This window comes from Typopeltis vanoorti, chromosome 9, assembly GCF_054136105.1.
Source record: "Typopeltis vanoorti isolate ZY-2024b chromosome 9, IOZ_Tvanoo_1.0, whole genome shotgun sequence".
Lineage (NCBI taxonomy): Eukaryota > Metazoa > Arthropoda > Arachnida > Uropygi > Thelyphonidae > Typopeltis > Typopeltis vanoorti.
In genome coordinates, this window is record NC_143557.1 from 60,218,149 (window position 1) to 61,371,581 (window position 1,153,433).

At 36.5% G+C, this 1,153,433-nt stretch overlaps 2 protein-coding genes and 1 pseudogene across 7 annotated transcripts in view; 2 read left to right on the forward strand and 1 right to left on the reverse strand.

Moving 5' to 3' along the window:
- Nucleotides 1-53,909: 53,909 nt before the first annotated feature.
- On the reverse strand, nucleotides 53,910-914,511 carry LOC150103081 (putative phosphorylase b kinase regulatory subunit beta). 3 transcript variants are annotated; one of them, XM_090398411.1, is made up of 29 exons: nucleotides 914,405-914,511; nucleotides 867,269-867,431; nucleotides 839,899-840,034; nucleotides 776,008-776,110; nucleotides 752,099-752,206; nucleotides 712,238-712,297; nucleotides 697,119-697,255; nucleotides 687,303-687,462; nucleotides 686,982-687,179; nucleotides 629,059-629,116; nucleotides 611,700-611,780; nucleotides 598,812-598,964; nucleotides 586,686-586,783; nucleotides 494,160-494,306; nucleotides 466,377-466,460; nucleotides 456,223-456,327; nucleotides 417,496-417,578; nucleotides 415,998-416,088; nucleotides 391,257-391,430; nucleotides 359,516-359,642; nucleotides 301,387-301,444; nucleotides 249,350-249,440; nucleotides 217,048-217,250; nucleotides 158,941-159,010; nucleotides 149,517-149,602; nucleotides 144,086-144,218; nucleotides 103,070-103,177; nucleotides 69,484-69,558; nucleotides 53,910-56,109 (listed from the first exon to the last, which is right to left on the reverse strand). In XM_090398411.1, the coding sequence occupies exons 1-29, from the start codon at nucleotides 914,447-914,449 to the stop codon at nucleotides 55,918-55,920; spliced, it is 3,327 nt and encodes a 1,108-aa protein (XP_090254537.1). In that variant the 5' UTR covers nucleotides 914,450-914,511; the 3' UTR covers nucleotides 53,910-55,917. The 3 variants fall into 3 exon arrangements, with proteins under 3 accessions (XP_090254537.1, XP_090254538.1, XP_090254539.1); XM_090398412.1 differs by lacking the exon at nucleotides 914,405-914,511 and adding an exon at nucleotides 914,075-914,186; XM_090398413.1 differs by lacking the exon at nucleotides 914,405-914,511 and adding an exon at nucleotides 913,654-913,831.
- Nucleotides 900,672-900,790, forward strand: LOC150103082 (5S ribosomal RNA; annotated as a pseudogene).
- Nucleotides 914,512-939,982: 25,471 nt separating the features above from the next.
- Prp4k (Pre-mRNA processing factor 4 kinase) overlaps nucleotides 939,983-1,153,433 on the forward strand; it is a 526,475-nt gene continuing 313,024 nt past the window's right edge. For all 4 annotated transcript variants that reach the window (XR_016548872.1, XR_016548870.1, XR_016548871.1 and 1 more), the window contains exons 1-12: nucleotides 939,983-940,329; nucleotides 963,859-964,536; nucleotides 1,006,403-1,006,834; nucleotides 1,029,628-1,029,753; nucleotides 1,048,300-1,048,393; nucleotides 1,050,304-1,050,414; nucleotides 1,077,175-1,077,289; nucleotides 1,085,648-1,085,718; nucleotides 1,097,142-1,097,229; nucleotides 1,116,374-1,116,521; nucleotides 1,140,828-1,140,965; nucleotides 1,147,216-1,147,369. Coding sequence is in view for 1 of the 4 variants with exons in the window: in XM_090398529.1 (XP_090254655.1) it covers nucleotides 940,235-940,329; nucleotides 963,859-964,536; nucleotides 1,006,403-1,006,834; nucleotides 1,029,628-1,029,753; nucleotides 1,048,300-1,048,393; nucleotides 1,050,304-1,050,414; nucleotides 1,077,175-1,077,289; nucleotides 1,085,648-1,085,718; nucleotides 1,097,142-1,097,229; nucleotides 1,116,374-1,116,521; nucleotides 1,140,828-1,140,965; nucleotides 1,147,216-1,147,369 (2,250 nt within the window). In the remaining 3 variants the exon portion in view is untranslated. The remainder of the gene's footprint in view (nucleotides 940,330-963,858; nucleotides 964,537-1,006,402; nucleotides 1,006,835-1,029,627; nucleotides 1,029,754-1,048,299; nucleotides 1,048,394-1,050,303; nucleotides 1,050,415-1,077,174; nucleotides 1,077,290-1,085,647; nucleotides 1,085,719-1,097,141; nucleotides 1,097,230-1,116,373; nucleotides 1,116,522-1,140,827; nucleotides 1,140,966-1,147,215; nucleotides 1,147,370-1,153,433) is intronic.

Below are 1,153,433 nucleotides of genomic sequence, written 5' to 3' on the forward strand. Positions count from 1 at the left end.
CAGCGACCGTCTCTCAGTCACCTGCTGCCAGTACAACGAAGGATTTCAATTCAGATGTTCTCTCATCGTTGAATCTCCCAGATGAACTAGATTGGAGCAAGGCCTGCATCCTAAAGTGTGATCCTTCTGGCGCCCACAGAACTGGATATCATCGAAAGTTTGAAAGGCAAGGTAAGAGGTTCCGATGTATGGCACCTTGGCTCCTTAAAGTTCAGTTATATTTTCATAATTTCATTTAAACATGTTTCCTTGAAAGAAAATTTTGCTAAATTAAAATCACTTAACGTTAATAACCATACATGTGAAATTATCCCTACTGTGAGATCTAGAAAATTAAAAAATAAAAATAAAAAAATCATCTAACGCCATTTTATTCCCGTATACGGGGAGTAGGCGAGGCCATTTAGCCCTATCTAACTTTTGGAGACTGAGTGGACAGTTCAATCTCCACTGGTACCAATCAGAGATAGATGGCCCAAGGCTATCACTAATTAAGCGGTACACAGTGAAGAGAGACGGCTCAAATGTGTCGTCATCTCGTGGTCCCTAACCCTAACACAATATATTTAATGTCTGAAATAATGTGGGTTCTACGGTCGATTTTCTTGAGTTTACGGGACGAAAAACCCGAGTTTCTGGGAGGAAAAACCCGCTTGCCGTGCCAGAGATCGACTAACTCGGGAACCGGTCGAAAAAAAGCTTAGAAAAATTTCCTCTAGTCGCCGACTAGATTTGAAACCAAGTCTTCCTTCATGCGGCCAAGCGCCGTGGTGTGTAAACGCCACATTCACTGAGCTACACAGCTCTAGCCCTTCTAGAAAATTAGATATTTTAATTCATTGGTACCCCCCCCAATATCTAATAGATTAGTTGGCATGCACTTTGAATCATTTGGTAAAATAGAATGTATTGAAAATGTATCCAATATAAAACATAAAGAATGGGCGCATGTATTATCTAACAAAAAAAGATTGACTATTAAATTGAATGACAATGCCAGACAAGAAAATATCCCATACATTATAAAAGTTTCTAAAATGCCAGGCTTAGTGATCATTCCAGGAAGACCTCCTGTGTGCTTCAGATGCAGGCAGGTAGGTCATCTAAGAGAATGCATAGCATCGAAATGTGAGCGATGCAAGAGAATCGGACACGACACGATAATAAACAATATCCAGGGCAGACATATTCCTCCATGTTGGCCGCGCGCCATTCAGGTAGTCAACCGAACACATGCGATTAGCTTGAAAAAGCAGAAGACTTCCAGGAAATATCTTCAAGTATTGAATATGAGGCAGAGAATTGGATCAATGAGAGCAGCACCCCAGGGCTTAACACCTACGGGCACGAGGAATGTAATGAAAATAACTCTCCGCTAAAGGCAAAGGAAGGGATTATCCAGGCGGGCGAGGAGACTAACAACCAAATGTCAGTTTCAGATTCAGAAAAAGTAACAAAACCTGAAACTACAGAGAAGAAAAAACCACTCCGAATAACACAAATGAAGAATTAAATAATAATTGCCCGGTTGAAGATAAAGAATCTCCAAACACTGAAATAATTCAAACCATCTCGGTAACACAAATTACAGATAAAAGTAAAACGGATTTGTAAACGAAGTAGAGAAATCAGAATGGAATACTAAACAGACCCCAGTAAAGAGAGCAAAAATGAAGTTTATGCCTAACATCACCAAAAGCCAGAAGTCAAAACCCAAAGAAAAAAAAATTAACTAAGAGTCCAGAAAGAAAAGGCTCTCCAGAAAACTTTCAACTTTCTAACTATAACTCACAATCTAAAAATCATTACACTAAATGTAAACGGGCTAAATAATAAAACATCGATTCAACTAACAGTTAATTTAATCTTTCAAAACAGACCAGATATACTTATGACACAAGACACTAGACTACACAACAACACTGACCCATCAAACAGCTTCAAATACAAGTTACAAACAATGTACCATATCGTTGCTGAAGAGACTCAGACCAATGGAATAGGTAGTTACTATAATACTAAAAAAATCGGATAATCTCCAAATATTATCCCATAATGTCATAATCAGGCATAGAGTTCTGGAGGTCTAGCTCCTTTGGCAGAAAAAAATACACAACATAATTAACATATATGGACCAGCCACACATAATCATAAGACCACCTTCTGGGAGGAAGTGCGACACTATATTCAATAAAAAAATAACCCAATAATAGCAGGAGATATGAACTTTACAGAACAACCACAAAAGGATCAAGAACACCCAAACTACTTCCGCAGAAAATTTCACAAGAGTTTTCACCCACTGTTGCCTATCAGATGCCTTCAGAATCTTGCATCCCCAAAAGAAGGAATTCACATATTTTGCACCCGGAAATGCCTTTAGAATAGATATAAAGGTCAAAACTGTACAACACACACCTGTCATGTTCAACACACACCTGTCATTGATGGCTGAACTACAATACCAAAAAACAAACAACTGATAAGTTTTCAAACAGAAATGTCCCCCTATGGAAATTTAATAAACGTCTTAAAGATGACGATGAATTCAACAATAACATAGAGAAAATAGTTGAAGAAATAGAATCCATAGAAAATGCTGTAACAGCCTGGGAGAAATTTAAACATATAACAAAACAAACAGCAATCAAAATTAGTAGAATAAAAAAGCAGCAACAAAGGAACAAACAGAACAGAGACACGAAGAAATTATCAAAATTGTATCGCCACCATGACAGAAATAATGAAAACATCAGAACAGAAATAGGAGAAATTAAAAACCCCATCACAGCGAAACAGTTTCAGGAAATAGAAGGAGCGTGGCTAAGTGCTGGTCCCAAAATAATTGAAAATGATGAAGGGAAGAACTCGACAGCATGGCTGTTTGAGAAACAATGGAACGCAAAACAGAGAATAAAAACCATAACATACGAAGGCCAAACGCTAAACAAAGACTCAGAAATAATTCGTGGTGTTCAAAAATACTTTTCTTCACTATTTCAAGAAAAACCAAGCAGTCGGGAAAAAAGAGAAAGATTCCTTTCACTCCTCCCCAAAATCACCCAGAAAGAGGCTGAGGAGATCGACGCACCAATCACCTTAGCAGAATGCCGTCTTATAGTGAAACAGCTCCCGGATAACAAATCACCAGGTGAAGACGGACTAACAGGCGAATTCAAAAAAGAATGCTTCCCAAAATTTGAACATATTTTTATCAAAATGATCAACACGATGATTACAACACAGACAACGAGAGCAAAATTCAACACAGGACACATTGTACTACTACCAAAGGTTTGGGATCAACAGAAGTTACAAGACATAAAAAAAACTGAAGAGGCATAACCCTACCGAATACTGATTACAAAATAATATGTAATGTAAAATACTTACAAACAGAATACAAAAGCACCTCCATAAACTTATCTCACCAGCACAATCATGTGCAGTGAAAGGAAGAAATATTCTTGACACAATAATGCACCTCCAATGCATTTGCGATTATTACAGCTTCACAGAAAATTCATGTATTGTAATGTGGCTAGATATTCAAAAGGCATTTGACACAGTTAGCCACCAATACCTGTTTGAATCACGAGACCGAATAGGAGTTGGAGTAAACTGGAAAGAAACGATTAAGCTTTTGTACAGAAACGCGGAAAGTAGGCTGATCATTAATAAAAATCTGTCAGCCTCTTTCCCAATAAAATGTTCTATCCAGCAAGGAGACCCACTATCCATGGCTCTTTTTGTTCTAGCCCTAGAACCACTCATTATAGCCATTAACACAAACAACAATATCAAAGGAACACATATACACGGAGAAAGTGACGCCAAAATTTTGGCATATGCTGATGACGTCACTTTAACACTAGGAACACAAAAATCCCTGGACACAGCACTCAAAATAATAAAAGACTTCAGCAAAGCCTCAGCATTGAATGTGAATCTGGAAAAACCCCTCTGCAAAATAATTGGAAAGTGGGAAAAACCAACCGAGGATTTCTTCAGGAATACATGTGAATAATTACATACCGGTTCTGGGCATCAACATTGGAAGCTCAGAATCACACGAAGAACAGTGGAAAGAACTCCATGACGGCATAAAGAAGAAAATTAATGCAATGTGCCCTAGACAGCTGTTCTTCAGAGGAAGGGTCCGGGTTTGCAACATCTACCTAACATCTCGCCTGTGGTACAAGATACACAACATCCTGTATCACGGAAGGTGGGCCGAACAAATATACAGGCGCTGCGCTACATACATCTGGGGCTCTCAGTATGAACCCATGCGCAGATCAACACTCTTCCATGAAGTTGAAGCTGGAGGTTTAGCATTGCTAAACATCCATCTGAAAACTCTCATCGGCAGGGCAATAACAGCAGCCCGAGCACACACAAAAACCTATCATGCCTATGAGGCAACATTCTTACAAAAAGTGTTTGCCGCATAGGTTTATGAGCTCACTTCCAGATATAAAAAAAACCAAGCCCGAGAATGTTCAAAGAAATAGCTGAAGAGTACACATATATAATGAAACACTCAGATACCAAAACCTTACTGACAATCAAACCAAGAAAACTATATAAAACATTAAGTCAAGTGACATTCCCGCCTCCCCGACACAGGGAAATAAGAAAATGAGAAATTAGGCTAAGTCCGGTGCTTAGCAAAGTTTTCCGACTTCCAATATCACCAAAATACAAAACATTCTTCTATAAAGTACATCATGTCCCCACAAAAATGTGGTGTGTAGCAAAAAAAATCCCATTACAAGGCCCACCGAAGTGTCATCTCTGTACCAACCCAGAAACAATATATCATATTATGATGTTCTGTAGCAAAACGTTCACAGTATGGAACACCATACAGAAACTCCTACATAAGACACAACCATTCTCTGAAAACACATTATTTTGGTTGGAAGACCAAAAAATGAAAAAAAAAACAGAACTAATAATCATAATAATAACAATGTATGCAATATGGTCCTACAGATGTGACAAAATACACGGAAGAGACACCAGACCAGACATACTAGCAAAAATTAACAATTATTTAAAGGAAATTATCATAAACACTACACAAACCCAAAGCATAACAACACAGCAATGGAGGAAACTCGGCCTAATTGAAGAAGGAGAAGAAGAAGGAAAGAATAAAACTTATACCGATAATGGAACCCCCGTTGTTAGTGGCAAACAATAGTGATAACCCACAATTTGAACAAAAAGCATAATCCCAGACAAAGGTGCTGCTAAAGTAGGCCCATTCGCCACAATGAGAGGAATAATGACAACAAGATATCAAATCTAATAAATAAAATAAAATAAATAAATAAATTAAAAAAATGAAATAAAAAAATAATAATAATATTAATAATAATATATACGGTATAAGAATGTTATATATATATATATATCTAATTGTGTAAGAGGAAAAAAAAAAGAAAATGTAAATAGCAAATTACACCTTAAGATAAGTCAATACTATTCTAGTAATAAATATGTAGATTAAGATATCTTACCAGAAATATGTGTATGTTCTTGTATATATAGACACAAGGATGGTAGAAATGTCAATTGTAAGAAATGCAGATAACATAAGTTCATAACATGATAATAATCCAAAATGTTAATAGGATATGTTATCCATTTATAGACCTGTAACGAATTCTGCAATTCAGAAAACCTTTGTATATAAGAAATTACAGATTTACCTCTTAAGTTAAGCAAACAATATATAATGTTAAAGCAATATGGAATTCATTTTTGTAAAATAAGAGTGCATAGGCACTCTTATTTATAAAAAAAAATCTGCATGAGATATAGAGATACTACCAAAATATATGCATATATAAATGTAAATAAAAACATAAGCAATGTATGTATTTTAAGAATAAGATGTGCATTTAAATTAAGTTAATAAAATAATCATCCAAAATATGTGAACAAAGATATAGAATGAAGATATATGTATAACGAATTGTACATATGGAAAATGTCAATGCTAATGTGGATGTATATGTATATATATTTATAAACGTGAATAGACTGATCTGATAATGGAACTTATAAATAGACTGAAATCACTATGTAACATATACGAACAAAAATAACAGCTCAAACAATTCAATAGGACAATAAGGAAAATAGAAATTGAGCATGTGACATGTTGTATCTTATTTAAACAGTGATTGTAAAACAGGTGTCATAAGTATATTGTAACCAGTAAATGAAAATGCCTAATATAATTAGCAGCCTATGTACAAATTGTAAATAGCTGTATATATATTAATTTTTAAATGTACACAGCTGCTGTTGTTGATACAAATAAACTCAGTGGATATGGAGTTTGCACTCAATAGCACTTAACCGCTCGAAGGAAGACTTGCTTTCGAATCTAGTCGGCGACTAGAGGAAATTTTTCTAAGCCTTTATTCGACCGGTTCCCGAGTTAGTCGATCTCTGGCACGGGCAACTGGGTTTTTTCTCCCGTAAACTCAGGAAAATCGACCGTAGAACCCAATTTATTTCAGTTATAAAATAGTTAGGGTTATGGAACACGAGATGGCGGCACTTGTTGAGCCGTCTCTCTTCACTGCTTGCGGCTTCATTAGTGATACCCTTGGGCCATCTATCTCTCATTGGGTACAGTGGAGATTGAACTACCCAATCAGTCTCCAAAAGTTAGATAGGACTAAAACGGCCTCGCCTACTCCCTATACGGGAATAAAAAGGCGTTAGCTGATTTTTTTTTGTGTGTAATTTTTACAGTGGCTTTCAAATTGGGCTCATCACGCTGGTTTTGCCATCTTCACGAGTTCGTTCCTTACTCTTCGTGTTTGTTGCTAGATGTCTGCCTTTCAAGAACCAGAAATTGATGTATGACAAGGATTGAAAAACAGGCAGAGGAGGCCCAACCAGCTTGATGAACATCAGTGTACTCACGGTCTTCATTCATAGAGAAGCTCTTGTCCGTGTGATAATCAGGTTGATCTGGGAAAAGCCGCATTCGCATACAGCAGTAGAAATGAGGATGCTGTTGATAGTGTTTATAAACTGCAGCAGGAATTTTCTTCTCCCAGGAATTCACGAAAACATCTAATAGCCTGTCATTCTGGAAATCTTAGCCACTTACACAAACTCTCCACTTCAGTCTCACTGAAAGTAACATTCCTTTCAGCGCCGTCTGGCCAGCATTCTGGATACAACACTTTTCTCTATTCTGGAATTTGCATCTCTTCTGCAGATAGAGGGCGATTTTCTATTCGTTGTTTCAAGCAGTCATAAAATTTTGTTAGATCAAGAGAACGATTCACATTTGTTAATCGACTGCTTACCCTCTTCTCCAAAGTCACTCCTTTAAAGTTCAGATTTTCAAATGCTTGTACAGCTTCATGATAAAAAAACCCGCAATTGACTTTCCTAATTAAAGCCAAATCTGCCTTGGTATACTGCTATGAGCTTTGTAGAGTGTAATATCCCTTGCTTGCAGTTCAACAGCAAGCTGTGACAAATCTTGGAGGTATGACACATCAATCTAAGATCCAAAACAAAATAAACACTCATTTTCTTCAAAAGGCCTTCATACATTACTCTTTCTGACTTGTCTCTATTTTTCATCTTGTTTTGCTGCTGTAAAATGAGCCAGAAGTGCTTCATAATCTTTCCACACCGCGGAAAAACTTCTAAAACTAGAAGCCACCCAACGTGTACTTAAAACTCTTCCAATTTTGAAGATTTCCTTGTCAAGATCTTCAGCTACTTTGCCTAGTTCTCTGACAATTTTGGGTGACTGGTGATAGAGACAGTATAGTTTGTTAAGAAATTAATTGAAGTAGTTGATTAGCAGGGAAGTATTTTTTTTACAATATCACGAACAGTGAGATCGCGTCTATGGTTGGCACAATGCCAAACCGAAATGTGAGGATAACGTTTCTTAATCAAAGCCACTACTCCTTTTTTCATACCCAATATCACAGCTGCTCCATCACGGGCAATGGCAACAAGATTTTTCTTCAAATAATCGTCATGAAACCCCAATTCATTAAGGGTATTCATCAAGCTATGGAAAATACCTTGTGCGGATGCACCTTCTTATTCTACAATGTCAATAAAAATATTTGTGTGTTGCTCCATATCATGTAGCATTGTGCATACATATATCGTGAATGATGATAACTGGCTAATAGTGGGTCTTTCGTCAATCAAAAAGGAAATTTCACAGTTTGACTCTATTATTTTTTTAAAAAGGATTTTTTTTCATTTCATTACCAATATGATTAGTTATATTCATACAAGCATTTGTAGAATGTAGAATTCGACCCATGTCACTGCCATTCAATACTTGAAGGTCAATTTCTAATTCAAAGTCATTGAAAGCCTGGGTTTTCTTTGCAACTTTATATGGTGTTCTGAAGATTCTACAAGTGACTTCTTTCTCATGTCCAAATGCTTTTGAATAAGCCTACCTGCAGTTTTCGTTATTTTTGCAGATTCTATAATTTTAGCTGCAGTAATGTGAGCTGAACTGTTCTTATGATCGTGAATTTTTTTATGCAATGAAGTCATTTGCTCTTTTTTATACCTACCATAATGAGAAATTTGAATATTTGCCCATGGCTTTGAAACATTCATAACTTGCTCATTCCTTTCTGCTCCCAAACTTGCGACTTCCTTACATATTTTGCAGCCAATGTTTTTATTCTCCACCAACAGCCATTCATTTTTGTTGCAGAAATCAGCTTATTGGTCTAGAGTCCAACAGTTGGGTAGATCTTGTACGTCTTAACACGTCATAGCAGCCACGTGTTTTATCCTTCCAGTTTTTCTATCACTGTTCATCTGGTCTGTTTTTGACCATCACTATCAATACACTTACTGTTCTCGAGATTTAACTTTCTAGTTGCGGGAGCTGAACAGAAAAATTGTGTTATTTTACTATTCATCACGTAAAACTGGGGAAACTTCCATGAAACAGGTCAACTTCACTCACCCACGTTGTAAAAGTGCGACTCTACTTGCATAAAGAACATCAGCTTGAATGCTTGTTCACATAGAAGTTCCGCTTCCGGTAACTACTATAACCTCTGGGCGACTATCGATTCTAATCGAAAACTTCGATCTTCGGAGTTCAGTGTCAACAACACAAAATGGCAGCACTAGATTGGATTATGACCCTTGATTTACGTTGTGAACGACAACCATAACTGAGAATTTAAAATGGAGGTAGTCCTAGTTTTGAAATACTTATAAAATACTTGTTTAGGGAACATTAAAGTCCTAAATGTTTACCGAATAAAAAAGCCCTGATCATTATTATTATTAGTAGTAGAGATGGTAACAGTAAGAGCCTGTGTAGTTCAGTGGAAGTGGTGTTTGCAATTCTCAGCACTAGACCACCTGAAGAAAGAACGTCTAGTTTTGTAATAGTAGTCCTGTGGAAATGGTACTTGCATTCGTAGCGCTACGTCAGTTCTAGTCATCGATTCGAAGCCATTCTTAGACCGGGTTTTAAGTTGGTAGATCGCTACTACGAGCAAGTATGGTTCTTACTTTCTTTCTACTGAAAATCTGATTCTAGTCGCCAACTAAAGGAACTTTTTCTAGGCTATTTTTCGACCTGTTCAAGATTTAGTCTCTAACACGGGCAGGTTTTTCGTCCTGTAAACTCAAGAAAATTGACCATAGAACCCACAGTATTTCAGATATTAGAAAAGATTGTGTTAGGATTAGGGACCGAGAGATGGCGGCCCTTTATAGCCGTCTCTTTACTGAGTGCCGCGTAAATCAGTTTTAAACTTGGACCAGCTTTTTCTGTGATTGGCTACCAGTGGAGTTTGAACTGCCCACTCCATCTCTGCTCTAAAAGTTAGATAGGATTAAAATGGCCTCGCATATAAGAAAATAAATGGATTAGATTATTATTTTTAAATCATAAAGCCTGCATAGCTCAGTCGATGTGGCGTTTGCACACCTCGACGCTTGACTGCACGAATGATACTACTTGCAGTCAAGAGCTGTGGTGCTTGACTGCACGATGGATACTACTTGGTTTCGAATCTAGTCGGCGACTAGAAGAAAACTGTGTAGCTTTTTTTTCGGCCGGTTCCTGAGTTAGTCGACCTCTGGCACGGGCAAGAGGGTTTTTCCTCCTGGAAACTCGGGTTTTCGTCCCGTAAACTCAAGAAAATCGACCATAGAACCCACATTATTTCAGACAATAAATACGAGTGTTAGTGTTAGAGACCACGAGATGGCGGCACTTGTTGAGCCGTCTCTCTTCACTGCTTGCTGCTTAATTATTGATAGTCTTGGGCCAGCTCTCTCTGATTGGGTACCAGTGGAGATTGAACTGCCCACTCAGTGTCCAAACGTTAGATAGGGCTAAACGGCCTCGCCTACTCCCTATATACGGGAATAAAAAGGCGTTAGCTGATTTTTTTTAATAGTAAAATTACCATTGTCATAATTCCAAACAACCAAAAGTAAAATATTGTGGATTACATTCTAGTGGGCAAATAGAAACGTCCAGAAATTTTTAGGCATGCTTTCAGCTGACTGAGTTAATCAATTTCTTAATAAAAAAAATAAAGTTTTCCCTTTAGGAAACTCTGACTTTAAAGCGTTCATCAAAGAAAAATCTACAATGAAATTAACTCTTTATCATATACTAGTGAAAATTAAGGGTTGAAACCACCAACCAAGTAATTGGTAAAAAATATTAGATGTAAAGGAGTCAAGCTTTCTCCTAGAATCAAAACAAACATATATTAATCACACAAATTTGACTGCTGATACAGATCGATAGAAATTCTACCCAGGAATCTAACAGATATCTCTCAGTTAAAGTCATTAAAAATGAATTGTTCAAAGCAATGCCCTTTTTGTACACATCATACGTGGTTAAACTACTAGTGTTTAGTTCTTATAAAGGGCTTGATAAATTATCTTTCAGATTGCATCAGTTGCAATAATAATAATTATTGTTGCACTAGGTGCAACTGAATTTATTTGTCATCAATCTTTCACTAGACACTACAATGTTAATAATCTGAACTCGTTGAAATTAAATAATCATAATGTGAAGTCTGTTATAATTAGGCTGACCATATATCCATGAGGCAGAAACGGGACATTGAGATGACAAAAATGGGGCCGAGGTTAAGTAATATTCTGCACTCATGAAAAAGTAAGACGATAAACAAAGTCTTATTACATAAACACATTATTTTTGCCAAGTTTTTTGCAACCACCAAAATTAAAAATTAGTGTTCGTGTTATTTGAACACAAAGCAACAATTCTGTTTTGTAAGCCAAATTTATCATTTACTTCATTCAACATACCACACTGTATGTCAGATGTTTCACCAAGTAAGGAAATAAAGTCTAGAATTTTTTCTGAACACCACAATTTGGGATAAAGTACCACACAACGATTGGAAAAAGTTTGATGTCTTTTTTGTTTCATGCATCTAAACTGACTGTACTGCTTTTTGTTTTATTCAAATCCTCCGTTACTTCGTCCAATATGTGTTGTGATAAAACCTTGGTATTTCATGCTTCTGATTTGGTACATGCTGAAGAAAATTTTGGTACATGAATTTTATTTATCAATGTCAACAAGCAGTCATTTGCGAGAAAAGTTTGTCTGTGACGAACAGTACAATGTGTAACAAGAGCTTCACTTGCTGCAATTTTATCGCTTTCACTATCACCATCACGTCTCACTATAAACGAGCTGATTTTTTAACTGAAGTCAGAGTCTTTTCAGCATCCTTATGTTTCTGGCTACGTAGATGTTGGTTGATGTCACTTCTGCCTCCATGAGCAACGGAAAAATGGACATTATTATGTTGGCATACCAATTTTGTTCCATCACTACACAGCTTGTCCAGTTTAATAAATTTGAATTCTTTCTGGAGATCGTCATTAAAACTGCAGTTTAGCCTCTTTGATCACCCTAACTCTAGGTGTGTGTGTGTGAGTGTGTGTATATTTTCTTAATTCAAGACTGTGTAGCTCAGTAGAAGTGGCGTTTGCACTCTACAGCGCTTGACTGCACGAAGAAAGGATTTGGTGGTTCAAATCTAGTCGCCGACTAGAGGAAATTTTTCTAGCCTTTTTTCGGCCGGTTCCTGGGTTAGTCGATCTCTGGCACGGGCTAGAGGGTTTTTTCTCCCGGAAACTCGGGTTTTTCGTCCCGTAAACTCAAGAAAATTGACCCTAGAACCCACACTATTTTCAGACATTAAAAATATTGTGTTAGGGTTAGAGACCACGAGATGGCGGCACTAGCTTGCCGCCTTCTTCACTGCGAACCGATGAATCAGTGATAGCCCTGGACCAGCTATCTCTCTGATTAGCTACCAGTAGAGATTGTACTGCCCACTCAGTCTCCAAAAAGTTAGATAGGGTAAAAGGCCCCTATACGGGAACAACATAGGCGTGAGCTGATTTTTTTTTTTTTTTTGACTGTGTAGCTCTGCACTTGTGGCGTTTGTACTCCACAGCGCTTGACCGCAAGACGGAAGACTTGCTTTCGGATCTACTTGGCGACTAGCGAAAATTTTTCTAAGCCTTTTTTCGACCGGTTTCCTAGTTAGTCGATCTCTGGCACGGGCGAGCGGTTTTTTTTTTTTTTAATCCTGGAACCTAGGGTATTTCATCCCGTAAACTCAAGAAAATCGACCATAGAACCGACACTATTTTCAGACATTAAAAAAAAAATTGTGTTAGGGTTAGGGATGGTGCACACTTGTAAAGGCTGGCTGAAGCTCACTGGCTAGGGCTACGTTGACTGCATATGGCCTGTGTTTAGGCAACAGAGTGAGAAGAAGTGAAATGGCTATGTGCGCACATGAAATCACAGTGCTGCTGCGAGGATCTGGAAGCTCCTACAACCGAGCAAGCCAAGGTAGCTTTGACTAGACGAGCAAGCATCGGCTTTCGATACACAACGCAAAGCTCAATTATTGCCGCGCAAGCTTGAGACATCTTCTTTCTACAAAAATAAAAGCCTACATGGAATGCTTATAAATCCATGCATTTATTAACAAATAAATATTACTTCTTTCTTAATTAACGAGCTTGCGCAGCAAGCATGGAGAATTCTCTCCTGCCTCTTAGTCTTGCAAATTTTCCTTCTATTTTTTTCTGACATTAAAAATAATTAGGTTTTGGGACCACTAAACAGCAGCACTTGCAAAACAAAATTGTTGTTTCCCGTGCAGATAACACGAACACAAATTTTCGTGGTTGCAAAAGACTTGTCAAAAATAATGTGTGGCATAAACTTGAAACTGAACTTTGTTGAAAGCTTATTTTTCACTTGGTTAGAGTATAATAAATTTAGTTTAATCCTTTATCCAAGTGTGAGCAAACAAAGTTTGTGCCTGAAAGTATCTTCAGGACTGGAGTAAGGTGGTACACCAGGGTAACTCGTTGCAAAGGTGGAGCAAGATACCATCACTCCTGTCTCAGTATCTCCTATAATCCAAAACACATCTCCTTGCGGATATGTCTAATGTTATGCATTAAGGGAAGGGCCACTACCCAGACTAGTTTCGACCTTTATTGAGGTCTCTTCAGTTGGAGCCAGGCCCAAGTTGAGATACCAGGCAGAAGCTTTAGCAGGTCATCTCTACCCATAGGAGTTGCCAAACGGGTGTTGTACCACCTTACCCCAGTCCTGAAGATACTTTCAGGCACAAGCTTTGTTTGCTCACACTTGGATAAAGGATTAAACTAAATTTATTATATTCTAACCAAGTGAAAAATAAACTTTCAACATCTTTCTCTAAATCCAGAGTAATTTATTAAAAAAGGATGGCACACCATTTGGCAACTCCTATGGGTAGAGATGACCTGCTAAAGCTTCTGCCTGGTATCTCAACTTGGGCCTGGCTCCCACTGAAGAGACCTCAATAAAGGTCGAAACTAGTCTGGGTAGTGGCCCTTCCCTTAATGCATAACATTAGACATATCTGCAAGGAGATGTGTTTTGGATTATAGGAGATACTGAGACAGGAGTGATGGTAGCTTGCTCCACCTTTGCAACGAGTTACCCTGGTGTTGTACCACCTTACCCTAGTCCTGAAGATACTTTCAGGCGCAAACTTCGTTTGCTCACACTTGGATAAAGGATTAAACTAAATTTATTATACTCTAACCAAGTGAAAAATAAACTTTCAATATCTTTCTCTAAATCCAGAGTAATTTATTAAAAAAGGGTGGCACACCATTTGGCAACTCCTATGGGTAGAGATGACCTGCTAAAGCTTCTGCCTGGTATTTCAACTTGGGCCTGGCTGCCACTGAAGAGACCTCAATAAAGGTCGAAACTAGTCTGGGTAGTGGCCCTTCCCTTAATGCATAACATTAGACATATCCGCAAGGAGATGTGTTTTGCATTATAGGAGATACTGAGACAGGAGTGATGGTAGCTTGCTCCACCTTTGAACGAGTTACCCTGGTGTTGTACCACCTTACCCCAGTCCTGAAGATACTTTCAGGTGCAAACTTTGTTTGCTCACACTTGGATAAAGGATTAAACTAAATTTATTATATCGAAACTGAACTGAAGAGGCAGATTATCGGTATTGGTTGTGGGACACACAGTATACACAATTTCTCCACGAGTACTGTCGACTGTTTACCACTTTGAATGTTTTGCAGTGAAAATATACAAATACAGTAGTTTATTATATACGTGTACAGATTTGAGGAACTCTAAAACGTTTGTGCCTCTGCAGCAAACAATTACGCTAAATTGTTATAGCATGGAAATACAAAATATTTGTTCTTGGTTCCATCAATTGACAGAATTTTAAGCAGGTTTGATGGGCTTCGTTCTTATTTTCTTTCTCAAGAAAAATACCGTGTTATTTTGGGAAAATTGTTTCAAGATCCCTGTTTGAAATTGTGGTTGTCATTTACAAGAGATCAAGTGTCTACGTTCTAAACATAGATTAGCTTAATTGAAAAAGATAATATTTCAGCTATAAAAGTAGCCATGAACATTGAAAATCTTGTAAACAATTTAGAGTCCAGAAAAAGTTAAGTATTTGTAACCACCGGTGTCAAAAAACAACTGAAAGTGGCAATTTATAATTTGATTCTCAGCTCAGGAATGTATGACAGTTCTATTGTACATGGATGGTGCAAAAACTGATGTCTAACTGCCGACCTATCAGTATCTCTGGTGTAGTAGTGAAGATTTTAGAGAAGTTGGTAAGAACTTACATACAGGCATTGGTAAACAAACAGCTATACTCTGCATGGAGCAGCGTGGATTTTCTGAAGGAAGATCATGTTTTAGAAATTTGCTCATATTTTATAACAATATTACAGCCGAGTTGGATAAATGGAATGAATATACTATGATAATTTTCGATTTTTCTAAGTCATTTGATAGAAGCCTTTTGCATAAACGACAGAATATGGGATTGGAATATGAACTCTTGATTGGATCAGGGGATGGTTAACAGACATATCAAAAAGTGATATACACTGGATGAGCATCTGCCAGATTTAAGGTAACCGGTGGTGTTCCTCAGGGTTTAGTCCTTGAGCCATTATTGTTCAATCTATACATTAATGACATCAGGATCTAACATCAGATGTGCATTTGTTTGCCGATGAGGCGAAGATAGGCAGGGCAATCAGTGATGCTACTGATGTTCAGCACTTACAAATGGGCTGGAAATTTGAGTAAACTGAAATGGTACTCAGTTTAAGTTATAGTGAATGCAAAGTTATGCACTTTGGTGATGAGATTTTCAGTGGCATATTATATAAGCAGGGTTATGCTACAAGAAACTGAACAGGTAAGGGATATTGCCATATTGGTGGACAGGAATTTAAAGTTCAAAGGCCACATAGCAATAGTTACAAATACAACTCAGAGGATAATTGCGATGTCGGAGCGAATTTTGATATGTAAGGATAAGGAAGTCATTTTCCCTCTTTATAAGACTTTGATATAACTACACCCAGGCCCTTCTGGTGGCGTGTGCAATATACACAGGCTCAGCAGAAGAAAAGGCACCTAAAAGATGTCAAAAAATATGAGATAAGAGTTTAAACGAACAACGAATGTACGTCGTCTGCCGTTCGGGTCCCTTCAGATTTTCCCGGAAACGAACAAATAAATTCTGAAATTGTATCCTGGACCCGATTATATCACAGTAATTTTTGATTAAAATTTACGAAAATATACCTAAAATATTTCTTCTTTATTTTTGATGTACATTAAATCAACTTATGATTAATTGAGTTCGGTATCCTAATTTTAATCATATCGGATGCATGTGGTCCGGCTATAAAAGTTGACTTACTACTGATAACTCATTCTTCTCGACATTCGAGCCTGTTATATTAGTGGGCTGTTGGGGCGGAGTCAGCGACACAAAATAATTTTACAAGAATTTGTAAAGAAATTTACAAATTCTTGTAAAATTCTATTTTCGTTGAATCTTCAAAATTAATTTATTTATTAATGCAAAATTAATGTAAAGAATATTTGAAATCTCTTAACTTTATATTACTATTTTATATTATTTTGAAAATTTATATAACTTGAAAAAATTTGTATAAGCAGGACTAATCCGTAGGTAACATTATACTGTAAACCGGTTTTCATTTGTTTTTCATTTCCTGTTCATTTTATTCGGGGTTAAGCTACAAGATTAATGTTCAGCGCCTTTCCAAAACTTTTTTGGAAATGCGCCAAACATTAATCGCGCACACAAGAAAAATACTATGCACTGATCCTGACTACACCTGCATTATTGTGCAAAGATTTGGTCTTCCAGGTTCGAAGAGGATAAAAAGCTATGGAAAGGGTGCAAAGAAGCATTGGAGCACTCAGGGAGGGGAACAAGGGGACCCAACCAAAAGAAAAATACACTAGAAAAATTTCCAAAAATATTTTTTCCTAATTAAAATTCTTTTTTTTTTTAAAATTTATGTTGTATCGTGTCTTCTATTTCTATGCTACTTATGAATTAGCGATCACATAAGATGACCCTATAGCTCTCGGGAATCCTGGCTGCTGTGAATGCAAGGCGAATGAAGAAGTGCTCGGGCGCTACTTCGTTTGACCGAGCCGAGTCAGAGGAGATCACGGGTATCATGTAATGGCGATCACTGCAGATGCTCAATCATAGCTCGTATGCAATGCGTAGCGTGTATTCTCAAATCGTCTACTCAACCCCCCCCCCCCCCCAAGATTAAATTTTGCTCGGCCCCTCCAAGATTAAATCCTGAGTGCACCACTGCAAAGAAGAGTTATAAAGATTATATCCAGATTATGGGATTTAGATTATGAGGCCAGATTGCGAGTATGTGGAATGCAGACTGGTTAACAAGAGAAGGAGGGGTGATATGATAGAGATCTATAAACTTTTGAATGGGTGTTATATTATATCACCTGATGATATTTTTCGTTATATGGAAGATGGGGAGGGAACTCAGGGAATCCATGGAAGCTAAATTTATTTGCAGTCAAGAAAGTGGTAAGAGCTAGGTTTTTCTCCTAGAGAGCAATGAGTGAGTGATTGCATCTAGTGTGAATGAATTCAGTGGCGGCTAGTACATAAGCACAGTGACACTGCAAGAAAAAAATGAAAAAATTAAATTTTGTGTTTATAAATAATAACAATGTGTAGCTCAGTGGATGTGGCGTTTGTCAACCACGGCGCTTGGCCGCACGAAGGAAGACTTGGTTTCGAGTCTAGTCGGCGACTAGAGGAAATTTTTCTAAGCCTTTTTTCTACCGGTTCCCGAGTTAGTCGATCTCTGGCACGGGCAAGCAGGTTTTTCCTCCCGGAAACTCGGGTTTTTCGTCCTGTAAACTCAAGAAAATCGACCGTAGAACTCACATTATTTCAGACATTAAATATATTGTGTTAGGGTTAGGGACCACGAGATGGCGGCACATTTGAGCCGTCTCTCTTCACTGAGTACCGTTTAATTAGTGATAGCCTTGGGCCATCTATCTCTGATTGATACCAGTGAAGATTGAACTGCCCACTCAGTCTCCAAAAGTTAGATAGGGCTAAATGGCCTCGCCTACTCCCCGTATACGGGAATAAAAAGGCGTTAGCTGATTTTTTTTTTTTGACATTATATAAATGCAATACAACATATTAAAGGTTACAGCTTATGTTTTGACATTGATTGAATAGTTAATAATTGGAATTGTTCGATTAACGCTTTAGATTGCGAAACAAATGCACTGCGATCTAACGCAGTGTCAGAATTATTACATTAGGCCAATTGCAGCTAGTCTCGCCGATATTCGTTTGTGCTTCTCATTGTACGTTACAAGTGATACCAACACTGTTCGTTTGGGCACTGTATCGTATGCTTGCGCGCGTTATTTCTGTGAGATACGAATATTATTATTGGTGCGTGTTCGTGGTGAGGGTGAACTATTTTTTTGTAAATCTTATTTTATTTTGTTAAAATAACATATATTTGTTTATTATAGATACAAGATTGAATTATGACGAGTGTCAGTTGAAAATATGAAAAGAATTATATTTTTTCAATTATCGTTACACAAAACAAATACACTGCGATCTAAGGCAGTGTGAGAATTATTGCGCCAATTGCAGCTAGACTCGCCGATATTCGTTTACGCTTGTCATTGCATGTTACAAGTGATTCAGATACCGCTCGTTTGGGCAGTGTATCGTATGCTTGCGCACGTTATTTCTGTGAGATACGAAACTTTTATTATTGGTTTGTTCGTGTGAGGGTGAAATATTTTTAATAAAGCAATTTTTTAATATGTAAATTTATTCATTAATAAATTGGTTACTGATTAGGAAAAATTTTTAAATTTTATTTTGTATATGCAGCACCCCCACTTAAAGTTTTCATCGTCCGCCACTGAGTGAAGTTAAGAGAAGGTATGATAGCTGGTTTGGGTGATTTATAGCCTCCCTCAATGAGTCCTTGACATCCAGAAGGTCTCAGGATGTCAGGATCTGTTAATAATAATAATAATGCTAATATTTATGTAATAAAACTTCTTTTATCGTCTTCCTTTATCATGAATACAGAAATTACGTAACTCCCATCCCGATTTTGCCATCCCAATGTCCCAATTTTGTCTGAAGGAAATATAGTCAGCCTAACTACGACATATTTTGTTAAAGTAACTGGTTTAGTCCAAGAGTCCATTGCTGGAATTGTGTTTCTTCCATTAACTTTGTTCTCAATTTATTTCTGACTCTATTGAAGTATTCGCATGCTACTTGTTGCCTGAATCTAGAATGAAGAAAATCATTGGCTTTCAATGTTCCCAGAATCCCTTTATTTGTTGAACTTGCTTTTATACATTTCTACTTGTCAAACTGAAATAGACAGAGCAATTAGATTTTTCTTGTTAACAAAAAATTTAATTTTAATTCCAGAAAATTCCCAATTCCATTTTAATATCCAGAAAATGCTAACTATGTTCGGCTGTGAGCCAATTTTGCTGTCTGAGTTTCAATAAAATTTCAAGTCATATACATACAGAATATGGTTAATTTCATTATTATTTTTAAAACTAATAGTCTAATACTCAACTTGTGTTTCGTACAAAATATTGGACATTAGCATAAAAAAAAAAAAAATTTGAGATTAATGATGACAAGGAATCATCTTGGAAAATTCCATATCTATTGTGAAAACTTCTGAATTTTTTATCATTAATTACTAATTTCAAAGTTCTTTTCCATATTTCCATCAAAACACTCATACGATTTTGCTAAATTCGAATATCTCAAATTAGAAGGAAAAGGCTCGATTCTAGCAGTAGAGACATAGGTTGGTGAAGAAGATTAAAGGAAGTTATGGTCAAAGCACTTGCTAATTAGTTAACGCTTTTTATTCTCGTAAGGACTAGGTGAGGCTGTCTTAGACCTATCTTAACTTTGGAGTCTGAAGGGAAGTCGAGCTCTGCTGTCAGCCAATCAGCGATAACAATCCAGACCAGTGGCGCACTCAGGATTTAATCTTGGGGGGGGGGGACCGAGTTGAGTAGGCAATTTGAGAATAGACACTATGCATTGCGTACCACCTATGACTGAGCATCGCAGTGATGGCCAATAAATGAGACCCATGAATTCCCCCCCCCCCCCCTCTGGGCCGGCTCAGGCAAAAGAAGTAGCGCTCAGTCCGGCCGAGCACTACCTCGTTCGCCTTGCGTTTCCAGCGGCCGTGATTCCCGAGAGCTATTGGGTATTCCCACCTTATGTGAACGCTAATATATAAGTAGTATAGAAATAGAAGACATGACATAACATAAATAAAAAAAGAGACTAATTTTATTGTTATAAAATTATTAAAAAAAAAAATAAATAAATCCCCTAATGCACCCTATTCCCAAAGAGAGTAGGCAGAGCTTTTTAGCTTTACTTTTTGAAGATCACAGGGTTGCTGTTCTGTAGTCATCACTAATAATGAGCTCCAAAAGTTAGATAAGGCTAAAAGACCTCTGCCTACTCTATTTGGGAAAAGCCAGTTTGTACGCTCTTACTCTACAAATTGAACAACACACAATAAAAGTAATAAGCACACACAATGAAAATAACTAGTTAGTATTAGGAAGGTGTTAAAAAAGAGTGCCATCCACACACTATGGGGAATCAAAAGGCAATAAGGGATTTATTTGAATTGTACAAAATAAATTCATCAATACCTTTATTTCCTAATAGGATGATGACCCTACTGCATTACTATTGTATGGAAGATAGCAAAAAATATTACCCAATGATCACTATAACCTGTCATAATGTATTCTATGGCTGATTGTTCTGGAACAGGATTAAAAATTCTTCAGGAAATACGAGTTTGCAATTTAAAATCCAAGTTTCAATAAAAAAAAAAAATCAGCTAACGCCTTTTTATTCCCGTATACAGGGAGTAGGCGAGGCCATTTAGCCCTATCTAACTTTTGGAGACTGAGTGGGCAGTTTAATCACCACTGGTACCAATCAGAGATAGATGGCCCAAGGCTATCACTAATTAAGTGGTACACAGTGAAGAGAGATGGCTCAAATGTGCCGCCATCTCGTGGTCCCTAACCCTAACACAATATATTTAATGTCTGAAATAATGTGGGTTCTACGGTCGATTTTCTTGAGTTTACAGGACGAAAAATCCGAGTTTCTGGGAGGAAAAACCCGCTTGCTCGTGCCAGAGATCGACTAACTCGGGAACCAGTCAAAAAAAGGCTTAGAAAAATTTCCTCTAGTCGCCGACTAGACTCGAAACCAAGTCTTCCTTCGTGCGGCCAAGCGTCGTGGTATGCAAAACGCCACATCCACTGAGCTACACAGGCTATCCTAGAGATACTTATCCATTTCAAAGATCGATGTCTGCTAGAATCGGTTGAAAATAAATAAATGTAAAGGCTATAAAAGATTCCTCTACTCAGAGAACAGATTAAAAAAAAAAATTCCTGGTACATGCAAGTTCTTAAAGCCTAAATATATCTTTTCTTCTGTATGTGTAACCTGTGTTTTTCTTCCGGCATATCAGTTTGCAAGAACCCGAGTTTCCTGTAGGAAAAATCCTGATACTTTCCTATGAGACCATTTAACTCACTTTCAACCGAAAAAACTCGAAGGTTCTTCATATTCTACACCGGAGTTTAATTCAAATCTTAGAAAAAAAATTTTCGTTGAAACCGACTAATTAAGTGTCTCATTCGAAGATTAAACACGTTATAATGGTCTTCGCCAGCCAAGCATTATCAGTGATAGGTACCAGTGGCGTCGCATGCCATTTTGGTTGGATGTGCTGTTGTGACTTACACCATATGCCACGATGGCAGTGCTTCCCAAAGTTATGGATGTAGAGGCCCCTTTGGAAAAATTAGAATATTTCCCAACCCCAATAAGAAAGGTTCTTATTACATTTGAATCATTCCTCTTTTAATGCGAAACGTTGCATATCAGGCAATATCTTACCTTTCAATGATAACAGCACAATTCAAAGAAATTGGCGCTCTTTATTTGTTTTTGAATGAATCTATTTCCAAAATCGGACTCTTTCCCTTCCAACGGGTGGTTCGTTAACATGGCAGTTTACGGGAGACCAGAGCGGATGCATTTTTATGTGAGAGGTACCCCGTGTTCATTCGCAACCGAATGTGACATCACCAGAAGGGGGATGAAACCGGAAGTTACACCAAGTTGATGTCGCCGTGACGTGCAGCTCTGCTGCTGTCTCAGCGACAATAGCTTTTAGCAGTTCCAGTATCTCGTATGGGAACTTGCAGTAGACCTTTGGTTAGATTAGGTTACGTTTGGTTAGGGTTAGGTTACGTTCCAGCAAGATGCTTTCCTCCTTCTAACCTAAGCTAACCTACCCAAACCTAACCAACAGTCTGCCACAAGTTCCCATACGAGATAGCGGAACCGCTAAAAGCTATCGTCACTGAGAGAGCGACAGCAGCAGAGCTGCACTTCACAGCGACATCAACTTTGCATAACTTCTGGTTTCATCCCCCTTCTGGTGATGTCATCACATCTGGTTGCGAATGAACACGGGGTACCTCTCACATAAAAATGCGTCTGCTCCGGTCTCCCATAAACTGCCATGTTAACGAACCACCTGTTGGATGGGAAAGAGTCCGATTTTGGAAATAGATTCATTCAAAAACAAATAAAGAGTACCAATTTCTATGAAATGCACTGTTATCATTGAAAGGTAAGAAATTGCCTGATATGCTACATTTCGTATTTAAAGAGGAATGATTCAAATGTAATAGAAGCCGACTCTTTCCCTTCCAATGGACAGTTCGTTAACATGGCAGTCTACGGGAGACCAGAGCGGATGCAATTTTATGTGAGAGGTACCCCGTGTTCGTTCGCAACTGGATGTGACGTCACCAGAAGGGAGATGAAACTGGAAGTTACACCAAGTTGACGTGATACCTTTTACCAGTTTATCTCGTACAGGAACTTGTGGCAGACCGTTGGTTAGATTAGGTTACGTTCCAGCAAGATGCTTTCCTCCTCCTAACCTAACCTAACCAACCCTAACAAACGGTCTGCCGCAAGTTCCCGTACGAGATACCGGAACCGCTAAAAGCTATTGTCGCTGAGACAGAGGCAGCAGCAGAGCTACACGTCACAGCGACGTCAACTTTGCGTAACTTCCGGTTTCATCCCCCTTCTGGTGATGTCACATTCAGTTGCAAACAAACACGAGGTACCTCTCACATAAAAATGTGTCCACTCCGGTCTCCCATAGACTGCCATGTTGACGAACAGCCCGTTGGAAGGGAAAGAGTCCGATTTTGGAAATGGATTCATTCAAAAACAAATAAAGAGAGCCAATTTCTATGAATTGCGCTGTTATCATCGAAAGGTAAGAAATTGCCTGATATGCTACGTTTCGCATTTAAAGAGGAATGATTCAAATGTAATAGAAGCCAAAAAAATCGTAATACAGACATGTTATTGTAATATACATTGTATTTATATTCAATACAAAACATACACAGCGAATATTGCTGTGTATGTTTTGGAATATTTAGTCTTAAAACATTTTAAATTTGTTTTCATTATTTCACAGTCCCCTCTAAACAAAACTAATGGACCCCGAGGGGGGGTTGTGGCCCAGTTTGGGAAGCGCTGGCTAACACCACCCGCGTTACAAAATTCACGTGAGTTTAATGGCATGATTGCATTTTTATCTATGCATGAAAGCTTTAAGAGTGTATAGCACATCAGCGCTCATCTTAATTGGTCTAATGCAATTAATTGTAGGATAACTTTGAATACTTTAATTTATCAATTAATTGTAACGAAATCTGCGAAGAGTGGGGGACAATGTGTTTGTTTTAAGATGCCATATATTAGAATACAATAATGAAGGAGAATGCTGTATTTGGTTGGTATATTTGAATTACTCAAAGGTAGAAAATTTGGAAGAGGAGGATGAGGCTTACCTCCTTCGACTAATACTGTTTCCCATTGGAAATATGGGCTAAAACTTATAAATTTATCGAAAATTATGTATTAAAAACTTGTTTATATTATTATCTTATAATTACATGACATCTCCAGGGATTCCAAAGCTTCATCGAGGGAGGGCACCTACTTTATAACTCTGTCTCCGCCACTCAATCCACTAATTACAACGAATCGCAAATACCACCACCACTAGTATTTTCGCACTATTCAAGACGTTTCAAAATGCAAAGAACTTCATTTTTTTCCCATTTACAATGGAAATAACACTTGGCAGTGAAGAAAATCAACATCATAGCTAATGTCAGAAGAATTCAAAGGATTTGTTGATATTAATGTGGATTCTTCGGTCGATTTTCTTGAGTTTATGGGATGAAAATCCCAAATTTCCAGGAGAAAAAACTCGCTTGCCCAAGCCAGAGATTGACTAACTCAGGAACTGGTCAAAGAAAGGCTTAGAAAAATTTCCTCATCGGCAACTAGACTTGAACTTGAGTCTATATTCAATCGACTTAGCGCAGAGGATGCAGGCTTTATTTCCACTGAGCTACACTGGCCTTTCAGGCAGTAGCATATCCTGTTTGGGCTGACAGCACTTGTTTGCCTGCCTCTTCATCGGTTGTTGTTTACAATTGATAGTCATGGGCCGGCTATCACTGATTAGGTACTGGTGGAGATTGAAATGTCCACCCAGTCTCCATATGCTAGATAGGGTTATAAAGGCCTTGCCTACTCCCTATAAGAAAATAAAAGGTGTTAGCTAATTTTTTTGATTTGTTGATAATAAAGAACATGAAAACATCTTGAAACTAAAAATATTAAATACATCGACTATGTACCATGTACCTCCCATTCGTTCAATCTAGTTGGAGAAAACGCAATGTTAACGGTACCTAAAGTCGCTGAATATGTCGATATTTTTCAACTGCAGTCTGTTTTTTTTCCTTTATATATACATCTGCTCTTAAATGGATTTATTTTAAACACGATTTCAATTTGGATTTTTTTCTATGAAAATTTGCAGTATAACGGGATGGTCTGTATATGATGAAGTTGTATGAGCTGTTAAGAATGGATACAACAGCATTTTAAAAACTTTCAGAAAGACGATGATGCAAACGAAATGGAAAAAAAAAATTTAAAAAGTTAAACGGTAAGATGCCATTTTATCAATCGTTTGCAAAGAAGTGTTGGAAAGTTTCAATAAAACTAGCAAGAAACCACAAGCAACCTCCTTTGATATGTATGAAGGATATATTCTGTTATCATCTTTACGTTTATTTGTTAACAGACTTGGAGAAATTTCGAAGAAAAGAACTGCAAGCTATGAAACAAAAGGATATCACCTAACCTGCAGAGAAAAAAAAGACACAGAAATAAAAATTTCAAATTTCAGCAGAGCTTTATATATTATAAATCAAGTTTTTAAACTCTCAAAGATACCAAAACATAAGCCTTTGTTCGCCAGGTTCCAAATTACTCAACCTGTCGACTATAGAATGCATACTATTTCAGACAGTACATAGTGTTAGGATTAGGGCCCACAAGATCTTGGCATTTTCAGCTGCACTGTGTATAATTGGTGATAGTCTTGGGACAGTTATAATTAGTGATAACCTTGATACAACCTTACTTGTACTACTGTATGCAAATATAGTCTCTAGGTTTCTGAGGCAATGCAGATAAAGTGGAGACTGTTAAAGATAATATGAGGACTGTGGGATGTAGATAATGAGGCGAAACTGAGAATTAGTAGACTGCAGATGTTAGACGACAGGAGTAATATGAGAGAAACCTACAAGCTTCTGAAAGGATCATACAGGATACCAGTAGATGAAATTTTTCATTTCATGGAGAGAGCGAGAGGGCATCCATTAAAGCTGAAAATGAATATCAAGGAGGTGTTAGCGTCATATTTCTCTGAGTGGTGCATGATTGAAATGGATTGCCTTTGGAAATGGTGAGTGCTGTTGGCATGGAATTAAAAAAAAAAAAAGTATGACAGCTGGTGTGATTGATATGTGGCCTCCTTCACAGAGTTCCTGACTCTCTGGAGATCTCTCTTAATAATTGGCAAAAAAATTCTTTTAGGATTTCTTTTGGATTGCTTAGCTAATTTCCTGTCATAATCTAATTTAGTCCTTTTTGCTAAATCATATCATGAAGAGAAAATCAGTTTTTTGTTTTATTCTGGCACTTTGTGGCTCATGTGCATGTTGATCACCATTTTCTTTATATTCCAACAATAAATTTTCCTTTTTTTTTTCATCTTGTGCTTTATGATACTACTCATCCATTTAATCCCCACTGGATTCGTTTTTCTGTTCATCCTGATCCTGGATATGTACTGCATATTGTTTCCTTCAAATGTTTAAGAATTCCTTTTTTTCTAATGACATTCCTTCTTTAGCTTCTTATGTCATGGTATGGCTCCAAGCTGCCACCTATGTTTACTTAAGTAATAGCCTGTAATTTGAGATCTTTCCCTTCTTAACTAAGAACTGCACATGTTTCCAAGGTCAAGACTGCATGGTCACTTTTCCTGGTCAGAGCCAGAGTGGCTTCTTTGGTTATGGATACATCTGATGCAATTACCAGATCCAGCACTTTCAAACCCTGGATTCATCATTAATATGCTGTTTCAGATAATTATTTATTAGTAACTCTATACATTTGATTTCCATCTTGTCATGTGTTCTTTCCATTCTCCTCCCATCTATGTCTCCTTAATTGAACTCACTGCTTAGTTGAAATAATTGCTCTGCCTGCATTCACTATGCTAATCTCCTGATGCATGAGATCTACATTTTTACACCTTTACCCAATAGTAGCAAACAATGTTTTTGCTGGCTGCTTCTAATCTTATGGCAGACAGCCTCAATTGAACCATCACTTTATCTTATGCCAGCATGGCTGACCGAGTGGTTAGCGTATCCGCTCTCCAGCCAAAAGGCCGTGTGTTCGAATCCTGCTGTGGGCATAGATGTTTGTGATTGTCTGTGGATATACTAATGGTAGTGGTGGTCGGTGGTAAATGGCGTTGGTGTAGTTGTAGTCAATTGGTGGAGACAGAGTTGTAGAGCAGGTGCCCTCCTTTTTGATGGTGCAGTTTTTCAGTTATCACCAGTCCTTTCATCCTATTTCTCTATTCTCCCTGAAAATAAAATGCCCTTTGCATTGTATCCTTCTCACTAAATCATTTGTCAACATCACAGATGCTAATAATTTTTGCCAAGTTGAGATGACCAATTCCAAAGACTTTATCTCTTTTATTTCTGATACTTCTAGCATTCCACACTTGACTGCACTAGCCCCAATATCTAGTTTCCAAGATTTTTTACTTTTGCCCTCTCACTGAAACATTTTTTCCATACATCTTACTCCAAAATCATCCAAATGTAATCCTTCAGCAATAGATAAATTCTTTTGTCCATCAAATTTACTTCACCACACATCTATGCACACCATTCCTTTTGCACTCTAACTCATTTGTAATAATGCATGGCCTTTCTTCTCAATTAATTCCTATTATGTTGTAACAGACTAACAATCTTTCACCTCTTCTTTTTTACTTCATCCATATCTGCTCTCATTTTTTTTCTTTCTTTTCAATCATTTCTACTCACAAAAATTTAACAGTTGTACTTCTCCTATCAGCATATTAACAGCTTCACTGATATTCTTGATCTTTGCACTGAGAAGATATATTTTTGGTAAATTGTCATCATTCTCCATACAGTAATCTCTAATTATTTTCAACTTCTTCCTGTTTCATATTATTTCCACTAACTTTTGTTTTCATTCTCTAGCTTTCTGCATCATCTGCAAATTTCTTCAAGTTGCTCATGTTTTTATTATTACATGGGCAACTCCATGGAGTCCGTAGACTTATCAAAGGAATCCCTAAACATTATTCCAAGCACTATCCAATATTTGTGCATCTATCATACTATGCTTTGAACGTATTCACCGTTATAGCACCCATAACAGACTCTGGAAACTCTCAATTCATTCACCACTCTCCAGGCAAAAAATCTAGTCCTTACAACTCTGTTAACCACACTCTTGCTCAATTTCCAAGGATGGTCCCTAGTTTCTCCCACCATCAGACCTGTTCTGAAAAATTTTCTCTGTAATAATCCTGTAAAAGCCTTTCACCAATTTGTCTGTCTCAATCAGCAAATCCTTTTTCTGCTTATTGTCTAATTGTCACTCGCCTCTGGATTCTCTGTATTTCCTCCTCATCCCCAAGAAACCCAGGTGATGAGATCTGTAGGCAGTAGTAAAGACAGATCTTATCAAGCTCACCAAGGTGTTCTTTAGTAACCAAGTAATCCAATTAGTTGTTTTAGCCACTTTTGTAATATAGTATTCAAACTTCAACCCTCTAACCACCAACACCCAAATTCCTTGACTCCATGAATTTCCTGGAGTACAGTTCCATCACTATGGTTATATAGCTGGTAACCTCTTCACACACCAAAACATAACTTATGATTTGACACATTAAACCAACATCTGTTCTCCTTTACCCATACTGCTAGTTTATTTTATGTGAATCACACTGAAAAATGTTAACATATCTTTACTGACTATTGATCTACCCAATTTTTCATCACTGGAGAACAACTGAATATTTCCCCACATATTATTTCCTATACTATTAAGGCACAAATTAAATAGTAGTAGCCCAAGTACAGAGTCCTACAGTACCAGTCACAGGCCATCTACTGAACTCAACCCCTGAATAAACTACTGTGTGATATCTCCATCAACTATCCATTTATTTACATCACTAACTTCATATCTATACTTATTTGCTGCAATTTATTTATCAGAATTCCATGCGGTATTGTTCACTTTACCTTCAACCACTTTTTTCACACTCTTATTCCTATTTTGCCAATTACTGCTCAAATTTTCAACATTCTCAATTTTATGCCTTTCACCATTAACATCTGGCATTTTATTTTCTTGCTTTTGACATATCTCACATTTCTGGCATCTGCTGACAAATTATTTCTGACACACTCCCTCTCTACTTTCACACCATAATCCATTTACTCTTGATAATGAGAGCATGAGTGAACAACATATTGCATGAAATGCTTCATGTTAAATTCCTTGACTCCATAAATTTGAACAAGGATATCCTGTCTGTTGTTCTTGTTTACCATGGGGTCATGTAAAACACTGTTTATGCAGTATACACACAGGACAAATACACTCAGTTGCAGAGTTGTAAAAAAGAATACTAACCATAATGATAAGTGATATATGATAAATGATTATTAAAAATTTATTGAACAAAAGTCACTTATCTGTATGTTAATGTGCTCTTTGCAATACAACTCCACACACACATTTTTTCCCCCTACTTTTCTTAACAATTCCATTTAGCTGTTTCATGTTTCCTTCATTAAGAAAGTGTCCTGGAAATTTTAATTTACATATGTTTTATAAATATCACAGTCATCAGCAGTGGTGAGCTATGGAAATTTTAATGAAGGGCTCACATCGTCAAGCAAAAAAAAAAAAAAAAAAAAAAAAAAAAACTCAATTAGCCCTGATAATACTTATATTGCAACTTTGTGGAGCTTCTGACAGATATGATAATTCCTGTAGGATATCAATTATTAATGCTAGATCTTTTAAAAATTCCAAATTGAGAAGTAGGTTTAAAAAGCCCTTATATTTATCGTTCGATGCAAAATGCTTGCATAAAGCTGGGTAATTTCTCACCATAGCAAGAGCCGTTCATAAACTGCAAGCTGCCCATCATGGTCCAAACATAGGGCCGATCTTTAAAATTTCGATACCAAGATCTTTTGCAATCGTATTTAATTCTCGTTGATTTTTTGGTGATTGATAATCAAAAGCATATAATTTATCCATAAATATTTCAAAATGATTTATTTCTTTAATGATTTTATCGAATCATCTAATGCTAAGTGTAAACAATGAGCGCAATGGCAAATCACAACGTTGGGAAATTTGATTGCAACACCTGATTTGTTTCCTAACATTACACTAGCTCCATCAGAACAAAATGCAATGAAATGATTTTTTATATAGCTTTCAGAAAATCCATATGAATTTAAAGTATTATACATGCTACTATAAATGATAGTAGCATGTATACATTCCACGGTGGTATTTTCTAGTTCTACAAGATTATTAAACAAGAAGAACAAAGGGGGTTACAAATTTGAGAAAAATTTAACAAAGGGCTCGTGCAAGCCCCTTATAGCTCACTACTGGTCATCAGTCAAATTGCTCATCCCTACAACATTCTGAATTTTATAAGTGCCTTTCATCATTAACATTTGTCATTTAATTTTCTTGCTTTCTACATGTCTCACATTTGCTCACAAATTATTTCTGATACATATCTCTCTACTCTTACTTTCATATGATAATCCATTTACCCTTTTAATGAATACATTGAGCACACAATACAATGCATGAATGCTTCATTTTCAATTCTTTGAACAAGGATATCTTGGTTGCCACTGTTCTTGTTTATATTGGATCCATGTAAAATACTGTTTATGCAGTATACATATGATAAACACATTAAACTGCAAAGTCATAATACTACCAATAATGATAAGTGATACCATGAAATACTTACTGAAACAAATCACTTACCTGTATGTCCATGTGCTTTCTGCAACACCACACACACACACACACACACACAGATGCATTTTCTTTCTGGTTTTTCTTGAACAATCATCTGAAACCATTAGGACAATAGATAAATAATTTCATTTAGTTGTTACTTCTTACTTCTTTCCTTCATTGAGAAAATACTCTGGATAATTTAATTTAACTAACTGTGTGTTTGAAGGTGTGTATATATACACTGCCTAGAAAGAAGTCAACAGACACCCCCATGGGCAAGGTTCATCATGCCATGTAATGAGTCATGTGTTATGTGTTTGGAGAAGGTATAAATTGGAGGAATATGATGCTTCCAAGTTGGTGCAACAGTTGCAAAAAGGGAACTGATGAAGTTTGAAAGAGGTGTTGTGAACACATAAGCCATGTTGTAGGCTTATCGGTTTGGCAAACTGTTCACAAATTGGGCTATCCCAGGTTAACAATCAGTGATACAGTACTGAGATGTATGCACAGGAATCAAATGCAAGTGCTACCTGCAGTACTACCTACCCTTCCTCAACAGTGCAAGACCTCATTACATCTCCTTAGGAAGAATGGTCCAAAATTCCCACTGATCGCTATCGTATGCTTGTTGAAAGTATGCCCCATAGGATTGCTACGGTCATCACAACAAAAGGAGATCCTACATCTTATTAAGATGAGTGCCACTGCTGTTTGTTCCTCATACTATGGAGCCCATGGATTTCTTTCCAAGCAGTGTATATTTCTTCATATAAGCTACATATAAATCAACAAGAATGTACCAGAAATTCTGGATTTGGATGGCAAACTGTATTTTATGTAGGTTGAAATTATGCATGTGTTAACAATATTCATATGCATGACCACCATTCCAACTGTTCTTGTTTTCCTGTTGTTTTTAGCAGGAGAAAACAGAGAGAATAGTTAAAAGGTACTAGAATAACCACCACAGAATGATAACAGGTGTAATTAATGAATTAATCATTCAAGGAAGAAAAAAAAGTCAGGGCTAAGATAGGAATTACAGAAATGTCACAATGAAATATTTAGTACTACAGCTAAGTCAAAGAAGAATAAAAGAGAGAGATTATTTAAAATAATAATCTCTCACCATTTCATGAAAAACCTCTTCAACATTAATCCTACAACAATTTGTTACCAACTTCTATGTCTCTATCACATCACCCCATCTTCATCCTATCCACTAGACTCTGTAAACTGCATCTTCTCAACCTTTTTCATATTAATATTCCAGAGATCAAAAACCATTTTAGTCAATTGCCTCTGGGACCCTCTCCAACATCTTCTCATCCTTTTGAAAATCAGGTGACCAAATCTGTACACAGTAGTCCATATGTGGTCTAATCAGAGCCTTATACAATGCAACCAGACTCTCATTACTTCTACAAGTCAGTGTCCTGTGCCCTACCCTTGACCTACCCTTCATAAAACCATGCTGTCCCCGATACAGTATCCCATTTTCTTCTATCCAATCTTGCATTTTCCTCTTGACTATTTTCTCCAAGACCTTGATAATGATTCCTGTTATGCTGATTGGCCGGTAATTTTCTACAGCAGCCTTGGAACCACCTTTATGCAGCGGAACTATTTTCCCCTCTTTCCACCCCCTTGGGACTGACCCAGACCCGAGGCTCAAATTAAACAAAATGGTCAAGGGCACTGACAATTCTTTAGCCGCTTCATGTACGACACGAGCTGGTATACCATCCAATCCCACAGATGTATTGACATTGAGGTTCTGTAATAGACTGGTTACCTCTACTTCATTCATCACAATTCCAGTATAAGCTGTTGGTTCTTCCATTCCTGCAAAGTCACCACCTGGATGATATACTCTTGCAAAGTGCTCGCTCAGTAATTCCACTATATCGACTGATTCAGTTACCTCCCTACCCTCAGCATTTTTTAAGATCATTCTACCATGAACATTTTTCCTTTTACTTGCAACATATTGAAAATACTGTTTGGGATTCTCTTTAGCCTGCATGGCCAATTTTCTTTCGTAATCCGCTTTTGCTTTTCTTACCACCCTTGTTACCATCCTGGCCTGAGCTTTATACTGTTCCTTCACCTGCTGGTCACCTTTCTCCTTAAATTCCCTCCACAATTGTTTCTGTTTTTTGCAGCTCAAGCTTAATAATGTTATTCATTCATTTAACCCCTACTTGATTTATTATTCGGACTCTTGGTATACAGTCAACCATTGCCTCCTGCAAACACTTCTTAACCACCTCCCATGCACTATCAACATCCAGCCCTTGCAGTTTTACATGCCATGGTACTGAGCCAAGCATACACCTAAGCTTGTCATACTTTCCAGCCTGGTAATTCCACATGTACCCTGTCTTAATGTAAATTCCACTCCTTTAGCCACCTCCCAAGTCATGACCTTATGGTCACGCTCACCAATTGGTGGCAACATGGTCATGATCGTTACAGCCACATTCTCAGTTGCAATTACTAGGTCAAGCACTCTCTGCCCCCTGGTATTTTCCACTACATGCTGCTGCAGATAGTTGTCCCTTAATAACCTCATAAAATCCAATTCCTTCCACCCATGTGCCCTCTCCTCATTCCAGTCAATGTTACATAATTGAAATCACCCATAATAATTACCCTCCTTCCACTCATTTCTTCTATTTGCCTATGCATACTATCCTCACCATCTATTCCATCACCTGGTGTATAGCAGCACCCAATTGTATATTTTGTTCTGCTAGATTCTATCTCACACCAAACAGCCTCAAATGTGCTCTTTTCTCTATCCTACAGTTCAACTTCTATACTCCTTGGCTGCAACTCATCAGCTATCATCAATAACATGCCTCCCCCCACCTTTTCATTCACCCTGTCACTCCTTAACATGCTATACCCATCGCATTCAATCCCACTAACTTTATCATCTTCTGTCAGCCATGTTTCACTAATACCAACACCCTGTGGCGTGGAAGTGCCAACCAAGGCCAAAATCTCTTCCCTCTTGTTTCTAATACTCCTGGCATTAGTGTACATGAATTGCAGAAGCCCATTTGTCCCATCCCTACTTTGAAGCCTTATACTAACTATCCCATTCTGATTTGTTGTCCTTCGTACTCGCTCGGGCATAATATACTCATTCATACACTCAACTGCCTCCCTAAAGTCTGCATCATCTGCTAACAACTGGATTTCTCCATTCCAATCTTCCCCAATATCATTACCATACAGGTTAAACAGCAATGGCCCTAAAATATACCCCTGGGGCACACCACTAGTGACTCTCCTCTTCTGGGATATTGCTCCCCCCATACATAACGTTTCGATACCTATTCAGACAGCCAATCTCCAATCCAATACACTAGTCTAATATCCAATCCCATCTACTCTATTTTGATTATCAAATTATCATGCAGTAATCTATCAAAAGCCTTTGCAAAGTCGAAGTATACTACTGTGTTTCCATCTTCCACTTCCAATGCAGCTGTCACCTTATTTTAATAAGTAGATTAATAAATACGATTTCCCTTTAGTAGATTTGTACTGTTCATCAAAGATACCATTGTTGCCAACCCAATTCTGGAATCCTGATTCTCACCAGACTCTCCAACACTTTATTCACAATGCCTGACATACAGACCAGTCTATAATTTGATGCTTGAACTTCTGCCACCTCCTTTATGAAACGGTACAATACTGCTTACCTTCAACTCCTTTGGAACTTCACCCAGTGTAAAACTAATATTAAACAAATATGTCAGGCAGAAATCAACTCCCTGGCACATTTCAAAATATGCAGTGACATGTCATCATCATGTCCCACAGTCTTATTAACATCAAGTTTGCTTAATTCCACATGTACCTCTCTATGATGTCACATTCATACAAAGGATGAAAAGACCTTTAAGAACAGCTCATTAAATATCTCAACTGTATCCTCCCCAGTATTTGTCCTTATACCATTTTCTCCAATCAATACCATAACCAATCAAACCATATTGCTAGCTACATATTGAAAGAACTCACTAGGATTTTTTTTGGCTTAATTAGCTAACTTCTGCTCACACTGAACTTTTGATACCCTTACCAACTGAGTCACCTCTCCTTGCCTTTTCTTTGTATTACTCATGGAGTTGATTATTAATACTCCTCTTATGTTGCCTCCATAATGCCTTTTTATTCGATAATGCATGCTTAATCTCTTAATTCATCCATTTCACACCCACCCTATTTAACCTTTTGAACTGTGGAATGCATTTAGACATTGCTTCTACTGGATAGTTCTTGAATATCACCCAAGCAGCACTGATCTCCTTTCCCACTCTGCCTTGTAGTTCCACATATACTATTTACTCACAGAAGTCCTCACATGGTTGGCAACAACCCACATAATTACTTCATGGTCACTCTCACCTACTGGAGGGTGATTTGACACCTCATTTATAATAACATGCTCTGATGAGATGCCAAGAACCCCCCCCCCTCAATCCTCACATGCCATCTGTTATGTACTGTTTGAGGTAGTTACCCCTCCAAAACTCAAAACGTAATGCCACAACAAGGTTATGTCATTACATTTTGTGATAAAAAATAATTTAATATTTAATGATGTGTTCTGTCAACTAACACAAATATAAGCATAATACAGGTAACAAAAATGAAAGTTTGAAAGCAACACTGACAAAAATTTTGCTGGCCTGGTTGGCTGCTCTCTTATCAATAGGCTGTTGGCATGATGTTGGTAAATGTCTTCAGATGGTGGTGGGTGGATTTCAGTGCCCTCAGTCTTCATCTCAATCATTCTTTTTACATGGCACTGAGGAATGGTTGAAAAGACCCAAAGGAAGATCATGGGAAAGTTTAAAAGACAAAATAAGATTTAGAAAAGAAAAGAAACTTTAACTGGAATAATAATAATAATAATAATTATTATTATTATTCAGACCTCCATGGAGTCAAAAGACTAATCTTGGGAGATACTTCCTAGAAAACAACTCATTAACTGTTTGTGCTCTCACCACTCTATCAGGCAATGCACTTTCTTTCTTTGCATGGAGGGTTCAACCACCCTCCATGCAAAGAAACCACTCCTCACCCTCTTGCTCACAGCCTCCTTTCTTAACTTCAAGGTATGGCCCCTTGTCCTCGCTCCTTCCCCCTGTTCCACTAAGCAAAAGAGCTCCCCAGTGTTAACCCTGTAACTACCTCTCAACAGTTTAAAAGTCTCAATCACCTCTCCTTCTTCTATCTACTAAACTCTGCAGTCCACATTCCCTCATAACTAACATTGTACAGTGCTGAAACCATCTTTTGTTATCTGCCTCTGTATTCTTTCCACAGTTAATTTATCCACTTCAAATCCTGGGGACCAAATTTGAGAATAGTCCAAGTGTTGTGTGATTAGGGCTTTATAATGGAATGACAACTCGTTTATCTCTGCAGGCCAGCATCCTTCTCAGTATTGCAGCAATCCTCTGGGTAACCTTCACCACCTTTGCTGTATGTTCCCTGAATTTCAGGTTTCTATCAATCATCACCCCAGATCTCTTGTCTCCTCTACTTCGTCCAGTACAGCTCCTCCAACAGAGTATGCAGCCTCCCATTGATGTATCCCAAACGTCAAAACTTTACATTTTGCTGCATTAAATTGATACCTCCATTCATTTGCTGATCTGTTCAGTTTATTGAAATCCTCTTGCAGGGCTGCCACAGCTGCACTATTACTAATAACCCTTCCAAGATTCACATCATCTGCAAACAACTGAGCCCCATGGGACTCCATTTGTAACCTTCTGTCTAGTTGATATTGCCCCACCATACATAACTCTCTGATACCTATCAGATAGCCAATCCTGAATCCAGTTAACTAGCCTGACATCTAAACCCAATGTTGTGCTGCAACTTAAAACTCAGCTTATCATTTGGCATCCTGTCAAATTCCTTTGCAAAATCCAAAAAAATAGCAGATTATAACTTTCCCTCAGCAACTGCTCTTGTCACGTTATTATAAAAGGCAATCATATTACTAAAGCAAGAGCGCCCTCATCTGCCCAATGCTCTATATGGTCCCTCACTAATTTCTTCAAAATCTTAACAACTACTGATGAAACACAAACTGGTCTATAATTTGACACTTCCAGTCTGCTACTGCCCTTATGCAATGGCACTGTCTTACCTTCCTTCCATTCCTTGGGTACCTTTCCCTTAGCAAGACTTTCATTGAAAAGTTAGGTCAACGGAGCTGTTAGTTCTTTAGCCCATTCTCTCAAAACCCATGGCGAAATTCCATACAATCCCACAGCATTATTGACATCAAGAGTACTCAGTATTTGAAACACACTCTCCTCTTGCACCTCTAAACCTTGAACCTACTCTATCCCTCTAGTATTAAAACCTACTTCTCCAGGATGAAATACTCCAATAATGTGTTCATTGAACAACACCATTATGTCCTCTGCATCAGTCACTCTATTCCCATTTTTATTCCACAATGTCATTCTTCCACAATCAAAGACTGGCCACATAGCTAAAAAATTCCCTAGGATTTTCTTTTGATCTTAGGATCAATCTCTTCTGATATTCCAGTTTTGCCTTCCTTACCATACTAGTCACTCTCCTGGCCTGTGTCTTATATTCTTCATGCATCTGCTCCTCACCTGTCTCCTTATATCTCTTCCATAGCCTCTTTTTCACATGCAGCTCCTGTATAATATTGTTTGTCATCCACTTTACACCAAATTGTGTCCTCTTCTTCACTTGTGGAATACAGCTTACTATTGCTGCTAACAAATATTCCTTCACAATTTCTCAAGCACTAAAGATATCTCGCCCTTCCAATTTCTCCCTCCATGGTGATTATAATAGTCTTAGATCATATCTAAGACTATTATAATCACCTGCCGGGGGCCATAGCAAAAGCGTTCACGTCGTGATTCCTGTTGGCTTGTTTAGAAGCAGCGAATTCTGCTGCCAGTGATCTACAGTAAAGTATAATATAGTATAATGAAGTACAGTCTTCTATAGGTTTCTACAGTTTTATAGTGCTACTAGCATCCTCTTTATCAGGGACAAAATGACTGAAACTCAACGGCCTTAAGGGAACCGGCCCTGACAATCATCTTACACAATATAGAAGGCCTCTCCTCTGTAAAAGAAGATCCTGTTGCAAAAATGTGTAAAGAACAAAAATGAGATATTTTATGTCTACAGGAGACACACAAAGGACCTCAACAAGCCAGACCTAAAATTGCTGGAATGAAGCTCATTAAAGAAATACCACATGAAAAATATGGAAGTGCTATTTTCATTCGGTAGATGGTTACAGGATGGCTAACCACATGCCAAAATAACATAGAAATCCTTGGAGTAGATCTGGATAACATCAGTGTTTTCTCAGTATACAAACCACCTGGAATAACCTTTGCTTTTGAAATTTCCCAGTATTTGACACAGAGGAAACCTGCTATTATTATAAGTGACTTTAATAGTCATAGCATACAGTGGGGTTATAGTGAAACAAATCAGGATGAGAGTTAGTCGAACAGTGGGCTGAACGTAATCAAACGAGTCTTATACACGATGCTAAACAGTCATCATCATTTAACAGTGGAAGATGGAAAAGAAGATATAATCCAGACCTTGAATTTGTTAGTAATAATAGAATAGCTAATCTGTGAACTAAACAGGTACTTGCACCAATCCCAAGTTCACAACATAGACCAATAATGCTACAAGTTTTCCCACCAGTCCCACTTAAGGAGATCCCACTTAGAAGATGCTTTAATTTTAAAAAAGCTAACTGGGAACAGTTCTCCAGAAAATTAGACATAAACTTGTCCAACATTTTACCCACACCAGAAAATTATGGAAAGTTCATTAAAGCTATTAGGCAGTCTGCTACCAGGCACATCCCAAGAGGTTGTAGAACATGTTATATTCCAGGTTTTACAGAACACAACATGGAAATATATGAAAGATATTGCGACCTATATAAAGATCCATTTTTATCAGAAACAATTGACACAGGAGAGGAACTTATAACAGCACTGTCTGAATAAAAAGAAGTCAACAATGGGCAGAGAAAATTAAAAGCTTAGATATGAAACACAGTGGCAGGAAAGCCTGGCTTTTACTCAAAAAATTATCTAGTGACCCCACAACAGCAACAACCAAAATTGATATAAATGCAAACCAAATTGCAACTCAGCTATCTCTGAATGGTAAACCAAGTACCAAAGTTAAAATACCTAAAAATTACATAAAAAAAGTTAGGGATTCAGAAAATAATCTCTTCGAAGAACCATTTACTAATGAGGATCTAAACAAATGTCCTAAAAGTCTTAGCATATGGAGACAAATGAAAGTAATACCTATCCTGAAACTGGGTAAGCCTACTGAGGATCCAAAGAGCTACAGGCTTATAGCTCTCCTATGCACAACACTGAAGCTGTATGAGAGGTTAATCTTGAACAGATTAACCCAAAAACAGAGAAAGTGCTGATAAAAGAACAGGCAGGATTTAGACCAGGAAGATCATGCACTGGACAAGTATTAAACTTAATAGTTTATTGAGAATGGCTTTGAAAGGGTATTTATAGATTTGACAGCAGTATATGACATACTAAATCTTAGAAAGCTTATAGTCAAAATTTACAGCACGACAAACAGCTATTGCAGGCGTAAACTTCTGTGGCAAATTGGTTCAAAAGACATATTTCGGTGATTACACCACATTTTTTTATTATTATTCAGTTCTATAAAACACTGAAATAATAGTTCCCGACAAGTTTCGTAAATCGTAGGATTTACATCTTCAGGGGTAAATAGTATAACTTAAAGTTTAAACAAGAGAATTAATAAATACAAATCATAACTGTTTGGCTATTCATAAAACTCAAATAACAGAATGCAGATATATAACGTTATTCACGTTGAACAATACTGGACGATGTCACGTGTGCTTGTTCTCGTTCATATACAGTCCGAGCTCAGATTGAGTAGATTTTTTATTAGAGCTGACCACACTTGATGGAGAATTAAACCTTGATTTTTATTGCATTGGGTTGGGTTTTTTAGCATATTAGCAGCTTCTTTAAATTTTCTTATATAACTGTTGTTTTCTATGTATGACATCGTCGTTTTTTGCCAGAGTACATCATGTCCAGTGGAAGTGGTATGGAAAGCAAGACCCGTTTTTTGTTCTCTTTTGTATTGTATGTCTTTTTGGTGTTCAGCCATGCGTATTTCTCCAGATCTTCCTGCCTGTCCTACGTAGCAAATTCCGCAAGAGCAATGGATTTTGTAGACTCCTGGTTTTTTAAGAGGATGATGAGGTGGTTTTGGTGGATGTAGGAATCTTGAGATTTTCTCCATAGGAAGGAAGGCTACTTTTATGTTGTGTTTGTTCATTAATTTGGCTAGCTTGTCTGTAACATTTTTGATATAAGGAAGCGAGATTGCGTTTTTGTAATCCTGTTTTATTGTGTTGTTAGCTGAAGGCATTTTAAGGATTCTCTTGATGGTTTTTGTTTCATATCCATTCTGTTGGAGGATTTGTGTTAAGTAATTTAGTTCTTCATTACATCTTTCTTGTGTGCTGGAGATATTGTATGCTCTGTCTCGAAGAGTTTTAATTAAGCTTATTTTTTGTGAAGGATAGTGGTGTGAGGTTGCATTTAGAAATCTTCCAGTGTTTGTAGGCTTCCTATATACTGAGAAGGAGAGTTTACTTTCCTCATTAACTTCTAATAGAATATCCAGAAAAGGAAGTTTTTTATTTTTTTCTTGTTCTAAAGTGAATTTTATGGTGTTGTGCAAATTGTTGAGATAATCTTTGAAATTGATAAGTTCATCTGTTGTTCCACTGAATATGATGAAAATATCGTCCACATAGCGTAGCCATATTTTTGGTTTTTTATGGTAATTCTTAAGAGCATTGTTTTCAAATTTTTCCATAAATAGGTTTGCTAATACCAGTGATAATGATGAACCCATGGCCAGCCCTTCTTTTTGTTCCCAGATTCTATCTTTATAGGTGAAAAAAGTATTGTTTATACAATGTTTAAAAAGATTCAAGATGTCTGGAGGGAAGAGGTCTTCTAGGAGATTAAAAATTTCTTGTCTCGGGACGTTTGTAAACAAGCTGATAATTTCAAGACTTGCTTTTATAGAACTGAATAATAATAAAAAAATGTGGTGTAATCACCGAAATATGTCTTTTGAAACAGCTATTGGTTAGTAGAAGTATTCAGATTGCTGCTATTCAGCAGGAGATTCTTTGTACTAAACAGGTACTTGCTTGATTTTCAAGGAAAAAAGAGCAGATGGTATATCCAGTAAAATAGTCTACCTCAGGGAAGTGTGCTCCTCCCCCTCTTCAATATATATATATATATATATATATATACTAATGACCAACCCATAAACCCACACTCAAGAACCTTCTTATATGCAGATGACCAGACAATAGCTTATCAAGCAAAATCCTTTGATAACATTGAGAAGCAGTTCACACAAGAACTAGAAACCCGTACAGTTTACTATAAGGAAACCAAATGAAACCAAATCCCAGTAAAACTCAAATGTGTCTTTTCCATCTCAATAATAGGGAGGCAAGGAGAGAGTTGAATACAGAATGGAATGGCATGAAATTGGTAATTATCGAAATCCAACTTACCTAGGTGTCACACCAGATAGGCCCTTAAATTATAAGCGACACAAAGAGAAGACAGCAGTTAAAATTCAAACATGTAATAATATCCTGCGCCGATTAACATCATCTCGGTGGGGGTGCAAGTCCACAAGTATACTGCACACCTCTGCACTGGCACTTTGCTTTTTGACAGCTGAGTATGCTAGTCCTGTTTAGGAAAGATCATCACATGTCAAAATTATTGACAAGGTTCTTAATGAAACATGTCGGCACATTACTGGCTGCCCTAAGCCTACAAAAATTGACCATCTATACTCACTGTCTGGAATTGCACCTTCTCATATCAGAAGAACAACACAGAGTAGATATGAGCAGAAACAACAACTAAATGATGAAAGGCATCCTTTGTATGGACATGTTGCAGTAAATAGGAGGCTAAACTCAAGGAAAAGTTTTATTCACTCAGTGGACCGTTGGCTGATTCCACAAGCCACAAGGTGAACAATGTGGCAAGAACCTCCAGAGGCTCTGAACTTAAATGAATCTCTTCCATCCGGCTTATGATGGAAGACATTGACAATGACAGCTGCTAATATGGTGAAACACAAACCATGGATCATCTTCTGCAATGCTGCCTAATAGACATTAATAATATATTTCCCCGAGAAGATTTAAAGCAGTGTAATGAAACAGCTTTAAAGTATATTAATCACTGGATGAGTGAAATTTGACATTTTATGTTTTTGTGTAATATTTTATGCAAGTGGCATTTTTGTCTCTTAAATGCATGCTTTTAATCCATATTCTTTTAATGTCTCTTTCTTTAAATGTATGCTTTTAATCACTTATATGTATGATCTTACATATTCTGTAGTTTGCACATGAAATAAATAAAATAAATAATCATCTGCCTTATAATTTCACATACATTCCCTTCTCCTTGATACCCCTGCATGTCTATTCATCTTCCAAGTCAAAACCACATGGTCACTCTCTCCAGCTGGGGAGAATAATGAATAATGAAATAAAAATATAGGAAAGCAGACAGGTATGGAGGGCATCAATCACTTGAACCTGACAGATTTTTTTGCTGGAGCAGTTATTGATGAATTACTGAACATTCAAAAGCTAATACCAGATCATAGTCCTTGATGCTAAATATCACATATCTTTTAATGTAACTAATAATAGTAATCCACAGTATTTATAGGCCCTTAAGGTGACTTTGTAAGAACTGGGCCCCATGACCTGCCCAAGTTGGCTTTTGTAACCATATCTTTGGAAAATGTGGGTAGTCTTATGCCTAAACATATATTTTTGTATATAAATTGCATGTGTTCTTTTAATTAGTTTGCCTTGTTGAGGACAAAAAAAACCTTCCACCTCCTTATGAGATCAGTTAACTCACCTTTGAAAAACCCTTAAACACACAGCACTACAGATGCTGTCTCTTAATGTAGAGATAAATATTTCACATATCATTTTAGGATTAATTTATACAGCAGTGAAATTAACAACAACATTATTTAAGGAAGTTACAACATATACTATATTTTAATTCATAGACACTACATAAGAGAGTGTTGGTGTGCACATATCAGTTTCTTCATTGTTCCCTGATGATGTTAATTTGACTTTGCTGAAATATTGGAAATATTAATTAAAAATAATTCTAATTAAAATATAGTCTACGTTGTAACTTCCTTAAGCAATCTTATTATGACTAACCAATGTATAAGCCTTACTGCTAATTTACAATAAAATTTAAATGGGAGGAATGCAATCTAAAATAAAATCGAATCTGCCAATGTCCTATAAGAACTTCATATAAAATTAAAGCTACAATTATTATGTCTCAAAGCAATAAAACTTTTGGGTAGTGATATTCTATTTATTACAAAATACATTTTGCTTTGTTGGATGAAACCAAACTAGATGTTAAAAAAAAATCATTATGATCAAAATAAAGGAATTATATAGATGGGATGCTGCATACTCTATGGGAGGAGTTATACTGGAGGTAGTGGGGGAGACAAGAGATCTGGGGTTGATGATTGATAGAAACCTGAAGTTTAGGAGACATATTGCAAAGGTGGTGAAGGTAACACAGAGGATTGCTGCAATTATGAGAAGGACACTGACCTGCAGAGATAAGAGGGTTATCATTCCGTTGTATAAGTCTCTGATCAGGCCACACTTGGATTATTGTTCTCAAATTTGGTCCCCGGGATTTGAAGGGGATAAATTAACTGTGGAAAGGATACAAAGACGGATGACAAAGATGGTTTCAGGACTGTACAGGGATAGTCATGAGGATCAGCTGAGGGAATGTGGACTGCAGAGTTTGGCGGATAGAAGAAGGAGAGGTGATATGATTGAGACTTTTAAACTGTTGAGAGGTGGTTACAGGGTTGACACTGGGGAGTTCTTTCACTTGGTTGAACAGTGGGAAAGAGTGATGACAAGAGGCCATCCCTGGTAGTTACGAAAGGAAACTGTGAGCAAGAGGGTGAGGAGTGGTTTCTTTGCATGGAGGGTGGGTGAGCTGTGGAATGCATTGCCTGATAGAGTGGTGAGGGCGAGAACGGTCAATGAGTTTAAGGAGTGGTATGATAGACTTTGTGTTTCTTAGGGGGGGGAAACCCTTTGTTGGATGAAACCAAACTAGATGTTAAAAAAAAATCATTATGATCAAAATAAAGGAATTATATAGATGGGATGCTGCATACTCTATGGGAGGAGTTATACTGGAGGTAGTGGGGGAGACAAGAGATCTGGGGTTGATGATTGATAGAAACCTGAAGTTTAGGAGACATATTGCAAAGGTGGTGAAGGTAACACAGAGGATTGCTGCAATTATGAGAAGGACACTGACCTGCAGAGATAAGAGGGTTATCATTCCGTTGTATAAGTCTCTGATCAGGCCACACTTGGATTATTGTTCTCAAATTTGGTCCCCGGGATTTGAAGGGGATAAATTAACTGTGGAAAGGATACAAAGACGGATGACAAAGATGGTTTCAGGACTGTACAGGGATAGTCATGAGGATCAGCTGAGGGAATGTGGACTGCAGAGTTTGGCGGATAGAAGAAGGAGAGGTGATATGATTGAGACTTTTAAACTGTTGAGAGGTGGTTACAGGGTTGACACTGGGGAGTTCTTTCACTTGGTTGAACAGTGGGAAAGAGTGATGACAAGAGGCCATCCCTGGTAGTTACGAAAGGAAACTGTGAGCAAGAGGGTGAGGAGTGGTTTCTTTGCATGGAGGGTGGGTGAGCTGTGGAATGCATTGCCTGATAGAGTGGTGAGGGCGAGAACGGTCAATGAGTTTAAGGAGTGGTATGATAGACTTTGTGTTTCTTAGGGGGGGGAAACCCTTTGTTGGATGAAACCAAACTAGATGTTAAAAAAAAATCATTATGATCAAAATAAAGGAATTATATAGATGGGATGCTGCATACTCTATGGGAGGAGTTATACTGGAGGTAGTGGGGGAGACAAGAGATCTGGGGTTGATGATTGATAGAAACCTGAAGTTTAGGAGACATATTGCAAAGGTGGTGAAGGTAACACAGAGGATTGCTGCAATTATGAGAAGGACACTGACCTGCAGAGATAAGAGGGTTATCATTCCGTTGTATAAGTCTCTGATCAGGCCACACTTGGATTATTGTTCTCAAATTTGGTCCCCGGGATTTGAAGGGGATAAATTAACTGTGGAAAGGATACAAAGACGGATGACAAAGATGGTTTTAGGACTGTACAGGGATAGTTATGAGGATCAGCTGAGGGAATGTGGACTGCAGAGTTTGGCGGATAGAAGAAGGAGAGGTGATATGATTGAGACTTTTAAACTGTTGAGAGGTGGTTACAGGGTTGACACTGGGGAGTTCTTTCACTTGGTTGAACAGCGGGAAAGAGTGATGACAAGAGGCCATCCCTGGTAGTTACGAAAGGAAACTGTGAGCAAGAGGGTGAGGAGTGGTTTCTTTGCATGGAGGGTGGTTGAGCTGTGGAATGCATTGCCTGATAGAGTGGTGAGGGCGAGAACGGTCAATGAGTTTAAGGAGTGGTATGATAGACTTTGTGTTTCTTAGGGGGGGGGGACCTCCCCTCGATGAGTCTTGACAGACTTTATGTTCTTAGGAAGGACCTCCCTCGATGAGTCTTTTGACTCCATGGAGGCCTGAATAATAATAATAATAATAATAATAATAATAACAATAGTTTTAGATAGTTAAATAGAGTGAGTTGATCACATATGTCCAGGTGCTACAGCATATAGCGTATTCTGACTAATATAGGGTTATCTAATGTGTTAATTAGATCTGGGATTATACATATGATTGTATGAGTTGAATTTGTTATGGCAGCATGATCGCAATACCCATATAGGATCATACCCAAATTACTTGTGATAAGCTAATATTATTTTGTAAATGTTTTCTTAGTATTGAATTGAATTATATTAGAAATTCAATTGTACCATACTAATGAATTTAATAAAGCTTTGTTCATTGATAAAACAGTTGTCTGAAATTGCTGCTCAATGCACCTTGAATATAGAGGTTGGGAATAGTTTACTATGATCTTGCATGTTGGTTGCAGGTAAAGGCTGTAGCCATTGGCTCAAAAAGTGTTTCTAAGGTACCTGAGTTCAGCAGCAAGTGCTGTCATTTGACCAAATATTCTGAATCTTTGTTGAGTGTTCTGAGAATGCATACTGTTGGGATAAATGATAGGTAATGGTGTGACCCCCCACATACTTTTAGGTGTGTGTGTGTGGGGGGAGGAGGTTTCTTATAAACAGAAAAGATAATAAACCAGTGTAACTAGTGTGTGTGTGTGTGTCATCTGGGAAAGGTAAACAGTTGCGAGTTGTTTTTCCTTCCTGTAGTGAAGAGTATTTTTGCTGTTGGTTATAAATACACTGAAAATGTATCTGATGTGGTCAGTCCAAATAGCAAATACATCATTCACATAGCATAGCCAAAAACTGTTGTTTTATGTGTGGCTATGTTGAGTACTTGGTTTTCTTGAAATTCTATACAGAAATTGGCTAGGGATGGGAAGAAAATGGGAAAGAACCCATTGCAGTCTAATCTAGTTTGTATATTTTTCCTTTCTATGAAAAAGAACTGAGCAAATGGTGAATTCGAATAAATCAAATATGTTAGAGGAGAAATGCAATATTTTTATTTTATTTTTAATGTTTATCCCACAGGAGAGGTATAGGAACTTACAGCACAGTGCAGCATGTGAAGTGAAGAAAGAAAAAAAATCTATCAACATTTTTCTTAAAGAGATAGAGGTTGAAGTTTCCATTGTCACAATGGCAACACATTATGAGAATGGCTGCTCCATATGATAAAAGTAGATGGAATTATGAGGAAGAGGAGAAGCAGACTCAATGTATTTAAGGTTGTATTTAAAAAGGATGTAGGGCTGCTGCTGTCATATTAACAGGCCCAACAGTAAGTGGAGGAATGATGTTGGCCAATTCACTGGTATAACGTTCAGAAAAGTACCTGTACAAAAGACATAGAGATAAAACACTGCTTCTGTGAGATAGAGGTTGAATCGAGCCTCTGAGGGAAGGTTTATCTATGAGATAAAATGCTCTTCTCAGGAAGGAATCGAGAATTTTTAAGTGCACCACCACAAATGTGAGAACAGTATTCTAAGGATGGGCAGATTTCGGATTTATATAGTTAGTAGCTGGGTTTTTGCAAAATATCTTCTTGGGTGGAAAAAGAATGATTAGTTTTTAAGAGGCTGAAGCAGCTATTGATGTAATATGTTTGTACTAGGAGAGGCTGGAGATAAATTCCAGTTCAAGGAGAGAGAGAGAGAGAGATTGATCCTGTCTGGTGATGTGTGTATTATTGAGAATTAAGAGAAGGTGGTGAGATCCCTTTCATGAGAGAAACAGGGATATGAGTATACTATAAATTAAAGACACCAAGAAATTAAATACTTGGTTTAATCCTTTATCCAAGTGTAAGAAAACAAAGTTTGCACGTGAAGTATTTTCAGGACTGGGGCAACTTGTGGTAAAGGTGGTTTGACTTCACATCACTTGCCTTAGTATCCCATAATGCAAAATACATCTCCTTGCAGGCATGTATAATTCTATACATTATGGCAAGGGTCACTACCCAGACCAGTTTCAACGTTTATTGAGGTCTCGTCAGTGGGAGCAAGACCCAGAGGTGATACCAAGGTTGAAGAAATGCAGAAGTCATATTTTTATATACAAGTTGCCAAAAGGTGTCACACCTTATTATTATAATACTCTGGATTAGAGATAGTTAGTTTTTGAAAGTTATTCCACTTGGTTATACTATAAATTAAAGATACCAAGAAAATTATATACTTGGTTTAATCCTTAATCCACGTGTAAGCAAACAAAGTTTGCACCTGAAGTATTTTCAGGACTGGGGCAATTTGTGGTATGACTTCACATCACTTGCCTTAGTATACCATAATGCAAAGCATATCTCCTTGCAGAACATGTATAATGCTATGTATTATGAGAAGGTTCACTATCCAGACCAGTTTCAACCTGATGAGACCTCAATAAAGGTTAAAATTGAAATAAGTTTTTCAATTAAGTGATAGGATTTACTTAAAATAATCATATGTATACAGTTGATATCAAACTTAAAAACTGTTGATTTTCTCGAAGAGTCTTTCATGAATAATCACAACATGTGTAAATTAGGGAGAGGAACAAGCATGTAGCAATATGGGAATGGAATTTCTAGAATTCTTGAGGGACAAATATCTTAGGCAACATGTAATAGAGGGAACAAGAGGTTCAAGAGTTTTGGATTTGGTCATAGCATCAGAAGAGTTGATAATAACTGAGATGACATCTCTCCCACCAGTTGGAGAGAGTGACCACGTGGTTTTGACTTGGAGGATGAATAGACATGCAGGAGTATTAAAGAGATGAGAACATATGTGGAATTATAAGGCAGGTGATTATAATAGTCTTAGACATACACTTGGGGAAGTTTCACAGAGGGAGGAATTGGAAAGCTGGGATATCATTAGTGCTTGGGAAATTGTGGAGGAATATTTGTTAGCAGCAATAATAAGCTGTATTCCACAAGTAAAGAAGAGGATACAATTTGATGTAAAGTGGATGACAAACAATATTAAACAGGAGCTGCATGTGAAAAAGAGGCTGTGGAAGAGATATAAGAAGGAGACAGGTGAGGAGCAGATGCATGAAGAATATAAGACACAGGTGGAGAGTGACTAGTATGGTAAGGAAGGCAAAACTGGAATATGAGAAGAGATTGGCCCTAATATCGAAAGAAAATCCTAGGGAATTTTTTTAGCTATGTGGCCAGTCTTTGATTGTGGAAGAATGACATTGTGGGATAAAAATGGGAATAGAGTGACTGATGCAGAGAACATAATGATGTTGTTCAATGAACACATTATTGGAGTATTTCAATAATGTGTTCATTGAACACATTATTGAAATACTCCAATTGGAGTATTCCTGGAGAAGTAGGTTTTAATACTAGAGGGATAGGGTAGGTTCGAGGTTTAGAGGTGCAAGAGGAGAATGTGTTTCAAATACTGAGTACTCTGGATGTGAATAAAGCTGTGGGATTGTATGGAATTTCGGCAGGGTTTTGAGAGAATGTGCTAAAGAAATGACAGCTCCATTGACCTAACTTTTTAATGAAAATCTTGCTAAGGGAAAGATACCCAAGGAATGAATGGAAGGACGGTAAGACAGTGCCATTGCATAATGGCAGTAGCAGACTGGAAGTGTCAAATTATAGACCAGTTTGTGTTACATCAGTAGTTGTTAAGATTTTGAAGAAATTAGTGAGGGACCATATACAGCAGTGGTGTTCAACCTTTTTTACTACGCGAGCTACTTTTCTATAAAAAGTTATTCAGCGATCTACTCTCTTATATATAAGTTATTTGGCAATCTACTCTCTTATATAGATCACATTCCCACCACAACCTTATATCTGATTACTCACAAATAAACAACTAAAAAAAAAATACACAACTAAAATCTTTATTTGTGTATTTAAAAACTTATTTATCACTTTTAATTATTTTAATACAACAAAAAAAACAAATATATTGGAATAAAATATTTATTTCTCTATTTTGGAAAACTAAAAGTTAGAAAAAAAAACAGATTGATTACAAACTCACATGTTACAGGAAATGCTGATTGATTACAAAAAAAAAGTTAATATGAAATTTGGCATTGTTTAGACCTCGCAATATTTTCATAGTCAAGTTGATATGAAGAAGTGGCCAATCGCAGACAATCATCCAAATGATCATTTGTAATTTGGTTTCTTAATTGATTTTTTATGACGGTCATATTTGAAAAAGCGGATTCTGACAAGTATGTCAATCCGAAACATGACAGAATTTTTCGCGCAATATCAGTTAATATTGGGATTTTTCATGTGCATGCTTCCAAATGACTTCATTGTTTACTGATTTTAAATGTAAACTATTCTGAATGTTTATTATCTCAAGTTCTACTTCAGCTTGGTTTATATCAAACAGCCCACTAATTCTATTTGAAATTTTTGTGATGTTCAAGTTTTCTTCAAATGGATTATTGATAAAAGATACAGTCATTTCAGTTTTATTAAGATCTTTAGATATTGAATTTATTTCTTCCTCAACTAATTCTCTTTCATGAATAAATTATTTTAAATCATAGCGAAGCATTTCTTAATTTTGTTCAAAAAATTTTAATAAATATGGGAGATGTCTAAATTCGCAGTCATTTATATTTTTCTTTAATAAACGCAAGTATCATTGGAAAGTTTTTATTGAACTTAACGTCAATTAAATTTTTATCTGTACCTTGTAACGCTAAATTTAAATTGCTTAATTTCGTACAGAAATCGACTAAAAATGATAAGTGTAACAACTATCTTTTATCACTGAATTGTGGATAAATATCTCCTTTTTCATCAAGAAAATTTTTTATATCGTTAATTAATACAAGAAATCTTTCTAAAAATTGCTGAGCCAGCGAACATTATTGTACAACAGAAGTTCCCTATTATCATCTGTCTGTAATTTAAATAACCGCCATTGCAGGGCTTTTCCTCGAATAGAATTTACAATTTTGAATGTAATATCCAAAACATCTTTTGTGTTTAATCTTTTACTACACAGTACTTGTTGGTGAATAATGAAGTGGTACATTAAAAAATCTGGATATTTGTCATTGTTTTTACATAATGAAATGAAGCCTGATTTATTACCTATCGTTGCAAGAGCACCATCAGTAATAATAGACACAAGTTTAAAAAGCAGAAGTTTGTATTGTTTCACAAATTCATCAAATGCCAAAAAAATGTCTTCTCCCCTAGTCCTTCCCAATAATGGTATAATTTTTAAAAGTTGTTCTTTACTTGAATAATCTTGAAATACCATGCGAATAAATACGTTAACTGAGCAATATCAGTGAAGTCGTTTGTTTCATCAAATTGTAATGAAAACGCAACACGCTGGTAAATGTCTGACATTAACCTGGCCTGGAAACTTTTCTCCGGTAAATGGAACTCTTCCTTTCGGCAATTTGAAACCTTGTCTGCGGACTAGAGTTCCCGGCTTCCAGAAAGCAGCTTCTCGGTTCAAGACGTCACTAGAGACGAGAAGCTGCTTTCTGGAAGCCGGGAACTCCTCTCTCAAGCAATGTGGATCACCGGCAGTCTCTCTGACGGTGACTCTGGACCGGGCGGCCTCCTCTCTGACAGCAATTCTGGAACTGGGACCCCTTCTGCTTGCTTCAGTCCCTTTTTATTAGGCCTCCTCTGAGACCTCGCATGAAGTTTGGCAACCCCCAAAGAATTGGTATGAGTCTTTCATCTTAAGTTTCAAGTTCGGCATGCCTTTTGTTCTCCTATGCTTTCTTTTGATTGTAAGTTGCCGGCCATCGGAAAGTTGTTTGGACTCTTTCTGACTGACTTCGTAGGTGCTTACACTTAGAGTCTGCAAGCCTTTCTCATACATACAAGTTTCAATAAAAATCTTTCTAATGCCACCATGTACAGCTTCAGTGACAAAAACATTGCCTTTGTTTTTAACACTCTAACATATTCTTATTAAAGCAGTATATACAGTTAGCTTCAAAAGAGTTATTTACAAAAACATCTAATACAAACTATACCGAGACAAACAAAGTTTATTTTTTTAGAATATTCACATGGGACTTAAACTAAGTAAAAAATCGATGTAATGTGCTTTGGAATATTTACTATTTAAGCTACAATCGAATTTTTACACTTTGCTTATAATCGTATTCACTCGGCTCGCTGTTTGACTTCCACTGATCCAAATTAATTCATTTACCGGGACTTATAAGAAAATTACTGATTTGACAATTTTAATGAAAAATAAATAAACAATAGTAATACACTTAAAGCGAATTATGTTTTCAGTTTTAATTAAATTTGTAAGTAAGGAGAAATACACAAGAGATCGACCAAAAATCGCTCCGCGATTGATGGGTTGAACACCCCTGATATACAGCACTGGGCAGATGAGGGTAATGTTATCTGTGAGAGTCAACATGGATTTCTTAAGGGGAGCTCTTGCTTTAGTAATATGATTGCCTTTTATAATAACGTGACAAGAGCAGTTGATGAGGGAGAGGCAAATACTGCCATTTTCTTGGATTTAGTGAAGGCATTTGACAGGATGCCACATGATAAGTTGATATTTAACTTGCAGCACATAGGTTTGGATGTCAGCAGATGATGTGAAGCTGGGAAGGGTTATTAGTAATAGTGCAGATGTGGTAGTCATGCAAGAGGATTTGAATAAGCTAGATAGATGGGCAAATGAATGGGGTATCAGTTTAATGTGCAGAAAAATGTAAGGTCTTGAGGTTTGGGAAACATAGATGGCACACTGCATACTTTTTTGGAGGAGTTATACTGGAGGAAGTGGGGAGAGACAAGACAAGTTGATGATTGATAGAAACCTGAAATTCAAGGGACATATTGCAAAGGTGGCGAAGGTAACACAGAGGATTGCTGCAATAATGAGAAGGATGCTGACCTGCAGAGATAAAAGAGAGATAATAATAATAATAATAATATCATTCCATTGTATAAGACCCTGATCAGACCACACTTAGACTATTGTTCTCAGATTTGGTCTGCAGGATTTGAAGGGGATAAATTAGCTGTGGGAAAGGGTACAGAGGCAGATAACAAAGACAGTTTCAGGACTGTACAATGTTAGTTACGAGGATCGGCTGAGGGAATATGGACTGCAGAGTTTGGTGGATAGAAGGAGAGGTGATATGATTGAGACTTTTAAACTGTTGAGAGGTGGTTACAGGGTTGACACTGGGGATTTCTTTCTCTTGGTTGAACACGGGAGGGAGTGATGAGAAGGGGGCCATCCCTGGAAGTTACGTAAGGAAACTATGAGCAAGAGGGTGAGGAGTGGTTTCTTTGCATAGAGGTGGTTGAACCATGGAATGCATTGCCTGACAGAGTGGTGAGAGCGAGAATGTCAATGAGTTTAAGAAGTGGTATGATAGACTTTGTGTTTCCTAGAGGGTCTTCCCATGATGAGTCTTGATAGACTTGTGTTTCCTAGGAAGGACCTCCTGTGACGAGTCTTTTGACTCCTTGGAGGCCTAAATAATAAAATAAAAATAATAATGTCATCTAAGTTAAGGGGATAAAAATCCCTTATTGTTTTTCAGCCAGTAAGCAAAACTAAGATCGAAAACTACGATCTGTAACGTTTCATGTCAACTTATATCAACCTCGCCAGAAACAAATAGCCGTTTGGCTTCTCATCTGAACAATAATGTCATCTATTAAAAGTTCTTGATGAAGTTATACTGCCTTTCAGAAGAATTTCCTAACATTGTGTCTGTCTTACTTATTAGAACCAGAAAGATAAATGCATTTTTCACAATGGAGAGAAAGTCTTTAATTGTTGTGCTGAAGTAGCATGAGCTGAAATTTTTTAAATTATAATTACACCCCATTAATACCATGAGTATAGTATATATTAGATAAGCTGGAAACCTGCTCTGAAAAAAAACAAACATCTAAAAAGATGTTTGGTTTTTTCCAAGCCATTTCAAGCTTTCAACCAGCAGGTGGTTTTCTCATATGACCTTGATAAACAGAAATAAAATAAATTTGATTCAAGCAATAGTGGGATTGTTGTCACCATGCATGATTTTAGTCAATGATGGATCAAGTAGCTAGCCCTGTGAGAAAGTCTGCTATAGACTGTCTAAGGAAGTTTCAGTATATAAGATATCAGTCTGACTTTAGATCATGATATTTGAGGTTAAGGATAGACACAATGAAAATAAAATATTGGAAGGACCAATTTCCGAAATTTTCTGAGATCAGGGTTCTGATATTCAGATAATTGGTATAATTACAAATAAAATACAACATAAAAATCAATTTTCAGACTTTTTTCAATGACGGATAGGATTATGATGCTTGGATATATCAAATAGTAAGGATTGGATATCACACAGCTTAATGCATATGTGATAAATTTTGTTTATCCTCTCTACTACTTTTCAAAAAAAAAAAAAAAAAGGAAAAGGAAAAGAAAAATCACGACAAGAAAAATAGTGCAAATTATTTAATCCAAGTCAAAATTAACATATACAGTATTCGATGTCAAAATCGTCTTCCTGTTTTAAAATTACTGAGAATGCATGGGAAGAAAAGCTGTTTAACCAGTAGTAGGAGCAGCACAGATATAGCAATATCCACAAATCAAAATTAATTACAGTAGCCTGAATTTTCAATGCCTGCAAGCACCTAGAAATTTTGTGGATTTCATTCTTTTAACCTGATTAACTAAGTTTATTTTATTATTATAACAATATTGCATCTTAGCCAGCAAAGTATTCATAGACACATAGATAAGATTGTGCATATGCAAACAAGTGAATATAATACATTCCTACTCTTTCTATAGGCTAAGTATCCACAGAGGGCAGAAATTAGGCTTATGCTACATTCAGCATACTGTATAATTTGCCTTTCTTCTGTGTGTTTGCATGTATATGCATAATAATCTTATTTCTGTCTGTGAAGATGTCTTGCTGAGTAAGGTTTTTCTTGTCATTAGTAATTAACTAAATTCAATAAATTATTATCTCAAGAATTCATTTCATCCTATTAAACAACATGATTAAACAACATTCTATTAAACAACTGCAATAGCTAAATAACATGATGGAAAAACATAATGCAGTACTAGATTAATGAAATGAAATTAATAACATACAATATATTTTGGTTGCTAGGATAGCTTGTGTTTTTATCTTACAATTTACCTGTTTTTCACAATCATAGAAGATCAGCCTTTTTTCAAATCAAAACCAACATGAATCATATAAAAAAAAGTAACATATATAAATTACAAAAATAGAATATAGTAATATGCACAGCATTAAAAGCAGAAATAAGCCCTACTCAGAAGCTGAAGGTTGGTAGGTAATTAGCAGAGCAGATGTCTATAACTAATAATACATATTTAAACAGTGGTGTATGGATATAAGTTTCAAATCTGAATGTTGACAAATTATGCATTGAGTTTAGTGAATATGACCATAATATGCAGTTAAAAATTGCAAAGGACTTTGTGGTTAAAAAAGATATTTTATAGCTTTAAGCTTTCTGTTTCAGATGGCTTCTTTAATTTTATTCTTTCAAAATACAGGAATTCCTCAATTATCTGAATGTCTTGGTAAATTAATTTGTTGGTGAGATAACTAAGGGTTATGTGGGATGTACTAGGAGCTGGTCTGACCAGGACTGTTTTTAGAGTACATGCTTCCCCCCAAGCAAGCACTATTTTGCTGCCCTTAAATTCAAGAAAATATGTAAAATTAAAAACAACAACAACTATGTTTTCATATTTGAGATACAGTTTTGCCACCCTCCAAACTTACTACTCCTAGGCAATGCCTTAGTAGCTTATGATGATTCTGGGTTTGAATGCTAACCCTTTTAAGGGTTGGCTAAATGGGGGTATTATTTGAAGATTGGATAATTGTGAGATCACTTTCAAAAGCTGTCACTTCGGTATTTATTAACAATAATAAAAATATCTTGTTTTTACCTTGTGACTTTTGCAATTAACTTTTCTGTCAATATATTAATTAATTCTATATATTAATTCATCTCATTATGTCATGCACTATGCACAAAATCAAGACAACATATGAACAAGCTTCTTGTAGTTATCATGTGGTCATGCAGTAAATCAGATGATTAAATTGATCATATACAGTATTATAAGTAAATCTCACAAATTATCTAAAACATTTCTATTATTACTACTGAAATAAACAACAGTGATGACATAAAAAAAAGTTCATGAAGTATGAACAGAACTTAAGCTGTTCTAGCTTAAAATCTATAGTCATTAGGAGTTTGCCATCTAGCCATGAAGTTAACTTTCCAAGTGATTCTTTTCACATAAATATAGGAATTAATACATTTTTTTTTTCTACAAGTCATCTCCAAATAAGTAAACTGTTTGAAAACTTTATGCTTACTGTATGGAGAACATCATAACAAATTAGTAATTATAACTGTACATTTTTACTTATTTATTTTTGTTATGAGATCTGACATAAATCATGTGTAATAATATTCTGTAATCCACTTCTTAAAAGATGATTCATAACAGCACGAGCAAGATAGCTGGCAGTAACAGAAGAATTAGCATTGTAGAAAGGATTCATGTCAGTGCTGTTTTCATGATATTTGTTATGATCTTGTTGAAACATCTCAAAAGCTTCATGCACCAGCTAAGGAAAAAAAAAATAAACAATATTAATTTTTTTTTTACATAACAGGCAAATAACTAAGTCTAAATAAGCAGTATGTAGAAATAACGATCAGAAAAGGTCTGATTTTGATTCCTGTTGTAACAAGAGAAATCTTTATATGGGCTTTTTTAAGTTGAAGATGAGTTAGCTGATTTCATAAGGAGGTAGCAGGATTTTTTTCTCCTGGAAACTAGAGTTTTTCATCCCGCATACGGACAAATTGGCCTTGAGAACACAAGCAATTTACAGACAAAAAAATACTAGTGGTGGAAGTGGGCAATAGATGATGGTAGTGGTGGTTCAGTATGGTTGGCAGATTAAGTGGTAGAGACAGATAGCTCTAGTAGGTGCCCTCCCTCGATGGGTCTTTGGACTCCTGGGCATAATAGTAATAAATTTTCTAGTTGGATTGCCAGCTTTCTATCTGGATGGATGCTATGTGTGGTGGTGGATGGTTCCATATCCTCTCACCATTCAACTAATGCCAGAGTTCTACAAACTTCTCTCCTTTCATGAATCCTCTTCCTGCTATATATCAATCACCTACTTCAGCTGACCTCCAATGCAATACACAGTTTTGCGGATGACAGCACATTGCACTCCTCCCTTTCATTTGATAAACTTTACTCTACACAACTCACCTCAACCTACAGAACATCAACCATCACCTGACTCAATTCTGATCTCCAAGCCATCCTCCAATGGGGGTTCAGATAACCTCATCAATTTCAATGTTAATAAAACCCAGTTCTGTCTTAACTCTCATAAAAAAAAGAAACATTTTCGCTCAGTATCATCTTTGACAACACCCAAATTTACAGACAATTTGAGATTTCTCTTCTTGGAATTACCTTGACATCAAGCCTCTTCTGGCATAAACACATCACAATCATTGCATCCTCAGCTTCTAAAAAACTAGGATTTCTCTTTCGCTCAACACGTTACTTCGCCCCTGAACAGCTGTTAACTTTATACAAATCACAAATCTGCCCAGCTATTGCTCTTACATATGGGGTGGGACCCCTAAAACCTCCCTCAAAATGCTTGACTAAATACAGATGAGAGCAATCAGACTTATGATTAATGATGGATCTCTTACCCCCCCCCCCCACTTTTGCACAGACGTTGAGTTTATGCACTATGTGTATTCTACAAATATTTCCATGGGAAATGTTCATCTGAAATGGCATCAATAATTCCCCCACCTAGTACTAAGCTCATTGGAACATGTGCAGCTACTACTCGACATCCCTTCACAGTGCACCTTGAAACCTACACAACAAGTTTTTTTTCCTCCTCCTTCATCCCTGCAAATGTTGTATTGTGAAACAGTCTTCTCCCTATAAATTAAAGTTGCAAAGAAATTATATTCTTGGTTTAATCATTTATCCAAGTGTAAGCAAACAAAATTTGTGCCTGAAGTATCTTCAGGAATGGGCAACTCGTATATAGAGACTAATGACTTTACATCACTTGCTTTAGTATCCCATAATGCAAAGTACATATCCTTTCAGAGATGTATAATGCATTGCATTATACATGTCTGTCATTACACTTGGATAAATAAAGGATTAAACCAAGAATATAATTTCTTGGCATCTTTAATTTATAGTATAACCAAGTGAAAAAACTTTCAACATCTATCTCTAATCCAGAGTAATTTAGTAATAAGGTGTGATGCCTTTTGGCTACTTGTATAAGGAAATATGACTTCTGCATTACTTCAACCTTTGTATCACTTGGTGAGATGTGGTGATTAATACCATTGGAGGGTAATGGATGGCAATGCTGTAGTTAGTGAAGTTCTAACTTAGGCTCGGCTATTGCTGTTACCTTCCTGCCATGATCAGAGCTTTAATAACTCAATAACACCTTATCTCTACACTGTCCTCTACAGATAACGGGGAAGATGAAAAGCATTCTTGTTTTGTCCCTTTAAGCCAGTCCTTATAAGGACTTTGTATCACTTTAGGGTTAGGCTTCCACTGATTAGACTTCAATAAAGGTCAAAATTAGCCTGGGTAGTGACCCTTTGCATAATGCATAGCATTATACATGTCAGGAAGGATATGTGCATTGCATTATGGGATACTAAGGACAAGTCATTAGCCTCTATATACAAGTTGCTCAGTTTTGAAGAACCTTGTTTGCTTACACTTGGATAAAGAATTAAACAAGAAATATAATTTCTTGGTATCTTTAATTTATAGTATAACCAAATGAAAAAACTTTCAACAGTCTTCCCCCTGTTGTGTTTCCCAAGGAATACAATATGCAGTCTTTTAAATCAAATGAAAAAAAAAGTTCCTCCTTTCTCAACCCACCACCCATATATGATAAAATAAACTTTCAACACCCATATATGGTACTAATGTACTATAAATATAATGTACTATAAATATAACATTAAAAAAATAAATAATTGGTGCTTAGTGGAAAAACTGCATAACAGCAACTGTTTTGTGCATTAAAAGTTTCTGTTGCAAGACTATTATTATTATTATTATTATTACCCCAAGACCTCATGGAGTTAAAGAGAGAATAAAAGGACCTCATCTGGGAGGTCCTTTTATCATACACACACATCTCATCATACCGTGTCTTAAACACACTCAAACTCCTTGCAGACGCCACACTCTCAGGCAAGGCATTCCAATCATTCACAACTCTGCACGAAAAAAACCTGCCTCTCACTCCCCTACTCACACCCTCTTTATACAGTTTCCAGGGATGACCATTCACAACTCTGCACGAAAAAAACCTGCCTCTCACTCCCCTACTCACACCCTCTTTATACAGTTTCCAGGGATGACCTCTGGTTCTCCCCTGATCTCCCACTATTCTCTGTAGAATTTCTCCACCATTGATCCTATAACAACCTCTTACCAACTTGTAGGTCTCTATCATATCTCCCCTCATCCTCCTATCCACCAGACTCTGCAAATTACATCTTCTTGATCTTTCCTCAAACTCGACGTTACAGAGGTCAGAAACTGTCGCCTTTGGACCCTTTCCAACATCTCTTCATCCTTCTGAAAGCCCGGTGACCAAATCTGGGCACAATAGTCCATGTGTGGCCTAATCAAAGCCTTATACAATGGAACAAGAATCTCCCTACTTCTACACATCAGTGTCCTCTGCATCATTCCCAGAAGCCTTTGTGTTGTCTTCACAATTTTGGAGATGTGTCCCCTAAAATAAAAAGTCAAATGGCTAGTGTCCCCTAAATTTTAGATCTTTATCCACTATCACCCCCCCAGATCTCTTATTTCCTCTACCTCCAACAATATATTCTCACCAAGCATAAATTCTGCATCCCATCTTTGTTTTCCAAATTTTAAAACCTTACATTTTGCAACATTGAACTCACATCCCCATTTCTGTGCCCAATCACTCAATTTATTCAAGTCTTCTTGTAAGGCCAAGATTATAAAAAACATTAAGAAGAATTAAAAAAATTGTAAAACTCACTACACCTTGTTCTATAACTGGTTCAGGGATGCAGATGATTACGACTGCTTTATAGGTCTGCAATCATTTAACAATTATATCTTTTTATTTTCTAACATGATTATTTTTATTATAAAAATAAATACAAAATTATAAAAAAAATTATTCTTGTTTGAAAACAATCATTTACTGCAATTTTTTTAAAATGTGATATTTGAATTAAATATAATTAAAACACATGGAATGGGATGCAAGAATTATGGTATGTCATTCAACAAGAGTAAATAAGGAAGAATGAATGTTATATAAGGGGTGGAAGGTAATCAGAAGTGTAAGACTGATGTTCACAAGGCAATAGGAATTAATGACACATTGCTGTACTGACACACTTGTTTAACCTTACTGGCCATGATGTGTTTACACATCACTCAACACGTGGATGCAAGGTGTCACTTCAAATTGATATAACATTCATATATAATTGAAATAACATGGATTATGAAGCATAAAATGGTTGATATATTTCATCCATATTAATGGATGGGTGATCAGCAAGTCATGCAATAGTGAGAATCCCAATAGAATGAAAGAGGTTAAACTGTCTCCTATCAAAAGGTGGGGAGGAAGCAACAAACACTGAGGCATCACTTATAGGCCAATCTGTATGTCTGGAGTTGTGGTTAAAGTACTTGAGAGGATGATAAGGACTAGAATCCAGAAATGGAATGATACTAAGAGCATTTTCTATGATTGGCATCATGGGTTTGTTGAAGGAAGGATATTTTAGCAATCTTCTTTTATTATTTTTCAGGAAATAACAATGTATACTAATAATTAATTATAATAACTTTAATACTTTTATATATTTCAGCATTGTTACATTTCCATCATCAGGGATTACAAAACAATGATATGTGCATGTAGGCACATATTGACACTGGGCAAATGAGGCTGAAGAAAGGCAATCAAAGTCAGGCCTAGAGTCCTAAATGGTGCTCCCTAGTTTGCTAAATTGGGTGGTCTTGGCCATCGGGTTGAAGATCTGAGGATAAGAGTGCTTTCTGAAATTGGGTAGTTTCTCAGAGCTGAGGCAAATTTGAGGAATAGTCTCTCATATTTGTATTTGCTGAGGTGCAATAGAGTGGCCTTATTTCACAGTATCCTGTAGTGGGGGTCCAAAGCATTTAGCAATCTACTTATGATGGAGTTCTAGATACACTGGACAAAGAGGTTGTTGGTACTGTTTGTAATTACAGTTAAAGCAACTACGGCTACAAGACCAGTATATTATATCTGTTAATTGTATGTATTCCACTTTCCTGTTTTGTTTGATGAAAACCTTTTCACCTCCATATAAGACTGGCTACTCTCAAGGGAATGATTACCTGACCCCCCCCCCCCCCCCCTTGAGAGTACATTATTATTATTATGTGACACCTCCAGGGAGTACAAAGACTCATCAAAGGAGAGTGTACCAACAGCATCGAATGATCCAACTACTAACCTTTTGCATGAGCCATGTAGCAGTGGCTCTACCAATCGATGAACCTTTGCAGACAAATAATTTGTCAGGAGCAGGGTACGTGTCAGGATATTCATGATCTCCCAATTGAGACTATATGCAGAGGAACTGTAACCTCTTTACTTCTTCATTTTAAGTTCCTCCTTTTCATTATAATAATCCATTATACATTGTGAAGTCCTCAGCATTTTAGCACTGTAACCCTAAACTTCAGTTCCCTGTTCACCATCAATACCAGATTCCACCACCACCAGATTTCTGTTCACCATTTCAAAATTTCTTCACAACCTTTATACTTTGCATTCTATCCTTGTGAACCAAATTTCAAACCCTCCCACTTCTTGACATTGAACTGGTAGCCAACTCACACAGTCTAATCTGTGTGTAAGGCCACTGCTCTACTCCTCATTGTTCTCTCCAACTTTGCATCATTTCTACTGCTCCACATCTCTACTACTACTCATCATCTCATCCTGCTCTACTCCTCATAGTTCTTTCCAACTTCACATCATCTGCATATTTCCTTTTAAACCTTTCCCAGTGCCAGTAACATTATAAGTTCAACAATAATGGCCAAAACAGATGTCTGAAGCAGACTGCTAGTGACTTTCCTTTTTTGGGATACCACTCTTTCATATGTAACTTGCTGATACTTATCTAATGGCTAGTCTCTAATCTATCTTTGTAATCTCCATTTGTCCCAGTTTAATTAGCAACTCATCATGTGACATCCTATCAAATGTTTTTACAAAATTTAAATATACTACTGCTTATGTATCTCCCTTCTCCTGAGCCTTGGTATCTTGATGCTCTCTGATTATTTCTAGTCCAAGCTGGTCTACTTTTATTACATTTTTTTATTTTTATATTAAAATTTATTAAAATTATATTGTAGAAAATCAGTTAAGTCACCTTGGTAACTTAACTGATTTTCTGACAAATCTAGCCTCCATTCAAACAAATGTTATTATACTGGTATTATTGAAATAGACACATGATCTATGAATAGAACTGAAACAACACAAAACATCATTTCAAAAGGAAGAAACAAAGAAAGACTTACTTAAAGACTATGAATAAAACATTAACTCAATTAATCATCCAGATGATTAGAGTAGAGAGCTCATAGTACCCATCTATAAAAAGGGAAATAAAACTGAATGTAAGAATTACAAAGGAATTTCCCTATATTCCTGGAAAGATTCATACAGATATGCCTGAGAAAATGTTAGGAAAAATTGTTGAAAGGAAAACGGAAGGAAAACAAGTATGGCATTCAGCCAAATTTGAGGTTGTCAGGATCACATTTTCAATTCAAGACAGGTAGAATATATATGAAATCATGAGAATATAATAAATTTGTATTTAAGTTTTGTAGCTCTGGAAAGGGAATATGTAAACATATCAAGAAAAAAGTTGTACAAATTGCGACAATTATGTGATGTATTTGGTATTTCATATTGAGCAGTACATAGCCTATATTTGAATTATGAGTCAGCAGTTAGAATTAAAGAAGGCACAGGAAGATGCTTTGATATTAAATCCAGTGTGCAATAAGGGTGCACATTATCTCCACTGTTATTCATCATCTATATGGATCACACTATGAATTATAGTGGCATTAGGTCTGATATAAAAATTGAAGATATTCAGCACTATTCCTAATTAATGATCTAGTAATTATCAGGATTCCTTAATTTTAACAACATCTGAAAAAAAAAAAAAGACTATGAAAATAGGTAGGAACAGGTGAAAAGATCAACTGCATTCTGAATGGAGAACCTATGGAACAAGTGAAACATTCCAGCTATTTAAGTACAATTTTAATGCAGATGACAAAATAAACATGAAATTATTATTATTATTATTATACAGGTACCTCCATGGAGTGTGAAGACTCAGTACAGGAGACCCAAATTATCCACACAATCTATCATATCTCTCCTTGAACCCATTAACAGACAAAGCACTCACTCACAACTAACTCTGGCAACCCATTACACTCATTCACAACTCTCCAAGAAAAAATCTAGTTCTCGCATCCGTATTAACCACACCTTTATTCAACTTCCAAGGATGAACCTTGTTTGGGCCCCCTCAAGCCAAGTACTGAGACATTTCCCTTGCATGAATCCTATAAAACCCTTTAAGCAACTTAAATGTTTCTATTATCCTCTCTTTTTCTCCTATCAACCAACTTCTGCAATCCACACACCTCAATCTATCTTCATAGGGAACATTCCACAGACCACTCACCATCTTGGACATTTGAGTCTGAAACTTCTACATCACTTCTTCATCAGCAAGACAGATACCCAGGAGAGCTGACCTGAGCACAGTAATCCAAATGTGGATGTATTCTTATTATTTATCACCTTCAGGGAGTCTAAAGACTCATTGAGGGAGGACATCTACTCAACAACTCTGTCTCCACCACTCACAATCCACCAACTGACTGCAACTACACCAACACCACTATTGCTGACCACCACCACTAGTATTTCCATGGACAATCACAAACATCCATGTCCACAGCAGGATTCGAACCTGCAGCCTTTTGGCTGGGGAGTGGATACGCTAACCACTTGGTCAGCCAGGCTGGCTGGCCGAGTGGTTAGCATATCAAGGCCTTATCAAGAGCAATAACAACTTTCTTATCTCTACTTGTTAATGTGTTCTTCAATAGCCAAGTAATCTTAAGGACTATGTTAGCAACCTTAACAATATGTCCTTTAAACTTTAACGCTCTGTTAACCACCCCGTAAATCTCTAGCTTCATCTATTTCGTGGAGTACAGTGCCATCAATGTGATACACAGTTTGTAATATATTTATCCTAAAATGCATAACTTGACATTTCTCGACATTAAACTGACACCCATTAAATTAGGCCCCTACTGACAGCCTATTTAAATTGTTCTGCAAACTCCCACTATCACTTTAATTAACTTTTACTCTACTTAATCAGCAAACAATTGAATATTTCCTTTCAGGTTATTTCCTATATCATTTATGTACAAATTAAACAGCAATGGTTCCAGCACTGAACCTTGCAGCACACTACTGTTTTTTTTTTTTTTTGCCTCAATTCTTCCCCTCTATATACCACTTTTTGATATCGGTCCAGCAGCCGCCCTCTTTTTCACTTAACCAGTGTCATATCCATCCCCATTTGTTCTAATTTGCATTAAAGAGTTCCATGTGGTATTCTGTCAAATGCCTTTGTGAAATCCAGCAAAATGTAGCCATTTCCTTTATCCAACTCTGCTGTTACTCTATTATAAAAAGTTAGTAAATTAGTAAGGCATGACTGACCTTCACAAAGCCATGTTGATCCTCATATAGTATTATATTTTTGCACACTCATCCTTGAAATGCTTTTTATGACTAATTTTTCAAGTACATTTACCACCACCCCATGAGATACTGATTGGGCTATAATTTACTACTGCAGTTCATAGAACCTCCCTTATGCAAGGGAATTATTTTATCCTCTATTTATCTTGCACATTCTCACAAAACCCAGCTGATATCCCATCTATTAAATTGTGATCTTGCAATATCCTAAGAACCTCCAATTCATCCACCTCTGTTCTCGCATTAATATTTGTCACATATGTTAAAGCAGTAACCGCAATAGGATGATATACCCTTGCAAAGTGGTCACTCAGTAACTCGACTATTTTGTCTGCTTCATCACCTCGTGACTATCATCAACTCATTAAGGTTATCCTTCCATAGTCATTCTTTCTCTTACTTGCTACTTAATGAAAGTACTCTTTGAGATTTCCTTTGGTCTGCTTGGCTAGATTCTTTTCACAATCTGATTTTGCCTTCTTTGCCATGCTGTTCACCTTTCTTGCCTGAGCCTTGCACTGTTCATAAGGTTGTTGGTCACCTTTCTCTTTATATACCCTCCAGGAAATTTTCTTCTTCTGCAGTCCATGCTTTATGATACTACTCATCAATCTAACTCCTAACTGTTTATAACTGTTTATCCCTCCTTACCTTAGGTATACAATTTAATACTGCTCCCTCTAGACGACCCTTAACTATAACCAACGCACTACTAACATCCTCACCCTGCAGTGTTTTATGCTATGTTACAGATTTAAGCTTCTTTCTGAGCATATCATAATCACCTGCCATGTAGTTCCACAAATACTCCTTCTTGAAAGAATATTCCTCATGTTTTACAATCTCCCAAGTCAAGACCGCATGGTCACTTTCATCAATTGGAGACAATGTTGTCACCTTGGTTATGGATAGCTCTTCTGATCCTATGACCGGGTGCAGTACTCTCCCATCCCCTACTCCCTTCCATGACATGCTGCCTTAAGTAATTATCTCTTGGCTGGTGTATAAATTCTATTTCCTTCCTGCCAAGTAATCTTCTTCCTTCCAGTCTATATCACTATGGTTGAAGTCCCTCATAGCAATCACTCGACCTGTACTCATTGTAATAATTTGGTAATTCATGTCTTCCAGATCATCTATGGAACTGCCTGGCCTATAGCAATATCCAACTGGATAATTTGTCTGACTAGCCTTATTCTCGCAACCTCTTGCCTGACTCCTATTCTTTTTGGCTATTCATCTGCTATCATCAGCAGTATTCCACCCCTATGATATCCTGTCTATCTTCCCTGGAAATGATAAGCCCTTCACATTCAATCCCTGTAACCACATCACCTGATGTTAGCCAAGTCTCACTAATGCCTATAACTTTTTTGGCAAGGTTGCAATAACCAATGCCAAAAACTCCTCCCTCTTGTTGCTGATACTATAGAGAAACTGCAGCATCCCTGTATTCCCACACTCACTTTTACCTTTGAATTGACTACCTGATTCAATATTTTTGCTTGAGAGACTAGATTCCTCACTTGGTCATTCTCATACTCACTTGTTTTTTTCTTGGTTGCCTTTACACAAACTCGCTTGCTTCCACCCTAAGTTTTCCTAAATTTACACTTCAGCATGCTTGGCGAACAAAGCTCTCTCCAGACACCTAACACCAAACCATTAAGATGCACTCCATCAGCATTGCAAATCCTTCTTTCTGTCAAATCAAACAGAGACCACAGATCCACAAATTCTACATCATTCCTTTTGCACAATCTACGTATAGACTCATTGGCTATCATTGACCTCCTCCTCAGTTCATCTCTATCATAACATGGTAGGAGACTTACAATCTTCATCTTCTTGATCTTCAGTTTTGCCTTTTCTAACAACTTCTTTACATCCTCACAGAATACTTCTCGTTTCTCAAATCAACTTACCTTAAGTTTTTAAGTGTTACCTTAAGTGCTTAAGTTTTCCTAAATTTACACTTCAGCATGCTTGGTGAACAACGCTCTCTTCAGACACCTAACACCAAACCATTAAGATGCACTCCATCAGCATTGCAAATCCTTTTTTCTGTCAAATCAAACAGAGACCACAATCTATGTATAGACTCATTGGCTATCAATGACCTCCTCCTCAGTTCATCTCTATCATAGCATGGTAGGAGACTTACAATCTTCATTTTCTTGATCTTCAGTTTTGCCTTTTCTAACAACTTCTTTACATCCTCACAGAATACTTCTCGCTTCTCAAATCATTTCCTTCAACTTACCATTTTGCATCCGGATGGCATGACTACTATCGTGAATTTTTGCATCTGGGAAACAGGATTTTTTCACACTTTTATTAAGTACTCCATTGATCATTGAGTCTATACATAATTTTCTCCTTCACTTGTTGTTCTTTTTTGTTCGGTTGATCTTTATTATTCTTTCAGATCACCCGGTTTTCTTTTTTCAGCCCTGCTTAACACTTCCTGCTCCCACAATTTTTTGATTTTGCACTTTGTCCTATGAAGGATAACATTTAAGCATGCTATTTCTTTATTAATATCTATTTTATTCTCTCTATTTCACGCTGCATGTTCAACATTAATAACATCATTTTCCATTTTACTGTCAGTATTTGTTGCATTCTCGTTAACCAACAGACACTCACTTTTGAAACACTCAATATAAACTCTCTCTCTCTCTCCAGTTTCAATTTCCTTCCAAATATTCTTTAATTTTCCCGATGAATATATTTCTCACACACACTGCATTGAATAAAAAACTGCAAATTCAAATCGCTGGTAATGTGGTCTTTGCCACTATTATTTGTCGCATTGGTGCCATGCCGACAATATCACAAGAAAAATGTTAGAAAGATACTAAACACTCTAAAAACATGAAAATTTACACTAATACACTATAATATACTCATTTCCTAAGGAAAAACAAAATAAAACGGATAAAACTCAATAATTTTACGAGCGCTAAATTACATGACCACTCACAATATAACTTTGAACCAAAAACAGGCTGCCTCGAGTAATTATCTCTTAGTAGGTGTATAAATTCCATTTCCTTCCTGCCATGTGATCTTTTTTCCTTCCAGTCTATATCTCCATAGTTGAAGTCCACCATAGTAATCACTTGACTGGTGCTCACTGTACTAATTAGGTGATGAATGTCTTCCAGATCATCTGTGGAACTCCCTGGGCTGTAGCAACAACCAACAAACTGTATATTTGGTCTTAAGATCTCACTGGCCTTAATCTCACACCAGACTGCTTCAAATGAACAGCCACCCTCCCATTTATCTCCTATTCTTTTTGGCTGCAATTCATCTGCTATCATCAGTAGAATGCCCCCCCACCCATCCTATGTTCTGTATCTTCCATGAAAATACTAAACCCTTCACATTTTATCCCTGTAACTACATCATCTGCTGTTAGTCAAGTCAAGTCTCACTAATGCTTATAACATATGGGGAGGTTGCACTAACCACTTACTAAAATCTCCTCCCTCTTGTTCCTGATACTTCTGGCATTAGTATATCGAAACTGCAGCATCTCTGAGAAACTAGATTCTGCACTTGTTCATTCTAACACTCACTCACCTCATGGGTGACTTCACCCTATAGACAACAGAATTTTCAAGGCGAGTATAGTAGGGAGTCAAGTGAATGAATTTATATGGAATAAAAGAGAAATTAGTTAAAACACTAAACTATATATATAAGACAGTGTTCAAATCAATTTAAACTTATGGATTTGGGATTGGATTAGAAATTAAATACTTGATCAAAGACTGGAGCCCACAGATATACAAATTCTAAGAAAAAGCAGTGGATTGAATAGATGGCTTCGATGGCAGAATCATACTAAAAATGAAGATATTATTAGGAATATGACATTACTAACACATTCATGAATGGGTGAGCAGAGCTAATCTAGAATGGTTCCTTAAACAAAATGGGAAAGATTAACAGAACAAGAGCTATTTTGTGTGTGTAGGGATGATAGGAAAAAGATCCAGAAGAAGACCAAGATCTTGGCAAATTAATACAGTAAGAAGAAGTGTTTTAGAAGACAAAAATGCATGATCTAATAATACTGGAGTCCTATCAGAAAACAGATTAATTTGTTGATGTGAAGTTGGCAGTGATATAAAGCTTTCATGTAATACTAACAAATATCCTGTACACCCCTGAAGGTACATATCAGGAAGCTAATGAAGATAATGACATCTCTGAACATATCTTTATATCACATGTTGTTAATGATGATTAGTCCATGTCCTGAACAGAAAGCCAGCAGGCTTTTACTATTATCATTATTAGCTTGACTTTTTTCTCCAAATTTTCTCAAAATATTTCTATATTTTGAGAATGGTGCTAGAGTCACAAGTGAATGCAACAGTAGATTTGAGCTATGCTAAAAAAAGTGTTTTTAATTAGTGTATGGTGTGTCTGTTTATCACAAATTATGCTGCATTTCTTTCAGTATGGATACAAGTGTCCTTCAATAGTTTTGTTGTTGGAATTTTTGTTGTTATATTGTGTTTTGCTACTTGTTTATTCTTACTGGTTCTGCTTCTGAAGGCACTCAAAAATGTGAAAGATCTGTGGATTGTTTGGGTAAATGAAAAGGAAAACATTAAGGTATGTGAAAAGTGTCTTGATAGATTACAGCGACTAGCAATGGGAGCAAGTATCGGGAGCATAGTAAAAGAACTTAGGCAAGAGTTAGTGAAAATGAAAAGTAAAATGAAACATCTGGAAGAGGATTTGAAACATCTAAAGTTGAATAAAGGTGTGATTATTAGGGTATGAGGACTAGATTTTTTGCTTGGAGAATTGTGAATGAGTGGAATGGGTTGCCGGAGTCACTTGTGAGTGTTTGTCTGTTAATGGGTTCAAGGAGAGGTATGATAAAATGTGTGGATAGTCTGAGTCTCTCTTTCGCAAGGAGTCTTCAAACTCCATGGAGATGTCCACACAATAATAATAATAATTGCAAAATAATATCAAATTTAGCTTTCAGTTTCTTACCCTGTCCATATCCACTGTTTCACTAAATGACAATTCTGGGTTCCTTTCTAGAACTAGGTATACAACCATTATTAACTAGAAAACATAAAAAAAAAGATATATAAGGCACATAATTTAAATATAAAGAATTTCAGACATTTCAGAATTTATATAAATATATGCCAGCAAAGGTTGGTCGATTGGTAAGACCTCTGCTACTAATGGCTCGCAAAACGTTAAGCTAGTTTGAGCGCAGTTAGTAGTTGGAAGGAGCCAATCATTCGATGCTGTTGGCACACTCTCCCTCGATGAGTCTTTGGACTCCCTGGAGGTGTCACATAATAATAATAATATAAATACAAAAATTTTAATCATTTTTCAAAGGTAAATTTGAAAACACTGAAAAAAAAAAAAAAAAAAAAACAGAAAGAAATTGGAAACATTTTCTTATAATGGAATGTTTTTATTTTGTTTAATAAATGAGGTTCTTTTTGACAGAGTTAATCAGCAGCACCTACTGAGTAACAATATCTATGTTGGTGTCCAAAACCAAAGGACGAACACTATTTCTGAAGATTACAACTACAAATTTAGATGAATCAGCTTGTGGCAATTTGTATAATTGACGATTCTGAGTAGAAAGTTGGTACATATTCAAATTTTCAAATCATGCATAAAGGGATCACATGGTAGCAATCAGATGAATAAAATGCAAAAGGCTGCGCTAAGTGAATTGTGTTTGAAGGAAGCTCCTTTTTGTGAAAGGATAAAGTTGCAAACTTGAATGTTGTAATGTCTCAAAGACATCTAGATGATTTCCCATGGGGAAGAATTATTAGACAGCTTGAAGAAGGCTGCAGAATTACTGATATCGCCAGAGAGTTTGGAATCTCACATAGCGTTCTATCTTGGCTCTGGACAGCATTTTAAATCAATGGAATGTCTTCCAGATGCTAGCTAATAGCTCACTCTACCATGGAGGATGAAGACAGATTTTTGTTATAATAGCAAAATGTAATCGAGGCACCACGGCAGGTCAGCTTGCAAGTCGGCTCCATTCAAGCACAAGTATGCAGATATCTCGAGAAACTGTGGCAAGATTTCTGCAACAAGTAGAACTGTATGTCTGAAGGCTCATTAGTCTGTGTCCCTTTATCCACAACTCATTTTCAGTGGTATCTATAAAAACTGGACATAATATCAATGGGCTAATGTAATCTTTAGTGAGTCATTTTAGTCTTTCCTCCAATTCCAGATGAAACTCTATATGATTCTGGCATGATAGCGGCACTGCTTACTATCACGAGAATGTTCTTGAAAGGGATAGATTATGGCAGTGCTGTGGAGAGGCGTTATGCTTAATGGACACACTGGGCTACAAGTGATAGAAAAAGGTACTAGGATTGGTGAACAATATTCCAACGAAGTTTTTCAAAGTCATGTTCGATTGTTCCATAGTGCTGTAGGTGAAGAATTCATTTTTTTGGAGGACAATGCCAAATCACATCACACATGAGCAGTGGGGATATTGCTGGAGAGGATTTTAATCAAATATAGTGGCCAGCATTCTTCCTAGATCTCAAGCCCCATAGAACATGTCTGGAGACAACATATTGTGCTTTGCTGCTCGTAATTCCTTTCCAGAAAACAAACACGGCCCTATCCTTGTTCTAAAGCAGGAGCGGCCAGTTTGCCACAATAATTCATGAGTCACTTGGTGCTAAGTGTCGTATGATGCGAGAGCTGCATTGCAGTTCAGGTAGATATATTCCATACTGAAATGTCTCCGCACATAGTTCTCTGTAAGCACTGTACAATAATTTCCTAACTACGAAAATAGGAAATTAGTAACTTTGTATTGTCAAATGTATTACAATTTAATTTGTATGAAATCTATAACACATTTTTTATGTAATATAATTTATTAGTATGCTGGCAATGAATTTATGTCCACATTTGGCTGTTGTCATGAAAATTTTTTTATATACAAGTGAAAATGTAGTTCATTCTTCACTTTTGGATACCAGTGTATTTATTGTTATGTTGTAATATATTGCTATCCTGTTATGATGTAGCACTTATAGCAGAACCTTCAACAGAAGTTAATATTAAACTTCTGGCATCGGTAGATCTACATTTCTTCATCATCATTATCATGAAATTTTTGACATGTATTCCTCAAGGGGTATACAGGATATGATAGTACTAGATGAAAAACTTACATCATTACTAACTTTCTATCTACAATTTCCTCCAAATCAATCTGTTACCTGTCAAGACTCTAACATCATCACATCTTATTATTATTATTAATTATTAATCGTGACACCTCCAAGGAGTCTGAAGACTCACTGCAGGAGGACACCCACTATACAACTGTCTCCACCAATACACCGAACCTCTACTACCAATCAACTCCATCAACGCCATCTACTGCTCACACCACCACAACTAGTATTTTTTGTCTATAAATTGTGTGTGTTCTGAAGGGCCGATTTGTCTGTATGCAGGATGAATAACCTGAGTTTCTGGGAGAAAAAAACCCTGCTACCTCCATATGAGATTGGCTAACTCACCTTCAATTGAAAAAGTACTTATATTTCTGTCCTCTAAGGCACTTTTTACTGTATCAATCCACCTATATCTTGGTATAGGTGGATTTGTCTGTATGCAGGATGAAAAACCTGAGTTTCTGGGAGGGGAAAAAACCCTGCTACCTCCATAAGAGATTGGCTAACTCACCTTCGATTGAAAAAGTCCTTATATTTCTGTCTTCTAAGGCACTTTTTACTGTATCAATCCACCTATATCTTGGTCTTCCTCGGGGGTCTTTTTCTGCCAACCTGACAAAGAACACTTGTTTTTCTAATCTTTCCTCTCCCATTCTGTTTAAGTGACCACACCACCTGAGATTAGCTCTGATAACACTTTCCTGGATACTAATAATGTCAAGTTTTTTCCTAATATCCTCATTTTTAATATGATATTGCCATTGATGCAATCTGTTCATGTCCATAATCTTTCTCAGGACTCTCGTATCTGCAGTCTCTAGTCTTTGGTCAAGTGTTTTATTTCTAACCCAGTTCTCAGATCCATAATTTAATATTGATTTGAACACTGTCTTGTATGTAGCCAATTTAGTGTTCGACTAATTTCTCTCTTATTCCATATAAATTTATTCAGTTGACTTTCTACCGTACCAGCTTTGTTGATTTTGTTATCTATTTCCACATTTAATTTACCATCTTCATAAAAAATCGTGCCTAAGTAGCTAAAATGTTTTATTGTTCTATAGGCTCTCTATTCACAATGTGGCTGATATTTTCAATGCTTCAGCCTATTTTCATTGTCTTGTTATTGCTGACCTTCATACAGAGAGAGAGGAAAGACAGTGTGCATGTTGCCTAGGTATGATAATGACGAGCTGAGCAGAAGAGTGGTAATATTGAATGACATCATAGCTAGAATGTGTGACAAGAGAGGACTGGAATATGTAGATGCTTGGAGTGCATTTGAGGACAGAGAGGAATTGTATGCGAGAGACCGCTTACATTTGAATGAGGAAGGACATAGGCATCAGGAAAGAATGCTGTTCTGAACGAGTCAGTGTGTCCCAGGGAGGATGGTAGCAGGGATGGCCTCTTGTGGGAATGGGTACTTGGGAGAAGGGGGACGACATCAGCTAACACTGAGCCCAGTGGAGTCTAGAGGGGATAATGCTGGGTATAGAAACAACGGCATTTATATGCTTTATACTAATGCCAGGAGTATCCAGAAAAAGTGAGAGGAATTGGTGGCGCAGATAGCATCAGCCTTGCCAAAAATTATTGGGTTCAATGAAACGTGGTTGACAGAAGAGGATATAATAACAGGAATAGAAGTTGCTGAGTACAGCATTTTTAGGTAGGATAGGAAGGGAAAGCGTGGTGGTGGAGTACTGCTTATGATAAGTGACGACCTATGTCCTCTAAGAGCGAAGGCTTTGGAAGGCAGTGACACTAATGATTTTGAAAACATATGGTGTGAGGTAGAGGTGGGCAAGACAGGATATTTACTGGGGTGTTGCTACAGACCCAGTAGCACAGAAGGTGGGGACTAGGAGATGTTTAATAGTTGAGTTTGGCAAGTGCAAGAAGAATGATTGTTATGGGAGATTTTAACTATAGTAGTATAAATTGTGGAGAGGAAGATGCATGTAGCAATAAGGAAATGGAATTTTTAGAATTCTTGAGGGACAAATGTCTTAGGCAACATGTAATAGAGGGAAAAAGAGGTTCAAGAGCTTTCGATTTGGTTATGGCATCAGAAGAGCTGATAATAGCTGAGATGACATCTCTCCCACCAGTTGGAGAGAGTGACCATATGGTTTCGACTTTGAAAATGAATAGACATGCAGGGGTATCAAAGAGACGGGAACGTATGTGGAATTATAAGGCAGGTGATTATAATAGTCTAAGATGTCAACTTGGGGAAGTGAAGTTTAATGGAGGGAGGAATTGGAAGGCCAGGATATCATTAGTGCATGAAAAATTGTGAAAGAATATTTGTTAGCAGCAATGGTAAGTTGTATACCACGAGTGAAGAAGAGGACACAATTTGGAGTAAAGTGGATGACGAACAATATTAAGCAGGAATTGCATGCAAAAAAGAGGATATGGAAGAGATATAAGGAGATAGGTGAAGAGAAGATGAATGAAGACACAAGAATATAAGACACAGGCCAGAAGAGTGACTAGTATGGTAAGGAAGGTGAAACTGGAATATGAGAAGAGATTGGCACTAAGATCCAAAGAAAATCCTAGGGAATTTTTTAGCCATGTGGCCAGTAGGAGGAGAAATGACTGTGGAAGAATGATATTGCGGGATAAAAATGGGAATAGAGTGACTAATGCAGAGGACATAGTGGAATTGTTCAATGAACACTTTATTGGATTATTTCATCCTGGAGGAGTCAGTTTTAATACTAGAGGGATAGGGCAGGTTCAAGGTTTAGAGGTACAGGAGGAGAGTGTGTTTCAAATACTGAATACTCCGGATGTCAGTAAAGCTGTGGGACTGGATGGTATTTCACCACGAGTTTTGAGAGAATGTGCTAGGGAACTGACAGTGCCTTTGACTGGGTTTTCAAAGAAAGTCTGGATGCGGGAAAGGTGCCCATGGAAGGAAGGTAAGATGGTGCCACTGCATAAGGATGGTAGCAGACTGGAAGTGTCTAATTATAGGCCAGTTCACGTATCATCAGTAGTTGTTAAGATCTTGGAGAAAGTAGTGAGGGACCATATACAGCATTGGGCAGATGAGGGTGGTGTTATCCGTGAGAGTCAACATGGATTTGTGAAGGGGCGCACTTGTTTTAGCAATATGCTAGCCTTTTATAGTAAAGTTACAAGAGCATTAGATGGGGAAAAGGCATATACTGCCATTTTCTTAGACTTAGCGAAAGCATTTGACAGGGTGCTATATGATAAGCTGATATTTAAGTTGCAGCACATGGGTCTGGATGTCAGATTGGTCAACTGGATTCAGGATTGGTTGTCCAATAGGTATCAGAGAGTTGTGTATGGTGGGACAGTTTCAAGGAGGCAGAGGGTTACAAGTGGGGTGCCACAGGGCTCAGTACTGGGACCTATATTGTTTAACCTTTATCTCAATGACATTGTCAGTGGATTGCAAGGGGGATATTCAGTTGTTTGCAGATGATGCGAAGCTGGGAAGGATTATTAGTAATAATGCAGATGTGGTAGCCCTGCAAGAGGATTTGAATAAGCTAGATAGATGGGCAAACGAATGGGGTATCAGTTTAATGCAGAAAAATGTAAGGTCTTGAGGTTTGGGAAACATAGATGTGATGCTGCATACTCTTTTGGAGGAGTTATACTGGAGGAAGTGGGGGGGGGGAACAAGAGATCTGGGGTTGATGATTGATAGAAACCTGAAATTTAGGGGACATATGGCAAAGGTGGTGAAGGTAACACAGAGGATTGCTGCAATAATGAGAAGGATACTGACCTGCAGAGATAAAAGGGTTATCATTCCATTGTATAAGTCTCTGATCAGACCACACTTATTGTTCTCAGATTTGGTCCCCAGGATTTGAAGGGGATAAATTAACTGTGGAAAGGGTACAAAGGCAGATAACAAAGATGGTTTTAGGACTGTATCATGTTAGTTATGAAGATCGGCTGAGGGAATGTGGATTGCAGAGTCTGGCGGATAGAAGAAGGAGAGATGATATGATTGAGACTTTTAAACTGTTGAGAGGTGGTTACAGGGTTGACACTGGGAAGTTCTTTCGCTTGGTTGAACAGTGGGAAGGAGTGATGACAAGATGCCATCCCTGGAAGTTACGAAAGGAAACTGTTTGCAAGAGAGTGAGGAGTGGTTTCTTTGCATGGAGGGTGGTTGAACCATGGAATGCATTGCCTGATGGAGCGGTGAGAGTGAGAATGGTCAATGAGTTTAAGGAGTGGTATGATAGACTTTTTTGTTTTTCAGGGGGGGGGGACTCCCCTCGATGAGTCTTGATAGACTTTGTGTTTCTTAGGAAGGACCTCCCATGATGAGTCTTTTGACTCCATAGAGGCCTGAATAATAATAATAATAATTATTCAGTTTAGTCAGGGAATCTTGCAGACTTCTAGTGGATTTATTTAGAAGTATAACATCATCCACATAAAGCAAAGAGCTGAGATTAACATCTCCAATTTTGATATCAGGTTTAATATCACTTTCCTTCATAATGTGATCCATATAGATAACGAATAATAGAGGGGATAATGTACATCCTTGTCTGACACCAGATTTAACATTAAATCATCTTCCTGTACTTCCTTCAATTCTAACTGCTGACTTACAACTCAAATAAAGACTAAGTATTGCTTGATAATATAATGTCTCATCGACATCATACAATTGTAGGGTTTTGAATAGCTTCTCTCTTGACACTTTGTCATATGCCTTTTCCAGATCTAGAAAACTTAAATACAGATCTTTGTTATATTCCCATGATTTCTCATTTTATTTTTTTTTATATGTATATTTATTTTTATTTATTTTTTATATATAAAAGATATACTAAAATGTTTTAACATGGTACTGTCATGACCTTAAAAAATTAACATTAAAAAAGAGGATCATCTGATTATACTGAATGACGATGATATAAACTTCATGATGTAACTGGTGAAAATTTTTATGCTTCGTTACAACAAAGTAAATTATATTTTACAAGAAAATAAATTCTAGATTAATCCTTTACCCAAGTGTAAGCAAAGTCTGTACATGAAATATATCTTCACAATAGACTACTTGTATACAGAAGCTACTGACTTAACATCAACTACTTCAGTATTCCATAATGCAATGACATTATGAGAAGGGCCACTATCTAGACCAGTTTCAAACTTTTTTAAGGTCTTGTCACCAGGAGCTATATCCAGGGAGATACCAAAGTTGAATCAATGCAAAAGTCAATTGCCATATACAAGTAGTAAAAAGGTGTATCAGCTTATTATTAAAATACTCTTGATCAGAGAAAAATGTAAAATGTTTTTTTTACTTGGTTACAAAGTGTGCTTATAATTGGGTAAAAGACGAAAGAATATAATTTACTTTATAATCCCCTTCTGTTCCCCCAATGGTGCAGAGACCAAATCCCTGGAAATCATCTGGAAAAAAATTTGATAGTGAAACTACAGCATTGGGTTTGAATATTAAACTAGTACATTGGATGTCTGATAGGTATCAAAAAGTTGTGTATCGGAAAGCTCAGGGGTATATTTTATGACCACTGCCATTGAAAAAATTTGAATGGAAATATTCAGTTGGCTGCAGATGATGCGAAGTTGGAACAAATTATAAGCAGTAAAGCAGATGTGGTGGCCTTACAAAAACTTGAATAGACCGAATGAATGGGCATGGAAGTGGGTGATACTAGATCAATGTTGTAAAATATAAGGTTTTAAAATTTGGGAAACAAAGATGGAATGTAGAATTTATGTTTGGTGGGAATATATTGTTGGAAGTGGAGGAAATAAGAGATTTTGAGGTGATGGTGGATAAGGATCTAAAATTTAGAGTACATATTGCCAAAATTGTGAGGACAACATAATGAATTCCAGGAATGATGTGGAGGACAATCACTTGTAGAAGTAAGGAGATTTCGGTTCCATTGTATAAGGCTCTGATTAGACCATATATAGACTACTGTGCACAGATTTGGTCACCCAGTTTTCAAAAAGATGAAGAGGTATTGGAGAGGGTCAGAGGTAACTGACCGAAATTGTTTCTGATTTCTGGAATGTTGAATATTTAGAAAGATTGAGATGATGCAATTTGCAGAATCTAGCAGATAGGATGAAGAGGGGTGATATGATAGAGATATACAAGTCGTAAGAAGTTTTTAAAGGATTAATGTCGAAGAGGTTTTTTATAAAATTATGGGAGATGGGTGGAGAACAAGGGGTTATCCCTGGAAGCTATATTAGGAGGGTGTGAGCACGGGAATGAGAAACAGGTTTTGTTTTTTTGCATGGAGAGTTGTGAATGATTGCAATGCATCACTGAGAGTATGTGTGGTGTCTGTAGAGAATCTGAATGTGTTTAAGACATGGTATGATGGGCTGTGTGTATGGGAACCTCCTAGATGAGTCTGAGACTCCATGGGGGGGGTCTTGGGATAATAATAATAATAATTAAATGTGAGTAAATTACTAAGGCAAAGACCTATTTTTTTACAAAGCAACAATGCCCATTATAGAGAATCATATCCCTATCTGTCTACTGTTGGATTTTGCTTTTAATTACCTTTTCCAATACGTTAACCACCACTCCACATTAATAATTGGTTTGTAATTTGCTACTTCTGTCTTAGAGCCACTTTTATGTAATGGAATCTTATCATCTTTGCACTCCCTTGGAACCCTGCCAGAGCCGAGACTTAGATTAAACAACTTTTGTCAGAGGAACTGAGAATTCACTTGCACATTCTAGTAGAACATGAGCTAACATACTATCCAGTCCCACTGCTTTATTCACTTGGACATTTTTCGATATACTGAGCTCTTCCTGTTCATCTACCTCAATTCTGACATGAGTGTCTGTCACATCAGCAACTGCAAAATCTTGATTCGGATGATTGACTTTGGCAAAGTGATTGCTCAGCAAATCACTTTCCTACCATCAGCATCGATTAGTATTCTTACTATAGTTATTTATCCTCTTACTTGCTACATTAAAAAAAAAAAACTCTTTTGGATTTACTTTGGCCTGCTTATCTAATTTTTTCTCATAATCTGATTTAGCCTTTCTTATCGTACTAATGGTAGGATGAATTCTTTTTCTAGTGTGAAGTTAATGTGAGGATGCAGGGTGTTGATTTTTGTAAAAATGACTGGAGTTCTGGCTCTATTGTGACTCCAAAACTTGTTTTAAACAGGCTTATTAAAATAAACAATATAACCTGACAAGATGCGTAAGTGATCACACTTATATCATTGAGGCAATATATGGCATTTCTGTTTCTTGTCCAACTACTTGGTGGCTTGTACTTGTTTTGTGGATGAATTCTGATTTGTGCTGTCTCCTTTTCTCAATGTCTTTTATGTGTTCAGACATGCATATCTCTCCAGACCATGGTGTCTTGCCTACATAGTATATGCCATATATTGATTATAATCGTTTTACAAGAAAGTTTAAAGAAGCCTCAGAAATGCTCCATATACAAACAATGTAATAAAAATCAAGATTTAATTCTACACCAACTTTGGTCTGCTTTCATCAAAAATCTAACAACCATGGACCTGGGATATAACATGTGTCATGCTACAGAACATGACAGCAACAACTAGCATTGTTCCAATGCATACATAGGAATCAATACAATGGTTTTTTTCTGGTCACTTTGTTTATATATATGTTACTGTGAAAGACCGAAATTAGAGAATGTCAATATTCTCTGGTGAATGTCGACACATACCAAATACGTCGGTGAAAGACCGAATATTTGGTTATATTATTATACATTGCAACTAATTCGAGAAGTGGAGGGAAAGGCTATACACGCTGTAATTGCAAAAAGAAGTGTTCCACAACTAAATGCAGTAAAAGCAAGGGACTCTTGTGCAATTTAAAGTGTCATAACAGTTTAAGTTGTTGTAATAAATAAGACTGTATAACGTTAATCACATAATTTAAAAAGTTGCATTTTTGTCTTAACATAATAAAAATATTTTTATTCAACATTTGCCATCAGTGCATGTTGAATGTCGACATTTGCCGGTGTAAGTGAGAAATAATGATATTTAGCAAATATTTTGTACATACACCAAGCGACTATGTGAATGCTGACATTCACCAGAGACCATCGACATTTGCCAGATATCAGTCTTTCACAGTAACATATATATATACTAGTTTTAAAGTTCTGATAACATCTGCTATGTATAATTTTTCTAATCTTTTATACCAGTTTTGTACCCCTCATAATGCAAGTCCAATGACTTAGAAAAACCTGTCAGGTTATATTGTCATCATCATCATCAAATTCCTGCCATGTACCCTCAAGGGGTGTACAGGATATGATAGTACTACATGAAAAAAATTACATCATTATTAAATTCCTATCTACAATTTTCTATCAAATCAGTCTGTTACTTATCAAGACTCCAACATTATCAGATCTTATATTTCTATCGTCTAAAGCATTTTGCACCGTATCAATCCACCCATATCTTGGTCTTCCTCTGGGTCGTTTTGCTGCCAACCTGGCAGAGAACACTTGTTTTGCTAATCTTTCCTCGCCCATTCTGTTTAAGTGACCATACCACCTAAGATTAGCTCTGCTAACGCATTCCTGGATGCTGACAATGTCAAGTTCTTTCCTAATATCCTCGTTTTTAATATGATATTGCCACTGATGCCATCTGTTCATGCCTATAATCTTTCTCAGGACTCTCATATCTGTGGTCTCTAGTCTTTGGTCAAGTGTTTTACTTCTGACCCAGTTCTCAGATCCATAAGTTAAAACTGGTTTGAACACTGTCTTGTACACAGCTAATTTAGTGTTCCAACTGATTTCTCTCTTATTCCATATGAATTTATTCAATTGACTTCCCACCATACCAGTTTTACTGATTCTGTTGTCTATTTCTATATTTAATTTATCATCTTCAGTAAAAATCGTGCCTAAATAGCTGAAATGTTTTACTTGTTCCACAGGTTCTCCATTCACAACCCAGTTGACATTTTCAATGATTCTGCCTATTTTCATTGTCTTTTTCTTTTTATTGCTGACCTTCATACCATATCGATTACAACAGCTATTCAATTTAGTCAGAGAATCTTGCAGACTTGTAGCGGATTTATTTAGAAGTATAACATCATCCGCATAAAGCAAAGAGCTGACATTAACATCTCCAATTTTGATATCATGTTTAATACCACTTTCCTTCATAATGTGATCCATATAGATAATGAATAACAGAGGGGATAATGTACATCCCTGTCTCACACCAGATTTAACATTAAACCATCTTCCTGTACTTCCTTCAATTCTAACTGCTGACTCACAACTCAAATAAAGACTAAGTATTGCTTGATATAATGCCCCATTGACACCATATAACTGCAGCGTATTGAATAGCTTCTCTCTTGGCACCTTGTCATATGCCTTTTCCAAATCTACAAAACTTAAATACAGATCTTTGTTAAAATCCCATGCTTTCTCGACTATTTGTCGTAAAGTGAAGATCTGATCCTGACAGCCTCTATTTGGCCTGAATCCAGCTTGTTCTTCACCAAGCTTTTCTTCCACAATTCTTCTCAACCGTTTCTCAAGTATACTTGCATAGATCTTGCCAGGAACACTCAGTAGGGAAATACCTCTGTAATTCTCACATGCAGTTTTATTTCCCTTTTTATATATGGGTACTATGAGAGCTCTACTCCAATCATCGGGAATTCGTCCCTCTGTCCAGGCTTTTTGAACTATGCAGTGCAGCCACTGTAAGACTCTTATACCACCATACTTCAGCATTTCTGGTCGAATATCATCTACTCCTGCTGCCTTTCCACATTTCAAGCCTTTGATGGCTTTTTCTACTTCTAGTATGGATATGTATTCCTGACTGCATGCCTGGTCAGTGTTTTTTACCACTGTGCTGTCATCACTGCTTGTTTCATTTAACAGTTTTTCAAAGTAATTACTCCATACTTCAAGGATATCTTTTTCTCCCATTTTCATGTCACCTTTATCATCTCTAATTCCTTTTACAGTACTCTTTCCTCCATTCTTAAGCTTCTTCAATAACCTCCAGAATATTTTGCCACCTTCTTGATATTTATTTTCTATATTCTTGACAAAGTCCTCCCATGACTTTTGTTTAGCTTGTTTTACACAGTGTTTAGCATTCTTCTTGTTTAGCAGTCTCTATATTCTCTAAGAGCACAAGCTGACTTATTTGACAGGAACTTTTGGTATGCTTTCTTCTTTTCCTTCACTGCCACTTTAACTTCCTGTGTCCACGAGGGAGTTCTGATTTTTTTATCCTTACAGATAACCTCACCACATGCCTCTCTGGCAGAATCAATCAATGTTTTCTTCAGAGTTTGCCACTGAATCTCCAAGGTTTGATTCCTGTTCTCAAACTCTTTCATTTTTTCTTCAATAATCTTTCTGTATTTTAGCCTACAGTTCACATCTGAGAGTTGCTCAACTTTTATTCGCTTTAAAACTTTCTTAAATGTTATTCTTTTCAATATGAAATTCAATTTTATCCTGCTCAAGACTAAATAGTGATCACTTCCAATTTCAAATCCTCTGCACACTCTGGAGTCCTGCACCAGGGAGAAAACATCACTATCAACAATAACATAGTCAATGAGACTTTTCTTATTCCTAGCCTCTTCTCTCCATGTGAATTTGTGCACATTTTTATGTTGGAACATGGTGTTAGTAATAACCAGTCCATGTCCTGAGCAGAAATCCAACAGATATTTGCCATTATTATTAGCTTTGCTCTTTTCTCCAAATTTTCCCAAAATATTTTTGTATGTCTCACAATCATTTTCTACTCTGCTATTTAGATCCCCAACAAGGACCAACTTTTCATTTTTCATTGTGTCAGTTGCTTTTTCTAAAGCCTCAAAAAATTCCTCCACTTCTACCTTAGTAGAACCTTCTGTGGGACCATAGGCACAAATAAGTCTCATTGTCCAGTTCCCCTTTCTCATATTTGCCCACATTACTCTACTTGAGACTGACTGCCATTCAAGAAGATTAGCCTCATATTTTGTGTTGAATACTATGGCTACTCCTTCTTTTCCTTGATTGTCATTGCCTGAATATAACATTTTGTATTTATTGCTCAGAAAGATCTCACCAGTTGTGGTCTTTTTTGTTTCAGTCATCCCTATTATGTCGATCTGGTACTTATCTAATTCCTCAGCTAGCTCCATTTCTTTGCCATTTAGGCTTCTTACATTGATAGTACCGATCTTTAACTCTGGTGATGTTGAGTTGGGGTTTATTTTCAGATTTGTTCCAGTAGCTGACTTTTCGCCGTTCGCCCTGGTTCCCTGGCGAAAACAACGGGGGCCTTGTTTAACCAGGCGACGCCCCAGCCTGCATGAAATTTTGTCATGTTGTACCATCATTCTATATTTTGGTTTAACCAATAAGAATACAATTTGGTCAGCTAAATCCCAAATTTCCAGCCCATCCTCGTCCGTTCAGTATCCAAGTAGATACCCAACAGGGTGCACCACGAGAAGGTGAGGATTGGACATTAGGTCAGAAGCCCTGGTCGGTTCTCCACATTCCTTTAAAGGCTATGTGGAGGTCTCCTCTCAGTTATACAGCTTTGACCCTTAAGCACCGTTAAGCAGGTTATATTGTTTATTTTAATAAACCTGTTTTAAGTTTAGGAACATGTAGTCTCAATACTAAAAATCAAATGATGAATTGCCAAACCACAAAAATATTCATGTTCAAAGATTGGTCTTGTTCACAATGAAAACAAAATCGTGGGGGGGGAGAAGGTATTCACCCTCCTCTATGAGTCCTTAGAAGTGCTCAGGATATGTCCTTACAGATTCTTCATTACCACTGGTAGCCTCATCTGTTATTTTATATTGGAAATTTGAGTTCATGCTTAAAATCAGCAAATCAGCCTTTGCTTGCCATCAAACAAATTCTTAGTTTAATCAGAGATAACACTGTGTGAGAAGAATGTTTCTTTAATTTAACTCATCAACCCACAATGGTAACAGTTCGATTTTTCCCATCACAATACTACGTGCTCCTTCTTGCAGTTTCCACTGTCTTTTTAATTTTATCAGCATTGTTCAGGGATGTTATTATGGTGAAGGAGCAATATGTAGCATTCTTCAAACAGCAGGAGCCTACCATCCATTCTTCTATTAACTTCCATATTTTCTTCTAATATTATAGATTTGCGTGGTCTTTTAGCAACATCTGCACTAGCAGTTGCGTCTTCACTTTTATGACCAGACATGGTTTCAGTTTTATATTTTATTCTAAAGAAAAAAATTATTAAAAAGGCACAATGTTGAAGTACAGAATAACCTTCAATAATGGAACACAGATATGATAAACGCAGTAGAATATTAAGTTCACAAACAAAGTTTTAAAATAAATTCAGAGTTGCGTAAAGAACCACTATCAAATGCTACAACAGTAATTTGAGACATAATACTCAGTTTGCCCAATAACATTGTGAAGTGACTTTTTTTTTTTTTTTTTGGTGGCAGCAACATGGAATAGTTAGAAGAAACACACGTATAAACCACAGTGAAAATTATTTAATTGTAAATATTTCATCCTAATTATCTTAGGACATCATCAGTACAGTATTTAAACAAAATTAGGAATAACATACAGTTAGGGCACATGATTACAATAGAATCTCATGAAAACATGCATAAAGTGTTAAAGTAGTACAAAAAAAAAAAAAAAAAAAAAAAACCATTAATTATTTAACACAATTTTGTATGATAATTTCCCATACTTTAAGAATAGTAAGAACGTCGTTGCGGTTTAGGTTTGGTCTGTGTAGTAGGGCTTCAGAACTTTCTTTGTATAAACATTCATGTTTAAATAAAGATCTATGTAAAAGTTTAGCCTTTTCCCAATGGATCCTATAGTTTGGATTTTCAATTCCGTGTTGAGAGAGGCCAGATTTCTGCGGTTTAAAAAGACGAATGTGGTCTTGATGTTCCGAGATGCGTTTCTGAACAGACCTACCTGTCTGTCCAAAGTAAGATAATTTGCATGAGCATGGAATCTCATAAACACCAGGTAACATCAAGGGTGAGAATTTGTCCTTAGGAGAAGGTAATAAGTTGTAAATTTGGTTGATAGGTTTGTAAGTAGTGGCAAAATTGTATTTCTTCATAATTTTAGAAACACGTTCTGAGATGCCTTTAACGTAAGGTATATAATGTATATACTGGAATACATGAACGTTTATACAAAGAAAGTTCTGAAGCCCTACTACACAGACCAAACCTAAACCGCAACGACGTTCTTACTATTCCTAAAGTATGGGAAATTATCATATAAAATTGTGTTAAATAATTAATGTTTTGCACGTTTTCATGAGATTCTATTGTAATCATGCGCCCTAACTGTATGTTATTCCTAATTTTGTTTAAATACTGTACTGATGATGTCCTAAGATACTTAGGATGAAATATTTACAATTAAATAATTTTCACTGTGGTTTATACGTGTGTTTCTTCTAATTATGAACGCACCATAGGTTTCGTTATTTAAAAAAAAAACATGGAATAGAATTTTCCATTTTTGAGGGAAACTAAGGAAATGTCTAGAAAATATGATTAATTCTTAAACTGGAAGCTGATTCAAATTTGCATAAATCAAACCATCATAAATCAAGGGACTACTATAGCTGAATGACTGAGTGATCATTTTGCAAAGGTGTATCATCCAGGTGGAGCTACTGCAAAATAGATAAGACAGGGTTTAATAGAGAATTAGAGGTAGATGAATTTGAGGTATATACACCTCAAATTCATCTAAGCTAAACACAGCTAAGGAGCATCCCAAGGATTGAAAAGAAGAGAAAATAGTTCCATTGCATTAAGGATGCTCCAAGACTGAGGTAGAAAATTATCAACAAGTTGGTATCTCAAGAGTGGTCATCAAGGTACTGGAATTGGTAAGGACAAAATTCAGGAAATGGTGGATAAGAATGGGATATTGTATGGGGAGGGGAGTGTTTAGAATAGCTACATGTTGATGCTGCTGGACTTTGCAAGGGCATCTGACAGGACATTGCATGGAACTCTGTTACATAAATTGGAGCAAATGGGTATCAACATATGGTCGGTAATGTATATAAGAGGTGGGGGGGGGGAGGCTGATGGATGGATCAAAGAACAGTTAAATAGGAACAAAGAGCTCTGTTTGGGCACTGCTAATTAAGTGGTACATTTATGATACAGGGAATGATCTGAGAGGGAGTATTCAGTTTGCTGATGATGATGCAAAACTGGAAGCAACAATCAGTAACGATGAAGGGATATTGCAGGATAATTTAAATAGACTATACTATGGGTAAATATTATACCTATAGGTGGCGCTAGTGTCCTTTGTGAATGTGGTGGTCGTGTTTAGTTAGTCTAGAAAACGTGTTTTTAAATTTAAATATAGTGTGGCTTTTGTCTCAAGTTGTGCATCGGTTAGATACAAGTGTCCTTCAGTGGTGTTATTGTTTGGAACTGTGTTGTATATATTGTGTTTTCACTGCCATTTGTTTCACTACTTTAACGTGTAAAGATGGCGTCCAAATAGAAAGTACATCAGCAGCGCGCAGGACTTCTACATGAAAGGCTGGCTCAGCGTTAGATTTTTTTGCAATGGATGCATTGTGGAAACTGCTACATGTATGCGCCGAAGAATGTGAAGGATCTGTGGTCGGTATGGCTAAATGAGAAGAACGAAAATTTCGACATATGTGAGAAGTGTTGGGATAGGCTGAAGCGTTTAGGAATGGAAGATAACATTGGGACCGTAGCGGAAGAACTTCGGCGGGAGTTCATGAAAATGAAAAATGACCTTCATCTTCTGCATGAGGAATTGGAAGTGCTCAGTAAGGCGATACTGGAAGTTAAAACTGAGTTTAATGTTAAACAGAGAAATTAGGAGTATAGAGATTACTTTAGCTGAAGTAACCAGAACAGGATTACGTATGGGTGAGTCTTTGGTGAATGATGTAGTAATAAATAGTATGGGAGTGATTGGGAGTCAACAAAATAAAACCACAAGTGGCCTAGAAGAAACGAGATGTTGTGAGAGTGGGGGGGGGATAAGTAATAGAGCGTTGAGTAATGAAACTGGGAGAGTCACGATGAATAGCGTAGAAAATGAGTCCATGAGTGACACTTGTGTGGACTTGAATGAAATTAAGAGTGGTAAGATATATGGTGATTCTATGATTAAGGGTATGGAGAGTGGTAAGCATGAGGAGTGCTTGGCTGGTGGGACAACAGAAAGAGTGTCTTTAGCAATAAAGAGAGGGCATGAAGCAGACAAGATGATAGTTATGGTGGGTACAAATGACCTGAGTGGTGGTATAAATTGGGTAGGAAAAGATTTAAGAACATTGTTAGATATTGTGAAGAGGAAAAGTGTCAATGGGAGGATAGTGTGTATGCTGCCTCGTTTTGACAATTACGAGTTAAGTAGACGAGCAATGATAATGAATGATATGATTGCAAGAATGTGCAAAAAAAAAAGAGGTCTGGAATGTGTTGATGTTTCGAGTGTGTTTGAAGGAAAAAGACAGTTGTATGCTAGAGATGGACTGCATCTGAACATGGAAGGACATAAGCGATTGAAGAAGTTACTGTTTTCTGAACAAATTGAAGTAATTGGGCAGGGAAACTAATATTGACAAGGTTGAGGGTAAGAGAGAGAAACTTTAGCACTGATTGTATATTTATTGATCCTTATACGCAGAATAAATTGCAGAATTGAGGGGATAAAAATCGGCATGGGACTACTGAAATTAGTGACTTATATATCAGTTCTAAAGCCGGTACAAGATCTAGAGGGAATCTGCATTTGTATACCAATGCAAGAAGCATTCGAAATAAGAGAGAAGAATTTTTGGCATTAGTCAGTGCAATCTCACCAAAAGTTGTAGGCATTAGTGAAACTTGGCTGTCAGCAGAAGATGTGGTCACTGGAATTGAATGTGATGGGTACAGTATTTTCAGGGAGGATAGAGAACATAGAACAGGGGGAGGAGTACTGTTGATGATAGCTGATGTGCTGCAGCCAAAGAAAGTAGTATATCAAGATGATAGACATGTGAATGAGAGTTCATTTGAGGCGGTCTGGTGTGAAATAGTGACCAATGCAACCAAATATACAGTTGGATGTTGCTATAGGCCAGGGAGGCCAGAGGGAGATATTGAATTCATGCATCAGCAAATTAGTGCAATGACTGCAGGGTTTAGTGATTATTATGGGGGATTTTAATTACAGTGATATCAATTGGAAGGAGGAAATATTACGTAGCAAAAAGAAAATGGAGTTCATACATCTTCTATGAGATAATTACTTGAAACAGCACATAACTGAAGAGACACGTGGTGTGAGAGTGTTGGACCTGGTTATTGGTTCAGAGGTTATATGCATAAGTAAGGTGTCCTTGTTACCTCCAATTGGTGATAGCACTCATGTGGTATTGACTTGGGAGGTTGCAAAATCTGTGGATTTTTCTGTTAAGAAGGGGTATGCAGGAACTACAGGTTAGGCAATTATAACAGGCTTCATAGTGAGCTTGCAGCCATCCCATGGCTGCACATATTGCAGGGGAAAGATGTTATCAGTGCATGGGATAAAATCAGCGGGTATCTGAGGAAAGCAATATCAGATTGTGTCCCCATGGTCAGGAAGTCAAACAAGGCAGGCGTTAGATGGATGAGCAGTAGTATCAGGCTTGATCTGCAAAAAAAGAATGTTATGGAGAATTTACAAGGAGAAAGGCGATCAGTACACACATGAGCGGTACAAGGCTCAAGCTAGGAAGGTTACCAGCATAGTAAGAAAAGCTAAATCAGATTATGAGATGACCTTAGCCAAAGAGATCAAGGGTAATCCCAAAGAGTTCTTCTGCTATGTGGCAAGTAAGAGGAAGAATGACTTCGGAAGGATAACTTTAGTGGGTGCTGATGGTATTGAGGTGACAAAATCAGATGTAATAGTCGAGTTACTGAGTGATCACTTTTCAAAAGTCCATCACCCAAGTGAGGATATCTCTGTACCTGTAGCAATAACTAATGTGAGAAATGAAGTTAAGAAATCGGAGGTATTTAATATATTGAAATTTAAATGCAAACACTGCTGTAGGCTTAGATGGAATATCAGCTCAGGTGTTGCGTGAATGTGCAAATGAATTGTCAACCCCTCTTACTTGGATAATTAATTTAAGTTTGAACTCTGGTATGGTCTGTAGGGAGTGGAAGTTAGGCAAAGTGGTTCCTATGTAAGGGTGGCTCTAAAACTGCGGTAGTTAATTACAGACCAATCACCATCTCAGGAGTAGTGGTAAATGTATTGGAAAAGTTGGTTAAAGACAGAATTCAAGAATGGGTGGATTAGGATATTATACTCTACAGAGGCCATCATGGTTTTGTTAGAGGTAGATCCTGCCTTAGCAATCTATTAACTTTTTCATAATAGAATGACATCTGAGTTTTACAAAGGAACTGGCTACAGTGGTACTTCTGGATTTTGCTAAGGCTTTTGACAGGATACCACATGGAACACTGTTATGCAAATTGGAGCAGATGGGAATGGATAATGGCTCAGGGAGAGATACCAGAAGGGGTGGTGTATGGAGGAGCCAAGTCCAGGATGAGGCAGGTGTTCAGCGGTGTGCCTCAGGGCTCTGTGCTTGGGCTATTGTTGTTTAATTTGTATATCAATGATACAGGAAATGGCTTACAGGGAGATATTCAGTTGTTTGCTGATGATGCAAAGTTGGGTAGCACAATAAAAAATCAAGCTGATGTTGAAAGTTTGCAGGATGATTTAAATAAGCTGGTAAAATGGGCAAAAGATAATGGATGTCAGTTCAATGTGGAAAAGTGAAAGTCATGCATTTTGGGATTAAAAGATTACCAGCTGTGTACTACACTGATGGAAAGGTACTCCAAGAGATTGATGAGGCTAGGGACTTAGGGGTATTGGTGGATAGGGAGATGAAGTTCAGAGGACACATTGCTAAGGTGTCCAAGATTGCACATAGGATTACTTGGTTGTTGAGGAACACACTGACATCCAGAGATAAGAGGTTATTATTCCCCTTTATAAAGCATTGATACTTCCACATTTGGATTACTGTGCTCAGGTGTGGTCGCCTGGATTTCTTGGAGATGAGGAGGCTGTGGAGAGGGATAGATTGAGAGCTTGTGGACTGCAGAGGTTGGTTGATAGGCAGAGAAGAGGGGATATGATAAAAACATTTAAATTACTGAAAGGTTTTTATAGGATTGATGCAGGGGAAATGCTTCAGCTGTGTGATAGTGATGGAAGAATAAGAGGTCATCCCTGGAAATTAAAGAAAAGTATGGTTAACAAGGGTGTCAGAACAAGGTTTTTTGCCTGGAGGGTGGTGAACGAATGGGATTCATTGCGTGACTTAGTTGTGAGCTCTTCGACTGTAAATGAATTCAAGAAGAGATATGACAGACATTGTTTTGCTAGTTTGGGTCTCCCGCGATGAGTCTACTGACTCCATGGAGATACCCGTAATAATAATAATAATAATGATAACAATAATAATGATATTGGTATCAGTATAATGTGAAAAGTGTAGAGTTATGCATTTTGGGATGAAAAAGCTTATCAGTTGTATACTACTTTGATGGAACTGGACTGAAGAAAATGGATGAGTCTAGGGATTTGGAGATGCCATAGACTGTGAGTTTAATTTCAGAAGGCGTATTGCAGATGTGGCCAAAACAGCTTATGAGGGGGTCATTGGAAATCCCCTTTTAAGGATAGATGGATTGGTTGATTTCTGTAATCCGCCAGAAAAGGGAATTCATGATAAGACTTATAAGTTATGTAAAAGATTGTATAAGACTGATACATGGGAAATTTTTTAGTACATAACTAAATGTGTGTGTGTATGTGTGTGTGTGTGTGTGGAAGGAGGCTGAAGAAGAAACTAGTGTCATCACTAGAAATTTAGCAAGAGTATGGTTAGCATAGCTACTGGAACAAATCTGAAAACAAACCCCAACTCAACATCACCAGAGTTAAAGATCGGTACTATCAACGTAAGAAGCCTGAATGGCAAAGAAATGGAGCTAGCTGAGGAATTAGATAAGTACCAGATCGACATAATAGGGATGACTGAAACAAAAAAGACCAAAACTGGTGAGATCTTTCTGAGCAATAAATACAAAATGTTATATTCAGGCAATGACAATCAAGGAAAAGAAGGAGTAGCCATAGTATTCAACACAAAATACGAGGCTAATCTTCTTGAATGGCAGTCAGTCTCAAGTAGAGTAATGTGGGCAAATATGAGAATGGGGAACTGGACAATGAGACTTATTTGTGCCTATGGTCCCACAGAAGGTTCTACTAAGGTAGAAGTGGATGAATTTTTTGACGCTTTAGAAAAAGCAACTAACACAATGAAAAAGGAAAAGTTGGTCCTTGTTGGGGATCTAAATAGCAGAGTAGGAAATGATTGTGAGACATACAAAAATATTTTGGGAAAATTTGGAGAAAAGCAAAGCTAATAATAATGGCAAATATCTGTTGGATTTCTGCTCAGGACATGGACTGGTTATTACTAACACCATGTTCCGACATAAAAATGTGCACAAATTCACATGGAGAGAAGAGGCTAGGAATAAGAAAAGTCTCATTGACTATGTTATTGTTGATAGTGATGTTTTCTCCCTGGTGAAGGACACCAGAGTGTACAGAGGATTTAAAATTGGAAATGATCACTATTTAGTCTTGAGCAGGAAAAAACTGAATTTCGTATTGAAAAGAATAACATGTAAGAAAGTTTTAAAGCGAATAAAAGTTGAGCAGCTCTCAGATGTGAACTGTAGACTAAAATACAGAAAGATTATTGAAAAGAAAATGAAAGAGTTTGAGAACAGGAATCAAACCTTGGAGATTCAGTGGCAAACTCTGAAGAAAACATTCATTGATTCTGCCAGAGAGGCATGGGGTGAGGTTGGGTACAAGGATAAAAAAATCAGAACTCCCTGGTGGACACAGGAAGTTAAAGAGGCAGTGAAGGAAAAGAAGAAAGCATATCAAAAGTTCCTGGCAAATAAGTCAGCTTTTACTCTTACAGAATACAGAGACAAATGTAAGAAAGCTAATCAGTGTGTAAAACTAGCTAAACAAAAGTCATGGGAGGACTTTGGCAAGAATGTAGAAAATAAATATCAAGAAGGTGGCAAAATATTCTGCAGGTTGTTGAAGAAGCTTAGGAATGGAGGAAAGAGTGCTGTAAAAGGAGTTAGAGATGATAAAGGTGACATGAAAACAGGAGAAAAAGATATCCTTGAAGTATGGAGTAATTACTTTGAAAAACTGCTAAATGAAACAAGCAGTGATGACAGCACAGTGATAAAAAAACACTGACCAGGCTTGCAGTCAGGAATACATAATCCATACTTGAAGTAGAAAAAGCCATCAAAGGCTTGAAATGTGGAAAGGCAGCAGGAGTAGATGATATTAGACCAGAAATGCTGAAGTATGGTGGTATAAAAGTCTTACAGCGGCTACACTGCATAGTTCAGAAAGCCTGGACAGAGGGACGAATTCCCGATGATTGGAGTAGAGCTCTCATAGTACCCATATATAAAAAGGGAAATAAAACTGCATGTGAGAATTACAGAGGTATTTCCCTACTAAGTGTTCCTGGCAAGATCTATGCAAGTATACTTGAGAAACGGTTGAGAAGAATTGTGGAAGAAAAGCTTGGTGAAGAACAAGCTGGATTCAGGCCAAATAGAGGCTGTCAGGATCAGATCTTCACTTTATGACAAATAGTCGAGAAAGCATAGGAATATAACAAAGATCTTTGGAAAAGGCATATGACAAGGTGCCAAGAGATAAGCTATTCAATACGCTGCAGTTATATGGTGTCAATGGTGCATTATATCAAGCAATACTTAGTCTTTATTTGAGTTGTAAGTCAGCAGTTAGAATTGAAGGAAGTACAGGAAGATGGTTTAATGTTAAATCTGGTGTGAGACAAGGATGTACATTTACCCCTCTGTTATTCATTATGGGGGATTTTGGGGGATTTTCAAAAAATATTTAGTGGATGCAATGTCTAAATGTATACCACGGGTGAGAAGGTTAAATAAGTTAGGTGTGAGATGGATGAATAAAGAGATTAAGCATGCAATACAGAGAAAAAGGGCATTGTGGAGGCAGCATAAGAGAAGTGGAAGTAACCAATTTCATGAGTTCTACAAAGACCAGGCAAGGAGAGTGACTTGGTTGGTGAGAGTAGCTAAAGAGAGGTATGAACAGCAGTTAGCTAATGAAGCTAAAAAGAATCCTAGGGAGTTCTTTCGATATGCAGCCAGCAAAAGAAAGAATGATTACGGAAGGATGACATTGATTGGAGGAAATGGTATAAAGACAGCTGTTGCAGAATGTGTGGTGGAGATACTTAATGAGCAGTTCATAAAGATCTTTCAATCTTGTGAATGTGACTTCATGGAGAGATTAAGAGCAGTTGATGATGGGGAGGAGAGACTGACTGTAAGTGAGCAAGAGGTGTTTGGGGAGTTGAGTAAACTAGATGTAAATAAGGCTGTGGGACTTGATAATATATCACCGCGTATTCTGAAGGAATGTGCCAGAGAGTTGACACCTGCCTTGACATATTTTTTTAATACGAGTCTTGCACTTGGTCAAGTCCCTAAAGAGTGGAAGGAGGGCAAGATTGTGCCACTTCATAAAGGAGGTGATCGAACTCAAGCATCAAACTATAGGCCTATCTGTGTGTCAGGTGTTGTGGTTAAGTTGTTGGAGAAGCTTGTGAGAACTAGGATCCAGAGTTGGGTTGACAACAATGGTATAATCTTTGATGGACAGCATGGATTTGCTAAAGGGAGGTCGTGTTTTAGTAATCTACTTACTTATTACAATAAAGTGACTGCTTCCTTGGACAGAGGAGAAGGATACACAGTAATATACTTGGATTTCGCAAAAGCTTTTGATAGAGTGCCTCATGATAAGTTGACAGTCAAACTAGAGCAGATGGGGTTGGATATTAGATTAGTGCATTGGATTGGAGACTGGCTATCTGATAGGTATCAACAAGTTGTGTATGGGGGTGCAATATCCAGGAAAAGGAAAGTCACTAGTGGAGTGCCTCAGGGATCTGTTTTAGGGCCATTACTATTTAACTTGTATATTAATGATATTGGCGAAGATTTGGATGGAGATATTCAGTTGTTTGCAGATGATGCAAAGTTGGGACGAACCATAAAGAGTAGTGAAGATGTTGTGGCCTTGCAAGAAGACTTGAATAAATTGAGTGATTGGGCAAGCAAATGGGGATGTGAGTTCAATGTTGCAAAATGTAAGGTTTTAAAATTTGGAAAACAAAGATGGGATGCAGAATTTATGCTTGGTGAAAATATATTGTTGGAAGTAGAGGAAATAAGAGATCTGGGAGTGATAGTGGATAAGGATCTAAAATTTAGGGGTCACATCGCCAAAATTGTGAAGACAACACAAAGACTTCTGGGAATGATGAGGAGGACACTGACATGTAGAAGTAGGGAGATTCTTGTTCCATTGTATAAGGCTTTGATTAGGCCACACATGGACTATTGTGCCCAGATTTGGTCACCTGGTTTTCAGAAGGATGAAGAGATGTTGGAAAGGGTCCAAAGGCGACTGACTAAGGTAGTTTCTGACCTCTGGAATGTCGAGTATGAGGAAAGATTGAAAAGATGTAATTTGCAGAGTCTAGTGGAGAGAAGGAAGAGGGGAGATATGATAGAGACCTACAAGTTGGTAAGGGGTTGCTATAGGATCAATGGTGGAGAAGTTCTACAGCGAATAGTGGGAGATCAGGGGAGAACCAGAGGTCATCCCTGGAAACTGTATAAAGAGGGTGTGAGTAGGGGAGTGAGAGGCAGGTTTTTTTCGTGCAGAGTTGTGAATGATTGGAATGCCTTGCCTGAGAGTGTGGTGTCTGCAGGGAGTTTGAATGTGTTTAAGACCCGGTATGATGAGATGTGTGTGAGATAAAAGGACCTCCTAGATGAGTCTTTGACTCCATGAGGTCTTGTTTAATAATAATAATATGGATCACATTATGAAGGAAAGTGGTATTAAACCTGATATCAAAATTGGAGATGTTAATGTCAGCTCTTTGCTTTATGCGGATGATGTTATACTTCTAAATAAATCCACTACAAGTTTGCAAGATTCTCTGACTAAATTGAATAGCTGTTGTAATAGATATGGTATGAAGGTCAGCAATAAAAAGACAAAGACAATGAAAATAGGCAGAATCATTGAAAATGTCAACTGTGTTGTGAATGGAGAACCTGTGGAACAAGTAAAACATTTCAGCTACTTAGGCACGATTTTTACTGAAGATGGTAAATTGAATATAGAAATAGACAACAGAATCAGCAAAACTGGTATGGTGGGAAGTCAATTGAATAAATTCATATGGAATAAGAAAGAAATTAGTCGGAACACTAAATTAGCTGTATACAAGACAGTGTTCAAACCAGTTTTAACTTATGAATCTGAGAACTGGGTCAGAAGTAAAACACTTGACAAAAGACTAGAGACCGCAGATATGAGAGTCCTGAGAAAGATTAGAGGCGTAAACAGATGGCATCAATGGCAATATCATATTAAAAATGAGGATATTAGGAAAGAACTTGACATTGTCAGCATCCAGGAATGCGTTAGCAAAGCTAATCTCAGGTGGTATGGTCACTTAAATAGAATAGGAGAGGAAAGATTAGCAAAACACGTGTTCTCTGCCAGGTTGGCAGGAAAAATGACACAGAGGAAGACCAAGATATAGGTGGATTGATACGGTACAAAGTGTCTTAGACGATAGAAATATAAGATCTGATAATGTTGGAGTCTTGACAAGTAACAGACTGATTTGGAGGAAAATTGTAGAGAGGAAGTTAGTAATGATGTAATTTTTGCATGTAGTACTGTCATATCCTGTACACCTCTTGAGGGTGCATGGCAGGAATTTGATGATGATGATGATGTTGTGATGGTTAGCAAGGATGTGAGGACTAAATTTTTTGCTTAGAGAATAATGATAATTCTCAAATCCAATATACAAGAAGGAATAGCTAAAAATATTGAATGCTGACAGGAGTAGCCTTGTTTAGAAGGCTTGTTATCTCATCTCGTTATCAGACCTGTGATGGTAGTCTAATCTTTAAATCTTTAAATTGTTGTTTATGTGTTAGTAGAGCTAATCTCAGGTGGCATGGTCACTTAAATAAAAAGGGAATGGAAAGATTAGCAAAACAAGCATTCTTAGCAAGGTTGGCAGGAAAAAACAGACACAGAGGAAGACCAAGACATAGATTATTATTATTATTATTATTTTGGGCAACTTCAAGGAGTCGACAGACTCATCGAGGGAGGTCCTAACATCATGTCAAGAACAACTATCCGACATTCACACAGTATCTATCATACCTCGTCTTGAACTCATTCACGGTCACAGCACCAACAACAGACTCTAGCAGATTATTCCACTCATTTACCACTCTCCAGGTAAAAAACCTAGCTCTAACACCCCTGCTAACCACATTCTTGCCCAGCTTCCATGTATGGCCCCTAGTCCTCTCGCCACCAGTTCTAATCTCAAAAATATCTTCTGGATTAATGTTATAGAAACCCTTCAGTAATTTGAATCTCTCGATCATATCACCTCTTTACCACCTATCAACCAATTTTTGCAACCCACAAATCTTCAATCTGTTCTCATAAGGTTCATTCCACAGACCTGCCACCATCTCGGTCACTCGTCTCTGGATCCTCTCCATCTCCTCCCCATCAAGAAGAAACCCTGGCGACCATATCTAGGCACAGTAGTCTAGATGGGGTCTTATCAGGGCTCGATATAGAGGAACAATAACTTGTTTGTCTCTGCTTGTTAAAGTATTTTTCAGCAACCAAGTGATTTGATGAGCTGTTTTAGCCACTTTTGGGATGTGCCCCCTAAACTTCAACTCCCTATCCACCAACACTCCCAAATCCCTGGCCTCATCAATCTCCTGGAGTACGGTTCCACCAATGTGATATACTGCTGCTAATCTTTTCACTCCAAAATGCATAACCTTACACTTTGCCACATTAAATTGACATCCATTTTCCCTAGCCCAGTCCTCCAAACTATCCTGCAAAATTTTGACATCCTATGCACTCACAATTGCTTTACCCAACTTTCCATCATCAGCAAACAAGTGAACACTTCCTCTCAGATCCTTTCCTATTTCGTTAATGAACAAATTGAAAAGTAGTGGTCCAAGAACAGAACCCTGCAGCACACCACTAGTCACAAGCTGTCTTTTGGACTCCACTTCTGAATAAACCACTCTCTGGTATCTCTCCATCAACCATCCTCCTATCCATCTCACCAACCCTATATCCATCCCCATCTGCTTCAGTTTACTGATTGGAGTAACATGTGGTATCCTGTCAAAGGCCTTGGCAAGGTCCAGCAGAATTACTGTAAACCCATTACCCTTATCCAGTTCAACCGTCACTGTGTTATAAAACGTGAGCAAATTATTGAGGCATGATCTACCCTTCACAAAACCATGTTGTCCCCCATACAGTATCCCATTTTCATATATCCAATCCTGTATTCTTCTCTGGACTAGTTTCTCCAAGACCTTGACAACGATTTCTGATATGCTAATCGGTCAGTAATTTACAACAGCAGTTGGAACCTCCTTTGTGCAGTGGAACTATGTTCCCTTCTTTCCACCCCTTCGGGACTAACCCAGACCTGAGACTCAGATTAAACAAACTGGTCAACGGTACTGACAATTCTTTAGCCGCTTCACGTATGATACGAGCTGGTATACCATCCAATCCCACAGATTTATTGACATTGAAGTTTTGCAATAGACTATTCACCTCCACCTCATTCACCACAATTCCTGTATAATCTATTGGTTCATTCATTTCTGCAATGTCACCACCTGGAAGATATATTCTTGCAAAGTGCTCGCTCAGTAATTCAACTATATCAACTGATTTGTTTAGCTCCCTACCATCGTCATTCTTTAAAATCATTCTGCCATAAACATTTTTTCTTTAACTTGCAACATATCGAAAAAATTGATTAGGATTTTCTTTAGCCTGCACATGGCCAATGTTCTTTCGTAATCCTTTTTTGCTCTTCTTACCACACTCATTACCCTTCTGGCATGCACTTTATACCATTCATGTGCCTACAAGTCATCTTTCTCCTCAAATTCCCTCCACATTTCTTTTTTTGCTGCTCAAGCTTAATGGTGTTATTCATCCATTTAACCCCTACTTGATTTATTATTGAAACTCTAGGTATACAGTCAGCCATTGCTTCATGCAAACACTTCTTAACTGCCTCCCATGCACTATCAACTTCTAGCCCTTGCAGTTGTGCATGCCATGGCACCGAATCAATCAATCTCCTAAGCTTGTTATACTTACCAGCACAATAATTCCACATGTACCGTCTTAATTGTAAATTCTACAGCTTTAGCCACCTCCCAAGTGAAGACTCTATGATCACTCTCACCAATTGGTGGCAAAGGGTTATATTCGTTAGCCAAATTCTCAGATGCAATTACTAGGTCAAGCACTCTCTGTCCCCCCTAGTATTTTCCATTACATGCTGTCATGGATAGTTATCCCTTAATAACTGAAAGAATCCAATTCCTTCCTCCTTCCAATCAATGTTACCATAGTTGAAATCTTCCATAATAATTGCCCTCCTTCCACTCATTTCTTCTATTTGCTTATGCATACTATCTCCACCATTTATTCCATCACCTGGTCTATAGCAGCACCCAAAGTATATTTTGTTCTGCTAGTTTCAATCTCACACCAAATAGCCTCAAATGTGCTCTTTTCTCTATCCTGCAGTTCCACTTCTATTCTTCTTGGCTGTAGCTCATCAGCTATCATCAATAACACCCCCCCCCATTTTATTCTCCCTGTTTCTTCTGAACACACCATACCCCTCGCATTCAATCCCACTAGCTGTGTCATCTTCTGTCAGCCATGTTTCACTAATGCCAATATCCTGTGGTCTGGAAGTGCCAACCAAGGCCAAAAATTCTTCCTTCTTGTTCCTAATACTTCTGGCATTCAGAACTGCAGAAGCCGATTTGTCCCATCACTATTTTGATGCCTTATACTAACTATCCCATTCTGATTCGTGGTCTTTCCTACTCACTTGGGCATATTACACACATTCACACACTCAACTGTCTCCCTAATATCTGCATATCTACTCCCCCCCCCCCCAATAACTCTAGTTTCCCTGATCCTCAGATGCAATTACTAGGTCAAGCACTCTCTGACCCCCCCCCCCCCCCTAGTATTTTTATAAAATGGATGGTTTACATTTTATAAAATGTAAACCATCCATTTTATAAAAATCCTTTTGCCCATCAAACTCATTCCACAAATTCAACACCACTCGTCAAACATAATTCACGCATAAAGTCATTAGCAATTATGGCCCTCCTTCTATACTCTTCACTGTTATACCACAGAAACAGACTCACCATCCTAACTCTCTCATTCTTCTCTTTTGCTACCTCAAGCAATTCCTTCACATCCTCACTCATAGCCTTTTTGTTTCCTTTCAAATCATTTGTACCTGCTACCACTATCAATTCTTTCACCTGCTGTTTTTGCATTCTAACTGACTCACTTACATTCTTAACGGTCGCACCGGGTTGGTACGATTTTGTTAAACTCTCAACTAACACACCTCTTACTAAGGAATCTCCATACAACACATGCTCTTTCATTTTGTTTACACTTACTATCATACCCTTATTTTTTCTATCATACTTTTGCCAATTATTAGTCGGTACGCTTGTTAAGGATTTTTGCTAACGCTCCAGTTGCCAATTTGCCCTATGTATCGCTCCACATAATAGAACGATCTCACTCACTGCGTCAGTGTCATCATTTTTATTCTTCGATCATTCATTCAATTGTTCTGTATGCTTACCTTCATTCTCACTTTCAACGCCACAAATAGATGGATTGATATAGTAAAAAGCACCTTAAAACATACAAATATAAGATCTAATAATATTGGAATCTTGACAGATGACACATTAATTTTCTAAAATTGTTGATCAGAAGTTAGTATTGGTGTAACTTTTTCATGTAGTATAGTACTTAGTACTATCATAATTATCCTGTACATCCCCTGAGAATACATATCAGGAATTTGATGGTGATGATGATAATGAGAAAATTCATAGCATTAATCTTCATAGAAGAGCAGCATGCAACCAGGGTTGAGGTTTAGTTAATAGTAATGAATACATGTCATTGAGTGGCATGAGTCACAACAAGTCACATTATATGTTCTTCTGGTCTGATGGACATGTCTTAATGTAGAGAATGTCTTTTACTCAAGCATGGTATTCTAACAGTGAAGTACAGAAGTATATACGATGATATGGCACTGCTTTTCATAGTATGGATTAAGTCTGCAGATTGTAGCACATAAAATTAAGACTGCTAAATCCTACAATGAGGTAGAATCAAACAGTGCTCATTTATCCTTACTATCTTCCTGGTATATACACTATCTACCAATAATTGTCTGGACACCCCTATTATTTGAAGTTATGAAACATTCCTTGGAACATAAAAACTGGTGCACAGATAGTAGGAAACAGTATTTCATCATAGCAGTTGAATACAGGTGGTATGGCAACATGACGTGAACTCAGTGACCTTGAGAGAGGTATCATCATGGTTTGTCACACTGGTGACATGTCCATATATGTCACTGCTACTCAACTGGAGCATCCAAAATCAAAGGTTGGCGATGAGATCAACAAATGGAGATGTTCTGGCATCACTAGTGCAGGAAAACACCCAAGGCAGCTGCTAAAAATGATTGGCAGGGACAGGAGGATGTTAAAATGGGTGGCACACAAAAAACTACAATTGGCCGAGACCATCTATGATGAGTTCCAGAGCACTAGTAACACCATGGTGAGCACTAATACTGTACGAAAAGAACTTGATTTACAAACTTTCCATGGAAGAGCAGCACACAAGCCGAACATCGTAACAACGAATAAGGCAGCTCATCTGGCCTAGTGCAAAGAGCGTTTTTCCACTGGACAATAGACCAGTGGAAAAATGGTGCTCTAAAGCAATGAATCAAGGTTTCCATTCTGATGGCAGGGTATGGATGTGGAGGCAGTCTGGTGAACGCTTGTTACCACAGTGCATTGTACCCACAGTAAAGTTTAGTGGTTGAGGAGTAATGGTGTGGGGTGCATTCAGCTGGTTTGGAGTGGGACCACTGTTGTTGTCTGTGGTTCCATGAAGGCAGCTTAGTACCTTGATATGGTTAATCAGGTGCTGCCTACACTGTGGAGTTTTTATGGAATGGATCCATATTACTATCAAGATAACAATGCCCTGTGCCACAAAGCTGCAGCTGTTAATGGAATGGTATGAAGAGATGGATGTTAAACGACTGCACTGGCATGCACAGAGTCCTGACCTCAACACCACTGAACACCTGTGGAACGAATCGGAGAAGTGATTGAGGTCCAGAGCAGCAGCACGTTCTCGATCTATTGCTGAACTAATTGCTGCTTTGATGGAGGAATGAAGACAAATTCCACCTAATGTCTGCAGTACAATGGTGGAAAGCCTCTCTCAAAGGGTGCAGGAAGTGATCAAGGCCAAAGAGGGGCATCCCGATAATAGAGTACATCTTCTGTATCAATTGTTAATTGCTAAAGTGTCTGGACAAGTATTGGTAGATAGTGTACAATGTCCTTGTATTTCTAGTCAAGTTTTCTTGCTTCCCTAATGCCAATAACTTTGGGACCAACTACGTCTGTAAAGGTCAAATACTGTCCCAACCCTCTTCCTATTTTCCCAATATTTCTGGAATTCATATAATTAATATAAACAGAGCAGTAAAATTCATCTTTGAAATAATTTATCCTTATACTCTTCAGCCCCAAGCTACACTTTATCCTGCTTCCCATGGGATTTCTCCCATCTGAGGCTATCGCACTCCTGAAATGGCGGATTTAACACATTTGCTCTTATATGAAACAGTCACCTCTCAAGATAAACTGCCATCTTTATTCAAATGCAATTTATCCCATCCCTTTATCACCTCAAATACATCTGCAGACAATCGATTTCATCATTGAACTATTCTTCAAACCAATGTTTCTTCATTCTTTTTCATTCCTTACATTCATTCTATTTTTCTTCTCTGTAAATCTTCACAAACACGTTTATAAAGAATATTGCAATCTTCTGGAATTTAAATTTAATATTAATAACATCTTTCTTCTTGATTTTCAATCTAATGAATAAGAGTGTTGGATATACTCAGTGGTGAACTATGGAAATTTTAACAAAGGGCTCGCACCGTTGAGCAAAAAAAAAAAAAAAAAAAGGCCTAACTTAGTCCTCATAATACTTATATTGTGACTTTGTAGAGCTTCTGACAGATATGATAATTCCTGTAGGATATCAATCATTCATAATAATCTTTTAAAAATTCCAAATTGAGAAGTCGGTTTAAAAAGCTCTTATATTTATCGTTTGATGCAAAATGCTTGCATAAAGCTGGGTAATTTCTCCACAAAGCAAGAGCCGTTCGTAAACTGTAAGCTGCCCATCGTGGTTCAAACATAGGGCCGATTTTTAAAATTTCGATACCAAGGTCTTTTGCAATTGTATTTAATTCTCGTTGATTTTTTGGTGATTGATGATAAAAAGCATATAATTTATCCATAAATATTTCAAAATGATTTATTTCTTTAATGTTTTTATCGAATCGTCTAATGCTAAGTGTAAACAATGAGCGCATTGCCAAATCACAACGTTGGGAAATTTGATTGCAACACCTGATTTGTTTCCTAACATTACACTAGCTCCATCAGAACAAAATGCAATGAAATGATTTTTATATAGTAATCAGAAAATCCATATGAATTTAAAGTAACAATTATAGTAGCATGTATACATTCCACGGTGGTATTTTCTAGTTCTACAAGATTATTAAACAAGAAGAACAGGGGGCTCGCAAATTTGAGAAAAATTTAACAAAAGGGGGGCCCCACGAGCCCCTTATAGCTCACCACTGAATATACTGGTTACTAGAGCACAGTTTTTATAACCTAGGACTAGGTTATAAAAATTGTTGGTGTTGGACAAGACAATAACACACAAGATAGTACATATAGTACAGACTCTTCTCATAGTTTACATAAAGAGAATAAAAAAATAAACTAATGTAAAGGGGATTATATTTGATAAATTACATACCTCAACCAAAATTTGACGATACTCTGGATGAGATACTCTACTTAAAAGTAATTCAATTTGTAAAGAAAAATTGAGTTCATAAACAGTCATATCTGATAGAGTTGGCTGCTAAAATAAAAGAAGAAAGAATTAAAATTTCATATCAGTAATTATAGTTACATAATAAATTATAATATTAACCAAACTCTCTTACGTATTCATATTTTGCTTATTACTACCAGATTAAAACCAATCGCATAGTGAGGTTACATGGAGTCTAGGTCATATTGAAATTATCTCCTGTCCCCTGTCAGCAGGATATGATCTTTCTGAATGTGGTAATGCAGTAGCACCCTTCAAGCCAATAATGAAACATCTTGTTGTACAAAAAATACGACCATAATAAAGGTTGAAATCGGTCTGGATAGTGACTGTTCCCATAATGCATAGCATTATACATGCCTCTAAGGATAGTGCTTTGCATTATAGGATGCTAAAGCAAGTGATGTAAAGTCATTAGCTTCTATGTACGAGTTGCCCAGTCCTGAAATTACTTGAGGCACAAACTTTGTTTGCTTACACTAGGATAAAGGATTAAACCAAGAATATAATTTCTTGGCATCTTTAATTTATAATATAACCAAGTGGAAAAACTTCAATGGTCCCACAGAAGGTTTTACCGAGGAAGAAATGGAGAAATTTTTTGAGGCATTGGAGAAGGTAGCTTGCTCAATGAAAAAGGAAAAGTTAGTCCTTATTGAAGATCTAAACCGCACAGTTGGAAATGATTAACAGATATATAGAAATGTTTGGGGAAAATTTGAAGAAAACTGCAAAGCTAATAATCCTGATAAATACTTGCTGGATTTCTGCTCAGGACATGGATTAGTTGTTACTAACACCATGTTCCAACATAACATTCTGCACATTTCACACATGGAGAGAAGATGCAAGAAATAGGAAAAGTCTCATTGACTATGTTATAGTTCGAAGTTTATTTTACACTTGGTTAGACTATAATAAATTTAGTTTAATCCTTTATCCAAGTGAGCAAACAAAGTATGTGCCTGAAAATATCTTTTCAGGACTGAGGTAAGGTGGTACATCCCTTGGCAACTCGTAGCAAAGGTGGACCAAGCCCACATCACTCATTGTCTCAGTATCTCCCATAATGCAAAGCACATCTCCTTGCAGACATGTATACTGCCATGCATTAAGGGAAGGCCACTACCCAGACCAGTTTCGACCATTATTGAGGTCTCGTCAGTGGGAGGCACACCCAGAGTCTGCCTCCCACTGTCAACAAGGAGATGTGTTTTGCATTATGGGAGATACTAAGACAAGGCGTGATGAGAGCTTGGTTCACCTTCGCTACGAGTTGCCAAAGGATGTACCACCTAACCTAAGTCCTGAAGATATATTCAGGCTCAAACTTTGTTTGCTTACTCTTGGATAAAGGAATAAACTAAATTAATTATGTTATAGTTCATAGCAATTTTTCCTTATTCAGGACACAACAGTATACAGAGGATCTGAAATAGGAAGTTATCACTATTTAGTTTTGAGCAGGATAAAATTGAATTTCACATTGAAAAGAAGAGTGTGTAAGAAAGTTTTAAAATGAATCAAGATTGAACAGCTTTCACAGGTGAACACTGTAGACTGAAATATACAAACATCATTGAAAAAAAAATGAAAGAGTTTTAAAACAAGAACCAAACCTTGGAGATTCAATGGTAAATCCCAAAGAAAACATTGATTGATTGATTCAGAGAGTCATATAGTATAGCTATCTGTAAGGATAGAAAAATCAGAACTCCACAGTGGACAGGAAGTTAAAGAGGCAGTGAAGGAAAAGAAGAAAGCATATTGAAAGTTCCTGGCAAGTGAGTCAGCCTCTGCTCTTAGAGAATACAGAGAAAAATGTATGAAAGTGAAGAACTGTGTAAAACTAGCTAAACAAGAGTCATGGGAAGACTTTGGTAAGAACATAGAAAATGAATATAAGATAGGTGGCAAAATATTCTGGAGGCTATTGAAAAAACTTAGAAATGGAAGAAAGAATACTGTAAAAGGAATCAGAGATGATAACGGCAACATGAAAACTGAAGATAAAGATATTCTAGATGTCTGCTAAATGAAACAAGCAGTGTCAGCATAATGGTAGAAACTCCCAACAGGAATACACATATCCATACTTGAAGTAGAAAACATAATCAAAAGCCTGAAATGTAGAAAGATAGCTGGAGTAGATGAAATCTGGCCAGACATGCTAAAATATGGAGGTATAAAAGTTTTACAGTGGCTGCATTGCATAATTCAGAAGACCTGGTCAGAGGGTCAAATTCCATGTGATTGGAGGAGGGTTCTCATAATAGCTATCTATAAAACGAGAAATAAAACTGAATGCGAGAATTACAGAGGTATTTCCATGCTGAGTAGTAGGGAAATACCTCTGTGTGTGTATATATATATATATATGCTTGTATAGATCTACCTTCCTGGTAGATCTATACAAGCATACAAGAGAAAAGATTAAGAAAAATTGTGGAAGGGAAGCTTGGTGAAGAACAAACTGGATTCAGGCACAAACAGAGGTTGTCAGGATCAGATTTTCATTTTAAGATAGGGTTCCCATAATGTTTTACTAAAATCTGTTACATTCTGAAATTTTTACTTAAAAAACCTGGGACATTTTGTAAAAAAACGGGACATGTTAAAAATTAAGAAAAAAAATAAAACTATTATATATGTTGCACTTTAAATTAAATATTGCTATAAACATTAAAATTAACATTAAATCCACTTTAAAAAAAACAACATTGGATTAATTTGAAGAGAAAGGATACTGTGACTTGGAAGAACATAAAAGAAAGCTACATATTCATGCAAACAGTGTCACCAAGTTTTACTGTGAATGAAGAGGACTTATTTGATGAGTTTGTATGTGTGAAAAAATATTGTGAAAGCACAATATTTTTTCACGCATACAAACAGGTCTTGAACAGGTCCATAATATTGGACCTGTTACCATTTTTGTTTACCACTGGCAGTGGTAAACAAAAACTAACTAGGCATTTAATACTCCCAGAATTTATACCCTGCTTTGTAAAATGATCAGACATTTCACACCATTTATCACTGACACTTTGATCTTCTGTTCACTCCACACTTTAAATTTGCTTTCATGATATTTTTTCACACATACAAACTCATCAAATAAGTCCTCTTCATTCACAGTAAAATTTGGTGACACTGTTTGCAGGAATATGTAGCTTTCTTGTAAGTTCTTCCAAGTCACAGGATCCTTTCTCTTTAAATTAATCCAATCCATAGATTGAAGAGGTGTGAGAAATCGTGTACACCACTCTTGAATATATTCAATACAGGTGCAGTAGAAATCTACTGCATAACTTTCAAATTTTTCAACTGTTATGTGTCCTTTTTCTAATTCTTGCAACTATTTTCTCACAGTAGTTGTAAGAAACTTTTCTGCCTTCCTATAATTTAACCTTTCCACCAGTTTGTTTGTTTCATTTTTCACTTCAATTGTTCTTATATCTTGTTTTTCAATACATTTAATGGTATTATAAAAGGTTTTTAACTGGCTGTCAAGGAAATGCAGGAGTGTAATTGAAAGTGGATTTTCAAAGAAATTTTTGAGACTGATAGGACATTTGTCAATAGAAAGAAAATATGACTTCAGTGAAAGGAATATGTCAATAACCCTCTGGATTACAGGCAAAAGAGAGCCATCTTGTCTTACTGCTACCCAAAACAGTTTCATACTCTGTGTTTGTGAATTCACAAAATGATTTAAGTTCCTCAACTCGTAAATGTGGAAATGTTGGTAAATCTTGTTAATTATTAACTGAAGATCGATAGGTAAGCAATCTGAAGCAGTCTGCACAGCATTATGTATCACATGTGCAGGGCAACCAATTCCAATTAAATTGTTCGTAGTGTTTTCTTGCATTTTGAAGTACAGATTATCCTTTCCCTTTCTCTTCTTTCCACCAAAGTTTGTATTTGTATTATCTACTAATATATCAATAACCTTTTTCAGGAGATCTAACTTCTGTAACACTTCCAACGCATAAGAAAATAAAAGCTCTGAAGTTTCAACACTTAAATTAACTAACTCCAACACATTCACCTAAACACCTTTTTCTCGATGATAGTATCTAATACCCAGAGGCACTAATTTCATGTCAAAGTGGTTTGATGAATCGATTAGTACTGATATAAAAGGAACTTCTTTTAGCTCTTCCTCAATCTGCTTTGTTGCTAATGGTGCAATAACATTGGTTATTATTGCCTTGCATTTTGTTTGCGAACACCTGAATTTATCGTTGAAAATTTTTTTCACGGTGGTTATGCAGTCCATGGAGTTAAAGCTGTGGTTAGGCACCACTGTGTGATAGTGAAGGTTTCTTCCTGCGCTGCCAGTGATAACACTTTTTACACATGGTGCAGTATAAGTAATTAAAAAATTACTTATAATGCAGTTGGAAGCCTTACTTCGAACAGCAGCTTTATGTTTTTTTGTTTTCACGTGGTTGACTACGTCTGACCGACCACCATGCGAAATGCAAATTTACAGTTACATAAGGTACATTCCACATTTTCATCTACACCTTTAATGAAAGGAAATTCTCTTCTAATATTATCATTAATACTGCACTTACGTTTCGGCATTATAGGGGTAGAAAACGATAAAAATTATAACATGCAAAGTACTGATCAAGTAAGATATCGTTATAGGTTGTTGATTGGTAGAGCCTCTGCTACTAATAGCTTAAGCAAGTTTGAGTGTGGTTAGTAGTTGGATGGGCCTAACAATGAAAAATTGAATTTATAATTTCAAAATTATTTTTATTTTTCAACATAATCTCTATTAAGACTAATACATTTATTCCAGCGATGCTCCAGCACCATTTTCATATCCCTGTAGTGGTTCTCAGTAAGATCTGCAAAATACCCCTCTACAGCTGCAATCACCTCGAAAAATGCTGACCAACGAGGAAGAGTTTTAGTATGGGGAAAGACATATTGGTCAGAGTGAGCCAAATCTGGAAAACAGGGTGGATGTTACAACAATTCCTAGTGCAGATCCCTTAATTTTTTCATTGCCAAAATATCTTTGTGGGCAGGTGCATTGTGCTGATGAAAGATGATTTTTTTCTTCTGCAAACTGGGTCTTTTCTCACAAATTTTTTCGTCTAGTCTGGCTAAAAATTGAAATAATATTCCCTGGGTATTGTTTCACCATTTTTCAAGATAATTAATAAACAAAATGCCTTTAGCATCCCAAAACACCGATACCATGACCTTTCCTGCTGATGGAACCGACTTTGTCTTCTTTGATGCTGAACAACCAGTTTCTGTCCACTGTTTTGACTGCTGTTTGGATTCTGGTGTGTAATAGTGAATCCAAGTGTCATCCATAGTAATAATTCAATGCACAAAATCAGTTTTATTCTTGTTAAAGCGCTCCAAGCACTGTTCAGAGATTTTCATGAGAGTGCGTTTTTGATCTGCTGTGAGCAAGCACGGCACCCATCTTGCGTAAAGCTTTATCATTTGCAATTCTTCATGCAAAAATATATCCTACACGTTCTTTTGAAATGCCTATAGTCTCAGCGGTCATGCAATACCACAGTGTTTCCCAAACTTTTCCTACGACAGAACACTTCACAAATCCTGAAATTTTCATGGATCACCTAGCTTATTTAATGTAATGTAATTATATTAGATAATTAATAATTAATTAATTAATAAGTAATTGTTAATTTAGCTGTTTTTTATTATTAATTAATAATTTATCATTAATTATTAATTAATTAAACATCAATTAAATATAAACATCATTAAATTAATTTGTGCTGATTTTCATTGACATATCCAATTCTGATCACCAAAAATTTATGATATTATTATAGGTACTTACAAGTGAATGCAGACTTTTTTTCCCTGTGTGCTGTAGTTTTCCCCCTCCTTTTGTACATCCTGGAGATCACTTTGTAGGCTGGTGGTGGATGGATGACTATCTGTTGCACCACAAACACCTTCAATAAGAGATTTCTTAATACCAAAATCAAACAAAGTCCATTGTCTCTTATTCATATTAAAATTTAAATCTGCAAGCCTATTACTTTTAAAAAATCACGGCACTACGGTTACGAAACAAGCACTTTCACCCTACAATACGAACTTGCAAATAAAGTAATCAGTATTACTAGATTTGAGAAACGGATACAAACTACTTTGATCTTCAATTTCAGTGGATAAATTTCCTTTATACTTCCTTGCTGATTGGTCACTAACATTTGCAACACAGATGTTATTTCATTCAGCTTTGAGAATGGAGAATATGACTCCCATTGTTGTAATTGGCTTGCAGGCAATTTTTATGATCGATCATGAACAGCGGTATTCTTTCCCGATTGTTGAAAGATTTTGATGTGTGAAAATGAATGATAATTCATGAATATTTCCATGTTTAAAAATATGCCACTTATTTACTGACATATGTTAAACAGATGTCATTTCCTTCAGTTTTGAGAACAGAAGATACACCGCCCATTGTTATAATCCTCTTGCAGGCAATTTTTATGACTGGTCATAAACAGTGGTATTCCCTTTCCCAAATGTTGAAAGGTTTTGATGTGTGAAAATTAACGATACACAGATGTTATTAGGCGTTCTGGGTCTGAGCTTTTCGACACATTGATGAATATTATTCTCCTCAGAATATTTCCATTATAAAATATTTCATCATCATCATCATGTGTATCAAGGATTTAGGCCTGTTCCAGCCTTAGAAGTCATCGTTGAATGATTTAAGAGGACGTCCTGGTTTTCTTTTTTCTAATGGCTTGTTTTGGTAATCTTTCCGTTTTCATTCTTTGAACGTGTTCCATCCATTTATGTTTATATTTTTTAATTTTCTTCTATTACTGGTTCTTGGTTTAATTCTATCATAATTTCTTCGTTTCTTTTGTGATCAAATAGGGTATACTTTTTCTTTTATTATTTTATTATTATTTTATTTTTACTCTGCTGTTATTAATATTTGTTTGTCTTTTGCAATTTTTATGTTTATATCTTTTTCCATTTTCATATGTGATCATACATCCTAGGTAGTTAAATGAATTCACCTGTTCTAAGATCTTATTATGTATTCCTATTTTAGTTCTTGCTGGATCTTGTCCTTTAAAGGCCATAGTTTTTGATTTTTCTGTTGATATTATCATACCATTATTTTTGGCTATCTAATTTAGATCTAAAATAAAGATCTAAAAATAAACTTAACAAATTCTGCAAGTTATCTTCAGAATCTGTAATTATTATTTGGTCGTCAGCAAAAAGGAGAGTGTTTAAGTTCACTGTAGGAAAAAGTTTAATTCCTTGATGTAAATTTTTATTCCATTTTATTATTATTTCATTTAAGTAGATGTTATTATTATTATTATTATTCGTGACACCTCCAAGGAGTCCAAAGACTCATCGAAGCCTCATTGCGGGAGGACACCTACAACTGTCTCAACCACTACACCGAACCTCTACTACGAATCATCTCCATCAACGCTATCTACCGCCCACCTCCACCACTACAACTAGTATTTTTTGTCTGTAAATTGCGTGTGTTCTGAAGGGCTGATTTGTCTGTATGCGGGATGAAAAACCCGAGTTTCCGGGAGAAAAAACCCTGCTACCTCCGTATGAGATTGGCTAACTCACCTTCGATTGAAATCGTCCAGATAAAGATTCCTCCTATCGCGACGAGAATCGAACTTAGGCCTATTCCAATCGAAGGGTGCAATGTACTATTGTTCTTCCAATTGCGAATTGGAAATTTCAAAAATATTAAAAAGAGTTGCTGAGAGGGGACATCCCTGTCGGACCCTTGATTTATCTCTCTCGTATATGATAGCTCATGATTTAATCTTATTTTTATTTGATTATTTTCATATACACTTGTGATAGCTTTTAGGATATTATTTGGTATTTGTCTTTCTTTTAATATGTTAAATAATATGTTTCTTTTAACTTTGTCAAATGCTTTTTCAAAGTCAATAAATGCAATATGTGTTTCTAAATTGTATTCTCTTCTTTTTTCTATTATTAATTTTAGGCAAAAGGTCTATACATGATCGTCCTTTTCTAAATAATCCATTCTGTACTTCTAAAATAAAGTTTTCGGAATATTACATTAGTTTGCTATTTAAGATTCTGCTATATATTTTGTAACAGGAACTTAGTATACTGATACCTCTATAGTTTTTTGGATCATCTCTATTACCTTTTTTTAAGATTGGAATCACAATTACTTTTTTCCATTTTGGGGGGATACCAGTTGAATAAATTTTATTTAAAAATAATAAGAGTCTTTCTTTGAATCATGTTCCTGCGTATTTATATAGTTCTGAACCTAGCTTATCTTCTCCAGGTGATTTTCTGTTTTATAAAATAAATATAAAATATTTATTCATTAAAAATGCTTAGAAAACTAAAATGAAAAATTCCAGGAGAACTTCTCGTGAAACACTTATTCACCTTCCATGGAACACAGTTTTGGAAACCCTGCAATACCATATCGTGCACTTGATCAATGATTTCTAGTGTTGTTACGCTTTTTGGACGTCCTTCATGTGGATCATCTTCAAGACTGGTGTGGCCACATTTAAAGTCGGCAGCCCATTTTTTAATTGTTGAAAACAAAGAAGAAGCGTGCCCATAAACTTTTATGAACTCTGAGTGAATTTCTTTTGGTATTAAATCGTGTTTTGCAAAGAATTTTATAACCACACAATACTCAATTTTATTCATTTCAAGGGATGCAGACAAAACTTTTGCTTCAGACAGCTGTATAAAACAAACTACTTGACAAAATGACTTGCAATTTCACATGGATGCTTATGACAGATGTACCAACTTAGAAAAAAAAATCTTGCCAATAGTGTTGCCAGCTATGATCAAGGCCAGAACATTTCAGACCACCCTTGTACAGTGGTATAAATTGGATTTTGCAAAAGCTTTTGCTAGGCCCCCACACACACAACAAACTATTAAATAAATTGAAACAGATAGGACTGGATAACAGACTTAAGCATTTTTCTTCGAATCAAGAGATGATTGCAGCTGTAGAGAGGTATTTTGTAGATCTTACTGAGGGGATAATGGCGCTAGAGCATCGCTGAAATAAATGTATTAGTTTTAAGGGAGATTATGTTGAAAAATAAAATAATTTTGAAATTATAAACTTGTTTTTTCATTGTTAGGCCAAGAACTTTTCGGACCACCCCCTCGCATATGCATCTCTCCTGTCCAAGGTATTTGTCACTTATTATAGTACATAAGTATGCTAGTAATAAGAGTTCTATTCCCTTGGATTAAACAAGCATGTTAATTCCCTGGAACATTCCCTTAAGATGTGTGGTGATATGTCATCATATCCTATCACCTCATTGACATCAAGGTTATTTATTTCCTCGAATACTTTCTTGCTCACTCACAATTAAGCCATCCTCTCCTTTGTCCCCTACACTTAAGTTTCTCATGATTACACCCTGTTCAGGATGAAACACCCTTGCAAATTGATACCTGAACAGTGTCTTCTGCATCATGATCGTTCTTCCTTCTACTTGCCACATATCTACAAACTCTCTAGGGTTTTCTTTGCCTGATTTACCAATTTCTGCTCATACTGCACTTCTGTTTTCCTGACTAACTGAGTGACTCTCCTGGGTTGTTCTTTATATAGTTCGCCCACTGATTTGAGGTCCCTCGAAACTACTGCGCATGTCAGAAAAAGGAGAATCCATTCCGATAATAGGGTAATTAGTCTGTCTTCTGGGAGGTAATAATAAACAAACTGAGTTTGTTTATTATTACAGGTCGGAAAATTTAGCTTTTCTTTTACGAACATTGCTGTTTTTAAAGTGTAACTATTTTGCTTGTATAACAGTTGGAAAAATGTACGTAGAGTGTTAATACGTGCAAATACTACGTTCTACATAAAACAATGTCACTTCGCTCCATGATAAGTTTCCTTTTATTCTGGGTCTTTTTAAAACAAAATCCGATTTCATGAAGTATTTTCCTTAAAGTTTCTCTTTTCCAAGGAAAATTAATTTTTTCTTTAAGCACAGGAATCAATTTCGGAACAGTTGGCACTCTTTTCTCGAATACGTAAAATTCGTGAATAGCTCTTCTTATAACGTCTACATCAAAATCATTCAAAGCTACGGTTTCGATGGTTTTACTCTGGCGCTTTTTTTTTTTTTTTAGGAGATTTAAATTTTGGCTTACCTTCACCTTTTGATTCCCTACGAATTCTTTTAACAGTCGACCCCGATACGCCCGCAATTGCACTTGCACGTTTTATGACTTGAGAAAGGGGAACAAGAAGACGGCCTTCTGACGATTCTTTTTCACAGAATGTCAGCACATTATTCAATATTCTTTTGCAAGAGCTACTGAAACGTGTAACAATAGAACTAGTGTACTGCACTGGATCCATCATACAAATTAATAATAAAAAAATAATGCAAAAAGAGAACAACAAAAATCAAGCTAGTACTAGTACAGCGACAGACAAGAAAGCATGTGATTTCGCATGTTGGCGACCAATTCGTACATCCTTCATTTCTTTCTCCCCTTCAGCATGAATCGACTATTCTTGGCACAAATCCAACAAGGGATCTAGAAATGGTGGGCGAACTATACCCTTGATGAAACTGATTATTACCATTATTCCATTATTACCAATATTACCATTATTTTGCCATACATTTATTTAGTGTACGATGATACAGCACCTGTGAGTCCCCTTTTAATGGGGATGTACGATACCATCTCAACACCCCCCCCCCATTTTATCTATTCATCAGCTATATGGCATATAGCTGATGAATCAGACCTATGACTGTGTCTTAAGTATTCCCGACTATAATTCTTGTGTGTGTTCAAGGAGCTAGTTTGCCTGTTCTGGTCGACGAACCCAAGTTTCCGGGTGAAAAAAAACTCCCTATCTCTGTATGAGACTGGCTAACTCACCTTTCGCCAAAAGAGACCAGATAAAGATTCTTCACATCACAGATGGAATCAAACTCAGGTCTTTCCGAACAAAGGGCTTTGTCTGTACTGACTAAGCTACAGAGGCTCTTTACCATACAAATTAGAATTGTTATATAAAACAAGCACTCAACTTGGTAGTTGCAACAAGGTGATGGTGAATTGTTATGGCAAATTGGTATGTTAGTGAATTGGCATCAATGGGACACAAGAACATAGTAACCTGCAATGTTTACTTAGAACAAAAGATTATAGTAGAGAAATTATACATAGAATTCAACTTGGTTGGATAACTTTTGGAAAACACTGTGAAGCACTCAAAGGAAACATCCCAATCTGCCTGAAAAAAAAAATATTCAACAGTTATATACTTGTGGTCAAAACATATGGAAGTGAAACATGGACCTTGACTAAAAATTGACTAAGAGGTTGAGGATTACTCAGAAAAGTTGAGGAAAATGAAAGATCATTACTCAGTATTACCATTCTAGATATAAAGTGCAATACTTAGATCAAAGCTCAGACTAGAGTGAGAGACATTATAACAGATATTAAAAGATCCAAATGGCAATGGGCAGGTCATACTTAAGAACTAACACTCAAAAATGGAGAAAGTTGACATCAGAACAGTATCCCAGAGATGGAAAGGGAGCTCCAGGAAAACCAATAAGATGGTGGGAGGATGAAATTAAAGAGATGGCTGGAACTCAGTGGCATAGAAAGATTCAAGATTGCACTGAATGGAGGATTTTGGGGAAGGCCTTAGTCCAGCAATGGACAGAAAAGGGCTAATGATGATGATAAAATGTTTATGTTGTTGTTGTTCTTCTGGTCTTCCTAATTATACTATGTGGCAATGCTATCTCTTCTTTGACAAGATATCCCTATGAATTGCATACACTGCATCTTGCCCTTGCTTTTTAAAATTTCAAATCTTTACACTTCTCAACATGGAATTGGTAGCATCCATATGTGTTCACATGCAGAAATTCTATCCACATCTTCCTGTACAGCCAAAATATCTGTTCTAATCTTCATAGTTAGTCCAAACTATGTATCATCTGCAAAAAACTGCATATCTCCATTTAAAACTCTCCCATTATCATTAACATATAAGCTAAACAATACTGTTTCCCATAGTATAATATAATATAAACACACTATAAACACACACACACACACACACACACACACACACACACACACACACACACACACACACACACACACACACACACACACACACACAAAAACTGCTAGTGAATTTCCTCTTCTGGTATACCTCTTCCATACACACAGTTTGCTGATACCCCAGCCCACCAATCTCATATCTAACTCCATATCTTCTTCTTCCTATCTTCTTCCTTGGTTACCTCCAACCTTATCTGCCTAGAACTTTACTTCTCCAGTTTGGACATTGCAATATAATGTTGCTATCTTGACTAATGGTATATATTTGTATTGTTCTTGATTTACCTCTTGGCCTTTTACCAAGAATTTTACTACTTACTGTCATTTTCAATATGAAAAACATGTCCTGCTCACTGCAACTTTGTGAAGTTGATTATACTAGATATACTGTAGGTTTTTATAAAGTTAAGATAGCTCATGGTTGTATTTAATGCCAATTTCGTCATTTGGCAACCTATCAAAGGCCTTTGGAAATCTAAATTTATTGAACAAGAAATGCCTGGTTGGCTGAGTGGTTAGTGTATCTGCTCTCAGCCAAAAGGATGTGGGTTCAAATTCTATCATGAGCATGGATGTTTGTGTCTTTGAAAATACTAGTGGTGGTGGGAAATAGATGCTGTTGGTGTAGTTGATGGATTGAGTGGTGAAGTTGGAGGAGATGTAGAGTAGATGCCCTCCCTTGATGAGTCTTTGGACTCCCTGGAGGTGTCACACAATAATAATAATAATAAAATATACCACTTGTTCAATATATTTGTTACCTTGTTGCAATATATAAGTATCCCCACCCAAAACAAAAACACTCTCATACTGACCCTCAGAGAATCCTGTTGAATTTTGCTCCCAGTACTCACCGATCTCCCTAACCATAGCTCCAGATACGAATGTAAATTAAAATGTAGATATGGAGACTGAAAAGTTCTAGCAAAACGAAATTTGTGGTATGTTTTAAGGAATGCACATATCTGTATTCAGTGCAAATTGCCAGCGCACATAATATGTAAATTAGATCTAGATGAGGAACCAAATGAATTTGACTCCAATAATTTTTTTTTTTTTTGCACTGTGAAATAAAACTATTTCAAAGAATGAGAACAGATCAAATAGGACTTAATTCTGTATGTTAGTCCAGTAAATAATAGTTTAATATCTGTCAGCATTTTCAAAGGATACGCTGGTAAGCAATAGAAAGTAACAAAAACTAGGAAACTAACCGACAATTCTAAAAATTATATAAAGTTTTTGCCGTGCGTGATAAAATACGACATGTGTACATTATTAAAACTTTTAAGGAATTGAACAACGTAGTTAAGGATATAAATTAAATTATACTTTAATAAATACTTTCCGATATTTTGGCAACATCACGTTGCCATCTTCTAAAGGAACTTACAAAAAAAAGGCACGTGCACGTAGGCACTACAACACAGTAACTGGGAATGAAGAGATGAAGCTATTGTTCTCCTAAAAGTCCTGATGGTGCCCTCTAGTGGGCTAAGTAGGTGTTCTTGGCCATTGGGCTGAAGGTCTGCTGATGTAAGCCTCCCAAATTTGGGGCAGTCGCATACAACCAAATTTGTTGAGGTTTGGAGAATTTCTTAGGGCTGAGGCTGATTCCATAAATAGAATCAAATTCACCCTGGAAAAAGAAAAAAAACAGCCTCCCTTTCCTAGACACACTAGTCACCCACCAGCCTAATGGAACCTTGGTTTTCTCAGTTTACAGAAAACCCACCCATACAGGCAGATACATTCACCAACAATCCCCCCCCCCCCCACACAACAATATGGAGTAGTGAAAACACTATACAACAGGGCTAAACTAATCTGCTCAAATGACTTGGCCCTAAACACTGAACTAAATCACATCCTCAACACTTTCTCAGCCAATGGCTATCTCCCCCAAAAAATCCAAAAAATATTAGAACCTACAAACCACAGATCCCCTCCACAACAAGGATTACTCTAAATCCATCACCATTCCCTACATCCGAGGCACCTCGGAAAAGATTACCAAAATCTTAAAAAGGCATGACCTGACCTCCTGTTACAAACCTTACAGAAAATTGGCATCCCTTATCCGCTCCACTAAAGACCAACCACTTCCCCTAGACCTACCTGGTGTATACCAGGTCCCTTGCAGTTGTAAACTGTCTTACTTTGGCCAAACAGGCAGGACAGCGAATATCAGAATTTCTGAACACAAGGACTACATCCGGTTTCACAAGTACAGCCATTCTGGTTTTGCAGACCATGCTTTGGATACACGCCACAGAATATGGTGGAAAAAAGCTACAGTAATACACCATAGCAAATAGAAATTCTAAAGGCTATTTATGGAATCAGCCTCAGTCCTAAGAAATTCTCCAAACCTCAACAAATTTGGTTGTATGCGACTGCCCCAAATTTGGGAGGCTTACATCAGCAGACCTTCAGCCCAATGGCCAAGAACACCTACTTAGCCCACTAGAGGGCACCATCAGGACTTTTAGGAGAACAATAGCTTCATCTCTTCATTCCCACTTACTGTGTTGTACTGCCTACGTGCACGTGCCTTTTTTTGTAAGTTCCTTTAGAAGATGGCAACGTGATGTTGCCAAAATATCGGAAAGTATATATTAAAGTATAATTTAATTTATATCCTTAACTACGTTGTTCAATTCCTTAAAAGTTTTATTAATGCATAACCAACGTATAAGCCTGTCTACGAGAATCGACACGTGATACAATATGCGTGTCGCAAGTACATCATTTTATTTGTTGAGATATTTATTGTAATTTTCATGAAAGTTCATTTCTTTTTGGTTAAATGATCTGATTAGAGTTTTCTATATATCTGGTAGGATTAGGCCTTGATTCTTATTTAAGTTACCTGTTGAACAGGCAACTGTAGCAGCTGCTTTGAAAATTCTGGAATGGTAGTTCTCTTCTATGTAGGTCATATGACTCATATCCCATTCAATATTATGGTTGGTAGAGGCAAAGTGGGAAGAAAGGCCTGATATATCTTGTCTGTTATTCCTTATATAGCCTAGGTGTTCTTTCTTTCTTTCTTGTTTCAAAACTTCTAGATGTCTATCCGATGTAAATGATACCGCATGAACAGGGTATGCTATAAACTCCAGAGTATTTGTAGAAAGGATGGCTATCTTTTGGTGATCTTATAAACTTTTGAATGGTCTCAATAGGTTTGAAGGTTACTCTGATATTATATGGTTTTAGAAGAGCTAATTTTTTGGATATGGTACTAACAAATGGAATTGTTATGGAGCTGATGTATTGAGTTTCAACTCGTTGTCTTTGCAGTATGTCATTAAAGCGAATCTTGTTGATGATTCTTGTAGGGCAGCCATTTAGGGATAGATCTCTGGATATTTACATTAATTCTTCTTGTAAGTCGCCAGGGTCTGTGGTACACAGTATAGCTCTTTTTTTGAGCATATGGATAATGCTGAGTTTGTGGAATATGTGGTGAGACGAGTCGAAATGGAGGTAGCGTCCAGTGTTAGTAGGTTTTCTATATACCGACAGGTTGATGCTATTGTCAGTTTGTTTCTTAATAAGGACGTCTAGGAATGGAATCAGATCATTTAATCAAAAAGAAATGAACTTTCTTGAAAATTACAATAAATATCTCAACAAATAAAACATTGCACTTGCGGCACGTGTATTGTATCACGTTTCGTATTGTTATCATGTGATAACTTTATATAATTTTTAGAACTGTCAGTTAGTTTCCTAATTTTTGTTCCTTTCTATTGCTTACCAGTGTATCCTTTGAAAATGCTGACAGATATTAGTCAGTGAAACGTTGGATATTAAACTATTATTTACTTGACTAGCATACAGAATTAAGTCTTTAATTTATTAATACTAGTGGTCAAGAAAAAGGTCATAATAAGATCAAAGAGCAGTTAAGTTTACTTAGAATAATCAAACAAACAGGCCTTCTGACCTGAAGCTTGTATCAAATGTGCAGCACCTATTACAGTTTCCAAAAAAACAGACCTTGTAGGCACCACAAATGGAATTATAAAATAATTATACAGAAGATCAGAGTTTGGTGTTGTGATCAAATAAATTTTTCCCCTGAAAAAGTGCCACTTGAAAAGATTTTTTCTTCAAACAGTATCCACAGCACAATCGACTGATACAAGTAAGGGTTTTTTGAAATATGTGGTAAGTCTATGAACTGTTTGTTTTCAAACAATCATTATAGCCCATCATGTACAGATAAACAAACAAATGAATGCTTCTTTTTCACTTTTTACATAAACACATTAAAGACCATTGGAGCTTGCCACCCAACTACTTAGTTATTCTATAAAATAGAATAGAAATACCTAAGTATTTCATAAATTATGCTGATAAAGTATGAAACAGTTATTGTTTCATGTTTTAATTAAAATAATGTGTTATTCTATGGAAAAACTAGTTATTCTATAGAATAACTGAATCATATACTTTAATGGTTAACAATTGCAGCAGAATATGTTATTGTTATTGAAAGTTTTTCCACTTGGTTATGCTATAAATTAAAGATACCAAGAAATGATATAATTGGTTTAATCCTTTATCCAAGTGTAAGCAAGCAAAGTTTGCACTTGAAGTATTTCCAGGACTGGGGCATTTCGTGGTAAAGTTGGTATAACTTCACATCACTTGTCTTAGTATCCCATAATGCAAAGTATATCTCCTTGCAGACATGTATAATGCTATGCATTATGGGACGGGTCACTACCCAGAACGGTATGACCTTTATTGAGGTCTCATCAGTGGGAGCAAGACCCAGAGGTGATACCAAGCTTGAAGTAATGCAAAAGTCATAATTTCATATATGAGTTGCCAAAATGTGTCACATCTGATTATTATAATATTCTGGATCAGAGATAGTTAGTTGTTGAAAATTTTCCACTTGGTTATACTATAAATTAAAGATACCAAGAAATTATATACTTGGTTTAATCCTTTATCCAAGTGTAAGCAAACAAAGTTTGCTCAATAAGGGTTGAAACTGGCCTGGGTAGTGACCCTTCTCATAATGCATAGCATCATACATGTCTGCAAGGAGATGTGCTTTGCATCATGGGATACAAAGGCAAGTGAAGTCATACAAATGAGTAACCCCAGTCCTGAAAATACTTCAGGCACAAACTTTCTTTCTTACACTTGTATAAGGGATTAAACCAAGTATATAATTTCATGGTATCTTTAATTTACAGTATAACCTTGTGGAAAAACTTTCAACAATTAACTACCTCTAATCCAGAGTATTATAATAATAAGGTGTGACACCTTTAGGCATATGAAATTATGACTTCCGCATTACATCAACCTTGGTATCACCTCTGGGTCTGGCTTCTCTGGGTCAGAGGTTATATGCATAAGTAAGGTGTCCTCGTTACCTCCAATTGGTGAAAGCGATCATGTAGTATTGACTTGGGAGATTGCAAAATCTGTGGATTTTTTTGTTAAGAAGGGGTATATACGGAACTACAGGTTAGGCAATTATAACAAGCTTCGGAGTGAGCTTGCAGCCATTCCATGGCAGAACATATTGCAGGGGAAAGATGTTAGCAGTGTATCGGACAAAATCAGCAGGTATCTGAGGAAAGCAATATCAGATTGTGTCCCCATGGTCAGGAGGTCAAACAAGGCAGGCGTTAGATGGATGAGCAGTAGTATCAAGCTTGATCTGCAAAAAAAAGAAAATGTTATGGAGAATTTATAAGGAGAAAGGCAATCAGTACACCCATGAGCAGTAAAAGGCTCAAGCTAAAAAGGTTACCAGCATAGCAAGAAAAGCTAAATCAGATTATGTGAAGATCTTAGCCAAAGAGATCAAGAGCAATCCCAAAGAGTTCTTCCGCTATGTAGCAAGTAAGAGGAAGAATGACTTCGGAAGGATAACTTTAGTGGGTGCTGATGGTATTGAGGTGACAAAATCAGATGTAATAGTCGAGTTACTGAGTGATCACTTTTCAAAAGTCTATCACCCAAGTGAGGATATCTCTATACCTGTAGCAATAACTAATGTGAGAATTGAAGCTAAAAAATCAGAGGTATTTAATATATTGCAAAATTTAAATGCAAACACTGCTGTAGGCTTAGATGGAATATCAGCTCGGGTGTTGCGTGAATGTGCAAATGAATTGTCAACGACTCTTACTTGGATATTCAATTTAAGCTTGAACTCTGGTATGGTCCCTAGGGAGTGGAAGTTAGGCAAAGTGGTTCCTATGTAAGGGTGGCTCTAAAACTGCAGTAGTTAATTACAGACCAATCACCATCTCAGGAGTAGTGGTAAAAGTATTGGAAAAGTTGGTTAAAGACAAAATTCAAGAATGGGTGGATCAGGATATGATACACTATAGAGGCCAACATGGTTTTGTTAAAGGTCGATCCTGCCTTAGCAATCTATTAACTTTTCATAATAGAATGACATCTGAGTTGGACAAAGGAACTGGCTACACAGTGGTACTTCTGGATTTTGCTAAGGCTTTTGACAGGATACCCCATGGAACACTGTTACGCAAATTGGAGCAGATGGGAATGGATACTAAATTGGTGATATGGATAGGAGAATGGCTCAGGGAGAGATACCATAAGGTGGTGTATGGAAGAACCGAGTCCAGAATGAGGCAGGTAATCAGTGGTGTGCCTCAGGGCTCTGTGCTTGGGCCATTGTTGTTTAATTTGTATATAAATGATATAGGAAATGGCTTAAAGGGAGATAATCAGTTGTTTGCTGATGATGCAAAGTTGGGTAGCGCAATAAAAAATCAAGCTGATGTTGAAAGTTTGCAGGATGATTTAAATAAGCTGGTATAATGGGCAAAAGATAATGGATATCAGTTCAAAGTGGAAAAGTGTAAAGGCATGCATTTTGGGATTAAAAGATTACTAGCTGTGTACTACATTGATGGAAAGGTACTCCAAGAGATTGATAAGGCTAGGGACTTAGGGGTGTTGGTAAATAGGGAAATGAAGTTCAGAGGACACATTGCTAAGGTGTCCAATGCACGTAGGATTACTTGGTTGTTGAGGAACACACTAACATCCAGAGATAAAGAGGTTATTATTCCCCTTTATAAAGCATTGATACTTCCACATTTGAATTACTGTGCTCAGGTTTTTTGGTCACCTGGATTCCTTGGAGATGAGGAGGCTGTGGAGAGGGTTCAGAGAAGAGTGACCAAGTTGGTTAGTGATGTAAAAAATGCTCCCTACATTGATAGATTGAGAGCTTGTGGATTGCAGAGATTGGTTGATAGGCGAAGATGAGGGGATATGATAGAAATATTTAAATTACTAAAAGGTTTTTATAAGATTGATGCAGGGGAAATGTTTCAGCTGTGTGATAGTGATGGAAGAACAAGAGGTCATCCCTGGAAATTAAAGAAGAGTGTGGTTAATAAAGGTGTCAGTACAAGGTTTTTTGCCTGGAGGGTGGTGAATGAGTGGAATACATTGCCTGACTTCGTTGTGAGCTCTTCGTCCGTAAATGAATTCAAGAAGAGATATGACAGATATTGTTTTGCTAGGTTGGGCTTCCTGCGATGAGTCTACTGACTTCATGGAGATACCCGTAATAATAATATAAATAATAACAACTATCTGCGACAGCATGTAATGGAAAATACTAGGGGTCAGAAAGTGCTTGACCTAGTAATTGCATCTGAGAATTTGGCTGTAACGAATATGACCACGTTGCCACCGATTGGTGAGAGCGATCATAGGGTCTTGACTTGGGAGGTGGCTAAAGGTGTGGAATTTACAATTAAGACAGGGTACATGTGGAATTATCGGGCTGGAAAGTATGACAAGCTTAGGAGTTTGATTGGTTCAGTGCCATGGCATGTAAAACTGCAAGGGCTAGAAGTTGACAGTGCATGGGAGGCGGTTAAGAAGTGTTTGCATGAAGCAATGGCTAACTGTATACCTAAAGTCCAAATAATAAATCAAGTAGGAGATAAATGGATGAATAACACCATTAAGCTTGAGCTGCAAAAAAATAAACAAGTATGGAGGGAATTTAAGGAGAAAGGTGACCGGCAGACACATGAACAGTATAAAGCCCAGGCCAGAAGGGTAACGAGTGTGGTAAGAAAAGCAAAAAAGGATTACGTAAGAACATTGGCCATGCAGGCTAAAGACAATCCTAAACAGTTTTTTTGATATGTTGCAAGTAGAAGAAAAAATGTATATGGCAGAATGATTTTAAAGAATGCCGATTGTAGGTAGGTAACTGAATCAGTTGATACAGTTGAATTACTGAGCGAGCACTTTGCAAGGGTATATCATCCAGGTGGTGACATTGCAGAAATGAATGAACCAAAAGTTTATACGGAAATTGTGGTGAATGAGGTGGAGGTGAGTAGTCTATTACAAAACCTCAATGTCAATACATCTGTGGGATTGGATGGTATACCAGCTCGTGTCATGCGTGAAGCGGCTAAAGAATTGTCAGTACCTTTGACCATTCTGTTTAATCTGCGTCTCAGGTCTGGGTTAGTCCTGAGGGGGGTGGAAAGAGGGGAAAATAGTTCTACTGCACAAAGGAGGTTCCAACTGCTGTTGTAAATTACTGACCGATTAGCATATCAGGAATTGTTGTCAAGGTCTTGGAGAAACTAGTCAAGAGAAGAATACAGGATTGGATATATAAAAATGGGATACTGTATGGGGGACAACATGGTTTTGTGAAGGGTAGATCATGCCTCAGTAATTTGCTCACGTTTTATAACACAGTGACAGCTGAACTGGACAAGGGTAATGGGTTTACAGTGATTCTGCTGGACTTTGCCAAGGCCTTTGACAGGATACCACATGTTACTCTAATAAGTAAACTGAAGTAGATGGGGATGGATATAGGGTTGGTGAGATGGATAGGAGGGTGGTTGATGGAGAGATACCAGAGAGTGGTTTATTCAGAAGTGGAGTCCAAAAGACAGCTTGTGACTAGTGGTGTGCCGCAGGGTTCTGTTCTTGGACCACTACTTTTCAATTTGTTCATTAACGAAATAGGAAAGGATCTGAGAGGAAGTGTTCACTTGTTTGCTGATGATGGAAAGTTGGGTAGAGCAATTGTGAGTGCATAGGATGTCAAAATTTTGCAGGATGATTTGGATAGTTTGGAGGACTGGGCTAGGGAAAATGGATGTCAATTTAATGTGGCAAAGTGTAAGGTTATGCACTTTGGGGTGAAAAGATTAGCAGCAGTATATCACATTGGTGGAACCGTACTCCAGGAGATTGATGAGGCCAGGGATTTGGGAGTGTTGGTGGATAGGGAGTTGAAGTTTAGGGGGCACATCCCAAAAGTGGCTAAAACAGCTCATCAAATCACTTGGTTGCTGAAAAATACTTTAACAAGCAGAGACAAACAAGTTATTGTTCCTCTATATCGAGCCCTGATAAGACCCCATCTGGACTACTGTGCCCAGATATGGGTGCCAGGGTTTCTTCTTGATGAGGAGAAGATGGAGAGGATCCAGAGACGAGTGACCAAGATGGTGGCAGGTCTGTGGAATGAACTTTATGAGAACAGATTGAAGATTTGTGGGTTGCAAAAATTGGTTGATAGGCGGAAAAGGGGTGATATGATTGAGACATTCAAATTATTGAAGGGTTTCTATAAGATTAATCCAGAAGATATTTTTAAGAATAGGGGTGGTGGGAGGACTAGGGGGCCATACATGGAAGCTGGGCAAAAATGTGGTTAAAGGGTGGAGAGCTAGGTTCTTTACTTGGAGGGTGGTAAATGAGTGGAATAAGCTTCCAGAGTCTGTTGTGGGTGCTATGACCGTGAATGAGTTTAAGGCGGGATATGATAGATACCGAATAGTTGTTCTTGACATGATGTTAGGGACTCCCTCGATGAGTCTGTCGACTCCTTGGAGTTGCCCTTAATAATAATAATAATAATAATAATAATATTAAGAGACTTGGAATGTTAGCATGGAATGAGGAATTAGTTGGAAAAAGAGATCAATGGTGAATGCATACTAATCCGGAAATATTTAACAGCGGTAATATCTGAAATGTATTTAAAAAAAAAAGAAAAGAAAGAAAGAAAGAAAGTGAGGTTCTTTGGAAAAAAGCAAAAGCTGAGTCTAATCAGCAATTAGTTAATTGGATCAAGAAAAATAGCACAGAACTCTGTGTAGGTAGGCATATGTTTGCGTTTTAAACTTTTGTAGCCAAAAGTAGAAAGAATGATTATGAGTTAATCAAATAAGTTAAGTTTAATCAAATAACTTGGGAGGTGGCTAAAGGTGTAGAATTTTCAATTAAGACAGGGTACATGTGGAATTATCGGGCGGGAAAGTATGACAAGCTTAGGAGTTTGATTGGTTCAGTGCCATGGCATGTACAACTGCAAGGACTAGAAGTTGATAGTGCATGGGAGGTAGTTCAGAAGTGCTTGCATGAAGCAATGGCTGACTGTATACCTAGAGTCCGAATAATAAATCAAGTAGGGGTTAAATGGATGAATAACACCATTAAGCTTGAGTTGCAAAAAAAGAAACAACTATGGAGGGAATTTAAGGAGAAGGGTGACCGGCAGGCACATGAACGGTATAAAGCGCAGGCCAGAAGGGTGACGAGTGTGGTAAGAAAAGCAAAAAAGGATTACGAAAGAACATTGGCCAAGCAGGCTAAAGAGAATCCTAAACAGTTTTTTAGATATGTAGCAAGTAAAAGGAAAAATGTACATGGCAGATTGATTTTAAAGAATGCCGATGGTAGGGAGGTAACTGAATCAGTTGAGATAGTTGAGTTACTGAGTGAGCACTTTGCAAAAGTATATCATCCAGGTGGTGACATTGCAGAAACGAATAAACCAGTAGATTATACGGGAATTGTGGTTAATGAAGTGGAGGTGAGTAGTCTATTGCATAACCTCAATGTCAATACATCTGTGGGATTGGATGGTATACCAGCTCGTGTTGTACGAGAAGCAGCTAAAGAATTGTCAGTACCCTTGACCATTTTGTTTAATTTGAGTCTCGGGTCTGGGTTAGTCCCGAGCGGGTGGAAAGAGGGGAAAATAGTTCCACTGCATAAAGGTGGTTCCAAGACTGCTGTTGTAAATTACCGACCGATTAGCATATCAGGAATCATTGTCAAGGTCTTAGAGAAAATAGTCAAAAGGAAAATACAAGATTGGATTGAAGAAAATGGGATACTGTATCGGGGACAGCATGGTTTTGTGAAGGGTAGGTCATGCCTCAGTAACTTGCTGACGTATTATAACACAGTGACGGCTGAACTGGATAAGGGTAATGGGTTTACGGTGATTCTACTGGACCTTGCCAAGGCCTTTGACAGGATTCCACATGGAATTCTAATCAGTAAATTGCAGCATATGGGAATGGACATAGGGTTGGTGAGATGGATAGGAGGGTGGTTGACGGAGAGATATCAGAGAGTGGTTTACTCGGGAGTAGAGTCCACAAGACGGCCTGTGACTAGTGGTGTGCCACAAGGATCTGTTCTTGGACCACTGCTGTTTAATTTGTTCATAAATGATATAGGAAATGATCTGAGAGGAACAGTTCATTTGTTTGCGGATGATGCGAAGTTGGGTAGGGCAATAGTGAATGCAGATGACGTCAAAATTTTGCAGGATGATTTGGATAGATTGGAGGTCTGGGCTAAGGAGAATGGATGTCAGTTTAATGTGGCAAAATGTAAGGTTATGCATTTTGGTGTGAAAAGATTGGCGGCAGTTTACTGCATTGGTGGAACCCTGCTCCAGGAAATTAATGAGGCACGAGATTTAGGAGTGTTGGTGGATAAGGAATTGAAATTTAGGGGACACATTGCAAAAGTGACCAAAACAGCTCATCAAATCACTTGGTTGCTGAAGAATACGTTGACAAGCAGAGACAAGCAGGTTATTGTTCCTCTCTATCGAGTCTTGATAAGACCCCATCTAGACTACTGTGCTCAGATTTGGTCACCTAGGTTTCTTCTTGATGGGGAGGATGTGGAGAGGATCCAGAGGCGAGTGACCAAGATGATAGCAGGTCTGTGGAATGAACCATATGAGAACAGGTTGAGGATTTGTGGGTTGCAAAAATTGGTTGATAGGCGGAGGAGGGGAGATATGATTGAGACATTCAAATTACTGAAGGGTTTCTATAAAATTAATTCAGAAGATATTTTTGAGAACAGGGCTGGTTGTGGGAGGACTAGGGGACATCCATGGAAACTGGGCAAAAGTGTGGTTAGTAAAGGTGTTAGAGCTGGGTTCTTTACTTTTAGAGTAGTGAATGAGTGGAATGCGCTCCCTGAGTCTGTAGTGGATGCTGTGACAGTGAATGAGTTTAAGGCGAGGTATGATAGATACTGTATGAATGTCAGATAGTTGTGATGAATGTGATTTGGGGCCTCCCTCGATGAGTCTAATGACTCCCTGGAGTTGCCCGTAATAATAGTAATAGTAATAGTAATTTGAATGGATTTGGTGTGCGAAGACTGGAAAAAGTATTGCTGAGTGAAGTGAGAGGGGATATCAGGGAAACTAGAACTATTAAGGAGGGGAGGAAGTGGATTTGCAGACATTAGTGAGGCAGTTGAGTGTAAGAATGTTTATAATGTGCCTGAGCCAGTAAGAAGGACAAGAAATCAGAATGGGATAGTTAGTATAATGCATCAAGATATGGGTGGGACAAATGGACCTCTGCATTTCATGTATACTAATGCCAGGAGTATTAGGAACAAGAAGGAAGAATTTTTGGCCTTGGTTGGCACTTCTGGTCACAGGTTATTGGCATTAGTGAAATATGGCTGACAGAAGATGATATAGTTAGTGGGATAGAATGTGTAGGGTATAGTGTGATCAGGAGGGACAGAGAGAATAAAATGGGGGGGAGGAGTGTTATTGATGATAGCTGATGAACTGCAACCAAGGAGAATAGAAGTTGTATTGCAGGATAGTGAAAAGACCTCATTTGAGGCTATTTGGTGTGCGATTGAGACTAACGGAAAAAAATGTACAGTTGGGTGCCGCTATAGACCAGATGATGGAATAGATGGTGGAGATAGTATGCACAGGAAATTGATGAAATGAGTGGAAGGAGGGTAATTATTATGGGGGATTTCAACTATGGTAACACTGATTGGAAGGAGGAGAGGACACATGTGAAGAAGGAACTGGATTTTATTCAATTACTAAGGGATAACTATCTGAGACAGCATGTAATGAAAAATACTAGGGCTTAGAGAGTGCTTGATCTAGTAATAGCATCTGAGAATTTGACTGTAATGAATATGACCATGTTCATTACAGTCCCTAGACCCTATGATCACTCTCACCAATAGGTGGGAGTGATCATAGGGTCTTGACCTTGAAGGTGGCTAAAGGTGTGAAAGTTTCGATTAAGACAGGGTACATGTGGAATTACCGTGTTGGAAAGTACGACAAGCTTAGGAGATTGCTTGGTTCAGTGCCATGGCATGTAAAACTGCAAGGGCTGGAAGTTGATAGGACATGGGAAGTGATCAAGGAGCATTTGCAGGAGGTTATGGATGACTGTATACCTAGAGTCCGAATAGTAAATCAAGTAGGGGTTAAATGGATGAATAACACCATTAAACTTGAGTTGCGAAAAAAGAAACAACTGTGGAAGGAATTTAAGGAGAAAGGTGACCTGAAGGCACATGAACGGTATAAAGCATAGGCCAGAAGGGTAAAGAGTGTGGTAAGAAAAGCAAAAATGGACTATGAAAGGAAATTAGCCATGCAAGCTAAAGAGAATCCCAAACAGTTCTTTCAATATACTGCTAATAAAAGAAAAACTGTACATGGCAGAATGATTTTAAGGAACGTCGACAGTAGGGAGGTCACTGAATCAGTCGATACAGTGGAATTACTGAGTGAGCACTTTACAAGAGTATATAATCCAGGTGGTGATGTTGAAGGAATGAAGGAACCATTAGTTTATATGGAAATTGTGGTGAATGAAGTGGAGGTGAATAGTCTACCACAGAACCTTAATGTGAATACATCTGTGGGATTGGATGGTATATCAGCATGGGTCTCGTGAAGCAGAGAATTGTCAGTGCCCTTGACCTTATTGTTTAATCTGAGTCTCGGGTCTGGTTTAGTCCTGAAGGGATAGAAAGAGGGGATAAAATAGTTCCACTGCATAAAGGAGGATCTAAGACTACTGTTGAAAATTATCGACCGATCAGCATATCAGGAGTCATTGTCAATGTCTTGGAGAAAGTAGTCAAGGAAAAAATACAGGAATGGATTGATGAAAATGAGATATTGTATGGGTGTATAGGGGGACAGCATGGCTTTGTGAAAGTAGATCATGCCTCAGTAACTTGTTCAAGTTTTATAACACAGTGACGGCTGAACTGGATAAGGGTAATGGGGTTTACAGTGATACTGCTGGATCTGGCTAAGGCCTTTGACAGGATACCACATGGAATTCTAATCGGTAAACTGCAACATATGGGAATGGATATAGGGTTAGTGAGATGGATAGGAGGGTGCTTGATGGAGAGTGATACCAGTGAGTAGTTTACTCAGGAGTAGAGTCCAAAAGATGGCCTGTGATGACTAGTGGTGTGCCACAGGGTTCTGTTCTTGGACTACTGCTGTTTAATTGTTCATTAACGATATAGGGAAGGATCTGAGAGGAACGGTTCATTTGTTTGCTGATGATGCTAAGTTGGGTAGGGCAATAGTAAATGCAGAAGATTCAAAATTTTGCAGGATGATTTGGATAGATTGGAGGTCTAGGCTAAGGAGAATGGATGTCAATTTAATGTGGCAAAATGTAAGGTTATGCATTTTGGGGTGAAAAGATTAGCAGCAGTATATCACATTGGTGGAACTGTACTCCAGGAGATTGATGAGGCCAGGGACTTGGGAGTGTTGGTGGATAGGGAGTTGAAGTTTAGGAGGCACATCGCAAAAGTGGCTAAATCAGCTCATCAAATCACTTGGATGCTGAAGAATACTTTGACGAGCAGAGATAAGCAGGTTACTGTTACTCTGTATTGAGCCTTGATAAGACACTATCTTGATTACTGTGTCCAGATCTGGTCACCTAGGTTTCTTCTTAATGGGGAGGAGGAGGTTGAGAGGAACCAGAGGTGAGTGACCAAGATGATAGCAGGTCTATGGAATGAACCTTATGAAAACAGGTTGAAGATTTGTGGGTTGCAGAAATTGGTTGATATGCAGAAAAGGGGAGATATGATTGAGACATTCAAATTGCTGAAGAGTTTCTATAGGATTAATTCAGAGGATATTTTTGAGAACAGGACTGGTGGTGGGAGGACTAGGGGACATCCATGGAAGCTGGGCAAGAGTGTGGTTAGTAAGGGTGTTAGAACTGGGTTTTTTTACTTTTAGAATGGTGAATGAGTGGAATAAGCTGCCTGAGTCTGTTGTGGGTACTATGACAGTGAATGAGTTCAAGGCAACGTATGATAGATACTGTGTGAATGTCAAATAGGTTTGATGTACATGCTGTTTAGGGCCTCCCTCGATGAGTCTAAGGACTTCTTGGAGTCGCCTGTAATAATAATAATAATTAATAAAAATTGGTAACCACTGGGGAAGATGTAGTAGAAGTATTAATGTCATGAAGGTGTTACATCCTCTAAAGTGTGATGCCATTGGGAGTTTTTAGTGTGAAGAGATGATTATGAGATAATCATATAAGTTAATAACAACTGGTAACCACTGGGAAAGATGTAGTAGAAGTATCTCATGAACAATTCATGAAGGTGTTACATCCTCTAAAGTGTGATACCATAGTAGAGAGCTTTTAGTGTGAAGGGAATGGTGGATGAGAGAATGGAAATAAGTGAGTAGAAGCTATACGAGAAATTAAGTACACTCACACTTACACACATTTTAAAGTGTTCAAGGAAGTTAACAGCAACCATGATTTATTGTTTAGCAGACGTCCTGCAATGAGAAAAATTTCAAAGTGGGAGAAGATTAAAATTGTTCAACTTCACAAAGATGAGTGATGACTTATTTCCTCTAAGGAATTAAATTACAAAGCATTCTATATATCTGGATGTGTGGTTAGGAAGATTGGTAAGTACTGTATGCCAAAATTCAACAGGATTCTCTAAGGGCTCATATGAGAGTGATTTTGCTAATGGGGGTGTTTAGCAGTCTGCTTATATATTACAACAGAATGGTAAATAAATTGAACAAGTAGTATATTTAGAAAATATACTTCTTGTTCAATAAATTTAGATTTTGCAAAAGTCTTTGATAGCATGCGAAATTACCAAATAAAAGATAAAGGAAAAGATAAAAAAAGATGTCAGCCTAAAAATGTTTGTAATTTGAATGCCATTAAAGTTCAGCATGTCAAGTAAATAAACAAACACATCTTTTCACACTATTTACATTAACACATTCTTCATTTGTATTCATTGTATATATAAAATAAATTTCTGAAAGTAAAAATTATATAAAGGCTGGTGATTATGACAATCTCAGAGGAAAGTTTGCAGTTATATCATGGAATAAAGAACTGGAAGGAGATCATAGGGATGCACAATACACAGCTTCAACCTGTCATCAAGTCAACCCCCACCTTCCCATGATGTTGCCTGTTTCTAAAAAAAAAAGGCCCACACACACAGCAACTATTTCTAGTGGAAAAAAGATCTCTTCCTATTTGGAGGAAATGCCAACTAGACCACTAAGTGGAAGATAACCTTCATTACCTGGTGAAACACCACCACCACCACTGTGCTTACTGAGGGGTGTGAAAGTAGTAAAGGCTATGTTTGGCCTCAAGATCAAAGTCTTACCTAGCGTATTTAGAGATCCAGATCCTCCTCCATTTTGAGGGGGGATATAATTTAAAATGGTGGCAACACGGGTCAGCCACCAGATAGTATATGGACCTGAAACAGTCAGGAGGCTTCCCAGCCAACTGGTGCATAATCTCACTGCCACATATTCTGCTAGGTATGTGGGGAGGTACTGTTGAGGCCACAGAACAGCAAGGAGACTGGTCATTCTCTCTTTCTGTATGGGTGTTATATTCACGAGTCTATCTCCTCCTACCATATCCCCACTCTTTCCTTTCATCTAACAATATACCATAAATGAAACACAAACAATGACGACAACACTGCAATCAAAATAAATCTCCCTTGACAGCTAATTCATTCAAGAAAAATCAAACCAAACACAAAATTCCAAACATACAATTCCTACCAAAAATCATTTCCACATCTGCTTCACAAACATTTGTGGCATAAATTTCAACATAAACAACATTCGTTACCATTTACAGACATCCAAACTGAACCTCCTTCTCTTCACATAAATCCAAACTTCAGCTATATCTACCACAGTTCACCTTCAATGCTCAAATTATACTCTTCATGTTTCATTGCGCCACAAGAGTAGCAAAATGAATCATGAAGCATACCTGTGCCTTTATACATTCTGACACTGCCTGCCCAAGAATGCCAAATTTAGAATCTCCTTTTGACCTCCTCTGGTTGAAGGTTTCCTTGCTCCACTTAGTAACATTCATCATACCAGGTTCATAACTATGAAAGTCACTCAGACCTCTTCCCCTTCCTCTCCAAGAAGCTCAATCATCTTCAATCCAGCTAACCAAACAGCAAAGTCATCTTTCTAAGTGACCTGAATGTCCACAACTCTAAATGACCACCTTTTCGTCCGCGCGGTTAGGTTAGGCTAGTGGCTTTGCGCTTCGCAACCATATGCCTGGGGAAGGAGTGTCCTAGGTTCAATTCCCGTCAATGACGTGAGGAACTCAAGGATCTTCCTCAGCCATAGCCAAGTTAGCCGGTCTTGGGTGTGGATAGCAGGGTTTTTTCCACCAGTTTATCTGGTGTTTTTCATCCCGCAAGCAGGCAAACCGGTCCGAGGACACACACACAGATTACAGTCAGGAATACTGACCCAGCCATAAGTCTGATTCGTCAGTCTATGCCGGTTCCGGAGCCCGGATAAACTTTGGGGGGACTAGATGGTACCATGAACTCCCGTATAAAGGGAGAACGCTGTATCATCACACGGAATTTATTTATTTACCACCTTTTCAATACTACCGATCTAACGCAAATTGTCCGCCAACCTATCCAAATTCCTTATAACTCTCTCCACTTTTCCAATACCCTTGATCTTTTTTTAACCAGACACACTATAGAGGTTACTTTTCCTCTGGCAACTCAGACCATAATCTTGTGAAAGTTTCCAGTCTCACTGATCCCACCCCAACCTCATGCCCTTTGACACCTATAAAGGTACCTAGTGGGATGATCTCTGGAACTACTACTCTTCTTTTCATTGGCATGACTAATGCTTCTGCTGTTCTGATCCAGACACCCGCACTGAGCGAGTCAAGGAAATCATCCACACCGGCATGAAGTTATTCATCCCTTATCTGTACTTCCAGTCCACTTTCCAAGCCTTGGTTCAACAGAAGGTATGTGAAAGTAGTCGAAGAAAAAAAAATCAGCTTACTACAAGTGGCTTGCATCAAAAACCTACAGCTTAATAGTCAGCCTATGTGGAAGCACACAATAAATGTAAAACAACTATCAGCAAATCCAACTTCATAAAGACCAATAGCAGAAAACTTGTCTCACCTCCAAATGGAAACTGTTCCTTCTGGTCCCTCACAAAAGCCATCTGTACTTTCACCTTTCTCTCCCATCTACATGGCACCACTGTTGCAGCACCCAAAGAATGACCTGCTTCCATTATTCTTTTCCTTCAACTTCTGCATAAATGATGAACACAAATCACCTCCTTCCATTCCAACAACCAAGCACCAAAAGACCACAGGAGGTTTTGTGCCCTAGAGCTAACATCTATCCTCTATTGTTGCTTCAATTTTTTATACTCAGCTGACACCTAATGCATCTTATGGAAGAAAACATATCCAACCATTCCAAAAAAGGGAGACAAAAAGCCTACTATCCAGCTACCATCACATTAATCCTCTCCAAAATAATGAAGAAAGTTATCAATAGTGTACTTCTTCACTACCTAAAAGCTCACCAGTTAATCAGCAACTACCAGTATGGATTCTACCAATTGACATCCATGGCTGTCCACTTATCTTACATCACTCACCACTGAGCACGTGCTATGGAAGAATTCAGAGAAATGTGCACTGTCATATTTGACATTTACAAGGCTTTTGATATTGTTTGGCATCAAGGCCTGCTTTGCAAACTGGTTTTCTTTGGACTACCTGCCACACTTTGTAGCTGGTAGCTTCAAAGTGTGGCAGGTAGTCTTTTTCTTCAGCTTTTTCTCTGATCATTCACTGTGTATCATGGTAAATGGCACCCTCTCTCTGAGCTTTGCTACCAATGCAGGAGTGCCTTAGGGCTCCATTCTATCAGCTACTTCTTACTCTTATTCATAAATGACCTACTTTCAATTACTACCAATTCTATCCACCACTTTTCCGATGATAGCACACTCCATTCATTCATTCCTTCAACAAATATGTAGTTCTTAGACATCCTGAGCATCGAGATTCTCTACAAGTGCCTTAAACACTTATCTCCATATCATCCTTCAGTGGATCACCAAAATGCAGTCATGCCTTTTCTATCTAAAAGGGATCTCAGCAGCTTCCCTTATTCTCAGTAATACACATATCACCAGACAGGATCAATCTCTCTCTCTCTCTCTCCTTGGACTGACATTTGCCTCCAGCCTTTCCTGGCACAAACACATCATATCAATAGCTTCCACAGCCTCTAAAAAACTAGGCATTCTTTTCCATTTAAGAAGATATTTTACATCCATCCAGTTACTAATCCTATATAAATCCCAAATCCACCTCATCCTTTGAATACTGTTCTCATATTTGTGGTGGTGCACCTAAAACCTTAAAACTTTTTGATGCTGTCCATAGGAGAGCAATTCAGCTCATAGGTGACCCTTCCCTTGCAGGCTCACTTCAACCTCTATCTCACAGATGCAATGTTTCAGCTCTATCTTTCTTAATACAGGTACTTCCATGCGGTCATTGCTCCAATGAATTGGCAAACATTATTCTTCTACTTACTGTTGGGCCTGTTAAAATAAGAGCAGCAGCTGCCCAACATCCATTTTCAGTACAACTGCACATTGAACCTGTATCTCTTCTTTTTCATTTATTCTATCTACTTCTGTCCTGCAGAACAGTCCTAATTATGATGTGCATCCTAACAACTTCAACCTCCAACTTTTTAAGTTCAACGTCAATAGATTTCTTCTTTCTCAATCCTCATCTGTACCTCTCATGTGAAGAATAAAGAAGACTGCTTTAAAACTTGTTTTTGCCTGGGAGTTAAAAGCTATTGTAAAAAAGAACGATATTCCTTTCGAAATTTTCCTTTTATTAGACAATGCGCCAGGCCATCCAACTCTATTGACTGACTTAGATGAAAATGTCAAGATTAATTTTTTTCCCTCCAAACACAACATCAATTCTGCAGCCGATGGATCAAGGCGTTATCTCCACTTTCAAAGCTTACTATTTAAGACGAACTTTTGCTCAAGCTATTAAAGCTACAGCAGAAGAAGATTCTTGGACTTTAAGTGAATTTTTGATGAAATTTAACATAAAAGATGCCACTCAAAATATTTATGAATCTTGGCAAGAGGTGACTCAAGGCAACATGAGAGTATGGCATAATATCTTGCCGAATTGTTCAAAGGATTGTTGCCTTTGCAACACAGAAAGAGGAAATCTCAACAGAAATTGTGCAGATGGGCAAAGATCTTGGTTTTACGAGTTTAGATTGTAACAATGTGAACAAATGATTGATTCTCATTCAAATGATCTGAATGATGAAACCCTTTTGGAGTTGGAACAACAATGAGCCTATGAAGCAGAATAAGACAAAGATGACCCCACTGATGTCATGGTTGAAGAATTTTCCTTTGCTGACCTTTCAACTTTTGTGAGAAAAATCGATGAAGCTTCTGACTTCCTCATAAATGCCGACCCGAATTTGGAAAGAAGCATCAAAGTGAAACAAAGTCTCAATAATGCAATCAAATGCTACAGAGATCTAGTACTTGAAGAGACAAAGAAGACAAGGATGGTTCAATGAACACTAAAAGACTACTTTAGTAAAAAGTAAATTACTGTATGCTAAAATTGAAGCAATATTTGTTTTGTTTTCTAGAACTTTTATATCAATTTAAAAGGATTTTATTTGTTATTTAATTAATAAAAATAACATTTTTTTTTTCATTTTTAAACATTTTTATTATCCTAATTTTTGTAATAAACAAATTAAATTGAAAATCTTTATAGACTTCGAACAACACGGTTTTGCATAGCACGGACGCTTCTTGGAACCAATTAACCGTGCTATACAAGGTATTCCTGTACTTTAGATAGAAATGTCATCAAACAGAAAGGATTACGGTTGTACAAACAGATTTGGGAAAAGGAGCCAACAACATCAAACAGCAATTGTGATTTTTGAAAGTTTTTTCCACTTGGTTATATTATAAATTAAAGATACCAAGAAATTATAAACCATTTCGATAGATAACGCATGTGTTATCTATACAAAAAATGTCTAAATTCGTTAAAAATGAACATGTGCGGTATACATTTGAAAGGCATGAGAGGTAAATCAAATGTAATAAAACTAAGGTAGAAGTATTACTTAATATTTATTGAACATTACACTATTCAAATTCAAAAAATTCTTCGTCAGACTCAATATTGAAAGAATCAATGGTGTTAAAAATTTCGTTTGGTATTTCTTCAGCTAATCAATGATGGTCAATTTGGAATACTTAGAATTGTTTTAACTTCTGCTGTCGTGTGTGCCCTACACAAATCCAACACTAACAAACATTTTGGGTTGAAAAATGCCATTTGTCTCTTTCGTCACACATTGTCCAACCAAAATTTCATAACCTCAGAATTTATCCAACTTTTATCATTAGTAGTAACAATAATATCTTTGGAATCACAACCTTTTGGAACAGTCTTTCGTTTGAAAATTGTTTCTCTTCAACAATTTTCAACTGTGTTACAAGAGAACGATGCAGCCCACACAAGTTATCTTTTGGGTCACACAAAAAGTCGTAGTAATGTCACAGTGCTCCCCATTAATGTGGAAATTGAAAAATTTTGAATTAAAAAAATCGACCACTGCTACTAGCAACGTACGTGCTTTTAAAGAATTCCACCGTCCTCTGTCTGTACTTCCTAACTCTACCGCTAGTTGGCATATGCGCGTTATCTATACAGCAAAAGGAGTGATGAAAATGTTGGGGGTGCGCATTATACATTAGGTGCACGTTATCTATCGAAAAATACGGTACTTGGTTTAATCCTTTATCCAAGTGTAAGCAAACAAGTTTGCACCTGAAGTATTTTCAGGACTGGGGAAACTCATGGTAAAGGTGGTATGACTTCACATCACTTACCTTCATATCACTCGCATCACTTGCCCAATATTACATTTATAATATAACCAAGTGGAATAACTTTCAAGAACTAACTATCTGTAATCCAGAGTATTATAATAATAAGGTTTGACACCTTTTGGCAACTTGTATATAAAAATATGACTTCTGCATTACTTCAATCTTGGTATCACCTCTGGGTCTGGCTCCCACTGATGAGACCTCAATAAAGGTCAAAACCAATTTGTGTAGTGACCCTTCCCAGGGCCGGCAGAAGTGGACATTCAGAGCATGCGGGCGCTGCCACTGGGGCACATACACGCCTGGATAGTTACAGGGGCGCGTAGATAGAAATTGCATGGGAGCGGCAAAGACCCCTAGCACCGTCACTGATCCTTCCCATAATGCATAGCATTATACATGTCTGCAAGGATATGTGCTTTGCATTATAGGATACTAAGGCAAGTTATGTGAAGTCATACCACCTTTACCCCAGTCCTGAAAATATTTCAGGTGCAAACTTGTTTGCTTACACTTGGATAAAGGATTAAACCAAGTATATAATTTCTTGGCATCATTAATTTATAACAATTGTGATTTTTCTACAAGCACAGGTTGGCTTACAAAATTTCTCAAAAGACATGTGCTTCATAATGTAAAAATAAAAGGAGAAGCTATATTTGCAGATGAACCAGCAGCTAGGGAATTTCTTTCAAAACTGTCTCCAAAATTATCGAAAATGGTGGCTACACTCGTGATCAAGTTTGGAACACAGACCAGACTAGCTGTTTTTGGAAAATAATGCCAAGTAGAACTTAATGGGAAATCACAAAAAAAATGTTGGTGGCTTTAAAGCTGCTAAGGATTGCGTGACTCTATTATTTTGCAGAAATGCTTCAGGAAATCGTACATTAAAACCATTACTCATTAATTGAGACTGCAGGCAATGAAAGGTGTGGATTTTAACACGTTACCAGTGGACTGTAAGGCAAACAAAAAAAGGTTGGTTTACAAAAGAAATTTTTAATGAATTGTTCCATCAACGTTTTGTTCCAAAAGTTAAACGCTATTTGTTTGAAAAAATTCCAGAATTGAAAGTTTTACTGATTATAGAGAGTGTGCCTGGCCATCCTGTTTTAGAACACCCAAATGTGGAATTTTGTTTTCTGCTACCTAATACAACCACTAGACCATGGTGTGATCATTACCTTCAAAACTTACTACATAAGAAGAACATTCCAATACATTTTGGATAAACTAGATAAGGATAATTTAATGGCAGTTATTGATGTCTGGAAGAAATTTTCTATTTTGGATTGCATCAAACTTGCTAAGTTGGCATTATCAGAATTGAAACCATCAACTTTAAATGCATGCTGGAAAGCTACTTGGCCAGAATGTGTGAAAAAGAAAAACCCTGTACCTTTGCATACAACTGAATATCCCAATATCATCAGATTAGCACAGGCAGTTGGCAGAGAAGGATTTGATAATTTTTCGTCCACATACAATGAAGAATTGATGGTTGACAAGGTTGTGAGGGATGATAAAATAATAGAAGCTGTCCTTGAGAATCTCGATGAAAAAGAAAAAATGATGATGATGAAGAGATTCATAAGAAGGACTTCAAATGGCAAATAAATTACAAAGTCATTTTCTTATACATGATCCAAATACTGAAGTCATGTATGGTGCGATATGAAGAATTATACAAAGATCTAGTCAAAACAGGATCTCAATGATTAATTACAGGGTTCCTGGTAAAAAAAAAATAAAACTTCAGAATTATTGGAAATTCGTGCTAATTTAGTTCCTTTTACTGAAGAAAACGTTTCGGCTAAAGAAAACGTTTCATAATCCTCTAATCCTCAGATGAAATCTGAGGATTAGAGGATTATGAAGATCTTTCATTCTTGTGAATGTGACATCATGGAGAGAATGAGAGCAGTTGATGATGGAGATGAGAGACTGATTGTAACTGAGCAAGAGGTGTACAGGGAATTTAGCAAACATGATGTTGATAAGGTTGTGGGACTTGATAATATATCACCACACATATTCTGACGGAATGTGCCAGGGAGTTGACATCTACCTTGACATAATAATTACTGCATGATAAGTTGATAGTCAAATTAGAGCAGATTGGGTTGGATATTAGATTAGTGCATTGGATCAGAGACTGGCTATCTGGATATCGCTCCCCCATAAACAACAAGTTGTGTATGGAGGAGTGATATCCAGGAAAAGGAAAGTCACTAGTTGTGTGTCTCAGGGGTCTGTTTTAGGGCCATGATTGTTTAACTTGTATATTAATGATATTGGCAAAGATTTGGATGGGGATATTCAGTTGTTTGTAGATAATGTAAAGTTGGAAAAAACCATGAAGAGTAAAGATATTGTGGCCTTACAAGAAGAGTTGAATAAATATGAAATTTAGGGGACACATTGCCAAAATTGTGAGGACAACACAAAGAATTCTGGAAATAATGCAGAGGACACTGACTTATAGAAGTAAAGAGATTCTTGTCCCATTGTATAAGGCTCTGATTAGGCCACTTATGGATTTCTGTTGCCCAGATTTGGTACATGGTTTTCAAAAGGATGAAGAGATGTTGGATAGGGTTCAGAGGCAGCTGACTAAGGTAGTTTCTGATCTGTGGAATGTCGAATATGAGGAAAGGTTGAGAAGATGCAATTTACAGTCTAGTGGATAGGAGGAAGAGGGATGATATGATAGAGACCTACAAGTTAGTAAGGGTTGTTATTGGATCAATGCTGGAGAGGTTTTACAGCAAATGGTGGGAGATAATCCCTGGAAGCTCTATAAAGAGGGTGTGAGCAGGGGAGTGAGAAGCAAGTTTTCTGCATGCAGAGTAGTGAATGAGTGTGTTTATGATGAGCTGTGTGTATGACAAAAGGAGCTCCTAGATGAGTTTTAGACTCCATTTGGTCTTGGGATAATCATCATCATCATCAAATTCCTGCCATGTACCCTCAAGGGGTGTATAGGATATGACAGTACTACATGAAAAAATTACATCATTACTAACTTCCTATCTACAATTTTCCTCCAAATCAGTCTGTTACTTGTCAAGACTCCAACATTATCAGATCTTATATTTCTATCGTCTAAGGCACTTTGCACCGTATCAATCCACCTATATCTTGGTCTTCCTCTGGGTCGTTTTCCTGGCAACCTGGCAGAGAACACTTGTTTTGCTAATCTTTCCTCACCCATTCTGTTTAAGTGACCATACCACCTAAGATTAGCTCTACTAACGCATTCCTGGATGCTGACAATGTCAAGTTCTTTCTTAATATCCTCGTTTTTAATATGATATTGCCACTGATGCCATCTGTTCATGCCTATAATCTTTCTCAGGACTCTCATATCTGTGGTCTCTAGTCTTTGGTCAAGTGTTTTACTTCTGACCCAGTTCTCAGATCCATAAGTTAAAACTGGTTTGAACACTGTCTTGTATACAGCTAATTTAGTGTTCTGACTAATTTCTCTCTTATTCCATATGAATTTATTCAATTGACTTCCCACCATACCAGCTTTGCTGATTCTGTTGTCTATTTCTATATTTAATTTACCATCTTCAGTAAAAATCGTGCCTAAGTAGCTGAAATGTTTTACTTGTTCCACAGGTTCTCCATTCACAACACAGTTGACATTTTCAATGATTCTGCCTATTTTCATTGTCTTTGTCTTATTATTGCTGACCTTCATACCATATCTATTACAACAGCAATTGAATTTAGTCAGAGAATCTTGCAGACTTGTAGCGGATTTATTTAGAAGTATAACATCATCCGCATAAAGCAAAGAACTGACATTAACATCTCCAATTTTGATATCAGGTTTAATACCACTTTCCTTCATAATGTGATCCATATAGATAATGAATAACAGAGGGGATAATGTACATCCTTGTCTCACACCAGATTTAACATTAAACCATCTTCCTGTATTTCCTTCAATTCTAACTGCTGAATTACAACTCAAATAAAGACTAAGTATTGCTTGATATAATGCCCCATTGACACCATATAACTGCAGCGTATTGAATAGCTTCTCTCTTGGCACCTTGTCATATGCCTTTTCCAAATCGAGAAAACTTAAATACAGATCTTTGTTATATTTCCATGCTTTCTCAACTATTTGTCGTAAAGTGAAGATCTGATCCTGACAGCCTGAATTTGGCCTGAATCCAGCTTGTTCTTCACCAAGCTTTTCTTCCACAATTCTTCTCAACCGTTTCTCAAGTATACTAGCATAGATCTTGCCAGGAACACTCAGTAGGGAAATACCTCTGTAATTCTCACATGCAGTTTTATTTCCCTTTTTATATATGGGTACTATGAGAGCTCTACTCCAATCATCGGGAATTCGTCCCTCTGTCCAGGCCTTTTGAACTATGCAGTGGAGCCACTGTAAGACTCTTATACCACCATACTTCAGCATTTCTGGTCGAATATCATCTACTCCTGCTGCCTTTCCACATTTCAAGCCTTTGATGGCTTTTTCTACTTCAAGTATGAATATGTATTCCTGACTGCATGCCTGGTCAGTGTTTTTTATCACTGTGCTGTCATCACTGCTTGTTTCATTTAGCAGTTTTTCAAAGTAATTACTCCATACTTCACGGATATCTTTTTCTACCGTTTTCATGTCAACTTTATCATCTCTAACTCCTTTACAGCACTCTTTCCTCCATTCCTAAGCTTCTTCAACAACCTCCAGAATATTTTGCCACCTTCTTGATATTTATTTTCTATATTCTTGCCAAAGTCCTCCATGACGTTTGTTTAGCTAGTTTTACACACTGTTTAGTTTTCTTACATTTGTCTCTGTATTCTGTAAGAGTAAAAGCTGACTTATTTGTCAGGAACTTTTGATATGCTTTCTTCTTTTCCTTCACTGCCTCTTTAACTTCCTGTGTCCACCAGGGAGTTCTGATTTTTTTATCCTTGCACACAACCTCACCACATGCCTCTCTGGCAGAATCAATCAATGTTTTCTTCAGAGTTTGCCACTGAATCTCCAAGGTTTGATTCCTGTTCTCAAACTCTTTCAATTTCTTTTCAATAATCTTTCTGTATTTTAGTCTACAGTTCACATCTGAGAGCTGCTCAACTTTTATTCGCTTTAAAACTTTCTTACATGTTATTCTTTTCAATATGAAATTCAATTTTATCCTGCTCAAGACTAAATAGTGATCACTTCCAATTTCAAATCCTCTGTACACTCTGGTGTCCTGCACCAGGGAGAAAACATCACTACAACAATAACATAGTCAATGAGACTTTTCTTATTCCTAGCCTCTTCTCTCCATGTGAATTTGTGCACATTTTTATGTTGGAACATGGTGTTAGTAATAACCAGTCCATGTCCTGAGCAGAAATCCAACAGGTATTTGCCATTATTATTAGCTTTGCTCTTTTCTCCAAATTTTCCCAAAATATTTTTGTATGTCTCACAATCATTTCCTACTGCTATTTAGATCCCCAACAAGGACCAACTTTTCCTTTTTCATTGTGTCAGTTGCTTTTTCTAAAATGTCAAAAAATTCCTCCACTTCTACCTTAGTAGAACCTTCTGTGGGACCATAGGCACAAATAAGTCTCATTGTCCAGTTCCCCATTCTCATATTTGCCCACATTACTCTACTTGAGACTGACTGCCATTCAAGAAGATTAGCCTCGTATTTTGTGTTGAATACTATGGCTACTCCTTCTTTTCCTTGATTGTCATTGCCCGAATATAACATTTTGTATTTATTGCTCAGAAAGATCTCATTTATTATTTATAATAATAATAATAAATAATAAATAATATGAAAAACAATTGGACTATAATGATTTTTTGGTATAATTATATCACATTCATGGACTCGATTACTGTTCCATTATTTTGATTATTTATTTTATTATTTGATTAGTTTGATTATTTTGCTTAGTTACCGCAGCTGCTAGTAAGCAGTTCTGTAAACAAGCAATTTTCTTTTTTTTCCAAATTTTTGAAGAAAAGGTTAGTTTTTTTGAAAGAAAAAAAAAACACTACAAATATGCAATCATAAATTTTTTAGACTACCACAAACATGGTGCACACACACAAAAAAATAAAATAAAACAGCAGTTGCTCATCAGCTCTGATGAATCAGGATCAATAAAATGAAAACTTACCAGTTGCTTAGATGCCAGATACTATTAGCTATCAGTAAGTATAATACAACCATTCAAAACTAACAGAAAATTTAAAGATTACCGAAACTTACTAAATGGACCAAATCATGAAAAGTTTAATTAACTCAAGGTACTTTAAAAGTAGCAACATGTATTACTTGAGGTAGATGATGTCCTGCAACAATAATGCCTCCAGAAGTACGTGTCATGACATCCCATACTCTGTCATAGAAATGCTTTGGTACACGGCACAATGCACCTTCAATTTGTCGGCGTTGATGAACTGACATCCTACATAATAAAATGCATGTTACATGTGTATGTGAGCTAGATATACACAGAGATTTTGAATTGATATAATTTTATAAAAATAATGATGTAAACAAACACAAGGGTAAAAAATTTCTTTCCCATCTCCCTATCTTTTCTTGAAAACTAAGAAATAATGAAATTATTTATTTAGGATTAATAAATACTTTCCATCTTGTCTCAGTCCTTGTCGCAGGCAATGCATTAGTTAAATTTTAGCAAACATTTTAACATGTTTGCAAAAATTATTCCACCATTGCTCCTGCCACTCTTGCAGGCAGGAACAATGGTGGAATGCTGGAGACATTTAGTTAATCATATCCTCAGTTAACTGAGGATATGATTAACTAAATGCACAGTTTACATAATGCAGTTCCAGAAGTCAGATGACATGCTACTCATTACATTAGTTAAATTTTAGCAAACATTTTAACATGTTTGCAAAAATTATTCCACCATTGCTCCTGCCACTCTTGCAGGCAGGAACAATGGTGGAATGCTGGAGACATTTAGTTAATCATATCCTCAGTTAACTGAGGATATGATTAACTAAATGCACAGTTTACATAATGCAGTTCCAGAAGTCAGATGACATGCTACTCTCCCCCCCCCCCCCCCCCCAGGATGATTAATGAAGGTTCAGTTATTGGCAGGTTAAATAATTGAGAGAGAGAGAGATAACTATATGTTATTACTATTATTATGTGACACCTCCAAGGAGTCATCATGGGAGGGCATACTACACCGCTACACACAACTCATTGTCTTGTCTATTTAATCGACCAACTACTATCAACTCATGATGCCATCAACAAGATTATTTTTGTCTCTGTAAATTGTGTGTGTTCTCTTGGCCAATTTATGAAAAAACTGAGTTTCTAGGAAGAAAAAACTACTATCTCCATATGGGATCAGCTAACTCATCTTAAACTGAAAAAGCCCTCATAAAGATTCATCTTTTTAGATGTCAGGTCTTTTTCATGGCTAAAATGAATGGTATTATTCATTTGAATAATGGTATTCAAATGAATGGTATTAAGTTAATTGAATTATGTACAAAAGTGTTTCAAAAGTAGAGAAACAAGGTAATAAAAGGCTCTGTGCAAGACTTTATTCTGATATAGATATATGTCAGAATAAAGTCATGCACAGAAGAAGAAGTGGATGCATATGTGCCTATCATGGCACAGAAGAACCTGATATGAGTGTCTAACTAGAAAAAAAAAGTACACACAGCAGCCATTGGTGCAAATTTTTTGTAGTCCTTCCGTGGTCGAGAGAGAGTTGGAAATCACTGGATGCTAAATCAGAAGTTTGGGGTGGGGGTCGAGAATTTCTCAGTTCATCATAACCAGATGCATGAACAGTTAGTAGCATGTATTACAAAAGCATTACATTAAACTCAACAACACATTTCCTTCAAAAGGCAGGGAATTTCTGTAAGTGTAGTACTCTTAATATTCAGTAATCGCATTACAGACTTCTTTGAATCGCTATGTTTCCATATTAATTTTTAAATTTTTGGAGCTTAATGATACTCAGGAGAGATAAATACCTATTTACCTATTATACCTGTGTATAATCTCATTGATTAAATTACACTCAATGTTTTGTCATTGATGTCTATCTGAGTTAATACAGTATTAGGAGTTAAAATGAAAATCCTAAACATGACCATGACAAAGTTTTAATATTATCAGTAAGTACAAGATGAATTAAGAAAAGGAGGTTCAACAGGGTTGTTGGTATTTGAGGGCTATATGACTAAGTATAGGCCTCTTCTTCTTTTGCAGTCCAAATTGGGCCATGGTCTCCTGGAATTTTTGCCTCCACTGTCTGTCCAAAACTTTACTTCTCCAATTCTACTTGGGAGAATAAGAGCTATGCTAGATGTGTTACAAGGTAAAAGTGAAAAAAAAAAATAGATAAACTTTTGTTATAATTTATTAGTTTTTAATTTAAATTTAGTGGGAATCGAAGCTAGATAGAACCTATAGTCTGTGGGTAGTTTGCACTTGAAGAAATTGTATTTAAATGTAATATTTTAGCAGAGTATGTCATACTATCTAGGAAAAAATAAAGGAACATAATAGTGGCCTGATCTTAATGGATTTCCCCTCCCAATCACCAGAGATAGATCACAATGGGCATTTTTCAATGATGTACTGAAAAAAAAAAATTTATAATCTACTATTCCTACCAAATGTGACAAAGCTACAAGAATACAAAGCCCTTGTGAGGATTCACAATGCTTCAATACACTGTTAGGAGGATATCTCTGGTAAAGTACCCACTTACTTATATGGACAGCTTTATATTATTATTATTGCATGACACCTCCAAGGAGTCTAAGGACTCATTAAGAGAGGGGAAGGGCACCTACTCTACAACTTTCTGTCTCCACCACTCCACAAATCCACCAACTACACAACAAACCATAACTACCATCATCATCTACATCAACATCCATGCCCATGGCGGAATTCGAACCAGCAGTCTTTTGGCTGGAGAGAGTGGATACGCTAAACACTCAGCCAACCAAACCGATGAAAGTTGTCTACCACCATCAATATTACTTTATTTTTGAGTCATCATCATTTTTTTGACATTTGCTACTATTATCTGCTGCTATATGCTATTATACACAGTATAATAGCACATAATAGTGTTTAGCAGATATTAGTACAGTAGTGCCCCGTAGTACGTATTTAATTCATTCCAGAAACCCGTTTGAACTATGTATCGTTCGAAGTCTGAATCAAGATTTTACATAAGAAATAATGGAAAGCGAAATAATCCGTTCCCATATCCAAAAAATTTCAATAATTTTTTTTTATTTTATCTATTTTAGGTTTTTAATGTTAATAACTTAGAAAAAATTAAACAAAATAATCTTATATTTATTTTATTAATTTTAATTATTACAACATAAAAATAACAGTGAAGAATATTATTTTAATATAAAAATCACAAAGACGAAAATAATGCTCTCGTTGTTAAGCGCCTTCTTTCTGCTTCTTAGCTGGAGTTGAAAATGCCGATTCACGTTCTCTTTTTTCTGCAGAGAAGAATCTATTTAATGTTGTTTGGCATTGACAATTTTCTTTGATATTTTTAAAATAACCCATCACGTCATCGAATACGTTGATATTCCTGGTCACTACTGTCTTATTAGGGTGACATTTTTCACAATAGCTTGTGTTCTAACCCAAACAGAGAACAATTCTTGAAGGTCAGCATTGGAAATACACCATTTGGCATCCTTCTCTTCCATAAAAATTTCTTTTTCCACTTCTTTTTGTTGTTGAAGTTCTTCCATGCTGAGTTCGGTTTTATGATCATCTATTAACTCCTCTACATCCTCATCACTCACCTCTAATCCCATAGCTTTACCAAAAGACACAATTTCATTTACAACAGACTCTTCTTCACAGCTTACTACTTCACTGACTGAAATACAATCTGGCCAGAGTTTTTTCCAAGCAGAAATCATTGTTTTAATAGAAACTTCTTTCCATGCCTTATCGACGATCCTTAAGCAATGAAGAATGTTGTAATGCTCTTTCCAAAATTCTTTAAGAGTCAGTTCTGTAGCATTGGTTATTTCAAAGCACTTTTGAAACATAGCCTTAATATACAGTTTTATGAAGTTTGAAATCACTTGCTGGTCCATCAGTTGTATGATAGAAGTGGTATTGGGTGGCAAAAACTTTATCTTGATGAAACTGAATTCACCATCATAATCTTCCAACTAAATCCTCCTCTAAATTTGGGGGATGAGCAGGAGCATTGTCCATCACTAGAAGAGCTTTTAATGGTAGATTTTTTTCAGTAAGATAAGCTTTTACAGTGGGAGCAAATTTTTGATAAATCCACTCAGTGAAAAACTCTCTGGTAACCCACGTTTTCGTGTTGGTCCTCCACATAACACCGAATTTGCTCTTCATGACATTGTTCTTTTTAAAAACGTGTGGATTTTCAGAATGGTAAAAGAGCAAAGGCTTTATCTTACAGTCTCTACTAGCATTACCACAAAGCAGCAAAGTAATTCTATCTTTCATAGGTTTATATCTCAGTGCTGTCTTTTCTTCTTTTGTGATATAGGTCCTTTAGGGCATTTTTTTCCAAAAAAGACCTGTTTCATTGCAATTAAAAACTTGTTGAGATACAAATCCCTCACTATCCACATACTCCTTAAAGGTTTTTACAAATTTATTTACAAATCCGCTTCTTCTACATCGGTAACCACAGCCTCTCCGTGCATGACAACACAGTGGATCCCAGTTCATTTTTTGAATTTATCGACCCAGCCTCTACTTCCTTTAAACTACTCATTTTCAGTACTGGTTTCAGGTGTGCGTTTCTCAAGTTCACTATGCAGATGTTTGGCTTTCTCACAAATAATTCTCTCAGTAATAACGTCACCACGTAATCGCTTCTCGTTTATCCACACTAAAAGGAGTTTTTCCATCTCTTCAATAACATATGATCGCCTGAAGGTCAATGCTGTCACACCTTTAGCCACATTTGCTACTTTTATTGCTTACTTATTCTTAAGAATGCTACTTATCATTGACTTTGACATTTTAAACATCGTCTCCAGATCCGTCAAACATGTACTGCTTTCGTGTTTCATGATCATTTCTTTTTTTATCTCAATTGTCGATATTACAACTTTTCTTTTAGGTTTTGTTCTTTCTACATTCTTGGATTACATGGGCAATAAAAAAAATGCCAAAAACAGTTACAAATTCTCTACACAAACGTATCGTGCAATGATTAGGCTGTGTAAAGTAAGGGCCAATGTACAGAGGACTGAGACAGACACACACTGCGCAGGCACAGGGAAGTGAGTGAGGGAAATTAATGGGGGGGGGAAGCATGCCCAATGGTATGAAGAAACTGTCTAATGCTATATGACTCTGAGTTCCTGGACTATAGTTCAAACTGTGAATCAAATTTCTTGTGTTCTCAAGCATTTGAACTCTGGAACGTTTGAAGTTAGAGGCATTTGAAGTACAGTACGAGGCACCACTGTATAAAAATTAAAACTTTTATACTCTATTTGAAAAATTATTCTTCACAGAAAACCATCTGAACAAAATATTGTGTATGACACTGATAATTAAATTATTTCAGTCTTGAAACAAAAATTCAAAAGATATGTAAAGTAGACAAGTTTTATTTTAATGATGTCAGCTCAAAATATGCACTGCCATTTTAAATGGCTGCAATCTATTTCTTAACTACTTTATAATACATAAAATAAATCTTTTTTACCTTCCATGGAGAGGTCCATAATCAGATAGAGTTAAAACACGGTGGAGAACTTTACGAAGTTCACTTGGAGAAAGACTTTCTAATGACTGAAAATTTCAGTTTAAATTTTATCATGGCTATTTCAGTAATTTAAAATATTTAGTAATTAAAATTTCATTTTAAATACTGAATATTTTAATTTGATATTTAATTTAATGACAATATTTAAAATTTTTAGTAATTTGAAATTTTTTTAACAATTTTAAAATTAAAGCAATTTTATTAAAAAAAAACACATTAATTTATACATGTGCAGTATTTATTCTTTTATTTTCTTTTTTAAAATAATAAAATTCATTAAGATTTTAACAAAATAAATCCTCTCGATATTTGTTTTAAATGAAAAATGAAATGGTCTAAGAATAGTACATAAAAGTCTCAATTTTTGTGAAGCTATTAATGTATCATGGTATATGTGTGTGTGTGTGTGTGTGTGTGTATATATATATATATATATAAAATATATATATTTTTTATATATATATATATATAAGACCTATTTTTATATATATATATATGTGTGTGTCAGTTACATTGTTGTACCCATAGTCAAAAAGTTGCTGCACTAAAATTTATAGTTTCAAATTAATTGATACTCTTATTGCCAGAATCATTAGTATACAAATTCCAGATATGCCAATTTTATCTGAAGATAATACTAAAGAGCACTGTTTGCTAAATTGAAGCATTATGTTCAAATAATCAAAGAATTAGAGCACAGAAAATATCAATCAATGACAAAAAACAGTTTTTCTTTTTTCTTTTTCTCCTCTTCCTCCTCCTCTGCTGCCAGCTATATATTTCATATCAGTCACCAGATATTGATAAAATATGGGATAATCTTATATTTCTTATTTTTCTCTGAAGACTTCAGATCAATCAGATGCCTCCTTCTCAAACATCAAAACAGCTTGTCATTCAACCAATTTTGGCTAAATTTGGCATAAAGTTAGTTATGTATACTTGATTTTCATAACCTCCACCACCCTGCTTACTAGAGTCTTGAAGTATCTTGAAAAACTATGATGCTTGGTCTAGGAGTTGGATTTCTTCATTATCTTACCCTTGTCTAACGAACTATAGGTTTATAACTATTCGTAAGCAGGATTAACATGAAAAAAAAAAGACAACTTACTTATGTTTCTGAAGGTTCCCCAAATTTCAGTTAAATCTGACAAAAATGTATTTACTTAAAGTATTCTGATCCTTGACAATAATACATGAGAACAGATTAAGGTTTAGCAGCAATAACTAAAACTGTTCAAGCTATTAAACAAAATGACACAAAAATTGAAACAATTACAATCCTTGATTTTCAAGAAAAAGAAAGACTTGGATACATTGAAAACTATAGCAATCAAAACTAACAGTACTATCATAAATAATAACTGCTCCAATATAATTTCTATGATTTGATAGTAGCTTAGCCATATTAAACTCAATCGCAAACTCACAACCTAATCAATCAGAAGATTTCGTACCTGCCAAAGCCATCTATATAAGAAAGCACTATTATCTTTTTTCCTTTCACACTTGAAGACAACTATGATTTGAAACAGCTCCACTCCATAAAGAATAATTTACATCCGTTTACACTGGTATTATGGCTATTTAACTACTATTGGTTAGTTATCCAACTGAATATTTCTTGTAAATAATAATCAAGAAATTTGGGAAAAATCTTGTAAAAGAAAGTGGATAAATGTGGTGACTCATCCTTCATATGATGACTATGTAATCTGCACAACGTTTAGCTGCTTTTTTTTTATCAGTTTCTCATAGTGAATTAATATCAAACTTGAACTAGTATTTTGTTTACTGTGACTTCATTTTGTTAGTACTATACAGTATTTCATATGAATTTTATTCAACAAGACATATAATTGTACATATTTCATTGTTAATTACTACTACCATATTAGAGAATTTCAACAGATTATTAGTATAAATTAATATCATTCTGTGTTGTGCTTATCGTAACATTACTTGTAAAATTTTGGGGCATCAGTGCTTCATTAAATTCATAATATTGTAATACTTTATAAGCTTAGTTAGTCATGCTTTTCTACTGCAATAACTTTTTATTAATATAAAGCAGTTTATGGACATGTAAACAGAATGAATGTAAATAATATCAGAAGCTACCAAAGCAATCATATCTCCATAAAAACTTATGAACATTAGAATCAAAAATGCAGACTTCACAGATCATCAGCTTTACAATATGATGACACTACCAGGAAGGAAATAGGTCTTGATCAGCTAAATGCCCACATAACAAAGAACCTCTATTTTCCAGTCCTTTACCTCCAAATACCTCCATAAATCTAAACCTTACCAAACTCTGTACAAAAAAAGAATCAAAAGAAATGCTCAAAGAAAAAGGCCTAAATGCTATCAACCTTCTTTCATCCTCCAAACAGGTTATTTGTTATACCGATGGATCATCAGACATCAGTATAATTAATGGAAGTGCTGGTTTTCTCCTTCTACTCCCGAAAGGCAAAAAACTTTCAATAAAAGTTGGATCTGGGAAAACCAGCGAACTTTATGCAATATATAAAGCACTCGAAGCCTACTTAAAATTATCATCATCTGAACAATCTGAGGGAATTATAATTTACAGTGACTCAAGATCAGCTATGGAGGCAATCAAAAATGGCAATACTTGTGTCAAGCTCACAAAAGACACACATAAGCTCTTAAATCAACTAAAGTGTTTAGGGAAAAGTTGAATTTTACAATGGATTCCTGCTCATGTAGGCATTGATTACAATGAAGCAGCTGATAAATTAGCAAAAGAGGCCAGAGAACTCAACCAAGAAACTCACATGATAACTCTTGCTGATGCTAATGCACTAGCAAAAGCTAAACTAATTCCACTGAAATCAGCAATACAACATCAAATTCCCAAAATCAATGCTGGCAGAAAGACCTCCACCACGATAGCAAGACTATGAACAGGACATTACAGAGGAATGAAGATCACCCACTCATATCTTTACCTGTCCAGCAGTTACAGCAGCCTTACAAGAAATAGATCCTAATCCTGAACAAACAAAATCATTGACATAGCCAAAGCAGTTCAAGGAGCACATGGAAACATCTAAGACTCTTCAAAGGACAAGACAACAACGACAGAATGAATCAACAGAGATTACCTTACCTCGTCCTACAGGGATGGCGTAAAACTCGATGTAGCTTAAAATTACCAAAGCGCTTTACATTGATTTTTACAGAGGTCAAGTCTCATGAGAACTGTTAGAAAAATAACCTTATTTGTCTCTATTTATTTTATTAATGTAAATAACCCTATGGGAATTGATTGTATTTACCATTTTAACTAAAGTTTCTAGAATGTCAAAAACAAAGGCAATGCTTTGCCATCGGAACTTTATTATTATTATTATTATTATTTGACACCTCCAGGGAGTCCAAAGACTCATCGAGGGAGAGGCACCTATTCTACAACTCTCCGTCTCCACCACTCAACCTCATCCATAAACCACCTCATCTACACCAACGCCATCTGCTGTCCACCATCACCACTACTATTTCCAGAGACAATCACAAACATCCATGCCCACGGCGGGATTCGAACCCACAACCCTTTGGCTGGAGAGTGGATACGCTAACCACTTGGCCAACCAGGCTGTGATCTTATACATAGCTATTATATAATGTATAATAGCTATGAATAAGAGCACAAGAAAGTTGTTTACGATTAAGTGTGTGAGAAAGTTGTTTGTAAGCTCTGCGCATGAACACCTTCAAAGCTAGTATCAACGAGGTCCGCTAGTTTCAGAGAAATTTCCGCTGCCCAACAAGACAAAGAAAAAAAAGAGCACAGAAGAGAAAAAAGAACGGGCCAGCCTTAACAAAAGGATCAAGGAGAACTGCTGATTTCTTCAGGTTTACAACCCTGGTGCAAGGTCCCGAGAAGGCGAAAATAAAAGAGGACTGAGCTGAACATCGTGGGCAGTTTCCGGCAGAGAAAGGAGCAGTTTTCGGCAGAGAACTAGAGGCAGTCGAGAGGAGGCGAGGTCCAGTTGCTGACAGAGGTGAAGCGAGATCCAGTTGCCGAGAGAGAGCAGAGGTGAGGTCCAGTTACCGAAGCAGGAGAGGCGAAGCGCTGTTACCGAAGAGAGCCAGAGGCAGTCGGCAGAGAACCAGAAGCATACTGAGCCAGAGAAACGGATTTTATGGTGAACCCATGCCAGAGGGAAAAAAATTGGGAAGTCAACCGAAGCCAAAAGCTGCAGAAGGATCTTCAAGCCTGTATGCTGAAACTTCTTGCCTGAGCTTTTGATTACCAGGAAAATTGCAGTCAAAGAACCACTAATACCCCGACGAAACTCCCCCTGAAGCAAGGCCTAAGATGAAAGAAGAACCATTGAGATTTTGATGCGAGACCTTCACTGATCACTATCGCATTTTGAGCAGGATAAAATTAAATTTCATATTGAAAAGAAGAGTGTGTAAGAAAGTTTTAAAACGAATCCAAGTTGAGCAGTTTTCAGAAGTAAACTGTAGACTCAAATACACAAACATCATTGTAGAAAAAATTAAAGAGTTACAAAACAAGAACTAAACTTTGGAATTTCGATGAAAAATCCTGAAGAAAACATTGATTGCTTCAGTCAGAGAGGATGTGGTGTACTGAAGGAATTTGTGTTAGAAAAAGAGAGAGAGAAATCAAATGGCCATATTACTGAGTTTTATGCCAATTAAAAGATATTAGTGGCACAGTCTCAATTAAATAAATTTTCTAATATCCATAGGCATAAGACTCGTAGTGTGAAAGGTAGACAAACATAGTAAGCAATGGTATAAGCAAGAAATGTTACGAGAGAGAAAGCATGCACTGCTAATTAAGAATAAAGATAAAAATATTAGAATAACAGTATTTCAAAGGCACAGTAAATAAACAGGCTCTATAAAAGGCTTTATAAATAGTAAGAAATAGTAGCACACAGTTTACAATGGAAAAACCACCAAACAGACAAGAGGCAGACCAAGAATAAGCTGGATCTCTAATATTAAGGAAGCTGCTAAGATCAACAGCCTTCAAAGATCTTTCAAGAAAGACTTTATTAAGAGAAAAGTGGAAAAGATGGGTCATGAAGTACTCAACCCGTCTTGATGGAAGAGAATCAATCAATCATCATCAAAGCAGTTTAATGAATTAGTAAGGGCTTCTAAGTATGCAGTAAGTGGCAGTGCTACCAGCACTGAAGAAAAATGTGCCATAAAGTCCATAATATTGGAACAAAAACTACATGTGATAAAATGCTACAAAAGTGACTAGTCAACTGCCACGATTAGGAGTGTGTTGAATTCAAGTGAAAGCACCTTGCACACCATCAAGGACAATAAAAAAAATCAAGCAAAGCATTAAATCAGGCATATCATTATGTGCTGTTAATTCATCATAGAAGAGACAAAAGTTCCAATCAACTTCACACTGGTATCAGAAAAGGCCAAAAACCTCTAAGAAAATTTAAGAACAAAAGAAAAAAGAAGAAGCCAAAATTTGATGCATATTCTGGATGATTTAACATGTTCAGGGTTCGACAAAGTTTAAAACCTATTAAAGATTATATGCCTGGCTTTTCAGGTAGTAACACAGAAGGCAATTGCAAATGAAGTCTTCGCTGATCTACCACAGTGAAAATCCATGGATGCTCAAAGACAACAACAAAAGATTTTTTGTCAGTTTAACAAAAAAAAAAAAAAAAAAAAAAGAAAGCCAAAGAGACAAGTGGTATAATCAAACTTACTTTAGTAAAGAATTGCATGCAGAAATGAAGTTCTACCAAATGCAGGAAGGAATTCTTTCAAAATTATGCTTATCATGGATAATGCTCCAAGTCATTCACAGTCCATCAAATATTTGAGTGACAAGATCAAAATTGATTTTCTGACACCTAATACGATTCCATTCTGACAACACCACTGGACTAATGAGTAATTAAAACATTTCAGTCTTATTCTTAGAATTATTTAAAGGGCTGAAAATGTTAGTTAAATAGGCCATTTGGATGTTTTTTGAATCTTTTGTGCAAAAATTTTGAAAAACATTCATCATTTAAGAAGTCTTATCATTAGACTGCACATAACAACATCCCCCAGAAATGCATGCAAAGCATACAAAAAGTACTATGCCATCATTTCTACTGTAACTATAAAGTCTTTGACACTGACAACATCAACAACACAACTATTAAGGAGAGTGTCAGGATGACCTGAATAGCTGGATTAGACAGCAGTAGAAGTTGTTGGAATTGGAAAGGAATGCCAATGAAGAAGATGCACCAGCTTCCACCCACTAGGTCAGTCACTAACTTCAGTGAAAAGTCTGAAGAACCTGTAAAAAAAAAACCTGAAGGAGGCTTTCCAACTTCTTGAATCCTGACTTATGATCACTGAAGGTAAGGCACAGTATATTTGAACATATACCTCTCAAATATAGACAAGAGCTCTATGGTTGGGAGGAATATGATCAAATGTGCTGCTCTTTACCAAGAAATCATTAACTCAAACAACTCTGAACTCCTTCTTCAAGAAATCATCTACTTCTGTACACCCTGCTTTTCTCCAGCCGTTGATCATGAGATGCATTTAGATGATTTGTGATACACGTTCCATGTTGAATTAGAAGTTGATGAAGGGGAAGCACAATGATTCTGTCCCTATGGAGAATCCTCAATTGCCAGGAATCAAAAACTTAGTGTAAGTTTTGTTTGCATAAAGTTTTCTACCATAAAGTTTTGTGGTAGAAAAGTTTACAAGAAAGAAAGAAATATATTAATATGCTTTTTTGAATAGCTAAGTTATAGTCTTTGAGGAAGACAGAGTGAGGAAGGATGTTCCAAGGAACAGAAGTACACAGAATGAAAGAGGAGAAGTTGGTTCAATAAATTTGGAAATGGATGGTAAATTGATATTGACCAGCTACTCTTGTTCTTACAGTTTTGGGAAAAAGTTGAAGAATGTTAGTGGTCACAACAAAGCATTGACCATGAAAGTATCTGTAAGAGGTATAAGGAAGAAATAATGCCTGCGCACACATGAGTGAGTGAGTGAGTGTGTGTGCGTGAGAGAGAGAGAGGGTCATCAATTAATCTGATTGCCTTGTGATGTGAGACTTTCTTGAAAGTTTTGGTAGCATGAAGTTCATAACGTTATCCTCACACCACTGAAGGGTAGTCAGGAGATGAGAATTAAAGGCATTAGTTATGGAGGATCTTGAGGATTCTTGAGTGGGCACTACAAGGTTTGTCAAATGAGAGCTATAGAAAGGATCTGAAGTCAGTGAGTGTAGGTCATTTAGGTACAGCAGGAAGGCAGTGTGCAGAAATACAGATCCTTGGAATACTCTGGGAATGGTGGGGAAATCTGAGGAGAGGAAGCTGGTAACCCAGCTGCAAATAGTTGAAGGCAGACTACAGGATGGTGGTTTGCTCAGCAGACGTTTGTGCCAGACCCACTCAAATACCTAAGAAATATTAGGAGGAACTATAAATTTCTCCAAAGCTTTTCATGACTTGAGTCCAGAGGTGGACAGTGAATGCTAGAATATCAGCTGTGGATCAAGATAGTGATGAAATCCAGATTGCTTGGTGATTAGCTGGTAAGTCTCCAGGTGGTATAAAAGTTAGCTGTCGATGATCTTCTCTATAGTTTTTGAAAGAACTGGAGTGAGAGCAAATGGATGGTATTTTGTTGACAGCCTTTTGTCACCTTTCTTTAGAACAGGCTGGTTTCCATGCCATACAATTTGATATTCTCCCAGTTCAAACACCTATTCAATCTGAGTAGGTGTTTGGACTGGGAGATCTAAAGAAGTAGTCAGACCATGGAAAGGAGGAACAGAAATCATGGAAGTCATCCCATTTGGCACACGTAATGACAGAGAATATGAGACTGAGAATGGTTGGGTGTACATTTTTCTGAAGTAAAAGAAGCTTGGTACAGGTTGTGGTCAGAGTTACCAAGAAAAAAAACTGATATTCATGGGGTATATTTGGCAGGGAAGCTGGTTAGGAAAAGCTGAAGGTTGTCTTCTGCAAAAGACAATGTCAGAGTATAGATAATCTGTCTGCCTTATCATGCATCCCTGCCTGCTTGATCAATGGAAAAGGGAAGCCAATCTGATTGTAAAAATTCGAGGTCTATAGATTGGGTACTTGAAATAGTGCACAGCAGGTATCAGAATTTTGGAAGCAAAAGAGAAGCAAATGTAATATAGGTTGGATGGGAAATTCTAAGCCAAATCAAATCAAACAGATTTTGCATTCTCTATCATGGGATATACCAGCTGAGATGAATGTATAAGTAACGCAACCCTTGTAGCAGAATGTATTGTGCAATGCGTTAGGGAAGCTGAGGTGGGTAATTGTTGTTGGTGTTGCCAACTGAATTTCTGTTATGAATAATAAGTCTGGTTTTAGTGACTGTAGGTGGTAGTGCACATTGTTTATATTGCTTGTTCATAAATTGAATAGAAAAACTTTTTTTGGAAGGATTATTAATGTTTATTTTTTTATTTCTTTTGTTGCTTTTTTAGTTGGAAGTTTTTTTTATTTTTTATTTTTGGAATTGTTTCTTGTGGAAGAATTTTTACAACTGGCAATAAAACTGTATTTTGATAAGATGTCCTTCATTATAAGTAGGGAGGAAAGTGAAATACAAAGTTAGGGCATGCAACGGGAATTGAAAAACCACAGACACCACTCACCCACCCACCCAGAGTGACCCTAATTTGCCTCTGGGTGGGAAGATCTTGACATTTCTTTCTTCCCTGCATACAACTATAGTTAGACTACTAGATATGGTAGAGCTATGTCTGTGGAAATAGGCAACTCAAGACAGTGGGGTTGACTTGACAGTCAGAAACTATATGTTGTGCACTGACAACCCTTTAGTAACTCAAAGTATTCTGTAATTAATATTATTAATAAATATATATATATATATATATATATATATATATTATTAATAAAGTGTTCATAGTTGATACTTAATTGTATATGCAATATTATTAAACAGACCAAAAGGTGTTGTGTGCTGAATGTTATTTGTAGACTTTTTTGTCACAACAGAATTCATCTCCTGTACTTCATATGTCTAAAAAAGAGGAACTCATGTTCCACTTATGCAATTTTCATTTATGTAAGGGTCACACGAATGCATATAACACATAAAACAGAGAACTCACTGTGTGTGTATGTGTACTTATATTTATAAACTTATTTGCTTTCTTTAAAATAATTCAACTCTGAAAAAATTCTGATCATCGTATGTATTTGCTTAATCTGGTTATTAATAACAATTTACACATTAAATACTGCACAACATTTAAGTAAAAATAAAAAGTACTCACAGGTGGAATTTCATTAGTGGATTCATTTCTTAAGAATTTCATATGCAATATCATAGCCTGTATCACCCACCTGCAATAAATATGATTTACATACAAGTAAATACTTGTTTCTTGCCTATTAGTAGTTTTTTTTTTTAAATAATAATAAAAAACATCCACAGGAAATAATTTTTTTAAAACTTAGAATTAATAAAAACTAAACAGCAATCAAAATTAAGTTTTGTTAAAATATATTTTATTTTTAATATATCACTTTTGTTTAGAATTATATTTAGTGAAAAGTGCAAATATATTTCGGATTAAAAGTTGATGGTGAGTATATAGTTCAGATGCTAAATTATTCATTTTTCCTACATTAACTCACAGAACAGTCAGCTGCAAGCATAAGATGAAGCCAATGGGTGTCATATTTTTGGCAAATTTAGAGCAGATCCTGAAATTGTACTCTGATGATGCTGGTAGAAAACTAGTAAATCAGTGAGTTTAATAAATGTATTTTTTCCCTCTTGGTATTGTATATACTGTTAAGAATTATTATGAATTTGTTGATGTGTGAATGGCACATTACAAAGTGCCAAGAGAAAAGCTGTTCAAAACACTACAGTTATATGGTGTACAAGGAACACTATCGAACAATACATGGTCTATATATATATATGCAATGCAAGTCAGCAGTTAGAAATTGAAGGAAATACAGGAAAATGGTTCAATATAAAATTAGAGGTGAGACAAGGATGCTTCTTATCTCCACAGTATCTGTCTATATGGATCACACTATATTATGAAGGAAAGTGATATCAGTACAAATTTGCAGGATTCCCTAAGTAAATTGAATAACTGCTGTAACAAATATGGAATGAAATTCAGTAGCAAAAAGACAAAGACTATGAAAATAGGCAGAACATGGAAAATATCACTGACTGGATACCTATCAAACAAGTTAAACATATTGGTTATTTTGTGCAATTTTCAGTGCAGATGTCAAATTAAATATGGAAAATAAACAGGTTCATTAAGCTTGTATAGTAGGGAGTAAACTGAATAAATTTTTATTGAATAAATTTAATTGATGCTAAGGGGGAGTGCTATTGATGATAGAGAAAGAGTTATGTCCATAAAAAGTAGAGATGCAAGAGGGAAACAGTGCAGTGGTTTTGAGGTAGTATGGTGTGAGATAGAGGTGAATGGAATCAAATACTTGGTTGGATGTTGTTATAGACCAGGTAATGTGGATGGTGGTGATAATTAAATGTATAATCAAATTAGTCAAGCAAATAAGACAAGGGTGATCATTATAGGTGATTTTAATTATGGAAATATAGATTGGAATGATGAGATGGCAACTGGAAGTAAAGAAAATAAGTCTCTTGAGTTTTTGAGGGATAACTACCTCAGACAGTATGTAACAGAGGGCACGCAAGGATTGAGGGTCTTGGATTTGGTCATCTCATCAGAGGATGTAATTATAAATGAGGTGTCAAATCATCCAATTGGTGAGAGTGACCATGAGGTGATTACCTGGGTGGTTGCCAGCAGTGTGAGGACATCTGTGAGAAAAGGGTATATGTGGAACTACAAAGGGGGAGGGGTGATTATGAAGAGCTCAGGAGACAACTTGTGGGTGTAGCATGGAATGAGGAGTTAGCTGGAAAAGAGATCAATGCAGCTTGGGGGATTTTCAAAAACTATCTAGTAGATGCAATGTCTAAGTGTATTCCAAGGGTGAGAAGATTAAATAAGGGTAGGTGTGAGATGGATGAATAAAGAGATTAAGTATGCGATACAGAGAAAGAGGGCATTGTGGAGGCAGCATAAGAGCAGTGGAAATTACCAATTCCATGAGGTCTACAAAGACCAGGCAAGGAGGGTGACGTGGTTGGTGAGGGTAGAAGAGAGGTATGATCAGCAGTTAGCAAATGAGGCAAAAAAGAATCCTAAAGAGTTATTTCGATATGTAGCCAGCTAAATAAAGAATGATTATGGAAGGATGACATTGATAGGAGAAAATGGTATAAAGACAGCTGTTGCAGAATGTGTGGTGGAGATACTTAATGAGCAATTCATAAAGGTCTTTCAATCTTGTGAATGTGACTTCATGGAGAGATCGAGAGCAGTAGATGATGGGGAAGAGAGACTGACTATAAGTGAGCAAGAGGTGTATGAAGAGTTGAGTAAACTAGATAATAATAAGGCTGTGGGACTTGATAATATATCACCATGTATTCTGAAGGAATGTGCCAGGGAGTTGACATCTGTCTTGACATATTTTTTTAATACGAGTCTTGCACTCGGTCAAGTCCCTAAGGAGTGGAAGGAGGGCAAGATTGTGCCGCTTCATAAAGGAGGTGATCGAACTCAAGCATCAAACTATAGGCTTATCTGTGTGTCAGGTGTTGTGATTAAGTTGTTGGAGAAGCTTGTGATAACTAGGATCCAGAGTTGGGTTGACAACAATGGTATTATCTTTGATGGAAGAGGAGAATGATACACAGTAATATACCTAGATTTCGCAAAGGCTTTTGATAGAGTACCTCATGATAAATTGATAGTCAAACTAGAGCAGATGGGGTTGGATATTAGATTAGTGCATTGGATTGGAGACTGGCTATCTGATAGGTATCAACAAGTTGTGTATGGGGGAGTGATATCCAGGAAAAGGAAAGTCACTAGTGGAGTGCCTCAGGGGTCTGTGTTGGGGCAATTACTGTTTAACTTGATTATTAAGAATATAGGTGAAGATTTGGATGGAGATATTCAGTTGTTTGCAGATGATGTAAAGTTGGGACGAACCATGAAGGGTAGTGAAGATGTTGTGGCCTTACATGAAGACTTGAATAAATTGAGTGATTGGGCACGGAAATGGGGATCTGAGTTCAATGTCGCAAAATATAAGGTTTTAAAATTTGGAAAACAAAGATGGGATGCAGAATTTATGCTTGGTGAGGATATATTGTTGGAAGTGGAAGAAATAAGAGATCTGGGGGTGATAGTGGATAAGGATCTGAAATTCAGGGGACACATAGCCAAAATTGTGAAGACAAACACAAAGGCTTCTGGGAATGATTCGGAGGACACTGACATGTAGAAGTAGGGAGATTCCTGTTCTGTTGTATAAGGTTTTGATTAGGCCACACATGGACTATTGTGCCCAGATTTGGTCGCCTTTCCAACATCTCTTCATCCTTTCAGAAGGATGAAGAGATGTTGGAAAGGGTCCAAAGGCGATTGACTAAGGTAGTTTCTGACCTCTGGAATGTTGAGTATGAGAAGGTGTAATTTGCAGAGTCTGGTGGACAGGAGGAAGAGAGGAGATATGATAGAGACCTACAAATTGGCAAAGAGTTGCTATAGGATCAATGCTGGAGAAGTTCTACAGAAAATAGTGTGTGGGGGGGGAGAACCAGTGGTCATCCCTGGAAACTGTATAAAGAGGGTGTGAGTAGGGGAGTGAGAGGCAGGTTTTTTCCATGCAGAGTTGTAAATGATTGGAATGCCTTGCTTGAGAGTGTGGTGTGTGCAAGGAGTTGGAATGTGTTCAAGGCATGGTATGATGAGCTGTGTGTGTGATAAAGAACCTCCCAGATGAGTCTTTGACTCCATGAGGTCTTGGGGTAATAATAATAATAAGAGGGAAGCTAAAAAAAAAAAAACCCACTAAAGTTGCTGTATACAAGACAGTGCTCAAACCAGGTTTATCTTATGGATATGAGAGCTGAATTAGTAATTAAAATAGTTGATCAAACACCAGACATCACATATATCAGTGCTCTGAGAAAAACTGATGAGCAACCAGATGGTATCAATGGCAGAATCTTATTAAAAATTAAGATATTGAGAAGGAACTTGACATTCTTAGAATTTAAGAATGTGCACAGCTAGTCTCAGGTGGTAGTGGTATGGTCATCACTTAAGTAGAATGGAAAAAAGGAAAGGTTAGCATACAGATGTTTAATACCAGAAAGGCAAGAAAAAGACCCAGAGTAAGACCAAGATCTAGGTGGATTGATGTAGTTAGAAGTGTCTTAGAATGAAATGTAAGATATGATATTAAATCATGATAGGTAAAAGACTAATTTGGGGGAATATTGTCAATGTTTTTTTTTTATTTTAGACTTTCATGTGATACCATCCTTTTGAACATCCTGGAGTGTATAAAGTTCCTTGTGCCTGCAGTTTAGCCTACTTTGCACATACTGGTAGATTAATTAACATCTGCTTTGAAGAATTCAAATACTCTTTCAATAGGATCAGGTGGAGAAAAACATCTATATTACATAGAGGTCATTACAGGTCTAAGAGCCTATTCTTAGAATCAGCATCAGCTATGAAGCACTCTCCCAATCTCAACACATGTGTTGAGATTGGGAGAGTGCTTCATAGACAAAGTTGGGAGAGTGCTTAATTGACAAAGATCTGGGAGACTATCATTTTAAGATCTAACAACCAGATTTCTCTAAATTAACTTTGTAGTTATCCAACCAACAGAAGACACTAAGAAAGTCCATTAGGTGCCAGTTACAATTTAAATTGTTTCTACAGTTACTTAGTTTAGTGATGTGCACCTGTCACAGTTATCATTGCACTCTGATGATGCTGGGTAGAAAACCAGTGAAATAGTAGTGAGTTTAATAAACGTATTTTTTCCCTCTTGGTGTTGTTTATACTGTTAAGCATTATTATGAATAATGATGACACCTAAGCCTTTCTTTACATACATATCAACAAAACTTAAAATAGATCTGTGTTATATTCTTACGATGCCTCAACTATTTGTTTTAATAGTTAAAATAGTGATCCTGCAAATCCCTCTTTGGCCTGAACCCAGCTTGTTCTTTTCCAACTTTACCTTCAACAATACTTCTTGGCCTTAATCTAAAATATGCATGAATAAATATTACCTGGAACACTCAGTGGGAAATTCCTCTGTAATTCAAACGTTCAATTTAAGTTTCTTTTTTTAATAGATGGACAGGATTAGACCTGTATTCCAATCATTTGGATTTGAATTTTCTGACAAGGATTTCTGATTATGCAGTGTAGCCACTGCATAATCAGAAAACTTATACCTCCATATTTGAGCATTTCTAGTTGAATATTATCCACTTGATGGTTTTTCTCTAAACAAGTATTGGTACATTCATCTAAGTGCATTCCTTCTGAATAGTGAAAATGAAACAAGAAGTAAAAGACCAGTAATCTACAACTGTTCTGTCACCAGGGCCGGCCATCTTGGGGGTGCAGTGGGTGCAATGCAACCAGGCCCCACAATCGAGTGGCACAGTCGGTACACATTTGCAGAAACGTATTTTTTATTTTATTTTTTTTCTTCTTCTAATTTTGCTAATAACTAAAGGGATTTCATCGACAGGATTTTAAGGCCCCTGGTAATAATATCTATGTGTTTCTCTATTATATTAGGGTTTTTGCTTAACCCTTTTGATGCGTTTATGCAGTGTATAAAAATGAACAAACAAGATTTCATTTTTACCCTAAAATGCCTGATTCATCATTAGTTTTTTTCTAATCTGTTATTATTATTATTATTATTAAACAAGACCTCATGGAGTCAAAGACTCATCTAGGAGGTCCTTTTATCTCACACACATCTCATCATACCGGGTCTTAAACACATTCAAACTCCCTGCAGACACCACACTCTCAGGCAAGGCATTCCAATCATTCACAACTCTGCACGAAAAAAACCTGCCTCTCACTCCCCTACTCACACCCTCTTTATACAGTTTCCAGGGATGACCTCTGGTTCTCCCCTGATCTCCCACTATTCGCTGTAGAACTTCTCCACCATTGATCCTATAGCAACCCCTTACCAACTTGTAGGTCTCTATCATATCTCCCCTCTTCCTTCTCTCCACTAGTCTCTGCAAATTACATCTTTTCAATCTTTCCTCATACTCGACATTCCAGAGGTCAGAAACTACCTTAGTCAGTCGCCTTTGGACCCTTTCCAACATCTCTTCATCCTTCTGAAAACCAGGTGACCAAATCTGGGCACAATAGTCCATGTGTGGCCTAATCAAAGCCTTATACAATGGAACAAGAATCTCCCTACTTCTACATGTCAGTGTCCTCCTCATCATTCCCAGAAGTCTTTGCGTTGTCTTCACAATTTTGGCGATGTGACCCCTAAATTTTAGATCCTTATCCACTATCACTCCCAGATCTCTTATTTCCTCTACTTCCAACAATATATTTTCACCAAGCATAAATTCTGCATCCCATCTTTGTTTTCCAAATTTTAAAACCTTACATTTTGCAACATTGAACTCACATCCCCATTTGCTTGCCCAATCACTCAATTTATTCAAGTCTTCTTGCAAGGCCACAACATCTTCACTACTCTTTATGGTTCGTCCCAACTTTGCATCATCTGCAAACAACTGAATATCTCCATCCAAATCTTCGCCAATATCATTAATATACAAGTTAAATAGTAATGGCCCTAAAACAGATCCCTGAGGCACTCCACTAGTGACTTTCCTTTTCCTGGATATTGCACCCCCATACACAACTTGTTGATACCTATCAGATAGCCAGTCTCCAATCCAATGCACTAATCTAATATCCAACCCCATCTGCTCTAGTTTGACTGTCAACTTATCATGAGGCACTCTATCAAAAGCTTTTGCGAAATCCAAGTATATTACTGTGTATCCTTCTCCTCTGTCCAAGGAAGCAGTCACTTTATTGTAATAAGTAAGTAGATTACTAAAACACGACCTCCCTTTAGCAAATCCATGCTGTCCATCAAAGATTATACCATTGTTGTCAACCCAACTCTGGATTCTAGTTCTCACAAGCTTCTCCAACAACTTAACCACAACACCTGACACACAGATAGGCCTATAGTTTGATGCCTGAGTTCGATCACCTCCTTTATGAAGTGGCACAATCTTGCCCTCCTTCCACTCTTTAGGGACTTGACCAAGTGCAAGACTCGTATTAAAAAAATATGTCAAGGCAGGTGTCAACTCTCTGGCACATTCCTTCAGAATACGCGGTGATATATTATCAAGTCCCACAGCCTTATTTACATCTAGTTTACTCAACTCCCCAAACACCTCTTGCTCACTTACAGTCAGTCTCTCCTCCCCATCATCAACTGCTCTTAATCTCTCCATGAAGTCACATTCACAAGATTGAAAGATCTTTATGAACTGCTCATTAAGTATCTCCACCACACATTCTGCAACAGCTGTCTTTATACCATTTCCTCCAATCAATGTCATCCTTCCATAATCATTCTTTCTTTTGCTGGCTACATATCGAAAGAACTCCCTAGGATTCTTTTTAGCTTCATTAGCTAACTGCTGTTCATACCTCTCTTTAGCTACTCTCACCAACCAAGTCACTCTCCTTGCCTGGTCTTTGTAGAACTCATGAAATTGGTTACTTCCACTTCTCTTATGCTGCCTCCACAATGCCCTTTTTCTCTGTATTGCATGCTTAATCTCTTTATTCATCCATCTCACACCTAACTTATTTAACCTTCTCACCCGTGGTATACATTTAGACATTGCATCCACTAAATATTTTTTGAAAATCCCCCAAGCTGCATTGATCTCTTTTCCAGCTAACTCCTCATTCCATGCTACACCTGCAAGCTGTCTCCTGAGCTCTTCATAATCACCCCCCTTGTAGTTCCACATATACCCTTTTTTCACAGGGGTCCTTGCACTGCTGGCAACCACCCAAGTAATCACCTCATGGTCACTTTCGCCAATTGGTGGATGATTTGATACCTCATTGATAATTACATCCTCCGATGAGATGACCAAATCCAAGACCCTTAATCCTCTTGTGCCCTCTGTTACATACTGTCTGAGGTAGTTATCCCTCAAAAACTCAAGAAACTCATTTTCTTTACTTCCAGTTGCTATCTCTTCATTCCAATCTATATTGCCATAATTAAAATCACCCATAATGATCATCCTTTTCTTATTTGCTTGGCTTATTTGACTATACATTTCACTATCACCACCATCCACATTACCAGGTCTATAACAACATCCCACCAAGTATTTGAATCTATTCACCTCTATCTCACACCATACTGCCTCAAAACCACTGGCCCCATTTCCCCCTTGCATCTCTACCTTGTATGGACATAACTCTTTCTCTATCATCAATAGCACTCCCCCTCCCTTTTTACCCCTTCTATCCTCACGAAACACATCATACCTTTCCATCTCTATTCCTGTCAGGATGTCATCCTCATCTAACCATGTCTCACTTATTCCGACAATCTCTGGGTGCACAGACGCAATTAGTGCAACCATTTCATCCGCCTTGTTTCTTATACTTCTAGCATTGGTATACAAACACAACAACTCATTTCTGGATCTACAGCTAGTTCCACTGACACCACTCACTTGATGTGATCTCTCCATGCTGGACTGGGGCCATTTCCCTTTCTGCTTCTTCATTTTAGAACCCTTTGCAATTCCATCTGTTTCCTTTTGATCCCTGATCATCCCATTACTTTCCTGCCTACACATTCTCTCACCTCCTCCTGAATCCAGAGTTGGGTTGACAACGTTATACATTAATATCATTTATATCATTATCAAAACCATTGAAAAAATATTTATTATATTCTTTATATATGGTTAGACTAGAGCAGGGGTGGACAACTCTTAACATGCCTGCCAAATGTGGCACGCCAATGACTTTTTTCCGGCACACAACCCAGGGCTCATCTTAAAAATAATTAAATAAAAAAATACATTTCAAACGTCTTTGCCGACACATATTTTAACTTAATATAATACAATTTTATTAAGTACAGCTATACCAAATAAAAATGCAATCATTAATTAAACTCTACCAACTGTTTCATAATAATAAGTAATAAGAAAATTAGAAACAAACATCCTATTTCCAAGCCATCTATATATCTCTGCGATATACTAATGTACAAGTTTTGTCCAGTTCAGTTGTATTATTCGTCAGGCATCCAGACGTGGCGTGACTCCTTTACCATCATTTGATATATCTTTTCATGTTTCGTAAAGAACGTATCCGTTTTCTAAAGTGTATTTGGATTTGGATTTTATTAAATCGTAAGTCATTAAAATATGGATTGGAAGTATTTATTGTCAAATAATATGTTTAACTTATTAGATATAAAAGCAAATTTCCTTTAGATTGATTTTCGGAAACTAAAGTTTCCAGTTTTTTTCGTAAAATCCCCGCATATATTGTAATTGCTATTTCCTGCCTAGAGAGCAGTTTCCTTGTGTGCATCCTACCCAAATAGCACCATCAGCTTTCCCATTATTTCACGCAAAAATTAGCAGTAATTTACAAGACTTGAGATACTTAATGAACAATCCTTCACGAATGACTAATGAACAGACAGCCAAGGTACTAGGCCATAAAGATATGTGCATATGATTGGTTCGATATTAACAAAAGATCGCACGAGTCAAAGATAAAAGTCAGCAGACAATTTTTGAATTGAAATGCTAATTCTCTTCAACCAAATTCAATATCTGAAAGTGCCATAACAATATTCACTATATATTTCCTAGCTTTAACACGTTTACAAATTTTAACACTTTCTGTTGATTTTTATTGTTGCTCTGCATTTGAGCTGGGGGGACAGATTCCCACACATCTAGTTTTTAGTGTTTGCCAGTGCAGCATATGGTTTTGCTTGCGGCTAAATAGCATAGTTTTTGGGGGAAGGGACATGCGATTCATTAGTTAGTGCCATTTTCATCCCAGATGTCTCAAATTGCACTATTTGTTGAGAAATATATTACACAGACTGCAAATGTTTGTACCTTATTCAGTGATACAATAAAACGCTGCTTTTACTTGCATCTGCAGACGTATTGGCTAGTATGGAGGGCGCGTGGTTTGCCATGGGAAGTGAGTCACTATTGCCATGAGGGAACGTGATTAAACTTTTATTTTCTGTACAAGGTTATGCAAAACTTTCAATTTCTTTTTTTTGCAAAGTAAAATCAGGGGTGCAAGTTATATGCGAGGACTAGTTATATTCCAGTAAATACGGTAAGTTATTTTTAAAGCTATGTGAAATGTATTATTAATATTCAGGATTATGAAGTGTTGTCTGCACATGATTAGATCTCAACTACATTAATTTCAACTCAGTTAATAGTGATAGATAAGGGTGAAACTGATGTATTGAAGTAAACAAATGAAAAAAATAAACACATTCCTTGAGTGTTTCTAAAATTTTTTAATATTGTAAAAAGTATGTACATATTCAACTTTTTGTTAATTCATGGGATAAAAATACTTAATATTAATTTACTTATTCGACAGGCAAAGCCTAACCCATAATGTCCATGCTAAGAAAGTATCCCTCTGGGTGTCAAAAAAGGAAATCAGCAGAAAAGAAAAAAAGAAGAATAGTAAAATCTCAAAAAGTCACAAGTAGATTTGTTGTTTTCATGGCAACAAAATAAATCTGACAACGAAATTGCTATGAGTTCAGCAGTTGCGATTCAAACTTCAACTGAAGAAGAAAACTCCAAACAAGCTACACAACTTTTCAACGAAAATGTAGAAACTGTGGGATTCATAGAAAAAGATGCGTCTGATTATACAAACATTTTGGATACAGCAAATAACGATGAAAACAATAATAACGATGGTGATCAAGTGAATATAAATGATCCAGGTTTGTGGCCAAATATTATAACTGAGAAATTTAGATTATTTTGTGTTAAAACTGGACCTAAACAACATCATCAAGACGCATTCGTTAAGAATGTTGAAGGTAGATCATTTTCTACATCATACTATTTAAAAAAAATGCCAAATGGTGAAAAACTCAGCTTTGCAGCTGGTTAGTTTACTCAAAAACTCAAGACTCGGCATTTTGCTTTCGTTGTGTATTATTTTCCAAAAGAAGAGGAAAAGATCAATTAACACGATTTATATATGGTTTTAATAAATGGAGAAAACTGTTATCTGTAATTCGAGATCATGAGCTTTCTGTTGGTCACTTTAATTCTTTTATTGCTTGAATTATTAAAAAGGCTTAATTTATGTTTGACTGTTGACAGAACAATTCAAATTAATATAAATAAATAAACGGAACGTCTAAAATTACTAATCCAAAGAATTGTAGATGTAATTCTATTTTTAGCAAGTAATAATCTGTTATTTCGAGGATCCCATGAAACAATAGGAATGCTGAATAATGGAAATTTTTTAAGTTTAATAGAATTATTAAGTAAATATGATCCTGTGCTAATGGATCATGTAAACAGAATTAAAACTACGAAAAAAAAAAGAATTGTACATCATTTGCTGCATAGATTTCAAGAGTAAATTATTGCTGCATTAGGTAATGAAGTCCTTAATAAAATTAAAAACAGAATTAAAACTACGAAAAAAAAAGAATTGTACATCATTTGCTGCATAGATTTCAAGAGTAAATTATTGCTGCATTAGATAATGAAGTCCTTAATAAAATTAAAGACGATATAAAAGCAGCTATATATTACAGTATCCAAATGGATTGTACTCCTGATATTTCTCACAAGGAACAAACTTCAATAATTATTACATATGTAAATTTTGTAGAGAAAAAATTAATTATAAATGAGTCATTTATAGGATTTATTGAAGTAACTGATGTGACTGGTGAAGGACTAGCAAATTCACTTTTAAAAAGAATAGGTGAGCTTGATTTAGATATTATGAATTATAGAGGGCAAGCATACAATAACGGTAGCAATATGAAGGGAACATATAAAGGCATACAATCTAGAATAATTAGTTTAAATCCTCATGCAATTTATGTAGCTTGCTTATCACATTCTTTTAATTTGATAATTTGTGATGCTGCTTCCAGTAGTATATATTGTAAAAAAATTTTCGGAATATTGCAACGTTTATACTGCATATTTTCTGCATCTACAAAAAGGTGAGAAATTATACAAAAGCATTTAAATATTATGTTTAAACTATTATGTGATACTCGATGGGAAGCCAAAATAGACGCAGTCAAAGCAGTGTATACACAGTTTGAACAAACTTATAATGCCTTAGAAGAATTTATTGGTGCAATTAATGATAACACAGCAGTATCCGAAGCTAAAAGTCTACCAGATTCATGACAAGAAATGTCATTTATTTTAAGCTTATCAGTGTGGTTTACAATATTGTCAAAAATTAATAGTATCAACAAATTATTTCAAGCAAAAACATTTGTTCTTGACTCTGCTTTTAATTTAGTGAATAAAATTAAAAATGAAATCCAAAATTTAAAATCAAAATTTAACACATTTTTAGACGATACAAAAATGATAGCACGAAACTTGAATATTTCTGAAGACTTCCCTGAAAAAAGAATTCGAAAAAGAAAAAGATTATTTTCTGAACTAGCAGAATATGAAGTTTTACTAAACCCGGTAGAGGAATTTAGATGTCACTTTTTCAACGTTGTGATTGATACTGTTATTGTACAAATAGATGAGAGATTTAAAAATATACCCAATGTTATTTCTTATTTTAAATTAATCACTGATATAAAAACATTAGAAAAAATTAACTAGAAAACTGCTCAAGGAATTTTGTAAAATATTATAGTCAAGATGTAAATGAAGACTTAATCCAGGAAAATGATTTGTTACAAGAATTGATCTTGGACCAAAAAAATGTAAATAATGCGCAAGACATATTGCAATATATATTAAATAATAGTTATAATGAACTATTTCCAAATATGCTAACTGTATTGAAAATTTTCTTTACGTTACCAGTTACCATAGCAAGTGCAGAACGTACTTTTAGCAAATTAAAATTGATAAAGAATTATCTTCGGTCAAGTATGTGCGAAGAACTTAAATGCACTTGCTATATTAAGCATTGAAAAGGAAATTGCCAAAAATTATAATTTTTCGGAAATGATTAATGACATAGCAAAAAAAATTCGCACATTTAAATAAATACATATTAAGCAACATACGTGTTAGTAAAACTAAGTCCCTAAATAGTAAACCTATTTATTTTTTTATGTGCTTAAATTTATTTTTTTTATTACTTTAAACAATAATTAATTGTAAATAGTTTCTGTGCACTAGTTGGTGAGCCAGGTTACTTTTGTTTTGTGTTCAGTAAACCTTATGTTAACCTGTAATATTCCGAATGTTTTTTTTTTTTTTTCCTTGTGCCAAAATTATTTGCAGGTAAGAGGTTTTACAATACATTTATTTTGAATCCTTTAATTTTTTCCTTTGAAAATTATTTTAGGGCCCCAAAAGGTTTCTTGCACTCGGGCCCCTTTATAGAGAAGGCCGGCCCTGTCTGTCACTTCCTGTTTCATTCAGCTATTTGTTAAAGTAATTATTCCAGACAATCTAGAATATATATATTCAGTTTCTCTGTCAATTTTATCATCTCTGATGCCTTTTGCTTTACTCTTTTCTACAATTGTAGGCTTTTCAAAAGTCTCCAGAATAATTTGCTACCATCCTGACACATTTTTCTTTTCTTTTTTTATGTGTTTTCAACCAAAAAAAAAAAGATTATTAGTAACCCTATAGTACACCTGTACCAAGGTTGGGATGAGAACATGCTCTGTACCTCAGTTGATGTAGATGAAGCCCTTTGATCGGAAATACCTGGGTTCAATTCCTGTCGATGACACGAGGAACTACATTTTGATGCATTAAACCGATACCCCAATTTATTTGCCCACTTGTCCAGTTAATTCAAATCTTCTTGCAGGAATGCCACATCGTCACTATTACTAATAACCCTCCCTAGCTTCACATCATCTGCAAACAACTGCAATCCACTGACAATGTCATTGATATCAAGGTTGAACAATACAGGTCCCAGTACTGAGCCCTGTGGAACTCCACTTGTAACCTTCTGCCTGCTTGATATTGCCCCAACATACAGAACTCTCTCATACCTATTAGATAGCCAATCCTGAATCCAGTTGACTAACTTGGACATCTAAACCCATGTGGCACCCTATCAAATGCCTTTACAAAATAAAAAAAAATGGCAGTATATGTCTTTCCCTCATCAACTGCTCTTGTCATGTTATTATAAAAGGCAATCACATTACTCAAGCAAGAGGATCTTTGTTGACTCTCACAGATAACATTACTCTCATCTGCCCAACACTGTATATGGTCCCTCACTAATTTCTTCAAAATCTTAACAACCTGATGAAACACAAAATGGTCTATAATTTGACACTTCCAGTCTGCTACAGCCGTTATGCAATGGCACTGTCTCTTACCTTCCTTCCATTCCTTGGGTACCTTTCCAATAGCAAGACTTTCATTGAAAAGCCAGGTCATTGGAGCTATTAATTCTTTAGCACATTCTCTCAAAATCTGTGGCGAAGTTCCATCCAGTCCCACAGCTTTATTGACATCCAGAGTGTTGTGTCCCATTTTATGATTATTATTCTATCTAGTGAAATTCTGCTTATCTATATTCAACTTTTTTCTATGTACGAGATATCACCCCAAATACAAATATTTAAGCTATTTCTCCCCTTAGTGTCCCTAATATTTATATTACACTGCGCCTTTTGGGACATTTAGTTTGAGATATTAAATACAAAAACAAGGAGCAATTATTAAACATGTCTGAATGTGGAACAATATTGCAGTCGTGACACTTTATCTAATTACTCATTTAAATATTCTCCCCTGCTGCGTGATTAGGTTCGTGCATTTTCAAGTGGTGCATTGGGCAGCAATTTCAGACAACTGTTTTATCAATGAACAAAGGTTTATTAAATTCATTAGTATGGTACAATTGAATTTTTAATATAATTCAATTCAATACTAAGAAAACATTTACAAAATAATATTAGCTTATCAGAAGTAATTTGGCTATGATCCTATATGGGTATTGCGATCATCCCGCCATAACAAATTCAACTCATACAATCATATGTATAATCCCAGATCTAATTAACACATTAGATAACCCTATATTAGTCAGAATACTCTATATGCTGTAGCACCTGGACATATGTGATCAACTCACTCTATTTAACTATCTAAAACTATTATTATTATTATTATTATTCAGGCCTCCATGGAGACAAAAGACTGGTCGTGGGAGGTCCTTCCTAAGAACATAAAGTCTGTCAAGACTCATCGAGGGGAGGTCCTCCCCCCCCAAGAAACACAAAGTCTATCATACCGTTCTCGCCCTTACCACTCTATCAGGCAATGCATTCCACGGCTCAACCACCCTCCATGCAAAGAAACCACTCCTTACCCTCTTGCTCACAGTTTCCTAACTACCAGGGATGGCCTCTTGTCATCACTCCTTCCCGCTGTTCAACCAAGTGAAAAAACTCCCCAGTGCCAACCCTGTAACCACCTCTCAACAGTTTAAAAGTCTCAATCATATCACCTCTCCTTCTTCTATCCACCAAACTCTGCAGTCTACATTCCCTCAGCCAATCCTCATTACTATCCTTGTGCAGTCCTGAAACCATCTTTGTCATCCGTCTTTGTATCCTTTCCACAGTTAATTTATCCCCTTCAAATCCCAGGGACCAAATCTGAAAACAATAATCCAAGTGTGGCCTGATCAGAGACTTATATAACGGAATGATAACCCTCTTATCTCTGCAGGTCAGTATCCTTCTCATAATTGCAGCAATCCTCTGTGTTACCTTCACCACCTTTGCAATATGTCCCCTAAACTTCAGGTTTCTATCAATCATCAACCCCAGATCTCTTGTCTCCCCCACTTCCTCCAGTATAACTCCTCCCATAGAGTATGCAGCATTCCATCGATGTTTCCCAAACCTCAAGACCTTACATTTTGCTGCATTAAACTGACACCCACATTCATTTGCCCATCTATCTAGCTTATTCAAATCCTCTTGCAGGGCTACCACATCTGCACTATTACTAATAATCCTTCCCAGCTTCGCATCATCCGCAAACAACTGAATATCCCCTTGCAATCCACTGGCAATGTCATTAAACAATACAGATCCTAGTACTGAGCCCTGTGGGACCCCCACTTGTAACCTTCTGTCTCCTTGAAACTGCTCCCCTCCCATACACACCTCTTTGATACAGACAGCCAATCCTGAATCCAGTTGACCAATCTGACATCCAGACCCATGTGCTGCAACTTAAATATCAGCTTATCATGTGGCACCCTGTCAAATGCCTTTGCTAAGTCTAAGAAAATTGCAGTATATGCCTTTCCCTCATCTAATGTTCTTGTAACTTTATTATAAAAGGCTAGCATATTGCTAAAACAAGAGCGCCCTTTCACAAATCCATGTTGATTCTCACAGATAACATCACCCTCATCTGCCCAATGCTTTATACGGTCCCTCACTACTTTCTCCAAGATCTTAACAACTACTGATGACACACAGACTGGCCTATAATTAGACACTTCCAGTCTGTTACCACCCTTATGCAATGGCACTATCTTATCCATTCCCTGGGCACCTTTGCCAAAGCCAGACTTTCATTGAAAAGCCAGGTTAAAGGCACTGTCAGTTCCCTAGCACATTCTCTCAAAACTCGTGGTGAAATACTATCCAGTCCCAAAGCTTTATTGACATCCAGAGTACTCAGTATCTGAAACACACTCTCCTCCCGTACCTCTAAACCTCGAACCAGCCCTATCCCTCTAGCATTAAAACTGACTCCTGTTGGATGAAATACTCCAATAAAGTGTTCATTGAACAATTCCACTATGTCCTCTGCATCAGTCACTCTATTCCCATTTTTATCACACAATATCATTCTTCCACAGTCATTTCTCCTCCTACTGGCCACATAGCTAAAAAATTCCCTAGGATTTTCTTTGGATTTTAGGGCCAATCTCCTCTCATATTCCAGTTTCGCTTTCCTTATCATACTACTCACTCTTCTGGCCTGTGTCTTATATTCTTCATGCATCCTCTCTTCACCTGTCTCCTTATATCTCTTCCATAGCCTCTTTTTCACATGCAATTCCTGTTTAATATTGTTTGTCATCCACTTTACTCTGAATTGTGTCCTCTTCTTCACTCGTGGTATATAACTTACCATTGCTGCTAACAAATATTCTTTCACAATTTCCCACACAATAATAAATTAAATTATCCTTTCGCTGTGTTAACACATAACTTTGACATTCAAAACTTTCTTATAAGTTACAATACACATGCATAAATCTCAGGACACATAATTACTTATATAATATTAATATTAACAAGCATACTTTCATTATAATCAGTCATGTACCAAAGTCCTAGTATAAATTTCCTTAGTCTCTTGAACAGTTCAGTAATAGAATAATGATTACAAATACAGACGATTTTCAGTTAACACGAGATTTTTACAGTACCTTTTTCTCTTGAGTTATCTATATTGCCCTCTACCTTTTTCCGATTGAACTATCCTTGTATGATCTCTCCTATAATCAGTCACTCCTAAGTTCTTTTGGCATTCAACTGTGCTTATGCGATCTTTACTTTTCGTATTTGAATTAAGAACACACTTTAGAATCATCTATACCATGGCTGTGAAACTCACCACATGGACACCGACTTCTTTACAGATTTCCTTTTTTGGTAGTTGTCACTGGATGATGAAACATATAGATAATACCTTCTTTCCTTTAGCTAAATGGCATTCCTCGTTTCTTACCATAGGAAATACGGAATCGAAATCCTGCTCACTACTTGTTCCCTTGTTGTGTCGGACGGAGATATAACTCCAACCCCTCCATTCAGGAAAGCCACGTGAAAACCTATATGAAGGAGCTCATGAAGAAACTATCCGGGAAAAATCCTCATGGGGGGGGGGTTTCTAACCCTTTTATACCTTGACCCCTACCGGCACCTTCTTTAATTTCTTTTCTCCGCCCCTTACTGGATTTGACTTCACCGACCAATTAGGGTGGCGTTTTTCTGCCAAACAACCTGAGGTCGGCGAGCACGTGACTGACACGTGATGATGTCTCAATCCGGGAACTGACCCTGAGCGATAGTCTATTGTTTTCTTTTGCTAGCCTCTAAATTAATCCCCCTTCCAAAATTTTCTAAGAATTTACTTAGTATTTTAATCTCTAGCCTCTCACATACAATTTTTTATGACTAATTCTTTCTGTCTTACTTAGCTAATTTTTTTTTTCATATCACAACTGTAATATTATCCTTCTTTTATTATTTAGTTCTTCAAACACTTTTTTGTTATATATTTTACTTGGATGCAAGAATATTTTTCTTTCTTTAAGTAATTTATGTATTAGCTCTTATACAGGGGTTTTATTTTATTTTCTCTTCATGTTACACCATGATAACTGAAAATTCCACATAGTGAAGGTATCAGGGTGTAACATGAGTATTCAGTATTTGGAACACACTCTTCTCTTGCACCTCTAAACTTCGAACTGGTCTTATCCCTCTATATTAAAACTTACTTCTCCAGGATGAAACACTCTAATAAAGTGTTCACTGAACAACTCCACTATGTCCTCTGCATCAGTCACTCTATTTCCATTTTTATCCCACAGTGTCATTCTTCCACAGTCATTTCTCCTCCTACTGGCCACATAGCTAAAAAATTCCCTAGGATTTTCTTTGGATCTTAGTGCCAATCTCTTCTCATATTCCAGTTTTGCCTTCCTTACCATCCTAGTCACTCTCCTGGCTTGAGTCTTATATTCTTCATGCATCTGCTCTCCACCCCTCTCCTTATATCTCTTCCATAACCTCTTTTTCACCTGAAGTTCCTGTTCGATATTGTTTGTCATCCACTTTACACCAAATTGTGTCCTCTTTTGCACTCATGGAATACAGCTTACTATGGCTGCTAAACAAATATTCTTTCATAATTTCCCAAGCACTAATGATATCTTGCTCTTCCAACATCTCCCTCCATGGAATTGTCCCAAGTTGATATCTAAGACTATTATAATCACCTGCCTTATAATTCCACATACATTCCTTTCTCTTTGATACTCCTGCTTTTCTATCTTTCCATCTTCCAAGACAAAACCACATGGTCACTCTCTCTCTCTTTCTCCAACTGGGGGGGGGGGGGGGGAAGAGATGCCATCTCAGTTATAATCAAGTTTTTCTGATTTTATGACCAAATCCAAAAATCTTGAACCTCGTGTTTCTTCTATTACATGCTGGCTAAGACATTTGTCCCTGAGGAATTTTAGAAATTCCATTCCCTTATTACTACATGCATTTTCCTCTTCCCAATTTATACTACGATAGTTAAAATCTCCCATAGCAATCATTATTCTTGTACTTGCCAAGCTCAACTGCCTAAACATCTCCTGCTCCCCCACCCTCTGTGCTCCTTGGCTTTTAGCAACACCCTACTAAATATCCTGTCTTGCCCACCACTACCTCACAACATATGCTTTCAAAACCATTAGTGTCACTGCCCTCCAAAGCCTCTACTTTGTGAGGACAGAAGACATTGCTTATCATAAGTAGTACACGACCACCATGTTTGCCCTTCCTATCCTTTTGAAAAATGCTGTACCCTGCCATTTCTATTCCTGTTATTATATCATCTTCCATCAACCACATCTCAGAGATCCCAATAATCTTCAGACATGCTGATGCTATCAGTACCACCAATTCATCTCCTTTATTCCGGATACTCCTGGCATTAGTATAAAGCATAAAAATATCACTGTTTCTATACCTATTTGTATCCTCTCCTGACTCCACTGGACTCAGTGTTACCTGATGCCACTCCTGCTACCATCCACCCTGGTACTTCTAGTTTCCCTGCATTGACAAACTGACTCGTTCAGAGAACAGCAATCTCTCCAGATGCCTACATCCTTCCTCGTTCAAATGCAAATGGTCTCTTGCTTAGAGTACCTTTCTGTCCTCAAATGCCCTCCAAGCATCCAAGTACCAGGGTGGTCTGAAAAGTTCTCGGCCTTGACCATAGATGGCAACACTATCAGCAAGATTTTTTTTTTCTAAGTTGGTACACCTGACATAAGCATCCATGTGAAACTGAAAGTCATTCTATCACGTAGTTTGTTTTAAACAGCTGTCTGAAGCAAAAGTGTTGTCTGTATCCCTTGAAATGGATAAAATTGAGTATCGTGTGGTTATAAAATTCTTTGTAAAAGAAGGTTTTATGGCAAAAGAAATTCATTTGAAGTTCATAAAAGTTTATGGGCAATCTTCTCCATCGTTTTCAACAATTAAGAAATGGGCTGCTGAGTTTAAACGTCGATGTACCAGCTTTGAAGATGATCCATGTGAAGGATGTCCAAAAAGCGTAACAACACTAGAAATCATTGATCAAGTGCATGATATGGTATTGAATGACCGGCGAGTCAAAGTGCGTGAAATTGCTGAGACTATAGGCATTTCAAAAGAATGTGTAGAATATATTTTGCATAAAAAATTGCAAATGAAAAAGCTTTGCGCATGATGGGTGCTGCGCTTGCTCACAGCAGATCAAAAATGTACTTGCATGAAAATCTCTGAACAGTGCTTGGAGCATTTTAACAAGAATAAACCTGAGCTTGTGCATCAATTCATTACTATGGATGAGACTTGGATTCACCATTACACACCAGAATCCAAACAGCAGTCAAAACAGTGGACAGAAGCTATTTGTTCAAAGAAGACAAAGTCGGTTCCATCAGCAGGAAAGGCATCAGTGTTTTGGGGTGCTAAAGGCATTTTGTTTATTAATTATCTTGAAACGGGTAAAACAATAACTGGGGAATTATTCCAATCTTTTAACCAGACTAGATGAAAAAATTTGTGAGAAAAGACCTCACTTTTGCAGAAGTGAGGTCTTTTCTCACTTTTCCCGGCAATGGGAAAATTAAGGGATCTGCACTATGAATTGTTGGAATATCAACCCTATTCCTCAGATTTGGATCTCTCTGACTTCTATCTTTTCCCAAAACTAAACCTCTTCTTCGCTGGTCAGCATTTTTCTTCGAATCAAGAGGTGATTTCAGCTGTAGAGGAGTATTTGCAGATCTTACTGAGAACAACTACAGGGACGGGATAATGGCGGTGGAGCATCGCTGTAATAAATGTATTAGTCTTAATCTCCCTACCGGCTAGGACGTCTATAGACGTCCAACTAAATCTGGATAAGATTCAGCCCACCTGTTTAAAGAACCTGGATAAGAAGTGCAATTTGACTGTCAAGTCCATTAGAAGGTGTGATAAACCCTCACGCTGAAGAAAACGGTTAATCGGATTATCTCCCGTTCGTAGCTGCCTCTCAGTTGCCTATAACAAGAAACGGACTTTCTTGTTCCATGCTGGTGAACTGGATTTTAGTTATATATATGATAGACTAAAAATAGAGAAATTATTTATATTTTTGTTTTCTCTTTTTATTGTACAATACAATTTTAATTTCTGGACAAAATAAAGGTCTTGCATAATTTCTTCACTTAAATATTGCCTTACCTTGGAGAACCAATTTAATTTTTTTATTTTTTTGCGCTAATTTTTTTCTAATCGCTTACTAGAGAAAAGATTTTTCTTTGTTCTCGAAGAAATTAATTCACGATAATTATTTGAAATATTCTTTTAAAAAAGAAAAGAAAACTGGCTGCCGATGTTCCAGATTATAATAATTTTATTTTTGTACAAAACCATCGAAATCGAATAATACTTAACAGATTTCCTTTAGGACACGCTTGAACAACTTTGCTTTATAGAGAATAACATGAAATTCTTTAATCATATTACTAAATTTTTTCTTCATGTTTTATAGTAATCTGTACTTTCACTTTCTTGGTTTCCTTGTATAATTGGTCATTACAAAATGAAATTAACAGTTATGATTTAAATTTATATTTTCTGCATAATTCAGATATTTTATTCTCCAATTTTTAAAGTAAGCGATACATTTGCTTATTTTTATCATTCAAAATATGTATATCAAATGTATATCTATTGTAAAAATATGGAAATTTCATTTCCATATTTTTACAATAGAATTGAACTTTATTTCGCCTCTGATAGTTTAACCCCCACCCCCTGTTGCATTACTATCACACACCCGAAAACTGTTATGAAACATAGGTACAGTTTTTATTTAATTCGTTATTTTTCTCTAGTAATTGTTCCACATAACTTTAATTTTTCGATACTGAAACTATGTGGTGATTATTATAAATTAGCAAATTATAAATCAGACAATATACATATTTCCTGATTATTATAAATCAGGAAATTATGTGATATTCGGATATAGGCGAAATTAATATTTAAAATCACTGTCGTCCTTCAAATGCAATATCAGAATAAAGAAAGTGAAAAACCCGAAGTTTCGAAATACATTTCGAAAGTCCGCTCTCGAAATGTATTGGTCTACAGACTGGATTCTGAACACGCCAATGTTTCGTGATGTTATGACTGAAAAACAATTCAGTCTCATCATGAAGTATTTGCATTTTCAGAATAATGAGGAATACGATCAGGCAACACATCCTTGCCCAGTCCTCAACAAAATTGATGATTTTCTGATAAAATCCGTCAAAAATGTAGATCACTCTACATTCCTGAGAGAGACTTGAGTATCGATGAAAGCCTTATGCCATTCAAAGGTGGACTGAAATGTAAGCAGTATATTCCCAAAAAGAAAGTGAAGTATGGAGTAAAATTTTTTATGCTTTGCGAATCGGAAAGTGGATATCTTTGGGATTTCATACCTTATATGGGAAAGCAAACTGTAATCAAGCACAATAAATATTCGGATCTCCCCCTTGTCGATGCGTGCAGTAATGCAGTTACTAGACCCTTTACTGGGGAAAGGTTACTGCATTATAATGGATAATTACTATATATGTGTCCTGAACTCGCTGATTTGCTTTTACAGCATCTTACAGATAGTTATGGTACTGTAAATGCAAAAAGTCGAGATATGCCTCCAGATCTGGCTTCAGGAAAGCCATCGAAGGGAGAAATCCGAACTTATCAGCAAGGGAAAGTCTTTGCACTATGTTGGAAAGACAAAAAAGATGTTTTTCTGCTATCTTCCCTGCACAATCCATCAACGGAATCCGTGGAGAAGCATGGTTTGAAGAAAGAAAAACCCATTGCTGTGTGTGCATACGACACTATGGGTTGAGTCGACAGGTGCGATCAGCAGCTATCATTCTACTCTGTTATGAGGAAACAGCATAAAAAATATTACAAAAAAGTGTTTGGACATGTTATTTGAATTTTGAAGTGTTTGGATTTTGTTATTTGGAACAGTTTCCTCCTGTACAAGAAAAAATGTTTGTCTACCATAACATATCTAGAATACAGAATAGAAATTGCGAAAGCATTGCTGCATGCACATGCACCTTCTTCAGCAAACAGAAAAACAGGAAATCCTGCCAGACATCTGAGGTTGAATGCTGCTAACTCCAACCATTATCCCGAAAATCTACCACCAACGGCTAATAAAAAAAAACCTGCATGCAAATATTATGTATGTAATAAAAAAAATATCAGAAAGGAAACAAAAATCTGGTGCCCTGAGTGTAAAACTGCTTTGTGTGTTTACCCTTGCTTCAAGGTGTTCCACGCTGTTCAAGAATTTTAAATTCTGAACAGTATGAAATAAAAAATGTTTGTTTTCAAGGCCATCAAAACAGTCCTTTTCAGGACTACAAATATTGATAGAGGGATACCCGAATGCACTGTTTCTTTTTCATCTTGAAGGCTAATTTTTAAGTTCTTTTTATGACACAGAGAAACTGGAAAGAGTATTCCAGGTAAAGTATTTCATCAAAACAATAAAAAATAATGAAATAAAATCTACCCTATATATATATAAAATGATAAGCCTTTTTATGTCATGTTTATCGAAACGTTTTGAAACTCAGGGGCTACCCTGAGTGTCGAGTCTTCAAAATTTGAGTCATCAGAATTCAGGGGCAGAACCCCCTTTCGAGTTATCACAATTGAAGGAGAACTGGTCTACTATACCGGAACACGGAGAGGTTGGGCAAAGCCCCCCTAGTTAATAAATGAAATATATAAATAATAACGGGAACATTTTCACCTTGCCAACACTCAACATTGATGTGATATGGGTTCCAAATTTCTTGTTTCGGAGATATATATATAATTATATATATTACAAAGTTTTGTAATAAAAATTTCTGCTACAATGAAGTTTGGCAGAATCAACAATATTATTACTACCTTATTTCTGTTTCTCGTGTGGGAGAAAAACGGTAAAATGTCACTCTTATAATTATATGAGATGTTATAATGGCAAAAATAGTAAGAAAAAAGTCATTTGCACTTTCTCTTCAAAACACAAAGAAGGAACATTGTAAATTCAGCCAGTGGAAAAGAAAATACTACATATTTTTCTCCTGTTATCTGATTTTTTTTCTTGTAGTACAAAGAAGAAATCACTGCATATAACATGAAGTCTGCAGGAGGGAAAAAAATCTGGAAATTGGTTACATTATAAGGAATAGAGAAATCATGTCAGAAAAATTATTCACGTAAGATTCTAATCTCAGCAGACATAACATTTTATTCTAGATTAGATATCTAAAGTAACTGAACCTTTGCTACTATTTTACTAAAATGAATGGGTATGTTCTCCAAGTGATTTACGTTTGTAACAGCTGTCTTGCGAACGATTTATGAAATAAATTATCTGAAATATTTGCAGATTGATTAGGTCTATACCCCCTCCCCCAAAAAAAGAAGATTAGGAAACGCATATGCACCTTTTCTTTGAAAATAATTCAAATCCTCTTTTTCAAGATAATTGTATGATTTAATTTCTAATTTTTCATAATAAAAGTGAAACTGATCATTATAAATTAAGCAATTATTTTGGCATAAATAATGTATAAGCATGTAAACGAAATATCAGTATTTCAGTTAGGATATAAGTAATCAACAATCAAAAAGGAAACAAGACATTCTTGACATATTCTGCATTACAGCCTGAGGCACTTTAGTGTTCTCCCCTTTCTTCTCAATAGCACTGAGAGTAATAAGCCTTCAACTTTTCCTCCAGCTAAGAGGATATTACCAAATATTTAGAAGATGTAGATTATTTCAGAAATAGCTTTCAGCAGCAGCAGAAGAAGTAATATTTAGATTTTTTTTAAGAAAAACAAATACAAATAATACTACTGAACTTTCTTTTGTGTGGTATGCATATAAACAATTTTGCATGGTGAAAATATAGCATATTATTTCTAAAATTTCACGTAATTTCAGCGGACAGTAGAACAGCTGGTTTTAGATTGCAAATAAATAGAACAGAATTAGAAGCTTCAGGATACAATCTGGTTGCCGTATATCTTTTGTCAAAATGGTAAAATGAAGTAATTGATTTTGAATGCTGTCTAGAAAAGCTTTCAAACCTGTATAGAAATTTAGAGTAGTTATGCAATTCAGTTCCAGGAGAGAATAAGGAGGGGGGAAGCATTAGAAAATCTTCAAAATGAGCAAAAATGTTGAATCATTCCGTATATGATATTTTTCACATTATATTTTCAACATATCTACGAGGTTATGCATTAAATATTATCGTAACATGCATAATACAAATAAATAAATAAATGACGAAGGCGAAGAATCACTGCTAAAATATCATTGGATATAAATTTTTGATACCAAAAAGACACGATCAGAAACCGAGTAATGCAATTTAGCATATTAACATTTTTTTTTTTATTTTGTCTTTATGAATAACAAAAAATCGTTTCTAAATCTGAAATGTGATGATCCATATAATACTATTTCGCTAGAAACGAAAGAAAAAGGACATATTTATTTCAATAAATATTATTTAAAAATATAAATATTTGACATAATATTTTCAAAGCAAACATTTGAAAATGCTAAAATTCGAAAAAAAATTATTCAATTATTATACGTAAAGTGAAAGAACAATCAGTGCAACTCTTCTGGTGCACTGATTTGTAGAATAAAATACATCAAATTTACTATCACTAAATAGGTTCATTGCAAAAGCTGATCAGTGGTCATTTCAGGATTGATTTTTTTCGCATATGTGAAATTCGTTTCAATTTTTGGAAAGAGACACAATAAATCATTTTAGAGGCAAGAAAGGTCAAATAACTTAGGACAGTAAATGAAATTCTAAGCAACACAATAGACGTAAAGACAGGGGGAGGGTTCACAAAGGTCACTCAGCAACAGTTAATCCACTAATGGCTATAGAATAGCCGTAACGAGATTAACGGCGGAGGAAAGTAATGGCATGATAAAAGGTAGAATGCCGACGAAGTTTTGATCCATGAAAAAAGCTAGGGAGTGTTGAATATTTCATCCACACCGGCCGGTTGGGAGGTTAAGGAAGATTATATGTTGAAAAATAAAAATAATTTTAAAATTATAAATTCGTTTTTTCATTGTTAGGGCGAGAACTTTTCAGACCAACCTCGTATTCCAAGCCTCTTTTCTGAAACATTCTGGCTAAAATGCTATTCCTTATTAATGGTCTTCTACTTAGCTCGTTATTATCATACCTGGGCAACACACACACACACACACACACACACACACACACACACACACACACACACACACACACACTATCTTCCCTCTCTGAGTTTTTTTCTGTACAATCTCAAGCATGAATCTCAGATCTCTCGTCACCCAATTTACACTGCCTCTCAAGTCCTTTGTGCCCACCATCACAATCACCTTATCCACCCTTTCACCCCACTTATTACCATTGTCACAATTTCTATAATTCCTGCAGGCAAACACCCCTCTGGCATCCTATCTTTCACACCACGGATCATCGAGTCTCCATACATCACACCTCTTACCACTCTGTTCCTTGATTGCTCACCTGCAACCCTGACTCACTTACTCACTCTCTCTCTCTTCTAACATTTTCTCTCCGTATTCATCTACTAAACTGCCATCTTGGCATCTCTCTATCCCTTGTTCTAGTACTTCCTTGCATTCTTCTCATTCCCTCTCTCCTACTGTTTCCATTTACTCTTCTATTATTCCCATAACTCTTTCTCATTCTCTCTCTTCTACTGTTTCTATTCTCTCCTCTTCTATCATTCCCATAATAATCCACACACCCTTACTAACCACATTCTTACACAACTTCCACGGATGATCCCTAGTTCTCTGACTATTTGTCATATACTGAAAAATTTCCTTTGCATCGATTTTACATATCTTTAATTAGCCCTTTAATATCTTAAAGGTTACTATCTTATCCCTCTTTTCTACCTATCAACTAAACTTGTAACCCTTAAGCCTTCAACCTATCCTCATAGGGAGCATTCCACTAGTCACCAGCTTGGTCACTAGTCTCTGAATCTTCTCTACCACCTGCTGATTCCCAAGAAACCCAGGTGACCAAATATGTGCATAGTAGTCAAGAGGGAGCTGAATCATAACCTTATAAAGAGGGATAATAATTTTCCTATCTTTGCCTGTTAGTGTGTTTTTAAACATCCAAGTAATCCTTTGAGCCATTTTATCAACATTTACAATATGTCCTCTGAACTTCAATTCTCTGTCTGCCATTATCCCCAAGTTCCTAGCCTTATCAATTTCCTGCAATCCAGTACCATCAATATGATACACCATAAGCAACCACCTTTTCAACCACAAAGTGCATAACGTTTTGCAACATTAACTGACAATCATTATCCTTTCCCCCCCATGCCAATTTATTTAAATCATCTAGCAGGATATCTACATCACCTTTATCAACTATTGCACTCTCCAGTTTTCATCATCAGCAAACAACTGAATATCCCGTCTTAAATCTTTCCCTATATCGATATACAAATTAAAGAGTATTGACCCTAGTACAAAGTCCTGAGGAACTCCGCTAGTTACCCTCATTCTCCTAGATTCCACTCCACCATATACTACTCAGGTATCTGTCTGTCAGTCATGCTACTAGCTTCATATCCATTCTCACTTGTTCCACAGTATGTAATAGCTTTTCATGTGGTTTTCTTTCAAATGACTTTGCAAAGTCCAGTAGTATCATAGTGTAGCCATTTCCTTTATCCACGTCTGCTGTCACCTTATTTCATATTCCTATTCATCCATTCCTAAATTTTACATTTAACCAACTATCATGCTATATCCATTTCCTTTATCCAATTCTGATGTTACTTTATTATAAAATGTGAATAAATTAATAAGACAGAATATATCCTTTACAAAGACGTGCTGTCCACTTTAGAGTATCACTCCTGATGTACTCCTCTTGATATGACTTTCCATTCTGATATTTATTGTAATCTTATTGCTAATTCCTGTATATATTTCTTGAATAGACTATAACAGTTGGTTTGGTTTCTTTTTGAAATTATTAATTTTAAAGAAGACATATTTTAAAGAAGAACTTTAACAAAGACATATTAAAAGAACTAAAAACAAAATCAATAGAAGAAAAACTAAACAATTATAAACAAAAATGGACTGAACATGTAAACCGAATGGCCAACACCCGACATCCTAAACAAAGACTAAAGTATAAGCCAAGTGGAAAAAGAAGGCAGGGTAGACCTCAAAAAAGGATACTGGATGGATAATGAGACCGGAACAGACCAATATGGTCTATACCTGTAATTAGTGTTATGATCATGAATTTTAAAGAAAGAAAAAGTTTATGGTGAGATCTGCTTTTTTTGGGGGGGGGGGGTCCACTTTGTTCCTCTACAATACTATTTAGCTTCTATTTTAATATCCCTGCATTTAGTAGTTTCCCCTACAGTTAATTGCAGATATCTTTATTTCATTTTTTTTATAAATAAGAAATAACCAGTGTCTTTTTTCCAAGAGTTAGGAGCTATTCCAATAATCCAAACTTTACTAAAGAATTTCAGTAGTCATTCTATACATTTTTTGTACAGTTTCATATTTATATTGTCTTTACCTGGTATTTTCCTATCTTACATTTTATTTATCATATTTTTTAGTTCTGACAATGTAATATTTTGTGTTAGGTCATTTTCTGATTTTCATATTATACATATTTTTGCATAATACTGAGAAGGAAGTTGAAGAGTAGAGATAGAAGAGCGGTGATTACATTGTATAAAGCCCCGATCAGACCACATCTGGGTTACTGTGCTTAGATCTGGTCCTCATTGGGATGTGAAGGGGATAAATTAACTTTGGAGATGGAGTAGAGGCAAATAACAAAAATATCAGTACTGTACAATGTTAGTTCTAGACCAAGGGAATGTGGATTGCAGAGTTTGATGGATAGAAGACAAAGAGGTGACATGATTCAGGCATTTAAACTGTTGAAAAGTAGTAGGATTGAGATTGACAATGGGGAGAATTTTTTGAACAAGGGGCAGAAGTGACGACAAGAGATCACTGCTGGAAGTTATTATTATTATTATTATTATTCAGGCCTCCAAGGAGTCAAAAGACTTATTGAGGGAGGTCCTTTCTAGGAAACACAAGTCTATCAAGACTCATCGTGAGAGGTTCCTCCTAGGAAACACAAAGTCTATCATACCACTCCTTAAACTCATTGACCATATTCGCTCTCACCACTTTATCAGGCAATGCATTCCACTGTTCAACCACCCTCCATGCAAAGAAACCACTCCTACCATCTTACTCACAGCTTCCTTTCGTAACTTCCAGGGATGATTCCTTGTCATCTCTCCATCCCGTTGTTCCACCAAGCAAAAGAACTCCCCAGTGTCAGCCGTGTAATTACCTCGCAACAGTTTAATTGTTGAGAGGTAATTCACAGTATTTGCTATATGTTCACTGAATTTCAGGTTTCTATCAATCATCACCTGCAGATCTCTTGTATCCCCTACTTCATCAAGTACAGCTCCTCCAACAGAGTATGCAGCCTCCCATTGCTGTATCCCAAACTTCAAGACCTTACATTTTGCTGCATTAAACCGACAACCCCCATTCATTTGCCCATCTGACTAGCTCATTCAAATCCTCTTGCAGGACTACCACATCTGCACTATTACTAATAATCCTTCCCGGCCTCACATCATCTACAAACAACTGAATATCTCCCTGCAATCCACTGACAATGTCATTGATATACAGGTTAAACAATATCGGTTCCAGTACTGAGCCCTGTGGGACCCCACTTGTAACCCTCTGCCTACTTGAAACTGCGCCACCATACACAACTCTCAGATACCTATTGGACAGCCAATCCCAAATCCAGATGACCAACCTGACATCCAAACCCATGTGCTGGAACTTAAATATCAGTTTATCATGTGGCTCTCTGTCAAATGCCTTCACTAAATCCAAGAAAATGGCAATATATGCCTTTCCCTCATCTACTGCTCTCATAACTTTATTATAAAAGGCTAGCATATTACTAAAACAAGAGTGCACCCTCACAAATCTATGTTGACTCTCACAGATAACATTACCCTCATGTGCCCAATGTTTTATTTGGTCCCTAACTAATTTCTCTAAGGTCTTAACAACTATTGATGACACATTGCAAAGGGAAATGGTGAGGAAGAGTGTGAGAAGTGGCATTTTTGTAAGGAGTATGGTTGGACAGTAGAATGCATTGCCTGATAGGGGTGATTAGGGTTAATCACCCCAGGATTAATTCATCCTCTTCAATTCCCAGTGACTAGATCTGGACAGAACAGAACAGATGTGGCCTCATCAGGACTCACAGCAGGAGGCCCATCTTAGATGATACAAAGTCTTTCATACTATTTAAACTGTCTACGCTCTTATCAGGCAACGAATTCCATGGTCCACACACTCTCAATGCAAAAAAAAGCCACTTCTCACCCTCAACATCTCCTTTTGCAACTTCCAGTTCCTATTGTCCTTGTTCTTCTCCCTTGTTCTATTATATCAAAAATTTTTGACAGTGTCAATCCTGTAAATACCTCTCAACAGTTTAAATGTCTCAATCTCAACCTTTGTCTTCTGTTTGCTAAATTCTGTGGCTTGCATCATCATCATCATCAGGCTAGTCTCATAACTAACAATGTAGAGTCCTAATATCATTTTGGTTAACCACTTCTGTACCCTCTCCACGGTTAATTTATCCTCTTCAAATCCCAGTGACCAGATCCGGACACGACAGAACAGGATGTGGCCTCATTAGGGCTTTATACAATGGAATCACCTCTCTTTTATATCTACTGGTCAAAGACATTCTTAATATTGCAGCAATCTTCTGGGTTGCCTTTATCACCTTTTCAATATGTGCTCTCTAAACTTCAAATTTTTATCGAAAATCACCCCGGATCTCTTGTCTCATCCATTTATTGTAGTGGAACTCTGAAAAGAGAGTATGCAGCCTCCCAACTGCGAATCCCAAATTTCAAGACCTTACATTTAGTTGCATTAAACTGATAGACCCATTCATTGTTCATGAAAGCTTTTTATTCAAATCCACTTTAAGAGCCAAAATATTTACATTATTAATAATATCACTCTCAAGCTTCACATCATCTGCAAATGACTGAATATCTCCCTGCAACCCAATGACATTATCATTGATATAAAGGTTAAAAAGCAAAAGTCTCAGTATTAATCCCTGTAGCATCCTACTACTTGTGACCTTTCTCCTCGATACAGGTCCTCCATATACAACCTTCTGATATCTATCAGACAGAAAATTTCCAATCTACTTCGGTAATCTGATATCTAACCACTACAAGGTTTTGTAACTTAAATAAATCTTATCTTGTGGCACAATCTTATCAAATGCTTTTCCAAAAAAAAAAAAAAAAAAAAAGTGTATGCCTTTCCTTCATCAACTGCTCTTATCACTTTAATAAAAGCAAGCATATTACTGAAACAAGTGCCCTTTACTTTAACAAATCCATGCTAACTTTCACAGATAATATTATCCTCCTGTGCTAAATATTTTGTACGTGATTCAGTATTATTTTCTCAAAAATCTTAACAACCACAGAAGAAATACAAACTAGTCTATAGTTTGATGCCTGCATTCTATCACAAACATTGTGCAATATCTCTATCTTATCTTCTTTCCAGTCACTGGGCATTCATTGAATGGAATGGAGTGGTGAATGGAGTCAATTCCTTAGCACATTCTCTCAATATATACAATTCAATTCCAATCCATCCAAGGATTTATTGACCTTCAGAATATTTAGTACTGAAAACACTTTCTCCTCATGCACTTTTAAGCCTTCACTAGCCTTCCCATTCCTCTAGTAATAAACCTTTTTCCAGGGTTAAATGCTCCAATAAACTAATCATTAAACAGCTTCACTATATTTTGCACTGATCACTTTACTTCCTTTTCCACCTAATAGTGTCATTTGTCCACAATAATTTGCCCTCCTATTGGCCACATAATGAAAGAATTCCACAATTTTTCCTTGAACTATAGAGCCAATCTCTCCTTTTTCAATTTTGTCTTCCTTACTATAGGGCTAAGTCTTATATTCCTCGTGCAACTGCTCTCCACCTCTCTCTCTCTCTCTCTCTCTCTCTCTCTTTATATTTTTTCCACAACTGTTTTTTCATCTACAGTGAATGTTAGCTTCATTAGTTATCTACTTTACACCAAATTGTTTTATCATTTCATTTGAAGAATTCTATTTGCATTGCTGCTGATAAATATTCCAACATTCTTCCTCCTTGCTTACTCACTTACCATTTGCCTTTCCGTATTAATCTTTTAAGATTTCTATTAATCTTTCATTCTGGTAGTTGTATGATATTTTTCTTCATTTCGTGATATTTTCTTGGTTTTATGTACAATAATATCTGTTTCTATGATTTTCTATTTTTTCATTCCACTACAGATATGTATATAGTTCTCTGTTTCTTTTTTTTTTTACTTTTTCTTTGTTTCTGTTAATGCACATCTTTATTTTGGCTGGTTTAGTTCATCTTCTCTGCATACAATTCTTTGTTACATTCCATGTTATAATTTTCAGCATATGTTCTCCCCCCCCCATTTTTTAATGTCTAAAGTCATGGATTTTTCCTGATAATAAATGTGGCTTCTCTTTGACTGAGACTTGAAAGTATTTAAAATTTTCCCCCAGGATGGGTTACTAGCCTTGTCACTTGGTAAGTCTAGTGGTAGGGTTGTTATCTATAGCCACTGAAGGCATTTTCTCTGTTAGGGGGTATTAGGGTTATGCAACCAATGTTTGGTTAGCAGTTAGTTCTTTCTTGTGGTTTACTCTGTTCTAAGAGTACTTACCAGTGCCTTGTTAGTACTCTTAGAACACAAAAGACCACGAAAAAGTCATCATGATCACGAATTTCCTGATATGTACCCTCAAAGGGTGTTCAGGATACTATGACAGCACTAAATGATTAAGTTTACATCATTATTAATCTCCTATCAACAATCCAAATTAGTCTATTGTCAGCATTTCAATACTGTTGTATATATAAGTATATGTATATATAGGAGATGAAGTAAGTGTGGGGTACAGAGACAGATAACAAAATTATCAGGAGTGTACAACATTGATTATGAGGATAGATCAATGCATGCAGATTGCAGAGTTTGGTGGAGAGAAGGCGAAGATGGGGGGGGGGGGAATATGATTGAGCCATTTTAGCTGTTGAAGGGTTAATATCATATTAGAGCTGAGGAGATTTTTCATATGGTGGAGCAAGGGAGGGGAGCAGGGATAGTGGTGTTCCTGGAAGTTTTGTGTGGGGGGGGAGGTACATGGAGAGTGGTGCAAGCATGGAATGTGCTGCATTCTATGCTCGCACCACTCTCCATAATGAGTCTTGTGACTCCATGGAGGTTGGAAAAATAATAATAATAATAACATTTTGTTCTTCTAAGCACTTCTGACTGAATCAATCCACCTAGACTTTGGTCTTCTTCTGAGTCTCTTTCTAACCATCTTGACATCAAACACCTAATCTTTACTCACCCATTCCGTTTAATTGGCTATTCTATCTTAAATTAGCCATGATCATACATTCTTGATTGCTATCAATGTCAGATCTTTTCTAATATCTTCATTTTTAACTGATGCTGCTGCCATTGACACCATCTGTTCAGTCTCCTAATTTTAATCAGAGCTTTCATACCTGTAGTCTTTAGTCTCTGATCAAGTGCTTTATTTCTAATACAACCCTTAGATCCATAACTTAAAATGCGTTGAACACTGTCTAATTTCTGAATACTGCTAATTTAATGTTTTGGCTAATTACTCTCATAATCCATGTCAATTTATTCAACTAGCTCTCCACCATACCAGCTGTGCTTATTCTGTTGTCTATTTCCAAAGTTAATTTGCCATCTTCATTAAAAATTGTGCCTAAATAGCCAAAATAGTTTACTTGTTCTATGGTTCTCCACTGAGAATGCAGCTAAAATTTCTATGCTCCTGATTTTCATACTTTTTCTTTCTACTGATGATTTTCATGTAAATATATTATACCCGTTACGCAATTTAGTTAGAGAATCCTGGAGACTTGCACTGGATATGTTTAGGAGCACAACATCGCCTGCATAAAGCAAAGAGCTAAGTTTCATATCTACAATTTTGATATCAGGTTTAATGCTTGCCACTTTTTTCATAAGATGATCCACATATACGATGAATATGAGTGGAGATAACATGCATCCCTTGTCTTACAACTGATTTTAGATTAAACCATTTTCCTGCATTTCCTTCAAGTCTAACTGCTGACTGACAACTTACTTATTGACAATGCTTTGTATAATGTTCCATTTACCCTATATAACTTCAGTGTTTTGAAGAGCTTTTCTCCGGGCACCTTGTCACTGGTCATATGCCTTTTCCAGATCTACAATACTTAAATATAGATCCTTGTGATATTCTCAAGATTTTTCTCCTATTTGTCTTAAAGTGAAAATCTGTTCTTGAAATCCTCTATTTGGCTTGAACTCAGCTTGTTCTTCTTCAAGTTTCTCTTCCATCACAAGTTTTTTTTCAACCTCTTTACAAGTATGCTAATCTTATTTGGAACACTTAATAGAGAACTTTCCCTGTAATTCTCACACTCAGCTTCATATCCTTATATATATATATATATATATATATATATATATGGGAACTATTACAGTTCTACACGCATATGGAATTCAACCTTGTAGCCAGGCTTTCTGAATTATGCAGTATAACCACTGCAAAACTTTTATGTCTTCATATTTTAGCATTTCTGTCATATATCATCTACTCAAGCTGCCTTTCTATATTTCAGGTTTATGATGACTTTTTCTACCGCAAGTATTGATATGCACTAATTTCTATTCCTCTTGAAAATTTTCTACTACTATGTTTCCTTTAACAGCATTTCAAAACAACTATGTCAGACATTTAGAATATCCTTATCTTCAGTTTAGAAGTCATCTTTATTATCTTTCATTCCTTTTATGGTACTCTTTCCTCCATTTCTACGCTTTTTCAATAGCTTAAAAATGGAGTTTCTAAGCTATTGAAATGAATTGAAAAGAACTGATAGTTTCCATAACATTTTGCCACCTTCTATACATTTATTTTCTATATTCTTCCTGAAGACTTTCCATGACATTTGTTTACCTACCTTTACGCACTGCTTAACTCTCTTACATTTTTCTCTGTATTCTTTTAGGGCAGTATTATTATTATTACAGGCAACTCCAAGGAGTCCTTAAACTGATCAAGGCAGGGGTGCTAAACATCATGTCAAGAACTAGCCAAGATTTGCACAGTATCTATCATACTTTGCTTTGAACTCATTCACAGTCATGGCACCTACAACAGACTCTGTCAACCTATTCCACTCATTCACTACTCTCCAAGAAAAAACTTAGTTCTAACACTCTCACTAACTACATTCTAACTCAGCTTCCATGGATGGCCCACAGTTGTCCCATCAAATACCTGTTCCGAAAAATTTCCTCTGGAATTAATATCGTAAAAACCCCTCAGTAATTTGTATGTCTCAATTATATCATCCCTTTTCCACCTATCAACCAGTTTTCGTAACCTACAAATCTTCAACCTGCTCTTGTAAGGTACATTCCATAGACCTACTACCACCATCTCGGTCACTTGTCTCTGGATCCTCTCCACCTCTTCCTCATCACCAAGAATCCCTGGTACACAGTAATCAAGATGGGGTCTTATCAAGGCTTGAGATAAAGAGTAACAATAACCTGCTTGTCTCTGCTCATCAAAGTATTCTTCAGTAACCAGTGATCTGATGAGCTGCTTTAACCAATTTTGCTATGTGCCTCTTAAACTTTAACTCCCTATCCACTAACACTCCCAAATCTCTGGATTCATCAATTTCCTGTAGTACAGTCCCACCAATGTAGTATACCGCTGGTAATGTTATCACCCCAACCTTACACTTTGCCAGATTAAACTGACATCCATTCTCCTTTGGTCAGTCTGCCAATGTATCCAAATCATCCTGCAAAATTTCCACATCATCATATTAACTATTGCTCTATCCAACTTTGCATCATCAGCAAACAACTGAATAGTTCCTCCTCAGATCCCTTCCTATATCAATAATGAACAAATTAAACAGTAGCAGTCCGAAAACAGGACCCTGTGGCACACCATGAGTCAGAGGCCTTCTTTTGGACTTCCACTCCTGAACAAACTAGTTTCTGATATCTCTCCATCAACCACCCTCCTATCCATCTTACCAACCCTATATTCATCCCCATGTGCTGCAGCAGTTTTTACTGATCAGAATTTCATGTGGTATCCTGTCTAAAGTCTTTGCAAAGTCCAGCAGTGTTACTGTAAACTGTATTATAAAACATGAGTAAGTTACTGAGGCATGACCTACCCTTCACAAAACCAGTTTTTTTTCCCAATACAGTATCTCATTTCCACCTATCCTTTCCTGTATTTTGCTCTTGACCAACTTCTCCGATACTTTGACAACAACTCCTGATATGCTGATCAGTCGCTAATTTGCTACATCAGTCTTGGAGCCTCCTTTATGCAATGGAACTATTTTCCAATCTTTCCACCCCCTTGGGACTAATCCAGAGCTGAGACTTAGATTAAACAATATGGTCAAGATCACTGACAATTCCCTTGCCATCTCACTTAAACTTGAGCTGGTATACCATTCAATCCTACAGCTGCATTCACATTAAGGTTCTGTAATATGCTATACACCTCATTTCATTTACCTCAAGTCTCATTATAAGCCTTTGGCTCTTTCATTACTGCAATATCACCTGGATGATATATGCTTGCAAATTGTTCACTTAGTAATTCTATTATTTTGCTTGATTCAGTTACCTGCCTACAATGGCATTCCTTAAAACCATTCTGCCATATACATTCTTTCTTTTACTTTCAGCATATCGAAAGAACTGTTTAGGATTCTCTTTAGCCTGCATTGCTAACTTCCTTCTATAATCTGCTTTTCCCTTTCTTAACACACTAGTTACCCTTCTGACCTGTGCCTCGTACTGTTCATGTGCCTGCAGGTCACCTTTCTCCTTAAATTTCCTACACAATTGTTTCTTTTTTTGTAGCTTCAGTTTGATGATAATATTCATCAATTTAACTCCCACTTGATTTACTCTCCTGACTCTAGGTATGCAGTCTGCCATTACCTCCCTCAAATACTCCTTTACCACTTCCCATGCACTATCAATATCCAGCCCTTGCAGTTTTATATGGCATGGCACCGATCCAAGCAATCTCCTAAGCTTGTTATACTTACCAGCCCTATAATTCCACATGTACCTCTTCTTAACTGAAAATTCAACACATTTGGCCACCTTGCAGGTCAAGATCATATGATCACTCTCACCAATCGGTAACAACGTGGTCATATATTAGTTATAGACAAACTCTCAATGCAATTACTAGACCAAGCACTCTCAAACCCCTAGTATATGCCATTACATGCAGTCTCAGGTAATTATCCCTTAATAAAAGAATAAATTCCAATTCCTTCCTCCCATGTTTCCTCTCCTCTTTCCAACCTATTCCCATAGTTGAAATCCCCCATTATAATTACCTGTCCACCACTCACTGAGTCTATTTGCTGATGCATACTATTTCCATCCCCTGGTCTACGAGAGTGGTCTGAAAAGTTCTCAGCCTCGTTTTAATACCAAAAGAAATTCATTCGAAGTTCATAAAAATTTATGGGCACTCTTCTCCTTCGTTTTCAACAATTAAAAAAATGGGATGGTGAGTTTAAACATGGCCATACCAGCCTTTGAAGATGATCCATATGAAGGATGTCCAAAAAGTGTCCAATCATTGATCAAGTGCACGATATGATATTGGATGACTGGCAAGTCAAAGTACGTGAAATTGCTGAGACTGTAGGTATTTCAAAAGAACATGTAGGATATATTTTGCATTAAGAATTGCAAATGAAAAAGATTTGCACAAGATCGATGCTACGCTTGCTCACAGCAGATCAAAAACACACTCGCATGAAAATCTCTGAAAGTGCTTGGAGCGTTTTAATAAGAATAAATCTGATCTTGTGCGTCGATTTATTACTATGGATGAGACTTGGATTCACCATTACACACCAGAATCCAAACAGCAGTCAAAACAGTGGACAGAAGCTGGTTGTTCAGCGCCAAAGAAGACAAAGTCAGTTCCATCAGCAGGAAAGGTCATGGCATCGGTGTTTTGGGATGCTAAAGGCATTTTGTTTATTAATTATCTTGAAAAGGGCAAAACAATAACCGGGGAATGTTATTCCGATCTTTTAACCAGACTAGATGAAAAAATTTGTGAGAAAAAACCCTGTTTGCAGAAGAAAAAAAAATCATTCTTTCATCAGGACAATGCACCTTCCCACAAAGGTGTTTTGGCAATGGGAAAATTAAGGGATTTGCACTATGAATTGTTGGAACATCCACCCTATTTCCCAGATTTGGCTCCCTCTGACTTCTATCTCTTCTCAAAGCTAAATCTCTTCCTTGCTGGTCAGCAATTTTCTTCGGATCAAGAGGTGATTGCAAGTGTAGAGGGGTATTTTGAAACTTATTTTGAAACTATTTTGATCTTACTGAAAACCATTACAGGGACGGATAATGGCAGTGGAGCATCGCTGGAATAAATGTATTAGTATTAAGGGAGATTATGCTGAAAAATAAAAATAATTTTAAAATTATAAATTTGTTTTTTCATTGTTAGGCCAAGAACATTTCATACCACCCTCGTATAGCAGCTTCCAACTGTACATTTTGTTCTGCTGGCTTCAATCTCACACCAAGATAGTCTCAAATGTGCTATTTTCGCTGGCCTCCAGTTGAACTTCTACTCCGTCATTGGTTGCAGTTCATTAGGTATCATCAATAACACTCCTCCCCACATTCTTTTCTCAATAGACCCCATGAACACATGATACCCTTCACATTCTCTCCCACTAACTATATCATTTTCTGTTAGCCATATCTTTCTAATGCCAATGACCTTTGGCCAGGAAGCACCAACCAATGCCAAAAATTCCTCCTGCTTGTTCTGAATGATTCCCTGACATTAGTGTACATAAATTGCAAAAGACTCTTACTTCCACCACTATCCTGATGCTTTGTACTAACTATCCCATTCTGGATGTTTATAAGTGGTACTAACTTAGGCATATTATGCCTAAGTTAGTACCTCCCCCAAAGCAGTAGTTTCTCTCCATCAGTTTCACTAACTTTCATTTCCTTTCCATCTATTTCATTTACACCAACCACCTTTCCCCTTTTCAATCTGCTTCGCATTTGTTGCCTAGAGGTCTAATAATATACTGCACTTCCCACAAATCCATACCTTCCCTTGTCTCCTATCCATTTTCTCCACAAACACATTTCTTACACTCTGCCATGCATACAAATTACACTCATGACATCGAATCAATTTTGAAAAGTGTATTTTGTTAATTTCAATTGAGATTTTTTTCATGGTGTTTGTCTAGTTGCACCAGTTGAAACCCGCATGGTTGACCTTGTGAATACTGCCATTGTGTTCTGTTTAATAAATAATAAATTCAACAATTTTTTTTTTTATTGTAAAATTATGGCGACAGCTACTGTGTTTGAGTAAAACTTTAGTTTAATATAAACCAAATTCAACACTCGACGTTTCAACCTTCATATCAAGTCATCTTCTGGAGCATATATACACTATATACAGAGAAGCAAGCTGCAATACAATCTACATGCTTTGCTAAAGTTACTGACCAACTGTTACAACAATTATTGGCCTGACCTCGGGTGAAAAAAAAAAAACCTTTACTACATCAACGCTAGCGTAGTCCTATTATTATTATTATTATTATTATTATTATTATCTATTGGTTACAAAATTACATTGGGCTGGAGAGCAACATGTTTATACATATATTAAAACATGATTATATATATAAATTTCAACCAATTGGTATGGAATAGTTTCCAATACTTGATGAAGGTTGCTTGAAGTCCTAAAGTATGCTAGATACTAAGTGATAGCTGATGAGCTGCAGCCAAGGAGAATAGAAGTTGAATTGCAGGATAGAGAAAAGAACACATTTGAGGCCATTTGGTGTGAGATTGCGGCTAGCAGAACAAATTACAATTGGGTGCTGCTATAGACCAGGCAATGAAAAAGATGGTGGTGACAGTATGCACAAGCAAATAGAAGAAATGAGTGGAAGGAGGGTAATTATTATGGGAGATTTCAACTATGGTCGCATTGATTGGAGTGAGGAGAGGACACACGGGAGGAAGGAATTGGATTTTATGCGGTTATTAAAGGATAACCATCTGCGACAGCATGTAATGGAAAATACAAGGGGTCAGAGAGTGGTTGGTGAGAGTGATCATAGGGTCTTGACTTGGGAGGTGGCTAAAGGAGTGGAATTTACAATTAAGACAGGGTACATGTGGAATTATCGGGCTGGAAAGTATGACAAGCTTAGGAATTTGATTGGCTCAGTGACATGGCATGTACAACTGCATGGACTAGAAGTTTATAGTGCATGGGAGGCAGTTAGAAGTGTTTGCATGAAGCAATGGCTGACTGTATACCTAGAGTCAGAATAATAAATCAAGTAGGGGTTAAATGGATGAATAACACCATTAAACTTGAGCTGCAAAAAAAAGAAACAACTATGGAGGGAATTTAAGGAGAAAGGTGACCGGCAGGCACATGAACGGTATAAAGCACAGGCCAGAAGGGTAACGAGTGTGGTAAGAAAAACAAAAAAGGATTACGAAAGAACATTGGCCATGCAGGCTAAAGAGAATCCTAAACAGTTTTTTTGATATGTTGCAAGCAGAAGAAAAAATGTATATGGCAGAATGATTTTAAAGAATGCCGATGGTAGGGAGGTAACTGAATCAGTGGATATAGTTAAGTTACTGAATGAGCACTTTGCAAGAATATATCATCCAGGTGGTGACATTGCAGAAACGCATGAACCAGTAGATTATACGGGAATTATGGTGAATGAAGTGGAGGTGAGTAGTCTATTGCATAACCTCAATGTCAATACATCTGTGGGATTGGATGGTATACCAGCTCGTATCGTAAGAGAGGCGGCTAAAGAATTGTCAATACCCTTGACCATTTTGTTTAATTTGAATCTCGGGCCTGGGTTAGTCCCAAGGGGGTGGAAAGAGGGGAAAATAGTTCCACTGCATAAAGGTGGTTCCAAGGCTGCTGTTGTAAATTACCGACTGATTAGCATATCAGGAATCATTGTCAAGGTCTTAGAGAAATTAGTCAAGAAAAGAATACAGGATTGGATAGATTAAAATGGGATATTGTATGGGGGACAACATGGTTTTGTGAAGGGTAAATCATGCCTCAGTAAACTGCTCACGTTTTATAACACAGTGACGGCTGAACTGGATAAGGGTAATGGGTTTACAGTGATTCTACTGGACCTTGCCAAGGCCTTTGACAGGATACCACATGGAACCCTAATCAGTAAACTGGAGCAGATGGGGATGGATATAGGGTTGATGAGATGGATAGGAGGTGGTTGATGGAGAGATACCAGAGAGTGGTTTATTCAGGAGTTGAATCTAAAAGACGGCTTGTGACTAGTGGTGAGCTGCAGGGTTCTGTTCTTGGACCACTACTTTTCAATTTGTTCATTAACGAAATAGGAAAGGATCTGAGAGGAAGTGTTCACTTGTTTGCTGATGATGCAAAGTTGGGTAGAGCAATTGTGAGTGCACAGGATGTCAAAATTTTACAGGATGATTTGGATAGTTTGGAGGACTGGGCTAGGAAAAATGGATGTCAATTTAATGTGGCAAAGTGTAAGGGTATGCACTTTGAGGTAAAAAGAATAGCAGCAGCATATCACATTGGTGGAACCGTACTCCAGGAGATTGATGAGGCCAGGGATTTGGGAGTGTTGGTGGATAGGGAATTGAAGTTTAGGGGGCACATTGCAAAAGTGGCTAAATCAGTTCATCAAATCACTTGGCTTCTGAAAAATACTTTAACATGCAGAGACAAACAAGTTGTTGTTCCTCTGTATCGAGCCTTGATAAGACTCCATCTGGACTACTGTGCCCAGTTATGGGCACCAAGGTTTCTTCGTGATGGGGAGGAAGTAGAGAGGATACAGAGACGGGTGACCAAGATGATAGCAGGTCTGTGGAATGAACCTTGTGAGAATAGGTTGAAGATTTGTGGGTTGCAGAAATTGGTCAATAGGCAGAGAAGGGGTGATATGAGTGAGACGTTCAAATTACTGAAGGGTTTCTATAAGATTAATCCAGAAGATATTTTTGAAAATAGGACTGGTGGTGGGAGGACTAGGGGCCATGCATGGAAGCTGGGCAAGAATGTGGTTGACTAGGGTGTGAGAGCTAGGTTTTTTACTTGGAGAGTGGTGAATGAGTGGAATAAGCTGCCAGAGTCTGTTGTGGGTGCTACGACCGTGAATGAGTTCAAGGCAAGGTATGATAGATACTGTGTGAATGTCGAATAGTTGTTCTTGACATGATGTTAGGGCCTCCCTCGATGAGTCTGTTGACTCCTTGGAGTTGCCTGGAATAATAATAATAATTAAGTAGGCTGAATATGTGCCATCCAGATTCTTGGAATTTTCATGCCACCATAATTGTTGATATTAGGGTGCTTGATCAGAAGTTCACTGGCTTCTTTAAATTTTCTTTCATACCAGGTTTTTGTATGGTGTAAAGAAAGGGTACTTTTCCATTCAATTTGGTGTGGGGTGTTGAGAGCGTGATCTGAGAGGCCTGCTTCACCAAAATTGTTATATTTAAAGTGTCTTTTGTGTTCTTTTTTATGTATAGGGATTGTACGTTCAGTTTCACCAATATAAGGTATGTTACAGGTGTAGTAGATGCAATAAATTGAACAATTTAATAAATCACACAGACACACTTCATTCTCAAAAATAAATAGAACACAACACTAACATTGAAGAAATAATGATGATTATTACTCAAAATACACTGATCTTTTCTGAAGTTCCTTACCAACACTACACACGTTCCAGCCTTCTAGTGGCATATTTGCTAGTAACTTTCAGTGTGATTTCTTTTTGTCCAGTACTATTTATTTATCCCCGTGTGGCCACCATGATGTTCTTATTTTTCTATCTTTGCAGACAAATAATAGTGAAATATATTAATTTATTTTCTATTAAATATTTGATCTGATAATTTCATCAGAGGATGTAACAGTGAATAGAGTTTATCATTTTCCTCTAGTTTATCTGGAGAAAAGTGTGAAACTCGTGATAAACTCAAAAGTAAGAGTTTATCTCAAGATCATTTGAGAGTGATCACGAAGTGATAACCTGGGTTGTGGTTACTCATATGCAGACTTCTGTAAGAAAAAGATACACGTGGAAATAGAAGATTGGTGATTATATGACAAGCTTAGGAGATAACTAAGAGCTATAGCTTGGAATGGGAAGTTGAGCAGTAAGAAAATAAATACTGCTTGGGAACTGACGAAGAAATACATAACAGCACATCAATGAATGTTTTTTCCGAATATTAAAAGGCTGAATGAGGTAGGTGTAAAAAAGCGATGAATGAGTTAATTAAGCATGAAATCTGGAAGAAGAGGGTACTTTGAAGGCAGTACAAGATGAATAACGTTAATAATCATTTTCATCAAGAATATAAAGAACAATCTAGGAGTGTGACTCAGTAAGGAAAACAGAAGTGTTTTCCTTACTGAGTTTTTAGCATAAGCAGAAATTAGCAAATTAGGGAAAGAAAAATCTTAAGAGAATTTTTTAGATATGTGGCAAGCAGAAGGACGAATGATTATGGTAAGATGATGTTAATAGATGAAAATGGTAGAATGGCAACTGGAGCAGAAGACATTGAGGTATTCAGTTTTCAACATTTGTTGCAAAGAATTTATGGAGACCGAAACACACATGTTGAAGTAATTACTTTATTTATAATTATGAAAATAACACTTGACATTTGAACTTCTGTATCAAGGTCATTATCAAGAAAACATACATATGCACAGGACAAAGGCTACATGATGAAACACAAAAGTAAGATATATCTAAATGCTTTGTTAATCGTTTACCATTAACTCATTATCTCAAAGCTGAATGTAGAAACTATGAACATTTCGTAAGTTTAATTCATGACCAGAGAGACAGGAAGACATCCCTTGGCATTCATGAGCGTGCCTTAGCGTGGACTACTTCAAAGACATAGTTGCAGCCCAAGCATCTATATATTCACCTTTTATTAGTCTCATTTTGATATGGTTTCACTGGCCTGACAGCTATTTCAAACTGGTTCATAGTTTCTACATTTGGCTTTGAAATAATGCTGGATCTAATATCCACATTGCTTATGTAATTTTGCATCGCCAAAAGGAAGCCTTTTGGCTCTACAGTCCTCTTATGTTAAGGTTTTCTTGTTTGGGGTTCTGCTATCATATTCTAGATGCTATATAGGTTGTAGATGGGTCCTCCAGATTATCAGAATTACTAATCTATCATTCTTGTTGAGATATGAATGATGTTTCAGCATCTCAGAAGCTTCCTTGAATTTTCTTTCAAACCAGGTTTTGGTGCAGTGTAGACTTGGTTCCTATGACATGTTTGAAGTGCATGGTCTGACAGGCCTGTTTTACAGTAGTGGAGGAATTTAATGTGCATTTGTATTTGTCTTTTCTTATTGTGATGGTGTGCCCATTTCCCTTATGTAGGGTAGGTGGCAGGTGCACTGAATTTTGTAAACCCCTGGTTAGGTAAGGTAGGAAAGGGGATCTGTGAATGAGCTGAGCATACCTTTTAATTTTGCAGGAGGTTTGAGGGTTACCTTAATGTTGTATTTATGTAGTGTTCTATCTATTTTTTTTTCTGATATTCTCCTAATGCATAGTATGGCTATGGTATTCTTGCAATTTTTTCTGCTTTTAATGGTACAGGTGGTCCCTAGGTTATGGATGACCCAACTTACCGTGTTCTGTACTTACAAATGGGCTCCCATAAGAATAATTAATAATTAAATAATGAAATTAATAATTCGGGAACTAGTCTCTTTCACACATATAAACAAACCCGCAATTCGGCACATTATTAAAGCAGCTCTTCCTGTTATTTGGAAGTCAAATTTAAGGGCCTGGGTCACACTTGCCATGTTTGAAGATTGGTTCTTGTACTGTTTTATTCCTGCTGTGGAACATTATTTTCAGAAAAGAAAATTCCCTTTAAAATTCTTCTTGTGCTGGACAATGCTCCTGGACATCCAATATCTTTAGATGACCTTCACCCTAATGTAAAGGTCGTATTTTTACCGTCCAACACTACATCATTACTGCAGCCAATGGGCAAGGGCATCATTTCTGGATTTAAATTGCTTGCGGGAATGTTCTTGTGTACATTCCTACAAGCATTCAGGACTACGGAAGATAATGTGATGACCTTGAGAGAGTTCTGAAAGAATTATGACATCCATGATGCCATCAAAATATTGCTTATTCTTGGGAGCAATTGAAGCAATCAACAATTAAAGGGGTGTGGAACAAAGTGTGTCGTCAATTCTGTCCATGATGATTTTCGTGGCTTCACAGAAGATATCGCCGAAGCCAGAAAAGCTGTGGTAGATGGTGGCAATGCACTGCAACTGAACATGAATGAAAATGATGTCATTGACTTACTAGAGTCCCCCATTCACAAGAATTAACCCATGAAGACTTTATTGAGTTAGAGAAGCAGCTGATAGAAACACAAGAACACGAAGAATCAGAAGATCCAGAGCCAAGAAAGTTTACAACAAAAGAATTAGCCGAAGCCTTTCGTCTCATTGAAACAGGATTTGCTAAGCTCGAGAAGCAAGATCCTAACATTCAGCGGTTCACAAAGGTTTACCGTGCAGTTAATGAGAACATCAGCTGCTACAAGGCCATTTATGATGAAAAAAGAAAAAGGCTGTGCAAACAACACCAGATACTTTTTTTCAAGAAACCAACTTCAGTGGTAAGCTCCCATACTCCAGAAACAGAATCAAATCCTGATTCTACAGCACCAGGTCCATCATCATCTTCCGATTAAGGTTTGCCTACCTTCTTGCCTGAAAAATGTCCCTTCCAGTAACCAAGACACTGATGCAATCTTTAATATACTTTTTTTAAATTTCTCCTGTCTCCTATCTAAACTTTTTGTATGCGTTTGTTTCTATGTTCTGTTTATTTGAATGAAAAGAAAAAGCTCAATAGTTTCTGAACTTATTATTACAGTACAGGGGTATTATTATTATTATTATTATTACAATATTACATTGTTTTATTGCTACATATGAGCCATTATAGTAGTGTTATTATCACTGCCTGTATTATTGTGGAGGATCTTGTGAACTGTTATTTTGTTGTAGAAACATTCTAAAAATGTTTTATAAATGCACCAGCTCTTTGGAGCAAATTGTTAGAACTCTAACAATTTGCTCCAAAGAGCAAATTGTTAGAGTTTGAGGGTGCTGATATGAAACTGTTTGAGGGTGCTGATATGAAGTTTTGTGTAAGTACTGACCTGAGTGTGTAGGGTTGTGATAGACTGTGAAAGGCAGCCTGAGGGAAGATGTGTGACAAGTTTGTCTACAAAATTATTATTATTATTATTATTATTGAATTTTTTTTTTTGCCAGAAGTCAGGCTAGGGTAAATGATTAACAAAACATTTAGATTCATCTTACTTTTGTGTGGTGTCATGTAGTTTGTATCCTGTGCATATATATGTTTTCCTGATGATGACTTCGATACAGAGGTCAAAATGTTGAGTGTTATTTTCATAATTATAAGTAAAGTGATTACTCCAAAACATGTTTTTGTCTCCATAAATTCTTCATAATGAATTTATAGGGTGTTTCATCCTCAAAAGGGTGAAATCATGAAAAAACTCAAGTGTAGAGGACATAGGAGAGAATGGCTTAATTGTGAGTGGACAAGAGGTAGATGACGAAATAAATAAACTTGATGTCAATAAGGTAATATTGATGACATATCACCATGTGTCTTAAGGGAACTTTCCAGAGAATTGGCAGTAGCATTAGCATGCCTGCTAAATAAGAATTTTACAACAGCACAGGTTCCAAGAGAGTGGAAAGGTTTTCTCAGGGCTCACATTGGTGAGTATGGGCATGGCAAACCTGAGATATCCAAGCTAGATTTGATCTTACTTCGTACGATATCATATATCGTATGTATATATCATATCTGGAGATTGGTCTATTAAGACAACTAGGCTTGCCTTTTTTATTAGATAGTGGAAACTACAGTTTGAGAGGAAAGAGTCACCCCCTCACCCTCGAATTGCTCTAATAGCACTGGGGAGTAAGAAGTAAGTGAGAGAGAGAGAGAGAGAGAGAGAGAGAGTAGAGGGAAAGAAGAGTAATTCGAGGGCAAGGGGGTGACGCTTTCCTCTCAAACTGTAGTTTCCACTATCTAATAAAAAAGACAAGCTTAGTTGTCTTAAGGTGGCAGCCCCACAACTAGGATACCTATCATTATGCTAGTCACTTGACATAGGGAAACACATATTACTTTCAAGTCTCAACGAAATCCAAACTGGACAGAAAACATGGGAAACGACTGCAAACTGGAAAAGGTTAAGATACTTTGGAAAAAGAAAAACATGGTAAAATATGCTACATGGAACATTAGAAGCATAGCACATAAAGAAGAAGAATTAGATAAAATTTTAAATGACGAAAATATAGAAATTGCAGTTCTTACAGAAACAAAAAAGAAACTTAAAGGAAGAAAAGAAACAGCTAACTACAATTTCATATATAATGGAGTGGACAAACAAATACATGCAAAATCTGGTGTAATGATTTGGATCCATAAATCAATTAAAGCAAAAATAACTCATTATACATACTGGAATGAAAGAATATTAGAAGTGCGATTAAAATTAAATAAAGAAAATTTAACAGTTGTTGGAGTTCAGGTCCCCAAAGAAGGAAATGAAGAAGAAAATGGTTACTTTTACAAAGAGTTACAAGGAATATATGAAAAATTAAATAAAACATACCATATAATTATAGCCGGAGATCTTAATGCCAGAATAGAAATGAAAAAAATTAACAATAATATACAAACATTTGGAGAACCAACAGTAAACAAAAAAATGGAAAGCGACTCATTGATTATACAATATATAATAATTTAAAAATAATGAATACATTTTACAAACATAAAAATATACATAAATATATGTGGTGTGCAAGAGGACAAAAATCAATAATAGACTACTTTATAGCAAATGAAAAAGCAGCAAACCTCTTACTAGACATTAAAGTTAGAAGAGGGCTAGAAATTGACACAGATCATTATTTAGTACAGGCAAAACTAAGATTTCCACCAAACTGGCTACAAAAAATACAGAAAAATAAACAAACTAGAGAAACAAAATCTAATTACAAAGTAAGACTACTAAATGATTCAAGTATAAGAAATTTATACCAAGAGAGGATTAATAACTACTTAGAAAAAATACAAGAAAATGAAGACATTGAGAAAGAATGGAATAATATCTCATCAGCAGCATATGAAAGTCTAGGAACACATGAAAAATATCATAAAAATAAAAAATTACATATATGGGACAATTAAATAAAAACAATAATTGAAAATAAAAAGCTGGCTTTTAAAAGATGGTTAAGTAGCAAAAAACAAAAAAATGATATTGGATATAAAAAAAGACGAGCAATAGCCAAAAGAGAAACCAGAAAGAGACACAGAGAAAGCTTGGAAAAATTTGTGTCATATCTAGAAAATGACATATACAAAATAAGACCCAGTGTGTACAAAATACTAAAACACAGGAATGCAGATATAAAAGAAACTGAAAATATAACTTGTGAAATAGATGTAAAAGAATCCTTGGATTACTTTACAGATCTTTGGTATTTTGTAAGATCTTTACAGAACTTACAAAATACCTTAAATGATATGATAACAATGAAAGAATTAAATGACAACCTAAATAAAATAAAAAAATAGCAAATCAGCAGGAGAAGATGGGATAAACTCCGAACTGTATAAATTTGCTAGGAAAAAATTTCATCAAAGATTACTAAAATTTTTAAATAAAATATATACAAATGGACAAATACCAACAGAATGGAATACAAGCATAGTAATACCTATATTTAAAAAAGGGGGATAAAACAAAACCTGTTAACTACAGAGGTATTAGTTTATTGAATACATGCTACAAAAATATATAGCAGAATACTTAATGAAAAACTAAAAATATACAGTGAAAAAATATTATTAGAATATCAAAATGGATTTAGAAAAGGATGCTGTATAATGGATGCAGCTTTCTGTTTAAAACTACTTATGGAAAAAAGAAGAGATAATTTGGAAAGGAAACTCATCTTTTGTTTATAGATTATAAAAAAGCATTTGACTAAGTAAAAAGAGATATAATGTTTGATATATTACAAAGAATAAATATACCTAATATTTTACTACATGAAATATTGAATATATATATATAAAGATAATGAAATGAAAAGTTGTCTGAAAAACAATCTATAAACCAAGGAGTAAGACAGGGATGCCCTCTGTCTCCAACACTTTTCAATATTTACATTAATGAAATATTAATACAGTGGAACACCTTAAACAATCAAGGTATAAACAAAAATGGATTGAACATGTAAACCAAATGGCCAACACCCGACATCCTAAACAAATACTAAAATATAAGCCAACTGGAAAGAGAAGGCAGGGTAGACTTCAAAAAAGGATGTTGGATGGATGATGAGACCGGAACAGACCAATATGGTCTATACTATACTGTAATCAGTGTTATGATGATGATGATGGAAAGAAGGTAAAATTGTTCCATTGCATAAAGGTGGTGGTAGTGCAGTGGTTACAAATTATAGACCAATCTGTATACGGCTGTGGTGAAGATACTAGAGAGATAGCGAGAACTAGGATACAGAAATGGGTAGATAATAGCAGTGTTCTCTGTGGTTGTCAGCATGGGTTTGTTAAAGGGAGATCATGTTTTACTAACTTACATATATATTGAAGAAGGTGACAAATGTCTTGGATGAGGGAGATGAATATACAGTGGTATACTCAGATTTTGCAAAAGCTTTCGACAGACTGCCACACAACGAACTGTTAAATAAAGTGAAATGGATGGGACTGGATAACAGACTTCTAAGCTTGGATCGGTGAATGGCTGTGAGATAGGTATCAGAAAGTTGTATATGGAGGTGCAGTATCCCAAAAGAGGTAGGTCACCAGTGATGTGCCACAGGGAATCAGTTTTGGGACCACTGCTGTTCATTTTGTATATTAACGATATCAAGATGGGTTTAACTGGTGATATACAGTTGTTTGCAGATGTTGCAAACTGAGGAGGCAAATACAGAGTCAGGTAGATGTTATGACCTTACAGGAGGACCTGAACAGTTAATCATATAAGTCAGACACATAAGTCAATCAGAGATTGTTATCAGGTTAACATGAAAGAGATTTTTCATAGAATGGGGGGGGGGGGGGTAGAACAAGAGGTCATCCTTGGAAACTGCATAAGGAGAATATGAGAAGAGGAGAGAGGCGCAGGTTCTTTACATGGAGAGTGATTGGTGAGTGAAATGAATTGCCTGAGCATGTTGTGAATGAACATGCAATGTATCAGTTTAAGGCATGACTGGATGAGCTTTGGATGTGACAGTGGGTACCTCCCATGATGAGTCTCTGACTCATCATGGAGGTCAAAAAATAATATAAAGGTGGAATAAGCTCTGATCACTATTCTTAGTATTTACTCTTAATGCAAGGCACATCTCCTTGAGGAGATGTATGATGCTATGCATTAAAGGCAAGGGGCCACTACCCAGACCGGTTTCGACCTTTATTGAGGTCTCATCAGTGGGAGTCAGGCTTAGGAATACCAAGGTTTAAGTAATACAGAACTGATAAATATTTTACCAAAACAAGTTACCATAAGGTGCTTTGACCTTATTAAATAAAAATCTCAGGATGAGAGATGGATGCAGAAAGTTTTTTACCTTGGGTGTAATATACGTTAAAGATATCATCATCATCATCATCATCAAATTCCTGCCATGTACCCTCAAGGGGTGTACAGGATATGACAGTACTACATGAAAAAATTACATCATTACTAACTTCCTATCTACAATTTTCCTCCAAATAAGTCTGTTACTTGTCAAGACTCCAACATTATCAGATCTTATATTTCTATCGTCTAAGGCACTTTGTACCGTATCAATCCACCTATATCTTGGTCTTCCTCTGGGTCGTTTTCCTGCCAACCTGGCAGAGAACACTTGTTTTGCTAATCTTTCCTCTCCCATTCTATTTAAGTGACCATACCATCTGAGATTAGCTCTGCTAACGCATTCCCGGATGCTGACAATGTCAAGTTCTTTCCTAATATCCTCATTTTTAATATGATATTGCCATTGATGCCATCTGTTCACGCCTCTAATCTTTCTCAGGACTCTCATATCTGCAGTCTCTAGTCTTTGGTCAAGTGTTTTACTTCTGACAAAGCTCTCAGATCCATAAGTTAAAACTGGTTTGAACACAGTCTTGTATACAGCTAATTTAGTGTTCCGACTAATTTCTTTCTTATTCCATATGAATTTATTCAATTGACTTCCCACAATACCAGCTTTGCTGATTCTGTTGTCTATTTCTATATTTAGTTTACCATCTTCAGTAAAAATTGTGCCTAAGTAGCTGAAATGTTTTACTTGTTCCACAGGTTCTCCATTCACAACACAGTTGACATTTTCAATGATTCTGCCTATTTTCATTGTCTTTGTCTTTTTATTGCTGACCTTCATACCATATCTATTACAACAGCTATTCAATTTAGTCAGAGAATCTTGCAGACTTGTAGCGGATTTATTTAGAAGTATAACATCATCCGCATAAAGCAAAGAGCTGACATTAACATCTCCAATTTTGATATCAGGTTTAATACCACATTCCTTCATAATGTGATCCATATAGATAATGAATAACAGAGGGGATAATGTACATCCTTGTCTCACACCAGATTTAACATTAAACCATCTTCCTGTACTTCCTTCAATTCTAACTGCTGACTCACAACTCAAATAAAGACTAAGTATTGCTTGATATAATGCCCCATTGACACCATATAACTGCAGCGTATTGAATAGCTTCTCTCTTGGCACCTTGTCATATGCCTTTTCCAAATCGACAAAACTTAAATACAGATCTTTGTTATATTCCCATGCTTTCTCGACTATTTGTCGTAAAGTGAAGATCTGATCCTGACAGCCTCTATTTGGCCTGAATCCAGCTTGTTCTTCACCAAGCTTTTCTTCCACAATTCTTCTCAACCGTTTCTCAAGTATACTTGCATAGATCTTGCCAGGAACACTCAGTAGGGAAATACCTCTGTAATTCTCACATTCAGTTTTATTTCCCTTTTTATATATGGGCACTATGAGAGCTCTACTCCAATCATCGGGAATTCGTCCCTCTGTCCAGGCTTTCTGAACTATGCAGTGCAGCCACTGTAAGACTGTTATACCACCATACTTCAGCATTTCTGGTCGAATATCATCTACTCCTGCTGCCTTTCCACATTTCAAGCCTTTGATGGCTTTTTCTACTTCAAGTATGGATATGTATTCCTGACTGCATGCCTGGTCAGTGTTTTTTATCACTGTGCTGTCATCACTGTTTGTTTCATTTAGCAGTTTTTCAAAGTAATTACTCCATACTTCAAGGATATCTTTTTCTCCTGTTTTCATTTCACCTTTATCATCTCTAATTCCTTTTACAGCACTCTTTCCTCCATTCCTAAGCTTCTTCAACAACCTCCAGAATATTTTGCCACCTTCTTGATATTTATTTTCTATATTCTTGCCAAAGTCCTCCCATGACTTTTGTTTAGCTGGTTTTACACACTGTTTAGCTTTCTTACATTTGTCTCTGTATTCTGTAAGAGTAAAAGCTGACTTATTTGCCAGGAACTTTTGATATGCTTTCTTCTTTTCCTTCACTGCCTCTTTAACTTCCTGTGTCCACCAGGGAGTTCTGATATTTTTATCTTTGCACACAACCTCACCACATGCCTCTCTGGCAGAATCAATCAATGTTTCCTTCCGAGTTTGCCACCGAATCTCCAAGGTTTGATTCCTGTTCTCAAACTCTTTCATTTTCTTTTCAATAATATTTCTGTATTTTAGTCTAGTTTACATCTGAGAGCTGCTCAACTTTTATTCGCTTTAAAACTTTCTTACATGTTATTCTTTTCAATATGAAATTCAATTTTATCCTGCTCAAGACTAAATAGTGATCACTTCCAATTTCAAATCCCCTGTACACTCTGGTGTCCTGCACCAGGGAGAAAACATCACTATCAACAATAACATAGTCAATGAGACTTTTCTTATTCCTAGCCTCTTCTCTCCATGTGAATTTGTGCACATTTTTATGTTGGAACATGGTGTTAGTAATAACCAGTCCATGTCCTGAGCAGAAATCCAATAGATATTTGCCATTATTATTAGCTTTGCTCTTTTCTCCAAATTTTCCCAAAATATTTTTGTATGTCTCACAATCATTTCCTACTCTACTATTTAGATCCCCAACAAGGACCAACTTTTCCTTTTTCATTGTGTCAGTTGCTTTTTCTAAAGCCTCAAAAAATTCCTCCACTTCTACCTTAGTAGAACCTTCTGTGGGACCATAGGCACAAATAAGTCTCATTGTCCAGTTCCCCATTCTCATATTTGCCCACATTACTCTACTTGAGACTGACTGCCATTCAAGAAGATTAGCCTCGTATTTTGTGTTGAATACTATGGCTACTCCTTCTTTTCCTTGATTGTTAAAGATACCAAGCTATTTTAATTATAAAAAACCTGGTTTTAATCCATTTCCCAAGTAAGCAAACAGACGTGTAAGTCAAGTTTGCACCTGCAAGTAGTGCAAGTCTGGGTGACCCGCACGTAGTGCAAGTCTTAGGCAACTTGTGGTAAAGGTGGAATAAGCTCTGATCACTATTCTTAGTATTTACCCTTAATGCAAGGCACATCTCCTTGAGGAGATGTATGATGCTATGCATTTATTAGGAATAACATACAGTTAGGGTGCATGATTACAATGGAATCCCAATATGCATGCAGTAGCGTGTTATAGAATTAAATTAAAATATATCTGGAGAAAAAAAAAATTACATTAAAATAAGATAACATATATAATTTTATTTTTATTTTTTATATATGTTATACAAACAGATCTACCTGTCTGTCCACAATAAGACAATTTACAGGTGCATGGAACCTTGTACACACCAGGTAGCATCAGAGGTGAGAGTTTGTCTTTAGGAGAAGATAACAAGTTATGATCTGGTTGATTGGTTTGTAGGTAGTAGCAAGTTTGTATTTCTTCATAATTTTTGAAAGATGTTCGGAAATGCCTTTGACATAAGGTATGGGAATCCTATGGGCTTGTTCTTGTCTAGGTTGATGTGTGGGGAAGTGACTCATGATTTTTTGAGTTGTTTTAAGATAATATCCATTCAGTATGGCTGTATTTTTGATTATTTCCAATTCTTGGTTTAGAGATTCTTCAGAGGAGCAGAATCTGTGTGCTCTGGTTACTAATGATTTAATGATGCCAAATTTTTGAGATGGATGATGAGCAGAAGAATTGTGAATGTAGCGACCTGAAAAATGTCAGCCTGCGATAGACAGAAGTGGAGATGGAACCATCTTCTTTTCTTTGGATGTGTAAATCTAGAAAGGAGATACCCTGGAGATTCTTTTTCTAGTGTAAATTTGATGCAAGGATGAAGAAGGTTTATTTTATCCAGAAACAGTTGTGGTTCTTGTTCATAATAACCCCAGACAGCAAAGACGTCATCGACATATCATAGCCATATTTTTGGTTTGGGTTTAAACGTGAAAATTTTTTTTCAAGGTATTCTAGAAAGAGGTTTGCTAAGTTTGGTGATAAGGGAGACCCCGTTGTTGTTCCTTCCTCTTGCTTGTAAATTTTTTCTTTCCAAGTGAAGTAACCGGACGTAATAACAAATCTGAATAATTCAACAATAGTTGAATTATTCAAATTTGTTATTACATCTGGATTGGGATTCCAATGTAATCATGCGCCCTAACTGTATGTTATTCCTAGTATTGTTTGAATTAACTGTACCGATGATGTCCTAAGATACTTAGAATGAAATATTTACTCATTAAAAACTTATTACTGTGGTTATCACGTGTGTTTGTTTAGTCATAAAAACACTGCGCCATTATAATAACAGACTTGTAAACTAAAGTTAAGTTTGAATTGTCGTTATAGTCCATTCTGTAGGTCTAATGTTGTGCAAATGTAAATGCAAGCGCATGAGTTCACGCATACGCCAGTATCTAATGGCAGAACTATGCGAGTCAGGAAGACTATAACTGAGGTTACTGTTGATGTGAGAAGGGTCTAAGACAATTTCTTTTTTTGGATTCAACTATGCACCATTCTACTTCATCTTGACAAATATAAATTTGATGTTGCATTCCAATCTACTCTGTGTCAGCAGCCTTCATCCTTTGTGTTCACTGAAAATAAGACGTAACTTGAGAGTGCGCTTGCTCTGATTCTGTTGTATAAAATGTCTCTCTGATGTTCCTCTAGCCATAGGCGGATTGACTTCTCAGTGTGGCCAGAGTATGACCTCCCACAATCACATATTATTTTATATACACTGGGGAACAGAAGATGGTTATGAGTTGTTTTGGGTGGCATAGAACTGACCTTAGTTTTGGAAGAGTTGAAAAACCAGTTTTTATAATAAATTTTTTCAAAATTCTTCCTAGTTTCCAGGAGCGAGCTGATGTACGGTAAAGACATCAGAGACATTTCATTCAACAGAATTAAAACAAGTGCACTCTCGAGTCACATCTTATTTTCAGTGAACACAAACAATGAAGGCTGCCAACACGGAGTAGATTGGAATGCAACATCAAACGTTTATATCTGTCATGATGAAATAGAACACCGCATAGTTGAATCCAAAGAAATTGCCCTAGACCCTTCTCACATCAACAGCAACTTCAGTTATAGTCTTCCTGATTCACATAGTTCTGCCATTAGATACTGGTGTATGTGTGAACTCATATGCTTGCATTTGCACAACAACAGAACTACAGAAAGGACTATAACAACAATTCAAACTCAACTTTAGTTTAAATGTCTGTAATTATAATGGCACAGTGTTTTTACAGTTTTTTTTATTTGCTTTAAGTGTTATCACACCTGAAGAAGTCGTTTTGACGAAACATGTTGTGTGCTCCATTAAATTAACTTGTTATCTATTTTCTCGGTTTCAGTCAGTCAAAAAATGATGAACATAACTAATCACCAAGTAAATGTAACTAATGATCTCTCTCTCACACACACACACCTGATATAACCTATATAACTGATATAAAATAATTGATATGCTGGCCTGGTCAGATCACTTGCCTTAGTATGTATCCCATAATGCAAAACACACACTCTTTCGGATGTGTAAAATGCTATGCATAATGGGAAGGGCCACTATGCAGACTGGTTTCAACCTTTATCGAGGTCTCATCAGTGGGAGCCAGACCCAGGAGAGATATCAAGGTTGAAATAATGCAGAAGTCATATATATATCATATATAAGCAGCGAAAAAGTAGAATGCAGACGTGAATATATTTCACATGCAAATCATTATTTTGCTTCCATGGGTAAAGGAAGCAAAACCAAGTATATCATTTCTTGGCATCTTTAATGTATAGTAGAACCAAGGTAAAAAAAAAAAAAAATTCAACATCTTTCTCTCATGCATAGATTTTTATTAATAAGGTCTTGAACATTTTGGTCCCTTGTATATGAGATATATATGACATCTGCATTACTTTGGTGTCTCTCCCGGGTCTGGCTCTCACTGATGAGGCCTCAATAAAGGTTCAAATCGGCCTAGGTAGTGCCTTTCCCATTATGCATAGCATTTTACATGTCAGAAAGGGTTGGGGTGTGTTTTTTGCATTATGGGATACATACTAGGGCAAGTGATGTGAAGTCATTAACCTCTATATACAAGTAGCTGAGACGTGTTGTTTTGCTTCTTTGGGTAAAGGATTAAAGACCAAGTATATAATTTCTTGGCATCTCTAATATATATATATATATATATATATATATATTCTGTGTGTGTGTGTGTGTGTGTGTGTGTGTGTGTGTGTGTGTGTGTGTGTGTGTGTGTGTGTGTGTGTGTGTGTGTGTGTGTGTATACAGGGCTTGACAAACATACCTGCCCTTACTCTCCATTGGTGAGTAGATTTTGCTGTTTCGAGAGTAACCGCAGACAGGACAAAATAGAATATTTCATAAAAAATAATTTTTTAAATAAAATATTTTTAATTTTAATTCACAGATACAGCACTAAAGTGACAAACATGTCACTTCATGGAACTCCTATCGACTAACTGGGACATATTAATTTACCAATTGGGAGGATTTTGGGTGAGTGCATTTTTTGTTTGGAAGTTGAATTTTTCATACTTTGTCAAGTTCTGTGTGTATATATAATTATATTTTTAAACTAGAATCTGGCAAAACCTTGTAACAACTTGAATGACTTTATTATATCACTTCCCCTCTGTCTATCTACCACAAACAAATGCCATTATGAATTTTAATTAAAATTTTATAAGAAGCATATGTAAATTATTTACCCAACACGTATCTTAAGAATGCCATGAAACAGCTGAGGGGTAGTAGACACAAGGCGACCAATATACAGGATAATTTCTTGTTGCAGAACAGCTTGATAGATATCAATACTTTGACACTGACTGTATATGATATCTTTCACTTCATTTGGTGTTAAAGGGTGGTCAATCACTGTTTCTGCATGGCCAAATATTCCAACAGTAATCTAATAAATAAATAATGTATTTTATATGACAAATCTTCATATAAACCTACTAGCAACAACTGTATTTATTTTCTTTGTCTTAAAAATTATAAATGATTCAAAATAATTTATATATATTAAAAAATCATGCGAAAAGATAGAGCCTCCATAGCTCAGTCAGTAAAGATGAAACTCTTTGGTCAAACCTTTATCAGGTCTTTTTGACTAAAAGTGAATTAGCAGGTCTCATATGGAGGTGGAGGGTTTTTTCTCATGGAAACTTGAGTTTTTCATCCCTCAAAACAGGCAAAACTGGTCATAAATACTTACAGTAAGGCAAGGAAGGCAACAGGAAACCACCTTGTACCATAATCAATATTACCTGGTAAAGTAGCATATTGCTATCCCACCAACCATAGGGTTGAGGACATAACAAGAACAATGAAAAGATAAACAACGTACCTCCTAAAAACAAAGTGTGATTGTTAAGGATATCTGTATTTCAATTATGGATAACATTATAAAAATGGTTACAGAATCCAAGGCTACTAGACATTTAGAATCAGGTCGTTCTCTAATGATAATGGATGTGAAAGCATAAATTATTAATGGAGTTATGCATCTTATTATCAACTGAGAAGAAACTAACTTAAACCAAGATATCAGCAATGTTTATTACTAAACAGCCAAACCATACATAGGTACCTGAATATTCAATGTAGAAAGTGTTTCAAAAGAAATAAAATCAAATGATCTTGGACAATCAAAATTTAAGAACTCAGTGAAAAGTACAGAGATGCCAAAAGTTCATATATCTTCATTTATCATATTAGAAAATTGAACTGGAAAAAGTTTAACTTACATGGAATAAGTTTAAAAGTTAACATGAAAAAGCAGCCGATAGCAGCACTCTTGGTGGCTCTTAGTCAAGCATTTGATAATGTCTGACATCCCTTTCTGTTCTACATCTTCCAGCATATTGGTATGAGCAAAATACAGCTATCTATCATTAAATGCCAATACAACCACTTGCTTCCTAGTTAATGGGTTCCTATCAGACCCAGTCAAAATTCAAAAAGGAGGCAAGCTAGGTTACCTGCTTAGTCCATTGCTTTGTTGGTTCTTGAATCTTTCTTGCAGGAAGTTAACAAATTGCATGCTGTGTAAGACATAACAGTTCCTGAACTATGAAGGAGAAAAAAGTTTTAGCATATGCGGATAATGTAGTAGGCACTCTGAGAGATAATGATTGCATATACTTTTTTTTTTTTTTTTGGAGAAAATTCAGCAAAATCAAGTTTTCAGAAAGTGGGATCTTGGAGGCATTCCCTTTGGTGGATAGGAGGAAAAGAGTTGATATGATAGAGACATGTAAGTTAGTGGACGATTTTATCATTTTAATCCAGAGGGGATTATAAAAAGAGTAGAAGGTGAGAGGAGAAGAACCAGAAGCCATCCCTGGAAGTTGTGTAAGTATGTGGCAAAGAGGGGGGGGGGTGAAGAGTAGATTTTTTTACATGAATTGTCATTGAATGGAATGGATTACTAGAATATATTGTTAATGCAAGGAGTGTTAATGATTTTAATGTTTGATATGATAAATATGTTGTCAGTTGAATGAACCTCCCACAATGAGTCTGCTGACTCCATGGAGGGTGCAATAATAATAATAAATACAAAAATCCAACCTCTAAGAAAGAACTTCTCATTATACTTGGAATTCCCTTCTCCACCTATCCAAAATTACAAGTTCAAGAACTAACATACAAAAGAATTAAAACCTAAAAAAAAAACAGGAAAATTGGAGCACTTTCCTTTTATAAATCCACAGTACTTAAAAATACGATCTTCACTTCTCTGCTGTAGATGATAAATATTACAGAAATTACAGAAGCTGAAGAAAAACAATTATATAGTAAATGCAATTTTTTTTTTTTGGTCTAGTTGATACCAAGAAGTTAAAAAGAAATTTCTTCAACTATCAAAGAAGCATGGAGGCTTTGGGCTTCCAATGTTAAAATTCTTCTATTTAAGTAATACTACTTCAAAAATCCATAAATTACTGCAGACCAATCACATATATGCAGACCTTTCTCAATAGTATCTGGGTTTTCATCTCTTGCTATTTGGAATAAATAATTATAATGGTGTAAGAGCTAAGAATGTTGCCAAATAATACAATATTCTTTGTCTAACTCTAGGATGGCTACTGCATTCTGGCATTAACATTCTTTCCATTATACAACTGTACAAACTTCAACAGTTGGACACTAAGAATTATGCTCTCTTTAATAACTTAGTGAAGTTCAAAAAATATTCTAACAGAAGGATCTTGCTTGGAGAGTTGCATAAGGCTGTCATTCAGTAAATGTTATCAAATGGAGGTACTTTAACATTGGATATCCAATATGTGATATCTGTTACATGTTGGAAACAGTACAACAAGTACTGTACAGCTTTCCTTTTGCCCTGCATATTTGAAACAGATTATGTTATGTGTTGGGCATTTCATTATTTACAACAAAACAGGTTTTTTTTTTTTTTTGCAATATCCCCCCACCCCCACCCAACACACACATACACACCTATCAGGGAGGAAAAGAATATTGATGTTTGAAATAAATAAGTTAAATATCGTTCATGGAAAGTTAGGAAAAAACATGAATTTTAAAACTAGCAATATGACATACAAATGCTTTACAATATTGTATTATGGAAATTATATTGTTCAGTCTTATCATATTGTAATTATATTGTTCATTACTATTGCACCCTCCATGGAGTTGGCAGATTGATCATGGGAGGTACTCAACTGAACATATTTATCATACCGACTCTTAAAATTGTTAATACTTCTTGCATTAGCAAAACTTACTGGTAATGCGTTCCATTCACTGACAATTCTCCATGTAAAAAATCTACTCCTCACACCCCTCTTCACCACATTCTTACACAACTTCCAAGTTTTGATTTCTGGTTCTTCCCCTCTCACATTCTACTCTTTTTATAATCTCATCTGGATTAAAATGATCAAATCCTCTCACTAACTTAAATGTCTCTAACATATCACCACTTTTCCTCCTATCCACCAAACTCAACAATTCACATTTCTTCAACCTCTCTCCATTGCTAGCATTCTAAAGTCCTGATATTGTCTTTGTCCAATGTTTCCACATCACAATGAAAACCAAGAGACCAAATATGAGCATAATAGTCCAAGTGTGGTCTGACCAGTACTTTATACAGTGGCACAATCACTTTCTTATCCCTAGAGCAGTGTTTCTCAAACTTCAGATATCTGTGTACCCCTTCTTAAATTTTCATTATTAGCAAGTACACCCTAATTAATTAAACAATAAATTCATTAAGTAATTTAAAACAAATAAATAAATTAATTAAAATTAATAAATTAATTTAAAATATTAATTAAAATGAATAAATTAATTTAAAATATTAATTAAAATTAAATATCTATTTTATTTGAATTTATATGTTCATGTAAACAAAAAATATGATTTATTTTTAAATTTTGGTTCTCTAGAGATGTCAGATGACACACTCTTATCAATTTCATTTGATCCAGATCAATATCAACGTTTTCTTGTTGCTTAAAGCTACTTGTATTTGATATATTGCTCTCTTTTGGAGGTTTTATAAATCCAATCTTTAACCAATGATCCATACGTAAGAATTTGAAAGCTAAAAAAATACTGTATTTACTCGATTATAACTCCAACTTTTTTCCCAAAATTAAAGCTAAAAAATCGTGTTGCGACATACATCCGGGAATTTTCGGAAACTAAAGTTTTCAGAAAAAAAACGAAAATCATGCGACTTACCAAGAAGCTCCTACTTACTATTACTACTTTTGGCATCGAGAACAGTTTCTTTGTGTGCAACGTCAAAGTCATCTACCCAAATAGCGTCATCTTCTTTCCCATTATTTCAAGCAAAAATTACAGTAATTTACAAGACTTGAAATACGTAGAGCAGCGAAGAACTGCATATGATTGGTGCAGTATTAACAAAACATCGCAAGAGCTCAAGACAAATTAGCATTTCAACAGTTGAGTTGAAATGCTAATTCTCTTCAACCGAATTCCATAATATCTGAAACATATTCACTACATATTTCTTAGTTTTAACACGTTAACGATGGGGGTGTCAAGCAAAATCATATGTTCCACCAGCAACATATGGTTTTGCTTGGTCTATAATTCTGTTGGAGAGGGGATGTGATTCATTAGTTAGTGCCATTTTATCCTGGTTGTCTCTAATTGCACTGTTTGTTAAAAAATATGACTCCTTTAATTATGCATAGCCAAAAATTGCCATGTACCCCCAAACGACCTTTCGCATACCCCCCCCCCCCAGGGGTACACGTACCACACTTTGAGAAACACTGCCCTAGAGTATTTCTTATCATAACAGCACTATGATATGCAGCCTTTACAACACTTGCAATATGTCCTCTAAATTTTAGTCTACTGTCAATTATCACTCCCAAATCTTGAATCTTATCCACTTCCTGCAATACGGCATGATCAATATAGTATACAGCCTTATCGAAAGTTCATTTTTCACTAGGTTAGACTATAATAAATTTAGTTTAATCCTTTATCCCAGTGAGAGCAAACAAAGTTTGCACCTGAAAGTATCTTCAGGACTGAATATAGTGTTGTACTATCTTACCTGGGTAAGTAGAACAACACCAAGGCAACTCGTAGCAAAGGTGGAGCAAACTACCAACACTCTTATTCCAGTATCTCCCATAATGCAAAACACATCTCCTTGTGGATATGTATACTGTTATGCATTAAGAGATTGGCTAATACCCAGACTAGTTTCAACCTTTATTGAGGTATCTTTAGTGGGAGCCAGGCCCAGAGTTAGAGATACCAGGCAGAAGCAGTAGCAAGGTCATCTTTACCTATAGGAGTTGCCAAAAGGTTTGCCACCTTTTTTTTTATTAAATTACTCTGGATTTAGAGAAAGATGTTGAAAGTTTATTTTTCACTAGGTTAGACTATAATAAATTTAGTTTAATCCTTTATCCCAGCGAGAGCAAACAAAGTTTGTGCCTGAAAATATCTTCAGGACTGAATATAGTATTGTACTATCTTACCTGGGTAATTAGTACAACACCAAGGCAACTCATAGCAAAGGTGGAGCAAGCTACCAACACTCCTATGTTGGTCCTGAAGATATTTTCAGGTGCAAACTTTGTTTGCTCTCACTGGGATAAAGGATTAAACTAAATTTATTATAGTCTAACCTAGTGAAAAATAAACTTTCAACATCTTTCTCTAAATCCAGAGTAATTTAATAAAAAAAAAAAGGTGGCAAACCTTTTGGCAATTCCTATAGGTAAAGATGACCTTGCTACTAATTACCCAGGTAAGATAGTACAATACTATATTCAGTCCTGAAGATATTTTAATAATATCTTCAGGACTGAAGATATTATTAAATAACGGAAGAAGGTTTAATGATGAATGGAACAGCAAGTAATTCTTTATTGAAAATGAGATTAAGCCCCTTTGCCTTATTTGTCATAAAAGTGGTGCTTTAATGAAAAAATATAATATCAGATGTCATTACCAGAATGTCCCAATTTATCTCGTAATCTCGTACTTTAAATATTTCTGTATTTTTTAAAAGTGATATAATAAAAATTGATAACTTAAGTATTTTTTTCACTCATTATTTTCTCTTAAATAAACACTTGTGGCTCGATTATTAAAAATAAAAAAGTTGAATGCGGACCACAAGTGTTAAAAGGTTGCTGACCCCCTGATTTAACCAATATACTATCAATTTCCATCTTCTGGAAATTGATAGTATATTGTATAGTACACCAACTTATCATGTGGTGATCTATCAAATGCATTTGCAAAGTCCAAGAATATCACTGTATATGATTCTCCATTATCTAACACACCTATTACCCTATCATAAAATGCAAGTAAATTGCTAAACAGGACTAATCTTTTATAAATCCATGCTGATCATCATAAAGAATGCTATGTCCATCAACCCAATCCTGTATTCTATTCCTAACCAATCTCTGCAACAACTTAACTGCAACTGAAGTTATACAGACTGGTCTATAATTGGAAACTTCTGTCATAGAACCAAACCATGTTTGTGGAGTGGTACTATTTTGCCTTCATTCCACTCCTTATGAATCCTAGCCACTGCAAGAGTTTCATTAAAAAACCAGGTCAAGGGCATAGATAACTGTTGTACACATTCGTTAAGAATACGTGGCGATATCTCATCATTCCCAATAATAAGGTTAATGGTGGTTAATAAGGTTAACACCTTATTAACCATCTTATCGGCCATTATGGATCAAATATGCATCCTCATACGCTTCGTATGCATCATATATTTCAATGTAATATCAATGGTATTACAATTTTAATATGCACTTTGCACCCATGATAACCTTGATGTCTATAGATGTCTTGGCCGGTAGCGTGGTTAACATCTAGCCCAATTAACACCTGATACACCTAGGGTTGTTTCACTTCCAATTCCGCTAATACTTGCCTCCCTTCTATATATTGCAACTGCAATATATAGAAGGGAGACAAGTATTTACTGCAGTCACCACATTTACACCAATATGATACACACTGATGAAGTGAGTGTTTAATAATTTCACTATATCCTTTGCAACTATTATTCTGCTGCCATCACTATCCATCAGTGTCAACCTGCCATATTTATTCTTTCTCTTGCTTGCCATATAGCAGAAAAATTTCCTTGAGTTAACCTTGGCCTGACTAGCCAATCTCCTCTTATACTGCACCTTTCTTTTTTTATCATGCTTGTCACCTTTCTAGCCTGCACTTTATTCTCTTCATGGAACTGATAACCACTAACTGTCTTGTACCTCCATAGCATTCTTTTTCCCAACACAGCTTGCTTGATTTTACTGTTCATCCATTTCACTCTTACTCTATTTATTCGTTTAAACCTTGGTATTTAGTTACATATTGCTTGTGTCAGATACTGCCTTGTGAATTTCCATGCACTTCCAACATCTTTTTTTCGCTCAGCAGCTCATCTACCCAAAATACTGATGCTAAATGACTACAGAGATTCACATAATCACCCACTTTATACTTCCACATATATTGATTTTTGGCAGGAACCTTTCTTGTTTCACCCCTTCCCAAACAAGAACCTCATGATCACGCTCACCAACTGGCAGCAGTGTTAACACCTTATTAACAACTACATCTTGTGAAGTTATCACTAAATCCAAAACATTAAAGCCTCTAGTTGCTTCACTCACATGCTGCTTAAGATATTTATCTCTCATAAACTCAACAAACTCACTCACCCTGTTCTCATATGAGGGTGGTCTGAAAAGTTCTTGGCCTAACCATGAAAAAACGAATTTATAATTTCAAAATTATTTTTATTTTCAACATAATCTCCCTTAAGACTACATTTATTTCTCTGGAATACATTTATTTCAGAGATGCTCCATCGCCATTATCCCGTCCCTGTAGTCGTTCTCAGTAAGATCTGCAAAATACCCCTCTACAGCTGCAATCTCCTCTTGATTCGAAGAAAAATGCTGACCAGCAAGGAAGAGTTTTAGTTTTGGGAAGAGATAGAAGTCAGAGGGAGTCAAATCTGGGGAACAGGGTGGATGTTCCAACAATTCATAGTGCAAATCCCTTAATTTTCCCATTGCCAAAACACCTTTGTGGGAAGGTGCATTGTCCTGATGAAAGAATGATTTTTTTTTCTTCTGCAAACAGGGTTTTTTCTCACAAATTTTTTCATCTAGTCTGGTTAAAAGATCGGAATAACATTCCCCGGTTATTGTTTTGCCCTTTTCAAGATAATTAATAAACAAAATGCCTTTAGCATCCCAAAACACCGATGCCAGACCTTTCCTGCTGATGGAATCGACTTTGTCTTCTTTGTGCTGAACAACCAGCTTCTGTCTGCTGTTTTGACTGCTGTTTGGATTCTGGTGTGTAATGATGAATCCAAGTCTCATCCATAGTAATAAATGAACACACAAAATTAGTTTTATTCTTGTTAAAACACTCCAAGCACTGTTCAGAGATTTTCATGTGGGTGCGATTTTGATCTGCTATGATCAAGCACGGCATTCATCTTGAGCAAAGCTTTTTCATTTGCAATTCTTCATGCAAAATATATTCTACATGTTCTTTTGAAATGAATATAGTCTCAGCAATTTCACACACTTTGACTTGCTGGTCATCCAATACTGTATCGTGCACTTGATCAATGATTTCTGATTTTGTTACACTTTTTGGACATCCTTCACGTGGATCATCTTCAAGGTTGGTACGGCCATGTTTAAACTCAGCAGCCCATTTTTTAATTGTTGAAAATGAAGGAGAAGAGTGCCCATAAACTTTTATGAACTTCAAATGAATTTTTTTTTTTTGCATTAAACCTTCTTTTACAAAGAATTTTATAATCACACGATACTCAATTTTATCCATTTCAAGGGATACAGACAACACTTTTGCTTCAGACAGCTGTATAAAACAAATTACTTGATAGAATGACTTGCAATTTCACATGGATGCTTATGATAGATGTATCAACTTAGAAAAAAAAAAATCTTGCCGATAGTATTGCCATCTATGGTTGAGGCCAAGAACTTTTCAGATCACTCTCATACACTATCTCCTCCTTCCATCTTATATTCCTCTAATTAAAGTCTCCTATCTGGATCACCTTCTTTTTACATGCCAAACCAATTTGCCTAAACATTTTGCAATTAGCATTTTCTATATTCCCTAGCTTATAACAGCATCTTATCGGGTATACTAGCCTGCTAATTTCAGCTTCACACAACACAGATTCAAAATCTGTGAATGCAAGATCAGCTTCCATACTTTGTGGACACAATTCCTCTTTTCACATTCCTATCTTTCTGGAAAATTATCTTCCATTTCTATTCCCGACACCACATATTTCTCAGACAACCAAGTTTTTCTTATTCCGCTCATCTTTGGGCATACTGACTCAATTAATACAACAAACTCAGTTCTCTTCTTTCGAATAAGCCTTGCATTTCTGACAAATAACAATCCCTGTCTTTGAGGCCATTCTGCCAGCACCAGCATTCTCTATTCCAGATGCTATACAACACCTCCTTTGGTATGACCACTCCCATTTCCCTGATCCTGAATCTGATTTTCATTCCTTCCTCTCTCATCCTCAACTTTACGCATTCCATCACCTTGTGCTGCTGCAACCACATCTTCAATCTCATATTCATCTTCCTCCTGTCATAAAATCCATTTAGTTGTGCTATTCTGCTTCACAAGTAGAATGTGATAATTTACTGCATTAACTTTTTGATTCAGCGTCTTCTCAGAAAACAATAGTCTTTTTAAATGCCTAATACCAAACCCATTCAAATGCAATCCATCAACTTTAAACCATTCCAGTTTTACTTTAAATTCACTCCATAGATTTACAAACTGAACCCCCCCCTCTTTGCCTCACACAACTCAGACATCTTACTGTTTATTATCTCTCCTCTCCTTCTTAATTCACTATTGTCATATCTGGGCAACATGCTGATGACTTTTCCAACAACACTATTATTCATTAGTTGCCAAAACAACTTCCTCAAGTCTCTATCAACATTCTTCCCCCTCCCCCCCCCAACTAAGTCATTTGTGCCCACGACTACCACTAATTTTGATGTCCAGTCTTTCCTTTTCTGCAACTCATCAGTTATTTGTTTCACTGTTACACTAGAAAAGCAGGTTTTGTGCACTTTATTAGTCATCACAACTCTAATGATCAAGTCCCCATACAATGATATACGACTATCCTTTGATTCTTTATCCATAATACTAATTTCCTCCTTCTCATTCTGCATTAACATTAATTCAGTTAATCTAAAGAAGAGATTAACTGAATCTCTTCTTTAGATGTTTAAACAATTTTGGTTATGAGGATCGGCTGAGGGAAAGTGGACTGCAGAGTTTGGTGGATAGAAGAAGGAGAGGTGATATGATTGAGACTTTTAAACTGTTGAGAGGTGATTACAGGGTTGACACTGGGGAGTTCTTTCGCTTGGTTGAACAGCGGGAAGGTGTGATGACAAGAGGCCATCCCTGGAAGTTACAAACGGAAACTGTGAGCAAGAGGATGAGGAATGGATTCTTTGCATGGAGGGTGGCTGAACTGTGGAATGCATTGCCTGATGGAGTGGTGAGAGCGAGAAAGGTCAATGAGTTTAAGGAGTGGTATGATAGACTTTGTGTTTCTTAGAAGGGGGGGGGGACCTCACCTCGATGAATCTTGACAGACTTTATTCTTAGGAAGGACCTCCCACGATGAGTCTTTTGACTCCATGGAGGCCTGCATAATAATAATAATAATAATAATAATAAAAGTTTATTTAATATCGTCTTCCAAATGATTCATTTCATTTTTCATTTTCATTAACTTTAGTCTAAGCTCTTCTACTATGGTCCCAAAACATGCTCCCATTTCTAATCACTCTAATCTATCAAGACACTTTTCACATATGTTAATGCTTTTCTTCTTTTCATTTATGCAAACAGTCAGCAAATCTTTCACATTTTTGATGCATACATATAGCAGTTTTTTGCAACACATCTAAAGGCAGAACTTGATCTACATCATACTGAAGCTTTCCACGTGGCCAATGCGTGATTCTTTACAAATGCCATTTTCAGAAGCAGCAAGAATAAACAAGTAGCAAAACACAATATGAACAACAAAAATTCCAACAACAACAACAACACAATGAAGGACACTTGTATCCAGACTGAAAAAAATGCAGCACAATTTGTGTTAAACAAACACACTATACATTAATTAAAATCAATGTTTTTAGCAAAGCTGAAATCCACCGCTAAGTTCACTTGCAACATTTAGAAAGAAGCATCTAGAAGATACCAATTTTTGGCTGGGTGGTAGACCACTGTTCGCAAATAGTGTGCCATGAGATAGTCAGAAGTGTGCCACCAAATTTTGATAGTAAAAAATATTTTCATCCAAATCACAGTGCACTTTTGCCTATTTGTATAAATCATGATCTTTTGCCAGTCTAACATATATGGTTTATTTTGCTGCAAATGCTAATATAAACTGCCACCAATCAACCACCAATAATAAGATAATGTTTATGTCATCAAGTACCACGGGCTGTTTGGGTCAACACAATTAGTTATGATTGTGTAGTGTGAGAGCCTGATCTAGAATCGTATGATTAATATAAATAGTATGCATGCACAAAGATCAATGTTGACCTAGGGCCAAGTTAAGTAGTTACTAGTACAGCTGCATTGTTAAATTTATCTTGTCTTAAGCTTTTCACGAACTTTTAGCTGTGGACTTAAAACTGCGACCATTTTGTTAAATCTTGAATGAAGAGATTTCATCAAGAAATATTTCATTCAGGATTTAACAAGCTTTAACAAATCAACAAGGACATACTTGTATATAAGTAGGATTGTAAATTACTTGAAAACTTGAAAATAATCTATCTTGACATAAATAATGATATGTAAGGATTGTAAGTTACTTAAAAACCTTAAGAATAATGTATCTTGACATTCAGTGATTCTATATAAGAAAATATTATATATCTATCTTTGTATATTAACAATGAAAGAAATAATTTTGTGAAATATATGTTAGCATGTAAGAATGTGAGTTCAAAGTGCACAAGCCAGACACTAGGATTAATAGCATAGCCTATGGCGGTCACATATGCACAGAGCACGGTGCACGCTTGAGCTTCCCTGAAGACGCGATGAGAAAAGATCGGAACTGTGTGCAGAAAAATGGTACTGGGTGGAAAAATGTGGTGCAAGGAGAAGGCCGCTAAAAGTGTAATATAAAAGGGCCTGGCTCCACCAGCCAGCTCTCTCTCCTTTTGGTATTCCTGTTCATCCTGTTCGACATCGGCACCCATTGTTCGAGGGTACCAGCTCGAGATATTCCCAGAGATGACTAGATGAATACAGTCATCAGAATGATGTGTTAGACGGGGATAAGCGCCAAAGTAGCGAGCCATGTGTGGGCATTTCGTCAGTGTTCCGAGGAGATCTGCACCAGCTGACCATCATGCAAGACCACATGAGTTCCAAGCCAAGCCTGTGTGAAACAATCGTCGGGAGAAAGAATAAGTAAGCTGTAAAGGGAATTGAAGATTGAGTGAGACCTGAAGAAGTCTCAGAGATCCGGTAATGTACAAACCTTTAGTTTCTTTTGTTGTGGAATCAAGATTATTATATATTAGTGAAAAGGAACATTCATGTGTAGGACTCTTATTATATAAGAAACAGGACTTTAGTATTCTATCTAGTAGCACTGTTATAGCTCCAGGAACGTATTCTAATGTATTATAATGGTCAATTATGTCTGGTGTGTCGTAGTATAATAGTAAATGAAGTTAATAGAGTTATTGCTTGGAAGGAATTGTAGATCAGAGTATAGATAAGAGGTAGCAATTAATTTTGGTAGTATCAATTCATGAGAAAATTCAGTTATATGAATTACAGTTGTATTAAGTGCTGTAACTTAGGAAACTATTACCTTAGCTGAGTGTATATTTTGTGAATGTGTATTGTATGAGTTAAATAAATGTACCTTTGTATTTTCTACCTAACTAGTTGCCTGATAATGAATCCAATGCACCACTCGTTTAATTAGAACTTGATAGGAATTAAATTGTATAGCGGAGACCACGACTGCAAACTAGAATTAGCATAGGAGACTTAGTTATTTTGAGATTAAATATTTTAATAGAAAGATTGGCCGTGTGTCTGTCTGAGAGTTAACTCCTTGATTGAGAAGCTTTTCCAATCTAAGGGTTCTGGATGGTGCAGCAATAACAAATAAATTTTCCAAAACTTAACGAAGAGGTAACTCCAGATATTTGTAACAAAGGGATTGACTCTAGCCCAAGGCAATTCTCTTGTTAATCTAGTATGCACACTCGATCAATCTAAGTGGCGGCCATAGAATAGAAATTTATAGAGTCTCACATAATACGTTAAATGAAATAACAAACGTAAAATAACAATCGGCTGCGCCACTTGTTAATATTGTTATTTTTATATTATTTTATTTATCTTTATGTGTAAGAGACTCTTTAAATTCGTGTTCTGTGGTCGCCACTTAGATTGATCACGTGTGCATATTAGATTAACAAGGGGATTGCCACTGGCTATAGCCAATTCCTTTGTTACAAATATCTGGAGTTACCTCCTCATTAGGTTCTGGAAAATTTATTTGTTATTGCTGCACCATCCAGAACCCTTAGATTAGAAAAGCTTCTCAATCAAGGAGTTAATTCTCAGACATACGGCCAATCTTTCTATTAAAATATTTAATCTCAAAATAACTAAGTCTCCTATGCTAATTCTAGTTTGCAGTCATGGTCTCCACTATACAATTTAATTCCTATCAGGATCTAATTAAATGAGTGGTGCATTGGATTCATTATCAGGCAACTAGTTAGGTAGAAAATACAAAGGTACATTTATTTAACTCATACAATACACATTCACAAAATATACACTCAGCTAAGGTAATAGTTTCCTAAGTTACAGCACTTAATACAACAACTGTAATTCATATAACTGAATTTTCTCATGAATCGATACTACCAAAATTAATTGCTACCTCTTATCTATACTCTGATCTACAATTCCTTCCAAGTAATAACTCTATTAACTTCATTTACTATTATACTACGACACACCAGACATAATTGACCATTATAATACATTAGAATACGTTCCTGGAGCTATAACAGTGCTACTAGATTAGATACTTAAACGTGTGGACAGACTTATGTGTTCGTCGAACATGTTGTTTATTATTTTAACGGTATAATAGAACACAGACACTAAGTAAATAATTGATTTATTAACTTGATGCTGATATTTCGCTGGTATTATAACCAGCATCTTCAGAGCACAAAAACACTGTTTGTCACAATACGCGAGACTAAAACAACATGGTGTACATTAACAAAATTGTAGCAGCAACACAAAGACTAGAGTCCTGATTTTGAATAGTAAGCTTTGACATCACTTCACTATTCACAAATGTACCACTAATAGAAACCCTCAATCTACTGAAGTCACACTTCCCCCCTGATATATTTGAACTATTCAAATTCACAATACATGCAGGATATTTCACATGGAAAGGGAAAATATACAAACAAATTGATGGGACAGCCATGGGCTCCCCCCTTTCTCCCCCCTAGCCAACTTTTACATAGAACACCTGGAAAAACAAGCAATCAATACAGCCACTCTCAAACCAACACTTTGGCTACGCTATGTTGATGATGTGCTTGCCATTTGGCCACATGGCCCTGAGACATTGAAAACATTCTTAGCACATTTAAATAGCCAACACCCAAAAATCCACTTTACTATGGAACCGGAAGCCAACAACTGTCTGCCCTTCCTGGATACACTCATCACACGTCTCCCAGATGGTTCCTTATCATTTTCAGTTTTCAGAAAACCCACACATACAGGCAGATACTTACACAAACAATCACACCATCATCCTTCTCAACAATATGGCATATTAAAAACGCTAACCCATAGAGCGAGAGCAATCTGTTCAAATGATAAGGCTCTTACTGCTGAACTGACTCACTTACGCCACACCTTCTTGGCCAACGGCTACAACCCACAAAAAATAAACAAAATACTAAACACTCCTAAGAAACCCCTCCCACCATCCACCACAGAGAACTACAACAAAACAGTCACCATCCCTTACATTAAAGGCACATCCGAAAAGATCTCAAGAATTCTCATTAAACATAAACTACGCACTACATTCAGACCATGTAGCAAATTAGCCACCCTCATCCGCTCACCCAAGGACAGCATTCCTCCTTGATCACATCCAGGAGTCTACCAAGTACCCTGCTCATGCAATCAAGCCTACTACGGTCAAACAGGAAGAACTGTGAATATCCGCATCAGCGAACATAAACGATACGTCCGGAAATATCATTATGGGAAGTCGGGCCTAGCAGACCATGCTCTGGATACCCCTGCACACAGGATCAACTGGAAAAACACAAAAGTACTACACAGAAACCCATATAAATCAGAGAGATTGTTCTTAGAGGCGACAGAAGCCCTAAAACACACTCCAAATCTCAACAAATATGGCTGTATTAACTTGCCGAAGATCTGGGAGACAGTCATATTAAGGAAAAACTAGCACTTTTCTAGGACTCTAGCAATATATGATAGCGTTTTTTTTTTTTTTTTTTTTTTTTTTTTTTTTTTTTCAGATAGAGGGCGCCAAAATCAGGACTCTAGTCTTTGTGTTGCTGCTACAATTTTGTTAATGTACACCATGTTGTTTTAGTCTCGCGTATTGTGACAAACAGTGTTTTTGTGCTCTGAAGATGCTGGTTATAATACCAGCGAAATATCAGCATCAAGTTAATAAATCAATTATTTACTTAGTGTCTGTGTTCTATTATACCGTTAAAATAATAAACAACACCAAATAGATTAGATACTAAAGTCCTGTTTCTTATATAATAAGAGTCCTACACATGAATGTTCCTTTTTACTAATATATAATAATCCTTGATTCCACAACAAAAGAAATTAAAGGTTTGTACATTACCGGATCTCTGAGACTTCTTCAGGTCTCACTCAATCTTCAATTCCCTTTACAGCTTACTTATTCTTTGTCCCAATGGTTGTTTCACACAGGCTTGGCTTGGACTTCATCATTCGATCTATCCTCTCCGATGTGGATGAGAAACAGCTCAGCTTAAGTTGGACTACGTGATCTTGCATGACTGTCAGCCAAGGAGATCTGCTAATGCAGATCTCCTTGGAACACTGACGAAATGCCCACACATGGCTCGCTACTTTGGCATTTGTCCCCGTCTAACACATCATTCTGATGACTGTATTCATCTACTCATCTCCGGGTATATCTTGAGCTGGTATCCTCGAACAATGGGTGCCAATGTCAAACAGGAGAGCATGAACAGGAATACCAAAAGGAGAGAGAGAGAGCTGGCTGGGGGAGCCAAGTCCTTTTATATTACACCTTTAGCAGCCTTCTCCTTGAGTCACATTTTTCCACCAGTACCATTTTTCTGCACATGGTTCCAATCTTTTCTCATAGCATCTTCAGGGAAGCTGAAGCGCGCACTTGCTCTGTGTGCGCTTCAGCGATCATACATGATCGCCATAGGCTATGCTATTAATCCTAGTGTCTGGCTCGTGCACTTTGAACTCATATTCTTACATGCTAACATATATTTCACAAAATTATTTCTTCCATTGTTAACATACAAAGATAGGTAATATTTTCTTATATAGAATCATTCAATGTCAAGATACATTATTCTTAAGGTTTTTAAGTAACTTGCAATCCTTACATATTATCATTTATGTCAAGATAGATTATTTTCAAGTTTTCAAGTAATTTACAATCCTACTTATATACAAGCATGTCCTTGTTGATTTGTTAAAGCTTGTTAAATCCTGAATGAAATATTTCTTGATGAAATCTCTTCATTCAAAATTTAACACTCTCAAGGATAAGGTGGTTGGCCCTATGCCTCCCGGTGTGTCCTATGTCTGTAGATGCATGTGTTCGTGGGATCAGTTTGCCTGTTCTGGGGGAAGAAAAATCCAAGTTTCTAGGTGAAAAAAACCCCCTACCTCTGTATGAGACCAGCTACCTCAACTTTAGTCGAAAGAGATCAGATAAAGTTTCCTCACATCTTGGATGTTATCAAATCCAGGTCTTTCTGACCAAATTCATCTATACTGACTGAGCTATGGAGGCTCGCACTGTTAAGTTTATTTTATGTTAAGCTATTCTAATTTCAATATTTTGACTTGAATTTTTATTAATTTTATTACTGTTTGATTTTTTACAATGGATAAGTAAATGTTTTCATTCCCCGATACAAGCATAAAGGAACCCGATGCAAGAAGGCCAAGACGAAGCCTTTTAGCATAAGAGACTTAGTTCTTTTGAGATTAAGTATTTTAATAGAAAGATTGGCCATGTGTCTGTCTGAGAGTTAACTCCTTGATTGAGAAGCTTTTCTAATCTAATAAAGCGACAATTATTTGCAATTTAGATTCTCACAGTTAGGTGATCTTCACGTGTTGTATGTGGTGAGATACTGTCGAATGAGTCCATCGTACCAAGTTAAAAATTCAAATTTACTAATTTAAGGACACAAAACACACGTGTTGAATGATTATTTTAATTATTATTAATAAAATAACACTTGACATTTCAACCCCTGTATTGAGGTCATCATCATCAGAAAAATACATGTGTATATGAAGACAAGCTACATGCCCTTGCTCTCTAGATTTGCATCTTTTCCCACCTTTTCAAAGGTAAACTGAATCTATGGTGTTAATGGATCTTTTATTTAGCCTGACCTCTAGTGGTAAAAAAAACAAACACAATAAACCCTGCTAAAGTCCTCCTGTACTAAGCTTTTCTTCAGGAATTGTACAGTTCAGGTTGCTACACTAAGATTTTCTTCTGGACTTGTACCATTCAGGTTGCTATTGAATGTTAAAAAAAAAAAAAAATCACCAAGTCTTCTTACATTGGCATTTTTCTTTGGCTTGTTTTGGTTGCTATAATGGTTGTAAATGGGTCCTCCACATTCTTGGAATGGTTAGACCGTCATTTTGTTCAGATTAGGATTGTGTTTGAGCATTTCACATGCTTCTTTAAAGTTCCTCTCAAACCAGGTTTTGGTGCGGTGTAGGGACTTGGTACCTTTCCGGTCAATTCTGTGGCATGTCTTTGATTTGATGTCAATTGATTGGAAAGGTACCAAGTCCCTACACTGCACCAAAATCTGGTTCGAGAGGAAATTTAAAGAAGCATGTGAAATGCTCAAACACAATCCTAATCTGAACAAAAATGACAGTCTAGCCATTCCAAGAATGTGGAGGACCCATTTACAACCATTATAGCAACCAGAAGAAGCCAAAGAAAAATCTCAATACAAGAAGACTTGGTGAAGTTTTTTTTTTTTTAAGATTCAATAACAACCTGAATGGTACAAGTCCAAAAGAAAATCTTAGTATAGCAACCTGAACTGTACAAGTCCTGAAAAAAAGCTTAGTATGGGAGGACTTTAGCAGTGTTCATTGTTTTTATTTTTTTTTTTACGACTAGAGGTCAGGCTAAGTAAAAGATCAATTAACAGCATAGATTCAATTTACCTTTGTAGACAGCAAGGGCACGTAGCTATTCTTCATATACACATGTATTTTTCTGATGATGACCTCAATACAAGGGTCGAAACGTCAAGTGTTATTTTATTAATAATAAGTAAAATAATCATTTCAACATGCATGTCCCTAAATTTGTAAATATGAATGCTGATCACCGTGTAACCTTAAAAGAAAGAAAGACCAAGTTAAAAAGATTACTCTTTATCTTTATCTCAATACTAAACATTCATCACTCACAAACATAAGAAAAACTGTACATCTTTGTTTGACAGTGATGAATGTTCAGTTAAGCAAATGCAGTTTATAGCTGGCATAACAAAAGTTTCCGAGTAAGCACTGGAAACCAGCTATCTCGTTGCTGAGCTTCTTGTAAAGGCCAAGAAACTCCACACAATAGCCAAAAGTGCAATTATATTGTGCTGTTAAAAAAATAGTCACAGCCATGCTAAGTGAGGGTGCTGCTAAAGAAGTTGCAAAAGTTCCTTTGTCTGACAGTACGATCAAATGTCAAATTGAAGATATGTTAAGCAATATTTTGGCTGAAATTTAAATTTGTTACCTAGTGCAAGCTTTGCTCTCCAACTCAATGAGTCCACAGAGGGAAGACTCAACTTCTGGTATATGTCTATGACAAGTGCACTGTTGAAATTCTGTTTTGCAGAGAAATTCTTTACACAACAGGAGAAGAGGTTTTTAAAGTGACTGTGAAATTTTCCGAGGAAAATTTCATAATCACTTCAATTTCACTGGCCAAAGCGAAACAGCAAAATCTGTCAACTTTATTAAGTCCAGTATAATGAAGTCATGACTATTTGATACATCATGTGAAGAAATGGGAACTGATCATACAAATCAGTTGTTGCATACAGAAGTACATTGGCTGAGTTACAGCAAACTTTTGTTATTTGCGTACAAACTAAGAGAGAGCAGGTGAAGTTATTTTCGCCTTCGGAGGGCTGTGATTTTGAGTGTTTTATCAGCAATGATGTGTGGTGGGAAGAGATGCAAATCTGGCAGACATTTTCTGACATTTAAATGAATTAAATACAAAGAGTGCAGGATAGAAATGAATCTCCATTTTCCATTACAGATAAGCTTCATGGCTTCCAGTGCTTATCTGGAAGCCATGAAGATAAGCTTCCAGTGCTTATCTGGAAGCCTTGTGCAACCTAATCTTGCCATGAAGCCATGGCAAGATTAGGTTGCACAAGGAATGTTAGAGATGTTCCCACCTGCAGCAGCTGAACAATCAGATGAGGATTGATCATGGACATTAGCCAACATCTGAACATTCTTTATCAAAGGTTTGCTGACACTTACTTTCCTCACACTGATGTTGCACGACATGATTAGGTGAGGAATCTGTTCAGCCAGTCTGCTGCGCAGGTGTCACTGCATTTGGCCTATTGAAAGTTTTTCCACTTGGATATACTATAAATTAAAGATGTTCAAGAAATTATATTCTGGTTTAAATCTTTATCAAAGTGTAAGCAAAGTTTGCACGTGAAGTAACTTCACGACTGGGCTACTAGTATATAGAGGCTGATGACTTCATATTAGTTGCCTTAGTATCCTATAATGCAAAGCACATATCTTTAAGGATGTGTAAAATGCTTTGCATTATGAGAAGGGCCACTACCCAGACCCAGCAGTAATACCAAGGTTGAAGGAATGCAAAAGTCATATTTCCATATACAAGTAACCAAATTTAGTCACAAGATGTCCCACCTTATTACTAAAATATTCTGGATTAGAGATAGATGTCGAAAGTTTTTCCACTTGGTTATGCCCAGAAATTATATTCTTGGTTTAATCCTTTATCCAAGTGTAAGCAAACAAAGTTTTTGCATGAAGAAACTTCACAACTGGGCTACTTGTATATAGAGACTAATGACTTCACATCACTTACTTTAGTATTCCATAATGTAAAGCACATAGTCCAGTCATGAAGTTACTTCAAGTGCAAACCTTGTTTGCTTACACCTGGATAAAGGATTGAACCAAGAATATAATTTCTTGGCATCTTTAATTTATAGTATAACCAAGTGGAAAAACTGTCAACATCCATCTCTAACCCAGAGTATTTTAGTAATAGATACTTTCTACTTGTATATGGAAATATGATTTCTGCATTCCTTCAACCTTGGTATCACTTCTGGGTCTGGCTCCCACTGATGAGACCCCAAGTGGTTTATACGATCACTTGGGTGGTAAATGCCCCAAATCTAAATGTTTCAAGTGCATAGAGATTGGATATATCGCTAATCAGTGTCTCAAACCCTGTCAGAAAGGTGAAAGTTCTGAACACCGTGTTAAGAACCGTCCTTTTAGAACTTTTGCTGAAAGAGTGGGAACACCGGCTGAGCCAATTAGAACACCATATATACCAGAGGCATAATGAAGAATTCCCAGATCTTCCGATTAAGTCTAGTAAAGATGGTGCTTTTAAATAAACTACACTTGGTAAAATCACCAAAAGTGAGCAACCAAATCAGATAGAAATTAGACCCCAAATTATACATTTGCAGGAGCAACTTTCCCAGTCAAATATGGATGGAACAATATCAGTTGAAATTACCAATAATGAACCTTGTATAACAACTGAACAGATATAAGATGAAATGCAAAAATACGCAACTGTTCTACAAGGAGAAACTGGAGAAGAAACAGAAAAGCAACTAAGACAACTGAAAGAACTTAATATGGAGACAAGCTCATCAAAAAGGAAAGATAAATTACTAAAAAAAATTGAGGGTAAACAAAAAAATTAAAAGACATACTAAAAGAAGGAACTAAATCTAAAAGAAGAAGAAATAATAAAAATGTAAAGATGGAGAAGGTTGTGGATCATCAAATGAAGACTCCTCAGGCTCAGAAGAGTTTATGGACTATGAGGAACTATTTCATGTTAATAAAGAGAAAGCAAAAGATACAATGTTAAAGAAAAAATAATAATGTTTACTGATTCAAAGTTTTCCCAGTATGATTATCATCCACATGAACAGTTTTCCACTTTCCAAAAATTAAAACTTTTTGGAAAGTGGGATCTTGGAGGCATTCCTTTCAGACTAACCCCTAAGAGAGAGAACCTCTCATTATACTTGGAATTCCCTTCACCACTTACCCAATATTACCAGTTCAAGAACTTATATACAAGAACTTTGAAACATTAGAAGACTGGAAAATAGGGACACTCTCCGTTTCTTCTAAAGCCATAATACTCAAAACCATAATCTTCTCCTGCTCAGTTGTAATTAATAAATAGTACAGGCATCACAGAAGCTGAAGAAAAGCAATTATATAGAAAGCCTGTGCAATTTTTTTGGTCCAGATACCAAAAAGTTAAAAAGGAATTTCTTCAACTATCAAAGAAGCATGGAGGATTTGGGCTTCCAGTCTTAAAATTCTGCTATCTAAGCAATGTAGCTTCAAAAATCCATAAAATATTCTAGACAATCACACATATGCAGACCTTCTCCTGTACTACCTGGGTTTTGATCTTCCCCTGTTTGGAGTAAATGATTATAAAAGTCCGAAAGCTGAGATTGTTCCCAAATACTACAACACTCTGTGATTAACTCTAAGACTGTTACAACGCTCTGGCATTGACATTCTTTCCATTAAAAAAAAAAAGTAAAATTTAGTATAAAGAAATCTTTTAATCTCTTTTTTCACCGCAAACTTCCACAGTTGGATACCGACAACAACACTTTGTTTCATAATTTATTAAAGTTCCAAGGACACTCTAACAGGAGGGATCTTGTTTGGAGAATTGCATATGGCCACCTTCCAGTCAATACCATCAAATAGAGATACTTTAACATTGGAGATCCAATCTGTGACATCTGCACCGACTGGAAACAGTAGAACGAGCATTCTACAGCAGCCTTCTTGCCCTGCATATTTGGTACAGATTATGTAATGTGTTGGGCATTCCATTACTTACAAAAGAACAGGTTATTTTTTTGCAGTACCCACAACCTGTCAGCAATGGGAAGAGAATTTTGATTTTTATAATTAATAAATTAAAATACTATTTATGGAAGGTCAGAAAGAAAGAAACATAGATTTGAAAACTAGTAATATGACATCAAAATGCTTTATAATACTGTACTAATGGAAATTTTATTGTTCAGTCAGACGATTTCTGTATTTAGAAAGAAGCATTCTAGGAGATATCAAATTTCTGACTAGATGGTGTAGACCACCCACATTATGCAATATTCACCAAGGGGAGGTAAAATTCTGTCTATTCTTGCTATGAGAGTTTTTTTAAATAGTTCCATCTTAATTCAATATGGTCTTATACTCAATTCCAGGGATGACTGGAGAGCAATCCCAGGCAGAGATGGCCAACTCAAGGTGGTTAACTCACAAAGGCTAAAACCACCTGTGTATCAGTAACCTTTGCGCTTTAGTTTCAATTGGTTTTTTGGTTGATCATCTATATGAGATTGGTGAAAGAGAAAAACTGATAGCCTTTGACTATATATGATGATATAAAAGAGCTGAAGCCTTTTCTCTATTTCTCATACTATCTATTTATCTTTTATTTCTCTTACTACTATCAGGCTCTCTTGAACCCCTATATACTAATTACTCTAGGACTATGATGAGCAACCCTTTACTTTTTCACCTCAATAAAGGTCGAAACCAGTCTGAGCAGTGACCCTTCCCATAATGCATAGCATTATACTTGTTCATAAGGATATGCACTTTTGCATTATGGGATACCAAGCCAAGTGATGTGAAGTCATTAGCCTCTATATGCAAGTTGCCCAGTCATGAAGTTACTTCACATGCAAACTTTGTTTGCTTATGCTTGAATCAAGAATTAAACCAAGAATATAATTTCTTGGCATCTTTAATTTATTGAATTTGGCCTAACTGTCCCAAAACACTTGAGTGACCAAATATGTATAGCAAATTGTTACGGAAGTTCAATGATCTAGACTTGGACAGATTTTGGCTTATTGTTGGCAAGGAATATCTGGACATTTCTAAACATGCTGTTTCAATGCTATTGCCATTTGCTACCACTTGCTTTTGAAAGTCAGTGTTTTCTAGCCTCACTCTCATTAAGGTGAAATTCAGATATGAACTTCAGTTAGCAGAATACGAAGTAAGAATGTGTTTGTCCAATATTCCTCCATGAATAAAGATCCATGCATCAAAGGAATCCACATTTCACAATGAAAACAAGACACTTGAATAAGAAAATTTAAAATCTCTCAAATTTTTTTATTCTTACCATGTCTTACTATGACGATATATCTTGTAATAGAGTTCAAATATAATCAATATAGTGTAAACTGTGAAATACTATAAATTTACAATTAATTAATTGAGTGTATAGCATTAAAAATAGCAGTAAAAAATTGCATAACCAAGTGTGTTACAGTTTGAAAAAGTTTGAGAACCACTGGTGTAGACCACCCACACTATGCAATATTCTTTGGGGGAGATAAAATTCTGTCTATTTTGATTATGAGAGGTTTTTAAAATGGTTCCATCCTTTTGGCTCACTATGGTCTTAGGGTCAATTGCAGCGATGATGATTTTAGTTTTAATTAATCATTTAATTGTTCAGCTGCATGAGTCTAGTGAAAAAGAGAAAAGGATAGCCTTTAGCTACATGATGATATTAAAGAAGTGAGTTCTTTTTTTTTTCTCCCTCTCATAATATCAATCTGTCTTTTCTTTCTCCTGGTACTATCAATCTCTCTTGCATCTCTTCACTAACTATTCTAAGCCTATGAAGCCTAAACCATCTGGATAGTGGCCTTTCACATAATGCATAGCATTTTACAAGTCTGAAAGTGTGTTCGTGTGTGTGCTTTCCATTATGGGATAGTAACGTAACTGACATGAAGTTAGTCTCTATATATAAGTAGCCTAATTGTGAAGATATTTTAAAAAACTTTACTGGTCAAGGTCAACTTAATTTATAATCAAGAGAAAATACTTTTTTACAGCTAAATGTATCACTTCTGATAATTGTTTTGAATAATAATCAGTGATTCTTTTATATTTGGTGGGAGAAGGGAGACAATGTCAGGTAACACTGACCCCAGTGGAGTCTAGAAGGGATAATGCTGGGTATAGAAACAATGGCATTTATATGCTTTATACTAATGCCAGGAGTATCCGGAATAAGGGAGAGGAATTGGTGGCGCAGATAGCATCAGCCTGGCCAAAAATTATTGCGATCACTGAGACGTGGTTGACAGAAGGAGATATAAATATAACAACAGGAATAGAAGTCGCTGGGTATAGCATTTTTCGTCAGGATAGGAGGGGAAAGCGTGGTGGTGGGGTACTGCTTATGATAAGTGATGACCTATGTCCTCTAAGAGTGGAGAATTTGGAAGGAAGTGAGACAAATGATTTTGAGAGCGTATGGTGTGAGGTAGAGGTAGGCAAGACAGGATATTTAGTGGGGTGTTGCTACAGATCCAGGAGCACAGAGGATGGGGACCAGGAGATGTTTAGACAGCTAAGTTTGGCAAGTGCAAGAAGAATGATTGTTATGGGAGATTTTAACTTCAGTAGTATAAATTGGAGAGAGGAAGATGCATGTAGCAATAGGGGAATGGAATTTCTAGAATTCTTGAGGGACAAATGTCTTAGGCAACATATAACAGAGGGAACAAGAGGTTCAAAAGTTTTGGATTTGGTTATAGCATCAGAAGAGTTGATAATAACTGAGTTGACGTCTCTCCCACCAGTCGGAGAGAGTGACCATATGGTGTTGACTTGGAAAATGAATAGACATGCAGGAGTAACAAAGAGACGGGAACTTATGTGGAATTATAAGGCAGGTGATTATAATAGTCTTAGATGTCAACTTCGGGAAGTTTCATGGAGGGAGGAATTGGAAGGCTGGGATATCACTAGTGCGTGGGAAATTGTGAAAGAATATTTGTTATCAGCAATGGTAAGTTGTATACCACAAGTGAAGAAGAGGACGCAATTTGGAGTAAAGTGGATGACAAACAATATTAAACAGGAATTGCATGCGAAAAAGAGGCTAAGGAAGAGATATAAGGAGACAGGTGAAGAGATGCATGAGGATTATAAGACACAGGCCAGAAGAGTGACTAGTGTGGTAAGGAAAGCGAAACTGGAATATGAGAGGAGATTGGCCCTAAGATCCAAAGAAAATCCTAGGGAATTTTTTAGCTATGTGGCCAGTAGGAGGAGAAATGACTGTGGAAGAATGATATTGTGGGATAAAAATGGGAATAGAGTGACTGATGCAGAGGACATAGTGGAATTGTTCAATGAACACTTTATTGGAGTATTTCATCCTAGAGGAGTCAGTTTTAATGCTAGAGGGATAGGACTGGTTCGATGTCTGGAGGTACAGGAGGAGAGTGAGTTTCAGATACTGAGTACTCTGGATGTCAGTAAAGCTGTGGGACTGGATATTTCACCACGAGTTTTGAGAGAATGTGCTAGGGAATTGACAGTGCCATTAACGTGGCTTTTCAATGAAAGTCTGGCTTTGGCAAAGGTGCCCAGAGAATGGAAGGAAGGTAAGATAGTGCCATTGCATAAGGGTGGTAACAGACTGGAAGTGTCTAATTATAGGCCAGTCTGTGTGTCATAAGTAGTTGTTAAGATCTTGGAGAAAGTAGTGAGGGACCGTAAACAGCATTGGGCAGATGAGGGTAATGTTATCTGTGAGAATCAACATGGATTTGTGAAAGGACACCCTTGTTTTAGCAATATGCTAGTCTTTTATAATAAAGTTACAAGAACATTAGATGAGGGAAAGGCATATACTGCAATTTTCTTAGACTTGGCGAAGGCATTTGACAGGGTGCCACATGATAAGCTGATATTTAAGTTGCAGCACATGGGTCTGGATGTCAGATTGGTCAACTGGATTCAGGATTGGCTGTCTGATAGGTATCAGAGAGTTGTGTATGGTGGAGCAGTTTCCAGGAGGCAGAGGGTTACAAGTGGGGTCCCACAGTGCTCAGTACTAGGACCTATATTGTTTAACCTTTATATCAATGACATAGCCAGTGGATTGCGGGGGGATATTCAGTTGTTTGCGGATGATGCGAAGCTGGGAAGGATTATTAGTAATAGTGCAGATGTGGTAGCCCTGCAAGAGGATTTAAATAAGCTAGATAGATGGGCAAATGAATGGGGGTGTCAGTTTAATGCAGCAAAATGTAAGGTCTTGAAGTTTGGGAAACATCGATGGGATGCTGTATACTGTATGGGAGGAGTTATACTGGAGGAAGTAGGGGAGACAAGAGATCTGGGGTTGATGATTGAAAGAAACCTGAAGTTTAGGAGACATATTGCAAAGGTGGTGAAGGTAACACAGAGGATTGCTGCTATTATGAGAAGGACACTGACCTGCAGAGATAAGAGGGTTATCATTCCGTTGTATAAGTCTCTGATTAGACCACACTTGGACTATTGTTCTCAGATTTGGTCCCCAGGATTTGAAGGGGATAAATTAACTGTGGAAAGGATACAAAGACGGATGACAAAGATGGTTTCAGGACTGTACAAGGATAGTTATGAGGATCGGCTGAGAGAATGTGGACTGCAGCGTTTGGTGGATAGAAGAAGGAGAGGTGATATGATTGAGACTTTTAAACTGTTGAGAGGTGGTTACAGGGTTGACACTGGGGAGTTCTTTCGCTTGGTTGAACAGCGGGAAGGAGTGATGACAAGAGGCCATCCCTGGAAGTTACGAAAGGAAACTGTGAGCAAGAGGGTAAGGAGTGGTTTCTTTGTGTGGAGGGTGGTTGAGCCGTGGAATGCATTGCCTGATGGAGTGGTGGGAGCGAGAATGGTCAGTGAGTTTAAAGAGTGGTATGATGGACTTTGTGTTTCTCAGGGGGGGGGGGACCTCCCCTCGATGAGTCTTTTGACTCCTTGGAGGCCTGAATAATAATAATAATAAATAATAATAATAATAATAATAAAAAGTTTATAAAAATGATCTCTTATAATGAGCAGTGCAGTGAAGCTGTATTACACTGTTCTTCTTCTTATTATTATTATTATTAATATTTGACCTCCATGGAGTCAGAGACTCATAGTGGGAGGTACACACTATTGTACAAAATCGTCATTTAACTGTGCTTTAAAATGATTCAATGTGTCTACTTCCACACGCTCAGGAATGCATTCCACTCACCAACTACTCTCCATGCAAAGAACCTACTCCTCACTCCTCTGCTCACACCCTCCTTATACAGTTTCCAGTGATGGCCTCTTGTTCTACCCCCTCCCATTCTATGAAAAATCTCTTTCATGTTGACCTGATAAAAACCCCTGACTAGCTAATATGTCTAAATCATTCCCCCCCCCTCCTATTCACGAGGCTCTGCAACTTACATTCTCTCAATCTGTCCTCGTACTTCCAAAGACCACTGATCAACCTTGTGAATCTTCTCTGGACCCTTTCCAACATATCCTTGTCACTACAAAAACCCGGTGACCAAATCTGTGCACAATAATCCATATGAGGCTTGATCAAGGCCTTATACAATGCCATTATAACCTCTCTATTTCTGTATGTCAGTGTCCTCTGCATCATTGCCATTATTCGATGTGACATCTTCACAACTTGTGCAATGTGGTCCCTGATTTTCAGGTCCTTCATCACTCCTAGATCTCTCATCTCCTCTACTTCTGTTAAAGTTTCCCCACCAATTGTATACTTTGCATCTGATTGTTGCTTACAAATCTCAAAGCCTTACACTTTGCAACATTGAAGTGACAGTCTCACTTACTGCCCATTCATGCAATCCATTCAAATCCTCTTGTAAGGTCATAACATCTGCTTAACTCGGCATTGCTCTCCCCAGTTTTGTGTCATCTGCAAACAGCTGCATATCACTAGCTAAATCCATCCCAATATCATTAATATACAAAGTGAACAACAATGGCCCCAAAACTGACCCCTGCAGCACACCACTAGCGATTTTTCTCTTTTGGGACACCACACACCCCATATACAACTTTCTGATACCTATCTGACAGCCAGTCACTGATCCAGCTCAGAATAGTATGATTTATTTAAGAACTTGTCATGTGGCAGTCTATCAAAAGCCTTTGCAAAATCTAAGTAAAACACTGCATATGCATCTTCCCTGTCCAAGGTATTTGTCACCTTGTTATAGTACATAAGTAAATTAGTGAAACATGATCTCCCCCTTAACAAACCCATGCTGATAACCACAGAGAATACTAATGCTCCAAGAAAAGTTAGACTGTTTTAAATGTTCAATAGAAAAAACAGTTTGCAAATTTATTATATATATATATATATATATACTGTGTGTGTGTGTTTGTACATACATACATATATATATATATATATATATTATTATTATTATTATTATTATGTAACACCTACAGGGAGTGCAAAGGCTCATTGAGGGAGGTCACCTACTCTACAACTCTCTGTCTCCACCACTCATTTCACCAACCACAACTATCTTCATCATCTACACTAATGCCATCTACCGCCGACCACCACCATCACTAGTATTTTCACAGACAATCACAAACATCCATGACCACAGTAGGATTCAAACCTGCAGCCTTTTGGCTGGAGAGCGGATATGCTAACTGCTTGACCAACCAGGCCGGCCAACTGTGTGTGTTTGTCGTGTATTATATACTGTGTATTTGGTGGAGGGTAGAAATGGAGATGCTATTCAATCAGCTAAAACACAAAGTATATAATATGCTGTGTGGGTGTGTGTATATATATATATATATATATATATATACACACATATACACATATACTGTATCTTCAGAAAATTATTTCAAAAATTAAAGTGTGTTTATAGCAATACTTACTTTGGGTTAGAAACACTGAATTATAGATATAAAAATATATTTAATTAGTTTTAAAAGGAATATTTAAAATTTTGCAGTTAGTTAATTAAGGAAAAAAAATAGTTTTTCTTTAGAAAATTTATAGTGTTAAATTGTGAATGAATACAATTCACTAAGGAATGTTTCATTCATAATTTGACAAATTAAAACCCTTGAAAAGGATATGCTTGTATTTTAGTATAAGTTGTATATAGCCTGACAAATATTGGATACCGTAATTAGTGTAAAACTTGTGAATATTCCCATGTAAAATACCTACTAAATTGTATGTTAGAAAATGAATTTGTTATATACATATTTTCTGTTAGAATTGATATAAAAGAATTACTGTGTAAATTGCATAACTGAGATTATAAGGTCAAAGTATGCGGGCAAGATACTGGATTAGTAAGTTGCTTCAAGCGGTCACGTGCGCATAAGGCATGGGGCAACCTAAGTTTTCGGAGAAGATGCTACGAAAAGGCTAGACCCACGAGTGCAAAGGAATAACGTGTCGGGTGAAAATTTAGGGTTACAAGGAGTCCCGGTAGGGGTTGATATAAAAGGGCTGGAAACCTCCCACCCCCACAAGACTTTTTGTCTGGAGTCTCTGTTCCTCTCGGTGGCAGAAATCGGAGGTGTCAGGTTGTGATTAGAGGGATCGCGGATTCCAAGCCCTACAATAAATTTCGAAGCAATGGGCAACTCCCGGAAAAGATAGTGGCCAGGTAGCGTGCCTTATGTATGCAGAAAGAATATTCTAGGCATAGATGATCAGTATGCAGACTCCATGAGGACCAACCTAAGCTGACAGGAATTTTAGCCTTACCATAGAGGGAAGAAAATGTTTGGAAGGAAAGGAAATCCAAGAATCCAAAGGACAAGCATGAGGAAACTTTGAGTTCGGTATAGCAAACCTTTAATTGAGTAATGTGAGAGAGGAAGGTAACTGTAATTTAAGAATCTTAGACCTTCATAAAGTTTTGAGACTCTATCTAAAATTAAGACAGAAATGTGATATTTTAATTGTAGTCGGTGAGCAATATGTGCTATGTATTATAATTGTACTTGTGATGATTGCTAGCTATGTTTAAGAGATGTAGAAACGTCTAATCCAGACAGCTTGATTAACACCCAAAAGTCATTATTGATTTTATAATCTAAGAATGCTTTGAATCTTTGAACATAATGTTTTTGTAGTATCAATTACTGTGTGATGTATATTGATTAATTTAACTTTGTAATCTAGTAGTACAGAGATAATTGAGAGTTCTTTATTCTGTATGATGATCATTATATTAAATAAACCTTTTGCTCTTATTAATTTGGTTGCCTGTGTCTAAGAATCCGATGCACCGCTCATAAATTATTCGAATCTAAGCGGGAGGTAATTGTTAATTAAGACCACGACTGCAAACATGGTTGATTATAGAAGGTATTGATAATTGTTAACTTAGTATAGAAATAGATTAGATTAACCACGTGCATATCTGAAGGTTCACTTCTTGACTGAGAAGTTTTTCCAATCTAAGGGTTCTGGGTGGTGCAGCAGAATAAATAAATTTTCCCAGAATCTTAAGAGAAGTTAACTTCAGAAGCTTTGTTACTAAGGAGTTGGCTTAACCTTGAGACAATCTCTTTGTAGATCGAACTCGTGCACGTGATAATCTGAGGGGCTGAAGTATATAATAGTAAGACAAAGGACACATTATAGGCTGAGATAGGACAAATAATTCAAGAAATAGTCAAGTAAAGGAGATAAACCATATTAAGTAAATATTAACTACTATGACATTATAACAAGAGGTCAGTAAATGATTATTTTGGTTACTTCATGTGCAGTGGTACTGATCATACTATTCACTATGTATGTTCAATTTTTTTTTTTTTTTTTTTTTTTTTTTTAAATCTTGTGAGAGACACAAAACATAGTACTTTCAAGCCACTTTAGGCCTCCAAGAAGGAAAGTGGCGGTTTCGCATAGTGATGAAATTTATCTGCCACCTATACACTTTCACAAATATTCGTGCTCACAGTAGGATTTGAACCAACAGACCGTTTGGTGGAGGAATGGAGATGCCATTCAATCAGCTAAAACATGATGGCAAAAGTGAGAAATGATGTTTAGAGAAGTGCAGTTGGAAGAACAGTGGAGCATTGTGCCCTTTAATTGGAAAAGACCTGCATTCAATTCTTGTCATGATAAGAGGAATCTTTATATGGGCTTTTTCAACTGAAGGTGATTTCATACAGGGAGTAACAAGGGTTTTTTATCCTGGAAACTGAGGTTTTTTTTATCCTGCATACATGCAAACTGGCCATGAGAAAACACGAATTCACAGACATGAAATACTGTTGTTGATAGTGATGGACAGTACATGGTGTTGATGGTAATAGTAGTGTTGTGTGTTCTATTTGGAGAATTAAGTAATAGGGGAGATTGTGAGAAGGTGAACTAAGAGAAAGAACTATGATTGTAGACACGGTGTACTGGATGTGCAGGAGAGCATGGAGTTTGTGGATGTGGGGTGAGTTTAATGGATGGAAGGGCTTATATAAGGTAGATAGTTTGCATTTGATGAGGCTAAAGGCAATCCAAAAGAATTTTCTTGTTATGCTGCTAGCAAAAGAAAGAATGAATGTGGAAGAATAACTTTACTGACTGCAGATAGTACTCTAGTGTCAGAAGCTAATGAGATTGTTCAATTAATGAGTGCTCACTTTGCTATGATATATCAACCAGGTGTATGTAACATAGTGCACATTGCTAACTTGGATGAAGAGTTAGAGGAACATGAAAATGTGGTTTGGAGAAGAGAGTCCTCCTGCAATTAATTCTTGGACTCTTTGTAGGTGTCACATAATAATAATAATAATGAAACTAAAGTAAAAATAACAGGAAAAAAAGAAAAATAATAAAGAACAATTAATTTTAAATATTAACACAAAAGAAAAAGAAATATATTAATTTACCTGTTTACCACTAACAAGAATGGATGTTATATAAGGGCTGATGCTGTCAACTAACTTTCCTAATACACTGGAGCAGTAGCGAACAACAGACCTGTGATAAAAATCAGAATAATCAAGATTCTAATAACAAGGAAAATTATAAGATAGCTATTTTTGAACAATTTGTTATTTACTGTTTTGGGAGTAACCAGTAACTTCATTAAAGGAAAGAAAAATATATCTAATATTATACTACATGAAAATTTATTAAACAATGACATATATTTGACTTGCAATTCAGACCAATTATTATAATAATACTAATTACCATAAAATCTCACTGATATCAATAAAAATAACCTGAAAATTCAAATTGTACCACAAAGCATATGGCAACCAAACTGGGCAATAGCAGCAGCAAATGAAGCCAGGTGTTCACTATTAGCAGCAAAATATCAACCTGCTCTAAAGTAGATCAAACACATTTGTAAGCAGTCACCTGAAGACTGAAAAATTCATATGGTTTGATGAAGCCAGATTCCATTTGTACCATGTCAGTGAAAGGATTAAGGTAGTCCTGCAAAAGGATTTGAATAAGCTAGACAGATGGGCAAATGAATGGGGTTATCGCTTTAATACAGCAAAATGTAAGGTCTTGAGGTTTGGGAAACATCGATGGGATGCTGCGTACTCTATTGGAGGAGCTATACTGGAGGAAGTAGGGGGAGACAAGAGATCTGGGGTTGATGATTGATAGAAACCTGAAATTCAAGGGACATATTGCAAAGTTGGTGAAGGAAATACACAGGATTGCTGCAATAATGAGAAGGATGCTGATCTGCAGAGATAAAAGCCTTTCTTTTAAGCTTACACAGTGATCCGAATGCATTTTTGAAAATTATGGTTTTAATATAACTAAAATCTACATTCGACCTTTAGGTCAAGGTCATCTTCTGGAGCATACAACTATACACAGAAAACAAGCTACACTACACTCAAACTGGTTTGTTAAAGACACTGACCAATCACTAGAACAATTGTTGGCCTGACCTCTGTTGAAAAAAAAAAAAAAAAATTATACATCAATGCTAGAGTCCTATTATTAGTGTTATCTGTTGGTTGTAGAAATACATTGGGCACAACAACAAGTATCTACCTATATACATATATTAACATCATGTACATTCCAGCCAGTTGGTATGGAATGGTTTCTAATACTAGCTGAAGATTGGCTAGAGTCCTGACTTATGCTGGATCTTATATATTAGGTAGGCTGAATGTGTGCCATCCAGATCCTTGGAATTTTCATGCCATCTTTGTTGTTGATATTTGGGTGGTTTAATAGGATTTCGCAGGCTTCCTTAAATTTCCTTTCATACCAGGTTTTTGTGCGGTGTAAAGAGCAGGTGCTTTTCCAGTTGATTTGGTGTAAGGTGTTGAGTGCGTGGTCTGAGAGGCCTGCTTCACCATAATGGTTATATTTAATGTGTCTAATGTGTTCTTTCTTGCGTATAGGAATTGTCCATCCTGTTTCACCAATGTACGGTAAGTTACAGGTGCAGCGGATGCAATAGACTCCAGGATGTGCTAATGGGAGGAGAGGATCCTTAGAGGAGTTGAATATGGTTTTAAGTTTAGTGGGTGGTTTAAAGGTGGCATTGAGGTTATAATGTTGTAAGATTCTGTTGATTTTTTCTGATAACCCTTTAGTATGGGATGGCTATGGTTTTACTGTAATCTAGATTCGTTTTTCTTGTTGTTTTGTGGAGTATTTTATTAATAGTATTTTTCTTATAGCCATTATTTATGAATGTGCCGCTGATGATTTTTATTTCTTGTTTCAGGGCTTGCTGGTTAGAGCAAATTGTTGTAGCTCTGTTTTTAAGGGTGTTAATGACTTCATATTTTTGTGATGGGTGGTGGTATGAATTAGCATGTATGTATTGGCCAGTGTGTATCGGTTTTCGGTAGACCGTGAAGGATAGACTGCCTGAAAGAAGACGTGTGACTAGTGTGTCTATTGGTGATTTGATTTGGGATCGAAAACCAAAATTCGCTTCCGTTCCTAGACACACTAGTCACACGTCTTCTTTCAGGCAGTCTATCCTTCACGGTCTACCGAAAACCGATACACACTGGCCAATACATACATGCTAATTCATACCACCACCCATCACAAAAATATGAAGTCATTAACACCCTTAAAAACAGAGCTACAACAATTTGCTCTAACCAGCAAGCCCTGAAACAAGAAATAAAAATCATCAGCGACACATTCATAAATAATGGCTATAAGAAAAATACTATTAATAAAATACTCCACAAAACAACAAGAAAAACGAATCTAGATTACAGTAAAACCATAGCCATCCCATACTAAAGGGTTATCAGAAAAAATCAACAGAATCTTACAACATTATAACCTCAATGCCACCTTTAAACCACCCACTAAACTTAAAACCATATTCAACTCCTCTAAGGATCCTCTCCTCCCATTAGCACATCCTGGAGTCTATTGCATCCGCTGCACCTGTAACTTACCGTACATTGGTGAAACAGGATGGACAATTCCTATACGCAAGAAAGAACACATTAGCCACATTAAATATAACCATTATGGTGAAGCAGGCCTCTCAGACCACGCACTCAACACCTTACACCAAATCAACTGGAAAAGCACCTGCTCTTTACACCGCACAAAAACCTGGTATGAAAGGAAATTTAAGGAAGCCTGCGAAATCCTATTAAACCACCCAAATATCAACAACAAAGATGGCATGAAAATTCCAAGGATCTGGATGGCACACATTCAGCCTACCTAATATATAAGATCCAGCATAAGTCAGGACTCTAGCCAATCTTCAGCTAGTATTAGAAACCATTCCATACCAACTGGCTGGAATGTACATGATGTTAATATATGTATATAGGTAGATACTTGTTGTTGTGCCCAATGTATTTCTACAACCAACAGATAACACTAATAATAGGACTCTAGCATTGATGTATAATTTTTTTATTTTTTTTTTTCAAGAGAAGTCAGGCCAACAATTGTTGTAGCGATTGGTCAGTGTCTTTAACAAACCAGTTTGATTTTAGTGTAGCTTGTTTTCTGTGTATAGTTGTATGCTCCAGAAGAAGACCTTGGCATAAAGGTTGAATGTAGATTTTAGTTATATTAAACTAAAGTTTTAATTCAAACACGGTAGTTGTCTCCATAATTTTCAAAAATGCAGAGATAAAAGAGTTATCATTCCATTGTATAAGAACCTAATCAGGCCACACTTAGACTATTGTTTTCAGATTTGGTCCCCAGGATTTGAAGGGGATAAATTAACTGTGGAAAGGGTACAAAAGGCAGATAACAAAGACAGTTTCAGGACTGTACAATGTTAGTTATGAGGATCAGCTGAGGGAATGTGGACTGCAGAGTTTGGTGAATAGAAGAAGGAGAGGTGATATGACTGAGACTTTTAAACTGTTGAGAGGCGGTTACACGGTTGACACTGGGGAGTTCTTTCGCTTGGTTGAACAGTGGGAAGGAGTGATGACAAGGTGCCATCCCTGGAAGTTACGAAAGGAAACTGTGAGCAAGAGGATGAGGAGTGGTTTCTTTGCATGGAGGGTGGTTGAGGGTGGTCAATGAGTTTAAGGAGTGGTATGATAGACTGTGTGTTTACCAGGAGATAGCCTTTTGACTCCTATGAGGCCTAAATAATAATAATAATATGGAAAATTATTTCTAGAACAGCTGAATCCCAGATATTAGCTGATCAATACCTGATTGTAAAATCTTACTTTAACCCTACTGCACATCATTCATTAATGCTAACTGTTTAACTGGATATTTCCAGAAAAATAATGTTCATTCCAGAGATCACTCGGTGTATCTGAAAGTCCAGAAATGAGAGAGAGAGGGGGAGTTTCTGTCTTTTTCATTCACTTACTTAATTAGCAGTTGGATGCACACTGATCCATCATTGCAACTGAGAAATTTTATTATCTTCAAAAATAGTATGCTTCAGAGAGCCTATATCATTTTGTGGAATCAATGCTAAAAAGGACATGGCATTTCTGAAAGCTCAAGAAGGAATTATATGATATTAACCTGCTTTAAAGTGGATAGTGAGATTTATCATTATCATCAGATCTTCACAATCTCAGAATATGCCTCCTTCTTTATCCATTATATCTGACAATTCATAACAAACAATTTAAATAATATGCCATAATAAAACTCCATTTTAATAAATAAGAATAGCATTACAGAGAACATCCCATAAAAACTCCATTCTACAGTCTATTCTATCATTCTCTTAAAATATTTAAGTACCCTTCCAGAAATGGAAGGGTACTTAATCTGTAATCAAAGCTTGGATAGAGGATAGAGATGCAGATTCTCATGACACTATAACCAATTTATAGACGCCTAAAAACCTATTGGCACATTTACTAAAATTGTATATATATATATATATATATATATATATATATGTGTGTGTGTGTGTGTGTGTGTGTGTGTGTTATCCAGTCCCTCCCTTATTAATAACAAACTTATTAAGCATGCCATCCATTTTTAGTTCTGGGAATATGAAATCTACTTACTCATTCTGTTTTGTATCTGAGAATAAAATATAAAAAGCAAGCATATTTCCCTTTTAATTAAGAGCAAAGGGAGGGATGCTACATGTTATATGGAAGATCAAGAGCAAGGAATACATGTCATGCAATACAAAGTCCTGTATTGCATGACGTTATTTAGCTAAATTTAGCAAATTTAGCTAAATTCCAAATTTAAATTCCTGTAATAAAGAGATAAGATGTGAAGTAAAAAGAAATAAAATGAGTAAATAAGACCATAGGATAAAAAAAATGTTTTTTTTTTTTAATCAACCTCAAACATAAAAGGAAGGCAAAAATCCCTATAGCACATAGATAAGTACTTTATGGCGATTTTTTTTTGTTTTTAAATGTGAAAACAGTATGTGTAAATTTTTATTTTTATATATGTGAATTTTTTTGGAAGTTTTTTCTCACTTGGTTAGACTATAATAAATTTAGTTTAATCCTTTATTCAAGTGTAAGCAAACAAAGTTCGTGCCTGAAGTATCTTCAGGATTGAGGCAACTTGTGGTAAAGGTGGACCAAGCTCTCATCACTCCTTGTCTTAGTATCTCCCATAATGCAAAGTACATCGCCTTGCAGACATGTATAATGCTATGCATTAAGGGAAGGGCCACTATCTCCAGACCGGTTTTGATCTTTATTGAATGTTCAAGTACAGGTCAAACTTCAAAAACTCAGTGTTGTTCCCCTCAGTAACAGGCTCACCCCACCACTGAGCAGAGCCGCTCATATGTCATCTGAGGGGTAACAACAATAGCTGTGCCTCAGTTACTTTCATGGGCTACAGCATTGCCATTTATTACCACCCAGGACCTGGGTGACAGCAACAGCTGATACTCAGTTAAAACTTCATGGGCTAAAGCATTGCCATTCATCACCCAAGCTCCCAACCGGTTTCGACCTTTACTGAGGTCTGGTCAGTGGAAGCCAGACCCAGAGATGGTGATACTAAGGTGGAAGCAATGGAGAAGTCATATTTACCTATACGAGTTGCCAAAAGGTGTCTCACCCTATTATTAAATTACTCTGGATTTAGAGAAAGATGTTGGAAGTTTTTTTCCACTTGGTTAGACTATAATAAATTAATTTAATCTTTATCCAAGTGTAAGCAAGCAAAGTTTGTGCCTGAAGTATCTTCAGGACTGAGGTAACTCGTGGTAAAGGTGGACCAAGCTCTCATCACTCCTTGTCCATTGCTTACACCTTAGTATCACCATCTGTGGGTCTGGCTCCCACTGACGAGACCTCAATAAAGGTCGAAACCAGTATGGATAATGGCCCTTCCCTTAATGGATAGCATTATACATGTCTGCAAGGAGATGTGCATTGCATTATGGGAGATACTAAGACAAGGAGTGATGAGAGCTTGGTCAACCTTTACCACAAGTTGCCTCAGTCCTGAAGATACTTCAGGTGCAAACTTTGTTTGCTTACACTTGGATAAAGGATTAAACTAAATTTATTATAGTCTAACCAAGTTGAAGAAAACTTCCAACATCTTTCTCTAAATCCAGAGTAATTTAATAATTAGGTGAGACACATTTTGGCAATCGTATTCTCCATTGCTTCCACCTTAGTATCACCATCTCTGGGTCTGGCTTCCACTGATGAGACCTCAATAAAGGTCTAAACCGGTTGGAAGCTTGGGTGATGAATGGCAATGCTGTAGCCCATGAAGTTTTAACTGAGGCTCTGCTGTTACTGTCACCCAGGTCCTGGGTGGAAAGGTAATGAATGGCAATGCTGTAGCCCATGAAGTTAATTGAGGCATGGCTGTTTGTTGTTACCCCTCAGATGACATATGAGCAGCTCTGCTCGGTGGTGGGGTGAGCCTGCCATGGGGTAGAGCCAACACTGAGAGTTCTTCTCAGTGGCAGGGTGAGCCTGTTACTGAGGGGAACAACACTGAGTTTTTGGAGTTTGACCTGTACTTGAACATTCAATAAAGGTTGAAACTGGTCTGGGTAGTGGCCCTTCCCTTAATGCATAGCATTATACATGTCCACAAGGGGATGTGCTTTGCATTATGGGAGATACTAAAAAAAGGAGTGATGTGAGCGTGGTCCACCTTTACCACGAGTTGCCTCAGTTCTGAAGATACTTCAAGCGCAAACTTTGTTTTCTTACACTTGGATAAAGGATTAAACTAAATTTTTTATGTGGATTTTTTATTTTCTTAACATTGCCCTAAGAAGAAGAGATAAAAAGGAGGCCACAAGACAGGATGTTATGATGTGCTGCTATAATTAACCAATCTTCGGATTGATGCACCGAAGAAGAAGAAGAACATTACCCTGAAAACGGTGCTGCATGCTCTAATTTCACGTGCAAGACGAGAAGAGGCTTAAGCCCCTAACATTATCCAGTGCTATCCAACTCTAGATCTGAGGAACTCAGCAGTCAATCATTTTTGGTAGGGTTCTTAATGACACAGTGTGCCTGGGCACATAAATTTGGAGAGTATCTTGAAAGCTTAGCAAGTCCATATAACTTTGCTGACATCAAACACCTTTAAAGGATACAGTTGCAGAGGTAAATTTTGGAATGATGCAGTGTTCTTCTTGAAGTAGGGACATCAAGTCTAGGTTTTCAGCATATCAGGCAGATTTCTCATAACGAAAGGTAGAGAATAATCGCGCAACTACAACTTGTATGTGCTAACAGTGGCTAACTCACCCCCCCCCCTTTATAACAAAATCAGGTTTCTTCAATCCAATATGAATCCTATAGCAGGGTTCTACTCTTATATATATATATATATATATATATATATATATATAATTTATTTTTTTATGGAGAACTCATCTACAAGAGGTTTGTCAACCTATAGCACAGTACACTAGTTCTATAGATGGAGAAGAAGGAATCTGTTCACATTTGACTTGGAGAGCTGTGGACTGCATTCCTTGGGAAAAACATGGTGGGAGACTGTTTCAGAAGTTCAGCAGTGGAAGGGACATATGAAGAGGAGGAGGAATTTGTTCTGAGGGTTTGATTGAATTGTCAAAGTGTGTTGACTGGTTGCTCCATGCATCTGGATAGGTTTGGAGTGGGGAATTACTGATGCAGGTCTGATGAACTGCAGCCATAGAAGTTTTTATAGAAGATGCAAACAGTGGAAATCAAACATCTGCATAAAAGTGAATGGACTGTATTAGTAAAAGAGAGAGAGGTCATTAATCGATCTAACTGCCTTTTCTGTACAGAATCCAGTATTTTTAGGAGCTCTTAGGGACACCACTCTAGATATGATAGCAATATTCAATGGTCAAAAAAAAAAAAAGATTTGTGATTTGTAAAGAATTAGGAGATGTTTGGAATTTAAATAACACCTCAAGTGAAAGAGAAACCAAATTCTTGAATGCAAAGGAGACAATATTTGTAATATGTTTGTGCCAAGAGAGAGAGATCCAAGGTTAAAGTTGTTCCAAAAAGAAAATCAGTTTTTTTGCTCTAAACCTATCCAGATGCTCCATGCATCAGGATAGGTTTACAGTGGGGAATTACTAATGACAGGTCTGATGAACTGCAGCCATATAAGTTTTTACAGAAGATGCAAACAGTGGAAACTGAACATCTGCATAAAAGTGAATAGACTATATTAGTAAGAAAGAGAGGTCATTCATCGACCTAAATGCCTTTTCTGTACAGAATCCAGTATTTTTAGGAGCTCTTAGGGGGAAAATCCCAGATATGATAGCAATATTCAATGGGCAAAAAGATTTGTGATTTGTAAAGAATTAGGAGATGTTTGGAATTTAAATTGTTGTGTCGGAAAAAAATGATGAGTCACCTTTTTTCCCACCCAACATTAAGTTGTCTCAGAAGGAGTGCATAAGGACATGCTTATGCCTCCAGATGGGAAATGTACCGACTAATGTCCCAAGAACATGTAAATATCCAAGTGTGTAAGCTCTGAACAGTGTTAAAATAACCCATGAGTTTAATAGAGAATAGTTGTAAATGAATTAGAATATAAAATCATGTATAAATTGCCAAGTAAATATGTATAAGCTAGAGCATATTTTGAGCCATGTAAAAACAGTCCATGGCCACGGCATCCAATCGGCAGTCGCCGTATGCGTGACGACACCGCCGAGTGAGGGAGCTGTTTTGAGGTATAAAGGTTTCGGCAGGGATTCGAATCGCTCTCTTTTTTCCTCTTGTCTCCGGGTTTCGTCGGCACCTAGTTTCCTGTCGGAGAGCTGTGTAGAGCTTGCCGCCATGTGTAGCAAGAATTCCCCCTTGCTATGTATGCTGCGTGGGCCAAGGCTGCAACTACAATGTATTCAGATCCATAAGAAGAAAGAGCCACTGATGAAATCAACGTCAGTGTTCAAATCTGTGTATGAGTGTTTTCGGTTCGAATGGAAACAAAGGAATAGCAAGGCCGCCATCAGTGAAGATACTGTAAGCAGACCAGAATATCCAGTTCAAAGCAAGAACGGTAAGTGTAAGATTTTCTTATGTTAAATGTTGGATTAAAGTAACTGTGGAATAAGGAAGCAAAAGTTAAGGAAGCATACTACTTCCGTGTAGTGCTATAAGAACAGTCAGCGATTTGGACACTTTTGTCTGCGGTTGAGAAGAAAGCATATTAGGTGCCAGGTGAATAGGAGGCCGAGGTCTGAACTGTTTGTGTAATTTGTGTAATTTAATTAAATGTTAGATAAAAAACTTTGGGGGAGGATTAAGTAAGAATAAGAAGTATTACCCTAGAGAAGTTCATGTTAGAATTACTGAGTTGTCTTGCATATATATGCAATATTACATGTGTGATAATATTAGGTAACTTAGTTATAATATAAGAGTCTGAGAATAGATGTTACATATAGAAGTGAGAAATTTGTGTCAAGTAAGGGACTATAATATAGAAGTTTTGGATGTGGTTAATTAAGTACAGGGAACCCAGACTCTTTTAAGATTAAGGATTTGATTAATATGTATACTTGTCTTTGTGCCATAATAAATGTATTTCTTTATATACAATCAAATGAGTTTGTCATGCTTTCTGAGGATTGAGCTACCATTTGAAAATTTATGTGCCGTGCATTAAGAGGGAAACCAATAGTGATATAAGAATCGGGACCACGACTGCATGCCTCATGATCCCTACATTTTCTTTAAGTGCTCTTGGATATTGTATCAGAGTTTAGTTGCCGGCTGGCGCAGTCTTTAATCAATACAAATTTGTCGGCAATCGAATATCTGATATTAAGTGATACAAAAATTAATGTTAACTGTAAAGTTAAAGTAAAGACAGTTAGAGATATAACAATAAGGCAGTCACATAGTCACACTAGACGACACAAAAGTAGAACATAACAAAATAACACCTCAAGCGAAAGAGAAACCTAATTTTTGAATGCAAAGGAGACAATATTTGTAATATGTTTGTGCCAAGAGAGATCCGAGGTTAGAGTTGTTCCAAAAAGTAGATCTCATCTTGAATAGTGATTTGCGTGTTGCCAAAGGTAAGACTGGGAAAAAAAAAAGAAAAAAAAAGTTTTTTTTGTGGGCAATAATAAAGTTGAGCTGTGTTTTGCTAAACGTTTTGAAATTCAGAATTTATAGTAGTAGAGGTAAAGGTTCTGTAGGTTTCAGGGTTTGTAAATCCAATGAAAAGATGTGCAATGTACTGTAATCATAAAAATTATGCATTGTACTGGCTGTGAGCTGCAGTAGATTATTTTTATATAGAAGGAAGAGGGTAAAAGAACAGAGCCTTCTAGAATACCAGCATTAGTTATATGGATAGAAGATGAAGAGCCATCCGCCATTATTTGAAGTGGGTGTCTAGTCAGAAAGCTGGGAGTCCAATTTCAGAAGACAGGAAACGGTTTAGATGATTCATCGCTTGAAATTCAACAAATTTTTTAATGGTGTTTGTTCTGAGATGGTCCCCCCCCCCACCCCCCCCCCCCCCCACCCCCCCCCCCCCCCACCCCCCCCCCCCCCCACCCCCCCCCCCCCCCACCCCCCCCCCCCCCCACCCCCCCCCCCCCCCACCCCCCCCCCCCCCCACCCCCCCCCCCCCCCACCCCCCCCCCCCCCCACCCCCCCCCCCCCCCACCCCCCCCCCCCCCCACCCCCCCCCCCCCCCACCCCCCCCCCCCCCCACCCCCCCCCCCCCCCACCCCCCCCCCCCCCCACCCCCCCCCCCCCCCACCCCCCCCCCCCCCCACCCCCCCCCCCCCCCACCCCCCCCCCCCCCCACCCCCCCCCCCCCCCACCCCCCCCCCCCCCCACCCCCCCCCCCCCCCACCCCCCCCCCCCCCCACCCCCCCCCCCCCCCACCCCCCCCCCCCCCCACCCCCCCCCCCCCCCACCCCCCCCCCCCCCCACCCCCCCCCCCCCCCACCCCCCCCCCCCCCCACCCCCCCCCCCCCCCACCCCCCCCACTGTCATTGAACTCCGGGATAATTCACTAGTACACGCGCCGTGCCGATGTTAACCAGATTAGGCACTGGTTGGCGCATGTCCATGGTGAACGGGACTTCTCCGGAGTACCAGGTGGGGTCTTCCTGGGAGACGCTCTTTTTGATGTTGCTCACTTTTCCCCATTTTGAAAATGTCTGTATCAGCACGTCATTGCCGGCTTCTAAGTACTCCATGGGGAAGCGGCTGATGGTCAACTGGCGCACTTGGGACCCAACCATGGAAGGGGTCACCTGCTTCCCTTGTACTTGGAAGCCCTCTAACAGTCTATCTCTCGTTGAAACATTCTTCACAACTATCAGAAACCTTCCCCATCCATAGAAGGTGAAGGGAGAAGATGTTCTGGGCTCCTACTAGCTCCTTTAGGACTTCCGGGGGTCCTCCAGACCTGGTATCTCCACTCCTAGAGTCCTGGTCCTGGGGTGGACGAGGATCGTCTTGCTCATACTTGGTCTCTGCATCTAGAAAAAATAAAAGAAAAAGAATTAGAGTCCGTAGACTCTAAGTAAATCCCGTAGCACTTCAAAGAAGTGCTACCAGCAGGTTAAATGTTAGTATAAACAAACAAAAGGAACAAGTTAGTACAAAACAACAAGTTAGTATTAATACGAACAACACTATTAAGATAAATATAAAGGATATCCTGGATCTTCGGCGACTTTTGGCGAATAAGGTAGAATGGGAGTTCATGTCTCTCATCATTGGCCTTTGGAGAATAAAGCATGCTGAGGATCAGCAGACAGTAAAAGAGGAGTATGATATAAGATAGAGTAGGATAGTAGGAGGTAAAAAGAGGCCTCAGTCAACCTGTTTAGCCTTATTGGCTAATTGGTCTGTAACATATAATCTCAATTTACCTGTTCAGAAAAGGTTAAACATAGACTTTTGTCTATAGTTCTCATATTATTTTATCTAAAGTAATGATTTACTCCAGTATTAATGGAGGTTCTTTTTATGTTACTAGATATAATATCCTTATTTTTATTCCAGGTAAATATATATATATATATATATATATATATATATTTTTTTTTTTTTTTTTTTTATAAAACAGGATGTAAATAATAGGACTTGTTTAAATATTTATTTTAAATCTAAAATAACGGGACTTAAGGTCCGGTAAGTAGGAATGAATAGGAACTTACTGAGGAACTTGTATACCTGGTACCACTGGGACTTAGAATGGGGAAGAGACTGGCCCGGGAGATGCCGCTCACGAGGAGCGGCACCGCCTCGCAGTAAGCCTTCGCCGCCCGGGTTCTCAGCTCTCCCCCCCCTTGTTTGGAGTAAAGAAACCGTGCCAGCGAAAGCTTTGTGGCTAGGGGAAACAGAGTGGTTATTCTTTTTCCTGGGGTGGGGGGGGATGGTGGTTTTTTTTGGGTTCTAAAGAGATATACAGGGCTTGATGCGTCCCTGTATAAGAAAGCATATTATCGGTGGTTTGCAGTATTGATTCACAAATTTAAAGTCTCCTAGTAAGTGCCTTTCTTGTGCAAGAAATTTGTGTAAGTAGAAAAAGAAACCTTTTCTTATTCTTGCATACATTAAATTTGCGTCTCGTACCTGGGATTTTTTCCGTACTTTCCAGATGTGATATTTTAGTACATTGATTAGGAAGATAGTGAACTTTTGGGTTTTTTGGACTGGTGGCGGGAATTGTAGTCGTACTACCTCTTCTACTGTCAGCATGGGGATTCCCAATGCTGTGCTGAGTCTCCGCCAGATGCGTTGGGCTGGTGGGCAAAAATAAAAGAAGTGGTCCACCGTTTCCACGTCCCGGCAGACATCGCAGAATGGGTCGCACGGGTTAGGTACATACCGGGATTTCACCTGTTTCACCGGGAGCCGCCCGTAGGCTATTCTCCAGGCTAGATCCCGATGAAAAGGCTGTCCCCAGCTATTTTTGATGTTTCTGAAGAGAATTTCATTATTTGTACTAAGATTGGGTGTATCACGCCTGGAAAGTTGGAAGAAATCCCAGTATACTGCTTTGGGTTTGTGTGTGAGGATTGCTATTCCTCTGTCTCTGAGTGTTGTGATCGATTTCACTACTGTACGGTACCACTTGGGCACCCCCCTTGCGCGGGGTCCAGCATAGTCCGTGATCCCAAAGAGGGGGAGGAAAAGTCCTATAAAATATCTAATTAGTAGGCCAGAAATGTGGTTGGAGTTTAAGGCCTTCCGTACGCTTTTGAACGTGTTTGCTTGTAGCAAGCTTCTGTGATCGGGCAGAGCATAACCCCCTTCTTCCTGTTTGAGTTGTAGATATTCTTTCTTTACTTCGCGTTTTCTCCCATTCCAGAAGAAATCCAGGAGTTCTTTTGATAATTTATTTTCTTGTGCCAGTGTGATGCCTGTGATATTGACAGTGTGCATCAGCATTGGGGTGACGATTGTTTTTATTACTGTCGCTCTGCCATAAAAGGAGAAGAAGGTTGGTTTGAACAGCCTTATCCTTTCCCTGCTTGTCTCCTGCAATTTTTGGATTGGTAGTGCTAGGGTGTCTGAAAAGGGCACGCCTAGTATAGTTAGAGGCTGTGTCTGTAGCGTTAAACCGTAGGGAAGTCCAGTGTTATGGAAATTTCCGAAACTTTTGATTTTGGTTTTTTGTGCGTTAACGCGAAGACCACTGACTATGCTGAATTTTTGCAGCGTGTGCAGATAGATATAGATGGACTCAGAGTCTCTGAGTGTAGCCACTACATCGTCTGCATATGCCACTATTTTGCATTGTCTGGAGCCTTGGGGCAGTGGAATACCGTTAATTGCGGGGGTGTTATCAATTCTTTTGATTAGGGGTTCTAATACTAGGGAGAAGAGGAGGGGGCTTAGCGGGCAGCCTTGCCTAACCCCTCTCTTTATGCGGATTGGTTCTGTTAGAAACCCATTAATAGATAGTTGGGTCGTGGCTTCCGCATACATGTTTTTAATTGTACGCCGAAGTCTCGGGCCCACGCCTGTTTTTAGTAGGATGTTCTGCAAGTACCTGTGGTTGACGCTGTCAAACGCTTTCTCCAGGTCGGTGGAGAGAAGTGCCAGGGGGTATTTTTTCTCTTTGGCCAGTTTGATCAAGTCTCTTAACAAAAAGAGATTGAATTCCATAGATCTACCAGGGATCCCATAGACCTGTGAGCTTGTTATTATTTTTTCGATACCACCCTTAAGGCGCGTGCAGATAATTTTTGCAAAAATCTTGTAGTCTACGTTGGTTAGGGAGATTGGACGCCAGTTATTCGACAAAGTCCGATCTCGGTCTTTCTTGGGGATAAAGATGGTGTGGCTCTTAACGAATTCCTCGGGGATGTTTCCCGAAGTGAGGAATTCGTTAAAGATGTTTATTAACGCTGCCAATGCAAATTCTCAGATAGATCTATAGAATTCTATCCCCAGTCCGTCTGGCCCTGGGGTCTTCTTTGTTTTCATCATTCTGTACGTGGCCTTTAATTCGGCTGCAGTTATCGGCCTGTCCTGCAGGGCACTAAGATGATCGGGAAAACGTGTTGCGTCCCACTCACTGAAGTCATCCGTGCCCTGCCGGTCAGAGAAGATACCGATATACTGCTGATGAAAGTGACCGAGTATTTCGTGGGTTGAGCGTAAAATCTGGCCCTTCTCCTCGATCTGGTGAATCGTTTTCTCATCATTAGCCGCCACCCGTTGTTGGTTGTAGAATGCGGCGGAAGGTGTTTCCAAATGTCTGAGATAGAGTCTCGTTCGAAAGTCGAGGTCCTCGACTCTACTCTGCCGCTCTTGCTGCAGTTCTATTTCTACTTGTCTGATGAGATCTCCGCAGGGAACTCCGCTCCGTTCGTTTGTCCGGTACCAGCCGAGTTCCCTGTAGAGATCCCTCAGCCGTTTGCGTTTTTCGTAGGCCCTTTCGCGTCCACATTTTTGGAACAGTTCCCTAGCCTGCCTCTTGAAGGTCAGCCAGTTTTCCCAGTCCCAGTTGGTGTTTGTCCATCCGTCACAGAGGTTCTGTAGCTGGTCGCTGAAAAGACTGGGGAAGGTAGGAGGGAGCCTCCAAGGACCTCTGGCTGTTTCCATCACCTCTGGGAGCGTGATTTTTAGTATGACCATCTTGTGGTCGGTTGTCAAGTTATGCACTGCGGTGTGACGTATCCTCTGAACATATTGTTCCAGGTTTTGGGACATGTACACCCTGTCTAGTCTTGTCGATATCTGGCCGCGGCCCCACATAGTTTCTACTTTGGCGGGGTTATTCCGCCTCCAGATATCGACGAGGTCAAAATTTATACAGCATCGATTTAAAGCGGCAATGCCGCCAGTTCCGTTGTTTGCGTTCCCGCCTATTTTGTCTAGACGTGTGTCTTCCACACAGTTCCAGTCTCCTGCAACTATTAGGTGTTCTGCTCCCAGGAGATAGTTTTCAAGGGCAGAGAAGAAACCACTTCTGTGGTATGGATTGTTCGGGGCGTAAACTGCAGCAAGTCGGATGGTACGGCCACAGTACTTCCAGTCCACCGTTACTAGGCGTCCTGTGGCGTCTTTTTGGACGTTGAAGAACCCCCCCGCGATTGGGGGGCGAATTAGTATCCCCACCCCTCGCGAGTGAGCGTCCCCGAAGCACCAGTAGCTGGTGACCGGATAGCTTCTTGAGAAGTTCTCCACGTCCCAATGCTTATAGAAATGGGTTTCTTGTATCAGGAGGATATTAATTTTGTGTGTTAACATTAGCCTCCAGACAGCGCTTTGTGCAAAGGGGTTGCGTAGTCCGTTAGTGTTTAAAGTTGCGATTTTAACTTCCATGGTGGTGTTAGAATGAGGGGGGGGGGCGTTATCTGGTGTTTGTTTTATGAAACCCGGTTCTGGTTCCTCGTCGGAGCTGGTTGCACTTTGAGCATCTGAGACAATGACAAGCCTGTCTGTAGAGTCCCTGTCTTCGTCAGAGTCCATTTCGTGGACTTGGGGTTGTGCCAATTGATCCATTACTGGGGGTAGGCTCTCTAACATTGTAACGTCATTGTCGAGGGGCTTTGCGCCTATTGTTCGACGTTGACCTGTTGTCTCTGTGTACTCTGTTTCGTCCTCCGATGACATCATGCTGCTTTGTTTCGCTTTTTTTTTTTCCTGTGATTCCGTTTCTCTTGCGCGCTTTGTTGGGGCGCTGGATGTGACCTCTTCCTCTTTCCTGCGAGCTTCATGGTTTGCCACGTTGATGCTGGCGATGTTCTGTGTGTGGCGGCTTGCCTTGGGTATCTTTGGGGTTTTCGTTTCCGTTGCTGCTTCCTTTTCAGCCTGTTGGCCGAGCTCCGGAAAATCGCTCCTTGATACTTTCTCAGGGTTCCCGATGGGCGTAGCCCTAATCGGTGTTATGGTCCCTCCCATTATTTCTGAGTGTGTCTTGTTCGGACATGTGTCCACTTTGTGGGTCAGAGCCCCACACTTAATACAGGGTTCTGTACAGCTTTCTATTTTATGCTTTGACGATTTGCAATTTCTGCATTGTATTCGAGGGCAATCTGCCCCAAGGTGTTCCTCTGAGTTACATCTAAAGCACCTCTTTTTCACACCTGGGTAGTTCACCATTACCCTCGTTCCCCCCAAAAAAACAAAATTGGGGACTTCTTTTTTCATGTCAATCTGGATTTCAACATCTCCTGTTTTCCATCCTTTATAGTCGGCGTGCTCAAGTGCTTTAATCTCGTGTATTTCCCCCCATTGATTGAAGAATTTCTTGACTTCAGGTTCATTCTCTAGGTATTCTAATGGAAACCTGTTTATTTTTAACGTTTTGCGTAGACTTCCTACGAGGAATGGTCTGATTGTTTGTCCACAACAAATAAAACCCTCTAGTAATTTCTTTTTTGTTTGGTCGTTTTTGACCACTACTTGAAATCTATTGTTCCCGTATGGTACGAATCCGTATATATTTTCAGCCCCTACTGTCTGGATTAGAGCTCCCGCTAACGTCCGCTGATCTACAGGCTTCGTTAGTTCGATACCGAGCGTCTTAGTTCTAGGCAAAAAATGCGACATAGTTACAGGAATTCCTGACTACTAATTGCAGAGAGGGGATGTAAGGGAGGGCAAAGTCGAGGAACGCAGGGCGTTCCTCGCGGCAAACAAAGCGAGACCAGAAAATGTGGGCAAAACAACAGATAAGGAGAAAAAAAAAGAGGTCTTACCAAAGCTTGGGTTCTGCAGAGGAATCTGAGCATGGAGCTCTCTCTTCGGGCCGCAGGAACTGGATCCTCTTTTCGACTGGTAGGCACAGGCTCTTTCTCCTTTGAACTGGAGCTCTCTTTCACGTCTTGGGGTATAAGTCGTCTTGTCAGTGGGAGCCAGGCTAGAGTACTGAAGATTAAGGTGGTACAACATCAAGGCAACTCGTTGCAAAGGTGGAGCAAGCAACCAACAACTCCTGTCTCAGTATCTCCTGTAATGCAAAACACATCTCCTTGCGGATATGTCTAATGTTATGCATTAAGGGAAGGGCCACTACCCAGACTAGTTTCGACCTTTATTGAGGTCTCTTCAGTGGGAGCCAGGCCCAAGTTGAGATACCAGGCAGAAGCATTCGCAGGTCATCTCTACCTATAGGAGTTGCCAAATGGTGTGCCACCCTTTTTTAATAAATTACTCTGGATTTAGAGAAAGATGTTGAAAGTTTATTTTTCACTTGGTTAGAGCATAATAAATTTAGTTTAATCCTATATCCAAGTGTGAGCAAACAAAGTTTGCGCCTGAAAGTATCTTCAGGACTGGGGTAAGGTGAAACAACACCAGGGCAACTCGTTGCAAAGGTGTAGCAAGCTACCAACACTCCTGTCTCAGTATCTCCTTTAATGCAAAACACATCTCCTTGCGGATATGTCTAATGTTATGCATTAAGTGAAGGGCCACTATCCAGACTACTTTCGACCTTTATTGAGGTCTCTTCAGTGGGGAAATCTCAGCTTGGGCCTGGCTCCCACTGAAGAGACCTCAATTTATTAAAAAAGGGTGGCACACCATTTGGCAACTCCTGTAGGTAGAGATGAGATGCGAATGCTTCTGCCTGGTATCTCAACTTGAGCCTGGCTCCCACTTCGGGAAACATCCCCGAGGAATTCGCTAAGAGCTATACAATCGTTTTCCCCAAAAAAGACCGAGATCGGAACTTGTCAAATAACTGGCGTCCCATCTCCTTAACTAGCGTAGACTATAAACTTTTTGCAAAAATTATCTGTACACACATTAAGGGCAGAATAGAAAACATAATAACAAGTTCACAGGTCTATTGAATTCCAGGTAGATCTATGGAATTTAATCTCTTCCTGCTAAGCGACCTAATCAGACTAGCCAAGGAAAAAAAATACCCCCTGGCACTTCTCTCCACCGACCTGGAAAAATCGTTCGACAGCGTCAGCCACACTTACTTACAGGACACCCTAAAAAAAGTAGGCATAGGCCCCAGACTTCGGCGTACAATTAAACATATGTACGCGGAGGCCTCGACACAACTGTTATTAATGGGTTTCTGACAGAACCAATCCGTATAAAGAGAGGGGTTAGGCAAGGCTGCCCACTAAGCCCCCTTCTCTTTTCCCTAGCATTAGAACCCCTCATCAAATGAATAGAGAACAACCCTGCAATTAATGGTATTCCACTGCCCCAAGTCTCCAAACAGTGCAAAATAGTAGCATATGCAGATGATGTAGTCGCCACACTCAGAGACTCTGAGTCTATCTGCATCTATCTTGACATACTGCAAAACTTCAGCATAGTCAATGGTCTCCGAGTTAATGCACAAAAAACCAAAATCAAAAATTCTCTTTTCCCTAGCGTTAGAACCCCTCATCAAAAGAATAGAGAACAACCCTGCAATTAATGGTATTCCACTGCCTCAAGTCTCCAAACAGTGCAAAATAGTAGCATATGCAGATGATGTAGTGGCCACACTCAGAGACTCTGAGTCTATCTGCATCTATCTTGACATACTGCAAAACTTCAGCATAGTCAGTGGTCTCCGAGTTAATGCACAAAAAACCAAAATCAAAAATTTTGGAAATTTCCATAACACCGGACTTTCCTACGGTTTAGCACTGCATACGCAGCCGCTAACAATACTAGGAGTTCCCTTTTCTGAGTCGCTAGCTTTACCAGTTAAAAAATTACAGGAAATAAGTACGGAAAAGATAAGTTTATTCAAACCGACCTTTTTCTCCTTTTATGGCAGAGCCACGGTGATAAAAACAATCATTAGCACAATGCTGATGCACACAGTCATATCACAGGCATCAAACTGCTACAAGAAAACCAATTATCCAAAAAACTCATAGATTTCTTCTGGAACGAAAAAAAACATGAGGTTAAAAAACAATACCTGCAACTAAAACATGAAGAAGGGGGGTACGCTCTGCCTGATCTCAAAAGCTTGCTTTATGCAAATACATTCAAAACCGTACGGAAGGCATTAAACTAAAACCATATTTCAGGCCTCCTAATTAGATATTTTATAGGACTTTTCCTCCCCCCTCTTTGGAACCACGGACTATGCTGGACCCCGTGCAAGGGTTGTGCCCAAGTGGTACCGCACACTAGTAAAATCACTCGCAGTACTTAGAGACAAAGGAACAGAAATCCTCACACACAAACCCAAAGCAGTATACTGGGATTTCTTCCAACTCTCCAGGCGTGATACACCAAACCTCGGGACAAACAATGAAATTCTCTTTAAAAACATCAAGAATAGCTGGGGACAGCCTTTTCATCGGGATCTGACTTGGCGAATAGCTTATGGGCTGCTCCTGGTGAAACAGGTTAAATCTAGGTAAGTACCCAGTCCGTGCGATCCCTTTTGTGATGTCTGCCGGGGCGTGGAAACGGTGGAGCATTTCTTTTATTTTTGCCCACCAGCCCAACGTGTCTGGCAAAGACTGAGCACAGCACTGGGAATCCCGATGCTATCACTAGAAGAGGTCATACACCTGCAATTCCCGCCACCAGTCAACAAGACCCAAAAATTCGCCATTTTTTTAATTAACGTCTTAAAGTATTACATCTGGAAGGTACGGAAAAAATCCCAGGTAAGGGACGCAAATTTAATGTACGCAGGAATAAGGAAAGGTTTCTTTTTTTACCTTCCTAAATTTCTTGCGCAAGAGAGACATCTACTAGGCGACTTTAAATTTGTGAACAAATACTGCAAACCACCGAAAATATGCTTTCTTATACAGGGATGCATCAAGCCCTGTATATTTCTTTAGTATCTCCAAAACTCCACCTAACTCTCCCTAGGAAAAGTAACAACCACTCTGTTCTTCCTCGCCACAAGCTTTCGCTGGCACGGTTTCCTTTACTCTAAATAAGGGGGGTAGATCTGAGAACCCGGGCTGCGAAGGCTTACTGTGAGGCGGTGCTGCTCCTTGTGAGCGGCATCTCCCGGGCCAGTCTTCTACCCCATTCTAAGTCCCAGTGGTACCAGGTCTGTAAGTTCCTTATTTTGTTCCCTTTCAGTTCAGCTGACCGGACCTTAAGTCCTTTAATTTTTATGTAATTTAAAAAAAATATATAAAAAATAAAAAAATAAAAAATAAAAATAAAAATAAAATAAATGTTCTAACTGAAAATACTGTTTTCAAAACAGGTCAAAGGATCTCCTTCATAGATAACTGACGAAATTATTAAGGATAAATTTATAAGTGAACTTTAGTCAAAATTTTTATGGTTAAATTTTCTTTTTTTTTTTTGAATAGATAAATTGAGAATATGTGTCACAGACCATTTAGCCATATAAGGCTGAACAGGTTGACTGAGGCCTCTTTTAACTCTCACTATCCTACTCTATCTTTCATTATTCTCATCTCTTACTGTTTGCTGACCCTCAGCATGCTTTATTCTCCAAAGGCCTATGATGAGAGACATGAACTCCCATTCGACCTCAATAAAGTTCAAAACTAGTCTGGTTAGTTGCCCTTCCCTTAATGCATAACATTAGACATATCCGCAAGGAGATGTGTTTTGCATTAAAGGAGATACTGAGACAGGAGTGTTGGTAGCTTGCTACACCTTTGCAACGAGTTGCCCTGGTGTTGTTTCACCTTACCCCAGTCCTGAAGATACTTTCAGGCGCAAACTTTGTTTGCTCACACTTGGATATAGGATTAAACTAAATTTTTTATAGACAATGCAATAGTAAGAGTTATAGTGAATAAGTTAAAAAAATAATGTTGGATAACAGCAGTACGTAGCGTTTAGGTTATATTGCTTGGAAATTGTGCACCCCTAATTTATTATTTTATAAGTGATTTTACAAAACCTTCTATTCTCAATGAAAGTACAGTAATAGTACTCTCGAGGGACTAAAGAATATTCTACCACCTGTGATTTTATAAAACCTGAGTTTTCCAAAATCCTGAGTTTTTTTTTTTTTTTTTTTTTTTTTTTTTTTTAATTGTTGCTATTCTAATATTGGCCATAGCAAAGCAGAAATGGTGCAGCAAAGCTGAGCAACAACAGAGCCCTTCAAATCTCACTACTGCAGACAGACTACTTGAAGCTCTCATGCTAAAGCTGCAAGTCGGACATTATTGAAAAGAAAAAGAGCCTTCTGTGTGGTTTTTGTTGCTAGTGGACTCATTCCAACTGTACCAAGATTGACGAATCAGCACTCAATCTCCTGAGCAACCTCACTGGCCATTTTTCTGTTCTCTGAGCCTCCCCCCTCAGTTAAAATAAACAGTTCTGAAATGTCAGAAACTGCATGAGCAGCAGCACCTTATCACACTTGACAAAATACTATGATAAGGTGGATACAGCACCTTATCACAGTATCTTCCAGAAAAGCAATACAATTAAAAGAAAACTGGAAGTGATTGAAGAGCAGCATCTCAAAGATAACATACTACCAACAATGCCTACTACCAACAATGTCAGCAAGCATCACAACCTTATTGCCTTGTCAGTCCAGTATACAATTGGGGCTGAAAGTAAAAAGTATAATGCAATCATCTGAATTTCTGTTCTAAAACAGATGCAACCCTAAATGACAACATTTGCAGACGTACAGAACAGTGTAACTTCAATCCGAAGAAAACTGTAAGTGTCACTGCTTCAGGCCTATAATTACACATAGAGACAGGATGAACGTTCCATGCTTGACAAAGTTGTCTATGATACCCTGACAAACAGTCTGCATTCATATCAACCATGAACAAGTCAGAAAGTACTCCTCCCCTCCATTGCTCGTAAGAGCTCAACCAAATCTTATCTGTGGGAACCGAGGCTGACAATCGCGACAAGAACTGGAAGGAAAATATCAGAGTGGAATAAATTAAGGATGCCAAGAAATTATATTCTTGGTTTCATCCTTTATCCAAGTGTAAGCAAACAAAGTTTGTGCATGAAGTCGCTTCACAACTAGGCTACTTGTATATAGAAGCTAATGACTTCACATCAATTGCCTTAGTATCCCATAATGCAGTGCACATATGCTATACCAAGGCAATTGATGTGAAGTCAATTGCCTTGGTATAGCATATATACAAGTAGCCCAGTTGTGAAGTGACTTCATGCACAAACTTTGTTTGCTTACACTTGGATGAATGATGAACCCAAGAATATAATTTCTTGGCATCTTTAATTTATAGTATAACCAAGTGAAAAACCTTTCAACATGTCAAAGTGGAGATGAAGCATGAACAAACAACTACAAAATATGAATGCTAATGTGAAAAATTCCACTTATAATCAACTACAAAATATATAATCAACAAATACTAGTGTGAAAAATCAAATTCCACTTATAACCAGCATGGAAACCAGAATTCAAACACTGCATGGGAAACATGTTGGATCCATGCAGTTAACAGCAAACTTCACAGTATCTTCCAAATCCATTTTACAAATATATATGGTCTCTATTCCAACCTTATGATGTTCACTTCCACTTTCAGTTTGCAAAACCTTGCTTCCTTTTCCAGACAGATACTTGCATCTCAACCTCCTTAGGTGCTGTTCATCTCTGCTTCACCAGTTACAGACCCTTTGATTTCTTTCACCTCAGAAGTAGGGTTTGGGCATATGTTTTCTCTAGTATACACCATGCCAAACATTATACAACCTAGAATCTCTTGATTTTAACCTTCTTTGGCTGAAAATCACTCTACTTCGTTCTGTCAAATTCATCTGCTGTCTTTGCCTCGTTCTTAATACTAACAATCATTTCAAACTTTTTGATTTGTGCCAATGGTTTTGAGGCAGTATGGTGTGAGATAGAGGTGAATTGAATCAAATACTTGGTTGGATGTTGTTATAGACCAGGTAATGTGGATGGTGGCAATAATGAAATTAGTCAAGCAAATAAGAAAAGAGTGATCATTATGGGCAATTTTAATTATGGTAATATAGACCAGAATGATGAGATAGCAACTGGAAGTGAAGAAAATTAGTTTCTTGAGTTTTTGAGGGATAACTACCTCAGACAGTATCTAACAGAAGGCACACGAGGATTGAAAGTCTTGGATTTGGTCATCTCATCAGAGGATGTAATTATAAATGAGGTGTAAAATCATCTACCAATCGGTGAGAGTGAGCATGAGGTAATTACCTGGGTGATTGCAAGCAGTTTGAGGACCTCTGTGAGAAAAGGGTATATGTGGAATTACAAGGGGGGGGGGGGGGGTATGAAGAGCTGAGGAGACAACTTGTGGGTGTAGCATGGAATGAGGAGTTAGCTGGAAAAGAGATCAATGCAGCTTGGGGGATTTTCAAAAACTATCTAGTAGATGCAATGTCTAAGACAGGGATTCATCTTTTCCCCTCTTCTTTTTAATTATTTTCTGGAATATGTCATAGATGAAGCTCTTTATGAATATGACACTGGAATAATAGTTGGCGGACTAAGAATAAATAACTTACGTTTTGCTGACAATATCGATCTTCTGGCAGAAAGTGAAGAAGAATTACAAGAGATAACCAGACGTGTTTTCGGAACATTAAAAAAATATGGATTATACATAAACCTACAAAAAACAAAAACAATGATAATCTCAAAATCAGCAACAAGCAAATTGAGAATGTAAAGAAGTTCACTTATCTAGGAAGCACATTGAGTCATGATCGTCATTCAAAAACCGACGTTAAATACCGAATTGCTAAGGCAACCGTGGCCCTACAGAAGTTAAAACCATTGTGGGGAGATAACAGAATAGCAATCACAACCAGACTAAGACTAGTTGACACCTTGGTGAATTCTGTCCTCTTGTATGATTGTGAGGCCTGGACTTTATTGAAGGAAGATGAGAGGAGCCTCCTGTCTTTCGAAATGAAAACTTACAGAAGACTCTTGAGAATTCCCTATACCGCTCACGAAACCAATGAAAATGTCCGAAAACTGATTGATACAATAGATGGTAGAAAAAGGGAAAATATTCTGACAGTCATCAGAAGAAGACAGATGAAATGGTTTGGACATGTGGAGAGGGCTAATGGCATTCCAAAGCAAACACTAGAAGGAATCGTTCCGGGATCAAGGGTTAGAGGCTGACCTCAATTAAAATGGACCGATAACATCAAAAAACAGACACATTCCTCCCTTTCTCAATTGACATCAAGAACAAGAGACCGAGAAGACTGGAGGATGCTAGCAAACAGTATCACCTACCAGCCATGAATGATGCAATGGTTCGTTTAGGACTATGGGAGAAGAAGATATGCAATGTCTAAGTGTATTCCAAGGGTGAGAAGATTAAATAAGGTAGGTGTGAGATGGATGAATAAAGAGATTAAGCATGCAATACAGAGAAAAAGGGCATTGTGGAGGCAGCATAAGAAAAGTGGAAATAACCAATTTCATGAGGTTTACAAACACCAGGCAAGGAGGGTGACTTGGTTGATGAGGGTAGCTAAAGAGAGGTATGAACAGCAGTTAGCTAATGAAGCCAAAAAGAATCCTAAGGAGTTCTTTTGATATGTAGCCAGCAAAAGAAAGAATGATTATGGAAGGATGACATTGATAGGAGAAAATGGTATAAAGACAGCTGTTGCAGAATGTGTGGTGGAGATACTTAATGAGCAATTCATAAAGGTCTTTCAATCTTGTGAATGTGACTTCATGGAGAGATTGAGAGCAGTAGATGATGGGGAGGAGAGACTGACTGTAATTGAGCAAGAGGTGTATGGGGGAGTTGAGTAAACTAGATGTTAATAAGGCTATGGGACTTGATAATATATCGCCATGTATTCTGAAGGAATGTGCCAGGGAGTTGACATCTGTCTTGACATATTTTTTTAATACGAGTCTTGCACTAGGTCAAGTCCCTAAGGAGTGGAAGGAGGGCAAGATTGTGGCACTTCATAAAGGAGGTGATCGAACTCAAGCATCAAACTATAGGTTTGATGCTTGAGTTCTATCTGTGTGTCAGGTGTTGTGGTTAAGTTGTTGGAGAAGCTTGTGATAACTAGGATCCAGAGTTGGGTTGACAACAATGGATCCAGAGTTGGGTTGACAACAGCAAATCCATGCTGTCCATCTTTGATGGACAGCATGGATTTGCTAAAGGGAGGTCATGTTTTAGTAGTCTGCTTACTTATTACAATAAAGTGACTGCTTCCTTGGACAGAGGAGAAGGATACACAGTAATATACTTAGATATCGCAAACGCTTTTGATAGAGTACCTCATGATAAATTGATAGTCAAACTAGAGCAAATGGGGTTGGATATTAGATTAGTGCTTTGGATTGGAGACTGGCTATCTGATAGGTATCAACAAGTTGTGTATGGGTGGAGCGATATCCAGGAAAAGGAAAGTTTCTAGTGGAGTGCCTCAGGGGTCTGTTTTAGGGCCATTGCTGTTTAACTTGTATATTAATGATATTGGTGAAGATTTGGATGGGGATATTCATTTGTTTGCAGATGATGCAAAGTTGGGACGAACCATGAAGAGTAGAGAAGATGTTGTGGCCTTACAAGAAGACTTGAATGAATTGAGTGATTGAGCATGGAAATAGAGATGTGAGTTCAATGTTGCAAAATGTAAGGTTTTAAAATTTGGAAAACAAAGATGGGATACAGAATTTATGCTTGGTGAGGATATATTGTTGGAGGTGGAAGAAATAAGAGATCTGGGGGATGATAGTGGACACATAACCAAAATTGTGAAGACAACACAGAAGCTGCTGGGAATGATGCGGAGGACATTGACGTGTAGAAGTAGGGATATTCTTGTTCCCTTGTATAAGGCTTTGATTAGGCCACACATGGACTATTGTGCCCAGATTTGGTCACCTGGTTTTCAGAAGGATGAAGAGATGTTGGAAAGGGTCCAAAGGCAATTGACTAAGGTAGTTTCTGACCTTTGGAATGTCGAGTATGAGGAAAGATTGAGAAGATGTAATTTGCAGAGTCTGGTGGATAGGAGGAAGAGGGGAGATATGATAGAGACCTACAAGTTGGTAATGGGTTGCTATAGGATCAATGCTGGAGAAGTTCTACAGAAAATAGTGGGAGATCGGGGGAGAACCAGAGGTCATCCCTAGAAACTGTATAAAGAGGGTGTGAGTAGGGGAGTGAGAGGCAGGTTTTTTTTCGTGCAAAGTTGTGAATGATTGGAATGCCTTGCCTGAGAGTGTGGTGTCTGCAAGAAGTTTGAATGTGTTCAAGGCATGGTATGATGAGCTGTGTGTGTGTGTGTGTGTGTGTGTGAGAGTGATAAAAGAGCCTCCCACATGAGTCTTTGACTCCATGAGGTCTTGGGGTAATAATAATAATAATTTCCTTATCCTAAATGTTGATTTTCTTCAATCCAAGTTTTCTAACAGTGAAGTAATCTTTTTCGGAGATAATGTTCATAACACCAACTGGCACCACATAGATCAGGCAGCTATAGAGGCTTAGACATTTGCAGTCACCAACAATATTACACAAATTGTTCACGTACTAACAGTAAGTGTAGTTTATCCTCTAGGCAGCTCAGATCACAATGTAGTGCAGATTTTTTCACCAATGAAGCAACTTGTGATGGGAGATGAATTTTATTCCCAGTGTAAGTCCTCTACCCAACTTAATGGAGGTCTGCGTGAAGTAGCTTGAAAAGTTGCATATTTGGTCTCCATTGCAGAGTTTCTGGTCTATGTAAAAAATAAATAAAAACACAAGAAAATTATGAAATGAATAAAAAATAGAAAAAATCTTTATTCCGCTCATGGTACTAACATACTATAGGCTTCATAGCCTTTTGTGAGTGGGAATCACAAAAAAGAAAAAAAAGAAAAAAAACTTGCTCGTATCACATATCATATGGTGTTGGATTCTGATTACGTAGCGATTAGAGTAATTATTATTTGTTTCAGAATCCAACATGATCTTCCATCACAAAGGCTAGACTTGTAAATATTATTTAATGTAAACTTATTTTACAATTTAATATTCATATAACTACCTTAATTTTGCCTAATATTTAATTATTTAATCAAAGATATATGTATTAATAGTGATAAGACTGTATTAAATATTATTACGCTATTTTAATTATTACTATGTTAATATTATAAGAACTTGTATTTGATAATTTAACCATGCATTAATTGAAATGTAAATATTCTCTATTTATTCCTGTTTGTAGAAGTTTAACGTTATGCAATAGCTCAATTTTATTATATTTTGTTTGATTGTCATGGAGACGCATGTAAGTAAGCGAGCGCGATTTGGAACACCACGTGAAGAGAAGGTTTATTGAAAAAACAGTTTTAGTTAAAGAAATCACGAGAACAGTTTAGGCGGAAAGAACTCATATATAAAAGGGAAGAACGCTGAAAAGAGAGAGAGAGAGTAAGGAGTGGATTGGCATTAGGTTGGAATTGGAGCATTCGGCATTCGGGAATCACAGTGTGATAATTGCGAGTCGGCAAGTCACTCAAGCAGCTATTTTAAATCTACTAGTCGAGAAGCAGTTAGCTAATAAGTTGTAGAATAACAATTATAGCTATGAAAAACAGCTGAGACTATTAAATAGACTAGCGATACTTGAGTTGAGATTTAATTTCAGCGCCGACCTTTCAAGGACATATGGAACCTTGAAACAAAGTACGAAGTTTCTAGAAATAGTAGAGGCTGTAAAATTTAAGTTTACCGATAGCTGTGTTTGGAATTGTAGTGTCTAAAGAATTAATTAAATGCCAGAAGAGTGAACAACTGTGCATATAAAACCTCATGTTAAGGAATTATTGTGTGTTGCCTTATTTCATGACTGATCAGTAGTACTTTATGCAACAACGTTTGTTTATGTGTATTGTGACCGATGATTAATTCAGTTATTGCTTAGAAGAATTATTTTAATGAGTGCCGTTTAATGTTTAAGGTGTTTACAGTTATAAAAAGTGTTTACGTATAAGTTTATGAAGAAAGAAAATTACCGGTAAGATTATTCCAACCATTAATATTCCTTTGCAGATAAGTGTGTGAGTTTCATCCTAGAATTTCCTTATACTAACAGTAACTATTGCGGAAATTAGCTAAAGTGTATATTTATAAGTGTTTGTTTGTGAAGAGGTGTGTTACTGCAATTTTTATTGTATTTGGAACTTAAGGAACTGCAAGAAGATTGTACTAGAGATAACAGATTTACCATTGTCTGAGTTTGTGTGATTGTACTTATCAGAGAAGCTAAAGTGTTTGTGATATCTTAATTACTGATTTAAACTTAAGTGTAAAATTTGTGATTTTAAAATTAAATGTTTGGTTTTGTTAATCAAAAGTTGTATTTTGCCTGAATCTCTTTTACTGCACCATTCATAAAATATTCGAACCAAAGCGGGTGAATTAAGCAAGTCAAATATACTCAGCCTGTATATATATTAATAACATATTAAGGAGAAATAGTTGAGGGTTGATTTTTCTTCAATTCTTGAACTAATTCAGATATACAGTGGCGCAGTCTTTAAATATAAATTTTCTCTATATTTGAATTAGAAATCAACTAGCAACCTTCTGTTTTGTTTAAGAACATCATAGTGATTAACATGTCGGATCCAAAGTATAGATTGAGAAGAAGTAGGATCCAACAATGGCACTAGAAACACCCATGGAAATGATCCTTGCAACTTCTATGCCTCGTTTCCTTGCAGAAATTACCATCTGACCCAAACATACTGTGAACAATCACTGAAATAATTCTTATTGTCATGGAAACATTTATTCCTGACTCCACCCTAAATTTCTGTCCAATGTCTAAGACCTGGTTCTCCCATAGATATGCCAAGGCAGTTGATGAGAAGAGTCAAGCATACTGTAACTGGCTTGTATCCTAAACTCCATCTTTCTGCAGTGCCTGCACCCATGCTCAGAATACCTACAAGAAAACTATCAACACATTCAAAATCAGCTTTGAGAGAACAAAAAGTAGGAAACTTGCATCCTATCCAAATGGTAGCCATGCCTTCTGGTCTCTAACCAGAGATGTTGGCTGTAACATTTGTCCAATGCTACACCTACCACTACTACATCCAAATGGCACTATTACATCATCATCACTCACAAAAAAAGGCCTCCTGACTTCCTACTTCTCCTGATTTTTGCATGGTTGATCATGCCAAATGTCTCCTGCCCATTGCCTCATTTGCCCTTTTGTCAGAAAGATATCAGAAAAATCTTGTTGAAATTGGATGCCAAAAACGTTTCCTTCCCCTTGTGGCATTGCTCTGATATTTCTGTAAGTCTTTGCTGAAGAATTTACTTTCACTCTATGTCACTTTTTCACTCACTCTTGTTAAACTGGTATTTATCCTATAGTCTGGAAATTAGCCCGCATGCATCCTATTCATAAGAAGGGTGAAAAATCTTTACCTTCCAACCTATCATCCAATTTCCTTCACTTCACTTCTTTCTAAAGTAATGAAAAGAATCACTGACACCCAACTCCTACACAATCCCGAATGCGCTCAACTAACAAATGACTACTAGTATGAATTCCGTTTTATGCAAATCAACAGGGAATCTGCTTACCTATGTCACCCATCTCAGAACAAACACCATTAAAAAATTTGTTGAATTTCAAGCGATGAATCATCTAAACCGTTTCCTGTCTTCTGAAATTGGACTCCCAGCTTTCTGACTAGACACCCACTTCAAATAATGGCGGATGGCTCTTCATCTTCTATCCATATAACTAATGCTGGTATTCTAGAAGGCTCTGTTCTTTTACCCTCTTCCTTCTATATAAAAATAATCTACTGCAGCTCACAGCCAGTACAATGCATAATTTTTATGATTACAGTACATTGCACATCTTTTCATTGGATTTACAAACCCTGAAACCTACAGAACCTTTACCTCTACTACTATAAATTCTGAATTTCAAAACGTTTAGCAAAACACAGCTCAACTTTATTATTGCCCACAAAAAAAACTTTTTTTTTCTTTTTTTTTTCCCAGTCTTACCTTTGGCAACACGCAAATCACTATTCAAGATGAGATCTACTTTTTGGAACAACTCTAACCTCGGATCTCTCTTGGCACAAACATATTACAAATATTGTCTCCTTTGCATTCAAAAATTAGGTTTCTCTTTCGCTTGAGGTGTTATTTTGTTATGTTCTACTTTTGTGTCGTCTAGTGTGACTATGTGACTGCCTTATTGTTATATCTCTAACTGTCTTTACTTTAACTTTACAGTTAACATTAATTTTTGTATCACTTAATATCAGATATTCGATTGCCGACAAATTTGTATTGATTAAAGACTGCGCCAGCCGGCAACTAAACTCTGATACAATATCCAAGAGCACTTAAAGAAAATGTAGGGATCATGAGGCATGCAGTCGTGGTCCCGATTCTTATATCACTATTGGTTTCCCTCTTAATGCACGGCACATAAATTTTCAAATGGTAGCTCAATCCTCAGAAAGCATGACAAACTCATTTGATTGTATATAAAGAAATACATTTATTATGGCACAAAGACAAGTATACATATTAATCAAATCCTTAATCTTAAAAGAGTCTGGGTTCCCTGTACTTAATTAACCACATCCAAAACTTCTATATTATAGTCCCTTACTTGACACAAATTTCTCACTTCTTTTTCCCCCCCCCCCACCCCCCCCCCCCCCCACCCCCCCCCCCCCCCACCCCCCCCCCCCCCCACCCCCCCCCCCCCCCACCCCCCCCCCCCCCCACCCCCCCCCCCCCCCACCCCCCCCCCCCCCCACCCCCCCCCCCCCCCACCCCCCCCCCCCCCCACCCCCCCCCCCCCCCACCCCCCCCCCCCCCCACCCCCCCCCCCCCCCACCCCCCCCCCCCCCCACCCCCCCCCCCCCCCACCCCCCCCCCCCCCCACCCCCCCCCCCCCCCACCCCCCCCCCCCCCCACCCCCCCCCCCCCCCACCCCCCCCCCCCCCCACCCCCCCCCCCCCCCACCCCCCCCCCCCCCCACCCCCCCCCCCCCCCACCCCCCCCCCCCCCCACCCCCCCCCCCCCCCACCCCCCCCCCCCCCCACCCCCCCCCCCCCCCACCCCCCCCCCCCCCCACCCCCCCCCCCCCCCACCCCCCCCCCCCCCCACCCCCCCCCCCCCCCACCCCCCCACTGTTAAGGGAGACCATGCACCCTATTAAATTAACAAAAGTATTTTGGGCTATTCTTGTTAAAATTATTTCACGCTAAAATGTACAATTTGTTAATTTTATAATAAATATCGATTATTTAAACAATATCTCATCAATTACATCCTATCCATAAGTAAGAAATATTTATTCATGTATAAAGTACCCAATAATTATAGTTATTTGCAGAAATTTACAATTATCGACAGAAACTAAAATATCGCCTAATTGTTTCGAGCAGTGTATTTCAAGTTTACTCCAATTTCCTTCACTGTTTAAAAAAACGCTTTTTCTGCTATATATTATTGTTCTTAAATGAAGTAGAGTGCATCTAGCTACTTTGCAGTTCTGGAATCAAAACTGATCTTCAACTAAATGATCTGATGTTTTAATAATATTTGTCCAGTTTCTTCACATTCCCAAATACTGTTCTCAAAATCTGCTCATTAAATTATCATTGTATTTAAATGATGTTATTGGTTCCTCTAAATCGTTCATAAGCCTCTTTTGTCTCATCATCTTCCAATTAGTTCCTCGTATGTATAGGTGAATTATAGATAGATCCATTAGAGTTGCTGTTAAGGTTATCATCACTATGTTTACCCTCAGGAGATTTTTTTTTACTTTCTCTCCCAGATCTTTCCTTAATAGGAAAAACAGAACATTTTGTCATTTCCATTGTCCTCCACTAAAAAATATTTTGTAGCTTCCATTCGACTAATCGCCATTACCTTCCCAACTAGTTTCACAAATTCCTCAATTACCTACATCTTTCTTTGCCTGTTTTTTCTTTCACTGATTTTAATATTCCTACATTTTCTCACATTGCAAGACACATGACATATTTGTTTGATGTTAATCTGATCTCACCAGTTACATTCCACCTGGTTTCACTTAATCCTAGTATTTCTATTTTCTTTCTATCCATCTCCTTTCATTTGATGTGCTTTCCCAATTCGTATATTGTCTTGATGTTCCAACATGCAATTTTGTGTGAAGCTATCCCTCCCATGAGCCTTTCCTTTGTTGTATTCCCCAATAGAGTTTTTCTATGCTGCTTCATTACTCCCCTGATGAAGAATCATCAGGGGAGTAATGAAGCGGCATTACTCCGATTCTTTCCTTCAGTCCTTGAGGTTTTTATAGTTTATGTATGGATAGATGAGTGAATATTATTCCATTGCGAACTAACATTCAAGACACGTCTCCTGCTAACAAAATTCCATTGAAGAAAGTCACTTTCGAAAAAAAAGAGTCAAATATATGTGTTTTAGAAAATGATAGTAAAAAAGAATATATATATTTTATGTATGTGGAATTAATAAGATGGGATAGAAAAATAGTAGAAAAGAAATTAAACCTATACTTATGTATTTCCAAGAATTCCAAGAATGCTTTATTCTGAATGTTCACACAATCCGTCGTCTATCTGCAAAAGATACACTCTACAATGAGAGGATATACAGCGTAGTAAAAAGAGCGAATAAATACACACACACACACACACACACACACACACACAAACAACAAAAAACGAGGAGGATATATAAATATAGTCGGCACACCGGAAATCATACAAAACGAACAAAAGATCTATAAGTGCTCATTGAAAGCCAGTGCCAGAAGTTGAAATTCGAGGAGCTCTCACAAATTCATCTGAATTTCAGAATAACAACAGCATAATTTGCAACTCAACGTGAGATTGGCATTTCATTTTTGTCGTTGTTTTTAATTTTTCATATTTGCCAGTTAATGTAGCTTGAAAATCTTAGAAAAATACATCTCAGTTAATTAATAATTTGTTAAATATATGCGATTTTAATATATTTCATCATTTAAATTCACAATTTTATCGTAATAAATAATTCGATGCTTCTAATTCAGACGATACTTTGTTACTTAGAGAATTACAATCGATGAACAGAAATGAAATACAGTATTTGCAAAATTTACACAACTAATGAAACTATTAGACTGCAACAAATTAGAAAAATAGTATTCTAAAGTTTATTAAATAACTTTAATAAAACTTTAAAGAATTCTATTTATTCCAAGATATTAAAGAAGAAATTGATCATTATAACAAAAATAATTAAATTTATGCTCAGAAGAATAACACACCTCTTTCAAAATATAAGTTAAATAATATAAATAATACGTAATATGATGAATCGTAAGTTCTTAACCAAAGAAAACTGATAAGGATAAACTGAAAAGTGATCATATTAATTCAGTTTTTCATTTCCTTCTAATCTTCCTTCATTAGCCTAATAGAACAAAATACGTCCTGTATCGAAATTCATATTATATTGTAATAATAGTTTTCTTATATATTTTCTTATATATATTTTTTCTTATATTCTTATATATTATATTATATATTATATATATATATATACAGGGTGTTCGGGATAAATTTGACAGTTTCGTAAGGAAAAAGAAAATCTTCTTTGTATCTATTAAATTTAATGAATTGACAAAAAACATTACAGGCAGAGTTAATTACAATACTATCAACAAGATTTACTCAAAATAACCACCATTAGCATCGATCACAGCTTCAATTCTGCTTCGGAACCTCGAACAAGCTGATGCTACAGTCTCCCTGGGAAGGGCCGCAAAAACTGTTTTAATTTTATCCATTAACTGGGCTTTTGTATTACTGGAAGTGCGATTGGTGTCTTTTTCAACTGCGCCCCATACAAAATAATCCATGGGGTTAAGGTCTGGGGAGTTTGGAGGCCAAACATTTGGACTGGTGAAGTCGTAGAAATTTTCAGACAACCATTTTTGACTTTTCCCAGAGGTGTGGCAAGGGGCCGAATCCTGCTGCCATACATACGGCCTACCATTGGCTACCCTTGTTATCCAGGGCTTGACTACAGTTAGCAACTCCACGAACAAAGCCCGAATTCCAATGCCAGGGTTCTTCAACACCTGTTCCTGCAGATTTGCGAGGAATTCTGCTGTACGAACGCAATCAGATCGTCTGCTAGGGATCTTTCTTCTTGCTACATCCTCGTAGTCACCATTGGAAGTCTCTAGTTCATGCCTGATTGTTTTTACTGTATTCAGGGAGCATTGGGCAGCAGTCGTAATATCCTTATTTTGATGGCGGGCACGAATCATCATGATACAAGTTATTCTCTTCCATGATTCAGGTGGGTTCCAGCTATCCATCCTTTCTGACATCTTGTATATGAATGAAGAAGGGTCCAAACTTTTAAATGAAGAGAAGTGTGTGTTAATACATGTAACTTACGGAAAAATATAATTAATTATAAATATGTCAAATTTATCCCGAACACCCTGTATATCGAAATTCACTTAAATAAATATATAATAATAGTTTTCATATATATTTTCTTATATATATATATATATATAATATATATATATATCGAAATTCACTTAAATATGAAGAGCTAATAAGCTTCATTTCGGAAATGAAAACATTACTTAAATTAAGGGAATATTAACTCCCACATAGTTTTAAAACCGAATACGAAACTCAAAGATTGGAATCAGAGAGTTTCTTGCCGAATATAGCAAACTATAAAGTATCGGCGAAACAGTTTCTTATTCGGTTTTAAAACTATGTGGGATTTAATATCCCCTTAATTTAAGTAATGTTTTCATTGCCGAAATGAAGCTTATTAGCTCTTTATATTTAAGTAACTTAATGGTTGCACCTGTTTGGATAACTCGTTCGCAGAGTATATAAGTTCTTTTCGCTATACACTTTGTTAAATCAATCGACCGTGAGATGCGGTGATTGATTCATTCGATCTAATACCCTTGGAGGGTAATGGATGCCAATGCTGTAGCCAGTGAAGTTCTAACTGAGGCTCGGCTATTGCTGTTACCCTCCTGCCATGATCAGAGCTTTAAAATAGCTCAATAACACCCTATTCTTACACTGTCCTCTACAGATAACGGGGAATATGAAAAGCATTCTTGCTTCGCCCCTTTAAGCCAGTCCTTATATAAGGACTTTGGTATTATTAGGTCTAGCTACTCACTGAAGAAGCCTCTTCTCTACGGAATGTCACGTGATCCTAGATATCCTTTATATTTATATTTATCTTATTAGTGTTTTTCTTGTTTGCATTAATACTAACTTGTTGTTTTGTACTAACTTGTTCCTTTTGTTTGTTATACTAACATTTAACCTGCTGGTAGCACTTCTTTTGAAGTGCTACGGGATTTACTTAGAGTCTACGGACTCTAATTCTTTTCTTTTTATTTTTATTTTTCAGACGCAGAGACTGAGATGAGCAAGACAATCCAGGCCTGGAGGACCCCAGGATTCTCTCCAAAGTCCTAAAGGAGCTAGTAGGAGTCCAGAACTCTTCTCCTTCACCTTCTATGGAGGGGGAAGATTTCTGATAGTCGTCAAGAACGCATCTATGAGAGATAAACTGTTAGAGGGCTTCCTAGTCCAAGGGAAGCAGGTGACCCTTTCCATGGTTGGGTCCCAAGTTCGCCAGTTGACCATCAGCCGCTTCCCCATGGAGTACTTAGAAGCCGGCAATGACGTGCTACTACAGACATTTTCAAAATGGGGAAAAGTGAGCAACATCAAAAAGAGCGTCTCCCAGGAAGACCCCGCCTGGTACTCCGGAGAAGTCACCTTCACCATGGACATGCGCCAACCAGTGCCTAATCTGGTTAACATCGGCACGGCGCGTGTACTAGTGAATTATCCCGGAGTTCAAAGACAGTGTCTGCGATGTGGCTCGGTGGAACATCTGGGTAGTGACTGCCCCCGAGCCAGGTGTTTCAACTGTTCCGGCGTTGGGCACATTTCCGATCAGTGCACACACCCCTGCCGTAAGTGCGCAAGCACTGAACACACAGTGACATCATGCTCTCTGCGCACATTTGCAGAGAGGGCAGGGACGCCCATAGAACCGTTGAACCCGCAGCCTGTAATAGACGCGGGTGAGTTTCCAGCACCACCTACTATCACCACCACCGCCGCAGGGGAAAAAAATTTTCCCAGACCATCTTGGGGAAAATAAAGAAGCGTCCAGTTACTGCAACAACATCAGCAGAAGAGACTGTTTTCCCCCCAGTGATAACATCTACTGAGGAATCAGTCTCCCCCCCTCGGCCACTTCCGACATTCCTCCACCACCATCGGAAGCAGAACACCACACAGCCGAGGGAACAGATGACGCAATGGATAGCACCACAACAACTATCCCCCCCCCTCAACATCATCAGAGGAAGCGTCGTCTGTGGACGCTCCACAAGACACCCCTGCAGCAGCCAGCATCCCCCCTGCAGTAGAGTTGACCACCGAAGAGGGGAACCAACACCTTCTACCCCCACAAGACCTCCCTAAGAAGAGGAAAGAGGCGGCTTCCCCTAAAATAGAAAAGAAACACCAACGAAGTCGCCCCAAGGAAGGTTTGGACTCCACAACATCGGAGTCCGAGATGGAGGTAGAAACCTCCTCTTCCCGTCGGGAAAGCATCAACTCCAAGATCCAAAGACTTACCAGCTCCCAGTTTAATCTTTACAGCTATAAAATCAAAGACAACAAGATCACAAGCTTCAAGATCTCTAACACCCAGCACGAGTTCGAGGTCCTTTCGAACTCGCGCTCAAAACTGGAAGCCGGTCTGCAGGAAGCGGGATTCACTACCTCCCACCTACAGATCGACGACCTCAGCAAGTATGTGAAGAGGCTACGCATCAAAGATCTAGGCCGGGTTTAATAACCTAAAACATCGTAGTGTCGCCACCCCCCTTTTGTGTCGCCTCTCTTAACATCCGAGGGCTCCGTTCACCATCAAAACAACAGGAGGTGTGGAATCTGATGCTAGCCCATAACATCCGACTCTTGTTCCTGCAGGAGACCCACTTTTTCCACTTCCGGGACATGCAGGAACTGAGCCATAAGTACCCCGTTACATCATTCTGGAGCTTCGGCACAAGTCAACGTGCCGGGGTCGGGGTACTTATGCTATCCCCCCTCCTCGGAGCCTTCCATAACATCCAGAGGGATACAGAAGGGAGAGTCCTTGCCGTCGACTGAAAGTACCGGGGCTGTACCACCAGGTACATTAACATCTACACCCCGGCAAATGCAACATTAAGACCCGCATTCTTCCAGTCGTTACACAACTATCTGTACGGCGCCCATCATGTCATCCTGATGGGGGACTTTAACTGTGTGGCGGACCCGGCCTACGACAAAGTAGGGGGAAATCCAAATACAGGTACTGCTGGCTACCAAGACTTGGAAATTCACCTTAAGAATCTCCAGTTGACGGACATCTGGAGGGCTCATAACCACTACCGTCGGGATTACACTTGGACAGGCCAAGGCATCGGCACACGGCTCGACCGTCTCTACTTGTCACCATCCCTTGTCTCCAGAGCCGAAACACTAAGGCACGTTCCAGTTAACTATTCCATCTCGGACCACAAATTAGTCGTGCTCAGGTACCATCCCTTAGAAGCTGTAGATGTTGGTCCGGGCCCCTGGAAGTTACCATCAAACTTCCCGTCCCTGTTTTCGGCCAAGCTTAACCAACTGTGCTCCACCTGGAGCACCGCTGGCTGGGACTGGGACGCCTGGGCACGACTCAAGAACAACATCAAAGAAAACATGAAAAAATGGGGCCAGGAACGTGCCTTCCTCAGAAGAGCTCGGCTCCGGGATCTCTACAAGGAGAGGAGCTGGTTCGTGGCCAGCCAACGCCAAGGCTTTCCATGTCACAGCACCATCCGTGATATTAATCTCGACATCGAATTGGAGAAGCAAAAGCAGGTGGAAGAAAAGAACATGAAGATCCGTCTCCACCTCCGCTAGGAAGACAGGCAATCGGCCGTTTTTTATAACAGGCGTTACGTCAACTTCCGGCAGGAGCGAACCATCACCACCATCAGTGAAGGCGGGTGTGACCACACCACAACACCTGACATCATGAACGCCTTCTGGGGGTACTACAGTCAACTCTACTCAGACAACAGTACCCCCCAGGATTACTCCTGTTGGAACATTGACTCCTTCCCTGCGCACATCCAAGCAGGGTTGGATACACCATTTACAGCGGCCGAAATTACATCAGCCTTCAAACAGTGCCGCAACAAGAGAGTGCCTGGGCAAGACGGTTTAAGCACGGAACTCTACCGAGAGGCCTGGGACCACATCCTCCCCATTTCGTGGCAGTCTTCAACATCTTCCTTACCACCGGGAACCTGCCGCGAGAATTTCTGGAATGCCATACCGCCTTCATCCCGAAAACCAACAGGGACCCTTCGGTCATCAAAAACTGGCGCCCCATCAGTCTGTCGAACACGGACTACAAGATCCTCGCCCGTATTCTCAACAACAGACTGAAAATCGGGATGAGGTATATCATCAAAAGTACACAAGTGTATGGTATTCCTGGTCGATCGATGGAGTTCAATCTCATCCTCATCAGAGAAGTGCTTCGTCTGGTTAACCTCAAGAAGTATTCCATGGCAGTGTTGTCTATAGATCTGAACCGAGCGTTCGACAGCGTCCGGCATTGCTTTCTCTTCAACATTCTAGAGAAAGTCGGGGTCAGCAGTGGACTACTTAACATCATCAGAGGAGGCTACAACAACAGCACTACTCGCCTCTTCATCAACGGACACCTATCTGACCCCATTTCCATCCAGAAAGGGGTCAAACAAGGGTGTCCCCTCAGTCCGCTGCTCTTTGCTCTAGTCCTTGAACCGTTCCTGCGGGCTGTGAACAACTCTCAAGCGGTTAGAGGGATTCCACTTCCTCTCACCAAGGATGACTCCAAGGTGATCGCCTACGCGGATGACGTGGTGGGCACTCTTAGGGACAATGACTCCATATTAAACTTCTACAACATCCTAGAGAAGTTTAAAGTGTCGGGGCTAACATCAAACCCCGACAAAACAAAGATCAAGCTATATGGAGTCTGGGACCTGCACAACATCCCTGCAAGCCTCGTCCCTACTGCCGACCCCCTCACCATCCTGGGGGTCCCGTTTGAAGAACAGTCTGTGCTTAACATCGAACATCTCGACAACAACACCGTCGAGAAACTCAAGGACTGGAAAAATGGACAGTTGTCACTCTCCTCCAGGGCCACCGTCATCAAGACCATCATTTGCCCTGCGCTCCAGCACGTCCTGAACATCACAAACATCAGCGAGGATCAGGAAAGCCGGCTCTACAAGAAGCCCCTGAAGTTCTTCTGGGGAAATCTACGCCAGGAAGTTGGCCTCAAAATCCTTCAACTTCCGGAGAAGCGGGGGGGCTTTGGCCTCCCCTCCTTTAACATCAGGTACCTAAGTAATACCGCGTTCCATCTAAACAGGGTGCTGCAGACTACACATCCCTGTAGTTACCCTGTGCGGTATTTCTTGGGTCACAAGCTTCCCCTTTTTGGGATCCCAGTCCATCAGGGTCCCAAGGCGGACATTGTTCCATAGGACTACAACAGACTGTGCCAGCTGATACAACAACTCCGCTCGTCGGGTGTGAACATCGCCGCGATCCGGAACAGTACCACCTGGTACGAACACTTCTTCAACATCGTTCGTACCGACCTTCCGCATCTGGGGATTAGCCACAACGAGATCCTCTTCGGCCACCTCACCAAACATCGAGGCTAACCGTCGAGAAAGGACCTGGCATGGAAGATTGCGTACGGACACCTTTCAGTCAACAGCAACATCTGGCGGTTCAACACCACCCGGAACCCCATGTGCGACTTCTGCGGGAGCCTGGACACCGTGGAGCACGCCTTCTACCGGTGTCCTATATCCATCAACATCTGGAAGAGGCTAAGCGTCAAGCTCCGCATCCCCCTCCTGCTGCAGGAGCAAGTCATCTTCCTGCAGTTCGCTCCCCCAGCCAACAACAAGCATAAATTAGTGGTATTCATTATTAACGAGCTCAAATACCACATCTGGAAGGTAAGAAAGAAATTTTCTAATCCGACTAATCCTCCCAATCTGTTGGATCTCTCCAGGATCGTTCTTTATAAGTTCTACGGTTCCTTAAGGAGATTTTTACATCTTGAAAGAGAGGCTCTTGGGGACACCACATTTAAGATCAAGTGGTGTTCTCCTCCAATCCTGTGTAATGTCGGACACAACAACATCAAGTTCTGCCTGCTGCTGCTTTAAGATCTCCATCTGCAGCAGCAGCTCCACTCTGAGTCATTTCCTTGGTCTCTGCATCCCCCTGAGGTCTGTTCTGTTCCCTGGTCTCCCACGGAGGTAGTTCGGAGGAAAAACCCGGGCAGCGCAGGCCTACTCGAGGCGGGCTGCCCTGAAGGGGCAGGTCACCCGGGCACCGGCTGCCTCCGTGGTCCATTCCATCTTGTGAGCCAGGAAACCGGAGAGGGTGAAAAAAAATGTCATCTAATAGTGAGGAACTAGATAGATGTGAGATATGAGCTGAGGCCTACATTTCCTTTCTCCTACTCCCCACCTCCCCACCCACCCTTCCCATCCTATTCCCTCTCCTCTGCTTTTCCTCTCTCCCACCCCCCTCATCTCCCCACCTCAACCTCACTATCACTTCCCCTCCCTTCTTTTTCTTTCCTACTAGGGGCACTCTGACCCCGCCATTTTTCGTAGGCCAATGATGGGGTTTCCCCTCACTTTCACCCTCGCCAAGACGTGAAAGAGAGCTCCAGTTCCAGTTCGAAGAAGAAAGAACCTGTGCCTTCCAGTCCAAAAGGATCCAGTTCCTGCGGCCCGAAGAGAGAGCTCCATGCTCACTTTCTACAGAAGTACCTCGGCATTGGTAAGACCTTTTTTGTTATTATCGACTCTTTTACCCATTCCTTCTGCTATCTCTTCGCTTGTTGTGAGGGACACCGGCGTTCCCTGACTTCGCCCTCCTTTACCTCCCCCCTTCTACAGCCAGTAGTTAGGTCTTCCCCCAACAATGCCGTTATTCTTACCCAGAACTAGAACGCTTGGCATCAAAGTCAAGCGGCTCTCAGATAAGTGGACGTTAGTGAAAGCTCTGATTGATACAGTAGGGGGCAGAAAACATATACGGTTTCACACCGTACTCAAAAGAAAGATTCCAAATTGTAGTCAAAAATGACCAAAAAAGAAGCAAATTATTAGAGGGTTTCCCCTGTGCGGGACAAACGATCAAACCTTATTTAACAGGGAGTTTACGGAAAACGTTAAGAATAACTAGATTTCCCTTGGAATACCTGGAGAATGAAGAGAACGTCAAGAAATTTTTTAGCCAATGGGGCGATATTATTAGTATCAAAGCATTTGAACATGCTTATTATAAAGGCTGGAAAACAGGCGACGTTGAAATACAGATGGATATGAAAAAGGAAGTTCCCAACTTCATTTTAGTGGGCCAAACAAGGGTCATGGTTAACTACCCAGGTGTTAAAAGACTGTGTTTCCGATGTAACTCTGAGGGTCACCTAGGGACAGAATGCCCAAAACTACAGTGCAGAAATTGCAAATCAACAGAGAACAAAATAGTAAACTGCACAGAAGCTTGTCTTAAATGTGGGGACTTGACCCATAAAGTGGACACGTGCTCGCACAGAAGTACCTCGGCAGAGGTACTTCTGTGCGAGCACGAAGTACCTCTGCCGAGGTACTTCGTGCACTCTCAGAAGCAGCCGGAGGGACCATAATACCGATCAGGGCTATACCCCTCGGTAAACCTGAGGTATCATCAGGGAGCGATTTTCCAGAGCTCCGGCAACAGACCGAAAAAGAAACACTAGCAGAAAACACAACCTCCATGAAACCCGTAACGGGTAAGACACCCAGGGCAACCCGCCACATCAAGGAAATAACAGCCAACTTCGAAACCCGCAGCAAAGAGGAAGAAGTTGTAACAACCAGCGCCCCAATAAAGCACACAAGAGAGGCAAAAAAGGCTAAACAAAGCAGCCTACTCTCGTCAGAAGATGAAATGGACAACATCCAAACTACAAGCCAACGCGAAGGCACCCAGCCCCTTGAGGAGGCGGTAACAAAGACAGGAAACCTATCCCCAGTAGCGGACCAACCTGCAGAACCCCATTCACATATCTGCAACACGGACATTTATAGCGTCACAGAAATGGATTTTCAAAATGACCTTGTTATGGATATTCCAAACAGCTCCAAATCACAGGTGGAACATGTAGTGGAACAAACAGACAACACCCCCCCTTCCTCCAAATACCAACATGGATTTCAAAATTACCACTTTAAACACCAACGGTTTACGCAACCCCTTCGCACAAAGCACTGTCTGGAAGCTAATGTTAAGGTACAAAATTAATATCCTCCTGATTCAAGAAACCCATTATTATAAGCATTGGGACGTGGAGAACTTCTCGAGAAGCTACCCAGTCATCAGCTACTGGTGCTTTGGGGATGCACACTCGCGAGGGGTGGGGATACTAATTCGCCCCCCAATCGCAGGGGGAGTTCTTCAACGTCCAGAAGGATGCCATGGGACGTCTAATAACGGTGGACTGGAAGTACAGTGGCCATACCATCCGGCTTGTTGCAGTATACGCCCCGAACAACCCATACCACAGAAGCGGTTTCTTCTCTGCCCTTGAAAACTACCTATTGGGAGCAGAATACCTAATAGTAGCCGGGGACTGGAATTGTGTGGAAGACACACGTTTGGACAAAGTAGGCGGGAACGCAAACTCCGGAACCGGTGGAACCACCGCTCTAAAAAGATGCTGTGTAAATTTTGATTTTGTCGATGTCTGGAGGAGGAATAACCCATCGAAGGTAGAAACAACGTGGTGCCGTGGCCAGATATCGACGAGACTAGATAGGGTGTACGTGTCCCAAAACTTGGAACAGTATGTTCAAAGGACACGTCACACCACAGCACACAACATGTCAACAGACCACAAATTGGTCATTTTAAAAATTACACTCCCAGAGGTTATGGAAACAGCCAGAGGTCCTTGGAGGCTTCCTCCTACCTTTCCCAGTCTTTTTAGCGACCAGCTATAGAAACTCTGTGATGAATGGACAAACATCAACTGGGACTGGGAAAACTGGCTGCACTTTAAGTGGCAGGCTAAGGAACTGTTTCAAAAATGTGGATGCGAAAGGGTCTACCAACAACGTAAACGGCTGAGGGAATCTCTACAGGGAACTCGGCTGGTACCGGTCAAGCGAACGGAGCGGAGTTCCCTGCGGACATCTTATCAGACAGGTAGAAATAGAGCTGCAGCAAGAGCGGCAGAGTAGAGTCGATGACCTCGACTTTCGAACGATACTCTATCTCAGAAATATGGAAACACCCTCTGCCGCATTCTACAATCAACAATGGGTGGCAGCAAACGATGAAAGAACGATTTACCAGATCGAGGAGAAAGGCCAGATTCTAAATTCAACCCACGAAATACGCCGTCACTTTCACCAGCAGTATCTCGGCATCTTCGCTGACCAGCAGGGCACGGATGACTTCAGTGAGTGGGACGTCAAACGTTTTCCCGAGCATCTTAGCACCCTGCATGACAGGCCGATAACTGCAGCTGAAATAAAAGCCACGTGCAAAATGATGAAGCCAAAAAAGACCCCAGGGCCAAACGGACTGGGGATAGAATTCTATAGATCTATCTGGGACCTTGTACTGCCAGCACTAGTAAAGATCTTTAACGAATTCCTAACTTCGGGAAACATCCCCAAGGAATTCGCTAAGAGCTATACAATCTTTATCCCCAAAAAAGACCGAGATAGGACCTTGTCAAATAACTGGCGTCCCATCTCCTTAACTAACCTAGACTATAAACTTTTCACAAAAATTATCTGTACACGCATTAAGGGCGGAATAGAAAACATAATAACAAGTTCACAGGTCTATGGAATCCCAGGTAGATCTATGGAATTTAATCTCTTCCTGCTAAGAGACCTAATCAGACTGGCAAAGGAAAAAAAATACCCCCTCGCACTTCTCTCCACCGACCTGGAAAAAGCGTTCGAAAGCGTCAGCCACACGTACTTACAGGACACCCTAAAAAAAGTAGGCATAGGCTGGAGACTTCGGCGTACAATTAAACATATGTACGCGGAGGCCTCGACACAACTGTCTATTAATGTGTTTCTGACAGAACCAACCCGTATAAAGAGAGAGGTTAGGCAAGGCTGCCCACTAAACCCCCTTCTCTTTTCCCTAGTATTAGAACCACTCATCAAAAGAATAGAGAACACCCCTGCAATTAATGGTATTCCACTGCCCCAAGTCTCCAAACAGTGCAAAATAGTAGCATATGCAGATGATGCAGTGGCCACACTCAGAGACTCTGAGTCTATCTGCATCTATCTTGACATACTGCAAAACTTCAGCATAGTCAGTGGTCTCCGAGTTAATGCACAAAAAACCAAAATCAAAAATTTTGGAAATTTCCATAACACCGGACTTTCCTACGGTTTAGCACTGCATACGCAGCCGCTAACAATACTAGGAGTTCCCTTTTCTGAGTCGCTAGCTTTACCAGTTAAAAAATTACAGGAAATAAGTACGGAAAAGATAAGTTTATTCAAACCGACCTTTTTCTCCTTTTATGGCAGAGCCACAGTGATAAAAACAATCATTACCCCAATGCTGATGCACACAGTCAATATCACAGGCATCACACTGCTACAAGAAAACCAATTATCCAAAAAACTCATAGATTTCTTCTGGAACGAAAAAAAACATGAGGTTATAAAACAATACCTGCAACTAAAACATGAAGAAGAGGGGTACGCTCTGCCTGATTTCAAAAGCTTGCTTTATGCAAATACATTCAAAACCGTACGGAAGGCCTTAAACTCAAACCATATTTCAGGCTTCCTAATTAGATATTTTATAGGACTTTTCCTCCCCCTCTTTGGAACCACGGACTATGCTGGACCCCGTGCAAGGGTTGTGCCCAAGTGGTACCGCACACTAGTAAAATCACTCGCAGTACTTAGATACAAAGGAACAGAAATCCTCACACACAAACCCAAAGCAGTATACTGGGATTTCTTCCAACTCTCCAGACGTGATACACCAGACCTCGGGACAAACAATGAAATTCTCTTTTAAAACATCAAGAATAGCTGGGGACAGCCTTTTCATCGGGATCTGGCCTGGCGAATAGCTTATGGGCGGCTCCCGGTGAAACAGGTTAAATCTAGGTACGTACCCAGTCCGTGCGATCCCTTTTGTGATGTCTGCCGAGGCGTGGAAACGGTGGAGCATTTCTTTTATTTTTGCCCACCAGCCCAATGCCTCTGGCAAAGACTGAGCACAGCACTGGGAATCCCGATGCTATCACTAGAAGAGGTCATACACCTGCAATTCCCACCACCAGTCAACAAGACCCAAAAATTCGCCATTTTTTTAATTAACGTCTTAAAGTATCACATCTGGAAGGTATGGAAAAAATCCCAGGTACGGGACGCAAATTTAATGTACGCAGGAATAAGGAAAGGTTTCTTTTTTTACCATCCTAAATTTCTTGCGCAAGAGAGACATCTACTAGGCGACTTTAAATTTGTGAACAAATACTGCAAACCACCGAAAATATGCTTTCTTATACAGGGACGCATCAAGCCCTGTATATTTCTTTAGTATCTCCAAAACTCCACCTAACTCTCCCTAGGAAAAGTAACAACCACTCTGTTCTTCCTCGCCACAAAGCTTTCGCTGGCACGGTTTCCTTTACTCCAAATAAGGGGGGTAGATCTGAGAACCCGGGCTGCGAAGGCTTACTGTGAGGCGGTGCTGCTCCTTGTGAGCGGCATCTCCCGGGCCAGTCTTCTACCCCATTCTAAGTCCCAGTGGTACCAGGTCTGTAAGTTCCTTATTTTGTTCCCTTTCAGTTCAATTGACCGGACCTTAAGTCCTTTAATTTTTATGTAATTTAAAAAAAAAAAAAAAAAAAAGTTCTAACTGAAAATACTGTTTTCAAAACAGGTCAATGGATCTCCTTCATAGATAACTGACGAAATTATTAAGGATAAATTTATAAGTGAACGTTAGTCAAAATTGTTATGGTTAAATTTTCTTTTTTTTTTAACAGATAAATTGAGAATATGTGTCACAGACCAATTAGCCATATAAGGCTAAACAGGTTGACTGAGGCCTCTTTTACCTCTCACTATCCTACTCTATCTTTCATTATTCTCCTCTCTTACTGTTTGCTGACCCTCAGCATGCTTTATTCTCCAAAGGCCTATGATGAGAGACATGAATTCCCATTCGACCTCAATATCTCAACTTGGGCCTGGCTCCCACTGAAGAGACCTCAATAAAGGTCGAAACTAGTCTGGGTAGTGGCCCTTCCCTTAAAGCATAACATTAGACATATCCGCAAGGAGATGTGTTTTGCATTAAAGGAGATACTGAGACAGGAGTGTCGGTAGCTTGCTCCACCTTTGCAAGGAGTCGCCCTGGTGTTGTTTCACCTTACTCCAGTCCTGAAGATACCTTCAGGTGCAAACTTTGTTTGCTCACACTTGGATAAAGGATTAAACTAAATTTATTATACTCTAACCAAGTGAAAAATAAACTTTCAATATTGCATTGTCTTCTGACACATATTCGATATGTGTGATGATAACATTGCAACAGAGGTCAAATTTTCTATACTATAACAGCCTGCTCTGCAGTTATTGTTCTGCCTAGGTAACTAAGAGTTAGATAATCTAGGAAACGCTGATCTTAAGACCAAACAGGAAACTTTTTTAAGCCATCTGCCTTCAATAAGCAGAGTAGTAGTTCTACATTGAAACTTGAATTGAGTGGAGTAGGAAATAATGGGTCCCATTTCAGCCAAAATAATTTTAATTTTTTGGTGAGAGCAGGTGCCTAGATCAGCAGAGTGAAAACAATCATCACACTATGGAAAAGAAGTACTGAAATCATAAAAATCCCGACTTTCATGAAAAGCGGTATCATGGTGTTTGAAAATGATGATGTTTAACACAACAGTTTCTTACTGATGAAACAGAGAACTATGTTTAGTTCATCCACATTTCTGACTGAATAAAAGCAAATAATATATTACTGTGTCTTGCATTGAGAATAGAAGGTTTTGTAGAATCACTTATAAAGTTTTATATATATAGTGCCATTGTATTCTTTTTAAAACATTTTCCTTCCGCACCTTATCATATATACTGTCAAAAACTTAAAGAAAAGCCATTCAAAAATATTCCTACGTTTAAAAAAAATTTTATTTTTTTGTCAATGTGATCCAACAACTATTCTTAAACCTGAACCAACTGGCACAGGTATCCATAAAAGTTTGCTTAGTTTCTTTAAGGTATACTTCCATAGAATTTGCAAGTCTATATCCATCCATCCATCTATCTAACTAATCAACTCATTCTAAGGAGCTTCAAGTGGTCTATCAGCAGTAATGAGAATCGAAGGTCTCTGTTGTCGCTATCTTTACTTTGTGCTGTTGGCATGGCTATACATTATGCACTGGTGCTTGCTATGGCCAATATGTGAATAGCAGATTATTTTAATTTTTTTTTAAAGCTCATATTACTTACTTATGGTATAACATTCTTCAATCCCTTGGGAATTATTACTGTACTTTCATTGGGAATAGAAGGCTTGGAAAATCACTTTTAAAACAATAAATTAAGAGCGCACAATTTTCAATTATCACACATTTCAATCAAATACTAGGAAAGTGGGCAGCAATGAGCCTCTGTCTTTATAAGAGGGAAAGCAATAATTGTTAATAAAACAGCTACCAGTGTCCTTTGTCATACATTAAGGATTCTCGTGCCACCAGTGTAATTTATCAAATAAATACAGTGTACCATTTATTAGTTTATATGGAACCAAACAAACTGACTTTCCTACTCCAAGCTAAGTATTTCTCTTAAAAAAGGAAGACAAAACCTGATATCCATTGACCACAGTATAACAATGTTTCACACTCACTTTTTTCTCAATACCCAACAACAGAAAATGGTACACAAATGCACCACTGAATATATTTTAAGTTATGCTACTAGAGGTATATCTTTCTCCACAACCTTAAGAATGGCAACCCACATGCCAACGAGTCTGACAAATTTCTACAGAGATGCCCTTTGAAGATGGAAGAACTTAAATCTCCAGCACATAGTGAAGACAGCCTCCTTTCCTGAAATTATCATGGACCCCATAACTGAGAGAGAGATTTTCTTTCTTCCATGGAGCTGGCAAGGCATGAGGATCCAGGGTTATATTCTTTCTCTCTCTCTCTGAGCCTTACTTGGCAATTTCCAAAATCACTCACAAACTTGAAATTTGGGAATCAGTCCAAGCAGATAGATACTGTGAAATCTGTTTTTTAGGTGGCTCTACCTGATGGAATAATGGAAGAGAGGCTCAGATCTCTGAGACAGAAGATCCAATATATCTGTTTGATAAAAATCAGCAATGCATGGGAGAGACTTATACTCTCCAATGTAAAAAAAAAAAAATCTATAGCATTCTAACACAACAGTCCAGCCAAAGCACTTCATTGGGTAATCCCATATCATCCCAGCAAGTACTATTTCACTGGAACCTGCTATATAACACTAGAGCCACCAAACTCAATGCTGATATTCAGTGGAGAATGTCGCATAATTCTCCTCCCTCCTGCTTTATTACAGAAATTCAAACAAGATTTTTTTGATAACTGTCTCTTCTGCTACCGAGCAGGAATAGTCTGGCATATCTTCTTAGAATGCCCTATTAACAGTGAACTGAGTAATCCCATATCAGTGATATGGGATTACTCATTGATTCATTCATCTTGGGAAATGGCAGCCTTAACTTGCAGTTATCTTCATTCAGAAGAAAGAGGAATCATTCAATTCCTCTTCAATTAAAATTCTAATTATTCTATTAAAATGAAATTCTAAAGCAATTATGTGAAGTTATCAGCTTCTATATACAAGCAGCCTAGTTGTGAAGACACTTTAGGAGCAAACCTTGCTTGCTTACACCTGGATCACAGATAAAACAAGAATATAATTTCTTGGCAATTAAAATTTACTTCCTAACCCAGTGATAAAACTTTTTACATGGTACTTCTCTAGCTCTTCTTGCATTTCAACTTCTTTTCCATTTCAACTTCTTATGTTGAGGGTGATTATATTCTTCTACTGACACTCAGTTGTAGTTGAATTTTTACTGTTCACCCTGTTCTCTGATTAAAATCTAAATCTCATGAAATAAATTCAGTTGGATGCAGCTAAAATTCTGAATCAGGCTAAAGTTAATATTTCTATGTGATGGAAATGAGACTGAAATGAGACATGGTTCAGTATTCCTATATAAATTACTGCCATAATTCAGATCAAATATCAGCATACAAGATGCACTGATGTTTGACTTGAACCCCATGATATGAAACCCATATGAATCCCTCAATGAAAGAACATTGGCCATGCAGGCTAAAGAGAATCCTAAACAGCTTTTTTGATATGTTGCAAGTAAAAGAAAAATTGTATATCGTAGAATGATTTTAAAGAATGCCGATGGTAGGGAGGTAACCGAATCAGCTGATATAGTTGAATTACTGAGCAAGCACTTTGCAAGAATATATCTTCCAGGTGGTGACATTGCAGAAATGAATAAACCAATAGATTATACGGGAATTGTGGTGAATGAAGTGGAGGTGAGTAGTCTATTGCAAAACCTCAGTGTCAATACATCTGTGGGATTGGATGGTATACCAGCTCGTGTTGTACGAGAAGCAGCTAAAGAATTGTCAGTACCCTTGACCATTTTGTTTAATTTGAATCTCGGGTCTGGGTTAGTCCCGAGGGAGTGGAAAGAGGGGAAAATAGTTCCACTGCATAAAGGAGGTTCCAAGACTGCTGTTATAAATTACCGACCGATTAGCATATCAGGAATCGCTGTCAAAGTCTTGGAAAAATTAATCAAGAGAAGAATACAGGACTGGATAGATGAAAATGGGATACTGTATGGGGGACAACATGGTTTTGTGAAGGTAGATCATGCCTCAGTAACTTGCTCAGGTTTTATAACACAGTGACAGCTGAACTGGACAAGGGTAATGGGTTTACAGTGATTCTACTGGACCTTGCCAAGGCCTTTGACAGGATACCACATGTTACTCTAATCAGTAAACTGGAGCAGATGGGGATGGATATAGGGTTGGTGAGATGGATAGGAGGGTGGTTGATGGAGAGATACCAAAGAGTGGTTTTTTCAAGAGTGGAGTCCAAAAGATGGCTTATGACTAGTGGTGTGCCACAGGATTCTGTTCTTGGACCACTACTTTTCAATTTGTTCATTAACGATATAGGAAAGGATCTGAGAGGAAGTGTTCACTTGTTTACTGATGATGCAAAGTTGTGTAGAGCAATTGTGAGTGCACAGGATGTCAAAATTTTGCAGGATAATTTGGATAGTTTGGAGGACTGGGCTAGGGAAAATGGATGTCAATTTAATGTGGCAAAGTGTAAAGTTATGCATTTTGGAGTGAAAAGATTAGCAGCAGTATATCACATTGGTGGAACCATACTCCAGGAGATTGATGAGGTCAGGGATTTGGGAGTGTTGGTGGATAGGGAATTGAAGTTTAGGAGGCACATTGCAAAAGTGACTAGATCAGCTCATCAAATCACTTGGCTTCTGAAAAATACTTTAACATGCAGAGACAAACAAGTTGTTGTTTATCTGTATCGAGCCTTGATAAGACCCCATCTGGACTACTGTGCCCAGATTTGGTCACCTAGGTTTCTTCTTGATGGGGAGGAGGTGGAGAGGATCCAGAGATGAGTGACCAAGATGATAGCAGGTCTGTGGAATGAACCTTATGAGAATAGGTTGAAGATTTGTGGGTTGCAAAAATTGGTTGATAGGTGGAAAAGGGGGTGATATGATTGAGACATTCAAATTACTGAAGGGTTTCTATAGGATTAATCCAGAAGATATTTTTGAGAATAGGATTGGTATTGGGAGGACTAGGGGCCATACATGGAAGCTGGGCAAGAGTGTGGTTAGCAGGGGTGTTAGAACTAGGTTTTTTACTTGGAGAAAGGTGAATGAGTGGAATAAGCTGCCAGAGTCTGTTGTGGGTGCTATGACCATGAATGAGTTTAAGGCAAGGTATGATAGATACTTTGTGAATGTCGAATAGTTGCTCTTGACATGATGTTAGGGTCTCTCTCGATGAGTCTGTCGACTCCTTGGAGTTGCCCGAGATAATAATAATAATAATAATAATAATGTAGGTGTGAGGAACAATTATCAAGGCTTTTTCACACAGCTGGAGTTAGTTATTCTAATGCAAGGTGGAAATACATTCCCCTCAGAAATCTAGATTTTTTCACAATTCTGCAAAACTGACAAATCAACCAGAGAATATATGCATTGACAGAAATAAGTCTATTCAAAAGAATTGACTGTCCCATGAGGCATAAATTAGGTTTATAATAACCATAACATATTATGGCAGATGAGATAAGGCATAAGAGTTACTTACCAATGGCGAAGTGCACCTGCTTGTCTGGTTAATTTCTCTAGTCTTTCTTTTACAGTCCCTACAAAAAATAAAATATGTTATTAATATTATTATTGAGCAAAGTAATGGAGTCAGAGACTAAGGTGAGAGGCACACACTAACAATTATTCACACAATATCTGTCATACTTCTCCTTGAATTTATTCAATGACAATGCACTCCGGAGTGAATCTAGTAAACCTTTTTACCACTATCCATACAAAAACCAAAGTTGTAATATCCTTGCTGACCACATTCTTAGAGATTTTCCATGGTGTAATGGAGCATGGTGGTTGTTTTCCAATTGATTCTATGAAATATATCCAAAACATGGTTTCTATGACCTCACTAACCACAGTAATGACTGCAGGTGTATTTTTTATGTTCTTCTATGTAGCTGGTGGTAGATCTTGCCTGTTCATAGTAGGTCAACATACAGGAGCAGGGAACGCTATATATACACTAAGAATTAAGAGAGGAGGAAGTTGGTCCTTAGGGTAGCTTGTTTCAAGTGAGGCAAGCTGTACACAGGTTATATTTCTTTAAAATTCTGGCCTGGCTATTTTTCTAATGTAGGGAATGGTGATAGCATTACTAAAATCTTTCTGAAGAGAAAGACTTGGGTTATGGGGAAGAACTGATGGTTTTTGATCCTGTGGGAACTTTAGCCATGTGGTGTATATGACTGAGTTCTCATGCAAGAGAAGCTTCATTGGAATAAAGGTCATAGGTTTTATTGGTTAGCGTTTTAATGACACCATATTGTTGAGGGGAAGGTTAATGGGAAAGTTTGTGAATTTATCTCCCTGTGTGAGTGAGTTTCCTGTTTACTGAAAAGGACAAGTTACCAAGGTGTCTAAGAAGGCTATATTATTATTAGTTTCCTTTTTTTTTTTGTTGCAAACTGGATTGTAAGGTGAAGACTATTGAAATGACAGAGGAAAGAGTCTAATGTGTCTGGACCATGAGAACAATAGAGAACACATCATCAAATTATCTTAGCCAGATAGGTTTGAGAGCAGATGAGTCAAAAGCATGTGTTTCAAAATTTTCAATGAAAAAATTGAAAAGAGAAGGAAAGAAAATGGTGATACACATACACACACACTGCCTTTACTGTTACCAATGCAGCTAGCCATCACTCATTACAGATGGATTTCTTAGCGAATTGTTTTGATATTTCAGAAGCCTCTACTCAGACAGAAGTCTTAAAAATAAAAAATAAACATATCAAAAAATACAACTGTCTTTCAGGTGGTTCTAAATCCAAGACTCAAGTTCAACCACTGCACACTGTAGCTAACCTGACATCAAAAAGGCTTAACAAAGCTATCATCAGCATTCCTAAATCATGTTCACAATTTTACCAAAGCAAGTACTGGCACTAGACCTAGTATTCCGCATCAAATGCAAAATCTGTAAACTGGCTCTAGAATAGTAACAGAGTTAGACTTAACATCACTAGTGTTCATTCCAGATCTTTGCCTCCTAAAAGTAATCTATCATCCTGCCAACTCAGAGCTCTCAAGAAACTACACACAAAGATATAGTCATCATCATAGCTGATAAGGACAGTCCACTGTTATTCTTAATGCCAGTGAATACAATAGAAAAATGGATATCATTCTCAAAGACTACAGACCTTTAGATTATGATACCACTAAATTTCAGATCAAAAAATAAAAAGTCTATTCACACAAGTTTCTTGTTGGCCTACTGAAATCATAAGAAAACTCAAATCCTTCAGTTCTCATCACCACCTCCTCCACCAGATATATGGCTTACCCCCCCCCCCCCCCCCAGAAGACTTATAATAGCTGCTATCTATTTTCCCTGCTATAAATTATCCAAACAGTTGGTGAAATCTCTTACCCTCCTTACCGGCCATACTACATAATACATAAAATTTTAAATTTTATGTACCATTTTAAAATTTCTACTGAAAATCTAATTGTTAATAATACAGATATCTTAGTTTTGATATCACCATGCTGTTCATCAACATCCTCTTAAATGACACCTTATCACTTTAAAAAAAAAGTTTTTCCTCCTATCACATATCTCTTTTCCTTTGCAATCTATTCCAGGTATGGTATTTCTCTTGTAAGAACAAAATATATAAACAGATAGAAGATAATTCTATGAAACATTAGACTCTTTCCTCTGTCACCTCAACAGTCTTTATCCAATTTACATTGGAAATGAAACATAATAGTCTAGCCTTCCTAGACATCTTGGTACCTAAAGATACCAAAGTGTCTAAGGCCTACCTAACGGTAACCTGTCCTTTTCCATAAAGAGGAAACCTACTCACATAAGCACACACATTCATAAAATTTCCCATTACTCCCTCTCCACTCAACAATATAGTATTATGCACCCTATTAAGGTGTAACATGAATGGACTGAGGATTAATGCTGTAGGCACTCTCCTCCACAGATCCAACATAGCACTTTTTTTCATGCTGCTCCAGACTCCCAATTAAGCAGGTGGTGATTCATACCAGGGTAGAAAAATTCTATACCTATATACATATATTCCTATCACAAGCATCTATGCCAGAATGAGATTTGAAACCACAGCCTGCTGGATGGAGATGCATTCCACTCAGCCTACTAGTCTGTTCTATACATACTATACTGCAATAAGTATTGGCATACTTCTCTGTTTTAAAATGAAACATTATATATATATATATAAGAAAAGCATCTTTCAACACTGCTATGTTCAAACATTGTATTCAACACTGGAAGTGACCATCGTATGGTATGCAGTAAGATTCAAATAAACTGCCAAAAAGAAAGAAGAAAAATGTTTCAAAGATCAAAGCAAAATATAGATGTACACAAACTCAACATTAAAAAAGATATATTCCAACATGAACTAAACAATAGATTTAAAAATATTATTATAGATGACAATGCTTATTCATCAGAAAGTAATGACATTATTATCCAAAACCTTTTACAATGCTCACTTGAAATAGCTGGTACCACAGAAACAAGACAAACTTTCTGAAGAAACAAAACAGCTGATGAAGAAACAAAGAGAAACAAAACAATCAAATAACCTACACAATAAAATTGAATACACTGAACTGTGCAAAATGATCAGAAAACATATCACAGAAGAATTAAGAAAATTCAATTGTAAATTCATACAACAAACAATTGAAAACAACCTTAGTCACAAAAAAGCCAAACAGCAATTGATGAACAGCAATAAAAAGATGGTTACAGTCAAACTACAAGATGGGACCATAACCAGAGATAGATAGATATGTTATAGCAAAACAAATCGAAGAATTTTGCTCAGTTTTATATCAGGACGATGAATTAAATGAAAAAGAAGACAACTACAAAATAGCTTAAGTACCACAGATTCTACCAGAAGTTATGTGGAGCATCCAAAGCTTGCAAAATGGAAAATCTGCAGGTGAGGATGGAGTTATAGCTGAACTTCTAGAAGTAGATGGAGAAATAATCTACAAATTCTTAGCAAAACTATTTACTTTATACCTGAAAAAAAATTATGTACCAAGAACATGGAAGAAGGCCACCCTAATTCTGCTATATAAAAAAGGTGAGGTAGAAGACTTGGCGAACTACTGACCCATCGGTCTACTATCAGTAATTTACAAAGTGTTTACAAAAGTCTTAGCTCATTGCCTTTGTACAACTCTAGATCTAGCACAATGAAAAGAACAGGCAGGCTTTCGAAGTACTATGGCCCATATTCAAGTTGTACAACAGATTATTGAACAGTGTAATGAATATCAGTTACCATTATGTCCTGGTTTTATTGATTATGAGAAAGCCTTTAATTCACTAAAAATTGTGCAATACTTAAAACATTATTATTATTATTATTTGACACTTCCAGGGAGTCCAAAGACTCATCGAGGGAGAGCGTGCCAACAGCATCGAACAATTGGTCCCCTTCCAAATACTAACCACGCTCAAACTTACTTAACTGAGCTATTAGTAGCAGAGGCTCTACCAATCGACCAACCTTTGCTGGCCAAATATGAAACCAACAAGTGGAGGAGCCATATGTCAGGACCATCAAATCAGCATACACCAATGCCACAGCAGCAATTCATTTCAATGGAAACATCTCTACTGTGGAAATACAGAGAGGTATACGACAGGATGACACAACATCTCCGAAATTATTCACAGTATGTCTAGAAGAAATATTCAAACTTCTTGATTGAAAAAGGAAAGATCTTAAGATAAATGAAAGATATTTAAGCCATTTACGCTTTGCAGATGACATAGTTATCTTTACCTCAACTGCTCATGAATTACAGACTCGTATCCAAGAACTCCAAATTGCTAGCAAAACAGCTGGACTAAAGATAAACCTAAAGAAGACCCAAGTTATGTTCAATAGCTATGTCCAACCAGAAATAATGAAAATCCATAATGATGAAATTAAACAAGATCATTACATATACTTAGAACAACAGATATCAATGGAACAAAATATCATGGATGAAATTAAAAGATGCACAATGCTTGGGTGGAAAGCATTTGGAAACTGCATTCAATATTCAAAAGCCAACTACCATTATGCCTGAAAAGAAAAGTTTTTAACCAATATATTTTTCCTATATTGACATATGGCTGTGAAACATGGACACTAAATGCAAAGGAAATTCAAAAATTAAGAACAACACAATTTAGTATGAAACAAGTATGGTTGGTATCACAAGACCGGATCACAAAATGAATACATGGATAAGACATCAAACCAAAGTCTCTGACATCACAGGAAGAGTGAAACATCTGAAGTGGGAATGGACTGGGCATATTGCTCGAAGACGAGATCAACGATGGACAAAAGAAGTACTCGAATGGATTCCACGAGAGGAAAATCGACCATGACGCTGACCCAAATCACTGTGGATTGATGATATTATCAGATTTGCAGGAGTGACATGGGAAAGGAGAGCCATGGACAGACAGTTTTGGAGTAAACTTGGAAAGGCCTTCATTTGCCAGTGGATGGACAATGGCTGATGATGATAATGATATATATATATATATAGTTGACCCTTGAAGAATGCGGGTTCGAACTGCATGGATCTACTTATATGCATTTTTTTATGAATAAATATAATGGAAAAATTTTTGGAGATTTGCAACAATTTGAACAAATTTACAGAAGAACTTAGAAATATCAAAAAAAAAAATAAGAAAAAGTTAGGTGATGTCATGAATGCATAAAATATATGTAGATACTAGTCTATTTTATCATTTACTACCATAAAGTATATACAAATCTAGTTATAAAAAGTTAAAATTTATCAAAAACTTAACGCACACAAACACTTACAGACCATACATGGTCATTTGCAGCTGACAGAAATGTAAACAAACGTGAAGATGCAGTGTTAAATCATAACTGCATAAAATTAACCGTTGTTAAATAATTAAATTAATTAATTAACATTAAAAAATTATAACGATTCATTCATTCATTAGTGTATAGGCTAAGCTACCACAAAGCAACAGTATCAATTGCAATAGCCTACCATAAAGCAATCATATTGCTGTTGCTTCGTTATTAAGGTATGAATTGTTATACCTGTAAATAAATATGAATAATTTCTTTTTCACCTTATGTTTTCATTTGTGATGCCTAGTATTAGTAATATGTATAACATCTACAGTGTTTTCTATCATATAAGACAATATTGATTTAGATACTGACAGACATATGATTCATCTTGTAAACAGATGATGTAAACTTATGGTATCGATAAATACAGTTCAGTTCAGTAGAGTACTCGAAATTATTATTATTATTATTATTATTACCACGGGCTACTCCAGGAGTCCTTAGACTCATCGAGGGAGGCCCTAAACATCATGTTCACACAGCTGTTCAACATTCTCACAGTATCTATCATACCTTGCCTTGAACTCGCTCACTGTCATAGCACCCACAACAGACTCTGGCAGCTTATTCCACTCATTTACCACTCTAAAAGTAAAGAACCCAGCTCTAACACCCCTGCTAACCATGCTCTTGCCCAGCTTCCATGGGTGTCCCCTAGTTATCCCACCACCAGTCCTGATCTCAAAAATATCCTCTGAATTAATCCTATAGAATCCTTTTAGCAATTTGAATGTCTCAATCATATCTCCCCTTTTCTGCCTATCAACCAGTTTCTGCAACCCACAGATCTTCAACCTGTTCTCATATGGTTCATTCCATAGACCTGCTATCATCTTAGTCACTCGCCTCTGGATCCTCTCAACCTCCTCCCCATCAAGAAGGAACCGAGGTGACCAAATCTGGGCACAGTAGTCGAGATGAGGTCTTATCAGGGCTCGGTACAGAGGTACAATAATTTGTTTTTCTCTGCTCGTCAAGGTATTTTTCAACAACCAAGTGAGTTGATGAGCTGATTTAGCTACTTTCGCAATGTGCCCCCTAAACTTCATCTCCCTATCCACCAACACTCCCAAGTCCCTGGCCTCATCAATCTCTTGGAGTACAGTTCCACCAATGTGGTATACTGCTGCTAATCTTTTCACTCCAAAATGCATAACCTTACATTTTGCCACATTAAATTGACATCCATTCTCCTTAGTCCAGAACTCCAATCTATCTAAGTCATCTTGCAAGACTTTGACATCTTCTGCATTCACTATCGCCCTACCCAACTTTGCATCATCAGCGAACAAATGAACTGTCCCACTTAGACCCTTCCCTATATCGTTAATGAACAGATTAAACAGCAGTGGTCCAAGAACAGAACCCTGTGGCACACCACTAGTCACAGGCCGTTTTTTGGACTCTACTCCTGAATAAACTACTCTTTGATATCTCTCCATCAACCACCCAGCTATCCATCTCACCAACCCTATATCCATTCCCATATGTTGCAGTTTACAGATTAGAATTCCATGTGGTATCCTGTCAAACGCCTTTGCCAGGTCCAGCAGTATCACTGTAAACCCATTTCCCTTATCCAGTTCAGCCGTTACCTTGTTATAAAACTTAAGCAAGTTACTGAGGCATGATCTACCCTTCACAAAGCCATGCTGTCCTCTGTACAGTATCTCATTTTCATCAATCCATTCCTGTATTTTTCCCTTGACTACTTTCTCCAAGACCTTGACAACGACTCCTGATATGCTGATCGGTCGGTAATTTGCAACCATAGTCTTGGATCCTCCTTTATGCAGTGAAACTATTTTCCCCTCTTTCCACGCCTTCGGGACTAAGCCAGACCTGAGACTCAGATTAAACAACATGGTCAAGGGCACTGATAATTCATTAGCCGCTTCATGCAAGACCCGTGCCGGTATACCATCCAATCCCACAGATGTATTCACATTAAGGTTCTGTAATAGACTATTCACCTCCACTTCATTGATCACAATTCCCATATAAACTAATGGTTCCTTCATTTTTTCAACGTAAGCCATTTCTGCCACTGAAGGAAATGACCAGAAATGCATTTTCACTTCCTTATGATTTTGTTTAATAACATTTTATTTTCTCTAGCTTGCTTTATTGTAAGAATATAGTATATATATATACATACATATCATATAAAATATGTGTTAATTGACTGTTTATGTTATCACTAAAGTTTCTGGTCAACGGCAGCCTATTAGTAGTTAAGTTTTTTGGGGAGTCAAAAATTATGAGTGGAATTTCAAACAACGTGGGGGGGGGGTCAGCGCTCCTAATCCCCATATTGTTCAAGGATCACCTGTATATATACATTCATATTTATGAATTTAGGGACACCTGTATATATATATATATATATATATATACAGTCATCCCTCAACTTAAGTTCGAAGATAGACCGTAATCCCATAAGGGAATAAATAACATTTTTGGCTATACTTTCAAACAAGACGGAAGTGAAAAGTAAAAGCATAAAGTAAAAAGGTTTCTATTTAGCAACATTGCATGCATCATGAGCAGCGACAACAGCGAATTCAGTGGCAAGTTCAGTCAGCAATCAACACGTGTCTTCAACAGTTCCTCTGTTGATTTTGTGTTTGAGAAATAGGTTATTTGTGTGTTTATCGTTAAATGTTTTGTGATATTTTGTGTAACATGGTCCCCTAAATGCTCAATAAAAAAAACCTAGTGAAGAATCACAGAAAGAGAGACAAGCAATTGATCTTGAAATGAAGTCGCAAGTTATAAAGCAACATGAAGCTGGTAAGTGTATCAATGTGACTGCACATGACCTCGGATGGTTTCATTCTACAGTGATGGCCATTTTGAAAAATAAGGATAAAATTGCAGAGGCTGTGAAAGGATCTGTTTCCAACAATAGTGACGAAGCAAAGACAAGGTCCTATCAGTGATATGGAAAAGCTACTTGCATTATGGATAGAAGACCTGAATCAAAAGTGCATATCCCTTAGCACTATGACCAAAACTGCTAAGGCACTAAGTCTCTTCAACATGCATTTGGGATATGACACAAATGTTAGAATCCAAGAGCCTTCAAAAATATTAGGAAGCATACTCTTCGAGTTCATTATTGGAGCAATAAGAAGTCGTGGATGACTCCAAAAATTGTTTGAGGATGCCTTAATCAACTGTTTTGCGAGTGAAATGGAAAGCCATTGTGTGAAAGAAAATGTAGAATTTAAAATTTTATTAATTCTAGATAATGCTCCAGGTCATCCACCTTACAGCGGTGATCATCACCCCAAGATCAAGGTCATGTTTCTCCCTCCAAACACTACTTCACTGATCCAACCAATGGATCAGGAGTTCTTCCAGTGTTTAAGACTTATTATTTATGGAGAACTTTTTCACAAGCCATTTCTGCCACTGAAGGAAATGACCAGACTCTCATGCAATTCTGGAAAGCATTCAATATTTATCATGCTATTAAAATTACTGCTGTGGCTAGGGACGAAGCGACCTCTCAATCTATGAGTGGCATATATTAAAAAGGTTTGTGCACAATTTTGGAAGTTTTTAAAAAAAGGAAGACCTTTGTAAATTGAGTAAAGAAACAGTGGTCCTAGTAAACAATCTGAATCTTGAAGTGAATGATACCGACATAGTTCAACTCATAGAAAGTGCCAGTGAAGAGTTAAGCAACGAAGAATTAGTCGAACTGGAGGAACAACATGTTGCGAAGAGGAAGAACGAGAAAAGAGAAACAAAAAGTGGTAGTTAAACAATTTACAGCGAAGGGCCTTGCAGAAATGTTCTCTGAAGTTAGCAATGTCCTCAAAATGGCTGAAGACATGGATCCCAATGTTGAACGCTACTTATTAGTAAAAAGGAAAGAGTACATGATGCGTTTGTTTGCTATAAACAAATTTATGATGAAAAGAAGAAGAGGAATAAGCAAAGCACATCAGAGATTTTCATCAAAAAACAAAAGGTTATACCAGAATGGCTGCAGACTGTTCCTTCACATAGGGAAGGTAATGAAGATGCGATTATGGAGGAAGATTTGGGGGATTATTCTCATGTTTTATAGTGGCAGTAATGCATAGTATAGTTGTATAAGGCTTAAAAATTAAAATGACTGTATACTTATTGGTTTACTGAAAAGTCGCCCCACGCATTTCGCCAAATGTAGATAATGAGTAGGTTACAAAAATGTAAACAGTCAACTCTCGATAACTCGAATTTTTATTGACGTCCCAGCCCTTTTAGTGGAGATTCAATGTTGAACTCTCTCAATTACTCGAGCCAAACCTCCGATAACTCTAAATTTTCAAAATTACATTTGTGTACAAATTGTCATGTAGCTTTTAAACTAATTTCTCCCCTTTTGTATGTGTCTTCAGGGTTCTGTTTCCATTGTGAAAGTATTAACTGGAACTGTTAATCCTTTCACAATGGAAAGAATACATACTTGACCACGAGGGTGATAGTCACGTGGTTAGTGATGGACATGGGGGGGGGGGAGACAGTGGACAGAGTGCGTTTGCTCTTTTTGCTGCCTCATTATTGGCGGTGCATCGCGTGAACAAGCTAAGCACCGCAGGCAGTGCAATATCTACATATTATTTTTGCATCAGGATTGATTAATCCTGTGTGTACAATGGCAAAAAGTGTTCCGTCAATAAGAGGCAAAAGAAAATTGGTAGATGACATTTATGTGTTTTCAAAAAGAACTGTAGATGAACAACATTGGATCTGGGTTTGTGAAAAATGTTCCACCTGTAAAGGGCCTGTTTGGACAGAGGGTTCGAAAGTCCCAGTTGTGAAAGTTGTAACTAAACATAACCATGCAGCTCAAGTTGCAAGGTGGGAAGCATTGCAATTGATTGGTCAAATATGGCAACATGCAACAACCACGAACGAACGGCCACAGCAAATAGTTGCATCAGTATATTGCAGAGGCTCATGCCAATATCATGGTGTTAATTCCTAAAAAGGATTCACTTAAACGAACCATTCGTCATGTTGATGTAACAATGGTCTTTACTGACCAATCTCCAGGACCTAGTAATTCCACAAAATTATCAAGAAATTATTATCGATGGCAATGTACAACAGTTTTTGATGTATACCTCCCAAAAATTTGGGGCAGTCTCATTGGGAGACTTACATCAGGAGACCTTCAGCCCAATGGCCAAGAATATCTACATAGCCCACTAGGGGGCAACATCAGGACTTTTAGGAGAAACAATAGCTTCCTCGCTTCATCCTCATTTACTGTGTGTAGTGCCTGCATGCATGTGTCTTTAAGTTCCTTTGAAGATGGCAACGTTATGTTGCTGAAATATTGAAAATATATATTAAAGTTTAATTTAATTTATATTCTAGTGTACGTTGTGAATTTCTTAAGTTAATTAATGATCATGTATAATCAACGTATAAGTCTTTCTACGAGAATAATCACTTCCCAGTCGGCCGAGTGGTTAGCATATCTGCTTTCCAGCCTAGAGGTTGTTCAAATCCCACCTAGGGCATGGATGTTTGTGATTGTCTTTCACCTTCATACATTCACTCAGACCAATACGTAAACGCTCCCTAAGATGGAGTGTGTCATCATTGGAGAAGCATACCAAAAGAAAAGTAAGAAAAATAGAGACCCCTGCACTAAGCAGGACATAACGGTAAGAAATTAGTAGTAGTAATCATCCACAACTTCACGTTTCAAGAAAAAGATGATCAAAATTGAACCTCCTGGTTATTTTTGATGTAGTCTTCTTATTCACTAACATCCTACTACAAGAGACTTTCAATTTTTGTAATCTAATTTTCTAGATGACATTGTTAGATTATTTAAATTCATCAATGCATGTTATTATACAGGTGGAACCAGTTGTTAAAACAAACTGAAGGAACAGTGATGAGCAATCTTATCTCACCAGCTTTAGATGATTATTTTATTGACAGCTGGAAAATCAACTCTTCCACACTATTTTCTTCAACCTTATATATGGTTTGTTTTTTTGATTATGTCTTTGTGGTCTGGTTTTACTCAAAGTCAGAATTACTTCAGTTCCTGTAAAAAAAAAAGTCTTTGTACTTGTGTATCATGTTCACTATTGAACATGAGGCCAAAAACTATTTACCCTTTTTGGATACCTTAATAATTCTATTTGGTTGGTTGGGTTGTTGGTTTATGGTTTACTGGCACAAGAACAGCAAAGATCATACTGTACCATAGCAAAGTTTAGCAATACACAGGGTCAAAGGTTACAGCAATGCATAAACAGTCAAACTAATAAATAATATCCATATACAAAAACCAAGTAATGCAGTATATACACATAAATAAAATTACAGAACAAGGTAAGCAGTCCATAAATAGTCAAGGAGAAATTAGTAAACAATATGCATACACAAAAATTAAGTTTAACAGTGCAGTATCTACATGTAAATAAATTTACTGCAAAGGTAACAGCAATACACAAGGTCAAAAGTTACAGAAGTATATAAAGAGTGAAAGACAAACTAGTAAACAACATGCATGTAGAAAAACTAAGGCAAGCAATGGAGGATCTACAAATAAATAAAATTACAGCAAAGGTTACAGCAGTACATAAACAGTCAAAGAGAAATTAGTAAATACAGTAGACACTGCTTATTGTGATCACTTTGGGACAGTCGCTTTTTTGATAACAATAACTGGCTGATAACATTAAGCAAAGGATATAAAAAATTGCATCAGTTCTTTCAATTTATTGTTATGAACATTATTTAATTTAATTTATTGTTATAAACAACTTTTTAATAAGCAACAACATAAAATTTATTTCAAAAAACTTATCTAGTGTTGTCTGTCATGTGATTGAATATAGTGGTTAATAAATAAATTGCTCATATTCATAATGCCTTTCGAAGTTTGTTGCTCTATGTTGCACACTGTGACAGTATTCATAGAGTTTCTTGCATCTGGGTATTGGTTGGAGGAGCTTCTAAAATTTGTTATTCAATACTTGTATTAGGTTCACTTTTTTCTATTAGTTTAAAGTTCTCACCAGAAGTAGCTTCATATATTTCTGACACTGTTATTGTAGCCACCACTTCAACGTTGTTATCAATATTATTATTATTATACAAATACCTCCTGGAGTCAAGACTCATCAAGGGAGGCTATAGTAAGATGCATTCTAACAGAGATAATGTTTATCATACCTCATCTTAAATTGATTCAATGTTTCCACATTCACCATCTCATTTGGCAATAAATTCCACTCTCCAGCTACTCTCCATGCAAAAATGTCATGCCGTACTCTTTTACATACCACATCTTTATACAACTTCCAAGAATGACCTCTTGTCTCTATCTCCTTCTCTCCTTCAACCCTTTGATAAATATCCTCGGTATCTATTTGATAAGCATCCCTTAGCAATTAATGTCTCAATCATATTGCCCCTCTTCCGCCTATTGACTAGCGTCTGTAATCCACATTCTTGCAGTCTGTCTTCATAGTCAGTATTCCACAACCCTGATATCAATTTTGTTATTCGCCACTGAACTTTTTCCACAGCTTGCTTCTCACCTAGGAATGCAGGTGACCAAATCGATGCGCAGTAGTTCAGATGTGGTCTAATCAAAGCCTTGTACAGCAGAATGACCACATTCTTATCTCTATTTGTCAGTGATCTTCTTCTTAGTATGTTGGCATTTCTTTGTGCTGTTTTTATTATTTTTGCAATATGCCCCTTGATCTTCAATTCTTTATCAATCAATATCCCAAGATCACATGCTTCCTCCACCTCCTGTAATACAATATGATACGCAACTCTACTTTTTTGAGATCCAAAGTGCAAAACCTACATTTACTGGTGTTAAATTGACAATCCCCACTTGTCTGCCCACATATTCACTTTATTCAAATCACTTTGAAACACCAGCACATCTTCATCGTTCCTAATAACTTTTCCTAGCCTAGCATCATCCGCAAACAAGTGAATATCAGCTTGAAGACCACTTGCAATATCATTAACAAACAAACTGAACAGCAGTGGCCCTAAAACAGAACCCTGTGGGACTCCACTGGTAACTCTCCTCCTGAGAGAAGTGGCACACAACCTTTATACAACTCTATACACAACCATTTGATATCGATTAGAAAGCCAATCTGCTATCCAATCAACCAACTGATTTTCCAATTGCCTTAACTTATATACCAGTTTATTACATGGTAGCCTGTCAAATGCCTTGGTAAAATCCACAAGTATCACTGCATATGAATCAACCCCTATCCAGGATGGTAGTCACCTTATTATAAAATGCAAAGCAATTTGTAAAACAAGACCTCCCTTTAATATTCCTAACCAATTTCTCCAAGATCTTAACAACCACGCCAGAAATGCAAACTGGTCTGTAATTTGAAACATCCGTTTTGCTTTCACCTTTATGCAATGGAACAATCTTGCCCTCTTTCCACTCATTAGAGATTATAGGACACTAGACGCTCATAAACCCTCCAGCCAGGCCAGGACGTATATATATACGTCCAGCTAAATCTGGATACGATTCAGTATACCTGTTGAAAGAACATGGATATGAAGTGCAATTGGGCTGTTCTGGCCTTTAGAAGGTACGATAATCCTTCACACTGTAGAGAATACTTAACCAGATTATCTCCCGCAGCCGAGTCTCAGTTCTCTATAACAAGGAATGCAGTTCCTTGTTTTATGCTGGGCAACTGGACTCTTAGTTATATTAGAGAGACTAAAAATATGGAAATTATTTTTATTTTCTCTTTTTATCGTACAATTTTAAATTCCAGGAAAAAATCCTTATATACTTTCTTCACTTAAATATTGATTACCTTGGAGAACCAATGTTTAATGTTTATTTGCTAATCTTGTCTAATCGCTTATTCGATAAGGCATTTTCTTTGTTTTTGAAGAAATTAATCTAGATAATTATTTGAAATGTTATTAAAAAAACAAAAACAAAACTGGCTGCTGAAGTTCTAGATTATGTTATCTTTGTTCAAAATCATATTTCGAAGAATAATTCACAGATTTCCTGAAGGAAATGGTGAATTATTCTTCGACTTTGCTATATAGAGAATAATATACAATCAAAATATTGTAATCGCCTGTTCTTTGCACTTTCACCTTGTTGGTTTCACTGTATAATTGGTCTTTACAAAATGAAATAAACAGTTATTATTTAAATTGATATGTATATATTTTCTGCTAGTTTATATATTTGCTCCAATTTTAAAGTAAGCGATACTTTTGCGTAAATTCTCTGATACAAAATATGTATATCAAATATGAAATTTCATATTTTCACAATAGAATTGAACTTTATTTCGACTTTGATAGTTTTACACCCCCCCCCCTCCCGCCGCAACACTATCACACACCCGAAAAAAAACTGTTATAAAACATAGGTACAGTTTTTATTTAATTCTTGATTTTCCCATAGTAATTGTTCCACATAACGTTTAATTTTTCGACACAAAAATTAGATTTTGATTATTATAAATTAGCAAATTATAAATCAGAAAATGTACACATTATTTCCCGATTATTATAAATCAGGAGGTTATGTGACATTGCGTAATAGGGGAAATTAATATTTAAAAACACTGTCATTCTACAAATGCAATATCAGAATGTTTCGAATATCTGCTAATCAATCAGAAAGAAGGAAAAACAAAACGAGGAATTTCTGCCTATAAAATATTCAGTTACTGCAGGAGGCACTTTAGTGCACTGCCTGCTGGGCATGTTCTTCTGATCTGGTTTCCAGTGGGGAGGGTCAACAATCTCAATTAGCTTACAGCGTATTACTGGGCAGAAAGGAATATTAGAATACACACACATATATATGTGTGTGTGTTTTTCTCACACAGGAGAAAAGAAATAAGTCAATAATATTGTTTAATCTGTTGAATTTGATTGTAGCAGAAATTTTTATTATCATTTAAAGCGCCTCCGTAGTGCAATTGGAAGAACGACGGTACATTGCGCCCTTCGATTGGAATTGGCCTAAGTTCGTTCGATTCTCGTCGCGACGGGAGAAATCTTTATCTGGTCGATTTCAATCGATGGTGAGTTAGCCGATCTCATACGGAGGTAGCAGGGTTTTTTCTCCCGGAAACTCGGGTTTTTCATCCCGCATACATACAAATCGGCCCTTCAGAACACACGCAATTTACAGACAAAAATTACTAGTTGTGGTGGTGTTGGAGGTGGGTGGTAGATAGCGTTGATTCGTAGTAGAGGTAAGGTGTAGAGACAGTTGAAGATGTCCTCCCGCGATGAGCCTTCGGACTCCTTGGAGGTATCAGGAATAATAATAATAATAATAATAAATTTACAGTATTTATTATTTATTTTTTTATTATTTATTAATTTTTATTATCAATTATATATAATTATAGCAGATTTCCTATGGGCAAAAATGGTAAGAAAATAATCATTTGCACTTTCATTTCAAAACACAAAGAAAGAACATTGTAAATTCACCCAATGAAAAAGAAAATACTACATATTTTTCTTCTGTTATTATCTGGTTTTTCCTTGTAGTAGAAAGAAGAAATTACTGTACATATTTCTTTTGTCAATACATGAGTGCAAAAATCTATAAATTGATTACATTATAGCTGATAAAGAATTCATGCCAGAAAAAATATTTATGTAAGAGTTCTAACATCAGCAGATATAATGACATTTTCTTCTAGTTTAGATACGTGACATTATTGAAGTAGTTATACTTTTGCTATTATTTTATACTAAACTGAATGAGCATGTTCCTGAAGTGATTTACGTTTGCAACAATTGCCTGCAGATTGAATAGGTCTATAACCCTCCCCCCAACCCAAAGAATAAGACTTTAGCTTTTCCTCTAAGAGGATTATTGGAGAGCATTACTAAGACGTATTTCAGAAATTGCAACCAGTAGCAGTAGAAGTAGTAATAGAATTAAAAAAAAAAAAAATCAAAAATAACACAACTGAACTATCTTTTGTGTGGTATGCATAAACAGTTTTACATATTGAAAATATAGCATAATATTTCTAAATCTTAGAATAATTTCACCAGACCGTTGAACAGCTGATTTCATATGCAAAGAAATAGTACAGAATTAGATGTTTCGAATATTCAACAATATTATTGCTTTATTTCTTTGGTCAAAATGGTAAAATGAGCATAAATTTGGAATCATTCCATACAGGATATATACATTCTTCCTATTACATATCTACAGTGGTCAAACACTGGATATTACAGTAATGTGCATCCTACAAAAAAAAAAAAAAAAAAAATGTTGCAATTTTAAGCAAAAGTAGAAGGTGAAGAGTCTCCGATAAAATACCATTGGATATAAATTTTTGATACTAAAAAAGCACAATCAGAAATTGAGTAATGCAATTTATAATCATTTGTTGTTCATAAAAAAAAAAAAAATCTTTCCTAAAATTGAAATGTGATGATCCATATAAAGGTATTTTGCAAAGAAAGAAAGCAAAATGTCATATTTATTCCACTAAATGTTATTGAAAAATATAAATATTTGACGAAATATTTTAAATGCAAACAAATATTTGAAAATTCGTGAAAAAAATTTTTTCAGTAAAGTGAAGGAAATTTACTATTACTAAAATATATTGATTGCAAAGGCTGATCCGTGTTCATTTCACAATTGATTATTTATTTTGGAAGATGTGAAACTCATTTTTATTTTTGGAACGAGACACAATAAATAAATTACGCAGCAAAAAAAAAACAAAAAAAAAACCGATCAAATATCCTAGTACAGTAAAGGAAATTCCAAGTAACATAGTACACATGTAAAGAGAAGTGACACAAAAGTCGCTCCACCACACTTCATCTGCTAATGCTCAAAAATCGCCGTTAAGAGATTAACGGCGGCTGAGGGTAAATACTTGATAAAGGGTAGAATGCAGATGAAGTTTTGATCCATGAAAAATACTGTGGTGGTCAGGCTATTTCATCCACATTGGCTGGTAGGAGGGTTAAACACCAAGTTAACAGAAGTTAGCATACATACATGAACAGAAGATCATGGAGTTTATATTTTCTCTTCTTCTGAAATTCCTGCTTAATTTCCCTATTCATCCATTTAACACCTATTTCGTTAACCCTTTTTGATTTAGGCATGCAGTCTGTTATTGCCCTCATCAAATACTCCTTAACTATGACCCACACAACATTAATCTTTTCCTTCAAGTTCTTTTCCTTATAGAACTCCTTCAAGTTGTTTTCTGAGTTTTCTATAATCTTCTTCCCTATAGTTCCACATATGTCCTTTTACTATAGTTGCCTCTGCATGCTTTCGCACCTCCCAGGTCAGGACTACATGACAGCTGTTACCAACTAGTGGTAATGTTGAGATGTTATTAACAATTACGTTCCTCGATGTAATCGCTAAATCCAGTACATTTTGCCCATGGGTTCTTTCCATCATCAACTGTATGAGATAGTAATCCCTTAAGAATTCAAGAAAATCTTTTTCCTTTTTCCCATAAGTTATTTCTTCTTCCCAATTTATATTTCAAAAATTGAAATGCTCCATTAATATAATGCTTTTTTTTACTAGCTAAACTAATTTGCCTATACATTTTTTTCTCATCTTGTTCATTATTCCCATGTCTGTAACACACCACAACTAATTATCTCTCTCTCTAATCACACTTATTTCACACCAGACACTTTCAAAATCACTTTCATTTTTACTCCCTACTTCCACAGACCTACATGGGCACAACTCATTTGCTATCACCAGTAATACACCACCTCTTTTTTTATAATTTCTGTCTTCTCTAAAAATACTATATCCATCAACTTCAATGCAAGTCAAGATATCATTTCTGGTCAACCATTTCCGATATTCCTATTATCTGAGGCCGGACTGTAATAACCAATGCTATAAACTCTTCTGACTTATTCCTTATACTTCTTGCATTGGTATATACACAGATGAGGGTATTTTTAAACTTTACCCTTGACTTACCCTTGACTTACATTTCCCTGATCTGATACCCACATATGTTCATCATTAAGCAGTAACTTCTTTAAACGTTTTTACTCCCATACTCATTCAAATAGAGACCATCATATAATTCCTTTCTCTTCTTTCATATATCCACATATCCCACCCCACTTTTCCTACACATCCTAGCTATCATTTCATTCATCATCAATGCCCTTCTCATTTCCAGACTATCATATCTGGACAGCATACTGACTATCCTAGTGCTATTACTCTTAATTCTAACAATCTCCAACATCTCCCTCAAACCCCTTGCCATACGATTTGCACTGTTTCCCAAATCATCCGTCCCAACCATTAAAATCATCTCATCTACACTCTCACCTTTCTTTACAGCTTTAGTCACACATTCTATCGTACCTCCCAGGCCAACATTCTTTAAAGACATCTCCAGTTTTTATTCTATGAATCATCCAATCCCCTAGTATTATTTTCTTAACTTTTCCCTCCCCTGTCCATCTATATATCCAACCAATTTCAAATTCCTTTGACATACCATCTGGGGTTTTATCAAAAAGTTCATTTGAAAGATATTCAAATTCTTCGGAAGAAGTTTCAGAGTTTGTATTAAAAAATCCACCTTTTTGGAAGCAGTTTTCAATAATCTTCTCTGAGACTTGCTTCCATGACATTGCTACCAAATGCAATGCATCAATAAAGGAAATATTTTTCGCAATTGCCCTTTCATCAAATTGGTCTTTTATATAATCAAATTCAGCCATAATTTTCACATGAACTACCCTGCGATAATAAGTTTTAAAAGCTCATATGATGACTTGGTCACCTGGTTGAATTAACAATGTAGTGTTCAAAGGCAAGAAGATTACTTTGATGTTCTTTAATGATAAATTATTTGTGTGTGTGAAGTGCAGTTGTCTACTAACAAGACAATTTTTTGCTTTAATTTAAGATCCCACTTAACTAACCACTTGTTGAAAATGGCATTAGTCATCCAAGCATTTGCACTAGAACAGTAGTCGACAGGCAAATTTTTGACACCTTGAAAAACAACGAGGATTTTTACTTTTGCCAATCACTAGGATTGGCAAAAGTAAAAATCTCACCTTTCATATTATCACAACAAAGAACTATCACTTGCTCCTATGAAGATTTAAATCGTATAGTACAGTGCTTTCATTTTTAAACAAATAAGTAAGTCCAGGCATTGTACGAAAATAGAGTCCTGTTTCGTCTATATTGTAGATATCCTCAGTAGAATATTCAGCAATAATTTTTGGCCACTTGGTCTTAATCCACGCATCAGCTGATAAAAAATTAGCACTTTTTTCTTCACAATGAATATGATTGTACACAATATTCTCTCGCTTTTTCCACCAATATTCTTGCATTTTTTTGTTAAACAATCCATCAGTTGCAGTGAAATTTTCTTTGTCCACTGTTTTTGCAAGTTCTGCTTTTTGATGTATCAAAGGCCCATTAATTGAAGCATTCTTTTCATGAACATTACTAAATCAAATTTTTAATGCTGATTCAACTTGAGAATTCTTACAAGATCGGGCTCTCTTCCAATCCATGTTCACATTAGTAACAGCTGAAGTTTCAATGTTTGATCTATTTTTTAAGATCTTACAGAAGGTTGGTTTTGAAATTTTTAAATGTACAGCTGCACCACACTGACCATTTTGGGCAACTTATACCATTCCAAAATTCTTTGCTTTTCTTGCAAAGATAAATCTTTTTGTTTTTTACTTGCTTCTGCCATAATGCTAGGAGATGTTTCAATGAGCAGTTAAAGTCAAATTCACTTACTGAAAGAGAGCACGAAAATAAACTTGAAAAATCACAATTGGACTGTATTTGTACCCACCTGCATTTGCCTGGAAGATTTAAGATTAATTAAGATTAAGATTACCCATTTGCATTTGCTGGAAGATATGAGATTTAAGAAGATTAAGATTAAAAGAAAATTAACAAAAAGTCAGATTTTGATAAATGTTCTTTGTCAAATTTTCTCCTGATTAACCCTTATTTCTTAGAATTCTGAGATGCAAAAGGCTAAACATCCGAGGATTTTGATAACAATAACTGGAGCTTTGATTATAATAGACAGATTATTTTAAATTTATTTAAGTTAAGGGATATTACATCCCATATTGTTTCATAGCCGAATAAGAAACTCAACGAGTTTCATGCCGAATATAGTAAATATATAAAGTTCGGCGAGCCCAAGAGTAAGCAAATACCTGGATAGTGTTACAACTGACCCTTTAGGGAGTGCAACACTGAGGCAACTCATGGTAAGGGTGGAGCAAGCTCTGATCACTATTCTTGATATTTCCCCATAATGTGAAACCCAGCTCCTAGGAGCTGTATTTCTGTTCTACATTATGAGTGAGAGAGGGAAGGTCACTACCCAGACCGGTTTCAAACTTTATTGAGGTCTCATCAGTGAGTAGGTAGACCTAGAAATACCAAGTTTGTAGCAAACAGAACTTACATATACCCTACTATTAGAATTGCCAAGAAGGTGTCCAAATAAATTATTAATTATATGAAGAGCCAAAGGCTTCAATTCGGTGACATAAACTTATTTAAGTTAAGGAATATTACATCCCATATTGTTTCATAGCTGAATAAGAAACTCAAAGTTTCATGCCGAATATAGTAAATATATAAAGTTCGGCGAGTTCAAGCATAAGCAAATACCTGGTAGTGTTACAACTGACCCTTTAGGGAGTGCAACACTGAGGCAACTCATGGTAAGGGTGGATCAAGCTCCGATCACTGAAGCCTTTGGCTCTTCATATAATTAATAGTTCTAACACTCTTGCTAACTACACTCTAATTCAGCTTCCATGGATGGCCCATAGTTCTCCCACTAAACACCTGTTCTGAAAAATTTCCTCTGAATTAATCTCGTATAAACCCTTCAGTTTTACATGTCTCAATCATATCACCCCTTTTCTGCCTATCGACCAGTTTCTGTAACCCATGAATCTTTGGGATCCGGAAAAGTTGCCACCAGCATTTCGCCCCCTGTAGATAATGAATAAGCTACGAAAATGTAAATAATACACCTAATTTTTTAATAATTCTAATTTATTTTGTTTTAATAGAATAAATGCCCATTATTATTGTCTAAAACTAGAAGTTGTATGCAGTGCCTCTAAGGTAATCAATTACATTACGATTTTGAAAATCTTGGACTATTGTTTTGATTCTAGCAGAAATTGCAGCATACTTCTTGTTTCTTTGATTGCCTGAATTACTGGCAATTAGTTGTGTAATTTAGAAATTGTGCAGCCCTTGTTGTTTCTTTAAAGAATCGATGAATTGATAAATATTTGGGAATAAAGTAGCACAAGTTTCCTGAAATCCCCTGTGTCACCCCTCCATGCCGTTGTTGGTACGTTGCTGATCATTCAGTGCTCGTGTATAAACATTCCACAATTCGATGGCAAAAATGGGTAATTGACGGCCTCTCCGTTGTCTTCTTCCAATATATGTATCTTCAAAGTAGTTTGCAATCACCATAGCTTCAATGGGGAAGTCATCAGCTTCAACTAAATCTTCAAATGCTTGCATAGCGTTAGCAGGAGGAATAAATGCCAATGCCAGAATCATTCTAATCCAATGAGCAAATTCATGGTCTTGTTCGTATCGGGCTTTTAAACCTTCATTCTGTACCTTTAGCCAAACGCTTTGGGAAAGATGAAAAAAGCAACCGGTATTTACAATACTAGGAAATTCTTGTTGGAAGGCTTGCATGCCACTTTGTTCGAAATTTGTCATAAGCTGGGGTTGGAGACCCGGTTGTAGATTTTTAACTTCATGAAGCAACTTTACATATGTGGCACGAGTCTGTTTGGCAGAAGCACATAGACCACTGGAATAACTTCATCGAATTGAATCACATGAATTGTATAAAGCTGCTGGAAAATCATGGGTACTGTGCTAAAAGTTGCATCAGAAAACCACTCCTGGCTATCCACTAATAACTGAAGATTGTTACTAGTGGAAAAAATAAGTATGCAACCCGGGAGCAGTTCGTCCTGAGAATCATACATCAAAAACTATTGTACATTGCCATCGATAATAATTTCTTGATATTATTGTGGAATTACTAGGTCATGGAGATTGCTTGGTAAAGCAGGAGTACCATTATTGCATTGATTATGACGAATGGGTCACTTAAGTGAATAATTTTTAGGAATTAAGACTACGACATTGGCATGAGCCTCTGCAATTACTGATGCAACAATTTGTTGTGGCCATTCATTCGTGGTTGTTGCATGTTCCCGTATTTGACCAGTTAATTGCAATGCTTCTGACCTTGCAGCTTGAACTGCATGGTTATGTTTAGTTATGACTTTCACAACTGGGCCTTCCAAACCCTCTGTCCAAACAGGCCCTTTGCAGGTGGGACGTTTTTCCCAAACCCAGATTCCATGTTGTTCATATACAGTTCTCTTTGAAAACATGTAAATGTGGTTGTCATCATCAACCAATTTTCTTTTGCCTCTTATTGACGGAACACTTTTTGGCATTGTATACACAGGATTAATCAATCAAGATGCAAAAATAATATGTAGATATTGCACTGCCTGTGACACTCAGCTTGTTCACGCAATGCACCGCCGATAATGAGGTAGTGAAAACAGCAAACGCACGTTGTCCACTGTTACCCCCCCCCCCATGTCCGTAATTAACCATGTCACTATCGTCCTCATGGTCGAGTATGTATTCTTTCCATTGTGAAAGGATCACCAGTTCCAGTTAATACTTTCACAATGGAAAGAGAACCCTGAAGACATACAAAAGGGGAGAAATTAGTTTAAAAGCTATGTGACAACTTGTACATGAATGTAATTTTAAAAATTTGTTCGGAAAAGTTGGAGTTATCGGAAGTTCGGTTCGAGTAATCGAGAGAGTTTAACATTGCATCTCCACTAAAGGGGCTGGGACTTAATTAAAAATTTGAGTTATTGAGACGTGACTGTACTGTATTTATATTTTTGTAACCTACTCATTAGCAACAGGGGGTGAAATGTGCCAGGGACCAAATGTACCAGGGCGAAATGCTGGGAGCGACTTTTCCATAAACCGAATCTTCAACCTGTTCTTTCCATAGACCTACTACCATCTTGGTCACCTACCTCTGGATTCTCTCCACCTCCTACTCATCACCAAGAAACCCTAGATATGCACACAGTAGTCAAGATGGGTGTCTTATCAAGGCTCGATAAAGAGAAACAATAACCTGCTTGTCTCTGCTCATCAAAGTATTCTTCAGTAACCAAGTGATCTGATGAGCTGATTTAGCCACTTTTGATGTGTCCTACAACTTCATCTCGCTATTAACTAACACTCCCAAGTCTCTGGCTTTGTCAATTTCCTGGAGTACAGTTCTACCAATGTGGCATACAGCTGGTAATCTTTTCACTCCAAAATGCATAACCTTACACTTTGTTACAATAAACTGACATCCATTCACCTTTACCCAGTCTGCAAATCTATCCAAGTCATCCTGCAAAATTATGACATCAACGTTATTAACTATTGCTCTATTCAACTTCGCATCATCAGCAAGTAATTGATGTCACTGTATTTTAAAATGTTAGCAAGTTGCCAAGGCATGACCTACCCTGCACAAAACCATGCTGTCTCCAATACAGTATCCCACAACAGACTCTCTTTCAGAATCCCCTAAGGCAGAACTCCTAAGCTTGTCATACTTACCAGTCCCGTAATTCCACTTATACCCCATCTTAACTGAAAACATACATTTGGCCACCTCCGAGGTCAAGCCCATATGATCATTCTCACCAATTGGTGGCAATGTGATTACATTCGTTATAGACAAATTCTCAGGGGCAATTACCAGATCAAGCACTCTCAGAACCCTAATATATTCAATCGCATGCACTCTCAGGTAATTATCACTTAGTAAAAGAATGAATTCCAATTCCTTCCTCCCATATGTCCTCTTCTCCTTCAAATCAATGTTCCCATAATTGAAATCAACTATAATAATCTGTACTCCAATTTATTAAGTCTATTTGCCAATGCAGGCTATCCCCATCATCTTTTCCATCCTCTGGCCTATAGAAGCATCTAACTGTATATTTTGTTCTGCTGGCCTCAATCTCACACCGAGATAGCCTCAAATGAGGTATTTCTGCTGGCCTGCAGGTGAACTTCTACTCTCTTTGGTTTCAGTTCATTGGCTATCAGCAACAACACTTCCTTCCTGCCATTCATTTCTCTCTATCTTCCCAAACACTTGATCCTTCACATTTTATCTCACTAGCAATATCATCTTCTGTTAGCATTTCTCACTAATGCCAATTACCTTTGGCCAGGATGAATCAATCAATGCCAAAAATTCCTCCTCCTTGTTCCAAATGCTCCTGGTATTAGTGTGCATAAAGTGCAAAAGCCCCTTAGTCCCACTGCTATTCTGAACCTATATACTAATTATCCCATTCTGGTTTGTTACCAGTGGTACTAACTGAGAAATAAATGCGAGATAAGAGAAATGAGGTTAAGCCCTTGTTTCTCTTATCTCGCATTTCTTTCTTTCTGTTATCAGCTGACCCACTCACCAGACATTTCTGCATTTGCTCCAGTTCTATAGAATTTTGCTTATTAATATTTGCTCCATGCAACTGAACTATCTCCATCATTGCAGCCAACTCTGCATTCTTAACATCAATCATACTAATCTTTCATTAAACAATTTTACTCTCTCAATCATGTCGCATTTAATCTCGCTTTTAAATATATCAGGCATTACATCATACACATTTTCAATCATATTCTGAGTTCCATCCACTACTTCAATCTCATGATCTGAGACACACTTTATCCCTGAATCGAATGCTTTGTCAAATTCTTCTTGCTTATGATGCCAAACAGGTATCCCTTGATGGCCATGAGACACACAAAACATACTTTCATTGCTAAAAAATACCTTTTACAGTTGTTAAGTTCCAAATAAAACTAAAAGTGGTTAACTTATAATTTCTTCAGGGCTTAACATGCATCTTAAAACTTTGCACATACTGATATGTCAAGCAGGTAAAATTAAATGTAAAGGTGCCAGACAAATTAGTAATTTTAGAATTCTGTTATTTATCCCTTAATATTATAATGTATTCTGTTGTGATTAAATCCACTGCCTAAGCTTTGCTAAAAATAGCATGAGTGTTTGTGCACTACTGAGTGAAGGTCTAACGGATCAAAGATCGATTGCCAGAGGCAATGAACGTGCGCCAGAGTACGCGTTGTCTGTGAAGGGCAAGCACGCGACTAAATTCCCCCTCCCCCCACCACCACCAAAGAGATTACTAGGGGAGAATGTGGCGCTAGTGAAGGGAGTTGTACTTTGAAGTGAGCAAGGAAGGAAAAGGCTATGACGTAGTACGGAAGTGTGGGAGGGCGGTTAATTTAAAAAGGCAATGCAGCACCCGACCGGGGCTTTTTCGCTCGTTCATCAGATCCCCTGCCAGAGTCCCTTGCCGGTCAGTCATCTGCTCTTGTGGGAGTCATACTCTCTGTGCCCCGATGTTCGTCCCAGTTTCTTGGGCAAAGCGTCGAGCCACAAGTGAGGAAACAATGCCAAGCAGTCCTTGAGAATCTGCTGATAGAAAGTTTGTCCAGCAGAGCTGAGGTCCAGTATGCAGTATAGACAGCCAAGCTTTGCTTAAGCCTGGCGACCAGTGAACGGCAAGCACGTGTCTTCTGTTCTGTGTCCGAGATTCATCTAGCCCAAATCTGACGAGAAGGAAATAGCAGGTCGAACAGAACCAGGAACAAATCTGAAGGTGAAGCTGTATTGAGATGTGAATGATTTTCCAGCAGTTTCCAACTGGGTGGTAATGTAGAAACCTTTTCTTTGTTCAATGAAAGTGTGCAGAAAGAGTGATTGTAACTTTTAATACATGAGTCAGTCTTATCTGTCTAGAATATTGTGATTTCGCATAAGGACTCTAGAAACCTAGTTTAGAAAGACAGACTAAATTCCAAGACATGAATGTAGAAATTAGAGTATGTCCTGAATGTCTATGAAGTGCATAACCTTAGTAGAATTGTGTCATTAATCTCTGTATTACTTTTGTTTTGAGTGTTATGTGGATTTGATACCTGTGCTTATTAAGATAGAATTAGAGAAATTGAGTGCTTATAATTTATCTGAAATTGACATTGAGGATAGTGCATGACAGAGTTAACCTTATTAGTGTTGAGTCATTAGCCTTTGTTTCACCTTTGTTCGAGTGCCACGTGGAACTGATACCTAAGTTTGTTAAGATAGAATTAGAGAGATTGTGTGCTTATGATTTATCTGAAATTGATATTGAAGTAAATGTATGTCTGAGTTATCCATGACTTGTAATTTGTTTAGTGCATAATTAAATGTTTTTTTTTTATTTAATAATTGCCTTGCCTGAGATCATTTTCTACTGCACTCCCCGTCCCATAAAAAAATTGAACCACAGCGGGAGGCATTTTGGAAGGGAGGTCACGACTGTAGACTGAGATAGGGATAAATTTGAGACTTGAGTTATTTTATATAAGATTCAGAAATTAAGGATACGGTTCAGAGTTCAGTACTGGTTCTTTGATTCTTCACTGTCTGAAAATCTAGAACTTAGGGTGGCACAGCAAAATAGAAATTTTCCCTGAGTCAGAAGAAAGAACCAGCATTAACTCAGAAACAAAGGAATTGCCATTGTCTGGTGGGAATCTCTTTGATTTCAACCCACAAACCATATCCTTATAGTAAAATATGGCCCCAAGTTCAGAGTAAAGATTAGAGCATATAAAAGAAGTGAGATAAGGGAAGGAAGAGACATAATTTGACCATAAAATAGACATAACAATAGAAAAGGGGGGATGTAACACAGTCCTCTTGATCTCACAACAGTCTGTGCTTACCATCACACCGTAGCTGCCTTTTGCTTGGAAGTCATAAGCAGCTTTGTCTTAGGCTGTGACGTAAATCCCAATTTAAGAAGTCATCGTCTCAATGTTGTAGATCATGGCTGACCAACCTTTGGTAATCTGTGAGCTGCATTAAAAAAAAAAAAAGATTTATCTGAGGGCTGCATTACAATGCGTATCTAGTAATTTGGTGAGAAGCAGCGACACAACCTTGAAAGCTGAACAAATGAACAACACTAATTGTGCACTAATCGTGCACTCAAGTTCCTCGTGAGTGCCTGGAGCATACGCGTTGGAACAAAAAAGTGTAAGAACACTTCTTTGACACATCTAATATTTGAAAAACATGTATATAGTGATGTAAAAACACCAAATAAAATTACCAGCATCGAGATTATCGATTAGTGATAGAATTAAAATATCAATTACGCATTTGATTCAACTTGTTATTTTATTTTTTCGCTGGTGAAAATCGCACTGCAGGCCACATGCAGTCTGTGGGCAGTGCTTTGGACAGCCCTGTTGTAGATTTAGACACATTCACACCCAGTTCTTACACCTAATGTAAGGTAATTTCTACTGCAAAAATACCTTACACTTTGGAAGTGGTTTTTCTTCATGATATTCTTTGATTTCCTCTCATCTCTTGATGTAGTTTTTACCTTTTGACCGCTATTGCAGTGATTATTTTGAAAACTCTGGTAATAAGAATACTGTCTCAATACTCTACTAATGCTTGCTCGAGAACATTTCAATTCCTTAGCTCTAAACTGAGTTTGGCCTTCATTGTGCAGACACCGTACGAAACTTCTTAGCTTCTGATATGGCACTTGTTCAACCCATGTTTACAAAGGATTAACTGAAATCCACATGCAGACGATTACTCCCACATGAGTCAGTCTTACAGCTACTGAAAGAAATGTATTTCTATGCTCACCTCAAGACCAATTAGAAAAATTTGGAATATTCTAATATTTTGAACCACATTCAACAATTATTCTAATTTTGTAAATGTTTTCAAATAACAGTTTTCTTATAATTTATATTACATTTTTTGTGTTTACATGGTTATATAATATGCAAAGTATGTATATTTATATGATGCTAATAAATATTTAGTAATAATGTTGTTGCTGGTTTGGTTGGCGAAGCAGTTAGAGTATCTGCTCCCCAGCGAAAAGGCCGTGGGTTCGAATCCCACATTGGGCATGGATGTTTGTAATTGTGAAAATACTAGTGGTGATGGTGGTGGGCAGTAGATGGCGTTGGTGTGGTTGCGGTTAGTTGTAATTGGTGGATTGAGTGGTGGAGGCAGAGTTGTAGAGTAGGTGCCCACCCTCGATGAGTCTTTGGACTCCCTGGAGGTGTCATGTAATAATAATAATAATAAATATTATTATTATTATTATTATTATTATTTTCTATGCAATAAATTAGAATTGCAAATCATTCAACACATTCTCTTTGATTATTCTAATTTTTTTATTCAGGTGTATAAAGCAGCAAAATATGATCAACTGAGGAGAGTAGTATGTTCTGTTTCTTAGTATTAGTTGCAAGATATTACCATTTCTTTGGATTTATTTATGAATATATGTAAATGATACAATATTAAAACATGTCTCTAGAATTCTAGGCACGCATATCTCATCGCAAATGAATAGTTAGACTTCAACTAGGGGAAGGTCATGTTTGATGAACTTGTTCACATTTTGTAATAATGTTACCTCTAAAATAGACACTGGGAATGGATACATTATGATATTCTTGGATTTGTTGAGGCTTTTGACAGGATACAGCATGGAAGGCTGTTACATAAGTCAGGGGATATATGACTTAAGTATTATCTTGGGATAAAAGGATGGCTGTTGGTAGATATCAAAACGCAGCATATTCTAGGTATCGATCATTCCTGGTCCTTTGTTATTCAATCTTTGCATTGATGACATTGAGAAGGATTCCATAAAGGATTAAACAAAGAATATAATTTCTTGGACTCTTTAATTTATAGTATAACCAAGTGAAAAACTTTCAAAGTTCTTTCTCTAATCCAGAGTATTTTAATAATAAGAATCAAAACCTTTTGACTACTGGTATATGGAAATATGACTTCTGCATTACTACAACCTTGGCATCACTTCTGGTTACTGCTTCCATTGATGAGACCTCAATAAAGGTCTAAACAGGTTTGGGTAGTGGTCATTCCCATAATGTCTAGCATTATACACAGAGCCGGTGCTAGGGTCTTTGCCGCCCGCATGCAATGTCTATCTAAGTGCCCCATGTAACAATCTGGGCATGTGTGGTTCTTTTACGATAATAAAAATTTAAATTATTTGAAATTTCTTAAATAAATTTTGACAGAACGACCACACGTTGGTTCGCTAAATGTAACGAACTGAGGATGTTGACTACGCAGGATAATCATTAAAAATTCAAATATTCAAAAAAATTCTCAAAAGTTAAAGCAAATTTTGATAAAGCCACTTTACTTTAATCGATGAATATAATGATACAGGGATTATAGCCATCTCACCGAACTGAATTGCTAACAAAATTAAAATGAATTTTAATTAAAGTTAAAATTTATTTGAACTAAAGTTTAAAAAATTCTTGTATTTTACAAGTTACTAAATTCTTAGTAACTTGTAAAATTTTTTAATAATTTTTATAAGTGGAACTATCTTTTAGGCAAATAAAAGAAACTCAAGATAGATGAGAAAATAAGAAAAGAATTCAGAAATAATTAGAACATTTAGTATAAGTATTCAAAAAAGAACATCTTTACAGAATAACAGAAAATAAATTAAATTACATAAATATACTTGAAATTTTTTTAAATGAAAGTTTTAGGATTTTTGATTTCATATTCATAAAATTAGAAATAATGGTCTTAACGTCTAATTCCGCACATATATCATTTTCAATAGCTATTAATGCCAAACTAACAAGCTTTTTTGTGACATACTTGTTCTTAAGTGCGTTTTAAATTAAAACCTACTTTTAATCAATTTCAACTTGGAGAAGGAACGTTCACCGCTCGCTACACTAACAGGTAAGGTTAATAGTATTCTTAAAGCAATTGAAAAGTTAGGGAAAGATAAATCATTGGACACAGTAAAATTAAGAATATCGAAAGGGTTTTGAATATTTAAATTATCCTTCCGAAAAATATCCCGGAAAGCACATAGCTCGTCATATAGTTCTATTGCATTTACGTCTTTATTGTCGCCATCCTTCAAGAGAATCTCTAAATCGTCACAATTTTTTCGTAAATCTTCGTTATTAATTTGTAGTAATCTATACAAGAAATTAAAATTATGTTTTTAGTTGTTCAAAACGTTCTATTAACAAACACATTGCAACATCTAGAAGTGTATAAAGCACATTCACTCTAAATTTATCTTCTGGCGATTGTGGCGTTTCATCATGATGCTCATAGTCAAATTGTCGTGTCTTCTTTCATCGTCGGACTTCCGTACCAGTTTTAAATTCTTGTTCTCCATCCACCTCTTCATTCAGTTCTTTTGCCGTTTTAGAACTTCTTTAAAATTTGTATCTGATCGATACACTTGTAAGAATATTTTTAAGTTTTCAATAGATTCTAAAGCAAGTGTAATGTTCATATTTTTGTCTTGAAGCATTTTACTCACAGGGTTTATTCTGTTAAGTAAATCATGCCAAGTTATAAGAGAGCAAATAAATTTATAGTCCTTTATTATATAAGCACAAACATTATGTGCTTCAGCATGAAGCACATAATGTTTGTGCTTCATGCTGAGTTTCTTTATTAAAATTTTCATTATTTAAAATTTCAAAAAGTGCATCCAAAATTTCTCGTAACTGATATCGTAGAGGGTGGATTGCATTAATTTTATTTTCCCATCGCGTATCTGATGGGCGCTTCAATGTTAATTTTTTACAAACTTTAAAAGGATTGCCCAACGTTTATAAGAGAATGAAAAGAAATTGTATATTTCTTGAATAATTGCAAAGAAACTAATTGTATCTGCATTCACTTTGGCTGCATCGTTAATGATTAAATTTAGAGTACGAGCAGTACATGGCACATAAAAAGATCGAGGATTTTTGTTCAAAAGCAAATTTTGGAGCCCATATTTTTTCCCTTTCATATTTGCCCCATTGTCATATTGACCTCATACGTCTTCAATAGGAATGTTCCATTTTTCCAGTTGTTCCATTATTGTTGGGCATAAACCATGTCCTGTGGAATCTGATATATCTGCAAAACCTAAAAAGTTTTCTCTGATCATGACAATTCCATTGTCACAGGAAAGAAAGCGAATAATAATGGTCATTTGTTCAGGTGTGCAGTCTAAAATTATGGAATAATATTTAGATTTTCGCATTGATAATAAAATTGTATCCCTGATTGCATTACTTAAAGTTTCCAATATTTCATTTTGACTGTCTTTACTCAAATAGTGTACTTTATTGTTTCGTTAGGGTCCTTTCAACATGATTTTCCATAACGGGATCAAACTTTGCAAACAGTTTGACTAATTTTTAAAAATTGCCGTTATTCCTTTCATATCATTTATCAGATTATCTGCCAAAAGCTAAATTTTGGCTACCAAGGAATTTTCTAATTTCAATCAGGCGTTCTAAAACATTCATCCAATGTTTCTTTTCCATTCAGTCTCTCAATCAATAGTAGTTTTGTTTTTTAATTTTTATCAACTTCCTTCCATTTTAAGAAATTTTTCATGTGAGTTAAACTAGTCTCATGTATATGCAAAGTTGTACTTATATTTCTCCAATCGTTATAACCTTCTAAATGACTACTTGATTCAGTAGGTGCAAAAGGTTTGCAACAAAAGCAAAAAACAGAATTTAAAGTTTCGGAATAAATGAGCCATGTTCTTCGCACGAGGTCACTGTTTTCCATTTTTCTATAATAATACGTGTCGCCAAATTTACGACCATATGTATCTCTGGGATATATTATATTTTTCTTTTGAACAGGCCCCATTTCAATTAAAACAACTTGTAATTTTTCATCAATATATCCCCATTCATCTGGATCTTCTAATTTTACAGAGCCTAACAATGTGTTAGTTTCGTGGTCAACTACAACTAAGTCTTCTCCTAACTGTTTTTCACTTAAATCATGCATCTTATTATCTTGTTCAATAGTTGCAATAGTACTTCATGCAAACTGGATGATGTGCACGGTTCTTCAACTCTGATTTCTGATGTATCGAGTTGGTTACAATCTGCATCAGAATATTTTAATATTTTAACAAATTTATTAAGAGCCCCAGTTTATTTCTTAACATCTGCTTCTTTTGCAGCATGACGCTTACGATTTTGTGCACTGGATAACTTTTTTTGAAATTTTTTATTCCATTTCTATTTTATACCCACAAGAAATTATTACACAACACGACACAGAGACGAAATAATAGTCCGCACTGCACTACTGTCAGTAGCCTACTGAGATGCGTACCATAACACTGGTTAACTAGCAACAAATGTTTCGTACGAAAATTCGTTTCTGCACATAAAAACTGTTCACCATTTCACTTTAGATAGACTGCAGCGTACACAACATTCTGCAGGCAAGCATTTAGCCTGCTCTCGCTGCAAAATTGTAAACAGCCAGCTGATCAAAGAGGCAGCAATATACAATGGTTTAAAATTTTTATTTGGTGTATCCGACTTTATTTATTTTAATATTGATCATTCTAAGAATTTTTTGTTTTCATGATAAAAATTTTGTTTCTTAAAAATGAACTTATGAACAGTGCCCCGGCGGAGGTGCCTTCGTAGCGGCGCCCGCATGCCCGCTTCCGCTGGCCCTGATTATACAGAATATGTGCCTTGCATTACGGGATATTAAGGTAATTAAGGATATTAGCCTCTACACACAAGTAACCCAGTTGTGATATTACTACAGAAACAAATTTTTATTTGTTTACACTTGGATAAAGGATTAAACTAAGAATATAATTTCTTGGCAGCTTTAGTTTGTTGCTGCCAGTAGTTTCTCAGAATGTTGCTGACATGATACTTTCACAAGGATTATGTTTATTATTACTATTATATGGGCACCTCCATGGAGTCCGAAGACTCATCACAGGAGACCCAATCCATCATACCTTTCCTTGAACCCATCAACAGACAAAGCACTCACAAATGGCTGTCGCAACCAATTCCACTCATTCAGAATTCTCCAAGCCAAAAATCTAGTCCTTGCACCCCCTAGTGACCACACCTTTATTCAACTTCCAGGGATGACCCATTTTTCTGGTCTTTCTAGACAAGTGTTGAAACATTTCCCCTGCATCTATCCTATAAAATCCTTTAAGCAACTTAAATGTTTCTATCATATCCCCTCTTTTTCTCCTATCAACCATCTTTAGAAATCCACACACCTTCAATCTATCCTCTTAGGGAACATTCCACAGGCCACTCACCATCTTGGTTACTCCCCTCTGAATCCTCTCCACCACTTCCCCATCCACAAGAAACTCAACGTGATACATGCTTGCAAAGTGGTCTCTCAGTAACTCAACTATTTTATCCGCTTCTGTTTCCTCATGACCGTCATCACTCATTAAGTTTAATTTTCTATTGTCATTCTTTCTCTTACTTGCTACATAACTAAAGAAGTCTTTGGAATTTCCTTTGGCCTGCTCTGCTAAATTCTTCTCATAATCCTATTTTGCATTTCTTGCCATGCTGGTCACCTTTCTTGCCTGAGCCTTGTACTGTTCATGAGTTTGCTGGTCACTTTTCTGTTTATACCCTCCACAGCATTTTCTTCTTCTGCAGCTCATGCTTAATGATATTACTCATCCATCAACCCTCCTTACCCTAGATACACAATTTAATACCGCTTCCTCTGGATGACCCTTAACTATATCCCATGCACTATTAACATCATTACCTTGCAGTGTTTTATGCCATAGCCCAGATTTAAGCTTCTTCCAAAGCATGTCATAATCGCCTGCCTTGTAGTTCCACAAATACCCCTTCTTGATAGAATATTCCCCATGTTTTACAATCTCCCAAGTCAAGACTGCATGGTCACTTTCACCAATTGGAGGCAATGTTGTCACCTTGGTTGTGGATGGCTCTTCTAATCCAATGACCAGGTCCAATACTTTCCCATCCCTACATAGTCCCCTCCATCACATGCTGCTTTAAGTAATTATCTCCCAGCAGGTGTATAAATTCTATTTCCTTTCTACCATGTGATCTTTCTTCCTTCCAGTCTATATCTCCATAGTTGAAATCGCCCATAATAATCACTCAACCTGTACTCATTATACTAATTTGGCGATAATCTTCCAGATTATCTGTGGAACTCCATGGCCTATAGCAACAACCAACTGTATGTTTTGTCTTTCTGCTCTTAATCTCACACCAGATTGCTTCAAATGAACAGCCACCCTCCTGCTTGTCTCCTATTCTTTTTGGTTGCAATTTATCTGCTATCATCAGCAGTACCCCCCCCCCCCCCCCAATCCTATCTTCTCTGTCTTCCTTGAAATTGCTAAACCTTTCACATTCAATCCCTGTAACTACAGCATCTACTGTTAGCCAAGTCTCAATAATACCTATAACCTTTGGTGCAGCACTGCACTAACCAATGCCAAAAACTCCTCCATCTTGTTCCTGATACTTCTGGCATTAGTATATCAAAACAGCAACATCCTTTTTTTCCTCTCATCCACATTTACTTTCTGAATTGACTACCATATTCAATATTTTTGCTTGAAAGACTAGATTCCTCACTCCCACACTCACTTGCTTCACCCTAAGTGCTTATGTTTCCTTGAATTTGCATATCAGCATGCTTGGTAAACAAAGCTCTCTTCAGACACCTAACACCAAACCCAACCTCTTTAAGTCAAACAGAGACCACAGATGCACAAATTCTACATCATTCCTTTTGCACAATCTATATTTAGACTCAGTGGATATCAATGCTCTCCTCTATCATAGCGTGGTAGGAGACTTACAACCTTCACCTTCTCGCTATTCAGTTTTGCCTCTTCTAACTTTACATCTTCCCTCATGGAATACTTCTCACCTCTCAAATCATTGGTCTCAACTAAGACAATCATTTTCTTTGACTTACCTTCTTTCATCTGGATGGCATGGCTAATATAATTAATTTTTGCTCCCGGGAAACAAGATTTTATCATACTTTCGTTTAGTACTCCCCTGATTATTGAGTCTCCATATATAATTTTCTCGTTAAGTTGTTTTTCTTGTTTGGTCGGTCAGTTTTTATTATTCTTTCGGCCCATTTGTTTCTTTCTTTTTTCGGCCCTGCTTAACTATTGACAATTCTGCAATTTTTTCAATTTTGTGCTTTGTCCTATGAAGGATAACATTAAAGCACGCTATTTCTTTATTGATATCCATTTCATTCTCCTCTATTTTCACAGCTGCGAGTTCAGCATTATTAACATCAGCAGAATATCCCCAGCACGTTCATTCTTAACAGTTATGAGAGATCCTGTCAGTCCTTCTAAACCCTTTTGAATACAGAAGGGTTACATTTTTATTATTGGCTTTTCACCTGTTGAATGGATGATCAAAAATACTGGTACATTTATATTAATATCGTATATCTTTTGTTTCTTACTCCTGTTACCATATGCTGTGTCTACATTATCTGTACTTGTTAGGCCCTAAAATATTTGAGGATGAATAATTCATGCTCAAGGAGTTTTTGGTTTGGAGCCAGAGCTCGCCACCCACCACAGAGCCACACATGGATGCCCACTGGCAGGGAAGCAAGAACTATCCTTGATGCTATTCAAGCATAACAGTAAGCCTGGGATCCTGACCCTGGATCATGGACCGAGAGACTTACTGCAACAGCATTTACCTTTGTAGACAATCCCACCAGCTGAACGATCCTGGCTGGGCCATCTAGGACTGCCCATCTTGCCAAAGTAGTTCCAGACTACTAGGATCTCCCTTTCCAGTTGTCCATGGGTTGCATCACACGGCAAACATTGCGGCAGGGCAATGGATCTCCCAGTGATGATGGTCTGGAAAAAAGGATGGTAAAAAAGACTCAGGAGAATTAGAGAAAAGAATATGCCGGTCTCGTTGGCCAAGTGGATAGCGCTCTCCAGCCAAAAGGTTGCGGGTTCGAATCCCGCCATGGGCATGGATGTTTGTTATTTGTCTGTGGAAATATCAGTGGTGGTCGGCAGTAGATGGCGGTTGGTGTAGCTGCAGTCAGTTGGTGACTGAATGGTGGAAACAGAGTTGTTGAGCAGGTGCCCTCCCTTGATGAGTCCTTGGACTCCCTGGAGGTGTCAAATAGTAATAATAATATGGGAAGAAAAGTATAGAAAAAAAGGAAGAACGAAAAGGGCCAGTAGCATCACTGAGTTTCCCACCCTCCACCAGGAACAAGTGCCCCACAGGGAGGGGGGGGGTAATAATTCGAACTCCTAAAAGTCATTTAAATGTTCAGTTTATTGGAAACCGAACTTTACTAGCAGATACATTCACTCATCCTCATGCCATCATTCATCACAGAAGATAGGTATTATCAAAAGTCTTGCAACACAGAGATAATGAAATCTGCTCTTCTGATTTCCTTTTGTTAGATGAATTAAATGAAATTAAAAGAAATCTGATATCTAATGATTGCAATGCAACTACCATTTAGAAAATAATTGATTATTAATATCTCTCAACCTAACTACAATCTGATGTGAAAAGAATTTCAATACCCTATGTTAAAGGAATGTCTAAACAAATAGCATTTGAATTTGACCAAGTCTCCTTACACTCTCAAGTCTCCTTACACCGTAACCATTCAAATTGCATTTGAATGGTTACGGTGTAAGGAGACTTGAGAAAGTGTTGCTGAATGTAGTGGATGTGCAAATTCAGGGAAACTAGATTTATTAAGGGGGTGGGTAGATATACAGTCCTTAGGGAGGCAGTTGAATGTATGAATGAATATAATATGCCCGAGCGAATAAGGACAACAAATCAGAGTGGGATAGTTAATATAAGGCATCAAGGTAGGGTTGGGGCTAATGGAGGTCTTAAATTCATGTATACACTAATGCTAGGAGTATTAGGAACAAGAAGGAAGAGTTTTTGGCCATGGTTGGCACTTCCAGACCACATGTTATTGGTAATAGTGAATCATGGCTAACTGTAGATGATATAGCTAGTGGGATTGAATGTGATGGGTATAGAGTGACAGGGAGAATAAAATGAGGGGAGGAGTATTGTTGATGATAGCTGATAATCTGCAGCCAAGGAGAATAGAAGTTGAATTGCAGGATAGAGAAAAGAGCACATTTGAGGCCATTTGGTGTGAGATTGTGGCTAGCAGAACTAAATATACAATTGAGTGCTGCTATAGACCAGGTGATGGAAAAGATGGTGGTGACAGTATGCACAAGCAAATAGAAGAAATGAGTGGAAGGAGGGTAATTATTACGGGAGATTTCAACTATGGTCGCATTGAATGGAGTGAGGAGAGGACACACCACGGGAGGAAGGAATTGGATTTTATGCAGTTATTAAGGGATAACTATCTGCGACAGCATGTAATTGAAAATACTAGGGGCCAGAGAGTGCTTGACCTAGTAATTACATCTGAGGATTTGGCTGTAACAAATATGACCACATTGCCACCAATCGGTGAGAGTGATCATAGGGTCTTGACTTGGGAGGTGGCTAAAGGTGTAGAATTTTCAATTAAGACAGGGTACAAGTGGAATTATCGAGCTGGAAAGTATGACAAGCTTAGGAGTTTGATTGGTTCAGTGCCATGGCATGTACAACTGCAAAGACTAGAAGTCGATAGTGCATGGGAGGTAGTTAAGAAGTGTTTGCATGAAGCAATGGCTGACTGTATACCTAGAGTCCGAATAATAAATCAACTAGGGCTTATATGGATGAATAACACCATTAAGCTTGAGCTGCAAAAAAAGAAACAACTATTGAGGGAATTTAAGGAGAAAGGTGACCGGCAGGCACACGAACGGTATAAAGCGCAGGCCAGAAGGGTAACAAGCTTGGTAAGAAAAGCAAAAAAGGATTACGAAAGAACATTGGCCATGCAGGCTAAAGAGAATCCTAAACAGTTTTTTCGATATGTTGCAAGTAAAAGGAAAAATGTAAATGGCAGAATGATTTTAAGAATGCCGATGGTAGGGAGGTAACTGAATCAGTTGATATAGTTGAGTTACTGAGTGAGCACTTTGCAAGAATATATCATCCAGGTGGTGACATTGCAGAAACAAATGTACCAGTAGATTATACGGGAATTGTGGTGAATGAAGTGGAGGTGAGTAGTCTATTGCATAACCTCAATGTCAATACATCTGTGGGATTGGATGGTATACAAGCTCGTGTTGTACGAGAAGCAGCTAAAGAATTGTCAGTACCCTTGACCATTTTGTTCAATTTGAGTCTCGGGTCTGGGTTACTCCCGAGGGGGTGGAAAGAGGGGAAAATAGTTCCACTGCATAAAGGTGGTTTCAAGACTGCTGTTGTAAATTATCGACCGATTAGCATATCAGGAATCATTGTCAAGGTCTTAGAGAAATTAGTCAAGAAAAGAATACAGGTTTGGATAGATGAAAATGGGATATTGTATGGGGGACAACATGGTTTTGTGAAGGGTAGATCATGCCTCAGTAACTTGCTCACGTTTTATAACACAGTGACGGGTGAACTGGATAGAGGTAATGGGTTTACAGTAATACTACTGGACCTTGCCTAGGCTTTTGACAGGATACCACATAGAACCCTAATCAGTAAACTGGAGCAGATTGGGATAGATATAGGGTTGGCGTGATGGATAGGAGGGTGGATGAAGGAGAGATACCAGAGAGTGGTTTATTCAGGAGTGCAGTCTAAATACGGCTTGTGACTAGTGGAGTGCCACAGGGCTCTGTTCTTGGACTACTGCTTTTAAATTTGTTCATCAATGATATAGGAAAGGATTTGAGAGGAAGTGTTCACGTGTTTGCTGATGATGCAAAGTTGGGTAGAGCAATTATGAGTGCACAGGATGTCAAAATTTTACAGGATGATTTGGATAGTTTGGAGGACTGGGCTAGGAAAAATGGATGTCAATTTAATGTGGCAAAGTGTAAGGTTATGCACTTTGGGGTGAAAAGAATAGTAGCAGTATATCGCATTGGTGGAACCATACTCCAGGAGATTGATGAGGCCAGGGATTTGGGGGTGTTGGTGGAGAGGGAATTGAAGTTTAGGGGACACATTGCAAAAGTGACTAAAACAGCTCACCAAATCACTTAGCTTCTGAAAAATACTTTAACATGCAGAGACAAACAAGTTGTTGTTCCTCTGTATCGAGCCTTCATAAGACCCCATCTGAACTACTGTGCCCAGTTATGGGCACCAGAGTTTCTTCGTGATGGGGAGGAAGTGGAGAGGATCCAGAGACGAGTGACCAAGATGATAGCAGGTCTGTGGAATGAACCTTATGAGAATAGGTTGAAGATTTGTGGGTTGCAGAAATTGGTTGATAAGCGAAGGAGGGGTGATATGATTGAGACATTCAAATTACTGAAGGGTTTCTATAAGATTGATCCAGAAGATATTTTTGAAAATATGACTGGTGGTGGGAGGACTAGGGGCCATGAATGGAAGCTGGGCAAGAGCATGGTTGTCAAGGGTGTTAGAGCTAGGTTTTTTACTTGGAGAGTGGCGAATGAGTGGAATAAGCTTCCAGAGTCTGTTGTGGGTGCTACAACCGTGAATGAGTTCTAGGCAAGGTATGATAGATACTGTGTGAATGTCGAATAGTTGTTCTTGACATGATGTTAGGGCCTCCCTCGATGAGTCTGTCGACTCCTTGGAGTTGCCCGGAACAATAATAATAATAATAATAATAAATGGATGAATAACATCATTAAGCTTGAACTGCAAAAAAAGAAACAACTATGGAGGGAATTTAAGGAGAAAGGTGACCGGCAGGCACATGAACGGTATAAAGCACAGGCCAGAAGGGTAACGAGTGTGGTAAGAAAAGCAAAAAAGAGTACGAAAGAACATTGGCCATGCAGGCTAAAGAGAATCCTAAACAGTTTTTTCAATATGTTGCAAGTAAAAGGAAAAATTTATATGGCACAATGATTTTAAAGAATGCCGATGGTAGGGAGGTAACTGAATCAGTGGATATAGTTAAGTTACTGAGTGAGCACTTTGCAAGAATATATCATCCAGGTGGTGACATTGCAGAAATGAATGAACCAGTAGATTATACGGGAATTATGGTGAATGAAGTGGAGGTGAGTAGTCTATTGCATAACCTCAATGTCAATACATCTGTGGGATTGGATGGTATATCAGCTTGTGTCGTAAGAAAAGCGGCTAAAGAATTGTCAGTACCCTTGACCATTTTGTTTGATTTGAGTCTCGGGTCTGGATTAGTCCCGAGGGGGTGGAAAGAGGGGAAAATAGTTCCATTGCATAAAGGTGGTTTCAAGACTGCTGTTGTAAATTATCGACTGATTAGCATATCAGGAATCATTGTCAAGGACTTAGAGAAATTAGTCAAGAAAAGAATACAGGATTGGATAGATGAAAATGGGATATTGTATGGGGGACCACATCGTTTTGTGATCATGCCTCAGTAACTTGCTCAAGTTTTACAACACAGTGATGGCTGAACTGGATAAGGGTAATGGGTTTACAGCGATTCTACTGGATCTTGCCAAGGGCTTTGACAGGATACCACATGGAACCCTAATCAGAAAACTGGAGCAGATGGGGATAGATATAGGGTAGGTGAGATAGATAGGAGGGTGGTTGAAGGAGAGATACCAGATAGTGGTTTATGCAGGAGTGGAGTCTAAAAGACAGCTTGTGACTAGTGGTTTGCCACAGGGCTCCGTTCTTGGACCACTGCTTTTCAATTTGTTCATCAATGATATAGGAAAGGATTTGAGAGGAAGTGTTCACTTGTTTGCTGATGATGTAAAGTTGGGTAGAGCAATTGTGAGTGCACAGGATGTCAAAATTTTACAGGATGATTTGGATAGTTTGGAGGACTGGGCTAGGAAAAATGGATGTCAATTTAATGTGGCAAAGTGTAAGGTTATGCACTTTGGGGGTGAAAAGAATAGCAGCAGTATATCGCATTGGTGGAACCATACTCCAGGAGATTGATGAGGCCAGGGATTTGGGAGTATTGGTGGATATGGAATTGAAGTTTAGGGGGCACATTGCAAAAGTGACTAAATCAGCTCATCAAATCACTTGGCTTCTGAAAAATACTTTAACATGCAGAGACAAACAAGTTGTTGTTCTTCTGTATCGAGCCTTAATATGACCCCATCTGGACTACTGTGCCCAGATTTGGTCACCTAGGTTCCTTCTTGATGGGGAGGTGGTTGAGAGGATCCAGAGATGAGTGACAAAGATGATAGTAGGTCTGTGGAATGAACCTTATGAGAATAGGTTGAAGATTTGTGGGTTGCAGAAATTCGTTGATAAGCAAAGGAGGGGTGATATGATTGAGACATTCAAATTACTGAAGGGTTTCTACAAGATTGATCTAGAAGATATTTTTGAAAATATGACTGGCGGTGGGAGGACTAGGGGGCCATGCATGGAAGCTGGGCAAGAATGTGGTTGGCAAGGGTGCGAGAGCTAGGTTTTTTACTTGGAGAGTGGTGAATGAGTGGAATAAGCTGCCCGAGTCTGTTGTTGGTGCTACGACCATGAATGAGTTCAAGGCAAGGTATGATAGATACTGTGTCAATGTCGAATAGTTGTTCTTAACATGATGTTAGGGCCTCCCTCGATGAGTATGTCGACTCCTTGGAGTTGTCCGGAACAATAATAATAATAATAATAGCATGGATTCTTTGCAAATTCAACCCATGCACTTCTATCAAGCTAGCTCGTTCAAACATAACATGTACAAATCTTGCCATCTACAAAGGATACCACCTCTGACCTTATCAGGTGTCTATAAAACATTCTCAAGTCATTTTTGCTACTTTGGACAGACTAACCACCCTGCTTTGATTAGAATCCAAGAGCATCAAGACTATACTGCATTTTTGGAATTCAACTAGTTGGGCCTTGCTTCTCATGCTATTGACAGTAGACATCGAGTTCTCTTTAGGAAGACAAAGATTTTTCATTCCTGCAGATTCAAGTCTGATTCATCTGAAACATTAACTGTTCTGACTGAATGCCACTTTCCAAGTTTTGGGAATTTATTATTATTAAGTGTTAAGATATATATATATATATATATATATATATATATAGGTTATTTAATCTGCAGAAACTTTTATAATTGTTCATATGAACTGTAACAGTGCAATCCTGTCAACTCAGCTGCAAATGAGACACATGAGCTACTAAGCACATGCTGCATGACTCATTCTTATGATTCATGTTTTGAATGCAGTCACCAGTCTTTCTCTCTGATGATACCCATGTTATATTGGATGAAATATATATGAGTTTATGAATAAAATTCTATATGTTTTCTACATATGTAAGCTATATAAGTAACTATAAATATAAACACTTGTTTTTCTAACCTTTCCTCTCCTACTGTGTTTAAGTAACCACACCACCTAAGATTAGTTCTCTAACAACGTCAAATTTTGTCTTGTTATTTAATAGTCACGTGTGTGTGTGTGTGTGTGTGTATGTGTGTCACAATGGCAGGAAAAAGACAGAGGATGGCCAAGATTTAGGTGAATTGATTCAGTACCAGTGGCGGCTTGAACATAAGCACTGTGACACTGCAGCACTCCCCCCCCCCCCAAAAAACGAAAAAAATTAAATTTTGTCTGCTTATAAATAATAACAATGCTTACAACATTACATAAATGCAATACAACATGTTAAAGGTTCCAGCTTATGTTTTGACGTTGACTGAATAGTTAATAATTGGAATTGTTTGATTAAAGTTTTAGATTATGAAACAAACGCAGTGTCGGAATTATTACTTTTGGTCAGTTGCGGCTAGACTCGCCGATATTCTTTTTCACTTGTCGCTGCACATAACAAGTGAATCTGACATTGCTCATTGAGCAGTGTCGCCACAGATAAATTGTATGCTTGCACACGTTATTTCTGTGAGATATATATGAAACTTTTATTATTGGTGTGTGTTCGTGGTGAGGATGAAATATTTTTGGTAAATCTTATTTTATTCTGTTAAAATAACATACAATTATTGATTTATTATAAATATAAGGATGAATTATGACAAGTGTCACTGTTGAAAATATGAAAAGAATTATAGTTTCTCAATCATCATTACATGAAACAAATGCACTATGATCTAATGCAGTGTCAAAATGTTGAAACAGACACTGCTCATTGAGAAGGGTCATTACAGATATATTGTATGCTTGCGCACGTTATTTCTGTGTACGAAACTTTTATTATTGGTGTGTGTTCGTAGCGAGGATGAAATATTTTTAATAAAGCAATTTTTGTAATATGTAAATTTCTTCTTCTTCTTCAACTTTTTGGTTCTGTCCACTGCTGGACGAAGGTCACTCTCCCATGATTTTCTAGACCACTCGGTTTTCTGCCTCTTCCATCCATCTCACTTCTGCAATTTATTCCAGTTCATCCTTCCACTTTCTTCTCAGTCTTTCTCTTTGTCTTGCTCCATCCATTGGTCTCCACTCTGTTGTTTTTCTAGTCCACCTCCTGTCACTGCATCTGGCCAGCCCATCTCCACTTAGCCTGTTTAATATATTTTACAATATCCATGACACCTGTTTGAGATCTTATCCAGGTATTTGTCTTCCTATCTCTTAATGTTATTTTTAGCATACTTCTCTTTTTTGTTCTGTTCAAGTCCATGTTTCTCCTCTGTATGTTAGGACAGGAAGTATGCATTGGTCGAAAGCTTTCCTTTTTAGACTCATAGGGATGTCACTTCTGAATATGTCTCTCATTTTCCCATAAGCTATCCATCCAAGGTGAATTCTTCGTTCAATCTCTTTTCTTTGGCAATTCTCAAAGGATAACAATTGGCCCAAATATACATATGAAGTAACTTGTTCTATTTCATGGTTTTCAACTTTTGACAGTTCTATGGTTTATGTATTTATTCATCATTATTTTTGTTTTTTCTCTATCTATTTTTAATCCAATTACTTTGGAGACTTCATTTAGCTGATTTAGCCTTTCTTCCAGATCTTCAAGATTATCTCCTATTAGGACAATATCATCTGCAAATTTCAGATGATGCAGCCTTTCTCCATTTATGTTTATTCCTTTTGTTTCCCAATCAAGGCTTCTAGAGACTTCCTCTAGTGCAGCTGTAAATAATTTGGGAGATATGGTGTCGCCTTGCCGGATGCCTTTTTATATTGGGAACTTTTCACTGTTTTTATATAATTTAATTACAGAAGTTGCATTACTGTAAATATGTTTTAGTGTTTCAATATATGGTTTCTCAGTTCCCTGGGTTTCAAGTGCTTTTAGTGTTACAGATGTTTTAACTGAATGCTTTTTCATAGTCTATATAGGCCAAACATAAGGGTTTATTGTATTCAATTGCAATATGTAAATTTACTTATTAATAAATTGGTTACTGATTAGGAAAAAATGAATTATTTTTTCTTATTTTGTAAGTGCAGCACCCCTACTTAAAATTTTCACAGGCCACCACTGTTCAGTACTATATGTATTAGAAGAATGAAATATCTGAAAATATTGGAGTCTGACAGCCAAACAAACTATTAATGTGGAGGAAAACTTCATACACCCTCCTCTCTTCAGGGATACAAATCAAAATTTCATGATGATGATGAAACATATTTTAGACTAATCTCATCATACATTTTATCAATGCATAATTAAACTTGAAATTCTGTGGCTCATTAGATCTGTGTAACCTGATTGTCTGCACTGAAGATTGCCATGAGATATAGCCCAAATTCTGCAAGGCAATAAGTTTTTATATGTTTTGAATCTTGTATATATAAATTAAATATTTATAACTTGTGTTTGAATATGTTACTAAATGAAGATAAAGGCTTACATAGTTAATGTAAGGTTTTTTTATTATTATTACAGGTAACTCCAATGAATGCTTAGACTATCAAGGGAGGCCCAAAACATCATGTCAAGAATTATCCAACATTTGAACATTATCTATCATACTTTGCTTTGAACTCATTCACAGTCGTGGCACCCACAACAGACTCTGGCAACCTATTCCACTTATTCACTACTCTCCAAGAAAAAACCTAGTTCTAACACCCTTGCTAACTAGGCCGTCACTCAGTTTCCACTGATGGTCCCCTAGTTGTCCCACCAACACACCTGTTCTGTTATGATTAAAAAGAAAAAAAAAAATTAAAGCATATTTGTTTATGAAGCCAAGATAGGAAACATCTGTGTTTTCAAGCATTGAAAACTATTTTTAGATTATAGCTGAATATTTTTTTTATACTGATTTATGAAAATGAAAGAAGTTTTTCATAACACATTCAGCATTGGCAATACAGGTGAATTTATTTTTCATGATCAATTCAATGGAAGGCAAAGAAGGTCTAATATTAGCCCCTGCTTTGCTCTGTAAGGTTAAACACATCACTGCAAGCATGTTAACACTTGTGTTTCCAAACTTCTTCAAATTTGTCACTCTTCTTATTATAATGACTTCCATTTTTCAGTTGTTACATGTGATATGGAAATGATATGAGGTGGTGCATTCCGTAAAATCAAATAAGTTACATTATTTTAATGAATGAATGTTGTGCACAGTTTTCTTGACTACTAACTTTTCAGTTTGAGAGACAAATTTTCCATTTCTCATTAAAACATATGAAGCTTATTTTAGTTGCAAGGTATGGGATCAATGCAAAACATGAACATCTCATATAAGCAGTATTATATACTGAAAGTTCTGAGAGGCAGTGACAAAGTGCTCGCAATTGCTTCAGCCAATCCATTCCATTCATTCACTATTCTACAAGCCAAAAATCCAATTCTCAATGATTGAATACTACATTGTTACACAATTTTCAGAATGAATGATGACTCATTCTCTGGCACTCTTATATTAGAGAAAAATTTTTTCTACATCAATCTTATATTATAAAGCCTCTTTAATTTATCTTATATAAATTATATGTTTATTATGTTTATAAGATATGACAAAATGTGAAAGATAAAGAACAGATAAGATATATAAAAATAATAACAGATATAATATGATATCAGAGAGGACATATAACAAAATTTATGTTTCTATCATATCTCATCTTTTCCACTTACCAACTAATTTTTTAACTCATAAACCATTACTCTCTCCTCGCAAGGTACATTCTATATAAACTTGTCAACATCTTGGTCACTTGCCTCTGGATCCTCTTCACCACTTCCTCATTTTCAAGACACTCAAACAACCAAGTCTATGTACAGTAGTCTTGATGTGGTTACCAAAACCTTATAATACAATATAATAGCAGTGAAAAAAAAGACACTAGTTAGTGTGCTTTTTGCTGACAAAGTGATCCAAGTTATATTGCTCACTTTTGCAAAATAGTCATTGAACTTCACTGTCCAATAATTATCCTTCATCCAGGCAATTTAAATTATGGCACAGGATTTCTTCTTCTTATTGTGCTATCTTCTATTGAAGGTCAGCGACCATCTTGGCGAACAAACTGCACTCTTGTGCTAATCTGAGCAGTTGTGCACTGCTCTTTCCTGTCCACGTCTTGATGTTGTCAAACCATGATATTCTTTTTCTTCCTCTAGTTCCTTTGCCATCAATTCTTCCTATCAAAATAGTTTATAGAAGTTGGTATTTGCTGTTTTCATGATGTGGCCAAGATATGATGTTTTTCGTTTCTTGATTATTTGTACAAGATGTTTAGCTTTGCCAATGGATTTTAAGACATCTTCGTTGGTATTTTCTGTCCATGATATCTTTAGCATTCTTCTGTATAGTCACATCTCAAAGGCTTCGATTTTCTTGATGGTTGTCACCTTCAATGTCCATGTTTCAACTCCATAGAGCAGAATAGACCACAAGTAGCATTTCAGCATTCGGCATCTGACTTCCATGTTTAGGTCTTTATTGCAGAATAGTGTTCTCATTTTCATGAAGGACTGCCGTGCAACTTCAATCCTTGTCTTTATATATATTTCTGGATTCCACCGTTCATTAAGCCAGCAACCAAGATATTTATATTTTGACACTTGATCAATATTTTTCCCATTGAGTGTCAGTTTCATTCATGAGGCTGGATGTTTGCTGATTATCATGTATTTTGTTTTGTTGATGTTTATATTTATTCCCATTTTTTGGCTTTCTATGAATACTCTGTCAATGAGTTTTTGGAGATCCATAATATTATCTGCAATTAGCACGGTGTCATCTGCATATCGTAGGTTGTTAACAATCTTTCCATTTATTGTGATTCCCTCTGGACATTCTTCCAATGCTTTTTTAAAGATTACCTCTGCATATATGTTGAACAGGAGTGGTGAGAGCACACATCCTTGTCTCACTCCTCTTTTGATGTTAATATCACTGGTGGTAATGTTGTCTAATTGAACGGTAGCTGACTGATTCCAATACAGATTTGTTATTAGTCTTGTCTTGTTCGTCTAGCCTTATTTGTTGAAGGACTTCTATTAAGTTAGTGTGTCTGACTTCGTCGAATGCTTTTTCAAAATCTATGAAACACATAAAGACAGATTTCTGTTTTTCTAAGCATTTTTGTATCAACATTTGGGTACAGAAAAGGGCCACTCCAGTACCAAAACCATTCCGAAAGTCGAATTGTGTTTCACTTAGAGTTTCTTCACTTTTTCTATAAATGCGATTCTGAATTACTTTCAAAAATATTTTTAATGTTTGGCTCATTAGACTAATAAGTAGGAAGTCACTACAGGAATTCGCTTTGGGTTTCTTTGGGACAGTGATAAATGTAGATTTGAGCAAATCTGATGGAAATTCATCACTTTCATATATTTTATTAAATAGTTTTTCAAGAAGTTTGATGTTATCTGGTTCTATTAATTTTAAAATTTCTGTTTGCACACCATCTGGTCCACTGGCTTTTCCTGTTTTACTTGTTCGTATAGCATTCTCTATTTCGCATTTCATGATTGCTGGTCCTTGAATGTTATCTTTTATATTTATAGGCTTTTGTCTAGTATCATTGAAAAGTTCTGTTACATATTTTATCCAAATCTGTGCTTTATTCTCTTCTTCTAGAACTATTTTTCCATTTTCGTCTCTTAGAGACACTATTTGCTTTTTCCTCAGTTTTCCGGAAATTTCATTGATTTTCTTATACAGATTGAAATTATGATGTTTCTTCTGAAGCAGTTCAATTTCAGTACATACATTTTCCATCCAATTTTCCTTGGCTTCTTTTATTTTTTTCTTGATGATGTTATGTGTTTCTGTATACCTGGCTAGGTCTTTGTTTTTGTACATTCTTCTTGTATCAATAAAAGAAAGAATCTCATCTGTCATCCATTCCTGTTGTTTTATATTATTCACATAACCTACTTCTTCAATACTTGTTGTTACGATGGCATTCTTTAAGCTATTCCAAAGAGATTCCACACTTTTATTTTCTTCTATGTTAATCTGTTGTAATCGAGGTTAAGCTGTGTCTTGGCACTTTTATTTATGTTCGGGTCTTTCAGTTTTTCTACATCAATTTTCTTTTTCTTCTTTTGTGATTTTTTAGCTGATTTTAATCTAAGACGTACTTCTGCAACTATGGGATTGTGGTCTGATGAGATATCTGCTCCAGGATAAGTCTTTGCACTCATTATACTACTGTGGAATCTTTTATTTATCAGTATATAATCAATTTGATTTCTGACAATGTTATGTTGGTTATCTTGAGGCGATTTCCAAGTGTACAGTCTTCTGGGTGGAAGTTTAAACCAGGTATTTGCTATTGTTAGATCTTCTTCCTGACAGAACTGGACTAGGCGATCTCCTCTGTCGTTTCTGGTGCCTAAGCCATGTTCGCCAACAATTTCTCCATCACCCCCTCTTCCCACTTTTGCATTGAAGTCACCCATCACTATGTTTATATCATGTTTCTTTGTTAGGTTTTTAATCTCTTTTAGGTGTTCATAAAACTCTTCAACATCTTCTTCACTTTTGTCAGCTGTGGGTGCATAAGCTTGGATGATATTTATGTTAACAGGGTTTCCCTTAAGTTGTAACAGCATTATCCTTTCAGAAAATGGAATCCAATTTATTACTGATTTATTGATTTCTTCATCTACTATTACAGCTACACCATGTCGATGTTTGTTCTCATCATTCCCAGAGTAATACATTGTCGTATTATCTTGTTGACACTTTCCAGATCCTGGCCATCTTGTCTCGCAAATTCCCAAAATCTGGATGCCCAGCCTCTTCATTTCTCTTGTGGCATTTCTTAATTTGCCAGCTTCATACAGAGTTCTGACATTCCGAGTTGCAATTTTAAAAGTGGACACCATTTTGAGCCATCTGCAAATCTCTGACCACAAGCTTTTCCGTCATCATTTGGCTTCAACCTTGTGTCAGTACTGACAATGCTGCTTCCCAATGTCAGGGGCAGTGACCCCAGCAGGTGCTTATTTAATGGCGGCACTACTCACCATGTCACCGAGTTGTCATTGGGCTTTGTGAGGTTTTAAGTGAAACAGAGTTGCCCGTTTCACTTAAAAGCTCACACTGTTGGTCCACAGCTGCTTATTCGCCCAGGATTTCTACATCACCTTTATTAACTATTGTCCCCCCGCCCCAAGTTTTGCATCATTGGCAAACAACTGGATATCCCCCCCCCCCTCCCATCTCCAAATAATTTTCTATATCAGAGAATGATGAACTTTTTCTGAGAGAGGATAAATCATAACTACTATAGTCTTCACAAGCCAAGAAGTAAAGTTAAGGATATAATGTACTTGTACAGAAGACTGAAAAGAAAACTTGCAAATTTTTTGATACAGAATTAACAAAATACAGAATATAATTGTGTAGAAACAGTCTTTCTTTTGCGAAATTAGCAAAAAGTATGGAATTCTTTTTATTATACATAATTATCCCTTATTTGTTAAAGTTTGGTGTTCCCAATCATCATATTGAAAGATGTTGAAAGTTTTAAACTAAATTTATTACAATCATCATAATCAATTGAAAATGGTCATCAGATGAAGCTAATCTGTAATGAGATTTATGTATCTCATATAAAAATGTCTTTTAACATGGTGAATATTGGTACAAATATGTACCAATATTCACCAATGTAAATGCATAATGGGCATGCTCAAGAAATTTGTGCCATTCAAACACTGTCAAGTTTGCACTGGGTACTAGTGGCAGTGTGTGTAGAAATGAGGTGCAACATATGCAAGTAAATTAGCATGGCTGCTTCATTAACATTATGGACGCTGAAAGAACAATTTCATGATTCTGTCATGACATTCATTTAAAAATTATCCTTAGCGCTCAGGCCATGGGCTGGATCCAGGCTGTAGGTTGCTGACCATTTTTCACTGCTGATCCCTATATCAATACTGCACAAATTAAGTAGTAATAGCCAAAGTATAGAGCCTTGTGTTACACTACTGATCACTTGCTTTCTCTTTAAATTTTATCATTGACTTACATGATTTTACCATCTTATCCATATCACCTGTCCATGCAGTTAGCCTAGTGGCTGTGTGCTTTGCAACCATATGCCTAGGGAAGGAGTGTCCTAGGTTCGATACCAATCAGAGATGTGAGGAGCTGAAGGATCCTCCTCAGTCATAGCCAAGTTAGCAGGTCTTGGGCATGGACAGCAGGTTTTTTCCCCAGTTTATCCAGGCATTTTTCCTCCCGCAAAGCAGGCAAACTGGCCCTATGAACACACACACTTCGACAAACACGGGATACTACCGGGAATAAGGAGCAACCAACCTATTCCATGGGATTATCAGTTATGGAAGCTTACATGGTAAAATGTGTAGGCCTGGCCTGTGCGAAAGCGTAAAAAAGAGAGAGAGATCCATATCACTAGCTTCATGTCTCCTCACAAGTTCCAACTTATATCATCAGGTTCTATGTAGTATCCTGTCAAATACCTTCGGAAAGTCTATCAATATCATGGTGTAGTCATTTCCTTTATTTAACTTAACTGTCACTTTATTATGGAAAGTGAATAAATTAGTAGTAAGACAAGATCTCCCTTTTCAAAAAACTACCCCAATAATTACCATATTCCATTCAAGACATACTCCTTTTTCAATACTTTAACCATCACTCCCGAGATAATGATTAGTCTATAGTTCTACCTCTTTTTTGAAGAATGAAGCTATCTTTTACTTTTATAGTATCCTAAGCATGTCCAATAGGTGTGCCTCTATTCTCAGATCAGGTACTGTCATACTAGTTACAGCATTATCTCCACTTGGACAACTCATGCAAAGTAATCACATTAGAGAAATTCAATTATTTTTTCTGCCTTCTGTCATCTCACTGCTATTTATATTCATTCAAGTTATCCTTCCATATCACTATTCATATACTTGCCGCCTAATAGTGAAGAACTTCTTAAGATTTCCTTTGGCCTACTCAACTAATTTCCTCTCATTTTTGTTTTGCTTTTTCTTACTATACAGATAAGAAATCTTGTCTGTACTCTATAATGCTTCTGAGATCACTAATCAACTTTATATGTCATCCATATGTCCATTTCCCATGCACTGCAAACTTCCTTCCCTTGCACTTTATAATACTACAACACCGCTCCAAGCTACCTCTTAATTAGTCAGTCACTAGCTCCATAGTTGTAGACATAATCCTTAAGTGAAAACTTCACATGCTTAGCTATCTTTTATGTCACAACTGCAAATCATTTTCCCTGAATGAAACGAGAGTGGCTATCTGTTTATGGAGAACTCCTTGGATGTTACCACTAGATCTAGCATTCTCTCCCCCCCCCCCCCTCCTGTACAATCACACACTGTTTTTGGCAATCTGCATAATTCTTTTTTTTTTAATTTTTACTTCTTCCGCATGTTCCATCTTCCTTACACTCTATATGTGAAGTTCTCCAAATAAATAATTTGGAGAACTCACTTGACTAACTTGTCACGGCATGTCATTTATATCTCACTTTGCAACCCTTAGTCTACAACAGTATTTGATTTTATTTTTTCCTGTTGGCTTCTACCCAATACTAGATGGCCTGAAATCTCTCTCTCTCTTCCCCCTCCCCCACCTCCTTTAACCTGCCTTCATGCTGAACTTCTACATCTGTTGACTGCTGTTACTGTAAGTCCTTACTGTAAATGTACTACTCCATTACATTCTATTCCCATATCCTGCTTTGTCAGCCAGTCACACCAATTCCTCTAATTTTAGTCAAATAATTAATGATTAACTAATGACAAGGATTCCTTACACTTATTCCTAATGCTTTTGGCATTAGTATACATGAACTTTAATATTCTCTTGAGTTTCAAAGATATCCTTGTGTCTTTTAATATCTGTCTCATTTGCATCTGAAACCAGAGAAACCACATTTGGCATTCTTTATAATAAATTTAGTTTAATCCTTTATCCAAGTGTGAGCAAACAAAGTTTGTGCCTGAAAGTATCTTCAGGACTGGGGCAAGGTGGTACAACACCAGGGCAACTCGTTGCAAAGGTGGAGCAAGCTACCAACACTCCTGTCTCAGTATCTCCTATAATGCAAAACACATCTCCTTGCAGATATGTCTAATGTTATGCATTAAGGGAAGGGCCACTACCCAGACTAGTTTCGACCTTTATTGAGGTCTCTTCAGTGGGAGCCTGGCCCGAGCTGAGATACCAGGCAGAAGCATTCGCAGGTCATCTCTACCTATAGGAGTTGCCAAATGGTGTGCCACCCTTTTTTAATAAATTACTCTGGATTTAGAGAAAGATGTTGAAAGTTTATTTTTCACTTGGTTAGAGTATAATAAATTTAGTTTAATCCTTTATCCAAGTGTGAGCAAACAAAGTTTGTGCCTGAAAGTATCTTCAGGCGCAAAAAGTATGATGCAAAGTTAGAGGGAATTATACATAGCACTGCCAATGTTACTTTGCTTCAGGAAGATTTGAATAAACTTTTAGCTTGGACAAATGAGTGAGATTTTAGTTTTATTATTAATATGTGTGACATATTGCATTTTGGAGTGCAGATATATAAGGCTGTACTATATAGATGGAACTATACTGAAGGAAGTGGTCTTCATGTATTCGAGATCTGGGAGTGATGGTTAACCGTAGACTGAAGTTCACAGGGCATATTGCAAGTGTTGCAAAGACTGCACATTGTGTTGCTGCTATGATAAGAAGTATGCTAACATGTAGGGATAAGGAGGTGGTTGTGCCACTGCATAAAGAACTGGTATCAGAAAACACATCTGAACTACTGTGCTCTAATTTGGTTGGTGGTTTTCATTGTGATGTGGAAACATTGGAGGGGATCCCGAGATGAGTGTCTAAGACAATATTGGAGTTCTAGAATGTTGGTAATGGAGAGAGGTTAAAGGAATGTGGATTACAGAGTTTGGCGGATAGTAAGAACAAAGGTGATATGATAAATAAAATGTCTCTATCTCTATCAGAGGAGAAACTAAATAGTATGAGAGCCATAATGTAACTTGAAGTAATCTTTTTTAGTGTTTTTTCACTGAAAGTTAGTGGAGTTGTAATCTAAAAGGTTTGTAAATTTTTTTTTTTTTTAAATCAGCAGCGAATCTAAAAATCTAACCAAACCTCAATAAATATGGTTGTGTGGAACTTCCCAAGATATGGAAAATGGTAATTCTTAAATGCCAAACAGTAAAGGCTTCCTACCAGCCTTTGTGGTCATTATATCAAAATATTGTAGTGATGTTGCTGCTGTTTAATATGACAGCTACATAACTTCATAAATGTGTGATACTACAGTATCATTTTGCATAATGTGTATAGGCTATGCAAAATCTAACTATTAAAAGGTCTTCATTTTAAACAAATAGACTGAAAAAGCAACTAGCAATGTTTAGACATAATGAATGAACATAGATAAAAAGATTTAAGCTAAAATAATGCTTGCATCTTTATTCAAAGAAAAGATAATTTTTATATTAAAACATTTTTCAATTATTGTGCTTTACTCATTCTTCTATATAAGAAAGGTGATAAAACTGACATAAGAAATCATAGACTTATAACTCTTCTACCAGTTCTGCATAAGTTGTTTAACACAAAGAAACACAAAAATTATGGATAGCAGAATAAACAATATATTAAATAAATATTTATCAACCAAAAGAACAGACAGGTTTCAGAACAGCCTTCTCAACTTTAGATAATTTAAAAGCCTAAAATTCAAGTAATGAAAAAAACAAAAGAATATAATATATCAATTTCTTTTACTTTCATAGATCATGAAAAAACCTTTGATTCAATAGACCTGCGCAAAATGCTTGAAGTTTTAAAACATATAGGAATAGATGATATTAATATTAACATATTAATTCATATATATGAGGGAGTTTCATCAGTAATAAATTTAAATGAAAAAAAAAAAAAAAGAGAGAGAGAGATAGAAATTAAAATAGTCAGACAGGGAAACTCTATCTCACCATCACTGTTTGTTACAGTCCTTGAATATGCTATGAGAAAATTGAACGGGGAGAAAAGAGGACCGAATATTGATGGAGAATACTTAAGTAATCTATGATTCACTGATAATACCATTCTAATAGCAACATCATCAACAGAACCTAGAACACATGATTACTGAATTAAATGAAATAAGTCTGGATACAGGCCTACAAATATATATGGATAAATCATGTATAATGGAAATATTTCTGAATGAAAACAAATTGAAATAAATCAAAGAAGACTGAAATAGTGAATTCATACAAATATTTAGGACAAATCATTATAAACAACCATAAACTTGAAAATGAAATTTCAGCTAGAATAACAGCAGGATGGAAAGTTTTCAACCATTATAGAGAGAGATTTTTTTTAAAGCAATTTGCCATTTTTTTTGGATTTCGCAAAGGCATTTGAAAGGGTGCCACATGATAAGCTGATATTTAAGTTGCAGCACATGGGTTTAGATGTCAGGTTAGTCAACTGGATTCAGAACTGGCTATCTGATAGGTATTAGAGAGTTGTGTATGGTGGGGCAATATCAAGGAGGCAAAAAATTACAAGTGGGGGTTCTACATGGCTCAGTACTGGGATCTGTATTGTTCAACCTTTATTCAATGACATTGTCAATGGATTGCAGGGGATATTCAGTTGTTTGCAGATGATGTGAAGCTGGGAAGGGTAATTAGTAATAGTGCAGATATGGCAGTCCTGCAGGAGGATTTAAATAAACTAGACAGATGGGCAAATAAATGGGGGTATCAGTTTAATGCAGCAAAATGGAAAGTCTTGAAGTTTGGGATACATTGATGGGAGGTTGCATACTCGATTGGAGGTGCTATAATGGAGGAAATAGGCGAGACAAGAGATCTAGAATGAAATTCAGGGAACATGTTACAAAGACAGTGAAGGTAACCCAGCAGATTGCTGCAATACTGAGGACGCTGACCTGCAGAGATAAAAGAGTTATCGTTCCATTGTATAAGACCCAGATCAGACCACACTTAGACTACTGTTCTCAAATTTGGTCCCAAGGATTTGAAGGGGTATAAAGTAACTGTGGATAGGGTACAGAGGCAGATAACAAAGATGGTTTCAGCACTGTACAATGTTGGTTATGAGGATTGGCTGAGGGAATGTGGACTGCAAGTTTGGTAGATAGAAGAAGGAGAGGTGATATGATTGAGACTTTTAACTTGAGAGGCAGTTACAGGGCAGACGCTGGGGAGTTCTTTCGCTTGATGGAACAGTGGGAAGGAGCGATGACAAGGAGCCATCCCTGGAAGTTGCAAAAGGAAGATGTGAGCAAGAGGGTGAGGAATGGTTTCTTTGCATGGAGGGTGGTTGAACTGTGGAATGCATTGCCTGATAGAGTGGTGAGAACATGAACAGTCAGTGAGTTCAAGGAGTGGTATGATAGACTTTGTGTTTCCTAGGAAGGATAAGTCTTTTGATTTCATGGAAGCCTGAATAATAATAATAAATTTGCCAAACTCACTAAAAAGAAATATCTACAACTAGTGTGTACTCCCAATAATGACCTATGGTAGTGAAACCTGGGGTGTGACTAAAAAACACCAACAGAAACTGAAAACCACACAACGGAAAGAGACATTTTGGGAATAACCCAGTTAAATAAAAAGAATAATACTTGGACAAGGAAGCAAACACCAGACATTGCTTTAGTAATAAAAGGCAATAAAAGACACTGGGCATGACATGTGATGAGAATGTCTGACAACAGATGGACAAAGAGAACAACAGAACTGGTTATCAGAAACAAGACAGACCAGTGATAAGAAGGAACAAGGAGATAAGAAGATGTTATAGGCATTTATAGTGGAGATATGCACAAGACTGGCTAAAATGGAAGAAGCATGGAGAGGCATTTATCCAGCAATGACTGAAGAAAGTTGTTGATGATGATAATGAATCTGTGAAACTATATAATGAAAATAAACATATATTTATTAAAACTTAAATTTTTTTGAAAGAACTAAAAAAGTTACAACAAAAATATTTTTATAATAAAGGTCAAATTTTGTGAAAAGATTATTAATCTGTAGTCACTGTTAACAAATGCTGCAATTTGAATTGACTAAGTTGTGCATTAATAACATTTCTATAGTTACATCTCTAGATGTTTTTAAAGTATAAATGGTTTAATCTTGTTTCAAGAATACCAAATTTTATCCTCCTGAAATTTGATAGACAAAGAGTCTCAAAATATTGTGAGATTCTGTATTATATACATAAATTAGTATATGTGATTTCCTAAAAGAGACGGACCTTGTTTTTTGCACCGTTCTTTTTATAAATACATATTTAGAAAATCCAGTTATGAAACATACTTAAAAATGCCATAGTTATTTTTAAATAATAGTGATTTTAAGTATATTAAAATAATGTGGGACAGATAATGTTACCTGCAGTGGATGGCAGATAGGAAGAAAGTTATGAATCAAAATAACATGCAAGAAATTCTTTATGGATTAGGAGAAGGAAAAGAATAACAGGCCATTTCTCTAGGTAGTATAAGAATGATGTATATGTGTGTACATATGAGCAACAGAGTGAAGTTATGAAATGAGTGGAATATATTATCTAAATTATGGGATACTGAAGTAATTGATGTGAGGTCAACAGCCTCTATATTATTATTATTATTACCCCAAGACATCATGGAGTCAAAGAATCATTTGGGAGGTCCTTTTCACTCTCAGGCAAGGCATTCCAATCATTCACAACTCTGCACGAAAAAAAACTGTCTCTCACTCCCTTACTCACTTTTTAGTTCTTTCAAAGAAATTGAAGTTTTAATAAATATATACAAGTAGCTTAGTTGTAAGTTACTTCATGTGCAAACTTTGTTTACTTACTTATGCTTGGGTAAAGGATTAAAACAAAATTATCATTTCTTGTCTACAATAATTTACTTTATAATCATGTGGAGCACTTTGTACAATTACCTGAGAGTACACTGAGTACAAAAACAGTAGATCAGTTTAAGGCATAATTTGATAGCAAGAATTTTCAATGAGTCTTTTGATTCCATGGAAGTCTGGTGGTAGTAGTAGTAGTAGTAAAAATAATAATAATACTAATAACAATAATAATTCCTTACCAACATCTGTCCAAAAATGAGGGCTTTCTCTAATCCATAATATTCCTAATAGTTGGCTTTGTCCATGAAGTGTATCAGCATGTTGCAGAGCATCTAAAATATCTCTTGTTGAACGATTCTTGAATTCCTGAAATACATGCAAGCATGATCACTTATTAACAACAACAAAAAAAAATTCATAAAATGAAATTATTAACAAATGGCTTCAAATAACTTTATATAACAATAAGTTCCAATTCACTACAATTCATACTGTGGTTTCTGTATTTTTTTTCAAGCTTCAAGGGTAATAATGTAAATATATATCCACAAGCTTTTCTTTTATTATTTATTTTGATCTACTATTTTCACATACTATGATTTACTCCTTCACAATATTAACAAAAGTAGACAAAAATGTTACTCCCAAATAGATGCTGGTATAAAAACAAAAAATATCAAATCAGATAATTATGTCAAATGCACAGCATTATGAGAACCATCTACATGTGAATAAATATTGGTTATAACTGCCGCAGTGAAGGCATGCAAATAAATACAGATGTTTTTCATTGAACTTTATGAATTTTTATTTGACAGAGAAATATGATAGCATGATGCCTTTACTGCAAATGGAAAACAAGATAAAGAAATAAAAGTAAGAAACTGCCATAGCTAAAGATGCATTCTGGAAAAATAAAGATCTGCTCAGAAGTTCTGTGGGTATAGAAACAAAGAAGAGAATGATAAGAACATTAGTTTGGCCAGTTTTCACATATGGAAGTGAGACCTGGGTATTCAAGTACAGAGTAAGACAACAGATAGTGGCCATTGAAATGTGGTGCTGCAGAAAAGCTCTGAAAATCTCATGGACAGAATATGTGATAAATGCAGAGGTACTACAGAGAATGAAAACACAGACATTTTTATTGCAGGAAATGATCCAGAGAAAGATGAGACTGGCAAGACATTGAGGGGATTAGCAGGGCAGAGTACACTAACTGCTTTAGAAGGAGAGATTATGGGAAGAGGATCGAGAGTTAAAAAAAGGACATGGTTTGATAATATAAGATCATGGACAGGATAATGTGACTATGCTGAAACAAAAAGAAGAGCTGTCAACAGAGAGGACTGAAGGACATACTGGAAGGGCCTTTGCACTGAGGAAGCTACATGAAGAGGAAGATGCCAGGGAAAGAAAGTTACACAAGCCATATATGCCGGATCATTACTCAACAAGTTGCAGGTAGTAATATCCTAAAGCAATTGTAGTCTGCATGTAGAGTGTATGGCAGATCCTTTATATGCAATCTGTCTGAAACTTTTTCAATATTGGCTATAACGGCTATGAGATGAGTGACTGATGACTAATGATGATTCTTCCAGAATTGTAAAGATTGCATAACAATCTATATAATGATGGAAGTGATTCCCAAACTGGGCTCTGCTGAACCCAGTTTGGGAACCACTGCACTACTAAAGGGCTACCAAGTTGTTAGGACATAATTACTTATTAAGGACTACGAACCTAACTATTTAATCAATGGAACTGTTAGGTATTTCTTTTAGCCTAGGGATGCCCTTAAAAATTGAAGATACTAAGGGCACCATGAACCAAGAAAGTTTGGGAGCCTCTGGTCTAGATAATAAAATATACAAACAGAAGAAAGGCTTGACAATGGACTATTAAACACCTTGCTATAGTTTGTTAATTATGGGGGGAAATCTTTAATTTATGGGTCTTGGATGGAGTCAAACTAAAAAAATAAATATGATACACTTATAACATTTTCCTCATGTGACAAGGATCTAATAAAATTTTCAGGAATTTACCTCCTCTTTAAACAGTACATAAGCTATAATCCATTTCATACTTGATACAGAAAATAACAGAGATCTTCCATTTCTTGACATACTTATTATTATCCTAAGCAAACCTACGTACATATCAGAATTGGCTAAACTATGGTCACGAGCCAAATGTGGCTTTTTCCAATCTGAAGGTTTTCAAATCTGAAGATTCAGCAAAATTTACCTTCAAACAAAATGTTAGTCAATAATTATAAATTTAGTTTCCAAATATAAAACAAATTTATAAATAAATAAATAAAACTGCAGAAAATTTGATATTTGCATTATCTCATGTATATTTTAGATAACATATTTGGCAACATTATCATCAACATATCAGGATGACTGAAAAGTTACTAATGTATAACACTTTGTGTTACAATGCTATGTTGATCTACCACCGTTTTGTTTGACAGCACTGCATTTAATGTTTACAAATAATATCAAAGTACTCCTGCTAAATTGATAACAAATTGTTACTGAATTTTAAATGTAACTTTCTGATAATTTAGACTTTCCTTTTCAGATTTTATAAAACGTTAATTGTAGATAATCTAATAAAATCATGCAAGTAATGTAAATTATTTGACAAAAAAAAAATAATGATATGAAGAAAACTGTAGTTTTATGTCTGAATCAAAAAAAAGACCGAAAAAAAAAATAGTGATTAGCACTAGGTGAAGTGAGTTAACATCACTCATCATGTGGGTTGCAGAAATTTTATATTTAAACGTGTGCCGATATTGTTTAAATTGTAGATTAACTATTACTGTGAGATATCTGAGTGTTGAAAGCAGTGCTTGGATAAATTTCTTAGGCAATATTATCATAAATTCATTGTTTTTGTTAGCATACTGAGTAAACACCATGGATTTCTCAAAAATGGTACAGTACTGTGAATGTAGTATATATGCATGGGAAGATGTTTCAAATATTTATGTAGAGAGGGTGAATAAGAGAAAAGAATGAGTGTGGTTATGGAGGAAATGTATTATTCTGATAAACCAAGAGGCTTGCTTAAATGAGTTTAAATACAAGTAAGGAACATGGCATTGTAACTGACACAGCAGTTGATGATTGTAAGAATATTCAGAAAGTGTGTGAAAGTGATAGTGAGAAAAAAGTGTGATCAATGATAAAGCAGGAGATAATGATATTGAAAAATAGAGTAAATTAATAATAAAATAGGCAATAATAATATTGAAAAAGAGAGTGCAATTAATGATACAGTGGCAAGTGGGGTTGACAGTGAAGAAATGTGTGACTGGCGATAAAATAGTGAGAGTGAATGATAACGCAAAAAAGGATGCAAGATTTAAAAGCAGAGTTAGTAAAGATGAGTCAAGAGATGAGGGCAGATGCAGAGTGAAATGAAGAGAATTGGAGATATATATATGGAAGAGTGAAGAAGACAAAAAAAAAATGATGTCGTATGAAAATGGTAACAAAAGACTTGTGAGTAGCATTGCATTGTGATTCAATTATTAGAGGTGTGGCAAATGAGAAGATGCACAAGGTCTGTATTCCATGAGGTAAAATGAATAGTCACTGAGGCATTGGATATGATGAGTAAGCAAGTAAAGGAGTTAAACGTGTGGACAGACTTATGTGTTCGTCGAACATGTTGTTTATTATTTTAACGGTATAATAGAACACAGAAACTAAGTAAATAATTAATTTATTAACTTGATGCTGATATTTCGCTGGTATTATAACCAGCATCTTCAGAGCACAAAAACACTGTTTGTCACAATACAATACTTAGTCTCGCATATTGTGACAAACAGTGTTTTTGTGCTCTGAAGATGCTGGTTATAATACCAGCGAAATATCAGCATCAAGTTAATAAATTAATTATTTACTTAGTTTCTGTATTCTATTACACCGTTAAAATAATAAACAACAAGTAAAGGAGTTGGTAGTGGTAGTAGAGACAAATGACTTGACTGTGAACAATGAGAATGTAAGATTGGACATCAGGAGTTTGTTGAGAAGGATAAAAGATAATAGTGTGATAGTAAAGGTAGTCAGTGTATTGTCTAGGTATGAGAGTGATGAGATGAGATGAGATGGTGAGGAAGAATTAGCATCATCATGCATATCAAGGATTTAGGCCTATCGTGGCCTGTTCCGGCCTTAGAAGTCATCGTTGCATCATTTAAGAGGACGTCCTGGTTTTCTTTTTCCTAATGGCTTGTACTTTAAGGCTTGCTTTGGTAATTTTTCTATTTTCATTCTTTGATCGTGTTCCATCCATTTATGTTTATATTTTTAAATTTTTTCTATTACTGATTCTTGGTTTGATTCTTTCACAATTTCTTCATTTCTTTTGTGATCAAATAGAGTATACTTTGCAGTTTTTCTCATAAACTTCATTTCTGCTGTTATTAATCTTCGTTTGTCTTTTTGTTTTATTGTCCAGATTTTACTTCCATACAATAAGACTGGTAGGGTAATGTATTGTATACTTTTAGTCTGGTTTGTTTTTGAACTAGGTTTAGTTTAAATATAGAGTTAATTACACCTATTATTTTTAAATATTTTGCAATTTTTACATTTATATTTTTTTCATTTTCATATGTGATCATACATCCTAGGTAGTTAAATGAATTCACCTGGAGGAAGAATTATATATATATTAGCAGAAATGTGTGGAGAGAAAGGAGTGCAGTTTGCTAATGTGTGGAATGAGTTTGAAAGAAGAATTCGACTGTATAAGAGTGATGGACTGCATTTGAATGGTTTTGGTGCGAGTCATTTCGAGAGACTGATGCTGGAAGGGAGAGTAATGAGTGCAGAGAATGAATCTGAGCAAGTAAGAAACAATGTGAAAGAGCAGGAGAGTAAGGAAGGAAAGATTAAAGTGGTGCTTATAAATGAAGAAGTGGGTAGCATGAGTGTAGAGAATTAGAGAACAAGTGTGAAAGACAAACAGGGAGACTCAGGTTAGACAGGGGAACACAGTGTGAGAAAGGTTGATGCTCCAAGAGGATGTGAATCTGTGTCTAGACAAAAAATGAAAGAGATGACCTGGGATGTGGGGAAACAGTTGGATTTGAAGACAGTTCTGGGATGAGTAAGGAGAAAAAGAAATGGCTTAAGGAACGTATGGAGAAGTCACATCTAATAAGTGGTATCAGTGAACCATGTTATAGATCCAAGAATGATCTGTTTTGTTGTATACAAGTGCTAGAAGTATCAGAAACAAGGGAAATGGAATGGTTGCATTGATTGATTGAGTTCATTCACCCAAAATGTTGGAATAGGTCAGACATAGTTGGATGAGGATGGCATCCTGACAGGAATAGAGATGGAAGGGTATGATGTTTATCGTGAAGATAGAAAGGGTAAAAAAGGGAGGTGAAGCACTATTGATGACAGAAAAAGAGTTATGTCCATACAAAGTAGAGATGAAAGAGGGAAATAGTGCCAGTGATTTTGAGGCAGTATGGTGTGAGATAGAGGCGAATGCAATGAAATACTTAGTTGGATATTGTTATAGACCTGCTAATGTAGATGATAGTGACTAATGTATAATTAACCTAGTCAAGCAAAATAAGAAATGGGTGATCATTATGGGCAATTTTAATTATGGCAATATAGAATGGGATGATGAGATGGCAGCTGGAAGTAAAGAAAATGAGTTTCTTGAGTTTCTCAGGGGTAACTACCTCAGGCAGTATGTAGCAGAGGGCACACAAAGACCGAGGGCCTTGGATTTGATTATCTCATCTGAAGATGTTATTATAAATGAGGTATCAAATCACCCTCCAGTTTGTGAGAGTGACCACAATGCGATTACCTGGATGGTTGCCAACCATGTGAGGATTCTGTTAGAAAAGGGTATGCACAGTGTGTCTGTTAGGTAATGAGATTGATTTTACAGGACAGCCCTTTGAATAAAAGTAACAAACATGCTTATAATTTTGACTGCTAGAGTGTGTTACAATTACAAGTGTAACTTTCAAGTCAGTTGATGCAGCAGTTTTCGTGTGGCAACTGTTGGAGTGTGTGACTGGAGCATGTGAGAAGGTGCGTCATGGAGCAGAGACCAGTGATAAAATTTTACTGTAAATTAGGAAAAACTGCTACAGAAGTTTACCAAGACCTAAAAAAGTTTATACCAATGGATGTCTGAGCTGTGAACAAGATGTTCCACTGGTTTTTGACGTTTAAAGAGGGGAGGAAGACCCCTGGAGGATGAATCATGCTATGGATGACTAGTTTCATTATCTACCATGAATTTATTAGTGAGGGCACCATAGTGAATAGTTAGTATTATTTAGGAGTAATGCAATGTCTGTATGCCCACATGCAACATGTCAGGAAAGAACTGTACCAGAACAACAACCGGTTTCTGTTGCACAACAATTTGCACATGAACTGTGCATTGCCTATGAGGCAATTTTTGGCTTTGAAGTTAATCTGTGTGATCAAATATCCCTCCAATTTGCCCGATTTGGCTGCCACATATTACTTCCTCTTCCCAAAGATGAAGTGTGCCTTGAAAAGGAGGAGTGCTTCAGCAACACTGAGGACATCCAACGCAGTGTGACCCAGAGACTGAAGCAGGTTCCCATTCAGGACTTGCACCGTGCCTTCAAACACCTTTATGACAGATGTAATCATTGTGTGAAATTGGAGGGAGATGATATTAAATCTGTGTAATTGACAATTGCAAATATAGTTCTTTGTTTTGATGTAATAATTGTTGTCTCATTACTTAATGAGCACACTGTGTATGTGGAACTACAAAGCTGATGATTATGACAAGCTCAGGAGACAGTTCGCAGCAATAGCATAGAATGAGGAATTGGGTGGGAAGGAGATCAGTGCTCCTTGGGTGATATTCAAGAATTATCTACTTTCTTTTTTTATTTTTAGAGGAACCTGTGACATAGTATAATTATTAAAGAACACGTAAGTCCACAGTAATTGAATCTTATATTCCAATACCTAAGGTTTCTTGAACAGTCTGCAGAGTTCCAATTCCCTACATTCCAGGAATCTCAGAACCTATAGGTAGAATTTTAAAAAAGTACCAACTGATTCCCATGTATATTCCTGTCAACAAAATTTCTTCCTTATTAACTTCTACAAAAGATAAACTGTCATCTCTATCTTTGGCTGACGTTTATCAAATACCATGTGAATACGATGTTTCTTATTTTGGACAAACTGGCCATTCTGTGGAAAAAAGAATTAAAGAACATCAATATTATATTGATTACAACAAACCTCAGAAGTCTGGTCTAGCACAACACAGTATTACCACTACCCATAATATCCAGTGGGATAAAGCTATTCTTTTTCATAGATGCAGGTTCAAATACGAACGCCTCTTTAAAGAAAGTTGTGAAGCTATTTTACACCGACCGAATTTAAATCGAAATGATTATATCTCTCTCTCTCTCTCTCGAAGATCTGGGAGACTTTTATTTTATGTAATCATTAAAAAACCAATTATCTTAAATATTAATTATTTATTAATTTCTTTCATTTCCTAGCTCGCGATAACAATGCATTTTAATTGGTGATCCACCGAATGTTCGTTACTTGTATTCCATTCCTATCTGTTTGTAACACTGAAGATGTACTATTAGTTTAGTATGAAATATCTGTACCTTATTTATTAATTAAAAGTTATTACTGCGGCCTTATGTGTTCTTTAATAAAAAAGAACTATCTAGTAGAAGCAAGCAATGTCCAAATGTATTCCAAAGGTCAGAAAAATAAATAAGGTAGGTGTGGAATGAATGAATAAAGATATTAAGCATGCAATACAGAGAAAAAAGACATTATGGAGACTACATAAGAGGAATAGTAATAATCAAGTCCATGAGGTATACAAAGAACAGGCAAGGAGGGTGACTCGGTTGGCAAGGGTAGCAAACGTTTAGTATGAAGCAAAAAAAAAAAAAAAAAAATCCTAGGAAGTTCTTTCTGTATTTAGCTAGCAAAAAAAAAAAAAAAAAAAAATGATTATGGTAGGATGCTATTGATTAAAGAAAATGGGATAAGGAAAACTGATGCAGAGGATATAGTTGAGATATTTAATGAGCAGTTCATAAAGGTCTCTCATTCATCCTTATGAATGTGACATTATGGAGAGTTTGAGAGCAGTGAATGATGATGAGGAGAGACTGACTGTGAGTGTGGAAGAGGTATATAAGGAATTAAGCAAACTTGAAATTAATAAGGCCGTGGGACTTGATGATATATCACCACATATTTTGAAGGAAAGCGACAGGGAGTTGACATATGCCTTGACATATCTGTTTAATATGAGTCTTACATTGGGTCAAGTTCCAAAGGAGTGAAAGGAAGGCAAGATTGTACTGCTTCATAGAGGAGGTGACAGACATGCATCAAATTATAAGCCAATCTTAAGCAAATTATAAGCCCTGTGTATGTCAGGTGTTGTGGTTAAAGTGTTGGAGAGGCTGGTGAAAATCAGGATCCAGAATTGGGTTGGCAACAATTCTGGATCCTGAATTTTACAGACATAAGCAAATTATAAGCCCTGTGTATGTCAGGTGTTGTGGTTAAAGTGTTGGAGAGGCTGGTGAAAATCAGGATCCAGAATTGGGTTGGCAACAATAGCATTATATTCGAGGAACAGCACAGATTTTCTAAAGGGAGGTCATGTTTTAGTAATTTACTTACTTATTATAATACAATAAGGTGACAGCAGCATTTGGACGTGGGAGATGGATACACAGTAATATACTTAGACTTTGCAAAGGCTTTTGATAGATTACCGCATGACAAGTTAATAGTCAAACTAGAGCAATGGAGTTGAATATTAGGCTACTGCACTGGATTGTGGATTGGGTGTCTGATAGGTATCAACAAGTCGTGTATGGGGAAGCAATATCCCAGAAGAGGAAGGTCGCTGGTGGTTTGCTTCAGGGGTCTGTTTTAGAGCCATTGTTGCTTAATCTGAATGTAATGATATTAGGGATATACAGTTATTTACAAATGATGCAAAGTTGGGATGAACTATGAGCAGATGTTGTCAGCTTACAAGAGGACCTGAATAGATTGAATGAATTGGCACTGGAGTGGGGGAAACTAGTTCAATACTGCAAAATGTATGTTTTTAAAATTTGGAAAACAAAGATGGGATGTAGAATTTACTCTTGGTGGGGATATATTGTTGGTGGTAGAGGAAACAAGAGATCTTGGGGTAATGGTGGATAACGATCAAATATTTAGCTGACATACTGCCAAAACTGTGAGGACAACACAATGAATTCTGGCAATGATACAGAGAACACTGACTTGTAGAAGTAAGGAGATTCTGGTTCTATTGTACAAGGCGCTGATTAAGCCACATATTATTATTATTATTATTATTATTATTATTATTATTATTAACATCTCACTTCCATGGAGTCAGAGACTCATTATGGGAGGTACACACTATTGCATACAATGCTCATCCAACTGTCTTTAAACTGAATCAATGTGTCTATATTCACAACACACTCAGGCAATGCATTCCACTCACCAACCACTCCCCGTGCAAAGAACCTCTTCCTCACTCTTCTGCTCTAACCCTCCTTATACACTTTCCAGTGATGGCCTCATGTTCTACCTCCCTCTCCCTTTCTATGAAAAATCTCTTCAAATGTCAAACTGATAACAACCCCTGACTAGCTTATATATCTTATTCAGATCCCCACCCCTTTCCTCTTCCTCCTATTCGCAAACCTTTGCAACTTCCATTCTTTCAATCTGTTCTTATACTCCACATTCCAAAGACTACTGACCATCTTTGTGAATCTCCTCTGGACCCCTTTTCACCATACATCCTCATCACCATGAAAACCTGAGAACCAAATCTGTGCACAATAATCCATATGCGACCTGATCAAGGCCTTATAAAATGACATCATCACCTCTCCATTTCTGCATGTCAGGGCCCTATTCATCATTGCCATTATACAATGTGATGTCTTCAGAATTTATGCAATGTGGCCTCTGAACTTCAGGTCCTTGTTCATCATCACTCCTAGATCTCTCATCTCCTTTAAAGTTTTCCCACCAAGTGCATATTTTGCATCCCATCATTGCTTATGAAATCTCCAAACCTTACACTTTGCAATGGTGAAATGACAGTTCCACTTCCCTGCCCATTCATGCAATCTATTCAAGTTCTCTTGTAAGGCCATAACTGCTTGACTCTGCATTGTTCTCCCCAGTTTTGCATCATCTGCAAACAGCTGCATATCACTAGCTAAATCCATCCCAATATCATTAACATACAAATTGAACAACAATGGTCCCAAAACTGACTCCTGGTTACACCACTAGTGATCCTTCTCTTTCTTGATACTACATCCCCATACACCATTTTCTGACACCTATCTGACAGCCAATCACTAATCCAACTCAGAAATCTGTTATCCAATCCCATCTGTTTTAATTTATTTACCAGCTTATCATGTGGCAGACCATCAAAAGCAAAATCCAAGTACACCACTGTATATGCATCTTCCCTGTCAAAAGTATTTGTCTCCTTGTTATAGTACAAAAGTAAGTTAGTGTAACACGATCTCATTTTAACAAACCTCTGCTGATAACTACAGAGAATACTGCTGTTATCGATCCATTTCTATATCCTACTTTCACTAATCTCTCCAGTACCTTCACCACAACTCCAGATATATAGATTAACCTATAATTTGAAGCTACAGCCAGATTATAACCACCTTTATGCAGGGGGCTACTTGTACACAGATCTGGCACCTGGTTTTGAAAAGGATGAAGTTGGAGAGGGTCCAGAGGTGATTGACCAAAATAGTTTCTGATCTCTGAAATGTTTAATATGAAGAAAAGTTGAGACAATGCAATTTGCAGAGTTCGTGGATAGGAGGAAGATGGGTGATATGATAGAGATTTACAAGTTGGTAAGGGTTGTTATAGGATTAATGTTGAGGAGATTTTATATAAAATGGTGAGAGATTGGGGGAGAACAAGAGGTTATCCCTGGAAGTCGTATAAGGAGGATGTGAACAGAGGAGTGAGAAAAAGGATTTTTATATGGAGTGAATGATTAGAATACATTGCCTGAGATTGTGGTGTTAGCAGAGAACTTGAATTTTGTAAGTCACTATGGGTTCATGATAAGTAAATACAATCAATACTTGAAAAAAGATAATTTAATGAAGAAAACATTCATTTTTTACAATGTCAATGGGCAATGTTTTTCCTTGACCAGCTTGTCAATGTTGGCATCAATGTTGGAAGTCGCTATACGCAAAGTATTCTCGAGATGTTGGTCGTAATCTGAGTTCTTGTCTTGGACTTCACATGCTTCATACTGGAGAAAAACTGCTCACATAAGTATGTGCTTCCTAACAAAGCGCACATCTTCAAAGCATATCAGCAAAAATTAGGGAATGCATCCTCAGAAATGTAGTCTTTGTAAAATGTAAGCAAGGGCATATTGAATAATTTTTATCTCGAAGAAAGGTTGTTTTAGAGTTCAAGCAGCTCCATTTGTACTGAGCCTGGCATTTCATTCATTGACACTGAATGGCATTGAAAATAAATCTAAAGAAAACTGTTGGTTACGAAAATCACTAAATCTCTCTTCGAACTCACTTCCCAACACAGCTAATTCTGTAGCGTATTCATCAAGAGACGAACAGTTGGACTCAGCGAGAAGCCGAAAATTAGTTAAATCTTTTTATTATTATTATTATTATTATTATTTGACACCTCCAGGGAGTTCAAAGACTCATCGAGGGAGGGCACCTGCTGTACAACTCTGTCTCCACCACTCAATCCATTAACTACGCCAACGCCATCTACCGATGACCACCACCACTAGTATTTCCACAGACAATCACAAACATCCATGCCCACGGCGGGATTCGAACCCACAGCCTTTTGGTTGGAGAGCGGATACGCTAACCACTCGGCCAACCAGGCAGTTGTGAGTTGTGCCTCCCAAAGTTTGAGCTTGGTCACAAAAGCTTTGATGTGATCAAACAGAGTGTACACCAGTTGATTTTTGGATTGTAGCTGCATATTTATGTCATTCATATGCAATGAGATGCCAGTCACAAAGGCAAAGTCAGTCATCTGCTTCAAATGGTTAAATTCTGCAATCGCATTCCCCTGCCATATTTTGCTCCTTAAGTCAAAGACTCTTTCAAGAACCTTCCCTCTGCTCAACCAATGCACATCACTATAATAAACCACATCGCCGTGATCCACTTCACACTCTTGGGTCAAAAACTCTTGGAATTGATGATGATTCAATCCTCTTGTCCTAATAATGTTGACAACAGTCACAATAACTGTCATGACATTCTCAAATCCAATAGTTTTCATTCACAAATTTTCCTGGTGGATTAAACAGTGGTAATGGACGAAATCATTTCCTTCTAGTTCCCGTTCTTTCCTTAGCAGTGCAACAAACCCTTCGTTCTTTCCCACCATAGCAGGGGCACCATCAGTTACCACACCCTCGAGGTTGGTTAAGCTGAGGTCGAAATGCTGGAGCATTTTCTTGACGGCTTCAAGAATATCAGTGCCTTTCATCATTCGCTTCATAGGTACAAGCGCTAGCAGTTCTTCAGTCACATTGAATTGTTGATCAATGCCAAGGATAAAGATAGCCAGTTGTGTTGTATCCTTCACATTTGTGCTCTCATTTAAAGCAAGTAAATATGATGTAAATTCGGACAACCGTTTTTTTTTAAAGTTCCTCCAATGTCATTGGCAAGTTCTTCGACACGTCGTGCTACAGTCACCCCAGACAAATTCGGTTTTTTAAACACTTCCTTATTATTTGGGCACAGAATTTCCCCAGCAGCGATGAGACACTCTTTCACAAACTTGCCGTCCAAGAAGGCTTTTGATTTTTTAGCAATTTTTTTCAGCTATTGCATAACTTACTTTGATGCACACTTCGCTCTCTTCCCTCTGCCTTATAAACGTACCCTGCTGGCATTTTAAATCAACTTGGAGATGGTTCACTTTGTCCACACGAAGTCACCCTTGAAGGTGATTGAAACTGGATGCATGCTTTGTCTAATAGTGTCATTTTATATTGTATTATTTTGATACTGACACTGATTCACGACAAATTAAACACACTGGCTTATCGACGATCAGCACAAAAAAGTACAAATTGATCCACTTGTCATTAAAAACCTGACAAGAATTACTTGATTTACGCTTTTTACTCGTAGATGCCATAGTGATGTAAGGTGAACCCAAAAAATGATCCAAAATGGTTGTGTAACAGTTATTATCCACTAAATATGTCTCACACTAATGAAAATAGTTTGGCAATATAAAACCACAATAGGCTATGGCTGACACGACGAACCTGCGTGCACTTATACATGAATATCACACTGTTCACGACTAACTGACTGTGGATGAGATCCTCTTGTATTTGTATGAAAATAATGAAGTATCGAGAACCTTCAAGATGTATCTGGAAGGCACTAAACAGTGCACTTGAATCAATGACTGCTTCAGCCATCTACCTGTGATGTTAGTACTAGTACTTAAGTACCACTTGGTGATGGCTGAAGAAGCATGTCTATTTAATATTTATTTTTATAGGATTTTATGTAAAGTATCAAATGCACAGCATTACATGTGAATCTGGAAAGCATCTTACAATTCTAAATACAGCAATATATCACATTGTTCACGACCGACTGACTGGATGAGATCCTCTTGTATTTATATGAAAATAACAACGTATTGAGAATCTTTGAGATGTATCTGGAAGGTGCTAGACAGTGCACTCGAACGAACGACTACTTCAGCCTTCTACCTGTGACGTTAGTACTAGTATAGGAGAGAAAGATTGCCTTCTATTTGGGTTTATATAGGTCAAATTTATTTCAAACTAAGTTAGAAAATACCGACAAGTTTTGCCAACTTTAGCTGTTTGGCTTCGTCAGGGTAAAAAACAGATGTAACACAAGTTTATTTTTCACTTGGTTAGACTATAATAAATTTAGTTTAATCCTTTATCCAAGTGAGAGCAAACAAAGATTGCACCTGAAAATATCTTCGGGACTGAATATGGTGTTGTACTATCTTACCTGGGTAAGCAGTATTCTCACTTGGATAAAGGATTAAACTAAATTTATTATAGTCTAACCAAGTGAAAAATAAACTTGTGTTACATGTTTTTTACCCTGACGAAGCCAAAATCCCTTAATGCATAACATTATAAATATCTGCAAGGAGATGTGTTTTGCATTGTGGGAGATACTGGGATAGGAGTGCTGGTAGCTTGCTCCACCTTTGCTACAAATTGCCTGGTACTTACTTTACTTTCCGAGTCCGGAACACCAATCATATCCTCTCCATCCAAAAAATAGCGGCTTAGATGGGCTTGTCATTGACCATCGAAATGTCATCCATGGAGCACACATCGATTAGATCTGGGCAACATAAAATATGTTCATCAGTTTGGGCATCTCTGCAGTCACAGCTATCATCATCATCTGCATAACCCCATTTCATCAGGTTACTTCTGCATCTGGACACCCCCACTCTAAGATGATTCAGAGTCCTCCATGTGCTATAGGGTAGGTGGATATCCCTTGGTTAACTCTTACTTAATTATGGGGGCTTCATGAAGTTGAACCGATTCCCCTCCATAGAACAAGGTGTCGCTCCTCAGGTTTATGGATCAATGGTTTAGTTCTTTGCATAAAGCTATGCCTCAATTTGAGTCGAGAAGCCGTGATGCTATGGCAGTACATTGGATGTCTTTTGTCTGTCATCTGCTTTTTTTTTTCTCCATCTCACTGGCCACTTGTGCCTGGTGGTGCTATGCCTGCAAAGGGATACAGCTTGTTGACTGGGATTGGTCTTAGGCATCCGGTTATGATCCTAATGGTATCATTTAAAGCCACATCCATGTGTTTCGCATGGGCAGATGCCACCCACACTGGGGCAGCATACTCCCCTGCAGCAAAACACAATGCCAAAGCTGTTGAGCGAAGTACCTCTGTTTGAGCTCCCCACGTCGTGCCAGTCATTTTTCTTATGATGTTATTTCTTGCACAGATTTTTCCTTTTAGTTCTTGGCAATGTACCTTATATGACAAGGTATGATCCAGCTTAACTCCAAGATATTTGGGATTGCTGCAGTGTTCGAGGCGTTTTCCTCTCCAGACAATGTTTAACTGGCATTTTGCTTCCCTGTTGCACAGATGGAAAGTGTATACCTGAGTCTTGTTTGGGTTAGGCTTCAGGCAATTGGTCTCATAGTAATTGGAGAGTATTTCTAAGGCTTCTGTCAACCTCTTCTCAACTTCTTCAAAACTCCTTGCTTGACTGCATATAACTGTGTCGTCGGCATAGATAAACCTCCTCACTTGTGGGTGGGTTGGCTGATCGTTAGTATAAATATTGTAGAGCATCGGGGCCAATACGCTTCCTTGAGGTAAACCATTCTTTTGATTTCTCCATCTGCTCTTCTTTCCTTGCAAAGTTACGTAGAATCTTCGATTCTGAAGCATGGTTTTAACTACATTCATGAGGTGAAAATCTTTCATTATTTGGTACAGCTTGACCAACAGTTTCTTGTGATTAACAGTGTCATATGCTGCTGAAAGATTGATAAAAGCTGCTCCAGTCACAAGCTTCTTCTTGTAACCATCTTCAATGTGCTGTGTGAGATTCAGAATTTGGCCACAGCAGGACTTTCTGGGATGGAAACCGGCTTACTCAGGTATAAGTTTCTCATCAATGTTTGCTGCTATTCTTTCCAGAATCATTCGTTCAAAAACTTTATACAAGTGGCAGAGGAGAGAAACAGGGTGAAAATTCTTCGACTCTGTAGGTTTCTTTCCTAGTTTAAGTAAAGCTACCACTTGAGCTTTCTTCCATAATTTGGGCAACTGAAGAGATTCTGCACACCTATTCATCAATTTCACCAGTTGGATGGTTACCCGACCGAAACGCTTTATATGTTCTGTCCGAATGTCGTCCAGGCCAGCAGCTCTATTCTCTTTCAGGTGACATATAGCTTTTCTTAGTTCTTCTTCAGAGAACGGACAGGCTAATGAATTAGTCTCAGCTTCTTTAATGCGCGTAAGATTGGTTTTCAGTATCTACTTGTCTGTCCTGCCATTCAATAATAGCTGGTGAGCGATCTGGTTTGGCGTGACCTCTGTTACGTGGAGTTTTAGTTGGATTGTTGCTTAAATTCTTCACCAGTTTCCATGCTCGTCTGCGGTTCTGTTTCATATCCAAATCCTGCAGTAGCTTCATCCATCTCCTCTTTCTACCATCCGTGAGTTTGTCCATCAGTTTTTTGCCTGCTGTGTCTACAGCGAAAAGATCCTTGTCATATCTGATTTTATATTCTTTTAGTTGTTCTATCTGGTTTTCATTAAGCCCAGCGATATATTGAGTTCTGCACCCTCGTGGTATGTGCCACCGAGATACTATTTTGATGGTATTCACGAACTCTTCATAGTTACTTGGATCCGCTTCAAGAGTGTTTACTGTCTGATCAAGTTCCTTGGCAAATCCGTCCCATTTTGCTTTTTTAAAATTAAACCATCGCTTAAAAGGTACTATCTCTGGATTGATAACGGCTCTGACTTCACAAGTAACAGGTCTGTGCTGAGTTCTTGGTATCGGCTCTTCTACTATCTTTGTTGCTTGCACGGCTACTTGTTCACTGATAAAGATGTTATCTGGATTATATCCTCTTCTCCACCTTCCACTATTGAATGATGGTCTTAACTTGGGATCGTGGATAAGCTTCAGTCCTTCTCTCTCAGCCCAATTTTCCAGCTCAGCACCATTCCTGTCAGTCATTTTGTAGCCCCATGTTAAACTCTGACAATTAAATTCTCCGAGTATTATTTTAACCTTCTGGCGTTAAAGTTGGCAGGTTCTTTGAAGACGAAATCTTCATTAGGTGGTTTATATACCGATGTGATTGTGCAGGACTTGATCTCGATGGTTAATATCTCTATATTATTATGGGATGTCATATGTATAGATTTAATATCCAAGTCTGGTTTAGCAAATATAACACTACCGTATTGCTCGTGTGGTTTCTCAGCTACTAATTTCCTGCCATGAATTTTTGGTCTACTGCTGTTTACCCCTCGATGTGTCTCCTGGATAACTAAAACATCACATTTGCGTGTATCACACATGTCTGCTAATAAAACTTCCTTTTCGGATGACAGTCCTTCAATATTTATTGAAGTCATCTTAAAAGCTGGCCTTGAAGAAGGCTGATTTATAGGTACGCCTGATTGTGATTTCTGAGTGATCGCTTTTGTATATAACACAGTCTATGAGGAGGCTCCTTCAATGTACCCCCAGTTGCCTGGTGTTGTACTACTTACCCAGGTAAGATTAAACTAAATTTATTATAGATGTAAGTCAACTTAAAAGCTAAAACTGTTGCACTAAAACTATAAATGAAGGAAGAACCGAATACAATTGTATTTTTACTAAAAGCAGAAGAACGCGTACATCACACGCATCGAGCGTGTGTGATCTCGCTTGTTATGTAGGAATGTTCTGTAATTGGCAGCAAGATTTAATTCTGGCATGTTTAAAGATCTTATAAGGGTCTTCCAAATCTCAGGCAGAATTAATCCTTGGTTTCTATTTAGGTTTTGTTTTGAATGGATAACTGTTATGGGTTCTTTTATAATTTGGGAGCGGAAATCCTCCTCTAAGTAGGGCATGGAGCTTTTGTCCCATTCTATGGTATGGTTTGTCCTGGAGAAATGAAAAGCTAACCCCAATTTGTCTTCTCTATTATTGTTTTCGTCTCCTGCGTGTTCCTTTCTTCTGATTTTAAAACTTCTAGAGGTCTGACCAATATAGTTTAAGCCGCATGAACAGGGAATATTGTAGACTCAGGCATATTTGAAAAAAGGATGACTGTCTTTTGGAGATCTTAAGAACTGGCAGATGGTCTTTGAAGGTTTAAAAGCTACTCATATTCTATGTGGCTTGGGGAGTGTAGCAATCTTATTGGAAACTGTCCCAGTGGATCACGGGGTTAGCTTTTCATTTCTCCAGGACTAACCATACCACAGAATGGGACAAAAGCTCCAGGCCCTACTTAGAGGAGGATTTCCGCTCTTGAATTATAAAAGAAGCCATAACAGTTATCTGTTCAAAACAAAACCTAAATACAAACCAAGGTTTAATTAATTCTGCCTGAGATTTGAAAGACATTCATAAGATCTTTAAACATGCCAGAATTAAATCTTGCTTCCAATTACAGAACGTTCCTAAATAACAACGAGTGAGATCATACACGCTTCATGTGTGTAATGTACACATTCTTCTGCTTTTTGTAAAAATACAATTGTATTTGGTTCTTCCTTCATTTATAGTTTTAGTGTAACAGTTTTAGCGCTTAAGTTGTCTTACATCTATTTTTTACCCTGACGAAGTCAAACAGCTAAAGTTGGCAAAACTTGTTGGTATTTTCTAACTTAGTTTGAAATAAATTTGACCTATATATAGGTCAAATTTATTTCTCTTATAGTTCCAAGCGGTACTTAAGTACCTTGGCACTGGTAGATGGCTGAAGAAGCATGTCTATTTAATATTTCTTTTTATAGGATTTTATATAAAGTATCAAATGCACAGCATTCCTTGGGAATCTGGAAAGCATTTTACAATTCTAAATACCGCAGTATAGCTTAGTGTCCCGAGAGCTTCACTTAAATTATATTTTAATTAATCGTGTTTTAATGTGAAGTAGTTATTTTTTAAAAACGGCCGGCAGGCCACGCCAAAGAGCTCTGCAGGCCACCTGTGGCCTGCAGGCCCATGCGTTGAAGTCCCTGCATCAGGGGAAGCTAAAGCTGCTATCAACCAAATGCAAGTGATCGAACTAAAACACTCCCAAATTCTTGCCCTAAAGGATCCCATCTGGGGCCAGGCCTAAAAATAATATAATTTAATATTGAAGATTTCTCCAGTGTCAAGCAAGATCTCATTGCAAATATTTGCAGAGATAACGATTGCGATGTACTCAGCCTGCAAGAAACTCACAGAGGGGAAGATGCCGCAAGACCTTACATCCATGGCATGAAACTCATCAAAGAGATACCCCATGATAAATACGATACCAATTATACATTTGGTTTAATCTTTTGTACAAGTGTAAGCAAACAAAGTTTGCGCCTGAAGTATTTTCAGGACTGGGACAACTTGTGGAAAAGGTGGTATAACTTCTCATCACTTGCCTTAGTATCCCATAATGCAAAGCACATCTCCTTGTGGATATGTATAATGCTATATATTAAGGGAATGGTCACTACCCAGACCAGTTTTGACCTTTATTGAGGTCTCATCAGTAGGAGCCAGACCAAGAGGTGGTGATACTAAGGTGGAGAAGTAATATTTCCATATCACCAGTTGCCAAACGGTGTCACACCTTATTATTAAACTTCTCTGGATTAAAGATAAGTTGATGGAAGATTTTTCACTTGGCTATGCTACCAATTATATATTTGGTCTAATCCTTTATCCAAGTGTAAGTAAACAAAGTTTGCACCTGAAGTATTTTCAGGACTGGGGCAACTCATGGCAAAGGTGGTATAACTTCTCATCACTTGCCTTAGTATCCCATTATGCAAAACACATCTCCTTGTGGACAGGTATAATGCTATGTGTCAAGGGAAGGGTCGCTACCCAGACTGGTTTTGAGCTTTATTGAGGTCTCACCAGTGGGAGCCAGACCCAGAGGTGGTGATACTAAGGTGGAAGTAATGGAGAAGTCATATTTCCATATACCAGTTGTCAAAAGGTATCACACCTTATTATTATAATACTCTAGATTAGAGATAGTTACTTGTTGAAAGTTTTACCACTTGGTTATACTATAAATTAAAGATAACAAGAAATTATATACTGTTTAATCCTTTATCTAAAGGTAAGCAAACAAAGTTTGCCTGAAATATAATCAGGACTAGGACAACTCGTATATAGAAGCTAATTGCTTACCTTAGTATACCATCATGCAAACCACTTATCCTTATGGATATGTATAATACTTCAGGGAGATATTATACAGGGTGGCCATAAATTAACTTTCCCTCTTTGGAGGTATCTGTAGCTAAAACTAATACACAGAATGAGACCATATTTTATATTGAGACTTTCGAAGGCATGGGGATATGAATTCCGCGAAAAAAAGATTTAGTACCAAAAGTCGCTGATAGGGGAAATTTTTGCGCTGGCAGAGCCGAAAGCAGTCAAATATTTGCAGTATATGCAGGTTAAAAGGATTATGCAAATTTTACTGTGCAAACGTGACAGCAGCAGCAGCACCACCAATTCCACTTAAAAAGGGATTGGGAACGTTCAGGCAGCTATTCGAATGACTGACGAATTGTACTCAATATGCGTCCTACCTTGCCTCAGAGTGCTTTACTTATTAAGTTGTTTTACCTTAAACAGTGCATTGCTGTAGCGGCCCTTCAGGAATCATAACCTGCATACAGGTCCTATGTCAGCTGTAGCACTGAGAGCTATGATTAAGTAGTTTGAAGAAACTGGATCACTAGGAGTTAGACCTGGCAGAGGACAGAAAGCAGTGCAAGAAGAGACAGTAACAGACATTGCTACTGTGGTGTTCGACGACACAGGGACGGACTGGTACTGGTCCAAGTATTTGTGCCATAGCTCACAAACTTGATATGGCTTATCGTACAGTCTGGAAAATCTTATGGAAAATGCTTCATTTCTATCCGTATAAGTTCAGTCGTGTGCAAGCACTAACTACCACAGATTATGATAAGCACATGACCTTTGTGCTAACATTTCTTGCCCGAATGGAGGTCGACAATGACTGGCCTTGGAGAATATTGTGGGGTGATGAGGCTCATTTTTATCTGAATGGGTCGGTCAACACTCACAACTGCAGGATTTGGGCATCTGAAAATCCCGAAACGATCCAGCAAGTACCACTGCATTCTCCAAAAGTAACCATGTGGCTTCACAGCCAATTTCATAATAGGACCATACTTTTTTCAGTGTATTACACCTACAGGTCCTGTAACCTGCTCCACTAGAGAGATTTATCAATGAATGCTGGAAAATTTTGTCATTCCTGCATTGCAGCAAAGACAATGTTTGGCATTTCATTATGAGAGGGTTATCAGTCAGCTCTTTCCAAGGCATGGCCACCTCGATCATTCCACGTGATTTTTGGCTGTTGGAGGGGGGGGGGTATTTGAAATCCATTGTGTATGTTGGTGGCATTCCTAACTTGCATGTCTTGAAAGAGAACATAAAACAGGCTGTTATGAACATCAATCCGACTCCTTACGCTCAGTTGTAGAGCATGTCGCACACCGGATGCAATTTGTTGTACACAAGAAAGGTCAGCACATTGAAAATCCTGTATGTGGTCCAGGGGACCCTGATTCTGATGAATAAAACATTATTTCCTGTGAGTTCAATCACTACATTAATTTCTGTGTCTTGCAAATTGTTGTTTTAGTTTAATTATTATTATTCTTATTATCATTGTAACGCCCAACATATCCAGCTGGAATGAGTGATGGGCTGTCGCTTACACCGTTGAAATGTTATTATTCCATTTTATCTGCCTTTAACCACACTACCGGCCAAGACGTCTATAGAAGTCAAGGTTATCATGAATGCAAAGTGCATAATAAAATTTTAATACCATTAATATTACACTGAAATATATGATGGATACGAAGCGTATGAGGATGCGTATTTGATCCATAATGGCTGGTAAGGTGGTTAATGTAATTATCCGCTTGTTTTCGGCTCTGCCAGCGCCAAAATTTCACCTATTGGTGACTTTTGGTACTAAATCTTTTTTTTGCAGAAATCATCTCCCCATGCTGTCAAAAGTCTCGATATAAAATTTGGTCTCATTCTGTTTATTGGTTTTAGCTACAGATGCCTTCAAAGAGGGAAAGTTATTTTATGGTCACCATGTACATGCCCGATGCTAACCTTGCTATTCTGTTGAATACATGCCCAGTATGTTCCAGATCCTAACATGCTGAAAAGCTAAACCCAGCATTGAATGAAAGCTGCCGCTTAATTACAGGATGCCTGAAACCAACACCACTAAGAGACCTGTATACTGTTGTTGGTATTGCACCCCTTCAATTCGAAGATCTGTATTCTCAGCTGATGAAAGTAACAGAGAAATGAATAATGAACGCCACCCACCACAGTGCCGCTAAGATCGGAACATAGCTCCCCAGCAACTGTTGAACAACCTAAAATTTCAACGATGGCTTGCACTTTATCCGGAGAATAATACTGGTATTCCAATAGTCAAACATCTTCCATGTGGTGCCCACTTGGACTCGAATACTTGGAAAAGCCTCAACAGACTTCGAATGACAGGATACTACAAACAAAACTTCATCAAATGGGGCTACCTCACTGGACCAGATAATTGTGAATGTGGGACAACACAGTCAATGGAACACCTTGTTTCTTGTCCCCTTCTTCAATCACCTTGCACAAAAGAGGACCATATATCCTGCACAGAAAGAGCAATTAATTGCACGAGATACTGGAGGAACATCTGACCATATTTATTGTACATAACTTATGTATAGTTTCTTTCTTCATATTTTACTTATTATTCCTTGTAAAATTCACCTATCAAATTTAAGCTGTTCTCATTTGTAATGTAACCTAATTTGTTGTAATTAATGTTGTACCACTTACTTACTACTGTACCACTTGTGTTTGGATATGAAATAAATAAATAAATTTAGTGTTTTGACTAATTTCTCTCTTATTCCATATAAATTTATTCCGTTGACTTCCTACCATACCAGCTTTGTTAATTCTGTTGTCTATTTCCATATTTAATTTACTATCTTCATTAAAAATCATGCCTAAGTAGCTGAAATGTTTTACATGTTCTATACTTTCTCCATTCACAATGCAGTTAATATTTTCAATGCTTCTACCTATTTTCATTGTCTTTGTCTTTTCATTGCTGACCTTCATACCATATCTATTACAACAGTTATTTAATATAGTCAGGTAATCTTGCAGACTTCTAATGGATTTATTTAGAAGTATAACATCGTCAGCATAAAGCAAAGAGTTGGCATTAACATCTCCAATTTTGATACCAGGTTTAATACCACTTTCCTTCATAATGTGATTCATATAGATAATGAATAACAGAGGGGATAATGTACATCCTAGTCTGACACCAGGTTTAACACTAAACCATCTTCCTGTACTTCCTTCAATTCTAACTGCTGATTGACAACTCAAATAAAGACTAAGTATTGCTTGATATAATGACCTGTTAGCACCATACAATTGTAGTGTTTTGAATAGCTTCTATCTTAGCACCTTCTCATATGCCTTTTCCAGATCGACAAAACTTAAATACAGATCTTTGTTATATTCCCATGCTTTCTCGACTATTTGTCGTAAAGTGAAGATCTGATCCTGACAGCCTCTATTCGGCCCGAATCCAGCTTGTTCTTCATCAAGCTTAGCTTCTGTGCGTAGAGGCTTAAGTGCTGTGAGGACATCATGTTGGAGGCTTAATGGATTTTTTACAACACTCAAAAAGAATTAAAATAGAATTTAATACTTCCTATATTTCGTCCTAGTCACTAGGACATCTACGGGGATTACAAAAACAATTAATGTAACATGCACACACAAATCTTACAATACTAAGCCCAACCATGTGGGTGACACCAAAGTCCTATCTAGGTGGAGCGCCCTCTAAGGGCGGTAGTAGGTGGCCTGGAATGTAAGGTGGGACCTCTGGTGATGAGTGTTTCCCAAATCTTCGGAAGCTTAATGCAACCGTATTTATTAAGATTTGTTTGGTTTCTGGGATTTGCTGCTGCTTCTAAGAAAAGTCTCTCTTTCTTGAATTTGCTGTGGTGGAGCATGGTGGTTTTCTTCCATGATACTCTGTGGGTGGTGTCCAAAACATGGTCAGCCAAGCCTGAATGGCCATAGTTGTGTTTACAGATGTAAGACTTGTGTTCCTCCAGGCGGATGGATGCTGATCTGCCTGTCTGTCCAAAGTACACCAGCTTACAGGAACAGGGTACTTCGTAAACTCCAGGCAGCGAGAGAGGAGGGAGCTGATCTTTCATAGAACGGATAAGGGTAGCAAGTTTGCGGTAGGGCTTATATGCTGTTTGTAAGTTGTACTTTTTTAGTATCTTGGCTATTTTTTCAGATGTACCACGGATGTAGGGTATGGTGATGGCATGTTGTAAAAAATCCATTAAGCCTCCATCATGAAGCTTACCTTCCACAATCTTTCTCAACCATTTCTCAAGTATTCTTGCATAAATCTTACCCGGAACACTCAGTAGAAAAATACCTCTGTAATTCTCACATTCAATTTTATTTCCCTTTTTATATATGGGTAATATGAGAGCTCTACTCCAATCATCGGGAATTTGCCCCTATGTCCAGGCTTTCTGAACTATGCAGTGCAGCCACTGTAAGACTTTTATTCCACCATACTTGATCATTTATGGTTGAATATCATCTACTCCAGCTGCCTTTCCACATTTCAGGCTTTTGATGGCTTTTTCTACTTCAAGTATGGATATGCATTCTTGACTGCATGATTGGTCAGTGTTTTTTACCACTATGCTGTCACTGATTGCTTTATTTAGCAATTTTTCGAAGTAATTACTCCATACTTCAAGGACATCTTTTTCTCCAGTTTTCATGTTACCTTTATCATCTCTAATTCCTTTTACAGCACTCTTTCCACCATTTCTGAGCTTCTCCAACAACCTCCAGAATATCTTGCCACCTTCTTGATATTTATTTTCAGTTCTTACCGAAGTCTTCCCATGACTTTTGTTTAGCTAGTTTTAAGCAGTGTTTAGCTTTCTTACCTTTGTCTCTGTATTCTTTAAGAGTACAAGTGCCTCTTTAACTTCCTGTGTTGATTTTTCCTGATTTTTCTATCCTTGCAGACAACCTCACCATACGTCTTTCTGGCTGAATCAATTAATGTTTTCTTCATGGCTTGCCACTCAAATCTCCAAGGTTTGGTTGCTATTCTCAAACTCTTTCATTTTTTCTTGAATAATGTTTGTGTATTTTAGTCTATATTTCAAATCTCAGAGCTGCTTAACTTTTATTTGCTTTAAACTTTCTTATTCTTCTTTTCAATATGAAATTCAATTTTATTCTGTTCAAGACTAAATGGTGATCACTTCCAATTTCAAATCCTCTGTACACTCTGGTGTTCTGTGCCAGGGAGAAAACATCACTATCAACAATAACATAGTCAATGAGACTTTTCTTATTCCTTGCCTCTTCTCTCCACGTGAATTTGTGCACATTTTTATGTTGGAACATGGTGTTAGTAATAACCAGTTCATATCCTGAGCAGAAATCCAACAGGTATTTGCCATTATTCTTAGCTTTCCTCTTTTCTCCAAATTTCTCAAAATATTTTTTTTATCTCTGACAGTCATTTCCTACTCTGCTATTTAGATCCCCAACTAGGCCCAACTTTTCATTCTGTCAGTTACTTTCTTTAAAGCCTCAAAAAATTCCTCCACTTCTACCTTAGTAGAACCTTCTGTGGGTGCACAGGCACAAATAAGACTCATTGTCCAGTTCCCCATTCTAGTATATGCCCACATCACTATTTGATATAGCCTGCCATTCAAAAAGATTAGCCTTGAATACTATGGCCACTCCTTCTTCTCTTTGATTGTCATTGCCTGAATATAACATTTTGTATTTATTGCTCAGAAAGATCTCACCAGTTTTTTTTGTTTCAGTCACCCCTATTATGTCAATCTGGTACTTATCCAATTCCTCAGCTAGCTCCATTTCTTTGCCATTCAGCTTCTTATGTTGATAGTACTGATCTTGAACTATGACTGAGACATACAAAATACTGAAGGTTTTTTACAAGATTAATTCAGAGGAAATTTTTCAGAACAGGTCTAGTGGGAGAACTAGGTGCCATCAATGATGCAAAGATGGGTAGAGTAATAGTTAATACAAATGATGTGAAAATTTTGCAGGATGATTTGGATAAATTTGCAGACTGGCCAAAGGAGAATGGATGTCAATTTAATGTGGCAAAGTAAAAGTTTATGCATTTTGGGGTGAAAACATTACTAGCTGTATACCACTTTGGTGGGACTATACTACAAGAAACTGATGAAGCCAGAGTCTTGGGAGTGTTAGTGGATATTCCATCCTTTCAATGTTTCCAAAGTATTTCCACTTTCTTCACTCAATATCCTTAGGGAGCCTTGAACACCTCGACCACAACCACAGTTATACAAACCGTGTCTATAACTGGAAACTTCTGTCCTAGAACCATGCTTGTGGAGTGGTACTATTTTTCCTTCTTTTCACATTTTAAGAACCCTATCCACTGCAAGACTTTCATCAAATAACAGGTCAAGGGCATAGCCAACTGTGGTGCAGTTTTCTTAAGCAAGTATAAGGGAAACTGGAAGCGAAAGAATCAGAAGTGTGTCAGGTGTTAGTTGGGTTTAGATGTCATCCATTCTCACAGCTTTATTAACATCTAAACCCAACTAACACCTGATACACCTCTGATTTTTTGCTTCCAATTTTCCTTATACTTGCTGCCCTTCTATATATTGCACTACATCATTTACACCAGCATGATATATGCTGATAAAGTGCTCATTCAATAATTCCACTATATCCTTTGCAACTGTTATTCTGCTGCCATGCCTCACATATTCATTCTTTCTTTTGCATGCCATAAAGTAGAAAAATTCCCTTGAGATAACCTTGACCTGATCAGCCAATGTCCTCTATAATGCACCTTTTCTTTCTTTCTTTACCATGCTCATCACCTTTCTAGCCAGCACGTTATACTCTTCATGGATCTGATTACCACCAATTGTCTTATATTTCCTCCACAACATTTTCTTTTCCAGCACAGCTTTCTTGATTTCACTGATCATCTATTTCACTCCCACTCTATTTACTTGTTTAACCTTTGGCATGAAGTATACATTTGGTATACATTGCTTTTTTCAGATACTGCCTTATGAGTTTCCATGCATTTTCAACATCTTTTCTGCTCAGCTCATCTATCACGTACTAATGCTGACTGACTACAGATCTTCCTATAATCACACACTTTATTATTTCCATATATATACATTTTTGACAGCAAACTTTACTTGTTTCATCACTTCCCAAACAAGTACGTCATGATCACTCTCAGCAACTGGCAGCAGTGTCAATACCTCCTTAACAACTAATCTTGTGAAGTTATGACCAAATCCAAAACATTGAACATCGAATGACAGGTGGCGAATCGTGATACAACTGTGTGTGTGTGTAGAGCTCTGAAAGCTAAGTTCTTTAGTTTAAAAAAAAAATAATGTTATCAGTTTAAAATTGTGTTTGAATTAGACTGTATTGTGGAGTTGATTAGTTTAAGCTAAAAGTTTTGTTTTAAATATTGTTAATTCAGTCTTTTGCATGGAAAGTTATGAAGTGTAGGCTATAGTTGGTTGTAATGAGAGAGACAGCCTCGGTTACGTGGAGTGATACACAGGGCAAAGCAAAAGTTGGAGAAATATCTGGTGAATGGTTCAGTTGATAACAGAAAGAAAGAGGTGGGAGATAAGAGAAATAAGGGCTTGATCAAGAAAGATAATAAAGTTAAGGAGTGAATCTTTATGGCAATTCAGCCATAAAAAGTGTGATGGATGAGAGATTGACAAAATCGTGCTTTCGGAGTGTGAAAATTAATGATGTTAGTGAGGCTATTATAACACAAAAAGGGTAAGGTGAAAGAGATAATCGTATATGCATAAGGCCTTTCCCCCATGAAAGAATTACTGGAAGTAGCAAAAGAAAAGAGTGAAGAGTTAAGATGGTGAGTCTGTTGCCACAGTATGACAAGTAGAGCTGAGAATGAGGGCCATAATAATAAATGACTCAATGAGTAGGTTATGTAGGAGTGGTGTGGAGTTTGTGGATGCGTGGAATGAGTTTCATGGGAGAAAGGCCTTATGCAAGAAGGATGGTTTGCATCTGAATATATTTGGTGTTTGGAGACTGGAAAAAGTATTGTTGAATGAAGTGGATGTGCAGAATGAGGGAAACTAGAGCATTTAGGAAGGGGAGGAAGTGTAGGCTGTTGAGTAGATATGCAGACATCAGTGGGGCTGTTGAGTGTGAGAATGTGTATAATATACCTAAGTTAGTACCATGGGTAACAAACCAGAATGGGATAGTGTGTATAAAGCATCAGGATAGCAGCAGGCCTAAGGGGCTTTTGCACTTTATGTACACTAATGCCAGGAGCATGCATAACAAGCAGAAGGCGTTTTTGGTATTGGTTTGCTCATCCTGCAAAGGGTTATTGGCATTAATGAGACATGGCTAACAGAAGGTGATATAGTTAGTGCGATAGAATGTGAAGGATCTAGTGTGTTCAGGGAGAAAAGAGAGAAAGGAATGGTGGGAGGAGTGTTATTGATGACAGCTGATGAACTGCAGGACAGTGAAAATAGCAAATTTGAGGCGATCTGGTGTGAGCTAGAGGCTAGCAGAACAAAATATACAGTTGGGTGCTACTATAGACCAAGCGATGGAAAAGATGATGGAGATAGTATGCATTGGCAAATAGATTCAATGAGTGGAGGATAGGTAATTATTATGGTGGATTTCAACTATGGGAACACAGATTGGAAGAAGGAGAGGACACGTGGAAGGAAAGAATTGGAATTTATTCTTTTACTAAGAGATAATTACCTGAGAGAGAGCATGTGATGGAATATACTAGGGGTTTGAGAGTGCTTGATCTGGTAACTGCATCTGAGAATTTGTCCATAACGAATGTGATCATGTTGCCACCAACTGGTGAGAGTGATCATATGGTCTTGACCTGGGAGGTGGCTAAACATGTGGAATTTTCAGTTAAGATGGGATATATGTGGAATTACAGGACTGGTAAGTATGACAAGCTTAGGAGACTGCTTGGAGCAGTGCCATTGCATGTAAAATTGCAAGGGCTGGATGTTGACAGTGCATGAGAAGTGGCAAAGGAATGTTTCAGGAGGATAATGGCAGACTGCATACCTAGAGTCAGAGAGTAAATCAAGTGGGAGTTAAATGGATGAATATCATCATTAAGCTCGAGCTGAAAAAAAAAAAAAAAAAAAAAAAAAAAAAAAAAAAAAAAAAACGTGGTGGAGGAAATTTAAGGAGAAAGGTGACCTGCAGGTACATGAACAGTACAAGGCACAGGCAAGAAGGGTAACTATTGTGATAAGAAAGGCAAAAGCAGATTATGGAGGGAAGTTAGCAACGCAGGTTAAAGAGAATCCCAAACAGTTCTTTCGATATGCTGCAAGTAAAAGAAAGAATGTATCTGACGAAATGATTTAATAAACCGATGGTAGGAAAGTAACTGAATCAGTTGAAAAAGTATACACTATCTCCTCCTTTCATTCTATACTGCTGTAATTAAAGTCTCCCATCAGGATCATCTTCTTTTTACATGCCCACCCAACTAATTTGCCTAAACATTTCACAACCACCGGTGTGTGTGTGTGTATACACAATGTGTTTGATGCAGCATGACTTTTAAAAAGAAGAAAACCATGATATATGTGAATAATGCCATCAGTAGTGCTTCATAAGACTGAAATATTAGACTGATAATATTGAAGACCTGATAAATAACAGATAAATTATTGGATAAATTATGAAGACAATTGTTCATAGGAAGATGGAAATAGTGCAAAAATAATCACACGGTAGCATTATAATATCCTATATGTCTGTTAAATTCTGAATGAAAGGAATTATAATATAATAGTGTTTCATTCAGGATTTAACATAGTCTGCCATTCCCCTAGCCAAATTTGCTTAAAATAATTGTATGTTCTAATAGTTGTTAGTTATTTATCCTGTATTAATTCTTTGTAGAGTGTATATATATCCTATGTGAACTGTGTACGGAAACTCGGAACTTAATCCGTTTGTGTAAACCATTGCCAAAGACTTAGCCAGTATGATAGAAATTAAGTGCTGTATGAAATTAGGAAGTTATCTGCCAACACACATTTTGGTGCTAGTGTTTATGAAGTCATCCACGAGGCAGTTTTTTGGCATGAAGAAAGAGAGAGGAGATATAGGCTGTTGATATAGAAGGAAGGAGAGAGGAACGAAGGCCAACAGTATAACCGGGTTGAAAAGACAAGGGAGCTCTCTGTTTTTCTCTTACTCTTCCGTGGGCTCTTGTTTGTATCCTGATTCTTATTCCCTTGTCTTGTAATTGTGAACGACGAGAGGCATGACAGGGATTGCCAAGGAAACCTGAAGGATAGACATTTTAGAGCAAGGCAGGCATGTATTCCCGAGTCAACAAGATCGTTATGGTGATTCTGGATCCTATCAAACTAAAGTGACCTAAGAGAGCTATTGAGAAGCAAGGAAGTGTTTTCACAACACGTGATAATAGGCAAAGTACATCAACCGTCCTGGTAAGGAAATCTCTTCTATGTCTTTTGTGAGTGTAATTACAATAAAGAGGAAGTGTATTACCTTAATGAGTTCAAGTTTGAACGTGTGATATCTTGAAGCTTGTTCCAAGAGAACGAATATAAGTTAGAAACTGACTTACTAAGAATTACTGTAATAGATTGATAGGACTTTAGAATTCCTTGGTGTGTATTTAGCAATATGCGCTTTGTATAACCAGAATGGCTAAGCAGAGTCGACAATTGAAATATATTGAATAGATAATCTTTGTCTAAAAGTTGTACTTAGACTTATAACTCTAAGAAAGGCAGAAATCTATATGTTAAGAATTTAACCGTGCTGAGTATACTCTACTGTGAAGTTACTATTGTCTTAATAAGAACGTGTTTATTTCATGATCATTTCAGTTAAGTTTAGATCTTCTTAGATTAATGTAAATTCATGTGATAGTGTATTAAATGTTTTTATTTAGTTTGAATCTTGTGCTTGCCTGAGTTCATTTCACTGCACCGCTCATTTAACAGTTCGGATCTAAGCGGGAACTCTATTTAATGCGAAAGTAAGAAAAGATTAAAGAACCATGACTGCAATATAACTTAAAGGTAATTTGTCTAAGGAAGGTTCTGTCTTATTTAGATTACTGTAGCATTGTACTTGCTGATGATTGATTCCTTAACATTGTTCTTACAACCATGGACACAGAATGGCACAGTTAAATATAAATTTTCTTTGTGTTCTAAAAAGGAATCAATCGGCAGAAAGAACTAGGAAATTACCAGCCTCGTCGATAACCTCCCCTATTATCTTAACTCTTGTACAGTGTTACCAATATAGAGATTAGGCCTAGACTGTCTCGTAACTGAATACTGTATTCAGACGAAAATAGAACACACAATGAAGAAGAAAGACGTCAGAACACACCTCATAATTGTATATTATAAGAAATTTTAATTTTTTTATATTATTCCCCAACACACGAGGCAGTAAGGCCTAAAGCAAATAAATACATACCATGCATGGGCAGAGATCAGGAACACAATAATCTGTTGATATTCTTAAACTGCTGGAGATTTGAATAAATTAATGATGATGATGATATACTCATTTCTGAACAAAAAAAAATTATGGTTAACTATTTTTTTTATTAATGGAAATCTGAAAAATATTTTAACTTAGATAAGGGTGAAATTCCCCTTAAGAAATAATATGGAACAAAAGAAGTTATCCATTATCAAGTGGAAATAAAAACAGTCTCACAAATTCCAAATTTAATGCAAATCACATCAAGAAATTCAACAAAGATCAGGATACTGTACAAAGACAATAAGTTTTTAAAGCATATTTATAATAAAAACATATGTACACATTTTATGTTATATCGAATATTTCTGCTACAAGATAAACTTACATCAAAGTTATAAGTCGGTTCACTATATACAAGTGCTTTTGGTATATCCGTAAGGCTTTGGTAGCCAATGGAGGTGTGCTCTAACTGCTGAAAAGCCTCTACTTTTGGCAATGCTTCTGAAGGAAGGAGATGAAGAAAGTCCAAATGTTCAATGCACGATGATGATATCAGATTCTGTATAATGAGAATGAGATGGAGATAAATAATAACTCTCTAAATTTTGAAATATATTAAACAATTAAAATACATATCTGTACAACAAAATGGTAGCATATGTAAGTTAGCAGATTAAATATTTCACATTCTGTATTATAAAATGTTATATGAGGTGTGGCTATTAAATAACCAGACAAGGTGCACTGTGAATCATGTACTTGTAGCAGTAGGATGCTCTTGCGCCGTGAATGACCTTGAAGTTTCTAAAAGTAGTTGAGATAAGCGTTGTTCACTGTCGCTCATAGTTAGTCTGTAGGCAGTTATAAAAGGAACACGTGTGAAGTCGCTTTGCCGGAATAATGTCTAACGTTAAACTCGAGCAGTGCATTAATCTCAAATTCCTTGTGAAATTGAAGAAATCACCGACCAAGTGTTTGAAACTGTTGCAGGAGGTGTAAGGTGATAATGTAATGTCTCGTGCATGAATGTTTGAATGGCACAAATGCTTTGCTGATGGTCGAGAAAATGTTGAAGCTGACGAATGACCAGGTTGCCCTGTCATGGCAGCAAGAGAACAAAACGTTGCGAAAATTAATGAAATTGTCAGTAACAATCGCCGATTAAGCATTTGGATGATAGCAGACATGGTGCATGTTGATAAGGAGATTGTATAACAAATTTTGCACGAGCAATTGAATATGAACAAAGTCTGCACCAAAATGGTCCCAAAAACTTGTGTTAGGAGCAGAAAGATGTCCGGAAACAAATTTGCACCGACATCATGGAACGGCTGACAGCAGAGCTGGACTTGCAGGAGATGATCATCATATGTGATGAGAAGTGGATTTTCCAGTACAATCCAGAAACAAAGAGACAATGGATACACTGGAAAACTCTCACGTCGTCGAGATTGAAAAATGCAAGAATGAGCAAGTCAAAACTGAATGAAGTGCAGATAGTTTTTTTTTTGTATATCAATGGCATGGTAATGGTTGAATGGGTACTAGATCATCAAACAGTTAATCAACATTATTACCTTGAAGTTTTGGCCAAGCTGAGAGAATGAATGAGGAATAACAATGCTTGGATTCTCCATCAGGAAAACGCTCCAGCCCACAGTGCACTGTCTGTAAAGTAGTATCTGGCTGATAAGAAGATCCCAGTGTTGGATCATCCACCTTACTTGCCAGACTTAGCTCCATGTGACTTTTACCTTTTTCCAAAGTTGAAATCTGCATTGAAGGGCACCCATTTTCAGTCAGTGGATGAGGTAAAGGAGAAAACGGCTGCACCACTGAAGCAGATAACACCTGATGACTTGCAGCACTGCTTCCAACAATGGAAAATTCTTATGCAACGGTGTAGATAGAGGAGGGGGAGTATGTTGAAGGTGATAACAATTAAGTTGTACAATTGTAATAATAAACCACATTTTTGCAACCAGTCTCGTTATTTAATAGCTACACCTCGTATAATGGTGTTAGTTTGTTATTATCATCAGCCAGTCACCAGGACAAAGTACATCTTCCATGGCAAGGAATGTACCTCACAGATTAGTAAATTTCTATCCTACAGCCAACTAACTATTCTAAAAATCAAGACGTAAGAGGAAGAAATCATCATAAAATATTACTACCAGAATCACTTATTTACTTTAAATGTCTTCATTTGTAAAATTTTCAGCTTTCATAGCCATTGTCAATATAATTAGGGTAATAATAATAATGTTCCATTGCATAAGGCTCTGATTAGGCCCTGCATGTACTTCTGTGCACAGATTTGGTCAACTGGTTTTCAAAAGGATGAAGAGATGTTGGAAAGGGTCCAGGGGCAACTGACTAAGTAGTTTCTCTGATTTCTGGAATGCTGAATATGAGGAAAGGCTGAGAAGATGCAATTTACAGAGTCCAGTGGATAGGAAGAAGAGGGGTGATATGACAGAGACATGCAAGTTGGTAAGGGATTGTTAAAGGATCAATTGAAGAGGTTTTTCATAAAATGGTGGGAGATCACAGGAGAACAAGAGGAAGCTATATAAGGTGGGTGTGGGGTGTGAACAAGGGAGTGAGAAGCAGGTGTTTTGCATGCACAGTTGTGAATGATTGAAATGCCTTGCATTCCAGTGTGAATGTATGACAAATGGACCTCCTAGATGAGTGTGTGATTCCATGGGGTCTTAGGGTAATAATAATAATAATAATAATAATAATAAGAGAGACCTCCAGGGAGTCAGAGACTCATCGAGGGAGGCTACATACCACACACACACACACACCAGCTATCATACGTATTCTTGAATTCATTCACACTGCTTGCACTCAACAACATCCAATGGCAATCCATTCCAATCATGCACCATCCTCTGAGAGAAAAATCTAGCCCAGCCTTCATTCTCAGCTTCCAAGGATGCCCTCTCGTCCTTTCCCCACTCTCCATAAATTGAAAAATTCCATCAATCGAAATCCTACATGACTCTTTCAGAAGTTTGTAAGTTTCAATTATATCACCCCTCTTTCTCCTGTTTGCTAGTGTCTGCAGTCTACAAATTCCCAATCTGTCTTCATAATCAGTATTCCATAATCCTGATATCATTTTTAACATTCTCCTTTGTACTCTCCAATATACCAGAATTACATTGGAAATCAGGAGACCAGACCTGCACACAATAGTCCAAGTGAGGTCTTATCAAGGCCTTGTAAAGAGGCAAAATAACATTCTTATCTTTACATGTGATCGTTCGTTTCAGCATTGCAATTATCTTTTGAGTTGTATTTGCAATCTTTGCCACATGGCCCCTAAACTTCAACTTCCTATCTATTAACAGTCCAAGATCCCTAGCCTCATCAGTTTCTTCTAGCCTAATCCCACCAATATAATACGACATTGGATATCTAATCATGCTGAAGTGAATGACTTGACATTTACTGACATCGAACAAACACACCCATTTTCCCATTTCCACAACACAATTCCAGCCTATTCAAATCATTCTGCAAAGACTGCATATTAGCAGCATTCCTGATTACCCTACTTATCTTTGCATCATCAGCAAATACACTGTATGTCGCTTGTCAAATCCTTCCCAATATCACTAATGCACAGATTGAATAACAGTGTACCAAACACTGATCCTTGTGGTACACCACTTGTTATTTTTAAAATTTAAAATTTTATTTATTTTATTAATCTTTGTACTGGTTTTTTTTGTACTCAGTACCACCCTTACATCATGTCCAGGCTTGAGCTAAGCCTTTACAAGTGTTTTACCCTATGTCTGTTCTAGTTATCGTTGTAGTCATTCTCTGGTGGCAACGGCATGCCACCAGTGTGCCCTGTAGGGACCTCAGGAAAGAACTTTTATATCCTTCTGCGTAAGCCCAAGCTGTTTTAAGTCTTTATAACTATCTGCGCTCCATACGCCATGTAAAGAGATGGTGGCGCTGGTAAACCTCGGAGTTGCCCCATGCTCCTCTCGTATCTTACTAACTAGATCTTGGTTATTCTCATAATAGTTAACCTTATTATTATGGTTATAGGCTAGTGGACACCCTGTTCCTACCACCTGGTCATCAACTACCCAAATATCACCATCTCTTTTAATCACTAAGTCTGGCTTACGCAAACCTGCGGAGGTCCTATAATGTGGTTCCACTGCAGTCTCCCAACCTTTGTTCTTAAAGCAGTTGTTCAGAATGGAGACCACGTCATCATGCCTCAGCACGCAGACCCCATGGGTGCTGAAGCAACACTGGGATATATGAGACAATGTCTCACTGTAGTGGCAACCAGCCCTACAGTTTGAGTCGTCACTACCCCATCAAGCTGTGCAGGCCCGAGTAGACAGTGCATTGATCCTCATCCTGATAAGGTTAATATACTCGAACCTAGGAAGGAGTCTGGTGCCATCCCTTACCCAATCATGCTAAGGAGGCAACAGATATGACTCTTTTAAAGGAGCACCATCTCTTGCGTTCTGCAGGTACTGACTCAATTAAGGTACCATGATAATGTGACCAGCTTTTAACCCATCTAAAGTCTTCTTGTATTAATGGACTATAGAAAGCCTCTCTGCAAATAGTGGAAGAAGAAAGTTCTAATTTTGCGATTCGGGACATCCGCAGACGTGGGATCAGCCATCTAAGTGACGGAACCCCGAACCTGCAGTCCTTCACCCTCACGTGAAAATATGCAGTATGGGTGTCAGGTGGCAGTCGGAGCAATCATTTCATAGCTGAACGGATAGCCCTGTCCATTCAGGACAGTACCAAGATATATGTCCTAACAAGCACCAACTTGTGGTAAAAGCGAGGTAGGAGATAGTGGGAAAGGAGAAACAGTCTTTGCTGGGCCTTGAGAGAGGAGCTTTCCTCAAAGAAGTGATCCCAGCTTCTAGGATAGAAGGGACAGAAGACCTTCCCTCTGGGGTGAACATGATACCGAGGTATCTCCACTCTTCCAGGATGGTCAAAGAATGCATCGGATCCCCCCCCCCCATGAATGGAAAACTCTATAGTCTCGACCTTAAGTTTCTTGTCACGACCAGAGGGGGACAAGAGCTATAGAGCAGGACTTCTCTACATTAATAGAAAGGCCTTGAATAGAGAAAAAGTCAAATGCCCGGTCAAGGAGTTCCTGTAAGCCTACCTTAGTAGAGGCTATGAGAATAAGATCATCCGCAAAGGCCATAGCATTAAAGGAAGAAGCGCCTAGAGCACATATGGGCAAACCCCAGCCCGCGGGCTGGATCTGGCCCTCTACTTCTTTTGATCCAGCCCTAATCTATTTCAGCGAAGTTTGTCTGATTCATGGTTGGAGAAAATATGGTGTGTGTGTTCTACTAACTCACATTAAGCTGACATCATATGACTTGTGCAAAACACACAATGTTTTCTCCAACCAAGGTCTCTTTCTCACTTTCACTAGCGGCGTGTGTGAACGTGTTACAACATGTCAGTTTGGTACTTGCGTTGGAGTTGTGCTTTGTTCAGTGCATTGATGTTATGTTCTGTTCGGTGCCTGCATTGACGTTGTGTTCTGTTCAGTGCCTGCAGTGTAGAAGACAGTTTTGTTTGACAGTGCTGAATATCACTTATAAATATGGGACAATGTCAGTGGTTATTGCAAAAAAAAAGAAAAGTAAATGCAGAGAATCGTCAATTTCAAGACAACTGGATGGAAGATTATTATTTTATTCTGAATAAAAGTTTGCCCGTATGTTTGCTGAATCCGTATCCGTCAACAAAGAATACAACTTGAAGAGACACTTTACTTCGAGACATGCGGCTCACCCAAAAATTGATGGAAAGATGAAATACAGAAGTTGAAGAAGAACTTGGATACTCAGCAGCAAATGTTCAACAAGCAAAGAATGCAGCACCACAGCATTGTCAAAGCCAGCTTTGTGGTAAGCAAAAAAATTGTTAAGCATTCTAAGTCATTTGGTGAAGGAGAATTTATCAAAGAATGTCTGCTGGATGTTGCAAGTATAATATGTCCTGAAAAGAAAAAAGCCTTCGAGAATATTCGTTTGTCGAGACGTACTGTTGTCCGATGGATAGAAATTATGGCTGATGATATCAAAAAAAGTTTAAAAGAGAAGATTGCTAGATTGGAAGCATTTTCAATTGTTTTGGATGACAGCACCGACACAGCACAACTAGCAATATTTATTCCATGAGTTGATGCGGATTTCAACATCACAGAAGAATTACTGGCACTTAGGCCGTTAAAAGGAACAACTACTGGTGAAGAGATATTTGAAACAGTCAACACAGCAGTCTTCGAGAGATTTGGGCTTAACCTCCCAACCGGCCGGTGTGGATGAAATATTCAACACTCCCTAGCTTTTTTCATGGATCAAAACTTCGTCGGCATTCTACCTTTTATCATGCCATTACCTTCCTCCGCTGTTAATCTCGTTACGGCTATTCTATAGCATTAGTGGATTAACTGTTGCTGAGTGACCTTTGTGTCCCCTCCCCCTGTCTTTACGTCTATTGTGTTGCTTAGAATTTCATTTACTGTCCTAAGTTATTTGACCTTTCTTGCCTCTAAAATGATTTATTGTGTCTCTTCCCAAAAATTGAAACCAATTTCACATATGCGAAAAAAAAAAATCAATCCTGAAATGACCACTGATCAGCTTTTGCAATGAATCTATTTAGTGATAGTGAATTTGGTGTATTTTATTCTACAAATCAGTGCACCGGAAGAGATGCACTGATTGTTCTTTCACTTTACGTATAATAATTGAATAGTTTTTTTTCGAATTTTAAAATTTTCAAATGTTTGCTTTGAAAATATTATGTCAAATATTTATATTTTTAAATAATATTTATTGAAATAAATATGTCCTTTTTCTTTCGTTTCTAGCGAAATAACATTATATGGATCATCACATTTCAGATTTAGAAACGATTTTTTGTTATTCATAAAGACAAAATAAAAAAAAAATGTTAAAATGCTAAATTGCCTTACTCGGTTTCCGATTGTGTCTTTTTGGTATCAAAATTTATATCCAATGATATTTTAGCAGTGATTCTTCCCCTTCGTCATTTATTTATTTATTTGTATTATGCATATTACGATAATATCTAGTGCACAACCTCGTAGATATGTTGAAAATATAATGTGAAAAATATCATATACGGAATGATTCAAAATTTTTGCTCATTTTGAAGATTTTCTAATGCTTACCCCCTCCTTATTCTCTCCTGGAACTGAATTGCATAATTACTCTAAATTTCTATACAGGTTTGAAAGCTTTTCTAGACATCATTCAAAATCAATTACTTCATTTTACCATTTTGACAAAAGATATATGGCAATCAGATTGTATTCTGAAGCTTCTAATTCTGTTCTATTTATTTGCAATCTAAAACCGGCTGTTCTATTGTCCTGAAATTATGTGAAATTTTAGAAATAATATGCTATATTTTCACCATGCAAAATTGTTTATATGCATACCACACAAAAGAAAGTTGAGTAGTATTATTTGTGTTCGTTTTTCTTTTAAAAAAATCTAAATATGACTTCTTCTGCTGCTGGAAGCTATTTCTGAAATAATCTACGTCTTATAAATACTTGGTAATTCTACAAATCAGTACACCAGAAGAGTTGCACTGATTGTTCTTTCACTTTATGTATAATAATTGGATAATTTATTTTCGAATTTCAGAATTTTCAAATGTTTGCTTTGAAAATATTATGTCAAATATTTATATTTTTAAACAATATTTATTGAAATAAATATGTCCTTTTTCTTTCGTTTCTAGTGAAATAGCATTATATGGATCATCACATTTCAGTTTTAGAAACGATTTTTTGTTATTCATAAAGACAAAATAAAAAAAAATGTTAAAATGCTACATTGCATTACTCGGTTTCCGATTGTGTGTCTTTTTGTTATCAAAAATTTATATCCAATGATATTTTAGCAGTGATTCTTCGCCTTCGTCATTTATTTATTTATTTGTATTATGCATATTACGATAATATCTAGTGCACATCCTCGTAGATATGTTGAAAATATAATGTGAAAAATATCATATACGGAATGATTCAAAATCCTTTTTCATTTTGAAGATTTTCTAATGCTTCCCCCCCCCCCCCATCCTTATCCTCTCCTAGAACTCACAGGTTTGAAAGCTTTTCTAGACAGCATTCAAAATCAATTACTTCATTTTACCATTTTGACAAAAGATATACGGCAATCAGATTGTATTGTGAAACTTCTAATTCTGTTCTATTTATTTGCAATCTAAAACCAGCTGTTCTACTGCCCCGCTGAAATTATGTGAAATTTTAGAAATAATATGCTATATTTTCACCATGCAAAATTGTTTATATGCATACCACACAAAAGGAAGTTCAGTAGTATTATTTGTGTTTGTTTTTCTTTTAAAAAAATCTAAATATTACTTCTTCTGCTGCTGGAAGCTATTTCTGAAATAATCTACGTCTTCTAAATACTTGGTAATATCCTCTTAGCTGGAGGAAAAGTTGAAGGCTTATTACTCTCAGTGCTATTGAGAAGAAAGGGGAGAACACTAAAGTGCCCCAGGCTGTAGTGCAGAATATGTCAAGAATGTCTTGTTTCCTTTTTGATTGTTGATTACCTATATTCTAACAGAAATACTGATATTTCGTTTACATGCTTATACATTATTTATGCCAAAATAATTGCTTAATTTATAATGATCAGTTTCACTTTTATTATCAAAAATTAGAAATTAAATCATACAATTATCTTGAAAAAGAGGATTTGAATTATTTTCAAAGAAAAGGTGCATATGCATTTCATAATCTTCTTTTTTTTGGGGGGGGGGATATAGACCTAAGCAATCTGCGGATATTTCAGATAATTTATTTCATAAATCGTTCGCAAGACAGCTGTTACAAACGTAAATCACTTGGGGAACATACCCATTCATTTTAGTGTAAAATAGTAGCAAAGGTTCAGTTACTTTAGATATCTAATCTAGAAGAAAATGTTATGTCTGCTGAGATTAGAATCATACGTGAATAATTTTTCTGACATGATTTCTCTATTCGTTATAATATTATTATTATTATTCAGGCCTCCAAGGAGTCAAAAGACTCATAGAGGGAGGTCCTTCCTAAGACATAAAGTCTGTCAAGACTCATCGAGGGGAGGTCCCCCCCTGAGAAACACAAAGTTTATCATACCACTCTTTAAAGTCACTGACCGTTCTCGCTCCCACCACTCCATCAGGCAATGCATTCCACGGCTAACCACCCTCCACACAAAGAAACCACTCCTTACCCTCTTGCTCACAGTTTCCTTTCGTAACTTCCAGGGATGGCCTCTTGTCATCACTCCTTCCCGCTGATCAACCAAGCGAAAGAACTCCCCAGTGTCAACCCTGTAACCACCTCTCAACAGTTTAAATGTCTCAATCATATCACCTCTCCTTCTTCTATCTGCCAAACTCTGCAGTCCACATTCTCTCAGCCGATCCTCATAACTATCATTGTACAGTCCTGAAACCATCTTTGTCATCCGTCTTTGTATCCTTTCCACAGTTAATTTATCCCCATCAAATCCTGGGGACCAAATCTGAGAACAATAGTCCAAGTGTGGTCTGATCAGAGACTTATACAACGGAATGATAACCCTCTTATCTCTGCAGGTCAGTGTCCTTCTCATAATAGCAGCAATCCTCTGTGTTACCTTCACCACCTTTGCAATATGTCCCCTAAACTTCAGGTTTCTATCAATCATCAACCCCAGATCTCTTGTCTCCCCTACTTCCTCCAGTATAACTCCTCCCAGAGAGTATGCAGCATCCCATCGATGTTTCCCAAACCTCAAGACCTTACATTTTGCTGCATTAAACTGACACCCCCCATTCATTTGCCCATCTATCTAGCTTATTTAAATCCTCTTGCAGGGCTACCACATCTGCGCTATTACTAATAATCCTTCCCAGCTTCGCATCATCCGCAAACAACTGAATATCCCCCTGCAATCCACTGGCTATGTAACCAATTTCCAGATTTTTTTTCCCTCCTGCAGACTTCATGTTATATGCAGTGATTTCTTCTTTGAACTATAAGAAAAAAAAATCAGATAACAGGAGAAAAATATGTAGTATTTTCTTTTCCACTGGCTGAATTTACAATGTTCTTTCTTTGTGTTTTGAAGAGAACTGCAAATGACTTTTTTCTTACTATTTTTGCCATTATAACATCTCATATAATTATAAGAGTGACATTTTACCGTTTTTCTCCCACACGAGAAACAGAAATAAAGTGGTAATAATATTGTTGATTTTGCCAAACTTCATTGTAGCAGAAATTTTTATTACAAAACTTTGTAATATATATATATATATATATATATATATATATATCTCCGAAACAAGAAATTTGGAACCCATATCACATCAATGTTGAGTGTTGGCAAGGTGAAAATGTTCCCATTATTATTCATATATATTTCATTTATTAACTAGGGGGCTATGCCCAACCCCCCCATGTTCCGGTATGGTAGACCAGTTCTCCTTCAATTGTGATAACTCGAAAGGGGTTCAGCCCCTGAATTCTGATGACTCGAATTTTGAAGACTCGACACTCAGGGTAGCCCCTGAGTTTCAAAACGTTTCGATAAACATGACATAAAAAAGCTTATCATTTTATATATATATAGGGTAGATTTTATTTCATTATTTTTTATTGTTTTGATGAAATACTTTACCTGGAATACTCCTTCCAGTTTCTCTGTGTCATAAAAAGAACTTAAAAATTAGCCTTCAAGATGAAAAAGAAACAGTGCATTCGGGTATCCCTCTATCAATATTTGCAGACCTGAAAAGGAACTGTTTTGATGGCCTTGAAAACAAACATTTTTTATTTCATACTGTTCAGAATTTAAAATTCTTGAACAGCGTGGAACACCTTGAAGCAAGGGTAAACACACAAAGCAGTTTTACACTCAGGGCACCAGATTTTTGTTTCCTTTCTGATATATTTTTTTATTACATACATAATATTTGCGTGGAAGTTTTTTTTTTTATTAGCCGTTGGTGGTAGATTTTCGGGATAATGGTTGGAGTTAGCAGCATTCAGCCTCAGATGTCTGGTAGGATTTCCTGTTTTTCTGCTTGCTGAAGAAGGTGCATGTGCATGCAGCAATGCTTTCGCAATTTCTATTCTGTATTCTAGATATGTTATGGTAGACAAACATTTTTTCTTGTACAGGAGGAAACTGTTCCAAATAACAAAATCCAAACACTTCAAAATTCAAATAACATGTCCAAACACTTTTTTGTAATATTTTTTATGCTGTTTCCTCATTACAGAGTAGAATGATAGCTGCTGATCGCACCTGTCGACTCAACCCATAGTGTCGTTGTATGCACACACATCAATGGGTTTTTCTTTCTTCAAACCATGCTTCTCCACGGATTCCGCTGATGGATTGTGCAGGGAAGATAGCAGAAAAACATCTTTTTTGTCTTTCCAACGTAGTGCAAAGACTTTCCCTCGCTGATAAGTTCGGATTTCCCCCTTCGATAGCTTTCCTGAAGCCAGATCTGGAGGCATATCTCGCCTTTTTGCATTTACAGTACCATAACTACTGTAAGATGCTGTAAAAGCAAATCAGCGAGTTCAGGACACATATATAGTAATTATCCATTATAATGCAGTAACCTTTCCCCAGTAAAGGGTCTAGTAACTGCATTACTGCACGCATCGACAAGGGGAGATCCGAATATTTATCGTGCTCGATTACAGTTTGCTTTCCCGTATAAGGTTTGAAATCCCAAAGATATCCACTTTCCGATTCGCAAAGCATAAAAAATTTTACTCCATACTTCGCTTTCTTTTTGGGAATATACTGCTTACATTTCAGTCCACCTTTGAATGGCATAAGGCTTTCATCGATACTCAAGTCTCTCTCAGGAATGTAGAGTGATCTACATTTTTGACGGATTTTCATCAGAAAATCATAAATTTTGTTCAGGACTGGGCAAGGATGTGTTGCCTGATCGTATTCCTCATTATTCTGAAAATGCAAATACTTCATGATGAGACTGAATTGTTTTTCAGTCATAACATCATGAAACATTGGCGTGTTCAGAATCCAGTCTGTAGACCAATACATTTCGAGAGCGGGCTTTCGAAATGTATTTCAAAACTTCGGGTTTTTCACTTTCTTTATTCTGATATTGCATTTGAAGGATGACAGTGATTTTAAATATTAATTTCACCTATATCCGAAATCACATAATTTCCTGATTTTTAATAATCAGGAAATATGTATATTGTCTGATTTATAATAATCACCACATAGTTTCAGTATCGAAAAATTAAAGTTATGTGGAACAATTACTAGAGAAAAATAACGAATTAAATAAAAACTGTACCTATGTTTCATAACAGTCAGTTTTTGGGTGTGTGATAGTAATGCAACGGGGGGGGGGGGGGTTAAACTATCAGAGGCGAAATAAAGTTCAATTCTATTGTAAAAATATGGAAATGAAATTTCACATTTGATATACATATTTTGAATGATAAAAATAAGCAAATGTATCGCTTACTTTAAAAATTGGAGAATAAAATATCTGAATTATGCAGAAAATATAAATTTAAATCATAACTGTTAATTTCATTTTGTAATGACCAATTATACAAGGAAACCAAGAAAGTGAAAGTACAGATTACTATACAACATGAAGAAAAAATTTAGTAATATGATTAAAGAATTTCATGTTATTCTCTATAAAGCAAAGTTGCTCAAGCGTGCCCTAAAGGAAATCTGTTAAGTATTATTCAATTTCGATGGTTTTTTACAAAAATAAAATTAATATAACCTGGAACGTTGGCAGCCGGTTTTCTTTTCTTTTTTAAAAGAATATTCCAAATAATTATCGTGAATTAATTTCTTCGAGAACAAAGAAAAATCTTTTGTCTAGTAGCGATTAGAAAAAAATTAGCGCAAAAAAAAAAAAAAAATTAAATTGGTTAAGTGAAGAAATTATGCAAGACCTTTATTTTGTTCAGAAATTAAAACTGTATTGTACAATAAAAAGAGAAAACAAAAATATAAATAATTTCTCTATTTTTAGTCTATCATATATAACTAAAATCCAGTTGACCAGCATGGAACAAGAAAGTCCGTTTCTTGTTATAGGCAACTGAGAGGCAGCTACGAGCGGGAGATAATCCGATTAACCTTTCTCTTCAGCGTGAGGGTTTATCACACCTTCTAATGGACATGACAGTCAAATTGCACTTCTTATCCAGGTTCTTTAAACAGGTGGGCTGAATCTTATCCAGATTTAGTTGGACGTCTATAGACGTCCTAGCCGGTAGGAAGGTTAAATGGAGTTCACTATCTGGCATATGCACTGATGGAGTCCCTGCAATGGTTGGTTCACAGAAGGGATTTATTGGAATAGTTCATGAAAGAGCAATAAAACTACAGATCCATCCGGAAAATTTAACAAATTTTCACTGCATTATCCACCAAAAAAATCTGTGTGCAAAATCGATTAAATTCACAAATGTTATGGAAGTTGTGGTAGCCAGTATTAACTTTATTAAGTCATATGCACTTAATCATCGCCAATTTAAGGAGTATTTGGCAGACCTATTTTCGGATTATGAAGATGTGTGTTATTATTGTGAAGTGAGGTGGTTGAGTAAAGGTAAAATGTTAAAACGATTTTATGATCTGAGACAAGACACTGCAGATTTTATACACATAAAAGGAAACGCAATTAACCAAGTAAAATATGATATGTGGGTGGGTGATTTAGCATTCCTTGTAAATGTCACCGGATACCTAAACGAACTGAATCTTAAATTGCAAAAATAAGGACAATTGGTTCATGAACTGCATGGACATATCAAAGCTTTTTGTAATAAACTAAGATTGTTGGAAAGTCAAATAAGAGCTAAAAATTGTTATCATTTTCCTACTCTAGCAACTCATAAAAATATCCCTTATAATTGTTATAGAGATGAACTGAAGGCACTAAATGAGCAATTTGATACAAGGTTTGTCAACTCCAAAAACAAAGACTCCACATTCGCTATATTTGCTCGTCTGATGATGCTGATGTAAATAATGTACCAGAAAACTTACAGATGGAACTTATTGAGCTTCAGGCAGATTTAGTGCTAAAATCACAATTTAACAACATTGCTTTGATGGATTTTCATAAATTTTATTTGGTGGAAGAAAAATATATAAATTTACGTGCCTTTTCAAGAAAAATCATCTGTCTTTCGGGAGCACATATATGCGAACAGTTTTTTTCGAGGATAAAATACAATAAATCAAAAATTCGGACAAGAATAACGGACGAAAACCTTGAAAATTCTATGCGATTATCCTTAAGTAATATTAACGTCAATATTGATAGTCTCGTAGTTGAAGTACAAGGCCAATCTTTACATTAAATTGTTACATTGTTCATTATATTATAAAATTTATGTAGAGCTTTATACCAAAGCATTATATTATAAATAAATGAAATATGAAGTAACAACTTGTTTTAATTCATTTAATATTAATTTATTTTATTTAATAATTTGGGCCCTTGCCTCGGAGACAGAATGATAATTTGACCCCCGAACTAGGAAAGGTTGCCCATGGCTGGTCTAGAGAGTAGCCTATATGGCTAGGAAGAGAGTGAAGAAACTCATTTATGGGCAGTTAAAGAAAAGGGGAGATACAGGATTACCCTGGCAAACACTCCGCACTGCGGGAATAGAAGTCGCATGGGACCCTGTAGTGATAGTGATGAAGCTACCGAAGTATAGCTCTATAACACAGGAAAGAAAGGGTTCTGGACATCCAGCAATAGACAGCGCTCGAAGGAGAGCAGGAAGGGAGACACTATCAAAGGCCTTTTGGAGGACCAGCGATGCCATATATAGAGGCTTAAGGCGGTGTTGGGAATCAGAGGCAGAGAGAGAGAGAGAAGACAAGAAAGAAGACTATTCTTGGGACAGCCGTCCGAAGGGACAAACGCTCTCTGTCTATAATCATGCTGAATATGTTGCTGAAGTCATTTAACTAAGATTAAGACGACTAAGACAGAGTCTAGGTATCGCAGGGGAGATGGTAATAGGTCTAAAGTCTGATGCACAGCTTGAAGTTTCTTTCTTCGGAATGAAGATAGTTCTTGAAGCGTGTAGGTATGGTGTATTACTTTACTGGAAAGGAGAATGTCCAATAAGTCTTGAAGAATCTTAAGCAGCACCTTCCTAAGTCTCTAGATGCAGGAAAGCCATCAGGTCTGGAGGCAGAGAAATTGGATGGTAGAGCTGCTTGGATCTCCTGGATGGAGACAGGCTGATATATTTGAAGGGCAGGATGGACCTCAATATCGTAGGATGTTCATCATCAGGGAAGTGTGGAGGTGGAACAGAAAAGACTGTACTCCAGAATTTAACAAAATCATCGTGTAAGTCTGCTAGAGGTGGAGGGGAAGCATCGTCAAGGATGGTTTTGGCACATTGCCCTCTATTCTTTTTATAGAGGGCCTGCATAGCTGCATAGGCCCTCTTCCTCTGCTTCCTATTTGACAAAGTCATTGTAGAATGAGACATAAGCAGATGTTGATGGAGCATCAAGTGTTTGGAGAATTCAGCATGGAGGTAGTCATTTAACTGATCTGTGATATCCATTCCCAGAAGGTGAGTCTGGATGAGAGATTTAAGAATTTGATGGTTATATTCCAGAAGAGGAGGATATTCTAGAGATGATGTCAGTCTGAGAATCAAAGTCTCTTCTTCAACAGCAGGATGGTGGCTGGAAGATGGGGAGGCAGAGACATTACTACCGAGATATTACCTGTCCCTACCTGTGGGGGATGGGCTGCCATTTCTTGAACTATGGCTTTGTAACTGGCTTTCCATCTATGACACTTGATGGCATCCAGAGATCTTAATGGGAACACCTTAAATAAAGCCTCATTGATTTTCTTTATTTCTCGAGCCATCAACTCGATCTCACGAGAGGCGAGGATCTTTTCTTCTTCGGCAGTCCAACATGCTTTGATTGCAGTGCAGAATGCACGATTGCAAACCTGACATATGAAGTGTCTGAGATTTGGAACTCCATGACTGCCGGAACAAGCATGATGAGAACTTGAAGAAATGGGTTGATAACAGTCCTTTCTTTTAACTCCTGAGGACGCCACTGGGACGGGTGGCAGGATCACCTCCAAAGAAGAAACAGACATCTGGAATCGCACTTGACGAGTTTCCTGGCTCCAGCCTATAAGAGTCGGAGCCTTCATCTGATGAGTTATTGCAACCGAGGAAAGTTAACCCTACCAGGGTTAACTTCGGGTAGCAAGCCAGTCACCCGAAGGTGTCCAGGAATCGCCACTAGGAGGCCACCTACTGCCACACTTGCGAAGTGTCTCAGGGGATGTGCAAGCCAAGACAACAACACTCCAGATTCCCCAAAACCTTGCAGACTCAGATCCCCCATATACCACTTTTTGATATCTGTCAATCAGCCATCCTCTTATCCATGCTAATATCGTATAACCCAAACCCATTTTCTCCAATTTATGCAGCAGTCACCCATGCTGTATTCTGTCAAAAGCCTTAGCAAAATCCAAAAGTATCATGGTGTGTCCATTCCCCTTGTCTAGTTCAATGGTAACAATGTTATAGAATATGAGCAAGTTGCTAAAACATGACCTTCCCTTAGTAAACCCATGTTGTTCATTGCAAAGTAGAGATTCACTGTCAACCCATTTCTGAATGCAGGCCCTGATCAATTTTTCCAAAATCTTCACCACCACTCCTGACATACTAATTGGTCGATAGCTGGATACATCAGTCTTTGCACCACCCTTGTGCAATGGAATTATCATACATTCCTTCCATTTCTGCGGAATCTTCCCTGTTCTGAGACTCATATTAAACATCCTGGTCAAAGGAATGCCCAGTTCAGCTGAACACTCTTTTAGCATATGTGCTGATATTCCCATCAGTTCCTATTGCTGAATTCTTATTCATTTTGTGCAACAGCTCTAATACCTCGGCCTCACACACACCTGAGTTTCTTCATCTAGCGAAGAGGTAACAGTAAGCTCAATGAGGCATTCAACAGGTTGATAGCTTTTAATGAAATGGACACTCATTAACTGAACAACCTCTTCTGCATCTGTAACCCTCACGCTGTCTGGATTTAGAAGAGTTATTTTTTCATATTTATTTTCTTTTACTTGCAGGATATCGACAGAATTCTTGTAGGTTGTCTTTAGCAAGCAGAGTCAGTTTCTTTTTGCAATCAGACTTTGCTTTCCGTACAACAGTTGTGACTATTCAAGCCTGCTGCTTATAACATTCATAACGGACTTCATCCTTATGCAAACGGTATTCCTTCCACATCATCCTTTTCTTACGAATCTCTTGCTTAATAAGATTACACATCCATTTGACTCCTACTCTATTTATTCCTCGAACTCTCGGGACACATTATGATATCGCATCATTTAAGTATTGTTTAAATGCTTCCCATGCACTGTTGATGTTCTTTCCATCCAGCAACCGATCCCATTCCATTGAACTCAGTATACTCCTCAGTTGGTCATAATTTCCAGCTTCGTAGTACAGCATGTAACCTTTTCTGAATGGAACATTCAAAAACTTAGTCACTTCCCAAGTGAGTACCGCATGATCACTGTCTCCAATTGGAGGCAGAATAATTATGTCTCTAACTGAAACACCCTCTGACACTATAATCAAATCTAACACTCTTTGATCTCAAGATTCTTCTGTCACATGCTGCTTGAAGAAGTTGTCCCGCCACAGCTCACCAGGTCTGTAACAACACCCCCCACTATGTAATTTGTCTTGTTAGATTCCATCTCACACCAGATGACTTCAAACTCACTGCCACATGAAATATTGTTAGTAGTATTACTACATTCATAGGTCTCAACTCTAACTGGATTTAAGTCATCCAATATCATTAGCAGCATGCCCCTCCTCTCCTATCCACTCTATCCTTGCTAAAAATACTGTACTCATGACACTCGATACCAGTTCAAAGGTCTGATTCTGATAGAAGGATTTCACAAATTCCTACAATCTGAGGTCACAACATATTGACTAAGGCAACAAACTCTACCCCTTTGTTTCTGATACTCCTAGCATTCTTATACAAACATAATAATTTACTTGCATGTTCTTTTGTATACTCTTGTTTGCAGTCTGCCTGACACAGCTGGACAACTTGCAGATATCCCTATTCTCTAATGCCTTACATGTGTAAGGCATTAGAGAAATTTGCTACCATACCCCTTCTTTTTAATTCATTTTTATCTCATTTATTTCATTTTAAATTCATTAATAATAATAAGGGGTGCTTAAGGGTCAAAGCTGTATAACTGAGAGGAGACCTCCACATAGCCTTGAAAGGAATGTGGAGAACCAACCAGGGCTTCTGACCTAATGTCCAATCCTCATCTTCTCGTGTGCACTCCATTGGGTATCTACCTGGATACCGAACGAATGAGGATGGGCTGGCAATTTGGGATTTAACAGACCAAATTGTATTCTTATCAGCTTAAGCCAAATAAAAAATGATGGTAAAACATGACAAAATTTCATGCCGGATGGGGTGTCACCTGGTTAAACAAGGCCCCCATTGTTTTTGTCAGGGAACCAGGGTTAACAGTGAAAAGTCAGCTACTGGAACAAATCTGAAAACACACCCCAACTCAACATCACCAGAGTTAAATATCAGTACTATCAACATAAGAAGCCTGAATGGTAAAAAAATGGAGCTAGCTGAGAAATTAGCTAAGTACCAGATTGACATAATAGGGATGACTGAAACAAAAAAGACAAAAACTGGTGAGATGCAATAAATACAAAATGTTACATTCAGGCAATGACAATCAAGGAAAAGAAGGAGTAGCCATAGTATTCAACACTAAATACAAGGCTAATCTTCCTGAATGGTAGGTAGTCTCAAGTAGAGTGATGTGGGCAAATATCAGAATGGGGAACTGGACAATGAGACTTATTTGTGCCTATAGTCCCACAGAAGGTTCTACTAAGATATAAGTGGAGGAATTTTTTGAGGCTTTAGAGAAAGCAACTGACACAATGAAAAAGGAAAAGTTAGTCCTTGTTGGGGATCTAAACTAGCAGAGTAGGAAATTATTGTCAGACATACAAAAATATTTTGAGAAAATTTGGAGAAAAGAGTAAAGCTAATAATAATGGCAAATACCTGTTGGATTTCTGCTCAGGACATGGATTGGTTATTACTAACACCATGTTCCAATATAAAAATGTGCACAAATTCACATGGAGAGAAGAGGCAAGGAATAAGAAAAGTCTCATTGACTATGTTGTTGTTGATAGTGATGTTTTCTCCCTGGTGCAGGACACAAGAGTGTACAGAAGATTTGAAATTGGAAGTGATCACTATTTAGTCTTCAGCAGGATAAAATTGAATTTCATATTGAAAAGAATAACATGTAAGAAAGTTTTAAAGTGAATAAAAGTTGAGCAGCTCTCAGATGTGAACTGTAGACTAAAATACACAAAGATTATTGAAGAAAAAATGAAAGAGTTTGAGAAAAGGAACCAAACCTTGGAGATTCAGTGGCAAGCCTTGAAGAAAACCCTGATTAATTCAGCCAGAGAGGCATGCACTGAGTTTGTCTGCAAGGATAGAAAAATCAGAACTGCATGGTGGACACAGGAAGTTAAAGAGGCAGTGAAGAAAAAGAAGAAAGCATATCAAAAGTTCCTGGCAAATAAGTCAGTTTGTGCTCTTAGAGAATACAGAGACAAATGTTGCCAGCCTGATTGGCCGAGTGGTTAGCATATCCGCTCTCCAGCCAAAAGGCTGTGGGGCTCGAATCCTGCCGTGGGCATGGATGTTTGTGATTGTCTGTGGAAATACTAGTAGTGGTGGTGGGCGGTAGATGGCGTTGGTGTAGTTGCAGTGAGTTGAAGTTGGTGGTTGAGTGGTGGAGATGGAGAGTTGGGGAGTCGGTGCCATCCCTCGATGAGTCTTTTGGACTGCCTGAGGTGTCATAATAATAATAATAATAATAATAATATCAAAAGTTCCTGGCAAATAAGTCAGCTTATGCTCTTAGAGAATACAGAGAGAAATGTCAGAAAGCTAAACACTGTGTAAAACTAAGAAAAAAAGTCATGGAAGGACTTTGGCAAGAGCATAGAAAATAAATAACAAGAAGGTGGTAAGATATTCTGGAGGTTGTTAAAGAAGCTCAGAAATGGAGGAAAGCATGCTGTAAAAGGAATTACAGATGACAAAAGTGACATGAAAACAGAAGAAAAAGATATCTTGAAGTATGGAGTAATAACTTCGAAAAATTGCTAAATGAAACAAGCATTGATAGCACATTGATTTGGTAAAAAACACGTAACATGCATACAGTCAGGAATACATATCCATACTTGAAGTAGAAAAAGCCATCAAAGGCTTATAATGTGGAAAGGCAGCAGGAGTAGATGATATTCGACCAGAAATGCTGAAGTATGGTGGTATAAGAGTCATACAGTGGCTGCACTGCATAGTTCAGAAAGCCTGGACAGAGGGACGAATTCCTGATGATTGGAGTAGAGCTCTCATAGTACCCATATATAAAAAGGGAAATAAAACTGAATGTGAGAATTAAAAGAGGTATTTCCCTACAGAGTGTTCCTGGTAAGATTTATGTAAGTATACTTGAGAAACGGCTGAGAAGAATTGTGGAAGAAAAGCTTGGTGAAGAACAAGCTGGATTCAGCCCAAACACAGGCTGTCAGGATCACATGTTCACTTTACGACAATTAGTTGAGAAAGCATGGGAATATAACAAAGAACTGTATTTAAGTTTTGTCAATCTGGAAAAGGCATATGACAAGGTGCCAAGAGAGAAGCAATGCAATACGCTGCAGTTATATGGTGTCAATGGGGTATTATATCAAGCAATACTTAGTCTTTATTTGAGTTGTAAGTCAGCAGTTAGAATTGAAGGAAGTACAGGAAGATGGTTTAATGTTAAAGCTGGTGTGAGACAAGGATGTACATTATCCCCTCTGTTATTCATTATCTATATGGATCACATTATGAAGGAAAGTGGTATCAAACATGATATCAAAATTGGAGATGTTAATGTCAGCTCTTTGCTTTATGTGGACGATGTTATATTTCTAAGTAAATCTGCTACAAGTCTGCAAGATTCCCTGACTATATTGAATAACTGTTGTAATAGATATGGTATGAAGGTCAGCAATGAAAAGACAAAGACAATGAAAATAGGCAGAATCGTTGAAAATGTCAATTGCATTGTGAATGGAGAACCTGTGGAACAAGTAAAACATTTCAGCTACTTAGGCATGATTTTTAGTGAAGATGGTAAATTAAATATGGAAATAGACAACAGAATCAACAAAGCTGGTATGGTTGGAAGTAAATTGAATAAATTCATATGGAATAAGAGAGAAATTAATCCGAACACTAAATTAGCTGCATACAGTTCAAACCAGTTTTGACTTATGGATCTGCGAGCTGGGTCAGAGATAAAACACTTGACCAAAGACTAGAGACTGTAGATAAGACAGTCCTGAGGAAGATTAGAGGTGTGAACATATGGCATCAATGGCAATATCATATTAAAAACAAGGATATTAGGAAAGAACTTGACATTGTAAACATCCAGGAATGCATTAGCAGAGCTAATCTTAGGTGGTATGGTCACTTAAACAGAATAGGGGAGGAAAGATTAGCAAAACAAGTGTTCTCTGCCAGGTTGGCAGGAAAACAACCCAGAGGAAGACCAAGATATAGGTGGATTGATACTGTAAAAAGTGCCTTAGACGATAGAAATATATGATCTGATAATGTTGGTGTCTTGACAAGTTACAGACTGATTTGGAGGAAAATTGTAGATAGTAAGTTCATAATGACGTAAATTTTTCATGTGGTACTATCATATCCTGTACACCCCCTTGAGGGTACATGGCAGGAATTTGATGATAATAATAAGAATAGTGATGATTATAGGAAAACATAAAAAAAAGAGAACAACAATTCAACTGAAAGCTTGCAATATTATGTGCACTAGCAGCTGCAAGAGAATAGATTCATCTGCATGAATAGATATCCAAAATAAATTACAATAAAATAATTTAGTTAATAAATTATTTTTACATATAAACAAAAAAAAAATGACAAATTAAGGAACACATAAATGGTGAGCATTAGTCAGTATAACTTAACAAAATTGAGAAAATTATAGGCAATCATTTTTGTTCAGGTTTGGGTTGTAAATGTGTGTGCTTTGTACAATCTTTTCAGAAGAAAATAACTTTTTGTGTACCAGTCTAGTTTTGTTCCACTGAATCCTGTGTTTTGTAGATAATGAGTGGCTTGCTAAACTGGATTTGTTGGATTCTTTAAGTGCAATGTATTCTTGACGTTCTTCAAGATGAATTTGTGCCAAACGACCAGTCTGTTGATAATAACATAAGCTGCAAGAGCAGGGGATTCTGCAAAATTCTGGATAAGAAAGATTAGGATATTTGTCTTTAGGTGAGATAAGGAAGGTATTAAGTTTATGAACAAGATGGAAAGAGACTTGTAAGTTAGTCTGTGAAAGTAGTCATGCTATTTTTTTCTGAAAGTCCCTTAACATATGGAATACAAATTCTGGTAATTTCTTCTTGGGGTGGGTTAAGATGGCAACCATAATTATTGATTATTTTATCAATAGACTTTGCATTATAACCATTAGAGATAAAGGTAATTACAATAATAAACAGTTTTTTGTTTAGAAGAGAATCTGCAGAACATGTTTAATGCGCTCTGTCAATTAAAGATTTGATTACACCATATTTTTGACAATTAATGAGTTAGAATCAATGTATTTACCAGTACCATATATATAGAGTTGGAGAAAAGGGAGACACCACAGCTGTTCTCTCTATCTGTTGTTTGTACAGTTTGTTCTAGCAGCTAAAGTATTCTGAATTAATGATTTCGACAGATTAACTTCCAGGATAAGAAAGATGAAGATATTTGTCTTTGGCATCAATGGCAATATCATATTAAAAATGAGGATATTAGGAAAGAACTTGACATTGTCAGCATCCAGGAATGCATTAGCAGAGCTAATCTTAGGTGATAAGGTCACTTAAGCAGAATGGGGAAGGAAAGATTAGCAAAACAAGTGTTCTCTGCCAGGTTGGCAGGAAAACAACCCAGAGGAAGACCAAGATATTATTATTATTATTATTATTATTATTATTCAGGCCTCCATGGAGTCAAAAGACTCATCATGGGAGGTCCTTCCTAAGAACATAATGTCTGTCAAGACTCATCGAAGGAAGGTTCCCCCTAAGAAACACAAAGTCTATCATACCACTCCTTAAACTCATTGACCGTTCTCGCCCTCACCACTCTATCAGGCAATGCATTCCACGGCTCAACCACCCTCCATGCAAAGAAACCACTCCTCACCCTCTTGCTCATAGTTTCCTTACGTAACTTCCAGGGATGGCCTCTTGTCATCGCTCCTTCCCGCTGTTCAACCAAGTGAAAGAACTCTCCAGTGTCAATGCTGTAACCACCTCTCAACAGTTTAAATATAGGTGGATTGATACTGTACAAAGTGCCTTAGACGATAGAAATATAAGATCTGATAATGTTGGAGTCTTGACAAGTAACAGACTGATTTGCATACAGTTTACAAACTAACAACCTTCCTTATCTCATCTAAAGACAAACTTCATCCTCTTTCTTATCCTGGAAGTTACAGACTCCTCTGATCTTGTGGCTTATGTTACTAAGGACAGACTGATCATTCTGCACAAATTCATCTTGAAGAACATCAGGAATGTATTTCACTTAAAGAATCCCCAACAAATCCAGTTTAGCAAGCCATGCATTATCTACAAAACTCAGGATTCAGTGGAACAAAACCAAAGTGGTACACAAAAGTTATTTTCTATTAGAAAGACTACAAAGAAAGCTGTACAAAAATGATTAACTTAAATTTCTCAGTTTTGGGAAGTTATACTGATTAATACTCACCATTCATGTGTTCCTTAATTCGTAATTTTTTTGTTTATATTTAAAAATAATTTATTAACTAAATTATTTTATTGTAATTTATTTTGGATGTCTATAATGCAAATGGTGCTATTCTACTGCAGTTGATAGTGCACATAATATCATGCTCTTTCATGTGAATTGCTGTTCTCTTTTTTTGTGTTTTCCTATTGTATTGACAATGGCTATAAAACTTAGCTGAAAATTTTACAAATAAAGACATTTAAATTAAATGTAAGCGATTTCTGTAATAATATTTTATGATGAACCCAACCAACTAAGTTTACACAATTAGAAAATTTTCAGAGAATAATATACAAATAACAATGCGCAAATATCTTTTTATAGGTATATTTTTCAAACAAAAGTATTATTAATAATAACAAACCTCAGAGAAGTCAACAGATTTATCAAGGAAGATCTCGGTCAGTCAACAAAATATCTGTCATAATCAAACTTTAAATTCATTCACACTAACATTCAACATATTCCTTTCACCCAATACTCTCCATTTAGAAAATGGAGAGTATATTAAAAAAAAAAAAAATCCACTTCCCACTTGCCTTCTTCATCATACTTTCACACAACATCTAGGGATAGCCTCTCATTTTCATTCCTCATCTCTTCACCAAATCTGCTTTAAACCATAGCATCATCTCAAAACCAGTTTATTATAATTTTGTTTATTTGACTCTATTTCATTTTTTTAATTATTAAGCTTTTTAAAAATCCAAGCATTACTGTGATTCAAAATTGTGATACTATCAAAAACACTGAATAATTGTACTGGAGGAGACAAGGTTTCAGACATGATCAAGTACTCTGAAAATTCCATTTCAAATGGAATTTTCAGATTTCTGTTTGTGAGAAAATTTCTGGTCTATTTAATTTCAATTTTAAGAATTTATATTTAGTTCAGTAAACAATATTTTAATGTATAAGGCTTACAAACATTTCATAAAAATTAGCATCAAAAGAAAATACCAATTATAGTTAGCACATACCTGCAGTCTTCCTGTTCTTATTTTCAGGCCATCACAGTGTCCTTTTTTCAGCATTGCTAAGAGATCTAGCATTTCTTTAAAATGAACATCTCTATAATTAAAATATACTGATCACATATAATGATTTGGTTAATATTAAATACTATAAGGAAATTATTTTCAGCATGCACGCGCGCGCGCACACACACACACATGAAAGACAATTGCAAAAATCTTGACTAACTTTACTAGTTAGACTAAAATAAACTAGAACCATTCATATAAAGACATTTTTGACCTCCTTCCCCTCTTTTTTCTTTGTTGTTTTCTTCACAAATATGAAAAAACCAACCCTAACCAAATATTCAGTCACAATCTAAAGGCTTCATTTCACTGATTATAAATCATCAGGGAATATTATAGATCCATCCATATTTCTATCCATCTATTTATTTGTAACCTTAACTTTTCTGTAATTATTATAAGAGCATAAAACTCAATCTCTACAAAGGATGACAAATTGCTTCTTTGCTTCCTTCCCCAAGACAGATGGAAAGCTAAAATGTGGAAGATTGAGATACAGTATGCAAAAAGCCATCATCATCAACGTCTATGAATCCAATGCAGTTTTCACTACTTTCTGACATCCATTTCTGTCCAATTCCAGGCAATTCAACTTCCTCAAACTTTTTTCACAGAACTCGTTTACACGAGCTACTATCATCTGAGTCATCCTCTTCTGTTTGTGCCATCCATTCTACTGAACTTGAAGGTGTTGATCTTTCTGTCATCCTCTCCATGCAAAATACCTACTCCTCTCCCCACTGCTCACACCCTCTTTTATTTAGTTTCCAGGGATGACATCTTATTCTCCTCTATCTTCTCACATTCTATGAAAAACCTCATCCACATAAATCTGGTAAGAACCTCTTATCAACTCCTGTCTCAGTAATATCTCTTCCTCCTCCCATCCACAAGCCTGTGCAAACTACATCCCACAAACTTTCAAATATTACTTCTACACATTCATTCCTCATCATTGCCAAAACTTGCTGTGTTGTGCTGTCCTCACAATTTTAGTAATTTGTCCCCTAAATTTTAGGAGAAACACTGAAGAAGCATCACAGTCCTGTTCAAAAGGAGCAAAGAAAAAATTAAATGTAATTTAATTTTTTCTTCTTTGTTTCTTTTTCCCCTCGATGTAGATAACCTCAACATTTCCCAACCCTGAAAAATCTCACTTGTGTCTATACTGTAAAGATCCCTTACTAACTTCTATGTTTCTATCATATCTCTTCTCCTCAATCTATTCCTTAAACTCTGAAGATGATATTCCCTCCATCTGTCTTTATGTATGCAGCTCCACAGACTAGTTATCATCCTGGTTACTCACTGTTGAATATTTTCAACTGTCACCATATCTCCTTGGCACCTGGCAACTATCTGCACACAAATATTTCACAAAGTAATACAATATCTGGACAATGTAAAAATGAATTTAGTAAATGATCCAACTGACCTCATGTGTTCTTCACGAATGAGAATACAAACAGTAGGACGACCAGACATTCTCCAATATCTACCAACAAAATGGAGTTCATTCTGAAATTAGAAGGGGGAAAAAAAAAAGCAACAAAGTTAATAATGCACCACATAAATTTTTTAATCTACTTACTGTCATAATGCTTTTTAGAATTATGGATTCAATAAAAAATACATAATAATGAATATTAAATATATAGTTGTAAATAGAGAGCATAAATATTTTCAATATGGCAAGGGAGGAGGGTGGAAAGTTCTGATAAACACCTAGAACACAAGAAAGAACATAAGTTATTTTTATAACTCTGCTACTAGTATGTTCATTCTTGTGGTTATATTAGTTGCTTTAATATCATTTTTGTTCTAGGCATTTATCAGAACTTTCCAACCCCCCCCCCCCCTCCCATATATTAAGTGAGAGAGGACATGAAAGAATTGGTAGAAGGACAGCAAGCATACTACCAAAGGAAGAAAGGATGGAATTAAATGTTATAGACTAACATTTCTATAACATTTAATTCATTATGTGCACACTTCAGGAGAATCCAGGTCATCAAGGGGAGGGTCCATTACTTACATAACAGACTGGTTGGCCGAGTGGTTAGCATATCTGCTCTCCAGCCAAAAGTTTGTGAGTTTCAATCCTGTTGTGGGCATGGATGTTTGTGATTGTCTGTTAAAATACTGTTCGGCGATAGATGGCATTGGTGTAGATGATGAAGGTAGATGCAGTTGGTGGATTGGTGGAGATGGAGGGTTGTAGAGTAGTTGGCCTCCCTTGATGAGTCTTTGGACCCCCCCTGGAGGTTTAAGTAATAATAATAATAATAACTCCTAAACCCCCATAATATCCTTCTGTTTTCCATGGTGAATGAGTGGAATAAGTTATTGCTGCTAACTTTTTCCACCTGTTCACCACACTTCATGAGAAACTTAAACATCACATGCTTAATTAACCAAATTGTCACTAAGAATTCAAGGATGACCTATTGTTTTGACTTCAGATGCAACAAACTGAAAAAAAAAAAATCCCATATTTATACTATATAATTGCCTCACTAACTTGTATGTTTCTCCCAGATCATTATTATTAAGTGACACCTCCGAGAAGTTCAAAGCCTCATCGAGGGAGGGCACCTACTCTACAACTCTCTGTCTCTACCACTCAATCCACCAACTACAGCAAACCTCATCATCGACAACAACGCTATCTACTGTTCACCACCACCACTAGTATTTTCACAAACATCTATGTCCACGGTGGGATTTGAACCTGCAGCCATTTGGCTGGAGACTGGATACACTAACCACTCTGCCAACCAGGCTGCCATCTTCTGTATTCCATCTAGTTATCACACTTTGAAGTCCCCATTCCCTCAATCTATCCTATACAATATATCACAGGCTAGATATTATCTTAACAATCCCTTTCTTCCTTTCTTTTAGTGTTGCACTGTGATCAGCATTCATTTTAGAAATTATGGACTTGACAACCGTGTTATAAATAACTCTTTTTAATTTCCGGACGTTTCGATCTTCATATTAAGATAATCATCTGGAGCAGATACAAATATATAGGACAAGCTGAGTTACATTACATACAGTAAGATAGAGAAACAATGATTTGATCACAGGTTATTCTACTGGCATGACCTCTAAAGAAAAAAAAAAAAAATTAATTATTTGAAACTACATCAAGCTAATTCTATTGATGATAACATGAATAAACATTCTTTCTTATAGGTAGTTTTCTTTCAGTAACAATGATGTCCTATTTTTAGCATTACAATTGCTATTTTTGATTTAGGATCCTGGATTATCTATAGTCCTGTTTATAGTTACTCTTAGAGAGGAAGGTTCCGTGGGTCGAATACATGCCTTCCATATGTTTGGGATTTTTAGACCGTCATTATTGTTCAGATTGGGGTGGTTGATAATAATCTCATAGGCTTCCTTAAATTTGCGTTCATGCCAAGTTTTGGTGTGATGTAGACAACTAATGCTTTTCCAGTCAATTCTATGTAAGGTGTTCAGGGCATGGTCAGAAAGGCCAGCTTCACCATATTTAATGTGTCGTTTATGTTCTTTTTGTCTGATAGGAATTGTGCGTCCTGTTTCCGCTATCTATGGTATGTTACAGGTGCAATAAATACGGTATACTCCAGGGTGGACCAGCGAAGGGAGTAGGTCTTTGGATGAATTGAGTAAGCTTTTTAATTTTGCAGGAGGTTTAAAGGTGGCTTTGAGGTTGTATTTTTGTAGTATTCTTTTTATTTTATATGATGTCTCCCTTTAATGTAAGGAATGGTTATAGTTTTATTGTATAGTCTGGTTTGTCTTTGTTTTTTTATTGAGGTCTTGTAGAGAATTTTTTAATAGTGTTTTGGCTATAACCATTTTTTTGGAAAGTATAACTGATAACTTTAAATTCATCTTTAAGCACTAGTTCATTGGAGAAAATCTTCAAAGCTCTGTTTTTTAGAATATTAATGACACCTAGTTTTTGTGTTGGGTGGGGGTAGGAGTTTATGTGTATATATTGGCCAGTATCTATTAGTTTCTGGTAAACAGTGAAGGTAACACTTCCAGAAGGAAGACATGTGACAAGTGTATCTAGAACGGAAGTGTGTTCTGCTCATCAATCTCAATTGTGAACTGTATGTGCTTGTGTTATTTGTTTAGGTGGCTAAGGAATGTGTCTAGTGTCTGGCGGCCATGGGATCAGATCACGAAAACATCGTCAACGTATCTAAGCCAGATTTTGGGTTTTAAAGGAGAGGAATCTAAAGCATGATGCTCAAAATGTTCCATATAAAAGTTAGAAATGGGGGGAGGGTAATGGCGAGCCCATGGCTGTGCCTTCTTTTTGTAGGTAGAAAGCATTTTGCCATACAAAGTATGTCAAAAAAGAGTTATTAATAACATGGTTGTAAAGTCCATAATTTCTAAAATTAATCCCTTTCTTCCTTTGTGTTCCACGAAGCCATACCTAAGTGTTCTCTTCAACACTGTAGTATACGTTGTGATGACTTTATCACTTTGGTAATATCACTTCAGAATTTTTCCTCTTCATCTGCAATGACTTTCTATTCACTAACCACATCTACCTTTCACAACTGGTTTCATTAGTGTAACATTCGGTTATCTGCAATTTCTTCCGTCCGAACTGATGTTTGTTTTAAAACCTGCACTTGGTAACACTGAACTAAAGTTTATTATCACTTGCCCACTGCACCTATTTGTTCAGGTCATCCTGCAGAGATTTTCTAATAGAAACATTTCTTATCACTTTTTTCAACATTGCATAATCAGCAAACAATTGGATATTGTTCTCCAGATATCTCTGGTATCATTTATATATTTACAAGAAGTTGAACAGAAGAGGCTCAGAGATTGAACCCTCTGGTGTGCTACCAGCTCTTCATTCTCTTGGACTTAACTGCTCCATTAATTTTTTGATACCTGTTGTATCAATGTTCTATCCATGCTATAAAGTATCTTGCATATCAATCCATTTTGCTCTAGACAAGTAGATAAGAAGAAATAAGGAATGTATATAATCAAATTTAGTTTAATCCTTTATCCCAGTGAGAGCAAACAAAGTTTGCACCTGAAAATATCTTCAGGACTGAATATATTGTTGTACTATCTTACCTGGGTATCCACAAGGAGATGTGTTTTGCATTATGGGAGATACTGGGATAAGAGTGTTGGTAGACTGCTCCACCTTTGCTACGAGTTGCCCTGATGTTGCACTACTTACCCAGGTAAGATAGTACAACACTATATTCAGTTATGAAGATATTTTCAAGCACAAACTTTGTTTGCTCTCACTGGGATAAAGGATTAAACTAAATTTGATTAGTCTAACCTAGTGAAAAATAAACTTTCAAAATCTTTCTCTAAATCCAGAGTAATTTAATAAAAAAAAGGTGATAAACCTTTTGGCAACTTCTATAGGTAAAGAAGACCTTGCTACTGCTTCTGCCTGGTATCTCCAACTCTGGGCCTGGCTCCCACTGAAGAGACCTCAATAAAGGTCGAAACTAGTCTGGGTAGTGGCCAATCCCTTAATGCATAACAGTATACATATCCACAAGGAGATGTGTTTTGCATTATGGGAGATACTGGGATAGGAGTGTTGGTATCTTGCTACGAGTTGCCCTAGTGTTGCACTACTTACCCAGGTAAGATAGTACAACACTATTTTCAGTCCTGAAGATATTTTCAGGCGTAAACTTTGTTTGCTCTCACTGGGATAAAGGATTAAACTAAATTTGATTATAGTCTAATCTAGTGAAAAATAAACTTTCAAGGAATTTATATATATCCAAAGCATTTTTTAAACAGCTGAAGGCAGCAGTCCTTAGGAGAACACATACATATTCTGTATACACTGTCCTCTGGAACAAAGGACGCTGTAAGGAAGGAAAGAGGACAAGAAGTTGGTTGTAAGATTAAAGCAGTACCATGAATAGATGCTGATCAGCAGTTACATGTTTTTAGAGTTAGAGAATAAAAAAATGGAATATCTATGAGACACTGATGGTATGTATGTGTGTGTGTGAGCACACGCACATACATGCATATCCCCTTCCTTCCAATAGTAATCCTACCAGGAAGTAGGATTACTTTTGGAAGGATCATTTCCTGAATACCCTATTAATATAATGCATTTACTGCACGTATTTATATAATGTGATTAACTTTTATATTACATATATTTTTGCATCTCTAAACATTATTTACACATATACTATATAATTCTGATTTTGTGAGTAGTTTATGTTACATTATGATCGAAAATTGTTCCTACTGACAAAATTCAATGATTCTGAGTAATGCTTTTGGATAAGCAATTTTTTTTTTTTTTTGACAGTAGCCATTCATCCTAAAGTAATATCATTTTGTATTAGAAGCATCTGATTGGAACCCAGTAATTGACAGTCCACGAATAGGTTATCAGCAGCCTGATGAACATGTGGGCAACAAATGCGGCATGGTGACCAAATGTTCAATCTCTAGTGCATTATTTTTCCTTGTTACATTAATAGTATGGTTAAACCTGGAGAGATAGTGTCTACTATCAGCATAAGTCTGCTTCTGATGGTATAAATTCCTTTGTTGCTGATCTGTTTTTAGTTGTTTTCCATTCTTCTCATCGATTTAGGCTTATTGATTCTGCAAGTGTTTTGCAGCTGATTTTGAATCCATTTTTTTTTATAACTTATTTCAAGCTGTTTGTTTATAGCTGCTCCTTTAGCAAACAATCTGCTCTCTCATTTCATGTAGTCCTGTATACACCTTAACCCAAAAGAACTTAATTTTCTATCCCTCTAGAATGAGTGCTGATGCTTGGAGATATGACAGCTTGTGCTTGATTGTTTGAACAGAGAGGATATAGTTTTGAAACAACATTCTTCTTCTTGAATGGAATGGCTGTAATATACTATAAAAGAGCAACTGAAATTTCTTTCTTCAGTACTTTCAGAACTTTTTTTCACTGCCATAATATGTTTTATTGGCTGGGTGAATTGATTTAATGCAGGAAAGTGGAAGTTCACATTTAATACAGTGTGAGCAGAATTAGAGGGCCATGATGTCTTCTGATCATATCCAAATTCACCATTTCCTCATTTGGTTCCTAACTAGCTTTTCAATACATTAATCATCACTCCAGGGATTGGTCTATAACTAGTTGCATTTATCCTAGCAATATCATTGTGTATTGAAAATACTCCACTTCCTTTCTTTCACTTGTGTGGAATCCTATCAATACTGAGATTTGAATTGGTTATCGATATTATAAATTAATTTCACATTTCTCTTAGTACCTGTGATGATATCCATTAAATGGGGGATATCACCACAGGTACTAAGGGATTATACCCAGAAGTTATGTACTAGCAAGGGTATAAAAACTAGATATTTTGCTTGAAAAGTGATAAATGGATGGAAAGGAACTACCAGAAACAGATGCGAGTGTTTTATTAGTGAATGACTTTAAGGAGAGATACTGTAGGTATTAGTGTGAGCCTTCAGATTACATGGGAATGCCTAAAATAATAACAGTAATAATCCCAGTGCCATAAATGGCTGAGTTCATCATTAGCACCACCAATATATTAATCTCTATCCTATTTACATTTAGTGCCAGTAGTGAATCCAGAGCTCCAATGTTTCTGCCCAGAATATATTCCCTAAGAAAAGTAAATGCACAATAATATTCTGCTTTTTGCATCTGCTACTTTCATTTGTTGGCTGCTGCACATGTTTTGACAGATTTATAAGAGGCAGGGGAATTATTCATCCTCGTTCTGATGAACAGTGGCCATAGAAGATTCAGGCTGCAGAGACTGAATACCTGTATGAAATTAAGTGGGAGTGTATTAGTGAGAAAGGGGTCGTAAATCATCTAATTGTTCTTTTCTGTATAGAATCCAGTATTTTATTTTCATGGAGCTCTTAGGGACACCACCCCAGATACGAGAGCAGTATTCAATGATCAGGTAGATTTGCGATTTGTATAGGATTAAAAGAGGTTAAAGGCATTCCTAGAAGATGAATCTTATCTTGAAGAGAGATTTGAGTCTTGTCAAGAGTAAGATCTTTTTTTGTGGGAAATAATGCAGAGCTGTGTTTTGCTGGCATTGAAGTTAATAATGTTATCCAAACTTCATCAATGAATACTTTGAAGATCAGAATTTGAGGGAGTAGAGGTTAGATTTCTGGAGGCTGTGGTGATTTGTGCTTTGCAGTGTTGGTCAAACAAAAAAGGAGGAGTGTAATGTTCTGTCATCAGCAAAACTGTGTACTGGATTGGCAGTCACCTGGAGTAGATCATTTATGTATAGAAGGAAAAGAGTGGGCAAGAGAACAGAGCCTTTTGGGACCCCAGCATTAGTTGTATAGATAACTGTGTGGAAAGGCTTACGTGTTCATCGCACATGTTGAATTGGATTTTAATGGTATTGATGTGAACACAGATTGATAAGAAAATAATTATTTATTAACTTAAAAGCTAATATTTAGCTGATATTATATCCAGCATCTTCAGAGCACACAAACAAAGTTTGTTATAGTAGCGAGACAACCACAATCCGGTGTAACAATGGGACTAGTATAAGTAATTGTAGTATGCAACACAAGGACTAAAGTCCTAATTAGGCACCATCTAAGTTAAAAAAAAAAAAAAAAATTTTAAATAATAAATAAAAAAAAAACAGTAGTCCAAAATTTTCAAAAATAGTAATCCAAATAGTCATTGAAAGTTTTGAAAAATAGTAGTCCAAAGTTTTGAAAAAAAAACTGGTAAAACTTTCAAATACTACTATTTGGACTACTATTTTTGAAAAAAAAAAAAAAAAACAGTATTCTTTGGACTGCTGTTTTTTTTTTTTTTTTTAACTTAGATGGCACCTAATTAGGACTTTAGTCCTTGTGTTGCATGCAACAATTACTTATACTAGTCCCACAGTTACACCAGATTGCGGTTGTCTCGCTACTATAAAAAACTTGGTTTGTGTGCCCTGAAGATGCTGGATATAATACCAGCAAAAATTAGCTTCTAAGTTAATAAATAGTTATTTTCTTATCAATCTGTGTTACCATTAAAATCCAATTCAACAGTTGTATAGATAGAAGATAAGGAGCCATCCATCATCACTTGAAGTGAGCATTCAACCAGAAAGCTGGCTAACCAATTGCAGAAGTCGGGAGGTAGACAAAATGATGGGCATTTTCTTAATGGGCCTTTGTGACAAACTTGGACCAAAGTTTTGGGGATATCAAGAACAAACCCATCAAGTTTTGCCAAACCTTTCCAAGCTGTTTGTCCAGAGATGGGTGATGTAGACTAGTCGATCCCCTGTTGATCTACAATGATGTAATCCATATCGTCAGTCATTTATTAGATGAGAGTCTTCAAGGTAGTGTAGGAGTTGGCCATTGATGGTTCTTTCCATTACTTTAGAAAGAATTGAGGTGAGAGAAATTGGATAGTGGTTTGAAGAAAAGGATTTGCCACCCTTCTTAGGAATAGATTATGTATGGACTAGTTTCTAAACTGCAGGATAGATACTGGTGGAATAAGAAAGTGTAAATAGGCGGCATTAAGTGAGAGTCGGTTCTGGGACAGACCTTTAGAATAACTGGAGGGATGTCATCAAATTTTTTGCCAGGGGATTTTTTGGTATCCAGTTTCAGAAAAAATTTTTCAGATCACTTTCTGCGAAAAAAAAAAAAAAGATCAAATGTGGTATAGAGTGTTGGGTGTTTAGATTGACTGGGGAACATTTACCATGATCAGCTATCAGTTAGAAGAGAAGTAAGAAGCCAGGAGGTTGGCTTTTTCTATGGGAGATGATGCAATGGTACCATCTGGGTGTAACAGTGGAGGAAGTAGTGTTCGGCAGAAGTACAGCCAATAGCTATAGCTAGAGCCCAGGAGGCATGGTTGCCATTTGGGCAGGAATTTTTTGATGAGGTGATATTTTTCTTGCAGCTATTCCAGACTATGGTGCAGGCTGTACAGGAAGATGGAGTTTTGGATGCAAGCCAGTCATAGTATGTCTGACTCTTCTTTTGTACAGTCTTGGCACACCTGTGAGAGAACTAAGGCTTAGATAGGAGACGAGAATTTAGGGTGGAGCAATGAATAAATGTTTCCATGACAATGAGTATTATTTTGGCAATTCTTTCTGCACATAGTTTTAGTTCAGGTGACTGGAAACAGTAGTCTGACCAAGGAAATGAAGAGTAGAAGTTGTGAAGATCATTCCACTTGGCTTTCTGGTAATGCCATACATGCATGGATGCGAATGTTCGTGCATATGTTGTATGTTGCTCCATGGGGAAAGAGATCTGCACTATATTGTGGTCTGAGCTGCCTAAAGGGCATCTAAGTATACTGAGAAGTAAACATCTCAGTGTACTAAGATGGGTCACTAGTGAGGAAGAAGTCCAAAGTGTTTGGGGAGTGGTTAGGACTGTCTAGTATTCTGGTGGGCATGTGGACAATTTGTGTGAGGTCATTTGTGATGCAAAAGTCTTGGCTTCTCTACCTGCTTGATCTCTGCAGTTGGAAGTGGGCAGCCAGCTATTGTTGTGGACTATGAGGTCCCCAAGGAAGATGACTTTCCTGTTTGGAGAGTTGTATTGAAGAAAATCAACATTTAAGGAAAGGTGATTGAAGAGTTATGAGAATAATATAAAACAACAGGAATGGATGACAGATGAGATTCTTTCTCTTATTGATACAAGAAGAATGTACAAAAACAAAGACCTAGCCAGGTATACAAAAACACATAACATCATCAAGAAAAAAATAAAAGAAGCCAAGGAAAATAGGATGAAAAATTTTTGTAGTGAAATTGAACTGCTTCAGAAGAAAGATGATAATTTCAATCTGTATAAGAAAATCAACGAAATTTCTGGAAAACTGAGGAAAAAGCAAATAGTGTCTCTAAGAGACGAAAATGGAAAAATAGTTCTAGAAGAAGAGAATAAAGCACAGATTTGAATAAAATATGTAACAGAACTTTTCAATGATACTAGACAGAAGCCTATAAATATAAAAGATAACATTCAAGGACCAGCAATCATGAAATGCGAAATAGAGAATGCTATACGAACAAGTAAAACAGGAAAAGCCAGTGGACCAGATGGTGTGCAAACAGAATTTTTAAAATGATATTAATCGAACCAGATAACATCGAACTTCTTGAAAAACTATTTAATAAAATATATGAAAGTGATGAATTTCCATCAGATTGGCTCAAATCTACATTTATCACTGTCCCAAAGAAACCAAAGCGAATTCCTGTAGTGACTTCCGACTTATTAATCTAATGAGCCAAAAATTAAAAATATTTTTGAAAGTAATTCAGAAAATCACATTTATAGAAAAAGTGAAGAAACTCTAAGTGAAACACAATTCGGCTTTCGGAATGGTTTTGGTACTAGAGAGGCCCTTTTCTAGACCCAAATATTGATACAAAAATGCTTAGAAAAACAGAAATCTGTCTTTATGTGTTTCATAGATTTTGAAAAAGCATTCGACAGAGTCAGACACACTAACTTAATAGAAGTCCTTCAACAAATAAGGCTAGACGAACAATACATAAGACTAATAACAAATCTGTATTGGAATCAGTCAGCTACCGTTCAATTAGACAACATTACCACCAGTGATATTAACATTAAAAGAGGAGTGAGACAAGGATGTGTGCTCTCACCACTCCTGTTCAACATATATGCAGAGGTAATCTTTAAAAAAGCATTGGAAGAATGTCCAGAGGGAATCACAATAAATGGAAAGATTGTTAACAACCTACGATACAGATGACACCGTGCTATTTGCAGATAATATTATGGATCTCCAAAAACTCATTGACAGAGTATACATAGAAAGCCAAAAAATGGGAATAAATATAAACATCAACAAGACAAAATACATGATCATCAGCAAACATCCAGCCTCATCAATGAAACTGACACTCAATGGGAAAAATATTGATCAAGTGTCAAGATATAAATATCTTGGTTGCTGGCTTAATGAACTGTGGGATCCAGAAGATATAAAGACAAGGATTGAAGTTGCACGGCAGTCCTTCATGAAAATGAGAACACTATTCTGCAATAAAGACCTAAACATGGAAGTCAGATGCCGAATGCTGAAATGCTACGTGTGGTCTATTCTGCTCTATGGAGTTGAAACATGGACATTGAAGGCGACAACCATCAAGAAAATCGAAGCCTTTGAGATGTGGCTATACAGAAGAATGCTAAAGATATCATGGACAGAAAAAATTACCAATGAAGATGTCTTAAAATCCACTGGCAAAGCTAAACATCTTGTACAAATAATCAAGAAACAAAAATCATCATATCTTGGCCACATCATGAGAAACAGCAAATACCAACTTCTACAAACTATTTTGATAGGAAGAATTGATGGCAAAGGAACTAGAGGAAGAAAAAGAATATCATGGTTTGACAACATCAAGACGTGGACAGGAAAGAGCAGTGCACAACTGCTCAGATTAGCACAAGAGTGCAGTCTGTTCGCCAAGATGGTCGCTGACCTTCGATAGAAGATAGTACAATAAGAAGAAGAAGAAGAAGATTGAAGAGTTCAAGGTGGTTGTTGGCATTAGAAGTGTGGCAGAGACAGCATATGAATTTGGTAGAATGGGGCAGGATGATTTTTAGCCAAAGGAGGTCACAACTGGGAGTTTCCAGATTGGATACTCTCTGGCGTGGTATATCAGAGTGAAGATATACACATTCCCACCTCTGAGGCAAAAGGAGTTAAAGACTGTAGCTGGGAAAGCAGAAATGGGTAGTGTTTGAGGAGGTTGAGATTTGAGTTTCTGGCAAGAAGAGTAGGTAGGGTTTTGCAGACTGAAGGTGAAAGTGAACATCATTAAGGTTAGAACTTGGACCATATATTTGTGAGGCCATGCATAATTAATCACATTATCTTATTTTCTGACTATCTTCTTTGTAATAGCAGTTATTCTCCTGGACCTGTCCATCATACTTTACTCAATATTCTCTCTACAGTATTCTCTTTTTATTTATGATTTTACTCATTGACAAAATTTCATGCAATTTATCTTCTTACTCTGGGGATGTAGTCTAATCAAGTTTCTTTCAGATATTCGCTGACTGCTTCCCATCTATTGACACCTTTACAGAAAATTTTTCATGCCACGACACCATTTCAAAATTATCTGCCTTGTGGTTTCACATGTTCTCCATTTTAAACCAAAATGCTTATATGTCTAGTTACCTTACACATCAGAACTTGATGACTGCTTTCACCAAATGTATCCTCAAAAGCTATCAATATCTCACGACTCTTTCACCAAAAGTCCTTTCAATCATGTGCTTCCTGAGGTGTTATTCTTCTGCAAATGTAAAAATGATCTTTTCCTCCTTATAGTCCATGTCCAGTTGGATTCATCAATATTAATTGCCTGTCCCTTAGTCTTATTAACCTACCTTAATGGGTAGGTTAATAAAACCAAGCTTATTAGGTATGTTATCCTAGCACCCTCTAGTTCAGTTGCACATATGCTATCTTTAGTATTGTTCTTCCTTACTTCCTCATTCTTTCCATCTTTCCCAATTACTCTATACCTATTACATTCTATTTCTATGAAGGTGTTTTCCTCCAATAATCAGATCTCAATTGCAATAATTTTAGCAATCTACATCTACCAATATTACAAACTCCTACCCTTTCTTGATGCTTTTGATATTAGTAACATGAACAACAATCAATCACCAGTCTAGTCTGATATGAACTTGTTGTAACCACTGTAGTATGCCCAGCTTAAATAAACACTGATATGTTGATTGGTTTACCCCCCCACCCCACCACCACCACAACCACCACCATGTTTTCCTCTTTTTGGAGTCATTACATCCACATTTACTTTAATTATTATAATCATAATTCTGATATTTCTCCTAGTCACTCACCTTTATGTATGTGCAAAAGCATTTGTGCCTTAATTCTAACATATCTAACTGCCCTGACTCTTTACACTCATTCTCTCCATAACAATTTCTCCAAGCATCTGATACCAAATCCATTTAAATGCAACTATCCTGTGAGTACAAAACTTTCAATCCATCAAAATCCTACCATATGTTTGAATACTATACATTATTCCTCAAACACAGCCTGTTTGAGGAATAATGTATAGTAATCATACATTATTGATTGAAATCATAGTATATCTTCTCATCTCACTCCTAACATAATGTAAGAAATAAGATAGACTCTTTTGCTCCTCTTTTCCACTCTTCTAACAACTCTTTTATGTCCTGTGATCTGTATCAAGCAACACAATCACATCTTCCACTGATTAATCCTATGAGAATACAGTCTCAGTCACAGCATACAATAAAACATGCTTTAGCCACTTATTGATTTAGCATAGTCCTGATCATGGAATCACCATTCACCTCTAAATCAATTTCCTCTTTTTTAGGTTCATCCCCTTTTTTCTCTCATGTTCTAATCTCTCCAACTCTGCTTTATACTGTCAAGAACCTATCAAAGCTTTGAACTTTCCTATATTACTTCTGACATATTGCAATCTTCTTTTTCCTCTGTTACTTAAATATGACATTTGTCATGATTCTTGCCACTTTCATTTTTTTTTTCATTCACTCACCTTCATATCCTAATATTTAATCACATTATCTACTAACAAGGTTTACTGTCATTCAAGCTCTCATTCACATTCAATACTTCATATTTCTCTATGTCTGTGCAAAAACTAATGCCACATTCTATTCTTCCACAAACAATCCATATTCACTAGAATAAACATTTAAAAATACCACACTGTACACCATAGTTTAGGGTAAAACAAGGCATAATCTGCCATTACCAAATGTGCATAAGCTAAAGAAAAGATCTACAGAAAAAAAAAAAAAAACTTAAAAAAACCCCCCAGTAAACTACCAAATAAATTATGCCATATTCAGACTTAAATGAAATTAATTTTATATCCAAATTATTGTTAATTTTTTTCTAGCACTGATAATACATTCTTAATACTATAATGATTTTTCTCATGAATAAGAAACTGCTGCTAGTAGAAAGGAAAGTGATTATTATTATTACTTGAAATTATTACATCATCAATGAAACACACCTCTATGAAGTCAGGGAGTCATCGAGGGATGCCACATATTACCTGCCCAAGCTATCATACCCTGTTCTTGAATTCATTCACACTGCCTGCATTCACCACCTCCAATGGCAATCTATTGCAATCATGCACCACTCTATAGGAGAGAAATCTAGTTCTCATGTCTTTCTTGATGGCATTCATTCAACTTCCAAGAATACCTTCTCATTCTTTCCTCCCTTCGTGAAATGAAAAATTCCATCTAATATCCTGTATGACCCTTTCAAAAGTTTATAAGACTCAAGCATATCTTCTCTTTTGAACAGTCTTCATTCCACAAATTCTCAATCTGTCTTCATAATTATTATTATTATTATTATTATTATTAGACACCTCCAGGAAGTCCAGAGACTCATCGAGGGAGCGAACCTGCTCTACAACTCCTCCTCCTCTGCCACTCAATCCACCAACTGATCGCAACTACACCAATGCCATCTACTGATGCCCACCACCACCACTAGTATTTCCAAGGACAATCACAAACATCCATGCCCACAGCAGGATTCGAACCCGCAGCTTTTTGGCTGGAGAGTGGATATACTAACCACTTGGCTAGCCAGGCTGGCTAATCTCCTTGCACAATATCTTGTTATCATTTTTAACACCCTCCTTTGCACTCTCTCCATTTTATTAGAATCACCATGGAGACCAGACCTGTGTACAATAGCCTAAGTGAATTCTTATCAAGTCTTTGTAAAGAAGCAAAATGGCTTCCTTATCTTTAAACGTGAAGGTTAATTTTAGCATTGTAATTTTCCACTGAGTTGTATATGCAATCTTTGCTATATGGCACTTGAACTTCATTTTAGTATTTAATAAAACTACAAGTAGCTTGATCAGTTTCTTGTAGCATAATTCCATCCAATATAATACAACAATGGATATCTCATCACATCAAAGTGCATGACTTTAAGAGGGTGGTCTGAAAAGTTCTCGGCCTTGACAGTAGATGGTAACACTATCGGCAAGATTTTTTTTTTTCCTAAGTTGGTACATCTGTAATAAGCATCCATGTGAAATTGCAAGTCATTCTATCAAGTAGTTTTTTTTATACAGCTGTCTGAAGCAAAAGTGTCCCTTTGTAAACATGCGTCGTTAGCGCCACTGTAATATTTTTTTACCTTTTATATTTCTTGTAATCTTACTTGTGTTACTTATCTTCTCTTAATTATATTCTCATGTTTTCTTAAGGTTATCCCTTATGAGACCTCTTGTCTTGTTCCCTCAATTAGCCCTTAATGCTCTTATGTAAGGTGATGCTGTTAGTGAATTGACCTAAGTACTAGACAATTCTCGAGTACAGATAGCAATCTCTAATGCTGAAAAGAACTTAGGAAAATTTATTTGATTTGTGACTGCGCCACCTAAGTTCCTAATTATAAGCATCAGAGAATGGTCCAAGGCTTAATTTACAATCGTGGCTATTCCTTAGTTCCCCTTGTTTACAGGTTCAAATATTTTTTTAAGACAGTGCATTGAGTAAAGATCAGGCAAGAGTCTCCTTTTAACAAACAAAACATGTTTAATGCAACTTGAAACAAATTTTACACTAATGCATACACTTTATACAGTATCACTCTTAATCTTAATGTAATCTTAACTCGTAACTTTAAACAAAGAAAAATCAATCATTTACATAGAGAGAAAAACTTCATGTCCTACAATATCTCTTTTACTATATCATCACCCCAAAGTTATCTCATATCTACACTTCAGTCCTAATTTTTGCTATCTGCTACAACACTAAAATTCTAGGAATATTACAATCAGAAGATCATAATTCTCCTTTTGCACCTTACTGATAATACTGGAAAATGTACTCACAAGTCCTTTGCGACATGTACTTTCCTTCAAATCCTTGTGCTCTTAGTCTGCTGTCCAACATGTTTTTCTGTGCAAACCTTCTTTGCACGTTGCTCAATAGTCGTCTCCACGTGGTTCACTTGAAGAAAGAGCGATTCCTGTTTGCTGACGGTACTGGATTGAGTCAAAGGCGCTCTCCGTCCATTATACTGAGTGAACTACTACACTGCAATTCATCGCGGAAGTCCTGCTGCTCCTCCATAATGATGGGTGCGTTCAGACGAACTCTAGCTGGTCTGCGAACTGTCCCAAGAAGAATGCGAGAGAGAGAGAGAGCCTACCTTCCAAAGCCCCCTATATATTCTTCTTTATAGGGCCCTGTTTCAGGGTCAGAGACCCCCAAATTTCCCACGTGCACGATGACGTGTCGTCGTGACCTTCGTTACAGGGTGGCAAGAGTTCCTTCTTCAGGATCAGAGACCCCCGAATATCCTGTGAACATTCTGACGTCAGCGGCCGTGACCTTCAAACTATTGTTCACCTTCACATACATAATCCTCTGTAATTTCTTTCGCATGGGGCATAAACACATCAAAAATAGTCATCTCTACAATTTTACTTTGAGAATTAAATAAAGTGCACAATCTTAACAACTATTTTACCTTACAATTTACAAGCATTTTTGCATTGTTGCATTTTCAGATACCCATATGGGTTTACAAAATTTTCAGCAATGAGTAGTCTAGAGTTATTTACAATATAAATGACCTTTTTAAAAACCGATGCTAAATTAAAGGAACTTCTGCTGCATCAAATTTCACACCTTGAAATTAATAAAATCGAGTATCGTGCAGTTATAAAATTCTTTGTAAAAGAAGATTTAATGCCAAAATAAATTCATTCGAAGTTCATAAAAGTTTATGGGCACTCTTCTCCTTCGTTTTCAACAATTAAGAAATGGCCTGCCAAGTTTAAACGTGGCCATACCAGCCTTGAAGATGATCCATGTGAAGGACGTCCAAAAAGTGTAACAACACCAGAAATCATTGATCAAGTGCACAATATGGTATTGAATTAGAAAAAACACGTTTGCACAAGAATAATGTTTAATTTGCAAAATATTTCGGTCTGAATATTACAGACCATCTTCAGTGGCCACATAGGAATAGTTTTAAAAAACAAAGTGGAATACAAACAATAGATCATTCATACATAGAACGAGCCGCATGATATCATATCGCTAAGTATTAGAAGAGTAAACATTTTTAAAGTCATAATTAAAGATATTAATTTAGAAATTCATATAATAATCTTAAATAACATTAGACTAATATAGGAAATTTACAAAAAAAAAAAAATTAATGTGTTATCCTGATTAAACTTTCCCAAATTTTTCATATAGATATACAGTCATTACGATTCAAGTTAGGACGCTGAATTGCTTGAATTGATGACTGATGCTTCCTGAAAATGGTCTGTAATATTCAGACCGAAATATTTGGCAAATTAAACATTATTCTTGTGCAAACGTGTATATATTTCTAATCATTGTGTCACAAGTATTGTTAAAAAATCAAATGTTATTGGATGACTGGCGAGTCAAAATGGGTGAAATTGCTGAGACTATAGGCATTTCAAAAGAATGTGTAGGATATATTTTGCATGAAGAATTGCGTATGAAAAAACTCTGCATAAGATGGGTGTTGCACTTGCTCACAGCATGATCAAAAATGCACCTGCATGAAAATATCTGAACAGTGGTTGGAGTGTTTTAACAAGAATAAAACTGATTTTATGCATCGATTTATTACTATGAATGACACTTGGGTTCACCATTGCACACCAGAATCCAAACAGCAGTCAAAACAGTGGACAGAAGTCGGTTGTTCAGCGCCAAAGAAGACAAAGTCGGTTCCATCAGCAGGAAAGGTCACGGCATCGGTGTTTTGGAATGCATTTTGTTCATTAATTATCTTGAAAAGGGCAAAACAATAACCGGGGAATATTATTCCGATCTTTTAACCAAACTAGACGAAAAAATTTGTGAGAAAAGACCCTGTTTGCAGAAGAAAAAAAAATCATCCTTTCATCAGGACAATGCACCTGCCCACAAAGGTGTTTTGGCAATGGGAAAATTAAGGGATCTGCACTATGAATTGTTGGAACTTCCACCCTATTCTCCAGATTTGGCTCCCTCTGACTTCTATCTGTTCCCAAAACTAAAACTCTTCCTCGCTGGTCAGCGTTTTTCTTCAAATCAAGAGGTGATTGCAGCTGTAGAGGGGTATTTTGCAGATCTTACTGAGAACCACTACAGGGATATGATAATGGTGCTGGAGCATCACTGGAATAAATGTATTAGTGTTAATGGAGATTATGTTGAAAAATAAAAATAATTTTGAAATTATAAATTCGTTTTTTCATTGTTAGGCCGAGAACTTTACAGACCACTCTCGTACATTTATTAACATTGAACTGACAGCATTTTCACATGCCCACAATTCCTGCTTATTCAAGTCATTTTGTAGGTACTATGTATTAGCTGAATTCTTCATTAACTCACCCATCTTTGTATCAGCAGCAAACAGATGTATGTTTCTTGTCAAATCCTTCCCAATGTCATTTATGTATAGATTGAATAATAACAGACCAAGGACTGATCTTTGTGGGACACCACAGGCTATCTTTAATCTTTCGGACTCACATCTCGCATATAGTGCTTTTTGATATCTGTCAGTTAGCCATCCTCTTATCTATGCTAATATTTTATAATCCAGTACCATATTATCCAATTTATGCAAGTCTTCCATGCTGTTTTCTGTCAAAAGATTAACAGAGTCCAAAAGTATCCTGGTGTATGCTTCCTCTTCTTTAACTAAATAGTAACATTATAATACACTTTGAGCAAGTTATTTAAATATGACCTTCCTTTCCCTGTTGCAATTTAATGGAATAACTAGAATACTGCAGCTAAATGTAAAGTTTTGAAGTTTGGGATCCATCGAAAGGAGACTGCATATTCTGTTGGATGAAATGTACTGAAGGAAGTGGGGGAGGCAAAAGATCTTGAGGGATAATGACTGATACAAACCTAAAATTCGGGGAGTAAGTGTAAAGGTGGGGAAAGTATCCCAGAGGATTGTTGTAATACTAAGAAGGATGCCAACCTGCAGAGATAAAAGAGTTGTCATTCCATTGTATATGTATAAAGCCCTGATCAGATCACATTTGGACTACTGTTCTCAAATTTGGTCCCGAGGATATGAAGGAGATAAATTACTATGGAAAGGGTAGAGAGGAGAATAACAATGATAGTATCAGTACCATACAATGTTAATTATGAGGAGAGGCTGAAGGAATATGGACTGCAGAGTTTGGTAGATAGAAGAAGGAGAGGTGACATGATTGAGACTTTTAAACAGTTGAGAGGTAGTTACAGGGATGACAATGGGGAGTTCTTTCGTTTGGTGGAACAGGAAGAAAGAACAAGGGTGAAGAGCCATCCCTGGAAGTTATGAAAGAAAGTTGTGAGCAAGTGAGTGAGGAATGGTTTCTTTGCATGGAGGATGGTTGAACTGTGGAATGCACTGCCTGATAGAGTTGTGAGAGCACGACTGGAATGTGAGAACTGGTGAGAGCAAAATGCATTCAAGGAGTGGTATGATAGACTTTGTATTTTCTTGTATTGTGGGAATGGCCTCCCACGATGAGTCTTGTGACTCCATGGAGGCCTGAATCATAATAAATATAATTATAATAAACTTACAGTTCAAAGAGAAATAATTTAACAACAGGTTTAATTGATTTTCAATATTTCTTCTCAGTTACAGAGACATTATCAAGAATACAATGCTAAAATTGTAATAACACACACAAGAAATAATCAGTGGAAGAAATAAAATAAATAAGTAAAGACTAAAGTCCCATGAGTGGCACCCTCTATGGACACTGTTGGCTAGCCTTATAATGTTGGGCAGGAGGTTGTTCTGAAATCGATTAAACCTGTTGTTTAATTATTTCTTTTTGTGCTGCAACATTACCAGCACCTAAGCTAAATACTCTATGACCTTCCCTTAGTAAACCCATACTGTTCATTGCAAATTATTCATTCTCTGTCAATTCTGTATGCATGCCCTAACCAACTTTTCCAAATTTTTTATCACCACTGTATATTGATAAGTTGATAGTTAAATACATCAGTCTTTGCATCACCCTTGTGCAATGGAATTACCATACATTCATTCTTTCTACACTGTGGAATCTTTCCTGTTCTGAAACTCAAATTATATAGCCTGATCATAGGAATAGCCAGTTTGGTTGAATACACTTTTAGCATCTATGCTTATATCCCATCAGTCTCTATACTCTTCACTGGCCTGCTCCTTATAAGGAGCAGGTCAGTGAAGAGATAGTAGTAAGCTCAATGTTGCATACACCAGGTTGATAGCTTTTAGCAAAATGGACACTCATTAGCAGAACAGTCTCTTCTGCATGTCACCCACATACCATCTGCATTCAGCAGAGTTATTCTTTCATATTCATTCTTTTTTATTTTTACCTTGTAGCATAATGATAGAATTCTTTAAAGTTGTCTTTAGCTTGCAGAGTCAGTGTCTTTTCATACATACAAACATAGTCTATTCACAAAATGATACAATGTGAAAAGGTAAAAGAGATTTATATTAAAAATTAAATATTGCAAATTATGGTCTTCCAAGTCTCTCTATCTTGTGCTAACTGGTAGATGTCAGATGGAGTTTTGCAGTTCAGTCTACTGATGGTTTCACATATGTATTGCCAAAATTGTTTGCATGGTCTTCCTCTACTGCGTTTGCCATCTTCTGGTTTATACAGGATGAGGGATTCCAAAAAGGGCGAGACTTCAGGATGTCTGAGTTGATGCCCAAGCTATCTGAGTTGTAGTTTTTTGACTATACTGACAAGTGGTTCTTGCTTAGCCAGATTTAGCACAGCAGAGTTAGTGACGCGATCCATCCAGGTGTATTCAAGGATCAGTCTGAGACATGTAGTTCCAAAGGAGTTAATTAGATCTGTAGTTTTTTTGGTGCTTATTGTCCAGGATTATTTATTCTTGGAGCTCTAGGACACATTCCAATATTGCGTCATTGAAGAATTTTTAAATGTTCCCATGTACTGTCGATATCTTTCCGATGCAAACAAAATACCATGGCACAGAACCCAGCAAGCTTCTCAGTTTGTCATAATTTTCTGCTTTATAGTTCAGCATGTAACCTTTTCTGAATGGAACATTTATAAGCATCTAGCCACTTCCCAAGTCATTACTGCATAACCTAACTAACTGGAGGCAAAAAAGTTACATCTTTAACTGAAACCACTCTTTGACCTTGAGATCCTTCTATCACATGCTGCTTACTGAATTCATTGAGCTGCCTTGCAACAGCTCAATGAATTCGGTTTCATTTTTCATGTAAGATTTGATTGTTTACCCAATCAAAGTTTGGGTAATTAAAGTCCCCCATTATGATTATTCATTTTGCACGAATCATCTTTATTTGGTAATGCATTTCTTCATCACTAGAAACCAATCACTCTAGGTCTGTAAGAACAATCCCATCATGTATTTGATTTTGTTCGACTCCACCTCACACTAGATGGCTTCAAATTCATTGCCACATGTAAAACTGTTACTAGTATTGCAGTCATACTCAACTCTAACTGGATTCAAATCATCCAATATCATCACTAGAAACCAATCACTCTAGGTCTGTAAGAACAATCCCATCATGTATTTGATTTTGTTCGACTCCACCTCACACTAGATGGCTTCAAACTCATTGTCACATGTAAAACTGTTACTAGTATTGCAGTCATACTCAACTCTAACTGGATTCAAATCATCCAATATCATCAGCTGCACATCTCTACTCTCCTATCCTTTTTAAAAATACTGTACCCTCTACACTAGATACCAATTAGTATAACTATTTCTGATAGCCAGGTCAAAATGACTATGAGGGGTATGGTATTTTCATGAAAAACAGAATCTATTTAACAGACAAGTGATATTGTTAAATAACTAAAAGTTATATCACAAGGTGGAACTACAGGAAGACAGTGAAAATCATTAGGAATCTCCTTGACATGAAGCTTGGCAACCAGAGCAAAACAGTTACAGGTTCATCACCAATTTTCCAGCAATATAAAGTCCAGCATCTCTTTTAGACCAGACAAAATTATGAGCGCACACTTGAAATTCCAGGGACCACCCATAACTTCAATGGGCCACCACATATGTACTTAAATAATTTAGTGCATGCTTGCTTAATTAATGTGAGTGTGACTGTGATGAAGGATAGCATCAAAGGTTTAAGAAGCATCATGGAATATATATTCATAAAGTTTGTAATGAAAAATGACATTCTGACCTGCAAACCATGAAGAAGCTATTGTGGACAAATTTGGTAAACTTAAAGCTGGTGAGTGTTTCAGTTCCAAGCAAGTGTATAATGCTGACGAAACTGCATTATAGTGGTAATGCACATTGTAAAGGACATTAACAGCAGAGGATGAAGAAGAGAGTCCCCCAGGATTCAGATAACCTAATGATGGAGTACTGTCCTAGGGAGCTCAAGCACAGGAGGCATGCAGAGATGTAAACTACTATTGACAGGAAACCCTAGATACCCTCGAGTGTTTAGTTTTGAAAGGCATTAAAATTTACACTTATACACCAGGAAAATAAGATTTTGTGATTTTGAGATTTTGTTAGACTCATTCATAAAACCAGAAGCAGGACACTGCACATTTGTAGGTCCACTGGAAGATTACAAAATTCTTCTCATCTGTGTCACAAATGAGAAGAATTTTGCAGGAGTTCAGCTCTCACTCCAGAGCTGAACTCCTGTGAAATAAAAACATTAACATATATTAATGTTTTTATTTCACAGGAGTGTCACAAATGAGAAGAATTTTGCAGGAGTTCAGCTCTCACTCCACAGCTGAACTCCTGTGAAATAAAAACATTAATATATATTTACCACTAAACTGTGCATTCCTTACCAACCCCATGATCAAGGAATATTACGCTGTGTGAAGGCTAAGTATAGCTCATTTTTCATGAAATATTTGCTAGATGTAAATACTGGCAAGTCTGTATAGACATTTATTTAAGAAGTTAACACGAAAGATGCACTTTGGTTTCTTGCCAGTGACCGGGAGAACACACAAGCATCAACACTAAAATGCTGGCATAAGTTTTGTGTCCTGTCTTGATGTTTGATAATTCTCCTGATGAAAATATTGGGAATGACTTTACAGTATTTAACATATCTCAGAAAAGTAAAATAAGTTGTTCTTTATGCGAAAAATGGGACCTGCCTGCAAAGATATAGCGGGCAGATTCAATGAAGAAAATATGGCCAAGCAGATGAACAACACTGATGAAGAAACGGCTGATGTTCATTGCTATACTGACCCTGAAATCATAGATAGTGTTCTGAATCCAGATGTATTTCATTTAGTTTTATACTAATGCATTTCATTTAATCACTTAACTCACACTTTATTAACATTCAATATTTAAGTTTCTGGGTAGATTATACAAGAGGAATGGTACGCAGTTTATAGATATGTGGAGTGAATTTGATGAATGTAAAGACCTGCATATGCCTGATGGACTGCACTTGAATAGTTTTGGAGTTATGTGATTGAAGAAACTGCTGTTCAGTGAGAGTTTGGAGATATGGTGGGGGGGGGGGCAACCTTAGTGGATGCACTGTGAAAAAAAAATGGCTTGAGCTGTGTTATTAATTATCTCAAACCATTTTAAGATAGCTCCTATAATAATTCTTGTAGATAAACTTATACATTGGTTATACATTAATATTAGTATTCTAGTATACATTGTCATTTCCTGAAAAATTAAAAGCAAAGCTCCTATACAATGAATTTATTAAGGCTTATAATGGGGTGAATAATTTATGGCCACACTGTATTAATTTACTTTCTAACCAAGTATTTAAAAAAAAAAAAAAAAAAAAAAAAAATTACTAAAACTACTAATGTTACATCACTGATTTTTCCAGCACCCGGGATTTCAAATCCTTGCTAGATTAGACATTTTTCTGGACCAACCAAGATCATGTAATAATAATTCATCAGTCCAATGATTATACCTCTACTATCTTTTTCAAGTACCATGTACCAATTATTATTTATTCAGTTACTAAGTGGAGTCAAAAGATTCATTCATTCAAAGATTCACAATCTTCTTCTTCTTCTACGCGTTATTCCCGCTTCCTATGCAGGGTCCGCGTGTTACTTTAGATGCGACTTCTTGTTAGTACTACTCCCAACCAACCCGTCGCCTGGTCTGCCGCTGGGGGGGGGGTATATTTTTGACTGTAGAGGCGTATGTTCAGGGGGCCGGTTTGCCTGTTTGCGGGATGAAAAACGCCAGATAAACTGGCGGAAAAAACCCTACTGACCGCGCCCAAGACCGGCTAACTTGGCTATGCCTGAGGAAGATCCTCAAATTCCTCACGTCTACAACGGGAATCGAACCTGGGACACTCCTTCCCCAGACATATGGTTGCGAAGCGCAAAGCCACTAGACTAACCGCGCGGCCTATTCACTCATTCACAATACCTATCATAAATCTCCTTAAACTTATTCACTATTAGGGGTGCTCACAATCATCTCTGGCAATCCATTCTACTTATTCACCACTTGCCAAGTAAAGAACCTACTCTGCACACCCTTACTAACCACACTCTTAGACAACTTCCAAGTGTAACCTCTTGTTTTCCCCTTACTCCTCATATATTTTATGTTCTTCATTAATTTTATGTTCTTCAACATAAAAGTAATCCTCTAAACAACTCTTGCAACTATGAATTTCCAGTCTCTATCCACCATCACCCCCAGATCTTTAATTTCATTAATTTCTTGTAAACTAGTACCATCACCATGATAAGAATCATGTAATCTTTTCATCCTGAAGTGCAGTAGCTTACATTTTACAACATTAAACTGACAACCATTGTTCTTTTCCTGCAGTGCCAATTTATTTAAATCATCCTGTAGGATGACTATATCACGTTTATCAATTTTGCACTATCCAGTTTTGAATGTTCAGTGAACAACTGAATACCCACCCTCAAATCTTCCACTATATCACTAATGTACAAATTAAAGAGTAGTGGTCCTAGTAGAGAACCCTGGAGCACAGAATAGCACTAGACATCCTCATTCACCTTGATTCCACTCTGGCATACACTACTCTCTGATGTCTGTCTATCAACTGTCCCCTATCCATGCCACCACCCTTATATCCATTCCCATTTGCTCCAACATGTAATAATTTCTTATGTGATTCTCTCAAATGCCTTTTCAAAGTCCAGCAGTATCATAGTGTAGCTATTCCTTGATTCAATCTGTTTTCACTTTATTATAAAATGTGAATAAATTACTGAGGCAGTACCTCCCTTTTATGAATCCATGCTATCCCCCTAGAAAGTATCATATTCCTGTCTACCCCTCCAGAAATACTAATTGGTGTGTAAGTTGCTACTTCTGTCTTGGAGCCACCTTTATGTAATGGAACTTTCTTACCCTCTTTCCGCTCCCTTGGAACCTTGACAGAACTGAGATTTAGATTAAACAACTTTGTAATGGGCACTGCCAGTTCTTGCACATTCTTGTATGTCAGGACAGGAACTGACATACCATCCAGGATTCTGTTATATTCACTTTGTAATTTTCAATATACTGACGATCTCCAGTTCATATACCTCAATTCTCACATCAGTAACTGCAAAGTCACTACTTGGAAGATGTACCTTTCCAAAGTGATCACTTATTAGCTGAACTATTTCTTCTGCTTCTGTCTTTTTCCTACCATTAGCACTGAGTAAAATTATCTTTCCATAATCATTCTTTATCTTACTTGCTACATAGCAAAAAACTCCTTTGGATTTACTTTGACCCAATTAGTTAATTTTCTCTCAAAATCCGATTTATCCTTCTTTACTATACTAGTTACCTTTTTGCTTGTTCTTTATACTACTCATGAGCAATGTTGATCATCCTTTTGTTTATATTCCTTGCAGAATGCTTTCTCTCTCTCTCTTTTTTTTCTCCTTCTTCCGCTCCTGCTTTATATTGCTACTCATCCACTTAATCCCTACTCGGTTTATCCTCCTGACACTGAGTATGCACTCTGCCTCACTCAAACAATCCTTGACTGCTTCCACTGCACCAATGATATTCATCATGTAGGCTTCTTATGCCATGGCACATTAAGTTTGTCATAATCGCCAGCTAGAAATCCTTTCTTGACTGAAAATTCCACCAGTTGAGCAACCTTACAGGAGAAGACTGTATGGTCACTTTCCCTGATTGATGGTAGAATAGCTACTATAATTATAGATAGATCAATTTTCTGATGCTATTACAAGATCCAACACTCTCAAATCCTGATCCCCTTCACCACTTGCTGTTTCAGGTAATTATCCCTTAGCAACGTTATAAATTCCATTTCCATTTTGCCATGTGCCCTTTCCAGGATGTGGACCTATTCCCATGTTGTAGGGTAGATGCCAGGTGAATAGAATAGATTGAAGAAGTGCTATAGGACAGGTGTTAGTTCTGGGGCACAATGTTTTAACACAATAGGTGGGACCAGACGGGACCATCAGAACCAGACGCCTTGTTTGTGTTCAGGTTATTAAGGATTCTTCAGATTTCGTTTTTGTCAAAAAACTATAGGAGACATGAAGTTAGTCATTCTTGCTGGAGTGGAGGGAACTTTTCCCAAGTCAACAATGCAGGAATTGGAAGAGAAGACTGATGACAGTAAGTTGGCCCTTGTCTTTAGGTGAGGTACCTACAATACCATCAGGATGTCAGCATGGTGGAAACTTGGGTGGGAGAAAGTTGTGCCCAATAGCCTTGGAAAGGGACCAGAAGGAGTGACTGCTATTTGGGAAGGAGATGAGTTTGCAGCATTTGGTCCTTTTAAAGTTTCACTTGGACTTAGTGATGATTCTTTTACAACTGTTGCGAGCCGCAGTATAGGCAGCTAGAGTTTTGGTCTTGAGCCATTCGTGGTAAGCAGAGGTTTTTTCTTTTACAGCACTGGCATACTTTTTTGAGAACCAGGGCTTGGATGGTGGCTGAGAATTTGGAATGGAATAAGGGATGAAAGTCTTCATTGCTGTGAGAATGATTTCTATTATTTGGTCTGAGCAGGTGTTTGGATCATAAGAACTGAAGCAGTATTCAGACCATGGGATGAAGAAATAGAAGTCATGGAAGTTCTCCCAATAGGTACCCTTGTAGTGCCAAAGGACATTACAATGAAAACTGGTAGGTGAAGGTCCTTCTGTGGCAAAAGAGACTTGTATGAGGTTTTGGTCTGAGTTACCGAGAGAACTAATAACCACAGTATACCTGGAAGGGTATACTGTGGTTATTAGTGTTGTTAGGAAGAGGTCAAGTGGGCTGGCAAATTGGAGGGGATTGTTATGTATTCTGGTAGGAAGATTGATGATCTGAGATAGGTCACTGCTGATTACAAACACCTTAGCATACCTGCCGGTTTGATCAGTGAAATGGAAAAGGGAAGCGAACATGTGTTGTGGACACTGAAGTCCCCAAGAAAGATGACCTCGTTATTAGGGTACTTCGACTGCAGAAAGTCGAACTCCAGGGAGAAATAGTTGAAGATGTCAGAATGGTTGATGGAGTATGGAGAGCAATAGAGGGTGCATATAAAAAGGATAGAGTGATTTGGTAGAAAAATTTTGAGCCAAAGGAAATCAAACATTGGGGCTTCAAAGGTTTGCCGTCTCTGGCATGGTATATCAGTTCTGATGAATGCATAAGTGCGGTCCTTGTGGCAGAAAGAAAGAGCTGTGTAATGTGAGATTGCCAGTTGGGGTTCTGATGGAATAGCAGTTCTGGTTTAGATGACTGCAGGTGGTGGTGCATGTCATTTATATTGCTGCTAAGCCACAGATGTTGGTGAAGTGGATGTGGAAACTTTTTTTTTTGGTAAGAATTAGTGTTGGTGGGTTGTTTGGTTGGATTTCTCTTGTTTTTTATGATTTTTTGGTTTGATTTTTGATGTATTTATTTTTGGATTTTTTCTTTATGTTTTTATTGGGATTTTTTTAATCTATTTTTTGTGGGAGAATATTTGAGATCTGCAGTAAAATCGCATTTCTTTGGGTTGTGGTTCATTGTGTTGGGTGAGGAAGACATAAAGAGGAAGCAGGACATGCAGTGAGAGGTGACAGACTTGCAAACATACTGCACACACAGAGGGAACTCGATCTCCTGTCTATATGTGGTCTCAACAGTTCCCCCAGAAGCCACAGTATTTGGTCTCCCTCCAGTCATGAACTGGCAAAATATGTGGTTGCAGGATTTGATGCTAGCTGATAGGGAAGTCTCTAGATTCGTTACTAACTGGTTTGGTTTCATGTAATAACCAATGAGTGATGTGCAGACCCATTTTACTGCTGTATCCTCGAATAGAAGAGGGGTTCTGCCCGGTCGCCTGCTTTCTCTTGGATTCATCTCCACTATAAACTGATCACTGATGTTCTACCACTCTCTTATCCAAGTCACTAGCTTCATGTCCATCTCCATTTGTTCCAATAATAATGTTGTTATTATTATTTCAAATACACTATTCAAAAAAGTGTGTTGTTTGAATTCAGGTAGGTATGATTTTCTAAATTTCATTTTCATAGTTTTTCAAAAGCAACACAAAGCAACTCTCTGTTCCGCGATTACTCCCACTAGCTATATCAATTTCCTGTAGCACAATCTGATCCATATAACACACAGTTTGCAATCTCTTTACCTTACACTTTGCTGCATTAAACTTGCAAACTGGCAGCCTGGCTGAGTGGTTAGTGTATCCACTCCCCAGCGGACTCCCTGGAGGTGACAAATAATAATAAATAATAATAATAATAATAAACGTTTCATATTTAGGGAGAACACACGATACTCTGACAATGCTACCTAGGTTAATGCGCCTAATGTGTTCCTTAAAACAGGCGGATTAATTGAAAATGCACTAATCGAATATAATAACCTATGGGAAAAAGTATCATTCGTTCCTCAAATTTCTTTTCTAACCATTAATTTTTTTAAAAAAAGAATTAGGATATATCTCGGGGGTCTAGTTAAAGGAAAACTATGAAGATGAAAGACACAATAAAACATATTTAGAACATAAATTTATTATTCTACTTAGCAAAAAATTGAGCTAACATAGTTTGGTGAGCATTTTCTCTTTCTTTTTTTCATACAACTGACAGTATGTCCCTATCGCCTCTTCTACTATTTCTGCAAATTTTAATGCTTCTCTCTTCATCAGGGTCAACCTCTAAACATTGCTGCTTAAACCCTTCGATTGTGCAAAAATATTTTCAGACTGTTTCTGTGAAATCTCTTTGAACTTGTCAGTGATTAAATTTTCTTCATATTCTTCAGGAATCTTCCCACTGTTTACATTTAGCAGGTCGGAATCACGCAATTTCTCAGAATGAGATTTAATTAACTTAGATTCATATGAAAATCCTCTAAAATCATTTGCTTCCAAATGGCTTGCATATTACTAGCAGTAATTTCATCCGTATTTGCAACTTTATAACCAGGCTGAGATTTCTCTGATATGGCTAGAAAAGTCTCGGAAGGCATTTGCTTCCAAAAAAGGCCGGTTTTTTGGAAGCGAATCTTCTTCCTCTTCTTCTTCACTCTTTTACCTTCCTGTGTCAAGGGTTTTCTATTCATTTAACCACAACCGTACACAAGGATAAGGTGGTTAGTCCTATGCCTCCCAGTGTATCCTATGTCTGTAGAAGCAATGAGTTCTCAAGGCCGGTTTTTGCCTGCTTGCTGGATGAAAAATCCCAGTTAAACTTGGGAAAAAAAACATGCAGTCTATGCCCAAGACCAGCTAACTTGGCTATGTCTGAGAAAGATCCTAAGCTCCTTAAGTCAATGACGAGAATCAAACTCAGGACAATCCTTTCCCAGGCATATGGTTGCGAAGCGTATAGCCACTGGGTTAACCGCGTGGACCCAAAGGCCAGTTTCATCGACATTAAATATTTGTTGGTCACAATAGCCCCCCCCCCCCTTCTTCCACAATTTTCTTCAAAATCTCTGGATAATTTGCACCCACCTCCTTATCTGCACTTGCAGCTTTGCCTGTGATTAGAATATTATTAGGCTATATCTCTTTTTGAAATGCTCAAACCACCCAGCACTAGCATGGAATTCTTCTTCTTTTCCATCACTGATAGCTCTTGCAAAGAGACTTAATGCTTTTGATTTAATAAGGTCGGTGCTTAGCGGGATCTATATTTGGTTACAATCTTCGATCCATATAGAAATAAGTCTCTAATTCGATCATTATAATACTTTGATTTCGAGTGCATGCATGATGAATTTGAAGCAGTCTAGCTTTCTCTTTGTATTCAGCAGCTTTGCTTAAAATTGCTCTTATAGTTGATTAGTCCATTTTTGTGTCCTTGTCCTATCTTTGCTCTGGACTCGCCTTGTTCATTTTTCTTTATTATTTCAAGTTTTTCTTCCAATGAGATTACTTTTCAAATTATTTTTGCACTTCCACTTTTTTTCTCACTAATTCTTTTACTCATGATGAAAGATTGGGAAAATACCTTAAAATAAAAAATAAAGTAAGGAAAACAATTGCAAAGAAGGCACGAGATGTGATCATCAAAATGCTATGTAATTAGCAGATGACATGAATTTTGGCAGTAAATTTGGAACATAGTATACATGGAAATAGTACAGTATGCAATTAAAAAATAACTTTGTAAAATGTTTTAAATCGGTAACTAAATTATTTCATCCTGGTGAGTGATTTTAAAATTCTTGTCAGATGTCATCTCCTTCCAGAAGGTTGACTACCATGAGCTTCCACCATGTACAGTTTGTGCTTCTCTTTTACATTCTTCATAGGACAAAAAGGTCCAGTCCTTAATATTTCCCATCCAATCTGTTCTTTGTCTTCCTCTTCTTCTTTTTCCTTGTATCATTCCTTTTGGAAGTGTTTTTTGTAGAGATTCATGCCATAGTATGTAACCAAGGTAGGTGATTTTCCTTTCCTTAATGGTTTTCAACAGAGTCCTATCTTGATGGAAGTTTTTTCACTTGGCTATGCTACCAATTATATATTTGGTTTAATCCTTTATCCGCAAACAAAGTTTGTGCCTGAAGTATTTTCAGGACTGGGGCAACTCGTGGTAAAGGTGAGATATGTCTGATCACTTGCCTTAGTATCCCATAATGTAAAGCACATCTCCTTGCGGTCATGTATACTGCTATGCATAAGGGAAGGGTCACTACCCAGATTGGTTTCGACCTTTATTGAGGTCTCGTCAGTGGGAGCGAGACCCAGAGGTGGTGATACTAAGATGGAGTAATGCAGAAGTCATATCACAATATACCAGTTGCCAAAAGGTATCAACACCTTATTACTAAAATTCTCTGGATTAGAGATAGTTGACGGAAGTTTTTTCAGTTGACTATGCTACCAATTATATATTTGGTTTAATCCTCTTTATCCAAGTGTAAGCAAACAAAGTTTGCACCTGAAGTATTTTCAGGACTTGGGGCAACTCGTGGTAAAGGTGGGATAAGTTCTGATCACTTGCCTTAGTATCCAATAAGGAAATTGATCAGAATTTATCACACCTTTACCACGAGTTGTCCCAGTCCTGAAATTACTTCAGGCTCAAACTTTGTTTGCTTACACTTGGATAAAGGATTAAACCAAATATATAATGAATAAACAAATAAGATATAATTGAGAGTCCTATCTTCTCCAATCATCTCTAATATTTCTAAATTAGTGTTTTTGGCGGTCCATGGGACTCTAAGAATTCTTCTGAGGATCCACATCTCAAAGGCTTTTATCAATAGTTTATTTTCCCAATATTTTGATATTGTCAAGGTTTCTGCTCCATATAGCAGTGTTGACCATACGTAGCATTTGGACAGCCTAATTCTTGTTTTTGTGTGAATTTCCCTAGAGGTCAGAATTCTTTTCATGCTAATGAAGGTTGATCTAGCAATTTGTATTCTTCTTAATATTTCCTTATCACACTTTCCATTCTCTGTAAATAGTTGACCCAAATATATATAACTTTCTATTTGATCTAAAGTATTTCCTCTGATATTTATATTGGATATTTTCCCTTTTTCTCTTGTTACAGCATGGTTTTTAGTTCTTTTGAAGTTGAAATTATGTCCATTACATTTTACACTTGGTTTCACCATCTCTTCTAGTAGGTTTTGAAGATCTTCTTTATTTTCAGCTAGCAATACTGTATCATCTGCATATCTTAAGTTGTTTATATTCCTGCCTCATATGCTGACTCTAAATTCTTCTAATTGCTGGAAGATATTTTCAGTATAGAGGTTAAACAATATAGGAGAAAGAACACAGCCTTGTCTGACACTCTTCTTTACTATGAATTCCTGAGAGGTCTCTCCTGATATTTTTATTAAGGCAGTTTGCTCCCAATATAGACTTATCAGTAATCTGGTATCCTTTATTTTTCACTTGGTTAGACTATAATAAATTTAGTTTAATCCTTTATCCAAGTGTGAGAACAAAGTTTGCACCTGAAAATATCTTCAGGAGTAGTACAACACCGGGCAACTCATAGCAAAGGCGGACCAAGCTACACTTTCAACATCTTTCTCTAAATCCAGAGTAATTTAATATTTTCGGCAACTCCTATAGGTAAAGATGACCTCGCCATTGCTTCTGCCTGGTATCTCCACTTCTGGGCCTGGCTCCCACTGAAGAGACCTCAATAAAGATCGAAACTAGTCTGGGTAGTGTCCCTTCCCTTAATGCATAACATTATACATATCCGCAAGGAGATGTGTTTTGCATTATGGGAGATACTGAGATAGGAATGATGTTAGCTTGGTCCACACTGGGGTCCATCTTACCCAGTCCTGAAGATATTTTCAGGCACAAACTCTGTTTGCTCACACTTGGATAAAGGATTAAACTAAATTTATTATAGTCTAACCAAGTGAAAAATAAACTTTCAACATCTTTCTATAATAGTTCTAATGTTGAAGAGTCCTTCTCTGGATCCTTTATTTTCTGGAAAACCAGTTTGTGTTTCATTAATTTCCAATTTGATTTTACGTTTCTTTCTTCCTAGGATGATATATAACATAACTTTTGCTATCTGACTGATCAGACTGATTGTTCTGTACTCTTCACATTTGATTGTCTTCAGTTTTTTAGGTATTGGTAGGAATGTCGAGTGCTTAAAATCTTTTGGCAGGTGTCCAGTTTCGTATATTTTGTTACATGTGTCAGTCAGTGGTCTTATAGCCTTATCATCTAAAGCCTTTAGATATTCTGCCATAATTTCATCCATTCCTGGGGCTTTTCCTGGTTTCAGTTTCCTAATGGCTTTTGCTACTTCCCAGGTAAGAAATAATAGGTCACTCCAATTCTTCTTGCATCAGCTTATCTATTCTATCATGATTGTAGAGTTCCTTTGAATACTCTACCCAACTGTCCTTAATTTTGTCTTTCTCCATTAGGATGTTTCCAGTGGTATCTTCAATGCAATGAGAGCCTACCCTTTTGCAAGATTTGCTAGTTAGCTCCCTAACTTTTTCATGAAATTCTCTGGTTTTGTGCTTTTTTGTCCAAAAGTTCAATTTCCTTGCATTTGTTGTTGAGCCATAGTTCTTTTGCAATCCTACATTCTTTCCTGATCTCTTTGTTTAAGTTCTTGTATTCAGGACGATTTTTGTGTTTCTTTTTTTCTCCATCATTTTCAGTATCTTGTTATTCATCCAGGGTTTACTCATCTTCTTCTCAAATGTTTGTTTTACTGCCTTTTTTATGCCTTCTTTAAATTTCTGCCATCTATCCTCAATCTCATCTTTATGGTAAGGATACTTGGTGGAATCAGGAATATTAACAGCAGTGAATTGTGTCAGTTCCTTTAAAAATTTATCTTGTATTTCTTGATTTTTAAGGGAGCCAAGATTATATTTTTCTATGTTTATCAGTTTCATTGTTTTCTTTAATTTTATTGCTGCTTTAATGACCACAGGGTTGTGGTCTGATCCAATATCAGCCCCTTGGTATGTTTTGGGCTTGTAGTTATTAAGATGTTATTCCGGAATCTTTTTTTAATCATTATATAGTCAATCTCTGCTAACTTTGCTAATAGTCAATCTCTGTGTTTGACAGGATACCACATGGAATTCTAATCCGTAAACTACAACATATGGGAATGGATATAGGGTTGGTGAGATGGATAGCTGGGTGGTTGATGGAGAGATATCAAAGAGTAGTTTATTCAGGAGTAGAGTCCAAAAAACGGCCTGTGACTAGTGGTGTGCGACAGGGTTCTGTTCTTGGACCACTGCTGTTTAATCTGTTCATTAACGATATAGGGAAGGGTCTAAGTGGGACAGTTCATTTGTTCGCTGATGATGCAAAATTGGGTAGGGCGATAGTGAATGCAGAAGATGTCAAAGTCTTGCAAGATGACTTAGATAGATTGGAGTTCTGGACTAAGGAGAATGGATGTCAATTTAATGTGACAAAATGTAAGGTTATGCATTTCGGAGTGAAAAGATTAGCAGCAGTATACCACATTGGTGGAACTGTACTCCAAGAGATTGATGAGGCCAGGGACTTGGGAGTGTTGGTGGATAGGGAGATGAAGTTTAGGGGGCACATTGCGAAAGTAGCTAAATCAGCTCATCAACTCACTTGGTTGTTGAAAAATACCTTGACAAGCAGAGAAAAACAAGTTATTGTACCTCTGTACAGCCCTGATAAGACCTCATCTCGACTACTGTGCCCAGATTTGGTCACCTCGGTTCCTTCTTGATGGGGAGGAGGTTGAGAGGATCCAGAGGCGAGTGACTAAGATGATAGCAGGTCTATGGAATGAACCATATGAGAACAGGTTGAAGATTTGTGGGTTGCAGAAACTAGTTGATAGGCGGAAAAGGGGAGACATGATTGAGACATTCAAATTGCTAAAAGGATTCTATAGGATTAATTCAGATGATATTTTTGAGATCAGGACTGGTGGTGGGAGAACTAGGGGACACCCATGGAAGCTGGGCAAGAGCGTGGTTAGCAGGGGTGTTAGAGCTTGGTTCTTTACTTTTAGAGTGGTAAATGAGTGGAATAAGCTGCCAGAGTCTGTTGTGGGTGCTATGACAGTGAGCGAGTTCAAGGCAAGGTATGATAGATACTGTGAGAATGTTGAACAGCTGCGTGAACATGATGTTTAGGGCCTCCCTCGATGAGTCTAAGGACTCCTGGAGTAGCCCGTGGTAATAATAATAATAATAATAATAATAATAATCTGTTCCTACAGCTGTCTCCAGGACTTAAAGTCTTCTAGAAGGGTGGCTAAATAAAGTATTTGTTATTACTAGATTGTTTTCTTCAAAAAACTGTATTAATCTTTCTCCTCTTGGATTTCCATGTCCCAGGCCCTGGTTTCCCATGCAGGAAGAGATCTTTTCTGAGTCTACTTTAGCATTTAGATCTCCCATAAACAATAGTTATGTCATCTGATTTAGGACTGTTAAGCGCATTTTGAATGCCTTCATAGAAACATTCTACATCTTCAGCTGGGTAATCAGAAGTAGGTGCATGTATTTGGACAATAAAAATATTAAAAGGGTGAGCTGTAATTTTTAATGCAATTATCCTGTCTTATGGGCGAAAATCCAAGTAAGGATTGGGCAATCTTATTTTTTAGTACAAATGCTACTCCATTCCTATGTCTCCACATGAGTATATAATTGAATGGCGCTTTCTGTTTATTTTTCCACTATTAGTCCATTTGATTTCACTGATACCAGCAATGTCAATTTTCATTGCTTCAAGTTCTTGTATAAGGTTATCTAACTTCCCAGCTTCATATAAGGTCCTTACATTCCAAGTTGCAGGTCTTAAGAGAAGATTTTTGGTTTTCAGACGTGAAGATTGTTTAAAATAGTTAGCCAAAAAAAAATTTATAGATAGAAATTTTTAAAATCTGTAACATTTATTTTTAAGATGTATACTGGTGCACTAATTGAATTTGGGTATAGAAAAAAATGACTCACTAATAGGAGGCACATTAATCAAGGAATTGCTGTAGTCTGTTATTATAACAAAGAAATACAGCAGTTTTGGGACCTCAGGAAAAAAAAAAAATTCCAGCCCTTCCCACAGCTACGAACAATTCTGGAATTGTATTGTTATTCTAATGTCTTAAATATTATGTACTACAAAAGGAAATTTATTATTTTTGCTATCAGAATATCAAAGTATCAAGAATACTTTCCATACCATCTTAGCACAAGGTGCTCAATTGTTATTCTGTAAATAATTTAAACTAAGCTTGCATTAACAGACTGTCTAAGTTTCACTATCATCAGCAGATACCATCATTAAAATACTACTGATCTTAATAACGTAAATTAAAAAAAAAAAAACTTTTAATGCTTACCACACTCAAGAATTCCTCTAAGTTTTCATGCATAATCATTCTCTAGGCACAATAACTGAAAATTACCTTATGAAAATTACCCTGAAAATTCATTCACTTATAGGCATTATAGCAATAGCATTCCTTATCAATTTACTTAAGAAATATACTAACATAATTAACTTAACACATCAATTAAATCTCAGAAAGCGGTCATTTTTCCGCCCATTTTTTTATTCTTTATTTTCTTTATACACAAAAGAACATTAACAAATCTTGGAAAAAAACACAAAAAATGTCTCTTTTTGCAAAAAAAGGTTAACTAAACTGCATCTACTTCGCTAAACCGAGATAACTCAGGCAACAAAAAAATCTTGAAAATAATAATGTTTTAGTCAAAATTTACCATCTTTTTATAATACTTCTTGCCTCTCTTTCTGGTACAACATATGAAGACAGGTGTTGATCAATGCGATCAACCATGGCAGTGTTGATCGTGTTGTTGAAATTCTTCCTTTGCATGTCTCTATATCTATCAGTGATGTAGTGTGAATGGTAGAGATAAGGGAGATATCCTTCTTGTCCTTCCATTTCATTACACACACTTTCCCTCTCTGAAAACCAATTACTTCTCCAGTTTTTTTTCAATTTTTTATTCTTCAATTCGCTGGGTACTTCTTTTTGTGATATGCGTAATGTTCCATAAACATCAGTCTTATTTATTATCAATAGATCTGCTAATCCAGGTGAATTATAGAAATTGTCCATAGTCAAACAATAACCTTTATTCAATAAAGGCTTCATCACTACCTTGCGAAGACATTAGAAGATTGCCAGTATAGATTATAAAATTATAGACATATCCACTTTGTGATTCACGCTGAATCTGGCTCTTTTGAGAGGAATGTATTGCACACATCGCAGACGACCTTTATAAAGCAATAAACTTTCGTCAGTAGTCACCAATTTCTCTGGTGTAATCGAATTGCCAAATTTTCTATTCAAATCTTCATAAATTGGCCAGATTTTGTTGAATTTTGGGCGAGGGTGATTTGCTGGATCAAATTCATCATTATTTGAAAAACGTAGAAATTGTTTTATGGCCTCGAAGCATTTGCCGCTCATACAATCCAGAAAAAATGGTGTATATAATAATGGATTTTTTGTCCAATAATGATGGTATTCTGGTTTTCTTACTATACTTTTCAAAAGTACAACAGCGAAAAATACTCTGATTTCATTTGGATTTGTGTCATACCAAGAAGTCTTTTCTTTATCAAGGGTACAACTCCTCGCATATCTATTTGTTTCATCCACAACACTTTGAATCAGTTGATCATCAAAAAAAAAAAGCTCGAAGAAATTTAGGCAGTTATAATCATGGACAAAAAATGCAAACGCAAACGAAATAGCTGATACATGCGGTTGGGAACTTTTCTCGGCTGAAAGGAAATAGGCACAAAATTGTCTAGCGTGTATATTCGGTTGTATTTATATGTGAAACGAAAATTCACGGTCACATGTATTAATTCGGGTGCACGGAAAAAGTTCAGTTTCTTGGACCCGAGTTAACTCGGTTGAGTGCGTTAAAGGGTTAAAAACTGATTAGCATGTAAACTGAACTAGTACACACAATGTGCTGATATGTATCACGAAGGCACTACATATTAGGAAATGATGATGGTTGATGTCAAGTTTGTTCCTTTTCAGGAAGTTTTTATTTATCTTTTTCTTTAGCAATGAATGTTCTGATATAAACTTCAGATCAGGATGATCAAATCTCTCCATTTCTTTCTATCCTCTCAAATTCTTCTTTCATGAACACTGTGCAAGTTCTGGTTTCTCTTCTCTAGATCTTCTCATATCTGGTCTCTCCACCTTTTCTGTGGTCTTCCTTTTAGTCTCTTCCCCTCAGATTTCATTCATTTCATTTTTTCTAAGTTCATTCTCATTAGATGTCCAAACCACTTCAAGCAAGAATTCATAAGAATTTCTTCAACACTCTTTAGTCTTAAATTATTTCTGAGGTTCACATTTCTTATTCTGTCTTTACTTGTTTTCATCAACACTGTCCTTAAAATTTTCATTTTGACTGTTTGTGTTCTATTCATGTCTCATTTTTGCTAGTTTCTCTCAAAATGGGCAAAAATAACTGACAAAAATAACTCAAAAATCAAAATGGGCAAAAATAACTGGCATTCATCAAAAGCTTGCATTTAAGTGGGACCTCATTGTTCCAAATTAGACTATTTACGCTGGTAAAAAAGTTTGAATTAGTGAAATCTTCTTTGTTATCTCATGCTTTAGAATATTCCCAATGTTATTCCATATGGTCAGCTCTTGCAATAAGAAACTTGTGAGGAAATGGCTTGTTACAGTGGATGATTTGCTATAGTATTTTCCCATAGAAGAGCAAAGTGCATATAGGTAGGTTTTTTTTTTTTTCACTTTGTTAGAGTGAGAGGGTGAGTTTGTTATAATGGTGTTTGCTACAGTGAGAGTGAACTGTGCATAATTAGTTTCAAGTTTACAATAACAGACGGGATAACAGCCATGCTGAGTTGAAAGTGAAAGGAACACAAAATTCTATTAACAAATACCCTTAGGTCATTAATTAGAAGAGCCATATCATAGGATAGATAAAAACCACTAACTTCAAAAATCAAAAATACCTTTATGTCATTAATTAGAAGAGCCATATCATGGGAGAGATAAAAATCGCTGACTTCAAAAATCAGAGGATAGCATATTACTGTCTGGCCAAAAATTCTATATAGCTGTAAAAAAAAAAAACATACAGTATAATATTCAACTGAAATTCTATAATACTGCAAGAAAAAATTATAACTTTAATAGTGAAATTTTTATTGAGAATCACAAAACAAATGACTAGTTTTGCCATATCAGATCATAATTCATAAGCATATTTATTATATACTGTGTATAGTAAGTAATAATAATTTAAATACCACATATATAAATCCTGGAATAATTTAAAAATTCTAAGAACCCGATTTATCATTCTTCATGATATTTTATAATGAAAATTATTTTCTAAATGAATTAAGATATCACTGATTACTTTCCTAGATGATCTGACACTAAATATTTTTAATGTTTAAAAACACCTCAAAGCACAACTGAAAGAATGACGTTACAATACACACTTCGATTGAAAAAGACTGAGTTGAATTATCATCATGACGTAGAGTGGAGCCTCACCTTGGCTAGCTGTGGTTTTGACTTGTAAGACATGCAGCAGTATCAAAGAGAAGGGAATGTATGTTGAATTATAAGGCATGTGATTATAATAGTCTTAGATATCAACTTGGGGAAGTTCCAAGAATTGGAAGGGCAAGTCATCATTAGTGCTTGGGAAATTGTGAAGAAATATTTGTTAGTAGCAATAGTAAGCTGTATTCTACAAGTGAAGAAGGAGAAACAATTGTCGGTCGAAGCGTGGCGGAATCAAAAACAGCATTGGCAGCCGCCACGCTTTGACCGACAATCTGGCTCAGATACGTTGACGACGTGTTCGGGTCTGGCCGCACGGTCGACAAACGCTAAACACATTCCTCAGCCACCTAAACAAACAACACGAACGCATACAATTTACCATCGAAATCGAAAACCAAAATTCGCTCCCGTTCCTAGACACACTAGTTACACGTCTTCCTTCAGGCAATCTATCCTTCACGGTCTACCGAAAACCGACACACACGGGCCAATACATACATGCGAATTCATATCACCACCCAGCACAAAAATATGGAGTCATAAACACCCTTAAAAACAGAGCCACAACTATTTGCTCTAACCAGCAAGCCCTGAAACAAGAACTAAAAATCATTAGTGACACATTCATAAACAATGGCTATAACAAAAATACTGTCAATAAAATACTCTATAAAACCACAACAAAAACGAATCTAGATTACAGTAAAACCATAGCCATCCCATACATTAAAGGGTTATCAGAAAAAATCAACAGAATCCTACAACATTATAACCTCAATGCCACCTTTAAACCACCCACTAAACTTAAAACCACATTCAGCTCCTCTAAGGACCCTCTCCTCCCATTAGCACATCCTGGAGTCTATTGCATCCGCTGCACCTGTAACTTACCATACATTGGTGAAACAGGATGGACAATCCCTATACGCAAAAAAGAACACATTAGACACATTAAATATAACCATTATGGTGAAGCAGGCCTCTCAGACCACACACTCAACACCTTACACCAAATCAACTGGAAAAGTACCTGCTCCTTACACCGCACAAAAACATGGTACGAAAGAAAATTTAAAGAATCCTGCGAAATCCTGATAAACCACCCAAATATCAACAATAAAGATGGTATGAAAATTCCAAGGATCTGGATGGCACACATTCAGCCAACCTAATTTGAAAGATTCAACATAAGTCAGGACTGTAGCCAATCTGCTATTATTAGAAACCATTCCACTCCAACTGGCTGGAATGATGTTAACATATGTATATAGTAGACAACACAAATAATAGGCCTCTAGCGTTGATGTATAATTTTTTTTTTTTTTCACCAGAGGTCAGGCCAACAATTGTGGTAGCGGTTAGTCAGTGTCTTTAACGAACCAGTATGATTGTAGTATAGCTTGTTTCCTGTGTATATTTGTACGCTCCAGAAGATGACCTTGACATAAAGGTCGAAACGTCGAATTGTAAAATTTTAGTAATAGTAAACTAAAGTTTTTATTCAAACACGGTAGTTGTCTCCATAATTTCCAAAAATGCATTCGGATCACCGTGCAAGCCTAAAAGAAAGGGTACAAGAGGAGTGTTTTCCAAATACTGAGTATTCTGGATGTCAATAAAGCTGTGGGACTGGATGGAATTCAGCTACGGATTTTGAGAGAACGTGCTAAAGAACTAACAGCTTCGTTGACCTGGCTTTTCAATGAAAGTCTTGCTACGAGAAACATACCCAAGGAATGGAAGGAAGGTAAGATACTGCATAAGGGTGGTAGCAGACTGGAAATGTCAAATTATAGACCAGTTTATGTTTCACCAGTAGTTGTTAAGATCTTGGAGAAATTAGTGAGGTACCATATACAGCATTGGCAGATGAGGGGTAATGTTATCTGTGAGAGTCAACATGGATTTGTTAAGGGGTGCTCTTGCTTTAGTAATATGATTGCCTTTTATAATAATGTGACAAGAGCAGTTGATGAGGAAAAGGCATGTTCTGCCATTTTTGTGGATTTTGCAAAGGCATTTGACAGGGAGCCACATGATAAGCTGATATTTAAGTTACAAAATGGATTTATATGTCAGGTTAGTCAACTGGATTAAAGATTGGGTATCTGATAGGTATCAGAGAGAGATTTGTGTATGGTGGTGTTGTGTCCCTCCTTTCTTAAATTCTATTAATATATATACTATACGTTGGGTCATTCCTAAGGAGTTACGTGGTACCTCTAAAACACAAAGGAACTGCCTCAGGGTCGAGCCAAAACCAGTGTGGCAAAGTCTTTGAAATCTCACTTTTCTTAAAGCATTAGGAATATTTATATTTTTTTTTGCTGTGCCACCTAAGCTATTAGATTAAGTTAAACATGTCTTAATCAAGAAGTGGCCTCAAAGGCGTACTATAATGACTACTGATTTGCAATCATGACCTATAACATAATCTATTTTCTCCTGCTTAGATTCGTATCATTTTGCAAATGGTGCATCGGATTCTAATACTCAGACACTCGGATTAAAGATAGCAAGGTTTATTTGGCACATTAATACAATTTACAATACAAAGAAACTCAATCCAAAACTTCAATGTTAATCAGAGAAAATTATAGGTATCCTTATTAAGTATGGACATCAAGAAGCAACATCAATATGTTATTTCACAAACTGACAAAACTTGATTGCAATATTCACATTAATCTTCATATCATATCACATTACTCAGACTAACCTTCTGAATACTTTCAAAAACATACACATTAGTTTAACCGTATAGGAGTTACCTCACTATGCGTTCTAATATTAAGGTGCTACAGTCCTGTCTTAATTATATGAAAGTCCTCAATCCTCAATTTGCCCTTAATCTCATTTATAACATCTAAATTTTCTTATACACATTATATAGACAAAGAATTTTCAACATTACCGTACACACTGGTTCTTCATACTTGTTCCTTCAACTTCTGACTGCCGTTCTCTGATCGATCTCCCTTCCGATTCATTTAGTCGGTGCTATGGCATGGATTTCTTCGGTCAAAGGTAAGTCCACATGATCAGAGCATAACTAGCCCACTCCAGATATAACGATGGCGTAAGGCGATTCTGCTTCCGTGAGGCCTGTTTCCTAGATGCTGAGCCCTTTCCATGCATTGCCCATCAGTCAAATGGAGATGTGATCTTTCATCGTACGATTAGGAGCATGTGATCCTTCTAGCTTGTAAGCAGCATATCCTATTACTGCCCCTCGGGAGTCCTAACAGAACGCTTTGCTGATCCTTCCGAGCACTCCTGGACAGAGACACTCCTCTGTGCAACCGTCTACCCACCAGAATACACGAGACCACCAGCCAAGAGAGAAGAGCAAAAAATGCACTGTGTGTGTTACAGGGGGATCCTAACCCTTTTATATCATCTCCCCTATTGGCAATCACCGTAACTCACGTAGCTCACCCAACATGTATAATTTCTCCCACTTGGGTCTCGTTTCATATCGTTTGTTTTTTCTGACCACTCGCTTCTGCACGTGCCGTGGGTGCGTGACTGCCTGAGGGCAACCTTTCTTTCTATCGGCATGCCCGTGCACTTTGAACTTTTGTTCACAGCAGCTTAATGCAAGTCATACTACAAGACAATGTATTATCAATTCTAACAAAATATTATTAATTTATAACGTATCACTGGCATTATACAATCAAGTAAGTATTCCTTCCTTGAAATATTCACAATCTTTTTTTTTTCTTTATAATAATGTAATCTATATTTTACCAGTTGCATACAGCACATACCTAGAAGCAAGCATGTTCCACACAAGGTTTTTCCTCTTAAACGATGATAAAATTAGAATTCTTAGGAATCTCAATTTATCAAAGTTTAACAAAGGTCCCCCCCCCTTTCCTTTAAAATTTTTTCTTAAAAAATTTTCTTGAGTGCTCCTCATTTCTATACAGGGGGTGGTCTCCATTAAAAATTTCCTGTTCCTTTCCCTCCCAGTGTACAGTGAACTGATTTTTATTAAAGAAACACCGTGTGTGTCTGAGGTTTGCTCTACTATTATGTACTTTATTGTGAATATAATTTATTTCTCTTGACAAGTTCACTCTGCTGTTAAGTCTGGGCCTTAGGTGGTATCTAGCTTGCTTTGATTCATCCATCCCATTTCCACAACTGTGATCCTCTCCTCTCATCTTTAGTGATGTTCGTTCATCCAGGCTACCCTTTTAAGTCTCCATGCTTATTGTATCTATTGAAATGGTCATTTGAGATGGGATTTTCCTTGCCCTCTTGACAACTATCCTTATTTCCTTTTCTAATTGTAGATTTCATGTTAAACCCTTCTTCTTTGTGAAGGATGTTCCTCTTCCTTCCATTAAAGCTGTATAAAACCAGGTCAAATACAAACCTATTTGACCTGGTTTTATACAGCTTTAACCTGTTTGGTGAGGTATCAAGATCTTTCTTTGTTTTGCTCTTTCCTTTATCTTACAGATTACTGGGGATAATTTTTCCTGGATGTCATAGGGCCCAGCGGCACTCCTTCCAAACTTATTCCCCTTTTTGTTTATAGAGCCTTGTTCTAGTAAGACAAGGTTACCTGGGTTCAGATCCTTGTACTTCCTTAGTTTGTTTGCATAATTCCTTGCCCGCTGGGAGCAGGTCTCGCTAAACCTGACTACTATCTCATATGCTATCTTATTGTCGATGATCAGGCCATTCAGGTAGTCATCAATGTCTGGGAAACCAGAATTTACATGGGAGTCCCTGAAGTCACTGGGAAAGGCAGGTTTAAACCCATAAAGGATGACAGCAGGGGCCTCCTTAATGGCAGTGTGTGTAAGGTGGTTCTGCATGCAAATAGGGTGTGCGCAAGGAAGGCATCCCAATTTGAAATATTGTTATTTGCTAACTTGGATAGGGTAAGCTTCAATGTCCTGTTCATCCTTTCACACATCCCATTTCCTTGGGGATGGTAAGGTGTGGTGAACAGCTTTTTTATCCTTAACAACTTGCACAGCTGCAGCATGACCTCAGCTGTGAAGTTCGAGCCTTGATCAGAAAGGAGCATCTGTGGTGTTGCATACCTGGAAATGATAAGTTTAAAAAATTTATTAGTCACAGTTTGTGCAGTCTGGTCTTTAATCGCTACAGCCTCTGGATATCGGGAGAACATGTCTATAATCACCAGTATGTACCTATTCCCTTTCTTGGTGATAGGAAGTGGACCCACAATATCCATTGCTACTGCCTGAAATGGGCATGAGGGGATTGGGAACGACTGGAGAGGGGCCTTTCCTGAGACACTGGACTTCTGTTGGCACAAGTGACAAGAAGACACATATGATTCAACATCACTCTTCATCCCCTTCAAAATGTATCTGTCCCACACCCTGTTCCATGTTCTATGCACCCCTTGATTATCTGCTAAATCGGAATCATGAAGAGTGTAGAGCATCCAGGGAATCATAACTTCTGGAACTACAGTTTAATCCCTCCAGCTCCCCGTAACGCTCTGCTTGGATAACAAGAGACCGTCCTGGTCAATGTATAAGGTGTGATGGAAAGATTGGTTGTCAAGTGACCTCTCTCGCTCTCTCTCTCTCCTCTTAAAACTCTTTCATACACCTTTCTCGATACTGGATCTCTCTTTTGTTCTTCTACTATGCGGATTTTTCCCAGACTTGATGTTCAAGGGATGTGACTCCCTTCTTGCCCAACTCATATGCCTTAAACATGGGGAAAAATTTTTCTTTTTCTGGACTAGCACTATCTTCATGTGTAGTATCTAACGATCTTGACAGATAGTGTACAACTACATTTGTCGAGCTTATAATATACTTCACCTCCAAGTTGAATTCCTGTATTTCTAATGCCCATCTGATGATCCTTTAATTCTTGTCTTTCATTGAAGATATGAATGACAGAGGCTTGTGATCAGAATGCAGGATAACCTGTTGTCCCAGTAGCATATATTTAAACTTTCTCAGAGCATAAACGATGGCAAGCGCTTCCTTCTCGATCACTGAGTAGTTTACCTCAGAAGAGGAAAGCTTTCTGCTGATGAATGCCATGGGCCTAAATCCCTCCTCCATCTCTTCCTGCTCCACAACTGAGGCAATTGTGTCATTAGAAGCGTCTGCCGAGAGATAAAATGTTTGACCTAACCTAGGATAGGTTAGCACCGGTGATTGGGTTAAAGCCAAGTTTAGGAGCTGCTAAAACCACAGGAAGAAGAAGTTTCCTTTAATACTTTCAAGATCTCCTGCTCACACATTTCTAGTCTCTCTCTCTTCTACCATTATGACCACAGAGTATGAAGACAGATTTTTGGTTATAACAGCAAAATGTAATCAAGGCACCATGGCAGGTCAGCTTGCAAGTTGGCTCCATTCAAGCACAGGTATGTGGATATCTCAACAAACTGTGGAAAGACATCTGTAACAAGTACGCTTATATGTCTGTAGTCTGCATTCCTTTATGTACAGCTTATCATAGAGCATGTTTTCAGTGATGTTATATCCATAAAAACTGGACAAGACAAGACAATGTGCTGGAAAAAGGGACTATGACTGGTGAATGATATTGCAACAAATTTCTTCAATGTCATGTTCAATTGTTCCGTGGTACTGTAAGCAAAGAATTCATTGTTATGACACCACACCACATCATATACGAGGAGTGGAGGTACTTCTGGAGACTGAGGATATTAATCAAATCAAGCGGCTAGCACACTCCCCAGATCTCAACCCCATAGAACATGTTTGGGAGGCAACAGAAAAATGCACTCCTGCTCAAAATTCCCCTCCAAAATTAAAACAAGGCCCTATCCTTGCTCTGAAGGAGGAGTGGGCCAGTTTTCCTCAAGAACTCCAGAATCACTTGATGCTAAGCATGGTACAACTTTGTGCAAGCTTGCAGTTCAGGGTGGAAATATTCCATAATGAAATGTCTCTTCATAGTTTTCTGTAAGCACTGTACATTAATTCCTTAACTATGTCCTTAGGAAATTGGTAACTTTTGCCAAAAACATATTCCAATTTAATTTGTACAAAATTTATAACACATTTTTTGTGTAATATAATTCATTAATATGAATTGTATTACACAAAAATTTATTAATAAATTTATGCAATAAATTTATTAATAAATTTATGTCCACATTTGGCTGTAGTCATGAAAATTTTTTCATATATCGGTAAAAATGTAGTTCGCTTAGCTTTTGGACACCAGTGTAGTATTGAAGATTACCATTAATGAATGCAAATGCTTTACAGTTTCTGATGTGGTTCATATCTAATGGAACATTATTTTCACTATAGGCAATATCTGGTATATCCATGATTGAATGCTTAAAACCACAGTAAATAAAACAGCTTCGAATGGCCATGGCCTTGTTGATTATTCTTTGCTAACTATTGGCCAAAAAGTGTATTTTTTTTTTTTTTTTAATGTTGTGCCCATATACAGGAGGTTGGTTGATCAACTTATAGTACATTAGTACCGTATATGGATAGCTGGTTGGGAAAGGAAGAAATTGTTTATATTTGATTTAAATGACTGTAAATGGTATTCCTTGAGAAACACAGTAGGTGGGGGGGGGGGGGAACTGTTCCACAGTGCAGCAGTTGCAGGGATGGAGGAGGAGGAAAAGAAACTTGTTCTGTTTGTTTCTAGGTGTACTGTAAAGGGATGTTGAGCAGCAGCAGCTGCACATGTTCCAACGAGCTTAGTACTGAGTGGAGGAATTATTGATGTTATTTCAGATGAGCATTTCCCATAGAAATATTTGTAAGAATTAGAACACATGGAAATATTTGTATTCTAATTGCTCTCCTCTGTATTGAGTCAAGTCTCCTCTCTATTGAGTCAAGCATTTTAAGAGAGCTTTTAGGGGCCCTACCCCATATGTGGGAGCAGTATTCAATAGCTGGGCAGATTTGTGATTTGTATAATGTTAACAGCTGTTCAGGAATGAAGTAACGTCTTGAGCAAAAGAGAAATCTTAGTTTTTTAGAAGCTCAGGATGCAATGGTTGTGATGTGTTTATGTCAGGAGAGGTTTGATCTGAGGGTAATTCCAAGGAGAGAGAGAGAGAGATCTCAAACTGTCTGGAAATTTGGGTAATGTCAAAAAGGATACTGGGAAAAGATGGTTCTTTTTTATGGGAAATAGGACAAAACTGGGTTTTATTAGCATTGAAATTGATGAGGTTATCCAAACCCCATTGTAGGATGGCTTAGAGATCGGAATTGAGGGTGGTGGTGGTAGTTGATGTTCTGTAGGTTGAGGTGAGTTGTGTAGGGTAAGGTTAATCAAATGAAAGTTAGGAATGTAGTGTGCTGTTGTCTGCAAAGCTGTGTATTGGGTTGGAGGTCAACTGAAGTAGGTCATTGATATATATAGCAGGAAGAGGGTTGGCGAGAGGACAGAACCTTGTGGAACCCCAGCACTGATTGAATGGTGAGAGGATAGGGAGCCATACACCATCACACACACAGTGTGCATCCAGACAGAAAGCTGGCAATCCAAATACAGAAGTCCTGGGTCAGACCAAATGATGGTAGTTTGCTTAGTAAGCCTTTGTGGCAGACCCTGTCAGAGGCTTTGGAGATATCAAGTGCAACCACTTGAGATTTGCCAAACTTCTCCATGGCATTTGTCCAGAGATGGGTGATATATGTGAGCAGATCTCCTGTTGATCGGCAGTGATGGAATCCATATTGGTGGTCGTTTATTAGGTGGGTGTCTTCAAAGGTAGTGTAGGAGTTGGGAATTGATGATTTTTTCCATCACTTTTGACAGGACTGAGGTAAGCGAGATGGGGGCGGTAGTTGGACAGCAGTGACTTGTCACCCTTCTTGAGAATGGAATGAATATAGACCAATTTCCAGTTTGTGGGATAGATTCCAGTGGAGTAAGAGAGTATATAGGTGTCATAGAAAAGGAGTCAGTTCTGGTGCGCAAACTTTCAAGACAATTGGAGGAATACTATCATGATCAGGAGGCTTTTTAGTATCTAATTTGGTCAGTATTTTTCTGATCTCATCCTGGCAAAAGGATATAGGGGGCATTGTATGTTGGGTGTCTGGAATGGTTGGGGGGACATTTACCATCATCAGTTATGCATGCATTGGAAGCAAAGTGTGAAGCCATAAAATTGGCTTTTTCTGTGGGTGATGCAATAGAGCCATCTGAGTAGAGTAGTCTGATAAGGGAGGGAATACTGTTGGGCAGAAGTTATGGCCAATTGCATTGGTGAGAGACCAAAAGGCTTGGCTACCGTTTGAACTGGCTACTAGTTTCCTGCTTTTTGAACCATGTTTTGGAAGCACTGATTGTTTTTTTGCATGTATTTCAGGCTTCGGTATAAGTACTAAAGGAGGATGAGGCTCTTGATTTCAGCCTGTTATGGTATGTTATATCTCATTTTGTTTTGTTCTTCCAGATTTGTCCCAATAAAATGGCTGCATCAATTAACCAGTGGACCAATTCGTTAGAATCTACTATATATTGAAACAGTGTTGAAATTTTATTGTACTGAACATTACAAAATGCTGATTATCTCCTAATGTAATTTAGGAGATAATATGCAGCAATAAAGTATTACCTTACTTGTCCCTAATGCTCCTATTGGTCGTAGCGGCCTTCCTTTCAAACAAAGCTTCTTGCTGACTCCAAGGAATTCATAAATCTGAAGAAATTATTAATAAAAACAAAAATTTAATAATAAAATAAAAATGTAATATAAAAAAGATATAAAATGTTAATAAAAATTATTTCAGTGATGTAGAACTTTCTGGTACTTACAAGGAATTAAAATAATTTTTTAAAAATTAAAGTCGCCAAGAAATTATATGCTTGTTTAATCCTTTATCCAAGTGAAAGGATTTTCTTCAAAAGACAGCCCCATGGGCAAGGTACATCATGCTACACAACATGTGTTTTTTGAAGAAAATATCGAAGAAAAATGATGCCCCCAAATCAGTGCAACTGAGTCCAAGTGAAATGGCTGTGAGAAGTGAACTGAGAGAGTTTGAAAGAGACATTGTGATATGATGCCATGTTGCAGGCCTATCTGTTCAGCAAAATGTTGACAAACAGCAATAACTCAAGTCAACAATCAGTGTGACCATATTGAAATGAAAGCACAGAGATTCAACTGCAAGTGCTATCTGCGGTGGACAAACTAGCACACTCAGAAAATATGACTGTATGGTGCTAAGAAGGATATGTAAAAATACCATTTATTGGCAGATACACTGAATACAGAGTTTAATGCATCGACTGGAATATGAATCTGCACAAAATATTCAGAACCAAAGCTCACAACGTGGGTTTCCATGGTAGGACTGCAATATTCAAGCCCACCCCATTACCCAAACCAACATGCAGTGTCATCTTCAGTGGTGCAAAGAGCATGTACAGTGTGATGTGAAAGTTTGGAAAGCTGTGTTATGACGTATTGATGACGAATCATGCTACACCCTCTACCAAGCAGATGGACAGGTATAGGTGTGGTAGATGCCAGTGAATGACTCTTATCAGAGTGCGTAACCCCAACTATGAAATTTAGAGGTGGTGATGTAATGATATGGTCCTGAATTTTTAGTTTGGCCTCAAACCTCAGTTTATGGTCCCATGACTGAACTCCATGAGGTATCTGAACATTTTGGACAATGCAATGTTTCCTATATTGTGGTATTTCAACCAGCGGCGGCTCATGGCTTGAAATTGTGGGGGTGCTGCAACTTTCGAAATATACATACACACTGTAAGTACAGTGCATATGTGTTTGGATAAAATATCAAAATTATGGTAAAAATTTAAAAAAAAATTAAACATGAAAAAATATTGTTTATTATCAATAAAATTATACAGCTTGGTATAATTCAAAATTACTTAAAAATAAAATATATTCTTCTTGTTTTGTTTAATGAAAAAATATTGTTTATTATCGATAAAATTATACAGTTTACTATAAGTCAAAATTACTTAAAAATAAAATCCATTCCTTTAATTGCAATTAAAGGAATGGATTTACAATTAAAATAGTTAAAGAGACGGAGTAAACACGATAAGCACTACGAACACTCTACTACTGGCGCAAACTGCATATAAACAACAGTGGAACTGTGCGACAGACAGTGCCGCATTACGGTAATAGCTTGCATCTCACTATTACGTACATATGCTTACGCACGTAGCAATATGTGGTAAACACAGTGCTGCTAGCGTCATTTGTCCTCCTAAGTGCTACAAGATAGATTTTTATCATTTTTTTATACAAAATAAGAGAATTGTATGGGAATGTTGATGATAAAATTAAATATTACAAGCAAATATAAATAAATTAATAGATATATTTATATATTGAGAATACTTGGGGGTGTGCTACAGTTCTGCAGTGCCTATGCACGAGCCTCCCCTGATTTCTACAGAACTGACCATTGTCTCTTTCACCAAGACAATGCACTGTGTCATAAGGCTGCTGATGTAACTACTTGGTTTGTGCACATGAATGTCACCACGCTTGTCACCCTATTGAACATCTGTGGGATGAACTGGAGCATCAGATTGGGGCAAGGGATATATATATCCCATAACAGTCCAGGTTGTCATTACATGCCTACAGGAAGAATGGTCCAAAATTCCCATTGATCGCTACTATATGCTTGTGGAAAGAACATGAATACCCTGTAGGATGGCTGCAATCACCACAGCAAAAAGAGGTCCTACATGATTGTCTGTTCCTCACACTATTGTGCCTGTTGACTCTTTCCAAGCAGTGTATATAAACAAACAACCAATTGTGATTTTCTGCACAATATAAATGCATTAACAACAGAAACTGACAATTTTAAACAGAAAACTGAAGTTTAGATTAACTTAATTAAATAAAAATACTGGCAAACATCTGTATGCATATACTAATGGTTTACAAAAGACCCATGTTTTGTTAATAGCTATGTGCAACAAAAAATAACAAAAATCAATTATGGTGAAATTGCAGAAGTGAATTACTACATTAATAATAATAATAATAATAATAATAATAACAATATTATTATTATTATTATAAATAAATAAATAAATTTCATGTGATGATCCTGTGTTCCCCCTTTTTACGGGAGTTCACGGTACCATCTAGTCACCCCAAATTTTATCCGGGCTCCGGAACCGGCATAGGCTGACGAATCAGACCTATGGCTGGGTCAGTATTCCTGACTGTAATCCGTGTGTCCTCAGACCAGTTTGCCTGCCTGCAGGATGAAAAACACCAGATAAACTGGCAGAAAAAAAACTGCTGTCCACGCCCAAGACCAGCTAACTTGGCTATGGCTGAGGAAGATCCTTAAGCTCCTCACATCATTGACAGGAATCGAACCTAGGACACTCCTTCCCTAGGCATATGGTTGCGAAGTGCAAAGCCACTAGGCTAACCGCACGGGCAATATTATTATCATCATCATCATCATCATCATTATTAGAAGAAGAAGAATGAAGAACAAAGGATGTCGCCATCTTTACAGTCACACTACAGTTGCTCAAGGAAAGAAAGGTGAGTCATGAAGTGCATCAAAGGCCTGAAGGATTTATTGTCCGACAGAAATCATATAACCTGTAGGAAATGCTGTAGGAATCTTCACTTTACATGTTCCGACCTTTCAGAAACAATCTGGTAATGTAAATCCAGTGCAGCACACGAGGAATGGAAGTGTCTATTCTGCAGGGAGAACAAAGAAACACTGCCACACACAGTGCAGTCGATTATACCTGAGACAGAATCAGATGATGAACTGAACAGACAAAAAATACAGGAGAGTCCTATAATTCGAACTTTTTAAATCTACTAATAGAAAATGGTTTAGAGATTTTAAAAGCCAGTTTAGTAGATCTTGTCCAAGAACTCTTTGATAAACAGAATGAACAAATAACAAAAAAAAAAAAACTACTGGATATGAGGATTTTGTCAAACATAATAATTAAGCAGTGGAAGAAGTCTTGCAAATGGCAAAAGACATCAAAATTAGTGTTAAAGTACTAACTGACAGGCAACATAATTTGATGAAAGAAACATCCAAACTCCATCAAGAACTTAATTCCCTAAAACTACAATACAAACTTTTAAATCAGCAACAATATAAAGAAGATCTTGTCATAAACAGTCTTCCTGAAACTGCACCTACAAAAAACCTCAGAGACATAGTTTTAAAATTAGGCCATGCAACTGTCATCCCCCTACAGCATAACAACATTCAGACCGTAAATCAGATTCCAAGAAAGAGCAAAAAACAAGGCTTGCCACAACCAGCACCAATTATAGTTCGTCTTATAAGCAAGTCTACAAGAGACAATCTCATAAAAGCCAGCAGACTGAAAAAACCATTGTGAAGGACTTGAACTCATTGCAAGACAATACACCAATCTCCCTGTCTGAATATTTAATATCATTCAATCAGAATCTGTTGTATCAAGCAAGAAAAGCAAAATCAGAAAAAAATTACCAATTTTTGTGGATCAGAGATGCTACGATATTCTTGAGGAAGTCACAAACTTCAAAGCCAATACAAATCAAAAGCTCAGAAGACAGAAAGACTGCTACAGTGAAAAAAAAAAAAAAGACTCCTAATCACATCAAAAAGAAGACCACAACAAAAAATGAATGTGAACCATCAGACAGATGTAATAACACCAGAATATATCGGCAATTTCACTTTGATCAGACTTCTCAAACATCAGCCTACTTCCAACACAGCAATCAAACCAATAGGTCTGATTGCTGTATTAGCAGCAGTATACCACAATGGTGGAACTGTACTCAAGGAGATTGACGAAGCCACAGATTTGGGAGTGTTGGTAGATAGGGAGTTCAAGTTTAGGGGGCACATAGCAAAAGTGGCTAAATCAGCTCATCAGATCACTTGGTTGCTGAAGAATACTTTGATGAGCAGAGAGAAGCAAGTTATTTTTCCTCTGTATCAAGCCTTGATAAGACTCCATCTTGACTACTATATCCAGATCTGGGTGCCAGGGTTTCTTTTTGATGGGGAGGAGGTAGAGAGGTTCCAGAGGTGAGTGACCAAGATGATAGCTGGTCTATGGAATAAACCTTACGAGAACAGGTTGAAGATCTGTGGGTTACTAAAATTGGTTGATAGGCAGAAAAGGGGGTGATATGATTGAGACATTCAAATTACTGAAGGGTTTTTACAAGATTAATTCAGAGGAAATTTTTCAGAACAGGTCTGGTGGTGGGAGAACTAAGGGGCCATCCATGGAAACTGAGCAAGAGTGTTAGAACTAAGTTTTTTACTTGGAGAGTGGTGAATGAGTGGAATAAGCTGCTAGAGTTTGTTGTGGGTGCCATGACAGTAAATGAGTTCAAAGCAAAGTATGATAGATACTGTGCAAATGCTGAATAGTTGTTCTTGACATGATGTTTAGGGCCTCCCTCGATGAGTCTAAGGACTCCTTGGAGTTGCCCTTAATAATAATAATAACTAACCAGTGTCATCCTCAGATAAGTTTACTAAAAAGCTTCAAGGATGAAAGCTGAGACATTATCTCTCAACTCAGACCAACACAAAGAAAAAAAAATCCATTTATTACATTAAAGCATTGTAGTTACAGCGCTTAAATACATTAAAAAGCAAAAATCGTAAAATATACATAATTTATTGTTATACTATGTTTACTGTTAATAAATGTAATCTTATTCAACCACAACTATAAATTATCATCTACAGTAACTATTATTAACACATTATGCAAAAAAAGGAAAATTTGTATGAAATTCATCGTTAAAAAAACAAAAACAGAACAATATGTTTTGTAAACGCATAATGCATAATTATAATTTTAATAATAAAAGATTGAATTTTTTTAAAAAAATACTATTATTATTATACATATGTAATTTATCTAAGAAATAATAAAAAATTTAAAAAAATGTATTATATGTAATGCATATGCTTAATGTAATGTAAATGTATATATATACTGCATGTATTTGTATATAAAAAAGAAATTATCAAAAAAAAAATGTTAGCAGTACATGTAAATACTTGTATGCAAATTAGTGTGCAAGTATATATTGTAAATATTATGTGTGAATAATAATAAAGTTTGATTGATTGAAAAAAAAAAATCATTATCAACACAGGGACGTAGCCAGGGGGGGGCAGAGGGGGCGGCACTTTGCATTTAAGAAATCTTGCTATACTGTCTACAGAACAGCAAGTGAGTAATAAATAGACTTCGCTAATGTCATCGACGATTTTGCTAATGGAAAAGCAAGAAAAATAACATTTTAGAATGTTGGAATTAAAGTTTTACTTCAAAAATACACATAGTGTTTTAATTTATTTCCCTAGATGTCGTTTCGACTTCATGTAGTATTTTTGGTGTGTATAGAGCTTTTGCCACCCAGGCAAAAGCTCTAGCTACAGCACTGTATCAACAGACCTCTAAGTAGTCAAGAGACTCAATGTGGGAGGTTCCACTCTCATCACAGCTCATCATACCTCGACTTAAATGCATTCACTGTCCCTGCACTCACCACATTCCCAGGCAATGCATTCCAATCACTAACCAGTCTCCATGCAAAAAATCTACTCCTCACCATGGGGTTCACACCCATGGTGATCATTTCTTCTCTCTCCCTACTATCCACTAGGCTCTGCAATTTGCATTCTCTCAATCTGTCCTCATATTCCACATTCCAGAGACCAGAAACCAATTTAATAAATTGTCTCTAAATCTTCTCCAACATCTCATCATCCTTTTGAAAACCTGGTGACCAAATCTGTGCATAGTATTCCATATGTGGCCTGATCAAAGCCTTGCGCAGTGGAATTGAAACATCCTTACTTCTACACGTCAGTGTTCTCCACATCATTCTCATAATCCATGGTGTTGTTCTAACAATTTTAGCCAACTGTCCACAAAATTTCAAATTTTTATCCAACATCACTCCCAGATCTTCAATCTTCTTTAAAATATCCCCACAAATCCTATACTCTGCATTCCATCTTTTAAAACATTACACTTTGCAACATTAAACAGACATTCTCCCACATACTCATCCATTCAGACAGTTTATTTAGGTCCTCTTGCAAAACTACAGCATCTAATCTACTCATACACCTTTCATCTCCTCCACTTCCTCTAAAATATCCCAAATTTTAAAACCTTACACTTTGCAACATTAAACAGATATCCACAACACTCGCCCAATCAGACAATTTGCTCATAACTCTCCCCAACTTTGCATCATCTGCAAACAACTGTATATCACCATTTAAGTCTTTTCCAATGTCATTTACATACAAATTAAGCAACAATGGTCCCAAAACAGATCCTAGGAACATGCCACTTGTGACTTTCCTCTTCTGGGATGATATCACTCCCCCATACATAAGCTGATACTTAACAGATAATCACGATTTACTATCTATTAATAGATAGTACATGATTTACTATCTGTTAACATATAGTTAACTGATACTTAACTCCTGAACTTACCATAACCACCTCCTATAATTTCACACCCTTTCTCACCTGATATGGCTGGCCACCACACAAGTGATCACTTTATGGTCACTTTCACCAACTGGAGGAAGATGTGATACTTCATTTACAACATCTTCTGATGAGATAATCAAATCCAAGACCATCTAACCACGTGTGGCCTCTGCCATGTACTGCTTAAGGTAGTTATCCCATAAAAACTCAAGAAATTTATTCTCTTTTGTTCCTGATGATCACTCTTTTCTTATTAGCCAGACCAATTTGTTTAAACATTTCCTTCTTACTGTCTTCCACATTACCATGTCTGTAAACATCTAACTAAACATTTTATCTTATCTGCCTCCACTTCACACCACGCACACACTGCTTCAAAACCACTGTCAGTATTTGCTTCCTGCATCTCCACACAAGATGGCCACAAATCCTCTACCATCGTCAATAACATTCTTCCTCCCTTTTTGCTTTGTTTGTCTTCACGAAAGACTACATATCCCTCCATCTCTATTCCTGTCAGAATGTCATCCTCGTTCAACCATGTCTCACTTATAACAAAATGAACTCTAACAATGCTACAGTTTCATTCCCCTTGTTTTGAATACTTCCAGCATTTGTAAACATACACAATAGATCATTTCTGTTTCTATAAGTCCCACTAACCCCACTTCTCAGATATTCTGTCTATCATCACTGATATTACAACCCTCCCCTCCCCAGACCTAAATGTCACCTCCTACATCCTTGACTATCTTAATCCTTTCTTGCACACTCACACATCCTCCTGAAATCATCATCATTTACACTTTTCATGTAGTGCCCCTCTGTCCACCCTCACCTCCCCCTGTTTCCCTGTCCACTCTGTGTTCCATCTCTCTCATTCTCTTCACTCATGCTGCTCATCTCTCCATTCACAAACTTGCTTATTACACTCTCCTGCTCTTCCACAACACCTCTTGCTTCCTCAGGTCTTACATTCACTTCAGTCATTTTGAAGTGAATGTAAGAACATTCATTTCAAAGAAACAGTTTGCAAGAGAGTTCTTGCAAACTGTTTTTGCAAGAACTCTCTTGCAGAAATAGTTTCTCCAAATGACTCACACCAAATCCATTCAAATATAGCCCATCTCTTTTATACAGCTTTATCAGCCCCTCATACCACATTCACAAAACGAACTCCTTTCTCATCACACAACTCTGCTAGCATACTATTCATAATCTTTGTTCACCTTCTCAACTCAACATTATCATACCTAGGCAATATGCTGACTACCTTACCTATCTCCGGAAAATGGATATCAATGAATTAAAATACTACAAAAGAAAGCAAAAGATGAACCACACTTGGCTAGAGGGTATTTGAGAAATTGCAGGTGAAATTAAAAAGCCAATTACCACTATACCTACAACAGAAAGTTTTTTAACCATGTTTTTAACTGTAAAAGAAACTTAAAAAACTATGAACAACACAGTTTCGCATAGAAAGATTGGTATCTCAACGGTGGGTCATAAAAGAAAAGACTCTGAGATAAGATATCAAACCAAAGTATCTGACATTATAGAAAAAGTAAAACAACTTAAGTGACAAATGACTAAGCATATTTCTTGAAAACAAGACAGACAATGGAGAAAAGAAATAATGGCACAGAATTCCACTGGATTTAAAAAAATAAATAAATAAAATTACAACAATGCCAACCAAAACCACAATAGATTGATGAAATCATCAGATTTGCTGGTGCAACATGGAGAAGAAAGTACTGACAGACAGTCTTGTAACATATCTTCAAAAGCCCTTCATTCAGCAGTGTACTGATAATGGCTGATGATAATGAATCACAATTTAACTGGAAACATCAGTTTGCCATTACATCTAAGATTAATTAATATAACTTGAAATTATGTAACAGGCATTATAAATAAAATTTTCAAACCTAATTATGTACAAAAAACACACACAAACAAGAATCTACAATAAAGTAGCTAAACATACCTTACTTTATGGCAGTGAGTATGGACAATAAAAAAAGCAGATGAAAGAAGTGAATCATCCGAAATGAAATTTCTGCACAGAACTGAAGGAGTCACAATAATGGATAAAATGAACAATAGTGAAATCAGAAATAAACTTGGAATTACAAACTCCCTAAATGAAACAGTTATTTGCTATAGAGAAAAATGGAAAGAACATGTACTGAGAATGAATAGAAGCAGAATGCCTAAACAAATTCTAAATTACCACCCAAAAGGTACCCAATGCAGAGGAAGATCTTTAAAAAGATGGAATTGGGTCTGGAACAGGCCACTTGGCCTGTTCTGGACTCAATTCCATCAGAATCTAAGAGATTCCAATGGAATTGGGTCCAGGCTCATTCTCTTAGATTCCACCAGAATCTAAGAGAAAGAACCTGGAAAGGAAGAAGGAGAACTTCAAATTATGTAATGAACAACTGAACTATGGTTAACTGACACTGAACATTACTTATAGCAATCTCAATAATTGTATCAAACTACTGAAAGTCTTAATCAAGTTCCATAGATAAAGACAAATTCTGCAAAAGCATTTTTTGACAGAATACCACATGGAAAACTATTACAAAAGTTATAGCAAATGGGAATGGACATGAAGCTAGTAGCATGGGTAGGAGGAGGTGGCTGACAGACAGACATACACCAGAGAGTAGTATATGGTGGAGCAGAATCTAAGAGAATGAGGGTGACTAGCAGAGTACCTCAGGATTCTGTACTAGGGCCACTACTCTTTAATTGTATATTAATGATATAGGGATATATTTAAGGGGGATATTCAGTTGCTTGCTGATGATGATGATGCAATGGGGAGAGCAATAGTTGATAAAAGTGATGTAGATATCCTGCAGGATGGTTTAAATAAACTGGTAGTGTGGGCAAAGAATAATGATTGTGAATTTAATGTTGCAAAATGTAAGGTTTTGCACTTCAGGTTGAAAAGGTTGCATACAGTGTATCATATTGATGGTACTGAATTTCAGGAAATTGATGAGGCTAGGGGCTTGAAGATAATCGTGGGCAGAGAGTTGAGGTTCAGAGGGCATATTGCAACAGTTGATAAAAATAGCTCAAAGGATTACTTGGATGTTGAAAAACATGCAAACAATTAAAAATAGGGAAGTTATTATCCCTCTTTATAAGGCTGTGATTCAGCTGCATCTTGACTACTGTGCACAGATTTGGTCACCTGGGTTTCTTAGGGATCATCAGATGGTAGAGAGGATTCAGAAATAAGTGACCAAGCTGGTGACTAGTCTGTGGAATGCTCTCTATGAGGATAGGTTGGTGTGTGTGGGTTACAAAGTCTAGTTGATAGGCAGAAAAAAGGGGACATGATACAAACTTTAGAAGATATTAAGGAAATTAAGGGGTTTTATAAGATTGCCACAAAGGAAATTTTTCAATATTTGATAAATAGAAAGAGAACTAGGGATCATCTGTGGAAGTTTTGTAAGAGAGTGTTGTTAGTAGAGGTGTGCAGATTAGATATTTTGCATGGAGACAGAGATGCATGATTGGAATGGATTGCCAGAATTAGTAGTGAGTTCCCTAACAGTGAATGAATTTAGGGAGCAGTATGATAGGTTTTGTGTTTTAGTTTGGGTCTCCTAATATGAATCTCTGGACTCCATGGAGATACTGTATAATAATAATAATAATGCTATGATAAAAGATATTCACTATAGCAAATACTCTACTATAACAAACTAGCTCTGTAGTACCCTACAAGTCTGCTATAGTGATAGTCAACTGCATATCCATGAGCAAATCATATATATTTGTATATGTTTCTTTATGCTCAAACAATGATTTTAATATTCTCATATTATTATAAATTAAAAATCTTGGAATGTTTGTACCTGTCTGTAATAGATATCTGTCTATAACAGATATACATTACAGACAGATATCTTCACCAAATTTACCTACGTTTGACTTGAGCATTCTAGCATTTAAATCATCTGCAAGTAATAAATAACCTGCTTTTTTAGTTTTATCTATTTTTTTCTGTAGTTATTATAAGAGATGTTATTTTTATATTATTGTTATTAGAGTTTTCTATATTATATACTTTCTAATATTTCTTTCAACTGCAACAATAGTGGAATACAGATTCTCACTACACTGAACTCATAGGGATCACTAGAATAATAATAATGGGCAGTTAGCTATAATGAATTTCCTTTTAATTAGCATTGAATTACTTGATGAACTCTTTGGTCATTATTTTCATAGTCTGTTACAGAGATTAAGGTAGTTTTCAAGGTGTGTAGGCTACAGCATTACACTCTTGTGTAATGTACTTTTCTTTATATAGTAATGCCCAGCCTTATGACAGCTTGCTTTATGATGATCAGCTCATATGACACTTTTCAATTATGACCAATGCCATTTATATGATGCTGCATTGACTCACATGATAGTTTTTGGAACATGATGCTGCTGTGAATCAACCAATGTGCAGTATTCATGAACTCAGTTTATTTACAACATTACTGCCTGCTACATTTTTCAGCGGTCTGGTGTCTTCTGAATTATAAACTGTTTGTAACTATTATTTTATTTTATAGTTGTTAATAATGGCAGATATAATTCAAAATAAGGGTCCCATTAAAGTGAAAAGAAGAAGACAGATAAATCCACTAAATTAGATACTAATATTAAAATTATTAAACGTAATGACGATGTATCTAACATAGAGAAACCACAAATAGGCTTACCTTGCACTACTGTTGTTAAAAAGAAAGTTCTAAGTGAAGTGAAAAGCGATGCACTAATTAATACTACATTTATTCATAAACGTGACATTGCCAAAATGGAAAAACTTTTAATTTCGTAGACTGATGATCAAACTAGTTGGAGTATTGCCTTAAGCCAAGATATTTGGAATAACTTTTTAATTTGGGAAAATTATCCTATATTTTTCATTTGAATATCTGGTGTAAATAAATACTTTATTTATGTCATTTAAGCACATATATAAATGCTTAGAAGTTTTATTAAACTTTATAAGCAGTCATAGTTAGGTTCATCCATTTCTTCAAGTAAGGAGAGAAAAAAAAAAGGCAGTGATCCACTATACAATAAGATTTGATTTATGATGGTCATCTGAAACCTAACATGTGGAAGACCAGAGTATGCCTTCAGTTCATTTATCAAAATACTTGCCTTTGCACTTTTGTCTCTTTTTAAACTCCACTACAGATATGTATATGATTATATATTTCTTTAGTACTTTTTTTGCTTTTTTTTTTAACTGATCCCATACATGAGAGATCAAAAGACCAATAAGCACATTAGTGTTATGTATGGGGTGCAGGCGAGGACTCAGACAGAAGTTTATTGACATTATTTTTTGAATATTTGCAGGTCATAATGTTTGGAAATATGTTTTAAAGAATGCCATTCCAGAGGATCGAGGTAGATGGAATAAAACAGGAAGAGCAGCTTCAGTGTGTTTCCAGTAGCAAAAAACAGACACTGGACTAGCTGAAAAATTGCATCTATGAGATAGAGACTGATATGTATCTGTAAGATAGGGATCATCTAATTGATCTCCTCAGGCCAGGGTCTAAAAGTCTTAGAGAAGTTTTAGGTGCACAACCCCAAACATGTGAGCAGCATTCTAAGGATGGGCAGATTTGGAATTTGTATGGAATTAAGAGTTGGGCTTAAAATAGCATCATGAAAGAAAAAGAATTCCTAGTTTTTCGAATGCTGAGGAAGCTACTGATGTAGTGTTTATGCCAGGAGAGATCAGATCGTTCTGCTAGTTTCAAGCAGAGCGATCTGATCTTGTCTGGTGATTTGTGTATTACTGAGAGTATTTGTAGGTGAACTGAGATCCCCTTTTGTGAGAGAAAAGGCAAGACTGCTTTCTGGCGACACTGAAAGTGACCCGATTGTCCTCGTCCTTTTGAAAGATAGTATGCAAATCAATATTTAAAGCACTGGCTGTAGATAATCTTGATGGTTGGGATGTCTGTGCACCGCATGGTTTGTCAAATGAGTAGGATGAATGGGGAGTAATATCATCTGCAAAGCTGTGGATAGGATTAGTGGTAATTGAGAATGGGTCATTTATGTATAGCATAAAGAGAGTAGGTGATAGAACAGAGTGCTGAGGTACTCCTGTTGATGGTGAAGCTTGATGAGAGGAAGTCACTGACCATGCAATGCAGTGAATGACCAGAAAGGAAGTTGGCAATCCAATTACAGAGGGTGACAGGTAGACCAAAGGATGGCAGTTTGTTTAGCAGGCCTTAATACCAGACATGGTCATAAGCTGTAAAAATGTCAAGTGCAACAGCATAAGTTTCTCTGAACTTCCCACAGCACATGTCCAGTGGTGGGTTTGTCAAATGAGTAGGATGAATGGAGAGTAATATCATATGCAAAGCTGTGGATAGGATTAGTGGTAATTGAGAGTAGGTCATTTATGTATAGGATAAAGAGAGTAGGTGATAGAACAGAGTGCTGAGGTACTCCTGTTGATGGTGAAGCTTGATGAGAGGAAGCCACTGACCATACAATGCAGTGAATGACCAGAAAGGAAGTTGGCAATCCAATTACAGAGGATGACAGTTTGTTTAGCAGGCCTTAATGTCAGACATGGTCATAAGCTGTAAAAATATCAATTGCAACAGCATAAGTTTCTCTGAACTTCCCACAGCACATGTCCAGTAGTGGGTAATGTGAGCTATGAGGTCAGCTCTGGATCTTGAGGCAGAATTCATGTTGGTGGCTGTTGATTAAATGGTGGACCTCTAGGTAATGGAAAAGTTGGCCATTTATGACTTTCTCATTCATTCTGGAGAAGACTGAGGTGATGGAGATTGGTTAGCAGTTTGACAATAGACTTCTATCTCTCCTTTTTCAGAATAAGATGGATATGTGATTGCTTCCAAACACTGGGATAAGTACCAGCTATGTATAATAGATTGCAGAGACAATACAGGAAAGGTGTTAGTTCTGGAGCAGATTGTTTGAGAATAACTGGAAAGAGATGCCATCAGGGTCAGAAGACTTTTTAGTGTCCATTATTTAGTAATTTTCTGATATCTTATTTTTCAAGAAAAAAAAAAAAGAGGTTTTCTTTTATATCTGTGGTGCCATCAGGATGAAAGGAAAGTGACAGTGCACACAAGCAAAACTTGCAGCCTTATCAAGGGACCAAAGGTACAGCTACTATTTGGAAGCTGAAACTCAGGAATTGATGTATGTAAATGTACAATCAATTTGCATTACATCACTGCTTAAGACAAAGATTTCCACCTCTCATAAGCTTGATCAGTGGTGATGGAAAAGGGGAAGCCAGTAGGAACCGAATGATAAGGTCAATGAGAAAGATGAGCTCACTAATTGGATGGCTGGATTGCAGATGGTTGAGCTTCATGAAAAGGAATGTGAAGAAGTCTGAGTGGTTATCAGAGTTCTGAATACCACTAAATAAGACAAGGAATCATGAACAAGAGGAGGTTGAAATCAGGGATTCTAAATTAGCCACTCTCTCGCATCCACGCATCCAGGGTTTGAGCTCACAAACCCTTGTAGCAATAGGAATTGTGAGGTATGTAATCTGGACAATGGTAGTGGACATAAATGCTATTTAGGTTTCTATCAAGCATAAGAGATCTGGTTTGGATGGATATTAATGATGTCGAAAGTCATTTATGTTGGTGTTAATGCCACAGATATTAGCAAAGTGGATGCGGAAGTTAGATTTTATCGAGGAGATTCTAGCAGGGTCTGTATGTCGTGATTGGTTGCATTGTGAATTTTTTTTTTTTTTTTTTATTGGGATTAGTTTATTACACATATCTTTAAACAGTACTGACTTAGTTTAGTTATTCATTTAGTTTATTTTTTTTTGCATGATACTTCTTATATTCCACGGTGCAATTTTCTTTACATGTTGCTTTTTGCCAGCCATGGTTATCCTGGTAACTGATGTGTCTAGCCTTCATGTTGGAGGTTTAATGGAATATTTTCAGCACTGGGAAAAGACTAAAATTCATTTTAATGCTTCCAATATTTCGTCTCAGTCATTAAGACATCTTCATGGATTACAAATAATTTTTGTAACAACACCGTAAAATGCAATACAATACTAAGCGAAACATGTGGGTGACTCTAAAGTCCTATCTAGGTGGTGCACCCTCTATGGCATTTGTAGGTGGCATAGGATGTAACATGGAATCTCTGATAATTAATGTTTCCCAAATTTTTAGAAGTTTTATGCAACTATATTTATTTAAATTTGGTTGATTTCTGAGTGCCACCCCAGATTCTAAAATCAATCTTTCTTTTTTGAATTTACTATGGTGGAGCATAGTGGTTTTTTCCTAGGAGATCCTGTGGGTTGTATCCAAAACATGGTCTGCAAGGTCAGATTGACCATAATCATGATTGCAGATGTATGACTTGTGTTCTTCTAACCGGATGGTTGCTGATCTGCTTGTCTGTCCGAAGTAAGCCAGCTTGGAGGAACAGGGTACTGTAAAAATAATTATAATTTATAATTCTGAATATTTTTACAATTGTTTATGTTAGTATATTATTAGTTTAGATTTCGTAACACATATATCGACACTTGTGATGTACCGTTTTGGATATTATTGTCAAAATGAAATGCAAACCATTTGAAATTGATGTACTTACTAGAATAGGATAATTTGTAATAATTTGAGTTTTTTTTTATTGTAATTTAAAAAAATTAATAAAAAAAAAAGTGAAGTGTTGAGATATTTGTTGTGGTTTATGAAGACATCCTATTTACGCTAACGGAGACAATGTGTCAGCCATTATATGTAACTTCTTGCTTGCCATTACATGGAGTGCGCATGCTCACTGAGAAGTTTGATGGGTGATTGACAGCTGACAGAGAAAGAGAGCATTTGGTATCGGGGTAACGAGGAAAACAGGAGAGAGTTAATGGAAGTTTAAGAATGCAGACTGGAGAAATTTTACTCTTAGGAAGTTTTAAAGTTTTATGTGATAGTTGGGAGAATATTAATAGAAGATTCCAAAAAGGAATCGTAGAACTGTGAGTCTTTAAACTGGAGGAGCTGAGACCATCAACAAGTGTTTAGTTTATAAAAGATGATATTGGAGTCAATGTTCTAATTTGGTTTGAGGAAATGCTGAATGGAGAATTTCATCTTTCGTCTTAAGGACGGAATCTATTTGTTATTTCTACTGGAAAAGGCAATGGAATTAGCTCAACTTAGATATGTTGTTTATAAAATAGTAGAAGAAGAAACTCCCCTCCCCCCTCTGGTACAGCAAATTGTACGTCAAATAGAACTGCCAGAGGTAAGAAATATTTATACTTCAGTGGGACAGGAGGAATAATATTGTGTGCTATATAAGGGAGAAAAAAAGGATCCTATGAGAAAGAAGAAGAAAATTTTATATTTTCGGAAAAGGCCTAACAAAAACACTAACTATGCACATTTTGTTATTGTGAAAACAAGGTGTCTAGTCTGGTAGATGTGATTAAGTATATGTTAAACAATCCAATAATAGAATGAGTAGAATGGGTGATGTTAATATTTTTGGATAAGAAAGTCTCTAAAGTGTAGATTTATAGAAGGCCTTGAGATCTAGTATTTTGTAGTTATATAATTTTATTTAAAGTGTATATATTGTTTTTGTTTTATTAAATGTGTATATTTTTTGTATTGGTCTTGAGTCAGTGATTTTCGGGATTCTAAAAGAAACAGTTAAAAGTCATTACATCAATTGGAATTGAACCTTGTTTAAATACTAAACACTCAGAGTAAAAATCTCTTTATAGAGATGAATAAAAAATAAAAAGCAATCTCTATTACAGTACTCTATATATTCGGCACTGAGAGAGGAGGGGGCTGATCTTTGGTGGAATGGATAATGGTATTCTCACAATCTGTCCTCATATCCCCATTCCATAAACTTGGAACAGACTAGTGATCTTTCTCTAGATCCTAATATATCCTCATCCCCTTGAGAACCAGGAGACCAGATGTGTGACAGCAGTCCATATGCAGCCTGATCAAAGCCTCATACAAAGCATAGCATCTTTGCTTCTGCAGGTCGAGGTCCTCCTCAAGATTGCCCTAATCTGCTGTTGTTCTCACCATTTTAGCAATGTGAGCCTAAACTTCAAGTCTCTGTCTATCATCACTCCCAGATCTCTCATATCCTTCAAAATTTCTCCATTAATTGTATACTCTGCATCCCAACATTGCCTACCAAATTTCAAGACCTTACACTCTGCAACATTAAATTGGTAACTCCACACATTTGCCCACTCACCCTATTCCTTTTGAAAGGCCAAAACATTGCTCTACTCCTAATAGTTCTTCCTAACTTTGCAGCACTGCCAACAACTGCATATCTCCAGTTAAGCCTGTTGCAATATCATTAAAATACAAGTTATATAAGAATAGCCCCAAGACAGATCCCTGTGGTACTGAGCTAGTGGTCTTTCTCCTTTGTGACACCATTCTTGCCATACACAAACTGCTGATACCTGACAGCCAATTACCTATCCAACCCACTAGTCTCTTATCTAATCCCATCCATTTCAATTTAGTTATCAGCTGTTGTGTGGCAATCTATCAAATGCCCTTGAAAAATTCAAATATATCACTGTATATGCATCTCCCTTGTCCAGTGAATTCATCATGCTGTTGTAGCACATAAGCAGATTGCTAAATTGTGACCTAACAAACCATGATAACCATTAGAGAGAATACTGTGATTATCAACCTATTTCTGAATACCAGTCCTCACCAACATCTCTAATACCTTAATTTCAGGCACACAGAGTGGCCTATAATTTGTAGCCTATCCAGTGGAACATTTTTTTTTCAACTTTCTACTCCTTTGGGACTTGCCCTGTTACAAGACTCATATTAAACAGGTGTGTATCAAGGTTGCCATTGATTCTCTGGAGCATTCCTTCTAGACACAGTGTGTCTCCTCTCTTTACACATTTCTGCTAACAGATCATTCCTGATCTTTGCTCTCCACCTCAATTCATCATTGTAATACCTGGGCAATACACCAGGTACTCTTTCTATCTCTGGATATCCACCTTCATATTCCCTATGCCCAACCAAAATTAATATCTGCTAAAAGTTGAAAGTTATTTTCCACTTGGTTAGAGTATAATAAATTTAGTTTAATCCTTTATCCAAGTGTGAGCAAACAAAGACATATCCGCAAGGAGATGTGTTTTGCATTATAGGAGATACTAAGATAGGATTGTTGGTAGCTTGCTCCACCTTTGCAACGAGTTGCCCTGGTGTTGTATCACCTTAACCCAGTCCTGAAGATACTTTCAGGCGCAAACTTTGTTTGCTCACACTTGGATAAAGGATTAAACTAAATTTATTATACTCTAACCAAGTGGAAAATAAACTTTCAACATCTTTCTCTAAATCCAGAGTAATTTATTAAAAAAAGGGTGGCACACCAATTGGCAATTCCTATAGGTGGAGATGACCTGCTAATGCTTCTGCCTGATATCTCGACTTGGGCCTGGCTCCCACTGAAGAGACCTCAATAAAGGTCGAAACCGGTCTGGGTAGTGGCCCTTCCCTTAATGCATAACATTAGACATATCCGCAAGGAGATGTGTTTTGCATTATAGGAGATACTAAGATAGGAGTGTTGGTAGCTTGCTCCACCTTTGCAACGAGTTGCCCTGGTGTTGTATCACCTTAACCCAGTCCTGAAGATACTTTCAGGCGCAAACTTTGTTTGCTCACACTTGGATAAAGGATTAAACTAAATTTATTATAATATCTGCTACTACTACCACCACCAACTCCCTCACACATTTACTTTTCATATCTAAAGTTTCAATCACCCTGTTCATACTTTCTCCTGGAAAACAGGCTTTGTACTCCCTCACCAATCCCATCTTTTATAATAGAATTTCCATAAGTGCTACTCTTGAATCATTTGCCACTTCTTATTCCTTCCCCACTATCTTTCATTTTACTCTTTCATACTCTTCTATTAGTATCCAGCACACATCATTTTGCATACCTCATTTTAAAACATTTCTTTCTTCAATTCTTGAAGCTTATTAGCTCTTTATATTTAAGTAACTTAATGGTTGCACCTGTTTGGAAACTCGTACAGCAGAGTATATAAGTTCTTTTCACTATACACTTTGGTATCAATTTGGTCTAGCTACTCACTGATGAAGCCTCAAAAAAGGCTGAAACCGGTCTGGGTAGTGACCTCCCACCATAATGTAATAACAGTATACATTTCCTAGGAAATGTGTTTTTACATTATGGAAAATACCTAAGAATAACGATCAGAACTTCACCACCTTTGCTACGAGTTGCCCGGTATTGTACTACGTACTAGGGTCACTTGCATTGGCTAACGCTAGTGTCGCCGATACTTTATAGTTTTCTATATCGGCATGAAACTCTCTGATTCCAATCTTTGAGTTTCTTATTCGGTTTTAAAATGTGGGATTTAATATCCCCTTAATTTAAATCATGGTCCCTTTCATATCAGCAATCACTTCCACTTATGTTTCATCAATAATGTCACTTTTGCTTCCACAATCATTAGACAGTCATTTCCATCTTCAGAATCATAATCTCCATATTCATAATTCTCTCACTCTTCCTTCTGGCTGATACTGTTTTCAGTCTTCTACCCATTACTAAGTTTTGTATTTCATCTAATATTTTTTGCTGCTTGTTCTCAACTTTCATTTAAATCACCACAGTCCATTAAAATACCACACCTTCTACATATAATAAACTACATCTCCTACATTTGCCCATACATACAAACCACTCCAGACAACAAACTACCTTAAAGAAATCTACACTATTCACCACAATCAATTTTTGCACAGTACATTAGGTTGCTCTAGTTCTAACTGCAATTTTGCCTTCATTAACTGTATTACAGAAATTTTTCTAGAAAACTTACTAAAACCTTGATAATTACTGAACATTCGGTTTCAGTATCACTAATAAATAAATTTTTGGAAAAATACTACAACTTTTTGAAAATATTATTCAAATAAAACTTCTCTTTGCTCTAGTGTTTCTACTACCTGTCTCATAGTAGTGGTGACACATGGCACCACCATATCAAACTTATAATCATGGCAAGTTGTTTCGATAAATTATATCCTTATTTCCAAAATTGGGAAAATTCACTCTAATCCACAACATTATAATATAATGACATGCTACTTTATTATTTGCATATGTGACAATGACTTTTGACCCCGGAGCAGCTCTCAGTATCTCTGTGGGTCTAATTCCCACTAATGAAAACTCAATAAAGGCTGTAATTTGTGTAGTGACTCTCAAATTAATATATACCTGAGAGGAGAGTGTGCTGTGTATTATGGATTCTAGAATAAGGAACAACTTGATGTGCAGTCAACTACTAACTACTCAATGTACAAGTGGCCCAGTCATGGGCTATTTATTTGCTTATGCTTGGGCAAAATAAGGATACAAAAACAAGAATAACATTCCTTATATTAAAGGGATGTATTTTCCCCCGTTCCAACTAGACAGTATCAATTTTTATGTGTTTTTATGTGCTTTCCCAGAATGTTCATATTAGAATTCACTATACTATGTATATGCCTGGTTCTAATGAATGAAGTGCATATTAGATACATCTATTCTAGTGAACCCAAATGTGTTTTAGAGAATGATAAACAAACAAACAATAATATTTTCATAAGGTAAATTGCAGTTATAAAGAATTTTGTAACTAGGATCAAAACAGGTGGATTCTATGTATCTTAGGACAGTAGAAATTAGAGAACAAGATTAGTTCACTCTTTTGGTCATCATAAGAGCTATGCAAAGACTACATTTAGTAATTTGGAGGTTTACACTTAATAATGGAATGCAACAAGAACATCTCTTATCTCTGTTGCTTTTGACTGTGGTGATGAATAATGTCCCAGATATAATTAAAGACCAGACAGGAGAAATAAGAGCTGTGTTTGCAGATAATGTGTGATTTGGGCACATTCAGAAGAACAACTATGGAATACAATGCGTAACATAGGACTATGGGTTATGTATTAAAATTAAGAGAAGGGATGGCTTTAAATCATAAAGAAAATGTACAGGTTAATGGTGTCAGACTTAAATGGGTAAGAGTAATGAAAACTGTAAATATTTGAGAAGTATACTTTCTAGTGATTGATCAGGAGATATTCAAGAGAATTGCACTGGGCCAAAGCTTTTTTTTTTTTTTTTTAAATCAGTGTAAACAATTTACTTTGGGCAGTGAGGCACACTGAAGTGTAGATTTTTAATGTTAAAAATATCATTACAGACATTATTCAGAAATTTTCATCATGAAAAGTATTTTGTTATGGAAGCATCACGTTACTCTATGTGCACACAACATATAGCAAAAGGGAACTTATGGTAGAAATGTTTTTAATGCTTACCATGACACAAAAATATATTCTGAAAATTTTTAAATATACAGCAGGACACATTATGTATACCTGGTATAGATTTTTTTTTTATTGATTGACATTTGGAGATATAATGGGAATGAATTTAGATAGAACACTAATAAGAATGTGATTTCATGAAAAATGAAGGGGCGGAGAAGGCTAGGATGAACACCACAAAAAGGAGGAGAGACCAAATAAAAGAAGCTTTAGAAAAAAATAATCTTGGGCTAGAGCAGTGTTCATGACCAAGAATATGGGATGACAGAAAGAAATGGAAAGCTTTGATCTGTTTAACCTGATATTTCTGTTGGAGAAGATGTTCTTGTTGATGATGTTGAAAAATATAAAATACAGCTAAACAAACATACAAATTTATAAGTGCTTTACAGTTATTTCCTCGCATATTCATCTTGTATCTCTCTCTCTCTTTGAAGTATAAAAACTGTATTCATTCATCACTAACATCCATTCTCCTTATTCCTGCTGTATTATCGTATTGCCCTGAGTTCCACCTGCTCATCACTCACTGCACTAAGAAAGGAGTGCAGATGGAATTGAATCATCCAAAGCATCTTGATCCCCATCTTGGGATCTTATAAGTTGATCAGCAGCAACTTTACTGTTGCCCAAAATCCTTCAATATCAATTTCTGATATTGAAGGATTTTGGATAATTGAATAATTTCCAGGCTACCAGTTGTATTTTAATGGGATTATTTTCAAAAGTTTCATATTTTAATACTAATCCAACTTGCAGTCCAATTAGAGAAGTATTAAATGTAGCTTCCTTAAGTCTGGTTTTTGTTGTCAACTAGTAGTTGATACATAGGTCCATTTTTGTTATGGTGCTTAAAGTTTTTCACAAGATTTAGTTTATGCACAATGGTGACACTAAGAAGGATATGTTTTGTGCTTTTTCTCTCTCACTTTTCCTGTTATTTACAGGAAAAGTGAGACCCACCCTTTGGGGGTGGGGTGTCATATTTTCTTAACATAATGCAATGTCACTGTTCTGATGATCCATAAGTACTGTAAAATCTCAATGTAGCTTAAAAATACCAAAGCGCTTTACATCGATTTTTTACAGAGGTCAAGTCTCATGTGAATTGTTACAAAAATAATCTTGTTTGTATGTATGTATTTTTATTTAATGTAGTTAACCCTGTGGGAAGTGAATGTATTTACTGTTTTAACATCAAAAAAAGGCAATGCTTTCCCATCGGGGAACTTTGTATATAGTTATGTGTAAGAAAAGTTGTTTATTAGTTTTATATATAAGAGTTGCTTACAAGCTCTGCGCTAACACCATTAAAGTTAGTATCCAAGAGTGCTGCTAGGTTTAGAGAAGTTTCCGCAGCCCAAAAGGACAAGAGAAGTATCAAAGAGGTCTGCTAGATTTAGACAAGTTCCGCGCCTGGCAAAATACGATAAAAAAAATGCACAGAGGAGAACAAAGAGCAAGTCAACTTAAAGGAAGATGAAAGAGTCATGCCGAATTCTTCAGAGTTTATTACCCTTAGTGCAAGGTCCCGAGATCAGAGAATAAAAGGGGACTGAGCTGAGCATAAGGGGCTTCCAGGTCACCAGAGAAAGAGAGAGGGAACAGATTCGGAAGTCCATAAGAGAGTCAGTTGGTGGCAATTAAGGTCATTGGAGGCAGCAATTAGACTATTGGAAACAGCAGATAGAAAAGCCAGTCGTCCAGGCCTTATGGCGAGCCTAAGCATAGGAAATAAGGTGATGTAAATTACCCGAAGAAACTTCGCTCGGAAGATTTTCTTTTTTTTTTTGCCATGGGAGAAGGTCGCAGTCCACAGCCCATTATTTTCGCAATGAGATACTGCTGAATGCCAGACATTCCTGAAGGAAACTCGAGATCTGAGATGAAAGAAATGCCATACGACTGTAGTAAAAGACTTTTAACTGAATGTGTGATGCAGAGTCTTTTGTAAGCTCAAACTTTTTGTATATTCCCTCTCATAGTACGTTGTAGACTTTTAAGAGATTGTTCAATAGTAATAAGAAGTGTCTTTAAGAGAATCAATTGGCATGTTGGAAGTTGATATACGTGGGCTGTTCAATAAGTAATAAGACTAATTTTATTGTTGCGAAACCACTCATCACAATATTAATTTCTGTGGAATAAAGAAATGTTGCTGTCTGTATTAACAAAAGAGGTTGATAGATGGCGTATACGGGCTGATGTGCCAGAGTGTCATGTGACTAAACGCAGGCTTGTTTCGGTGTGCTATGAGCCGCGACCAGTCTTCAAAATGGAAGCGTCCTTGGAACAGCGTTATGCAATTAAATTTTGTGTGCGTTTGCAAAAATCGGCATCGGACACTTTTAACATGATACGCGAAGCTTTCCATGATGAAGCAATGTCGAGGGCAAGTGTTTTTCGCTGGCATAAAATTTTTAAGGAAGGAAGGCAAAATGTGGAAGATCTTGAACATGAGGGAAGACCTTCAACGTCCATCACAGAGACAATGATCAACACAGCAATGATTATCATCAAGCACGTCAAAAGGAAGCGTCCATTGCTGAAGAATGGCTTCTTATTGCACCACGATAATGCAAGGCCACATATTGCTGGTTGTGTAGTGGACGTTTTGCAGAAGAACAACACAGATATCCTACCACACCCTCCATACAGTCCTGATCTCGCACGGTGCGATTTCTGGCTGTTTCCTCAGCTCAAGAAACCACTAAGAGGCCGCCATTTCGAAAGCAACAAAGCATGTGTAAAAGCTGCAGAGGCGGTTTTAAAAGAACTCTCAAAAAACGGACTTTCATATGTGTTTAAGAAGTGGACGCAATGTTGGGACAAATGCATCGCGTCTCATGGTAGTTACTTCGAAAAAGATATGTAAATGATGACGATTAAAGGTAATCTGTTTTCTGTATAAATATAGTCTTATTACTTATTGAACAGCCTACGTAAAATTTATAAAATTAACTTAACAGAGAGTTAGCTAACCTCTTTGCGAGTATACTAGAAGTTTAATAAGTTGGAATTGTAAGCAGAGAATACATAAGTTTTTGAGTTAAAGAGATTATTTAATGTTGAAGTAAAAGGGTTCTAATTTCATGCTAAAGATTTTATAAATGGATAGAGAAAGCAATCTATTGTTTAATTCATGTATTATATGTAAATAAACGTGTTTTAATTATCTGTTAAAAGAGTGCTGCCTGATCCTTTATTTTACAACTGCACTGTTCCTAAATAAATCTAACTTGTGAGCGGGAAACAACTAAGGCATTAAAAGCACAGTTTTATTACTTAAGAACCATGACTGTTTATATAAACTTTGTTGATGGAATTTATGCTAGTAAGAGAGAGAGAGATCTACCGGAAGTTTTATTGAGTTTTATGCCAAACATATGATATACTGATGGTGCAGCCTGACAAATAAATTTTTCAGTGTTCATAGGCATACAACTAATAAATACGAAAGGTGGATAAACAATAGTAAGATAGAGGAAGTAGAGTAAGAAAGAAAATTATATATAAAAATAATAATAACAGTAGCAATAAATAACGTTTACAGTACAACAAAGTGGCAAATGCAAATAGTTTCACTCAATGAACTTTATCATATTTGCACAAGTCTCTTTTTTCATACTCTTACTGACTCTATGAGTGTACAGAAGGCTTTCTGTTAAGGTTATGCAACTAAACTCTTTCAAGTTTGTTTTCAAAATAGTCCACAACTAAGCATTTACATTATGGGATTGCGAATATCATTTATTTTTCTAAAAGGACAAGCTATGTCACAGAAGTAACATGTCTCAAAGCATGACGTATGAATTTTGTTTTCAAAAATTTCATTCCTAGAGTTAATAATTTTCCCTGCTGAGGGTGAGACTCAAATTTAGACTGGTATATGGATTAATTCAAATTTCTGACAGGATTGTTTACTTCATTCTGTTCAACCAGATGATATTTGTTCACAACTTAATGAATTCTTTTATCTGAAAATTGTGATTTCATATTCACACCCAAAGCAGCAAGTTCATCATTTATCAGTACCATAATACCTTGCAGTGATGCAGAGGTGGAGCTCGGAGATCAAAAGAGGAAAGGTATTATGATAGATTCGAAGTTTGAGTATAAATATCAAATGTCTGTTTTTCTTAGAAAACCAAGAGATAGTCTAAAAAAGTAATTATCTGTTACATGATCTTTTGGTTCTCTCCAAATAATTAAAACTGGGCTGTTCTCTGAATCCAACAGATCAAATTAACTTCACTATACATGCAATAAAAATGACAAGCCCAATTTTTATCTTGTGCCTCTATTTCACATCCAGTATAATGACTGTGTAGTATACACACCTCAAAAAAAAGTGATTATATACTGCTTTTAAATGAATCCCACATGTAGGATTCATTTTAACAAAAGAATAACTTTTGTTAAAATTTCAAACTAATGCTACAAAAGGAGAAATTAAATGAAGATAATTTAAAACTTTAGCATTACTGCTGACTAATGAGGTCGAGCCTGTGTAGTTTAGTGGAAGTCAGGTGTGCACCTACGGAGCTAGGCCGCCTGAAGAATGGTGACCAAAGTTCAATTTTAGTTGACTAGAGGAACTTTTTTTTTGTCTTGCAGTTGGTATTATTCCTAAGAAGAGGAAAGATAGCAAAATAGTACTACTCCACAAGCATGATACTAGGACAGAAGTTTCCAATTATAGAACAGTCTGTATAACTGCATTTGTGGTCGAGGTGTCAGAGAGATTGGTTAGGAATAGAATACAGGATTGGATTGATGGACATAACATTCCTTATGATGGCCAGTATGGATTTGTAAAGGGTAGGTATTGTTTTAGCAATTTACTTGCATTTTATGATAGAGTAATAAGTGTGATAGACAAGGAGAATCATAGACAGTGATATTCTTGGATTTTGCAAAAGCATTTGATAAATTATGGGAATAGACAGCATATTGGTTAGATGGATCGGAGATTGCTGTCTGAATGATACTAGCAGATTGTGTGTGAAAGAACAGTGTCTCAAAAAAAGGGGTAACCAGTGTTGTTCCCCAGGGTTCTTCTTGGGCTCCTACTGTTTAACTTGTTTGCAAACGATATATCATGTGGACTGACTGGGGATTCAGTTTTTTGCTGATGATGCAGGAAAAGTTGGGAAGAATTACAAGTAGCTCACATTTTGGAGCGCAGAAATATAAGGATGCATACTATATTGACGGTGCCATACTGCAGAAAGTGAATGATATTTAAGATTTGGGAGTGATGGTTGACAGTAGACTGAAGTTTAGAGAGCATATTGCTAGTGTTGCAAAGGCTGCACATCATAGTACTACTATGATAAGAAGTACTCTAACATGTGAGGGATAAGGAAGTGGTTGTGCCACTGTATAAGGCACTGTTCAGACCACACTTGGACTATTGTGCTCAAATCTGGTCACCTGGTTTTCAGCGTGATGTAGAAACATTAGAGAGGGTCCAGAGATGAGTGACTAAGACAATATCGGGACTTTGGAATGCTGGCTATAGAGAGAAGGTGAAGATATGTGGATTGCAGAGTTTAGTGGGTAGGAGGAAATGAAGTGATATGACAGAGACATTTAAGTTAGTGAGAGGATTTTATTGGATTAATCCAGATGAGATTATAAAAAGAGTAGAAGGCGAGAGGGGAAACCCAAGGTCATCCCTGGAAGTCATGTAAGAGTGTGGTGAAGAGGGTTGTGAGGAGCAGATTTTTTACATGGAGAATTGTCAGTGAATGGAATGCATTATTATCAGAATGTGTTTTTAATGCAAGGAGTGTTAAGGATTTTAAGAATTGGTATGATAAATATGTTGTTCAGTTGAACGAACCTTCCACGATGAGTCTGCTGACTCCATGGAGGATGCAATAATAATAATTATAATAAAACATGACAGAATATTCCCAAAATGTAAGAATACATTTTGGGAATATTCTATCATGATTGGGAATATTCTGTCAAGAGCATATATATCTGTAAAAATCCTTACACAATGTATTTTTTTAGACTGATTGCAGGTTGAGTGCCTCAAAATACAGGTGCATATGCATTGGTATGCTAATTTAAGCATCTTGTAATATATAATACATCAAAATCTATAGTTTTGGAAATGTTTATTTTTCTGCAATACAAAAAGAACATTTTTCCTCAGACAGTAAGAAAATCACACAGCATCTTATCATTTACTAACAGTATAGTATTCATCCTATACCACAAACTAGTCATGTCTGTAATGGATCAAACAAATGTTGAGCTAGCAAATGTCAATTAGTTCATCATTCATTTGATCAATTTCAGAGATGACTGGTTTATAGAATGACTCAAATACTATGTTGGTAATGAATGGCTAAATATGCTTACTTTAACCAGCTGGCTGGGAGGCCAAATCTGAACAGGTTCTACTTCATGAGGCGTCTGAGTCTGTATACCATAAGTAGCCATCATAGCTTGAAGTCGCATGCTTTCAGCAATTAATACTACCTGGACCACAAGATCACTGGCAGTACCCTAGAAAAAAAAAATAATAACAATAATAATAATTATGTATAATTATTATACATAATAATTATTATAATATTAATAATAATAATTATATATAAATGGGCTAATAATCTGTTTCTGATACCATTATTTTATTATTATTTCCCAAGACCTCATGGAGTCAAAGACTCATCTGGGAGATGAGTCTTTTTTTAATTTATATTAAATTAAAAATAATGTGTCCACATCAGTAATTAGCTGTTTAAGGAGTATTAGCCAACAGGATGAGAAATGATTGCAGAAGAACACTGTTAGATGAAAATAGAGTGACCAATGCATATGATGTAGTGGACTTGTTTATTGAACACGTCATTGGGATATTTCATCCTGGAAAAGTAGGCTTTATTACTAGAGGGATGGGAAGGATTCAAAGCTTAGAAGTGCATGAAGAGAATGTGTTTCAAATGCTAAGAACTCTGGATGTCAATAAGGCAATGGATGAGAGATGATGGAATTTTGCCATGTGTTTTAAGAGAATGTGCTAAAGAATTGATAGCTCCATTGAACCAGTTTCCAACAGAAGTATGGCTATGGGAAAGTTATACCCAAGGAATGGATGAGTAAGACAGGGCCATTGCATAAGGATGGTGGTAGAATGGAGGTGTCAAACTATAGACCATTATGTATTTCTTCTGAAGTTGTTAAGATTATAGAGAAATTTGCGAGAGATAAAATGTACAGCATTGGGCAGATAACGGGGGAATATTATCTGTGAAGGTCAACATGATTTGGATTTGTTAAGGAGTGCTTTTGTTTTAGTGATCTGCTTACCTTTTATAAGTAACAAGAACTGTTGACAAGGAAAAGGCATAAGAACTGCTTCTTTTTTTTTTACCTTTAAAAAGGCATTTGAGAGGGTGCCACAAGATAAGGTGATATTCAAGTTGCCACATATGAGTTTAGATATTAGGTTAGTGAACTGATTGGAAATTGTTTGTGTGATAGACATAAGAAAAATGAATATGAGAGAGAGCAGTGTCAAAGTAGTAAAAGGTCACAAGTATGTTATCACAGGGCTCAGTAGTGGGGTATCTACCGTTTAACTTTTATGTCAATAAGCAGACTGCAAGGGGAAATTCAGTTGTTTGCTGATGATATGAAGCTGGAAAGGGTTATTAGCAATAGTGTTGAAATGTGGTGGTCCTTCAGAAGGATTTGAATAAGCTGGACAGATTGGAAATGAATCGGGATGTCAGTTTAATACAACTAAATGTAAGTTCTTGAAATTTAAGATCTACCAACGGAAGGCTGATTCTGTTGGTGGAATTTTCAATTTCAATTCTTTTTCAGTATTGAGAGGATTGCTGTAATATAAAAAGACATTGACCAGCAGAGATAGAAGAGTGCTTGCAACATTGTATAAATCCCTGATCACATCACATCTGGATAACTGTGATCAGATCTGATCACTGGTATTTGAAGGACATAAATTAACCTTGGATAGGGTGAAGAGGCAGATAACAAAAATGATATCATGACAATAATAACATTTTTATTATCTGACTTTGGCAACAGAAGACAGTGATATGACTGAAATGTTTAAATTGTTCAGAAGCAGTTATTGGAATGACACTGGGGAAATATTTTGCCTGGTAGAACAAGAGGATGGAGCAAGGAAAAGAGGCCCTCTCTGGAAGATGTGAATGGAAGTGGTGAGGCTTTTTTTGCATGTAAGATGGATGGACCATGGCATGCAGGACTGATAGGGTGGTTACAGCAGCATGAATGGTGAATGAATTTAAGGAGTGGTATGACAGATTTTTGTGTTGTCTGACAAGAATTGATACAGATTCTAAGCAATAATAAATATAATAATAATTACGTGCAGTTTAAACTGTTTACATTTTATAAAAAAGGCATTTTTGATTTTTTTTTTATTCTTTACCATGAATTTATTGTTTACTATTTACTTCTTGACCTTATTGGGGTCTGACATTAGCAAGTTGTTCTGTAATATATCTGGATAGGTTTATTGTGTATGTGGATCAACTCAATATGCTGATGTTGATACTGTTATACTTTGGATGAAAAATCTTCTGTAGTATTATACATTCTTTTTTTTATAAATTTTAAGATGATGCCATTCATATTTTGTCTGGTCATAATTCACTGACTCAATCAAACTTATCATAATGTATGAGGTACAAACCACTGCTGTCTGCAGTTATTATTATTACTATTATAACCCTCTGGTTGGTGACAGTTATCATGCTGTCGTGATGTGGGAATTAGCTAAGTGGATGGATACCATTTATTATTATTATTACTACGGGCAACTCCAAAGAGTCCTTAGACTCATTGAGGGAGGCCCTGAACATCATGTCCATCACAACTATTCGACATTCACACAGTATCAATCATACTTTGCCTTGAACTCATTCACAGTCATAGCACCCACAACAGACTCTGGCAGCTTATTCCACGCATTTATCACTCTAAAAGTAAAAAACCTAACTCTAATACCCTTACTAACCACACTCTTGCCCAGCTTCCATGGATGGCCCTAGTCCTCCCACCCACCAGTCCTGTTCTCAAAAATATCCTCTGAATTAATCTTATAGAAACCATTCTGTAATTTGAATGTCTCAATCATATCCCCCCCCCCCCTTTTCTGTCTATCAACCAATTTCTGCAACCCACAAATCTTCAACCTGTTCTCATAAGATTCATTCTGTAGACCAGTTATCATTTTGGTCCCTCACCTCTGGATCCTCTCCACCTCCTTCCCATCTAGAAGAAACTCAGACGACCAGATCTGGTCACAGTAGTCGAGATGGGGTCTTATCAAGGCTCGATACAGAGGAACAATAACTTGCTTGTCTCTGCTCGTCAATGTATTCTTCAGCAACCAAGTGATTCGATGAGCTGATTTAGCCACTTTTGCAATGTGCCCCCCCCCCCCCAAACTTCAACTCCCTATCCACCAACACTCCCAAATCCCTGGCCTCATCAATCTCCTGGAGTACAGTTCCACCAATGTGGTATACTGCTGCTAATCTTTTCACCCTAAAATGCATAACCTTACATTTTGCCACATTAAATTGACATCCATTCTTCTTAGCCCAGTTCTCCAATCTATCCAAATCATCCTGCAAAATTTTGATATCATCTGCATTCACTATTGCCCTACCCAACTTTGCATCATCAGCAAACAAATGAACCGTTCCTCTCAGATCCTTTCCTATATCGTTAACGAACAAATTAAATAGTAGTGGTCCAAGAACAGAACCTTGCTGCACACCACTAGTCACAGGCCGTCTTTTGGACTCTACTCCTGAGTAAACTACTCTCTGATATCTCTCCATCAACCACCTCCATCCATCTCACCAACCCTATATCCATCCCCATATGTTGCAGTTTACGGATTAGAATTCCATGTGGTATCGTGTCAAAGGCCTTAGCCAGGTCTAGTTCAGCCGTCACCGCGTTATAAAACTTGAGCAAGTTACTGAGGCATGATCTACCCTTCACAAAACCATGCTGTCCCCCATACAGTATCTCATTTTCATCAATCCATTCCTGTAATTTTCTCTTGACTACTTTCTCCAAGACCTTGACAACGACTCCTGATATGCTGATCAGTCGGTAATTTGCAACAGCAGTCTTGGATCCTCCTTTATGCAGTGGAACTATTTTCCCCTCTTTCCAACGCTTCGGGGCTAAACTAGACCCGAGACTCAGATTGAACAATATGGTCAAGGGCACTGACAATTCTTTAGCAGCTTCACATAAGACCCGTGCTGGTATACCACCCAATCCCACAGATGTATTCACATTAAGGTTTTGTAATAGACTATTCACCTCCACTTCATTCACCACAATTCCCATATAAACTGATGGTTCCTTCATTCCTTCAATGTCACCACCTGGATGATATACTCTTGCAAAGTGTTCACTCAGTAATTCCACTATATCAACTGATTCAGTGACCACCCTACCATCGGCATTTCTTAAAATCATTCTGCCATATACAGTTTTTCTCTTACTTGCAGCATATTGAAAAAATTGTTTGGGATTCTCTTTAGCTTGCATGGTTAATTTCCTTTCATAATCCCCTTTTGCTTTTCTTACCACACTCGTTACCCTTCTGGCCTGTGCTTTATACCATTTGTGTGCTTGCAGGTCACCTTTCTCCTTAAATTCCCTCCACAGTTGTTTCTTTTTTTGCAGCTCAAGCTTAATGGTGTTATTCATCCATTTAACCCCTACTTGATTTACTATTCAGACTCTAGGTATAGAGTCAGCCATTACCTCCTGTAAACGCTCCTTGACCACTTCCCAAGCACTTTCGACATCCAGACCTGGCAGTTTTACATGCCATGGCACTGAACCAAGCAATCTCCTAAGCTTGTCATACTTACCAGCACGTTAATTCCACATGTACCCTGTCTTAATCAAAAATTTCAGACATTTAGCCACCTCCCAAGTCAGGACCTTATGATCACTTTCACCAATTGTGAAAGGTGAAAGTGATCATGGTGGCAACATGGTCATATTCATTACAGTCAAATTCTCAGATGCTATTACTAGGTCAAGCACTCTCGAAAGGTTAGATGCTGAACTTCAAAATAGGAAATTGAGACCAACTAAGGAGAATACTAGGTTCAATCCTAGGGTATTGGCTGCTAGATGAGAAGGATATCAGACAGTATTTAAATAAATACGTCAATGATGCAATACTGGAATGTGTTCCTGGAGTTTGAAGAATAAACATGGTGGGAGTAAAATGGATGTGCAATCTCATTAAGCAAGAGATTCTTAAGAATGAGGATAATGTGGAAGGAATATCATATGCATTAAGGATGATGTCAGCCAAGAAAATTATAAGGCCAGAAGGGTTACAACTATTGTACAAAAAACTAAGTGTGACTGCAAAAAGAATATTGACTTTGCAAGCTGAAACAACAAAAAAGGAATTCTATCATGCAAATGATAGAATTCTATGATGCAAATAAAAGAAAGAATGAATTTGAAAGAATAACTCTCATCAATGGGGATGGTGCATGGATGACAGATGCAGAAGAGATCATTTTGTGTCTATTTGGCTAAGAGCTATCAACTTGTGTATCCAACCTTGAGCTCATCACTACCTCTACCTAGGTAGAAGAAAGTCAGGTGTATGAGGAGGAGGTACTAGAGCTATTACACAATGTGAATATGGCAATAGATACAGATGGAATATCAGCATGGATGCTAAAAGAGTGTTTGAATGAACTAGCCTTTGACTTGGCCAAAACGTATGATAATCCCATTGCACAAGAATGATGCAAAGACTAATATATCTAACTATTGATCTATCAGTATCTCTGGAGTAGGAGTAGTAGTGAAGATTTTGGAAAAGTTGGTAAGACATAGCATACAGAAATAGGTTGACAGAGAATCTATACTTTGCAATGAACAGCATGGGTTTACTAAGGGAAAGTCATGTTTGAGTAACTTGCTCACATTATATAATAATGTCACAGTTGAGTTAGACAAGAAAAATGCATACACCATGATACTTTTAGACTTAAAAAAAGCTTTCAACAGGATTTAGCATAAGTTGAAGGATATGGGAGTGGATTATAAATTATAGTTTGGATAAGGGATAGCCGAGTGACCAATATCAAAAAGTGGTGGGGGGTCTACAAGATTTAAGTTCACCAGTGGTAAACCCTGAAGATCAGTCTCATTGGTCCACTGTTATCCAATCATTACATTAACAGTATTGGGAAGGATTTCACAGATAACATACAGCTATTTGCTGATGATGCAAAGATAGCCAGAGTAATAAGGAATGCAACTGACATGTGTACTTGCAGAATGATTTAAATAAGCGTAGGCATGTGATAACAACTGTCAATTCACTGTTAGTAAATGTAAAGTTATACATTTGTTGTAATGAGATATTCAGTGACATATTATATTGGCTGGATTATAATAGAAGAAACTTACCAGGCCAGGGATTTTGCAGGGGTCATATAGCAAAAATTACGAATGTAACTCAGAGGATAATTGCATTGCTGAAACGAATTCTGACATGTAAGAATAAGGACATCATTTTGTCTCTTCACAAGGCTTTGATATGATCTCATGTGAACTATTGGGCATAGATCTGGTCTTCTGGTTTCTGATGTGACTCAGATACAGTGGAGAGGATGCAAAGGAAAGTGTTGATGCAAAGGAAAGATGATATTAGAATTATGGAATGTAGATCACGAGGAGAGACTGAAAATTTGTGGACAAACAAATAGGAGAAAGAGGAGTGATATGAGAGACCATCTACAAACTTTTGAAAGGATCAAACAGGATAACAGTAGAAAGAAATTTTCATTTTATGGAGGGTGGGGAAAGGACAAGAGAGCATTCATGGAAGTTGAGAATGAGTGCAACCAAGAAAGGGGAATGAGAGCTAGATTTTTCTCCCATGTGGTGCATTTAATGGAATGGCTTGCCTTTGGAGGTGGTGAGTGCAGATAGTGTGAATGAATTCAAGAGAAGGTATGACATGACATACTATATTTTTTTAATGATAACTTCACACATGTGAAGATGATTCAAAGATGACAAGAACAGTGTATTTGATAAATACCAGGTGGTAAGAAAGATGACAATTTCTGGGATGGTTTGAAGGTGGGTACTCTTCGCATATATAATTTGTACACCACCTTCAAACCAGCACAGAAGTTGTCATCTTTCTTAACATCTATCAAAGATACATTATCAACTTTATCCTTGCCTGGTGATTACCCAATACTCTATTCTTGTCATCTTTGCTACTTTGAAAAGACTGGCCATTCTGCTACTATTAGAATTGAAGAACATCAAGTTTATATAAGGTGTTTGGATTCTGAAAGTTCGGTCCTTGCTTCTCATGCCATCGACACTAGACACAGAGTTCACTGGAACCGTACCAAGATGCTACACTACAGTAGGTTCAAATTTGATCATCTATTTTTGGAATTATGTGAAGCCCTATGCTACCATCCTAATCTTAATCAGATGGACTGTATACCTATTTCTACGTTTTGGGAAATGATTGCCATTAACTGTTTATGATTGTTTATATTTTTATTTATTTATTTATTTTTAATTAATTAAATATACACTTATTCCCACGTCCAAGCTCTAATAGTGTTTCCTCCTACAAGACAGCTGTGGCCAAAATGTGATATTACATGAATGCTGTATGACTTGTTCTTGGATTTAGAATTTAAATATTGTTACTAGTTTTTCTGTCTTCTCCCTGAAAGAAGTTCATAACACACTGAGCAAAATATGTAGGAATAATAAATTATATTTAGTTTTCTCTTAAATGCGTGAAGCCATTATTCAAGAAATATAGTATGTCAAACATGCACGTATCAATTAGCATGTTCAAGCCAGGCAGTGTCTGTGTGAAAATCACAGATGGGAACTAACTTTGGTGTATGTATGCTGCTTCCCCATTAAGTGGTCGCATTTTCACAAAACTCAATTTTAACTTCCAGTATCTCCTTACTGAGCACTTCCAATTCCTCATGCAGAAGATGAAGGTCATTTTCATGAACTCCTGCCGAAGTTCTTCTGCTACGGTCCCAGTGTCAGCTTCCATTCCTAAACACTCCAGCCTATCCTGACACTTCTCACATACGTCGACATTTTCGTTCTTCTCATTTAGTCAGACCGACCACAGATCCTTCGCATTCTTCGGCGCATACATGTAGCAGTTTCCGCAACGCATCCATTGCGAAAAAACTAACGCTGAGCCAGCCTTTTGTGTAGAAGTCCTGGGCGTCGCTGACATACGTTTCTTGTTGGATGCCATCTTTACACGTTGAAGTAGTGAAACAAACGGCAGCGAAAACACAATATATACAACACAGTTCCAAACAATAACACTACTGAAGGACACTTGTATCTAACCGATGCACAACTGCAGCACAATTTGAGACAAAAAGCCACACTATATTTAAATTTAAAAACACGTTTTCTAGCCTAACTAGACATGACTGCCACATTCACCAAGGAATAGCGCCACTTTTAATTGACAGGAAGTTAACAAAAATTGTAAATACAACTCATGTACACGTAAATACAATGCTTAAACGAACCTTGACGTGTAAGGTTCGTTTAAGCATTAAAATAAGGAAGTAATTTTGCCTCTTTACAAGGCCTTGATAAGACCTCACTTGGACTATTACGTGCAAGTCTAGTCTGTGGTGATTCAGTTTCTGCATTCAGCTTTGAAATATTGCTGGATCCAATATCCAGTTGATTTTTATAAAGAATATGTATATATATATATATATAACTTGAAATCAGTTTGAATTACATTTGAGATATTCAACATCACTCAGATATTTCATAAATGCTAATTTAAAAATAAAATTCTACCAAAAAAGTTGCAACTAACATGTCATATAAGCTTAGTCTAACATGTCATATAGGACTATAGAGATTACTTTAGCTGAAGTAACTAGAACAGGATTATGTATGGGTGAGTCTTTGGCGAATGATGCAGTAATAAATAGTATGGGAGTGATTGGGAGTCAACAAAATAAAACCACAAGAGGTCTAGAAGAAACGAGATGTCGTGAGAGTGGGGTGGGGGAAGTAAGTAAAAGAGCGTTGAGTAATGAAACTGGGAGATTCATGCTGAATAGCGTAGAAAATGAGTCCATGAGTGACACTTGTGTGGACTTGAATGAAGTTAAGAGTGGTAAGATATATGGTGATTCTATGACTAAGTGTATGGAAAGTGGTATGCATGAGGAGTGCTTGGCTGGTGGGACAATAGAAAGAGGGGCTTTAGCAATAAAGAGAGGGCATGAAGCAGACAAGATGATAGTTATGGTGGGTACAAATGACCTGTGGTGGTGGTATAAATCAGGTACCAAAAGATTTAAGAACATTGTTAGATATTGTGAAGAGGAAAAGTGTCAATGGGAGGATAGCGCATGTGTGTGCTGCCTCTTTTTGACAATTACGAGTTAAGTGGATGAGCGATAATAATGAATGATATGATTGCAAGAATGTGCAAAAAAAGAGGTCTGGAATTTGTTGATGTTTGGAGTGTGTTTGAAGGAAAAAGACAGTTGTATGCTAGAGATGGACTGCATCTGAACATGGAAGGACATAAGTGATTGAAGAAGTTACTGTTTTCTGAACAAGTTGAAGTAATTGGGCAGGGAAACTAATATTGAAAAGATTGAGTGTAAGAGAGAGAAACTTTAGCACTGATTGTATATTTATTGATCCTTATTTGCAGAATAAATTGCAGAAGAGACGGGATAAAAATCGGCAAGGGACTACTGAAATTAGTGACTTATATATGAGTTCTAAAGCCGGTACAAGATCTAGAGGGAATCTGCAATTTTTGTATACCAATGCATTTGAAATAAGAGAGAGAGAAGAATTTTTGACATTAGTCAGTGCAATCTCACCAAAAGTTGTAGGCATTAGTGAAACTTGGCTGTCAGCAGAAGATGTGGTCACTGGAATTGAATGTGATGGGTACAGTATTTTCAGGGAGGATAGAGAAGATAGAACAGGGGGAGGAGTACTGTTGATGATAGCTGATGTGTTGCAGCCAAAGAAAGTAGTATATCAAGATGATAGACATGTGAATGAGAGTTCATTTGAGGCGGTCTGGTGTGAAATAGTGACCAATGCAACCAAATATACAGTTGGATGCTGCTACAGATGGAGATATTGAATTTATGCATCAGCAAATTAATGCAATGACTGCAGGTTCAGTGATTATTATGGGGGATTTTAATTATGGTGATATCAATTGGAAGGAGGGAATATCACGTAGCAAAAAGGAAATGGAGTTCATACATCTACGAGATAATTACTTGAAACAGCACATAACTGAAGGGACACATGGTGTGAGAGTGTTGGACCTGGTTATTGGTTCAGAGGATATATGCATAAGTAAGGTGTCCTCGTTACCTCCAATTAGTGAAAGCAATCATGTGGTATTGACTTGAGAGATTGCAAAATCTGTGGATTTTTCTGTTAAGAAGGGGTATATACAGAACTACAGGTCAGGCAATTATAACAAGCTTCGGAGTGAGCTTGCAGCCATCCCATGGCAGAACATATTGGGGGAAAGATGTTAGCAGTGCATGGGATAAAATCAGCAGGTATCTGAGGAAAGCAATATCAGATTGTGTCCCCATGGTCAGGAGGTCCAACAAGGCAGGCGTTAGATGGATGAGCAGTAGTATCAAGCTTGATCTGCAAAAAATGAAAATGTTATGGAGAATTTACAAGGAGAAAGGTGATCAGTACACCCATGAGCAGTACAAGGCTCAAGCTAGGAAGGTTACCAGCATAGTAAGAAAAGCTAAATCAGATTATGAGAAGACCTTAGCCAATGAGATCAAGTGTAATCCCAAAGAGTTCTTCTGCTATGTGGCAGTAAAAGGAAGAATGACTTCGGAAGGATAACTTTAGTGGGTGCTGATGGTATTGAGGTGACAAAATTAGATGTAATAGTCGAGTTACTGAGTGATCACTTTTCAAAAGTCTATCACCCAAGTGAGGATATCTCTGTACCTGTAGCAATAACTAATGTGAGAATTGAAGCTAAGAAATCAGAGGTATTTAATATATTGCAAAATTTAAATGCAAACACAGGTGTAGGCTTAGATGGAATATCAGCTTGGGTGTTGCGTGAATGTGCAAATGAATTGTCAACCCCTCTTACTTGGATATTTAATTTACGTTTGAACTCTGGTATGGTCCCTAGGGAGTGGAAGTTAGGCAAAGTGGTTCCTTTGCAAAAGGGTGGCTCTAAAACTGCGGTAGTTAATAACAGACCAATCACCATCTCAGGAGTAGTGGTAAAAGTATTGGAAAAGTTGGTTAAAGACAAAATTCAAGAATGGGTGGATTAGGATATGATACTCTATGGAGGCCAACATGGTTTTGTTAAAGGCAGATCCTGCCTTAGCAATCTATTAACTTTTCATAATAGAATGACATCTGAGTTGGACAAAGGAACTGGCTACACAGTGGTACTTCTGGATTTTGCTAAGGCTTTTGACAGGATACCCCATGGAGCACTGTTACTCAAATTGGAGCAGATGGGAATGGATACTAAATTGGTGATATGGATAGGAGAATGGCTCAGGGAGAGATACCAGAAGGTAGTGTATGGAGGAGCAGAGTCCAGGATGAGGCAGGTGACCAGTGGTGTGCCTCAGGGCTCTGTGCTTGGGCCATTGTTGTTTAATTTTTATAAAAATGATATAGGAAATGGCTTAAAGGGAGATATTCAGCTGTTTGCTGATGATGCAAAGTTGGGTAGCGCAATAAAAAATCAAGCTGATGTTGAAAGTTTGCAGGATGATTTAAATAAGCTGGTAGAATGGTCAAAAGGTAATGGATGTCAGTTCAATGTGGAAAAGTGTAAAGTTATGCATTTTGGGATTAAAATATTACCAGCTGTGTACTACATTGATGGAACAGTACTCCAAGAGATTGATGAGGCTAGGAACTTAGGGTGTTGGTAGATAGGGAGATGAAGTTCAGGGGACACATTGCTGAGGTGCCCATGATTGCACATAGGATTACTTGGTTGTTGAGGAACACACATTGACATCCAGAGATAAAGAGGTTATTATTCCCCTTTATAAAGCGTTGATACTTCCACATTTGGATTACTGTGCTCAGGTCTGGTCACCTAGATTCCTTGGAGATGAGGAGGCTGTGGAGAGGGTTCAGAGAAGAGTGACTAAGTTGGTGAGTGATGTAAAAAATGCTCCCTACATTGATAGATTGAGAGCTTGTGGATTGCAGAGGTTGGTTGATAGGTAGAGAAGAGGGGATATGATAGAAACATTTAAATTACTGAAAGGTTTTTATAGGATTGATGCAGGAGAAATGTTTCAGCTGTGTGATAGTGATGGAAGATGGAAGAACAAGAGATCATCCCTGGAAATTAAAGAAGAGTGTTACAAGTGTGTCAGAACAAGGTTTTTTGCCTGGAGGGTGGTGAATGAGTGGAATTCATTGCCTGACTTAGTTATGAGCTCTTCATCTGTAAATGAATTCAAGAAGAGATATGACAGATATTGTTTTGCTAGTTTGGGTCTCCCATGATGAGTCTACTGACTCCATGGAGATACCCATAATAATAATAATAAATAATAATAAAACTCCAAGATCCCTAGCCTCATCAGTTTCCTCAAGCATAATCCCACCAATATAATATAGCACTGGATATCTAATCACACCAAAGCATTTGTGCTATCATTCCATGAGTTCCTATTACAGAATTCTTATTTAGTTTGTGCAACAGTTCTAGTACTTCCTCCTCATCCACATGAGTTTCCTAATACAGTGAAGAGGTAGCAGTGAGGTCAATGTTGCATACCAGGTTGACATCTTTAACAAAATGGCTGCTGATTGGTTCAACAATTATTAGTTACATTTATGTATTAGTGACATCAGTCATCTGCATAACATCTACATTCAGTAGAGTTATTCTTTCAAATTCACCTTTCTTTTGACTTGCAGAGCCAGTTTCTTTTCATAATCAGACGTTTAACTTTCCATACAACACTTTTGTGACTCTTCTGGCCTGCTGCTTATAAATATCATAAGTGACATCATCCTTATACATATGATATTCTATCCATATCAACCTTATCTTACAAATCTCTTGCTTAATTAGATTATACATTCATTTCACTCTTACTCTTTTTATTTTTCAAACTTTAGGGACACATTCTGATATTGCATCATTTAAGTATTTTTTAAACACATTCCACACCCTGTTATTATCCTTCCAATCCAATAACTGATACCATGGCACAGAACCCATCATACCCCTCAGGTGGTCATAATTTCCTGATTTGTAGTTTAGCATGTAACTTTTTCTGAATGAACCATTCATAAACTTAGCCACTTCTCAAGTGAGTACCACATGATCACTGTCACCAACTCGAGGCAAAATAGTTATGTCTTTAACTGAAACCTCTATGACACTATAATCAGATCTAACACTCTTTGACCACGAGTTTCTTCTGTCATAAGCTACCTGAGGAAGTTGTCTTGCAACAGTTAAATAAATTCATTATCATTCTTGTCATACGATTTCACAGCTGCTCAATCAATGTTCAGATAATTAAAGTCCCTCATTATGATTACTCTTTTTTGCACCCATCGTATTTATTTGTTGATGCATTTCTTCCCACTGTGTATCTGATCTTGTTAGACTCCAGTTCACACCAGGTGGCTTCAAAACTCGCTACAACATGAAAAACTATTAATAGTATTGCGATCATAGGTCTCAACTCTAACAGATTCAAGACATTAGCAGCACCCCCCCCTCCTCCTCTCCTGTCTATCCTTCCTAAAAATACTGTACTACTTGTTTTCGATACCAATTAGTATATCTGCATCTGATAGTCAAGTGACACTAATGCTTACAACATAAGGTTCCAATATATTAACCAAGGCAACAAACTCTATTCCTTTGTTTCTGATACTCCTAGACATAATAAATTACCTGCATGCTCATTTACATGAGCATGCAGGTAATTTATTTGTTTTTCATTTGCTTGTGATCTGCATGACACAGTTCGACAACATGCAGATCTCTGTTCTCATCCAGTTCCTTACTTATGCAAACATTGATACACATGCTTGATAGGTGTAAACCGGATGAATACAGAATCGTTGTCTCTCATAATCATTTCCATAATAATAACCATTCCCATCATTAACACAGTTACCTAACACTGTCACTCTTATAAACAGATTCTCATGATTCCTCCCATCGGAATTCAGTTTACCTAACTCTCTTTGTTAGGTTTTATATTAATTAATAAGTTTTCAAGTTATTTATACTTTGCAAACAAATCTCTTTCTCTTTCCTTGTAAGTTTTTTTTTAAATTATGGCTAGGGTTACCATACGTCAGCATTTATGCAGCCATGACCACATTTTGATAATGAAAATATCTGTCTGAAAATATCAAATCTGGGGTAAAAAAGTTTTGGTGTAATGTGGAAACACTCTATGTAGGGCGTTTAGACTATTTGAACATGTGGATGCAACGGTTTAATGAATTTTCCTGTTTTAAGTGGCTAGGTCTTAAAGAACTCTCCTGGGAAAGTGTAGAACAATGTATACACTTCTTGATGGAGCGAGGTGTGCAAGTTGATGACAGCAAATGTTTTGACCAATTTTCCAACTTGAAGAGATTTGTTGCTTCATGTGATGGAAAAGAAGTGTCAAGTCATTGAATTCTACAAGAATTCAATGACTACACTGAATTCTGCAAGAGTGAAGAACAGTACAATGAAATAGTAAAGATGGCTCAGTTTCTGTTTGCAATTCCAGGTCACAATGCCAGTGTTGAAAGGCTCTTTTCATTAATACAAGTGGACCAAGGAAAGAAACAGAATCTGTGAAAGGACTTGCTATAGTTAAATTTAATTACAGACATTTTACATGTAAAAATATGATCGACTATTTGTGTTGAAACAAAGAACTGCTAAAGAAAATTACGTCTAGTGAAAAATATGCGTGGGTTGCAAAGTAATGTATGTAGTGTGATAAGTCTAATTCTTTTTCATATAGGCCTACTCTTGTTTCATACAACTTATGATGACGCTTAAATTCTCATATTTTTGTGTGTTCTAATAAGCATACTCATCACATCTCATTAATGAAAAGTTTACAAAGGTAAAGATTTCAAAAATATGTATTTATTTTTGTGTTAGATGTCTGTGTCCGGAACAAGTTGATCAGGCGATGGGGTGTCAGCATTTTGGCATTTTAGAATATGGTAATCCTAATTATGGCATTATAAATTTACTTATGTATAGAATTTATAGTATCACATGATATTCACTCCACCCATAACTTACAGGACACATATATCACTAATGTCAATCTACAGATCATATACAAGGGTGGTCTGAAAAGCTCTTGGTCCAACAATGAAAAAACAAATTTATAATTTTAAAATTATTTTCATTTTTCAACACAATCTCCCTTATGATAAATTTAGTTTAATCCTTCATCCAAGTGTGTGCAAACAAAGTTTGCGCCTGAAAGTATCTTCAGAACTGGGGCAACTCCTTGCAAAGGTGGAGCAAGCTACCAACACTCCTATCTCAGTATCTCCCATAATGCAAAACACATCTCCTTGCAGATATGTATAATGTTATGCATTAAGGGAAGGGCCACTACCCAGACTAGTTTTGACCTTTATTGAGGTCTATTCAGTGGGAGCCAGGCCCAAGTAGAGATACCAAGGCAGAAGCATTAGCAAGGTCATATCCTCCTATAGGAGATGCCAAAGTTTGCGCCTGAAAGTATCTTCATACCTTCCCTTAATGCACAATATTATACATATCCGCAAGGAGATGTGCTTTGCATTATGGGAGATACTGAGATAGGAGTGTTGGTAGCTTGCTCCACCTTTGCAAGGAGTTGCCCGTTGTTGTACTACTTTACCGCAGTCCTGAAGACACTTTCAGGCACAAACTGTTTGCACACACTTGGATAAAGGATTAAACTAAATTTATTATATTCTAACCAAGTGAAAAATAAACTTTCAATAATCTCCCTTTATCCACCATTATCATATCCCTGCAGTGGTTCTCAGTAAGATCTGCAAAATACCTCTCTACAGCTGCAATCACCTCTTGATTTGAAGAAAAATGCTGACCAAAGAGGAAGAGTTTTACTTTTGGGAAGAGATAGAAGTCAGAGGAAGCCAAATCTGGAGAATAGGGCAGATGTTCCAACAATTCATAGTACAGATCCCTTAATCTTCCCATTGTCAAAACACCTTTGTGGAAGGTGCATTGTCCTGATGAAAGATATTTTTTTTCTTCTTCAAACCAGATCTTTTCTCATGAATTTTTTTGCTAGTTTGGTTAAAAGATCGGAATAATATTCCCTGGTTATTGTTTTACCCTTTTCAAGATAATTATTAAAACAAAATGCCTTTAGCATCCCAAAACACCAAAGCCATGACCTTTCCTGCTGATGAAACCCACTTTGTCTTCTTTGGCACTGAACAACTGGCTTCTGTCCACTGTTTTGACTACTGTTTGGATTCTGGTGCGTAATGGTGAATCCAAGTCCCATCCATAGTAATAAATCGATACACAAAATCAGTTTTATTCTTGTTAAAATGCTCCAAGCACTGTTCAGAGATTTTCATGCAAGTGCATTTTTGAACTGCTGTAAGCAAGTGTGGTACCCATCTAGCACAAAGCTTTTTCATTTGCAATTCTTCATGCAAAATATATCCTACACGTTCTTTTGAGATGCCTAGTGTCTCAGCAATTTCACGCACTTTGACTCGCTGGTCATCCAATACCATATCGTGCACTTGATCAATAATTTCTGGTGTTGTTACACTTTTTGGATGTCCTTCATGTGGATCATCTTCGAGGCTGGTATGGCCACATTTAAACTCGGCAGCCCATTTCTTAATTGTTGAAAATGAAGGAGAAGAGTGCCCTTAACTTTTATGAACTTCGAATGAATTTCTTTTGGCATTAAACCTTTTCAAGGTTTAACTCCATTTCAAGGGATACAGATAACACTTATGCTTCAGACAGTTGTATAAAAGAAATTACTTGATGGAATGACTTCCAATTTCATATGGATTCTTATGACAGAATGTATCAACTTAGAAAAAAAAATTGCGCTGATAGCGTCGCCGTCTATGGTCGAGGCTGAGAACTTTTCATGGGATTGCCATATGCCTACATATTGATTTGGATCAAAGATAAAATCAGAAGTCATGAAATCGATTCCCTTATAAGTGCAGACATATCTTCTTCTCAATGTGACAAAGACTGTTCGATATAATAAAACAGGGATGTTCAACCCATAGATCGCAGAGTGATTTCTGGTCGATCTCTTGTATATTCCGCCTTACTTACAAATTTAATTAAAACTGCAAACATAATATTTTATTTATCATTATTTTGTAATATTTTTAATTCGCTTTAAGTGTATTGCTATTGTTTATTTATTTTTTATTAAAATTGTCAAATCAGTTATTTTCTATTAAGTCTGGGTGAATGAATTAATTTGGATCAGTGGATGTCAAACAGCGAGCCGAGTGAATACGATTATAAGCAAAGTGTAAAAACTCGATTGTAGCTTAAATATTAAATATTCCAAAGCACATTACATCGATTTTTTATTTAGGTTAAGTCCCATGTGAATATTGTAAAAAAATAAACGTTGTTTGTCTCGGTATAGTTTGTATTAGATGTTTTTGTAAATAACTCTTTTGAAGCTAACTGTATATACTGCTAAATATAACTGTTAGAGGGTTAAAAACAATGTTTTTGTCACCGAAGCTGTAAATGAAGGCATTAGAAAGATTGTTATTGAAACTTGTAAGTATGAGAAAGGCTTGCAGGCTCTAAGTGTAAACATCTCTGAAGTCAGTCAGAAAGAGTTCAAACAACTTACAATCAAAAGAAAGCAGAGGAGAATAAAAGGCGCGCCGAACTTGAAACTTAAGATGAAAGACTCATACTAATTCTTTGGAGGGTTGCCAAACTTCATGCGAGGTCTCAGAGGAGGCCTAATAAAAAGGGACTGAAGCAAGCAGAAGGGGTCCCGGTTCCAGAATTGCTGTCAGAGAGGAGGCTGCCCAGTCCAGAGTCACCTTCAGAGAGACTGAATGGATCCACGTTGCTTGAGAGAGGAGTTTCCCGCTTCCAGAAAGGAGCTTCAAGGTTTGAGATGTCGCCAGAGAGAAACTACTTCTAGGCTGCAGACAAGGTTTCAAATTGCCGAAAGGAAGAGTTCCAATTGCCGGAGAAAATTTCGCAGACCAGGTTAATGTCAGACATTCACCAGTGTGTTGCGTTTTCATTACAATTTGATGAATCAAATGACTTCACTGATATTGGTCAGTTAATGGTATTTCAAGATTATTCAAGTAAAGAAGAACTTTTGAAAATTATACCATTATTGGGAAGGACTAGGGAGAAGACATATTTTCGGCATTTGATAAATTTGTAAAACAACACAACTTCCGCTTTTTAAACTTATGTCTATTACTACTAATGGTGCTCCTGCAATGACAGGTAATAAATCAGGCTTCATTTCATTACGTAAAAACAATGACAAATATCCAGATTCACCAACAAGTACTGTGTAGTAAAGATTAAACACAAAAGATGTTTTAAATATTACATTTAAAATTGTAAATTGTGTTCAAGGAAAAACCCTGCAACGGCGGTTATTTAAATTACAGGCAGATGATGATAGGGAACTTCTGTTGTACAATAATGTTCGCTGGCTCAGCAGAAGTCAGTTTTTAGAAAGATTTATTGTATTAATTAACGATATAAAAAATTTTCTTGATGAAAAAGGAGATATTTATCCATAATTGAGTGATAAAAGATGGTTGTTACACTTATCATTTTTAGTCGATTTCTGCACGAAATTAAGCAATTTAAATTTAGAGTTACAAGGTAGAGATAAAAATTTAATTGACATGTTAAGTTCAATAAAAACTTTCCAACAATACTTACTTTTATTAAAGAAAAATATAAATGACCACGAATTTAGACATCTCCCATATTTATTAAAAGTTTTTGAACAAAATCAAGAAATGCTTCACTGTGATTTAAAAGAATTTATTCGTGAAATAGAATTAGTTGAGGAAGAAATAAATTCAAGATTTAAAGATTTTAATAAAACTGAAATGATTGTATCTTTTATCAATAATCCATTTCAAGAAAAATTGAACAACACAGAAATTTCAAATAAAATTAGTGGGCTGTTTGATATAAACCAAGCTGAAGTAGAACCTGAGATAATAAACATTCAGAATAGTTCACATTTAAAATCAATAAACAATAAAGTCATGTGGAAATATGCACATGAAAAATTCCCAATATTAACTGATATTGTACGAAAAATTCTGTAGTGTTTCGGATCGACATACTTGTCAAAATCCGCTTTTTCAAATATGACCGTCATGAAAAATCAATTAAGAAACCAAATTACAAATGATCATTTGGATGATTGTCTGTGATTGGCCACTTCTTCATATCAACTTGACTATGAAAATATTGCGAGGTCCAAACAATGCCAAATTTCACATTAACTTTTTTTTTTTTTTTTTTTTTTTTATCAACCAGCATTTCCTGTAACTTGTGAGTTTGTAATCAATCTGTTGTTTTTTCTAACTTTAGTTGTCCAAAATAGAGAAATAAATATTTTATTCCAATATACTTGTTTTTTTTTGTTGTATTAAAATAATTAAAAGTGATAAATAAGTTTTTAAATACACAAATAAAGTTTTTAGTTGTGTATTTTTTTTTAGTTGTTTATTTGTGCGTAAGAGAGTAGATCGGCGAATAACTTTTTATAGAAAAGTAGCTCGCGTAGTAAAAAAGGTTGAACACCACTGTAATAAAAACATATGATGCATGGTCCATGTGGACCTGTTAATCCAAACTCACTGTGCATGAAATCAGGAAAGTGCACAAAGAGATATCCAAGATCATTTATTGATGAAACAAGTGAGGATGGATATCCACGATATTGTCGACGTGCTCCTTCAGGTGGTGGCCAAATTGCTACCATACATAATAGAAAATCACCATATAGTACCTTATAATCTCTGGTTTTGCTAACTTTTAATGCACCCATAAGTGTTGAAATTTGTAGTTCCATGAAATCCATCAAATATGGATTAGACAAGGGCTTAGACAAAGCTACGTTTTATTTGCAAAATGAATGTGGTGAAGTAAATCTATACCAAACCAGACAATGCATTAGTACCTCTGAAGTCGCTTGGCAGATTTTATCTTTTGATATTCATGAGCACCATTCAACCATAGTTTATCTCACAGTTCATCTCTACTTCTCAGAAAGAATGCACTCAGCATAGTGAAGTCACAAAGGGGACACAACATTAACAGCCTTTTTTTTATATATTGAAGATAATTTTGCTCAAACATGACCTATAACAAGGTATACTATGCTATACCTGGCATTAAAACAAATTTCAACAAAGACAGGGTGCCAATGTGGATGGTTATCTGTGTGAAAAAGAACAATGCCCTAGGTCATTTTTATAGTGTGCATTACAAAAAATGCTGAATGCCTTCATTTATGAATGCTCTTGATGCATGTGAAAGGACCAAAATCATTCAGCTACATAAAAACAGAAAATGGTTTAGTACATCTGACATACCAGGATTCATGTAAGGATTTGAATTTGATAGAAGATGATTCTCACTGGTCTGATTTTCTTGGCTATACAATAATTTCAAACTCACTATCATCTTTGCACCTTTTGTTCACTGTACTGTTGATTCACTGCAACATAACTGACCCTCTATTGCTAAGGTCAACTTACAGAAATCATTTTTCAGAAGATACCTTACACTGAGAATGTTCTAATCATTCTCAGGCTCAGTTTAATGAAGCAATATATAACAGGGCATTAATGAGACTTGAATCAATTGTTAAGTAAATAAGTGATAAAAGTGTTAAAGATTTCAGTCTTCCAATACTGAATAATGCTTTGCTTCTAGATACAGATTTAATCCAGGAAACCTTATACAATTTCAATCAACTTCGGGATTTATTAAGTCTAACTTCACTAATTTACTAACTTCATATTATGCTGAAGTTTTCCACAATGTTTTAACAAGTGTGAAAATCAATCAGGGAAACTGTTTTTCTTGGATGCCCCAGGTGGTATTGGGAAAACATTTTTACTAAGTTTTATTAGCTAAGTTGAGAAGCCAAGGTAAAATCGCTCTGGCTCTGGCTCTGGCATCCTCAGGTATAGTAGCTACTCTATTGCAAGACGGTCAAACTGCTCATTCTATTTTCAAAGTATCACTTACAAATGTGACTAATGATACACCTATGACAAAATAATTTGTCAAAATTATTACAAAAGGTTTCTTTGATTGCATGGGATGAATGTACAACGTCCCATAAAACATCTGTTGAAGTGGTCGACAGAACACTGAGGGATATCAGATCAGATGATCAAAGAATTGGTGGAATAAATGTTTTATTTGCTGGTGATTTTTGGCAAACACTACCTATCATATCCAGCAGAAGAAGGGTGGATAAAGTGAATGCCTGCCTTAAGAGAAATTATCACTATGGCATGATATAGAGAAGTTTTCTCTCAAAACCAACATGCATGTTCACCTAAATGGAGACTCTAATGCACATTCCTTCTCAAAATTGTTATAATTGGAAATGGTGAAGTACTGCAAAGAGTCGGAAAAATTATATTAACACACTTAAATACATTTTCCGAACTGCAGACGAACAGTTGTGCAGTGTCTACCCATCTATTGAAAACATAACAGAAAAGTCACCTTCTTGGTTCAGGAAAAGAGCTATCCTTGCACCTTGAAATGATGGCATATCAATAATGAATGAGTTGGTTCTTAATAGGGTTAATGGATCTGTTAGTGTTTACAAATCAGTAGATATTCCTGTGGATGTATATAAGGCAGTTCGTTTTCCCATAGAATTTTTAAATTCGCTTTATCCAGCTGGATTGCCTGGACATGAAATTAAATTAAACATAGATGTCCCTATTATGTTGCCCTGAAAATCTGCATTTCCTAAATCTTCGCAATAGCTCTAGGCTTCAAGTAAAATCGTTGAAACCAAATATGATCGAAGCTGTGATATTTACAGGTCTTGTTATCGGAGAAAGTGTCTTTATTCCTAGGATACCCCTCATTTAACCATTCGTATTCAAACGGTTACAATTTCCAAAAAGAGTCTGCTTTTCAATGATGATTAATAAGCCCAAGGACAGACCCTTAGATATGCAGGATCAGATTTAAGAGGTGAATGCCTCGGATATGGGCAGTTATATGTAGCATGCTCTCGAGTTGGCAGTCCTGGGGAATTTAATTATTTTTGTCAAGGATGATGAAACTTCTAATGTTGTTTACAAATAAGTATTATAATGCTCGCAATTCTATACCATGATGAAAGCACAGCACCAAATACTTGAGTAAATATCCTAAAGTGAACCACTGGTAGAATAACTTCACTTCGGGGTAGAAGAAGAGCCCAACTAGTTATTGATAATTCATTTGCCAGTGATGAAAGTATTTCTACTCACACTTATTCTTTCCTTTACGTTTCCCATTCTCACATGGCTTATTAATGATAGTTCACATATTTACATCTTTGAGTTATTTTAATATACCAACCAAATATAGAATTATCCTTCATTGTTTTCTAATATATCTGTAGCACATCCATCAAAATGCAAGCAAGGAATTTCTGCAGGACACAGTATTTTCTCTCTGCCAGAGTGCTACAATTTCCCCAACTTGAATGTGTTAAACAAAATATGTATGACATGATGTGTGGTGTAAGTGATATGTGGCCTTCCTCAATGAGTCCTTCACTCCCTGAAGGTCTCTCATAATAATAATATTAATAATCTGGTCCTTCAAAAATGCAATCAGATACAACTTATACTCATCTGTGCTTCCATCTCTCTCTCTCTCTCTCTCTCCCATCCAGATGACACAATTATTACAGTACCCAAAGAAAAACTTTACCTCCTGGCATCACTCTTTTCCTAACTCCTGCATAGATGATGAAAGTAAATCACCTCCTTTTCTAGCAACCAAGCACTGCATACCTCCTCTGGTCTTTTGCCAAAAAGACCAATAAAAAAACAACCTGAACACTACACAGTCATCTGGTCCTGATGGCAGCTCTCCTGTTGTACTCAAACGTTGTGCTCCAGAGCTAATAACACCTGTTCCTCTACTGTCTCTTCTTCTCATTCTATACCACATATACAGTGGTGGGCGGTATAATCTCTTCTTATCCTATACCACCCACCACTGTACACATGCTGTGGAAAGGTTTAGGAGAAACATTTACTCTTGCCCTTAATAATTCCAGGGCTTCGACCACATATGCCACCAAGGCTTGCTTTGCAAACTGCCTTCCGTCGGTCTACCTGCCACCTTCTGTAATTGGATAGCTAGCTTTCTCTCTGGTCAATCATGGCGAACAGCATCCTCTATTCGAGCTTTACCATCAATACAGGAGTGCCTCTGAGCCTTCATTCTATCACCCACCCTCTTTCTCTTATATATAAATGACCTACTCTTAATCACTACAAATCCTATCAATAGCTTTGCCGAAGATACCACTCTCCATTTATTCTACTTCTTCAACAATCCATACAGTTCCCCAGATATCCCTTTCATCAAGATCATCTGTAACCAGTGACTTAAACAATGATCTCCATACTATCCTCCAGTGTGGCAAAGATAACCTGGTCACCTTCAATGCCACCAAAACACAGTCCTACCTTTTCTCTCACAAAAGGGATCTCAGCAAACCTTCCCTTATCCTCAGTAATAAGAGGTGTGGCTATTAAATAATGAGACTGGTTGCAAAAATGTGGTTTATTATTACAATTGTACAACTTAATTGTTATCACCTTCAACATACTCCCCCTCCTCTATCTACACCGTTGCATAAGAATTTTCCATTGTTGGAAGCAGTGCTGCAAGTCATCATGTGTTATCTGCTTCAGTAGCACTGCCATTTTCTCCTTTACCTCATCCATTGACTGAAAATGAGTGCCCTTCAATGTAGATTTCAACTTTGGAAAAAGGTAAAAGTTGCATGGAGCTAAGTCCGGTGAGTAAGGTAGATGGTCCAACACTGGGATATTCTTATCAGCCAGATATTGCTTTACAGACAGTGCACTGTGGGCTGAAGCGTTGTCCTGATGGAGAATCTAAGCATTGTTCTTCCACAGATCGGGTCTCTTCTTCCTCACTCATCCTCTCACCTTGGCCAGAATCTCAAGGCAATGACTTGCAGCACTGCTTCCAACAATGGAAAATTCATATGCAACAGTGTATAAATAGAGAAGGGGAGTATGTTAAAGGGAATAACAATTTAGTTGTACATGTTGGTTAACTGTCTGACCCTCTGGTACCCATTCAATCATTACAACAGCATTGATATAAAAAAAAAAAATGATCAGCACTGCCATCAGTTTTGACTTGCTCATTCTTACTTTTTTCATTCTCTGTGACGTGGGAGTTTTACAGTGCATCAATTGTCTCTTTGTTTCTGGATCAAATTGGAAAATCCACGCCTCATCACATGTGATGATCTTCTCCTGCAAGTCCGGCTCCACTGTCAGCTGGATAAGGTAAAGGAGAAAACGGCAGCGCTACTGAACCAGATAACACCTTATGACTTGCAGTACTGCTTCTAACAATGGAAAATTCGTATGCAACAGTGTATAAATAGAGGAGGGGAATAACAATTTAGTTGTACAATTGTAATAATAAATCACATTTTTGCAAGCAGTCTCGTTATTTAATAGCCACACCTCGTACATCACTAGACAGGATGTGCTATCTCTCCTTTGGCTGACATGTACCTCCAGCCTCTCCTGGCATAAATACATCACATCAATAGCTTTCTCAGTTTCTAAAAATACTAGCCATTATTTTCCACTCAAGAAGCTATTTAACACCAACCTGGCTACTAACTGTATAAAAATCTAAATCTGCTCATCCTTAGAAGACTGTTCACAGTTGCACCTAAAACCTCCTTAAAAATTCCTGATGCTGTCCACAGGAGACCAATTTTTCTCAGAGATGACCTTTCTCTCACAAGCTCACTTCAACCTCTATCTCACAGATACAATGTTTCAGTGTCTCTTCTAAAGGTACTTCCATAGTCACTGCTCCAAACTGGTAAAACATCATTATTCCACTCGCTGTTGGGCCTGTTAAAATAAGAGCATCAGCTACCCAACATCAATTTTCAGTGCCATTGCAAACACATCAAACCTGCTTCTTCTCATTTTCCTCATTCACCCCATCTACCTCTGTCCTCTGGAACAGCCTTCCTCATAATGTGTTTCCCAACAACTTCAAACTCCAGCTCTTTAAGAAAAATGTCAATAGATTTCTTCTTTCTCAATCCTTATCTGCATCTCACACACACAGCACTGATGTGCTATAGGTTCTTCCACCTTCATGTGTGGAATAAATATTAAAAATAATCATAATTAATAATTATTCTTATTATTATTATCATCATCTCAGATCTCCATGCTGTCAAATCATCATCATGGAAAGTCCCACTATCACATAGATAGCTGAAATGGTTCTTTAAACATACTCACTCACCACCACCTCAGGCAGAGTATTTCCACTCACCAACCACTTCTTCCATACAAAAAATGTATTTGTCACTCTCCTGCTCGCACCTCACCTTATACAGCTTACAGGGTAATGGCTTCTTCTTCTCTACCTGCCTCCTTCCTCACAGTATTCCATGAAAAATCTCTTCCACATTAATATAGTAACAACTGCTTACCAACTTATGTTTCAATCATATCCGTGTCTTTTCCTTCAATAAGGACTCTGCAAATTACATTTTCTCGATCTTTTTTCGTAAACAGCATACTAGAGACTGGAAACATCTTGGTCCATTGTTTCTAGAAAGTGAAAACCAAATAAATACAAATCAGTGCACAATAATCCATACATGGCTTTATCAAGACAACCATAAACTCCTTACTTCTTAATTCTACATGTTAATGTTCTCTGTATCATTACCATAATCTATGGGCAGTTATCATAATTTCAGCAATGTGCACCCCTACATTTTAAGCCCTTGACCACCAGAAATCCAAATTATTTGTCTCTGCCTGCCTGTAAGGTTATTTTTATTATACAAGCTCCTCCATGGATTCAAGGATTCACAGGAGGTCCTAAACCAGATCAACCAATGCCAAAATACCTATCATGTAATTCTTTAAGGTGTGCTTAAGGGTCAAATCTATATAACTGACAGGAGACCTCCACACAGCCTCCAAAGGAATATGAAGAACCGATCAGAGCTTCTGACCTAATGTCTGATCCTCATCTTCTCATGGTGCACCCTGTTAGGTATCTACCTGGATACTGAATGAATAAGGATGGGCTGACAATTTGGGATTTAGCCAAATCAAATTGTATTCTTATTGGCTTAAACCAAATAAAAAATGATGGTACAACATGACAGAATTTCAAGCCAGCTGGGGTGTTGCCTGGTTAAACAAGGCCCCCATTGTTTTAGCCAGGGAACCAGGGGAAACAGCAAAAAGTCAGCTACTGGAAAAAATTTTAAAACCCACCCCAACTCAACATCCCCAGAGTTCAAGATCGGTACTATCAACATAAGAAGCCTGAATGGCAAAGAAATGGAGCTAGCTGAGGAATTAGATAAGTACCAGATCGACATAATATGGGTGACTGAAACAAAAAAGGCAAAAAGTGGTGAAATCTTTCTGAGCAATAAATACAAAATGTTATATTCAGGCAATGACAATCATGGAAAAGGAGTAGCCATAGTATTCAACACTAAATACGAGGCAAATCTTCTTGAATGGCAGGCAGTCTCAAGTAGAGTGATGTGGGCAAACATGAGAATGGGGAACTGGACAATGAGCCTTATTCACAAGAAGGCAAGGTATAAGAAAAGTCTCATTGACTATATAAAGTTTGGCGATTCCAAGCATAAGCAAATATCTGGATAGTGCAGCAACTGACCCTTGAAGGTAGTGCAAGCTGAGATTCGGCATGAAACTCTTTGAGTTTCTTATTCGGCTAAGAAACAATATGGGATATAATATCGCTTAACTTAAATAAGTTCATGTCGCCGAATTGAAGCCTTTGGCTCTTCATTATAATTAATACTCATTGACTATGTTATGGTTGATAGTGATGTTTTCTCCCTGGTGCAGGAAACCAGAGTGTACAGAGGATTTGAAATTGAAAGTGATCACCATTAAGTTCTGAGCAGGATAAAATTGAATTTTGTATTGAAAAGAAGAACATGTAAGAAAGTTTTGAAGTGAATAAAAGTTGAGCAGCTCTCAGATGTGAACTGTAGACTAAAGTACACAAACATGATTAAAAAAAAATGAGAGTTTGAGAACAGCAACCAAACCGTGGAGATTCAGTGGGAAGCCCTGAAGAAAACACTGATTGATTCAGCTAGAGAGGCATGTGGTGAGGTTGTCTGTAAGGATAGAAAAATCAGAACTCCATGGTGGACATAGGAAGTTAAAGAGGTGGTGAAGGAAAAGAAGAAAGCATATCAAAAGTTCCTGGCAAATAAATCAGCTTGTGCTCTTAGAGAATACAGAGACAAATGAAAGAAACCTAAACACTGTGTAAAACTAGCTAAACAAAAGTCATGGGAGGACTTTGGCAGGAATATAGAAAATAAATATCAAGAAGGTGGCAAAATATTCTGGAGGTTGTTGGAGAAGCTCAGAAATGGTGGAAAGAGTGCTGTAAAAGGAATTAGAGATGATAAAGGTAACATGAAAACAGGAGAAAAAGATATCGTTAAAGTATGGAGAAATTATTTCAAAAAATTGTTAAATGAAACAAGCAGAGATGACAGCATAGTGATTAAAAAACACTGACCAGGCATGCAGTCAGGAATACATATCCATACTTGAAGTAGAAAAAACCCATCAAAAGCCTGAACTGTGGAAAGGCAGCAGACGTAGATGATATTCGACCAGAAATGCTGAAGTATGGAGGTATAAAAGTCTTACAGTGGCTGCACTGCATAGTTCAAAAATACTGGACAGTGGGAAAAATTCCAGATGATTGGAGTAGAGCTCTCATAGTACCCATATACAAAAAAAGGGAAATAAAACTGAATGTGAGAATTACAGAGGTATTTCTCTACTGAGTGTTCCTGGTAAGATATATGAAAGTACACTTGAGAAACGGTTGAGAATAATTGTGGAAGAGAAGCTTGGTGAAGAACAAGCTGGATTCAGGCTAAATAGATGCTGTCAGGATCAGATTTTTACTTTACGACAGATAGTTGAGAAATCATGGGAATATAACAAAGATCTGTATTTAAGTTTTGTAGATCTGGAAAAGGCATATGATAAGGTGCCAAGAGAGAAGCTGTTAAAAATGCTACAGTTATATGGTGTCAATAGGGCATTATATCAAACAATACTTAGTCTTTATTTGAGTTGTAAGGCAGCAGTTAGAATTGAAGGAAGTACAGAAGGTGGTTTAGTGTTAAATCTGGTGTCAGACAAAGATGTACATTATCCCCTCTGTTATTCGTTATCTATATGGATCACATTATGAAGGAAAGTGGTATTAAATCTGATATCAAAATTGGAGATGTTAATGTCAACTCTTTGCTTTAGGCAGATGATGCTATACACCTAAATAAATCTGTGACAAGTCTGCAAGATTCCTTGACCAAACTGAATAACTGTTGTAATAGATATAGTATGAAGGTTCAGTAATAACAAAACAAAGACGATGAAAATAGGCAGAAACATTGAAAATATCAACTGCATTGTGAATGGAGAACCTATAGAACAAGTAAAACATTTCAGCTACTTAGGCACAATTTTTTAGTGAAGATGGTAAATTAAATATGGAAATTGACAACAGAATCAACAAAGCTGGTAGGTAGGAAGTCAAGTGAATAAATTTATATGGAATAAGAGAGGAATTAGCCAAAACACTAAATCAGCTATATACAAGGCAGTAATTAAGCCAATTTTAACTTATGGATCTGAGACCTGAGTCAGAAGTAAAACACTTGACCAAAAACTAGAGACCGCACATATCAGAGTCCTGAGAAAGATTAGGGACATGAATAGATGGCATGAATGGCAATATCATATTAAAAGTGAGGATATTAGGAAAGAACTTGACATTGTCAGCATCCAGGAATGCGTTAGCAGAGCTAATCTCAGGTGGTATGGCTTAAACAGAAGGGGCAAGGAAAGATTAGCAAAACAAGTGTTCTCTGACAGGTTGGCAGGAAAACGACCCAGAGGAAGACCAAGATATAGATAGATTGAGACGGTATAGCGTGCCTTAGAAGATAGAAATATAAGATCTGATAATCTTGGAGTCTTGACAGATAACAGACTGATTTGGAGGAAAATTGTAGATAGGAAGTTAGTAATGATGTAGTTTTTCATGTAGTACTATCATATCCTGTACACCCCTTGAGGGTATAATTCATGGAAGATCAACATCCCCTAATAGCTCATTCCACACACACACACACACACACACACATCATGCGAACTTGGATCTCAACTGCTTCCTAACCACATGTCAGTTTATAGGGATGACTTTCTGTTCATTCTCAAATGTACAATTCCATAGGCAAATATCATCCTATTACACTCTGTTAGATCTTTTCAATTGTCTCTTCATCTTTCTGAAGTCAGCTAATCACATCTAGAGCTCAGATGTTGCATAGAGGACAAGAAATTTGCACATACCTTTTTCTGGGTGTTGTGGCTCTTCTTCTTTTGTGTTGTCCAAACTACCTTCTGTGTGTGTGTGGGGGGGGGGGGGGTTGCAAGTGGGAAAATTGAAATAACCAATGGAAAAAACAAGGGTTTTTTTTGAATACCATATACATACATACATATATATTATAAGGAATGGGCGGAGCGTTTTTTATATATTATATGAGGTGGGAAAGGGTAAAAGGGGTTGAAAACAGCAACAGATTTTTGGAGGGGGGGTTGACAAGGTGCAGTCCATTTAGACTATTCGTGGTCGTCGTCTGAACACATGGAGGAAGTGGATGCTATGTCAGGTCGGGTAGGTTCTTCTGCTTTTGAAGTGTTTGTGTTATCACCTATTGGTCGGGGTTGTGACCTCAATTTTATGTTGTGCAGCTTCCAAACCTCGGAGATTATGTAGGGCCTGTGTACGTTGATAGAGTTCACGTCACACTTTATGGCTATTGTTTCCGATATTCTAAGCATTGTTCATTGTCTTGTCTGTCTACTATGATGGCCTTGTCGATCTGTGGGGTATGTTTTTGTTCAAGGGCGTGGAAAGCTATTTCCGTTTTTCCTGTGCTTTGTATTCGATTTTTCTTTTTGATGTTGCATTTTTTAGAGTTTAAATGTTCTGGATTAGGGATGTTACATTCGCGGAAGGGTTCTTGTAGTCTTGCCCATAAAGACCTGATGGTGGAACCTGTGTAGGTGATATCACAGTCTTTTTTTGGCAGGGAAATTTATAGACTACGTTGTGGTGTTCAAATATTTCTTTTTGTGTCTGAGATTTAGTGGGTTTTAGGAGATTTGCCAATTTTTGGTTTGTGGTGGATACCAGTTTGTAGTCAGTATGTTTGAAGATGTATTTGTAGGATTTGTATGTGTTTTGGGTGTATGGTAGTTTGATAATTTTTTGTGTAGGGAAGTTTATTTTGGTACTTGGGTTGTTTAGGCGGTTTTTGGCAGTCTTGTTTGCGTAATTTATTAGTTGTGTAGGATAGTTGCGATTTTCAAAGATCTGTGTTAGTTTTTTTATTTCTGCATTTAGATTACTCTGATTGGTAGAAAATTTGTACGCATTTATGAATTGTGATAAGTTGACAGATTTTTTAACGGAATATGGATGGTATATAAGGAAATGGAGGTAGTTTCCGATATGTGAGGGTTTGTGGTATATTTTCTTGGCTATTTTGTTGTGTGTTCTGGTTAGTATCAAGTTTAAGAAATTGATGGATTTGTTCTGTTCAGTTTCTATGGTGAATTTTAGTCTGTTGCTGTAACTGTTTAGGGATGCTTTTAAGGTGGTGATGTGCGTAGGATATCCAATGCACAGAATATCATCCACGTATCTGCCATAAAATGTGATGCTGGTGGGGTGGGGGTGGAGTAGGAGTGATTCTATGTGTGCAAGGAATAATTCCGCTAGTTGTCCGCTGATGTTTTGGTCCATGGGAGTCCGAAGATTTGAATGTACATGTTGTTGTTGTTGAATTTGAAGAAGTTTGCCGAGATTATTAGTTTTATTAGGTTAATAATGTCATAGGGCATTAGTTTAGTACTAGAGTGTAGGGTGTGGTCTTCTGTGAGTAGTGTGTGAGTAAATTGACCCCACCCCGACCTCATTAACCAAATCAACAGTACCCTACATACCCTAAGAAATGAAGGCAAAATAGACAAAACCACAATGGAAAACACAACCCCCCCCCCCCCCCCCGCACCACATGTATGTTCGGACAAATAAAAACCCACAAAGAGGGGGTACCCGATAAGGCCAATAGTCTCCTACAAAAACACCACTACAGCTCCCTTATCGAAATTCATTGTGAAAATTCTCAAACCATTAATTACAGCATCTAACTTCATGATAAAAAACTCGGACGACCTTTTCATGAAAATAAAAAACCTAACCCTATCCCAAGATGACATCCTCACTTCATTGGATGCAGCCTCTTTATACACCAACATGGATGTCCCAAGAACTTTAGACATCGTACACACACTATTCACAGAAGACCACACCCTACACTCTCGTACTAAACTAACGCCCTATGACATTATTAACCTAATAAAACTAATAATCTCGGCAAACTTCTTCAAATTCAACAACAATATGTACATTCAAATCTTCGGGCTCCCCATGGGCCAAAACATCAGCGGACAACTAGCGGAATTCACCATAGAAACCGAACAGAACAAATCCATCAATTTTTTAAACTTGACACTAACCAGAACACACAACAAAATAGCCAAGAAAATATACCACAAACCCTCACATATCGGAAACTACCTCCATTTCCACTCACACCATCCATATTCTGTTAAAAAATCTGTCATTTATCACAATTCATAAATGCGTACAAATTTTGTACCAATCAGAGTAATCTAAATGCAGAAATAAAAAAACTAACACAGATCTTTGAAAATCGCAACTATCCTATACAACTAATAAATTACGCAAACAGGACTTCCAAAAACCGCCTAAACAACCCAAATACCAAAATAAACTTCCCTACACAAAAAAATTATCAAACTACCATACACATAAAACACATACAAAGCCTACAAATACATCTTCAAACATACTGACTACAAACTGGTATTCGCCACAAACCAAAAATTGGCAAATCTCCTAAAACCCACTAAATCTCAGACACAAAAAGAAATATTTGAACACCACAACGTAGTCTATAAATTTCCCTGCCAAAAAGACTGTGATATCACCTACACAGGTTCCACCATCAGGTCTTTATGGGCAAGACTACAAGAACACTTCCGCGATTGTAACATCCCTATTCCAGAACATTTAAACACTAAAAAACGCAACATCAAAAAGAAAAATCGAATACAAAGCACAGGAAAAACGGAAATAGCTTTCCACGCCCTTGAACAAAAACATACCCCACAGATCGACAAGGCCATCATAGTAGACAGACAAGACAATGAACAATGCTTAGAATATCGGAAACAATAGCCATAAAGTGTGATGCGAACTCTATCAACGTACACGGGCCCTACATAATCTCCGAGGTTTGGAAGCTACACAACATAAAATTGAGGTCACAACCCCGACCAATAGGCGATAACACAAACACTTCAAAAGTAGAAGTAACTACCCGACCTGACATAGCATCCACTTCATCCATGTGTTCAGACGACGACCACAAATAGTCGAAACGGACCACACCTTGTCAACCCCCCTCCAAAAATCAGTTGCTGTTTTCAACCCCTTTCACCCTTTCCCACCTCATATAATATATAAAAAACGCTCCACTCATTCCTTATAATATATATATGTACATATATGTTATTCAAAAAAACCCGTGTTTTTTCCATTGGTTATTTCAATTTTCCCACTTACAACCCCCCCCCCCCCCACACACACACAGAAGGTAGTTTGGACAACGCAAAAGAAGAAGAAGAGCCACAACACCCAGAAAAAGGTATGTACAAATTTCTTGTCCTCTATGCACCATATATTTATTGATAAATATACATCTACAATGCCCTAAGAATCCGTGAGAAAAAGAGCCAATGGCATTTAAACTGGGGCACTCCTAAACAGAAGCAGGCAAATAGCCATAAATATAATAGTTTGTTAAGAGGAGTAACATGGGATTTTTCGAAGAAATAATATCCATAAATCAATTATCACCATTTACAACTTAGTATTACTGACAAGTAATTGTCAACAATGGCTCAAGTAGAGAACTGTGTAATATTCCACTAGTCACCCTCTTTCTCTCAGACTCAGCAGCTCCATACATTACTCTAGAACAGTGGTTCTTCACCGGTGTTCCGCAAACTGGTTACATGTGTTCAGCCGGTGAAAGAAATCACATGACACAGTTCTGAATGTAACACATCGAGTTGTAAATTTTCTTTACAAGAAGAAGAGCAATTAGTTACCTTGTCAATGGACTACACTCTAAAAGTGAAATTCTCTGAAATAACTCTTGAGGAAATTTGGATTTTTGTCCAACCCAAATACCTACCTCTCTCTCTCGGCACTGAAAATTTTGTTACAGTTTTCAACATCATATTTATGTGAGCTCTGTTTCTCAATATTAACCAATATAAAACCTAAAAAGCATGAAAGACTTACTAATATAGACAGAGATGAGAGTAGGTATATCACATATTAGACCTGATATTGCTGAAATCTGCAAAAACCGACAAGCTCAAGTATCGCATTAAAATAAGTTCCATTTTTATAAAAGGCAAGTCCATGCATATTTTGATTGTTAGTTTTATAGCCCTAATGCTTTCAGTGTTCCCCAAATTTTTCTTATAATCAGAAGTGTTCTATGAGTTAGAAAAGGTTAAGAACTACTGCTCTAGATACATGCTAGTCAGCCATGTATCTAGAGTAATAGAAGAGTAATGTTGTGCTTTGAGTTTGTACAGCAATCGATGTGGGCTCCTGTCAATTTGGCAAAATCCAAAAGGATTCTGGTATATCAATTCCTCTTATCTAACTCTATAGTCACTCTATTACAAAATGTGTTAAAGCAGGACTCACCCTTTAACAATGCTATGCTGTCCTCTACAGAGGATTATAGTACTATCTACCTACCTTTTTTGATGCAATTCCTCACAAGCCTTTCCAGTTCCTTGATGACAATTCCAGAGATGGAGATATTGCTTCTATAATTGGTTTAGCTGTATCTTTGCATAATGGAATTATCATGCTTTCCTTTAACCGATTAGCAGCTTTCTATCTTATATGTTTATCTTATTTGTGCTAAAACAAGATAAACAACAACCAACTAGCACTGCTAATGATTTTAACACATTCCCTCAAAAACCTTGGATGTTCCATCCAATCTTAATGCCATGTTCAAATCAAGCTCCTTTAATATCTCAAACTCATCCAATTCTTTCTGTTCATCTAGTTCCAATCATGCTAACATCTAATCGTTCAGTCTGCCTGGAACATTATGCTTTACTAAAGTGATTAATTAGCAAATCTGCTATTTCACATCAGACTCTTTCCAACCTTTCACACTCACTAAGGTTATTATTCCATGTTCAATCTTCCATTTTCCTGCTACACAGCAAAAATATTCTTTCAATTTTCTCTTTGGTTTCTTGGCTAATCTATTTTTATAATCAGATTTTTCCTTCCTTACCATGGTCATCATTCTCCTACTCTGCTATTTATACTGCTCCCAAGCTTCATTAGCACTCTTCTCGTGATACTGGATCCATAATATTCCCTTCTTATGCAGTTCTTGTTTTTCAGGAACTAGAACCCGCTTCTATTCTTTCTATCCTGCCTGTTCTCCCTGAATATACACTGCGTCTATCACATTGTATTCCTGTAAGAATATCTCCTCTTCTACTAGTTGGTTTCACTAATGCTAATAATTTTTGGTCTAATTTCATTTACTAATTCTAAAAATTCATCACCTTTTTTTTTTTTACATGGTTCTAGTCTTATACAACAGAATCATAAACTCCTAGCTTCTACATGTTAATATCCTCTGTATAACTGCTATAATGTCCTAACAATTTTGGCAATGTGTCCCATAAATATGAGGTTCTTGACCATTATCACCCCAAGATATTTTACTTTCAAACATTGTAAGATATCCCCACCAACTGTATGCTCTAGATTCTATTGTTCTTTACAAATTTTAAAACCATACAATTTGCAACAATGAAATGGTAGTCTACTCAGATGTCAACAATCTATTCAGATCCTCCTGTAAAGCTAGAACCAGCTCTGCTCCTCACAGTTCTCTCCAAATCAAATTAGCATTACCTTCAAACAACTGCATATCTATATTTAAACCTCTCCCAATATCAAGAAGAAGGAAAAATGGCACTTCGTGAAAACTCTCTGTGTGCAATGAATAAAAGTTATTTCTAATATAACACAGATGAAATAATGAAAATAACTAATTAAACTAAATGTTAAATTCACTGGCCTGTGAATTTATTATTAATTATTATCATTATTATTACACAGAATCTCCCTGCAGTCACAGAACTCATTGTGAGAGGCCCATGTCAGACAACACAAATTCTCTCATACTATACCCCTTAACTTTATTCATCATTTTTGATCTCACCACCTTGTCAAGCAATCCATTCCATGATCCAGCCATCCTCCACGAAAAAAATCCACTTTTCACTCTCTTTCTCACCACTTCCAGGGATGGCCTCTTGTCCTTGTTCCAAAATGACACTTCCCAGTGTCAATCCTGTAACTACTTTTCAACAGTTCAAATGTTTTAATCATATCATTGCTTTGTCTTCTATTCACCAAACTCTGCAGTCTGCATGCCCACAATCTGTCTTCATAATTAACATTGTACATTCTGATATCATTTTTGTTATCTGCCTTTCACCCTCTCCAAAGTTAATTTATTCCCTTCAAATATTGGTCATCAGAACTTTATACAATGGAATCCTCACTTGTCCTTCTTAACATTGCAGAAATCCTCTTGGTTACTTTCACTATTTTCGATATAAGCCTTAAACTTCAAATGTCTATCGATCACCATCCCAATCAAAAGAAGAGAACATTCCTCTGCAATCCATGGACAATGTTACTGATAAAAAGAATTAACAGTAGAAGTTCTAGCACTGAGTCCTGTGGTACCCCAATTTGTGACTTTCTGCTTCCTTGACACTGCTCTCCATACACAACTCTCTGGTATCCATCAGACAGCCAGTTTCTAATCAAGTCCACCAACATAATATATAAACCCCCATATTTTACCTTCAATATCAGCTTATCATATGTCGCTCTCTCTCTCAAATGCCTTTGTAAAATCAAAAGGTAGTATATATGCCTTTTCTTCATCAACAGCTCTTGTTACTTTATTATGAAAGGCAAGCAAATTACTAAAACAAAAGCACCTGTTTCCAAATCTTGTTGAAAATTTTTCCACTTGGCTATACTATAAATTAAAGATGCCAAAAGAAATTATATTCTTGGTTTAATCCTTTATCCAAGTCTAAGCAAAAAAGGTTTGTGCATTAAGTATTTTCACGACAGGGTTACTTGTGTATAGAGGCTAATGACTTCATATCAATTGCCTTAGTGTCCCATAATGCAAAGCACACACACACATACCCTTTCCGATGTATATAATGTTGTGCATTACAAGAAAGGCCACTGCCCAGACTGGTTTCAACCTTTATTGAGGTGAAAAAGTAAAGAGCATTCATTATATGCCTAGAGTAGTTAGTACAGGGATGCAAGAGTGACTGATAATGCAAGGAGAAAGTAAAGACAGATAATATGAAAGACAGAGAAAAGAGCCTCAGCTCTTTTATTGATGAGAAAAAGGAAAACTGATATCAGTTTTCCTTTTTCACCAGTCTTATGCAGATGAACAACCAAAAGACCAATTGAAACTAAAGCGCAAATATGAGTGATACACAGGTGGTTAGCCTTATTTCAGTTAACCACATTAAGTTGGCCTTCACCGTCTGGGATTGCTCTCCAGTCATCCCTGCAATTGACTATAAGACCACATTAAACTAAGGATCCATTTAAAAAACCTCTCATAGTAAAAAGAGACAGAATTTTATCATACCCTGGTGAATATTGTATAATGTGGGCAGCCTACACCACCTAGCCAAAAATTTGATATCTCCTATTATAATGCTTATTTCCAAGTACAAAAATCGTCTCATTGAACATAAAATTTCCACAATACAATATTGTAAAATATTTGTATGTCATATTGCTGATTTTCAATCCATGTTTCTTCCTAACCTTCCATTAATGGTATTTTAGTTCCTTATTTACAAAAATCAAATTTCTCTTCCCATTGCTGACAGGTGGTGGTGGCTACTGCAAAAAAAAAAGAACCTGCTCCGTCGTAAGTAATGGAATTCCCAGCACATTACATAATCTGTTCCAAATACACAGGACATCAGCTGTAGAATGCATGTTCTACTGTTTCCAATCGATAACAGATGTAACAGATTGGATCTCCGATGTTAAAGTACCTCCACTTGATGGTATTGACTGGAAGGCAACCATATGCAATTCTCCCTCCTGTTTGGGTATCCTTGAAACTTCAGTAAGTTATGAAACAAACTGTACCAAATTTTACTTATATTAATGGAAAGATTGTCAATGCCAGAATGGTATAGTATTCAGGAACAAACATAGCTTTTGGACTTTTATAATCATTTACTCAAAACAGGGGAAGACAAAACCCAAGTAGTACCAGAGAAGGTCTGAACATGCGTGATTGACTGAAACATTTTATGGATTTTTGAAACTGTATTGCTTAAATAGCAGAATTTTAGGACTGGAAGCCCAAAACCTCCATGCTTCTTTGATAGTTGAAGAAATTCCTTTTTAACTTCTTAGTATCAGCTGGACCAAAAATATTGCACAGGATTATTATATAATTCCTTTTATTCAGCTTCTGTAATGTCTGTAATATTTATTATGTACAACTGAGCAGCGAAGATTATGGTTTTAAGTTACTATGGCTTTAGATTATGGTTTTGTGGAAAAGTGGCCTAATTTTCCAGTCTTCTAAGGTTTCAATATTTTTGTATATAAGTTCTTGAACTAGTAATATTGGGTAAGTGGACAATTCCAAGTATACTGAAGGGATCGCTCTCATTAGGGATTAGTAAAAAAGGAATGCCTCCACCATTCCACATTCCAAAAACTTTTAATTTTATGTTGTTTGCATTAGTAGTTAATCCACTGACCTTGCTGAATTTTTCCAAAATACCAAAAAAGATGTATATGGAATCATTATCCCTCAAAGTGCCTACTGCATCATCGTCATATACTAATATCTTTTTTTCTTTCATAGTTGAAGGAACTGTTATTCCTCGCACAGCACATGCATTGTCGATTTCCTGCAAGAAAGGTTCAGGAACCAATGCAAAGAGTAATGGACTAAGAGGGCAACATTGCTTGTTGTAATGGACTAAGAGGGCAACCATTAAATAGAAGGCAAACAGTTGAATTGGCATAGGATCCTTTAATAATAGGTAGCAGCATTTTACCAACACCAATTTGCTGGAGGATGTGGAACAGAAAGGGATGCCATACATTATCAAATGCTTGAGTAAGGTCTACTGAAAGAACTGCCATTTGCTGCTTTATCATATTAGTATTACATATTAGTAACAGATAGATCACATAGTAGTAATAATAGATAGATCACATAGTAGTAATAATAGATAGATCACATAGTAGTAACAGATAAATTCTACTGTTAGTCCTGCAACTCCATACACCTGTGTGCTTTTAATTATGTATCTCATTACTACTTTGATAATGTGAAAAATATCTTGTAGTCAGTATAAGATAAAGAAATAGGTCTCCGGCTGCTGATTAAGGTATGTTCTCTATTAGGTTTTCGAAGGAGAACAGTACAGCTTGCTACGAATTTACTTGGTATGTGTCCTGATAACAGAAAAGAATTAAACGGTATAACTAGAATGAGAAGAATAAAATCCCAGGCTTTGCAGTAAAATTCTATCCCTACACCATCAGATTCTGGGGATTTTCTTGTCTAACATTCTTTATAGGCTGTAGTAACTTCAGATGCCACAGCCTATAAAGGATCTGTGAAGCCCATTTTTGGATATGAATAGGAAAGCCAAAGAGTTATAATTTCCCACATTACTACAGATTTTTATAGTGTTTTTGAAAGGAGTCAAGAATGTCTTCAGTAGTGGACATGTTTTACCATCAACACAGATTTGAGTGATAGTCCTCTTCACAGAATTTAGTGAATTGCCTATTGAAGAATGTGGCTGAAGGGCTATCTGCTAGGTGCAGCTGTATTCTTATTGTAAAATTTCTTTCTTCTACTTGTTTCTGCCTTTCCACTTCTATCTCTATGCTAATGTTTCTAATGATGTTACTACATTCTATAACATTGCATTGGTTTGCTAAAAACCAGTATCTGTCTCTTTATACAAGTCTTTCTTTTGTTCTTTTGAGGAAAGCCTGTTCCTTTCCGCATTCAATTATATTCTGTTTTACTGATTTTTTGAATTTTAATCATATCCCAGTTCCAGGTAACATTATTCCAATTTGAACAGAGAGTCTGGAATATGGTTGAGAGATCAACAGACATTTGGTGGAAGTCTCCATGGTCCAGAACTGATCACTACTTGTTCCATGCAGTGGAATTTAAGTAGAACTGGAAAAGGATCTCACATGTTGATGTTAAGAAGTTTTATCTCAATTATCCTATTTACGAGGGTGGTCTGAAAAGTTCTCGGCCTAACAATGAAAAAACGAATTAATAATTTCAAAATTATTTTAATATTCAACATAATCTCCATTAAGATTAATATATTTATTCTAGCAATGCTCCACCATGATTATCCCATCCCTCTAGTGGTTCTCAGTAAGATCTGCAAAATACCCCTCTACAGCTGCAATCACGTCTTGGTTCAAAGAAAAACGCTGACCAGCGAAGAAGAGTTTTAATTTGAGGAAGAGATAGAAGTCAGAGGGAGCCAAATCTGGAGAATAGGGTGGATGTTCCAACAATTCATAGTGCAGATGCCTTAATTTCCCCATTGCCAAAACATCTTTGTGGGCAGGTGCATTATCCTGATGAAAGATGATTTTTTTTTTCTTCTGCAAACCGGGTCTTTTCTCATGAATTTTTTCGTCTAGTCTGGTTAAAAGATCAGAATAATGTTCCCCAGTTATTGTTTTACCCTTTTCAAGATAATTAATAAATAAAATGCCTTTAGCATCCTAAAACACTGATGCCATGATCTTTCCTGCTGATGGAACTCACTATGTCTTCTTTGATGCTGAACATCTGGCTTCTGTCCACTGTTTTGACAACTGTTTGGATTCCAGTGTGTGTAATGGTGAATCCACGTCTCATCCATAGTAATAAATCGACACACAAAATCAGTTCTATTCTTGTTAAAATGCTCCAAGTACTGTTAAGAGATTTTCATGCGAGCGAGTTTTTGATCTGTTGTGAGCATGCATGGCACCCATCTTGAGCAAAGCTTTTTCATTTGCAATTTTTCATGCAAAATATATCCTACATGTTCTTTTGTGATGCCTAAAGTCTCAGCAATTTCATGCACTTTGACTCGCCGGTCATCCAATACCATATTGCACTTGATCAATGATTTTTTTACACTTATTCTTCATGTGGATTATCTTCAAGGCTGGTACGGGCACGTTTAAACTCGGCAGTCCATTTCTTAATTGTCAAAAATGAAGCAGAAGAGTGCCCATAAACTTTTATGAACTTCAAATGAATTTCTTTTGCCATAAAACCTTCTGTTACAAAGAATTTTATAACCACACGATACTCAATTTTATCCATTTCAAGGGATACAGACAACACTTTTGCTTCATACAGCTGTATAAAACAAACTACTTGATACAATGACTTGCAATTTCACATGGATGCTTATGTCAGATTTACCAACTTAGAAAAAAAAATCTAAAAATCTTGCTGATAGTGTTACCATCTATGGTCAAGACCGAGAACTTTTCAGACCACCCTCATGTAAGGGAAGAAGATATATAAATTCGATCAAGACCGATACCTTGATTCATGTATTTGTAAGCCGACTAGGATTGCAAATCCTCCATATGTCTACTAGTTGAACATTGTCGAGACATATTTTAAACTACACATATTCCACTTTTCCACTCATGGAGTGTCTTCCTATTTTGTCTAATGTGAGGTTTTTAATACAATTCCAGTCTCTAGCTGCTATGATGTAGTGGGCACCGTATAAATACGGCTCCAATTCGTGGAAGAAGTTTTGTCTATATGTTCCACTAGATGGAAAATAAAGATTTATAAGCTTTATTACATATCCACAGCATTTCCAGTCTAATGTCAAGATTCTCCCTTCTATATTCCTTCAATTAAATCTTTGAAAGCTCCAATAATCAAGATGTGGTATCTATCTGTTCAAGTTTTTATATCATTATATCTGCAGAAATATGTCTCTTGAAGAAACAAAAATCTGATGTTATGGCATAGTATAAATTTCAATATAGCTTCTTGTTTAATTTGCTGTGGAATCCTCATACATTTAGTGAGGCAATGCAGAAAGGAGATGATATGATTAGTAAAAGTAAGTCTTTAACTTCTAAATTTTGGATGAACCTGATGAGATCTTCAATTGTGTAGCCCACTTCTTGTAAATTATTTTCCAGTTTTTTTGAGTTGCATTCCATTATTTCATTTTCATGCTTATTGTTCTTGATTTAGAAGCTAGTTATTTTCTTTTCATGTAGATGATAATTGTACTGACCAGGGGCGGCTCGTGCATAGGCACTGCAGAACTCCCAATTTTTCTCGATATATAAATTTATTTATTAATTTATTTATATTTGCTTGTAATATTTAATTTTATCATCAACAATCCTATACAATTCTCTTATTTTGAATAAAAAAATAATAAAAATCCATCTTGTAGCACTTAGGAGGGTGAAGGATGCTAGTAGCACTATGTTTACCACAGTGCCATATTGCTACGTGAGCAAGAATATGCACATCATAGTGAGATGTGAGCTATTAGCATAATGCAGCACTGTCTGTCACACAGTTCCACTGTTGTTTATATTCAGTTTGTGCCAGTAGTAGACTGTTTGTAGTGTTTATCGTGTTTACTCCATCTCTTTAAATATTTGGACATTACAATTAAATTATTAAAAACAACACGTAAGTCCACAGTAATAACTTTAATTAATAAATAGATATTTCGTACTAAAAATAATAGTACATCTTCAGTGTTATAAACAGATAGGAATAGAATACAAGTAACGAATATTCGGTGGATCACCTATTAAAATACAATGCTGTCACGAGCTAGGAAATGAAAGAAATTAATAAATAAGTAATATTTAAGATAATTAGTTTTTTTAATGATTACATAAAATAAAAGTCTCCCAGATCTTCAAAAGAGAGAGAGACAATCATTTCAATTTAAATTTGGTCGGTGTAAAAAAGCTTCACAACTTTCTTTAAAGAGGCGTTCATATTTGTATTTTAATAGATGATCCACCGAATATTCGTTACTTGTATTCTATTCCTATCTGTTTGTAACACTGAAGATGTACTATTATTTTTAGTGCGAAATATCTACCTTATTTATTAATTAAAGTTATTACTGTGGACTTACATGTTGTTTTTAATAATTATTAAAAACAACATGTTTTTAATTACTATGCCACAGGTCCCTCTAAAAATAAAATTACAATTAAAGACATAACATTTGCTATAGATTTTATTTTAGAACATTATTGAATATATATTTTTTATTTTTAATAACAGAATATATTTTATATGTAATTTTGAATTATACCAAACTGTATAATTTTATCGATAATAAATAATATTTTTTCATGTTAAATTTTTACCATACTTTTGATATTTTATCTAAACATATATACAGGGTGTTCGGGATAAATTTGACATATTTATAATTAATTATATTTTTCCGTAAGTTACATGTATTAACACACACTTCTCTTCATTTAAAAGTTTGGACCCTTCTTCATTCATATACAAGATGTCAGAAAGGATGGATAGCTGGAACCCACCTGAATCATGGAAGAGAATAACTTGTATCATGATGATTCGTGCCCGCCATCAAAATAAGGATATTATGACTGCTGCCCAATGCTCCCTGAATACAGTAAAAACAATCAGGCATGAACTAGAGACTTGCAATGGTGACTACGAAGATGTAGCAAGAAGAAAGATCCCTAGCAGACGATCTGATTGCGTTCGTACAGCAGAATTCCTCGCAAATCTGCAGGAACAGGTGTTGAAGAACCCTGGCATTGGAATTCGGGCTTTGTTCGTGGAGTTGCTAACTGTAGTCAAGCCCTGGATAACAAGGGTAGGCAATGGTAGGCCGTATGTATGGCAGCAGGATTCGGCCCCTTGCCACACCTCTGGGAAAAGTCAAAAATGGTTGTCTGAAAATTTCTACGACTTCACCAGTCCAAATGTTTGGCCTCCAAACTCCCCAGACCTTAACCCCATGGATTATTTTGTATGGGGCGCAGTTGAAAAAGACACCAATCGCACTTCCAGTAATACAAAAGCCCAGTTAATGGATAAAATTAAAACAGTTTTTGCAGCCCTTCCCAGGGAGACTGTAGCATCAGCTTGTTCGAGGTTCCGAAGCAGAATTGAAGCTGTGATCGATGCTAATGGTGGTTATTTTGAGTAAATCTTGTTGATAGTATTGTAATTAACTCTGCCTGTAATGTTTTTTTGTCAATTCATTAAATTTAATAGATACAAAGAAGATTTTCTTTTTCCTTACGAAACTGTCAAATTTATCCCGAACACCCTGTATACTGTACTTAGAGTGTGTATGTATATTTTAAAAGTTGCAGCACCCCACCCCCCCATTTCAAGCCATGAGCCACCACTGGTACTGACGAAACTTTGAATCAGTAAACTGATTACTTTTTCTTTAATTGTATCTCTTGCTTTCCCTTTATTAGCATGAGATAGTTCCTCATAATCCATAAACTCTTCTGAGCCTGAGGAGTCTTCATTTGGTGATCCACAACCTTCCCCATCTTTACGTTTTTTTATTATTTCTTCTTCTTTTATATTTATTTCCTTCTTTTAATAATTTTTTTCTTTATCCTCAATTTTTTTTTATTAATTCATCTTCGTTTTTTGATGATTTTGTCTGCATATTAAGTTATTTCGGTTGTCTTTCTTGCTTTTCTGTTTCTTCTATGGTTTTTCCTTGTATAAGTTTCATTTATTTGTATTTTGTCTTGTATCTGTTCACTTGTTATGCTAGGTTCATTACTGATAAATTTAACTAATACTGTTCCATCCATATATGACTACAAAAATGGCTACTGCAATTCTGAAATTTTGGTGCAATTGTGGATAATTCTGGCTGATTTGGTGGTGCACTTTTTGTGATTTTATCAAGTATAGTTTATTTGAAAGCACCATCTGTACTAGAGAGAATCAGAAGATCCAAGAACTCTTCTTTATGCCTCTCTGATATATATGCTGTTCTAATTGGTTCTATCCACTTTTTCAGCAAAAGTTTTGAAAGGACAGGTGGTAACCTGATGTTCAGAATTTTCGTATTTCTGAGAAGGTTTGAGACACTGATTAGCGAAATTAATTGAATTAATAGAAATTGAAGGGATACAGCATATTTTGGCAGGATAGGAAAGGTAAATGTGGCAGGTGGAGTGTTACTTGAGATAAGAGATTAATTGTGCACTATCAGAGTGAAGGATTTCAGTAGAAATAATACTAATGGCTTTGGGAGTATATGGTGTGAGATGGATGTTTATAGGATAAGATATTTAGTAGGATGTTGCTACAGACCAGGGAATATAGATGGTGATAAACAAGAAATGTTTAGGCAAATCAGTTTGGCAATCACAAAGCAGACGACCATTATGGGGAACTTCAACTATAGTGATATAAACTGGGCAGAGGAGACAGCATGCAGTAATAAGGGAACTGAATTTTTGGATTTCTTGAGGGACAACTGTCTTAGACAGCATGTGATGGAGGGAATACCCTTAATAACCACACTCTTACACTTCTATAGATCGAGAGTTCTGGATTTGGTCACAGCATCAGACAGCATGTGATGGAGGGAATACCCTTAATAACCATGCTCTTACACTTCTATAGATCGAGAGTTCTGGATTTGGTCACAACATCAGAGGATCTGAGTGTCACTGAGATGGCATACTTGTCCAAACTGGCGAGAGTGACCATGTAGTCCTGACTTGAAGGATGAATAGGCATGGAGAGGTATCAAAATAGGAGGAAGTTATATGGAATTATAAGTCGGGTGACTATTATAGACTTAGAAACCAGATTGCAGCAGAGCAATGAATGAAAGAATTTAAAGGAAGAAGGGTTGGTAGTGCATGGGAGATACTTAAAGAAAAACTGTTGACAGCAATGATAGATTGTATACCTTGAGTGAAGAAGATAAAGCAATTTAAAGTCAAATGTATAAAAAGAATACATTTGACTTCACACAAAAGGAATAAAAGGGGAACTGCAGAAGAAAAATAGATTATGAAAGACATATAAAGAGAGGTGGAGAGCAGTTGCATGAGGAATATAAGGCTTAAGCTAGGAAAGTGACTAGTATTGTAAGGAGAGAAAAATTAGAATATGAGAGGAGACTGGCATTGCAATCCAAGGAGAATTCCAAGGAGTTTATCTGCTATGTGGTGAGTAAGAAGAAAAATGATAGTTGACAGATTATCTTGTAGGATGGAGATGGAAATCAGGTAACCAAAGCAGATGACATAGTTTAATGATCATTTTATTAGGGTGTTCCATCCTAGTACTACAGGCTTTATTTCTAGAAGGATAATGAATGGTGAAGTGTTAGAAGTGAATGAAGAGGATGTATTCTGAATACTGAGTACACGAAATGTTAATAAGGTGGGGGGGGACCATATGGAGTTTTACTACATGTTTTAAGGGAATGTGCTATGGAACTGACTGTGCAATTAACTTGGCTGTTTATGAAAGTCTTGTAATGGAGCAGGTTCCTAGAGAGTGGAACGAGGGTAAGATTGTACAGCATTGCATAAGAGTGGTGGTAGAATGGAGGTATCTAACTATAGGCCTTTTTGTATTTCTTCTGCAGTTGTTAAGATTTTGGATAAATTGGTAAGAACTCATACAGTTGAGCAGATGAGAGTAATATTATTTATACAGGTCAGCATGGATTTGTTAAAAGGTGCTCTTGTTTTAATCTGGTTACCTTTTACGATAGCATAACAGGAACAGTGGATGAAGGTAAGGCATACACTGTCATTTTTTTGGATTTTTCCAAGACATCTGACAGAGTGATACAAGAAAAATTAATTTTTAAATTGTATCATATGGGTTTGGATATTAGTTTAGTGGATTGGATTGGTGATTGGCTTTCTGATAGATATCAGAGAGATGCATATGGGTGAGCAATATCAGGGTGTAAGAAGGTTACCAGTGGAGTTCTGCAGGGCACAGTCCTGGGACCACTGTTGTTCAATCTTTGTCTGTGATATTGTCACAGGACTACAGGGAGATGTTCAGTTGTTTGTAGATGATGTGAAGCTTGGGAGGGTTATTAGTAACAGTGCTGATGTTTTGGCTCTTCAAGAAGATTTGAGTAAGCTGGAAAGATGGGCAAAGGCACGGAGATGTAAGTTTAATGCAACTAAACATAAGATTTGGGATCCAAGAAGGGATGTTTCATACTCACTTAGTAGAGTTATACTGGAGGAAACAAGGGATCTTGGGATAATTGTGGATCAAGATTTAAAGTTCTGCGAACATACTGCAAAGGTTGTGAAGAAATCTCAAAGAACTGCAGCAATGTTGAGGAGAAAACTGACGACGAGAGATAAAAGTGTTAGTCCTATTGTATAAAGCTTTGATCAGACTACATCCAGATTTCTGTGCTCAGATCTGGTTTCTGGGAAATTGTTATTAAAAACTATATTTCTTAATTGTTTTTGATAGAGGGTCCTAACAGTGTAATAATTATTAACCTGGCAATTTTACAACTATGCACGAAGAGATAACATTATCCATGTGCTTCCATTGTTATTTTTGAATTTTTTCATCATTCATTTGTTAGCACTAACGATTGTTTATGAGACAAAGGGAAAATATTTCTAATTTTTACTTTTAATTAAACTTCCTTATAGTGGATGCATGTTCTAATTCTAATTAACCGCATTTAGTGTCTCACAATAGGTTTCAACAACAGTTTAATCTAGCGCTATATGTTGGCATATATATTATTGTAGATAAAATTTTGTTTTATAATTTTGCCATTACAATGCCGCAATTAAAACAAAAAAAAAGTATTTTTATATATATATATATATATATATATATATATATATATATATATATATATATATATATATATATATATATATATATATATATATATATATATATATATACACATATGTCAAATCATTCTGTCAATGAATGAAATAAAATCAACAACAACAACATAAAAATTTTTGGCCTAGTGGCCACCAATACTTTTATAGTTTACTATATTCGGCATGAAACTCTCTGATTCCAATCTTTGAGTTTCTTATTCAGTTTTAAAACAATGTTGGATTTAATATCCCCTTAATTCAAATAATGTTTATATCACCGAAATAAACATTGTATATTTAAAAAATAAATATAAAAGCCTATTGGCTCTTTATATTTAAGTAACTTAATGGTTGCACCTGTTTGACAACTCGTATAGCAGAGTATATAAGTTCTTTTTGCTATACCCTTTGGTATCTATTTGGTCTAGCTACTCACTGATGAAGCCTCAAAAAAGGCTGAAGCCGGTCTGGGTAGTGACTTCCCACCATAATGTAATAACAGCATACACTTCCTAGGAAATGTGTTTTTACATTATAAAAATACCAAGATTAGCGATCAGAACTTTCCCCACCTTTGCAACGAGTTGCCTGAGATTGTACTATGTACTAGGACTACTTGCATTAGCTCACGCTAGTGGCTGCTGATACTTTTATAGTTTACTATATTCGGCATGAAACTCTCTGATTCCAATCTTTGAGTTTCTTATTCGGTTTTAAAACAATGTGGGATTTAATATCCCCTTAATTTGAATAAAAATTTTTCCTTACGCAGTATTAAGTGCAGACTAGTCTAGCAATGAAAACTAGTGTATCCATTTAACCAATGACGTTAAGATTAACACCTCTTTATATATAATGCACTATTATAATGAGCAGAGTACATTTTTTAATTCTGATTTTTTCCCCACAAAAAACTAACACGTGTTCTGAACAAAGTTACACCATTCTAAGTAGTCTATCAAGTGGTGACGATAATTTTGAGTGTGTGTCAAAAGTTACACATTTTATTGAAGTGTAACTCATTTTGTGCTTATATACACAATAGATACATATTTTTGTTTGCTTCATTTTTCACAAAAAATGCTACATTAAAGCCAACACTGATTAACCAACTTATTCTGTTCAGTATGAAACTGTTAATATTGCTATGAAGCTTAAGCTTTTTGACAATAAAATGTGCTCAATGAAACCCAAAGGCATCTTCTTGTGTTCATCTTAAAAACCGTATGTGGGCAAATTCCACCTAGTCAGAGCAAAGTTATTGCAACATATAATCTTGACCCCATTTTTATTATTTTACTCCATCATGCAATTCCATGGGTCTGCTGAAGGGTGGGGGAAGGTTGGAATAGCTTGACAAATTTTTGTAATGGATACCAAATACCACACATGAAAAATATTCATCTGGATTTAGTCCTAGTGAATATTAACACCGGGACTAAATTTTATACATATAGACAAATTATTCTATGTACTTAGACATTTTACAAAATGCACATAACACTCACCTTTAGACAGAGCTAGAGCTAAGATAATTATTATTATACGGTATCTCCATGGAGTCTGGAGACTCATCATGGAGACCCTTACTCATGCTTATAAATACAAAACCTATCATACCTCTCCTTAAACTCATTCACTGTTAGGGCACTCACAACCAATTCTGGCAATCCATTCCAATCATTCACCACTATCCATGCAAAACGTCTAGTCCACACACACCCTTAGTTCTCTATTTGTCATATATTTAAAAATTTCCTTTATGTCAATTGTATACAACCCTTTTGATATCTTATAAGTTTCTATCATGTTCCCTATTTTCTGTCTATCAACTACACTTTATAACTCAAATACCAACCCATCTTCATGGAGAGACAGACCTACCAGCAACTTGGTCACTCATATCTGAATCCTCTCTACCACCTGATGATCACCAAGAAACCCAGGTGACTAAATCTGTGTGTGGTAATCAAGATGCAGCCAAATCATAACCTTATAAAGAGGGATAATAATTTTCCTATGTTAACTTCTTAGCGTGTTCTCAAAATACAAACAATTCCTTCAGCTATTTTACCAACTTCTGCAATATGATCTCTGTCAACCATTATCCTTAAGTCGCTAGTCTTGTCAATTTTCTGCAATTCATTACCATCAGTGTGATACACAGTATGCAACCTTACATTTGGCAACATTAAGTTACCAATCATTATCCTTTGCCCACAATGCCAATTTATTGAAGTCATCCTGCAGCAACTGTTACTCTCTCCAGTTTTGCATCATCAGCAAGCAACTGAATATCCTCCTTAAATCTTTCCCTATACCATTAATATACAAATTAAAGAGAAGTGGCCCTAGTATAAAACCCTGAGGTACTCTACTAGTTACCCTCATTCTCTCAGTTCTGCTCCACCATATACTACTCTCTGGTGTCTGTCTGTCAGCCACCTCCTCCTACCATGCTACTAGCTTCATATCCATTCCCATCTGCTACAACTTTTGTAACTGTTTTCCATGTGGTATTCTGTCAAATACCTTTGCAAAGTCCAGAAGTATTATGGTGTAGAATATCATACCATTATAGAATATCATATCCCTATCCACCCATTGTTGGATTGTACCTTTAACCACTTTTCTAATACTTTAACAACCACTCCTGATATGTTAATTGGTCTGTAGTTTGCTACTTCTCTATTTGAGCCACCTTTATAATGGGAAGAATCTTACACCCTCTTTCCACTCCTCTGGAACTTTGTTAGATCTGAGACCTAGATTGAACAACTTCACCAGAGGCAATGCCAGTTCTCTTTCACATTCATGTAGTACATGGGCTGAAATGCTATCCAGTCTCACTGCTGTATTCACATTGATATTTTTCAATATGTTGAATATCTCCTGATCATCTATCTTAATTTTGACATGAATCTTTGTCAGATCAGCAATCGCAAAATCTCCACCTGGATGATACACCTTTGTAAAACTCAGTCACTCAACTATTTCTAACATCAACTGATTAAAGTCATTCTACCACAGTCATGTTTCTTCTTACTTGCTGCATAGCAAAAAAACTCTTTTGGATTTACTTTGGCCTACTTAGCTAATTTTCTCTCTACTGATTTTGGCCTTTCTTATCATGCTAGTCACCATTCTAGCTTGCACTTTGCACTGCTCAGGAATATGCTGATCACCTTTTTCTTTATACTTCCTCCACAGTGTTTTCTTTTCTTTCTTTTTTTACAGCTCTTGCTTTATATCTCTACTCAACCACTCAACCAATTTGATTTGTCTTCCTGACCTTGGGTGCGCAGTCTGATACTCCTTCTCTCTCTCTCTCAATTTATGACTGCTTCCCATGCATTACTGGCATTCTTTTCTTGTAGCTTCTCATGCCATGACACTGATCCAAGATGCTTCCTAAGTCTGTCATAATTACCAGCTTTATAGTTCAACATAAATCCCTTCTTGACAGAGAATGCCATGTGTTCAGCAACTTCCCAGAACAAGACTATTACTATTACATGATGAGTCCAAGGACTCATTATGGGCGGGCACTCTAATTCGCTAAATACATCTCACCCTCTCCACTACTACGTAATTCTGCTGCTATGACACCACTACCATCATCACCAACAACAGTATTTTTTGTCTGTAAATTGTGTGCATTCTGAAGGCTGATTTGTCTGTACATGGAATGAAAAAATCCAAGCTTCTGGTAGAAAATATTACAACATTACAAAAATAAGATCCATTTTTTTTATTCTAAAAATTGAAATGGTGTGACAGATTTTTATATGACTTGTGGTATTAATTTTGCTTACTTGTTTGTAAATTGTGTGCATTCTGAAGGCCAATTTGTCTGTGCATGGAATGAAAAATCCAAGCTTCTGTGAGAAAAAACCCTGCTATCTCCACATGAGATTAGCTAACTCACGTTCAAATGAAAAAGACTGTAGTCACTCTCCCTGATTAGAGGCAGAATTTCTACCTTGGTTATTGATATATCTTCTGATGTTATTATCAGATCCAGCACTCTCATAGATAATAGCTTCTTTTAAATATCAACTTCTAGATATTTGTTTATTGTTATGTGCACAACAATTAACAAATGTCTATTGTTATGTGAAACAACGATGTGAAACAGGTAAGTGATTGCTATTTTTAATGTAATGGACAACTCATAAACATAAAAAGAAAAGAAAAGACATATTTACATTTATAAAGTAAATATGACTTATTTTCTTCTTGCTGGAAACATTTCCTTCTACTTTCAGAAAGAAAGCAGAACATGTTTCAATGGTGAAAAATTCTAACTATAAGATTGTAATGAAACAGAAGATCATTATGCAATATAACTTTATGATATTCTTACACACAGTGTTTCTTCTATCTTAATTTAGAAATGAAAATATTCAAATTAAATAAATTTCCATTTTAAAATCATAAAATTATTACAACATTACAAAAACAAGATCCATTTTTTTTATTCTAAAATTGAAATGGTGTGACAGATTATAATATAACTTATGATATTAATTTTGCTTACTTTTTTTTGTAATGTGAAACATTGAAATCATTTCACAAGAATGACAGTACTGAATGGTAGTACTGGAAATTACAGTCTCCTACAGATGTGAATGCCCACAGAAGCACCATGCAAATATTTTCATCACGTTATATATAATATGCATGCATTACTATAGATTTTAATCACACACATATAGCAAGGCATGCTCAAACCTGATAAAAATAAGTTAGTAATGAGGAAGTGGTCAATATTAATAAAGTGCATACTTACTGCTGCTTTTCCCTGGTTGAAAAAAAAAAAAAAAACAATAAAAAAAAAACAATAAATATATTCAGAATTAGTGTGACAGGAAAAAATTACTGTTCATAATTTAAAAAAAAAAACTTACATTTCTTGCTATGTAAGTTTTTTTATGAAAAAAATCTTACGTAGCAAGAAATCTTCTGTATAAGTAGCAAATTACTTTTTGATTTGAATGAAAAAAAAATTAGCTTCATATTTTACTTTAATAGAAAATGATTTTACTTTGAGGGAAGTTTTCGGTATTGAGACCACATTATAATATAAATAAACAGTTTAAAATAAGCAATTAACACATGACACACCAGGCGTACTGGTACATAAAAGTTTTACACAACAAAAGCCTATTAACAATTAATTACACATATTATATGTTTTTGATAACTTCACAACTGCTAAATATAATTGATAAACCAGAATACAAATGGTAAATTTGTTACTGCAGGAGTGTTAGAGCACTGCTAGTTGTTGCTATCACGTTCTGTGGTATCATGCATGTTATATCCTAGGTCCATGGCAGCTAAATGTTTGATGAAAGCAGACCATACTTGATGTAAAATTAAGCCTTGATTTTTATTGCAATGTGTAGGGATCGTAAGCATTTGTGAGGCTTCTTTAAATTTTCTTGTAAAACAGTTACGATCAATATATATGACATTTTGTTACTAACGTACTTGATGGCCAGTATGCTCTCTTCTTTCTTTGACGTCTTTTATGTGTTCAGATATACAGATTTCTCCCGACCTTCCTGTCTGGCCTACATAACAAATGGCACAAGAGCAATAAATCTCAAAGATGCCTGGTTTCTCCATGGAGTGATGTGAAGGTTTTGGTGGATATAGGAATCTTGATATTTTTTGTAAAAGTAAAAAAGCCACTTTAATGTTGTATACTCATAGAGCAACAGCACCACTTTAATGTTGTACTCATAGAGCAACGCTGCCACTTTGTCTGTGACATTCTTGATGTAAGGCAGCATCACTGTATTCTTCAAATCTTGTTTAAATAAGCTAGTTGCAGGAGATGTATTAAGAATTTTTCTGATCGTCATGGGTTAAAAACCATTAAGTGCGAGGTTCTGGGTCAGGTAGTGCAGTTCTTCATTCCTTTTAATCGATGTGCTTGATATATTGTATGCCCTGCCTTGTAATGTTTAAATAATGCCTATCTTTATACAGAAAAGATAACTGGCTGTGTTGCTCCATGAGTACAATGTTAAAGTGGCTTTTTCACATTTACAAAAAATATCAAGATTCCTACATCCACCAAAACCTCCACATCACCCCAATGAAAAACCAGGCATCTATGAGATTTATTGCTCTTGTGGCATTTGTTATGTAGGCCAGACATGAAGGTTGGGAGAGATCTGCATGTCTGAACACATAACAGACGTCAAAAAAAGAAGAGAGCATAAATCAGGACTGGCATTCCACACAACCACTACTGGCCATCAGGTTCTTCGGCAACAAACAAAAATGTCACATTGATTGTAACTGTTTTACAAGAAAATTTAAAGACTCTTCAAATGCTTAGGATCCCTACACAATGCAAAACAACCAAGGCTTAATTTTACATCAAGTATGGTCTGCTTTCTTCAAAAATTTAACTGCCACGGACCTAGGATATACAACATACATGATCCCACAGAATGTGATAGCAACAACTAGCAATGTTCCAACATGCATACAGTAATGAATTTACCATTTGTATTCTAGTTTATCAAATATTTAAGAGTTGTGAAGTTATTATTATTATTATTATTACGGGCAACTCCAAGGAGTCCTTAGACTCATCGAGGGAGTCCTTAGACTCATCGAAGGAGGCTCTAAACATCATATCAAGAACAACTATTTGGCATTCACAAAGTTTCTATCATACTTTGCTTTAAATTCATTTACAGTAATGGCACCCACAACAAACTCTGACAACTTATTCCACTCGTTCACCACTCTCCAAGTAGAAAACCTAGTTCTAACACCCTTACTAACAACACTCTTGCTCAGTTTCCATGGATGGGCCCTCAGTTCTCCCATCACCAGACCTGTTCTGAAAAATATTGTCTGAATTAATCTTGTAAAAACCCTTCATCAATTTGAATGTCTCAATCATATCACCCCCTTTACCGCCTATCAACCAATTTCTGTAACCCACAAATCTTCAACCTGTTCTCGTAAGGTTCATTCCATAGACCAGCTATCATCATGGTCACTCGCCTCTGGATCCTCTCTACCTCCTCTCCATCAAGAAGAAACTCTGGTGCCCAGATCCTTTCTTTTAGTTACACAGTGATCAGCATTCATTTTAGAAATTACGGACTTTACAACCGCATTAAAATAACTATTTTAATATCCCGACGTTTCGATCTTTATATTAAGATCATCATCTGGAGCATATACAAATATACAGGACAAGCTGAGTTACACTACATACAGTAAGCTAGAGAAACAATGAATTGATCACAAGTTATTCTACTGGCATGTCCTCTAATGGAAAAAAAAAATTAAACTACATCAAGCTAAATTCTATTTATGATAACATGAATAAACATTATTTCTTACAGACATTCTCGTTGAAAGGCTTAGATGTTGGTTATGCATTTTCACTATATTATTTCAGGAAATTACAACGTATTAGGATATACATTAAAATAAATTTTAATATATTTCTATATTTCGGCAACGTCACGCTGCCATTTTCAAGAACTTATGTACAAGATACGTGCACGCAGGCACAGCACAAACAATAAATGAGTAAGAAGAATGAAGCTATTATTTCTCCTAAAGTCCTGATGGTGCCCTCTAGCGGGCGATGTTGGTATTCTTGGGCGATTGGGCTTGAGGTCTTCTGATGTAAGTTTCCCAAATTTGAGGAAGTCTCATGCAGCCAAATTTGTTGAGGTTTGGTTCGTTGCGAACCAAATTTGTTGAGGTTTGGTTTGTTGCGAACCAAACCTCAACAAATTTGGCTGCATGAGACTTCCTCAAATTTGGGAAACTTACATCAGAAGACCTCAAGCCCAATCGCCCAAGAATACCAACATCGCCCGCTAGAGGGCACCATCAGGACTTTAGGAGAAATAATAGCTTCATTCTTCTTACTCATTTATTGTTTGTGCTGTGCCTGCGTGCACGTATCTTGTACATAAGTTCTTGAAAATGGCGGTGTGACGTTGCCGAAATATAGAAATATATTAAAATTTATTTTAATGTATATTATTATTATTATTATTATTATTACGGGTATCTCCATGGAGTCAGTAGACTCATCGCGGGAGACCCAAACTAGCAAAACAATATCTGTCATATCTCTTCTTGAATTCATTTACAGACGAAGAGCTCACAACTAAGTCAGGCAATGAATTCCACTCATTCACCACCCTCCAGGCAAAAAACCTTGTTCTGACACCTTTGTTAACCACACTCTTCTTTAATTTCCAGAGATGACCTCTTGTTCTTCCATCACTATCACACAGCTGAAACATTTCCCCTGCATCAATCCTATAAAAACCTTTTAGTAATTTGAATGTTTCTATCATATCACCTCTTCTTTGCCTATCAACCAATCTCTGCAATCCACAAGCTCTCAATCTATCAATGTAGGGAGTATTTTTTATATCACTCACCAACTTGGTCACTCTTCTCTGAACCCTCTCCACAGCCTCCTGATCTCCAAGGAATCCAGGTGACCAATTTCCTGAAATAATATAATGAAAATTCTTACAGACAGTTTTCTTTCAGTAACAAGGATGTCCTATTTTTAGCATTACAATTGTTATTTTTGATTTAGGATCCTGGATTTTCTACAGTCCTGTTTATAGTTGCTCTTAGAGAGGAAGGCTCCGTGGGTCGAATATATGACTTCCATATATTTGGGATTTTTAGACCATCATTATTGTTCAGATTGGGGTGGTTAGTAATAATCTCACAGGCTTCCTTAAATTTGTGTTCATACCATGTTTTGGTGTGATGTAGACAACTAGTGCTTTTCAGTCAATTCCATGTAAGGTATTCAGGCCATAATCAGAAAGGCCAGCTTCACCATAATTATTATATTTAATGTGTCGTTTATGTTCTTTTGTCTGATAGGAATTGTGCATCATGTTTCTCCTACATATGGTATGTTACAGGTGCAATAAATACGGTATATGGCTCCAGGGTGAGCCAGTGAAGGGACTGGGTCTTTGGATGAATTGAGTAAGCTTTTTAATTTTGCAGGAGGTTTAAAGGTGGCTTTGAGGTTGTATTTTTGTAGTATTCTGTTTATTTTATCTGATGTCCCTCTAATGTAAGGAATGGTTATAGTTTTATTGTACTGGTTTGTCTTTGTTTTTATTGAGGTCTTGTCGAGAATTTTATTAATAGTGCATTTTTGAAAATTATGGAGATAACTACCGTGTTTGAATAAAAACTTTAGTTTAATATAACTAAAATCTACATTCGACATTTCGACCTTTATGTCAAGGTCATCTTCTGGAGCATACAACTATACACAGAAAACAAGCTACACTACAATCAAACTGGTCTGTTAAAGACACTGACCAACCACTACAATTGTTGGCCTGATCTCTGGTGAAAAAAAAAAAAAAAAAATATATATATATATATATAAAATTATACATCAATGCTAGAGTCCTATTATTAGTGTTATCTGTTGGTTGTAGAAATACATTGGGCACAACAACAAGTATCTATCTATATACATATATTAACATCATGTGCATTCCAGCCAGTTGGTATGGAACGGTTTCTAATACTAGCTAAAGATTGGCTAGAGTCCTGACTTATGCTGGATCTTATATATTAGGTAGGCTGGATGTGTGCCATCCAGATCCTTGGAATTTTCATGCCATCTTTGTTGTTGATATTTGGGTGATTTATCAGGATTTCACAGGCTTCCTTAAATTTCCAGGTTTTTGTGCAGTGTAAAGAGCAGGTGCTTTTCCAGTTGATTTGGTGTAAGGTGTTGAGTGCATGGTCTGAGAGGCCTGCTTCACCATAATGGTTATATTTAATGTGTCTAATGTGTTCTTTCTTGCGTACAGAGATTGTCCGTCCTGTTTCACCGATGTACGGTAAGTTACAGGTGCAGCGGATGCAATAGACTCCAGGAATGTGTTAATGGGAGGAGAGGATCCTTAGAGGAGCTGAATATGGTTTTAAGTTTAGTGGGTGGTTTAAAGGTGGCATTGAGGTTATAATGTTGTAGGATTCTGTTGATTTTTTCCAATAACCCTTTAATGTATGGGATGGCTATGGTTTTACTGTAATCTAGATTCATTTCTGTTGTTGTTTTATGGAGTATTTTATTAATAGTATTTTTGTTATAGACATTATTTATGAATGTGTCGCTGATGATTTTTAGCTCTTGTTTCAGGGCTTGCTGGTTAGAGCAAATTGTTGCAGCTCTGTTTTTAAGGGTGTTAATGACTCCATATTTTTGTGATGGGTGGTGGTATGAATTAGCATGTATGTATTGGCCAGTGTGTGTGTCGGTGTTCGGTAGACCGTGAAGGACAGACTGCCTGAAGGAAGACGTGTGATTAGTGTATCTAGGAACGGGAGCGAATTTTGGTTTTCGATTTCGATGGTCAATTGTATGCGTTTGTGTTGTTTGTTCAGGTGGCTAAGGAATGTGTTTAGCGTTTGTCGCCCGTGCGCCCATCGCAAACACGTCGTCAACACATCTAAGCCAGACTGTCAGTCTTAGCGTGGCGGAATCAAGAGCCCTTTGCTCAAAGTTTTCCATGTAAAAGTTAGTGTTGGGGGGGGGGGGGATAGTGGTGAGTACCTTCCCTTTGTAGGTAAAATTTGTTTTGCCACACGAAGTAACCAGACTGTAGTACGTGGGCAAAGAGGGCCGTAATGTCGGGCGGAAATTTGTTCTGTAGTAGGAGAATTGTGTCATTGATGGGGACATTAGTGAAAAGGACAGATACGTCGAAACTGACTAATAAGTCATCTTTGTTGAGTGTTATGTTTTTAATTTTGTTTATAAAGTGTTGGGTGTTTTTTATGTAGGAGGGGGAATGACCTACCAACTGCTTGAGTGTTGCCGCTAATTTCTTGGCTAAGTGGTAATTGGGACTGTCTATTCCTTCCACGATTGGTCGAAGGGGCACATTTTGTTTGTGTTTCGGGACTCCATATATTCTGGGAGGGGCGGGCATAGTGGGGTTTGAGTTTTTTAACTGTGTCTGGTGGCCAAGAAGTGACGGGCTTGAGTAGTTTCTCTGTTTTATCCTTTATCCTTTTTGTTGGGTTGTAATTTACCATTTTATATTGACCTGTACATCTTATATTGACAGGTCAACGTACGTTGACCTGTCAAGGACAACAGTGGCATTGCCTTTATCTGCTTTCGTTATTATTATGTTTTGTTTGGCTTTTAATGACTTAATTGCTGCTAATTCTGTTTTTGTGAGATTGTTCTGCATGGTTTTCTTAGTGTTCAGGACATTACTAGTTTCTAGTCGTATTTTATCTGCTATATTGTTCGGTAGGGACCTAATGCCTCTTTCAATGTGGTAGATAAAATCCAATTTGTTTACTTTTTTAGGTGCTATTGTATAGTTAAGTCCTTTATTCAGTAGCGTAAGTTCGCCGTTGTTCAGGGTGTGGCTTGATAGGTTGATCACATGGTTCTTGCTTGCTGGTGGTCGGTCGCTCCTTGTCTCCCTTGTTTGTTATTCATTGTTGGTGTTTATCGGGGAGGAAGTTTTCTGATTGGATGGATTCCTGTGATTGGCCACCATATTTTGATGTTGTTTCAAAGTGTGGAATTTTGTCTCGAGTTTTTTTTGTCTTTATTCTTTTCCAGGGTATATTTGGCCAAATTGTCAGTAATTCTTTCAAGTACTTGTAAAATGTCTGGATTAATATAGTTCAATAGTTCAGATTGCAATTTTGAAACCAGATTTTGTGTTGTAGCTAAGTTTTGGCGGGCTGTTTGAATCTGTTCTCTAAGCATTGCTTTTTCTGTGCGGTCATAAATACGGAGTGCCTTAGCAGACAATTGATTTCGCCACGCTAAGAATGACAGTCTGGCTTAGATATGTTGATGAGGTGTTCATTATCACTGTAAATTCATTACCCTTATCTAGTTCAGCCGTAACGGTATCATAAAACGTGAGCAAGTTACTGAGGCATGATCTACCCTTCAGAAAACCATGCTGTCCACCATACAGTATCCCATTTTCATCTATCCATTCCTGTATTTTGCTCTTGACTAATATCTCCAAAACTTGACAATGATTCCTGATATGCTGATTGGTCGGTAATTTACAACAGCAGTCTTGGAACCTCCTTTATGCAATGGAACTATCTTCCCTGCTTTCCACTCCCCTCGGGACTAACCCCAAAACATCTAATATGTGTAATTAATTGTTAATAGGCTTCTGTTTTGTAAAACGTTTATGTACCAGTATCCCTGATGATGTAAGTCTTAAGACTTACGAAACTTGTCAGGTTTTAATTGCTTTTATTAAACTCCTTATTTATATTATAATGTGGCCTCAATACAGAAAACCTCCCACAAAACTGCTAAACCACAGAAACTTATATTTGCATCAATGATTTTACTTTTTTCTTTTAACACAACCAATTTTCAATAACATTTTTTCAAAAACAAACATAATTCTTACTATTATTCAAAAATATATCTATTTTAAACTACATTTATACAAAATAAAAATTTAATATTACTTAATGAGTAATTCTTTCAATGACATTTATGTTTATTATGCATCAATATAATTTTTTTTTAATTTTAAGGGAAAGGTCAGGAAAGTATGCATACTGTATGATATAACAGTTTGATATTGTGTTTCTAGAAAAACCATATTCATGCATTGTAAGAGAAAATAATGGCATACGGAAGATGCTGAGGGAAATATCACCACCAAGCACAAAGAGAGAAATAGATATACTGAGTGACGAGGTTGTAAAGGCAGTAAAACATCTAAAAAACCATAAAAGACCTGGGATGATGAGATAATTAGAAAGATGTTGAAACACAGCAGCAAGGTGTTTGATAGAGGAACTGTACCAGTTGTGTAACATGGCATGGGAGGAAGAAAAAACACCAAAAAAAATGGAAAAGATCAACAAACCTGCATGGTTCAAGTGGTTTGTTGGCACAGCATCTTTACATTAGCAGCTAGTCTCATTGTTTATATGGTCGTTTACGAACAGCATCACTTTCGTCTCAACTTGAATTATGCAATTTTAATATTATGCAAATATGCATAATATTAAAGTGCAAGGGGAGGCAGATAGTGCCGATGTAGCTGCAACAACTGAATTTCCTGAAATGTTGAAGAAAATTAATGAGGAGGGGGTTATTTGCCAGAATAAATATTTAACACAGATGAAAGTGGATTGTTCTAAAAAAAAAAAAAAAAGCCTGAAAGAACTTACATCTCGAAAGAAGGAAAAAGTGCACCAGGGCATAAACCAGCAAAAGACAAACAACCTTAATGCTTGGGATAATGCATTTAGAGATTTTAAGCTCAAGCCTATGCTTGTTTACTGCTCCGAAAATCCAAGAGCACTTTGCTGTATTATCAAAGAAGCTCTTCCCATTATTTGGAAGTCAAATTTAAGGGCCTGGGTCACACCATGTTTGAAGACTGGTTCTTCGATTGTTTTATTCCTGTTGTGGAACATTATTGTTCAGAAAAGTAAATTCCCTTTAAAATTCTGCTTGTGCTGGACAATGCTCCTGGACATCCAACATCTTTAGATGACCTTCACTCTAATTTCAAGATCGTATTTTTACTACCCAACACTACATCTTTACTACAGCCAATGGGCCAGAGAGTCATTTCTGCATTTAAGACATACATTCCCGCAAACAGTCAATGCTATGGAAGATGATGTGATGACCTTGAGATAGTTCTGGAAGAATTATAACAGCTACGATGCCATCAAAAACATTGCTGATTCTTTGGAGGAAGTAAAGCAATCAACAATGAAAGAGTGTGGAAAAAACTGCACCCTCAATTCTGTGACGATTTTTGTGGCTTCACAGAAGAAGACATTGCTGAAGCCAGAAAAGCTGTGGTGGATAGTGGCAATGCACTGCAATTGGACATCAATGAAAATGATGTCACTGACTTACTAGAGTCCCATTCACAAGAATTAACCAATGAAAATGTTATGGAAATAGAGAAGCAGCTGATTCTTGGTTCTTGATTCTTGGTTCTGAATCAAGATCCAGAACCAAGAAAGTTTACAACAAAAGAATTAGCCGAAGCCTTTCGTCTCATTGAAACAGGATTTGCTAAGCTTGAGGAGCAAGATCTTACATTGAGCAGTTTACAAAGGTTCACTATGAGGTTGGTGAGAACATTAGCTGCTATACGGCCATTTATGATGAAAAAAAAAATGAAAAAAAGCTGCGAAAACAACCCTAGATACCTTTTTCAAGAAACCAACTTCAGCAACAGAATCAAATGCTGATTCTCCAGGTCCATCCTCTCTAGCACCAGAACCTAATACTGATTCAAATCCTGATTCTCCAGCACCATCTCTATCATCGAAAATGTCCCTTCCAGTATATCGATGCAACATTAGATGATTGTTAACCTTTAATATTCTTTTTTGAAATTTCTCCTATCTAAACTTCTTGTATGAGTATGTTTTTATGTTCTGTTTGTTTGAATTAAAAGAAAGAGAACAATAGTTTCTGTAACTTATTATTATAGTACAGGGGCATTATTATTATTATTGTATATGCACTGTTCATCGGGGATACAAGTTACACACATCTGACCTAAAGACATTCTCAGGAATGTATCTCTTTATACAGGCAGTCCCTGTAACCTGGAGACTGCCTGTATAAAGTCCACATAAGGGAGACATGAAAGAGGCAAATAGTGTCAATGGTTATGAGGGAGTGTGGTGTAACATGGAAGTTGACAGGAAGGCATATTTAGTAGGGAATGGCCAGGGGAATGTGGAGTCCAGGGAATGTGGAGGATGGTGATTAAGGAATGTATAAACAACTTGGATTAGTGAACAAAGGAAGTCTAATTATTATGGACAATTTTAATTATGGCAGTATAGATTGGAATGAAGAAATAGCATTTGAGAATAAGAAAAATGAATTTCTTAAGAGAGAACCATCTCAGGCAGCATGTAAAAGAGAGCACCTGAGGTTCAAGAGTTTTAGATCTAATCATATCATCAGAGGATGCAATTGTGAATGGGGTTTCACACTTTCCTCCAGTTGGTGAGAGCATTGAAGTGATCACCTGTGTCTAGCCATGCCAACTTCTGTGAGGAAAGAATATATGTGGAATTATAAGGCTGGTGACTATGAGAAGTCAGGAGACAGCTTGGAGCTATAGCATGGAATGAGGAGTTGAGTAGTAAGGAAATAAATACTGCTTGGGAACAGACAAAGAAATACATAACAGCATCAATGTGTGAATGGCTTAAGCATGAAATCCAGAAGAAGAAGTTACTTTGGAGCAGTACAAGATGAATAATGATAATAATCAATTTTTATCTTGATTGGAGAGTATGTCTCAGTTAGTTAGGAAAACAAAAGTGCTGTATGAGCAGAAATTGGCAAATCAAGCAAAGAAAAACCTTAAAGAGATTTAAGATATGTGGTAAGTAGATCGATGAAATCAATCTACTTGCCACATGTTAATCAATGAAAATGGTAGAATGGTAACTGCTGCAGAAAACATTGTTGAGGTATTCGGTGATCAATTTATAAGGGTGTTTCATCCTGATCATGATGGAAACATGAGGAACTTAAGTGTAGAGGACATAGGAGAGGATGGCTTAATTTGAGTGAGCAGGAGGTATTTGAGGAAATAAATAACCTTGATGTCAATAAGGTGATAGGATTTTATGACATATCATTAGCATCTTGAGGGAATGTTCCAGGGAATTGGCAGTAGCATTGGCATGTTTGTTTAATAAGAGTCTTATAACAGCACAGGTTCCAAGGGAGTGGAAGGAGGGTAAAATTGTTCCACTGCATAAAGGTGGTGATAAGGCTGTAGCTTCAAATTATACAGCAATCTGGAGTTGTCATGAAGGTATTAGAGAGATTAGTGAGAAGCAGGATACATAACTGGGTTGTTTCATCCTGATCCTTGTTATAGTACATAACTTACTTATGTACTATAACAAGGTGACAAATACTGTGGACAGAGAAGTTGCATATACAGTGGTGTGCTTGGATTCTGCAAATGCTTTGGATAACTGCCACAAGACAAGCTCTTAAACAAACTGAAACAGATGGGATTGGATAACAGACTTCTGAGTTGGATCAGTGACTGATTTCAGATAGGTATCAGAAAGTTGTATATGAGAATGCGGTATCCCATAAGAGGAAGGTCACTAGTGGTGTACTGCAGGGGTCAGCTTTGGAACCATTGTTGTTCAATTTGTATATTAATGATATTGGGATAAGTTTAACTAGTAATATACAGCTGTTTGCAGATGATGCAAAATTGGGGAGAGCAATGCAGAGTCAAGCAGGAGGTCTTGAATAGATTGCATGAATGGACAGGTTCGTAGAACTATCAATTCAATGTTGCAAAGTGTAAGGTTTTGAAATTTGGTAAGCAATGATGGGATGCAAAGTATACACTTGGTGGGGAAACTTTAAAGGAAATAAGAGATCTGGGAGTGATGGTGAACAAGGACATGAAATTCAGGTGTCACATTGCATGAGTTGTGAAGAAATAGCATAATGGCAATGATGCAGCAGACCCTGACATGCAGAAATAAAGAGGTTATGATGCCATTATATAAGTCCTTGATCAGGCCTCATATGGATTATTGCGCACAGATCTGGTTGCTGGGATTTCATGGTGATGAGGATATGTTGGAAAGGGTCCAGAGAAGATTCGCAAAGGTTTTCAGTAGTCTTTGGAATGTGGAGTAAAAGGACAGATTGAGAGAATGTATATTGCAAATTCTACTATGTATTAACTTCGGTTCTGCACTATTCTTCCACAAACCACTTGGAAAATATTGTAGTATCAGAACTCCCATAGAAGTAATTGACGATGTCTATTAATTCCCAGTCCTTTCGTAGTCGATTTACGGCATATATCAACTACCCCTTCTGTTACACACAACCGGTCTCTCTGCTCTCTCTAAGGCTTCTCCTTTACTTACTTTCGTTTTCCAATCAACTATGTTCCTTCTTCCTGCCAAAATCCAGTTCTAACCAGTTCAGCTTATCCACTGGCTTCTCTGTTTATACACAGTAGCTCATGTTCTCAGCACGAGCTAACTAAAATAAACTCCGTTTCTCCTTCAGCAGCCAATCAAATCCAATCAGAAGAATTACACAAAATCACTCTTACATACAGAAATAAAAAGATATATCACAATTCATATAATATACATTTAAATTTACATACACAGTTTCTTATAATAAATTTAACAGAGTAAACTAATTAAAATGAATGACATATTTATATAGAGTCTTTTCGTTATTATTACATATTCTAAGATTAAATAATTAATTAATAACAAATAAAACTCAAAGCATTTATATGAATAATATATTACAAGCAAGAGACTAACAACAAATAATATTTACAAGTCTTGCTTATGACATGGTGGATTACGTTAAATGTGAATGAAGTATTAAAACATAAAATATCTTCATTCACAATTTAACAATAGAGATGGAAGGGTATGATATGTTTCCTAAAGATAAAAAGGGAGGAGGAGGAGTGCTACTGATGATAGAGAAAGAGTTATATCCATACAAAGTAGAGATGCAAGAGGGAAATAGTACCAGTGGCTTTCAGACAGTATGGTGTGAGATAGAGGTGAATAGAATGAAATACTTGGTGGGATGTTGTTATAGACCTGGTAATGTGGATGGTAGTGACTATGAAATGTACAATCAAATTAGTCAAGAAAATAAGAAAAGGGTGATCATTATGGCAATATAGACTAGGAAGATGAGATAGCAACTGGAATTAAAGAAAATGAGTTTCTTAAGTTTTTGAGGGACAACTACCTCAGACAGTATGTAACAGAGGGCACATGACGACTGAGGGTCTTGGATTTGGTCATCTCATCAGAGGATGTAATTATAAATGAGGTGTCAAATCACCTGCTAATTGGTGAGAGTGACCATGAGGTGATTACCTGGATGGTTGCCAGCAGTGAAAGGACCTCTGTGAGAAAAGGGTGTATGTGGAACTAAAAGGGGGTGATTATGAAGAGCTCAGGACACAGCTTGCGGGTGTAGCAGGGAATGAGGAGTTAGCTGGAAAAGAGATCAATGCAGCTTGGGGGATATTCAAGAATATCTAGTAAAATCAATGTCTAAATGTATTCCAAGAGTCAGAAGGTTAAATAAGGTAGGTGTGAAATGGATGAATGAAAAGATTAAGCATGCGATACAGAGAAAAAGGGCATTATGGAGGCAGCATGAGAGAAGTGGAAATAACCAATCTATGAGGACTACAAAGACCAAGCAAGGTGGGCAACTTGGTTGGTGAGGGTAGATAAAGAGAGGTATGAACAGCAGTTAGCTAATGAAGCCAAAAAGAATCCTAGAGAGTTCTTTCGATATGTAGCCTGCAAAAAAACGAATGATTATGGAAGGATGACATTGATAGGAGAAAATGGTATTAAGGACAGCTGTTGCAGAAGATATAGTGGAGATACTTAATGAGCAGTTCATCAAGGACTTTCATTCTTGTGAATGTGACTTCATGGAGAGACTGAGAGCAGTTGATGATGGGGAGGAGAGACTGCCTATAAGTGAGCAAGAGGTGTATGGGGAGTTGAGCAAACTTGATGTTAATAAGGCTCTGAGACTTGATAATATATCACCACATATTCTGAAGGAATGTGCCTATGAGTTGACATCTGCCTTGATATTTTTTTTTTAAATAAGTCTTGCACTGGGTCAAGTTCCTAAGGAGTGGAAGGAAGGCAAGATTGCACTGCTTCATAAGGGAGGTGATAGAACTCAAGCATCAAATTATAGGCCTATCTGCGTGTCAGGTGTTGTGGTTAAGTTGTTGGAGAAGCTTGTGGAAACTAGGATCCAGAATTGGATTAACAACAATGGTATTATTTTTGATGGACAGCACAGATATGCTAAAGGAAGGTCATGTTTTAGTAATCTACTTACTTATTATAATAAGGTGACAGCTTCCTTGGACAGAGGAGAGGGATGTACAGTAATATAGTTAGATTTCGCAAAGGCTTTTGATAGATTACCACATGATAAGTTGATAGTCAAACTAGAGCAGATGGGGGTTGGATGTTAAATTAGTGCATTGGATCACAGACTGGTTATCTGATAAGTATCAGCAAGCTGTGTATGGGGGAGCAATATCCCTGAAAAGGAAAGTCACTTGTGGTGTACCTCAGGGGTCTGTTTTGGGGCCATCACTGTTTAACTTGTATGTTAATGATATTGGCAAACATTTGAATGGAGATATTCAGTTGCTTGGATGATACAAAGTTGTGACGAACTATGAAGAGTAGAGAAGATGTTGTGGCCTTGCAAGAAGACTTGAGTAAATTGAGTGATTGGGCACGGGAATGGGGATGTGAGTTCAATGTTGCAAAATGTAAGGTTTGAAAATTTGGGAAACAGATGGGATGTAGAATTTATGTTTGGTCGGGATATATTGTCGGAGGTGGAGGAAATAAGAGATATCGGGGTGATAGTGGATAAGGATCTAAAATTTAGGGGACCCATTGCCAAAATTGTGAAGACAACACAAAGACTTCTGGGAATGATGTGGAGGACACTAACTTGTAGAAGTATGGAGATTCTTGTTCCCTTGTACAAGGCTTTGATTAGGCCACACATGGACTATTGTGCCCAGATTTGGTCACCAGGTTTTCAGAAGGATGAAGAGATGTTGGAAAGGGTCTAGAGGAGACTGACTAAGGTAGTTTCTGACCTTTGGAATGTCGAATATGAGGAAAGATTGAGATGATGCATTTTACAGAGTGGATAGGAGAAAGAGGGGAGATATGATAGATACAAGTTAGTAAGGGGTTATTATAGGATCAATGTTGAAGAGGTGCTACAGAAAACAGTGGGAAGTCAGGGGAGAACTAAAGGTCATCCCTAGAACCTGTATAAAGAGGGTGTGAGCAGGGAGAGTGAGAAAGCAGATTTTTTGCATGCAGAGTTGTGAATGATTGGAATGCCTTGCCTGCGAGTGTGGTGTCTGCAGAGAATTTGAGTGTGTTTAAGGTGCAGTATGATGAGCTGTGTGTATGATAAAAGGACCTACTAGATGAGTCTTTAACTCCGTAGGGTCTTGGGGTAATAATAATAATAAGTTATGTATTACACTGATGGAATTGGATAGAAGCAGGTGATGGATGGAAGTGGATTTAAATTTGATTTAAAATATGGTGCAAAAGCGATTTTAAAACAGGTCTATCGTCACATCCACTGACAAGAAGAGATAAAAAAATTCATTATTACTCTTTGTAAGACTGTGATATGGAAACATGTGGCACATATTGTGCACAGGTTTGGTCAACCTGGATTTCTTAGGAATGTGGAAGCATGGCAGACAAGATTTAGAGACAAGTGACCAAAATGGTGACCATCTGGTATGGTTCCTTAGACATTCATTATTGTTCATATTAATGTTTAGTGGAGAAAACATATATCTCAAGATTAAATTACAGATGTGAATAAATTATGTTCTCATTTAATCCTTTATCTAAGTAATTAGGAAGCAATTGCTATAGTATCCCTTAATATAAAGCACAGACCCTTTTGTATTTGGATAATGTTATTTATTACGGGAAGGGCCCCCACCACTACACAGATCGATTTCGACCTTTATTGAGGTGTATGAGTGGGAGCCACACCCAGAGAATATACCAAGGTTGAAATAATGCAGAACTCACATATTTCCCATTTAAAAGTAGTGAAAAGGTATAATACATTATTATTAATGTTGAAAGTTTATTTTTCACTTGGTCAGACTATAATAAATTTAGTTTAATCCTTTATCCAAGTGTGTGAAAACAAAGTTTGCGCCTGAAAGTATCTTCAGGACTGGGGTAAAGTGGTACAACACCGGGCGACTCCTTGCAAAGGTGGAGCAAGCTACCAACACTCCTATCTCAGTATCTCCCATAATGCAAAACACATCTCCTTGCAGATATGTATAATGTTATGCATTAAGGGAAGGGCCACTATCCAGACTAGTTTTGACCTTTATTGAGGTCTCTTAGTGAAGAGACCTCAATAAAGGTCGAAATTATGTCTGATAATGTTATTTATTATGGGAAGGGCCCCCACCACTACACAGATCGATTTCGACCTTTATTGAGGTGTATGAGTGGGAGCCACACCCAGAGAATATATCAAGGTTGAAATAATGCAAAACTCACATATTTCCCATTTAAAAGTAGTGAAAAGGTATAATACATTATTATTAATGTTGAAAGTTTATTTTTCACTTGGTCAGACTATAATAAATTTAGTTTAATCCTTTATCCAAGTGTGTGAAAACAAAGTTTGCGCCTGAAAGTATCTTCAGGACTGGGGTAAAGTGGAAATTATGTCTGCTTCTGTATAAAAAGGAGGTTCTGTTTCTTTGGATCTGGTAATTTGTATTCATGGCATGGTCTGCTGCTTCAGAGAAGTTGTAGTGCAAGTAATGGACATAGTTTTTGTGTTCCTCCAAATGGATATTAGCTGTTCCGCCCTTATGTCAAAAGTACTAGAGTACAAAATACACAAACAGAAAACAGAACATATTCTTGAGATCTGGTCGGTATTAGTATTAGTTCCCTACTCACAAAGGGGATCAAATACTTAAACCAAGCTCGCTCATGCTCTCTCTCTCATTACGAGCCACACTTCATCCCTTCCTCTATGTATACTTCGAATCTTGCTTGTCAAACCTGATCTTCAAAGATAGTGATATCATGGTTAGTTTTGATATAGTCTTCCTATTCACAACTGATTTTATTTATTTAGAGTACGATGACACAAATGTGAGGCTTTTTAAGGAAAGTATGGCAACATCTCAATCCCTCGTAATTTTATCCATGCTCAGGACTGGCATAGCTGACAATTCAGGCCTATGGCTGGGACTTAGGTATTTCTGACTGTAATCCGTCTGTGTTGACAGGATCGGATTGCCTGTTCTGGGTGAAAAAAAAACCCTACCTCCATATGAGACCGGTATAACTCACCTTTCATTGAAAGAGACCAGATAAAGGTTCCTCACATCATCGACGGGAATTGAACCCAGGTCTTTCTGACCAAATGGCTTTGTCTATACTGAGTGAAGTATGGAGGCTCTTCACAACTGAAAAGAAATCTAAGAACTCATTTTTCGACTCTCTCTCTTCTCCCAAAGTATAACAACCACTCTCAGTTTTACTGTGAATTCTGAATATTTTATATGGGCAGAGAAAACCTACAAGAAGGCTGAAGGCACAGCTATGTGCTTTCTCACATCATCAATCTTTTCCTGGAACATTTTGAAAATATAGCCATAAACTCTGTTCTCTCAAATGCACAATTTGGTTATGCTAAGGAACAACGCATTCTGTCTGTCCATGTGGTTGAGACATGTTAATAAATACCCAAAGATGTGTTTTACCACTGAATAGTAAAACAGTAACTGTCAGTCCTTCCTTGACACTATGATCATCTGAATACCCAATGGAACCTTTCCTTTTCGGTCTACAGAAAACCCATCCACAAGGACTGTACATCTATCAAATTACCATTCCATCCAGCAACATAGTGTTATTAAAACCTTAGAAATTGGGGTAGAACTATTTGCTCTGACCACACTAACCTCTTCACAGAACTCAATCACATCCAAGACACTTTTTTAGCCAAGCTTTCCTCTTCACAAATCAGAACTCTGCCCATCCCTTAAATCCAACTTCTCACCCGACCAGAAATCCAGAACACAATAATCCATTACCATTCCTTACATCTGTGGTACCTCTCAAAATATATCATGTGCTCAAAAAAAAAAGGTATGAGATACAGACTTCCTTCAAGCCATACCAAATATTAGCTACCCTTATCCACTCACCAAAAGATCCTCTCTATCATCTTGATCATCCTGGGACCAACAGCATCCCTGCTCTTTCACATATCTGTAAAAGAGCAGGGATGCTGCTCTTTCACATATCTGTACTTTGGATAAACAGGGAAAAAAAAAAGATAATATCCATCTGAAGAAATACAGAAACTATGTCAAACAGATGTAGAACAGACCTGCACTACAGCCATTCAGATGTAGCAGCCCATGCCATGGATATGAGTCACTGGATCCAATGGAACAAAATGTCCCTTTTATACAGAAGCAGATATAAACTGAGGAGACAATTTCTAGAATATGCCAGAGCATTACAACATTTACCAAATCTGAACAAATTTGATTGCCTCACATTACAAAAATGTGGGAAATCATTATCTTGGGACCTTCAGCAAGATTCTCACTGCACCCATAGAGGGTGCCAATTAGAACATTAGATCCACTTTTCACGCTCAATCTGTGTTTGCCTTTCTGCTAGCGTACCTGCATACACATGCTTAGTTGTATTTCTTTGTGCGCATGAAGATACCTTAGTGACTAAGGCAAAATACTAGTTAAATAATTTATTAGTTGAATTAATTTAGTCAGTATTATTATCTCTATATGCGTGTTTTTTCCACTAAATATCAACACAAATAAGCAAATCACAAGGAGTCTGTAGAGAGTTCTATGAGAAGAGAGTGAAAGTTTGGGAGATAAAAAGTTTAGTTGCTAGGCAAAAAAGCAGGAATATCACAGACCATAACATATAAGTTACTAAATGGAATCAGAGAGTAGACTAAAGAAATTTTTCAGTATGCCACAAGACAGAAGAGAACAAGAGTGGTGAACTATTGGAATAGACTGACAGAGTAGTAATCATAAAGTGCTCTGTCAGTGAAGAAGTGGAAAGACAGACATGATAGGTATTGTGTTAATAATGATTCGTGCGAGATTCTTTCAAAAAATTTTTCACAAAAACGAGGTTCCTATATAATAATAATATTCTATCTCGGCAACAAGCACATCCATAGCAAAGTGGAAAGAAAGATAGGATAATGAAATCTTTAATAAGAAAAGAGCTGAATTTGATTCTTCAAAATCAGATCTTTATATAGACTTTTTCAATCGAGGTGAGTTAGCCTATCTCATATGGAAGGAGAAGGTTTTTAACTTCTACATACAAAAAAATAAGCCAGAGATTAGTCTGTATGCAAGCAAATTACACTGCTTGGAAAGAAGTCAACAAACACTCCCATGGGTAAGGTGCATCATGCCATGTAACAAGCCACATGTTTGTAGATAGTATAAATTGGGGAAATACGATGCTATAATTTCACATGCACACAGTGCGTAACTAAGTCCAGGTGAAATGACTGCGAGAAGGGAACTGATGGAGTTTGAAATAAGCACTGGGATAGGATGCCATGTTGCAAGCCTATCTGTTCAGCAAATTAATGAAAAATTCGACCACCCCAGGTCACTAACCAGTGGTACCATACTGAGATGGAAGAGCAGGTAGCAAAGCAAGTGCTACCCACAGTCGACAACCGACCACACTCACCAAATATGATATAGGTTGCTGCAAAGGATAATATGAGTTGTCCTTTGTAAAATGCATTGGATGCGAAGTTCCAGGTATCAAGTGGAACATGAATCTGCACAAAAACATTCAGAATCAAGGCTCACAACATGGGTTTCCATGGTAGGACTGCAATATGCAAGCCCCATATTACTTGAACTAACATGCAGCATTGTGGGATGTGAGGGCTTGGAAAGCTGAGTTTTGGAGTGATGAATCCTGTTACACCATCTACTGAGCAGATGGATGGGCGTGAGTGTGACAGATGCCTGTTGAATACCTCTTAGTAGAGTGCATAACCCCAAATCTATGAAATTTGGAGGTGGTGCTGTGATGGAATGGTTCTGTTTTTCTTGGTTTGGCCTTGGACCTCTGTGGTACCATAAACACTGAACTCTGAGAAGTATCTGAACATTGTAGACAATGCAATAATTCCTAATTTGTGGCATTTCTACAGAACTGACCATTGTCTCTTTCAGCATGACAATGCATCATCTCATAAGGCTGCTGCTGTACTACATGGTTTGTGGAGATGAACATTGCTACACTTTACTGGCCTCCTCTTTAATGAGCCTTGATAAGACCTCATGTTGACTACTGCATGCATATCTGGTCACCAGGGTATCTTGGCAATGAGGAAGAAGTGAAAAGGATCCAGAGGTGAGTGACCAAGATGGTAGCAGGTCTATGAAATGAACCTTACAAGAACAGGCTGAAGATTTTGGGGTTACAGAAACTGGTTGACAGGCCGAGAAGGGGTGATAAGACTAAGACACACAAATTACTGAAGGGGTTTTACAAGATTAATTCAGAGGAAATTTTTCAGAACAGGTCTGGTAGTGGGAGAACTAGGGACCATACTTGGAAACTAAGAGTGTGGTTAGCATGGGTGTTAGAACTAGGTTTTTTGTTTGGAGAGTTGTGAATGAGTGGAACAAGTTGCCAGAGTCTGTTTGTGGATGCCATGACTGTCTATGAGTTCACAGCAAAGTATGATAGATGCTGTGCACATGTTGGATAGTGTTTGACATGATGTTTAGAGCCTCCTCGATGAGTCTAAGGACTCCATGGAATAGCCCGGAATAACAGAGCCCTGATCTCAACTCTAATGAACATCTGTGGGATGAACTGGAGTGTAGGGTGAGATCAAGAGACATCCACCCCACAATAGTTCAGCACCTCATTACATGCCTACAGGAAAAATGGTTCAAAATTCTCATTGAATGCTATTGTATGCTTGTGAAAAGTATGCCCTGTAGAATTCTGCAGCAGTGACAAGAGGTCCTACATCTTATTAAGACGGATGCCATAGCTGCTTGTTCCTCACGCTCTGGTATCCGTTGACTTCTCTCCAAGCAGTGCACACATACAGCTACACCCACCCATTCACACAGTTAACAGATAAAAAAATATTATTAGTGGGCAGAAGACTATAATGTGTGGATTACACTGAGGGAAGCAGATGGTGTGGATGACTGATTATGTAGGATATAGATGGAGTATGCACAGAGAATAAGTAGTACAGACAGTGAATTGCTTGATGCTGAGTGCCCTTCACCGAGTCCTTAGACTTCAAAGAAGAGTCACAAAATAATAAGAAGAACCATTAAGTGGCATCCATTATCATTTGCTAATAATACCATTTTATTCAGATCATCCTGTAAACACCCCACATCAGAAATACTCCTGATCATCCTGCCTAACATTGTATCATCATTAACAATCCTCTGGCATTCAAGTGATTCTTTCTCAATGACTCTGGTCATCCATACATGTCGGTAAGCAAAATTATAATCCACTTATCGAGTTATTTTTCACTCCTATCTGCTCCAGTTTATATAATGATATTCTTCCTAGTATTATGCAAACCTCTTTGTGCAGTTTAGTAATTCCATGATGTATCCCTTTCTCTTATACAACTTGATCATAAGCAAATCATAAAATAATAGAAAATTGTTAAGACATTCTTAGCCGTTAGTAATCTTACTAGCTTTCTCTTTGCAAATTCATGCTACTTATTACAGAATGTCAAATCTCTGTCTACCATGAGATGCTAATCCAGGTTCTTAGTTACTTCCCACTAACTGCATTATAGAGATCCTGACTAGCCTAGAATTGCTGTATCTGTTATGACACCACTCCTGTGCAATAAAACTATCTTGTTCTCTTCATATTAAACAATATTTTTTCTTGACCACAGAAGCTATGTGAATTGACTATTTGGGAAATGTTGATCAAGTATTTGAGAAAAAACTATTTTAATACCAACTAGTTTCACCAACTTAAACTGTTGGCATCTTCAGGGTACAGGACTGATGATAGGAACTAAAGCTAACAAAATATGTTACAGACAAGACATTAACAGAATTCTAATTATAAATTACAAAACGTGTACAATATATGTGTGGTGCATACATGATTTCACTTGTTGTTGTTTAGGAACGCTTTATAGTTGGTACTAAAGTTCATTTCTTGTGTGTTTATAGATCTAATGAAGAGAATGCTAAAGAAGAGAGCTGTCCAGATTACAACAGACCAAAAAGATCTCCAAGATGAATTTACACTGATATCCAACAACCTCATCTTGAATGGCTACCTCCGGAGACTTGTTAACAAGATTCTGTTCTCTGATCCACCACAAAGACAACAAGAAGACACTCAATATATTACCACAATCGTCATTCCATACATGGGGACAGCCTCCAACAAGGTTGCTAAACTCCTCAAACCACATAGAATGAGTGACCTTTAAACCTAAAGATATAATTCAAAAACTCTTAAGATCTCCAAAAGACTTCCATCCTTTCTTTAAATATGCTGGAGTTTATAATAACCCACGCTCGTGCGGTTTAAGTTACATCGGCCAAACTTTAAGAAGCCTTGAGATAAGATAGAGAGAACACATCGGATATGTCAAAAACAACAGACAAGATATATCAGGCTTATCTTCCCATTTCTCCACAACCAACCATGTCATTGAGTGGGATAAAAGCTGTACTCCTTACATAGAAGAGGATTACCGCTCTCTCGTATTTTTAAAGAAGCCACAAGAGTCGCCCGTTCTGTAGAAAATCTTAATAGGAACCAAGGTTTAATCTTATCCGAGATCTGGAAGACCCTAATTAGATCTATAAACACACAAGAAATGAACTTTAGTACCAACTATAAAATGTTCCTAAACAACAACAACAACAAGTGAAATCATGTATGTGCCACACGTGTATTGCACACGTTCAGTGTTGTTTTGTAATTTATAATTAGAATTCTGTTAATGTCTTGTCTGTAACATACTTTGTTAGCTTTAGTTCCTATCATCGGTCCTGTACCCTGAAGATGCCAACAGTTTAAGTTGGTGAAACTAGTTGGTATTAACCCCTTAACATACAAAGACGTCTGTGACACATCTTTTGTTTATTGCACCAATATTAATTTTGAATTTTGGTTTCACATATAAATACAACCGAATATAGACACTAGACAATCTTATGCCTATTTCCTTTCAGACGAGAAAAGTTGCCAACGGCGTGTATTGGCTATTTCATTTGTGTTTGCACACATTCATCATTATTTTTCAAATAATGATGAATTTGATCCAGCAAATCACCCTCGCCCAAAAAATTGGCAGAAAAACGACCGCTTTCTGATTTTTAATTGGTACATTAAGGGGTTAAAATAGTTTTTTCTCAGATACTTGATCAACATTTCCCAAATAGTCAATTCACATATCTTGTTCTCTTTCTATTTCATTAGGATGCAGGTTGTATTAAGACTTCAACAACCAAGTAAGGATATTAGCAATTTGTGCTACATTCCCTTAATGTTAATGCTGACCATCTTTCATCTAACTTGAACACATCTATTCTCTCATGTGTGCTTAACACAGCAATAGATATTGACATGCCCTAGCACAATGGTCATTCAACAGCTCCAACTACACTCTCAACACATGTTATTATTCTACCATTTGCATTCAGTAAGGTTATACTACCAAACTGATGCCTCGCTACAAAAACTAGTCTCTAGGATTTCCCTAATGTTGTTCAAGAAACAATTGATTCTCATAATCCAATTTTAATTTCCTTAGCAATTTTCTCATTCTTCTAGCCTGTGCTTCACATACTTGTCCCTTACAGTAGTTGCAGCTACATAATTTTCATTTTCATGAAGCTCTTTATTAATGAAACCACTCATCGATTTAACACCCACCTGATTCATTCTTCTAACTCTGAGATTACACTACTACCAATAATTGTCTGGACATTTTAGCAATTTACAATTGATACCAGCAGGTGAACCCTAATATTGGGTATGTCATTTTGGTTTTGGTCATCTCCTGCACCCTTTGAGGGAGGCTTTCCACCAATGTGTGGCAGACATCAGGTGGAATTTGTCTCCTACATCAAAGCAGCACTAAGTTCAGCGAAAGATCAAGGATGTGCTGCTCTGGACCTCAATCGCTACTCCAAATCATCCCACAGGTGTTCGATGGGGGTTGAGGTCAGGACTCTGTGCAGATTTTTGATTCAAATATATATGTACTTGATTTTTTTAATATTTTTTAATTTATTTTTTTTTTCAGGACTGTGTAGCTGTGTGGAAATGGCATCTGCATCCAGAGCACTAGAATCTGAAGAAAGACTATTAGTCTTTCTTCAGATCCTAGGCTCAATTCTAGTCACAGACTAGAGGAACTTTTTCTAAGCCTTTTTGTTTTTTACTAGTTCACAAGTTAGTTGATCCTTAACATGGCAAACAGGCTTTTTTCAATTGAAAAAAAACTCAGGTTTTTCATCCTGTAATCTCAAGAAAATTAACAATAGAACTCATACTATTTCAGACAATAATATACAGTGTTAGGATTAGGGACCACAAGATGGCAGCACTTATTTAGCACTTGGGAAAGAGAGCCAATTAAAATTACTGACAGTTGTGGGATAGCTATTCTGTAATTGGCCAAGGATGAAGGCTAGCTGCCCACTTGTCTTCAAAAGATAGGGCTAAATGGTCTTACCTACTCCTTTTGGCAAATAAAAGGCATTAATAGATTTATTTTATTTTTTATATTTTTAATATACTTGTGAACACACCTAAATCGGATCCTAATAGTGTAACATTTAAGACTGCATGCTAAAAGATGCAATTTTTCATATCCTTGCATGGGTGTTTTTGAATTTCCCATTAATTAACAATTAAATATACATAGAACTATAAGACAGATTCAACTATGCTAAAGCTCTGGATTTTGCATTATTACGTCAATGAATGACTTTATTTAGATTTCATGGTAAGTGTGGAAAAGGGCATCCGAAACTTACATACAGATGAAGCTTGAATTGCAGAGATTTTGCATAATGCTAAATCTTTGCCTTTGAATATTTCACTATCAGAACTACTGACTCTGCATTCTCTATTACAAAGGCTGATAAAGGCAATGCTATTCTACTGCTGGAAACACTGAGTATAATCACAAACATTTTATTATGGGGTAGATCGAAATATCGTGTAATCAGTGGAGCTCCTACTCAAAGTCAAATAAAAAATAAAATAAAATAAATTATCATCATCATTATCATAACACTAATTATGGGTATAGACAATATTGATCTATTCCAGTCTCATTATTCATCCAATATCCGTTTTTGAGGTATACCTGGTTTATATATTAGCATTTGTTTGGGGATATCAGGTGATGGCCATTCGGTTTACATGTTCTCTCCATTTTTGTTTATAATTGTTTAGTTTTTCTTCAATTGATTTTGTTTTTGGTTCATTCAAAATGTCTTCATTCCTTTTTTTTTTTTTTGGTCTAATAACGTGAATTTTGCAGTTCTCATATTTCTCATTTCACCTGTTTTTATTTTTTGTTTATCTTGTTTGTTTATTGCCCAAATTTCACTGCCATATAATAATGCAGGCACTGCTAAAGTACTGTATATTTTCAAGAGTGTTCTTTGGTACTATATTTGGATTGAGTGTTCTACTTATCAAGCCTTATCTACTTATTAAAATCTTCAAAAATTTTGAAGATTTTAATTTTATGTCCTTTTCTCCTTCATATGATATTTCACATTCAAGATAACTGAAAGTATTTAGCTGTTCAATTATTTTATTATTAATAACTATTTTACTTCTAACTGGAGTTTGTACACAAAATGCCATTGTTTTAGTTTTATCTATGGAAATTTTCATTCCAAACTGTTCCTACTATAATGGGTATATATTTGTATAATTATAGTATATATTTGTATAATTATAGTATATATTTATATACTATAATTGTATAAGTTATATATTGCTCTTTGTAAATTGTCTTCCTTATCTGATATTATTACCTGATAAATCTGCAAATAATAGCATATTTATTTTGTTATTCTTGGAAGTTTCTATACTGGATTGTTTAAGGCAGTGCTTCCCAAACTTATGGATGTAAAGGCCCCTTTGGAAAAATTAAAATATTTCACGGCCCCCAACAAAAAAAAAAAAAAATCGTAATACAGACATATATTATTATATTTATTGTTTTTATATTTAATACAAAACATACACAGCAAATATTGCAAAAATGAAATGCAAATATTACATTTTTAGCATCTTACATACATTTTTGACATGGTCTTGAAACATTTTAAATTTGTTTTCATTATTTCACCCCCCCCCCCTCAACAAAACTAATGGCCCATTTGGGAAGCGATGGTTTAAAGTGTTCCACTGTATTAATATTTCATTAATATCTCATCTTCCTTTTACCCTCTTTTACCTTGCAGTGTCGAAGGTTTAATAATCATCGGACCTCAAACTGTTCACAGGATAAGGTGGTCAGCCCTATGCCCCGATGTATCCTATGTCCGTAGTGTTGAGTTCTCAAGGCCGATTTGCCTGCTTTGCGGGATGAAAAACCCCAGGATAAATTGGGGAAAAAACCCTACTGTCCACACCCAAGACTGGCTAGTTTGGCTATGGCTGAGGAAGATCCTTCAGTTCCTCATGTCAACAATGGAAATCAAACCTAGGACACTCCTTCTCCAGACATATGGTTCCGAAGCGCACAGCCACTAGGCTAACCACACAGACATATTAATATAAATGTTGAAAAGTGTTGGGGACAGAGGGGGGGGGGGAATCCTTGTCTTACTCCTTGGTTTATAGACTGTTTTTCAGACATTTTTTCATTTATTTTTATTTCATTATCTTTGTATATATTCAATATCGCATGCAGTAAAATATTATTTATTCTTTGTAATATATCAAACAGTATATATTTTTTTAATTTGTCAAAATGCTTTTTCATAATCAATAAACAAAAGATGAGTTTCTAAATTAAATTCTTTTCTTTTTTTCTAGTAGTTTTAAACAGAAAGCTGCATCCATTGTAGAAAGTCCTTTTCTAAATCCATTTTAACATTCTAATAATATTTTTTCACTGTATATTTTCAGTTTTTCATTAAGTATTCTACTATAAATTTTGTAGCATGTATTCAATAAACTAATACCTCTGTAATTAAGCAGGTTTTGTTTTATCCCCTTTTTTAAATAGAGGTATTACTATAATGTATTCCATTCTATTGGTATTTGTCCATTTTATTTAAAAATTTTAATAATCTTTGATGAAATTTTTTTCCAGCAAATTTATACAGTTTTGGAGTTTATTTTATCTTCTCCTGCTGATTTGCCATTTTTTATTTTACCTTTGTTTTACATAAAATAAATTACTGGACCAAATATACTCTTTATATGCTAAAACTATTCGAAAATTGCATATTCACTGTGCTTGTTCCCCACATTTCTATGGCCCTCCCAAGATACTGAAATCTAGTTATTCACTATGTCCAATAGTTGAGTGCATCAGTTCTCCCACTTATTATTATTATTAAATATCTTTCAAATCTTTGAAACTTTGCTGGCCAAGACAACTCTTATACCAGAAACAGTTTTGACTTCAAAGAGAAAATTAAAGATCTTTGTTTGTTGGACTCTGAAATTACAGTTAACTCTGGTGTGCTCTATTTACAAACATAGAGAAACCACAGAGCTCCAAGAAATTCTGCAGCGTTTACAAGTTTACTTCCCTGATGATGTTGCTAAAATGTTTAACTTTAACATCAATGCAAGATATCTCACATAGCAGAATGTGTAAGCAAATAGAATCACAGCTGTGGGCAGTCCTTTCTCTCCTGCTTTGGCTGATTGCTCCATAAATCATTTAGAAAGCCAAATGATCCATGGATCATTTCAAAAGCCAAATTTTTAACACTATTTTTTCTCCACCTTGTATCTGACTACATTTCAATGATGATACCTTTGCAGTCGGGTCCCAATGAAATAGAATTACTTCAATCTTTAGATAAAATAAATTCCTCACATAAGTGCATCAAGTTCACTACTAAACATGAATTCTAACAACAGTCTTTCTTTTCTTGATATCTTAATAATCCGTAACAACATAGGTGATACTGAATTTTTTATTTACAGGGAGCCTTCTTTCACTGGCAGTTATATCCACCCAGCTTTAAATGATCATTCACAAAAGAGAGGCATTATCAAAGTTCTTGGTCAATGGTGGCAAGAAAATAGCTACAAAAGATGTGGAAAGGGAATTCCTGAGTATGTGAGAAAGGAGTGGGAAAAAGGATCACTAATTACAAAGCTAATCTTCTTCTGAATAAAGCAAGCACTTTATAGAGTTTTTTTTTTAATTTTTTTTAGTGCACTAGCCCATATTATTATTATTATTATTCAGGCCTCCATGGAGTCAAATGACTCATCACAGGAGGTCCTTCCTAGGAAACACAAAGTCTATCATACCACTCCTTGAACTCATTGACCGTTCTTGCTCTCACCACCCTATTAGGCAATGCATTCCACAGTTCCACCACCCTCCACGCAAAGAAACTACTCCTGACCCAAGGGATGACCCTTGTCATCGCTCTTTCCTGCTGCTCCACCATGTGAAAGAACTCCCCAGCATCCACCCTGTAACTGCCTCTCAACAGTTTAAAGTCTCGATCATATCGCTTCTCCTTCTTCTATCCACCAAACTCTGCAGATCACATTCCCCCAGCTGATCCTCATAATGAACATTGTACAGTCCTGAAACCATCTTTGTTATCTGCCTCTGCACCCTATCAACAGTTAATTTATCCCCTTCAAATCCTAGGGACAAATTTGAGAACAATAGTCTAAGTGTGGTCTGATCAGGGTCTTATACAGTGGAACGATAACTCTTTTATCTCTGCAGGTCAGCATCCTTCTCAGTATTGCAGCAATCCTCTGGGTTACCTTCACCACCTTTGCAATATGTCCCCTGAATTTCAGTTTTCTATCAATCATCACTCCCAGAGCTCTTGTCTCTCCTACTTCCTCCCGTACAGCTCCGCCAATTGAGTATGCAACCTTCCATCGATGTATCCCAAACTTCAAGACTTTACATTTTGCTGCATTAAAACCAATACCCCCATTCATTTGCCCATCTGTCTAGTTTTTTCAAATCCTCTTGCAGGACCGCCACATCTGTACTATTACTAATAACCATTCCCAGCTTCACATCATCTGCAAACAACTGAATATCCCCTTGCAATCCATTGACAATGTCACTGATATAAAGGTTAAACAACACAGATCCCAGTACTGAGCCCTGTGGGACCCCACTTTTAACCTTCTGCTTCCTTGATATTGCCACCATACACAACTCTCTGATACCTATCAGGCAGCCAATCCTGAATCCAGTTAACTAACCTGACATCTAAACCCATGTGCTGTAACTTAAATATCAGCTTATCATGTGGCACCCTGTCAAATGTCTTTGCAAAATCCAAAAAAATTATATGGGAAAACAACAGTCTAAGCTTTGGCAAAAGCCTAGTTCTATAAATTCTATAAATTCCCTAATTCTATAAATTCCAAAATTTGGAATTTATAGAATTAGGAGTTGTCCAGATAAGAAGTAATGTCAACAGGAAAAGTAGACCTAATGTTCTGGATGCAGAGAAGACTATGAATGTGATGTGCTTAGGCTAGAAGTATAAGCTGATCCAAGAACATATATAGCCTGGTGTGAATATATCAGTATTATCAATGGTGAGAGAAAGTGAGTGTGTTATTTCTTTTATGAATAAGATAAGAATATTTATGTTTAAGTGGAGTGAAATGCTCAAAGTTGCCCTCACCCCATGAAATATGTCAAGATGATCAATAATTAAGACATTCATTATGAAAAATCTTGTAACTCAGAATATATGAGCACCAGAAGGTTTGTCAAATGAAAAAGAGGAAACTGTCTTATTTGTAAGTGACAGAGTCATTTACAAATAGGAAGAAAGAGTGTGATGCTAGTACAGCACTCTGGAGATCTCTAGCACTAGTCAGGGAAATCTGAATAAAGGAAGACATTCACTTTGACATGTGGTGAACATCGGACAGGAGATTAGAAATACAACTGCTTGGAAGGGATAGTAGACCACAAAATAGTAATTTAGCAAATAGGCTTTTCTTACAGACCTGAACAAATGCCTTTGAAATGTCTAGATGACCATATTGGTTTCATCAAACTTTTCCACAGTTTGTGCCCAAAATGAGCCCTTGTGTCCTCAGTCTCCAGAAGATCTTTCTCTCTGCTGGGCTGGTGGACTTCCATGTGATAAAGGAATTAACTTTGTTGACATTCAGTTATTTTCAACAGAAATGACTGATGGCTTGCTACTTTAGAATGTGTTGAATACAGGCTTATTTCCATGCTGTGGGGCAGATGCCAGATGAGGACAAAAAATTTAAAAGATAATAATTCAGGAACATGTAAATTAAAGATAACAAGAAATTATATACTTGGTTGAATCCTTTATCCAAGTGTAAGCAAACAATGTGCCTGAAGTATTTTCAGGACTGGGACAACTCGTGGTAAAGGTGGTATGACTTCACATCACTTTCCTTAGTATCCCATAATGCAAAGCACATCTCCTTGCAAACATGTATAATGCTATGCATTAAGGGAAGGGTCACTACCCAGACCGGTTTCGATCTTTACTGAAGTCTCGTCAGTGGGAGACAGACCCAGGGGTGATACCAAGGTTGAAGTAATGCAGCAGAAGTCATATTTCCATATACGAGTTGCCTGAAGGTGTCACACCTTATTATTATTATACTCTGGATTAGAGTAGATAGATTAGAATGAAGAGTCATAAAAAGTTTTCAACCAATGCTACTGCGTCTGGGGAAGCCGACGCGTCTGGGGCTGCAGTCCGGGCTCCTGATGATAAATATGCTACGACTCATATTAACATTTTGCAACTCAATATCAACGGTACTCAGAGAAAAATGGATGAACTCAAATACATGCTTTATAAAAATAATATCCATATAGCTTGTCTACAAGAAACAAAACTAAATAAAAATTTGAACTTCAACATCAAAGGATACACAGTTCTTAGGAAGGATAGAGAAGAAAGAACAGGTGGCGGGCTTGCTATCCTTTTGAAGACCCCAGAAATCAAATTCAAAGAAATCACCCTAAATCAATATTTAAATAATGACAGTTCAACGGAAGGAAGCTCAAGCTGTTGAAATACATCTACCAAACCATTCTATTTCAATCACAAACGTCTACCATCCTGATAATACAAATATTGATACAGACATCATTGAAAAGCTAAGCGATTCTCTAACTGATGCAACCATTATACTTGGTGACCTAAATGCAAAAAGCCCAACGTGGGGCTCCCCCCAATTTAGACCATAAAGGTCAACAATTGGAAGACCTCTTTACAGATTTGGAACTCACAACAATTAACAACGGACAGAGCACCTATCTTTCTAAAACTACGGGAACTGAATCTGCTATTGACATCACAGCCATTAATTATAGTATTGCATCAAGTGCACAATGGAAAATTCTGGGAAATGCCATCAGTGACCACAGACCCATAATAACAACACTAAACTTCAAGATTGAACAAGAACAGCAAACCAAAAGGACGTGGAACTTCAGAAAAGCCGACTGGACAAGGTTTACTCAAACCTTAGAGAGCCTCTGTCAAGATGAACCTGTCTCTGGAAACCTCGACAGAAAATTACAAATCCTTACTTCACACATCAGTAAAGCTGCCAAAGCAACAATACCAAGAGGCCAGCGGAAAAACACCTGGATACCATACTGGAAAGATCACAATATTGATTCAATGATTACAGAAAGAGACAATATCAATGAACAATTCAGAATTAATAAAACTGATGATTACAGAAAGAAATTAATGGACATAACACACAAAATAGAGCAGGAAATTTGGAAGTGCAAACAAGAGAAATGGGCGGAACTTTGCAGTAACCTGGATCCAAGAAAAGACAGCCAACACTGGAACATTATTAGAATCCTAGACAATATCAAAAAAGAGAACCGACAGAAAACAAACTTCATCATAAATGCTGGGAAACAAGCTATTACAGATCAAGAAATTGCAAACACACTGGCAAAAACCTATTCAAACAACTCCAAACTTCAGTATAACAGAGAGGACAAGCCCCTCAATAAACTCACAAGTAAAATGCTAAAACAAGCAAGAACATACCAAACTAATGACATCTTCTCCGAAGAATTTACACTAAGTGAACTAAATTCATCAATCGAGAAAACTGCACCTAATAAATCCCCTGGTAATGATCTTATCTTTGGTCATATGGTCAAACACCTTGGCAAAAATGCCAAAGAACAACTTCTGGACATTCTCAATACCTCTTGGCGAACAGGCAAACTTCCAAAAGAATGGAAAAAATCAGTTATTGTACCCATCCTGAAACCTGACAAAAATGCTGCAGAATGTCAAAGTTACAGACCTATCGCATTAACTAGCATACTTTGTAAAATTACTGAAAGAATCATATACTCCAGGCTTATGCACTGGCTGACAAAAAATAAGAAAATCAACTACTACCAAACTGCTTATAGAACTCGTCATTCGACAACAGATCAATTATTCCATTTCTGCCAAACAATAATAGACTCATTTCAGGAAAAACCAACAAAAAAGACAACTGCCATATTCCTTGATATGACTGCTGCTTTCGATCGTGTTTGGATCAAAAAATTAATACAAACAATACATGATATTGGAATTAGAGGAAACGCTTTAATCTGGATTGCTGATTTCATCAGAGGAAGAAAGATCAAAGTCAGAATCAATGCAGCAATATCAAAAGAGCGGAGAACCTGGGCTGGTGTTCCCCAGGGCTCAGTACTCAGTCCCTTACTATTCCTTCTATATGTCAATAATATTCATCCCTACCTTACAGAAGACACAAAAGTAACTTGCTATGCAGATGATATAGCCATCTGGCACACTAGTGCTAAAATCAAAGAATTAGAGGAAATTCTAAACAAATCCATGAGAGGATTAAAAAAATGGTCAGACGAACTCAAACTCAAAATCAACCCAGACAAAACAAAACTAAGTACACTTAGTACAGACAGGAAAAATAGACATTCCTACAATCCCAAAGTCATGATCAATAACAAGCTAATTGAAAAAGTCACAAATCCAAAATACCTTGGTATTACGCTTGATCAGGAATTACATTTTGCACAACACATCTCTAACACCTCCAACAGAGCTCTAAAAAAATTAAATATACTGAAAAGGCTTTGTGGAACAAATTGGGGCGCAAAGCCAAAAATCCTCAAAACTACTTACACTACACTAATAAGGCCAATAATGGAATATGCAGCACGTATCTGGTCACCTTCGGCCTCATCGGTAAAGAAAAAACTAGACAAAATACAAGCAAAAGCATCCAAGATTATCATTGGTGCAGTCTCATCCACTAACAACATCAGATCCCAACAGGAATGTGGGCTTGACCTGCTGGAGGACAGACGAAAATTTGCCACCATAAAATTCATAAATAATATCAGAAGCTACCAAAGTGATCATATCTCCCTAAAAACTTATGAACATTGGAACCAAATTTGCAGACTTCACAGATCATCAACTTTACAATATGATGACACTATCAGGAAAGAAATAGGTCTTGATCAGCTAAATGTCCACATAAACAAAGAACCTCTATTTTCCAATCCTTTACCTTCAAATACCTCCATAAATCTAAACCTTACCAAACTCTGTACAAAAAAAGAACCAAAAGAAATGCTTAAAGAAAAAGGCCTAAATACCATCAACCTTCTTTCATCCTCCAAACAGGTTATTTGTTATACCGATGGATCATCAGACACCAATATGATCAATGGAGGCGCTGGTGTTCTCCTTCTACTCCCGAAAGGTGAAAAACTTTCAATAAAAGTTGGATCTGGGAGAATCGCTTCCAATTTTACCAGCGAACTCTACGCAATAAATAAAGCACTAGAAGCCTACTTAAATCTATCATCATCTCAACAATCTGAAGGAATTATAATTTACAGTGACTCAAGATCAGCTATGGAGGCAATCAAAAATGGCAATACCAAACTCACACAAGACATCCATAAACTCTTAAATCATCTAAAGTGTTTAGGTAAAAGTTGCATTTTACAATGGATTCCTGCTCATGTAGGCATTGATCACAACGAAGCAGCTGATAAATTAGCAAAAGAGGCCAGAGAACTCAACCAAGAAACTCATATGATAACTCTTGCTGATGCCAATGCACTAGCAAAAGCTAAACTAATTCCATTGAAATCAGTGATACAACATCAAATTCCCGAGATCAATGCTGACAGAAGGACCTCCACCATGATAGCAAGACTACGAACAGGACATTATAGAGGAATGAAGATCAATACAGATGATACGAGAACATATAGAAACTGCAACAACTGCCCCAATACTGAACTGACACCCACTCACATCTTTACCTGTCCAGCAATTACAGCAGCCTTGCAAGAAATAGATCCTAATCCTGAACAACAGCTCTATACAAACAAAATCACAGACATAGCCAAAGCAGTACAAAGAGCACATGGAAACATCTAAGACTCTTCAAAGGACAAGACAACAACAACAACATTAGAGTAGATAGTTGTTAAAGGTTTTTCCACTTGGTTATACTATAAATTAAAGATACCAAGAAATTATAAGCCAAGTATATACCTAAAACCAAGTATATAATTTCTTGGTATCTTTAATTTATAGTATAACCAAGTGGAAAAACTTTCAACAACTATTCAGGAATATGTGATTTAGGCATAAAACACGTGTTCGCATGGAGGATATGCTTGAAATGTATTTTAAGTATATCTTTCATCTGGTCTTGATGGAAGATACGATCAAGACAAGTTGGGATCTCTGCTATTCAGGATTCTTCTGCTTTTTTTCTGAAAAAACTAGTAGAGGCATTCAATGAGCAGTTCTTGGTAAAGTAAAGTAGGGAGTACAATGTCTTAATCATCAATGCAAGAGTTGAGGAGAAAAATAATGCCAAGAGGTCAACCTCATCTTTGGGTGATTACAACATTACCATTTAAATCTAAGAGAAGTGGAAACATTGATGGCCAGAAGTTGTGCCCAATTGACTTAGTGATGGACTAGTAGGCCTGACTACTGTCATTTGAACAGGTAAGTTTTTTTTTTTGGACTTGGCCTTTACAAGGGCTGATTTGGATTTACTGATAATCCTTTTTTATAGCTGTTATCGTGGTGCAGTTTAAAAATGAGTGGGATGCTGGAATTCTAGTTTCAACCTGCAATATGGTGAATTCTTTCCTTGAAATGCCTTGGCACACCTGTTTAAGAGCCAAGGTTTATATAGTGGTTTGGGCTTTTGGATGAAATGAGTCACAAAGGCTTTCATTCCAGTAAGGATTACTTCAGTTCTCAGGCTAGAATTTTTTGCTGACATAAAATATCTCTGCATCCCTTTTAGCTTGATCAAATGACATGGAGACAAGAGAGTTTGAGTCAAGAAAGTTGAAGAACTTTCACAATTGAATGTTCTTCAATTCAAGTTCAACCTCAGTATTACAGCATTTGGACTGGAAATAATCAAGATTTTAAATATAAGAATGGTAATCAAAATTGGAAAGTGTAAACACAGCATTAAATGTGGCAAAAAAATTCTGAGGTAGAGCAAGTCATAAAAAGGTGATTCAAGATATGCCATTCTAAGATAAGGGGATTTCAGATTTAACATAATGCACAGGCTCCACACTTGTGGGAAGGGATTTTTAAGATCTGCAATGCCAACAAAATTACTTAGAGAAAGAGTTAATTAAAGTGAGGGGCATGTTGTATAAGTGAAATTTGCAGGCATCCCTCTCATTCAGAGAGAGAGAATATCCAGCCTCCAGGCCACTTCATAGCCTTGACACCACTTTGCACACCACTATATTCAGATTCTCCATTCATGACTTGGCAGAATAGGTGGTAGCTAGATTTTTTTATTGCCTTGTTGGAAAGCCTTCTGATATATTACCAGTAGGTTAAATCAGTGGCGTATTTAGGTATTTCCCGCCCCTAGGCCCGCAGAAAGTTCCGCTCCCCCATATTTAATGAACATGTTGATTTACATGCATAACCTATTTATATCGTAAATTCGTAATATAGATATAAATACAAAAATGAGATCCCAGAAATTTCCACCACCCCTCAAAATTTGTCGCTCTAGGCCTATATCTAAATACACCACTGGGTTAAGTTCCATACATACTATCGTAGCCAGCATGTGGAACTGTAATGCTATACCTTTGAATGGAGAAGTTTGGGATCCCTACAGCAATTCTGCATATCACTGTGGCTTTTACATGCAAGAAACAGTTGGGCAGAATCAGCACTCCAATAAGCCAGGCAGCAGTGCTACACTAGATGATGAAAGTCATCTACTACCTGTGATCTAGCTGAAATTTCCTCCAATGAGCAAAAATGTGCATTTTTGACAACAATACTCATTAAGGTCACTGAACTCTATTTATGGAAACAGACCACACTGTGGAAGGTAGGAATGGCTTGGCTGGGAGAGGCTATATATTGCAAGGTTCCAACCAATCCATTCGTGGCACAAATCTAGGACAAGAGGAATATTATATGAGTCTATAAATCAAAGATGCCAAAAAATTATATTCTTAGTTTAATTCTTCAAGTGTATGCAACAATGTTTGCACATGAAGTATCATCATGACTGGGCTACACTTGAATACACAGGCTAAATGACTCATCAATTACCTTAGTGCATAATGCAAAGTACACACCCTTTCAAACATGTATAATGCCATGCATTATGGGAAGAGCCACTACCCAGATTGGTTTTGACTTTTATTGAGATATGTTCTCAAGTGTGGAGGTACTTATCCAAAACTTGTGTGATCCCTCAGATCATCCAACAATGAGTGACCCCAAATTATCATTTAGCTCATTACTCAGTGGTGGCTCTACCCAATAACAGGCCCATCGAACCACAGAACAGAGCTGCTCATATCCCAGAAAAAAACATGCCACTTCAGCAGACTTCATCAACAGAAAAACACTACTATCCAGAGGAGATCTCATCAGTGGGAGCCAGACCCACAAGAGATGCCAAGATTGAAGTAATGCAGAAGTCATATATTTCCCATATACAAGTAGTCTAATGGTATCACACCTTATTATTAAAATACTCTGGATTAATTAGAGATAAATTTTGAAAGTTTTACACTAGATTACAGTACAGATTAAAGATGCCAAGAAATTATATTCTTAGTTTAATCCTCTATCCAAGCATAAGTGAACAATGTTTGCATGTGAAGCATCTTCACGATTAAGGAACTAAGGAAATGAACGTGAAGTTATTAGAACCTCTGTATAAATGTAGCCCAGCATGAAGATATTTCACATGCAAACATTGTGTGCTTACACTTGGAAAAAGGATTAAACCAAGAATATAATTTCTTGGCATCTTTAACTTATAGTATAACCAAGTGAAAAATCTTTCAACAATTATACGCTTCTGTTCAACTGAAGGTGAGCCAGGGATATGAGAGGATTTTAAATTCATGCAAAATTGTTTACAATCTCCTTACCTGCAAGCCACCAAACAGAGAAAATATGTAACTGAAGAGTCAGTTAATCGATCAGTCAGTCTGAATGTATGTCTTGATTCTTTACTGCCTTATAATAATCATGAAAAGATGATGGAAATAATACCAACAGTCGCTTATATAAATAGTTATAATTCTATAATCAACTCATACTACAACAAACTTTTACAGACCACAGAAACAGTTTATTGTGCTCAAGAGTTTACTACAGATAAATTCTTTCAGAATGGCACTGTGCCTTTCTGAAAGATCATTATTATTATTATCCAGGACCTCCATGAAGTCTGAAGACTCATCAGTCTGAAAATTCATCTATCCACACAATCTATCATACCTCTCCTTGAACCCATTAACAGAAAAATAACTCACAATTGATTCAGGCAACCCATTTCACTCATTCACAACTCTCCAAGAAAAAAATCCAGTCTTCATACCATTATTCAACTTTCAGGGATGACCCCTTGTTCTGCTCCCTCTAGACAAGTGCCAAAACATTTCCCCTGCATCTATCCTACAAAACCCTTTAAGCAACTTAAATGTTTCTATCATATCCCCTCTTTTCCTCTTATCAACCAACTTCTGCAATCCACAGACCTTCAATCTACCATCACAGGAAACATTCCACAGGCCACTCACCATCTTGATTACTCTTATCTGAATCTTCCCTACCACTTCCTCATTCCCAAGAAACCCAGGGGATTGAGCACAGTAATCCAGATGTGGCATTATCAAGACCTTAAAAAGAGCAATAAAAACTTCCTTATTTCTACTTGTTAATGTATTCTTCAATAACCAAGTAATCCTATGGGATAACTTAGGAACCTTTGCAATATGTCCTCCAAACTTTAATTCTCTTTCTACCACCGCCCCTAAATCTCTAGCTTCATCTATTTCCTGGAGTACAGTGCCATCAATGTAATACACTACTTGTAATATATTTATTCCAAAATGCATATCTTGATATTAAACTGACACCCATTAACTTTTGTCCATACTGACAGCCTATTTATATTGTCTTACAAGTTCTCCAAACAGCCGTGATTAACTAATACTCTACCTAATTTTGCATCATCAGCAAACATCTGAATACTTCCTTTCAGGTTGTTTCCTATCTCATTTATGTACAAATTAAACAGCAATGGTCCTAGCACTGAACTTTGCGGCACACTACTAGTCACTTGTTTACACCTCGATTCTGCCCCTTCATATACCATTTTCTGGTATTCTGTCAAATGCCTTTGCAAAATCCAGCAAATTTATCATGTAACCATTTCCTTTATCCAACTAAGCTGTACTCTGTTATAAAAAGGTAGTAAATTACTAAGGCATGACCCTCATACAGTATCATATTTTTATCTACCCATTCTTGAATTCTCTTTTTAACCAATTTTTCTAGTACTTTTGCCACCACACCTGAGATACTGATTGGTCTATAATTTGCTACTGCAGTCTTAGAACCTCCCTTATGCAAAGGAATTATTTTGCCCTCTTTTCACTCCCTTGGAACTCTACCAGAACTGAGAATTAAATTAAGGAGCCTAGTCAAAGGCATTGCCAGTTCCCTTGCACATTTTCACAAAACCCTAGCTGATATCCCATCTAATTCCACAGCTATATTTAAATTGAGATTCTGCAATATCTTAAGAATCTCCAATTCATGTACCTTTGTTCTCACATTAGTGTCTGTCACATAAGTTAAAGCAGTAACTTCACTAGGATGATATACCCTTGGAAAGTGTCACTCAGTAACTCAACTATTTTATCTTCTTCTGTCTCCATATGACCATCATCACTCATTAAGGTTAATCTTCTATAGTCATTCTTCCTCTTACTTGTCACATAATGAAAGAACTCTTTGGGATTTTCATTGGCCTGCTCGGCTAGATTCTTCTCATAATCTGATTTTGCCTTCCTTGCCATGCTGGTCACCTTTCTTGCCTGAGCCTTGTGCTGTTCTTGAGTTTGCTGGTCACCTTTCTCTTTATATAACCTCCACAGAATTTTCTTCTTCTGCAGTTTGTGCTTAATGATATTACTCGTCCATCTAACTCCTACCCAATTAACCCTCCTTACCCTAGGTATGCAATTTAATACTGCTTCCTCTAGATGACCCTTAACTATATCCCATGCACAACTAACATCCTTATCCCACAGTGTTTTATACCATGGTAGAGATTTAAGCTTCTTTCCAAAAATGTCATAATCACCTGCCTTGTAGTTCTACAAGTACCCCTTCTTGATAGAATATTCTTCATATTGTACAATCTCAAAAGTCAAGACCACATGGTCACTTTCACCAACTGGAGGCAACATTGTCACCTTGGTTATGGACAGCTCTTCTGATCCTATGACCAGGTCCAATACTCTCCCACCCCTAGTCCTCTCCATCACATGCTGCCTTAAGTGATTATCTCTTAGCATATGTATAAATTCTATTTCCTTCTTGCCATGTGATCTTCCTTCCTTCCAATCTATATCTCCATAGTTGAAGTCCACCACAGTAATCACTTTACCAGTACTCGTGTTTATTTGGTGATGCATGTTTTCCAGATCATCTGTAGAACTCCCTGGCATATAGCAACACTATGGTAAGATACCTGTTATTACAATATTTGTTATTCAGAGAATCGACTATATTCATTTTTGCCTATTTTGTTAATTACTACTGGTATTGCCCAGTATAACTTTTTGATATTTCAAATTATTATTTTGATATAGAGTAGTAAAATACATACATAATAATAATCAGTATAATATTTGGAAATGTTTCTCTTACTTGAAAAGCAGAATATCTTCCAGTTTTGCGTGGTCGATTATAAGATGGCAAATATCGTCTTGTGGGATCCAATTCATTTATGTGCAGTAAGCCATTCACTAACAGAAAATAAGATGCACAGATTACTATTTTTTTTTAATGTTAAGTGTTTAAAATAAAAACAAGGGCATTCTTTAAAAAAATATTAATACATTTCTAACTGTTTAACAACACAACATTACAGGTATTATGTGTTTTCTGATTCTCATTAGTACCGTATTTGCCGGCATATAAGATGCACCCCCCCTTTTTTGTACACATTTTTCAGGGAAAAAAGATTTTTTAGATCCTCTTCCTGATTCCGCCAAGTTCTTATAATTTTCTCAGTTAGGGATGGCTCGAAATGCCTCTCTGCAGCCCTGTTTCTATGTTCTTTAGCATATGCAATCACACATAGCTTATATGCAATATTGTAGCAATGCAATGCCTACGTTTTTCAGTCATAATTTGCCAAGAAATTTAGAAAAATTTAACAGCAGAAATTTATCACCGTTCACAACAACCATGACAATAAATGGAAAGTTTAAACCATCAGGAACACGGCTGTGATCGTAGATGGCAGCGCATGCACCTCCACTGAACTCTCCGTAACTGGAATGCTCTCACACACACCGCAAGGAAGCAAGAAAGAAACCGCGTAACTCGGAACAGAGAAAATTTCCAGAAATGGAAGTAATAAAAAACTGAGTATCGGAGCATAAGACGCACCTGTTTTTCAGACTTATTTTCAAAGAAAATAAGTGCATCTTATATGCCAGCAAGTATGGTAATTATGATTTTGAAATCAGATTTGAAATAATTAACTTACTTTACCTGAAGGAATGCACACATAATAGAAACTTAGTTTTTTTCCCCCTTCTCGTGACAAATGAAATACAGATAAAACACCATTCAAAGTTTCTTCTTAAGCTATCTTCTCTTTCAAAGTTTCTGCTTTGAAAAGAAGAAGAAGATAGGTGAGAAGGAGTGGTAATGATTGATCAGTGAGAGGCCTGATACACAAGAGATAGATAGACAGACAGAGAAATGGAAAAGAAGGAAAATAGCAAAACATGGCATAGGAAGCAGAATGAATGGAAGCAGAGATGAATGAGGGGAGGTAGTACAAAGAAGGAATGATCTGGGATGTTATGGCATCAGCTAGATCTGAAAAAAATGGCATAGGTTGAGATAAAGGAGTGGGACTGAGGTCAGGTATGGGACTCACAGATGAAAGGTGGCACAAGTTAAACTGATTATAGATGAAAATATTGTACTGCTTCTTCATATTGCTATCAGTAACAAATTAGAAAGTCATCATGTGCAGATGTTTGTGAATGTTTTTAGGAGGCTGATGAATTCATTGCCCATTAATTTCATATTCTGCTCAACAGAGGACTGACGCAACTCAAAAAGTTCCATATTTGGTTTAGAGAACCAGATAATCTGGCATTAACATGATAATTAAGGTAATAAAGATTTACATTTTTTGGGGGTGTAATTCCAGTCTTCTAGTGTCCAGTAACAGCGTTCCTGACACCACTGTAGAAACTTTCCAGTTCTTCACAGAAATCAGTGGTTTTCTGTATAGGCATGCAACTGCTGATAGCAATTCTCTTTAATTCCCTACACATAGTTTGGTGAGATATAGGTTAGGAACAGCCTTCATTAAATGTGTAGGTCAATTGCTGCACACAGAAAGTTGCTGTTGTTCTGTTTTCCATATATAAGTCTTTTCTCTCTCTCTGACAAGGGTGATCTCATCCTGACAAACTGTCTTAGGACCAAGGGTTATTTTTCCACTGATTAAACACCTGGGATATCTCAGCTTTTGTGAAACCAGTCAGTTCTGCTGTTTTCTTTTCAAAATCATGGTTCCAGCCAGGCAGGCACCCACAATAAGCTTTTTATCGAACTCTGAAAGATTCTTTGTTGTTCCCATTGTGATTAACACTATTGACAATTACTGACCAGCAGCATTCTTAAATAGTTGCTAGAACATGTGGTGATGCATGGGATCAAGTATTTTGCATATACACTGTGTAAGTAACATTTGCAAACATCTGCATAAAGATTTCTAATTCAGTGGTCAGTATGTGTACATTCTTCTAAAAGTATATAAGAGACAAAAAAGCACCAGCTACATCAGCCACTACAGAACAATTCCAAGAAACAGAAACTGCTGGAACTTCAAATGTGACAAGCAGGTAAACTTTGAGATGTGTTATGTATTTTAATGTAAGCTTCACTTTATTAAAAAAATTAATGCTAATTTAATTTTGTTTCATTTACCAATTTACCCCTTAATTACTTATTGCTTAATTAGTTACTATAAGCACAATTAAAATTTAATTTAATTTACGTTAAAATCACAAACTTGCGAAACTTTTCCAATTTGCATTAATGATTTTTGTAGTCCAAATAGTGAATTTTAGGACATTGAAAAAATTTTCGAAGCATTCTCAACCAATCGCCGCCCCCCCCCCTTTTATGTCCTGTTATTTTTCCCTTTTAAATTATGAGCACCCTGGTTTCAATGCATTCTTCAGCTATCAATTTAAATATCACAGACAAAGGCATTTATTACTGAAGCAAAGGAATTTTTCTCTTCATCTCTTAGTAAAGTGTTTAATATGTGACTAAGACCTCAGTGCATTCCTTAGCCATCTATTTAAACAATACAGAATACATTTAAATACTACTGAAAAGAACTTTTCATTTAAGCATGCTTTCCTTCAGGATGCCTTTTCTCCTTTGAAAGCTCATCATCCACCTACCCCCACTTCACTCATCCTCTCCCCCCTCACATATATACTATATAACGTTCAGTACATTCAAGAATGATTCATATCACCACCCCACAAACTAGGTTTGATCAATAACATAGCTTGAATGCATTCCTTAGTCATCTTTAGCAAAAGAATATAATTCACTACTGACATAAAAAATAATTTTTTTACTTCATGATCCATAGACATGCTTATTATGTGTTATTCCTAAGGCAGCCTATCCTTTTTCTGTTTGCAGCAAACCTCAATGCTTAATACATTCACAATGACTCAAATCACACCCACTCCCAACTTAACATCTTAATAGAAAGCTCAAACTACATGCTTCACAGAAATACTCTCATTAAAGTGAAATCATTCAGTAATGTACTTTTTTAGTTATAATGATTTTTAAAAAAATCAAGATTTATAAGTTAAAAACAACCTTTAACCTACAACTGAACTTGGAAATCTCCTCAGCACTTACAGGTAATCACTTTGTCCACTACATAGGCAAATTATTACCAAATGAGTTGCTGCTGCAGCAGCCTCCGATATGTTGGAGAAACGGTGCATGCTTTACAGTTTAGAATAAAGCATCTCAACTATTGTCTCACTGACCACACACCCTTGATAACAATGAAAGTATACTGGAAATTAAGTCATTTATTACACACCAAAGTAGATTTTGGTATGAAAGTAAATTCAAGGAGGCATGTGAGTTATATATTAGGTAATCTAACCCCAATAGAAATTATGAAATACAATTTTCATAAATCTTGGCTTTTAGTATCACAGCAACAACATCAATGCATGTGAGGATATCCTGATTCCTGAAGAATAATGAACTAGTTATAGGCCTTCAGGTTTGCTAATCATTTACAACTGCTTAAAAAAATATCACCATCAGACCCTCTGCACATCCTCATAGCACATAGGACAACATATTTAATCCCACATTATTTGAAATAATGTGGGATTTAATATGCCATCCAATCCATGGCTGTATCAATACTGATATTTCATAATATCCTAAGCATTTCCAGGTCATTAGTTATATTCTCACATCTGTCCTTTTGCATCCACCACTGAAAAAGTGGTGGATGCAAACCGTTTTATCTCTCCACTGTCACAACATTCATTGCAGTTATTCTTCCATAATCATTCTTCCTTTTAGTTTGGAGATAGCAAAAGAATCCTTTGGGGATTTCTTTTGACCTGCTTGGCTAATTTCCTCTTATAATCTAACTTTGCACTCCTTACCACATTGGTCATCTTTCTTGGTTGACTAGCCTGGAAGGTTTGGTTTGCTTTTAATAGTCATGGACCTGCTGATAACCTTTATCTTTATATTCCCTTTTTCAATTTTTTAACTTCCTGTTTTGCAAGAAGCTAGGATCAGAATCTAGGATGATAGTGAACAGGGCACTGAATTTCAGGAAATTCATTGCGAAGACAGGCAAATCAATGCCAAAGATCATTTTCATTTTGAAGAACACACACGCACACGCACTATTAAGTAGCAATAAAAAAAGTTATTGACTCTCTTTATAAAGCCGTGGTATAAAGAAGTAAACCAGATGTCGTAACCACATCTGGTTTACTGTGCTTAGTTTTGGCTGCTTGGGTTTCATGGAGATAAGGAAATGTGAAAATTCAGAATGAGTTAACTAAAATGGTTTGGAAATGCTCACTATGAGCAAAGCTTGATGGTTTGCAGATTGCAAAATAAAAAAGAAAAGACGTGATAAGAAAATACTTATTAAAGAAATTTTACCAAAGAAATTTTACCAAAGAAAAGATTCTTATTAAAGAACAGTGTCATTATCCTCCACAAAGAGGATAAACATAACCCATCAGATCTACAGAGAGTGAGACAATTAAACTTTACAGCTATGTATAACTGTTCCAAATGGAAACAGCTTTTATGTTTCTTTCAAAAGAAAACTGTACTTAGAGATACTATGTCCTGCAAAGAAAAGATGGCTTCAGCTTATATTTAACACACTGACTGCTATTGGTCTAATGAACCAGCTTGCTGCTGGTGATAAAATATATAATTCCTATTTAAATTAAGGGAATATTAATCCCACATTATTTCAAAGCCGAATAAGAAACTCAAAGATAGGAATCAAAGAGTTTCATGCCGAATATAGCAAACTATAAAAGTTTCGGTGAATTGTAGCGTAAGCTGAAGCACGTAGTTCAACACTAGGGCAACTCATTGCAAAGGTGGGGAAACTTCTGATTACTATTCTTAGTATTTCCCATAATGTAAAACACATCTCCTAGGAGATATATGATGTTATACATTATGGTTTTAGCTTATGCTACAATTCGCCGAAACTTTTATAGTTTGGTATATTCGGCATGAAACTCTTTGATTCCTATCTTTGAGTTTCTGATTCGGCTTTGAAATAATGTGGGATATAATATCCCCTTAATTTAAATAATGTTACATCACTGAAGTGAAGTCTATGGGCTCTTTATTTTAAGTTTATAAATCCTGTTAATTTTTTTTTTTTACTTTGTAACTGTAACTAGAAACTTTTCTTCAGTGAGAAAAATTTTCCAGAGCTTGAGTGCTCATAATTACTGGTTCCAAGTTTCTATTCCCCACACAAAAAAGCAGCATCAAACTCATTACAAATGAGTGGTACCAGGTCGCACCATCTTCAGCATGCAGTTACCATAAGTCATTTATCAATTTGTTGCCAGCACCAAAATGTTATTAATATTTTCTCTTCAAAAATATATTCCTGCTATTGTACTTTTCCCTTTGTCACTGTGGCTATAATTTTTTTAAGAACCAGAATCAAATTATTTCACAATTAGCATATGGATAAGTAATTATTTTATGAGTCCCTGAACTTTCATTTATGAGCTTGTAAAAAATATTAGTTAACACATATAAAATTCTAAGTAGCTTATAGTAAATGCATGTTGATGTTACTATGACTTTGGTGCCCCAATGCTTCTAATAAGCTGGACATGCACTTCCCTAGCACATGTAGAAACTTTGACCAAGTAATATAAACACGAAAGCTCTGAAAATGTGTTATACAACACCAATGTTGAAATTTCAGTATTTATTTTACAAGACTATTGTGGCATTTCTCTCCTTTAGTCACTTAATAAAACGTATTTTGTTCAATTTGTGTATACTTACTCTGCATGACAAGCTTTTCTTCATTTGAAATACTTGCATTTGTTACAAAAGATATTGTCATCATTGCCAGAGTTCAGTACAACAAATATAAGATAATTAATTGTCAGCTCCCTAGTTTAGATGGCCAACTACAAATCATCTCATAGTCAGCCAACTATGAAGCATCCAAGTTGGCCAATTGCAAATAATCTTGTAGTCAAAGTGTTAATGTAATTTTAATGTTTCTTGGGTGAATGGCTGCAGATCTACCAGTTCAGCCAATAGCAGAAGTCTATCTTTCACAGAACCCAAAAGACAAAAAAAATCTTGGGAAAAGGATTGAATGCCAGATTAACGAATCAATATATCTCAGAAATGCATTTCGATATGCTGTTTAACAGAAGGAATGGCAATATAATTGATCTTCACTTGAGAAATGGAAAAAGGAGAAGAACTACAGTTGTTTACAGATTTAATGATGAAACACTCATTGTAACAACTATTCTACACAAGAAAGCACCTTTGATACATGGTAATCTACCATTTATCTGATTACATCAAGAAGATCATTTGCTGTTCTAATAATTGAAGAATTGAATAACTGAAATACAACTACATGGTACTTTAACAGAAGTTGATTGACATGCAAGAGTGTTAATTGTAGGGTTGCTGTATTGAATGTTGGATAAATGGTAGATTACTGTACTGTACTATATTTCTTGTTTCAACAAAAAATGTATAGTAAATCACATTTATCACAATTTTGTCACCTAAGTTATCCATTGTTTATTTTTTCATAAAAATTATTTCTAATATATCCAGCAATTGTACACAGAAAAAAGTGCATACTACCATAATTCTTATTAATCGTATAACCAAGCTCTTTTCCATCTTCACTCTGCTCATTGACATGTTATGCAGTCTCCTGTCATTTATCAAGAAAGGAGAGAACATCTCTTCTATTTTCACTCTGGTAACTCTTGTTACTACGTTCCACATTATCGATATCCTTCAATACCAAATTCTCCAAATGCCAGCATCTACACCTGTACAAATGTAACCCATGTCTTGCATATAACTCTTCTCGCTCATCTAGTGTGAAGGTAGATTTATGATGAGCAGAAGTTGCAAGTATTCCAGAAGGGGGTATAGGAAAAGAGGTCGTCCAGGAGCTAATTTATCATCCTTTTCTTTTTCCATAGTGAAGTTGATGCATGGGGGAAGGTTGTTGATTTTGGTTAAATAAATAGGTAGAGATTCTTCTCTGACTGGCCAGATGGCAAATACATCATCTACATACTGAACCCAAAACAAAGGCTAAGGCTGTAATGCAGAGAATTGGGATTCTTCAAGATGATCTAAATAGAAATTGGCAAGAGCAGTTGACAAGGGGATTCCTATAACTTGCCCAACCTCATAACTTGCTTTCAATATATTTGTAGAATTGGTTCCTGCAGATGAAATAACCTGAGCAAGACAAAGTCAAACAGTTCAACTATATCTGGAGAGAACTTCTCTGATAACAGTTGGAGAGTGTCAGCCACAGGTGCGCTAGTAAATAAGGATGGAAATCAAAGTTAATCATAAGATGCAGGCTAAAGGGTTAGATTTTTGTATTGTTCTCAGAAAATCTGATAAATTCTTTACAGAGGCTTGTGAGTGCCCAATATGGGATTCCTAGTTTAAAATATAAGCTAGGAATTTGGCTAAGCAGTAGGTGGGGGTGTCTATGCAGTCCACTATGGGTTTAAGTGGAACTCCTTCCTTTATGTATTTTTGATGCCATAAAAACGTGGATTTCTACCAAAATAAGTCTTCAATTTTTTATAGTGTCTTCATCCCAAATGATCATTTTGTTGAGTAAGGAATTAAATTTGTCAATTTGGAGGTGGTAGAGTTCTGATCTTGCAATAGAATAGAAATTTTTTTGTTATACTCGGTGGTGTCCATGATAACTACAGCTTTATCCTTGTTTGCCTTCGTTACGGTGAGATGGTTATTATGTCTCAAAAATTTCAGGGCTTGAGTTTCAGACAGAGATAAATTTGCAGAAGGAAGTTTAACTCTGAGTAGTACTGAGGACTCTTCTAGTTGGAGTTTATTAGCATCATCACTTGAGAGGCTGGTTAGACTCCTCTCAACATTATGTAGGAAATCCAGATATGGATTTCCTACATAATGTTCCATTCTTTTAAGCACTACAGAATAATCATGTCCTTTCATGAGAACTGAAGTTTCTTCAGGAGTGAGGGGAATGTCCCGATATGCTGACAACCGATGTTTATTGCTTGATTTACCTTAGTTGGCTTTTGCTTTTGAGCAAGTAAGTCTGTTTATATTGTAAGATCGTTGGAGAGACTGCCTAGATAAGTCTAAAACCAAGTTGAAAAAATCAGTGCTTAAAATAGAACATTATTGTCTTTTGAAGAAAGGAGATGTTACAGATATTGAGGACGAGATCACATTTGGCGACTTGTAGTTGATTTGTGTACAAATGCATGACTGGTGATGACGTAAATGCAATGAGCAGCAGACAATTTGATGTTTATTTGAATTTAGCGAAGTTAGGAATTATCTCTGAGTTGCAGCATTGTTTAAAAAGAAAATTCATGCTTATAGCTTACTTTGTCAAACAGAAAGTTTGTCAAGTATACCAGTCTCTTTGGTCATTTCTTCCCCGTGAAGGATAATTAGATGAATTTTTAATGGCACTTGTAGCACAATAACATTTATTACACACATATTCACAAGAATACAATATGCTTTTTACTGAATAATGAAATTATGTAATTTCATGAATAATAATTTCATTAAATAATGAAATTATGTTCATCAATTAAATAATGAAATGAATGAAAGCACTATATTTAATACAATTTTAAAAAATTAAATTAATTAAAACAGGGGGAGAGGGAATACACTACTGCTTGCCATTTGTGAGGATGAGCTTCTCCCAAATTTTGGCAGTAGAGAGGCAGTCATTCTGATTTTATTCCTTTCTGCCAAAGCAAAAACCTACAATCAATGCATGAAAAAATTGGGCAGTCAAAATTCCAGGACACCCTATTTTTTCATAAACCAACAGCTGTTCTCACTAAAGAATACTTGATTTTGCCATTGTTCCTAAGAATATTTCTGTTCTTAAATTCCTTCATAACACTGAATATAACTTGCATTCTCTCTCTCTCTCTCTCACATGGCGATGTCAATAAACTCAGACCTAAAGTTGCTTCTGTACTACGCAAAACTAAACTTCCTCCTTTTAAACCTGTCATCATGCTTGAAATTTACATCACCAAAATATCTGAAATGGAACAGCCATTCCACAATTACAAAAGGTAACAAAGAAGATTTGTAGTAGTTATGGATACTGTAGACCAAAAAGAAATATAACTCTTTTTTTACATGAAAGAAACTATTTACCTATTAACTGAGCACAACCATACAAAGAACTAAATTAAAAAAAAATAATAATCCTGTATTGATGAAGTTGTTAGCTGGGATGAGAATACTATCAAGAAACTGAAATCACATTTTGATAGAATCCCTTCATGAATTTTTGGTCCACCAAAAATTCATGAAGTGTTGTGTGTGTTGTTCCCCTTAATCTACCAGAGACTTTATCAACTCTCCTACCTACCACTCAGGAATGTTTTGTCAGGATGTGTTGGCACTCCTATTTGTTTTGTAAAACATTCATCAGAGCACAACTGTACAAAGAACTAATATATTTCTGGGAAGAGAAAAACACCTTTACAACCTACAGATATTAGATACAGACACTATCCAAGGAATTATGCAGCAGAATGGCTTCAGCCCAAAAAACTCAGAGTATCATTAATACATAAACCTGTTGCTAGAATCTTTGATTCTCTATATAGAGTCCCATCCCAAACAATGCTGGACTCTTTGAACTAATGTCAAAAATACTAAAAATATATGACTGGTTCCTACTTTCTTTCCAGTCAATAAATACTCCTCCATATTACCTTCCACAAAGGATTATCAGTGCCTGCTTTCCTTCCCAGGTGTTTAACAGGTTCCTTGTGATTATCTTCTCTCATAATTAGGACAAATAGGACATTCTGTCAAGAAGAGGCAGAAAGAATACTAATCCTACATTCTATATAAAGAATTCCAAAAGTTTGGTCTAAATATCAGCATGAAGTCAACACTGACCACAGAATCTTCTAGTCATATTAAATTCATTAACCATTGTTGTGCTACACATTGACACCATATCAAACAATGAATATAACATATGTAAACAGCTTTTTTTTCTAAACCCTATCAAGTAAACAGTCATAAAAACAAGAATCTACTAGAAATAAATTTAATATTATCAATTCTTTTTGAAATATGATTTATGTTTCAGCTACCCAATAATGTAGCTTGATTTAGCCATTTATTTTCTCCTTTTACTTATTGAAGATGTGAAGTAATAATATTACTTGGCAACCTTTGTGCAAGTCAAATTCCTCAGGTGAAGCCACTCCATACAATATTAAAGGCACCCAACTCCATACCATCCATTAAATGTAAATTTGTATGTTAACTTCTTCTGTTTTCTGGGTGATTTATGTGTTTTACAATAAAAAGAGCTCTGCTAACAGCATATAAGACTATGTCATCAATGACGGAAAGAACCCTTATAGAGATTCCTCACACCACTACGAAGAGAACTGAACCCTGAACTTTACCAGCCAAAGGATACATCATATGTCACACCAACTTCATAAATTCATTACAGACATACTGCTTGGAAAGAAGTCAATGACCACCCCTATGGGCAAGTGCATCTTGCCATGTAACCAGTATAAAGTGGAGGAATATAGTGTTCGCAAGTCAGTGCAACTGTGTCTGGATAAAATGGCTGCAAGAAGGGACTTGACAGAGTTTGAAAGAGGTGTTGTGATAGGATACCATGTTGCACGCATACCTGTTTAGCAAATTGTTGACAAATTGGGCCATCTAAGGTCAACAATCAGTTATTCCATAGTGAGATAGAAGCATAGGGGGGTCAACTACAAGTGTTACCCGGAATGGATGAACCGCAACACTCACTGAATGTGACATAGGATGCTACGAAGGATACTATTGAAAAACCACCATTTGTGAGCTGATGACACGTTGAATGTGGAGGTCATCAAGTGGAACATGAATCTGCACAAAAATATTCAGAACCGAGGTTCACTCACAAAATGGATTTCCATGGTAGGACTGCAAGATGCAAGTCCCATATTACCTGACCCAATATGCAGCATTGCCTTCAGTGGTGCAAAGAGCATGCACAGTGAGACATGGAAGCTTGGAAAGCTGTGTTATGGAGCAACGAGTCACGCTATACTCTCTACTGAGCAAATGGATGGATGTAGGTGTGGTGGATGAAGGTATGGTGTCCAGTTAATGTCATTTACAAACTATGATTTTCGGATGTGGAAGTCTGATGGGATGGTCTGGTTTGGCCTCGGACCTCTGTTTGTGGTGGCACGAATACTGAACTCTGATATGAACATTTTGGACAACGCAATGCTTCCTAGTATATGGCATTTCTACAGAATGACCATTGTCTTTTTCAGCAAGACAATGCACTATGTCATAAGGCTTCTGCTGTAACTGACTGGTTTGTGGACATGAACATCATTACACTTGACTAGCTTCCACAGAGCCCTAATCTCAACCCTACTGAATATCTGTGGGATGAACTGTAGTATCAGGTGAGGTAAAGGAACTTTTGCCCCACAGCAGTCCAGGATCTATTACATGCCTACAGGAAGAATGGTCCAAAATTCTCATTGATTGCTATCATATGCTTGTGGAAAGTATGACCTGCAGGATTGCTTGCAGTCATCGCAGTGAAAGACGGTTCTACATCTTATTAAGGTGGGTGTCATGGCTGTTTATTACTCACACTATGGTGTCCTTTGACTTTTTTCCAAGCAGTATACTTAAAGAGTTGTCAACAGCACCCAGTATTCCTGGGTGGCCACTTTTCAAATCTGAGCCATAAATGATCTCATTTATAGCTCAGATTTGCTAAACAGTGTTAATTTCAATAATCAGTAAGAACTGGTATAAGTGGTATTTTCTATCTGATATGGCTGCTAACAAAAAGTAATAAAAATTATTTAATAATCAATAAATTATTTAATAATAAATCTTTGAAAAATTAATAACATTTCAAACACTAACCAAGCAGATAGGCAATGATATATAATGACTGTGCCCAAAGAAACAGATTATCTTTCCCTTCACTGCTAGGAACTCGAGGCTGAGAACCAGGTTCAGATTTCTCGGCTTCAACGCATTCAGAAGGAACATAAAAATACTGTGGAACTATGGCATCTAAAAGCAAAGTGAAATGTAAATTATAATATTAATTGCGAATATTTTTTCTAAAAGATATTTACTTTTTAGACAACAGCATCAAAGTATGTTAAATATAGAAACACAATTCTGTTAAGATTTATGAAAATCTTAACCATGCTAGCGGCCAAAAGGTCTATAGACGTCAAGGTTATCATGGATGCGAAGTGCATATTAAAATTGTAATAACATTGATATTACATTGATATGATGGATATGAAGTGTATGAGGATGCATATTTGATCCATAATGGCCAGATAGGTGGTTAATGGAATTGTGTCATTGCTGGAAGCTGATGTGATAGGTATTATAGTCTAAATCAGCCCAACCTCGATGAATCCTCTGACTCCTTGAAGGTGCATTCATATGAATAATAATATTCTCTCAAATTTTCCTCATATGTATAATTGCACAAGTATGTTTGATTCTAAATGTTGTGGCTTTACAAAAGGACTTGAATAGACTCAGTGAATGGGCATGGAAGTGGGAATACCAGTTCAATGTTGCAAAGTGTAAGGTTTAAAATTTAGAAAATAGAAATAGGAATGTAGAGTATATACTTGTGAGGATGATCTTGGAGAGATCTAAAATTTAGAGGACACATTACTAAAATTGTGAGGAATTAACAAATTCTGGTAATGATGTAGAGGACATTGACTTGTAGAAAGTAAGAAGAATTCTGTTTTGTTCTAAAACAACTTGGTTAGGCCACATATGGACTACTGTGCACAGATTTGGTTCTTGTTTTTAAAATAATGAAGAGATATTGGAAAGGGGTCCTGAGGCGATTTCCTAAGATGATTTTCTGGTGTCTGAAATGTTGAATAGGGAGAAAGGTTGAGAAGGTGCAATTTACAGTCTAGTAAGTAGGACAAAGAGGGAGATATGACAGAGAGGTATAAGTTGATAAGGGGTTTTTATAAGAATAACACTAAAGAGAGTTTTTTATAAACAGTGAGAGAATAAGATGTCATTCCTGGAAGCTGTATAAGGAAGATGGTGAGCAAAGGACTGAGATGCAATTTTTTTTGTGTGAAGAGTGGAGAATGATCGGAATGCAGTGCCTGCAGGGAATTTAAATGTATTTAAGGCACGGTATGATGAGCCGGGTGTATGTTAGAGTGAATTTCCCTGATGAGCCTTTGAATCCACGGAACTCTGCAGATGATAATAATTTCTTATTATTATTATTCCTTTCCTTCTCTTTTATCTTGTGGTGTTGAGGGATTTTCTATTCACTTAATCCCTACCATTTAATGGATAAATTGATTAGCCCTATGCCTCTCAGTGTGTTGTCTGTAGATGCATGTGTTCATGGACCAGTTTGCCTGTTCTGGGGGATGAAAAACCCGAGTTTCTGGGTGAAAAACATTCCTTCTTCATAAAAACTGGCTAATTCACCTTTAGTTGAAAGAGACCAGATAAAGGTTCCTCGCATCACTGACAGGAATCGAACCCATGTCTTTCTAACCAAAGGGCTTCTGCTGCATAATTCCTTAGATAGTGTCTGTATCTAATATCTGTAGGTTGTAAGGATGTTTTTCTCTTCCCAGAAATATATTAGTTCTTTGTACAGTTGTGCTCAGATGAATGTTTTACAAAACAAATGGGGATGCCAACACATCTTGACATCTTGCAAAGTCTATGACTGAGCTACAGAGCCTCAGATGAACAGCATATTATAAGAATGTGTAAAGGAATTGGAATCACCTCTAACTCAGCTGTTGTAACATTCCGTGACAGTGCAAGGAGAGTAGAATCTTTGTGCTGCAAAGGATGCTCCAAGTCTGTGATAGCAATTTTTTTTTCTATCATAGATAGCATATAGGATTTTATATATAGGATATATAATATATAATAATCCTATATAGCATATATAGGATTTTATTAATTCATACAGCAATTAAGAAATAATTATCTGAAACTGTGTGATGGAGAATATTTGGAGCTTAAAAATGTTGGATCTTGTAATAGCACAAGTAGTTTGCCCTCTACACAGGAAAAGTGAACATTTGGTCTTAACTTGGAAAGGTTCTATTGAAATTTTCAGTTACATACATAATTAGTGAGTCAATGATTATGGCCAACTTATCAGCCAGCTTGTCTTTGAATAAGAAACTGCAATGGAATTTCATCTCATAAATCATGAGATGAAATTAAATGAGCCAGCCAGAGGAATAGCAAAAAAGTTCTTTTACTATGAGGAAGAATAAAAAGAAGATGATTATGAAAATTATAACTTTATTATAACTGATTATGAAAAGATAACTTTAATGAACCCTGGTTGTATTGAAGGTGATAGAAAAAAAATTAGCTGAATAGTTCAGTGATCACTTTGTGAAGGTGTTTCATATATGTGGTGTTACTGCAGTAACATGTAGCAGGGACCAATGTGAGAGTTAAGGTAGTGATTAGCCCTATGCCTCTAATTTAATTTGCTTATTATGAAATCTCAATGTGAATATGGTTGTGAGATTAGAGGGAAGTTGAACAACGGTTGAACAAAGCAGTTATACTCAAGACTGGTAAAAAACATGCTTTTTTTTATTTTAATTATACCAGTTACACTGGAGAGGAAAAAATAAAAATAAGAATAAAGAAAGAAAGAAAACACCACAAATACATTTGTAAAATTACATAACAAGTTATTTTAAAGTTCTGTTTGTTGAATGAGAACCACTGAATCATTATTAAATTAAATTTCTATTAATCCATTTGTCAAATTTGTAGTTATTCCAGCTTGAAAAATTGTTTCAGTTTGAAGTTGTTTCAGGGATGCTATGTAGGTTGTAAATGAACCAATCAAACCCTAAGGACTATTAAAATGTCATTATTTTGAGATTTGGTTGATGGATAATCACAAGCTTCCTTGAATTTGCGTTTGTACCAGGTATTATTCAGATGCAAGAACTTGGTGTCTGTCCAATCAATTCTGTAGCATGTTTGAAGTGCACAGTCAGAAATTCCAGCTTTCCTGTAATCAAGGAATTGTGTATTTTATGTTCTTCTTTCTGTGTTGTGATTGTACAGTTTCACCTATTTAGGGTAGATTATGGGTGCAATGGATCTGGTATACACCTGGATAGACAAAGGAAGAAGGGGGTCTTAAAAGAGTCGAGTATAATTTTTATTTTCATTGGTGGTTTAAAATTGGTCTTAACATTGCATTTTTGCAGTTCTATTCTTTCAGATTTTCTCGATATACATAAGGGATGGCTATGGCCTTATTGTAATCTTTTTTTATTTTTGGTTGTATTTTTGTGAAAGATTTTATGAACTGTTTTATTGTTGTAGCCATTTTTTTATAAATGTTTTACTTATTATTTCAAATTCTTTCAAAGGTTGCTCATCAGAGCAAACTATTATAGCTCTGTTTTTAGGGTACTACTGATGTCTAGTTTTTGTGTGGGATAGTTGTGGTATGAGTCTTAATGTATGTATATACAAGTCTGTGTGAGTCGATTTATAGTACAGAATGAAGGACAGATAGCATGACGGAAGAATTGTAAAAACATCCAAAAATGGAGAATATGTTATTGATTTTGATTACAATGGTGAACTCAATGCATCTGTGTTAATTGTTTATATGGCTGAAGAAACTGTTTAAACTTTGGCAGCTGTGGGACAAATGGCAAATATGTCATCAACATTTCTTAGCAAAACTTTGGGGGTTTTCGGGTTGCTGAATTTAGTACAGTCTTGGAAAAGAAGAAAGCATACTGAAACTTTCTAGCAAATAAGATGCAGGAAATTTCAAAGAACTTTTAAGATGCAGGAAAAATGTAAGAGAGCTAAGCTATGTGTGAAAGTAGCTAAAAAAAAGTCATGAGAAGACTTTGGTAAGAATATAGAAAATAAAGCTCATGAAGGTGGGAAAATGTTCTCCAGGCAATTGAAAAAGCTTAGAAATGGAGGAAAGAGTACTACTATAAAAGGAATCAAAAATTATAAAGGTGACATGAAAACTGAAAATAAGGATATCCTACTTGTCTAGAGTAATTACTTTGAAAGACATTTAAATGAAACAAACTGACAGAACTGTAGTAGAATGCAAACATGAGAACATATCAATATGAGGTAGAAAAAGCTGTCAAAAACTTCTCATAACTTTCATAATCTACAAAAAAAGGGAATAAAGCAAAATGTGAGAATTACAGAGAAATTTCCTTATTAGGTGTTCCAAGTAAGATTTATGCAAGCATACTTGAAAAGGGGCTGAGAAAAATTACCAAAAAGAAACTAGGAGAAGAAGAAGAAGTTGAATTCAGGACAAATAGAGGTTGTCGAGTTCAGATTTTCACTTTACGACAAATAGTTGAAAAATCATGGGAATATAAAGAAGAATCTCTAAATTTTGAAGATCTGGAAAAAGCATACTGCAAGGTTCCTAGAGAAAAACTCTTCAAAAGGCTACAAAACTCAATGTTGTAGGTGGGTAGTTATAATTAAAGGAAACACAGAAAGATAATGTGATGTAATATCAGGTTTAACACAAACTGCACACCATTTCCACTCTTATTCATCATTATATGGGCTGCATTATGAAAGAAAGTGGCATTAAACCTGATGTTAGAATTGGAGATATCAAACACAACTAAAATACTTCATGCAGGTGATGTTGTACACTTAAACGCATCCAAAGCAAGTCTGTAGGATCTCTAACTAAATTGAATGACAGCTGTAACAAATTTGGTATGAACATCAGCAAGAAAAAGACCAAAACTATGACAAATATATAGGAACATAGAAAATTTCAGCAGTATTCTGAATGTAGAACCCATAAAGCAAGTAAAATATTTCAGCTATTTAGACACAGTTTTTAGTGAAGATGGCAAGTTACATCTGAAAATGAACAACAGAATAAGCAAAGCAGGTATGGTTGCTAGACAACTTAATAAATTTATATGGAATAAACAGAAAATAGCTAAAACACCAAACTAGCAGTATAAAAGAAAGTGTTCATACCAGTTTTAAGCTATCTGGGAGTTGGGTTAGAAATAAAGCACTTGATCAAAGACTAGAGACCACAGATATGAGGATTCTGGGAAAAATGAGAGGAGTGAACAGACAGCTTCAATGTCAGAAGTGCCTTAGAAGAATGAAATGTTATATATGATAAATTGGAGAAAAATTGTCAATATGAGATTATTAATAATGAAACTTAATCATGTAGTGGTGCCATAATAGCCTCAACACCCTTTGAGGGTGGGAAATTGATATACACCAATTAAAAAAGTATTTTTAATTGGTGTATAGTGTGGTTTTTTATTGCAAATTGTGCTGCATTTTTTTCAGTTTGGATACAAATGTCCTTCAGTCGTGTTGTTGTTAGAATTTTTTGTTGTTTATATTATGTTTTGCTACTTGTTAGTTCATAGTGCTTCTGCTTCTGAAAATGGCATCCATAAAGAAACATACGTTGATGGCATGGAAAGTTTTGGTATGAAGATCTAGCACTACCTTGGAGTTTTCACAGTGGATGTGTCGCGAAAATTGTTATACATATGCACCGAAAAATGTGAAAGATTTGTGGACTATCTGGGTAAACAAGAAGAAGGAAAGCATTAATGTATGTGAAAAGTGTCTTGACAGATTAGAGCGATTAGAAATGGGAGCAAGTGTTGGGACCATAGTAGAAGAGCTTAGGCAAAAGTTAGTGAAAATGAAAAGTGAAATGAAACATCTGGAAGAGGATATTAAACATCTAAAGAGATTGGCTGATAAGAATAAGGAAGTTAGTATTATGAAGAAAGAGTCGAAGGATAGTTGTATATCATTCATTGTATGGAGATGCGATGATTAGAGGTGTGATGACTAATAAAATGCATAAAACATGCTTTACAGGTTGAACAATGAAGCAAATAACTGATGCATTGCAAAAAAGGAAAGACTGGACATCAAAATAAGTGGTAGTTGTGGACACAAATGACTTAGTTGGAGAAAAAAGAATGCTGATAGAGACTTGAGGAAGTTGTTATGGCAGGTAAAGGATACTAATGTTAGGAACGTTGTTAGTATATTGCCCAGACATCAAAATAGTGAATTGAGAAGGAGAGCAGATATCATGAATATCTGCATATATAGCAAGGAGATTCAGTTTGTGAATCTATGGAGTGAATTTGAAAGAAAATTGGAAAGGTTAAAAGTTGATGGACTGCATTTGAATGGGTTTGGTGTTGAGTGTTTAGAAAGGCTATTTTTTGATGAGCAGGCACAAGTCAAAAAGTTAATGTAATCAATGATCAGAGTTTACATGTGAAGCAGGATAGCACAACAACAACAACACAGATTGTACAACAGGAAGAAGATGGATATGAGGTTGAAGATGTGGTTGCAGCAGCATAAGGTGATGAAATGCATAAAGGTGAGGATGAGACAGGTCAGAATTATTATTATTATTATGTGACAGCTCCAGGGAGTCCAAAGACTCATCAAGGGAGAATGTGCCAACAGCACTGAACGATTGATCCTCTTCCAACTACTAACTGCACTCAAACTTGCTTAACTTTTTGCATGAGCCATTAGTAGCAGAGGCTCTACCAATCGACCAACCTTTGCTGGCAATGGAAATAAGGATCAGGATCAGGGAAACGGGAGTGATCAGACCAAAGAGAGAGAGATGTGGTATAGCAGCTAAAATAGAGAACGTTAGTGCTAGTAGAATGGTCTCAATGACATGGGTAATGTTATATTTGTAGACAAATGTAGGGGTATTCAAAACAAGAGAGCTGCTTGGTGCATTAATTGAATCAGTATGCCCAAAGATAATTGAAATAATTGAAGCTTGGGTGTTTGAGGAAGATGTGATGTCAGGATTAGAAATAGAAGAATATATATATTGTATTTTCTGTTGTATAAAACGCTCCTATGTATAAGACACACCCAAGAAATTTAATACAATTTTCGGGAAAAAACCTAAACTTTAAAGTATGATTTTAAAAAAAATGGATAAAATAATAGGTAATTTTTAATAGTAAACTGACCTTTCAGAAACCTGCAAAATCCATGTCACTGTCATCTGACTCTTTTCTATCATCATTAATTTCTTCTCTTTCTTCTTCCTCTTGTTCTTCATAATCATCTTCATATAAGAAATGATCTTCACTTCCATCAAGGGCATTGCTAATTCCACATTTCAAGAAAGATTTAATAATAGTTTGTTCCTTTATTTTCGACCAAGATGTCTTAACCCACTCGCACACTTGAGAGATTGATGGCCGTTTCAGGGCACCCTTTGGTGTTAGCTGATGTACCGGCATTCATCATCCACTTGTTCCACTCTTCCCTCATAAAAACTTTAAAGGGTTTATTTAAAGATACATCAAGTGGCTGCAGTTGTGATGTAAGTCTTGCTGGTATGACAGCCAATTCAGTATTGCACTCTTGGAATTTTTGTTTGATTGAATCCTTCAGATGAGCCTGGAACTGATCAAATACAAGAAGAGCTTGTATTTGATCAGTTCCGGGTCTTCTTCTTTAGTAGTGCGCCATTCCTTCTTTTCCATACTTTATCTATCCACACTTTCATGCCACTTTCATCCATCCAACCTTTTTCATGCACATGTACAATCAGTCCGGTTGGTATTTTTTCTGTAGGCAGAGTCTTCCGCTTAAAAATTATCATTGGCGGCAGCTTCGTACCATCAGCACAACATCCAAGAACTACAGTGTAGTGTGTTTTTTCGTGTCCACTGGTTTTGATTGTAATGCTTTTCTCACCTTTCTCAGCTACAGTTTTATTTGAGGGAACATCAAAGGTTAGGGCATTTCATCCATATTGGCCATCTGTCCCATTTCAAAATTGTAATTTTTTCGATGTTGAATCACATATTTATGAAAAGAAATAATTTTGTTTTCATATTCTTTTGGCATTTTTTGACTGATTTTTGTTTTTGTACGCATACAAAGTCCACTGTGTTTCATGAAACGGTAACACCATGATGCACCACCTTTAAAATCTTCAATGTTATGCTCACAGGCTACTTTGACTGCATGTGTATGAATCATTTTTGTTGAAATGGCAATGCCATTTTGCCGATTTTCTTGCACTCATTTCAAAACTTCGGTCTCTAGTTCTGGCCACTTTGCAATTTTTCCACGTTCCGCACACTTTTCATTACGCAAATTGTACAAAATCTCCTTCTGATCACGCCAAGTTCTAAACATTTTTTCTGTAGGCGGAGGTCCAAAATGTCTTTCAGCTTCCCTATTCCCGTGTTCTTCCGCATATTTTACAACCCCTGCAATTTGTAACTTGAAGTATATGAATGTCGCCTGTTTTTTTTCCATCACTAAAATCTACAGGGAAATATCAAACTGAACACAAAATATCTCAACACGTCAACTCAATATGATAAACATCGGTAACTGATTACTCAGATAAGATATTATGAAACTTGAATAGGGACTCCCCGTTCTTAGCCAATGACGTGCTAGAAGTCACGTGAAGGTCATGCATCAATTTGATTGCACCATTAACCGCCTACAAAGATCTTGGAACATAAAAGGGAATGCGTATGACTTGGAAAAGAGGAAACAATCTTTACCTTCATTATATAAGACGCATCCAATTTTTAAGGTGAATTTTTAAGGTAAAAAAGTGCGTCTTATACACCGGAAAATACAGTAAGTTTCCAGAAGGATACAAATGTGAAAAGAGGAGGAGGAGTGTGTTAATGATTGTAGAGGAATTGTATCCACCAATAGTGAAGTTGATAGTGCATTCACAGATTTTGAATCTGTGTGGTGTGAAGTTGAAATACAGAGGTTCGTATTTGATAGGATGCTGTTAGAGGTCAGGGAATGCAGAGAATACTGATTATGAAATGTTTAAGCAAATTAGTTGGGCATGTAAAAAGAAGGTGATCCAGTGGGAGACTTTAATTACAAGAATACAGAATGGAAGGAGGAGATAATGTATGGGAACAAGGAGAGTGAGTATGTTGAATTTCTGGGAGATATATCTTAAGCAGCATGTGACTGAAGCAACTAGAGGCTTTAATGTTTTGGATTTGGTGATAACTTCACAAGATATAGTTGTTAATGAGGTGTTGACATTGCTGTTGGTTGATGAGAGTGATCAAACAAGAAAAGGTTACTGCCAAAATCAGATATATGTGGAAGTATAAAGCGGGTGATTATAACAAACTCTGTAGTCAGTTAGAATGAGTACATTGTGTAGATGAACTGGGTGGAAAAGATGTAGACAATGTATGGAAATTCATAAGGCAGTATCTGACAAAAGCAATGTATAGCTGCATAGCAAAGGTTAAGCAAGTAAATAGAATAAGAGTGAAATGGATGAACAGTGAAATCAAGCAAGATGTACTGGAAAAGAAAATGCTATGGAGGAAGTACAAGACAGTTGGTGGTAATAAGATCCATGAAGCGTATAAAGTGCAGGCTAGGAAGGTGAAGAGCATAGTAAAGAAAGAAAAGGTTCAATATGAGAAGAGATTGGCTGGTCAGGTCAATGTGAAATCACGGGAATTTTTCCACTATATGGCAAGCAAGAGAAAGAATAATTATGGCAGGTTCACAGTGGTGCATAGTCATGGCAGCAGAATAACATTTGCAAAGGATATAATAGAATTAGTGAACAAGCATTTTATCAGCTCGTTTTTTTCATCTTTATCATACTGGTGTAAATGATACGTTGCAATATACAGAAGGGAGTCGAGTAGCAGGAGAATTGAAAGAAATAATCAGAGATATAACAGGTGTTGATTGGGTTAGATGTTAATAAGGTTGTGGGAATGGATGACATATCACCACATCTTCTTAAGGAATATGCACCACAGTTGGTAGCTATGCCCTTCACCTGTTATTTAATGAAAATCTAGCAGTAGATAGGAATCCTAAGGAGTGGAAAGAAGGCAAAATAGTATCACTCCACAAGCATGGTTCTAGGACAAAAGTTTCCAATTATAGATCAGTCTATATAACTGCAAATGTGGTCAAGGTGTTGGAGAGATTGATTAGGAATCGAATACAGGAATGGGTTGATAGAAATAGCATTATTTATTATGGTCAGCATGGATTTGTAAAGGATAGGTTCTGATTTAGCAATTTACTTGATAGGAAAACAGATGTGTTAGATAAGGGAGAATTATATACAGTGATATTCTAGGACTTTGCAGAAGCATTTGATATTACATATGATAAGTTGGTGTACAAGCTACAAAGGAATGGGAATAGATGGTATATTGGTTAGATGGATCAGAGATTGGATCTCTGAACAACTACCAGCAGTTTGTGTGTGTGATGGAGCAGTGTCTCAAACAAGGAGGGTAAGCAGTGGTGTGCCCCAGGGTTCTGTTTTGGGTCCCTGTTGTTTAACTTGTTTGTAAATTATATATCATGTGGACTGACTGGGGATCTTCAGTTCTTTGCTGATGATGTAAAATTCGGAAGAATTATAAGTAGCATTGCTGATGTTAATTCCCTTCAGGAAGATCTGAATAGACTTTTGACTTGGACAAAGGAGTGTAGTTTTAATATCAATAAGTACAAGGTGCTATATTTTGGAGTGCGGTAATATAAGGCTGTGTGTACTACACTGACGATGCCATACTGCAGGAAATGGATGAGATTAGAGATTTGGGAGTGATGGTCGACAGTAGACTGAAGTTTAGAGGGCATATTACTAGTGTTGCAAAGGCTGCACATCATAGTGCTGCTATGATAAGAAGTACTCTAACATGAAGGGATAAGGAAGTGGTTGTGCCACTGTACAAAGCAGTGGTCAGACCATACTTGGACTATTGTGCTCAGATCTAGTCACCTGGTTTTCAGTGTGATGTGGAGACATTGGAGAGGGTCCAGATGCAAATGACTAAGACAATATCAGGACTTTTGACTTCTGGCTATGGAGAGAGGTTGAAAAAATGTGGATTGCAGAGTTTGGTGAATAGTAGTTAAAGAGGTGATATGATACAAACATTTAAGTTAGTGAGACTATTTTATCGGATTAACCCAGATGAGATTATAAAAAGAGTAGAAGGCGAGAGGGGAAAAACCAGAAGTCATCCCTGGAAGTTATGTAAGAGCATGGTAAAGAGGAGTGTGAAGAGTGGATTTTTTACAAGGAGAATTGTCAGTGAATGGAATGCATTACCAGAATGTGTTGTTAATGCAAGGAATGTTAAGGATTTTAAGATTTGGTATGATAAATATGTTGTAATTTGAATGAACCTCCCAAGATGAGTCTGCCAACTCCATGGAGGGTGCAATAATAATAATAGTAATAATAATAATAATAATTTCTGAATTTAAATACTTATGTAAATATTTCTTGGGCTAACTCTCACATCCACATTACCATGGCATAAACATATTACATTCAATAGCCTCCTCGCTCTCTAATAAACTTCCTTTTTTTTGTTCAAAATTCTACTTCTTTCCTCCTCAGCAGTGGTCAGACCACACTTGGACTATTGTGCTCAGATCTAGTCACCTGGTTTTCAGTGATGTGGAGATATTGCAGAGGGTCCAGAGGCAAGTGACTAAGACAATATCAGGACTTTTGACTATGGGGAGAGGTTGAAAAAATGTGGATTGCAGTGTTTGGTGGATAAGAGTTAAAGAGGTGATATGATACAGACATTTAAATTAGTGACAGTATTTTATCGGATTAATCCAGATGAAATTATAAAAAGAGTCGAAAGCGAGATGGGATGGTGCACTCGAAACTTTCCTGAGAATTCTTGATTGAGTAAAGAAAAGGGCAATCTGTGTAACGGATGTCCTCTCTCTCTCTCTCTCTCTCTCTCTCTCACACACACACAGAATTACTTTAACATAGACATCCTGTTTTTGCATTATGCCTTTTTTTACTGGTAACTTAATGGGTGCTGCTCTGCTGAACTGGCAAGAGCTTTCCTTTAATTATGCAAGAACTAGAGATACCACTAGTCAACATCAATACCCAGTCCAACTTCAATCGTATCAAACGAACGTTTTCATCATCTTTCTTCATTCTATCTACCTCTGTTTTTTGAAACGACCTTTGCCATACCCTTTTTTCTAATGAGAAAATTCCCAGCTTTTCAAGACACTTATAGATTATTTCTCCCTCGTAGTCATTTGTCCGCACATGGTACTGTTGTGTTACATCCTCCCAGATGAGTCTTTGACTCCATGAGGTCTTGGGGTAATAATAATAATAATATGTCTCATGACCTCTTACATATGTGTGAGGTCACAAGAATTTGATAATAAGTAATATCCTTCCGATGACAGTATAGAATTTTTTTCTCTAGCAAAAGAGACAGAATTTAAACCTTTCCACCTATCAATACCAATCATTAGGTTTATATGAATTCATTAGATTTCATGTCGAATGAAGAAATGAGAATTTCAGTGTTCAATATCTTTGGCGTCATATTTATAAATTTGTATGGAGGAATGGTGGTTAATTAAATTTAAAATAAGGCATTAACAACTATAATAATAATATAAAAAATACTGCATCTTTATTTTTTATGTTAATAAAAGAAAATTATAGTTTTTCTATTATTACTTATCATCTGTAAAGTTTGATCACTTAACAAAAATTAAAAAAAGTTCACTTGTAAAAGACAATAATTGACGATAAAACTGCCAATTAATATCAGAGATTCTTAAAGTAAATGTATATCATTCTTATATACCATATAAGAATGATGTGGGTAATATTTTTTTTGTAATGATAACATAAATAAAAAAGCGCATTACCTCCATATCTATCCCTCCTTAATCTTGGTTGTAAAAAATGCTGATATTTCTTTATTTGCTCTTCATTACCCTTAAATATTCCTGATAAACAATATCCATAACATTAATAAAAAATATGGGGTATTTTTAAATCAAAAATAATTTAATTAATTTAAATAATTTGTTTCATTAAATAACTTGGAAAACAGTTATTTAATTTTCCAAGTTATTTAATTTACTTATCCAAAAAACAATCTATCTAAAGTACAATCTAAAGGTAAAAGCTAAAGAATACCCTATCTAAACATTGTTACAATACTTCAATTTTTGCAAATAAGTTAATCAAGTTAATTTATTTGCAAAACTAAATTGATTTCACTGCATTTACAGTAGCCCATGTGTAACAAAAAAGCTATAAAGCTATCTGCTTCTTAATGTATTAATTAAGAAGCAGTGCTTTTTTGTAAAATAACAGGTGCAGTACTCATTCCTTGCTAGCAGGAAATATTAAAAATTGAAAGAATATGAAAGAAAACTCAACTAAAAAGAAAACTTATTGATATTGTTACTTCATAGAGTGATAATGTTTTCAGAATAAAAACAACAAATTAAGTATATAAGGCACAGTTAATTAATCATAAATTTCTTGTGCAAATTATATAAAAAATAAGTAAAATGTATAATTTTTTAAATAAGATATTTCAAATTTTTATTAAGTTTTCATTCAGAACAATCTGCCAACTTCTTTCCTTAGTATTTGTGGTTCTGTAGGAAGCTCTAGGATAGATCGGAAAATAATTTCTGTAATCCCTCTTGTGAAGTGAAACTATACCCTGAAATTATACATCAACTTGATTATCACATATTGTCACATAATTAATGATGGGAATTTTTCCTTTCATTAGCTGAGCCCCTTTTTTTACAACCCATCATGATAGCTGCATAATCACGTGACACAAACTGAGATTTTCCAGATACTGTACTAAAAACAATTGAGCACAGAATCGTATAGCCCTTTTGTAGCAATGCTTTGGAGTTCAATCAAGCCCAAAATCAAATTTACAGCTGAGCATATTCAATTGTACAGTGTATAACACAAGTTCAAATGTACATGATTAAAGTGGATTTATTACTGAAAATAGTCAAAACGTCAGTGATATTTTGCTGTTCAACATAAGATTTATTAGCCAATTTTTTTTTTCCTCTCAAGTGATCAATAACTTGTCTAAAGATGTTAATACAAGCTAGTTGAATGAAAATATTATCCATGTCAATCCCATTTAATTCTTTGGTCATTCTCTGATTCAAAATCATGAAAAGATTTTCTTTGGCCACCTTATATGTGGTGCAAAATACTTTTCCTGTGATTAATTTTTCACAAGCTTCTGCAAGCAGTTATCTTCTTATTGTACTATCTTCTATCGAAGGTTAGTGACCATCTTGGCGAACAAACTGCGCTCTTGTGCTAATCTGAGCAGTCGTGCACTGCTCTTTCCTGTCCACATCTTAATGTTGTCAAACCATGATATTCTTTTTCTTCATCTAGTTCCTTTGCCACCAATTCTTCCTATCAAAATAGTTTGTAGAAGTTGGTATTTGCTGTTTCTCATGATGTGGCCAAGATATGATGTTTTTCGTTTCTTGATTATTTGTACAAGATGTTTAGCTTTGCCAATGGATTTTAAGACATCTTCATTGGTAATTTTTTCTGTCCATGATATCTTTACCATTCTTCTGTATAGCCACATCTCAAAGGCTTCGATTTTCTTGATGGTTGTCGCCTTCAATGTCCATGTTTCAACTCCATAGAGCAGAATAGACCACACGTAGCATTTCAGCATTCGGCATCTGACTTCCATGTTTAGGTCTTTATTGCAGAATAGTGTTCTCATTTTCATGAAGGACTGCCATGCAACTTCAATCCTTGTCTTTATATCTATTTCTGGATCCCACCGTTCGTTCATTAAGCCAGCAACCAAGATATTTATATCTTGACACTTGATCAATATTTTTCCCATTGAGTGTCAGTTTCATTGATGAGGCTGGATGTTTGCTGATGATCATGTATTTTGTCTTGTTGATGTTTATATTTATTCCCATTCTTTGGCTTTCTATGTATACTCTGTCAATGAGTTTTTGGAGATCCATAATATTATCTGCAATTAGCACGGTGTCATCTGCATATCGAAGGTTGTTAACAATCTTTCCATTTATTGTGATTCCCTCTGAACATTCTTCCAATGCTTTTTTAAAGATTACCTCTGCATATATGTTGAACAGGAGTGGTGAGAGCACACATCCTTGTCTCACTCCTCTTTTAATGTTAATATCACTGGTGGTAATGTTGTCTAATTGAACGGTAGCTGACTGATTCCAATACAGATTTGTTTTTAGTCTTATGTCTTGTTCGTCTAGCCTTATTTGTTGAAGCACTTCTATTAAGTTAGTGTGTCTGACTCTGTCGAATGCTTTTTCAAAATCTATGAAACACATAAAGACAGATTTCTGTTTTCCTATGCATTTTTGTATCAATATTTGGGTATAGAAAAGGGCCTCTCTAGTACCCAAACCATTCCGAAAGCCGAATTGTGTTTCACTTAGAGTTTCTTCACTTTTTCTATAAATACAATTCTGAATTACTTTCAAAAATATTTTTAATGTTTGGCTCATTAGACTAATAAGTCGGAAGTCACCACAGGAATTCGCTTTGGGTTTCTTTGGGACAGTGATAAATGTAGATTTGAGCCAATCTGATGGAAATTCATCACGTTCATATATTTTATTAAATAGTTTTTCAAGAAGTTTGATGTTATCTGGTTCTATTAATTTTAAAAATTCTGTTTGCACACCATCTGGTCCATTGGCTTTTCCTGTTTTACTTATTCGTATAGCATTCTCTATTTCGCATTTCATGATTGCTGGTCCTTGAATGTTATCTTTTATATTTATAGACTTCTGTCTAGTATCATTGAACAGTTCTGTTACATATTTTATCCAAATCTGTGCTTTAGTCTCTTCTTCTAGAACTATTTTTCCATTTTCGTCTCTTAGAGACACTATTTGCTTTTTCCTCAGTTTTCCAGAAATTTCGTTGATTTTCTTATACAGATTGAAATTATCATGTTTCTTCTGAAGCAGTTCAATTTCACTACATAAATTTTTCATCCAATTTTCCTTGGCTTCTTTTATTTTTTTCTTGATGATGTTATCTGTTTCTGTATACCTGGCAATTTCTTTGTTTTTGTACAGTTATAGAGCAGCTTTTAAGTGTTACCTTATGATCAAGAATTTTCTTAAAGGCAGTAGCTGTTGCTATCCACTTTCGCCAAGATAGGTAACTTCACTGTTTGCCCATTCCATAGAAAATTTCATGCCCATTTTCTGTTTAATTTGAAGAGTTACATTTCATTTACATAATGCACATTCTGGTATCTTACTTTTACACTTTAGCTGGTTATATACACTTCACACAGAAGTCAATTTTTTTTTTTTTTAATCAACAGACCAGCAACTTGGCCAGTCATTCTCAGTGTACAGATGCCAGAAGAAACAAGAACAGTCATTGACAAAACTTATTAGTTTACTTTTCTTTCATTTTCTCACTTGTTTTTAGTTTCTTAACTGTGGAAAAAGAAATTAGTAATTCTTTTCATTTTCTTATTTTATGGTTCAAGACAAGTAGCTAAACAAAGTCATAGAAAGACCTTGGTAAGAATATAGAAAATAAATATCAGGAAGGTAGAAAAATATTCTGGAGACTATTGAAGAAGCTTAGAAGTGGAGGAAAGAGTACTGTAAAAGGAATCAAAGATGATAAGATGCAAAGTATCCACTTGATGGGGAAATTTTGGGGGAAGTTGAGGACACGACCTTGGAGTGGTGGTGGTGGTGGAGGACAAGAATCTGAAGTTCAGAGGTCACATTGCATAAGTTGTGAAGACAACATCACATTAGATTATGGCAATAATGGTGGAGGACCTTAACTTGAAGAAATAAAGAGGTTTTGGTATCCTTGACTTGCTCAGGCCTCGTATGGATTATTGTGCTCAGAATTGGTCCTCTGTTTTCATGGTGATGAGGATATGAAGTTGAAAGTTTATTTTTCACTTGGTTAGAGTATAATAAATTTAGTTTAATCCTTTATCCAAGTGTGAGCAAACAAAGTTTGCACCTGAAAGTATCTTCAGAACTGGGGTAAGGTGGTACAACACCAGGACATTCCTTGTAAAGGTGGAGCAAGCTACCAACACTCCTATCTCAGTATCTCCCATAATGCAAAAGTCTGGGTTGTGGCCCTTCCCTTAATGCATAACATTAGACATATCCACAAGGAGATGTGTTTTGCATTATGGGAGATACTGAGATAGGAGTGTTGGTAGCTTGCTCCACCTTTACAAGGAGTGTCCTGGTGTTGAACCACCTTACCCCAGTCCTGAAGATACTTTCAGGCGCAAACTTTGTTTGCTCACACTTGGATAAAGGATTAAACTAAATTTATTATTGTGATGAGGATATGTTGGAAAGGGTTCAGAGAAGACTGACTAAAGTCATAACTGGTTGTTGGGATGTGGGATATGAGGAGAGATTGAAGAAATGCAGTTTGCAAAGCCTTGCCAATAGGAGGAAGAGAGGGAATGTGATTGAAACATTTAAGTTGGTAATGGATTATTACCAGGTTATTATGTAAGAAATTTTTTGTTGAATGGGTCAAGGGGTAGAAAAAGGGGAATATGCATGGAAGTTGTATACGGAGGATGAAGCGGGGCCATAAGGAGTAGGTTCTTTGCATGGAGAGTGGTTGGTCAGTGGAATGAATTGGCTGACATTGTAGTGAATGCAGATACATTGAATAAGTTTAAAGCACCGTTTGATCAGCTTTGTGTGTAATGGTTTTTGCCTCTCGTGATGAGTCTTTTAACTCTGTGAAGGTCGGTGTTAATAATAATAATAAAACCTGTGCTCTCCATATGAGACTGGCTAACTCACTTGCTTGACAGTATTCTAACAGGTGTTTCCAGTCAAAGGTCGTTATCAAACCTACCCAAGCTATGGAGTCACTCTGTAGGCACTAATCTTATTATTGCTATTATAGCTGGACCTACATTTCAAAAGGGAGACTTATACATGAACTATAGTAATGAACCTGAGTTTCTTGGGATTGAGGAAGTGGTAAAGAAGATGCAAAGGTGAGTGACCAAGATGGTGAGTGGTCTGTGGAATGTTCCCTATGAAGATATACTGAGGGTGTGTGGATTGCAGAAGTTGGTTAATAGGAGAAAAAGAGAGGATATCATAGAAACATTTAATTTGCATAAAGGGTTTTGGATTAATGCAGGAGAAATATTTCAGCACTTAGCTGGAGAGGCCAGAACAAGGAGTCATCCCTGGAACTTGAATAAAGGTGTGATTAGTAGGGGTGTGAGGACTAGATTTTTTGCTTGGAGAGTTGTGAATGAGTTGCCATAATCCGTTGTCAGTGCTTTATCTGTTAATGGGTTCAACAAGAGGTATGATAGGTTGTGTGAATAGATTGGGTTTCCCACTATGAGGCTTCAGACTCCATGGAGGTGCCTGTACACTAATATTAATAATGATGAGATGGAAACTGAAGATAAGGATATCCTAGATGTCTGGAGTAATTACTTTGAAAGACTGTTAAACGAATCAATACTAGAAAATTTTCAAGAGGAATACAAAGAGAGGTACAATATTAATTCGTATCGTACTTCTCTCTCATACATATCAATACTAGAGATAGAAAAAGTCATCAAAAACTTGAAACATGGAAAGGCAGCTGGAGTAGATGATATCAAAAACCAGAAATGCTTAAGTATAGAGGTATAAAAGTTTTGCAGTGGCTACATTGCATAATTCAGAAGGCCTAGTCAGAAGGTCGAATTCCCAGTGATTGAAGTAGAGCTCTCATGATATTCATCTATAAACAAGGGAATAAAACTGAATGTGAGAATTACAGAGGAATTTCTCTACTAATGTTCCAGATAAGATTTATGCAAGCATACTTGAAAAGAGGTGGAGAAAGATTGTGGAATAGAAACTTGGAGAAGAATAAGCTGGGTTCAGGCCAAATACAGGTTGTCAAGATCAGATATTCACTTTAAGACAAACAGTTGAAAAATCATAGGAATAAGACAAGGATCTTTACTTAAGTTTTGTAGATCTGGAAAAGGCACACAACAAGATGCCTAAAGAAAAGCTTTTCAAAACATTACAATTATATGGGGTGAATGGTACATTATACAGAGCAATACACAGTCCATTTTAAGTTGTCAGTCAGCAGTTAGAATTAAGGAAATACAGGAAGATGGTCTGATGTAAAATCAGGAGTAAGACAAAAATGAACATTATCTCCATTCTTATTCATTATCTATATGGATCACATTATGAAAGAAAGTGGCATCAAGCCTGATATTAGAACTGCAGATGTCAAACTTAGCTATTTGCTTTATGCAGATGATGTTGTACTCCTAAACAGATTTAGTGCAAGTCACCAGGATTCACTAACTAAATTGAATAACAGTTGTAACAAATTTGGCATGAGAGTCAACAATAAAAAGACCAAAACTATGAAAATAGCAGGAACATAAATCAGCTGCATTCTGAATGGAGAATAGTGAAGATGGAAGGTTAAATCTAGAAATAGACAACAGAATAAGCAAAGCTGGTATGGTGGGTAGTCAGCTGAATAAATTTATATGGAATACACCCTCTGTTCCAAAAAGAAACCGAACTTTTCGAAAATAGAAGATACTAGTGGCACCACATGTATTATTTTGTGGTCAAAGGTGGCAACCTTCATTAGTGTTGTGTTAACTGTTAATGACATTTGTTTCATTAGAAGTCGAGTTATAGTGCCAAGAGTGACAGTGTGTGTTTTGACTAACGGTCGGTCATCACGATGTTAATGCTGTACATGACGAATTCTCACTCTCAATCATTTCAAAACTTCGAGATAAAACTCACCATCGACCGTTTGGCCAGCCAGAACAAATTTTTTGTGGAGAATGCCATGGAATCATAGAAACAAATCAGCATTGTCTTTACTTTTGACTTCTCCAAGCGACTATTTTTTGGATGCCCCTCTTCTGGTGGTCTCCAATCAGCACTCTGGTGCTTTGTTTTGGGGCTCATACTCAAAACACCATGTTCCACCACCAGTAACGATCGTTTCAAGGAAGTCTGAGTCCTTACAAGCAGTTTTAATAAGGTCCTTGCAGTGTTCAATTCGATACATTTTTTGGTCGTTGGCCAACTTGTGGGGAACAAATCACAAATTCAATTTACAAAGGCCCAAACTCTTGGTCAAAATGTTGAGCACAGTTGATTTTGGAATCCCCAATTCATCTTCAATAGACGGCCCGGCTTTTCATCATCCTCAAACGTCTCACGACCACTTTGAAATCGCTTAAACCACTCGTAAACTTCAGTATGGGATAAGCATTCATCATCGTATGTTTTTTGAAACATTTGATGCGTTTCGGTAAAACCTTTACCAAGTTTAACACAAAAGTCAATCGCAGCTCTCTGTTTGAAACTCATTTTCCGACAGTTCGTCAAAACACACTGTCACTCTTGGCACTATAACTCATCTTCTAATGAAGCAAATGTCATAAACAGTTGACACAACACAAATGAAGGTTGCCGCTTTTGACAACAAAAAGATACCACAGGTGGCGCCACTAGTTTCTTCTATTTTTGAAAAGTTCGGTTTCTTTTCGGACAGAGGGTGTAAGAGAGAAATTAGCCAAAACACAAAACTAGCAGTATACAAGACAGTGTTTAAACCAGTTTTAAGATATGATCTGAGAGTTGGGTAAGAAATACTCACTCTTCTCAAGAGCAAATTATCAAAGAAGTTCTTCGCCTTACTTACCCACTGTGTCAACTCAGGTTACTTTAGATTCGAGGACAAGATATTTAAACAAAACTCTGGACTAGCTATGGGTAGTCCGCTTTCCCTGGTGCTAGCTAATATATTTCTCGAAGACTTGGAAGAAAAAGCGATTTGCTTGGCCAAACTAAAACCTAAAATATGTCTCCGTTATATAGATGATGTTTTTCTTTTATGGGGACACAGTCTAGATAACCTCAAAGTTTTTCTAGATCATCTAAATAACTTTCATCACAAGATCAAATTCACCTATGAGCTAGAAACTAACAATTATCTTTCTTTTTTAGACATAAAACTTACAAGGTGCTCATAATATTAAAATTTCAATCTTTAGGAAGTCAACACATACAGACAGATACCTTCATGCATCCTCTCACCACTACCCTCCACAGAAATTTGGCATTATTTCCACCCTTGCACATTGGGACAGATCCTTATTATCAGACGACATAGAGCTTCAAAATGAACTTAATTTCCTCAAAAGGACTTTTCTTAATAATGGTTTTACTTTAAAAAGCATTGAGAAATTTCTTTTTTTGCCGTCATCAACCAACTAATGAAGATTCGACTAACCCTAGAGCTTACATCTCCTTGACTTTCATTAGTTCCCTCTCCCCCAAACTGGCAAAAATTTTAAAAAAGTTCAACATCAAAATTCGTTTCTCTATTTTTCCTAAACTCCGTTCTATCCTTAGTCAACTAAAGAAAAACATCACCATCATTAGTTTCGCAGGAGTATACAAGATTATGTGTAATTGTGGAAAACCTTACTACAGACAGACTGATAAATCTATCCTTCTCCGTGTTGAAGAACACAAAAGAGATATATCCTATAACAGAATCTGAGCCAGAGTTCTCGCCAGGCACGTCTTCTCTATAAACTCTGATGAAGGCTGCCAACATCAGATAGACTGGTCTCAAAACTTCTAACATCACAAATGTTATGATGAACTTGAAAGACATATTCTTGAGTCTAAAGAAATTACACTCGATTCAACCCACATGAATAGTAGCCTTAACTACAGTTTACCTGATTCGCACAGCTCTGCTGTCCAGTGCTGGTGTTCTTGTGATATCACACACACACACACACACATAAACATACAGTTAGAACTGTAGCATGGACTCCAATTTAAACTGTACTACAGTTTCTAGTAGATCTGTTCTTGTTGTTATTATGTAATGTTTCTGTCGGATTATTGTGTATAATTCTTTGTACTTTGACACCTGAAGAATTCGGTTTACCAATGAAACTAGTAGTGTCCCCATTAAACCTTATTCTTTATTATTCTCGGTGTTTTAGTCATTTAAATTAAATTAATAAACACACACACACACATATATATATATATATGTAGAAAGTTTTTTACCTTGGGTATAATATTATTATTATACCCAAGGTAAAAAACTTTCTACATCTATCTCTCATCCTGAGATTTTTATTTAATAAGGTCAAAGCACCTTATGATAACTTGTTTTGGTAAAATATTTAGAGCTGGATATTACTTAAACCTTAGTATTTCTAAGCCTAGCTCCCAATGATGAGACCTCAATAAAGGTCGAAACCGGTCTGGGTAGTGGCCCCTTGCCATTAATGCATAGCATCATACATCTCCTCAAGGAGATGTACATTGCATTAAGGGTAAATATTAAGAATAGTGATCACAGCTTATTCCACCTTTACCACGAGTTGCCTAAGACTTGCACTATGTGCAGGACACCCAGACTTGCACTACTTGCAGGTGCAAACTTGACTTTCTTGTCTGTTTGCTTACTTGGGAAATGGATTAAAACCAGGTTTATATTTAAAATAGTTTGGTATCTTTAACATACACACACACACACACACACACACACACACACACACACACACACACACACACACACACACACACACACACACACATATATTTTCTGAGCTGCCCAAAACCAAAACACAACCAGCTACATTTTCCAAGTGTTTATAAAGTTGTGTGCGACTGTGGTAGACCTTATTTCGGTCAGACAGATTAATCTATTTCACTATGTCTTGAGAAACACAGACGTGACATCTCCTACAAAAGAAACTGAGAGAGTGCCCTCTCCAGTCATGTTCTTTTCTCCGCCAACTCTAATCTTGAAGAGCGTCAACACCAAATCGATTGGGATCACACGACTAATTTATATACTTGCAATGATGAGTTTGAAAGACGCACTGTAGAATCTAAAGAAATAGTCCTGGATCCTTCACACATGAACAGCAATCTAAGTTACAGTTTGCCTGATTCCTATAGTGCACTAATCCAATACCGGCGCTCTAAAATTAGCTATCACTCAACATCAACTCACGCTAATAATGCCACGTGGTCTCTAATTCAAATATGACTGTTGCTATTCTTCTAACTCTTTTGTGTTAAACTGAAAAGCACATTTTTTTTACCGTACTAGTTTTTGTAAGTTTTTAGTTATTTCTTACTCACCTGAAGAAGTAGGAACTCCGATGAAACTAGTTGTGATTCGACTAGTTTCATCGGAGTTTCAGCAGAAATGACCTTATGTAGTGAAAAACAATTTCCCCAACAGACACCATACCATATAAATGTATGCAAAATAGTTTTATCGTAGCACTAAAATCAGCACAAAGATACAGTCAATATACTGTACTTAGGGATAAACAGAGCAATTAGAATATTTAGTGTAATTAGAGACAATTGGAATAAAAATGACTATACAGAGAAAAACATCCCTCCCCAAAAATGCTATACTGTATAGTTGCAAACCAAAGTAAAAGTTTTATTGTAGCACTAAATAGGGTCCAGCCTGATGTGCAACTTGTGCGAGATGACAGCCTGGTATGAACTTGTTAATATATCAACAAAATAGATAAAGGGTTTTATATAATAACTATCTTATCAACAGATGTAGAGAGAAAAATGCAAATTTCCACAAATAACAAAAATTATTTGAATAGTTGAGAATGATCAGTGACGTGTCACAAAGCTCTTGTAAACTATGATGCTATTACTTGTTATTTATAAAGCCTGATTAGTTACTGCGCCTTTGAAACACCATTATTCTAATTAGCAGTGCATGCTTTCTCTCTCGTAACCTTTCTTGCTTATACTATTGCGTACTATGTTTATCTACCTTTTGAACTACGAGTCTCATGCCTATGGATACTAGAAAATTTATTTTTTTTGAGACTGTCCCACTAATATCTTTTAATTGGCATAAAACTCAGTAATACGGCCAGCTGATTTCTCTCTCTCTTTCTCTAACACAAATTCCTTCAGTAAAACTTTACACAAACAGTCGTGGTCTATTTTGCACTTAACTATACGATTTGGCCATCAAACTTGGTTTCCCGCTCGCAAGTCCAATATTTTTTTTAGGAACAGTGCATTGTAAAATAAACAATCAGGCGGCACTCCATAGACATATAATTAAAACACATCTATTTACATTTAAAATAAAGTACATTAAATAAGCGATAGGGAGGTTACTTTTCTCTCTCTACCTATTCTTTTGGTATAAAAAAACAAACTTTCTCTTTTCAATATTAAATGACTATACAATATATAATTACTCTGTTATTTCTCTGCTTAAAAAAAATCAAATTGTCAAGACTAAATTACTCATAAAGAGATTAGCTAGCTATGACAAGTTATCTTACAATTTATATTCCAGTTAACAACAACTCAGAGGACTCTAGAGATTAGCTAGTTATGTCAAGTTATCTTACAATTTATATTCCAGTTAACAACAAATCAGAGGACTCTCTTATAGGTATTTCTTATTATTATATCTATCAGTCCAACTAAGACATATCTCCTAAATTATAAGAAGAATGTACATTAAAGGAAGTAATACACTTACAGAGGCTCTTTGTAATGACACCTTCCAAAAGTCCTGCATCAAAGCCTCTATGGTTTTTCTCTCATCTCAGGCCTTAGGTTTCCGTCTGGAGAGTCTTGTTTCAGGGGGCACTTTGTTGAAAAATCAGCGGGTCTTGGACTGCAATCTTCCAGTGCTCAAAAGTTCAGGCAAGAAGTTTCAGCATTCAGGCTTGAAGATCATTCTGCAGCTTTTGGCTTCGGTTGGCTTCCCGCAGCACTAGGACATTCGACCGACACTTGGAATTGCATCGGCTGTTCTCTCAATTTGGTTCTGGTTCTCCGCCGACTGCCTATGGGTCTCTTCGGTAATAACAGTGTTTCGCCTCTGCTCTCACGGTGACTGGATCTTGGCTCTCCTCTGTCAACAACAGGACCTCACCTCTTCTCTCTCTTGGCAACTGGACCTGGACACTCCTCAATCTGCTGATTCCGATAGCTCTAACTGCCATCTTCAATGACTGTAACTGCCACCGTCTGACTCTCTCTTCTGCCAACCAGGTTCCCTCTCTCTCTCTCTGCCAATGACTGGAAGCCTTCCCTATGCTCGGCTCAGTCTCTTTTTATTACACCTTCTCTAAGACTTTGCACGAAGGGTTGTAAACCCTGAAGAATTTGCATGACTCTTTCATCTTCTTTTAAGTTCGACCCGCTCTTTGTTCTCCTCCATGCACTCTTTTGATCGTATGTTGCCGGGCAGCGGAAACTTGTTTGAACCTTTCAGATCTCTCAAATTTTGGAGGTGTTTATGCGCAGAGCTTGTAAGCAACTTTCTCATACACTAAAATTGTAAACAACTTTCTTATGCCCTCATATAGAGCAATTATACAAAGTTCCAGTGGCAAAACAGTGCCTTTGTTTTTGACATTCTAAAATATTCTTGTTAAAGGAGTAAATACAGTTAATTCCCATAGGGTTATTTACAATAATATCTAGCATAAAATATACAGAGATAAACAAGGTTATTTTTATAACATTCTCATGGGACTTGACCTCTGTAAAAATCGATGTAAAGCGCTTTGGTATTTCTAAGCTACATCGAGTTTTTACACTCTGTATGTGAACCATTGCTGTTTAGTTTGTACATTAATGATATGGGTATGATGCTAAGCTTAGAAGAATAATAGAATATGAAATAGATGGTGAGATCCTGAAGGATTTGAATCAACTGATACTATGGACAAAGGATAATAGTAGCCAATTGGAAAATACCTGGGTTTGATTCTCGTTGTGATGAGGGGAATCCTTATATGGGCTTTTTTTCAGTTGAAGGTGAGTTAGCGATCTCATACGGTGGTAGCAGGGTTGTTTCTCTCGGAAACTCGGATTTTTCATCCCGTATACAAACAAATCGGCCTTCAGAACACATGCAATTTACAGACAAAGAATACTGTTGTTGGTGATGATGGGTGACAGATGCCGATGATGATAGTAGTGTCATAGTTGGAGAATTAAGTAGTAGTGGAGAGGATGAGATGTATTTAGCAAAGTAGAGCAGTGTGCCCTCCTACGATGAGTCCTCGGACTCACTGGAGGTGTCACATAATAATAATAATAACTCAATGCTGCAAACTATACAGTTATTATCTAGTTGATAATGACCTACAGCTTTTGCCTCGGGTGGCTTACAATAAGCTGTTTTCTTTTCTGGGACTGCTTGGCACAATTTCTGAAAAACCATGGCATGGATATTGAGTGGGAATCTTGAACAGAGATGAGAATAAAGGCTTTCCAACATGGATAATATCTGAAAAAGATCACAAGTACATAGATTTGAAAAGTAGAAACAGTAGTAAAAGTCTCAAGCATCTGCCAACTTGGCATTGTTATTGGCCTCACAAGTCTCCTTGAACTTTTTGACATATCAGAACTTGGTGTGCTGTAACAGTTATTCTTTGCTAATCAATCTTGTAGTGAGTAACAGTAGCAGCATAGTCAAAGAGACCTGCCTTTCCAGGATGTATATATCTAAGGTGTTGTTTGTAATTATCTTCTTGCTTAGTTAAGACAGTTCTTCCTATTTCACTGATAGAGGGAATACAACAGACTTTGCATAGCACCTGTTGCACAACCATCTCATTCAGGTGTAGTCTGATAGCAGGGGGAGAGAGAGAGAGAGAGAGAGAGAGAGAGAGAGAGAGAGAGAGAGAGAGAGAGAGAGAGAGAGAGAGAGAGAGATCTGAAAAAGTTGCTTGGTTTTGGAAGAGAGGTGTAAAAGCAACACAGGTTGTACTTTCATAATACCCTCCCAATTTTTTATGAAATGCCTGTTGTATGGGATGGTTGTTGTCACATTATGGGAAAAAAAATTTTTTTTTTGATAACTTGTATATAAGATTTAACTGATAATCATTTCAGTGTATCCATTATTGAGGGTCTTTTTGAGAGATGGAGTTTGTTTGTTTTTAAGAGCTTGTTCAAGGAGTAGATGAATAAACCCTCTCCTTTATAAGGGTGTTAATTACATAAAGTTTATGGGTGAGAATAGTGGTGGGATCAACATGTACAGGGTGATCCATAAGTCTTAAAGGGGTTTAAACATTTAATAATTTTTTATTTTTTTATTATAATGAAATACAAAACCTGGAGATTGTTCTTATTAGTTATGAAAAACCTCATCATGTAAATGCCTTCCAATTTCAGCTTCACAAAGACAGGCCCTTTCTACAGCATATTCCATGACAGCTGTTAATGTTTCTAGTTACAGCACCCAACTTCTGCATGCATTTTCTTCTTCAGCTGTTGAATTGTCTAGGGCTTGTCCACATACACCTTTTTCTTCAGGTACTCTTATAAAAGATGTTGGAAGCCTTCAGATTTGGAGAACATGATGGCCAATTAAAACGGCATCAATATTGCTCTTTGTGTCAGAATAATCGAATGCTGATTTTCAAAATAAAATTGCCCGATTTTAGTTCGTAGTTGAGTTGTGAACTTTCCACGATTAATTTCCCAACTGTTCCTTAGAATACCTGAAAAAAAAATAAAATGAAAATATTAATAATCAAAATCGTTATTCACATTTTAAACCCCTTCATGAATTATGGGCCACCATGTACATACCGTATTATTTGTGTTGGTTTCCAGTAAGGTGAATGGAGGCTGAAATATTGAGTGTAATAATCTATTATGATAAGAAATTTTATTCTCAAGTTGGTAGTTCAATCTGCAAGTCCTTTAAAATGAATGTTATACACCAACCATCCTACATTTTGCAAGAAGACAACCAAAGGTGAAAGTGAATAGGATTTCCTCTTGGAAATTTAGATTCTTTCTCCTATCAAATAAACAAAATGATCAGAAAAATATTCAAGATCATATTAAAAACAGATGATACAGAGAGGATTGACTGTCTCATCTGAAATTAAGTGTATAAAATGGAAAGTTACTTTCGTATTAGGCCAGCTACAGCACTGTGACCATAATATGGAAAGAAGATGTGGCATCATTGGATCATCTGTTAATACTTTATTGTTATCACTTTCATATTAAGCCCAACTACACACTGTGGCCATAATACAGAAGGAAGATGTAGCATCATTGCATCATATGTTAATACTTCATTGTTATCAACTCATCTGTTAGTATATGCATACTCTTTTACAACACTCCAATCGGATCACAACAATATGAATTTGATAATCAATTTACCAAGTTTACCTAGATGAATACTAAAAATTAGTTTTGCAATTACAGTGCAGTTGATTCTCACTTATAGCAAAGTTGTAGGATAGGAATAATTTGTCATAGGGTGATAGTCTGCTATAGTGAATTTTCTCTAGAATAGCAATATGCTTATGGGAATTCAGTAAGGAATTTTCGGAAATCCGTTGTACTTCTAATTCAGTACTTTATTTTATAACAATAATCAATTTATAGAGAGTGAAAAACACACTATGTTACATATGCATATCCTATACTGGATCATCAAAAAATAACTGAAGTACAAATAGAACCAAATCTGCTGCAGTTAATGAAACACTATCATAAACAGCGTGAAGTTAAATAAAAAATAATTTTTGCATTACTATTATTGCTAATGGTTTAAATTCAGTGGCACAATGATATATGGAATTATTAGAAGTTATTAGTTATTTCTTCCTATGATGAAATAAAAAGTTGCATGAGGGAGATCTAGACAGATTTCTATTTGAAAAATCTGACAGATCTCCCTCATATAACATTTCAAAAGAGCATAAGTCAAATGTGCTATTGTTTTAAATGTTATATGATATTCATTCCTAATCATATCACAGACTTTGGTCAGTTTTTTTAATCATGACAATAATCTATCTACTCAACTGATTTTTTTTTCCTTTCCCATGTGAATCTCACTGATGAAAGGATATAAAACTATTGTATGTTGGTACTCTGGATGGGAAAAGGGTTAGAATAATCTGGAGCTTTGCTCCAGAGATCAAGCATGAACATTTGACAACCACTTCAGGCCTTTACTAAGCAGGATGATTTCACACCCTGCTTAGTCAAGACTTTCCATTCTCCACATGGCTTCCTTTCCTTATTTCAAATGCAAAATTACACTTAACTTTCATTTGACTACATATAGATAGATAAATCAAATGAAACTTTATTTAGAATAAGGATTGCGGAATACTGATTATGAAGACAGACTGAGAATTTGTGAACTGCAGACACCAGTAAGGGAGAAAGAAGGGTGATATGATTGAGAGTTACAAACTTCTGAAAGGATCAAACAGAATTTCAATTGATGGAATTTTTCATTTTATGGAGGGTGGAGGAATGGATGCAAGGGCATCTATGGAAGTTGAGAATTAATGCTGTCAAGAAAAGGGTGAGAGATATATTTTTTTTCTCATAGAGTAGTACATGACTGGAATGGATTGCACTTGATGTTGTGTGTGTGTGTGTGTGTGCAAGTATTATAAATGAATTCAAGAACAAGTATGATAGCTGGTGTGTGTGTAGTATGTGGCCTCAATGAGTCTCTGACTTCCTGGAGGTCTCTCTTAATAATAATAACAATAATCTTCACTAATATCTATCAATTTATTTAAATTTTGATTTCAACTGGTCCATTTTATCAAAATTAGGCAAAATGATTTCAATTATATAATTATATTACAAATGACAAAAAATAAGCTAATCAAGTTAAGCTGCCCTTAATTTCATAAAAATCAGAGCATGATCAAATAGGCTGTTGCTTAATATTAGTGGCAGCTTTGGGGAGGATTTACAAAGGCTGAATTCAAGCAACAGTTTTAATTCACTAATAACACTTTTCATTTCTGTTAAAAACAATACTAGTAAGCAATTACTTCTAGAAAATGGGATAGTAAAGCCTTCTCAGAAAATACCCAGCCAGTTTGGTTTAAATTATATTAATTAAATGATTTAATTTAAAATGGCAATCATAATAATGTTAATGGTATCATAGTTTTAAACAAATATAAAATAAAGATACAAAAACACTGAAAATTTTTATGGACTTCCAAAACTCAAAAGGGATAAAGAATGGAAAGTCCATAAACTGTGAAATTTATAAATTATTTATTTATAATTATAGAACACTTAATCTTAAAAAAAAAAAACTGGAAAACAGTTTTCTAATATAACTTACCATCCAAAATCATATAGAGGAAGAATATTGGCCATTCACATTCAATATTTTCAAATTCCTAATAAAAAAATAAATAAATTAAAAAAAGTGAAAAAAATAATCAGGACAGTCTAACAGAGTCAACCTTAATATGAAGTCCACAGCCTTAATTAAAAATTTCTAAAAATTCATAATAATAATTTTAATGTTTTAATAAACTATTGATCCTTAATTTAAAAAAAATCTCTTCTCCAATGTCAATGTTGTGCTGTGAATATGAATGAAGATATATATTTAACTGATAAGCAAAGCCATATTCATACAGGTTACATACATACATATATATATATATATATATATATATATATATATATATATATATATATATATATATATATATATATATATGTGTGTGTGTGTGTGTGTGTGTGTGTGTGTATATGAAAAAGTTTTAATGACTGTTACCGAGAGATAAAAAGATGACAAATATATTTAAAAAGATACTACTAGTTTACTAGTTTCGTTGAATAGATCAATATCCTCAGGTATCACAATCAAAGAAATATATAAAAAAATTACAGAGACTTAAAATTGTAATAACAGAACAAGTATAAAAAGACAGTAGCGTGTTTGAAAAACAAATGCGAGTATGAGTTCCAAACGAACGTATACTACGTGCTATCGCGAGTGCGCCAGTACTGAACAGAAGCAACATGTGCATCAGAGAGATTGTAACTCAAGCTGTTGTTGATATGAGATGAATCCAGAGAAATTTCCCTGGATTCGACAATCTTTCTTTTGAGTTCATCGTAGCACACATGGATGTTAGACGTTTGAGTCCAGTTTACAATGTGTTGGCAGCCTTCATCTGAGTTAGCTGAAAAGAGAACGTGGCTAGAAAGAGAGAGAGCGCTAGCTCTAGTCCTGTTATAGGAGATATCTCTACGGTGTTCATCCAAACGTAGAAGGATGGATTTGGCAGTCTGCCCATAGTATGGCTTTCCACAATCACACAAAATCTTGTACACTCCTGGAAACTGAGTAGGAAGATGTTTCTGTTTATGTTTGCTAAGTAATGAACGAAGTTTTGGAAGCGTAGTGAAGCAAGTTTTGAAGTTAAATTTCTTGAGAATCTTGGCCAGTTTTGGTGAGAGAGAGCTGATGTAAGACAAGGAAATGATGGCTCTTTGGGAAGAGGGATCTTCAGAAGTAGTTGAGTGCCTGGGGGAAAGAAATTTGTCAATTTTCTTTGGAGAGAAACCATTGTTAATGAAAGTTTTTTTAAGAAAAAGAAGTTCATTTTTAATTTCTGTTTCTTCTGTAAGTAATGATTTGGCTCGGTGAGCTAAGGTGGAAATAATACCACATTTTTGTGGGGGATAGTGATGGGAGGAAGCATGAAGGTATCTATCAGTATGAGTAGGCTTTCTAAAAATTGAGAATTTAATGTTCTCAGCACATTTGGTAAGTTTGAGGTCTAAAAAGGAAAGGCAGTCATCTGATTCCAGTTCGAAGGTGAAAGAGATTTTTTCATGGCACTTGTTTAGGTGGTCTAAAAATAAATAGAGGTTATTGACACCATCTTCCCAGATGAGGAAAATATCATCAATATAGCGGTACCAGACTTTTGGTTTAAAGTGAAAGGAATTAATAGCTTTTTCTTCAAAATCGTTGAGAAATATATCCGCAAGAATCGGAAAGAGTGGGCTGCCCATAGCCAGACCTGAGTTTTGTAAGTAGATCTTATTATCATATTTGAAGTATCCTGACTTTATGCAATGGGAGAGAAGAGCAAAGAGTTTTTTTGATAATTTGTTCTTGAGAAGATTGAGGACTTCTTGAGCAGGTACATTTGTAAAGAGAGAAACAATATCAAAACTGGCCATTAAATCTGTTCTTTTGAGTTTGATGTCCTTGATTTTAGAAACAAAATCTGCAGAGCTTTTAATATGTGAAGAGGAACTTCCAGAAAGATTTCTTAGAAAACTTGCGAGATATTTGGAGAGATTATAAGTAGGAGAGTGTATGCCCTCAACTATTGGTCTGAGTGGGCAGTTATTTTTGTGAATCTTGGGGGAGATCATACAGTCGAGGTATCAAGGGATGAAGTGACCTAAGAGAAAGCCGAATGTTGCTTTGTAACTCTAAGGTGGTTTTTAATAAATTATTAGTTCTATTGTGTAGTTCCATCGTATGGTCATTACGATGGAACTACACAATAGAACATAAAAGGATTCATTTTGGTGATTACAGATTAATAGACATAGGGGATATTAGAAATCCATCCATATTTCATAGCTGAATGTATGGAAACTTAAAGTTTCAAAAATAGACCAGAAAGCTTATAAGAATACAATCTTTGCCAAAGGAGTTGCCTTGACTTGCTCATTTTGTGTATTGCATATTGTGTAGTTCCATCGTATGGTCATTACGATGGAACTACACAATAGAACATAAAAGGATTCATTTTGGTGATTACAGGTTAATAGACATAGGGGATATTAGAAATCCATCCATATTTCATAGCTGAATGTATGGAAACTTAAAGTTTCAAAAATAGACCAGAAAGCTTATAAGAATACAATCTTTGCCAAAGGAGTTGCCTTGACTTGCTCTACTTAAAAGAAATGAGCTCTACCCAGGAGACCATATGTTTGCCTTTTATTAGTGCATTAATTGTTTCACTGACATGAGTGTTTCACTCATCAGAGACCAGGCAGAAAACCTAAAAGATAGAAGAGCAAAAGCCATCAGTTCAATACCATAACAATCTCATGTCAGAGAGTTGTATTTTTCATACGTGAACTGTCAGACAATCATAAATGAATAGAAATAGAGGATATTATTAATCTAGCCTTATTTCATAGCCAATGTACAGAAAATTAAAGCAACTTTCAAAAATACTGAAAATAGGTACTGAACAGAGGTTTTTGCTCTCTTAAGGTTTCTGCCTGGTCTCTGATGAGAACCTATAGTTCAAAACAGTTGTCAAGCCAGTGAAACTTAATTAGTACACTGATAAAAGTTGAACATACTGCCTCCTGGTTACAGTGCATGTCTTTCAAATTGTGCAAGACAAGTGAATCCAATGCTGAAGATTATATTCTCATATGCCCTCTGGTCTATTTTCAAAACTAAGTTTCTATACATTTGGCTATGAAATAAAAACAGATTTATAATCTCCCCTATTTCTATTCCTTTTTTTTTATATCTGATCCACACACAAAAGGTCATAAGACCTATAGCACATTAGTGCCGTAAGTGGGGAAGAGGAATAGAAGAAAGGAGAAATCTGTTCACATTTTGCTTGAACAGCTGAGAGTTGTAATATTTGAGGAAGGCAGAGTGGGGAAAATTACTAAGGCAGTGAAGTTGATTTGGTGAGTTTCAAAATGACTGTAAAAGGGTGTTGGTTAGCAGTGGCTCTTGTTTTAATTGTCTTGATTTAGAGGAGAGTGGAGGAATAATAGTGAAAAATTCAGCAGAGCACTGCCTGTGATATCTGTAGAAGTGGCACAAAGCAGAAAATGAACATCTGTGAGTGAGAGAGAGAGGAATCATTAATTAAAGGGACTGCCCTCTTCTGGACAGAATCGAGCAATCTTAGAGAGGATTTTGGTACACTCCCAAATATGGGAGCAATATTCCATGGCTGGGAAGATTTGGGCTTTATATAGAGTTAGCAACTGTAAAGGTGTGTCTTGTGCAAAAAAAGTACACCAAGTTTTTTGGCAGCTGCAGAAACTATAGTTGAAATGTGGTTGTGCCAGGAAAGATTGGGGGTGCAAGTAATTCCAAGAAGAGAAATCTGATTGTGTTTGGATATCTCAGTATTACTGAAGGTAAGGAATAGGAATGCAAGCTCCTTCTTGCCAGAGATTAGACAGAACTGAGTTCTGGTGACATTGAAGTTTACAAGGTTGTCCTAGCCCGACTGGGGTATAACTAGGGGTATAACGAATGAAAAGGAGGAATGGAGTGTACTGTCATTGGCTAAGCTATGGATAGGATTGCAAGTCTGTGAGAGCAGGTCATTTATATACAAGAAGAAGAGAGTGGGTGAAAGAACAGACTCCTGGGATACTCCTGCATTGGTGAGGAAATCTGAGGAGAGCCAACTATCCACTACGACATGTAGTGAGCAACCAGTGAGAAAGTTCGTGATCCGGTTGCAAAGTGAGGAAGGAGAACAGTGAGGATGGCAGCTTGTTAAGTAGGTCCATGTCTATGAGGGAAGGGGAGGACTTTGTTCATCAACACAGGAATTGGAAGAGAAGAATGAAGCTAGTATGAAGATCAGCTTTGTCTTTGAGTGATATTAATACAGTGGATGTCAAAGCAGTGGAAACACAGATGGGCAAAAGTTACTTCCAATGGCTTTGGTGAGGAAGTGAGGCTCAACTCCCATTTGAACAGAAGGTGAGTTGTGGACTTTGGCCCTTTCAAATTCTGACTTCAATTTGTTGACGGCTTTTTTTTTTTTTTATCAGTTATTGCAAGCTGAAATGTAGGCTGAGTGTGATGCTGGAGTTTTGCTATTAAGCCACTTGTGGTATGCTGTTTTCTTTTTAGACCGCACTGGCACTCTTGTTGGAGAACCAAGGCTCAGGGAGTTACAATTTTGGATTTAATTAAGAATTAAGACCTTCATTCCAGCAAGGATTATTTCTGTTATTCAGTCTAAACAGGTGTTCAGATCAGGAGAATGGAAGCAGAAGTCATGGAAGACATCCATCCCATTTAGCACTCTTGTAATGCCAAAGGACACAAGAGTGACAATTTTTGTTAGGTGATAGTTGTTCCATGATGAAGAAAAATTTGGATGAGCTTGTGGTATTACCAAGAGAGAACTGACATTCACAGTATTTGGAAGGGGAACTTGTTAAGAAGAGATCAAAGGTATTGGCAGTATGATGAGTGCTGTGTGATATTCTAGAATGTAGATGGCCTATCTGTGTTAGGCCACAGCCAGCAACATCTCACTTTTTTCATAAGTGAAACTACAGAAGGAAAGCCACTTTGAGTTGTAGACATTTGAGTCTCCAAGGAAGATGACTTCATTATTTGCATACTTTGAATGCAAAAATTGAGCAAGAGACAAATAGTTAAAGAAGTCGAGAGTGGTTATCTGAATTTGGAAAGTGATAGAAAATACAAATGACTATGATATCGTTTGTTAACAAAATGTTGAACCAAAGCAGATCAAACAGGGAGGATTTAAGGATTTGCATTCTCTGTTGGGGAGTGTCAGTTATGACAAATGCAAAAGTGCTGCTCTTAAAGCAGAAGGAACAATTTGAGATGCAAGCTAGGCAGCAAAGGTGGGCAGCAGTTGTGGAGACTGGCAGATGAGAATCCATTAAAAAAGATTGAAGTGAAACTTCAATTCAGTAAAAAATTCCATCTTGTTGGGATGACTTTAGGTGGCTGTACATAAATTATATTGCTGTTAAGCTGCAAATGTTGGTAAAGTTTATATGAAAACAAATTTTTTTTATGTATTAATATTTATGGGGATTGGAATTTTATGGCTTTTTTATTATTTGTTGGATTATTGTTGGTTGGTTTTTTAAGCTTTTTAGCTATGCAATCTGTCTACAACATCTAATCTAGCAATAACAAAGCTGAAAACTGCATGTGAGGCAATTTTCAAAAATGTAGACCTTCATACTCCATTTTGGGAAAGAAAAAACATACAAGATTTAGAATTCTCTTTTTGTGAACTCCGTTGATACTGCATCCTTTTATTCTGCTTAGTCTTCAAATGATTCAAAAGTTTTTTACCTCTCAAAATACTTCTTAGCTTGTGGAATAGGAAAAAAAGTCATCAGAAGAATATATCATGAGAATATGGAGAATGATTTATCTTTGTGATGTGAAATTGTGCTGAGGCTTTTTTAATAAGAGTTTTGAGAGAATGTGCTAAGGAACTGACAGTGCCCGTTCAAGGGCACTGTCAGTTCCTTCAATGAAAGTCCGGCTGCGGGAAAGGTGCCCATGGAATGGAAGTTAGGTAAGATAGTGCCATTGCATAATGGAAGTAGCAGACTGGAAGTGTCTAATTATAGGCCAGTTTGTGTGTCATCAGTAGTTAGTAAGATCTTGGAGAAAGTAGTGAAGGACCATATACAGCATTAGGCAGATGAGGGTAATGTTATCAGTGAGAGTCAAAATGGATTTGTGAAGGGGCACTCTTGTTTTAGCAATATGCTAGTCTTTTATGATAAAGTTACAAGAGCATTAGATGAGAGAAAGGCATATACTGCCATTTTCCTAGACTTAGCAAAGGCATTTGACAGGGTGCCACGTGATAAGCTGATATTCAAGTTGCAGCACATGGGTCTGGATGTCAGATTAGTCAACTGGATTCAGGATTGGCTGTCCTATAGGTATCAGAGAGTTGTGTATGGTGGAGCAATATCAAACAGGCAGAAGGTTACAAGTGGGGTTCCACAGGGCTTAATACTGGGACCTATATTGTTTAACCTTTATATCAATGATATTGTCTGTGGATTGCAAGGGGATATTCGGTTTTTTGCGGATGATGCGAAGCTGGGAAGGGTTATTAGTAATAGTGCAGATGTAGTAGCCCTGCAAGAGGATTTGAATAAGCTAGATAGATGGGCAAATGACTGGGGGTGTCGGTTTAATGCAGCAAAATGTAAGGTCTTGAGGTTTCGGATACATTGATGGGATGCTGCATATTCTATTGGAGGAGTTATACTGGAGGAAGTAGGAGAGACAAGTGATCTAGGTTTGATGATTGATAGAAACCTGAAATTTAGGGGACATATTGCAAAAGTAGTGAAGGTAACGCAGAGGATTGCTGCAATAATGAGAAGGACACTGACCTGCAGAGATAAAATGGTTATCATTCCGTTGTATAAGACTCTGATCAGACCATACTTAGACTATTGTTCTCAGATCTGGTCTCCAGGATTTGAAGGGGATAAATTAACTGTGGAAAGGGTACAAAGGCGGATAACAAAGATGGTTTCAGGACTGTACAATGTTAGTTATGAGGATTGGCTGAGGGAGTGTGGACTGCAGAGTTTGGTAGATAAAAGAAGGAGGGGTGATATGATTGAGACTTTAAAACTGTTGAGAGGTGGTTACAGGGTTGACACTGGGGAATTCTTTCGCTTGGTTGAACAGCGGGAAGGAGTCATGACAAGGGGCCATCCCTGGAAGTTACGAAAGGAAACTGTGAGAAAGAGGGTGGGGAGTGGTTTCTTTGCATGGAGGGTGTTTGAACCATGGAATGCATTGCCTGATGGAGTGGTGAGAGCAAGAATGGTCAAAAAGTTTAAGGAGTGGTATGATAGACTTTGTGTTTCTTAGGAAGAACCTCCCACAATGAATCTTTTGACTCCATGGAGGCCTGAATAATAATAGTAATAATAATAAGGATGTGCTATTCTTGAGCCTTGTTCTGATAAGAGAATCCAGCAATCTGGCCTTCTGAAAATGTATTAGAAATGTACAAGAAACTTCCAGACAGAACACTTTGTTCACAACCATGCCACCTAAAACAAATTTTTCTTTTCAACATTGATACTTTGTGCCTTTTTTAAGCCTTAAAAAAACAGCAAGTTAATTTACATAACTGTAGCAATTTTGTGAAATGCTTAGGCACTTATGAGATTTAATCGACATTTTAGAATAAATGTCGATTAAATCTCAGAATGACACAGAATGAGACAATATTACACAAAGACACAAGAATTAAAGTAAAATTATTTATTCCATATATTTTAACCTGAATATTACAGGTTATCATTAGTGGTTGCTAGGTTAACAGTTAAAAGGCAGAATGTTAGAGTGTTATTAATGGATTATTTAAATCATGTAAGGTGCTTGATGACATTAGGAACAACAACAACATGTTGTGGAAGAGATATAGTAATTTGAAGGAAAAAAACTATGGATGACTGGTGAGAGTCATCATACTTTCCCGTATTTTTGATAAGAATAGGCAGTCATTACAATTCAGGTTAGGATGAGAGAGCAGTGTGGCACTCTCTTTAAAGCCCTGCTCTGTTGTCCTAACCTTAATGCCAATGATTGCCTACCCTTACAAAAATCTGGGAAAGTATGATTCTCACCAGTCATCAATAGTTTTATGTATTTTATTATTATTTTAATTGCTACATCTCTTCCACATTACATCATTCCTCTGTTCTGCCCATCTGTCTGAATACAAGTCATTCCAGGATGGTGATTGCATAAATTTTACTGAAATTTGCTATTTGGAATACCTACAAAATTTTTTTTGACCCAATCCAATTTTTGTTTATTATTATTATTATTATCCAGGCCTCCATGGAGTGAAAAGACTCATCGTGAGAGGTCGTTTTTAGGAAACACAAAGTTTATCATACCACTCCTTGAACTCATTGACTGTTCTTGCTCTAACCATTCTCTCAGGCAATGCATTCCATGGTTCAACCACTCTCCATGCAAAAAACCACTCCTCACCCTCTTGCTCACAGCTTCCTTTTGTAACTTCCAGGTATGGTCCCTTGTCATCGCTCCTCCAGCAGAAAATTTACAAAAGTGCCATGGAACAAAATGCACCAATATTACATATTGCAATAATACTATTCTGACTCAACAGAATTTAATATTTGAAATTTAGGATGTACATAAGAATAAAGACAGTCTTCAACTTATGTTACTATGATTTATATGTAAATTCAAACTTATGCAAATTATCCTGGAAGGGCTATGAAAAAAATTCCGATTAAGAAAATTTTACTTATCAGGCACATTATTTGTACAAAACCCCTAACAATTATCATAGGCAGCCTATATGGTGGATGCATGCACATTCCTTGCTAGTAACCAGGAGCATGTATGTAAAGTTATTATATGATTAAATAACTTTTAGTGTTTGTATGTGAGTTCTGGGGTAGAATACTATGATGAATGGAATAAAGGAAGACAAGTGTAAAAAGTGAATCCATGCATAAATGCACAAAAATTGTTTTTAAAAAAATTCTGTATAAGGTTTATAATGTATTTCACTGCATATTTAGTTTCAAAATTAATTTCTGTGTTGCACCAAGTGTTAAAAACATCTTTACTGTAAGTTTTGATTACTATATGCACATACAACACTCGTTGCATTCATGAGTGTTGTACGTGCAACACTCATGAACGTGATGCTTAATAATGTGACACTTTTTCATGGTAAAAATTTCTGGATAATGCCCATAAAGATGTTTTTAACATCAACATAAAAGTGCACAAACAAATTAGAGGATGGATCCTAATGCCTTATGGTCTTAAAAGACTAAAGAAAAACAGATAATGCTTTTAGCCTTTTATCAAGAGCTTAGCTTAAGGAAGAGAAGAAAGAAGCCACTGTTCAATCATACAGGAGGTTGACAAGCCAAATAAAACATTTGTTTTCTCACTCTATTTATAATTTATTAAAATAATTTGTATTAATAACTACATACTGAAATCTAATTTGTGTGTGCATCCTGTAAATGAAATTAAGAGAAATAACCTTTAAAACAAGTAATGTGCTAGTTCATACATATACAGTACACAACAGTAGCGGCTCGTACATAAGCACTGCGACACTGCAGCAACCCCAAGGAAAAAATGAAAAAATTACATTTTGTCTGTGTTTATAAATAATAACAATGTTACAACATTATATAAATGCAATACAACATGTTAAAGGTTACAGCTTATGTTTTGACATTGATCGAATAGTTAATAACTGGAATTGTTCGATTAACACTTTAGATTATGAAACAAATGCACTGTGAGCTAATGCCAATATTCGTTTGTGCTTGTCATTGCACGTTACATCATTAGATACACTGCTGTTTGGGCAGTGTATCATTTGCTTCCGCGCGTTATTTCTGTGAGATATGAAACGTGTATTATTGGTGTATGTTCGTGGTGAACTACTTTTTGTAAATCTCATTTTATTTTGTTAAAATAACATATAATTATTTATTTATTATAGATACAAGGCTGAATTAAGACGAGTGTCACTATTGAAAATATGAAAAGAATTATATTTTTTCAATTATCGTTACATGAAACAAATGCACTGTGATCTAACGATGATATTCGTTTGTGCTTGTCATTGCTATTGATGCGAAACTTTTATTATTGGTTTTTGTTCATGATGAGGATGAAATATTTTTAATGAAGCAATTTTTTAATATGTAAATTTATTTATTAATAAATTCGTTACTGATTAGGAAAAAAATGTTTTTTTTTTTTTTTTTTTTTGTATATGCAGCACCCAGACTTAAAATTTTCACCAGCCACCACTGATACACGGGCAATAGGGTATGATTAAGGGGTGAGGAAGTTAAATCTCGTTTACATAAAATTTCAGTAGCATAAAGTTTGCAGAATGCAACTCATATATAAGTGTTAGGGATTCTCTCTCTCTCTCTCTCTCTCTCTCTCTCTCTCTCTCTATATATATATATATATATATATATATATATATATATATATATATATATATATATATATATATATATATATATATATATATATATATATATATATATATATTTGTCAAGAGAGAAGTACTATTATTATTACTGTTTTTTCTGGCATCCCCATGAAGTCAAACATCCATCATGGGAGGCATGTAATAAACATTATCCACCAATACCAATTGCACATCTTAAACTCACTCACCAAAGAAGCGCCCACAACTACCTTGGAAATTCATTCCACCCTCAACAAAAAAATCCAGTCCTAACATTCTCCTCCTTCCTACCATGTATCAAAAAAGTCTTCAGTGTTACTGTGTTAATCGTATAAACTCCTTTAACTTATATGTTTCTATCACATCTCATTGTTTTGTCTATGAATTAACCTTTGTATCAATCTATCCCATAGGGAGAATTCCACAGGCCTGTCCAAATCTTAGTCAGATCATTTCTGGTCCATCTCCACAACTTCTTCATCCCCAAAGAAAGGGATGATAGATGACCAGATCTATACAGACTTCTCAGTGTGTTCTTCAACATCCAAATAATCTGATGAGCTATTTTAATTGCTTTTGCAATATGTCCTTTAAACTTCAATTTTCTGTCTACAATGTCTCAGAATTACTGGTCTCATCAATTTTCTGCAGTCCAGTTCCATCCCAAAATGCATGGCATTACACTTTGCCACAATAAACTAACAGCCATTATTGCTTACCCATACTGTCAGACTATTTATGTCATCTTGCAGGATGTCTATATTATTTTCACTGAGCATCGCTCTTCCCAGTTTTGTATAGTCACCAAACTGGATGTTTCCTCTTGAATCATCATCTATGTCATTGATGTACAAATTAAAGAGCAGTGACCCAAGTTCTGTGGTGTATCACTAGCAAGAACAGAGTTCTGTGGTGTATCACTAGCAAGAACAGAGTTCTGTGGTGTATCACTAGCCATCTGCCTTCACTAGATTCAATTTCCTCATATATTACTCTTTGATGTCTCTCTATCAACCATTCTCCTATCCATATCACCAGATCCATCCTCATTTGTTCCATTTTATATAAAAAATTCAATGTGGTATTCTGTCAAATGTCTTCACAAACTACAGCAGTACCATTATATATCAATTTCCATTATCCAACCCAATTACCACTTTATTATAAAAAGTGAGCAATTTACTAAGGTAAGACCTACTGTTCAGAAACAATCCCGCTCCCTCCACCTCCATAGAGTATCATATTACCATCCAACCATTCCTGAATTGTGCATTTTATCAACTTCTCCAAACCTTAATCATCGCTCCTGAAACATTGACTGGTCTGTAATTTATTACCTCTGCCTTGGGACCTCCATTTATGCGAAGGAACTATCTTGCCCTCCTCCCAATCCTTTAGCATCTTCCCAGAAATGAGAATGAAATGGCTTTTTCAGAGGAGCTGCAAATCTTTAGACACATTCTTTTAATACAGAGTCTAAGATCTCATCTAATACTATGGCAGTAATTGCATTAAGGTTGTGCAATATCCTAAGCACCTCCAATTCATCTACATCTTCTTTTCACATCAGTTAATCTCACATCTGGCATTGCAACATCTCCATCTAAATGGCACCAACTTGCAAAATGGTTAGTAACTCAACTAATATGTCTATTTCTGTTACCTCCCCACTATCAACATGCATTAAATTAAAGTTATCCTTCCATAGTCATTCTTCCTTTTACTCAGCTCATAGGAAAATAACTCTTTGGGATTATTTTTTGCTTCTTCAGCTAGCTAGCTTCTTCTCATAAGTAGATTTTGCCTTCCTCACCATACTGATAATTTTTTTTGCCAGTGTTGTTAGTATTCATGAACTTACTGATCACTTTTAATCTAACAGATAAGCTTAGGCGTTGATGGTTATTCATGACTTATTTTTCACGGTATGAACAACACCACAAACACTTTTAACAACAAAGATGTTTTATTAAAGCTAATATTTTGCTGATTTTCAAATCAGCATCATCAGAGCACAACACACATGTAAACGTGACAGTGAGTGAGTGAAACAATATAATTGCACAAGACAAAAGATCTAAAGTCCTATTTTTGGCGCCCTCTAACGGGAAAAAAAAAAAAAAAAAAAGCAGTTATCCAGGAGATTTTTTTAGGATAACCGTCTCCCAAATTTTTAGCAAATTAATGCAACCATATTTGTTAAGGTTGGGAGAATTCTTCAAAGCCATTGCTGACTCAAAAAATAATCTTTCAGATCTATAACGACTCCTAAATAGCACATTTGTTTTCCTCCATCTAATCCTGTGTGAAGGAGTGTCTAAAGCGTGGTCTGCCAGTCCCGACTTGCCATAGTAATAGTAGCGAATGTATCTTTCATGTTCTTCCAGGCAGATGTTCACTGATCTTCCTGTTTGCCCATAATAGGCCAAGTCACAGTCACATGGAACTTCATACACTCCTGGGTGTGCTAAAGGGTGAAGTTTATCCTTTGGCGAGCGGATCAGAGTTGCCAGCTTGACATGAGGTTTGAAGGTGGTGCGAAGGCCATGTTTCAACAATACTTTGGCTATCTTTTCCGATGTACCTCTGATATAGGGAATAGAAATGGTCATGTTGTATTCTTGTGTATTAGGGGACTGGCAACTCTCTGACTCGCAACTCCTCTACTTTTGTAAAAAATTCAATCCATTTCAAAACATTGGTTAAAAATCTAATCCTAAAAAATTCAGACATAATGGTTAGTTTCGATGTCACCTCCCTATTTACCAATGTACCACTTATAGACACTCTTGATTTAATCAAGTCTAAATTTCCCTCAGATATTTTTAAATTATTTCAATTTACCATGAAGGCAGGTTACTTTACATGGGAGGGGAAATTCTACAAACAGATTAATGGTACTGCTATGGGTACTGCTAATGGTACACAAGAATACAACATGACCATTTCTATTCCCTATATCAGAGGTACGTCGGAAAAGATAGCCAAAGTATTGTTGAAACATGGCCTTCGCACCACCTTCAAACCTCATGTCAAGCTGGCAACTCTGATCCGCTCGCCAAAGGATAAACTTCACCCTTTAGCACACCCAGGAGTGTATGAAGTTCCATGTGACTGTGACTTGGCCTATTATGGGCAAACAGGAAGATCAGTGAACATCCGCCTGGAAGAACATGAAAGATACATTCGCTACTATTACTATGGCAAGTCGGGACTGGCAGACCACGCTTTGGACACTCCTTCACACAGGATTAGATGGAGGAAAACAAATGTGCTATTTAGGAGTCGTTATAGATCTGAAAGATTATTTTTTGAGTCAGCAATGGCTTTGAAGAATTCTCCCAACCTTAACAAATATGGTTGCATTAATTTGCCAAAAATTTGGGAGACGGTTATCCTAAGAAAATCTCCTGGATAACTGCTTTTTTTTTTTTCCCGTTAGAGGGCGCCAAAAATAGGACTTTATATCTTTTGTCTTGTGCAATTATATTGTTTCACTCACTCACTGTCGTGTTTACATGTGTGTTGTGCTCTGATGATGCTGATTTGAAAATCAGCAAAATATTAGCGTTAATAAAACATCTTTGTTGTTAAAAGTGTTTGTGGTGTTGTTAATACCTTGAAAAATAAGTCATGAATTACTGATCACTTTATATACCAACAAATGTTTTTCTTTTTTCTGTAACTCCCACGTAATGATGCTACTCATTCATCTAACTCAACCTAATTTACCTGAGTATACAGTCTGAAACCACTTTATTCAAACATCCCCTAGACCAGTGTTTCTCAAAATGTGGTACACGTACCCCCAGGGGATACGCGAAAGGTCTTCAAGGGGTACATGGAAATTTTCGAGTTACTATCGCCATGACGTTCACATCCTGATGATAGTGACTCGCTCCCTACAGTAAACAACACACCCTCAATAGCGTCAATATACTGAAGATGCAAGAAAAACAAGTAGTTTTATTGTATCATTGAATAAGGCACAGAGACATTTGCAGTCTGTGCAATATATTTCTCAACAAACAGTGCAATTAGAGACAACTGGGATAAAAAGGGGCACTAACTAATGAATCACATCTCCCCTCCAACAGAAACTTCTGTAGAGACTCAAGGTAGAGGTAGAGACAACATATGGTTTTGCTTCACACCACCCCGTCGTGAAGGTGTTAAAACTAAGAAATATATAGTGAATGTGTTTCAGATATTATAGAATTATATATTTTGGCTACAAATACAAAGGAATTTCCTGAATTAATGGATAAAACTCTAAGGTTCTTTTTTCCATTTTTTCCTCTTCTTTCAAGAGAAAGAAGAGGAACCACATTATAGATATCAAACCGTATATGAGATTGAAATTAACAACTACAGAGCCAAAGTTTACTGAAATTTTATCCCACCATAAGCGATAAATTATTTAAATTAAGTAAAAATTTATAGTATCTTTATAAATTTTATTCTGTTAAAAATAAATCATATTTTTTGTTTATATGAACGTATAAATTCAAACAAAATACACATTTACAATGAAATATACTTTATTTATTTATTATTATTTTGATAAGGGAGTACTTGGTAATAAATGAAAACTTAAGAAGGGGTATGCAGATATCTGAAGTTTGAGAAACACTGCCCTAGGCCATCTTCCTGCTATCCTTTCCTTCCAGATTCTTATGCCATAGCACTGATCCAAGCTGACTCTCCTCTGTTTGTAATTCCTGCTTTTTAATTTCACATATATCCCTTAACTGAAAATTCTGCATATCTGGCAATCTCCCAGGTCAAGACCACAAGATCACTCTTCCCAAATGGAAGCAATGTAGCTATTTTGGTTATTTCCAAGTTCTCTGAATCTATCACTAGCACTCTCAAACATTCTCCATTACATGTTGTCTTAGGTAATTATCTTTCAGTAGCAATAAAAATTCCATTTCCTTACCTTCTTTCCTTCCCTATGATCCTCTCTTATCCCTCTAGAATCACATAAATTGCCAATGCATGTCTCTTACACTCCCTGGACTATAGCAGCTGATCAACTCCTACTCTTTGTAGTTCTAATTCTTCTGCTATCATTACCAAAATCCCTCTATCTATCCTGTTTTGTCCCTATGAAAATACTATACCACTTGCATTCTATCAGTATTACTAAATCACTATCATCAACTACATCAAACTAATGCCTATATTCTCTTGGCCAAGCTAAAATGACCAATGCCAAAACTTCCCCCCATATTCTGAATAATCTCATAATTGGTATATGTAAGCTGCACTATCTTCTTCAGCCCATAACCTCCCTCAGTCATCATTCTGTGTTGACTATCCTACTCAATATCAGAACCTGAAAAGCTATACTCAGCATCACTGGATCATTCTCCTACCCATCTTAAAAACGCTTGAACCCACAAGTCAGCTTTTTTTACACTATCTTCCATAAAAAATCTTGTTTCCCTGTCTGCACTTCTGAATACTCAATGAGCAACACTTTCTCACATCCATTCACATGCAAACCATCAGCCTCATGCCTTTCACCCATCAAACTCACTCTACTCATCCAGAAACTCCACAGCCTTCCTTTTGCACAACTTACATATTGACTCATTTGAAATCATGATCCTTCTTCTTCTTGACTCTCCTATATCATACCATGGCAGCAGGCACACAATTTTTACTCTGCCACTCTACTTATTTGCTTATGCCAGCAAATCTTTCATACCTTCATGCATAATACTTGGCAGCTTCCAGATCATTTGTGCCTGCCAAAATAAATACCTCTTTCACTTTCTCTCTCTGTATCCTAATAGCAGCCCTAACAACTTTAATCTCTGCCCCACAGAAACATGATTTTGTCATACTCTCCTCAAGGACTCCTCTTATCACTGTCTCCATATAAAACTCTCTCCTTCTTTCACACTTTCATACTCTGATCTCTCCCTTTCAATTTGTAATCTCACATCTCTTCCTTCTTTTGTTTCTCTGCCATCATAACTGTAAGGCATTCCACCAACAATTCTATCTCACATTTTGTTCTGTGAAGGACAGAGGACAAAATAATAATAAGCACACCATCTCTGTTCTTGTTTTCACATTAATTTTACTGAAATGTGAGCAAGCTTATACATGAAATATCTAACTGATTTTCCAGCACACCCATTATGCATAGCATTTTCCTGCTGGCCTGGTTGCCCGAGTGGTTAGCATATCCACTCTCCAGCCAAAAGGCTGCAGGTTCAAATCCCACCGTGGGCATGGATGTTTGTGATTGTCTGTGAAAATACTAGTGGTGGTGGTCGGCAGTAGATGGCATTGGTGTAGATCATAGGTTCCCAAAGTGGGTGGTACTGCCCCCCCCAGTGGGTGCTGAAGCCTTCTAGGGAGGCTATAGTGGGATCAGAAACATTTGGGGGCATTCAGGTGGTCTAGGGGTCGGTGGCTCTTTATAGAAGAAATTAATTATATATATTTAAAAATTAATTATTTTCGTGATTTTGCGATTAGATAATCATTTAAAATTTAAATATTGAATTTTAATTCATCTTATGCCTGTCTTACACGATCAATTTTTTTATCAATTTTCTATTTCAATTATTTAATCATTTGAAAATTTACCATGTCAGATAGAAATAGATGTCAATTTTCTATGTCAATGAGAAAATTGAACGTGTCATACAGGATATTTTAACTTCTATTTTTTATATACTTAAAAAATGTATGCATTTTTTGCTATTGTAAAAATTGATCGTGCCATACAGGCTTTAGTCTATCCATGCAGCAGACGAGTCTTAACTAGTAGTATGTCGGCCAACTATTACATAGGTAATTCACTCAATTCAGCATGTTTTGACAGGAATATGGGTGCTTGCAGTGACTTGTTCAAAGTACGAGTACGATGGTATCGCAAACAAGTCAATGCATGCAAGTCGATTCGGGCTAGATTTCAAATCTATAAATACCAGTGGTTTAGGGATAAGTTTCATTATTTTTTGTGTGCTCTGCCAACAATCATCAGTTAAAAGTGTGATAGATAAGTGGAGTCATACAAAGTGTAAATTAAATCTTTTATTTTCTGAATATTTTTGCAAATTCTATTACTTCATTATGTCTGAATATAAGAAGAAATGTCGACAGCACAGTATTGGGTATTTGAAATATGGTTTTATTCAAACTGTTATAATGGGGGGGGGGAGCATTACAAAATTTATGTCTTGCAAAGTGTGCGGTGGCACGAAAAAGTTTGGCAACCTATGGTGTAGATGATGAAGGTAGTTGCGGTTCATTGTAGGTGGTGGATTGAGTGGCGGAGACAGAGAGTGTGGAGTAGGTGCCCTCCCTCAATGAGTCTTTGGATTCCCTGGTGGTGTCATATAGTAGTAATAATAATAATAATATATCGTCTATAGGCACATTAGTCATATGTGTGTGTATATATATATAATGTTCAGCACTATGTGTGTGTGTGTATAATGCCTAGCATTATATACACATGAAAAGGGAGTACGTTGTGCATTATGCCATGCACAAGCCAAGTGTCCTTGACTTGTGCATGTCTATGAATATATTTACCATGCAAACTTTGTTTCCTGAGACTTGAATAAAAGAAGGATGGAAACAAGAATATAGTTTCTTTTCAAGTGTAACTGACTTGTCATGAGTTTTTTTCTGCTGAGAAGGAATATATCTACTTGATTCAATTTTGGTTTCGATCACATCCTTTTTTATTGGTAAAATTTAGTATAATGATGTGAATTGGAATTAATAATCGATGTACTGGCTATATGTGATTTAATGAAATTTAGTGTTTATCATCTCAAAGTTTAGTCCAGCTAAACCCAAACATATGAACTATTATTCAGATACACACCATTCACATTGCCAAAATTAGGTACTGCAAATGCTATCTAGCACAAAATAGAGTTATGTATTTTAAAATTCACTCCTCTAGAGTTATACATTTAGAGCACACAAGCCAAAAATGAGCAAATATGCTATAAACTTGCTACAAATGCAATTAGTTGTGTCAAAATGTGTGTAAAATAGTGTCAAAATCCTGCAAGAGTCCATGTTTTTTTTTTTTTAATGTGAAATAAATGAATGAAGAGATTAAGCATGCAATACTGAGAAAGAAGGCATTATGTAGGCAACATAAGATGAGTGGTAATAATCAATTCCATAAGGAGTAGAAAGAGCAGACAAGGAGGGTGACTTGGTTGGTAAATATAGCAAAAGTGGAGTATGAGTAGCAGTTAACTAATGAAGCCAAAAAAAAAAAAAAAAAAAAAATCATGTCATGTGGCCTTACGAGAAGACTTGAATAGACCGAGTGAATGGGCACAGAAGTGGGATGCTGGTTTAATGTTGCAAAAAGTTTTAAAATTTCCAAATCTTAAAACCTTACATTTTGAAGATGTAAGGTTTTAAAGATGGCCTGCAATTTTCAGACTGAAAACATAAGGAATAAGTAATACTATTTATTTAGATAAAGCCAAATATTTCAGTCTGAAAATTACAGGCCATCTTTGGTGACAACGAAAATTGATTACAAGGTAGAAGGCAAACAATGGATTGATTTGAAACAGAAAGAGCAGCATAATGCTATACTTACAATAGCATAATGTATAATCGGGGAAACACAGATTAATCATAACTGTAAAAAAAACTTTATTGATGTGTTATTCTGATCAGACTTTCCCATATTTAAGATAAAGATAGGCAGTCATTCTGATTCAAGTTTTGATGGTGAAACTAGGCCTCAGCACTCTCTTTAAACAAACACTCCAATTTATACTGACAACGATGATGTAGGCAAGTTTCAGACCAAAGAATACTGTGGGCTGTGTCTATTCCATGTTGAGCCAAGTCTAATTATCAGATTTCCTGTATCAAATATAAGATTGGTGTTCTTGTATTCTCTTTTCTATGAGTGTGTCCAGTTTGTCTAAAGTCAGAGAGAGAGAGAGACGGCAATCACAAGGAACTTTGTATACACCAGGGAGAGAAATATAGTGAATATAGTGAAACACAGAATATAGTGAAAGAACACCTATGTTCAATGGTTTACCAAAGATCCATAAGAAAGACATTCCACTCATTCCAACTGTTGACTGTACAGATTTTCCTACTTACCATACAGCCAAATTTTAGCACACCTACTGAAATCTCATATTGGCAAGTCCCGCTCGTTTATAAAAAATCCATCTAGGAAATATAAAAAATTTCCTAGATAAATTGAAAAATGTCTCTCTACAACCCACTGATCTTAAAATGAGCTTCAATATCATCATCATCAAATTCCTGACATATATCCTCAAGGGGTGTACAGGATATGATAGTACAATTTTTATTTAAGCATCTAGAAGACATAGGTTTTCACATCCATACACCCTCAACCTTCATTTTGGGTTTGGTATATTGACAACATTTTTGCTGTGTGGCCTCACAATAAAGAAACTTTACCAACATTTTTAGCTACAATAAAATAACCAATAAAATGATGGAACTTCAATATAGAATCCTTATTTACAATGTACCTCTTAAGGAGGCACTGCAGCTACTTTCTGAATCATTTCCACAGAATATAGTGAAACTACTTGACTTCATAATGCATTCTGGATACTTTGTTTGTCAAAACAAATTCTACAGCCCAGTAAAAGGAACTGCTATTGAAAGTCCACTCTCCATTCTCTTGTCAAATTTTATTTAAGCATCTAGAACAGCACTTCCCAAACTGTGGGCCACGGCCCCCTTGGGGGTCATAGGTTTTGTTGAGGAGGGCCATGAAATAATGAAAACAAATTTAAAATTGTTTTAAGACTAAGTAGATTTTTTTTATTTTAAAAGAAAGGTATTTAACTTTTATTATTTATTATTTCTTTTTTGTTATTTTTTATATTTTAATGGAAAAATTCACACATTGGTGTTGGTTCACAAACTTTGCTTCCTACGTATTTCGGCGCTTAATGAGTATTAGTAAATATTGCTTATTCATATGTTTCATTTCAAAGCAGTGGTTAATTGTATTTACTTCGAATGCTCTCCAGGGAAGCTCCAAATCTTCCTATCCTTTTCATCGTGCGTTCGTAATCAGGGACTGTTGATATTGACTTTATATACATATCAAAACTCGTTTTATATTATCACTGTCATCTGAGCTAGTTTTCTGTTACCAATAAAAGTTTTGCATATACTTCACACATAAAAAAAAGCTTAAACAAGTTCATGTGGGGAGATAGTAACTCGCTTGCAGTGGTAAACAACACGCCCTCCCTAACAGCCACTATACTGCAGAGGCAATAAAAACACGTACTTTTATTATGCCAGTGAATAAGGTATGAGGAGTCTGTGTAATATATTTCTCAACAAATAGTACAATTAGAGACAACTTGGATAAAAACACACTAATTAATGAATCGCATGTCCTCTCATACAGAAACTATGCTGTATAGACTGAAACAAAAAACAGTATGTTGCATTGGCAAACACAGTATCTAACTAAAAACTATTGTTATTAATTAGATGTGTGCGAGTTCGATTTCCCAAGGCAGCAATAAAATTCAACCGAACGTGTTAAAATTTGTAAGTGTTAAAACTAAGCAATATATATATATATATATATATATATATAATGAATGTTTGTCAGTTTCACATATGGAATTCGGTTGAAGAGAGTTAGCATTTCAACTCAATTGTCAGCTATGCTTTTATCTTTCGGTTGCGTGATCTTTTGTTAATACCGCACCAATCACATGCACGTTTTAATAACCTGCCTTTGCTGTCTGTTTCACGTTAGGCTTAATTAACGTAAAGGGAGAAAAGTCACAAAAGAGAAAAATGTTTCTGGTCCGGGGATTCCCTTATTCAGGTAATATTCACTAATTTCATGTTATCAGTCTGTGGTGTGCCAGTATCGGTAAGTGGTGATATAATTTGACCTATTCTACGTTAAAAAAATTTAACCCTGAGATGGATAAGTGGCTGATAAAAAAAAAAAAAAAAAAAATCCCACGAAGAAGCAGAAACAGACTCAAAAAAGGGACATATTTCATATTTTACCAGAACAGCCCACATCGTCTTCAGAACCAAACGGTAAAAGGCAAAAAATGTAATATATGCATTTGATTTTTGCAATATTCGCTGTGTATGTTTTGTATTGAATATAAATACAATAAATATTATAATAATATATCTCTCTATTACGTTTTTTTTCGAGGCGGGTCCATGAAATATTTTAATTTTTGCAAAGGGAGCCCTGACATCCAGAAGTTTGGGAAGCACTGATCTAGAAGACATCGTTTTCACACCCATCCATGCTCAACCTTCGTTTTGGGTTTGGTATATTGACAAGATTTTTACTGTGTGGCCTCACAATAAAGAAACTCTACCAACATTTTTAGCTACAATAAATACTTTGAATCCACGTATTAAATTCACTACGGAAATTGAAAAAGACAACAGGTTATCCTTTCTAGACATTCTTCTCATCTGCTCACCATCAGGTGATTGGTGATTTAGCTATGTCAGTGTATCAAAAGCCTACTTTCACTGGATGCTACATTCTTCAGTAATCCGCTCACCATCCTTTGCAAAAGACAGGAATTATAAAAACTTTTTTTCGACATGCTCACACTATTTGTTTGACTCTGCATCAATTACAGGAAGAACCTTTAAACATCAAATGGTATATGAAATTAAATGGCTTCTCAGAAAGGACTACACAGTATCTGTTTGAACCCTACAAGCCCCTAACTTAACTTACATAACAGGGAAACTGCACTTCGAGTTCCAATCCCATACATTTCTGGAATCTCAGAACCGATTTCCAGAATTTTGAAGAAATACAATTTAGTGGCTACTTTTATACCTATCAATAAATTATCAACTTGTTTTTCCTTCTTCAAAAGATTAATGCTCACCTCTGTCTCTCCCTGGTATATACCAATTTCCTTGTGAGTGGCATCTATCTCACTTTGGACAAACTGGATACTCAATAAAAAAGAGAGTACAAGAACACCAATCTTATATTTGCTACAGGAAATCTGACAAATCTGGCTTGGCTCGACATGGAATAGACACAGACCACAATATTCTTTGGTCTGAAACTACCTTACTTCACCATTGTCAGTACAAATTAGATAGCCTATAATTTTCAGAACGAAATATCTGGCTTTATCTAAATAAATAGTATTATTTACTCTTTGTGTTTTAATGTAAATAACTAATAATAACTATATGGCAAAAGTATCTCTAAAAGAGAAAATTCAATATGTAGCCACCAAAAAAAGAATGACTGTGATAAGATGACACTGACTAGAGAAAAGGGTATAAGGACAACTGCTGAAGAAGATACAGCTGAAATATTTAATGAGCCGTTCATAAAGGCACCTTCATCCTTGTGTATATGACATCATGGAGAGTTTGAAAGTACTAGATGAGGAGGAGAGCCTAACTGTGAGTGATCAGGAGGTATATGGGGAATTAAGTAAAATGTTAATAAGGTTGTGGGATTTGATGATATATCACCACATATTTTGAAGGAATGTGCTAGGGAGTTGACATCTGCCTTGGCATATTTGTTTAATGTCAGTCTTACACTGGATCAAGTTCCAAAGGAGTGAAAAGAAGGGAAGACTGTACCACTTCATAAAGAAGGTGACAGAGCTCAAGCATCAAATTATATGCATATGCTGCGGTTAAAGTGTTTGAGAGCATGGTAAGAACTAGGATCCAGAATTGGGTTGACAACAGTTGTATTATCTTTGTTGGACAGCACAGATTTGTTAAAGCGAAGTCATGTTTGAATAATCTACTTAATTATTGCTATAAGGTGACAGTTGCATTGAATGAGGGAGATGGATATACAGTGGTATACTTAGATTTGGCACAGGCTTTTGATAGATTATCACATGATAAGTTGATAGTCAAACTAGAATGGATTCAGTTGTATATTAGACTAGTGCATTGGACTGGAGATTGGCTATTTCATAGGTATCAGCAAGTTGTGCATAGGGGGAGGAATATCCCAGAAGATACTAGTGGTGTGCCTCAGGGGTCTGTTTTAGGAGCATTGCTATTTAACTGTATGTTAATGATACTGGAGAAATTTGAATGGGGAATATTTAGTTGTCCACAGATGATGCAAAGCTCGAAAGAACTATGAAGAGTAGAGCAAATGCTGTGGTGGCCTTACAAAAAGATTTGAATATACTGGGTGATTGAGCATGGAAGTATGGATGCTGGTTCAATGTTGCAAAATGTAAGGTTTTAAAATTTGGAAAACAAAAATGGAATGTAGAATTTACGATTGGTGGGGATGTATTGTTAGAGGCAGAAGAAATAAGAGATCATGGGGAATGACAGTGGATAAAGATCTAAAATTTAGAGGACACACTGCCAAAGTTGTGAAGACAACATAACAAATTCTGAGAATGATGCAGAGGACACTGACTTGTAGAAGTAAGGAGATTCTGGTCTAATTATATAAGGCCTTGATTTGGTCACACATGGACTACTCTGCACAAATTTGTTCACCTGGTTTTCAAAAGGATGAAAAGATATTGGAAAAGGTCCAGAGGCAATAGACTAAAATAGTTTCTGATCTCTGGAATGTTGGATATGAAGAAAAGTGAAGACAATGCAATTTGCAGAGATCTAGTATATAGCAGGAAGAGAGGGGGGGGGAGAGGTGATATGACACAGACATACAAGTTGGTAAGGGGTTGTTATAGGATTAACACCTAAGAGGTGTTTCATAAAATGGTGGGATATGAGCAGAGAACAAGGGGTCAGTCATCCCTGGAAGCAATATAAGGAGGGTGTGAGAAAGGGAGGAAGTAGCAGATTTTTTTCATGGAAAGCTGTGACTGATTAGAATACGTTGTTTTGGAGTGTGGTGTCTGCAGAGAATCTGACCGTATTTAAAGCACGGTATGCTTTGTGTGTATGACTCTCAGGGGACCCTGTAACCCCTAGAGAGCGAGTCCCCTGGGTGGCAGATAGGGGAACCCACCATATGTGTGTGTGTGTGTGTGTGTGTGTATGGTGGGGGTGGTCCGAATATACTGAATAAGGACTCGTGGACCAACAGGGCCATAAGGGGCAATCATCTTGATTGTAAGGAAAGCGGCACTCCCATGGACCCCCCCCCTCGCTGGATCTGTCCTCTCCTTCTTCTACTTTGAGGAAGATCCACTTACTTTAATCCTTCCTATAAGGCCTTATCAGTCAACTAATAGCATAAGGGTTATTTTATGACCCTTATGCTATTAGGGTACTCGAGTGCCATGGGGTCTTTTCATTTCTGGCCTTACAACTATGCCCTCTCTATAAACCTTACTATATTTCTTCTATAATCTACTCTTTCCCCTTCAATATACCCTATTCCTCCTATGGGTTTAAATTCGGAAGAAGGCTAGTTCAGAAGCCTTAAGGTAGCAGCCCTACCACTGAACTATTCCATCGTCAGGCTAGTCCGCTGACATGGAGAACATAATCCTACTTGTAATCTGACAGAAAAAGATAATCGGATTGAATCTATGGGAAACGACCCTGGAATGGAAAAGGTAAAACAAAAATGGAAACAACAAAATATAATACACATAGCAAACTGTAATGTAAGAGGATAGCATATAAAGAAATAGAATTAGACTAATTATTAAATGAAAGAAATTTTCAAATAGCAGTAATCACTGAAACAAAAAAGAAATTAAAAGGAACTATGAGAACTGAAAATTTTTATGTGATATACAGTGGAGTTGACAGAGACCAAAGAGCACAAGCAGGAGTGATGATTTGGATTCATAACTCCCTTTCAAAACAGTTAAAACATTATAAATTATGGAATAAAAGAATAATAGAAGCCAGAATAAAAATAGATAGAAGCTATTTAACAATAATTGCTTTATATATCCCAGAAGAAGGAAGAGAATAGGATAATATTGATTTTTATAATCAGCTACAAAACATATATAATAAAATAAATAAAAATGATTACGTAATTTTAGCAGGAGACTTAAATGCAACAATTGGAAACACGAAAATTAATAATAATATAGGAATACATGGAGAACATACTCTAAACAGGAATGGTAAAAAAATTGATTGACTTTGTAGTTTATAATAACCTAAAAATAATGAATTCCTACTATAAACATAAAGACATACATAAATATACTTTACTTAATATACCTTATATAAATATACCTTACTTATAAATATACGGTTGCAAGAGGATGGAAATCAATATTAGATTACTTCATATTAAATAAAAAGACATCAAAGTTTCCGTTAGATGTTAGAGTTCACAGAGGATATGAAATAAGCAGTGACCACTTCCTCATTAAAATAAAATTAAGATTACCACCTAAATGGCTACAAGTAACAAAAACAGAAAGAAAAATTGAAACATTTGTTTATAAAACTAGACTATTGAATGACACAAATGTACAATGGCTATATGAACAAAGAATTAACCAATATCTAGATAAAATAAAACAAAATGAATAGAAATAGAAATAGAATGGCATAATATAAAAAGGATACCAAATGCAGCATCAAATGAAAGCTTAGGAAAGGTCAAAAAATTCAATAAATTGAAAAAACTGAAGATCTGAGATGATACAATCAAAAAGAAAAAAAGAAGCCTATCACAAATGGTTAAGCGGTAAAAGATTAGAAGATGAAATAGAATATAAAAGAATAAGATCCGTAGCTAAAAGAGAAGTCAGAAAAAGACACAGAGAATCATGGAACAAATTTGTTTCTAATTTAGAACATGATTTATATAAAATAAGACCCAATGTATATAAGATTTTTAAACATTTAAATGCAGATACCAAAGAAAACATAAAATTAAACACTGAATTGAAATTAGAAGAATTTCTAAATTACTACACAAAACTGAGGACAGACAAATATTTTAAAAAAGACAACTGGCAAACAATTAACGAAAATGAAAAAGAAATAACTAAAGAAGAATTAGAAATCAGCCTGAAAGAAGCAAGAAACGGAAAATCACCTGGATAAGATAAGCTAGGTTCAAAACTGTATAAATATGCAGGAACAAGATTCAAAGAAAGACTCTTATTATTTTTAAATAAAATTTAGTCAACTGGTAGTCCCCCAATAGAATGAAAAAAAGCAATCGTGATTCCTATCTTTAAAAAAAGTAATAGAGATGACCCTAAAAACTATAGAGGTATCAGTATACTAAATTCCTGTTACAAAATATATAGCAGAATCTTAAATAGCAAACTAATGAAATATTCTGAAAACTTTATTTTAGAAGTACAGAATGGATTTAAAAAAGGATGATCATGTATAGACCTGGCCTTTTGCCTAAAATTAATAACAGAGAAAAGAAGAGAATACAATTTAGAAACCCATATTGCATTTATTTGTTTCTTTGTCAAATGCTTTTTCAAAGCATTTGACAAAGTTAAAAGAAACATATTATTTAACATATTAAAAGAAAGACAAATACCAAATAATATCCTAAAAGCTATTACAAGTATATATGAAAATAATCGAATACAAATAAGATTAAATCACGCGCTATCATATACGAGAGAGATAAACAAAGGGGTCCCCTTGAATTAAAAAGAGTTTAAATTCTTTTTAAATTCCCCTTGAATTTAAAAAGAGTTGCTGAGAGGGGACAGGGATGTCCCCTCTCAGCAACTCTTTTTAATATCTACTTAAATGAAATAATAATAAAATAGAATAAAAATTGACATCAAGGATTTAAACTTTCTCCTACAGTAAACTTAAACACTCTCCTCTTTGCTGATGACCAAATAATAATTACAAATTCTGAAGATAACTTACAGAAAGCTATTTTAGATCTAAATGAGATATCCAAAGATTATGGTATGATATCAACAGAAAAATCAAAAAGTATGGCCTTTTAAAGGACAAGATTCAGCAAGAACTAAAATAGTAATAGATAACAAGATCTTAGAACAGGTGAATTCATTTAATTACCTAGGATGTATGATCACATATGAAAATGAAAAAGATATTAACGTAAAAATTGCAAAATATTTAAAAATAACAGGAGTAATTAACTTTATATTTAAACCAAACCTAGTTCAAAAACAAACCAGACTAAAAGTACACAATACATTAGCTCTACCAGTCTTAATGTATGGAAGCGAAATCTGTACAACAAAACAAAAAGACAAACAAAGATTAACAACAGCAGAAATGAAGTTTATGAGAAAAACTGCAAAGTATATCCTATTTGATCACAAAAGAAATGAAGAAATTATGAAAGAATTAAACCAAGAACAAGTAATAGAAAAAATTAAAAAATATAAACATAAATGGATGGAACACGTTCAAAGAATGAAAACAGAAAGATTACCAGAACAAACCTTAAAGCACAAACCATTAGGAAAAAGAATACCAGGATGTCCTCTTAAATGATTCAACGATGACTTCTAAGGCCAGAACAGGCCATGCTAGGCCTAAATCCTTGATACGCATGATGATGTTGATGACAAAGGGACCTCCAGCAATGAGTCAGTCTCCATGAGGGTCTTGGGATGATAATAATAATAATAATGGAAATTTGTCATAAACATTATGATAATTATTGCATAAACAATGGAAATATCATAATCAAAGATTTCATTCTGAATGATTTCAAACTGAAATGGCACTATAATGTAAAAAAAAAATTAAAAGCACTTATTAAAGCACCATATATTTGGTTGAATGAGTACAATGAAAGTTTATTTATTTATTTTTTTTTAGTAAAAATTCCATTTTTAATCACAGCAAAGTCAAAGTTTGTGATGATATCAATTTTTTTTTTTATTTTCTGTTTTGAACATGGCTGAAAATGATATTAATTCCTATCCAGCTATTTTACTGACAAAATTAGGCACACCAAAATTATGTTGGAGTACATAAAACAAAAATATACAATGTTCCAAAAGCTGCGACAACAAATGATGCTGTTATACAAGAATTCTTTTACAAAATGGACTTTAAATTACTCTCAGTAATCATTTGCTTATTGTTTGCTAAACATTCTTCATTCTAAAGTTGTCTTCACATTATTTCCTCTGTTCAAATGTTCAGTCTGATGTGCATGCACTGTTCTATCAGCATTTCTTTTTTAATTACATAAAAACTGTCATCAGTTAAAGAACATTTTGGTCATAAACATCACTTTAGTCTTATTTCTTTAGAATATTAACTCAAAGAAATAGCATTGAAGTTCATTACCAACTTCATGTGGCAATCTATCTAAGAGGGCTTTTAGAAATTCTAAATATACTGCTGTGCATGAGTTTTCCTTGTCCAATGCATTTTTCACACTGCTATAACAGGTAAGAAAATTTGTTACAGCACTTTGCTTCTATCAACATAGTGAACATGGCAAAAAAAAAATGCATCTGTCATCCTACTGTAATAAGCAAGTAGATGGCTAAAACATGATCTTTCTTTAGCAAACCCATGATGTCCATCCAAGAGGATGAATATTATTATTAATATTATCAGACCTCCATGGAGTCAACCGACTCATTGTGAGAGGTCCTCTATCATGCCTGCAGGTAAGCATACTGTGCATTCACTGCTTCCACACCTACTATACTTTAAGTTAATACATTTCAACCACCCACCACTCTCTATGCAAAAACATACTCCTTATCCCCTTGCTCACTCTCTTTTCATACAGTTTCCAGGGACAGCCTCTTGCTCTCTCCCCCTGTCTCCACTAATTCTATGAAAAATCTAATCACATTAATCTGGTAATAACCCCTTACCAACTTATATATCTTGAAAAAGTTCTCTCTCTTCCTTCTGTCCACCAGACTCTGCGATTTGCATTCCCTCAATCTGTCTTCATATGCAACATTCCAGAGACCAGAAGCCACCTTAGTCAATCATCTTTGAACCTCTACCAACATTTCTTCATCCTTTTGAAAACTTTATGAAATCTGTGGTTTGATCAAAGCCTTATACACTGTATCCATAACATCTGGACTCCCACTTATCGGTGTTCTCTGTATAATTGCCATAATGCACATCACAATCTTCACAAAATGTCTCTGAAACTTCAGATTCTTATCCACCAACACTCCCAGATCTCTCATCTCCTCCACCTCCTCTAAGATATCCCCTCAAATCTTATACTTTAAAATCCCAAACTTTAAAATCTTACACTCTGCTATGTTGAACTGGAAATCTCATTCAATCACCCATTCAGAAAGTCTATTCATGTCCACTTGCAAGATTTTAACATCCATTCTAATCCTCATAGTTCTTCCCAACTTTGCATCATCCACAAACAACTGCATATCAACACTGAAACCCTTCCCAATATCATTTACATAGAAATTATATAGAAGTGGCTCAAAACAGACCCTTTGGCTGCACCACTAGTGACTTTCCTATTCTGAGATATCACTCTATACACAACTTGCTAATATCTATCAGACAGCCAATCTCCAATCCAGTGCATTAATCTACTATATAATCCAATCTGTTCCAGTTTAATTAACAGCTTTTCATGTGGCAATTTATTAAAAGCTTTATTAGAAAAATCTAAATATACCACCATGCGTGCATCCCTTTGTCCAATGCACGTCACCATGTTATAAAAAGTAGCCTGCTAAACACAATTTTCTTTTAGCAAACCCATTTTGCTGATCATCAAAGAGAATGTTGCTATTTTCAACCCAGTTTTGAATCCTGGTCTTCACTAGCCTCTCTAACATCTTTATCACAACTCTAGACAAACAGATTGGCCTGTAATTTGATGACTTAGTCTTATCCTTATCATCCCTTTTATGAGGCAGAAAAATTTTGGCCCTCTTTCCACTCCTTTGGAACTTGGGCAAATCTAAGATTTATGTTAAAGAGGTAAGTTAAAGCTTTGTTAACTCCCTGAAACATTCTCTCAAGACACATGGTGATATACCATCAAGTCCTACAGCTTTTCTGACGTCGAGTTTACTTAATTCCTCATAAGGCATTGAATATGTGATGACCTATCACACCAACTATCACATCATACCACCATCCAGTGCAAAAACAAGGCATAATAAAAATTCTTAAAGACAGAACCACTGCATTATCAAGTGATGATAACAAAAAAAGAAAAGAAATAATATATCTTAAGGACATTCTCCTTAAAATGAATACAATCTCAGAACTGTCAATAGCATCTTCAACAGGCCATTGCATATTCCAGAGCATATAACAACAAGGCAACTACAAAGATGCTGTTTCTTTACCTTACTTTAAAAATGTTTCAGATAAAAATGGCAAAAGTTTTCAAACAATACAACTTAAAAGTTGCCTTTCAATCACTACAAAAAAATATCCTCACCCACCTCTTAAATGACCAGGAGTGTACAAAATCTTTTTGCAACACTGGACACACAGATTGATCTGGAGAAATTCATCAAAAAGGAGAAAAAACAGGCATATAAATTAGGACTAGCATTTCACACAACCAAAGAAAAACACCAAGTAAACTGGCAACTCATTAAACTGTCATACATAGAATTCAAAAGTTATGTAAGCAGATAGAAGTGAGCAAAATGATATGATGTGTTACTCAATATAATAAAAACTAAAGTCTCATCATAAATCAACTACGGATGGGACATATAAAAGACTAGCACATTAATGAATTAGGCTACAAGAGAACTTATACAGAACACTGCAACAATAAGCCACACATCTGACATCTCACTACGATTTTCGACATCTGGTTCAAGTTTAATTTGAATAATAACAGTTGAAAATTCAGAAATCTCTTTGTGATACCTTTTTTTTTCCTATTTGATTTTTAATCTGAGGAAGTACAAGGCTATCCTCTGTAATTCAAAATTAAATAAGTTATTCAAATAAGTTATACACAAACAAAAAAAAAAAAAAAAAAAAAAAAAAAAAAAAAAAAAAATATATATATATATATATATATATATGGGAATAAATTTTTAACTTGGGTATATTGTATATTAGGATAACCAAGCAATTTTATATGCTTGGTTATTTTAGCACCTAATCCCAAGTATGCAAACAATTAAGTTTGCGCCTGAAACAAAGTTCAAGTCTAAAGATGGTACAACACCAGGGCAACTCATTGTAAAGGTGGGTAAAGCTTTGATCACTATTCTTAGTATTTTCCCATAATGTAAAGCACATCTCACTAGAAGATGTATACTGCAATGCATTATGGGTGGGGTCACTACCCAGACCGGTTTCAACCTTTTTTGAGGTCTCCTCAGTGAGTAGCTAGACCCTAAATACCAAGGTTTTAGTAATACAAAGCCTTATCAACTTTACCTATATAAGTTGCAACAAGGTGTATTAAGTTTTAATAAAAATCTCTGGAGGAGATATTGATGGGAATAAATTTTTAACTTGGGTATATTGTATATTAGGATAACCAAGCAATTTTATATGCTTGGTTATTTTAGCACCTAATCCCAAGTATGCAAACAATTAAGTTTGCGCCTGAAACAAAGTTCAAGTCTAAAGATGGTACAACACCAGGGCAACTCATTGTAAAGGTGGGTAAAGCTTTGATCACTATTCTTAGTATTTTCCCATAATGTAAAGCACATCTCACTAGAAGATGTATACTGCAATGCATTATGGGTGGGGTCACTACCCAGACCGGTTTGGGTAGTGACCAAAACCGGTCTGGGTCTTTGTATTACTAAAACCTTGGTATTTAGGGTCTAGCTACTCACTGAGGAGACCTCAAAAAAGGTTGAAACCGGTCTGGGTAGTGACCCCACCCATAATGCATTGCAGTATACATCTTCTAGTGAGATGTGCTTTACATTATGGGAAAATACTAAGAATAGTGATCAAAGCTTTACCCACCTTTACAATGAGTTGCCCTGGTGTTGTACCATCTTTAGACTTGAACTTTGTTTCAGGCGCAAACTTAATTGTTTGCATACTTGGGATTAGGTGCTAAAATAACCAAGCATATAAAATTGCTTGGTTATCCTAATATACAATATACCCAAGTTAAAAATTTATTCCCATCAATATCTCCTCCAGAGATTTTTATTAAAACTTAATACACCTTGTTGCAACTTATATAGGTAAAGTTGATAAGGCTTTGTATTACTAAAACCTTGGTATTTAGGGTCTAGCTACTCACTGAGGAGACCTCAAAAAAGGTTGAAACCGGTCTGGGTAGTGACCCCACCCATAATGCATTGCAGTATACATCTTCTAGTGAGATGTGCTTTACATTATGGGAAAATACTAAGAATAGTGATCAAAGCTTTACCCACCTTTACAATGAGTTGCCCTGGTGTTGTACCATCTTTAGACTTGAACTTTGTTTCAGGCGCAAACTTAATTGTTTGCATACTTGGGATTAGGTGCTAAAATAACCAAGCATATAAAATTGCTTGGTTATCCTAATATATATATATATATATATATAGTACTTATGAAGAATCAGTGACATCTATGCCAATGCTCCTTTAAGGTAGGGTATAGATATTCTTTTTACATCAGAATGCAGTCTAGATAACTATAGATAATTTTCTGGATGGTAGTTTCATTGCCAAAGTGATTTTTATTTTATTTAATTCATTAAAATGGTGTATGAAATTAGTAATTAAATAATAAATTCTTTAAAATGTTGCATGTGGTATCCACCAGACACAAAAGAATGGAAACTTCATGCCATGGAAACCTTAACTCATATTATTTATGATAGTGAACACATACAGAAAAATATAATTTATTAAAATTCCAATCAAGGGTCAAAGACAAATAACTGAGAGGAAACCCCTACATTGCCTTTCAGGAATATGGAGAACAGATCTAATGTCAAATCCTCACCTTCATTTGGTGCACCCAATTAGCAGGTATCTACTAGGTACTGAATGAACAAGGATGGGCTGTCAATTTGGGACTTAACCGATCAAATTGTACTCTCTATTGGCTTAACCACATATGAAGGTTCTGAGAAAAATTCTGAGAAAAAATGATTGAACAGATGGCATCAATAGCAGAATCATATTAAAAATGAATGGGCGAGGAAAGACTAGCAAAACAGATGTTTGATGCCAAAATGGCAGGAAAGAGACATAGAGGAAGACCAAGTTCTAGGTGATTGAATCAGTAGAGGTGCCTTAGAAGAGCAAAATTTTACATACATGACAATATTGAAGTGCTGACAAGTAATGGATTGATTTGGAGGTAAATTGTGGACAAGAGATTAATAATAATGTAAACCTAATCATGTAGTGCTGTCATAGTAGCTTGAACACCCTTTGAGGGCACATATTGGGAAACTGATGATAATGATGATATTTCATTCATCATCCAATGTTACATGGACATCATCAGAGAGAGAGAGAAGAGAATACTGATTAACTTTGTTGAAAACATAAATCACTGATATTAGTCACATAAGATATGCTAACTAATTCAGGTCTTGTTGCTCAGAACTGAGTTAACAGGAGAATGCATATCAGAGTTTAAAGAAACAAAATGGATATCCTCTGTAATTCAAAATTAAATAAGTTATTCAAATTACACATAAACAAATATATATATATATTTATATCATCATCATCATCAAATTCCTGTCATGTACCCTCAAGGGGTGTACAGGATATGATAGTACTACATGAAAAAAATTACATCATTATTAATTTCCTATTTACAATTTTCCTCCAAATCAGTCTGTTACTTGTCAACACTCCAATATTATCAGCTCTTATATTTCTATCGTCTAAAGCACTTTGTACCATATCAATCCACCTATATCTTGGTCTTCCTCTCGGTCGTTTTCCTGCCAACCTGGCAGAGAACACTTGTTTTGCTAATCTTTCCTCGCCCATTCTGTTTAAGTGACCATACCACCTGAGATTAGCTCTGCTAACGCATTCCTGGATGCTGACAATGTCAAGTTCTTTCCTAATATCCTCGTTTTTAATATGATACTGCCATTGATGCCACCTGTTCACGCCTATAATCTTTCTCAGGACTCTCATATCTGAAGTCTCTAGTCTTTGGTCAAGTGTTTTACTTCTGACCCAGCTCTCAGATCCATAAGTTAAAACTGGTTTGAACACTGTCTTGTATACAGCTAATTTAGTGTTGCGACTAATTTCTCTCTTATTCCATATGAATTTATTCAATTGACTTCCCACCATACCAGCTTTGCTGATTCTTTTAATTTACCATCTTCACTAAAAATCGTGCCTAAATAGCTGAAATGTTTTACTAGTTCCACAGGTTCTCCATTCACAACACAGTTGACATTTTCAATGATTCTGCCTATTTTCATTGTCTTTGTCTTTTTATTGCTGACCTTCATACCATATCTATTACAAGAGCTATTCAATTTAGTCAGAGAATCTTGCAGACTTGTAGCGGATTTATTTAGAAGTATAACATCATCCGCATAAAGCAAAGAGCTGACATTAACATCTCCAATTTCGATATCATGTTTAATACCACTTTCCTTCATAATGCGATCCATATAGATAATGAATAACAGAGGGGATAATGTACATCCTTGTCTCACACCAGATTTAACATTAAACCATCTTCCTGTACTTCCTTCAATTCTAACTGCTGACTTACAACTCAAATAAAGACTAAGTATTGCTTGATATAATGTCCCATTGACACCATATAACTGCAGCGTATTGAATAGCTTCTCTCTTGGCACCTTGTCATATGCCTTTTCCAGATCGACAAAACTTAAATACAGATCTTTGTTATATTCCCATGCTTTCTCGACTATTTGTCGTAAAGTGAAGATCTGATCCTGACAGCCTCTATTTGGCCAGAATCCAGCTTGTTCTTCACCAAGCTTTTTTTCCACAATTCTTCTCAACCGTTTCTCAAGTATACTTGCATAGATCTTGCCAGGAACACTCAGTAGGGAAATACCTCTGTAATTCTCACATTCAGTTTTATTTCCCTTTTTATATATGGGTACTATGAGAGCTCTACTCCAATCATCGGGAATTTGTCCCTCTGTCCAGGCTTTCTGAACTATGCAGTGCAGCCACTGTAAGACTTTTATACCACCATACTTCAGCATTTCTGGTCGAATATCATCTACTCCTGCTGCCTTTCCACATTTCAAGCCTTTGATGGCTTTTTCTACTTCAAGTATGGATATGTATTCCTGACTGCATGCCTGGTCAGTGTTTTTTACCACTGTGCTGTCATCACTGCTTGTTTCATTTAGCAGTTTTTCAAAGTAATTACTCCATACTTCAAGGATATCTTTTTCTCCCGTTTTCATGTCACCTTTATCATCTCTAATTCCTTTTATAGCACTCTTTCCTCCATTCTTAAGCTTCTTCAACAACCTCCAGAATATTTTGCCACCTTCTTGATATTTATTTTCTATATTCTTGCCAAAGTCCTCCCATGACTTTTGTTTAGCTAGTTTTACACAGTGTTTAGCATTCTTGCATTTGTCTCTATATTCTCTAAGAGCACAAGCTGACTTATTTGCCAGGAACTTTTGGTATGCATTCTTCTTTTCCTTCACTGCCTCTTTAACCTCCTGTGTCCACCAGGGAGTTCTGATTTTTTTGTCCTTACAAACAACCTCACCACATGCCTCTCTGGCAGAATCAATCAATGTTTTCTTCAGAGTTTGCCAATGAATCTCCAAGGTTTGATTCCTGTTCTCAAACTCTTTCATTTTTCCTTGAATAATCTTTGTGTAATTTAGTCTACAGCTCACATTTGAGAGCTGCTCAACTTTTATTCGCTTTAAAACTTTCTTACATGTTATTCTTTTCAATATGAAATTCAATTTTATCCTGCTCAAGACTAAATAGTGATCACTTCCAATTTCAAATCCTCTGTACACTCTGGTGTCCTGCACCAGGGAGAAAACATCACTATCAACAATAACATAGTCAATGAGACTTTTCTTATTCCTAGCCTCTTCTCTCCATGTGAATTTGTGCACATTTTTATGTTGGAACATGGTGTTAGTAATAACCAGTCCATGTCCTGAGCAGAAATTCAACAGATATTTGCCATTATTATTAGCTTTGCTCTTTTCTCCAAATTTTCCCAAAATATTTTTGTATGTTTCACAATCATTTCCTATTCTGCTATTTAGATCCCCAACAAGGACCAACTTTTCATTTTTCATTGTGTCAGTTGCTTTTTCTAAAGCCTCAAAAAATTCCTCCACTTCTACCTTAGTAGAACCTTCTGTGGGACCATAGGCACAAATAAGTCTCATTGTCCAGTCCCCCATTCTCATATTGGCCCACATTACTCTACTTGAGACTGACTGCCATTCAAGAAGATTAGCCTCGTATTTTGTGTTGAATACTATGGCTACTCCTTCTTTTCCTTGATTGTCATTGCCTGAATATAACATTTTGTATTTATTGCTCAGAAAGATCTCACCAGTTTTGGTCTTTTTTGTTTCAGTCATCCCTATTATGTCGATCTGGTACTTATCTAATTCCTCAGCTAGCTCCATTTCTTTGCCATTCAGGTTTCTTATGTTGATAGTACCGATCTTTAACTCTGGTGATGTTGAGTTGGGGTTTATTTTCAGATTTGTTCCAGTAGCTGACTTTTCGCTGTTCGCCCTGGTTCCCTGGCGAAAACAACCGGGGCCTTGTTTAACCGGGCGACGCCCCAGCCGGCATGAAATTTTGTCATGTTGTACCATCATTCTATATTTTGGTTTAACCAATGAGAATACAATTTGGTCGGCTAAATCCCAAATTGCCAGCCCATCCTCGTCCGTTCAGTATCCAAGTAGATACCCAACAGGGTGCACCACGAGAAGGTGAGGATTGGACATTAGGTCAGAAGCCCTGGTCGGTTCTCCGCATTCCTTTAAAGGCTATGTGGAGGTCTCTTCTCAGTTATACAGCTTTGACCTTTCTTATGAGGAATCAGTGACATCTGTGCCAATGCTCCTTTAAGGTAGGGTATGGATATTCTTTTTACATCAGAATGTAGTCTGGATGAGGGAAGATAACTATAGATAATTTTCTGGATGGTAGTTTCGGTGACAAAGTGATTTTTATTTTATTTAATTCATCAAAAAGAGAGAGAGAAAATGCAAACATGTATACTGCTATGCAGTAAGGAAGGGCCACTACCCATACTGGTTTTGACCTTTATTGAGGTCTCGTCAGTGGGAGCCAGGCCCAGAGTGGAGATATTAAGGCAGAAGCAATAGGAGAGGTCATCCTTACCTATAGGATTGCCAAAAGGCATGCCACCTTATTATTAAATTACTCTGGATTTAGAGAAAGATGTTTGAAAGTTTATTTTTCACTTGGTTAGACTATAATAAATCTAGTTTAATCCTTTATCCAAGTCCTATAGGTAAGGATGACCTCTCCTATTGCTTCTGCCTTAGTATCTCCACTCTGGGCCTGGCTCCCACTGACGAGACCTCAATAAAGGTCGAAACCATTATGGGTAGTGGCCTTTCCCTTAATGCATAGCAGTATACATGTCCACAAGGAGATGTGCTGTGCATTATGGGAGATACTGAGACAAGGAGTTGGGAGCTTGATCCACTTTGCTGCGAGCTGCTTGGTGTTGTACTACCTTAACTCAGTCCTGAAGATATTTTCAGGTGCAAACTTTGTTTGCTCACATTTGGAAAAAGGATTAAACTAAATTTATTATAGTCCAACCAAGTGAAAAATAAACTTCCGAACATCTTTCTCTAAATCCAGAGTAGTTTAATAATAAGGTGGCACACCTTTTGGCAACTCCTATAGGTAAGGATAACCTCTCCTATTGCTTCTGCCTTAGTATCTCCGGACTAGAAGTTTACGTTCATACGGTTGTGGATTTTCTTCTCGGTAGAACATGTTAATCAAATATGAGAAACTTTGGTTTTGTCGTGTAGCAGCTAGATTAACTAGCAGAGACGTGATTAAAGTTATTAAATTACAGATTATACTGTATTTAAGAACAGCAGCAAAAGGTAAGTGGACTCTAATTGCAACGAGGGCAATTCGTTACGCCTAACAGTCGTTAGAATCGTCATTGTTAGCATATCTATTTCAGATCCATATACTTGCAGGATTTACTTGCGTTTATACGCAAATCGCTAATGATGAATATGTTAGATTTGGACACCCTCACAGATTCTATGGATGAAGAGCCAGCGTTTATTCTTGTAAATAAACTTGAAAGGAAGTTTAAGCTCAAATGGCCATCAAACATGATAGATCCTGACATCATTATAGACTCTCTAGATAAAGGACTGCCTTTCAGCTTCATAAAGAAACTCCTTAAGAAGTTCGAGCTTGAATGGCCCGGTTTCCTAAATTTTTACTCTTTACCTGAGACTGATGAAGATCAAAATGAAGATGCTCCTCAAATGGAGGAAAAATTAAATCTAGTAATCTCTGACTCTACTCATTCAGATCAAGGAGAGAGGCACGCGCACAAAAAACGCAAAACTCTCGCCTCGGAGTCAGCAAACAAAAATGGCATGGATGAAGATGCCCCCAACACAGATTCCTCTGCCTCCACCAATAAAAAGGTGCCTCCAGTCATTCTTAGGGAAAAGCAGAGATGGACAGCCTTAAGAACCACCATGGCCAACCTGCAGATAAATTACTCCACTGCCAAGAACACAGAGGAGGGCATCAAAATCCAGCCCACTACAGTGACTGACTATAGAAATTTAACCAAGGAGTTAGATGTAAGAGGTATACAATACCATACCTTCACACTTACATCGGAGAAAAATTTAAAAGTGGTACTCCGAGGAGTATCTGAAGACACTGAAACAGCTGAAATAGCTGCTGACCTCAACATGCAAGATCTGCCTCCCATAAAGGTCAGTAGAATGTACAGATCAAACAAGACCCCTATACCTCTGGTATTGGTGGAAATACACAATATTTATAAAAATATTTATAACTTGAAGACAATCTGTGGGCTTAAGGTCTCACCAGAGCCACTTAGGAAGAGGGCCTCTTCTAGGCAGTGCCATAGATGCCAAAAATTTGGTCATGCCCAGAAGTTGTGCAAAGCTCAATATAGATGTTTAAAATATGGTGACACCCACCCCACACATACCTGCTCCAAGCCAAAAACCACCCCAGCTAAGTGCGCTAATTGTGGTGGCCACCACCCTGCAAATTACAGAGGGTGCATTTGCCACCCAAAAAACAGGCAAACTGAGTTCATCAGTCAATCTACCTCACTATCAGAAATGAGAGACCCAGAAGCTCAAGTTCATCAGGCTCCTATTAGTTTGAACAAGATGACAAGTGTTCACCCACCATCAACTGAGCCCCCCAAGAAAATAAATCTTCAACACCAAACAAGAACATATGCTGACATGGCCCACCCCAAAAAAGCAGTCCATGACCAGAATATGCCAAACCCACATTCAAATATAACAGCCATCATCACCTCTTCTCTTGAAAATATGTTACAGGATTCCAGTAATGCAAATCCATCACTAAGCACTACAAAAAGTTTCTTGCAGCAAACACAGTCCATTTATCTGCACTCTCCAATGCATAGGAAAAAATTTACCCCAGATTCTCTAATGTTTGCATGGAATGCCAACGACCTTAAAAATAAAATACTAGAAGTGCAGGAATTTGATGACAGATATAATCCAGATATATTATTAATTAATGAGACTCACCTGAGACCTGCTGACAATCCTAAATTCAAAGGATATCAACTTTACAGGAACGATAGGCTGGATTACAGAGGTGGTGGTACAGCCATCCTCATCAAAAATCACATCAACCATCATGCTGTAGCCATTCCTACAACCACTAATCTCGAAGTCACAGGAATCAATGTCATCAAAAACTCTGTCGGAAACATAAAAATCTATGCTGCTTATAACTCACCATTAAAAGCATTGCTGACCACAGATCTGGATGCTATCCTCGGCGTTAAACTACCGGTTATTATTGCCAGAGATTTAAATGCAAAACATCATGCCTGGAGCAGTAGGTCTATAAATAGGAATGGTCGCATCCTCTTTAACTACACAAGCTCAAATTGCACAACTGTGGCTGGCCCCCTCAGTGCCAACTCACCACAGTCCCACTGGCTCATCCAACGTCTTGGATATAGCTGTCCTTCAGAATACCGACCTACAGTACACCCTGGAATCATTGAATTAATTATCATCAGCCCACAATCCTATTCTGCTCCAACTGGGTTATCAGAAGGGACTTCCTCCTTCGCCTCACACCTTCATTCCCTGGGAAAAACTATCCAAAATGCTTCCAAACTACATTGATCCCATCCCTCATATTAATTCCAAGGAAGAAATTGATTCTGCAGTCAATAAACTTACTGATCAAATCAACACAGCCATAGCATCTATCACTTCAAATTCAATTGCTTTCAAGCCTAAACGACTACCAGATGACATAATGAACTTAATCAGGAAAAAAAATAAAGCAAGAAAAAGATACCACAACACCAGAGCACCCCAAGACAAAAAATATCTCAACAAAATGAACAGTGCAGTGAGAGATGCACTTAAAGTCCACAGAAACAAACTATGGGAAGACAAATAGCCTCCATATCACCTGGTGATCAAACCGTTTGGAAGTTCCTGAGAAACATCAAAAACAAAAACAAATCTCTCAAATCTGACCTGAACATAATAAAATTAGTTTAATCCTTTATCCAAGTGTGAGCAAACAAAGTTTGCGCCTGATTAAACTAATTTTATTATACTCTAACCAAGTGAAAAAATAAACTTTCATGACCTGAACATTGTTTACACAGATGCAGAAAAAGCCAAAACTATAGCTAAAAATTTAGAAAAACAGTGTAGCCCTTCATACAATAATCTAAATTTCAATCATATTTACAAAGTCCACCACCACGTCAGACACGTGCTAAAACGGCCTGATACCAGTACCAGCCAACTCACACCTACTTCCCCAGCTGAAATTTATGACATTATAAAGAACTTAAAGAATAAAAAAGCTCCAGGGCCTGACGGCATATCCAACAAAGTTATTAAACTGCTACCCCGAAAGGCCATCGTATATCTTACAACAATAAAATGCAATGGTCAGGTTTAAGTACTTTCCCTCTGCATGGAAGTTGGCAGACGTAGTTCTTATATACAGGCCTGGCAAGGATCCTCAGCAGCCTCAAAGTTATCGTCCCATAAGTCTGATTTCTAATTTGGGCAAAATAACAGAAAAAGCTATCCTTTCCAGAATTCAACTTTCAGTAAAAAATTAAACATCCTTCCTTCAGAACAGTTTGGTTTTTGCCAATTTCACAGTACCACCCAACAAATTCATAGACTAATCGAATTCATTATCACAAGCTACAATTGGCACCAATACACCGGAGCAGTTTTTCTTGACTTAGAAAAGGCGTCCGACAAATTATGGCACTTTGGACTACTATACAAGTTGATTTTAGCTGGCATTCCATTAGATCTAGTCCAAATTATAAAGTCATTTCTTAGTGACAGACGAATGCAAGTCAAACTAAATGATATATTATCTATCCAGCGACGCATCTTGGCAGGAGTTCCTCAAGGGTCCCTACTGGCACCAATACTTTTCACGATTTACATGGCAGACATTTCGCACAATCCAATGTCATCCATCATTGCCATATACGCAGACGACACAGCTATACTAACCAGATCTATTAAACCGCACCTTGTCACCAAGAAACTGCAAGAAAACCTGCAGAGATTAGAGCACTGGTTCTCGGAATGGAGATTGCATGTAAACCCTCAGAAGAGTATTGCAATGCTCTTCACTAAAAACTCAATATCTCCCAAAGACGACATCTTCCTATTTAATACCAAGATTCCCTGGAAAGCAGGACAGAAATGCTGGACAGAAAACTAACCTTCAGTTCACATATAAAAGCCTCATGTACAAAAGCATCAAGAGTCATTGCACAGCTTTACCCTCTTATCAATAGGAATAGCAAGCTGGATACCAAAATAAAACTGCTCCTTTATCAGTTGATGATTCGACCCATTATTACTTATGCGTCCCCAGCCTGGAGCCACACCTCAAGTACAAATATCCTCAAACTACAGAGAGTGCAAAACAAATGTCTCTGCATGATCTAAAACGCACCATGGTATGTCAGAAATGTCCAACTCCACCGGGATACAATTATCCCCTACATCTACTCTTTCCTGCAGTCTTAAGCAGTAAAGTTCTTCTTAGCATCCTCTTCACATCCAAATGAATTAGTGCAACAAGCAGCAAATTATGATGAAACAGACTTCTCAAAATATAGGAGATCCAAGATCATCCTACTTCCAAATGAAGATCTTTAAATCGCACCCACCCAGGCAGAGCACTTAGCTCATAAACTTTTCCTCACACAGCAACCTTATCAGATAGCAGGGATTATAAAAGCATTTTGCTTCACCCTTATAGTCAGCAACGTCTTGCCTTAGTATCTCCACTCTGGGCCTGGCTCCCACTGACAAGACCTCAATAAAGTTCAAAACCAGTATGGGTAGTGGCCCTTCCCTTAATGCATAGCAGTATACATGTCCACAAGGAGATGTGCTGTGCATTATGGGAGATACTGAGACAAGGAGTTGGGAGCTTGATCCACCTTTGCTGCGAGTTGCCCAGTGTTGTACTACCTCAGTCCTGAAGATATTTTCAGGCGCAAACTTTGTTTACTCACACTTGGATAAAGGATTAAATTAAACTTACAAATTGTTCTTTTCAATTACTGAAAATAAGAGTCAACAGGCTTCATTTTTATCCTACTAAAAATAAAGTAATGATAAAAAATGACAAAGCAGCGGCTATATAGAATAATGATTTGTGCACAACATAAAGATGTGCACAAATTTAAATGAAGAGACTCCATGTTAATGATGACTAGTCAGTGTGTGTTCTGGAACAGAAATCTAGCAGACATGCACAACTGTTATTAGCTGTGCCCTTTTTTTTCTAAAATTTTTCTATATGCCTTTGTTGGGATTCATTTTCTACCCTGCTGTTTAGATATTTAACAAGAAACAGATCTGCTTACTTTATGTCAGTGCTGCCTTCTCAAATGATTTGAAAAATTCCTTCCATTTTTCCTTAGTAGAACCTTTTGTGGAATCATAGGTACAAATAAGTTTCATTGTTCAGTTCTCCATTTTGAAGTTTGCCCACAAAATTCTACTTGAAACTGCTTTCCAATCAAGAAGTTTATCTTCCTATTTGGTGATGAATGATGTCACTACTCCTTTCTTTCCCTAATCATTACTGCCTGAATTTATTTACCTCATATTTATTATTTAGCAGCATCTCATCTGCTTCAGTTTTTCTTTGTCTCAGCAACACCATTTATGACCATGTGGTACTTCTCTAGGTCTTCTTCTAGTTCAACTACTTTTTCATTGATACTTCATATGCTGATGGTGTGCATCTCCTGCTGATGTTCAGTATGTTCCCATAGCTGACTTTTCACTGTTCACACTAATATAAACAGTCGTGTGGAGATTTTGGTTAATCAGGCAATGGTTCAGCAAGCATGAAATTTCATCATGTTGTACCATCATGTTTGTTTGTGATTTTTCTGTTTCTGCTATTTTCATGTTTATTGAATATCTTTTACCAAGAAAAAGAATCCCTATTGAACTACTAAAATATAGCTCCTGCACCAAATAGCATTTTGCAAGTAATACTGAAACCAAATCTTCTGTAGTCTGCACATTTAATGATTTAATATATAACCATATTTAATGGGTTTTTTCTAGGGACACTGAAGTCGTTAAATCTTTTACACCTGAAAATTTGAGACCAATTATTTATTAATGTAAATAAAACTAAAAAATACTTTAAGTTAACTGGTTTCAGTACCTTCAATGAGAGATGAGGATAGTAAGAAAGTGATTTTTGATTTTGTTCAGTCTTGAATTATGCTTCAATGCACTGCACTGCATTGATGGCACCTTATCTGCTGTTCTCAGAAAATCTTTTTTAGTTTCTCATAGATTCTAATGGCCCTGGCTGGCTTCTGTCAGTAACAAGATTTTGGTTCAGTGATCATCAGAAAATTTTCTCATGTGGTTGCTACAGCAGATGATCCTAATTTAAATGCATCTTTGGTATTAATTCATTCCTGAGACTGTCTTCCTTCTTGACTATAAAATGGAAGAATCTGTATTTTCAGAAACAGAGAATTTGATTTCAAACTCTGTATTAGGCTTACCACATTCAAAGAAACATTCAAGGCCTGAATAGCGTTGGTAATCATTTCCATTTTATGTGCAAATCTTTATAAAATAAGGTTTGAAGTCATTCTGGAATTGTTGAATTTATTGAAATTATGTTTTTTCATTTTAAAAGTTCAAAATTCATTTTAAAAGAGTGTATTATATTAGTCAATTTATCATAAAAGTCAGGCAGTTTCATTTTCAGTTTGCACAAGAGTGTATATTCCAGAAATCTGGTGAAAGTCTGGATTTTTTTAGAAAATCTATAGCCAATAACATTTGAAATTGGGGCAATTCCAGCCTTCTGGAAATGTGGATGAAAATCTTTCTTCACTTTGTCTTGATGTTCATCAATGATTTGATCATTGATGAACATCAACTGGTCATCAATGATCAAGTGAATAGCTGCTCATCAAATGAGAAGATTTTAGTTCAGTGACCATCTGCAAAATTTTGATGATCTAATAAATTAAAAGAATTTGTCCTATTCCACAGTGGAAACAGCAATAACAATAAACAAAAATTTGATTAAAGATACAAATTATATCCTATATAATCTCTTCATAATCATGAGATTTTCACTTCAGAATGAACCATTTTCAGAAGATAATGGCACTTAGCCCTGGTTGGCCGAGTGGTTAGCATATCTGCTCTCCAGCCAAGAGGCTGCAGGTTCGAATCCTGCGTAGGCATGGATGTTTTTTGTGATTGTCTTCCACCTTCATACAGTCATTCACCCAAGTATAGATACATTCTCCCAATATGGACTGGGTTACCATGGGAGTAGTAGATCCAAAACCTCCCTTAATGGGAGAGGCCTTCATCCTACAGTGGGTAGAAAAATAGGCTGTTCATCATCATAACTATCAATGGTACCTAGCAGTAATGCAATCCTGAAATGAATTCCATAACCAAATATTTACACGAACTGAATTACACTTTTTCAAAAAATGTATCCCCCCCCCCCAAAAAAAAAAAAAAAATTCACTATCCACTCAATTATCATATGACAATTGATTCAAATAATTCACAGCTATTCATCATATGATAACTGAGTTCAGTTTTTATGAGTTTAAGCTCATTTGAAGAAAAACAGATCTTTAATTCCCATATTCTTCAATATATATTCAGTCAATCCAATGTAGCTCAGTTGGTATTAGTGATGCCTTCAGGATTTGAATCCTGTCTAAAATGCAAAGAACCATTATAAGGGCTTTTCAAATGAAGATGAGCTAGCCAGTCTTATAGTGAAGAGATAGGTTTTCATACTGCAAAATATGAAAAGTGGCCAGAAGAACACAGGCAATTAAGACTTCATGATCTTAATTCTGAACAACCCAAGCCCAATCATCAGACCATAAAATAGTACTTCAAAGGCTTTAAAGAAGCCTTTCTCCTTACAACTGACTTCACCCTCCCATACAACTGACTTATCGTGAGCTCGCTTGAATGTATTCATTAGTTGTGTGTTGATATTTGAATTCCAGAGAATTCATGCCAAGCTTCCTTCACATGGTCCCATAGTGATTTTGATTTCAGCAAAGTTAGTACCACATACTTATGAAAGGTAAGTAAAATCTTCTTCCTTCTTTTGCTTTAATTTTTTTTTGTCACAAAAAAGAAACTATTCAGTTCTTGCTGAATAAAGCCTATGTAATCATCAAAAATGAACCCTCTCAGTAGAATAGACTACAAGAGCTATCATAACATCTGCTAAAAATCACATCAATAAACAAGAAGAAAGGAAGAAAAAACCATGGAAAACTCAAAAGGTAATCAACCTTATTAATGAAAGAAGAACTTGGAAAAGAGGAGCAAATGAAAAAGAAAGTTTAAGATATAAAACTCTGGATAAAAGAATCAAATAGTTATGTAAAAGACTGAAAGAAAACTAGATAAATAGGCAGTGCACTGAGATAGAAGAATTACAAAATAGGAACAAAACCAGAGAAGCATTCCAGTGAAAGAACTTAATGGAAAAGTAAAACGTACACAGTCTAATAACATCAAGCACAAAGATGGAAACATACTCTTTGGTAAGGAAAAGATAAATGGAAGATGGGTGGAGTACTTATCAATCTCTATGATGATGATAATGGTAACATGTTAGATGATTCACGACACCTTAAGTTAAACTTAACAACAGATACCACTCTACCCACAAGAAAGGAGGTAGAACACATAATTAAGAATCTTCCTAATAATAAATCCCCTGGGTGATAATATTCTGGCTGAACTGCTGAAAGCTTTGATTGGCAATAATATCTACTATTTAGTGGAATCAATTCAGGACATCTATAAAACAATACAATTACCTGAAGTTTTTACATCTATTTATATACCAATTCTAAAGAAAAATAATGCACAAAATTGCGAGGATTACAGAACTCTGAGCCTACTATCCCATGCATTTAAATTTATTTTAACCATTGCTAACAAACAAATTGAAAGAACCTTAAGCGGTGAATTGAGTGAACAACAGAAAGGCTTCAGAAGAGGAATGGGAACCATTAATACTATCCTGGAACTAAAAATACCAATAAAAAGATCACTTGAAAGAAATAGGAATATTTACATATGCTTCATAGATAGAGCCTGTGTAGCTCAGTGGATGTGGCGTTTGCACACCATCGCGCTAGGCCGCACGAAGGAAGTCTTGGTTTCGAGTCTAGTCGGCGACTAGAGGAAATTTTCTAAGCCTTTTTTCGACCTGTTCCCGAGTTAGTCGATCTCTGGCACGGGCAAGCAGGTTTTTCCTCCCGGAAACTCGGGTTTTTCGTCCTGTAAACTCAAGAAAATCGACCGTAGAACCCACATTATTTCAGACATTAAATATATTGTGTTAGGGTTAGAGACCACGAGATGGCGGCACATTTGAGCCGTCTCTCTTCACTGCGTACCGCTTCATTAGTGATAGCCTTGGGCCATCTGTCTCTGATTGGGTACCAGTGGAGATTGAACTGCCCACTCAGTCTCCAAAAGTTAGATAGGGCTAAATGGCCTCGCCTACTCCCGTATATACGGGAATAAAAAGGCGTTAGCTGATTTTTTTTTTTGATTTTGCTTCATAGATTTTCAGAAGGCTTTTGACCAGGTAAAACATAATAGAATGTTCAATATATTAGATAAATATATAAATTAATCATTAGACATAGAAGATCGTGTACTTAAGATTATAAAAATGATTTATACCAAACAGAAAATGCAGCTGTTTAACGGTGAGACTTCTGTAGTGAGTGAAAATAAAAAGAGGAGTTAGACAAGATTGTATCCTTTCATCAAATCTATTTAATATCTATAGTGGGACAGTGATGAAAAAGATTGAAAAACAAAAAATAGGAATTAGTATCAATGGTATAAAATACAACAATCTTAGATAGGCTGATGATACAATTCTAATAGCAGAAAACAGAAACACATTAATCAAATTACTGCTACTAATTGAAGAAGGTAAAGAATTTGGATTAGGTATAAATGCAAATAAGACCAAATTTATGAAAATCTCAAAAGAAAGTAGATCCGAGCCAGAATTATTCATAAACAACATGAAAATTGAAACCATACAACAGAATACAAATATTTAGACACCTACTTTACTGCAGATGGAAAGCAAGATAAAGAAATAAAAATAAGAACAGCCATAGCTAAATTCTTGTAGACAGGCTTATACGCTGGTTATGCATTTCTAAATCACTTAGGGAATTGAACAACGCAGATCCGAATATAAATTAAATTATACTTTAATAAATATTTCCGATATGTCGGTAACATCACGTTGCCATTTTCAAAAGGAACTTCCAAAAAGGCACATGCATGCAGGCACTACAACACAGTAACTGAGAAAGAGATATGAAGCTATCGTTCTCCTAGAAGTCCTGATGGTGCCCTCTAGCGGGCTAAGTAGGTGTTCTTGGCCGTTTGGCTGAAGGTCTGCTGATGTATGCCTCCCAAATTTGGGGCAGTCGCATACAACCAAATTTGTTGAAGTTTGGAAAGTTTCTTAACGCTGAGGCTGATTCCACAAATAGTCTTTCGAATTTGTATTTGCCACGGTGTATTACTGTAGCTTTCTTCCACCGTATTCTGTGACGTGTATCCAGAGCATGGTCTGCAAGACCAGAATGGCTGTACTTGTGAAAACAGATGTAGTCCTTGTGTTCAGAAATTCTGATATTCGCTGTCCTGCCTGTTTGGCCAAAGTACGACAGTTTACAACTGCAAGGGACCTGGTATACACCAGGTAGGTCTAGGGGAAGCGGTTGGTCTTTGGTGGAGCGGATAAGGGATGCCAATTTTCTGTAAGCCCTGTAACAGGAGGTGAGGTCATGTTTTTTTAAAATTTTGGTAATTTTTTCCGAGGTGCCTCGGATGTAGGGAATGGTGATGAATTTAGAGTAATCTTTGTTGTGGAGGGGGGGGGGGGGTCTGTGGTTTGTAGGTTTTAATATTTTTAAAATTTTTTTTTTTGGGGGGGGGTAGCCACTGGCTGAGAAAGTGTTGAGGATGTGATCTAGTTCAGTGTTTAGGGCCATGTCGTTAGAACAGATTAGTTTAGCCCTGTTGTATAGTGTTTTCACCACTCCATATTGTTTGTTGTGTATGTGGGGGGGGGGGAGAAATTGTCGGTAAATGTATCTGCCTGTATGTGGGTTTTCTATAAACTGAGAAAACCAAGGTTCCATCAGGCTGGTGGGTGACTAGTGTGTCTAGGAAAGGGAGGCTGTTGTTTTCCTCTTTTTCCAGGGTGAACTTGATTCTGGCGTGTTGGTTGTTTAAATGTGTAAGGAAGGAGAGGAGTGTTTCAGAGCCATGTAGCCAAATAGCGAACACATCATCAACGTAGCAAAGCCATATGGTTGGTTTTTGTGGGGCAGAGGCTAAGGCTTTTTCTTCAAAGGTCTCCATAAAGAAATTGGCCAAGAGTGGTGAGAGTGGTGAACCCATGGCTGTCCCCTCTATTTGTTTGTAGAATTTTCCCTGCCAAACGAAATAGCTCAGTTCATTGTGAACTGAAATAGGGCTGAGATATCGGGAGAAAATTTAGCTTGGATTAGCTCTAAAGTTTCCTTAAGTGGGACATTTGTGAATAAGGAGGAGACGTCAAAGCTGACCATTATGTCAGTATGTTGGAGTGTAAGGTTTTCTGTTGGCTTTGAAGTGGGCTGAGTTTTTTATGTGTGATGGTGTATTGCCAGTATAGTGTGTGAGCTCTTTGGCCAAATATTTAGCTAATTTGTATGTGGGGTAAATCAATGCCATCCACTATGGCAGCGCTTCCCAAACTGTGGGCCGCAGCCCCCTTGGGGGGGCCATGAAATAATGAAAACAAATTTAAAATGTTTTAAGACTAAGTAGATTTTTTTTATTTTAAAAGAAACGTATTTAACTTTTATTATTTCTTTTTTGTTATTTTTTATATTTTAATGGAAAAATTCACACATTGGTGTTGGTTCACAAACTTTGCTTCCTGCGTATTTCGGCGCTTAACGAATATTAGTAAATATTGCTTATTCATATGTTTCATTTCAAAGCAGTGGTTAATTGTATTTACTTCGAATGTTCTCCAGGGAAGTTCCAAATCTTTCTGTCCTTTTCATAATGCGTTCGTAATCAGGGACTGTTGATATTGACTTTATATACATATCAAAACTCATTTTATATTATCACTGTCATCTGAGCTAGTTTTCTGTTACCAATAAAAGTTTTGCATATACTTCACACATAAAAAAAAGCTTAAACAAGTTCATGTGGGGATATAGTAACTCGCTTGCAGTGGTAAACAACACGCCCTCCCTAAAAGCCACTATACTGCAGAGGCAATAAAAATAAGTACTTTTATTATGCCAGTGAATAAGGTATGAGGAGTCTGTGTAATATATTTCTCAACAAATAGTGCAATTAGAGACAACTGGGATAAAAACTACTAATTAATGAATCACATGTCCCCTCATACAGAAACTATGCTGTATTGACTGAAACAAAACCATATGTTGCATGGGCAAACATAGTATCTAACTAAAAACTATTGTTACTAATTAGATGTATGTGAGTTCGATTTCCCAAGGCAGCAATAAAATTCAACCGAACGTGTTAAAATTCGTAAAAGTGTTAAAACTAAGTAATATATATATATATATATATATATTAAATGTTATGGCAGTTTCACATATGGAATTCGGTTGAAGAGAGAGTTAGTATTTCAACTCAATTGTCAGCTATGCTTTTATCTTTCGGTTGCGAGATCTTTTGTTAATAACGCACCAATTATACGCACGTTTTAATAAACAGACTGCCTTTGCTGTCTGTTTCGCGTTAGGCTTAATTACCGTAAAAGGAGAAAAGTCACAAAAGTGAAAAATGTTCCTTGTCCGGGGATTCCCGTATTCAGGTAATATTCACTAATTTCATGTTATCAGTCTGTGGTGTGCCAGTATTGGTAAGTGGTGATATTATTTTATCTATTCTACGTTAAAAAATTTAACCCTAAGATGGATAAGTGGTTGATAAAAAATAAAAAAAAAATCCTGCAAACAATCAGAAGAAGCAGAAACACACTAAAAAAAAAAAAAGGACAGTATTTCATATTTTACCAGAACAGACCGTATCGTCTTCAGAACCAAACAGTAAGAGACAAAAAATGTAATATATGCATTTGATTTTTGCAATATTCGCTGTGTATGTATTGAATTTATATTGAATATAAATAAAATAAATATAATAATAATATATCTCTATTATGATTTTTTTCGAGGGGGGGGCGTGAAATATTTTAATTTTTGCAAAGGGGGCCCTGACATCCAGAAGTTTGGGAAGCACTGCACTATGGGACGTAATGGCACATTTTCTTTATGTATTTTTGGGAGTCCATAAATACGGGGGGGGTACAGAGTTAAACGGCTTTAATCTGTTGGTAATTTCTACAGACCAAGAAGTGACTTTCTTGAGGAGCCTGTGAAGTTTTCTGATTTGTGAGTTGGTGGGATTGTAATCGAGAGGGAGGTAAGTCGCCCGATCTAATAGAAGAGCATTAAGCTTACCATTGTAGTCCTTTTCGTTAAGTACTACAGTTGCATTTACCTTATCCGCTTTGGTGATAACTAATTCTTTATTATTCCTCATTTCCTGTAGAGCTTTACATTCCTTGTTGGGTATGTTGGTTTTTGGTGGTCTTGCTTTGGAAAGGACACAAGCTACATCCAATCTTACACTGTTGGTGATTTGATGTGGAAGGTGGCGGATTCCCCTTTCGATCTGGATCATAATATCCTCACTAGGTATTTTTCTGGGAGCAATAGCAAAGTTGTTGCCATGTGAAAGCGCGTTGAGTGCATCAGGCTGACTGAAGAAAGGTTGATTATGGTGTTAGTAGCAAGTTTTGGATTGATGGTAGAATTCTTTTTTAATTTTTCGAATTTTTTCATCTGTCAGCCTCGTATTTTTTTAAATTCTTTGTCTGCAGCGGTACATGAGATGTCATGTAAAATAGACCACAGTTCGTGATTTAAAGTGCATGAAAGTTCATCTTCGAAGGCACGAATAGCTTCGTTAATTTCCGCAAAGAGAAACCGCATGCCAATGATTTGTTCGCGAAGCAACGCGTGGCTAGAGCGGTTATATATACGGAGAGCATTTTGCGAAACAAAAAGGTGCTTGAATTTTACACAGTTTGGGATTACTTTATTATATCGGCAGCGTTTTTCATGAAAGTTAGACGATTTAATTGTCTAGACAGCTTCAACTTCATTTTACCATACTGGCAGGCCTTCTGTGCAATCGTATCTCCATGGATGATGTTGAGTCTCGTAGACAGGCTTATACGTTGGTTATGCATTTCTAAATCACTTAGGGAATTGAACAACATAGATCTGAATATAAATTAAATTATACTTTAATAAATATTTCCGATATTTCAGTAACGTCACGTTGCCGTTTTCAAAAGGAACTTACAAAAACATCTCATGTACCGCTGCAGACAAAGAATTTGAAAAAATATGAGGCCGACAGATGAAAAAATTCAAAAAATTAAAAAAGAATTCTACCATCAATCCAAAACTTGCCACCAACACCTTTCTTCAGTCACCCTGAAGCCCTCAACGTGCTTTCATATGGCCACAACTTCACCATTGCTCCCAGAAAAATACCTAGTGAGGATATTATGATCCAGATCGAAAGGGGAATCCACCACCTTCCACATCAAATCGGCAACAGTGTAAGACTGGATGTAGCTTGTGTCCTTTCCAAAGCAAGACCACCAAAAACCAACATACCCAACAAGGAATGTAAAGCTCTACAGGAAATGAGGAATAATAAAGAATTAGTTATCACCAAAGCGGATAAGGGAAATGCAACTGTAGTACTTAATGAAAAGGACTACAAAGGTAAGTTTAATGCTCTTCTATTAGATCGGGCGACTTACCTCACTATCAATTACAATACCACCAATTCACAAATCAGAAAACTTCACAGGCTCCTCAAGAAAGTCACTTCTTGGCATATAGAAGTTACCAACAGATTAAAGCTGTTTAACTCTATACCCCCCCCCCGTATTTACGGACTCCCAAAAATACATAAAGAAAATGTGTCATTACGTCCAATAGTGGATGGAATTGATTCCCCCACATACAGATTAGCTAAACATTTGGCCAAAGAGCTCACACACGCACTACACTGGCAACAAACCATCACACATAAAAAACTCAGCCCACTTCAAAGCCAGCATAGAAAAATTTACACTCCAACATACTGACATAATGGTCAGCTTTGACCATTATGTCAGTATTTTTGAATTTTCTCCTGATATCTCAGCCCTATTTCAGTTCACAATGAACTCAGGCTATTTCGTTTGGCAGGGAAAATTCTACAAACAAATAGAGGGGACAGCCATGGGTTCACCACTCTCCCCACCCTTGGCCAATTTCTTTATGGAGACCTTTGAAGAAAAAGCCTTAGCCTCTGCCCCACAAAAACCAACCATATGGCTTTGCTATGTGGATGATGTGTTCACTATTTGGCCACATGGCTCTGAAACACTCCTCTCCTTCCTTACACATTTAAACAACCAACACGCCAGAATCAAGTTCACCCTGGAAAAAGAGGAAAACAACAGCCTCCCTTTCCTAGACACACTAGTCACCCACCAGCCTGATGGAACCTTGGTTTTCTCAGTTTATAGAAAACCCACCCATACAGGCAGATACATTTACCTACAATTCCCCCCCCCCTCACAACAATATGGAGTGGTGAAAACACTATACAACAGGGCTAAACTAATCCGTTCTAACGACATGGCCCTAAACACTGAACTAAATCACATCCTCAACACTTTCTCAGCCAGTGGCTATCTCCCCCCCAAAAAAAAAAAATTCAAAAAATATTAAAACCTACAAACCACAGCCCCCCCCCTCCACAACAAAGATTACCCTAAATCCATCACCATTCCCTACATCCGAGGGACGTCGGAAAAATTACCAAAATTTTAAAAAAACATGACCTCACCTCCTGTTACAGGCCTTACAGAAAATTGGCATCCCTTATCCGCTCCACCAAAGACCAACCGCTTCCCCTAGACCTACCTGGTGTATACCAGGTCCCTTGCAGTTGTAAACTGTCGTACTTTGGCCAAACAGGCAGGACAGCGAATATCAGAATTTCTGAACACAAGGACTACATCCGTTTTCACAAGTACAGCCATTCTGGTCTTGCAGACCATGCTCTGGATACACGCTACAGAATATGGTGGAAGAAAACTACAGTAATACACTGTAGCAAATACAAATTCGAAAGACTATTTGTGGAATCAGCCTCAGCCCTAAGAAACTCTCCAAACCTCAACAAATTTGGTTGTATGCGACTGCCCCAAATTTGGGAGGCATACATCAGCAGACCTTCAGCCCAACGGCCAAGAACACCTACTTAGCCCACTAGAGGGCACCATCAGGACTTCTAGGAGAACGATAGCTTCATATCTTCTTTATCAGTAACTGAGAAAGAAGATATGAAGTTGTATTGCCTGCCTGCACGTGCCTTTTTGTAAGTTCCTTTTGAAAATGGCAATGTGACGTTGCCGAAATATCGGAAATGTTTATTAAAGTATAATTTAATTTATATTCGAATCTACGTTGTTCAATTCCCTAAGTGATTTAGAAAAAGCCATAGCTAATGATGCATTCTGGAAAAATAAAGATTTGGTCAGAAGTTCTGCGAGTATGAAGACAAAGGAAAGAATGATAAGAACATTAGTATGGCCAATTTTCACATATGGAAGTGAGATATTCAAGAAGAGAGTAAGGCAACAGATAATGGCCTTTGAAATGTGGTGCTATAGGAGAGCTCCGAAAATCCCATGGACAGAACATGTGACGAATACAGATGTCCTACAGAGAATGAGAACACAGAGATCTTTATTACAGGAAATGACCCAGAGAAAGATTGGCATGACATGTACTGAGAGGTTCAGCAGGACAGAGGATACTAACAATTTTAGAAGGAAAAATTATGGGAAAAAGATCAACAGGCAAAAAAACGAAGGACATGGCTTGAAGATATAAGATCATGGACAGGTTGACATGGCTATGCAGAAACAAAAAGGAAAGCCACCAACAGAGAGAACTGGAAGGACATGGTGCTGCACCTCCTCATTGAGAAAGCTACATGAAGAAGAAGAAAAATCATCAAAAGTCAATATAAGATGCTTTATAAACTTTTCATGTTCAAAACTTAACAATATAATACTTATTGCAAGTCACTGATTTGTTGTATTTCTTCTAAGTCGATAGAGTTGATAGATAATATTTTACTAATGAATTATTTACATTCAGTAATTTCCATAAATGTGCTATGTTTAAAAAAATTATAAAACTTAGGACACTAAACTGCCATCAAGAGCAGAAATAAATTTAGTTTAATTCTATATCCAAGTGTGTCAGGTGCAAACTTTGTTTGCACACACTTGGATATAGGATTAAACTAAATTTATTATAGTCTGACCAAGTGAAAAATAAACTTTCAACATCTTTCTCTAAATCCAGAGTAAATTATTAAAAAAGGGTGGCACACCAATTGGCAATTCCTATATAGGTAGAGATGACCTGCTAATGATTCTGCCTGATATCTCCACTTGGGCCTGGCTCCCACTGAAGAGACCTCAGTAAAGGTCGAAACTAGTCTGGGTAGTGGCCCTCCCCTTAATGCATAATATTATACATATCCGCAAGGAGATGTGTTTTGCATTATGGGAGATACTGAGATAGGAGTGTTGGTAGCTTGCTCCACCTCTGCAAGGAGATGCCTGGTGTTGTACCACTTTACCCAAGTCCTGTAGATACTTTCAGGCGTAAACTTTGTTTGCACACACTTGGATATAGGATTAAACTAAATTTATTAAGAGCAGAAATGAAATGACCCTAATCATATAGTATGACAAAAATAAAATAAAAAAATAAAATAAATAAAATAAATAAGATAATATGACAAAAAGCGCTTAAGTTACAAAGTATCTATGAAGACTCCCACAATCATGCAATGATTATTATATACACATGAACTGGGCTGTCGCCAGATTAGATTGTGCCCTGAGGCAAACAATAAAATATCACCTGTAATGGATTATAAGATAAAAATATAAGAAAATCTGCAATTGCTATTTTGTTTTTATTACAAGAGAAACATTAATGCAAAATGATTACATAATAATATTAATTAAATGTTTGCTCCACGGGGATATCGCACAATAACACTGTTTATATGCTCTTCTAAATTTAAATTATAAGCTATGTCTGCCTCTATCAATATAGTTGCCAGACCAAGCAATCTTTCTTGGGTGTCATTGCTGTTTGCAAATAATTTTTAATCAGTTTAAGCTTGGAAAAACTTCTTTCTGCATTTGCTATGCTAACAGGAATTATTAGGCGCCTACTGCAATATGGCTGAATGAGCACCTTTATTAAGCTGCGCCGTGAGGCAGGCTGCCTCTATGCTACACCCTGTTGACAGTACTGCACATGAAGATTACTATTTTAAATTGGTAAGTATAAAACAATACCTATGAAGATTCTCACAATCATATGTTTCATATGCATTATTTTCAATTGGTAAACCATAATGGCTTAAAAATCCCAAGGAAACCAAACATAAATGCCTAGTCTGCTTATATGTTTCTCTCATTTTTCAGTATTAAATAATGTTTTACTTTCCAGAGGATGCTGGATAGCTTTATTAGTCAAAGAGTCATTGCAACTAACTGTATTATTACTGTTTATTGAAAAATTATGAGAGTTCAACCTGTTTCTTATTATAAATAAAAGGAGAGTAGGCATGGCAAATTAAGATTTTCTTAATTATCAGAAACACTTATTCTTAAACAATGCGAATTATGTAAGAATTAAAAACATGAATTGCTTACTAATGAAACAGATTATTACAGGTGCAAAAAAGTCAAGAGTACCAAAGCAAATAAAAGAAGCAATAAAGTCATGAAGAAAAAAAAAAATGAAATCCAGATAATCAAAGAAAATCAATTATAGTGATGTGCAATGAAGATAACAGAATAGGCTCCCAAATGCAATAGATTAGAGAAGTCCTCAAACTACTTTTTTTTTTTTTTGCACACCACTTAGATCATTGATCATATTACTGTACAAATATACAGTTTCTCATCTGAGTTAAATTACTAACTTATAACAAAGCAATGTTTTATAAATAAAAAAAGAGAGATGAAATAAAATGCAGCAGAGAGAAAATGTAAAATTTTAGTGTGAAATGATTTTTTTTTATGTAAAAAACTCACATTCAAATAACAAGTACTTCTAAACTAAAAAAATTCTAAAAAGGCTTGTGTATCTAAATATCCTGTGTCAAGGATCATTTTATAAACTTAAGTTTAAAATCAGACTCAACACGAAATTTGTTTCTGGATATAGCATACCAGTATATGACATTCTACATATCACTGACTGATAATATGTGTACCCTAGATTGTAAAAATGGGAGCCAGTGGGACAGGAAACAAGATCATATGAAAACTGGAAATGGATGAAACCGGATCAGGTATGACATTGTTGTAACTTGAGGAAGATCTGAAAATAATACAAAAATTAAAATGAAGAAACAGAACTATAAAAGAATAATTAAACTACTGAATAACAAACAGATGAATTTCAATAATCCATAAAATTATTATAACAATATGAATGACACATGAGTATTAGAATTTCTTATAATAAAACTTTTTTTTTCTTTTCTGCATTATGAAAATATTAGCAACAGTTTAGCAGAACAAAGAGATCCTGCTGGATTTTAATTAAAACAACTCACCTTAGTTTCTCCAGATTCATAGTACCTGCGACTCACATCCTCTAGAACAGTACAATATCCATCTCGTAAGAAACGCTTAAATCCATAATTCCCTTGTAATTTCCTGATGATTTTTTCCTTTGTACGTGTATAAAGAAGATCATCATGTGTAGCAAAACAAGGAAAGCTTATTGTTGGCAAAAGACTAGAATCGGTATTCTGGGGGAGAAAATAAAATCTTTTGTATAATGGGTGTATACTGATCTTTTGTAAAATCTTTTTTATTATGGGTGTATATACATTATACATGACTAGAAATATAAAATCTGAAATAATCCTTACTTTTGAACTAGACTCTCTGGGAAGTAATGTCTCAAATATGCTCCTGTTTCTACTGTGAGCATCAATGTCTACATAAATTACTGACCAAGATGCACCTTTATCTCCAAACAAATTGCAACCATTAATTGCTTCTAAAGCTGATTTGGCCATCCCAATAGAGCTGAAACCAGATTTACAGTAGATTAATACAATGTCAAAGTGTATATAATACACATTCTAAAATATATTCTAAGAATTAATAGGAATACATTTAGTGTTGTTTATGAAGCTCTTAGACAGTTCCAGAAAATAGCATTAATCAATGACTAACTTACCACAAATAATGCAGGTAACATTAATTTGTTACCTTGTACAAAATTTAAAAGTTCTAAATCAGTTAATTTATGGCTTATAATCATGATTTAGGGACTTTTAGCAGTAGAAATGGAAAAAAAAATAATAAACAATCAATCAATAAGTATAATTCTGTAGCAAAGCTGATGAATGCAATGTATTTAGTGAATTTGTCAACTTCAGTTCCATTAACTAGAAAGTGTCAAATGAATTCATCTCAAACCCCACTGAAATGTTTTACATAGATAATGTAAAGAAACACGTGTAAAAACTGCAAATATCCAAAAAAAGTCAAATTTCGAAGTATTAGTGTGGATAGGAGCCTCCATAGCTCAGTCAGTATAGACGAAGCACTTTGGTCAGAAAGATCTGGGTTTGATTCCCATCAGTGACGTAAAGAACTTTATCTGTTCTCTTTCGACGAAAGGTGAGTTAGCCAGTCTCATAGAGAGGTAGGGATTTTTTTCACCTGGAAACTTGGGTTTTTCATTCCCCCAGAACAGGAAAACCGGCCCCGTGACCACACGGCTACAGTCATAAATACTTACAGTAAGGAAGGCAATGGGAAACCACCATGCATCATATCTCCCTAGTAATTCGCTGCAACCTTCTCAAAGAGAGGAGGCCACAGGAGTAGGGCAATGGACAGACTCTAGAGCTAGTGGTAGTATAAAAAAGGAAAGGAACTTGATACTGAATGAGCTAAGATAAAACAGATACTAAACAGAGAATAGAATGTTGCAGAACAGTTCTTTCAAGGTAGAGTAATCATGCATTAGGTTAGTGCAAAATTAGTGCATGAATGTTGCCAGTCTGCTTGGCCAAGTAGTCATATCGACTTTGCAAACTAAGAAGTGTGGGATAGAATCCCACTGTGAAAATGGATGTTTGTGATTGTCTTTAGGTTGGAAATGAATTTCACTATGAGACCAGAGCCAAGCTTATTAAAGGCCTGGAATGGCTTGAAATAAGTTTTATGTTTGGTCTCTAGAACAGGTTTTTTTGGATTACATAAAAAATAAATAATGTCTTCTTCTTCTTCACTTCCGTCTAAGATGGGTTGAGTCTTCTCTTGAGCAGGATCTTCCAGTCTTCTCTATTCCTTGCTGTTCGAAAAAGATCCTTATATGTTCTGCATCCTGAGATGTTCTTTATTAATTTCAGCCAGGTAATTCTTGGTCTTCCAGGCCTTCTTTTTTCAGTTGGAAAAGTATGAATTAGGATGTTAGGAAGTCTATCTGCACCCATGCATACAGTGTGTCCAAACCATCTCAGTTGTTGTTTTCTAATTTTTTCTATTATTGTCTTTTTATACAATAGTTCTTGTCTGACTGTGATGTTTGTTTTCTTTTCTATCCAACTTGTTCTATTTATTTTTCTTAAGCATTTCATTTCAAATGCCAGCAGTTTTTTCTCCTCTCTTTTTTTAACTGTCCACGCTTCTGCTCCATAGATGACTGTTGGTATAATTATTGCTTCATATAATTTGATTTTGGCTTGTTTAGATATCTTGTTTGTTTTCCAGATTTCCTGTAATTTTCCCATGGTGGTCCATCCTATCACTATTCTGTGTTTGATTGTTTTGAGTTCATCTATTGTTTCTGTTAGTTTTGATCCAAGGTATATGAAGTTGTCTACTTGTTCTATTTGTTCTCCGTTTAGGGTGGCTGAGATGGTAGTTCTGTTCCTCCCTATTTTCATCACTTTTGTCTTTTGTATATTTATTGTCATGTCATATGTTTTACAGGTTTCGTTTAGCTTGCTGATCAACTTTTGTAGTTCATTTGGGGTTCTTGCAAGAAGGACGAGATCATCTGCATATTTGATATTATTTATTGATGTTGAAAGTTTATTTTTCGCTTGGTTAGAGTATAATAAATTTAGTTTAATCCTTTATTCAAGTGTGAGCAAACAAAGTTTGCACCTGAAAGTATTTTCAGGACTGGGGTAAGGTGGTAAAACACCAGGGCAACTCGTTGCAAAGGTGGAGCAAGCTATCAACACTCCTGTCTCAGTATCTCCTATAATGCAAAACACATCTCCTTGCGGATATGTCTAATGTTATGCATTAAGGGAAGGGCCACTACCCAGACTAGTTTCAACCTTTACTGAGGTCTCTTCAGTGGGAGCCAGGCCCAAGCTGAGATACCAGGCAGAAGCATTCGCAGGTCATCTCTACCTATAGGAGTTGTCAAATGGTGTGCCACAGGTAGAGATGACCTGCGAATGCTTCTGCCTGGTATCTCAGCTTGGGCCTGGCTCCCACTGAAGAGACTTCAATAAAGTTTGAAACTAGTCTGGGTAGTGGCCCTTCCCTTAATGCATAACATTAGACATATCCGCAAGGAGATGTGTTTTGCATTATAGGAGATACTGAGACAAGAGCGTTTGTAGCTTGCATCACCTTTGCAACGAGTTGCCCTGGTGTTGTACCACCTTACCCCAGTCCTGAAGATACCTTCAGGCGCAAACTTTGTTTGCTCACACTTGGATAAAGGATTAAACTAAATTTATTATACTCTAATCAAGTGAAAAATAAACTTTCAACATCTTTCTCTATATCCAGAGTAATTTATTAAAAATGGGTGGCACACCATTTGGCAACTCCTATAGGTAGAGATGACCTGCGAATGCTTCTGCCTGGTATCTCAGCTTGGGCCTAGCTCCCGCTTAAGAGACCTCAATAAAGGTCGAAACTAGTCTGGGTAGTGGCCCTTCCCTTAATGCATAACATTAGACATATCTGCAAGGAGATGTGTTTTGCATTATAGGAGATACTGAGACAGGAGTGTTGGTATCTTGCTCCACCTTTGCAACGAGTTGCCTTGGTGTTGTACCACCTTACCCCAGTCCTGAAGATACTTTCAGGCACAAACTTTGTTTGCTCACACTTGGATAAAGGATTAAACTAAATTTATTATGATATTATTTATGTTTAAACCGTTGACATTGATTCCAGGCTCATTGTCTATTGCTTTCTTTACAACTTCTTCTAGATATATGTTGAATAGGCATGTGGATAATGGGCATCCTTGCATTACTCCTTTTTGGATCTCTATGAGTGTGTCCTTTTTAATTATTGCATTTGTCTTAGAGTAATATTTTATCAGAAACTGTATTATATATTATATATTTGTCTATTGCTTTTTCTAGTAGAATTTTAAGAAGGATTTCTCTGCTGCTGTTATCGAAAGCTTGTTTAAAGTCCACAAAACAACCATATAGTTCTTTATGGTCTTCCCAGCTGAGCTCTGCTAGTTGGTGCAATGTGAAAATTTGGTCTATTGTTGAATAGTTTCCTCGGAAACCAGCTTGTTCTATGCATATCATTTCTTCGTAGGTGTTTTTTAGTCTATTTTGTATAATTCTTATGAATATTTTATAGGTGTGAGGGAGTAAATTGATTGGTCTGTAATTTCTGCAGTCTCTTTTGTCTCCTTTCTTGTATATTGGGATGATCTTTCCAGTTCTCCAGTCATCTGGGATCTCTCCTGTTTGTAGTATTTTATTGAATAGGGTTGTTAAATATTCTATTGATATGCTGCCTCCATATGACCACAGTTCAGTAGGGATAGTATCGATGCCTGGTGCTTTATTGTTTTTCATCTGTTTTATTGCGTATCTAACTTCTTCTTGTAAAATTTTTGGGTGATCATTATTTTCTTCTATTGTTGGCACTGTAGTTTTGTTTCCTTGGTGGAAGATAGTCTTAAAATGGTTTGACCAGATTTTTCTTATATATTCAATATTCCTGGTTTCAGTCATCTTGTTGTTTATCATTGTTACTTCTTTTGCTGAGAATTCCTTTGTAATTTCTCTTACAGTATCATGGAAGACTTTTGGGTTGTTTTGTTGGTATGCTTCTTGGCATTTCTTAGCTTTTTCTTCTAACCATTTTTCTTTGGCTTTTTTGCATAGGTTATCAACTTTATTTTTTAGTGCTCTGTATTTTTCTCTATTCTCTTCATTGTTTTGTTGGTTTACAAGTATCTTGGCCTCTCTTTTCTCTTCTATGGTAGCTATGATTTCTTGGGTTATCCACTGTTTGTTTATTTTGGGTTTGAACCTAGAGTGTCTTTTGCAATTGATAACACTGTTTCTTTTCCTTCTTCCCAGTATTTTCCGCTGTTCTGTAAGATGGAGGGTTTTATAATGTATAAATAAAAAAATTAAATTAACAAAAATAGAGAAAAAAATCCTTAGCCCCCCACCCCCACAGTACTAATGAATTACAGGTTTAGACCTTCATTTGCACACACACACACATACACACACACACACACACACACACACAAAATGTCTATTTCCTTAGTATATTGAGATAAAATGTTCAGTTACTATTTATACTTTTCAATGAGTATTAAGGGCTATTTATTGTATTAAGGTAATCGTTTAGTCAGCAATAATAAGTAGAAAATGTTTACTGTTCATCACACCTGATGAACGAGATTCTGTATCAAATGCATCGTAATTATTTAACTTAATATGGATCCACGACATAAATACTTTCACTCATTGTAAACGGTTACTATAATAAACAGTAAAATACACCTGCATACTTGTAATTTTTTAATTTTATTTTTTGGTTTAAATAACACCAGAGCAGTGCAAATAAAAATAAGCTAAAAAACTGGAAATTCTGCATTAATGCCAAATACATAGTTAAATACGAGGTGTGACAATTTTTATTCCCAGAATGCACCTCTAAAAAAAACTTCCTTCGGAAGTTTTAGTGGCTACTGTCGCCTTTGAAGTTAGTCCCCTTGTCATTCATAGACTGGTTTAGATGGTGTTACCATTTTTGGAAACAGGCCTCAAACTCTTTTTCTGGAATACTCTTGAGTTCCTTTATCACATTATGCTGGATATCAGCAATGTCGGAAAATCTTCGTCCTTTTAGCACAGTCTTTAATTCTGGAAACAGCCAGAAACAGCAAAAAAAAAAAAAAAAAAAAAAAAAGTTTTAGAGAATATAAAGCAGAATGCTCCTTGAAGGTGATGATCGCTAAACAGAAGTTGATGTACTTTGGACATATTATGTGAGTTGATGAATCACTGGAAAAGGCAGTTAGGTTGGGGACGACTGAGGGAATGAGAAGCAGAGGAGGACCACAAACAGGTTGGATGGACAACATAAAAGATCTTATCAACTTGAACTTACTTACAATTGTTGAAAGAAAGGATAAGAGGCTGAGTAGGATGGAGAGCCTTTGTTCACAAGATCACCAAGAGTAAAAACGACTGGATGGCACATAACAACAATATACTCCTTGGGCCAACATCTCCTTGAATCTTTTAATGAATATATCTCATTCATATTTCAGACCTGAGAAATTGCATTTGGCATTCTGTGTGTGTGTGGGGGGGGGGGGGGGGTTTCTATATACATATGTAGAAATGTATATAGAAAATCCACGCACACAGGCAGATACATTCACAAACTCTCCCACCACCACCCCTCTCAACAATATGGCATTCAAGAGAGCTCACAATCTTTGTCCCAGTGGAACCGCCCTTACAACTGAGCTTGACCACATACACAACACTTTCCTCTCCAATGGCTACAGCGATCATCACAGTATTAAAAAAATAATCAGTACTCCCCCCCCCCCATTTCCCGGTCTTCTCTTCAGAAAGAGTTTAGAAATGCCACCATATCCTACATCCATGACACATCGGTAAAAATAGCCAAGATTTTAAAAAAGTACAACCTACACACAGCATTTAAGCCCCACTGCAAACTTGCTACCCTTAACCATTCTACAAAAGATCAGCTCCCTCCTCTCTCAGTGCCTGTAGTTTATAAAGTACCCTGTTCCTGTAAGCTGGCATACTTTGGACAGATAGGCAGATCAGCAACCATCCACCTGGAGGAACAAGTCATAAATCTGTAACCATGACTATGGTCAGTCAGGCCTGGCTGAACATGTCTTGGATACAACCCACAGGATCTCATTGAAAAAAACCACCATGCTCCACCACAGCACATTCAAAAAAGAGAGACTATTTTTAGAATCAGCAGCAGCTCTCAGAAATCAACCAAATCTTAATAAATACGGTTACATTAAGCTTCCTATGATTTGGGAAACACTTATTATCAGAGATCCCACCTTACATTTCAGGCCACCTACAATCGCCCTTAGAGGGCGCTCTACCTAGATAGGACTTTAGAGTCACCCATGTGTTTGGGCTTAGTATTGTGTGGTATTTGTGTATATGTTACATTAGTTTTTTTGTAATTCCTGAAGATGTCTCAGTGACTGAGACGAAATATAGGAAGTATTAAATTCTGTTTTAATCCTTTCTGAGTTGTCACACAGCCATACATTTGCCACCATAGAACAATGGTGACAAAGATGTCATGTTTGGGTGAACTGAATTTATGTGATTTTGTTCAGTGCAGTGTGTAAGATGTATTCATTGCAATAGCTGAAGGATTTATGGAACGAGAATAAAATTCCCAAGCAAGTGTGTAGTAAGTGTTTTAAGAGTGAGTGCCAGTTGGATGAAGAGAATGAAACAAGTGGTGTCGATAGAGTAGACAGCCTAAATTACGAAAAACAAATGAACAACATACTTGGATAAATTTCACCATGGAAATAAAAAAGGATGATAAATTGGTATTTTTAGTTATCTTACTCTCCACTCCTTCAGATGAACTAACTACATCTCTCCACTGAACCGACCCTCTCTGACTGCTACTACAACAGTAATCTACTCTTCTTCTTCCAGAAGATTTTATAAAAACTATCCGGCATTTAGCTCATATTGTATGCTCTAACATTATGTAACTGAATGACTTCTCACAATTGACCATACACCATGCTTTGTTCCTGCAAGCATGAAACAACAGAACAGAGAGGTCTAATACCTCATTATTTAAATTAAGGGGATATTAAATCCTGTACACCCCTTGTGGGTACACTGCAGGAATTTGATGATGATGGATATTATCATCATCATCAAATCCCCTTGAATCCTCAAAAAAGGCTGAAACCGGTCTGGGTAGTGACCTCCCGCCATAATGTAATAACAGCATACATTTCCTAGGAAATGTGTTTTTACATTATGGAAAATACCAAGAATAGCGATCAGAACTTTACCACCTTTGCTGCGAGTTGCCCGGTATTGTACTACGTACTAGGACTACGTGCATTAGCTCACGCTAGTAATCACCGATATTTATATAGTTTACTATATTCGGCATGAAACTCTCTGATTCCAATCTTTGAGTTTCTTATTCGGTTTTAAAACAATGTGGGATTTAATATCCTCTTAATTTAAATAATGTTTATATCACCAAAATGAAGCCTATTGGCTCTTTATATTTAAGTAACTAATTCCTCATATTTCAGGCATTTCCAAGCTGATTTCAAGAATCTTCAAGAAATACTACCTAGTGCCTACAGTTTTATCCAGTCAGCAAATTCTCATCATGGTTTCTTTGTTCTACAGATAAACAATCTCCTTTTTTCCTTACCTGGCAATTGCCAAGCTCCCTGTGATTGCAACCTCTCCATTTTGGATAATCTGGATGTTTGGTGGCAAAAAAGATTAGAAGAACATTAGAAGAACACCAATCTTACTTTATTAATAAGAAAGCTAAGAAATCAGGCCTAGTGCAGCATGGAATTAACAGTGACAAATGAATCTTCTGTTGTCACTGGTCTAGAATGCACCAACTCCCCCAATGCTGATTCCTGTTTGAATGTTTAAGCAGGGTGCTTGTCCTAATTTGAATCAGAATGACTGCCTCTCCTTAGAGCCAAAAATCTGGGAAAGTTTCATTCTTATCAGACACCATTAGTTTATTTTATGTAATTTAATTATTTATTTTTATATCAATTACTACATCTCGTACACATTACACTGTTCTTTATACCATCATTAGACTTGTACTGTTGTTTTAAATAATTTTCGTTAATGTTCTGCTTTAAAATGATACATTTTAAAAAATGGCTTAACACATGTAAAGGAAATTAGAATTTATTTACAGCTCCTATACATTTTGCTCAGTACAGGATCATTCAGGGAGAAAGCAAAAGAAATGGTTACTTACCATTTAAAATCTTTACACAAGAATTATTCAAACAGCATGAGTCATATTTCAACATCTTGTTCGCAGATGAGTGAGTGGGAGACAACACTATTCAAGTTACAAGGAATTCGTCCTTCTGATTTATGCAGTGTGCTTACTGTAAGCAGTATACTAAGGTATTAAAAAAAGTTGGTAAGGACAAAATTCAGCAATGGGTAGAGAGGAATATAGTATTCTATGAGTGTGTGGAGGTAGGAACAGCATAGCTTTGTGAGGGAGAGTTCTTATCTCAGTAATTTACTCACTTTCTGCAATAAGTGACAGTTGAGCTAGATAAGGGAAATGACTATCATATCACTACACATTGTGAAGAAATTTGACAGATACTACTATGAACCTTATTATAAAAGTCAAAGCTTATATTATAAGTCAAAGCAAAAATGGGGATTGACATGAAGCTGGTGATGTGGATAAGAGGATAACTGATGGACAGACAGTAGTATATGTTGGAGAAGGAAAGTGACCAGTGGTGCTATAGGACCCTGCTCTTACGTCACTGCTGTTCAATTTTTATATCAATGACATCAGGAATGATTTCAAGGGGAATATCCACTTGTTTGCCAATTTTGCTAAACTGGAGACAGCAATAGTTAATAAAGGTAATTCAGAGATCCCGCGGGATGATGTAAACAGACTATTTGTTTGGATAAAGGATACTGGTTGCTAATGTGCCAAAGTGTTAAGTTGCACACTTTGAGATGAAATCAATACACATCGTATAGTTATTGTTATTATTACGTGACACCTCCAAGGAGTCCAAAGACTCATCGAGGTAGGACACCTACTCTACAACTCTGTCTCCACTACTCAGTTTCTCACAAATCTCTTTATTCTTTACTTTCACAATTTCTCCAACTCGGCGATTGCTATTTGATGAGATGCTATTTGCTATTTTATAAGATGATTAATAGCATATGCTATAAATCATCTTAACTCCTTTTCTCAAAGTGAAAAAAATAACTGTGATAGTCAAGAAGTACAATGAATCTCACCTTTATTAGTAACTTTCATTGTTACCCTTCTGCCAGGATAAATGTTTCATCAGTCTGCCTAAATTCATCTGCAAATGTTTCATCTCACTATTTAATTTAACATCATTTTAATCACTTGCATGTCACTACTTGTATTATTCCTTTGTTTACTTATCATGCTATTCATTACAAAATCATACTTCAAACAGACATTTAGGATCTCATTCTTTCAATGAATGTATCATACCTTTCCCAGGCACACACAAGATTACAAATATGGAAATATTAAATCAGGAATTTCTCCACAGATTAAAAAAATAAACAAAAAACAAATCAATTAAGTATTGTTTAATTAAAAATTATTTATAATATTTTTACTTACTTAAAAACTTTAAAAAGTGAATCAGAACTTACCTAGAATTCAGTTCTGGTGTTCCATTATTATACTTGCTACCTCTTTCCCACATGCCATAATCTGGTGTCCGATATGCTCTTTCAACATAATAGACAAGATTTTGGACAAAACTCACTTCATCCATCGTATAAATTATCTACAAACAACATAACTTCATAAACCAAAAAAATTAAAACATTTAACATCTACATATTTTGAATAATACAGATAAAATGGGTTCATAAACATTATATGCCCTAATGCCTGTACATAATGAACTAGTGTTGTCTTGTGATATCGTACCATTGCATAATTTTGTGGAAAGACAATTATTATAAGATTGTACATAATTTTGGAAATGGTGGAAAGTTTTCATTCTGCCAATTCCATCAATGATGAAATCAATCCATCATTACATCAATCCATCATATAATAAATACCGAGATGAGAAATATGATACTGTCTGATGAAAACTCTAACAATTATTAGTAAACATGAGATGATGGGGAGATAAACGAACTATTCTGACTATGTCGTCCCAAGTTCATTGAAGAATGGTATGATGGTCAGAATTTAAGCACTAAATGTGGATGTTATTAAACCCTTGAAATATTTGTGCACTTCATGATTTGTCAGATGAGAGAAACTGTACTTCGGTAAAAACTATGCTTTTGTTGATGACAATACAGGTAGGTACAGAACAGAGCTCAATGGACACTCCTACATTGCTAGAATAATCTGAAGGGTAAAAGCCACCCACACCATGACAACTAAACAACTTGAACAGTAAAAAGTCTTCTGGTCCTGACAGCACCTATCCAACTGCACTCCAACACTGTGCTCATGAGCCAATACATGACCTGTAACATCTCTACAATTATCTATACTTAGCTGGCACTTATCCAAACCCATAGAAGCAATCACATATCCAGCCTATTCCAAAAACAATAAAAAAAAAAGGGGGGGAGACAGAATTTAACTGTCAAACTGCCAACCAATCACCATAACTTCAGTTCTCTCCAAAATGAAGGAGAAAATATTCAATATCCAACTTCTCCCCTGCCTTGTGGCCCACTAATTAATCAGTCACTAGAAATATGGATTTTATCATTCAAGTTTTAAGGCTGATCTCAGCCTACATCATCCAAAACTGGACAAGTGCTATGAAAAGGTTTTGGAGAAACATGTCACACTCTTGACATTTCTAGAGCTTTTCGATCATATCTAGCATTGAGTCCTGCTAAGCAAATTGCCATCCTTTGGTCTATGTCCTACCCTCTGTAATTCAGGCCAACTTTCTCTCTGATCATTCTCTGCATGTCATGGTAGATGGCTCCCTCTCTTTGAGTTACAGCACCAATGAAGGAATGCCCCATGGCTCTATTCTATTATCTACTCTCTTTGTCCTATACATAAATGACACCTACTCTCAATTACTACTAATCCTATTTGCAGCTTTGCAGAAAACATTCACTTCAAGATCATCTTAAACCAGTGTCGTAAGCCTCCAAACCATTCTTCAGTTAGGCAAGAACAATCCAGTCACCAAAATGTCACCAAAATTGGTGACATTTTGGTGTATGGACACAAATCACTACACAGGATCAAATCTCTCTCTCTCTGCTTGGACTGATATTTACTTCCAGCATGGCATAAAGACATCACATCACACCAATAGCTTTCTTTCTCAGCATCTAAAAAACTAGGCATTCTGTTCTATTCAAGATGCTATTTTTCACCCACCCAGCTACTAAATCTGTACAAATCTCAAATCTGCCCATCCTTAGAATACTTATCATATGTTTAGGGTGATACATCTAAAGTCTGCCTAAAATTCTTGTGCTATCCAAAGGATAGTGCAATTTGGTCCACAGATGATCCCTGTCTTACAGACTGACTTCAACCTCTATCTCCAACATGCAATGCCAGGTACTTATATGGTCGCTGCTCCAATGAATTGACAATGGTCATTTCTTGACTTTCTGTTGGGAGTGTTAAAACAAGGGCAGTAACTACCCAGCATCCTTTTCAAATGAAAAAACACCAGACTTGTTTCTCCTCTACTATTCCTAAATAACTAAAATCTTCAACTCTTCAAGTAAAATATCAATAACCTTCTTTCTCAATCCTTACCACACACGCACACACAGCCAATGTGCTCTAGTTTTCAGCTCAATTGGGTAGAAAAGGATTCCATCCATATCGTGAGATCTTTCAGTACCTCAGTTACTGAAAATTCTCATAATATCTAGCTGGCTACCAGAGGCATCACATGCCCATTGAGGTTGGGTGTGCTGTTGTGTGGCTTATGCAACCCACGCTACAAAATTCACATCAATTTGACTGGATGATTGCATTTTTATTGATGTATGAAAGTTTTAAGAGTGCACAGTACATCAGTGCTCATCTTAATTAGTCCAATGCAAATAATTCTAGGATAATTTGAATACTTTAATTTATCAATTAATATAATTTTAAATATGGAAAACATATTTAAAATTATCTAAGGTCAAATGAACAATAGCTATGCTTCACCGTTTATATGAGAAGCACAAAGGGTTTATGCTTCATGATGATCATATTATCATTGGCAAATACCAGAGTGAGACGTGGATAATTTGAATTTTGCAAATATTTTTAAATACAGCCATATAATACGCACAGAAATTGGAAAAAGTAATCACTTGGGAAATTATTATTTTTTCCAGATTGAACCAAAGAAAGGCTGAAATAACTTGTTTTACTTACTTATTTATACACAAATTCCAACCTCCTTCAACTATAATCATACAATCTGCGAAAACTCTAGCAGAAAACAGGACATCCAGTAGATAATTAACATTGTTTTCCATTTGTAAATATACAAAAAAAGTTATAAATTATTTATAAAATATTATATATTAAAAACTTGTCTATATCAGTGTCCTAAATATGTCAGTGCGCACTTCACGCATGCAAAAAAGATGAAACTCAGAAAGCAAAAACAGCAACTCATAACAAATGACAACATTCAATTGGATTGGTTGACAGAATAACTAATCACAGCCACTGATTTCTGGGTACTATTATCTTAGTATACACCCTGCCTTGCCTTCTGGGTGGTTTAAACCATTGGAGTGCTAAGAATTTGACCCGCTACACCATCTATATATCTGTTCAAAGGGCTAAAAGGTGTCCATATTTGTGACTGCACACACCCAGGCTATTAACACAAATGTGATGCACTGTTTATGTGTCGAATAGAGTCCTCTTCATGAAGCATCATTAGTATATTGTGTTTCATTTTAGGAAACACGTGAATCCAGGAAACAATTAGGGGTCTTTAACAGGAATAAATGTAAAAATATAATATCGGTGATATTGCTATTCTGTGGGTATATATATATATCAAAGGACATGATGCACTGTTTTTCATACAGTAAGAATTTATCTAAACTATCTATGAAGGAGAAGAAAAATAATGTTCAGTAGCCATGTTATCTTTATGGAGACATTATAATGATGCCATCTGAATAGGACAGAGGTGAAACATGGGCAGACTCAAAATCTGCTGCAAGAGATTAGAAGTAAACTAGCCTGTCATTTATACAGACAAGTTTACTGTAGTTGGCCCTTTCAAAATAAGATCTGGAATTTTTGATGATTTTTTTTTTATAGCTGCATAAGCTACAATTAGTGAAAGCTGAATTTCTATTCAAGTAACTTGTGTTATACAGAATTCTCTGTTTGAAGTTAAGATGGAATAAGTAGGATGGTGATTTTAAATCAAATTTGGAATGAAGGCTTGCACATTCCAACAAGAATTATTTTGCTAACTATCAAGACAAGTGCTTGGATCAGAAACAGAAATCTAACTAGAGAAAATAACAGCAGAAATTTCAGAAGTCAATTACCCCATTGGTATTTCAGAGTTTCTCACTCAGTGCCACTAAAATAACAGTTTCTTCTCATGCAAGTCACATTCTCTTGGGTGGAAATGTCTAGGTGACATTCATAATAGAAGTGGCCACATGATTTAAGTAGAAAAAAAAGGTTAAGAAAACATGAAGAGCACTGGCAGAGTAAGGAGGATTCTCTTATATTCTGGCATGAAAATGGACTATGTTAAGTCTCTGTTAAGTTACAAAGGTATTAATAAATAGTCATAAAGAGATAAATTAGTAAATAATATGTTATGTACAAAAAAGTTATGCAATGTAGTATCTACAGATCAACAGAATTAATAATCAAATGTATTTGTATAAAATAATTATTTGTAAAAAGTTAAAAACGTTATATTTGTCTGAGTCTGATAACATCAGACTTAGTACAGATAAGCTCAGCCAGATAAGCAATAATTTCATTCCTCTCTCATGTGAACTGCTGGCATTCCATCAGAATATGACAAATGGTGAGATGTGTGTTGTATTTTTCATACATAGATGGGTCATCAGCCCTCTGTAAGTAAAAAATGTATGACTATGACCTAGGTGACACCTAACAAGAACAACATCCTCTTTTATGTTTCTCCATTGACTAGATTATTAATGATTAATTTCAGACTTAATCTAACACAATCAGTTTGCTAGTACTTCTTGCTATGATGACTGTCACTGGGTGATTAGCTTTATCTTAAAAACTGTCTGTATAAACAGTACACAAAAACAGCACAGTATAATATATCTAGCATCTGCAGTCTCATTTCCCTTAATTCCAATATGGCTTAGAATCCAGCACAACCAAACATCAAAATTAAGGATCTTCATTTTGTACAACAGTTGCAAAACCTCACAAAGCACTCGATGTGGATTATGCACAGAAGATGAGATGGCCTGTAAAGAACTCAATGAGTCTGTATAAATTACACACTTTTGGTAGTGTTTTCTTTTATATTCACAAGTGCAAGCTGAATGGTATGCAACTCTGCTGTATAATTACCAGTATCGAGTGAGATCTGTTTGGATATAGTAATATCAGGAAACACAGCCAACCGAGATTTCAGATCTTGAACCATCAGTATAGATGGGCAAGAAATGAGAGTAGGTTGCTCTCTGTATATTACACAATTACAGGTAGACAGATGATGGAATATGACACTTCTGTAGTTGACAAAGTGAGAGGTTGCAGGATGGAGTGCACACCTGCCATAAAGGAATGTTGTTACATTTGGTGCAGGTAATGTTGTCAACATTCATGCCAATAACATGCATATCAAACAGGTGGACCTCAATCTGACATGTCATCAGAACCTACTACATTGCCTACAGTGTTTCTGTAGGCAATGCTCTATATGTTATTCTGTAGGCAGCGGGAAGAAGCTGTTCAGTGATTGAGTTAACTTTGATAGCAAAAAATGACTTGGAAAGCTCACTGGACAGAAAGTTTTAATAAATATAGGAAGGTGTCCTCTAAGACCTAGGTTATAAAGGTCTTTTAAACATGTCATATCTCCAGGCAGTATCATACGCTTTGCCCATGTCGAAGAACATTGAAACCAGATATCCTTGTTCAGGAATGTGTCTTTTATACAAATTTCTAAATGGACCAAGTGGTCCAAAGTTAAACAATGTCTATGAAATCCACATTGTGTATTGGAGAAAAGATCATTGCTTTATAAATAACAGGAAGTATGGCATTAACCATTATCACCAGTATCTTACAAGGACAGCTGGACAGACCAATAGGTCAATAATTATTAACCTGTGTTGGATCCTTTCCTGGTTTTGGGATGGCAGATACAACTGACTTATGCCCACAAATCTGGAAACTATTCCTTTGTAAGTATTTTGTTGTATGTTCAGAGAAGGAGATTCATCAAAGATGACAGAAGATGTTTTATCATCTAATAACAAATGTCATCAGAAACTACTACACTGCAGCGAAACAATAAAATATCTCTTTTTAGTTTTCCTTAACAAATGGCTCTGAGTGTATGGCTCAATCCCTCTAGTAGAAAACTTTAGCCGCTGTTTAGCTTGTTGCTTTTTCAATATTAAATATTCAGAAGGCTATAAAGCTGTTTCTGTATGATACATCCATTATGGTCCAAGGTAGAAAAAAAGATATTTTCCGTATCTAATCTGGAGTCAGAATACTCTGCCTTCCTAGAGGAAGTGGATGCTGCTTTTGACAGGGTGGCAAACATGGAATCAGTCCTGCTAATGGGTGACTTCAATGCACATGTTGGAACAGATGACCAGACATGGAGAGGGTGTGGTTGGGAGGAACGGCGCCCCTGACCTTAACGTGAATGGGTTGAAATTATTGGACTTCTGCTGTACTAACAGCTTGTCCATAATGAATACCTTCTTCCAGCACCGAGAAGTCCATAAGCATACCTGGTACAGGGATACACTAGAACAAAGGTCTCTGATTGACTTCTTTATAGTCTCAGCAGACCTATTTTCCTCAGTGTTGGACATTCGTGTGAGAAGAGGGGCAGAAGTCAACTGACCACCACCTTGTTGTGTGCACTCTACGGCTTCAGAAACCAGATGCTACCATCAATGCTGGTAGGCCTAAGCAGCTATACTGCGTGAAATGGGAGAGATTGGAAAATGAGGCTGTGAGGAAGAATTTTGCAGATGACATTTCCTCCAGGTTCAAAGAGATTCCCAAGCATACTGCAGATGTTGAGGAGGAGTGGAAGCTGTTCAGAACAGCTGTCACTGCCTCTGCACTCTCATGCTGTGGCAGAAAGCGGCTCGGCGTGGCAACAGGCAGCGAGAAAAGGACACCTTGGTGGAACCAAGAAGTCCAAAAAACTGTCCGGGAAAAAAAGGAGTCCTACCTAACATGGCTTAGAGTCAGGTCACCTGAGATGCGTTTGCAGTATGCTGAGGCACAAAAAGCTGCTGCTGAGGCAGTAAAGACAGCAAAGCAGAAGACTTGGGAATCCTTTGGAGAAAGATTAGACTCATCCTATGCAAATTTAAACAAAGTATTCTGGCAGACCATCCGCTGCCTTCGAGGGAGGAAATCATGCACAGCAAGGGCAATTAAGGCCTCTGATGGTGCACTTTTAACAACTGAGAAGGATATCCTCCACAGATGGAGGGAATACTTTGAGAGCCTTCTTAACCAGGGTGGCCCAGCAGTTGCAGACATCCAAGAGGTGCAGATTGGGGCAATGACTAGTCTCATAGCAGAAGAGATCCATTTAGCAATAAAATCGCTAAAATCGAGCAAGGCTGCTAGCGATGATGAAATTCGGCCCGAAATGCTAAAAGCCTTAAATCGAGACGGTGTTCTCTGGCTGACTCGAGTGTGTCAGGCTGCTTGGATATCTGGGCGAGCACCAAAGCAATGGCAGACAGGTATAATAATACCAGTCTTTAAGAAGGGACACCAGAAGGATTGCAGTAACTATCGTAGCATCTCTCTGCTCAGCCTGCCTGGGAAAGTGTATGCTAAGTGCTTGGAAAGACGGTACAGGAGAATAGTTGAGTCAAAGTTCCAGGAAGAACAATGTGGCTTTCATCCTGGTAGAAGCAAAACTGACCAAATCTTCACTTTAAGGCAAGTCTTTGAGAAATCTTGGGAATATGCCAAGAATGTCTACACGTTTTGTGGACTTGGAGAAGGCATATGACCGGGTTCCTCGGGATAAGCTTTGGCAAGTAGTACAGGAGTATGGAGTGGATGGTGAACTAATAGCTGCCATCAAGTCCCTGTATGAATGCCCAGAGTTTTGTGTCAGAGTAAACAGCACAAAGTCTGAACCTTTCATAGTCTCCGTTGGCCTCCACCAAGGGTGTGTTCTGTCACCCCTCCTTTTCATAATATTTATGGACTGGACTGATAGGCACAGCCGAGACAGTGAATGTGTCAGAACTGGAAGATGTGTCATTGGACGTCTGCTTTTTTGCAGATGACCTAGTTCTGCTTAGCTCTTCCACAGATGACCTCCAGCAGACCCTGGATAGGTTTGTAGCTGTTTGTGCAGATGCCGAATGAAGATCAGTGTGGCCAAAACTGAAACATTTGTGGTCTCAAGACAACCATCCCAGTGCACTCTAAATATAAGTGGAGTCCCAACGAGGCAGGTGGAGAAGTTTAAATACCTTGGGTCCATATTCATGAATGATGGAAAATGGGACATAGAACTAGATACTCGAATTGGCTTACCAAGCTCAATATTACAGGAGCTTGGCCGTTCAGTAGTACTGAAGCAGGAGTTAAGCCAGAAGGCAAAGCTGGCTGTCTTCAATACAGTCTATGTCCCCATCCTCACCTATGGTCATGAGAGATGGGTAATGACCGAAAGAATGCGGACACGAATCCAAGCGGCTGAAATGAGGTTCCTTCGAGGGGTTGTGGGGCTGACAAGACTCGACAGAGTCAGAAACTCTGCAATTCGGGAAACCCTCAATACTCAACCACTGCCTCTCCGTGTTGAGAGATCACAGTTATGTTGGTACGGGCACCTGGTCAGAATGCCACAAGAGAGGCTCCCTCAGCAGGCCCTCTTTGCCAAGCCAGAGGGTAGGAGGCTGCGTGGAGGGCCAAGGACTCGCTGGATAGATTATATCCAAAACTTTGGGTGGACACGTTTGGGAATCCCACCAGAACACCTGAGCTTGGTGGCAGAGGATCGTGACCAATGGAAGTTCTTCTTGCAGCTGTTTCCCCCACAATCCAATTAAGAAAGGTGGGCCTTGAAGATGTATGTATGTATGTATGTATGTATGTATTCCGTATCTACTCTTCATTTTGCAGATTTTATCCCATACAATTTTTGCACTGGTTGTTTGATTAACACATGAAGTAAATTGGATTCAAGATTGTTTTTCACTCTGATATCTGACTTAACATGTTTTGGCTCAAGCATGTTTAAAGGCTATTAAGTTTGATGTGGTATGGTATTTATGAAATATACTACATGCTCTATCATGATCATTTTTGGCTGCCTCGCATTCTGAGTTCCACCAAGACTTTGCATAGAGTGAAAATCAAGATGATGTTTTTGGAATTAAGACTGTTACTGCCTCCACAATACAATTTGCTACATACTTCACTGCTTCATTGATAGGTGTTTGCTGACTGCTTCAACATTAAATTTTGCAAGATGAGAAAAGGTATTTAAGTCAGCTTGGTCCATTTTCCACATGGGCATCCATGTGAAAAATGGTTCCTGTGAAGACATACTACAAATAACAGGAAAATGATAGTTTTCGTATATGTTTGGAAGCAGCAGTTCCATAGAGCAATGGAAAAATGGCAGGGAAGCAAACTAAGATCTATTGAAGAATATGAGTGGCTAAGCATATGGAAGAAAGTATTAAGTCTATTATTCAAAAGGGAGAAGTCATTATTGTCAAACATTCATTCAGTCATACAATCTTGTTCATCTGTGTTGGTTGACACTATCCCACAGAGATTTGTACCTATTAAAGTCACCATGAGTATCGGCTCAGACAATTGTGAGTTAAATGAAATCAAGATTGATTTCATTTAACTCACATCCTGGTAGTAAATATATAGATGATGTAACAAGAAATCCCATGGATAGGTAAATTGCTACTGCTTCCAAAGCAATATTAAGCTGGACCTGTTGGGAGTATGACTGCTCACAAGGATAGCTACTCCACCATGAGCAGGAACATCTCCAGTTGTGTGTTTATGAATAACATTGAAATTGCTTAAGGTGAGATTCTCAATGCATTTTAAATACAGTATGTTTCCTGCAGACAGAAATAGAAGGGCTTGTTTGTCAGCAGGAGAATCTTGATATTCTCAGTATCCTGAGGATATCAAGATCTTGCCAAAACCCACTACAGTTCCATTGTAAAAATTTTCTTGTTTGTTTTATGTAGAAAGTATTTTACCTTGGATATAATAAATGTTAAAGATACCAAGCTATTTTAAACCTGGTTTTACTCCATTTCTCAAGTAAGTAAACAGACAAAACTTACTTGCTTACTTGGGAAATGGAGTAAAACCAGGTTTAAAATAGCTTGGTATCTTTAACATTGTTTGTTTTATCTTTGTAGACTTGTCTGTTTCCAACCTTTATCAAATTTATATTTATAAGTTGATTTTGGGAAATATGGACATCCAGGGTCTATCTCTTCCACTGGAAAAATATTCACTACCTCATCTGGTAAATTTAACTTACTTATAGTGGAGACCAAAGTATTTATTTTTTCTATGGGGGATGGGAGTGTCTGGTGGTTTATCTTTTATTGCCATTATTTTTTAACAAGTGGGTTCTCATTGAATGGAACCATTTTTGAAGTTGTTTCTGGAGTAAAACCAGGGGTCATTCAACTGATGTGCTCTGCAGAGAAGCTGTCAAGGTCATAAAATTCGGATATGGTGAAATTATTGGATGGTAGAACAGACTTACACGTTTGAGTTGCCGTTGATATTTTCTTGACTGGCATCATTTCAGCATAAGAGGATTTCATGATAGGTGTGGTGGTTACCCTCCTTTTTCATGACAACATTTCTAACATTTAAGCATTTCAGGGGATTAGGGATGTATAGCCTAACAGGGCTGTTGAAATATCCTTCCCTTACAGATGTTGGAGGTTTAGGTGTATGGAAAGTGAAGACAGTGTTCCTCGTTGGAATTAGGTGATTATTATGTATCAGGATGCATCTCTAATATCACTCCTCTATAAGAATTAAGGGTTTTATGAAGTGCTACTGTGGCATTCCATCCAGTGATGTTGCTCTCAGTAGTTTTTTCAAAATGTTGCTGAGCAACATTTCCACAAGGATATCACCAGAATGTAATTTCTTAACTGTGTTAGGAGAACCTGCCAATTATTCTAAACCCTCTGGAATTAAAAATGGATGACATTTTCCCTGTTGGCTTTTCACCTATTGCATGGATAATGAGAAACCACCAGCACATTTATACTAATATCATGTCTTTTGTTTCTTACTTCTGTTATCAAATGATTTATCTACAATATCAGTACAGTAGTGGGGAGGATATGATTTGAGAATATATAAGTTGGTAAGAAGTTGTTACCAGGTTAATGTGGAAGAGATTGTTCTTAGAATGAAGGGAGACAGGGATAGAATAAGAGGCCCATCTCAAGAACTGTGTAAGGAAAATCAGAGAAAGTGAATGAGGAGCGGGTTCTTTATATTGGGATTTTTAGTGAGTGGAATGAGGGTGCAATTAGTGCAGAAATGTTTCATGAATTTTAGGTGCTGTTTGATGAAATTGGTATGTGGGTACCTCCCATGATGTCTTTCAACTTCATGGAAAGAATGGTGCTAACAATCATAATAATATTGTTTTAGATGTCTTCATGAACAAAAAAAACAGAAGGTGATATATTTTTAGAAATCTTAAACCAATTCATAGAGGCTGCTCTTGTCACGCTAAATCTCTACAAAACTCTGAACAAAACTTAAGCATCACTAATACCCTTATAAAGTAAAACATTTTTGCATCTTAAGAGAGACAACATTAAATTCAGAGCTATACATCTTATATAGTCAACTCATCCTTATTAGTTATTCTAAGAAAGCAGTTTATAAACTGCTGCATATACAGAGAAGTCACATGTTTAAATATAAATGGAGGATATAGAGACTCTCCCACTTACATACCTGGATGGAATTTCTTGTTAATAGTTCATTATTTAAAAATATAAATAGTAAGATTGTATAAACCATTTCTAAAACTACATGTAGCCTCCTGAGATCTCCCAAAGAAAGCAGTCCTTTCCAGAAATATCCTGGTGCCTGAAATTGACTTTTTCTGCAGAAAGTTTTCTTCATCAGAATGGAAGAAGTTATGAAATTAGCCATGTCATTCAAAAGAGGAAAAAAGATGCACATAACTATACGTGTCTCATCCACAAATCAAGTCAAGGAATAGAACACAGCTATGATGCCCTACTTCTAAGAAAATTTCTTATTCGAATTATGAAATTTGTTTACATGGATCACTTAACAGAAATCAGAACCTGATTTTTGCATAATGTAAGATAGTTGCTCATCAGATGTTGTAATGCTTTAGACTTCAATTATTCTATCATCTTCTGCTCTAAATATTATTTGCAACACAAGACTGGAATTTTCCACAGAGTATATTATTTGTGATTCATTTATTGTATCACTGTCCAGTTATTATTAATTGCATTTAATGATAATAACTTTTTATATGTACTAATGACCTTGATGAACCCATTAATTTTTGTTTATTATGAAAATAACATCGATTATTATTAGAATAATTTTATTTACGTTGTAAAGAATTTGTAAAAATATCATTTAGTTATTAAATTAATTAAATTATGAAATTTTAATTATTCAATTAAAATAAAGATTAAATAACAAAAATAACAAACAGCACAAACGTGCTCTATACAGACTGCTGCAGTTAAGCTATACTAATCGCTGCAGTTAAGCAATACAGTAGTAAAATCAACTACTTACATCAGTAGTTTGAAGGACATCAGACTTTAGTTAAATTAAAAACATTATATATTTATTATAATTCCCATCCTTTATAATTTCCAGAAGACCAAGATTACCCAAATTAGATTTAAAAAAAAAAAAAAACACTGGGATATTAACTCTACTCAAAACCATTTTGACACATGACAATATATGGTTAGTTCTAAATGTAGCCAAAAACGAAGAGATTTAATTACAGTTCTAAAAAAATAGTCACCCCATCTAACAGAATGTTTTAAATTTATTACTGTTATTATTAGAGTTCTTCAGGGATGCAAGCACTCATCAAGGGAGACCAACATATCACTCACTACAGGTAATCATACATTTTCTTCAATTCATTCATACCACCTGCACTAACTACCTCCAAAGACAAACCATTCCAATTATTGGTCACTCTATGAGAGAAATATCTAACACCCACCCCTTACTTCACTACATTCATTTTCAACTTCCATGGATGCCCTCTCATCCTCTCTCCCACCCTCCACACTATGAAAAATTCCATCTACTAGTATCATATATGACCTTTTCAGAAGTTTGTAGATCTATATTATCACCTGTCCCTTTCTCCTGATTGTTCTCATAAACTACATTCAACATTCCCAATAACATCTTTGACACTCTCCTTTACAACCTCTTCACTGTATCTGATCACTTCAGAAAACAGGAGATCAGATTTGTCCACACAATAGTCCAAATGAAAGACTATTGTGTGGACAAAATCAGGGCCATATAAAGAGATCAGGTGACTTCCTTATTCTTACATGTCAGTGTTCATTTCAGCAATGCAATTATCCTCTGAGTTGTTTTAGCAATTTAGCTCATTTAGCAATCTTTGCTAAATGATCTCAAAACTGCAACTTTCTGTCTACTAAAACTCCAAGTTCCTTAGCACACTCAGTTTAGATTAGCAGAATACCACCAACATAATATGCAATTCATTATCTCATCACATCAAAGCACATAACTTTACATTTACTGACAGCCATCAACACATGCCACAATTCCAGCTTATTCAAGCATTCAGCAAGTAATGCAGGTCAGTTGCATTCTTGAACAACCTGGCCTATCTTTGCATAATCAGAAAGTAGCTGTATAAATCCTTCCCAATATCATTAATGTGATGACTGAATACCAATGGACCAAGGAATGATTCTGAGGATACATCACTAGTCATCTTAAATGCCAAAGGCTCATGTCCCCCAAACACACTTTTTGATATCTAATAGTTTATAATCCAATCCCACATCTCCCAACGGATGTAACAGTCTTTATTATTATTACCTGATCCCTCCAGGAAGTCCAAAGACTCATCGAGGGAGGACACCCACTCTACAGCTCTGTCTCCACCACTCAATTCATCAACTACAACGAACCGGAACTACCATCACCATCTACACTAATATTTACACAGGCAATCACAAACATCCATGCTTACAGCAAGATTCAAACCCGCAGCCTTTTGGCTGGAGAGCAGATATGCTAACCGCTCGGCCAACCAGGCTGGCATATCAGTTTTTATATTTTTCTTTACTTACCTGCTTTAATGCTTAGCTTTTCTCCTTTTGCTGTTTAACTTTCTTGTTCTTCCTATGCAATGCTAATCGCTTCTTGACTTTTCTAATTCCCATATTATGTATCTAATAATTTGTTCTAATATTGTGATTCTGAAAGTTAATTCATTGACAATATCCTCATAGTTCAGGACCAGCATGTTTCTGTTCACTAGGACAAAAACTTTTTGCCCTAGTGAACTTCATCCTCTCCTATTTCATTTATTCTTCCTAAAAAAAAATACTTTACTCTCAATTACCAGTCAGTATACCTCCTTTTTTTTTTTTTTTTTCACTAATGCCTATAATCTGAGACCACAAGGCATTGACCGAAGCAACAAACTCAACTCCTCAGTTCCTTCAGTCTAACACTATTCTTTATTGATACTCTACTGTTCGGTAGATTTCTGAAATTTTACAGTATTTATAGTACTACTTTAATACTGGAATATTCAGCAAAATATCAGAAATATACCAAATACAATAAAATCATGAACAGCAACAGGAATGTACTATAAAAACTAATTACTTCAAAAAAATAAATAAATAAAAATATAATAAAACAGATAATAAATCACTTATTTCACAAGAGTGCTAAATACTTAAACAGACCTATTATGATATAGGACTGAACTCAATACCATAATTTACCAGCATGAGTTGTCTCAAATTTTTTTGATTCTGAGGAAATAATAATATACATAAGATCCATGCCACTGTAATTACAGAAGTATCCATATCCAAGCCTGAAATAGGCAACTTGCCAGTATGAAAAAAAAAATAATAATAATAGTAATGTGCCTATTACACTTTTTCTATGTATACACATGTCACAGCTATCATTCATGATAATCTAAACACTTTGAGGCTATATTTCTCTTCTCTTCAAAGGAGTGTGACAACTTGGTGTTCTTTAATGTGTTGAAAGAATGCAAGACAAAAAAAAAAATGATTTATCCATATAAAAAGAACTAGCAATGTCAATTATTTTATTAATTCAACAACCAAGGAACAATTCCATAATAAGAGAAATGCTATGATTTAATAATTAAAATAACACATATATAAATATGTAAAAGAAAAAAATCCATCCCATGAATTAACAACACAAGTTTTTGCATAGCATGATATACTGCATCAAACTAACAAAAAAAAAAAAAAAACCCACTATGACTATATACCTGAAGGCCTGACATGATCATCTGAACAAGGAAGAGAAGATACAAGCACACAGCATCAAGCTGAAACAAAACAGATATAATTATATACATATATATATATAGTTTCATATATCTATATTCATTATTATTATTATTATTATTATTATTATTTATTATTATTATTCAGGCCTCCATGGAGTCAAAAGATTCATTGTGGGAGGTTCTTCCTAAGAAACACAAAATCTATCAAGACTCATCGAGGGGAAGTCACCCCTAAGAAACACAAAGTCTATCATACCACTCCTTAAACTTTCTGACCATTCTCGCTCTCACCACTCCATCAGGCAATGCATTCCATGGTTCAAACACCCTCCATGCAAAGAAACCACTCCTCACCCTCTTGTTCACAGTTTCCTTTCGTAACTTCCAGGGATGGCCTCTTGTCATCACTCCTCATTGCTGTTCAACCAAGCGAAAGAACTCCCCAGTGTCAACCCTGACCACCTCTCAACAGTTTAAAAGTCTCAATCTTATCACCCCTCCTTTGTCTATCCACCAAACTCTGCAGTCCACATTCCCTCAGCTGCTCCTCATACCTATCATTGTACAGTCCTGAAACCATCTTTATTATCTGCCTTTGTACCCATCCCACAGTTAATTTATCCCCTTCAAATCCTGGGGACCAAATATGAGAACAAGAGTCCTAGTGTGGTCTGATCAGGGTCTTTATACAACGGAATGATAACTGTTTTATCTCTGCAGGTCAGCGTCCTTCTCATTATTGCAGCAATCCTCTGTGTTATCCTCACCACCTTTGCAATATGTCCCCTAAATTTCAGGTTTCTATCAATCATCAACCCCAGATCTCTTGTCTCCCCTACTTCCTCCAGTATAACTCCTCCCATAGAGTATGCAGTGTCCCATCAATGTTTCCAAAACCTCAAGACCTTAAATTTGGCTGCATTAAACCGACACCCCCATTCATTTGCCCATGTATCTAGCTTATTCAAATCCTCTTGCAGGACTGACGCATCTGCACTATTACTAATAATCCTTCCCAACTTCACATCATCTGCAAACAACTGAATATCCCCTTGCAATCTACTGACAATGTCATTGATATAAAGGTTAAAGAATATAGCTCCCAATACTGAGCCCTCTGAGACCCCACTTGTAACCCTCTGCATCCTAAAAACTGCCCCACCATACACAACTCTCTGATACCTATCGGACAGCCAATCCTGAATCTAGTTGACCAATCTGACATCCAGACCCATGTCAAATGCCTTCGCTAAGTCTAAGAAAATGGCAGTATATGCCTTTCCCTCATCTAATGCTCTTGTAACTTTATCATAAAAGACTAGCATATTGCTAAAACAAGAGTGCCCCTTCACAAATCCATGTTGACTCTCACAGATAACATTACCCTCATCTGCCTAATACTGTATATGGTCCTTCACTACGTTCTCCAAGATCTTACTAACTACTGATGACACACAAACTGGCCTATAATTAGACACTTCCAGTCTGCTACGCCCTTATGCAATGGCACTATCTTACCTTCCTTCCATTCGATGGGCACCTTTCCCGCAGCCAGACTTTCATTGAAAAGCCAGGTCAAAGGCACTGTCAGTTCCCTAGCACATTCTCTCAAAACTCGTGGTGAAATACCATCCAGTCCCACAGCTTTACTGACATCCAGAGTACTCAGTATTTGAAACACACTCTCCTACTGTACCTCTAAACTTCGACCAGTCCAATCCCTCTAGCATTAAAACCAACTCCTCCAGGATGAAATACTCCAATAAAGTGTTCATTGAACAATTCCACTATGTTCTCTGCATCAGTCACTCTATTACCATTTTTATCCCACAATATCATTCTTCCACAGTCATTTCTCCTTCTACTGGCTACATATCTAAAAAATTCTCTAGGATTTTCTTTGGATCTTAGGGCCAATCTCCTCTCATATTCCAGTTTCGTCTTCCTTACCATACTAGTCACTCTTCTGGCCTGTGTCTTATACTCTTCATGCATCTTCTCTTCACCTGTCTCCTTATATCTCTTCCATAGCATGTTTTTCGCATGCAATTCCTGTTTAATATTGTTTGTCATCCACTTTACTCCAAACTGTGTCCTCTTGTTCACTCGTGGTATACAACTTACCATTGCTGCTAATAAATATTCTTTCATAATTTCCCATGCACTATCTCGGCCTTCCAATTCCTCCCTCCATTAAGCTTCCCCAAGTTGACGTCTTAGACTATTATAATCACCTGCCTTATAATTCCACATACGTTCTCGTCTCTTTGATATTCCTGCATGTCTATTCATTTTCCAAGTCAAAACCATATGGTCACTCTCTCTCTCTCTCTAACTGGTGGGAGAGATGTCATCTCAGTTATTATCAACTCTTCTGATGCTATAACCAAATCCAAAACTCTTGAACCTCTTGTTCCCTCTATTACATGTTGCCTAAGACATTTGCCTTCAAGAATTCTAGAAATCCAATTCCCTTATTGCTACATGCATCTTCCTCTCTCCAGTTTATACTACTGTAGTTAAAATCTCCCATAACAATCATTCTTCTTGCACTTGCCAAACTCAACTGTCTAAAACATTTCCTGGTCCCCACCCTCTGTGCTCCTGGGTCTGTAGCAACACCCCACTAAATATCCTGTCTTGCCCACCTCTACCTCACACCGTATGCTTTCAAAATCATTAGTGCCACTGCCTTCCAAAGTCTCCACTCTTAGAGCACATAGGTCATCACTTATCATAAGCAGTACTCCACCACCACGCTTTCCCTTCCTATCCTGCCGAAAAATGCTGTACCCAGCGACTTTTATTCCTATTATTATATCCTCTTCTGTCAACCAAGTCTCAGTGTTCCCAATAATATTTGGCCAGGCTGATGCTATCTGCACCACCAATTCCTCTGCCTTATTCCGGATACTCCTGGCATTAGTATAAAGTGTATAAATGCCGTTGTTTCTATACCCAGCATTATCCCCTCTAGACTCCACTGGGCTCAGTGTTAGCTGATGTCTTCCCTCTTTTCCTAGATATATTCATATATATCATATATAGTTTCCACTATTTACTAAAAAAGGCAAGCCTAGTTGCCTTAAGGTAGTTCCACCACTAGAATACCTATCATTATGCTAGTAACTTGACATAAGGAAACAGATGTTACTTTCAAGTCTCAACAAAATCCAAACTGGACAGAAAATATGGGAAAAGACCACAAAGTGGAAAAGGTTAAGAAACTTTGGAAAAAAGAAAAACATGGTGAAATATGCTACATGGAACACTAGAAGCAAAGCACATAATATAGGAGAAGAATTAGATAAATTTTTAATAATGAAAATATAGAAATTGAAGTTCTTACAAAAATAAAAAAGAAACTTAAAGGAACAAAAGAAACAACTAATTATCATATCATATACAGTGGAGTGGATAAACAAATATGTACAAAAGCTGTATAATGATTTGGATCCATAAATCAATTAAAGCAAAAATAACTCATTATACATACTGGAATGAAAGAATATTAGAAGTGCGATTAAAATTAAATAAAGAAAATTTAACAGTTGGAAAAAACAGTTTTTTATCGGTTTTAACAGTTGGAGTGTATGTCCCTGAAGAAGGAAAACAAGAAGAAAATTATTACTTTTACAATCAGTTAAAAAGAACATATGAAAAATTAAATAAAAGAGCCCATATAATTATAGCACCAGAGATCTTAATGGCAGAATAGGAATGAAAAAAATTAATAATAATACAGAAAATTTTCAAGAACAAGAACCAACAGTAAACAAAAATGGAAAGCGAGTCATTGATTATATAACATATAATAATTTAAAAATAATGAATACATTATACAAAAATAAAAATATAAATAAATATACATGGTATGCATGAGGACAAAAATCAATAATAGACTACTTTATAGCAAATGAAAAAGCAGCAAACCTCTTCCTAAATGTTAAAGTCAGAAGAGGGCTAGAAATCAACAGATTACTATTGCAGGCAAAACTAAGGTCTCCACCAAATTAGTTACAAAAAAATTACAAAGTAAGACAACTAAATGATTCAAGAAATTTATACCAACAGATGAAAAAAATACTACTTAGAAAAAAATACAAGAAAATGAAGACATCGAGAAAGAATGGAATCATATAAAAGAAATTATTACATTAGCAGCATATAAAAGTCTAGGAACACACAAAAACTATCATAAAAATAAAAAATTGCATATATGGGACAATGAAATAAAAACAATAATTGAAAATAAAAAGCTGGCCTTTAAAAGATGGCTAAGTAGCAAAAAAACAAAAAGATAAAATTGAATATAAAAAAAGACGAGCAATAGCTAAAAAGAGAAACCAGAAAGATACACAAAGAAAGCTGGGAAAAATTTGTATAATATCTAGAAAATGACATATACAAAATAAGACCCAATCCATATAAAATACTAAAACACATCAATCCAGATCTAAAAGAAACTGCAAATATAAATTGTAGAATTGATGTGATCTTGGATTACTTCACAGACCTTTGGAGAGATACGCTAATCGCTCGGCCAGCCTGGCTGGCCGAGTAGTTAGCATATCTGCTCTCCAGCCAAAAGGCTGCGAGTTCGAATCCTGTCGTGGGCATGGATGTTTGTGTTGTCTGTGGAAATACTGGTGGCTCTGGTTGATGGTAGATGGCGTTGGTGTAGTTGCGGTCAGTTGATGGATTGAGTGGTTGAGACAGAGTTGTAGAGTAGGTACCCTCCCTCGATAAGTCTTTGGACCCCCGGGAGGTGTCAAATAATAATAATAATAATAAAACTAACATAAAAAAATTACACCAAATGATATAACAACAATGAAAGAATTAAAAGACAACCTAAGTAAAATAAAAAATGTCAAATCAGCAGGAGAAGATGGGCTAAACTGCAAACTGTATAAATTTGCTGGAAAAAAATTTCATCAGCTTATTAAAATTTTTAAATAAAATATATAGAAATGGACAAATACAATAGAATGGAATACAAGTATAGTAATACCTATATTTAAAAAAGGGGATAAAACAAAACCTGCTAATTACAGTGGTATTAGTTTATAGAATACATGCTACAAAATATATAGTAGAATACTTAATGAAAAATTGAAAATATACAGTGAAAAAATATTATGAGAATGTTAAAATGGATTTAGAAAAGGACGCGCTACAATGGATGCAGCTTTTTGTTTAAAACTACTTATAGAAAAAAAAGAGAATTTAATTCAGAAACTCATCTTTTGTTTATCGATTACGATCAGATACTAGGGGTCTGAAATGTTCTCAGCCTCGACTATAGATGGCAACACTATCAGGAAGATTTTTTTTTCTAAGTTGGTGCATCTGTCATAGTGATGGTGCAGCTGTCTGAAGCAAAAGAGATAAAATTGATAAAAATGGATATCGTGTGGTTATAAAATTTTTGGTTTAATGGCAAAAGAAATTCATTCGAAGTTCATAAAAGTTTATGGGCACTATTCTCCTTCATTTTTGACAATTAAGAAATGGACTGCCGAGTTGAAACATGACCGTACCAGCCTTGACAATGATCCACATGAAGGACGTCCAAAAAGTGTAACAACACCAGAAATCATTGATCAAGTGCACGATATGGTATTGGATGACCAGCGAGTCAAAGTAAGTGAAATTGCTGAGACTATAGGCATTTCAAAAGAACGTGTAAGATATATTTTGCATGAAGAATTGCAAATGAAAAAGCTTTGCACAAGATGGGTGCAGCGTTTGCTCACAGCAAATCAAAAACGCACTCATGAAAATGTGTGTTTAAAGTGCTTGGAGCATTTTAACAACAATAAAATTTTTGTGCATTGATTTATTACTATCGATGAGACTGGGATTCGCAGTTCCACTAGAATCCAAACAGCAGTCAAAACAGCGGAAGTCAGTTTTTCGGTGCCAAAGAAGACAAAATCTGTTCCATCAGCAGGTAAGGTCATGGCATCTGTGTTCTGGGATGCTAAAGGCATTTTATTTATTAATTATCTTGAAAAGGGTAAAATAATAAGCTGGGATTATTATTCTGATCTTTTAACCAGACTAGACAAAAAAATTTATGAGAAAAGACCCGGTTTGCAGAAGAAAAAATTCATCTTTCATCAGGAAAATACATCTGCCCCACAAAGATGTTTTGGCAATGGGAAAATTAAGGGACCTGCACTATGAATTGATGGAACATCCACCCTATTCCCCAGATTTGGCTCACTCTGACTTCTGTCTCTTCCCAAAACTAAAACTCTTCCTTGCTAGTCAGCGTATTCCTTCGAATCAAGAGGTGATTGCAGCGCTGTAGAGGGGTATTTTGCAGATCTTACTGAGAACCACTACAGGAACGGGATAACGGCACTGGAGTTTTGCTGGAATAAATATATCAGTCTTAAGGGAGATTATGTTGAAAAATAAAAATAACATCAAAATTATAAATTCATTTTTTCATTGTTAGACCGAGAACTTTTCAGACCACAATCGTAAAAGCATTTGACCAAGTAAAAAGATATATACTATTTGATATATTACAAAGAATAAATATAACTAATATTTTACTACACGTGATACTGAATATATACAAAGATAATGAAGTAAAAATAAAAATAAATGAAAATATGTCTGAAAACAATCTATAAACCACGGAGTAAGACAGGGATATCCTCTGTCTCCAAAACTTTTCAATATTTATATTAATAAAATATTAATAAATTGGAACACTTGAAACAATCCAGGTATAAAAATATCCCAGAATAACAAAATAAATACACTATTATTTTCAGATGATCAGGTAATAATATCAGATAAAGAAGACAATTTACAAAGAGCAATATATAATTTAAACATTATAGTAGAACAGTTTGGAATGAAAATATCCATAGATAAAACTAAAACAATGGCATTTTGTGGACAAACTCCAGTTAGAAGTAAAATAGTTAATAAGAATAAAATAATAGAACAGATAAATACTTTCAGTTATCTTGGATGTGAAATATCATATGAAGGAGAAAAAGATATAAAATTAAAAACCAAAATTTTTACAGATAGTACTCCTGATAAATAGAACACTCAATCCAAATATAGTACAAAAAGAAACACACTTGAAAATATACAATACTTTAGCAGTGCCAACATTATTATATGACAGTGAAATTTGGGCAATAAACAAACAAGATAAACAAAGAATAAAGACAAGTGAAATGAGATTTATTAGAACTGCAAAATACACATTACTAGACCAAAAAAGGAACAAAGATATTTTGAAAGAACTAAAAACAAAATCAACAGAAGAAAAACTAAACAAATACAAACAAAAATGGACATAACATGTAAATTGAATGACCAACACCAGATATCCCAAACAAATGTTAAAATATCTGGTGTCATAGTATGTCACCAGATATACTATGACACTCAAAAAAGGATATTGAATGGATAATGAGACTGGAACAGACCAATATGATCAACACGTGTAATTAGCGTTATGATGATGATGATTATTATTATTACTTGTGACACCTCCAAGGAGTCTGAAGACTCATCACGGGAGGATACCTACTGTACAACTCTCCATCTCCACCAATCGTCCACATCAATGCCATCTACCGACCACCACCACAACTAGTATTTTTTGTGTGTAAACTGTATGTGTTCTGACGGGCCGATCTGTCTGTATGCGGGATGAAAAACTTGCATTTCTGGAACAAAAAACCCTGCTACCTCCATATGAGATTGGCTAACTCACCTTGAATTGAAAAAGTCCATATAAATATTCCTTCCGTCACGACGAGAATTGAACTTAGACCTTTTCCAATCGAAGGATGCAATGTACCATCATTCTTCTAATCATGCTATGGAGGCACTTAATGATGATAATTTTTTTTTTTATTTATTTGGCTTTGAATAGGAGCTCTGCTGGTTATACAATATATTGAGCTTCCCAATAATAAAATGTGGGATTTTTTTTTCCTTTTTTTTTTTTTAATTGATCTTGGATGAGATGTAATTTCTCAGCTTTCATCCTCGAAGCTTATTTGTTAGTTTATCTGAGGATGACACCAGTTAGTTATTATTTATTGGTTTGTTTACTGTGTTGGGGAGAAGAATGATGTTTAAATTTAGGTTTGATTTCAATTGCAGCCATTGAGAGATTCATGCACACGCACATACACACACACACAATAACTTGGAATGTCTTGATGAGTCGCTGAAATGGAAGCCTGAACGAATATATTGTTTCATTAAGTTTGTATGGTATTTAGGGTGTGTGTTTCTTGTTCATAGTATGTCCTTAGAACTCTTTTCAGACTATTGTAGTTTGTAAGGTTTCTGTATTCAAAAGGTAATTTGTTTATCATGTCTGGGATGTAGAAGTTTCGTGTGGCCTTTCTGTAGTGATTATTGTATTTATATGTGATATAATTAGTTGGTTGAGGTCTTGTTACACAGTATGTATTTCTGAATGTCCTGTAGTTGGCATCGAAATAATGTTTTAGCAGAGCTGCATAGTGACATAAGTATTTTGCTGTCAGTATTCTGTGTTCTGACATTGCAGTGTATATAAAGTCAATATTGTCTCTTAGTACCCAAAAGATCAGTTTTATCATTTTGTACTGTAGCGACATTAATCTATTTAGTTTGTAGGGTGCACAGAAAGCATACATTGTTATAGCGTATCTTAGTATATTTTGCATTGCGCTTTGTATATTAGTATTTTTAGGCTTGTGTGAGCTATGCCTTTCAACCTTTAAAGTTTGCCAGCTATTGTTCGGAGTTTGTTGTGTAGATGGTTTATGTGGCTATTCCAGTTCACATCTGCATCAAACTAAATTCCAAGGTATCGTATTGTTTCAACCTGAGTGACTGTAGTGGTTTTACTGCTCTGTGTATCTTTTACGTTGGAGAGTCGATGTTGGATGTTTATATATTTATTATCAACTGGTCGAGTCAGTGGATTTCTGAATATCATTAATTTTCTTATCTGAGTTTAGGTGTATGGAGTTTTAGGTGAGCAGATTTATGTCATGTTGCATGTTTGTTTGGGCTATGCTTGCATTACAATGGATGGATATTATAGCTGTATCGTCAGTGTATTGGAAGATCTTACCTTTTAGAGGTAGCTGATTAATATCGTGCGTATAAAGGTTGAATAGAGTTGGGGAGAGTACAGCTCCCTGTGGCACTCCACAGGTTACTGGTAGCTCTCTACTTCGGTTTGACACGATATGTGTGATATGCTTTCTATTTTTTTTTATATTTTTTTATTTTTAAATAACGAAACCTGTGGTGAGATCATAATTAAAAGAAACACACGTGTCAACCACAGTGAAAATTATTTAATTGTAAATATTTCATCCTAAGTATCTTAGGACATCATCAGTAGAGTAGTTTAAACAATAATAGGAATAACATACAGTTAGGGCGCATGATTACAATAGAATCTCACTAAACATGCGTAACTAACGTGTTACAGAAGTAAAAAAAAAAAAAAAAAAAACCCTAATAATAATTATTTTACACAATTTTGTATGACAATTTCCCATACTTTAGGAATAGTAAAAATGTCATTGCGGTTTAAATTTGGTCTGTGTAGTAGGGCTTCAGAACTTTCTTTATATAAATGTTCATGTTTATATAAAGATCTATGTAAAAGTTTATACTTTTCCCAATGGATCCTATGGCTTGGATTTTCAATTCCGTGTTGAGAGAGGCCAGATTTTTTTGGTTTAAAAAGACGAATGTGGTCTTGATGTTCCGAGATGCGTTTCTGAACAAACCTACCTGTCTGCCCAAAGTAAGACAATTTGCATGAGCATGGAATCTCATAAACGCCAGGCAACATCAAAGGTGAGAGTTTGTCCTTAGGAGAAGGTAACAAGTTGTAAATTTGGTTGATAGGTTTGTAAGTAGTGGCAAAATTGTATTTCTTCATAATTTTAGTAAGACGTTCGGAGATGCCTTTGATGTAAGGTATGGGAATCCTATGGACTTCTTGTCTGGCTTGATGTGTGGGAAAGTGACTGATGATTTTTTGAGTTGTTTTAGGATTATATCCATTTAGGATGCCTGTATTTTTGATTACTTCTAATTCTTAGTTTAGAGATTCTTCAGAGGAGCAGAATTTGTGTGCTCTGGAAACTAGTGATTTAACAATGCCAGATTTCTGAGATGGATGATGAGCGGAAGAATTGTGAATGTAGTGACTTGAGAATGTAGGCTTGCGAAAGACACATGTGGCGATGGAACCGTCTTCTTTTCTTTGAATGTGTAAATCCAAAAAGGAGATACCCTGTGGAGATTCTTTTTCTAATGTAAAGTTGATGCGATGATGAAGAAGGTTAATTTTATCTAGAAACAGTTGTAATTCATGTTTGGGATGATCCCAGACTGCAAATACGTCGTCGACATAGCTTCACCAAATTTTTGGTTTGGGTTCAAAAGTGAATATTTTTTCCTCAAGGTGTTCTACAAGTTTGCTAGGTTTTGGTGATAAAGGAGATCCCATTGCTGTTCCTTCTTCTTGCTTGTAAAATTAACCTTTCCGGGTGAAGTAACCTGATGCAATAACAAACTTGAACAATTCAACTATATCAGACGGAAATTTTTGAGTTACTAATTCTATTGTTTCTTTACGGAGAATGTTTGTGAAGAGGGAGACAATGTCGAAGCTGATTAACAAGTCAGTTTTTGACAGTTGAATATCTTTCATTTTTGTGTGAAACTCTGTAGAATTTTTGATTGAAGAGACTGAGTGGCCTATGTGAGGACGGAGAAGGTTAGATAAGGAATCTTGATAACTTGTAAGTTGGACTGCTAATACAGTCTACGATGGCTCTGAGTGGAATATCAGTTCTGTGTAGCTTAGGTAAGCCATAAATTCTAGGAGGTCTGGCATGGCATGTCTTAAGTTTTTTGATTGTTTCTTCATCTAAGGAGGAAGTTTCATTAAGTAGCTTATTTAATTTTCTGAGTTGATGTTTTGTAGGATCATAATCCAATTGGGCGTAAGTATTACGATCTCGAAGAAGTAAATTCATTTTCCGGTCATACGAATTGGAATCAAGAACCACAGTAGTATTTCCTTTATCACCTCTGGTAATGATTATGTTTTTATTACGTTTTAAGGATATAATAGCTTTCAATTCTGATGGTGGGATATTTAATTCCAAAGGTTTGGCATTGCAGATCACTTTAGCTACCTCAAAATGAAGTCTGTTGGCTTCAAAAAACTTAAGACATACCATGCCAGACCTCATAGAATTTATGGCTTACATAAGCTACACAAAACTAATGTTCCACTCAGACCCATCGTAGACTGTATTAGCAGTCCAACTTACAAGTTATCAAGATTCTTATCTAACATTCTCCGTCCTCACATAGCCCACTCAGTCTCTTCAATCAAAAATTTTACAGAGTTTCACACAAAAATGAAAGACATTCAACTGTCAATTCGTTAAAGTTGAAAAGACATTCAATGTCAGCTTCGACATTGCTCCCTCTTCACGAACATTCCCCATAAAGAAACAATAGAATTACTAACTCACAAATTTCCATCTGATATAGTTGAATTGTTCAAGTTTGTTATTGCATCAGGTTACTTCACCTGGAAAGGTCAATTTTACAAGAAAGAAGAAGGAACAGCATGGGATCTCCTTTATCACCAAACCTAGCAAACTTGTTTCTAGAACACCTTGAGGAAAAAATATTTACTTTTGAACCCAAACCAAAAATTTGGTTAAGATATTTCAACGACGTATTTGCAGTCTGGGATCATCCCGAACATGAATTACAACTGTTTCTAGATAAAATTAACCTTCTTCATCATCACATCAAATTTACGTTAGAAAAAGAATCTCCACAGGGTATCTCCTTTTTGGATTTACACATTCAAAGAAAAGAAGGCGGTTCCATCGCCACGTCTGTCTTTTGCAAGCCTACATTCTCAGGTTGCTACATTCACAATTCTTCCGCTCATCATCCATCTCAGAAATCTGGCATTGTTAAATCACTAGTTTCCAGAGCACACAAATTCTGCTCCTCTGAAGAATCTCTAAACCAAGAATTAGAAGTAATCAAAAATACAGGCATCCTAAATGGATATAATCCTAAAACAACTCAAAAAATCATCAGTCACTTTCCCACACATCAAACCAGACAAGTAGTCCATAGGATTCCCATACCTTACATCAAAGGCATCTCCGAACGTCTTTCTAAAATTATGAAGAAATACAATTTTGCCACTACTTACAAACCTATCAACCAAATTTACAACTTGTTACCTTCTCCTAAGGACAAACTCTCACCTTTGATGTTGCCTGGCGTTTATGAGATTCCATGCTCATGCAAATTGTCTTATTTTGGACAGACAGGTAGGTCTGTTCAGAAATGCATCTCAGAACATCAAGACCACATTCGTCTTTATAAATCGCAGAAATCTGGCCTCTCTCAACACGGAATTGAAAATCCAAGCCATAGGATCCATTGGGAAAAGTATTAACTTTTACATAGATCTTTATATAAACATGAACATTTATATAAAGAGTGTTCTGAAGCCCTACTACACAGACCAAATTTAAACCACGGCATTCTTACTATTCGTAAAGTATGGGAAATTGTCATACAAAATTGTGTAAAATAATTATTATTAGGGTTTTTTTTTTTTTTTTTTACTTCTGTAACACATTAGTTATGCATGTTTAGTGAGTTTCTATTGTAATCATGTGCCCTAACTGTATGTTATTCCTATTATTGTTTAAACTACTGTACTGATGACGTCCTAAGATACTAAGGATGAAATATTTACAATTAAATAATTTTCACTGTGGTTAACACATGTGTTTATTTTAATTATGCTTTCTATTTTGAAGGTAGTTTGTAAACCACCTGTGCAGAGACCCATCTATTCCAACATGCCTCAGCTTTTATAGTAAGGTTTGATGTGTAAGTGTTTTTGATCAACTGCTTTATTTAGATCAGTAACTACCATGGCAATTTTGTTTTTGTCTAAAGCAATATTAATTACATCTGTAAAGTCTTCCAAGAGAGATGTTGTTCTCTTATTTTTCTGAAAACCATATTGTGTTTTGGGGATAATATGAAAGTTCTCTATATGCTGTGAGTTTCTTTAGTAATTTGATTGATAATTGGTAATGTTGCTATGGGTCTGTAATTGGTGATTAAATTTCTTTTTCCACATTTGTATATGGGTGTGATTATGGTGGTCTTTAGCATACTTGGTATCTGTCATGTTTCAAATATTTTATCTAGTAATTTTAGTAGGATAGAGCATAAGCTAGTTGCATTTTGCTTGACATCCTTAGGTCTTATACCATCAATTCCTGGATCTTTGTTTGATTTGATCTAAAGCATTACAGTGAGAACTTCTCCTTCTTTTATGGTTGGGAGCCATAATGTCTGTTTTGATTGTGGTCCAAGTGGAGAATCACATTTTGTGATTGGGGGAATATTTCTGTGCAGTTCTTGGATGGAGTCTGCAAAGTATTGGTTAAAGTCATCTTCTAGTTGTTGAATAGGTTTGCATCTTTCACGAAGCTGTGTTTTATGGTTTCAGAGGCGGTGGTGTTGGGAGCACAATCTAGCATCTCATTGATCAGCTGCCAGTTTGTTTCATGTTGTTTTGTGCAGAGGTTAATTTGTCTCTGTAGTAATTTCTTTTTGCATTTCTTATTTGTGTGGAGTGCTTAAGGGTCAAAGCTGTATAACTGAGAGGAGACCTCCACATAGCCTTTAAAGGAATGCGGAGAACCGACCACTTTACTGACCTAATGTCCAATCCTCGTGGACATTAGTAAAATCAGGAAAATTTTGGCAATTTTACAGTATTTTTCATCACTGTAAAATATTCAGTGATGGAGAAGGTGCACCCCCAACAGGGTGCACCACGAGCAGCTTTGACCCTTAAGTACCCCACACAAATAAGAAATGCAAAAAGAAATTACTACAAATTAACCTCTGCAAAAAACAACATGAAACAAACCTGGCAGCTGATCAATGAGATGCTAGATTGTGCTCCCAACACCACTGCCTATGAAATGATAAAACACAGCTTCATGAAAGATGCAAAACCTATCCAACAACATCTACCTGGATACTGAACGAATGAGGATAGGCTGGCAGTTTGGAATTTAGTTGAACAAACTGTATTCTTATTGGCTTAAACCAAAATACAAAATGATGGTACAATGTGACAAAATTTCATGATGGCTTCGGCATCGCCCGGTTAAACAAGGCCCCCGTTGTTTTCACCAGGGAAGCAGGGCGAACAGCGAAAAGTCAGCTACTGGAACAAACCTGAAAACACACCCCAACTCAATTTCACCAGAGAACAAATCTGAAAACACACCCCAACTCAATTTCAAAGATTAATGGTATCAACATAAGAATCCTGAATGGCAAAGAAATGGAGCTAGCTGAGGAATTAGATAAGTACGAGATCGACATAATAGGGGTGACTGAAACAAAAAAGACAAAAATGGGTGAGATCTTTCTGAGCAATAAATACAAAATGTTATACTCAGGCAATGACAATCAAGGAAAAGAAGGAGTAGCCATAGTATTCAACACTAAATACAGGGCTAATTTCCTTAAATGGCAAGCAGTCTCAAGTAGAGTGATGTAGGCAAATATGAGAATGGGGAACTGGACAATGAGACTTATTTGTGCCTATGGTCCCACAGAAGGTTCTACTAAGGTAGAAGTGGAGGAATTTTTTGATGCTTTAGAAAAAGCAACTCACACAATGAAAAAGGAAAAGTTGGTCCTTGTTGGGGATCTAAATAGCAGAGTAGGAAATGATTGTCAGACATACAAAAATATTTTGGGAAAATTTGGAGAAAAGATATGCTTATAATAATGACAAATACCTGTTGGATTTCTGCTCAAGACATGGACTGGTTATTGCTAATACCACGTTCCAACATAAAAATGTGCACAAATCCACATGGAGAGAAGAGGCAAGGAATAAGAAAAGTCTCATTGACTATGTTATTGTTGATAGTGATGTTTTCTCCCTGGTGCAGGACACCAGAGTGTACAGACAATTTGAAATTGGAAGTGATCACTATTTAGTCTTCAGCAGGATAAAATTGAATTTCATATTGAAAAGAATAACATGTAAGAAAGTTTTAAAGAGAATAAAAATTGAGCAGCTCTCATATGTGAACTGTAGACTAAAATACACAAAGATTATTGAAGAAAAAATGAAAGAGTTTGAGAACAGCAACCAAACCTTGGAGATTCAGTGAAGAAAACACTGATTGATTCAGCCAGAGAGGCATGTGGTGAGGTTGTCTGCAAGGATAGAAAAATCAGAACTCCATGGTATACACAGGAAGTTAAAGAGGCTGTGAAGGAAAAGAAGAAAGCATATCAAAAGTTCCTGGCAAATAAGTCAGCTTGTGCTCTGAGAGAATACAGAGACAAATGTAGGAAAGCTAAACACTGTGTAAAACTAGCTAAACAAAAGTCATGGGAGGACTTTGGCAAGAATCTAGAAAATAAATATGAAGAAGGTGGCAAAATATTCTGGAGGTTGTTGAAGAAGCTTAAGAATGGAGGAAAGAGTGCTGTAAAAGGAATTAGAGATGATAAAGGTGACATGAAAACGGGAGAAAAAGTTATCCTTGAGGTATGGAGTAATTACTTTGAAAAACTGCTAAATGAAACAAGCAGTGATGACAGCACAGTGGTAAAAAACACTGACCAGGCATGCAGTCAGGAATACATATCCATACTAGAAGTAGAAAAAGCCATCAAAGGCTTGAAATGTGGAAAGGCAGCAGGAGTAGATGATATTCGACCAGAAATGCTGAAGTATGGTGGTATAAGAGTCTTACAGTGGCTGCACTGCATAGTTCAGAAAGCCTGGACAGAGGGACGAATTCCCGATGACTGGAGTAGAGCTCTCATAGTACCCATATATAAAAAGGGAAATAAAACTGCATGTGAGAATTACAGAGGTATTTCCTTACTGAGCGTTCCTGGCAAGATCTATGCAAGTATACTTGAGAAACGGTTGAGAACAATTGTGGAAGAAAAGCTTGGTGAAGAACAAGCTGGATTCAGGCCAAATAGAGGCTGTCAGAATCAGATCTTCACTTTACGACAAATAGTCGAGAAAGCATGGGAATATAACAAAGATCTGTATTCAAGTTTTGTCGATCTGGAAAAGGCATATGACAAGGTGCCAAGAGAGAAGCTATTCAATATGCTACATGGTGTCAATGGGGCATTATATCAAGCAATACTTAGTCTTTATTTGAGTTGTAAGTCAGCAGTTAGAATTGAAGGAAGTACAGGAAGATGATTTAATGTTAAAGCTTGTGTGAGACAAGGATATACATTATCCCCTCTGGTATTCATTATCTATATGGATCACATTATGAAGGAAAGTGGTATTAAGCATGATATCAAAATTGGAGATGTTAATGTCAGCTCTTTGCTTTATGCAGACGATGTTATACTTCTAAATAAATCCGCTACAAGCCTGCAAGATTCCTTGAATAAATTGAATAACTGTTGTAATAGATATGGTATGAAGGTCAGCAATAAAAAGAGGCAGAATTGTTGAAAATGTGAACTGCTTTGTGAACAGAGAACCTGTGGAACAAGTAAAACATTTCAGCTACTTAGGCACGATTCTTATTGAAGATGGTAAATTAAATATGGAAATAAACAATAGAATCAACAAAGCTGGTATGGTAGGAAGTCAGTTGAATAAATTCATATGGAATAAGAGAGAAATTAGTCAGAACACCAAATTACCTGTATACAAGACAGTGTTCAAACCAATTTTAACTTATGGATCTGAGAGTTGGGTCAGAAGTAAAACACTTCACCAAAGACTAGAGATCGCAGATATGAGAGTCCTGAGAAAGATTAGAGGCATGAAAAGATGGCATCAATGGCATTATCATATTAAAAATGAGAATGTTAGGAAAGAACTTGACATTGTCAGCATCCAGGAATGTGTTAGCAGAGCTAATCTCAGGTGGTATGGTCACTTAAATAGAATGGGTGAGGAAAGATTAGCAAAACAAGTGTTCTCTGCCAGGTTGGCAGGAAAACGACCCAGAGGAAGACCAAGATATAGGTGGATTGATACTGTAGAAAGTTCCTTAGATGATAGAAATATAAGTTTTGATAATGTTGGAGTCTTGACAAGTAACAGACTAATTTGGAAGAAAATTGTAGATAGGAAGTTAGTAATGATGTAAATTTTTCATGTAGTACTATCATATGCTGTACTTCCCTTGAGGATACATGGCAGGAATTTGATGATGATGATGATATTTGTGTTGTGAGGCGATTCCTTGTCATCTTATATTCAGTTTTTAAAGCTGCGTTATTTGGATATCTTTCCATAGAGCGTCCTTTCTGTGTATTTCTAGGAATAAGTTTTGTGTTATCCAAGGATTTTCGGTTGTTCTTGAACGAATTCTGATTTTCTTTGCAGCTTTTTTATATATTTCCTCCAGTGTGAGTTTAATGTTGTTGTTGTTGTATAAGATACCTGCTGAATCTGATGCCATGTGTTCCCAGTTGGTTTTTCTTATTTCGTGGTTGACTATTTCTTCATCTATTATTGTTTTGTGTTGCTTTTCATTTGTGGGACATTGCGTGGATATTGTCTTGGTGTGCAGGTTTAGAGCTGTGAAGTAATGATCTGCTATTTTGCACTTTATGACTAATGCAGTGTAACCGTTTGGTGGTGCTCGGATGTTTATATGATCTAGGCAGGAAGCAGTGATAGTATTTCCGAATATTTCTTCTCTAGTACATGATGTTATTGTTGGTATTAGGTTATACATAGATAGCATGTCTAGGTATTGTACAGTGTTGTTCTGGTTTTCATTTGCAATATTTATGTTTATGTCGCTGATTATCATTAGGTATTCGGTTGAGCATATTTCTTGGCGTGAAAGCCAGCAATTAAGTTCGTGCAAGAATTTTATCACGTTTAAGTTTGGTGGCCTGTAAATAGCATTTAGTATTATGGGATGCTGTCTATTAGTGGTATTAATGATTTTGATGCAAAAGGTTTCAGCATGCTCAAACTGATAGACAGTTTCTTTTGGTATTAATTTAATTAATAATAATAATAATAATATTCTTATAATGTTCACCACTACCACTTAAGGACATTAACTGGTAATGGTGAAAGTGCATCAAACCTTGTTGAGTGAGTAGATTTTAAACATTTAACAAAGAATATAAGAAGACAATGTTTTAAAAATTCAAACACTTCAAATAAAATGAATGACACCAAGATTATCTGTAGCCTGAACTTGATAATTACCAAGAATGCTATCTTGATTAATCATAATGATGTGCAGAATTTTAACTCCCACAATTCTATAAAACAAAATTATGAAACTGAGATTACATGAATTACTTCAAAGAAGGGTAATAATTAAGGAAATGTGTGAGTATAATGATTTTTTCATTAATATAATAATGTCTCACTATCAGTAATTAATATTCATGAATTGTGCCACATTAAAGCAAGACCAATACTCTATTTTGGAAAAAAGTAGGAATTTTTTGTTTTATTTTATTGGAAAAAGAAGGACTTTTTTGGTTAAAAAAAAGGGAGAGAAATAATTTTCATTTTTCAAAATAAAGTTTTTGATAAACTTTGGAATAAAATGGCCTTGCCTATTCCTTATAAGGGAATAAAAGGAGTTAACTGATTTGATTTTGATTCACTACCAATGAAACCTGTAATAAGACTGTCAAGGTATCTTGAAAACTGAAATCAAGAATGCTAACCAAATATTTTGTTAATATTTCTGAGCACTGTTTAAATTATAATTCTGAGTAAAGAAAAGTACTATGCCTTATAACTTTCTTTCCCATAAAAATAAAAGTCAAAATATTAAAACTGAGTTTACTATCGGGTATTTCATATGATTTAGTATATGTTCCATGTATTTGTTGTTAAGAGTGAATGATTTACTATTATTATTATTACACCCTCCATGGAGTTGACAGACTCATCGCGGGAGATTCATTCAACTGACAACATATTTATCATATAGAATCTTAAATCCTTAACATTCCTTGAATTAACAACACATTCTGGTAATGCATTCCATTCACTGACGATTCTCCATGCAAAAAATCTACTCCTCACACCCTTCTTCACCACACTTTTAAATAACTTTCAGGAATGACTTCTGGTTCTTCCCCTCTCACCTGCTATTCTTTTCATAATCTCATCTGTATTAATCCAATAAAATCCTCTTACTAAGTTAAATGTCTCTAACATATCACTTGATTTCCTCCTATCCACTAAACTCTGCAATCCACATTTCTTCAACTTCTCTCCATAGCCAGCATTCCAAAGTTCTGATATTGTCTTAGTCAATAGTCTCTGGACCCTCTCCAATGTCTCCACATCAGATTGAAAACCAGGTGACCAGATCTGAGCACAATAGTCCAAGTGTGGTCTGACCAGTGCTTTATACAGTGGCACAACCACTTCTTTATCCTTTCATGTTAGAGTACTTCTTATCATAGCAGCACTCCCAAATCTCTAATCTCATCCACTTCATGCAGTATGGCACAATCGATATAGCACAGTCTTGTATTTCTGCACTCCAAAATGCAACACCTTGCACTTATTGATATTATAACTAAAACCCCACTCTTTTGTCCAAGTTAAAAGTCTATTCAAATCTTCCTGAAGCAATTAAACATCAGCAGTGCTACTTATAATTCTTCCCAACTTTGAATCATCAGCAAATAACTAAAGATCCACAGTCAATCCACAGGATATATCATTTACAAACAAGTTAAACAGCAGGGATCCAAGAACAGAACCCTGGGGCATGCCACTGGTTACCCTCCTTTTTGCAGACACTGCTCCATCACACACAGCCTGCTGGTAGTTGTTCAGAGATCCAATCTCTGATCCATCTAACCAATATACTATCTATTCTCATTCCTTTGTAGCTTGTATACCAACTTATCATGTGGTAACCAATCAAATGCTTTTGCAAAATCCAAGATTATCACTGCATATGATTCTCCCTTATCTAACACACTTGTCACCTTATCATAAAATGCAAGTAAATTACTAAAACAGGACCTACCTTTTACAAATCTATGCTGTCCATCAACCCAATTCTGTATTCTACTCCTTATCAATCTCTCCAACACCCTGTCCACAACCGCAGTTATACAGACTGGCTTATAGTTGGAGATTTCTGTCTTAGAATCATGCTTGTGGAGTGGTATTATTTTGCCTTCTTTCCACTCCTTAGGAACCTTACCCACTGCAAGAATTTCATTAAATAACCAGGTCATGGGCATAAACAACTGTGGTGCACATTCCTTAAGAATAAGTGGTGATATGTCATCCATTCCCACAGCCTTGTTCTCATCTAACCCAACCAACATCTGATATGCCTCTGTTTCATTCACTTCCAATTCTCCTAATACTTGCCTCTCTTCTATATATTGTACTGGATCATTTATACCAGTATGATATAAGCTGATAAAGTGCTCGTTCAATAATATCTTTTGCAGCTGTTAATCTGCCATAATTATTCTTCATCTTGCTTGCCATGTAGCAAAAAAATTCCCTTCAGTTAACCTTGGCCTGACCAGCCAATCTCCTCTCATACTGCACCTTTTCTTTTTTTTTTTACCATGCTTGTCATCTTTCTAACCAGCATTTTATACTCTTCATGGACCTAATCATCACCAACTGTCTTGTATCTCCTCCATAAAATTTTCTTTTCCAGTACAGCTTGCTTGATTTCACTGTTCATCCATTTCACTCCTACTCTATTTACTCGCTTAATCCTTGGTACGCAGTCATACATTGCTTTTGTCAGATACCTTGTGAGTTTCCATGCATTGTCAACATCTTTTCCGGCCAGCTCATCTACCCAATATACTGATATTAACTCATTACAGAGCTTCCTATAATCACCTGCTTTACACTTCCACATGTATCTATTTTTGGCAGTGACTTTTTCTTGTTTCATCACTTCCCAAACAAGTACCTCATGATCACTCCCACCAACCGGTAGCAGTGTCAACACTTCATTAACAACTACGTCTTGTGAAGTTATTACCAAATCCAAAATATTAAAGCCTCTAGTTGCTTCAATCACGTGCTGCTTAAGATACTTGTCTCTCAGAAATTCCACAAACTTGCTTTCTTTTTTTCCCATACACTATCTCCTCCTTCCAGTCTATATTCCTGTAATTCTCCCATCAGGGTCACCTTCTCTTTACATTCCCAACTAATTTGTCTAAACATTTCACAATCAGTATTCTCTGCATTCCCTGACCTATAACAGCATCCTATCAAATATACTAACCTGTTTATTTCAATTTCGCACCACACAGATTCAATATCTGTGCATGCACTATCAACTTCCACACTTAGACACAATTCCTCTGCAATCATTAACCCCCCCCCCCCTCCTCTTTTCACATCTCTATCCTTCCGGAAAATTATATATCCTTCTAATTCTATTCCAACATCACATCCTCCTCAGACAACCAAATTTCACTTATTACTTTTGGGCATACTGTCTCAATCAATGCAACAAACTCAGCTCTCCTGTTCTGAATACTCCTTACATTTGTGTATAACCATAACAATCACTATGTTTGAGGCCATTCTACCAGCACTAACATTCTCTATTTTAGCTGCTATACTATGCTTCTCTCTTCAGTTTGACCACTCCCATTTCCCTGATCCTAACTGTGATTTCCATTCCTACCTGTCTTATCCTCACCTTTATGCATTCCGTCACCTTGTGCTGCTACAACCTCATCTTCCTCCTGCTGTACAATCTGTTGATTTGCGCTATCCTGTTTCACAGGTAGACTCTGATCATTTGGTACATTAACTTCTTGACTCTGTGCCTTCTCAGAAAACAATAGCCTTTCTAAATGCCCAACACCCATTCAAACATAATCCATCAGCTTTATACCATTTGAACTTCCCTTCAAATTCACTCGGCAGATTTACAAACTGAACCCCCTTTGCCTCACACAACTCAGCCATCTTCCTATTCATTATCTCCGCTCTCCTTCTCTATTCACTGTTATCATATCTGGGCACTATCCTACGACTTTCCCAACAACACTATTCTTCTTTACCTGCTGCAACAACTTCCTAAAGTTTCTATCAAGCTTCTCCCCAACTAAGTCATTTGTGCCCACGACTACCACTATTTTTGATGCCCGGTATTTCCTTTTCTGCAACGCATCAGTTATTTGCTTCATTGTTCCACCAGGAAAGCATGTTTTGTGTACTTTATTAGTAATCACACCTTTAATGATTGAGTCCCCATACACTGATATACGACTATCCTTTGATTCTTTCTTTATAAGATTAACATTCTCCTTATCATCATCCAATCTCTCTGTTAGCTGTTTAATATCCTCTTCCAGAGCACTTTTCATTTTCACTAACTCCTGCCCTGACATTTGCTCCCATTTCTAATTGCTTTAATCTATCCAGATTAAACAGATTTCACATATGTTAACGCTTTCCTTCTTCTCGTTTACCCAAACATTCCACAGATCTTTCACATTTTTTGGTGCACACATATAGTAGTTTTTGCAATCCATCCACTGCGAAAAATCCAAGGTAGAGCCAGACTTTCATACAGAAACCTTCAATACTGCTGACATATGTTTCTTTATGGACACCATCTTTAGAAGCTGAACTAGTACAACAAACAAGTAGCAAAGCACAATATAAACAACAAAAAGTTTCAACAACACCACCACTGAAGGACACTTGTATCCAAAATTTCATTTTGGATACAATAATCCAAATGCTTATAATTTCTTGTCATTGTTAATTTATTTCAAGGTTTATCATTCAACCTGACAATTGCCAATAATTGAGGCCTGAAATCTGAAGAAATACATGTGTGGCCAACCATGATTTATAAATGTCACTAAATAAACAAAACATTCTCCAAAAGCTAGTAAGGTGTGCTATTACAAATATAAAGATCATTAAATTATTATTATCCAGGTATCGTAATGGAGTCCAAAGATTTAATGTGAGAGGTATACAGGAATTCTTATTCCCACTCAACCAACCAACGCTTATCATACCTTTCCTTAAGCTCATCTACTGATAAAGTGCTCAGCTACCTGTAGTAATCTATTCCATTTGATGACAACCCCTCACAAAAATCTAGTGTCCTCCATAATATTGCTAACTGCACTCTTACACAACTTCCAAGGATGAAAGTTCCCTGATCCCTTATTCACCTTTTTTTCTCTTGTCATGCATTGAAAAATTTCTGTGATGCATATTCTATAAAATCTCTTTGTCACTTCATGTTGCTATCATATCCCCTCCCCCGCTTGTTTGCCTGCATCTGTATCATCTTAGTCACCTACTCATTTCAAGTGACAATGTATGTATAGCAGTCCAAATATAGATATATCACAGCCTTAGGCATCATTTGTACTATCTGGCTCACTTCTACAATGTGTTCCCTAAAATTAGATACAGCACCACTTTCCAAAGGCCTAGCCTCATCAGTTTCTTGCAGTACAGGTCCTATCAATATAAGATGGTAATGCTTCAACTCAAAGAGCATAATTTTACATTTTGCAAAACTGAAATGGCAAAATAGCAACCTTATCCTTTGTCTATTTAAATCATCCTATAACATTTTGTCAACACCTTTATTAACTACCTATACTCCCCAATTCAGTATCATCAGCAAAATGTGGTTATTTGTCCCACCCCATCATACCTAAATTTCTTAATGTGCAAATTACAAAGCAGCAGTCCAAGGCTGGTTATCTGCCTTTTACTTAATTTTGCTTCATCCTATACTAATATTTGACGCCTATCAGATATTAGTAAGCCTTATCCATGAAACCAACCAACTTCATATCCATTCCCTATTTGCTCCAAATTACATAACACTTCTGACCAGTATCCCATTGAATGAAATTTGCAAAGTCTAGCCATATCATGCATAACAACGTCCTTTATTTAACTGCATTATCACTTTATTATAGAAAGTAAGCAAATTACTAAGGTAATACCTCTTTCACAAAGTCTTGAAATCTCACATAGAGTATAGCATTCTCCATTCAACCATTCCTGAATTCTGGCTTTACCCAACTTTTCCAATATTTAACCATTACTCCAGAAATACTGACCAGCCTACAATTTGTTATTCTTGTCTTGAAACCTCTTTGCATAATAATGCACATCCAATATTTCACATTTATGAACTGTTTATGTTTATACATAAACAGTTCATAAACTGTTTATGTATAAACATAAACTGCTGCTGTTTGGGATGATTGAAGGAAAGAACAAAAGAGGAAGACCAAACAGAGAATGGGGCGATGACATTGTCAAATGTGCAGAAACTCTGTACACAAACTGAGTCATCTTGCACAAAACAGAATGCAATGGAAGAATCATATCAAGATGGCATCAGACACATACAGGCATTGAACACATGGCTGTTGTTGATTAGTTGAAACAGTTCATAAATAATATTATATTACTACATTATAAATAGTATTATATATATACACTCTTCAAAAGTTGCTAAACTCTTAAGTTTAATTCTGTGCAAACAAAAAAAAAAAAAAAAAAGATCAAATCTAGTGACAAATATCACAGTGTCACTAGATTTGCTCTTTCTGGTGCATGTTTCATGCACTGCAAGTTATGAGAGAGTAATTCAATTTTAAAAACTAATAAAATAAAATGTATATTACTGCTGAATTAAGTGGTTAGCCAAGCATTTAAAAAAAAAAAAAAAAACATGCAGATAACTGAGCCAAATAAATCTTGAAAATGAAGCACAGCAATTTGTCTCTTGATATTAGAAATGCAACTAGAAAGAAAACAATATGTATGAAAATGGCTAAAATGAAACATACTACATAAATGACTACATATAAACAATTATAACCTGCATTCAAGTGTTAATGACTACCATTTTTAATGTGATACTTAATGAATTAATGAAGATTAATAATCTGTATTGAAGTTAAAACATTATACTTAATCCCATAAAACTATACACACAGAACTAATTATCCAGCAAGTGTGAGCTAAATTTGATTGCATCACAGGATGATGAACATTTATATTAACATGGCAAAGCATTACTCACACTATTATTATGGTGTTTCATCTTAAGAAAAGCAAACTTTATTTCTAGAGAAATGGAGAAGAATGGAGGACTGAAAAGATTAAAAATGTGATGAGATTTCATCAAATGTTTTTTTTAGGGAATGTGTTAAGAACTGATAGTGCCAGTGAGCCGTTTGTTTAATGAAATTCTTGCTAGAAGACTCCATAAGAAGTGGAAACATGGTAAGACAGTGCCAATGCAATAAGGGTGGTAGCTAAATAGAAGAATGAAACTATAGATCAGTTTGTATTTCTTGTGCACCTGATACTTTGGAGAAATTAGTGAGAACTCATTGAAAAAACAAGGCTGATGAGGGTAATATATTTACCCTGGAAACCCATGTTGTGAGCAGGGCCCATGAGAGGGGAGTGGAGGAGGAAATCTTATTTGGACCTGGGAGACAAAGGATGGGGAGCAAGAAATTTCCTGGGATCTCAGAAAATATTTGCATATATTGTGTGAAGACTAACATTCACATTTGTGTAAGTCAACATAGTTTTATATATTGTAATTTGCAGAAATTATGATCCATAATCTTATGTAGTGTTGGGAAATGTAGAGGTATAATGAATAATATTATATACTTTCATCATAGCATCACTAAATCAGTGTGATTTAACCCTTAAATGGATAACTGCAGTCATATTTATCCCACCACTTTTCCATTTTTTTATATCACCATGGCAACCACTTCAGTACTATTTTATGACAGTCTAATGAAGCATTACCACATTTGGTACTAATGTACCAAATGTGGTAACGTACTAATGTAGCAAGACTACTAAAGTACAGAAATAATCATAATACATGGAAATAGTACCAAACCTGGGGTTCAAACTTTACAGAAAAAAATACAATACTAAACAGCTGCAAACAGAGATGCCAATTGCAGCTGTTTACTTTATGCAATTCTTGTAGATAAACTTATATGTTGGTGATACATAACTGTCAATTTTTAGGGAAAGACAATGTATACTGTTATATTAATTAAAAAACTTTAATTAATACTTCCTATATTTCAGTATTGTTACATTACCATCTTCAGGGAACATAAAAATTAATGATATGTGCATGCAGGCACTAACACTGAACAAATATGGCTGAAGACAACAACTGAAGTCAGTCCTGGAGTGCTAAAAGGTGCCTGGTCCTTGGGGGAACAGATAAGAGATGCCAATTTTTTATATGGTTTATAACAAGTTGTCAAGACTTCACAACTTGTTATAAACCATATAAAAAATTGGCATCACTATCCGCTTCCCCCAAGGACCAGCCACTTCCCCTAGACCTAACAAGTTGTCAAGTCTTGACAACTTGTTATAAACCATATAAAAAATTGGCATCTCTTATCCGCTCTCCCAAGGACCAGCCACTTCCCCTAGACCTACCTGGAGTATACCAGGTCCCCCTGTAGTTGCAAACTGTCTTCTTACTATGGCCAAACAAGCAGGAAAGCTAATATATGGATATCTGAACATAAGGATTATATCTGTTTCCACCAATACAGCCACTCAGGACTTGCTGATCATGCTTTGGACACCTGCCACAAAATACGCTGGAAGAAGAAAGCTACCTTACTACACTGCAACAAGTATAAATATGAGAGATTATTCCTGGAATCAGCCTCAGCTCTAAAAAACTCCCCAAACCTCAAGAAATTTGGATGCATGAAACTGTACCAAATGTGGGAAGTTTGCATTCTTAGAAACATCAGCACAACAGCCAAGACTACTACTTAATATAGCCCACTAAGTGGCACCTTTTAGAACTCTAGGACTGACTTCAGTTGTTGTCTTCAGCCATATCAGTTCAGTGTTAGTGCCTGCATGCACATATCATTAATTTTATGTTCCCTGAAGATGGTAATGTAACATTACCAAAATATAGGAAGTATTAATTAAAGTTTTTTAATTAATATAACAGTATACGTTGTCTTTCCCTAAAAATTGATACTTTACTTCATGCAGCTACTACTTTACTCTATTATACTGGGAAGCCTAGTTGGCTGAGTAGCATAGCTGCTCTCCAACCAGCAGGTGGATTCGAATTCTACTATGGATACTGATGTTTATTATTATTATTAATATTATTATTATGATTATTAACATCCCACCTCCATGGAGTCAGAGACTCGATATGGGAGATACACACTATTGCACATAATGCTCATCTAAGCATGCCTTAAAATAATTCAATAATGTATCTACATTCACAACACAACTCGGGCAATGCATTCCACTCACTCACTAACCACTCTTCATGCAAAGAACCTGCTCTTCTTTCCTCTGCTCACACCCTCATTATACAGTTTCCAGTGATAGCCTCTGCAAGGGGGGGGGGGGTATAAGACCTGATTAAGGCCTTATACAATGACATCATAACCTCTTTATTTCTGCAGTCAGGGTATGCTGCATCATTGCCATTATCCAATGTGATGTCTTCACAAATTGTGCAATATGACTCCTGAATTTCAGTTCCTTGTTCACTGAAACTCCCAGATCTCTCATTTCCTCTATCTCCTTTAAAGTTTCCCCACAAAGTGTATACTTTGCATCCCATTGTTGCTTACCAAACTTCAAACCATTACACTTTATAACACTGAACTGACAGTTCCACTTACCTGCCTATTTATGCAATCTAGTCAAGTCCTCCTGCAAGGCCATAACATCTGTTTGACTCTGCATTGCTCTCACCGATTTCGCATTGTCTGCAAACAGCTGCACATCACTAGTTAAACCCATCCCAATATCATTAATATACAAATTGAACAACAATGGCTCCAAAACTGACCCTGCAGTAAACCACTAGTGACCTTCTGCTTATACTACATCCCCATATACAATTTCTGATACCTATCTGACAAGCAGTCGCTGATCCAACTCAGAAATCTGTTATCCAATCCCATCTGTTTTAATTTATTTAATAGTTTGTCATGTGGGTGCTTATAAAAAGCTTTTGTAATATTCAAGTATACCACTGTATAGGCATTTCCCCCTATCCAAGGTATTTGTCACCTTGTTATAGTATATAAGTAAGTTAATAAAACATGATCTCCCCCTTAACAAAGCCATGCTGATGACCACAAAGAATACTGCTGTTTTCAACCCAGTTATGTATCCTACTTCTCACTAATTTCTCTAATACCTTCACCACAACTCCAGATATACAGATTGATTTGAAGCCACAGCCTTATCACCACCTTTATGCAGTGGAACAATTTTGCTTGTTTCGGCTCCCTTGGAATCTGTGCTGTTGTAAGACTCTTATTAAACAAGCATGCTAATGCTACTGCCAATTCCCTGGAACATTCCCTTAAGATGTGTGGTGATATGTCATAAAATCCTATCACCTTATTGACATCAAGGTTATTTATTTATTTCCTCAAATATCTCCTGCTCACTCACAATTAAGCCCTCCTCTCCTATGTCCTCTACACTTAAGTTCCTCATGATTCCACAAGGATCAGGAAGAAACACCCTTATAAATTGATCACTGAATACCTCAACAATGTCTTCTACAGCAGTTACCATTCTACCACTTTCATCCATTAACTTCATCTTACCATGATTATTCTTCCTTTCATTGCCCAATCACCTTTATCACCACCTACCATATATCTGCTCAGTCTCAACTTCCCCACTCACATTGCAATATACTTCATCTCCATACACACACTGACTGCTACTTTCAACATCCACTCTTCCTGTACACCCAGGCTCCCCCTGTTTTCCTGTTCCTCTTGCGTTCCCGTTCTTTCTTCTTTTCTCATGCTACCATCATTTCCATTGCCCTGAACTTCTGTGTCTTTAATACCACTCTCTTGATCTTTCACTTCATCTCTTACTTTTAATCTCTTGCATGCAGCAGACACTGTACTTCCATCTAGCAACATTTTCTCCAGTACACTCAATCCAAAGCCATTTAAATGCAAACCATCACATTTATATAATTCAATTTTTCTCTCAAACAAATGCCACACAAACTGTACTCCCTTCTCCTTATACAGCTCCACTAGCATACCATTTCCAGCTCTCCATCTCAACTCATCATCGTCATACCTCGGCAACAGCCTTTCCCACTACAGTGTTTTCTTTCACTCTTCTCAATAACCTCCTGACATTCACCCTTACATACTCCTTATGTCTACTTAAATCATTTGTCCCTATGACCACCACTAGTTCTCTTGCTCGTTTCCTCCTCATGCGCAACACCTGAATTATCCTGTTCATTCTCCCTCCTAGATAGCAGACCTTATGGATTCTCTCATTATCTAATCCTCCAACTATGGAATCTCAATACACTCTATCGTGGAGTCACTCATCACCTCTTTTACCCTTTTTTTCTTTCTTTCATTCTATTACATTCCATTACTATTTCATTAGTTTTCACTAAACGTTTCATATCACTCCACACAGTCCTCATTTCGTTTTTCATTTTCAACAACTGTTTCATCAGATCTTGCATTCTGACAAATTCACTCTCTGTCACTCCCATAGCCTTGCAACCTCTTGTTCTGCCACACCGTACTTCCATTTCCTCCTTTTGCTTTCTTTTGCTCCCTTATCACTAACTTTCACTTCTACATTCTTGCTTTCATTAACTTTCACTTCTATATTCCTGCTTTCATGAACTTTCGCTTCTACATCATTCTCACTTTTGAAAACGTTAGACTTTCTTTAGGTGGGAGATGAACTTCATTTCCCAGTGTGAGACCAATGTCCTGCTTATTGGAGGAGTGAAATTAAAAAGTTCAATGTTTGGCTTCTAGGGTAAAAATTTTAATTTAAAAAAAATTACAAAAATTAATTTGAAAAAAGAAAAAAATTCTTTGCCCATTCATGATAACTCATGTACTATATAATTGCAATCTTTTATTCAGTGAAAGTCACATAATATACACACATGGATATTGAATAACAGTGGAGATAATGTGCACCCTTGTCTCACACCAGATTTAACATCAAACCATCTTTCTGTACTCCTTCAATTTTAACTTGATGGCTTATAATGACAATGTGCTATGCATTGCTCAATATAATGTCTCATGTATACCATGTAATTGTAACATTTTGAAGAGCTTTTCTTTTGGCATCTTGTCACATACCTTTTCACATCTACAAGGCCTATGTTATATTCCTAGATTAATAGACTATTTGTCTTAAAGTAAAAATCTAATACTGACAACCTCTACTTGACTTGAACACAGTTTGATTTTATTCAAGTTTCCATTCCATTTTTCTTAGCCTTTTCTCCAGTATGTCTGCATAAATCTTACAAGGAACATTCAGCAAAATTTCTCTAATTCTCACAATGTACATCCAAGAGCATGGGGTGAAAAAAAAAAAAAAAAAGAAAGAAAAGTTGTAAGGGTATATAAAAAGAAAGGTGACTAGTTAACTTATGAACAGTACAAGGATCAGGCAAGAATAGTGAGCAGCATGGTATGGAAGGCAAAATCATATTATAAGGAGAAATTGCTGAACAGGCAAAAGGAAATCCGAAAGAGTTTCTTCATTATGTGACAAGCAGGAGGAAGAATGACTATGAAAGGATAGCTTTAATGAGTGCATATGGTAGAGAGGTAACAGAGCAGATGAAATTGGAGGTACTTAGTATACAGCAGAATTTGAATGCAAATATAACTGTGGAACTGGATGGGATATTTGCTCGTGTTTTACAAGAATGTGTAGGGGAACTGGCGATGCCTTTGACCAGACTGTTTAATTTGTCTCAGCTCTGGCAAAGTCCCAAGAGAGTGGAGGAAGGGCAAAATAATTCCTCTGCATAAAGGAGGATCTAAGTCTATGGCAGCAAATTAAGACCAATTAGTATATCAGGAGTGGTGGAAAAAGCACTGGAAAAGTTGATCATAAAGAAAATTCAGGAATGGGTGGATAAGAATATGATACTCTATGAGGGGCAGCAGGGCTCTGTGAAGGATTGGTCATGTCTTAGTAATCTACTAACTTTTTATATAGAGTGACAAATGAGCGGGATAAAGGGAATACCTACACAGTGATACTGCTGGATTTTGCAAAGCTGTTTGACAGGATACCACATGGAACTCTATTATGCAAATTAAAACAAATGGAGATGGATATGACACTGGTTATGTGGATAAGAAGATGGATGATGGACAGATACTCAAATAGTATGTGGAGGAACAGAATTCAGAAGGCAGGTGATTATGTTATGTGACGCAGTTATGTGACGCAGGGCTCTGTGCTTGGACCACTGCTTGTTTAATTTGTACATAAATGATATAGAAAATAATTTGAAGGGAAATATTCAGTTTCTTGGTGATGATGCAAAGTTGGGTAGGTAAGAATTAATTAAGGTGATGTAGAGAGCTTGCAGGATGATTTAAATAGGTTGACAGTATGGGCAAAATATAATGAATGTCAATTTAATGTGGAAAAGTGTCAAGTTTTGCATTTTGGAATAGAAAAATTACAAGTTATGTATCACATTGCTCCAGGAAATTGACGAAGCCAGGGATTTGGATGCAGCAGTAGATAGAAGGCTGAAGTTTAGCGGGCATATTGCTAAAGTAGCCAGGGTAGCTCACAGGATTACTTGGTTATTGAAGAACACACAAACAAGCAGAGAAAAGGGAGTTATCATTCCTCTTTATAAAGCCTTAATATGACCACATCTGGATTTCTGTGCTCAGGTCTGGTCACCTAGGTTTCTTGGGGATGAGGAAGTGGTGGAGAGGATCTAGAGGAGAGTGGTCTGTGGAATGCTTCGTATTGAGATAGATTGAGGGTTTGTGGTTAAAAGAGTTGGTTGATAGGTGGAAAAAAAAAAGGGGGGGGAGATATGATAGCAACATTTAAGTTACTTAAAGACTTTTATAGGATTGATGTAGGGGAAATGTTTCAATATTTGGCTAGAAGGGGAATAACAAGAGGTCATACATGGAAGTTGGGTAAGAGTCTGGTTAGCAAGAGTGTGAGGACTAGATTTTTTTTGCTTGGAGAATGGTGAATGAATGGATTGCCTGAGTTAGTTGTGAGTACTTTATCTGTTAATAGTTTTGAGGAGAGATATGATAGATATTGTGTTGATAGCTTGTGCCTCCCATAAGGAGTCTTAGAACTCCATGGAAGTGCCCATGCAATAATTCTTTTCTTGCAGATAATTTCACCACCTGTCTCTTTAACTGAATGACTCAATGTTTTCTTCTTAGTTTGACAGTGAGACTCAAAGGTTTTTTTTTTTTTTTTTTAAATGGCATATTGCAAAGATTGCCAAAACATTACATCAAATTACATGGTTGTTGAAGAACACACTAACAAGCAGGGATAAGGAGGTTATTGTTCTACTTTATAAGGCATTAATAAGACCGCATTTGGACTACTGTGCACAGATCTGGTCACCTGGATTTCTTGGTGATGAAGAAATGGTGGAGAGGATTCAGAGGCGAGTTACAAAGATTGTTACAGATCTGTGGGATGTTTCCTATGAGGATAGATTGAAGATCTGTGGGCTCCAAAAACTAGCTGATAGACGTAGGAGAGGAGATATGATATAGGCATATAAATTATTAAAGGGATTTTATAGGATTGATACTGATGACATTTTTAAGACCAGTGCAGGAAGGGAGAGAGAACGAGGGGGCCATCCCCTGGAGATTATGTAAGAGTGTGGTTAACAAGGGTGTTAGGACTAGATTTTCTGCTTGGAGGGTTGTGAATGGGTGGAATGCGTTGCCAGAGGTGGTTGAATGCTTTCTCTGTGAATCAAAAAAAGTGTATCAAGACACATTGCTGGAACCTGTGGTATGGCTCCTGAACAATTCCTTGTTTCATGGTAGACAGTGGACCTACAACAGGACTCAGCTGTGCACAGAAGGTGAAGACCAAACAACAGTGGTTGGAGACAAATGTGCCCAACCACATACCACCATCTGGTTGGCCATCTGTCAGTCCTGATCTGAAACTTTTGGCTTCAAACTGTGGGTGGAGCTTGAGTGAGTAGCCTGCAAGAAATGACATCCCAGCATTGCCAGCCTTAAGGTGGATTTGGAGTGGGCAGTGTCTCCATCGGATGTTGTGTGTGCCAGCATGAATATGTGACCTCACAGACTTCAGGCAGTGTGAGGGCAAAAGGGGGACATTTTGAACACTGAGTGCTGCTATATGCATGTTACATATGTGGTTACTATGTGCTGAAAGCTGCAAATGATTTACTGTTAGATTAAAGGTTTATGCACTGTTCAAATAGAATGGAACTGGAGACTTTTGGAGTGGTGATTACAGAATCATTTATTCAGGTGACGAGACGACAAAAAATGGAGTCATTGTGGTTCTTAATAAGGAATGGAGAGGAAGAGTAATCAACTCAGTAAAATGTAGTAGTAGATTTATAATGGTAAAACTAGAAGCAAAACCAACAAATATTATAATAATACAAGCTTACATGCCTACTAGCGACCACAGTGATGATGAAGTTGAGAGAGTATATGTAGATATTGAGAATGTAATCAAACTCACCAAAAAGGAAGATAATCTTATTGTCATATGTGATTGGAATGCAATCACTGGTGAAGGCAAAGATGGAAGAGAGGTGGGAAAGTATGGACTTGGATGGCAAAATAGACTTTTGGAGTTCTGCCACCAATTCGATCTGATCGTTACTAATACCTGGTATGAAGTACCAAAAAGAAGAAAGTATACTTGGAAAATTCCAGGGGATATAGGAAGGTACCAAATAGATTATATTATGACAAGAAATAGATTTAAAAATTAAGTAAAATCATGCAAAAGTTACCCGGGAGCTGATGTTGATAGTGACCACAATTTGGTTTTATTGAAATGTAATCTGAAATTTAAAAAGTTGTCACAACCAAGGAAAAGGCCCAAATGGAACATAAGTAACCTGAAAACAGAGGAAAACCATAGAAACTATAAACAGCAAACTGATGAAAGCATTAAAACTGGAGAGAGGGGAAAGAAAAACATAGAGGAAAAATGGACTCATTTGAAGGATACAATCATCAGGGCCACCAATAACTGCATATGATTAAGGAAGAAGCAAATAAAAAAACCATGGATCACCCAGGACATTCTAGATCTAATAGATGAAAGAAGAAAATACAAAACCTCCCTAAAGGAAGAAAACAAAGACAAATATAAACATATAAAAAATATGATAAATAGAAAGTGTAAAGAAGCAAAAGAACAATGGTATACAGAGAAATGTAAAGAAATAGACGATCTAACAAAGACTGGAAGAATCGATAAAGCTTATAACATTATAAAAGGAATAAGCCAGCAAAACAAGACAAGAAGTACAATTATCAAAAATAAACAGGGTAACATACTTATAGATAAGGAAGAAATTTCGGAAAGAAGGAAGGAGTACTTAGAAGATCTATATAGTGGAAAAGATCTAGATGCCAAGGCTATAGAAGATGAAACAAGATTTGATGTGGAAGAAATTGGTCCAACTATACTAAAAGATGAATTTCAATGGGCACTGAATGAATTGTCAGCCAACAAGGCACTAGGCACTAATAACATCCCCTCAGAATTAATAAAATACTCATGAAACATAACTAAGTCATACCTTTTCAAGATCATAAAGGATATTTATGAAACAGGGATCATCTCCAAAGATTTTACACAATGCTCTATCATACCCATTCCTAAAGTAAATAATGCAAAGTGTGAAAATCATCGAACAATAAGCTTAATATCACATGCTTCGAAAATACTACTCAAAATTATACAAAAAAGACTAACAAAGAAGGTTGAAGAATATGTTGGCAATGACCAGTTTGGATTCAGGAAATAGCAGGGGACAAGGGAAGCAATCCTAGCTCTAAGAACAGTTATTGAAAGAAGATTAGAGAAGAATCAAAATACTCTGATAGTCTTTCTTGACTTGGATAAAGCCTTCGATAATATTGACTGGAATCAAATGTTTCACCTCCTAAAAACAATAAAGGTAGATTGGAGAGATAGAAGGCTCATATTTAATCTTTACAAGCATCAAGAAGCCCTAATAGAAGCAGCCAGCAATACAACAAAAACCGCAATAGCAAAAATACGTAGAGGTGTAAGACAGGGGTGCTCTCTTTCACCCATATTGTTTAATCTGTACACTGAAGATGCAATAAATAAACTGAAAGAACTAATAGAAACCGGAACTAAGATAAATGGAATTGATATTAACTGGCTACGGTTTGTGGATGATATAGCAGTTTTAGCTGATAACGAAAACAAACTGAAAGCCACCCTAACAAAGCTGGAAGAAATCTTCACACAGTACAGCCTAAAAATTAATTATACGAAAACAAATTATTAATTACAAGTAAAGCAAATCCAATGAAAATAAACCTGGAAATAAATAATAACCTACTACAACAGGTATCCTCTTTTAAATATCTTGGAAGTTTTATCAGGGAAGATGGAAGAAACCAATCAGATATTAAAGGACAAATAATCTTGGCCAAAAAGGCATTCTACAACAGAAGAAAATAACTTAGCACCCAGCTCAAAAAAAGGCTAGCGAAAACATACATATAGAGCATTGCATTATATGATTGTGAGGCCTGGACACCAACAAAACAAGACATGAAAAAGTTGGAGGCATTTGAACTTTGGTGATGGAGAAAGATGATGAAAATTAGTTGGACAGAAAGAAAAAGTAATGAAGAAGTTCTAAATATAGTTCATGAAGAGCAGTCACTAATGAACCACATCAACAAGAGAAGAAAAAGCCTAATTGGACACCATCTGAGGTATGAGGGGACTGATTACAGAAATAATGGAGAGGACTGTAGAAGGAAAGAGGCCACGAGGCAGACCAAGAATTTCATATATAAATAGCATAATGATGCTAATCGGTGCTAAGAGTTATGAAGAGATAAAAAGGAGGTCAGAAGACAGGATGTTATGATGTGCTGTTATAACTAACCAATCTTCGGATTGATGCACCAAAGAAGAAGAGAGGCATGGTTGAAAAAGGCTTTTGATAAACTGCCACATGATAAGTTGCTATTGAAACTAGAACAGTTTCACTAGCAACTTATTGATTAGATTAGTGCACTGGATTGGAGATTGGCTATCTGATATGTATAAGAAGCAATATCCTAGAAGAGATATGTCACTAGTGGTATATCTCAAGGATCTGTTTTAGGGCCACTGTTGTTTAACTTGTATGTTAATAATATTGGGGAAGGTTTGAATAGGGATACTCAGTTGCTTGCAGATGAAGCAAAGTTGAATAGAACTATGAAGAACAGAGCAGATGTTGCATCTTTATAAGAGGACTTCAATAGACAGAGTGAATGAGCACAGAATTGGGATTATCAGTTTAATGTTGCAAAGTGTAAGGTTTTAAACTTTGAAAAATAAAGACGGGATATAGAGGGGGATACACTTAGTAAGGATATATTGGATGAGGAGGTGTAAGAAATAAGAGATCTGGGAGTGATGAATCCCTATCTACATTTTAGATCCTTTAGTTTTCAAAAGGATGAAGAAATACTGGAAAGGATCCAAAGTATTGACTGAGATGGTTTCTGTAATGTTGAGTAAGAGGAAAGGTTGAGAAGCAGCAATTTACAGAGTCTAGTAGATAGGAAAAGGATGATATGATAGAGAAATATAAGTTGGCGAGGGTTCTTATCAGATTAATGTTGTAGAGGTTTTTCATAGACTGACTGGATATGGGCGGGGAAAACATAAGAGATCTGGGAGGGAGTGATGTATCCCTATCTACATTTTAGATCCTTTAGCTAAGGCCATGATTTGGCCACATATAGACTACAGTGTATAGTTTGGTCACATGGTTTTCAAAAGTATGAAGAAATATTGGAAAGGATCCAAAGTAGATTGACTGAGATGGTTTCTGTAATGTTGAGTAAGAGGAAAGGTGAGAAGATGCAATTTACAGAGGTCATCCCTGGAAGCTGTATAAGGATGGTGTAGCAAAGGAGTGAGAAGCAGGTTTTTTTGCATAGAAAGTGGTGAATGAATGAATGCTCATGAGTGTGGTGTCTGCAGAGAATGTGAATGTATTTAAGGCACAGTATGATGAGTTGTGTATGACAGGAGAAACTCTCATGATGAATGTTTAATTCTGTGGAGGACTGAGGATAATAATAATAATAATAATCTTCATAGGCAAAGTGGATAGTAAATCCAACATTATTTCAAAGCCGAATGTAGAATCTAGGAGAGTTTTGTTAGTTGACTAGAGAGCTTGCAGGAATACATTCCTCAGCATTCACGAGTTGCCTTAATGTGGACTGCTTAAAAGACATAGGTGCTGCAGTGTCTATATATTTGCCCTTTATTAGTCCACCTCGATAAGGTTTCACTTGCCTGACAGCTGTTTCGAACTGGTTATCCACTTTGCTTATGTAAAATTACATAGGCAAAGTGGATATTAAATCCAACATTATTTCAAAGCCGATTGTAGAAACTATGAAAGTTTCACAAGTTGATCCGACACTTGCAGGAATGCATTCCTCAGTATTCATGAGTTGCTTGCAAGGTCTCTGTCAACTTACAAAACTTTCATAGTTTCTACATTCAGCTTTGAAATAATGTTGGATTTAATATCCACTTTGCCTATGTAATGTTACATTGCTGAAATAAAGCCGAAAATTTTGGTTCTTTATTTTAGTAATTACTTTTACGCACAGATCGAGAGTTCGCTTATGAAAAATACATGTCTCTAACATTTCAGGTTTCTTGGTACTGAACGACAGTTTTTGCTTTCTTAAGGTTTCTTCATGTATTTTTCTTAAGGTTTCTTCATGTATTTTTCTTAAGGTTTCTTCATGTATTTTTCATAAGCAAACTCTGGATTTGTGCATAAAAGTAATTACTAAAATAAAGAACCAAAAGGCTTTATTTCAGCAATGTAACATTACATAGGCAAAGTGGATATTAAATCCAACATTATTTCAAAGCCGAATGTAGAAACTATGAAAGTTTTGTAAGTTGACCAGAGACCTTGCAAGCAACTCATGAATACTGAGGAATGCATTCCTGCAAGTGTCTGATCAACTTGTGAAACTTTCATAGTTTCTACACTCGGCTTTGAAATAATGTTGGATTTAATATCCACTTTGCCTATGTAATTTTACACTGCTGAAATGTGGCCTTTCGGCTCTTTAGTGATAAATAATAATCTTCATTTCTTCTGACAATGTGTTTGTTCCAGTAGCTGACTCTTTCCTTTTCAACCTGGTTTCCTGATGAAAACAGGGCCTTGTCTAGAGCAAAACTAGAGCAATGCCCTGCATTAAATCTCATCATATTGTTCAATCATGTTTACTTTTAGTATACGCCCTGATGAAAACAGGGCCTTGTCTACTACAGCAATGCCCTGCATTAAATCTCATCATATTGTTCAATCGTGTTTACTTTTAGCATAAGCCAGTAGAGAGAACAATTTGGTAGGTTAAGTCCCAAATTGCCAGCAATCCTCATTCTTTCGGTACTCAGTGGACTACTACTAAATTCCAACGACAATGCCTTACCCATAGAACTAAACCATATTCTCAACACTTTCTCAGCTAATGGCTACCCTCCCAAAACAATCCAAAAAATATTGAAACCAATAAACCACAACCCCCCCCCTTCACAAGAAGGATTACTCTAAATCCATCACCATACCCTATATCAGAGGCAGCTTGGAAAAAATTACAAAAATCCTAAAAAAACACGGCTTAACTTCTTGTTACAGACCATATAAGAAAGTGGCATCCCTTATCTGCTCCACTAAAGAACCAACCTCCCCCACTAGACCTACCTGGTGTATACCAGGTCCCTTGCATCTGTAAGCTGTCCTACTTTGGCCAAACAGGCAGGACAGACAATATCAGAATTACAGAACACAAGGACTACATCCGGTTCCACCAATGCAGACCATGCTCTGGATAGCCGCCATAGAATACGGTGGAAGAAAGCCACGATCATTCACCATAGTAAATACAAGTACGAAAGGCTTTTCATGGAATCAGCCTCAGCCCTAAGAAATAATCCAAACCTCAACAAATTTGGCTGCTTGAGACTGCCTCAAATTTGGGAAACCTACATCAGAAGACCTCAGCCCAATCGCCCAAGAATACCAACATTGCCTGCTAGGGGGCACCAGTAGGACTTTAGGAGAAAGAATAGCTTCCTGCTTCGTCCTCATTTACTGTTTGCTGTGCCTGCGTGCACGTGTCTTGCTCACAAGTTCCTGTTGAAAATGGCAACGTGACGTTGCCAAAATATTGGATTTGTATTAAAAAGTTATTTTAATGTATATCCTAGTCTACGTTGTTATTTCCCTAAAATATTTAATAATAATGCATAACCAACGTCTAAGCCTTTCCACTAGAATTATTACTACTACTAAAACAAGATAAATGATGTGAAGATGAGGACCAAACATCAAGTCAGATGCCCAAGTCAGTTCTCTGTATTCCTTAAAGCGCTGTGGAGGTCCTCTCCCAGTTATCTGGCTTTGACACTTACACAAACCAACTAAAGCAACATATACTACAATTTTGTTCTGACTGATAACTAGGATTATTATTATGAGAAACAAAGAAAGCAGCATGGATTAAAACAAATTATTATTTGTGTTTTAATTAGCCATTATTCATACATTTGATTAAACATATCTTCAATTATCTTACTTGCAGATGTCCATATTCTTCATGAGAAACAATGGGTTGTCCTGTTTGCAAGTCAAATTTACTATGCAATGCATACTGAGGAGACTGATTCATTTTGTAGTTCTCCATCTATAAAAAGTAAATTAAAATAAAACTTTCATAAATATATTTGGAATAATTCTTTTTTTGTACTGTATTTTAAAATATCTTCACAGAAAATAAATAATTACCTAACTTATTCTAAATATGAGATATAATTTTTTGGTGATATATTACCAATTAACTTCAGTCTAAAAAAGTAAATTAAACATAATCTAAATCATGCAAATTAACCAAATTAATTTTAGCATGATTTAGAACTTGACCAAATATTCAGCACTACTTTAACTTTCAAAAAACACTTTATTCAATTAAATTTCAATATTTAATTGAATATCAATAATTTCAAGGGGTCAGAGGAATCATCAACAGAGAGCCTATTTGAGTATCAAATACCTATTACATCTTTTCTTGGACATATGTACTAGAGATGCATTCATGATATCCAATGGTAGCACATTCTATAAATCGCCATGTACTGCAAGAAGAACTCTTGGACTTCACATGCTTCCTAACAACACTCCTAGCAAGCTTTCGTAGATGACATTGACTTCTATCTCCACCAGCCATAAGCTGCAAAATCTCACTTTTGTCTATACCAGTGATGAAAAATGAATTGAATTTGAATAAAAAAAAAACTGATAAAATGGCCATTGACTTAAATAAACAACACCAAAACTTGACATTACATTTCTTGAAAAACCTAAGTCAAAATTTGGACTGAAATTAAAAAAATAATAATAATAAATAAATAAAAAGCACAAATTCAAACATAGCTTAGTCACTAAAATCCTATGAGAATGAGTGACTTACTGAATTCTCATGGGTCAAAAATAATGATTAATAGTATTAACCAACACCAAGAGGGAAAAAAAATACATTTATTAAACTCACTCATATTTTGCAGGTTTTCTACTCAGCATCAGCACTACTGAAAATTGGGGTGCACAGCACCTAGGTTCTTATTCTTGAACCCTGTTAGTATCCATTAGGGGAAGCTAAAGATGCTATCAACCAAACGCAAGTGATCGAACTAAAATGCTCCCAAATTCCTGCCCTAAAGGATCCCACCTGGGGCAAGGCCAAAAAATAATATCAATTAATATTGAAGGATTCTCCAATATCAAGCAAGATCTCATTGCAAATATTTGCAGAGATAATGACTGTGATGTGCTCTGCCTGCAAGAAACTCACAGAGGGGAAGGTGCTACATGACCTTACAACCATGGCATGAAACTCATCAAAGAGATATCCCATGATAAATATGGTAGTGCAATTTTTACAAAAGAAAACTTAATTCCATCATCCATTGACTCAACAAACAACAGACACATTCAGATTATTACAATCACATTTAAAAATATCTCAATCACCTCAGTTTATAAACTACCAGAAGAAGCTTTCTCCTTCCCCAACATCCTCCTCAATAATAATGCATACATGACTAATGTTGTATTAGGTGACTTTAACAGCCATAGTATTAACTGGGGTTACACAAAGTCCAATGAAGATGGAGAACTTGTTGAAAATGGGCTGAAAACCTTTCTCTAAACCTGATACATAATCCAAAACTCCCTGCATCTTTCAACAGTGACAGATGGAAGCAAGGCTATAACCCAGACCTCATATCTGTTACCTCAAAAATATCCAACATTTGTGTAAAAAGGGTTTTCAATCCCATTCCACATACTCAACATAGACCTATAATGCTGCAATTCAATCCAGCCATTATGCCTACCACAGTCCCTTACAGACAACAATTTAATTTCAAAAAAGGCTAATTGGAATGGTTTCATGACCGCTTCACTTCTCCATAGAACCAGTCCTTCCAAACCCTCAAAAGTATCCCCAATTTATAAAAATACTGACGAAAATCTCTACCAAACATATACTCCGAGGAGGCCTTTCCTGGAATGTGGTTCCAGGAAAGACCTGGAACTACATTCCAGGCCTTTCCAGTGACATACAAGCCCAATATGCTAATTATTCACAACTTTACAACACCAACCCCTTCTCAGAGGAGACTATCCATGCAGGAGAAAAATTTTGCTCCAAGATGGCAGAGGAAAGGCGTTCCTCATGGAAAAAAGAAATAGAAGCCCTTCACATGACCTATAGCAGCAGAAAGGCATAGAACTTTATCAACAGAATTAGGAAGGATTTCACTAAGCCATATGAACATTCACAGGTAACAGTTAATCAAATTGTTCACCAGCTGTTGCTGAATGGAAAATTCCCTAAAAAGCACCCAAAAAATAATAAACTTAGAACCCCCAAGTGAGGAACAAAATATGATTAACTCAGTTTTCACCATCACTGAACTCAATGCTGCCATAAACCTATTAAAACCTAGAAAAATCTGTAGGACTTGATGATATCTGTAATGAACAAATTAAACATTTTGGAAACACACTTGTCTCAGAACCCTAAGGATACCAACCAGCTGGAAGCATGCTAAAGTGGTGGCCTTTCTGAAACTAGGGAAAATCCCAACTGAAACAAAAAATTACAGACCTATATCACTACTCAGCAACCTCTTTAAACTCTATGAACAATTAATCAGGCTGGTTTTAGACCAGGCAAATCCTGTACATCATAAATTCTCAACCTCACTCAATATATGGAAAATGGTTATGAGCAAAAACTATCCAAAGGAGCAGTCTTTGTAGACCTAACTAGCATATGATACCATAAACCATAGGTTGCCAAACTTTTTCAGGCCACCGCCCATTTTGCAAGACATAAATTTTGTTACCCCCCCCCCCCATTATAACAGTTTGAATAAAACCATATTTCAAACATTTGAGACTGAATAAAACCATATTTCAAATACTCAATACTGTATTGTCAACATTTCTTCTTATATTCGGACATAATGAAGTAATAAAATTTGCAAAAATATTCAGAAAATAAAAGATTTAATTTACACTTTGTATGACTCCACTTATCTATCACACTTTCAACTGATGATTGTTGGCAAAGCACACAAAAAATAATGAAACTTATCCCTAAACCACTGGTATTTATAGATTTGAAATCTAGCCCGAATCGACTTGCATGCATTGACTTGTTTGCGATACCATCGTACTCGTACTTTGAACAAGTCACTGCAAGCACCCATATTCCTGTCAAAACATGCTGAATTGAGTGAATTACCTATGTAATAGTTGGCCGACATACTACTAGTTAAGACTCGTCTGCTGCATGGATAGACTAAAGCCTGTATGGCACGATCAATTTTTACAATAGCAAAAAATGCATACATTTTTTAAGTATATAAAAAATAGAAGTTAAAATATCCTGTATGACACGTTCAATTTTCTCATTGACATAGAAAATTGACATCTATTTCTATCTGACATGGTAAATTTTCAAATGATTAAATAATTGAAATAGGAAATTGATAAAAAAATTGATCGTGTAAGACGGGCATAAGATGAATTAAAATTCAATATTTAAATTTTAAATGATTATCTAATCTAGAAGGCTTCAGCGCCCACTGGGGGGGGGGGGGCAGTACCGCCCACTTTGGGAACCTATGCCATAAACCATCTCACACTCAGAAATAAAATATAGAGAATAACTAGAGACTATCACCTTGTCCTCCTGATCCAATCGCTCTTGGAAAACAGAAGCTCTTCTGTAGACTGGGGGGGGGGGAGGTAAGAAGAGCCATTGGCATCCCCAAAAAAATGGCCTTCCCCAGGGAAGTGTGTTATCATCATTGCTTTTCAACATCTACGTCAATGATCTCCCCCATCTTTCAACGAACTAGAAATTTTATCTACGCTGATGACTTTGCCATAGATACTCAATCAAAAAATTTTTAAGTCCACTGAAACTACTCTATCACTTGCCTTAAATAGTCTAACCACATATTATAGCAGTAATCAATTAAAACCAAACCCCTTGAAAACTCAGATTGACCTTTTCCATCTTAACAATAAGGAAGTCAACAGGAAGTTGCAGATTTCTTGGGAAGACTCTAAAATAGAACATTCCTGGAACCCAGTCTACCTCGGTGTGACTCTCGATCGCACTCTTTCATATAAAACACACATAGAAAAAACAAAGGCAAAAGTGACTGCAAGAAACAATATACTAAGAAAGCTTATCTCCTCCAAATGGGGTGCAGACCCTAGCACACTGAGATCTACCTTGGCCCTTTGCTATCCCCAATCCAATTCTGAATATGGATTGCACTATACCCAAAGAATAATACTGGTATTCCAACAGCCAGATAATTGTGAGTGTGGGACAACCCAGCCAATGGAACACTTTCTTTCTTGTCTCCCTTCTTCAATCAACTTACACAAAAGAGGACCTTATATCTTGCACAGAAAGAACAGTTGATTGCACAAGATACTGGAGGAATATCTGACCATATTTATTGTATAACTTATGTAAAGTTTTTTCCTTCATATTTTACTTATTCCCTGTAATATTCACCTAACCAAATTTAAGCTGTTCTCATTTGTAATGTATCCTAATTTGTTGTAAATAATGCTGTGCAATTGTCTAATACTGTACTACCACTTGTGTTTGGATACGAAATAAAAATAACTAAGAAATTGTAGAAACAATTTAAATTGAAAACGACAGCTAATGTCCTTACATGGTACCCCTCTATGGGTCATATAACCACAAAAAGTTAATTTAGAGAAGTCTGGCTATTAAATCTTAAAACGATAGTCTTCGAGATCTTTGAAAAATTGATATAACCAAACTTGTAGGGGTCAGGATATTGCTTCATAGCTGAAGCTGATTCTAAGAACAGCTTCAGTTGTTCTTAGAATGGAGGTATAAAAGTCTTGCAGTGGCTAAACTGCATAGTTCAGAAGGCCTGGACAGAGGGATGAATTCCAGATGATTGGAGTACAGCTCTTTCATAGCACCCATATATAAAAAGGGAAATAAAACTGAATGTGAGAATTACAGAGGTATTTCTCTAATGAGTAATTCCTAGTAAGATTTATGCAAGTATACTTAAGAAACAGTTGAGAAGGTTTATGGAAGGGAAGTTTGGTGAAGAACAAGCTGGATTCAGGCAAAGAGAGGTTGTCAGGATCAGATTTTCACTATATGACAAATAGTTGAGAAATCGTGGAAATATAACAAAGATCTGCATCTTTCGCTTGGTTGAACAGCGGGAAGGAGTGATGACAAGAGGCCATCCCTGGAAGTTATGAAAGGAAACTGTGAGCAAGAGGGTAAGGAGTGGTTTCTTTGTGTGGAGGGTGGTTGAGCCGTGGAATGCATTGCCTGATGGAGTGGTGTGAGCGAGAACGGTCAGTGAGTTTAAAGAGTGGTATGATAGACTTTGTGTTTCTCAGGGGGGGGGACCTCCCCTCGATGAGTCTTGACAGACTTTATGTCTTAGGAAGGACCTCCCTCGATTAGTCTTTTGACTCCTTGGAGGCCTGAATAATAATAATAATAATAATAATAATAATAATAATAATTTAAGTTTTGTAGACTTGCAAAAGGAATATGACAAGGCCCCAAGAGAAATCCTTTTCAAAGCACTACAGTTATATGGTGTTAATGGGGGAATTATATCAATAAAACATTTTTCTTTATTTGAGTTGTAAGTCAGCAGTTAGAACTGAAAAAAGTACAGGAAGATGGTTCAATGTTAAATCTGGTGTCAGACAAGGATGTACATTATCTCCTCTGTTATTCATTATCTATATGGATCATATTATGAAGGAAAGTGGTATTAAAGATGATATCAAAATTGGATATGTTAATCTCAGCTCATTACTTTATGCAGATGATATTATCCTTTTAAATAAATCCAGTGCAAGTCTGCAAAATTCTCTGCATAAACTGAATAACTTCTGTAAGAAATTTGGTATGAAAATCAGCAATAACAAGACAAAGAGAATGAAAATAGACAGAAACACTGAAAATATGTTTTTAAATTTTCTGTGTTCAATGTTTATATGGAATAAGAGAGAAATTACTGAAAACACTAAATTAACTGTATACAAGACAGTGTTCAAACCAATTTAAACTTACAGATCTGAGAGCTGGGTTAGAAGTAAAAACTCGATCAAAGACCACAGATAGGAGAGTCTTGAGAAAGGTTATAGGCATGAACAGATGGCATCGATGGCAATATCATATTAAAAATGAGGATATTAGGAAAGTACTTGACATTGTTAGCATCCAGAAATGTGTTAGCAGAGCTAATCTCAGGTGGTATTGTCACTTAAAAGAATGGGAGAGAAAAGATTAGCAAAACAATTGTTTTGCTAAAAAAACAACTGCAAGGTTTGCAAGAAAAAGAACCAGAGTCAGACCTAGATATAGGTGGATTGATAGAGTAAAAAGTGCCTTATAAGACAGAAATATAAGATCTGATAATGCTGGAGTCTTGACAGATAACAGATTGATTTGGAGGAAAATTATTGATAGGATGTTAGTAATAAGTTTTTCATGTAGTACTATCATAATATCCTATACATCCCTTGAGTATAAAGAGCAGACCAGAATGGTGACACTTTTGCTGTCCAATATCCCAGACAGCAAAAGTGCAGTATGAGCAGAAATTGGAAAATCAACTCAAGTAAAACCTAGAGAGTTTTTCATATATTTGGCAATTAGAAGGACGAATGATTATGGTAAGATAACGTTAAAGGATGAGGTTGACAGAATAGTAGTAACTGCTAGGCTCAATTACAGAGAACATAGTTGAGGTCTTCAGTCAAAAATTTATAAGAGTGTTTCATCCTCATCAGGGTGAAATAATGAGAAACCCAACTGTATAGGAAACAGATGAGGATAGCTTAATCATGAGTGAGTAACAGATATATCGAAATACATAAGATTGATGTCAAAAAGGGAATAGGATTTGATGACATATCACTATGTGTCATAGTGGAATGTTCCAGGGAGTTTGCAGCAGCATTGGTACTCTTGTTTAATAACAGACTTACAATAGCACAGGAGAATTTAAAATTGTTCCACTTCACAAAGGTAGTGAATAAGGCTGCAGATACAAATTGTAGGCCAATCTGTATATCTGGTGTTGTGGTTAAGGTAATGTAAAGATTAATGAGAACCAACATAAGAAATGGTTGATAACAGCAGTGTTTTCGGTGACTGTTAGAATGAATATGTTAAAGGTATATCATGTTTTACTTAAGTACTATAACAAAGTGATGAATATATTGGACAATGGAGTTGCATAAACAGTGGCATACTTAGATTTTGCAAAAGCATTTGATAAAACTGCCACACAACAGGTTGTTAAATAAACTGAAATGGATGGAAATAGATAACAGACTAGTGAGTTAGATCAGTGACTGGCTGTCAGATAGGAATCAGAAAGTTATATATGGGAGTGCAATATCACAAAAGGAGAAAGTCACTATGTATGCCACAGGGGTCTGTATTGGGGCCATTGTGGTTCAACTTGTATATTAACCATATTGAGGGAGATTTAACTAGAGATATACAAACTGTCTGCAAATGATGCAAAATTGGGAAAAACGATGCAGAGCTCAGCAGATGTTGTGGCTTACAGGAGGACTTGAATAGATTGTATGAATGGTCAAGTAAGTGGAATTACCAGTTCAATGTTGCAAAGTGTGAGATTTGAAATTTGGTAAGCAATGATGGGATGCAAAGTATACTTAGTGGAGAAACTTTGAAAGAGATAAAGGAGTGATGATTGTGGACAAGGACCTGAAATTTAACAGGCTACATTGCATAAGTTGTGAAGTCATCACATTGGATGATGGATGGTCATCACATTGGATGATGGATGGGCCTTATAAGACAGAAATATAAGATCTGATAATGCTGGAGTCTTGACAGATAACAGATTGATTTGGAGGAAAATTATTGATAGGATGTTAGTAATAAGTTTTTCATGTAGTACTATCATAATATCCTATACATCCCTTGAGTATAAAGAGCAGACCAGAATGTTAAAGGTTAAAGATGTCATGTGACATCAAAAATGGTTAAAGATGTCATGTGACATCTTTAACCGGTGTTCCACCGGTGAAAGATGTCACATGACACAGTTCTGAGTGTAATTGGCTACTCTGATCCTAACAACTGAAGACTGCTATGTGCACTGACTTCTAAACCAATAGAATATCGTTTATAGGTCATGTGTTTGCAGGAGGGGTGGGGAGGAGCATCTCTTTTACAGTCATTCAGTAATGTGTGTTTGGTTTGTTTTTTTTAAAAATCAGCTAACGCCTTTTTATTCCCGTATACGGGGAGTAGACGAGGCCATTTAGCCCTATCTAACTTTTGGAGACTGAGTGGGCAGTTCAATCTCCACTGGTACCAATCAGAGATAGATGGTCCAAGGCTATCACTAATTAAGCGGTACTCAGTGAAGAGAGACAGCTCAAATGTGCCGCCATCTCGTGGTCCCTATCCCTAACACAATATATTTAATGTCTGAAATAATGTGGGTTCTACGGTCGATTTTCTTGAGTTTACAGGACGAAAAACCCGAGTTTCCGGGAGGAAAAACCTGCTTGCCCGTGCCAGAGATTGACTAACTCGGGAACCGGTCGAAAAAAGGCTTAGAAAAATTTCCTCTAGTCGCCGACTAGCCTCGAAACCAAGTCTTCCTTCGTGCGGCCAAGCGCCGTGGTTGGCAAATGCCACATCCACTGAGCTACACAGGCTCTTGTGTGTTGTGTAACATCGTAATATCGAACAGTCCATTTTTAATGTGTATTTAGTTTGTTGGTTGCCTAACATCATAGTAGCACACAATGGATAAATTTATTATTAAACGAAAACGTGATTCTGAGGCAAATATTAATGATGGGGCAAGTACAACTAGAAGTAGTAGTAATGACGTTGCTGCAAATATGTCTCATACAGAAGACAGCATTATACATAGTAAAATAAGAAATATTAAAAGACAATAGTCAGACGAATATTTAAATTACGGTTTTACATGGACCAGTGAGGAAGAATGTCCTATTCCCCAGTGTCTTGTATGCGGGGAGGAGGGGGCTATCCAGTAGCACAATGGTTCCTGCTAAGTTGAAAAGCCACTTTACTATGAAGCATGCCAATCTTGTTTCAAAAACTAAAGATTACTTCAAGAGATTGTTGGATATGCAAGTTACACAAATAAAATATTTTGAAAAGACTTAAAATTTCTGATAAGGCACAACTTGCATCATATAAAGTAGCTGAATTAATTGCTGTAAAATTAAAACCACATACTATAGCAGAGTATCTTATTTTACCGGTCTGTTGTGAAACAGTAAACATTATGTTTGGCGATGAAGCAAAAAAGGAAATTATGAAAATTCCTCATTCAGAATAAAAAATAAAATTAAAGATATGTCAGATGATATTGATAAAATGGTTACTAATAAACTTTTCAAACAACATTTTGCTTTGCAAATTGACGAGTCCACTAACATTAGCAGTAAAGCTCATATACTAGGATTCGTTCGTTTCATTAATGAAAATGAAATAGTGAATCAATTTCTTTGCTGCAGAGAACTTACTGAATGTACAACAGGACAAGATATTTTTGACTCTATTATGCCATATTTAGAAAATTTTAAAATTTCATCGGTGCTGTGTGAAGGAATTTGTACGGACGGTGACCATCAATGGTAGGCTCTATTAAAGGATTTGTTACCTTGCAAAGAAAATAAACCCAAATATTATATCTATGCACTATTTTTTGCACAGAGATTCCCTAGTTTCAAAAACATTACCAGCAATATTAAAACATGCACTAGACCAAGTTGTAAATATGGTAAATTACATCGTCAAGACCTTTAAAAGCATGCCTTTTTAAAAAACTCTGCATATCTATGGAAGCCAAGTATGAATCTTTGCTTTTGCACACTGAAATTTGATAGTTATCCAGGTGTAAAGTGCTATTCTGAATTTTAGAACTTAAGAATGAATTATTGGCCTTTTTCAAAATGAACATACAGATGCTTTTATAAAATGTCTTCAAAATGATATTTGGTGTGCTAAAATGGCATGTTTAGCCAATATTTTTAATTACTTAAATAGCATTAATACAAGTATCCAAGGGAAAAATGAAAATATTTTGACATCCACTGACAAATTGTCATCTTTTCAGAAAAAAGTATCTCTTAGGAAAAAACCGCATATCAGAAAAAAAATACAGTAGATATGTTTCCTTCGCTCCATAATAAAAATGTAGAGGGAATTATTTCCATTATAACAGAACATTTAACAATATCGGAAGAAAAAATTTCAAGTTACTTTCCTTCCTTAAATATACACAATTATGAATGGATACGAAATCCATTTGGCACAGTTAATACATTGAGTTGTGAATTTTCGTTACAAGAAGAGGAAGAACAATTAGTTACCTGGTCAATGGATCGTACTCTAAAAATGAAATTCACTGAAATAACTCTTGAGGAAATTTGGATTTTTGTCCAAGCCGAATACCCAGCTCACTCCACAAGGACACTGAAAATTTTGTTACAGTTTTCAACATTGTATTTGTGTGAGCTCGGTTTCTCAATATTATCATCATCATCATCATCAAATTCCTGCCATGTACAAATTCACTGAAATAACTCTTGAGGAAATTTGGATTTTTGTCCAAGCCGAATACCCAGCTCACTCCACAAGGACACTGAAAATTTTGTTACAGTTTTCAACATTGTATTTATGTGAGCTCGGTTTCTCAATATTATCATCATCATCATCATCATCAAATTCCTGCCATGTACCCTCAAGGGGGGTGTAAAGGATATGACAGTACTACATGAAAAAATTACATCATTACTAACTTCCTATCTACAATTTTCCTCCAAATCAGTCTGTTACTTGTCAAGACTCCAACATTATCAGATCTTATATTTCTATCGTCTAAGGCACTTTGTACCATATCAATCCACCTATATCTTGGTCTTCCTCTGGGTCGTTTTCCTGCCAACCTGGCAGAGAACACTTGTTTTGCTAATCTTTCCTCACCCATTCTATTTAAGTGACCATACCACCTGAGATTAGCTCTGCTAACACATTCCTGGATGCTGACAATGTCAAGTTCTTTCCTAACATTCTCATTTTTAATATGATAATGCCATTGATGCCATCTTTTCATGCCTCTAATCTTTCTCAGGACTCTCATATCTGCGGTCTCTAGTCTTTGGTCAAGTGTTTTACTTCTGACCCAGCTCTCAGATCCATAAGTTAAAACTGGTTTGAACAGTCTTGTATACAGCTAATTTAGTGTTCCGACTAATTTCTCTCTTATTCCATATGAATTTATTCAATTGACTTCCCACCATACCAGCTTTGCTGATTCTGTTGTCTATTTCTATATTTAATTTACCATCTTCAGTAAAAATCGTGCCTATGTAGCTGAAATGCTTTACCTGTTCCACAAGTTCTCCATTCACAACACAGTTGACATTTTCAATGATTCTGCCTATTTTCATTGTCTTTGTCTTTTTATTGCTGACCTTCATACCATATCTATTACAACAGCAATTGAATTTAGTCAGAGAATCTTGCAGACTTGTAGCAGATTTATTTAGAAGTATAACATCATCTGCATAAAGCAAAGAGCTGACATTAACATCTCCAATTTTGATATCAGGTTTAATACCACTTTCCTTCATAATGTGATCCATATAGATAATGTACATCCTTGTCTCACACCAGATTTAACATTAAACCATCTTCCTGTACTTACTTCAATTCTAACTGCTGACTTACAACTCAAATAAAGACTAAGTATTGCTTGATATAATGCCCCACTGACACCATATAACTGCAGCGTATTGAATAGCTTCTCTCTTGGCACCTTGTCATATGCCTTTTCCAAATCGACAAAACTTAAATACAGATCTTTGTTATATTCCCATGCTATCTTGACTATTTGTCATAAAGTTAAGATCTGATCCTGACAGCCTCTATTTGGCCTGAATCCAGCTTGTTCTTCACCAAGCTTTTCTTCCACAATTCTTCTCAACCATTTCTCAAGTATACTTGCATAGATCTTGCCAGGAACACTCAGTAGGAAAATACCTCTGTAATTCTCACATGCAGTTTTATTTCCCTTTTTATATATGGGTACTATGAGAGCTCTACTCCAATCATCGGGAATTCGTCCCTCTGTCCAGGCTTTCTGAACTATGTAGTGCAGCCACTGTAAGACTCTTATACCACCATACTTCAGCATTTCTGGTCGAATATCATCTACTCCTGCTGCCTTTCCACATTTCAAGCCTTTGATGGCTTTTTCTACTTCAAGTATGGATATGTATTCCTGACCGCATGCCTGGTCAGTGTTTTTTATCACTGTGCTGTCATCACTGCTTGTTTCATTTAGCAGTTTTTCAAAGTAATTACTCCATACTTCAAGGATATCTTTTTCTCCTGTTTTCATGTCAACTTTATCATCTCTAACTCCTTTACAGCACTCTTTCCTCCATTCCTAAGCTTATTCAACAACCTCCAGAATATTTTGCCACCTTCTTGATATTTATTTTCTATATTCTTGCCAAAGTCCTCCATGACGTTTGTTTAGCTAGTTTTACACACTGTTTAGTTTTCTTACATTTGTCTCTGTATTCTGTAAGAGTAAAAGCTGACTTATTTGTCAGGAACTTTTGATATGCTTTCTTCTTTTCCTTCACTGCCTCTTTAACTTCCTGTGTCCACCAGGGAGTTCTGATTTTTTTTATCCTTGCACACAACCTCACCACATGCCTCTCTGGCAGAATCAATCAATGTTTTCTTCAGAGTTTGCCACTGAATCTCCAAGGTTTCATTCCTGTTCTCAAACTCTTTCATTTTCTTTTCAATAATCTTTCTGTATTTTAGTCTACACTTCACATCTGAGAGCTGCTCAACTTTTATTCGCTTTAAAACTTTCTTACATGTTATTCTTTTCGATATGAAATTCAATTTTATCCTGCTCAAGACTAAATAGTGATCACTTCCAATTTCAAATCCTCTGTACACTCTGGTGTCCTGCACCAGGGAGAAAATATCACTATCAATGAGACTTTTCGTATTCCTAGCCTCTTCTCTCCATGTGAATTTGTGCACATTTTTGTGTTGGAACATGGTGTTAGTAATAACCAGTACATGTCCTGAGCAGAAATCCAACAGATATTTGCCATTATTATTAGCTTTGCTCTTTTCTCCAAATTTTCCCAAAATATTTTTGTATGTCTCACAATCATTTCCTACTCTGCTATTTAGATCCCCAACAAGGACCAACTTTTCCTTTTTCATTGTGTCAGTTGCTCTTTCTAAAGCATCAAAAAATTCCTCCACCTCTACCTTAGTAGAACCTTCTGTGGGACCATAGGCACAAATAAGTCTCATTGTCCAGTTCCCCATTCTCATATTTGCCCACATTACTCTACTTGAGACTGCTTGCATTCAAGATTAGCCTCTTATTTACTGTTGAATACTATGGCTACTCCTTCTTTTCCTTGATTTTCATTGCCTGAATATAACATTTTGTATTTATTGCTCAAAAAGATATCACCAGTTTTTGTCTTTTTTGTTTCAGTCACCCCTATTATGTCTCTGGTACTTATCTAATTCCTCAGCTAGCTCCATTTCTTTGCCATTCAGGCTTCTTACGTTGATAGTACCGATTTTTAACTCTGGTGATGTTGAGTTGGGGTTTGTTTTCAGATTTGTTCCAGTAGCTGACTTTTCGCTGTTTGCCCTGGTTCCCTGGCAAAAACAACGGGGGCCTTGTTTAACCATGCGATGCCCCAGCCGGCATGAAATTTTGTCATGTTGTACCATCATTTTTTATTTTGGTTTAACCAATAAGAATACAATTTGGTCGGCTAAATCCCAAATTGCCAGCCCATCCTCGTTCGTTCAGTATCAAAGTAGATACCCAACAGGGTGCACCACAAGAAGGTGAGGATTGGACATTAGGTCAGAAGCCCTAGTCGGTTCTCCGCATTCCTTTAAAGGCTATGTGAAGGTCTCCTCATAGTTAAACTAAACAGAATTAAAGACTTACTAATATAGACAAAGAGATGAGGGTAGCTATATCACATATTAGACCTGATATTGTTGAAATCTGCGAAAGACAACAAAGCTCAAGTATCGCATTAAAATAAGTTCCATTTTTATAAAAAGCAAGTCCATACATATTTTTATTGTCAGTTTTATGACCCTAATGCTTTTAGTGTTTCCCAAATTTTTCTTTTAATCAAAAGTGTTCTGTGACTTCAAAATTGCAGACTGGCTATCTGATAGGTATCAGTAAGTTATGTATGGGGGAACAATATCCAAGAAGAGGAAAGTCACTAATGGTGTGTCTGGGATGTCTGTTTTAGGATCATCATCATCAAATTCCTGACATGTACCCTCCAGGGGTGCACAGGATATGATAGTACTACCTGAAAAATTTACATCATTATTAACTTCCTATCTACCATTTTCCTCCAAATCAGTCTGTTACTTGTCAAGACTCCAACATTATCAGATCTTATATTTCCAATATACAAAATGATTATTTAAATTAAGGGGATATTAAATCCCACATTGTTTTAAAACCGAATAAGAAACTCAAAGATAGGAATCAAAGATCAAAGAGTTTCATGCCGAATATAGTATAGTAACTATAAACGTGTCGGCGACTACTAGAGTAAGCTAAAGCACGTAGTTCAAGTATGCAGTACAAACTAGGGCAACTCATAGCAAAGGTGGAGAAAGTTCTGATTGCTATTCTTAGTATTTTCCATAATGTAAAACCCATCTCCTAGGAGATGTATGATGTTATACATTATGGTGGGAGGTCACTACCCAGACCGGTTTCAATCTTTATTGAGATTTCATCAGTGAGTAGCTAGACCAAAGTATAAAAATATTCTTTGATCTTTGAGTTTCTTATTCGGTTTTAAAACAATGTGGGATTTAATATCTCCTTCATTTAAATAATGTTTTCATCACTGAAATGAAGCCTATTGGCTCTTTATTTTAAATAATTTATGGGTGCACCTTTTTGACAACTTGTATAGCAGAGTATTTAAGTTCTTTTCGCTATACCCTTAGTATTATACTTTGATCTAGCTACTCACTGATGAGATCTCAATAAAGATCGAAACCGGTCTGGGTAGTGACCTCCCACCATAATGTATAACATCATACATCTCCTAGGAGATGGGTTTTACATTATGGAAAATACTAAGAATAGTGATCAGAACTTTCTCCACCTTTGCTACGAGTTGCCCTAGTTTGTACTACGTACTTGAACTACGTGCTTTAGCTTACGCTAGTAGTCGCAGATACGTTTATAGTTACTATACTATATTCAGCATGAAACTCTTTGATTCTGATCTTTGAGTTTCTTATTTGGTTTTAAAACAATGTGGGATTTAATATTCCCGTAATTTAAATAATGTTTACATCGCTGAAATGAAGCGATGTAAACATCGCTTCTTTATCTTAAATCTTAAATACAAAATGATGGTTTTAGGATTATTGTTGTTTAATATAGATTTGTTAATGATATTGGGGAAGATTTGGATGGGAATATAGTTGTTCACAGATGATGCAAAGTTGGGATGAACCATGAGGAATAGAGCCAACACTCCAGAGTCCTGATACTTTGGTTATTCATCTTTGGACCCTCTCTAGTATTTCCACATCACAATGAAAACAAGGTGACCAAATCTAGCCACAATAGTCCATATGTGGTCTAACCAATGCCTTATATAGAGGCAACCACCTCCTTATCCCTACATGTCAATTTATTTTTTATCATAACAAGCAATACAATGTGCAGTCTTTGCAATATGTCTGAGGTATCCCCGGAACTTCAATACACCACCTACCATTACGCTAAGATCCTAAATCTTACCCACTTCCTGAAGTACACCTCCACCAATACAGTATATAGCCTTATATCTCTGTATCCCAAAGTGTAGCATGTTACATTTATTAACACTCATTTGTCCAAGCTAAAAGTCTATTCAAATCTTCTTGTAAAGAATTAACATCAGCACTACTCCTAATTATTCTACCTAACTTTGCATCACAGTAAACATTTGAGGATCCTCAGTCAATCCTCATGAAATATCATTAACAAATAAGTTAAAGTTAAGTTAAGAAACCTGAGGCACACGACCGATCACCTTTGTTTTCTGAGACATGGATCCATTACACAACTTGCTAGTATTATTCAGAGAGCCAACTTCTGATCCATCTAACCAATATACTATCAATTCCTATCCTCTGCAGCTTGTACACAACTTATCATGTGGTAATCTATCAAATGCTTTAGCAATGTCCAAGATTATCATGGTATATGATTCTCCCTTTTCCAACACATTCATCACCTTATCATAAAACATAAGCAGATTGCTAAAACAAGACCTGCTCTTCACAAACCCATGCTGACCATCATAACGAATTTTATGTCCATCAACTCAATCCTATATTCTATTTCTAACCAATTTTTCCAACACTTTGATCACAACTACAGATATACAGATTGGTCTATAAATGGAAACTTTTGTTTTCAAACCATGCATGCTTGTGGAGAGGTATTATTTTGCCTTTTTTCCACTTCTTAGGAACCTTCCCCCACTACAAGACTTTCCTTAAATAACCAAGACAAGGAGTATAACAAAGAGGATAGCTAACGCTAAATACACTGTTACTTCTCGTCGCAACACTCGATCTGATCAAACTTGTCACAAGGGCTTACTTGCAACTTACCATCTTGTGGTCTACCATCCAATCTCTGCAAATGGACTGCCAATTTCCTTTCTGATCATTCACTATGTATAATGATATGATTTCCTTTCTTCAGGGTCCCCATCAATGCTGAAATTCTCAGTGCTCTGTGCTTCTATCCACACTCTTTCTGCTATTCATAAACGAATAGCATAAATAAATAACATATTAATAAATGACCTTCTATCACTAACTCCAACTCCTAGTCACAATTTTGCTAATGGCAGTATTCTCTATTCCTCTTTTTCATCTGACATAACCTTGCAGTGCTCATATATATCCCAAGCTACAAAATGTTCCACAATCAGTGGCAGATCTCCTTGCTGCTTTAGTGAGGTGCAGTATTGAACAAGGTTTCACAGTGGGAAACCTTGTTCAATACTGCAAAATTTGTACGTAACAAATCAGGATCATTCACTGAAGATCTATCATGATGAACACCAGTGTAAAAAACACCAGATGGAATAAATTTGAAATGCCAAAGCATCTCAAGATCAGGTGAAGCTGATGTTATGAATTCTGTTCAATTCATAATCCAACTGAATAACCACTAAGCCTCGTATGTGATACAAAAACATGTGAAATGCAAGAATGTCACAACAGCACAAGTCCCTAAGGAGTAGAAGGAAGGTAAAATTGCTCCACTTCACAAAGGTGATGATAATTACAACAAATTACAATTTATAGGCCAATCTGTATATCTGCAGTTGTAGTTAGCATATTGAAAAGGTTGATGAGAGATAGGATACAAAAGTGGGTTGATAACAGTGGTATTCTTTGTGCTTGTCAGCATGGGTTTGTTAAAAGGGAGGTTGTGGTTTACCAACTTGCTTATGTAGTATAACAAGGTGAGGAATCTACTGGACAAGAGAGATGCATATACAGTGGTATACTTAGATTTTGCAAAGGCTTTTAATAGACTGCCACACTAAAAGTTGGTCACTAAATTGAAGCAGATGTGATTGGATGATAGACTAGTGAGTTGGATGTTTGAAATAGCTATCAGATGGGTATCAGCAAGTTGTGTGTGTGTGGGGGGGGGGGTCTTCACAACACATGACAACACAATGTGACGTCTTCACAACACACCACATGAGTTGTGAAGACATCACATCAGATTATGGCAATGATGCAGAGTTTCTTTCTTAACTTGTAGAAAGAAAGAAAGAAAGAGGCAGTGATGGCAAACCTTTTTACTCCGGTGTGTCAAACATCTTTTTTTTTTAAATATTGACGTTGTTGATGTGCCACTTGCATACATGCATTATAAAATTAACTACATAATCATAGATGGTGACTTATACATATCATATTAGGCTATTTATTTAATAGGACATTGATATAAAATCTACGAATTCATATTATACAATTAATTTAATAAAGTGAAATTACAAACTTACATTACATTTAATGACTTTTCTGTTCCTTCGCCTTAACTGAGAGCGATCTTACACGATTTATCGCAGTTTTTTCAAGAATACCAATATCTTTCAACATCCAAGGTGTGTCACCTGAAACCGTCAAGTGTGTCGGTGCTGACACACGTGTCATAGGTTCGCCATCACTGGTATAAGGCCATGATTAGAGCCTTGTATGGATTACTGTGCACAGATTTGACAGAAAAGGTTGACTAAGGTCATAACTAGTCTTTGGGATGTGGGATATGAGGACAGATTGAGGGAATGCAGTTTGTAAAGACTTGTGAATAGGAGAAAGAGAGGGGATATGACTAAGATATTTAAGTTGGTAAAAGGTTGTTACTAGGTTAATGTGGAAGAAATTTTTGAAAGAATGGGAGAAGAGGTAGAACAAGGGGACATCTCTGGAAGCTGTATAAGTAGGGTGTGAGCAGGAGAATAAGGAGCAGGTTCTTTGCATGGAGAATAGTTGGTGAGTGGAATGCGTTGCCTGACATTGTGGTGAATGCAGATATACCGAATGATTTTAAGGTGTGGCTTAATAGACTTTGTGTGTAATAGTGTTTGCCTCCTGAGATGAGTCTTTTGACTCCATGGAGTTCTGGTATTCATCATCATCATCATCATAGGTATCAAGGATTTAGGCCTAGCATGGCCTGTTCTGGCCTTAGAAGTCATCACTGAATCATTTAAGAGGACGTCCCGGTTTTCTTTTTCCTAATGGCTTGTACTTTAAGGCTTGTTCTGGTAATCTTTCTGTTTTCATTCTTTGAACGTGTTCCATCCATTTATGTTTATATTTTTTAATTTTTTCTATTACTGGTTCTTGGTTTAATTCTTTCATAATATCTTCGTTTCTTTTGTGATCAAATAGGGTATACTTTGCAGTTTTTCTCATAAACTTCATTTCTGCTGTTGTTAATCTTTGTTTGTCTTTTTGTTTTATTGTCCAGATTTCGCTTCCATACATTAAGACCAGTAAGGCTAATGTATTGTATACTTTTAGCCTGGTTTGTTTTTGAACTAGGTTTGATTTAAATACAGAGTTAATTACACCTGTTATTTTTAAATATTTTGCAGTTTTTACGTTTATATCTTTTTCATTTTCATATGTGATCATACATCCTAGGTAGTTAAATGAATTCACCTGTTCTAAGATCTTGCTATCTATTACTATTTTAGTTCTTGCTGGATCTTGTCCTTTAAAGGCCATAGTTTTTGATTTTTCTGTTGATATTATCATACCATAATCTTTGGATATCTCATTTAGATTTAAAATAGCTTTCTGTAAGTTATCTTCAGAATTTGAAATTATTATTTGGTCGTCTGCAAAGAGGAGAGTGTTTAAGTTAACTGTAGGTGAAAGTTTAATTCCTTGATGTAAATTTTTACTCCATTTTATTATTATTTCATTTAAGTAGGTATTAAAAAGAGTTGCTGAGAGGGGACATCAGTGTTGTACCCCTTGGTTTATCTCTCTTGTATATGATAGCTCGTGATTTAATCTTATTTGTATTTGATTATTTTCATATATACTTGTGACAGTTTTTAGGATATTATTTGGTATTTGTCTTTCTTTTAATATGTTAAATAATATATTTCTTTTAACTTTGTCAAATGCTTTTTTCAAAGTCAATAAATGCAATATGTGTTTCTAAATTGTATTCTCTTCTTTTCTCTATTATTAATTTTAGGCAAAAGGCTGAGTCTATACATGATCGTCCTTTTCTAAATCCATTCTGAACCTCTAGAATAAAGTTTTCGGAATATTTCATTAGTTTGCTATTTAAGGTTCTGCTATATATTTTGTAACAGGAATTTAGTATACTGATACATCTATAGTTTTTAGGGTCATCTCTATTACCTTTCTTAAAGATAGGAATCACAATTGCTTTTTTCCATTCTATTGGGGGGGGGGGGGGGATACCAGTTGACTAAATTTTATTTAAAAATAATAAGAGTCTTTCTTTGAATCTTGTTCCTGCATATTTATATAGTTCTGAACCTAGCTTATCTTCTCCAGGTGATTTTCCGTTTCTTGTTTCTTTCAGGCTGATTTCTAATTCTTCTTCAGTTATTTCCTTTTCATTTTCGTTAATTGTTTGCCAGTTGTCTTTTTTAAAATATTTGTCTGTCCACAGTTCTGTGTAGTAATTTAGAAATTCTTCTAATTTCAATTCAGTGTTTAATTTTATGTTTTCTTTGGTATCTGCATTTAGGTGTTTCAAAATCTTAATTACATTGGGTCTTATTTTATATAAATCATGTTCTAAATTAGAAACAAATTTATTCCATGATTCTCTATGGCTGCTTTTTCTGACTTTTCTTTTAGCTATGGCTCTTATTCTTTTATATTCTATTTCATCTTCTAATCTTTTACTGCTTAACCATTTGTGATAAGCTTCTTTTTTCTTTTTGATTATTTCTTTGATTGTATCATCCCAGATCTTCAGTTTTTTCTTTTATTGAATTTTTTGGTCTTTCATAAGCTTTCATTTGCTGCTGCATTTAGTATCGTTTTTATATTAAGCCATTCTATTGCTATCCCTTCATTTTGTTTTATTTTATCTAGATATTGGTTAATTCTTTGTTCATATAGCCATTGTACATTTGTGTCATTCAATAGTCTAGTTTTATAAACAAATGTTTCAATTTTTCTTTCTGTTCTTGTTACTTGTAGCCATTTAGGTGGTAATCTTAATTTTATTTTAACAAGGAAGTGGTCACTGCTTATTTCATATCCTCTGTGAACTCTAACATCTAGTGAAAATTTTGATGTCTTTTCATTTAACATGAAGTAATCTAATATTGATTTCCATCCTCTTGCTGCCCAAGTATATTTATGTATGTCTTTATGTTTATAGAAGGAATTCATTATTTTTAGGTTATTATAAACTACAAAGTCAATCAATTTTTTACCATTTCTGTTTAGAGTGTGTTCTCCATGTATTCCTATATTATTATTAATTTTCGTGTTTCCAATTGTAGCATTTAAGTCTCCTGCTAAAATTATGTAATCATTTTTATTTATTTTATTATATATGTTTTGTAGCTGATTATAAAAAGCAATATTATCCTGTTCTCTTCCTTCTTCTGGGGCATATAAACCAATTATTGTTAAATAGCCTCTATCTATTTTTATTCTAGCTTCTATTATTCTTTCATTCCATAATTTATAATGTTTTAACTGTTTTGAAAGGGAGTTATGAATCCAAATCATCACTCCTGCTTGTGCTCTTTGGTCTCTGTCAACTCCACTGTATATCACATTAAAATTTTCAGTTCTCATAGTTCCTTTTAATTTCTTTTTTGTTTCAGTGATTACTGCTATTTGAAAATTTCTTTCATTTAATAATTAGTCTAATTCTATTTCTTTATATGCTATCCTCTTACATTACAGTTTGCTATGTGTATTATATTTTGTTGTTTCCATTTTTGTTTTACCTTTTCCATTCCAGGGTCGTTTCCCATAGATTCAATCCGATTATCTTTTTCTGTCAGCTTACAAGTAGGATTATGTTCTCCATGTCAGGGGACTAGCCTGACGATGGAATAGTTCAGTGGTAGGGCTGCTACCTTAAGGCTTCTGAACTAGCCTTCTTCCGAATTTAAACCCATAGGAGGAATAGGGTATATTGAAGGGGAAAGAGTAGATTATAGAAGAAATATAGTAAGGTTTATAGAGAGGGCATAGTTGTAAGGCCAGAAATGAAAAGACCCCATGGCCCTCGAGTACTCTAATAGCATAAGGGTCATAAAGTAAGAAGAGTTGGCTGATAAGGCCTTATAGGAAAGATTAAAGTAAGTGGATCTTTCTCAAAGTAGAAGAAGGAGAGGATAGATCCAGCTAGGGGTCCATGGGAGTGCCGCTTCCCTTACAATCAAGATGATTGCCCCTTATGGCCCTGTTGGTCCACGAGTCCTTATTCAGTATATTTGGACCACCCCTCCATATACAGGGTGTTCGGGATAAATTTGACATATTTATAATTAATTATATTTTTCCGTAAGTTACATGTATTAACACACACTTCTCTTCATTTAAAAGTTTGGACCCTTCTTCATTCATATACAAGATGTCAGAAAGGATGGATAGCTGGAACCCACCTGAATCATGGAAGAGAATAACTTGTATCATGATGATTCGTGCCCGCCATCAAAATAAGGATATTACGACTGCTGCCCAATGCTCCCTGAATACAGTAAAAACAATCAGGCATGAACTAGAGACTTGCAATGGTGACTACGAGGATGTAGCAAGAAGAAAGATCCCTAGCAGACGATCTGATTGCGTTCGTACAGCAGAATTCCTCGCAAATCTGCAGGAACAGGTGTTGAAGAACCCTGGCATTGGAATTCGGGCTTTGTTCGTGGAGTTGCTAACTGTAGTCAAGCCCTGGATAACAAGGGTAGCCAATGGTAGGCCGTATGTATGGCAGCAGGATTCGGCCCCTTGCCACACCTCTGGGAAAAGTAAAAAATGGTTGTCTGAAAATTTCTAAGACTTCACCAGTCCAAATGTTTGGCCTCCAAACTCCCCAGACCTTAACCCCATGGATTATTTTGTATGGGGCGCAGTTGAAAAAGACACCAATCGCACTTCCAGTAATACAAAAGCCCAGTTAATGGATAAAATTAAAACAGTTTTTGCGGCCCTTCCCAGGGAGACTGTAGCATCAGCTTGTTCGAGGTTCCGAAGCAGAATTGAAGCTGTGATCGATGCTAATGGTGGTTATTTTGAGTAAATCTTGTTGATAGTATTGTAATTAACTCTGCCTGTAATGTTTTTTGTCAATTCATTAAATTTAATAGATACAAAGAAGATTTTCTTTTTCCTTACGAAACTGTCAAATTTATCCCGAACACCCTGTATATATATATATATATATATACATGCGCATGCATGTGTGAGTGTGTATATATATATATATATATATATATATATATATATATATATATATATATATACACACTCACACATGCATGCGCATGTAAGCACACACACACACATGGTGGGATCCCCTATCCGCCACCCAGGGGATGCGCTCTTTAGGGGTTACAGGGTCCCCTGAGAGGTTCTGGTATTAATAATAATATTAATAAATACTAGCATAAATATTAATTACAGAACATCAGAGAAGACATGATCAAACAGCAATTGAAGCAAAAAACAAGGTATGAAACTTCAAGATGTGGAAAGTCAATAATTAGAGTTCACAAAACATCAGAACTTAGCTATTCTAGGGAATACAAGTGAACACTTGTATAATAACTCACAAAATTCAAAGTAATGTTTTAAATATGCAAATAGATCAAGGTTATTTTATATAAGTGTGTATTTGTAGATTCTGTGAAAGTAGTCCTGACTGTGACATTGAATTATCAGTGGCAAAATCCACCAGCAATGAAATGAGCAACATAACATGATCTCTCTCTCTCTGACACAAATCAATGAACAATATATCAATGTATTTTTTTTAATTTGCTCTGTAGAACTTAATATGTTGCATTTTTTTTAATTCCCTTTATTTTAAATATGCTGCATTTTTTTTAATTTCCTTTATTTTAAATATGCTACATTTTTCCTGTAGTTTAAACATGCTCAGAAAATTTTGAATATGAATATCAAGAACTGGAATAAAGGAACTTATTTTTTTTTACAATTTATATCCAATTTAGAGTAAAATGATTCAATATTACCTTTTCTGTTGCCTGTCTCATCCAACAAAATAGTATTCCACGCATGCATTTTACAGCACTTTGTCCTAATTCATAGGCTTTGCCTCTATCATCATCAATTCGCCTAGGAAAATATAATTAACCAATTTGCAAAAACTAGAGAACTAACAATATGCAATATAATATAAGTTATAAGTAAACAGTATTTTACATAGCAGATAAAGTACTGCATAGTTTATATATTTTGTTGTACACATGTATTGCATAGTTTTGCAAAAATATAAATAGTGAATGCACACACACACACACACACACACACACACACACATATATATATATATATATGGATGTGTTTGTTTAAACATTTAATGGATATAAAGGAAAGATAGTGAATAAGATTTTACAACCCCATCCCCCAACATATCAACAAATGAACAAGGTTAAAGGTGCTGTCACCCTTCCTTATATTCATAATGTTAGACAAAACTGTCAGTTAATTCAATGTAATAACATTAAAATGGATTTCATTCCTCTATACAAAATCTCAAGATTCTTATATACACTGGGATTGATTCTTCCCTTAAGAAACTAGGTGGCTACAAAGTACACTATTTGTGCAGTATATGCTATGCAGGTCAAATGGAACAGTGCAGATAAAAATAGGAGATAAACACATACTCTAGAACATTTTAAAGGTATGGACAAGAAAATATACCTATATCTGAAATAAATTAAAGATGCTAAGAATTTATATTCTTGTTGATCCTTTATTCAAGTGTAAGCAAACAATGTTTGTGTGTGTAAATACATTAACGATTAAGCTACTTGTATACAGAGGCTAATGACTTCACATTATTTGCTTATACTTGGATAAAGGATTAAACAAGAATATAATTTTTCGGCATCTTTAATTTAATTTATAATCAAATGGGGAAACTTTCAACAATTCAATACCTGTATCTGGTTTGGCACATCACACAAACCAATGAAGGCCATTCTGTACTTTGGCAAAAAATATAAATGCTACAGTGACCATCCATAATTGTTTTATCAGGAAATTCAAAGAAGCTTCAGAAATTTTACACATGCATACTGAGCACAACAAAAAACAAAGTGTCATCATTCATCAAAAATTTGACATGACATATGTGAGGGATACAATACACATTTTATGTTCATCATGATAATACTAGCTAGTACATGCACTAACATGTATTCATTGTTTACATCATCATCATCAAATTCCTGCCATGTACCCTCAAGGGGGGGAGGGTGTACAGGATATGATAGTACTACATAAAGAATTTACATCATTACTAACTTCCTATCTACAATTTTCCTCCAAATCACTCTGTTACTTGTCAAGACTCCAACATTATCAGATCTTATATTTCTATCATCTAAGGAACTTTCTACAGTATCAATCCACCTATATCTTGGTCTTCCTCTAGGTCTTTTTCTTGCCAATCTGGCAGAGAGCACGTGTTTCGCTAATCTTTCCTCACCCATTCTGTTTAAGTGACCATACCACCTTAGATTAGCTCTGCTAATGCATTCCCGGATGCTGACAATTTCAAGTTCTTTCCTAATATCCTCATTTTTAATACGATATTGCCATTGATGCCATCTGTTCATGCCCCTAATTTTTTCTCAGGACTCTCATATCTGCGGTGTCTAGTCTTTGGTCAGTGTTTTACTTCTGACCCAGCTCTCAGATCCATAAGTTAAAATTGGTTTGAACACTGTCTTGTATACAGCTAATTTGGTGTTCTGACTAATTTCTCTCTTATTCCATATGAATTTATTCAATTGATTTCCTACCATAACAGCTTTGTTGATTCTGTTGTCTATTTCTATATTTAATTTACCATCTTCATTAAAAATTTCAGCTTGCCTAAGTAGCTGAAATGTTTTACTTTTCACAACACAGTTCTCCGTTCACAACACAGTTCACACTTTCAATGATTCTGCCTATTTTCATTGTCTTTGTCTATTTATTGCTGACTTTCATACCATATCTATTACAACAGTTATTCAATTTAGTCAGAGAATCTTGCAGACTTGTAGTGGATTTATTTAGAAGTATAACATCATCCGCATAAAGCAAAGAGCTGACATTAACATCTCCAATTTTGATATCAGGTTTAATACCACTTTCCTTCATAATGTGATCCATATAGATAATGAATAACAGAGGGGATAATGTACATCCTTGTCTTACACCAGATTTAACATTAAACCATCTTCCTGTACTTCCGTCAATTCTAACTGCTGACTTACAACTCAAATACAGACTAAGTATTGATTGATATAATGCCCCATTGACACCATATAACTGTAGCGTATTGAATAGCTTCTCTCTTGGCACCATGTCATATGCCTTTTACAGATCGACAAAACTTCAATATAGATCTTTGTTATATTCCCATGCTTTCTCAACTATTTGTCGTAAAGTGAAGATCTGATCCTGACAGTCTCTATTTGGCCTGAATCCAGCTTGTTCTTCACCAAGCTTTTCATCCACAATTCTTCTCAACCGTTTCTGATTTATGCAAGTATACTTGCATAAATCTTGCTAGGAACACTCAGTAGGGAAATATCTCTTTAATTCTCACATTTAGTTTTATTTCGCTTTTTATATATGGGTATTATGAGAGCTTTACTCTAATCATCAGGAATTTGCCCCTCTGTCCAGGCTTTCTGAACTATGCAGTGCAGCCACTGTAAGACTTTTATACCACCATACCACCATATAGATGATATTCGATCAGCATTTCTGATCGAATATCATCTACACCTGCTGCCTTTCCACATTTCAAGCCCTTGATGGCTTTTTCTACCTCAAGTATGGGTATGTATTCCTGACTGTATGCCTGTTGAGTGTTATTTACCACTGTATTATCACTGTTTGTTTCATTTAGCAATTTTTCGAAGTAATTACTCCATACTTCAAAGATACCTTTTTTCTCCCATTTTCGTGTCACCTTTATCATCTCTAACTCCTTTTACAGCACTCTTTCCTCCATTTCTAAGCTTCGTCTCACAACCTCCAAAATATTTTGCCACTTTCTTGATATTTATTTTCCATGTTCTTGCCAATGTCCTCCCATGACTTTTGTTTAGCTAGTTTTACAAAGTGTTTAGTTTTCTTACATTTGTCTCTGTATTCTCTAAGAGCACAAGCTGATTTATTTGCCAGGAACTTTTGATATGCTTTCTTCTTTTCCTTCGCCACCTCTTTAACTTCCTGTGTCCACCATGGAGTTCTGATTTTTCTATCCTTGCAGACAACCTCACCACATGCCTCTCTGGCTGAATCAATTAATGTTTTCTTCACTGAATCTCCAAGGTTTGGTTGCTGTTCTCAAGCTCTTTCATTTTTTCTTTAAATAATCTTTGTGTATTTTAGTCTAAAGTTCACATCTGAGAGCTGCTCAACTTTTATTCACTTTAAAACTTTCTTACATATCATCCTTTTCAATATGAAATTCAATTTTATCCTGCTCAAGACTAAATAGTGATCGCTTCCAATTTCAAATCCTCTGTACACTCTGATGTCCTGCACCAGGGAGAAAACATCACTATAACAATAACATTGTCAATGAGACCTTTCTTATTCCTTGCCTCTTCTCTCCATGTGAATTTGCGCACAGTTTTATGTTGATACATGATGTTAGTAATAACCAGTCAATGACCTGAGCAGAAATCCAACAGGTATTTGCCATTATTATTAGCTTTGCTCTTTTCTCCAAATTTCCCAAAATATTTTTGTATGTCTCACAATCATTTCCTACTCTGCTATTTAGATTCCCAACAAGGACCAACTTTTCCTTTTTCATTGTGTCATTGCTTTCTCTAAAGACTCAAAATATTCCTCCACTTCTATCTTAGTAGAGCCTTCCATGGGACCATAGGCACAAATAAGTCTCGTTGTCCAGGTCCCCATTCTGATATTTGCTCATAACTCTACTAGAGACTGCTTGCCATTCAAGAAGATTAGCCTCTTATTTACTGTTGAATACTATGGCTACTCCTTCTTTTCCTTGATTTTCATTGCCTGAATATAACATTTTGTATTTATTGCTCAAAAAGATATCACCAGTTTTTGTCTTTTTTGTTTCAGTCATCCCCATTATGTCGATCTGGTACTCATCTAATTCCTCAGCTAGCTCCATTTCTTTGCCATTCAGGCTTCTTATGTTGATAGTAGTGATCTTTAACTCAGGTTATGTTGAGTTGGGTGTGTTTTCAGATTTGTTCAAGTAGCTGACTTTTCGCTGTTCATCCTTGTTCCCTGGCAAAAACAAGGGGGCCTTGTTTAACCGGGCAAAGTCCCAGCCGGCATGAAATTTTGTCATGTTGTACCATCATTTTGTATTTTGGTTTAAGCCAATAAGAATACAATTTGGTCGGCTAAATCCCAAATTGCCAGCCCGTTCTCGTTTCTTCACTATCCAGGTAGATATCCAGGTGAAGATTGGACATTAGGTCAGAAGCCCTGGTCGGTTCTCTGCATTCCTTTATGTGGAGGTCTCCTCTCAGTTATACAGCTTTGACCCTTAGCACCCCCATTGTTTACTTCATTGTTTACACTGTTTACTTTTACCTTAATTTTCATCTGTTATATTCTATTCTTGTATCCTGTCATACAATTTGCTGGTTTTTTAACTCATTTTTTTTCATAAAAAATGTCCCTGAAAAAATGCACTTCATTAATATGAAACTAGCTGTGCAGCAAACAATTAATAAACTTATATATATATATATATTAATTTTCACCATGTGTCTTTATACCAGAAGTTTCAAGATGTCAATGCAACCACTGAAATCTCAGATATTCATAATAATAATTTTTTATGCCTGCTCTTCTCTTTACTGCAATGCAGCAGTTGTTCCATTGTTTCACCAGGAAAACATGTTTTGTGCACTTTATTAGTCATCACACCTCTAATGATCAAGTCACCATACAATGATATAAGATTATCCTTTGACTCTTTCTTCATAATATTAACTTCCTCCTTCTCATTCTCATCAGCCAATCTCTTCTATAGTTGTTTAATACCTTCTTTATATAATTTACCTGTACAGTAAGTTCATCATGTCTATGAATTACATTAGTTTTAATATGCATTAATGGTTATGAGAGTATGAAGGAATGATTTTTTTTTTATCACTCTCACAAATGAGAGGTGTCTATAGCAAATAAATGCCATGTGCAGGCAGGGCTCAGGAGAAGAAAAGAGTAATCTGTTGATATTCTTCTTAAACTGGTTGGAAGTTATAGTCCTTTGGAAATATTTAATGGGAGAGGTTGTTGCACGGAACTGAGGTGGATAGAATGAAAAATAACTGGGAGTAGCACATTCAGTGAGTATGCAGATCAACTGTAAAAGGATGTCGAGTAGCTTTTGCTGAGTTCCTGTAGATCTGGCAGAAATGGCTAGACGAGGTTATGGAGAAGTCACATCTAATAAGTGGTATCAGAGAAACTTGTTATAGATTCAGGAATGAGCTGTTATGTTTGCATCCGAATGCTAGAAGTATCAGAAACAAGGGATGTGAAATGGTTGCATTGACTGAGTTCATTTGTCTAAAAATTGTTGGAATAAGTGAGAAATGTTGGATGAATGACATCTTGACAGGAATAGAGATGGGCGGGTATGATATATTTCATGAAGATAGAAAAATTAAAAATGGAGATGGAGTGCTATTGTTGATGGGAAAGAAAGTTAAGTCCATACAAGATACAAGGGAGAAATAGTGGCAGTAGTTTTAAGACAGTATGATGTGAGATAGAAGTAAAAAGAATGAAATATTCAGTCAGATGTTGCTATAGATCTGGTAATGTGGAGGGTAGTGACCATGAAATGTATAAGAAAATTAGCCAAGCAAATGGGAACAGTGTGATCATTATGAATGATTTTAATTATGCCAGTATAGACCAGAATGATGAGACAGCAACTGGAAGTAAAGAAAATGAGTTCTTAGAGTTTTTGAGGGACAACTACTTCAGGCATTATGTAACACAGGTCACAGAAGGCTTGAGAGTCTTGGATTTGATCATCTCATCAGAGAATCTTATTATAAATGAGATATCAAATCTTCCTCCAGTTGGTGAGAGTGACCATGAAGTGATTACCTGGGTAGTTGCCAACCATGTGAGGACTTCGACGAGAAAAGAGTACATGTGAAACTACAAGGCTGGTGATTATGAGAAGCTCAGGAGACAGCTTGTAGCTGTAGCATGAAATGAGGAGTTGGGCAGAAAGTAGATCAATGCTGCTTGGGAGATATTCAAGAACTATCTAGTAAAAGCAATGTCTAAATGTATTTCAAGGATCAGAAGGCTAAATAAGGTAGGTGTGAAATGGATGAATGAAGATGCATACAATACAAAGAAAAAAGATATTATGTTAGCAACGTAAGTGATAATAATTAATTCCATGAGGAATACAAACAACAGACAAGGAAGGCAACTTGGTTGGTAATGGAAGCAAAAGTTCAATATGAGTAGCAGTTAGCTAATGATGCAAAAAAAGAAAGAAAAGAAAAGACAATCCCAGGAAGTTCTTTTGATATGTAGCCAGCAAAAAAAAAGAAAGAATGATTATGGAATGATGGCAATATGGAATAACAACTGCTGAAGAGGATATAGTTGAGATATTTAATGAACAGTTCATAAAGGTCTTTCATCCTTGTGAATGTGACATTATGGAGAGTTTGTGGATGATGATGAGAAGGAGAGTCTGACTTTGAATGAGCAAGAGATATATGGAGAATTGAGCAAATTTGATATTAATAAGGCTATGGGACTTTATGACATATTACCATGTATTTTGAAAGAATGTGTCAGGGAGTTGGCATATTTGTTTAATATATCTTGCATTGGATCAAGTTCCAAAGGAGCAGAGCACCACTTCCTAAGGGAGGTGACAGAACTCAAGCATCAAATTGTAGAACAATCTGTTGGAGAGGCTGGTTAGAACCAAGATCCAGAATTGAATTGACAACAGTGGTATTATCTTTGATGAACAGCACAGATTTGCTAAAGGGAGGTCATGTTTTAGCAATCTACTTATTTATTTATTTCGTATCCAAACACAAGTAGTACAGTAGTAAGTGGTATAACATGATTTACAACAAATTAGGATACGTTACAATGAGATCAGCTTAGATTTGGTAGGTGAATTATACAGGGAATAATAATTAAATATGAAAAAAAGGAAACTATACATAACTTGTATACAATAAATATGGTCAGATGTTCCTCCAGTATCTTGCACAATCAACTGCTCTTTCTGTGCAGGATATAAGGTCCTCTTTTGTGCAAGACGATGAAAGAAAGGGACAAGAAGGAAGGTGTTCCATGGACTGGGTTGTCCCACACTCACAATTGTCTGGACCAGTGAGGTAGCCCCATTTGATGAGGTTTTGCAGCATCCTGTCATTCGAAGTCTGTTGAGGCTTTTCCAAGTATTCCAGTCCAAGTGGGCATCACGTGGCAGATGTTTGGCTGTTGGAATACCAGTATTATTTTCAGGGTATAGTGCAAGCCACTGTTGAAGTCTCTGGGAGGTTTTTAGGTAGTTCAACAGTTGCCAGGAAGCTATGTCGGGATCTTGGTCTTTGGGACACTGAGGTCTGGCCAAATAGTGGGTGGTGTTCATCTTCATTTGTCTGCTTCTTTCATCAGCTGAGAATGCAGATCTTCCAATTGAAAGGGGTGTACCAGCCAAAGTATACAGGTCTTTTAGTGGTGTTGGTTTCAGGCATCCTGTAATTAAGCGGCAGCTTTCATTCAATGCTGGATCAAATTTTTCAGCATGGCAGGATTTGGACCATACTGGGCAGGGTATTCAGCAGAAGAATAGCAAAGGGCCAAGGCAAAAGATCTCAGTGTGCTAGGGTCTACACTCCATTTGGAGGAGGTAAGTTTTCTTAGTATGTTGTTTCTTGCATTCACTTTTGCCTTTGTTTTTTCTATGTGGGTTTTATATGAAAGGGTGCGATAGAGAGTCACACTGAGGTAGACTGGGTTCCAGGAATGTTCTATATTAGTGCCTTCCCAAGAAATCTGTAGCTTCGTAGCTTCCTGTTGGCTTCCTTATTGTTAAGGTGGAAAAAGCCAGTCTGGGTTTTCAAGGGGTTTGGTTTTAGTTGATTGCTGGTATAGTATGTGATCAGACTATTTAAGGCAAGTGATAGAGTAGTTTCAATGGACTTGAAATTTTTTGACTGTAGCTATGGTCATCAGAAAAAATAAAATTTCTAGTTCCTGGAAAGATGGGGAGATCATTGATGTAGATGTTGAAAAGTAATGGTGATAACACACTTCCATGGGAGAGGCCATTTTTTTGGAGGTGCCAGCGGCTCTTCCTACCCCCAAGGTCCACGTAAAAGCGTCTGTTTTCCAAGAGTGATTGGATCACGAGGACAAGGCAATAGACGCTAGTTATTCTGTATATTTTATTTCTGAGTGTGAGATGGTTTATGGTATCATATGCTGCAGTTAGGTCTACAAAGACTGCTCCTGTTGCTAGTTTTTGCTCATAACCATTTTCTATATATTGAGTGAGGTTGAGAATTTCTGAAGTGCAGCATTTGCCTGGTCTAAAGCCAGCCTGGTCAGCAATAAGATAGGGTTCGATTAGGGGTTGTAGCCTATTCAAAATTTGTCTGAATGACAAATTTTGAATAGGCTACAACCTATTTAAAGAGGTTGCTGAGTAGTGATATAGGTCTATAATTTTTTGCTTCTGTTGGAGTTTTCCCTGATTTCAGAAAGGCCACCACTTTGGCATGCCTCCTGATAGTTGGTATCCTCAGGGTTCTGGGGCAAGTGTTCTATAGGTTTAATAACCACTCTTTAGTCCTGGTTCCAAAATGTTTAATCTGTTCATTACAGACATCATCAAGGCCTGCAGATTTTTCTAGGTTTTAATAGGTTTATGGCAGCATTGAGTTCAGTGATGGTGAAATCTGAGTTAATCATATTTTGTTCCTCACTTGGGCTTCTAAGTATCTTATTTTTTGTGTGCTTTTTAGTGAATTTTCCATTCAGCAGCAGCTGGTGAGCAATTTGATTAGCTGTTACCTGCAGATGCTCATATGGCTTTGTGTAATCCTTCCTAATTCTGTTGATAAAGTTCCATGCCTTTCTGCTACTATGGATCATATCAAGAACTTTGATTTCTTTTTTCCATGAGGAACGCCTTTCCTCTGCCATCTTGGAGCATAATTTCTCTCCTGCTTGAATACTCTCCTCTGAGAAGGGGTTGGTGTTGTGAAGTTGTAAGTAATCAGCATACTGGGCTTGCATGTCAATGGAAAGGCCTGGAATGTAGTTTAGTGGAGATTTTCCTCAGTATTTTTATGAATTCAGTATACTCTTGAAGGTTTGGAGGTACTTGTTCTGTGGAGTGGTCAAGATCTTCCATGAAACCCTTCCAATTAGCTTTTTGAAAATTAAATCGTTGTCTGTAAGGGACTGTGTTGAATTGAAGCATTACAGGTCAATGTTGAGTATGTGGAATCAGGTTTAAAACCTTTTTAACACAGATGTTGGATATTTTTGAGCTAACAAATATGAGGTCAGGGTTATAGCCTCACTTCCATCTGCCACTTTTGAAAGATGTAGGGAGTTTTGGATTATGTATCAGGTTTAGAGAAAGGTTTTCAGTCCATTTTTCAACAAGTTCTCCATCTTTGTCGAACTTTGTGTAACCCCAGTTAACACTATGGCTGTTAAAGTCATCTAATACAACATTAGTCATGTATGCATTATTATTGAGGAGGATGTCAGGGAAGGAAAAAGCTTCTTCTGGTGGTTTATAGACTATGGTGATTGAGATATTTTTAAATGTGATCGTAATAATCTCAATGTTTCTGTTGTTCGTTGAGTCAATGGACGATGGGATCTTTTGTAAATATTGCACTACCATATTTATCGTGGGGTATTTCTTTGAGTTTTATACCATGGATGTAAGGTCTTCTCCTCTGTGAGTTTCTTGCAGGCAGATTACATTGCAGTCATTATCTCTGCAAATATTTGCAATGAGATCTCACTTGACACTGGAGAAACCTTCAATATTAAATGATATTATTTTTAGACTTGGGCCCAGGTAGGATCCTTTAGAGCAGAAATTTGGGAGCATTTTAGTTCCATCACTTGCGTTTGGTTGACAGCAGCTTTAGCTTCTCCTAATGGGTATTAACAGGGTGCAGGAACGAGAACCTAGCTGCTGAGCACCCTAATCTACTAACTTATTACAACAGAGTGATATCTTCATTGGACAAGGGGAGATAGATACACAGTAGCATACTTTTTTGAAAAGGATTTTAATAGATTACTGAATGATAAGTTGATAGTCAAACTAGAATGGGTGAGGGGGGGTGAATATTAGCATAATGCACTGGATTAGAGATTGGCTATCTGATAGGTATCAGCAAGTTGTATATGGGGAGAGCAATATCCCAGAATAGGAAAATCACTAGTGATATGCCTCAGCAGTCTGTTTTAGAGCCATTGCTGTTTAACCTGTATGTTAATGATATTAGGGAGGATTTGACTGGGGATATTCAGATGTTTCAGATGATGCAAAGTTGGGATGAACTATGAGGAGTAGAGAAGATGTTGTAGCCTCACAAGACTTGAACAGACTGAGTGAATGGTCACGGAAGTGTGGATGCCAGTTCAATGTTGCAAAATTTAAGATTTTAAAATTTGGAAAACAAAGATGGGATGTAGAATTTACTCTTGGTGGGGATATATTGTTGGAGGTGGAAGAAATAGATCTTGGAGATGGTGGTGGATAAGGATCTAAAATTTAGAGAACACATTGCCAAAGTTGTAAGAACAACATAACGAATTCTGGCAATGATGCATAGGATACTGACTTGTAGGAGTAAGGAGATTCTGGTTCTATTGTATAAGGCCTTGATTAGGCCACATGGGGACTACTGTGCACAGGGTTGGTCACCTGGTTTTCAAATGAAGAGGAATTGTTGGAAAGGGTCCAGAGGCAATTGTCTAAGGTAGTTTCTGATTTCTGGAATATGAAGAAAGGTTGATAAGATGCAATTTACAGTCTGGTGAATAGGAGGAAGAGAGGTGATATGATAGAGACATACAAATTGGTAAGGCAGCTGTTATAGGATTAATGTTGAAGAGGTTTTTCATAAAATGATGGTAGATTGGGCGGAGAACAAGAGGTCATCTCTAGAAACTGTATAAGGAGGGTGTGAACAAAGGAGTGAGCAGAAGGTTTTTTTGCATGGAGAATTGTGAATAAGTGGAATGCATTGCCTGAGTGTCTGCAGAGAATTTGAATCTGAAACAGGAATGGTATTATGAGAAGTGTGTATGACAAAGAGACCTCCTAGATGATTCTTTGTCTCTATGGTGGGGAGGGGGGTCTTAGGATGATAATAATAATAATGGATGAGTGGAAAGTGCTATGACCAGCAAAAACTATGACTATGGATTGGAGAAAACTATGAACAAATGCAAATTCTGATGCTCTATATATTAGTTACAAGTATTATCAAAATAAAATTAATCAAACTACAAAAAAGAAAAATGTGAGAAACTAAGATTTAATATAAAGATACTGAAAGATATGAAAATAAGATAAAAATTTACAGTTCAGCAAACAAATATGAAATTTTTAAATATTCAGATTATGGTGAATCAAGATGAAAGGACCAAACAAAAATTATTGGAAAGACTCAAAGGAATTATGGGGGGGGGGGGGGGGGCAAAGAGAGATGCATATATGGTGTGTACTTACATTTTTCAAAGATCTTTGATAGACTGCCACACGCCAATCCAGTAGTTATATTGAAACAGATGGGATTGGCTATCAGAAAGGTATTAGTAGGTTGTGTATGAAGGAGTGGTATCTCAAAACTAGTGGAGTGCCATAGAGATCTGTTTTGAGACCATTATTGTTTAATGTGTACATTAATAACAATGGGAAGAGCTATAAGAAGTGAGAAGAGTGTGGCCTTCCATCTGAAATAGATTAATGTGAGTGGGCAAACGAGAGTTCAGAGAGGATTTACTAAATCAGTATCAGGTCAATGGAATGTCAGATATGAGCAGATATTGAGGAAATGCAACTCACAGAGCCTTGTAAATAGAAGAAGGAGAGGGGGGATATGACTGAGCCATATAAGTTGTTGCGGGATTGTTACTAGATGAATGTGGAGAAAATATTTCTAGAGTAGAGGGCAGCAAAGGGTATAGAACTAGAGGCCATCCATCCATGGAAGCTGTATAAGGAGGATGTGAGCAGGGGAGTGAGAAGCAGGTTCTTTGCATGGAAAGTGACTGATTAGTGCAGAAACTGTGAATGGGTTTAAGGCATGGTTTGATTATCTTTTTGCATGAGTGAGTACAGATCGTCTGTGATGAGTCCTTTGACTTCATTAATAATAATAATAATTGCATACTAGATTATTTAATGAGAAATGGAAAATATACAGTGAAAAAATATTATCATAATCAAAATGGATTTAGAAAAGGACACTCTAAAATGGATACAACTTTTTTGTTTAAAATTACTTATAGAGAAAAGAAGAGAAAGATAATTTAATATATCTTTTGTTTATAGATTATGAAAAAGCATTTGACAAAGTAAAAATATAGTTTGATATAAAACAAAGAATAAATATACCTAATATTTTACTACATGCATTGAATATATGAAATAAAAATAAAAATAGATGAAAAAATATCTATAAACAAAGTAAGATAGGGATACCCTCTGTCTGCAACATTTTTTAATATTTATATGAATGAAATATTAATAGAGTGAAACACCTTAAACAATCCAGATATAGAAATTTCATGGAATAATAAAATAAATACGCTATTATTTGCAAATGATCAGGTAATAATATCAGATAAGAAAAACAGTTTATAAAGAGCAATATATAATTTAAACATTATAGTAGAACAGTTTGGAATAAAAATATCCATAAATAAAACTAAAAGAATGGCATTTTGTGGACTAACTCCAGTTAGAAATAAAACAGTTATTAATAATAAAATATAACAGATAAATACTTTCAATTATCTTGGATGCGAAATATCATGAGGAGAAAAAGACAAAATTAAAAACTTCAAAATTTTTACAGATTATAGGCCTGATAAATAGGACACGCAATCCAAATATCATACAAAAGAAACATGCTTGAAATTATGCAATACTTCAGCAGTGCCTACATTTTTATATGGCAGTGAAATTTGGGCAATAAACAAACAAGATAAACAAAGAATAAAAATAAGTGAAATGAGATTCATGAGAAGAACTGCAAATATTATTACACAAAAATAGGAACTAAAAATAAACTCAACAGAATAATAAATAATAAATTACATGATAACCACAGCAATTACTTTAATGAAATGAAAGTACAGATATTTCATACTGAAAATGACAGTACATCATCAGTGTGTAGAAACAAGCAAAACAAAGGAACAGGAATACAAAGTACATACAGCAGTCGGTGGTTTACCAATTAAAAAACTGTTGTCACATGCTAGAAATTAATATTAATAAATACATATTAATATTAATTAAAATCATTAAAAATATCATTAAAAACTATTTTTGATGGTTACATAAGATAAGAATCTCCCAAAATTTTTGGGAGAGAGAGAGACAATCATTCTGATTCAGATTTGGCTGATGTAAAGATTAAAATCAATGGAAGAAAAACTAAACAGTTACAAACAAAATTGAAGAGAACATTTAAACTGAATGGCAAACACCTGATATCCTAAACAATTAATAAAATATAAACCAATTGGAAAGAGAAAGCTAGGTAGACCTCAAAAAAAAAAAAAAATATTAGATGGATAATGAGACTGGAACAGGCCAATGTGGTCTATATCTGTAATTAGCATTATAATGATGATGATGATAATTGCATAAGGTCTTGATTAGGCCACATATGGACTATTGTGCACAGATTTGGTCACATGATTTTCAAAAGGATGAAGAGGTATTAGGAAGGATCCAGAGACAATTGATTAAGGTGGTTTCTGTCTTGTAATGTTGAGTATAAAGAAAGGTTGGGAAGATGCAATTTTCAGAGTTCAGTGGATAGAAGGAGGGATGATATCATAGAAACATATAAGTTGGTAAGACGTTCTTATGAAATTAATGTTGAAGAGGTTTTTCATAGAATGCCGGAAGAATTGTGGGGAGGAGAGGGAGAAGAAGAAGAAGAAGTCATCCCTTTAAGCTCTATAAACAGGGTTATAAGTTATATAAGCAGGGTTTGAGCAGAGGAGTGAGAAGTGTTTTTTTTTTCTGGATGAAGATTTTGCAGGATTGATATCCACTGCCTAAGATTGTGGTATCTGCAGAGAATTTGAATGCATTTAAGGCAATGTATGATGAGCTGTGTGTGTATAAATGACAAAGGGGACCTTCCAAGATGAGCCTTTGACTATGTGGAGGTCTGAGGATAACAATAATAATACATATACAACTGTAATACTTCTTTTTTATGGCATTAGAGGAAGAGTCCTAATTATCAACCACATGATTGTGAGTATGTAATCTGGCACACCATCTAAGCACTGACACTAGCTGAAGACTTTGAAGAAGCAGAAGAAGAGGCTGCACATATGCCATTCCATTTCCCTAGCACCTGTTTGAAGCAGCTGTACAGTTGTGTTCCAGTTTTTATTTGGGTGTTGCCAAAGTGTATGCCTAGAGTTTTTGTCCTTTATTTGACCAGGTACACTCAATCAGAGAATCAGTTCTAAACTTCCATCTAACAAACCACAAGCAAGTAGGTTTCACAGAGTTTAAGGGAGGGAGGGTGCTGGAGTCACTGAAGAACATGGTGGTGGATTTGAGCTGTGCTAAAAAAAAAGTGTTTTTAATCTGTGTATAGTGTGACTTCTGTTGCAAATTGTGCAACATTTTTTTGAGTAATACTAGTGTCCTTCAGTGGTGCTGCTTTTGGAGTTTAGTTGTTGTTCATATTATGTTATTTTTGGGTTACCAAGAAGGCAAGATCAGAGTTCAGATGCATCTGCAGTGGAAGAGAAGAAGAAGATAAGTTTCCGTTATTTAGCATAGTTAAATATAGTATCGTGTAAGTAAATTAGTTTACAGTAGAGTGTATAACATAGTATAGTAGACAGTTTAGTTGTAGTAGTTCCTCGGCACTATTTGAATGATGGTGGCAGCCACAGTTCCAATTACAAATGGCATGTCACCAAGTCCTCCCTCATTTAAGGACTATATTTTTCATAACATACTACAGGATTTTGTGATATACAGTGTTTGTAGTATGTATGCATCCCAACAGTTGGATATATGGCAGGTGAGAGAAGGGGAAGTACATATATGAACAAAATGTAGGCAATGGGAAAAACTTAGTGAATTACCATAACCGACCTCGTTGCATCAGGGGTGGAAGAATCTCAACCTAGAGATAGAGGAATAGTGTGAGAGAGGGTGAGAATAACAAGCAAAATATGAAAAGTGGGGAGTGTGGAAAGTTTGAATGATTGCGAAGTGTTCAAAGATGGTATTAACTGGGAGGATGAATGGCGAGCAAGAGTGGCTAACTTGCAGTGAGAGATAGATGAGCTGAAAGAGGAGTTGGAATGTCTTAGGAATGAGATGAAAAGTGTGAAGGATGAGATTAGGCAAATGGAAGAGATGCATAGAAGGCAAATCAGAGTAGGAGTGAGAGAGTGTTATGGGAATGACAGAAGAGGAGAGAATAGAGACAGTAAAAGAGAGGGAATGAGAAGAATGCGAGGGAGTGCTGGAACCAGAGATAGAGTGATGCCAGGACAGTGCGTAGATAGTGGAATAGAGAGAGAGAGTGAGGGATGCAGGTGAGCAATCAAGGAACAGAGTGGTAAGAGGTGTAATGTATGGAGACTCGATGATCCATGGTGTGCAAGATAGGATGCCAGAGGAGAATTTGCCTAGAGGAACGACAGAAAGTGTAGCTATGGCAATTAAATGGAGTGAAAGGGCGGAAGAGATGATTGTGATGGTGGGAATGAATGACTTGAGAGGTAGTGTAAATCGGGTCTGCAAGAGATCTGAGATTCATGCCTGTGGTTGTACAAAAGAAAACGCAGAGAGGAAACATAGTATGTGTGTTGCCCAGGTATGATAATGACATGTTCAGCAGAAGAGCAGTAATAACAAATAGTATAATAGCCAGAATGTGTCAGAAGAGAGGACTGGAATATGTGGATGCTTAGAGGACATTTGAGGACAGAAAGGAACTGTATGCAAGAGACTGCTTGCATTTAAAAGAGGAAGGATGTAGGCATCTGGAGAGATTGTTGTTTTCTGAATGAGTCAGTGTGTCAATGCAAGAAAACCAGAATTCCCAGGGTGGATGGTAGCAGAGGTGGCCTCTTGTGGGAATGGGTACTTGGGGGAAGGGAGATGACATCAGGTAACACTGAGTCCATTGGAGTCTGGAGGAGATAATCATATGTATAGAAACAGTCACATTTTTATGCTACATACTAATGCCAGGAGTATCTGGAATAAAGGAAATGAATTGGTGGAGCTGATAGCATCAGCTTAGTCAAAGATTACTGGGATCTCTGAGACGTGGTTGACAGGAGATATAATAACAGGAACAGAAGTAGCAGAGTACAGCATTTTTAGCATGGTAGTGGAGTACTGCTTATGATAAGTGATGACTTATGTCCTCTAAGAGTGGAGGCTTTGGAAGGCAGTGACACTAATGGCTTTGAAAGCATATGGTATGAGGTAGAGGTGGGCAAGACAGGATATTTAGAGGAGTGTTGCTACAAGCAGCACAGAGGATGGGGAGAAAGAGATGTTTAGGCCGTTGAGCTTAGCAAGTGCAAGAAGAATGATTGTTATGGGAGATTTTAATTACAGCAGTATAAGTTAGAAAGAGGAAATTGCATGTAGTAATATGGGAATGGAATTTCTAGAATTCTTGAGGGATAAATGTCTTAGGCAACTTGTAATAGAAGGTACAAGAGGTTCAAGAGTTTTGGATTTGGTCATAGGATCAGAAGAGCTGATAATAAATGATTTAACATCTCTCCCCCCCCCATGTTGTTTTGACTTGGAAGATGAATAGACATGCAGGAGTATCAAAGGAAATGGTTAGCCAAGTGGTTAGAGTATCCACTTTCCAGCCAAAAGGCTGAAGGTTCGAATCCTGCCGTGGGCATGGATGGTGGTGGTGGTCGGCGGTAGATGGCATTGGTGTAGATGAAGGTAGTTGCGACTGGTGGAGTGGTAGAGACGGAGAGTTGTAGAGTGTGTGTGCCTTCCCTCGATGAGTCTTCGGACTCCCTGGAGGTGTTATGTTACATAATAATAATAATAATAATAATAATAAAAGGGAACATATGTGCAATTATAAGGCGGATAATCCTATTAGTCTTAGATATCAACTTGGAGCAGTTTCATGGAGGGTAGAATTGGAAGGTCAGGATATCATTAGTGCTTGGGAAATTGTGAAGGAATATTTGTAAGCAGCAATATTAAGCTGTATTCCACGAGTGAAGAAGAGGACACAATTTGGTGTAAAGTAGATGACAAACAATATCAAACAGGAACTGCAGGTGAAAAAGAGGTTATGGAAGAGATATAAGGAGAGGGGTGGAGAGCAGATGCATGAAGAATATAAGACTCAAGCCAGGAGAGTGACTAGGATGGTAAGGCAAAACTGGAATATGAGAAGAGATTGGCACTAAGATCCAAAGAAAATCCTAGGGAATTTTTTAGCAACGTGGCCAGTAGGAGGAAAAATGACTGTGGAAGAATGACATTGTGGGAAAAAAATGGGAATAGAGTGACTGATGCAGAGGACATAGTGGAGTTGTTCAATGAACACTTTATTGGAGTGTTTCATCCTGGAGAAGTAAGTTTTAATACTAGAGGGATAAGACAGGTTCGAAGTTTAGAGATGCAAGAGGAGAGTGTGTTCCAAATACTGAGTACTCTGGATGTCAATAAAACTGTGGGACTGGATGGAACTTCGCCACAGGTTTTGAGAGAATGTGCTAAAGAACTAACAGCTCTGTTGACCTGGCTTTTCAATGAGAGTCTGGCTTTGGGAAAGGTACCCAAGGAATGGTAAGATAGTGCCATGGCATAAGGGCAGTAGCAGACTGGAAGTGTCTAATTATAGGCCAGTTTGTGTTTCATCAGTAGATGTTAAGATCTTGGGAAATTAGTGAGACGATATACAGCATTAGGCTGATGAGGGTAATGTTATCTGTGAGAGCCAACATATATTTGTTAAGGGGCGCTCTTGCCTTAGTAATATGATTGCCTTTTATAATAAAGTGACAAGAGCAGTTGATGAGGGAAAGGCATATACTGCCAATGTTTTGGATGTTGCAAAGGCATTTGACAGGGTGCCACATGATAAGCTGATATTTAAGTTGCAGCACATGGGTTTAGATGTCGGGAATGTCAACTGGATTCAGGATTGGCTGTTTGATAAGTATCAGAGAGTTGTGTATGGCGGGGCAATATCAAGAAGGTCCCACAAGGCTCAGCACTGGGACCTGTATTGTTTAACCTTTATATCAATGATACTGTAAATGGATTGCAAGGGGATATTCACTTGTTTGCAGATGATGTGAAGCTGGGAAGGGTTATTAGTAATAGTGCAGATGTGGCAGCCCTACAAGAGGATTTCAATAAACTAGACAGATGGGCAAATGAATGGGGTTTTGGTTTAATGCAGCAAAATGTAAATTCTTGAAGTTTGGGATACGTCAACGGGAGGCCGCATACTCGATTGGGGGAGCTGTACTGGAGGAAGTACAGCTCCCCCAATTTGGAGCTAGGGGGATTGATAGAAACCTGAAATTCAGAGAACATATTGCAAAGGTGGTGAAGGTAACACAGAGGATTGCTGCAATACTGAGAAGGACACTGACCTGCAGAGATAAAACAGTTATCATTCCATTGTATAAGACCCAGATCAGACCACACTTAGGCTATTGTTTTCAAATTTGGTCCCCAGAATTTGAAGGGGATAAATTAACTCTGGTTTCAGGACTGTACAATGTTAGTTATGAGGATCGGCTGAGGGAATGTGGACTGCAGAGTTTGGTAGATAAAAGAAGGAGAGGTGATATCACTGAGACTTTTAAACTGTTGAGAGGTAGTTACAAGTTGACACTGGGAAGTTCTTTTGCTTGGTGGAACAACGGGAATGGAGCGATGACAAGGGGGGGCCATCCCTGGAAGTTACAAAAGGAAGCTGTGAGCAAGAGGGTGAGGAGTGATTTCTTTGCATGGATGGTGGTTGAACCATGGAATGCATTGCCTGATAAAGTGGTGACAGCAAGAACGGTCAATGAGTTTAACGAGTGGTATGATAGACTTTGTGTTTCCTAGGAAGGATCTCCCGCGATGAGTGTTTTGACTCCATGGAAGCCTGAATAACAATAATAATATTAAATTAATTTGGCTCCTGAAGCTTGTTCATATAATCTGTGTGCTGCATGGATTAGTTTTATTTCATCATCATTACATATCATAATGGCATCATTAGCATGTGCTGATAGGCTGATTTTCAGATAGTCTGTTATGCTGGTTCATTTCAAGATCACGATGCTGTGTATCTTTTTTAAGAAAGGCTCAATTGCTAGTGTAATATAGCTGTCAAGAGAGAGGATACCCTTGCTTGTTCCCTCAAAAATAAAGTAATGTGCAGGCAAGTTGGATGTTTATTTTTAACAGAAAAGTGCATCCCTCATATAGAAGTTTGACTGTTTCAATAATGAGAGGATAATATTCATATGCTCAGAAGACTTTATAAAGGAATTCGTGTGCTCTATTCTGTCAAAGGCTTTTTCCTGATCAAGATTGATGAGTGTCAGGTTTTCATTTTGGCTACTTGCAATGTGGAAGAGATCTCTTATTAGATGCAGGTTATCGCTAAAACAGAATAAATTTGGGAATTACCAGAAACTTCATGCAGAGTGGGCTTTAGTTGGTTTGCAATAGCTTTGGAAATGATTTTGCAGACTGTGTTGTTAGTGGTTATTGGCTATTTTTGGCTGCTAAGAAGTTAATGTTATCAGCACTACTGAAAGAAGTCTTTTCTCATAATTTAGTTAATAATGATAGGCTAATTCATTGTAGTTTTTTTTTGTTTCATGTGACTGTATGACAGTCTGAGTTATTCAACTGTAAGTAAATCTTGTATTTTTATTTAAATTAGATATTGTTGATATGGTGTGATAGAACAATGGTAGTAAAGACATTTGTTGGGTACAATCAATTTGAGTGACTTTGTTCAGTGCAGTGTGCATGAGATGTACTTATTCAGGAGAATGAAGTAGACCACATAAAAGTGTACTAAGGAAATAGTACACTTTTATGTTATCCTTCACAGTACAAAACAAGAAAAATTGCAGAAACATCAAGAGATTAACAAAGTAGGAAAATGAAAGAAGCAGGAGGTCCAAGTTAAGAATCAAGGTCATGTGAATAAGATTGAAAAACAAGGTAATGAAAAAAATTTTTATGGAGATTCTATTGTCAGAGAAGTACTTAATAAAATTATAACAACCTCTTGTTTTCCTAGTGCAAAATTAACAATATTAGTGATACAATTTAGATGCAGAATGGTAAGGTGAAAAAAGAATTGTCTTGGTTGACACTAATGACCAGAGAGGCAAGAAGTATTATAGGGAAAGTTTGAAGGAGTTATTAGATGAAGAAAAAAGAGGAGCGAGAAGGTTAAGATTGTAAATCTCCTGCCATGCAATGATGGTTACATAGGGTTTGTGGACCTATGGTCTGAGTTTGATGGAAAGAAGGATTTGTGTAATGTTGACTAACTACACCTAAATGGTTTTGGTGTCAGGAGTCTGAATAAATCAGAACAAAGAGAAGGAGAGCTTTGTTCACTGAGAGTGCTGAAGCACAAAGTCAGAACATAAGTATTTAGGGTGGATGCAGATGAGTGTGTGAATGCCCCCATGAAGCGAGTAAGTGTGAGATGGCCATAATAGGGTAGTCAATTCGAAATGCAAAGGTGGTTGGGGCCATAAAGATATGCCACAATTTCTATACACAATGTCAGAAGTATAAGGAATTGGTTAGTGCAACCTTGCTGAAAGTTATAAGGATTAGTGAGACTTGCCTAACAGCAGATGTAGTTACAGGGAGAGAGAATGTGAAGGGTTTAGTATCTTCAAGGAGGATAGAGAAAATAGGATGGGGATCATCTAATGATATCAGATGAACTGCAACCCAAAACAAATAGAAAAGGAGGGAAGGTGGTTGTTCTTTTAACCTAGTCTGGTGTGAGATTGGGGCCAATAAGACAAACCATACAGTTCCATTGTTGCTGCTATAGGCCAGGGTGTTCTTGGGATAATCTGGAAAACATACACCAGCAAATTAGTACAATGAGTGCAAGTTGAGTAATTATTATGGGGGACTTCAACTATGGAGACAGGGATGAAGGAAAAGAGATCACATGCAGGAAAGAAATGGGATTTATACATCTAATGAAAGATTATTACTTAAGGCAACATATGATGGAGGGGACCAGATTCAATATGAGCGAACTGGATCTGGTTATATGATCTGAAGAGCTATTCATAACCAAGATGGCCATGTTATCTCCAATTTTGGGAATGACCATGCAAGTCTTGATTTGGGGAGTTGAAAAACATGAGGAATATTCTGTCAAGAAGGAGGTATATGAGGAACTACAAGGCAGGCAATTATGACAAGTTTAGCAGGAAGCTTTAAGCAGTTCCATGGCATAAAAACCTGCATGGAAAATATGTTAATATTGAATAGGAGATAGTTAAGAGGTATTTGGAGGAATCAATATCAGATTAAATACCCAAGGTCATGAGGGTTAACTAGGCAGGAGTTAGATGGATGATTAGTATCATTAAGCATGAGCTACAAAAAAAGAAAATGTTGTGGAGGGTAACAAGCAAGCTCGTGAACAGTACAAGGATCAGGCAAGAAAGATGAGCCTTAGTAAGGAATGCAAAATCAAATTATAAGAAGAAATTAACTGAGCAAAAATTCTTCTTTATGTGGCAAGTAAGAAAGAATGACTATGGACAGATAACCTTAATGAATGCTGATGGTGCTGGTGAGGTGACAGAAGCAGATAAAATAGCAGTTACTGAATGAGCACTTTGCAAGGATATATCATCCAAGTGAGGTTACTGCTGTAACATATGTTATTGAGACTAATGCAGGAACAGAGGTGGATGAAGTGGAGGTTCTAAGGATATTGCAGAATCTCAATCTAAATATGGCTCTGGGATTAGATCCAGTGAGAGCAAACAAAGTTTGCACCTGAAAATATCTTCAGGACTGAATATAGTGTTGTACTATCTTATCTGGGTAAGTAGTACAACACCAGGCAACTCGTAGCAAAGGTGGAGCAAGCTGCCAACACTCCTATCCCAGTATTTCCCATATTTCCCATAATGCAAAATACGTCTCCTTGTGGATATGTATATTGTTATGCATTAGGGGATTGGCCACTACCCAGACTAGTTTCGACCTTTATTGAGGTCTCTTCAGTGGGAGCCAGGCCCAGAGTTGGAGATTGGAGATACCAGGCAGAAGCAGTAGCAAGGTCATCTTTACCTATAGGAGTTGCCAAAAGGTTTGCCACCATTTTTTATTAAATTACTCTGGATTTAGAGAAAGATGTTGAAAGTTTATTTTTCACTAGGTTAGACTATAATAAATTTAGTTTAATCCTTTATCCCAGTGAGAGCAAACAAAGTATGCACCTGAAAATATCTTCAGGACTGAATATAGTGTTGTGTTGTACTATCTTACCTGGGTGAGTAGTACAACACCCGGCAACTCATAGCAAAGGTGGAGCAAGCTACCAACACTCCTATCATCAGTCCTGAAGATATTTTCAGGCGCAAACTCTGTTTGCTCTCACTGGGATAAAGGATTAAACTAAATTTATTATAGTCTAACCTAGTGAAAAATAAACTTTCAACGTCCTTCTCTAAATCCAGAGTAATTTAATAAAAAAAGGTGGCAAACCTTTTGGCAACTCCTATAAGTAAAGATGACCTTGCTACTGCTTCTGCCTGGTATCTCCAACTCTGGGCCTGGCTCCCACTGAAGAGACATCAATAAAGGTCGAAACTAGTCTGGGTAGTGGCCAATCCCTTAATGCATAACAGTATACATATCTACAAGGAGATGTGTTTTGCATTATGGGAGATAATGGGATAGGAGTGTTGGTATCTTGTTCCACCTTTGCTATGAGTTGCCTGGCGTTGGACTACTTACCCAGGTAAGATAGTACAACACTATATTCAGTCCTGAAGATACTTTCAGGTACAAACTTTGTTTGCTCTCACTGAGATAAAGGATTAAACTAAATTTATTATAGTCTAACCTAGTGAAAAATAAACTATAGACCAATCAGTATCTCAGGAATGATGTTAAAAATACTGGAAAAGTTGCTGAAAAAGAGAATTCAGGAGGTGGATAATAATATCTCAGGAGTGATGTTAAAAGTACTGGAAAAGATGCTGAAAAAGAGAATTCAGGAGGTAGATAATAATATGATACCCCATGAGGGACAGCATAGTTTTGTGAAAGGTTGGTCATGCCTTAGCAATTTACTTACTTTTTATAATATGTGATGCCTGGGTTGGATAAAGGGAATAGCTACAAGATGATTCTCCTAGATTTTGCAAAGTCACTTGACAGAATACCACATGGAGCTTTGTTACACAAATTAGAACAATTAGGGATGGATATGATACTGGTTATATGGATACAAGGTTGGCTGATAGACAGATACCAAAAAGTGGTATATGGAGAAGCACAATTCAAGCAAAAGCAAGTGACCTACTTTTTGACTAGTTTTACAGAATTTTAAGAAGTGATCCAAATTGAACTTAGAAGACTTGGAAGAACTCTGTTGTGAGTCCATCTAGGTAAAGGGATTTGTTCTTTGGTAAGGATTTCCATGCAGTTTGAATTCGTCTAGAATGATTGGTTTTTCTAGATAGTTCTGATCTGCTTAGTTCCAGAAATATAAGGGTTCCGATCCCTTATATTTCTGGCATCTCGGAACCGATTGGTAGAATTCTGAAGAAGTATCATCTCATTTCCATATATTTTCTGATCAACAAAATTTCTCATCTGTTGCCATCTACAAAAGACAAACTGGCACCTCTATCATTAGCTGGCATTTACCAGATACCATATGAATGTAATCTAGCATACTTTGGACAAACAGGCCATTCTGTAGAAAAAAGAATTAATCATCATCATCATGCATAGCAAGGATTTAGGCCTAGCGTGGCCTGTTCCAGCCTTAGAAGTCATTGTTGAATCGTTTAAGAGGACGTCCTGGTTTTCTTTTTCCTAATGGCTTGTGCTTTAAGGCTTGTTAGGCTTGTTTTGGTAATCTTTCTATATTCATTCTTTGAATGTGTTCTATCCATTTATGTTTATATTTTTTAATTTTTTCTATCACTGATTCTTGGTTTAATTCTTTCATAATTTCTTCGTTTCTTTTGTGATCAACTAGAGTATACCTTGCAATTTTTCTCATAAACTTCATTTCTGCTGTTATTAATCTTTGTTTGTCCTTTTGTTATATTGTCCAGATTTCACTTCCATCAATAAGACTGGTAGGGCTAATGTATTGTATACTTTTAGTCTGGTTTGTTTTTGAACTAGGTTTGGTTTAAACATAGAGTTAATTACACCTGTTATTTTTAAATATTTTACAATTTTTACGTTTATATGGTGGATATAAAATTACGTTTTATATGGTGGGCTCCCTGGATGGGGGAGCCCACCATATATGTATGTGTGTGTGTATACATCTATGTGTGTGTGTGTGTGTATACATCTATGTGTGTGTGTGTGTGTGTATATGGTGGGGTGGTCCAAATATACTGAATAAGGACTCGTGGACCAACAGGGCTATAAGGGGGACAAACATCTTGATTGTAAAGGAAGTGGCACTCCCACAGATCCCTAGCTGGATCTATCCTCTTCTTCTTCTACTTTAAGGAAGATTCATTCACTTTATCTTTCCTATAAGGCCTTATCAGCCAACTCTGCTTATTTTACGACACTTATGCTATTAGAGTACTCGAGGGCCATGGGGTCTTTCCATTTCTGGCTTTACAACTATGTCACCCTCTATAAACCTTTACTATAATTCTACTCTATTCCACTATAATCTACTCTTCCCCACTTCAATATACCCTATTCCTCCTATGGAGGAATAGGGTATATTTAAATTTGGAAGAAGGCTAGTTCAGAAGCCTTAAGATAGCAGCTCTACCACTGAACTAATCCATCAGGCTATTCACCTGACATGGCGAACACAATTCTACTTTTAAGCTGAAAGAAAAAGGTAACTGGAATGAATCTATGGAAAACGACCCTGGAATGGAAAAGGTAAAATGAAAATGGAAACGACAAAATATAATACATAAAGCAAACTGGAATGTAAGAGGAATAGCATATAAAGAAATAGAATTGGGTCAAATATTAAATGAAAGAAATTTTCAAATATCAGTAATCACTAAAGCAAAAAAGAAATTAAAAGGAACCATGAGAACCGAAAATTTTAATGTGATATATAGTGGAGTTGACAGAGACCAAAGGGCACAAGTAGGAGTCATGATTTGGATTCATAACACCCTTTCAAAACAGTTAAAATATTATAAATTATGGAATGAAAGATTAATAGAAGCTAGAATAAAAATAGATAGAGGTTATTTAACAATAATTGGTTTATATGCCCCAGAAGAAGGAAGAGAATAGGATAATATTGATTTTTATAATCAGCTACAAAATATATATAATAAAATAAATAAAAATGATTATGTAATTTAGCAAGAGACTTAAATGCAAGAAACAGAAACACGAAAATTAATAATAATATAGGCATATATGGAGAGCATACTCTAAACAGGAATGGCAAAAAATTGATTGACTTTGTAGTTTATAATAACCTAAAAATAATGAATTCTTTCTATAAATATAAAGACATACATAAATATACTTGGGCAGCAAGAGGATGGAAATCAATATTAGATTACTTTATCTTAAATAAAAAGATATCAAAGTTTTCGTTAGATGTTAGAGTTAACAGAGGATATGAAATAAGCAGTGACCACTTCCTCATTAAAATAAAATTAAGATTACCACCTAAATGGCTACAAGTAAAAAGAAAGAAAGAAATTTAAAATATTTGTTTATAAAACTAGATTATTAAATGACACAAATATACAATGTCTATATGAACAATGAATTAACCAATATTTAGATAAAATAAAACGAAATGAAGAAATAGAAATAGAATGGCTTAATATAAAAATGATACCAAATGCAGCAGCAAATGAAAGCTTAGGAAAGACCAAAAAATTCAATAAATGGAAAAAATTGAATGATACAATTTGGGGATGATACAATCAAAGAAATAATTAAAATGAAAAAAGAAGCCCATCATAAATGGTTAAGCAGTAAAAGATTAGAAGATGAAATAGAATATAAAAGAATAAGAGCCATAGCTAAAAGAGAAGTCAGAAAAAGACAGAGAATCATGGAACAAATTTGTTTCTAATTTAGAACATGATTTATATAGAATAAGACCCAATGCATATAAGATTCTGAAAAACTTAAATGCAGATATTAAAGAAAACATAAAATTAAACACCGAATGGAAATTAGAAGAATTTCTAAATTTTTACACAGAATTGTGGACAGATAAATATTTTAAAAAAGACAACTGGCAAACATTTAATGAAAATGAAAAGGAAATAACTAAAGAAGAATTAGAACTCAGTATGAAAGAAACAAGAAACAGAAAATCACCTTGAGAAGATAAGCTAGGTTCAGAATTATATATTCGGATCGTGAGTGTGATATTTTTGTCAACCTTCAGAATGAAGGAAATAGGGATATGACAAGAAACGGCAAGGTTGTACAAGAAAATTGTGAGAGTGTGAATGTAGAAATTGTGAATGATAGCATAAATGGTTTCTCAGAGAACAAAAAAGATGAGATAGATGCATTGAGTGAGATCGCGTTGTTGAATAGTGCGATAGAAAGAGCAAAACAGCAGCTAGAGTGCATGAACAAAAGTAGACTGAATGAACCAACCAATAATAAAAGGTATGACAGGAAAAATAGACGTATGAATGTGAACATGAGCAAAATGAAGGATAGAGTGCTGTATGGAGACTCGTTAGTACGAGGTGTGTTAGTAGAGGATTTGACAAAATCGTACCAACCTGGTGCGACCATAAAGGACGTAACTGCGTCTATTAGAGAGCAAAAGGAAAGGGTGAAAGAAATGATTGTTGTGGCAGGTACGAATGATTTGAAAGGAGATAAAATGGAAATGATAGAAGACCTGAATGAATTGTTTGAGGTAGCAAAAGAAAAGAGTGAGAGAGTTAGAATGATTAGTCTTTTGCCACGGTATGACAGTGAAATGTTTAAAAGGAGGGCTATAATTGCAAATGATTTTATGCGTGGGTTATGTATGACGAGTGGTGTGGAATTTGTGGATGTGTGGAGTGAGTTTGATGGGCGAAAGGATCTATATAAGATGGATGGCTTGCATTTGAATGGTTACGGTGTAAGAAGACTTGAGAAAATGTTGCTGAATGTAGTGGATGTGCAAATTCAGGGAAACTAGATTTGTTGGGGGGGGAGTAGAGATACAGTCCTTATGGAGGCAGTTGAATGTAAGAATGAATATAATATGCCAGAGCAAATAAGGACAACAAATCAGAGTGGGATAGTTAATATAAGGCATCAAGGTAGGGTTGGGGCTAATGGGGGTCTTAAATTCATGTACACTAATACTAGGAGTATTAGGAACAAGAAGGAAGAGTTTTTGGCCATGGTTGGCACTTCCAGACCACAGGTTATAGGTATTAGTGAAACATGGCTGACTGTAGATGATATAACTAGTAGGATTGAATGTGATGGGTATAGTGTGTTCAGGAATGACAGAGAGAATAAAATGGGGGGAGGAGTATTGTTGATGATAGCTGATGAGCTCCAGCCAAGGAGAATAGAAGTTGAATTGCGGGATAGAGAAAAGAGCACATTTGAGGCCATTTGGTGTGAGATTGTGGCTAGCAGAACTAAATATACAATTGGGTGCTGCTATAGACCAGGTGATGGAAAAGATGGTGGTGACAGTATGCACAAGCAAATAGAAGAAATGGGTGGAAGGAGGGTGATTATTATGGGAGATTTCAACTATGGTCGCATTGATTGGAGTGAGGAGAGGACACACGGGAGGAAGGAACTGGATTTTATGCGGTTATTAAGGGATAACTATCTGCGACAGCATGTAATGGAAAATACTAGGGGTCAGAGAGTGCTTGACCTAGTAATTACATCTGAGGATTTGGCTGTAACAAATATGACCACATTGCCACCAATCGGTGAGAGTGATCATAGGGTCTTAACTTGGGAGGTGGCTAAAGGTGTAGAATTTTCAATTAAGACAGGGTACATGTGGAATTATCGGGCAGGAAAGTATGACAAGCTTAGGAGTTTGATTGGTTCAGTGCCATGGTATGTACAACTGCAAGGACTAGAAGATGATAGTGCATGGGAGGTAGTTAAGAAGTGCTTGCATGAAGCAATGGCTGACTGTATACCTAGAGTCCGAATAATAAATCAAGTAGGGGTTAAATGGATGAATAACACCATTAAGCTTGAGTTGCAAAAAAAGAAACAACTATGGAGGGAATTTAAGGAGAAGGGTGACCGGCAGGCACATGAACGGTATAAAGCGCAGGCCAGAAGGGTGACGAGTGTGGTAAGAAAAGCAAAAAAGGATTACGAAAGAACATTGGCCATGCAGGCTAAAGAGAATCCTAAACAGTTTTTTAGATATGTAGCAAGTAAAAGGAAAAATGTACATGGCAGATTGATTTTAAAGAATGCCGATGGTAGGGAGGTAACTGAATCAGTTTAGATAGTTGAGTTACTGAGTGAGCACTTTGCAAAAGTACATCATCCAGGTGGTGACATTGCAGAAACGAATAAACCAGTAGATTATACGGGAATTGTGGTTAATGAAGTGGAGGTGAGTAGTCTATTGCATAACCTCAATGTCAATACATCTGTGGGATTGGATGGTATACCAGCTCGTGTTGTACGAGAAGCAGCTAAAGAATTGTCAGTACCCTTGACCATTTTGTTTAATTTGAGTCTCGGGTCTGGGTTAGTCCCGAGCGGGTGGAAAGAGGGGAAAATAGTTCCACTGCATAAAGGTGGTTCCAAGACTGCTGTTGTAAATTACCGACCGATTAGCATATCAGGAATCATTGTCAAGGTCTTAGAGAAAATAGTCAAGAGGAAAATACAAGATTGGATAGAAGAAAATGGGATACTGTATCGGGGACAGCATGGTTTTGTGAAGGGTAGGTCATGCCTCAGTAACTTGCTCACGTATTATAACACAGTGACGGCTGAACTGGATAAGGGTAATGGGTTTACGGTGATTCTACTGGACCTTGCCAAGGCCTTTGACAGGATTCCACATGGAATTCTAATCAGTAAATTGCAGCATATGGGAATGGACATAGGGTTGGTGAGATGGATAGGAGGGTGGTTGACGGAGAGATATCAGAGAGTGGTTTACTCGGGAGTAGAGTCCACAAGACGGCCTGTGACTAGTGGTGTGCCACAAGGATCTGTTCTTGGACCACTGCTGTTTAATTTGTTCATAAATGATATAGGAAATGATCTGAGAGGAACAGTTCATTTGTTTGCGGATGATGCGAAGTTGGGTAGGGCAATAGCGAATGCAGATGACGTCAAAATTTTGCAGGATGATTTGGATAGATTGGAGGTCTGGGCTAAGGAGAATGGATGTCAGTTTAATGTGGCAAAATGTAAGGTTATGCATTTTGGGGTGAAAAGATTGGCGGCAGTTTACTGCATTGGTGGAATCCTGCTCCAGGAAATTGATGAGGCACGAGATTTAGGAGTGTTGGTAGATAAGGAATTGAAATTTAGGGGACACATTGCAAAAGTGACCAAAACAGCTCATCAAATCACTTGGTTGCTGAAGAATACGTTGACAAGCAGAGACAAGCAGGTTATTGTTCCTCTGTATCGAGCCTTGACAAGACCCCATCTAGACTACTGTGCTCAGATTTGGTCACCTAGGTTTCTTCTTGATGGGGAGGAGGTGGAGAGGATCCAGAGGCGAGTGACCAAGATGATAGCTGGTCTGTGGAATGAACCGTATGAGAACAGGTTGAGGATTTGTGGGTTGCAAAAATTGGTTGATAGGCGGAGGAGGGGAGATATGATTGAGACATTCAAATTACTGAAGGGTTTCTATAAAATTAATTCAGAAGATATTTTTGAGAACAGGGCTGGTTGTGGGAGGACTAGGGAACATCCATGGAAACTGGGCAAAAGTGTGGTTAGTAAAGGTGTTAGAGCTGGGTTCTTTACTTTTAGAGTAGTGAATGAGTGGAATGCGCTCCCTGAGTCTGTAGTGGATGCTGTGACAGTGAATGAGTTTAAGGCAAGGTATGATAGATACTGTATGAATGTCAAATAGTTGTGATGAATATGATTTGGGCCTCCCTCGATGAGTCTAATGACTCCTGGAGTTGCCCGTAATAATAATAATAATATAAATATGCAGGAACAAGATTCAAAGAAAGACTCCTATTATTTTTAAAAAAGAATTAATGAGCATCAGTATCATATGGAATACATGAAATCTCAAAAGTCTGGTCTGGCACAACATAGTATTGACACTAAACACAATATCCAGTGGAATAAAGCTTGTCTTCTCCATAGATGCAGGTTTAAATATGAATGCCTTTACAAAAAAAGTTGTGAAGTCTTTTTACGTCAGCCAAATCTGAATCAGAATGATTGTCTCTCTCTCCCAAAACTCTGCGAGATTCTTATCTTATATAACCATCAAAAATAGTTTTTTAATAATATTTTTAATAATATTATTTATTACTACTAATTTCTAGCATGCAGCAACAGTTTTTAATTGGTAAACCACTGAATGCTGTATGTACTCTGTAATCCAGTTTCTTTGATTGCTTCTTTCTACAAACTGATGATGTTAATTTCAATACCAAATATATTTATTTCAATATCAATACTTTCATTTCATTCAAGTTAATTACTGTGGTTATCGTGTAATTTATTATTTATAATCATGCCACAGGTACCTTTAATGATTGTATGTATTCTTGCAGTATTGTAAGATTTCAGTAGTGATTTCATTTGGATATTTTGTGATGCTGCTACCTTGTAGGATAACTACTGAGATACTGTTTACTACTTGGTATTTTTTTTTCCAGAGAGAAACAATATTTTGGGGTGTCTGCAAAGTTTATATGTGTGTGCGCATGTAATATCTTCAGTTTGCTGTCTGCACCACTGTAAATGTATATTATTTTTTCTGCCTATATATGTAATATCTCTTTATTTTTACTCTCTTCTATCTTTATTCTATTCGTAATTCTTTATAGCTTTGCTCTAATGCGCTTTTTCTCTCTCATCCTTTCTCATTTACTCTACTGCGTACTATGATTATCCACCTTCCGTGTTTACTAGTCGAATGCCTATGAATATTGAAAATTTATTTTTGTCAGACTGCACCACAAAATGTATCATTTCAATGGCATAAGACTAAATAAAACTTCTGGTAGATTTCCCTCTCTCTCACGAGTGAAGTTTCTTTTATCAATGTTTACTTTAACAGTCGTAGTTCATAAGTAACTGAATTGCATTTTTATTGCCTTAAATTATTTCCCACTCACAAGTCCGATTTATTTAAGAACAGTGCAGTTGTAAAATAAAAGATCAGGCAGCACTCTTTTAACAAATAATTAAAACACATTTATTTACATATTACACATGAATTAAACAAAAGGGAGATTGCTTTCTCTATCCATTTAAAAAATCTTTAGCATAAATTATAACCTATTTACTTTAACACTAATCAACTTCTTTAACTCACAATCTTATTTACTCTCCACTTACAAATTCAACTTATTAAACTTCTAGTTTACTTGCAAAGAGGTTAGCTAACTCTCTGTTAAGTTATCTTTACAATTTTTATATCAACTTCCAACATGCCAATCGATTCTCTTAATGACACTTCTTAAAAGTCTTTCTATAACACACTATAAGAGGAATTGTACAAAAGTATGGAATTTATAAATTCAGTCAAAATTCTTCCACAAAAAGTTCTAAGGCAATTCTTTCATCTCAGATCTTGAGCGTCCTCAGGAATGTCTAGCTTCCGTACTATTTCATCGAGAAAATAGCGGGCTGTGGACTGTGATACTCATACAGCTCCAGAAAAAGGTTGTTCTCCCACAGTGAAAATAAAAAATTCCGTGCAAAGCTACCTCGGGTAATTTACATTGCCTTTTCTCCTCTGTTTGGCTCGCCGAAATTGCTTGGACAACTGCCATCTCCAATAGCTCAAACTGCCGCCTCCAGGAAACTGAAACTGCCGCCGACTCTCAACCGGGATCACTCTCTCTGGCATCTGGAAGCCTTTCCTTCTTTGGCAATGTCTGGAAGCCCTCTCTCTGGTCTGGAAGTTCCTCTTTCTGGCAACGACTGGAACCGGGAAGCCCCTTATGCTTGGCTCAATCCCTTTTTATTCTCCGATCTCGGAACCTTGCACTAAGGGTAGTAAACCCCAAAGAATTCGGCATGACTCTTTAATTTTCTTTTAAGTTTAACCCGCTCTTTGTTCTCCCTGTGCAATCTTTTGATCGTATTTTTCCGGGGACGGAAACTTGTCTCTAAAACTAGCGGACCTCTTTCATACTTTGCTTCTCCTTTCGGGAACTGCAGAAACCTCACTAAACCTAGCGGCACGCTTGTAAACTAACTTTAAAGCTGTTAGCGCAGAAAGCAACTCTTATATACAAAACTAGTAAACAACTTTTCCTGCACTCTTACACATAACTATATACATATACAAAGTTCTCCTGGGAAAGCATTGCGTTTGTTTTTGACGTTAAAACAGTAAATACATTCACTTCCCACAAAGTTAACTACATTAATATTTTGCAAAATATACATAGAAACAAACAAGGTTATTTACAGTTCTCATGGGACTTGACCTATGTAAAAAAATCGATGTAATGTGCTTTGGAATTTTTTTTTTAAGCTACATCATGTTTTTACACGTGTGTGTGTGTAGTATGGGATATATTAAAAAAAGTTTTTATTTTAAACCTGTTTGCTGTTTTTTCTAACATTTTTCCAAGTGATTTATTTAATTATTAACAGTTACTTTCCAAAAAAAAAAAAAAGGGGGGGGGGGGGTTGGAATCACTCTTCTTTTTCTTTCTATTCAAATTTTTTATACTGACACTCCTTGTATTTCATTGACTGAAGCCTTTTCTGGGTAGGAATTTTCTGTACGAGCAAACTCTATGTTCTTATATGCAAGTAAGTGCTGACTATTCGTAACCTTATGCATCATCATCATCAAATTCCTGTCATGTACCCTCAAGGGGTGTACAGGATATGACAGTACTACATGAAAAAATTACATCATTACTAACTTCCTATCTACAATTTTCCTCCAAATCAGTCTGATACTTGTCAAGACTCCAACATTATCAGATCTTATATTTCTATCATCTAAGGCACTTTGTACCGTATCAATCCACCTATATCTTGGTCTTCCTCTGGGTCGTTTTCCTGCCAACCTGGCAGAGAACACTTGTTTTGCTAATCTTTCCTCTCCCATTCTATTTAAGTGACTACCACCTGAGATTAGCTCTGCTAACGCATTCCTGGATGCTGACAATGTCAAGTTCTTTCCTAATATCCTTATTTTTAATATGATATTGCCATTGATGCCATCTGTTCACGCCTCTAATCTTTCTGAGGACTCTCATATCTGCGGTCTCTAGTCTTTGGTCAAGTGTTTTACTTCTGACCCAGCTCTCAGATCCATAAGTTAAAACTGGTTTGAACACTGTCTTGTATACAGCTAATTTAGTGTTCCGACTAATTTCTTTCTTATTCCATATGAATTTATTCAATAGACTTCCCACCATACCAGCTTTGCTGATTCTGTTGTCTATTTCTATATTTAATTTACCATCTTCAGTAAAAATCGTGCCTATGTAGCTGAAATGCTTTACCTGTTCCACAAGTTCTCCATTCACAACACAGTTGACATTTTCAATGATTCTGCCTATTTTCATTGTCTTTGTCTTTTTATTGCTGACCTTCATACCATATCTATTACAACAGCAATTGAATTTAGTCAGAGAATCTTGCAGACTTGTAGCAGATTTATTTAGAAGTATAACATCATCCGCATAAAGCAAAGAGCTGACATTAACATCTCCAATTTTGATATCAGGTTTAATACCACATTCCTTCATAATGTGATCCATATAGATAGTGAATAACAGAGGGGATAATGTACATCCCTGTCTCACACCAGATTTAACATTAAACCATCTACCTGTACTTCCTTCAATTCTAACTGCAGACTTACAACTCAAATAAAGACTAAGTATTATTTGATATAATGCCCCATTGACACCATATAACTGCAGCGTATTGAATAGCTTCTCTCTTGGAACCTTGTCATATGCCTTTTCCAAATCGACAAAACTTAAATACAGATCTTTGTTGTATTCCCATGCTTTCTCGACTATTTGTCGTAAAGTGAAGATCTGATCCTGACAGCCTTTATTTGGCCTGAATCTAGCTTGTTCTTCACCAAGCTTTTCTTCCACAATTCTTCTCAACCGTTTCTCAAGTATACTTGCATAGATCTTGCCAGGAACACTCAGTAGGGAAATACCTCTGTAATTTTCACATGCAGTTTTATTTCCCTTTTTATATATGGGTACTATGAGAGCTCTACTCCAATCATCGGGAATTCGTCCCTCTGTCCAGGCTTTTGGGTCAACACTAACTTATAGGAATAAGAAAGTTATTATTTTTGTACTGTCCAAGGTTTTTAATAAGACCACATGTTGGTGGCCTCGTCAAAGCCAAATTCCCATCAGAAAGTAACCAAGATGATATCTAGCCTATGGAATTATTCATACAAGGACATATCAAGAGAGATATGATCTTCAAAGTTTGAGTAATAACCAGGAAGAAAGAGGATATAGAAGTATTATATATGGGTACTATGAGAGCTCTACTCCAATCATCGGGAATTCGTCCCTCTGTCCAGGCTTTCTGAACTATGCAGTGCAGCCACTGTAAGACTTTTATACCACCATACTTCAGCATTTCTGGTCGAATATCATCTACTCCTGCTGCCTTTCCACATTTCAAGCCTTTGATGGCTTTTTCTATTTCAAGTATAGATATGTATTCCTGACTGCATGCCTGGTCAGTGTTTTTTATCACTGTGCTGTCATCACTGCTTGTTTCATTTAGCAGTTTTTCAAAGTAATTACTCCATACTTCAAGGATATCTTTTTCCACTGTTTTCATGTCACCTTTATCATCTCTAACTCCTTTTACAGCACTCTTTCCTCCATTCCTAAGCTTCTTCAACAACCTCTAGAATATTTTGCCACCTTCTTGATATTCATTTTCTATATTTTTGCCAAAGTCCTCCCACGACTTTTGTTTAGCTAGTTTTACACACTGTTTAGCTTACTTATATTTGTTTCTGTATTCTGTAAGAGTAAAAGCTGACTTATTTGCCAGGAACTTTTGATATGCTTTCTTCTTTTCCTTCACTGCCTCTTTAACTTCCTGTGTCCACCAGGGAGTTCTGATTTTTTTATCCTTGCACACAACCTCACCACATGCCTCTCTGGCAGAATCAATCAATGTTTTCTTCAGAGTTTGCCACTGAATCTCCAAGGTTTGATTCCTGTTCTCAAACTCTTCCATTTTCTTTTCAATAATCTTTCTATATTTTAGTCTACAGTTCACATCTGAGAGCTGCTCAACTTTTATTCGCTTTAAAACTTTCTTACACGTTATTCTTTTCTATATGAAATTCAATTTTATCCTGCTCAAGACTAAATAGTGATCACTTCCAATTTCAAATCCTCTGTACACTCTGGTGTCCTGCACCAGGGAGAAAGCATCACTATCAACAATAGCATAGTCAATGAGACTTTTCTTATTCCTAGCCTCTTCTCTCCATGTGAATTTGTGCACATTTTTATGTTGGAACACGGTGTTAGTAATAACCAGTCCATGTCCTGAGCAGAAATCCAACAGATATTTGCCATTATTATTAGCTTTGCTCTTTTCTCCAAATTTTCCCAAAATATTTTTGTATGTCTCACAATCATTTCCTACTCTGCTATTTAGATCCCCAACAAGGACCAACTTTTCCTTTTTCATTGTGTCAGTTGCTTTTTCTAAAGCCTCAAAAAATTCCTCCACTTCTACCTTAGTAGAAGTAACCTTATGCTTCAACTATAATTACTTTAGATCTACTTAAAAAGCATACACGTTGTTGAAGATTAATAATGTTAAGTTCCTTTATAATATTTTCATGTTTAACATGGTTGCCTATTGATGCCATTTGTTCACTCCCCAAAATTCTCTTAGTACAGGTAACCCTCGTATAACGCAGTACTTATACAACGCGGTTTCGATATAACGCAGTCTAGAAATTGTAGTAACCCTTGTTCAACGCGGTACTTATACAACGCGGTTTCCATAAAAACACAGTCTATAAATTATAGTAACCCTTTATCTTTTCATATATTTTTCACCACACAAATTAAAAATTTTATCAAATTTTATATTCCTTTAAATTTGTCTGCCCGTATCGCGCATGTAGTTATAAGTAGCGATTAGGGGAAATACCCTTTAGCACACGTGTACATCAACGGCTTAACGTATAAAGTGTTTATTGTTGAAAGTTGTCTTCGTTTTCTGCCAGGAAAGTGCATTAAAATTCATGAGTGTTAATCTCAAGCTGAGCACTTTATTTTCTGGTGAGTTTCATATGTAATGCTTTTTTGTATGTAAAAAATTTATTTTTATAGTAATGGCCACTTTTTGCAATATGGTTGAAAACGAAATTAGTGAATTAATTGATGGGGAAACATATTTAAATGAAGAGGAGCTGGTACAATTAATAGATAACGTCAAACCAAATGGTGGGGAAAGTTCTGCCGAAGATTCTGATTGTGATAAATCCGTTAAAGAATTCAGTTTAAAGAAATTAGCAGACAGATTGGACTTGGCTAGAAAGTTAGGATGTTATTTTATGGATAATGATCCCTCAATGGAGCGCTCCCCTCGTAAATCAAGAACATCTACGAAATGTTCGTTTTGAAGACTGATGACGATTAAAATATGCACTTTATTTTATTTTGCCTAAAACATTTATGCATTATGTGCAATGAAGTTTACGTACAATTTTATTTTTATAAGTTTCTACTATGTATTTTGTTTCATAGTTTATGTTTTCTTAACTTACATGAATTACCTGAATTAAATAAAAATATTTTTTGTTGGATATGTCATTGTTGTTGTTTATATAATTAAAAAAAAAAAAATGATTTCGGAACATAATCCTACTTTTTCTGTGTGATCTGAGTCTCACATAACACGATTTATATAACATGGCATTTCTGTGGAATCTAACATCCGCATTATACGAGGGTTACCTGTACTTTCATTTCTAATGTGTATAATTTATAGTCTTTGATGAAATGAACTATTGTATTTTGTCTCTTAGATCAGTACATTAGAGTTGGACTGAGCATTGTTTTAAATTTCTAAGAAGATTTTTGGCTGATTTCTCACTTTGTTTTTTATGTTTTCTTGTCTTTCATATCTGATTCATTTCAGTAGTTAGATAACTTTGTTAAAGAATACTGGAGGTATTCTTTAACTAAAAATTAACAAATATTAATTATTAACATTTGTTTAGAAGGATAACACCATCTATAAACAACTAACATCAGATTTAACATTTTCATAATGTGATTCATATCACATTATGAAACTGTAGGCCTTCTATGAACATTATGGTAGTGGTCTTACACACTGATAACAGATCTCATCTATTATCTAAAGACAAATACAAATATCAGTACCACATAAGTATTAAGAATTAAGTAACAGGGAAGATGGAGAGATGTATGTAGTGGAGTAGAGTAGATTGTCCTCTCGCAATGAGTCCTTGGAGATGTCATGCAATAATAATAAGTCAGCAGCTAAATTCTGACAAAAAACAAGATAGTACTCTTAATCTCAAGATCATATGCTTGGGTAGCCAACTGGAGAGGGCTGCAGATTTTTTACTAAGTAGATGCAGATTAGAATCCTCATTCTGGCACGAATGCTTATGAAAATATTCAGATGATAGATGAATTTGGTTGTGTAAATAACATAGTGCAAGGCCATCACTCAGTTTACTGGAGATTTTAAAAAACATGCTTAATTTTATCTCTGATGTTAATTACCATACATATAGCATTAACGTATCATAGATTTCCACTTTTGTGGTGGTGGACATAAAAACAAATAAAAGAAGTGTTTGTATCTAGGCAAGTGTCCTGATGGTTCTTCCTATTTTTATTTTATTCTCTTAAAAATGTACTATTAGCCATATTAAAGGAACAATATATTATTCTGTGTGTTATAAAAACAATTTAAACAAATTTCTCTTCAAGAGGAATTAGCATGAGAACAGTCAGGCATTCTCTATCAATATTTGCAATCCAGAAAAGGAATGTTTTAATGGCCCTGAGAGGGACATTTTTGTTTTTATACTGTTCAAAATTTATACATATCTTGAACAGTATGGAACACCCTAAAACAAGGTTGAAAGCACAAAGCAATTTTATATTCAGGACACCAGTTTATTATCTCCTTCATGATTTTTTTAAGCAGACATAACATTTGGGGTCCGTTTTTTTTTTTTAAACTTTTAAACTATGGGTGGAAAAATTTCCAGGAAATGGTAAAGTTAGTAGCGCTGAACCATGGAAGTCTGGACAGATTGCCTATTTTCCTGCTCACTGAAGAAGGAGAATAAACTTGAAAATGCTTTCAAGATTTCTACTCTGTAATCTAGACATGTTATGGCAGATATATATTTTTACTTTTACAGCAGGAAACTGTTCCAAATAATAAAATCCGATATATGTCCAAACACTTTTTTTTTTGTAATATTTTTATGTTGTTTGCTCATTACAGAGTAAAATGATAGCTACTGATGACATGTGTAGACTCAGCCCATAGTGTTATGCACATACAACAATGGGTTTGTTTTTCTTGAAAAAATGCTTCTCCATGGATTCCACTGATGGATTGTGTAGGGAAGACAGCAGAAAAACATCTTTTTGTCTTTCCAATGTAGTGCAAAGACTCCCTCACTAATAAGTTTGGATTTATGCCAGATCTGCAGTCATGTCTCGTCTTTTTGCATTTATGATACAATAACTATCCGTACGATGTTGTAAAAGCAAATCAGCAAGTTCAGGACAGATATAGTAGTTATCCATTATAACTCAGTAACCTTTCCCCAGTAAAGGGGGGGGTCTAGTAACTCCATTACTACACACATCAACAACTGTAGATCCGAATAATTATCATGCTCAAGTACAGGCTGATTTCCCATATAAGATATGCACTTTACACTTTGCAAAGCATAAATTTATTCCATACTTTGCTTTCTTTTGGGGAATATACTGCTTGCATTTCAATTTGCTTTAACATCACATAAGGCTTTCATCATTACTCACGTCTCTCTCAGGAATGTTCTGATGAAAATTCATCGGAAGATGAATTTTCATCAGAAAATCAAATATTTTATTAAAGAGTAGTCAAGGATGTGTTGCCTGATCATATTCCTCATTATCCTGAAAATGCAAATACTTCAAGATGAGGAAAGTTTATTTTTCACTAGGTTAGACTATAATAAATTTAGTTTAATCCTTTATCCCAGTGAGAGCAAACAAAGTTTGCACCTGAAAATATCTTCAGGACTGAATATAGTGTTGTACTATCTTACCTGGGTAAGTAGTCCAACACCAGGCAACTTGTAGCAAAGGTGGAGCAAGCTACCAACACTCCTATCCCAGTATCTCCCATAATGCAAAACACATCTCCTTGTAGATATGTATACTGTTATGCATTAAGGGATTGGCCACTAACTAGTTTCGACCGTTATTGAGGTCTCTTCAGTGGGAGCCAGGCCCAGAGTTGGAAATACCAGGCAGAAGCAGTAGCAAGGTCATCTTTACTTATAGGAGTTGCCAAAAGGTTTGCATGTTTTATTAAATTACTCTGGATTTAGAGAAAGATGTTGAAAGTTTATTTTTCACTAGGTTGGACTATAATAAATTTAGTTTAATCCTTTATCCCAGTGAGAGCAAACAAAGTTTGTGCCTGAAAATATTTTCAGGACAGAATATAGTGTTGTACTATCTTACCTGTTATAGTATACAACACTATATTCAGTCATGAAGATATTTTCAGGTGCAAACTTTGTTTGCTTTCACTGGGATAAAGAATTAAACTAAATTTATTATAGTCTAACCTAGTGAAAAAGCTTTCAACATCTTTCTCTAAATCCAGAGTAATTTAATAAAAAAAAGGTGGCAAACCTTTTGGCAACTCCTATAGGTAAAGATGTCCTTGTTACTGCTTCTGCCTGGTATCTCCAATCTCCAACTCTGGGCCTGGCTGCCACTGAAGACACCTCAATAAAGGTCGAAACTAGTCTGGGTAGTGGCCAATCCCTTAATACATAACAGTATACATATCCACAAGGAGATGTGTTTTGCATTATGGGAGATACTGGGATAGGAGTGTTGGTAGCTTGCTCCACCTTTGCTACAAGTTGCCTGGTGTTGGACTACTTACCCAGCTAAGATAGTACAACACTATATTCAGTCCTGAAGATATTTTCAGGTGCAAACTTTGTTTGCTCTCACTGGGATAAAGGATTAAACTAAATTTATTATTGTCTAACCTAGTGAAAAATAAACTATAGACCAATCAGTATCTCAGGAGTGATGTTAAAAGTACTGGAAAAGTTGCTGAAAAAGAGAATTCAGGAGGTGGATATCTACAAGGAGATGTGTTTTGCATTATGGGAGATAATGGGATAGGAATGTTGGTAGCTTGCCCCACCTTTGCTACAAGTTGCCTGGTGTTGGACTACTTACCCAGGTAAGATAGTACAATACTATATTCAGTCCTGAAGATATTTTCAGGCACAAACTTTATTTGCTCTCACTTGGATAAAGGATTAAACTAAATTTATTATAGTCTAACCTAGTGAAAAATAAACATTCAACATCATTCTCTAAATCCAAAGTATCTTAAAAAAAAAAGGTGGCAAACCTTTTGGCAACTCCTATAAGTAAAGATGACCTTGCTACTGTTTCTGCCTGGTATCTCCAACTCTGTGCCTCGCTTCCACTGAAGAGACATCAATAAAGGTCGAAAGTAGTCTGGGTAGTGGCCAATCCCTTAATGCATGACAGTATACATATCCACAAGGAGATGTGTTTTGCATTATGGGAGATACTGGGATAGGAGTGTTGGTAGCTTGCTCCACCTTTGCTACGAGTTACCTGGTGTTGGACTACTTACCCAGGTAAAATAGTACAGCACTATATTCAGTCCTGAAGATATTTTCAGGCACAAACTTTGTTTGCACTCACTGGGATAAAGGATTAAACTAAATTTATTATACTTCAGGATGAGAGTGAATTGTTTTTCCATCATAATATCACGAAACATTGCCGTGTTCAGAATCCATTCTGTAGACCAATACATTTCGAGGGCGAGCTTTTTCCCGATACCTTGTACAATCAAAAGCATTAAAAATGTAAGTATCATGTCGATATCTATTGAGCTCCAAAGTTGTGTAATGTGGACTCAACTTGCTGATGTTGTTGGCAAGCACAGAGGTGTCAGTTTCACTATGAAGAAAAGAATATCTTTGTCATGAAATAGACAGAAGAAGCATAAAATGTTGCTGTGTCAAAATCTTCAGTAATCCTGTCTTATCTATGAATGGGAACTGTAAATAAGCTGGTGTGCATTTAAGAGCTACTTGAAAGGCGAAGGCTCCAAATTTTCTTTTTTTCTTTTTTTTTTTAGCCCGAATGTTACTACTACTGTTGCTGCTACTTGCCATCTCAGAAATGAATTGCGTCTTAGATATATTTACTAATATTCCTTTCTGCTTGAATAAAAGGCTGTAAACTAATGAAGATATTACTGAGAAACAGAGGAAAGAACACATCTCAATAAACACACTAAAAAAGTCCCAAGCAACAGACAAATAAATGCAGAAATTTGTTAATTTGTTTATCAACTTTCTGATTGATTAGCAGATATTAAATTTTATTCTGATATTGCTTTTATAGGATCACATTGCTTTGTAAACATTAAGTTCCCCAATTACCCAATATTCCTGATCTATAATAATCAGGAAATAATATAAATGAGAAAATGTACAAAATTTGCTCATTTAGAATAATCGCAATTTCATTTTGGTATCAAAAAATTAAAACTTATCTGGTACAATTACTTTGGAAAAAATAATGAATTCAAATGAAAGCAATGTGCAGTTATGTTTACCTAGAAGTTTTTTTTTTTTTTTTTTTTTTTTTTGGTGGGTGTTAGCCATCAACAGAGAAATACAATTTTAACTCTGTTATGAAAAATTTGGAAATAAAATTTCACTTCTGATGTATTTTCCTGTACATGTTTCCAATGATAAACTATAGGCAAAGTATTACTGCTTCAAAACTACCGCACAATATCTAAACTAGCAGAAAATATGTACATAACAGTTTACTTCATAAACAGCCATTTATTTCAATTTGTAATGAGTGATTCGGGGAAGCCAAGAAATTTGAAGTGCAAAGAACTACACATTATGCGACCAGGGCTTCTAACCTTTGTCCATTACACATAATGTATAAAGATTATACATTTTAAAAATTTATGGAATTTACAACTGTGTTAAAAAACTTTTTAACACGGTTGTAAATTTAGGTATATATTCAACCCATGGAACGTTCCTCACTAAGAACAACTTTTAAGATAGTGGATTTTCTACAGTCCTAAAAAGGACTGTAGAAAATCCAGTATCTTAAAAGCAAAAATAAGAATTGTAACATTAAAAATAGGACATCATTGTTTTTGAAAGAAAACCATCAGAAAGAATGTTTATTCCTTTCATTGTAAATAGAATTTAGCTTGATGTAATTTAATTTTTTTTTTTTCACAAGAGGTCATGCCAGTAGAATAACATGTGATCATATCATTGTTTCTTTAGCTTACAGTTAATAATGTAACTCAGCTTGTCTGAGTTACATTATTAACTTATTATTAATTATTATTATTAGTTATTATTAATGTATGCTCCAGATGATGATGTTGATGTGAAGTTCAAAACATCGGGATAATAAAAAAGTTTTTTAACATGGGTGTAAATTCCATAAATTTTTAAAATGAATGCTGATCACCGTGTAACTCTAAAAGAAAGGATATAAAGATTATACATTATGTGATATGATTCAAGATTATTCTATTTGTTCTCTATAAAGCAAAATTGTAAAAGTGTGAACCTTTATGCAATATGTGAACTAATTTCACAGTTGCAATTTCAATTTCTTAGTTTTGAGTCTGGTCCCCTGGGGTTTCTTGGGGATGTGAAAGTGGTGGAGAGGATTCAGAGGCGAGTGACTAAGATGGTGAATGGCCTGTGGAATGTGCTCTATGAGAATAAATTGAAGGTGTGTGTATTGAAGAAGTTGGTTAATAGGAGAAAACGAGGGGGGATAGGATAGAAACATTTAAGTTGCTTAAAGGATTTCATAGAATAGATGTGCAGGGGAAATGTTTCAGCAATTTACTAGAGGGACCAGAACAAGGGGTCATCCATAGAAGTTGAATAATGATTTGATCAGTAGGGGTGTGAGGACTAGATTTTTTGTTTCGAGAGTGGCAAATGGGTGAAATGGGTTGCCAGAGTCAATTGTGAGTGCTTTTTCTGTTAATGGGTTCAAGGAGAGGTATATGACAGATTGTGTGGATAGATTGGGTCTTCCGTGATGAGTCTTCGGACGCCATGGAGGTGCCCGTATAATAATAATAATAATCTTCGAACTAAAATTATGAATAAAAAAATAAAATAACTTAATTTGAAATAGATGGGGAATGAATTCTGTTAACATTCAGATTTCCATTTATAAAATAACTGTTTGACAAAAATAATTATCTCGAATCAAATTCTGGAAGATTAAATGTATTGGCGACTAAGATAATTAGTAAAAAAATTGAAAATTGGTCTTATAAGGTGATACAATATTTAAGTTTGATACTAATAATTAAGGAATTGACAGCATACACTAAAAATATAAATTAAAAACAACTTTAATAAATTCTTTCCGATATTTCGGCAACGTCACGTTGCCATCTTCTTGGGAACTTAAAGAACAGGTGCACGCGAGTGCTACATAACAGCAAGTGAGAAACAAAGCGAGGATGCTACCGTTTTCCTAAAGTCCTGATGGTGCCCCCCGGTGGGCTATATTGGTAATTATTGGCCTTTGGGCTGAAGTTCTTCTGATATATGTTTCCCAAATTTGGGGCAGTCTTATGCACCCAAATTTGTTGAGGTTTGGCATGTTCCTAAGGGCTGAGGATGATTCCATGAATAGTCTTTCATATTTGAACTACCTGCAGTGTATTACTGTGGCTTTCTTCCACCTTCTTCTGTGGCAGGTATCCAGAGCATAGTCTGCAAGCCCAGAGTGGCTGTACTGGTGAAATCGGATGTAGTCCTTGTGGTCTGAGATTCTGATAATTTGCTGTCCTGCCTGTTTGGCCAAAGTAGGACAATTTACAGCTGCAAGGAACCTGCTATACATCAGGTAGGTCTAGGGGAAGTGGCTGGTCTTTAGTTGAGCGGATAAGGGATGCCAATTTTCTATATGGTCTGTAACAGGTGGTTAAGTCATGTTTTTTTAGAATTTTGTTGATTTTTTCCGAGGTGCCTCGGATGTATGGGATGGTGATGGATTTAGAGTAATCTTTTTTGTGAAGGGGGGGGGAGGTGGGTTGTGGATAACTGGTTTAAGTATTTTTTGGACTATTGATTTTCTCTTTTTCTAGGATGAACTTGAGTCTAGGGTGTTGGTTGTTTAAGTGTGTTAAGAAGGAGAGGACTGTATCCAGGCCATGTGGCCAAACAGCGAACACATCATCAATGTAGCGAAGCCATATGGTAGGTTTTTGTGGGGCTGAGTTCAAGGCTTTCTCTTCAAAAGTCTCCCTAAAGAAGGTGGCAAGGGTGGGGAAAGTGGTGAACCCATGGCTGTCCCCTCTATCTGTTTGTAGAATTTTTCCTGCCAAACGAAATAGCCTGAGTTCATTGTGAACTGAAATAGGGCTGAGATATCGGGAGGAAATTTAGCTTAGATTAGCTCTAAGGTTTCTTTGAGGTGGGGGGGGGGACATTTGTGAATAAGGAGGAGATGTCAAAACTGACCATTAAGTTGGAGTGTAAGGTTATCTATACTGGCTTTGAAGTGGGCTGAGTTTTTTTATGTGTGATGGTGTATTGCCATCACACATTTGGCAGGAAAAATTCTACAAACAGATAGAGGGGACAGCCATGGGTTCATCACTTTCCCCACCCTTGGCCAACTTCTTTATGGGGACTTTTGAAGAGAAAGCCTTAAACCCACAAAAACCTACCATATGGCTTCGCTACTTTGAGGTTGTGTTCGCTATTTGGCCACATGGCCTGGATACACTCCTCTCCTTCTTAACACACTTAAACAACCCACACCTTAGAAAAAGAGAAAAACAATAGCCTCCCCTTCCTAGACACACTAATCACCCACCAACCTGATGAAACCTTGGTTTTCTCAGTTTATAGAACACCTACCCATACAGGCAGATACATTCACCAACAATCCCCACTCCCTCACAACAATATGGAGTTATTAAGACACTATTCAACAGGGCAAAACTTATCTGTTCAAATGATCAAGCTCTAACCACTGAACTAAATCACATCCTTAACACTTTATCAGCCAATGGCTACCTGCCCCCCCCACAAAAAAAAATCCAAAAAATACTTAAACCAGTTATCCACAACCCACCTCCCCCCTTCACAAAAAAGATTACTCTAAATCGATCACCATCCCCTACATCTGAGGCACCTTAGAAAAAATCAACAATATTCTAAAAAAACATGACTTAACCACCTGTTACAGACCATATAGAAAATTGGCATCCCTTATCCGCTGCACTAAAGACCAGCCACTTCCCCTAGACCTACCTGGTGTATAACCAGGTCCCTTGCAGCTGTAAATTGTCCTACTTTGCCCAAACAGGCAGGACAGCAAATTATCAGAATCTCGGAACACAAGGACTACATCCGATTTCACCAGTACAGCCACTCTGGGCTTGCAGACCATGCTCTGGATACCCGCCACAGAATAAGGTGGAAGAAAGCCACAGTAATACACTGCAGGAAGTTCAAATATGAAAGACTATTCATGGAATCAGCCTCAGCCCTTATGAACATGCCAAACCTCAACAAATTTGGGTCCATAAGACTGCCCCAAATTTGGGAAACACATATCAGAAGAACTTCAGCCCAAAGGCCAATAATTACCAATAGAGCCCGCCAGGGGGCACCATCAGGACTTTAGGAAAACGGTAGCTTCCTCGCTTCGTTTTTCATTTGCTGTTATGTAGCACTTGCGTACACCTGTTCTTCATTTTTAGTTCCCAAGAAGATGGCAACGTGACGTTCCCGAAATATCGGAAAGAATTTATTAAAGTTGTTTTTAATTTATATTTCTAGTGTATGCTGTCAATTCCTTAATTATTAGTTATCATGTTTAACCAGCGTATAAGCCTTTCAACAAGAATTACAATATTTAAGTGAAACATGCATGAAAAAGGGATGCTTAACGATCAAAGCTGTATAACTGAGAGGAGACCTCCACATAGCCTTTAAAGGAATGCAGAAAACCGACCAGGGCTTCTGACCTAATGTCCAATCCTTACCTTCTCGTGGTGCACCCTGTTAGGTATCAACCTGAATACTGAACGAACGATGATAGGCTGGCAATTTGGGATTTTGATAACCAAATTGTATTCTTATTGGCTTAAACCAGAATACAAAATGATGGTACAACATGACAGAATTCTAAGCCAGCTGGAGCATCGCCAAGTAAAACAAGGTCCCTGTTGTTTTTTCCAGGGAACTAGGGCAAACAGCGAAAAGTTAGCTACTGGAACAAATCTGAAAACACACTCCAACTCAACATCACCAGAGTTAAAGATCGGTACTATCAACATAAGAAGCCTGAATGGTAAAGAAATGGAGCTATCTGAGAAATTAGATAATTATCAGATCGACATAATAGGGGTGACCGAAACAAAAAAGACAAAAACTGGTGAGATCTTTCTGAGCAATAAATACAAAATGTTATATTCAGGCAATGACAAACAAGGAAAAGGAGTAGCCATAGTATTCAACAGTAAATATAAGGATAATCTTCTTGAATGGCAGGCAGTCTCAAGTACAGTAATGTGGGCAAATATGAGAATGGGGAACTGGACAATGAGACTTATTTGTGCCTATGGTCCCACAGAAGTTTCTATTAAGGTAGAAGTGGAGGAATTTTTTGACACTTTAGAGAAAGCAACTGACACAATGAAAAAGGAAAAGTTGGTCATTGTTGGGGATCTAAATATCAGAGTAGGAAATGATTGTCAGACATACAAAAATATACTGGGAAAATTTGGAGAAAAGAGCAAAGCTAATAATAATGGCAAATACCTGTTGGATTTCTACACTGGACATAGACTGGTTATTACTAACACCATGTTCCAACATAAAAATGTGCACAAACTCGCATGGAGGGAAGAGGCATGGAATAAGAAAAGTCTCAGTGACTATGTTATTGTCGATAGTGATGTTTTCTCCCTGGTGCAGGACACCAGAGTGTACAGACAATTTGAAATTGGAAGTGATCACTATTTAGTCTTGAGCAGGATAAAATTGAATTTCATATCGAAAAGAATAACATGTAAGAAAATTTTAAAGCCAATAAAACTTGAGCAGCTCTCAGATGTGAACTGTAGATTAAAATACACAAAGATTATTGAAGGAAAAATGAAAGAGTTTGAGAACAGGAACCAAACCTTGGCGATTCAGTGGCAAGCCCTGAAGAAAACATTGACTGATTCAGCCAAAGAGGCATGTGGTGAGGTTGTCTGCAAGGAGATAAAGATCAGAACTCCATGGTGGACATAGGAAATAAAAGAGACAGTGAAGAAAAAGAAGAGAGCATATCAAAGGTTCCTGGCAAATAAGTCAGCTTGTGCTCTTAGAGAATATAGAGAAAAATGTACGAAAGCTAAACACTGTGCAAAACTAGCTAAACAAAAGTCATGGGAAGACTTTAGTAAGAACATAAATAAAAACAGAAAATAAATACCAAAAGGGTGGCAAGATATTCTATAGGTTGTTGAAGAAGTTCAGAAATTATTATTATTATTATTATTATTATTATTATTATTATTTGTCACCTCCAGGGAGTCCATTGAGGGAGAGCATCTACTCTACAACTCTGCTTCCACCACTCACAATCCACCAATCGACCGCAAACACACCAATGCCATCTACCACCGACCGCCACCATTATTTTTTCCACAAACAATCACAAACGTCCATGCCCATGGCATGATTCGAACCTGCAACCTCTTGACTGGAGAGCGGACACACTAACAATTTGGCCAGCCTGGCTGGTCGAGTGGTTAGCATGTGAAAACTGGAGAAAAATATATCCCTCGAAGTATGGAGTAATTATTTCAAAAAATTGCCAAATGAAACAACAGTGATAGAACTGTGGTAAAAAACACTCAACAAGCATACATTCAGGAATAAATATCCATACTCGAAGTAGAAAAAGCCATCAAAGGCTTGAAATGTTGAAAGGCAGCAAGAGTAGATGATATTAGACCAGAAATGCTGAAGTATGGAGGTACAAGAGTCTTACAGTGGCTGCACTGCATAGTTCAGAAGGCCATGACAGAGGGACGAATTCCCGATGACTGGAGTATTGCTCTCATAGTACCCATATATATTAAAAAGGGAAATAAAACTGAATGTGAGAATAACAGAGGTAATTCCCTACTGAATGTTCCTGGTAAGATTTATGCAAGTATACTTGAGAAACGGGTGAGATGGATTGTGGAAGAGAAGCTTGGTGAAGAACAAGCTGGATTCAGGCCAAATAGAGGCTGTCAGGATCAGATCTTCACTTTACGAAATATAGTTGAGATAGCATGGGAATATAACAAAGATCTGTATTTAAGTTTTGTCGATTGGTAAAAGGCATATGACAAGGTGCCAAGAGAGAAGCTATTCAATATGCTACATGGTGTCAATGGGGCATTATATCAAGCAATACTTAGTCTTTATTTGAGTTGTAAGTTAGCAGTTAGAATTGAAGAAAGTACAGGAAGACAGTTTAATGTTAAATCTGGTGTGAGACAAAGATGTATATTATTCCCCCTCTATTATTCATTACCTATATGGATGACATTATGAAGGAAAGTGGTATTAAACCTGATATCAAAATTGGAGATGTTAATGCCAGCTCTTTGCTTTATGCGGACGATGTTAAACTTCTAAATAAATTCGCTACAAGTCTTCAAGATTCCTTGAATAAATTTAATAACTGTTGTAATAGATATGGTATGAAGGTCAGCAATAAAAATAGGCAGAATCGTTGAAAATGTCAAGTGCATTTTGAATGAAGAACCTGTGGAACAAGTAAAACATTTCAGCTACTTAGGCCCGATTTTTAGTGAAGATGGTAAATTAAATATGGAAATAGACAACAGAATCAACAAAGCTGGTCATCTGAATAAATTCATATGGAAGGTCATCTGAATAAATTCATATGGAATAGGAGAGAAATTAGTCAGAACACTAAATTAGCTGTATACAAGACAGTTTTCAAATCAGTTTTAACTTATGGATCTGAGAGATGGATCAGAAGTAAAACACTTGACCAAAGACTAGAGACCGCAGATATGAGAGTCCTGAGAAAGATTAGGGGCACGAACAGATGGCATCAATAGCAATATCATATTAAAAATGAGGATATTAGGAAAGAATTTACCCATTACTAACTTCCTATCAACAATATTCCTCCAAATCAATCTGTCAAGACTGCAACATTATCAGATCTTAAATTTCTCTCTCTCTCTCTCTCTCTCTAAGGACACTTTTTACTGTTTCAATCTGCCTATATCTACATTTCCTCTGGGTTTTTTTCCTGCTAACCTGGCAGAGAACACTTGTTTTGCTAATCTTTCCTCTCCCATTCTGTTTAAGTGACCATACCACCTGAGATTAGCTCTGCTAATACATTCCTAGATACTAACAATGTCAAGTTCTTTCATAATATCTATATATGGACTTTTTCAATTGAAAATGAATTAGCCGATCTCACAGAGGTAGCAGGATTTTTTCTTACGGAAAAACATGAGTTTTTCATCCCATATGCAGATAAATCGGCCCTTCAGAACACACACAATTTACAGATTTACAGCTAGAATACAGGTTCGGTGTTGTTGGTAGATGAAAGGAAGATGGAGCTATAGAGTAGGTGTACTCTATCGATGATTTTTCAGACTCCTTGGATGTGTCACGAAATAATAATAATAATAATAATAATATCTTCCTTTTTAATATGATATCACCACTGATGCCATCTGTTCATGCCTTAATCTTTCTCAGGACTGTCCTATCTGTGGTCTTTGGTCGAGTGGTTTACTTCTAACCCAGCTCTCAGATCCTTAAGTTAAAATTGATTTGAACACCATCTTGTATTGTTAGATTGTGATATAGTGGAAAATTATGTATTCCTATCTTATCTCAGTCTAACATGCTCTTCCAAACAAAAGAATGAGAGAAATACAGTAAATTGCCTCTAAGTGTAAAATAAATAATGTGCATATATAAATCAAGTGAGTTCTTTAATGGAAGGGTATTTTGTGCCGATCATGAATGTGATTAAATTGATATTGAAGGTATAAAACATTAGCAGAGCATTATAAAATATGTATAAAAGAATTATAAAATGTAAGCGCAAATTCAACGGTTGGGGGGGGGGGAGTCAAGTCCAAAGGTTATGGAGTTGTAATGTGAGAGAGCAGATCGCCCCGAGTAAACAATGACGTCAGCGTATGTGCGATTAGTAGCAGAGACGATGGACGGCATGTTCGCTGGACATCGAAAGGGGCGAGAAATGCCGAGAAAAAGGAGGGTAATATAAGGGTCATGCAACCCTGTAGCAAGGCTTTTTTTTCTCCTGGATCTCTGGTGTGTTCCCCCCTCATGGCGAGGAAGGGTGCCAGTGCCCGGTACCTGCAGTCGTGGGTTTTGGCGACAGTATCTCCGCGGAAAAGTCCAGCTGTCCACAGAAGGCCAGTTTCCTGTGAATTTATGATGCCATAAAGAGCCATAAAGGAAGATAAGTAGATTCTGTTTGTGTTTCACTCGATATGAATGAAAGATTTGTGCCACGTTAACATGTTATAAAAGGGAACATTAATGATATAGGATAAGGTTGTACTGCCTAGGACTTTAGAAGGATATTGAATTTATGTTTATTATCTGTCATTGTGTTAAAGTTCCCCATTATATTGAATGAAATCAAGGATATGTTAAGAGTAAAGAATTGGCATAATATTAAGAGATTGTGAAAGATATGAATGTTATCTTGTGTAGTCTGACAGAGCTACGGAGTTTTAGATTGATTGTGATAATAGTACATGATTAATGCATTAGCGAAGGTTAATATAATTCTTACTTTAGGAAGCTACTGTATAATATTTTATAAGTGTAATAGTAGTGTTTTAATTTTATATACCTTGTCTGAAACTCCCTTAAGATGGGATTTGATTTAGTGTTATTATGTGTATCAACTTTTGAGTATAATAAACCTTGCTTTTGATTCTAACAAAGAGTTTCTGTAATTTCTGGAATCCGATGCACCGCTTATAAAATATTAATGCGAACCTATGCGGGATATTAAAAGGGATATTTGAAAAGGGTATATTTTGGCCACGTCTGCAGAGTTGATAGGTATCATTAAGTACTGTCCAGAGATTACCTCTTGGTTGTTAATGTTTAATAATCTAATAGCGCTAAGTGCCGCAGCGAAACAAATAAATTTCTTGGCGTTTTACGAGAGGTAAATCTTAGACACTCTGATACTCTGGTACAGCCTCTATCTCGAGGAAATTCCATTGTCACTCAGAGGTACCACGTGCTACCCGATAGTGTATTACAGAGATAAAGCAACAAAGGTTTAAAATAAGTATGAATAAGAAGAAGCGACACAACATAAATGGCGCAGCGGTAGGATAGTTATAATAAGGAAGAAAAGGTTACAACATAAATAGCGCAGCCGATAAGGTTAATATAGGAGGAGGTTTAGTTAGAAAAGATTGAATAAAAAAAAAATACAACCGTTGTACAATAAAAGACAAGAAACGTTACAACAGTATACAGCTAATTTAGTGTCTTGACTAATTTCTCTCTTATTCCATATAAATTTATTCAATTGACTTCTTACCATACCTGCTTTGTTGATTCTGTTGTCTATTTCCATATTTAATTTACCATCTTGGTCGAGTGGTTAGTGTATCTACTCTCCAACCAGAAGGCTACGGGTTTGAATCCAAACATGGGCATGGATGTTTGTGATTGTCTGTGAAAATACTACTGGTGGTGTGCAGTAGTTGTGATTTGTTGTATTTATTTGGTGGATTGAGTGGTGGAGACTGAGAGTTGTAGAGTAGGTGCTCTCCCTCGATGAGTCCCTGGGACTCCCTGGAAGTGTCACATAATAATAATAATAATAATAATCTTCACTAAAAATTGTGCCTTAGTAGCTGAAATGTTTTACTTGTCCTATAGGCTCTCTATTCACAATGCAGTTGATATTTTCAATGCTTCTGCCTATTTTCATTGTCTTTGTCTTGTTATTGCTGATTTTCATACCAAATTTCTTACAGCAGTTATTTAATTTATGCAGGGAAAATTGCAGACTTGTAGTGGATTTATTTTGAAGTATTACATCATCTGCATAAAGAAAACAGCTGAGATTAACATCTCCAATTTTGATATCAAGTTTAATACCACTTTCCTTCGTATTGATCCATATAAATAATGAATAACAGAGGGGATAATGTACATACTTGTCTGACAACAGATTGAACAACATCAAACTATCTTCCTATACATCCTTCAATTCTAACTGCTGACTTACAACTCAAATAAAGACTAAGTATTGCTTGATATAATGACCCACTGACATCATATAGCATTTTGAATAGTTTTCTCTTGACTCCTTGTTACATGCCTTTTGCAGATCTACAAAACTTTAAATACAAATCTTTGTTAAATTCCCACGATTTCGTAATTATTTGTCATAAAGTGAAAATCTGATTCTGATACCTTATTTGGTCCTTATTTGGCCTGAATTCAGCTGGTTCTTCACCAAGCTTCCCTCATTCTTTCTCAACCGTTTCTCAAGTATACTTGCACAAATCTTACCAGGAACACTCAATAGGGAAATACCTCTGTAAATCTCACATTCAGTTTTATTTCCCTTTTTTGTATATAGGTACTATGAGAGCTCTACTCCAATCATCTGGATTTCCTCACTCTGTCCAAGCCTTCTGAACTATGCATTGCGGCCACTGCAAGAGTTTTATACCTCCATACTTGAGCATTTCTGGTCGAATATCATCTACACCCGTTTCCTTTCCACATTTCAGTCTTCTAATGGCTTTTTCTACTTCAAGTATGGACGTGTATTCCTGATTGTATGCCCTCTGCACAGTGGTAAACATTTTTTACCACTGTGCTATCACTGCTTGTTTCATTTAACAATTTTTCAAAGTAATGACTCCATACATCAAGGATATCTTTTCTCCAGTTTTTGTGTCACCTTTATCATCTCTAATTCCTTTTACAGCACTCTTTTCTCCATTTCTGAGCTTTTTCAACAGCCTCCAGAAGATTTCTCCATCTTCCTAATATATATATTTTCTATGTTCTTACCATAGTAGACCCATGACTTTTGCTTAGCTAGTTTTACACAGTGTTTAGCTTTCTTACATTTGTCTCTGTATTCTCTAAGAGCACAAGCTGACTTATTTGCCAGGAACTTTTGATATGTATGCTTTCTTCTTTTCCTTCACTGCCTCTTTAACTTCCTGTGTCCACCATGGAGTTCTGATTTTTTTATCCTTGCAGACAACCTCACATACAGAGGTTACATACATACCTCTAGGGCTGAATCAATCAATGTTTTCTTCAGGATTTGCTACTGAATGAATCTCCAAGGTTTTGTTCCTGTTCTCAAACTTTTTCATTTTTTCTTGAATATGAAATATTCAAGAAAATTCTTATGTTGATAGTGTTGAGTTGGTGTATGTTTCAGGATTTGTTCCAGTAGCTGACTTTTCGCTGTTAGCCGTGGTTCTCTGGATAAATCAACGGGGACCTTGTTTAACTGGGTGATACCCTAGCTGGCATGAAATTCTGTCATATTGTACCACCATTTTATATTGTGGTTTAAACCAATAAGAATACAATTTAGTTGGCTAAATCCCAAATTGCCAGCCTATCCTCGTTTGTTCAGTATCCAGGTAGATACCTAACAGGCCATAAGAAGGTGAGTATTGGACATTAGGTTAAAAGCCCTGGTTGGTTCTCCACATTCCTTAAAAGGCTACATGGCGGTCTCCTCCCGGTTATACAGCTTTGACCCTTAAGCATCCCTGCAGCTTTCCAAGATGACCTAAATAGACTGTCTGAATGGGTGATTATGTGGGATTGTCAGTTTAATGTTGCAAAGTGTAAGGTTTTAAAATTTGGGAAGCAAAGATGGGATGCAGAGTATAAGACTGGTGGGGATATTTTTGGAGGAGGTGGAAGAGATGAAGAATTTGTGGTTGTGGGATAGAGACTTCAAATTTTATGGATATTTTGCTAAAATTGTGAGGATGTTACAGCGAATTATGGGAATGATACAGAGAACACTGACATGAAGATGTAAGGATGTTCTGATTCCACTGTACAAGACTTTGATGAGGCCACATGTGTATTACTGTGCAGAGTTTTTCAAAAGGATGATGAGATGTTGGAGAGGGTTCAGAGACAATTGACTAAGTTGGTTTCTGGTCTTTGGAATATGGAATATGAGAACAGATTGAGAGAATGTAAACTGCAGAGCCTAGTGGATAGAAGGAAGAGGAGAGACATGATTGAGACGTATAAGTTGATAAAGGATAATTACCAGATTAATTATCCTGTCTCGATATATATCTTTACTTTCCCACTCCTTTTGTCTGGCTATCCTGAAAGCATTTTTGACAATTTCTTCATTATCTAGACTTGCATACAGGTGATCATAGGCTTCAGCTTTAGATCTTGCTACTGCTCTCTTTGCCTGCTTCTCTATATTCTATTCTACTATTCTCATCTCTTAATCTGTCCCACTTCTGCTTAGCCATTTTCTTTTCCCTAAAAGAAAATGGCCTTTTCGTTGTCCACCTTAATATTTCTTGATGGAAATTTTTTCAGTTGGCTATGCCAGGGGTCGGCAACCTGCGGCTCGCGAGCCACATGCGGCTCTTTGGATGTGAAGCTGCGGCTCTTTAGTTCCATACGCAAATATTATATTATTTATTTTATCAAAAAAAAAAAAAATTTAAAAATCGTTCTGAATCGATTAACGAGGATTAGGCACCGATTCTATCTCTCAGCCACTTGTACTCGCTTTTCACCGCACCCCTCCCCCGTGACACGCATCGTCACTGTCGTCAGTCCGTCGGAAGCGCTCGGAAATTTATATGTTTGGCAATTTTCATTGATTTCGGCACAGCTGGGCATAACACCTTTACTCGTAAACTAAGTATCTAATATTTGTAGTATCTAACAAACTAGAGGAGAAGATATAGCGAATGCCGTGCAAAAATGCCTTGAAGACAATAAGATCTTGTGGCTCTTTAAAAACTTTTTAAAATTTTGTGGCTCTTTAAAAACTTTGAAATTTTGTAAATTGTAATTTTTGACTCTTCCGACTCAAAAGGTTGCCGACCCCTGGGCTATGCTATCAATTATATATTTGGTTTAATCCTTTATCCAAATGTAAGCAAACAAAGTTTGCATCTGAAGTATTTTCAGGACTGGGACAACTCATGGCAAAGGTGGTATAACTTCTCATCACTTGCCCTAGTATCCCATAATGCAAAGCACATCTCCTTGCAGACATGTATAATGCTATGCATTAAGGGAAGGGTCACTGCATCAGTCCTGAAAATACTTCAGGTGCAAACTTTGTTTGCTTACACTTGGATAAAGGATTAAACCAATATATAATTGGCTTAATATTTCTTGTTGTTGTTTGGCCCAATGCCTTTTTCCCAATATTACAGATGTTTTTCAATTTGTTTTCCCATTTTCTATCTCCCTCGATTCACTTTCAGCAATGGTTGCTTCCGATTTACCAATTTTAGTGTCACTTGGCAGAGTAGGAGCATGTGATGCTCTGCCACTCTCTCTCCTAGTATTACTCTACAGTCTGTGCGGTTAGCCTAGTGGCTGTGCGCTTCACAACCATATGCCTGGGGAAGGAGTGTCCTAGGTTCGATTCCCGTCGAAGATGTGAGGAACAGAAGGATCTTCCTCAGCCATAGCCAAGTTAGCCGGTCTTGGTCGTGGACAGTAGGGTTTTTTCCCCATTTATCCTGGGGTTTTTCATCCTGCAAACAGGCAAACCGAACCCATGAACATATAGGATACAGCCAAAGGACATATAGACGAATACAGAAGAGGAGATGGGCGCCATTTGTTTTAATTCACCGCTCATTAGACATTCATGGCTTAGCTATGAGTGACCCAATCTATCTATCTCTCTCCCATAGTCCACTAAGGACTATGGGAGAGAGATCGATAGATTACTCTACAATCATTTACCTTCTTCATATATTCTCTTCACCTGGGAGTTCCCCCCCCCCACTGCTGTATGTGTACTGGTGGTTTGCTGTAGATGTTCAACATAGCAAGGTTTCCAGGCCATCTTTGAGAATCAGCAATTCTATCACCTTCATTGTTCCTTTCCCTGACTGCATGTCTTTCTTGTACTGTCTCCCTACCTTCATCACCTTTACCAACATGACCATTTAAGTCACACCACACACATACACAAAGATCCATTGCTTACTTTGTAATCTACTTATTATACATTCTAGGTCTTCCAAAAATTTTCCTTTTCATCTTCTTCACAGCCAGCTTGAGGTGCATATATGCTCACTAAAATCAGAATTTGTCATATCTTCATGTTTAATAAATACTTGTACCTACATTATTTACTGCAATTTTTTTTACCAAGGTCTATATGCACCACAATTATTCTGTCTGCTATTCTATTCACTTATAACACATTTTCTTTAAGTTCCTGATTGAGCACAATTTTCACTCCAATCCACTGTCTGTTCATACCACAATAAAATAACTTGCACACACACACACACACACACACACACACACACACACACACACACACACACACACACACACACACAGTATCACCAGCCTTCTCCACTGAATCAAGTCTACAGCCTCTCAGCTCCTTCCATTGAGGGAACCCACATTCGGGGTTCCTATCTGATATGTGAAGCCCTTTTCAACTCTGGCTCTTCTCTTCTCCTCTGAGCTATTTTCTTTAGCCACACCTGCTCTTGATATGGTTGCCCTTGCCCACTTCTTGTGTGGGGCCAGGAGAAGCCTACACATGCATCCCTTCTGGGGTATACCTTAATCCTATCCATTTCCTTGAGGTCTATCTGCATTCAGATGATCTGGTAAGTTTTATAGCTGCATGCCCTTGCTGACCAATTTTGCTTGCAATAACAAGCAAAATGACTCTCCAGACCTTGGCAAACAAGCAATAAAACATAAAGAAAAAACACTGCAAATATAATATATGATGGTACAAATTAAGTGGATACAAAACTAAACTGTCTCACTGATATAACTCATTTTTTTCACCAGTATCATTCCAAGAATTCAAATACAGTTTTTCTAGAAACATAACAAACGCATGAATTGTGCATCTTTTTATGTGACTCCACTGATGAAATATTGTAAACACATAACACATTAGCATGGTGGATGGGGTTTTTATTATATATATATATATATATATATATTGTATTTTTACATAATATAGAAACCCCTGCTCTAGAGACCAAACATGGAACTTTTTTCCCAAGCCACTTCATATCTCCAATAAGTGAGGAAGTAGTCTTGCACTCACCAATTAAATTCATCTTCCACGTCAAGATATTCAGAAACATCCATTCCCATGGTGAGATTCAAACTCACAACTTGTGGAATGGATGGAGAGCAGGTTATTCACTTGGCCAACCAAGCTGGGGTAAAAAAAATAGCTTCACTATTCTCTCCAAACATCTCAATAATACAGGGTTTCCACATTGGACCACCCTAATTTCAATGTGTTGCTACTACTTAAGTGTATGGACCATGATGTCAAAAGTGTACAAATGAGAAGGAACACTCACCAAGTTTTTGTATAAAAAATTCTGTATGAAACTTGTAGCGTCTCTAGAAACGTTCGAACAAACCAAACTTTACACAGTTCCGCATTTCGGTTTCTTGCCGTTCTTTGAAACTAGGGAAGTCCAATATAGACACCCTGTATATTTGAAATAATGCCACTCTCAGTGTTTTATTCAGCCGTCCACTAATTCCTTCAATATCCTCTTTCACATCAATTTGTCATTGAATCAACTGTATCCACTAATACAATTCTGTTGTATTACACTTTTCCTTTTTTTTTTTAACAATAAATTAACATGTTTAGTTTAAGATTATTTATAAACTCACAGTTCAATATATTTACATGAGGATTTTATAATAAAAGAAACAATATACAGGTATCCCTCGATTAATGTAGATAATTAATCCCTCGATTTTACCGCATATATCAAAATCACGTTAATCAAATCTAATAATCAATTGTAAAAATTAAAATTCGTCCATGATTGATTACTGTATTAATAATTCGTTTTATATGGTACTCTTTTAGGAAAGATCAAAAATGAATGCAAAGTAAATGTTTAATAAACACTTGTACCTGCATTATTTACTGCAATTTTTTTATCAAAAGAAGTTATCAAGAGTCGTTTGAACAGTTTTAGATTTTTTCTTATCGGCATAAATTCTGCAATAACAAGCAAAATGACTCTCCAGACCTTGGCAAACAAGCAATAAAACATAAAGAAAAAACACTGCAAATATAATATATGATGGTACAAATTAAGTGGATACTGATTCCAACACTATTTCATAGCCGAATATAGAAACTACAAGAGTTTCGTGCTGAATATATAGAAACTAAAAGTTTCGGCAGATGCAAGCATGAGCAACCTTATGGGCAACTCGTAGTAAAGGTGGAGTAAGTTCCAAATCACTTTCCTTAGTATTTTCCATAATGTAAAGCCCATCTCCTAGAGGATGTATGATAAAAAAGCCTTTTGGCTCTCTATTTCAGTAATACATGATGGTTTATTTATTTTCAGTTACAATCTAGAAATTATTGAACAAAAAATAAAAAAATAAACCATACTATACTGACATCGGAGGTCGCGGTATCTCTCAGATACAATTTACTAACAAATATCACAAACCTTTACATAACATGTGTTAAAAAACCAAACTGACAGCAAAAAACAGTGCGGAATATCACTTGTAACATATGAATGCACGGCTACTCATGACCTCCAAGTATTCTTACACTGAATTGTGTAAGAATACTTGGAGGAATATTTATATTAAACATTTTGCATGTATCTATTAAAACACTTAAGGAATAGAACAATGTAGTCAAGGATATAAATTAAATTAAACTTTAATAAATATTTTCCGATATTTCGGCAACGTCATGTTGCCATCTTCTAAAGGAACTTACAAAAAAGTTACGTGCACATAGGCACTACAACACAAAAACTGGGAATGAAGAGATGAAGCTATTGTTCTCCTAACAGTCCTGATGGTGCCCTCTAGCGGGCTAAGTAGGTGTTCTTGGCCGTTGGGCTGAAGGTCTGCTGATGTAGGCCTCCCAAATTTTGGGCAGTCGCATACAACCAAATTTGTTGAGGTTTGGAGAATTTCTTAGGGCTGAGGCTGATTCCATAAAGAGTCTTTCAAATTTGTATTTGCTACAGTGTATCACTGTAGCTTTCTTCCACCGTATTCTGTGGCGTGTATCCAGAGCATGGTCCGCAAGCCCAGAATGACTGTATTTGTGAAAACGGATGTAGTCCTTGTGTTCCGAAATTCTGATATTCACTGTCCTGCCTGTTTGGCCAAAGTAAGACAGTTTACAACTGCAAGGGACCTGGTAAACACCAGGTAGGTCTAGGGGAAGTGGTTGGTCTTTAGTGGAGCAGATAAGGGATGCCAATTTTCTGTAAGGTTTGTAACAGGAGGTCAGGTCATGTTTTTTTAAGATTTTGGTAATCTTTTCCGAGGTGCCTCGGATGTAGGGAATGGTGATGGATTTAGAGTAATCCTTGTTGTGGGGGGGGGGAGGGGATCTGTGGTTTGTAGGTTCTAATATTTTTTGGATTTTTGCGGGGGGGGTAGCCATTGGCTGAGAAAGTGTTGAGGATGTGATTTAGTTCAGTGTTTAGGGACAAGTCGTTTGAACAGATTAGTTTAGCCCTGTTGTATTAGTGTTTTCACTACTCCATATTGTTGTGAGGGGGGGGGGGGATTGTTGGTGAATGTATCTGTCTGTATGGGTGGGTTTTCTGTAAACTGAGAAAACGAAGGATCCATTAGGCTGGCGGGTGACTAGTGTGTCTAGGAAAGGGAGGCTGTTGTTTTCCTCTTTTTCCAGAGTGAATTTGATTCTGGGGTGTTGGTTGTTTAAGTGTGTTAAGAAGGAGAGAAGTGTTTCAGAGCCATGTGGCCAAATAGCAAACAACGAAAGCGAAAGAGATACAATCGCACGGAAGGCCCGCCAATACGGTAAATTGAAATTGAAGCTGTCTAGACAATTAAATCGTCTAGTGTTTCTGAAACGCTGCCAGGATAATAAAGTAATCCCAAACTGTGTAAAATTTAAGCACCGGTTTGTGTCACAAAAAGCTGTCCGAATATATAACCGCGCTAGCTACGCGTTGCTACGTGAACAAATCACCGCCATGCGGTCGCTCTTAGCAGATATTAACGAAGCTATTCGTGCTGTCGAAGATGAGCTTTCGTGCACTTTGAACCACAAACTTTGGTCGATTTTACATGACGCCTCATGTACTGCTGCCAAAAAAGAATTTAAAAAAATACGAGGCCGACAGATGAAAAAGTTCGAAAAATTAAAAAAGAACTCTACCGTCTTTCCAAAACCTGCTACCAACACTTTAATCAACCTTTCTTCAGTCACCCTGAAGCCTGAAGCACTCAACGTGCTGTCACGTGGACACAACTTTGCCATTGCTCCCAATAAAATACCTAGTGAAGATATTATGATCCAGATCAAGCACAGAATCCGCCACCTTCCACATCAAGTCGCCAACAGTGTAAGACTGGATGAAGCCTGTGTCCTTTCCAAAGTAAGACCACCAAAAACCAACATATCAAACAAGGAATATAAAGCTCTACAGGAAATGAAGAATAATAAAGAATTAGTTATCACCAAAGCGGATAAGGGAAATGCAACTGTAGTACTTAACGAAAAGGACTACACAGTTAAGCTGAATGCTCTTCTATTAGATCGGGCCACTTACCTCCCTATCAATTACAATCCCACCAACTCTCAAATTAGAAAACTTCACAGGCTCCTTAAGAGAGTCACGTCTTGGCCCGTAGAAGTTACCAACAGATTAAAGCCGTTTAACTCTATACCCCCCCCCCCCGTATTTACAGACTCCCAAAAATACACAAAGAAAATGTGCCATTACGTCCCATAGTGGATGGCATTGATTCCCCCACATACAAATTAGCTAAACATTTGGCCAAAGAGCTCACACACTATACTGGCAACACACCATCACACAAAAAAAACTCAGCCCATTTCAAAGCCAGCATAGAAAACCTTACACTCCAACATACTGACATAATGGTCAGCTTTGATGTCTCCTCTTTATTTACAAATGTCCCACTCAAGGAAACTTTAGAGCTAATCCAAGCTAAATTTCTCCCGATATCTCAGCCTTATATCAGTTCACAACGAACTCGGGCTATTTCGTTTGGCAGGGAAAATTCTACAAACAAATAGAGGGGACAGCCAAGGGTTCACCACTCTCCCCACCCTTGGCCAATTTCTTTATGGAGACCTTTGAAGAAAAAGCCTTAGCCTCTGCCCCACAAAAACCAACCATATGGCTTTGCTATGTGGATGATGTGTTCACTATTTGGCCACATGGCCTGGATACAGTCCTCTCCTTCTTAACACACTTAAACAACCAACGCCCCAGAATCAAATTCACTCTGGAAAAAGAGGAAAACAACAGCCTCCCTTTCCTAGACACACTAGTCACCCACCAGCCTAATGGATCCTTGGTTTTTCTCAGTTTACAGAAAACCCACGCATACAGGCAGATACATTCACCAACAATCCCACCCCCTCTCACAACAATATGGAGTAGTGAAAACACTAATACAACAGGGCTAAACTAATCTGTTCAAACGACTTGGCCCTAAACACTGAACTAAATCACATCCTCAACACTTTCTCAGCCAATGGCTACCCCCCAAAAAAATCCAAAAAATATTAGAACCTACAAACCACAGATCCCCCCCCCCAACAAGGATTACTCTAAATCGATCACCATTCCCTACATCTGAGGCACCTCGGAAAAGATTACCAAAATCTTAAAAAACATGACCTGACCTCCTGTTACAAACCTTACAGAAAATTGGCATCCCTTATCCGCTCCACTAAAAACCAACCACTTCCCCTAGACCTACCTGGTGTTTACCAGGTCCCTTGCAGTTGTAAACTGTCTTACTTTGGCCAAACAGGCAGGACAGTGAATATCAGAATTTCGGAACACAAGGACTACATCCGTTTTCACAAATACAGTCATTCTGGGCTTGCGGACCATGCTCTGGATACACGCCACAGAATACGGTGGAAGAAAGCTACAGTGATACACCGTAGCAAATACAAATTTGAAAGACTCTTTATGGAATCAGCCTCAGCCCTAAGAAATTCTCCAAACCTCAACAAATTTGGTTGTATGTGACTGCCCCAAATTTGGGAGGCCTACATCAGCAGACTTTCAGCCCAATGGCCAAGAACACCTACTTAGCCCACTAGAGGGCACCATCAGGACTGTTAGGAGAACAATAGCTTCATCTCTTCATTCCCAGTTTTTGTGTTGTAGTGCCTACGTGCACGTAACTTTTTTGTAAGTTCCTTTAGAAGATGGCAACGTGACTTTGCCGAAATATCGGAAAATATTTATTAAAGTTTAATTTAATTTATATCCTTAACTACGTTGTTCTATTCCTTAAGTGTTTTAATAATGCATAACCAACGTATAAGCCTGTCTACGAGAATTTGCATGTATCTGTCAGATCAGCTGTGAGCTCCACAGGGTTAAAGGCGTGTTAATCAAAACTCTTGCAGCATATATCAGGGGATGGCCGCAATTAATTTCGGTGAGTTAATCAAATCCCGCATTAAGCAAGGGATACCTGTACTGTAACTATCCCATCACCAAAAAAAGTAATCACAGGAGTAATATGCGAGAAAAATTTAAAAAGATTTATTATAGATTATTTTATTTTTTATGGTAACAATACCTGTATGACTGATATAAACTCCAAATAGCAACTGCACAATAAATACTGTCCCTAACATGTCCTTCATATTTATTCTGTGACAACCTTGGGAAAAGACCTGTTGTAGGACTCTGATAATTAAGGAGTTGTCGCTTAACTGAAATAAAAACACAACAAAATTCTAAATATACAATTCAGATCATTGGTTCTTAAAGAATAATTCAGCCTCTCACATGCAATTATTAGTTCTATATTTGAAAATGCAAGTTAAGTATTATGAGTGGTGTAAATTATCCAAACAATGATTGGATTAAAAAAAAAAAAAAAAACCCTCCTGTTATGAGTGAAGAAGAATTTGTTGAATTGTTAAGAGACAATTTTCTCAAGTAGCATATAAAAAAAAGTAACCTGAGAACAAAGACCATTATATTTGATTATAGTGTCAGGAGTCCCAGTCAAAGATAGGACTGTTTTGCCACAAGTTGGAGACAGTGATTGTGACATAATGACCTGGGTAGTAGTAAACTATATGAATGTTCTAATCAGAACATGTTACATGATGAATTACAATGTTGGAAATTACAACAAACTTTTAAATGAATATTATCTTTGGTCCCATGTTATAAGTTATTGAATTTGATAACAGCAGTGCATGGGAATCTTTGAAAAGATAAATAACGTGGGTTCAGAATGTGTCCCTCAAGTTCAAAGAACAACTAGGATTGGAATGAAATGAATGTGCAACCTTATTAAGCAAGAGATCCATATGAAGATGTGGAAGGAATATCATAAAAATAAGAGTGAGAGGAATTATGAAATATAAAAATACAGACCAGAAAAGTTAAAAGTTATAGAGAGCTAAGTTGGAGTAGGAAAAGAAATTGTTGGCACAGGCTAAAGACAATCCAAAAGAAATTTATTATTATACTGCGAGTAAAAGAAAGAATGAATGTGGAAGAATAACTTTACTGGATGCAGATGGTAAGCTTGTACCATAAGCAGATGTCATCAGAGCTCCAGAAATCCACTTGCCACAGGCAAGTAAACAGAGATAACTGGTGAATGAATTTTTGGCCTCATGCTAAATTCATTCAATTTTTTTTTTTTTTTGCATAATTTACACTTTTTTCCCCCTTAAAACATCTCATATACTGTCAAGTTAGTTGATCACAGGTGGCTGCCAACAAATTCATTAGAGAAGTTTTTTTTATATTCCAGAGAGCTGGAAATAAAAATTTGGGATCTGAAATCATTAATTTCAACACTACAGCATTCTATTTTAAAGAATAGCCAAAACAATTGCAATTTTAGTTGCTAGTTTTCTCTAAAAGTCATAACATAAGCCTTCACTTTCTTCCCTCCTCTAAGGTTAGAACTTTATTTTTCTTTCTAAATGAAAGACTGTTCATTTTTTTGTTGTAATTAAAACCTCAACCTGCAGTAACTTAACCCCTCCCCTAAAAAAAAAACAGTTGTTCTATATGTCATTATCATATATTAATTGATAACTTTTAAATATTTTTCTTTCCATATGAAAGACTTCATAAATATCTGCTTTCAAGTTCCAAAAAATCTCCTTGTTTCTCTCACAGCAATATTATAGGATTCTTTTCACTCCAAGCATGCTTTACTATGCGACACATAGTGTACTGTAGAGGTACTGCGGTTATCATTTCCATTAAAAATTAATCAAATCAATGGATTCATTTAATTCAATATTAAAACTATGTAATAGTGTTAATATAGAAATATGTATAGACATATGTAATAGACAATCTATTCTTTTTAAAAAAAAATAATTGCACTTTTCTTAAGAAATAATTTCATCATCAAAATAAATCGATAATGATAAACACAAAAATTAAAATTGACACAATCTAACTAAATACTGCAGTACATCTACAGTAGCAAACAAATTAACCCAAACACTCATTTTAAAGAAAAATTTTAATTGCACAAGAAAATAAGTACAAAAATTAAACTCCAACTGTGTATTAGGAACAGAGGACCACATAACAATTTATGTGCTCCTCTGTTCCTAATACATAGTGTGTCCATTAAGTAATGAGACTGATTTCTAACATTTAGGCAGTCCTTTGAATAAAAGTAACAAACATGTTTATAGTTTTGACCACTAGAGTGTTGTAATTGCAGGTGCAACTTTCAAGTTAGGTGACACAGCAGTTTTCGTGTGGCAACTGTTGAAATAAGAGTGTGTGTGTGAGTGGAACATGTCAGAAGTTGTATTCCTAATTTAAGGTAAAATTTTACTGTAAATTAGGAAAAACTGCTACAGAAGTGTGCCAAAACCAAAAAAAAGGTATAAGGTGATGACTGTGTGAGCTGTGCACAGGTATTCTGCTGGTTTTTAATGGTTAAAGAGGAGAAGAAGTCCTTGGAGGATGAATTCCCACTGTGGATGGCCAGTTTCTGCATGGACAAATGAAAATGTGATAAAAGCTAGAGAAATCGTTGCCATGATAGGCAAATAACCACTAGGCTACTCGCTGTACAGCGAGTTGTTGTGGTTCCATAACAACAATTGGTTTCTGTTGCATGACAATATGCCCATGCACTGTATGCTGCCTATGAAGCAGTATCTGGCTTCAAAGTCAATCTGTGTGATCGAACATCCAACCTCCATTTGTCAGATTTGGCTTCAGCAGACTTTTTCTTCTTCCCAAAGATGAAGTGTGCCTTGAAAAGGTAATGCTTCAGCAATATTAAGGACAGCCAACACAGTGTGGTCGAGACACTGAAGGAGGTTCCTGTTCAGAACTTCCACCGTGCCTTAGAACACCTGTACAACTATGTTTACATCTCCTTGATATAAACATTGTGTGGAGTTGGAGGGAGATTATTTTGAATCTGTGTAATTGACAATTCCAAATATAGTTCTTTGTTTTGATATAATAATTGTTGTCTCATTACTTAACAGGCAAATTGTATAAGTTTATTAATTCAATGAGGTATGGATTCTACCAATGTAGAACACATTTTTCTCATTTCCACATCTCAAAACCATTCCTTTATAATGGATTGTATTAAGTTATCCTATACATCACCATTTAAGTTTCAAGTCTCATTTTCACTATGGTCCACAAATTTTCTATTGGGTTAATGTCAGTTATCTGGCCACTGAAGCAATTCAATGTTGTGATTTCTGAGGAACTCTTGCACTTTTTTTTTTTGTAGTAGACAATGTGTTGTCTACTGCTCTTACAAAAAAGAAGATGTACTGGACCAAACAGTATTCTAAGGATTACATACAATTCGGTTTCATCAAGATGACAAATCATTATGTGTTATTTGTTGTGCAGCACTTTCAAATGAGTCCATGAGACCATCAAAGTTAAAGTGACATTTGGAATTGAAACATCTGAACTACAGTAATAAGCCAATAGATTTCTTTATAAATAAAAAGAGAGAACTAATAGCTACCAAGAAGATTATGTCTTCGAATTTTTCTCACAAAGCTCAGTCTGAAAACCTTGTAATGGCTTTTTATGAAATATTAAAATTAATTGCTGAAACTGGTTATCCTCACACAGTTGCCGATAAATTAACAGTTCCAGCAATGAAAATGTTAGCATCTCAAATATGTCATAAAAAACAGGAGAGCCAAGTAAATATGCTGATGCTATCAAATAACACAGTGAAGCGTAGAATCATAGAGATGGAGATAATATCGAAGAAACTGTCATAGGTCACTTAAAAGAGTGCAATTTTTTTTCCTTGCAAGTCGATGAAAGTACAGACATATCAGACAATGCCAATTTAATGTGTTTTGTGAGATATGATTGTGACAATACAACTCACACAGAATTTCTTTTTTGTAAAACTCTGACAACAAGAACAACAGCTGAAGAAATTTTTAATATGATTGGAAATTACATCAATGAAAAGAGCATTCAACAGATGAAATGTGTGGCATTGAGTAGCGATGGAGCTCATGCAATGGCAGGCGCACGTACTGGACTTTTTCTGAAGATCAAAACCGTAGCACCAGACTGTGTATAGGTGCATTGTAACATTCACGGAGAAAAATTGGCCGTCAAAAGAATACGAATACCATTGCTTTTAAATGCAACTATGCAAGAGTGTGTACAATTTATAAACTTTATAAAATCTTGTCCATTGAATTCAAGAATATTCTCTGTGTTGTGCAAAGAAATGGGAAGTGAACATGAACATCTTCTTTTACACTGCGAGGTGCGATGACTGTCAAGAGCGAATGTTTTAAGAAGACTTATTGAAATGAAGGATGAAATTTTAATGTTCTCAGACCAACATCCCCCAACGGCTAGGGATGTAATATTTGAATTCAAAGACAGTTTTCATGATGTCAATTGGTTAATCGAGGTTGCCTACCATTGTGACATTTTTGATTTTCTGAATAATTTAAATCTGACATTACAAAGTAGCAATATAACTGTATTTAAAGTGCAAGAGAAGGTGGAAGCTGCAACAAAAAACTCAATTTGTGGTCCTGTCATGTGGAGGCAGGGAATTACAAATCTTTTACAAAGCTAACAGAATTACAAAAAGAGTATAATATGAGTTCCATGCCAGATGAGATTTCAGCTGTTATCAAGGAACATATGCTAGGACTGCAGGCAAGTCTGAAGGAATATTTCTCCCCAATCAACAGCAACAAAGCATGGGTAAAGAACCATTTTACAGTGAACGCAGAATCTGAGACAGAATTGCCAGATTCAGATATTGAATCTATAACTGAACTGTTGTGTGATACGCCACTCAAAGACATCTTCAACATAATACCACTGATGAATTTTTGGCTGTCTTGCTGTCAGGAATACCCAGTTTTAGCAGAAAAAGCGATAAAATTTTTAATGCCTTTTGTCATAACCTATAAGTATGAAACAGACTTTTCAACACTGGTTTTTCTAAAAAATAAATATAGAAACCAATTGGAAGTCGAACCGGATTTAAGAATAAAGTTATCATCTTTTCCTACAAACCTGAAGTTTCTAGTTAACAAACAACAGCATCACACTTCTCATTAATAAATTACTTGGCTTTAGTTTAATTTCTTTATATTTTTGTAAGAGTAAATGCTTCTTTATTATAATAATAATAAATGAAAACTCTATGAACATTCAGAGCTGTTGTATTTTACCTATTGGTCATAAAAATTTTAGTGGGTCACGAAGATGAAGTATTAAAATAACCGGATCACGGAAAAAAAAGTTTGGGAAACCTTGGCTTAGAGTAACTGAATGTGTGTAAAGTTTATATAATGCAGATGCTTTTTGATAATGTTATTTAAAAAAAAAAATTATCATGCAAAGACAAGTCAGACTGGATCATGTGACTGAGTGCATTGTGAAAAGTGAGTCTGGCTCACACATCGGGGGATACCTACTTTCTTGTTTTCTTGAATTTTATTATTTGACTTCCTTGTTAGATTATTGTTCACAGTTAACTTATATAAATCCACCCTAATTTAGTTTCACAGCTCCGAACACAAATTAGCTTAGAATAATTAAATGCATGAAAATTTTACATAATGCAGATTCTTTTTGATACTGTTATTTAAAAAGAAAAAAAAAATTATCATGCAAAGACAAGTCAGAATGGATCATGCGAGTGAGTGCATTGTAAAAAGTGAGCTGGCTCCTGATCGAATACTACCTACTTTCTTGTTTTCTTGAATTTTATTATTTGTCTCCTTTGTTAAATTATTGTTCACGGATAACTTACATAAATTTATCCTTCGTTATGAACAATAAACTAAAGAAAACACCAACTGAGTTGTGATGAGCTGTGCTGTGGCATATATTTTAAACTCACCTTAAAAGAAAGCCTATTTCTGAATAATTATGTATAATGTAGAGAAAAATTAAAACTTTTCAAAATAGGGCATACCTGAAACAGAACCTCACACTTAATGGTTTTGAACCCAAGATGATCAGAAAAATTCTTAATACATCTCCCTTACTTAAACAAGATTTCAAGAATGCAATCACGCTGCCTTAAATGAGAAATGTCACAGACAAAGTGACTGCATTGCTCTGCGAGAGCAACATAAAAGTGGCTTTTTTACCTTTACAAAAAATATTAAAATTCCTACATCCACCAAAACCTCTACATCACCCCAAGAAAAAAACAGGTGTCTATGAGATTCATTGCACTTGTGGCATTTGTTATGCAGCCCAGACAGGAAGGTCGGGAGAGATCTGCATGTCTGAACACATAAAAGACGTCAAAAAAAGAAGACAGCATAAATCAGGCCTGGCATTCCACACAACCATTACTGGCTATAAGTACTCTGGCAACAAACAAAAATGTCATATATTAATTGTAACTGTTTTACAAAAAAATTTAAAGAAGCCTCACAAATGCTTAGGATCTCTAGTCTGCTTTCATCAAAAATTTAACTGCCACAGACCTAGGATATAGCACATGTGATACCACAGAACATGATAGCAACAACTAGCAATGTTCCAACATGCATACAGTAAAGAATTTACCATTTGTATTCTGGTTTATCAATTATATTTAACAGTTGTGAAGTTCTAAAAAAATAATATGTATAATCAATTGTTAATAAGCTTTTTGTGTAAAACTTTTATGTACCACTTCTTCCAACATATGAGACTTACAACAAGTTTCATATGTTGTAAGTCTTACAACATATGAAACTTGTCAGATTTAAATCGCTTATTTTTAATAAGTTCCTTATTTATATTATATTGTTATTTATTTATATCATATTTATTTTTTTTATTATATTTATTTTATATATATATATATGTGTGTGTGTGTGTGTGTGTGTGTGTGTGTGTGTGTGTGTGTGTGTGTGTGTGTGTGTGTGTGTGTGTGTGTGTTATATTTATATATTTATTTACTTTATTTATATTTACTTATTTATATTATATCGATTGGAGGAGCTATACTGGAGGAAGTAGGGGAGACAAGAGATCTGGGGGTGATGATTGAGTCAGTGTGTCAATGCAGGGAAAGAAGAATTCCCAGGGTGGATGGTAGCAGGGATGGCCTCTTGCAAGAATGGGTGCTTGGGGAAAGGTGGACGACATCAGGTAACACCGAGTCCAGTGAAGTCAAGAGGGGACAATGATAGGTATAGAAGCAGTGATATTTTTATGCTCTATACTAATGCCAGGAGTATCCGAAATAAAGGAGATGAATTGGTGGCACTAATAGTGTCAGCCTGGCCAAAAATTATTGGGATCTCTGAGACGTGGTTGACGGAGGATGATATATAATAACAGGAATTGAAATGGCAGGGAACAGCATTTTTCGGCAGGATAGGAAAGGAAAATGTGGTGGTGGAGTACTGCTTATGATAAGTGATGACTTATGTCCTCTAAGAGTGGAGACTTTGGAAGACAGTGACATTAATGGTTTTGAAAGCATATGGTGTGAGGTAAGTGGCCAAGGCGAGATATTTAGTGGGGGTGTTGCTATAAACCAGGAAGCACAGAGAGTGGGGAGCAGAAGATATTTAGGCAGTTGAGCTTGGTAAGTACAAGAAGAATGATTGTTATGGGAGATTTTAACTACAGCAGTATAAATTGGGGAGAGGAAGATGCATGTAGCAATAAGGGAATGGAATTTCTAGAATTCTTGAGGGACAAATGTCTTAGGCAACATGCAATAAAGGGAACAGGAGGTTCAAGAGTTTTGGATTTGGTTATAGTATCAGAAGAGCTCCTAATAAGTGAGATGACATCTCTCCCACCAGTTGGAGAGAGTGATCATGTGGTTTCGACTTGGAAGATGAATAGACATACAGGTGTATCAAAGAAAAGGGAACGTACGTGGAATTATAAGGCAGGTGATTATAACAGTCTTAGGTATCAACTAGGGACAGTTCCATGGAGGGCAGAATTGGAAGGCTAGGATATCATTAGTGCTTTGGAAATTGTGAAAGGATATTTGTTAGTAGCAATAGTAAGCTGTATTCCACGAGTGAAGAAGCAAACACAATTTGGGGTCAAGTGGATGACAAACAGGAACTGCAGTTGAAAAAGAGATTATGGAAGAGATATAAGGAGAGAGGTGGAAGGCAGATACATGAAGAATATAAGACGCAGGCCAAGAGAGTGACCAGTATGGTGAGGAAGGCAAAACTGAAATATCAGATTATAATCTGATATTTAAGTTGCAGCACATGGGTTTAGATGTAGGGTTAGTCAACTGGATTCAGGATTGGCTGTTTGACAGGTATCAGAGAGTTGTGTATGGTGGGACAAAATCAAGGAGGCAGAAGGTTACAAGTGGTGTTCTGCAAGACTCAGTGCCGGGACCTGTACTGTTCAACCTTTATATCAATGACATTGTGAATGGATTGCAAGGGGATATTCAGTTCTTTGCGGATGATTTGAAGATGGGAAGGGTTATCAGTAATAGTGCAGATGTGGCAGCCCTACAAGAGGATTTGAATAAACTTGACAGATGGGCAAATGAATTGGGCGTTGGTTTAATGCAGCAAAATGTGAAGTCTTGAAGTTTGGGAACCATCGATGAGAGGATGCATACTCGATTGGAGAAGCTATAATGCAGGAAGTAGGAGAGACAAGAGATCTGGAGGTTGATGATTGATAGAAAATTGAAATTCAGGGAGTGTATTGCAAAGGTGGTGAAGGTAACCCAGAAGATTGCTGTAATACTGAGAAGGACGCTGACCTGCAGAGATAAAAGAGTTATCATTCAGTTGCATAAGAGCCTGATCTGACCACACTTAGACTATTGTCTTCAGCTTTGGTCCCCAGGATTTGAATGGAATAAATTAACTGTGGAAAGGGTACAGAGGCAGATAACAAAGATGGTTTCAGGACTGCACAATGTCAGTTACGAGGATCAACTGAGGGAATGTGGACTGTAGAGTTTGGTGGATAGAAGAAGGAGAGGTGATATGATCGAGACTTTTAAACTGTTGAGAGGCAGTTACAGGGTAGACATTGGGGGGGGGGGGTTCTTTCGCTTGGTCGAATGGGTTCAAGGAGTGGTATGATAAACTTGGTGTTTCCTAAAAACGACCTCCCACGATGAGTCCTTTGACTCCATGGAGGTCTGGATAATAATAATAATAATAATAATAATAATAATAATAATAATGTAGTCTCGATACCAAAAACTTCCCATGGAATGTTTTACTTTGTTTTGTCAACATAACATTTTCACTCGTTTTTATAATATTACCTATAACAATATGTATATAATGTATACCAATGCCTTGGGCGAGTAAACTTTTTCCCCAGGCTAGTAGATGTTAACTGTATTTCTGAAGCCCTGGATGTGACAGTTCAAATAACTAGTGCTCACTTCCCCAAGATCTATCAACCTTGTGCATTTTTGCTACATGTACAGATGTACGTAACAAAATAAAGGTGCATGAGAAGAAGGTTCTAGAGCTGTTGTATAACCTGGATAAGAATTGAACAATAGGGACAGATGGGATATCAGCATGCATGCTAATGGAATGTTCAGCCAAATTGGCTAGGCTCTTGACTTGTTTGTATAATTTGAGTTCTTTAGGGCAGGAAAGAGCCTTAAATACTGATATATTTACTGATCACCTTAGATGATCAGTATGTGCTCCCAGAGATTAAACCATGGTTATTTAATCTAATTGTTGTTCCAATTTATTCTATTGGAAAGGGACCAACAGGAGATCAACTGTTTGCTGATGCTGCAAAGATAGGCAGGGCAATCAGATACTATTAATATACAGCATTTGTGGGGTGATATGAATAGGCTGAAAGTGTGGATAAATGATATTGGCTATCAATTCAATCTCAGTGAGTGTAATCTTTCATGCACCTTGGTGTAATGAGATATCCAAAGGCATATTATATTGGTGTTATTATGCTTGGAGTAACTGACAAGGCTAGAGATCTTGAAGTTATAGTGGACAAAAAGTTGAAGTCGAACTTTTTATCCACCATGTAGCAAAAACTGCAAACACAACTCAAAGGAATTGAGAGTTTATTTTTCACTTAGACTATAATAAGATTAGTTTAACCCTTTATCCAAGTGTGAGCAAACAAAATTTGCGCCTGAAAGTTTCAGGACTGGGGTAAGGTAGTACCACATCAGGCAACTCGTTGCAAAGGTAGAGAAAGCTCTCATTACTCCTATCTCAGTATCTCCCATAATGCAAAGCACATCTCCTTGCAAACATGTGTAATGCTATGCATTAAGGCAAGGGCCACTACCCATATACTGGTTTCGACCTTTATTGAGGTCTCGTCAGTGGTAGTCAGGCCCAGTAGTGGAGAGACCAGGCAGAAGTAATGAAAGGTCATCCCAACCTATAGGATTTGCCAAAGGATGTAACAACCTTATTATTAAATTACTCCAGATTCAGAGAAAGATGTTGAGAGTTTATTTTTCACTTGGTTAGACTATAATAAGTTTAGTTTAATCCTTTATCCAAGTGTGAGCAAACAAAGTTTGCACCTGAAAGTATCTTCAGGACTGTGGTAAGGTAGTACCACACACCGGGCAACTCATTGCAAAGGCGGAGAAAGCTAGGAGTGATGAGAGCTGACTCTTATCCTATGTCACCTGTACACACTCTTTTATTCCACCGATATATATCCCAAAACCTGGAAACTGACCTATATTCAACCCATTCTTAAAAAAGGGTGATAAATCACTACCATCTAACTACCGCCCTATCTCACTCACTTCAGTCCTATCTAAAGTAATGGAGAAAATCGTCAACTCTCAACTCCTAATCTACCTTGAAGGAACCCAGCTATTAAGCGACCACCAGTATAGATTTCGTCAAAGCTGTTCAACAGATCTACTCTCATACATCACCCAGCACTGGACAAACGCCATGGAGAAATTCGGTGAATTCCAAGTAGTTGCGCTCAATATCTCAAAAGCCTTTGACCAAGTCTGACAAAAAGGCTTACTAAGCAAACTCTCATCATTTGGACTGCCTCAGGGGTTCTGCAGATGGATTGCCAGCTTCTTGTCTGGATGCACACTATGTGTGATGGTAGATGGCTCCCTATCCTCTCACCATTCAACAAATGCTGGGATCTCACAGGGCTCAGTTCTCTCACCGATCCTCTTCCTTCTATATATCAATGACCTACTTCAGTTGACCTCAAACTCAATACACAGTTTTGCAGATGACAGCACATTACATTCCTCTCTTTCATTTTTCTAGTAGTAAGATCCCTTTCATTTGACAAACCCTACTCTACACAATTCACTTCAACCCACAGAACATCAACCACCACTGCCCTTAATTCTGACCTCCAAGGTATCCAAGGTTATCTGAGCCCCATTGGCTCAGATAACCCTGTCAACTTCAATGCTAGTAAAACCCAGTTCTGTCTTATTTCTCACAAAAAAGAACCATTTTCCCCCTAGCACTGTCTTCGATAACACTCAAATTCTCAGACAAGATGAAATTTCTCTTCTCGGAATTACCTTCACATCAAGCCTCTCCTGGCATAAACACATCACAACCATTGCATCCTCAGCTTCCAAAAAAACTAGGCTTCCTCTTTCACTCAAGACGCTACTTCACCTCCAAACAGCTGTTAACACTATATAAGTCACAAATCAGCCCAGCTCTCGAATACTGCTCTCACATCTGGAGTGAGGCTCCAATAAGCTCCCTCAAAATGCTCAACTCAATACAGAGGAGAACAATTAGACAAATAAATGACCCATCCCTCACAACCCCCCACCCTGTATATTCTATAAATATTTTCATGGGAAATGTTCATCTGAAACAGCATCAATAATTCCCCCACCCTGTACTAAGTCCATTGGAACACGTACAGCTGCTGCCCAACATCCTTTCACAGTACACCTTGAAACCCACAGAACAAATTTCTTTTCCTTCTCATTCATCCCTGCTACTGCAGTATTGTGGAACAGTCTTCCCCCAGATGTATTTCCCAAGAAATACAACATACAGGTGCATTCAAAAAATCTAATGTAAACAAGTTTCTCCTTTCGCAACCCATATACTGTACTAATGTAATACAGGGTGACCAACCAACCTCTTGTATATGGGTCCTACATTAAAAATAAAATAAAATAAAATAAAATAAATAAATAAAAAAAACATGCCTCTGTTGCTTAATCTATCAATGTTTTCTTCACGGCTTGCCACTGGATCTCCAAGGTTTGGTTCCTGCTTTCAAACTCTCATTTTTTGCTTGAATTTGTTTGTGTATTTTCATCTACAGTTCACATCTGAGAGCTGCTCAACTTTTATTCGCTTTAAAACTTTCTTACATGTTCTTCTTTTCGATATGAAATTCAATTTTATTCTGCTCAAGACTAAATGGTGACCACTTCCAATTTCAAATCATCTGTACACTCTAGTGTCCTGTACCAGTGAGAAAACATCACTATCAACAATAACAGGAATCAATGAGACTTTTCTTATTCCTTGTCTCTTCTCTCCATGTGAATTTGTGCACATTTTTATAATGGAACATTGTGTTAGTAATAATTTATTTGCCATTATCATTAGCTTTCCTCTTTTTCTCCAAATTTCCCAAAATATTTTTGTATGTCTGACAGTCATTTCCTACTCTGCTATTTAGATTCCCAACAAGGACCAACTTTTCATTTTTCATTGTGTCAGTTGCTTTCTCTAAAGCCTCAAAAAATTCCTCCACTTCTACCTTAGTAGAACCTTCTGTGGGATCATAGGCACAAATAAGTCTCTTCATCCAGTTCCCCATTCTGATATTTGCCCACATCACTCTGCTGGATATTGCCTGCCATTCAAGTAGATTAGCCTCATATTTAGTGTTAAATACTATGGCTACTCTTTCCTTTCCTTGATTGTCATTATCTGAATATAACATTTTGTATGTATTGTTCAGAAAGATCTTACCAGCTTTTGTCTTTTTTGTTTCAGTCAACCCTATTATGTCGATCTGGTACTTATCCAATTCCTCAGCTAGCTCCATTTCTTTGCCATTCAGGCTTCTTATGCTGATAGTACCGATCTTGAACTCTGGTGATAATGAGTTAGGATGTGTTTTAGGATTTGTTCTAGCAGCTGACTTTTCGCTGTTCGCCCTGGTTTCCTGGCAAAAACAACAGGGGGCGACCTTGTTTAACAAGACGATGCCCCAGCCGGCATGAAATTCTGTCGTGCTGTACCATCATTTATATTGTGGATGAAGCCAATAAGAATACAATTTGGTCGGCTAAATCACAAATTGCCAGCCCATCCTCGTCCGTTCAGTATCCAGGTAGATACCTAACAGTATACACCATGTCCAATCTTCACCATGAAAAGGTGAAGATTGGACATTAGGTCACAAGCCCCTGGTCAGTTCTCAGTGTTCCTTTAAAGGCCATGTGGATGTCTCCTCTCAGTTATACAGCTTTGACCCTTAAGCACCCCCCATCTAAAATTATATAATATGGTTTAAATATGTTTAAAAAATTATGTTAAAATTATATGGTGTATGATGGAGCATAAAGGGTAAGAGCTAGGTTTTTCTCCCAGAGAGCAGTGAGTGAGTGAGTGGAATAGTTTGCCTTTAGGGGTAGCGAGTGCATCTAGTGTGAATGAATTTAATGGAAGGTATTATAATAAGAATAATAAAATGGTACATTATATCAAGCAACAAATAGTATATATTTGAGTTGTAATTCAGCAGTTAGAATTGAAAGAGGTATAAAAAGATGGTTTGATGTTAAATCAGGTATGAGACAAGAGTGCAAATGGAATAATAAATACTAGGTTTTAAGTTGTATTTGTTTTTTTAGTTATACTAGATGTATAAATAAATAAAAAAAAGAGTGCATATTATCTCCACTATCATTTATCTTCTATATGGATCACATCATAAAGATAAGTTGCATAGATAAATAAGCGGCATTAGGCTAGAAATCAAATTGGAAATGTTATACTCTTAAATAAATCCAGTATAAGTCTGCAGGATTCTCTGACTAAACTGAACAACTGCTGTAATAAATCTGCTATGAAATCACCAATAAAAAAAATGACTACAAAAATAGGCAGGAATACTAAAAATATTGACTGCATCCTGAATAGAGAATCCAAAGAACAGTAAACCATTTCGACTATTTAGACATAATTTTTAGTGAAGATGACAAACTTAAAATGGAAACAGACAACATATTTAGCAACTGGGGAGTAAACTGAATAAATTTATATGAAATAAGAGAGAAATTAGTGAAAACACTGAACTATCTATATACAATAGAGTGTTCAAATGAATTTTAACTTATGGATCTGAGTGTTGGGTAAGAAATAAAACACTTGACCAAAGATGAGACCACGGATATAAAAATTCTGAAAAAAATTAGGGCTGTGAATAAATGGCATAAATGGTAGAATCATATTAAGAAGGAACTTGATATTCAAGAATACGTGAGGAGAGCTAATCTAAGGTAGTATGATCAATTCAGCATAATGGGAGAGGATAGGTAAGCAAAAGGAATGTTTAGGGCTAGGATGGTAGGAAAAAAAGATACAGTGGGCGACCCCAAGATTTAGGGAGACTAATACAGTAAGAAATGATGTCGAAGTCTGAAAATATAAAATCTGATGATAGTGGAGTCAAGGCTCTGGCATGTCAACCTGTCATACATTGGGATAGAGGCCAGTCAACCTGACTGGCCTCTATCCAACTTATTGGAAACATGCTATTATCCAAAATGTTCACAAAAAAGAGAGAGAAAAGTCAACTGTCAAACTATCACCTTATTTCTCTGACCTTTGTACTATTAAAAAGAATTGAAAAGATCATCAACAGCCAACTGCTTCACTACATGGAGACTCACCAATTACTTAGTAATCTCCAATATGGATTTTGACATTCTGATTCCACTGCAGATTTCCTTGCCAACCTCATCCAACCTTTGGATGCACGCCATGGAAAAGTTTGAAGAAACTCATGTGGTTGCTCTTGATATTTTCAGGGCTTCACTGATTGACTTGGTATCACGGTTTTTTAACAACCTAGTGTCTTATGGTATTCACTTTTTCCACTGTGAATGAATTGACAGCTTTCTTTCCAGCCATTCATTGCAGGATATGGATGGTTTCATCAAATTTTTCTATAAATGGAGATGTACCCCAGGTCCCCATGCTTTAACCTACACTCTTCCTCCTATACATCAACAATCTTCCATCTCCGACATCCAATTCTATACATAGCTCTGTTGATTACTATATTCTCTGCTCCTCTTTTTCATTTTTAAAACATTGTAGTGCTCAGGTAATTCAGACTTAAGTTCTTCTTTAACCAAGACCTTAAATAATGCTTTTCTTGCTATTCTTGTGAATTTTAATGCTACCAAAACACAATCCTATCTCATTTCCAGGAAGAAGCACTGCACTTCTTTTTCTCTCACTTTTAACAATATTCTATTTTCCTCTCAACTAGGAGCAGTTTTCTCTTTTTGGGTTAGCTTTCATATCTAACCTATCTTAACACAAATACATCAGATCCATAGCCTCTTCAGCTTCCAAATTAAGCTTGATATTGTTTTTCATTCCAAACAGTACTTCCCACCTACTCAACTCCTAACACTTTATAAAGCTAAAATCTGCCAACCTTAAAATACTGTTCTCAAATTTTGGGTAGTGCACTAGGTCTCCCTCTGAATGCTCAAGCAAATTCAGCTTATTATCAAAGTGAACAATTTGCTAAATTGAAAACCCTCTCCCAATGACTTCCTCCAGTCACTTTCCCATAGATACACTGTTGCTAAATTCTTTTCTGTAGGTATTTCCATGGGTGCTTCTCCAATGAACTGGCTGCTACCATCCCTCCACTTTTCTAATCACGTACAAACATGAGCAGCCGCTGATCAACACCCATGTTACGGTTCAACTCCAAACTCATTGAACCAACTTCTCATTCTCTTGATTTCGTTCCTTAACCTCTGCTCTTTGGCAGTCTTCTCCATATTGTTTTTTTTTTTTTTTTCAATTTATAACCATCAGGTCTTCAAGAAACACATTAACAAATTATTTTCCTCCATAGTTCAGTCAGGAGACGAAGCCCTTTGGTCAGAAAGACCTGGGTTCGATTCCCATCCATGACATGACGATGGGAATCAAACCCAGTATTTTCTGTAGAACCTCTCCAGCATTGATCCTATAACAACCCCTTACTAACTTGTAGGTCTCTATCATATCGCCCCTCTTCGTCCTGTCCACCAGATTCTGCAAGTTGCCTCTTCTTTATCTGGGTCTCCTTTGATTAAAGATGAGTAAGCTGATCTCATATGGACGTAGAGAGTTTTTTACCCGGAAACTCTGGTTTTTCGTCCATCAGAACAGTCAAACTGGCCCCATGAACACACACAGATCTACAGTTATAAAATACATACTTAACTCCTCATTAGGAGGGCTCAACCTATCCTAAGGGACTGGGGAAGAAAGGCAAAACCCCATATGAAATAAATACTTACTCACAGTATTGTTGTGTAATAGCTCTTGAGATCTCTCAAGTGGCTGATATATAAAATATATATGGTGCCTGTTCTGGGATGGTATGAAACAGTATAGCCATACTAGCACCTTTATTAACAGTGACATATGGATGCAACACCTTCAGAAAATTGTAATAATCCTTTTTTTTTTTCATTCATCTAGTATACAAATAAATTTGTTATTTAATGAAATTCACATTTTTCACTAGGTCTGTTGTTAAGATGCTTGCTGCATAAAACGTTTTTTAGGTTTGCTATATAAAATTTTTATTAAAATTACTGTATATATTTTATTTATTTATTTATAAACTTGTACAAGAAATTTATGCTTAATAAACTGTGTGTTATATACTTAATTTGATGTTCTTAATCCAAAAACATTATCACATCATAAAGTAAAAATACCAGTACATATATATTTTTTTTAGTTTCATTTTCATATTATTATTACCATCATTACCCAAGACCCCATGGAGTCAAAGACTCATCTAGGAGATCTTTTTATCATACACAGCTCATCATACTGTGCTTTAAACAAACTCAAATTCTCTGCAGACACCACACTCTCAGGTAAGGCATTCCAATCATTCACAAGTCTGCATGAAAAACACCTGCTTCTCACACCCTCTTTATATAGTTTCCAGGGATGACCTCTGGTTCTCCCCTGATCTCTCACTATTTTCTGTAGAACCTCTCCAGCACTGATCCTATAACAACCCCTTACTAACTTATAGGTCTCTATCATATCTCCGCTCTTCCTCCTGTCCACTAGACTTTGCAAGTTGCATCTTCTCAATCTTTCCTCATACTCGACATTCCAGAGATTAGAAACTACCTTAGTCAGTCACCTCATGAGCTTTCCAACATCTCTTTGTCCTTCTGAAAGCCAGGTGACCAAATCTGGGCACAATAGTCTATGTGTGGCCTAATCAAAGCCTTATACAACGGAACAAGAATCTCCCCACAAGTCAGTGTCCTCCACATCATTCCCAGAAGCCTTTGTGTTGTCTTCATAATTTTGGCAATGTGTCCCCTAAATTTCAGATCCTTATCCACTATCACCCCAAGATCTCTTATTTCCTCCACCTCCTACAGTCTATCCTCACCAAGCATAAATTCTGCATCCCATTTTTGTTTTTAAAATTTTAATTTCTTATATTTTGCAACATTGAACTCATATTCCCATTCCCAATCACTCAATTTATTCAAGTCTTCTTGTAAGGCCACAACATCTTCACTACCCTTCATGGTTCGTCCCAACTTTGCAATTTCTGCAAACAACTGAATATCTACATCCAAGTGTTCACCAATATCATTAATATACAAGTTAAACAGCACTGGCCCTAAAACAGACCCCGAGGCACACCACTAGTACTTTCCTTTTCCTGCATATTGCTCCCCCATACACAACATCTTGATACCTATCAGATAGCCAGTCTCCATCCAATGCACTAATCTAATAGCCAACCCCATCCGCTCTAGTTTGACTATCAATTTATCATGCAGTAATCAATCAAAAGCCTTTGCGAAATCTAAGTATATTACTGTGTATCCTTCTCCTCTGTCCAAGGAAGCAATCACCTTAAGTAAGTAGATTACTAAAACATGACCTCCCTTTAGCAAATCCATGCTGTCCATGAAAGATAATACCATTGTTGTCAACCCAATTCTGGATGCTAGTTCTCACAAGCTTCTCCAACAACTTATTCACAACACCTGACACACAGATAGGCCTATAGTTTGATGCTTGAGTTCTATCACCTCCTTCATGAAGTGGCACAATCTTGCCCTCCTTCCACTTCTTAGGAACTTGACCCAGTGCAAGACTCATATTAAAAAAATATGTCAAGGCCGGCATCAACTCCCTGGCACAATCCTTCAGAATATGTGGTGATATATTATCAAATCCCACAGCCACATTTACATCTAGTTTGCTAAACTCCCCGTACACCTCTTGCTCACTTACAGTCAGTCTCTCTTCACCATCATCAACTGCTCTCAATCTCTCCATGAAGTCACATTCACAGGATTGAAAGACCTTTATGAACTGCTCATTAAGTATCTCCACCACACCTTCTGCAACAGCCATTTTTATATCATTTTCTCCAATCAATGTCATCCTTACATAATCATTCTCTCTTTTGCTGGCTACATATCAAAAGAACTCCTTAGGATTCTTTCTGGCTTCATTAACTGACTGCTGTTAATACCTCTCGTTAGCTACCCTCACCAACCAAGTCACCTGCCTTGCCTGGTCTTTGTAGTCCTCATGGAATTGGTTATTTCCACTTCTCTTATGCTGCCTCCATAATGCCCTTTTTCTCTGTATCGCATGCTTAATCTCTTTATTCATCCATTTCACACCTACCTTATTTAACCTTCTCACCCTTGGAATATATTTAGACATTGCATCTACTAGATAGTTTTTGAAAATCCCTCAACCTACCTTGATCTCTTTTCCAGCTAACTCCTCATTCCTGTGACTCCTACATTGTGCAATTAGAAGAACGATGGTACATTGTGCACTTCAATTGAAAAAGGCCTAAGTTTGATTCTCATCATGATGAGAGGAAACTTTATTTGGGGTTCTGTCAGTTGAAGGTGAGTTAACCAATCTCATACAGAGGTAGCAGGGTTTTTTCCTCCTGGAAACTAGGGTTTTTCATATTGTATACAGACAAATCAGCCATGAGTACACAATTTACAGACAAAAAATTACTAGTAGTAGTGGACAGCAGATGGCATTGTGTGTAGATGATGATGTATGTTTCAATAATCTTTAGAATCTATATTAGTGGCTGAAATTTGTATTTTATTCATTTCATCAACTTTCTACCTGCATGTTTTAATGCTTCTCATGATAATTCAAGCATTAGTTTGATTCAATTGTAAGCCACTCTAGTAACAGTACTTTAAATGTCTGTGATATGAATAGTCTAGTCATCAATATTTATGGCTGTCAATTAAGAGAGGATGAATTTTTTGTTTTATCAAAATGACATGATTTCACTGTCTCCCCCAATAAGCTATTCTTTATGAACTTTTATCATAGTATAGATAGAGGTCTTCGATCCTCATCTCACAGCTAACAGGATTCTTTCACTGTACAAAAATTCTTTTTAGTACATTGAAATCCAAGCCTCCATATCTTAATCTTCCTTTCTCTGAATTTAAAGAGCTGAATTCCTTGAAGAATGACAATTATTTAATTATTACTAAGGCTGACAAGGGAAAGACTGTTGTTCAAGATAGAAAAGAATACTATTATTATTATTACCCCAAAACTCAAAGAGTCAAAGACTCATTTGGGAGGTCCTTTTATCACACGCATCTCATCATACGTGTCTTAAACACACTCAAACTCCTTGCAGATGCCACACTCTCAGGCAAGGCATTCCAATCATTTACAACTCTGCATGAAAAAACCTGCCTCTCACTCCCCTACTCACCCTCTTTATACAGTTTACAGGGATGACCTCTGGTTTTGCCCTGATCTCCCACTATTCTCTGTAGAACTTCTCCACCACTGATCTTATAACAACCCCTTACCAACTTGTAGGTCTCTATCATATCCCCCCTCTTCCTCCTCTCCACCAGACTCTGCAAATTACATCTTATCAATCTTTCCTCATACTCCACATTCCAGAGGTCAGAAACTACCTTAGTCAGTCGCCTTTAGACCCTTTCCAACATCTCTTCATCCTTCTGAAAACCTGGTGACCAAATCTGGCACAATAGTCCATGTGCTGCCTAATCAAAGCCTTATACAACAGAACAAGAATCTCCCTACTTCTACATGTCAGCGTCCTTCATTCCCAGAAGCCTTTGTGTTGTTTTCACAATTTTGGCGATGTGTACCATAAATTTTAGATCCTTATCCACTATCACACCCAGATCTCTTATTTCCTCTACCTCCAATAATATATTCTCACCAAGCATAAATTCTGTATCCCATCTTTGTTTTTAATTTTAAAACCTTACATTTTGCAACATTGAACTCACATCCCCATTTCCATGCCCAATCACTCAATTTATTCAAGTCTTCTTGCAAGGCCACAACATCTTCACTACTCTTTATGGTTCATTCCAACTTTGCATCATCTACAAACAACTGAATATCTCCATCCAAATCTTCGCCAATATCATTAATATACAAGTTAAACAGTAATGGCCCTAAAACAGACCCCTCAGGCACTCCACTAGTGCCTTTCCTTTTCCTGGATATCACACCCCCCATACACAACTTGTTCATACCTATCAGATAGTCAGTCTCCAATCCAATGCACTAATCTAATATCCAACCCCATCTGCTCTAGTTTGACTGCCAACTTATCATGAGGTACTCTATCAAAAGTCTTTGCGAAATCCAAGTATATTACTGTGTATCCTTCTCCTCTATCCAAGGAAGCAGTTACTTGAAAAATATAATTATATATTTTTATTATCTTATATAATTATTATATGACACCTCCAGGGAGTCCAAAGACTCATCGAGGGAGGGCATCTACTCTACATCTCTCTGTCTCCACCACTCACTCATTCCACGAACTACAACCATATCTAACGCCCACCAAAACCACCATTTTCACAGACAATCACAAACATCCACGCCCAAGGCAGGATTCTAACCCACAGGCTTTTGGCTGGAGAGCGGATATGCTAACCGCTCGGCAAACCACGACAGCGGATACAAGAGATAAATGTTTATTACTTCGAGACTATTCAACTTACAGGCCCCTCACATATGATCCTACCAATAGTCACTAAACAGACTTAATTATCTTATCAATAATGTTTCTATCTGGGATGAAGGTCAAAAGAAAAAGCTTAAAACCTTCTTTCATCTACCTAGATTGCACGGTCTTCCCAAAGTTCATAAAGTATGTTTCAATAATCTTTAGAATACATATTAGTGGCTAAAATTTGTAACACTATTTTATGCATTTCATCAACTTCTTATCTGCATGTTTTTAATGCTTCTTGTGATAATTTAAAGCGTAAGTTTGATTCAATTCTAAGCCACTCAAGAACTAGTACTTTTAATGTCTGTGATATGATATGGATAGACTCGTCATCAATATTTCCAGCCATCCAACATAGGATGAACTTTTTCTCAAAAGGACATGATTTTGTCTCTCTCACTTATAACATTTCTAAATTCTTATCTAATTTACTTGCTACTTCAACTAGAAGAACTGCTACTTATATAAAAAATACTTTGGATTTTAAAAATACTTTCGATTTTTAAAAGTCCAAAATATTGGAATTTTTAAAAATCCAATATTTTGGATTTTTTTGGAATTTCTGATCTTCATCTGGATGCCTCAAATATGATTAGTTTAGATGTTATATCCTTGTTTACTAATATGCCTTTATCTGACACCACTGAATTATTTCAAGAAGAATTTGCTTCAGATATTGTTAAACTATTTCATTTTATAATACATTCTGGTTATTTCTCCTTTAAAAACAAATTATATCAACAAATCAAATGGGCAATCCTGTTTCTCCTACTGCTGCCAACTTCTTCACAGAACACTCTGAACAATACATTTTTGATAACATTTCACCTAGACCTACACACACACACACAGGTACAGATATAGATGATGTTTTTGCTTTGGAATGACTCTTCCTCTGAATTACAGCAGTTTCTTTCTAAATTAAATACACTTCATCCCAGGATCTAACTCACCTTAGAAGAAGAAGAAGTAAATACACAATCAGCGCTTTTTTTTTTATATCTTCTAATTCTTCATCAACCAGACGATAACCTACAATTTTCAGTTCTTCGGAAGAAGGCTCATATAGGCTGTTATATCCATGCTAAATCTCATCACTATCCTAATCAAAAGGATGGAACTATTAAAACTTTAATACTTGTTCTTCAGACAAACTTTTAGAAAGAATTATGACATTTTAATTCCACCTTTTTATTTGGTTTTAAGTTTTCTTTCATGAAAAATATTTTAACAGTTATTATTATTATTATTATTCAGGCCTCCATGGAGTCAGAAGACTCATCGTGAGAGGTCTTTCCAAGAAACACAAAGTCTATCATACCACTCCTTACACTTGTTGACCGTTCTCGCTTTCACCACTCGATCAGGCAATGCATTCCATGGTTCAACCACCCTCCATGCAAAGAAGAAACCACTCCTCACCCTCTTGCTCACAGTTTCCTTTTGTACCTTCTAGGGATGGCCTGTTGTCATCACTCCTTCCTGCTGTTCAACCAAGCGAAAGAACACCCCAGTTCAACCCTGTAACCACCTCTCAACAGTTTAAAAGTCTCAATCATATCACCTCTCCTACTCTATCCACCACTCTGCAGTCCACATTTCCTCAGCCGATCCTCATAACTATCATTGTACAGTCCTGAAACTATCTTTGTTATCCGCCTTTCTACCCTTTCCACAGTTAATTTATCCCCTTCAAATCCTGGGGACCAAATCTGAGAACAATAGTCCAAGTGTGGTCTGATCAGGGTCTTATACAATGGAATGATAACTGTTTTATCTCTGCAGGTCAGCGTCCTTCTCATTATTGTAGCAATCCTCTGTGTTACCTTCACCACCTTTGCAATATGTCCCTAAATTTCAGGTTTCTATCAATCATCAACCCCAGACCTCTTGTCTCCCCTACTTCCTCCAGTATAACTCCTCCCATAGAGTATGCAGTGTCCCATTGATGTTTCCCAAACCTCAAGACCTTACATTTTGCTGCATTAAACCGAAATTCCCATTCATTTGCCCATCTACCTAGCTTATTCAAATCCTCTTGCAGGGCTACCACATCTGCACTATTACTAATAACCCTTCCCAGCTTTGCATCATCCGCAAACAATTGAATATCCCCCTGCAATCCACTGGCTATGTCATTGATATAAAGGTTAAACAATATAGGTCCCAGTACTCAGCCCTGTGGGACCCCCACTTGTAACCCTCTGCTTCCTTGAAACTGCCCCACCATACACAACTCTCTGATACCTATTGGACAGCCAATCCTGAATCCAGTTGACCAATCTGTCATCCAGACCCATGTGCTGAAACTTAAATATCAGCTTATCATGTGGCACCCTGTCAAATACCTTCACTAAGTCTAACAAAATGGCAGCATATGCCTTTCCTTCATCTAATGCTCTTGTAACTTTATCATAAAAGGCTAGCATATTGCTAAAACAAGAGCGTCCCTTCACAAATCCATGTTGAGTCTCACAGATAACATTACTCTCATCTGCCCAATGCTGTATACGGTCCTTCATTACTTTCTCCAAGATCTTACTAACTACTGATGACACACAAACTGGTCTATAATTAGAAACTTCCGATCTGCTACTGCCCTTATGCAATGGCACTATCTTACCTTCCTTCCACTGCATGGGCACCTTTCCCACAGCCAGAGTTTCACTAAAAAGCCAGGTCAAAGGCACTGTCAGTTCCCTAGCACATTCTCTCAAAACTCGTGGTGAAATACCATCCAGTCCCACAGCTTTACTGACATCCAGAGTACTCAGTATTTGAAACACACTCTCCTCCTGTACCTCTAAACCTCGAACCTGCCCAATCACTCTAGCATTAAAACTGGCTCCTCCAGGATGAAATACCCCAATAAAGTGTTCATTGAACAATTCCACTGTGTCCTCTGCATCAGTCACTCTATTCCCATTATTATCCCACAATATCATTCTTCCACAGTCATTTCTCCTAATACTGGCCACATATCTAAAAAATTCCCTAGGATTTTCTTTGGATCTTAGGGCCAATCTCCTCTCATATTCTAATTTCGTCTTCCTTACCATACTAGCCACTCTTCTGGCCTGTGTCTTATACAGGGTGTTCGGGATAAATTTGACATATTTATAATTAATTATATTTTTCCGTAAGTTACATGTATTAACACACACTTCTCTTCATTTAAAAGGTTGGACCCTTCTTCATTCATATACAAGATGTCAGAAAGGATGGATAGCTGGAACACACCTGAATCATGGAAGAGAATAACTTGTATCATGATGATTCGTGCCCGCCATCAAAATAAGGATATTACGACTGCTGCCCAATGCTCCCTGAATACAGTAAAAACAATCAGGCATGAACTAGAGACTTGCAATGGTGACTACGAGGATGTAGCAAGAAGAAAGATCCCTAGCAGACGATCTGATTGCGTTCGTACAGCAGAATTCCTCGCAAATCTGCAGGAACAGGTGTTGAAGAACCCTGGCATTGGAATTCGGGCTTTGTTCGTGGAGTTGCTAACTGTAGTCAAGCCCTGGATAACAAGGGTAGCCAATGGTAGGCCGTATGTATGGCAGCAGGATTCGGCCCCTTGCCACACCTCTGGCAAAAGTCAAAAATGGTTGTCTGAAAATTTCTACGACTTCACCAGTCCAAATGTTTGGCCTCCAAACTCCCCAGACCTTAACCCCATGGATTATTTTGTATGGGGCGCAGTTGAAAAAGACACCAATCGCACTTCCAGTAATACAAAATCCCAGTTAATGGATAAAATTAAAACAGTTTTTGCGGCCCTTCCCAGGGAGACTGTAGCATCAGCTTGTTCGAGGTTCCGAAGCAGAATTGAAGCTGTGATCGATGCTAATGGTGGTTATTTTGAGTAAATCTTGTTGATAGTATTGTAATTAACTCTGCCTGTAATGTTTTTTTGTCAATTCATTAAATTTAATAGATACAAAGAAGATTTTCTTTTTCCTTACGAAACTGTCAAATTTATCCCGAACACCCTGTACTCCTCATGCATCTTCTCTTCACCTGTCTCCTTATATCTCTTCCATAGCCTCTTTTTCACATGCAATTCCTGTTTATATTGTTTGTCATCCACTTTACTCCAAATTGTGTCCTCTTGTTCACTCGTGGTATACAACTTACCATTGCTGCTAACAAATATTCTTTCATAATTTCCCACGCACTAATGATATCCCAGCCTTCCAATTTCTCCCTCCATGAAACTTCCCCAAGTTGACATCTTAGACTATTATAATCACATAATAAATTTAGTTTAATCCTTTATCCAAGTGTGAGCAAACAAAGTTTGCGCCTGAAATTATCTTCAGGACTGGGGTAAGGTGGTACATCACCAGGGCAACTCGTTGCAAAGGTGGAGCAAGCTACCAACACTCCTGTCTCAGTATCTCCTGTAATGCAAAACACATCTCCTTGCGGATATGTCTAATGTTATGTATTAAGGGAAGGGCCACTACCCAACTAAGGGCCACTGTCCCTTAAATAACATTAGACATATCCGCAAGGAGATGTGTTTTACATTATAGGAGATACTGAGACAGGAGTGTTGGTAGCTTGCTCCACCTTTGCAACGAGTTGCCCTGGTGATGTACCACCTTACCCCAGTCCTGAAGATAATTTCAGGCGCAAACTTTGTTTGCTCACACTTGGATAAAGGATTAAACTAAATTTATTATACTCTAACCAAGTGAAAAATAAACTTTCAACTATTATAATCACCTGTGTTATAATTCCACATACGTTACCATCTCTTTGATACTCCTGCATGTCTATTCATTTTCAAAGTCAAAACCATATGGTCACTCTCTCCAACTGGTGGGAGAGATGTCATCTCAGTTATTATCAACTCTTCTGATGCTATAACCAAATCCAAAACTCTTGAACCTCTTGTTCTCTCTATTACATGTTGTCTAAGACATTTGTTCCTCAAGAATTCTAGAAATTCCATTCCTTTATTATGGTATCTCTACATCTTCGAATACAGAAAAAATAAATCGTATTCCTATCCCTTGTGTGCATTTTAGTTATCTTTACATTAGCTACTCAGGTGGTGCTTTTTAGAACTGTCTGTTATCGTTTAATTGCCATTCTGTGATCTTGGAGTGACAATGCCTATGATACTTAGACAAAAATTCTACATTAATAAAGTTTTTTATGTGACTTTTCCTCCATTTTTATAATTATTTTTGTGATGACAATAGTAGTGTTCGTGATTAAGTGGCAAAGATGGAGAATCGTAGAGTAACGTGCTCTCACTTGATGAGTCCTTGGAAGTGAAACGCAATAATAATAATATCCTTTTAATTTTCAATTTTTCCTGCTACTAAAGAATGAGTATGAGCACCTATTGTTTTACAAAAGAGCACTGTGTGTGTGTGTGTAACATACCTGGCTCTTATGGCCATGCAAACTATGGTAACACAAGACACTTAGTATAAACGTGCAAAGCTACGTCAGCCATTCAGAACCTGAGACCTCATAAGATCACCAAGCAGGTAGCCTATATTTCAATAAGGTCCAGCAGAATGAGATAAATACTTTACTGCACATTCCATCCAGAAAGCTTTTTCAAAGATGGAAGTAAAGCATGATTCTGCCAATCCAACCATTACTGGAAAGCTGCTTTACATTATTTCTGACTAATGTGACATAAAGTATATAAGAAATCTTACCCAAATTTAGTTTAAAAGTGTTCCCCCCACCACTCCCTGCCAGGAGTCTTTTCACTGGATCTTATTGATAATAACATGCTAATTGGTCTCCTATCAATAAGATTCAGTGAAAAGACTCCTGGCAGGGATCATTCCTTTCTAGTGCTAGATAAAGCACCTTAACAGAAATCTGATGTCTTTTCTCTCTCTCTCTCTCTGTGACAAACTCAAAACTACTTGAGAATGGCTACTGAAATACAGTGAGTCCCTTTATGCAATCTTTCTCATGTGAAAACTGCATAAATAAAGCATTCCCACTGGATTATATGTAAAGCCTAAATCATGGTTGAACTGCTTTTAAATGCAATTTAGCCATGTTTCAGCAGCACATATCAAATAACATAGGATCCAAGTAACTGATTTACTTTTTTTCAAATTAGACTTTAGGGAAAAAAAAAAAGAATATGAAATACTAAATGTTGTTGGTTAAATTGCAAAAGAGACAGTAAAAATTTAACACACCTTGTCCATAAAATGAATCTAGCTGGCGTATTGTGTCTGCATAATTTGCAATCTTATACTGCTCCACATCTAGTTCACTTAAACTATTTAATCGTCCTCTATACTGTATAAGAGCTGGTGATGTTTTGGCAGTCCTTACTACTGACAGACTTTCCATAGAACTCTAAGTAAAATTACAGAGCAGAAAATTATAAAAAATTTTAAACATAAAATTCAAATTAAGACCCAGTTAATAATAATAATAAAACTCACTGATTCTATTTATTTCACTTAATGAGATGACATATAACATTACTAAGCAATTCATTATCCAACATAATTCATTATTAGTAACTGCATTTATACAGCAAAACTGTAAAAACTGAATATTAATCTGATAAGCAATTGATATGCATTACAGTTTAATCTTTGTACAGGGTGATTCAAAAAGATGGACTCGATTTCGTACAGCTATATTTCCTGAACTATAGATCGTATGTGAATGATCTACATAACTTTTGAAAGAGGAAGTCCTAAAGTTTGAAATGCTGCTGCTAGAGTGCTTGACTAGCGCAGAGCCATGCAGCAGCATCAGTTGTGACCAAAATGGCTACTATGCAGCACAAAATATTTTGCATTCATGAGCTCATTAAAACCGAGTCGGTGACTGCGGTCCAGCGCATGTTTCATCATCATATCAACTTTAAACCTCCAACAAGTTGTTGTTGTTGTTGGAATTATCAATTTGATCAAACAGGTTGTCTGTGTAAGGGAAAAAGCTCAGGCAGATTGCATGTACCGGAGAAGAACATGAGACGAATTCAGCTACCGTCTTGATGTTATCCGTGTGGGCGGAGGGGGGGGGGGGCACAGTGAACATCTATCAACTTTATTGTGAGTAGACCTCTGTGAGAAAAGGGTATATGTGGAGCTACTAGGGGGGGGGGGGTGATTATGAAGAGCTAAGGAGACAGCTTGTGGGTGTAACATGGAATGAGGAGTTAGCTGGAAAAGAGATCAAATAGTTTGGAGGATTTTCAAAAACTATCTAGTAGATGCAATGTCTAAATATATTCCAAGGGTGAGAAGGTTAAATAAAGCAGGTGTGAGATGGATGAATAAAGAGATTAAGCATGCGATACAGAGAAAAGGGGCACTGTGGAGGCAGCATAAGCAAAGTGGAAATAACCAATTCCATGAGGACTACAAAGACCAGGCAAGGAGGGTGACTTGGTTGGTGAGGGAAACTAAAGAGAGGTATGAACAGCAGTTAGCTAATGAAGCCAAAAAGAATACTAAGGAGTTCTTTCGATATGTAGCCAGCAAAAGAAAGAATGATTATGTAAGGATGACATTGATTGGAGAAAATGGTATAAAGACAGCTGTTGCAGAATGTGTAGTGGAGATACTTAAGGAGCAGTTCATACAGGTCTTTCAATCTTGTGAATGTGACTTCATGGAGAGATTGAGAGAAGTTGATGATGGGGAGGAGAGACTGACTGTAAATGAGCAAGAGGTGTATGGGGAGTTTAGTAAACTAGATGATAATAAGGCTGTGGGACGTGATAATATATCGCCATGTATTCTGAAGGAATGTGCCAGGGAGTTGACATCTGTCTTGACATATTTTTTTAATACGTGTCTTGCACGCGGTCAAGTCCCTAAGGAGTGGCAGGAGGACAAGATTGTGCCACTTCATAAAGGAGGTGATTGAACTCAAGCATTAAACTATAGGCCTATCTGTGTGTGTCAGGTGTTGTGGTTAAGTTGTTGGAGAAGCTTGTGAGAACTAGGATCCAGAGTTGGGTTGACAACAATGGTATAATCTTTGATGGACAGCATGGATTTGCTAAAAGGAGGTCATGTTTTAGTAATCTACTTACTTATTACAATAAAGTGACTGCTTCCTTGCACAGAGGAGAAGGATACACAGTGATATAGTTAGATTTCGCAAAGACTTCTGATACAGTATCTCATTATAAATTGATAATCAAACTGGAGCGGATGGCATTGGATATTAGATTGGTGCATTGGATAGGAGATTGGCTGTCTGACAGGTATCAACAAGTTGTGTATGGGGGAGCGATGTCGAGGAAAGTCACTAGCGGAATGCCTCAGGGATCTGCTTTAGGGCCATTACTGTTTAACTTGCATGTTAATGATATAGGTAAAGATTTGGATGGAGATATTCAGTTGTTTGCAAATGATGCAAAGTTGGGACAAACCATGAAGAGTAGTGAGTATGTTGTGATCTTGCAGAAAGACTTGAATAAATTGAGTGATTGGGCATGGAAATGGGGATGTGAGTTCAATGTTGCAAATGTAAGGTTTTAAAATTTGGAAAACAAAGATGGGATGCAGAATTTATGCTTGGTGAGAATGCATTGTTGGAGGTGGAAGAAATAAGAGATCTGGGAGTGGTAGTGGATAAGGATCTAAAATTTAGGGTACACATAGTCAAAATTGTGAAGCCAACACAAAGGCTTCTGGGAATGATGCAGAGGACGCTAACGTGTAGAAGTAGGGAGATTCTTGTTCCATTGTATAAGGCTTTGATTAGGCCACACATAGACTATTGTGCCCAGATTTGGTCATCTGGCTTTCAAAAGGATGAAGAGATGTTGGAAAGGATCCAAAGGCGACTGACTAAGGTAGTTTCTGACTTCTGGAATGTCGAGTATGAGGAAAAATTGAGAAGATGTAAATTGCAGAGTCTGGTGGACAGGAGGAAGAGGGGAGATATGATAGAGACCTACAAGATCCTATAACAAGGGGTTGTTATAGGATCAATGCTGGAGAAGTTCTACAGAAAAGAGTGCGAGATTGGGGGAGAACCAGAGGTCATCCCTGGAAACTGTATAAAGAAGGTGTGAGTAGGGGAGTGAGAGGCAAGTCTTTTTCGTGCAAAGTTGTAAATCACTGGAATGCCTTGCCTGAAAGTGTGGTGCCTGCAAGGAGTTTGAATGTGTTCAAAACACGGTATGATGAGCTGTGTGTGTGATAAAATGACCTCCCAGATGAGTCTTTGACTCCATGAGGTCTTGGGTAATAATAATAATAATAATAATATACTTTACATCATATTTGTCACTACTTCTGTGTTTGATATATAGACTTACAAACTGAGTCCATCTTTTGGAATCACCCTGTATATTAAGAAGTTGCTATTCCTAATTAGAATCATCAGCAAACAACTGAATATCCCCTCTCAAACCTTAAACTATATTGACATATAAAATAAACAACAGTAGTCCCAGATCCTGCAGTACCCTACTTATTGTGTTCCTTTTTTCAGGACACTGCACTCCTATACAAAAGTCTCTGGTTCCTATCAGTCAAAACATCCCTGCAACCAAACTACCAACTGACTATCCATTCCCATCATGTAGAGTTTCAATAATAGTTTATTATGTGTTACTCAATCAAATGGTTTAGTAAAATCCAGATAAATCACTGTATAAGCATTATTAAAGTAAGAATTCTTCTAAATAAGTCCATGTCCTCTCTCAAAAGACATTTCCATTCTCATCAATCCCCGTTTATATTGTCTCTAACCAGCCTTTCTAACACTCACATGATATACACACTTGCCAATAGTTGCACATTACTGATTTGGATTCTCCCTTGTGAAATGGCAGCAGGAAGAATCTAAGTCAATATTTTTCTTTCTTACTACTTTCTGGGACTGTCCATTTTGCTAGACTCTTGCTGAACAACCCAGCTCAAGGGCATTGCTAGCTCTTTTTACACATTTCCTTAATGTGTGTGGTGACATCATATTCAGTCCCACTGGCTTATTAATATGAAGGTTACTTAATATTCTAAACACTTTCCATTCTTGAACTGTTCTGCCAAGCTTGTACTTGCCACTCCATACATCAAAATCATATGATCACTCCTCCCAACTGGTGGCATTGTAGTGATATCTATTATTGCTGTAGATTTGATATCTACATGTTTAGAAGATCTTAAGTCTTCATATGTATTTCTTAAGATGTTTAGTCTATTACTATTGCAGAATTAAAATATGCTAATAGCATTCATCCTAAGTAACTATATACATCATTTGCATAAATAGAATATTTGCAACTTGTGTTTGAAGGCATTCCCTCATAATAGTATATATAATTACATCTGCCACATAATGTCATAAGTGATGCAAAAGTACAAATTAATGCTACTGTAACTACAAAGAATATCTGAAAATAAGTGGATATCTACAAACTTCAGTCAGAGTTCAATAAATTCTGTTTTTCAGATGCTTTCAAAACACTTTACATGTATAGGACAACATACTGAAATCAATACTGATGTGCTGTAAATACTCTTAGAGGCAGACCCTCAGCAAGACATCCAAGAAAGGTGAAACAAAATGCTTCTCTTGAGCAAGTAAGAATAGGTCTCAAAATTGAGTGTGAAGATATGCATGGAAATTAGTATTAGCTGGATCTTGGGGGAGGAGGGGGGGATAGGTTACAAGAAGTGAGCTCAAAGCATGAAAAATGGTATTCACAATTGAGAGGTGACACAAGTTGGATGTTGGAGATCCAAAAAAATGAGTTACTGGTATGTTTAAACAATTATGAATGCCAGCAGTGCCAGAAATAAAAGAAAACAGGTTGTGGCACTGAGAAAGCTCATTTGCCAGATTTGGTACCTGCAATGAAACAAAAAGTACAAGGCTAAAAGAAGATACCGTGATAACAGTAGAGAAATTGTGCTTGCTCAAAATGTGAATTTTTAGCCGAACAAATAGTATCTTTGCTTTCCAACCAGCAGGATGAGTATTCAAATTCTATTGTGGCATGAATGTTTGTGTCTTTAGGTAGACGCCAATGCTCACTGCCTGCATGGCTTTCTGTGGGATCACCAAACTGCCCACTGGAGGTCTGAAATGAACTGAAAAAATTCCATGCTTTAGAGCAAGATTTCCACATCATGTAACTCTTCCTCATCCATAGTACTAAATATGCTGTACATTTCCAATCTTTTGTGAGGGTCTTGTTTTGTCTTGTCAGATGTCATCTCCTTCCAGGAGGTTGACTACCATGAGCTTCCACCATGTACGGTTTTATGCTTCTCTTTTGCATCAATCATCTCTAATATTTCTAAATTAGTTTTTTTTTGGCAGTCCATGGGACTCTGAGGATTCTTCTGAGGATCCACATCTCAAAGACTTTTAGTTTATTTTCACAATATTTTGATATTGTCCAGGTTTCTGCTCCATATAGCAGTGTTGACCATACGTAGCATTTGGACAGCCTAATTCTTGTTGTTGTGTGAATTTCCCTTGAGGTCAGAATGTTTTTCATGCTAATGAAGGTTCGTCTAGAAATTTCTATTCTTCTTAATACTGCTTTATTTGTGAGGGCAGAGTTGATCAAAAAGATGAATGTTTGGTGAGATGTTCCTATATGCCTGAAAGTGAGAAGGATGATGACAACAATACGTTTAGACAAACTAATTTAACAAATAAAAACAATGTAATTATTAAAAGGCTAAATTTGATTATGCAAGAGACAGGACTGAAGGAAGTGTAAGAAACACTAATTGGAGATTCTAAGGGAGTAGGACCTTAGTAAGCATATTCAATTCCACATATAGACCCTCCAGGGAGGTATAAAATACTACATATGATATATGGTAGTACTATCAGCTTTCTATGAATAATTTTCTTCCAAATTAATGTTATTTGTCAGGTCTCGAATATTGTTAGATCTTACATTTCAGTCTTCTAGGACACTATTAACTGCATCAATCTGCCTAGACATTGATCTTCTTCTAAGACATTTTCCTGATATCCTGGCAATAAATATCTGTTTTGCTAACCATTCCTTTTCCACTTTCTATTTTTAAGTGACCACCTCATATTACTAATGGTCACACTTCCTTAAATACTGAAATATCGTGTCCCTTTTTAATATCTTCATTTTTAATAATTCTGCCAAAGATGTTGTCTGTTAGCTCTTCTAATTCTACTAATAATTAGGAGAGCGGAGGGAGGAGAAAAAACACTACTGCTGAAAAAACAGTATACCTCCCCAGCAGTAAAGAACAGGAGAAAGGTGGGAGGGTGGCTGTTCATTTGAAGCAATCTGGTGTGAGATTAAGACCAGTAAGACAAAATATACAGTTGATTGTTGCTATAGGTCAGGAAGTTAAAAGATGATCTGGAAGATATGCATCGCCAAATTAGAGCAATGAGTACAGGTCAAGTGATTAATATGGGGGACTTCAATTATGGAGATATACAGGGTGTTCGGGATAAATTTGACATATTTATAATTAATTATATTTTTCCGTAAGTTACATGTATTAACACACACTTCTCTTCATTTAAAAGGTTGGACCCTTCTTCATTCATATACAAGATGTCAGAAAGGATGGATAGCTGGAACCCACCTGAATCATGGAAGAGAATAACTTGTATCATGATGATTCGTGCCGGCCATCAAAATAAGGATATTTCGACTGCTGCCCAATGCTCCCTGAATACAGTAAAAACAATCAGGCATGAACTAGAGACTTGCAATGGTGACTACGAGGATGTAGCAAGAAGAAAGATCCCTAGCAGACGATCTGATTGCGTTCGTACAGCAGAATTCCTCGCAAATCTGCAGGAACAGGTGTTGAAGATCCCTGGCATTGGAATTCGGGCTTTGTCACGTGAAATGAATGTTGCAGCCTCTACTATGAAGCTTGCACTCAATGAAGACCTCCGCTACTACTCATACAAGCGCCGCAAAGGTCAGCTGCTTACAGAAAAGGCCCGTGAAAAACGTTTGATAAACGCGACGAAACTTCTAAGCAAAGTGAAACATCCTGCGGAACCACAAACAATCTGGTTCTTTTCCGATGAGAAAAACTTTTGCCAGGATCAAAAACACAACACGCAGAATAACAGATGGCTTGCATACAGTACAAAGGACATTCCTCGTGTAATGCAGACTAAATTTCCCCAAACTGTGATGGTTTTCGGATGTGTATCCTCTGAAGGCAATGTGATGCCTCCGCATTTTTTCCAAGAGGGCCTCAGGTTGACTTCAGATGGCTACGTGGAGTTGCTAAACACTGTAGTCAAGCCCTGGATAACAAGGGTAGCCAATGGTAGGCCGTATGTATGGCAGCAGGATTCGGCCCCTTGCCACACCTCTGGGAAAAGTCAAAAATGGTTGTCTGAAAATTTCTACGACTTCACCAGTCCAAATGTTTGGCCTCCAAACTCCCCAGACCTTAACCCCATGGATTATTTTGTATGGGGCGCAGTTGAAAAAGACACCAATCGCACTTCCAGTAATACAAAAGCCCAGTTAATGGATAAAATTAAAACAGTTTTTTCGGCCCTTCCCAGGAAGACTGTAGCATCAGCTTGTTCGAGGTTCCGAAGCAGGATTGAAGCTGTGATCGATGCTAATGGTGGTTATTTTGAGTAAATCTTGTTGATAGTATTGTAATTAACTCTGCCTGTAATGTTTTTTGTCAATTCATTAAATTTAATAGATACAAAGAAGATTTTCTTTTTCCTTACGAAACTGTCAAATTTATCCCGAACACCCTGTATACTGAAAGGAAGAAAGATCACATGGCAGAAAGGAAATGAAATTTATACACCTGCTGAGAGATAAATTACTTAAAGACAGCATGTGATGGAGGGGACTAGGGGTGAAAGAGTATTGGACCTAGTCATAGGATCAGAAGAGGCTATCCATAACCAAGGTGACAACATTGCCTCCAATTGGTGAAAGTGAACCATGCGGTCTTGACATGGAAAACTGTAAAACAAGAGGAATATTCTATCAAGAAAAAGTATTTGTAGAACTACAAAGCAGGTGATTATGACATGCTCAAGAAGAAGCTTAAATCTGGGATATGGCATAAAACACTGCAGGGTAAGGATGTTAGTAGTGCATGGGATATGGTTAAGGGTCATCTAGAGGAAGCAGTATTAAATTGTATACCTACAGTAAGGAGGGTTAATTGGATAGGAGTTAGATGGATGAGTAATATCATTAAGCACAAGTTGCAGAAAAAGAAAATGTTGTGGAGGGTGTATATAAAGAGAAAAGAGACCAGCAAACTCAAGACAGTACAAAGCTCAAGCAAGAAAGGTGACCAGCATGGCAATGAAGGCAAAATCAGATTATGAAAAGAATCTAGCAGAGCAGACCAAAGGAAATCCCAGAGTTCTTTTGCTATGTGGCAAGTAAAAGGAAGAATGACTATGGAAAATTAACCTTAATGAGTGATGATGGTCACAAAGAGACAGAAGCAGATAAAATAGTTGAGTTACTGAGTGACCATTTTGCAAGGGTATATCATTCAAGTGAGGCTACTGCTTTAATCTATGTGACAGAGACTGATGGAAGAACAGAGGTGGATGAATTGAAGGTGCTTAGGATATTGCAGAATTGATAGGCTCTTCAATTTAAGTCTCGGCTCTGGTAGAATTCTAAGGGAGTGGGAAGAGGGCAAAATAATTCCTTTGCATAAGGGAGGTTCTAAGACTGCATTAAAAAATTATAGACCAATCGATATCTAAGGTGTGGTGGTAAAAGTACTAGAAAAATTGATAAAAAATAGAATTCAAGAATGGGTAGATAAAAATATGATACTGCATAAAGGTCAATATGGCTTTGTGAAGGGTCAGTCATGCCTTAGTAATTGACTAACTTTTTATAATAGAGTAACAGCTAAGTTCGATAAAGGAAATGCCTACACATTGATTTTGCAAAGGCATTTGACAGAATACTACATGGAACTCTGTTATGCAACTTAGAACAAACATGGATGGATGTGGCACTGGTTAAGTGGATAAGACTGTGGCTGCTGGACAGATATCAAAAAGTGGTATATGGAAGGGGAGAATCGAGGCAAAACAGGTGATTAGTAGTATACTGCAAGGTTCAGTACTGAGACCATTGCTGTTTAATTTGTACATAAATGATATAGGAAATAGCTTGAAAAGAAATATTCAATTGTTTGCTTATGATGCGAAATTAGGTAGAGTGATAGTTAATCAATGTGATGTGGAGAGCTGTGAGATGATTTAAACAGGCTGTCAATATGGGCAAAAGTTAATGGGTGTCAGTTTAATGTAGAGAAATGTGAAGTTATGCATTTTGGGATAAATAGATTACAAACCATGTAACATATTGATGGCACTGTACTCCAGGAAATAAATGAAGCTAGAGATTTGATTGTGGTGGTAGACAGAGAATTAAAGTTTAGTGGACGTATTGTTAAGGTTTCTAGGGTAGCCAATAAGATTACTTGACTACTGAAAAACACATTAACAAGTAGAGATAAAGAAGTTGTAATTCCTCTTTATAATGCCTTGATATACACCCACATCTGGATTACTGTGCTCAAGTCCGGTCCCCTGGGTTTCTTTGGGATGAGGAAGCAGTGGAGAGGATTCAAAGGCGAGTGACCAAGATGATGAGTGGCCTGTAGAATATTCCCATTAGGATATATTGAAGGTGTGTGGATGATTGCAGAAGTTGGTTGATAGGAGAAAAAGAACAAATATGATAGAAACATTTAAGTTGCTTAAAGGGTTTTATACAACAGATGCAGGGGAAATGTTTCAGCACTTGGCTAGAGGGATCAGAACAAGGGGTCATCCCTGGAAATTGAATAAAGGTATAGTTAGTAGGGTGTGAGGACTAGATTTTTTGCTTGGAGAGTTGTGAATGAGTGGAATGGGTTGCCAGAGTCAGTTGTGAGTGCTTTGTCTGTTAATGGTTCAAGGAGAGGTATGATAGATTGGGTCTCCTGTGATGAGTCTTCGGACTCCATGGAGGAGCCTGTATAATAATAATAATAATAATAATAATAATAATAATAATAAAATTAATAATAATAATAATAATAATAATAAAATTAATAATAATAATAATAACTCTGATATCTCTAGTCTTTGATGAACTGTTTAATTTATAACTCAACTCTCAGATTTACAAGTTAAAATTACTTCTACTTTGGTCACTGCACTAATTTTTTCCCTTGTTCCATATCAATTTATTTAACTGGTTCACCACCATACCAACATTCATATTCTATTACATATTATTAACACCAGATCTCCATGGAGTCAAAAGACTCATCACAGGAGGTACACAATGTTATACACAAAATCTATCAAACCATGCTTTAAACTCATTCTATGTATCCACATTCATTCACCACAATGTCAGGTGATGCATTTCACTCACCAACCACTCCTCATGCAAAAAATCTGCTCATTATGCCTCTGCTCACACTCTCCTTATACAGCTTCCAGGGATCTCCTCATGTTTTACCCACTTCTCCCATTCTATGAAAAATTTCTTCCACGTGAACTTGGTAATGATCCTTCACCAATTTAAATTTTTGCAAGTCAAGAAGTGTCGATCACATCCCACCTATTCCTCCTATTCACAAGGCTTTGCAAACTGCATTCCTTCAATCTGTCTTGATATCTCACATCCAAAGCCGAGTTACAACCATAGTCAGTCTCCTTTGGTCCCTTTCCAATATCAATATACAGTGGCGGTGCTAGGGTCTTTGCCGCCTGCATGCAATTTCTATCTAAGTGCCCCTGTAACAATCTGGGCATGTGTGTGTGCCCCGGCGGCGGTGCTCGCATGCTCTGAATGTCTTCTTCCGCCGGCCCTGTCAATATATATATACTCATCACCATGAAAAAAAAAAAAAAAGGGGATCAAAATCTGTGCACAATAATCCATACGAAGTTTGAATAAGACCTTATAAAATGGAACCAGATTTATTTGTACAAGTTAAGGTACTCTGCATCATTGCCATAATCTGAAGTGATGTTTCACAACTTATGAAATATGACCTCTGAACTTTAGATCTTTGTCCACCACCACTCCAAGATCTCTTATCTCCTCAAATTCCTCCAAAATTTCCCCACCAAGCATATACCCTGCAGAACCTTACATTCTGCAACATTGAATTGACAGTTCCATACTGTTGCCCATCATACAATCTATTCAAGTCTTCCTGTAAGGCCACAGTATCCACTTTTCCCTCATTAATCAATCCAATTTTGCATCATTCTGCAAACAACTGTATAGCACCAGTTAAACCCATTCCGATATCATTAATATACAAATTAAATAATAATGATTCCAAAACAGACCCCTGTGACACACCACTGGTGATTTTCATCTTCAGGGATACTGCACTTCTATACACAACTTGCTGATACCTATTTGAGATCCAGTTGTCTATCCAACTCACTAGTCTGTTATCCAATTCCATCTGTTCCAGTTTAGTTACCAACTTGAGGTGTGGCAATCTATCAAAACCTTTGCAAATCTAAGTATACCACAGTATATGCATCTCTCTCTTGTCCAATATATTCCTCACCTTATTATAGTATATAATTTGAAAAACATGACCTTCCTTTAACAAATACATGCTGACAAGCATAGAAATAATACTGTTATCAACCAACTTTTCTATCCTATCTCTCGCCAACCTCTTCAATACAAATACAACTGCAGATATACAGATTGGCCCTATAATTTGTATACTTAGCTTTATCACTACCACCTTTGTGAAGTGGAATAAATTTACCTTCCTTCCACTCGTTTTGGACTTATGCTGCTGCAAGTCTTGTTAAATAGGTAGGCCAAGGATTATACTAACTCTTTGGAGTTGGAGCATTCCCTTGAGACATTTGGTGATATATCAAGTATCCTATTGCTTTACTGATATCTAGCTTAATTAACTTCTCATATGCTTCTTGCTCACTCACCATTAAGTCTTCTCTCATTTAATTCTCTACACTTGGGCTTCTGATTTTGCACTGAGGATGAAACATCCTGATGAACTGCTGACTGAATATCCCAACTATGTCCTCTGCAGCAGTTACTAATCTCCCTTTCATTCATTAACATCATCTTACCATAATTATTCTTATTTCTACTTGCCACATATCGGAAAAACTGCTGAGGGTTTTTCTTGGGCTGATTTGCTCATTTCTGTTCGAACTGCACTTTTGTTGTCCTTACCATCTCAGTCATTCTCCTAGCCTGCTCTTTATACCCTTCATGCAATTGATATTGTCATTATCTTGTGCTGCTTCAAAAGTGACTTCTTCTTCTAGGTTTCTTGCTTAATCCCATCATTCATCGATTTTTCATCTACCTTATTCAGCTTTTTGAACTTCAGAATACATTCACACATCGATGCTGTTATGTATTTTTTTGTCAGTTCCCAAGCAGCATTTATTTCCTTACCGCTCAACTCCTCATTTGATGCTACAACTACAATCCATCTCCTAAGATGGTCATAATCACTAGCCTTGTAATTCCACATACAGTAATACCTCGATTAACACTCAGGACCAAGAATAAACAAGTTTTACTCTAATTTTAAGTTATTTTTATATTAACTTTCCTTTTATGGCTCTTGGTGTTTTGGAATGATACACAAGCATTGGTTTTAATTTGAAATCACCACTGGTGATACCGCCCAGAAGAAGAGTTAAAAGGTCTTTTGCAGTTATGAATCCTGGCGTTCACTTCTGTTCGTGCGATATAAATGTGTGCTTTGATATTCTCTTCCAGAAAAGTCTAATATCATTAACATTAAAAGCTAGTTTGGGAGGATAATTTCCTCTTTCAATTATGACTTGCCATAATTGAAAGAGGAAATTAAAGTTGATGGAAAGGCTGAAACAGCTTCAGTATCTGCACTCGCTGCTTCTCCAGTCGTTCGAATGTTATAGAGGTTGCTTCTTTTTTTAAATCTCTTGAACCAACCTCTGCTAGCTGCAAAGTTTTTGCTTATATCCTCTCTTTTTTTTTTAATATGATTAAAAATACTTCTAGCCTTTTCCATGATTATTGCCTGACTTAATGGCATGTTGCATTTGGTTTCATCATCAATCCAAATGGAAAGAAGTTACTCCATTTCCTCTAAAACATTGCTTCTGGATCTGGTTACTTTGTTGCAGAAGATGTTGTGGTTGCGATTTCTGAACACTTAATTTTGTCCTTGTTTTTTAAAATTGTTCGTATAGTTTAAGTAGACAAATTTAAAGCGACTCCAATGTCAACTTGATGTTCACCTTTTTCTAATTGCCTCAGCACCTGCATTTTAATGTTGAGCGAAATGCTTTTTCGTATCAATTTTGTTTCGTTTTGTTTTAACCTTTTGGTGATTGGTTCAGGTTCAAGAATAATCATATTATATATTAATCAAATGAAATACAGTGATAAATTGAATCAGCATAAATTTAGCACTTTTTTAGGCTTCGAGTAGAAAAGCATTATATCAAATCATGGAATATTTAGTGCTTTTAAGGGTTCGGAAAAAAAAAGGATTATAGCGAATCAGCATTAATCGGGGTAGCATTAAACGGGTTCTTACTGTATATCCTTTCCTCACTAAAGTCTTCATATGGATAACCGCAACCCAGATGTTCACTTAATGATCACCACCATCAACTGAAAGGAAATACAAAACCCCACTCCCAATTCCATCTTTTGATGAAATTATCAGATCTAAAACTATCGATCCTTGTGTACTCTCCTTTAAATAATGCCTGAGATAGCTCTCTCTCAAGAACTAAAGAAATTCATTTTCCTTACTCCTCTTCATTCTTATCTATACTGCCATAATTAAAATTGCCAATTATAATCACCCTTCTCTTGTTCGCTAATTCAAGTTGTTTATACATTTCTTCATCACTACCCTCTACATTCCCTGGTCTATAGCAACATCCATCTTCCTGTCAACCTCCACCTCACTGCCTCAAAACTGCAGATATACAGATTGGCCTATAATTTGAAGCCTTAATTTTATCACTACCTTTGTAAAGTGGAACAAATTTACCTTCCTTCCACTCTTTTGGAATTTATGCTATTGCAAGACTCTCGTTAAACAAATAAGTGTTAAACCATTGTCAGTATTTCCCCTCTTTCATGTCTACCTTATGTGGGCATAATCCCCCTGCTCAGTAGCACTACCCCCTCACTTCTTGTATCCTTCCAAAAAAACACTGTAACTTTCACATTTTTATTCCCATCAGGAAATCATCTTCATTCAACCAGGTCTCACTTATTCCAACAATTTTTGGATGAATAAACTCAATCAGTGAAACAATTTCATCCCCCTTGCTTCTGATACTCCTGGCATTTGTAAATAAACACAGTTCACTTTTAGGTCTATAGCCAGTCCTACCCAAGCCATTGTTGGTTGTATTTTCCCTACCATATCACCTGTCCTTTCCCAATCAATTTTAGCACTGCTTACTCCACATATCTCTTCTGTCTCAACTATTCCCATATCCCAATCCATTCCTATGCTGATCATCTCCATACATATACATTCACTACTTCCAACATCCACTCTCCCTGTCCACCCAGGCAGGCTCTCCCCATTTTCCAGTTCCTTTTGCATTCCCATTTTCTCTTCATCTCTCACATCACTGTTTCCATTGGCAAGCACTTCAGTGTCTTCCGTTCCACTCTCCTGACCCTTCACTTCACCACTCACTTCTGATCTCTTGCTTGCAACACACACAGACACTGCACTTCCTATAAGTAACAGTTTCTCCACTTGACTCATTTCAAAACCATTCAAGTGTACTACAGCACTTTTGTACAATTCCGATCTTCCCTCAAATACAAGCTATACATTCACAAACTGCACTCCCTTCTCCTCACATATTTGAAAATTTAATTTGTCATCTTTACTAGAAAAAAGCTGAAATGTTTTAAATATTCTACAGATTTACAATTCCGAATGTAGCTGAAGATTTTATGTTTCTACCTACTTTTGAAGACTGTCTTGTTACTGTTGATTTTCACAAACTTGTTACAACACTTGTTCAATTTAGTTAAGAGTCACAAAATTTGTAATGAATTTAACCAGTAGTATAGCATCATCATCTACATTAAGTAAAGAGAGAAGTTGAAATCTATAAATTTTAATATAAGGTTCCTTCTAATGTGATCCATATTACACCCAATTTTACATCAAACCATCTTTCTGTCTTCCTTCAATTCTAAGTGCTGACTCACAACTTGAAGCAGATAAAGCTATATATATTGCTCTTTATAATAACCCATTTACAGTAACTTATAACCAAAGTATAACTCCTATAATCCATGTATAACTCACTTAATACATGTATAATAACTCATAATTATCTGTACCACCACCACCACCTACAGTCATCTAACCAGAATTACTATTCCTATCAAAACCCAAAATTTTACAGTTCTTTCTGCCACAATGACAGTAATGTGCATTCATTAGAACCAACATACCATGCCAGAGACTGCAAATCCTTAATTTCCCACTGTCTGATTTGCTTTGGCTCAAAATTTCCCTGCCAAATCAACCTGCCTATTTCACATGCTCACTCTATCACTCTCTAAATTCCATTAACCATTCTGACCTTTTCAACTATCTATCTAAAACTCAACCTTCTACAGTCAAAATACCCTAATAGTGAGGTCATCCTTCTCCCTTCTCCAATTTCACTGATCAAGCAGGGATGATGAGGTTTTACCATTAGCAATAAGTTATCACAGATCATCAATCTCCCTACCAGAATACCTGACAATTCCCTATAATTTGCTAACACTCTTGACTTCTTACTAACAATAAGTTCCCCTTCCAATATACAGTGGATGTCAGTTCTCCTCTTGGTAACTCAGATCACAACTTCATACAAGTCTCTTTTGCCACAGAACAACCTTCAACCCACCAGTTCTGTCTCGTGTCCTTTGGGTGCAAATAGGACAAGCTCTGTGACTGCTGTTCCTCCTTACAATGGTCCAATTACTGCTTCGGTTCTTCTGATCCAAACACCTGCTCAGACCAAATAACAGAAATCATCCTCAGAGGAATGAAGGCTTTCATCCCTTATTCCAAATTTTCAGCCACCATCCAAACCTTGGTTCTCTGCATATCATGATGGTACAAGACCAAAATTCCAGCTGCTCAGTCTACCTATACTACAGTGTGCAACAGCTATAAAAGAATCATCACCAAATTTAAATGAGACTTGGAAAGGGCCAAATGCTCAAACTCGTCTCCTTCCAAAATGGCAGTTTCTCCTTCTGGTCCCTTGCCAACTGCAAACGTTGCCACCCAGATTTCCACCATTCTCACGACCAGATGGTACTGTAGTTACCTTATCTAAGGGCAAGGCTGTCTTAGTGGCATTACTCTTCCAATTCCTGTATTGATGATCTGGGTAATGTTCTCTCCATTCCACCAAGAATGGCTCTCTCTCTCTCTCTCTCTCTCTCTCTCCTTGTCACCCATAGTCTTCTGCCAGAAAGAACTCTGAAGAATCCTTAATAACCAGAATACAAAAACAAATAAGCCATCTGGTTCTGACGGTATCTCACCTATTGTGTTAAAAAATTATACCCCAGAAATAACACCTATCCTGTATTAGTGGCATCCCCAATTGCAACATGGAAACAGGTCCACATCCAGCCCATCCCAAAGAAGGGTAATAAAAGTAAACCAACGAACTACCATCCAAATGCTCTCACTTCTGTTCTCTCCAAAATTATGAAGGTCATCAATAACCAACTCTTGAACCATCTAGAGGCATACCAACTAATCAGTGACCAGCAGTAATCAATTCTGCCACTCACGATCTACAGCTGATCTCCCTGATTTCACCACTCACCCCTGGACTCAAGCAATATAAAAATTTGTAGAACCTCACATAGTTGCTCTTGATATTTCAAAGGCATTTGATTGGGTTTGGCGCAGGGACCTACTTAGCAAACTGCCATTCTACAGTCTGCCTTACATACTCTGCAGCTGGATTGCCAACTTTCTCACTGACTGCTCACTGCATGACATGGTGTAGAATTTTCTCTCCTCAGATTTGCCCGCAAATGCAGGATTACCCAGGGTTGCATTCTTCACCAACTCTCTTTCTGTTATATATAAATGACCTGCTCTCACAGACTTACAATCATGTCCATAGCTTTGCTGATGATAGTACGCTCCACCCTTTTTTTCATTTGACAAATCTTGTAGTCCTCAAGTATTAGAATCCTCGAGATTCACCACAATCATTGGCCTGAACTCCAACCTTCTAGCTGTATCCCAATTAGGCAAGGACAACCTTGTAGACTTCAATGTCACCAAAACCCAGTCCTGTCTGATCTCTTGCAAAAAGAGCTCACATCTCTTCCCCTTACCTTCGATAATACTGAGATATTCAAACATGATCAGATTTCCTTTTTGGGCTGACCTACACCTCTGATCTTTCCTGGCACAATAAAACTTGTACTTTTTTGCACAAAACATTACTTCACACCTTCACAGCTGCTAATTCCATACAAATCCCAAATCCACTCATCCATAGAATATTGTTACAATATTTGGGATGGTGCACCAAAATCTTCTCTAAGATGGCTCATTCTATCCAGAAGAAGGCAATCCAGCTAATAATTATCTTTTTCTCTTATCTTCATTTCAATCCCTTTCTCTCTGATATATGTTCAGTTTCTGCCTTGTGCCTCTTCTAGAAATACTCTAATAGACAGTGGTCCACTGAATTAGCCACTACTCCTCCACTTTCCTCAAAATCACTGCTAACCAACATCCTTTTACAATCCATTTTGACACTCAATGAACCAATTCACTGCCTCCTCTTCCATTCCAGCTAACTTTGTTCATTGGAATAGTGTTCCTCACTCTGCCTTCCACAGATCCACAGAGAATACAACCTTCAGCTGTTCAAACAAATATGCGAACAGATTCCTCCTTTCTTCTTTTCCTCTTGCTCACACACACACACACAGAGCACTAATGTGCTATAGGTCTTGTGGACTTTCATGTGTGTATATAAAAAAAAGATTACATAGCATAACTGTTATATTTATAACAGCTTTTACTCTTCAGCTTAAACACAAGTCATTATTATTATCCCAGGATTTCTTACTTGGCTTAAAGTAAAAATATGATCCTGACAAGTAGTATGTGGCCTGAATCTAGTTTGTTCTTCATCAAGTTTCTCTTCCACAAAGTTCCTGAGCCTTTTTCAAGTATGCTTACATAAATCAAATCTTACTTCAAATACTCTGTAGTGAAATTCTTCTGTAATTCTCACATTAGTTTTCCCTATCAACAGATGGATACTATAAAGTTCAATTGTAACATCTGAAATGCAACTGTGTAACTAGGCCTTTTGATTATGCAGGAAACCTTTATACCTCATAGCTGAGCATTTCAGGTCAAATATCATTTCATATGTTAGTAGAGGATTTGACAAAATCGTACCAACCTGGTGCGACCATAAAGGACGTAACTGCGTCTATTAGAGAGCAAAAGGAAAGGGTGAAAGAAATGATTGTTGTGGCAGGTACGAATGATTTGAAAGGAGATAAAATGGAAATGATAGAAGACCTGAATGAATTGTTTGAGGTAGCAAAAGAAAAGAGTGAGAGAGTTAGAATGATTAGTCTTTTGCCACGGTATGACAGTGAAATGTTTAAAAGGAGGGCTATAATTGCAAATGACTTTATGCGTGGGTTATGTATGACGAGTGGTGTGGAATTTGTGGATGTGTGGAGTGAGTTTGATGGGCGAAAGGATCTATATAAGATGGATGGCTTGCATTTGAATGGTTACGGTGTAAGAAGACTTGAGAAAGTGTTGCTGAATGTAGTGGATGTGCAAATTCAGGGAAACTAGATTTGTTAGGGGGGGGAGTAGAGATACAGTCCTTATAGAGGCAGTTGAATGTAAGAATGAATATAATATGCCAGAGCAAATAAGGACAACAAATCTGAGTGGGATAGTTAATATAAGGCATCAAGGTAGGGTTGGGGCTAATGGGGGTCTTAAATTCATGTACACTAATACTAGGAGTATTAGGAACAAGAAAGAAGAGTTTTTGGCCATGGTTGGCACTTCCAGACCACAGGTTATAGGTATTAGTGAAACATGGCTGACTGTAGATGATATAACTAGTGGGATTGAATGTGATGGGTATAGTGTGTTCAGGAATGACAGAGAGAATAAAATGGGGGGAGGAGTATTGTTGATGATAGCTGATGAGCTCCAGCCAAGGAGAATAGAAGTTGAATTGCAGGATAGAGAAAAGAGCACATTTGAGGCCATTTGGTGTGAGATTGTGGCTAGCAGAACTAAATATACAATTGGGTGCTGCTATAGACCAGGTGATGGAAAAGATGGTGGTGACAGTATGCACAAGCAAATAGAAGAAATGGGTGGAAGGAGGGTGATTATTATGGGAGATTTCAACTATGGTCGCATTGATTGGAGTGAGGAGAGGACACACGGGAGGAAGGAACTGGATTTTATGCGGTTATTAAGGGATAACTATCTGCGACAGCATGTAATGGAAAATACTAGGGGTCAGAGAGTGCTTGACCTAGTAATTACATCTGAGGATTTGGCTGTAACAAATATGACCACATTGCCACCAATCGGTGAGAGTGATCATAGGGTCTTAACTTGGGAGGTGGCTAAAGGTGTAGAATTTTCAATTAAGACAGGGTACATGTGGAATTATCGGGCAGGAAAGTATGACAAGCTTAGGAGTTTGATTGGTTCAGTGCCATGGTATGTACAACTGCAAGGACTAGAAGATGATAGTGCATGGGAGGTAGTTAAGAAGTGCTTGCATGAAGCAATGGCTGACTGTATACCTAGAGTCCGAATAATAAATCAAGTAGGGGTTAAATGGATGAATAACACCATTAAGCTTGAGTTGCAAAAAAAGAAACAACTATGGAGGGAATTTAAGGAGAAGGGTGACCGGCAGGCACATGAACGGTATAAAGCGCAGGCCAGAAGGGTGACGAGTGTGGTAAGAAAAGCAAAAAAGGATTACGAAAGAACATTGGCCATGCAGGCTAAAGAGAATCCTAAACAGTTTTTTAGATATGTAGCAAGTAAAAGGAAAAATGTACATGGCAGATTGATTTTAAAGAATGCCGATGGTAGGGAGGTAACTGAATCAGTTTAGATAGTTGAGTTACTGAGTGAGCACTTTGCAAAAGTACATCATCCAGGTGGTGACATTGCAGAAACGAATAAACCAGTAGATTATACGGGAATTGTGGTTAATGAAGTGGAGGTGAGTAGTCTATTGCATAACCTCAATGTCAATACATCTGTGGGATTGGATGGTATACCAGCTTGTGTTGTACGAGAAGCAGCTAAAGAATTGTCAGTACCCTTGACCATTTTGTTTAATTTGAGTCTCGGGTCTGGGTTAGTCCCGCGCGGGTGGAAAGAGGGGAAAATAGTTCCACTGCATAAAGGTGGTTCCAAGACTGCTGTAGTAAATTACCGACCGATTAGCATATCAGGAATCATTGTCAAGGTCTTAGAGAAAATAGTCAAGAGGAAAATACAAGATTGGATAGAAGAAAATGGGATACTGTATCGGGGACAGCATGGTTTTGTGAAGGGTAGGTCATGCCTCAGTAACTTGCTCACGTATTATAACACAGTGACGGCTGAACTGGATAAGGGTAATGGGTTTACGGTGATTCTACTGGACCTTGCCAAGGCCTTTGACAGGATTCCACATGGAATTCTAATCAGTAAATTGCAGCATATGGGAATGGACATAGGGTTGGTGAGATGGATAGGAGGGTGGTTGACGGAGAGATATCAGAGAGTGGTTTACTCGGGAGTAGAGTCCACAAGACGGCCTGTGACTAGTGGTGTGCCACAAGGATCTGTTCTTGGACCACTGCTGTTTAATTTGTTCATAAATGATATAGGAAATGATCTGAGAGGAACAGTTCATTTGTTTGCGGATGATGCGAAGTTGGGTAGGGCAATAGTGAATGCAGATGACGTCAAAATTTTGCAGGATGATTTGGATAGATTGGAGGTCTGGGCTAAGGAGAATGGATGTCAGTTTAATGTGGCAAAATGTAAGGTTATGCATTTTGGGGTGAAAAGATTGGCGGCAGTTTACTGCATTGGTGGAACCGTGCTCCAGGAAATTGATGAGGCACGAGATTTAGGAGTGTTGGTAGATAAGGAATTGAAATTTAGGGGACACATTGCAAAAGTGACCAAAACAGCTCATCAAATCACTTGGTTGCTGAAGAATACGATGACAAGCAGAGACAAGCAGGTTATTGTTCCTCTCTATCAAGCCTTGATAAGACCCCATCTAGACTACTGTGCTCAGATTTGGTCACCTAGGTTTCTTCTTGATGGGGAGGAGGTGGAGAGGATCCAGAGGCGAGTGACCAAGATGATAGCAGGTCTGTGGAATGAACCGTATGAGAACAGGTTGAGGATTTGTGGGTTGCAAAAATTGGTTGATAGGCGGAGGAGGGGAGATATGATTGAGACATTCAAATTACTGAAGGGTTTCTATAAAATTAATTCAGAAGATATTTTTGAGAACAGGGCTGGTTGTGGGAGGACTAGGGGACATCCATGGAAACTGGGCAAAAGTGTGGTTAGTAAAGGTGTTAGAGCTGGGTTCTTTACTTTTAGAGTAGTGAATGAGTGGAATGCGCTCCCTGAGTCTGTGGTGGATGCTGTGACAGTGAATGAGTTTAAGGCGAGGTATGATAGATACTGTATGAATGTCAAATAGTTGTGATGAATATGATTTGGGGCCTCCCTCGATGAGTCCAATGACTCCCTGGAGTTGCCCGTAATAATAGTAATAATAGTAATAATATAGCTGTCTTTTCATGCATCAAGTTTCTGTTGGTTTCTATCTCAACTATTAATATTATTATTGTTAATGTTACACATTCATCTCCATGGAGTCGAAAGATTCACAAGGTTTACAGGACTGATAAAGTCCAATCATCATTAACACTGTACCTACTATACTTTTCTTTGAACCCATTCACTGACAAAACATTCACACAACTGGCTCTGGCAACCAATTCTACTCATTTTTGACTCTCCAGCCAAATCTAGTCCTCGTACTCTTGTTTACCATATTCTTACAAAATCTCCTGGAGTGATCCCTTGTTCTTTCCTTCATGTCATCTTCCCTTTTATATATTATGCTCAATAGCCTATCACAAGTGCTTCATATCATGTTCCGAAAAAAATTTCTTCTGCATCGATTCTATATAAAAACCCCTGAGTAACTTTTATGTTTACATCATATCCTCCTCTATTTTCGCCTATCAATCAATTTTTTTAATCCATAAATTTTTAATATATTCTCATAGGAGCATTTCAGAGGCCTATCACCATCCTGGTCAGTTGCTTCTGAATCCTCTCTACTACTTTCTTATCACCAAGAACCCAGGTGACCAGATCTGTGCATAGTAGTCGATGGTGTTGTAGCAAACCTTACAGAGAGAGAGAGAGATAACAACTTTCTTATCTCTGCTTGCCAGAATGTTCTTTGACAACCATTTTGGCAAAATGCTCTCCAAAATCCCCAGCCTCAAACAACTTTCTGCAGTTCAGTTTCGTCACTATAGCATAAAGCTTGGAATATTTTCATTTCAATATTCATAGCTTCATACTTTGTCACAATAAAATGGCAACAATTATCCTGAACCTATAACATAAGTCTACTACTGTCCTTTCCTTACCTACTGTCCTTAGCATCATCAGCAAACAGTTAGATATTTCTTCTCAGTTCATCCCTCAATATCATTAATAAACAAATTATATAGCAACAGCCCAAGCAAAGACTTGTCGCATGCCATTAGTCATCTCCTTCTTCTGACATATACTATTCTGCAATGCGTGTTCATCACCCTCTTATCTATATCACCAGCTTCATATTCCCATTTACTCTAATTTATTTAATAGAGTTCCATGCAGTATCCTCTTGAATACCTTTGCAAAGTTCATCAATGCTGTCGCATGACAATTCCTTAATCCGAACAAACTGTCACTTTATTATAAAAAAGTGAGTATATTAGTAAGGAAGAACTTGCCTTTGCAAAACTTTCCTGATACCCATTGAGTATCATATCCTATCACTCATTCCTGATTGTGCTTTTGGCCAACTTATTCAATACCTTAACACCACCACCACCACTCCAGGTATAATATTGTTATTATGGCTTCCTTTATGAAAAAGATGTATTATTTCCCTCTTTTCACTCCCTTGGGACCTTACCAGAATTGAAATCTAAATTAAACTGACTGGTCAGAAACATTCCAAACTTGTTTGTGCATTCTTATAAAACACAGTACAATATCCCATCTAATCCAATAGTCCTATTTACGTTAAGATTTTGTAATATCCCAAGCATCCCAACTTCATGTACCTCTGTTTTCACATCAGTACTTGTCACATATAGCACTCCAATATCTCCATCTGGATGTAGAAAATCATTTTACTTGGTTACGAAGTAAATCATATTTGACAAGAAATTATATTCTTGTTTAATCCTTTACCCAGTATTTTCCTAGGTCTGGCTCCCACTGATGAGACCTCAGTAGTATAGGTCAAACTTGTCTAGGTAGTGACCTCACTTAATGCACACCAATACACACACATCCTAAAGGTAATTCAGAAATAATTATCTCTTCACATTCCATTTCCACCCCTCTATGTGATCTTTCTTTCTTCTAATCTGTGCTCCCATAAAAATGACATGGCTTGCACTCACTGTGCTAATATTTTGATGCATGTTGTCCATATGAAAAAAAGGTGCATGTTTGGTTTCTAGGGAAAGGCTTACAGACTCTTCATGGTACTAATGTATTACAGGATTATAGCCTTTTGTTGGCAGGATCCATTTAAAAAAAAAAATCTTGTTACATGGATTATAAGAAAAAGAACCTTGGTGTTGTTTCCTGAACAGTTGGTTAATGGCAAAGACTACTTCATAAGAAGATTGTTCTGGAAAACAAAGGTGATGATGAGAGAAGAGTGGAAGAAGATTTGGTTAGGCTACTGCTTGTGTTAATGAGAGCTTAGCATAAATGAAAGGAATGGTATACACCAGTTTATCGAAACAGTAACAATGAAAATATCTGTAGAAAATGCAAAAAGAAGAAATAGATCATCTACAAGAAAGTGACTGGTAAGTCTGTGAGAGAAAGAAGGATCATCAGTTGAGGTGGTGCACCAAAAATCTTTCAAAAATTTGAAAACTTTTTGGTGCAGCACCTGAAATGTTAAAGTAGTATTCTTAGAATGGAAGGATTGGGTTTTTGTAAAGAATTAGTAGCTGTACAGGTGAATGATGCAACTTGAAGAGAAAGAGATTATCAGGTATTGGAAGCTGGACTCCAAAAATAATGTCTTTATGCCATTAACGTATGAAAGTAAATGTCACCGTAAAAAAAAAAAAAAAAAGATCTGGTCTTATCTAATGAGCTGGGTTATTACTAAAAAAAAAAGATAAGATGAATCAGGATTTTTGAAGCATCCAAGGCAACTTAGATTGTCATATCACTCCACTGAAGAATATGGAGATCACTACATAAGACACTGATTATAGAAGATCTTAAAGCTTGGAATGTTAAGTAATGCAAGGATTTATCAAATGAATAGGAGAAATGGAACAGCCTATCATCATCATCAAAACTATGAATATAGTTTGAGGTCAGTAAGAAGTCACTTGTGTGCAGAAAAAAGAGGGTAAGCAATGGAAGAATATCCTAAGGGTAGTCCCACATAGGTGGAGTAATTTGAAGAGAACAAGCCATCCACCATTACATGTGATGGAAAAACAAGGGAGAAAAACCTGACTACCCAATTGTAAAGAGTGGAGTAGAGTGCAGAACATAAGAGGCCAATTTGCTCAGCAACAATCTATCAAACATCTTGGAAATGCCAAGCACAACAGCATAGTTTCTTTAAAACTTTCCATGGCACATGTGCAGAAACAGACATGTGCCATGGAAAAGTTACATTCACAACCAAGCTCTACTAAAGACCTAGAGTGGCGGAATCTGAAATGACAGTGGTCACTGATTAAATGGTATGTCTCCAAGTTGAGCAGTAGTAGCAATTGACCATAACTTTAGAGAGGACTGTGGGTGAAGGTAATGGGTTGACAGTTTGATGATATATTTTTATCTCCTTGCGGGGCTGAAAATGGGTCTACCTTCATGGTATGAGGAAGAGACGTAGCTCATAAATAGAGTGTACAGATGAATACAACAAAAAGAGCTTAAAAAGCCTCACTTACCAAGTAATACCTGTTTTTAAAAAACCTTTCATGTGGTAGCAGCCACATAATGGCCATGGGTGAAGGTAATGGGTTTAATGATTAAAGCTCATCCATGGTACTATAGGTTATGTAAACCTGTAGTACCATGGATGAGCTAAGTATTTTTTTTATGTTTTACTAATTTTAAATATAGTTTTCTCATATTTTTATTTATTTTTTATATAGTCTGGAAACCTACTCTAGAGACCAAACATGAAACTTTTTTTAAGTCATTTCAAGTCACCATGCCCACAGCAGGATTCGAACCCACAGCCTGCTGGTTGGAGAAAAGATACATTATTCACTAGGCTAACCAGGCTATCAAATTGAAAGAAAGGATACTAGACATCCATTTTTTTTTTCAGCCAAACATACCAAAACTGTCAAGTTCTAAAAATCATTATTATTATTATTATTATTATTCAGGCCTCCATGGAGTCAAAAGACTTATCGTGGGAGGTCCTTCCTAAGAAACACAAAGTCTATCAAGACTCATCAAGGGGAGGTCCCCCCCTTAAGAAACACAAAGTCTATCATACCACTACTTAAACTCACTGACCATTCTCACTCTCACCACTCCAACAGGCAATTCATTCCACATGGTTCAACCATCCTCCATGCAAAGAAACCACTCCTCACCCTCTTGCTCACAGTTTCCTTTTGTAACTTCCAGGGATGGAAGTTACAAAAGGAAATCTTGTCATCACTCCTTTCTGCTGTTCAACCATGTAACCACCTCTCAACAGGTTAAAAGTCTCAATCATATCACCTCTCCTTCATCTATCCCCCAAACTCTGAAGTCTACATACCCTCAGCCGATCCTCATAATTATCATTGTACAGTCCTGAAACCGTCTTTGTTATCTGCCTTTGTACCCTTTCCACAGTTAATTTATCCCCTTCAAATTCTGGGGACCAAATCTGAGAACAATAGTCCAAGTGTGGTCTGATCATGGTCTTATACAATGGAATGATAACTGTTTTATCTCTGCAGGTCAGCATCCTTCTCATTATTGCAGCAATCCTCTGTGTTACCTTCACCACCTTTGCAATATGTCACCTAAATTTCAGATTTCTATCAATCATCAACCCCAGATCTCTTGTCTCCCCTACTTCCTCCAGTATAACTCCTCCCATAGAGTATGCAGTGTCCCATCGATGTTTCCCAAAACTCAAGACCTTACATTTTGCTGCATTAAACCGACAAACCCCCATTCATTCACCCATCTATCTAGCTTATTCAAATCCTCTTGTAGGGCCTTCGCATCTGCACTATTACTAATAATCCTTCCCAGCTTTGCATCATCCACAAACAACTGAATATCCTCTTGCAATCCACTGACAATGTCATTGATATAAAGGTTAAACAATATAGGTCCCAGTACTCAGACATGTGGGACTCAACTTGTAACCTTCTGCTTCCATGAAACTGCCCCACCATACACAACTCTCTGATACCTATCGGACAGCCAATCCTGAATCCAGTTGACCAATCTGACATCCAGACCCATGTGTTGCAAATTAAATAACATGTCAGCTTATCAGCTTATCATGTGGCACCCTGTCATATGCCTTTGCTAAGTCTAAGAAAACGGCAGTATATATTCCCTCATTTAATGCTCTTGTAACTTCATCATAAAAGACTAGCATATTGCTAAAACAAGAGTGCCCCTTCACAAATCCATGTTGACTCTCACAGATAACATTACCCTTATCTGCCCAATGCTGTATATCCTTCACTACTTTCCCCAAGATTTTACTAACTACTGATGACACACAAACTGGTCTATAATTAGAAACTTCCGATCTGCTACTGCCCTTATGCAATGGCACTATCTTACCTTCCTTCCATTGCATGGGCACCTTTCCCGCAGCCAGACTTTCATTGAAAAGCCAGGTCAAAGGCACTGTCAGTTCCCTAGTACATTCTCTCAAAACTCGTGGTGAAATACCTTCCGATCCCACAGCTTTACTGACATCCAGAGTACTCAGTATTTGAAACACTCTCTCCTCCTGTACCTCTAAACCTTGAACCTGCCCAATCCCTTTAGCATTAAAACTGACTCCTCCAGGATGAAATACTCCAATAAAGTGTTCATTGAACAATTCCACTGTGTCCTCTGCATCAGTCACTCTATGCCCATTTTTATCCCACAATATCATTCTTCCACAGTCATTTCTCCTCCTACTGGTCACATTTCTAAAAAATTCCCTATGATTTTCTTTGGATCTTAGGGCCAATCTCTCATTTTCCAATTTCATCTTCCTTACCATACTAGTCACTCTTCTGGCCTGTGTCTTATACTCTTCATGCATCTTCTCTTCAGATGTCTCCTTATATCTCTTCCATAGCCTATTTTTCGCATGCAATTCCTGTTTATATTGTTTGTCATCCACTTTACTCCAAATTGTGTCCTCTTGTTCACTCGTGGTATACAACTTACCATTGCTGCTAACAAATATTCTTTCGTAATTTCCCACGCACTAATGATATCTTTCTCCTTCCATGAAACTTCCCCAAGTTGTCGTCTTAGACTATTATAATCATCTGCCTTATAATTCCACATACGTTCCCGTCTCTTTGATACTCCTGCATGTCTATTCATTTTCCAAGTCAAAACCATATGGTCACTCTCTCCAACTAGTGGGAGAGATGTCATCTCAGTTATTATCAACTCTTCTGATGCTATAACCAAATCCAAAACTCTTGAACCTCTTGTTCCCTCTATTACATGTTGCCTAAGACATTTGCCTTCAAGAATTCTAGAAATCCAATTCCCTTATTGCTACATGCATCTTCCTCTCTCCAATTTATACTACTGTAGTTAAAATCTCCCATAACAATCATTCTTCTTGCACTTGTCAAACTCAAATGTCTAAACATTTCCTGGTACTCCACCCTCTGTGCCCCTGGGTCTGTAGCAACATCACACTAAATATCCTGTCTTGCCCACCTCTACCTCACACCATGTGCTTTCAAAATCATTAGTGCCACTGCCTTCCAAAGTCACCACTCTTAGAGGACATAGGCCATCACTTATCATAAGCAGTACTCCACCAAAAGGCTTTCCCTTCCTATCCTGCCGAAAAATGCTGTACCCAGCGACTTCTATTCCTGTTATTATATCCTCTTCTATCAACCACTTCTCAGTGATCCCAATAATTTTTGGCCAGGCTGATGCTATCTGCACCATCAATTCCTCTCCCTTATTCCAGATACTCCTGGCATTAGTATAAAGCATATAAATGCCGTTGTTTCTATACCCAGCATTATCCCCTCTAGGATAATGCTGGGTATAGAAAGTGATGTCATCCCCCTTCTCCCAAGTACCCATTCCCACAAGAGGCCACCCCTGCTACCATCCTCCCTGGGACACACTGACTTGTTCAGAACAGCAATCTCTCCAGGTGCCTACGTCCTTCCTCATTCAAATGTAAGCGGTCTCTCGCATACAATTCCTCTCTGTCCTCAAACATACTTCAAGCATCCACATATTCCAGTCCTCTCTTGTCACACATTCTAGCTATTATGTCATTCAATATTACTGCTTTTCTGCTCAGCTCCTCATTATCGTACCTAGGCAACACACACACACACTATCTTTCCTCTCTGTGTGTTCTTCTGTACTACCTCAAGCAAGAATCTCATATCTCTCGCTGCCCTATTTAAACCACCACTCAAGTCATTTGTTCCCACCATCACAATCATCTCATCCACCCTTTCACCTCTCTTTACTGCCAAAGCCACACTTTCTATCGTTCCTCCTGGCAAACACTCCTCACGCATCCTATCTTGAACACCATGGATCATTAAGTCCCCCATACATTATACCTCTTACCATTTCCTCTCTCCTATTGTTTCCATTTTCTCCTCTTCTTTCATTCCCAGACCTCTCTCTCATTCCCTCTCTCCCACTGTTTCCATTCTCTTCTCTTCTAGCACTCCCATACCTCTCTCTCATTCCCTCTCTTCTACTGTTTCCATTCTCTCCATTTCCATTTCCACATCCAATTCTATTCCCTCCTCTTTTATCATTCCCAAATTTCTCTCCTCTCCTCTCCTATCATTCCCAAAATTCTCTCTCTCTCTCTCTCTCCCCTACTCTGATTTGCCTTGCATTTATCTCTTCCATTCTCCTAATCTCATCTTTCATACTTCTCCCAAGACATTCCACCTCCTCTTTCAGCTCCTCTATCTCCCTCTGCAGGTCAGTCACTCTTAATCGAAATTCACTCTCCCAAACAAAACCATCTCCTAAACTTTCACACTCACTCATGCCTTCTACACTATCAACTATTATTTTCTCATTCATATTTTTTTCTTCATTCTCTCCTATCACACTACTCGTCTTCCGGTATTCATTTCCCATTCCTGGAGCAACAAGGTCGGTTATTGAGATATCTACTGCATTTATTTCCTCCCACTGCCTGCACTTTACGCACCCACGCACCCCCCCCCCCTCACAAGCCAGATATCCAATTCCCTTATTATATTACTTATAATAGAGTTCTTAAATGGCGGAGGACTTGGCAACACACCATTTGCGACTGCAGCTGAATCCGCCATCATTCATTATTGCCGAGGGACTACTAGCGTAACCGTTAATTATTCAAAATAGTGTCGCTAATTAGTGTCAAAAATAAATGCTAAATAAGTATTAGGGAGTGTAAATAAATAAGAAAAGTACAAACAATTACAAGCAAAACAAAACATTAAGTACACTAAATAAAATGAAATAAAACTAAATACAGTAATGAAAACTTAGCTTCATCTTGTCTTCCACCTTTATGCATCCGACCCCGTCTTCTCGGTAACCAAAATACACAATATCACGACAACAACTAACTTCAAAAAAACAACCACTTAAGTACACTTGTATTCCAGAGAAACAATTTAGCACTCAAAAACGCAGAAAAACGGATTATTCACCAATTAAAAATCACTTTCTTCAGCACAGCTCAAATTCACTGCCACTTGCTACGGCGATGCTGGTGATGAGAAGCCTGCAGATATGTCTTTTATTATTGTTTGTTTAATTAAAGCTTCATTAACCTGACAGCTATTTTGAAGTATATTGTTATTCTTGGAGGCCAGGTAAAAAAAACATAAAAACAATATAACAGCAAAAATCTACACCTTAATAAAACATTTAAAAAAAAAAAAAGGATATTAAATATCCATTACGTTTTCATTCAAATATATTGAACTATAAAGTTTCAAAAATGACCAGGGGTCTTAAAAGAGTACAATTATTAGTTCTGGTGCCCATGTTTTAAATATAAATCAGCTGAGTGAGAGGGTGAGAGGCATCATTAGGTCGGGAACACTTTTTTGTAGCCAATTTATTCAAATTTCTTTCTTTTTAACAAAGGCTATGAGATGGGGTACATTATTTCTGATATGGCACTGTATATCTGGAGGTGATTTGCGCAATCATCTATGCAGGACTGGAGGAAGAGAATGATACCATAAGGTCAGTTTTGTTTTCAGGTGGACAGTAGTTCCATTTGGATAATAGGGATTGGAAGCGCAAATGAACAGAAGCTGCACTCAATCGCCTTCGCAAGGCATTAGAAGTATGACTGTCATTTATGCAAAGGCTAGTTGTTGTTTTTTTCTCATTTGAATTCAAAGCGAGAAAAAAAACAACAACTAGCCTTTGCATGCAGATCATGGAAAGCAACAGAGTTCATCTCCCACTTAGCAGCAGCATAATACCAAAGGACATGGAGTCAAGAGTGACTAAGAGAACGACATGACACAAGAGATGAAACCTGTACAAGATTATGCATCTCCATAGTGCAACTAGAAGAACAATGGAATATTGCACTCTTCAAACAGAAAAAGACCAGAGTTAGATTCATGTTGTGACCAAACTTTATATGTGCTGCTTCAATAGAAGGTGAGTTAGCAATCAAATATGGAGGCAACAGGGTATTTTCTCCCAGAAATTTGAGTTTTTCATTCTGCATACAGGCAAATCAACCAGAGAATACATGCAATTTACAAACAAAAAAATACTACTGATCAGCAATTGGCAGCACTGACCATAAGTAGTGAATAGTGCCATTGTGTATAGAAGATTACGAAGTGGAAACAATGGGTTGTGTGGAGTGATGCGCCTCACAAGATAATTCCTTGGAAGTGTCATGCAATAATAACAATTATGGTCTGAGTTTCCAAGTTTCTGAGTTTTCAAGGGAACTGATTAAGAAAAGATTTAAAGTGATGGAAGAATTGAGAGATTGTCTGCTATTCCAGATGGAAGATTTGCACTGGATTACAGTATAAAGTAAATACCTCAGCATCTCTTTCTGCTTGATCAGATACAAAGTAGGTATGCATCTGAAAAGTTACACTAGAAAATCAAATTTCAAGGTTAAGAATTCAGAGAAGCCTGGATGGTTCAGAATTAGGAAAGGAAACTTTGTTCTCATTCTAAATCATTCTATCATGAATGATTACAGTGTTACATAATGTGTATATTAGCAGTATTGGAGATATTTGAAGGAGAGAATCCAGATGTTTGTTGAAGAAGTTAAGTTGGGAAGGACAACAATAAGAAATTGATACAGAAATCCTGCAAGAGAATTTGAATCAACCAACAATTGGACAAAGGATGACCAATTCAGGATTGCAAAATGACAGTTTTGCACTTTACCTGAAGAGATTACAGATTGTGTATTATATTATTGGAAGTGCACTACACTTCCAATTCAAGGACTCACTGAGGAATGAGTACTTGATGCCCTATACATTACCCAAACTGACTATCATATCTTCTTTTAAACTCATTTACACTAGATGCACTCACTACTTCAACAGGAAAACTGTTCCACTCCCTCATGGTTCTGTGAGAGAAAAATCTAGCTCTCATCTCTTTCTTAACCATACACAAACTTGACTTCCACAGATATCCCCTATCCTTTCTCGTCCTTCAATATAATGAATAATTTTATCAACCGATATTTTATGAAGTCCTCTCAGAAGTCTATAGACCTATATCATATCACCTCTCTTTCTCTTGTCTATCAGTATCCACAGTCCAAACAGTCTTAATCTACATTCCATAATCCCAATATCATCTTTGTTTTGTTTTAAGACACAAGCAAACATATGATTGTAATTCATATTTTGAATGTAGTTAACTGTCTGTCTCCCTGGTGATGTCTATGTAACATTGGATGAAATGTAATGGAGTTTTGAATAAAATTCTATATAATTTTATTCAAAACTCCAATGTTACATGTATAAGACATGAAAATTATTTAAATAAATCATCTTTGTAACTCTTCTTTAGAGCTTTTCTTTATCTCTTTGGAACTCAGGAGACCAAACCTGAACACAGTAGTCCACATGCAGTCATATCAAGGCTTTGTAAGGAGACAAAATGACTTCCATATCCTTATATGTTAATGTTCATTTCAATATTGTAATTAGCCTCTCAGTTGTATTTGCGATTTTTGCTATTTGATCCATGAACTTTAACTTCCTATCCACCATAACTTCAAGATCTCTAGCATCATTAGAGATCTTGAAGTTATGTTAGTTACTCCAAGCATAATACGCAATATAATATGCCTTTGGATACCTGATCATGCCGAGGTGCATAACTTCATACTTACTGACATTGAATTGATAACCATTATCGCTTACCCACACTTCAAGGATATTCAAATCACCTTGCAAAATGGTGTATATTGGTAGCATCTCTGATTGCCCTGCCTGTCTTTGCATCATCAGCAAACAATTGAAGATCGCCTGTCAGAACCTTCCCAATATCATTAAGATATAAGTTAAATGACAATGGTCCAAAGAGCAATCCCTGGGCACACCACAGGTAACCTTAAATCTGGCAGATTCACCCCCCCCCCTCCTGCCACATGCACACACCCATATACTTTCTGATAGCTGTCCATCAAAGATTGATCCCTGAGGCACACCACTAGTAACCTTAAATCTAGAATAATGCTCCCACCAATGTACCACTTTCCAATACCTGCCCTTCAGTCATACATTCAAAGTCAATTGTTTATATTCCATTCCCATATTCTCCAGTTTATGCAACAGCCTTTCATGGTATCCTATCAAATATCTTAGCAAAGTCCAACACTATCAATAGGGTATCCATTCCCTTTATCCAACTGTCATAACATTATTATAAAATATAAGCAAACTGCTCAGACATGACCTATAGTATACCCATTCTGTTGCTTGCAAGGTATAACTTGATTGTTAACCCATTTCTGTATGCTAGTTCTTATCAACTTCTCTAAAATCTGGTCAGTGGCCAGATCAGTTTGAAAGCACCAGTTCTCATCTGATCACTGAAGGTAAGCGAAATTGCACCCAGTTAGTACTTGGGAGGGTGACCACCTCACAACCCTTGGTGCTGCTGGCATTAATTATTTTGCCGGCCTGGTTGACCGAGTGGCTAGCATATCCGCTCTCCAGCCAAAAGGCTGTGGGTTTTGAATCCTGCCGTGGGCATGGATGTCTGTGATTGTCTGTGAAAATACTAGTGGTGGTGGTCAGCGGTAGATGGTGTTGGTGTAGATGATGAAAGTAGTTGGTGGATGTGGTGGAGACGGGTGGATGTGGTCTAGGTGCCCTCCCTCGATGAGTCTTTGGACTCCCTGGAATGTAATAATAATAGTAATAATAAATCTCTATAATCACTCCAGAGATACTGAAAAGGTGACAGACACATCAGTTTTTGCACTACCTTATGCAATGGGATTATGATACATTTTATCCATTCCTGTGGGATCTTTCATGGGCTAAGACTTAAATTATACGAGCATGTCAAGGGCCTGATGTAAAGGAAACTCGATAATTATTAATTATTATTATCCCAAGATCCCATGAAGTCAAAGACTCATGTAGGAAGTCCTTTTGTCACACACACAAAGCTCGTCATACCTTGCTTTAAACCAGTGGTTCTCAAAGGGTGCGCCCAAGAAGATTTATGGGTGCGCCCTGTGGTATTCCAGAGAAATATGTATCCAGATATAAAAATAAATATAGTTACTCTATTATACCTTTTCATTACAGATATACCGCTCTTTTTGTCAACACATCATTATGTTAATTAACAGCGGTTTTTCTTGCAAAGAGAACAAGAATATGGTTTATTCTTGTTGTGTATATTATTTATTTTAAAAGTGTTGGAAGTGGATGTTATGTGCATATTACTTATTTTCAGATAAATACACATCAAAAAGAAGCGTGATATTGAAGAATCAGATTCTGGAAGTGAGCAAAAGTTAAGTGTAAGTGTTGGATTCTGAATGAAGAGAAATTAAAGTTATTGGTATTTCTTTCAGAATCCAACATGATCTTCCATAACATAAGCAAGACTTGTAAATATTGTTTGTCTCTTGCTTAAACTGTATTACTCATATAATTGCTCTGTATTTTGTCAGTTATTAATTAATTATATAATTTTAGGATATGTCATAATAATGAAAGGACTCTGTAGTAAATGCCATTTATTTTATTACTTTATTCCTAATTTAATATTATGAGGAATTATATATATAAGTTTAATATGCCTTATGTGAATTATAATATTTTCATTTTTATTTATCACTACCAGTATGTAAAGGTATAATGTTATGCAATATTTCTGTTTTTATTATATTTTGTTTGTTACTATGGAGACGGGCTAGAAATAGCTAGTGCGTGCATGGATCGCTAGATATGATATTCAAAGGGAGATGGAATTGATATGAGCTGGACTGTGAGAACAAGTTTTGGTGGGAAAGAAAGTGAAGGTATATAAACGAAAAGGAGAGTATACAGGGGATGAGTAGACCAGAAGCATTCACGATACTGCAGTAAAGAAAGAGGGGGGAAGCACTCATGACAGTGCGGAGAGGCGGGAAGCAGGGAGCACTCATGGCAGCACAGAGTAAAGTAAGAGGCTGTAGTAATAGGAATTAGGCGCCGTAATTAGATTAAAAAGAGATGAGGAGTTAGCTTATTAGCAACACCGAGTAAAGTAAGAGGCTGTAGTAATAGGAATTGGGCGCTGTAATTAGATTAAAAAGAGATGAGGAGATAGCTATTTAGCAGCACGGAGTAAAGTAAGAGGCTGTAGTAATAGGAATTAAGTGCTGTAATTAGATTACGAAGGATCGGGATGTAAATTGGCAACTCAGAATATTGATAAGGAATTCTAAAGTTATGACGAATTCCAGAGCTTTTAAGGAAGATTAGTGAAAAGCTGATTTTATTGCAAAGTAGTAAATGAGGAACAAGTGAATTGTCTAGTGAAAGTGTGTCTACATTTGTGATGCGCAGAGATTAATGATTAAGTTATTTTAAAGAAGATTACTTTTGAAATGTGTAGCTCCAATGTGATAGTTAACTAAAGTTTTAAGTGTGCCTCAGTGAATACCATGAGCAAAGGATTTATCTGGTAAGAACTGTCCAATTTTATATTACTTCAGTGCAGAGATATATGTATAATTCCTCCTCTTATTCCCCACATTAACTATAACATTTTTTTTTGCTGAAATCAGCTGGAGTATGAAGTATGAAAGTGTATACCCATGAAGCAGTTGTTGCCACCATTAATGTATTGAGACTTTACTAACTGTGTGATAATAGTAAAATTTGTTACTAAGAGATTTTGTGATATTGAACTCTATTAAAAGTTATTTTAATATTGGTGAAAGCTATAAGTCTGATAGCAGAATGCCCATAGACTGAATCTGTAAGATGTTGTGACCAGTTAAGATAAGACATTTATATTATCTTATTCTCAGAATTGAGTTTATATGTATAATATATAACCCAGAATTAAATGTTTTGTTTTGATGATTTTAAAATTGTGTTTGCCTGAATCTCTTTTACTGCACTGTTCATGAAATTATCGGACCTAGTGGGAGTTTCAAACATAAGAGATAAACTTGGTCGACATAAGAAATAATATTGATATAAAATTAGTTGATGGTTGGTTTCACTACATTTCATTAGACTAATCTAGATATAGAGTGGCACAGTCTAAAATATAAATTTCTCTGTATTTAAATTAATAATCAATCAGCAACTTATTACTTGTTTAAGAACAGAGTTAAAACAAGATGGCTGATCAAAAACAAGGAAGTACAATCCAACACAAGTAAACAAGCAAAATCGTGGCCTACTCGCAAATATAATGAAAGTTATTTAAGCTTTGGTTTCACTTGGACCAGAAGTGAAGATCATTCTTTGCCGCTATGTTTAGTATGTGGATGTAAAATGGCAAATGAATCATTGCTTCCGAGTAAATTGAGTAAACATTTTAAAACTATACACTCTAATTTACAAGATAAATCTGTAAGTTTTTTCAAGAGATTGTCTGAACAGCAAACAAAAGCGGCAAATTCTTTTAAAAGTATAATGACTGTTTCTGATAAAGCTCAAATCGCTTATTATCAAATCTTAGAACTGATAGCAAAAAATATGAAAGATCATACTATAGGTGAGTCACTTATTTTGCCTGCATGCAAAAAAATGGTCATGACAATGCTAGGAAATGAAGCAGCAATGAAAATAAGCAAGATTCCTCTGTCCAACGATACAGTTCACAGGCGTATTATAGAAATGTCTTCTGAGATTGAGAAAAATGTATGCAGTAATAAACTTCAGTATTCAAATTTTGCATTGCAAGTTGATGAGTCAACTGACATTACCAACAAGGCGCAACTCTTAGCATTCGTCCATTTTATTAATGAAGATCAAATAGTAAATCAGTTTCTTTTTTGCAAAGAATTAAGTGTGTCTACAAAAGGTGAGGACGTTTTTAACATTCTGAATAGCTATCTTGATAAATGGCAGTTAACATGGAAGTCGTGTGTAGGCATTTGTACAGATGGAGCCCCTTCCATGGTAGGCTGTGTTAAGGGCCTTACATCTTTTGTAAAAACACAAAATGAGAATTATCATAACTCACTGCTTTCTTCATAGGGAGGCCTTGATGGCAAAAATATTGGGAGAAAAATTAAGAGAAGTTTTAGATCAAGTTGTTTAGATGGTAAACTTTATTAAAACAAGACCTGTCAAATCGTGTCTATTCGAAAAGCTTTGTATTGATATGGATTCACAACACAGACGGTTGCTTTTACACACTGAGGTGAGGTGGTTGTCAAGGGGGAAGTACTTACCCGTGTACACGAGCTATGACAAGAACTTCTTGCGTTTTTTGAAGAGATGAAACAATTACATTTTTGTAACCTCCTTCGGTGCAAATTTTGGATTGCCAGGTTACAGTATTTGGCCGATATATTTCAGCAGCTCAATATTTTGAATACTAGCATGCAAGGGAAAGAAGAAAATATTCTCACATCCACTGACAAAATGAAAACGTTTCAGAGAAAACTACAGATTTGGAAAAGAAAGGCTGTTGAAGGTAATTTGGAAATGTTTCCATTGGTAAGTAACACTTGCATAAATGAAACACTTCCAATAATAGTTGAACATTTAACAAGTTTAGAAGAAAAATTGAGTTCTTATTTTCCATCACTTAACACTGAACAATACAATTGGATTAGAAACCCATTTATGGAAACTTCAAGTGATTTTGGTTTAACATTAACAGAAGAAGAAGAACTGGCAGCTATATCCACTGATCATGGATTGATGATTAAACATAAGGAACTGTCTCTTGAAGCCTTTTGGATTTCTATAAAAGAAGAATATGTGTCAATATCTAAAAAAGCTTTGAACATTTTACTATAATTTTCAACATCATATTTATGTGAATTAGGATTCTCTACCCTCACCTCACATTAAGTGTAAAAAGAGAGGATCTCTTCAATGTATTGACGAGGAAATGAGAGTTTGCCTTTCAAATATATGCCCAAACATTGAAGCAATCGCTAGGACACATCAGGCTCATGTTTCTCATAAACACAAGAATGAATAAACTTAAGGTATGTTTCATTTTTTTTATCGCATTATTTTTTTTCTGTAATATTTGACTTAATTATTATAACATATTTCTCAGAAATTTATATATAGGGTGCCCACAATTATTTGTAGGATTTTAAATGCGCCCCGACTTCAAAAAGTTTAAGAACCACTGCTTTAAACACACTCAAATTCTCTGCAGACACCACACTCTCATGCAAGGCATTTCAATCATTCACAACTCTGCATGCAAAAAACCTGCTTCTCACTCCCTTGCTCACACCCTCCTTATACAGCTTCCAGAGATGTCCTCTCATTCTCCCCTGATCTCCCACCGTTTTCTGTAAAACCTCTTCAACACTGATCCTATAACAACCCCTTACTAACTTGTAGGTCTCTATCATATCATCACTCTTCCTCTTATCCACTAGACTCTGTAAATTGCATCTTCCCTACCTTTCCTCATATTTGACATTCCAGAGATCAGAAACTACCTTAGTTGGTCATCTCTGGACCCTTTCCAATATCTCTTCATTCTTTTGAAAACCAGGTGACCAAATCTGTGCGCAAAAGTCCATGTGTGGCCTAATCAAAGCCTTATACAACGAAATAAGAATCTCCTTACTTCTACAAGTCGGTGTCTGCCATGTCATTCCCAGAATTCTTTGTGTTGTCCTCACAATTTTGGCAATGTGTGTCCTAAATTTCAGATCCTTAATCATTATCACCCCAAAATCTCTTATTTCCTCCACCTCTAATAATATATCCCCACCAAGGATAATTCTGCATCCCATCTTTGTTTCCCAAATTTTAAAACCGTACATTTTGCAACATTGAACTTTCATCCCCATTTCCATGCCCATTCACTCAATTTTATTCAAGTCTTCTTTTAAGGCCACAACATCTCTACTCATCATAGTTCGTCCCAACTTTGTATCATCTGCAAACATCTGAATATTCCCATCCAAATCTTTGCCAATATCATGAACATACAGGTTAAACAGCAATGGCCCTAAAACACACCCCTGAGGCACACCACTAGTGACTTTCCTCTTCCTGGATATTGCTCCCTCATACACAACCTGCTGATACTATCAGATAGTCAGTCTCCGATCCAATGCACTAACTTAACTATCTTATTAATTAATTAATTAATTATAGTATATATATAATAATAATTAATTATTATTAATTATCTTGTTGTTGACGTATGATTCGGTAAAACCATTAGTAAGGAAGTATCTTGGCTAAATAGGTAGATCTGCAGTCATGTGTCACGATGAACAGTTAGACTATGTTAAGTTCCATGAACCAGAGCAATTGGGAATTACAGAGCACACTATCACCACCAGACACAGAATTCTTTGGAGGAAAAATTAAGGTTCTCCATAAAAGTAATAATCTCTAGGAATGCTGAGAGTTGTGAGACCTTGCTACATCAACCAAATCTAAATATAAAATATGGGCTTAAATTATCCCTCTTACAAGAAATAGTTCTTTTTCACAAATGCCAGAATTAACTCAAATTTAATTATAATTTTTTTAAATTTATTATTAAATCTTGTTAAAGTTATTTCTACTAGAACCTTAATATAATTAGACCATGATGCCCTACATCAAAATGCATATCATTGCTGAATATACCAGTTTCTGTCCTTGTTGTTTAATTTGAAAGTCATACTGAAGATGCCCTTGAATATAGGGTGAAAATTTATACCAATAAAAATATATTATTATTATTATTATTCGTGACACCTCCAAGGAGTCCGAAGACTCATCGCGGGAAGACACCACGATGAGTCTTATATAAGTTATATGCAAGTTAAATCTATTTTATGTTATTAATTAAGCCGCAGGAATCTCTACTGGCTCCATTGCTGTTCTCTATATACATGTCAGACATCCCACACAATCCGATGACTTCCATTTTGGTCCTGTATGCGGACGATACGGCAATACTAACCAGATCTCTCAAACCCCATTTCATTACCAGAAAGCTTCAAGAAAACATTCTAAAGCTGGAGGGTTGGTTCTCTAAGTGGAGATTGGAAGTCAACCCCCAGAAAAACTCAGCCGTTCTTTTCTCAAAAAGGCCAATGTCTCCTGTAGGAGATGTGTTACTATTCAATACTAAAATTCCCTGGCAGACAGAAACAAATTGCCTGGGTGTGATTCTCGACAAAAAACTATCTTTCAATCAGCACACTAAGTCTGCGTGCACAAAGGCATCTAAAGCCATAGCTCAGATCTATCCACCAATTAACAGAAACAGCAAGCTCAGCAACAGAATCAAATTGCAACTATACCAGATGACAATTCGTCCTATAATCACCTATGCCTCTCCGGCCTGGAGCCACACCTCTAATGCTAACATTATCAAAATACAGAGAGTGCAGAACAAGTGCTTGAGAATGATTCTGAATGCCCCGTGGTATGTTAGAAACAATCAACTCCACAGAGACAAATATTCCCTATATTTTCTCTTTTCTGCAATCCTTAGCATCCAAGTTTTTCCTAAAGACGTCCACACATCCCAACGATTTGGTTCAGCAAGCTGCAGCATACGATCCAACGGACATATTCAAATACAGAAGACCAAAAGCTATATTAGCCTCCTTTAGTGATGCATAATCTCCATGCCCTTTCAGGGCGAGCAATCTGCTCATAAATTTTACCTTCACTGTAACCACAACAGATAGCGGGGAATATGAAAAGCATCTTGCTTCACCCCTAAAGTCATAAATGTCAATTGTCAATTGTCAATTATTAATTAATTATCATGTCTTACATTTCTATACATCAAGTTATTTCAGAGCTTTACTGAAATATTTCTAGAAATGGACTACATATTTTAATACTGAATTCTGATATTTTTTTAATATATTTTTTATCCATTGTTACACTTAGTGGATCAAACACAACCTCAATAAAAATAACGTTTGACACAAACACACTACAAAATCAACTTTATTACTAAGAGAATTCATTCAAATAAGAATATCCTAGTCACTAAATTATTCGGATTCACGACATGTTCCAATTAGTAAGATCAATCTCATTACTCCACTGCTAGACTCCATTTACAATTTTAAAACTCCATACGTATTTTTTGTAAAATTTGCTTGGTACTTCACTTCAGAGATTTAATGCATTGGTGAACAACTGGCATTAATGCTCTAAAATTCACTTTCAAACTAAAGATTGCTAGCCAACTGCATGAATAAAAAATTAAAAATTATGAAGATATTATTTCAATATGTTAAGTATAATATATTAACTAAAAATGGTTTGAATTTTCTTTTAGAGAATCAAATTGTACATATGCACAAATATGAAAAAGTGAATGGCATTGCACAAAGTCTTAAGTTTGGTTTGTCAAGAAAAATTGGTCAAACAACTAAGGATATAAGGTGAATTATGTAATCTGCTAACTGAATGTGTTGTCCAGCCAATTCAATATGAAACAAGCTGACTTACTTTCATTTGAAATGACATAGAGATATACCATATTTTAAAGAAGCTTCAATCACACACCTTTCAAACCAAAGGTCAAACTGTTGTGTCCTTGGAACTATGTTATGGAGGTGCAGGTCTTAGGTAGTTAGCAATAAAATATCAGCAGGAAAAGACTATATTTTTTGAATAATGACTTCACACACACATATAAGAAAAAAACTAAATATAATTTATTACTTCTATATATTCTGTGTCCGCACGATTAGCCTAGTGGCCGTGTGCTTCGCAACCATATGCCTGGGGAAGGAGTGTCCTAGGTTCGATTCCCATCGGTGGCGTAACAGCTGAAGGATCTTCCTCAGCCATAGCCAAGTTAGTGGTCTTGGGATTGGATAGTAGTTTTTTTTCCCCACTTTATCCTGGGGTTTTTCATACTGCAAACCGGCCTTGAGAACTCAACACTACGGACATAGGATATACTGGGGTGTGGGGCTGACCACCTTATCCTCTGAACAGTTTGAGGTCCAATGATTAATAAACCCTCGACACTGCAAGGCAAAAGAGGGTAAAAAGAAAATGAGATATATTTTGTTCAACATATCATTGAGGTATGAACAGCAGTGAGCTAATGAAGCTAAAAAGAATCCTAGGGAGTTCTTTCGATATGTAGCCAGCAAAAGAAAGAATGATTATGGAAGGATGACATTGATTGGAGGAAATGGTATAAAGACAGCTGTTGCAGAATGTGTGGTGGAGATACTTAATGAGCAGTTCATAAAGATCTTTCAATCTTGTGAATGTGACTTCATGGAGAGATTAAGAGCAGTTGATGATGGGGAGGAGAGACTGACTGTAAGTGAGCAAGAGGTGTTTGGGGAGTTGAGTAAACTAGATGTAAATAAGGCTGTGGGACTTGATAATATATGACCGCGTATTCTGAAGGAATGTGCCAGAGAGTTGACACCTGCCTTGACATATTTTTTTAATACGAGTCTTGCGCTTGGTCAAGTCCCTAAAGAGTGGAAGGAGGGCAAGATTGTGCCACTTCATAAAGGAGGTGATCGAACTCAAGCATCAAACTATAGGTCTATCTGTGTGTCAGGTGTTGTGGTTAAGTTGTTGGAGAAGCTTGTGAGAACTAGGATCCAGAGTTGGGTTGACAACAATGGTATAATCTTTGATGGACAGCATGGATTTGCTAAAGGGAGGTCGTGTTTTAGTAATCTACTTACTTATTACAATAAAGTGACTGCTTCCTTGGACAGAGGAGAAGGATACACAGTAATATACTTGGATTTTGCAAAAGCTTTTGATAGAGTACCTCATGATAAGTTGACAGTCAAACTAGAGCAGATGGGGTTGGATATTAGATTAGTGCATTGGATTGGAGACTGGCTATCTGATAGGTATCAACAAGTTGTGTATGGGGGTGCAATATTCAGGAAAAGGAAAGTCACTAGTGGAGTGCCTCAGGGATCTGTTTTAGGGCCATTACTATTTAACTTGTATATTAATGATATTGGCGAAGATTTGGAAGATTTGAATAAATTGAGTGATTGGGCAAGCAAATGGGGATGTGAGTTCAATGTTGCAAATGTAAGGTTTTAAAATTTGGAAAACAAAGATGGGATGCAGAATTTATGCTTGGTGAGAATGCATTGTTGGAGGTGGAAGAAATAAGAGATCTGGGAGTGATAGTGGATAAGGATCTAAAATTTAGGGGACACATCGCCAAAATTGTGAAGACAACACAAAGACTTCTGGGAATGATGAGGAGGACACTGACGTGTAGAAGTAGGGAGATTCTTGTTCCATTGTATAAGGCTTTGATTAGGCCACACATGGACTATTGTGCCCAGATTTGGTCACCGGGTTTTCAGAAGGATGAAGAGATGTTGGAAAGGGTCCAAAGGCGACTGACTAAGGTAGTTTCTGACCTCTGGAATGTTGAGCATGAGGAAAGATTGAGAAGATGTAAATTGCAGAGTCTGGTGGAGAGGAGGAAGAGGGGGAGATATGATAGAGACCTACAAGTTGGTAAGGGGTTGTTATATGATCAACGGTAGAGAAGTTCTACAAAGAATAGTGGGAGATCAGGGGAGAACCACAGGTTATCCCTGGAAACTGTATAAAGAGGGTGTGAGAAGGGGAGTGAGAGGCAGGTTTGTTTCGTGCAAAGTTGTGAATGATTTGAATGCCTTGCTTGAGAGTGTGGTGTCTGCAAGGAGTTTGAGTGTGTTTAAGACACGGTATGATGAGATGTGTGTGTGATAAAAGGACCTCCCAGATGAGTCTTTGACTCCATGGGGTCTTGGGGTAATAATAATAATAAAGTATCATTTTCTTATCCACCTACTACTGAGTTTGTCTTTGACTAACTCCAATATTACCACCTCTTTGATGCCTTCTTCATGCCTATTTTGTCCTCAATCCACTCCCAGAGCTAAGATTTAAGTTTAAAGGCATAGTGAGAAGCGATGACAATCCTTTTGGAATTCTTGTAATACATTGACTGATATTCCATCTAATTCCATGGCTGTATTCATATCAGACTGTGCACTGTCCTAAGCACTTCCAATTCTTCGACCACCATTCCCACATCAGTTACTTCATATAGTAATAAAAAGGTGTGATTTGGCATTCAGACAATCTGATTTCTTGCAGCTTCACTCGGAGTGTGTAGTCGCTGAGATAGGATTTGGTAGATTTGATCAGTCCTAGTGGAAATTTTAAAATATTAAAATTTCTGTAAGTTATCTCCAGAATTTGTAATTATTATTTGGTCATCAGCAAAAAGGAGAGTATTTAAGTTCACATTAGGAGAAAGTTTAATACCTTGATGGAAGTTTTTATTCCATTTTATTATTATTTCATTTAGATAAATATTTAAAAAAGTTGCTGAAAGAAAATATCCCTGTCAGACTCCATGGTTTATCTTTCTCTTTCTCATACATGATAGTTAATAACCTGTGGTTATATCAGTTGCTTTAATACCATTTTTGTTCTAGGTGTTTATCAGAATTTTCCAGCTCTCCCTCGTATGCCTAGGGAGGGCCGGAAATCCTACAAAATGAAATTATTTTTATTATTATTTTAGACTTTAATGGAATAACAGTATAATTTGACATTTGTTATATTTTTACGGCAAGTAAAATGAATTTTACTTGCTTTTAAAATAATTTGAAGGTTGTGTCTAATGTATTTAAGAATTGCACAGTTATTTTTATTTTATAAAAGTGTACTTTCGGATGCTAGTTACTGACATTTGCTAAATGGCGATAGAGCCAAATAGTAAACAGATAAACACAGCACAGCAAAAGTATGGTTTGATTGTGTTGAGGGCTTCAGTATGTAGTGTGTTCTTACATAGAAATTGGCAAAAAATAAGGAAAGGGAGTAGCCCATGGCAGTTCCAAAGATGACTGCATAATCACTCCCCTCCCACCTTCTATAAAATAACTAGCATAAACAGTGGACTTTTTTTAAATGATCCAAAAGTGTTAACAACAGAAGGTAGGGTTCAATAATATTAACTGTCTCTTTTACTGATACTTCATCATCATCAAATTACTACATATACCCTCAGAGGGTTTACAGGACCTTATGATAGTATTTCATGAAAAGCTATCATTATGAACTTCCTGGAGGAAAATTGTTATCAACAATTTTCCTCTGCATTAGCCTGTTATCTGTCAACATTCCAATATTATCAGACCTTATATTCTATCTTCTAAGGCACTTTTTTACTGTATCAACCCACCTACATCTTGCTGTTCCTCTGGGGTTTTTTTCCCTGCCATCCTGGCAAAGAACACTTGTTTTACTAATCTTTCCTCTCCCATTCTGTTTAAGTGGCCATACCACCTGAGATTAGCTCTGCTAACACATTCCTAAATGCTAAATGTCAAAGTTTTTTCCTAATATCCTTGTTTTTAATATGATACTGCTATTGATGCCATATGTTCAGTCCCCTAATCTTACCGATACCTTACAAACAAAAAGGTGACACCAAACAGATCACAATTTCCAAATTTCAGAAAATGAAGGTTTCTAAACTACAGTAATGTCGGTAGTTTTCTGCAACAGTTCCAAAAATGGAGAGAAACTTTAAAAGAAAGGAAATCACTGTCGGGAAGGAGTAAATAATAATTCTGCTATTGTTTTGTAAGTAAAACTTCCCATTACTATCAACAACTCTATATAACAAGGAGCAAGATACTGTATTTATGAATTTCTGGGGTTCCACACATCACAGGTGGTTAGCACCTCAAAATACATGATATATATATATAATCTATAATCTACCCCAATATATGAAACCCAAAATTCACTGTCCTCCATTATTCACTTTCACTAGCTAATGGCATAAACTGTTTACTACACAGCATGGGTGCGCCCCCCCCCCCCCGTGTCTTATCAGTATTTTACAAATTCAGTGCTCATTTTGTTAGTGAAATTAATATCAGAATTACATAAAATACTGAAATTAGTCCCAATTTATACTCCCCATTACGATGAAAAACTATCACAATATGATATGTCGCAATGTCGTTCCCAAATATCTTAAAGCATTTGTATTTTGCAAACATGAAAATACTAGTATACGAGCTGTTGTGTGGGTATGGGCGTGCGTGTACTGCTACAGACAACATTCAGATATCACAAAAAGCCAGGGAAGAAGAGAATGTTAATGAGTGGCATGATGCTTGAAATTACATCTTAGTAACCCAGCCCAAATATTTTAAAATTTTAATTTCGAACATAGGTTCACAATGGTAATAAACAAAAAATAATACACATGTTCGTTGTCGATTAACCAGTAAAACTTCTTCGGCGTAAAACAAAAGTCGCGCAAACACTGACAAAAATGCACGGAGATTGGTATACAACGAGAAACATCAAAATATTAACTATTTAAGATGAGTAAAATTCAAGCCTTGAGATGCAAACTCCATGTTTGCTTCAACGTTTAATGACTTGCAGTGTTATTTATATATAAATGGTGTAATAAATACTTTCAACGCGTATCCAGATCAAATTAAAATGCCGAAAGAACTTAACAGTTAAGATACCGTGAATAGAACACTTATATAACTTATTAAGTCAACGGGAATACATTGCGCTCTGATAGATTTCATTACTTAACAATTGGCAGTTTTGACTCGTACCGATCTAAACAAAAAAATTCAATTTTCTCCTATACGAAAGAAAACCACACTAACAAAATAAATTAATATATATATACTGAAATTAGTCCCAATTTATACACCAGTACAGGAATTCCTTTATTTCTATCATGCAAAATCTCGACCGAAAATTAACTTAAACATACACCTAGAAATTCCAGGCACAGTTTCAAAGGATAGGCTCACTATAAAATAACTAAACCGTTTACAGATTTGCTGAACGTCTATTGCAATGTTGACATTTTTAGCAAACAGCCCTTGTAACCGTGTGTATGTCCTTTTACAACCAAAGGTCACCAAGAAACACCAATTAGTGAATTTCACAAACACTGCTGTGTATAAAGTTGGAAAATTTTTAAGAAGTCAGGGGTTTCAAAAATAGAAGAAATCGTATGCAAAGCTAATTTTGTGCATCAGATAAACAATGTGTATATTTCTCCATTTTTTTTTTCATTTTTTACGGTATTATTTCTTACCATCCGATGACGCCTTGCACTGCTCGAGTTGAGCACTGCAGACATCCTAATATATTTCCTAAGGAATACCAAATGTCCATATACAAACCATGGGTGTCATGCTCAACCACTTCCACCACCTATGAAATACGAAAATTACATTTAAAAAATAAATTAATTAAATAAAAATAATAAACAGAGAGAAAAATTAAATCGCTTTAATATTGTCACAATGACTGAGAGTGGTACGAGAAGTATATCAATCTAAATTAGAAGAAGTTTACTTCATTTCAAATATTATTATTATTATTATTATTATTATTATTATTATTATTATTATTATTATTATTATTATTATTATACAATGTGCCTATGCATGTTAAAATTTATTTAAATTAAGGGGATTTTAAATCCCACATTGTTTAAAAAACGAATAAGAAACTCAAAGATCAAAGATTTAAAAAACTTAAAATTTATTGAAATTTTCTTCTAGGCCTGTGTAGCTCAGTAGAAGTGGCGTTTGCACTCTACAGCGCTTGACCGCACGATGAAAGGGTTTGGTGGTTCAAATCTAGTCGCCGACTAGAGGAAATTTTTCCAAGCCTTTTTTCGACCGGTTCCCGAGTTAGTCGATCTCTGGCACGGGCAAGCGGGTTTTTCGTCCCGTAAACTCAAGAAAATCGACCGTAGAACCCACATTACTTTCAGACATTAAATATATTGTGTTAAGATTAGGGACCAAGAGATGGCGGCACATTTGAGTCGTCTCTCTTCACTGTGGACCACTTAATTAGTGATAGCCTTGGGCCATCTATCTCCGATTGGTACCAGTGGAGACTGAACTGCCCACTCAGTCTCCAAAATGTTAGATAGGGCTAAATGGCCTCGCCTACTCCCGTATACGGGAATAAAAAGGCGTTAGCTGATTTTTTAAAGAGAGAGAAAAAGAAAAAAAAAAGAAAAATTTTCTTCTTTAAATCAAAGAATGCCAAACCGAGTGATATTTATTTATTTATTTAAAAAACAATTTTAGAAGATAAATGAAATGTGAAAACATACGCGATTTAGCATTTATTTTAGATCGTTTTCATTTTAAGAAGGCCTGTTTAGCCCGGTGAAATGACGTTTGCATCCAAAGCTATAGTCGCCCAAAGAAAAACCCGACCATCCTAAATCTGATTCTAGTCACCTAGTAGATGCACTTTTTCCTAAGCTTTTCTTTAACAAGTTAGCGACTTAGTTCATTAGTCGTACTAACAAGCGGTTTTTTCATCCGGGTTTTAAACTGCATCTTCATGGGATGTAATTTAAAATTAGTGATAGTCTTCATCTGTGTTTAGGAAGACCCAAATTTTAACTCTTTAAAAGTATTTAAAATTTAAAGGTTAAAAACTCAAAACACATATATTTTTAGTTGTGGTGAGGTGAATGATTGTAGTGGTGAAGATGCAGAGTTCTACAGTGGGGAGACTCTCGATGAGTCTATGGACTCCTTTGAAGTTTCACAAATAATAATAATAATAATAATAATTTAAAGCCTGTGTAGCTCAGTGGATGTAGCGTTTACACACCACGGCGCTTGGCCGCACGAAGGAAGACTTGGTTTCGAGTCTAGTCGGCGACTAGAGGAAATTTTTCTAAGCCTTTTTTCGACCGGTTCCCGAGTTAGTCGATCTCTGGCAAGGGCAAGCGGGTTTTTCCTCCCGGAAACTCGGGTTTTTCGTCCCGTAAACTCAAGAAAATACCGTAGAAAATCGACCGTAGAACCCACATTATTTCAGACATTCCATATATTGTGTTAGGGTTAGGGACCACGAGATGGCAGCACATTTGAGCTGTCTCTCTTCACTGCATACCGCTTAATTAGTGATAGCCTTAGGCCATCTATCTCTGATTGGTACCAGTGGAGATTGAACTGCCCACTCAGTCTCCAAAAGTTAGATAGGGCAAAATGGCCTCGCCTACTCCCAGTATACGGGAATAAAAAGGAGTTAGATGATTTTCTTTTTTAATAATAATTTAAAAAAATCAGCTAACGCCTATGTTGTTGTCGTATAGGGAGTAGGCGGGGCCGTTTAAACTATCTAACTTTTGGAGACTGAGTGGGCAGTTCAATCTCCGCTGGTAGCCAATCAGAGAGATAGCTGGCCCAAGGCTATCACTGATTCATCGATACGCAATAATAACAATAATATTTTTATGTAATTTTATGTAAAATTTTTATGTACACTTTGAAAAATCCATATATTGACAACACAGCAAAAATTGCAAAACATACAAAAATTCATATAGACTGGAATTACAGAAATATAGACCATCTGTCCAAAAAGAAACCGAACTTTTGATAGAAAAAAAAAACATAGGCCAATTATAATTATGCAAATCATTTATTTCAATCAATATACTCTCCATTAGCATCGCTGCAGCGTTTGGCATGGTCAATTAATTCGTGAAATGAGTTTTTTATATCGGTTTTTGAGATACTGTTGAGGTTTGTGGTTACTGCCGCTTGAACACGTTTTCAGTGGTTGTATTGCTTTTCTTTCATCGGCAAATGAAGTTGGGGGAAGAGAAAGAAGTCACAGGGTGCTAAATCCAAGAAAGCTAAATCGTGAATACGGCAAGTGATCCAACAAGCAAACTTGGTTTTTGCTCAAAAACTGTCTCACAATGTTCGAACAATATAATGGTGCAGATCGCGAATTCAATTTACGAAAGCCCAAACTCTAGATCAAAATGTTGTGCACAGTTGATTTTGGAAACGCCAATTCATCTTCAATCAATCTCACGGACGATTTCGAGTTTTCTTTGAGGAAATCACGCACTTTTTGGATGTTAGCTTCACTCAGTCCAGTTTTTAGACGGCCCGGCTTTTTGAAGTCCTCAAGCATCTCACGACACCTTTCAAATCGCTTAAACCACTCGTAAACTTGAGTACAAGATAAGCATTCATCAGCGTATGCTTCTTGAAGCATTTGATGCGTTTCGGAAAAACGTTTACCGAGTTTAACACATAAGTCAATCTCAGCTCTGTTTGAAACTCATATTCCGTGTGTGTCGTTTCCCCAAAACACACTGTCACTCTTGGCACTATAACACCGCTTCTAATGAATCAAGTGTCATAAACAGTTGACACAACACTAATGACAGTTGCTGCTTTAGACAACAAAAAAATACAACTGGTGGCGCCAATATTTCCTTCTATATTAGAAAAGATCGGTTTCTTTTTGGACAGAAGGTGTAAGTTGCTGATTACCGACTATGAGCTATTATACCTAGAGTTGTATAAGCTAGAAAAATGCACAACGACGATAAGAATAATTTAATTTTTAATGTACGAAAAAAGAAATTAAATTCTTTAAAAGTTTATTTTTCTTGATTTAATGAAGCAAATTCCTCCAAAACAACACTTGTTTCTAGTTTCTCTCAGATATCACCTTCTATTGCGATCGTTGCCAGTCCAACCAGATTTTCTAGTGAAATACTAGATATTCGATATGTTTTAATTAGTTTCTGTCTTGAAAATGATCGTTCGCCATTTGCTACTGAATCGGGAAGTGTCAAAAATATTCGAAGAGAAATTTTTAAATTAATAAAGACGCTATCTAAATCGTGTGTGTGTGTGTGTGTGTGTGTGTGTGTGTGTGTGTGTGTGTGTGTGTGTGTGTGTGTGTGTGTGTGTGTGTGTGTGTGTGTGTGTGTGTGTGTGTGTGTGTGTGTGTGTGTGTGTGTGTGTGTGTGTGTGTGTGTGTGTGTGTGTGTGTGTGTGTGTGTGTGTGTGTGTGTGTGATATACAGTATATGTATATATATGTGAATATATATACATAAATATATATATTCACATATATATATTTATAAAAAGATTGAATGACTAGAACCGAGAGAAATCAAAAGAAAGTTTGTTAGTGCTAGTACAACTAGTTTCAGCTTGTATCAGCCTTCGTCAGGTGCACATTAAAAAAGAAGAAATATCCAATAAAACACAGAGGAAATAACTGTAAACAACACGGAAAGTTTAGTGTACATAAATTTCAACGTTAAAACGTTGAAATCTGCCCATTCAAAACCGTTCCCTCGTTGGTTTTATTGTTGGGCGTATGCATGCATAGCATCTCGTGAACGCCAATATTTGACCACAGCACAATGACAGTCTGGAAGGTTGTAACTCAAGTTGTTGTTGAGATGTAGGGGGTTCAGAATGATTTTTTTGATTCTATTATCCTCCATTCTAATTAATCATGGCAAAAGAAAATATTATTAGACTTGTCCCATAGGACTGTATAGCTAGGGTTTCTTGATTAGAATTGTCGAGAATAGAACATGACTAGACAAAGCAATGATTCGCGTACTCTTCTAACTAACGTCTTTCTTGTGCTCCTCAATGCGCAACTCGATTGATTTCTCTGTTTAGCCAACTTAAGATATGTCACTGTTGCACCAGATCTGGTGCAAGAGTGACATACATTACTATGATGTCGAGGTTTCGGATGGTTCAGTAGGGAGCGGATCTTGGAAGAAGAGTAAATAAAGTTCTTATGTTGTATTTCCTAAAAACCTTGGCTGATTTGGGTGAGAGAGAGAGAGAGCTTATGTATGATATAGAAATATTTCCTTTTACACTGTTAGTCTCTTCATTATGGCTACCGGGATGATTTAATAAGAATTTATCAGTAGTTTTTGAGAAAAACCATTTAGTTGAAAAATAGACCTGAGAAAATTGACTTCTTTATTTAGTTCTATCCTCAGGGGCTCACTTTATTGAGTACAGGTGTGGCAAACCCGAGGTACCTGATGCTGGACCATGCCTTACTTCATGTAATATACATCTGTTATATTATCTGTAGACTGGTCCCTCCTCTTCCTCCCTTGATTCTTTCTTTCTTCTCTTCTTGCTCCTTCCCCCGAATGCTATTAGAGTATTCGAGGGGAATCTTTCCTATTTTTCTATGTCATTTCGGCTTGTGCTAACAGAACATTATCAAACACTGTAACATGATCAGGCCATCAAAAAATGTTCATACCGCATCGTCCGTCGCGCGGGTTACCAAGGGACGCGTTCGGGTTTTAGGCAGAGGGACCCGTTCGAAAAATATGTTACAGTCTCCCTTAGACACCACTGCACAGCACTCTGCTAGAGGAACTTCATTAATGGACCCGCTACCCGTTTGGGGAGGTGTTTAGGGGCAGCGCAAAGAAATGGTTCCGCAAAAGGAAGGAAATGGCAACGACAACGGCACCAGACTATGGCTTTAGGCAACTGGAACATCTTCTCTCTGACAGGGAAGGAGTTTGAACTGGTTGAGGAAGACAAGCACTACCGGCTAGAATTAGTCAGGCTTTCTTCAACCAAGAAGAGAGGCTCTGGAACAGTCGACTTGGATAAGGGGTGGAAGCTCTACTACTCTGGTGTGAGCCCGACAATGTCTGCTCAGGCGGGTGTGAGGATACTCACAAGACCCCAGCTGTCAGACTGTGTTGCTGAGTAGATCCCATTGAGGGGATGGGTATGTGTGTTTTAAGGCTTCAGATGAAAAACCATGATTTGGCTGTGGTGCAAGCCTATGCAACAATCTGGAATCAGAATACTCTGCATTCCTAGAGGAAGTGGATGCTGCTTTTGACAGGGTGGTAGACATGGAATCAGTCCTGCTAATGGGCGACTTCAAGACACATGCTGGAACACATGACCAAACATGGAGGGGGTGTGGCTGGGAGGAACGTTGCCCCTGACCTTAACGCGAATGGGTTGAAATTATTGGACTTCTGCTGTACTAACAGCTTGTCCATAATGAATTCCATCTTCCAGCACCGAGAAGTCCATAAGTATACCTGGTACAGGGATACACTAGAACAAAGGTCTCTGATTGACTTCTTTAAAGTCTCAGCAGACCTATTTTCCTCAGTTTTGGACGTTCATGTGAGAAGAGAGGAAGAATTATCAACTGACCACGACCTTGTTGTGTGCCCTCTTCGGCTTCAGAAACCAGATGCTACCATCAGTGCTGGTAGGCCTATGCAGCTATACCGTGTGAAATGGGAGAGATTGGAAAATGAGGCTGTGAGGAAGAATTTTGCAGATGACATTTCCTCCAGGTTCAAAGAGATTACCAAGCATACTGCAGATGTTGAGGAGGAATGGAAGCTGTTCATAACAGCTGTCACTGCCTCTACACTCTCATGGTGTGGCAGAAAGCGGCTCGGCGTGGCAACGGGTAGTGAGAAAAGGACACCTTGGTGGAACAAAGAAGTCCAAAAAACTGTCCGGGAAAAAAAGGAGTCCTATCTAACATGGCTTAGAGTCAGGTCACCTGAGATGCGTATGTGGTATGCTGAGGCACGAAAAGCTGCCTAAGGCAGTAAAGACAGCAAAGCACAAGGCTTGGGAATTCTTTGGAGAAAGATTAGATTCATCCTATGCAAATGCAAACAGTATTCTGGCAGACCATCCGCCGCCTTCGAGGGAGGAAATCGTGCACAGCAAGGGTAATTAAGGCCTCTGATGGTGCACTTTTAACAACCGAGAAGGATATCCTTCACAGATGGAGGAATACTTTGAGAGCCTTCTTAACCCGGGTGGCCCAGCAGTTGTAGACATCCAAGAGGTGAAAATCAGGGCAATGACTAGTCTCACAGTAGAAGAGGTCCATTTAGCAATAAAATCGCTAAAATCGGGCAAGGCTACTGGCGATGATGAAATTCGGCCCGAAATGCTAAAAGCCTTAAATCGAGACGGTGTTCTCTGGCTAACTCGAGTGTGTCAGGCTGCTTGGATATCTGGGCCAGCACCAAAGCAATGGCAGACAGGCATAATAATACCAGTCTTTAAGAAGGGAGACCAGAAGGATTGCAGTAACTATCGTGGCATCTCTCTGCTCAGCCTGCCTGGGAAAGTGTATGCTAAGTGCTTGGAAAGACGGTGCAGGAGCATGGTTGAGTCAAAGTTCCAGGAAGAACAATGTGGCTTTCGTCCTGGTAGAAGCACAACTGACCAAATCTTCACTTTATGGCAAGTCTTTGAGAAATCTTGGGAATATGCCAAGAATGTCTACACATGTATTGTGGACTTGGAGAAGGTATATGACCCGGTTTCTCGGGATAAGCTTTGGCAAGTAGTACAGGAGTATGGAGTGGATGGTCAATTATTAGCTGCCATGAAGTCCCTGTATGAATGCTTAGAGTTTTGTGTCAGGGTAAACAGCACAAAGTCTGAACCTTTCACAGTTTCCGTTGGTCTCCGCCAGTGGTGTGTTCTCTCACCCCTCCTTTTCATAATATTTATGGACTGGATCAATAGGCACAGCCGAGGCAGTGAGTGTGTCAGAATTGGAAAATGTAGCATTGGACGTCTGCGTTTTGCACATGACCTAGTTCTGCTTAGCTCTTCCACAGATGACCTCCAGCAGACCCTGGATAGGCTTGTAGCTGTTTATGCAGACGCCGGAATGAATATCAGTGTGGCCAAAACTGAAACGTTTGTGATCTCAAGACAACCATCCCAGTGCACTCTAAATATAAGTGGAGTCCCAATGAGACAGGTAGAGAAGTTTAAATACCTTGGGTCCATATTCATGAATGATGGAAAATGGGACGTAGAGCTAGATTCTCGAATTGGCTTAGCAAGCTCAATATTGCGGGAGCTTGGCCATTCGGTAGTATTAAAGTGGGAGTTAAGCCAGAAGGCAAAGCTGGCTGTCTTCAATACAGTCTATGTCCCCATCCTCACCTATGTTCATGAGAGTTGGGTAATGACCGAAAGAATGCAGACACGAATCCAAGCGGCTGAAATGAGGTTCCTTTGAGGGATTGCAGGGATGACAAAACTCGACAAAAATTCTGAGGAGGATAATGATGGGATTGACTATGGAGAAATCTGTTGGTGTTGTTAGATTTCCTGTAGATCGAGATTTTTAGTTTTACTGTAGAACGGGCAGTTTGACGTCTAAAAAAGGAAGGGAACCATTAGCGTAAAACTCAGCCATAAATTTAATATTTGGGTGTTGACCATTTAGATGATCAAAGAATTTCAGGAGAGATTCAGGGGGCCATGGCTCCAAATTAGGAAAATCTCGTCAACATATTATTTCCAAATTCTTGGTTTCAAGGGATAGGAAGATATAGCTTTAACTTCCAAAACTTCAAGATAAATGTTGGCAAGTACAGGAGATAAAGGATTACCCATAGCAAGACTATGATTTTTTTATAGATGGTATTCTGAAATTTAAAGTATCCTGACTTAATGCATTAGTAAGTAAGGCTAAGATCTTTTTAGATAATTTATGCTTGAATAGTACCAGAACTTCGACCATAGGAATATTTGTGAACAAGGAGACTATGTCAAATCTAGCCATGATTTCATCTTCTCGGATAATAATATCATTAATATATGACACAAAATCCGTAGAGTTATTAATAATAGACGGTGATTTACCTGAATAACATTTAAGAGATTTTGCCAGATATTTGGAAAGGTTGTATGTTGGAGAGTCATAACTCTATTGAGAAACATATAAGAAAAGAGATAAGCCTATCGAGTTACGCATTGAGGAGCACAAGCAAGATATCGCTTGCAGGAGGACACATGCCAGTACTTTATCTGGCCATGCTCTGTTTTCAGCCAATGCTTATGAAGAAATCGATAGCCATACAATCCTTTGGGACAAATCTAACAACATTTTCCGTTGCCATGACGAAATGGAAAGCAACATTATAGAATCTAAAGAAATAATCCTCAGCCCGGTACAACTAAACAACAACCTGAACTACAACCTTTCAGACTGTTATTCTGCTGTGATCAAATACTTGCACTTACGAGATGCTATACGCACGCACACGTCTAATAATGTAGCCAACGAGGGAACAGTTATGAATACCCTGAATTTTAACGTTTAATATATTCATTTACTTTCCATGATGTTTACAGTTTTTTCCTCCATGTTATCTTTTGTCTTTTGTTGTGAACAGATGTATTATTTTAGACTGAGACTGATTAGTTTGCTTACAAGATTTTTCACGAATTATGCATTGCACTGGCGCAGACACTGTTTGTTTCCTACTGTCTACCCCCTCTGCATGAAACATGCAAGGGGTCTGATGGCCGGCAGGCCCCACCCACAATGAGGACCAGTGGTCGACTTATGGTTTTATAGGGAGGTAGGATTTCAATCTGTGGCCAAGTGAATTCGTGACACTCCTTTTCCTAGTGTAGGAAGGCTAGTTGTATTTTATTGACGCACACTTACGTTCAGCCGCGAACCACACCCACTATGTTTGCAAACTGTGGCGGTCCACACCCAGTCAACTACAAGGGATGTTCACTCCACCCATCTAACCTGCAAAAGAATAGAGAAGCACTACTCCCGCCAACTCAGAAGCGACCTACACCAGAAATCAGAACGCGAGCAGTTACTACCGACAAATCATACGCATCTGCGGTCTCTACAAGTAACAAACCAGCATCTTGCAACCAAAACCCCACATCAATCCTAGCTGCCACTCTAGCAGAGATGTTAACGGACTTTAAGAAAAAAAATCACAACCAGGCTGACACCAATAAATTTCTCAAGAACACACAATTCATATTCTCCATGATTAATGGATAACACGATAACCGCAGGTAAATCAATACAGATCGCATATTGGAATGCTAACTGACTAAAAACAATCTCCTAGAACGAAACGAATTTACTGAACGATACAAGATTGACATCGTTTTAATCAACAAGACTCACCTTCGGCCTTGCGACAACTCCAAAATAAAGTACTACACACTATTTAGGACCGACAGGCCCAACGCCAGAGGGTGCGGAACGGCTATCTTTGTCAAAAAAGAATAAGATACAATGAGATCAAGAAATCAACAACTTCAAACCTCGAAGAAACTGGAATTGAGATAAACACCAACAACACAGGTGGTCCAAAACTATATTCAGTATACAACCCCCCCCCGGCAAACTACTCCTAACCTCGAACCTCTCTCTCAGCTCCTTGACACAAACGAAGCAACAATAGCGGCTGGAGACCTAAGCGCAAATCATCCCACGTGGAACAGTAGAAACTTCAATAATAATGGGAAGAGCCGACACAAAATCGTTATGAAAAGAAACATCGCCATAGCAGGTCCTGTAGAACCAATACACTAAGGACCACTGAGCAAATCTGACGTGCTGGATATAGCCATTTTCAGGAACACCCCGCACCAAATCCAGTTACAGGTTGTTAATGATTTTAGCTCAGACCACAACCCCCGTTCTGCTTAGCCTAGGCAGGGAAGCAGAAACCATCCCAGGACAATCCTACACAAATATCAAGAAGCTGAACGCAACTCTCTGCAACATAACAGGCCCTGGCCCAACCATCTCCTCACCCAAAGAAGTAGACACAGCGATCAATGAACTGGAAAGCACAATCCAAACTGGCTTTGCAACAGCCTCCACCTTACCGCTCCAGCTCAAATTAATCTGCTCCCAGAAGAGATTTTACAGTTTATCCTCAACAAAAACAGGATCAGACGTCGATTTCATGCAACACTATCACCTCATGATATACAAGAGGCTAAACAGGGCAACAAACCTAGTCGGATATGTGATCAAAGACCATGAGAATCAACTATGGAAGTGGAAACGAGGCACCTTAAACACTGAGGATAACTCATTATGAAAATGTCTAATGCCCTTCGCAGCGATCACCCCAATATACAAGCAATCCATGGAGAAAGGGGCATAGTCTACCGAGACAATGAAAAAGCAGAAGCTTTTGCAGATGCCCTGGAGCTGCAATTTCAACCAAACCATCCCTCATGCAGACTTGCGTTTCATCGATAAAATCCAAAGGCAACTACGCTGTGTACTTCATCATCCTACACGCCATGACAACAAAAATTACACTACGCCAAAGGAAATACACCAAATCATCAAGAACCTCAAAAACAGAAAAGCACCAGGTCCTGATCAATTTTCAAAAATAATTATAAAAACACTCCGTCACAATACAATAATGCATCTAGTAGCTATCATCAAAGCGATGCTAAGACTCAACTACTTCCCCACTCTCTAGAAGGCAGGCAGATATAATCGTTATCCACAAACCGGGGAAACCATTTCACTTCCCCCAGAATTAGAGACCTATCAGCCTCTTGTCAGGCCTTGGGAAAATCGCTGAAAAAGTAACACTAAAACGCTTACAAAACGAAACGGACAAACTAGACCTAATCCCAAAAGAACAATTTAGTTTTTGCGCAGGTCACTGCACAACTCAACAAATCCAGACTTATAGAATACATAACTACAGGATTCAATTGGATACAACATATAGGTGCCGATAGCCGTCGATAAAGTATGGCACAACGGCCTCATCCACAAACTAATAACTGCAATATATTCACTAAACCTCATCCAAATCATAAACTCTTACCCGAAAGACTGAAAATTTCAAGAGAAACTCCATGGCCTCAGATCCACTACAAGAAATATCACTGCAGGTATCCTACAAGGCTACCCTTCTATCGCCATTACTTTTCAATATTTATATCTCAGACGTCTCAAACTCTCCATCGACCATCATGGGTTTTTGTGCGGATAACATGGCGATACTGGCCAGATCACGCAGGCCACACCTGGCCACACAACGACTAAAAAATGTAGCAACAAATCTTGAAAAATGGTTTCAAAAATGGAGAATAGATGTCAATACAGACAAGAGCACGGCCATACCCATTACAAGCAAGAAAGCAAACCATCACGGAACAGTCACAATGTTCAATACCGATATCCCATGGCAAAAAGAAATAAAATACCTGGGAATCAATCAAGATAACCGACTCAACTTTAACTCCCACATCTCTCATGCCTGCAACAAAGCTAACTTAGCAATAGCTCAACTCTACCCTCTACTCCACCGAAGAAGCAAAGTCTGTCCAGAAAACAAACTAAGAATATACTAAGCAATCATCAGATCCACACTAACTTACGGTTCTCCAGAGTGGACCCACACCTTCTCTATCAACATCAAAACATTACAAATAATCCAAACGAAATGCCTCCGAATGATCTTCGATGCCCCATGGTTTGTAAGGAACACTCTCCTCCATCAAGACGGAAACCTACCAGACATACCTATTTCTCCGCCAGATAGCAACCAAGTACTTTGCTCAGGCATCACTCCATCCCAACCAACTCATTCGTGAGTCATCAGATTACGATGAAAAAGATAGATGGAAACATAAACGCCCAATGGCGGCCCTGATCACAGATTGAAATAATTCTACACAGCCCTAATTAGGGCGAGCCAGGTGCTCAAAACTTTCTTTCATTAAATAATTAAAAAGTACCGTTTACGGTATAAAAATCCAAGGGATTGATGTCCATCTTGTCATAGAAGTTAACAGTTAACGCGTGAAGCTTATTTCGCATAGCGTACGATATCCGATGGTGCAAAATGTTTCTCATTGGTTGAAAGAAAATAGCGCGTTAATATTCAAAAATATTTCGGACCGTCGGATTCTACGATATGCGTACTCAGCTTGAGAGGATTGAGGTCGGGTTTTTGCTGTCACTGTGATCGGACGTATTCCTTTAGACTCTGCCTAGTTGATTTTTATATAGGGATTTTTGGGAAGCTCGCATTGCACTGGAACTAACACAGTTCGTGATCTACTATCTCCCCCTCTGTATGAAATATGCAGAGGTCTAATGGCCGGTAGGCCCCACCCGCAATGAGGACCAGTGGTGGTTGAATGATTTTTTTAGGGAGGTAGATCGCTGCACTGTGTCCAAGTAAACTCCTGAAACTCCTTTTTCCTCGTTTTTTAGGATAGTCTCCTATAACAGACTAACTTTTTGCTGGTAGACGCTTATTCTAAGCTGTCTACGGGATTTGCTAGTAGACTCTCAGTCTACAGGATTAACCGGGAAACTTCTAGTTTCTATCAAGCCAAACTATGGACTCTCCATACGACGAGCTTGATTTCAAACAGCTTTTGGCTGTCTTTAAGCATATTGGAGGCCTTCTACAAAGGAAATGGCCAGGTAAGGTAGCAATCCACCAAGTAGAAGAGGTGGATACAGGGGACTCTCAATCCCCTGACCCCTCTCCCCAGCACTTCTCAAGATAACACCAGAGAGATTATGTCACCAGTTAATGACCAGTCCCTAGTGGACTCAGATAACTATACAGACTATCAGGTTGTCAGCAGAAAAAAGCGTAAGAAGAGTTCACCAGCAGCAGAGCCTGAAATAGTATATCAAATGGACACATCAGTGCTATCTCCAACTTGGTGCAAGAACAGAGACAGATATACTGACACAGCCCAAAGAGAGGATACCACCAGTAATCCTGAGATCTAAGGAAAATGGTCGTCACTTGCCAAATGATGAAGAACAATAACATCAAGTTCTCAACAGCCAAAAACACAAATGATGGAGTCCGTATACAGCCCGAAGGAACAACGAACTACCGCCAGCTCACCAAGCTTATGGATGAACAAAAATTACCATACCATACTTACCAACTAAAAAGTGAAAAAAACCCTAAGGTAGTGATCAGAGGATTGGTAGAAAACATACCATCAGAAGAGATAGCTACTGACCTCAGATCACAAGGCTTGGTGCCGATCAAGATTTCTCGTATGTATCGAGCAGACAAGCGTCCCATGCCTCTGATCTTAGTGGAGATCAGTAAAGATCAGAGAGAAATCGACGATCTCAGAGTAGTCTGCAACTTGGTTATCAGGACTGAGCCACTGAGAAGAAAGGCATCGGCTGGTCAATGCCATCGCTGCCAAAAATATGGGCATGCGCAAATGCTATGCAGAGCAGACTACAAATACGTAAAGTGCGGTGGCAACCATCCCTCGCACACTTGCATCAAGCTAAAGACCATACCTGCTAAATGTGCGAACTGCAGTGGCCCACATCCTTCGAATTACAAGGATTGTTCTCTTCATCCATCCAACCGCCAAAAATTTAGACAGGAGTCAGATTCATCCATTCAGAAAAGTATCATGAGATCTGCGCCTGAAATCAAAGCGCGGGTAGTTACGCCAGATAAATCTTATGCTTCGGTGGTTTCCTCACGTAACACCGAGATACTCCCTGCAACTAGCAGTCAAAACTCCTCAGCAATTCTTGTTGCCTCACTAGGGGAGATGTTAACAGCTTTTAGCAAATCAAATCCAAGCTAGGCCGATACCAATATATTCCTTAGGAATACTCAGGTCATCTTCTCTATGATTAATGACTAATCCAGCCTCAACATCAAATTCTATGCAGATAGTATTCTGGAATGCAAATGGTCTCAACAACAAAGTTTTGGAACTACTGGAACTTACAGATCATTTACAAATTGATATTCTCCTCATTAACAAGACTCACCTACGTCCCTGCGATAATCCCAAACTCAGAAACTACTCGTTACTTAGAAATGACAGACGCAATGCTAGAGGCGGAGGCACTGCCATCTTTGTCAGAAGAAACATCTGCTATAATGAGATTAAGAAGATTAATACATCTAACCTCGAGTAGACAGGCATAGAAATTCATACCAACAATGCAGGCAGCTTAAAGATTTATTCTGTATACAACCCTCCTGGCAAACCACTTCTCCCCTCCGATCTCTCTCTCAGCTACTAGACACAACTGAAGCAATAATTGTAGCAGGAGATCTCAATTCCAAGCATCCTTTATGGAAAAGCAAGCGTTCTAACAACAACGGAATGATCCTCTACAATTTTGCCTTGAAGAGAAATATTGTTATTGCAGGCCCGATCAAGCCAACACATTATGGAGTGATCGGCAGACCTGATGTTTTGGATATTGCTATATGTAACAACATTTCTCATCAATTCCAACTTCAAGTGGTTGACGAACTTAGCTCAGATGACAATCCAGTACTTTTAAGTTTAGGAGGGGAGCCTGAGCTCATTCCCAGCCAATCCCACACTAATTTTGCAAAATTCGAGGCTAAAATGAACACTATCATAAACACAGTACCTACTATCTCTTCCCGTGAAGCAATTGACGTGGCAGTCAGCAATCTTGAATGTAAAATACACTCTGGCTTATCCGCAGCTTGTTCAATTTCCACCCCAGCTCAAGTAAACTTACTTCCTGAAGAAATCCTTGCTCTGATCAGGAACAAAAATAGACTCAGACGCCGCTATCGCAACACGCTATCTCCGCAAGGCCGTCGAGAACTAAATAGAGCGTCCAACCCAGTCCGATATGCATTAAAAGATCACCGGAACGAGCAATGGGAAAGAAAACTCTGTTCTCTCAATACTGAAGATAATTCTCTGTTGAGGTTGAATAAAGCTCTCCATAAGGATCGGTCTAACATCCAGCCCATTCACGGAGAAAGAGGTCTTGTTTACAGAGATAATGAAATAGCAGAAGCTTTCGCTGATGCTCTCCAACTTCAGTGCCGTCCTAATTATGCACATGTGGATCTGGTCTTCATAGAGAAAATACACCGTCGAGTACGCACCGCGCTTCGGCAACCTTGTAGCCGTGAAAATATCTGTCCAACCTCACATAAAGAGGTCTACTCAATCATTAAGAAGCTTAAAAACAAAAAAGCCCCTGGTCCAGATGAAATTACCAACAAGACAATTAAAGCCCTCCCACACAAAGCTGTCATGCATTTAGTAGCCATTATTAATGCAATGCTGAGATTAAATTATTTCCCCTCAAGATGGAAACAAGCTGATATATTCCTTATACTCAAGCCTGGTAAGGCACCTCAAATGCCACAGAACTATAGACCTATCAGTCTTTTATGCCTAGGAAAAATCGCAGAAAAAGTCATTCTCAACCGACTTAATGAGGAAGTGAATAATAATAAGATAATTCCTAAAGAACCATTTGGTTTTCGTACCGGACATAGCACTACACAGCAAATTCACAGACTGCCTAATTTCATCACTACAGGCTTTAACTGGAAACAGCACACAGGAGCTATCTTTTTAGATGTTGCAAAAGCATTTGATAAGGTGTGGCACAAAGGTCTCATCTATAAGTTAATTCCAGCCAACATCCCTCTTTACCTTACTAAAATTATTGACTCCTTTCTACAAGACCGTAAAATCCAGGTCAAGTTGCATGGAATTCGATCCTCATTGAAAAAAATCACTGCTGGTGTCCCTCAAGGCTCGCTGCTCTCACCGCTGCTTTTTAACATCTTTGTTTCTGATGTTCCTAGCACATCACTAACCACTATAGCTAGTTATGTGGATGATATGGCAATTCTTAGCAGATCTCTCAGTCCACATATAGCTACGCAGCGCTTGCAAACTGCAGCAACAAATTTGGAGGACTGGTTCAGAAAATGGAGAATATCTGTAAATGCTGATAAAAGCATTGCAATTCTCTTCACAAGAAGACAAGCATCTCACTTTGGAGAAGTTAAACTTTTTAACACAGCCATCCCATGGAGAACTAGCACCAAATATCTAGGCATTCAACTTGATAATCATTTAAACTTTAACTCCCACATAGTTTATGCATGCAAAAAAGCAAACTCTGCAATTGTGCAACTCTATTCTCTCCTCAATCGAAGAAGTCAAGTCAGCACTGAAAACAAACTACGGATCTATAAAACAATTATCAGACCATCGTTAACTTACGGATCACCGGCATGGGGTCACACTTCCCCCACCAACATCAAAAAGCTACAAGTTATTCAAAACTAATGCCTCCGTATGATTTTTAATGCTCCGTGATTTGTCAGAAATGCTCTCTTACATCGTGATGCCGATATTCCTGATATTCCCACGGTCCTCCATAACAGTGCTGCTGCTTATTTTGCCAAAGCGGCTGTTCATCCAAATCAACTCATTCAAGAGTCATCTAACTATGACGAACACGACAGGTGGAAACATAAGCGCCCGAAGGCAGCTCTGCTTATCGGTTCAGGTGCCTCCGTACAGCCCTAAATAGGGTGAGCCAGGTGCTCTTTAATCTTTAATACAAGATTATTTCATAGCGACGAACGGATCGGAGTCCATGGGACTGATATCCATCATGCCACATCAGTCATCGGTCTTCACTAAGCTCGAGACAAAAGATTGCTAAAAATTTAATGCCGACCAGACGAACGAAATAGATGCCGTGGTTGCGATTAGTAAACATACAGTTGGACGATTGTCTCCTTCATTCTGACATTCTTTTCTCCGGCTGAATAAAATGTATAAAACAAAATCGTCTTCCAAAAATTCTAACATTCTGATAATTCACCGAAATACAAAATAAATATGTCTCTGCTTTTTGTTTTGTAAACATACATTTTTAAAAGCATCCAAAAATATTACGATTTATACGCATTCGTATTAGAAATGTTAATATGTTTATATTCTAAAAAATTCGGGACAGTTAGCGTCCCGAACTAAACATATCGGGACGCAGGTACAGAAGTGATAAAACCGGACTGTCCCGGGTAAACCGGGACGTATCGGATCCTTATGCCAACGGCTCTTCCAACCCCACCCGCCCAAAAAAAAGGATGTTTTTCCAAGTTTGACTAGATCAGGAGGACCAGGTGATAGTCTCTAGTTATTCTGAATATTTTATTTCTGAGTGTTAGATCGTTTATGGTATCATAGGCTACACTTAGGTCTACAAAGACCGTTCATGTGGATAGTTATTGCTCATAGCCATTTTCTATATATTGAGTGTGGTTGAGAAATTGTGATGTGCAAGATTTGCCTAGTCTAAAGACAGCATGATCAGCAATAACATGGGGTTCGATTAGGGGTTGTAGCCTACTCAAAATTAGTTGTTCATAGAGTTTAAAGAGAGTCTGAGTAGTGATACAGGTCCGTAATTTTTGCTTCTGTTGAAGTTTTTCTGGCTTCAGAAAGGCCATCGCTTTAGTGTACCTCCAGAGTGTTGCTATTCTTAGAGTTCTGAGGCAAGTGTTGTGTAGGTTTAATAACTACTATTTAGTCCTGGATCCCAAATCCTTAATTTGTCATTACAGATATCATCAAGTCCTGCAGATTTTCTAGGTTTTAATAGGTTTATGGCAGAGTTGAATTCAGTGATGGTGAATTCTGAGTTAATCATATTTTGTTCTTCACTACGGGTTCTAAGTATCGTATATTTTTGGGTGCTTTTTAGATAATTTTCCATACAGCATCAGCTGGTGAGCAATTTGCTTAGCTGTAATCTCTGAACGCTCATATGGCTTAGTGAAATCCTTCCTAATTCTCTTGATAACGTTCCATGCCTTTTTGCTAATATGGGTTATATGAAGGGCATATTTCTTTTTTCCATGAGGAACGCCTTTCCTCTGCCATCTTGGAGCATAATTTTTCGAATCTAACTTCATTATAACTCAGAATCAAAAGATTTCTATCTTTTAGAAACAATTTAAGAAAACTTGACTGTAATTTTCTTTGTAATTAATATTAGTTTAATCCGTTGTCGCGGGGCCCCTAAACTGCTCAATCCGGCATTGTATATGATGCTATTCAGAGATATCCATAAATGCCATAGGAAGGAGAAATGCAAAATGAAGATGGAGAAATTTGCTGCAAATATCGGTAATTAATAACGGGATGCAAACTGGGAGATTTTTATTTTTAAAATAGTATGAAAATAATGAACTCAATACTGAACATAAAGAAAGACATAAATATATATAATTAGCCATCGGATATAAATCAGTTATTAATTAAGTATTGCAAATTTTAACTGGCTGAAATACTGGTAGATAGGAAAACATATTTAGGCTTGGCAAAAATCACATTAAAAGCAAAATTACTTAATATAAATAAAAAGGAAAATGTCTATGAAGACAGTAACAAAATTTCTTCATGACAAGTTTCTCATAACAAGGGCAATAATATCGTAAATGCAATGATGAAAAACAGAAATCAGACAAGAATTAAATAGCATAGAAGAGGATGGGGAAAAGCATCGACAGAATGGTTATTAATAAAGAGTAAGTAGTATGGAAAGAGAGGACATCGTAACTGGAACACAGAAATAGAAAATATGATGATTATTGTTAAAAAAAAGGGTAAATTCCAATTTATTCCAAGTTATCAGAAGCAGAAATAAATGTTTAGTTGGAAGAAGAGCAAAGTAAATAAAATAAAATAGAAAAAAACACCTTTTTTTTTTTTGACGGTACGAAACGTTACGGCGCACCAGAACATGTGTTAACAGGAACTGCTGTAATAATCAATAATTGTAAACCCTTACCTAGTATATAATGAAACTTAGTTCTTTAATGAAATTTAAGTTTATCACTACGTCTATATATAATGAAACTTAGTTCTTTAATGAAATTTAAGTTTATCACTACGTCTATATATAATGAAACTTAGTTCTTTAATGAAATTTAAGTTTATCACTACGTCTATAAGCGCTTGTATCGCTCAGTGGTGGCGGTGGCCAAAATATTAGATTTTCATTTATTATTTGATGTGATGTGATGGAAGGGACAAGAGATTCTAGAGTGTTAGATCTGGTCATAACATCGGAGAACATATCAATAAGTAATTTAGTTACAATGTCTCCACTTGGGGAAAGCGATCATGTGGTCTTGACCTGGGAGATTGAAAGACGAACTGAATATTCTATTAAGAATGGGTATATGTGGAATTACAAGGCTGGTGATTATGGCAAGCTGAGAAGTCAGCTTTCAGCTGTATTATGGCATGAGAAATTCAAGGGGAGAGATGTTGATGATGCGTGGGAGATTCTCAAGGAGTATTTGAAGAAAGCTGTATCAGACTGTATTCCCAGAGTCAGAAGGAGAAATCAAGTAGGAGTAAAATGGATGACTAATACTATTAAACAAGAGTTGCATATAAAGAAAAGGTTGTGGAAGACATATAAAGAAAAAGGTGATGAGCGTTCCAATGAGCAATATAAGGTACAGGCAAAGAGAGTAACCTGTGTGGTAAGGAAAGCCAAAGCTAATTATGAGAGGAAGCTAGCTGATGAATCCAAAAGAAACCCTAAAGAGTTCTTTCGCTATGTGGCTAGTAAAAGGAAGAATATCCATGGAAAGATTACTTTAAAAAGTGTTGATGGTAAGGAAATTACTGAAGCTAGTCAAATAGTTGAGTTGCTTAGTGATCATTTCGCAAAAGTGTACCATCTTAGTAGTGATAGTGCAGTGTCAGATGTGACATTGACTGATGAGAGTATAGAGATAGATGAAATCGAGGTGCTTAATATATTAAAGAACCTTAATGCTAACACTGCCATTGGGTTAGATGGCATATCGGCCCATGTGTTACGAGAATGTGCAAGAGAATTAGCAACTCCTCTAACCAGGATATTTAATTTAAGCCTCAGTTCTGGTAAAGTGCCAATAGAGTGGAAAGAGGGGAAAATAGTTCCATTGCACAAGGGAGGCTCTAAGACTGATGTTGCAAATTATAGACCAATCAATATATCTGGAGTGGTGGTTAAGATTTTGGAGAAATTAGTTAAAATTAGAATTCAGGACTGGGTGGACAGCAATATGATACTTTATAAGGGGCAACATGGTTTTGTGAAAGGTAGGTCTTGCCTAAGTAATTTGCTTACGTTCTATAATAAAGTAACAGTGGAGTTGGATAAAGGAAATCCTTACTCAGTGATACTGCTTGACTTTGCAAAGGCTTTTGACAGGATTCCACATGGAACTCTGTTACATAAATTAGAGCAAATGGGTTTGGATCCGAAGATGGTGATTTGGATTAAAGGATGGCTGGCGGACAGATATCAAAGAGTGGTTTACGGAGGAGCTGAGTCCAGGAAAAGGCAAGTGACTAGTGGTGTACCTCAGGGCTCAGTTCTTGGTCCTCTATTGTTTAATTTGTACATCAATGATATTGGAAATACCTTGAATGGAAATATCCACTTGTTTGCTGATGATGCAAAATTGGGAAGAGCGATAATCAATTCAAATGATGTGGATATTTTACAGGATGACTTAAATAGGCTGACGCTATGGACTGAGGTAAATGGCTGTCAGTTCAACGTGGCTAAGTGTAAGGTGATGCACTTCGGGAGGATGACATCGCATGCTGTTTACTATATTAACGGAACTGAACTGCAGGAAGTTGATGAGACAAGAGACTTGGGAGTTATTGTGGACAGAGAACTTAAGTTTAAAGGGCATATTGCTAAGATTGCCAAAACATCACATCAAATTACATGGTTGTTGAGGAACACACTAACTAGCAGGGATAGGGAAGTTATTATTCCACTCTATAAGGCATTAATAAGGCCGCATTTGGACTATTGTGCACAGATCTGGTCGCCAGGATTTCTTGGTGATGCGGAAGTGGTAGAGAGGATTCAGAGGCGGGTTACAAAGATTGTTGCAGGTCTGTGGGATGTTCCCTATGAGGATAGATTGATGATCTGTGGGCTCCAAAAACTAGCTGATAGACGTAGGAGAGGAGATATGATAGAGGTATTTAAATTGTTAAAGGGATTTTACAGGATTGATACTGATGATATTCTTAAGACCAATGCAGGATGTGAGAGAACGAGGGGCCATCCCTGGAGATTGTGTAAGAGTGTGGTTAACAAGGGTGTTAGGACTAGATTTTTTACTTGGAGGGTTGTGAATGGGTGGAATGCTTTGCCAGAACTGGTTGTGAATGCTTTAACCGTGAATGAATTTAAGGAGAGGTATGACAGGTATTGTGTAAATAATGGTTAGTGTGTCAATGTCGGGTCTCCCGCGATGAGTCTTTTGACTCCATGGAGACACCGTTAAATAATAATAATAATAATAATAATTTGATTCTGTGGCATCCAATGTTTCACAAGACTCCAGATTTTTAGCTAAACGCGAAAAAGTTAAGCAGAGTACAAAGAATCATAATTATATAACTATGTTTACTATTTGGACATACAGGAGTGTGACCATATGTACGAAAGAACTGTGAAAGAAGTGACAGAAGGACAGTGTGAATATATCCAAACAAATTTCCACAGATACCTCTAAGATGTCTTGAGGAACTCTATCCTTTTGAAAATTATGAACGAAGAGGAATGGGAGTCCTTACGAATTCACTTTGCATCAAACTAACCAAGGCTGCCTTTCAGATAACTGAACAGAAAGAACCTTTATACGAGTGTGTGTGTGTGTGTGTGTGTGTGTGTGTGTGTGTGTGTGTGTGTGTGTGTGTGTGTGTGTGTGTGTGTGTGTGTGTGTGTGTGTGTGTGTGTGTGTGTGTGTGTGTGTGTGTGTGTGTGTGTGTGTGTGTGTGTGTGTGTGTGTGTGTGTGTGTGTGTGTGTGTGTGTGTGTGTGTGTGTGTGTGTGTGTGTGTGTGTGTGTGTGTGTGTGTGAGAGAGAGAGAGAGAGAGAGAGAGAGAGAGAGAGGGAGGGAGGGACCATCAGTTAATAAGAGAATTTCTGAAATGCTAAATGAACTTGAAGAATTCAAAAATGTGTAATCAAACAATGGTTTGTTAAAATAGCCAACAGTTAAATAGTTAATGACAGGAAAACAAAGGTAGAGTTAAAACCTGAATGTAACTAATAATTTAATTAGTGTCATGTAACTATTCACTGTTAATGACTGAGAGAAGTAAATTCACAAAACGAATTACTTCTCTTGGTCATTAAAAGTAATTTAGTTATGCCCTTAAGGAGATTAAAGCATATGTAAATATATGATGTATTTATCTTTAGTAAAAAAAACAGGAGTAGGCGAGGCTGTTTAGCCCTATCTAACTTTTGGAGACTGAGTGGGCAGTTCAATCTCCACTGGCAGCCAATCCGAGATAGCTGGCACAAGGCTATCACTAATTAAACGTCACGCAGAGAAGAGTGACGGCTCAACACGTGCCTCCATCTCGTGGTCCCTAATCCTAACACACACACACACACACACACACACACACACACACACACACACACACACACACACACACACACACACACACACACACACACACACACACACACACACACACCTATAGTGTGAGTTCTACGATCGATTTTCTTGAGTTTACAGGACGAAAAACCCGAGATTCCAGGAGAAAAAAAACTCACTTGTGTGTGCCATATATACTAACTCGGGAACCGGTCAAAAAAAGGCTTAGAAAAATTTCCTCTAGTCGCCGACTAGACTAGAAATCAAGTCACCCTTCGTGCGGCCAAGCGGCGTGGCGTGCAAACTCCACATCCACTGAGCTACACAGGCACTTTTTATCTTTACTACTTTGTATTTACGGTATTTATTATTGGTTTAATAAAATATACTCAGTGGAGGCGGCATGTTCCTTGCACAGGACTAATTCGCCTGAAGAGAGAGAGCGTCGTAAGTTCGATTCTTGTCGCCGACTAGAAGAAATTTTACTAAGCCTTTTTTCGGCCATTTCCCGAGTTAGTCGATCTCTGGAACAGATAAGTAGGTAACTCGGTTTTTCGTCTGGTAACATTAAGAAAATCGACTGTAGAACCGCATTATTTTAGACAGTAAACATAGTGTTAGGATCAGAAACTACGAGATGGCGGCACTTGTCAGACGCCTCACTTCACCGACGCCATGTATAATTAGTCTTGGGCCAGCTATCTCTGATTGGCTACCGGTGGAATGTGAACGTTTCCTCAGTCGCCAAAAATTAGATAGGGCTAAAATGGCCTCACCTACTCTCCAAAGACGGAGAGTAGGTGAATAAAAGACGTTAGTCGAGTTTTTTTTATCACTAAGATAAGATATTTGCTATATAAATACAGCAAATATTTTAACCAATGTAGTAAATTATATAGCAAATATCTTAACATTAGTTAAGATATTTGCCATATAATTTATTTAAAGCTTTTTTTTGTGCATACGTTTTTTTATTAAATTTATCGTATACATATCGTAAACGATATTAAATTGAAGAAAATATTTGAGTTTTATTTTCATATAATATTCTTTTAATTTTCATTTTTTTCTCTGCTGATCAAAAATGCTGGCCTGGTTGGCCGAGTGGTTAGCATATCAAAAAAAAATGCCAGTGGTGGTGGTTGTGGTAGGTGGCGTTGTATAAATGATGATAATGGTAGTTGCAGTGAATTGTAGTTGGTGGATTGTGTGGCTGAGACAGAGCGTTGTAGAGTAGGTATCCTCCCTCGATGTGTCTTTGGATTTCTTGGAGGTGTCATATAATAATAATAAAAAAATGATTACCAGTATCTATTGCTTTACAAACAACAAAAAAAACTACTATGGAACAATCATGTAACAGAAGTGGAAAAGGATATATATATATATATATAAGTCACAAACAAACAAACAGCTATGAAATAATAAAAAGTGCATGAGCAAAGAAATAAAATGAAAGATAAAAATACAATCAATGTATTTAGAAAAATGGGCAATCTTTTTTTGTTGTCTTTGGATTGATGATAATAAAAAATAAAGAAAGAAAAAAGAAAAGAAAAAAATCAGCTAACTTCTTTTATTGTCTTAGAGAGAGAGAGTAGGCAAGGGTGTTTCTGTTGTATATGCTTTTGGAAACTGAGTAGACAGAACAATCTCCACTGAAGAAATTTGGTGAAAAGGCTAATCAGAGAAAGCAAGTACTATACTATTACTCATTGTAAGCGGCATTCGTTGAAAAGACGGCTGACAAGTGTCGTCATCTCGTGGTCCTTAATCAGAACACAATATGCTATTTTCTGAAATGGTATAGGTTCTAGAATCGATTTTCTTGAGATTACGTGACGAAAAACATCTGGAATTATTTGGGAAAAAAACTGCTATGGCAGTGTCCGAGATCGTCTAATTTAGGAACTCTGTTAGCCAACTAGGGCAGCTTTGAAAAAGTTGCTTTACTCAGCGACTAGACCCAATCTTATGTTTATGTTAAGTTCGAGTTTTTACTAAGTTATTCAGGCTTTCCTTTTCCCTTCTTCTTAAATGATCATTTACATCTAACCTTGCCATCGCTAGATTTCGTCATCGCTCTCTGTCGTAAGCTACATCTGGTGTAAAGTGTTCTTAGAGTTGTTTTAAGTCTCTCATTGCTACATCCATCCATCATGTTCTGGTTCTTAATGGTGGTCTTTTTTATCTCCTTTTTATTTGTAAATACTTGATTGATTAACTGGTAATCTGCTTGCCAAACACGACCAAAGCACTCAATTCTCTTGCTTGTTTTAAATGATAAGATGTTGTGTCTTCAAAGAAGTTTCACCGTTCCTCATCATGTCTTCGTTTTGTCCTGTATTTTGATTGTAAGATGGGCAAAATTTTTTTTTCAGCACTGTTCTTTCAAGTGTGATAAGTTTTCTATTATCTTCCTTTCTTGTTGACCATGTTTCACAACCATGGAATTAAACGAAGTTTTTCTTGTGATTTTCTTGATAATATCGTAGATTTCAGGAGACGTGGAACTGCAAAAAACCGTCTTCTACTATTTCAATTTTGAAAATGGAAACGGTGTTTGACCACTTAGTTTTAAACAGCTTATATATTCTCTTAATAATATCTAATGCGAAGTCGAAACATTTGTATCTCTTTTGTTCAGAAACCATGTATTTTATACATGTATTATAGAAGAAGCACAAAAGTTAGTGATGATATTTGGGAATGTCTTTGTCCATCTAGCGGGCACTGTTTAAACTTGCTTAGCTGTTTTGCAAAATGTAGGCAGCTGCTTGCTTGTAAACGAAATTTATGATTGATTAAAATTTATATTAAGTTGATAAACGATGTGTTGCTCATTTCTTATTCGGCATAGAGCCTTATTATGTCTACCATTTGTAACTTGTGGTTAAGAAGATTCTTAATTTTGAAAAATTGACATCATCCTTCAAGCGACCACATTTTTTCTCTTTTCCCCTTGAATAGGCCATAAAACGTATAAATCTGTCGGTTCGAGATTAGTGATTAAACTTGGGAAGTATATGCTGTCCACAAATAGTATGGATAAGAATAAACGAAATTCTAAGAAAAAAGGTGATTTAAATTCGTCAGTGAAAAATGGAGAGGTGATAGTCATGTAAGTGTCTTGAATTAGTTTTACCTAAATGATTTTGTTTCCCCTCGGTCAGTTTATTTCAGTTGTTAGAAATTATCACATATGTAGTTCATTGCTTTATCTATCGGAATCAAATGTTATTAGTGTTATGATTTCCTACTATAATGATTGTTTCATCGACGTCATTAATTGTGGTATGGCATCATCTCACAAGGGCAGTGTGGGCTGCATGGTCGCTATGCATTCCCCCCCTCCCTCGTTTTTTCTTTTAATGTGCTAATTAGCTTTATCATGTTTGTAAGTGTAAAAAAAAAAAAAAACTTGCCGATTAATTCTTTGATCCCTGGAAGTGCAATGATGATTATATAGAACTTTAATAAGCAGACATTTAAACAAGGGATGCTCAACTTTCCATCATCATTATTAACAGGATCCTATCATGGGATCTTAGGAATTGTTACAGTTCTGCTTTAATAACTTTGAGGACAAGAAAGAATGGATCGCTTGTTTATCTCTTAAATGGATGGACAAAGGGGCCCATTTTATTTATTTATTTTTTTTTAAATTCCCATTCACTGACGGTAGTAAGCTGATAGTACATTAGCGTCATGAAATGTCTTAATCATATCTTCTCTCTTCCTCCTGTTCACAAGGCTTTGCAAACTGCATTCCCTCAATATTTGAATTTTTCTCAGTATTATTCGAATTTGGATTTTTGGTTTTATATTTCCTTTATAATTTTTTTTTCCCTGATGGTTTTTGTTGTTATTATTAACACAGTACCTGCATGGAAGCAAACACTGTTTTTAATTCATTTCAATTCATTTTAATTCTCTCTCCATGCAGTGAACCTACTCGTTATGCTCCTGCTCACATTCTCCTTATGGAAATTCCAGGTATGTCTCCCTTGTTCTGCACCCCCCCCCCTCATTATAAGAAAAATTTCTTCCACATTAAACTGGTAACAATCCTTCACCAACTGAAATGTCTTAATCATATCCTCTTTCCTCCTCCTGTTTACAAAGGCTTTGCAAACTGCATTCCCTCAGTATTATATTATTTGAATTATTATGTATCAGTAAAATGGCTGAGACCAGTGTGTTATATCTGTAAATTGGACATATTCTTCTAGCTAGTTTTCCTGTTTTATGGAATGAAAAGCCCAAGGAGTGACTTTTTTCACTTCCCTACGAGACTATCTGTAAATTGCACATATTCTTCTAGCTAGTTTTCCTGTTTTATGGAATGAAAAGCCCAAGGAGTGACTTTTTTTCACTTCCCTACGAGACTATCTAATTTGCCTTGGTTGAAAGCACTTGCTTTAACATACTGTCTCTCATATTTCTCTTTAAAGTCTCCACTGTCAGTGCACTCACTACTTTCTCTGTCAGTGTGTTCTGTTTGTTAATTACGTGTGTAGGAAAAAAACAAACAAACAGAAACGTACTCTTCGCTACCTTTCAGTTCAGATGTCATGGGTGATTGGCACATTTTTTCCCATCTATTATGTATTGAATAATTTTCTTTATCTGTTGTGTTAGAATGATCAACTTATTTCTCTGTCTTTGTTTTTCAGAGACAGAAATTTTTCTCAGTCCCTGAAGATAGAGAAATTTCTCTCTTTCTCTCTCTCTCTTGGCATTTTCATCATTTTCTTTTAGACTTGAATCCCAGATGATTAGGTCTGTGCGCTGCACTTCAGATGCATCTGGCATTATATCTCTACAAATGATGCAGTTTTAATTCTTGGTTATATTTTTTTTGAGTTGAAACAAATATCAGTTGAAAGTTGAAACAAGTAATCAAATACATATTAAGTTTATATATTAGTGTGTATATGACCAGATTAATATATATATATGCCATTCATATATTGCTCTTTAAAAATCTACATTTTTAGAGAGGAATCTTATAATTGTTTGTGTGTGTGTGTGTGTGTAGGCAGCATTTTCATATGAAAGGGGAATTGGAACAGAGGATCAGTTATATCCATTTTATTATAAAATGTCATGATCATCAGAACTGCGTGGGGAGGCCCTGCACTCATATACACACACCTCATATTACTGCAACTTAAAAGCATTCTTCCAGCTATTCTATGAAAAATCTTATCTACATTAATCTGGTAATTACCCTTTACCAAATTATATGCCTCAATCATGTCCCCCTCTTCTTCCTATCCACTAGGTTCTGCAATTGGCATTCTCTCAATCTCTTTATGTAACATTCTAGAGACCTGAAACCATAGTCAAATGTCTCTGAGCCCTCTCTAACAGGTTTTAATTTTTTTGAAATCTAAGTGACCAAATCTGCATGGAGTAATCCACATGCAGTCTGATGAAAGACTTGTACACTTGAATCATATCATCCTTACTTCTACATGTTCAGTGTTGTTCTCTGCATTATTGCCATATTCTGCTGGGCTGCCCTCACAATTTTAGTGCAGTGTCACCAAAATTTTAGGTTCTTATCCACTATCATCCCTGGATCTTTCATTTCCTCCACTTGCTCTAAGATATCCCCACCCAAAGAAGTTACATTCTTTGCTTGCTCTTTGTACTCCTCATGTAACTGATTATTGCCACTTCTTCGGTCATCTATTTTATACCTACCTTATTTAATCTCCTGCCGTTTGGAATATGCTCAGGCATCCAGATAATTCTCGTGGAAAGGCTTAGACGTTGGTTATGCATTTTCACTATATTATTTCAGGAAATTACAACGTACTAGGATATACATTAAAATAAATTTTAATATATTTCTATATTTCGGCAACGTCACGCTGCCATTTTCAAGAACTTGGATACAAGATACGTGCACGCAGGCACAGCAAAAACAATAAATGAGTAAGAAGAATGAAGCTATTATTTCTCCTAAAGTCCTGATGGTGCCCTCTAGCGGGCAATGTTGGTATTCTTGGGCGATTGGGCTGAAGGTCTTCTTATGTAGGTTTCCCAAATTTGAGGAAGCCTCATGCAGCCAAATTTGTTGAGGTTTGGCTCGTTTCTTAGGGCTGAAGCTGATTCTATGAAAAGCCTTTCATATCTGTACTTGCTACGGTGTATTATCCTGGCTTTTTTCCACCGTATTCTATGGCAGGTATCCAGAGCATGGTCAGCAAGACCAGAGTGGCTGTATTGGTGAAACCGGACGTAATCCTTGTGTTCTGAAATTCTGATATTTGCTGTCCTGCCTGTTTGGCCGAAGTAGGACAGCTTACAGCTGCAAGGGACCTGGTACACACCAGGTAGGTCTAGGGGGGGGGGAGGTTGGTCTTTTGTTGAGCAGATAAGGGATGCCAATTTTTTATATGGTTTGTAACAAGAAGTTATGTTTTTTTAGGATTTTTGTGATTTTTTCTGAGGTGCCTCGGATGTAAGGAATGGTGATGGATTTAGAGTAATCCTTGTTGTGAGGGGGAGGAAAACCTTACACTCAAACACACGGACATAATGGTCAGTTTTGATGTCTCCTCCTTATTTACGAATGTCCCTCTCAAAGAATCCTTAGAGCTAATCCAAGCTAAATTTCCTCCCGATATCACAGCCCTATTTCAGTTCACAATGAACTCAGGCTATTTTGTTTGGCAAGGAAAATTCTACAAACAAATAGAGGGGACAGCCACGGGTTCTCTACTCTCCCCACCCTTGGCCAACTTTTATATGGAGACTTTTGAAGAGCAAGCCTTGAACTCTTCCCCACAAAAACCAACGATTTGGCTTCGCTATGTAGATGATGTATTCGCTATTTGGCCACATGGCTCCGATGTACTCCTCTCCTTCTTAACACACTTAAACAACCAACACCCGAGAATCAAATTCACCCTGGAAGAGGAAAAAAACAACTGCATTCTGTTCTTAGACACACTAGTCACCCGCCAGCCTGATGGAACCTTGGTTTTCTCAGTATATAGAAAACCCACCCACACAGGCAGATACATTCACCAACAATCCCCCCCCCCCCTCACAACAATATGGAGTCATTAAGACACTACACAACAGGGCTAAATTTATCTGCTCAAATGACAATGCCCTAACCACAGAACGAAACCACATCCTCAACACGTTTTAATGTATATCCTAGTACGTTGTAATTTCCTGAAATAGTATAGTGAAAATCCAGATAATTCCTGATTCCTTTTTTTTTTTTTAATATATATTCTGAGTAGGAACTAGAGAGCATTAATTTCCTTCCCATCCTATTACCCATTCCATGATATAGCTGCAGGCTGCTCCCTGGCTTTGTCATAAATACTCTGATATGGCTGGTCACCATTCAAGTGATCACTTCATAGTCATTTTCATCAGCTGGGGGAAGATTTAACACTTCATTTACAATATCATCATCTGATTAATCAATTCCAAGTTCCTCATGTACCCTCTTTCATACTGCTTAAGATAGTTGTTTTTGTAATTTGGTTCCAGATGCGTTCTTGTCTTTTCGTTCCAGTCTGTATTACCATAATGATCGCACTCTTTTTTTATTAGCCAGAGTAATTTGCCTAAATGTTTACTTCTCACTGCCCTCCACATCATGAAGTCTATAATAACATCCTACTAAATATTTTATTCTGTCCACCTTACACCATACTGCTTCCTAACAATTGTCACTGTTTACCCTTTTGCAAACAGTGACAGTGGTTAGAACTGTGTTTCAGTTCTTTCCCTTCACCACTGTATATACAGCTCACCCAAAATCCATATATTAGATGCTACTCATCACCTTTGCTATAAATTATCCAACAGTTAGCAAAATCTCGTACCGCCCTTACTCAGCCATACCACATCATACATTAAAAAAACCCTACTCATTTTACAATTTTTATTGAAAATCTAATTGTTAATAATACAGTATCCTTTACATTACTCTGCTGTATACTAACATTTCTCCTAAACGATGCCTTATTACTTTAAAAAAAAAGTTTTTCCCTCCTTATATCATAATACTCTTTTCCTTTGGCAATCCATTGCAGATATTTCTCTTGGAAGAACAAAATTTACAAAGCGAGAGAGACAAATTGACAACTAGAGGAACTTTTTGTAATCCTTTAACTCTTCAGCTGGTTCCCGAGTTATTCGATTTTGGACATGGGCAACTGAAGAAAATTGACCATAGAATGCACACATTTCAGATAGTAATATGTTGTATCAGGATTAGGGGACCATCCAATGGCAGCACTTATGTCTCTTTTCAGTGGATGTTGTTTATAATTAGTGATGGTCTTGGATCAGTTATCTCTGATTGGCTACCAATGGAGATGAATTATCCCCTTATCTCCAAAAGGTAGATGGCTAAAATGGCCTTGCCTACTCTATAGAAAATAAAAGACTTTAGCAGATTTTTTATTTTACTTGTAGCTCTTGACTCTAGCCTCTCAATCCTTCTAGGTGGCAAAGATATGTCGATGATGCCGTCTCTTTTTGTCCTCGTGGCCCAGATGCATTAGACGCTTTCCTCTGTCACCCCGATAGTCTTCACCCCAGAATCCAATTTACAATGGAAAAGGAAACTAGTAATAGTCTAGCCTTCCTTGGACACTTTAGTAATGTGCATGCCTGATGGTTGCTTGATCTTTTCAGTATACAGGAATTCCACTTACACAGGCAGATACAATTTTCCCATCACTTACTCATTCGATGGTATCTTCCTCTTGTACCTTATCCAATCTATTTGTGGTCAGCCTTTTTACATGATGCAACTTTTTGCGTGCACAATCCCAACCAACTTTTCACAGAGCCTGGTGTTGGGTGGGGGGGGAGAAGTATTTTTTTGTCTGTATAAGTGTGGGTTCATGGGGCTGGTTTACCTGTTGAAAAATCCCAGAAGAAAAACCCTCCACCTTCTTATGAGACTAGCTACCTCACCTTCAGTTGAAAGAGACCAGATAAAGGTGCCTCACATCATGGACAAGAATCGAAACCAGTTCTTTCTGACCAAAGGGCTTTGTCTATACCAACTGAGCTATGGAGGCTCTTACTCTATCAACAGTGGTATCATTAAAACACTAACAATAGAGGTTACAGCCTTTTTCCCAGTGAGGCCTCTCTTGCAGCAGAACTCAATCATATACACTATACCTTCTTATTTAATGGCTGCAGTTTCAAAAGAATCAAGAAAAAAAAGTCCTTTCCCCAAAACCTTCTCTTCAGAAGGATAGTAGTAGTAATGCAATCACTATCCCCAGTGTCTGAGGCATGTCAAAAAAAATAGCCGGAATTATAAAGAAATAACTTCTGCATAGCTCTCAAGCTCCACTTTAAACTAGCTATCCTAGTCTTCTCTTCTAGGACCAACTCCTGTATCTTTCATTTCCTGGCATATATAGAATTCCCTGTTCATGCAGGTTGGCTAGTATGGACAGACAAGATCAGCCACCATCCACATTAGAACATAAAAATACATCCACAGCACAGTCATGACTGTGCAGAATATACTCTAAATACAGCTCATAGAATCAACAGAAAAAAGACCACCAGGCTCCATTAGCAAATTTAGAAGATAAAGATTTTTTGAATCCTCAGCTACTTTCAAAAAATCAGCCTAACCTGAATAAATATAGTTGCATAAAACTTCCCAAAATGTGGGGAATGTAATGCTTCAAGATCCCACTTTATTTTCCAGGTTGCCAACAGGTGCTCACCCAGCACCTGCTGTTTTACTTAATTTTATCCATGTGTTTTATTAGTTTTGTGTTGCCTTTGTGTGTGTCCCAAGTCTCTTATTGTTCTTCCTGAAGATGTCTTTTGTGACAGATGAAGTATGGGAAGAATTAAATATTATTTTTAATCCCTTCTCAGTGTTGTTTCACTCCCTCAATCCCCCAACATAAGAATTTGATTCATCTTTGTCAATTATACGAGGGTTTGATTACCATGTACAGTGTCACTTCTAATGCACAGCTGTATCATTCATGCATTATAAGTAACTTTCTGGCATGTATTTTGGCGTAGATAAAGAGAAAGCTGTAATTTTGATTGGTAGTATGGTATGTGTGGTGTGTGTGATGAAGTGAAATTTTGGTGTAGATAAAGAGAAAGCTGTAATTTTGATTGGTAGTATGGTATGTGTGGTGTGTGAGATGAAGTGAAATTAAAATCTTCAAAATAGGTATTCACTCCTTTTCTGTGAAGAAAATTTGAATTGTTTACATTTAAAAGACAAGAATCCTGACCTGAGTTCCCCACTTCAGGATACTTTAAGAGCATGGTTAAAAGATTTGTGAAGTTAAAATATATTTAATAAAATACTCATACTTGATTAATGATGCTAAGAAATTATATTCTTGGTTTAATTCTTTATCGAAGTGTAAGCAAACAAAGTTTGCATGTGAAGTATCTTCACAACTGGACTGCTTGTAAGTAGAGGCTGATGACTTTACATCAGTTGTCTTAGTATCCCATGATGCAAAACACATTAATGGGATGGGCTACTAGCCAGACCAGTTTTGACCTTTATTTAGGTATGACAAAGTGTTATGCTACCTCACATAAAACCCAGAGTGATCTACAAGACCACTTTACTATTAGCCATTAACGCTACTGGGTGAAGCACAAGTGCTTTTCATATTCCCATTTATCTGTAATGAGAGTTATTTGAGAGAGGGAGTTTTGTGAGCAATTAAGCTCATCCTCTGGGGGCAGTTGTATTAGGTATGATCAGTTGGGAGTAGAGTAGCCTTCGGTCTTTTATATTTGTAGTAATCTGTTTCATTGTAATTGACAGCTTGTACGATCAGCGGGTTTGAATGTGAACTTGACTTGACGAAGAATTTTTCTGCGAGATCATGGAGAAGGGAGGAAATGTATGGAATGCCGGTTTCACGATGAATCTGTAAATTTCTGATAGACAAAGGGACGATCAGGATCATCCTCAGGCATTTATTTTGGATTCTTTGTAGTTTTGAAATGTTTTTTGAAATGTAGTTTTGAAATGTTTGATCATGAGGTGTGACTCCATGCTGGTGAGGTGTAGGTAATGACTGGACATATGACCATACGGTAAAGTAGTAATTTATTTTGTAAGTTCGGTTTACTCTTGCGGTTGATCATTGGGTAGAGCTGAGCAATGACTTTAGTCTTGGAGCTAACGAGATTGATGTGTTTGCTAAAAAGGAGTTTCTTGTCCAGTAATACCCCAAAGTATTTGGTCTCTGATTGCCATTGAATCTTTTGACCAGAGAGCAAGATGTCATCTTTAATGCAGACCTTTCTTCTAGAGAACATCATAGCTGAGCTTTTGATAGGGTTCACCTGAATCCTCCAGTTGGTGAACCAGTTTTCTAGCGCATTGATACTTCCTTGGAGTCTAGTGATTGCTAGGCCATGGCTGAGCGACCTTGCTAGAATAGCGGTGTCGTCGGCATAAAGGGCCATAGTGGTTGTTCTTGAGTTCTTAGGGATGTCTGATACGTAAGTTGTGAAAAGTATTGGGGCCAGGAGAGAACCCTGGGGTAGTCCAGTCAGGATTTTGTGCCTTGATGACACAATTCCGTTGAGTTTTACTTGCACGTATCTTTCACTAATGTATGAGTATATGAGTTTCACTAGTTTAATTGGGATGTTGTTTTCAATTAGTTTGAAGATTAGGCCTTGATGCCAGACCTTATCAAAGGCCTTGCCAACATCTAAAAATACAGTAGCCGTGTGAAGGTACCAGTTAAAACCATGGGTGATATGTTCCGTTAGTCGGTGAATTTGTTGCACTGTGTTGTGAGCTTTACAAAACCCAAATTGCTCATTTGGAATTATTTTCTGTTTGTCCACTGCTGATTGTAGTCTTGATAGGATGACCTTTTCTGTTACTTTGCCGAAGCAGGAAAGCAGACCGATGGGCCTGTTGCTTTGGGGAAGCTGTGGGTTATTACCAGGATTTTTGAGGTATAATGTCAGTGATTTTCCAGTCTGTGGGAAAGTACTGGAATCTTAAGATGGAATTGGTAATATTAACCCCCACATCTCCAACAGAAATAATCAATATTATATCTGTTGGAGATGTGGGGGTGATGATTTCTGAATCATCCTTAGGCTGTCTTAATGCTTTTCTAACTTTATGATGAACTTTGTAAATGAGATTAATATTTAAGTTTTTATAAGATGGGCTGCATTGTTTTTCCAGATTGTCAATTAGGGCTTCTACTTTTTCTTCATCTGAGTGTGCAATTGCAAGATTGGTCTTCATAGGGGAGAGGGGGGGTTGTCTTTTGATACGAAGAGATTTTACAAATTTCCACATGGAGTTATCTTCTGGGTTGATTTCCATGAGTTTGGATACCCATTTGGAATTCCTGTGTATCTGGAGGGCTTCTCGAACCTGTCTGTTCAGGTTGTTTTGTCCTGCAGAGCTCTAGCGTTGTGATATCGCTTCTGGTGGTCATGTTACTTCATAATGTCAGTTACTTCATAATGTCAGTTACTTCATAAAAGAATTTATGATGTAACTGACATTAGGACCATTATCTCTGCTGGGATCCAGTTGGATGTGTGGAAGACAGTAGTTTAAGTGACTGATGCTATTGCTGTGCTGATTTGCCTAGTTAAATTGCTTACAGCTAGGTCTATGTCTTCTTTTTTGCGAATGATGGGGGGGGGGCGATGTGGACTGGGAGAACCTTAGAGCTTGTCCCATGCTAAGAAAGAATGATGGGGAGAGAGAGCTGATCCTGGAGTCCTAGCTTGAGCAGGATGGGATTGTGATCTGAGTTAAGCTCTTCTAATGCCTCCAGCTGGTATTGATATCTGCTGTTCCTGAGGATAACTATGTCTAATACGTCAGAACTTCCTGATGGGCTATAGTTGGGCTCAGTGGGTCCAGCTACTATTGATGGGTTGAGTAATGTGTAGTTGAATAAGGTACGGCCTTTGGAGTTGATTGACAAACTGAACCAAGCTGTATGTTTGGAGTTGAGGTCTCCTGCTATAATTATGAAATCCATGGAGCTGAGGATGGAGTCTAAGTCTGCTGTCAGTAGTGGAATGCTGGGAGGATTGTACGCTGCGTAGATTTTGAGTTTGCCTGCATTATTTGTGTGCACCTCTACACCTGTCACTTCAAGGTTTAAAGTTTGGGGGATGGTCAATGCATTGTGGCTAAAATAATTTTTAATAAAAATAACTGTGCTGCCTCCACTAGAGTTAAGTCTGTCTGTCCTATATAGAATATAATCTCTTAGTCTTGGGTTTGATGGTCTGAGGTGGGATTCACTGATCAATATTATGTCTGAATTGTATCTCTTTGCGAATTCTTGCAGCTCAAGAATTTTATTTGTTAAGCCATTTGTATTCCATGCTGTTATCATGAGAGAATTCGGTTTGAATTTTATAAACATTATAGAGAGTGGTTAATATGGATTGGGTTTCTTGATAAAATCTCTTTCTGGAAGATGGTGAGGTGCTTGCTTTGCTGAATTCGTGCAGCATTGTTGCAAGTGAAGAGGTTAGAGCTGATGTGAGTTTGGAGCTTGTTTGCTCTTGTGATGGAGTCTGAGTTCTTACTGCCTCCGCATATGATTTGGACATGACTGAAGGTCATGTGCTTCCTGTGCTGCTGAATGTGAGGTATTATGATCTGGGGAGCGACCTGCTTGGTTGTTTATTGTGTCATTGCTTGGAGGAGTGTGGCTCTTGTTGATCCACGGTTTTTTGGATGGAAAAGGCATCCCTTGTAATTAGTGGGATGTGGTCCTCTACAGTTGGCACAGCAGGCAGGTGTGGATCTGGGCTTGGTGCAGGAGTTGGTTTGGTGACCCTCACCACATTTCAGGCATCTGTAGGCAGCACAGCTTTTGGGCATGCCCGAACCTTTGGCATCTGTGACACTGCCCTGCTGATACCTTCTTCCTTAGAGGTTTGGTTGTAATTTTGAGCTTACAAATGTCAGTTACTTCATAAATTCTTTTTTGTGTATTGCTGATTTCGACCAACACCAGCAGCATTGGCCTTTTATATGACCTCAGCATCCTACTGACTTTGATTGGTGTCAATTCTTGACTGATGAGGTCTGTTGTGATCTCATCAGTTGAGATGTCCTCAGCAGCCCCTCTTGGAACCACTTTTAGATTTTTCTCGCTTGCTAACGCGAAGGTGTGGAAGGGCAATTTGGAGTTGTTTAGCATTTTCGTTATCATGCGATAATCTGTAACAGTGGTAGGATGAATCTTTACACCCTCATTCAGTATTTCTTGCCCTGGAGAAATTGATATTTTGTTCCCCTAGGGACCTTGGGACTGTGGTCCATTTTTCTTTATCTCGAAGGATAACTGGAGGGACATTTTCTTTTCTATGTTGAGTGTCGTGTGTTGTTACATCCTCTTCCATTTCATCTACAGATGTTCTACATCTTTTATTAGATTATTCCTCCTGTGAACAATCAAACTGTCTGGGAGTTTTTGTAGGTGGAACAGGTGTAAAGTCCCCTTTCGTGTCATTAACTTGAGTGAAGAGATTCAGACAACCAGGATATTCCGTTTCAGATTTCTTTAGGATGAATTTAAGAATGTCAAGTTACATATCTTTGTTTAAATTTTGAATGCCATCCTTAATCTCCATCCTTGTGCACCGTTTGTAATCTAGAAATATTCCTGTCTACCTTGGAGGATTTACTGACAAATCCCTTAGACTCATGCAAGAGTCTACCAGCTAAACAATATATAATAGAAAAAATTGGCACAAAATAAAGAAAGCTTACCTCTAAATATCATTCGGATATCCCAAAAAAATCACACTAATCAAAACTGAAGACTAATAATAAATACACGTAAATGCTAACTAATGGCTTCTTTTCACCATCTTAATGGTCCTACAAGACCACTTGAAGAAATGTAGAAATCATATATTTGCCATATACAAGTAGTGAAAAGGTGTATGAACTCATTATTAAATTACTCTGAAGCAGAGATAGATGGCGAAAGTTGTTTCACTTGGTGTCAAGAAATTATATTCATGGTTTAATCCTTTATCCAAGTGTAAGCAAACCAATTTTCTTGTGAAGTATCTTCACAACTTGGCTACTTGTATAAAGGGTCTAATGACTTCACATCAGTTTTCTTAGTACATAGACTTCTGAATTACTTCAGTTTTGGCGTCCCTTCTAGGTCTGTCTCCCAATAATGAGACCTCAATAAAAATTAAAACTGGTCTGAGTAGTGGCACTTCCCATAATGCATAGCATTATACATACCTAAAATTATGTGTGCTTTGTCTTATGGGATACTAAGGTAGTTGACGTGAAGCCATTAGCCTCTATACAAGTTGCCCAGTCGTGAAGATAATTCGTGAGCAAACTTTGTTTGCGCACACTTGGGTAAAGGATTAAACCAAGAATATAATTTCTTGGCATCTTTAATGTATAGTGAAAAAACTTGCAACATCTTTCTCTGATCCAGAGAGTAATTTAATAATAAGGTAATACACCTTTTCACTACTTATATATATGAAATATATGACTTCTTCATTACTTTAATCTTCATATTCGTAATTTTGATTACTTTGTGATTATGGAAGAGATCGAATTTGGTAGTCGGGTAGAGTTTTGAATTAGTCATGATTGAGAATTGATTTTAAGGTGAATTGATTTTGATTGAGTTTTCAAGATTGAAGATTGAGATTTTTTGGTGAATTGGAGTAGTCGACTGAAGATCGATTAATTGCCATCATCACCACGAGTGAGGAGGAAGATGATGCGTATATTGAATCACTCAACAAAGGGTGAATGTTCAGCATTCTCAAAAAGATAGTAAGAAAATTCGAACACGAGTGGCCCGGCATCATTAATTTCTACTCCATGCCAGGAGAAGTTGAGAAGGGTGAAGACACTACCCAGATGGAGGAGAAGCTGGATTTGGTGAGTTCCACTCCTTTGGACTTTGAAGAGGTGCATGCACGTAAGAAGCGCAAGACAACAACCACAGAGCCACCCAAGGACAATTGAATGGATGAAGATAGCCCCATCATGAATTCCTCTGTCAAGGAGAAAGTATCCCCGATCATTCTCCGTGAAAAGTGCAGATGGACGTGCATAAGGTCAACCATGTCCGGCTTGCAAATATCATACAAAACATCCAAAAATGTGGATGACTGCATAAAGATCCAGACTGCCACAGTAATGGACTACAGAAGATGGACCAGAGAGTTAGACTCAAACGGTGCACAATATCACACCTTCTCCCTCAGCTCGGAGAAAAATCTGAGGGTGGTTCTTCGAGGTGTTTCTGAGGACATATCTACAGATGAAATTGCTGCTGATCTCTGCCATCAAGACCTACCACCCATCAAGGTCAGCAGAATGACCAGAGCTGACAAGATCCCGATGCCTCTGGTCTTGGTCAAAATCCATCAGGCCTACAAAAACATCTATGACTTGACATTGATCCGTGGACTTTAGATCAGTCCTGAACCTCTTAGGAAAAGGGCTTTAACAGGACAGTGCCACAGATGCCAGAAATTTGGCCATGCTCAGGAACTGTGCCGAGCAGATTTCAGATGCCTTAAGTGCGGGGTGAGCTATCCCACCAACACCTGCACCAAGCCGAAAACCACCCAGGCTAAATGTGCCAACTGTGGTGGCCCCTCACCCAGCCAATTATAAGGGATGTACTCAACAGCCGAAGAACAGGCCGTCGGAGACAGCCAAACAGTCTTCCTCCTCTAGTACACGAATACCAGAGGCCTTGCACCACAGCCAGAGGCTCAGCGGCCACAATCAGAGGCCTTCGAGAATAGAGAATACCAAAGGTAGACAAGACATTATGCAGATGTGGCCCATTCAAACAAGTCGCCACCAGAACAGAATCAATGAATAGCACCTACTAACCTGACTACTGTTATTACTGCCTCTCTAGCAAACATGTTACAAGACTTCAGCATGTCAAACCCTTCGGCAACCTTCACTAAAAGATTCCTACATGAAACACAAGCCATCCTCACAGCACTTATAGATGAATAGAAACAAACTAATTCCAGCCTCTCTTCAGATCGTTGCATGGAATGCAAATGATCTGAAGAGAGGCTGGAATTAGTTTGTAGAAGAGAGCCTCAGAAACAAAATTTTTAGAGCTCCAAGACTTTACTCAGTGATATCAGCCAGATGTTGTTCTAATAAGCGAGACGCATCTAAGACCCTCGGACAGCCATAAAATAAGGGATATCTTCTATACAGGCTAAACTATAGAGGCACAGCACTGCTATCTTCATTAAAAATTATATCAAACATCATTCTGTAAATAAACTTCCAACCACTAACCTTGAGGTCACAGGCATGGAAGTAGTCACTAGCTTGACTGGCAGACTGAAAATCTATTCAGCCTACAACACACACCCTTAAAAACTCTACTGCATTTTAATCTAAATGTCATCTTAGGCGTTAGAGAGGCCATCATTATTGCCGGATACTTAAACTCTAAGCACCCTGCCTGGAATTGTAGAACCACCAACAAGAATGACTGCATCCTTTCCAACTACATAGGATCAAACTATGCTGTTGTGGCAGGCCCCTCTGAACCAACTCATCTCAATACGTTTGGCACTGTTGACATCCTGGATATAGCTATCCTGCAAAATATTAAACTTCAGTACAGCCTAAAATCATTGAACAAGTTGTCATCTGATCATAACCCAATTCTGTTACAGCTGGGAAAACAAGAACATCTGTCTCCTCCCTCTCACTCATTTATATTGTGGGAAAAATTATCAATAGTATTCCAGTATTACAATGGACCTATTCCTCATATAAGTTCAAAAGAAGATGTTGAAACTGCAGTCACAAGCCTCATCCAACAAATTAACTCTGCTATAATGGCAGCCTCCTCCTACAAATCTATCCCCAAGCCTGGTCGTCTGCCAGAAGACATTATGAACTTGATCAGAGAAAATAACAGAGCAAGGAAAAGATTTCACAAGACAAAACAGTTCTTAACAGACTAAATGGTGCAGTGAGAGATGCACTCAAAGCTTACAGAGATCAACTATGGGAAGAAAAGTTAGCTTCTATCCAGAGATGTCATGAGGAATTTTGGTGGTGCCTATGGCCAGGAAAGAAAATTGCACCGTTCTAAAAAAAAAATCTTTAAAAATCTAAATTTTTGTGCCTATGTAAAATTAGCGCCTATGGCTGGGGCCATAGGCGCTAATTTTACATAGGCCATAGCCTCACTACGCCTCTGCTTCTATCTCACCTACTGATCACTCTATCTGGGGACTACTGAGGAATATCAGAAACAAAGGCAGATCCCTTTCCCCCCTATACTTTCTGACCAGGGCCTTGTTCACACAGAGATAGAAAAGGCAGAAGCCATAGCAAAAAAAATTTAGAAGAGCAGTGCAAATATGAAAACTTAGGCTTCAATCACTTGTATAAAATTCACAGACAGGTTAGACACTCATTAAAACTCCCTAATACTGGTGCTGACCATATTGCACCCACATCACCCGCTGAAATATATGATATCATAAAAAATTTAAAGAACAAAAAAAGCTCCTGGTCCAGATGGCATCACAAATAAAGTGATCAAGCTGCTACCCGAAAAGCTGTGCACCTGGCCATAATAATAAATGCAATCTTAAGTTTTCAATATTTTCCTCCCATTTGAAAACTGGCTGATGTAATCCCAATACATAAGCCAGGCAAGGACCCACACCTTCCTCAAAATTATCGTCCTATCAATCTCATCTCCAACTTAGATAAAATTGCAGAGAAAGTCATCCTCTCACGACTTCAAGCTTCAGTAAATGAACTAAACATCCTTCCTAAAGAACAATTTGGTTTTTGGCAATACCATAGTACTACCCAACAAATCCTCAGAATAGTTGACCACCAGCTACAACTGGCATCAGTACACTGGAGCTGTTTTTTCTTGATTTATCCAAAGCATTTGACAAAATCTGGCACTTTGGATTGCTACATAAATTTATCTCAGCTGGTATTTGACTGAAAATGATACACCTAGTTCGATCATATCTACAGAATAGAAGCATGCAAGTCAAGATAAATGGTACTACCTCATCCCAGCACCATATCTTGGCTGGAGTACTACAGAGATCCTTACTGGTTCAATTACTATTCTCTGTATATTAATGGAACCATTAATATACAGAGAATGTCTGACATGTATATACATGTCAGACATTCTGCACAACCCAATGTCATCCATCATGGCCCTATATGCGGATGATATAGCATTATTAGCCAGATCTCTTTGACCACACCTCGTTACTAAAAAAGCTTCAAGAAAACCTTCTAAAGTTAGAGAAATGGTTCTCCAAATGGAGACTACAAGTAAATTCCCATAAGAGCTCAGCCATTCTCTTCACGAAAAGATCAATATCTCCTGTAGGAGACATCTTACTATTCAATACTAAAATTCCCTGGCTTTACAGAAACAAAATACCTTGGTGTCGTACTCGACACAAAATTAACTTTTAACCAGCACATCAAGACTACATGTGCAAAGGTATCTAAAGTCATTGTGCAGATCTACCTCCTAATTAACAGGAACAGCAAGCTAAACATCAGAATCAAATTGCTTTTATACCAGCTGATGATTCGTCCCATAGTCAACGCTTCTCCAGCCTGCAGCCATACTGTTAAATCTTGAATGAAGAGTTTTTTTTTTTTTTTTTTTGTTTAGAAATACTTCATTCAAGAAGTTTAACAAACCAACAAAGATATACTTGTACGTAGGTAAAGATGCAGATTGTTCAAGGATTTATAAATGAATACCTTTAATGTAGAATTACTCTATAGAAAAATAATAAATGTAATCTGTTTTGTAATGAATACCTTTAATGTAGAATTACTCTATAGAAAAATAATAAATGTAATCTGTTTTGTAAAGTTTAACAGTGAAAGAAGTATTCTATGAAAAATGTTTATTACGATGTAAGAATAAGAGTTCAAAGTTCACTGGCGAAACTTTCGGATAAATGTTTGACCTGGGGCAATCGAGTATGCACGGGGAGCGGCGCGTGCTCATAATTCCTAGAAGACGCTGTAAAGGAGATCGTCTCGCATGCAAAAAAGATCAGTATCGAGGAGAAAAATGTGACGCAGTGAGAAGGGGGCCAGAGAGTAACATAAAAGGAGTCTGCTTCCCTTTCTCGAGGCTTTTTTTCTTCTCGCCTCTTCTTGGGTTCCGGATGGTCCTCTGTTGCTCTGCATCGACACCCATGGTTTTAGGGTCCTGGCTCGAAACATCTTGAGTAGCTGAATGCGACAGTCGGAATGGCATGTCAGATGGAAATGATTGGCGAAGGAGCGGGCCAAGCGTGGACACATGGTTGGCCTTCCGTAGAGATCTGTACCCGATGATCGCCACGAATGACCACGTGTATCAAAATTAAGCTGAGCTGTTTCTAGTCCACCTCGGAGGAAGAGACCTAATAATGAGTTCCAAATCAAGCCACGTGAGACATTTGTCTAGACAAAGAACAAGCATTTTGTAAGAATAGTTGAATAAGTGACAGACCTGATGAATTTCCTGAAAGTTGGTAATGTACAACCTTCAGTGTTTCTTTTGTTGAGAAAGGGAAGAAATGTTGTGAATTAGTAAGCAGGAACATTCTAATAGAGTAATTATTTAGTAGCAGTGTCATAACTCAATGAACATAATGAGTGATTGTATAGATGAATCATGTTATGCATGATATGTGAAATAGTTAAATGAAGTTAATAGAATAACTGTTTTAGAGGAAATTATAGATCGGTGTATTGATGAGAGCTAAGAATCTAGTAGTAATAATTCATGATAAGATTCAGTTGTATCGATTTTGGTTGCCATAATTAGCTTTATAACCTAGAATGCCATTAATTTAGCTGAGTGTATAATTTTGGATATGTATTCTAAGAATTCAGTAAATGTATTTTTGTATTTTAACCTGACTTGTGGCCTGAGAATGAATCCAATGCACCACTCATTTTAATCAGAACCTGAGCAGAATAGATTTGCTTAATTGAAACCATGACATAACGTAAATTAGCATAAGTGATTTAGGTAATTTGATATTAAGTGTATTTCATAGATTGATCAGTCTTGTATAATTTCTGGGAGTTGTTGCTTGGTTAAGAGTCCTAACCTAAAGGTATTGGCTGGCGCAGCTTAAACAAATAAATTTGCCAGTACCTAATTGAGGAGTAACTCCAGATATTCGTTACAAAGGATTTGGCTGTAACCTGATAAAACCCTTTGTTTAATTAATTAATACACGTGATAAATCACAGGGTCGGTTAAATGTGTAGATACCTCTTCTACCGCAAGTAGCGAACCTGATACAAACCCTTTGTTTAATTAATTAATACACATGATAAATCACAGGGTCGGTTAAATGTGTAGATACCTCTTCTACCACAAGTAGCGAAGAACAATCTTAAGTTAGTCTCGCATTTTAGAGTGAACAAGACATATAGGTAAAAGCAATACCTTACATATTAAGAACAAGAAACTAATGTAAGAAAAGATACCAAAACAAAATATAACAATACCTCCACTACTAATATTCTCAAACTGCAACATGTACAAAATAAGTGCGTTTCAATGATTCTAAACCAGGCATGGGCAACCTTTCCTAGTTCAGGGGCCAAATTATCATTCTGCCTCCGAGTCAAGGGCGGACCAAATTATTAAATAAAATAAATTAATATTAAATGAATTAAAACAAGTTGCTACTTCATATTTCATTTATTTATAATATAATGCTTTGGTATAAAGCTCTACATAAATTTTATAATATAATGAACGACATAATTTAATGTGAAGATTGGCCTTGTACTTCAACTACGAGACTATCAATATTGATGTTAATATTACTTAAGGATAATCACATAGAATTTTCGAGGTTTTCATCTGTTATTCTTGTCCGAATTTTTGATTTATTGTATTTCATCCTCGAAAAAAAACTGATTACACATATATGTGCTGCCGAAAAGACAAATGAGATTTCTTGAAAAGGCACGTAAATTTGTATATTTTTCTTCCACCAAATAAAATTTATAAAAATCCGTCAAAGCAATGTTGTTAAATTGTGGTTTTAGTACTAAATCTGCCTGAAGCTCAATAAGTTCGATCTGTAAGTTTTCTGGCACATTATTTACATCAGCATCCATCAGACGAGCAAATATAGCGAATGTGGAGTCTTTGTTTTTGAAGTCGGCAAACTTTGTATCAAATTGCTCTATTAGTGCCTTCAGTTCATCTCTATAATAATTATAAGGGATATTTTTATGAGTTGCTAGAGTAGGAAAATGATAACAATTTTAGCTCTTAATTTGACTTTCCAACAATCTTCGTTTATTACAAAAAGCTTTGACATGTCCATGCAGTTCATGAACCAATTGTCCATGTTTTTGCAATTTAAGATTCAGTCAGTTCGTTTAAGTATCCGGTGATCTACAAGGAATGCTAAATCACACACCCACTCATCATCTTTTACTTGGTTAATTGTGTTTCCTTTTATGTCCATAAAATCTTCAATGTCTTGTCTCAGATCATAAAATCATTTTAACATTTTACCTTTACTCAATCACCTCACTTCACAATAATAAGACACATCTTCATAATCTGAAAATAGGTCTGCCAAATACTCCTTAAATTGGCAGTGATTAAGTGCACATGACTTAATAAAGTTAATACTGGCTTCTACAACTGCCATAACATTTGTGAATTTAATCAATTTTGCACACAGATTTTGTTGATGGATAATGCAGTGAAAATTTGTTAAATTTTCCAGATGGATCGGTAGTTCTATTACTCTTTCATGAACTATTCCAATAAATCCCTTCTGTGCACATCAACCATTGCACGGGCTCCATCAGTGTGCATATGCCAGATCGTTTAAGCCCAAATCTCTCAAAGACTTTTTTGACTGTTTCAAATATATCTTCACCAGTAGTTGTTCCTTTTAATGGCTGAAGCACCAATAATTCTTCTGTGATGTTGATATCCGCATCAACTCCTCAAATAAATATTGCTAGTTGTGCTGCATCGGTGCTGTCATCCAAAGCAATTGAAAATGCTTCCAATCCAGCAATCTTCTCTTTTAAACTTTTTTTGATATTATCAGCCATAATTTCTATCCGTCAGACAACAGTACGTCTCGACAAACGAATATTCTCGAAGTCTTTTTTCTTTTCAGGACGTATTATACTTGCAACATCCAGCAGACATTCTTTGATAAATTCTCCTTCACCAAATGACTTAGAATGCTTAGCGATTTTTTCGCTTACCACAAAGCTGACTTTGACAATGCTGTGGTGCTGCATTCTTTGCTTGTTGAACATTTACTGCTGAGTATCCAAGTTCTTGTTCAACTTCTGTATTTCATCTTTTCGTAGTTGTCCATCAATTTTTGAGATCCGCATGTCTCGAAGTAAAGTGTCTCTTCAAGTTGTATTCTTTGTTGACGGATACGGATTCGTTGCACAGCAAACATACAGGCAAACCTTTATTCAGAATAAAATAATAATCCTCCATCCAGTTGTCTTGAAATTGACAATTCTCTGCATCTACTTTTCTTTTTTTTTTTGTAATAACCCCTGACATTGTCCCAAATTTATAAGCGATATTCAGAACTGTCAAACAAAACTGTCTTCTACACAGCAGGCACTAAACAACACAACATCAATGCAGGCACCGAACAGAACATAATCAGTGCAGACACTGAACAAAGCACAACACCAACGCAAGTACCGAACTGACATGTTGTAACACGTTCACACACGTCGCTAGTCAAAGTGAGAAAGAGACCTTAGTTGGAGAAAACATAATCCGTTTTGCGCAAGTCATATGACGTCAGTTTAATGTGTTAGTAGAACACACCATGTTTTCTCGCACCATGAATCAGAACTTCGCTGAAATAGATTAGGGCCGGGGGTTGTCCATATGTGTTCTAAATGCACCATGTTTCATCAGAAACAATAAACTTCATCGAGATACAAATATTCCTTATATCTTCTCTTTCCTACAATCTTTGACAACAAAGTTTTTCCTAAAAACGTCCACACCCCCAACGATCTAGTTCAGCAAGCTGTAGCGTACGAGGCAACGGATGTATTTAAACATAAAAGACCAAAAGCCATTTTAACTTCCTGTAGTAATACATAATCTCCATGCCCATTCAGGGCGAGCAAACTGCTCATAAAATTTTTCTGCTTACCGTAACAGATAGCAGTGAATATGAAAAGCATCTTGCTTCACCCCTAAAGCCATTAATGCCAGTCAGTTGTTAATCTTGGTATTCCTTCTCTGTCTAGCTCCTGCTGATAAAACCCACTGACAACATCTTAATAAGAACCACCACTGAGAGTTTGATGAGTTTAAGAGTGATCATTTAGACCAATCAGTGAGATTTAGAGTGATGTTGTACATAACTCGGAGTTTTTGGACAGAGGTGCCCCCACATACACAAATTAACAGTACCTCAATAAAGGTCAAAACCAGTCTGCGTAGTGGCCCTTCCAATAATGCATTGCATTATATACACCTGAATGGATGTGTACTTTGCATTATGGAATACCAGGTCAGTTAATGTGAAGTCATTAGCCTCTATATATAGGGTGATCAAAATTAAAGTATCCTTCCTGTAAGGCCTTGTGGAGCACTAGTAGCATTTCGTAGCATTTGGATCACATCTAGTGATCCAAATGCTACGAAACTCTGCAAAAACACATTGCATCATGCAGAAATGATATCTGAGGAAAAAAAGAAAAAAAGTTAGTTCCAAAATTAACCACCGGGATAAACACCAAATGCACAGAATTTGCATGTCACATGACTCAGCAGGTACCAGGAGGGTTCAAAAAAGATGGACACAGGATTTTCCCCTTCATTCTGGTTGTTAATGCTGTCCATAGTGATGGCACTAACCTTGCCGCATTGTGCTCTGATCATGAAGCTGTACTACCTAAACAATTGCAGTGGTGTTGCTGCATTCCACAAATTTTGTCACCTGAACAAATGCTGACAAGGTCCACTATCTCCATGTGCTCTGTGACAAATGATTAATTGCTTTGAAGAAACAGGATTATTGGGAGTTAGAGGTGGCAAACTAATCAGTTCACACCAAGTGAATGAAGTTGTTCCTGCTGTTGTGGAGCATGCCATGAATAACAGTGTTGGTTCATGCAGTGCATGTGCTGTATCAAGGCACATGGATGTACCTTACACAACTGTGGAAAATTCTATGGAAAATTATGCATTTCTATCCATTCACAATAACTCTGACACAGGAGTTGTGCCTGCAGAACTTGAAAGTCAACTGACCTTCATTTTAACATTCCTTGCTTGATTGGAGTCAGATGCTATGTGGCTCTGGATGATTTTGTGGGGAAATGAGACTTGTTCACACAAAGCTACTGTCTGGTGCAGGTTTACAGCTTTGTTTCATTCTTCTTCTGGAGGACATTCACCAGTCGGGTTATTGCTGTAACCTGCTCTGTTACTGCCGAGAGGTATTGCACGATGATAAACAATTTTGTTGTATCACAGCTACAGCAGTGCATGTGGCACAACTGCATTATGCATGGATTCAGTCAATTTCATGCAGAATGCCCCCCCCCCCCCCAAAAAAAAAACATATCAGTTGAGCCGTACAGGAAGTTCTTTGAGAACATTTCACAGAAGCCAGAGTGATCAGCCATTAATTTCCCACTGCATGGCTGCCTCGTTCACCTGATCTAACCTGCTGTGACTTCTAGCTCCTGGGGTTTATCAGGATCATCCCGATAACTTGCCAGTGCTAAAAGACAGCATAATGCAGCATGTGTGCAACATGTCCCGACTAGTTGCATTCTGCCATTGAACACACTCTGCAAAGGATGCAGTTTGTGGCATACCAGGAAGGGCAGCACATTGAACAGTACAGCCTGTGAATGCATAATGGAAGTGACTAAAAATGTGTTATTTCTACTTGCGTTGCTTTTCTCCTTCTTACACACAGAAAAATTACATCTACATTTGGTACATCATACAGTGCCCCCCAGTGGTGAATTTTGGAACTGCCTTTTTTCTCAGATATTACTTCTGCATCATGCAAATATATTCCTGCAAAGTTTCACAGTATTTGGATCACTGGGTGATGCTCCACAAGGCCTTAAACAGGGATACTTTAATTTTGATCACCCTGTACAAGTAGCACATGGTATTGTTTTACTTCATTTAATAAGTAAAGATATTCAAACATTAAAGCTCCTTGAATATTTTTTTAGTGTTGGTATATTTTTAATAAAGGTTTAGCAGCGATTTCGACATTTAAATGTCGAAAGCTTTGCTATGCATTAATGTTGTTCATAAATTTAATGGTCATAATGTTTTATATAAACACTTACAGGTCACTTGAAGAAGTACGGGGGGGGGCAGGGAATGAATTAAGCACATTGACCATATCCCATTTGAATGCCAGAAGTTTCCACCAACTTTGATACAAGCACTGAAAAATGGAAGTCATATAACTTGGCTCTGAGGTTAAAAGAGTAAACAATTTTTTAGCCTATTGTTTATTAAAATGTTAAATTTTATAAACAATTTCATTTTTTATACTTTTATTTAATGTTCATTATTTTATTTTATAGTGAAAGTGGTGAATCTGAAGTAGATGAAAATTCTGAGGCTTGCAAAAAGGTTTTAGGTAAAATGGAAAATATCCCTAATGCTAAAAAGAAGAAAAAGAAGCACCATAAACACAAACACAAGCATAAACATTCTTCACATAAGGAAAAAAAGAGAAGTGGTCATAAAAAACACAAGCAAAAACAGCCAGATAAAGAACTAGTACAAATTTCAAGTGTAGATGAAAACTTGTTAGTGAATAATATGAACTTAGAAGAACTAGAGAAACAGAAGGCTCTCATCCAGGCAAAACTAGCCAAGGTTGAAGAAGAGAATGCAAAATGTACTTCTTTGGTACCTGAAGATTATGGTAGCTCAGATGATGAAATACCGGAAAAAAAGACATCAGAAAATGGAACAGTACAAAGGCCAGTAGATACAGAAAATGAATGTAAACCTATTGAAAAAAAGGACTCGTTGCCTCTAGTTCCTGTGAAGTCATCACCTGAACAGAAACACCCTATTTCTGGATATCATAGTCATAAAGAGGATAAGCCTAAGCCATCATCACCTAAAATCATTAGACATAAAGAAGTTAAAGAAAAGCATAATATTAAAGAAAAAATGAATAGCAAACTATCATCTTCATCGAAAAAACATGAATCACCAGATTTTAATCATAAAAAGTCTCCTAATTTCAGGTAGGTTATTTAAAAAAAAAATCTCTATTCTAATACATTTATAAAATACTATTTATTTAATTTACTTATTGTTTCTTAAAGTAACCATCCATTTCCCCAAATATTAGAATATTTATTTTTCCCATTCTGTGATTTCTTTTGTAATTTTTTTCTGAATTTCTCTCCTTGACATGTTGCTTACTTTATCATCCTTTCATTTTGTGTACCAAAATTCAAATTATGGTAAAAACAAATGTCTTTATCATAATATATATCATGATAAAGACATTTTATTATGATATTAGCTGACTTGTACAATGATTCCAGAAATGTTTTTGCCTGTTCACCTTATGCTGGTTAATAAAGCCTAGTGATGGGTAAATTTTTAATTTCATCTAATGAATCTGAAAGTTAGTAAATAATTTGAAAAAAACAATACTGTCAGAACAAAGGCCATTAGAGGTTTATTTCTAGTTGTAATTAGAGAAACTTTTTCTAGAGTTTTTTTTTTTTTTTTTTTTTTCAGCCAACTGCTAAGTTAGTTAATCTTATGTGCAGCCAGTTAAGTTTTTTTTTTTTTTTCTCCCCTCTCCTTTGGAAACTCTGGGTTTTCATCCTGCAATTTGGAAAAACTGACTTTAGAATTCTCATTATTTCAGACAATAATGGGCCATTTAGTATTTAGAATATGAGACAGCAGAGGATGTCTATCATATTCTTGCATTTGAAATCTTCAAATTGTCAATAGCCACAAATTCAGCTACCAGCGAACTAATGGTGGAGATTGGCTGCCTACTGATTTCCAAAAGCTGGTTAGGAGTAAAGAGTTCTGCCTGCTCTATTTAGAAGATAAAAACACATTTGGGGATTTATTATTTTTTATTATTATTTATTCTAGCATATGAAATCTCATATTGATACCTTTATAAAATATCTCTGGTTTAGTGATATTAGATATTTTTTCATTTCTTAAATTTAGCAATGACTTTTTTTTTTTTGCTTTTTAAAAAAAAAAAAAAGAATGGAAATATTCATGTGTTAAGGCTTAAATGCTGGGAGAAACTCATGTTAGAGGCTTAATGTAGTGAAACAGCATTGAGAAAGGATTAAAATAATTCTTCCAATATTTCATGTCTTTTTCAAATTTTCATGTCAACTTTTTTCTCATCATATATGATGAGAAAAAAGTTGAATTATATATGTATATATGGCATACCAGTTTCATTTGGTTATGTAGAATTTTGTCTTGTAGAGTTCCAAATGTAATCTTACTTCAAGTCATTAAAAAAAATCACTATATAAATTGGTGGTTTCTTTGTGTACCTAGTGAAGAATATATGAATGTCTTGCAACATCTACAAAATGAAAAGAAAGGCAATCATTAAAATCAGTATATCTCCACTCCCATACATTACCCTTATGATTTATGTTTTCTACAACTGAATGTATTTTTTAAGTGAAATATTTCTTTGAGAATGTGGCAAATATGAACTCCTTGGGAAAAACAAAAATTGCATTTGTGTTTCTAATTATTTATCAATTCGTTGAACTTCCTAAGATTTTATTTGCTGTTAGTGAATGCAAATGCTAAACTGATCAGTACAGTTTTCCATTCTAACCTCTCGCCCACAGTCATAGAAAACAGATTCAACTCATTTTATAAAAAACACTCAACACCACAGTCGGTGCCATTTTTATAAAATAGTCACATACTGTTTTTGATTTTATTACTGAAAGAAAATTCAAAATCCTGTAATCTGACATTTTGAATATATTTCTGTATCAAATATCTCTGGCATATATTAGCAGGTTTCAAAGTGCAGATTTTGCACAATTTCTTTTTTTTCACTTTTATAACTCCAAGTGCAGTGAAAGGAAGGTGTCAGGATAGTAGCAAAATATTGAGTCTATTGGAAAAGCTTAGAAATGGAGGAAAGATAAAAGGAATCAGAGATAATAAAGATTACATGAAAACTGAAGATAAAGATATTCTAGATGTCTGGAGTAATTACTTTGAGAGATTGCTAAATGAAACAAACAGTGATAGTACAGTGGTAGAAACACTCAGTAGGCATGCAATCAGGAACACATATCAATACTTGAAGTAAGAAAAGTAATCAAAAACTTAAAATGTGGAAAGGCAGCTATAGTAGTAATATTCAACAAGAAATATGAAGGTATAAAAGTGTTTGCACTGCAAAATTCAGAAGGACTTAGGTCAGATGGTTGAATGCTGGATGGGAGTACAGCTCTCATAGTACCATCTATAAAATTGCATATGGGAATTACAGAGGTATCTCCCTACTGAGTGTTCCTGGTAAGATTTATGCAAGTATACTTGAGAAACAGCTAATAAAAATTATGGAAGAGAATCTTAATGAAGAACACTCTGAATTCAGACCAAATAGAGGTTGTCAGGATCAGATTTTCACTTACAAATAGTTGAGAAATCTTGGGAATATAATAAGGATCTGTAAGTTTCATAGATCTAGAAACGGCATAGCACATTGCCAAATGAAAGCTCTTCAAAATGCTACAATTATATGATGTAAATCAGACATTGTATCGAGCAATACCTAGTCTCTATTTAAACTGTAAGTCAGCAGTTAGAATTGAAGGAGGTACAGGAAGGTGGTTTGATGTTATATCAGGTGTGAGACTAGGATCTACATTATGTCTTCTGTTGTTCATCATCTATGTGGCTCACATTATGAAGGAAGATGGTATTAAACCTGATGTCAAAATTGGAAATGTTAATCTCAGCTCTTTATGTTATGCAGATGATTTCAGTACAAGATTCCCTGACTAAATTGAATAATTATTGTAATAAATTTGGTATGAAAATCATCAATAAAAAGACAAACACAGTGAAAACATGCAGAAACATTGAAAACATTAAACTGCCTTCTGAATGAAGACCCTGTAGAACAAGTAAAACATTTCAGTTATTTAGGTACAATTTTTAGTGAAGTTGGCAAATTAAATATGGAAAGAGACCACAAAATTAGCATAGCTGGTATGGTAGGAAGTCAAGTGAATAAATTTATATGGAATAAGACTGAAGTTAGTCAAAACACTAATACAGGACAATGTTCAAACCAATTTTATCTTATGGATCTGAGAGCTGGGTTAGAAATTAAACACTTGATCAAAGGCTGGAGACTACATATGTGAGAGTCCTGAGAAAGAATAGGAGTGCCATCTGTTCACAGATGGCCTTAGTGCTAGAATCATATTAAAAATGAAGACATTAGGAAAGAACTTGACATGGTTAGCATTCAGGAATGTGTTAGCAAAGCTAATCTCAGGTAATATGGTCACTTAAACAGAATGGGAGAAAGTGTTTTTGCCAGAATGGCAGGAAAATGATCCAGAGGAAGCCCAAGGTCTAGGTGGATGGATACACTAAGCTGTGCCTTAGAAGACAGAAATATATGATTTGATAATATTGGAGGGAAATTGTCCATTGGAAGTTGGTAATGAAATTTATGAAAATACTATCATACATATCCTATACATCCTCTGAGGGGTACGTCAGGAATTCTACCCCCCCCCCCCCCCCAAAAAAAAAAAAAAACCATTAAAAGTTTAATATGATCTCTTGAAAATAAACTCTGAAAATTCAAATCCTTTGTTTCTTGTGACAAAAGAATAGAATGATGGGATGCGAGATCACTGAAAATTCATAGAATAAATTCCCGTTAACTATTATTTTGAAATTGGTTATAAGGACACTGCTATAATAAAGCTGCTTTGTTCTGGTGTTTAAGCTTATATATTGATTACTAATGATGTTAAGGAAATTAATGACAAAGCCAATATAATAATAAATAACTTTACCCCATTAATTCCAATATTCACCAAAGTTAAATTGGCATCATTAAGGGAAAATAATACACTAATATCAATATGTGTACACAGGTATTATGTCAGTAAGTGAGAATGATCAGGAGAAATTCAGGAAGGCATATAGTCCTAAATTACTTTTGACTGTTGGGCTGATTCTCTGAGGTGAGAGTTTTCCAAATGAGAGGCAGTTTAATGCAACCATATTTGCTGAGGTCAGGATGATAGTGAAGGCTGAAGTAGATTCAAGGAAAAGCCTCTCAATTTTAAATTTGAATCAGTGGACCAGTATCATCAATCAGTGGACTTGCCTGCAAGTGTCAATGGTATTGCAGTAATTCTCCCACCTCATGGTCCAGAGTTGAGGATCAAGGCTTACTATGGTGCTGATATAGCATCTGGGTTAACCCTGGCATTCCACTCCCAAGGGCAGTTATTGCTTGTTAGTTAGTGAGTGTCCGTGTGTGGCACCGAACAAAAAAATCTCTTGAGCATTAATCCTTCATCCTCAAATATTTCAGGACTTCTGTTCCAACCAAGTACTGATACTGCAGATACATAATTTGATAACAGAAGTATGAAACAAAAGACGATACCAGCATAAATGTACCAGTGTTTCTGATCACTGTGCATCAGGTGAAAAGCCAGTAGGGAAAATATGAAAGGGTTTAGGACTGGCATGATACATTCTGGTAATATTCTTGTGGAAACATCTAGTCAGCAACACTCAGAAAAATTTACTAAAGGCTACATCAGTAGGTGAAATTCCAATTACAGTTGCATCTCATAAAACACTTCTAGAGCAGTGATATCACAGTGGGATCTCCTTTGCATTCCAGATGAGGAAATATGTTCAGAGATTAAGGATCAGGGAGTGACAGATACGAGGCATATCATGATACATAGTGATTGTCACTTTGTTTTGACCAGAAACATCTTTACTTTTGATACACTTACCCCCCTCTGACATCTGTAAAAGCAGGGTATCTCAGCTATCCTGTTAGACTGTGCATCCTTATCCACTGAGATGCTTTAGCCATCTAACCAGTCATATGGATGAAATATATCAAAAATTATATTTAAAAAAAAGAATAATATATCCATATTAGTCCTATAATATCCAAAGGTTATATTGACTTTAATAGACACTTTGCATTCATGTAATTATGGATGTATATGCACGTCAATGGTTAAATGTCAGATAAAAAGATATGCTCAAATATGTCCAGTGTGGTAGTAAAGAGCATGGTAACTAATTTTGCCTGCAGTGAAAGCTAAATGTGTCAACAGTAAGGGAGATCATCCAGCTTGCTCTTGTGCATGTCAGAAGTGGAAGGATAAAAAAAAAGAAAAACAAAAGATTAAAACAGAACAAAATATATCAGGATGCAAAAAGAAATTAGCAACCAACACTCACACCTATCCCAAAATCCTCTTATGCTGAGCAGGTGGCAGTTAAGAAAATATCAACATCTCAAACAAATATGTCTTTTCCACAGTTTGATTACATTACCTGAACTTTATGATCATGAGTGCCTCTGTAGAGTCCATCAGTCACATGACCTACAGTCTCATCACTGCTGAAACAAATCTGAAGATGATCCTATTCTATGTGAACCCACTTGACAAAAAAATATGGCACGGATATCACTTAAAGATAAACCAGACACTCCCCCCCCTTAAGTGGATACTTCAATATCCACTTAAAGTAACTTATCAAATGATCCTGACACATCAGATGATGTACTGAACAGTTTTTCAGAGAAAGTTATAACCATCCATACTTCCCATAATCAGTAGACAAATATAAACAAATATAATATAGACAGATGTAATCCTGCAAACTCTCAGAAATTGGACAAGTCTACAAAGCCAAAACAATAAGAAAATTTTTACAGTGGAACTGTTGTGGGTTTCAACAGAATATCGATAATATCAAGATTCTGCTGCAGAAACACAAGCCTTTCTGTTTCTGTGTGATGGAAGCATATTTAAAACCCAGTGAGGACCCCACCTTAAGGAATCTTACTGATCTTTATAAGGACAGAATTGAAGATTGCCCAACTTGTGGGTAGGATAGCTATCCTAATGGGCACTCATACTTTCCGTCATGTCCAGCTTCATACTGCACTGTAAGCAGTAGTAATTTGCCTATCCATGGAATTTCTTATTGCAGTATTGTTTCATATGTTTACCACCCAGATTGAGTTAAATGAGATGATCAAACTTGATCATCTTATATTGGAACTGCTTCAGCCTATACTTCTCATAGGTAACTTTAATGGACACAAACACTCTGTGGGGTGGTACAAACATGAATGGATGAGGTTGTATCATCAAGTGAATCCATGAATAACAGAGTCGATGCCTTTTTTCATATGCCTTCTAGCTCATGTTCTGCAAAGGGGTAGAATTTGCCTTAGTCAATATGTTGGGACCTCAGATTGTAGACATTAGTGATACCCGGCTATCAGAATCAGACATACAAGCTGGTATCGAATGTAAAGTGCACAGTATATTTAGGAAGGATAGAGAGGATAGGAGAGGAGGGGGTGTACTGCTAATGATATCGAATGACTTGAATCCAGTTAGCTTTGAGACCTATGATTGTAATACTAGTAACAGTATTTCATGTAGCAGTGAGTTTGAAACCATTTGGTGTGAGGTGGAAACTAACAAGATCGATTACGTAGTGGGGTGTTGTTACAGACTTGGTGGATCGGTTGCTAGTGATTTGGTGATGAAGAAATGCATCACCAAATAGACAAGATGAGGGCGAAAACAGTATTCATAATGGGAGACTTTATTTATCCAAATATTGGTTGGGTAGCAGTAGAATCTCATGAGAAGAATGAAAATGCATTTATTGAGCTGTTGTGGGACAACTTCATCAAGCAGCATGTGACAAAAGGAACTCAAGGTCCAAGAGTGTTAGATTTGATTATAGTGTCAGAGGGTGTTTCAGTTAAAGACGTAACCATTATCTCTGGTTGATGACAGTGATCATGCAGTACTCACTTGGGAAGTGACTAAGTTTATGAATGTTCCATTCAGAAAAGGTTACATGCTGAACTACAAAGCAGAAATTATGACTAACTGAGGAATATACTAATAAGTTCATTGGAATGGGATGGGTTGCTGGATGGGAAGATGTTGACAGTGCATGGGAAGCATTTAAATGATGCAACATCAGAGTGTGTGCCGAGAGTTTGAAGAATAAATAGGGTAGGAGTCAAATGGATGTGCAATCTTATTAAGCAAGAGATTCATAAGAAAAGGATGATGTGGAAGGAATATGGTGTGCATAAGGATGAAGTCTGTTATGAACGTTATAAGCAGCAGGCTTGAATAGTCGCAACTGTTGTACGGAAAGCAAAGTCTGATTGCAAAAAGAAACTGACTCTGCTTGCTAAAGACAACCTACAAGAATTCTGTCAATATCCTGCAAGTAAAAGAAAATAAATATGAAAAAATAACTCTTCTAAATGCAGATGGCGTGAGAGTTACAGATGTAGAAGAGATTGTTCAACTAATGAGTGCCCATTTTGTTAAAAGCTATCAGCCTGGTGTACACGACATTGAACTCACTGCCCTCTTTACTGAATGAAGAAACTCAGTTGTATGAGGATGAGGTATTAGAGCTGTTGCACAAACTGAATAAGAATTCAGCAATAGGGATTGATGGGAATATCAGCACGAGTGCTTAAAGAGTGTTCAGCTGAACTGGTTATTGCTTTGACCAGGCTGTTTAGTATGAGTCTCACAACAGCGAAGATTCCACAGGAATGCAAAGAATGTATAGTAATTCCATTGTACAAGGGTGGTGCATAGACCGATGTATCCAACTATCAACCAATTAGTATCTCAGGAGTGGTGGTGAAGATTTGGGAAAAATTGGTTAGGGCTCGCATTCAGAAATGGGTTGACAGTGAATCTTTACTTTGCAATGAGCAACATGAGTTTACTAAGGAAGGGTCATGTTTTAGCAATTTGCTCACATTCTATAGCAATGTTACCATTGAACTAGACAAGGGGAATGGATACACCATGATACTTTTGGATTTTGCTAAGGCTTTTGATAGAATATAGCATGGTAGACTATTGCATAAATTGGAGAATATAGGTTTGGATTATAGAATATTAGCGTGGATAAGAGGATGTCTGACTGACAGATATCAAAAAATGGTATATGGGGAATGTGAGTCTGCAAGATTTAAGGTAACCAGTGGTGTACTACAAGGATCAGTGCTTGGTCCACTGTTATTCAATCTATACATTAATAATATTGGGAAGGATTTGAGAAGTAACATACAGCTATTTGCTGATGATGGTGATGCAAAGATAGGAGGGGGGGTAATCAGGAATTCTGCTGATATGCAGTACTTGCAGAATGATTTGAATAGGCTGGAAATGTAGGCATGGGAAAATGGATGTCAGTCAATGTCAAATCATTCACTTTGGTATGATTAGATATCCAATGTAATATTATATTGCTGGGATTATGCTTGAAGAAACTGATGAGGCTAGGGATCTTGGAATGATAGTAGATAGGAAGTTGAAGTTCAGGGCCATGTATCAAAGATTGCAAAAACAACTCAAAAGATAACTGCAATGCTGAAATGAACATGTAAAGATAAGGATGTTGTTTTGCCTCTTTACAAAGCCTTGATAAGATCTCATTTGGACTATTGTGTGCATGTCTTGTCTCCTGGTTTCCATTGTGTTTCTAATATATTGCAGAGAGTGTTAAAAATGATATCAGGATTATGGAATACTGATTATGAAGATAGATTGAGAATTTGTAGACTGCAGACACTAGCAAACAGGAGAAAGAGGGGTGATATGATTGAGACTTAGAAACTTCTGGAAGGGATATATAGGTTTTCAAATGATCAGATTTTCCAATTTATGGAGAGTGGGGAAAGGACAGGAGGACATCTTTCAAAGCTGATAATGAATGCCACTAAGAAGGCAATGAGGGCTAGATTTTTCTCTCATAGGGTAGTGCTTGATTCGAATGGATTGCCATTGGATGTTGTGAGTGCAAGCACTGTGAATGAATTCAAGAATAAGTATGATAGCTGGTGTGTGTGTGTATGTGTAGTATGTGGCCTCCCTTGATGAGTCACTGACTCCCCTCCTAATCATAATAATAACAATAAATCTTACAATCTGCTCCCCTGCTCATGTGGAATGTTGAAGAGAACAACAATGGAAGCAATGTTCCTGTTATTTACACTATGCTTTCACAGAAACCATGTTCCCTTACATGGATGCCCATGTGGGAAATGGACCATGCTGATTGAAATACAGTGGTATCTTGCTAATCCAAACCTCTTTAGTCTGAACCCTCCAGTAATTCAAACTGCGGTTTGAAAGAAAAAAGTTTTATGTATTACGTATTATTATTTTGTGTACTATTATTTTTTATTTAAGAATTATTATTTTAACTATTATTATTTATTTTATTATTATTACAGTACAGTATTTTTTTCATACTGTCGATTGTACGGTTATACTGGAGGCCTATTTTGATTTATGTGTTCACGTTTGCTTTTTTTATACTGTACAGTACGTACTGTATTGTTGGCATGAATCACAAATATACACAAAAAGAGGAAATTCAATTTAACCATAATTTGGTTAAAAATATAAATCAAGATGTTGAAATTTCACAAACAGATGTTATGGAATGGATTACAGGTAGAACCGAAAGTGAATTCGATATCAAATCAGATGCTGAAATTATAAATATGATGCTACAGAATAAATTAGAAGACGATTTTAATATGTGTATAGAATGTGCTAAGCAGAATGATATGCCATTCCACAAAATTTTGTTGCTAATGTGCAGCTCCAAGAAGAAGCATTCGAAAAGGTTTAGCTTCCAAGAAGCAAAAGAAAATGAGTAACTTTTTTACAAAGAAATAAAAAACTTTTTTATGTGTTGTGTACAAGAAAGTGATATTTTTTATGCAAATTAAGTTACGTAATGAACTATGCAATTTTATTAAATCAGAATCCTCAACAATACAGGTACATACAAATTAAATTTTTTACTAAAATAAACTTGTGTACTGTATTATTATTATTATTTTTTTGTTTTACATTACAGTACAGTAACTTTTTTCTATCAGTTAATTTATTTACAGAATTAAATTGATGTACCATTAGAATCTGATTATTTTTGTCTTAAATGCTAGTTATTGATGTCTCTTGGGGGAAAATTCGCTAATCCGAACGAGCACAGTTTTTATTAGTTCGGATTAGCGAGATACCACTTGTTCCCATCTTGTAAAATTTAATGCTGAAGCAGTCACTCAAACATCTATCAATGAAGCAGTGAAGTACAAGGGTGGTCTGAAAAGTTCTCGACCATAGATGGCTACACTCGGCAAGATTTTTTTTTTCTAAGTTGGTACATCTGTCATAAGCATCCATGCGAAATTACAAGTCATTCTATCAAGTAGATTGTTTTATACAGCTGTCCGAAGCAAAAGTTGTCTATATCACTTGAAATGGATAAAATCGAGTATCGTTCGGTTATAAAATTCTTTGTAAAAGAAGGTTTAATGCCAAAAGAAATTCATTCGAAGTTTATGTGTGCTCTTCTCCTTCATTTACGACAATTAAGAAATGGGCTGCCAAGTTTAAATGTGGCCGTACCAGCCTTGAAGATGATCCCTGTGAAGGACGTTCAAAAAGTGTAACAATGCTAGAAATCATTGATCAAGTGCACAATATGGTATTGGATGACCAGTGAGTCAAAGTGCATAAAATTGCTGAGACTATAATCATTTCAAAAGAACGTGTAGGATATATTTTGCATGAAGAAAAGCTGTGGTCCAAGCACAACTTTCAGATGTGCTTGGACCACAGCATGCTATGTTAGACATTAGAGTCAAAATAGACGAATTCAATCTTGGATTCGTCTATTAAGTTATTTTGTTTATTAATTATCTTGAAAAGGGTAAAACAATAGCCGGGGTATATTATTCCAATCTTTTAACCAGACTAGACAAAAAAATTCATGAGAAAAGACCTGGTTTGAAAAGAAAAAATCATCTTTCATCAGGACAATGCAATTGCCCACAATGGTGTTTTAAAAGGTAATGGGAAAATTAAGGGATCTCCACTATGAATTGTTGGAACATTCACCCTATTCCCCAGATTTCGCTCCCTCTGACTTCTATCTCTTCCCAAAACTAAAACTCTTCCTCGCTGGTCAGTGTTTTTCTTCAAATCAAGAGGTGATTTCTGCTGTAGAGGGGTATTTTGCAGATCTTACTGAGAACCACTACAGGAACGGGATAATGGCCTTGAGCATCGCTGGAATAAATGTATTAGTCTTAAGGGAGATTATGTTGAAAAATAAAATACTTTTGAAATTATAAATTCGTTTTTTCATTGTTAAGCCGAGAACTTTTTTAAACCACCCTCTTATATCACAGATGGTGTTAACCAGGCAGAAACAGCCTCAATTCTAAAAGTGTCATCTTGGTTTCCACTGTATAAACCTTATTGGAACCCTGAATGGCCACAGCCAAAAGAGATCAGAACAGAGCATGGGGTATATTTCATAGACATCCTACTGCATCAGATGTGCTTGGACCACAGCATGCTATGTTAGATGTCAGAGTCAAGCAATCGTGGATTCATCTATTAATCAAACAACAACTTGAAAATCGTATGGGTTAAATCCAGAAAATGAAGGGTGGACATAGAACACACAATTTGTGTACCTTGGATCGTAATGGATGTGTTGTTGCTGAACCCAAAGCCATGGCTGATATTTTGGGAAAAAGTTTTGCTAAAATCTTAGCACCCATCTGAATTATCAACATTGAAAGAAGAACAAGAGAAACAGCTGTTAGTAATTTCTGTAAGTATGCTAAAGTAATACAATTAGCCATTTGTTAAGGAAGAACAGGAGTGCAGTGGGGGGGGGGCTAATGAAATCCATTATGAGATGATAAAACATCAGTCACCTTCTCTGAATCTCCTTCTCTTGTTGTATAACAAAATACTTACAGAGGAAGAGATCCCAGATTGTTGGCATAAGTCAATTATCATTGCCATCCCATAGCATAGAAAGAATCCAACACAAGCAGAAAATTATTGACTTTGCAATATGATCAGCTGTCTTTGTAAGATAATGGAAAAAAATGGTAATTGCAAGGCTTCTCTGGTAATCTGAAAGCAACAAACTTCCCTCCAACACACAATGTGGCTTTCATAGACACCAATCAGCATGGGACCATTTAGTCTCTATGTTGCTTTCCTGAAACGAGAACATCTGGTTTCAGTCTTCTTTGATGTTGAAAAAGCTTATGACATATCCTGGAGATATGGTTATTAAAAGACCTTTTTAATCTTGGTTTTGAGGGGGGAGAGGGTACAGCTTTGCATTTTTATTAAAAACTTTCTGTCCAGCTAAGGCTCTTGGCTGTATTATCAGGAAGAGGATGTTCTTTAAGTTTCTGTCTGTTTTTGTCTTGATGTTATACTCTCTGCTATCAGGGTTAATTCAGTAACTGAACAGCTTTCTCCTACAGTATACAATATTCTTTATTTTGATGACTTCACAATTTACTGTCACTTCTACAGTATGAAGATAATTGAAAGACAACTTCAACAAGCAATTGATTGCATTTCTTCATGGATTCTTAGTAATGGATTCAAGTTTTCAGCAAAAGAAACTGTCTGTGTACACTTTTGTTGAAAATATATCCTTCACGCAGATCCTGATTTAAGAATGGGACACAGCATTATTTAATACGAAAGGCAAAGTTTCTGTCACTAGTAGAGGGCAAACAGTTCACTTTCCTGCGTGTTACGTCTGCAAAAAAAAAAAAAAGTTCAACTATCAATCATCAGCGATATATTATAACTTAGCGTAATTTTATTGAAAGTTTATTTAACATATCCGCAAGGAGATGTGTTTTACATTATGGGAGATACTGAGATAGGAGTGATGTAAGCTTGCTCCACCTTTTCAACGAGTTGCCCGGTGTTGTATTACCTTACTCCCAGTCCTGAAGATACTTTCAGGTGCAAACTTTGTTTGCTCACACTTGGATAAAGGATTAAACTAAATTTATTAATGGTTAGGTTGCAATTTGAGTGGGCCATGTTTGCATTTGGAAATTAATCAGTTTGCAACACTTTTTCATAATAACAGTTAATAATCAATTTTTCATAATAAATGTATTTTTTTTTTTACCTCTTGGTGTTGTTTATGCCTTTAAGCATTATTATGGATTAATTGATATAGACCTTAACCCAGGTCAGCTTGATCTTTCTACTTTTAATTATTGTCACACATTAAAGTGTTAGCATATGTACAGAAGGTTATCTGTAGAAATTCAGTGCATTGGAGAATTTTCTATGCTTCAGACTATGTTCAAAACAATCGTCCAATGATTTTATTGCATGCAGAAATGTGTATCTAAGTAGAAGGTAGACATCTTGAGTAACTTATCAGACTTTTTAGATTTTTTTTTACAACTTGAAGCTCATCAATTGAATCTTTGATATGTACCTTCAAGCAGAGGTGTAGCTAGAGCTTTTGCTGCCCGGGGCGGTCCCCGAGTTTGCTGCCACTCTCAATACACATCAAAAATACTACAAAAAGTCAACGTATAGGGAAATAAATTGAAACACTATGTTTATTTTTGAAGTAAAACTTTAATTTCAACATTCTAAAATGTTATATTTCTTGCTTTTCTGTTAACAAAATCGTCGATGACATTGGCGAAGTCTATTTCCTAGTAATTCTTAATAATCAGTTTTATTTAGAAAAACTCCTCTCTCAATTAGCAACACTTACGGCAATTGGGAGGAAAATTCACAGTAGTATTTGGAAACGAGTTCTCGAGACTGTATTTTAGAATTAACTATAAAAGTTCAAAAAGGTTCAGTGCCCCCCCCCCCCCCCCCTTCTAGCTATGCCACTGCTTTCAAGAGATGTACTATGATAGTGTGTTGTATAGGATGCTGTAATAGTACTACATCATAAGTTGATATTATTCTTAAGCTCTTATCAACAATTTTCTCCAAATTAATCTCATCAATCAGGGTTACAATATTGTTTTAAGGAACTTTAACTGCATCATTTCACCTAGATCATGCTGTTCCTTTAGGGGGGCTTACCATCCTAGCATCAGACATTTGTTTTGCTAACTTTTTCATTCTGTGTAAGTGCCCATACCATCTTAGATTAGCTATACTCATACACTCTGAAATTCTAACAATGTCAAATTCCTTCCTAATATTCTCATCTTTAATATGGTTCTGCAATTGTTTCCATGTATTTACTCCCAAAATTCTCCTCAGAACTTTCGGAATCAGAACTATGTGTTCCTCTCCGGTCTTTGATCACTTGTTTCATTTCTAACCAAGCTCTCAGATTCAAAGTTAAAATTGGTTTGAACACAGTCTTGTGTTCAAACCATAACATTTCTGCTTATTCTGTTGTCTGTTTTTATATTTAATTTGTCATCTTTTGTGCCTAAATAGCTGAAATATTTTACTTGTTCTGTCTCCATTCAGGATGATGTTTTCATTAGCCCTGCCTATTTTCATAGTTGTCTTTGTGTTTTTTTTTTTTTTTTATCTGATTTCATGCCAGGTATGTGAAAGCAGTTATTCCATTTAGTTAAGGAATTCTGCAGACTTCAACTACATATTATTATTAACACTAGACCCCATGTAGTTAAAACACTCATCATGGGAGGTATATGCTGTCACACAAATGGGGCTGCATTCACCACATTCCAGCAGTACATTCCACTCATCACCCATTGTTCATAAAGAGAACCTCTTCTTCACTTTCTTGGCTCACAAATTTATACATTTTACAGGGATGGCCTTTGTTCTACCCCTGTATCACATTCTATGGAAAAATTTTTTTCATATTTACTAAGTAACAACCACTTATGTCTCAGTCATATCACTTTTTCTTCTCCTGCTCACAAGGCTTTGCAAATTACACTATCTCAGTTAGTCTTCTTCATTCCACATATTCCATCATACTCCTGTTTATGTCAAAAGTTGAAGGACAAAAAGAGAAATACAAAAGATAAAAACAGAACAAAATATATCATATCAGTATTGTGACTGCTTCTCTGTTGAGCAGTTGCACAGTGTATAGTCTCACTCCAGAAACAAGCCCAAAAATGGTTCTTTGATGAGAACTCACTCATGAAAAAAAAATTATTGCAAGGTTATCACTTAAAGACCACACCCTCCACAGAAAAAATGGTTACTTCAGTATCCACTGAAAGTAACATGAACATAATCAGTGATCCTGACACTTCTAATGATATATTGGATATTTTTCCACAGGAAGAGATTGACTCTAGTCGTTCATACTTCCCAAAATCTAATCAGAAATATAAAGCTGACAATGGCAAGTCCTCAACCTCCTGGAAATCAGAGAAGTCTAGGAAACTTAAAATGTAGGAAAATTTTTACAATGGGACTGTTGTGGGTTTCGTCAGAATATCAATGATATCAAGCAACTGCTGCAGAAACACAAACCTTTTTGTTTCTGTCTGCAGGAAACATATTTAAAACCCAGTGAAGACCCTACTTTCAGGATTATCACACTTGTACACAAGGACAGAACTGGAGATAATCACTCATGGTGGAGTAGCTAATCTCGTGGGCAGCAATCTCCTTTCCATCATTTCCGGTTTAATACTGCTCTGGAAGCAGTAGCTATTAACCTATCTGTGTGTGTGTGTGTGTGGGGGGGTTCTTATCACAGTATGCTGAATATATTTACCACTGGGTTCTGAATTCAATGAAATGGAACCTGATAATCTCATATTACAACTGCCTCATCTCATATTTCTAATGGGTGATTCAATGGACATGACACTCTGTGAGGTAGCACCAACATGAATAGACGAGGTCGTATCGTTGAAATACTTGACAACCATGACCTTTCCCTTATTAATAACGGAGTAAATATCTTCTTCCGTATGCCTACCTGCTCTCATTCTGCAATCAATCTTACAATCTGCTTCCCTGCCATTTTTCTACTGCTCACATGGGATGTCAAAGAAAACATATACAGAAGCGATCACTTTTCCATTATTAGCACTTATCTTCACAGGAACCTTGGCCTCCAACACGGAGGTCCATGTAGAAAATGGACCAGGCTGACTGGAATACTTGTTTCTCCATCTTGCAAAATTTAATACTGAAGCAGTAAGCCAAACACTTATCAACGAAGCAGTGAAGTATGTAACATTGTATTGTCAATGGCAATTCCAGAAACATCATCTCAATTTCCACTCTATCCAAAGCATTGATGAAACGCAGAGTGCCATGCAGCTAAAAACAAAATAGATAGAACGTGTGGTATATTTCGTTGATATCCTACCACAACAAACTTAGCATATAAATGCTACTAATGGCTCACGCAAAAAGTTAAGCAAGTTTGAGTATGGTTAGCAGTTGGAAGGGGATCAATTGTTTGATGCTGTTGACACACTCTCCCACGATGAGTCTTTGGACTCCCTGGAGGTGTTGTATAATAATAATAAATGTGGTGAGGCTAAAGCACATTGTGTGAGATATCAGGGTCAAAAACAATCCTAGATTCAATTTACATCATCGATTAATCAAACAACCAGTGCAAAAATTGTATGTGATAAAATCTGGAAGTGAAAGGTAGATAAAGAATATACTGTTTGTCTACCTTGGACCATAATGGATGTATTGTTGCTGATCCCAAAGCTATCGCAGACACTTTGGAAGAAAGCTTTGCTAAAATCTCAGCAACAGTTTCATATCCTCCTGATCTTTTAACATTGAAAGAGCAACAAGAGAAACAGCAGCTAAGCTTTTGTACCATGGGGATGTAGTCATACAATATTAGCCATTTCTTAAGGAGGATCTCAAAGAGACTCTTCTCAAAAGAGCTCTCGTCTCACCCTAGCACCATAGGCTCTAATGACATGCATTATGAGATAAAACACCTCCCATCATCGTCTATGGATCTCCTTCTCTTATTATACAAGAGCATATTCACAGAGGAAGAGTTTCTGGAGTCTTGGCATTAGTCCATTGTTATTGCAATCCCCCAAATCAGGCAAGGATCCACCACATGCCAACAATTATCGTGCAGGTGCGCTGACTAGCTGTCTTTGTAAGGTCGTGGAAAAAATGGTAAACGCAAGGCTTCTCTGGTACAACAAACTTTTTCAACACACGATGTGGCTTTTATAGACACTGATCAACCTTCAATCATTTGGTCTTTTTAGAAACGTACATTCTTGAAATGAGAACATGTGATTTCAGTGTTCTTTAACATGAAAAAAAAACTTATGACACAGCCTGGAGATATCACAAATTAAAAGACCTGTTTAATCTTAGTGTGAGGACCCTTCTATTTGTATTAAAAACTTTCTATCCATCCAAGTCTTTCAAGTCTGTGTGGGAAACGTTATCTCAACCATATCATCAAGAAGAGGGAATCCATCAAGGCTCTGTCTTAAGTGTGACCCTCTTCGCTATTAAAGTGAATTCAATTATTAAACAGCTTCCTTCAACAGTAGGCAATTGCCTTTATGTTGATGACTTCACTGAATTTAGTATCACTTCTGCGATATGAGGTTCATTGAAAGACAACTTCAACAAGCATTCGATCGTGTCTCCTCATTGGCTGTTTTGTCATGTGTTCAGACTCTCTGCAGAAAAAACTGTGTGTACATGTCTGCCAGTAATGCACTCTTCACCCCAATCCTGATTTAAGAATGGGACAAACTATCATCTTAGTAGCATCTGACTCCAAGTTCTTGGGACTCATCTTTGACAGAAAGCACACATTCGTCAAAAGTGCAAAATAGCATTGAATATTCTTTGCAGTCTGTTTTCTACAGAGTGGGATACTGATCGATGTTCCTTGCTCTGTACTTATTGCACACTTGTATATTCAAACCTTAATTATGGATCCCAGGTTTATAGTTCTGCAAGGGAGAGCATGCTCCGGTGATTGGACCCTAACCATCATCAGAGTATCCAAATAGATACTTGTGCTTTCTGCACATTGCCCATTCAAAGTTTTTATGTTGGATCAAATAAACCCTCTCTATCACTTTCACGAAAACAATTGTCTCTTAATTATGCCCTAAAAATAAAGTCCTTTCCAGGTCATCCTACATTGACTGGTCTCTTTTCTCTGTGTTGGGAAGTTCACTGTTACACACGTAAGACTGCCATTCATCCTTTTGGTATGCACATTAAAGAGGCTATGGAAGATATTGGCATGAATGTTAGTAGCTTATCTGCACCATACAAAACAGCATTCCTCTATGGCAGGCTTACATCCCATCTTGCAACCTCTTACTTTGTTAACTACAGAAGTCTCATCCACCATCTTCTGTCTGCCTTCAGTTGTTTGATGCACACAGAGTAGCCTACTCTGATTTCCCATCTATACTGTGATTCAAGATTAGAGATGTGTCTTGGCTGTGCTGTTGTGTTTCCTTACATTACTATCTCCACCCAGATCTGACTTAATTGCAGTAATTATATAGCTGAGTTGCATGCCATTCTGCTCACACTTGTGTATATAAAAGAAAACTCATACCAAAAGTGTATCATTGATACAGACTCTTAGCCTGTTCCTTACAGGCTATCTCCTCTCCAATGTATAATCCACACCCAGTGCTTGGTGAGGTGTTACAACTTTTGTACAAATTTGAAGACCCTTAATTTTGATGTTTGGTTATGCTGGATTCCCAGCCACAATGGAATTAAGGGAAATGACATCACAGATGCAGCTGCTAGATTATCTCATACTTTTTCAGTATACTGTTTGATGGCACCATATACTGACTATAAACATTTTATAAAATCAAAGTTAATTGCCCAATGGCAATACTCCTGTCAGGAAGCACTGACAAACAAATTTGCATGAGATTAAGCCTGAAGTTAAGTATTGACAGTCTAGTCAGTGCAGGAATAGAAGAGAGGAAGTTACTCTTGCTAGGCTCCACACATGTGATATTCATCTTATACATTCTTGTTTACTGAGGACTGATGATCCACCTATGTGTGAGAAATGCAACGCCCGGCTCACCATTAGTCATATTCTGGTGGAATACCTGCACGTCACATGAGAGAGGAATGACATTTTTAGTTATCTGGCTGAGCACTATACATTCAGGCAGATATTATCAGACTTGGACAAATTGCATGATGTTTTTAAATTTTTATAAAGAATTAATTTATTCAAATACATTTGATTATAAATTTGTTTATATGTAGATACCACATTGTATATACTAAACCTTGTACAGTTACACCCCAAGTTAAGTAAGTAATGCTTTTCGTAAACCTTTACGTAAGTCGAGTTCGTAAATTACATACATACAATAAAATGTTCAATGACTCATACTGCTGTCTTACATTAATTTTTTTGCCATTAATCAGATATTTTCCATTTTTAATATTTTTCATTTTTGGGGTGATTAAAAAAAATTCATTTATAAAAAAAAATTATCAATTGTATTTGAATAATATACATACTGTAAATATGAAAGTACAAAAAATACATAATATGAGAGAATATAAAAACAAACTGAAATATTCACTTTTCACATAAAAAATGTCTTGTGATGGCTAAGTTGACTGTTCTAAGGAATGCTGTTCTGCAGGAAGTTTTACTCCTTTCAATGTTGAAGATTGAGGGTAGTCGGCATCTCACAAACATGTCCAGAGTAGATTGTGTGGTCGCATGCTTCAAATTCTTGTCCTTGTAGATGGCCTTGTAGCTAGACATATTGGAATAGATATGGCATCTAACATTTTTGAACCGCTCAGTGTTCGGATCCATCGATTCTAATTTTGCTAATGCCATGTCTCTCAAGTTAAAAACCCTCGGCTAGTCCCTTCGTTGTAAATTTCTTTGTCTGGCAGTTCATTCGGCTTAGTGAAAAACAACGAAACTAGCAGTGATAACAAGTGACTGAGCCAACTGCACGAGGCATCTACTACTGTACTGCAATAAGGCTGTCAAAGACGCACCTGTGCAATGCCGCAAATGTGTTCATATGCACTAGTAGATTTATTACATTACTGTGAATTTACGTAAGTTGCGTGTTATGTAACTCCAGGTGTAACTGTATGTGCATTTTATTTACTCATTTATCTCATAACTTATCAATACCTTGTATAGATAACAATTTATTAATACCTTTATTATGTAGATACTTAACACATTGTAACTTTTATGTTATTCACTAATTTATCTCCTTTTAACTATTTATTTATTAATACACCTTTGTCATGGTGCAGTATGACCTTTGCTGTCCTTTTGTCATAAAACTACAAATTAACCACCAACCAAAGATTAGTACCACCTTAGTCAGTATGGATCCTTTCTAATATATTTTCCATTCCCCATGAAAGTCAAGTTAATAGCTGTGCATGAAAATCCACATTAATCAACACCTTATATAATGGAACTATACAACTAGTGCAATGTGACCCCCTTAAACTTCAAGTCTCTACCACATCTCTCATATCCTCTGTCTCCTTTAAATTTTTCCTGTCAAATTAATACTTTGCATGCCATCCTTCCCTACCAAAGTTCAGAATGTGCAACATTGAACTGACAGTTTTACTTACTTGCCCACCCATGTAGTCTATTTAAGTCCTCTTGTATAGCCACAGCTTTGCTTGATCCCTCATTATTTATGAGTATGATGTCAGCTGCATAAATAAAGAGCTGGGATTAACTTTTGATATCCAGTTTTGATATTAGGCTTAATGTCGCTATGTTGCATAATGTGATCCATGTAGATAAGGAATAATAGCAGAAGCGTGTGCCCTTTTCTCTAACTTGATGTTACATCCAACCATTTTCTTGCATCCTTCAATTCTAACTGCAATCTTAAATGTAAACTGCATATTGCTCTATATAACGTACTATTCACATCATGTAATTGGAGCTGGTTTGAAGCTATATAGTGAAAGATCAGCTTATTTAATGCTCCTCCTGTGAAATTGTTGATTTTTATCTGTTTTTTAGAATAATTGATTTTTTATAGTATAGTACTGCTGATTTTCATGTGTTTATACTATTTGGTATATTTTTTCATATTTTGCTGGAATACAAAAGATCTGTGAACCATATATATGTAACATGGTGTACAGCACCACCACTGTATTGGATGAAGAGATAGAGGTCCAAAGAATTAGATTCAAGAGCTGTTGCATAATCTGGATGAGAATTTGGCAGTAGGGACAGATGGAATATCAGCATGTACACTAAAGGAATTGTCTAGCCTTTTGACTTGTTTCTATAACTTGAGTCATTCCACAGGAATGGAAAGAATATATGTCAGTTTTGTTGTACAAGGGTGGTGTAAAGACTGATGTGTCTAACTACTGACAGACATATCAGTATCTCTGGACTGGTGGTGATTATTTTAGCGAAGTTGGTAAGAAAGGCATTTTATATTGATGGGAGTATGCTACAAGAAACTGATGAGGCTTGGAATCCAGGATTTATGGTGGATAGAAATTTGAAGTTCAAAGATCATTTAACAAAATTGCAGATACAACGTAGGGGATAATTGTGATGTTTAAATGCACATTGACATATAAGGAAAGTATTCTGCCTCTTTACATGGCCTTGATATGACACCTAGATTACTATTCACAGATTTTGTCTCTTGGATTCCGAGGGAATAAAGAAGCTGTGGAAAGGGTGCAAAGATGAGTAACGAAGATGATATCAGGATTATGGACCATAAATTATGAGGACAGATTGAGAGTATGGACTGAAGATACTGGTAAATAGGAGAAAGCAGTGATATGATAGAGGTCTATAAACTTCTGAAAGGGTATTATGTGATCCTTTCCTTCATGGTTACACAGTGATCAAAATCTCGCTATTAAATAACGAGACTGGTTGCAAAAATGTGGTTTATTATTACATTTGTACAACTTAATTGTTATCCCCTTCAGCATACTCCCCCCCCTCCTCTATCTGTATATCATTGTATATACGAATTTTCCGTTGTTGGAAGAGCATAGCTACAAGGTATCAGGTGTTATCTGCTTCAGTAGCATGCCTGTGTTTCTCTTTTACCTCATCCACTAACTGTAAATGGGTGCCCTTCAATGCAGATTTCAACTTTAGAAAATGGTAAAAGTCGCATGGAGCTAAATCCGGTGAGTAAGGTGGATGGTCCAACACTGGGAACTTCTTATCAGCCAGATACTGCTTTACAGACAGTGCATTGTGGGCTGGAGTGTTGTCCTGATGGAGAATTTAAACTTGTTCTTCCACAGATAGGAGCGCTTCTTCCTCAATCATTATCTCAGCTTCGGCAGAACCTCAAGATAATAATGTTGGTTAACTGTCTGTCTATTTTTCCCAGTTATTGTTTTACCCATTTAACCGTTACCATGTCATTGATATATAAAAAAAACAAAAAAAAAAACAATCAGCATTGCCTTCAGTTTTGACTTGCTCATTCTTGCTTTTTTCATTCTCAGTGACGTGGGAGTTTTCTGGTACATCAATTGTCTCTTTGTTTCTGGAACGTACTGTAAAATCCATGTCTCATCACATGTGATGATCTTCTTCTGCAAGTCCAGCTCTGCTGTCGGCCAGACTTGCAGTGGATTAGGTAAAGGAGAAAACTGCAGTGCTTGCAGTTTTCGCCTTTAAAACTTGCAGCACTGCTTCCAACAATGGAAAATTGAAATGCAATAGTGTATATATAGAAAAGGGGAGTATGTTGAAGAGGGATAGCAATTAAGTTGTACAGTTGTAATAATAAACCACATTTTTGCAACCAGTCTCATTATTTAATAGCCACACCTTGTACGAGGGTGGTCTGAAAAGTTCTCGGCCTAATAATGAAAAAACGAATTTATAATTTCAAAATTATTTAGATTTTTCAACATAATCTCCCTTAAGACTAATACATTTATTCCAGCGAAGCTCCAGTGCCATTATCCTGTCCCTGTAGTGGTTCTCATTAAGATCTGCAAAATATCCCTCTACAGCTACAATCACCTCTTGATTTGAAGAAAAATACTGACCAGCGAGGAAGAGTTTTAATTTTGGGACGAGATAGAAGTCAGAGGGAGCCAAATCTGGGGAATAGGGAGGATGTTCCAACAATTCATAGTGCAGATCCCTTAATTTTCCCATTGCCAAAACGCTTTTGTGGGCAGGTGCTTTGTCCTGTTGAAAGATGATTTTTTTCTTCTGCAAACCTTGTCTTTTCTCATGAATTTTTTTGTCTGGTCTGGTTAAAAGATTGGAATAATATTTCCCAGTTATTGTTTTACCCCTTTCAAGATAATTAATAAACAAAATGCCTTTAGCATCCCAAAACGCCGATGCCATGACTTTCCTGCTGATGGAACTGACTTTGTCTTCTTTGGCACTGAACAACCTGATCATCTTGTTAAAACGCTCCAAGCACTATTCAGAGATTTTCATGCGAGTGCGTTTTTGATCTGATGTGAGCAAGCACGGCACCCATCTTGTGCAAAGCTTTTTCATTTGCAATTCTTCATGTAAAATATATCCTACACTGTCTTTTGAAATGCGTATTGTCTCAGCAATTTCATGCACTTCGACTGACTGGTCATCCAATACCATATCATGCACTTGATCAAAGATTTCTGGTGTTGTTACACTTTTTGGATGTCCTTCAGGGGGATCATCTTGAAGGCTGGTACAGTCATGTTTAAACTCGGCAGCCCTATTCTTGTTGAAAATGAAGGAGAAGAGTGCCCATAAACATTTATAAACGTCAAATGAATTTCTTTTGACGTTAAACCTTCTTTTACAAAGAATTTTATAACCGCACGATACTCAATTTTATCCATTTCAAGGGATACAGACAACACTTTGCTTCAGACAGCTGTATAAAACAAACTACTTGATAGAATGACTTGCAATTTCACATGGATTCTTATGACAGATGTAGCAACTTAGAAAAAAAAAAAATCTTGCCGATTTGCATCTATTGTAGAGGCCGAGAACTGTTCAGACCACCCTCGTATATACAAAGAAACAAACTGCACTACTAACTTTAGCATACCACACGGTATGCTAAAGTTACATTAAGTTTGTCAACTGTTAAAACTACTGGCATGACATCTGGTGGGAAAAAAAACCTTACTAGATCAACACTAGAATCCTGTTATTAATGTTATCTATTTGGTTGTAAAAATAAATTAAGCTAGAGAGCAACATGTTCACACAAAGTAACTCATATAAGTATGCATATAAATTAAAACAAAATAGTATGGATGGTAGCCAATAAAAGCTAAAATAATTGCTTAGAGTCCCAAAGTCAGGGTTTGCTGGAAAACTTGGAGAACTAAGTGGCCTGAATGTGTGCCATCCAATGAATCGTGACTCTTCCCCCACCCCAGAGGTCTAAAAAAAATAAAAATAAATAAATAATAAAAAAAAAAAAAAAATCCAAAAATACATTACATGAAGTTGTGAATTAGGATTCTTATACATTGAACAGAACCATAAATTATAACAGATGACGTGGGAATTGGAAAAAAAAAGTCAAAAATTGATTACAGAGATATTGCAAGGGCACAGAAAGTAAGCAGCAAAAAGAGAAACCAAAAAAAAGCACTGAATCAGTTAAGGTATTGTGTAATGATCATCAAGTAGTTAAAATCAATTGTAAAAAGAAGGATATTATATAGTATGGAGATTCAGTTATAAAACATGCAGTTGATGACTTTTAATACTTTGGGTTTTTCTCTTGTATGCAGTATTTATATTTCAGTATAACAGAAGGATTGCTGAAAGAAGCAAGAATGAAAAAGTGAAAATACTTGCATATTATTTGGATTTGATATCACAGAATTAAGAAGGGCCATGAGGGAAAACAAGTAGACATGTAGCTATTTATAAAGAAGAATTGAGTTTTTGGATGTGTGGAGTGAGTTTGGAGGAAGAATGGATTTCAGCTGCACTTGAACTCATTTGGTGTCAGGAGTCAGAAGAAATTATTTATTGATTTGAGACCTAATACAGAGAGTCAGGGCAAACTAGATTATGATGGGAATAATGATGAGAATCTATGCATAAGAGTGACTAAGTTATGCAACCTATATTAATGTTATGAATGTTATCCAAAAATGGAGGCGATTATGATGAAGAGATGATTGTGTACTTGCCTGGTTTGGACTCTGTGTGAGGATGTCCATATAAGTGAATCAATAAATATGAACAGGAATCTTGAAAGTTGTCCAGCTGGGTCATACAGATTACAGAGTGGAGTATACAAAATAGCATGGAGGTAACTTATCTCTGTACACAAATGCCAGGAATATTAGCAACAGATTAGTTGAGTTTGTTGCCTTTTGTGGATTATTGGTATTATGTGGTCTGGCTATGAGATTGGATTTGATGCTAATAATATCAGATGATTTGAATCCATTTAGGGTAGAAAATTATGATTGCAATATTAGTTACAGTTTTCCATGTAGCAGTGAGTTTGAAGCTATATCGTGTGAAGTTGAGTCTGACAAGATCAAATAAATGGTGGAGTATTACTAAAGCCCCGGTGGGCAATACCACACCATTTATTGCTCTCGTAGATGCATGCAGTGCATGAGAAGTATTTAAAAAAAAAAAAAAAGATACCGTATCAGAATATGCCCCTAGACTTTGAAGAATAAACAGGAGGATGATATGGATGGGTAGTCTTGTTAAGCAGGGGATTCTTAAGAAAAAAATGATGTGGAGGGAATACTGTGTGCATAAGGATGATGTCTGTTATGAAAATTACAAGGTGCAGGCCAAAAGAGTTACAAATATTGTATAGAAAGCTAAGTGAGCGTGAAAGAAGCTGGCTCTGCAAGCTAATGATAACCCATAACAATTCTGTCATTGCTTATTGCAATTAAAAGAAAGAATAAATGTAAAGAATAATTCCTGAATGCAGTTGGTATGCAGATGGGGAAGAGATGGTCCAGAAAACTACCCATTTTTTTTTTTTTTTTTTAAAGCTGTCAATCTTGTATATGCAATATCTATTCACTGAATGTAGAAATTCAAGTGTATGAGGAGGTGGTACTAGAGCTACTGCATAAACCAAATAAGAATTAACAGTAGGGGATTGATGAGGTATCAGCATGGATACTAAGAGTGTCAGCTGAACTAGATGTGCCTCTGACTCGGTTGTATAATTTGAGTCTCAGCACAGGGAATTTTCCATAAGAGTGGAAAGCATGTATGATAATTCCATTTGTGCAAGGATGGTTCAACTACTGATGTGCCTAACTTATCAACCTGACAATATCTGGAGTGTCGGTGAAGATTTTAGAAATGTTGGCAGGAAATTGCATACAGAAATAGGTTGACAGAGAATCTGTACTTTGCAATGAACAACATGTTTGAGTTTTGGACTTTGTTAAAGCTTTTGACAGGATACAGCATGCAAGGCTGTTGCATACATTAAAGGATGTGACATTTTTTATGTTGAGCCCATACACAAGAGGTTGGTTGATCATCCTATATAGGGTTGCCACCTGTTCCGAATTTTAAGAAAATTTTCAGCTTCCCGAATTACACCTAAGCGGGACAACTTATATATTTAAAATACAAATATTATTAAATCACTAATACCGGTACCAATGTATTCAATCTTTTAATTTTTTTATAAGGTTAGAATTACATATTCAACTTTGGCTTTTTCATTTTATACATTTAGAGGAGAGGAAGACTTTCATATTCGATAAGTGTGTCCCTCTTTGAACTTACCAAAAGGTGGCAACCCTAATCCTATAGCATATTAGTACTGTTCATAGGTAATGTGATTGGGTTATAAACTATTAGTTTGGATAAAACGATGGCCGATTAACAGATATCAAAAAAGTGATGTATTGTCGATGGGAGTGTGCAAGATTTAATGTGACCAATGGTGTGCACCAGTGATCATTTACATTAATAACATTGGGAAGGATCTGACAGGAGATATACATCTATTTGCTGATTATGCAGGTATAGTATTAATAATGTGACTGACATGCAGCAGTACTTGTAGATTGATATTGAATAAGCTGGAATTGTGGGCATGTAAAAACAGCAGTCAGTTCACTGTTAGTAAATGTAAAGTTATATACTTTGGTGTAATGAGATATCCACTGGTCTATTATATTGATGAGATTATGCCAGGAGAAACTGACCATTCTAGAGTTCTTGGAGTTTTAGTAGACCGGGGAGATTAAAGTTCAGGGGTCACATAGCAAATATTGCTGATTATTGTAATGCTGAAATGAACATTGGCATGTTAGGATAAGGAAATCATTTGCTTCATTACGAGACATGAGACCAAATCTGCACATTAATGTGCAGATTTGGTCTCCTGTTTCCTGAGGTGATGTAGATGCAAAATTCTTGCATAATCATGATTACTTATTATGTTTGTTTGCTACAGTATTATATATACCGAGTGAAAATTTCATGAATGATATTTAAGTTTCATTATGTATGATAATCCAAATACACACACACACACACACACACACACACACACACACACACATGGTTGAATTTATTAATGTAGTTTTATGCTTAGTATTACCAGAACTGCCATGTGGTTAAGCGGTGGCAATACAGAGTAGACCTCAATGTATTTTTAGTAGTCTACTTGTTTTCTGTATATGGTATTGAATGTTATTCTCTCAGAATTTAATTCAACTGTAAGAATCAGAGTGAGAGATAATGTTTTCTTTGAAATCATATTGTACAATTCTTAGAATACCCATGTAGTTATTGGTGTATTTACATGACAGTTTTAAAGTTAGATATAGAATAGTCAGAAATTAAATTTTGCTAATTGAAATTCTGTAAAAATTATTACTTATGTCAGATCTCCATAGAGAGAGGGAGAGAGAGATAAAGAGAATTACTTAATATATATATATATATATATATAGAATCGAATCTATTGTATATATTTATATGTTTGCAGTAAATACATTAATATCATGTATATACTTACTCGGTTTCATTCTTTGGACACATATTGATCTTGAAGTCAATGCACTATGGTGAATCTGAAACATTCTAATCACTCATGATAAAATTATACAGGGTGATTGTAAATTCGTGCAACTGAAAGTTCGAATTCGTACCAATTGTTTCCTAATCGTTATAATAATTTCTTATGCCACTTGTTGTCAACATCGTATTATTACAAACTCGCGGAGATGCCGAGTTCACTGTGACATGTACAGGTTGTTCTCAGTCTAGCTTTGTTCATTGTGGAAGTGAAATGTTTGTTTCTCAGCTCCAACGAATTTTCATTTTGGAAAGTTATTTCGCTAATCATTCTTACATATGTGTTGCCAAGGAATTTCATGAGAAATATCCAGGTATAGCAGTCCCTTAGAAGTCGATGATAACGAGATTAGTTCAGTGTTTCAGGAAACTGGATCTGTTGTAGATAGGAATCGTTGCAGTAGACCCTCCATTTTGATTAACGATAAAATGGATGAGGTAAAGAGTGCACTGCATCACTCCCCAACAAAAAGCCTCAGGAAATTTGCCATGCAATCATCAATGCCATACAGTAGTGTTCAGAACACTGCGAGATCTTCATACCTCCATTCATATCGTGTGCACTCAGTCCATGAACTGTGAAGAACCCAGATAAAGGCAAACAAATAATCTTCTGCAGTTGGTTATGCTAATTTCTTGAAGATCATGGTATAGAGATGCTTGATACAGTTTTCTTCAGTGACAAGTCCTGGTTTCACCTTAGTGGGTATGTGAATAGTCAAAACAATGGGATTTTGGTATTGTGAAAATCCACATGCTTTTCATGAAAAAGTTTTGTATCCTCCAAAAATTGGAGTTTGATGTGCGCTATCACACCATCATGTAGTGGGACCCTTTTTTGAAACGATGAATAGTTCCGTCCACCAAGACATCATCACTCAATTCATAGCACTCTTTGATGTCAGCGAACACCATTGTTGGTTCCAGCAAGACAGTGCCACACGTCAAATGGTACCGTACATTTTTTGCAAGAATGTTTTGTTGACCATCTCATTTCAAAAGCATTGTGTCCTCCAAGATCACTAGATTTTTTTCCTTTGGGGTATCTCAAAGGAGTTGTTTATCAGAATAATCCTCGCACACTGGATGAACTAAAAATGAAAATTTCAACAGCAATTGAAAACATCAGTATGCAGGTGCTTCACAAGGTGGCATCAAACCTGGTAAAAAGAGCACGAGTTTGCATTCACAAAAGATGTGGTCACTTTCAACATATGTTATAATGAGGTTCCTATTTTTCTTTTGTTCTAAAGGTCTGATTATAACCTGTATTTGTAGCTGTTTTATTTTTCATATACTTGTAATTAACCTCCAGATATGTGTTATTTCTGGGTTGCACTACTTTACGATCACCTTGTATATAAATATTATCTTACTCTCTACAATTGACTTTAACTAAAAGGTTAGATACAGACAGGGTCGGGTACAATAGTGGGAAGGGAGCAAAGGTGAGTGTTAAAGATTATATTGGGACTGTGGAATGTTGATTATGAAAACCAATTGAGAATTTCTGGACTGCAGACAACTAGCAAACAGGAAAAAATGGAGTGATACAATAGGGACCTACAAACTTCTAAAAGGGTCACACTTGAATATCAGTAGATGAAATTTTTCATTTTATGGAGGATTAATATGAGAGGTCATTCATGGAATTTGAAAAAAGAATGTAGTTAAGAAAGGAGTGAAAGCTAGATTATTCTCTTTATACAGTGGTGTGTGACATGGCTTGCCTTTGAGTGCAGATAGTATGAATAAATTCAAGAGACAGTTGTCTCTTCATTGATAGGCAATATGAGTGATATGTGGCTCCCACAATGAGTCTGACTTCATGGAGATCAGTTGTAATAATAATAATTATACCTTTTGTGAACCACTTTTTTTTGTTAGTTGGTATTGTCATATACCCTTCCTAGATCTACAAAACTTACAGATTATTATTATTATTTATACGGGTACTTCATAGAGTCAAACGACTCATTTTGGGAGACCCACACTATCCATTAACACAATACCTATCGTACATCTCCTTAAACTTATTTACTGTTGGAGTGCTCACAACCACCTGTGGCAATCCATTCCACTCATTCATCACTGAAGTGTGAAGTAGAGTGAAGAACCTACTCTGCACACCCTTACTAACCGCACTCTTAGACAGCTTCCTGGTGTGATCCCTTGTTTTGCCCTTACTCCCTATGTATTGAAAAATTTCTTCTGTGTCAATCTTATAGTATCCTTTTAGTAACTTATATAAGTATCATATCCCCTCTCTTCTGCCTGTCAGCTAAACTCTGCAACCTTCACACACACACACACACACCACATTCAATCTATCCTCATAGGGAACATTCCACAGACCTGTCACCAGCTTGGTCACTTGGCTCTGAATTCCTCCCACCACCTCCCAATCCCCAAGAAATACAGGTGACCAAAGCTGTGCACAGTAGTGAACATGTGGCTGAACATTGCAATATGTCATCTGATTTTCAAATTTCTATCCACCATCACACCCACATCCCTAGCTTCATCAATTTCCTTAACTAGTACCATCAGTATGATACAAAGCATGTAATATTTTCATCCTGCAATGCATTACCTTATACAGTATTTTATAACATTAAATTGACAACCATTGTTCTTTGTTCACTCTGCCAGTTTATTTTAAATCATTCTGTAAGATATCTACATCACCTCAGCTATTGCCATCCCTAGTTTTGCATCATTAGCGAACAACTGAATATCCCCCACTCACATTTTTTGCTATATCGCTAATGTATAAATTAAAGAGCAGAGGTCCTAGTACAGAGTCCTGGGAACATTTCACTAGTTACCATGCACCACACTCTGATATCTATTAGCCACCCCTCTTCCATGCCACCAACTACATATCCATTCCCATTTGCTCCAACTTATGTAATGGTTTTTCCATGCAGTATTCTGTCAAATGCCTTTGCAAAGTCTAGCAGTATCATGTTTTAGCCATTTCCTTTATCTTATTCCAGTGCCACCTTATTATAAAATGTGAATAAATCACTGAAGCAGGACCTGCTTTTTTACAAAGCCATGCTGCTCCTTATAGAGTATCATATTCTTATACACCCATTTCTGAATTTTCTTATAACTGACTTCCAGAGATACAAAGTGGTCTATAATTTGCTACTTCTATCTTGGAGTGACCTTTATGTAATAGAACTATCTTATCCGCTTTTCACTCAATTGCAACTTTGCCATAGCTGAGATTTAGATTAAACAACTTTGTCAGAGGCACTGCCAGTTCACTTGCACATTCTCTTAGTGTGAGCTGACATGCCATCCAGGCCCACTTCTGTATTCACATTGATATTTTTCAATATCTCCAGTTCATCTACTTCAATTCTTACATTAGTCTGTCACATCAGTAAGTGCAAAGTCACCACCTGGGTTATATAACCTTGCAAAGTGATCACTTAATAACTGAACAATTTTTTCTGCTACTGTCACTTTCCTACCATCAACACCGAGTAAAGTAATCTTTTCATAATCATTCTTTATCTTACTTGCTACGTAGCAAAAAAATTCATATTTTATGAATCAGACCCAGAAGATTCTGGTTCCTGGGTTTTCTTGGTCTGGCTCCCACTGATGAGACCTCTATAAAGGTCAAAACTGGTCTGGATAGTGACCCTTCCCATAATACATAGTATTATAAATGTCTGTAAGGATATGTGATTTGCATTATGGGATACTAAGGTAAGTGATGCAAAGTCATTAGCCTCTATATACGAGTTGCCCAGTCATGAAGTTGCTTCACTCACAAACTTTGTTTGCTTACACTTGGATAAAGGATTAAACCGAGAATATAATTTCTTGTCATCTTTAATTTATAGTATAACCAAAAATACTATTATTAACTATTATATACAGCAAACCTATCATATCTCTCCATAAACTTATTCACTGTCATGGAGCTCACAACTAATTCTGCAATCTATTCCTCATTTATTACTCTCCATGCAAAAATCTAATCTGCACATCCCACTAACCACAATTACCCAACTTCCACAGATGACCCCTAGTTCTTTGACTATTTGTCATATATTGAAAAATTTACTTCGCATCAATTTTATAAATCTCCTTTAATATCCTAAAAGTTTCTATCGTGTCCTTTCTTTTTTGCCTATCAACTAAACTTTTTAACCTGCAAACCTTCAACCTGTTCTCATAGGGAGCATTCCACAGAGCTGTCACCAGCTTAGTCACTTGTCTGTGAATCTTCTATACCACCTCCTGGTCCACAAGAAACCCAAGTGATCAAATTTGTGCACAGTAAAGAGCAACTGATCATAGCCTTATAAAGAGGGATAATAACTTCCCTCTTTACTTGTACTTGTTATCATGTTTTTCAACATCCAAGTAATCCTTTGAACTATTTCATCTACTTTTGCAATATGCCTCTGAACTTCAACTCTCTGTCCACCTTCATCCTGAAGTCAACAGCCTCATCAATTTCCTGCAATCCAGTACTACTAATATGCTACACTATATGCAACCTTTTTCAACCCAAAGTACATAACCTTACATTTTGCAACATTAAATTGACAATCATTATCTGTTGTCCACAATGCCAGTTTATTTAAATCCTTCTTCATGATATCTTCATCACCTTTTTCAACTGCTGCTTTTCCCAGTTTTGCATCATCAGCAAACCACTGAATACCCTCTCTTAAATCTTTCTCTCTGTCATTGATATACAAATTAAAGAGTAGTAGCCCTAATACAGAACTCTGAGGTACTCCACTAGTCACCCTCATTCTCCTAGATCAACTCCACCATATACTCTGAGAGTAGTATATGGTGAGTATATAATAGTATATGAGAGTGAGTTGTAAGATGAAAGGAAAGCTGTATAAGATGGTGGTGAGGCTGGTGATGCTCCATGGCGCAGAGACATGGCCTATAACAAAGGCACAGGAGAGGAAGATGGAGGTGGCGGAGATGTGGATGTTGGGATGGATGAGTGGTGTGACAAAGGAGGACAGGATAAGAAATGACTACATCAGAGGGACAATCAAGGTGGGACCGATCATTAAGAAGGTACAAGAAAGCAGGCTGAGATGGTTCGGTCATGTAGAGAGAAGGAGTAAGGAGTATGTTGGTAAACGAGTGGAGGGAAGGAGGAAAAGAGGCAGGCCCAAACTCAGATGGAGGGATAAGGTGGCAGAGGATCTTAGGGAGAAAGGATGGAGTCGGGAAGATGCCCTGGACCGGAGAATCTGGAAGAAGAAGATTAAAGATGGGAACGCCGATCCCGTTTACACGGGATAAGGCATAGCAAAAGAAGAAGAAGATCTGGTGTCTGTCTGTCTGTCATATACCCCCCTATTAGCTTCATATCCATCCCATTTGCTACAACGTTTGTAATAGTTTTCCATATGGTATTCTTTTCCAATAATTTAACAATCACTCCTGATATATTAATTGGTTCTCTACCTGACTTGGATCCACATTTATGCAGTAGGACTATCTTACCCTTTTTCCAGTCCACTGGAACTCTGCCAGTGCCATAGCCAAGACTTAGATTGAACAACTTCATCAGAGGCAATGCTAATTCTCTTGCACATTCACATAGTACATATGGGCTGACATGCTGTCTAATCCCACTGCTGTGTTTACGTTCATACTTCTCAGTATGCTGATCACGTCCTGTTCATTTACCTCAATTTAAGTCTCAGCTATGGCACTGACAGGGTTCCAGGGGGACTGAGGGTAAGATAGTTCCACTACATAAATGTGGGTCCAAGACAGAGGTAGAGAACTACAGACCAATTAATATATCAGGAGTGGTTGTTAAATTATTGGAAAAGAATACTACATGGAAAACTATTACAAAAGTTAAAGTAAATTGAATGGATAGGGTGAACAAAAAAAACTGTGTTTTTGTTCATACTTTCAGTATGCTGATCACATTCTATTCATTTACTTCAATTTTGATATGCGTCGGTCACATCAGCAGCTGCAAAACCTCCACCTGGATGATATTTAACCTTTGCAAAATGATCACTCAGCAGCTCAACTTTATATTTTTCCTCTTACGTGCTTCATAACGGAAAAACTTTTTTGGGTTTACTTTGGCCTGCTTAACTAATTTTCTCCAGTAATCTGATTTGGTCTTTCTTACCAAATTAGTCACCCTTCTTGCTTGCACTTTGTACTGCTCATGAGTATGCTGATTACTTTATCTCTATATTCTTATCTCCACAGTGTTTTCTTTTTTTTGCAGTTCTTGCTTCATATCTCTACTCATCCACTTAATTCCCATTTGATTTATCCTCGTTACCTTGGGAATGCAGTCTGATACTGCTTCTCTCAAACAATCTCTGACCACTTCCCATGCACTACCGACATTCTTTCTTTGTAGCTTCTCAAGCCATGGCACCTCCAAGATGACTCCCGAGTCTCATAATTACCAGCTTTATAGTTCAACATAACCCTTTCTTGATGGAGAATTCCACATGTGTGGCAACTTCCCAAAACAAGACTGCATGGTCGCTCTCCCCAATTGGAGGCAGAGTGTCTATCTTGGTTGTGGATATATTGTTAGATCCAGCACTTTGCTCAAACCCCTTGTCCCCTCTATAACATATTGTTTTAGGTAATTATACTGTAGTAACTGTATAAATTCCATTTTCATCTCGCCATCTCCCCCCCCTTTCCTTCCTCCAATCTATATGTCCACATAGTTAAGTCTCCCATAATAATTGTTCAGCCTGCACTCATTGTGCTAATCTGCCGATACATGGCATCTGCATCTTCCTGTGAACCCCTGGCCAATAGCAGCACCACCCAACAATATATTTTGTCCTGTGATCTCTATCTTGCACCAAACAGCCTGCAATGAACCATCTTCCCCAGATCTAAAATCATCCTTTGTTGGTTGTAATTCTACAGACCAATTAATATATCAGGAGGGGTTGTTAAATTGTTGGAAAAAAATACCACATGGAAAACTATTACAAAAGTTGGAGCTGTCATCAGCAATACCCCATTCCTGTAAGAATGTAAAGGGTATTGAAAATAAAATACATATCTTTTACATTCTATCTCTTTAACTATATCATGTCCTGTCAACCAGGTCTCACCAATGCCCTATAATTTTTGGTCAAGTTGAGCCGACAAATGCCAAAAACACCTTTCCCTTATTCCCGATACTTACATTCATGTACATGCATTTCAGCATCCTCTTGTACCCACAGTTACCCTTTTATATTAGTCCAAAACCATTTATATTAATCCATCAGACAATGTCCTTTCGTTCATCAAATTCACTCTATACATCAATACACTGCAACCATTCCTCCTGCACAATCTTCTCATGAATTCCTTAGCAATCATGGCCTTTCTTCTCAACTCTATCCTGTCATACCGAGGCAGCAGACTTCCAATTTTACTTCCTTACTCTTCATTTTTGTTTCTTGTGACAACTCTTATCATATCTCCTCTCATTCCTGCCATAGCAATCGTCTCTTTCACTTGTCCCTTCTGCAAACTAATAGCGTCGCTAACATCCATGATTTTCGCACTTAGGAAACATGCTTTTGTCACTTGCTTAGCATATTCTTCCCAAAAAACTCATATGACATGACATGCCTGCTCTGCACGAGGTGTAAGACCTGCAAAACCATTTAAGGCCAATTTAAAACCATTTAGTACTGTTGATAAGTTTTGGATTAAATAAACCAGAACTCTTCTCTAGAAACTAGATATGTTATTTTTTCAAGTTACTTGAAACTTTTTTAAGGGCATTTCATCTGAGAAAGAGTTAGTGTCATACTGAAGTATAGACCCCCCCCCAAGAAACTAATAGCACACTCAGTTAAGACATAATACACTGGCCTTATAGGCTTTATCGCTTTATAGTCATAGTAGTTAATTCAGCTATAATAAAAAGCAAGTTGCAAGAGATCTTGAATCAACATGCTAGTGTTTTTTAGCATGTCATGAAATTATCTGTCATATAAAGACTTTCACGAGCATCCATGCAACACTTGAAGTTAAACCCAAAGCATTTTGGTTGCACAAAGTAAATATGCTATATATAATCTAGACATGCTAGTATATATTTAATTCAAAACATTTTGCTATGTAAGCATTCTGACTAACACTGCCTACTAAAAAAATTGGAAACCAACATTCCACTTTGATTTCCAGATTTCCAGAAAGGCCTTCTGTGGCTGCCTAACAAACGGGAACAGTTATTAGCAAAAACTTCCATTTAATGGATTGTTAAATGTTATTATTATAGAAGTTAATATAAAAATGATGATTTCATATTAGAACCATTAGAAGACATCCTCTTCAGAAACAAATATCTCCAACAAAGGGGATGAAAAATCATCAGATTGAATCCTTTCTTTCATGCTTACAAGGTGATCAGAATACATCATGGAACTGGTTGTGGTTGCAGAAATACCACTGTAACTGCTATTGCTTGTTCTACTAGCCAGATGATTGTTCATTTTTATTAGCTCTGTGTTATTTTCTAGTTAGCTTATGTATATCATTTTTACCTTCTGTTAATTTTAATAGTGTTCATTTTACCTTCTGTTATTAATAGTGACCCTAACCACAAAATATAAATTTTGTTAATCTTCTAGATCAGGAATGAGCAAACTTTTTCTGAGAAGGGCTGGATAGTATATATTTTAGGCTTCACAGGCCAAGAGGTAAAATCGAGGATATCGTGTCATGTACTTATATATATGATAGAAAACAAAACTTACGCAGTTTTTTTATAATCAAATGCAAAATATAATTGTGTACAAACAGATTTTAGAGAAATTAGTAAGAAGTATGGAATTCTTTTTTATGAGACATTATTATGCTTAATTGGAATTCAGAATCAGTGTTCCCAGTCATCAGAATTGATTGCAAATCCTAATCAGATAAAGCCAATCTGCAACAAGATTTTACATATTTCATCTTTGAAAATGTCATTTCACACGGAGAGATAGTGACTAATATTGAAATTAATCCATGAGCAAAATATTTCAATTAAGTTTATTAATTGCTTGGAATTCTTTCAGACTCCCTTCTTAGTATTGGTCTTTTAACATGTCATTGCATTGCAGATTAATCACTTCCAATTGAAAGTTAGATGGAACTCCTCAGTAGCACAGCTAAATGGATTGTGAAAGGTACTTAAATTTTTTTGCACTTACATCAATTTCAGAAAAATGCTGCTGGAACTGCATTTTGAGGTCAGAAAGAATGCCTTTCCTTGTGCAAATATGCACAGGAATGGAGATCTCACTTCTTCATAATTTTTACAGCATGGAAAGTCTGTGAAGCAGCTCAACGTTACTTGTGATTAAAAAAAGAAACAGTATGAGTTTCACATTATAAGTGCTGTGTTGTTTTGCAATTTAAGATTGAATTCATGGAGTTACATTGTGAACACTGCAGAAAAAGCTCATTTCCAAAGCCATTCAATGTTTTAAAATGGGTTGCAGTTTAGAAAAATTTCAGTTTGAGCCTCAGAAAATAGTGACAAAACTTGACCACTGCTAAGTCACTATATTGCTGTTTGGTAGGGCAAGTTGAGATATTCAGCTTCTATTTCTGCCAAAAATTCACAGAACTGATCATAGTTAAGCTCACAAGACTGAATGAAGTTCACTGTGGACACTGCTGGTTCCATGACAGATTAAAATATTTTCTTTTCCTTGTCATACCTACTGATAATACAATGAATAACCTCAGACTTCAAACAACCTTCATTTTTGCAAGCTTTGTAAATTTGTCTAACTTGCCTCCTTCTATGCCACACATATTTTTACCACCATTCGTAACACGCCTCTGCTATTTCCACATAACTAGTGTTTTCTCAACTTTGAAAATATTTGCACTTGTGGTTATTGAATCACATCAGATTGAATCCTTTCTTTCATGCTTACATGGTGATCAGAATACATCATGGAACTGGTTCTGGTAGCAGAAATACTGCTGTAACTGCTATTGCTTGTTCTACTAGCCAGATGATTGTTCATTTTTATTAGCTCTGTATTATTTTCACAGAGCTAATAAATTTGCTCTGTGAAATTTATTAGCTCATTTATTAGTGAGTGAGCAATGTATACTTGTTCACTCACTCTGAAATTTGCAGTGACTCCTCAAATGAACACCAGCAACTGCAAATTATCAGAAACAGCTGTTTCTGATAATTTGCTTCTGATATCCTCAACTTTTTCAGGCAGTTGTTTTTGCTGCACAACTGATAGTCTTAAAAAAAGTTTACTTTATCTGGACACCCATTTCTTCAGCTGCTGCAATCATACACAATTTAATCAACTCACCATTGTTAAATGGCTTTCCTTTGCTTGGCAAACAAATAAACTTATTGGAAACTTCCTTTTAATTTTTTTGTCTCCTTATGAAAACATTCTGCTTTGATGAGAAATTGCATTTTAACTTTTTCAGATTTGTCTGGCCATTGCTTTCCTGTGAGCTGGGAATACTGTGATTAGAACTTAGTTTACTGATATCAACATATATTGTATTATTTTAGCACCACTATGGTGTCATGGCATAATAAATACAGTGCTTTGCTATTTTATTCAATGATAAAAATTCCGCACTCCACTGTTCATTCTGTGACATTCAGAGTCAGCATTTCTCTTCTTCACTTGACACGATGGATATCTACTGATAATTACAGGGTGGGGGGGAAACAGGAACAGGACCAGTCATCAAAATTGATTGGTCCTGTTCCCAAAATTTCCAACTTTCTGAATTTGAATATAAACAAACATGTACCAATGTTCACTTGACGTAAACTTGTGATGATATATGGAACTAAGAAATCTGTGGCACTCAAAAGTACAACATATGCAAGTGAAAGGGGCTGTGTCACATTACTGCTACTCTATATATGTTGAAACAACAATTTTGATTCTGTCATGAAATTCATTTAAAAATTTTCATAGTTTACAGGCTATATAATGATAGGTTATGAGCCACATCCAGCCTCCTGTTGTACATTAAAAAAATTTATAGCTTGTGGTTAGAGGTTATCTGATTATCTAGGATTCATACTAAATTGGGCAAGGAGACTTTGAGTTCCATGCACCAGAATTTAGAAATAACTGAATCAAAATATATGCACAGTAACCCATCCATTCATTGAAAGTCAAAGTATTATACATAACAAAAGTAAACATGCACAAAATGATACGTAAGACAGAATGATGTAAGACCTTAAAGGCATTCTAACTAAATACTCAATCCTAACTTGATTATTAATATTTTTTCCTTAAGGGCATTCTAAATAAACACACAGGCATCACTTTATTTTATATCCCTTGAGGGCATTCTTAAACAATGATAAATTAAATGCCCACTGACAACATAATTATTATATATATTGGATCTGAGATTTTATACTGACTAGTTAATGTTGCTGCAGTGTCAGATGAACTAGCCTTTAATTAAATGCTAATAATTCTTTCTCACTGACTTGTTAGTATCATTGCGGTGCAAAATGAACTAACGTCACTTGTTGTTTACAACTCGGAACCTTTCAGGACTAATGGCGTATATTATTTAATGAAGAGTATAACATACCTGACGTGCTCTCCTCTATCACTAATTATCAAGAGGCATATTAAAATCAAGTCCTTATGAAGATTAGTATATATAAATTATTTTTATGTGTACTCCACTGATAATTAAATAGATCCCTTAATCTTACTTAGTATCTCTGTGGATTTCTTGAATTCATTAATTCATCAGTGACACACATGATTTCAAAATTAACATCTACATCATAAAATTCCTGTGCACCCCTTGAGGGTTATAAATCCTTAAAGGGTTCAGGATACTATAATAGTATATTAATAGTTTACATTATTACTAACTTCCTATCAATGATTTTTATTGAGATTAGTCTTATCTTACAGATTCCAGTATTGTCAGAGCTATATTACAGTCTTCAAAGTGTATCAATCTACCTAGATATTGGTCTTCCTCTGTTTTTTTTTTTTTCCCTGCCATTCTAGCATCAGATAACCTGCTTTGCTAATTTTGCCTCTCCCATTCTGTTTAAATGACCATGTCACTTAAGAATAGCTCTGCTTATACATTCCTAAATGCAAACAATGTCAGATTCTTTTCTAATATCTTAATTTTTAATATGATTCTGCCATTGATGTTGCCTGTTCACTCTCCTCATTAGGCTAGAAATAAAAGAGTTGATCAAAGATCAACTCTTTTATTTCTAGCTCAATTCTCACATCCATAAGGTAAAACTGATAAGTTTGAGCACTGTCTTATATATATATATATATATATATAGCTAATTTACTCTTTTAACTACTTACTTCTCTCTTATTTCATATAAATTTATTCACTTGACTCCCCTCCCCATACTAGCTTTGCTTAATCAACTTTGCCATGAGGACACTGAACTGGCCTTGACATGTTTACATGCCGTTAATTATGTGGATGTAAAATGTCCATTAAGGTTAATATAATATTTGGATACTGTTGATTTAGCATGGATACACAGCTTAAATTGTTAATTTTATCCAAATAGCCATTTGGGTGGGTAACAGTCAAAGCTGAATAACTATGTGGAGACCTTCACATACCCTTTTAAGGAATGTAGAGAACCAAAGAGAGATTGTAATGATCAGTCCTCGCCATCTCATAATGCACCTGTTTAGTATTTATCTGGATACTGAAGAAATGAGGTTGAGCTGCAATTTGGGATTTATCCAACTAAATTATATTTTGTATTTGCTTAAACTACAACTGATTTCATCGTGGAAGCAAACAGTGAAGAGTCGGCTATTGGAACAGACTCAAATTCACAATTAATTCTCCTCCATACCTCTATAAGGAGAAATTCAAACAAGAATGGATGTTTATGTATGGAGGCAATTTAATAACATTCCAGTCTGTAGAAATAACTATCAAAAAGAATTTGTCTTTTAGAATCACCAAATCTTGGCGATTCTAATGCTTCTTGGCTATAAAATTTTATTTAAGAGACACCTGTAAATTACATATAATTGCACATTTTGGAGAGGATTTTTATAATCATAAATTATTCTTTTTTCTGCAATGTATAATTTTAACCAAAGTATCATTTTGTCTTGCAAAATGATACTTTGGTTTTAAATGAGTAGAAAACAGTTTAAGTTTTTTTTACAGAATGATATTAATTCACAACACGAGACAAAAGCCAGACTTAGAAGAGATACCAAGGTTGAAGTAATGCAGAAATCATATATATTTCTCAAATACAATTTCTATATGGGAGTGTGTATCATTTATTATTAAAATACTTTGGATTAGAGATAGTTGTAGAAAGTTTTTTCATTCGGTTCTATATTAAATTAAACTTGTCATGGAATTATGTTATTTGATTCTTTATCCTAGTGTAAGCAAAGTTTTCATGTGAAGTATCTTTTGCAACTATTCTTCCTCTATAATGAGAGGCTAATGACTACATCGATTGTCTTAATATCTCATAATGTAAATCCATGTATAATAGATAGAATTCATGTATAATTTTATGTATTATAGAATTATACATGTGTGCTTTGCATTATGGGATATTAAGGCAATGAATTTAGTTTCAATTTTAGCCTCAGTTAAAGGCTAAAAGTGACACTTGTCAAACTTGACCCATCTCTGGAAGATACAAAATTTGGATTTGAAGTTGTTACCAAGTTTGTAAACCATTAATTTCATTTGGAAACTGATGCCAGTGGTAATAGCTTTGATATGATAAGGCAGTTATAGCCTTGAAAGGAATCCAGATTTATTCCTGGTTTGTACATCAGGACAAGTGTGTGGGACATGTAGACCTTGTGAAGATTATACACAAGACTAATTAGGGAGAGTTTCTAATGTTATGGCTATTATATAATTTCCATTAACTTTTATATCAAACTAATTTACTGATGCTTATACCCTTTACAGGGACAGACATGAGAAAAGAGAACTAAGTAGAGAAAGATCACCAAGAAGAAGAAGAGAAAATAAGTCTCCATCACCAATTAAACATGTACCACTTAATAGAACCGATGATGTTCCTCAACACAAAAGCAGGTCGCCAAAAGTTAGCAGAAAAGCCTCCCCTTCTCCAAGAAGAGATACTTGGTCTCCGAGACCTCTTAAAAGGACTGTTTACAGAAGCCGTACACCTCATTCATTTTATCATAGAAGTCCAGAACGCAGCAGAAGTTCAAGATCTGCTCGAAGTCCTATTAGGCAGAATTATTCAAAAAATAGAAGTCCACATCCACCAAGAAACAAAAGTCCTCGACGTAATTTTGATAAAAACTCACGAAGAAGTCCATTTACTGATTTTCAGAGCCGACGAAATAGAAACTCTAGGAGGTCTACTTCAAGGTGAGAATATAATCAAAATTTTACTACTGTAATCAACTTTTTTATTAGATTCTAGAAGCCCTCCTCCCTTTATTCCAAGACCTCAAATTTCCAAGATAGTTGTAGAAATGTTATCATTCTTATAAAGTTAATATTGTAATATCTCCATATATTAAAATATATCAAATAATTATTAAGCAAAGGGTCATACCAAAGCTGTATTTGGTGTAACAGGTTTTTGGTTTACGATATCAATCTTCAGAAAAGAAAAAAAAAGTCCTTATCTCACAATATTAATGTACTGTAGACTTTACAGCCTTTTGTGAGTGGGATTCATAAAAAAAAAAAAAAAAAAAAAAAAACTTGATGTGAAGCCTAAAAAATTATTACTGAACACTGAATTTTCGAAATGCAAAACTAATGTTAAAAAATATAAGCAGCACATTTGGCAAAGATACACTATCTAATTAAAAAATATATGGACATCTGCTCATCCCAACTCTCTCTAATATGAAAGGCATTAATGTATAGTTAGATGAGGTTCATTCTTGACATCAGCTGTTTATTTGTGCCTCTACATAGAATATAAAAGAAAAAAGGCCAATAGCAAAAAGAAGAGACAAAACTTCCCAGGAAATCTCAGAATAACAGTAAATTAGACAGTTGTAAATCACAACCAAGCAATAAAGTCTTTCAAAGAAAGAAAATAAATATTGGGGAGAGAGAAAACAAACAATGGATAATGTATTATTAGTTTTAGCAAAGAAATAATTGAATTATCATTTAAAAACTTTCTATAAAATGGAACTAGTAAAACTCTCTCCCAATTAGAAGAATAAATGAACCATTAAAATAAAAAATGGAAAATAACTAGGAGGAAATCTTATTATGATGGAAGTAATAAAATATTCAGGAAGTAAAGTTAACCAGACATTGCTTACATTAATAAAAAAAAGGTATCTATAACATTGGTAAAATACCCAGTGACTGGAACCATTCATCTGATTATTGTTATTAAACATGGTTTTAACAAATATGCAAAAATAGCAAAGAACAAAGTAAATCCTATCCTTGAAAAAGTTGTAAATGATAATTCTATTTTTTACCGGGGCTGGACAAAATAGAATATTTATTTAATAAAAAAAAAAATTAAAAAAAAAAACTTCCCGGTACAGGACACTGTTAATTGTGTGGAATTCCTGTTAATGTATTGGGACTATATTGGGTGGGAGCAATCTTGGGCAAGTAAATTTCTTTATATGGCCAGTAGGGTTTTGCATAACTTTTTGAACCCTGTATATGTGCCGGCTTGGTTGGCCGAGCGGATAGCGTATCCGCTCTCCAACCAATGGGCTGCGGGTTCGAATCCCACCATGGGCATGGATGTTTGTGATTGTTTGTGGAAATATCAGTGGTGGTAGGCAGTAGATGGCGATGGTGTACTTGTGGTCAGTTGTGATTGAATGGTGGAGACGGAGTTGTAGACCTGGTGCCCTCTCTCGATGAGTCCTTGGACTCCCTGGAGGCCTCAAATAATATATATACACACTGCTTGGAAAGAAGGCAATGGACACTCCCATGGGCAAGATGCATCGTGTCATTTAACAAGTTGTGTTTGTAGCCGGTATAAATTGGAGGAATACGATGCTCCCAACTCAGAAGAAAAATGACACTACCTAATGAAAACAGGTCCCTCCCACAGAAACTATACTGCATAGACTGGAGCAAAACTTACTGCATTTGTTGTACCCCTCAAAACAGTATATGCAATATGATAACTAAAAACAGTTGTCCTAACATTTGTCTAAATTTTCAATTACATAAAATAAAGTGGTAACAACTATTTATAATGCAGTCATTGAGTGCCGAAAGCAAACGATTTATCTAAAACATCCCAACTGTTATGTAATGCTATTTTGTATGATGAAGTACTCATCTAAGCTGCGAGATTGTCATCATACTGAATTCATGTAATTCTCTCCTCCCTACCTATCTGACTCTCACCCATCTCTTTTACATTGTCACTGCTATGCACTTTACAACTTCCTGTAATGCCTACATTCTTTCTTGCATGCACATAGCTACATTCATTTCTTGCATGTACTACCACTCACAACACTTAAGCCTCTATGCACGGTCTACCACTTGCTATGTTTGCTCATTTGAGCTTTCATTAAATGTTGCATACCCTCAAGTTCTTATGTGTAATTAGCACACATTTTTGGCTCTCTCCTTTCATACTCCCTTCTCCAATATAAAATACTCATATTTGTAACAAATGCATCACACACACGTGCATGAACTTATTCATATCAGATTTATAAGAAAGGGCTGACCACCTCCATTTCTCTGTCACTATACATGCAAACTGATTGACTAATTAAATATAAAAATCTGTGTATAAAATACTTTCTCATCTGCTTATCCTTCCATTCCATTTAATTAAAACCTGTAAACTAATCTCTAACTAAATATAAATCTTAATAAAAAAAGAAAACCTGCTCCTTAACAGCAAATGCAATTTGTATCACTTAAATAAATATATAGTCATACCTCGATTAACGAAGAGGATGTATTCCATGAAATTACTTTGTTAAGCAAAACTTCATTTTCATAGGTAAAAATAATATGGCCATAATAAGGATATGTTTGTACATAAAGAAAATGACTTTTTTTTGAAAAAAGAAAAGCTTTATTAAATAAAATGTCAATATTACATACCTAACAAAGATAAAATCATGACATTTTAAAATACGAATCTAAAGTTGGTTGTTTATGCTTTTTTTTCTCTTTCATTTAACAGTTGCCTATACAGATTTATTTCATTTAACACTGATCGCTTAACAATAACAATTCTTCCTAAATCAGTATCATTTTCACAAAAATGTTTTAAACGTTTTCAGTGTCATTCAAGCACCTTTTTAAATCTTTGGTTGCTAACACTTTTTTAGTAGGAACTTCTTTAATTTCATCTTCTTTGGCTTCGTTGCTAACAAGTTTTTCTAAATCTTCCACTGAAAAACCGTCATCTTTTGCATTTAATAAATTTTTTACATCCTCTTCATCGACATTTTCAAAACCTATTGATTGAGCCATCTCCTTAACTTCATTTCTAATTTCTTGAATGTTATTTTCTTCTTCTGGTACAACTTCCAGCCATAATTTGTGCCAAACTTCATTTAAGCATTTTTCTGAGTGACTTCTTTCCAAGAGCTATTGTTTTCAATTGCATCTTTAATGGTGTAGTTTTTCCAAAAAGTTTTAATTGACATTTGCTCTTTATCTTCTAGATCAATGAAATTGCTTAATGTACCATGCAGATAATAAACTTTAAATGTTGCTATTACTGCCTGATCCATTGGTTGAATCAAGGAAGTTGTATGTGCTGGAAGAAAGACAGCTTTGACAGGAATGCATGTGTCTAACATACTATTAAGATCAGTAGGATGTCCTGGAGCGTTGTCCAACAACAAAAGAGCTTTATCTTCAATATTATTTCTTTGGCAGTACCGTTTCACTTATGGACAAAAATGGTTAACAAACCAATCAGTAAATAACACCTTGGTAATCCACACGTTTCTATTAGCTTTCCATATTACAGGTAAATTCATTTTTGTGTTACCTTTTAACGTCCTCGGATTTTCCGAATGGTAAACTAATAAATAACAATTTTAATTTAAAATCGCCAGGGGCATTTAATCCAAAGAGTAACATTAAATGGTCTTTGGCTGCTTTGAACACAGCTGCTGATTTTTCTTCAATTGAAATGAAGCTTTTTGATGGTAGTCGTTTCCAGAACAAACTACTTTCGTCAACATTCAACACCAAATGTGGTGAAAAGTTTTCACGTTCAATTATTTCCTTTAGTTTTTCTGGAAACTTATTTGCAGCTTCTGATAATTTTACACTACAAATTCTGGCCCGTTTTTTAAATTTCTCAAACCAACCACGAGAAACCGCAAAATTTTATGCAATTTCTTCAGTTTGTTTAGATTTCAGGTGATTAAACAAAAATAATGCTTTTTCTTGAATCACCATTTTGAGTTAAGGGCATATGATGTTGTGACATATCATCTATCCGCAAACTTAACATTTTCTCAATTTTTTCTAAAATTGGACTCCTTAAGCGAGTTAATTTTGCTGCTGTAACATCTGTACAATTCTGAGCAGACTGTTTTATTTTTTCTGATTGACTAAGTATGGTTGTTAAAGTTGACTGCTGTAATCCTAAAGAATGTGCCACATTGGATTTTCTTTCACCCCTTTCAACACGTTGTATGATATGTAATTTAGTTTCTAAAGAAATTGCTTTCTTTTCCTTGATTTTGACATTTTAACTAAGTACAGGTAACTGTCGTATAACGCGGATGTTAGGTTCCATAGAAATGCTGCTGATCACATAGAAAAAGTAGGGTTGTTCCAAAATCTTTTTTTTTTTTTTTAATTATATAAACAACAATGACATATCCAACAAAAATATATTTTTATTTCATTCAGATAATTCATGTAAGTTAAGAAAACATATAAACTATGAAACAAATACATAATATAAACTTATAAAATTACAAATTGTACGTAAACTTCATTGCACATATTGCATGCATAAAGGTTTTAGGCAAAATAAAATAAAGTGCATATTTTAATCGTCATCAATTGAAATTCCTTGGACATCATTTGTATAATTCTCATTGCATACTTCGGCTGATTTAGTTACCAAGAAGTCAGTAATAAGACCTTGCTTACCACTATTCTGCAATTTTTTAATAAGTTAATAATACAGAGCTAAACAAATATCCAATTGTCTTGTAAATTTTTTGTACGGGCACCTTCTCCAGGATTTGTGGGATTTCCTCTTACTATTTGCGAACATCAGGAACTTTGCAGCATGAAAATCAGGTATCGAATTTCTTCTAAAAACAACTCTAATTAGTTGCCTCGCACTTCTGTTATCTATTTTCTGGAATGCAGGGCTCCGATCTTGAACCTGGGCAACTTTCCCGAACCTGGATCCAAAACAATAACGAAGACGAACTTATTCTGCTACACACATCTAAATCTGCCTCTCCTGCTGCATGGTCTTCTGCCTGAAGACAGTTGGCAAAAACCAGTTGCGATTATGTAGCCATTGACCTTCGTTGCCATGACTTACATCATAACTCCATAGCGGTAACTTACATCATCGTAACCTCAGTAATGCCACGTCTCATCGACTGTGCAATCTCATTTGACTCTCGCTGACCTCTGAGACCTCGCAAAAATGTCTCAACTCCTCTCGCAAAAACCGACTGTGTTGCTGTAGCAGCCCCTTTTTATCTGGCTCGTTGATCTTGGGTTCTGCTATGTATTAATCCCCTGGGTATTACGTGGCTTTGCTTCTGCCACCTTTCCGTCGTTGCATTAAGATGGGAAACCCCCGTACATATTTAACCTTTGTGATTGTAATTGTCCTGGGTCATAAGTTAATAAGACAATCCATCTGGAAATATCTTTATCTGGAATGTTCTAGTGACACAAATTAATTCACATTTAACTTTCTTTGTTCTTTTACATAACTTTTGGGTTACATTATTCAGTAATTCACAAAATATTATTTCCATATTACTAAACTATACAAATTTTGTGAATTAATCACAAGTATATTGAATGGAATTCCGTTTACCAGTAAAATTGGTATATAAGGTATTTTTGTATAAAAATCCATCCATACATGATTTTACAATAGTGCTTAGCTTGAGATTAACACACTTATGATTTTTAATATGCTTTCCTGGCAGAAAACGAAGACAATTTTCAACAATAAACACTTCATTCGATAAACAATTGACGTGCATGCATGCACGCATGCTAAAGGTTCCCCTAATATAAATTCTCTACTTATAACTACATGCCCAATACGGACAGACACGAATTTAATGAAGATAAAATTTGATTTTTAAGCCACACGGTGAAAAATATATGAAAATATAAAGGATTACTGCAATTTGTAGACAGTGTTATATCGAAACCGCGTTGAACAAGAGTTACTACAATTGGTAGATCGCGTTATATCGAAACCGCGTTGTATAAGTACCTCGTTATATGAGGGTTACCTGTATTAATATTTACAAAATCTGCAATAATGCTATCAGAGAACGTGTCATTATTGCGATGCGCCACACTGAAACACACCCTACGAAGTGTAAGTAATGACTAAATTACTCGGATGGCATGTGAAACTGTTAAAAACAGACATGCCCACAGCTTGGGAATATGTGAGCGTCTGCGATGTTTACCAATCAGATGATTGCCAGGAATTTACCTTAAAATTTTAATATTTTTACTTAAAATTGTGGACTTCGTTATATCGAGGCTTCGTTACCAGATGTAGCATTAACCAAGGTATGACTGTGTGTGTGGGTGGGTGTGTTCAAGATACCAAGAAATTATATACTTGGCTTTAATCCTTTTCCCAAGGAAGCAACATAATGTTCTGTGAGTGAAATATATTTACGTCTGAGCTACTTGTATATAGAGTAGGGTTTGCATAATGGTTTACTAAAATCTGGGACATTATGAAATTTTTACTTAAAAAACCCAGGACATTTTGTAAAAAAACAGGACATGTTAAAAATTAAGAAAACCAAAAATACAACTATTATATATGTTGCACTTTAAATTAAATACTGCTATAAACATACATTAACATTAAATCCACTTTAAAAAAGGATTATTAATCACAAACATATTTAATTAGAAAAATATTTATCAGATTTATTGACCTGTTCAAGAATTTTTTTTCTTTTGATAGTTGATCATAGAATTCAGCACAAGAGAAATTCTTAAAATATTTCTTTACAATGATTAAAGCTTTTACGGTCTTAATTTTAAGTGTGTTTTTTTTCATCTGTTTAGAGCGCATTTATTAATGAAAAAACACGTTCAACAGCTGCATCAGTTCCTGGCAGTGCTAAACAAAAACTAACTAGGCATTTAATACTCCCAGAATTTATACCCTGCTTTGTAAAATGAGCAAACATTTCACACCATTTATCACTGACACTTTGATACTTCTGTTCACTCCACACTTCAAATTTGCTTTCACAATATTTTTTCACACATACAAACTCATCAAATAAGTTCTCTTCATTCATAGTAAAACTTGGTGACATTCTACATGAATTAAGAACTTATTTGATCGGAAGAACATACAAGCTTTCTTGTATGTTCTTCCAATCACAGTGTCCTTTCTCTTCAAATTAATCCAGTTGATAGACTGAAGAGGTGTGAGAAATGATGTACATCACTCCTGAATATATTCAATACAGGTGCAGTAGAAATCTACTTCATAGCTTTCAAACTTTTCAACTGTTACGTGTCCTTCTTTTTCTAATTTTTGCAACTATTTTCTCACAGTAGTTGTAAGAAACTTTTCTGCCTTCCTACAATTTAACCTTTCCACCAGTTTGTTTGTTTCATCCTTCACTTCAATTACCGTTATCTTGCTTTTCAATGCATTTAATGGTATCATAAAAGGTTTTTAACTGACTGGCAAGGAAATGCAGGATTGTAATTGAAAGTGGATTTTCAAAGAAATTTTTGAGACTGATAGGACATTTGTCAATAGAAAGAAAATATGACTTCAGTGAAGGTCAATAACCCTTTGGATTGCAGGCAAAAGAGAGAGTCATCTTGTCTTGCTGCTACCCAAAACAATTTTATATTTTGTGTGTTTGTGAATTCACAAAATGATTTAAGTTCCTCAACTCGTACACAATATATGTGGAAATGTTGGTAAATCTTGTTAACTGAAGATCGATAGGTAAGCAATCTGAAGTGGTCTGCACAGCATTACGTATCACATGTGCACGCCAACCAATTCCAATTAAATTGTTCACAGTGCTTTTTTTTGCATTTTGAAGTAGAGATTATTCTTTCCCTTTCTCCTCTTTCCACCAAAGTATTTGTATTATCTGCTTATATAGCAATAACCTTTTTCAGGAGATCAAATTTCTATAATACTTCCAACACATAAGAAAATAAAAGTTCTGAAGTTTCACCACCTAAATTAACTAACTCCAACACATTCACCTTCACACCTTTTTCTGGATGATAGTATCTAATGACCAGAGGCACTAATTTCTGTCAAAGTGGTTTGATGAATCAATTAGTACTGATATAAAACGAACTTCTTTTAGCTCTTCCTCAATCTGCTTTGTCGCTAATGGCGCAATAACATTGGTTATTATTATTGCCTTGCACTTTGTTTGCAAACACCTGAATTTATCGTTGAAAATTTTTTTCACGATGGTTGTTGTGCAGCAGTCCATGGAGTTAAAGCTGTGGTTATGCACCGCTGTGTGATACGCGAAGGTTGCTTCCTGCGGTGCCAGTTTTCAAAATTAAAAAATTACTTATACTGCAGTTGGAAGCCTTACTTCGAACAGCAGCTTTATGTTTTTTCGTTTTCAGGTAGTTGACCACGTCTGACTGACTGTGGAATGTACTTTATGTAACTGTAAATGAAAAATTTACAGTTACATAAAGTACATTCCACATTTTCATATACACCTTTAATGAAAGGAAATTCTCTTCTAATATAACTAATGTAAGTTCAGTATTATCATGCGAAAAAAGAACATCGCCATTAGTTACTCTTAGTTATTATTAGTTAGTTATATTATTTATAATACTAATTATTATTATTATAAATAATAAATAAAATTTATTATTATCAACATTGTAATTGAAATTGGTACTAAAAACGAGATAAAATCCGTTTATCCATTTTTTTCCTGAAGGATACTTAAAAAAAGTGGGACTTTTGGAATTAACTCAAGACAAACTGGACGAATGGAAACCCTAATATAGAGGCTAATGACTTCATATCACTTGCCTTAGTATGTATTCCATAATGCAAGATACACCCTCTTGTTATGCATGATGGAAGGGCCACTACCCAGACCGGTTTCGACCTTTATTGAGATCTCATCAGTGGAAGCCATACCCCAAGAGAGATACCAAGGGTGTAGTAATGCAGAAGTCATATATATATCTGATATACAAATAGCTAAAAGGTGCTTAACCTTATTAATAAAAATCTGTGGATGAGAGAAATATGTTGAAAGTTTTTTACCTTGGGTTTATTAAAGACATAAAGACAGCAAGAAATTATATACTTGGTTTCAATCCTTTTCTGAAGGAAGTTTATTATCCTATTACTTGGGATAATAAACTCAAGGTAAAAAAATTTCAACATACTTCTCTCATCCAGAGATTTTTATTAATAAAGTCAAGCACCTTTTGGCTACTTGTATATTAGATATATATGACTTCTGCATTACTTCAACCTTGGCATCTTTCCCAGGTCAGGCTCCCACTGATGAGACCTCAATAAAGGTTGAAACCAGTCTGGGTAGTGGCTCTTCCGATCATGCATAACTTTATACACATCCGAAAGGGGGTGTGCCTTGCATTACGAGATTCGTACTAAGGTAAATGATGACGTGAATATATTTCACGTGCAAAACATTGTTTTGCTTCCTTGGGAAAAGTATTAAAACCAAGAATATAATTTCTTGGTATCTTTAACGTATAATAAACCCAGGTAATAAGCTTTCAACACACACACACATGCTATCTAACTATCAATAATCGTCCACACAGTAGCAATTTACAATTGATACCAGCAGATGAACCGTAATCTCAGGTATGTCCACCTTTGACTCTGATCACTTCCTGCACCCTTTAAGGGAGGCTTTCCACCAATGTGAGGCAGATAACAGGTGGAATTTGTCTCTATTCCTCCATCAAAGCAGCACTGAGTTCAGCGACAGATCAAGGACATGCTGCTCTGTCCTTGATAACTGCTCCAATTGTCCCACAGGTGTTTGATGGAGGTCAGGTCAAGACTCTGTGCTGGCCAGGGCAGTCGTTTAACACCCATCTCTTCATACCATTCCATAACGGCTGAAGCTTTTGTGGCATGGGCATTGTCGTCTTGATAGTAATACTTGTTTGTTCCATAAAAACTCCACAGTGTAGGCTACACTTGATTATCCAGAATATCATGGTACTGAGCTGCCTTCATGGAACTATGGGCAACGACCAGTGGTCTCACTCCAAACCAGCTGAATTCACTCCACACCATTACTCTACCACCAAACAACTTTACTGTGGGTACAACACATTGTGGTAACAAGCATTCACCAGGCTGCCTCCACATCCTGTCATCAGACTGGAAACAGGTGAATTTTGATTCATCACTCCAGAGTACCATTCTCCACTGGTGAATTATCCAGTTCACATGCTCTTTCTTGGAAAGCCAGTAAATGGAGTTCTTTTCGTACAGAATTATGCTCACCGTGGTGTTACTGGCTCTCTGGAACTCATCACAGATAGTCTGTGCCAATTGTAGCCAGTTTTTGCATGCCATCTGTTTTAACACTCTCTCCTCCCTGTCAGTCATTTTCAGTGGCCACCCTGGGTGTTTCTGCACTAGTGATGCCAGAATGTCTCCATTTGTTGATCACATTGCCAAACATTGCTTTTGGATGCTCCAGTTGAGTGGCAATGGCACGTATGGATATACTGCCAATGTGACAACCCACAATGACACTTCTCTCTCAAACTCACTGAGTTCATGTCGTGTTGCCATACCATCTGTATTCAACTGCTATGATGAAATACTGCTTCTTACTATGTGTACACCAGTTTTTATGTTATTAACAAACCTGGAATGTTCCATAACTTCAAATAACAGAAGTGTCCGGACAATCCACCCACCCTCAATCTATCCTCATAGGGAATATTCCACAGGCTACTCAACATCATGGTCACTCGCCTCTGAATCCTCTCCGCTGCTTATTCTTCAAGAAACCCAGGGGACCAGACTTTAGCACAGTAATCCAGATGTGGGCATATCAAGGCCTTATAAAGAGGAATACCAACTTCCTTATCTCTACTTGTTAATGTGTTCTTCAATAACCAAGTGATCTTATGGGTTACCTTAGCAAAAAATGTCCTCTAAACTTCAACTCTTTGTCTACCACCACTCCTAAATCTCTAGCTTCATCTATTTCCTGGAGTACAGTGCTATCAATGTGATACACGGCTTGTAATCTGTTTATCCCAAAATACATTTACATTTCTCCACATTAAACAGATACCCATTATCTTTTGCCCATACTAACGGCTTATTTAAATCATCCTTCAATATCTCTCCACATCACCTTGATTAACTATTACTCTGCCTAATTTCACACCATCAGCAAACAACTTAATATTTCCTTTCAGGTTATTTCCTATATCATTTATGTACAAATGAAACAGCAATGATTTCAGCACTGAACCTTGTGGCACAGCATTAGTCACCCCTGTTGTTTTTTTTTTTTTTTGCCTTGATTCTGTCTCTCCATATACCACTTTATGATATCTGTCTCCAGCAGCCACCCTTTTCTCCACTTAACCAGTGTCATATCCATCCCCATTTGTTGTAATTCGCATAACAGAATTCCATATGGTATTCTGTCAAATGCCTTTGCAAAATTCAGCAGAAGCACCATATGGCCATTTTCTTTATTCAATTCTGCTGTTACGCTATTATAAAAAGTTAGTAAATCACTGATCCTTCACAAAGCCGTGTTAACCCTCATACAGTATCATATTTTTATCTACTCATTCTTGAATTCTCTTTTTGACCAATTTTTCCAGTGCTTTTACCACCATGCCTGAGATACTGATTGGTCTATAATTTGCTACTGCAATCTTAGAACCTCCCTTATGCAAGGGAATTTTTTTGCCCTCTTTCCACTCCCTTGGAACTCTACCAAAGCTGAGACTTGAAGTGCCTAGTCAGAATCATTGCCAGTTCCCTTGAACATTCTCTGAAAACCCTAGCTGATATTCCATCTAATCATACAACTGTGTGATTAGATGGGATACAATACATTGAGATTCTGCAGTATCCTAATAATCTCCAATTCATCCACCTCTGTTCCCACATTAGTGTCTGTGACATAGGTTGAAGCAGTAACCTCACTAGGATGATATACCCTTACAAAGTGGTCGCTCAGTATCCCAGCTATTTTATCAGCTTCCGTCTCTTCGTGACCATCATCACTCATTAATTAATCTTCCAGAGTCATTCTTCCTGTTACTTGCCACATAATGAGAGAACTCTTTTGGATTTCCTTTGGCTGACTTCACTAGATTCTTCTCATATGAGGATGGTCTGAAAAGTTCTCTGCCTAACAATGAAAAAATGAATTTATAATTTCAAAATTATTTTTATTTTTCAACATAATCTCCCTTAAGACTACTACATTTATTCCAGCGATTCTTCAGCGCCATTATCCCATCCTCCCTGTAGTGCTTCTCAGTATGATCTGCAAAATAATCCTCTACAGCTGCAATCACCTCTTGATTCGAAGAAAAATGCTGATCAGCGAGGAAGAGTTTTAGTTTTGGGAAGAGATAGAAGTCAGAGGGAGCGAAATCTGGGGAATAAGGTGGATGTTCCAACAATTCATAGTACAGATCCCTTGATTTTCCCATTGCCAAAACACCTCTGTGGGCAGGTGCATTGTCCTGATGAAAGATGATTTTTTTCTTCTGCAAACCGGATCTTTTCTCACAAATTTTTTTGTCTAGTCTGGTTAAAAGATTGGAATAATATTCCCCGGTTATTGTTTTATCCTTTTCAAGATAATTAATAAACTAAATGCCTTTAGCATCGCCAATGCCACAACCTTTCCTACTTATGGAATCTGCTTTGTCTTCTTTGGCTCTGAACATTGGTGCTTCTTCTGTCTACTGTTTTGACTGCTGTTTGAATTTTGGTGTGTAATGGTGAATCCAGGTCTCATCCATAGTAATAAATCGATGCACAAAATCAGTTTTATTCTTGTTAAAATGCTCCAAGCACTGTTCAGAGATTTTCCTGCGAGTGCGTTTTTAATCTGCTGTGGGTAAGCACGGCACCCATCTTGTGCCAAGCTTTTTTATTTGAAATTCTTCATGGAAAATATATCCTATTTTGCATGAAATTGCTGCGACTATAGACATTTCTTTTGAAATGTCTATAGTCTCAGCAATTTCATGCACTTTGACTCGCCAGTCATCCAATACCATGTCGTGCACTTGATCAATGATTTCTGGTGGTGTTACACGTTTTGGACGTCCTTCACGTGGATCATCTTCAAGGCTGGTACAGCCACATTTAAACTTGGCAGCCCATTTCTTACTTGTTGAAAACAAAGGAGAAGAGTGCCCATAAACATTTATGAACTTCGATGAATTTCTTTTGGCATTAAACCTTCTTTTACAAAGAATTTTATAACCACACGATACTCAATTTTATCCATTTCAAGGATACAGACAACACTTTTGCTTCAGACAGCTGTACAAAACGAACTACTTGATAGAATGATTTGCAATTTCACATGGATGTTTATGACAGATGTACCAACATAGAAAAAAAAATCTTGCCGATAGCATTGCCATCTATGGTCGAGGCTGAGAACTTTTCAGACCACCCTAGTAATCTGATTTTGCATTCCTTGCTATGCTGGTCACCTTTCTTGCCTGAGCCTTGTACTGTTCATGAGTTTGCTGGTCAGCTTTCTCTTTATATACCTCCACAGCATTTTCTTCTTCTGAAGCTCATGCTTAATGATATTACTCATCATCTAATTCCTACTCAATCCTCTTTACTCTAGGTATACAATTTAATACTGCTTCCTCTAGCTGACCATTAACTATATCCCATGCACTACTAACATCGTTATCCTGCAGTGTTTATGCCATGGCACAGATTTAAGCTTTTTTCTAAGCTTGTCATAATCACCTGCCTTGTAGTTCCACATATACCCCTTCTTGACAGAATGTCCCTCGTGTTTTATAATCTACCAAGTCAAGAAGGACACGTGGTCACTTTCACTAATAAGAGGCAATGTGGTTATGGTTATGGATGGCTCTTTTGATTATGTGACCAAGTCTAATGTTCTCCCACCCCTAGTCCTCTCAATCACATGCTGCCTTAAGTAATCATCTCCTAGCAGGTGTATAAATTCTATTTCCTTCCTGTCATGTGATCTTTCTTCCTTCCAGTCTATATCTCCATAGTTGAAGTCTCCCATAATAATCACTTGACCTGTACTCATTGTACTATTTTGGTGATGCATATCTTTCAGATCATCTGTGGAACTCCCTGGCCTATAGTAACAACCAACTGTATATTTTGTCTTACTGGCCTTAATCTCACACCAGATTGTTTCAAATGAACAGCCATCGTCCTGCCTCTCTCCAACATTACATGACATGTCCAGCTTAATACTGCTCTGGAAGCAATAGTAATTCGCATATCTGTGGGATTTTGTATTACAGTATGTTCCATTTATTTACCATCAGGTTGTGAGTTAAATAAGATTGAACTAGATAATCTTATGTTGCAACTGCCTCAACCCATACTCCTCATGGCTGACTTTATTGGACACAATACTCTTTTGGGTAGTGCCAACACAAACTGACAAGGTTGTATCATGACCTCTACTATCTTAATAGTAGATAGTCAGTACTTTTTCCATATGCTCAACCACTAATTTTCTGCAATGAATCTTACATTCTGCTCCTCCATTTTTCAACTCTCATGTGGGATGTTGAAGAGAACATCTATGTAAGCAATCATTTTCCTGTTATTTGTACTACATCTTCACAGGAACCATGTGAAAAATGAACCAGCCTGACTGGAATACTTTTTTCCCATCTTGCAAAATTTAATGGTGAAGCATCATTAAGACACTTGTCAATGAAGCAGTAAAGTATATCACAAATATATAATAAATAATAAACTTCTTTCCATCACATAATGTCTATTATATAGTGAAACCTGTGGAGTATTCATAGCTAAAAATTCACACATATACCACAGTAATTAAATTTTAATAATATGTAGATATTTCATCTTAAGTATCTTAAGACATCATCAGTACAGATATCACAAACAATACTAAGAATTATATTCAAAGGAACAGTTAGGGTGCATGTTAGAGAACTGAAAAATAAAAAATCAGCTGTAATTAAAATTAACTTATATTATATCTGATAATTTTATTTTATACCATTGAGATAATAATTTCTCAGACTTTTGGGATAGTGAGACAATCATTACAGTTCAGATTGGGTCCATGACATAAGGCTTCAGCACTTTATTTATATAAACGCTCATGTTTATATAAGGATCTATGTAGCAACTTGGTGTTTTTCCATTGGATCTTATGGTTAGAGTTTTCAACTCCATGCTGTGCGAGGACAGATTTGTGTGGTTTGATGAGATGGATGTGGTCTTGATGTTCAGAGATGCATTTAATTATAGCTCTTCCTGTTTGTCCGTAGTAAGACATCTTACAAGAACATGGAACTTTGTATATGCCAGGTAACATCATAGGTGAGAGTTTGTCTTTTTGGAGAAGGTAGCAAATTGTGGATCTGTTTGATTGGTTTATAGGTAGCAGCGAGTTTGTATTTCTTCATAATTTTTGACAGACGTTGTAAGATGCCTTTGTATGGTATAGGAGTCCTACAGGCTTCTTATTGTCTGGGTTGATGTGTGTAAGGAAGTGGCTGATGATTTTTTTTTTTTTTTTTTTAGTTGTGTTTGAATTGTATCCATTTAATAAGGCTGCATCTTTAATAATTTCCAATTCTTGTTTTAAAGATTCTTCAGAGGAACAAAATTTGTGTGCTCTGGATACTAAAGATTTTTTTGAGAATGGATGGTGAGCCGATGAAGTGTGGATGTAAACGACCTGAAAAAGTTGCTTTATCATAGAAGTGGAAATGGAACCATCTAGTTTTCGTTGGATGTGTACATAAAGAAAGGAGATGCCTTGTGATGATTATTTTTCTAGTGCGAACTTGATGCGAGGATGAAAGTTGTTGATCTTATCTAGAAATGAGTATAGTTCTTGTTCAGAGTGACTCCAGACTGCAAAGACATCATCAACATATCGTAGCCATGTTTTTGGTTTTGGTTCAAGAGCAAAAATTCTATCTTCTAAGTGTTCCAGGAAAAGATTGGCTGAGTTTGGTGATAAGGGACAGTCCATTGCTGTTCCTTCCTATTGTTTATAAATTTGTCTTTCCATGTGAAGTATCCAGATGTGATAGCAAATTTGAATAATTCCACAATATCGGATGGAAATCTTTGAGTTAACAATTCTATTGTCTCCTTGTGAGGAATATTAGTGAAGAGAGAGAGACAGTATTGAAACTTATTAGCATATCTGTTTGTGACAATTGTCATTTATTTTTGTGTGAAATTCTGTGAAATTTTTAATTGATGAAGCTGAGTAGCCTATGAGAGGATGGAGAAGATTAGACAAAAATCTTGATTTTTATAAGTTGGGCTGCTTATAAAATCCACAATAGGTCTTAAGTGGACAGTTATTTTTGTGTAGTTTAGGTGGACCATATATTCTAGGAGGCCTAGCATGGTATATTCTGAGTCTTTTGATGGTTTCCTGATCTATGGATGTTGTTTCATCCAGTAGCTTATTGAGTTTCTTGAGCTGTCTTTTTTGTAGGATAATAATCTAGCTGGGAGTATGTATTTCAATCTCAAAGCAATAGATTCCGGTCATATGAATTGATATCTAAAACAACAGGTATTCCTCTTGTCCTCTTTGGTGATAACTGTGTTTTTATTTCATTTTAAGGAGTTCAGTGCTTTTAATTCTGATGATGGAATATTAAAATCTAAAGATTTGACATCATAGATTACTTTGGCTATTTCGAAACATAATCTGTTGGCTTCAATATTAGACAGAAGGCTGGTGATGATGTCTTAAGATACTTAAGATGAAATATCTACATATTATTAAAATTTAATTACTGTGGTATACATGTGAATTTTTAGTTAATCACACAATGTGGCTTTCATCGACACCACTCAACATTAGACTATTTGGTCCCTTGAAAACATGTTAAGAGACATGTATATGTACAATCAAAGCTTGATTATGGGTCCCAGGTTTACAGCTCTGCAAGGGAGAGCGTGCTCCAATGGTCAGGCCATTTCCATCATCAGGGTGTAGGAATAGCTATTTGGTACTTTTCACATGTTGCCCATTCAAAGTCTTGATATTGAAGCAAATGAACCTGCTTTATCGCTTAGATGGAAACAGTTTTCTGTTAACTGTGTCCTAAAAATAAAGTCTCCCAGAGAATCCTTCATGGACTAGTATCTTTTCTCTGTATTGGGAAGCTGAATATCACATATATCAGACTGCTACAAGTTTTTTTGATTGCATGTTAAATGTCTTTAACATTCAACCAAAGCATTAGTATGAACATTGACAATCTTGCCTGTACCAAACCTAACAACATTCCTCCATGGAAAGTTAATGAATGAAGTTTGCACTTCATCCTGCAACCTCTCACTTTGTCAACTACAGAAGTCTTATACTTCATCTATTTACCTGCATTTTCTTTAATGCACCCAGAGCACCTACTCTAATTACTGATGGTTCAAGAACTGAGACCTCTGTTGATTGTGCTGCTATGTTTCCTGACATTATATATTACTTTATTATATCTTATATTATATATTACTATATCACACCAGATCCCACTTAATTGCACTAATTATACAGCAGAGTTGCATGCACACATAAAAGAAAAACACTACCAAAAGTGTGTAATATATACGGACTCACTGAGTTCTTTACAGGCCTTCTCATTTCCTGTATATAATCCACATCCAGTGTTTTTGAGGTTTTACAACTGTTGTACAAAATGAGTTACTTTGATGTTTGGTTGTCTGGGATTCACAGCCACATTGGAATTAAAGGAAATGAGCTGCATCTGCTGGATCAGCTCATACTTCTTCTGTGTGCTGTTAGTCTCATATACAGACTTCAGGCAACTTATAAGATCAAAGTTAATTACCCAGTTGCAGTCTTCATGGCAGGAAGCACCGACAAACAAATGCACAAAATTAAGCTTGAAATTAAGCATTATCATAGACTGCTAATGTAGAATCAGAAGAGAGGAGGTTGTTCTTGCTAGGCTCTGCATATATGACAGTCATCTTACACAGTTTTATTTACTGAGGGTTGATGGCCCAGCTGGTGAGATGTGCAAAATGCAATGCACATCTCACCATTTGTCATATTCTGGTGAAGTGTACTAGTACTTCACACAAAGAGAGGAATGAAATTTTTACTCATCTGGCTGAGCACATACACTCAGACAGATGTTATCCAACTCAAACAAACTTCATGATGAGTTTAACTTTTTACAAGGAATTATTTTTTTAAACACATTTGATTATAAATTCTATTTTTGTGTAAATACTAAATTCCTAACTTATACATTTTCTAAATTTGCGTTTTGTACAGTACATATCATTTAATCACTTTATTACTATTTATTTATTATTATCTTCTGTAGGTGCAGTATGACCTTTGCTGTCCTTGCACCAATAAACCTTAAATCAATCAATCAATCAATTGTCAATCAATCTGTGAAAATAGTAGAGGCTTCTGGCCAGTTAGCATCATTTTGGATTATATAGTACCATTCTTTATGTATGTTTTGGGTTTGACTGATTAAGAATAAAATTTGGTCAACTAAGTTCCAAATTACCATGTCATCATCATCATGTTCAGTTTCGGTTGGTGGGTGGGTGTTCATACAGATAGTGATATTTCAATTATCCCATCATACTGGTAAATTTTATGGGCAGTTAGGGGATGGTTTAACTGAATGTATGGTTAGAAAATGCTTTCTCTGGAGTTATTTGACAATGTTAATGAATTCTAGGATGGCTCAACTCATTGTTGGATAACTGGGATAACATCATGTATGCTCACAGACACACAAAAAATAAGTGAAATGATATCTCAGCACACAATCTACCATATAAAGTTAATGTCACATCTCACATCTCCAGATAGTGTTTGTATCAAACCCCCCCCCCCCACACACACACACCATGTGGAAAGTGTATTTTCATGTATGGACTGCTGGTCCATACATGAAATCAAGTATGGACCAGCAGTTGCTTATATATTTACAAGCTTTAAAAAAAGTGAAGAAATGGTAGCTGATAGTTTAGTGGAACAGTTCCCATGAAAATACTTGTAGAAGAGGCATGAAGTGTAACATCCATGGAAAAGTCGAATGTGTGCAAAAAAAAAAAGTTAACTGGTGATCTTATAAGATTGAGATCATAAGTTAACTGATCATCCCTCTGCCCCCCACCACCTCTGGATAGGCTCAAGCATAAAATTTTAAGGAGAATTTTGATGCACTACCTCATATTTGGAAATAGTATTATAAGGTAAACAACAATAATATAGTAGAAAAGAATACCTATATATTTGGTGGTGGAGGAACACTATAGATGTGATGTGCTTATGGCAGGAAAAAGTAGAGGTGTAAGTCAGCAAAAGAAAAAAAGAGAGAGAGAGAGATTTTATATGGTGTGAGAATCTTGATGTTAAAAGTGAGGGAATATTAGGTATGATCTTTCTTGTATGAATTAAGACAGGGTAGAACTGTTTTTCAGCATTAAAATTGAAAAGGTTGTCCTTACAAGTATTGCATTTACTGTTTCAGTTATTGGTTTACCAGAGCTATCTTACATTTTTAAAAAAAGTTATATTGAAAAACAATATATTTTAAGAAACAATAATTTTTATTTTAATGTAAAATGCATAAAAAACATACAAAAATTTGATACTAAAGAAAAATATTAACATTATTACCATAAATTATAAATAAACAAAATTTTTATTACAAAACATAAATATCAACTTTAAAGATAAGAAAACACACATAGTAACTCAATTTTTTTTTTTTTTTTTTCGTGTTCTTTTCATTAAATGAACACAAAAACATAATTGTGGGTGTAAGGGTGATACCCTTAGTTTTCTACATTAAACTTGACAAGAAATTATGTTCTTGTTTAATCCTTCAAATCTAAGCAAACAAAGTTTGCACTTGAAGTATCTTCATGGCGACTTGGCTGCTTGTATAGAGAGGTCGATGACTTTACATTAATTGCCTTATTATTCCATAATGCAAAGCACACACTCTTTCGGCCTTCCATGATGCTGTGCATTATGGGAGGGGCCACCACCCAGACCAGCTTCAACCTTTATTGAGGTTTTATTAGTGAAAGCCAGACCAAGAATAAAAACTTTCTGCAACTAGCTCTAATTCAGAGTATCTGGATAAGTGAGATAACATCATGTATGCTCACAGATACACAAAAAATAAGTGAAATGATATCTCAGCACACAATCTACCACATAAAGTTAGTCACATCTCACATCTCCAGGTATGCCTTTTGACTACTTGTATATTGATAATATACGACTTCTACATTACTTCAACCTTGATATCTCTTCTGGATCTGGCTCCCACTGATGAGATATCAATCTAGGTTAGAACCAGTTCAGTACTTGCTAGTCAACAGGTCATTAATTTCAAAATTCCTTTTGATTACCCAATGAAAGAAAATGAAATCAAAAGAAAGGTACTGATATCAGTTCCTTCCTAATGACTTGTGTGTTAGGTTTCTAGCATTTTTCCTTTTGAGTTGGTCACAGGCTTTAGGAAGAGACTTGAGAACTTAGCTAACGTCAGAGGATCTGGATTTGCAGCATTCTTAGAAACATGGAATCACTAAGTTAATTGAATTTTCGGCTCCGTTTTTTATTATAAAAGTTTTCCACTCTGTACACAATTGTCTTTGTTGTATATTGTATTTAAATTTCCTAAAGTGACACCCATTCCATGGCTGTCATTCATCCTCCTACAACAGAAGAATTATCACTTGTTTTGTTATAAATACGATGTAATGTTTGATCATTACATCATATTGTTTAGATTGTTTCTCTAATCAGTCTTAAGATGGATAATTTCAGTGAAGGTGCTTTGTTATCAGTTTCTTCTTTTCCTCTTTTTAGTATGTTAATTTTGTGCTGGTTTTTAAGATGGTTATGTAAGCCACTAGTACTTTCATCAACTACTTTGGATTTTTTTTTCAGTGTTGTTTAAAATAATACCACTTAATTTTTATCCATGGCTTTAAAAAAAAAAAAAAAAAAATCCATTTTCAATACACCCTTTTATCAAATATCAAATTTGACTTTTCTCTGTTTGACACAGTATGTAAACAACTGATACTCCTCACTGCTTTCTCAATGTGATCAATTAGAATACAGAAGCATGGAATATAATTTTGTCTTCAATATATAGTGTCCAATTGCACCTCCATAGTGCTATTGGAAGAACGACGGTACATTGCACCCTTCAGTTGGAATAGGCCTAAGTTCGATTCTCGTCATGATGGGAAGAATCTTTGTATGGACTTTTTCAGTTGAAGGTGAGTTAGCTGATCTCATATGGAGGTAACAGGTTTTTTTTCTCCTGGAAACTCGTATTTTTCATCCCGCATACAGACAAATCAACCCTTCAGAACACACACAATTTACAGACAAAAAATATTAGTTGTGATGGTGGGTGGTAAATTGCGTTGGTGGGGATGATTGGTAGTAGAGGTTCGGTGTAGTGGTGGAGACAGTTGTATAGTGGGTGTCCTCCTGCGATGAGTCTTCAAACTCCTTGGAGGTGTCACGAATAATAATAATAATAATAATACTTGGATACCTTAAGACAGTCATTTGAAATGGGCACGGACAAGTGTTTCCATTGAAACCAAATGCATAGGCAGTCCCCGACTTATGTAAAGAGTTAAATTCCACAAATTTTACATAAGTCATTATTATGTAAGTTGGATTTAATCTTCTCACCTATTATTAACACTCTGCTGCTTATGTGCTTAGAGTGTGTGTGTGTACACACACAGTATGTTAATGTTTTAATGGCTATTTCCTTTAGATTCAGTTACAAATTCACACAAAAATTGGATTAAATGTGTAATTATTAATGAAAAATAATTAATACAGTATGAATAGTATGAGAAAATGGGGAAAAAAAATTAAGATATTTTTAATTTCGCTACTCGACCTTTCTTATGAAATTGTAAAGTGATGACCAAACGGAAACTTTCTTTCTTCTCTTCATAAATCTCTCCATGACAGGCTAATGCATCATCTGTATTTCTTTGGACTTTTAAGAACTGTGAAGTAATTATATCCATGCAAATATATAAAGTTGATAGTAACTGATGAATGATTATGTTAGAAATATTTGGAAAAAGTCCTATCGTCTCAGAATGAGGTATTGGTAAAAAGAATGATAGTGTCAACACTAGCCATAAGAAGGTTGTAACGATTTAAACTTTTCATATAGTATGGTCATAATATTCTGTACACCCTCTGAGTGTGTATCAGGAATTTGATGATGTGCTATAATATATCATTTTTTTACTTTTATAAGTAAATTATGGTGTTTGATTTTTAAAAAAAAATTTTTTTTATAGATATCTGCATAGTAATTATAAATTTCTGCAATCACTTCACTTTTAGCAGTTATTCATCTTATGTCTAGCACAATTAAACATAACACCTCAAGCTCAACAAAAGAAATTTATTTAGCTACTAATATTTCATAGGATTTCAAATCACCACCTTCGTTGCACAGATACTATACCTTGTGAACAATTCAGTTATTCATAATATGAACAATTCAAAATTTTAATAGACATAAGTAGCATTGTACCTTTCTTTGTTTCTATTTTAAGCTTCTTTTGTTATCTGCATGCAACCTGTAGATATTTTGGATCATAATATCTATCTAGATAATCCAAAGATTGTTATACTGCATTTTTATTTTTATCAGAGACATTTATTGATATCTTGTTTCAGAGATGATCATCACAGAAGATCAAATAGCAAAGATCAGCACAGACATCATCATAATGAGAAAGATAAGTACAAAGATAGTCTCTCAGAAGGCATGAAAATTCATTCAGATAGTTCTTCTGATGAACCGTAAGTTACAGTAAGCTAGCAGATCAATCCCTATTATTGATGTTAAATTACAATGTTATTTTAAGAGATATTTGAAATGAATATGTACATCAAAATGCTTTTTATTTAATCTGCCATTGTATTTATCATGTCCTGTAAGACTTCTTCTTCTGCAGCTTCTCCAACTTAAGTGGGGGGTCACTGTTGATAATGAGTCTCCTCCACATCTTCCTGTCTTGGGCTGTCGCCACATCCAAGTTCTTCATCCTTGAGTCCTCTTCTACTAGCTCCCTCCATCTCTTCTTTGGCCACCCACGCTTCCACCTTCCTTGCATGTTCATCTGCATGACCCTTCTTCCCACATATTCGTCCTTCCTCCTCATCACATGACCAAACCATCTCAACCTTGCCTCCTGTATTTTTGCTCCTAAGTTCGTAACTTTCACTGTTCCCCTGACATAGTCATTTCTAAGACAATCCTTTCTGGTCACACTGCACATCCACCTAAGCATTCTCATCTCTGCTACCATCCTGCTGATGTTATTTTTCCTCAGGGCCACCACAGTTTCTATAGCATATGTCATAGCTGGCCTCACTACTGTCCTATAAATTTTGCCTTTCAGATTGATCGGCACCCTCTTATCGCATAACACTCCAGCCATCTCCCTCCAGTTCCTCCAACCCGCTTGTATCCTGCATCCCACTTCCTTCTCAGCTCCTCCATCTTCTTCCACTGTTGAACCTAAGTATCTAAAGTCTCTCACCTTCCTAATGACATTTCCTTCCAGCTCCAGATCTGTCTCCTGTCTGCCACCCACTGTGCAACACATATACTCTGTCTTACTTCTGCTCAGTCTCATACCTCTCGCTTCCAGTACTTTTCTCCATCTTTCCAGTTTAGTTCCTGCTTCTTCTATTGAATCTGCACACAGCAAGATGTCATCTGCATACAACATTGTCCAAGGTGCATCTTCTCTCACCTCCTCTGTTACCACTTCCATCACAATATTAAATAGAAACGGACTTAATGCTGACCCTTGATGCAAGCCAACTGTTACTTGAAAACTTTGTCTGTCCCAAACAGGTCCGAACACTTGTCTTCACATTTCTGTACATTTCCCGCACCGACCTGACATATTTCTCCGGAACCTTCTCCCCCCAGACACCTCTAGACTTCTTGCCTTGCCACACTATCGTATGCTTTCTCCAGATCAATAAATACCAGATGTAGCTCCCTTTGTTTCTCTCGATATTTTTCCATCATCTGCCGTAACCCAAAGATAGCATCTATTGTTGATCTACCAGGCATGAAGCCAAATTGTTCCTTTGCAATCTCCACCTTCTTCTTCAATCTACCATCAAGAACCCTTTCTAGGATTTTCATTGTTTGGGACATCAACTTTATTCCTCTGTAATTTTTACAGTCTTGTGCATCCCCTTTACCCTTGTAGATGGGGGACAAGAGTACTCTCCCTCCATTCCTCGGGTATATTTTCCTGTTGGCAAACTTTCATGAACAGGTCCCACAGCAGGTCAATTCCCTCTTCCCCAGTGCCTTCCATGTCTCCACTGGAATTCTGCCGGGGCCCACTGATTTTCCATTCCTCCTCATCTTCATGGCCTCCGTCACTTCCATTCTACTGATGTTCTGCACCATTCCCTCAGAAGGCTGCCCATCTTCTCTGTGAGTCCTTGCATTTTCCTCATTCAAAAGTTTCTCAAAGTATATTTTCCATCTGTTTCTTATGTCCACATCCCTCCATAATACTCTTCCTTCAGCGTCTTTGATCTGCCTCACATGTAAGATGTCCTTTGCTGATTTATTTCTATATTTCTTTATTTCACTAGTTGATAAATTTTTCTCTGTCCTTCCTTTGTTTCTAATTGATCATACAGCTCTTGATATGCCATGGTCTTCGCCTGTGCCACAACTCTCTTGGCTTATTGCTTTCTCTCTCTGTACAACTCTCTGTCCTCTTCCACTCTTGACTCATCCCACTTTTGCTTTGCCTTCCTCTTAGCTGTCACTGCCACTTGTACATTATTATTCCCCCACCAACCCTCCTTCTGCTCTCCAATCTTTCCAGATGTCTCACCAAGCACCTCGATTGCACAGCTCAGGATTACTTTTGAATTATGTTTCCACCAATCTTGTACAATTTCCAGTCCATCTGAAATCCTCTCTAACACCCTAGCCCTAAAACGATTCCTCACACTCTCCTCTTTTAAGCGAAACCACTTAATTGTCTTCATCCCATGGCATCCAGAGGTTCTTATCTTCAATCTTATTTTAAAGTCTGTGCACAGCAGTCGGTGTTGCTGTGCTACTTGATCTGTTGGAATTACTTTACAATTTGTCACAACCTTAAGATGTTTTCTTTTAGTTAAAATGTAGTCAATTTGTGAACTGTTGTTACCACTCCTAAATGTTATCAAATGTTCTTCCCTCTTGTAGAAAAACGAGTTCACAATTGCCAGATCAAATGCTACTGCAAAGTCCACAACCCTCTCTCCTTCCTGGTTCATCATTCCCACTCCGTGGCCACCATGCACCCTTTCACAATCTCTATTCTGTCTCCCTATGTGTCTGTTCAAGTCTCCTCCGACAATCACCATCTAATTTTCTTCCAGTTCCCTCATTTCTTCATCTAACACGTTCCAGAACTCATCTTTCTCCTCTGCTGTACAACCAACTTGCGACCACCTGCTCTTCTCCAAGACCCAATTTTCGTTCGCATGATCCTGTCGTTCCTTCTACCCACTTCTAGTACTTCGCCCTTCATTCTGCCACACACCACAATTCTTACACCATTTCTTCCCTCGTTATTTGCTCCAGAGTAGAACAATTTATATCCATCTCCCAGTTCCTTTGCCTTTCCTCCCTTCCACCTTATCTCCTGCACACATAAAATGTCCATCTTCCTCATCATGTCTGCCACCTCTCTTCCCCTTCCAGTCATGCTTCCAACATTCAGTGTTCCCACTTGCAACATCCTCTCCACCTGCTGGACTCGCTTCTTTAACCGCACCCTGTCCTGTAAGACTAAAAGGGCTAAATATACTTTCATCCTCCTTTAGCGAGCCAAAAATAGAATGCATGATTTTCAGGGGGTGATCAGGCTAAATCTCAGAAGTCTAAAACTGAGGAGTGGGTATCATTAACACATCCTCTGTTTACAATTTTACAACTCTGTTTATGAGACAGGAGGCATTAATTCATTGGACAGCAGGAAATTGGAAGTTAACTCATTGTAGATCCAATTTCATCATCATCATCATCAAATTCCTGCCATGTACCCTCAAGGAGTGTAAAGAATATGATAGTACTACATGAAAAATTTAACATCATTAGTAACTTCCTATCTACAATTTTCCCCCAAATCAGTCTTAAGTGTCAAGACTCCAACATTATCAGATCTTATATTTCTGTCTTCCAAGGCACGTTTACCATATCAATCCACCTATATCTTAGTCTACCTCTGGGTCATTTTCCTGCCAACCTGGCAGAGAACACTTGTTTTGCTAATCTTTCCTCTCCCATTCTTTTATGTGACCACACAACCTGAGATTATCTCTGCTAATGCATTCCTGGATGCTGACAATGTAAAGTTCTTTCTTAATATCCTCATTTTTAATATGATATTGCCATCAATCCATGCCCCTAATCTTTCTCAGGACCCTCATATGTGCGGTCTCTAGTTTTTGGTCAAGTATTTTACTTCTGACTCAGCTCTCAGATCCATAAGTTAAAACTGGTTTGAACACTGTCTTGTATACAGCTAATTTAGTGTTCCGACTAATTTCTCTCTCATTCCATATGAATTTATTCAATTGACTTCCCACCATACCAGCTTTGCTGATTCTGTTGTCTATTTCTATATTTAATTTACCATCTTCACTAAAAATTGTGCCTAAGTAGCTGAAATGTTTTACTTGTTCTATACGTTCTCCATTCACAATGCAGTTGATATTTTCAATCTTTCTGCCTATTTTCATCGTCTTTGTCTTGTTATTACTGACCTTCATACTATATCTATTACAACAGTTATTCAGTTTGGTCAGGGAATCTTGCAGACTTGTAGAGGATTTATTTAGAAGTATAGCATCATCTGCATAAAGCAAAGAGTTGACATTAATATCTCCAATTTTGATATCAGATTTACTACCACTTTCCTTCATAATGTAATCCATATAGATAAGGAATAAACAGAGTGGGATAATGTACATCCTTGTCTGAAACCAGATTTAATATAAAATCATCATCCTATACTTCAATTTTAACTGCTGACTTACAACTCAAGTATTGCTTGATATAATGCCCCATTGACACAATATAACTATAGCGCTTTGAATAGCTTCTCTTGTGGCACTTGCCATATTCCTTTTCAAGATTTACAAAACTTAAATACAGATCTTTGTTATATTCCCATAATTTCTCAACTATTTGTCCTAAATTGAAAATCTGATCCTGACAGCCTCTATTTTGCCTAAATCCAGCTTGTTTTCCCAAGCTTCCCTTCCACAAACCTTTTCAACCCTTTTCTCAAGTATACTTGAATAAATCTTACCAGGAACACTTAGTAGGAAAATACCTCTGTAATTCTCACATTCAGTTTTATTCCCCTTTTTATATATGGGTACTCTGATCACCTCTAATCATCCAGAATTCAGCCCTCTGTCCAGGCCTTCTGAACTATGCAGTGCAGCCGCTGTAAGACTATTATACCTCCATACTTGAGCATTTCTGGTCGAATATCATCTATTCCCACCTGCCTTTTCACATTTCAAGCTTTTGATGGCTTTTTCTACTATAAGTATGGATATGTATTCCTGACTGCATCCTGGTTGAGTATTTTTTGCCACTGTGCTATCACTGCTTGTTTCATTTCGCAATTTTTCGAAGTAATTACTCCATACTTCAAGGATATCTTTTTCTCCAGCTTTCATGTCACCATTATCATCTCTAATTCCTTTTACAGTACTCTTTCCTCCATTTCTGAGCTTATTCAACAATCTCCAGAATATCTTGCCACCTTCTTGATATTTATTTTCTGTGTTCTCACCAAAGTCTTCCCATGACTTTTGTTTAGCTAGTTTGACACGGTGTTTAGCTTTCTTACATTTGTCTTTGTATTCTCTAAGAGCACAAGCTGACTTATTGGCCAGGAACTTTTGATATGCTCTCTTCTTTTTCTTCACTGTCTCTTTTATTTCCTATGTCCACCATGGAGCTGTGATTTTTCTGTCCTTGCAGACAACCTCACCAAATGCCTCTTTGGTTGAATCAGTCAATGTTTTCCTCAGGGCATGCCACCGAATCTCCAAAGTTTGGTTACTGTTCTCAAACTCTTTAATTTTTTCTTGAATAATGTTTGTGTATTTTAGTCTACAGTTCACATCTGAGAGCTGCTCAACTTTTATTCGCTTTAAAACTTTCTTACATGTTCTTCTTTTTAATATGAAATTCAGTTTTATTCTGCTGAAGACTAAATGGTGATTACTTCCAATTTCAAATCTGTACACTCTGGTGTCCTGCACCAGGAAGAAAACATCACTATCGACAATAACATAGTCAATGAGACTTTTCTTATTCCTTGCCTCTTCTCTTCATATGAATTTGTGCACATTTTTGTCTTGGAACATGGTGTTAGTAATAACCAGTCCATGTCCAGTGCAGAAATCCAACAGGTATTTGCCATTATTATTAGCTTTGCTCTTTTCTCCAAATTTTCCCATGACAATCATTTCCTACTCTGCTGTTTAGATTCTCAACAAGGACCAACTTTTCCTTTTTCATTGTGTCAGTTGCTTTCTCTAAAGCCTCAAAAAATTTCTCTGCTTCTTAGTAGAATCTTCTGTGGGATAGCAGTTTCCCATTCAGATATTTGCCCACATCACTCTACTTGAGACTGCCTGCCATTCATGAAGATTAGCCTCATATTTAGTGTTAAATACTATTGCTACCACCTTCTTTTTCTTGATTGTCATTGCCTGAATATAACATTTTGTATTTATTGCTCAGAAAGATCTCACCAGTTTTTGTCTTTTTTGTTTCAGTCGCCCTATTATGTCAATCTGGTACTTATCCAAATCTTTGCTCCATTTCTTTGCCATTCAGGCTTGTTATGTTTATGCTGACTTTTCACTTTTTCCTGATTCCCTGTTGAAAACGGGGTTCCTTGTTTAACCAGGCAATGCCCAAGTGAGCGTGAAATTCTGTCATGTTGTATCATCATTTTATATTTTGTTTTTAGCTTAATGCCATTTGGTCAGCTAAATCCCAAATTGCCAGTCCATCCTGGTTCATTCAGTATCCAGGTAGGTAGATACCTAAGGGTGCACCACGAGAAGGTGAGGATTGGACATTAGGTCAGAAGCCCTAGTCCGTTCTCTGCATTTCTTTAAAGGCTGTGTGGAGGTCTCCTCTCATGTTGTGACAATTAAGAAAAGGCTGTATGGTACAAGGCACCAGGAGGTGGTAAATGGGGGTCATTGCCCTGTGTAATACCACCATATTGAATGCTTGAAGTGCAAGAATTAGGTTTTGACTCAAGCAAAATTCAAAAATTACTTTCTCCTCATTTCTTTCAGCATGCAGTATGAGGAATTTTTTTGAAATTTTGCAGACCATCATGGAAAGATGACATTTCTTTTAATGGTTCAACTTTAAAACGGCTGTTCTGTAGACCAGTTTCTAGAGTGTATACTAGTCAAACCTAATTATTCTTTAGAACCGTAACTTCATATGTTCTGCCATTCTCATTCTACAGCAGACTGCCTTGCTAACCTTACCTATCTTTGGACGCAGTTCATGGAAAGATTTGGAGAATCTCATGTGGTTGCTCTGGATATTTCCAAGCACTCATTGATTTTGGCATCAGTCGTCTTTCCAAGCTGTCATCTTATGGTTTCTCTCATATCTTCTGTTGAGTGGATTGTCAGCTTCATCTGGTCATTCATTGTTTGTTATGGTGGATGGTTCCTTCAGCTGATTTTTCCATTAACGTCAGAGTATCCCCAATGCTCTGTGCTTTCATCTGCACTCTTTTTCCTATACATCAGTGATCATCTCACACTAATGTCTAATCCTTGTCATAGCATTGCTAATAACTGTACACTCTGTTTCTCATTGTTACCCACAAAACCTATATTTAGTATTTAGTTTATTCAGTCTTCAAAATTTTCTATGGTCACTGCCTTACACACTTATTGGAGTGAATATAATTTATTAAATTTTAATGCTGCCATAACACATTTCTGCCTTAAATTTTTTAGAAGAATGATAATGCCTTTATCTCCCCCACTTTTGATAATGCTCTGCTCATTAACAAAGATTAGTTTTCTTTTCTTGGGCTGACTTTTGCATCTAGCTGATTCTGGCATAAGCACATCATGTTCAGAGTCTCTTCATCTTCTGAAAAGCTTCTTTTTCTTTTCTGTTTTAAACATTACTTCTCTTTTGCTCTGCTTCTATACTTTACAAATTCAGATGTACATTGTGTCTTTTCTATAAATACTTCTCTGATTGCTGTTTCACTGAGACAGCTTATACTATTCCTCCACTTTCCTCTGATCATGTACAAACATGGACAGCCACTGGTCTACATAAATACTTTCTAAGCATTACGTTGACCAGCAGTTCTTCTTGTTTTCAGATATCACCAACATGATATTTCATCTTGTTGTATCAGCATTGTCTTTTTATTTATTCTAATACAGAATATACTTTAGCAAGCTAAATCCCATTATCAGCCATTCCTGGTTTGTTCATTACCTTGGATAGCTAATTTTTGTCAATCACGGTTTGATTGACATATAGCCGTGCTCCAGGGCTCTGTTTTCTCACCTATCTATTTGTTCTTTTATGTATAGATAATCATCCACAAGAAGGTGGACATTGTCAGAAGTTCTCACTTTGTTCTCACTTCTAACACTGGCACTTAATCAACCACTTCTGTCTATCTCTTTTCTAATCATGAATTATGTATTTTATAAACCCATTAAAAACATCTCATTGGGGAAAAACGTGAGCTATGGACTGTGGATGCAAGAGCTACTCGACTAACTTATCAAATATTATAAAAGTAGCGTCTTGAGGGGAGGGGGGAAGAATTCTGAGTTTTTTAGAGGCTGAGGACAGTGATGTGATATTTTGTGCCAGGAAATACTAGAGATAAATGTTAGTCTGAGAAGAAAGATGTGTTATTCTGGGTTAGAGGTGAATTATGATCTTTTTTTTTTTTTTTTTTTTTTTTTTGCATGAACCAAAAAAAAAAACAGCGGAACATTGTTTTAGCAGCATTGGCAGTTAGCCTTATTCTATCAGAGAAAAATATGAAGGTCTGTGGTTCAAGGGTTCTGGTTTTAAAATTCTTGAAGTTTGAGATGTTTGGACCCTTAGCACCTAAGGTTTATGAGTAAAAGGAATATAGTACGAAACTTTCGTAGTTTCTACATTCAACTCTGAAATGGTGAATCTAATATCCACTTTGCTTATATAATAAAATAATCATATTGCTTAGAAATTGCACATCATCCAGTACCACCCATATTACTCCTCATAATGGTTAACTCTATTTTTTGACATATCCAATACTTAATAAATTGTTTTAAGCTTGTGTCTTGTTCTGTTATGGATTGAGAGTGCTGACTCTCCATTCAGCTCAAAGAAAAGATACACATATGCATTATTATAACAGGTTAGGACTGGCACACACTGGCACTCTAACTCCTTTTACAGCACACAAAGAATGCTGTAAAAGGAGTTAGAGATGATAAAGGTGACATGAAAACAGGAGAAAAAGATATCCTTGAAGTATGGAGTAATTACTTTGAAAAACTGCTAAATGAAACAAGCAGTGATGACAGCACAGTGATAAAAAACACTGACCAGGCATGCAGTCAGGAATACATATCCATACTTGAAGTAGAAAAAGCCATCAAAGGCTTGAAATGTGGAAAGGCAGCAGGAGTAGATGATATTCGACCAGAAATGCTGAAGTATGGTGGTATAAAAGTGCAGTGGCTGCACTGCATAGTTCAGAAAGCCTGGACAGAGGGACGAATTCCCGATGAATGGAGTAGAGCTCTCATAGTACCCATATATAAAAAGGGAAATAAAACTGAATGTGAGAATTACAGAGGTATTTCCTTACTGAGCGTTACTGGCAAGATCTATGCAAGTATACTTGAGAAACGGTTGAGAAGAATTGTGGAAGAAAAGCTTGGTGAAGAACAAGCTGGATTCAGGCCAAATAGAGGCTGTCAAGATCAGATCTTCACTTTACGGCAAATAGTCGAGAAAGCATGGGAATATAACAAAGATCTGTATTTAAGTTTTGTCGATTTGGAAAAGGCATATGACAAGGTGCCAAGAGAGAAGCTATTCAATACGCTGCAGTTATATGGTGTCAATGGGGCATTATATCAAGCAATACTTAGTCTTTATTTGAGTTGTAAGTCAGCAGTTAGAATTGAAGGAAGTACAGGAAGATGGTTTAATGTTAAATCTGGTGTGAGACAAGGATGTACATTATCCCCTCTGTTATTCATTATCTATATGGATCACATAATGAAGGAAAGTGGTATTAAACCTGATATCAAAATTGGAGATGTTAATGTCAGCTCTTTGCTTTATGCGGATGATGTTATACTTCTAAATAAATCCACTACAAGTCTTCAAGATTCTCTGACTAAATTGAATAGCTGTTGTAATAGATATGGTATGAAGGTCAGCAATGAAAAGACAAAGACAATGAAAATAGGCAGAATCATTGAAAATGTCAACTGTGTTGTGAATGGAGAACTTGTAGAACAGGTAAAGCATTTCAGCTACTTAGGCACAATTTTTAGTGAAGATGGTAAATTAAATATAGAAATAGACAACAGAATCAGCAAAGCTGGTATGGTGGGAAGTCAATTGAATAAATTCATATGGAATAAGAGAGAAATTAGTCGGAACACTAAATTAGCTGTATACAAGACAGTGTTCAAACCAGTTTTAACTTGTGGATCTGAGAGCTGGGTCAGAAGTAAAACACTTGACCAAAGACTAGAGACTGCAGATATGAGAGTCCTGAGAAAGATTAGAGGCATGAAAAGATGGCATCAATGGCAATATCATATTAAAAATGAGAATATTAGGAAAGAACTTGACATTGTCAGCATCCAGGAATGTGTTAGCAGAGCTAATCTCAGGTGGTATGGTCACTTAAATAGAATGGGAGAGGAAAGATTAGCAAAACAAGTGTTCTCTGCCAGGTTGGCAGGAAAACGACCCAGAGGAAGACCAAGATATAGGTGGATTGATATGGTACAAAGTACCTTAGACGATAGAAATATAAGATCTGATAATGTTGGAGTCTTGACAAGTAACAGACTGATTTGGAGGAAAATTGTAGATAGGAAGTTAGTAATGATGTAATTTTTTCATGTAATACTGTCATATCCTGTACACCCTTTAGGGTACATTGCAGGAATTTGATGATGATGATGACTGGCACATTACTCAGATGCTTTTTCAGACAGAAGTAAATGGAAGAAAGCTATGATAATACACAAAACTATTACATCTCTGATACTATTTCTTGTACCATCATTTTTTTTTAATTTTTTATTTATTTATTTTGGTTTAACCAATAAGAATACAATTAGGTCGGCTAAATCCCAAATTGCCAGCCCATCCTCGTTTGTTCAGTAACTGGTTTCTGAACGAACGAGGATGTTCATTAAGAACATCTTCATTCTGAATTTCTGACAATCAAGGAAAAGAAGGAGTAGCCATAGTATTCAACACAAAATACAAGGCTAATCTTCTTGAATGGCACTCAGTCAGTCTCAAGTAGAGTAATGTTGGCAAATATGAGAATGGGGAACTGGACAATGAGACTTATTTGTGCCTATGGTCCCACAGAAGGTTCTACTAAGGTAGAAGTGGAGGAATTTTTTGAGGCTTTAGAAAAAGCAACTGACAAAATGAAAAAGGAAAAGTTGGTCCTTGTTGGGGATCTAAATAGCAGAGTAGGAAATGATTGTCAGACATACAAAAATATTTTGGGAAAATTTGGAGAAAAGAGCAAAGCTAATAATAATGGCAAATATTTGTTGGATTTCTGTTCAGGACATGGACTGGTTATTGTTCCAACATAAAAATGTGCACAAATTCACATGGAGAGAAGAGGCAAGGAATAAGAAAAGTCACATTGACTATGTTATTGTATAGTGATGTTTTCTCCCTGGTGCAGGACACCAGAGTGTACAAAGGATTTGAAATTGGAAGTGATCACTATTTAGTCTTGAGCAGGATAAAATTGAATTTCATATTGAAAAGAATAACATGTAAGAAAGTTTTAAAGTGAACAAAAGTTGAGCAGCTCTCAGATGTGAACTGTAGACTTAAATAGACAAAGATTATTGAAGAAAAAATGAAAGAGTTTGAGAACAGGAATCAAACCTAGGAGATTCAGTAGCAAGCCATGAAGAAAGCCCTGATTGATTCAGCTAGAAGGGCATGTGGTGAAGTTGCCTGTAAGGATAGAAAAATTAGAACTCCATGGTGGACACACGAAGTTAAAGAGGCAGTGAAGGAAAAGAAAAAAGTCTATCAAAAGTTCCTGGCAAATAAGTCAGCTTGTGCTCTTAGAGAATACAGAGAGACAAATGCAAGAATGCTAAACACTGTGTAAAACTAGCTAAACAAAAGTTATGGGAGGACTTTGGCAAGAATCTAGAAAATAAATATGAAGAAGGTGGCAAAATATCCTGGCGGTTGTTGAAGAAGCTTAGGAATGGAGGAAAGAATGCTGTAAAAGGAGTTAGAGATGATAAAGGTGACATGAAAATGGGAGAAAAAGATATCCTTGAAGTATGGAGTAAGTACTTTGAAAAACTGCTAAATGAAACAAGCAGTGAAGACTGCACAGTGGTAAAAAACACTGACAAGGCATTCAGTCAGGAATACATATGATGGCTTTTTCTCCTTGAAGTAGAAAAAGCCATCAAAGGCTTGAAATGAAAGGCAGCAGTAGTAGATGATATTCGACCAGAAATGCTGAAGTATGGTGGTATAAAAGTCTTACAGTGGCTGCACTGCATAGTTCAGAATGCCTTGAGAGAGGGACGAATTCCCAATGATTGGAGTAGAGCTCTCATAGTACCCATATATAAAAAGGGAAATAAAATTGAATGTGAGAATTAGAGGTATCTCCCTACTGAGTGTTCCTGACAAGATCTATGCAAGTATACTTGAGAAACGGTTGAGAAGAATTGTGGAAGAAAAGCTGGGTGAAGAACAAGCTGGATTCAGGCCAATAGATGCTGTCAGGATCAGATTTTTACTTTACGACAATAGTTGAAAAATCATGGGAATATAACAAAGATCTGTATTTAAGTTTTGTCGATTTGTGGTGTCAATAGGGCATTATATCAAGCAGTACTTAGTCTTTATTTGAGTTGTAAGTCAGCAGTTAGAATTGAAGGAAATACAGGAAGATGGTTTAATGTTAAACCTGGTGTGAGACAAGGATGTACATTATTTCCCCTCTGTTATTCATTACCTATGTGGATGACATTATGAAGAAAAGTGGTAGTAAACCTGATATCAAAATTGGAAATGTTAATGCCAGCTCTTTGCTTTATGCAGACAATGTTATACTTCTAAATAAATCCGCTGCAAGTCTGCAAGATTCTCTGACTAAATTGAATAACTGTTGTAATAGATATGGTATGAAGGTCAATAATAAAAAGACAAAGGCAATGAAAATAGGCAGAATCATTGAAAATGTCAACTGTGTTGTGAATGGAGAACTTGTGGAACAAGTAAAGCATTTCAGCTACTTGGGCACAATTTTTAGTGAAGATGGTAAATTAAATATAGAAATAGACAACAGAATCAGCAAAGCTGGTATGGTGGGAACTCAATTGAATAAATTCATATGGAATAAGAGAGAAATTAGTCGGAACACTAAATTAGCTGTATACAAGACAGTGTTCAAACCAGTTTTAACTTATGGATCTGAGAGCTGAGTCAGAAGTAAAACACTTGACCAAAGACTAGAGGCTGCAGATATGAGAGTGCTGAGAAAGATTAGAGACGTGAACAGATGGCATCAGTGGCAATATCATATTAAAAATGAGGATATTAAGAAAGAACTTGACATTGTCGGCATCCAGGAATGCGTTAGTAGAGCTAATATCAGGTGGTATGGTCACTTAAATAGAATGGGCGAAGAAAAATTAGCAAAACAAGTGTTCTCTGCCAGGTTGGCAAGAAAAAGATCCAGAGGAAGACCAAGATATAGGTGGATTGATACGGTACAAAGTGCCTTAGATGATTGAAATATAAGATCTGATAATGTTGGAGTCTCGACAAGTAACAGACTGATTTGGAGGAAAATTGTAGATAGGAAGTTAGTAATGATGTAATTTTTTTCATGTAGTACTATCATATCCTGTACACTCTTGAAGGAATTTGATGATGATGACTATTTCTTGACAAAGCACTTCCCAAATCTCAACAAGCATAGCTGTTGTAATCTGCCATGTTTGGTAGATAATCATTTTAAGACCTATGACTCTAAGTTTCTTTTAAACCTAGTAAGTGCCATGAATATAATGTTACGTACAATCTTGTGGGAAAAAGTTCAAAAATTAGTTTTGAATTTTTTTTCTCAGATTCTTGATTGTAGTGACTTTTGTTCTGTGTCAAGTGATTTTTGCTCTAAGATTCATGCCAGTGGGATTGCTTAGTCAAAGCTAGGTAAATGGTAGGAGACTTCCATATAGCCTTTTAAGGAATGCGGAGTATGAACTAAATGTTTTGACGTAATGTTCAATTCTCACTTCTTTTTTTTTTGATGCATCCCCACTACTAGGAATATACCTGAATACTGAATGAATGAACGAATGAGAATCTGCTGGCAATTTGTGCTTAGCTGAGGAAACTGTATTCTGTATTTGCTTAAACCAAAGTTGCTGGTAGAACCAGATGAAAACTCATGCCAGCTGGAGTGTCGTCTGGTTAAACAAGGCTCAGGGAAGAACCAGGGCAAACTGTGAAAATTCTACTAATGGAAGAAACTCATACTCACCAACAACAGAATTCAAAATGGGCATCATAAACACAAAACTTGTCAATTCCTACACAATGTTATGTTCAGATGATGATCAGAGAAATCTAGTTGACATGTTTAGTATTGGACATTATTCATAACTTATTTTGATTTTAATGGTATTACAGCACCAAACAAAACTGAATTATAAAAGGATGTTTGTTAACTGGCTTGTACTTTGCTGAATTTCAAACTAGCATCTTCAGAGCAAAGTGAACATGCTACACTTTATGTAACGTGTTTGTTTTGTAACATGTGTGAAAGTGAAACGGTTCAAATTCCAATGGACAAAAGAACTGCAGTCCTAATTTGCCACTCCCCATCCCCTCTAATATTGAATAACAATTGAGCAGGAGTTGATCTTACGGGGAAGAGGAGGGACTGAAAAGTTCTGGTAAACACCTAGAACAAAAATGATATTCAAGCAACTGATATAACCACAAGAAAGGACATATCTTAAAATCCTTTAACCTCTGTGTTTCATCTAATTGTAATAATTTGTTCCTTTTCTATTAAGATATACAATAAGACATGTCAGAGGTTTTGAATGAATTTAAAGACACAGAGTTGCAGGGCCATCAAGTTTTTCCTGTCTGCAACCAAGATTCACCAAACTCTCTGAGAGACTTTATGGGACTATGCCCCAGCATATCCAACAGTTGCCAGATGTGTGGCCAAGTTTAAAACTGGCCATCCTGAGACAACGGATGCCCCTAGTCAGGAAGACCTTCCACAGCGATCACACCTGAAACATTAATGCAGTGCATGCCATGATCCATGATGATAGATGAATACCAGCCAAAAACATTGCAAAGACTCTGGGGATATCCATTGAAGGGTTGGGGTCATTATCCATCAACATCTGGACATGCAGAAGCTCTTAGCAAAGTGAGAATCATCTCAAGGGATTTTGGATCATTGGAGAAATCAGGTGCAAATTTTTGGACCCTGAGACCATACAATAGTCAGTGGAGTGGAGATACAAAGGTTCTCCACAGCTCAAGAGGTTCCAAACCCAGGTGTAAAATCTCTTATAGAAAAAAAAAAATAGAAATATTTTTTTCTGTATCGATTTTACATGGGCAATTAAATTACATAAAATACTTGTTATTAAAATAATGTATAACGCACTTTACTGTATTAAATCTGGAAACAAATTGTTAGAATATTAAAATAAGAACCACTAGAATTGTAACAAAAATTAAGCTCAGACAGGATTAGGCAAATAGACCTAAGGCTAGCAACAGTCACGAAGGTCACCAGATTATGAGCTTTCCCACCAAAACCCAAAGATAGCGTGGATGATGAAAAAAAAATCTCCAGTAAATCTGGGGGACTTGATTTGAAGAAGAAGAGCCAAGGTCGGGAGATGATATAAAAGGCAGAGATTGAGGAGCTAAAGGGTTCTCGTTTTGAAGTTTTATTCATGTGCTAAGTCTTTTCCGAGGATGGGGAGAGTCGCATTCCGCCAACAGCAGTTCCGACGAAGATGGGAAGTTCGATAGCAGCAGAGACGGTCCTTTCAAGATGTCCTACCATATGATTCTTCGGTGATCTACGTGTGTGCTGTATTATTGCTGCCGTATCCTAGTGTGCCTGTTCAAAAGTTTAGCAGGGAAGAAGCGGAACGTGCTCGTAAGCCTTTAGGATCTAGGACTGTGTAATGAACTGGCAAGATTGTAAGTAAAATGTTTTATGTAATATCCTAGATTGTGAAGGTCAAACAACGAATGTTGGTTCTGTTATCTGTTAGCATGGAGAGAACTAGAGAAGTCGGAAAGCCGCCGTACTTCTGTTTGAATCTGAATAGTAGTATATAGAGTTCTAAAGATTTGCTAATGTTGTGTAATGCAAAAATTTAATGTGGTTTAAGTTTTGTTTTTTTCTGTTTATAACGTGAGTGAAGTTAAAGTGTGTTAAATTCTATCCAAGTGTCTGAAAATTTATGTGTATTTATAATGTCTTTGTCTCAAAGCTTGAGTGAAAATGCTTAAACGATCGTGTGGAGGATTAGACATGTGATTTGTATTGTCTCCATTGTGCTCTAGTTGTCTTAGTTAGAACCAGACACGTGATATGTGCTGCTTGAATTTTATAAATAATTTGTCTTAGTATGAATAAACATGTTTGTTTTGTTAATAGCTTGCTTGATCTTATTTAGCCAATGCACTGTCTCATAAAAATATCGAACCTGTGTGACCTGAGAATAGTAATAGCCACAACTGATTAATTAATAGTAGTTGCTTGAGATAGAGTAAAAGTTATTTATTTGTGCTTAGCTGAATATTTCTCTTATGTGTAAGGGAAGGAACAACAATTCTTTTACGTGATCCTTAATGGCGCAGTCAAAAAAAAAATAAAATTTAAGGATCAATACAAGTGAAATACAGCAGAGTAAATTAAGGAATTGGTTCCAGCCAGAGGCTTTTCCTAAAGTCTACAGTTCAAACACGAGTAAGAGCATACTTGCAGTCTTGAGATGGGTGTGTGTGTGTGTGGAGGGAGTAAATCAAAGGTTATTGACTAAAGGATTTTTGTGCATGAAGAACTACTCAAGCAACAACGATATATAACTACGATAATAAATACGATATTAACGAAGAAATAAATAAAAGTATTACATATTGCGCAGTCCGACGTAATAATAATAAAAAAATAACATAATAATGTCATCAATAAAAGATATTTACACAGGAATATGGATGGTGTGATCTTACCAAGTACCTCAAAGAAGGTGAAACTGTTACAGAATCAGTTTATTGAACATCTCTGAAGGAATTGGAGGTACTGAAAGAAAAATTGAGCAGAGGCATGTTGCTTTTGCAGAAAAACGCACCTGCTCATGCTGCTCATGAAACCTAAGAACTTGGGCTTTTAATGTCTGCCTCATCTACCCTATTTATCACACCTGGCCTCATCTGACTATTTCCTATTCCCAGATTTAAAGAAACACTTGAAAGGAACAAAATTTACCATAGATGATGACAAAATTTACCTCAACTGCAGACATATCTGCAGCTGAGGACTGGTTTGTGCGACAAGGGAAAGACTTTTCTCAGAGGATTGCAAATGATGCAGCAGCATTGTAACACCTGTATAGAACGTGTAAGTTACATGCTTCTACTTCAATTCCTTCATGGTGATTGTCACAGCTTTTCAGCACATCCTTGTAAAATGATAGTCTCGTAATTTTTTAGCAGATTAATGCTGCCATAGTTGAGGTTGGGGAATGCTTCATAGTCATTGCTGATTCTAAAAATAGTCTTTCTGACCTTTAATGATTTCTGAGTAGCACATTGGTTTCTTCCATCTAATCTTGTGCGAAGCGGTTTCCAAAGTGTTGTCTGCCAGTCCTGACTTACCATAATAATGGTAGTGAATGTATTTCTTATGTTCTCCAAGATAGATGTTAACAGATCTTCCTGTCTGCCCACAGTAGGCTAAGTCACAGGAAGCTTCGTACACTTCAGGATATGTTAGAGCATGGCATTTGTACTTAGGAGAATGGATCAAAGTTATGACAGGTGGCTTAAATGTGGTGTGAAGACTGTATTTTATTAGTAGTTTGGCTATCTTTGCAGATGTACCCTGGATATATGGAATAGGAATAATAGTGTTTTGTTCTTGTGTATGTGGGGGAGGGTGTAGGGGGTTAAGTAGTATTTTATCTATTTTGCAAAAGATGTAGCCATTAGCCAAGAAAGTTTGACAAAATAGCCGAGTTCTGTGCAAAGGACTGCTTTATTATAACAGATAGCTGTGGCTCTGTGTGTAAGTGTTTTTAGAAATCCAATACTATTGGGTTGGGCGATGATATGATTGTTTATGTAGATATCTTTGGGTGTTTTATGAATGGGAAAAAGATAGTGAACCATCTTGAAGACATAACTAATGTGTCAAGGAAAAGCAGACTGTTATTTGATTCTTTTACTATGTGAAGTGAATTTTAGGTTGTTTACCTGTTAAAGTAAGTTACAAAAGAATCCAAAATGTCTTGGCCATAGGGCCAAATGATACGATCATCAACAAAATGTAACTACAAAGGGTTTGAAAGTAGTCCTGTAAGTACTTTGTTCTCAAAGTTTTCCATATAAGAGTTGCTAAAGGGGGAGAGGGGAACCCATTGCAGTACCATTAAGCTGTTTGTAAATTTTTTTATTGCCAGGTTTTCAAATAATCTGCATACATAATAAATTTGAATAATTCAAAGATATCAGGAGGACTGTTAAATTCAGAGTGTCTGTTAGTGATGCATTAGTAAATAATGAAGTGACATCAAAACTATTGTCTGAATTTTTAAGTTTGTGGTTTTTTACTGGTGATTTGAAATGGACAGCATTTTTTTTTATAAAAGTAGAGGTGTAATCAGTGGGGGGGCAACATGACTGTGGTTTTCTGAATCAGTACATAAAAATTTATCACATTTCACAAAAAATTTAGTAATTTTTCTAATTCACAGGCTACAAGATGTTGAGATTGAAACAGATGAGGAAGAGGAAGATGAGGAAGTAGTCATTCAAAGAAGAAGACAGCAAAGACAAGAACTTCTTAAGGTATCTGATTTTATTTATGATGTGTAAATAAGCAGTTTTAAAAAAAAGTAACATAAAATTCCTTTCATGTGAATCCCATCCACAGAAAGTCATAAACTTGTCGTATATTAGTATTGTTGGAAAAAATTGCTATAGCTTTCCAGGTATTAACTATAAGATGAATATAACTATGTGTTCAGATAGCCCACATTCATTTATTTCAGAAGGAGAGAAAAAAAAATAAAAGAAAGAAAAAGAATTTAAAATTATCCTGTTTTTATTGTGACATACTATTGTTTCATGAGATTTGAACAAAAACACAAATTTTCATTTATTTATACATGAGTAACATGTTTGTGGTGTAACTGTTTTTCTTTTTTGACTACTGAATCTTGATTATAAATTAAATTCAATATTAGCATTTAAATTATATTCAGCGATGCTATCAAAATTTGTTTAAATGAATTGGCAGTTTAATTTTAAAACTTCACTGTTTGTTTATATGTTTTCTTAAAAAAAAATAAAAAAATCTAAAATTTAATCATGTTATCTGAGTCTTGCTACTGTCTTTATGAGAAATGTGAAATTGACCATTGTCCTAGTATTATGTAAGTAATTGAACTTATCTCTGCATTCAGATCATTTCTGCATTTTTCATAGCATTATTTAAAATAATCAACTTGCCTGCACTGTGACAGCAGAAACACAGATTAAATAAAAACTGGATATACTCTATTATATTTCAAAGCATTCACATACACAAAAAGAATAATGAGCATTGTGTGTATGTTGGAAATCTATTTTGATGCATATAGAATAATGGAAGATAAATAAGGAAAGTGGTTGAAAAATAGTTTCATAAAGGAGAAATTTATTCTCTTTGGGGTCTAGCTCTTACTGATGAGACCTTAATGAAGGTCAAAACCAGTCTGAGTAGTGGCCCTTTCTATATTGTATAGTATTATAGGAAAAGAAAGGATGTTGCTTTGCATTATGGACTACTAAGTCAATTAATGTGAAGTCATTAGCTCTGTGTAAAAGTAGCCTGGTCATGAAGATACCTCATGTGCAGACTTTGTTTGCTTACATTTGGATAAAGGATTAAACAAGAATATAATTTTTTGGCAAGTTTAATTTAATTTACAACCAAGTGAAAAAACTTTCTATAATATAATAATAAGTTTTAGTAGTATATGTTTCTTGAAAGTCGAAGAAAGTTTATCTTCCAATTCCGATAGAAATAGGCTCAAAAAGTTCTGTTTTACACACACTACTTTACATATTTTAGCTGGAGCATTGTGGATGATCATCGAAAAGAAAAGAATATCACACTACAGTACTGAATTATGACTACTCTCTCCAGTCACTTTCCTGCAGATGCTGTGCTGCTGCATTATGTCTCTCCTATAGGTATTTCCATGGGCACTGTTCTACTGAACTAGCTGTTACCATCCATCCACTTTCCTGTAATCATATACATACACAATTCAACTCCAAACTCATCCTCTACTTTCATTGCTTCCACTTTTTTCTTTGGAACAGTCTTCCTCATACTGTTTCCCCAATAAAAATCTTCAGTATTTCAAAAAACAAATCCACAAATTCCTTTCTTTCTTCTAATCACCGATACACACACACACATATGCCCTTGTGCATCATAGGTCTTGGGAGCTCTTGTCTTTGGGACTATATATATATATAAACAAAAGCAGAAAAATATGGATACTCTATTTGTGTAGATGTTTGAAAATAGATTTCCTGTGTTTGTTGATTTACTGATAGCACCTCTTTGGCATTTGTGAGGATTTAACAATATTGATGTTGTTAGTTAGTTGTTACTGCCATAATTGCAACCATTGGTGTTTAGTACTGTTGTTTCTAACTATATGAACTGTGCAAATGATATTTATTTCTTTTATTTTGTGATCTAGAAACTAGGAGTAGCCACTCACCATAAAGATTCTGGCAGTGGAGTATCTTCTCCTTTCCATTCAGAAAACAGTGGAACCAGTACTCCTGATTCTACCAGGATAGGAGATCAAGTAAGTTTTCTGCTCTTCCACCTTTACTTCTGAGTGCTTTTATATTTTGATTTTAATTTATTGACCACATAGCTGAATGAGAAATTTATTGTTAATTAATCATATGATAAATGAAAACTTTAATTTGTTGATGGTTTTTAAATTTGTTTTATCATTTATCTTCTTGTTAACATGTTAACTTCAAATGTCCGTTATGCTAAAGTAATTTGGCTTTATATAAGCTTAATTAAAATGTGATAGTTAATTTGGTGTTTAATTCTGTCAGATGTATTCTCTGACTTGTTTGTCAGTTTCTCTGTTAACAACAGAATGAAAAAAAATATAAGACCAGAACTCATCTTCAGTTAAAAAGCCTTTATAAATTACTGAAAATAGAGCAACAGGCTTCACTTCGGTGAAGTAAAATTATTCAAAATTAAGTGGATAAAATACCACATTATTTCTTAGCCGAATAATAAACTCAAAGATAGGAGATCTAATGTAAGAGTTTCATGCTGAATGTAGGAAACTATATAAAGATGGGTGAGTCCAAGTGTAAGCCAACACCTGGTAGTGTAATGCAGGGTGACTTGTAGTATAATTTTACTTCGGCGAAGTAAAATTATTCAAAATTAAGTGGATAAAATACCACATTATTTCTTAGCCGAATAATAAACTCATAGATAGGACATCTAATCTAAGAGTTTCATGCCGAATATAGAAAACTATATAAAGATCGGCGAGTCCAAGCGTAAGCCAACACCTGGTAGTGCAATGCAGGGCGACTCGTAGTAAAGGTGGAGTAAGCTCTGATCACTGTTCTTAGTATTTTCCCATAATGTAAAACACAGCTCCTAGGAGATGTAATACTGTTGTACCTTATGAGTGAGTAGGTAGACCTAGATGTAATACTAAGGTTTTATACAATGGTCAGAACTTATATCTTTACTGTACAAGTTGCCAAAAAAGTTGCACAAATACAATTACTTAAAATAGAGCCAACAGTCTTCACTTCGGCGAAGTCGCCCTGCATTGCACTACCAGATGTTGGCTTACACTTGGATTCGCCGATCTTTATATAGTTTTCTATATTCAGCATGAAACTCTTAGATTAGATTTCCTATCTTTGAGTTTCTTATTCGGCTAAGAAATAATGTGGTATTTTATCCACTTAATTTTGAATAGCCTTTATAAAGATTCTTCACATCCTAAATATGATTTCAGATCCAGATCACTTCACTTGCATGGCATCATCAACTCACTGATCTATGGAAATTCTATTATTTTCTATTTGAGCATATTAAATATTTACACCTAGTAAGTGATACTAGGTTTTTCAAGATACATTTTACATATAGGCACTAGTGCAGCTTCTTAAAAAATAATTGTAAATAAAATTGAAATATAGTTGACTATCACTATATTAAACTCATAGGGACTGCAGGGATAGTTTTTTTTGTATAGTAAATAGTTTGATATAATGAATTTTTTAGCATAGCATTGTACTTAAGACTTGAAGAAGACTTTTTAGGCACTTTGTTATCATGAACAAGTTTGTAACATCGTTTGCTGTAGCAAGAATTTGGTGTATATGATTATGTGGGTGCTGTAGTTTACAGTTCTTAACTCTCTTTAGTAAGCAATTTCTGGTTTCTCAAAATCAGATAATCACTTTAGAAAACTATTTTGTGTATGATAGAGAGAGATGTAGAAAGTTTCGCCACTGGATTATAAAGTATATTGAAATTGACAAGAAATTATATTATTGTTTTAATATTTTACCCATGTGTATATAAACAAAGTTTGCACATGAAGTATCTTTACAGCTTGTTATCTCCTATATAGCAGCTGTTGGCTTCATATTGTTTGCTTCAGTATCCCATTGATGTCACATCAATGAGAGCCAGATCCAGAATGATATGATTAAATCAATCTACAAGTCATATATTTCCTATATACAAATAATAAAAATATGCGTCACCATAGTATTAAATCCTCCAAAACAGAGATAGGTTAAGTTTTACCACTGGGTTATAAAGCGTATTATAATGGACAAGAAGTTACTGATTTTTTCGCCTTATACGACGCGCTCTTTTGTGCTTAAAATTTATCTGACAATTAGGATGCTTCCTAATTGTCAGGTAAATTTTAATCACAAATGCATCTTATAAGCCAAATGTGTCTTATAAACCAGTGCATCTTATACACCGATGTGTTTTTTCGTGTATGTGCAGTTACAGTGCATCATCATTTGTCGATGATTGCATGGTCGTTAACAGTCATGTATTTAAACTAGTAATCAATATATTATTATATTTGTATTTTTTATAACCCATGGATTCTACGAAGCACAGACATAGTTATACGATTGCATTTGAGCGTAGTGTGATTGAGTACGCAAAAAAAAAAAAAAAAAAAAAAAATGGCAGTAGTGCAGTAGAGTGGCACTCTGCCTACAAAAAATATGGTACAAACAGACTTGCAGGAAACAAGAGCAACAATTAATAGAAACAAATTCTAAAAAAAACACAATCTCTGCAGAAAACCGGCAAAATGGCCAGAAATTGAAAATGAATTAAAAATTTGGACAGTGGATCAAAGGAGATCAGGTTGCTGCATATCTACAAAAATGATTATTCAACAAGCAAAATTATTGGCAACAGAAAGAAATATCATTGAATTTATAGGGTTGGCTTCACAGTGCTTTAGATTTATGAAGAGAAATGATTTATGCATGCATGCAAAAAGAAATTAACACAAAAAATGCCAGATGAATTTGAAAATAAAATTATCGAGTTGCACAGATTCATCATAAATGCTGTAAATGAGTCAGGACAACCTTGAAATTAATATTTACATGAAAAATTTGATGCATAATTCGTGCATCTTATACTGCAAAGAATATTTTTTCCAAAAATTCAACATGAAAAATGTGATGCGGCAAATACAACCATGCATCTTATAATGTGACAAATACCGTATATTCTTTTTTAATCTTTTACCTAAGTATATTGCAAACAAGCTTTGCATTTGAAGTATCTTCAAACGCAAGCTTTGTCTACTTGGGTGAAAAAGGGGAAGTATTGTTGGATGAAAGTTACATCCAACAGCCTTTGCAAGAGACTAGAAGGCATTACTGTCATTGGCACAGGTGGTGAGTCTTATCAATGTTGGATTAGCCCTTTTATTGTTTTGTAAGTATTTCAAGCTTCACTGTCGACTGTTGATGAAGCTAGAGTTTTTGTCTCAAGTGACTTATAGTAAGCTGATTTCTTTTTGTAGACTGCCCCAGCACAAATTTTGGAAAACCATGCTTGATATAGGGTGGCGACTTTGAAAAGAGAGAGTAATGAAAACCTCTATCCTTACATGGATAATTTCTTTAACAAGGTCACTAGTATCTGTAGAATGGAAACAGTAGTCTGACCATGCAGAGGAGGAGTAAAAGTCTCAGCCGTCTTTCCACTCGTTGTAGTGCCAATGTACATGAGGTTGTGAATGACTCGGGGGGGGGGGGGGAGATACATTCCACCAGAGATAAAACTTGAATGAGATTGAGATCTGAATTTCCAGCCAGAGCAGTTGCCTTTACCTGAGACCTATACCTTTCAGATACCCTCAGCAGTGTACCTGAAAGAATAACTGATTAAGAAAAGATCCATAGTGTTGTGTAAGTGGAGGTGATTGACAGGGATTCAGGTTGGGAGATGAGTGAATTGCTGTAAGTAACAGTTAAAAACAAATACCTCTGCTTGTATTCCAGCTTAGTCAGTTGAATTGGAAAAAAAGGAGCCAGTTAGAAGTGTGGACATTTAAGTCAACAAAGAAGATTACTTCACTATTAGAAATTTGATGACTGTATCAGATCAAGCTTCAAGGATAAGAAGTTAAACAGGTCAGAATGATTTTCAGAATTGTAAGAATGGTAGAGATAGCTGATGCATGAGACATAATGAGTCAGGAAAATATTAAGTCACAGAGATTGGGTTAAACATGGCTATACTCTTAGTGATTTACTTCATGTATTGCTAATCACACTTATCATACAGATGAGTACTCATAGGTCTTGCTTTTTATTTTATACCTGTTACAGGATGTATGACAGTCAGCGCTGTTTACAGTTTGACTTCGTACTCATCAAAGTCACTTTTGTTCTTATTTAATAATCCTCACTAAAAATTCTATTCTTTGAAACAACCCTGTCTTATATGAAACATCTGGAAATGGGGTTCATATTGGTCTGTTCTGGTCTTATTATCCTAATATCCTTTTTTGAGGTCTCCTTGGTCCTCTCTTTCCAATTGGTTTATATTTTACTATTCTTTTAGGATATCGGGTGTTGGTCATTTGATTTACGTGTTCTATCCAGTTTTGTGTATAATTGTTTAGTTTTTCTTCTATTGATTTTGTTTTTAGTTGTTTTAAAATATCTTTGTCCCTATAATCTAATAATGTGTATTTTGCAGTTCTTCTCATGAATCTCATTTCACTTGTTTTTATTCTTTGTTTATCTTGTTTATTTATTGCCCAAATTTCACTGGTGTATAATACTGTGGCAATACTAAAGTATTGTATATTTTGAAGCATGTTTACTTTTGTAATATATTTGGATTGAGTGTTCTATTTATCAGAACTATAATCTCTAAAAATTTTGGAAGTTTTTAATTTTGTCTTTTTCTCCTTCGTATGATATTTCACATCCAAGATAACTGAAAGTATTTATCTGTTCTATTATTTTATTATTAATAACTATTTTACTTCTAACTGGAGTTTGTCTACAAAATGCCATTGTTTTAGTTTTATCTATGGATATTTTCATTCCAAACTGTTCTACCATAATGTTTAAATTATATATTGCTCTTTGTAAATTGTCTTCCTTATCTGATATTATTACCTGATCATCTGCAAATAATAGCATATTTATTTTGTTATTCTGGGAAATTTCTATACCTGGGTTGTTTAAGCCCAAATTGAATGTCATCAAAGACAGGAATGGAGCATTAAAACAGAAGAGTTGAAAAAAAAAAAAAAAACAGATGGAAAGTGAGGAACTGTACAGTAGAGTGGATAAAGAAAATGTGGAGCCCTCTCACCAGGAAAATTTTGATTTGGAACCTCCTCCAAATACAGCAATAAGGCCCCAGGTGCAGATGAAATCCCAGCAGAGTTAATTAAAGCCACAGGGGATGGAGGGATAAGAGTGTTTCATACCACTACATAAGAAAGGTGATATGAAGGTGTGCAAAAACTATAGAACTATTAATTTAATATCTCATGCAAGTAAAATTTTATTGAAGATCATGCTAAATAGGATGGAGGCCAAAGTTGAGGCAGAGATGCCCAAGGAACAAGCAGGTTTTAGGAAAGGTAAGGGCACCAGAGATCAGAATTCTTTGCCTTAGACAGATCATAGAAAAATATAAAGAATTCAGACTCCCTATGGTAGTGCGTTTCTTAGGCTACTCTAAAGCTTTTGTCTGTGTTGAGCATGTGAAACTGTGGGAAGTAATGAAAAGAATGTATTTTCCTCAACATACTATCGGGTTGATAGCCAACTTGTATAGGGAGCAAGAAGCCACAGTAAGAACAGGTGTTGGATTGACTGAGTTAGGCAAGGATGTTTACTTTCTCCTCACTTGTTTAATATATATGCAGAGGACATCATGCGTGAAGCATTGGATAAGCTCAAGACAGGAATTAGGATAGGAGGTAGATCGATCAGTAATGTGAGGTATGCTGATGATACAGTACTCCTTTGTAATGACATGGAAGAACTTGGACTAATTCTTGACAAAGTTAACAAGATCATTAATAACAGAGGACTTCAACTGAATCCTATCAAGACAAAGATTATGTTTCTCAAAGGAAATACAAACAGGGAAGCTCTTGAGAAACAAGTGTTCCTTAATGGAGAAAGAATCGAGGAAGTCAGCAAGTTTGAGCACCTGGGATCCATTATTAATGTGAAGAATTGCTGTTCAGAAGATGTCAGAAGAAGGTTAGGAATGGCTAAAACAACAGTCAGTGACTTGTCTAAAATCTGGAAGGATGGATCTATCTCCATGGGAACAAAGTTGAGGATTTTGGATGCAGCTGTTTTTCCAACAACAACTTATGGATATGAGACTTGGAACCTAAAGAAGTCAGATAAAAAATGGATATCTGCTTTTGAGATGTGGTATTACAGATGGTTGTTGAAGATATCATATAGTGAAAGACATACAAATGAATGGGTGTAAGAAAAGATCAGTAGAACTTTAAGGTTCCTTAAAGATATTGACAGAAGAAACTTAAAATATTTTGGGCACATTGAAAGGATGGAAGGGGGACATCTCAGAACAGTAATAGCAGGTAAAGTTCCTGGAGAAAGAGGAAGGGGTAGACCATCAATGAGATGGATGGTGTGCGTGCGTGGCAACTGATCTTCAAAGAGATGAGGTCTCCAGAAAAGCAAACAACAGGACTACATGGCGCGAGGTCTGGTGTTGCACGTCACCGAGCATCGGAGTGACTATACCCCATCTGCAGATGCCCAGTGAACATATAGATAGGGTTGTTTAAGGTGTTCCACTGAAAAGTGTTGGAGACAAAGGGAATCCCTATCTTACTCCTTCGGTTATAGATTGTTTTTCAGACATTTTTTCATTTATTTTTATTTTTATTTCACTATCTTTGTATATATTCAATATTGCATGTGGTAAAATATTAGGTACATTTATTCTTTGTAATATATCAAACAATATATATCTTTTCACTTTGTCAAATGCTTTTTCATGATCTGTAAACAAAATATGAGTTTCTAAATTAATTCTCTTCTTTTTTTCTATAAGTAGCTTGAAACAAAAAGTTGCATCCATTGTAGAGTGTCCTCTTCTAAATCCATTTTGACATTCTAATAATATTTTTTCACTGTATATTTTCAATTTTCGTTAAATATTCTACTATATATTTTGTAGCATATATTCAATAAGCTAATACCTCTGTAATTAACAGGCTTTGTTTTATCCCCCTTTTTAAATATAGGTATTACTATACTGTATTTCATTTGTCGATATTTATCCATTTGTATATATTTTATTTAAAAATTTTAATAATCTCTGATGAAATTTTTTTCCAACAAATTTATACAGTTCGGAGTTTATCCCATCTTCTCCTGCTGATTTACCATTTTTTGTTTTACTTAGGTTGTCCTTATTGCATGCCCATTTAGGTTGGGTGTGCTGTTGTGTAGCTTATGGAACCTGTGTGCTACAAAATTCATGTCAATTTGACCATATGATTGCATTTTTGTTGATGTATGAATTATTAATTTATGGTGCATAGCACATCAGCACTCATCTTAATTAGTCCAATGCAATTAATTGTAGGAAAACTTTAAATACTTAAATTTATCAATTAATATAATTTTAAATATGGAAAGCATAAAGGTCAAATGAGCAATAGCTATGCTTGATGTACGCCATTTATGTGATAAGTACAAAAGGTTTACACTTTGTGGTGAGATTAGATTATCATTGCCAAATACTTTAGTGAGACATGGATAATTTGAAATTTGATATGATTTTTAAATACAGCCATATAATACGCAGAAATCTGATAAAGTAAAGCAACCTGGGAAATTATTATTTTTCGGGACTGAACCAAAGAAATGCTGAAATAGTTTATTTTACTTTACTTATTATTCACAAGTCCAGCCTCATTTGACTATAAACATAGAATCCTCGAAAGCTCTGGCAGAAAATGGGACATTCAGTACATTGTTAATACTGTTTCCCATTGTAAATATGGGCAAAAAGAAAAAGGGTTATAAATTATTTAAAGGAATTATAAATATATATTAAAAACTTGTCTTTATCAATGTCATAAAACATCAGTTCACACTTCACTCATGTAAAACAGATGAAACTCAGAAAACAGAAACAGTACACAATAACCAGTCACAGCCACTAACGACTTCTGGGTGCTATTGTCTCAGTGCACACTCTGCCTCACCTTCTGGGCCATTGAAAATTTGACACGCTATGCCATCTTCCTGTCTGTTTAAAGGGCTCAAAGGTGTTAGTATTTGTGACCGCACACCAGGCTATTAACGTGAATGTGATGCAGTTTTTATGCATCGAAAAGTGTCCTCTTCATGAAGCATTAATATATTGTGGATGAAATAGTGAAACCAAATTGCACTTATCCATGTTATTCAACAGGTGTTACAGAATCATATCTAGATTTAGCTTGACGTCTATAGACATGACTGTTTGGGGGGTTAATTTTAGGAATCATGCAAAGCCAGGAAACAAATAATGGAGTCTTTAACAAGATTAAATGCAAAATATAACATTGATGATTTCCCTAGGTGTGCAGTGCACACCCAGGGAAATCACCCTAGCACACCTGGAATATTCGCCTGATATGTATGTGTGCATATATCTTTAAGCTAAGTAAGAATGACTGAACCATTACTAATATCCTTTATCCTCACACCTACTAAACAACATAAAATAATAATAAAATATAATATAATGAAAATATCTTTAATGAAAGGTGATTCACTATTCCCAACTGCTCTAATGCTGTGCAATAATTTCTTATTCCATTAATCACCCAAAGCCATATGGATGAAATATATCAATTAAAGTATCCAACTGCTTCATGCTCATTGAGCAAGAATTGTGATTATAGTAATTTTTATCATTAAATTTGGGTAATTTTTTGTTTCATGTAAACTGAAAATTGTTTACTTTTGAAGCGATTATCAATATTTAATGTCATTTGTAAATTGGACAAAGTGTGGTTCAATATCAGCAGAAGACAAAAGTCTTCTGAAGATGTGTCAGTCCGGTCTGATCTCTCTCAAGAAAGAGCTCGCATGCCTTCCCCTTACCTTCAGTAATACTGAGATATCTAAGCACAATCAGATTTCCCTTCTTGTACTGACCTGCACCTCAGATCTTTCATGGCATAACCCACATTTCAACTATAGCTTCTGCAGCTGCCAAAAAAATTGGTGTACTTTTTCACACAAGACACTACTTCACAGCTTTGTACTCTAGCTTTTAATTTTTCAGGAAATGACAACGTAAACTAGAATATTAATTAAAAACTTTAATCAAAACTTTAATAATTAATATTCTAGTATACGTTGTCATTTCCTGACAAATTAAAAGCTATGTATAACCAATGTATAAGTTTATCTACAAGCTTCTTACTCTATACAAAGCCCAAATCCACCCAGCCATGGAATATTGCTCCCATATTTGGGTGGCACACCAAAATCTTCTCTAAGATTGCTCAATTCTGTCCCGATTAGGGCAGTCTGGCTAATTAATGATCCACATACCCACTTCAATCCCTCTCTCACAGATGTTCAGTTTCTGCCTTGTGCCTCTTCTACAGATACTTTCATGGACAGCGCTCTGCTGAATTAACTGGTAATTAATTTACGGAATTAACAACGCATATAAAGTAAATTAATTAAAGATAACTTTAATGAATCACTTCTATATTTCGACAATGTCACATTGTCATCTTCAGGAACATAAAGATATGGTATGTGCACTACAGGAACTAACAAAGCAAATGAGGCAGAAATTAAGACACTAATTTTGTTCCTAAAGTCCTAATGGTGCCCTCTTGCGGGCTAATTTGGTAGTCTTGGCCGTTGGGCTGAAGTTCTCATAATGAAAGTCTCCCAAATTTGGGGCAGTTTCATGCACCCAAATTTGTTGAGGTTAGGAACGTTTTTTAGAGCTGCTGAAGATTCTTTGAATAATCTTTCGTATTTAAACTTGCTGCGATGGATTATTTTTGTCTTCTTCCAACGAATTTTATGGTGGGTATCTAAGGCATGGTCTGCCAGCCCAGAGCGGCTGTACTGGTGAAACCGGACGTAGTCTTGGTGTTCTGAAATCCTGATATTTGTTCTGCCTGTTTGGCCAAAGTAGGACAATTTGCAGCTGCAAGGGACCTGGTATACACCAGGTAGGTCTAGGGGAAGTGGTTGGTCTTTGGTAGAGCGGATAAGGGATGCCAACTTTTTATATGGTCTGTAACAGGAAGTAAGGTCATATTTCTTGAGGATATTAGTTATTTTTTCAGAGGTGCCCTGGATGTAGGGGATAAGAGCGGATAAGGGATGCCAACTTTTTATATGGTCTGTAACAGGAAGTAAGGTCATATTTCTTGACCATATTTCTTGATCTCTCTTCACCTCTGAAAAAATAACTAATATCCTCAAGAAATATGACCTTACTTCCTGTTACAGACCATATAAAAAGTTGGCATCCCTTATCCGCTCTACCAAAGACCAACCACTTCCCCTAGACCTACCTGGTGTATACCAGGTCCCTTGCAGCTGCAAATTGTCCTACTTTGGCCAAACAGGCAGAACAAATATCAGGATTTCAGAACACCAAGACTACGTCCGGTTTCACCAGTACAGCCGCTCTGGGCTGGCAGACCATGCCTTAGATACCCACCATAAAATTCGTTGGAAGAAGACAAAAATAATCCATCGCAGCAAGTTTAAATACGAAAGATTATTCAAAGAATCTTCAGCAGCTCTAAAAAACGTTCCTAACCTCAACAAATTTGGGTGCATGAAACTGCCCCAAATTTGGGAGACTTTCATTATGAGAACTTCAGCCCAACGGCCAAGACTACCAAATTAGCCCGCAAGAGGGCACCATTAGGACTTTAGGAACAAAATTAGTGTCTTAATTTCTGCCTCATTTGCTTTGTTAGTTCCTGTAGTGCACATACCATATCTTTATGTTCCTGAAGATGACAATGTGACATTGTCGAAATATAGAAGTGATTCATTAAAGTTATCTTTAATTAATTTACTTTATATGCGTTGTTAATTCCGTAAATTAATTACCAGTTATGTCTAACCAACGTATAAGCTCTGCTGAATTGGCCACTATTATTCCCCCACTCTCCTCCAAAAATCATTAAAAAGAGCCGCTGCTAACCAACACCCTTTTAAAGTCCATCTTGAAAGTCACTGAACCAACTTCATTGCCTCCTCTTTCATTCCATCTACTTCTGTCCTTTGAAACAGTCTCCCCCACTCAGCTTTCCCCAAAGATTATAACCCTCAGCTGTTCAAGCAAAATTAGTGTATAAACAGTGTCTCTGAGAAAGTGATGAAGTGAGTCTGTGTGTGTGTGTGTGTGTGTGTGTGTGTGTGTGTGTGTGTGTGTGTGTGTGTGTGTGTGTGTGTGTGTGTGTGCGAGAGAGAGAGAGAGAGAAGGAGAGAGAGATCAGGCAACTTTATGGAGGATTTTTGATGCACATACTCAAATATTAAAACATTATTCTAAAGGATTACTTACTATATTGAATAGATGGGAGAGGAGGGAATGTGCTGCTAATGATATCAGATAATTTGAATCCAGTTAGTGTTGAGACCTATGATTATAGTATTACTAACAGTATTTCATGTGGCAGTAAATTTGAAGCCATCTGGTGTGATGTGAAATCTAACAAGATCAATTACATAGTGGGATGTTTTTATAGACCTGGCAGATCAGTTGTTAGTGATGAAGAAATGCATTACCAAATAGAGATGATGGGTGCAAAAAGAGTAATCATAATGGGGGACTTTAATTATCTAAATATTGGTTGGGTAGCAGTAAAATCTCACAAGAAGAATAAAACTGAATTTGTTGAGCTGGTGCAAGACAATTTCCTTAAGCAGCATGTGACAGAAGGAACTCGAGGTCAAAGAGTGTTAGATTTGATTATAGTGTAATAGGGCATTTCAGTTAAAGATGTGACTATGCTGCTTCCGGTTGGTGACAGTGATCATGTGGTACTCACTTGGGAAGTGACTAAGTTTATGAATGTTCCATTCAGAAAAGGTTACATGCTGAACTACAAAATAGGAAACTATGACCAACTGAAGAGTATACTGAGTTCAGCAGAATGGTATCGGTTGCTGGATGGGAAGAATATTGACAGTGCATGGGAAGCATTTAAAAAATACTTATATAATGCAATATCAGAATGTGTCCCAAAAGTTTGAAGAATAAATAGGGTAGGAGTCAAATGGAGGTGTAATCTTATTAAGCAAGAAATTCGTAAGTAAAGGATGCTGTGGAAGGAACACCATATGCATAAGGATGATGTCAGTTATACAGCATGGAAGACTGTTGCATAAAAATAAGAAATTATAAGCAGTAGGCTAGAATAGTCACAAATGTTTTATTGAAAGCTAAGTCTGAGTATGAAAGGAAACTTGTTCTGCAAGCTAATGACCACCCACGAGAATTGTACTGATATGATGCAAGTAAAAGAAAGAATGAATATGAAAGAATAACTTCTGGATGCAGATAGTGTGAGGTTAACAGATGCAGAAGAAATTGTTCAACTAATGAGTGACCATTTTGCTAAAAGATATCAACCTGGTGTATGCAACTTGGAGTTCACTGTACCTCTTCACTGAATGAAGAAACTTAGGTATATGACGAGGAGGTATTAGAGCTGTTGCACAAACTGAATAACAATTCAGTAATTAAGGACTGATGTGATATCAGCACAGGTGCTAAAAGGGTGTTCAACTGAACTGGATATTCCTTTGACCAGGCTGTATAATTTCAGGAATGGAAAGAATGAATGGTAATCCCATGTATGGATACCATTCCAATGTGTCCAACTATCGACCAATCAGTATCTCAGGAGGGGTGGTGAAGATTTGGGAAAAATTGGTTAGGGCTAACATTCAGAAATGAGTTGGCAGTGAATCTCTACTTTGAAATGAACAAGCATGAAAAATATTATCGTGGCTAAGAGGATGGCTGACTGATAGATAACAGAAAGTGGTATACCGGTGATGTGAGTCTGCAAGATTTAAGGTAATTAGTGGTGTACCACAAAGTCAGTACTTAGTCCACTGTTATTCAATCTGTACATTAATGATATTCAGAAGGACTTGACAGACACCATACAGCTATTTGCTGATGATGCAAACAGGGCCGTTTCTACATTTTGCGGGACCTTGTGTGAAATGGAAAAGCAGGGACCCTGAAAGTTGATAACATTTATGGAAATTTTAAATGGAAGAATATCTTGTTAATTAATTAATTAAATCAAATATGAAAAATATTTATGTACATAAATAAGTATGCTCTTTAGCATCAATTTAAGTAAAGGAAAAAAATTAGTTAAAAAATAAATGTGTTTGTATGTACATGATATATTATTTTATTATGTAAGTACACATTATCATATAAATACGACAGAACAATGATTTATTTAATAACATAAATAATAATATAAAACTATTTAAAAAATATAAATTTTTACTATAGAGAATTAAATATATGAATAACAACTTATAAGATTTAAAAGAAATCTTAATATATTAATTTTATTTAACCTAATGCGCTTATCAATAAAATCCTTTATAACGCTATCAAAATTCAAATTTTTGCAATTTCATGCTCTATGGATATTATTTCCAGGGACGACAAACGTTCTTGAGACATCTCTTCTTCTTTGGTGCATCAATCCAAAAATTGGTAAATATAGCAGCACATCACAACATCCTGTCTTGTGACTTCCTTTTTATCTCTTCATAACTCTTAGTGCCAGTTAGCATCATTATCTTATTTATATACGAAATTCTTGGTCTGCCTCGTGGCCTCTTTCCTTCTACAGTCCCCTCCATTATTTCTGTAATCAGTCCCCCATGCCTCAAATGGTGTCCAATTATGCTTTTTCTTCTCTTATTGATGTTTCATTAATGACTGCTCTTCATGAACTATATTCAGAACTTCTTCATTACTTTTCTTTTCTGTCCAACTAATTTTCATTATCTTTCTCCAGCACCAAATTTCAAATGCCTCCAACTTTTTCATGTCTTGTTTTGTTAGAGTCCAGGCCTCACAACCATATAATGCAATGCTCCATATGTATGTTTTCACTAGCCTTTTTTTGAGCTGGATGCTAAGTCCTTTACTGGTAAAAATGTTTCTTCTGTTATAGAATGCTTTTTTGGCTATGATTATTTGTGCTTTAATATCTGATTGGTTTTTTCCCATCTTCTGTGATAAGACTTCCAAGATATTTAAAAGAGGATACCTGTTGTAGTAGGTTATTATTTATTTCCAGGTTTATTTTCATTGGATTTGTAATTAATATTTGTAATTACAAATAATTCTTTATTTGTAATTAATAATTTTGTTTTCGTATAATTAATTTTTAGGCTGTACTGTGTGATGATTTCTTCCATCTTTGTTAGGGTGGCTTTCAGTTTGTTTTTGTTATCAGCTAAAACTGCTCTGTCATCTGCAAACCGTAGCCAGTTAATATCAATTCCATTTATCTTAGTTCCAGTTTCTATTAGTTCTTTCAGTTTATTTATTGCATCTTCAATGTACAGATTAAACAATATGGGTGAAAGAGAGCACCCCTGTCTTACACCTCTACGTATTTTTGCTATTGCGGTTTTTGTTGTATTGCTGGCTGCTTCTATTAGGGCTTCTTGATGCTTGTAAAGATTAAATATGAGCCTACTATCTCTCAAATCTACCTTTATTGTTTTTAGGAGGTGAAACATTTGATTCCAGTCAATACTATCGAAGGCTTTTTCTCCAAGTCAAGAAAGACTATCAGAGTATTTTGATTCTTCTCCAATCTTCTTTCAATAACTGTTCTTAGAGCTAGGATTGCTTCCCTTGTCCCCTGCTGAATCCAAACTGGTCATTGCCAACATATTTTTCAACCTTCTTTGTTAGTCTTTTTTGTATAATTTTGAGTAGTATTTTTGAAGCATGTGATATTAAGCTTATTGTTCGATGATTTTCACACTTGTTTGCATTATTTACTTTAGGAATGGGTATGATAGACCATTGTGCAAAATCTTTGGAGATGATCCCTGTTTCTTAAATATCCTTTATGATCTTGAAAAGGTATGACTTAGTTATGTTTCCTGAGTATTTTATTAATTCTGAGGGGATGTTATCAGTGCCTGGTGCCTTGTTGGCTGACAATTCATTCAGTGCCCATTGAAATTCATCTTTTAGTATAGTTGGACCAATTTCTTCCACATCAAGTCTTGTTTCATCTTCTATAGCCTTGGCATCTAGATCTTTTTCACTATATAGATCTTTTAAGTACTCCTACCATCTTTCTGAAATTTCTTCCTTATCTATAAGTATGTTCCCCTGTTTATTTTTGATAATTGTACTTCTTGTCTTGTTTTGCTGGCTTATTCCTTTTATAATGTTATAAGCTTTATCGATTCTTCCAGTCTTTGTTAGATCTTCTATTTCTTTACATTTCTCTGTATACCATTGTTCTTTTGCTTCTTTACGCTTTCTATTTATCATATTTTTTATATGTTTATATTTGTCTTTGCTTTCTTCCTTTAGGGAGGTTTTGTATTTTCTTCTTTCATCTATTAGATCTAGAATGTCCTGGGTGATCCATGGTTTTTTTATTTGCCTCTTCCTTAATCCTATGCAGTCATTGGCAGCCCTTATGATCGTATCCTTCAAATGAGTCCATTTTTTCTCTATGTTTTTCTTTTCCCTCTCTCCAGTTTTAATGCTTTTATCAGTTTGCTGTTTAAAGTTTCTATGGTTTTCCTCTGTTTTCAAGTTACTTATATTCTATTTGGGCCTTTTCCTTGGTTGTGACAACTTTTTAAATTTCAGATTACATTTCAATAAAACCAAATTGTGGTCACTATCAACATCAGCTCCCGGGTAACTTTTGCATGATTTTTACTTGATTTTTAAATCTATTTCTTGTCATAATATAATCTATTTGGTACCTTCCTATATCCCTTGGCATTTTCCAAGTATACTTTCTTCTTTTTGGTATCTCATACCAGGTATTAGTAATGTTCAGATTGAATTGGTGGCAGAACTCCAGAAGTCTATCTCCTCTTTCATTTCGGCATCCAAGTCCATACTTTCCCATCTCTCTACCATCTTTGCCTTCACCAATTACATAGTATAAAATACATATACTCTCTCAATTTCATCATCACTGTGGTTGCTAGTAGGCATGTAAGCTTGTATTATTGTAATATTTGTTGGATTTGCTTCTAGTTTTACCATTATCAATCTGCTACTACATTTTACTGAGTTGATTATTCTTCTTCCCCATTCCTTATTGAGAACCACCACGACTCCATTTTTTGCTATCTCATCACCTGAATAAATGATTCTGCAATCACCACTCCAAAAGTCTCCAGTTCCAGTCCATCTCATTTCACTAATTCCCAATATGGCTATTTTTAATCTATCCATTTCTCTCTTCAAATTTTCCAATTTGTAGGAGGGTTCTCACATTCCAAGTCCCAATGAATGTACAAGGATTTTGCTGGTTTATGACCTGGGAAGCCTTGCTTCTTCCCCTGCTGTGCACAAGTATTGAACCATTGTGTGCTTTACTATCTTTTAGAATGTCCATCCATACTGCTATCTTACTAGGGAAAAATAGAACAAGGTGGTATCCTCTTGCCTTCTTTGTCCAGCAATAGCCTTCTAGAGAGGCTCAGTATGCTAGCCGTTTCTCATTCCTCATGATTATCTGCCTACCACAGTATCTTGAGACATAGAAGATCACAAATAGGTTTTTATTAATTTTAATTTGGAAAATGACCTTTCTGCTGATGCGACCGTAACTGGACTGGTCAATAATATTTTAAATGTCGTATTAATATTTGGATAAATATCCGACAAATTATTTGCAATTATGAATTTTAAAATATTAATTGGTGCATCTTCTGGAACAATATTTCTAAAATAATTAATTCATAGTAAAATTCAGATTCATCAATATCTCTATTTAATTTTTGATACAGTTGTTTGCAGCAAAATTTGAATTCATTTTCTGTCATTTTTCTTATTAATTTCATACAATTCAAATCTTTTTTTGACAGATTATAGAGCAGTATCTAAAATTACAAAAAAGAAATTTATTCTAAAATTATCTTTGTTATCACCTCTGTGTGATTCATCAGGCATTTCATAATCAAAAAATACTTTTCTTCGACGTACTCGACTTTCTTTAAATTTAATTTCTATTTCTAATAGATTTGACAGTTCTTTAGCAATCTCAAAACAGCTATCAAATCCTGATATTCTCTGCTCTTCAAAGTACTGCACTAACTCTTTAATATGCTTAGTTGCTACGTCTATAGGAATTTTTGCATTTTGTAATACTTTACTTACTAAATTAGCTTTTGACAAAAGCTCATACCAAATTACAAGGCTTAGTATAAACTCAAATGAATCTATTTGTTCATATATTGAAACCACTTCTACTTTGATAGTATTATCTGATGCAGTTTTAAATAATTCTTTTAGTGCATTTAAAAATTCTGGAATATGAAAAGTACAGCTCTAATTGATTCTATTCTACATTCCCATCTTGTATCACATAATGGTTTTGGAGTTAATTGTTTAACAAATTTCTTTAATATGTTCCAAAGTTGAGGCAGCAAATAATGTATATATTTTTTGTATAGCATTAAAAACTTTTATTGCTATAATTGATGATTTTGCGACATCCCCTAAAATCAAATTTAAATTATGACAGGCACAAAGAGTATAAAATGCCTTTTCGTTTTCATTTAAAATGTAAGCATGGACTCCCTTATATACTCCTTTTATATTTGCTCCGTTATCATACCCTTGCCCTCTACAATCTGACAATTTAAGATTTAATTTATTCAAAAGTGATTTTATATTTTCATATATACCTTTACCAGTAGTGTCATTAGTTGTTAAAAACATCAAAAATGTTCATGAATTTCAATATCTGCTTCAAATATATGTAAAAATCTAAAAATTACTGAAATTTGCTCCTGATGACTAACATCAGCAGTACAATCAAGAATTATTGAATAGTACTTTTGCCTGTCGTATTGTATTTACAATATTTTGTTGAATTTTGGTTCCCATATCAACAATTAATTCCTTTTACACAATGGGTGATAGATACGAATTTTGTTTCTTACCTATAATTTTTTTTCTCGAACATCGCATTAAATGATCTTTTAAAAGTGGATCAAATTCTGCAATCAATTCTATGATTCCAAAAAAATTACCATTATGGGCTGTGTACAAAGTATCAAAATTACCTCTAAATGCTAAATTATGTTCGGATAAATAAAGAATTGCTGCTACTATTCTTTTTATGACATTTTGATTTGCCTGATCAATTGTATTGTGATTTTTTAAATTACATTCCATTTGTGTCCATGAATACATGCATTTCATGTGCACTGGATTTCATTCGTGTGACTTTAATTTTTCACTTACATGTCGCCAGTCAGAAAAACCATTATTAGATAAAAAAAATTATCATCAGAAGAAAATAATTTGCAACAAAATCAAAAAATAGAGTTGGAAGAGTTTGAATATACAAGCCATCTTCTGTTTTGCTTCTCTCCGTTTGCAATTGTCCTAACATAGTGAGCTGTGGAAAAACACTTCTTGTTGTCATCTTTCGGAAAGTCGTTTTCAGTCGGAGGAGACATTGGACCATGTTGTACAATTTGTGTTAGTGTTGCATTGTTCAAAATTTTGGGCCATGTTGCTTGATCATCAATAGTAAATATTTCACCTTCCTCTGGTGTCTCAGTTTTAGGATCTTCAATACTCATTGTTCGACCAAACGTTTAATGTTCTCCGCTTCTTTTGAGTTTTCAGAACTTTCATTATTAATTAATGTTGAAGCCGAAGAACTATTTGTAGTTATTTCAGAACTCCCGTTATCAACTGATATATCTGAACAAATATACGAGTTCAACTTCATAAATTTAAACAGTGAATTTCTTTGACATTCCTCATTTTTCTTGTTTTCGCTTTCATTTTTCATGCCCACTTGGGTATTTTCTTCCATAATAATCTCTCTCATGATTAGTCATACTCTAGAATTAAATACAATAGATTTAATTATAAAATAAGTTAATAAATTAAAACAAAATTATTTTAATTTTATAATAAAATATAGATAATATTAGAAAATTAATAAACCTAATATAGATTGAAAACTGCTATTGAAGAAAAATTCTGATGTTGGATAACCTAAAACCAGTTTACAAAATATATTTTTTGAGATGTTTTGCAAGTAATGTCACATAAAAAAATTGCCATGACAGTACGTGTATGTACTTACTTGTTCATAAAATCATAAACTAAAATAAAAAAAAACCTCCTTAAAATTATTAAAAACACCTGTTTTAAAATGCACTTTACCCTATTTAACACTATGTTGTACGATATTGTTATATATCTAAGAGTAGTTTCAAATACTACCGCTCTAGCACTATGATCTTATTTCACTTACTATAACAACAATAGTTGGTTGTAAAATTATATACATATATTTTTCTATATAATAATTACAATATTAATTTATATAATAATTTAAAAAAAATGAATTGATTTTCTTTTTAAAATTTTTTGCACTTTGCGGGTCCCTGTGCCACCGCACAGTTCGCACACCCATGAATACGGCCTTGGATGCAAAGTTAGGTAAAGTAATCCGGAATGCTGCTGATATGCAGTACTTGCAGCATTCTGGATAAATTTGAATAAGCTGTAATTGTGGGCATGGGAAAAAATGGATGTCAATTCAAATGCAAAATCATGTAGTTTGGCATGATTGGATATCCAATGTTGTATTATATTGGTGGGATTATGCTAGAAGAAACTGATCAGGCTAGGGATCTTGGAGCGTTAGTAGATAGCAAGTTGAAGTTTAGTGAGCCATGTAACAAAGATTGCAAATACAACTCAAAAGATAATTGCAGTGCTGAAACGAACTTTCACATGTAAAGATAAGGATGTCATTTTGCTTCTTTACAAGGCCTTGATAAAACCTTGCTGTGCACAGATGTGGTCTCCTGGGTTTCTGTTGTGATTCTGATACAGTGAGAGAGAGAGAGAGTACAAAGGAGACTGTTAAAAATGATATCAGGATTGTGGAATACTGATTATAAAGACAGATTGAAAATTTGTAGATTGCAAACAGGAGAAAGAGGGATGACATGATCGAGACTTACAAAGGTTTGAAAGGTTCCTACAGGATTTCAGTTGATGGAATTTTTCATTTTATGGAGGGTGGGGAAAGGACAAGAAGCTATCCTTGGAAACTGAGAATGAATGCTGCTAAGAAGGGAATGAGGGCTAAATGCTGTATTAGATTTTTCTCTCATAGGGTGGTGTATGATTGGAACGGATTACCATTGGATGTTGTGAATGCAAGCAGTGTGAATGAATTCCAGAATAAGTATGATAGCTGGTGCGTTTAGTAAGTGGCCTTCCTCAATGTGTCCCTGGTTCCCTGGAGGTCGCTCTTAATAACAATATTATTATTTATATAATATTTACTCTTGTAAATATTATATGGTGAGAACTAAGCAGAAAGGACACTAAGCTTTTTTGAATGGATGTGATTGTACCTGGAAAGGCTATAGGTGTAAGTTACCTACAAAAAGAGGAAATGTGATTGTCTCATTTCCTTTTCCAGACAAACCCATATATTTCTTCCTTTTTAACCAATATTTTCTCTACCTGACAATGTCCTTGTAATAAGAAAGAAATGTATCACTTTGTGTCTCATGGCACATAAGACTGAGATACCTCTTCTCTGGTTAACTCTTCAGTAGGTAATGAAGCACATAGTCAAAGAAATGCGAATGGTAATATTGGTGATTCACTGGTAGCATTTTACAAAATGAATAACCTTATGATGGGAGGAAGCCTATTTAACACATTCATGTCGGGGCAATCGTAGTTCTCGTCGTGAACTTTGCCATCTGGCAAAGCGAGTGGAATTACTGGCAATTTTGTTTCTGCATGCACCTCTTTTCATGATAGTTTCTTCAATTGTAACTAATCCCGCATAGTGGAATTAGTAGGTAGGTGAAAAGGAATGTTCTTTTCAGAATATATTAAAAAACAATAATTAAAGAAAATGATATATTTGATTATTAGTTACTATACTTGATTTACTAAAAGATATAAAGAATAGCAAATATAAGGAAGAGAAAGAATAGGCATGAATAAAAATCCTTTCTGTACTGTAAAATGGATTATGAATAATTTACATTTGTGTCATTATATGTGATATGTGTGTGCTTGTGTTATAAGTATCTGGGGGTGAAGTAATAATGCTGATCAGGTGATTAGTGTGGGTGTGGCAGGAATACATGTCGGGTGATTATTATTATTATTGTTACACCCTCCATGGAGTCGGCAGACTCATTATGGGAGGTTCATTCAACTGACAACATATTTATCATATAGAATCTTAAAATCCTTGACACTACTTGAATTAACAACACATTCTGGTAATGTGTTCCATTCACTGACAATTCTCCACATAAAAAATCTGCTCCTACACCCCTCCTCACCTTTGATGGAGAAGCAAATCATCTTGTACAATTTATTGTGCTTGTTATGTATATTTCTTTCTTTTTTTATATATTTCACTTTATTTTCTGATAATTCTTTTATTTATTAATGATAATAATAACAATAATAATAATTATTATTATTTTTACTTAGTAGTATAGTCTATGCATAAATACTTTTGTTCTTAATAAGTTTGTCTTGGAATTCACTTGTCTACCTGAAGTTTCACAATCCTGAGTTGTAGACAAGCACTGATCTGAATATCTGTTAGTTTCTCTTACCATAAATTCCATTAGGTCATCAGTTAGAAATACAGAGTACACTGCAGATGGATTTTCTGCATCAAGTGGTAATAGTAGCTCGTCTTCTCTACTGTACTACTAATCGGATTCCATTCATTTGAAACTGAAAATTCAGGAACCTTACTCTGTGAAGTATCTTCCTTGTCAGATGAGGAACTGCTCTCTAAATACAATACCTGATTGAAATCATCTGAATTATTCACTGAATCTTGAAAAATTCAAACTTCATCAGATGCAATGTTTTTCTTTTTTTGACAGGGGGGGGGGTCAGGAAACTCATCAGTAGAGCATGTAGATTTCCCACACGTTTCTAGTTTGATGTCTTTCATCAGATGCATTCTTTTTATAGAATATAGAAGGATTAATTTTCAGTTAGGAATAGATAAATTTTTACTTTCTATGTGCATACTGTCCAAAGAATGGAAACAGCTGTCCCTATATAGTGAACAACACACACACTCTCCAACAACCGCTATACTGCAGATGTAAGAAAAACAAGTAGTTTTAATAAGGTACAGAGACATTTGCAGTCTGTGTAATATATATGTCTCTAATTGCAACAAATAGTGCAATTGGAGACAACTGGGATAAAAATAGCACCACCTAATGAAACACGTGTCCTCTCCCACAGAAACTCTGCTACATAGACTCAAGCAAAACCATTTGTTGTACCACCAAACAGAATATCTAACTAAAAATGATTATCCTAACATTTGTCTAAATTTTCAATTACACGAAATAAGTTATTGTTCAATTGCATTTGAAATCTTCGATGTCATTAACTACAAATCACAAATGCTAACTTCAAATAAAATTCTATCGACAGAGTTGCCACTGACACGATGATTAAACTTGGTCAATGAGCCCACCCTATGTGAAAGCAGCATACAAAGGATAAGAAGTCCCATGGGTACGATAAACATGCGAAACACTTCCCAACCTAAATGTGTTAAACATAAAGAAATATATAAAATAACTGAAGATCACCAGATAGTAACATTGATTACAATGTTACTATCATATCGATCAAATTAAATTGATTACATTGCAGTCAAGGGTAGTTTTAAAAGTTTGCTCACTCTTGGATTAAAGCAAGGTGAGGAATGGATGTAGGACTGATCATTACTTAGTGGCAGCTATATTTAAATTGATGCTGTGTAGGAATAAAAAGATTAAAAATTAAAATGGAAGGATAAGATATATATATTTGCAGTCTGTTTAATATATTTGTCAACAAATAGTGCAATTAGAGACAACTGGGATAAAAATGAAAACACATGTCCCCTCCCACAGAAACTTTCGAATATATATATAAGTTAAAAATGAATGAATGAAATAAAATAAAAGTTTTCTGTTGGGATTGATTTTGAATTTTGGAGAATGAGAAACTAGAGCATGGGAAAGAAGAAATCTGCAAGACATCAATAATAAAGTAGATGGAAAATTTTAGGATAGTATATAATAAGATAGCAAGATATTGTTTGAGTCCTAAGAAAAATAACAAAAATTGTTATCAAACAAGATAACCACTTATAGAAGAAAGGAATAAAATTAATGCTATTTGAAAATGCAAAGTCTCAGAGAATTAAAGAAGTTGTCTGAGAAATTATGTTAAAATATAAAATAAAATAAAATAGATAAAAAATCTGCAGGCAAGAATGGGAGAAATTACATGGAGAGTGTGTGTGTGGCAGGAGGATTACAGTATTAGGTGACACTGTAAAATTGTATGAAGTGTTGAGGAAAATATGCTGTAAAGGTAAGAAGCAAGAAAATGCAATGAGAATTAAAAATGTAGTGCTGCTAACTAAATAGGATAAGGTTGTTAACCACCTAAATGGCCACACAGATACAATATATCAAAAATATAGTCCCCGTATCCAACTTATTTCAGTAGTGTCCAAATGTTATTTTAACTGCATTGAACATTTCACATCCATGTAATTATTGATTTGTAAATATGCCAAGGCCAGTTTAGTGGTTAAAAGTGGAGAGAGCACTTTGAGTTCTTTAATGTAGAAAACAGTATATCTGACAAAAGTACTGTAATGAACGAATCTCCTGTAAGAGTGGAATTCCATATTGCACTACTAATATCTACAACCTAAATTAATGCAGTAGAGAAGATGAAGAGTTGAAAGCTTGTGACATGGATAATATAGGAATGGAAATACTTAACAATAACTGAAGAAATAGCTGCTGACAAATTGGAAGTCTTCTTTAATAATGCACTACAGATCAAAAAGATAACCAACAAAACGAAGCATGATATCTATTGCCTTCTAAAGGAAGGAAATCTCAGTAATTGTAAAAATTGGAGGGGATTTTTATCTGCAAAAGTGTTTGTAAAGTTTTGATAATTAAGATTATAAATGAAATTAAAAATATATAGCAGTTGGTTTTAGAAGAGGTGATAGTACATCATGTTTTTAATTTAAGGAATATATTTAACAATTATAAAATTTATAACCCCCCCTTATAACTAAATGTTATAGATTTTGCCTAAGCTTTTGATAGTATTGCTAGAGAAACGTTATGGATAATTAATAGCATGTTATGGAATTCCTGACATATATGAGAATAATAATGTGTAAAGAAAGTAAGCCTTATTATAATAGTAATCGGAATGGTTTGAGATAAGGAGTGGTGAAAGAGAGGGTTGCATAGTATCTGGACTGTTTTTTTGACATTGTTATTGAGTGATATGAAGAGAGGAATAAAATAGAAACTTACATGTGATAGCTAGAATATCTAGATTATGCATGTCATAATTTTAATATCATCAAAATACCTCGATATTCAAGCAAAATCAGATGTAATCAAAGAAATATGAATAAACCAAAAGTCTTCAGTTAAACCACATATGCCAAAAAGAAAATTGATCATCACACAGTAGAAGAAGTTAAGGGTTTTATTGGGAACTAATGCTGATATAGAAGGTGAACTGATTTATTTATTTATTCATATGGAGTTTCCTCCCTTTTTTCCCCCGTCCCTATTGGGGCGAGTTTCTATGGCTGTAGATCCGTGTGTTCACAGGGCCGATTTGCCTGCTTGCGGGATGAAAAACCCCAGATAAACTGGGGGGAATAACCCTGCTGTCCATGCCCAAGACCAGCTAACTTGGCTATGGAGGAGGAAGATCCTTAAGCACCTGACGTCGGTGATGGGAATCGAACCTAGGACACTCCTTCCCCAGGCACATGGTTGCGAAGCACACAGCCACTAGGCTAACTGTGCGGACTGGTGAACAGATGAGAATATAACACAAAAATTAAAATAAATAAATTTAAAAAAAACTGCTTTCAGAACATTGAGTAATCTGTGGAAATCAATCAAATAACTTAATAAAATAAAGCTTTTCATTAGCAATATTGAAGGCCTTGTTGTTGTATAGCTCAGAGACCTGGAAATTGACAAAGAAACAGGAAGCCAAATTAGTTTTCAACAGAGTGTTTGCATAAAACGTCAAAAATATTTTTGCTATAAAATATGACAAATGAGTTACTGGGACAAAGTAATGGAGTATTGTCCATAAAATCAAAAGATCAAGATGAAAGTAGAATGGCCATTTATTGAGAATAGACAGGGGTAGAAATTCCTAGGGTAACCCTGACAAGGATCACAGATAGAAAAAGGAGATAGATAAGGCTTAAACTAACTTGGAAAAGAAGAAAAGTAAAAGAAAGAAAGAAAAATGGCTCACTGGGAGAGAGAGAGAGAGAGAGAGAAGCAGAATTAGTTGCAAAAGACAGAAATAATTGGAGAACATGAATCTCGACTTTAGGTGCTATGGCACAAAGAGGATAAGTAAGTTACCTTATCTCCGAACACCAACTGACTATAAATTACAAATCCATCTGACTATTGATTACTATTCTTATATTGCAGCAGTGCCTTTGTGAGCTTGATAGATCAATTGATTAATCTTCACTCTCTTTTTACTAAGATATTCATTTTCTGCAGATGTTTCCAGGGTCACTGTTCATTAGGATTGGCATTAATAATACATGTAACTCTTCCTTAAATCTGTTAAGTCATCCAATTCATCCTGTGAGTTTATAGTTGAATTTCATAGATCACAATATATGACATATCACAAAACACATTTTCGTTCATTCAACAAAATGAATGAGCACATTTTGTTCATTCATTTATTCATTCAGATGTTAGGAAATGGTTTCTTTTTCTTCAGTATTCCACCTGTCCATTAGAGGCTAAATCAAGAAAATTTTAAACAATGGGATATGTCCATGCTTTAAACTCTCAGTATGATGCATTGTTTCCAATTTTAAAATAACTTTACTCTGGCAATTGCATTTAGCTTCATTGTGTATTTTTATATGTATTTTTGGAAATTGACAAAAGTTAGTTGTTTTGCAGATTTGAGAATTTTTTGCTGATTGCAGAATTATTTAAACTTCAGTTACGTTAGTTGATGAGTGATATATTATATAATGTGTATTTAGTGAAGTAATTTTCTAACATGAATCTACCTCTCATTCTCTCTCTATTCCTTCCCTGCTTTCATGCATATGTGCTCCAGGAAGGATCTACCTAAATTCAAGGATTGGCTCAGAGTGAGTGACTTCAAGCAAAAAAAAAAAAAAAGTTTATACTAATATTAATTCAGTTTTGGATTGGAGTTAAGATATGGATTTGACGAATATAATAATTTAAAGTAATAATGACTTTTTTTGAATGAAATCACTCAATCAGTCCTTCAAAGTCTAGCATATTACATTACTCCTGAAGCATTCATTATACACTGCTCAAAACAATTAGCAGATATTTTAATTTCTGTCGGATAATTATAAATTATTATTATCCGACAGAATAATAATATGGATATGGATACTTACTTATGGATAGGATGTAAATGATGAGATATTGTTTAAATAATCGATATTTATTACAAATTGTGTTTACATTTGTAAATTATTTTTATAATTTTATAATTTACAAGAAAACCAAAATATCCTCTGTTTTGAGCAGTATATCTGAAGCTTTGTAAGTTTGTATACTTAAATTTGATATAAAGAATCATGAAACAAAGTACTCATTTGAGATTCTGATGATTTGAAAGAATGTCATTATTTCAGGCTGCTGCTGATTTTTTAGCTGAACAAGATGAACAGTCATGTGATTTCTTTGCTTTCATAATGGATAAAAGAAAAAATATGGGTTTGCAGGAAACTTTAGATTCAGCAACTGAAGGTATTTAATTGATTCTAAGTATAATTTCTCTACAATAAGTAACTACAGTTCCAAAACATTATATCAAGAAATCTGACTTAATTATTTTTATTTAATTTGGTTTTCTTGCAGGATATCCATGAAATTTAAATTCTTTCCATTTGTAACTTTCTAATGGAATTCATGAAAAAGCAAAATTTTTTTCAAAAAAAAAAAAGTTTTATTATCATATTACTTCAGTAGTGCTCTCTTTGCATTCTCTTCTGAAGTTCTTTGTTCTAAAAATAGCTTTGAAAAGAGCATAAAAAAAAGTTTAATTGATTTCATTATTACTAAGTAGATATGTTATCTGAGACCATTCCAGTTATATTTCAGAGTGGGGACTTGCCTGTCTTTTAGTCATTACTTATCCAAGAAACACTGTTTTAATCTTCTAAAATATTTAGGTACAGTAGAGTGAGGATACTTGCCTTAAGTATTCTTTCTTTTAAGGTTACTTTAAGGTTACGTGGTGGTCAGCATTCATAGTGAAGAATTTATGGAGACACAAAACACGTCTTAGAATAATTACTTTACTTAACATTATTATTATTACGAGCAGCTCCCAAAACTAGGTAAGGATCCAAACAAAGGCCAATAATTATTGCCCAATCGCTCTGACTAGCTGTATTTTAAGGTCTTGAAAAAAATAGTAAACATAAGGCCCCTCTGCTACCTAGAAAGCAACAAACTTCTTTCCAATGCAATGTGGCTTTCATAAACACCAATCAACCTTGGACCATATGATCTGCTTTCTTGTTGTTATGTTCCATCGTTTTCGACTCCTGGTGATTCTATGAACATACATTTTCCATTCAGATCTGGCCATATCTTTCAGAATTTCCAAACGCATTCCAGTTGCTTCTTTAACTCTATCCACCCATCTAATTCTTAGTTTTCCTCTTCTCCAGCTTCTATCAACTTTAGCAAGCATCATCTTCTCCAGACTGTCATTTGATTGCATAATATGTCCAGAGTATGACAATTTTTGCTTGATGATCATAGTTTTAAGGGAGCAATCTGGCTTTATTCTGTCTATCACTGATTTATTGGTTTGCTTTGCAGTCCATGGTATTCTTAGTATACGTCTCCAAATCCATAATTCAAATGCCGCTATCTTCCTTCTTTCACTCTTAGGGTCCAACTTTCACATCATTACAGTACCACAGGGAATACCATTGCCTCAATGATTCTGATTTTTGTTGCGAGAGTAATATCTTTAAAGATCTTGCTTAAATTTGTCATTGCTTTTTTTCCGAGTAATAATCTTCTTCTAACTTCTTCAGTACAATAACCATCATCATCATCAAATTCCTCTCAAGAGGTGTACAGGATATGATAGTACTTGCTACATGAAAAAATTACATCATTACAAACTTCCTATCTACAAATTTCCTCCAAATCAGTCTGTTACTTGTCAAGACTCCAACATTACCAGATCTTATATTTCTATCGTCCAAGGTACTTTGTAGCGTATCAATCCACCTATATCTTGGTCTTCCTCTGGGTCGTTTTCCTGCCAACTTGGCAGAGAACACTTGTTTTGCTAATCTTTCCTCACCCATTCTGTTTAAGTGACTATACCACCTGAGATTAGCTCTGCTAACGCATTCCTGGATGCTGACAATGTCAAGTTCTTTCCTAATATTCTCGTTTTTAATATGATATTGCCATTGATGCCATCTGTTCACGCCTCTAATCTTTCTCAGGACTCTCATATCTGCGGTCTCTAGTCTTTGGTCAACTGTTTTACTTCTGACCCAGTTCTCAAATCCATAAGTTAAAACTGGTTTGAACACTGTCTTGTATACAGCTAATTTAGTGTTGTTCCGATTAATTTCTCTCTTATTCTATATGAATTTATTCAATTGACTTCCTACCATACCAGCTTTGTTGATTCTATTGTCTATTTCCATATTTAATTTACCATCTTCACTAAAAATCGTGCCTAAGTAGCTGAAATGTTTTACTTGTTACACAGGTTCTCCATTCACAACGCAGTTGACATTTTCAACAATTCTGCCTATTTTCATTGCCTTTATATTTTTATTGCTGAACTTCATACCATATCTATTACAACAGTTATTCAATTTAGTCAGGGAATCTTGCAGACTTGTAGTGGATTTATTTAGAAGTATAACATTGTCCGCATAAAGCAAAGACCTGACATTAACATCTCCAATTTTGATATCAGGTTTAATACCACTTTCCTTCATAATGTGATCCATATAGATAATGAATAACAGAGGGATAATGTACATCCTTGTCTCTCACCAGATTTAACATTAAACCATCTTCCTGTACTTCCTTCAATTCTAACTGCTGACTTACAACTCAAATAAAGACTGAGTATTGCTTGATATAATGCCCCAGTAACTGTAGCGTATTGAATAGCTTCTCTCTTGGCACCTTGTCATATGCCTTTTCCAAGTCGACGAAACTTAAATACAGATCTTTGTTATATTCCCATGATGTCTGCACTATTTGTCGTAAAATGAAGATCTGATCTTGACAGCCTCTATTTGACCTGAATCCAGCTTGTTCTTCACCAAGCTTTTCTTCCACAATTTTTCTCAAGTGTTTCTCAAGTATACTTGCATATATCTTACCAGGAATACTCAATAGGGATATACCTCTGTAATTCTCACATTAAATTTTATTTCCCTTTTTATATATAGGTACTATGAGAGCTCTACTCCAATCATTGGAAATTCGTCCCTCTGTCTAGTCATTCTGAACTATGCAGTGCAGCCACTGTTAGACTTTTATACCACCATACTTCAGTTTCTGGTCGAATATCATCTACTCCTGCTGCCTTTCCACATTTCAAGCCTTTGATGGCATTTTCTACTTCAAGTATGGATATGTATTCCTGACTATATGCCTGTTTAGTGTTTTTTTACCACTGTGCTGTCATCACTGCTTGTTTCATTTAGCAAATTTTCAAAGTAATTACTCCATACTTCAAGGATATCTTCTTCTCCCATTTTCATTTCACCTTTATCATCTCTAACTCCTTTTACAGCACTCTTTCCTCCATTCCTAAGGTTCCTCAACAACCTCCAGAATATTTTGCCACATTCTTGTTTTTTATTTTCTATGTTCTTGCCAATGTCCACCCATGACGTTTGTTTAGCTAGTTTTACACACTGTAGAACTAGCTAAACTTATTTGCCAGGAACTTTTGATAGGCTTTCTTTTTTTCCTTCACTGCTTCTTTAACTTCCTGTGTTCACCATGGAGTTCTAATTTTTCTATCCTTGCAGATAACTTCACCACATGCCTCTCTAGCTGAATCAATCAGGATTTTCTTCAAGGCTTGCCACTGAATCTCCAAGGTTTGGTTCCTGTTCTCAAACTCTTTCATTTTTCCTTCAATAATCTTTGTGTATTATAGTAATGCATTTCTTCATCACTAGCATCCAATCCACCAGGTCTGTAAGAACACCCCACTATGTAATTGATCTTGTTAGATTCCACCTCACACCAGATAGCTACAAAATCACTGCCACATTAAATACTGATAGCAATAGTACTGTTACACCATGATAACCAGGAATGTAAAAAATTTCAGTTATCATGGTGTAACAAGAAAATAATAATATAAAGTCCTATGTAAGTTGCTAATACAAAATATTTAGAGAGAGAAAATATGCTTGTATTCAAGTAAAATAATTATAGCAGACATTGTTTATTTAACTAAATAATAAAAAAGGGAATCTTATTACAAAAAAAAAAAGATATGGAAAAAAATAGGTTAAGTAAGACAAAGAAGATTAGTGATAAGAATTTGTATGTGAGAGGCTAGTTTAACACTTGAAAAAAAGGAGATTAAAATATTCAAGTAAATTCTAAAAAGGGGATTAATTTAGTATAGAGGCTAGCTTAAAACAAATGACTATTGCTCAAGGTCAATTCCCGAAGTGAGAGTCACGTACAAAGGAACCGTAGCATGTTTTAGGCAGAAAAATGCGACTTTAATTGGTGAGTAGGATCGACTCCAGTGGGGGGAAGAAATTGAAGGAGGTGCCGATAGGGGACCACAGAGATAAAAGGGTTAGGAAACCCCCCTCCCACTAGGTTTTTTCCCCTTGGAGTTTCTTCACGAAAGTTTCGTATAGGTAACACGCGGCTTTCCTGAGTGACGGCGTAGGAGTTATCTCCGTTCGACACAACAAGGAAACAAAGTGTGTGGGAATTTGATTCCGTATTCCTATTGCAAGAGACAAGATATGCCGTATAGTTATAAGAAGGAAGAAATTGTCTATGTATTTCATCATCCAGAACTCAATAAAGGGAAAGAGAATCCATACAGAAGTCCGTGCCACGTGATGAGTTCCATAGTGATAATAGAAGATCCTATGTGTGTCCTTAATACAAGCACGAAAGGTGTAAAATCTTGTATCGATTGATTTGTTGCAATCATTGTTAATTACTGGACAGTTGGAGATAAACTAGAACTTTGGTACAAGTCAGAGTAGAATGAGAGTAAACTAGTTTGTATTATTTGATAAGCATTCATGTGCTAGAGATTTATGTATGCGCATGGTATTTCATATGAGAGTGTCTTAAAGGTCAAATGTATGTATGAGCATAGCGAAAGGATAGTTTAACCTATATTGATTTGTTTTGTAAGTTAGATAAGGAAAACTGAATATAAATATAAATGTCCATGGTATTATAGCAATATGGATCATTCTGACTAGTATAAGGTTAGGTAAAGTGTAAATTTGTTCCAGGATTATATGTATAAAATCTGTTATGATGGCATGATCGCCAATTCCCATATAGGATTTTGCCCTAGTACTTGTATTTTGCTTGTGTAATTTTATTCTTAGTATTAAATTGTGCTTTATATAATAGAAATTGAATTGTACCATGTTTAAGATTTTAAATAAACTTTTGTCCATTGATAATACAGTTGTCTGATATTGCTGCCTAATGCACCACTTGAAAAAACGTATGAACCTAATCACGTGGGAAGTTAATGTGTTAAGTTACGAGATAAAGGGTCATGACTGCATAATAGTTTCACACTCAGACGTATTTTTGTAATTGCTCCTTGTTTTCGAATTATATATCTTAAACTAAATGTCCTGAAAGGCGCATTATAATATAAATATTAGGGATACTAAGGGAAGAAAAGGCTTAAATATTTGAATTTTGTAATATCCCGTACATAGTTAAGTTTTTAATAAAGATAAGTAGAGATTCACTTGAAAAGATAAAAGAAAGTTTAATAATCGTAGGTAGGGACACAACACAATTGTCTCAGATTCACCTAAGGTAGTCTCCTAGTCTAAGAAATCAGAACATTTTGATTTCTTAGGCTAGGAGGCTGAATGTTCTGATTTCTTACCTGTCTGTTCTGGCATTTCAAGATGTGAGACCACTTGTTGGTTTTGCTGCTGTTTTCCTGACCACTTGTTGTATCCAGTCAGATTCCTTTGAATGTAGTAAGTATACTGCTGAGTTGTATGCCATTTAGCTTGCACTTAGATGCATAAAAGAAAATCAAAAATGTATGATTTATCTTACAATACCTCTCTTAAATTGTATAAGTGAAGTACGATAAGCATTGTAATTTATGGTTTACAATCATACGATCATATTGACATTTAACCATACTTATCTGTATGATTAATAATTTTTTAATTACTGAACATATTAACAGATTTATTTATGTACTGAACATAATAATATACCTCCATGGCCAGTTTGCACTTCTTCATGCAGTCTAGAGTCTAAAATATCAGAGTGCTTTGATTCATACCCATCTGTTCTAATGTTTCTTCATGATCTGAGACCTCTGTTGGTTGTGTTGCTGTTTTTCTGACCACATTGTATTTAATCAGATTCCATTTGAATTCACCAAGTATACTGCAGCTTCATGCCATTGAACTTGCACTTATACACATACAAGTAAACTACTCCTAAAAACTGTATGATCCACATATTATAGGGGGTTTATGATAATGTGCAGTTATTGTATAAAATGAAGACCTTTAATTTTGATGTTTGGTTGTGCTACATTCCAGTCATTAAATAAAATATGGCTGCAGCTGCTAGTCAGCTCATAATTATTCACTGTATGTCAGTCTCATGTACAGAATACAGATAGTTAGCATAAGTAGAATTAATTAATCGGTGGCAGTCATCAAGCCAAGAAGCATTGACAAATAAACTGTATGAGATTAAGCCTGAAATTAAGCATTAGCAGTCTAGTTAACATATCAAAATATGTTAACTAGACTGCTAATGCCTGGTAGATCAACAACAGATGCTATCTTTGGGTTACGACAGATGATGGAAAAATATCGAGAGAAACAAAGGGAGCTATATCTGGTATTTATTGATCTGGAGAAAGCATACGATAGAGTGCCAAGGCAAGAAGTCTGGAGGTGTCTGAGGGAGAAGAAGGTGCCGGAGAAATATGTCAGGTTGGTGCGGGAAATGTACAGAAATGTGAAGACAAGTGTTCGGACCTGTTTGGGACAGACAGAAAGTTTTCAAGTAACAGTTGGCTTGCATCAAGGGTCAGCATTAAGTCCGTTTCTATTTAATATTGTGATGGAAGTGGTAACAGAGGAGGTGAGAGAAGATGCACCTTGGACAATGTTGTATGCAGATGACATCTTGCTGTGTGTAGATTCAAGAGAAGAAGCGGAAACTAAACTGGAAAGATGGAGAAAAGTACTGGAAGAGAGGTATGAGACTGAGCAGAAGTAAGACAGAGTATGTGTGTTGCGCAGTGGGCAGTGGCCAGGAGACAGATCTGGAGCTGGAAGGAAATGTCATCAGGAAGGTGAGAGACTTTAGATACTTAGGTTCAACAGTGGAAGAAGATGGAGGAGCTGAGAAGGAAGTGGAATGCAGGATACAAGCGGGTTGGAGGAACTGGAGGGAGATGGCTGGAGTGTTATGTGATAAGAGGGTGCCGATCAATCTGAAAGGCAAAATTTATAGGACAGTAGTGAGGCCAGCTATGACATATGCTATAGAAACTGTGGCCCTGAGGAAAAATAACATCAGCAGGATGGAAGTAGCAGAGATGAGAATGCTTAGGTGGATGTGCGGTTTGACCAGAAAGGATCATCTGAGAAATGACTATGTCAGGGGAACAGTGAAAGTTACGAACTTAGGAGCGAAAATACAGGAGGCAAGATTGAGATGGTTTGGTCATGTGATGAGGAGGGAGGACGAATATGTGGGAAGAAGGGTCATGCAGATGGATGTGCAAGGAAGGCGGAAGCGTGGGCGGCCAAAGAAGAGATGGAGGGAGCTGGTAGAAGAGGACTTGAAGATGAAGAACTTGGATGTGGTGACAGCCCAAGACAGGAAGGTGTGGAGGAGACTCATAACAAACAGTGACCCCACTTAAGTGGGAGAAGCTGCAGAAGAAGAAGAAGACTAAAAACAAAAGAGAGGAAGTTGGTCTTGTTAGGCTTCACTTAAATCACTGTTTTACACATTCTTATCTATTGAGGGCTAATTACTATCCATGTGGGTACAAAATAACACTCATCTTATAAGACAACTTGTTCCACTGGGATGCCAGCACTTCACTGGAAAAAGGAATGCAGTCTTTTTTTTTCATTAATCTGTCTGAGCCATATACGTTCATGCAGATCTTGTCAGATGTAACAAATTGCATGAAGTTTTTAACTTTTTAAAAATAATTAATTTGATTATAAGTGATTTTTTGACTTGATTATTTGATTATAATTTATATGTAGATATGGCAATGATAATTTTTTTAATGTTTTCTTTTACCTGACATGTTGCTTACTTATTTAGATATTTATTTTTTACCTTATGTACTGTTGTAACCATTGTAATGGTGCTGTATGACCTTTAGTGTCCTTGCAACAGTAAACCACAAACTAACAACCAGTCAAGCCCTCTTTATCCATTTATCAGTATGAAGCCCCAATAACATTGATAGCCTTTCAAATGAAAGTACTTTCAGATTTATCTGGTGTTCAATATATGCCTTACAGCATTCTTTAAGTAAAGTAACTTAATATGAAAAATTTCAAATGCACTACATTTTAAAATTAATTGCCCTCATGATGAAGACAATCAGATATGAATGAAATGCAAGTTAAGAGGAACTAGAGTATAGAGTTCAGAACAAGATGTTTGGCTTTATTTTTATTTGCTTTGATAATTTTTATTCATCAAAGAAAATCAGATCATTAATATATGGTTTGATGATTTATTTATTTCTTATGCTTATCATTTCAACTGAATGCAGTAATTTTAGTATTGGTGATATAGACTGTGATAAGATTATGATCAGTTTTCTTTCTGACCTCTCTCTCACTTTTTTTTAAATAGGTCCACCAGAAAAGAAACAAAAATTGGATATGTTTTCAGAAGCAGCAGATATGTTTTCTGATAGCTACAATGTAAGTTGTCCACATCGATATTGTATTGGAATATCTCATGTGTATGGCCAATGTATATTTCTGTTTAATTAAGTTCAGTTAAATAATTCTTTCATATTATTTGACATCAGAATCAATGTCAAATCTCTTATGACATCACTTTCAATAAATAAATAAAATAAACAGAAAGAAATAAAAATTAAAATAATTATTCTCTTGAAAATAACAAGGATGAATTCATTTTTTAAATGTATTATGACTTAAAAAAACTTGAGTAGGGAACTTTCTTAATTAGTCATTCACCATTGCACTAGAAATAATAAAACCACAAGTTTTGCAAAGACCTATAATGTTAATGGTTTTGACAGTGCTTTATTTATGGGGGAAATGAAGAAAGCAGTTGATGTTAGAAACCTAAATTAATCTTTAGAAAAGAAAATAATTCAACACAAATACATTTAAGATGATGGAGAAAACTATTAACATTCATGTTAATGGTTTTCTCTATCGTAACCATCTCAACTATTAAATGATTGTCACTCTGGGTTCTATCACTGACTATGAACAGGATGATCCTCTTGGTATCTCTAAAGCTTTGGATTAGGTTTGGCACCGAGACATTACATAAGCTTTCATGTGGTATCATCTTACATATTCACCTAAGTTGTTTCCCTCTTGTGATCTTTATCCTCGACCATCATAAATAATGTGATGGTCGAGGAATCTTTATCCTCTGATTTTGCAACTAATGTTTACATTAGTTGCAAAACTACTAGTCTGATCTTTCACCTACTTTCTTCCATGTATATATCATCAACCTTCTCCATCTGACTGCACATAATCTGCAGTTTTACTCATGGCAGTATATGGTAAATTCCTGTTTGTTATTTGCAAAAACTTGCACTACACAAATTACCAAAACTTCTAGATTACCAACCTCAGTAATCTACTTCTGATCCTCCAGGCCATTCTTCAGTGATGGTTTTCATAGATTGTTAATTTCTATTTTTTTTTTTTTTTTTTTTTTTTTTTTTTTTTTTTTTTAACTCTTCCCTTCAGTCTTATTTTTCAAAGCACCCAAGTCTCAAGATAAAATTAGTTTCTCTTATTAGGATATCCCTAACATCTAATATTTTTTAGCATAACCATGTTACTGATATCACCTTCTGACATACAGGGAATTAAGTTTTTTTTTTTTTTTTTTTTTTTTTCCTTGTGTTCAAGGCATTATTTTACCTCTTAAAAGCTATTTACTCTATTAGCTATGTATGAATTGCAAATTTATTCAATAATGAAATACTATTTTCACATTTAGAGTAATACTCTTAACAGAACACTAAAATATTTGATTCAATAGAAAAGAATTCAATTAGTTTGATTAATGAACCATCATCAGTGGTCCATCATTGATGACAAACTAAAAGCCAGGCTACTTTTCAGTTGGATGCAAGCCAAACCTTTTAAATGCTTAAACAAACATTAACTGTGAGAGATTGTATGGTAAACCATTCATTTGCATTGACTGAGGTATACACACGCACACACTCTGCAGTTTTTTAAATGTAAATCTTTCCCATATAATTTGTAAACTTCTCATAAATTTACCATTATGGATGAGCTATGTGTTAAATCATTTGGGAATCATGTTCTAGAGATCAAACATGGTAGTTTTTCATACTACTCTAGGAGGCAAGATGGAGGACTCATACCAGCAACAAATATCATTTTCCTCAAACTTTTCACAAATATTCATGTCACAGTGGGATTTAGAACTAGGATTGAGAATGTATGCTATCTACCCAGCTAACCAGAATGACTAAACAAGTTCTGCACGAACTCATAGCTGACAACAAACATTGATACTATCAGTTTTCTTGTTGCTGTTTTTGCATCACAATAATGAGCCAACTTTGGCATTGTTAATGTGTAATGAAAATGGATTACCTTCAGTAACCTTGAGATTATCACATAATGCTGAACTTTAGTTATTAACATTGAAAAACCACAATTCATCAGCAGTCATTTATTGTTATTTAGTGGAATACAGCTGGAATCAGCCATTGTGAATTTCCCTTGGCCAGACAATTCCAGCAGATGTCAGTTCAACACAGCTACAGCAGATTCCCAATTACTGTCCAAAAAAGATGTAATTGTTCTTCAAAAAAGCATTGTTCCTTCAGAACATTGAGAAGTCTCACATGGTGCGAGCGACCATAAACAGGCAGTATGGGCTTGGTTTGGAAATTCTCTCCTGTCTTTATTATTCCCTATTAACTGAAAAAATACCACCTATTAATAGCTGGTATCTGTTACATGTCATTAGCTATGTGCTGCTGGGGAATTCCACGTATCATAAGAATGGATATCTTATATTTTAAAGCCACAGAATGTATAGTAATCACTCAGTTATCCCCATCACATGGGTAATCTGTTTGTGGTGGAGGGGATCTTCCAGTGACACTTTTTATACAAGTTGATATTTTTTGTCAACTTGTATAAAAAGCTTTGTCAACAGTTTTTGACTGACACTTTTCATTTTTCCTCTTTTCCTGTATCTCCTCTTATTCTTCCCTCTGCTTCTCCTGAGTTCATTTTTTTAAGATTCTATCTTATCATTAGTGGGTTCTAGCATCCTGCTGAATTGTTTGCCATACAGTATAACTCATGCTGCATGAATGATAAAAGACATCCACAAAGGGGGGAGGGATCCAAGTAGTTTTCCCTGCTGAAAAAGATTTTTTTTTCTCAGATTCCCTGCTTTGGCAAGATAAGCAATTCTGGACAGGTCATTTGGGATAATTCAACTAGTAGGCTTTCTTGCACACTTCAATAGTGCTATAGCAAATGTCATATCCTATGGTCTGGAGATGGGCTCAAGGATGCTGCAGTGCTGGTATAGCATCTATGGTATTCCTGACACTCTACTTCGAAATGCATTTTTTCTTTGGCAGATAGTGGGCATCAGTGTGTAGCTCTGTGGAAGGTTGAGGGGGGAAATCTCAGACACTGAACCAAAAAAGGAAAAAAATCCCTTTGAACATGAATCCTTCATCCTCAAATTTTCTAGTGGTCTTCACAAGGCCCTAACCAAGTTCATATACCATAGATATATTATTTGATTCACATACTAGACCAGTATTTCAGTATGAAATACCTAAGATACTGTTTAAATTTTAGTGATAATTTAATTTTTTTATCATTCATGCAGCAAGCTAAAAGCCAATAGGCTAAATGTCATCCTTCTTTATTGAATGGCATGATCTCCCAAAACAGAAAACTGTGTTATGGTGATTTTCTTGTTGAAACATCATGTTAACAAACTCAGAAAAACTTCTGTAAACAACATTAATGGGGATTGAGAATACTAATTACGATAATACCTATTAAAGCACTCAACTGTTCTACAAGCATGATATCAGAATGGAATTTCCTTGATGTTTCAGATGAGGAGATCCGATCTTGCTATATAGGGATAGTCACCTGGGCCCTTTCAGAAATATTCTCCTTACTCTTGATATGGCTTCATATTCTACTGAATTTTTAATATAGAAATAACAATAGCAGTAGTTGATACTTTTCTACACATTGCTGCACAATGAGTCATTTGTTAAGGAGCTTAAAAAGAGAACTTTTAATCTCTCTCTCGTGCCAGTGCAATAAGGACCAACGATACCCATATTGACTGGTATTTGTCTCCAACATCCACTTACTTTCATAGTCATTGTTCAACACTGAAACATTTGATCTGTTTAGAAACTTGTATAAAAAGACTCATTTCTGAAACAAGAACATCTTGTTTCAGTTTTCTTTGATCATGTGATGTAGTCTAGAAATATGGCATATAAAAGACCTCTATAATCTAGATCTTGGGTGGCATTTTTCTGTTTTTATTAATATCTGAATCTTCCAAGCAAAGTGGGAAGCACATTATCCCAACCATATTACCAAAAAGAGGATGTTTACTAAGACTGTGTCAGGTGTAACTCTTTGTCCTCAAAGTAAAGTCAGTCACTGAAGAACTTCCTCCCATCATATATAGTGCTCTATATATTGATGATTTTAAACTTTTCTGTCATTCTTATAACCTGGAAGTCATTGAAAGACAGCTTCAATAAGTAATTGATCATATCTGTTAACAGGCTTTTAGTAATGGGCTAGGTTTTCAGCAGAAAAAAAGTTTGTATATATGTATTGAAAGCACTTTCTTCACCCTGACCTAGACTTGAGGGAGTATATTATTATCCAGTAGCAACAGAATTCATTTCTTAGGATTCATTTTTGAAAAAGCTTATATTCTTTTTACACATTCATCAAATGAGAGAAAAGTGCAAAACAGTATTGATTATCCTTCACATTCTGTCCTCGGCAAAATGGAGTACAGATCAATGTTCCTTACTTCAATTGACTATTTAGACTTATGTGCCGGTTTGAACTTATTATAGGGTTTAATGGAATAAATACAGCACACATAAATAATTAAACAACACATTCAATTATTCCTATATTTCATCTCTGTCACTGAGACATTGTCAGGGAAACAATATTAAAATTGCAAAACACGCCACAAATTTCCACAAACACTAAGTGGAAAAGATTTCACTGAAATCCTAAAGTCCTATGGTGGGTACTCTCTATGTGCACTGTTGGTTAGCCTTAGGAATGTTGGGTAGGAGGCCTAAGAATTAGAGTTTTTCAAATCTTGGGAAGTTTATTACAACCATAGTTATTAAGATTAGGTCAGTTTTTAATTCTGCTGCTGATTCTAAAAAGAAATTTTTCAAATTTGTATTTTTTGTGGTAAACCATAGTAGTTTTTTCCATTTGATTCTGCACAAAGTATCCAAGGTATGGTCAGCAAGCCCTGATCACCATACTTTTGGCAACAGATGTATTTCTTATATTCATGTAGGCTGATGTTAGCAGATCTTCCAGTTTAACCTTAATATAAGTTGCAGGATCAAGGAACTTTGTAAACACCTGGAACCAATAGAGGTTGTAGAGGAGTCTTGGGAAAGCAAATGAAGCCAGCTTTAGATAAGGTTTGAATGCAGTGCAGAGATTGTACTTTTTTTTTTTTTTTTTTTTTTTTTTTTTTTTTTTTTTTTTTTTGAGTTGGGCTTTTTTCCTGAGGTGCCCTGGATATAAGAAACAAAGATAGTATTACTGTAGTTAGCATGTTGAGAGGGAAAAGAATAGGTGGAAGGAACTAATTTTTTGACCTTTTTGTTATTGTAGCCATCGGACTGGAAAGCCTGTGGCGAATAAAGGAGAATTTGGCAGTAAGATCAGCTTCGGCATCAATACAGTTTTGATAACACCATATTGTTAATGTGTGCACAATTCTTCGCAGGGAAAATTCCTTGCAATACAAATCATCGTGGAGAATAATTCTTCACAGGAAAAATTCATTGGTGGTCACAGGGAAGATTCATCACGTTCAATTCATCATGGAGAATATTCTTCACAGAAAATTCGTTGTGAGAAATTGAAATAAAATTGTAATGATACACATATGTGAAAAACTAATACAAAACAAGACATATTTTAGAAAATATAGTTTCTTTCTGTATTTCTCCCTAGATGGGATATTAATATTTTACAAAAGTGCCATAGGTGGATAGGGAGTAAGAGCACCAAATTTAAGAATATTTATTTATTTTGCTAACCTTTCACTATTTTTCTACACACTTCCAATGGTTGAAATAAATGTTCCAAATACAAATCCTTTTTGACAATTATTCCATTGAAAAAATAAGATTTTTATTTTGTAAATATATAAATATATTGCTAAACAACAATTGTTTCCTACTGAAATAACTGGTGGTTAAGTTATAGGATATCTACAGTATCTTGGAGGATTTAATCCAAAGGACCGATTTTTATTTTTTATTTATTTATTTATTTTTTTTTTTACTCTAGTAAATTGTTCCAGTTCAGAACAAAAAAATTCACTCTGAGAAAGTAATGTTCTGTTTCAAAAACACACAAACATGTGCACATTCACACATACACACACACACACATATATATATTTCTGAAGATATACTTCCTGCGAAGAATAATCTTCGCTATGAATTCCATGGCAATGAATTTTCCTTGAACCTATTGTTGAGAGGGCAGATGATGATGAGAAAGTTTGTGTATGTATCTGCCTATCTGGTTAAGTTTTCTGTAAACTGAGAAAGAAAGGGTGCCATTTCTGTTCTGGATTCTGGGATGCTGTCTGTTGAGATGAAGAAGGAAGGAGTCTAATGCATCTGAGCTGTGTGGCCAAATAGAGAACATATCATCAATGTATCTTAACCAGATAGAAGGTTTGGGAATAGCAGTATCAAGAGAATGTTTTTCAAAATGCTCTACATATTAGTTAGCTGGACTCCTTCCTCCTCCATCTCAACAGACAGCAACCCAAAATCCAGTTCACTATTGGAAAAAAAAATAATAATAGCCTGCCTTTTCTAGATACTTTAATTACACATCTTTCCAATGGCACTCTTTCTTTCTCAGTTTACAGGAAACCTACCCACACAGGCAGATACATACACAAACTTTCCCATCATCCACCCTCTCAGCAATATGGTGTTATCAGGACCCTTGTTAATAAAGCCTCCAATCTCTGTTCTCCTGAGGCTAATCTTATTACTAATTAGTCTAATCTGTGATGATTGGATCTGCTGAACTCTCCTTTATTTGTCAGACTTTCCTGTCCAATGGCTAAAATGCCAAAAATGTGTCAACAAATTAATCATTCCTCCCAAATCTTCTCATTCCTCTCAGCATGTTGACTATAGTAATGTTCCTTATGGCCAGGGCAAGTCAGAAAAAATAGCCGGAACTCTAAAAAATGTACAATCTCTGCACTGCTTTCAAACCTTATCTATATTCAAACCTTATCAAACTACAATTATGATTATATTTCTTAAAAAAAAATAGTTGTTTTTGTAAACATTTAGTCACAATTAACTAATATTTTATATGTTTGTATATATAAATTACATGCAAAATTATACCCCAAGTTACGCGAATTCAACTTACGCGCTTTTTGTAGGTCCCCGTAACTTCGGGGGGGTATGACTGTAGTTGTAAACTTCCCAAGATTTGGGAAACTAATTCTTAGGCCTCCTGCCCAACACAGCTAAGGCTATCCATCAGTGCCCACAGAGGGCATCCCTTGTAGGACTTGAAGCTTTTAGTCTAATCTTTTACACTTAGTGTTTGTGCAAATTTGTTTGTATTTTTGCAGTTTTAATGTTGTTTCCCTGATGATGTCTCAATGACTGATGAAATATAGGAATGATTAAACATGTTGTGTATTTCATTGAACTCTATAATGAGTTTCTTGCTTCACTTTTATAATGTACTTGTTTACTCAGATGTTCTGAAACTAGCTATTCTTGATTATGTGTCTCAAGGGAGAATACTCTGTGCTGATTGGATCTTATCCATCATCAGAATATACAATCTTATCCATCTTTAGAATATACAATTAGCTACAGGATTTCTATTTCTTATCCATCTAGTAGTAAGGCTCATATGTTGGCTATTCATAACTGTATTTCTTTAACAAAATTGCATTGTAAACTACTAATAATTACAATGAATTTAATTAATATTTCTATTATTTCAGCAAAGTCAAATTGCCATTATCAGGGAACACAGTACAATATGAGATGTGTATGTAATTTCTACACTGAATAATGATACTTTTATTTATTTATTTATTCGTATGGAATTTCCTCCCTTTTTCTCCCCCGTCTCTATTCGGGTGAGTTGAGCCCCTCATGGGGGGGGTTAAGTATTTATTGCTGTAGATCCGCATGTGTGTGTGTTCGTGGGACCAGTTTGCTTGCTTGCGGAATGAAAAATGCCAGATAAACTGGCGAAACCCTACTTCCTCTCGCCTAAGACTGGCTAACTTGGCTGTGGCTGAGGAAGATCCTCAAATTCCTGACGTCTTCGACGGGAATCGAACCTGGGACACTCCTTCCCAAGTTGTATGGTTGCGAAGTGCACAGCCACTAGGCTAACTGCACGGATAATAATGAGACTGAAGCATGGCAACCAAAAGTGAACCTGAAATCCTAAATAGTGCCCTTAGTGTAAAATGGGTGTCCTTGCTGGCTCTACTGAAGTATGATGAATGATAGCTTCTCACATTTGGAGCAGTTTCATGCAACCAAATTTGTTGAGGTTTGCATAGTTTTTTAAGGCTGAAGCAGAATCAAGGATTAATCGCTCATATTTTTATTTTGCAGCAATGGAGTAGAGTGGCTTTCTTCCACCACATCCTGTGGCATGTGACTAAAGCATGGTCAGCAAGTCCTGAATGGCTGTAGTGGCAGAAATAGATATAGTCCTTGTTCAGAGATTCTGATGTTGACTGTCTGGTGTGTTTGGCCATAGTAAAAATGGTTTATAACTGCAAAGGACTTGGCAAACAACTGGTAGGCCTAGGGAAAAAAATAGTTGTAGTTCCTGTAGCTAGTTTTTGGCAGAGTGGAAAAGGGATGCCAGTTTTTTATATGGTGTGTAAGTGGTTGTAAATTTGTTAGCTAGTTTTCAGATCCAGTCGGATTCCACTTAATGCAGTAATTATACGGTTTTAGCTGCATGCTGTTCAGCTTGTCCATGTATATGTAAAAGTGAACAACTGTAAAATGGTCTATTATGTTATATACGTTATCTATATATATGATCTTACTCATTGCTTATTTTTTTCTTTCTCTATTTTGGATATATTCCTACCTTCTGAAATCTATATTCCTTTCACCTGAGAGTAATGGGAATATTTGTTTAAGTTATCGACTGCACCACCCATTCCTCGATATGGTAAAAGAAATATGATACTTCCAGTAGGTTGCAAAATGTCTCACAACTATATAAAATAACACATGATCGTCCCCAAGTAATCAATTTTGCTTTGCATTCTTGGCCCTTCACTCATGCACTCTCTATATCAAATTTTCCCATTTAGGTTCGATTTTTTTGGGATCAATGCATTGCAATAAGAATAAGATCAGGCAAAACTCCACATAAAATGCAACAAAAAATTTAATTAATCAATAAACAGACATATATTTTACACTAAAAGACAGGGGATAGTCCTCTGTAAAATTCTTAAAATACTAAGGCAAAACGTGCATGTATCTTTGCTTCAATAAAGTACGCGTTATGTTATCTGTTTAACTCAAGGAAATATCTTTAACAAAAATTCTCAATACGTGGAAAAGCAGTGTTGAAAACATATCACGATCAATACAACAATTTCTTAAATTAGCTAAGAAAAGCCACACATGGATATATACAATCATTAGATTAATCCATAACATAAATCTTTCCCTAGGAATTAGCTAAACTCATTCATAGATGCATCAATAATTTCCCAACAGAACAAGTCTTTAAGTATACTCAGGCTATTAAAATCCCACTTCATTGAATTGTCAGTTCATTAACCTATCCTTAAAATTGTCACACAGTCTTAACAAAATAATATTCAAACTCACATGAGCTGTCTTCTATAAGGGCGCATCCTTCAATTTCCGCTGGCTGCGACTTCCTATGATCCTTTTTTTTTTTTCTGTTATTCTTTTCTTCTAGGTCCTTAGATTATCGGCAGCTCATTAGGTCAGCTCGCGGGACTTGGGTTACTTTTCATCGGCATACTAAACACGGAGGTTTAGCATGCCGATGAAAACACGATTTGTCAGGGCTTCATGGACTCAGTAGAGCAGAATGGCTCATGGACAAGTTTGGCTGTTCGTCCCCTGGTCATCCTCACTTCTGGGCTATGACGACTTGCAGCATTTCTCCCTTTGACCTCCTGCTTCCCTCCTTCGGCTTTCTCCTCAGAACAACTGGGCTTCACTCTAAAATTCTTACTATGTCCTCCTCCCTCTTCGTCTCCTCCTCCCGTCTTTTATCCGCCTCAGTTCCGAAACCCTGGGTTCAGTTTTTTCAACCCTGTGCATTCCTTGCGTGCACTTATGCGAACCCCTTAAGTTATCACGTGATTCCTGGTTTTGGAACTTTCGCCGATCCCCTTCATTCTCCGTCTTCATGTTCTAATCAGATTATGTCGCCTACCGGAACATTCGTTTGAATCCTGCCGCCCCCTTTCTGCATTGACCTTAAGGTTACTTTGGGTCGAACTTGTAAAAAAATTTTAAAACGGCTTTCTGACTGTAGGGCGTTTCCTTTAGCCTTGACAATTTTACATCTTTTGTTTTTCAAAGAGATAGCTAATTCCTGTTTGGCTGTACACAGCTTACACACAATACTGAATACTAAAGGAAAAGGTTATTTACAGGTTTTCTGAGTTTTGCCTATCTGTAAAAACTCGATGTATTTGTTATGCAAAATTTCTTCTTGCTGCATCGAATTTTTACACAACTATCAGCAATGTATGATTTATGCAGACTTGTTGAGTTCTTTATAGGCAAACTTATCTTGTGTACTATCCACTTCCAGTATTTTATGATGTTCTGCAATTTTGTATGAAATGTACATCCTTAATTTTGATGTTTGGTTGTGTGGATTCCCTACCAGATTAGAATTAATGAAAATGAGACTGCAGGTGTCTGTTTGACTTAATGTTTGTCAATACCATGTACAGATTACAGATGTTAAATTAATCAGTGGCAGGAAGCAGTGACAAATAACTTGTATGAGATTAAGCCTGAAATTAAGGAGTGGCAGTCTAGTCAATGTAGAAACAAAAGAGAGGAAATTGTGCTTGGTAGACTTTGCATACATCACAGTCATTTTATACATTCTTATATGTTGTTGACCCATTTGTATGTAAACTATGTGACACTTGTCTTACTATTTGCCAATGTGGAACCCGCTTACCATTTGCAAACTCAGATTGCATGAATGAAGTTTTTAAAAAGATTTCAAATTTTAATGCAAAAATTTGATCATAAATGTTAATGATATCTAGGCATCTATAACTATATCTAGAATGGAATTTTTGATCAATATTTTAAAATTTGGTTTCTTTTACATATCATGTTTTTTGCTTATTTATTTATTTATTTATTTATTTTCTTACTTTGTGTACAGCTATAACCATTTTAACAGTGCAGTATGGCCTTTGCTGTCACTGCATCATGAAACCAGAAACCAACCAACCAAATTCAGCTATCTTCAAATGAACAAGCTTTCAGTTAATTGATCTTTGAATGGATTAGTTTATTAACTCACTTCTGGTACATTACCATTTAATTTCATCTTCAGTTATCCACTAAGTGAATTGATCTACTGTCGTTGATAATTGAGATATTACTTCGTATACATTGTAGAAGGAATTATAAAACTGGCAGGGGACAGAGAGGGTGGCATCAATGTAAATGCAACATAGTAATTAAAAAATGGCAAGTTATGTTTAATTCATAAATTGACCACAGGTACCAAATTAACTGATCTAAGGTATTAAATTTATGTAGAGTCCAGGAACATTGCAGCTAATGTCTTCAAGAGGTCAGGAAAATCCAAACTTAACAGATAACTGGGATGATGCTGAAGGGTATTATCGTAAGTATCTTTCAGCAGTAATTTTAGTTATAAGGCATATGAATGAAATAAATAGAGAATAAAGAGTATGAAAAATAACAATGAAAATAAAAAAAATTTAAGATAATCGAGTATAACACAGCAGTATAATTTAATTTGTTACTTCTAGTTTGTAATTACATTTAAATGAAAGTATTATCTTGTGTAAATATAATATTTTATTTTTCATTTTATTTATTTATTTTTTTAAATATGGTTCTCATTCAGTTGTCCAACATATTATACAGTAGCACTTCAGAAGATCACTAAGAAAGAATTGTTTACGTTACAATGTTTTTGTACAGACTTTTATGGCTCTGTATAGACATACTGTATAACTTTAAAATATAATAAATTCACAATTTACATTGCACTTTTGCCAGTAATCAAGAAATTAAATTTTTATTACTTAAGTCTCTAGCAAAATGCTTTAAAATTGTACTTTTGAGGCAATAAAATATACAGTACATTCTCGATTAAGACTTAATGAAATGACCAATATGCGTGCATGCAGTTGTCACTAGTATGTATTTACATTTTATATTATAGATTTGTTTTACTCATCAAATCTTATTCAGGGCCATCCACTTTGTATTATATTTTAGGCAGTGCTGTAGACAAGAAAGGACTCAATTGAGTACGAACAGTTTTGAAAGTACAGGTAACCCTCGTATAACGCGGATGTTAGGTTCCACAAAAATGCCGCATTATATAAATCGCGTTATCCGAGACTCAGATCACATAGAAAAGTAGGGTTAGGTTGCGAAATCGTTTTTTTTTTTTTTTAAAGATTATATAAATAATGACATATTAAACAAAAATATATTTTTATTTAATTTAGGTAATTCATGTAAGTTAAGAAAACATATAAACTATGAAACAAATACATCATCAAATTCCTGCCTTGTACCCTCAAGGGGTGTACAGGATATGATAGTACTACATGAAAAGTTTTATCATTACTAACTTCCTATCTACAATTTAACTCCAAATCAGTCTGCTACTTGTCATGGCTCCAACATTATCAGATCTTATATTTCTATCATCTAAGGCACTTTGTACCATATCAATCCACCTATATCTTGGTCTTCCTCTGGGTCGTTTTCCTGCCGATCTGGCAAGGAATACTTGTTTTGCTAATCTTTCCTTGCCCGTTCTGTTTAAGTGAACATTACCACCTGAGATTAGCTCTGTTAACACATTCCTAGATGCTGACAATCTCGAGTTCTTTCCTAATATCCTTGTTTTTAATATGATATTGCCATTGATGCCATCTGTTCACGCCTCTAATCTTTCTCAGGACTCTCATATCTGCGGTCTCTAGTCTTTGGTCAACTGTTTTACTTCTGACCCAGTTCTCAAATCCATAAGTTAAAACTGGTTTGAACACTGTCTTGTATACAGCTAATTTAGTGTTGTTCCGATTAATTTCTCTCTTATTCTATATGAATTTATTCAATTGACTTCCTACCATACCAGCTTTGTTGATTCTATTGTCTATTTCCATATTTAATTTACCATCTTCACTAAAAATCGTGCCTAAGTAGCTGAAATGTTTTACTTGTTACACAGGTTCTCCATTCACAACGCAGTTGACATTTTCAACAATTCTGCCTATTTTCATTGCCTTTATCTTTTTATTGCTGAAGTTCATACCATATCTATTACAACAGTTATTCAATTTAGTCAGGGAATCTTGCAGACTTGTAGTGGATTTATTTAGAAGTATAACATTGTCCGCATAAAGCAAAGACCTGACATTAACATCTCCAATTTTGATATCAGCTTTAATACCACTTTCCTTCATAATGTGATCCATATAGATAATGAATAACAGAAGGGATAATGTACATCCTTGTCTGACACAAGATTTAACATTAAACCATCTTCCTGTACTTCCTTTAATTCTTACTGCTGATTTACAACTCAAATAAAGATTAAGTATTGCTTGATATAATGCCCCATTGACACCATATTACTGTAGCGTATTGAATAGCTTCTCTCTTGGCACCTTGTCATATGCCTTTTCCAGATTGATAAAACTTAAATACAGATCTTTGTTATATTTCCATGACTTCTCAACTATTTGTCATCAAGTGAAGATCTGATCCTGACAGCCTCTAGCATGTTCTTCATCAAGCTTTTCTTCCATAATTCTTCTGAACCGTTTCTCAAGTATACTTGCATAAATCTTACCAGGAACATTCAGTATGGAAATACCTCTGTAATTCTCACATTCAGTTTTATTTCCCTTTTTATGTATGGGTACTATGAGAACTCTACTCCAATCATCTGTTTATAAGGTAAACAATTGACATACATGGGGGCTAAATGGTATTTCCCCTAATATAAATTCGTTACTTATAACTACATCTGCGATATCGGTAGACGCAAATTTAACGAAAATAAAATTTGAATTTTAAGTCGCGCTTTGAAAAATATATGAAAAGATAAAGGGTTACTACAGTTTGTAGACAGTCTTATATCGAAACTGTTGTATAAGTACCATGTTCAACAAGGCTTTCTACAATTTGTAGACCTCGTTATATTGAAACTGTGTTGTATAAATACTGCGTTATACAAGGGTTACCTGTACAAGCAATTTCAGAGTTGTTTATGTTATGTCACCTTACTTGTGGAAGTTGACAATTGGAAAGTAATTGCTGTTCTAGGTTGGATGAACTGAGAAGTGTCAAAGTTTCTGCTAAGATGACGGATATGATTGTGGGCACTTTTAGATCCAAATTGATAGTGAGCTTTGCAGAGAAAGTCTCCCTTCTCCCTACCAGATTTATCTGTCTTACTTTTCTGTATGCAAGAAGAGGCTATGTGTGTATATGCATTAAATGTTAGTGTGACCATTTTAGTTTATTGCTAAGATCTTGCACTTTTCCATTAACATTGCTTTGTATTATTTCATATATAGTAAGGATACCATCATCATCAAATTGCTAGTATGTACAGAATACAATGATAGTACAACATGAAAAACTCTTACATTATTACAAAGTTCCTATCCAAAATTTTCCCCTGAATTAGTCTTATCTGTCAAAGTTTCTGCTAAGATGACGGATATGATTGTGGGCACTTTTAGATCCAAATTGATAGTGAGCTTTGCAGAGAAAGTCTCCCTTCTCCCTACCAGATTTATCTGTCTTACTTTTCTGTATGCAAGAAGAGGCTATGTGTGTATATGCATTAAATGTTAGTGTGACCATTTTAGTTTATTGCTAAGATCTTGCACTTTTCCATTAACATTGCTTTGTATTATTTCATATATAGTAAGGATACCATCATCATCAAATTGCTAGTATGTACAGAATACAATGATAGTACAACATGAAAAACTCTTACATTATTACAAAGTTCCTATCCAAAATTTTCCCCTGAATTAGTCTTATCTGTCAGGATTCCACTGTTGTCAGAGCTTACATTTGTCTTCTAAGGCACCTCTAGCTGCATAAGTCTTAGCTTAGGCTTTGGTTTTTCCTCTCAGTCTTTTCCTGCTATTGCATCAGTCATCTGTTTTACTAACCTTTACTTTCCTATTCTATTTAAGTGACCATACCACCTGAGATTTGCTGTGTTCACGACCTTCAGAATGCTAACAGTGTCAAGTTCTTTCCTAATATCTTCATTTTTAGTGTGATTATGCCATTAATGCCACTGTTCACTCTCCTAATTTTTCTTAGAACACTTATATCTGTGGTCTTCAGTTTATATCATAAAAATGTAATGTTTTAACAGCCTTTCTCTTATCAGCTTGCCATACATCTTTTCCAGAATTGATAGTTCCAGACATAACAATAATCTGTTATGTTTCCATGACTCCTAATCATGGAAATATAACAGATTATTGTTATGTTTCCATGTCTTCTCTACCACTTAAAGTGAAATTCAGATTCTTACAATCTCTATTTGGTCTGAACCTGGCTCATCTTTCACCGAACCCTCAATATGGAGTACCTGTTTGTGATAGAACACCTAGTGAAGGCAATGGTCCTTATCTTCCTCTTTTTCTCTTCGTTTCTCCTCTTATTCTTTGCTCTACTACTCCTGATGCTTTTTTACTCTTCTATCTTCCAGATCACCATCACCAGGATCCAACACCCCTATCACAATGTTTGCCAAGTGGTGCAACCCATATACATCCTCAGCAGTGGGGATCGTTATAATCTTGTATTACTTTGGCCTCTGAATTAACAAGATGAGTGACCTGGATGGCCAAGAATATTGTTGCATACACTTCTGTGGAGAGCAGACATATTAGAAATATTTTGCTGATATTCTTCTACATGAAAGAAACAGATGGGATAGAATAATTTATTACCAGCAAAATATTTATCGAAATATTTTGCTCAACTAGTTTTGTAAAAATTCTTGTTTCACATCATCATTAGGAGAAATAAGTGAATAAACTAAAAAACAGGTTACAACCTGTAACTACATAATAAAATATTGAAAACATGAATAACAATGGAAAGCATGCATTTGCTGTGAAGTTGTTTGCTAGGTCGTGGTCTGCTGCAAACTGCATGCATGTTGTGTTAAATGAGAGAACAGACTAGACGTAAAATCATCTCTTGTTTTTTTGTTGCACTATTGATGATTTTTTATCATTTCAGCTAATTCTTTGAGCACTCTTGAAAAAATTCTGTAATCTATGAGGAACAATTTGGTTTGTTGCCATAATACTTGATTTTTGGTTTCATTTGTATGTTCTGCCAGTCCTGATATGTGTTTCCTTTTGTTCTCTATGTCCTTGATGTGTTCAGATTGGCATACTTCTCCTGGCCATTCTTGATATTTTATCCGTGACTGACTGTATCTAGGGGGAACATTGTTCCTCTGAAGTCTTGTTTTTAATATTCATCACACTTTCTTTGAGGTTGATGTACAATTTTGTTGACTAATGTTCTTGTAACCATTCTTTGGTAGTGGTGCTGAGATAGTTAAGCTTTTAGTTTCTTTTATCTGTATTAGTGGAGAAGATATTCTCCCTCCTCCCCAGTACCAAGAATTTATGGAGTCCCAAAAAAGTACACACCAGCAGGACTTGCCACTGAGACCCATTGTTGATGCAAGATATTCTCCAACTTCATTGATATCCAAATTCTAAATATCTAGCAAATCTTTTAAGTCTTTTAACCACATTGGTAAAAGAACTTCTTTAGTAAAGAACATGACACTTCATAGAATGCACCAAAGACATCACAGTATAACATACTGATCTGTTTGCATGCCTTAATATTGTTAATCTGTTCACTGACATACCAAGAATAGAAACCTTACAACTATTACAAGACATATTTCCACTGGACACTGTCAATCTCTTCAAGCATTGCATTAATTGCACTTTCTTCAACTTCCAAGGAGTATATGTTGAACAGAAGGAAGGATTAGCAGTGGTCTGTTCCCTTTCTCCCTTGTTAGCAAATCTGTTCAAAATGCAGTTTGAAGATAAAGCCATTTGGTACAAGGGAACATGACCTGAATATTAGTTCAGATATATTGACAACATATTCATCATTTGGCCTGGCTCTATTACCTAATTAGAGAATTTCTCACATAACTGAATATAGACCCAGAATTAAATTCGCTGTTGGATTTGAATTGGAGGTAAACAGTGAATTTAATTCTGGAAAACCTTTTTTAGACATACTTGTGGTAGTACAATAATCTACCATTTATCTGACCTCCAAAACAGTGATCCTTCAAAGATTCGAAGCTTAGGTCGACTGACCCCTGCAACTGCACTTTCCCATGATACATTAGTGCTCCTGTGCAGCCAGCTGAATATAATCATGTTTTTGTTTTTTCCCTTAACACTAGATATCACTTTTTATATATTATTATTATGATGTTGATGATGATGATACGGTATCTCTATGGAGTGCAGACTTATTATGGGAGAACCACACTAACGTTTATGCACATAAAATCTGTCATATATCTCTCTTTAAACTCATTTACCATTGGGGCACTCACAACTGATTCTGGCAACCCATTCCACTCTTCACTACTCTCCACACAAAAAAATCTAGTCTGCACACTGTTACTAACCACACTCTTGTCACATTGTTATATTCTTGGGGGTGGGGGGGGTAGTAAAGAAAGTTGTTATTCACTACATTTGTTACTTACTTCAATTTCCAATCCTACTTGGACTGAGCCATTGTTATATTTTTAAAGTTATTTCATTAAACTGCGCCATTTTTACTGTTTTGGAATGAGAGCGTTGGGTCAATTACTCTATTATAATTACCCTTAAATAGATCCTAGAATGTACCTTTGTAAATAGATCCTAGAATACTCAGATCGCATAGAAAAAGTAGGGTTATGTTCCGATATAATTTTTTTTTAATTATATAAACAACAATGACATAGCTAACAAAAAAATATTTTTATTTACTTCAGGTAATTCATGTAAGTTAAGAAAACACACTATGAAACAAATACATAGTATAAACTTATAAAAATTACAAATTGTACGTAAACTTCATTGCACATAATGCATAAATGTTTTAGGCAAAATAAAATAAAGTGCATATTTTAATCGTCATCGCTGTCTTCAAAACTAAAAGAATATAGATGTTCTTTATTTACGATGGCTGGATGTCGTCATCACTTGAAATCGATTGGACATCATTTGTATAATTCTCATTGCATACTTCGGCTTGTTTAGTTATCAAGAAGTCTGTAATAAGACCTTGCTTACCGCTATGCTGCAATTTTTTTATTAAGTTCATAATATGGAGCTGAACAAATGTCTATTTGTCTCGTGAATTTTCCAGAGCTCTCCATTGAGGAAGAGCTCCGGAAAATATCCATAAAATAACTTCCTAACTTTCTTGCCAAGTCCAATCCTTCTGCTAATTTCTTTAAACTGAATTCTTTAACAGATTCATCACAATCAGAATCTTCGACAGAAATTTCCCCGCCAGAAAATTAGTGTTTTATAGTATATTAGTGTACATTTTATTGCTTTAAGTGTATTTAGTGTTTTATAACATATTTTTTCTTAAGATACTGTGATATTAAAACATTTGTTTGACGTCATCTATTAATTGTACCATATCCTCCTCATTTAAATCTATTTCCCCATCAATTAATTCACTAATTTCGTTTTCGGCCATCGTAAAAGCTCTCTAAGTGGCCATTACTATAAAAATAAATTTTTTACATAAAAGAGCATTACATATTGTATGTAACTCATCAGAAAATAAAGTGCTCAGCTTGAGATTAACATACATAATTTTTGATGCGATTTCCTGGCAGAAAACGATGACAGTTTTCAACAATAAACACTTTATGCGATAAACAATTGATGTATATGTGTTCTAAAGGGTATTTTCCCTAATATAAATCCGCTACTTATAACTACATGTGTGATACGAGCAGACTCAAATTTAGCGAAGATAAATTTTGATTTTTAAGTTGCGTGGTTAAAAATGTATGAGAAGATAAAAGGTTACTACAATTTGTAGACTTGTTATAATGAAACCGTGTTGTATAAGTACTGCATTGAACAAAGGTTACTACAATTTGTAAACCGCATTTTATCAAAACCACGTTATACGAGGGTTACCTGTACAATTAATTTTATTATATTAAAATTAATATCTCCCCTGTTTTATATTTTCGTGTTTCTTCTTGTATTACAGTAATTTCACAATTTTATTGTATAGAATTAGTGTTTAATCCAGCATATTAATGAATAAAATATTCTGCATTAATGTTTGAAGTAATGAAAGCATAATAAATAAATAAAGTATAATTCAGAATATTTTATTCATTAATATGCTGGATTAAACACTAATTCTATACAATAAAATTGTGAAATTACTGTAATACAAGAAGAAACACGAAAATATAAAACAGGGGAGATATTAATTTTAATATAATAAAATTAATTGTTTCTTTTAGTGGTAATTGATCAATAAATTAATACCAACCAAATTCATACCTGTTAATGCAGTCGATTAATTTGTCATTCGAAACTTTAGAAAAATTGGTTATGTTTTAAATAACTGCTCTATCCAAATACAGTAAAAACCCCTTTTTTACACTTTCCAGGGGACTGATGGAAAAAAAAAGTGTAAATAGCAGGAAATGTTAAAAACATTAAAAAAAGGCTAAAAGATGATTTACTGCTGGTATGTGACTCTACATACTAGATTACAAAAATTAATAACTGAAAATAAATGACTTTACAATTACTTACATTTATCTATTTATAAAAATGTAATTGTTTATTGTTTTTCTTTTTCTTCGCTCTTATAAATTACACCTGCCTCTCCACAGTGTATAAGGCATTAAATGCCCCATCGTCTCCTGATCTCTTCCATTGCTTCTTTACTATTAGGGACAGTAGGGTCTTGATCACAGTCTTCTTCAGCCACTTCTTCCTCTTCTTCTTCACTAAGGTGGTTGGAAAGGATGTCTTCTACACTTGGTACCATTGATGTGATCACACCAGCATCAACATAGTCTTGAAATGAGAAAGATTGCTTTGCACTGAGTTCAATGCTTGACCTGTTTTTTACTATCGTATTCAAAGTGGACAGGGAGAGTCCAAGATCTTTTGCTAATTGCACACATGTTCCGGCATGCCAATCTACACGTCGCAGAATTGCCATCTTTTCTTCTACCGAAATACATTTTCTGTCTTTTTTTCTCCATGTTACTAACATGGATCATCCACCACCACCACCACAACTTGAAAGCAACTATCACATGCTAAATTACATAGTAGAAATTCTGCAATATACTATGCTTCTGAATTGCGACTACGAACACCAACACTGCAAGCTAGTGAAGCAATATCTCACGAATTGTGTGGTTTATTCACTGATATCTAATATTCACAAGTAACAGCTGTTACTTGGTAGAAATGTGAATATGATTTCACAATTTGTGTATGATCCTTGTTCACGATTTCAATACAGCACTGTGAATATGAAATCACATCACAACACGTTACAGGTGCCACGAACTACTGACAGTTTAAAATTATTGATATGAAAGCTTCACGGTATCAATTCGTACTGTGATTGAAAAATCGCTGTATCGCTCATCACTGCTGCAAGCCACTGTGATGGTGAAAACGAAACTACAGCCGAAAGCAACGCCATCTAGGAACAGAATTGTGAAGATTTCCGCAGAAATCGATTCGAAAATCAGTGTTGTCACCCGAGAAAAAACCACAAATCACAGGAAATAACACATCCACATCAAGTTGTTAATGGTGGGAAAACAATATATTGTAAGAATAAGCCTTAAGATGGGACCAGTGGAAAATGACGTAAATGGCAGGAAAACGTAAATTGCAGGAGCGTAAAAACGAAGTTTAACTGTATTTATGTGTGTGTGTGTGCGTGCTAAAAATCACAAATTTAAGTTTAAATTATCTCTGATCCACTGGATTGAATCCGGGGATAGCCTGGAACAGGTCTGTTAGTGTGCCCTGAAAACTCTGCATTGGGCAGTCCAGAATAATATAATTGATGGCCTGTTGATCATCACCACAGTCACATGTTGAGGATTGACGTAGGCCCCAGTTTAAAATTATTGATATGAAAACTTCACAGTATCAATTCGTACTGTGATTGAAAAATCACTGTATCGCTCATCACTGCTGCAGTTGAGTGTGTTCCATTGCCGTCCGGGCAGGTTAAAGCCAAGGGCCTCTATTTTCGGGTCTGTAATGAGGTATCCATTTTTTACTGTTGAATTAAGCCAGCAATTCTTCCATTCAGTTTCATGAAAATATGCATCTGGTTGCTGATTTTTCATGGGAGCAATTGGTGGTAGATTTTGGAGGTCCTCATGGATGGGTAAGTTGTTATATCCCATACATTTTTTCCACTCTCTATTAGTGGCAGCTTTCCTCCTTATGTCTGGGTATGACGTTAGAGTGTGGTGATAGCCACTCAACAGGTGTAGACTTTATGCAACCCGTGATGATTCTGGTAGTATCGTTAAGTTGCATGTTGACCTTGCTGACATGATTACTTAAATACTACACTGGAGCAGAGTATTTTGCACAAGAGCACCTCTAGGGCATGGGTAGCAGTTTTCAAAGTGTTGGCTCCTGATCCCCCAGCTCAAACACACAAGCTTCCTGATGATATTATTCTTAGTTTTTAGCTTTTGGCAGACATTTTTCAGGTGATTCTTGAAGGTTTATGAGCGATCAAAGATGAGTCCAAGATATTTTGGATTGCGGTTGTGCTTCAAAGTCTCCTCTCTAAATGAAACCTTCAGCTGTTTATCAGCTTGATGATTGTTCAAGTGAAATGTGCAAACTTTCGTTGTAGAGAGAATGATTTGGGTAAAGATGCTGTTTGGTATAATGGTTATGCAGAACTTCAAGGTCGGAACTGAGCACAGTCTCGTCTTCTTCCAGGTGTTTAGTCTGAGTTGCCAATGCCAGATCGTCTGCTTACATGAACTTTCGAGAATAGGTTGTGACATGTTTCTAATGTATAAATTAAAGAAGAGCAGAGCTAGCACAGTGCCCTATGGTAGTCCATTTTTTAGTACTTTAAAGGTGCTATTTTTACCGTTCAGTTGTACCTTGGATTTGCACTTTGATGTCATGCACTTTAGAATCTTAATCATCTTTGGATCTTGTATTACGGTTGCAAATTTCAGTATAAGTCCATTAACCCAAACTGAGTCGTATGCAGCAGACAGATCTATGAATGCTATTACTGAGGTTTTAAGGCCTTTTTGGAAACCAGCTTCTACATGTGTAGTGAGGACAAGTACTTGGTCACAGCAGCTGTGAGAGTCACTGAATCTGGCTTGTTCATTTGGTACTATGGCATTAATCAAAGGATAAATCTGATTATAGAGTAATCATCCAAGAAGTTTATAGGGAATACTTAGTAAAAATATTAGTTGATAGTTTGCTGCATCAGTAAGCTCTTTCCAGGTTTTAGGATGGCCATAACTTTGCTCCTCAGGAATTCCTTTGGGATGTTCCTGCTTTCTAGAATTTTACAGAAAAACTGCAAAAGCCATTTACAAATGTTACTTCAAAGATGATTAATGCACTCAGGATATATACCACTCAGGCCTGCATCTTTGTTATTTTTCAGGAATTTAAATGCTTGAATTCGTTTTCAGTGTTTGCCATTGAGAGGTGATTGTTTTGTTTGATACTTCTATAAACATGGTTATATTTGGTCCTAATTCCTTTAGAATAGGATACACTAATCTTTACGTTGTTAGATGTTTGCTAGATTCTGGTTGCTATGTCTTTAGGAGTGATCTGTGCTGCTTAGAAATTGTTTCAATTTCACATTTTTGGAACAAGGCTTGGGCTTTGCTCTGATATTCTTTTTTCCTAAAATTTTTCTAAGTCTAAAATTCTTTATCTAGTTTCTGGAGACCAGCATGTGGTATACTGTTTCCAGAAACCTCTTTTTGGAGCACCTATCAGTACTCCAACAAAACGTTTATAATTTTCGACTTCAGGTTGGCCCCAATGGCTGTTATATTCAATTTGTTTGGAGTACTGTTTCCCAGTTAGCTTTGTGAAAATGCCATCTTAGTCTTTCCACAGATTGTATAATCAGGATTTGTGTTCCTATAGTGACAATAAGAGGTCTACGTTGAGATCGTGGAAAGTTTTCAAGTACTTTCCTATCAGTGAGTAACAGACCATCTTCACTGTTGCAATTGACAAATCAAAGGTCAGGGTTTGAGTATTTCTTCCATCTACCTGATGCAAAAGACACCCAGAGTCTTTTGCATCAAAAAACCAGTGATAGCCCAAGGCGTTCAGCCCATTCTGTCAGTCTAATACCATTGATATCATTTCTACAATAGCCCAGGAGTGATGTTGACTATTAAAATCGCTTATGTAGACTGCTAGATATTGGTGAGTAGGAAGACCTGGAATAGCCCAAATTTGTTTTGGTGGTTTGTAAACTGACACTATAGTTGTGCCAGCTGCCTTTGTTGATTATCTTGATGTTATTATGATGAGAAGAAGATAGTATTTTGCAGTTTTCCATATTGTCTCACACGTAGATGGCAGAACCATATATTTGTGACTAGATGTAGTCCAGTGTCCTGTAGCCAGTGATATTAGCTCTTGTGGTAATCTCATCTTCTTTGCTGATATGTAGTTCCTGGACAGAGATTACATCGATGTTGTGTGTCCTGCAGATTTTTCTGAGTAGTTCACTTTTGGCTCGGGTGGCATCTTCTGTATTAATTTGCAGGATCTGTAGGGTGAATTTGGTTTCCTTTATTATTTGCTTAGTTTTGGAATCTTTTTGAAAAGGTCTACTTTGTTTCTTCTTGTTAAACTTTGCTTCATTTTGCACATATTGGCCAGGAAGTCAAAAAAAAAAAAAAAGACAGGTTCATCTCCCAATAGTCGAAATCATTACCTATTGTGCACCACAAGGAGGTATTTCATAACAATTCAGCACCCTGACGCACTGATGATGATGATGATGAACATTTAGTTTCTGTTGAAATATTTGCAGTAATAAAGTTGTTATATTCTTGTGAATATGTGCATCTATTAAAGTCATATATGCTGATTTTTGTTTGGAGAGTGGTGTGTACGTGTTTGTCATACATTACCCGAGAAGGCGCGAAGAGTGAAATGATAATTTGAGTTACTGTGAAATGATTGGCACCTAGAGCAGACCTCTCGTGCTGGATATCTTAACTCTTTGAATGTCCTAATAATAATCTTCTTCTTCTTCTCTTCTGTCTAAGACGGGTTGAGCAGGATCTTCCAGTCTTCTCTATTCCTTGCTGTTCGAAAAAGTTCCTTATATGTTCTACATCCCGAGATGTTCTTTATTAATTTCAGCCAGGTAATACTTGGTCTTCCAGGTCTTCTTTTTTCAGTTGGAAAAGTATTGATTAGGACGTTAGGAAGTCTGTCTGCGTCCATGCGTACAGTGTGTCCAAACCATCTCAGTTGTTGTTTTCTAATTTTTTCTATTATTGTCTTTTTGTACAATAGTTCTTGTCTGACTGTGATGTTTGTTTTCTTTTCTATCCAACTTGTTCTATTTATTTTTCTTAAGCATTTCATTTCAAATGCCAGCAGTTTTTTCTCCTCTCTTTTTTTAACTGTCCACGCTTCTGCTCCATAGATGACTGTTGGTATAATTATTGCTTCATATAATTTGATTTTGGCTTGCTTAGGTATCTTGTTTGTTTTCCAGATTTTCTGTAATTTTCCCATGGTGGTTCATCCTATCGCTATTCTGTGTTTGATTGTTTTGAGTTCATCTATTGTTTCTGTTAGTTTTGATCCAAGGTATATGAAGTTGTCTACTTGTTCTACGTTTAGGATGGCTGAGATGGTAGTTCTGTTCTTCCCTATTTTCATCACTTTTGTCTTTTGTATATTTATTGTCATGTCATATGTTTTACAGGTTTCGTTTAGCTTGTTGATCAACTTTTGTAGTTCATTTGGGGTTCTTGCAAGAAGGACGAGATCTCATCTGCATATTTGATATTATTTATGTTTAAACCGTTGACATTGATTCCAGGCTCATTGTCTATTGCCTTCTTTACATCTTCTTCTATATATATGTTGAATAGGCATGGGGATAATGGGCATCCTTGCATTACTCCTTTTTGGATCTCTATGGGTTCTGTTGTGAGTGTGTCCTTTTTAATTATTGCATTTGTCTTAGAGTAATATTTTATCAGAAACTGTATTATATATTTGTCTATTGCTTTTTCTAGTAGAATTTTAAGAAGGATTTCTCTGTTGATGTTATCGAAAGCTTGTTTAAAGTCCACAAAACAACAATATGGTCTTCCCAGCTAAGCTCTGCTAGTGCAATAGTGCAATGTGAAAATTTGGTCGATTGTTAAATAGTTTCCTCGGAAACCAGCTTGTTCTATGCCTATCATTTCTTTGTAGGTGTTTTTTAATCTATTTTGTATAATTCTTATGAATATTTTATAGATGTGAGGGAGTAAATTGATTGGTCTGTAATTTCTGCAGTCTCTTGTGTCTCCTTTCTTATATATTGGGATGATCTTTCCAGTTCTCCAGTCATCTGGGATCTCTCCTTTTTGTAGTATTTTATTGAATAGGGTTGTTAAATATTCTATTGATATGCTGCCTCCATATGACCACAGTTCAGTAGGTATAGTATCAATGCCTGGTGCTTTATTGTTTTTCATCTGTTTTATTGTGTATCTAACGTCTTGTAAAATTTTTCGGTGATCATTATTTTCTTCTATTGTTGACATTGTAGTTTTGTTTCCTTGGTGGAAGATAGTCTTAAAATGATTTGACCAGATTTTTCTTATATATTCAATATTCCCAGTTTCAGTCATCTTGTTGTTTATCATTGTTACTGCTTTTGGTGATAAGTCCTTTGTAATTTCTCTTACAGTAGCATAGAATAATAATAATAATATCAATAATTGTTTTTCCAATTTGGAATTTAGCCGACCAAATTGTATTTATATTGGCTTAAACCAATATACAAAATGATGGTACAACATGTCAAAATTTCATGCTGGCTAGGATGTCGCTGGTTACACAAGGCCCTCCCCCGTTGTTTTTGCCAGGGAACCAGGGCGAAGAGCAAAAAGTCAGCTACTGGAACAAACCCTAAAACACACCCCAACTCATCATCACCAGAGTTAAAGATTGGTACTATCAACATAAGAAGCCTGAATGGCAAAGAAATGGAGCTAGCTGAGGAATTGGATAAGTACCAGATTGACATAATAGGGGTGACTGAAACAAAAAAGACAAAAACTAGTGAGATCTTTCTGAGCAATAAATACAAAATGTTATATTCAGGCAATAACAATCAAGGAAAAGGAGGAGCCATAGTATTCAACACAAAATATGAGGCTAGTCTTCTTGAATGGCAGGCAGTCTCGAGTAGAGTGATGTGGGCAAATATCAGAATGGGGAATTGGACAATGAGACCTATTTGTGCCTATAGTCCCACAGAAGGTTCTACTAAGGTAGAAGTGGAGGAATTTTTTTGATGCTTTAGAAAAAGCAACTGACATGATGAAAAAGGAAAAGTTGGTCTGGTTGGAGATCTAAATAGCAGAGTAGGAAATGATTGTAGACATACAAAAATATTTTGGGAAAATTTGGAGAAAAGAGCAAATCTAATAATAATGGCAAATACCTGTTGGATTTCTGCTCAGGACATGGACTGGTTATTACTAACACCATGTTCCAACATAAAAATGTGCACAAATTCACATGGAGAGAAGAGGCAAGGAATAAGAAAAGTCTCATTGACTATGTTATTGTTGATAATGATGTTTACTCCTTGGTGCAGGACACCAGAGTGTACAGAGGATTTGAAATCTTAAGTGATCACTATTTAGTCTTGAGCAGGATAAAACTGAATTTCATATTGAAAAGAATAACATGTAAGAAGTTTTAAAGTGAATGAAAGTTGAGCAGCTCTCAGATGTGAACTGTAGACTAAAATACACAAACCTTATTTAAGAATAAATGAAAGAGTTTGAGAACAGGAACCAAACATTGGAGATTCAGTGGCAAGCCTTGAAGAAAACCCCTGATTGATTCAGTCAGAGAGGCATGTGGTGAGGTTGTCTGCAAGGATAGAAAAATCAGAATTCCACAGTGGACACAGGAAGTTAAAGAGGCAGTGAAGGAAAAGAAGAAAGCATATCAAAAGTTCCTGGCAAATAAGTCAGCTTGTGCTCTTAGAGAATTGAGACAAATGTAAGAATGCTAAACACTGTGTAAAACTAGCTAAACGTAAGTCATGAGAGGAGTTTGGCAAGAATCTAGAAAATAAATATGAAGAAGGTGGCAAAATATTCTGGAGGTTGTTGAAAAAGCTTAGAAATGGAGGAAAGAGTGCTGTAAAAGGAGTTAGAGATGACAAAGGTGACATGAAAATGGGAGAAAAAGATATCCTTGAAGTATGGAGTAATTACTTCGAAAAATTGCTAAATGAAACAATCAGTGATAGCACAGTGGTAAAAAAAAACACTTAACAGAGTTGCAGTCAGGAATACATATCCATACTTGAAGTAGAAAAAGCCATCAAAGGCTTGAAATGTGGAAAGGCAGCAGGAGTAGATGATATGGTCAACTTCGGGAAGTTTCATGGAGTGAGGAATTGGAAGGCCAGGATATCATTAGTGCATGGGAAATTGTGAAAGAATATTTGTTAGCAGCAATGGTAAGTTGTATACCATGAGTGAAGAAGAGGACACAATTTGGAGTAAAGTGGATGACAAACAATATTAAACAGGAATTGCATGTGAAAAAGAGTCTATGGAAGAGATATAAGGAGACAGGTGAAGAGAAGATGCATGAAGAATATAAGACACAGGCCAGAAGATTGACTAGTGTGGTAAGGAAAGCAAAACTGGAATATGAGAGGAGATTGGCCCTAAGATCCAAAGAAAATCCTAAGGAATTTTTTAGCTATGTGGCCAGTAGCAGGAGAAATGGCTATGGAAGAATGATATTGTGGGATAAAAATGGGAATAGAGTGACTGATGCAGAGGACATAGTGGAATTGTTCAATGAACACTTTTATTGGTGTATTTCATCCTGGAGGAGAAAAGTTTTATACTAGAGGGATAGGGCAGGTTTGAGGTTTAGAGGTGCAGGAGGAGAGTGTGTTCCAAATACTGAGTACTCTGGATGTCAGTAAAGCTGTGGGACTGGATGGTATTTCACCACAAATTTTCCGAGAATGTGCTAGGGAACTGACAGTGCCTTTAACCTGGCTTCTCAGTGAAAGTCTGGCTTCGGCAAAGGTGCCCATGGAATGGAAAGAAGGTAAGATAGTGCCATTGCATAAGGGTGGTAACAGACTGGAAGTGTCTAATTATAGGCCAGTCTGTTTGTCATCAGTAGTTGTTAAGATCTTGGAGAAAGTAGTGAGGGACCATATACAGCATTGGACAGATGAGGGTAATGTTATCTGTGAGAGTCAACATGGATTTGTGAAAGGACGCTCTTGTTTTAGCAATATGCTAGCCTTTTATAATAAAGTTACAAGAACATTAGATGAGGGAAAGGCATATACTGCAATTTTCTTAGACTTAGCGAAGGCATTTGACAGGGTGCCACATGATAAGCTGATATTTAAGTTGCAGCACATGTGTCTGGATGTCAGATTGGTCAACTGGATTCAGGATTGGCTGTCTGATAGGTATCAGAGAGTTGTGTATGTGGAGCAGTTTCAAGGATGCAGAGGGTTACAAGTGGGGTCCCACAGGGCTCAGTACCTGGATCTATATTGTTTAACCTTTATATCAATGACATTGCCAGTGGATTGCAAGGGGATATTCAGTTGTTTGCGGATGATGCAAAGCTGGGAAGGATTATTAGTAATAGCGCAGATGTGGTAGCCCTGCAAGACGATTTAAATAAGCTAGATAGATGGGCAAATGAATGATGGTGTCAGTTTAATGTAGCAAAATGTAAGGTCTTGAGGTTTGTGAAACATTGATGGGATGCTGCATATTGTATGGGAGGAGTTATAGTGGAAGAAGTAGGGGAGACAAGAGATCTGGGGTTGATGATTGATAGAAACCTGAAGTTTAGGGGACATATTGCAAAGGTGGTGAAGGTAACACAGAGGATTGCTGCAATTATGAGAAGGACACTGACCTGCAGAGATAAGAGGGTTATCATTCCGTTGTATAAGTCTCTGAACAGACCACACTTAGACAATTGTTCTCAGATTTGGCCCCCAGGATTTGAAGGGGATAAATTAATTGTGTAAAGGATACAAAGACGGATGACAAAGATTGTTTCAGGACTGTACAAGGATAGTTATGAGGATCAGCTCAGGGAATGTGGACTGCAGAGTTTGGTGGATAGAAGAAGAAGGAGAAGTGATATGATTGAGACTTCTAAACTGTTGAGAGGTGGTTACAGGGCTGACACTGGGGAGTTCTTTCGCTTGGTTGAACAGCGGGAAGGAGTGATGACAAGAGGCCATCCCTGGAAGATACGAAAGGAAACTGTGAGCAAGAGGGTAAGGAGTGGTTTCTTTGCGTGGATGGTGGTTGAACCGTGGAATGCATTGCCTGATGGAGTGGTGGGAGCGAGAACGGTCAATGAGTTTAAAGAGTGGTATGATAGACTTTGTGTTTCTTGGGGGGGGGGGGACCTCCCCTCGATGAGTCTTGACAGACTTTATGTTCTTAGGAAGGACCTCCCACGATGAGTCTTTTGACTCCATGGAGGCCTGAATAATAATAATATTCGACCAGAAATCATGAATTATGGTGGTATAAAAGTCTTACAGTGGCTGCACTGCATAGTTCAAATGGCCTGGACAGAGGGACGAATTCCCGATGATTAGAGCTCTCATTGTACCCATATATAAAAAGGGAAATAAAATTGTATGTGAGAATTACAGAGGTATTTCCCTACTGAGTGTTCCTGGCAAGATTTATGCAAGTATACTTGAGAAACGGTTGAGAAGAATTGTGAAAGAAAAGCTTGGTGAAGAATAAGCTGGATTCAGGCTAAATAGAGGCTGTCAGGATTAGATCTTCACTTTACGACAAAAAGTCGAGAAAGCATGGGAATATAACAAAGATCTGTATTTAAGTTTTGTCGATTTGAAAAGGCATATGACAAGGTGCCAAGAGAGAAGCTATTCAATACGCTACAGTTATGTGGTGTCAATGGGGCATTATATCAAGCAGTACTTAGTCTTTATTTGAGTTGTAAGTCAGCAGTTAGAATTGAAGGATGTACAGGAAGATGGTTTAATGTTAAATCTGGTGTGAAAACGAATATATTAGGAAAGAACTTGACATTGTCAGCATCCGGGAATGGGTTAGCAGAACTAATCTGAAGTGGTTTGGTTATTTAAACAGACTGGGAGAGGAAAGATTAGCAAAACAAGTGTTCTCTGCAAGGTTGGCAGGAAAACGAACCAGAGGAAGACCGATCTGATAATGTTGGAGTCTTGAGAAGTAGCAGACTGATTTGGAGGAAAATTGTAGATAAAAATTTAGTAATGATGTAAATTTGTCGTTGAGTACTATCATATCCTGTACACCCCTTGAGGGTACACGTCAGGAATTTGATGATGATGATGATTTTTAGGTTAATAACGTAATAAAATCTTTGTTTTAAATTCTATAGGTGTTCGTATAGGAGAAGTTTTGGACAACAGATATACAGTATATGGATACACAGGCCAAGGTGTATTTAGTAATGTTATACGAGCAAGAGACATGGCAAGAGGTAATCAAGATGTTGCTGTAAAAATAATTCGCAATAATGAAGTAATGTAAGTATCTTATTTATGTTTTTTTAGTAGTTTTTAAATAGTTCTGTTTTATATTATGTCATCTTGTTAATATATTGGATCCTTTAGATTCGTAGAATGCAATTCCACACACACACGACAGAATTTGATATCAGCTTATTACCAGTTGTGGGACTGAATTGGAAGGTGTGGAAAATTGAAATGAGTTAGCATATCAGTTCCTGTTACAAAATAAATGATATACTTTATAGGTATGCTTATAAAAAAACATTGTTAATTTCTAATGAAAATGAAACAACTAATAAAACTATGAAAATAAATAAACCTTTCTGGTTACTTTCCTGTACCCTTATTCTCCTCAGCTTCACCTGGTGGTATTAAATGGATGGATGTAATCAGAGATGAGAAATACAATTATTTCTCTGCATTAGTATTTTATTAGTTTTGGTTCTGTAGCTACGTATAATCGGCACTTGTGATGTGTTCAATAAGAAATTGATATCTGTTTAAAAAAAAGTATTTAAGATTGATATATTTACTAGATATTTGATAGTCATCATAATTTCAATGGTTATATATTGTAATTCACAGTTGGTAAATGTTGTGATATCTGTCATTCATCACAAAGACATTCTCTTTTTGCTATCGATAATAACATGTCAGCCATTACCAACTTCACGCTTGCCGCTTAGTTGTACAAGTGCGCAAGATCACCAAAGAGATTGATGGTGATTGACAGCTGACACAGAGAGAGTTTGGTACCTGGATAACTAGAAAAAAGAAGAGAGAATTAAAGTTTGGGAATGCAAACCAGAGAATTTTATTTTCTGATGGTCTTGAAATCTTGACAGTCAGAATAAATTAATAGAGGATTCTGAAAAGGGAATCTCATCAAGGTGAATCCCTAGACTGGACAAGTGTGATTGTCGATAAGTGAATGGGGGGGAAAAAGAAAAAAAAATGAGTTAATATCATCATCAAATTCCTGCCATGTACCCTCAAGGGGTGTACAGGATATGATAGTACTACATGAAAAATTTACATCATTACTAACTTCCTATCTACATATAGATAATGAATAACTGAGATGGATAATGTACATCCTTGTCTCACACCGGATTTAACATTAAACCATCTTGCTGTATGTCCTTCAATTCTAACTGCTGATTTACAACTCGAATAACGATTAAGTATTGCTTGATATAATGCCCCATTGACACCATATAACTGTAGCGTATTGAATAGCTTCTCTCTTGCCACCTTGTCATATGCCTTTTCCAAATCGACAAAATTTAAATACAGATCTCTGTTATATTCCCATGCTTTCTCGACTATTTGTCATAAAGTGAAGATCTGATCCTGACAGCCTCTATTTGGCCTGAATCCAGCCTGTTCTTCACCAAGCTTTTCTTCCACAATTCTTCTGAACCGTTTCTCAAGTGTACTTGCATAAATCTTACCAGGAACACTCAGTATGGAAATACCTCTGTAATTCTCACATTCAGTTTTATTTCCCTTTTTATATATGGGTACTATGAGAGCTCTACTCATACAGGACAATGCACCTGCTCACAAAGGTGTTTTGGCAATGGGAAAATTAAGGGATCTGCACTATGAATTGTTGGAACATCCACCCTGTTCCCTAGATTTGGCTCCCTCTGACTTCTATCTCTTCCCAAAACTAAATCTCTTCCTCGCTGGCCAGCATTTTTCTAAGAATCAAGAGGTGATTGTAGCTGTAGAGGAATATTTTGCAGATCTTACTGAGAAACACTACAGGGATGGGATAATTAGTATTAGTCTTAAGGGAGATTATGTTGAAAAATAAGAATAATTTTGAAATTATAAGTTGGTTTTTCCATTGTGTTAGGCCGAGAAATTTTCAGACCACCCTCGTATAGTTGTTATTTAGAAGGCCTTGGATCCACATAGTTTTGTGGTTATTAATATAATTTTATTTGGTCTTGAGTCAATCATTTTCTGGATTCTAAAAATACTAGAGTTAAAAAGTCACTGCACCAATCGGATTGAACTCTTGTATATTTACGTATTAAGGGGTGCTTAAGGGTCAAAGCTGTATAACTGAGAGGAGACCTCCACATAGCCTTTAAAGGAATGTGGAGAACCGACCAGGGCTTCTGACCTAATGTCCAATCCTCACCTTCTCGTGGTGCACCCTGTTGGGTATCTACTTGGATACTGAACGGACGAGGATGGGCTGGCAATTTGGGATTTAGCTGACCAAATTGTATTCTTATTGGTTAAACCAAAATATAGAATGATGGTACAACATGACAAAATTTCATGCCGGCTGGGGCATCGCCCGGTTAAACAAGGCCACCGTTGTTTTCGCCAGGGAACCAGTGCGAACAGCGAAAAGTCAGCTACTGGAACAAATCTTAAAATAAACCCCTACTCAACATCACCAGAGTTAAAGATCGGTACTATCAACGTAAGAAGCCTGAATGGCAAAGAAATGGAGCTAGCTGAGGATTTAGAAAGTACCAGATCGACATAATACTGGTGACTGAAACAAAAAAGACCAAAACTGGTGAGATCTTTTTGAGCAATAGATACAAAATGTTATATTCAGGCAATGACAATCAAGGAAAAGAAGGAGTAGCCATAGTATTCTACACAAAATACGAGGCTAATCTTCTTGAATGGCAGTCAGTCTCAAGTAGAGTAATGTGGGCAAATATGAGAATGGGGAACTGGACAATGAGACTTATTTGTGCCTATTGTCCCACAGAAGGTTCTAGTAAGGTAGAAGTGGAGGAAGTTTTTGAGGCTTTAGAAAAAGCAACTGACACAATGAAAAATGAAAAGTTGGTCCTTGTTGGGGATCTAAATAGCAGAGTAGGAAATGATTGTGAGACATACAAAAATATTTTGGGAAAATGTGGAGAAAAGAGCAAAGTTAATAATAATGGCAAATATCTGTTAGATTTCTGCTCAGGACATGGGCTGGTTATTACTAACACCATGTTCCAACATAAAAATGTGCACAAATTCACATGGAGAGAAGAGGCTAGGAATAAGAAAAGTCTCATTGACTATGTTATTGTTGATAGTGATGTTTTCTCCCTGGTGCAGGACACCAGAGTGTACAGAGGATTTGAAATTGGAAGTGATCACTATTTAGTCTTGAGCAGGATAAAATTGAATTTCATATTGAAAAGAATAACATGTAAGAAAGTTTTAAAGCGAATAAAAGTTGAGCAGCTCTCAGATGTGAGCTGTAGGCTAAAATACACAAAGATTATTGAAGAAAAAATGAAAGAGTTTGAGAACAGGAATCAAACCTTGGAGATTCAGTGGCAAACTCTGAAGAAAACATTGATTGATTCTGCCAGAGAGGCATGTGGTGAGGTTATCTGGAAGGATAAAATAATCAGAACTCCCTGGTGGACACAGGAAGTTAAAGAGGCAGTGAAGGAAAAGAAGAAAGCATACCAAAAGTTCCTGTCAAATAAGTCAGCTTGTGCTCTTAGAGAATATAGAGACAAATGCAAGAATGCTAAACACTGTGTAAAACTAGCTAAACAAAAGTCATGGGAGGACTTTGGCAAGAATCTAGAAAATAAATATGAAGAAGGTGGCAAAATATTCTGGAGGTTGTTGAAGAAGCTTAAGAATGGAGGAAAGAGTGCTGTAAAAGGAATTAGAGATGATAAAGGTGACATGAAAACGGGAGAAAAAGATATCCTTGAGGTATGGAGTAATTACTTTGAAAACCTGCTAAATGAGACAAGCAGTGATGACAGCACAGTGGTAAAAAAACACTGACCAGGCATGCAGTCAGGAATACATATCCATACTAGAAGTAGAAAAAGCCATCAAAGGCTTGAAATGTGGAAAGGCAGCAGGAGTAGATGATATTCGACCAGAAATGCTGAAGTATAGTGGTATAAGATTCTTACAGTGGCTGCACTGCATAGTTCAGAAAGCCTGGACAGAGGGACGAATTCCCGATGACTGGAGTAGAGCTCTCATAGTACCCATATATAAAAAGGGAAATAAAACTGCATGTGAGAATTACAAAGGTATTTCCCTACTGAACGTTCCTGGCAAGATCTATGCAAGTATACTTGAGAAACGGTTGAGAAGAATTGTGGAAGAAAAGCTTGGTGAAGAACAAGCTGGATTCAGGCCAAATAGAGGCTGTCAGGATCAGATCTTCACTTTACGACAAATAGTCGAGAAAGCATGGGAATATAACAAAGATCTGTATTTAAGTTTTGTCGATCTGGAAAAGGCATATGACAAGGTGCCAAGAGAGAAGCTATTCAATACGCTGCAGTTATATGGTGTCAATGGGGCATTATATCAAGCAATACTTCGTCTTTATTTGAGTTGTAAGTCAGCAGTTAGAATTGAAGGAAGTACAGGAAGATGGTTTAATGTTAAATCTGGTGTGAGACAAGGATGTACATTATCCCCTCTGTTATTCATTATCTATATGGATCACATTATGAAGGAAAGTAGTATGAAACATGATATCAAAATTGGAAATGTTAATGTCAGCTCTTTGCTTTATGCAGATGATGTTATACTTCTAAATAAATCTGCTACAAGTCTGCAAGATTCTCTGATTAAATTGAATAGCTGGTGTAATAGATATGGTATGAAGGTCAGCAATAAAAAGACAAAGACAATGAAAATAGGCAGAATCATTGAAAATATCAACTGTGTTGTGAATGGAGAACCTGTGGAACAAGTAAAACATTTCAGCTATTTAGGCACGATTTTTACTGAAGATGGTAAATTAAATATAGAAATAGACAACAGAATCAGCAAAGCTGGTATGGTGGGAAGTCAATTGAATAAATTCATATGGAATAAGGGAGAAATTAGTCGGAACACTAAATTAGCTGTGTACAAGACAGTGTTCAAACCAGTTTTAACTTATGGATCTGAGAGCTGGGTCAGAAGTAAAACACTTCACCAAAGACTAGAGACCACAGATATGAGAGTCCTGAGAAAGATTATAGGCGTGAACAGATGTCATCAATGGCAATATCATATTAAAAACGAGGATATTAGGAAAGAACTTGACATTGTCAGCATCCAGGAATGCGTTAGCAGAGCTAATCTCAGGTGGTATGGTCACTTAAACAGAATGGGCGATGAAAGATTAGCAAAACAAGTGTTCTCTGCCAGGTTGGCAGCAAAACGACCCAGAGGAAGACCAAGGTGTAGGTGGGTTGATACAGTACAAAGTGCTTTAGACGATAGAAATATAAGATCTAATAATGTTGGAGTCTTGACAAGTAACAGACTGATTTGGAGGAAAATTTTAGATAGGAAATTAATAATGATGTAGTTTTTTTCATGTAGTACTATCATATCCTGTACACCCCTTGAGGGTACATTGCAGGAATTTGATGATGATGATGATATTTACGTAACACTTGATTTAAAAAATCAGTCTCTTTAAAGAGATAAAACAGATTGGTACTGTTTTTACAGGCAGATTTTTTAACATAACTGGCACAGCTGACATGATTAACAGGTGCAATGCTTGTTTCTGCATTCTTTTGCCATATCTCTCTGTCCATTGCCAAGTGACTCAAATCCTGCAAACTCTCTGCACTACTTCTTCACATTATCTTACCATTCTCTTCTTGGTTTGTTTGTTTCAGATTATTTTGTACATTAGATTCTCTTGGTTATATAGTTCTTCATTTGTTTTTTTCACCCATCCAATTCTTAAAATCTTTTTGTAACATGTTTTTTCGAAACTGGATATTTGACTCGGTCTTTTCCAATTACCCATGCGTCACAACCATGAGGGCACTCATGATTTACATGTTTCCAGCAGTCTCAGCTATGCCAGAAGCCTCACTTATTTCATTTTCCATAAGTTATCCATTGTCTGTAAATTTATTTTTGCTTTTCTTATCTGAAATCTTATCTTTTTGCAGTTTAAATCGTGTGTCATGATTTTTTTTTTTTTTTTTTTTTTTTTTTTTTTTTTTATGTAGGATGCATATTACTATGGTATCCAGTGCACAACCACCATAGACATGTTGAAAAAATAATATGAACGATATCCTATATGAAATGATTCAGAATTTATGCTCACTTTAAGGATTTTCTACTGCCCCCCCCCCCCCTTCTTCTCTGGAACTCAATTATATACTACTCTAAATGTCTACTGGTGTGAAAGCTTTCATGGATAGTGTTCAAAATCTATTACTTCATTTACCCTTTTGTCAAAAGAATATTGTAATATTGTACCGTCGAAGCTTCTAATTCTGGACTATTTTTTTTTTGCAATCTAAAATCAGCTGTCTGCTGAAATTATTTGAAGTTTTAGAAATACTATGCTATATTTTCACCATGTAAAACTGTTTATATGCATACCACACAAAAGAAAGTTCAATAGTGTTATTTTTGTTTCTTTTTTCTTAAAAAAACAATTCTAAATATTACTATTTCTATTGCTGATGGTTGCTATTTCTGAAATAACGTAAGTCTTAGAAATACTCATTAATAATCCTCTCAGCTGGAGGTAAAGCAAAAAAAGGCTTAGATTACTCTCACTGCTATCGAGAAAGAAAAGAGAGAACAGTTCTCCAGAAGTCACACTAAAGTGCCTCAAGCTATAGTACAGAATACGTTAAGAATGTCTTGTTTCGTTTTCAATTGTTGATTAGCAGACATCCTAACACAGAAATACTGACATTTCTACATTTCTTTTACAGGCTGATACAGTATTTATACCAAAATAATTTCTTAATTTATAATGATCAGTTTCACTTTTATTATCGAAAAATTATAAATTATTTGATACAATTAACTTGAAAAAATGATTTGAATTATTTAAAAGAAAAGGCACATATGTGTTACATAATAATTTTTTGAGGGTAGGGTAGGTTTATAGACGTATTCAATCTGCAGATAGTTTTTAGAGAATTTATTTTAAAAATCGCTCGCAACACAATTGTTACACAATAAATTACTTTGGGAATATGCTCATGAATTTTAGTGTAAAATATTAGCAAAAGTTTAGCTACTTCAGCAATGCCATGTATCTAAACTAGAAGAAAATGTCGTTATATCTGCTGATGTTAGAACTCTTACATAAATAATTTTTTCTGGCATGATTTCTCTATTAGTTATAATGTATTCAATTTACAAGTGTTTACCCTTTTGTATTCTCTCATGTTTTGTGCAGAGATTTCTTCTTTGTATTAGAAGGAAAAAAACAAATAATAGCAGAAGAAAACTATGTAGTATTTTCTTTTTCATTGGGTGGATTTACAGTGTTCATTCTTTTTATTTTGAAAAGAAAATGGAAATGATTATTTTCTTACTATTTTTGCTAACAGAACATCTGATATAATTATAAAAGTGACATTTTACCTTTTTTTCTCCCACACAAGAAAAAGAAATAAGGCAATAATATTGTTGAACTTAACAAACTTTATTGTAGCAGAAATTTTTATTACAAAACTTTGCTGTTTTGTAATAAAAAATATTATTAGTACTACTTGGAAATTTTCTAATCTGTTGTCCACGCTGCTATGAAAATTTAGTAGATGAAGTTTCACTTTCGACAAACTGTATTCTTATTTACTAAAAACAATTTTATGATATGCAAATTTCAAAAACAGTTGCATTAAATGAGATTGTAATACACAGAATGTTTCAAAAATTAAGAAATAAAACATCTCAGAGAATGATTTAGCCTACTATTCAGAATTGTTTGGAATACAATCAAGGTATATAAATCTCCCACACAAGAAATTTGGAATTCATATTATATCAATGTGCTGTTTGTGTTGCCAAGGGATTATTATTTATTTAATTTTATTATTTTTTATTTTTTTGGTGAAATAATTTACTTTTCAATCGTAGCATGTTTTCCCACTTGATAAAAATTGAAATTTCATGAAAAACAGAATATGAGTATTATGAGATAACATGAGCATCTTCTGCTCATGTTATCTCATATTATGTTATCTCATAATACGTATTCTGAAAATTGCATGTTCTAATAGTAACTGTATTTTCTTTCTTTCCCCATTAGAAATAAAAATTTGATAATAACTATAACTATTATTAATATTGATTAATAATAGTTAATCTTATTTTATTTGTTCTTCCTGAGTGAATGAGAATAATAGAATATATTATTGTTACATAATTATTGTTACTATCACTATGCTGTTATAGAATACAGTTTACATTATGATAACAAATAAGTTTTCTGACATAAATTGATACATACATGACAAAAGTCCCTTTATCCCACATTTAGTAATTACTATTACTACTAACAACAACAATAATAATAATAATAACACTATTTTCTATGTTCTGTATTCTGAAAGTAGCCATATTTCTGCTTAGTTATGGCTGATGAGAATCCTTAGAGGTATAATAACATGCTGATACTAAGAAGCTTGTGAAAGGGGGGAAATCATTGAGATAGTGGGAATGGTTTGAGGGATGAATTCAGATATTTAAGATTTTTATTGAGGTTGGCCTAATGTAGATGGTAACTAATTTAAGTTTTCTTTCATACATGCCTTGGAATGATATATATGAGTTGCTATTTTTTTTTTTCAGTTTATTCAGTACTGATTATTTATCATTAATGAATAATATATGCACGTAAACACAAGAAAGATATTTAATTAACCAAATATTTCGGTCTGGAAATAGCAGACCATCTTCAGTGGCACTACAAGAACAGTTTTAAAAAAAATACAAGGTGGAATACTAACAATAGATCATTTAAGCTGTGTGATGTTATATCACTAAGTATTAAAGGGAATATTTTTAAGCAGAGATATGATTGAAATAAAGATATTAATTAATAATATTAAATAACATAAAATTAATATGAATTAATGAGTTATCCTGATTAGACTTTCCCAGATTTTTGATATAGATATACAGTCATTCCAATTCAGGTTAGGACGATGGAGTAAGGCCTCTACACTTTCTTTGAATAAACGTTCAAATTTATAACCGGATCTATGTAAGAGGCGAGTTTTTGACCAAAGGATGTTGTGGTTAGTTTCAATCCCGTGCTGAGCCAATCCAGATTTTTCAGATTTGTTGTGATGAATGGAGGATTGATGTTCTTGGATTCTTTTTTCAAGAGAACGCCCAGTTTGTCCAAAATAGGAGAGATCACAGTTGCAGGAAATTTGATAAACTCCAGGAAGAAATATAGTTGAACGTTTGTCTTTAGGAGAAGGAAAATGGGAAGATAATTTGTTAATAGGTAAAAAAGAATCCAAGAACATCAATGGTTATTAGTTAAATTTTATTCGCCATCACTTTCTGACAGTAGCAACATTCTTTTGTGTGAGGCTGGAATTAAATCACTTCCATCACTTGAAGCACTTTGGCCGTCCTGTTCATAGTGCAATGGCGAAACGTTTTCTTCATTAAAATAAACTAAATTAGCACTAATTTCCAATAATTCTCAAGGTCGATTTTTTTTTTACCACAAACTCTGTAATTAATCTTTGAAATCTTGTTTTGACTAGATCTTTATATAATTTTTCATATCGCACCATACATGAATTCAGTTCACGTTTAAACTGTTCAGCTGGTTCAGTTTTTGGATTACGTGTAAGAAAATAACCTTGCAAGTTTACTAGCCATTTGAAGCCCTTCTGTAATTATTCCTGCAGTGAGTAGAATCACTTTATCATCATCATTTCTTTTTCATTAAGATTCTCAAGGACAGCTTCTATTATTTTGTCATCACTAACAGTCTTGTCAACCATCAATTCTTTAATATCTGCTGACGAAAAATCACCAACTACACATGCTAATCTGATGATGTTGGAATATTCAGTTGTATGCATAGGTACAGAGTTTTTATTTTTCTCACATTCTGGCCAAGTAGCTGTCCATCATTCATTTAAAGTTGATGGTTTCAATTCTGATAACGCCACCATAGCAAGTTTGATGCAATCCAAAATAGAAAATTTCTTCCTCGCATCAATAACTGTCAGTACTGGTAACTCTCGTATAACATGAATGTTAGGTTCCACAAAAATGCCGCATTATGTAAATCGCGTTATGCGAGACTCAGATCACATAAGTAGGGTTAGGTTCGGAAATCGTTATTTTTTTTTTAACATTATATAAACAGTGACATCCAACAAAAATATATTTTTATTTAATTCAGGTAATTCACGTAAGTTAAGAAAACATGTAAACTATGAAACAAATACATAGTATAAATTATAAAAAATTATAAATTGTACATAACCTTCATTGCACATAATACATAAATGTTTTAGGCAAAATAAAGTATATATTTTAATCATCATCACTCTCTTCAAAACTAACATTTCGTAGATATTCTTTATTTACGAGTGGTCGGATGTTATCATCACTTGAAATCTCTTAGGCATCATTAGTATAATTCTCATTGCATACTTCGGCTGGTTTAGTTATCAAGAAGTCAGTAATACTACCTTGCTTACCACTATGCTGCAATTTTTTATTAAGTTCATAATATGGAGCTAAACAAATATTCAGTTGTCTCGTGAATTTTCCAGAGCGCTCCATTGAGAGATCATTATCCATAAAATAACTTTTTGCCAAGTCCAATCCTTCTGCTAATTTCTTTAAACTGAATTCTTTAATGGATTCATCACAATGAGAATCTTCGGCAAAACTTTCCCGCCATTTTGTTCGACGACATCTTTTATTTGTACTAGTACCTCCTCATTTAAATTTATTTCTCCATCAATTAATTCACTATTGAAGAGTTAGAGCATTTATGAAGAAGTTCGCGAAGGTTGAGTCTCATGTGCTGATCGAAACCGAATGTATCTTCAATTTTGTTCAATTGTTACCTTGGAAGTTTACAGTGAGTGGGTTTATTCCTATTAACAAACGCGTATAGCGCAAAAGTGCTCTAAGTCGCCATTACTATGAAAATAATTTTTTTTACATAAAAAGAAACACCATTACATATTGTATGTAACTCACCAAAAAATAAAGTGCTCAGCTTGAGATTAACACACATGATTTTTAATGCGCTTTCCTTGCAGAAAACGAAGACAATTTTCAACAATAAACACTTTATTTTTACTAAATAGCTTAAGGAAGTTACAACGTATACTAGTATATACATTAAAATATATTTTAATACACTTCCAATATTTCGGCAACATCACGTTGCCATTTTCACAGGAACTTAAAAACAAGACACGTGCACGCAAGCACAACAAACAGTAAATGAGGACGAAGCAGGAAGCTATTCTTTCTCCTAAAAGTCCTGATGGTGCCTCCTAGTGGGCAATGTTGGTATTCTTGGGTGATTGGGCTGAAGGTCTTCTGATGTAAGTTTCCTAAATTTGGGGCAGTCTCATGCAACCAAATTTGTTGAGATTTGGATTGTTTCTTAGGGCTGAGGCTGATTCCATGAAAAGCCTTTCATATTTGAATTTACTACGGTGTATTATCGTGGCTTTCTTCCACCGTATTCTATGGCGGGTATCAAGCACATGGTCTGCAAGACCAGAGTCACTGTATTGGTGAAACCGGATGTAGTCCTTGTGTTCTGAAATTCTGATATTAGCTGCCCTGCCTGTTTGACCGAAGTAGGACAGCTTACAGCTGCAAGGGACCTGGTATACCCCAGGTAGGTCTAGGGGGGAGGTTGGCCTTTAGTAGAGCGAATAAGGGATGCCAATTTTTTATATGGTCTGTAACAAGAAGTTAAGTCGTGTTTTTTTAGGATTTTTGTAATTTTTTCTGAGGTGCCTCGGATGTAGGATTTAGAGTAATCCTTGTTCTGGGGGGTTTCGGTATTTTTTTGCAGTGGTAGTCATTGGCTGAGAAAATGTTGAGAATGTGGTTTAGTTCTGTGGTTAGGGCGTTGTCATTTGAACAGATAAGTTTAGCTCTGGTGTGTAGTCTCTTAATGACCCCATATTGTTGTGTGTGTGTGGTGGTGGTGGGGGGGATTGTTGGTGAATGTATTTGCCTGTATGGGTGGGTTTTTCTATAGACTGAGAAAACCAAGGTTCCATCAGGTTGGTGGATGACTAGTGTGTCTAAGAAAGGAAGGTAGTTGTTTTTTTCCTCTTCCACGGTGAATTTGATTCTGGGGTGTTGGTTGTTTAAGTGTTAGGAAGGAGAGGAGTGCATCAGAGCCATGTGGCCAAATAGCGAACACATCATCAACACAGCAAAGCCATATGGTTGATTTTTGTGGGGCAGAGTTTAAGGCTTTCTCTTCAAAAGTGTCCATATAAAAATTGCCAAGGGTGGGGAGAATGGAGAACCCATGGCTGTCCCCTCTATTTATTTGTAGAATTTTCCTTGCCAAACAAAATAGCCTGAGTTCATTGTGAACTGAAATAGGGCTGTGATATCGGGAGGAAATTAGCTTGGATTAGCTTTAAGGATTCTTTGAGTGGGACATTTGTGAATAAGGAGGAGACATCAAAACTGACCATTACGTCAGTGTGTTTGAGTGTAAGGTTTTTCTATACTGGCTTTGAAGTGGGCTGAGTTTTTTGTGTGTGAAGGTGTTGCCAGTATAGTGTGTGTGTGTGAGAGCTTTGGCCAAATGTTAAGCTAGTTTGTATGTGGGGAATCAATGCCATCCACTATGGGATGTAATGGCAAATTTTCTTTATGTAGTTTTGGGAGTCTGTAAATACGGGTGGGGGGGTATGGAGTTAAATGGTTTTAAACACTTTATACGTAAACAATTGACGTACATGCATGCTAAAGGGTATTTCCCCTAATATAAATTCGCTGCTTATAACTACATGCGGGATACAGGCAGACGCAAATTTAACGAAGATAAAATTTGATTTTTAAGTCGGGCGTTGAAAAATATATGAAAAGATAAAGGATTACTACAGTTTGTAGACTGTCTTATATCGAAACCACATTGTATAAGTACCGTGTTCAACAAGGGTTACTACAATTTGTAGACCGTGTTGTATAAGTACCGCGTTATATGAGAGTTAACTGTATATTATCCTTATTTAGTTTATCCGAAATGTATTGGACTATTCTTCTTATGTAGTAAGTTTTGAAGGTAGCGATCACACCCTCGTCTAGTTGTTGGATTGAGGATGTTGTATTAGGTGGCAGAAAACAAAATTCCACATTAGGGTTCTAAAACAGGCTCAACAGGCACATTATCTATAATCAATAAAACTTTAAAAGTCCAGATTTTTGTTCATCAAATAGTGTTTAACTTCTGGAACAAAACATTGATGGAACCATTCATTAAAAATTTCTTTTGTAACCCAACCTTTTTTTATTTGCCTTCCAGTGCACTTTAAACTTGTTAAAATCCACACCTTTCATTGCCTGCAGTTTAGGGATCAATTAATGAGTAATGGTTTTAATATATGATCTCCTGAAGCATTGCTGCAAAATAATAGTCACATGATCCTTAGCTACTTTGAAGCCACTAACACATTTTTGTGATTTCACCATGTAAGTTCTACTTGGCATTTGTCTACATTCTGTAGCTTAGAGTAATCCCTGATATTTAAAACATCGAGCGGGGGGGGGGGTCCCAGAATTCAAGTTTAAGTACATTTATACCGTACCAGGAAATAATTATAATAGAAATACCTTTTTCAACGGAACTAAATTCAAACAGAAATTTTAAAAATAAGTGCCATTTGAACAGTGTTCAAATGGCCTCGTTGGTCATAATGGGCCAGCCTGGTTGGCCAAGTGGTTAGCGTATCCGCTGTCCAGCCAAAAGGCTGCGGGTTCATATCTCACCATGGGCTTGGATGTTTGTGATTGTGAAAATACTAGTGGTAGTGATGGGCAGTAGATGGCATTGGTGTAGTTTGTGGTTGGTGAAGATAGAGAATTGTAGAGTCCTTTCTTTTAGTGTTGCACGGTGATCAGCATTCATTTTAGAAATCATGGACCTTACAGCCACATATCGCGTATGTCGGTTGTAAGGTATTTTAATTTCCACTTATTTTGATAAAACGAATCTGCTAGTCTTGGACAATAGTACATATACCAACTTGTTAACTACGATCCAATCAATAGAATAAAAAAAGAAAACAGAGAAACTACTTAAATCAATTACTACATGGCCGAAGATACAGTCAAAAAATTACTTCAGCACTACACTCATTCCCCAAGAATTTACAGTCCACCAAAGATACACAAACAAAACACACCACTCCGGCCGATAGTCAAAGGTATAGACAGCCCGAATTATCACCTAGCCAAGAAATTAGCAGCAACACTCAAGGAGTTGGTAGGTCATTCCCCCCTCCTACATCAGAAACACACAACACTTCATAAACATAATCAAAGACATTACATTAGAAAAAGATGATTTATTAGTCAGTTTTAATGTCTTTGCCCTCTTTACGAATGTCCCAATCAGTGACACAATCCTTCTTTTACAGAAACAATTCCCTCCAGATATCACGCCGCTCTTTGCACATGTATTACATTCTGATTATTTTGTATGGCAAAATGCTTTCTACCTACAAAAAGAAGGCACAGCCATGGGCTCACCATTAATCCCCCCCCCATTGCTAACTTTTGTATGGAACATTTTCAGCAACATGCTCTAGATTCCACTCCTTTAAAACCCAGAGTCTGGCTTAGATACATTGATGATGTTTTCACGATCTGGCCCCATGGCCGCTAGACACTTTCCTTAGCCACCTAAACAAACAACACAAACGCATACAGTTCACGATTGAGATTGAAAAACAGAACACGCTTCCATCTCTAGATGCACTTGTCACGTGTCTTCCTTTTGGCAGTCTTTCCTTCACTATGTATACTGGAAACTGACACATGTGGGTCAATATATATACACATAAACTCCTACTACCACCCAATGCAAAAACTAGGCGTCATTAATACTCTAAAAAACAGGGCTTTGAAGATCTGCTCCAAAGAACAAGCTCTGAAAGACGAATTTAAAGTTATCAGCAATACTTTTCTAAAAAATGGTTACAGTCAAAACACTATTAACAAAATTCTCTATATACAAGACCTCAATAAAAAACAAAGATAAACCAGACTACAATAAAACTATAACCATTTCTTACATTAAAGGGACATCAGATAAAATAAACAGAATACTACAAATATACAACCCCAAAGCCACCCAAAATTAAAAAGCTTTCTCAACTCATCCAAAGACCCACTCTCTCCGCTGTCCCCCCCCGCCGGAGTATACCATATTTATTGCACCTGTAATCTACCATATATAGGGGAAACAGGACACACAGTTCCTATCAGACAAAAGGAACATAAATGACACATTAAATATAATAACTATGGTGAAGCTGGCTTTTCTGATCATGCCCTGAACACTTTACATAGAATTGTTGACTGGAAAAGCACCAGTTGTTTACGTCACACCAAAACATGGTATGAATGCAAATTTCAGGAATCATGTAAGATTCTTATCAATCACCGCAATCTGAACAGTAATGGTGGTCAAAAAATCTCAAGCATATGGAAGGCACATATTCTACTCACGGAACCTTTCCCCTTAAGAGTTAACTATAAACATGACTGTAGATAATCCAGAATCCTAAATCTAATATAACAATTGTAATGTTCAAAAAAAGGATAACATTGTTACTGTAAGAAAACTATCTACAAGAAAGAATGTTTCTCTCATGTTATCTTAAGTAGAATTTAGCCTTGATGTAGTTTCTAAATAATTAATTAATTTGTAATTTTATCTGTATTATTTTTTTTTTCACTACAGGTCATGTCAGTAGAATAACCGGTGATCAAATCATTATTTCTTTAGCTTTCTGTGTGAAATGTAACTCAGCTTGTCCTTGTATATTTGTATATACTCCAGATGATGACCTTAATATGAAGGTCGAAACATCAGGAAATTAAAATAGTTATTTATAACACGGTTGTAAAGTCCATAATTTCTAAAATGAGAGTTGTAGAGTAGATGTCCTACCTCGATGAGTCTTTGGATTCCCTGAAGGTGTCAAGTAATAATAATAATAATAATAATAAAGTGGATGTGGCGTTTGCATACCACGGAGCTTGACCGCACGAAGGAAGACTTGGTTTCGAGTCTAGTCGGCGACTAGAGGAAATTTTTCTAAGCCTTTTTTTTGACCGGTTCCCGAGTTAGTCGATCTCTGGCACGGGGAGACTGAGTGGGCAGTTCAATCTCCACTGGTACCAATCAGAGACAGATGGCCCAAAGCTATCACTAATTAAGCGGTACGCAGTGAAGAGAGACGGCTCAAATGTGCCGCCATCTCGTGGCCCCTAACCCTAACACAATATATTTAATGTCTGAAATAATGTGGGTTCTACGGTCGATTTTCTTGAGTTTACAGGACGAAAAACCCGAGTTTCCGGGAGGAAAAACCTGCTTGCCCGTGCCAGAGATCGACTAACTCGGGAACCGGTCGAAAAAAGGCTTAGAAAAATTTCCTCTAGTCGCCGACTAGACTCGAAACCAAGACTTCCTTCGTGCGGCCTAGCGCGATGGTGTGCAAACGCCACATCCACTGAGCTACACAGGCTCATAATAAAAAGTCCTTAGCTGATTTTTTTTTTTTTTTTTTTTTTTTTTTTTTTTTTTTTTTTTTTTTTTTTAATAATAAAGCTGTGTAAAAAGAGAATTAATTGTACTTTTTTACATATACATATAATGCATATACTAAATTTGCATTATTGTTTCATTAAAGTGTTTGCTGGAAGATCATCGATCATGCATTGAAAATTATTCATATATGGAGAGAGATTATAATTTTAAGGTTCACAACATACAGCATGCTTGCTGGCACTTATGTTTAGTTTTTCCGCTTTCAATTGCAACTTCTATGTTTCTGCAATTTTCTTGTTAATACTGAAAATGTGTATTTAGTAATTACATTTGTGCTCTGAAAATGCATTTTTTTATAACTGCAATATTTTGTAAGTTGCTCTCACTTGTTATCAATTACAAAATCCATGATAAACCAACTTTTTTTTCCAAATCGTGTTGTTGCAGCTTTAATAACTGAATTTTAAATTAACTTTAAAATTCAGTTATACGATTTTAAATATACTGATACAGATGAACATTATTTAGTTGTAAATCACAGTTCAGAAAGCAGATTTTTGCAAAAAATGAATAAATAAATAATAATAATCTCATGGGATTTCAGATAGACTATTTTCGAGTATTTTACAACATACTATGCATATTATAAAAATTTAGATCCTAAGATGAATTTATTGTAATTGACAAACTCCGACTTTTCACCATTTCTTCCTATGTTTTGTTCTGTCTTCAGCTTTCGAGTTTTATTCTAGCATCTTCATGACCTTTGGTAAATCATAATTTTCTTGACTCATTACCATGTAAGTATACAGATGTCTACTCTGTCACTGCAGAAGCAGCAGCTTTCCCTTTTCTAAATTTGGCTTTTTCATCTCACTAAACAGCCAAACTATCCAGAAACACACACACAGTTAATAAACACTTCACTCTTCAAAAACTTGTTGTCTTGCCTGTAATTCAAAACAACTCACGTCAACCTGCTACCAGCAGATATAATGATTCTTCCCTCCTTTAACTCTCCAGAATTTGACATTTTGCTAAAATGTTGCATTGTTGCTCAGCTTAATAACATTAGCATATAAGGTTAACCTAATTTTTTGATAATAATTTGGGAATATTAGTTAGAAGAAATTTCTCTAAGTTCAAACATATTTTAGCAATGATATATTTGGTTTAATCCTTTATCCAAGTGTAAGCAAACAAAGTTTACACCTGAAGTATTTTCAGAACTGGGGCAACTCATGGTAAAGGTGGTATAAGTTCTGATCACATGCCTTAGTTTCCCATAATGCAAAGCACATCTCCTTGCAGACATGTATACTGCTATGCATTAAGGGAAGGGTCACTACCCAGACCAGTTTTGACCTTTATTGAATGTTCACGTACAGGTCAAACTCCAAAAACTCAGCATTGTTCCCCTCAGTAACAGGCTCACCTTGCCACTGAGAAGAACTCTCAGCGTTGGCGCTACCCCAATGGCAGGCTCATCCCACCACCGAGTATAGCCGCTCATTTGCTCATATATCATCTGAGGGATAACAGCAACAGCCGTGCCTCGGTAGTTAACTTCATGGGCTGCAGCATTGATATTCATCCCCCTTCCCCAGGACCTGGGTGACAGCAACAGCCGAGCCTCAGTTAAAACTTCATGGGCTACAGCATTGCCATTCATCACCCATGTTTCCAACCAGTTTCGACCTGTATTGAGGTCTCGTCAGTGAGAGTCAGACCCAGAGGTGGTGATACTAAGCTGGAAGTAATGCAGAAGTTATATCACCATATACCAGTTGCCAAAAAGTGTCAACCAGGGGCGAATGCTGGTCTTGCAATTCACTCTTGCTCTTGTTATCATTCAGGGAGTGAAGTCTGATTAGCAGAATAATGAATTACTGACCATTTAAAACTATATATTTAGAAATTTATGTACATTTAATCATACAAATAGAACATTTATTTTACAAATGATATTCTATCTATTACACTTTTTTTATATAATCTTTGTCAAGTAGCTTTATTTTATCCTCCTACATGTTTTGCCAATTTTTCTATTGGCATCCTCAGGGAATACAAACTAGTAAGCTAAAATGAAGGTTACAGACTAGGTTATAACTGATGGTTCTAATTCATACAAAAAATTGGTATTGTGCGTGACAATGTGCGTGTCTCATTAACGTGATTTATTCGTTATGGCTCATGACATAATTGTTATGAAAGTTATGATATTCTATCTTTTTCAATTTAGCTACTTGAATACAAATTCTACCATATGGTAGAATTCTTTATGAACTGGTCAATAACATCGTCATAAAAAGTTGGTTGTAACTTAATTTTCCCAAGCAACATGCACAAGTAAAGTCTGGCTGAAGCTCATTAGCTAGAGCTAATTTGACTGCTAATGGCCTGTGTTTAAGCAACAGAGTGAGACGATGTAAATAGCTATGCACACGCATGAAATCACAGTGCTGCTGCTGCTTGGAAGCTCCTACAACCGAGCAAGCCAAGGTAGCTTTGACTAGACGAGCAAGCATCAGCCTTCGATGCACAACGCAAAGCTCAATTATTACTGCACAAGCTTAAGGCGTCCTCTGTCTACAAAAATAAAAGCCTAAATGGAATGCTTATAAATGCATGCATTTATTAACAAATAAATAGTACTTCTTTCTCAAGTAATGAGCTTGCACAGCAAGAATGGAGAATTTGCCTCTGGTGTCAGCACCTTATTATTAAAATTCTCTGGATCAGAGATAGTTGATGGAAGATGTTGGAAGTTTTTTCCACTTGGTTAGACTATAATAAATTTAGTTTAATCCTTTATCCAAGTGTAAGCAAACAAAGTATGTGCCTGAAGTATCTTCAGGACTGAGGCAACTCATGGTAAAGGTGGACCAAGCTCTCATCACTACTTGCATTTATATCTCCCATAATGCAAAGCACATCTCCTTGCAGACATGTATAATGCTATGCATTAAGGGAAGGGCCACTACCCAGACCGGTTTCGACCTTTATTGAGGTCTTGTCAGTGGGAGCCAGACCCAGTATAGGTAAATATGACTTCTCCATTGCTTCCACCTTAGTATCACCACTTCTGGATTTATTGAGGTCTTGTCAGTGGGAGCCAGACCCAGTATAGGTAAATATGACTTCTCCATTGCTTCCACCTTAGTATCACCACTTCTGGATCTGGCTCCCACTCATGAGACCTCAATAAAGGTCGAAACCCGGTCTGGGTAGTGGCCCTTCCCTTAATGCATAGCAATATACATGTATGCAAGGAGATGTGCTTTGCATTATGGGAGATAATACTAAGACAAGCAGTGATGAGAGCTTGGTCCACCTTTACCATGAGTTGTCTCAATCCTGAAGATACTTCAGGCACAAACTTTGTTTGCTTACACTTGGATAAAGGATTAAACTAAATTCATTATAGTTGATGGAAGTTTTTTTTCTCACTTGGATAAAGGATTAAACCAAATATATAATTGATAGCATAGCCAAGGCGGAAAAAACTTCCATCAACTATCTCTATTCCAGAGAATTTTAATAATAAGGTGTTGGCAACTGGTATATGGTGATATGACTTCTGCATTACTTCCACCTTAGTATTACCACCTCTGAGTCTGGCTCCCACTGACGAGACCATAATCATTCATGTGTAGAGGATTAAGTGCTGTGAGGACATCATGTTGGAGGCTTAATGGAATGTATACAGCACTCAGCTGTTCTTAATACCAGTGAATACAATCGTAAAATGAATATTATCCTTCGGGATCACGCTACCTACATCCCGCTAGAAACACGACCCCACAAAAACACAAGTTAAGAAATTAAAAATCTTATTTAAAAAAGTATCTTCTTGGCCCCCTGACATCACAAAAAAACGTAAACCTTTCTGCCCCCCCCCCCCCCCCCCGAATATACTGTTTACCAAAAATCCACAAACCCAATTCCCCACTTAGACCTATAGTAGATGCCACCAACGCACCTTGTTACAGACTGTCTAAACAGCTGGCCAACTCTCTGACCCCCCCCCTCTCTCTCTCTCTCTCTCTCTCTCTCACTGGAAGGTCCACATCCTATATAAAAAACTCTACACACTTTAAAGCTCTCATAGAAATTTAACCTTGAATAACGCAGCAGACATATTGGAAAGCTTTGATATCTCCTCTTTGTTTACCAATATTCCCTTAACTGCCACCTGTTAGATCCTGAATGGACGATTTTTGAGAAATTATTCTTTCAGAATCTAACATAAGAATTTGGCTAACTCAGATAATACCTGGTTGACAGCACACAGTTCTGAATTTTGTTGTAAAGGAATTTTATGTAATAACATGTAAATTGCACTAGAAAAATCTTATAGTTGAAAGTTAAACTGAAGGATTATAGGATTAATGAATTTTAATAAGGAAATTGTAGTATAATCTTGTCCCATTAAGCTGTCTTAAACTTAATAAGTCGCCAAAGAAGTTAAGAGTACAAGTGCAAAGGTCGAGTTGCATACGCACCTATCGGCCTTAATGCTGCCAGCTACAACGTACGAGGAACATAACACAAGCGGGATTCCTGGAATACAGCACCTAACGGTAGCTAGGATTTGGAGGATCACCTTAGAGGCATGATGATGAAGGGTCGTATGGGAAAGAAGGGACGAAATATAAGCGAATGCATGCGATAATGCAGGCTTTTTTCTGGTTGTTCCCGACTTCACTTCAAGGATTCATCTCTAGCGATGGAGTAGGGACGAGCGAGAGAGAGATGTCCCACTCAAGTAGGAGCAGAGAATGTGCTGTATCGAGGCAGTGAGAAGTTCGAGTCTGGGAAGAATGTAAAATGGACGGCATAGTCGTAAGCCTATTACGGAAGCAAACGATCGAAGGAGGACCCGAAACTACACATGGCCGTTAACAGACTTTCGGAAGAAAACATTGGGTAATGTAAAGACCTTTACTGTATGTTTGAATGAGACAGAATTTAATGTTAGATCATATTAAGTGGACAATTCATAGTAGACTATAATAAGCATTTGTAATTTGAGATAGAGTAATTCTGATAAACAAAGCAATGTCAAGAGTGAAACCTTAGCTGCATGTGACTGAGATATGTGAATTTGAAATTTTGTAGATGATTTATATCAGAATAGTAATGGGTTGTGAGATGTATTTTAATGTAGCATGAAATAAGAGTTTGGTTTTTGAGTAACATAATTAGCTAGATTTAATGTTTTATAGTTTGTGTGAGATTACCAAGTTAATCTATGAGTGTTCTGTTAAATTAGTATTGAGTAACTAACTTAGCAAGAGATTTTGAAAAGCTTAGTATCATATTCCAATTATAGCTGTAAAGTGTAATTTGTTCCAATAAACATGTTTTGTTGTATATGCCTGATTCATGTTTGATTCGAGAATTCAAATTACCACTTGCAAAAATTTAGAACCATAGCGGGAGGGAATTTAATGAGAGTGTTAGAGTAAAAATAGATCATTGGCCACGACTGAAATTAGAACCAGTATCTATTTAGTGTATATTAGAATGAATGCCAGTTAACCTAGGAATATTCCCCGAATTTTGAATAAGCTCATATTATAGGACTCTGGCTGGCGCAGCAATAAAAAATAAATTTGCCAGTGTCTGAAAAGGAAGTATTCTTAGTTGGAGTTAAGTAAGGCATTCTTAGGGAAGTATATTAGTATATTATATAAAGTATAAAGAAAGTAAAAGAAGATATAACAATAACGCAGTGAGTAGGATTTTTAGATGAGTAAGGTTTGAGTAAGTAAGGAGATAAATAAGTACAAGTGAATAGGTTAGAAATAAAACAAATGAGAATAAAGATAGAAAAAAAAAAAATTACAGAGAAAAAACCACATTTTCACACACCTTATCTCTCTTCTGACATCTTAGATCTCTTTTCCTTTGCCATTAACTCTGGGTATTTTTCTTGGAAGAACAAAATCTACAAGCAGATAGAGGGAACTGCCATGGGTTCCACCCCCCCCCCCCCCACTGCCAATTTTTATGTGGAAGATTTCTAAACGAGCCATAGACTCAGCCCCACTGAAACTTTCTATCTGGCTGAGATATGTAGATGATGTGTTCTCTATTTGGCCTCATGGCCCAGACACGTTAGACTCCTTCCTCAGTCATCTCAATAGCCTACATCCAAGAATCCAGTTTACCATGGAAAAGGAAAAGAACAATTGTTTACCCTTCCTAGACACTTTAGTTACACGCCTGCCTAATGGTACACTTGCCTTCACTGTATACAGAAAACCCACACACAGGCAGATACATTCACAAACTCTTCCACCACCACCCCTCTCAACAATATGGCATTATTAAAACTCTTACCAAGAGAGCCCACAATCTTTGTTCCAGTGGAACCACCCTCACTACTGAACTTAACCTCATACATAGCATTTTCCTCTCCAATGGCTACAACGATCACAGTATCAAAAAAATAATCAGTTCCTCCCCCATTTGCCGTCCTTCTTGTCAACAAGAGTTTAAAAATGCCATACCCTACATCCACGGCACATCCGAAAAAATAGCCAAGATTCTAAAAAAGTACAACCTACACACAGCATATAAGCCCCACCGCAAACTTGCTACCCTTATCCGTTCTACTAAAGATCAGCTCCCTCATCTCTCTCTCTCTGCCTGGAGTTTACAAAGTACCCTGTTCCTCTAAGCTGGTGTACTTTGGACAGATAGGCAGATCAGCATCCATCTGGCTGGAGAAACACGTCTTACATCTGTAAACATAACTATGGTCAGTCAGGCTTGGCTGACCACGTCTTGGACACCCTCCCCCCCCCACACACACAGGGTCTCTTGGAAGAAAACCACCATGCTCCACCGCAACAAATTCAAGAAAGAGAGACTATTCTTAGAAGCAGCAGCAGCTCTCAGAAATCAACCAAATCTTAATAAATACAGTTGCATTAAGCTTCCGAAGATTTGGGAAACACTCATCACCAGAGGTCCCACCTTATATTCCAGGCCACCTACAACCGCCCTTAGAAGGCGCTCCACCTAGATAGGACTTTAGTGTCACCCACGTGGTTAGGCTTAGTATTGTATAATATTTGTGTTCATGTTACATTAGCTGTTTTTGTAATCCTCGAAGATGTCCTAGTGACTAGGACAAAATATAGGAAGTATTAAACCTATGTTAATCCTTCTTAGTGCTGTATACATTCCATTAAGCCTCCAAAATGGAGACCATAATCAAGGTCGAAACCAGTCTGGGTAGTGACCCTTCCTTTAATGCATAGCAGTATACATCTCCGCAAGGAGATATGCTTTGCATAATGGGATACTAAGGCAAGTGATCCGAACTTATACCACCTTTACCACAAGTTGCCCCCAGTCCTGAAAACACTTCAGGCACAAACTTTGTTTGCTTATACTTGGATAAAGGATTAAACCAAATATTTAATTTGCATAGACAAGTGAAAATAGTAGCATAGTAGCCAAGTGAAAATAAACTTCCATAAACACATTTTAGGTTTATGTCATTTACATTTAAAGCTTCTGATAAGAGAATGAAATTGTTTCATTAATGCAGTAATATTTAATAGTTCTCTAAATACTCACGTTGTTAGCATTAAAAATCTTTATGCATTCATATAGATATATTTAGCATAAAAATGTTTGGTAACAAGCAAAATGTTAACATTTAGCATGCAAGTATTAGCATTTAAATACTAATAAATACACCAAAAGTAAAGACCTTCTAATTGTATCTTAGTTAACACTAGCCTTAATAAATTCATTTTTTTTTTATAAAGGCACAAAACAGGCTTAAAGGAACTGGAAATGTTGCGGCGATTAAATGATGCTGATCCAGATGACAAATTCCATTGTTTACGTTTGTTCCGTCACTTCTTCCACAAACAACATCTTTGCTTGGTATTTGAACCACTTAGGTATGTAATGATGTATAATTTATGTTTCTATATGCAGATTTTCTTTTTAGATAAAAATGATTTAGCTTAAAGCATATCTGAATATTGGTTAAATTTTTAATTTGTTTTTTTTTTACTGAAGAATTGTGATTACATAATCTGTAAATTGCTCACTTAAAATGAATTTCAAATATCCTAAAATGTTTGCAGTTTTTAATGTTTTTTAAATGTTATATTTTGTTTTCAGGGGAGTTAATGACATGAAAAATGATACATACACAGATCATTTATTAATATTTTTAAATTTGAAGAAGAGTGGAAGTTACTGTTGCTCTATATATTGTCTTATCTAACTAAAGTATAGTTGTAGTTGCCAGTATAGGCTTTTAAAAGCTTATTGATATATGTTTATAGAAGAGCATTTCTGTTTGTTACCAACCTGATAGTTGTGGCTTTTTAATATATATCATTCCCACACAAAGTTGTCAAACCTGTAGCACACAGTGCTGTGTTTAGGCAAGAGATTAAGGGAATAAGTCTTGGCAGAGGACAGAACAAGGAAGTCTATTCCAAAAAAAAGATGTAGATGGAATAAAAAAAAAGAAGGAAATCAGTATTCCTGAGTGGTGGTGAAGATTTTGGAAAATTGGTAGAGCTTGCATACAGAAATGAGATGACAGAGAGTCTATGCTTGGCAATGAACAGCATGGGTTTATTAAGAGAAGTTGTGTTTGAGCAACTTGCTCACATTTTATAATAATGTTACAGTTGATTAGACAAGGGGATTGGATATAATATTTCTAAAGCTTTAACAGGATACAGCATAGAAGACTTATGTAAATTGGAGATTATGAGATGGTATTATAAAGTATTAGCATGGATAAGTGGATGGCTAACTGACAGTTATCAAAAAGTGGTATATGGGGGATGTGAGTCTGTTAAGTAAGTGGATAAGTTAGGTATCTACCTGGATAATCAACAGACGAGGATGGGCTGGCAATTTGGGATTTAGCCGACCAAATTGTATTCTTATTGGCTTAAACAAAATTTCAAATGATGGTACAACATGACAGAATTTTATGCTAGCTTGGGCATTGCCTGGTTAAACAAGCCCCCCCCCCCCATTGTTTTCGCCAGGAAACCAGGGCAAACAATGAAAAGTCAGCTACTAGAACAAATCCTAAAACCCATCCCAACTCAACACCACCGAGGTTAAAGATCGGTACTATCAACATAAAAAGCCGGAATGGCAAAGAAATGAAGCTAGCTGAGGAACTGGATAAGTACCAGATTGACATAATAGGAGGTGACTGAAACAAAAAAGGCAAAAACTGGTGAGAACTTCTTTCTGAGCAATAAATACAAAATGTTATATTCAGGCAATGACAATCAAAGAAAAGAAGGAGTAGCCATTGTATTCAACACTAAATATGAGGCCTTATCTTCTTGAATGGCAGGCAGTCTCAAATAGATGTATTCAAGATACCAAGTAATTTTATATAAACTTGGTTTTTAATCCTATTTCCCAAGTGAGCAAACAGACAAGTCAAGTTTGCGTCTGCATGTAGTCCAAGTCTGAGGCAACTCATGGTAGTGCCAGTCTAGGCAACTCATCGTAAAGATGGATTAAGTTCTGATCACTTTCCTTAGTATTTTTCCCTTAATGTAAAGTACACCCCCTTGCAGAGATGTATGATGCTATGCATTAAAGGCAATGGTCACCATACCGGTTTCGACCTTTATTGAGGTCTAGTAGAGTGATGTGAGTAAATATCAGAATGGGGAACTGGACAATGAGACTTATTTGTGCCTATGGTCCCACAGAAGGTTCTACTAAGGTAGAAGTGGAGGAATTTTTTGAGGCTTTAGAGAAAGCAGCTGACACAATGAAAAAGTAAAAGTTGGTCCTTGTTGGAGATCTAAATAGCAGAGTAGGAAATGATTGTAGACATACAAAAATATTTTGGAAAAATTTGGAGAAAAGAGCAAAGCTAATAATAATGGCAAATGCCTGTTGGATTTCTCCTCAGGACATTTACTGGTTATTGCTAACACCATGTTCCAACATAAAAATGTGCACAAATTCACATGGATAGAAGAGGCAAGGAATAAGAAAAGTCTCATTAACTATGTTATTGTCAATGGTGATGTTTTCTCCCTGGTGCAGGACACCAGTGTACAGAGGATTTCAAATTGGAAGTGATCACCATTTAGTCTTGAGCAGAATAAAATTGAATTTCATATTGAAAAGAAGAACATGTAAGAAAGTTTTAAAGTGAATAAAAGTTGAGCAGCATTCTAATGTGAACTGTAGACTAAAATACACAAACATTATTGAATAAAAAATGAAAGACTTTGAGAACAGGTACCAAACCTTGAAGATTCAGCAAGCTCTGAAGAAAATATTGATTGATTCAGCCAAAGTGGCATGTGGTGAGGTGGTCTGCAAGAATAGAAAAATCAGAACTGCATGTTGGACACAGGAAGCTAAAGAGGCAGTGAAGAAAAAGAAGAAAGCATGCATATCAAAGTTCCTGGCAAATAAGTCAGCTTTTGCTCTTAGAGAATACAGAGACAAATGTAAGAAAAGCTAAACACTGTGTAAAACTAGCTAAACAAAACACATAGGAAGACTTTGGTAAGAAAATAAAAATCAAGAAGGTGGCAAGATATTCTGGAGGTTGTTAAAGAAACTCAGAAATGGAGGAAAGAGTGCTGTAAAAGGAATTAGAGATGATAAAGGTGACATGAAAACTGGAGAAAAAGATATCCTTGAAGTATGGAGTAATTACTTCGAAAAATTGCTAAATAAAACAAGCAGTGATAGCACAGTGGTAAAAAAAAAAAAACACTCAACAGGGATGCAGTCAGGAATACATATCCATACTTGAAGTAGAAAAAGCCATCAAATGCCTGAAATGTTGAATTAGATGATATTCAACCAGAAATGCTCAAGTATGGAGGTATAAAAGTCTTACAGTGGCTGCACTGCGTAGTTCAGAAGACCTGGACAGCGAGACATATCTGACCTGGACAGTGGGATATATGAGAGCTCTACTCCTGATGATTGGAGTAGAGCTCTCATAGTACCCATATATAAAAAGGGAAATAAAACTGAATGTGAGAATTACAGAGGTATTTCCCTACTGAGTGTTCCTGGTAAGATTTATGCAATATACTTGAGAAACGGTTGAGAAGGATTGTGGAAGAAAAGCTTGGTGAAGAAGATGCTGGATTCAGGCCAAATAGAGGCTGTCACGATCAGATTTTACAACAAATAGTTGAGAAATCATTGGAATATAACAAAGATCTGTATGTAAGTTTTGTCGATCTGGAAAAGGCATATGACAAGGTGCCAAGAGAGAAGCTATTCAAAACACTACAGTTATATGGTATCAATGGGGCATTATATCAAGCAGTACATAGTCTTTATTTGAGTTGTAAGTCAGTAGTTAAAATTGAAGGAAGTGCAGGAAGATGGGTTAATGTAAATCTGGTGTTAGACAAGGATGTACATTATCCCCTCTGTTATTCATTATCTATATGGATCACATTATGAAAGAAAGTGGTATTAAACCTGATATCCGAATTTATAATTTCAAAATTATTTTTTTATTTTTCAACATAATCTTCCTTAAGACTAATACATTTATTCCAGCAGCTCCACACCATTATCCCGTCCCTGTAGTGGTTCTCAGTAAGATCTGCAAAATACTTCTCTACATCTGCAATCACCTCTTGATTCGAAGAAAAATGCTGACCTGCGAGGAAGAGTTTTAGGAAGAGATAGAAGTCAGAGGGAGCCAAATCTGGGGAATAGGGTGGATGTTCCAAAAATTCTTAGTGCAGATCCCTTAATTTTCCCATTGCAAACACCTTTGTGGGCAGGTGCATTGTCCTGATGAAAGATGATTTTTTCCTTCTTCAAACCAGATCTTTTCTCATGAATTTTTTCGTGTAGTTTGGTTAAAAGATTGGAATAATATTCCCTGGTTATTGTTTTTCTCTTTTCAAGATAATTAATAAACAAAATGCCTTTAGCATCCCAAAAACACCGATGCCATGACCTTTCCTGCTGATGGAACTGACTTTGTCTTCTTTGGCTCTGAACAACCGGCTTCTGTCCACTATTTTGACTGCTGTTTGGATTCTGGTGTGTAATGGTGAATCCAAGTCTCATCCATAGTAATAAATCGATGCACAAAATCAGTTTTATTCCTTTTAAAATGCTCCAAGCACTGTTCGGAGATTTTCATGTGAGTGCGTTTTTGATCTGCTGTGAGCAAGCATGGCACCCATCTTGCACAAAGCTTTTTCATTTGCAATTCTTCGTGCAAAGTATATCCTACACGTTATTTTGAAATGCCCATAGTCTCAGCAATTTCACACACTTTGACTTTCTGGTCATCCAATACCATGTCGTGCACTTGATCAATGATTTCTGGTGTGAATCATCTTCAAGGCTGGTACAGCCACATTTAAACTCGGCAAGCTATTTCTTAATTGTTGAAAACGTAGGAGAAGAGTGCCCATAAACTTTTATGTACTTTGAATGAATTTCTTTTGGTGTTAAACCTTGTTTTAGAAAGAATTTTATAACCGCACGATACTCAATTTTATCCATTTTAAGGGATACAGACAACACTTTTGCTCCAGACAGCTGTATAAAACAAACTACTTGATAGAGTAAGTAGTTTGTTTTATACAGTAAATCAGTAGTTTGTTTTATAGAGTAAATCACTGACAAATAAACTAGCAAGAACTCAAAGAAAAATGGAAAGGCTGCTGCTAGGCATCACATTAAAAGATTAGAAATGAAACAAAGGATAAGAAGCCAGACTCGTATCACAGACATCATTCTTTACCACAAGCGACTAAAATGGAAATGGACCAGACATCTATCCAGAAGAGAAGACGAGCCATGGATCCCAAAAGAAGGAAAATGAGGCCAAGGACATTCTAAAAGAGGATGGGATGATGAACTGTCAAAATTTGTTGGAAAAAATTGGTCAACCATAAAGAACAGAGAAAGATGGAAAGAGCTGGAGGGGGATTCGTCCAGTAGTGGACTGAAAATAGCTGAAAAATAGAAGAAGAAACTGGTTTTGCATAAGTGGTCAAGAAAAAAGGTAAATAATAATGAATAATTGAGTGATGAATATCTACCATTGTTATTAAAATGATGGTAACCAAATGCTGAAACAGCTTTGTGTTTGAATAACTATCTTTAGTTATGCATTTTATAAAATCAGTAAAGATTGTACTATATACTGTATAATAGTACAATATCTAGATACCTTAGTCTACTAAGAATAATTCTAATGTCTAGAATTCGAACTAAATCAATGTTTAATTTGAATTATTACATTATGTGTTGAAGATAACTTATAAGTGACATTTTTAGATTATTACTAACATCAGTAGTTTGATTATCACTATTTTCAGACTTAAGAGTAGGTATACTCTTAGATTCAGATTTAGAATTTACTTGTAAGCAAAATATATTTATTAGTCTTTCTATCTGTGTACATACAAAATTAATATACACCTTGGCAGGATTTTTATCTCTTTAATTCATATGGAAAGTTAGAAAGTTTCATAACAGCTTCAGCATATTGCATTACATATAACAACCGACGTTCAGGAGATCTGTGTTTTTTAAATCTTGTGATTAATTTATTTTAATGTTAGGGTTTTTTTTTTTTTTTTTGGCTATTTTTGTTTAGGAGTATTCCTTTTTATGATGTCAATTGCTTTTTACTCAATTTTTTTGGGCATTACTAATGTTTTAAAGACAGATACATGAAAAATATACAGGAAGAAAACTTTTTGACATAGCTTTGTAGGATACCCCTGGTGGTCTTCTTATTCAGCTGCATCCGGTATATGGTAACATACATTTGTACTACTGCTGAAGTATGACTGAAAGGAAGAGGGAGGGGGAGGTTGGAAATGTGGAGATGGAGAGATTGGGAAGAATTGCAGCTGAGGCAGGAGGTATGCAAATTTTAAAACCCAGGTTTTAAGGGTTCGCTGAGAATTCTTTGGGAAGAAGGTGAAAAATAAAAAACTTTTTGGAGGAAAGGAGGATAGAATATGATGGAACAAGATTAGTGGGTGAATAGGAACTTCCTAAAAAATTGAGTAAAAAGTCAATGACATTATAAAAAGAGGCACTCCTAAACAAAAATAGCCAAAAAAACTAATATTTATTTAGAGGAGTAACATTTTTCCAGAAATAATACCTATTTATGTGATTTTTTCCCTACAGCATGAATTTAAGAGAAGTACTTAAAAAATATGGGAAAGATGTTGGATTGCATATTAAAGCCGTCCGTTCATATAGTCAGCAGCTCTTTTTAGCTCTAAAACTTTTAAAGAGGTGTAATATATTACATGCTGATATTAAACCAGACAATATATTGGTAAGTGATTTTTACTTTTTTAATATCTGTGAATTAGGTAGGTAGAAAAATTCATAAAAAAGTTAACAATTTTTTGCAAATGCATAAAGTAATTTGTTATTTCAGACAGAGGCCTATTAAATTAGAAAATTTCTTATCACATTGTTTTGAGAAATCTAGTGAAGTGAAGTTTCACCTGGAATCCTTAGTAGGAATTAGAACTTAATTACATAGGCAAAGTGGATATTAGATCCATTATTTTTTCAAAGCCGAATGGTTGTAGAAACTATGAAAGTTTCATAAAATTGACCTGAGAGCTTACAAGAATACACTCCTCGGCATCAGAGTTGCCTTAGCTTGCACTACTTAAAAGACATTAGTGCTGTGCAAATTTTGGCATTTGAAAGAACTTATTACAGGAAGATTCTAAGAATAGGATGGGTACAGAAAGTCACAAATGAAGAGCTCTATCGGAAGATACAACCAAAGGAGAATCTAATGCAGATTATAAAATGCAAGCTGCAATTATTTGGACACATCTGCAGAATGAGTGAGGACTGGAAGATAGACATTCATGTTTGGTATTATGGGTGGTGTAAACAGTATAGGTAGACCATACAGAGAATGGATAGACGACATAAAGGACTGGTGTGGAATGGTTGTACAGAAATCTGTGACACTGTGCACTAGACAAAGAAAGGTGAAAGAAGATGGTGAGGGAGGCACTGGACATCAAAAGTGAGCCCATGGTTCGTGATGATGAGTGCTGTGCAGGCATCCATATATTCGCCTTTTATTACTACATTTTTTAAGGTTTCACTGGACAGACAGCTGTGTCAAACTGGTTTTCTCTTCAGAGACCAGGCAGAAATCTTAAGAAAGCAAAAACTCTCATTCAGTACTAAGGAAATCAAATGTCAGAGAAGTGTATTTTTTATAAGTGAACTCTTGGTTGGTGTTTGAAAATGAAGTGAAATAAAGCCATATGGCTCTTTCTTTAGTAATTATTTTTGCATGCCAACCGAGAGATCACTTACAAAAAATACATTTCTCTGACATTTATTGTGCTGGATGACTAGATGCACTCATTACTTCCAGAGGCAAACTGTTCCACTCACTCACTGCTCTGTGAGAAAAGAATCTAGCTTTCACCTTTTCTTAATTGCACATAAACTTCTGTGGATGCCCTCATGTCTTCTCTCTACCTTCCTTATAACGAAAAATTTCATCAACTTGTATCCTATAAAACCCTTTCAGAAGTTTATAGACCTTTATCATATCACCTTTCTCCTGTTTACTAGTGTCCTCAGTCCTCATAATCTACATTCTGTAATCTCAATATCATCTTTGTTACTCAACTTTGCACCTTTTTCACAGCTTCTTTTTCTTTCCTGAACCCAGGATAGAAAATCTGTGCAGAGTAATCCAAGAACAGTCATATCAAGTCTTGGTAAAGAGGCAAAATGACTTCTTTATCCATACATGTCAGTATTTGGTTCTGCACTATAATTATTCTCTGAGATGTAATTGCAGTTTTCACTATTATTATTATCCTAAGACCCCATGGAGTCAAAGAATCATCTAGGAGGACTTTTTGTCATACTCATAGCTCGTCATACTGCACCTTAAGCACACTCAAATTCTCTGCAGACGCCACCCTCTCAGGCAAGGCATTCCAATCATTCATCACTCTGCATGCAAAAAACCTGTTTCTCACACCCCTCCTTATGCAGCTTCCAGGGATAACCTCTGGCTCTTCCCTGATCTCCCACTGTTTTCTGTAAAACCTCTTCAACATTGATCCTATAACAACCCCTTACTAACTTGTAGGTCTTTGTCATATCACCCTTCTTCCTCCTATCCACTAGACTTTAAATTTCATCATCCCAACCTTTCCTCACATTTGACATTCCAGAGTTCAGAAACTACCTTAGTTAGTTGACTCTTCATCCTTTTAACAACAAGGTGACCAAATCTGTGCACAATACTCCATGCGTGGCCTAATCAGAGCCTTATACAATGGAACAAGAATCTCCTTACTTCTACAAGTCAGTGTACTCTGCATCATTCCAAGAATTCTTTGTGTTGTCCTCACAATTTTGGCTATGTGTCCCCTAAATTTTTAGATCCTTATCCACTCTCACCCCCCAAATCTCTTATTTCTTCCACCTCCAACAATATATCCTCACCAAACATAAATTCTGAATCCCATCTTTGTTTTCCAAATTTTAAAACCTTACATTTTGCAACATTGAACTTGTATCCCCATTCCCCTGCCCATTCTCTCAATCTATTCAAGTCTTCTTGTTAAGCCACGACATCTTCATAGTTTGTCCCGACTTTGCATCATCTACAAACAACTGAATATTCTCATCCAATTCTTCACCAGTATCATTATCATACAGGTTAAACAGCAATGGCCCTAAAACAGATCCCTGAGGCACCTCACTAGTGACTTTCCTCTTCTAGGATATTGCTCTCCCATACACAACTTGCTGATACCTATCAGATAGCCGCTCTCTGATCCAATGCACTAATCTAATATCCAATCCCCATCCACTCTAGTTTGACTATCAACTTATCTTGCAGTAACGATAAGCTAAAGTGCTCTCAAAAGCCTTTGCAAAATCTAAGTATACTACTGTGTATATCCCTCTCCTCTGTCCAATGAAGCCATCACCTTATTGCAATAAGTAAATTACTAACATGACCTCCCTTTAGCAAATCCATGCTGTCAACCAAAGATAATACCATTGTTGTCAACCCAATTCTGGATCCTAGTTCTCACCAGCTTCTCCCACACCTAAACCACAACACCTGACAGACAGATAGGCCTATAATTTGATGCTTGAGTTCTATTACCTTACCTCCCTTATGAAATGGGCACAATCTTGCCTCCTTCCACCCCTTTGGAACTTGACCCAGTGCAAGACTCATATTAAAAAAAAAAATGTGTCAAGGCAGATGCCAACTCCTGGCACATTCCTTCAGAATACATTGTGATATATTGTCAAGTCCCATAGCCTTATTAACATTAGGTTTACTCAATTCCCCATACACCTTTTGCTCACTTACAGTCAGTCTCTCCTCCTCATCTTCAAATGCTCTTAAACTCTCCATGATGTCACATTCACAAGAGTGAAAGATCTTTGTGAACTGCTCATTAAGTATCTCCACTATATCTTCTGCAGCAATTTATCTTATACTATTTTCTCCAATCAGTGTCATCCTTCCATAAACAGTTTTGCTGGCTACATATTGAAACAACTCCCTAGGATTCTTTTTGGCTTCATTAGCTAACTGCTGCTGATACTTCACATACTTCACTTTTACTACCCTTACCAACCAAGTCACTCTCCTTTCCTGTTCTTTGTAATCTTCATGGAATTGATTATTACCACTTCTCTTATGCTGCCTCCATAATACCTTTTTTCTCTGTATCGCATGCTTAATCTCTTCATCCATTTCACACCTACCTTATTTAACCTTCTGACCCTTGGAATTCATTTAGACATTGCTTCTACTAGATAATTCTTGAATATCCCCTAAACTGCATTGATCTCTTTTCCGGCTAATAACTCCTCCTCATTCCATGCTACACCTGCAAGCTGTCTCCTGAGCTCCTCATAAGCATGAGCTTTGTAGTTCCACATATACCCTTTTTTCACACTGCTGGCACTCACCCAAGTAATCACTTCATGGTCACTTTCACCAACTGGAAGGTTATTTGACACCTCATTTATAATTACATCCTCTGATGAGATGATCAAATCCAAGACCGTCAATCCTCATGTGCTCTCTGTTACATGCTGTCTGAGGTAGTTATCACTCAAAAACTCAAGTAACTCATTTCTTTACTTCCAGTTACTATTTCACCATCCCAGTCTATATTGCCGTAATTAAAATTGCCCATAATGATCACCCTTTTCTTATTTGCTTCACTAATTTGATTATGCATTTCATAGTCACTACCATCCACATTGCCAGGTCTATAACAACATCCAACTTTTCCTCATTCAATTATGTCTCAGTAATTCCAAGTGAGATTCACAGTCAGTTCTTAGCTGAGCAGACTCAGTTAATGCAACCATTTCATTTGTCTTGTGTCTTACCCATCTAGCATTTGTATACAAACACAGCAGCTCATTCCTGAATTTATAGCTAGTTCTACTGATACCACTTATTTGATATGACTTCTTGCTTAACTCAAGCCATTTCTTTTTCTCCTTATTCACCTTAGACCCTTCTTCAAAGCCAACTGTTTTCCCTTGATCCAGGTCATCAAGGAAGGTCACCCCCTTCCCTTTTTGTCTACACATGCATTCACATTCTCTTGGAGCATCAACATTTCTCATGCTGTGTTCACCCTGAGCCTTCCCGTTTCTGTCTCTCTTGCACATGTTCTCTCATTCTCTCTACTCATGCCACTCACTTCTTCATTCATAACCACCTCTTCAGTCTCTCCTGTCTTACTCTCCCTTCTTCCACATCATGTCCCACTTGATCAGATTCATTCTCTGCACTCACTTCTCTATCTTACAGCAGCAGTCTCTCCAAGTGACTGACACGAAAACTATTCATATGCAGTCCATCACTCTTATACAGTTCACTGCACGCCTTTCTCCTCTCACATTTCCACTAACATATCATTCATAATCCTTGCTCCCCGCTTCATCTTACGACTGTCATATCTGGGCAACACGCTTACAACCTTTCATATCACACAACCTCCTGATATCCAATCTGACATGTTCTTTGTTCGCAATCAAGTCATTTGTCCCTATTACAACTGCCAACTCTTTTGCTCTCATATCCAGTGCTTCAATCACTCTACTCATTCTACCTCCTGTAAAACATACTTTATGTATCCTCTTGTTCAGCATACCCTTAATAATTGAATCACCATGCGACACCACTCGTGGGTCTTTCATTACTTCTTTTATACCAGTATTATTAGTTTTCATCATTTTCACTCTTTCATACATATCTCAAATTCTCTTAACTTCATTCCACATCCATTTCATCTCTTGCCTCATCTTAACAAACTCAACTTTCAAATCTTGCATCACATTTTCACTCTCATTTACTCTCTCAATGGCACTATTTCCCTCTTGCATCTCTACTTTGTATGGATATAACTCTTTCTCTATAATCAATAGCACTCACCCCCCTTTTTTTTACCTTTTCTATCTTCACGAAACACATCATACCCTTATTACCACTTCTTTGTTGCCTACCATACACACCTGTTCATAGTCAATGCTGCTCACCACCTTATCTTTAACTGCACTTTGTTTTTTAACTTCCACTACATTAGCATCACTTTCGTGGTTCTTACCATCGATTGTTAAGTTTCTTAGATCACTCGTTATCTTTTTTAAAACTTGTTTGCCAATTTTTTTGCTTTTACACCATCCTTTTCAATCAGACCTGCACTCATTTTCCATGGGGCATTCTCGCTACTAACACTTTCAGTTATGAAAAACAAATTAGCATTCATTAAGTCCTCATTCAGCTTACACTTCACACACACGCACACACACACACACACACACACACACACCCTCCTTCCATCCTCCTTAAATATCCACAATTTATCTATATAATTGACCAAATACACATAGCATATTTCACGAAATGACTGGAATCTAAATTAAATTCCTGCATGGACAAAGCCGCCACCATCTTTCCTTCGCTGGTGACAATACCAAGTTCTAATTTAAATGAATCCATAAACAAAAATCCCATGCACTAATAACACTGAAAGTGCACAACTTTTACAGCAACTCTCACTCATGAACACACATGTTTACCATTAATTATTTCAAAAAATGTATCTGAAGTGGGAGCCTTCTTTGCACACTGCTGCTTCTCTTGTGACAGACCTTTGAACTTCAAATTCTGTCCATCATAACATCAGTTTCTCCAAGCATAAACCCCTCCCATATAATATTCCATTGGAAGTTTCATCACGCCAAAGCATGAAACTTGACATTTACTAACACTGAATTAGTGTTAGTTCATCCGTGCAGTTAGCTTAGTGGCTTTGCACTTCGCAACCATATGCCTGGGGAAGGAGTGTCCT

Excerpts from the sequence above, each read along its gene's own strand:
- LOC150103081 (XM_090398411.1), bottom strand. The coding sequence starts at position 914,449 with ATGTCTGCAGTGCTCAACTCGAGCAGTGCAAGGCGTCATCGGATG. Across the intron at positions 867,432-914,404 it reads GTGCAAGGCGTCATCGGATG|AGTTCTATGGAAAGTCTGTC; the intron begins GTAAGAAATAAT and ends AATTTTACTTAG. Across the intron at positions 687,463-697,118 it reads ACACCAGAACTGAATTCTAG|CTCTATTGGGATGGCCAAAT; the intron begins GTAAGTTCTGAT and ends ATCTGGTTTCAG.